Source organism: Puma concolor, chromosome B3 (assembly GCF_028749965.1).
Source record: "Puma concolor isolate L17-30 chromosome B3, mPumCon1.1.hap2, whole genome shotgun sequence".
Classification (NCBI taxonomy): domain Eukaryota; kingdom Metazoa; phylum Chordata; class Mammalia; order Carnivora; family Felidae; genus Puma; species Puma concolor.
The window spans coordinates 119,240,212-120,216,440 of NC_141672.1; the positions used below are offsets into that span (position 1 = coordinate 119,240,212).

Sequence of the window (976,229 nt, forward strand, 5' to 3'; positions counted from 1 at the left end):
CCTGGAGATCCCGGATAACAGTACACGTACTATCTGGAAGGTGCATGGAAGCAACCAGAAGGCTGAGTGGTGTTGGTCACCAGTCTCGGCTTGAGAATCAGAGTGGGGCTGGGAAGGGTGCTGGACTGCTGGGGAATCTGCACTCTGGGGACCACAAGCCCAGGGGTAGAGGGGTTCCACGTGTCTGTCAAGAGGGCAGAACTCAGCTCTCTCACTTGAGCTGGAGTCCCAGAACCGGGGATCAGAAGTCAAGACAATGAAAACTTCCAGACCTGCAGCTCATCTTCCACTCCCCCACCCCCCAGCACCTTTGCTCCCCACACCACAGCCGAGTGAGAGCATTAACAGTAGCAGTGGTCAATGCGCACTCCGTTCACTCCATCCTCACCACCACCCCATGAGATGGATCCATTCTGCCCATTTTCCACTCAACTAATCAGAGCTAGGATTTCAACCCAGATCTGTGCCACTTCTGGCCAGGCACTCTTTCCTCCATCCCATTCCTGCCGCCTGTGTGTGGCCAGGACACTAGGAGAACCGTAGGGGTTCAGGGGACAGCTTCCAGGGGGCAGTCGTAGAGACTTCTTTCGTTCACTAAGTACCGTGTGCTGGGGACCCAGGGGTGGGCAAAGCCAGCAGGAGCTCTGCCTCAATTCTGATAGGCTGAAAGGACAGAGGGAGTGTCAGCTGGAAGGGGAGCAAGGGGCAAAGGCACCTGCTCACTGCTGTGTGCCGGAGGGGGGGCAGTTTGGAGGAATGAGGCCAAGGTCTGGAATGAATTGTTTTCCCTGGGCACCAGAGGCCCATCTGCTGGGCCACACATTTATCCTGCAGATAAAGCAAGCACCTCTGGAGGCCCACGTTGGGCCCCAGGGATGCCATATAGCCCAGGACCAGGCAGACCACCAGTGTTCCTCCCAGCACCACCCTGGGCTAGCTACAATCACTCCCTGCTTCCAGGAAGCCAGAGACCCGGTTTGAAGGGATCTTGAGTACATTTCTTTTTTTATAAAATTTTTTTTTCCACGTTTTTTTATTTATTTTTGGGACAGAGAGAGGCAGAGCATGAACAGGGGAGGGGCAGAGAGAGAGGGAGACACAGAATCGGAAGCAGGCTCCAGGCTCCGAGCCATCAGCCCAGAGCCCGACGCGGGGCTCGAACTCACGGACCGCGAGATCGTGACCTGGCTGAAGTCGGACGCTTAACCGACTGCGCCACCCAGGCGCCCCTTGAGTACATTTCTTAACCTCCATGAACTCCACTCATCTATAGAATGGGGCCTCATCTACCATCTCCTCCAGGACAGTTAGCTGGCAGGATGGATCAGTGCAAATGTTTTAGCCTGAGTTGTTAAAAAGTAGGGCACACCTGGGGCATTCAAAAGGAAGCTGGGGAAGGGAGAAAAGTGTTTCGTGGATCAGACAAAACTGATCATTGCCTGAGAAAGGCCTTAAAGGGATGGTGTTGGAGGGATGAGGCCCTGCTGACCCCATCTCAAGCATCTGCACCCCTGATTTTGCCCACTCTCTTGACCTCCAACCACCTTCAGGCCAATTCATCATGCCTTGCAGAGTGGATGAGGGTCCCAGCCTAAACACCTGGAAGGGGATTCTTCTCCTCAGAATGCCTGTGTCCCAGTGGGACAGGCTCATGGGGTCTATCTGAATGAAGTGTCAAGGAACCTGCTGGAGGGCAAAGTCACCAGGCCCCAGAGGAAGGACGATGTTGAATGCACTAGAAAATGGAGTCAGTGCCTTCCAGGGTGAAGGACTCAGTCTTCTCTAGGAACCCAGCCGGGATGATTCCCATGAATCAGCTTAATTTTATATTCAAAACCATCCTGTGAGGTTCTAGAATTATTCCCACTTTACCAATGAGAAAAGGAGAGGTTTTGTTTGTCCCAAATGCCTAATGAGGGTCTAGGTTTGTTGTTAGGCAATCTGGCTCCTCCTCCCAGCTTCCCGGAGCTTGTGGCCTTCCTCCCTCACCCTCCAGCTGCCACCCCGCTGCCCAACCACAGAGCCCAGGTCCCACCACCTAGTCACTTTCATTTCTGTCCAGACCCATGCCAGCTTCCACCCCACCAGGCTGGCCTCCTCACCGCCCCATCAGACACGCTTCTGGAATTTCCATGCCCACATTGTTCCTGTCCTTCTCTGTTTCGCAGGGCCCCATCTGGCCAAGAGACTTTTGGGGTGACTCCAATCAGACATGTCCCCTCACCCATCTCAAATCTCCAGTTTGCTCCTCAGATTTGGCTCCTCCCTTCCTGTCAGCACTTGCAGGGGAGGCCTTGGCTTCCACTTTTCCACCTGCTCTCCTCATCTGGCTCTTCGGATTCCGACTCAGACCAGGAGGAGGGCAGGACAGAACTGCTCCTGGCTTCTCCTGAGCACAGGCCATGGACCGGGCTTCCCCACATTTAATCCTCACTACAACCCTGTGACTCCCTTTCAACAGATGAAGACATTGAAACTCGGAGTAGATAAAGAACATGCCCAAGGCTGCACGGCCAGTAAGTGGTAGGGCTGACTCAAACCTAGCCTGGCTGACTCAAGCCAGTCTTCCTCCCCACTGCTTCCCAAGCCTTCATCTGGTGGCCTGTTAATGTGCCAATGGATAGGTCTGGGTGGTGCAGGCATTCAGTCCAACTGAGACAGACTAGGGCAGCCACAGAAGGCTTCCTGATGCAGACACAGTGGAGATGGGGAAGGGGGCAAATCCAGAGGGGCCTGCCAGGCTGAGCAGTCAGACCCCTGGATCCTTCTATAGACCAGCTGACCAGGAACAGAGCATCAGCTGAGGAGACGGAGGCACAGGTCGCCTTCTGGAGCTTCCTGCTTGAGAAGCCCCAGAGCCCACTTGCCTCCTACCACCCATCCAGCTCCACAGGTGAGGAGGGGTGAAATTGTCAAACTAGTGAACCTTGGTTCCACCCACCCGAAGGCCCCTACCAGGGCGGGGGGGGGGGGGGTCCCCGACTACTTCTGAAATGAAAAACACAACCGAGTGACCACCAGCCACCAAAGGCAACTTTGGCACCTTTCTTTTCCTTTCTTTTTTTAATGCTTTTTTTTAAGATTGATTGATTGATTGATTGATTGATTGATTGATTTTGAGAGAGAGAGTGAGCAGGGAAGGGGCAGAAAGAGAGGAAGAGAGAGAGTCCTAAGCAAGCTCCATGCTGTCAGCACGGAGCCTGATTCGGGGCTCCATCTCATGAACTGTGAGATCATGACCTGAGCTGAAATCAAGAGCCAGATGCTTAATGGACTGAGGTACCCAGGCACCCCTTTTTCCTTTCATTTTAGGGGATGAAGGAGGGTTTAATAATCTGCCTTCATTCATCCACTCCCTCCATGTCCCCCCATCATGGTAATCAAGATTGTAAAATATTCAGTCCCCCACTCCACGCTAGCACAGATATATGCAAATATACACACACATTTACCTGCAGGATATGCACAATACTGTCAGTTGCTTTTCTCATTTAACTTGAGGACTGACCCCAATAGACATGATGGTCATAACGCTGCTTAAAAGGTAGCTTCTCTCACTAAAAATAATAGTAATATATAACATACATATTTGCAAATTTATGATTCTTATTACTTCTACTTCTCTGGGCATTCGGTCACATACTTGTAGGGATGGCTAAACAATGAAATATGAGAAACTACAAAACTCCCCTGAAAGCTACAGAAGGAGATCATAGAGCAAAGATGAGCCATTATGTTGGTTAGAAAGATCATGTTGTCTCCTCAGATATTTTTAATGAAATGTAAGTTAAAAATCTCAGTGTTTTTTTTTATTTTACAAGTATTTCTCAGAATCACTTGGAAAAAAATGAATAGGTGAAAGAAATCCAGAAACTTGAAATCAAGAGGCTATTTAAGCAGATGAAAAAGCTATGATCTATAAAACAGTGTGATACAGGTATAAGAAAAAAAATAGAGGTCTTTGTAACAAATCACATAACCAAAAACAAAACTTAGTGCCTATAAAAATGTAACAGAGGATAAGTAAGACATCACTACATGGAAAGGAAAGAAGGTCTTATCCAATAAAATGTTCTGGTACATTGGTTAGCTATTTGGAAAATAATCTGCATGCTGTAAACCAAAATAAATCCAAACAGATCACACGAAGAGCTATGTGCACAAAGGAAAGAAGAAAGAAAAGAAAGCCTAAGAACTAGAAAGAATTCTAAGTCAATATCTGTTTTATCTCTTTTTGATAAAGGACTTTCTAAAAGAAAGCATGGAAAGAAGGCGAAGATCAATGAGCTTGATTACATACAGCTGGTAAACCATCATCCACTGAAAACATGAGAAGCAAGATAGAAAAGTAAATTGAAAACTATTTAAATAAATATAATGGACATAGGGTCAAAATCCCCAGTTATGAAGAACTTATGTAAATCACTATTAAGTACATAAAATGCCAACAGAAAGTTGAGAATAGACAAGTCAAAGAAGAATCTAAATGTTTGAATTTTCAAGAAATGAAAAGCTAAGGTGGCATACCTAAAAACCATTTCAATAGCTTTTTCTAATGATAAAAGTAATGTATGTTCATGTTAGAAAATCTGGCAAATAAAATTGACCCACTAGATCACCATCCAGAAATGACCACCACTAACACATTTGCGTCCTGCAAGTGGGGTTTCCTCTGCCTTTTTCTTTTTTAATTAGGATTGTACTGTTGGCATCACATTTTCTGCCCATCAAATTAGCAAAGGTCTTTTTAAAGCATATTGTCAGAATAGGGTTCTGACCATGTAGATGCAATTGAGTTGGAAAGGGGCTTAAATCATCTGTCCTTTGAGGCCACAGCTGAGCCCGGGTGTCAGGCAAAGTGTGACCCCAGTAGACAGGGAGGGTGTAAGGATTTCAGTTGCCAAGGTCACAGCACTGGAGTCACCAGGGAATTTTCCAACAGGATAGACTCTGGGGCCCCACCCAAGTCCTGTGAATCAGAGGATCCCTCTCCCAGGGTCCCCCAATTATTCTGAGCTTGCCAGCGGCCTCTCTGCCCCAAGTCTGGCTGCCTAGGTTTGGATCCAGGGTCTATCCCTAACTAGTGGTACTAGTGTACTCGGGCATTCCCTGAGCCTTGGTTTCCGTGGAGACTCCCACCTCGCAAGGGTCATCATGAAGATGTAGGACATAGCCCAGCAAATGTGTTTAGCCCACTGCCAGGCCATAGTACGTGCGCAAATATTGTTAGTTCAAAAGGACAAACTCCAAATCAGTATTTGCTTCTGTTTTTATAACAAAGGGCTCATCAAGGGATTTTTGCTGAACAAAGACACTGTGAATTCAAATCTGTGCCTCGTGAGAATCAGGAAAATATTTGCAGCTTTTAAATGGCAATTTCCCCAGCTTTCCAAATATCTCCTGGCTAAATTTCAGAAAGCCCTGCTAACAGTCCTTTCTTTGAACACCTTCTACCTGTCCAAGGTGACACAGCACATCAGAGGCAGTAATGGGCCCTGGATCCTGAATCCACGGGTGTCCCTCCATTCCCTCTCCAGTCTTGATCCTTTAATGCACAGGGATGAGCTGGGGGCGGGGGGGGGGGGGGGGGGGGGGAGGGGGGGAGGGAAGGGGGGCTGTAGTAGGCAGGGGGATGAGGATGAAGGCAGCTGTAGGCCGTCCCTCAGGTGTGGGCCTGCTTGCTCATTAGGGAGTCACTGTGTCTAGAAGCATGGCCTCCCTCCCTCACCCTTCCTCAGAGTCGGCTGTCCAGCAGCCCTCGCACACCGTGCCTTGGCATAATAAATACTACTTTCTTTTTGGGAAAGTCATTAAACTACTTTTGTGGAAACATTTTAATTGAATTAGACTGTTTTCTGATTGTAATAAATGTTAATTAATTGAGTGGGCTGGGTGTCCTTGGATCTAGCTGGCTTCTCTCAGTTTAATTAGGAGGAGAGTATGGACTTACTTCTTTTTGCCATGAATCTGTGGTTCAAATTCATCTTTTGTGCTAATAAAGTGATCAGGGAGTGCAGGGAGCAGATTATTTCTTCTATCTGAAATTTAATAGACTGCTTCACTCACAGAGCCAAGTGGCAGCCCCTGCTTGTCATCATCGGGGCATGACCCAGTCCTCTCATCCGGGCTTAATGAGGTTTCTCCATTTGCCTTGGGGAAAAAAAAGAAGCTTTAAGTTCTGCAAACATCCCTTTGTTTCCCAAGAATATGAGTCACCTAGTTCCAGGGGGGTGACATTGCTGATTCCCGTGGGCACATCTGACCAGAGAGATGGGTAGTCTGTCAAGTAGCTGAGTGCCTACCAACCCCCCCCCCCCCCAAGCTTTCTGTCTACACCTGGAGAAGGCAGGCAGGCCCTGGGCAGTTACAGAAACTCAGAACAGCCAAGAGACCCCGGCTGCTTCTTCATTATAGAGACGTGGAAACTGGAGCCTAGAGAGGGAAGAAGCATGTCCAGGACAGCGCAGCATTCTTCTGCGACAGTGACATCTACAGCCCAAGGAGTCTTCACTAGTAACAAATTCAGTTTGGTTCAAGCAACGCTGACATGAGCCAGATCCTAGGTTAGGCGAGAGGGCAAAGAGTTGCACAATAGTGCAACTGTGATGGTTGTATAAACTGAGACAACAGAGCAGTCCACACAACATCAAAGGCAACGCGAGGGACCAGGCGTGTCGTCTCGGACTTGTGGGGAAGAAGGGCGGTCGGGAAGCCTTCAAGAGGAGGTGTGCCTGCACTGAGTTCTGGAGGATAAATAGGACTCTTCCAGGTGGACAAAGTGTGAGGAAGGGCATCCTGGACATAGGTAACAGCATGTGCAAAGCCAAGTTCATTCTGGTGAACATGAGAGCCGCAGGAAGCTCTCAGAGGGAGGACATATTCAGATTTGCCCTCTACGAAAGATCCTTCTGGCTGCTGCAGTGGAGGAGGGTCCAGAGGGGGAATCGAGGAGGAGGGACAGCCAGGGGAGAGAGGCTAGGAGATCCCCCAGTTTGACTCACTGCCATGGAAATGCACGAGCAGGGCCAGATCCTAGAAATTCCCAGGAAGTAAAATCAAGAGCTCCTGGCTTGGGCAACTGCCCAGGAGGTCAGGTCTCCAGAGGACTGACACCCTCCCTTTTGGACAAGCTCCTCTGTAACTGACTGGTTTGTTCTTCCTCTGAATGGTGCTCTGCGGAGACAAGACTTTACAGTCGCAACAACAGCTCCTGTTGTGCAGCTTGGTTTAGCCAGATACCGTTCCCTGTGCTTTACCTGCATAATGCATTTCATCTGCAGAATGGCCCTGTGAGATGGGCCCTGTACCTACCCCCTTTTGCCAGTCAGGAAACCTGGGCATGGAGAGGGTCGACTTGCCAAAGGTCACTAAGCTTAAGAAGTGAATGAGCCAGGGCTCCTCTGACCTGTGCCAAAGAAATGTGTGCTCCACATTCACGTAAGTCTTAATTGACTCTCTACTCAAGAAACAGGCAGCAAGAATTTAGGTTTTCCTTTGAGAAATCAAAAGACCTTCCCAGAACCAAACAGCCTTCTCCAGGACCAGACCTTGGCATCTTGTTCCCTCCCCTATCCGTGCCCAGACGCTTCCTGTCTGGTGGGAGGAAGTGGGGAATGCAGGCTGGACTTCTTCTCGAAGGTCCCACAGTACAGCAAGGAGGGCCTGGGCTCAAAAGCACGTACTCCTGGTGCGACCCTGGGCAAACCCCTCTCCTCTCTGAGCCTCAGCAACCAACCATATCTGCATCAGCCCCTCCCAACGCTACACGGGGTCTCCAGAGCCCTGGTACACAGAAGTTGGTGGTTGCTGTGATTATGGCCATCCCAGCTCTTCTCCCGGCTCTCTCCAGACTGAGGTGGTCTGAGGACACAAGACCACCCTTGGAAAAGGATCCTCACAGGGGCAGCCACTGACCCCAGAAACTGAGTCCCAGGCCTGCCACCCAGAAATCAAGCTCACTGTCAATGGAGCCTCTTTCTTTAGTAGATCCTTGCTCCTCAGAGAATCCTCGGATAGTTGCGAGAGTCCCAGAAGCACACCCCTTCCCCATCCACATGCCAGCCCCAACTCTGCCTGTCAGGATTCTATTCACCCTTCAAAGCCTCAGTCTGCGCACTGCCTTTCCAATCCCACAGAGCACCTCCCTGACTGCTGTCTGTCTCCCTCTCCCCCATCTGCCCCTCGGCACTTGTCTGATGCTGGTGAGCTCCCAGGCCAGGCCTCTGCCTCTAAATTGCCCCCAAGGCCTGCCAGAGCCATCCTGGAGGAAGCTCCAGCTGAGGGATGGAGATGGGGTGGAATTTACCAGGATGAAGTTCTATCCCCCCCACCTTTCTTTCTTTCTTTCTTTCTTTCTTTCTTTCTTTCTTTCTTTCTTTCTCTCTCTCTCTCTCACACACACACACACAGAAGTGTGCCCATACACACGCATACAAGCACACATGCTGTCTGGCTCTCCTCAACTTTTTGTGGCAATGCTAGCTTTCCCTCTAGCTGTGCCCAGGGTGGCTCTGAGCCTCTCCCCATTCCACCTTTCTCCTCACTGGGCCCCTGGTACATATTCCCACCCCACCCTTCCCTCTGGGACACGTCCTGACTGTGGGGCAGGGGCTGGCAGTAGACAAGGTGCCACCACACACCACAGTAGTCCTGTCCTTAGGAAAATATGGGGAACATGGTTTGGGAGATGGTCACCTATCGGCCTCAGGAAACTCCTACAAAATCCAGCGAGAAAGCAAATCTGGATCCTTCCCACTGAGGCCAGGAAAGTGGGCCCTGAAAAGCAAGATTAAAAAGGTTTTCCCTCTCTCTCCCCATTCACTAGAGAGCAAAGCAGCAGAGCCAACTTGTTCCCAATTGATGGGTTTCCTGTCAGCCCCCCCCTTCTCCTGTAGGATAGACCAGCTGTTGGTGCCAGATTAATGGCCACAATTAAAAGCAAAATGCCCTTGCTGTGGCCGACTGTCCTCCCACACCTGTGAGTCTGGAGGCTGAGCTTTAAGCCCTGGGAATGGAAGATTTGTAATGAAATCAGACAGGCCTCTTAACCGCTGATGGTATCAAGGCCCAGGGGAGATGCAGACTTATTTCCTAATCTCCTGCGGAGCATCTGTCAGCCCCACCACACAGCAATGTCATTCCTGTGTGCAGCAAGGACCTTTCATGGGGCAGATGGTCAACTGCCTGCCTGGCTACCCACCTGCCCACCTCTTCCGTCCCCTCCTCCAACCCCTTCCAAGCTCAGGCTGCACAGATATTCACAAGTATTCACACACACGCACACACCCATTCATAAGTTGCCTGCTGGGATCCATTTGAATAGACAGAAAAAAGAGAAAAATAAGAAGGTCTCTTTAGCAGCAATGGAAAACAGCAAAGAATACCATTGACAACAGAGTAATCATTCTGAGAGATTTCTAGAAGCTGAGAGGCAAAGCTGAGAACCTACGACCCACCAGAGAACTCTGGGGACCAGATTCCTCACCAGAGCCCAGGAGGCCCCCAACTCAGGGCGGCAGGACTGAGCAAAGTGGCTGGAGGATGCCTCAGAAGCTACATCCAGGCCACTCACTCTTTGTCCTCAGGATTTACTGGATTATGACCACATGCTGAGTCAGTGAGGGGTCCAAGAGGCCTGCATAGCAGAGGGGATAGGACCATACAATCACAGCACAGGGAAACCATGAGAGGGACTTGACCGAGCAGGGGCAGCTCCTGCCATACCAGAAACTTCTCTACTGCTATTGGCTCTAACGGCCCACTCCTCTCAGGAAACCCTGAGATCCCATTAGTAGGAGGTGTAGGAGTGGGTGGGTGGAGAGCAGGTGGCATGGCGTGGACTCTACCTCTCCCTGGCCCCAGTCTCTCAGTGGGAAGAGTTCCCCAGGAGACCTAGAACATGAGACACAAGGAATATTGTCTCTCCTGTCCCCACATGGCCATTTGCTCTCAGTTCATGCTCTTGGAAGGACATATTTCCTGTCCACACCCTCCCCAACAAGGTTCAAATTAGGTCAGGAAACCCTGTGTGCTACATCCTCCTCTTGTCATTCATAACACACCTTACCTTAAAGGCTCTGAGAAATCCTGCAGTAACTTTTTTGCCTAATTTACATTCAGTGCAGTTACAGGTCTTGAGTGTGCAGTTCAATGAATTTTGACAAAATAACACACCCATATAACCCACAGTCATCAAGATTTAAAACACTTTCATTGCCCCAAAAAGTTCCTTCATGCCCCTTTCCCATCATCTCTATACTTACCCCAGAGGCAACCACTTTATGACTTCTATGACAATAGATTAGTTTTGCCTGTCCCGAAGCTTCATATACATGGATTCTTATACAGTAGGTGCTCTTTTGTGTCTGGCTTCTTTCACTCAGCGTGATAATTGCAAAATCCATCCATGTTGCTGCAAGTGCCAGGAGTTCGTTATGTTTAATTGTTGAGGAGTAGTCCACTGCAAAAACATATTTATTATAGTTTGCTTATCTCTTTTTGTTTTGTTCAAGCAAAAACCTGGAAAACCCTTAAATATTTAGGGCTTTCCAGTTTTTTGCCTGAACAAAACTACTACAAACACTTCTCTACTAGACTTTGTGAGCACGTGTTTTGCATTTTTCTTGTGTCATTATTCCTAGGAATGGAATTTGCAGGTATATGCAAACTTTGTTCTCCAAAGTACCAATTTACACTTCCCCCAGAAATGCATGAGACTTTCTGTTATTCCATATCGTCACCATTACTTGGTATTGTTTCTGCAGTAACTTTTTAAATTTTTCGCTTAATTCCTCACTTCCCACACTTATTAGACCACTGAACTATTTTTCCTATAAATCCTTCTAATCTCCCACGGAACTAGTGTGCTGTAGAATTCACTGTGGACAGTGAGGATCTGGACCTTCACTCATAAATAGGAGAGGGGCACCTGGGTGTTTCAGTCGGTTAAGCGTTGGACTTCAGCTCTGGTCATAATCTCACGGTTTGTGAGTTCAAGCCCCGCATTGGGCTCTCTGCTGTCAGCATGGAACCTGCTTCAGATCTTCTGTCCCACTCTCTCTCTCTGCCCTTCTCCAGCTCTTTCTTTCTCTCAAACATAAATAAACATTTAAAAAATAGGAAAAATCAAAATGTTCAGCCACAACAACAAATCACCAAACTATGAGGAGAAAGAAAAGCTCAAAAGAAGGGATCAAGGCAAGAAGTCGGAAGAAAAGGCCTACAGGGAAAAGGAGTGAATTCAATAAATAACTTGGAAATTATTCTGAGATTCAAGAGGATGTCACATAGATAAAACTAGAGCGGGCTACTGTGAAAGAGAAAGAGAACTCAGAAATTACAAACATGACTGCAAATGTGAATGCCACTTTAGAAGCATCTATAAGGGAAATGCTGAAAACACAAAGGCACATGGAGAGAGAACCAAGAGATCAAGAAGTGAGAGGAAGACATCCCCAGAGTAGAGGAAGGCTTGAATTCACAGATTGAAAAAGCACACTACATCTCAAGGAAAGCTTGGCAAAGAACAAGATCAACAGCCTTTGGTCCTGGTACGTAAACAGACTAAATAAAGGGACAAATTGAAGACCTCAGAAATAGAAATAATATGAGAATTTAGTTTAGGATAAAGGTAGTATTTTAAATCAGAAGGGGAAAACTATCACTCAAGAGTCTTGGTACAACTGTGTATCCAGAGAAAAAGATGGCTCGCCATGTTATTTCTTATTCTAAAGCAAATTCCAGATGGATTTTAATTGTAAAAATGAAACTATAAAAATAATAGAATCAAACATATATACTAGATAAGGGGCCATACTAAGTAAATTCCCGAAACATCAGCAGCTTAGTACAATAGTTTATTTTTTGCTCATGTGGAGTCTGACTGGAGGAGATGGGAAGAGCTGGGGACTTTGCTGTCCACAGTTATCCAGAGACTCAGAGTGAAAGAAGTTCTGTCGTCTTCAACAAGTGGTCTCCAAGGCCTCCCTGAGCATTGACATCCATCTGTGAGTCAGAGAAGGAGAGAGAAGTCATGCATGAGACAGCGCACATGTCCAAAACAGGAAAGACAAGTGGGAATAACTTGAAACTGAGGGAATTTAAAAATGATAAAAGGTTTCTCTGCATAACCCTATGTAAATATATTTGAAAAATCTAGTTGAAATATGGTGATTTTCTAAGAATAGATTATTTATCAAAACTGACCCCAGAAGAGATAGAGAGTCTAAACAGATAAATCTCAGTGAAAGAAACAAAGTTGTGAATGAGCCAATCCCTAGGGGCACCTGGGTGGCTCAGTCGGTTAAGTGTCTGACTCTTGATTTCAGCTTAGGTCATGATCTCACGGTTCATGAGTTCCAGCCCCACATCAAGCTCTGTGCTGATAGTGCAGAGACTGCTTGGGATTCCCTCTCTCTCTCTCTCTCTGCCCCTCCCCTGCTTGCTCTCTCTCAAAAAAATAAATAAACTAAAAATAAATAAATATTTTAAAAATTAATAAAGAGCCAATTCCTAAAAAATGTCAGAGGGGAGCTTTCTAAAGCTGAAGAAACAAATATTCTCAATGCTTATTAAGTTATTCCAGGGAATAGAAAAAATAAGGGCATGAAGAGACAATGTGAAATTATCTAGCAAATGACTATGGAAATTCAGGTGGCCTGGTAGTAAGCAGACTGTTCACTGGGGGCTACCTTTACCTCAGCAGCCAAAGTTCAATTTTCCACCAGGCTAACCAGGTGCTAGCAGTTAGTGTTCTAGACAACTCTCTGAAAAGCTGGTGTCTAAATTTAAATCGGACTTCTGGACTTGTCTTACACCAGATTTATCTTATTCAGTGGGTGAATTATACTCTATTTAATTCTTAATGTAAATAGGGAATTATATGTTCAAATACATTTGCTAATAACTTAAAGATAAGCACTAATAATATGGATATGGGATATGGAAACTGAAAACCACAAGAGGAAAAGCAACAAAATTCAGAAGAAGGAAAACAGGTAAGAATATTGAAAAAGAATAGTAAACAGAAAAAATGAAATAGAATGGCAGAAAGACCAAACATTTCATTGTTACATTATAACTGTGAATTAAATTTCTTTATTAAAGATAAAGCCCCTAATATTGGGCATGCACACACATATTCTTAGATACACTCACACGCATAAATCTGATGATACACCAGTTACAAAATACTCACTTATAGCAAAATGACAAAGATTAACATTGGAGATCTGGCAAAGAGATCTCAAGCAAATACTGATGAAAAGAAAGCAGTGCAGAGTATGCTCATATCAGACAAGATAGAATTCAAGACAAGACACATGTTAAACAAGATAAAGAATGCATTTTTTCCTCAGTAAAAAACACAAGTCTACCAAGGAGATGTGAAATAAAAAGGGACTTTATCCAAACCATAGTCACAGTGGGAGAATTTATCTAACCCAGAATCAAACTGAGTAGAGGAAAGAGAAGTTTTGAATATCAAATTTAACAAGCTTCGTGTGTAGCCTCAAAGCAAACTCTGTGTTTTCTTTTCAAATTCTCATGGAACAATAACAACAACTGACCACACACCAGGCCACAAAGATCTCAGTAACCAAAAAGTATACATTATGTGGGCCACGTTCCCTGATCACAATGTAATCAATCTAGAAAATCGACAACAAAAGGATAACACCTTCACCTCAAGCTTAACCACTTGGAAATTCTCAAACATTCCTCTAAAAAGCTCAAGTTAGGGGCGCCTGGGTGGCGCAGTCGGTTGAGCGTCCGACTTCAGCCAGGTCACGATCTCGCAGTCCGTGAGTTCGAGCCCCGCGTCGGGCTCTGGGCTGATGGCTCAGAGCCTGGAGCCTGTTTCCGATTCTATGTCTCCCTCTCTCTCTGCCCCTCCCCCGTTCATGCTCTGTCTCTCTCTGTCCCAAAAATAAATAAACGTTGAAAAAAAAATTAAAAAAATAAATAAATAAAAAGCTCAAGTTAAATTGAAAAATGAAATTAGGATTACAAACTGTCTGAAATTATTAACGAGAATATTTCATATCAAAACCTAGATAATCTGATATATATATATATATATATATATATCCACACACCACACACACAATGGAATATTACTCAGCCATAAAAAAGGATGAAATCTTGCCATTTGCAGCAACATGGGTGGAGCTAGAGAGCATAATGCTAAGCAAAATAAGTAAGTCAGAGAAAGACAAATACCATATGATTTCATGCATATGTGGAATTTAAGAAATAAAACAAATGAACAAAAGGAAAAAAAAGAGACAAAACAAAAAACAGATTCTGAACTATAGAGAACAAACAGATGGTTACCAGAGGAGAGCTGGGTCAGGGAGTGAGTGAAATAGGTGAAGAGAATTAAGAGTACACCCATCTTGATGAGCACTGAGTAATGTATAGAATTGTTGAATCACTATATTGTACACATGAAACTAGCATAACTGTATATTAACTATATTGGAATTAAAATTAAAAAAACTTAATTAAAAAAATTAAGATCTGAGCAGACTGTGCCATGCCTAAGAAAAAAGAAAAATCACAAATATGTATCATTAGAAAGGGCAAAACATGTAAAAACTTAGATAAAAAGTAGATGGCTATTGTGGATAAAGTGAATAAATTACTAGAAATATATCAATTACCAAAATGGACTCATGTGGTGGAAAAATTGCATGGTGCAATAACTACAGAAGAAAATGGAATGACTGTGCAGGTTCTATCCACCAAAACACATAAATACCTAGACAAATTCAAAGTAAAATTTGACAAACTATTGAAGCACAGATAATCTTATTTAAACTACGTAGGACATAAAGATGGAGAGAGACTCTTTGGCAAGGCTGGCATACCAAACTCTAATACACAAAATAAATGTTGGAATTATAACTACAAGAGCAGATGCAAGAAGAGCAGGAAGGCTGGAGCACAGATTTCCCTGAGGAAGAAACTGTCACAATGGGAGTTGCTGTGCGTGTTCACTCGGGCACATGAGTGGCCTGTCACCCAAACACAGCTGTGGGGACATCTCTTAATCTGTGTCCCTGCCCTCTCCTCACTCCCACCATGATCCACATCTATGACTTCATGGGGTGTTCCTTGCACACAGCTGGTCCCCTGGATGTGGACTGCTGTGGTGCTACTGTCCCAGTTGGAGGTGGTCCCAAAAGATGGTGGGGAAGAGAAATTCTCTCAAGGACAGAATGTAGAACAGTACCTCATCCTGACCACTTTCTCTGAAAGCCTGAGATACAGATCTACATTGGTTCATGGGCAATAGCTAGTGGTCTAGCTGGACAATTGGGAGTTTGGAAAGAACAGGATTGGAGGTTGGTGACAAGGTGGTCTCGGGAGAATGTGAGTGGATCTCTCAGAATTGACCCAGAAGCAGAGACTGCTTGTGTCCCATGTTGATGCTCTCCAAAATGTGCCCACTGTGAAGGAAGTTATCAATGATCAGGTGGACAAGATTCCTACCCAGTGGATGAGTATATATCTTCCCAGTGGATGAGTAGATAGCTTCTTCCCTCAGCTACCACTGGGCCCACTCAAAAATAAAGTGGTTTTGGAGGCAGGAACAGAGACCACCTATCCAAGTAAGGAGTTGACAGCCTCTCCAAAGCTGAAGCAGCCACTGCCACTAACAAGACTCTAATTTCCAGTAGTGGAGGCCAATTCCACAAATCCAATGTATTGCAGTAGAGATGACCTGTCAGCATTTGATAGCAAGTTGGTTACACTGGACTCCTTCCATCAGAGAAGGCTCATGGTTTGTCCTCATTGGGATAAATATTTGTATTGGAGTTAAATATGCATTTCCTCTCCTTCATGCTTCTGTCAGGACCGCCATTAGTGCACTTCATAAACGCCATCAGAACAACCCACTCAATACTGTTTCTGCCCAAGGAACTCACTTTACAGTAAAAACAGAAGTGAAGCAATGGGCTGATGGACATGGGATTCATGGGGCTTACCACACCCCAGGAGAGTTGGACTGATAGAAAATAGAATGAAAAAAAAAAAAAGAAAATAGAATGGGCTGTTGAAGATCAGTTATAGCATCTTGGTAGACAACCTCTTGCAAGTTTGGGATATTGTCCTCTAAGACATGGTATGTGGGCTCAACCAGCAACCAATTTATAGTGATAAAATTTTGGCATTTGTCACTATTGAACCAAATAACCCCCCTTTCAAAAAAAATTTTTGTTCTTATATCTGCTCTATATCTGCTGGTTTAGAGGTTTTGATACCCAAGGGAGGAAAGCTTCATTCTGGGGACATATAGGACGTTAATAGTGCCAACCAGCCAGTATGGGCTCTCTATGCCACTGGATGAACAGGCCCAAAGGAAGGTCATGGTGTTGGCTGGAATGATTGATTAAGATCTGTGCTGTACAATTTACAGCCAATGTGGCCATTATAAATTAATTTAAATTAAGCAAAATTAGAAATTCCGTTCCTCAGTCACAATAGCCACACGTTGGCTGGTCAGTATCTACACATGGCTATTGGCTACCATATTGGGCTATAGCATATAGCTATTGTCTACAGAATTAGGCAGAGCAGATGTGGAACATTTCTATCACTGCAGAAAGTTGCATTAGACAGTGCTGATTTAGACTATCAAAGGGTAATAGGGAGGTTATCACAACAAGACCTGAAGAAATGAGGTTGACTCTCGGGGAACCCTCTGCTTTACCTGCTAGTACTGGTATGAGTGGTGGTCAAAATGGAAGAAAATCTACACAAACATATTATTTATTATTTACTTATTAATTTTTTAAGAGAGAGAGCATGGGGGAGAAGGGCAGAGAGAGAGAATCTTAAGCAGGCTCCATAGTTAGTGAGCCCAACACGGGGCTCCATCCCATGACTCTGGGATGAAATCAAGAGTTGGGTGCTCAACTGACTGGTGCCACCCAGGTGCCCCACAACAAACAAATTTAGGCAGGACCACCAAGTCTCAGACCCCTCAAGAATAATGGTCCAGGCAACCTTACCAGATAAAGAACCCCTGCCAACTGAGGTGTTGGCTGAAGGCAAAGTCAACCCGGAATAAATGGTAGAGGAGGGAGGTCACACCTTAGCCAAGGCATAGAGCCCCATATTCCCTACCCGCAGTTTCTTCCTTGCTCAGCCGTGTGTATATTCATATATTTTAATGAATTTATCTTATATTTCCCTTTAATCCACTATTGTATATATTGTTTGCAGAATATTGGGACAGGATTGGGACAGAATTAGAGAAGGAATGGACCTTACCCCAGAAATCTTGGACTTGGAGTTGTATAGAGTAACAATAAAAGAGTGAAAACATCGTCAGTTTGGCAGGCTGGAACTTTGGTGGTGGTGGGGGGGGGCACTATAAGCATGAAAAGCAGGCAGAACTGTGATAGGACTTTATTGGTTATTTTGGCTGCTCCGAGTTTGTCTCTCCCAATAACCTTCCCATGTTAGTTTAAGTAGAGCTGGTTTCTGTTGTTTGCAAACAGAACTTCTGACTGGTACAGAAGGATAAATATTGGCAAGGAATTGACCACATGGCTATTTGCAGATGACGTGCTTGTCTTCCTAGAAATTCCTGGAGAATCAATAGGGAAAAAAAATAGAAAACATTAAACAATTAATGTGGTGACCAGATATAAAATTGCTTTCCTGTTTATCAGCCTTCTTCTGCAAGGAAATTTAATTTTTAAAATCCCATTTCAAAAAACATAAAATAAAACCCCATTTTCCATGTAAAATAAAACTAGACCCACAAGGGCCTTGAATGCCAGACTCTTTTGTCTTGATGGTGCTGAGGAGCAAAAGAGAAGGTGTGAGATCGTCTAGACCCATCAGAAAGCTGAACAGGGGAGTGTGCAGGAGGGTGAGGGCTCCGGAGACTCATGCCCCCTGGTACATGCCTGTGGCTGCTGCCCTCTGGGCCCAGGAGGGGCGCTGCGGCTTGAGAGCAGTGACAGCGGTAGTGCGTGCTGTGCCGGTGGGGCGTGCAAGGGCTCACCCACGGGAGGGCAGGAGGGACAGGAGTTCTGGTGTGGTCTCCAGAGGGTGAGTCAGTGCCGCTCCTCAGGCCACAGCAGATCCACGTTTTGTGGGCCCTTAGGCTTGTGTACATTGGAGGATTTCTGTAAGGAAAATAATAAAAATTATAAATACAAAATCAGGTATGAACATGAATAATTACTGGGAATGAGAAAAGAAACCAAAACAACCAACAAAACAATGTATAAGAAAAGCTGACATAGTACAAATATGACAAAATCCCCCCAAATAACACAAAATTCCCCCAAAAGTTTCTTTCGGCTTCACGACTTATTGATAAAGTTGGAAATTTTCAGGATTGTTGCCAAATTGGGGGAAACCTCTATCAAATATCTTTCATAAGTGAGCTGTAAGATTGCAGGGGGAGGACCAGTCTTAAATATTTGGAATTGATGGCTCATTAACCAGAGCAATTCAGATGCATTCTTAAATTGCTGCTACATTGTTTTTAGCTACATAATTGTGTAAGAAAATTACTCTTGCACTATGTACACTGTAGTTATTGATGAGTATGTGTAGGAGTTTTGTCACTGGAACACTTGTTTCTCTGGGCCGTCTTGTTCTGTTGGGGATTTCATGTGCCATTTCATCTGGAAATACCAGACCACATCAGGACAAGATGCATCAGTTACACTGAGATGTGATTCCATATAATGAGATGCATAAAACATACAACTTTACCCAGAAGTACTTGCTACTTGTAGGACTCCTACAGTACACAAGCCCTACTAACGATGGAATTCTGACATTCTTTGAGAAGAGAGAATTTCCGTTTTGACCGGGCATCCATGAGAAATGAGTCCTATGTTCTGATGGTGGAAGCATTTTTTACCGAGCAGCTCTGGTTCTGTACATTTCAAACCTTGTTTCTCCTCCACAACCTGCCAGTACTGGGTGCTGACACATTCATATTTCATATAAATACATATTTCAGTATGACCTCTGGTCTGCACCTTTTTGTCATGATAATGGGTGAGTTGGCATGGTGGGTATTGCTGGGCAGGAGTATTATTGCCAAACGGCTAGCAATAATTTAGTTATACATCAGAGTGATTGTAAAGTACATAACTATATCCCACTAAACCAAATCTTCAATTCAACTTCCCCTTGGTCAGGTCCCAAAGATGTCCACAGCTATCCAACACCATCCAACATGGTGGAAATATGACATGGGAGTTACAGTGGAAGAGGCAGTAATCTTAATGGAAACATTTCACTTCTGTAAGTTTTACAGAAACATTGTGACCATGTAAATGCATCACTAAGATCCTTCACAGGACTTTGGAGAAGATCTGTGTGGGTTTAATTGACATCACAGTATACCCACCTTTGGCTTTGGCTTTCAAACCAGGGGTTGGGGAACCAGGGAATAGTCCCATTAATCATTCCTCTCACTGAAAATCACAACACAGTCCACACCACATACCTCATGCTCACCCTCTCATCTATTCTCACTACAACCTATGAGGCAGGAAATAGCATTCCCGGGCCACAGGTGAAAAAGGGAGGCCCAGAAAAGAAGGACTCTTAGCCAGGGTCACACAATCAACAAGCAATACAGCCCAGCTCTTGTGTCCAGTCCAGGGCTCAGTGCCTACACAAGGCCTACACTGTCACATTTGCACCCACGGTCATCCTGACAGAGAGACAAGGAAGGTGTTATGCTTCTATTTTATAGAGGCAGTAGCTATTATAATTACCTCTCATACCTGCACCCACAGGACGGTTGACAAGCCACTTGTACATCCATGAGTTTATTTAACTGTAACAGCAATCTGCAGGGAGTGTTATCCTCTTTTCTGATAGAGGAAACTGAGGTTCATGGAGGTCATGTGACCTAATTAAAGTCCAACAGCAAGGCACTCCAAGGAGGCACTCCAAACCAGGTCTCCTCACTCTTGGTTCAATGCTCTTTTCACTGCACTTTGCTTTCTTCCCCATTAGAGATCAAAGGAACCCCAGAGTATCCTCTAGTCCCATTCCCTTTTGCCACAAATGAGAAACTAAAGCCCAGAGAAGGGAAAGGACTTGCCCAGGTAACACAGATTCTTAACCTAACTGTCAAGTCTATGTCTCTGCCTCATTTCTCCAGGAGACTTCATCTGCTCCCCCATGTCTAGGGGACCACAATGCTGGCTGGATCTTTGCCCTGACCTCTGACTGACCCATATACCAAGTAAGCCTATCACTGTCTTACTGCCCAAACCCCTCTTTTGGGAAATAGTCTCCAACCACAGCTCCCACTGAAGAGGGAGGGTATCTTAGTCAGCCCTGTTTGTGCTGCGTAGCCCTGCCCCATGGCCACATCTCATTGGATGATACCTATGAGGGAGGCCAATCCTATATGAGCAAGGCTAGATTTAGGCACTCTGGTGCAGGGCCAGAGTAGGTGGGCAGTCTGAGCACTGGAAGGAGCCCAGACAGACTCAAATTTGGAGCCGCTTGGCGGAAAGGCAGGAGCACAGAAAAGAGACTAGGGGACCCCAGAAAGAGCCTCTGCTCTGTTCCTTTACCAATCCCATGATTCCTAGCAGTAACGGAGTCCAGGTTATTTTTCTCACACTCCCCACATTGAATGGGTTCCCATGAGTGGTTTTTTTGTACCATACAACTTAGACACTATAGAATTAATTTATTTTTATTTTTTAACTAGTCTAATGGGTGGTACAATCATATGGTTCACAAATCTAAACAAAAAGGATACATTTGGAAGTCTCACTCCCACCCCTGTTTCCAAACTCTATTCCTTAGTCCCCAGAAGGGACTTTTCCCACTTTTATTTATTTCTGGTGTATCTTTTTCAGCATTTCTTTATGCAATTATATGCAAGTGTGAATATATATATTCTTACTACCTCCCCCTTCCCATGCTTAAACAAAAGAGCATACTGGTGATTTGGGACTTTCTGTGGTTCCATACAAATTTTAGGATTGTTTGTTCTAGCTCTGTGAAAAATAATGGTGATATTTTGATAGGGATTGCATTAAATGTATGGATTGCTTTAGGTAGTGCAGACATTTTAACAATATTTGTTCTTCTAATGCATGAGCATGGAATGTCCTTCCATTTCTTTATGTCTTCTTCAATTTCTCTCATCAATGTTTTATAGTTTTCAGAGTACAGGTCTTTCATTTCCTTCATTAAGTTTATTCCTAGGTATCTTATTGCTTTTTTATACAACTGTAAATGGAATTGATTCTTTAATTTCTCTTTCTACTGTTTCATTATTGGTGTATAGATATGCAACAATTTCTGTATATTGATTTTGAATCCTGCAACTTTACTGAATTCATGTATCCATTCTGGTAGCTTTTTTGTGGAGTCTTTCTTTTTCTATATAGAGTATCATATCATCTGCAAATAGTGAAAGTTTTGACTTGTTCCTTGCCAATTTGGATGCCTTTTATTTCTTTGTGTTTGATTGCTGAGGCTAGGACTTCCAGTACTATGTTACATAAAAGTGGCAAGAGTGGTAAGACATTCCTGTCTTATTCCTGATAGAGGAAAAGCTCTCAGTTGTTCCCCATTGAAGATGACATTAGCTGTGGGTTTTTCAGATATGGCCTTTATCATGTTGAGGCACGTTCCCTCTAAACCTACTTTGTTGAAGGTTTTTATCATGAATGGACGATATACTTTGTCAAATGCTTTTTCTTCATCTATTGAGGGGATTATATGGTTTTTATCCTTTCTTTTGTTAATTTAGAGTACCACATTGATTGATTTGCAAATATTGAACCACCCTTGCAACCCAGGAATAAATTCCACTTGATTGTGGTGAATGATTTTTTAATGTTTTCTTGGATTTGGATTGCCATTATTTTACTGAGAATTTTTGTATCCATGTTCATCAGGGATATTGGCCTGTAGTTCCCTTTTTTAGTTGAGTCTTTATCTGTCTTGGTATCAGGGTAATGCTGGCCTCATGGAATGAATTTGCAAGTTTTCCTTCCTTTTCTACTTTGTGGAATAGTTTGAGAAGAATAGGTGTTAACTCTTCTTTAAATGTTTGGTAGAATTCACCTGTGAAGCTATCCTGCCCTGGACTTCTGTTTGTTGGGAGATTTTTGATTACTGAACCAGTTTCTTTGCTGGTTATCAGTCTGACCCCGAATAGTCAAAGCAACCTTGAAAAAGAAAAGCAGGGCACCTGGGTGATCTGACTTCAGCTCAGGTCATGATCTCATAGTTCATGAGTTTGAGTTCCACATCAGGTGAGCCTGAGCCCCGTTTTAGGTTAGCACGAGCCCCACTTTGGTTAAAACATGAGCCCCGGGTGAGCCCCATTTCTCTCTCTCTCTCTCTCTCTCTCTCTCTCTCTGCCCCTCATGGGATTCTTTTTCTCTTTATCTGTCTGCCCCTTGCTCACTTGTTCTCTCTGTCTCTCTCTCTCTCTCTCTCTCTCTCTCTCTCTCTCTCTCTGTCTCTCAAAAAAGAAAAAAAAAGAAAAGCTGGAGACATCACATTTTGGAACTTCACATTATATTACAAAGCTGCAGTGATCAAAACAGTACAGTACTGGCACAAAAATAGACACATAGATCAATAGAACAGAATAGAAACCCCAGAAATGAACCCACAACTATCTGGTCAATCTTTGACAAAGCAGGAAAGAATATCCAATGGAAAAAAGACAACAAGTGGTCTCTCCAACAAATGGTGCTGGGAAAACTGGACAGCAACATGCAAAAGAATGAATCTGGACCACTTTCTTATGCCATACACAAACATAAATTCAAAACGGATTAAAGACCTAAATGTGAGATGGGAAATTATAAAAATCCTAGAGGAGAATACAAGCAGTAATTTCTTTGACATTGGCCGTGGCAACTTATTTCTAGATATTTCTCCTCAGGCAAGGGAAACAAAAGCAAAAATAAACTATTGGGTCTTCATCAAAATAAAAAGCAGCTGCACAACAAAGGAAACAATAAAATGAAAAGGCAACCTATGGAATGGGAGAAGATATTTGCAAAATGATGCGTCTTTACATATTTAGTATGCAAAATATATAAAGAACTTACAAAACTCAACACCCAAAAAACCAAAAATGGGCAGAAGACATGAACAGACATTTTCCCAAAGAAGACATACAGATGGCCAACAGACACATGAAAAGATGCTCAACAACATTCATCATCAGGGAAATACAAATCAAAACTACAATGAGATATCACCTCACACCTGTCAGAATGGCTAAAATTAACAATACAAGAAACAACAGGTGTTGGCAAAGATGTGGAGAAAGGGGAACCCTCTTGTACTGTTGGTGGCAATGTAAACTGGTGCAGCCACTCTGGAGAACAGTATGGAGGCTCCTCAAAAAGTTAAAAGTAGAACCACCCTATGACCCAGCAATTGCACTACTAGGTATTCACCCAAAGAATACAAAAACACTAATCAAAAGGGATACATGCACCCCAATATTTATAGCAGCATTATCTACAATGGACAAATTAGGGAAACAACCCAAATGTCCACTGACTGATGAATGGATAAAGAAGATGTGGTATTTATATATAATGGAATATTACTCAGACATAAAAAAGAATGAAATCTTGCCATTGGCAATGATGTGGATGGAGCCAGACAGTATTATGCAAAGCAAAATAAATCAGTCAGAGAAGGACAAATGCCATATGACTTCACTCATGTGAAATTTAAGAAACAAAACAAATGAGCAAAGGGGAAAAAAAAGAGAGAGAGAGGCAAACCAAGAAAGTGGCTCTTAACTATAGAGAACAAACTGATGGTTATCAGAGGAGAGCTGATAAGCTCAAGGAGAGAACTTGTGATGAGCACCTGATGTTGTATGAAAGTGATGAATCACTATATTGTACCCTTGAAACTAATATTACACTGTATGTTAACTAACTGGAATTTAAATATAAACTTAAAGACATTTTTTAAAAAAGTAGCAGTGGCACCTGGGTGGCTCAGTTGGTTAAGTGTCCAACTATTGGTTTCAGCTCAGATCATGATCTCACTGTCCATGAGTTTGAGCCCCACATTGGGCTCTGCACTGACAGTGCAGAGCCTGCTTGGGATTCTCTCTCCTCCCACTCCCTCTGCCTCACTCTTTTCTCTGCCCTTCTCTCTCTCTCTCTCTCTCTCAAAATAAGTAAGTGAACTTTTAAAATAAGTAGCACACTATATACATTGCTCTGTATCTTGCTATTTTCATGAACAGTCCTGGAAATCATTCCATGCCATAAAGTGATGCAATTTTCTTTACAATCAAAGTCCATGGTTCATGTTTGGGGTTCAACTAACCCTGCCAAGGTGTGAGATGCCACTCCCCCCCCCCCCCCCCCCCCCGTCCCCTGCCGAGGCCTGTCATTTCATGTAAAACAAAAGAGAGGCAGTATCAGGAAATATTCCCGGTCTCTCAGCTGGTGGGGAGAATGGCAGAAGTGAGGCTTTGAGGGGCGCCTGGGTGGCTCAGTCGAAGCATCTGACTTCAGCTCAGGTCATGATCTCCTGCTTTGTGAGTTCAAACTGGGTCAGGCTTTGTGCTGACAGCTCAGAGCCTGGAACCTGCTTCAGAGTCTATTGTCTCCCTCTCTCTTCCCCTCCCCTGCTTGCTCTCTCTCTCTCTCTCTCAAAAATGAATAAAAATTAAGAGAAGAAGAAGAAGAAGAAGAAGAAGAAGAAGAAGAAGAAGAAGGAGGAGGAGGAGGAGGAGGAGGAGGAGGGGGAGGAGAAGAAGGGGAATGAGAAGAAGAACAAGTGAGGCTTTGACCAGTGTCTGCCGGAGACTGAGTCGCCCGACCTAGGGACCTAGGGCTTGGCCATGGCAGGGATAAAAGCCCATCATCATCTTACCACAAGACTTGCTGGCCTCTGCTCCTCTTCAGCTTCCTCTGGTTTCTTCCCTGTGGAGTTTAGAAATAGGTCTCTCAACTACTTCAGATCTTCTCCCCATATTTCTCTTGCACAGAACTGCTCCACCCACTGAGTCAGTGACTGTAGAAACCGGAAAGCTGCTAAGGCCTCCCTTGCACGTCCCCCCTCTCCACCTGTCTCGGCACTGCTATGCTCACCTCTGCCCCTGGAGGGTCCTCCCTCCCCCATGGCAGCAAGGACTGCGGGCCCAGAACAGGCAGCTTCCCTTGCCCTCTGCTTGTATCCACGGCCTTAGGGAGGCTGTGTTTGGCTCCCCTGCCTGAGCTCCCCTGCCTTTACCCTCTGCCTCCCTCGGGCTTCCCTGGCCCCTGGCCCCTGCTTTTCCACACCCCTTATTCCTGCCCTCTGCCTAGTGCCCCACCCGAGGCACTGGGCTGCCCTGGGTGCCTGCCTCAGAATCACTCTTCCCATTTACTCTTTCTCCTTCTCCCCCACTTCTTTATTCCATTCTTCTGCAAATTGCTTTTGAAATTCTATTCCTGCTCCAATACTCACTTCCACTGAAATGCCTTTCTTGACTTTCCAGCCTGCTCCAACACCCCACCAACAATTTACTGCTGGTCACCTCCTCTTGTAGTGAATTGTGGTGCATTTGTCTTTCATTCTTCTCTCTCCTTGCCATCTCTCTCTCTCTTTTTTTTTTTTTTTTTTTTTTTTTTGCTTCTGGCTTTGGTAGGGCCATTGCACCGAGTTGGTGTCAAGTGCATCTCTATACCTGAAAGGAGTGATTATTTTACTTTATTTTATTTTATTTTATTTTATTTTATTTTATTTTATTTTATTTTGTTTTGTCTTATTTTATGTTTATTTATTTTTGAAAAGAGAGAGAGAAAGCAGGTGAGGGGCAGAGAGAGAAGGGGACAGAGGAGCTGAAGTAGGCTTCTACGCTGACAGCAGAGAGCCTAATGTGGGGCTCAGACTCACGAGCCAGGAGTTCACGACCTGAGCTGAAGTTGGACACTTAACCAACTGAGCCACCCAGGTGCCCCAGGAGCGATTATTTTATATGACTGCACATGAACTGTCGTCCCCAGCAGGGCCTGAGAGCCCCTGCTCCAGCTACTCCTTCAGTCGGGAAAACTCCCTGCACCCTAGGGGGACGCGCAGAAGAATAGGACATCCTTGCTGCCCTGCAGGATCCCCCAGTGTGTTGTAGAAGACAAGTCCTGTGCAAGGATAACTGGGGACTACAGGTTGTATTTGTGGTGGAACTTCATCCCCTTTAGTAATTGTTAAGCATTTTTTGAGCATCTATTATGTGTCAGGCATCGTGCTGTTACTTCACTTACGTTGCCTCATTTCATTTTAACAACCACTGCAAGTTTGGTATTGTTAACTTCACTGTACAGATGAGAAAACTGAGGTGAGAAACTTGAGTAACTTACATGAGGTGACATAGGAGGTTCAGAGTCAGGATTTGATTCCAGGATAGTTTGACCCCAACGCTAGGTTCCTTCACTGGCTAGAGCAGCCCTCTCTCAGCTCTGATAGCAAAAAGGAGCAGCTTTCACACTGGTTCCTTACCTTGCCTCTTTTCTACCCTCAGTGTAACAGGCTGGGGACAGAGCTGGCCCCGGAGGATGGAAGAGGGCAATTGGCCTGCACGGGGCTGGGGGGTGGGAAGCAGTGCTTGTCTGTTTGTCTGCACACATGCACAAGGACACAGCTAGTAGGGACAGTAGATCTTATGGGAGTAAATGAGGCTATCCTTGCCTTTTTAATGCACTAGCATCTTCACTTGTGTGGAAGCCTTAATACCACCAGAATCACATCTGATAGGAACCCCTAGTTCAAAAAGAGCTACACCCTTCGATCAACAAACCATTACTGAGGTCTTCCCATAAGTGGGGCATGGAATAAAGAGATGCATGAGAAACAGACCTTTCTCCTAAGAGCTCATAACACTGTCCATCACCATGTGGCAAGTAGCTTGACAGAAGAATGCCTGGGGGCTGGGGGGCTGTCAGAGCGCAGGGAAGAGGATTTCACTCAGCTTGAGGAGGTAGATCAGGAATTCTTCTTGGAGGTGATGCCTGAGCTGAATTTTAAAGGATGAGCAGTCTTTCAAGTAAAGGCAGGTGAAGAGGGCATGCCAGCCCATGTGTGTAATGTGTCCAAAGGCTGGGAGAGGAGAGGGGGCAAGGCAGTTTTGGAGAACAGTAAATAGTTGAGTATGACCAGAGCCTCCGCCAAGGGCTTTGTTACAAAGGGTCATTTGCCACAGTAGGAGTTTGGTCCCTGTTCAGTAGATAAAGAGAATTAATAAAATCCTTTAAGTGAGGGTAAGGCATGGTCAGAGTTGCATTTTAGAGAGATCATTCCAGGAGATGTCTTATTCTAAATGGTGCCCGGAGAGCAGCCCCTATTATAGCCCCCAGTACTTCTTGCACAAACACACACAAAAAACACAAAAATGCAAAACAATTCTGAAAATCAAAACTGACAGATAATCAATTACGAGATTCTGAAAGACAAAACAATTGCTTGTCCATGCTTCAACTAGGAAACAAAGCAGTCCACTGACATACATAAAGATAGAAATACACTTAATTCTCTTTGTCATCCAGAGACCCCAAATATTTAACAACTAGAAAATTGCACAACTGCCCTTTTGCTGTCATGGGCTGCTTTTTTGAGGTAGCCAGTGCAGTGTTCTCAACTTCCTGTCCTTTTTCTTCTTTTGTAAAGATTTTATTTTGAAGTAATTGCTACACCTAACGTGGGGCTCGAACTCACAACCCTAAGATCAATAGGGAGGAAGAAGTTAGAAAAATAAAACAGAGGGCACTTGAGTGGCTCAGTTGGTTGAGTGTCCGACTTCGGCTCAGGTCATGATCTCACGGTTTGTGAGTTCAAGCCCTGCATCAGGCTCTGTGATGACAGCTCGGAGCCTGGAGCCTGCTTCAGATTCTGTCTCCTTCTCTCTCTGCCCCTCCCCACTTGTGCTCTGCCTCTCTGTCTCTCAAAAATAAATATATGTAAAACAATTTTTTTTTAAAAATAAGACAGAAAACTAAGCCCAAGTAAAGTGGAAGAAAGGAAATAATAACAAAAATGAGTCAAATTGGAAGGCAATTAATTTATTAATTAAATTTAGCAATGTTGCTGGATCCATTCTCCGTATACCAAAATCAGTAGTACTTCTACTAACCACCTACAGTTAGTGAAATTCAACAATGAGACCATTTACAGTAACATTAAAAAAGCAACAAATTTATAGGAACACATCTAGTGAAAGGTGTACAAGACCACATACTATATTACTGAGAAAAATCAAAGAAAACCGAAATCAAGGGAGGAGGGGATGTACCATGTTCATAGATTAAAGGACTAAGAATATTCATACCAGCACCATTCTAAATACCCTAAACTAGAAACAACCCAAATGGTCCTCAACAATAGAATGCACAAATTCAGCATGATGTAATCCTACAACTGAATACATTCAGCAATGAGAATGAACAAACTTCTGCTGCATGCAGCAACCCAGATGAATTCCATAAACATCATGTGGAACAGTAAGCATTTATTTCATTTATAAAAAGTTCAAAAACAGACAAAATTACTCTATGGTGTTAGAAGTCTGGATAGCAGGAGATAAAGACAAAGAGGGGCTAGGAGAGATTTCTGATGTTAGTCATCTGTTTCTTGACCTGGGTGGTAGCTTCATAAGGGTGTTTGCTTTGTTATAATCAAGCCATACATTTATGGTTTGTGCACTTTTCTGAATACGTTTTAATTCAAAAACTCAATAAAAAAAGAATAATTCAGGAAATGGAAAATTGTGATATAAAGGACTTACAAGGTTTCTCAAATTCCATGATCCAGATGAATTCTGTGTCATATGTGGATACTGCAGCTCAGCAAAAGAGCTGAGCACTTTATAGTTATTCATTTATTTAGCCCTCTCTGATTAAATAGTGTTCTATGAAATAGGCAATACTCTTATCATCCACCTACCCACTCTCAATTTGAAGATAGTTGCAAAAGTCTGGAAAAAAAAATTAGTGAATATCATTTCTCATTTTCCAGGTGAGAAAACAGGCCCAGAGAGTTTAAAAAAAATTTTTTTTAACACTTACTCATTTTTGAGATTGAGAGAGACAGAGCATGGGTAGGGAGGGGCAGAAAGAGTGGGAGATACAGAATCAGAAGCAGGCTTCTGATGCTGAGCTTGAACTCATGGACCATGAGATCATTTCCTGAGCCAAAGTCAGAAGCCCAACCAACTGAACCACCCAGGCACCCCAGGCCCAGAGAGTTTAAAGTAACTTCCGCAAAGTCAAAAGATAACTAAGGAGTAAGAACCAAGAGTCAAACCTTGGCAGTTTAGTCCCAGGACTCATGCCCTATGCCACTCTGCAGAGTCAGCTTGTCAGCTGTTTCTCTTCCATTCCACTCCTTCCCCAGTTCCTGGAACAGTGTTTCTCAAGCTACATAATTCATTCCACAGTCCATGTGGTGTCTTTGCCCATGTTTGATGACACTAAAAACAATAGCGCTTCCTATTGTATTGCAGCACTTGCCAATAATGGACAAACTTTTTAAGAGCTTGGAACCCTGTGCCAGGAAAATCACTGAACAAAAAGTCTTCTGTATTTTTGTCACTAGAAGCAGAGTTGGGAAGGGCACATAATACACATGTTCACTGCCAAGAAACTTGCATAATGATTTTCTGCATCTTTAAAGCCCTGAATCCATTAAGGCTTTTTAACTGGTATTTACCACACAAAGGGCAGATATTATCCATATCCATCCCCAAGCTCCTCTTCATGCCATCTTTTATCTAGAACTGTTAAAATTTCTCAGTTAACTATGCATAAACATGTGGAATAATCAGTATTCTCAGCTATGTAAAAATTCAGAAAAAATTTTTAGGAAATATACCAATTATGAATAGTAGTTATCTTTGGGTTGTAGCTTTTTGCGTTGGTTTTTATTTTTTTATTTTTTGGTATCCTCAAATTTTCTACAATGATTATATGTCACCTTTTAAATAATACAATTTTTAAAATCAGCTCAGAGTACATAAATTTTTATATAATCATGTAATCATAATTATGTCAAAATGTGTATATAGTAAAAGACTGGAAGTTTTATTATTATTGTTAATAATAATTTTTTCTGGATGTAGGGCAATGAGTTTTTTCTCATTCTACTTTTTAGAACTTTCCAATTTTTCTGTAACAATCATATCAGTCAAGATTCTTGATTGCAGGGGTGCCTGGGTGGCTCAGTCAGTTAAGTGTCAGACTTCGGCTCAGGTCATGATCTCACTGCTCATGAGTTTGAGCCCCACGTCAGGCTCTGTGCCTGCTTCAGATTCTGTTTCTGTCTCTTAGCCCCTCCCCTGCTCATGCTCTGTCTCTCTCTTTCTCAAATATAAATAAAAAATGAACATTTAAAAAAAGAAAAAAAAGATAAAAAAGATACTTGATTATCAAGAGTGGAAATTGAGTCCAGCTACCTTAAGCAGAAAAGGCTTTATTATAAGATCATAAGGTGTTTCTCACTATCTTTTGGAAGCAAAGGAAGGCTTAGTAGGACAGAACCCAACCAAGGTCAAACCAAGGTCAACGATTTGGTTAGGAGACTGTCACTGGAACTGCCACCCAGGCACTCGTAGCCATTGCTGCTGCTGGACTCCCGATGCCCGCATTGCTAGAACAAATATACTAACTGTCCCTCTGTCTTTGTGTCACTCTTTCATGGTCCAGATTTCTGGGCAGGATCCCCTGATTCACTAACAACAATCACGTGCCCATGTTCTAGCTGCCTGAGCTCAGGGAGGACTGTCTGGCTCTTGACTGGGCTTCCCACAAGGTTCATACAATGGGGATCCTTCCAAATAGACAGGGAGTTCAAATGTGGGATAGCTCAAAAGAAAGATAAATGTCTACTACACTCAGATATTGTTACTATTATTATTATTGTTATTTGCAATGTCTCAAATCAGGCTTCAGAGCTGGTCTAATAAAGATACTAATCACCATAAGTAGGCATTGCTTTTATACTGGGAATAATAATTTTTTTTTTTATAAAACACAGACACTTTGTGCCTGTCACACAACATGGATCAGAGTGCATTTTACTTTACACAGTGTGGATTAAAAAACGGGGTTTTATTGGGAGAAGTTATAAGCCAAGGATCAGTGAAAAAAGGGCACGAGGACTCTATCTTCCCCTTGTTCCCCAGACAGGTGTGCCCTGGTCAAGTGCCGCAGGACACAGACTGGGTCTGTGTTTCTGGGGATGGACCTCACACCCTTATTTGCTCCTTTTTTTCTAAGTGCCACTTTGCCAGTGAAGGTAAAATCAGATTGCCTGAGCACTGGGCAGTAGGAATTTATAGAGTGCCAGGAGTTACCCGAGAAGGCTACTTTTCTAGAAAGGAGAAGTCTCCCGGTGAGTGGAAGGAGTCAGCAAGGGATAGTATGGGTATTGACACCCAGGTCTTGGCCTGGATGGGACGATGGGTGTGCTGTTCATTGAGCGAAACAACACAAGCAGAAGAGGGATAGGGTAGGCTTGGGGAAAGCAATGAGTTTAGTTTGGGACGTGCTGAGTCTGGAGTATGTATGAGTCACTCCCGGACAAGGTCAGGGTTCCCATTATACACCCCCCACAGCAGCCTGCACCTCTCTTTTGTATTGCTAATCCTGAATGCACTTTAATCAATAACTGCAGAATTAGTATTGAATCTTTATTCCAGATCATGAGTTCCCAGAGGTCTTGGCTCAGGTCTAACTACTTCACTGTTATATCCCCAGCACTTGGCACTCAGTCAGGCACAGAGCAGGTAACCAATACATATGTGTTGAATGAATTAATGAATCTCTGTGGAGACCTAGAGCAGGCAGTGGGATATGTGGATAGGAAACTGAAAGACCTGGGATGAAGATCTAGATTCAGGAGAGTTCCACACTGAGATACTGAATTCAAGGCACTGGGTAACCTGGGTTACCCACTGAGCCCAGGTGCGTTGAGAAAACCAAAGAGCCTAAGCCAGAACCCTGGGAAACACCATCATACCAGGGAGGCAAGGAGAGGAGCAGCCAGAGGTAGGTAGAGAACTAAGAGAGAGGGTGGTGTTCTGGAAGCTAAAGGAGAAGAGAGTTTTCAGCATGGTGGAGTGAATGGAGTCAAATGCTGTCAGTTAGGAGTTCTCGTAAAATGAAAAACACCAATACTTGTGAAGTTCTTGTGTGCCAGGCACTGTTCTAACAGCTCTCAATGTATTAACTCCCTTAATTTTCAAGACCACCAAGTGAGATGGGTGTTATCATTATTGTTCCCTCCCTAAAACGAGGATACTGAGGCACAGAGAGGCCACCCAGCTAGGAAGTGGGAGGGCTGTATTCTGAACCTAGGTTATCTGTTTCCCAGGTCTGTGCTCTTCACCATTATATCTACTGCCTCAGAGAAGAGGTAGCCGGTGGGTCACAAGTAACATCAGGGGGAACAAATTTCAGCGGGGCTGTGGGGTGAAGCTACAAGGCAATGAGAAAAAAGGTGAGTTGGAAGCAAGAGAGTCAAGACCAGAAGTCCAGCCCTTCGCTACAAAGAGTGGTCCAGCTACACTGACCCCACCTGGGAGTCCATGAGACATGCAGAACCTCGAGCCGCAGCCAGCTCTTCTGAATCAGGTTTTGCAGTTTAACAAGCTTCTTGGGTGATTCGTGTGCCTGGTGAAGTCTAGTTGGACTAGATGATCTTTCAGGAACTTAGGCTGTGAAGAGAGAGAGACAGAAGAACACAGTGTTAAGTGAAAGGTTTTTTTAGGTTGGAGAGCCTTGAGCAGGTTTATAGACTGAGACCAGTGGTTTGCAACTCCTGTAACATCCTAGAAGCATCTGGGTGCTATTAAAAAATACTAGTTTCCTAAGGCCTACCCTCAGAAAGTCTGTGGCCCAGGTGATTCTAATGAATCTACATGGCCTACCCAAGGGGAAGGCACAAGTAAGGAAGGACAGGATGGAGGTGGAGACGCCAGGGAATAAAAAAATGGATGAAGGTCTCCTCAGGGAAATGGGAAGGGATGGGGTAAGGATGAAGAAATGCAAAGATGTTTTGTGGAAGGAGGGAAAGCAGTAACAATAAAGCAGAGAGAAATGTGTAGAGGGTGGGGACCCGCAGGCCTGAGAGCCATGATTGGTTGATTCTTTAAATGCTAACTAGGACATGCATGGTGTGAGAAGAGGGTACTTTAAGTCAGATGGTGTTACTGGCCTGCTCAGGGCCTTGCAGTATGTTTCCATCACACATGGCTTACTAGGCCCTTGGTGACTTCATTCTCTGCTCTCCACTGACCTCCAGTACACCAACCTCTTCAGTATTCCTTTTCCCACTGACCATGTTCCTGCCTCGGGGCCTTTGTACTTGCTACTCCCACCTATGGGCTGTTGTTCCTCCAGATACTCACATGGCCTGTTCCCTTACTTCAGTCAGGTCTCCTCCAATGCCCTCTTCTCAGAGAAGACTTCCCACATCACTCTCTATTCCCTTTCTCTGAATTGTTTTCTGTTACTGCCCAACATCAGGTCATAAAGCTACTTGCCTATTTGTTTCAGTCTGCCTTCTCTACCAGAACACAAATTCCATTGTCTTGTTCACTGTGGAAAACCCACCGCCTAGAACAGTGAGGCACAGAGGTGTGCTTGTAAAAAGTTTGATGAGTGAATAAATGACAGGTGCTGCTTGGTGCAAGTAAATAGGATACTGAAATAAATGAACAGGTATTGCTGACAGTGCCTGGGGAAAGTGACTAGGTAGGGAGATTGAGGAAGAATAAGATGAGTAAGGACAAGTAAACAGGCAACTTAAAGGCCTGACCGAGGAGGAAGCAAAGAGTTGTAGCAGCAAGAAAGACTATGGTTTCTGCACTACACCAGCAACTCTGTGTTGGTCTGGGAAAGTCTGTTAATCTTCTAAACCTCAATCTCCCCATCAGTAAAATGAGGTTGATGACCATAGTATCCTCCACGTAAGTGTATGATGGGGGTTAAGTGAGCTAGTAGCTCTGGGTGGCTCAGTTGATTAAGCATCGGATTTAGGCTCAGGTCAGGATTTCATGGTTGGTGGGTTCGAGCCCTGCATCTGGCTCAGTGCTAGCAGTGCAGAGCCTGCTTGGGATTCTCTCTCGCTCTCTCTTTCTCTGTCCCTCCTCTACTCACACTCTTTCTCTCTCAAGAGATAAATAAACTTTTTTAAAAAATGTAAAGAAACTATAAGCTCTCAATACGTGCTAATTACTGTGATCAATCCCAGATCATGGGAAGAGTGTGAAATGTTGCCACCCAAAGAAAAGTTTCTGTAATCATTCCAAGTGTTGACCCAAAATGTCCCATCCTGATATAGCCTTGACTTGTTACCTTGCCACCACCCACCATCCACACAAACATGTCTCTGCTTTGCCAAAGCCATCAGCAGCCTTTTCTCCTTTCTTCTTTTTTAAGTGTTTATTTATTTTTGACAGAGACGAGCACGAGCACGAGCAGGGAAGAAACAGAGAGAGAGGGAGACACAGAATCCGAAGCAGGCTCCAGGCTCTGAGCTGTCAGCACAGAGCCCGACATGGGGCTTGAACCAACAAACCATGAGATCATGACCTGAGCCGCAGTCGGACCCTTAACCTATTGAGTCACCCAGGCGCCCCACCTTTTCTCCTTTCTGATGACTCTTCCGAGAACTACCCTAGCGCCTGGCACAATAAGTTCTCCATAAATTGTTGGAGTTCACTACAATTCTCCCAAACAGTGCTGCTTAAGTGTTACCTTGTCAGGAAAACCTTGATGTGAATTTGTGGCTCTGGCCTTTTTAAGGAAGATGGGCTATGTACAAAGACAGCATTCTACGGGCTTGGAATCATCTATAAGACTGGCATAGTAAACATACCTCAATAGGACGGGAGTGGGTTTGTTCCTCTGGAACTTCTCTGATATGCCTTAGGCGTCCAAGGGCGGCCAGAGGCCAAGAGCTGGTGCGGAACCGTCGACTCCTTTAAAAGGCGTGGCCTCGCTGTAGCCGCCGCGGGAGTGACTGGCTCAAACTGCCGGGGGCGGGACTCGGTTGCCAGGGAGCGGCGCGGGGAGCTCGGGGAGCTCGGGGATCTGCGGAGGCTGCGCGAAGAAGCGAGGTGCTTGCTGGGGCCGGGGCTGCGCGACGGCATTGGGGGCTGCGGTGAGCGCCGCGCAGGCCGTGCAGTTCCCAGCGGAGAGGCGCCGCCGCCATTGCCGCCTCGCTCGGTGAGCGCATCCCGCTCGCCGAGCAGGGCCCCAGTGGGGCGCCGGTACCATGGGCCAGTGCGGCATCACCTCCTCCAAGACCGTTCTGGTGTTTCTTAACCTCATCTTCTGGGTGAGCGGGGTCGCCGGGCGGGAAGGGCGAGGGGCCGGCGGCGCGGGTGAGGGGAGGCCTCGTCTGAGGCGCCCCAGGGCCCGGCGGCGACGGGGCCCTGCGGCTAGGCCCCTCGCGGGCTGGGACGGAGGCCCCGGGCGTAGAGGGCGGTGAAGGGAAGCCCTCGGGCGGCCTTCGCGATTGAGCTTCTTGAGTCCCCGACCGGCTGGCTCCGCGCAGTGAGGCTGGGCCAACACCCCCCCCCCCCCCCCCTTCCGGCCCTTCCCCTGGAACAGCCTGCTCGTCCGAGAGCTCTCAATGCAGATTCTTTCAGGACACCAGGCTTGAAATAGGATATTCCCCAAAGGGTCAGGCTCCTCTTTCTTTGTCGGGGCCCGGAGCCCCCGCAGCTCCTGTGGCAGTCCTGAAGCGTGTGAGCAAACGGTGCAGCAACGCGGGGACGCTAGCGGCACAGGGCTGAGGGATTTTGACTTCCAGTTCTTTGTGTATCTAGAACTTGTTATTTGGTTACCAGCCCAGAAAACTGAAAGGTTTCAACTTATTAAGCCAAATAATTCTTTGCCCGGGAAAATCATTATACTTGTTTGGTCATTGGGCGTGAGTAACCTGAGATTATAAACCTTGGTGAAATAGGATTCGGATGTCAAAAGATTTTGAAAGCGATGAGTTCTCTTTCAATAAAAGGTGGCTTGTGAATTTTTTTGGACACGCCCCCGAAGAAAGGAGTGTTTATAACCACTTAGTTCATCTTAGTTCGGTTTCTTATCTCACCAGGGACTTGTAATAACCGGTGTTGTTCCTATCATTCTCCACCCTCTAGTCCATCTGGACCTTGCACCCGGATGAATAGTAAGCATTTCTTCCCTTACATCGTTTTCTTTAAGAAACAAAATCCAGCCCGAAATCTTCAGCAGTAGAATAAGGTTCAGCCTCCTCTTGGTGTTGCAGCTGAAGTCCTCAGTCACCTTTCCTTCCTCATGACTGTCCAGGTTCTTGCTGTCCAGTCCCCAGACATTCCTTGAATGTTCATACTTTGCTTTTGTGTGTCCCCATTCAACTGCTCCTTCTCACGCACACCTAATTTGGAAGGAATCCTTACCTCCTTACCACCGCGCCCCGCTCCCCCCCCCCCCAACAAAGGATGAAGCGTTTCATATCCCAACCCCTGTAGCATAAAAGGATAATTCTATATAATAAGGAATTTACTACACACTCTTACTGCCATAGAGTCTTTTAGGGTATTTCTGGTGTGATGGAAAGAGTCCCAATAATACCTGTTCAAAATCACACATGTGACATTGGTATTTCTATGATCTTTTCTAATTAGAACAGTATTTCTCATACTTTAGTTTGAGTTACCAGCCTTTTTAAAAGGTTAAAGAATATTTCAGTGATCCTCAAATGAGAAACACTCAATTAGATAATAAGGTACTTAGGTAGAGACTTGGCTTTGTATCCTTTACAGTTTCTTGGGATTTTTATGGGCATAGCTATTTGACTTTGAAGAGTAAACTATCAAATGAATTCTATGCTATTCAGTCTCAGGGACTGGAATCATTAATGTAACAAAATATTAAACATATAGGAGCCATTTTCTTTAATTAATTTTTCATTTACTGTAAAATATCAGTTAATTCTAAGTGCTCATGAATCTTTGGAAATTGTGTATCTACTACTGGTACTTCTGTGGAGAAAGGTCATACCGAACTTCACTTGTGCTTGTCATAGTGGGTTATTGCCAAGACTAAAGTCATACTGTGTAGTAAAAATACCCTTTTTCTAGGTTAGTAGGATAGTAAAGCTTTTGTGAGCAGTAATAAGTTAAACAGACATGCAGGGTCAGGGGTGGGAAATGTGGCTTAGAGCAGGATTAGTGGAACATAACTAATGAGGAAACAGTATTAGACATGTCTCCCACCTAACAGTTTAGGGACAAACTGTTGGAATCTGATGATGCTCGTAATGATAACTAAGATTTTAGTATTTATACCCAGGCAGTGTGCTGAGCACTTTACAGTCTGTGTCCTCACAGCAACCCTATCTGGCAGTTTAAATATTCTTATGCATATTTTACAGATGCAGACTTTATGGTTTACTGAGGCGAAGTTGCACACCCAAGGTGTGGCAGAGCCTGTGTTCAATCCCAGGTTGTCTTATTATCTAGAGCCTGTGATGTTAGAGCAAAATGTGATTTTAAAAGATTTGGAAAGGGGAAGGAACTCCTTAGCCAAGTTAAAGTCACTTTCTCTAAACCATACTAATTTTAACCTTGGTTAGAGCCAGTACTTTCATGTAAACTACACTGACTTGTCAGTTTAAAAAATTAGGTCATTATGAGGAAGTACATAAAACAGATGTTAACTGGTCCTTCCTGAGAATGTAATGCATTCTTCAGTTCTAATAAGTGTATTCTTTTATTTTTTTTTTAATTTTTTTTTTTTTCAACGTTTATTTATTTTTTTGGGGACAGAGAGAGACAGAGCATGAACGCGGGAGGGGCAGAGAGAGAGGGAGACACAGAATCAGAAACAGGCTCCAGGCTCTGAGCCATCAGCCCAGAGCCTGACGCGGGGCTCGAACTCACGGACCGCGAGATCGTGACCTGGCTGAAGTCGGACGCTTAACCGACTGCGCCACCCAGGCGCCCCAAGTGTATTCTTATATAATGCCCCCTCCCTCCTTTTAATGCCGCATACGTGGAAGAATAAACATTCCCTGCATAGAGCATATCAAAAGTTTATCTAGGTTCCCTGGAGCAACTTTGTGAAGACTATATTAGCTGTGTTGCACTAGTTCCTCACTATCAGATGGTAATGGCTGCTTGTGATAATGGCTGACTGGATTAATTGCTTTGGCAAGATCTTTATACCTTTTAATATCTTGATATCCTGTTTTAGTTGGCAGTTTGTTCAATGAGCTGTGGAAATAGATACGTACCTGAAATACTTAGCCTTGGCACTACATGACCTGCCAGTCAAAATTGTTAATGTGGACTTGACCTGGATTCTTTTGGATGGTGTGGTCTAAGAATATTAACTCTGAAAAGGCACAAACGGTCGTTTCTAAAGTCCTAAAGGTTGCCTTATTGGAACTAGAGAGTTCCTTACCAAATTCCAGAATGTTAAGGCTTGAAAGATAATTTGGGACAAGTGAAATCAGATGTACAACTTGAATCTCTACTTTTTGGAGTGGCATAGCTTTAAATGTAAGTTTATTAGTGCTAGACCATGATAATTTATGGAAGACAGGAGTGTTTGAGGTACATTACTAAATTTTGAAGACTGTTGGAATAGTCATTAGCCTCTTCTATTAACTGCACCCTTGTACCAAGATCAGAAAGGATTCTTAATTTGGTGGGTCATTTGCTGTGACCCAGAGGCCTCATCTAAAACTTTAAATCAGTACTTTTTAATTTTCAGGTTTTATTCTCGTAAGTTAATTGAGTACTCAGTCAAGTTCCATATTACACAAATTGCCTTTACTTTTTCTACCCTATAAGAAAAAACCAACTGGCTAGTATTTATTTTGCTGATGTGTCTTAGGTATTATATTGACTGCAAGAGAAAACTTTGTCCATGCTTATAGAATTTATAATGTGGCATATCTATTTAGACTTTTGTTTTTCATCCATATGAGAGGTGATAGTAACACTAAAATACCTATGGGGGTAGGAAATACTACATGAAAGTCAGATAACTTTTCAAGTGTCTTTAGAAAGAACTCCAGAATGTGGCACCTTCACTAATCATCGTTCACTTATATGAAGTACCCTATACATACAAATCATATTTGAAAGCCACATATAACCTTTAATATTTATCCTTAAAAAATCTTTTCATACCACACTTCTATCTGAATATATGTAGTTAAAGAAAATTGCTTTGTTAAACAAATACAGCACAAATACTTGAGCACCTAGTTTATGCTTGTATTATTGATAAAACGATGGAAAAGACAGGGAAGGTCTTGTTCTTACAGAACTAACTTTCTAGTGGAGCAAGCAAAAGTAAGCAAGAAAAATTTCAGATAGTGGTGCATTATGCAGACAGTTAAAACAAGGTCATATCATAGAGTGAGTGAATGAATGGCTGCCTTAGGTTGGCAAAGAAGGCTTCTCCAAAGATGTGAACTCTGGAATACAAGGAGGCACCGATTTGGGCATGATTTGGAGAAGATGAGGGCATTCAAGACAGGGAATAGCCTGTAGGCCTTGTGGCAAAAATATACTTGGTATCTTCAGATTACCAAAAGAAGCTTCAACTATAGTATTCATGCTTTTGTTTAAAAAAAAAATAGGGACACCTGGGTGGCTCAGTTGGTTAAGCATCTGACTTTGGCTCAGGTCATGATCTCTCAGTTCTGGGTTCGAGCCCCGAGTTGGGCTCTGTGCTGACAGCTCAGAGCCTGGAGCCTGCTTTGGATTCTGTGTCTCCCTCTTTTTCTGCCCCTCCCCTACTCGTGCTCTGTCTCTGTCTCTCTCTCTTTCAAAAATAAACATTTAAAGGGTGCCTGGGTGGCTCAGTCAGTAGAGCATCCAGCTTCGGCCCAGGGCATGAACTCGTGGTTTGTGAATTCAAGCCCCACGCTGGGCTCTGTGCTGACAGCTCAGCGCCTGGAGCCTGCTTCAGATTCTGAAGCTGTCTTGTTCCTCCCCTGTTTGCTCTCTCTCTCTCTCTCTCAAAAATGAATATTTAAAAAAAATTTTTTTAAACATTTATTTATTTTTGAGAGACAGATAGAGGCAGAGCATGAGCAGGGGAGGAACCGAGAGAGACGGAGACACAGAATCCAAAGCAGGCTCCAGGCTCTGAGCTGTCAGCACAGAGCCTGATGCAGGGCTCGAACTCATGAACCACGAGATCATGACCTGAGCCGAAATCGAGTTGGACGCTTAACCGACTGAGCCACCCAGGCGCCCCAAAATAATTTAAAAAAATAAACATTTAAAAAATAATAATAAATTAAGAAAAATAAAAAAAATGTATAATGAAATATTTCAAGGAACACTTCCTGTCAGAAATCTCCTTATACATATTTTGTGTTTTCCAGCACATCTTAACACGTTTGAGTTGGGAATGTGATTCTTTTAAACTGGAACTTTCATCAGACATCCCGGAATTTGCTTCTCTGTTTCCTGTATTTCTGTCATCATGAATGACTGCTCTAACAAAGACTGTGTCATTGGAACACACCTTCAGCTAACAGATTTTTTTCCCCATAATTGTTTTTCAGTTCACTATAGAAGAAAAGCTGACTTTGTCAGTAAGCAAGTCATGGTACATAATAGATCTATTTCTTACCTTGTCTTTGGCAGTTATGAAATTGAATGTTTCCAGTCATATTATTTCATTTTCAGTCATCTGTCCACTGATCAAGTGCCTTGTGGCTATGAGTAATCATTGACTGAAAGAACTCAGCATTGGGAACTTGGAATCAGCCAGGTGACCATAGCAGGAAAGCTCTCTTTAGTTGGATACTTATTTGCTTTTTAGAATAGTTATCATGCATTGAAATATTTTCATGAATTTTATTCCATAAGACCCAGTTTGGGTTGGGATTTTTGCAGAAAATTTATTCCATAAAATTTATACTTGCACCAGACAGGTATACCCTAAGAATCATTCATTCACAAATGCTTGTTGAATACCTGTGCTTTACTTCACTCATAAATGCTTGTTGAATGTCTATACTTGTTTCTGAGAAATATAAAAGGCAAAAAAGGCATAGTCCCTATTCTGTAACAGCCCATGGGGAGAGGGAGCAGACAGGCAAAATCATCTAATACTTTATTGAATTTAATTTCTAGGCGCACTTTCCCCGTCTCCCCCTCAGATAACTCATGGATAGTCTCAAGTCTTTCTTTATTTCTTCTCCTTCCCCTACCTTAATATTTTGGTAGAATTGGTAGAGGAGAAAAATTACTTGTGTTTATATATTTGTTTTTAATTTTCTAAAGGTGGTTTGTAGTAAATGCCAGCATATTGTATCTTACATTCTTGCTACTGCTGATTAAGATGGACAAACTATGAAGTTTATGCATCCCAGGCTCCTATAGTAATAACTGACACTTTTTATAGTCAGAGGAGGTTATGGGGACAGAAGATCTTAGGAAAAAAGTGCATGTTTAAATTCCATGCTTCTCAGATGACCCTTAGAGCCCTGTAATCTGAAAACAGCGTTTCCATGCTGTTAAAATAATTTGGTTTTGGCAATTGGTTGATCTCCAGTTTCATTGCCACCCAAACTTTTGGGTCTTTTTAAATGGTAGGTATAATTGGATTAAGTGAACAACTTTGTTAAACTAGATAAACAGTGACATAAAAAACTGAATACAGAAAAAGTAAAAATAAGGCAGAATTGAGGAACATGACCCCTGGAATATCATCAAAGTTATAGCGGTGTAAAAGGATTAAAATATTTTTTCTTTAAGAATAAATGACAGGGCTCCGGTAGCCCAGTTGGTTAAACATCTGACTCTTGATTTCGGCTCAAGTCATGATCTCATGGTTCGTGAGTTTGAGTCCCACATCTGGGGGACTCAAGTGCGGAGCTTGCTTGGGATTCTTGCTCTCCCTCTCTGCCCTCTCCTGCTCTCTCTCCCTCTCCTCTGTCTCCCTCTCCTTCTCTCAAAAAATAAATAAACTAAAAAAAAAAAATTTTTTTTTTAAATAATAATGGCAGTGACATAGATAATGATGACAGGAGTGGCTTATTGTCAAAACTTTGCGACCCTAAGTAGGAATATTTTTTACTTGGTCTCCTTGAAAGGTGATATTTATGGGGCAAAAAAAGAATAATGTGTTAGATAATCAGAAAACATCTGAAAGTGAGTCAAAGCCAGGAGACCAGAGAAAAGTGATAAACAGGGGAGATTGGCAGAAGTGCTTAAAGTATTTGGGGTTGAAGAGATTCATGTTTCATGTTGGTGGAATTCATTTGTGAGGGAACAACAGTCTCAATTTCAGATATAATTTTAAATATTTTACTTTTTTTTATTATAAATAATATATTTGCTTTTTAAAGAAGACCCTAAAAAGTATTTTAAAACAAACTAACATCACCATAATTTCACATGCAGAGACAAACAATATTTTAGTGTGTTTTTTAAATGTCTGTATGTGATACATGTTTTCCCCCTACCACAACACAAGTATATTATTAAATTATGCTTTAACAAAATATGTAAAGGCTATAATGCCAAGTATGCCTCTAGATGCCAGGGTTTTTTCTTTTTCTTTTGTTTTTGCTATAATTTTGTTACAGTATTATAACATTTTGATGAACATACCTTCTTCCATACAAATCTTTGTTTCTATCTGACTTATTTTCTTCAGGATAGATTCCTAAAAGTGGAATTAAGTGGTATGAAAGCAGGGTGCCTGGGTTGCTCAGTCAGTTAAGCGTCTGACTTTGGCTCAGGTCATTATCTCAGGGTTTGTGAGTTCAAGCCCTGCATTGGGCACCGCGCTGTTAGTGCTTGGGATTCTGTCTCTCTGCCCCTCTCCCACTGGTTCTGTCTGTTTGTGTCTCTCTCTCTCTCTCTGTCTCTCTCTCTGTCTCTCTAAATAAAACCTTTAGAAAAAAAAAATAGGTATGAAAGCATAAATAGTGAGGTTGGTATGTGTTGCCAGATTGCTTTCTAAAAAGATTATTCTGTATTAATTTTTACTCCAGTTCTTTTCTCTGTACCCTCACACTTCTTTGAATACTGCTTGGCATAGGGCACCTGAGTGGCTCAGTTGGTTAAGCATCTGACTTGAGCACGGGTCGTGATCCCACAGTTTGTGGGTTTGGGCTCCACATAGGGCTCTCTGCTGTAGGTGCGAAGCCCACTTCTGGTCCTCTGTCTGTCTGTCTGTCTGTCTGTTTCTGCCCCTCCCTCACTTGTGCATTCATTAAAAAATTACGTTTGAATACTGCTTGGCTTTATTATTGACCGATTTGTTAGACAATGATGTAATTATTTTCATAGCTTCAGAAAGTCTTGGTAAGAGTAGATGTAATTTCTGAAACAGGATTTGAAATCTTTGGAGTAGTCTTTTTTTTCTTGAAAGTTGATAAGAAAGTAAACGACATATACAGGCATTGGAATTAGTAAAGGAGTAATTGTGTTTAATGCTATGAAGTATTTTATCAGAGTAAGAGTTGAAACAAAACATGTCTGGACTAGAGAATATTATGGTATGTAGAATGTTAAAAGATTTAAGGTGATTTTAAGACACTTGTAATGGCACAAAACTGGAGTTTGGGGAAGCTTTCAGAAATACCCTGTGCAGAATTACTGGTAGATTCCTTGCAAGAGAGAAGTATGGTACATAAAAATTAGTATGACTGTACAGGAAACTGAATTAAATGTTAAAAGATGTACATAAGATGGATTTCTGCTGGTATTTTCACCCTCTGCTTCTTTTTTGAAATCTGTTCTCTTACAAAGTCTGGAGAACACAGTGGTTTACCCCTTTCCTTTTCTTGACTGTTTTCTCCCAACATTCCAATCACTTTTACTTTAACAGTTGATTCTTTGAAAAAGAATCTGAAAAATTAGTCTGAAGGAGGAGTTGACGAAGACAGACAAGAACTTGTCAAACATTGTGATTTTAGCTGAGTGATCTCACATGGTCCCTCATCTTTACACCATCTTGATTCTTGCCACTTCTAGACATGAATCCATGACTTACAGCACTATAAGAAAATCACTTCTATTCTTCTTTGCTTTATCCTCCCCCAAATGTTCTATGGGATGCTTTCGCCTTCACGCTTCTGAACTTCCATTACAGGTACACTTTTCACAGCAGAGCTGTTATCTCCTAGCTTGTAATAAGTCTGTTTGGTTTTTAATAGTGCCCACATTCCAGTATCAAGCTTCCCTGTAGTTCATGTGCCCCCTTTTGTTTCATATTCCTTCTTCCTTAGGAAATTAAAGAATTTAGTAGTTTTGTGTATTTCAGCATTTCATCAGCTGTTTCTTTCACAGAGGATTTGAAAAGTACAAAAAAAAAAAACCCAAAACAACTATAAACTATAGACAACTATAGTTTATGTAGTGTCTAAACTATAGAAAAAACAATCTTGTATAAGAATGAAATTTTTTTACTTTAGAAGATATTTTACATTTGTGCGTATGTAGTGGAAGGGTTAAAGGATAAAATGAATACCATATTTTTGGAACCCCCCAAAATTTTATAGCAAGATAGCTTTATTTTTTAGAGGAACAGCTTGGTGTGGAAAAACACTGGCTCTCCTAAAATTTTAAAATTCTGTGACTTAATTTAGGGCATCCGTTTTTTAAAAGGTAAAAAATTATTCTTTTGGTAGTTTCAACCCTCAGCCTTTCCTTTAAATTTCCCTTCACTTCTTTGTAAAAAGGATGAATATTTTTAGTATACTGTCCTGGCACAAATCCTCCTTATAAGCTCAGATTTTTTTCAGCGGTGACTAAAGCAGTGCAGTGCAGTTGCTTCCAAGTTCTACATTTCATCTCCTTTTCTATTGTACCTCCTCCCCCTCTGCAGCTGCTTTGCTGGCAAAGTCCTGATCCTTTGATAGATCCCAATCCCATCCTGACCCTTCAAAAGCAGGATTTAACTCAGCTCACCTTTTAACCTTTCTAATAGCCATAACTCCTATATTAAACATGTGTGACAACAAAGTCCCTATGCATACTAGTTCAGAATTATTTATTGCTTCCCCTCCATTTACCATACAACTCTACCTATGTCTTTCATACTGATGGTTAGATGTCATTAAAGAAGTTTCTTATTGTTGTTTTTAGGTCTTCATCTATTGTTAGGACACCTACCCTATATTTTTAAAGAAACTTGTCATTTCATAAGTTTATTTTTTCTTTGAATTTTCTCCATTTTATTTTTTTAAGTTTTATTTTTGAGAGAGTGAAAGAGTGTGAGTGGGGGAGGGACAGAGGGAGAGAGAGAATCTCAAGCAGCTCCACATTCAGTGTAGCCTGACACAGGGCTCAATCTCATGATAGCAAGATCATGACCTGAGCTGAAATCAGAAGTTGCACACTTAAACTAACTGAGCCACCCGGGCACCCCTCATAAAGTTGTTTATTATGCAACTTAAGATATAGACCCTATACAGATGTCATTAAAAGAAAATTTTGAAGTTGTCTTCTATTTAGGAAACAAGCCTGTGTTTCCAAGTCATGTGATTTATATGCTCTCATATCAGCAATCACAGTTTCTGCTTTGGTGTGTAACTAGTAAGTTGTTTCCCACTATGTGTTCAAAATAGAGTTCTGTTATGTTCTCAGCTCTGCTGTGTGAATTGGATGTTGACTGGTTTGCAGCTTGGGAAAATATACTGCTCTCAAGTCTATTAGGAAGAAAAACAGGCAGCCTTACAAATGGCATCTCCTGCTAGCCTTCCATCGCATTTGTTACATGTCTGGTTCTATCTGCTGTTGGTTTGTTTTTCTGCTTCCTCAGAGTCTCACTTTCAGTTGAGTGCTTCAGTCTGGGTGAAAGGTAGCAGCACAGGAAGCATTTCCCTTGGCCCATTCCCAGGCAGCACGAAGTGTGAGTCTCTTCAGGTGGAAAACTCATCATTTTGTATTTAAAATGCAAGTATTTCAGTGTCTGTGCTTCAGATTAATTGCTGAGTACATATATTTTCCAGTTTTATCTTGTTTTCACTCATATTTCTGTAGACTAAAATTTCATTTATTAGAAGCTCAAAATGGAGGGTTTTTTTTTTACTTATTTTTTACTTTTTAAGTTTTATTTATTTTGAGATGAAGGAAGGGAGAGAGAGAGAGAGAGAGAGCATGCACACAAGCAGGGCAGGGGCAAAGAGAGAGGGGGAGAAGGAGAATCCTAAGCAGGTCAGTGTGGAACCCAATGTGGGGCTTGAACTCAGGAACTTTTGAGATCATGACCTGAGCCAAAATCAAGAGTAGCTTAATTGACTGAGCCACCCAGGCACCCCATTGTGTTTATTTTAATTAAGCCTTTTAAGAAATAAATATTGCCTTTTAGTGTAAGAAAAGCTAAGAATCCAAAGGATGGAAAGATGACTAGTGAAGACAAATTGCACACAATTTGATTAATTTGTATTTAGGATTTCTTCTAAATCAGTTGAACACTGAAAGTATTTAGCAAAATATGTGTATACATACATGTGTGTGTTTCTATATTGCAGATATATAGTTTTTTTATACCAAAGAAAAAGTAGTATTTGGTAAGAATGTTCAGTAGTCCATGTACTTCTGTCATTAGTTAAGCTACTTTTCTTCTTTTCCCTTTCCTATACCTGCCTTCATCCCATAATAATATACCCCGAGATTAACTATGTCAGTGAACTCTGAGAACTTTTGAACAGGCATGGTTGCTCTAAGTGCAGCATTTATAAACTAATCTATTCCAGATGTGATGGCCATCAGGAATTTAGTAAGCTAGAATTAAGTTGCCAAATCATGTTTGAATAGTGAACTGAACACTATACATATTAGACTGAAGAGAAAAAAAAAACACCAAAGCTAATGATAAAAATGGGGCAGGGGTGTGATTTCAAGGGAAAGGATGAAATGAATTGTACTCAATAAATGTTGACTGATTGTGCCAAACACCGTTTTAGGTGCTGGGTGGTGTTACAGGGCTAAAACACAGATGAGCAAAGTTTGTGCCCTAAAGGTATACTGAGACCTATAGTTATAATAAGGGTGTGTGTGTGTGTGTGTGCGCGCGCGTGCGCTGAGATAAATGTAGTTGCAACAGCTGTAATAAATGCTGTTAGAGCCATGTAAGGGGTGAGTGGATAAAGGGCACCTAATCCAGCCTGAAAAACTGAAAAGGTCAAGAATTTGCATTTTAATGGGGACAAGGAGTTCTCAGGCAGATGTGGAGAGGGCATTCCAAAGAGAGCAGCAGAGAGGTACAGAAGTGAGAATATGTGGTACATTTGGGTATAACTTTTCTCTCAGGGTGTTTGAAAGGTAATGGAATCTGAGGTGAGTGGCAAGGAAGAGCAGCTTTGTTCATCAGGGGCTTTATTTTATTTGCCTCATCCTGATTTTAAACGAGCTAATGTCTTGATCTGGTTTGCCCAAGCTAAATGGGTCCCCTAGACATAAATAAACTCTCTCATGTGAGAGAGTTCATGATATTTCTAGCATCATTGTAGAAGGCTATTTTCTAGTTTGGAGGTTAATGATTTATATGTTAATTTTTTTTAAAGTTTATTTCTTTGAGGGGGTGGGGAGAGGCAGAGAGAGGGAGAGAGAATCCCAAGCAGGCTCCACGCTCAGTGCAGAGTCCAACGTGGGGCTCAAACTCACAAAACAGTGAGATCATGACCTGAGTTAGGCATGAGTTGGATGCCTAACTCATTGAGCCACCAGGCACCCCTATGTGTTAAATTTTAAAGGATAGTGAAATAATTCTTTTGTTGTGAAAGTCTCAAAGTGCTCTACAAATTATAGCTCGTTCCGCCAAATATTTTAACACTTAGCCTCACACTGCATTTGATCATTCCCATATAAGCAAGTGGCATTAGGCATTGAGCAGGTACACAATGATAGCAAAATGGATAACAATAGAGAGGAGAATGCATGTAAAACTCTGCAATTGGAGAATGGTATCTGGAGCAGAGCTGAAATAAGGCATATCTCTGTTCCATGACTTTCTACATTCACTTTCCCTTTAGGTGCTCTAAAACCTTATTATTCAAAGTGTAGTCCAAGAACCAGCAGCATCACCTGGGAACTTGGAAATGCAGAGTCCCATGCCCAGCCCCAGCCCTACTGAATCAGAGTCTGCCGTTTAATAAGATCCTTAGGTGATTCCTGTTCATCTTAGAGTTTGAGAAGCACCATTCTAAAGAACAAATCTAAGGGTTTGCAAAGTTCTTTAGTTAACTGAGCTTTCTGACTTTACTGTTTCACAGTCTTGACTTGGGACAGTAAGCTTTTTGAAAATGGATATCAAGGTTACTAGCAATTATTATATTTTCTTTTTCCCAGTGGGTGGATAGAGGTTAGAAATGCAGATTCCGGAGTCAGATTGCCTGGGTTCAAATCCTGGCTCTGCCACTTCTGCATAATTTCTTCATTCGTTGAGGGCAACTACAATGAGCAAAGGGGTATCCCACCACCCCGCTGATCTGTGGTGGAGGTTTAGTTGAGTTAGAAATAAGCCTTTGTTGTGTGTTTGGGGGGTAATTTTTGTCAGTATTATTTATTGTATTCATAATTTCTTGGTCTTAACTGAGCCATCAATTATTGAAAAGAAGGTAGTGTTTGGGAAACTTTTCAACTTTAGCAAAGAAATGTTCTTACTAATGAATAATAGACTTTTTGGCTTCACTGTAAAAAGGTGTATAAGTAGATTTCAAAGTGATGGCAAATCTCATTAAATTATAACCTACTAAGAAATAGTAGGAACATTTTACTATCAGAGCTTAGAGACTTTTACCAGTGCTCTGATCTTGTTTTCTACAGGGGGCAGCTGGCATTTTATGCTATGTGGGAGCCTATGTCTTTATCACTTACGATGACTATGACCACTTCTTTGAAGATGTGTACACTCTCATCCCTGCTGTAGTGATCATAGCTGTAGGAGCCCTGCTTTTCATCATTGGGCTAATTGGCTGCTGTGCCACAATCCGAGAAAGCCGCTGCGGACTTGCCACAGTAAGTTAGCACTTTATTGACTGCATGTGTCATCATAATATGTGGGAATATTTCATTTGTGTTACTGGCTTGAATTGAACATAAAATTCCATAGACTCTTTGGCTCTTATAATTGGAACAGAATTAGCACTTGTCTTCTAGCAGTTACCTCTGGTAACTGTTTTTTATCAGTTTTTTAAATTTGTATTTAATTTTTGACAATGTTTTCTTCCTTACAGTTTGTCATCATCCTCCTCTTGGTTTTTGTCACAGAAGTTGTTGTAGTGGTTTTGGGATACATTTACAGAGCAAAGGTATGTTGTCTACTCTAGTTCATGTTTTAAAAGGCAGTTTAAGTGTTTCGGGTGAAATAGAACAAACTCATTTTATCAAAGTAAACATTTTCTTATGCCTTAACTCCAGTTTAGTCACTGCTTTAAAAACCTAAAGTTGGGGCACCTGGGTGACTCAGTCAGTTAAGTGTCTAACTCTTGATTTCTGCTCAGGTCATCATCTCACAGTTTGTGAGATCAAGCCCCGTGTTGGGATTCTCTCTCCTGCTCTCTCTGCCCCTCCCCTTCTCACTCTCTCACTCCAAATAAATGAATAAACTTAAAAAAAATCTGAAGTTAATTAGAAATTGCACAGAGAGAAGGCCCTGGGTGACTCAGTCACTTGAGCATCTGACTTCAGCGCAGTTATGATCTCACAGTTTGTGAGTTCGAGTCCCACATCAGATTGGCTGCTGTCAGCACAGAGCCCACTTCAGCTCTTTTGTCCACATCTCCTTTATCTGCCCCTCCCTCAGAAATAAATAAACATTAAAAAAAAGAAAGAAATTGCATACAGAACAGATTGGTGGTTGCCAGATGTGGGGGCTTTGGCGAAATGGGTGAAGGGAGTCAAAAGGTATAAACTTCCAGTTATAAAGTAAGTCAGTCATGGGGATGTAATGTACAGCATGGCAACTAAGTTAATAATACTGTAATGCATATATGAAAGTTGATAAGGGAGTAACTTTTAAAAGTTCTCTCATCACGATAAAAATTTTTTATAATTATGTATGGTAAAGGAGTTAATTAGACTTATTGTGATCATTTTGCCATATAAAAAGATCGAATCATGCTGAAACTAATGTTAGATGTCAATTATACCTCAATTTTAAAAAAAGAAAAGAAAAAATACATGTAGTGAACACACAAGTCCAGTTTCCTGGCTTAATAAAGAGTACATACTAGAGAACTGAGCTTTTGTTTTATGTTTAAGAATACTGCAACATTTCAGGCTCTTTTTTCTGAATAGTTCTTTCCATTGAAGTTACCTATATAGGTGTCAAAAGGTTGTGTTTAATGTGGATTCTGATCTCAGGAAGTCTCCTGTAAGCTTATTTGATTATTTCAGTTTTAAAGTATTTTTCTGCTACAGTAATTTTTTTCTACAATGTATCATGTGCTGTGTCATTTGGGGTCTTGTGAGAAGCAGATGCAAAGATGGAATTCAGTATACGCGGATTCTGTTAGAGGAAAGGTCTGTGAGAGAACATGGGGAAGGAACCAGGTCTGACTGAGAACTGTTAGGCCTGATACAAGTGTAATCCCGAGTACTTGTTAGTGTAATTGTGTGGTTAATTAAATATTGATGAAGTCTAAGAAAATGAGTACATGAAAAAAAGAAAATTGAATAATTTGAAGAGGCTTGGTAAAAACAAGTCACTACAACTTTTTTTTTTTCAGTTTCATTACTTAGAGAGAGAGTGTGTGTGTAGTGGGAGAGGGGCAGAGAAAGAATCCTCAGGAGGCTCTGTGCTGTCAGTGCCGAGTCAGACTCGAGCTCTGTCTCACAAACTGTTAGATTGTGACCTGAGCCAGAATCAAGAGTTGGACGCTTAACCAGCTGGGCCACCCAGGTGCCTCAATCACTAAAACATTTTTGATCAAATCAGCTATGAGTACAATTACGTAAAAGTTTAGGGGAAATTATAATAATAATTATAATAATAATTAGTAGAATTCTACACTTTGATTGTGTTGCAATGTCTCTGCAGTGTAAAGAAACCCAAACTGGAAGTCACTGTCAATGTACTAAGGATGTGATTTGTGCAGAACAAATGATAAAGAGCTCTAATCAGTGGATCCTATGCAAAGAAAAGACAGGCTTGCATTTTAAGATTAGTGTGAGGGGCGCCTGGGTGGCGCAGTCGGTTAAGCGTCCGACTTCAGCCAGGTCACGATCTCGCGGTCCGTGAGTTCGAGCCCCGTGTCAGGCTCTGGGCTGATGGCTCAGAGCCTGGAGCCTGTTTCCGATTCTGTGTCTCCCTCTCTCTCTGCCCCTCCCCCGTTCATGCTCTGTCTCTCTCTGTCCCAAAAATAAATAAAAGTTGAAAAAAAAAATTAAAAAAAAAAAAAAAGATTAGTGTGAAATACACATTTCTGTGCTTTAAGCTAAATGAAAATGTTCATTTTTTTAAAGTTTTATTTATTTATTTTTGAGGGAGAAACAGAGAGGGCACAAGCAGGGGAGGAGCAGAGAGGGAGGGAGAGAAAGAATCCTAAGCAGTCTCTGCACTGTCAGCACAGAGCCTGACGCGAGTCTCGAACTCACAACTGTGAGATCATGACCTGAGCTGAAATCAAGAGTTGGACACTTAATTGACTGAGCCACCCAGGTGCCCCGAAAATGTGTACTTTTTCTAAAAGCTGTGATTTTCTAAAAGCCTGTAGTTTTTCTAAAAGCCTCAGTTAACCAACCAACTACTCCTGACCATGCATGGGAGGCTTCTCCATTTGTTAACTGTAGTACAACTGCATTTACCACTAATTTTTACATGTAGGATAATAATGAAAACAACAACAACAATATGTTCCTTGGATGGAGAGAGTATGTGAAAGTCAGTTTAGGGTCATGGTTAGGTCCTTTCATTCCACAAATATTCGAGAGGAATGGTTTTAGAACCTTGTCAAAATCATAGATGGCCTACTTGGATTTCACATCTATATTTGACAAACATATGTATATGGGTACCCATATATATACACCCAGTTGACCTTTGAACAACACGGGTTTTATATGTATAAATTAATGAATTATATGACATAAATTTCTGGACTCAGGGTAGAGATCAGCCAAAGGGTTTTCTTACTATTTCATATAGTCTCTACCCAAGACATGCTAGGGAATATTCAGCTATCATCTATATTACATTTCAGCTCTCTGTTGAAGGAAGGATTCATTTTAAAATTTGATTCATCCAGGCCTACCTCTAACCCCAGACTATTACATTTGATTGATTTGTTCATACAGAATTTCCAGCTAATCCTTAACTGAACTTTATAGGCATACCCTAGTGACTGTTCCACATGAGGGAGATGTTGTAGCCCTTTGTAAAATCCTTCTGGAACTTAAATTAGAGGCTGTTGTAATATCTGATCATAATTCACTTTCCTCATTTGAGGCAGGATAATAGAAACATTAAATCAACAAGCAAGTAATAACTTTTGGACAAGAAAGTTTTCTGTTTCCCCCTTGTTGAATTCTGTTACAGTGTATCTTTTAAAGATCTAGCCTGGGGACTCCAAACTTCTTAAGGGCAAGGCAGTCATCTTTGACTGTCCAGCAGTGGCAAGACACCTGGCATAATAAATGTTAATGAATTTATGGATCTGTTGAATGAAAAAAAAATTACAAGTCAAGACTTCTAATCTTATTTAATATAGCAAAGTGTTCTACTATTCTAACTTGTGAGTATTTAACTTTCTTTAAATTACCTCAGAATGAGAAGTTTGTTCAGATTTCCTCAGCCCATAAATTCCCGGTATGGAAGGGGGAAATACACATTTTCTGATTTCTTTTTTAGAGCGAAATTGAGGACTTCATTTTCCATTGCCACTTTAAAAAAAAAAAAAAAAAAGCCTTTGTTCTGGACATAGAAAAAGGTGATTATGAGTTGAGATCCTACCTTCTGTGCCCATCCTGATGAATGAGGGTCCTGCCAACTTGAAAACCAAGGCAGCTGTTGCCAGCCATTCCCATCTTGCCCCTCTTTCCTCTTTCTTAGTCATTTCCTTTTCTTTCGCCTTTTCTATTTGCCTGCTTTTCCTTTCCACCTAAGTACCATTTAAGGCTATGGGGCGCCTGGGTGGCTCAGTCGGTTAAGCGTCCGACTTCAGCTCAGGTCACGATCTCACGGTCCGTGAGTTCGAGCCCCGCGTCAGGCTCTGGGCTGATGGCTCGGAGCCTGGAGCCTGCTTCCGATTCTGTGTCTCCCTCTCTCTCTGCCCCTGCCCCGTTCATGCTCTGTCTCTCTCTGTCTCAAAAATAAATAAAAAAAAAAGTTAAAAAAAATTTTTTTTTAAAAAAACGTTAAAAAAAAAAATAAGGCTAAACAGGCTGCCTGAAAGTAATTAATTGGGGTATAACTTTAGGGCTATGATAAAGACATAATAGAGGTACTGGCTTGGTTTCGGCTCAGGTCATGATCTTATGGTTTGGGAGTTCAAGTCCTGTGTTGGACTCTCCTGGGATTCTCTCTCTTTCTCTCTCTCTCAAAAATAAATAAACTTAAGAAATAAAAGAGAAGTATTGTTACTGTAATTTATAATTTTAAATCAAAGGCATAATATGCCAATCTAATTTTCAAATCATTGATACATAAGGTACCAGGTAACTGTGGCCCAAAAAAGAATGTATTGGGTTTGCCCCTACTGGTTATCACCTTGTAGTTAAATCACATAACTGGTATAATTACTAAGTAGGTCTAATCATCTTAGAAGGGTAAGGAGAATCTGGTACAAACAAATTTTACTAAATGGTACTTTTCTTGCCATTTAGTGATTGACAGAAATTAAGTTATGAAGAGTTTATTTCCTGTCGCCTAATTCATATAACATCAAACTGCACCTTTTTCATAAAATGCTACTTGTAAGGACTGATTTTTTTCACCTGCTGATTACTTTTGTGTATTTGGCTAAATCGAAACATTGAATAAATAAAATGGAAAGTATGTTGGTATTTGTTCCAAAAGTATCTTGTGGGAGGTCTTTATTTTTAATCTACTTTTGGAAAGGAAAATGAGTAAATCCAACCCACTGAAAGCTTATTTGAAAAGAAAGGCAGTTCATTTATAATTTAGGACATCTGTCTCAGGGTTCAGCTGCTTTCTCTCTCTTGAATAGATTGTTAATCTGTCTTGCACACAGTCTTCTCTTTGAATGCTTATAGTGTGTGATGTAATATGTCTGCATTTTTACCTGAATCTCTGTGGAGACAGGGAGAAAAATTTTTTTCTTAAAAGAAATTCACAAAGATATCTGGCAACTCTGCATACATGTCAGTTAGATTTCTTAGCTGGAGCCTTGACAAATGTTAATTTTACCAGTATTTTTAAGGGACCAAATTCTTTGTTTTGATTCAGGTGGAAAATGAGGTTGACCGCAGCATTCAGAAAGTGTATAAGACCTACAATGGAACGAACCCTGATGCTGCTAGCCGGGCTATTGATTATGTTCAGAGACAGGTGAGCTCTCTTCAGGTGAATTCAATTTTGAGGGCCAGTCACTGTTGGGTCAACCTTAAACTCAGCTATTACTGTGTAAATTAAACATGTATTTTTGTAGCCATGGATAGCTTCATGGTGTGTCTAATATTTTCACCTTCACTCTTGAAAAGTTTTTTCCATTGTCACCTAGTGACTTTTTACCAAAAAAGTAATTAGTCAGAAAGGTGATAATGGAAGAGAGGTATGTGTCACAGGAAAGATGGGATCCTCAAGGGACTTCAAGGAGGTAAGAGGTCTTCATATACCTTTAGAAAGCAAGACCAGAAAAGATAATAGACAAAACTGTTAAAAAAAATTATGGATAATTGGAAATGTGTGAAGGTAAAGAGACTGGTATAGTAGATCCTTATATCCATAAACCTACCTCAAAATTTTCAATTTTTTGTTAATCTTATTTCATCTTTTACCCCACATATCTTTTGCTAGATTATCTTAAAGCAAATCCCAGACATTTCGGAGAAAATATTTGAAATATATTATCATTGGAAATAATATTTAACATGTAAGATATGAAGATTTTTCTTAGCTATAAATTACCCATTGTGGGTAATATGCTTTTCATGTAGAATTTGTAAAGTTACTAGTGGCTAATTAAAATTTAACATCCAGTTCTTTAGTCACTCTAGCCACGTTGTAAGTGCTCAGTAACCTCAGGTGCCTAGTGGCTACTATGTTGAACAAGCAGACACCGAACATTCTTATCATTGCAGAAAGTTTTATTGGACTTAACTGGTCTAGAGTAGCTTAAAGTTCTGCAGTGCACAGAATTTTAAAGTTCAACACAGATCTGTGTGTCTTGGGAGGACTAATATTTCTGTTCTCTTTCCCACTAGCTGCACTGTTGTGGAATTCACAACTATTCAGACTGGGAAAATACAGACTGGTTCAAAGAAACCAAAAACCAGAGTGTCCCTCTTAGCTGCTGCAGAGAGACCGCCAGCAGCTGTAATGGCAGTCTGGCCCACCCCTCTGACCTCTATGCCGAGGTAAGTTTGGCTTCTTGACCAAGACTTGAATCTAGCTTGGTAACCTGGTTGTCTCTGAACTATCTTTACCTAGAACTTCTTTTCTACACTCTTTTGTATGTCTTTATGCTGTTTTATGTTACTGTAAATTATTTTTAAGTACATTGTCTTTCCTTCTTTGGGTTTCTGTTATTTCCATTTCTGCCACTGAGTAGTGATATGTGACCTTGTAGCTTTCACTTTAAAAAAAGACTTTTATTGACGATGACTTTGTGTGTTTCAGGGATGTGAAGCTCTAGTTGTGAAGAAGCTACAAGAAATCATGATGCATGTTATCTGGGCAGCACTGGCATTTGCAGCTATTCAGGTAAGCACAGGGGTTGTTACCAGAATGTGCTCATTCTCTGATGTCAACCATGAATGGTTTTAATCATTAAGTGCATTTAATCTTTGTGTATATAGATAACTTGGAAGTCATTGAGGTACTGGCCGTCTGTTTCCAATGTCTTCCATTTCCTGTCTCTAGTCCTAGACCCATAATGGTTCCAAGAAACCAGAGATCTGGATGCAGGGACTAGGTTTGAGGAGATTTTGCTTTACTTTCTTGACTTGACTAGTGAGTGGCCTGTTCAAAAATACATACCGTTGCCCGGGGCACCTGGGTGGCTCAGTCGGTTAAGCGTCCAACTTCAGCTCAGGTCACGATCTCACGGTCCGTGGGTTCGAGCCCCGCGTCGGGCTCTGGGCTGATGGCTCAGAGCCTGGAGCCTGCTTCTGATTCTGTCTCTCCCTCTTTCTCTGCCCCTCCCCCATTCATGCTCTGTCTCTCTCTGTCTCAAAAATAAAAACGTTAAAAAAAAAAAAAATTAAAAATACATACTGTTGCCCTAATGTATTCTTGGGAGGTATTTTAATAGAACTTCACAGAATTTTTAAAAATTGTACTGCTTTATTTCACTATGGAAATGGAAAGCTTCATTTCAATCTTTTTGTACTGTTTCTTCTTCTGGTTCTTATTTTTCTGTCCTCATGGTTTTATATGTCCATATATGTATATCAGGAACTCCTACTACAACACTAGACTCTTATGCTGATAGGAGCAATTGAGTTGCTTTACAGAAAAGATGAAGTAAAAATGAGGTTCTAACCTCTTCTGTATTTCTGGGCTTAGTTTTATCAGACTAATAGCCATTAAGGAGTCTGTGACATCACTTGGCACATCCAAAAGTATACCATATCATTGTTGGTAGCTGAGAGAACTTGTCTTCCCAACTTCTACCAGTGAAAACAATCTTTTTCCCACCTAATAATGGCGTATGCATAGGAGCTGGTAATTGTTTAATTACCTCTCACTTTATCTACTCCTTCCTCCTCCCTCACCAAAAAAGCCCTTCCACCCACATCCTTAGCCCTCACCTGAAAACAAATAAAGATAGCTATTTTTCTGCTCTGTACAACTACCTAGTTGCTAGTTTCATATACAATGTATCTTAGGGATTCTGTTAGAGGAACATCTTAGAGGAATCTTACAACTGAGAATAACCAACTGTTTAAAATGATTGAGAATCCGGGGCACCTGGGTGGCTGAGTCAGTCTGACTTTGGCTCAGAGCATGATCTCACAGTTCGTGGGTTCGAGCTCCACATGTGCTGACAGCTCAGAGCCTGGAGCCTGCTTCAGATTCTGTCTCCATCTCTCTCTGCCCCTCCCCTGCTCATGCACTGTTTCTCTCTCAAATATAAATAAATATTTTTTAAAAATTAAAATGATTGAGAATCCTTTGTGTCAGATCTAGTTCTGAGTGTTCTTTTGGTTGTTTTTGAAATATGCTTCAGGCCTAGAATCTATTTTAAGAAAGTGTAGTTATCTTTTAATTGTTAGATAAAACCAACGTAATTGCTAGTTTAAAGGTAAGTTGCTTAGATTGCCTGCTGTCTGTGTATTTGAAGAAAAGCTAGTGTATTTAATGAGAAATGCCTTAAAGGTGATTGTTTACTTTGCTGGTACTCAAACAGCTTTGAAATGATTCATTTAAAAGCCTAGCTCTTTATTTGCTATGGTCTCTGCCCTTCTAAGCATTTACTTTGTGGCTCAGCATAGCAGTAATATGTTAATCAGCAGGGATGATATTTTGATTGTCCAAACATTTAGCTAAAAATAATGAAACATGAAGGAAGTCTCTTCCCAAGTGAAATCCTGGTCTGTGCATTCTTAATTATCTTATTTGTGTTAATAAATCAGCACATACTAGCATGCAGCAAAAAAAAGCTTTGAAACTGTAAGGTGCTTGTGGTCATGAAATATACAGTATGTATAAGGAAGACTGATGTACATCATTACTTTAGCTTCATCCCTCATTTTGTTAAGCTTATTAACCAGGCAGATATTTCTTCATTAAATATTTTTCATTGGGGGCTAATAAATATTTTAGCTAGTCTTTTAATTTTTAAGTATGCCTTCTCCTATGCATTTTATACTTAAATTACCCTTATTTAAGTAATGGCTGATAAAGATTTGATGTGTTCAGTTCAGCAAAACTAAGTCAAGGATTCAGAGCTTTCACAGATTCAAATGCTAATGGCTTGAAAATTTTTAAACTTTGGTTTTAAGGGAAAAAAACATACATTAGAAATAACGAAAGAATTTTCCCTAATATGTTTTCTTTTTTTAAAGAGTACCTATAAACCTATAAAGAGTACCTAAACATTTGATACTCAAAATCTGATGTAGATTGGTGCCCTGGGTTTGGAAAACCAGAGCAAAGGTAAAAACAACCCAAAGTGTACTTTTATGCTCATCCTGATAGAGTTGGAGCTAAAAGGACACTTGGAGAGTCTCCAGTCCCTGTTTCCTTCGTAATTGCATTATGTTTTTAATTTCTTTTTTAACGTTTATTTATTTTTGAGAGACAGAGTATGAGCTGGCGGCGGTAGACTGGGGGGGTGGCAGAGACAGAGGGAGACACAGAATCCGAAGCAGGCTCCAGGCCCGAGCTGTCAGCACAGAGCCTGATGCGGGTCTTGAACTCACAAGCTGCGAGATCATGACCTGAGCCGAAGTCAGACGCTTAACCAACTGAGCCACCCAGGCACCTCTGCTTTGTTTTAAAGGCCATGAAAACGAGGGGGAGCAAGGATAGTATGACTAATGACCATCACTGAAGCTTGAACCCTGGCCCATTGTACTCTGCCTTGAATTAGAAAGTGAAGAATTAAGGTTTTCAAAAGATTAAATTCCTCAATCCTGTTATGCAACCTAACAGTTAATTGACACTTCAGCTTAATAAAATACACAATGTAATAACATTGAAATATCATTAGCACTTTCCTTCGGGTTCTAAAGTGAGAAAGCTAAGAGCAATCATAGGAAATATAGTTCTAAATAATGTCAGGAGTGCCTGGCTGGCTCAGTCAGAAAAGCATGCAACTCTTGATCTTGGGGTTGTGATTTTGAGCCCCATGTTGGGTGAGGGATTACTTTATTTTTCTTATTTTTTTTGAGAGGAAGGGGCAGAGGGAGAGAAAGATTCTTAAGCAGGCTCCATGCCCACTGGGGTAAACCCCATGACCCTGAGATTACTTAAGTAAATAAAACTTTGAAAAATAATGTTAAAGATCGAAAGATACTTTTTGGTAGTATCGTATCAAAACTGTTGGAAGCATTGTTTCCTTTGAATTTGAGAGTACTTTGTGGTACTGTTAAGTACCATGTTCTGTTGAATGAAGTAGTGCATTCTGTTGAAGTTCTAAGGCGTAAAAGTGAATTTAAGAAGAAATGTTTTCATGAACCTAATTTACCAATAAAAGCCTGTAGTTCACGTGTTGGCCGTCAGTAGGCCCCGTGGACCAGTCTAGCCCACTACCTCTTTTTGTGTTAGCCACACTCATTTATGCATTATCTGTGACTGCTTTTGTGTTTACAGTGGCAGAGTTACATGGTTGTGACAGAGACCCAGTTTTGTCTCTTGGTTTACAAAGCCTAAAATACTCATTATATTGCCCTTTAAGAAAACATGTGCTAGGGGTGCCTGAGTGGTTCAGTCGGTTGAGCGTCCGACTTCGGCTCAGGTCATGATCTCACAGTTCGTGAGTTGGAGTCCCGCGTTGGGCTCTGGGCTGACAGCTCAGAGCCTGGAGCCCGCTTCACATTCTGTGTCTCCTGTCTGCCCCTCTGCTGCTTGCACTCTGTCTCTCACATTGTCTCAAAAGTAAATAAACATTTAAAAAAATTTTTTTTAATAAAAAAAAAAAAAAAAACAGAAAACACATGCTAACTCTTGCTCTAGTCTAGTTAAATGATCTAGGTTTGAATGGGACCAAAATGATAAAAACAAAAAAACAAAAAACAGGGGCACCGGGGTGGCTCAGTCAGTTAAACGTCTGACTTTGGCTCAGGTCATGATCTCATGCTTTGTGGGTTTGACCCCTGCATTGGGCTCTGTACTGACAGCTCAGAGCCTGGAGTCTGCTTCAGATTCTGTGTCTCCCTCTCTCTCTATCTGCCCCTCCCCTGCTCATACTCTGTCTCTCTCTCAAAAATAAATAAACATTAAAAAAATAATTTAAAAAAAACCCTGAAAAATACTAGTTAATTGTTAAACAGGATTTTTTAATGTCAGAGAAAGATTTTTAGGATTTTGCTGCACTTCTTATTTTGTTAGCCTTTTTTTTTTTTTTTTTTTTAAGTTTTTATTTTTAAGTAATCTCCCCTGGACCCAATGTGGGGGGCCAACCCACAATCCTGAGATCAAGAGTCACACACTCAACCAGTGAGCCAGTCAGGTGTCCCTTTATTTTGTTGTCTTTTTAATCAGCAAGCTATTTCACTTCTTTGAGTGTCACCAGCCTCTTAAATTAACAATTGATCAATTAGGAATTTTATATTTAAAAGATCTGGTCATAATAATAGACAAAAATCTATGTTTTGATTTGACGATATCAAGTATTTGCTAGGTTAAGGCTTTCTGCAAAGTAAATATGGGAAAAATGGGAACTGTCTGTCTTTGGAGTCTTACAAAGTTGGCATGTCCTCAAGATGGATCACCAAGAGCAAACTTTCAGAGAGAACTGTTTCCCAAAGCCATGTTGGTTTTTTCTGGTCTGTATTGCCAAGTGTGAAGGAGGTTGAGACTGCTATTTCCTCCTGCTGCTTCTTGACTGTCAGTTACTCATTAATGTGAGTTAAAAACATAAGTGAATAACACTTCACATTGGGCCCCCACATAGGTAAAATCTAGTGGGCTGATTCTGATTCACTCTTAAATATTTCAAGTAACTCTTCTTTAACATGTTAAACCAAGGCTTGGGAAGCTAATTCTTGAGTGGCTAGGTTTTGTTTTGGTTTAGAGGAAATGAAATCTTGTTAACTTTCTGAAAGTTTTGAAAGTTTTACCCATTTGATAGAATTTTTTTCAGATTATTTAAATTTAGTAAAATGTAGGTCTCCCTCTCAGTTTTACCTTAGTTCTTGAGACCCATTCTCCCCATCCCTCATCAAGTGTTAACCACTGATACCAGTTTTCTGTATATCTTCCCAGAAGTAGTTGTGGTTAGACAGCACATAAATATTTTTTATGCAAATAGAAGCTTATGGTATACAGTTTTCTGCCTTGCTGTTTTATAAAATTGTTATAATTGTATGTTCACATGTAATTTTTTTAAGTAAACTAGCCCCATTGTGGGGCTCAAACTCATGACCCCGAGATCAGGAGTCGCATGCTCCACCAACTGAGCCAACCAGGCACCCCTATACATGCGCATTTTTAAGAAGTAATACAGACAAATCTTTGTATGCCTTGCCCAGTCCCCCCCGCCCCCGGGGTAATATTTTGCAAAACTGTAGTATATCACAACGAAGGTATGGGCACTGATACAATCCACCAATTTTATTCAGATTTTTCATTTCTACCTGTGTATGTTCAGTTCTGTACAGTTTTATGACCTGGTGGGTTTACTGAACAGTTCTAACACCATAGGGATTCTACCTGGTACCTGTTTATAACTAACTGCACCCACCTCCATCCTGTGCCTCCTCCCCCCATACCTTAGGCAACCATTAATCTGTTCTCCATTTCTAAAATTTTGTCATTTCAAAATATATGAATGGAACCATATGGCATGTAACCTTTTGTTCCTTTTTTTTTTTTTTTTTAAGTTTATTTATTTTAGACGGGGGTGGGAGAAACACAAGTGGGAGAGAGAGGGAGACAGAATATAAAGCAGGCTCCAGGCTCTGAGCTGTCAGCACAGAGCCCGATGCAGGGCTTGAACCCACGGAACCAGGAGATCATGACCAGAGCTGAAGTCAGATGCTTAACCTACTGAGCCACTCAGGCACCCCTATAAGTGACTTTTTGATACAGAGTTCCACATTTTTCTCAGAAAAAGGTGTTTCCAGTGTGCAGTTCCAAAACCTTATATAACAAACAATACCTATTTTCCCATAATGTCCCCTACATAGTATATTCTAGAACATTTTAATCTTGGCAGTCAGTTTTTTTAATTACCACTTGCCTCTGTATTTAGCAGTTATTTTTTGCAGTTGCTTGGTATTATATTTAGACTAAGTGCAGATTAGTTCTCATGACTTGAATATTGCAGGGCAAATTTTTATTGCAAGAAATAACTCTAAAGCTAAAATATTTCCAAGTCTATTGTTGGAAAATTTTAATCAGTGAAATTTCAGTATAGCAGAGCTTTGGAAGTGGGCCTGTAGCACTTAGTGATGAGGTTTGGAATATAAGAAGTTAATGTGTAGAGTTTAATGTTCATAAACAGACTCATTCCCAAGCATGAGTAGGGTTTTATCAAGTTTATTTAATTGTTTTAAAATCAGTGCAAGTTGACTTAATTGAAATAAAACTCAGGAACAGAAATGATACTTATTTCAGATCCCATTTGAGAGTGCTGACTCCTTCACTAGAAGTTAACCAACTGAAAGGAATGTGAGGGAAGTGGGATGGGAAGAGAGATTTTTTTTCCAGAAAATCAGTAATTTCTGAGCTTAGCGTTTTTATTGCTTAATTTAACATTGCCTGGGAACATAATTCTGTTTGATTTTATAGCTATTTTGAGGATGTACAGTGAGTAGAAATGTATTTCTTTAGGAATTAGATACTAAACATGTCTAGACTGGCTATAGATATTTACTCAGTTTTCAACAATATCCACTTTTAAAATGTCTTCAAGATGTTTTGTGCTATTACTGCACTCAGCAAATATTGATGTAATGAAACTGATGGATTTAAGCAGCAAATATATATCTTGAATGGGTAGAATGTGAGCTAATTGAGGCTGGAAATTGGAATGTGTGACTTTATACCATGGAGATTCAGATTGAGGACATCGTTATTCTCTGTATATGTATCTCATTAGTAATCTTCCACTTCAAACATTCAGAGCCTGTTTATAGATCTGGTACATTTTGTTGAAATTGATTGACCCCATATGTACAGAAGCCCTGCCTTTTAAAATCAAATAACTGAAACCATTATGAAAAGTTAGAACAGCAAATTAAGTTACTCTCATTTAGCTCTTTGGTTACTATTTATATTTTGTAAGAAGCCAGGTCAAAAATTCTAGAATCATTTTCTCTTTAATCCAGTTTAATCCTCTTGCTTATTCAAAATAACATGGCATGACTTTATTACAATTCCAGCTTGCTGCCACAGAGGGATTAGGGCTTATTAAAATAAAATCATGAAGGAAGAGTGACCTTTAAAAAGTAATATGTATGTAATACCACAGAGCCAAATCTGGATTTCAAAAATAGTAAATAATTATGAAAAAAACAAAAACCTTCAGACCAATTGATTGGTTTCCACCATAAGGCTTTTGGGCTGTTCATGCGTGTAGTGAATTTTGTGGTTGTTAATAAAACTTATGTCCCCAAATCCAGATGTCTGAAAAGACCACCAGTAAATTTCCTAAATTCACAAAGTCTTGGTCATTCCACTCCCTAGACCTTTGGTATCAGATACAGAATGTTTCCATCATTGTAGAAAGTTATTTTTTTTTAGAGCACTGCTATTGATCAAGAGTGGGAATGGCAGGAGAGCCTTCCATTTCTCCTCTTCGTGTATTGTTCTTAGGTGCTCTTAGGCAGGGAAACTAAAAGTTGGTATTTAAACAGTTCCTAAAAAGATAATATATTCATTAGAAATTGCCTCTATTACTGTTGTTATTGCTTTTTTGATGATTTGAGATCACTGAACTTTGAAACAGCTCCATTGCCAACAAAGAAATTACACACTTGCTATGAGAGGGTCTTCAGCCTTCTTTTTTCTCTGTTTTCTTCCCACAGCTGCTGGGCATGCTGTGTGCATGCATCGTATTGTGCAGAAGGAGTAGAGATCCTGCTTATGAGCTCCTCATCACCGGTGGAACCTATGCATAGTAGAAAAATGCAAGCCTGAGCTTTTTAGTCTTGTTCTGATTTGGAAGGTGAATTGAGCCAGGTCTACTGCGTTGGCCTCTGAGTTCATTTAGTTAAAGCACACAGGTGTTGGACAAAGCAGCTTGGCTCTTCATGTACCCACCTACTTCCCTACCCACCTATGCCTTTCTTTTCCCTTATTCTAGCTGACCCTCCATGTCCCTAAGTTTTTAAGTGTGGCAGTATATGTTCTAATTCAGAACCATTTGCAGGTTGCATAGTGTGGGAGAATTAAAGGAGGGCTTGGACCTACTTTCTGTTACCTCCATGCAGTAATGGGGCTGCTACCGGAGTGTCCCAGGGCCCTTTCAGTCTTCACAATGGAGAACTCTTGGCCAAAGGTTTTTGGGGGGAGGGGGAGGAAACCAGCTGTGGTTAAAGTTAACACCAGATGGTGCCCCTCATCAGTGTCCTTTTAAAAAACATATACTGTAGTCCAATAAGATAGCAACTGTATAAAATTGCTAAAATAGATTTTAGAATCATACAGTGTGTCTCTTGGTTCATCTTCAAAATCAGACTGATCTTTGAAACTAGCAGTTTTTAATCAAAGCTGGCTTTATAGGAGGAGTATAACGTATGCACTACTGTTTTAAAGCAATTAGTGTGAGTGTGTGTGTGTTTTTGTATGACTGAGCCCATTCATCATAAGTCTAAACTCATTAGGATTAATGTACCCATGTAGACTAGCAAAATAGTATGTAGATGTGATCTCAGTTGTAAATAGAAGGATTTAATTCAATAAACTCTGTATCACCCCTCAACATGTACTTTTTAATTATTTGGGGATACTTCAGTTCCCAAGCAGCAGTGTAAGGTTTTAAATGTTGGTGCATGTCTACATGATTTGCGTGTGTTTTAATTAGATCGGTTGCCAAATTCTAAAGGCCTTGGGATCCAAAAAGCCAGAGATGCTTTTCACTGTAGTATATCCTACAAATATGAACACCTAACCGTGTGCATGACACTGGGCATATGGTGATGATGCTCTCCTTGTCTTGGAGGAATGTGGAGTCCTATTATAGGACTATATACAGAAGCAGTTAATTTCCATACAATGCGATGATTATAGTAATAAAAAAATGGGAGCCCAAAGGAGGTACCCAGAGAGGTCAGAGGCAACTTCCTGGAGGAGAGGCCTGAGCCCAGAGTTTGGCTAGGCTTTGTGAGAGAAAGTACACAGGAATGCGAGATGGGTTGGAGTGTGCAGGGAGCTTCAAGTAGCTTGTTGTACCTGGAGCTTAAAATAACAGGGCTGGGAAAAGTTGAAGTGGCAAAGCCCAAGTCCTCTAGGGTCTCCCACGACATCCTGTAGAGGTTCAATGTTACTTGAACATGAGGCAGCTGTGTGTGTGCCTGTTGTGGATGTCCGTGACTGCAGTAGGGAGGATGATTGAAGGGGCGTGAGGTAGGTGTAATGGCTCACGACAGAGCAAGAGCGAGGGGCAGGGTATCGTTGGTGGAGGTGGGGAGAGGGATGGTGGAATTCCATCACTGATTGCATATGGGATAGAGAAAAGGGAGAGGAAGGAAGGAGTCTAGGTTGAGGCCCATGTTTCTGGCTCAGTCAACTGAGGAAACAGAATTAGTAACAGAGCTAGGAAGCAAGTAAGGACCGTATCTATGGGCATGAGTTCACATTCGGTTTTGGATCTATCAATTTGGGGAAAATCATGCAGGTCTGTCCTGCCTGAAAATGGAGGCGTTGAGAAGAGTAAAAACAAACTCCTGTTCACAGAGTGGAAGTTAACTAAAACATTCATGGTTTTTGAGAACTAGAGGAGGTTTGCTGTGTTCCTCTGACTCATCCCATCTCTTGTCCCTACAGGTTGCACAGTAGGCAGGAATGTTTTGCTTGTCCTCATGACCTTTCACTACTACCTTCTCCCCCAGCCCTGTCTCTTTTCTTCTCCCTTCCGGTTTTCGATACGTACCATTCTTTGGCTGTCCCGTCACAGGTTGGAGCTGGGGTGAGCAATATCAGGACCGATGTTGGCTGTCCTCAGCAATTTCTGCACAGCAGGACTGAGCCTCTAGAGTAGGCAGTTGCTTTGGGGAAAATGTACCAATTATTAGCCTGTTCCTTTAACTTGCCCAGGAGGCTATTTCCACACAGTCTCCTTCACTCGTTCCTCTCTGCTTGCCTGGTGAAAGCGCAGCTTCTTCCCTTTAATGGTGGACTGGGAGTTTGTAGTACCTGAGACTCTGTTCCCCAATGCTTATTCTTCAGAGGGCAAAAGAGCCATTTTTTATGTCTGGATTTAATGGATGAGCTCTCCGGCTGTGTTGCTGTCCCACCGTTGTCTGCACATTGGATTCACCTAAAAGAACTTTGGGAACTACAGACCCCTGGATCCCAGAACCTGGGTAGCTTCCAGAGCATGAAGGCTGAGGGCCACTGCTGTATCCTATTGCCTTTTTTTAAAGTTACTTTTATTTGGAAATAATTTCAAACTTAGAGAAAAATTACAAGAATAGAAGGCCCAAATATCCTTCATATAGATTCATCTATTAATATTTTGCCCTGTTTGATCTGTCATTTGTGTTTTTGCATGTGCTCTCTCTGTAAGTACCTCATGGCCCTTAGCTCTAATACTTTGGTGGGTATTTCCTAAGAATAAGGATATTCTAATTCAGCACATTAAACACTGATACAATACTTTAACCTACCATTCGTGTTTCATTTGACCTCATAATGTCCTATACACCATATCTCCTCCAGTTCTGGATCCAGTCAAGGACCCAGGTATCATTTGTCCTGTCTCTTTGATCTCCTTTAATCTGGAGCATTGCCATAACTTTGTCACTTATGACACTGACATTTTGGAAGAATACAGTCCCTTCTTTTAAGTGCTGCTGCTCGTTTGGGGTTTGTCAGATGTTTCTTCTTGATTAGACTAGGTTTTGCATTCCAGGTGGCTGGAGCACCACCCATGTCATGTGTCCTCTCAGGGTGTAACAATCAGGAGCACACAATGCCATCTGCCCCACAGTGGTGACGTGGTGATGTTAATTTTGATCACCTGGCACCTGGTGTATCCTTCAGGGTGCAGTGAGGGGAATATGAAAACAGGAAACAATATAAACAGTTGCTAACAGTGGTAAAGATTGGTTAGCTACTAAAAGCGGTTTTTAAAAAAAGCTCTAAAGCAGCTTAGTAGGAAACCACTCCCACTCCCAGGGTCAAGGGAAGAGAGGACAAGGAAGGAACTGAGAAAGAGGAGGGCCCTGCAAGTCTGAGGGTTGGACCTGACAGGAGTGCAGTGCCTGCCCTGTGCTGCAGGATAAACTCCCTAGTGGTGCCCACCACTGAACCAGCAGAGCCAAGAGCCACCATGGAGAATGCCGCTGAGATCCAGGCCAGACTGAAACACAAAGTCTCCTCCAGCTGGCAAAAGAGAAATGTCCTCACTTCTATATGGCGAGGAAGGGCGAGTTTGGCACACATTAGTTAAGGTGGTTTTTGTTCTCTCAATGGTATAGTTACTGTTTTCTCCCAACTCAGGCCATCTCTGGAGACCATACAGTAAGACTGTTTAAAAATCCTGCTTCTCACCAAACTTCCCCTAGGTTTAGCAAATATTGCTGATTCTGGCCTGATTTGATCTTCTCTATGATGATTGTTGTTTTAGGTTTCATCTTTACTATGATGGTTGTGAAACACTTTTTCCATTCCGGCACTCCTTCCATGTTTACCAGTCTGTCCTCCCTGCCTTGTCCCCCAGTTTATGTATGTATGTATGTATGTATGTATGTCTACACACACACACACACACACACATTTATATTCATTATGGACTGATCAAGTCCCATTTTTTTTTCCCAGTGATCTATAGTTCATTATTGTCCTTTTTTGCTTTTGGTTTTCAAATAGTTTCAGATTTGGCCAGCGGGAGCCCCTTCAAGTTGCTTTTTGTGTCCTGGCATTTTTTGTTGAACGTTTTTGTAATTTCTGACTTAACAAGATGTCCCAGGCTTATCTTGTACCCCTGGTGCCCTGGAATCCGTTTCTCTGAGGATCCCTGGTCCCTGACACTAGCTGTGTGCATTACTACAGGGGTGTCTTTGCCGCTTTTCCTATCAGAGCTTGTCTTAATCCCTTTTAAAAATTGTTCATAATTCTTTTTTTTTTTTTTTTTTAATTTTTTTTTTAACGTTTATTTATTTTTGGGACAGAGACAGACAGAGCACGAATGGGGGAGGGGCAGAGAGAGAGGGAGACACAGAGTCAGAAACAGGCTCCAGGCTCTGAGCCATCAGCGCAGAGCCTGACGCGGGGCTCGAACTCACGGACCGCGAGATCGTGACCTGGCCGAAGTCGGACGCTCAACCGACTGCGCCACCCAGGCGCCCCCATAATTCTTTTTTAACAAAAGTAATAGTGCTTTAAAAAATGTAAACCATACAACTATTTTAAAAAAGTACCCACAGGTAAAGTTTAGGGATGGTGTGTATCCTTCCAGACTATTTACATATACAAAAAACTACATTTGGTGATGGGGTTTAGTTTTGCTTTTTGCTAATATATGAATTCTGTTCTACAAGGTCTTTTTTTCTTCTTCACAGCATAGTATGTACTCTGTACCAGAATGTAGAATTCTGTCATTTTTGTTTGTCAGCTGCATGGGTATATTAATATCATGCTTAACCAGTGTGCAGTGGATGGACATTCGGATTGACTCCAGCCTTGCTGCAGTGCAGACTTCTGTACACATGCTGTTAAGCATTTAACTTGTTTTAATTTTTAAAAAATTTTTATTGAGTTAAATGCACATAGCATAAAATTAACAATTTTAAAGTGCATGGTTCAGCATTTAGTGCATTCAGCGTTGCACAACCACCTCTCTAGTTCCAGCGCATTTTCACCACCCCATGTTGTGCATTTTTACGTGGACGCAAGAATGGAGTAATGGATTTACTCTGGACAAAAAGGCACATTAAAAGCTTTTCATGGTTATGTCCAGCCGCCCTCCAGAAAAGCTATTCTAATTTATATTCCCACTAGAGTATGAAAGTGTGCATTTTCCTATACCCTTATTGGCATTTTGTATATTATCAGCCTTTATTTTTCTTCCACTCCAATAAATAAGAATATGTATTCTTTTACTATTAAGATGTTTTAGCCATTTGTATCTGTTGGATTTCCAGTTTCTGTCATCTGCCTAATTTGATAGGGTTTTGGTAGTGGATTTTTTCCCCTTACATATCTTAACAGGGTTAAGTTTACTTAGGAAACTTTTCTATGAAATTCAGTGTCTACTGCTGTGAGTGGGATAATCTTCCTGATACATTTTCTAACTGGTTATGGTTGGTGTGAGGGAGCACCTCCACCTTAGATACATTGATCTTGTATCCAACACAGGTTGGGGGGCAGTTCTTGAAAATAATTTGCACATTCTGGGTGGCTCTTTGTTACAGTGTGTCTGAGGTCTCCTGAGGGTGTTAGTGACCTTGCAAAAATAAGCTAAGTGTTCCTACTAAATACCTTTTTGGACAGTGCTGTGTACATTCCTATTCCTGGGGAAATGGACTTACACACAAGTCCTTCTCTCCTGAGTGTACTCACTGAAAGAAAAATAGATATGGAAATAATAGGATAGAAAAGAAATGTGTTTATGTTTGCATCCCCAGCACCTGGCACTTAGTGGGCACTGAACGTCTAAAATAAGTTACTATGGTGCCATAAGAATAGGATTTCCATTTTACTTTTTTTTTTTTAAGCTGAAAAACCCATTAGCCAGAAAGGTCCTCATTGCTGGCTGCATATTAGAATCACCAGAAGAATGTTTAAAATATTTATGCTCAAATTCGGCTGACTGAGAATTGGTTTCAGTCTATCTAAGGTGGGACCAAAGCATCAGCATTTTTAAAAGTCTTATTAGGTAACCCCACTGAGAAGCCAGGGTTGAGAACCACTGCTAGTCCAGCATATAAACTCTACAAGTGGAGTTCAAGATGAAATAGGCACGGCACTCCCTTCCTCCTCCTTTTGGCCCCTAAGTGGGGCTTTGCTGGACCCAGTTGGAAAGCCACATCCCTGGGGTCCTGAGAATCCTGTGAGGATGTTAAGGGTGGTGTGCCCACTTGCCGGTGGCAGCTTTGTTCTGGGCCTGTGCTACTGCCTCACACGCCAGGATGGGAAATAGGCAGACATCTTGGTTCACCAGACTGAGGCAGATGTGGCTGGGCCTGGGAATAGCTATGGGAAGGTGTTTGGCATTAGGTGTTGGAGCTCAGTGATGGCATGCATCTAGTTTGGCCAAAAAGCAGATCGCTTCTTTACTCCTTGTCTCCTTTAGGAAGGACTTACTGACATAACCACAGCCCTCCAAAGGGCATGCTGAGTGAGGATGATTATGCCAAGATTCAGAGGCCTTTTTGTTCAAAATGGTCATCTCTTGCTTTTAATTAGTACTTATATCTAATTTGAACTTATATGAGGGTAGCAGGTACACAAGAGGCTGATTATACCCATCTTACTGATGATGAAGATGAGGTCCAGAGAAATTGTGACTTGCCTAAAACCACACAAGGAAGCACGAGCCTGGCTTTGGACCCTGATGTTCTGACTTCAGAGGCTGTCATCCATGAGGAAGCAGGCTGCCAGCTCCCTCTTTATGTGGCGCCATCTCTTCTGCCGGGAAGGCTGTCTGTCCACGCAGTTGTTTCATGGCAGCTGAGGTTCTGACCTGCCTGGTGCATGGAGAATGGAGAAAGCTGCAGAGGCCATGGCTCTGACTTAGATTCATTTGTGGGTTTTTTCCCTGGTATAAATTGTGACCCATGAGTTGCTTTCAGCTCCATTCTCTGGCTGCCTGAACGACTAGAGCACAGGCTCTGTTATCTAACACTCATTACCCATCGCCCTCTGGGGCCATAGACACTGCAGCACCTGTCAGAAATGATGATAAATATCTAGGCCAAAGGTTTTTTTAAAAATCTCTGTAGTCGAATGGAATGCTCAGTCAAGATGACAAGGTATTTTCAAGGAACAAATAAAGCACGATACCTAACTTTCTCTTTTTCTTCCCTCTTGGCTGCCCATACGTGACTGATGCCGGTGGTCAGTCTCCTTGGCTGTCCTGCCTCTTCCGGGCCCTTGCTCAGGCTTTGTCCCTGCCGCTGACCCCTCCTCCATGTCCTTCTCAGCCTCGGGAGGACCCGTCTGCCCTCAAGGCCTGGCTCAGTTCAGAAGTCGCTCCTTTCCTCCTTCCTTTCCAGTCCTCCCACTTCTGTCTCTTAGCCTGTAAGTTACCAAGTCCTGTCGATCTGCTTTCCCTGGCCTTCCTGAATTGCTCTTCAGCCCCTTTGCCACTTCCCAGACGAGCCACCATCACTTCCATGTTGGACAGTCTGCACCTAGCATCTGGGGCCTACTCTCACCTGCTTGCTTTCTACCTTATATCAGAGGAGTTACAGCATCTGTGCACCCCTTCTGGAGTGAGTGAGCTCTTTGCACCCCTGAACACCCCTCCACTCCCAATTATTAAATACAGGGCCAGTCACAGAAGTCATCAGGAGGCCTTGATCAAATTCCTTCCGAGGCGCCTGGCAGGTCCCACGCCTGGCAGTCGCAGGCAGGCATTTCCATAGGGCTTTATTCACTGACCTCTCTCCTTCAGGGGAGAAGACCAAGATTACGCACAAGATTATGTTTTCCTTTCCAAACATCCCTATTTATGAACGTCAGATGTGTCAGGGTGTTTGGTCAGTTCCCTTGTAGAATGTGCTTTATAAGGGACAATGACATTTCCAGGAAGATTTAAGCCTTAGTCTGATTTTTTCCAAATGCCCAAAGCCTTTCTCTCATCCCATCTGCCACATTGAAGCAGAGGTGGGTGGTATCCAGCAGAGGGCTAGCTGGAGCCCTGCTTCCGGGAGGCCTGCCCTGCACGGGGGCTGCCTCATGCCTTTCCACCCTGCCTGGCCCCAGCATGAGTAACACTTGGGTAGAAAACAACCGTTTCATTGCTTGATGGACTTTTGTGGTGCCCACACACAAGACAGGTGAGAGGCTGCACCCCAAAGGTACTACCCCTCCCAAGAGAACAGAGCCCATCCCCTCCACCACCAGGTGCCAAGTGTACTTAGTCACCCCTACTTTCTTGCTCACGTGATAAAGATGAGGCACAGAGCTGGAAATCTGCATAGCCATGGGGGGCAGCCCCCTTTTCTCAGTGCCCTCCTTACCCTCTGCCTAGGGAGAAGCTTGGTCAGATGCCTCATTTTTGCCACCGTAGCACCTGACATTTGCCCGGGCATATGGGCCTTCATGGATGCTGCCTGTCACCAGGGATGTTGATGCCGACTGGGGTACCCAGTGGTGACAGGCAGGGCATTGTGCAGGAGGTCAGATTAGATTCTCCCAGAGTATCTTCTAGTTCTAAATCCTGGGGGATTCCAGTGCTGACTCTCACTCCCTTCTCCATCACACACATGAGCCCTCTCCGGCCCATTGTGGGCTACCAGAGGCAGGCAGGAGCAGAAAGGAGCCCTCTTTTTTCTCTGGGAACAGCCTTCCTGTTTCCTTGGCTTCTCTTGGGTCACCTATTCCCAGAAGTCTCGTGACTGCTCTGAACCTCAGGACATTTCCTGTACTGTCATTAAATTTCTGGGCTGTTTGGTCCCCTTGACTGGGTCGTGAGCTCCTTGAGTAAAGCAATACTGAGGTTTACTCCTCTTGCTCGTATGGGGTGGGCCATACAAGTTTATGAATAAGTGAAGTAACGGTCCTAGAGAAAGCTGTCTTCAGGGAATAGTGACCCTCCTCGGCAGTATCTCTCAAGGTGTGCCCAGTGCAGAAGAACGCTGTGTCCCCCGCCACCCCCTTTGGTCGCACCTGTTGTGCTGGCAGTGTTGGGGCCCCCACAGTTGAGTGGGGGAGTGCCAGGAATGAGGAGCCACCGGTTCCCATGGGCTCTCTCCCCAACACCCACTCCCAACATCTTTGGCAATGATGGCACCTACTGTAGCCAGAGCAGGGCTTTGGCAGGCCTTGGCCAGCAGTGGAAGTTGTGTTTCTGGGGGCCTGGGAGCCCGGCAACCTCAGGGCCCAGGGCCAGCCTGCGTGGGCTCTGGAGCCCCTACCTGGGTGGGACATGCCATGTTTGATGGAGCGGCACAGGCAGCCGTGCCTTCCCTGAGCCTCAGCTGGGTCTGGGAGATAGGGTCGCTTGCACCCACAAGGCTCCAAGCCTGTCGACTCCGCACTCTGGTCCCTTCACCTCCAGTGGACCCATCACCTATTTCCTCCCCAGATTGAGCTTGGCTCATCCCCAGAATGTTCCAGGCATTCCCACCTCCACCCTGTGCTCACACGTTTACCCCACCCTGATGCTCTTTTCTCTGTGCCCTGTCTGCTACTGCCCTTCTGAGACTCCTTTCCAGTCCCTCTGCCCCCAGAAAGTATGGTCCCCCCATCCCAAGTCTCTTGAGCACATGCTCATCGCCATCCCCCATCCCGACCCCTACAGCCTTCTCCCATTGGCCTGTGTGTGAATGTGTCTCCCTGGCAGCGTGGGAGTTCCCAGACTGGGGCCAGGGCTCTTCTCCCTCCCCAGCAGACCTTGCGACAGGACTGGCCCGGGCCTTAGTGATAACACTGGAAGTAAGTGAGCTCTGCTCCCCCGGACTTCTCCATTCACTCCTTTCCCTCATCTTGGACGATGTACTTGGACACAGGGGCAGGAGAAAGAGTGAAAGGGACCCCCACAGACTAATGAGAAAAAATGCACTCCTTTATTCCCTGTGGGAGAGACTGTTCAGGGAGCCTCCAGCATACGTCCTGGGGTGTAGGCTTGGTCTTAGGGCCCCAGCAAGGCTGGGGCAGCAGTCAGGACTCTGCTGGCCCCAGGGCAGGGCAGGTCCAGGTGGGGGCTGCTGCCCCTTCCTCAGAGCTTCTCCAGGTAGGAACCAGGGACGAAGCCACGCTGCCCATTCCGTTCCACTGTCCACCAACCATCCTCCCCTTCCAGGATGACTTCCAGGATGTCTCCCGCAGAGATATTCAACTCGTCGGAATTCTGGGCAAGAGAATGAAAGTGCATTGGGCTGGAGGGGCCCTTTCAGGGGAGCTCTGGTGGGCACCCCCACCCCAGCAGTAAATGGGAACTTGTCTCCCCGGTGGGCCAGGTCTTCAGAGCCGCACCTGGCCTCCTGGAGCCACAAGACGAGGCTGCTCTGGCTGGGGCAGCCTCCGGAGACATGTAGGGTGTGGGGTGTCTTGTGGGACGCGGCCTCCCGCCCTCCTTGGTTTGTTATTTTTAGGCCTTCCTCACCCTGAGGCTTCTTCCCCCACTTTTCCCCCTGCTGCCCACTCTCCCAGCTCTGCTTACACAGGTGTGTTGGCCACGCTCCGAGCCTTCCCAGGCGCACCGCACACAGCCTCCCCACTGCTGCTGAGCCAGCCCCTGTCACGCAAGCACACCCCCATTCTCCTGGCCTGTCCCCCCTCTGACCGAGAACCAGGCTTTGGGAGTCTGCACAACCCAGGGCACAGCCTGCCTGCCCCGAGGGGATTCTTGGCTTCCCTCTGTGTGGACTGAGGGGGGCTCTACAACATCCACCAAAGCAGGGAGCAGATTGGACTCTCAAGGATCTCAGAGCACCCGTCCTATGGCCTCTCGACCCATCCTTTCCCCATGGACCTCAGAAGACCAACCCGAGGTCTCGTTCTTGGCGCCTGTGGCCCCAGTCTGAGGGCACAGAGTCTGACCCTTGGTCCATCTCCTGCAGGTTGCCCCAGGTGCTGTCAGCGTGCCTGCACATGCACACCCAGGCACACAGTGTCCGTGAATGCCTGGACACCACGCATGTGTGAGAACAGTTTCGGGCACAGGCCCTCGTACCCGTTCCACATTTGCTTGGCAGATACGCAGCCACTGCCAAGTGCTGGGTGCTGTTCTAGGGGCACACGCCCCAGCTCACTCCACACTCTGGCCTGCCTGTGCCTGCCTGAGGAGAGGGGGTGAGGGCCTCACCTGGGCCGTGTAGTCGTAGAGCACCCTGTAGCCCTGTGCTGGCACGCTTGGGGGGCCCGGCGCCTCCTGCACCGTGATGGCAGAGTAGACAACCTCACTCCGTTCAGGGGTTGGGGTCAGGGTCTCTGTGGAGGCGGAGAGCAAGGTGAGGCTTGGAGCCTACCCCTTTCAAAGGCAGTGATCCCGGAGGCCCCCCTGGCACGGAGCTTCTCCTGACTTGGCTCAGCCTCCCCCCAAAAGCAGTTAGAGAACCCGTCTGTGCCACAAAGGAGTCCTCTCCTTCCCCCTGGGCTCAGTTGCTTGGGGGCCCCCACATCACTCCCAGTAACCTGCAGAGGCTGCCAATGATGCGGTCTTGGGACTTCCGTGTAGCAGCCCGGAGAACCTGGGGGCAAGAAGCAAAGCAGGTAGGGAGGGAGAGGGATTCAGCAAAGCCCCAGGGCTTGGGGCCATCTGGCCTCTAGGCACAGAGTGACATGAGTGCCCGTCAGGCCTGAGGGTGGTCCTTCCCCTGCCTCACCCTCCTAAGCCTCCTCAGCCTGCTTTTTGCAGGCTCTCTTCACTGCATTCCCAAAGCCCTGAGCCCCCAGACTTCTGCTCCATCCGCCTTCTAACCCCCACAGGTGAAGGGGCTGCCCTCCAGAGTTCAGCCCGCTTGGGCCTTGCTGGGACCTTCACCTGCCTGGGCCCAGTCAGACCTCCTCCCTGCGCTCCACCGTGACCTGGCCAGCCCAGCCACTCCCTGACCATGGGAAGTAGGGACTCCAATGTACATGTGAGCACTAGGAAGCAGTGCCGGGCTAATTCACCCCTTCCCTTGTGCCTGGCTCATGCCTGGACTGAGCGGCAGCCATGAGGGTTTGCTGCATAAAAAGACCAGAGCCAGCAAGAGGCAGACCCTGGGGGCATTGGGGAGACAGACGTGGGTACCCACAAAGCAGGCAGTGCTGAGGGCTAAGTAGAGGCTGATGCTATTCCTAGCCTCTGGAAAGGCTTCCAGGTGGGGTTGAGTCCTGAAAGACAGCTTTAAGTTTATTCATTTATTTTGAGAGAGAGAGAAAGAGTAAGTGGGGGAGGGGAGGGGAGAGAATCCCAGGCATGACCTGAGCTGACGTCAGATGCTTAACTGAGCCACCTAGGTGCCCCCTGAAAGAAAGCTTTAACAGACAGAGATGGTGCAAGGCATAGCCTGTGAGTGGCTGTGAGGTGCAAGGGGGCTGCCCAGGATACATGCCCAGGATAGAAACACATGGACATGGGTGTGTGGACCCAGACTGATGATGATACGGGCTGTGCAGGTTCAGCACCAATGGCAGAGTCCTGCCCTTACCCAGAGTCAGGGTAAAAGTCGGCAGGGTTGTGGCTGGGAGGAGCAGAGCTCATGGAGGCTGCCGCCCGTTTCCCCAGCTTTGTCTATACCTGTGACACTTTACTCACTTCCCGGCCACTGGCCCACCCCTCCTCAGCTGTACGTGGCTTCTAGCTCTCCCCTGCTTTGGCTCCTGCCCATCCCCTCCAGTAGCCAGGCCTCCTCCACCTGGTGGGACCGCTCTCTCATCAAGGCACCCGTGTCAGTCCTTTCTTGACGCTGTCCCAGGTGAGCTTTTCCATCAGGTGTTTAAATGACCATCTGTGCTGAGACCCAGGTCCTTCCTAGGGTTGCAAGGAGGCCTGAGTCCCCCAAGACTACACTAAGACTGTGAGGGTGTGACTGCCCTCCCTTGGGGCCTTTGCTTTCTCACAGTTCCTGGAGGGGCATGCTGTGCCCCTGCTCTGAGCACAGGTGGTCACTCCCTGTCTCCAGAGGTGTCCCACAGGGGAGGCTTCAGGAGTTCCCGAAGCCTCAGAGATAAGCTGTCCTCAGGGAGCTGAGAGGTCCATCAACCCCATCCTCATCCTTACCTACCTCCTGAAGGCAGGGCCTTCTCTGCACGAGGCTGGATGGAGAGAGGGCATCACAGGGGCCTCGGGGTGGGAGTGGGGCACAGGCACCACATGAAACCCACAGATGCAGACTCCTCCCACACACACACAGGGCACGTGGCCCCTTCAGGAACTTGGGTGCTCTCAATGAGCTGTCACCATTGTCACCTAAGGCCTGAACCAAGAGGGTCTTTGGATTCTGAGTCTGACCCCAATGACTTCTGGGCTCTGGACCTGGAGAAGGTGACTTGTGCAGGTGACACAGTGATGCATGGCACTAGGATCCTCTGCGGCCAGGCCAGGGAAGGGGCCCTGAAAGGCCTGGGGAATTCTCCCAGAGCACTGTCTATAAGGTCTGCTCTTGTGTCCTGATCCTGCATGAGCAGGAGTGTCACTACCACAGCATGACAGTCAAGGGTACCAACCCAGGCTAGCAGCAGGGCCCAAGGGACAAGGAAGCCAGCCTGGGGCCTCCCTGGAGCTCTGAGCGCAGTCACCGGCAAGTAAATGGGGTGTGATTATTTGCTTAATGTCTGGGTCCCTTTGGACTGAAGGTGTCATGAGTCCAAAATGAGGCTGTCCTGTCCCCAAAGAATGCCCAACACCTAAACCCAGCACTAGGCCCGCAGTAGGTGCTCAGTAAATACACGTGGGAGAAACACTTGGAGGAGGAGGGGCCGGACCCACTTCCTGGCACTTCCTCAGCCCCATCTGGCACCTCACCTCTTTATCACACCGCAAGATGGTTGTACGCCAGGGCTGCCGGATGAGGGCGCGACCTCCCGATCGTAATAGTTCTGGTAGGGCACCGGAGCTGTGGGCAGCAAGCCTGTGAGGCCCAGGGTGACCGAGGGCAGGGCAGGCGGGACCTGCACCACCTGATACCCGACTTGTCCCCATCCAGAGACCCAGACGGGGGCCCCACTTACCCACTCTGGCCCTAGCCTGCCTCGGTGCTTGGGGAGGGGGCCTCTCTCACTTTGATGAGACACACCCCACTGTGGGCACCACTGAGATCAAATATTCTGGGCTCATGATTTAGTGGAACCAAACCGGCTGTAAGAAGGCTCCCGCCTCTATTTCCCCTTCTGAGAGTTGTGTTCTTAAGCACTGTGCCATCTCTGCTTCAGAGGAGGCAGCAGGCCAGGGTCCTGACCAGGGGGTTGCCCCATCCCTGACCCCTCCTTGGGGTCTGGCCCAGGGTCCTTCACCCAGAAGGGAGCTGTGAGCCTTGTCCTGGCAGTTGAGGCTCAGAGAACTGGGGCCAGGCCTCTTAGGGACAGATGGGCCTGGCCCCAGAGGCTACCTGCAGGCCGGGCCTCACCCGGGGGCTCAGTGCCTGTGCTCTTGGCCTGGATGAAGCCATCGATGTCGGCTTCCACGCTGCAGCCTTCTAGCGTCACCCGCACCTCCTCGTAGAGCTGGCAGTGGGCAAGAGCAGAGGCTGAGGGATCAGGCCTCACCTTGGGGCCTACCCTCTTCAAAGCCCTGCTCCTCAGTGGGTGTGAACTCTGGCCAGGGGCCTCCACCCCACCAGCCTCCTCACGGGCCCTGTGCGCACAGCTCAGTGCCTGTATTTGGGGGTCTTGGCGTGGAACTGAGAGGTCAGAACCCTGGCTGACAGCTTCTTCTACTTCCTGAACACCTATTGTGCACAAGGTCCTATGCAAGGGACTTATCTCACTCCTGTCCTCTGAAGAAGACACCACTTTCCCCATTTTATAGATGAGGAAACTCAGAAAGGGGAAGAGATTTGCCCAAGGTTGCAGAGCAAGAATTCAGTGTAGCCAGGCTTTGCATTAATGAGAGGATCCAAAGCCCCCATTCCTTCCTCTGCCACAAGGAGACCACCAGTCCGTGGTCCAGGCAGAAGGGTTCAGGCAAGTAACAACAGTGGGCATCAGGGAGTCTGGGCTGCCTCAAGAGAGCTCATGGCTCTCAGGCTCCACTAACAGAGGTCAGAGCCCCTCGTGTGGAAGTGGGGGCCCCTCTCTGCTGGGGGAACCCACCCCAACACTCCTGGCATGTAGAGTTCAGTAAGGGGAACCAGGACACCCCAGGGAGTTGGGGGGCAGAGGAGGGACTGGACCTTGGCTCTTACAAGCACCAGGCCTGGAGTAGAGCAGCCCAGTGTCCTCCAGCCTCTCTGCAAACCTCTGAGGGGCAGTGTCAAAGGGCAGAAGCTCCCTTCTGACCCCAACAGGAAGCAGGTGCTCTGTGGCCTTGAGAGCAGAGCCAAGGACCTGGGAGCAGGGGTGAGCAAAGAGGCAGATGCCAGGGTAACCACAACAGCAGTCTTCCAGGCAAGGAGACCAGGGCCTTGTACTGAGTCCCCTGTCCTTTGGGGCTCCAGGGGCAGAGGCTAAGCCCTGAGCTGTTTGTTGATGGACTCAGACGGACCTGGGCATGCTGTTGCCTGGAGTCTGCCCTATCTGCACACCTCCACCCCCAGCTCACTCTCTGCCCCGCCCTGTCCTTAGTCCCCCACCTCATCGTCCTTGACACACTGCAAGGAGAGCTGGTTACAGTGCACCCACAACGCATTGCGAAGGATGGTCAATCGATCAAACTCTTGCAGCTGGAAAGCCTGCGAGGTGGAGATGGGATGGAGGTGAGAAGTGAGGAGGGGCTCGCAGGGTCAGGCCAGACTGGGCCCCACTCAGCTACCGTGGCACTGACTAGCCACACGCCCCCCCTGCTGAAAGCCAAGTCCAAAGGAAATGCCCTTCTTGGAGGATCCCCACACCCACCTTTGTGCCAGCCCCTGAGGCTTCTGGTTCCTGCCCTCACCCTTCCTCCAGTCTCCATCACATGCTAGAAAAAAAGCCCTTGGGCATTGTTGTGAGAGGAGAACTGGACCCGGAGTCCTAAGGCCTATCTCCCAGGTCTTGTCCACCAGCAGGACCCAGGGAAGCTATGGGCTTTTTCTGAGCCTCAGGGCCGGCTTCAGCAAAAAGGGGTGAAGGATGCCTTACTCCCCATCAGGGCATAAAGCCAGATGGGGAGCTCCCTGGGACAGGGGCCCAGCACAGGGCCTGGGGAGAGAGCAGATGGGTGAATGAATAAAGGAATGAGGCCTTCCTCCCACTACTGCCTCACTTTCCCCCATGAAGCTGCTGGAGGGATGGACAGCCTTCTCATTTTGCAGCAGGAGAAGCAGGCCTCATGCCCACAGTCACTCACCTCACAAGTGGTCCGGTGCTCCTGCTCCCACTCACCCCGCACCTTCTCCAACTGCTCGATGTTCTGCCTGTACACTCGCTCTGGAAGCACAGGTGGTCCTCAGGGAGGTCAAGGCCTAGACACCCACCCCCAACCTCCACCCCTTTGCTCCCTCAGTGCCCCTGCACAGAGTGCCCTCCTGCCCCAAGTCCTCGGAGTCCCTCCTCCTGCCTCAGAGAGACCTGCCCTGGCTTCTGGTGCCTCATCCAAAAGCCTGTCAGGACCACTTACTCTGGTACTGCTCTTTTTGGAGGTGACTCTTAGCTCCCTGCTGTGCTCTGAGCTGCCCAGGGCTGCAGTAGAGCCCACACCTCAAGATCAGAGTCTAAACCTTTGCCACCCCCAGGTCCTACCCTCTCACAATTTCTAGATGGGAAACTGAGGCTTGGAAAGGGCAGCATTGAAGGCGGGGGGGTGGGGGTGGAGCAGGGGAGCTGTTGAGTTGGAACCCCGCAGGCTGGGTTCCATGACCTCCGTTCCCAGAAATCTGAGGGACACCTATCTGCCAGCCAAGGCAGCAGCTGGGTTCTGGGAGAAGCAGAGAAAAAGGGAGAACATTTTCAGGGGGCAATAGGGGTGAGCTCTGCCCTAGGAGGTGTACCAACAGAGATGAAGTGTGTTGGGAAGGTTCTGGCATCAGATGAAGGATAGAGGAGACAGAAACCCAGAGAAGGCTGTGTGTGTGTGTGTGTGTGTGTGTGTGTGTGTGTGTGTATGTGTATAAGAGAGAGATGATGAACAGGTCTGTCTCCCATGATGGTGGTTGTGAAAGTCCTGGACTCTGGAGCCAGATAGACTGGGTTGAAATGCATTCACCACCACTTCTTGGCTGTGTGGCCTTGGGTAAGTACTTAACCTCTCTGTGTCTCAGTTTACTCATTTGCTTAAAAAAAGGATTCAACAGTGTGGCCAAGCCACTCAGCCAGCTGTGCTGGGGGCTAACCTCACTCACCAGCACACCTGCAGCAGCTGCAGCCAAGCCTCTCAGCTGGCCATGCTGGTGGCCAGTCCTGCCCATCAGCACGCCTGCAGCAGTCACAGCCAAGTCACAATAGGAGGACATATGCAGCCCACACAGGGGATACCTCTAGAGTCCTGGTTCTAGTGACCAGGAAGGATTGTCCTATTGGGACCCACAAGACATACATAGCTGACCTACCTAACACATAGAAACAAGCACAGTCAGACAAAATGGAGAGATAGAGGAATATGATTCAAATGAAAGAACAAGACAAAACCTCAGAAAAAGAACTAAATGAAACAAAGATAAGCAGTCTACATGTTAAAGAGTTCAAAGTAATAGTCATAAAAATGCTCACCACACTTGAGAGAAGAGTGGATAAACTCAGAACTTAAAGAGATAGAAGATATTAAAAAAAGAACCAAACAGAGCTGAAGAATGTAATAACTAAATGAAAAATACACTAGAGGCAATCCACAGCAGATTAGGGGATGCAAAAGTACAGATAAGGTAGTAGAAAATATCCAAGTGGAACATCAAAAAAATAAGTTTTTATTTTTATTTATTTTTAATTTTTTTATGTTTATTCATTTTTGAGAGACAGAGACAGAGCATGAGTGGGGGAGGGGCAGAGAGAGAAGGAGACATAGAATGTGAAGCAGGCTCCAGGCTCTGAGCTGTCAGCACAGAGCACGACACGGGGCTTGAACTCATGAACCGTGAGATCATGACCTGAGCCTAAGTCGGACACTTAACCAACTGAGCCACCCAGACACCCCAAGAAAATAACTTTTTAAATGAGGATAGGTTATGGGGCATCTGGGTGGCTCAGTCAGTTGAGCGTCTGACTCTTGATTTTGGCTCAGGTCATGATCTCACAGTTCATGAGATCGAGCCCCACATCAGGCTCTGTGCTGACAGCAAGGAGCCTGCTTGGGATTCTCTCTCCCCCTCTCTCTCTGTCCTTCCCTTGTTTGTGCTCTCTCTCTCTCTTTCTCTCTCTCTCTCAAAATAAATAAATATACATGAGCAAAAAAATTTTTAAATGAGGACAGGTTAGGGGACATCTGGAACATCAGGTGTCCTATATTTGCATTTTAGGGGTCCCAGAAGGAAAAGAGAGAAGGAAACAGAAAACTTATTTGAAGAAATAATAGCTGAAAACAACCCTACCATGGGGAAGGAAACAGACATCCAGGTCCAGGAAGCACAGAGAGCCTCAAACAAGACAAACCCAAGGAGGCCCACACCAAAACACATAATCATTACGATGTCAAAAATTAAAGCTAGAGAATCTTAAAAGCAGCAGGAGAAAAACAACTAGTTATATATACACGAAAAACCACAAAGTTATCAGCTGACTTTTTAGCAGAAATTTTGCAGGCTAGAAGGGAGTGATAAAATGCTGACAGAAAAACAAAAAAAACCCCCTAAAACCAAGAATACTCTACCTGACAAGCAGTATAATCAATTATATCTACAAAAATTGGTCAAGAAATATACAAAATAAAAAAGATGTAAAATATGACATCATACATGTGAAATGTAGAGGAGGGAGTAAAAATGTAGTGCTTTTAGAACGTGTTGGAACTTAAGTGACCATCAATGTAAAATAAATTACTCTATTCATAGAATGTTATACATGAACCTCATAATAATCATAAACCCAAACCTATAATATTAACAAAAAGAGAAAAGAACCCAGTCATCAAACCACAAGGGAAGAGAGCAAAACTACAAAAACATCCAGGAAACAGTTAACAAAATGCCAATAAATGCATGCCCCTCAATAATTACTTTAAATATAAATGGACTAAATGCTCCAGTCAAAAGACATAGGGTGACTGAATGGATAAAAAAACAAGACCCAGCTATATGCTGCCTAGAAGAGATTCATTTCAGACTTAAAGACACACACAGGTTGAAAGTGAAAGGATAGAAAAAGATTCCATGCAAATGGAAGCAAAAACAAAATAAACAAAAACACAACTGGGGTAAAAATACTCCTATGAGGCAAAATAGACTTTTTAAAAAGATGGTAACAAGAGACAAAGAAGGGCATTATACAATGATAAAGGGATCAGTCCAACAAGAGGATGTAACAATTGTAAATAGCCACACACCCAATACAGAGACACCTAAATATAAAAAGCAAATAATAACAAACACAAAGGGAGAAGTACAATAATATTAGGACACTAACACTCCACTTACATCATGGGTAAATCATCCAGACAGAAAATCAATAAGGAAATGATGGCTTTGAATGATACTTTAGGCCAGATGAACTTAGATATGTGCAGAAGATTCCATCCCAAACCAGCAGAATACACATTCTTTTCAAGTGCACATGGAACATTCTCCAGGATCGATAGATCACATGTTAGGCCACAAAACAAGTCTTAGTAAATTTAAGAATATTGAAATACTATCAAGCATCTTTTCTGATCACAACAGTATGAAACTTGAAATCAATTACAAGGAAAAAATACAAACACATAGAGGCTAAACAACCAATGGGTCAATGAAGAATTCAAAAAGGAAATTAAAAAAAATACCTGGAGATGAATAAAAATGGAAACAACATTTCAGAATCTTTGAGAGGTGGCAGAAGCAATTCTAAGAGGGCAATTTATACCAATACAGGCCTACCTCAAGAAATAAGAAAAACCTCAAATAAACAATTTAATCTTACATCTAAAGGAACTAGAAAAAGAGCAAACAAAGCCAAAAGTTAGTTGAAGGAAGGAAATAATAAAGATGAGAGTGAAAATAAATGAAATAGAGACTTAAAAAAATCAGAAAAGTCAATAAAACTAAGAGCTGTTACTTTGAAAAGGTAAACAAAATTCATAAACCTTTATCCAGACTCATCAACAAAGAAAGAAAGAGAAATCAAAAAATAAAATCAGAAATGAATGCGGAGAAGTTACAACTGACACCAGAGAAATACAAAGGATTGTAAGAGACTACTAGAAAAAAACAGATGCAGAAAAGCCATTTGAAAAAATTCAACATCCAGTCATGATAAAAACTCTCAACAAGTGGGTTTAGAGGGAACATACTTCACCATAATAACCCACAGCTAACACCACAGTCAATGGTAAAAAGTTGAAAGCTTTTCCTCTAAGATCAGGAACACAACAAGGATGCCCATTTTTATTCAGCATAATATTGGAAGTCCTAGCCACAACAATGAGAAAGGAAAAAGAAATACCCAAAATGATATGGAAGCAGTAAAACTGTCACTGTTTGCAGATGACATGATACTATACATAGAAAACCCTAAAGCTTTCACCAAAAAACTATTAGAACTAGTAAATGAACTTAGTAAAGTTGCAGAATACAAAATTAATACACAGAAATCTGTTGTGCCTCCATATACCAATAATGAAGTAGTGGAAAGAGAAATTAAGAAAATAATCCCATTTATAATTGCACCAAAAAGAATAAAGTACCTAAAAATAAATTTAATCAAGGAAATGAGAGACCTGTACTCTGAAAACTAAGGCATTAATGAAAGAAATTAAAGACAACACAAATAAATAAATGGAAAGATAGTCCATGTTCACGGATTATAAGAATTAATATTATTAAAATGTCACACTACCCAAAGAAATCTACAGATTCAATACAAACCCTATCAAAACACCAACATTTTTCACAGAACCAGAACAAATCCTAAAATTTGTATGGAACCACAAAAGACCCCAAACAACCAAAGCAATCTTGAGAAAAAAGAACAAAGCTGGAGGTGTCACAATCCAGACTTCAAACTATACCACAAAGCTATAGTAATCAAAACAGTATGGGACTGGCACATAAACAGACCCATAGGTCAATGGAACAGAATAGAGAGCCCAGAAATTAACTCATGCGTATATGATCAACTAATCTATGACAAAGGAGGTAAGAATATACAATGGGGAAAAGACAGTCTCTTCAACAAATGGCATTGGGAAAACTAGACAGCTACATGCAAAAGAATGAAACTGGATTACTTCCTTATACCATACAAAAAAATAAACTCAAAATGGGTTAAAGGCCTAAATGTAAGACCTGAAACTATAAAAGTCCTGAAAGAAAACATAGGCAATAAACTCTTGGATGTCAGCCTTAAGAGTACTTTTCTGGATCTGCTTCTTCAGGCAAGGGAAACAAAAGCAAAAATAAACAATTGGAACTATATCAAACTAAAAGCTTTTGCACAGCTAAAGGAAACAATCAACAAAATGAAAAGACAACCAAATGAATGGGAGAAGATAAGGGGGTAATACCCAAAATACATAAAGGACTCATACAACTCAACATAAAAAAAAAATCTGATTTAAAAATAGGCAGAGGCCTGAATAGACATTTTTTCCAAAAATGACATACAGATGACCAAAAGACACTTGAAAAGATGCACAAATCATTAATCATCAGGGAAATGCAGATCGAAACCACAATGATATATCACCCCATACCACTCAGAATGGCTAGTATAAAAACAACAACAACAACAACAACAAGAAATAACAAGTGTTGGCAAGGATGCAGATAAAGGGAACCTACTTGCACTGTTGGTGGGAAGGCAAACTGGTGCAGCCACTCTGGAAAATAGTATGGAGCTGCCTCAAAAATTAAAAATGGAAATACCAATTCAGTAATTCTACCTCTGGGTATTTACCTGAAGAAACTGAAAACACGAATTTAAAAAGATATATGCATCCCTGTGTTTACTGCAACATTATTTACAAGAGTCAAGATGTGGAAGCAACCTAAGTGTCCATTGATAGATGAATGGATAAAGAAGATGTACAATGGAATATTACTCAGCCATAAAAAGGAATGAAATCTTGCCACTCATGACAACACGGATGAACTTAGAGGGTTATGATGCCAAGTGAAATAAGTCAGACGGAGAAAAACAGATGCCATATGATTTCACTTTATGTGTGGAACTTAAAAAACAAAACAAACAGCAACAACAAAAAACAGATATAGAGTCATAAAAATAGAGAACTGGTGGTTGCCAGAGGGCAGGGGGTTGGGGGATGCAAAATAGGCGAAGGGGATTAAGAGGTGTAAACTTCCATTCATAAAAGAAATAAGTCACAGGGATGAAAAGTACAGCAGAGGGAAGAGAGTCAATAATAATGTAATGACACTGGTGACAGACGGTAACACTTATCATGGTGAGCACTGCACAATGTTTATAATTGTTGATTCACTACGTTGTACACCTGAAATTGATATGATATTGTAGGTCAACTATACTTCAATTGAAAATCTAAAAATTTAAAAGAGATATAATTAGAGGTGCCTGGGTGGCTCAGTCAGCTAAGTGTCTGACTTCGGCTCAGGTCATGATCTCATGGTTTGTGAGTTCGAGACCCACGTTGGGCTCTGCGCTGACAGCTCAGAGCCTAGAGCCTGCTTCAGATTCTGTGTCTCCCTCTCTCTCTGCCCCTCCCCTGCTCACACTCTGTCTCTGTCAAAAATAACATAAATAAATAACATAAATAAATAAATGAATGGGGGACGATTATAGCAGTCATCTCATAGGACTGCTGTGTTGTGCAGACTGGTTGAAACACGCAAAGTACCAAGAACAGTCTTGGCAAACGGGAGAACACCAATGTTTTTATTTTACTTGCATGATCGTGTGAGACTGGTAAGCATATGACTCTGTACAGTCCTGCATGAATGTGTGTCCCCGGGGTGAGGAAAGTGTGGGGTGGGGCAAGGGACAGGCCTATCTGGGCTGCCATCCCAGGGCAGAGGAAGTGGGCCAGGCCGCGTACCTGCCTCCGTGGCTGAGTCCTTGCACTGCTTGGCTTTGTTCTGGCTCTGAGGAGACAGAGGAAAAGCAGTGCTGAGCTGGCCCCAGCGCTCGGGCTCCCAGCCTTCCTGGGGGGCTCTTCCTGAGCCACCCAGGGGGACACTTAGGAGCCAACTGTGGGCAAGTTCTACCATTTACTCCAGCCTCACCCCACAAAGGACCACAATCAAAAAGCGTCCAATTAAAAAAATAAAAATAAACGCATAACCCGTGCAGATACATGTGAAAACTGGATATGAAGATCAGAGGGAGAAATATGGACTGGGGCCAGGTCCCATGGCCCTGGCCACCTCTGAACCCACCAGCTGGGACGTGGGCCCTGCCCTTACCTTGTTGCCCCTAATTCACCCACAGTTCTCTGCCCTTTGTGGGCCTCAGCTTTCCTGTCTGTGCAATGGCTGAAATATGTTCTTGGGCCCTGGTGCCTCTGATGCCTCACCCTGGCCCAGGGGCCAAAACAGTCAAGATCTTGGGCTCTGGATGACCTGGGTGTGTATCCTTTCTTTATTCTTTCTTGGATCTGACACCTTGGACAAGCCACCCACTGTCTCTGGGCCTCGGTTTCCTCTCTGTGGCATGGGTCTCCTGAGCCTGTCTCCAAGGGTTATGTGAGAGTTAGCTGGCCCTGTCTATGTCCTGAGATTCCAGGAAACCCATTCCACAGATGGGAAGATGGTAGTTCAGAGAGGAGTAAACAGATGTTCCAGATGTGGACCTTTCTTGGGGTGTCTGTGGCATGCCCTCTTTCCCTCCCTGCCCTGCTCCAGCCCTGGGTGACACCACATGGCCTCAGTGGCCCCACGCACCTTCTCCACTTGCTTCTGGTGGCCATTGGTGCTAATGCGCTCAAAGGCCTGCTCGGCGTCATCGGCGTCCCGGCACTTCTGCTCATATGTCTTCTTGGACTGCGGGTGTGGAGAAGCATGACTGGGTGGGGGGGGGGGGTGCGGGGGGCACCCAGAGTGAGGCTCCCTGAACCCAGCCTCCCTTCTCCCTGTCGGGGACTGTGGGTGGAGTGGGGGCCTCCTAACCAGGGACAGGGATCTGGGGGTCCAGAATAGAGATGGAGAAGGGAGTTTTATTTCCAGGCCCTGTCCAGTCTCTTTAGAGACATGGTCACATCAAACCACTAGCAGGTCCCTGAAAATACCATGCATCTGCACGATGCTGGCCTCTGCATATGCTGTCCCCTCTTGCCGAACCTTTTTTCTCCTTTTCACTCAGTGTCCTAGGGGACACAGCTCAGGGGTCCTTTCTCCCTCCACCCCCAAAGTCCCTAGCTAACAGTATGGATCATCCCGTGGGCCACTTCTGGGACTGACCACCAGCCCATCAGTCAGGAGCCCCCCAAGGGCAGGGCCTGGATCCATCCACATGAGTCCTTGGCTCCCTGCTCAGCCCCAAACACCCAACAGGCGATGGTGTGTGTTGTTGGGCAGGGGTTGAGGCAAGCCCTGTCCCAGGGGCCCAGCCCAGGGCTCCTGAGGTCCACATTGTGAGTCCTCCACCCCTCCAGTCCAAAGACCCTCACACTCACATCCATAGCCTTCTTGTACAGAGACAGCTTGCTCTTCTGGACACGGTCCATGACGGCCTCATACTGCAGGGGACACAAGGCTCTGAGCAGGGGGACTGCGGCCTCAGGATGCTCCCCTAGGCCAAGAGGACGGGGTGTCCCTGGGATGAGACACAGCATCCCCTCCTGGCTCTGAAGGGAGCAGTGACAAGATGCCACAGAAAACTAGAGCCCGGGGCAGGATGTGCCCAGTGTGTCTCTTTGCTGCAGACTCCAACCAGGACTTGGTCTCTGTCCCGGGAATACTCACCCTGCACACACACACACACACACACACACAGTCCTTCACTCACAGTCTCTGTACCTCCTCATGCTGGTCATACATTGTGTACACACTGGCACACATAGGCACACAAAGTTCCACATGACACACAGAAGTACACACTCACAGGCTCCCATTGCTCCCACCGCTCACGCTCGCACACACAGGCCTTCATGTGCACACTCACAGAGCACCCACAGACACCATCCAAAAGCACACACAAGCCACTCTCCATGTCCCTGTGCACAGCCATAGGCCTGTTCACACAGGTGAACATACACACGCCAAACTTTTGCCACTTGTGGGCACACAGGGCCACTGCACCCCTACCTCACCTCCCAGGTTCCTCGTTACGGTAGAGAGAATAGAACTCAGCACGGGCAGCCTCAGCAGGGAGCCTCAGGCCTGCTGCCCAGTCACCAAGGTGTGGGCACACATAGACACTGACACACGTGTACATGCTCACAAGTGAGGACACACGCATGCAGGCTCCCCCCTGCTCCCTCTCACACACGCATGTACGTAGGCACACAAGTCCAGGCTATCTCCCCTACATACTACATCCCAGTTCTCCACTTGTGGGGGCTCTGGCCACCCTGGGGAAGGTGTCTCTCTGTCTGGAACAGCTTTTGCAGACATTACAGCCCCTCTGGCCACAGAAAAACTAAAAATAGCCAGCCTGGGGCCAGTCTCAGCAGGTGCCCTGCACACATGAGGCAAGTCCCAGCTCAGAGTGGTCACCTGCTTCAGCCCCTTGATGCAGAGCTAGCTTTTGGGGCTGGCTTGGGAGACCAACTGTCCACTCAGGGCTCCAAGTTTAGAATCCTAAAAGCCTGAGACCCCGGGTGGCTGGCTGGGCAGATAGAGTACAGTCATGCTCTATTTCTGTGGCCAGAGCCACTTCTCAGAGCCTGTCGAAGAAGACTGAAGGAGCCCTGCTTGTGGGCTGGGTCCCCAAAACTTGGGAGATGCACATACGTGTCCCAGCCTGTGAGAGGGAAACTGAGGCACAATGAGGAGAAGAGCTTGCCTGGGACTCCCAGGCCCAGCCTGGCCTTAGCTACGAGCTGGCAAGCCCTCCCCTTCACAGCTCCATTTTGTGGGCCTGTCCATTTTTCAATTCTTCGGAGAGTTTGCAAAGATCCTTCATCTCCAAGCAAGAAGTGTTTCTGTGTGCTGCTGGCCTGTCCCATCCTGTCCAGGTGCCACCCTCATCACTAAGGCCTTGTGAGGCTGAGCACGTGTCCCCAGCTGCCTTCCCAGCAGCCATGGGCTCAGCCAGTCAGAGAGTCTCCAGCCTGGGAGGAGACCCTGGGACAGAGAGGTCACCGAGCCTACTCTCCACCCCACCTCTTCAGCTTCCCTGACAAATAGCCTCCAGACTCTGCTTACATATCTCCCTTGATGGGGACCTTACTTCCTTTCCATGTAGTCCCTCCATCTGGGGACAGCTATGCGCTACCCATGGAGGAGAAGTACCTTTGGATGCCGAGGTCAGCATGACACCCCTACCCCCCATCTCCATGCAGGATCTGTGGCCCCTCTCAGCCGGGCAGCCCTACAGAGTGGCTCCCGTGACTAACCACCAAGTCTGCCTTTGTCCTAGACAAACAGCCTTGACCCTTCAGCTCAGGACCAGTTTCTGGTGACTCAGGCTGCCTCCTTTAGATACCCCCAAACTCTCACGGAACTTCTACAGTCTATTATAGTAGGCTAATCAAAAAGACCAATGCCTTTCCCTCTTCCTGGCATGAGAAGCTCAGGAGAAGACCTCCAGTGGGGCTCTCAGGCCTGCATGCTGGGCCCTCATTCCAGTGGCCCGTCTCTGCCCACACGCATCCCCTCTGCCTTCAAGTCACCCTCATCCCCAAGCCTGGAGTGCTGTCTTCCACCGTTCATTGGCTTCATCTCCAAGTTCCATCACCCAACTTCACAGAGATGATGACCACCTCCCACTCGGGGCCCACCCCCAACACCCGCCTCACCTTCTTCCTCTGCTCCTTCTGCCTCTCACGGAACTCCTCAAGGCTTCTCAGCTCCTCACGCAGGGCCAGGGCCAGCTGGATGTGGGAGCTGCCCACATTCTCCATTTCTGGGGGCAGAGCATGGAGGTGTGGAGCCCCGGCCTCCCACATACTCACTCCTGCCTGGACTAGCCCAGCCTCAGCCCCATACCCCCAAATCCTCTGCCAGCCTCAGAGTGCTGTGTGCAGCCTGAGCACCCCACCCCCGCCAGGATCTAACTACCTCCCTCTATGGGGACAGGGGTGTTCCCAGAAGGTCCTGTCACCCTGCAGCCTGGGGTTGAGGACAGTCGGGACTTACGCTGCTTTAGGGAGTCAAAGGAGGCCCTCAGGGAGCTGTAAGACAGAAAGGCCAGGATCAGAAGAAGGAGGGCACAACAGATCCTAAAGCCCCCACTGGCCCCAGGGACGTTATGTTTGGTAGGATGGCCCTAGGTTGCTCACACACACTGACCTAGGCGCAAGGGACCCTCTGGTCAGACCCAGTGACCATCCACTCAGCCCCTTCTGGAAGATGGAGCTTCTCTTTGGAAATGATAAAGCCCTCAAACCTTTCCACTGTGCCAGAATGTTCCTGGCTTCTGCATGTTTTCAAGGCCCTCCCTCCCTCAGTGGGGTCCCTCCCCCACGAGGTCCTCACCTGCCTTCAGGATGAGCTGAAGTAGGAAAGAGCAGCATTCAGACCTGGCTTTAGGCAAGTGGCCTGGAGGATGTTTTGGAAGCAGCTGGATGGGGAAGGCAAGCAGGACAGGGATACCAGAGGAGAGAAATGTGGGGTCTTAGGGTAGTATGAGCAGAACATATAGGTGAGGACAGAGAGAGGCTGTCCCTGTCCCTGGCTGGGGTGGCTGAGCAGACAGTGGTGACATTTCTGAGAGGGGACCCAGGAGCGAGTACATGACCCATGAGCAGTGTACAATAGGGTGCATTAAGCTTGGAGCTCCTGAGAGAACCCCTCAGGAGGAGTCAGGAGGCAGCAAGGTGGCCATTCTAGAGTAGAGACATGGCATTGTCCACTGCAGAGGGGATGCCAGGGAGGGCAGGAAGGGGAGAGGCTAGCCCGGGCATGGGGGGCGGTGAGGAACATCCAAGGGTAGGGCTGCCAGACAGAACAAATGAAAATAGGGGCGCCTGGGTGTCTCAGTCGGTTAAGCATCCGACTTCGGCTCAGGTCATGATCTCGTGGTTTGTGAGTTTGAGCCCTGTGTCGGGCTCTGTGCTGACAGCTTGGAGCCTGGAGCCTGGAGCCTGCTTGGGATTCTGTGTCTCCTTCTCTCTCTGCCCCTTCCCCATTTATGCTCTGTCTCTATCAAAAATAAATAAACGTTAAAAAAAAAAAAAACAAATGAAAATACAGGATGCCCAGTTAAATTTGAATTTCAGATAAACAGCAAATACTTCTTGAGTAGAAGTATCCCCCATGTAATACTTGGAGGATACTTACATTTAAAAAGTATTTATTGTTTATCCGAAATTTGAATTTAACTGGGCGTCCTGTATTTTATCCAGCAGCCCTGCCAGGGCCACAAATGGAGCTGGTGCCTGAGCAAAGGTGTTGGAGCCCACCCAGGACAGCAGTCCCGTCTGCTGGTAGGTAATGGGGCGCCATGAGGCAAACCTTTCCTTGGGTCAGAAACAGGACTGGCAGGGGAGAATGCCTCTCTGCAGGTCATTGGATCTCAGGGCTAAGGGTCTCTCAGTGGGGTGAGTTCCCCATCCTGGTAGAGAAAGAAGGAGACTCGAAATCCCAGCCTCAGAAAGCAGCAGGGCCTCGGCAGGGGCTCCCTGCTCTGTGCTCCCACATGCATTAGAAGCAGACCCTGGAGCCAGACAGCCTCGGTTCAGTCCAGGCTACTCACTCTGTGGGACCTCGGGCGAGTTACTTACTCTCTCTGTGTCTCAGTTTCCCCTTTTGTAAAATGAGGATAATAGCACAAACACGATGTTTGTGAGGAATAAATGAATTAATATGTATAAAGTACCTTGTCGGGACCCGGTTGCTGTTGTGCAACCCTCCCCTGAGCCCACATTTGCACACCCCTGTCCTGAACCTGACCTGAGCTGGCCTCTAAACTACCCCACGTAAGAGCTTACCAGTTTCCCCACTTATCAGGAACCTCCCCAGTTTTGCTTTCAGGTAGGGGTTCTCTTGAGGTAGCACCATAGGCTGGGCTCCCTTCTCACCTCCCCAAACCCCAAGGCAGGAGGGGCAGCCTGTGTTCACCAGCAGGTGTGTGGGCATGGGCCCATGGGTGCCAAGTCTCCAAGTGCACAGAGAGACGGTGTGCAGGCATTGCAGACTGGACCTAAGGCGGTACTTCTCTGCTCTCTCAGGGGTAAATATCTTGGCCTGAGTTAACTCTGTCCCTTAACCAAGGATGCAAAGTAAGCTGTAGCTCCTTCTGCACCTGGAGGCTCGGTCAGTCGAGGCAGAGCGAGAAACTGGGGCCAGAGTGTGGCCAGGCTTGCTGTGGTCACACAGAGGCAGCAGCGAGTCACCCAGGCTCTGGCCACATCCTCTGCCGCTCTCTACCCAGCCAGCACTGTGCTCCCCTCCCTGCCTCTCTGCCAAGTGGCACGCACGCCCCCTGGTGGCCATATGGCCTCATGACGCCCGCCCGGGACAGCCCTGGACTCTGGCCCTCCTGCCAGGGTCCCGCAGTCCTTGCAAGGCAGGCTTTCCAGGGGGCTCCCTCCTCTCATTGGACAGTTAGGGAAACTGAGGCCAATGAGGATCAGCAACCTGGTAGAAGTCACGGCGATCCGGGCCTAGAAGAGAACTGTGTGGGGTCTGTCTGGTCAATGCCAGGCCCCTTGCCCTAAGCTAAGTGGATCTCAAAGGGTGGTCTGAAGACCAGCCACATGACCATCAGCTGGAAGCGGGTTGGAAATACGGATTCTTGGGCTCCACCTTAGTCCTCGTGAAGCAGAAACTCTGGGGTGGAGCCCAGCACCCTGTTTTCACAAGCCTCCGGGTGCTGATGATGTACATTCAAATGTGAGAATGGCTGGCCTAAATTATTTAATCCTCACAGCTCTGCCAGGGAGGGTCTCATCCTTATCCGCATTTTACAGGTGAGAAAAACAAGCATCAGCGAGGTGAAGAAAGTGATCCACGGCCACATAACAGGTAAGATGGCAAGGCCAGCCCTCTGCTTCTCACCAGAGGAAGGAGGGGTGACTGCCAGGGTGACCCCACCTGCCCTGGGGATGAAGGGTCAGGACTCTTCTCTGACTGAATTGATGCCTTGCCGGTGGCTACACCTCCAACCCCTCTGCCTACCCACACACTCATGTCCTGCCTCAGTCTCTCTATTCACGGTGAGAGCCTCTCCAGACTCAGTGGGGCCCCTCCCCCACCACCAGCCCTCACCCACACCACCTTCAGGCCCCAACTACTTCACGACCACATCTCCTGCCAGAACTCAGGGCCTGAACGCCCACAGCCTGGTCTTCACCTCTTTTTAGATCTCACGGCTCACAGACACCTCAAGTGCAGTGTCCAAAACTGGACTCAGCTCCCCACAAAACTCTGTTCTCAGCAAGGTTCCCCTCTCAGCAAAGGCATCACCCTCTACCTGGCTGTACACACCAGAGACCAGGAGTCATCCTTGTCTCTACCTTCTCCTTCCCCCTGCACTATCTACCTTCTCACCTCCTAAATCTCTTATCCATCCACCTCACTGCCGCCACCCTGGCCCCTGCCTCATCAGCTCCATGCCTCCAGCTTCACCTATTAGGCCTGTTTTCTGGGCTACCTGGTCACCTGGCCACCCACCAGTTCCTTCTATTCGCCATGTTCATTCTTGCCTCAGGGCATTTGCACGTGCTGATTCCTTATGTGCAACATCTTTGCAGGTCTTCTTCTTCTGTCTCTTCTGGGCACTTGTCCCTGTTGTCACCTTGGGGTGATGCATTGAGTATCTGTCCCTGCACTGACCTGTGAGCCCACTAAACAGGGGCAAGGGCTGGTTCTCCTCCCCACCTTGTCCCCAGGCTTGTAGTCCAGGGCAACAAATTCAGTATTTGATAAATACCAAGTCCTTTCTCAATCCCAAACCTACCCTGACCCACCCTCCTTGGCCCATGGCCCTGGGGTGACGGTAAGGAGTCACAACCTCCTGGGACAGCTGGTCCTTCTCCCTACACCCCTCCCTACCCCCCAGAATGGATTCTGGGAGCCCCTGAGTCCATAGCACTGCCACGTGGACATTCTCCGTTCCCACCCAGCACAGTCCTGATGGTGACAGAATCCATTCTCGTCTTGGGCTCCTGTTTGTCTGCCAGCTTGCTGCCCCTTAGGGCTGCACGGATGAGGCCACCCTCGTTCTACCTGGGACAGTGGGGTAGGGTTGCAGGCTATGAGCTCTCCATGTTCCCTACCTGCTCACCTCTGGGCTGTGGTCCTTCCCGCCCAGCCCCACGCATTCCTGGTGCTGGGGATCTTCCAGCCACTACAGCTCCACTCACACAACAGGGCCCAGGACACCACCTCTCTTTCTTGGCCCCAGACTTTCAAGAAGGTAGCCTCTGTTCTATGGGGGAGGGGATACTTCACTGTTCTTGGGACCAGAGGCAGCCCACTGTGGGTTAGCCACAATTCTCCCTTGGAGAACAGCCTTCATCTCTGATCTTGTGAAGGACTTGGGGAGCATTTGAAGTTTTCCTCTGCTCCATGAGACCCAGAAAAGATGGCGTCTTGTAGCTTGCCTCCCTCTTGCCACTAGGACCTCCTAGAGTTTCTCTTCTATTGTGTCTCTCTCGCACGGTAAGGGCGGGGCCCCATGCAGGCCTCTATCCTGTGTTATCTGCCACCAATGTCCTCATGTGTGACTCATCCCATTGTCCTTTTTTTGACTTGGCTGTCAGGACACAGAGCCTGAAATGCCATGCTCAAACACGGTCTAAATTGCCAGTGTAAACATGTCCTTCCATATCCTCCCCACTACCTCATACCCCTGCCTAGACATGCCTACCCCTGCCCACCTACTGGCCAGGAGGCTCCTGCCTCCCAGCTTACAGGAGCAGACTCTTCTCACCTCTGTGCTGGAGGCTGGGCCTCAGTGAGCTTGTGTCAGAGGACCCCTGATGGGAACAGGGCCTGCCTCTCTCCCTCTAACACCAACAGCATGTCTTCATTTTCTGAGCTCAGAAAAGAGATCATGAAAAAAAAACAAAAAACAAAACCGCTTCTGACAGGAAAAGCACAGCATTTTAGGCAGTGGCCAAACAGTGAGGCAGGGGCTCAAATTCACGGCCTTTGAGGAGCTATCCTGGCCTGCGGTAGCTGCCTAGGGGCTCACAGGAAGTTGGCCGCAGCCCTTTCAGCCTTGATTTCCTTCTATTTCCAGAATGCCTGCCCTCTGCAGCTGCTGGGAGCACGTGGCACCCCAGCACCCCTCCCGAGGCAAGATGAGGACTGGACAGGGGAGAAATGAGAGCAGCCAGCAGAGCAAAGGCCTGGAGGCTGGAAGGGAGAGTCCAAGCGAACTTTCTGCAGAGAAGGACATGGAGTTTAAGCTTGGATAAGCTTGGATAATGGATATCAATGGATAAGCCCTTCACTCATTGAACAAGGTCTTTAAAATGCACTGAGAGGGCTTGTGGGGATCCCTTAGTTTGGGGACTGGGTCTCATATGTGTGTTCTCCATTGCCCCTGCCCAGGAGGTGTTTGCTGAGTCCGTGTGTGAAGGAGGTGAATGTTAGAAATTATTTAACGGTGGGGGGAGCCTCCCTTTAATGTATATGGCTGAGCCTCCAGGCCTGAGAGAGGTTTCTGGCCAGGCTGAGGTCCGAGGATAATGCAGAAATGCTGCATCTTCTGGCAGCAGAGGTCAGGGAGACTGGCCCACTCTGCTGTCTTTGCTCTCACTGGGCTTCTTCTGGGGTCACTTAACCCCCCAGCTTTTGTTCTCCCCACTTGCTCCTGCCCAGCCTGTGCACCCCCCAGCCCTCTACTTGCCCTCCATAGAGCTAAGAATGAGCATCTCACGGGACCCAGGAGGGTTGGCCGTGGGGAGGCGGGGAGCTCCACCCTACCAGGGGATGGGCCCTAGAGGATGAGTCGCCAGCCGCATGTTGAATAGCAGGCCATTCCCCGGTGCAAACCTCAAACACAGCCCCCACAAGTCTCCATGAAAACAAGGAGGTGACCCATGTTGTCATGGCCACCCTTCACTCTCCCCACAAAGAGCCCTCCAGGTTGGTAGGGGACAGGGTGACCTGGTCTAATCCAAGACTCTAACAGTCACACAAAGCTGAGTGTCTGGGAGGACCTCCTAGAGGAGGTAGGGCATGAGAAGGCCCTAAAGGGAGGCTCTAATGGAAAGGATTGGGAAGGTTCCGCTCAGTGTGTTCGAGTCTGGCTTCAGGGTGGTAGGACCATTTACTTTACATTATTTTTAAATTCTTGAATCCTCCTAACCCAGCATAGGGCATGACACATAGTAGGTGCTCCATAAATGCTTGCTGAATAAATGGATGGATGATGGATGCTTGGCCCCCAGTTAAAGAAAGGAATGACTGAAGAGTCTTACTAATCCTAGTACATGCCACATGGCTCAATAGCAACACTTATTGAGCACCTAGTATGTGCAGTCAGCTGAGCTGGGAGCTGCATAGGGCATGACTCTGAGGGAGGCAGCAGGTGAACTGAGATGGGTTCAGCTCCTGCCCCTGTCACCCACTGGCTCTGAACGTGTCCTGACCTTGCCCACCTTCAGCAAGGTCTCTGACATCTCCCCTCTGTCTCTGTCTCTCCCAGGAGGTGCCCTCCCCAGTCCACCCTGTTCTGACCATCTGAGCCTAATAGTGAGCTTGGGGCCCTGCTGGCTCTCCCCCACCACCCCCGCCTGCTCTGTGCATATCCCTGTGCACAGGGATGTGGGTTTTATTTCTGCCTTTCCTGCTGCTGGGCAGACTGACCCATGGAGCCTGGTGTTTCCGGCCTAGGCTCCAGCTCCTCCTTGGTGGGCAGCAAGGCAGACCTTGACCCTACCCCTTGCTCTGGGCTGGGACTCTACCACTGATGCTCCCACCTTAGATGAAGGCTGACCCTCCAGTGATACTGGCTTCTAGCTTTCTGGGCCAGGGAGGGGCTGGGCCTCAAAGGAAATGGTCTAGACCACCAAGTCAGGCTTCTCAGCCCTAAACTAAATAGGGTGAGCCCAACTTATCTGACCTACACAGGGGCCGGTAAGACCATAAAGAACCCCACTGTTTATTGAGCATTGCCATGGCCTGGTACTTTCTGCTTGACATCGTGACTCCAGAGCAGCTCCTGGGGGCGACTCCTCTTTCACAGCCCAGCCCAGGAGTCAGCGAGGTGTAGTGACCACCCCACTGCCACACAGTACATGGGGCAGGGCAGACCTAGCCCCACTTGGCCTCTTACAGCCATGCAGGGGATCAGGACCACCTAGAGCGTTCCCCTGGCCACTTCTTAATCCTACAATGGGGCAAGATACTGTGTACCTCCTGCATTTCCCGCAGTCCACCTGGCTCCCCTTCCATTTCGTTCTCTTTTTCAGTGGCTTCTCCTTCTCTGTTTAAGTCCCCAGTGACTCACAGGCTTCTGAGTATGAGTGTGCCCTACAGCCTGGTCTCCTGTCATGGCCCTGCCCGGAACACCCTCTCTATCCAACCCCCAGAAGAGGTGACCTTTCCCATCTGGCTTGGGTGGCCAGGAAGCAGAAAGGGATGCCTCCTGGGTCGTACTCCCTCAGCTCCCCTTCCCCAGGGAAGACAAAGAAGGGTTACATCAGACTTTCATTCATTCCTTACCATGCCCTGAGCCTTCCTCTGCACCCAGCCTGCATCTAACCCCAGCCCTGTCCTGTTTATCGGTAAACAGCCCACTAGAGTGGGCAAATGAGAACCAAACTCAACTTGCCCACAGTCACATAGCTCATAAAGGCCAGGTGGGGACTAGACCTCATGCATTCTTACTTCCAGGGCTGTGTTTGTGCTTTCTGGTCAAAGCACAAACCTTTGGGCATTGAGCATTAATCTCCCCTGGCTCACACCACTTTTAAACCTTCCTCCAGCTCTTCCTGTGTTTTCTCTGGCTCCAGTTTCTGGAAGCAGAAACCAGGCATGGTCCCACATATCTTTAGAAGACCCAGAAAGTGTTGTATGTTCAAGGCTCAAAATGAAGGAACCTGGGTTCGTTCCAAGTTTTGGAGCTGACAGCCTTTCGGGTCACTCCCCTTGTGCAGAGCCAGATACTCATAGGCTTGACCTCCAAGGGGTTGCTATGGCAGCTGCAGACCCCATAGGTGGGGCTCCTGGGTAGGAGGTGCTCACCCAGGGGGAGACTCGACACCTTCACAAGGCAGCCACAAGACTTACTGTTAGAAAGTCCTTCAGGGGCTCTCAAATCATCCTGCTCTCTCTACTGCCTCCCTATCCCCCAGTCTGCACACTGGGACCCAGGCCTCGGGGCTGGAGAAGACCCCTGCTTCACAGCAGAACTACTCCTATTGTCTCCCCTTTGAGCCGGGCCTGAACCAAGCCCCTGGACTCTATTAATCCTTTGATGAAGGTTGTATTATTATTCTGCTCACTGTTGAGGAAATGGAGGCACAGAGAGTGTCAGTGGCCAGCCTGAGATCCCACAACTGTTGGATGATGAGATGTCTCTGGAACCCAGGTGTATCCCCTCCCGCCACTGTCTCTGGCCACACCTGTCCCCTTGAAGCCCAGGCTAAGCCAAGGCCACAGCGGGGCTTGAGCAATCAGTGGAGGGCCCGTCACCTGGCCCTCAGGGCTCTCAGGACTTGGGTGGAGGCTGTCCGGGTGCCGCTGGCTGTGCTACAAACCCCTGAGGACAGTCTCTGCCCCCTGCCCAGAGTCTTCTCGGCACTGAGACAGCAGGGTGTTCTCCCCTACGCAGAACCTGACCTCACCCAGAATGCCCTGTAAGCCAAGAGACTTGTCCTCCAGGCATCTCCGCCCTGGAGCCATCCAGACCCTTCCAGGCCCTCCCAGGTCCACCCCAAGCCAGGAAGTCCTAAACCCCATCCAAGAGCCCAGAAGTGCCTGGACAAGGAGGAGGGAGCCCAGGGCACGGGGCCTCTTACTTGATCTCTGTCTGGCCGCCTGCCTTCCGGGCGATCTGCACCAGCTCCTTCCCATACCTCTCCTCTGCTTGGGCCCTGCAAGAACAAAGTGTGGTCACTGTCCCTCTACTTCTGCTGGCTGCGGCTCCCTTAGATATCTAAGTGGTGGAAGCTGAGGGTCCACTCACTCAGCCTCTTGGGGCAGGCTGAGCCTGCAGGCCCTCCTTGACAAAGTTTGGCTCCCAGCCCTCCTTCCAAATACATGTTGGGCCAAATACCCGCACATCTGAGGGGACATCAGATCATTTGCTCATGAGGGGAGGCCCTGGCTGGGAAAACCAGGAGAGTCACACTTCCAACAGCAGGGTGGCCTCGCTGTCTTTTCCCACAGAGCCAGGAGGACAGCCCACACCCTGCCGGCCCCCGCCCAGTGGCTGGCTCACCTCTGCCTCAGCAGCTCCTCCACGTCCTTGCACATCTTCCTGCCGTCGAGCAGCCGCTGCAGCAGCACCTCATAGCCTGTGTGGGCCGTGAAGTCCCTGCACTGGAACACGAGACAGCGGGACGCGTGAGTGCCGCTGTGTGGGTTGGGAGGGGCACTGAGTTGGGGGTCCTGGCAAGGACTCTGCTGACATCCAGGAAAAGTCTGTGTCCAGCGTCTGGGGCCTGCCCTGCCTGTCTGCCTCCATTCTCCCACTCAAAGACGAGCTCTTGGGCTTCAGGATGTGGTTTCGCACTGCGGGGCCCCTGTCTGTGGTGGTGCCAGGTGTGTGAGCCCTACGCACCATGGCGCTCACAGTCTGGGACACATCAGCTTCACACAAGATGGCCACGGGGAGGGCCGTCTCCAAGGCCTGGTAATGACAACCCCGTAGGGTGCCCAGCAGGGCCCGTTTCTGTCACATTCCCAATAACCCTATTATCTCGGTTGTCCAAGTGAGAACAATGAGGCACGGATGGGTACGGTGTGCCCATAGTGACACAGCTTGGCAGCAGTAGGCCTGGCGTTGGACCCAGGCTGTCAGGCTGGAGTCCATGCTCTCCGCCTCTACACCGCACAGCCTCTGCGAAAAACTGCACCAATCGTGTCTCCATCAACAACCGTGTGCCAGATGCCACGCCAGGCTCTGTGTGGGCTCCCGTAACCGTCTTGTACCCACCTGGCAAGGTGGGCATCGAGAGTGACTTGCATCAGGATGCAGGCACATCCTAACACACCCAGGACACCTGACACATGCTTAGCACCTTAGGGCCAGCCCTGAAACAGGACAGTGGGGAGAGGGGCATTTGGGAGAGTTCTCCTGGATACTACTGCCCCTCTGCTGCCTGGCACTTTCTCAGCCTGTCCCAGGGCTCCTGACCAATCTGATTCTCCTTTCTCACCCTTGGAATGCATTCTGAGCTGCTGGTGCTGGACTTAGTCCTCATAGTCAAGAACTATAAGAGTCGGTCTAGGGAGTGGGTCTTGGGGCCAGGCTGCACACGTGGCTGATTGACAGAGGAGGGAGATTGATCCTAAGAGAAAGTAGTGAAACATTACGCTGAGAGCAGGGGCTTCTGTGTGTATTTCTTACCTGAGCCTGGCCCCCACATCCAGTCTTGGGGAAGGACCGCCCCCCAGGATGCTTGGCCAGGCAACTGTAAATTGAGGCAATCCCTGAGATTCAGCACCTAGTCTGTCTTCTTTTCCATCCCCATGGACCCCCAAAAGCCTCAGAGACTGGAGAAAGGGTCCCTGTTCTCCTGAGTGCACACATCATAGCCCCATGTCAGACCTCAGCAATTCAGTGGGGCTTTCCCAAGGCCACACCTTGGGGGAGGTAAGTCTAGCCCATCTTAGAGTCAAGAGCTGGTGGTGCACCTTTCCCTGCCCCATGTCTTTCCTCAAATGCTGTGTATGGGCATGTAGAGAAAGTCAGGAGAGGAGTCTAAATCAAGGAGAGCTTCCCACAGGAAGAGGCATTTGAGCCAGGTTCTGGGAGAGAAGGTGCTGTTCTTCCAGGTCTAAGTAGAATAAACATGGTAGAAAGGGCAGAAATTCCACAAATTGTCCCAACTGGCCTTGTGCCAGGCCCAGCCACCCTCAGCAAACTCAGAATAGTGGAATCTCCAGGCCTATAGCTCACCTACGACCCCAAACTTATTCCCTCCTCCATAAGCATCCCTAGAAATCCCTGAGGCCCAAACTCAGCTGCTGACTGGATCTCAAGCAGTGTGCCTGGACTCTGGCTGGCTATTTGGGGCTCCAGGGGAAGTTGTCCCCCTAACTAACCCCTGCCAGCCTGTCCTGGATCAGGCATCAGCCCCCAGGCTGGTGTGGTTGGGCCAGGCTTTCATTTCTGTGGTTTTTGTGAGTGGCCACTTGCCCACTAACTGGTCAGCAGACCCTGGTTTCCCACCTCTCAGCCTCTGCTCTCCCTCCAAACGCCCCTGGCAGAAGGCTACGACAGCCCGGGAGGAAAAGGAATCTGGAGCCTCAGCCTCCTGCCTTCTCCCCACAAGGGAGGCACTCTGAGCTGGACACCACCATTCAGGACTGAATTCCACAGACCACCAAACTGGGAAGTATCTTGTCCAGTGCCCCCCAGTCCCAGGGAAACTGAGGGCCAGAGAAGGGAAGGACCTACCTCAGGAAACACAGGCAGAGGCAGGACAAGAATGTGGACTTGCAGGGGCCCTGTCACTCTCCATGAAGCCTCTGGAGAGAGGGCAGAGCTGGCAGATTCTGTACCCTGCCCCACACCCCACCACAGCAGGTTGCTCTGTTCTTCCCTCCTAGGCCCCCGCCCGACCCCAACTCTCCAGGGAAGCCCCTCCGTCCTTACTGAGACTCCCGGAGTGGAAAGAAGCAAAACCAAACCTACACTGGCCATTCTGTAGGATGCAGAAGGTAGCAAGGCCCTTCAGGCTGGGTCCCCAGGAGCTCAAGTCCCCAGAGCGCTGTAGGCTCAAGAATCTTGTCTAGCCTTTGCTCAGAGCCACAGTGGTGCTAGCAGTGGCTGTGGCCAAGTGAGCCACTGTCGCAAGTGACTAGATTGTTCCGAGGAAGTGCTTGGTTCCCCCAGGGCTGCTCCTTCTCAGCACTGCTCCCCTTCCCCCAGCCTGCATCCTCCTCCTTAGCCCCTACTCCGCCACCTCCTCCAGGGAGTGGGTTCTGACTCATTATTCAGAGCTGGGCAGAGTCCTGCTCAGGCTGCTATTGAGGAAACGAATGAACCAATCATTCAGTTAGATAATCAATCAGTTCTGCAAGTTCACAGGCCCGGACCCAGCCACACAGTCACCCCTGCCAGGGCCCACCCTGGCCTTCCTTCCCAGCACCCACCCAGTTCCACCCTGTGAGTACCAAGGGCTCCATGTCAGCCCCCCTCCTGTACCGGCTGACGTTTCCACAATGCAGAAGCCACCAGGCAGGGCCATTCACCTCCTTCCATCTACTCACAGCCTCTGTTGCCTGAAACCCACCCATGGCCTTGATCGTGGTGAAGTCTACTGGCCACACAGTGCACTGTGAACATCACAGGGGTTTTCTCATTGAAAACGCCACACACCCAGGGTGGTTAGGACGGTAAGGAAGATGCCCCAAGGGGGGAGATGACTACCCAAGATCACCCAAATGGTAACGGTCAGAATCTGGAATATGAATCTAGGTCGGCCTGTCCCCAAGCCCACATACCTACACCAGTCATTCAATAGATAGTCCAGCACTGTTTTTCATGTTGAAACATCAAAAACTAGTTTTAAAAAATAACTTTGGAAAATGATTACTCAAATTCTTTCCAGCTTAAATCAAAGCTGTATTTTGGGCTATCATTCAGTTACCATGGATTCACAGAGACCAGGTCTGTGCCCAGGCTAGGTCAGAGAAACTCTTCCCTGGAGAAGGGCCACGCGGGCTCTGCAGATGTGCACACTAAGAACCAGCAAGTGGCCAGAAGCCATGCCCCATCCCCACCAAGTGGCACCTACAGTAAGCCACTCTGGGGTATGACGCCAGGTGGTGAGAAGGTACTGTCCCCTCCTTTGGGAGGCCTGCACAAGCCAGATGTGGGGACTTGCCATCACATTTGTGTGGCTACTCTGGGCCTCCCTTTCCCCACAGAGGAGCCAGATCAGGGCTGAAAGATGTCTCCCAAGGCTCTAAAAGGAATGCTCAGGAAAGCTCTGAGCAAGTGGAATCATATCTGTGCCTCAGCCTCAAGGCAGTGTGGGGAAGGCCTGGGTGCTCTGTTCTACCCGGGGACAGCCCATCTGCTTCCTTCTCTAGGTGGGTCTAGGTGACAGCCATTGTCCAGGCCTGTGCTCTGGGCTGGGCCCTGCCATGCTCCCACTTGGGTGGATAGAAAAACAGCCTTTGTACCCACCATGACTTCACCCTTTTCCTACCCACATCGCCTTTTTCTTTTTTAAGTGTTTTATTTATTTTTGAGAGAGAGAGAAAGAGAGTGGGTGAGGGGCAGAGAGAGGTGGGGCAAAGGATCTGAAGCTGGCTCCTCTGTCAGCAGAGAGCCCAATGCAGGGCTCGAACTCACGAACCGTGAGATCATGACATGAGCCTAAGTCAGACGCTTAACCGATTAAGCCACCCAGGTGCCCCTACCCATAGCACTCTTGGTGGTTGCAGGGGCTAGGCCACAGAGACCAGGGCCTGAGCATGCCATTTCCCTTTGTGGGACTTGGTTTCCTCATGAAGGAAGTGGGAAGAGACCAACCTCTCCCCTCTAGGGCACAGCCCCATCAGGCAGACCTACACAGTCAGGGAAGGTGCCCAGGCCTGGTCTGAGAGACTGTACAGACATCAGCAGACTAGCTGTCAGTTCACACCTCTGGTCCAGTAAAATGGGCCCAACAGTTCCCACCACTTATGGTTGATCTGAGAAGCCAATGAAATAATATGCAAAGGTGAGAATGGTGAACAGAGATCAGAGCATGCCCTAAGTAGGGTATGAGGCTAAGGATTATTACCCACATTTTACAGGTGAGGAAAATGGAACCCAGGGAGTTCACCTAACTTGCCCAGAGCCTGCAGGACACAGCCCGGATTTGAACCCAGCTCTCCCAGGGCAAGATCTTGGCTCTTACCCTCTCAATCTCTTGCCTCTCTGCAGTTCCCCAAGCTCAGCAGCTGCTCCGCAAGTTGTAGCTCCCCAGGCCCTGCCCTGTCCCTGCCTGCCAGCCTGGTGCCACCCCCAACAGACAGCAGGGTGAGAGGGTTGGCCTGTCCAGGAATTAGCACTGATATTTTTCTGGGGACCAAGTAGAGGCTGTGGAAGGTAGCTGGGAAGAGCCATCTTGTGACTTTCTGCCCATGAGACCTTGCTGACAAGGAGGAAGGAGCCACCGCAAGGGGCTGTGTGGAGGGGACTGCTGGGTGCAACTAAGAGGGGTCAGAAGTGGACAGGTGCAGGCAGCAGAACAGGGGGAGACTCGGTGGGGGAATGGGGACACCGAGGAACCAGCCGAAGTACCCAGGAGAGCAAGAGCTGGCCTGCGGAAATCTGCCACCTGCTGGGCCATTGCCAGCTACCACCTTTCACCCCTTTAGAGTCACTGAGCCCACACCTCACCACAGCTGCGGAGACACCAGAAGTAGCCAGCAGTGGGTATGGGTAGAACACAGCAAATGAAGAAACGAACCCTGTTCTTCCCCATCGTAGGCTCCCAATGTGGAGTGTTCAACTGAGCAAGACAGTGAACTTGTGACATGAGATAGAGCTGGAGTGAGTTATACTGAGACTAGAAAAGGACTAGAAAAGCTCTAACACATGCCCAGGCATGGGGAAGGGAAAGCTAACAGTGGCTTTAGAAGGTGGAAGAAAGAAAAGTTAAGTTGCCAGCTTGCACCTTACTGGGCTCAAAAAACATTTTGCAAAATGTTAACCATTCTTGTTGAAAATGTTTCTAATGTCTGGCATGCTCTTGGGTTGATGGGCTCTTCATTCTTTATTTTTATCCTTTTTTAAAAAAGAAATATTTGGGGCACCTGGGTGGCTCAGTCGGTTAAGCGACCGACTTCGGCTCAGGTCATGATCTCACAATTTGTGAGTTCAAGCCCCGCGTCGGGCTCTTTGCTGACAGCTCGGAGCCTGGAGCCTGCTTCAGGTTCTGTGTCTCCCTCTCTCTCTGCTCCTCCTCTGCTTGTGCTCTGTCTCTCAATAATAAATAAACATTAAAGAAAAATTTTTTTAAATAAAAAGAAATATTTATTTTTGGAAGAGTGCGAGTGGGGGAGGGGCAGAGAGAGGGGTACAGAAGATCTGAAGGGGGTTCTGCCCTGATAGGCTGACAGCAGAGAGCCCAATGCAGGGCTCAGATTCAGGAACCACGATATCATGACCTGAGCTAAAGACACATGCTCAATCAACTGAGCCACCCAGGTGCTCCAACCATTAAAAAAAAAATTTTTTTTGAATGTTTACTTATTTTTGAGAGACAGAGCGTAAGCTGGGGAGGGGCAGAGACAGAGGGAGACACAGAATCCAAAACAGGCTGCAGGCTCTGAGCTGTCATCACAGAGCGCCACACAGGGCTCAAACCCCTGAACAATGTGATCATGACCTGAGCCAAAGAGGCTTAACCGACTGAACCACCCAGACACCCCTGCCCCTGCCTTTTGTGGAAAACCACCTTTTATCAGCAGGAGAGGAGACAGAACAGGAGACTAGACTCACTCTTCTCACCCCAGAAGCCCCAGACAGTGGCCTGAGCAGGCATCAGGGGCGGCACGGTGCCAGCCGCACTGTCCTATCCTCTCGCACACTACTTTCACTGAAGGGACCTCTGCAGCCAGTGTGCCTCCCATGGCCAGTTTACTGGCCACAGTTTACTGTTGCCAGTCTTCTGTGGACTGAGAAACCAAAGCCTAAAGACAGGAAACCTGACATGAGCACTGAACTCTCCAGAAGGCAGCTCCATGAAGGCAGAAAGTGGGTCTGTTCTCTTGCTGGGTCCCAGAGCCCAGAATCTGCACAGCAAATACATTGGACAAGGGCTAAAGAAATGTCTTAGGGAGGCCCTCGAGAGGCTGTGGCTTTAAGACTGCTGGCTCCTGAGGTTCCCCATGGAGGGGACCAGATCACTGGCTTGCATTGCAATGATTCATTACTCAGCACCTTTATATAAACCAGACAGACCCATCCCCTCTACTTCTTAAAGCAGTATTATCATCCCCATTGTACAGATAAGGAAACTGAGACTCAGGGAGGATCAGTCAATGAATAGTAGCCAGGGTCTTTCCACTGCCCCACAGCTACTTCCTCACAGTGGGGCTAATCTCCACCATTCTTAGTTGGCAAATTGAGGAAGGCAAAGGGCCAAAAGCTCAGGTATGGCTTGGATGGATGGATGGTTGGATGGATGACCAGAGACTTCAGTAAGCAAGCTAGTTGCATACCTGTTGTAAAGCAGGTGGCAGGTGGGTAAAGACAGGGTCCCAAGCCAAGGCCCTTGGGGAATTGGTGAGGAACACTGTCACCTGCAGACCTTTGTGGGGCTATCAGGAACAGAAGGAGTGTCTGTGGCTGGTGTCCCCAGAGGCCCAAGCCAGGACTCATGGAGATAGAGAGAGGGAGGCCGACTCCAGATCAGCACAAGGGCTTCCCAAAAGCCCAAGTGATCCCAAACATGGCTACACAGGGTATGCTGCTTCACCAGGTGGAGAGCACCCTGTCACAGGGGTCTGTAAGCAGGTTAGGGATTCTGCAGAGAGGTCTCAGCTGGGTCTAAGTTTCCCTGGCCCAAGGATTGAGGGGTCCATGCATAAGCAGATAAATGTGGGGTGATTTGTAGTTTTTCTAAGATGGCCCAGGGTAGGTGTCAGAGGGAGAGATTCAAGAAGGTAAAGGTGGACTTTTATTTTTAAAAGAACAAAAGCATGTTGAATGTGGTTAGATGAGCTACACTGGGGTCAGCTAGGCTGACAGGAGCTTGAGATTAGACATGAGTTTCCAGAGGCATATGGGTGGCTCAGCTGATTAAGCATCTCTAGACCCTGGTTTAGATCACGATCTCACGGTTTATGAGTTCAAACCCCGCATCGGGCTCTGCGTTAACAGTGCAGAGCCTGCTTGGGATTCTCTCTCTCCCTTTCAAAATAAATAAACTTAAATAAATAAATTTATAAAAAAGAAATGAGTTTCCAGAGGACTCCACTTCTCCACTGAGCCCAGTCTGACCACCTCCCCGGGGCCTTCAGGGGCCTTCACCCAAGCAGCCAAGCAGTAGAGTCCCCTGGTTGGCAGGGGCCCTGAGATGTCTTGGCCCCTCAGCCTATGGCCAGCAGTCACCCTGAGCCTTTCAGGGGCCCTGACAGAGCCCTGTGAACTTTCAGAGCTTCTCAGGGATCCCACATAACCAGGTATGGGGGGCAACACTAGCACCAGAAGAGGACCTACCATGTGTGCGGGTGGGGAGACGGTGGCGGGTGGGGGGGGCATAGGGAAACACTTATCTTAGTAATACTGACCACAGGGTGCTGTTGTTTGAGGAAAGCAAGAATGAGAGAGGTTATGTAACTTGTCCAGGCCCAATCAGCAATTGTGTGGGCGGGCCTGGCTTTCAACCAAAGTCTGTCTGGTTTGAAAGCTTTGTTCTTTTAAATAAGCCTCCTCAGATTATCAGGAAGGAAAGGTCTTGGCTACCACACTCCCCTCCCCCAGTCTGTGAAGTCCTGCCCACTTCCCTTATGCATTCGCAAGTCTTAAAGGAGTAGCTCGACCCCCACTTCTTCCTACTGCTTTATGAAACCAAAACGTGTAGAAAGATTAGAAAAGGGAAGGGACAGGGAGTGAACACAAGTCCAGGCAGAAGCCTGCGGGTGGGAATGGGCCCCTGAGGTTTAGAAGACTGGAAGTCTAACGCACAGAGCTCTAAGTGGTCACGGTGAGATCTGAGTGAGGCTGGAGCAGGTGTCTGAAGAGGTAGCCTAAGGCCAGCTGGAGGAGAGACTCATGAGCAGGTGTGGGACCTTCCCAGGAGGTAAAGGGAAGCTTCGCCAGGTTCTGAGTTCAGGGGATGGGAGCTGGGTGGGATGCAGACAGGTAGAGGTCAGTGCTCTAAATCCATTATCACCTCTAATCCTCAGCACCCCCTGGAATGTCAGGCCTGTGCTATTCTTATCGCCCCCTGTTACAGATGAGCACCTGAGGCTCAGCAAGTGGATGATTGCTCAGGTCACACAGTCCCTCTGCACTGGCCCCACCAAGCTGGTGTGGCAGTGGGGACTCCCTAGATCTAGCACTGGGTGGAGTAGAAAGCAGATGCCAGTGGCCGAGGGTGAGGGAAGCAGTGGGATGCAGAGGATGGTTAATGGAGAAGAGGAGAGAACTGAGCCACCCCAGACATTGAGCCCTGGAGGAGACTGACCCCTTCGGCAAGGAGAGGCACCGTCCATTCCTTGTCCATAGCCAGCCACACAGGGCTCCTCGCCACATAGTTTGTGGGTGACCAGCCAGAGACTAGAGGCCAGCACTGATGGTCCACCTACTTACCCTGCACATCCCGTTCCCCTAGTTTCACCCCTCCTACACACCTACACCTGCCAGGGGATACCCTACAGAACACCACCCCAGGAGGAAGCCCAGGCAGTGGGATGTGGGCAGAGCTCAGGCATTGGGTTCTAGTCCTGGCCAGTTCCATGAAACAGGCAGTGCGACCTTGGGCAAGTCACTTAACATCCTGAGCACAGAGCCCCTCCTGTGTAAAATGAATGTGAACATATTGCCCACCTCTGGGCTCTAGGACTAAATGAAATAATACATGGAGGAGCCCAGCAATGGGCACCCTGACACTTAATGAGCTCCTGGAAAATGGTGGCCATGGTGATGAATACATATGAAGTCAAAGAAAGGAAATAAAAAAGGAAAGCTAGGTGTGAATCTTAGCTGTGATACTTATTTGGACTGGTTGCCTCTAATATCTCAGACTCAATTGTTTTTATTTGTAAAGTGGGATGAACACTTGCACTTTGTGCCCTCACAGGGCTGATGTGGGGTGTCTTTCTTTGTGGCCGTGAACTGCTCCTCCTTTGGGCTTGAGACTTGCTCAAGACACAGAGATGAGGGGCGCCTGGGTGGCGCAGTCGGTTAAGCGGCCGACTTCAGCCAGGTCACGATCTCGCGGTCCGTGAGTTCGAGCCCCGCGTCAGGCTCTGGGCTGATGGCTCAGAGCCTGGAGCCTGTTTCTGATTCTGTGTCTCCCTCTCTCTCTGCCCCTCCCCCGTTCAAGCTCTGTCTCTCTCTGTCCCCAAAAAAATAAATAAAAAAAAAAAAAAAAAAAAAAGACACAGAGATGAAGCCCTGGAGCTGCAGAGGAGCCCCATTCCCATCCCTACGCCTTTTCCTGAAGGCAGGGACAGACCGCTGCAGCCTCTGAAGAAGGCCCTGTGGCCTCCTCTGCCAGCCTTGTCAGGTTCTGGATCTCAGAGCTGACCCTGGGTTCTGGGTGCTAGCTGGGCTCCTGCACCTGCAGGGGGTCTGCACGTGAAGCTCCTTGCCTTTGCAAGGCCATTAACAAGCATGTTGCCACAAAAATCAATTTAATACAGACAAAGAGTCAGGCTCAGAGAGTGGAGGGACTCACCAGGGCCACCCTGTAAATGTAGTAGAATCAAAGCAGGGCATTAGCTTCTAAAGGCAGTGTGAGAGACAAAGATGGCACCTTGTACAGTAATTTAAATCGTATGGTACTGTCATAAGGTAGGCATATAGACCAATGGAATAGAATAGAAAGCCCAGAAATAAGCACATATATGATTTTCCACAAAGATATCAAGGTCATTCAATGCAGAAAGGAGTCTTTTCAACAAATGGTGCTGGGGAAAGTGATATCCACATGCAAAAGAATGAAGTTGGACCCAGTCTTTACACTATATACAAAAATTAACTCTAAATTTATCCATGGCCTAAATGTAAGAGCTAAAACTGTAAAACCCTGAAAAGAAAACATAGGAGAAAAGCCTCAAAACACTGGACTTAGCAATGATTTCTTGGATTTGACACCAAAACCACAGATAACAAAGGAAAAAACAGATAAATTAGATTTCATGAAAATTAAAAACTTATGCATCAAAAGACAACATCAAGAGAGTAAAAAGATAATGCCCAGATTGAGAGAAAATATTTGCAAATTATATATATGATAAGGGATTAATATCCAGAATATATAAAGAATTCTTACAACTCAGAAAACACTAACGAAAGAGAGAGAGTATGAGCAGGGGAGGGGCAGAGAGAGAGTTGAGAGCTGTCCACACAGAGCTGAGGACACAGGGCTTGATCGCAGGAACTGTGAGATCACAACCTGAGCCAAAATCAAGACTCGGACGCTTCACTGACTGAGCCACCCGGGCACCCCAAGAAATGAAATTCTGATGTCTGTTGAAACACAGATAAACCTTAAAGACATGCTAAGTGAAATAAGCCAGACACAAAAGGTCAAATATTGTATGATTCTACTTATATGAGGTTCCTAGGATAGGCAAATTCATAGAAAGAAAGTAGAATAGAAGTAAGAGATGAGGGAAGGGAGATGAAGAGTTATTGTTTAATGAGTCCAGAGTCTCTGCTTGGGATGATGAAAAGTTCTGGAAATAGGTAGTAGTAATGGTCGTGCAACATTATAAATGTATTAATGCTGCTGCATTGCACATTTAAAAATGGTTAAAGTGTTGGGGCACCTGGGTGGCTCAGTTGGTGAAGCATCCGACTTCAGCTCAGGTCATGATCTCACGGTCTGTGAGTTCGAGCCCCGTGTGGGGATCTGTGCTGACAGCTCGGAGCCTGGAGCCTGCTTCGGATTCTGTGTCTCCCTCTCTCTCTGCCCCTCCCCCACTCATGCTCTGTCTCTCTCTCTCTCTCTCTCTCAAAAATAAACATTAAAAAAAACTTTAAATGGTTAAAGTGTTAAGTTTTATGTTAATGTATATTTACCACAATAAAAAAACATAATCGTAGATTATAAGGTTAAGAAGCAAAACGAAACAAACCTCTACCCTCTATTCATTCACAAGTGAGTCAGATGAGGTCACCTAAGTGGTAAAAGCCAGCTGTATGCTGGTTATCAGCAGTGGCAATACATCCAGCATCACAATTATCCACGCCAATGGTTCTCAACCCTGGCTGCACTTTGGAAACACTCAAGAACTTAGGAAAATACTGATGCCCAGCCTCCCACCCTGAAATTCTTATGTAATTGGCCTTGGGTGTGGCCTGGGCATTGGGATGTTTGAGAACGACAGTCCTACAAGGTTTGGCTCCCTGTCACATTTTCGATATTATCTCCAAGTACTACCCACCTCGGTCACTTGGCCTTAGTCACACAGGTCTCCTTGTCCCTTGAATATGTCAAGCACTCTCCTGCCTCAGCCCATCATCCCCTCTTTCCTTCCCAGTATGGCTCAGCTTCTGTTTTCCCATGTCCACTGCTGGGAAACCCTGAGTCCCATCTGGCCACCCCATCCCTGCCTTAGCTGTGGTCTCTGGAGCTCCAGCAGGCACTTCCTGTTGCCCAATAGTGGGTGCTGTCAACACCAGCGGAAGGGGCTGTCATTCCCCCACGTTCTCCTCACCCACTGCTCAGAGTGCCAGGTCTTAGCGAACCACCGCACCTCCCAGTAACCCCCAAGGGCTCTCTGACCTAAGCCTGAGAAGGTAGCAGCCAGGTCTAGACCAGCAACCCCAAAGTCCACCTCGGTGGTATCCCCAGTCCCACATCCCCTCTGAGATTTCTGCCTGCAAAACAGGCATAAGAATACCAAGTTCACAGAGCTATTGTTGGAAGGAAATGCATCTTGTCATTTGAAGCCATGGGAATGACTCTCTGATGGCAGAATTTAATGTGTAATGGTGAACAGAGTTGGGGAGGCATTCTGGGAATAGGAGGATGCACATACGTGGCTCACCCTGTAGTGCACATGCAATCCTAAGTCTGGGTCCCTTAGAACCTGTTTCTGGTCTGCTTACTCCCCATGGTGAGCAGCAGAAGGTGGTCCCCTGAGTGCTGCCCTTAGCCTCCTCATCTTTAAAGCCTCTGTCTTAGATGAGCATCACTCTGACATCCCACATGAGGAATCTGAAGTTCAGAGAAGGGAAATGATTCTCCCCGGCCCAGCAAGTGAAGGTGGAGGCTAGGAGAGGCATTAAAGAAGGCCTGGAGGGAGGAGCTGCTGGAGCGAGTCCAGGGAAGAGCCCCAGCATGGGCAAGCCCCCAGGGCACAGGGTGCTACTCTCTCTTGCTGGAAGTCCAGGCAGTTTCGGTTTCCACACCAAGTTCCCTTCATTGTGTGGTTTGCGGCATCAGCTAGACTCTGGGTGAGGAGGGAGGGCATCCCGCCCACAGCCTGCAGCTCCTTTGCATGATAGGAAACATCCGCTGCTGGAGAGGGTGCAGGGAGGCAGAAGAAAGTGTCTCTGTCACCCCTTAAGGCCGGTCAGGACCTTTCACAATCTCCAGTCACTTTCCTACCAGTCGCCCTGCATGAGCCTATGGGCCAGAAAACTGCCTTCCAAACCCATTGTGCCCACTCCCCACTTCCACACCTTCGTCCGTGCCATTCCTTCCCCTGGGCTGCCATCTGCCAGCCTGCCTTCTCCCAAATCCTTGCCTGCCCTCCATAGCCCAAGCAAGGCCCTCCCGCTCCATTCCGGGGGGCTACCCCCGTGGTGTGTAGTACACAAGTCCCAGGAACTGGAGTGCAGGGGGTCATTGAGAAGCAGACCTTGTTTTCCACCAAGAATAAAATTGAGGGTGACCAAGGCTGCTGTGGCCAGTAGATCCTCCAGGTGACCATCTGCCAGCCTCACAAATGCACAGCAAGCATAACCAGAGAACTCTGCCTCCTTCTCACACCATCAAACGGCTGGCCATGTCCTGGGAAATAGGCACAGATGAACCAAGTTCTTGGGCCCCAGGGGGACAATGTACCACAAAGTGCACACAGAGTATGTGCAAGAGGTAATGCTATCAAACCACAAATTTCACTTAAAATCTCAGGCTTGACAACAGCAATTGCTTAGTTTTGTTTTCAAGTATTTTCCTTTTAATGACATACATAATCTGTGTTCACTTACAGAAAATTAGAGGGGAAATGGAGAGAAAAATAACCCTACTTCCAAAATGACCGAAATCAACGTCAACATATAGAGGGCCACTCATGTATCCTATAAGAATTATAACTGAACCAAGAAGAAACTAGTCAATCTCCTTGAATTCAGAGGCAGAATATGATGGTGTCCAATAGACCTGGGAGGGAGTCCCTGCTCTGCCCTGGACATGTGGCCATGGAGTAGGCCCGCCCATGCCTCCATTCAGGAGATAGGAGGACATTGACAGTGAGAGTCTGTCCTCACTCCTTCAGACGGCCATGGCCAAGGGCACACTGGGAAGGCATTTGGTAGCAGCAAAGGCAGGACAGCTAGGGCCTCCCTCTCCTACCTTCTGCACTGTCTACAAGCCCCTGATCTTGGGAGGACCCATTCCCCAGCCACTGGCCTCCTTGGCCTTCAAGGCCATAGGGGCCTGCCCTGCTGCAAATTCTTGAACAAAGTCTGAGCAGGCTTCAGTTCGTGGCAGAGCCCCTCCAGGCCTGGCCCTCCCAGCCCCTTCTAGGCCACTCCGGTCCCTCCTTCCTGCATAAAAAGGCTCCTGCTCAGCTAGAGACGGGGCCCCACTCTCTCACTCAGGAATGTCTCTTCTCCCGGGAATCCACCCAAGAAAATAATCCTCAAGTGAAAAATTTTGATACACAAAGATCTACCCAATGCATCACTGTCTAGAATAATGAATAATAGGCAGCAGCAACCTACATGTCCAACAATAGGGATTGAATAAATGAATCATACATCTACCAAATCCACAAGCTGGACTGTGTAGCCATTAACAATGGTGTTTTGAAACGAGGAAATCACACCCACACCCACACATGTTCAAAATGGAATTATGATGAAAAGAGGCAGGAGCGTCCACAACAATGTGAGTATACTTAACCCTACTGAACTGTACACTTAAATGTTAAAATGATAAATTTCATGTTAAGTATACTTTACCACAATTAAAAATAAAGTTTAAAATGAAAAGGGGTGCCTGGACCGCTCAGTTGGTTGAGCGTCTGACTCTTGATTTCAGCTCAGGTCATGATCTTGCCGTTCATGGGATTGAACCCCACACCCAGCTCAGCGCTGAAAGCGTGAAACTGGCTTGGGAGTCTCGCTCTCTCTCTCTCTCTCTCTCTCTCTCTCTCTCTGTCTCTCAAAAATAAATAAATAAACATTACAAAAATTAAAATGCAAGGGAAAAAGGTACAGGAGAATACAAAATTGTGTACACAATGTGCTTGCACCTATGTCAAATAATGTTAGGGAAGCAGAGCAAAATATTACCAGTTGTCTTTGTGTGATGAGACTAAGGATGCTTTTCTCCTGGCTTTCTCTATTTTCCTACTTTCTTCTTAGGATCTTATATTTATTGATTTTATTTCTTTAGAAGGTATATACATAGCTTTAAGGGCTCAGAACAGAGTAAGTATCCAATGAGCATCAGCCTCTCCTGATTTTCTGTGAGGCCCCAAGACAGTGGTTGGCAGGTCCTGGGGTGGGGGACAGGCCAAAGTGGGGCCTCTATCCTAAATGGGGAACCTCAGAGTCTCAGAACTGGGAAGGGGAAGAGGCAACAGCAGCTGAGCCGGCACAAGAGGGGAGGGATGGGCCCATCCTCAGCCCCTGTGTATCCCTGGTGAGTCATTCCCCCACCCGGAAAGTGGTGCCTTCCTCTGTGCTCTGTCTGTTGGGGAGCTCAGCCCCTCCCAGGATGACACAGAGGTTTCCAGATGATGCTAGAGCCTAGCCTCAAAGGGGAGAGATGTGACTACAAGTCAGAGGGAAAAGTTCAGGCTTGCTCCCTCTGTCCCCTTTGGTGGTCCATCTTACCCCTTAGGGGTGAGATGTCACTGTAATATATGTGGCCCATCCTCCTCAAGCCCTTACGTTTCCTTTTAACAACACCAAAAGGGATAGGATGTGGATCTCAATAAAACCTTGTTCAAAACTAGATTTTCCTTCTCAAAACAATACTCAGTGGCTTCTTCGCAAAGCCTGGGAGGGAGCCAGAGGGTGGGATGGGAAGACACAGCTCAGAGCAGGGCACCCCGTGCCTGGCCCAGTTATTAGGGAACCTCAGTGTTCAGTGTTGGCCAGTAACTTCCTTGAAGGCCAAACAGTCTCGCTCACCTGATTGGATGTGGGGGTGAGGGTAGGTAGGGATCCAGCTTAGACCACCTAGCAGAGAATACTGTTCAACAAATATTTGTAGAATAGAACTCAAGAGAAATGAAGGAGAAAATGGGTTCAGGAAGGCAGTGGAACCATGTTCATGCATTCATTCTACAAACATAGACTGAACACTGTCCCTCGCTTGCCAGCCCTGTGTTGAGAATTTAGACAGATGTTTTCTGCAATAGAGTTTAGCTGCCTGCTGGGAGCCGAGACACTGGCAAGGAGACACTGGGAGGTGAGGGGCAGGACCTTGCCTTTTTTGGGCTTCTGTGCCCGTCCAACTCACTGCTGGGCAGGTTATATGAGATCTAAACCCTTCTCAGCTCAGGCACCTGACAGTCTTACCCTCAACTCCGTCTCACTGACAAGCCCCACTCTGAGGCCCAGCCACTAACTTCCTGCAAAGCTGCGATGCTTTTTATCATTTGTATGTGTAACAGAAATTAAATTATCCCTTCCTTCCCCCCGTGGCTAGTCCACCCCTGCCTCACTCCATAGTGGCCTGCATCTGAATGTTTTGCCACAGAAAATAGCAGGCTATAAATAAACACTGGGTAGCCACATTGATAAATTAGAAATACAGGCCTGTTGAGGAACAGAACTGGCCTGCTCCCACACTGAATGTTCCCATCACTTCTGAGCCATTCTGTCGGCTTTTTATAATTTTTTGGTCTCCCACCTTGCTATCAGCTATCAGCTATCTGTCAAACTGTCTTTAACAGTTCATATCACTCATCAATGTATATCATGTTCCATGTAGACCCCCTCTAACTGATACATCTATAAATCAAAAGCTTGGGGCCCCTGGGTGGCTCAGTTGGTTAAGCCTCCGACTTCGGCTCAGGTCATGATCTCGCAGTTTGTGAGTTTGAGCCCCGCGTCGGGCTCTGTGCTGACAGCTCAGAGCCTGGAGCCTGCTTTGGGTTCTGTGTCCCCCTCTCTCTGCCCCTTCTCTGCTCGTGCTCTGTCTCTCCTTCTCTCTCAAAAATAAATAAACATTAAAAAAATTTTTTTAATTAAAAGCTTGTTAAAATTATGGGTAAAATTAGAGTTCTTAAGCCCTAACTAAAAATTATGGGGCATCTCATATGATTAAAGCATATGAGCTTTAATATAAGCTCTTAGCTCCTCAGAAACCGCTTGTTTCTCTCTTACTCTGAGCTAGTGCCAGGAATGGGGCTACGTACCACCTGTGTTCTGGATGGTTGAGACTGCCAAATAACTGCAGGGCTATGGTGTTAGACATGATCCTTCTAGTTCATGGGCTTCCTTCCACTATTTAAGACTACTCATTTTGAACTGCCAAGCTATGGAATGGCTTGCCCTGGGCTGGGGTAGGGGGAAAGTTGGAGGAGGGGCAGGTTGGGCTCTGTCCCTAGTATTTCTACAGCAGTAAGATCACTGTCTTTTGTTTTATAGATTTGTCTGTAAACTGAGCTTCAAAATACTTCTATAAACCTCGTCTGATCTTCTTACTTCTCTGGGAGGTAGGAAAAACAGACATTTTCCCTCCATTTTGCTGATGTGGCCCAAAGATCCAGTGATCTACTGTGTTGATAGAGGGTGTTGAAGCACCTTGGGTGAGAGCCCAGACACTGGAGCTAGCCTGTCAGGGTTTAATCCCCACTGTGTGACCTTGGGCAAGCTATTTAAGCTCTGTGCCTCAACTTCCTCCTCTGAATAATAGAGATAACAATAGTATCTACTTCATCAGTTTAAGTAGATGAATAGATCAACAGTCCTGAGAACAGTGCCTGGCACTTCCTTAGTACAAGTAAGTGTCATTTGTCCTCATGGGCTGAGCTGAGCATCAGGGAGAGGGGTTAGAATTCAGAGCCCTGGGGTCAGTGATGATGACCATGACCTCCTGGTGCATTTGCCAGGCTCAGGGTGAGAGGCTCCCACTGGGCACTTCTCTCCCCTTCTCTGCTCTGGCCTTGCCTAGGCTGTACCCTCACTCCAGTCCAGGGAGCCAGCAGGGGAGGAGAGGAGGCACTGGAGGTCTTGAAGCCTGCGATGGCTCAGAGGTGGGGCAGGCACAAAGCATGGCTGGATGTCCCTTAGAAAGCCACCACAGGTGGGCTCCTTTATTGCTGCTGCTGCTGCTGTCCCTGCCACACCTTACCCACTCCTATGCCATCCCCCACTGCCCAGATCCTGCCATGGGGGCTGCTCCTTGCCAGAGCTCTGCCCTCAGGAAGGTGGGGCCAGGGGCCCTGGGGTGGGACAGATGTCCTAGAGATGAAACGATCAGGGTCTCCTGGTCTGCCCTGGGCTATAGAGCACCCTGGATTTCCAGGCCCTACCTCTTTCCCCCACTTTTCACTCTAAGTCACAGCAGAGGTGATGACTCACTGCCCCACCCCTTACTGCAGCCAACACCCCTTCGAGAGGACCCAGTTGCCAGCCTGGTACTTGGGCTGGGCTGAGCCAGGTCTGCCTCCATTGTTTTCTCTGGACTGAGCCCACCTCTTCTTTGTAGAGATGGGGAAACAGAGACCCAGAGAGGAACGGGTACCCTCCCCAGGTGGCCCTCCGCCCACTGTATGGTCAGGGCAGGTGAGAAGCAGGCCACTCATATGTTGGCCACAAGCCCCAAGCAGAGCACAGCCCGGAATGGAGGGAAGGCCTGGCTTGTTAACTGTCATCCTCCTAGCCACAGGCCCCAGGAAAGGGCCCAGGGAGGGCCAGGATATTGTCTAAGGCTGAGACGGCTGAGTGAAGGACCAGGGAGTCCTCTGTGTGGTTGAAGGGAGGCACCCTCAGGACAGCCTCATTCCCCAGCTCTAATCAGAGAGGTCTCCGCTTTTTCCCATGAGCTGCTGGGGACAGCCAGAGCTTGAGAAGCAGAGGAAAGGTAGAGGCAGGGCTGCTAAAAAACTGAGGGGATCTGGGGTCCAAAGTGGGCTTGCAGGCTGTGTGGCCCATGCCAAGCCATTTCACCTCCACAAGCTTATTGCGTGCCATCATTTCATGGGGGAAAGGATTTGAAGTATGCTTGCACTGAATTTAAGAAAGTTAGCAAGGAATTGCCCAGCCCTGCTGCCTCCTTAAAGGACCCCTAAAGTCTGCAAAGAAGAGAGGTTATATCAGGAAAAAAGAACTGTCATTTGATTACATTAGATCACCTTTTTAAATCCTCCCATTCAGTTGAAATGCTTATTAATATTTATCTGGACTGTATAGCTGGAGAAAATGAGGCTCAGAGAAATAAGATAGCTTGCCCAGTCTCTAAGTAGCAGGGCCAAGATCCCAATTCAAGTTTGTCTGGTCCCCAAACCCATGACCCCCCCTCCCTCCTTCACCTCACATGGCCTCCTCAAGCCCCTATCCATATATTAGATTCTCCTTTTTTAAAAAATATTTTTAGGGGTACCTAGGTGGCTCAGTCAGTTAAGTGTCCAACTTCGGCTCAGGTCATGATATCGCAGTTCCTGAGTTTGAGCCCTACGTTAGGCTCTGTGCTGACAGCTCAGAGCCTGGAGCCCGCTTTGGATTCTGTGTCTCCCTCTCTCTTCCCCTCCCCTGCTTGTGCTCTGTCTCTCTCCTTTCTCTCTCAAAAATAAACATTAAAACAATTTTTTTAATTTTTTAAAAGTTTATTTATTTATTTTGAGAAAGAGAGCCTAAGTAGGGGAGGGGCAGAGAAAGAGGGAGGGAGAGAGAGAGAAAGAGAGAGAGAGAGAGAATCCCAAGCAGATTCTGCACTGTCAGCTCAGAGCCTGATGCGGGGTTCAAACTCATGATCCCCAAGATCATGACCTGAGCCGAAGTCATACGCTTAACCGACTGAGCCACCCAGGCACCCCTAGATTCTCCTAAAAAGATCCTGCAGTGGGGAGAGGGTCTTTCAGAGAAATCAGGCCTGGGTGTATAGAGGATATCCCTCCCCCACCTCACTGTGGAGAAGTTTGCAGAGAAATCAGCACCCCAGGCCAAGGACCCCCTTCATCTTCCAACTCAGAAGGGACAGAAGCCCGGGTCACCTCCACAATAATTAAGACCAAAACATCAACCGCTATATTTATGAGCAAACCTCCTTCCTGGAGCCACACCCCCACCGGCTGCCGTGGGGGAAATTTCAGTGGAGCCAGCCTCCCCAGAGCCCATTCCACTTGTTCAATGCCCCAGCCGTCTTCACTCACCCAAAAGGCATCTCTGAACTGAAGCTGGGGCATCATCTTCAGGCAACTGCCACGGCAAAGCTTGCTCTCCTGCCACAGACAGGGCTGAACGAGGGCCAGGAGCCAGGCGCACCGTCCCAGTCCCGACAGGGCTGGCCCAGGCCCCCCCTCTCTGGCCGGCACCGTCTGCAGCGGCTCAGAAGGCAGCCGCAAGCCAGAGAGGAGCTGCCAGAGGGAGGAAAAGGGCTCAACCTGTTTTGTTTGGGGCTAGAATCAGCAGCAAAATGAGGAAGGAGCAGTACCCTTCCAGGGATGGGAGGGCGGGCTCTGGTGTCCGGCAGGCCCCTCGCCAACCCTGTGGTGATGGAGACACAGTCCAGGCTGCAGGACTGAGAGCAGGGATGCCAGCCCCGGCTGGGAGGCAGTAGCCAGCAGGAGAGGCAGGCTGGTGCACAGGCCAGGCGGGAAGGCAGCCTGGGGCCTGCGCAGGAAGGTTTGTGCAACCTCCCCCCCCCCCCCCCGCCCCCGCCCCCGCCCGGGGCAGGCACCGGCCCTCGCCCACAGGAAGTGGAGCTGCGGTGCTCCCTGGTGCAGCCCCGCCTGACACCTGCCACTCTGCTGCCCGCCTCCACTTGCCCCCTTCTAAAGCCCTAGCTGGGCCATTCTCAGAGCCCATAAACTTACGGAGCCTGAAGCCCACCGAAGGTGTGGGTGAGGTCGGGGCAGGAACCCCAGTGCTGTCACCCACCATCCCAGCCCCATGGCCAAGCCAGGTGCAGAGATGCTAGATCTCCACTCCCCAGCAGCAAACCATACCGGAGGGCTCACCCAGGTCCAGGACATCACTATCACTCATCAAACCCTGGCTGCCTAGTGCCTCAGTCCACAGCCTGCCCTCAAGGAACTCGCAGCCTGGGGGCAGACAGCCGTGTGCTATTGTTGGGCGGGGGGTGGGGGGGGCGGGGGGGGGGGAGTGGAAGACAGAGATGGAATGACCAGGTAACTAGCAAGGGAAAACAGCCTGAGGTCTCATAAGCACTGCCCCCGCCCCCCCCCCCAAGTCTCCAGATTACACACTCTCTGGGGCAGGAAACCTCCCTCAGGAAATGGAGTCTTCAGGCTGAAGAACGTGGTTGAACTGAGAGACAGGATTATGAAGGCATAGTGTGGGAGTCTGAAAACCCAGGCTGAGGCGCCCATTTTTGTTTTGCCTGGCCCCTACCCTTTAGTGGTCAAGGGACCTTAATCGACCCTCTAACTCTCTGAGTCTCAGTTTCCCTATCTGCCACCACCACCCCGTCCCCCAACTTTGGAAAGGAGATGGTGTTGAGAACATTACTGGGATTTCCAGTTTGGCTGGGCAGGTGCTGGGGGCACTGTCTGGTACCACCTTGGAAAGAGCCCTGGGCTGCAGCCCCGAACACAGCCCCAAAGAGCCAGGGCCTGAATGCTCAGCAGAAAATGCCGGCAGGGGGGCCTGAGCCCAGGGTAGGCAAGAAGGGATGAGTCAGCCTTGTCTACAAATCACCACCCTCACCAATGCCTCCTTTACCACCAACTGAGGTGATAAGACAGATGAAAGCTGGTGTGCAAGACAGCTAAGCTCCCAAGTGCCAGTTCTGTGTGCCCAGACTTAGAGATGGGGCACACCCATACTTCTGAAATAGCCGCCCAGGAGAGAATACTTCAGGGAGAATTGTAGAGCAGTGGGGCTGCCCCTGGGAGTCCCCTACCTCCAGAACCCTTAGGTTTGAGCCACTAAACATCTTCAGCATTGAAGGCACCAAGCCAGGTTTTCTGTTGCTTGCAGCTGATGACAGCTAATGGTGTAAATATCACCTTGAACTTTGAATGCTGAGGCTGCACCTTATCCTAACGGCAGCTGATAGCACTGACTCAGCCTCCCTGGCCTGTTTTTCCATCTATCAATTGGGGTGATGCCTCTAGTTCTGGAGGCAGACTAGAAACCCTATGGTAACAGGAGGTTACCATTGGCAGAAAACTTCACAGCCAGGTTCCTTCCCCTGACTCTCCAGGGGTTCCTCCCATCACCCTCAACAAATTTCTGTTCCTAACAGGCCTTTTCCCTCGCCCCAGAGGTACCCTTCTTGCTGCTACACTTTTCCCCTCTGTTCTCCAGCCTTCCTCCTGGCATGCCTTCCTTGACCTACCTTACCTGGGCAAGTCCCCCCAAGGTCCACCTCAAGGACCCCAAAAATAAAGAATTCCTATCCTGACTGCTCTGGTCTAGCCAGGGCAGCCTCGGAAAGATTTGCTGTGCTGGTCATGGGCCAGAGCAATTGTGGAAGGAAGTAATGGGAGGCATCCAAAGAGGCTCTAAAGTTCTCCACTGCAAAGAGGTCTTTCTCCTCCCCTCACACCGCCCCACCTTTCACAGCTTCCGAGGCTGGGCCACCAGGGCAGCCAACTGGGCTTCGGAACACTTGCCAAGTACTGGGGACACCATTAAGCTTTCTACACGCACCGTCTCACCTAGTCCTCAACCCATCCTGTGGGGTGCATGCTATCATTGCCCCCACTTCCCAGTGGAACAAACTAGGGATTAAAGTTTATGTGACTCACCCAACGCCTCACAGCCAAGTGAATAGAGTCTGGGCTGCACACTCAGATCTGTCTGATGCCAAAGCCCAGGCTCTTGACCTCCGCGGTATCTTTTGCCAACAGCTCTCTCTTTTAATTTAATTTAATTAAAAAAATTTTTTTGATGTTTATTTATTTTTGAGAGAAGGAGAGAGAGAGAGAGAGACAGAGCATGAGAAGTGGAAGGGCAGAGAGAGAGGGAGACACAGAACCCGAAGCAGGCTCCAGGCTCTGAGCTGTCAGCACAGAGTCCGACGTGGGACTCGAACCCACAAACCGCCAGATCATGACCTGAGCTGAAGTCGAACACTTAAACGACTGAGCCACCCAGGCGCCCGAACAGCCCTCTCTTAACAATGGGTTTCAGCCTTCCTTTTTCCAGTTCTGCCTCCAGACCCTCTCACCGCAATCCCGAGCTGGAAATACTGAGCCTCGGGAGGCTGTTGGGGCTGGTGGTGCTATTGGGTGAGAGTCCAGTGCTGGCACATGGTCTTCACTGTGTTATTTGCATCCATTGAGGATGTCTTGGTTGCAAGAAACATAAAACCAAAGGGTTTATTATGGAGGAAGTGTGTTATCTCCCACATGAGGGGTCTGGAGGCAGCGTGGCCTCCAGGTGGGGTACTTTAGGGCTTCAGCTCAGTTTCTTTGTGGTTCTCCATTTGCTTTCTTCCCCCATGGGTTGCAACAGCTCTGGCCTACAGCTCCAGACAAAGCCACATCTAGGGGAAGAAACAGGCTACCTCCCCTTGCATCTCATTTTCTTCAAAGTCCTCTCTATCCCCATCCTCCCAGGAGACCTCCCCTCATGTCTTGTGGCCAGAAGTGAGCCACATGTTTGTACTTCACCACTGGGGGGGGGAATCCCTTGGGGTGTCATGGATGTTGGGAGCCAACCGCTGTTACTACCACAGCCTTCTCTAACCCAGGTCCACAAACACTGCTGGACGCCAACCCCTGCCAGGACTTGCTAGAACTGGGGCCCAGAGAGGAGGCAGACCTGGTCTCTGCCTGGAGGAGCCCACAGACAGATTCTAGAAGATCTTTCCTGATGAGAAGTGGCTTGGGGTAGGAGTGGGGGGTGGGTGAAACCAGAAGAGGGTGTTGTTATATCCCTAAAGGAGAGAGAGAGAGAGAGATGAGGCCTGGAAAAGGCAGCAGGGATGGGGGAGATGGACCGTGGGCGATCCAGGAGGTAGAGAAGCAAGACAGAAACATCTGAGTGCCCCTCAGAAAGGGAACTCTTTTCGGGCCTCCCTCATTCACTAGCCCCCTAGAGAGGTGAATCCAGTCCTGAAAATCATAGCTTTTTAATCACTGTTCCAGCTGCTTCAAAACTCAACTTGCCTTGAGGTCTGGGCAGCTATGCCTCAGGCCAGGCTATGGCTATGGCTCCTCTTTTAAGGGGGAGTCCCCCTGCGCAGGCAATGTCCCATCCTGTTTTGCATGGCATTCGAACACATCTGCTTGAAGAATTCAAGTTGTAGTAGGCCCAAGGATTGAGAATAAAATGCAAAACAGGTTACAACATCGATTGCCACAGCCAGCCACTGGGCAAGGCTCAGCTCCCGAAGCTACTTCAAGATCAATAATACTAGCCTCCATTAAGGGAATATCAGTACCTACAGGCCTGCATGTATTTTACGTGCTTTATCTCATTGACTGCTTTCTACCAGGATGAGCTATATCATTTGCGGGATCAATGCAAAATGAAAATGTAAGGCCTCTTACTAAAAAGGCAAAGACAGGGGCGCCTGGGTGGCGCAGTCGGTTAAGCGTCCGACTTCAGCCAGGTCACGATCTCGCGGTCCGTGAGTTCGAGCCCCGCATCGGGCTCTGGGCTGATGGCTCGGAGCCTGGAGCCTGTTTCCGATTCTGTGTCTCCCTCTCTCTCTGCCCCTCCCCCGTTCATGCTCTGTCTCTCTCTGTCCCAAAAATAAAAAAAAAATAAAAAAAAAAAAAAGGCAAAGACAAAAATTGCCATTAAAGGTACTAAAATATAAAATTTCTCCCTTAGCCATGTTCTCTCACTCTCACTTTTGCGGTGCTTTATTTGCTATTTAATGTGCTTCTGCTCAAACCCCATCGGCTTTTGGGCTTCCTGTCCAGCCAACCATGGCACTGTCTTCCCTGGCTGGGGACAGGGAAGTCTAGCCAGTCGTCTCCCTTTCCTTAGTAGATAGCAGTCCCAAAAGGTATTGCAAACTCCCGCCAAGACACACTTTTCACCTGCATCAGGAATGGGAGAACGACTCACCCCTGAGTCACCTGCTGAATGTGCCATGGTGCTGTCCACCTAGGGCAGTGACTGTCACCGACATGCCTCATCCTGAGGTGCCACCAGACAACCCCGAGCCTCCCCACACATGCACCCAGATCCCTTCTGGGGGCACAGAGTGGCAGTGGTTGCTAGGAAGGACTGGGGAGGAGGGAGCTGAGAACCTGTGCAGGGGAGGTAGCAGGAGTCAGGACCACATAGGAGCCAGGGCTCCCCACCCTTCACCGTCTCAGACTTCACTTACAAAACACAAATTTAAAAGATAATATTATTAAGAATTTCAAATGGCAACTGCAGGGTTTTAAGCCCCAAGTGCAGGGTCCTTCTGATCAATAGTGCCCTGCACAACAGCACTAGTAGCTCATCCCTGAAGCCAAATCTGTTCACTACTGTCTGTTCTCCACACAGCAGGATGATATTTTCAGACCCAAATCTGATCATGTACCTTCCCTTTGTCACCTTGCTATGACTTCCCATTGTCCTAAGAACAATGGTCATTGCTCTCACATAGCTTACAGACCCTGTGTGATCCGGCCCTAGCCTACCTTTCAACCTCATCTCATATAGGAAGAGTCTGAAGCAAGAGCTTGGACCCTCCTGGAGAGGGGAAGGGCTATAAAGAAGGAGGGTCTCAAAGCTTCTCGGTGACATCAGGAAACCAGAGGGCCTTTACCATAAATTTCACTTGGAAATGGCATTGCCTGTGGTCCAAGGGACATTTATTTTGTTCCTTTCATTGCTGACATGCTGTCTTGATAACATCTGCCATTCTCTAGGCAGGCCAGGCAACACGTGTATCTCCTTCCTTCCTGGAGGAGCAGAGTGCACTGCCATAATGTTGGCCATGGCTGTCAGGTGCCCAAGGGCTGAACTGGAATGTTCCCACTGCCATGCACTGTTCTGGGATGCCTGCAGAGTACCTCTGGGCAGCCAGGGGCTGGGCCACTAGGCTGGGGCTCCCACTCTCAACCCCACCTAGCTTGCCCTGGAATGGGACAAACCCCACTGCAGTGCACCCATCAGCATTTACTGATCTTCCTTCTGGGGACATGAAAACAAGGCATGGCTCCTTCTAGTCTGGTGGGGGAGGCAACCCAGGTGGGGAAATGTGCTGAGTGGCAGGACAGCAGTGTAACAGTGAGAGAGAGACTCTGCTGGGAGGTCCTCCCATAGGAGGGGATCTGGAGCCTGATTAAGGAGAAGGAACTCACTGGTGAGATCAGGCAGGAAGGGAATTCCAGAAAAACTGCCAAAGCTTGTTGGGTGTCTCACTGCATCGGGCCCTGTGCTATGCACTTCACGTACTTTAGGTCTCACCTAATCCAGCAGATACGGAAACTGAGGCTCAGAGAGGTCGGACAATTGTCAGAGTCCCATCCTAACCAGGATCTTTCCTTCCTAGAGGGTAGAGCTGGAGGTGAGAGGCTGGGCCAGGGTCTGGGGCAAAAGCCTGGCGGGAGGGGAAAGAAAGGAAGTCCCCAGCTGAGGAGGAAGTACAGAGACCTGGGGCCAGGCTGGGTGGGGGTGGGGCTCCTAGATCTTATGTCTGAACCTGGAGATATCCTTCTCTCAGAACCTTGATGGTTCCTGAGGATGTGGCCCTCAGCCCTCAGGATGTGATATAGTTTGTTTTTCAGTTTGTACCAGGAAAGCAGTTGCAAATAATAGTAAGTCTTCTTCCCACTCAGACAGCTCTTCTGAGATGACAAGGAGCTTTCAGATTTACTAATTAGCAGCCACAAAAGTGTGACTCTGAGTTTCCATGCACTGTCAATCTCCAGAAGCTGGGGTGCTGCTCAGGATCCTTGAAAGATGTCAAAGAGGTACAAAGTGGCCAGTGGGCAGCCTGCAGAGTAACTGAACAGAGGACCAGCAGACACGGAGAAGGAGCTCCTTCAGTGAGGGCCAAGAATCCCCACCACCAGCTCACTGGTCAGAGGACAGAGGCCTGCAAAGACCATCTGGAGGTTCTCAAATAGTGGGAGGAGTGCCTACCAGAAGCTCTGTGCGACTTCGTAAAACAGTGTAAGGCCAGGCTCCAACTTAGACCTACTGACTGGGTGGGGGCCAGGGAATCTGCAAAGTTTATAGGTTTCATAAGTGAGTCAGACATACACCCTTGGATCAGAACTCCTGCTATTGCCTTACTGCTTCATTTTACAGATGGGGAGACTGAGGCCCAGCAGGAAAGAATACTGACCTGACTCTAACAGGGAAGGCAGGACGTAACCACCTCCCACCCACTCCACCCCTTGCCCCGCCCTCATCCTTTCCAGCCTGTTTGTGTTTTCTATTGCGCAGCTGTCTCGAATTAGGAGCTTTAAAACAGCTTCTCAACATCGTCTCCTCAATTGGGTTGGTTTTAATTTAGTCAGAAAATGACTTGTTCACAGTAAAGCCAAGCTTGATTCTGGCCTTGTTGGTGTTTTATGTATCACCGAGAACCTGGGATTCAGGGGCAGGAGACCTTGACTTCACTTTGGCCGGCAGGAAATTCATGAAGTTCACATAGGAGGAGGGGACCATGGATGCAGGCAAAGGGAATGGCACGTGCCAAGGTGTGGAGGCAGGAAAGTCTCTGGCACATCCAGGGAGGGGGCCGAGAGCCCTAGACTTGGAGTCAGAACAGCAGTGTTTGCAACTTGTTCCAACCTCACCTTGCCAAGACTCGGTTTCTTCATCTGAAAAGCAGGGAATTATCCTATGAACTTAACAGGATTGCTTTAAAGCTTAAATAAGGAGTTTCTAACGTGCCTAGCCCAGAGTCTGAGAACATGAAAAGGTGCCTGGCCCTGAGCCCATGCACAGCAGGCTTCCAACCCACAGTGGTGATGCACCCTTAGACCTGGCATTGTTGCTGCCCACAGCCCTGTGCCCTCAGGCTTGGTTGGAGAAGCCTCACTCTCAGGACTTAAACAGCAGAACCAAGCTGAGGAGTGACTGGTAGCTTGAGCAGCATGGGGAACTCGACAACAGACTCTCATTGGACCATGAGACTCCCTACTCTTGGGGTGCAGGTACCCATCTGCCTAGTTCCTTCCCAAGCCTGGCCCTCAGCAGCACCCTCCTCTGGGTTATCTGTAGGAAGCATGTTTTCTCATTTTGTAAAATACATGTACATTTTTATTCTGGTATAACTTTAAATTTAGAGAAAAGTGTACAAAGAACTCGTCTCCTTTACCCAGTTTACCAGATTAAGTTTTACCCCAAGTGCTTTACTATTGTTTCTTTCTCTATTTTTATATATGCTTATTAATTTCTTTTTTTTTTTTTGCTTATTTCTCATGTTAGCATGGCATCCCTTCACCCCTAAATTCTTATACCATAGACACATGGTATCCCTTCACCCCTAATTTCTTCAGTGTATATTTCCTAAAAACAAAAACATTCTCTTACATAACCACAGGACAATTTTTATTTCTAAATGTTCATTTATTTTTGAGAGAGAGAGAGTAGGGGAAGAGCAGTGAGAGGGAGACAGAGGATCTGTGCTGAGAGTGCAGAGCCTGGAGCAGGCCTTGAACTCACGAACTGTAATGTATGTTTTTTTTTCTCCTGGTCTCCTTCAATCTATGACAGTTCCTGCCAGTGATTCTATAGAATGTCTTTCTATTTGGATTTGTGTCTAGTCCCTTCCTCATGATGAGATTCAGATCATGCATTTTTGGCAGTAATTCCAGATAAATGATTCTGTGTCCTTCTGGGTGCATCACATCAGGAGGCATGTGATGTCAACTTGTCCCATCAAGGGGATGTTAGCTTTGGTCACTTGACTGAGGTGGTGTCCACCAGTTTTCTTCACCATAAAGTTGCTCTTTTCCCCTTTGTGATTAATCACTAGCTCACAGGAAAATTCTTTGAGACTATGTAAATATGTGTATCCTATTCCTCATCCCAACCTCACCCATTTGTTTTGGCTTCCAATGATGATTTTCTAACTCCGTCATTGAATATGTCTGTTGGTATCCTACTAAAAGGAGAGAGCCCCCTTTACCTCATTTATTTATTCATTTACTTACAATAATGAGGACTCAGTAACTTCTATTTCATCCAATGGGTTATAATCTGTTACTATTATTTATTTTGATGCTCAAACTGTCGCAGACTTGGCCAGTGGGAGCCCCTCTAGGGTGGTTTCTGTTTCCTTCAGATATGGCTCTGTTGCTTTTTGAGCACTTTCTTAACTTCTTGCACAAGATATTCCAGGCTCATCTGGTACGTTACCTGCCCCAAGCTCTGCAGTCAACCTTTCTCCAAGGATCCCTGGTTCCTTTCAATGGTGAGTCCAAAGCTTTTGCTCTTAACTAAATGTTCTTTATCCCTTGTCTCCCAAAAATGGTTGGAGTAGACTTTGAGGAGAGAGTCCAGGTTTTGCATGAGCAGGAGAGCCAAGAAGTTTTAGGCCATTGCTTCTACTGAACCCTAGGAGTGCCTGTTGTTTGGTGGAGCCTAGAGAAGCATGAGTTCTTTTATTATTATTATTATTATTATTATTATTATCATCATCATCACTATTAATAACAACAAACATTTCCATTGTGACACTCACTGAGTCCCCACTCCGTGGCAGCCTGGGAGGAGGCAGGGCCAGCCATAAAGGCATTACATGCCAGGCTGAAGATTTGAGACTTCAAGCTAAGGACACTAAAGGGCTATTGAAGGCCTTGGAGCCAGAGGGTCCTCCTATCTCCTCCTTTCCCTCGAAGACTCAAGGCTCAGGTCATGTCTCTTTCTAGGATTGCCTGCTTTCTTCCTGACATCAAGGCCTCGGGGTCAGATCACACAGAAATGGGAAAAGGAGAGAGATAATGTTTAACTGAAGAATAATCTGACACCCTCTTCCAGAAGAAAGCATATTACCAGGCCCAGGAGCAAGCACAGAAGGAGGAGAGGGAAGTGGTGAGATATGACAAGCCGGACATTTCAAAACTGCCAGGCCAGAAAATCAGGAACCAGTGTGCTCAGAGGATCTGACTCTCCTGACAGGGGACTCCATTGGTACACTATAACGATTTCTCATTTAATTTTCTTTTCTCTACCTAATCTTTTTAAGCATGTGGACAAGGCACAGGTTTGATCCTCTAAAATTTCTCTTCCAACAGGACTGCCACGTACAGGTGAGCAGGTGGTTCCTTGACCAAGGTGTCACAAACATTAAGATACACTACCCAGATTCCTCTTCAAGGTGGGACCTGCTGCCCAGATGCAGGGAGAGTAGTTAGCAGATAGCCTCCAGCTGTCAGTTCCTTCATAGCCTTTCTCGGCTGCAGAGTGAACCAGTGCCTGGCAAGGGCAGGGTTCTTGTCTAGGGTCACACAGTGAGCTAATCATAGAAGTGCCGGGCAGCTTGTCAGAGCCCTTTGATGCCCACTCCTGCCTTGGGCCAGCCTCTGCTGACCTGGTACCTGGATTCACCTTATGTCCTGGTATTAAACCAGCCCTTCCCTTTGGACCTCAGCCCCTTGGTCTTGACTTTTCCTGTGGGCCCCTCAAGCCCTGTCCCTCCACCCCACCACTTCCTTCTCCTTCCCAGATCTCCTTCTCAATCAGCCAGGAGATCACTTCCTCCCTCTGTTCTGCCCTCCGAACCCTTTGTTCACTTTCTCTGGCCTTGGTCTTTGCCTTCTGCCCTGCTGTCTGCAGGGTTCCTGGGGGCCTTGGCTTATTCAATGGAAGGGCACATATGCCTCAGTTGGTGGAGACTGGAGCCAAGGCCTCACCTGGCAGCATCAGCTTACAGAAGGCATGAATTCACTCCAGTCCCAATCGGGAAGTGTCACACTGTAGCCGTAAGCAATTAGTGTGTTCCTACCGTGTGCCAGGTGCTGAGTTCTATGCTTTATACTCACCTCACAAAACTGCCTAAGGACAATATCATCACTCCTGTCATACAGTCCTCAGGAAGGAGAACTGATGTGGCCAGGGTTATGAGACCCCCAAGTCTGTTTGATTCAAACCCCACCCCACTCTATCTTTCTATTATAATCCTGTAAATACCTCCAAACAGACCCAAGGACTGACAATGCCACCACCACTACAGGGTACACTAGGATGTACCCTGTACATCCTATGTACTTCTGAAGTACATCCAATGTACTTCAGAAAGTCATTTGGTGGTAAATATCAAGGGATTGTTGACGATCTTAACATGTTGACGTCCTGTCAGGAATCCTGTGCCTGGAAATCTACCCCAAGGAAATACCAAGAAACATAGGAAACAACTTGTACACAAAGATGTTCGTAACAGTATTATTTATTATAGGAAAACAGAAACCCTGAAAACAACCTAAATGTCCAAGCCTAATTACATTATGGCGTTGCTCTACTCAAAATATACTGCAGCCACTGAAAGTATTTACAAAAGTTTAACGATAACAAGGGGGAAATATTTATGACATAATGCCAATAAAAATAGCAGGTTTTAAAACTATGTGTACCGCTTGGTCTCGACCATGAAAACATGCTATGCAATTAAAATAAGAAAAAAGGAAGTGCAAGTCTTCAGCAGCTCCACTTCCTCGGTGTACCCCGCCTGGTGGGGCACAACCCCAATAGCAGTTTCCACTCTGATGGTGTTTCCCTGCTTTGCCTCTCTCCCTATAGGGCTGTGGGCATCTCAGGTGGGGGGCAACTAGGTCTTAGTCCTGTCTGATTTTGTTTAAGTATATTTATTTATTTTGAGAGAAAGAGGCAGAGAGAGGGAGGGAGAGAGAGAATTCTGAGCCGGCAGTGCAGAGCCCAATGCAGGGCTTGAACCCACGAACTGTGAGATCATGACCTGAGCTGAAATCAAGAGTCAGACACTTAACTGACTGAGCCACCTCGGTGCCCCTTCTGTCCTGTCTGATTAGCAGCAGATGGGACGGAGTCTCTTTCTGAGTGGATGCTCCATCCACACTGTGGAACGAGAGAGCAAATGAAGGAACAGAAGGGGTGGGAATGTTGGCCCAGGTCCCAGGCCACTCACCTCCTTGGGATCAAGCAGTCCAGGATGGGGAAAAGAGAGTGTCCCCATCACCCTGGGCCAGGGGAAGGGAGCTGATGCCTAAGCTGCCGCCCAGAACGGGCACCATATATGCATCATTACCTCGAGTGCTCACAGCTCTAAAATGTTAGAATTGCAAGCCCCTGTTAACATTTACAGAAACTAAGACTCGGTTGTAACTTGCTCCAGCTCTTAGTAAGTGGCAGAGATGGGATTCAGATTTCTCTATCTGCAAAACCCACACCATGACTGTAAAAGTGACCTTGGGCAAGTCCCTTCTCCTGTATGAGCCCTGGGCTTCCCCTCTGGACAGCGAGGTGCTGACTCAGAGGGCTCAGCTCTCCCTCCCCACCATCACAGATAGCCTGTGATGATAAAATACTCTGATTCAACCCCAACCCCACCTAAGTCCCTTGGGGACTTAGGACTGCAATCCATCCAAGGGAAGGTATCTCTACCAACCCCTTTCAGGCAGCTTCGGTCTGGGGTCTGGGTCTGCCCCTTACCAGACACTGGGAAAAACCCCAGGAGCATAGGAGCATCTCATCCACACCTCAGATAGACACCTGTGTGGCAGGTTGCTGGCCATTTCCTCCTGCCTTATTCTCCCTGGGCTGACATCTGAGGGGCATGGAAGGTCCTAGGCCAGTTTTGCTTTGCTCAGCTCAGCCCTTATGGCCAAGTAGCTCTAAGAAACAGTCATCCCCCTCCGCCCCCAACACACATCCTGATTTCAGGGGAAACCTGCAATAATAACAGCCCGCACCTGCACAGAATCTCCCACCCACCTTAACCCAATAAAGTGGCCAGGACAAGGATGGTAGTCTCATTTTACAGCTAGAGATCTAAAGGCCCAGGGAAAGACAGTAGCTCTCCACAGCCACACAGTTTGTAAGTGGCAAAGCTAGGATTAAGCTCTAGACTCTCAAACCAGTGTTTAGCGCTTTCCAATCAGAGCCTACATTTGTCCTATCTATGTGACACACATTTATTGTTTATTAATCCCTGCCACAGGCAGGATGCTGCGGGGCCGTGAAATGGGCAATACACAGCCTCTGCTGCTGAAGGTTTACAGTTGCATGGAGCAGGAGAAGAAGGATAAGGTCTCACATGGGAGGTTAATTGGTGGGTTACTGAGATCACAATACAAGGATGAGGTGTCAGAGCAGAGGGCACACAGTGAGGTGCCTGAAATACCTGCTGAATGAAAGGCTGCCTGAGCGAGTTGTTTTATTAACTAGATGGGGAGAGGAAAGCAGGATGGAGAAGGAGCCTGAGGTGTGGCAGCAGGAATGAGCACACACAGCCTGACACATGGACAGGACACACATCTGAAAGGAAGGAGAAATAAAGCTAAAAAGTTCAGTAGGACCACCTTCTTGAACCACTTTAAATGCCAGGCCAGGAAGTTTCAAAGATCCTTTGTAGATAAAGGTCGTAGTTATAATACATGTTTTCAGACCAGTAGTTTGGCAGCAAAACAGTGAATAATCAGGAAAACAACGGCAGCTCTGGTGGATAGGTGTGAGGGGTAAAGCTGCAGGCAGAGAGGCAGGTGAGGGTTCTAGAAAGGCATGAAGGGGCGGGGCCAGGCCAGGCTGGCACAGTGGGAAAGGAAAGCATGTACATGGGTGAAGAGTGCATGGGCTTGGCTTCTGACAGTGCTCCCAAAAGCTGGGGCACCCTGCTGGCCACCTCAGCCTCACCCCATCCCAAGGGTCAGGCCTGATTCACATAAGGAGGGTAAGAAGGCATCCAGCGGCAGGTCTCATCAGCTCTGCTGCTAGTCCTTTTCCTACCCGGATGAAACACAGTAACACAGTGATGTGCCTGGCTTGGTGCCTGGCACACAGTGGGCACTCAGCCCATGGTGGTAACCCTAGACCCTGAGCTGCACCTTCCAGACCCCATAAATGCCACTTCGTCCAGATGTGGGACTGCCCTGCCTCAGCTTGACAGCGCTGGAGTTAGGGCCCCAGATGCCAGACCAAGCTGCTTGTGGCCCTGATGCTAGGAACCACCTGACTCCATGTGTGCCCCTGCCTCCACCTCGTTAGCACTGCCTGTTGGACCACACCACCCTAGGCTGCAGTGGTAGACAAGGGGAGGGAGATGTGAAGATAAACCTGGGTGTGAATTCAACTCTGCCCCTGACTAGCTGCCAGTTCTTGGCAAGTTACTTAACTTCCCTGGGCATCATCTATAGAAAGCGGCCAACAATACTCATGTAACAGGATGTTAAATGGGGCTTTCTGTTATCTGAGAGTTTGGTCTGATGCCCAAAGGTGAGGAGGAAAAAAGACATTAGGAAACTACCTGCATTGACAGGATCTGCCAAAAGGGAGCTCCACATAGGTCCTGCACTATTGCCCATCATCACCTCCAGCTTTATGTAGAGTTTGGGGCAGAGAGGAGACTGGTGAAGGAGGATGATTCCAAAGAGAGTTTTGGGGAATGCTGATGTATCTCTTCCTTTCCCCTCTGTAGATTCAGAGAATCAAAAACGGCCTTAGAGCTTGATCATTACACCTCTCTCCCCCATTCCCATTTTCTTTCTCTCCCTCTCCATTACCCAACTCTGCTTTCCTGGGAGTGGGCTCTGTTCTCACTCAGCCTCTTCCCATGTGGCTGCCCCTGGCTGTTCAAGGCTGACATCCTCGTTTATCATCCTCAGAAAGGGATACACTTCTCGTCCAATGCTCCAGCCAAAGTCCCTGCCTAACTCTCCTTTGCCATGTTTGGGTCATGTACCCATCTCTGAACCAATCACTGTGGCCACCGTGGGATGAGGGTTCCCGATTGGCCAGATCTGTGTTACGTGTCCACTCCAGGAGCCTAGGCAGATCAAGAGTAAGGGAGGGAACTTGCTGTACAAGAGGAGGGAACGGGAGGCTAGGCCAGGTGAAATGTCCCATAATTCACTGCTTCAGCCATAGGAGAAAAACACAGCGTCTCCTTTCCGAATGGCCATATTTGATGTAGCTCTCCCCCCACACCCCATTATTCTCTATCTCAGCACCCTCCCAGTTTCTCTTATTGTTCTTATTGCAATTTATAACTATGTATTTTACTTAACACGCTGCCCTGACACATAAGAGATGCTTAAAGAATAGTTGTGGAATCAATGAGTAAATGTTACCCTTACAGTGACTGCCCTTGCTCTAGACAGCAGCCATACTTATAGGGTATGCCACCCACCCCTACCCTAGGCTGCGGCAGAGGGCATTCACATCCCATGGCCTCTTACACACCTCTCCACTCTGACAGGCCCACCCCCAATCTCACTGGCCTAGCCCCAGCATGGGTGTCCTTAACCTGCATTCGTGCCCATAAGATAAGGATCCAGAAGGCAAAGAAAAGTATCTCTCCTCCACTGTTTACTGTGTGGTGGTGTCTATTATACTTGTTGTTGCTTGTGTCTTCCTGAGATAAAGCATTCAGGGAGCCTACCAGGGAATGTCACTGCTCTCCTGCTAGGGAGGAGAGGACTCAAGAAATGGAACTGCAGCACTAGCCAGTGGTGAGGTGAGGGCTCAGCCTATCTTGGTCACTTTAGGAAGGGTCTGGACGAATAGGAGGAGCTCCTGAAACAATGGTGAAAGATGGTTCTGTTGGAGCAAGGTGGAAGAGAACCAAGCTATACCCCAAAGGACTTACCTTGGTTTGGATTCTGCCTGGGCCAATTTCCCTTGATTCTCCCCATGGCTTTATCTGAGTAGTCTTTACCATCCCCAGAGGCCCCACCAAGCTCTCCCTTGGTACCTGCCCTTGGTTATGGCTCAGACCCTCAGATGTTGGAGAAACAGCGCCCTCTAAAGGTCAGAGGGGTGGGGCCGTGGAAATCAGCAAGAGGTCCTCTAAGGTTCCATCTTTGGGCTTCAAGAACTTCATGCCAGAGCCAAAAATTTCTGAATTTATTTAGTTCAAGAAGCTTGAACTTCCTAAGGTGGCTCAGGCCAACAGTAAATGAAGATGCTCCCCACAGGCCTGCCTGGCCACGTGCATAGGCGCCACCTGATCCCAAGTGCACCCTCTCAAGTCTTCTGCCTGCCCCGTCCTGCTCCCAAATCTCTTCAGCTTTGGGGCGAGAGGTGGCTGTTTCCCTACCCTGAGCTATGCTCAGTATTCAGGACTTGTAAGCAATATTCGAGCAAATTCTTCAGAGATGTTGGGCCTCTCAACTGGATCCCAGGATGACTACAGAGGAGGGAAGACTGGCTGCTGCTCAACTCTAACTTACATACCCCAAATCTTACAGTTTGTAGAGGTAATCCTGGCACTACCTCTCTACAGAGAGGCATTGTGGCTGTTCAGACTTTCAGAATGTCTCTTCCAGGCACAGGGAAAGGGTTTTGGCATTTGCTGCACTAATATGTTTCCAGACTAAAGCCTCTGTCTCGGTCCTATGACCCAGAAGTTCTGTTCCTGTGCCTGTCTGTGTTGGGTGAGGGAGCAGGCTGAGAGTCCATCGGCAGGGGAGTGGATTAGTAAAACGTGGCCATGGCTGATGCACTATAGGCAACATGGATGCATCATAAAATTGAAGTGCTTCTTTTAAAAACCAGGAAATCAGAGGTGCCTGGGTGGCTCAGTCAGTTAAGCATCTGACATCAGCTCGGCTCAGGATCTCACGGTTCGTGAGTTTGAGCTCATGTTGGGCTCTGTGCTGACAGCTCAGAGCCTGGCACCTGCTTTGGATTCTGCGTCTCCCTCTCTCTCTGCCCCTCCCCTGCTTGTTCTCACTTTCTCTGTCTCAAAGAGAAATAAAAGTTAAAAAAAATTTTTTTAAGTAAGAAATCAACTGAGATTTTATAATGTGATTCCATTTCTATGCATTAATAATACAGGCATAGGTGCATACTTATTTTTAGCATACTTATTTTATTGTGCTATTGCCTCTGGTGTTAATAAAAGGAACATGACTATCTTGTATCAGTGTGTAAAATATTTCCATGACTTCGCTTATTCTTAGGATACTAGGGAAATGTATTTTCACCCAAAATTTGAGCGCAAACTTCATAGACCAGCATGATTGTATAACATCTCCCTTGTGTTAAAAAAAAATTTGTTGGGGTGCCTGGGTGGCTCAGTCGGTTAAGCGTCCGACTTCAGCTCAGGTCACGATCTCGCGGTCCGTGAGTTCGAGCCCCGCATCGGGCTCTGGGCTGATGGCTCAGAGCCTGGAGCCTGCTTCCGATTCTGTGTCTCCCTCTCTCTCGGCCCCTCCCCCGTTCATGCTCTGTCTCTCTCTGTCTCAAAAATAAATAAACGTTAAAAAAAAATTTAAAAAAAAATTTGTTTTAATTTGCAACTTTCACATTTTTCACATGTGAAAAATTTTTCACATTTTACACAATAGTTGAAAGCTATTTTAGTAATTACGGTAATTTAGTACTATTCAGTACTATTCAATAAGTCAGTATTATTTTAACAATAAAATTTGAAAATTTACCAATTGACAGAAATAATATACATAAGTGGAAATGTAAATATGTGAGTTAATCACAATATATTTTTGCTCCCCAAATTATTTTTAAGCCACAAGTGTGGAATAACATGCTTATTCTATATTTGGATAAAGTTCTGGTAATGTAGTAATGCTTATAATTTTCCACTTACATTTAAGAAAAATACATAATTTTCCAAGTTAAAAAATAGATATTCACACACATCATGTGCAAGAATACATGCAAATAAAAAGGCATCTAGCGCATCAGAATGCTTATCTATAGTGGGAAGGGTGAAGGAAGGAAACTAAGAAATAAAAGGGAATTCACTAATTCAAAATCAAGGAGGGAGTCTCACTGAAGGGTGATAATGGGCCAAGAAGGCTGAGTAACTCAACCTACTTGCTGACACCTAAGGGCAAAAATATAAAACATCTTGCAAAGCTCCTGTCTCCAGGCCAAAGTAAGTCCATCTACTCCAGCTCTGGGGCCCAACTTCTTCCAAGAGTTTGAAACAAAAGCACAGTGACCTGTGGCTTATCACCTACCCAGAGGTCCAGCATTATAAAAAACTCCCAGAAGCTTGTATGGAGGATGGTCAAGGCTCAGGGAGTTTCACACTATAACCTGTTAGACAGAGAGAAGCGCCCCCTAGAGGCCAGAAATGTGGCAGCGGTCACAGAATTCTCTTTCTGGTCTATTTGAGTTTAACCAAAACTTCCTGGCCAACTTGGAAGCCCTTGACTGCCCCCAAAGCTCTAGCTATGAGCAGTGTTCAGGCTGCTGTGGCTGTGAGACCAGGAATGGGCTGGCAGAGCACTGATCAACCTGAAGCCTGTGCCCTTGGTCCTTAATATCCAGCTCCTAAAAAAAAAAAATCAGGATTCCAAGAAGACACAAGTCTCAGATTCACAGTGTGCTGCCTGGCTTATAGAACTCTGCTGTTCTATATCTATATAATTATCTAAATATTCTATAGAATTCCTGCTGTTTTATATCTGTAATACATTCTGCATCACAGCCTCCTGTGGTACAGGAGCCCTCAGTAAAATTATGAAGAAGGCAAACTTGGGTGGAAGTCTGTACCCCATCTGAAGTCCTCTGTTTATTCTTCATCCCTTCCATTCAAGGGCCAGGGTGCCTGAGACTCTGTTGCCCTTGCCCTTCCTGTGAGAAAAGCTGGTCAACTTGTTCTCACTAAGGTGTGAAGGTCTGAGAGGTTTCCCTTCCTAGGACAAGTTGCATTTGCTCTAAGAGCCTGATGTATATTGCTGCTGACGCTAACAAAGTACTGATGGTGGGACTTTAAGCAACTGAGAAGCAAAGATTTTTCAAGTTAGGCCAAGAGATTGCCACCTGGTCAACCAAACCAATAAATCTTGGAGGCATTATCCCCTGCTGTTTGGTTTTGGAATGCATACCAGTTTCATCTTGGAGGCACAATATGAATTTTATTTCAATAAGTGCTGTGACTCTTTAGAAGATACGATGTGTATAATTGAACTGATATTTATTTTCCTCTCCAATCAAACCAAAATAACTATATTATTTATAATGTTACTCCAAATAGTCAAATTTTAAACCCTCAAAGGATAAATCAGTCTCCTGATTTAAGATGGCTTCTAGGACACCCTTTCCATTTGTATGCCTTGGTTTTGCTGTGGCTGGTCATCTTGCTGTGGGAATAGGGTTGCAGATGAAAAAATTATCCTTTTTCCATCACCCTTTTTCCATTACCCTTTAGGTAAAAGGTATATTTAATTTTGGATTTTGAAAATTCTAAGGGCCTTTCAGGTTTGCTTCATCTGAGATAAAATTTCCATCCTCTCACCAGCCATTCACTGGTATCACTCTGGGGACCCAAGGACTCTGGCCCCCATCATGGACCTCCCCCAACCACATTCCTCTCCACAGCATGAGGAGTCAATAGGAACAAAGAGACATACCCAAGCAGAGCTGTGTCCCCTTCCTGGAACAAATTTCAGATTCCTGAAACTCTGGAATAGCCTTCCCAAACTGCCTCCAAGCCTTGCGAGGGCTTCTTCTTCATACCTGTGTCCTCCTGTGGGTAAACTAAACTGTTGGCATGTGCAGCCATAGGTCCAGAGGATGGGGCAGCTTTGGTAGGCAGCGTGGACAGAGGTTGGACATGTGAGCTGGGATACCCACATGCATGTGCACAAGGTTCTTTGCAATGTAGGACAAAGCTGGGGGAGGGGGGGAGGAAGAAAAAGGGAGCCCTTTCCAAGATTCCATGTTCCAGCACAGTCTAGGCATTTGAAATTTGACCCTGGTTTTCCAGGTCTGTGTGAAAGTATATTTGTCAAGGTAAGAGGATAAAACAAATTTTACTTAGTAATTGTTAGTCTGATTTATAACTTCTATGATTTAGACATCCCATGGCATGTTGCCTCCATTTATACTCTTAGCTTGGGCCCTGCAAATTTGGGGAAAGGCCTGACCCTATGTTGTCTTGTGAGTTTGAGACACAAACATCTGTTCTCTTGTTCTATGAGGCAGGGAAGGAGATGCAAAAGGAACTTGAGAAGAGAGTAGAGGAAAAAAATGCCTCTAAACACCCCTTCCAGCCCATCTTCCACACGGCCACTACAGGGATCTTTCTTTTCTTCTCATTGCTTTATGTTTATATTTTTAAACATTTTATTGTGGAAAATCTCAAACATATCCAAAAGTAAGATAGAAGGTAGAACAGAAAAATGAACTCCCATGTCCCTAACACCCACTTGCAGCAATTATCAATTTACAGTCAAATTTATGTAATCTCTATCCCCATTCACGTCCTCCCCCTCTGCTATTATTTTGAAGCAAATCCCAGATATTATGTCATTTCATATGTAAATATTTTTGTATATATTTCTCAAAGATAAGGACTCTTGGGAAAAAACCCATAACCACCTCACACTTAAAAACAATAAACAATAGGGATGCCGGCGTGGCTCAGTTGGTTAAGCCTCCGACTTCAGCTCAGGTCATGATCTCACGGCTTGTGGGTTCGAGCCCCATGTTGGGCTCTGTGCTGACAGCTCCGAGCCTGGAGCCTGCTTCGTATTCTGTCTCCATCTCTCTCTAGCCCTCTCCTGCTCTTGCTCTGTCTCTCTCTCTCTCTCTCTCTCTCTCTCTCTCAAAAATTAATAAAATATTTAAAAAACAATTAAAAATAATTTTAATGTTGTCAAATATCCAGCCATGTTCACATTTAAAATTTTTTGTATTAATTTTTAAAAATTTTATTTTTACGTCATCTCTACACCCAATGTGGGGCTCAAACTCCCAACCCCAAGATCAACAGTCGCATGCTCCACTGACTGAGGCAGCCAGGTGCCCCAAATTTCTAATAGCCTTTTATTTATTTATTTTTATTATTTTTTTAATGTTTATTTATTTTTGAGACAGAGGGAGACAGAGTGTGAGTGGGGGAGGGGCAGAGGGAGAGGGAGACACAGAATCTGAAGCAGGCTCCAGGCTCCAAGCTGTCAGCACAGAGCCCATGCAGGGCTCGAGCCCACGAACTGTGAGATCATGACCTGAGCCGAAGTTGGATGCTTAACCAACTGAGCTACCCAGGCGCCCCTCTAAGAGTCTTTTAAATGTCACAAATGTCTTGTTTTTTTAGTTTGTTTGAATCTTGATTCAAATAAGTTGTGATTGGTGATATGTCTCTTAAATTTCTTTTAAATATCAGTTTTATATCTCTTGTCTCTTTTTTTTTCTTGCAAGTTATTTAAGAAATGAGATCATTTATCCTATAGAGTATCCCATGATGGAGATTTTACAAATTCCATGCCCATGGTATCCTTTTATATTTTCTTTTGTCCCTTATAATTCCTGTAAATTGCCATTTGAATATAGATTTAGGCTGAAAATCTTGACAAGAATACTTCCTAGAAGGCTTGTGATGTCTGGTTGTCTCTATTTGTTTTGTTTTGTTTAAAGTTTATTTATTTTATTTTGAGAGAGAGAGAGAGAGAGAGCATGAGCAGGGGAGGGGCTGAGAAAGAGAGACTCTCAAGCAGTCTCTGCACTGTTAGTGCAGAGCCTGACATGGAGCTCAAACTCAAGAACCATGAGATCATGACCTGAGCCGAAATCAAGAGTTAGACACTTAACCACCCGACCACCCAGGCACCCTGGTTGTCTCTATTTGTGATAGCAGATACCGCTAATCAGTGCCACCATTCATTAATTAATAGGGGTTGCCAAATGGTGATATTCCAATTCTATCATTCCCTCTTCATTTATAAAGGGAATTACTTCTATAAAGAGAAACTTCCCCTCATCACTGTTGGGTTCCCCAGTAGTACAATTTGTACTGGAAAGACAGATAAATGCTCAAATTACTTGTCTTTATAAATTTCAAAATAATGAATTTATTCATGAGCATGCTCCAAAGGCAACCGATCAGATTTGTTTTAATTTCATTATGAACTCATGGAGTTAAACTTGATGTGCTTCACTCCATTGCAGTTTTACCTATATTGATGCCAAAATTGTCCTTCTTTGTCCAGAGGGAGCCTTTTCAAGTTGACTCCTAAATCCTTTTAACCCTGTCCTAGCAGTCTTTGAGGACTTCCTTGTCATCTGGTTTGATTGATGTTCCAGGCTCCTCTTGTCCATTTCCTGTCCCAGACCTGGAATCAACCATTTTTTCATGGAGCCTATCCTTTTATCAGAAAGGGGGATTTCAAGACCACAACCTGGGCACTGGGGGTGCTCACTGCTACTGGATAGGTTATTGGTCCTAGATCCTTTCAGAGATCAGAACAAGGAAATATGTCTTTTGTTAGTTTTAAAGATAAAACACATACATTCATAATGATACTGTCAATTCAAATTCAAGGGTAGTGTTTTTGCATAATCTCTTATTTCTTCCACCTGAGTCTCCTTTCTTCCATGCTAAAAATCTCATTTCTCAAAGACATCAAGAATTATAGAATTAGAATTTCACATAGTTTCTCATTTGTTTCATCTCATATGTACACACGACAGTCTCTGAATATCAATATCAATTCTCCCATCAGCCAAATGATTGCTGAAAATGGCTTAAGATCATTTGTTTACAATTCTCTTTGTTCTTAGCTTATTTCTTTCTGTAGATATATAGTCAAATTACTGTGTTTGGAACAGTTTCCCCGTGTGCTTATTCCACCAACAGCAAGCATACTTCTCTTTATTTGTTTCATTTCATTTTTTATTTTCAGGGATTCCTTCTTTAAAAATGTTTGTTTGTTTGTTTGTTTGTTTGTTTGTTTGTTTTGAGGGCGAGAGACGGAGGGAGAGGCAGAGAGAGAGGGTGAGAGGGAATCCCAGAGCCTGACACAGGGCTCAAACTCACAAACCATGAGAACATGACCTGAGCCAAAATCAAGTCAGTGGCTCAACTGATTGAGCCACCCAGGCACCGCCCCCCCAGGGATTCCTTTTTTATTTGATTTTGTTTTTTACTTGCATGAAATCTTTACTTGGTCCCAAAGTTAATATACAAAACAATGTACATTCAAAGAAGTTCAGCTTCTTTGTTTTTAAGTTTATTTTTTTATTCGAGAGAGAGAGAGAGAGAGAGAGAGAGAGAGAGAGAGAATCCCAAGCAGGCTCCACACTCTCAGTGTGGAGCCTGATGTGGGGCTCAAACTCACAAACCAAGAGATCATGACCTGAGCCAAAATCAAGAGTCAGACGCTTAACCAACTGAGCTACTCAGGCACCCCCAAATAAGTTCAGCTTCTATCCCCATCCCCTCCAGTCTATACCCTCCTTCTCCGTATAAGTAACCATTTTTCACTGGTTTATCTCTCCAATGCTTGTCTGTTTTAAATATAAGCAGATAGGTTTATATGTTTATATATTTGTATCCCTGCCTTTCTTAAACAAATATTATACACACATGTCTTTTTTACTCAATAGTATGTCTTAGGTGGAGATATTCCTCATTCCTTTTTACAGCTGCCTAGTACTTCTGCACATGGGAATGCCAAAATTTATTCAACCAGCCTGCTGATAGACATGTGGGCTGTTTCCCATTACAAATAGTCCTGAAATTAATTGCTTTTTATATTTTGCCCCGAGTTTATTTGGATACAAATCTTAGACATCGTATCGTTTCATAGAGGAGTGAGTACAGAGGTGGTCATGACTCTCCCTTCCTTAAAACCCAGTAATGGCTCCTCCTCACTTGTAGGGTAAAGTCCAAACTCCCTAGCTCAGTAGACAGCACCCTACCAGATCTTACCCTGCTCAGCTCACCAGGTCACATGCTGCCCCTCACTCCCCAGCACCTCTCATGCCCCCTCCACCCAGGAGGATGGTCCATTCTTCCCTGACACTGGGCTTCTTACACATGCTCTACTTTCTGCTTTGAAGGCTTTTTGTCCTTCTTTTCTTCACCTGGTTAACCATGTAGCAGCTTGTGTAAACCAATTGCTGACAATGCATGGATGTATGGATCATGATTTTCCTACATCTACCACCTCCCCTCCTGGCCCCTTCAGAGTTAGGTTTGACTTAATATCTTCCATGCCCAGCAGAAGCCCCGCAGCTCTATGTGCTCACCAAATGTTTGTTGAATGACCAAACAATTGCCTTTCCTTTTAAATAAGCAAAATCAGGGATGCTTGGGTAGCTCAGTGGGTTGAGCATCCAACTCTTGAATTTGGCTTAGGTCATGATCCCAGGGTTGTAGAATTGAGTCCTGCATCAGGCTCTGTGCTGAGCTTGGGATTCTCTCTCTCTGTCTCTCTCTCTGTCTCTCTCTGTCTCTCTCTTCTTTTACCACACTCCCTCTCTCTAAAAATAAAATTTTTTAAAATTTAAATAAACATAATCAGCTCCAGGTCACAGCCATACCTCTTGCCAACCAGAGAAGTGGCTGTACTATAATAAGCTCTCGTTGGTGTTAGTCTTTGTGTGCCCTCCTGAAGGGAAAGCATTTTCTGCCTGTTAGATATTTATAAGAGAGACTTGAGTTATCATCACTGTGGAAAAAAAGAAAGATGTTAGAATCCAGAAACTCAAGTAGGCCAAGAATTTTATGACAGGAACTCGGTTCTGTTGGAAAAAGGCAGACTCAGAGCCAGCAAATGTTGGGCAGAGAAGGGAGGGCCCTGGAGGTCAGCCCTCCACAGCAGGTCCTTGGGCCATCTCACATTTGGCCCCTTCAGAATTGAAGAAGACTCCCTTGTTCACCTCTGAGACCCCCTCCAAGGCAGGCCCAGACAGCCTTCTAGGCTGCCTTCAAGATGGGTTTCCCACAGCATGGCAGAACCAATTTCGTTCATGCTTACCTGTTGGCCCAGGCTTTGGGGTCTGCCTGCTTTGTCATGTCTGCACTAAAGCTGGCTGAAGACAGGCATGTCCCACTTGAGTGAGCTCCAATCACAGCCTCAGCTCTCTCCCTGCCACTATGATCCTCAGCCTCAACTTGGAAGGCCTTCACTGCGTGCCATCCCTGAGGAGGAAATGTGAGCCATGTGGCTGCAGAAGCACACACTCTTGGATTTGTCCCACCCCCTTTAAACATCACCATCTTGGTGATACCACGTTGAAGGAAGCTCTTGGGGAGCTCAGGAGAAGCCTAGAGAGGAAAGAGAAGTTCTGGTTCGAAAAGTTATCAAAGCACCACAGAATCAGACAGTGCCCCAGGGATCACTAAAGAGGCCTCTCTTCAAACTGTTTTATAAATTTAGGTACCATGGTGTACTTTCTAGGTTGAAGGAGTTCTGATTAAAAAATAATAGTAGTAAGTCTGCAAAACCCTAGCCCTATGGCGGCTTCTTGCCTGATACAAGAATTCCCTTAACTATGGCATCTTTGTCACGTGGCCATCCAGACTTACATGCTCTATGAGCCAGGAGGCTCCTTATTGCCCCTAAGATGCCTTTCTATTATTGGGCAGCTGTAATGATTGTAAGGAGTCCCCAAAGTCTCCATGGTTCTCTGCATTGGTCCTTTTCCCGGTCTTCTTCCCTTTGGGCTGCAGCCAGTTAGTTGAAGGCAGAGCTCAAATCCTTCCCCTCTTCCCACCTCACCTCTTCTCCTTATTAATATCCTCAGGTCCTTGGTCTGCTCCTTTGATATTTAACAGACCATTACCTGCCCTAAAGGGATTCTCTTGTCAGAAGTAAAAATGTTTTATGGCTATCTCTTCAATTTGCTGTGCTACTGATTCAAAACAGCAGTTGTTTTTCTCTTTAATGGGTTTTTTTTTCCTCCTACTTGTGAGTTCTCTCCCTTTTTAAAGGTGTGAAGATGGAAAGCAGGCACCAGCAGGTCTGAGATTGCCTCCCCAGGCGTTTCCCAACACCGTGCTTCTTCCCTTCCTGTCACGGAGGTTGTTGCTGTCAGCAGCCTTACAAGGAGGCAACTTCAGGTGTGCAGAATTACAAAGGAAAGACTTTCTAAATTAGAAGTAAAGCGGTTTGATGATCCACACCAATAGAAACAGTGGTTCAAATTGGTAGTTTCGCACCTGACCGCCTGCACTAGAATTACCCAGAAGGCTTGTTAAAACAGATTCCTGGACCCAGCCCCAAGTTTCTCATTCAGGGGGTGTGTGGTGGGGCCAACATGCATTTATAACTTGTTCCCAGATGGTGCGTGTGCTACTGGTCTCAGAACTATACTTTGAGAACCACTGGATGAAATGACCAGAGAAACATTCACAAAGGAAGCAAAGTTTCAGAGAATGAAAGTGTTTCTAAGTGCCCAGTAGGAAAGCTTGTGGCTGGACTTGCACACCCTGCAGGTACCTGAGCTCTCTGATGCCCCCGCTCCAGGTGGTTCCTCTCCTGCCTGCCTGCAGCATCCCTCCTCCCAAAAAGAGTCTCACTGGGCCGGAAGCACTGTGCCCGGCACTTAAGCCTTGCTTTGCTGACCATTTTATCTCAGAGACTAAAGGAAACTGCTCCTCTGGACCCAATTTTGGCCATTAAAAAAGAATTGGCAAGAAAATAGCCATTTTGTCTTGGAGGTGGCAATCACCAGAGAACAGAACAAGTCATGGCTCTCAACCAGCATTTAAACAACTCCCATGCATGTCAAAGGGCCCTGTAGACATGTCTCAGTGTCTTCATCACGGCACGGTTCAAAATTCTGGGAAATATTGTTCCCAAGAGATGTGGCTCCTAAGAGAGATGAGAAATACTTTAACAATAACGGTGGCCTGATTTTGCAATGCTAGAGGATGCTAGTAAGGAAGGGAAGCTGAGCAGGAAACCAAAGCAGGAGAACGGGCTGTCACCAGGACCAGGAGGTGTTAGAGTTTGTGGTGGTGGTGGGGGTGGTGGGTGTTGGTTTTTAAAATTTTTCACACCACCTGAGCATCAAAGACTGACAACACACTGTGAAACTTCCTGGTCCAAGAGAAAAGGCAGTTAAGTTTCAGGGGCAGGAGCTGTCAATTGGTAGCCAATGTGTGTGGAAAAGGAGCCTTCATCTCTGGCATCTTAACTCCAGGCTGTGGGGATTCATCTTACCCTGCAGCCTTATCAAAGCATTGCCCTTTTGTTGCTTAGAAAATCACTTTATGGAGATCTTAAAATGCCAAAGTTTTCAAACCATTGTCAGCGGCTATCAGAACTCAGATGAGCTTTAATCAGAATGTGTGTATTTTCTGTTTTAACCTTCGAGAGGAACTTCTACAGTACCCACTGAGGTTTGACGAGAACTGTTTTACGACAGCGGGTTCCAGAGCTTTCCTTCACATTGTATTTTGGCCATGCTTGCTTCATCTTTTTATTACCTAGCAGGGAAAGAATTTCCTTTTTTTTTTTTTCTAGTCTAAACATTCCCCACGAGAAAAACAGTCTGCTTCTCTATTGAATAATAGACCAAAGAGCCTGTTAATAAAAAGTAAAGTCTATTTAGAAATTAATGGTAGGTAAGAATCAATATAACTCATGTTAATCTTATTTTTGCTACCCTATAGAGCACACAAAAAGCAGATTGCCTTCCTGAGCTTGCTTTGAAGGAGTTGATTCTCTCCAAAATGTCTCCACCATCTGTTGTGAGGACAGTTGTCTTACCCAAGGGCTCATTATTCCTTTCTAGATGAGTCAACATCCTCCTAACCCCCACCCCTGATCTCCCCACCCCCACTGTCCTTCCCTTCCCATTTTGCTGATAATCCTTTCTCCATACACTTCCCAAAACACAGAACTCACCCATGGCCCATGGATCAAGTCCACATTCCTCCTCAGGGGGGCACCACAGAGCCCCCCCACCAACATTCCTTTCCAGCTTCACCTAGCCCAGGCTCCCAGTTCCCAGCTCCTGCCTCAGAGCCATCACTTTTGAGTCAAGCAGCCAGGAGCTCTTTCATTCACTCAGCACCCACTATGCCCTTTGGCCCTGGGCCACAGTTTTAATAACAATAACAACAGCTAACATTTACTAAGGACTTTCCATGGGCCAGGCACTGTGCTAGTCCTTTCAGGTAAGAACTCATTTGATCCACACAATGACCGTATTAGGTAAATATAGTAACTCATCAATCTCTGTTAACAGTAATGAAACAGACTCAGAGATGCTAAGCAGCTTGCCCAAGGTGATGCTTCACAGTTTTTGGGAGAGACAGATCTAAAGATTAAGTGCTATAGTAGAGGTATGAAAGTATAGTGGGTGACCAGAGGAGGCTTCAACCTACCTTTTTTCCTTCCTCCCTTCCTCTCTTCCTTCCCTCCTTCTTTCCTCCCTCTTTCTTTCTTTACTCCTTCTTTTTCTTTCTTTCCTCCTTCCTTTCTTTTCTTGCTTTCTCTTTCTCTTTCTTTTTCTTTTCTTCTAGTGGTTTTGGTGCACCTGTTATGTTCCAGGCATTGTTCTCAGTGCTTGCAAAATATGAGAGAAGAAAAAAAAGAACTCTGCCTTCATGGAGCTTATATTCTTGTGGCAAGAAATGAACAAAAGAGAACAGACATTATAAGTAAATTATTTAGTGTGTTTGAAGGTGGTAAGGAATCAAATGAAGAGAAGGGCCTAGGGAAAGGGGAGTGAGTCAGTATGTGAGTGGCAGGTTGCGGTATTAAATAGGGTAGTCAGGGTGGCTGAATTAAGCAGGGGACCTTTTACCAAGACCTGATGGAAGGAAAGGAGTTACCCCATGGCGGTATGGGGGAAGAGCATCCTTGGGAGAAGGAACTGGCTAGTGCAAAAGTCCCGAGGCAGGAATATGCCAAGTGCCTGGTGTGTTTGAGGAACTAGAAAGGTGTGGAGGGAGAAGAGTAAATGAGGGAAAATAGCAGATGTGGTCTGAGATAAAAGAGTAGGGGTGGGAAGTCAGATTCTATAGGACCTTGTAGCTATCATAAGGACTTTGGTTTTTCAAACTGAGTGAAGTGTGAAGTGGTGGGGAGCTGTTCTATTCTATTCTATTCTATTCTATTCTACTCTATTCTATTCTATTCTTTCTATTCTGGTGCCCTCTAGAGAAGAGATTATGGAGAAGAAGGTGAGGGTGGGGGAAAGGGAGTCAAAATGGAAGCAAGAAATAGGAGTTGATTACATTAATCAGAAGAGATGGGTCTGGCAGGAGCAGTGCAGGGGTGAGAAGAGGTGGCTAGACTAGAAATGGAATGAGAGAAAGAGAGGAGTTAAAGACTCAAGGCTTCCCAGAGCCTCACTTAGAAGCCTAAGTGCTTTGTCTCTTGTCCCTCCTTCTGTCTACCTTCTGCTCTATTCTGCCTCTTTACAGGTTCCTCTGATTTCACTGTTGGCTTGTAAAGGGCAAGGCACCAGTCCTAGCTGATTTTGTATCCCCAGTGCCCAGCAGGGCTCCTGTTTGCACAACTCCAGTGTTCTCCATTCACATTGTAACCTATAGGCAATGCTGCTGTCCTGTGGGGTGCTTCATTATGGGGAACGCAATCAATGATTATCAGAGAAGAAGAAAGGAGGGGGCTGTGGAGGAAGGAAGGAAATCTCTTTGAATTAGCAGATTTGTTTGCAATCACACACTCCAAACTGGAAATAGTTCATTTAAGTTAATTTAATATTAGCATTATATTTTTAATATATTATTATTTAAAAAATAATATCTATATAAAAAATAACACCTACATTTTAAAATTCCTACAGACACTTTTTGTCTGTGAGAGTTGAAGTGTTAAATCCATCATCTCCACTTTTAAATTCCTCTCATAAAAAGCAGTGTTTCTTCCTGCCTGTTTAAATCATATTCCACACTGAAATTGGTTATGTAACTTAGGAATGAAAACAATGTCATGCCTTACTTTTAGTTTGTCCCCTGGGAGGTTGGTACAAGGAAACTTATTGAGGTGGAGTGGAGAATCAATAAATTCATAACCGTAAAGCAATTTGATGAACTTTTTCTTAATTAAATGGGAAATATAAAATTCTTTTCAGTAACTGTATCAATTATTAAAACACTCCAATCCAAGTGGCTGCTAGGTAAAGCAGGAAAAGACAGAGCTGGAAAGAAATGTAAAGATCCACTTTGGTTTGTTTGTTTATTTATTTATTTTGAGAGGGAGAGAGAGAGAGAGAGCACAAGCAGGTGAGGGGCAGAGAGAAAGGGAGAGACAGAATCCCAAGAGGGGCTCGAAACCACAAAACTGCGAGATCATGACCTGAGCTAAGATCAAGAGTCAGACACTTAAGCGACTGAGCCACCCAAGCACTCTGTTTGTGTGTGATCTTTTCCATAGCCCTCTGATGAGGAACAGGACCCAGGGAAGGAGAGAGTGTGGCTGGGATTGTAACGCTGTTGAGCAGCCAAAACCCAGGTCTGCCTTCTCACACCAGCTTAGCGCCTTTCCCAGACACAGTGATGCAGCTTCCTGTCAGAGAAGACACAGAAAACAAAATTACAGGCTTTCAAAGCCAGGCTCTTAAAGCAATACACGGAACCATAGACCAGTGGTTCCAAATGGGGTGATTTTACCCCATGGGAGGCATTTGGCAACATCTGGAGATGTTATCTATCACAAGTAGAGTGGGGAGGTGCTATTGGCATCTCACCAATAGAGGCCAAGGATGCTACTAAACATCCTAGCACACACAGGACAGGCCCCCAGCAAGGAATTATTCAGCCCCAATCATCAATGGTGCTAAGGTGGAGAAACTCTGAACTAGACTGCAGCCCCCAAATGAAGATAAAGCCAGTGAGGCAGCTCCCACCCTGGGGGCCAGGACCACAGTGAACTACAGAAAGAGCTGCATTGGTGAGGGCCCCTGAGCTTCTGTTTGGATTCTATTTCCATGGGATGCCAGCCCAGTGAGCAAGCAGGCAAAGGGACCCAGCTTCTCTGGTAGGCTAGGATTCAAGGCTTCAGTCATCAAAACTAGATGTGTCCTCCTCTGAGATCCTGTTTGCCTGGGATTTTATCCTATCAGTATCATTAGTGAGCTCTATTCTCTCATGATTTTTTTTAATGTTTGTTTATTTATTTATTTATTTATTTATTTATTTATTTATTTATTTTTCAACGCTTTTTATTTATTTTTGGGACAGAGACAGAGCATGAACGGGGGAGGGGCAGAGAGAGAGAGAGACACAGAATCGGAAACAGGCTCCAGGCTCCGAGCCATCAGCCCAGAGCCCTGTTTATTTATTTTTGAGAGAGAGAGAGAGAGAGCATGAGCAGGGGAGGGGCAGAGAGAGAGGGAGACAGAATCTGAAGCAGGCTCCAGGCTCTGAGCTGTCAGCACAGAGCCTGACAGAGCACAGAGATGGGTTGAGCTGGCTCAAACCCATAAACTGTGGGATCATGCTTGACTGACTGAGCCACCAAGGTGCCCCTCTCTCATGGGATTTTGAATAAGGTCACCATACACCAAAGTATTTAGGGCCCCTTTTTCTTTTGCCAATCTTCTCAGTTACAATAAAAACTGAGCCTGAGTGGCTCAGTCAGTTAAGCATCTGACTCTTGGTTTTGGCTCAGGTCATGATCTCACAGTTCTTGGTATCAAGCCCTGTGTTGGGCTTTGCGCTGAAGGTGCAGAGCCTGCTTGGGATTCTCTTCTCCCTCTCTCTCTGCCCCTCCACTGCTCTCTCTTTCTCTCAAAAGTAAATAAATAAACTTAAAAAAAAACCTTAATATGATGCAAATATATATTAGAGAGAAAATATTCTTCTGCTTTAAAAGATCTCAAGAGGGTAGGAACAGAAGTCAAAAGGGAGGGTAATGTTGATGAGCCTGGGAATTTATAAGGAAAGTCAGTGGGAAGGAAAGAGTTGAGGACATCAGAGGACATCAGATATAGAGTATCTAGAGGAGGATGGGATGGGGACTGGGGCTTAGAACCAACTCTGGTGGCTCTACACTTCAGCTACACATGCCTATTCCAGATCATTTTTTTCCAAAATGATCTTCTCAAAGTCAACCTGATAACATACACTTAGTGGTGTTTTCCAGTAAACTCTGAAATGACCCACTTGGTTTCCTGCCTTTACCTCCTGGTTATATCCTTCTGCAGAATCAACCTTGATCCAAGGTCTAAGGTCAAGCCTATCATTAGGAAGTATTTTAAGGGGTAATTCTTACATTTTGATATAATTTCACACCTAAGAAAAGTTTCAAGAATATAACTTTGACTCAGATTCACCAACTGTTTATGTTTTACCCCATTTGCATCATTATTCTCTTTCTCTTCCCCTCCCTCCCCACCCTCTCCATGCATACACAGATTTTTTTTTAATGATTTGAAAGTAAGTTGCAGATATCATGCTCCTTTGTCTTCCAAGTACTTCAGTGTGTATTTTTAGAACAAGGACATTCTTATTAAAACCATGGTTCAATTGTCAAAAATAGGGAGATTTATCATTGGTACAATATTAACAAATTACAGTACATTTCCAAATGTCAGTATTGTTCCACTAATATCCTTTATCCCTATATTTTCTTTCTTCAGGATCCAGTACAGGATCACGTGTTGTATCTGGCTGTCATACTTCAATCTCCTTTAAACTAGAAGAGTTCCATGACCCTTTTTATCTTTCTTCACCTATCATTTTTGAAGAACATAAGTATTTGTAGAATGTCCCTCACTTTGTGTCTGTCCAAGGTTTCCTTGCAGTGATTCAGACTATTTTTGTCAGGAATGCCACAGAAATGATGGTGTGTCCTTCTCAATGACTATATCATAAGACAAATAATATTAGTTTGTCCCGGTATTGGTGATGTTAATTTTTATCACTTGGTTAAGGTGGTGTCCTCCAGGCTTCTCAGCTATAAATTTACTGTTTTTCTCTTTGCAATGAAAGAATCATTTGTGGTAAGATGCTTTGAAACTGTAAATATAGTGTTCTTCATCAAGCTTTCACCCACTAGTTTTAGCATCCATTGATGATTTTCTAACCCCATCATTTGTTTTATGTTTATTGGTTGGCATTCTACCATATGGAGGGAGGTTCCCCCTTCTGCTCACTTGTTTCATTCATTACTTTATATCACCATGGACTCATAGATTCTTATTTTATTCAAAATGTTATAATCTATTACCATGATTCATTTTGATGCTTAAATTGTACCATATTTGGCCAGTGGGAGCCCCTACAAGCTGACTCCAGTGTCCCTTTCATGCGTCCCCATTATTCTTCATTTGAGGAATTTTAAGAATTCTTGTTTAGTCATTTAGTTGACTCAACAGGTCTCTGGTTTGCTCTGACCTCATGGCTAAGTCTCAGGAAGAAAATGCAAATGAGATCAAAATAGCAGTGGGATTTTTCTGACAATCTGCACATAGCATTTTTATTTGAAAAGCATGTAAGACTGCATTATATACATTGCTTTATTTTTGCACTATTAGATGCTCCTAGTTTGTGGTTACGTAACATCTCCAGCTCTCTTGCAATATAAATTAACACGAATTCTTGTAGTAATCATGGCTGACTGAAATCCTGCTCCAAATAAACAGAAATGCTGGACAAAATACAAAATGTTTAATATAAATCAGAGAACAAGAGTAAGAAAATCTCCAGGTTCTAGAAACAAAGAAGGAATAAACACAAAGAAGGAGTCAGCAGGGGCACAATGGCTCACAGGGGAATCAGATATGGCCACTGGATATGGGCCTTAACCACTGGCGCTGAGGTCTCATGCCAAAGAGAGGGAACGAAATGATGCTTGTATATGTAGAGAGCTAGCCAGGACCACGAAGGAAGATCTCTTTGAGATGGAGACTAGAAAAATGCCACTTACTGGTCTAAAAGGAACAAAGAATTACAGTATCTGCCAGTCATGGGTATATAAGGTCACTGATGAGAAATTGGGATCCAAAACTGCGCCTGTGCAGATACAGGGGAGACCCTAATTCACTCTATTATGAAGTATGGAAACTTCAGGCTAAGAAATTTAACAAAGCAACCTGTCTAGAACAGATAAAACCAAAGGGTTTAACAAAGGACACTTCCACGATGTTCCAGATTCCCATGAAAACAATTCTCACTAAATATGAATTCAGCCATAATTGCAAACCACAGTGAAGCAGTCATTGGACTACTAAATGGGAATATAACTAAAAGTCACAAAATCATCTCAAAGACACTTTAACATAAATAAACTTAAATATCCAAAGAGATAAAGAATATATAGAGACTATAAGGCAAGAAAAAGGGACATAAAAAGAGACATAAAGAAAAAAAAAGCCACAGCCATTGAAACAAACATATATTATGTCAGCTCTCTCATCTTGTACCATTAGTACATTCACTCAGTAGATATCTACTATGTGCTAATCACATCCTGGACACACAATGGTAAAGAAGATATAGCTGCAAGCCCTCAAGAAGCTTACATTCCATTTTTTAAGTGCAAGATAATACACTGATTTCTAGATAAACTGTTATACTTTTTCTTCTTGCCACACATAAACTTTTATAAATGTTTATCATGTCTTTAAATTTAGCAGGGTAGTGGCATTGATACAAACCATCCCCATTTCTTTCCCTCTGTTAAGCATTATGAATTGTTTTGCTTTGGTAGCTTGTTTGGAAGTGAGAGGGTTTAGCTGAGATGTTGCAGTATATCATGGGGAAGGGCTGAAGGAGCAGACTGAAGACTAACTTGCTGTGTGACCATCAGGTAATGTGTAAATCGCTTCATCACAGTTCAGTCTCAGCTGAGCCTAGCTCCCCTTTCCTTATCACCCTGGAGGCAGTCCACAATTAAATGTGATCAAGTTTTTCATTAGAGTATTCTTAGGAAATCAATGACTTGCATAATGTCATTGTCATAGACAGAACAACACGGCATCAGTTCTGACGGTCCAGCAGCTGGCACAAAAATACCCGTGTTTATGTTTTCAGTGTATCTTGTAACGGGATAGCCTCTTTGCCTGTGTCACTAACCACTGCTAATGGTACAAAAGAGCAAAACAGTGATGCCTTCTGTTCATTGGAACCTGGTCTCAGAAGAGATGAAAGATATCTTTGTAGAACAGAGAACTAGTTAGGACTTTATTTTTTAAGGTATGTAAAGTCAAGATTAAAGGCTATCTTATTCTAGAGATATTCTAATATTCTAATGATTCTTTAACCATTTTTAATAGTTTTATAAACTCAAATGATTTCCTTTCTACAACCTCATGAACTAACTTTGGTTAATTTGAAATGAAGATATGGCAAACTTTAGGTATTAGTTTTTCCTTGTGTTTGGATTGAGTCCTTTTTTCCAAATAATACTGAGATATATTTGGTAGATTCTCTGGAAGCCCTTAGGTAGGAGAACTAGGAATCTAGCCAAATATTTATTCCACAAAACTCAATGTTGAAATAAAGCAAATTAGTTGTTAATACTTTTATCAAAATTTTCACTCTAATTGGCTTTCCTAAACCATTTTCCAAAGTAAAAAAAAGATTTCATAGCTTATAAGTAGAAATTTCTCACTGAAAAGGAAATGTTGTTACACAAAAACCTTAGAGAACGAACAGCACAAATTTATTCTTACATTTAAAACTGTAAAGGAATCTGAAAAGACCACATACTGTATGATTCCAACTATATGACTTCTTAAAAAAGGCAAAACTAGAGATACTAAATTCAGTAGTTGCCAGGGGTTAGGGATGGAGAAGCACAGATGATTCTTAGGGCAGTGAAACAACTCTATATGATACTATAATGGTGGATGCATGTCATTATATATTTGTCCAAATCCACAGAATGTGCAACACCAAGTGTGAACCCTAACATAAACCATGATCTTTGGTCTTTGAGTAATAATATCGTGTCATTGTGTGGTCACTGATTGTAACAAATATCCACCCTAGTGTAGGATTTTGAGAGCGGGAAGGCTGGTCGTATATGGGGAGCAGAAAGTATATGGAAAAATCACTGTACCTTGTGCTCAATTTTGTTGTGAACCTGCAAGTGCTGTAAAAAATAAAGCTGCAAATGGAAAATAAAAATAAAGCTGCTGTAAAAAACTGCAATGGAAAGAACAAGCCAAACATGACATCATGGCTTTTACCCTGAGTGTCCTGGCTTCCTTTAAATTCATATCACAAACTAGACAGCCATTTTCTGTCCTGTAACATTGCCCAATCAGAACCACCTAAGAATTGATTTATACAAATCCTGTCAACTTTTTCATTTTGAAGTAGTACCTGCAGTCAAACAATGGAAGTGATTAAGTCCTTTAGCCAGAATCAGCCAATAATTCAAAAAGTCACATTCCATTTTTACTCTCATGCTACAAAGATATTCAAATTCTCCTAATTCCATCAAAATAAAAACAAAAGCTTTATTTTTAAATTTTTTAATTTTTAATAATTTTTCTAGTTTGACTTATTAGAAGATATAGAAGCTCTTCTCAAGCAGATGATTCTTTTTCTCCGTTTGCCTGTAAAAGCCAGTTGTTTAATACTAAATTTTCACTCAGGATAAGCTAGGCTCTGCTGTGGTTAAACATACATATCCCCCTCCCCCAAGATCTCAGTGGCTTAACAACCACACACACAATCTCAGCAGCTTAACAGAGTAAAAGTTTATATTTTTTGATCACGCAAAGTCCACTGAGGGTCCAGCTGACCTCCATGTGGTCACTCAGAAATCAAGGCCTCTTTGATCTTGTCGCCCCACCATGTCACCTGAGGCCTTCTCTACAATGCCATGGCAAAGGAAATGGGTTGGTCACTGGCCCAGTCTGAGAGTGACACATACTATTTCCACTCACTTTTAACTGGTCAGAGGTAACTGTCTACCTACAGGGAGGCTGGGAAGTGTAATTTTCCTCTTGCCAGGAATAAAGGAGAACAGATATTACTGAACACTAATAATGTCACCAAAATTCTTATATGTGATGATATCAAGGCTGAATGTAGAACGTTAATTCTTGGAGCACCGGGGCGGTTCAGTGAGTTGAGCTGACTTCGGCTCAGGTCATGGTCTCACGGTTTATGAGTTTAAGCCTTGAGTTGGGCTCTGTGCTGACAGCTCTGAGCCTGGAGTCTGCTTGAGATTCGGTGTCTCCTTTACTCTCTGCCCCTCCCCTGCTTGTGCTCTGTCTCTCTCTCTGTCTCAAAATTAAATGTAAAAAAAAAAAATTAGAATGTTAATTCTTAACTCATTAAGATAAAAATAAAATCCGTATCTAATGATCTAACAATTCTGATATAGATTTTGAAGAACCTAATAACAAAAACAAATAGTATCATGCTAATCAAACTGGTTATTTCTAATATCCCAACTTCAGTAAGGCTGACAAGTGACAAGTGAGTGATAATGGTGTATCTTTAAATCTTTTTTTTTTTTAATTTTTTTTTTTTTAACGTTTATTTATTTTTGAGACACAGAGAGACAGAGCATGAACGGGGGAGGGGCAGAGAGAGAGGGAGACACAGAACCGGAAGCAGGCTCCAGGCTCTGGGCCATCAGCCCAGAGCCCGACGCGGGGCTCGAACTCACAGACCGTGAGATCGTGACCTGAGCTGAAGTCGGACACTTAACCGACTGAGCCACCCAGGCGCCCCTATTTTTAAATCTTAAACTGCTATCACCAGATAGGTGTTGTAGGTTAAAATGAAAACCTTATACTTTAGGTACCAGGGTAAGCAAGCTATCAGTATGGTGTAAGAGTTTACAATTTGCATTCACACTTCACATCAGCAAAGATGGGGACAACAGAGAGGTAGGTAGATGCTGTTAATTCTATCAAAAAGAGCTTCAGTCTTTCCCAAATCCTCATTGAAGACTTGCTAAGCCCCCTGACTGCTATGTGTGCCATAGAAGACACAACTTTATTGTGGAAGAAGATTAATAGAATATGTAGCTGACCTCTTCCCCCACAAATAAAAGTAATTAAAAAAATTTTTTTTAAATGTTTATTCATTTTTGAGAGAGACAGACAGTGGGGGAGGGGCGGAGAGAGGGAGACCCAGAATCCAAAAGCAGGCTCCAGGCTCTGAGCTGTCGGCACAGAGCCCGATGAGAGGCTCAAACCCACGAACTGCAAGATCATCATGACCTGAACCGACGTTGGCATTCCACCAACTGAGCCACCTAAGTGCCCCAAAGTAATTAAAAAAAAAAAAAAAAAAAGGAAGACTATCTGTAGGTAAGAGCTAGGAAAGCAAATTCCTCACCTTGTCACTTTTCTTCCCCCCCACAAAGGTGAATAAATGGATCCCCTGAATGAGGTTGAAACTGACAAATACTTACCAAGTATGATTTTAATTTCAATAGAATGGACAGTAAACGATATCACTGATAACTAACCAGCTCTACTACTGATTTCAACCTGTGTAATTCTTAGGGTTATTTCTAGCACAAAACAGCAAGACTACATTTGTTACAATAGCAACCGAAGTAGGTCAAGTGTACATTCAATTATAACTTGATTCTTTTATCAAAAAAAGAAAAAAAAATAAGAATATGTAGCAAGAATAATTTAAGTTTTGAGAACACTCACTACCAAAATCTAAGAACGAATAAGGTGAGATCATGTATAATAACAAAACCTATGTGAAATATCTGGGAGATCAAAGAAAAACAAACAAACATATAAAAAGATAGGACATTTCATTTTTAATCAGTCAAAAATGAAGAGTTCTGGACAATGTCAAATTCCACACACCATGACGCTATAGTTACACATTAAATATAATTACTATCTATACATATGCAAAAATATAGTTCTATTTCATACAATAAAACCCTTTATAGAAACCATTTTAAAATTAAGCAGAACTTCTCAACATTAAAATGTGAGGTATAAGTCCTTCTAAAGGTTCCTTTAAAGGTTTTAAAACAAAATGCTAAACCTAAAAACAATGTCCTTTCTGTCAGTTCCAAAGTTAAATCTACTTAAAACAAAAGAAAAACTGATAGCTCAGTCACATACTATTTAAATAATATTGTTCAGGCATCTCTAAAATCCTGCATTTTTTTCAAGTATGGAAATAGAACTCAAATATCCCACGATACAGTACTAAACAGATGGAATATTTAGGAAAGACTTTGTTGTCATATGGCACAATAATGTTTTATTCCTTCAATACATTTTGAAATAAATACCAGGTTTGGTTCTGTTCTTCTAAAAGGCCAAAATTACAATCTACATTTAAGATCATTTTGACTGTGTTAAGACTTGAGTGTAAAATATAACATCAATATTTTATCACAAAAGTAAAGCTGGTAACAAATTATAAAAGAGACAGTACTCTACTCAGATCTACCCAGGGATTAAAGCTCATCATGATAGAAATACTCATCATGAAGCTGTCTGCCATAATCTGTAGCTTCACTGGTAAGAAACAAGTCCTGGTTCTCCAGAATCTCTGCTTCAGAGAGCTTTCTGTCACTATTCAAATCCATTTCATCAATTAGGTGAAGAGCCTTTAAAACAAAACAAAACAAAATAAAACCAAAAGGTGTCAAGTGTAAGTATTTTCAGCAAGATGTTCACATTTCAATGTGATTGGATTTGTCAAAATCATTCAGGTGTGCCAAATACTCATTATTATCTCAGTATCTCAAAATATTACACATTCTAACCAAGCTATCTACTGCTTCTCTTACTATCTCCTTTCTTAATTTCTGCTAGGTTCTGCCTCCTCCCCACTCAAATCCAATTCAGGATTGGAGTTAAGCAAAGTTAAGCAAAATTAATATAACCCACTTTGGGCCCTTATAGGTAAAGTATAAACTTTTTTTGTTCTATTCACTGTACTATCAAATTAATACATGATATAATCTTAACTTCCTTGACAATCTAAAACAGTTCACAGATTTAAGTCAAGAAATTGCAATGCATGGATCCTAAAGAAACAATGATTCCATTACTTCTTTCTTCAGCTTATGGCTTTGAACTTCTTTTCTATTAATAGCACCAAATCTGGGGAAGAGGAGAATATATAGTCACTTTTTAACACTCACCTCTTCTTGTGCAATTCCTTGATTATTGGGTACTACCCAAGACAACAGCTCTTGGGGGTCAAGTCTGCCATCGGTATCTTTGTCATAATCATTCAGGAATCTATCTTTCTCAACCAGTATCCACTCTGGATCCTCATTTGCTGCTTAATTAAAAAAATAAAACACAATATGCATACACAAGAATAGAACCTGTATCCAATAAGAAGTTTGGTACATCCCTAGAATAAAGGAAATGAATTTAAAGCTTACTACATCAAGGAAGCCCAATGAAACAGATCTACATATCTGAAAAGTCCTAAAATAAGTATACACTATATAATTTTCAAAAGTGACATGTAAGTCTAAATGACCCAGAGTTTTTATTTTTTATTAAAGGTTTTTTTTTTTTTTTTTTTGAAAGAGAGAGAGATAGAGAGAGAGAATGAGCAGGAAAAGGACAGAGAAGGAGAGGAATAGAGGATCAGAAGCAGGCTCTTTGCTGACAGCAGAGAGCCTGACATAGAGCTCGAACTCACGAGAACTTATGAACTGTGAGATCATGACCTGAGCCAAAGTAGGACACTTAACTGAGTGAGCCACCCAGGTGCCCCACCACTCAGAGTTTTTAAAATGATGTATATTATCACAACAAGTTAAGTCTGTTAACTGCTGCTAATTGTTCTGGTATCTAGTTTCCCCACATTTGAGCGGGGTACATGTACCCATGTACACATTACATGTACATCATGCGGCTATATAAAGCTTGCCATGTGTGCTTATAAAGTAACATGTGTAATTTTAAAGTGAAATTCACACTAAGTGATGCTTTGAAGCAACAATTCCAAAAAGACCTCTGTGAAAAGAAAAAGCTGCACATGCAGACTCCTCAAATTTCAAACACTCAGTAAGATGCCATCCATAGTCTATACCAGTAATTACAGTATTTTGTTTCTTTTTCTTTTAAGATCTACATGCAAAGGTACAGGATTTTGTTTAAAAATATCAACCTCTACCTCCTTGCCCATTTGAATCGATAATTATGTTACGTTTGTTTGGAAAGGAAGAAAACTCTTTGAATCTACAAGTGGAACTAAAAGTGAGATAGCATTCTCACATAAGCCATGAGTCTGTTTTGCTTATATTATATTTACTCGGCAGAACAAGCAGAAATCAGGCACAATTCTTCTTGTTCCATTTCCCTCTGTCAAACAGACCTCAAACAGAGTAAGGCTCTCTCCCAATTCCTTTCTTCTTTAATTCCCATGTTTCCTTCCTCCTTCCACACATCCCAGGGTACTTACTTGGATCCCGCCTGTAGTCACCAAGAAATTCTTCCAAACTAACAAATCCATCACCATTTTTGTCATGTTCTTCTAAAGCCTCTTGAATGACAAATTCCTATTGTATGTTCATAAACAACAACAACAACAATTAGTTACAAAATTTTCCCACCACCGTCTGAATCCATCCCAGTACAGAAGTTCTTTAGGAATAATCATTTCAGTTGTCCATACTTGCAAGACAATCTTTCTAAACTGGAATTTAGAAGCAGGAATAAAACCACAAATATTAAGTAGTTTTAAATTCAATGTCTTTAAGCTTCTGCTATTGAGAAGAACTCCACTTCACCCTCCTAAACAACCTGAACACTAAACTCACAATCCTATTTTCTGCACATTCCCCTCCTTCTCCAGAAGGACACCTCTTATCACCTAGGTCTCCTTTAGGTCCACTTTTCGTCTAGTCCATTAACAAACCCAAAAGAACCCCCATTTTAGATCCCTTTGCGTGGAAGTGTTCTGCCTCTAGATCTAAGTGAAATGTATCAGTCCCCCATAAACCTACACCTCCTTTCTTCCTCTTCCACCAAATCTACCCCATCCACTGCCCCAAATCTGCTCCTCATTCTTATCATGGCTTCTTATCAACCAATCCTCTCTAACCCAAAGATTACATGCTTTCTAGTTACATTTGACCCAAGGTGACCTGTTTAATGGCCAGCTATTTGAGGCCTTCCCTTATTACCTTCCTGTATCTTCTTGTACCCTTTTCTTACTTTGCCAATCTCCACCCTGTACAGCAGACCCACATCACTTTCTCCTTTATTCCAGAATCATAAAGTCTAAAAGAAAGAGAAACACAAATACAAATACAAACCTAACGCTTATAAATTAATTTTATTCCTTTCAGTGGGCTCTCACTGCAGTTTGGAAGTCTGTCTCTGCCTCAGTTTCCCTAACACATACTCTAAAGCTGTTTTTTGAAAATTCCACTTTGAGCCTGACTACAATTCTATCCAAATACTCTCCCATTTTTCCAAACAAGGTACAGGTCTTCTGAGAGATAGAGCGCGAATGGGGAAGGGAGAGAAGGGGACAGAGGATCTAAACCGGCTCCACACTAACAGCACAGAGCCCGATGTGGGGCTTGAAATCATGAACTGTGAGATCATGACCTGAGCTGAAGTCAGAAGCATCTGACTGAGCCACCCAGGCACCCCAAGGTATGCCTGTTTATCAGCATTGCATCTTCACCTTTAATTACCTCTATTTTTATGCCTATTCCTCTCATCTTTCTCTTCAATCTCAGGAATTTGCTATCTTTCCCCTTTCTCTAAATTTGCTATCTTTCCCCTTTCTCTAGGGTGAATCCCTCAACACTCTTCCTAGGAAGACTTTTCCCATACTTTTCCATTTCCTGAGTGTTTTCTTTCACTCTTAACTCTGGCCTCTCCTAAGGCTCCAATCTCTTCTCATCAGCTTCTTCTTCTATGCCTTTAACACATTCAAGTCCCCAGGACTTTGCTATACTCTTTAATTACCATCCTGGATTCTTTGATGCCTAGCTTCTTATGGGTTACATTTATTACTTTGTCCTCACGACCTGCTGCCACCCAAACACCTTTCCACCTGGATTCTAGCATCACAACTGTAACAAAAACATATTCTCAAAAGTCTCCAATTCTAGCCAAACCCAAAGGCTTCCTTTACATCTGCATGAAATAACTTAAATACAAGTTGTTAGTTTTCTAAAAATCAAATGTTACAGATTTTATATATAGAAATAAGGGGATCTTAACCTGGATATCCAAAGATTAGTTTTAGAGAATCTGAGAATCTCCTGAAATTATAATACCATATTTTGTGTGTAGGAGCCTATGTGATTTTTCTGGGATAGTCTACAGGTTGCTCCCTACTTTTAAAGGAGTCTGTGATCCCATACAAGTTAAGAATCACTGTAATCCCATACAAGTTAAGTAATCCTCTTGGGAGACAACAGACTTATTTCAATAATGTTGCCATGATTAAAAGAAATTTTGGGGGCACCTGGGTGGCTCAGTCGGTTAAGCATCTGACTCTTGATTTCAGCTCAGGCATCTCATGGTTGTGAGATGAGGCTAAAGCTGCTTGGGATTCTCTCGCTCCCTCAAAAAAAAAAAAAAAAAAAAAAAAGGAAATTTTGGAACTACATGAATGAAAGTACTTTAAATTCTAACTTTTAATCCAAAGTAAAACCATCTAGTTGATCTTGTACCCTGCCTTTTCCTTTATCAAATATATCTTTAAATGGAAAAATGGATACACCAAAACAAATTAAGGTAAATAAGAATTAATGAAGCTGCTTTGAATGAGACACCACTTTTTGGTCACACATCTTATGTGCCACAGTCACGTAAGTGGGAGTCAACTCCCACTTGGCATATCCTGTCCCGTCCTGACACAACCCATTCTGTCAATGGTACTACTGTTTTGATCATTTTTATACAAGCTCAAAACCTCACAGTCCTCTCTAGCTTTTCCTTTCTCTTCCCACACTTATTTAGTCAGTCAACATTCTTGCTATGTTTTCTTCAAAATGTTGTTCATGCCTATTTCATTCCATTGCCACATTGTACTCTAGGGCCGTGGCACATGATGCCCAAATTATTTCATTGTTTTCACTGGTCATTCCCCCCTCAGTCTTCAATTCAATTGTTCCTTATTCCCCAGAGAACCAATACCTGCCTGCCATGCTAGGGTTCAATTAGCTAGTCTTAACTTAATTTTGGCACTTAAACAAATTGTGCCCAGCATTGTTCTAAAACTAGGTCATGTGTTTTGTGCCAGGTGAGAAATCAGAAGCTTCAGTGGCAAATGTGGTCACAATCATGATGTCTTGCCACTGGGCTATGGAGAAAAAGGTTAACTGCAGCCTTGTTATTCAAGGCAGCAGCTTTTGGCCATGACCCATTTAATATAAAGCTATGTTCCCTCCTTGAAATATCTTCCCTCCCTGAAATAGCCAGAGAACCAAGCCACACAGCTGGAGGCTGAGGCTAGGCAACAGACCTCAATATTGAATGTTTAGTCTATTTTTTAGAAGGCTATTTGTTATATTAGCCTTTACAATAGTAAAGTTAACTAGCCTTTACAATAGTTTCTCAAGAAGCTTGCCGCGTCATAGTAGGGACTCAATCAATGTTTGTTGAGCTAAATTCTAGAGTTCAACAAAAATTCTGAAAAACTGGTAATTCTTTTAAGTACTAAAGTGATGAGAGGGATCATTCCTCACGCTGCAAACATGTTATTCAGCAGCGGCTACACCTACACCCCTCACCAACACCCTAGGAAAAGGGATCCGAAGGTGATATGTTTTCCCAGACCTGAAGTTTTTACAAGTGATGTCGTAAACTAAATAGAAGTACTGATGCTACTGATACTGGAAAACAGAAAAGTGTGAAAGCTACAAAAGGACAAGGAAGGCAATGAAAGTAATGTGGTTATAAGGGAGAAAACAGCCAAGGGAAGCATGCCACTCACACATTTGACAGAGATTTACCTTCAACCTCCTAATCAGCACTCCTCCCCCACCAGCACAAATCCTTTCCCACCTCTCATCTTAAGTGGGGAGATCTTTGGATCTTGGGTTCTCTTAAAAATTCTCATTGCTAGATGATTCATTTTAACAACTTAGAAAAAAACAGGTTTTAAAGTTTTGGTTACTCAAGAATTCTCTTAAAACTTCCTTACCGTCATATAATCAACTTCTTCAGGATGCTCAAAAGCAATAAATTCTTCAAGATTCAAACCAGGACCAGAATCTTGGTTCGCTTTCTCAAATCGCTTCTTGTCCTTTAAATGAAGCTTTGAAAATTAAACATTGAATTTATTTAAGGTCTCTTCCACAAACATCATTACACATACTTTGAAAAATACATACTATGTGAAATCTGAAGTACATTCTCATACATTATCTTCACATTGCCCTTTTGAAGGTAGGTTAGACAAATTAACAAACATTTATGAGAAGCAACTGAGACATAGACTCTAGAGTCAGAGACTCAGATCTGAATACCAGCAATGCCACTTACCAGCTGTGGTAAGAACACGTTGCTTAACCTCTCTGGTTTCCTCAGCTATAAAATCAGGATAAAAATCTCCATTAAGCAATTGGGATGAGAATCCCTCTCAAGCAATTAGTAAACCTTAGCATTTAAAAACTGTTACATATTACTATTATTGACAGAAAACTGAAATTAAATGATTGAGAGAGATGTCAGAAATACAGCTGGTATGCTGAACTTTGATCCTCCCTGTTCTTCTACAGTACTACATGTTATCTTCTTTAACAATCTCAACTTTTCCGAATGCCCCAAAAGCAATAAATTCAGACTATGTATTCTTGATATATCATTTTCAAATAATTTCTGGTCCTTGGAATGACTTTTCAAAAATGTTAACAGATTTTAGAAAAATAGTCCTCTTATGAGAATACTTCTGGTATATGTATCTAATATTTGAAAGTCTATTGTTGGTAGGCCCTTTAGAGTGCTAATAATTACTCAGGTACAAACACATCAAAAGGTGAAACGGACCTATTTTGAGGTTAAGTAAACATACTTTTTTACTTTCTCACACCATCTTCCTTTTTTTCCTTTTGTAAAGTATGCACAAGTAGTAAATCAAGAAGCAGCTATTAGAGACAAGGCTGTTTTTAATGCATTTCTCAAAAGGAATTCTGTAATCAAGAACCTTGGAAGCCAATAGTGCTATATTGCTAATCTTGCATAAATTCTATTTTGAGAATTTATGGGAAAAACTTTCCTTTCTGTAAACTGTATGTATTAAACAGCACATGAAAAAAAACCACAATTTCAAATATTTTGGAAGTTTTTAATATATGTATCTCATTGTAGAAAATAAATGCTCTTTTCAGTTTTCTAGAATAGAGGTTAGGTAGCAGTCATTTACTGAAACACTAGTTCTTTTAAAATGACTGATTTACAGTGGAGAGGCTCACTTCTTCCCCAAGAGTTCATCTTTTAAACCATCCAGATCCCACTAGCCAGTTATTACTAAATCATGACAGAAAAAAAAACAAAAAACAAAAAAAACCCCTTGTTTCCAAATAGCTACTTTTAACTTAATATTTCCTAAATTCACGTAACTAGACCAAATAATTTACATTTGCTGTTCAGGGGCTTAACATGGGAAAAAGTAGACAAGAATTTGAGGTACTTTGTTGAGTCAATCAAGTTCTTTTTGAATAAACTACTATTCAAAATACCAAGTGCTTAGATTTCCTTATGAAAGAACCCTTCAGTTTGGAGCAAAAAGGTCCATGTTTCAGCAGCGGGAGCTGAATTTGGCCAAATTTGCCTATGGAAAGAAAAGATCTCTTTCAACAAGCTCAGATTGTTTTTTAAAAAATTAAGGAAAGTAGTTTTCTTGTTCATATTTCTCGGATTTTTAAAATCAAATGAAATAATGAGATTTTTAAAAAAGTTTTATTCATGGTTATTTGAAGAAAACAATTTAAGAGCAACTCAAATTAAAGAAGCCAATACACAGGAAGATTGTTTTTCCAAAGTGGCAAAAGATTACAACAAAAAAGGCTGTCAGCTTCATAAAACCTCAACAGTCTTCTGTGTAAAAACACTGTATTTTAGTGGAGAGTAGAAAGTGCTACATACAGTTAGTAAAAAGGTAGAAATGACCATAATCATTTATTTTTATATTGTCACAGAAACTTGTGAAGAACAAAACTGCCATCTTTTGGTAGACTAATGATTTTACACGAGGAAATATATAACCTGTGATGCCAGAACAAAAGTCTAGGTCTTAAAAATTCTGATCAGCCACGTGCCAGATTCTATCTTACATAAATAAATATTGCTTGTACATGCACATTCAGCAGCTGGCTTTAAAAGTTAGACCAATTGAACTTTTGCCAGGTAGATGCCCAAACTTTAATTATCCTGCCTAAAAGTGCTGACTATAATTGTTCATCATAACGTAAAGAAATGCTTTTTCAAGCATTTTACAGCCTTAGAGGGCCATTATTACAGGTTATCTCTATTCTCTACATGGAAAGTTACTAAAAATAAGATAAAATTCAGGCATCAAATTGATTTTTGTTTAATAGGCTTCCATATAGAAAAATTTTATTTTATTTAGATATGCAATTCCTTTTGATGATTAGTTATGTTATAATGTTAATTAAGTCTGTAACTTTGAGTAAGACTGATTCATTCTTCATCCTTGTTGATTTTTATTTTGAAGAATAATACATACGTTTCTGAGTTCATCTTTATAATCCATATCCACTTTGAGGGGGTTATATATAACAAATTCTAATAAACTATTATCAATGGAACTTCATATAGAGACATGAAGAGAGACATGAGATAATACCTCATGCAGAGATATTCCTGGGTTGTCAAAGAATAACCAGTAGGACTCCCATTGAGAAGTGTTCATTTTAGGGATCCATCAATTCCTTTACACTATTAAGATCTAATTCACTCTTAAAAAGTAGAGTCTTATAATCAAAATGTACTGAGTACCTTGGTGGCGAACCCATTATCAGAACCACACATTTTTTAAAAGAAAAACTGTTCTTAAGTAGGTTATATTAATGAGTCACGTATCCCTTCAAAGTGAAAATTTTTTTCTCAACACCATCATCTACTAATCACCCTGTTCCAAGAATATAGACTCAAGAAACCACACATAAACATTTCTCACGTTTTGATGGAATAGTTATTAAATCTTTTGGGTGCCAAAAGAAAAAAAAAGACACAATTATAGTCTGATGCTGGTAAGATTTTAAAATATTGTATTTAACTTCTCTCTTGTTACCTAGCAGGTAAGTCATTATATCATTCCATGGTTTGGTTTTAGAAAAGTCTCAGAACTCAAACAATACTTTTAAGATTAATTGATTCCTATAGGATACCTAGGAGACAGGCAAATCCCAAATCTCATTATCGTTTGTTTCTTTTTTTAGCATTAAGTAGTAAAAAGACTAATTTCCACTCTCTGTAGTCCACTGTAAGATGAAGACCCAAATAAGGAGGAAAAAAGGGAAAAGGAATCTTAACTAATCTAAAGCTGATATAGTTAACCAATTCTTCAATAATTTTTAAAAGCTAATTATGTATTAAATATAAACCTATGTGAATCACACATGCTTTCTTCAATAATATTCTTTTGTGGGGCACCTGGGTGGCTCAGTCGGTTAAGTGTCAAACTTCAGTTCAGGCCATGATCTCATGGTTCCTGAGTTCGAGCCCCACGTCAGGCTCTGTGCTGACAGCTCAGAGCCTGGAGCCTGCTTCAGATTCTGTGTCTCCCTCTCTCCTGCCCCTCCCCCAATCATACTCTGTCTCTCTCTCAAAAATAAACATTAAAATAATATTCTTAACCGTCTGAGCCACCCAGGCACCCCTAAAATATTATTCTTTTGTTTACTGTTTAATATTCTATTGACCTACCCAACTGCTACTATTTATTGCTATCTCTCCATACTTTTATTATCCTCATTTTTTGAGATGAGGAAACTGAGGCATAGGGAGGTTTAATAGCTTACCCAAAGCTGCACAATTATTAAGCTGTACAGCTGGATGTGAAGCCAGGCAGACTGGCTCCAAGGCTGAAGCCCTTAACCTCTACATTGGTGGCATACACATAGCATAATCATTAGCAGAAAAAAACAATCCACTTTGAGTTAGTGATGGCCTATAGAGCTCAAGTGGCCAATATGATTCTGAAATAAATAGAATGTATAATGATAAATATGGCCACAACAAAACCTAAAAAGTAGATACCATAATGGAATGTTAAAGAATGGAAGAGGCTCAAATGTTATCCAAGTATCCTAGACTAATATTTTGGGATGTAATAATTTGCAACAAGGTGTTTGGTTTAATTGAATCAGTTACTTTGTTTATTCATTTATTTAAAAAAAAATTTTTTTTTTTTAACATTTATTTATTTTTGAGACAGAGAGAGACAGAGCATGAATGGGGGAGGGTCAGAGAGAGAGGGAAACACAGAATTCAAAACAGGCTCCAGGCTCTGAGCGGTCAGCACAGAGCCCGTTGCGGGGCTTGAACCCACGGACCGGACCGTGAGATCATGACCTGAGCTGAAGTCAGACGCTTAATAGACTGAGCCACCCAGGCGCCCCTCATTTATTTTTTAAATAGGCTCCATGCTGGGTCCCTAACACAGGACTTGAACTCAGGACTCTGAGATCAAGAGTTGGACACTTAACTGACTGAGTCACCCAGGTGCCCCTGGGTTTATTTTTTCCACATAGAAAAAACTATCTATTCAAAAAAAGTCTTTAGAGTTACCTTTGAAATATAAAAGTTCATATTGAAATAGCAATTTCTTAAGCTTATTTTCCTTTGTGTTAAAAAGTTCGTACAAATTAATAATTAAAAGTTCTTATTAACTCCTAAATAAAAATTGTCTTCCTCACCTCTGTTTAAGAAGCATTAGAACCTGTGTGGCTCAGTCAGTTAAGTGACTGACTCTTGCTTTTGGCTCATGTCATGATCTTACAGTTTGTGAGTTCCAGCCCTGAGTCGGGCTCTAAAGCTGGCAGCATGGAGCCTGCTTGGGATTCTCTCTCTCTCCCTCTCTCTCTGCTCCTCCCCTGCTCACACTATCTCTGTCTATCTCAAAATAAATAAACTTAAAATTAAAAAAAATACTTTTTTAAAAAAAGCATTAGAAGAAGACATATTTTAATTATGACAAATTAAACCATGAGAATCAACAAAACTTATAGTGACACTGAATCTTCAAAAATGAGTTACTTTAAATGGTACAGCCTCTATGGAAGACCATATGACAGTTCTTCAAAAAATTAAAAATAGAAGTACTACACAATCCAGCAATTCCATTTTAGGGTGTATATCCCAAAGAATTAAAAGCAGGATCTCAAAGAGATATTTGTACACCCATGTTCATAGCAACATTATTCACAAGAGCCAAAAAGTTGAAGCAACCCAAGTGTCCATGGATAAACAAAGTGTGGTATATACACACAATATATCCATGGATATACATGTGGTACATACATATGATAGAGTATCATTCAGTCTTAAAAAGGAAATTCTCACACATACTACAACATTATGAGGACATGATGTTAAGTGAAGTAAGCCACTCACAAAAAGACAAAAATATGTATGATTCCACTTATATGAGGTTCCTAGAATAATCAAATTCAAAGACAGAAAATACAATGGTGACTGCCAGGGACCCAGAGGAGGAGGAATGGGGAGTTGTTGTTTTATGGGTTTAGAATTTCAGCTTTGCAAGGTGAAAAGAGTTCTGGAGATTGGTTGTATTAACAATGTGAATGTACTTAACACTACTGAACTGAACACTTAAAAATGGTTAAAATGGGGGTGCCTGGGTGGCTCAGTCAGTTAAGCATCTGGCTTCAGTTCAGGTCATGATCTCACGGTTCATGAGTTCGAGTCCCGCATCAGGCTCTCTGCTGTCAGTGCAGAGCCTGCTTCAGATCCTCTGTCCCCGTCTCTCTGCCCCTCCCCTGCTCATGCTCTCTCAAAAATAAAAATAAACATTTAAAAAATTTTTAAAAAATGGTAAATTTTAAGTGTATTTTATTACAACTAATTTTTTCAAATAGTTATTTTATATAAAACTATCTGTTTACAAATGGGAATGGGCCTCTAGTCTTAGTCAATATGATATAAAACTGTTCAATAATAACAAAAAATAAAATACTGAGGTACATATTCAAAATACACTAAAAAGCAACTGTAGCAATGAGGACAAATGATGCAGCTGGGAAAAAAAAATGCAAGGATAATTTAGGTAGTCCGGAATAAGAGTCCTGAATCCGGTGAGAAAGGAAGCCATCAAAATGACCACTGAAGTGGAACAGGTGATTGCCCAGAGGACAAGGCAATCCCAGTCTATAACCTCAGAACCTCTTGTGCTCATTCATGCAGGAAGGGAAAGTGAACTGATAGATCAAAAGGAACAGCCCATGCACGCATACTCACCTGCCGAAAAGACTCCTCTTCTGCGTCATCCAGAGCAGTGTTCTCATCAAAGTCAATCACACGATCATACATCTGAATGTTGTATTCATCCCATGACACACTACCGTCACCGTTTTTGTCATATTCAACAAACTGTTGTTTCGCTTCTTGCATAGCATAATGTTTGAAAGACATCTGAATCCACGAACTGAGTTCACCTGTGAGAATTTCCCAGAACACAATGAATGTTGACGGTAATTCTGGTATTTACAGAAGTGAACGTTTCTAAACTTTAAAAGGAAAAAATCCTGAGTGTTTTCAAATACTGAGAGAGAATTAGCCTAGTTGTATTCAATAGAAATAGGAGTAGAAGGTGGTGAGAGCAGTTTGGAATCTAAGAATATAATATTATGTGATCCAAATAGAATGCAAACTCTGAGTAGAGTTTGGGTATGTTTTGTTCATTAAGGTACTCTAAATGCCTAGAAAGTGCCTGGCTCAATAAGTTATTTGTTAAATGAATTACCAATTAGCTAAAATAGTATTTGACTTTCAAAAATTATCCACAAAATTGCAGATGACCTTTGCTAACTATCACAGATCTCTTGGAAAGTACAAATATGTTAATAACTACCTATTTATTTTAATATGTATTAGAAATAAGTTTTTCATTTATGAAAGTAATATAAAGTTTCCCTTTACAATAAATTTCATGTTGAGTTGAATCAAAACCATATTAAGGAAGTAACAGATGGCAAGTAGCTACGGTCTAAATTGTGAAAATCTATTCAAGTGACTGATGTTTGAGAAACACTATTACAGTATATGTCCTTCAACCACGTCATAAAACTTCTGGGTGAAATTTTAACAAAAGTTATGGGTAGCATTTAGGATTTAAGCCCTCTTGCAACAGTTCTCTGTCTTATCTTGGTACCTGAAGACATGGGAGAAAGTTTCTAAATCTCTAATGTCCACGTTCAGATCAACTTTAAAAAAATCTATTCAGAGATATTTACTCTATTGCATTATAGAAAAAAAGTGGTGGGGGAAGAACATGAATATTTGCAAGGACAGCAGGAGTACACCATTTGGTTTAAAAGTGATATACCATTTGGTTTAGAGTGGTACTCCTCTAACTGGTTTGGGGGAGGTCAAGTGGATAGAAAAGTGAAGACACTTTGTCTCTCCTGAAACTCTAAATTAGGGCAGAATAATTATCATGGTAACCATGTACTGAACAATTATTATATATTAGGTCCTCTACATATGTTGTCTCTAATCTTCACAGCAAGGCAATTCTAATCACTGTCCATTTCCGTTTCTAATCTAATTTATTTTACAGTTCAAGAAATTGCCATTTGGAATTGAGGACTCACAGCCAGTAAGCAGAATCCAGATTCAAACCTATGTCTGTTTCTAAAGCCCAAAATCCTTCCACAGAATTTCGGGCTCTCAAGAACCTGAGTCCAGTCCTACCTCTTACAGTGCAAATTAGCAAACTTCTCTGAAGGGTCCTTCAAGTACAATGAGGGTTTCTTCTGGTTTATTTAAAGAGATCATCATGACATAATAGAATACAGATTGGAAAAGGGACCAGAAACATGGGTTCACACTTGAGCTCTGCCATAAGGGGTAAGTTTACTCACCCAAGTTTTTGTTTTCTCATATGTAAAATGAAGATTTGAACTAAGTTCCTTTTAACTTTAAATTTAAAGCTTACTATTAAATATTTGAACATATCTAGGCCCTAATAGGTACCACAAAGTCTTCCAAATCAACTTTTTCTGTGTGCTTGCTAGTGTAACCAAAGATAGACCTATTTTTAGTGGACAACTAGAGTCAAAGCTTTGTTTTTATTTGAAGTAGAGAACCCAAAACCTTAATATTTCTGAGGGCAACAATTTTACTGACAACACATCTTAAATTTACCAATTATTTTGTACTTCTCTGTCCTGCAATTTTCTTTATGATTGACTTCAGACGATGAGAAGCATTTAAATAAGAGTTATAGCAAAATATGGGATGCCTGGGTGGCTCAGTCGGTTAAGCATTCAACCTTTGGTTTCTGCTCAGGTGATGATCTCACAGTTTGTGAGTTTGAGGTCCACGTAGGGCTCTGCACTGACAGCACAGAGCCTGCTTGGGATTATCTCTCTCCCTCTCTCTTCCCCTCTCATGCTCTCTTTCTTTCTCTCTAAATAAATAAATAAGCTTAAAAAAAAAAAAAAGTTATAACAAAATATCTCCTGAATTTTTTTGGATGATCGACTTAGAAAGTTGAGAGGGTTTACCACTTGAATTAAGCAATGAAGAGAAACAGTTGCACAGCAATTTAATATTCTTTTAATAATCTGTGCATTTCATTTCTGACTGGAGAACCTACCCGAGAGCAAATTTTTTAAAGTAAACTCTACCAACTGAGCCAGCCAGGTACTCCTCAAAAAAAAAAAAAAAAAAAAAATAATGTTCGTTTATCTTCGAAAGAGAGAAACAGAGCGTAAGTGGGGGTGGGGCAGTGAGAGAAGAAGACACAGAAACCAAAGCAGGCTCCAGGCTCCGAGCTGTCAGCACAGAGCCCAATGTGGGGCTCGAACCCATGAACCATAACATCATGACCTAAGCCGAAACTGGATGCTTAACCAGGTGCCCCTCAGATTTTTTTTAAGTGAAGGATATTAAAAACTGAATTAAGAGCAAGAAATCTGGATTCTAATCCTGGCCACTCATTTAAGAAAGGCACTTACCCCTCTGGATTTCAGTTTCTTCAGCTCTACAAAGAGAGGTGGACAAGATGATTCTAAGGCCCCTACCACGTGTAGTAAGTTGTAATAAACATAATTTACATGCAACAGGTCTTTTTCTACTTATGAAAAAGAAGCAAATTCTTAAATTGCTAATGAAGCATATATCAAAAGAGCAATACAGCATGTAACACCATAGGTTTTTGACATATTTATGTCAAAAGTCTATTGTTGACATCGATAAAAGTCATATGAGAAACGGGGTGTTTGCTCAATGTATGACTTACACATACCGTGTAGCGTCCACGATGTTTATATATTACCGGAGAGCACTGATTTTTACTTGGAACCTATGCCTAAAGATTTCCAGATAAAACCTACTCAACATGTTCCCCCCACCCCACCCCCCGTCACAGTACCTCTCATTTGTTGCAACACTAGCAATCTACACTCAACAGATAGACCTGCTTAATAAAATGTTTATATTTCTATCTCCTACAAAGGGATTTCTCCAGTTAGTTGTGTAGGACGTCCTTACTTTCGGTGAGGAAGCCATCTGAGTCCAAGTCAATTTTCTTTATGATTGACTTCAGTCTTTTGTGTTGCTCTTCAGGGGTAAGTTTAACATACTCATCGACTTCTTCCTTTGGGGGGGTAAGCAATACATAGGGGGGTAAAGCATTACCATCAGTGCGGTAAAATGGTGGAAAAAATAAGGCTACCAGAAGCCTCTCCTGTCCAGGGTTTTGGGGTGACCCACACTTGCTCTCCAAGGCCCCCACCTCCTACACACCTTCAGTGATCCTGCCCCGTGTCAGAGGGTGGAAGGGTTCCGGCTCCTGGGCCGCTCTATTTCCTCAGGCTCAGAGGCCTCGGGGTCCCCCTGAGAGTGAGAGGCGCCCCGCCCGGACCCCATTGTCAGGCAGCCCGGGCCAGGCCTCGTCTGGCCGCCCCTCTTTGTCCCGGGACAAAGCCCGCCGCAGCCGCGGTGCGAGGCCCGGCCCTCCCAGCCCCCGGCCTGGCCACCTCACCTGGCCGCCCAACAGAGCCTCACGGTCGTATTCGCTGCGGTGCTCGCCCTGCGGGTAGTGCAGCTCCTCGGCGTCCCCGGCGCCGGCTGTAACGGCACACAGCAGCAGCAGCCCCAGCGCCGCGGGCCTCGGGCCCAGCCGCATCGCGCCGACCCGCCGCGGACACAGAGAGGCGAGGGAGGAGACCGGCGGGGGCTCAAGCCCGCGGCGGCGCTTCGCGGGCTGCTGCGGACCGCGGTGCGGCGTATGTGGGGAGGAGGGAAGGAGACGCGGAGGGGGCGGTGGCCGTCTTTCCTCGGGCCGTAGGCGGATGAGGCCTGAGCGACTACTGCGATGTTGGGGCTGGCCAGCCCAAGGCCTAAATGGCCCCGGCGGAGGGGCGGGGCGCCAGGCCGCGCCGCTGATTGGGCCGTCCGGCGCTGGGGGAGGGCCGCGGCGATGTGGCGGTCTGCTGCCGGTACGACAGCTCCACAGCGCTAGCGGTGGCTGCCGGGAGGGGAGACCACCGCGGGCGCCTTCGTCTGCGCCAAGAAACCTTCAGAAAGCACGACCCCACCTTACTCCTCCCTGTCTTTTCCCGTCAGTCTTGTTAATGGCAGAAATTCCCCACTCCATGTGTCCATCCACCCTCGAGAAAAGCTGGAGATTTGGATCAAAAAAATATGGTACCTAGAAAAATGTTTATCTTGAGGAACCAACCAACAGTATGCATTTCCCAGTCTTCAAGTGTATGTCTACTTATTTATTTCACCAGAGCAGGAAGAACAAACCCAGCTACTGAAGTCAGGTATTTGTAGCTGATGCTCAATTTCGTGACTTACAGGTTCTGTGACCATGGCCAAGTTCCTTGGCCCTTGAAAACTTGTTTGCTTACTTATAAAATGGACGTCAATTGACCTTAAAGAGTTGTGAAGGTTATATTAAATAAAATAATGCGTTTAGAACAGTAGCTGCAGCATATGGTAAAGTGTTCAATAAATGTGAGCTTACATCCATGTGGGTGAAAAAGTAGATGAATGGACAGATGGCATAGCTTAGAAAGTACCTAGGAAAACCTTTATGAATAGAATGCATGTACTCGTAGCTTCTATTCCATGTCTGTCTACAGGTCTACGTAATTTCTGTACCTCATCCACACTAAACACACAAAAAATTTGTAGGCTGCAGCTTGAGCCCTTTTCTTTCATTGACTGCTCCACTTAGGATCAGGCCTTTTCACACAGAAGAAAAGGCTTTCTGGGTTCTCTTTCACTTCCCACAGTTTCTATTTGGATTGGGAGTAAGAATCCTGTTCCAAACTGAAAAACTGAGTGGGCACAAATCAGACAAATTTCCTGGGTGAAGATGGAATTTTATTGTTTTTAGTCAGAGACCATTGAAAGGTTTACAGAGTAGACTAAGTTCAAATGGGATCTTTTCAGCGTTATAAAGAGCAATGCAAAATAAAGTTTTAAGTTTCAGAGTCTAAGTGTAGGCTCTAGAGTTGATTTCTCTAAAACAAACAGAAAAGAAGGAAAAAACTTTTATCACCAAGCCATTTTATTTTTAAAAAAAAAAATTTTTTTTCAACGTTTTTTAATTTATTTTTGGGACAGAGAGAGAGAGACAGAGCATGAACGGGGGAGGGGCAGAGAGAGAGGGAGACACAGAATCGGAAACAGGTTCCAAGCCGTCAGCCCAGAGCCTGACGCGGGGCTCAAACTCAGGGACCGCGAGATCGTGACCTGGCTGAAGTCAGACGCTTAACCGACTGCGCCACCCAGGCACCCCTCACCAAACCATTTTAATTTTAACTTCAGTTCTGGGTTTTGAGGCAGTCTGTGACAAAAAGAGACACAAATGTCTCTAACTTAACTTTGTACCTATTGTTCTCCAGTAAGTGCAAGGTCAACTTTGACTAGCTTCTGATGTGATTCCAATTACAAAGGTTAGGATAAAAGGTATTATAGAAGTTCTTCCGGTCTCAAGGGCTCGACAGGTGGGGGTTTTGGGGCAAAGCGAATCTAATGATATCTAAAGAGGCAGTGGTGAACAGACAAATGTCTGAGCATCAGAACACTTGGGTTCTGTCTTCCCTCAGCCCCTAAACAGGCTGCTTTTCCTCCTTGTGCCTATTTTTTTCCTCTGTTGCAAAAGGATTGGGTTAGCTCTGAGGATCTTAATTTGAGAATTTAGGGCTGCTAAGGGTTCCTAAATGGTGTGATAATCTCAAAATCTCATGCAAAATTGTGTGCATATGTACATTTCTGGGGAGGAGGTCTATAGTTTTGCTTTCATCAGAGTCTCAAAAAGATCAATGGTAGCAACACTTGTAGAAGTTTCTAAACAACCCTTCATCTCTTAAATGCACAATTTTATGATCTTGGCGGTCAGAATTGTTAGAGGGCAGATTACAGTAACGACCTGTGCTTAAAAGAGGCAAGAATGATGCATTGTCGTTATTTGTAATTAATCCATTTTATTCAGGGAAAAATAAGTGTCTAAAATAAGCAGCCTGTTCATAAAAAAAAAAAAAGGCATTATGAGAATCTGGAGATCAACTTTCTTGACCTATAAAAGTCATAGCACATAGCAAATTTGTTTTTATTTGTATTCAAAGTATAATTTTATATAGTACAGTGCACAAATCTTATGTGTACAGCTCAATGAACTTTTAGATATATATGCACCTTTGAAACGTGCCCGTCACCCCAAAAAACTCCCTCCTGCTTCCTAGATATCATCTCTGCTAAATCTAGTTACTATTCTGACCTCTCTCATCATAGATAAGTTTTGGCTGTTCTCATCATAGATAAGTTTTGGCTATAAAGATGACATCATATAGCATTAAAAATTACTAATCATATGCCCTTCTGCCCTGCTGGAAAGCAGTATGGTGCCATGGAAAGAACACAGACAATCTTGGAATCACACATACAGAGTTTGAATCTTCAGTCTCCATAGCTTACTCCCTATGTAACCTTGAACAAATGGCTTAATCTTGTTTTTGACCCTGTAGAAAAATGGAATAATGTAAAACTGATAAGTTTTGTGTGATAAGTATATTAAATAATCTATATATCTGATCCATAGAAGGAGCTTAAGTTTTTTACTTTCCTTTCTTTTTCCCTAGAGAATTCCTACTCAACCTTCCAGACCCAACACAAGTGTTTCCTAAATGAGGTCTTTTCCAACTCCCTGACAACCAAAATTTTTAATCTCTTAGGTCTCTCTGTTTCCTCATTGTCCCAACATTGTACATATGTTCTTTGGTACAGCATTTAGCACAATCTACTGTGACTATTTGTTGACACTACTACAAGAACATGGGAGCCTTGAGGTCAGGAAATGTGTGATTGTGCCTGTATTTCACTAGTGTCCCTACTAGTAAGAGGAGCTCAATAAATTTTTGTGGAATGAATGAATTCTGCTGTAGTGACATTCTTTTAGAAGTATGGAGATAGGAGAGTTAGAAGGGGACATTTATAGATTTCCTCTTGAGTTGGGTAAAATGTGTGTTATGATGACAGTGGCTTAAAAAACAAAGCAATTTTTTTTTTATTTTTTTTTAACATTTATTTATTTCTGAGACAGACAGAGAGACAGAGCATGAACAGGGGAGGGGCAGAGAGAGAGGGAGACACAGAATCGGAAGCAGGCTCCAGGCTCTGAGCCATCAGAACAGAGCCCGACGCGGGGCCCGAACTCACGGACCGCGAGATTGTGACCTGGCTGAAGTCGGAAGCTTAACCGACTGCCCCACCCAGGCGCCCCAAAAAACAAAGCAATTCTTAACGTACATAGTGTGGGCATTTGTGTTATAAGCCAAGGTCCATGGAAATGAATGATTTTTGGCACAATAAACAACTTAAGTGGAAAAGCCAACAAATTCCATGAATTTGTAGCTTTTCCAAAGTTGGAAGACACAGGACAAAAGAACAGACTATCGGGCAGTGAATGAAGGAACAACTTAGACTGAATGATCACACAATTACAGGGATTTTGTCGGTTGTTTAATCTTTTATTAGTCTTTTGAGGAGAGGGGATGTGAAAATTCCAGGGTCGCAGTAGAGTCCTAGAAGGTGACAGAAAATATGAAGGTGGGTAGGAGTGTTATACTACTTAGAAAATATTTTCATTTCCAAGTGTGTAAGTAGTCATAAAATCTTAATAATCTACATAATTCCAAAAAATTCAATGTTATTGTTTCTTACTGAATGAAAGTTCCTTAAATTAAACATGAATTTGTCCCAATGATCAAGTGTAATGACAGCTCTGTCCTCAAATAAAAGGCATCCTCTATATCCGGCAATTCACATTTATGGCCCCAGGCCAGTTACACCCATCTCTGGCTCTAAAGGCAGCCCAAGTGGACAGATACTAGTCAGATTCCTTCCCTGATTTGTTCCCTAAATCCATAGGGTGAATGCATATCTTGGTTGACCTGGCATAATTGTTAATCATGTCCCCTTTCACTCTCAAAAGTTCCAGAATGGGGTGATAAATTATAATATCACCGTACCTTTGGGCCCCACACTCAAACTGTCCAGCCCCCTCTCAGTACCCCTCCCCAAGTCTCAGTCTTTATTAAGCCTCAGAACCCTTTCCCACACTCTATTCCTCAGGTTCTCAACAATAGGTCCTTGAAGGCTTAGTCAAACACAGTGGCAGTAAAAATAATGAGTACAAAGAAGGAAGGGATGAAACTTAGCTGAAGAAGGCAGTGAGACAAGGAACCAGAAGAGTAAGATTGTGGACTAAAACAGGAGTTTTAATGAATTATAATAGAATTCATTTCTTTAGGCATTACTAAACCAGCCTGAAGACAATTTTGTCAGAGGAAATCCAAAACTGATATGAGTAGAGTGGCTTCTCTGAAAGACAGTACTTCCTGAATATATAAGTTTTGGGTGATTATAGGATGAAAACTCAGGATTGCTTTATAGTCACACCATGCATGCAAGCCCTACATGTTCTCAGATCCAACCAACAAAGAGAAAATACAGTTGCTATGATTGCAGCTCCATCACAAGATGGTGTTCTGGGACTTGTGAATGATTTGGGCTTCAGTTTTTTAGATTCAAGATCAAACTCAGGTCTGTGGGCCTTTGAGGTTGGTTTCTGTTAAAGAAAAAAAAAAGACTTGTACTGCAATGTAGTGCAGAAACAAAGGATATATATAATGCATGCTTGTTTATTTTAGGAAAGTCAGTATATACAAATAAGCAAAAAAAAATGATCACAAATCACATTCTTATAAATAACTGCTATTAACATTGGTGTTTAACTTTTGAGAGTTTTTCTGTATGTGTTATACATATTTTTGAAGGCAGAGATGCTTTATGCAAAACTAAGATACAAAGGAAGGTACTACTATCAATGAAATAGCTTAAAGAAACAGAGGAGCATAGCCTAGAATGTCCTACAAGGTCTGGGGACAACGTAAAAATCCTCACCAAATATGTGCATTCCATCTCAGGAATTTCTTTGTGTCAGTTCTCTGTAATGAACTTTTGCCTGATATGCTTTTCCTTATTTTCTCCCTTTCTTGTTGCATGTCTTCACCTCCCACCACAAATGCTGCTTGGCCTAGAGCCATCTCACCTCTATGAACATATGCTTTGGAATTGAGTATAACAAACTAGACCTTTGAATCTCCTCCAAAATATGGCTCCTGGTCTCTATACTTACATTTTACTCATAATACCCAAAGTGAAAGGTATCTCTCATGCCCTCTCTCCCCAGCTCTCAGTAGGAGAGTGGAATTGGAATACAAGGGGAAAAGACAGACATGATTGTATCTGTTGTTTATTCTGTTACAGAGGCCAGTTCTTGGACTCCTATTCCCCATGTCTTCTTCTAAAGAGTTCCCCCACCTGGTGCCTTGGGGCAAAAATAATCTGTGTTCTGAAGTTGTTGATTGCAATTTTCTATGTGTATCAATTAGGTAACGTTTGTTCATTGCATAGTATGGATCTTTTATGACTCTACTGGTATTTTGCCTGCTTGTTTTATCAGTTACTGAGAGATATGTTTCATAATCTCCTACTCTGGTTATTTCTCTACTTTTTTAAGTTTTGTCAATTTTTGTCATATATATTTGAACCTATGTTATTAAGGCCCTACAGTTCTGGGGTGTCTGTGTGGCTCAGTTGGTTAAGCATCCAATTCTTGATTTTGTCTCAGGTCATGATCTCTTGGTTTGTGGGTTCAAGCCTTGCATCAGCTCTGTGCTGACAGTGCAGAGCCTGCTTGGGATTTTCTCTCTCTCTCTCTCTCTCTCCCTTTCTCTCAAAATAAATAAACAAATAAAAAGGACATACAACTACATGATTTTTATTATCTTTCTGGTAGGCTGACATTTTGACATTATGAAATGTTATCTTTAGTTTTAAAGCTTTTTGTCATAAAGACTACCTTATCTGATGTTAGTATAACTACATCAGGGTTCTTTTCATTACTGTTTGCAGGTATACATTTTTCTATACATTTACTTTTAGCCTCATTGTATCTTTATATTTAAGGTGTATTTCTTGAAACAGCAATGGTTGAATATTTATATTTAGTTTTCAAAATTTTTGCCTTCTAATTTACTTATTTTTGATACAGTGACTGAGAGATTGGGTTTAAAACCATCATCTTACTATTTCTTTTCTACCTGTCTGATATGTTCTATGTTCCTTTTTCTTGCCTTTTTAAAATTCATTTTCTTTTCATTATTTTGTTTTTTCTCTTATTCATTTGCTAGTTACACATTGATTTACTGTTCCTTTAGTGTTTGTTATCAAAGAGATTATAACCTTGATCTTTGATTTCTGAAAATTTCTCCAATATAAGATAGGACTTTCACCACTCTCTGAATAGTGCAGGGATCTTAGAATCCTTTAATAACATTTACTACCCACCACATGCCTTAATGCTGTTGTTGTTATGTAGTATAATTCTTTCTACATGTTAGACTCTACAAGATGTTGTTGTTGTTGTTGTTGTTGTTGTTGTTGTTGTTGTTGTTGTTGTTATTTCACAAATCAGAGGCGCCTGGGTGGCTCAGTTGGTTGAGCATCGGACTCTTGATTTCGGCTCAAGTCATGATCTTAGTGTTGTAGGATAGAGCCCCACAATCAAGCTCTGCTCTGAGCATGGAGCCTGCTTCAAATTTTCTCTTTCTCCTTCTGACCCTCTCCCCAACTTGCATGCATGATCTCTCTTCCTAAAATAAAAATAAATTTTTTTTCAAAAAAATCAATATTTATTTATTACCTACATATTTACCCTAGCAAGTCCCAGGAGGAGAGTCATAGTACAGATCACTTGGGTTCTATAGTAAAGCCGTGAGGTCTATAGCAGAGAATTTTCTTTGAAAATAGAGTTAAACTCTATTTTAGCCATTTGAAAAGTATCTCTACGTATGCTATTGTGCCTTGGTAAAGAATGAACATCTGGCTATGATGATATTTTGTGAGGATGGTCTCTATCTTTCTTTATTCCTTCAACCAACAATCATTCTGTGGTTCTGAGTCCCCAGTCAGTACAATACATGGGTCTGGGAACCAGAGAGTGGAAGTAGGAGCAGCTCCATTCACTGTCATTCTTAGAAACCTGCTTGAAGAATTTAGGTTTTTTGTCTCCATAACTTTAGGTCTTATGGTTCTGTATATCCTGCTTTCTGGAAAGAGGATACCGATACCAGGAAACAAAGAATCCCACTGAACTTAATACTATGACTGCCTCCTTACTACTTTGGGTTCTTTGTGCCAGTAGAAAGGAGTTATAACCTTGTGAAGGAAATCATGAGGAGACAGGTCTGCTGCTGCACAGTGGGGATAGGCAGAAATGTTTGGCACTTGGGTGATCCACTAAAGAGTCTCTTCGTACTTATGGCAATTTTTACTATAAATGGAACTATTCCTAATAAGGGCATGGTAATCGGGAGCTCAGGCTCCCCAGAGATGAGGATTGGGTCACCTCACCAAACAAACCATGTAGACCAGCAGAAGTACTACCTGCGGATGAGGAGAATCTAGATTGGACGGTAGAGGAGAAAGATGATGAATATCATTGTTGGCCTTGGGTCCCGCTACAGAGGAGAGACTGTAGCTCATCTCACAAAGACTACTTTCTTCTATTTTGCCAGAAATTGTAATTCACAGAATCCTTGAGAAAGACATGACAGAGTAGAGTGAACCGAATGTGTAAAGCACTCGGATCTGAACGGTACAAGAGGTAGCCTTTGCAGATATCGTTGATGCTCTGCCCCGATCTTCTGAGATCCCTTTTCCCAGTTTGGTTGGGTAGTATCCACTACCCAGCAGCCATAGGTACTTGAAGTAATGCGCCATACCTGCAACTTTCTCTGGAGGATTTCCCTTGTATATTTAAATCCTCTGGGGCTGGAGGTTCCTGGAGTTTGACCAACCTCCCATTTCATAAACTGTGACAAATAATTGATTGGGGGCAAGGGTACAAAAATTCTACTCCCTTGTTTCAAGGCAAGACAAGATCTGTAGTGCACTTTATACTTCCCCAGCTTCTTGTAGGATGAGGTTGAAACTAGATTTCACTTGGAATCCCATTATTCCATAATTCCTTGCCTATCCTGCTTTCCTCCCCCACTTCTCTGTCTCTTCTGAGTGCATTCTCAATAAATTACATGCAAACAAATACCTATTTCAAGGAAGCTTACTTAAAATTTCTCCCAAATAAACTACCTGCACCCAATTCTTTCTCCAATGTAAGAAAGTAGTCGTTTATCCAATTGATATTTAATACCTGGGAAGACCATATGACCCTAAGTTATTATAGGAAACAACACCTGGACTTCAACTGTTATAAAAACCATTAAACTTGAATCACAGTATATATTGGCATGCATAACTATATTTATACTTTTAAGGCATTTTAACTCACTTTGTATATGAAAGATTATGTGCGTTTGTAGAAACCTCATTAACAATGAAATATGAAAAACTTCAAGATGTGAAATTAGTTTCAAGGGTATAAATTACAGTAACAAGCAAATCCATTTATAGGGAGAACTTTTAGCTTTCAGAGTGGCCTCAGATTAGGTTGAATTTCCTGTCATCTTAGATTTTCAAACACAAGCTGGATGATCACATGGTGAAAACAAAATAAAGGGCTCATCAAGCATCAGAAGCATTGTATTGGTAGCTAGTTGATGCAGATGATCTATAGTTATGATCTATATTCAGGAACTTAAATATAGTATTTTGAACCCTCTGTTGGTTGGAGAAGGATTCAAGTGAGAAATTATTATTTCCAATTATTTACTTTTTCTGTTTTTTTTTTAAATTTTGCTTTCTGATACCTAGTACTAAATCCACCATTTGTTTTGTACACTTTTTGCTTTAACCAAATATCATCTTTATAGTAATTAATATGAACTAAAAACATAACCAACACACCAGCCTATGTGATCTTTCAATGAATTGTGTTGGGCAGTGACCATGACTGGAGGTATGGACCGAAAACCATCAGCTTTCTATACCTGTAGATGGCTGAAAACCAGATTTAAATTTCAGTTGTTGAATTTGAGCACTTACTGAATTCATAGCCTTTCTCTCATGTGAAAATTAAAGCATCAATTAGGAAGTAGGATGCTTAGAATTGAAGTGGGATATATGGAGTCTTTGGATGATTGCTGTCTGATGGTACCATTCAATATCCCTGCCCACCATGCCTTAGACCATACCATCATCCATAGCCCTTAAATATCTTATACACCTTCATGGTATCCCATGTAATATTACTTCTGGCAAAGAAAACACACTTTATGATGAAAGAGTTAAGGCAATGAACTGATATCTATGGGATTTGCTGGTCTTATCATTTATTCCATCACCCAGAAACAAATGGTCTTATAGAGAGGTATGATGGTCTATTGAAAACTAAAATAATGCTGGCCAGAAGATTTTCCAAGGTTAAGGTGCTACTTTTCAAGGTGTCCTCTAAGTCAGCAGTCAAAATATAGTCTTATTTTCTTTTTCCGTTGTAAAAGTATAGGTTCCAAGATGGAAGTGAGAAGTATACCTTTTTTTTAAAGTTTATTTATTAATTTTTTTAATGTTTATTTATTTTTGAGAGTGAGAGTGAGAGAGAAAGAGAGAGAGCACAAGTTGAGGAGGGCTAGAGAGAGAGGGAGACACAGAACCTGAAGCAAGCTCCAGGCTCTGGTTGTCATTACAGAGCCCGATGCGGGGCTCTAACCCACAAATCGTGAGATCATGACCTGAGCTGAAGTCAGACGCTTAACCTGCTGAGCCACCCAGGTGCCCTTAAGTTTATATACTTATTTTGAGAGAGAGAAAGAGAGTGAGCAAGAGAGAGAGCATGCACTTGAGCAGGAGGGGCAGAGAGAAAGGGAGACAGAATCCCAAGCAAGCTCCACTCAGTGCAGAGCCCAATGTGGGGCTCAATCGCACCAACCACGAGATCATGACCCAATCTGAAATCAAGAGTCAGACGTTCAACCAACTGAGCCACCCAAGCACCCTGAAAGTGTATCTTTCATACATAACGCAAATTAGAAAAAATGTTGGTTTTCTTTCCATGATCCTTGATGGGCTAGTTTAGAGGTTTTGGTATGCATGAGAGAAATGCTTCTGCCAGAGGCAGGTCCAATTCAGGTCCTCTGAATTGGAAATTAAGACTGCCACCTGGGTGTTTGAAGTTCTTTCTATCACTAGGAAAACAGGTCAAAAAAGGTACTGACTCGGATGATTGATCGTCCCTATCAAGAAGAGATAGTGTCACTGATAAGTGGCAGGGGCTTAACAGACTACAGCTGGGACTCACAGATCTCCTTGGGGTCACCCTTATTACTGCCATGTCCAGTGGTAAAGTAAATGGAAGACTCCAACAATCTTAAGTGGGCAAGACTATCAAAGGCTCAGATCCCTTGGGAATGAAGGTTTGGGTCATTCAAACAAGTAATGAAGCCTGACCAGCTGGAATTGTTGCTCTGGGCAAGAGAACATGAAATGAGTGGTGGAGGATAGAGGTTAGAAATATCAATTCAAGCCTTGTGACTATTTGCAGAAATAAAGCTTATAGAATCTGCCTAATTTTCTCTCATGTTCTGCTCTGCATATACTTTAAATTAGTTTTATTTTCTTTTCCATCCCTTTCTTCCAGGGCATGCTGGTGGTGCTTAGCTTTACAAGTTCACTCATGGGTTACAGAATCCTGAGAGAGGATCTTGATGGGACTAGATGAGGACTGAATACCATACAGAGAGTCAAACTGTATTCAGCTACCAATGGGATTTGAGGTTATCATTCTTTTAGGGAGGGAGTGAGCACATTTTAATTTTTTCTTCTGCAGGATTAAATACAGGAAGAAGAGTTATGTTAATATTGGACAGCAAAGAAGTGAGCTCTAGTGAATATTGTCACTTTTTTTCCATCTAGCATGGATGATTGGATGATTGGATGATTTCGATGACTGGAGAATTCCCCACCTTAAATCTGCCTCTTACTCTAGAAGTTGAAAATGGCAAATATTTTCTTACCTTCCTTACAGTAAGGGTATGGGTACATGATCTAGGACCCACCACTAACCAGACACAATCTTCCAATACTCTATATCGGGAGTAAGCCACAGGAGGACTGTGGGGAATTCTTAGCAGCATTACAGAAGGATCAAGTTCCTTGGGCAGAAGTAGTGCTTTCAATGACAAGTTTCGGGGTATGAATTTGGGTATGTTTCTAGCTGGGTAGCACTGGGAAATTCTTGGAACAGCTCCTATGTCATGTTTTTTTTTGGTTTGCAAAGCTTGATTTTTGTATAATTTCATACTTGTCAGCAAAATTGTAAGAATAGTTAAGGAGCCATATGCCCTTAGGACAGGGAGAAAGTGGGGGGTGGGGGTGGAAGAGAGCAAGCACTGGGAAGAATGGTAAAGGAAATGAAGCAAAGTGTAAACAATTGGTAAATTTAAATGAAAGGAATATGGGAATTCCTTAACCATTTTTGCAACACACACACACACACACACACACATACATGCACATATTTTCTCTCATCTGAGAGTAAGTTGTAAACATAGCTCCGTACCCCAAAATACTTCAGTGTATATTTCCTAAAAACATGAATATTCTTTTACATAACTACCATACATTTATCTAAATCAGAAAATGTAGGGGCGCCTGGGTGGCTCAGTCGGTTAAGCGTCCGACTTCGGCTCACGTCATGATCTCACGGTCCATGAGTTCGAGCCCCGTGTCAGGCTCTGTGCTGACAGCTCAGAGCCTGGAGCCTGCTTCAGATTCTGTGTCTCCCTCTCTCTCTGACCCTCCCCCGTTCATGCTCTGTCTCTCTCTGTCTCAAAAATAAATAAACATTAAAAAAAATGTTTAAATCGGAAAATGTAACAGTGATATAACGCTATTATCTAAAGTATAGTCCACATTCAAATTCCTGTATCAGTTAAACAAATTTATTTTCTGCTTAAATGAATCAGTGTTAGCTTCTGTGAACTCTGATTAATTCAAAGTCTCATAGAGCTATCACTTCCTCCCAGATATGTTCCTGGGTCCCAACTTTGGGTTAGATGACTCTCTTATGTACCCTTTATAATAGAGGGTACTCTACCTACCAGAGTATTTATAACACTATTCCTGATTATGTATCTGCCTCTCTAACCTGAATTAAGCCACTTAAAAGGGTAGCTATATCTCTTTTTCACTGGTCTTTCTTCACTGGCTAGCACAGTTTCTGAGATATGGTATATGCTCATAAATATTTGTTGAACAATTGGATCTCTACACTTTAGTGGCAACTCAAATTAAATATGTTCTTTTTAAAATTTTATATATTTTTAAATGTTTATTTTTGAGATAGTGAGAGCAAGTGGGGGAGGGGCAGAGAGAGAGGGGGAACAGTGGTTTGGAAAGAGGCTCTGTGCTGACAGCACAGCTGTGGTGTCAAACTTACAAACCATGAGATCATGACTTGGGCTGAACCGACTGAGCCACCTAGGCCCCCCTCAAATTAAATATATTCTAAGTTGAATTTGTCATCTTCACTTTTTCAATTGAAAGCTATATCTTTCATGGCTCAATGCAGAAATTAGAAACCATTCCAGGTACTTTTTATAGGAAGAAACTTATTACAAGAAATTGATGCATATAAGGTCTAGGAGAGCAAGATCTAGTCTGGGCCACTGGAAATTATTCCCAGAAAAATACAGAACTGGACCATCAGCAACATTCTGAGGTCATCATTTGAATTATTCAAGACACACCTATATAGTTTTGGACCAGGGGTCTGGAAACTGTAATTAAGAAGCTGTTGCCTCTACCACCATGGATGACTTCACTGCCTCTTGGCACTCAGAAAGCTGGAAAATGGCTATGGGAATTCAGCTGCAGAAAAAAATTCACATTTTCACAAGTTTTCTTGATAGTATAAAGGGTAAAAAGGTGATTTTCATCTTCATCTCACTTCTACTTGTCATATTTCATGAGTTTATCCCATTATCAGAAACTAATTCACATTCAGAAACCTAGTTGCAAAGGAGTCTGAAAAAGTAGTTTTCTGCTATCCAGGCTTTGCAATGAAGGAAGATAGCCCACAGAGACAGAGTTGATCCCCAGCATGCACCACAATGGCATCCCCATTCATGAAGTTGCTGAAGTTAGACACCAGTGTGCAAACCTCCACTCCTTTCTGATACTAAGCTGCTCTTCTTGGATGGATGGAGGTGGTAGCACCTCTTCTCTGTGAGATTAAATTTAGAGGATTAAATTTAGTATTCTGAGGGAATGGAACGAAGTACACCTTGGTTGACTGCTCCAGAATCACTGATCCTCTGAGCAATTTTCTGCCCAACAAAATGGCAGTCACATGACTAACTTGGACTTTCCTCCCTCTGGAGGTGGCAATAACAGATTAATTCATTTTCCAGGTACCCTGTGACTTTTGGGGTCATGTAGTAGAAGAAGCCCAGATTGATGAGGAGACCTGGGTGACATTATGGAAAGAGCGAGGATTTTATAGTCAGGTGGACCTGGATTTGCTCTTACTAAATATAACACCTAGAACAAGTTCCTTAGTTTCCCTATATCTTGATTAGTTTATCTTTAAAATACCTATCTCCTAGTGTTGTTGTGAGGATTAAATTAGATAATACACATAGAATGCAGGTATATAAAAGTACACAAAGAAAATGTTGGTTCCTTTATTGATTTCCTATGGCTACAATGATAAATTATGATACTCTTAGTGGCTTAAAACAACATATATTTACTCTTTTACAGTTTTGGAGGTAGAAGTCTCAATTCAGTTTGACTGGGCTGAAATGAAGGTGTTGGGAGGGCCATACTTGCTCCAGAAGCTCCAGGGGAGAACTTGCTTTTACCACCTTCTAGATTGTTTGGAGAGAGCTGGAGACATGGAGGAAATATAGCCACTAATGGACATGTTGCCTGAGAAAAGAGTGAGAGAGCATAATACCCTGATTGTCCCTTCCTTCCACCTTTCAGTACTCTGTCAGGGCCTCTCACGGGCCAAATCTACCTGGAAGCCACTTGCCAAAGGATGCCAGGAAATGTAGTTCCCTGAGAGCAGAGCAGAGGAAGATCAGGGAACGGGCCAAGAGCAAACAGGCAAATAAGTGTCACAGTCCACATCATTAGCTATTCAAAATATTTGCCTCCTTTATTACAGTTTCATGCTTCTTTCTAACAGGATGCAACTGTGCTTCACACAAATGAAGATGCCCTCATCATCTCCTCAACCTGGGTGAGATAAGTCATCATTGCCATCTTAAAGTCCATCATCTCTAGGAAATTCAGTCTTTCCCAATAAACTGTGTTTCTTATAGTCTGGTAACATCTGAACTTATTGGCAAAGTTAATACCATTGACATTCTTTGTGTAAATTAGTAGGAAGAAGGAGAAAAAAAAGAAATGATTATATTAAAATATACATAACACAAATATGCATAGCTGTTAGTAATTTCTATAACTGGTCATAAGAGCAGAGTTGATATTTATCACTTCCTTCTTTTGCTATTCATTCCATGCTTCTGTTGTCCTTAGTTAGTGCTTGACTGTTTGTTGTTTTTACCTGGGTAGTGACCTAAACCTTCATTTTTGAAGGATCTGAATCCTACTGGTCTTGCCTTTATTGGGTTTTGCCTTTTTGGGGGGTTTTCCTTTAAACTTTTCTATTGGAGATGGAAAAACAGAGGCACCCCATTGGTTCCCCCTGGGTACCAGATAGGGTCCTCTTTGTCTTCATTGCTAATTGGACTTACTGCTTCATCCAGTATTGTAACCTCTCCTCTGGCTATTGGTTCAGTGGCATGAGGCCCCAAAATAGTCAGGTGGCAGTTTTTTTTTCTCATTCATTACTGTGTACTCTCATGAAAGCATACCTCCCTTGGGACTGTAGCGGATGAGGTGGATGCCTCTCTCCATGTCCTATCAGTCCACCTGAGTTCATCTGCAGCTGCAATGGAGAGTTCCCTGAACAATGACAGCTTTCTCCCTTCTCTTGTCTCTTCTGGTGGGCTTTCTCTGGCACTCTGCCAAAGGGAATTATAGCCCAGGAATGTGAGAAAGTTAATGTCCTGTGAGTAGGAGTTGTTGGGTATATTCCTTGGTTTCTTGTACCCCAAAAGGACAATTCTGAAGCTTATTTCATACTGTTTTTCAGAGGGTTTTTGGTGAGATTGAGCTTTAGTTGCCTACAGTGCTCATCTACTCATTGTCACACGTTTATTCGTTTTTCTCCCTTCTCTGGCTCACTTTCCTTTCTTCCTCACTTGTGTTTACTAGGATCATTGCCCAAACAAACAATTTGCACCCAAGACCTGTCTTAGAACAAGAACCCAAACTAAAAGAGGAACTAAGACCTCTAGAAGGGTCTAAGGTTGTGGACTTTGTCAGTGGGTCATTAGGTTTCCAGAACGTAGGTGTTCTGGCTGTAAGAGAAACAGCACCATCTGTTGGTCACTAGCTCAAAGCAAATACAGTATTCCATTCTGTAGGACAGCACTGTGTCTCACAGGGGTTTTATTATCCTATGGGGGTGCTGTAATTATGACTTCAGTAGACCATTCCACCAATCTACTAGGTCAGTTATTCTCTGATGATTCTCACCCCTGCTTCCATGGCTATTAGTACACAGGCCCACTGAACCAGGCTGAGGTGGCTTAATAAAGGATCTGACCATAGTTCATAGAGTGAGTGGGTCATTCACGTGGTTATATTGAGAGCCCTCTCTTCAGTGAATGCCTTTTGATAAGCATTCACATGAGAAGCAAAAATCCTCATCCTACTGGCCAATTTTGAGAGATCTATCCACATACCTCTTCCACAGGTTTCTTTGTTATCAATATTCCAATATGATTCTTTCCAAGTCTCTGAGTAACAGGCATAATAACTAATTACTACCCATGAGCCAGAAGAGGTTTGTACTTTGGACCATGTTTTCTTCAGGCAAATGGGCATCCAGAAGTGCTGCCCAAAGTTCTCCCTATTTGGGGAGAGAGTTGACTTTCACCATTTTCCTTCAGAGTGATTCCTGAATGGAATGGTGATAGTCCAGCAGTCCACTTCCACCTGATGCCAACATATTGTGCAAACCCATTTTTAAACTAGGCCCAGGTTTTTTTTCCCTCTGTGACAACTGGTTATAGGGAACTCTTCATGAGGCCGTGGGGTCTGAGCCACCTGCCCATGCAACCTCCTGGTCTGCTCAAGTGTAATCTTTTCTATACCATTTTCAATTGATGATGGTTTATTGCTATGTATGCCCAATCTTATGGCAGTCCAAGAATGGCATGGGGTGCCTGGGTGGCTCAGTCAGTTAAGTGGTTAAGCATCTGACTCTTGATTTTGGCTCAGGTCATGATCTCACAGTTTGGGAGATCAAGCCCTGCGTCAGGCTCTGCACTGACAGTGTGGAGCATGCTTGGGATTCTCTCTCTCCCTCTCTTTCTCTGCCCCTCACCCCTCTCAAAATAAATGAATAAACATTAAAAAAAAAAAAAGAATGGCAGCTGAGATCACATCGATCTTGATGTCATCAAGACATGGTCTCTACCAGAATCCAGTGCCCTTTCAGCAGAGGAGAACATGGTATTGTGTTCAAAATCCTAAAATTCTGTGCATCAGATATCTTATTGGGGTTTGCCAGAGGGTCCAAACAGTATCCTTACTTGCCACAGACACTTTGGATCTTCTGAATCATTAGGCTGGAGTGGCAGAGACTTTCATTTCCTGGGAACACAGGTTTCTCAGTAAATGGGTCAAAGAAATATACCCAAATATGGTATATATGTTGCCTCCAAAATTCAAAGGCTCACCAAGATTGTGCCTCTTTCTTAGTGTTAGGATGTGCAAAGTATAGAAACTTCTCTTTCACTTTAAGGCAGGGATTCTCAACCTCAGTCTTAACATTTGGGCTTGATAATTCTTGGTTGTGGGGAGCTGTCCTGTGCATTGCAGGATATTTAGCAGCATTTTTGGCTTCTACCCACTAGATGCCAGTAGCCACTAACTCCCTTACTCTCAGTTGTAACAACCAAAAAATCTCTCTAGATATTGCCTGTTAAATGTTCCCTTGGGGACAAAATTGCTTCTGGTTGAGAACCACTGCTATAGGGAGATATTCCAACAATCCTTTCACTGAGTTTTTGTATTTCTGGCATTCATGTGTCTTACTAAGAATATTTGCTACTTCCTGTTCACCAAGCCAATCAGCATGGTGTTATCAATGTAGTAGATCAGAGTGATGTTCTATGGGATGATCAAGATCCCTGTGGGCTAGACTGTGACAAAAGTTTGAGAGTTGACATGGCCCTGAAGTAAGACTGTAAAGGTGTATTGCCGACAGCTGAAACTTTGCTGCTAATTGATATGAGGGGAGAATGATTTGTCAGATAATAGCAGCATACTAGATGGCAGGACTATGTTGACTTGTTCCAGAAAAGGTGCCATATATGGATCGGAAGCCGCAAGTGAAGCCACCATCTAGCTTTGTCACTGTCAAACATAGGAGTTAAATAGAAGTGTGTTGAGAATCATCACTCCTGCATCTATCAAATCTTTGATGGTGGCACGAATTCCTGCATTTCCCACAGGGATGTGATATTACCTTTGGCTTACTATTTTGTTAGGGAAGAGCAGTTCCAGGGGCTTCTGCTTGGTCGTACATACCATGGTAGCCCGTTCATTATGGGTCAGGGAGCCAGTGCAGAGAATTTGCCAGTTACGAACATCTAGCCCAAATATGCATTTAGGACCTAGAAATTGCCTTAGAATATATCTACAGAGGCCATTGAGCTCTCTGTGTGGTGGACTTGGATATACATTTAGCTTATCATCTGATCACCCAAAGCCCTCCATCTATTCAGCTTTAATCTAAGCTGCCTAATGCTTGTGAAGTTGTTACCTTACTCTATAGTCCTTGTGATTATCATTACTAACACATGGCAGAATATAGCAGGTCCCCAAGGATGTGCATGAATTCAGAGCAGCATCTAATAATCCTTCAAAAGTCTAGTTATGTTCCTTTCTTCAGTGCTCACTCATCTTGTTAATAGTCACAGGTTCTTTTGGGAAAGACTTGGAGATATATTTATAGTATGTAGTCATGACAATGTTGCAGTGTCTTTCCTCAAGAAGACCCAGTTTCTCCTTCAATCACTGGGCCCTGGGTATGTGGCATAACTTAGGTCTGCAACTAAATGAGAGGCTATGACTTCCTTTTGTAACAACTCAAGTCAGGTCTTTGTACACTAGACCTATAGTTTTCCCAGTTGTATATATCAAGTAATACTTTAGTAGGCTGCCCATCTATTTCATTCCTAAAGACCTTGTCATCAGGGAAGCACCCCCACATATCCTTGAGGGTCAAAACATTCCAAATGCCACTTTGCCCCTGTTGTCCATTATGGTAATCGTGCCCCCTTGTCTCTGATGGTTAAGTATTGACACATGGCCTCTGCCACTCTGCCAACATTACCACTGAAATCAGAAAACCCATCCTTGCTCTAGAAAGGATAGTCATTTCAGAGCTTTCAAGGATGCCTATGTTTCTCTCACTAATGTTTTCTCAGTACCTTAGTGCCCTCTGGTCCCTTTCACGCAACATAGTCAGGAAAAGGGTGAGCAGGTTACACATAACAAATCCACTCCAACATTCCCATCACCTTGATGCTTTCGTATATTCTATGGCTTGGCCCTTTTGAATAGGACTCTTTACATTCATTTCTCCATATTATGTGAGGTGAATTTCCGGCATCTCAGCTTCATTGAAGTCAACCAACCAAGTAAACCATCAGATACTCAACTTAGTATATCAAAATTGGGATCTCAGGTAAGGACATATGTATTTAAATTTAGCCTGGCTTGTCAAATATATTCTATCTTTTCTGATGTAACATCCTTAGAATCTACTCCATATAGTTTTCCAGGTTACTGCTAATGTAAATGCACAAGATATTGCAATTCTTTGAGCGTATAAGTTTTGTTTTGTTTTGTTTTGTTTTGTTTTCTGAAATAGACCTTACAATTCTGTTCTGGGTTCCTGGATTTGATTATAGAAGTGGGTTTGGAGGTAATGAGGGGTGGTGGATAGTATCTGGAGAGAATAGACATCTCTTTGCCAGGCAACTGCTGCATACAGAATCATTAAACAAGGGAATGTCAGTTTCCTAAGATAGAATAGGGATCTCAGGGATATTTATGGGGCTAGTCTGAGGTCCCCTCAAATGTCCCCATCCTAAGTCTCAGAATCCCACTTCTTTCCAATCTATGTCCTATATTTAACACAGTGACTTAGAAAACCTGTGAGTTCAATTTCATTTTACCCTAGCAACTTGCACAAATAAATTTGGTTCTGATCCTAAGCCATGGTCTGTCCTTAGGCCATAAGAAATAAGAGATTCTCAGCCATGAGCTGAGAGTTTAAAGCACTAATTTTAGCATTTAGTAGCTTCCTAATGCTTGCGAAGTTGTCAACTTACTCTATAGTCCTTGTGATTATCATTACTTTCATGGCAGAGTACAGCAGGCTCCAGAATTTTCAATTCCCTTACCTCCATCTGGCATTTTATTTCAAGCAACCACAGATATTAATTTAAGTGATTACACTACCATTGCCTGCCATGGATTACTAGAATTCTACTTTCCACTTACTAGGAGGTGAACTCCTAGTAAGTCACTCACTAAATAGGTGAGAAAATTAATCCCTTGGTGAACAATGGAATGGGGTGCTGGTATCAGAACCTCAAAGTCAAGGCTGTCAGGGAAAATCCAGAATCACGGCCAGAGATTTCCAGTTGGAGCTACTGCCGTGGAAGAGGTGCATTGGCCACTGGAGATGACACCTGAGGGAACTGTTATACTTTGATCTCTATATGCTAAACTATTCTAACTGCTTTCTAAAAATTGATTAATTTAATACAAAACCCACTTAGGTATATCTTATTGCTCCATTTTACAGATGAGGAAGATAGAGTTTAGAGATGTTTAATAATTTTCTCAAGAACACACAATTACATAATCTGACTCCAAAATCAGAGTCTTAACTGCTATGGGATACCACTATTCTATACTACACTTCCATTTCATATAATTTCTTATTTATTTATTTATTTATTTATTTATTTATTTAAGTAATCTCCACATCCAATGTGGGGCTCGAACCCACAACCCTGAGATCAAGAATCACACACTCTTCCGACTGAGCCAGCCAGGTGCCCCTCATATAAGTTCTTTACGTGGATTAAATACAGTCCATGCGAAGTGCCTCAGCATGGTGCCTCCTACAGTAAATACTGAAGAAAAGCTAACTCCCTTTAGCTATTATTATAGCCTAATGATTCAAAGAGGAGCTTTGGAGTCAAAGAGACCTGGTTTCAAATCCTAGTGCTACCCCCTTCTAGCTGTCTGCCCTAGGAAAAGTAAATCTAGGGCCTTTCTTGATTTGTAAAATAGTAGAAGTTACCTAATTCTCAGGGTTTTTTTTCAGATGAAATAAGACTCTGTCTCTATAGTCTTGCACATAGAAAATTCTTAGGCAAAATTAGCTATTACTATTCCAGTAATAAGGAAAAACTTGAACAAAGAGGAAGAAATGAATTTCAGGGTTTCAGTGTACTGTATTTTGTCTGGCTGGTTGAGGAAATGGCCTGGAAATGAGGTTGAAGAAGTTATCAGGCCTGATTCAAGCCTTGTGGGCCATGTTAAGGAGGCTGGAGAGATAGTAGATCCACACAGCACATGGGACAAGTGATACTTTAGCACAGGCTAGGTTATGGTGCAGTAACAAATGTACCAAGCATCTGAGTGGCTTACCAAAATAAATGCTGCATATCCATTGGGGAATCATGCAGTGACATAATCTGGTTCTGTTCCATGCCATCTTCACTCTGGAACCCAGGTTGATGGAACAACTTTTCTCTGAAATAAATCACCGATCTTGTGGCAGACAGAAAAGAGACATGGTGAACCCACAAGCTGGATTTTAAAATTTCTGCTTGGAATTGATCCTTCTTCTCACATTTTATTGGTCAAAGCAAGTCACCTGGTCAAGTCTGCCATTGGTGGGGCTGAGGAAGGGGCATTTCATGGAAGGGCACCAGAATATTTGGCAGAACAATAATCAGAACAGATTTTGTGGCAAAAGTTAATGAGCTGTGGGGCGCCTGGGTGGCTCAGTCAGTTGAGTGTCTGAGTTCAGCTAGGGTCATGATCTCACGGTTTGTGAGTTTGAGTCCCGTGTTGGGGTCTGTGCGGACAGCTCAGAGTCTGGAGCCTGCTTCGGATTCTGTGTCTCCCTCTCTCTCTCTGCCCCTCCCCAGCTTGCACTCTGTCTCTCCCTCTCTCAAAAATAAATAAACATTAAAAAAAATTTTTTTTTAAAGTTAATGAGTGGTAATCCAATTAAAAAATGACCAAAGGATTTGAGTAGACATTTCTTCAGGGACATACACAAATGGCCAATAAGCACATGAAAAGCAGTTGAACATAATTAGTCATTAGGAGAATATAAATCACAACCACACTTTACCCACTAGGATGGCTGTAATCCAAAAGACAGATGATACAACGGTTGGAAAAAGTGTGGAGAAATTGGAACCCTTGTAAACTGCAGGTAGGAATGTAAAATGGTGCAGCTGGTTTTGGAAATAGTCTGGCAGTTTTTAAGAAAGTTGAACATAGAATTAGCATATGACCCAGCAATTCCACTCCTAGGTCTATACCCAAGAGAAATGAAAACATATGTCCACCCAAAACTTATACGCAAATGTTCATAGCAATATTATTCATAATAGTGAAAAAGTAGTGATACCTAAATGTCCTTCAACTAATGAATGGATAAATAAAATGTGGTATATCCATACAATGGAATATTATTCAGCCACAAAAAAGGATTGAAGTATTGATACATGTTATAGTGTGGTTGTGCTTTGAAAACATTATCCTGAGTGAAAGAGGCCAGTCACAAAATACCACATATTGCATGATTCCCTTCACATGAAATGAATAGGGAATTGAGGGAAAATGGGCAAGTGACTATTAATGAATATGAGGTTTCTTTCTGGAGTGATGAAAATCTTCTAAAATTGACTGTAGTGATGATTGCACAATCCTGTAAATGTTTTTAAAACCACTGAATACATTAAGTGGGTGAATTGTGTGGTATGTAAATTATATCCCATAAGGCTGTTTTACATGTATATAAGAAAGATAATGAGTGTTTTTATTTTCATCTTGTTGGTTTTGAGAGGCTCAAGTGGAACTAACCAGGTAGTTAACCATGTAGATCTGAAGCTCAGGAGCAGAGATCAGGCCTGGAAATATATACTGGGAAATCTAGAGCACAAAAATGCTAACTGAAATTATGTAAAAAGAAGCAATCACCCAGAGAGTGTGTCCAGTGGGAAAAGAGAGGGCTTGCACCTATCCCTGAGGGATACCAACATTTAAGAGATGAGAAAAATAAGAGGAGACTTCAAAAGAGATGAAGAAAGGGTGGTTAGAGATGAAAAAGTGAGATCAAGAGAGTAAAAATGGTAGGTGAGGAAAAAGTGTTTCCAGAAGGAAGAAGTGTCAAAATTTGCAGAGAAATTAAATTAGGTCATGATGAATACATCCAAAGCATCTGTAGTCAGGTGAGCCCTAGTGACTTTGGAAAGAATGGTTTTCATAGGGCGGTAGGGAAGAAACCAGAGTGCAATAACACTAGTTATTAGACATGAGTTGTAGTTGATGAAGTAGAGACATCCTACACTGGAGAAATGTAGTTGTGAAGGGCAGATCTGCAAAGAAGAAAAATAAAGTGGAGGTTGAAATGGGGTTTGTTGGGTGGGACATTTCAAGATGGGAGAGGTTGTTTAAACCCTTATGGGAATTAAAAGAGAGGAGAAAAGGAATAGTTGATTAGAGGAATAAAAGCCTTGACTACACTTTATGAAATTGCAGTATGTTCCCTACTCCATCCTTCTTATCCTACTCACTTTGTTTACTGTAGTGCTTATCACATTATCATGTAATTTACTTATATGTTCACTATTTATTGTCTCCAGCTGGCTCCAAGAAGGCAGGCATCTTTATTTATTTTTATTTTATTTTTTAAAGCATTGTTTTAAAAATGTTTATTTTTGTGAAAGAGAGAGAGGCCATGAGCTTGGGGGGGGGGGGGTGGGGGTCAGGGAAGGGCAGAGAAAGATAGAGACATGGAATTGGAAGCAGGCTCCAGGCTCTGAGCTGTCATCACAGAGCTGGAGGTGCAGGGCTGGAACCCATGAGCTGTGTGTGAGATCATGACCTGAGCTGAAGTTGGATGCTTAACCAACTGAGCCACCCAGGCACCCCAAGGCAAGCATTTAAAAAAATGTTTATTTATTTCGAGAGAGAGAGAGAGAGAGAGAGAGAGAGAGAGAATTCCAAGCAGGTTCCACACTGTCAGCTCAGAGCCCAATGCACGGCTTGAACCCAAGAACCATGAGATCAGGACCTGAGCCAAAACCAAGAGTCAGATACTTAAAGAACTGAGCTACCCAGGTGCCCTAGAAGGCAGGCATTTTTAATGTTTTTTTTACTTATTAACTCCAACCATCTAAAATACCATTTGTCATATGGTAAATGCCCTACAAACAGTTGTTAAATAAATAAAAGAAATTTTCTAAGAAGGCAAAAGGGGAAAGGAACCAGAACATAGCCATTTAATATGGTTCCTGCCTTCAACAGCGTTTATAGTCTATTTGTGAGGCAGACTCCATTAGATTCCATGACTTCTGCTTATTGTGGGTAACAAGGGAGAGGGAAAGGTAGAGTCTGAACTTCCCAGGTGGATGAAAAGTGATGAGGAATATTCATTTGATAATTACGGTCTGCGCGGAGTTTTTCTATTTCATTCAGAACTATGATTTAAACATCGTTAAATTATTTAATTGGTGTGTTTATTTCGTCTTTGAGGTAGAGAAAACATTTGGTAGATCCTTGTACTTTGAGCCTTTCAAGGCTGGCACGCAGGGGATGAAAAAAGGTTTATCGCGGAGGGTAAGCAATGCTTGGTGTAGTGCTGCGTGCTTTTCCAAAGCGTTTTCACAAGTATAGATTTTTGTAAGGCGGACCTCTAGGTCGTTATCTGTGGGACTGTGACGATAAGACAGGCGGAGGGAAGGGACTGAATCCAAGATTGTGGCTAAAAGCCGCGGTGAGAATGCAGCCTACCGAAGGGAAGAGCTCCACCGAAGCAACCGCGCCGGTACAACGAAAGCCAACCCACGCCAAGTCTCCCCGCCTTCTCGGCCGGTCGGCGCGAACCTGGCTGCGCCTGCGCGCGGGAGGCCGCAACTAGGGAGGGGAGCAGCACGGCCCCGGCTGGGGGTCACGTGGTGCTCCGGCAGCTGCCCCGCCCCCCGTAGCCGCCCCTCCCGCCCCGCCCCTTTCCCGGCGGGACGCTCGGAGCCGCCCCGAACTGCGCAGGGCTGCCGGGGGTGAGTGTCCGCGAGGGGCGCGCGTAGCGCAGACCCAGGAGGCCCGGGGCTGGGGCCTGGCCGGGCGGAATGCGTTGCGGGGTCCAAGGGACAAAATGGCGGCGGGTACTCCCCTTCACCCTCTCCCCTCACCTGGCAGTGTGGGCGGAGAGGGTCAGCGATCGCTGCTGGGGGAGGGGAGCCACGGCTGCTCGGGAGGGCCCGGGGTTCCTCTGAGAAGGCCTGGGGGCGAGGGTAGGCAGGCTCCCGGCCTGCGCTGCGGGTTCAACTGGGGTGGGGGTGAAGGTGGGGATGGGTACTGCCTCACCCCTTCACTGAGTACGCGGTGGTGCGCGTGTTGAGGCTTCTGGAATGTCCAAACTGCAAGGGGTTTCCATAGGAGACTCCCACCCAGCCCTTCATTTGACAGGTGATCGCCATCATTTCATTCTCCGCAGGGTTTACCACGCTTTCCCTGCTTGATGATTCAGGTCTTAGCTCGGCTTGGGAAGCAGGGCGGGAATTGTCTTACAAATTCGTAAACTGAGGCCTGGAAGGGTGAAGACTTGAACCAGTGCCTCACACCTGGGAGTATTAGGACCCAGCCTTCTGCCTGTGTTAGTGCTCCTTCCCCCCGCTCCAGTGAGTGAAGGGATTTTTAGAAAGCAGTCAGAAAACTGGTTCTCTGAGCACCTGCTGCTGTCAAGTGGCTCCCGCTGGGATGGGGCTGCCTGCCTGAGACCAGTTTCCTGTTGCTCGTGGATTGTTCCCTCCTTCTATATGTGCCGAGATATTTTCCATGAAAATGGCTGTTCATTATAGTCATCTTAGTGAATAGATAGCAATTCCTTGTAAGTACCATAGTTTGGTATGGTTTACACATTGATTTCACCAACATTAGCTATTTCATTCTCATAATCCAAGGTAGAAGGGTGGGCTAGGCGTTATGTTCATTTTATGAATGGGGAAACTAAGGTTCAGAGACGTTATTACTTGCCCCAGGGTCACCAGCTGGTGAATCGTTGATCTGGGATGATGCTTTTATACCTTGGGTTGGTAATCTGACCATTATCCCACTCTGGTTTATTTTGGTGCCCTGGCCCTTGTATTTTTTTCTAGCTATGACTTTTCCTCAAAATGTGTTGGGTGCAGATTGATTTATGCCACATATGGAAATGATCTGAGTAATATTCACTAAGGAATTAATATTTTAATTAATCAGAGAGTCAATTTTTAATATGACTTGGAAAGTTTCTTTGTGGGAAGAAGTGTGAGAATGAGGGCTTTGAAGGCAGACTGATTTGAGTTTGAATCCCAGCTTCACTACTTGTCCTTTGGCAGATTACTTAATTTTTCTGAGCCGTGGTTTCCTCATCTGTAAAATAGAGATAATGTGATTCACCTCATAAATTTGTTGATAGCAAGTAAATGAGATATGTGTACAGCATTAAGAACTGCTCCTCGCCCATAGTAAGCCCCCAACAAATGCTTGCCTCTTCCTTCTCCGCATTCCCTTGAGCTGCAATTTTTTTGTTCTCTGTAGTTAACCACTTTACGTTAGTCCACCTGGTGGATTGTGCATGGACGCATAATCAATGTTGCTATACAAATGCATTTATAAATAATTTTGGTTACTAAGGTTCAAAGGATATAGTGTTTTAAACATAGATTTAAAAAATATCCTTAGGGCTTCATAGATACTTAATCACTGAAAGGTTGATTTGATGTTAACTTTATTAAAAGCTTCACTTAACTACTTTACAGGAATGTTAAGATGAAGGGGGTTGATATTCTATCTTTTCTTTCACCTTCCTACCTAGCCACAACTCAACCTAGTTTTAAAGGAGAAACAAAAGTTACTTGGGAATCCCATGTGAACATTCTTTAAACACTTAGATGGTGGTGGTAAGTGGGAAGTTAAACAGAATTTTCTCTAATGGTGCAACCTGATATCCATTGTGAAATTCATGTTTCTGAAATTGTAGAAGTGAGAACTGCAAATGGCTTGAATAACAAAATAAGTAGTAAAAATCTGTTTCCAGTTTTATGCTGGGATGGTAACCTTTTTCACACACATGTTTGGCTTTGGCAGTAGATATTATGGGAAAAGCAAAAAGATCTGCAGTTCACTGGTGAGGCCACCTTAAATTATTAGAAGGAAATGATTTATAGAAAGACTTTATTCTGGACATAAAGATTTCATGGAGCTTTGCTAAAATAATGATTACTTTTTAATGATAATTTCTTCAATAGTAAGTTCATTATATGTTTTGAAAACGTGAATTAGAATAGTAGAATTAATTGCTATGTACCAATTTTCTATTTCAGTAATTATGTATGCATGGACAATTTTGTCTCATAAAAGCTAATCCCCTTTCATTGTTTGGAAGCATATCTCAGAGGTATTTCATTTGTAAAGATTTCAGTATGTGTTAGGCCTATTTAATATAGTATTGCAAAAGAGAGGTAGTTTTGGTTTTTTCAAAGAGGCATGCCAGGTTCATGGGAGAAGATAAATTCATCCTGTGTGATTTATTCATGGTAGTATATATGGAAGTGCTCAGAATTGAAAACTTCATTAAACAACTGGAATTATAAATAAAATGTCTATATTCTTCAAAGTACTTATTTTGCCATAATACACTTAATTTTCCACTTCGCAAAGCTGTGAACAATTACTGGTAGTTTTTTAAAATTTTTTTTTTTTTTCAACGTTTATTTTTATTTTTGGGACAGAGAGAGACAGAGCATGAATGGGGGAGGGGCAGAGAGAGAGGGAGACACAGAATCGGAAACAGGCTCCAGGCTCTGAGCCATCAGCCCAGAGCCTGACGCGGGGTTCGAACTCACGGAGTGCGAGATCGTGACCTGGCTGAAGTCGGACGCTTAACCGACTGCGCCACCCGGGCGCCCCGGTAGTTTTTGAGTATGCCTGTGACAGCATTGTTTACCAGACTCAGGGAAATACTTGGATTGTCTTCAATTTCAGAAAATGCAAGTACATGAGTGGTAGACTTTGTGGACACCGGAGATTGTAAACCCCAGCTTTGCTAGAATTTATTGGCGAACATGAGAACAATTCATGGATGTACTCACCTGGTTTCTGTTAGATGGGTTTATATTTTTTAGAGTTACTAACAGGCTTCTCACCATTTGGGCCTGCCATTTGCTTCTTGCCCTTTCACAACCTGCGTACCTAAACTCAGATGAAGAGAGGCAGGCCTTTCCTGGCCCTTGAGCCAATCTTCCCATTTCCATTTGTAGGACTCAGGTGTTTCCACAGACTTTCTGGGACTGTAGAGCAGGCTAGGACAAGTGACACTTCAGTTTATCATTGGCAGCTACTTGTTTTGAAATCTCTGGCCCAGGGTCCGTTTCCCGTTTACTGACTTGTTTATTTTTTGTGCTCCATTTTCTGCTTGCCCATTGTTTTGCTGTAGCCTAGAGTTTCTCAAATTTATTTGAGGAGCACTGCCAAATATTTGCCACATCCATTTTTTTATATTAACTGATTTTTTTGTTTATGGTAACATTTTAGATTTTCTTTTAAAATGTAAGTAAAAGGGGCACCTGGGTGGCTCAGTTTGTTAAGCATCCAACTTTTGATTTCAGCTCAGGTCATGATCCTATGGTTCTGAGATTGAGCCCCACATAGGATTCTGTTTGGGATTCTCTCTCTCCCTCTCTCTGCTCGTTCTCTGCTTGTGCATGCTCTCTCTCAAAAATAAATATTAAAAAATAAATTGTAAGTAAAAGTGTTTTATTTAGGGAAAAATGTTATATGAATAATAGTATGGGTGGTAGTTAATGGCAAATATGAAAGTAGTAACTGCTTGAAATTTTGGAAGTTCTGGATTAGGTGTTAGTTTTTTTTTTTTTTTTAAACAACTTATTGCGATATATTTCACACCATAAAATCAGCCATTAAAGTATACATTTCAGTAGTTTTTTGGTGTATTCACAGAATTGTGCAAACATCACCCCAATTTTAGGACATTTTCAAAACCCCATATGAAACCCCATAACAGCCATTCTCTATTCCTGACTGTCATCTCTTCTCCTTCCCACTTTCTGCATCAGCCGTAGGCAACCACTAATCTACTTTTTTTTCTCTGTGGATTTGTCTGTTCTGGCATTTCATATTAATAGAATCATATAATAGGTGGCCTTTTCTGTTTGGTTTCTTCCATTTAGCATAGTATTTTCAATGTTCACCCATGCTGTAGTGTATCAACACTTCCCCCCCCCCCTTTTTTTTTTAACTCTTTAATGTTTTAGAACAGTTTTAGGAGCACAGAAAATTTTTTTAGGGAAAGTACGGAGATTTCCCATATGTTCCCTGTCTCCACTTAGCTTTGCTTCTCCCATCATCAACATCCCCCACTAGAGTGGAATGTTTGTTAAAATTGATTTAACTTACATTGACAAGTCCCTATCACACCAAAGTTCATAGTTTACATTAGTATTTACTCTTGGTGTTGTATTTATGGGTTTGAACAAATGTGTAATGACATGTATACACCATTATAATATCTTAAAGAATACTTTCATTGCCCTAAAAATTCTTTGTATTCTGCCTGTTTATCCCTTTCTCCCTAACCCCTATAACAATTGATCTTTTCCCTTCCATAGTTTTGACTTTCCAGAAACTTCATGTCTTTTTATGGCTGAATACTATTTTATTGTGTGGATATACCACATTTTATTTATCCATTCATCAGTTGATGGACATTTGGATGGTTTCACTTGTTGAATATTATGAATAAAGATGCTATAAACATTTGTGTACAAGTTTTTGTGTGGACATATGTCTTTATTTCTCTTGGGTATATACCGAAGAGTGGAATTGCTGGGTCATATAGTAACTCTACCTTTTGAAGAACTACCAGATTATTTACAAAACCAGCTACAGCATATGACATTCCGAAGTTTATGTTGCCTCCACAATTTTTCCACATCGTCTCCAACACTTGTTATTGTTTGTCTTTGGGATTGTAGCCATCCTAGTGAGTGTGGGTGTGAAGTGATATCTTATTGTGGTTGTGATTTATATATCCCTAATGATTAATGATATTCAACATCTTTTCATGTTCCTATTAGCCATTTGTCTATCTGTTTTGGAAAACTGAGGACATAGCCTTTTTTTTTTTTTTTTTTTTTTTTAAGTAGGCTTCACACCCAGCGCAGAGCCCAACACAGGGCTTAAACTCATGACCCTGAGATCAAGACCTGAGCTGAGATGAAGAGTCGGACACTTAACTGACTGAGCACCCAGGCACCCCAGGACATAGTTTTTTTAACTTCTTCATTTTTATAGATGAGACTTCTGATACTCAAAGAGATCAAATGACTTCTCATGGTCACAGCCAGTGATTTGGTTGACTCCAGTGTCTCTATATACTCTTTCTACTACATCGTGCTTTCTCCTACTTTTTATTTTTTATTTTTATCTATCTATCTATCTATCTATCTATCTATCTATCTATCTCCTACGTTTTACAAGTGAATACAGATGAAGTGATCTGGAAATTAAGATGTAGAAGACATCTGTCAGCTGGGGATGTCAGAGTAGGCTTTATGAAGATGACTTTAGAGTTGTCCTTGAATAGTTAAAAGGCTTTGAATATGTAGGAGGGTGAGAGGAAGGCAACATGGTGAGCAAATATTCTTTAGCATGGGCTTTATCAAATAAGTATTTAATGCTTATTGAATGCCAGGTACTGTTCTAGGTTCTGAGACCATAGCCGTAATGAAACCAGCAAACACCATGAAGCTTATGTTCTTGTTGTGGGCGGAGGGGGGGAGATGGACAGTATACCAATTAAGTAAATACTATAAGGTGATAAATGCTCTAGAGGAGAACTGGGATAGGAAGTGCCGGGGGTGGGAGTCAGGATAAATGGGTTGCAATTTAATGTATTTTAATTTATTAAATAATTTAATTTTGTATGTAATCTTTACACCCAGCATGGGGCTTGAACTCTCAACCCTGAGATCAAGAGTTGTGTGCTGTACTGACTGAGCCAGCCAGGTGCCCCTAAATGGGTTGCAATTTTAAATAAAATGTTTGGGAAGGCTTCACTGAGGAAGTGATATATGAGTAAAGATGGAGTAAATCTTGAGTCTTTCAGATAAGTGGCCAATAATTAAAAAGCCCTGAGGCCTGAGTGTGTCTGGCATGTCGGGGAACATAAAGAGGCCAGTGTGGCTGGAGTGGAATGAACACCAAAGAGGAGAGGAGTTGAGGTATGGTCAGGGAGGTATGAGTGTGGTAGGCTACTATGAAGACTTTGGCTTTTACTCTGAGATGGGGAGTAACTGGGAGAGTTGTGAACAGCGAGGCACTGCATTAAAAAATAACAGTTTAATTGAGGTATAATTTATACAGCATACAATTCAGCCATTAAAAAAAATGGCTTTTGTATCCACAGACTTGTGCAACCATCACCATAATGAATTTTAGAACATTTTTGCCATTTCAGAAAGAAACCTCATGCGCATTAGCAGCCACTCCCATTTTCCTCCAACTTCCTAGCCTTAGGCAACCAATAATCTATTTTCTGACTCTGTGGATTTGCCTGTTCGGGAAATTACGTATAAATTATTCGAGGGGCGCCTGGGTGGCGCAGTCGGTTAAGCGTCCGACTTCAGCCAGGTCACGATCTCGCGCTCCGTGAGTTCGAGCCCCGCGTCGGGCTCTGGGCTGATGGCTCAGAGCCTGGAGCCTGTTTCCGATTCTGTGTCTCCCTCTCTCTCTGCCCCTCCCCCGTTCATGCTCTGTCTCTCTCTGTCCCAAAAATAAATAAACGTTGATAAATTATTCGATATGTTGTCTTTTGTGACTGGCTGGCTTCTTAGCATAATGTTTTTAAGGTTCCTTCATGTTGTAGCATGTATAAGCACTTTATTCCTTTTTATGGCCCAGTAATATTCCATTGTATGTATATACCACCTTCTATTTATCCATCATTTGATGGACGTTTGGGTTGTTTCCACTTTTGGCCATTATGTATAATGGTGCTATGAATACTTGTGTATAAGTTTTTGTGTGGACTTATGTGTTGTATTTTAAAAGGAGCAAATACACCTGGCAAAGGATAAATTACCTGGGCTCTGATCCCAGAAGCAACTAGGTTCCAACTGCTACATTTCTTCATTCATTAGCTTTTCTTATGGGGTTAGGTCATTCTATACAGGAATATCCTTGTTGCTTTGTGTTCTGTCTCGGTTTCTGCTTTGGGTTTGAGTAAAGGTTTGGCCACATTATATTGATATCCTGAAAAGTAAGATATGTTCTATGTGGAAACTTATATAATAGTAATTAAAATATTCTGATAAAATCTCAGTTTTTGAAAGTTCCTAAGAATAGGTATATCATGTTTTGTATCCTGGGTTGGCATTCATTAGTGGGTCATAAATCAGTTCAGTGAAAGCAGCATTTGAAAAATGAGAAGGAAATCTCAGAGTACATCTCACACAATAGGTATAAACATCACTTTATGAAACTTTTGTTGCAGTTAAACATTTGTGAACTGAGTAAGGATATACTATATGTGTGTTCTGTGTACTATATAGATGGTAGTAAAAAAAAAAAGTCTCTGGATTGAGAGATCATAGACTCTTAATGTAATTAATTAACAGTGTTTCTCTTGTATTTAATTAAAAAATTTTTTTGGAGAGCACTGAGGTATTGTTCAGCATGGAATATTTAAAACATGCGATATTACATCCAAACAGTATAAAAGAGCAATTTTATTTTTTTGTGTAATGTAATGACAAACTTGTGGTAATGAGACTTCTGTCTTTTTAAGAATAAATTTTTTTTGACAATCTTATGACTATGAATATATATATATATATATATATATATATGTTTGTTTTTTTTTTTTTTTTTTTTGTAGGAGTCACACCCCAGGGGTTTATGTGGTAAATGAGCTTCTTGGCATACCAACGGAATTAAAGAATGATGGTAAGTGATCAAGCTACCTTAAACACTAACCTGTTTTTTTGTCCTTCCTTCCATCTCTTTTTCATTTATTATCTTTGCAGTATACTCTAGAGCATCAGAGAGCTTTATTTCCTTTTACAGCTTCATAGTATTTCCTATTGATTTGTGTTGTTTTTAAATAGCTCTGATGGGCAAAGTGTAGTAAAAGCATTGCTTGTTTGCCAACTGTGATGGTAAGGAATGTGGCCAAAAACCTGAAAGTAAATTAAAAATGTCTGTGATCATCCATAACAGATAATTCCCATAATGAAAGTATATTCACTTTAGTTTTTGTAACATTTCCTGTAATTCTAACAAATAAGAATTGAAAACTGATAGCTTGATAGGGAAAAAGAGAAAATAATTGAGAATTAAGTTTTTGTGTTCTGCCTAATTACCAGGAAGTAAAGAGTTAAAAAAATCTAAAAAACACTTTGGTCTGAGCCTATTAATTTTACAGCAACCATCCTCTGCATTTCTATAGTTCCGGAGGGCATATTGTAATATCATACAAAAGTTATTCTTGGTGCTAACTTGAAAGTATCAAGAGGGGCGCCTGGGTGGCGCAGTCGGTTGAGCGGCCGACTTCGGCCAGGTCACGATCTCGCGGTCCGTGAGTTCGAGCCCCGCGTCGGGCTCTGGGCTGATGGCTCAGAGCCTGGAGCCTGTTTCCGGTTCTGTGTCTCCCTCTCTCTCTGCCCCTCCCCCGTTCATGCTCTGTCTCTCTCTGTCCCAAAAATAAATAAAAAAAAAAAAAAAAAAAAAAAAAAAAAGAAAGTATCAAGAAAGGAGGAAGTTGATTCAGTAGCCACTGTTTATTTTTTTACCTATTAATTTTAATCTTTATTTATTTTTGAGAGAGAGAGACAAAGCATGAGCAGGGGAGGAACAGAGAGAGGGAGACACAGAATCTGAAGCAGGCTCCAGGCTCTGAGCTGTCAGCACAGAACCCGACGTGGGGCTTAAACTCACAAACCATGAGTTCATGACCTGAGCCGAAGTCGGATGATTAACCGACTGAGCCACCCAGGTGCCCCAGCACCCACTGTTTAAAAGTCAGGGAAGTATGATCAGATTCTCATCCAAAATGGTAAAACTGAAAAGAATTTGTGCTTAGCAGGGCTCACTTCAGTTACTTATTTTTGTTGAATACCTCGTTTACAAATGATGTTCATTTATTCATGATGTACTTATTTCAGTCATTTATTCATGATATCTTTATTATGCCAATTATTCATCATTCATGGGAGAAGATAGATGGTAAATACATAAGTATATGATTTAAAATATAATTGTGAGATGTGCTACAAAGGAGTACAGGTTTGTTCGAGCATATAAAAGGGGTCCTGGCTGAGTCTGGGGGTTAAAATACCTCATTTTGAGAGAGTTACTGTTTAAGTTGGGACTTGAAAGACCAGTAGGTTTTATTTATTTATTTTATTTATTTATTTTTTTAAGAACAGTAGGTTTTAGTTGGGCTAAGAGAAACACCATCATCAAGGTGTCATCAAGGATTTGATTGCTTTTCTTCCCTTCTCTCTACCATCTAGTGTGTTTCCATTATATTAAGCTTCTTTATATGATCCTAATTGCCTAGAGGCAGATTTTCTATTTTTTTGGCAGAGTATCACATGACTGATGATGTGTCCTTCTCAGTGAATCACATCAGAAAGCATATGATGGTCAGTTTGTCTTGCTTTTGGTCATGTTACCTTTGAGCACTTGGTTAATACAGGATTGTTTTTTCTGTTTAAAGTTTGTGTTTTCTCTTTTGAAATTAATGAGTAGTTTGTTGAGAGAGACTTTGAGGCTGTGTAAATACCCTGTACCTCATCAAATTGTCACCCGCTAGTTTTAGCACTCAATGATGGTAACACTTACTAAACATCTGTGAGGAAAAGGTTGACATACCCACCTATCCGTGTCTGGATACTTGGATTTTTTATTTTATTTAATGTTGTAGTCTATTACTATCATTATTTATTTTGATGCTCAAATTGTTCCAGATTTAGCCAGTGGAAGCTCCTTCAACCTGGCTTTTGCCATATGTCATTATTCTTTGAGCATTTCTGTACTTTGTAGTGTAACAAACTGATCCAGGTTCATTTGTGTTTTCACTGCCTCATTCTTTTTCCCACCTTATTACACAGGCTAGAGCCTTTCTTTAAAGGGAAGTGGTGATGGTGGGCAAGATTCTTGTCTCTTTCAGCATTATAGCATTAAATATGGTGTTGTAGTTTGTGAAGAGTTTTTATCACATGCTTTTTTTCATCTGTTGAGGTGAACATAGGGCTTTACTCCTTTATTTTGCTTATTTGGTATATTACATTAATTGATTTGAAAATGTTATACCAGCCTTGCATATTTGAAATAAACTCAACTTGGTTGTGATATCTTAGCTGGATTTGATGTACAAATCTGTGTGTGTGTGTGTGTGTGTGTGTGTGTGTGTGTGTGTGTGTGGTATTTTCACATCTTCACTCTTGAACTGGGGGCCCATGGAACGGGATCCTTTAAGACATCCAACAAACGAGCCCACTCATGCCTGCATGGCACTGTGAAGAGCAAGAAGCCCTTTGTTGGCTGGCTGGGTGGAGTGGTTCTACCTGGAACCAGGGCTTGCAGAGCGGGTCCCCTTAAGACATCAGGGTTTGAATCCCAGCCCAGTGCCTGGGGAGGGGGGAGACTGTGGAGTGGAACAAACTGGTGTGCTGGCATCTACACCGCACTGTGAGGACGGCTTAAACAGAGTGGTTTGGGACACCTGGTCCAGGGAGAATGACTGGGGTGTTGCTATTTTTCTCCCCATCACAACAAGGTGGGGCTTCGGGGAATGGGCAGTGGGCCCACAGTGGAGGCATGATGCACCTACACCAAATCATGTCTCTCCATGCCTGGTAACTGCATATCTACTGGAGCAAGACTGACACTGACCAGACCAGACAGCCCCTCATCCAGACCAACGCAGTCACTGGTTCCACCGCACCATCAGATATCTGTCTAATGGTTTTGCATTTTCTGATTTGAGTTTTGGTCAGTCCTTACTGTTTATATACATGTATAAGTATATAATTTTTTTTTTCTTCTTCCTTTTCTCCTGCATGTTCCTTCTCTTCCCTATTCTGGTTACTCTGGTTGTTGGTTTGTTTAAAGAGACATTTTTAATCTATTCTTTTTATACCTCTTCTGTATCTCCTTCTTTATTTTCCCCCCTCTGTCTCTCTGGATTAAGCCATATAGTTCCTCTGATGCTTTGCCTGATCAGTTTTTTTTTTTTTTTTTCTTTTCTCTTTCCTCACCCCTGTCATTTCTCTCTTATTCCTATGGGATAAGACTTCTTCTACCACCAACCCCCCCGCCCCCTTAAAGATTTTTTCCAGGGTTACTTCAACAAACAAAGCATACCTGGTAGAAGGCCCAAACCACCACTACGAGTAGGGAAATAAAGCAACCAGAGTCACAACAACAGAGAACATGCAACACACTCCAAAAACACCTCCTGAAGGGCCAAGCCCTGGACAGTATATGAGCCTTTTTTGATATAATAGTGCTCGCAGGTGCAGGCCACATAATAAGCTATTAAAACACACAAGGGACAGAAAACTATCCAAAATGATGATCCAAAAGAATTCTCAAAAGAAATTCCAGGAAGAAATGCCAGCTAGAGAATTGCTGAAAACAGATATAAACAATATATCTGAGCAAGAATTTAGAATAATAGTCATAAAATTCATAGCTGGGCTTTAAAAAGCATAGAAGACAGCAGAGAATCTATTGCTTCAGAGATCAAGGAACTAAGAAATAGTCACCATGAATTAAGAAATACTGTAAATGAAGTACAAAATAAACTAGATGCAGTGACATCAAAGATGGAGGAAGCAGATGGGAGAATAAGTGAAATGGAAGATAAAATTATGGAAAATGATGAAGCCAAGAAAAAGATAAGAAAATACTAGATGAGGAGGGGGGAATTAGAGAACTAAGTGATTCAATGAAATGTAATAGTATCCATATCATAGTTTCAGAAGAAAAGAGAAAGGGGCAGAAGGTTTACTTGAACAAATTATAGCTGAAAATTAATTTGGGGAAGGAGGCAGACATCCAAATCGAGGAGGCACAGAGAACTCCCTTCAGATTTAACAAGAATATGTCTTCTCCATGGGATATCATGCTGAAACTGGCAAAATACAAAGATAAAGAGAGAATTATGAAAGCAGCTAGGGACAAATGGGCCTTAACCTACAAGGGTAGACATATAAGGGTAGTAGCACACCTGTCCACTGAAACTTGGCAGGCCGGAAGGGAATAGCAGGAAATATTCAATGTACTGAATAGGAAAAATATGCAGCCAGGAATCCTTTATTCAGCAAAACTGTCATTCAGAATAGAGGGAGACAGAAAGGCTTTCCCAGACAAACAAAAACTGATGGAGTTCATGACCACTAAACCAGCCATGCAAGAGATTGGAAGGGTGACTCTGTGAGTGGAATGCTGCAAAGACTACAGAGGACCAGAGATATCACTACAAGTGTGAAACCTACAGATAACACAATGACACTAAATCCATATCTTTGAATAATCACTCTGAAGGTAAATGGACTAAATGCTCCAATCAAAAGACATAGGGTATCAGAATGGACAAAAAAACAAGACCCATCTATATGCTGTCTACAGGAGACTCATTTTGGATCTGAGAACACCTTCAGATTGAAAGTGAGGGGATGGAGAGCATCTATCATGCTACTGGAAGTCAAAAGAAAGCTGGAGTAGCCGTACTTATATGAGACAAACTAGATTTTAAACTAAAGGCTATAGCAAGAGATGAAGAAGGGCATTATATCACAATTATGGGGATCTATCAAGAAGAGCTAACAATTGTAAATGTTTATGCCCCCAACTTGGAAGAACCCAAATATATAAATCAGTTAATCACAAACAAAAGCAACCTTATTGGTAAGAATACAGTAATTGCAGGGGACTTTAATACTCCACTTACAGCAATGGACAGATCGTCTAGGCAGAAAATCAATAAAGACACAATGGCCTTGAATGATACACTGGACGAAATGGACTTGACATTATTGACATATATTGACATATATTGACATCTTGACATATATTCAGAACTCTTCATCCAAAAGCAGAAGAATACACATTCTTCTTGAGTACACATGGAACATTCTCCAAGATAGATCATATACTGGGTCACAAAATAGTCCTCAATAAATATAAAAGAATTGAGATCATACCATGCATATTTTCAGATCACAAAGCTATGAAACTTGAAACCAACCACAAGAAAAAGTTTGGAAAGCCACCAAATGCGTGGAGATTGAATAATATCGTACTAAGGAATGAATGGGTCAACCAGGCAATTAAAAAAGAAATTAAAAATGTATAGAAGCAAATGAAAATGAAAACAAGACAGTCCAAACCTTTTGGGATGCAGCAAAGGCAGTCCTAAGTGGAAAATACATTGCAATCCAGGCCTATCTCAAGAAATAAGAAAAATCCCAATACAAACTTAACCACACACCCAAAGGAACTAGAAGCAGAAGAGCAAAGAAACCCCAAAGCCAGCAGAAGAAGAGAAATAATAAAGATTAGAGCAGAAATAAATAATATAGAATCCAAAAAAAACCCAGTAGAACAGATCAATGAATCTAGCAGCTGGTTTTTTAAAAAAATAAAATTGAGAACCCCCTAGCCAGACTTCTCAAAAAGAGAAGAGAGAGAACCCAAATACATAAAAATCATGAATGAAAGAGGAGAGATCACAACCAATCACTCAGATATACAAACAATTTTTAGAGAATACTATGAAAAATTATGCCAACAAACTGGACAACCTGAAATGGACAAATTGCTAGACACCCACGCACTACTAAAACTCAAACGGGAAGAAATAGAAAATTTGAACAGACCCATAACCAACGAAGAAATGGAATCATTTATCAAAAGTCTCCCAACAAATAAGAGTCTTGGGCCAGATGGCTTCCCAGGGGAATTCTAACAGACATTTCAAGCAGAGTTAATACCTATCCTTCTCAAGCTGTTCCAAGAAATAGAAATGGAAGGAAAGCTTCTGGATTCATTCTATGAAGCCAGCATTACCTTGATTCCCAAACCAGACAGAGACCCCACAGGCCAATATCCCTGATGAACATGAATGCAAAAATTCTCAACAAGATACTAGCAAATCGAATTCAACAGTGTATTAGAAAGAATTATTCACCATAACCCAAGTGGGATTCATTCCTGGGCTGCAGGGCTGGTTCAACATTTGCAAATCAATGTGATACATCACATTAATAGAAGAAAGGGTAAGAACCATATGATTTTGACAATAGATGCAGAAAAAACATTTGACAAAATACAGCATCCTTCCTTATTAAAAACCCTCAGGAAACTCGGGATAGAAGGAACATACCTTAACATCAAAAAAGCCATATATGAGGGGCACTTGGGTGACTGTTGATTGAGCATCCAACATCGGCTTGGTCATGGTCTTGCAGTTTGTGAGTTACAGCCCCACTTTGGGCTCTGCTGACAGCTCAGAGCCTGGAGCCTGCTTTGGGTTCTATATTGCTCTTTCTGCCTCTCCCCCACTCATGATCTGTCTCTCTGTCTCAAAAATAAATACACATTAAAAAATTAAAGCCATATATGAAAAGCCCACAACTAATATCATCCTCAATGGGCAAAAACAGAGCTTTCCCCCTGAGATCAGGAACACAACAGAGATGTCCACTATCGCCACTGTTGTTTAACACGGTGTTGGGAGTCCTAGCCTCAGCAATCAGACAACAAAATGTAATAAAAGGCATCTAAATTGGCAAAGAAGAAGTTCAGACTCACTTTTTGCACATGACATGATACTCTACATGGAAAACCTGAAAGACTCCACCAAAAAGCTGCTAGAACTGATACATGAATTCAGCAAGGTTGCAGGATACAAAAATCAGTGTACAGAAATCGGTTGCATTTCTATGCACCAATAATGAAGCAACAGAAAGAGAAATCAAGAAATCGATCCCATTTGGAATTGCACCAAGAACCATAAAATACACAGAAATAAATGTAACCAAAGATGTAAAAGATCTATATGTTTAACTACAGAAAACTTATGAAAGAAATTGGAGAAGACACAAAGAAATGGAAAAACATTCCATTCTCATGGATTGGAAGAACAAATATTGTTAACATGTTGATACTACCCAAAACAATCTACACATTCAATGCAATCCCAATCAAAATAACACCAGCATTCTTCACAAAGCTAGACAAACAATCCTAAAATTTGTATGAAACCACAAAAGACCCCAAACAGCCAAAGTAATATTGAAGAAGAAAACCAAAGTAGGAGGCATCACAATCCCAGACTTTAGTCTCTACTACAAAGTTGTAATCATCAAGACAGTATGGTGTTGGCACAAAAACAGACACACAGACCAATGGAACAGAATAGAGAACCCAAAAACGGACCCACAAATGTATGGCCAACTCATCTTTGTCAAAGCAGGAAAGAGTATCCAATGGAAAAAAGGCAGTCTCTTTAGCAAATGGTGCCTGGAGAACTGGACAGCAACATGCAGAAGAATGAAACTGGACCACTTTCTTACACCATACATAAAAATAAACTCAAAATGGATGAAAGACTTAAATGTGAGACAAGAAACCATCAGAACCCTAGAGGAGAAGATGGGCAACAACCTCTTTGACCTCAGCCATAGCAACTTCTTACTCGACACATCTCCGAAGGCCAGGGAAATAAAAGCAAAAATGAACTATTGGGATCCCATCAAGATAAAAGACTTCTGTACTGCAAAGGAAACAATCAACAAAACTGAAAGGCAACGGACAGAATGGGAGAAGATATTTGCAAATGACACATCGGATAAAGGGTTAGTATCGAAAATCTATAAAGAATTTACCAAACTCAACACCCGAAAAATAAACAATCCAGTGAAGACATGGGCAGAAGACATGAATAGACACTTTTCCAAAGAAGACATCCAGATGGCCAACAGACATATGAAAGATGCTCAACATCACTCATCATCAGGGAAATACAAATCAAAATCACACTGAGACACCACCTGACACTGGTCAGAGTGGCTAAAATTAGCAACTCAGGAAGCAACAGATATTGGCAAGGATGTAGAGAAACGGGAACCCTCTTACACGGTTGGTGGGAATGCAAACTAGTGCAGCCACTCTGGAAAACAGTATGGACGTCCCTCAAAATATTAAAAATAGAACTACCCTTTGACCTAGCAATTGCACTACTAGGAATTTATCTAAAGGATGCAGGAATGCTGATTCATAGTGGCACATGTACCCCAGTGTTTATAGCAACACTTTCAACAATAGTGAAAGAATGGAAAGAGCCCAAATGTCCATCAACTGATGAATGGGTAAAGCAGATGTGGCTTATATCTACAATGGAATACTACTTGGCAACGAGAAAGAATGAAATCCTGCCATTTGCAACAACCTGGATGGAACTGGAGAATATTATGCTAAGTGAAATAAGTCAGAGAAAGACAGGTATCATATGTTTTTACTCATATGTGGAAGTTGAGAAACTTAAGACCATGGGGGAAGGGAAAGGGAAAGGGAAAAAATAGTTTTAGGAAAGGGAAAGGGAAAAAATAGTTTTAAACAGAGAGGGAGGCAAACCCATAAGAGACTCTTTTTTTTTTTTTTTTTAATTTTTTTTTTTTTTTTCAACGTTTATTTATTTTTGGGACAGAGAGAGACAGAGCATGAACGGGGGAGGGGCAGAGAGAGAGGGAGACACAGAATCGGAAACAGGCTCCAGGCTCTGAGCCATCAGCCCAGAGCCCGACGCGGGGCTCGAACTCACGGACCGCGAGATCGTGACCTGGCTGAAGTCGGACGCTTAACCGACTGCGCCACCCAGGCGCCCCCATAAGAGACTCTTAAATACAGAGACCAAACTGAGGGTTGATGGTAGGGCACGGGGGAGAGGGGAAAATGGTTCATGGGCATTGAGGAGGGCACTTGTTGGGATGAGCACTGGGTGTTGTGTGTAAGCGATGAATTACGGGAATCTACCCCCAAAACCAAGAGCACACTGTATGCACTGTATGTTAGCCAACTTGACAATAAATTATATTAAAAAAAAAATAGTTTGAACTGGCAATTTACTTTGCTTGTATTATCCTGTTAGGTTCTGTTATCAGGGTGATGCAGGCCTCATAAAATGAGTTGTGTTCCTTCTATTTTATTTTCTTTATGAATTTAGTGTAATTTTTGTTTACATGGTTTGGAAAATTCACCAGTGGAACCCATGGGATCTGGATTTTTTCTTTTGTGGGACTCAGTTTCTTTAATAAAGACTCAGATTTTGTTTCGTTTTATGCCAAAGTTTGATAATTTATGTTTTCCAAGGAATTTGCATTTCATCAAATACCGTAAATTGATATTTTTAATATCCTTTTTTTTTCTTTAAAGGTTGGAGGTTCTAGAATCTACAGTGATGTTTCTTTTTAATTTCTGATAATGGTTAGTTTTGTGTTTTTTTCCTTGATCAACATTTCATTGGTGTTTTCAAATAGCCCATTTTAGGTTTTATTAGTTTTTTACTATCATAGGTTTGTCTTGTATTTTAGTTATTTTTGGTGCTTAATATTTCCTTCTTTTCTGGAATTAATATGCTACTGTTTCTAGCTTCTTGAAATAGAGACTCAGATAATTGGTTTTTAGCTTTTTGACATTCTCTCATTTATGGCTATACATTTTCCTTTAAGCATGGCTTTGGCTGCTGTACAAGTACTGATGTATCATATTTTTATTATGATTCAGTTGAAAGTATTTTAAAATTTCCAGTGTGGCTTCTTGTATGTATGTTAGTTAGAAATGTATTGCCTAATTTCCTAACGTACAGGGATTCTTCTGGTTGTCTCTCTTTGGTACTTTCTATTCTTTGAAATTTAGTGCGGCCTGCTTATGACCCAGGATATCAACAGTCTGGAAAATTCCATACACTGGAAAAGAATGTATATTCGATCATTGTTGAGTGTTGGGTTCCAGATGTGTCAGATATGTCAAATTTGCTCGTTATGGTGTTCAGACTTCTGTATTGTTAACTCTTTTTGTCTATTCTGCCATCTTCTTAAGAGGTATGTTAAAATCTTCCATAGTAATAGTGTTTTTTTTTCTATTTCAGTTTTTCCTTTTATGATATTAGATGTATATTTAGAATTGTTACATTTTACTGGTTGATGAACCTTTTATCATTTTGAAATATCACTCTGTCTCTAGCAGTAATCCTTGCCTTAATGTTGGCTTTGTTCAATATTGATATAGTTACCATTCTTTTTTAAATTTAATTCCAGCAGAGTTAACATACAGTGTTATATTAGTTTCTGGTATACAATATAGTGATTCAACAATTCTCTGTATTAGTTTGTCTCTTGTTCTTGTTCATTTGTTTGATTTCTTAAATTCTGTATATGAGTGGAATTGTATGCTATTTGTCTTTCTCTACCTGACTTATTTTACTTTGCATTATACACTCTAGACCCTTTCATGTTGTTGCAAATGGCAAGATTTCATTCCACCTTATGGCTGAGTAATATTCTAATTTATGTGTATACTACATCTTCTTTATCCATTCATCTGTCAATGGCTGCTTCCATAATTTCACTATTGTAAATAATGCCGCAATATAGAGATGCATATATCTTTTTTATTTAATGTTTTTATATTCTTTGGGTAAATACCTCATAGTGGAATTGCTGGATCATATTGTAGTTCTATTTTTAATTTTTTGAGGAACCTTCTTACTGTTTTCTTCAGTGGCTGTACCATTTTGCATTCCCACCAGCAGTGCACAGGGTTCCTTTTTCTCCACATCCTCACTGGCACTTGCTGTTTCTTGCGTTTTTGATTTTAGACATTCTGATAGGTGTGATGTGATAGCTCATTGTGGTTTTGATTTGCATATCCCTGATGATCAGTGATGTTGAACATCTTTTCATGTGTCTGTTAGCTGTCTGTCTTTTGAGAAATGTCTGTTCTGTCCTCTGCCCATTCCTTAATTGGATTATTTGCTTTTTTGTGTGTTGAGTTATATAAGTTCTTTATATATTTTGGATACTAACCCTTTATCAGATATGTCCTTTGCAAATATCTTCTTCCATTCCATAGGTTGTCTTTTAGTTTTGTTGATTATTTCCTTTGTGCAGAAGGCTTTTATTTTCATGTAGTCCCATGCCTCAGGAGACATATGTAGAAAAATGCTGCTATAGCCAATGTCAGAGAAATAAACTGCCTGTGCTTTTTTCTAGAATTTTTATGGTTTTAGGTCACATTTAAGTCTTTAATTAATTTGAATTTATTTTTGTGTATGGTGTAAGAAAGTGGTCCAGTTTTACTGATTTGCTCATAGCTGTCAGCTATTCCCAACAGCATTTGTTGAAGACTGTCTTTTCCCCATTGTATATACTTGCTCCCTTTGTCAAATATTAATTGACCATAAATGTTGACATACTTGTAGGCTCTCTATTCAGTTCTGTTGATCTATGTTTTTGTGCCAGTACTATACTGTTTTGATTATTATGGCTTTGTAATATAACTTGAAATCTGGGATTGTGATACCTCCAATTTTGTTGTTCTTTTTCAAGTTGGGTTTTTTTTTTTTTTTTTTTTTTGCCATTTGGGGTCTTCTGTGGTTCCATATAAATTTTAGGTTAGTTTGTTCTAGTTCTGTGAAGAATGCTGTTGGTATTTTTATAGGGATTGCATTAAATCTGTAGGTTGCTTTGGGTAGTAGGGACATTTTAACAATATTTGTTCTCCTAGTCCATGAGCATGGAATATCTTTCCACTTATTTGTGTTGTCTTCAATATCTTTCATCATTGTTTTATGGTTTTCAGAGTATAGGTCTTTCACCTTTTTGGTTAAATGTATTTCCAGGTATTTTATTATTTTTGGTGCAATTGTGAATGGGATTGTTTTTTTAATTCTCTTTCTGCTACTTCATTATTAGCTTATGGAAATGCGGTGGATTTCTGTGTATTGATTTTGAATGCTGTGACCTCACTGAGTTTATTTATTGTTCTAGTAGTTTTTTGGTGGAATTCTTAGGGTTTTTGATATATTGTATGATTCATTTGCAAATAGTGAAAGTTTTACTTCTTCCTCACTGATATGGATGCCTTTTATTTCTTTTTCTTGTCTGATTGTTGTGGCTAGGACTTCCAGGACTATGTTGAATAAACATGGTAAGAGTGGACATCCTTGTCTTCTTCCTGATCTTAGCTCTCATTTTTTGATGTTGTTTGCTGTGAGTTTTTCATATATGGCCTTTATTGTGTTGAGATATATTAACTCTCAACCTACGTGGGTGAGGGTTTTAATCATGAATGGATGTTGTACTTTGTCAGGTGCTTTTTCTGCATCTATTGAAAGGATCATATGGTTTTTATCCTTTCTCTTGTTATGATATAGCAAGTTGATTGATTTGTGAATATTGAACCAGTCTTGCAACCCAGGAGTGAATCCCACTTAATCGTGGTGAATGATTTTTTTATATTGTTGGATTTGGTTTGCTAGTATTTTGTTGAGGGTTTTTACATCTGTGTTCAATAGAGATAGTGGCCTGTAGTTCTCTTTTTTTGTAACGTCTTTATCTGATTTTGGTATCAGGATAATGCTGGCATCATAGAATGAATTTGGAAGCTTTTCTTCCTCTTCTATTTTCTGGAATAGTTTGATAGTATAGGTATTAACTCTTCATTAAATGTTGAGTAGAATTCGCTTGTTGAAGTTCTTTGGTCCTGGATTTTGTTTTTTGGGAGTTTGTTTTTTTGACTATTGATTCACATTGATTGCTGGTAATCAGTCTGTTCAGATTTTTTTTTTATTTTTTAATGTTTTATTTACTTATTTATTTATTTATTTATTTATTTATTTATTTATTTATTTTGAGAGCATTCTTACGGGTACCAGATAGAGTAATAGTGGGGGAGGGGCAGAGAGAGATGGAGACACAGAAAGTGAAGAAGGCTCCAGGCTCTGAGCTGTCAGCATGGAGCCCAACCCGGGGCTCACACTTGGGAATCGTGAGATCATGACCTGAGTCACAGTTGATTGCTCAACTGACTGAGCCACCCAGGCATCTCTGTTCAGATTTTCTATTTCTTCCGATTTCATTTTTGGTAGTTTATATGTTTCTAGAAATGTATCCATTTCTTCTAGGTTGTCCAATTTGTTGGCATATAATTTTTCATAATATTCTTTTACAATTCTTTGTATTTACATTATTTCTGTTGGTATTTCTCCTTTTTTCATTTCTGATTTTGTTTGAGTCCTCTCTGTCTCTCTCTTTGATGAGTCTGGCTAAAGGTTTATCAATTTTGTTGACTTTTTTAATTAAAAAAATTTTTAATGTTTATATTTGAGAGAGAAAGAGAGAGCAGGAGAGGGGCAGAGAGAGAGAGAGGGAGACACAGAATCAGAAGCAGGCTCCAGGTTTTGAGCTGTCAGCACAGAGCCCAACACAGGGCTTGAACTCACCAACCTTGAGATCATGACCTGAGCTGAAGTTGGACACTTAACCGACTGAGCCACTCAGGCACTCCTGTTGATCTTTTTGAAGAACCAGCTCCTTATGGGGTACCTGAGTGGCACAGTTGGTTAAGCGTCTGATTTTGGTTCAGGTCATGATCTGTGGTTCGTGAGTTCAAGCCCCGTATCAGGTGCAGTGCAGTGCTGAGCCTGCGTGGGATTCTTTGTGTCTCTGTCTCTCTGCCCTCCCCCTCCATTTGCATTCTCTCTCTCTCTCTCTCAAAATAATTAAACTTAAAAAAAAAAAAAAAAACAACAAACCAGCTCCTTATTTCATTGTTCTGTTCTGTTGGTTTTTTAGTTTCTGTTTCATTTATTTCTTCTCTCATCTTTATTATGTCCTTCCTTGTACGGGTTTTGGATTTTGTTATTCTTTTCATATTCCTTTAGGTGAAAGTTTAAGTTGTTTAAGATGTTTCTTTCCTCATGAGGTAGACCTGTGTTGCTCTAAATTTCCCTTTTAGAACAGCTTTTGCTGGATCCCAAAGATTTTGGACCGTTGTGTTATGATTTTCATTTGTCTACATGTATTTTTTTTTTATTTTGAGTTTTTGGTTGATGTATTCATTGTTCAATAGCATGTTATTTAACCTCCATGTATTTGTGTTCTTTCCAGGTTTTTTCTTTTGGTTCATTTCTAGTTTTCGTAGTGTTGTGGTTGGAAAAGATGCATGGCATGACTTCAGTCTCTTTGAATTTGTTGAGACTTGTTTTGTGGCCTAACACGTGATCTATTCTGGAGAATATTCCTTGTGCACATGAAAATAATGTGTATTCTGTTGTTTTATGATAGAATGTTCTGAATATATCTGTTAAATTCTTCTGGTGCATTGTGTCATTCAAAGCTACTATTTCCTTGTTGATTTTCTCTTTGGATGAGTTATCTGTTGACATTAAGTGTGGTATTAAAATCCCCTAGTATTACTGAATTACTGTCATTTACTTTCTTTGTGTTCCATACTAGCTGCCTTATGTATTTGGGTTCCACCATGTTGGGTGCATAAATATTTACAATTGTTGTACATTCTTGTTGGATTGCTCTCTTTATAATTATGTAGTATCCTTTTTGTCTCTCATTACAGTCTTTGTTTTAATGTCTATTTTTTAAGTATTGCTACTCCAGCTTTCTCTTCCCTTTACATGATGTTTTTCTATCCCTTTGCTTTTTTTTTTTTTAATAATTTATTGTCAAGCTAGCTAACATACATTGTATATACAGTGTAGTTTTGGCTTCGGGAGTAGATTCCCGTGATTCAACACTTATATATAACATTCAGTGCTCATCCCAACAAGTGTCCTCCTCAATACCATCATCCATTTTCCTCACTCCCAACCCCTCACCCCCATCGACATTCAGTTCTCTTTTTTTTATTAACTTTTTTTTAATGTTTATATTTGAGAGAGAGAGAGAGAGAATGAGAGAATGAGCAGGGGAGGAGTCAGAGAGAGAGAGAGAGAAAGAGAGAGAGAGAGAGAGAGAGAGAGAGAGAGACATAATCTGAAGCAGGCTCCAGGCTCCAAGCTATCAGCACAGGGCCCAAGGTGGGGCTCAAACTCAACGACCGTGAGATCATTACCTGAGCTGATGTTGGATACTTAACCAACTGAACCACCCTGGCACCCAAAGTTTGTTCTCTGTATTTAAGAGTCTCTTATGGTTTGCCTTCTTCTCTGTTTGTAAGTTATTTGTCCTTCCCTTCCTCTATTGTCTTCTGTTTCTTAAGTTGCACATGAGTGAAAACATGATATCTGTCTTTTTCTGAATGACTTATTTCACTTAGCATTGACTGTTGTTGGTAGCGCTGCTGTAAACATTGGGGTACATGTGCCACTATGAATCAGCATTCCTGCATCCTTTAGATAAATTCCTAGTAGTGCAATTGCTAGGTCAAAGGGTAGTTCTATTTTTAATATTTTGAGGGACGTCCATACTGTTTTCCAGAGTGGCTGCACTAGTTTGCATTCCCACCAACCGTGTAAGAGGGTTCCCGTTTCTCTACATCCTTGCCAATATCTGTTGCTTCCTGAGTTGCTAATTTTAGCCACTCTGACCAGTGTCAGGTGGTGTCTCAGTGTGATTTTGATTTGTATTTCCCTGATGATGAGTGATGTTGAGCATCTTTCATATGTCTGTTGGCCATCTGGATGTCTTCTTTGGAAAAGTGTCTATTCATGTCTTCTGCCCATGTCTTCACTGGATTGTTTATTTTTCGGGTGTTGAGTTTGGTAAATTCTTTATAGATTTTCGATACTAACCCTTTATCCGATGTGTCATTTGCAAATATCTTCTCCCATTCTGTCCGTTGCCTTTCAGTTTTGTTGATTGTTTCCTTTGCAGTACAGAAGTCTTTTATCTTGATGGGATCCCAATAGTTCATTTTTGCTTTTATTTCCCTGGCCTTCGGAGATGTGTCGAGTAAGAAGTTGCTATGGCTGAGGTCAAAGAGGTTGTTGCCCATCTTCTCCTCTAGGGTTCTGATGGTTTCTTGTCTCACATTTAAGTCTTTCATCCATTTTGAGTTTATTTTTATGTATGGTGTAAGAAAGTGGTCCAGTTTCATTCTTCTGCATGTTGCTGTCCAGTTCTCCAGGCACCATTTGCTAAAGAGACTGCCTTTTTTCCATTGGATACTCTTTCCTGCTTTGACAAAGATGAGTTGGCCATACATTTGTGGGTCCGTTTTTGGGTTCTCTATTCTGTTCCATTGGTCTGTGTGTCTGTTTTTGTGCCAACACCATACTGTCTTGATGATTACAACTTTGTAGTAGAGACTAAAGTCTGGGATTGTGATGCCTCCTACTTTGGTTTTCTTCTTCAATATTACTTTGGCTGTTTGGGGTCTTTTGTGGTTTCATACAAATTTTAGGATTGTTTGTCTAGCTTTGTGAAGAATGCTGGTGTTATTTTGATTGGGATTGCATTGAATGTGTAGATTGTTTTGGGTAGTATCAACATGTTAACAATATTTGTTCTTCCAATCCATGAGAATGGAATGTTTTTCCATTTCTTTGTGTCTTCTCCAATTTCTTTCATAAGTTTTCTGTAGTTAAACATATAGATCTTTTACATCTTTGGTTACATTTATTTCTGTGTATTTTATGGTTCTTGGTGCAATTCCAAATGGGATCGATTTCTTGATTTCTCTTTCTGTTGCTTCATTATTGGTGCATAGAAATGCAACCGATTTCTGTACACTGATTTTTGTATCCTGCAACCTTGCTGAATTCATGTATCAGTTCTAGCAGCTTTTTGGTGGAGTCTTTCAGGTTTTCCATGTAGAGTATCATGTCATGTGCAAAAAGTGAGTCTGAACTTCTTCTTTGCCAATTTAGATGCCTTTTATTACATTTTATTGTCACATGGTCATCTATCTGTAAGAAACCAGAAAGTGTTATCTAGCTTTGTAGCAGGAGAAAAACCTAGTGGTTTTGGTGAACATATTATTGTCTCTGTCCCAGAGGCTGTTATAATAATTTATGCTTGACATGGTAATGGCTCAGACTAGGGTAACACTAGTGGATTTATAATTTCAAACTATATATATGGATAGAATTGGTAATATTTGATAACTGTTCTTTTTTTTTTTAAGGTTAAATATTCTTTTTTTTTAATTTTTTTATTTATATATGAAATTTATTGTCAAATTGGTTTCCATACAACACCCAGTGCTCATCCCAAAAGGTGCCCTCCTCAATACCCATCACCCACCCTCTCCTCCCTCCCACCCCCCATCAACCCTTAGTTTGTTCTCAGTTCTCAACAGTCTCTTATGCTTTGGCTCTCTCCCACTCTAACCTCTTTTTTTTTTTTTTCCTTCCCCTCCCCCATGGGTTCCTGTTAAGTTTCTCAGGATCCACATAAGAGTGAAACCATATGGTATCTGTCTTTCTCTGTATGGCTTATTTCACTTAGCATCACACTCTCCAGTTCCATCCACGTTGCTACAAAAGGCCATATTTCATTTTTTCTCATTGCCACGTAGTATTCCATTGTGTATATAAACCACAATTTCTTTATCCATTCATCAGTTGATGGACATTTAGGCTCTTTCCATAATTTGGCTATTGTTGAGAGTGCTGCTATGAACATTGGGGTACAAGTGCCCCTATGCATCAGTACTCCTGTGTCCCTTGGATAAATTCCTAGCAGTGCTATTGCTGGGTCATAGGGTAGGTCTATTTTTAATTTTCTTTTTTTTTTTTAATTTTTTTTTTCAACATTTATCTATTTTTGGGACAGAGAGAGACAGAGCATGAACGGGGGAGGAGCAGAGAGAGAGGGAGACACAGAATCAGAAACAGGCTCCAGGCTCTGAGCCATCAGCCCAGAGCCTGATGCGGGGCTCGAACTCACGGACCGCGAGATCGTGACCTGGCTGAAGTCGGACGCTTAACCGACTGCGCCACCCAGGCGCCCCTATTTTTAATTTTCTGAGGAACCTCCACACTGCTTTCCAGAGCGGCTGCACCAATTTGCATTCCCACCAACAGTGCAAGAGGGTTCCCGTTTCTCCACATCCTCTCCAGCATTTATAGTCTCCTGATTTGTTCATTTTGGCCACTCTGACTGGCGTGAGGTGATACCTGAGTGTGGTTTTGATTTGTATTTCCCTGATAAGGAGCGACGCTGAACATCTTTTCATGTGCCTGTTGGCCATCCGGATGTCTTCTTTAGAGAAGTGTCTATTCATGTTTTCTGCCCATTTCTTCACTGGGTTATTTGCTTTTCGGGTGTGGAGTTTGGTGAGCTCTTTATAGATTTTGGGTACTAGCCCTTTGTCCGATATGTCATTTGCAAATATCTTTTCCCATTCTGTTGGTTGCCTTTTAGTTTTGTTGGTTGTTTCCTTTGCTGTGCAGAAGCTTTTTATCTTCATAAGGTCCCAGTAATTCACTTTTGCTTTTAATTCCCTTGCCTTTGGGGATGTGTCGAGTAAGAGATTGCTACGGCTGAGGTCAGAGAGGTCTTTTCCTGCTTTCTCCTCTAAGGTTTTGATGGTTTCCTGTCTCACATTCAGGTCCTTTATCCATTTTGAGTTTGTTTTTGTGAATGGTGTGAGAAAGTGGTCTAGTTTCAACCTTCTGCATGTTGCTGTCCAGTTCTCCCAGCACCATTTGTTAAAGAGACTGTCTTTTTTCCATTGGATGTTCTTTCCTGCTTTGTCAAAGATGAGTTGGCCATACGTTTGTGGGTCTAGTTCTGGGGTTTCTATTCTATTCCATTGGTCTATGTGTCTGTTTTTGTGCCAATACCATGCTGTCTTGATGATGACAGCTTTGTAGTAGAGGCTAAAGTCTGGGATTGTGATGCCTCCTGCTTTGGTCTTCTTCAAAATTACTTTGGCTATTCGGGGCCTTTTGTGGTTCCATATGAATTTTAGGATTGCTTGTTCTAGTTTCAAGAAGAATGCTGGTGCAATTTTGATTGGGATTGCATTGAATGTGTAGATAGCTTTGGGTAGTATTGACATTTTGACAATATTTATTCTTCCAATCCATGAGCAGGGAATGTCTTTCCATTTCTTTAACTCTTCTTCAATTACCTTCATAAGCTTTCTATAGTTTTCAGCATACAGATCCTTTACATCTTTGGTTAGATTTATTCCTAGGTATTTTATGCTTCTTGGTGCAATTGTGAATGGGATCAGTTTCTTTATTTGTCTTTCTGTTGCTTCATTGTTAGTGTATAAGAATGCAACTGATTTCTGTACATTGATTTTGTATCCTGCAACTTTGCTGAATTCATGTATCAGTTCTAGCAGACTTTTGGTGGAGTCTATCGGATTTTCCATGTATAATATCATGTCATCTGCAAAGAGCGAAAGCTTGACTTCATCTTTGCCAATTTTGATGCCTTTGATTTCCTTTTGTTGTCTGATTGCTGATGCTAGAACTTCCAGCACTATGTTAAACAACAGCGGTGAGAGTGGGCATCCCTGTCGTGTTCCTGATCTCAGGGAAAAAGCTCTCAGTTTTTCCCCGTTGAGGATGATGTTAGCTGTGGGCTTTTCATAAATGGCTTTTATGATGTTTAAGTATGTTCCTTCTATCCCGACTTTCTCAAGGGTTTTTATTAAGAAAGGGTGCTGGATTTTGTCAAAGGCCTTTTCTGCATCGATTGACAAGATCATATGGTTTTTCTCTTTTTTTTTTGTTAATGTGATGTATCACGTTGATTGATTTGCGAATGTTGAACCAGCCCTGCATCCCAGGAATGAATCCCACTTGATCATGGTGAATAATTCTTTTTATATGCCGTTGAATTCGATTTGCTAGTATCTTATTGAGAATTTTTGCATCCATATTCATCAGGGATATTGGCCTGTAGTTCTCTTTTTTTACTGGGTCTCTGTCTGGTTTAGGAATCAAAGTAATACTGGCTTCATAGAATGAGTCTGGAAGTTTTCCTTCCCTTTCTGTTTCTTGGCATAGCTTGAGAAGGATAGGTATTATCTCCCCTGGGAAGCCATCTGGTCCTGGACTCTTATTTGTTGGGAGATTTTTGATAACCGATTCAATTTCTTCGCTGGTTATGGGTCTGTTCAAGCTTTCTATTTCCTCCTGATTGAGTTTTGGAAGAGTGTGGGTGTTCAGGAATTTGTCCATTTCTTCCAGGTTGTCCAATTTGTTGGCATAAAATTTTTCATAGTATTCCCTGATAATTGTTTGTATCTCTGAGGGATTGGTTGTAATAATTCCCATTTTCATTCATGATTTTATCTGTTTGGGTCATCTCCCTTTTCTTTTTGAGAAGCCTGGCTAGAGGTTTGTCAATTTTGTTTATTTTTTCAAAAAACCAACTCTTGGTTTCGTTGATCTGCTCTACAGTTTTTTTAGATTCTATATTGTTTATTTCTGCTCTGATCTTTATTATTTCTCTTCTTCTGCTGGGTTTAGGCTGCCTTTGCTGTTCTGCTTCTATTTCCTTTAGGTGTGCTGTTAGATTTTGTATTTGGGATTTTTCTTTTTTCTTGAGATAGGCCTGGATTGCAATGTATTTTCCTCTCAGGACTGCCTTCGCTGCGTCCCAAAGCGTTTGGATTGTTGTATTTTCATTTTCATTTGTTTCCATATATTTTTAAATTTCTTCTCTAATTGCCTGGTTGACCCACTCATTCGTTAGTAGGGTGTTCTTTAACCTCCATGCTTTTGGAGGTTTTCCAGACTTTTTTCTGTGGTTGATTTCAAGCTTCATAGCATTGTGGTCTGAAAGTATGCATGGTATGATTTCAATTCTTGTAAACTTATGAAGGGCTGTTTTGTGACCCAGTATATGATCTATCTTGTAGAATGTTCCATGTGCACTCGAGAAGAAAGTATATTCTGTTGCTTTGGGATGCAGAGTTCTAAATATATCTGTCAAGTCCATCTGATCCAATGTCTCATTCAGGGCCCTTGTTTCTTTATTGACCGTGTGTCTAGATGATCTATCCATTTCTGTAAGTGGGGTGTTAAAGTCCCCTGCAATGACCACATTCTTATCAATAAGGTTGCTTATGTTTATGAGTAATTGTTTTATATATTTGGGCGCTCCGGTATTCGGCGCATAGACATTTATAATTGTTAGCTCTTCCTGATGGATAGACCCTGTCACTATTACATAATGTCCTTCTTCATCTCTTGTTACAGCCTTTAATTTAAAGTCTAGTTTGTCTGATATAAGTATGGCTACTCCAGCTTTCTTTTGGCTTCCAGTAGCATGATAAATAGTTCTCCATCCCCTCACTCTCAATCTAAAGGTGTCCTTAGGTCTAAAATGAGTCTCTTGTAGACAGCAAATAGATGGATCTTGTTTTTTTATCCATTCTGATACCCTATGTCTTTTGGTTGGCGCATTTAATCCATTTACATTCAGTGTTATTATAGAAAGATATGGGTTTAGAGTCATTGTGATGTCTGTATGTTTTATGCTTGTAGTGATGTCTCTGGTACTTTGTCTCACTGGGTCCCCCTTAGGATCTCTTGTAGGGCTGGTTTAGTGGTGACAAATTCCTTCAGTTTTTGTTTGTTTGGGAAGACCTTTATCTCTCCTATTCTAAATGACAGACTTGCTGGATAAAGGATTCTCGGCTGCATATTTTTTCTGTCTAGCACACTGAAAATCTCGTGCCAATTCTTTCTGGCCTGCCAAGTTTCAAAAGAGAGATCAGTCACGAGTCTTATAGGTCTCCCTTTATATGTGAGGGCACGTTTACCCCTTGCTGCTTTCAGAATTTTCTCTTTATCCTTGTATTTTGCCAGTTTCACTATGATATGTCGTGCAGAAGATCGATTCAAGTTACGTCTGAAGGGTGTTCTCTGTGCCTCTTGGATTTCAATGCCTTTTTCCTTCCCCAGTTCAGGGAAGTTCTCAGCTATTATTTCTTCAAGTACCCCTTCAGCACCTTTCCCTCTCTCTTCCTCCTCTGGGATACCAATTATGCGTATATTATTTCTTTTTAGTGTATCACTTAGTTCTCTAATTTTCCCCTCATACTCCTGGATTTTTTTATCTCTCTTTTTCTCAGCTTCCTCTTTTTCCATAACTTTATCTTCTAGTTCACCTATTCTCTCCTCTGCCTCTTCAATCCGAGCCGTGGTGGTTTCCATTTTGTTATGCATTTCGTTTAAAGCATTTTTCAGCTCCTCGTGACTGTTCCTTAGTCCCTTGATCTCTGTAGCAAGAGATTCTCTGCTGTCATCTATACTGTTTTCAAGCCCAGTGATTAATTTTATGACTATTATTCTAAATTCACTTTCTGTTATATTATTTAAATCCTTTTTGATCAGCTCATTAGCTGTTGTTATTTCCTGGAGATTCTTCTGAGGGGAATTCTTCCGCTTGGTCATTTTGGATAGTCCCTGGCGTGGTGAGGACCTGCAGGGCACTTCCCCTGTGCTGTGGTATATAACTGGAGTTGGTGGGCGGGGCCGCAGTCAGACCTGATGTCTGCCCCCAGCCCACCGCTGGGGCCACAGTCAGACTGGTGCGTGCCTTCTCTTCCCCTCTCCTAGGGGCGGGATTCACTGTGGGGTGGGGTGGCCTGTCTGGGCTACTTGCACACTGCCAGGCTTGTGATGCTGGGGATCTGGCGTCTTAGCTGGGGTGGGTAGGCAAGGTGCACAGGGGCAGGAGGGGCAGGCTTAGCTTGCTTCTCCTTAGGTGATCCACTTCAGGAGGGGCCCTGTGGCAGCGGGAGGGAGTCAGATCCGCTGCCGGAGGTTTGGCTCCGCAGAAGCGCAGAGTTGGGTGTTTGCGCGGAGCGAGCAAGTTCCCTGGCAGGAACTGGTTCTCTTTGGGATTTTGGCTGGGGGATGGGCGGGGGAGATGGCGCTGGCGAGCGCCTTTGTTCCCCACCAAACTGAGCTCTGTCGTCCGGGGGCTCAGCAGCTCTCCTTCCCTTTGTCCTCCAGCCTTCCCGCTTTCTGAGCAGAGCTGTTAACTTATGACCTCCCAGACGCTAAGTCGCGCTTGCTGTGGGAACACAGTCCATCAGGCCCCTCCGCTTTTTGCAAGCCAGACTCAGGGGCTCTGCTTGGCCGGCGAGCCGCCCCTCCGCCCCTGGCTCCCTCCCGCCAGTCCGTGGAGCCCGCACCGCCTCGCCGCCCTTCCTACCCTCTTCCGTGGGCCTCTCGTCTGCGCTTGGCTCCGGCGACTCCGTTCTGCTAATCCTCTGGCGGTTTTCTGGGTTATTTAGGCAGGTGTAGGTGGAATCTAAGTGATCAGCAGGACGCGCGGTGAGCCCAGCGTCTTCCTACGCCGCCATCTTCCCTCCGATAACTGTTCTAACAGATCTGAAAACAAAGTAGCTCATATAAAATTGCAATTTATTTTTGTCCATTGTGATAGTCCAGATAGCCTCAGTTCATCTATGGCTTTATTCAGTCTTTAGAAAGATGTGAAATACCAGTAAGATCTGACAAAGTTATCATTCTGTTAGGGAAATTGAACCAGTTACTCAGTTTCTGAGATAAGTTTGTGGTTTGTAAAAATGTAAATGCTACAATTCTTAGAGTTTTATTGTACTCCTGGTGTTCAGTGACTGGTAATCTTATCTTCATTCTATTTAAAATATGAAGGGCTTAGTAGTGGGAATTTAAAACAAAGGGTCTTGAGGCACCTGGGTAAGGCTCAGTCGGTTAAGCATCCGACTTTGGCTCAAATCATGATCTTGTGGTTTATGTGTTCGAGCCCCACATGGGGACATGCTGACAGTGTGGAGTCTCCTTTGGATCCTCTGTCTCCCTGTCTCTGCTTCTTCCCTGCTTGTTTCTCTTTCTCTCAAAAATGAAATAAAAAACATTAAAAAAAAAAGGTCTTTCCTGAATTATTTGAAAAGCTGAAAAACCATCTTAAAAAGGATGGGGATTTCATTTTATGAGCAAGTAGTATTATGGATGGATTTTGAAGAATTTATAAGGAGTAGATACTTTTATGGAGATACAAACATAAAAATTTAATAAATGGTGCTTGAAACCAGTTCAGGATTATGAACCAAGTTGCTTAAAGTGGAAATTATTCAGGAGAAAAATAGGTTGAAACTTCTTTTCCCAATCTAGGAGCAAGTCTCAGAAATTATATGCATAAATCATAAACTGAGAGTTAAACGTAAAAACTTTAATTCAAGACTGATATTTATTCCTTTTATTGAAACATTTAGTATTTGAACAAGCCTCTGCAAAATCTCCATATGGCACTAGGTGGCACACTGTGACTTTGGATGAAAATAATATATTTTGTTTAAGTCTCCTGGAAGAAAAGAACTTAGATGAAAATTTTGTTTGAAATAGATAATCTGTAATGTTATGAAGTATCTCAGAGTCATTTATTGAATACCAAGACCTGATGCTGAGATTAAAATGTTTAAAACTACTGTACTTTAAGTTACTACTGACATCCTTACAATAATAGGGTTATTAAAAATGACTAGAATTTATTAGTTTATTGAAGAGTTCACTCAGCATATATTACAGAATGCACCTATACTTTTATGGAAAAATGATTTTCAGTCAGGCGTTGTCGTAAGATGAATGTTATACTGGTTTTGCATATGAAATATTAGAAAAAGAATTAAAATAAAGCCTTGAGCTAGTAGCTCTTTCTTTGAATGTGTGCATGTGTACTGAATATAAAAGAACTAACTTTGCAAAATTTATGGTAGAACTGAAACATTTATAGAAGAAAAGAATATTAGATTTCTAGTTTTCTGTTCAGACATTACTGCAGCATTGCTATCTTGTGATAACTTTAGTTCCTAGAAATTCATGAATTTATGAAGACTCTTGAGTTAGAGAATAATGTATAGAATGATGGATTTTGTGATCTGATATGTATCTCCATTTATCTACCTATAAGATTTTATGTGATTGCATAATTATTGGACATATCTGAAATTTTTGGAAAAAGAGCTGAAAAGCAGGCCACCTACTTAAACTTGTTCATCTGGCCTGAAAGAAATAGTTATACTACTTGGTTAAACAATGCTTAGGTAACCTAAATGATAGATGCCAATCTAAGTTATCTATAGAGCTAATAATCATTGGGAGATGTGTTTAATCAAAAGGAGATTTTATTGTGTTAAATTTATTGGAAAGTATGGGAATAGAGATGATTCAAGAATTTTGCACAGGATGGAGTTGGAATAGTGGTCACAGATTAATGAGTTTTGGTGTAAGCTTATGAGTTAGGTAAGTAGATGCCACGTGTATATCCGGCGTAAAGTCAGAGGAATGAAAGAATGTAGGGGTAGGTATTTATTTTAAAGATGTAGAAGTTAAATTCTGGCTGCTTTCATACAAAAACTATGATTGAGTAGTTGTCACAGAGATTGTATGGCCTGCAAAGCCTGAAATAAATTATTATCTGGCCCTTTGTAGAAGTTTGTTGACCCATGCTTTAGAGGGTAATGCCTTTTTCGTCTCTTCAAGTCATACCACTCATCAAGCAGTTTCTTTGAGAATAATGTATTGCTTTCTTTCACATACTCCCGCAATAAGCAAGCAATTAAAATTAACCAGTAGGTGAGGAGAACCCAAAATGGAATGTGAATAACGTAATCACACTGAAAGTGGTGAGGATGGGAAGTACTAATTTAAGTAATTTTGGAAAACAAAATGCAGTACTTTGGATGCTGTAAGGCTAAAGATAAGAACTTTATAGAAATGTAATCTTAATAATATGTTTCTCAGAGTTGTGGGCTCGCAATTATGAAACTATTTTATTTGTATGTTAGAATTGAACATGTAAGTAAATTTAGATAATGAGAACTGAGTTTCTCACTGGTAGAGAAAGAAATTACAAATGAAGAAAGGGAAAGAGTAAAATCAACCCTACGCGTGGGATTAAAATCAGAGGTATCAGACCTGTGATACGTAAGTGGTGGTGCTACAGTGTGTACACAGCAGTATTTGTGCTTCTTAGAAGAGCACATTTCCAAACTGAAGATTGTATTTATTCTTGAAGTAATTTGTTTATTTTTAAAGTTGTAAAATCAGTCTTTTTAGAAATAAAAAATCTCTGACTTACTTTCTTTTCCTCGTTTAATCTTTCAATCCCAAATTAGTTTTAAGTGTTTCCTTTATGAGAAAATGTGAGAAATAATGAATTTGTCAGCCAAATATATTTTATATGTTGACTAATCTAATAGTATAATAAATATTCTCTTTTCTCTATATAGGCTTCATTCCAGCGCTCTAATAGTCATGACAAAGTAAGGAGAATAGTTGCGGAGGAGGGTCGTACAGCAAGAAATCTGATAGCTTGGAGTGTTCCACTAGAAAGCAAAGATGATGATGGTATGTGTTTTTAAAAAGTTTCATTTTTGTTGTAAATTAGGAGGATATATTTAGCCCTAAACAGTAGATAGACCGAAAACAGTTTACAATTCAAACTCTTGAGCAAATTAGCATGCATTAAATAGGAAATAACTTTTCTGTTGCTTTTTTATCTTAGCTAATATACAAATGGTTTCATGAAAGTGTTAGTTTTGCTCTTTCACATAGGAAGGAATGTGGGTTATGATCGGCATATTAATTTTCTTTTTTAAGTTATAGGAGATTTAGATTTTTTTCTTTTGTTAAATTCTTCTGAAAATAAAGAGGCTTTAAAATTTTACTGTATTCACCACAGTTACCTAGGTATAGTTTAATATAATGTTTTAGAAAATAAAAGATGAGTGTATTTCTTTAGTTATTATTTGAACTAGTTCTTTCACTTCAATGGGTAGAATGATTGTGAGCACTGCCTAGAACCTGGGGATCCAGAAGATTGTCTGGGGATATAGGAAAAAGGAGGGTGGAGTGTGCCAAAGGGCACCTCACTTTGAAATTTTCTGAGGGCTTGTAGAATATTCCTCATACTGGGTTTGTGTGATGTCCTTTCATGATTAGACTCAGTTACATATTTTTGGAGGGATTCTGTAGAAATTATGTTGTGTCCTTTTCAGGGCATCATAGGAGGCACAAGATAGTGGTTTTGTTTTGTTACTATCGATGTCAACATTTACCACTTGGTTATCTTCTGAGTTTCTCTACTGTTAAGTGACTAACTTTTTCATTTGTAATTAATAAGTAATATGTGGTAAGATAGTTTGAAACTATGTAAATATCTCTTAAAACAGTCTACCCACTACTTTCAGCTTCTGTTGATAATTCTTAGCTGAGTAAGTTATTACTCTGGTGGTTGTAAAATGGTGATTTGCTAACCTCAGCGTTCCTTCTATACTTATTAGCTGACATTAAAAAAAAAAGATTTATTGATTTTTGAGAGAGAAAACGTGAGTGTGGAAGGGGCAGAGAGAAGGGGGGACATATAATCCAAAGCAGGCTCTGAGCTGACAGCAGACAACCTGATGTGGAGCTTGAACTCCTGCACCATGAGATCATGACCTGATCCAAAGTTGGAGGCTCAACCAACTGAGCCAACCAGGTGCCCCTAGCTGACATTTTATTAAAAAGTTTATTTATTTTTGAAAGAGAGAGAGTGCGTGCACACAAGTGGATGAGGGGCAGAGAGAGGGAGAGGGAGAGAGGGAGACCCAGAATCCAAAGCAGGCTCCAGGCTGTGAGCTGTCAGCACAGAGCATGACTCTGGGCTTGAACTCACAAACTGTAAGATCATAACCTGAGCCAAAATCAGCGCGTAATCAACTGAGCCACCCAGATGCCCCTATTAGCTGACATTCTAATGTAAGGAAGAGCTTTCTCTTTTCTGTTTGTATTTATATGTGTAAGTTTATATTTGTTTAAATTTGCGTGGGGTCATGATTTCTAATTTAATTTAATTTCTTATTTAAAGTTATAATCTATCGGGGCGCCTGGGTGGCTCAGTCGGTTGGGTGTCCGACTTCAGCTCAGGTCACGATCTCACGGTCCGTGAGTTTGAGCCCCGCGTAGTGCTCTGGGCTGATGGCTCAGAGCCTGGACCCTGCTTCCGATTCTGTGTCTCCCTCTCTCTCTGCCCCTCCCCCCTTCATACTCTGTCTCTCTCTGTCTCAAAAATAAAAACGTTAAAAAAAAAAAATTAAAGTTATAATCTATCACTCTGTTTTGATGCTTAAATTGTTCTAGGTTTGTCTTAATTGTTCTGTCAGTGGGAGACCTGTTTTAAGCTGGCTCCTGTTTCCTTTTGACATATTTTTCTTCTTTGAGAACACCCTTACCCAGCAGGATGTTTCAAGCCATATAAGAGTTCATCTGTGTTTTATTCTTTTGAATTTGCTTTATGTTTACATGTATTTTTTAAAATATAAAATTTATTGTCAAGTTGGTTTCCATACAACACCCAGTGCTCATCCCAACAGGTGCCCTCCTCAATGCCCGTCACCCACTTGCCCCTCCCTCCCACCCCCCATCAACCCTCAGTTTATTCTCCGTTTTTAAGAGTCTCTTATGGTTTACCTCCTTCCCTCTCTGTATAGGTTTACCTATTTTTTACATTTTATCTTGCTTTTTATACTTTTTTTTTTTTTATTTAAAAAAAAATTTTTTTTTTCAACGTTTATTTATTTTTGGGACAGAGAGAGACAGAGCATGAACGGGGGAGGAGCAGAGAGAGAGGGAGACACAGAATCGGAAACAGGCTCCAGGCCCTGAGCCATCAGCCCAGAGCCCGACGCGGGGCTCGAACTCACGGACCGCGAGATCGTGACCTGGCTGAAGTCGGCCGCTTAACCGACTGCGCCACCCAGGCGCCCCCTTTTTATACTTCTTTACTTAAAAGTTTATTTTATCTGTATTTTACTTTCTACACTTTTATCTCTGATCCATTTGTAGTTTTTTCTTGCATATTGTGTGAGTTGTGGGTCTCATTTTATCTTTTCCCATGTGGTAAACAAGTTGCTCCAGCATCACTTACTATAAAGTCTATCTTGGCCCCATTTTTTTTGAGATGTCAGCTTATCATAAATTGAATTTCCATATGTAGTTATATTCTATTTCACTGGGGTGTTCATTCATGTATGAAGGCCATGCTGTTTTAATTATAGAGGCATTATAGTATATTAAAATATCTGTTTAGGGGTGCCTGGGTGGCTCAGTTGGTTAAGCATCCAACTTCGCCTCAGGTCGTCTCACGGCTCGAGGGTTCAGGCCCTGCATTGGGCTCTGTGCTGACAACTCCCCTGCTCACACACGGTCTCTCTCTCAAAAATAAACATTAAAAAAAATTTTTAAAAACAAATCTGTTTGGACCAGTCCTCCCTCAGTAGCTTTTCTTTGCCAGTCTTCCTAGATATTTTTAAGGAACAGTTACTTTGAATCAAAAATTACTGAATAGAGAGGGAAATTAAATTTGTCTTAAAAATTTTTTTAAATGTTTATTTTTTGAGAGAGCAGGAGCGAATGAACTGATGGGACTATTGAACTGTTGGGGAGGGGCGGAGAGAGATGGAAACACAGAATCTGAAGCAGGCTCCAGGCTCTGAGCTGTCAGCACAGAGCCTGACATGGGACTCGAACTCATGAACTGTGAGATCATGACCTGAGCCGAAGTCAGACACTTAACCAACTGAGCCACTGAGGCATCCCAAATTTATCTTTTTACATTTAGCTCTATTCTAGCCAAAAAAAATTTTTTTTTAATTTAAATCCAAGTTAGGTAACATATAGTGTAATAATGATTTCAGGAATAGAATTTAATGATTCATCACTTACATATAACACCCAGTGCTCATCCCAACAAGTGTCCTCTTAATGCTCCATGCCCCTTTAGCTCTCCCCACCACCCAACACTCTGCCAGCAACCCTCACTCAGTTTGTCCTCTGTACTTAAGAGTTCTCTTATGGTTTATCTCCTTTTGTTTTTATTATTTTTGCTTCCCTTATGTTCATGTGTTTTGTATCTTAAATTCCACGTGAGTGAAATCATATGATATTAGTCTTTCTCTGACAAATATCCTCTAGTTCCCTCCACATTTTGCAAGTGGCAGGATTTCATTCTTTTTGATCACCGAGTAATATTTGATTGTGTATATATACCACATCTTCTTTATCCATTCATCCGTCGATGGACATTTGGGCTCTTTCCATACTTTGGCTATTGTCGATAGTGCTGCTATAAACATAGAGGTGCATGTGCCCCTTCAAATCAGCACTCCTGTATCCTGTGGATAAATACCTGGTAGTGCAATTGCTGGATCATAGGAGCGGTTCTATTTTAATTTTTTGAGGAACCTCCATACTGTTTTCCAGAGTGGCTGAACCAGTTTGCATTCCCACCAGCAGTGCAAAAGAGATCCTCTTTCTCTGCATCTTTGCCAACATCGGTTGTTGCCTGAGTTGTTAATGTTAGCCATTCTGACAGGTGTGAGATGGTATCTCATTGTGGTTTTGATTTGTATTTCCCTGATGATGAGTGATGTGGAGCATTTTTTCATGTGTCTGTTAGCTATGTGGATGTTTTCCTTTGAAAAGTGTCTATTCATGTCTTTGCCCATTTCTTCACTGATTATTTGTTTTTTGAGCATTGAGTTTGATTAAGTTCTTTATAGATTTTGGATATTAACCCTTTGTCTGCTCTGTCATTTGCAAATATGTTCTCCCCTTTCGTTGGTTGCGTTTTAGTTTTGCTGATTGTTTCCTTTGTTGTGGAGAAGCTTTTTGTCTTGATGAGGTCCCTCCCAATAGTTCATTTTTGCTTTTGTTTCCCTTGCATGGAGGGAAGTAAGAAGTTGCTGTGGCTGAGGTCAAAGAGGTTGTTGCCTGTTTTCTTCTCTAGGATTTTGATGGCTTCCTGTCTTACATTTAGATCTTTAATCCATTTTGAGTTTATTTTTGTGTATGGTGTAAGAAAGTGGCCCAGGTTCATTTTTCTGCATGTTGTTGTCTAGTTTTCCCCTTACCATTTGCTGGAAGAGACTATCTTTTTTCCACTAGATATCCTTTCTGCTTTGTCAAAGATTAGTTGGCCATACATTTGTGGATCCATTTTGGGTTCTCTGTTCTGGTCCATTGATCTGTGTGTCTGTTTATGTGCCAGTACCATACTGTCTTGATGATTACAGCTTTGTAATAAAGCTTGAAGTTCGGAATTGTGATGCCTCCAGCTTTGGTTATCTTTTTCAGGATTGCTTTGGCTATTCTGGGTCTTTTCTGGTTCCATACTAATTTTAGAATTGTTTGTTCTAGCTCTGTGAAGAACGTTGGTGTTATTTTGATAGGGATTGCATTGAATGTGTAGCTTGCTTTGGGTAGTATTGACATTTTAACAATATTTGCTTTTCCAATCCATGAGCATGGAATGTTTTTTTTGTGTCTTCTTCAGTTTATTTCATAAGCTTTCTATAGTTTTCGGTGTATAGACTTTTCACATCTTTGGTTAGGTTTCTTCCTGGATATCTTATGGTTTTGGTGCAATTGTAAATGGGATTGAGTCCTTGATTTCTCTTTTTGCTGTTTCATTATTGGTATATAGAAATGCAACCGATTTCTGTACATTGATTTTATATCCTGTGACTTTGCTGAACTCATGGATCAGTCCTAGCAGTTTTTGGTGGAGTCTTTTGGGTTTTTCATATAGAGTATCATGTCCTTTGCAAAGAGTAAATGTTTGACTTCCTCCTTGCTGATTTGGATGCCTTTTATTTCTTTGTGTTGTCTGCTGAGGCTGGGATTTCCAATGCTGTGATGAATAACAGTGGTGAGAGTGGACATCCTTGTCATGTTCCTGACCTTAGGGGAAAAGCTCTCAGGTTTTCCCCATTGAGGATGATATCAGTGGTGGGTTTTGTATATGGCCTTTATAATCTTGACGTGTGATCTTTCTATACCTATTTTTTTGTATAAAAGTTTTTTTTATCAAGAAAGGATGCTGTATTCTACGTCTATTGAGAGAATCATGTGGTTCTTATCCTTTCTTTTATCAATGCGATGTATCACATTGATTAATTTGGAGATATTGAACCAGCTCTGTATCCCAGGAATAAATTCCACTTGATCATGGTGAATGATTCTGTTAATATATTGTTGGATCCAGTTTCCTAGTATCTTGTTGAGAATTTTTGCATACATGTTCATCAGGGAAATTAGTCTGTACTTTTCCTTTTTAGTGGGATCTTGTCTGGTTTTAGAATCAAGGTAATGGTGGCCTCATAGAACAAGTTTGGAATTTTTCCTTCAATTGCTATTTCTTGGAACAGCAAGGTATTAACTCTTCTTTACATGTTTAGTAGAATTCCCCTGGAAAGCCATCCAGCCCTGGATTCTTGTTTGTTGGTACATTTTTGATCAGTGATTCAATTTTTTACTGGTTATGGGTCTGTTCAAATTTTCTATTTCTTTTTGTTTCAATTTTGGTAGTTTATGTGTTTCTAGGAATTTTCCATTTCTTCCAGATTGCCCAGTTTGTTGGCCTATAATTGCTCATACTATTCTCTTAATATTGTTTATAATTTTGCAGTGTTGGTTGTGATCTCTCCTCTTTCATTCATGATTTTATTTATTTGGGTTCTTTTCCATTTTCTTAAAAAAAATTTTTTTTTAGTGTTTATTTTTGAGAGAGAGGGAGAGAGAGGGAGGGAGGGATGGAGGGAGAGAAAGCACGACCAGGGAGGTGCAGAGAGAGAGAGGGAGACACAGAATCCAAATCAGACTCAAGGCTCTGAGCTGTCAGCACAGAGCCCGACGTGGGGCTTGAACTCATGGACTGTGAGATCATGATCTGAGCTGAAGTCGGATGCTTAACTTATTGAGCCATCCAGGTGCCCCTCCCTTTTCTTTTTGATCAAAAGGAGGTTTATCAATTTTGTTAATTCTTTCAGAGAACCAACTCCTGGTTTCATTGATCTGTTCTGTTTTTTTTTTTTTTTCCTTATTTTTAATTTTGTTGTCATTGATTTCTGCTTTAATCTTTATTAGTTCCCATCATCTGCTGGTTTGGGGCTTTATTTGCTGTTCTTTTTCCAGCTCTTTTAGGTGTAAGGTCAGGTTATGTATTTGAGACCTTCCTTCTTCAGAAAGGTGTGGATTGCTATGTACTTCCTTCTTATGACTGCCTTTGCTGCATCCCAGAGGTTTTGGGCTGTCATATTTTCATTTTCACTGGCTTCCATGTACTTTTTAATTTTCTCTTTAATTTCTTGGTTAACCTATTCATTCTTTAGTACAATGTTCTTTAATCTCCAAATATTCGTGGTCTTTCTAAATTTTTTCTTGTGGTTGATTTTGAATTTCATAGTGTTGTGGTCTGATAGCATGCAAAGTATGATCTTGATCTTTTTGTACTTGTTGAGGGCTGATTTGTGACTCAGTATGTGATCCATTGTGGAGAATATTCCATGTGCACTTGAGAAGAATGTGTATTCTCCTGCTTTAGGATGAAAATTCTGAATATATCTATTAAGTCCATCCAGTCCAGTGTGTCTTTCAGAGCCATTGTTTCCTTGTTGATTTTCTGCCTACATGATCTGTCTTTGCTCTAACTGGGATGTTGAAGTCCCCTTCTATTATGGTATTATTATCAGTGAGTTTCTTTATGTTTGTGATTAATTGATTAATATATTTGGGTTCTACCACATTGGGGTCATAAATATTTATAATTGTTAGATCTTCTTACTGGATAGACCCCTTAATTACCATATAATGCCCTTCTTCATCTCTTGTTACAGTCTTTATTTTAAAATCTAGTTTGTCTGATGTAAGTATAATTACTCCAGCTTTCTTCTTGATGACTATTTGCATGATAGATGGTTCTCCATCCCCTTACTTTCAATCTGCAGGTGTCTTTAGGTCTAAATGAGTCTCCTGTAAGCAGCATATAGACAGGTCTCATTTTCTTATCCATTCTGATACCCTGTCTTTTGAGTGAAATGTTTAGTCCATTGACATTTAGAGTGAGTACTGAAAGATATGAGTTTAGTGCCATTGTGTTGCTTGTAGAGGGTGTTTCTGGTGATGTTCTGTGGTTGTTTCTAGTCTTTGTTGCTTTTGGTCTTTTTTGTTTTCTTTTGTCTTCTCTCCAATCAAAGGGTTCCCCTTAACATTTCTTGCAGGGCTGGTTTAGTGGTCATGAACTCCTCTAGTTTTTGTTTGGGAAACTCTTTATCTCTCCTTCTATTTTTGAATGACAGCCTTACTGGATAAAGAATTCTTGGCTGCACATTTTTCCGGTTCAGCACTTTGAATATATTCTGCTACTCCTTTCTGGCCTGCCAAGTTTCTGTGGATAGGTCTGCTGCGAATCTGATTTGTCTTCCCTTATAGGTTAAGAACATTTTTGCCTTGCTGCTTTCATGATTCTTTTCTCATCTGTGTATTTTGTGAATTTGACTACGATATGCCTTGGTGATGGTCGGTTTTTGTTGAATCTAATGGGAGTTTCCTGGTTTTTTGGATTTTGATGTCTACGTTCTTCTCTAGAGTAGGAAAGTTTTCTGCTTAAATTCACTCACATACACCTTCTGCCCCTTTTTCTCTCTTTTCATCTTCTGAGACTCCTATGATTCGAATGTTATCCCTTTTTAATAAGTCACAGAATTCTCCAAGTCTTGTATCGTGATCTTTTGCTCTGTTTACCTCCTCTTTTCTGCTTCATTATTCTCTTTATCTTCTAAATCACTGATTTGCTGCTCTGCCTCATCCTTGCTATCGTGGAATACATTTGAGATTGCATCAAGTGCTATAACCATAGCACTTGTAATTTCATCCTGACTAGATTTTATTTCTTTAAATCTCTGCAGGAAGGGATTCTATGCATTTGTCAACCCCAGCTAATATTCTTATTGTGCTTATAAATTCTAGCTCAGACATCTTGCTTATATCTGTGTTGATTAAGCCCCTGGCTGTCATTTCTTCCTCCTCTTTCTTTTGGGGTAAATTCCTTTGTTTTGTCATTTTGGAAGAAGAAAAAAATAAAGTGAAATATCAAAAATCAAAAATCAAATAAAGGAAGCTATATCCTAGGTGTGTTTTTAGTCTGCTTGTTGAAGGAATCTTGATAGAGAAAAAAGGGAAAGAAAAGAAAAATAAGACATTTAAAGATTTTTTAAAAATAGATAAAATAGAATAAAGTGATATAAAGAAAATGAAATAGAACAAAAATTTAAAAAAAGTAAATGTAAAGTAGAAAAAATAAAAATTTTTCTCTTTGTGTCCACTAAAGAGAATGAAACGAAAGAATGAAAAAAAACCAATTTAATCAAAAACAGAAGCAAAAAAAACGAATGCAAAACAGCAAACAGAATGAAACCTAATGAAGTTGCATCCAGTTTCCCCTAGAACTGAAACTTTGAAGCCCTGTATAGTCCATCTGTTCACTAAGTATGTGATGTGACTTCTGCTGGTCTTCTAGTGGATGTGCTTGGAGGGCGCAGTTGGGCGGGGCTTGGTGTAACAGCTCTATTCTCCACTAGGTTTCACTGCTTAGCTTACTGTGGTTGTCATTGTTGTGCGCAAATGTGTGCAGAGAGTGGAAATGGCTTCACCCAGTTCCCTAGTCTCTGGCACAGGAATGTTGCACTTTCACCAGTTCACAATCAAGCACCCCTCCTTTGTCTCAGGCCTCTGTCCACCTTCAGCCTCTACCCTCTGCGTGTCCCAAGCTGTCCGCCTGCCAGGCAGCACCTCCCTCCAGAATTTTATATCAGATGGGGTTGTGTTTCAAATCCTCACACTTCAGAGACCCCTCCGGCTTGGACCCTTGCTGACTCCCTGTGGGAGGTTCTTGCTGAGCAATGGCTGGGTGCGGGATTGCCCCTGAAAATGTTCATGTGATCGCACAGCAGAAGAGGGTCAGAGATTATGTCAAATCACAACACAGCTGTTACTGGGTTTCACCACACTGTGGTGTCTTTGTCCCAGTACCAGCGAACATGGCTGCCCTCTGGGGTCTGCTGGGACCTTTGCCTGTTGGCAGGCCTTGTGGCCTCTACCAAATGCACTCCAAGCAGGGGAATCGCTTCTCCTGGGGTGGCACATGGACCCCTTAGATCCCTCTGCCTGCTCCTGGGAATCTACATCCTTATTTCTTCACCAGAGCACCAGGCACTGAGTTTCGGAACTTTAGACTCTGGGCTCCACTGTTTATATAATCCTGATGGTATTGAAACCCTCTCCTTTCTTCCTGTCAGTGGTTTTGGGGAACAGATTTCTTGTTCAGTCCCCTGCAAGTGTTTTCACTCTTTCTCTCTCTTTCTCTCCAGCTACTTGCAGGGGAGTGTTTTTCCTGCACTCTTCTCATGTGCTGCACACTCCCCTTTCTCTGTCTTCTCTCTGCAAAAACAGTTTCCTACCCTCCATGGCTTTTCTCTTCCCTAGTTCACCTCTCTACAGTGTGTATCCGCTGAGTTCTGTAGCTCAAGTTATGCAGATTGTTGTGTTAATCCTTAGGTCAATTTCCGAGGTGTTCAAAATGGTGTGATGTTGATCTAGCTGAATTTCAGGGACAAGGCAAGCTCAGGGTCTCCATACTGCTCTGCCATCTTAACTTCTCCCCTCTGTATTAGCCAAAATTTTCATAAGGAAGCTTACTGTTACGTTTTTAAATTATTTGATAGAGAATATATATTAATATTATTTACTATAAAAGTTATAACATAAGACCTAAGATTGTCTTATGGTTGTTATATATGATTAACGAAATTTTATTTTCCCATTTCCATGGGTTATTTTATTATATAAATCTGAGGTTTATTAAAGTTTCTTCTAGTCAAAAAACATAAAACTAAAGAAAATACAACAGTGAATCACATCTCTGTATATAACCTGATTTTGCATGTAAGTGCATAAGAAATTGGCCAGTACAATTTTAAAGCTTCATTCATGCTTATTTCAAAATAACAGAACTATGAGCACAGAGAATCAGAACTTTCTGAATTTCTAAATAATGATGACAAAAGAAGAATGTTAACTTCATAATTTTTGAGGATTATTTTATATTGTCAGAACTTTGCCAGTAATAGGAAAATTTTTATTTTCTTTTTAAAAAAATAGCATCTTGTTCTTATTTATGGCTATAATATATACTCACATATTTCTAAGGATAATAATTCAGTTTTTAATAGTTTTCTTCTCTTATTTGTTTTCTCTGGTACTTGTTCTAAGTTGGTTATTCTACTGGATATTCTAAAAAATCTGCTGGTACCTTGTTCTCTATAATCAAAGGATAAATAATATAAGGACTGTGTAGGTAAGTGTAGTTCTATGCCTTTATCCCTGGTAGAACATTTGAGGGAGGCCCACTTATGTGTGATTAAATTGTTAACAGGTATTATGGCTCACTTCACTTATACTTCTTTTCAGGGGTCCTGGTCCAAAATTATTTTGCAGAAAGGAAAATCATTCTATTATACATTATAGATAGAATCTTATTCCTGTTTTGTCTTGCTCTCAAGAATAGAGTGATTATAGGGGCGCCTGGGTGGTGCAGTCGGTTAAGCGTTCGACTTCAGCCAGGTCACGATCTCGCGGTCCGTGAGTTCGAGCCCCGCGTCAGGCTCTGGGCTGATGGCTTGGAGCCTGGAGCCTGTTTCCGATTCTGTGTCTCCCTCTCTCTCTGCCCCTTGCCCGTTCATGCTCTGTCTCTCTCTGTCCCAAAAATAAATAAACGTTGAAAAAAAAAATTTAAAAAAAAATAAAAAAAGAATAGAGTGATTATAAAACAGTAGTTAGGGGTGCCTGGGTGGCTCAGTCGGTTAAGCATCTGACTTCGGTTCAGGTCATTATCTTGTTTGTGAGTTCGAGCCCTGTACTGGGCTGTGTGCTGACATCTCAGAGCCTGGAGCCTGCTTCAGATTCTGTGTCTCCTCCTCTCTCTGCCCCTCCCATGCTCATGTTCTGTCTGTCTCTCTCTCTCAGTAATAAATAAACGTTAAAAAAATTTAAAAAACACCAGTAGTTAGTGTCTTTCTAACTACTGGTGAGAAACAGGTGAGAATGATCTAAATGATGTCAAGAATACAAGGAACTGAAAACTTCTCTTCCCAATAAAACTGTGTATTTCATAAATCAGATAAATTAGTCAAAATACTGAGTTTTTAAATGGTAAAAAATATTCTTGATTTGATTGTTAAAATAAATTTTGAATTCAAAGAAGTATTTTTCAGGCCTGTTTATAAGTTGAGGAATATCACTAACTTGATCTTGTTTTTAAATTACTGGAATATCTGACTTATTTAAGAAGTTGATTTATTCCTGTTCTGAGAAAGCCATTCAATAAAATCAGTTTCTGGTACCATGGAAGTTTTTTTTTTTTTTTTTTTATTTTATATTGACCATGTATGGATTGTACTGTTCTGTGGTCTCTAGAAGGAGATTATATGTTAGAGTGTCCAAATGATTTGTGTAGTTCAATTTTGTATTATCCATTTGTTGACTTTTATATTTGTGTATTTATTCTTGCCTTGAAGGAAAATCTAAATGTCAAACTGGTGGAAAATCAAAGAGGACAATTCAAGGCACACATAAAAATACCAAACAGGTACAGCATATACAACTTTCTACTTATAGAGTTTTAATTTCATTGAGACAATAAATATTGTGTATTTTGTCTTTATGTAAAAATCATTGTAACATTCTTTAGTTAACAAATGTGTGTATAGTACTGTATACCCAGCTCGTACTAAATACTTTACAAATATAAATTTATTGCTGCTTGTCACAGTCCTTCAATGTTGGCATTATTATCTTCATTTAAAAAATGAGGAAACTGAGGTAGGAAGAAGTTCTATAACTTGCTAGTGAGTGACAAAGCCAAGATTTGAACCCATGCCATTAATTTCTAGTTTATGCTCTTAATGCTTCTGCTACACATCCCATATTTGTGAATTCTTTATGATTTTCTTTCTTGGTATGACAGTGTCTTTAGGTTGTAGAATAGTAAGAGTATTGTCTCTAAAAATTTTCACATTGCTTTACTAAAATTTGGAGAATGCAAGCCTACTTTATTTAAAAAATTTTTTTAGCATATGAATAGTTCGCTTTTTAATTCATAGTTATTTTCTCTTAAAGCATAGTTATATATGCTTTTCATATGTATTATTTTGGTTTTGATATTAAATATACCAATATGATTCTGTAAGCCAAAAGCTTCATTCACATAAGGAAAGCAGGAACTTCTAATCAAAATGTCATTGTGAGTTCCTAAGAAAATCCCTGACTCCTCACATACAGTGGTATCAATGATAAAAAAAATAGTTTTAATTAAAAAGATAAAGGATTTTCAAAAATAAGGTAACCATCTCTGTGGATCAGAAGTAAAACAAACACATTGACAGGTAGGTGGAGTTGGGGATGTGAACCTAATCAACAAATCTTAGGGGTAAAGGAGGTTGAAATGTCCTGATTATGATGGGAAAACAGATGGAGGATATGGTATAAAATTTTAGGCTTGTGTGGGGTTCTACATTAGAAGCAAAAAAAGCTACAATCTTCCTGGGGTTGTGCCCTGTGAATTGATGTCTGAAGCAGTACAAGGGAGTAGCCTGTGGTTTATGACAGGATCTGTATTCTTGAAGGGTGAGAGTTTTAAGTCCCCAGTAAAAGACCTCTGGAAGTGAGATCACTTCCAGAGTGGGCTAGATGATGGTCATCATAACACTAGTGCACATGGAGTGAGGGTGAGCAAAGTGAAGAACAAAAATATGAGAAATTCAGACTCAAAATGAACTTGTGATGTAAAATGTCAAAGCACATGAGGAGAATAATGTTATAAAATATAGATAACACATTCTGTGAATGAGGTAATGAAAAGGCATTTTCCTAGAGAAGACTTGTAAATAGCTTAAAGTTCTCAAAGGAAAGAATAACTACAAACAAAAAGGAAAATTCTTAAAGAATACAGATGGATATTAAATTTGAACATTTATGGATGAAAGTGAACCAATTAGAAATCTTATAAATGAAATGTCAAATTAAAAAAAACCCATAATTAATGGAGTAAATGTTGTATTGGACAAAGGGAATTTGTGAATTGGAAGACACTACTGTGGAGAATTTAAAACATGTCTCAGAGACCTAACGAGATGGAAAATAAGAAAGATGGATTCCAGGACTGTTGAAAGTAGAAAATAAATAGTGGGCATTGAATATTTGAAAAGATAATGTTGAAAAATTTTCTCATTTTGAGTTCCCAAGAGCTTCAGAGCATAACTGTAGAGCTGAGCAGGGTAAGTAAAAAGAGATATATTCCTAGCTACATTCTAGGGAGTCTGAAGAATGTTAAGGTTAAGGAAAAAAATCTTTAAAAATACCAGGAAGTCGGGGCTCCTGGGTGGCTCAGTCGGTTAAGCATCCGACTTCGCCTCAGGTCGTGATCTCGCGGTCTGTGAGTTCGAGCCCCGTGTCGGGCTCTGTGCTGACAGCTCAGAACCTGGAGCCTGTTTCAGATTCTGTGTCTCCCTCTCTCTCTGACCCTCCCCCATTCATGCTCTGTCTCTCTCTGTCTCAAAAATAAATAAACGTTAAAAAAAATTTTTTTTAAATAAAAATAAAAATACCAGGAAGTAAACAAAACTACAGAGGAATGACAGATTAATAGCCTTATTATGAACAAAAGGACAATGAAGCAATATATTCGAAGTTTTGAGACAAAATTACTTTTAACCCAGAATTCTATGCTCAGCCAAGTGCAAGAGTAAAATAAAGCCATTTTTAGATATTTTAGACAAAGACTAAGTGTTTGCCACCCACTGACCCTTAATGAAGGAACTATCAAAGATGAACTTGAAGAAGAAAAGGTAACATGGAGGAAGGAGCGTGATAAAAAGGTATGTGTAAAATATGTTCGTAAATCTTACTAACAGTTGATGGTTTGAAAACACACACAATTAGATTCAGAAAAGTGAACTATAGTTTTAGACAATATTAACATGAAAGCTAGATTGTAGGGAGTTAGAATGGAGTTAGAGTGATAAAATCCTTGTCTTATTTAGGAGGAAGTTTTTGTTAGGAAAATATGAAGTAAATGTGTATGATAAAAAGGCCATCTACTAAAAGCAGCCATGATTTCCAAATAGAGGAAAAGAGGAAGTAAATAAATCAAAGCTTTTCAACCCCGTAAAAGGCAAGAGAAAGAAAAGAAAAATTATGGTAAATAAAAAACAGAAAAGATGGTGGTGGATATTAAGCATAAATATATTAGCAAACATAATATGTGTAAACTGATTAAATTCACTACTTACAAGTACTGTGTGTTAACTGGTTATGTCACTGGAGCTGCACACGTTAAGTTCACCACTTAAAAGGCAGTTGATTGAACTAAATCTCTCATTTCAAATTGAGCTATATGTTGCTTACAAGGGACACATTTAAAACTTCAAGGAAAGACAAAAAACAAAGGGATAGAAAAAAATCCAGGTAGATACTTGGTATTCTAGATATACTCTAAAGTTAGTATAGCAATACTCAGATCAGATGGAATTCAACATGAAATGCATTGACAACATAAAGATGGTAGTTGCATAATGGTAAAAAGAATAATCATCTATGGAGTATAAAAATAGTAAATTTTTATGTACCTTACAGCATAAGCTTGAAATAAGTAAAGCCCAAACTAACAGAATTATAATAGGAAATGTACATTCATAATCATACTAGGAAATATTAATATCTCCTACTCAGAAACTGATAGATCAAGCAGAAAAAAAATAGTAAGGTTATAGAATTAGTACAATTATGTTACATCTCACATAAATAAATAAATATATGTGTGTGTATTGGCACTCAAGAAATAGTGTACACAGAACATATATGCAAAAATTGACCACATACTAGGTCGTAAGGGTAGTCTCAATAAATAGAAGTCAGAGAAGTCAGAACATGTTCTTTGACTGTAAGTGCAATTAAATTAGAAAAAAAAATGGAAGGATATTTTAATATCATATACAAAAAATAGATTATTGATAGACTAAAGCCCAAATGTGAGAACAAAAATTTAAAACTATCTAGAAAGATATTTTTTATTACCTTGAAATAGGAGAGACTTTCCTAGATAAGACAAAAAACACAATTCATGCATAAGTTACGTAAAATTAAATTTATATGCTAAAAAACTCAGTTAAACAAAACTAAAGGTAAGACTGGGAGAAGATACTATATATCAGAATTTATAAAGAGCTAAGATTAATCAGAAAAAAAACCGTAAAAAATTGTGGGAAACCTGAATAGCTTGTAAACCTGTGAAAAGATGCTTCGTTTTAGTAGTAATCAGGGAAATGCGTCTTATGAAACCTTGCCACTTTGCCCTCTAGAACTAGGTTCATCATCAGCATATCTTCTGTATTCCACTCTTCTCTTGAACATTCCTTTTACCTTCTTGTTTTAAAACTAAATCCCAACTGACTTGTGAGGATCCTGCTTCCACGGTCTTTAAGTAATAGCTGCAGCACTTTGATCTCTGGTTGTAGAGTTTGGTTAGGTTTTCTGCCTTTCTTTACTGCCATTTCAGAGAATTCTCCCTTCTGTCTCCTAAAACTCCCTGGATCTGAAGTGTGTGCTATCAGACTATACCACCTGCGTTTCCTTCTTGTAGTTGCTGACAGACTTCTAGGTCACTTTTTATTCCTTGAAGATATAATTTCCAGGCTCACTGCAGGCTCTCTACCATCACTGCCATCCTCTCAATTCCTTGCATTTCTTTCTTTCAGCAGTCTTATCTTCTACTCATTTCCATGGTCACACTCTTGCCTTGTCCTTACTGATAACTACTCTTCCTCCAGTATCTCAGTCTCCATCCCTCTTCTACGTGTCATCTTTCTTTCCACCTTACTTCCTCTGATCTCCTGACTCTAATTGTTCTTCAACCCCATATAATCTGTAATTTATTGATCCTGCCACCCTTTGGCTCTCTTTCATTTTCCATATGTCTACACTTCCCTGAAAATCCACCTGAGATTCTGTGGTTTGTCTGTCATAATCATTTTCCTGCATACTCTCTTGACTGTCTTACTACCCTGCCCCTTGGCAGTATATGCTTGGCAGGACTGTCCTGTTTAAATCTACCTTTCTGCCTGTTGTCCTGTGTATACCTATGCATTTTGAACATGGCTAGAGAAAAGTATCAATTATGTTGACTAGGCTATTTTTACATTTATGACCGCTAACTTCACACGGATAGTACTGTCCCAAAGTCCTATTGCATGCCCCTAGCTTTTTATGTCAATACAGATCCCAGAGTTATTAAAAGGATAATAAAGGAATACTACAAATAACTCTATATGGCACAAATTTGATAACCTAGATGAAATGGACTAAGTCCTTTAAAGGCACACTATCAAAACTCTGTGAAGAGGGGCACCTGGGTGGCTCAGTCAGTTAAGCCTCTGACTTTGGCTAAGGTCATGATTTCATGGTTTGTGAGGTCGAGCCCCGCATCAGGGGCTGACAGCTCTGAGCGTGGAGCCTGCTTAGGATTCTGTGTCTCCCTATCTCTCTGCCCCTCCCCGCTTTGTGCTCTGTCTCTGTCTCTCAAAAATAAACAAACATTTGGAAAAAAAAACCTCTCTGAAGAAGAAATAGATAATCTTTATAGGCCTAAAGCTATAAAGAAATTGAATCAGTAATTAATAATCTTCCAAAACAGAAAGTGCCAGGCCCCTGTGGATTCATTGTTGAATTCTAAGTATTTAAGGAAGAAATCAAACCAATTCTCTACAGTCTCTTTCAGAGGGTAGAGGCAGAGGGAATAGTTCCTAACTCATTTAATCAGGCCCTAATACCAAAATCAGACAAAAACATTATAAGAAAAGATAACTGCAGACCAATAACTCTCACGAACATAGATGAAAAACAATCCTCCATAAAATATTAGCAAATTGTATCCCACAATATTTGAAAAGAATGATACACTATGACCAAATGGGATTTATCCCAAGGACAAAGCTAGTTCAACACTCAAAAGTAAATAAATGTAATGCATTACATCAGCAGGCTAAAAAGAAAAATCACATTATCATATCAATAGGTGCAGAAAAAACATGTGACAAAACTCAACACTGATTTATGACAAAAACCTTCAGTAAGCTAGGAATAGAGGGGAGTTTCCTGAACTTGATAAAATAAAATCTACAAAAAAACCTACAACTAATGTGATACTTAATGGTGAGAAAGTAGAAGCTTTCCCACTAAGATCAGTTATAAGGCAAGGATGCCCCTTTCACTACTGGTTTTCAACATTATAATGGAAGTTCTCCTAATGCAGTATGACAAGAAAAGGAAATAAAAGGCATACAGCTTGGGAAGGAAGAAATAAAACTGTCTTTGTCCACAGATGATAAGATTATGTAAGAAATCTGAAAGTATCAAGAAAAAACTCCTGGAACTAATAACCCATTAGAGCAGGTTGCAGGGTAGAAGATTAATACACAGAAGTCAGTGGCTTTCCTGTATACCAGTGATGAACAAGTGGAATTTAAAATTAAAAACACAATACCATTTATATTAACACTCCCTTGAATTAAATACATAAGTATAAATCTAAGAATGTATGTATGGATCTATATGAAAAAAACTATAAAACTCTGATGAAAGAAATCAAAGAACTAAATAAATGGAAAGGCATTCCATGTTCATGAACAGAAAGACTGAATATTGTCAAGATGTCATTTCTTCCCAGTTTTATGTGTAGATTCAGTATAATCCTGACAACTTATTTTATAGATACTGACAAACTGGTTTAAACTGTATGTGGAGTCAACGAAATATTGAAGAAGAACAAAGTTGGAGGACTGACACTACCCAACTTTCAGACTTTCTATAAAATTACAGTAAGCAAGGCATGTGTTGTTGGCAAAACAATAGGTAAATGGATCATGGAAGAGAATAGAGAGCCCAGAAATAGACCCACATAAATAGCTAGCTACTCTTTAACACAGGAGCAAAGGCAATACAATGGAGCAAATATGGTTTTTTCAACAAATCATGCTAGACCAACTGGATGGACATCCATATGCAAAAAATGAATCTAGGCAGATACCTTATACCCTTCACAAAATTAAACCAAAAAATGGATCATAGACCTAAATGTAAAGTGCAAAAACTATAACATTCCTGATAACATAGAAGACCTAAATGACCTTGGGTATGGTGATGAGATTTTAGATATAATATCAAATTTGTGATCCATGAAGGAAATCTTGATAAGCTAGATTTAATTAAAATTAAAACTTTGCTCTACAAAAGACAATGTCAAGAGAATGAGAAGACAGGCCACAGACTGGGAGAAAATATTTGCAAAAGACACCCTTGTTAAAGGATTGTTATCCAAAATATATGAAGAACTCTTTAAACTCAAATAGTAAGATACAGTGTTATATTAGTTTTAGGTGTACAGTATACTGATTAAACAACACTGTATGTTAACTGCCCTAAAATTAAAATAATAAAAAACCTCAACGATAAAAAAACAAACTGATTAACAAACAGGCCAGAGGATATACAGAAGGCAGATCAGCCTATGAAAAGATACTCCACATCATATGGCATCAGGGAAATGTAAGTTAAAGCAACAATGAGATGTTACTACACACCCATTAGAATGGCCAAAATTGGGAATACTGATAACACCAGATGCTGGTAAAGATGTGGAATCACAGGAACTCTCATTCATTGCTCATGAGAATGCACACTGGTATAGTCACTTAGGAAGACAGTCTGGCAGTTTATAAATTGCTAGTTTATAAAGTCTTATAAAACTAAACCTACTCTTACCATATAATCGAATAGTCATGGTCCTTGGTATTTACACAGAGGAGTTGAAAACTTAATGTCCACACAAAAATTTGCACATGGATGTTTATAGCAACTTTATTCATAATTGTCAAAACTTGGAAAAAACCAACATGTCTTTCAGTAGGTGAATGGATAAATAAGCTGTGGTATATCCAGGCAATGGAATGTTATTCAGTAAAAAGAAAAGAGCTATCAAGCTATAAAAAGACATGGGGGGGGGGGTGCCTGAGTGGCCTAGTCAGTTAAGCGCCCGACTTAAGCTCAGGTCATGATCTCACGGTTTGTGGGTTTGAGCCCTGTGTCAGCTCTGTGCTGACAGCTCAGACCCTGGAGCCTGCTTCAGATTATGTCTCCCTCTCTCTCTGCCCCTCCCCTGCTCACACTCTGTCTCTTAAAATGGATGTTAAAAAAAGAAAAAAGTCATGGAGGAACTTTATTATTATTTAAAAAAATTTTTTTAATTGTTTATTTTTGAGAGAGATACAGAGCATGAGCAGGGGAGGGGCAGAGAGAGAGGGTGACACAGAATTTGAAGCAGTCTCTAGACACTGAGCCGTCAGCACAGAGCCTGACTTGGGGTCTTGAACTCATGAGCTGAGCCATGAGATCATGACCTCAGCTAAAGTTGGAGGCTTAACCGACTGAGCCACCCAGGCACTCTGACATGGAAGAACTTTAAATGCTTACTACCAAGTGAAAGAATCCAACCTCAAAAGGGTACATACCATATGTTTATATGGCATTCTAGAAAAGGCAAAACTGTGGAGACAAGATCAGTGGGGTGGACACTGCCCAGTAAACATCATTAAAGTCTTCCCCCTCACCACCATCGTGTCTAAGTCAGAGTCTCCCAAAGAGCCTGAACAGCTGTGGAAGCTTTTCACCGGAGGTTTGAGCTTTGAAACAACTGATGAGAATCTGAGGAGCCATTTTGAGCAATGGGGAACGCTTATGGACTGTGTGGTAATGGGAGGTCCAAACACCAAACACTCCAGAGGCTTTGGGTTTATCACGTATGCCACTGTGGAAGAGGTGGATGCAGCCATGAATGCAGAGCCACATAGGGTGGATGGAAGAGTTGTAGAACCAAAGACGGCTGTCTCAAGAGAAGATTCTCAAAGACCTGGTGCCCACTTAACTGTGAAGAAGATTTTTGTCGGTGGCATTAGAGAAGACACTGAAGGTCATCATCTAAGAGATTATTTTGAACAGTATGGGAAAATTGAAGTGATTGAAATCATGACTGACTGAGGCAGTGGTAAAAAAAGGGGCTTTGCTTTTGTAACATTTGATGACCATGACTCTGTAGATAAGATTGTCATTCAAAAATACCATACTGTGAATGGCCACAAATGTGAAGTAAGGAAAGCTGTATCTAAGCAAGAGATGGCTGGTGCTTCATCCAGCCAAAGAGGTTGAAGTGGTTCTGGAAACCTTGGTGGTGGTCATGGAGGTGGTTTTGGTGGGAATGACAACAGTGGTCATGGAGGAAACATGAGTGGGCGAGGTGGCTTTGGTGGCATTTGAGGAGGTGGTAGATATGGTGGCAGTGGAAATGGCTATAATGGATTTGGTAATTTGGTAATGATGGAAGCAACTTTGGAGGTGGTGGAAGCTATAACGATTTTGGCAATTACAAAAATCAGTCAATGAACCCTTCTGAGAGAGAGGAGTCAGAAATCTCAATTTCTCCCCTCCTCTTTCACTCTCCTTACCTTTATTCTTCCTCTTTCCCTCAAGAGTCATTGATTAAAACAGTATAATGTCACGGAATTCAGTTGTGTCAAACCTTTCTCACCAATTTAGATTGCTTTGTCTTCTTGAGGATCTTGAAAGCAGCTTACTACAGTGAGCTGTAGTAAGGGGATAATTCTCTGATTTTGAATCTTGGTTTTATCACTTAGTGTGAGACCTTGTGTTCATTTCCTAATTTAGTTAAACCTGAGTTTTCTCTTCTGTAAAATGGAGATAATAAAGTTACCTATTATATAAAATTGCTTCAAAGATTAAATGAAGTGTAACTGTGTGGAAAGCACTTAGCACAGTGCCTGGCACATAGCAAGTATACCATGAATGTTAGATGCTGCTGCAGTTATTTATTATCATTGCTATTATTTTTATCATTGGTAAGTAAGAGCCATGTTCTTTGGAGCTCTATAGTGACTTAATCTCTACAATTTGATTTATCTGTTCCACTCTTTTTCACAAATTTGACAATTTTGCCATTAGTTTATTCCCATTTTTTTCTATGAGCACATTTCTTCTCTTATTCATCTTTCCCACTATAATCATACCTAACATTATTTGGGCACTAATTGTATGCTAGGTGCTATGTGAAATGCTTTATGAACATTGGAGTAGAAGTTGGAAGACTAGGTTCTAGTCCTGGTTCCATCACTCACCCTTTGACCTGCTAAAAAATTCAATCTTTCTGAGCCTCAGTTTTGTTATCTATATAGGAATAATAAATATTTGTCCTGTCTTTACAGTTTGTTGGAATGATTAAATGGTAAGTCTTCAAAATCCTTTGATAAAATATAAATAAGCATGCAAGTATAAAGTATTATCATTGTTGCAAAGTTAAACATCAAATTTGCATAGCATATTGCCCTGTAGATGGAATTTTCTAACTGTAGTTTTTTGCCTTACTAGCAACTTTCCTAGTAAAAGCTTCACACAGAGCAGTCACAGAGAATAGAAACATCTTAACCTGCAAGCAGTAGTGGCTATTCTACATTGTAAGAAGGGATGGCAAAATGTTTGAATCATGTACACATGGTTGTGTGACAAGGTAAATGCATAAATGGGTGAAAATGAGTGAAAGTACTTTTGAGAATTCATAAGATTAGAATCTAAAGTCACAGGAAGCTACTAGCTCTTTGCTGATCAGTGTAGAACAACTTCATGAAGGAGGCACAATTTGGGAAACTTCACAAATTAACTTTAACTTTGGATGGTGTATGGGAAGAGAGGTGAAATGGTCTGGGCTGTATGGTAAAGGGCTGGCGGCACAGGGCCTGCATTACATTACACGCAGTGTAAATGGTAAGCAGTGTTTTTGTGGAACTCTAATGGGAAGATGGTCTCCTGTGGCTATATGATCTTTGACAAATGAGCCTCTGAACCTCAGTTTTCTGAACTATAAAGTGGAGCTAATAATACATAGTTTATGAATTGTTTGAAGGAGGTTAGAAGATTATGTAAAGTTGCTTTATGATGTTTTGTTGTCCCTGTTATCAGGAGAGTGGACAGAATTGAGCTTTACTTTGGGATAGATGCTAGTTGAATGGGATTTTGAATTTGGTTTAATCCAAGGAAGGGATATTTGCCATAATAATAAAATTATTTACTACTAGGGCCAGAAAGAACTGGGAAAGCAAGTGAGGCGAAGATTTTGTGGATTGTTGATAATCACTTCAAATTTTATTGCTTGAGTATTGAGAATTTGGACCTGGGCTAGGGCTATCACATAAAATGTTTGCTAGTTTTCGTTTGTGAAATCTGGTTGGGGGACTGTGGAGGGAGGGTAAGCAGCTCCATCTCAACCTCCTAAATGCGTATATATCTGTGTATGTATGTATACTTTATTTGCTTCCTTTTTGGTGTTAAAGATTCTGTGTAAACCAAAGATTGGCTATAAAAGATTTACGAAGTTTAGGAATTGCTGTTATATTGAAGACCAGAGCCTAAAACAAAACAGGAGGGTATTAGCCTGTTTCGGCTACTGTCCACTCTAGAGCTCTTCTATGAAAAAGAAAAACAAGCAATCAGGAATGATACACACACATACAAAACAACCCAAAGAAACCTGGGATTGTTTGTTGCTCTTACTGTAGTAGAGGGTTAATATTCATTTATTTTTCAGTTTAAGTAGCCACAGAAAGATAAGCAACTCTTTTGTACTTTTGAATTTCGGTCTTTATGTAAACTACATGCTTTTTGGTGGAATGACTCTGTGGTAGAGTCTGTAAAACTATAGAATGTAATCTTTATTTTCAAAGCTTGCCAGTGCAACTGAGCAAAGAATGGGTCCTTTAGTGCTCCTTTTTGACTAAGGGTCTGTTAACTGTTGAAGCCATGCTAATCTTCAGTAAGACATGTCTGAAATAAAAACATGTCCTTAAAAACCTGCTGGATTTAAGATGAGAAGCTTCGTTTTGATGAATTCAGTGTGGTGTAAGATAAAAAGAAGAATGTCACGTTTTTAAGTATTTATGTTGAAAAATGTGTTTTATACAAAAGTCCAATCCCTGAAGGCTTTTACAAAATATTTTTATACGTTTATGTTTTGTTTTATCTTACCAGAATGTTGGAGTAGACTGTAAGATAACATCATCTACAACTGGAGATAAACACTTTGATAAAAGTCCCACCAAAGCACGGCATCCTCGGAAAATTGATCTAAGAGCTAGATACTGGGCATTTCTTTTTGACAATCTTCGCCGGGCAGTAGATGAAATTTATGAAACTTGTGAATCAGATCAGAGTGTGGTAGAATGTAAGGTAAGGTTTGCCTGGAGACTCTGAAAGTCAAATTCTCTAATTTTTGTTACACCTGACATGATCATTTTCCTCAGTATGCAGTACTGTATTGTTAACTATCAGTGTCATCATGCTGTATATTAGATCCTCACAACTTATTCATCTTATAACTGAAATTTTGTACCCTTTCATCAGCTCTATCTTCCCCACTCCTTGGAACCACTATTCTACCCTCCTTCTATGACGGCTTCAGGTTTTTTTGGTTTTGATTTTTTGAGTACCCCCCCCCTTTTTTTTTGTATTACCTAATTATGTACTTTAATATTCTGTGCAAGATTTGGTAGAAAGCTGTGTTAATACATATTCCTGGACCAGAAACCAAAAAGATGGATACACACACACACACACCCCACACAAAATTATTTTGCAAATCTCTCTTATCTGCATTTTCCATTAGTACTGTAGGTGGCACTAGTGAGATTTTTACATTCTTTGGTTTCATGTTTAATGTCTTTAATTGGACATTGCTCCCTTTCTGCTACCATTCTGATCACTCTCCTAATTCACTGTGGTCAGGGAAAAGTGAGATTGATAGCTAACCATAAACGATCCTGGGTGGGATTGGGATGTCATTCTAAGGTGTGTTTTCCAATTTCGGATAACCTTGTGTTTGTAATAGGACATTAAACACATAGTACAATCTGTTTCTAAAAATTCACTAAAAATCCTTACCTTTTAGTAGGTAGAACTATATGCTATCTTATTTAATACTGAATGAAATTATTTTGAGGAAAGCCAGAGTGTTACGTCTTCATAGAAATATCTTTATAGAGATAGCTTGTTTTTACAGTGAACAGGATTGAAAACCCTGGAATTCATTATTTAACTTTTGAAAAATATGAAGGGTCTAAGAAAAGTTACATGTTGAAACAGCAGCTGTGTTTCCTCTGTAATTGGAAACAGCCAGAATAGGTTTTAGAATAGTTTAAAAATATCATTCATTAGAAGCAGGTTTCAGAATGAAAAGTAATTGAAATCACCCAAATTTATAGTCTGTTTGTCACAATTTTGTTATTATCGCCATGTAAAAATTTTTATGTTTAAAAAATATGTTTAGGCAAAATCATAACCTTGGAGTTTAATGAGTCAGCATGTTGTGGTAGAAAACACTATTGACCTTAATTTTAGGTTACAGTTTCTTCTATAAAATGAGCATGTGGACCTAGATAATTTCTTTTTTATTTATTTATTTTCATTTATTTATTTATTTGTTTACTTAAAATCTTATTTTTTTAAATTGACATCCAAAAAAAACAAAAACAAAAACAAAAAAAAATAAATTCACATCCAAATTAGTAAGTAAGCCATAGAAATCAGTTAGATCAGGAAATTCTTTGATTTTTGTATTTAAAAACAACAAAAGGTTGAAGAAATAAAATTTGTTTGTAACATGTGTACTTCTTTATAGAAGTGAGTTTGACCAATTGCAATCATGTTTCTACCATGAGCAGAAACCCTTGCAACTGTCTGAATTTTGGTCTCTCTTGTTCATCTACCAAAGCTTTGTGAAAATTTAATAACGATAGATCTTTTTTTTTGTGCAAGGTATAGATTATAAAAGTAGAGAAGGTTTTGACAAAGAGAGAGTAGTACAGATGTGTTCTTTATTTTTTGTATTGCTCCAAGATGCTCAAAGGCTTATGCTGGGAAATAAAATCTGAGAGCTTAAAAGCTGATTTTCATACCCAACTCTGTTCTTCTCCCCATCCAGGACTTAACAGGTGGTGAGGTAAAAAGATACAGTTTGGTCTGAGCATGTGCTGGCTGTGTAATAACTAAAATTCTTTTATTTTTATTTTTCTTTAGCTCTGTCCTTACTATAAAAGCGCTTTATTTCTTACCTCATTTGATTAGTACCTTTCTGAGACAAAAAACCCAGAGAGTTTTCCTCACTGTGCAGGTAGATTCAACTCTTGTTTTGTGAATTTACTGACAAGATTTACCCCTATTTGTGATTTTTGTGTTTTAGCCTTATTAAGTAATCACAGTTCAGTTCTTTGTCTCATGAGTAAAATGCAGTTAATAACACCTGTATTATGTAATTCACATGCTAAGTATAGCCTGATAGTGGAAAGTATGTTTTTTATTTCAGCTAGGATGGCTGACCAGAGCTCCACTGTATAATCAAGAGGCTAAATTTCTAATTGTTTTAGTTTGAAGATGTGCCTTTTATGCCGTCATCCACTTCCCTGTATGACTTGCTAAGAATTGATGTTTCAGCAAAACTGTAACCACCACCATTGCATTTCCCCATCTCCTTTATAAATTGGGCTAGAGGTTGGGCTAGGGCAGATTGCCTTTTAGAGAGTACATAGTTAATGAAGCGGTAGCCATCCTCTCACCTTGTTCTCACCAAAGTTTGAGGTGGTTTTGAATTTCTTGTAAAGTTTGTGAGTATGGCTGCAAGAATGAGAGACTGGCATCTTATTCTCTGGCTGGATCTTTGCTATGCTGACTGATTTTGATGCCTTTGGAATGTGTTGAATGAGTTTGGGGGAAAGTATCCTGGGTACACATTGTCTTTCTTTTCCCTGTTTCCCATTTTAGCCTGGGGGGTCTGGATGTGTGGCTCTGGAATATTGGGTATAGAGACTGGTGTATGTATCTGCTTTAGAGATTTCATAACACTATAGGCTTTCCGGCATAACTCATGCCAGCTGGGCTTGAAGGGACTATACAATAATATGTCTTGAAAGGAGATGGGATGGGAGTTATCATTGAGCAAGTAAAGAGGACCTCCAGTGAGTCTGATGATTTATGTGAGGGAAGGAGAGTGGACATTGGTGAAGATGTTGTAGTCAGAGCAGCTTCCTATGGGGACAGTTGGTTAGGTGAGAATATGCAAAATGCTGGTGGAGTTGGGGCAGATACTGGTTGGGTAGAGGGAGCCAGGGTGACCTGAACACTGCCTAGAGAACCACATATGCTACCTGTGCAGAAATCACCATCTACTGCAGAGATCAGTAGAGACCAGTGACCTCAGACTGAGTTAGAGAAAGATTAGGGATATATCTCTGCCTGGCAGCACTTGACTCTCTTGGCAGTCAGCATTACTTTTGTCTCTGGAGAAGGACAGGCTGATGACTATAGCAGGTCACTAATATTTGGTGAACTCTTGTAAGTAGAATATTGCTCTGTTCCCACAGCTGCTGCACATGGCAAAGCACATAAAGTTTGTGAATGCAGGAGAGTGAGAAGGAGAGTACAGGGGAAGAAGAGAGGAACCAGTGAGAATAAGCCATACCCTTCCCACTACCAGCATCTGCTAAAGGCCATGTAATTCTCACTTGTGCTTAATAGGCAGGTTGACTGTAGATGGGATTTAAAAACTACGCTTTGATAATTGAATATAATTGGAAAATTGTGGAATTTCACTGAGCATACTCAAGAAGTTTAGTATTCAACTTAGTATTTAAGTAAGGTTATAGGGAAAAATATAAAAGTATTCTATGTTTATATCTTGGTGAGTTGAGACTTCTCAGTCCAACAAGGAGTAAAGTGAGATGTGAGGAAATGCTTTGGAAGATATGACACGCACTGAAAAGAAACTTCAAGGGCTTCTAGGTGGCTCATTGGTTGAGCATCTGACTCTTGATTTTGGCTCAGGCTATGATCCCAGGTTGTGGGAACAAACCCTGCCTTGGGCTCTGTGCTGAGCATGGAACCTGCTTAGGATTTTCTCTCTCTCTCCCTCTGCCCCTCTTTCCTGCTCACACTCTTTCTAAAATTAAATAAAAGAAACTTTATACTTAGATATAAGGAGAATGTCACAGTTGGGAAAATAGAGGTCCAGAGACAGAGAAAGAATACTCGTGGAGATAGGAAGAAGACCAGGAGAATAGGAATGTCCTGAAAGCCATGAAAGAAGTAAGTGGTATTGGAGAGGTCATGAATGATTGCAGTTGAGAGAAAGCTTTTTCAGTTTGGCCTTCAAGAACAGTAGATAGGATCAAGGCAAAGATTTGTGTTAACAATTTGAAATTCCTTCTGATGAGTTCCTTGCCCTTTTTATTTTTGAAAAGTAGGAGGTATGGGCTGTTGGTTGCAGCCCTGAAGGTCACAGTTTTGATGGGAAATTCTTCTCTTTCCTGTATCTTCAGTTTTCCTTATTAGATTCCTTCCTAGTCAGCATTTAACATGCTTATTTCTCTTCCATAGTAAATAAGAACAATAAAAGCCCAAACCCTTTCTCTAATTATCCTTTCATCTCTTATCCCACCCCCATGTTTCTCCTTTCCTTCTTAGCCAAGTTTCATGGAAGAACTTTGTGTATTTGCTGCCTCCATTTCCTTTTCTTCCAGGTACTCATTAGACTACTCCAACCTGGTATAACATCCTATCAGAGCTCCAGTTAAGCTCTTGTTAAAGTGGTTGTTCCTCTCAGTGTTACTAAGCCCAGTAGATGTTTTTCAGCTCCTTCCATGATCTTTGAGTAGCATTTCACACTGTTGACCACTTCCCTCTTCTTTTAGCACTCTCTCGTTTGACTTTTATGAAATAATCTCTGCTGTTTTTTTTCCTCTTTGTTGGCTGCTACTTCTGCCTCTTTTTTTTTTTTTTTTTTTTGGTTTTTTGCTTTTCCCACCTGATCTTTAACTGTTGGGAGGTCATTCAGTCTCCTTTTAGTCCATCTTCTTTTTTCACTATCACATACTTTCTCTCTTGGCAGTTTTCTCCATGCCATGGCTTAATTTACCACTCATTTGCTGATGAGTCTTAGTATATATCTCTAGCTTACACCTTTCTTCTCACTTTTAGGCCTGTATATCCAACTTGCCTAGTTGGGACCTCCAGTTGGATATCTCACAAGCATATCAAACTGACTTACAAAAAAACTAAGTTCATGATCTCTTCTTCTACCTGAAGATGTATTTCTCTCTCCTGAATGGGCCTCTACCCCCCCTCCCCTTTACCTCACTCACGCCAGCCACTGTCCAATGAATTATCTCCTAAATCTTTCTAATCTGTCTACTTTCATTTCTCATATTTTATGATTCAGTGTTAAAGTTTAGAGATAGATAGGTTTCATTTTAGTCTGTTTAACATGACACTTAATTGTTGATTTATGGTTGACAAATCTTTGTTTCTTATACCTGGTTCTCATATATATTATACTCAATAGAGCATGGATTATTTTCTTTTTGGGTATTTGGAATAACTTAATAACTTGATCTCACAGTTACCATGTCATAACTATTACTGGGATTAGTTAAATCTGATTTTTCTTTTTTTTTTTTTTTTAAATTTTTTTTTTCAACGTTTATTTATTTTTGGGACAGAGAGAGAGAGACAGAGCATGAACGGGGGAGGGGCAGAGAGAGAGGGAGACACAGAATCGGAAACAGGCTCCAGGCCCTGAGCCATCAGCCCAGAGCCTGACGCGAGGCTCGAATTCACGGACCGTGAGATCGTGACCTGGCTGAAGTCGGACGCTTAACCGACTGCGCCACCCAGGTGCCCCTAAATCTGATTTTTCTGAGTTAAGAGCTTAGTTTTTAGGAGTAAGCATCATACCATTTTATACCATACTTCACTCTTATTTATTTATTTAGGTATAAGTGTAACTTTAAAAAATGTTTTATTAGTTACAGGTGTACTATATAGTGATAACAACAGTTCGTTACATTATCTGGTGCTCATAATGACATGTACACTCCTTAATCCCAATCACCTATTTAACTCAACACCCCCCCCCCCCCCCATCCTCTACCCTCTGGTAACCATCAGTTCTCTATAATTTAGAGTCTGTATCTTGGTTTCTGTCTCTTTTTTTCCCTTTGCTTGCCTGTTTTGGTTTTTAAATTCCACATATGAGTGAAATCATATGGTATTTGTCTTTGACTGACTTATTTCGCTTAGCATTATACTCTCTAGCTTCATCTATGTCATTGTAAATGGCAAGCTTTCATTCTTTTTGATGGGTCAGTAAAATTCCATTGTATGTATATACCACATCTCATCTTTATCCATTCATCAGTCGATGGACATTTGGGCTCTCTCCATAGTTTGGTTATTGTTGATAATGCTGCTATAAACATTCCAGTGCATGTACCCCTTCAAATATGTATTTTTGTATCCTTTGGGTAAATACCTAATAGTGCCATTGCTGGATCATAGGGTAGTTTTAGTTTTAGTTTTTTGAGGAACCTCTGTTGTCCAGAGTGGCTGTACCAGTTTGCATTCCCACCAACAGTGCCAGAGGGTTCCCCTTTCTATGCATCCTCACCAATGCAGTTTCTCATATTATTAATTTTAGCCATTTTGTTAGGTGTGAGGTAGTGTCTCACCTCACAAATGAAATTGTGATTTTGATTTGTATTTTCCTGATGATGACTGATGTTGAACATCTTTGTATGTGTCTGTTAGCCATCTGGATGTCTTTGGAAAAGTATCTGTTCATACACCTTCTCATTTCTTTACTGGGTTATTTGTTTTTTGGGGGTGTGGAGTTTAATAAGTTCCTTATAGATTTTGGATACTAACTCTTTATCAGAAAGGTTGTTTGCATATATCTACTCCCATTCTGTAGGGTGCCTTTTAGGTTTGTTGATTATTTCCTTTGCTGTGAAGCTTTTTATCTTTTTTTTTTTTTTTTTTTTTTGAGAGGGCACAAGGGAGCCAGCGGCAGAGAGAGAGAAGTGGTGTTCACCTGGAGCTCATGTTTTACCTGCAGTGGGGCTTGAACTTGCCTGAAGTGGGGCTCGAGCTCTCCTAAAGTGGGGCTCAAGCTGTCCTGAAGTGGAGCTCGAGCTCACCCAAAGTGGTATTCAAGCTCATCCAGTATTGGACTCAAACTCACGAACTGTGAGATCACGACCTGAGTCAAAGTCAGATGCTTAATGACTGAGCCACCCAGGCACCCAGAAGCTTTTTATCTTGATGAGGTCCCAATAGTTCATGTTTGCTTTTGTTTCCCTTGCCTTCAGCCACGTGTCTAGCAAGAAGTTGCTCCTGTGGAGGTCAAAAGGTTGCTGGCTGTGGTCTCCTCTAGCATTTCAGTAGCTTCCTGTTTCACGTTTAGGTTTTTCATTCATTTTGAATTTATTTTTGTGTATGGTGTAAGAGAGTGGTTGAGTTTCATTCTTTCCATGTCACCATCTGGTTTTCCAAGTACCATTTACTGAAGAGACTTTTTTCCATTGGATATTCCTTCCTGCTTATATAGTTGTGGGTTCATTTCTGGGTTTTCTATTCTATTCCATTGATCTATGTGTCTGTTTTTGTGCCAGTACCATACTGTCTTGATGACAACAGCATTGTAATATAGCTTGAAATCCAGAATTTTGATGCCTCCAGTTTTGTTTTTCTTTTCCAAGATTGCTTTGGCTATTCAGAGTCTTTCTGATTCCATGCAAATTTTAGGATTGTTTGTTCTAGCTCTACGAAAAATGCTGATGGTATTTTGATAGGGATTGCATTAAATGTAGATTGCTTTGGGTAGTATAAACATTTTAACAGTGTTTGTTCTTCCAGTCCATGAACATGGAATACTTTTCCATTTCTTTATGTCTTCTTTAATTTCTTTCATAAGTGTTCTATAGTTTTCAGAGAACAGATCTCTTACCTCTTTAGTTAGCTTTATTCCTAGATATCTTACTGGTTTTGGTGCAGTTGCAAATGGGATAGATTCCTTGATTTCTTTTTCTGGTGATTTCTTTTTCTGGTGATTTCTTGATTTCTTTATTGGTCTATAGAAATACAACAGAGTTCTTCATATTGATTTTATATCCTTTGACTTTGCTGAATTCAGTCTTAGTTCTCACAGTTTTTAGTGGAGTCTTTTGGTTTTTCTACATAGAGTATCATGTCATCTACAAATAGTGAAAGTTTTGACTTCTTCCTTGCTGATCTGTATGCCCCTTATTTCTTTTGTTGTCTGATTACTGAGGCTAAGACTTCCAGTACTATGTTAAATAATAATGGTGAGAATAGACATCCTTGTCTTGTTTCTGGCAGTAGGGGAAAGGCTCTCAGTTTTTTTGCCAAGGAGGATAATATTAGCTGTGAGTCTTTTGTATATGGCCTTTATGATGTAGAGGTGTGTTCTATCTATCCCTACTTTGTTGAGGGTTTTTTAGTCAAGAATGGATGCTGTTACTTTATCTATTGAGGGGATCATATGGTTCTTATCTTTTCTTTTATTAATGTGGTGTATCATGCTGATTGATTTGTGAATATTGAACCAGCACTTTAGCCCAGGAGTAAATGCCACTTGATCATGGTAAATAATTCTTTGAATGTACTTTGGAATTCAGTTAGCTAGTATCTTGTTAAGAGTTTTGCATTCATGTTCATCAAAGATATTGGTCTATAATTCTCCTTTTTAGTGGGGACTTTGTCTGGTTTTGGAATCAAGATAATGCTGGTTTTGTAGAATGAGTTTGGAAATTTTCCTGCATTTCTATTTTTGGGAACAGTTTGAGGAGAAAAGGTATTAATGTTTGGTAGAATTCCCCTGGGAAGCCATCTGGGCCAGGACTCTTGTTTGCTGGGAGATTTTTTGATTACTGTTTCCGTTTCTTTGCTGGTTATGGGTCTGTTCAAATTTTCTTTTTCTTCCTGTTTCACAGTTTTGGTGGTTTGCGAGCTTCTAGGAATTTGTCCATTTCTTCCAGATTGCCCAGTTTGTTGTCATATAATTTTCCATAGTATTCTCTTATAATTGTTTGAATTTCTGTGGTGTTGGTTGTGATTGCTCCTCTTCTATTCGTGATTTGATCTCTTTGGGTCCTTTCTCTTTTTGATAAGTCTACCTAGGGGGTTATCAATTTAGTTTATTCTTTCAAACACCAGCTCTTGTTGATCTCTGTTCTACCAGGTTTGGTTTTTTTTGGTATCAATTATTTCTGTTCTAATCTTTATTATTTCTCTTCCACTGGCTTTACGCTTTATTTGCTGTTCCTTTTCTAGTTCCTTTGTGTGTAAAGTTAGGTTGTGTATTTGGAACATTTCTTCCTTCTTTAGGAAGGCCTGGATTGCAATAACTTCCCTCTTAGGACTGCCTTTGCTGCATCCCAAAGGTTTTGGACTGTCGTATTTTCATTTTCCTTTGCTTCCATGTATTTAAAATTTCTTCTTTAAACTTAACAGGAACCCATGGGGGAGGGGAAGGAAAAAAAAAAAAGAGAGAGGTTAGAGTAGGAGAGGGCCAAAGCATAAGAGACTCTTAAAAACTGAGAACAAACTGAGGGCTGATGGGGGGTGGGAGGGAGGGGAGGATGGGTGATGGGTATTGAAGAGGGCATCTTTTGGGATGAGCACTGGGTGTTGTTGTTTTTTTTTATAATGCTCATAGATTTTATTATGAAATTAACATTCATAGCTATGATATACTACACACATTATCACAGCTTACACATATTCTGAAACTAAAAACAGAGCTGGGATGTAGAAGGTCCAAGTTTGCAGTTTTAGAATGCAGCAGGGCCAGAATTATCAACACATAGAATCAAAATGAGCTACAGGGAAAATAATATCCTTGAGTTACACTTTGTCTTCTCTTTGCACTGGCCATGTTCAGTCTCAGTGAATTTCTGTTTGTCACATGATTTTTTTTTTTTAATTTTTTTTCCATGTTTTTATTTATTTTTGGGACAGAGAGAGACAGAGCATGAACGGGGGAGGGGCAGAGAGAGAGGGAGACACAGAATCGGAAACAGGCTCCAGGCTCTGAGCCATCAGCCCAGAGCCTGACGCGGGGCTCGAACTCCCGGACCGCGAGATCGTGACCTGGCTGAAGTCGGACGCTTAACCGACTGCGCCACCCAGGTGCCCCTGTCACATGATTTTTGTAACAGCAACTGCCCTGTACTTCTCACAGCGTTTCTTCAATGGTAAAATCTCTTATAATTCTCATTTCTTAAGAAAAAAAATTAGAACAGAAATATTCATATGGACAGCACAGCCAGGTAGTCAGCACAGTAGGCCTGAGGCTGGAGAAGACAGGTACCCAAAGGCCCATTTATACATACTTTTGCTCTAGATTATCAGCTTCCTTGGACATCAAAGGTCTATAATGGTATCAGAATTTAAGGAGCCACAGGGAATCAATGGGTGACTTTAAGATTCTTTTCATGTTTGAGATGACATGATAGTTAAGACAAGTAAACTGCCCTTGAAGAGAAGGTGCTAATTATAGTACATGCATCCTTTGTATATCCCCATGCACTGTGCTTATAGGTGCTTATCCCTTACTTAGAATATGCAATGTGGTTTTCAACAACTATGAACTGAGTGTCTAAGAAGTCAGATCATGGGGTAAAAAAAGAAACACATTTCTCAGCCTTCTTAAGGCTGAGTATCTTATGGGAACACCTACGTCTGACTCAGTCACACAACAAAATATGAAATTAGTCCCAAGAAAAAGCTTCAGAAGAAAAGAGATACATGGGGTTATGTGTAATGATCAAGAAAAGATTTCCCATATTCAAGGGCAAAGCAAGCTTTCCTAAGAAAACGCTTTTGAGCTAAGACAGGAGGCCTGACCAGGAGCAAAGTCTATAAAAGGGAGAAGGAAGCATGTGTGTAAAAAGGAGTAAATGTTTCCAGACGATGTAGTCGGAGGAAGCAGGACACCGCTGAGGGGCTGTAAGAAGGTTTGAGTGACTGAAGCACAGAACAGGGTGAGAGGTCTGGTCTGGGAAGAGGCTACCAAGCCACATAGGGGCCAGACCATGATCTTATGTATTGCAGGCTGTTTTTGTTTTTGTTTTTTTTTCCAATATATGAAACTTATTGTCAAATTGGTTTCCATACAACAGGAGCACTGGGTGTTATTTGGAAACCAATTTGACAATAAATTTCATATATTGAAAAAAAATAAAAAAATAAAAAAAAATAAAATTTCTTCTTTAATTTTCTGGTTAACCCATTCATTCTTTAGTAGGATGTTCTTTAAAATTTTTTTTTAATGTTTATTTATTTTTGAGAGAGAGAGAGCACAAGCAGGGGAAGGGCAGAGAGAGGGAAACACAGAATCTGAAGCAGGCCCCAGGCTCTGAGCTGTTAGCACAGAGCCTAATGTGGGACTCGAACCCACAAATCATGAGACCTGACCTGAGCCGAAGTCGGACACTTAACCGACTGAGTCACCCACTCACCTCAGTAGGATGTTCTTTAGTCTCCAAGTATGTGATGGCTTTTCAAATTTTTTCTTGGGGTTGATGTTGAGTTTCATAGTGTTGTGATCTGAAAATATACATGGTATGATCTTGATCTTTTTGTATTTGTCGAGGGCTGATTTGTGACCCGGTACATGATCTATTCTGGAGAATGTTTCATGTACACTTGAGAAGAATGTGTATTCTGCTGCTTTAGGATGAGATGTTCTGAATATATCTGTTAAGTCCATCTGGTCTAATGTGCCATTCAAAGCCATTGTTTCCTTGATGATTGTCTGCTTAGATGATCTGTCCATTGCTTTAAGTGGGATGTTAAAGTCCCCTTCTATTTTATTATTATCAATGAGTTTCTCTTTTTTCAATTTTATTTTTTTAATTTACATCCAAATTAGTTAGCATATAGTGTAACAGTGATTTCAGGAGTAGATTCCTTAATGCCCCTTACCCATTTAGCCCATCCCTCCTCCCACAACCCCTCCAGTAGCCCTCTGTTTGTTCTCCATATTTAAGAGTCTCTTATGTTTTGACCCCCTCCCTGTTTTTATATTATTTTTGCTTCCCTTCCCTTATGTTCATCTGTTCTGTGTCTTAAAGTCCTCATATGAGTGAAGTCATATGATATTTGTCTTTCTCTAATTTCGCTTAGGAGAATACCCTCTAGTTCCATCCACATAGTTGCAAATGGCAAGACTTCATTCTTTTTGATTGCCGAGTAATACTCCATTGTGTGTGTGTGTGTGTGTGTGTGTGTGTGTGTGTGTGTACATGGATACATGCATGGATAAAGAAAATGTGTGTGTGTGTATGTATATATATATATATATACACCACATTTTCTTTATCCATGAATCCATAGATGGACATTTGGGCTCTTTCCATACTTTGGCTATTGTTGATAGTACTGCTATAAACATGGGGGTGCATGTGTCTCTTCGAAACAGCATACCTGTATCCCTTGGATAAATACCTAATAGTGCAATTGCTGGGTCGTAGGGTAGTTCTTTTTTTAATTTTTTGAGGAACCTCCATACTGTTTTCCAGAGTGGCCGCACCAGTTTGCATTCCCACCAACAATGCAAAAGAGATCCTCTTTCTCCACATCCTCGCCAACATCTGTTGTTGCCTGATTGTTAATGTTGGCCATTCTGACAGGCGTGAGGTGGTATCTCATTGTGGTTTTGATTTGTATTTCCCTGATGATGAGTGAAGTTGAGCATTTTTTCATGTGTCGGTTGGCCATCTGGCTGTCTTCTTTGGAGAAGTACCTATTCATGTCTTTTGCCCATTTCTTCACTGGATTATTTGTTTTTTGGGTGTTGAGTTTGATAGATTTTGGATACTAACCCTTTATCTGATGTGTCGTTTGCAAATATCTTCCCCCATTCTGTTGGCTGCCTTTTAATTTTTCTGATTGTTTCATTTGCTGTGTAGAAACTTTTTATTTTGATGAGGTCCCAAGAGTTCATTTTTGCTTTTGTTTCCCTTGCCTCTGGAGACATGTTCAGTAAGAAGTTGCTGTGGCCAAGATCAAAGAGGTTTTTGCCTGCTTCCTCCTCGAGGATTTTGATGGCTTCCTGTCTTACGTTTAGGTCTTTCATCCGTTTTGAGTTTATTTTTGTGAATGGTGTAAGAAAGTGGTCTAGTTTCATTCTTCTGCATGTTGCTGTCCAGCTCTCCCAGCCCCATGTGTTAAAAGAGACTGTTTTTTTTTTTTTCCATTGGATATTCTTTCCTGCTTTGTCAAAGATTAGTTGGCTATATATTTGTGAGTCCATTTCTGGGTTCTCTGTTCTGTTCCATTGATCTGAGTGTGTGTTTTTGTGCCACAATGAGTTTCTTTTTAAAAAAAAATTTTTTTTAACAATTTATTTATTTTCGAGAGACAGATCACAAGTGGGAGAGGGGCAGAGAGAGAGAAAGACACAGAATCTGAAGCAGGCTCCAGTCTCTGAGCTGTCAGCTCAAGCCTGATGTGGGGCTCAAAGCCACAACTGTGAGATCATGACCTGGGCTGCAGTTGGATGCCCAACCGACTGAACCACCCAGGTGCCCCCACAATGAGTTTGTTTGTTTGTTTTTAATTGAGTTATATATTTGGGTGCTTCACATTGGGGGCATAAATATTTATAATTGTTAGATCTTCTTTCCTTCTTGTTAGATGGAAAGACCCCTTAATTATGATATAATGCCCTTCTTTATCTCTTGTTACAGTCTTTGATTTAAAAATCTACCTTGTCTGATATAAGTATGGCTACTGCAGCTTTCTTTTGATGTCCATTAGCATGATAGATGGTTCTCCATCCCCTTACTTTCAATCTGCAGGCATCCTTAGGTCTCAAATGAGTCTCTTGTGGCAGCATATAGACTACTTTTATTTTTTTTTATCCATTCTAATACCCTGTGTCTTTTGATTCGAGCATTTAGTCCATTTAATTTCAGGGTGATTATTGAAAGGTGTGAATTTAGTGCCAGTGTGTTACCTGTAGAGTTAGTGTTTTTGGTGATACTCTTCAGTCCTTTTTAGTCTTTGTTGCTTTGGTATTTTAATTTCTCCAAAGAGTCTCCCTTAAAATTTCTTGCAGGGCTGGTTTAATGGTCATGAACTCCTTTAGTTTTTCTTTGTCTGGGAAACTCTTATCTCTCCTTCTGTTTTGAATGACAGCCTTGCTGAATAAAGAATTCTTGGCTGTATATTTATCCTGTTTAGCACATTGAATATATTCCTGCCGTACCTTTCTGACCTGCCAAGTTTCTGTATACAGATCTTCTGTGAACGTGTAGGTTAAGGGCTTTTTTCCCCTTGCTGCTTTCAGGATTCCTTTCTTGCCTGTGCATTTTGTGAATTTGAGTATGATTTGCCTTGGCAGTCATTGGCTTTTTTTTTTTCCTTTTTTTTCAACATTTATTCATTTTTTTTTTAAATGAAATTTATTGTCAAAGACACTGTGCTAACTACTTCAGCCAGATCATCACACTTAATCCACACAATATTCCCACAGACCAGTACTGCTGTTCCCATTTTCAGAAAAGAAATCCAGGGTTTAGAGAGGTTAAATACGGCAGAGTAAGGGCCTCAATCCAGGCAGCCCCCCTGCTGAGCCTGAGCCTTTAACTACTTTACTACACTGTACTGAGGGTTAATCAAGATGACATGTGAAAGTGTTTGGAAATTAGAAAGCACTAAACAAGTGTGAGGGAATTTTTCTTGCCACTTCCAGATACTTAGACAAGTGACCATGATTAGCCTTCATCCAATGTTAATAATTTAAACATTGTTTCCCCTTGTAACAGCTATTCAAAAGACAATACTTCATATTCAGCAAAAGGTGCAAAAGTACCTGTGAAGGTGTTGGTTTTTTTTTTAATATGAAATTTATTGTCAAATTGGTTTCCATACAACAGTGCTCATCCCAACAGGTGCCCTCCTCAATGCCCATCACCCACTTTCCCCTCCCTCCCACCCCCCATCAACCCTCAGTTTATTCTTTTTAAGAGTCTCTTATGGTTTGCCTCGTTCCCTGTCTGTAACTTTTTCCCCCCTCCCCCTCCCCCATGGTCTTCTGTTAAGTTTCTCAGGATCCACATAAGAGTGAAAACATATGGTATCTTTCTCTGTATGACTTATTTCACTTAGCATAACACTCTTCAGTTCCATCCATGTTGCTACAAAAGGCCATATTTCATTCTTTCTCGTTGCCAAGTAGTATTCCATTGTATATATATACCATAATTTCTTTATCCATTCATCAGTGATGGACATTTAGGCTCTTTCCATATTTTGGCTATTGTTGAAAGTGCTGCTGTAAACATTGGAGTACAAGTGCCCCTATGCGTCAGCACTCCTGTATCCCTTGGGTAAATTCCTAGCAGTGCTATTGCTGGGTCATAGGGTAGATCTATTTTTAATTTTTTGAGGAAGCTCCACACTGTTTTCCAGAGCGGCTGCACCAGTTTGCATTCCCACCAACAGTGCAAGAGGGTTCCCATTTCTCCACATCCTCACCAGCATCTATAGTCTCCTGATTTGTTCATTTTAGCCACTCTGACTGGTGTGAGGTGGTATCTGAGTAGTTTTGATTTGTATTTCCCTGATGAGGAGTGACATTGAGCATCTTTACATGTGCCTGTTGGCCATATGGATGTCTTCTTTAGAGAAGTGTCTATTTACATGTTCTGCCCATTTCTTCATAGGATTATTTGTTTTTCGGGTGTGGAGTTTGGTGAGTTCTTTATAGATTTTGGATAACAGCCCTTTGTCGTCTGATATGTCATTTGGAACTATTGTCTCCCATTCTGTTGGTTGCCTTTTAGTTTTGTTGATTGTTTCCTTTGCAGTGCAGAAGCTTTTTATTTTCATGAGGTCCCAATAGTTCATTTTTGCTATAATTCCCTTGCCTTTGGAGATGTGTCAAGTAAGGAATTGCTGCGGCTGAGGTCAGAGAGGTTTTTTCCTGCTTTCTCCTCTAGGGTTTTGATGGTTTTCTGTCTCCCCAGGAAATGTCCTTCATCCATTTTGAGTTTATTTTTGTGAATGGTGTGAGAAAGTGATCTAGTTTCATTCTTCTGCATGTTGCTGTCCAGTTCTCCCAGCACCATTTGTTAAAGAGACTGTTTTTCTTTTCTATTGGATATTCTTTCCTGCTTTGTCAAAGATTAGTTGGCCATACTTTCGTGGGTCCAATTCTGGAGTCTCTATTCTATTCCGTTGGTCTACGTGTCTATTTTGTGGCAATACCATGCTGTCTTAATGATTACAGGTTTGCAGTAGAGGCTGAAGTCTGGGGTTGTGATGCCTCCCACTTTGGTCTTCTTCTTCAATACTACTTTGGCTATTCAGGGCCTTTTGTGGTTCCATACAAATTTTAGGATTGCTTGTTCTAGCTTCGAGAAGAATGCTGGTACAACTTTGATTGGGATTGCATTGAATGTGTAGATAGCTTTGGGTAGTATTGACGTTTTAACAATATTTATTCTTCCAATCCATGAGCACGGAATGTTTTTCCATTTCTTTGTATCTTCTTAAATTTCCTTCATAAGCTTTCTATAGTTTTCAGCATACAGATCTTTTACATCTCTGATTAGGTTTATTCCTACGTATTTTATGCTTCTTGGTGCAATTGTGAATGGGATCAGTTTCTTTATTTGTCTTTCTGTTGCTTCATTATTAGTGTATAAGAATGCAACTGATTTCTGTACATTGATTTTGTATCCTGCAACTTTGCTGAATTCATGTATCAGTTCTAGCAGACTTTGGTGGAATCTGTCGGGTTTTCCATGTATAATATCATGTCATCTGCAAAAAGTGAAAGCTTGACTTCATCATTGCCAATTTTGATGCCTTTGATTTCCTTTTGTTGTCTGATTGCTGATGCTAGCACTTCCAACACTATGTTAAACAACAGCGGTGAGAGTGGACATCCCTGTCGTGTTCCTGATCTCAGGGAGAAAGCTCTCAGTTTTTCCCCATTGAGGATGGTATTAACTGTGGGCTTTTCATAAATGGCTTTTATGATGTTTAAGTATGTTCCTTCTATCCCGACTTTCTCGAGGGTTTTTATTAAGAAAGGATGCTGAATTTTGTCAGATGCTTTTTCTGCATCGATTGACAGGATCATATGGTTCTTATCCTTTGTTTTATTAATGTGATGTATCACATTGATTGATTTATGAATATTGAACCAGCCCTACAGCCCAGGAACGAATCCCACTTGATCATGGTGAATAATTCTTTTTGCATGCTGTTGAATTCGATTTGCTAGTATCTCGTTGAGCATTTTTGCATCCGTATTCATCGGGGATATTGGCCTGTAGTTCTCTTCTTTTGCTGGGTCTCTTTCTGGTTTGGCAGTCAAAGTAATACTGGCTTCATAGAATGAGTCTGGAAGTTTTCCTTCCCTTTTTCTTTTTTGGAACAGCTTGAGAAGGATAGGTATTAACTCTGCTTTAAATGTCTGGTAGAATTCCCCAGGGAAGCCATCTGATCCTGGACTCTTATTTGTTGGGAGATTTTTGATAATTGATTCAATTTCTTCGCTGGTTATGGGTCTCTTCAAATTTTCTATTTCTTCCTGAGTTTTGGAAGTGTGTAGGTGCTTAGGAATTTGTCCGTTTCTTCCAGGTTTTCCAGTTTGTTGGCATATACTTTTTCATAGTATTCCCTGATAATTACTTATATTTCTGAGGGATTGATTATAATAATTACATTTTCATTCATGATTGTATCTATTTGGCTCCTCTCCCTTTTCTTTTTGAGAAGCCTGGCTAGAGGTATATCAATTTTGTTTATTTTTTCAAAAAACCAACTCTTGGTTTCATTGATCTGCTGTAAATGGCATGGTGGGCCATAGTGAGACTGCATTCTTCTTCATGGCTGTGCCCTTAGTTCCTGAAAGGTGGCCCAAAGCTCTGAAGTGTAAGCCCTCAGACAAAGACGTACCAGCTTCTGGACTGCAATGTATTTTCCTCTCAGGACTGCCTTCGCTGCATCCCAAAGCATTTGGATTGTTGTATTTTCATTTTCATTTGTTTCCATATATTTTTTGATTTCTTCTCTAATTGCCTGGTTGACCCACTCATTCTTTAGTAGGGTGTTCTTTAACCTCCATACTTTTGGAGGTTTTCCAGACTTTTTCCTGTGGTTGATTTCAAGCTTCATAGCATGTGGTCTGAAAGTGTGCATGGTATGATCTCACTTCTTTATACTTATGAAGCTGTTTTGTGACCCAGTATGTGATCTATCTTGGAGAATGTTCCATGTGCACTCGAGAAGAAATTATCTTCTGTTGCTTTGGGATGCAGAGTTCTAAATATATCTGTCAAGTCCATTTGGTCCAATGTATCATTCAGGGCCCTTGTTTCTTTATTGATTCTGTGTCTACATGACCTCTCCATTCCTGTAAGTGGAGTATTAAAGTCCTCTGCAATTACCACATTCTTATCAATAAGGTTGCTCATGTTTGTGATTAATTGTTTTATATATTTGGGGGCTCCCATATTCAGCACGTAGACATTTATAATTGTTAGCTCTTCCTGATGGATAGACCCTGTAATTATTATATAATGCCCTTCTTCATCTCTTGTTATAGCCTTTAATTTACAGTCTAGTTTGTCTTATATAAGTATGGCTACTCCAGCTTTCTTTGAGTTCCAGTAGCATGATAGATAGTTCTCCATCCCCTCACTTTCAATCTGAAGGTGTCCTCAGGTCTAAAATGAGTCTCTTGTAGACAGCAAATAGATGGGTCTTGTTTTTTTATCCATTCTGATACCCTATGTCTTTTGGTTGGCACATTTAGTCCATTTACATTCAGTGTTACTATAGAAAGATATGGGTTTAGAGTCATTGTGATGTCTGTAGGTTTCACGCTTGTAGTGATGTCTCTGGTACTTTGTGGTCCTTGCGACATTTCACTCACAGAATCCCCCTTAGGATCTCTTGTAGGGCTGGTTTAGTGATGAATTCCTTCAGTTTTTGTTTGTTTGGGAAGACCTTTATCTCTCCTTCTATTCTAAATGACTGACTTGCTGGATAAAGGATTCTTAGCTGCATATTTTGTCTGTTCATCACATTGAAGATTTCCTGCCATTCCTTTCTGGCCTGCCAAGTTTCAGTAGATAGGTCTGCTACTACTCTTAGGCATCTACCTTTGTAAGTTAGAGCGTGTTTATCCCTGGATGCTTTCAGAATTCTCTCTTTATCCTTGTATTTTGCCAGTTTCACTATGATATGTTGTGCAGAAGATTGATTCAAGTTTTGTATGAAGGGAGTTCTCTGTGCCTCTTGGATTTCAATGTTTGTTTCCTTCCCCAGATCAGGGAAGTTCTCAGCTATGATTTGTTCAAGTACACCTTCAGCCCCTTTTTCTCTCTTCTTCTTCTGGAATTCTTTTGATAGGGTTATTGTTCCATTTGATTGCATCACTTAGTTCTCTAATTCTCCCCTCATACTCCTGGATTTTTTATTTCTCTTTTTCTTAGCTTCCTCTTTTTCCATAATTTTATCTTCTAATTCACCTTCTCTCCTCTGCCTCTTCAATCCGTGCTATGCCCACCTCCATTTTATTTTGCACCTCATTTATAGCATTTTTTATCTCCTCCTAACTATATCTTAGTCCCTTTATCTCTGTGGCAATAGATTCTCTGCTCTCCTGTATGTTTTTTTCAAGCCCAGCAATTAATTTTATGACTATTATTTTAAATTCTTGTTCCATTATATTGCTTACATCATTTTTGATCAATTCGTTAGTTGTTGCTACTTCCTGGAGTTCCTTTTGAGGAGAATTCTTCTGTTTCTTCATTTTGGGTAGTCTCTGCGGTATCTCCAAACTGCAGGGCACTTCCACTGTGCTCTCCAGAGTAACTTGTCAGACTGGTGTGTACCTTATCTTCCCCTCTCTTAGGGGTAGGACTCACTGTGGAGTGGTGTGACCCCTGTCTGGGCTGCTTGCATACTGCAAGGCTTGTGGTGCTGCTTTAATGGGATCTGGCCAAGGGCGTATTAGACAGGGTGGATCCGCAAGGTGCACTGTGGCTGGAGGGGCAGGCTTAGCTTGCTTTGCCGTAGGTGGTCCCCTGCGGGAGGGTCCCGAAGCACCAGGAGGGAGGCTGGCCCCTAGGAGGGATGTATCCACAGAAGCACCGCATTGGGTGTTTGCGGGGTGCAAGCAAGTTTGGTGACAGGAACTGGTTCCCTGTGGACTTTCGGCTGGGGGATGGGAGAGGGAAATGGTACTTGCCAGTGCCTTTGTTCCACCACTGAGATGAGCTCTGTCCTTCTGGGACTCAACAACTCTCCCTCCCGGCATCCTCTCGCCCTCCCCACTCTCAGAGAGTAGAGGTGTTGAGTTTTAACATTCCAGATGTTAAGTCCCGGTGGCTGTTAGAACTCATGCAGTCTGGCCTCTCCGCTTTTGCAAGCCAGACTTTGGGAGCTCTGCCTTGCAGAGTGGGCTGCCCCTCTGCCACCCTGGCTCTCTCCTGCCAGTCCATGTAGCATGCACGGCCTCTCTGCCCTTGCTACCCTTTTCTGTGGGCCTCTTGTTCATGCTTGGCTCTGGAGAGTCCGTTCTGGTGTTTTTCTGAGTTATTTAGGCAGATGTGGGTGGAATCTAAGCGATCAGGAGGATGAGGTGAGCCCAGCGTCCTACACCTCCAACCTCCTCTTCTTTTCTCTGAAATTCTTTCTCTCTCTAATTTGTTAATGCTATACTTTTTATTTCTTTCTGCTAGCTTTGGATTTAGTTTGTTATTTTTTAGCTTCTTAAGTTGTAAAGTTAAGTTTTTGATTTGAGATCTTTCTAGTTTTTTATGTAAGCATTTATAGCTATAAATTTCCCTCTGAGTACTGCTTTAGATATGTCTCTTAAGTTTTAATCTGTTGTATTGTTATTTTCATTTGTCTCTGTTTTCTGTTACCTCTTGTGATATTTTTCTTGACCAATTTATTGTTTAAATTCAATAAATTTGTGAATTTTCTAGTTTTAACTTTGTTATCAGTTAACTTTATTCTGCTTTGGTTGGAGAAGATACCTTGTATGATGTCCATCTTTTTAAGCCATCTTTTTAAATGGAGACTTATTATGTGTGTCCTAATGTGTGTTGTATCTTGGAGAATGTCTAGAGTAGGGATTCTTAACCTTGAATTCTTAGACCTGTGTTTGTAAATCATCTGTAGGTATTGAAATTATTTTGTTCATGTATGTTGTTTTGGGTAGGAGGTCCATAATTTTCATGAAATTCTTAAAGATGATTGTTACCTGAAAAGGATGTATCACAGATTCTTGATTAAGCTATTCTACTTACACCCTGGATGAGAAACATGGATGATAAAGCATAATAGAGGGATGATGTTACAGACTTGGAAATTTAACTCTCTCTCTGAAAAGTTAAAAAGGGCTATCTTAGATAGCCATCTCAGGAAAGGCTTAGTTATCTAGTCTTCTGTCAAGATGATGAGACCCATTAGAAATGCCCCTGCTTTTGTCTTCTCTATTCCATGGTGCCAATAATTTAGTCACAATTTTTGATTGTGGCAACATGTTAGATCTCCAAATTCTCAGTCTCTTTCTAACCATGCTTGTGGCTTCAGCCTGTCTATAAACTGCCTCATCTTGAATCCTGTTCACTTGCTCTCATCCCCTCCATGAATCCTGTCAAGGTTTTGCTCATTTCTTATTTCCTGGTATTCTGACAATGCCTTCCGATAACAGGCTTCAATACCTATAAACCTGCTCTGCTGCATCTGTGACTTGGGCTTCTTTTTGGAATGACTCTTGTCACAATTAAATTAGGTGAACATTTCCTTATCTTTCCATGATTCCCATAAAAAATTAAATATATTGCAATTATAAAATAGGAAGACTGAATAAAACAAGGCAAGAACATTAAGAAGGTAAACCTTGAATTCCTAATGTTTGCTGAGTTTTATTCTTTTGGTGAAGTTTTGTTTCTTTGGTGAAAACTATTTAATAGGAATTTATTCGTCACCTGTGGGCACATCAAGGAATTTGAGCTGATGGTGTTAGGAAACAGAGAGAGAAATCTTTAGGAAATGGATTTTTATAAAATTGTATCCCAGGAAATTCTGTCCAGTGTTCTTTAGCAAGAGGCTTCTTATTTCCCCTTCAGAAGAAGATGAGACAGTCATTTGAGTGGGATCTAGCTACACTGTCATGTAGTTGCTCTACACCCATTCCTCTTTTCCTCACTGTTTTTAAATATTTAATAGAGGCACAGTCATGGAAATGATGGTTTGCAAAAGTAATCCATGAAGATGTGCTGCCAGTGAGCTCAAATTACAAAGTGCATTGATAATGATAACAATATCAGAAATATAATAATTAGCTCTCATATGGCTGATATGTGTAGTTCTCTTAGTTGTTATATACACTAACTTCTTGGGTGGACATTCCTGTAAGCTATTTCAATTTAGTTGGAATGCTGTAATTATCGATTATGGGACTGAAGTCTTTATGACAGTGTGCTCTTCATTTCATTAGGTGATAGTGAAAGAATGAAGTAGCATAATTTACCATATTAATTTACCAATTATCCTCCAATAAAATAATAAATAAGTGAAATTGAACGATTTGGGGGAGTTTACAGATATAATTGTTCTTAGTCATGAACAAATAAGGCAGATTTCATGGTAACATATTTGTTTAAAGATTTAGGTATCTTTTGTTGTTTTCTTTGTTAATGAGTATTTACATTGAAATTTGGTCATGATCCATTTCTTAAGTAGAAGTGTTTGGTGGTTTGTATTTTTAATAAGATTGGAAGCATCTTTAGTGAAGACCATGTCATCCGCTTTTTTTGTTTCTACTACACTCTGGGTACATACAGTAAAAATTTAATAAATGAGTCTTAAATCTAGTTTGTGATACTCTAGTAAAAATTTACAGGGCCTACAAAATATTTATACAGTCTTTCCTTAGCAATTACCTTATTTTTAAGGTATCATGTTTTTGTTTTAGAATTAAGTTATTTGTCTCAGAAATATTTTTTGTAGTTATAGGATTAAAAACTTTAAAATAATTATACTTCATTTAACAGCTACCCTAATACTGATTTTGTAATTCAGTTACACTCACCATAGAGCATGAAATTTTTAAAAACAGTTGAGTTTTATAAGTATCAAAGGATGAATTTATAAGGATTCTTGGAAATAGAACAGTTTCCGTAAAAGGTACAGTTCTTGTTTCCTGTTTATTTTTTTAACCATAAAAAAAATTTTTTTTTAAGGCGGCTCCATGCCCAACATGGGGCTTGAACTCATGACCCTGAAATCAAGTGTTGGATGCTCTACTGACTGAACCAGCCAGGTGCCCCTTATTTCCTACTTATAATTAGAGTATTTTTTTTTTTTTTTTGTAAAACTTCACATTTAAAAAATCAAGAAATACAAACAGACATATTAAAATTTAGTTTTGTTAGAAAAAAAGAATTTAAAATGTACATATGATTTGTATTAGAAACAAAAATAGCACAGAATGTGAAATAGTATCATAAATCATATCTGAATATAATTTTAGAAATTATATAATCCAGCCTTCTTATTTTACCCATAGGAAACTGAAAAACTAAGTGATCTGTCTGACATTATGTAATGAATTACCAGCAGAACTAACCTTTAGTTCTAGACTTATCTTTCATGCAACAACTGTTTACTGAATATTTATTACTGCTTGCACTGTTTTGGGTGCTATTCATGAGCCTGAAAAAGTTATAACTATAACAAAACTGTTTTTGATCAAACACATCCTATTGATATAAACATCAAAGATTTTATAAAAATGTATTTAAGGACTTTCTTTTAGAAAGGAATATCTGTGCCATTCCTGCTGTGGATATTATCTTGGGTTATTGATATTTTTCATCGAGCGTTTCTGTTTTTTTAAATTTTTTCAGTTATTTTCTACTGTTATGTTGAAATGATAGAAATTTACCAGATAATGAGTGCAACACAGAACACAGATCTTGGTGTCCAGACACAAGATGTATAGCAAAGGTTATAGTTCTGTTCTATTATTCCTCTGGATCACTAAAAGTATTTGAGATTTGATTGATGAAGAGAAAGAGTCAGTTTATGCCTTTGAAATAGATTTTGCTCTTCCATGCATGGTGACTCAGTGGGAGTTAAAATTTTAGAAAAAATCATGGTGTTTTTCTCTTAGGATGTGAGATGTGTTATAACAATAACCATTTATTTATAACAATAAATGGCATGAGGGAGAAAAGTGTTTTTTCCCTTTCAGGTTCAGGAATAGCACTTAGGAGTTTAGTCTATGTATTGACATTAGTTATTATACTTGGTAATATCATAGCTGGAGAGGTGACTTTGGGCTGTAGGATTGTGGGAGAGTTTTGCGCATGGTATTTGTACTGTCCTTTGCAAGGAAAGTGAGGAATAGTCATGATTTCCATGTTTCCTCTAAGCTAGTTGTAGGACTTTGGAAGAAATCACCAAACCTTTTTCTACCTTTGTCTCTATAAACGAGGAGCTTGGTATAAATGAGTGCTGAGGACCTTCAGCCTGAATATAAGCATTTAGTTTGGTATTGGGAGAATAGTTTGGCAAAATAAATGCCTTAAGCAGGTGTTTAGGTAAACTTGCAGGCATCAGTGGGGAATTTGAGTATGTTATTTTGAGACTTGCAACAATTTTTTTTTAAGATTATGTCAAGTTGGCTAGCATACAGTGTATACGACAGTTTTCTAAAAATAATTATTTTTGAGAGAGAATGAGAGAGCTTGAGTGGGGTAGGGGCAGAGAGCGAAGGAGACAGAGGATCCAAAGTGGGTTTGCACTGGTAGCATAGAGCCCACTGTGGGGCTTGAACTCACAAACTGTGAGATCATGATCTAAGCTGAAATTGGATGCTTAACTAACTGAGCCACCCAGGTGCCCCATGACAAATTATTTTTTAGTATCATTGTTTACTTATTCTTAGCTGCAGTAGGTCTCTTGAGTTTTGTTAGTAGGAGTACCATAAGAGAAAATGTCTAATCAAGCCAGCTTGTAAATGAGTTGAGATAAAAATTAGCCACTGCAGTAGAATATTTGTATCATTACCCAGGCAACTGCAAATTTTATTTATCCACAAAGAACCTGGTAAAAATTAAATTAAAGGAGAGTGGTTTCCATTAGCAGATTTTCATTCATTGAATATGTTTTGTATTTTTTTTTTACTAGGCTGCTTATATAGAAAATTAAGGGGAAGTATTTGAAAGAAATGAATGATTAAAGGTTGAAGACTACTGTGAATGATACTGTTAGTTTTGAAAGTGGTTTACTTGCCATTTTTCTTTCCAATGATTTCTCTTTTGAACTATTTATTCTATTTGTAGCTTTTAAAAAACTTTTTAAAACTATTGTTCTTAAAAATAATGCTTTTAAAAACTTGTTTCACTTTTGGTAAAGCTCTTTCTTATAAGGTTCCCTTTATCACTGACTTCTCATGTGATGCATGTTTCCATCCCTTTATCACCACAGGGGCACACCACTGTGCACATTCCTGTAGCTGAATTGGAGGGCTGTGTTGATGTCCTGGGCCCAAGGGCCTGTGCACTAGTATTGTGTGTCAGGAGGACAAAGGGATGGCGCCAACCATCCTGCTCTGTGCGCCAGTAACTAGAATTAATTACAAACCAATCGAACCCGTTGCAGCCAATTGGTAAACTAATTGGTAATTTTAGCTGTATATCTATATGTAGTTATCTGAATGCCTATAACATTACTTTCAGAGCCACTTTTGTTCTGTTTCATCCTGATTGACAAAATGGCCTTCATAGCTGTAGGGAGAAAGATGTGCATCAGTGACTAAGAAGCTGCTCCAGCTGCGTGTCTTGTTTGTATTCCCCTGTTCATAAAACATGACTCAGATTACAGCTGCATGGTACCACTCTGATCATTTCTGATAACATTGTGCTAAGCATTCCTTAAAATAGGTTGTTTAAGCCACCAAATGTACTTTCTCTGTGCCAACTAGTATCAGAAGTGTAGCTGCTTATATGCTTGCCCATTAGAGGGTTTTTTTCTCTTTTTCTCTTTTTTCTTTTTTTTAAGCAAAAAGGGAAATCATAAAACTTCTGAAATAAATTATTCTGAATTACATCTTTCTGTGCCTAATGTAGGCGATTTAAGTTGAACTTAATTGAATTTGAATTATATTCGTAGAATTGAGAAAAGGAAGCCAAGTAAATTAAAAAATTTTTTCCTTTTCCTGATTGTAGAAGACTTTTATTACCAGGGATTTGGCACTAAGGATTACCTTTGAAAGGAAATAAACAATACTTCTTTGTTCAGAAGAGTATTTTAAATTAGAATATAACATTTATGACTAATGTGAGGTTGGTACTGTATTTTATTTGTGGCTAATTTGGCATACATAATCAATCTTGGGTCTGATTTCCAAAGTGTATCTATATTTTAAAAAACATAAGTGAAAAGTGTTTTTGAGGTTTTGAGTTCCACTGAATACTAGAAAGTAAGCTTAGTTATGGAAAAGTAACATGTTTATAATCCAAGTGATCATTTTTATAGTTGGTTGGAGTTACAATAATACTAGAAAGTAAGACTTAGTTATGGAAAAGTAATGTATTTATAAACCAAATGATCATTTTTATAGTTGGTTGGTATTTTCTGATGGTCATCTTTGGGAGTATGGAAAGTTGCCATTTCTAGTAAAATGAGACTGGTATGTCTCCATAGTAAGGTGAGTAAGGTGAGAATGGTATGAGACTGATAAAGTGAACACTTTAAATTTCTTTGTCTTATACATTTTAAATGACAACTTTGGACAATTAACCACTATCTACACACATATTTATACTTGGGATCAGTTTTTCTTTCTGAGCAATGGAGTGGATCTCAGTGGCCTATATTTTTATAGTCTTTTCTTATATACATTTTCATTGCCATTAGTATGCAAGACTAATCAGTACCAAGAAGAAAAAAATCTTTGCCAAATATGTAGAATGTAGTATTACAGTAATGTAACTTGAATTATCTAAAGACAAAAATTAGCTTTCCCTGCTAATAACAGGAACAAAATACTGATGTCTATTCTCACTGCTTCTTTTCAGTCTTATACTTGAGGTTCTAGCCAGGGCAATTAGACAAGATAAAGAAATAGAAAGCATCCAGATTGAAAGGAAGAAGTAAAATTATATCTGCAGATGACTTGGTTCTACATATAGAAAACCTTATAGAATCCATTCACACACATAAAATTATTAGAGCTAATAAACAAACTCAGAAGGGTTGCAGAATACAAGATCAGTGCATACAATTGTGTTTCTATATGTTAGTAATGCACAATAAAAAAGTGAGATTAAGAAAGCAGTCCCATTATAATGGCATGAAAAAGAAAAAAAAAAGAAACATTGAGTAATAAATTTAACCAAAGATGTTCAAGACTTGTACACTAAAAACTACAAAACATCATTAAAAGAAATTAAAGAAGACCTAAATAAAGAAGAAGATATCTGAACTTGTGGATTGGAAAACTTAATATTAAGATGGCAATGGTCCCCAAAGTGATATACAGATTTGGTCCAATCCCTACTGAAATTCTAATCTCCTTTTTTGCAGAAGTGGACAAGGTGATCCTAAAATCTGAATGGAAATGCAAGGGACACAGAATAGCCAAAAACCATCTTGAAAAAGAACAAAGTTCTTTTCAAAACTCAGAATTCAAAACTCATTACAAAGCTACAGTAATCAAAATAGCATGGTACTGGGATAAGGATAGTTATAGATCAATGGAAGAGAATTGAGAGTTCAGAAATAAATCCACATCTGTGTCCATTGATTTTTGATAAGGGTGCCAAGATCATTTAATGGAAAAAGAATAGTCTTTTCAACAAATGGTGTTGGGATCAACTAGATATCCACACACAAAGAATGAATTTGGATCCTTACCTCACACCATATACAAAAAAATAACTGAAAATAAATGAAAGACCTAAATGTAAAAACTGAAACTATGAAATTCTTTGAAGAAAACATAGGTGTAAATCTTTGTGACCTTGGACTTGGCAGCAGTTTCTTAGATATGATACCAAAAACACAACCAAAGGTAAAATAAATAAATAGAATTTCATTAAAATTAAAAACTTATGTGTATTACAGGATGCTGTTAGTTGACAAGACACCCCACAGAATGAGAGAAAATATTTTCAAGCCATGTGTCTTATAACAGTCTAATATTTAGAATATATAGAGAACTCTTGCAGCTCAAAAATATAAAGGACAAATAACCTAGGCCAAAAATTGGCAAATAATTTGAATAGACATTTCTTCAAAGAAGATTTACATATGTCCAATAAGCACATGAGAATATGCTCAATAACTTTAGTCATCAGGGAAATGCAAATAAAAACCACAATAATACTATACTTGTTAGGATGACTAGACTCAACAAATCAGAAAATAGCAGGTGCTGCTGAGGTTGTCAAGAATTTGGCCCTCATACAGACATACCTTGGACATCCTCCAGGTTCAGTTCCAGACCACTGCAATCGAGCAAATACCACAATAGAGCAAGTCAATGAATTTTTTGGTTTCCCAGTACATATAAGTTATGTTTATACCGTAGTCATAAGTGTGCAATAGCAGCATGTCTAAGGAAACAATGTATGTGCCTTAAATAATGCTTTATGCTAAAAATTGCTAACAATCATCTGAGGTTTCAATGAATTGTAACCATAACAAATATAATAGTAATGAAAAAGTTTGAAATATTACAAGAATTACCAAAATGTAACATGAGACATGAAGTGAGCAATCACTGTTGGAAAAATGGTGTAGACAGACTTAGCACAGGGTTGCTACAAACCTTCAATTTGTAAAAAAACATGATATCTGTGAACTGCAATAAAATGAAGCATAGTCAAATGAGGTGTGCCTGTATATTGCTGCTGGGAATGTAAAATGGTGCAGCTGTTGTAGAAAACATTTTGGTAGTTCATGTTAAATTTAGAGTTACCATATGACTTAGTAAATCCACTACTAGGTATACACCCAAGAGAAATAGAAACATATTTTCATAGAAAAACTTGGATGTGAATATTCATAGCAGCATTATTTCTAATAGGCAAAAGGTGGAAACAAGCCAAGTATCCATCAACCGATAAATGAATAAGCAAAATGTGTTTGTTTATGCAATTATTTAGTCACGAAAAAGAATGAGTACAGATACATGGTACCAGATGGATGAATCTTGAAAACATTAGCGGCGCCTGGGTGGCTCAGTCGGTTGAGCGTCCGACTTCGGTTCAGGTCATGATCTCACAGTTCATAAGTTCGAGCCCCACGTCAAGCTCTGTGCTGACAGCTCAGAGCCTGGAGCCTGCTTCAGATTCTGTGTCTCTCTCTCTGTCCCTAACCCACTTGCATTCTGTCTCTGTCTCTCTCAAAAATAAATATTAAAAAAAAATATTCAGAAAAAAAAGAAAAAATTAAATGAAAGAATTTCGCCACAAAAGGCCATATTCTGTATGATACTGTTTATTTGAAATGTCCAGAACTGGCCAGTCCATAGAGACAGAAAGTAGAGTAGTGGCTTCCAAGGGCTGGAAAGAGGAGAGAATGGGGAGTGACTGCTGATGGGTACTGGGTTTCTTTTTGGGGTGATGACAATGTTTTGGAATTGGATAGATGCACAACTCTGCATGTACTAAAAGTGACTGAACTGTATAATTATAAATGGTAAATTTTATGGCGTGTTAATCATATCTCAACCAAAAAAAATGAGCAAAATATTGCCAGTATTATACAGACTCTTCTAGAACATAGAAAAAGAACTCTGCCAGCATAACCTTGATAACCAAAGGTCTCAGGAGAAATAAAAATAGAGACCACTTAATAATACAGATGCACAAATCCTAAACCAAATATTGATATATTAATCTGGTTATTCAAATACTGGACAATACATCACAGTCAAGTTAGGTTCTTTCCAGTACCGCAATGTTGGTTTTATCATTTGAGAATGAAATTAATATTTATCAAATTAGATGAATAAAGGTGAAAATCATATGATTGTCCCAGTAGACCTAGGAAAAATATTTGATGAAATTCAGCAAACTGAGAACGAACATCTTTACTAATAGAATCTTCCAAAGAACCTATGTAAACATCATACTTAATGGTGAAATGTTGAGAACTTTCCTTCTGAAATTGGGAATGAGACAAAGTCTGCTATCTTTACTTCTATTCAACATTGTCCTTAAGATCCTGGCCAACACAGGAAGACAAGAATAACATATAAAATATATAACACTTGGAGAGGAAGAAATAAATATGTCATTATTCACAGATGACATATTCATATTTATGTATTTAGAAAATCCAGAAGAATCTAAAGAGAAATTATTAGATGTATTGAGTAAGTTAAAGTTGCTGGATACAAAAATCAATGGTAACAGAAAATGAAAAAAAAGTTAAATAGCTACCATTTATTCTTAGGGCTAAAGCTAAAAAAAATGTGCAAGACCTCTACACAGGAAACTATCATACATTTTCAGAGACACTGAATAAGGTACAAGTATATATAGGTATAAATAAGATATATATATATTTCTTCATAGACCAGAAGATACAATATTATAAAAATGTCAGTTTTCATCTAGTTGTTTTATAGAATATATGCAATTACAATTAAAATTGTGTTTTAAATTTTTTTCCTGGGAAATTGATAATCTGATTTTAAAATTTGTATGGAAATAACAAGGGGCTGGCGTTAGCCTAGTCAAAGATATAGTTGGAGGATTTACTCTACTGGGTTTTGCGTTTTATTTTAGAGCTGCAGCAGTGTAAGTTAGGTTGATATTGGTACAAAAATAGATAAACAGACCAGTGTAACAGAGGAGAGACTCCATGCCCTAAAAGACAATATTGGAGAATATCTTCCTGACCTGTGGTAGGAAAATAATTGCTTAAAATTGATGCAGATAGTATCAGTCTTAGATAAAAGAGTCAGAAGTTAGACTACCTTAAAATTAGGGATTTATGTTCATCAAAACATTCTATTCCATTAGGAGAGTAAAAAGTCAAGTATATGTGTGCAACATGTATAACCAAAAAAGGCCCATATCCAAAAGATGTAAGGAATTCCTTCCCATCAAAGAGTCTTGAATAGGCACTTCACAAAATGAGGATGGCTAATAAGCATGAAAAAAAGCTGAAAATCATTAATAATCATAGAAAACCATCTTGAAACCAAAATGAAACCATTACATAACCACCAACGAGAGTGGCTCAGGTTAAAGTAAACCCCAAACAGACAATACCAAGTGTAGTTGAGGGTGTGGAGTAAGGAGGGCTCATACACTGCTGGTGAGAGTGGCAACCACTTTGGAAAACAGTTTGGTGTTATATACTGGAGTAGAGCATATGCTCATCTTGTGACTCAGTATTTCCTCTCTTGGGCTTGTTCTCAATAGAAATGCATACATATGTGCAGAGGACATACATGAATAACAGCATATAATTTGGAAATCACCTCAATGTTCTTCAGCTGTAGATTGGGTAAATAAATATGCATGCAATATAATACTGTTCAGTAAGTGACCTTGGACAATGGCAATAAATAAATTGCAGGTTCATCCTGCAACATGGATGAGCCTAATAAACAAAGTAAAAAAAGAAGTCACAAAATGTTAATACTCTATGAATTTCATTTATATGAATTTCAAAATCAGGTAAAAATTAAACTATTACAAGTCAAAGCAGTGGTTGCCTCAGAGCAAGGACAGAGTAATGATTGGGAGGAGACACCAGGTAATTTCTAGAGACTAGCATTGTTCTGGGTGGATGGATGCATGGGCCTTTGCTTTGAAATGATCTGTATATACATTTATACACTTTACTGTTTATTAAACTTAATAATAAAAAAGATTAAAAGAATGGTCATGGGGGGTGGTTCTTGAAAAAGAATATCAATACCATCTCTTGGTCTTTGGACTCTCAGCTTTACTAATTTCTTATCATACAGTGAGAATGAAAATAAAACAAGATTAAAAAAACTACTTTTTTTTTGCTACTTTCTCAATGAGGAGTATAATGTAAAAACTATTAATTCCTAAGTACTTCAGTCTAAAGTTTTTTCTTAAAACTTTTCAGTATCAGAATGGAGTTTAATGATGTTGTTTGTTTTAACTAGGAGGTGCTAATGATGCTGGATAACTATGTGAGAGATTTCAAAGCATTGATTGACTGGATTCAACTTCAGGAAAAGCTAGAGAAGACAGATGCTCAAAGCAGGTAATGAACTTTGGTCTGTATAGCAGCCAGCAATTTCAAAAGCAGTCACTGAAGTTGACAGTTAACTTGACCTAAGCTTAACTTAAAACTTGTAAAAATCTAAAAGTTGGGATCTGTATTTCTTAATTCAGTTCAGTAACAGATATTTATTGGGTACCTACTAGTGCAAAGCACTTTTATCCAGTACAGAGATTTAATTGGTGAATATGATACATTGACTACTCTCATGAATTTGTAGTGTAAGGGTGGAATAAAATAGAGCTTATTATTACAAAAAAGCTATTACAGGTGTTCAGAACAGGACAGGGTCATTTCTCTTGTAGGGGATAGATGAGGAAGGATTTCGTGCAGGATGCAGAAGTGTTTAAAAGATGTGATGGATCTTAACAAGTGGTTGGCCTTTTATTTTATTTTTTAAAGTTTATTTATTTTGAGAGAGAGAGAGAGAGAGAGACAGAGTGTGAGCGGGGGAGGGGCAGAGAGAGGAAAAGAGAGAGAATCCCAATCAGTGCTGATAGCGTGGAGCCTGCTGAGGGGCTCAAATTGTGAGATCATGACCTGAGCCCAGATCAAGAGTGGGACACGTAACCAACTGAGCCACCAAGACGCCCCAAGTGGTTGGCCTTTTAGATGAAGAGAGAAAATTAAGACAGCTATTAAAATGCAGAGCATGTGTGAAGTGAAAGTAATGTAGGGAAAATTATAGTATTTCTTATATATTTATTTAAGTTTATTTTGAGAGAGCACGTGCAAGCAGGGTAGGGGCAGAGAGAGAAGGAGGGAGAGAATCCCAAGCAACTCTGTGCCATCAGCACAGAGCCCAATGCAGGGCTCGAACCCGTGAACTATGAGATCATGACCTGAGCTGAAGTCTAACACTTAACTGACTGAACCACCCAGTCTCTCCATGTTTCTTCTTAATGTAGTACTCAGTGAGGAAAATTGATGATTTTTGATTAGGGGAGTAATGAGAGATCAAAGTTACTTTAGAAACCTTCATTTTTTTGTTTGTTTGCTTCAAAATTTTACCTAAATTCCATTTAGTTAACATATAGTATAATAGTTTCAGAATTAGAATTTAGTGATTCATCACTTACATGTAATACCTAGTACTCATCACAAGTGCCTTCCTTAATATCCATCACCAATTTAACCCACTCCCCTGCCTATGTTTCCCTCCAGCAACCCTCTTAACTATAGAGTTAAGAGCCTGTTTTATGGTTTGTACCCCCCCTGTTTTTTTCCCCTATGTTAATCTGTTTCGAGAAACTTTAATTTGAAATAACCACACAACATTTGAGTCCTAAGTGCCACGCTCTGGAACTATTGTTGTGAAGGAAACAGACACAGTCCCTGCCCTTAAGAAATACATAGTGCATTCACAGAAAAGATTGATGTGAAATACTTATTAGTGCACAAAATTCATCAAAAAGAAATACAGGGTACTTGGGAAATATAAGAAAAAGCACCATCATCCATTTTGCTGAATCCAGGAAAGCTTCCCCAAGGAGGACGTATTTAAGTGAGACAGAAGTATCAAGTAGGTGTTAGCTTGACAACGAGAGAACAAAAGGGTAATCCTGGGTAGAGGTGATGGGTATATGTGATATCCTGGAAGTAGAAGACAGCACAGTATAGTCAGGGAATTTACAGTTTAGCAGGACTGCAATGGAGAGAACAAGGGGAAGATAGCATGAAAGGAACCTAGAGAGGTAGGTTGAGACCAGATTATGTAGGGCTCTGTAGACATGATACAAACTTTAGACTTTTTTTTAAGTTAAGGAAGTGACATGTCAGATTTGTGATTTTAAAATTCTTTCTGGCTGCAGTGTGGGGAGGTTGAAGTGCAGCAGTATAGATTATAGATTATGGCTATTCAGACTGGAATAGTAGCAACAGGGAGAGTTGAGAGGTAACTCCAGAGATAGATGATCAACTAGACTTAGTATTATTTTGGTTATGTGCAAAGGCAGAAGAACAATTTATTACTCAGTTAAGCTTATAAGTGAAAACTGAGCCATTGTGAACTGGACCAAGTCACTTGAAGCTACGATGGTACCTTTTTACCCAGAGAAAACAGGCCTAGGCTCCTCTTTCCCTTGGATTTAACTGTGGTTCAGTTTCTATAAGTGGAATCATTCGGTACAGAACATGTTTTTTGTCCTATCCTGAGGTATCAGCCCCATGAAGGAATGAGGAGACTAAAGGTATCCCAAGAGACAAGTCCAGGAAGGCTTGATCCCCAGGAAACCAAATTCAGGGAAACCATGATGTGTTGATTTTTTTAACATTTTTGTTCCTCATAATAAAAAAAAATTGTTTTTAATTCGTGTGTAGTTAACATACAGTGTTATGTTAGTTTCAGCTGTACAATATAGCAATTCAACAATTCTGTACATTATTTAGTACTCATCAAGATAAGTGTACTCTTAATCCCCTTTACCTATTTCACCCATCCCTGCCCTTACCTCTGGTGACCATTGTTTGTTCTCTGCAGTTAAGAGTCTGTTTTTTGTTTTTCCCTTTTGTTTTGTTTCTTAAATTCCACATATGAGTGAAATCATATGGTATTTGTCTTTCTCTGACTGACTGACTTCGTATCTCATAATGAAAATTTTTGATATGGTGTTTTTGGTACTTGATTTACCCACACTCCCTGGGTGAGTCAAGCCTAGTTGTCTGTGTTTGTACCAAACAACTTCACACTTCACCCTGGATAATAGGTAAGTAGATTTGTGGGGGCAAGGATGTGCATTCCCTCACTGGGTTGAACCAAGTTAAGGGATCATCATGCTGATTTGGGATTGGTGGCTCTATTGTTTTTGTGAAGATAAGCAGAAGAAAGCAGGTTCCAAGAAAATGGAAAAGATATACCCAGAGAATCAGGAAACAAGAAATCATGTGGACTTTGAGAGCGTCAGAGTGTTGCTTTAAAGCCTCTCTCTTCTTGGTCTTATCCTCATGAGTCTTGATTCTAGTTTTTTTCCCACCTTGGATGTCCTTGACCTTGTACATTTTATATCCTAGCAATAAATCTTTATTTTCTTCTTCTTTTTTTTAAAATTTCTTTTTAAAATTTATTTATTTTTAATATAATTTATTGTTAAATTGGCTAAAATAACAGTGTACAGTGTGCTCTTGGTTTTGGGGGTAGATTCCTATGATTCATCACTTATAACACCCAGTGCTTATCCCAGCAAGTGCCCATCACCCATTTTCCCCTCTCCCCCACTCTCCCATCAACCCTGTTTGTTCTCTGTATTTAAGAGTTTCTTACGTTTGCCTCTCTGTTTTTATCTTATTTTTCCTTCCCTTCCTCTATGTTCATCTTATTTCGCCTAGCATAATACACCCTAGTTCCATCCACATTGTTGCAAATGGCAAGATTTCATTCTTTTTGATCACTAATATTCCATTGTACAGTAAAACCTTGGTTTGTGAGGATAATTCATTACGGAAACATGCTTGTAATCCAAAGCACTTGTATATCAAAGCAAATTTCCCCTTAAGAAATAATGAAAACTCCACAGATGTTTCATTTCACAGCCCAAAAATATTCATATAAAAATGATTGCAATACTATAATATAATGCAAAATAATAAAATACAAAATATAAAGAAAAATAAATTAACCTGCATTTACCTTTGAAAACCTTCATAGCTGGTGTGAGGAAGACAAGAAAGAGGAAGGTTATTGTGTAGGACGACTTTCACTATCACTAATGGAATCAATGCTATCTGTTGGCTCAGTGGAATCTTTTACTTTTCATGCAACTTTAACAAGGAATCTATCCAATGATGCTTGCTTTTGCCTCCTTTTGAGGGTTTCATGCAAATGTGACATTGCATTGTTGTTAAACAGATTCATTGCTTGCACTGCTAACAGCCTTATTTGGGTAGTGCTTTTCTACAAAACTTTGCATTGTTTCCCACATTTTACACATCTCCTTAATCTCATTTGAAGTGAGGAATTCTTCTGCCTTCTTTTCTTCCTCCTCTGCAGACAAGATGCAGACACAGACTTACAAAATCTTGTACTTTTGGCCAGTCGCATACCTTGTTTGTGCTTCTTGATGATTTCTTTCTTAACTTCTATCATAATCATTTCCTCCTTCTTACTGCCTTTCTTTTCAACCTTTTTCTGCATGGGAGCCATTGTGCGCCCTTGCATGGATGTTAACGACAGTACAGTATGAATAAACTCTTGTCATATATGGTATTTAATGTAACTGGCAATAAGGCAGCAGAGGAAAGGGTCTATATATGCAGGCAGCCTGACCTAGAATGAAGCAAAGCATTCCTAAGCTTACTCTTATATGGAAAAACAAAGGACTGTCCATAGGTCCTTGAAGTAACAAAAAATACACTAGTACCAATTCTGGGCACCTTCCAGTGTTCTGAAAAATCACTGATTTCTGCTAAACACCGCAGCTGGAGACTGAGCATTCGAGCATGGTGACAATAACCCACAATCCTACAGCAGGAGAGGGAGAGAACCAGTTCTGATCATGTGATATACAGCATCCCATAATACTTGTATCACAAAACTGCTTATCAAGTGAAAATTTATTAGAAATTTTTGGGGGCGCCTGGGTGGCGCAGTCGGTTGAGTGTCCGACTTCAGCTCAGGTCACGATCTTGCGGTCCGTGAGTTCGAGCCCCGCGTCGGGCTCTGGGCTGATGGCTCAGAGCCTGGAGCCTGCTTCCGATTCTGTGTCTCCTTCTCTCTCTGCCCCTCCCCCCTTCATGCTCTGTCTCTCTCTGTCTCAGAAACAAACGTTAAAAAAAAATTAAAAAAAAAAAAAAAGAAATTTTTGCTCATCTTGTTGAACACTCAATAGAACAAGTTACTTGCAAAATCCAAGATTTAACTGTGTGTGTGTGTGTGTACATATATATATATATGTACACACACACACACACATATACATATATATACGTATACACACACACACACACACACACACACACACACACACACACATATATATGCATGCCACATCTTCTTTATCCATTCATAAAAGAGTGGACATGTGGGCTGTTTCCATAATTTGGTTATTGTTGATAGTGCTACTGTAAACATTGGGGTGCATGTGTCCCTTCAAAGCAGCATTTTTGTATCCTTTGGATAAATACCTTGTAGTGCAATTGTGGGGTCATAGAGTAGCTCTATTCTTAATTTTCAAGGAACCTCTATACTGTTTTCCAGAGTGGTGCCACCAGTTTGCATTCCCACTAGCAGTGCAAAAGTGCTTCCCTTTCTCTGCCTCCTCATCAACATCTGTTGTTTCCTGAGTTGTTAATTTTAGCTATTCTGACAGGTGTGAGGTGGTATCTCTTTGTGGTTTTGATTTTCCTGATGATGAGTGATGTTGAGCATATTTTCATGTGTCTGTTACCCATCTGATTTCTTCTTTGGAAAAGTGTCTATGTCTCTTACCCATTTCTTCACTGGATTATTTGTTTTGGGGGTATTGAATTTGATAAGTTCTTTATAGGTTTTTGGCTACTAATCCTTTATCTGATATGTCATTTACAAATATTTTCTCTCATTCCGTCAGTTGCCTTTTAGTTTTGTTGATTGTTTCCTTCACTGTGCAGAAGCTTTTTATCTTGATGAGGTCCCAATAGTTCATGTTTGCTTTTGTTTCCATTGCCTCTGTAGACATTCTAGTAAGAAGTTGCTGTGGCCGAGGTCAAAGAGGTTGTTGCCTGTGTTCTTCTCTGGGATTTTGATGGTTTCCTGTCTTATATTTAGGTCTTTCATCCATTTTGAGTTTATTTTTGTGTATGGTGTAAGAAAGTGGTCCAGGTTCATTCTTCTGCATGCCACTGTCCAGTTTTTCCAACACCATTTGCTGAAGAGACTGTCTTTTTTCCATTGGATATTCTTTCCTGCTTTGTTGAAGATTAGTTGGCCATACGTTTGTGGGTACATTTCTGGGTTCTCTATTCTGTTCCATTGATCTATGTGTCTGTTTCTGTGCTAGTACCATACTGTCTTGATGACTCCAGCTTTGAAATACAGCTTGAAGTCTGGAATTGTGATGCCTCCAGCTTTCGATTTCTTTTTCAATATTACTTTGGCTCTTCGGTGTCTTTACTGTTTCTGTACACATTTTAGAATTGTTTGTTCTGGCTCTGTGAAGAATATTGGTATTATTTTAATAGGGGTTGCATTGAATGTATAGATTGCTTATAGTGTCAACATTTTAAGAATATTTTTTCTCCCAGTCCATGAGCATGGTATATTTTTCCATTTCATATCTTCTTCAATTTATTTCATAAGCTCTTTATAGTTTTCAGCACATAGATCTTTTACTTTTTTGGTTAGGTTTATTCATTGGTATTTTATGATTTTTGATGCAATTGTGAAGGGGATCGATTCCTTGATTTCTCTTTCTGTTGGTTATCGGTGTATAGTAATGCAGCTGATTTCTGTACATTGATTTTATACCCTGCGACTTTGCTGAATTCATGTAACAGTTCTAACAGTTTTTTGGTGGAGTTTTTTGTGTTTTCCATGTAGAGTATCACTGGGACATCTCTTTTTATCTTAACCGCTTATCAGCATATATACTCTTTGCTTCTTGAGGCAGCTTTTAGATACAGAAAACAACCTTAAATTCCCTGTAGATGGCATTACCCATCTTCTGTTCCTCAAATCAAGCATCAAAATTCATTTCACTTAGATTTGAGATTTAAATGTAAAAACTGCAATATTTATATATTTTTATTTTGGGTAAGAATTCTTTTTTTTTTATTAAATATGAAATTTATTGTCAAGTTGGTTTCCATACAACACCCAGTGCTCATGCCAACAGGTGCCCTCCTCAGTACCCATCACCGGCCCTCCCCTGCCTCCCACCCCCCATCAACCCTCAGTTTGTTCTCAGTTTTTAAGAGTCTCTTATGTTTTGGCTCCCTCCCTCTCTAACCTCTTTCTTTTTTTCCCCTTCTGCTCCCCCATGGTCTTCTGTTAAGTTTCTCAGGATCCACATAAGAGTGAAACCATATGGTATCTGTCTTTCTCTGTATGACTTATTTCACTTAGCATAACACTCTCCAGTTCCATCCATGTTGCTACAAAAGGCCATATTTCATTCTTTCTCATTGCCATGTAGTATTCCATTGTGTATATAAACCATTCTTCAGTTGATGAACATTTAGGCTCTTTCCATAATTTGGCTATTATTGAAAGTGCTGCTATAAACATTGGGGTACAAGTGCCCCTATGCATCAGCACTCCTGTATCCCTTGGGTAAATTCCTAGCAGTGCTATTGCTAGGTCATAGGGTAGATCTATTTTTAATTTTTTGAGGAAGCTCCACACTGTTTTCCAGAGCGGCTGCACCAGTTTGCATTCCCACCAACAGTGCAAGACTGTTCCCGTTTCTCTACATCCTCACCAGCATCTGTAGTCTCCTGATTTGTTCATTTTAGCCACTCTGACTGGCGTGAGGTGGTATCTGAGTGTGTTTTTCATTTGTATTCCCCTGATGAGGAGCGGCGTTGAGCATCTTTTCATGTGCCTGTTGGCTGTCTGGATCTCTTCTTTAGAGAAGTGTCTATTCATGTTTTCTGCCCATTTCTTCACTGGATTATTTGTTTTTCGGGTGTGGAGTTTGGTGAGCTCTTTATAGATTTTGGATACTAGCCCTTTGTCTGATATGTCATTGGGAAATATCTTTTCCCATTCCGTTGGCTGACTTTTAGTGTTGTTGATTGTTTCCTTTGCAGTGCAGAAGCTTTTTATCTCCTTGGGGTCCCAGTAGTTCATTTTTGCTTTTAATTCCCTTGCCTTTGGAGATGTGTCAAGTAAGAAATTGCTGCAGCTGAGGTCAGAGAGGTTTCTTCCTGCTTTCTCCTCTAGGGTTTTGATGGTTTTCTGTCTCACATTCAGGTCCCCAGTGACCGAGGTGAGCTCGGTCTTCCGGGGCTCAGCAACTCTCCCTCCTGTTGTCCTCTTGCCCTCCCCGCTCTCTGAGAGCAGAGCTGATGACTTTTAACCCTCCAGATGTTAAGTCCCGGTGGCTGTTAGAACTCAGGCAGTCCGGCCCCTCTGCTTTTGCAAGGCAGACTCACCGGTGCTCTGCCTTATTGGGAGGGCTGCTCCTCCACTGCCTCAGCTCCCTCCCGCCAGTCCGCGTAGCGCGCACCGCCTCTCCACCCTTCCTACCCTCTTCCATGGGTCTCTTGTCTATGCTTGGCTCTGGAGAGTCCGTTCTGATAATCTTCTGTGGTTTTCTGGGTTATTTAGGCAGGCGTGTGGGTGGAATCTAAGCGATCAGCAGGACGCTGTGAGCCCAGCATCCTCCTGTGCTGCCATCATCGGGAGTTCAGGATTGTAAGAATTCTATAAGACTAAAGCAGAAACCACAAAGGAAAGTATTAATAGGCTTGATTTTTTAAAAATGTTTATTTATTTTTGAGACAGAGAGAGACAGAGCATGAACGGGGGAGGGTCAGAGAGAGAGGGAAACACAGAATCTGAAGCAGGCTCCAGGCTCTGAGCTGTCAGCACAGAGCCCGTCACAGAGCTCCAACTCACACACCAGGAGATCATGACCTGAGCCGAAGTCGGCTGCTTAACCGACTGAGTCACCCAGGCGCCCCTAATAGGCTTGATTTAATAGAAATAAAATATGCCTTTCCACATAGAAGAAAATCAAAAATAAAATTCGAATTTAAATAATTCTGTCATCTGTGCCAAAGGATTGGTAGCCATAATAGTAATAATAATAGTAGTAGTAAATGATTTCAAATTAAGGAGAAAATGATGCAGATTCCACTGGAAAAAATGACAAAAGCTACCAACATGCAAATCCTAAAAGAAGACATTTAAATGGGTGGTAAGAAATTTCAGCTTCACTAGTAGTGATAATAAAAATAAATAAGTTCAAAAACAAAAACAAATATTTTGCTAATGAATTTTTAAAAAATAAACACCGTTACTAAAATTTGTATAAGAAAATGAACTTGTCACATACTGAAACTCTAGCACAGAAGTCAGCAAACTTTTCCTGTAAAGTGCCAAGTAATAATTATTTTAGACTTTGCAAGCAGTGCTGTCTCTCCCAAGCCATTGACATTTCTAAAATAAGGTACTGTTAAAATCCGATAGACTCCACCAAAAGTCTGCTAGAACTGATACATGAATTCAGCAAAGTTGCAGGATACAAAATCAATGTACAGAAATCAGTTGCATTCTTATACACTAACAATGAAGCAACAGAAAGACAAATAAAGAAACTGATCCCATTCACAATTGCACCAAGAAGCATCAAATACCTAGGAATAAATCTAACCAAAGATGTAAAGGATCTGTATGCTGAAAACTATAGAAAGCTTATGAAGGTAATTGAAGAAGAGTTAAAGAAATGGAAAGACATTCCCTGCTCATGGATTGGAAGAATAAATATTGTCAAAATGTCAATACTACCCAAAGCTATCTACACATTCAATGCAATCCCAATCAAAATTGCACCAGCATTCTTCTCGAAACTAGAACAAGCAATCCTAAAATTCATATGGAACCACAAAAGGCCCCGAATAGCCAAAGTAATTTTGAAGAAGAAGACCAAAGCAGGAGGCATCACAATCCCAGACTTTAGCCTCTACTACAAAGCTGTCATCATCAAGACAGCATGGTATTGGCACAAAAACAGACACATAGACCAATGGAATAGAATAGAAACCCCAGAACTAGACCCACAAACGTATGGCCAACTCATCTTTGACAAAGCAGGAAAGAACATCCAATGGAAAAAAGACAGTCTCTTTAACAAATGGTGCTGGGAGAACTGGACAGCAACATGCAGAAGGTTGAAACTAGACCACTTTCTCACACCATTCACAAAAATAAACTCAAAATGGATAAAGGACCTGAATGTGAGACAGGAAACCATCAAAACCTTAGAGGAGAAAGCAGGAAAAGACCTCTCTGACCTCAGCCGTAGCAATCTCTTCCTCGACACATCCCCAAAGGCAAGGGAATTAAAAGCAAAAGTGAATTACTGGGACCTTATGAAGATAAAAAGCTTCTGCACAGCAAAGGAAACAACCAACAAAACTAAAAGGCAACCAACGGAATGGGAAAAGATATTTGCAAATGACATATCGGACAAAGGGCTAGTACCCAAAATCTATAAAGAGCTCACCAAACTCCACACCCGAAAAGCAAATAACCCAGTGAAGAAATGGGCAGAAAACATGAATAGACACTTCTCTAAAGAAGACATCCGGATGGCCAACAGGCACATGAAAAGATGTTCAGCGTCGCTCCTTATCAGGGAAATACAAATCAAAACCACACTCAGGTATCACCTCACGCCAGTCAGAGTGGCCAAAATGAACAAATCAGGAGACTATAGATGCTGGAGAGGATGTGGAGAAACGGGAACCCTCTTGCACTGTTGGTGGGAATGCAAATTGGTGCAGCCGCTCTGGAAAGCAGTGTGGAGGTTCCTCAGAAAATTAAAAATAGACCTACCCTATGACCCAGCAATAGCACTGCTAGGAATTTATCCAAGGGATACAGGAGTACTGATGCATAGGGGCCCTTGTACCCCAATGTTCATAGCAGCACTCTCAACAATAGCCAAATTATGGAAAGAGCCTAAATGTCCATCAACTGATGAATGGATAAAGAAATTGTGGTTTATATACACAATGGAATACTACGTGGCAATGAGAAAAAATGAAATATGGCCTTTTGTAGCAACGTGGATGGAACTGGAGAGTGTGATGCTAAGTGAAATAAGCCATACAGAGAAAGACAGATACCATATGGTTTCACTCTTATGTGGATCCTGAGAAACTTAACAGGAACCCATGGGGGAGGGGAAGGAAAAAAAAAAAAAAAGAGGTTAGAGTGGGAGAGAGCCAAAGCATAAGAGACTGTTAAAAACTGAGAACAAACTGAGGGTTGATGGGGGGTGGGAGGGAGGAGAGGGTGGGTGATGGGTATTAAGGAGGGCACCTTTTGGGATGAGCACTGGGTGTTGTATGGAAACCAATTTGACAATAAATTTCATATATAAAAAATATAAAAAATAAAAAATAAAATACAAACAGGAAAAAAAAATAAAAAAAATAAGATACTGTTGACGAGGTTCAAGGGAAATGGACACTTTTTATCTGGCTGAGTTATAATTTGTTAGAACCTTTCTGAAAGGTGATTTGACAGTAAATTGTCAAAAGCTTTAGACTTTATTTGGATAATCTTTTACCTGAATTTTCTTGTTTTCTAACAACAAATGTCAGTTTTTAATGTGACAAGAAAATCGCAACCACTAGATTGAATGCAGAGTAAGAGAGAAGGAGATTCTGGGAGTTATGGAGGTTCCCATTGAGGGCATTAGGGATAGTGAAAATTTTGCCTTAGGAAAACATTTTAGTAAAAATTGTCCATCCTGTCAAGGTTTGGGGAACAGTGAAGAAGAAGTTAGCTTTCCCAGCAAAGAGCAAGGAAATGTTTATGTTCCCACTCCCGTGTAGAAAAAAGGAGACTTCATATTTTCCTGTGTATTCTTCATTTAACCCTCTCATTCTGTTTTTCTGTCTTGATCTCTGTTCTACACACTTAGTTTTCCAGGGCATCATACACCAGTTTAGTTGTGTAAGTAGGCTCAATTAATACCATTGTCTTTTTAATGTGTTTTTAGCTGGGTATATGGAGACTTTTAAAACCTAAGTAGTGTATCTCATATCTTTGTAACCCCAAAGCCCATTTTAGATGTTACTGTGCTGCAGTGGGTGGAAAATCCTGGACCATGTGTCATCTGTGTTCCTTCCTGGTAATACGGTAACTTGCCGGTAAACAGTACTCTCGGGAAAAATTGTGACCTGATTATGTTTTCACCCAGTAACAGCCAGAAAAAAGATGAAAAATTTTTCTTTTTTCTCTGTTAATTTAATCTGTTGTATGTCTTGAATTGACAGACCAACTTCTTTGGCATGGGAAGTAAAGAAGATGTCTCCAGGACGTCATGTGATTCCAAGTCCATCAACAGATAGAATAAGTGTAACATCAAATGCTCGAAGAAGTTTAAATTTTGGGTGAGACAAACTCAAAAAAGCCTACTAAGGCTTACATTATAGTAAATTATTTTCTGTGAATAATACAGTATTATACAACTGATATTTCACTTAAAAAAATCCATGTATATGTTTGTGTATATGTTTGAAATTGTTTGAATCAAAAGTTTAAAAAATCCAGTAAAGTTTAACTTTTCGAAGATTTTATAAAATGTAATATATTCAAATAGGATCCAAAAATTAAAACTCATAAACATATTTCATGCTAAATGATTCATAACATGAACTGGCAATTTCTTTATAACAAAAGATCTAAATGTATATCATAAGCTATGTTACTGTCATGAAATTACATCTTTATGCATTGTAATCCCATCAGTGCAGTTTTATAATTGTTATTTTATGCAGTTATATTTTAAATCAATAGAAGAAAAGTTATAAAGAAAAAAGACATTTATATATTTTTTTGTATTTATTACCTATGTAGTTACTTTTGTTAATGCTCTTTATATCTTAATGTGGATTCAGGTTACTGTCTATTTTTCTTTCATTTTGGCCTGAAGGATCCCCTTTAGTATGTCTTGTTGGGCAGTTTTTCTCAGTTTTTATTTTGAAACTATCTTCATTTGTCCTTTAGTTTTAGAAGGATAGTTTTGTAGTGCATAGAATTCTTGGTTGAAAGTCTTTTTCTTTCAGGACTTTGAATATGTTCTTTGATAGTGTCTTCTATGTCAATATATTGACAAATTAATGTACATTTATATTATTAAAAGATAAGAGTTTCAAAATAAAATATTTAACTTATATATGTATATTTTTTAAAGGTCCCCATTTAACTGAAATTTTCTTTTAAACTGAATTAATGAGAGCTTTTATATCATCCCTGTTCCCATACAATATATTATATTAAATTAATGAAGTATTAGACCAACATAAATTTTTAAATATATTTGACTTAAATTGTTATTGTATGGTACTCTGTATATGTGGATACACACACACACACACACACACACACACACACACACACAATTAAAATTTAAATATATTAAGCATATATTTAAAATTTTAACTTTTTGGGGGAAAAGTCAAGCAGTTTTAGGGTGCCTAGGTGGCTCAGTCAGTTAAGTGCCTGGCTTTCACTCAGGTAATGATCTAGTGGTTTGTGAGTTCGAGCCCTGAGTCAGGGTCTGTGCTGATAGCTTGGAACCTGGAGCCTGCTTGGGATTCTCTCTCTCCCTCTCTCTCTCTGCCCCTCCCCTGCTTGTGCTCGCTCTCTCTCTCTTTCTCTCTCAAAAAAAAAAAAAACATTAAAAAAAAGAAACAGTTTTGAAATGTGTTAAATTTATTTAAATAGACATGACGTAAATAGTGATAGTGACATTTATATAGCCAAATCAGTAGGGAGTAAAATGTTGCACTGATTTTTTTTTTTTTTTCTTCTTCAGATATAGGGGAGAAAGAGGGTACATAAGTAGGGGAGGGACAGAGAGAGAGGGAGGGAGAGAATCTTAAGGCTCCATGCTCAGTGTGGAGCCCAATGCAGGGCTCAGTGTCACCACTGTAAGATCATGACCTGAGCCGATATCAAGAGTTGGATGCTTAACTGACGAGTACCCATGTGTCCCCTACATTGCTTTTTTATTTGGAAACATTTCAAGTTCTTTTTTTTTTTTTAATTTTTTTTTTTCAATGTTTATTTATTTTTGGACAGAGAGAGACAGAGCATGACCGGGGGAGGGGCAGAGAGAGAGGGAGACACAGAATCGGAAACAGGCTCCAGGCTCTGAGCCATCAGCCCAGAGCCTGACGCGGGGCTCGAACTCACGGACCGCGAGATCGTGACCTGGTTGAAGTCGGACGCTTAACCGACTGCGCCACCCAGGCGCCCCCAAGTTCTTTTTTTTTTTAATCAGGCGTATTCCATTTCTTTTTTATTGACTGCATAATATTTCATCATATATATTTTTTCACTTTTTAAATTTTTTCTCAAATTTTTTATTTTTTATAATATAAATATTTAATATGTAAATATTAAATACCACACTACTGCACAAGCAATGGGCCAAATGATAAATCAAATGGCAAATCAAAATATGTCTCAAAAGAAAAAGAAAATCCAATATTCCAAAACTATGGGATGCAGCAAAAGCAGATGTTAGAGCGAAATTTATGCTACAAATGTTTGTGTTAAGAGAAAAGGTTGAAATAAGCAATATTACACCACAAGGAACTAGAAAAAGAAGAAACTTAGTCAAAATTTACTAGAGGAAGGAAATAACAAAAATCAGAAATAAATAAAACAGAGATCAGAATAATATTAAGTATATATTTAAAGTTTAAAAAATTTTAACTTTTATATTTGATTTAATAATGCAGAATTTTCTCCATAGGGGTTCACCTGGCACAGTAGCTGCTCCCCGTCTGGCTCCCACAGGTGTCAGTTGGGCTGACAAGGTAAAGGCTCATCACACAGGCTCCCCTGCTTCTTCAGATGTATCACCTGCCCAGTCTTGTCCACCAATAACAGTGCAGAAGACTTCCCGCAAAAATGGCAAGTGACATTGAATCAACCTTTTTATGTGGTAGACAGGTGGAAGGCTATGGAATTTTACTTATTTTATTTAAAACTGGTGCTAATAGTATTGCATATTTACCTTTTGTATCATTTATGTGATATTAATTTGCCTTGAAATCTTAAAATAATAAAATAATCTTTTGCAGATCATTCTAATCTCAGGTTTGCTCTGTGTAAACTTGAAGGAGAGTGATTCTTTAAAAAAAAATTTTTTTTAATGTTTATTTTTGAGGGAAAGAGAGAGAGACTGAGTGCCAGTGGGGCAAGGGCAGTGAGAGAGGGAGACACAGAATCCGAAGCACGCTCCAGGCTCTGAGCTGTCAGCACAGAGCTTGATGTGGAGCTCCCACTTACGAGCCATGAGATCATGACCTGAGCTGAAGTTGGACACTTAACTGACTGAGCCACTCAGGCACCCCAAAAGAGAGTGATTCTTTTGTTAATTCATTTGTAAGATCCTTTATAACTCTTCTGACTTAAATAGAAAAAAAAAATGACTACTAGTTCATTCCCTAGGCAGTATACTCTTTTTGTGTCACTACTTCATTTCATTAATATTTGAATACTGTTTTGGTACTAAAAATGATATTCTTATCTTTGCTTACACATTTGTTTTCTATGCCATCAGAATAATTAAGGGGCACAAGTAAATGTAAGGACTGTTATTCCAAGGACCTGTTTATCCCATAAGAATTTCCTTCATGGACTTTGACAAAAGTGGTATTTGTACTTTATCATACAAAACCTAGAGTATACAATGCAGAAGCAGAGGTCATGGGAAGGTATTTTAAGAAGAAACTAGAGTCAAGCTTGATTTGGGAAGATCAATGTTGATAAAATGGGGAGGATAGGCACCATGAGGGATGACTGGGGACTAGGGAGTAAGATGTCTGTTTACTTTTAAAGTTTTTATTTATTTATTTTGAGAGAGAGAGAGTGAGAATACATGTACGCTCACATGGGGAAGGAGTAGAGAGAGAGGGAGAAAGAGAATCCCAAGCAGGCTTCGTGCCATCAGTGAGAACCCGATTCAGGGCTTGATTTCACTAACCGGGAGATCGTGACCTGAGCCGTGATCAAAAGTCAGACACTTAACCAACTGAGCCACCCAGGGGCCCCTGGGATTGAGATTCTTATTAATCAGAAAGAGAAGTAATGAAAATGAGAAATAGATCTAACTGGAATCTCTTTTGGAACACAAACATTATCTTGTCTCTTTTAACTGAAAGTAGTCTGAACTTAGAACATAAAAAATAAAAACTGGTTGTTTAATGTAAAAAAAAAAGATCTTCCTTCATAAAGCCTCTTTATTTAGACATCAAGAATGAATTTTTTTTAATTTTAAACATTTACTAAGTTGTGCTAAACTTCTGATCTATAGAAATGTATATCCACATAACTATATATATACACTCATATAAATTATATCAATAGTAATATTTTGAGCTTTACCTATGAAATTAATTTTATTTTTGGTCAAATATTTCATCTGTATAATAAACCTAATCTGTTCATCAGAACCTTAAATCCATCTGAGGTAAGGAATATAATCCTGGGTAGGACTTGGATATGGTAGTGGAATGGTCAGAACTGCCCCTAGCCCATACAGGATGCCTTGGTACAGTTTAGAAAAGGGAGTCTGAGTGGATACAGTCATACACCCATAAACTTGGCTTGGTGAGTAGAGCCTGGCAGGATTTCAGCTCTCACTGTCTCAGCCTGGTGCTCTTATGCAGGGCATAACCTGCATATAGGTGGCAGTCCTGGAAGGAGCTGCTCAATGGTAGAGTGAGCAGAAAGTGGTGATCAGGCCACCCTTGTACTGCTTTACTCCTGTCTGAAAAAGATTCAGTTTGGCTGAGTTTGGTCAGATAGGGGGTCCCTTCTGCTCCTTCAAGCCACTTCTGTTGATTTAGTTGAAGAGGGAGATCTCCTTGAAATGGAAGAAGATCATTTTCATGTTCAGGTGTGCACATGGCTATGCAGCATCCAAGTGGTTTTTCAGGGCCCAATCTTAAGAAATAACCCATGGTTCATTTGTGATTTCTAAAAATTATGCTGTCAAGCTGACAGTAGGTGAGCTATAATTTCTCTCTTTAACTGTTCTTAACCTTTAAGTACAAACCATAAGGAAGGCCTGTTCTAAAACTACTGAGATGAATTCATCACTAGGAGTGGGAGATCAAACCATTGCTCTTGGAGCCTTGTCTTGACTGCCTTTAACCCCGGGTGTGTGGAGAGGCTGAGGGGAGAAGAGAGGAGCCAGTGGGCAATCTCTAGGCCATGCTCTCAACCTTAGGCACGCGGGCCAGAGGCTCAGGGTGGTGGACTTCTCCAGCCAACCCCTTGGCAAGGCAGGTGCCCTAGGTCTATGTCTACCAGGCTGTTGCCGAGGGCTCCATCGGGTCCTCCCACTCTATCTGCTACTTCAGGGCAGCCATGAGGCCATTGGGCCCAGGGACATACTTGTGCCTGGGCTGCCCCTCCCCTGACCTCGAGTGAAGTTTTTGTATATCTATAGAGGCTTGGATTTTAGAATAATACTAAGTAATCGTGAATTTGTGTTATAAGTTAAGGAGTAACTTCAGAATACTGCTTTCTCCTTTCTTTAGTGAAAGATCCCTTTGGAGCTTCTTGGTTCAGAAAGAAATGTTTTATTGGACATAGCAAAGGCATTGCCACCTTTGCATTATGGATATTCTTTTTTCCATTTTTGTCTCAGTAAGGTGTATTGACCTATTTCAAATAATACTTCTTACTCTTACCCATTATGTTGCCTTTGGTTTCTCTATACAGACTGAGTAGTAGTAATGGTAGTAGTAGTAGTAGAAAATTGAGAGTAGTCATGAGTTCTTTCTTCTAGGAGAAAGTAGGAAAATGTGGGATCATCAAGTTTAGTTTTTGTATTGTGAAAGAGTCTGAGAAAAATGTGTTGCATCATAATTGGAAAAATATCTTAAAAGAATCATGGTATTGGCATATATGATGGTTTTGTTTAAAGCATTACTCTCAGATTACTCTCATAAATATAAGTGTGACTCATTTGGTTGGGATGAAATGAAAGATCTTGATTATAACTAGGCTTAAAGTATCCATGTTCATATATAAGCAAATTTTGTTTTTGACTACATTGGTCTCGGGGTTTGGGGTTTTGATGCACTTTTATGAAAGTGAATTATGGTGCATATAATTTTTTTTCTTTTCATGTGTTTACCATTTTAAATGTCTTATTTGATGAAACATCTGTGCAAGTCACTTTTTTTTTTATTTATATATGAAATTTATTGTCAAATTGGTTTCCATACAACACCCAGTGCTCATCCCAAAAGGTGCCCTCCTCAATACCCATCACCCACCCTCTCCTCCCTCCCACCCCCCATCAACCCTTAGTTTGTTCTGGATTCTCAACAGTCTCTTATGCTTTGGCTCTCTCCCACTCTAACCTCTTTTTTTTTTTTTTTTCCTTCCCCTCCCCCATGGGTTCCTGTTAAGTTTCTCAGGATCCACATAAGAGTGAAACCATATGGTATCTGTCTTTCTCTGTATGGCTTATTTCACTTAGCATCACACTCTCCAGTTCCATCCACGTTGCTACAAAAGGCCATATTTCATTTTTTCTCATTGCCACGTAGTATTCCATTGTGTATATAAACCACAATTTCTTTATCCATTCATCAGTTGATGGACATTTAGGCTCTTTCCATAATTTGGCTATTGTTGAGAGTGCTGCTATGAACATTGGGGTACAAGTGCCCCTATGCATCAGTACTCCTGTGTCCCTTGGATAAATTCCTAGCAGTGCTATTGCTGGGTCATAGGGTAGGTCTATTTTTAATTTTCTGAGGAACCTCCACACTGCTTTCCAGAGCGGCTGCACCAATTTGCATTCCCACCAACAGTGCAAGAGGGTTCCCGTTTCTCCACATCCTCTCCAGCATCTATAGTCTCCTGATTTGTTCATTTTGGCCACTCTGACTGGCGTGAGGTGATACCTGAGTGTGGTTTTGATTTGTATTTCCCTGATAAGGAGCGACGCTGAACATCTTTTCATGTGCCTGTTGGCCATCCGGATGTCTTCTTTAGAGAAGTGTCTATTCATGTTTTCTGCCCATTTCTTCACTGGGTTATTTGCTTTTCGGGTGTGGAGTTTGGTGAGCTCTTTATAGATTTTGGGTACTAGCCCTTTGTCCGATATGTCATTTGCAAATATCTTTTCCCATTCCGTTGGTTGCCTTTTAGTTTTGTTGGTTGTTTCCTTTGCTGTGCAGAAGCTTTTTATCTTCATAAGGTCCCAGTAATTCACTTTTGCTTTTAATTCCCTTGCCTTTGGGGATGTGTCGAGGAAGAGATTGCTACGGCTGAGGTCAGAGAGGTCTTTTCCTGCTTTCTCCTCTAAGGTTTTGATGGTTTCCTGTCTCACATTCAGGTCCTTTATCCATTTTGAGTTTATTTTTGTGAATGGTGTGAGAAAGTGGTCTAGTTTCAACCTTCTGCATGTTGCTGTCCAGTTCTCCCAGCACCATTTGTTAAAGAGACTGTCTTTTTTCCATTGGATGTTCTTTCCTGCTTTGTCAAAGATGAGTTGGCCATACGTTTGTGGGTCTAGTTCTGGGGTTTCTATTCTATTCCATTGGTCTATGTGTCTGTTTTTGTGCCAATACCATGCTGTCTTGATGATGACAGCTTTGTAGTAGAGGCTAAAGTCTGGGATTGTGATGCCTCCTGCTTTGGTCTTCTTCTTCAAAATTACTTTGGCTATTCGGGGCCTTTTGTGGTTCCATATGAATTTTAGGATTGCTTGTTCTAGTTTCGAGAAGAATGCTGGTGCAATTTTGATTGGGATTGCATTGAATGTGTAGATAGCTTTGGGTAGTATTGACATTTTGACAATATTTATTCTTCCAATCCATGAGCAGGGAATGTCTTTCCATTTCTTTAACTCTTCTTCAATTACCTTCATAAGCTTTCTATAGTTTTCAGCATACAGATCCTTTACATCTTTGGTTAGATTTATTCCTAGGTATTTGATGCTTCTTGGTGCAATTGTGAATGGGATCAGTTTCTTTATTTGTCTTTCTGTTGCTTCATTGTTAGTGTATAAGAATGCAACTGATTTCTGTACATTGATTTTGTATCCTGCAACTTTGCTGAATTCATGTATCAGTTCTAGCAGACTTGTGGTGGAGTCTATCGGATTTTCCATGTATAGTATCATGTCATCTGCAAAAAGCGAAAGCTTGACTTCATCTTTGCCAATTTTGATGCCTTTGATTTCCTTTTGCTGTCTGATTGCTGATGCTAGAATTTCCAGCACTATGTTAAACAACAGCGGTGAGAGTGGGCATCCCTGTCATGTTCCTGATCTCAGGGAAAAAGCTCTCAGTTTTTCCCCGTTGAGGATGATGTTAGCTGTGGGCTTTTCATAAATGGCTTTTATGATGTTTAAGTATGTTCCTTCTATCCCGACTTTCTCAAGGTTTTTATTAAGAAAGGGTGCTGGATTTTGTCAAAGGCCTTTTCTGCATCGATTGACAGGATCATATGGTTCTTCTCTTTTTTTTTGTTAATGTGATGTATCACGTTGATTGATTTGCAAATGTTGAACCAGCCCTGCATCCCAGGAATGAATCCCACTTGATCATGGTGAATAATTCTTTTTATATGCTGTTGAATTCGATTTGCTAGTATCTTATTGAGAATTTTTGCATCCATATTCATCAGGGATATTGGCCTGTAGTTCTCTTTTTTTACTGGGTCTCTGTCTGGTTTAGGAATCAAAGTAATACTGGCTTCATAGAATGAGTCTGGAAGTTTTCCTTCCCTTTCTATTTCTTGGAATAGCTTGAGAAGGATAGGTATTATCTCTGCTTTAAACGTCTGGTAGAACTCCCCTGGGAAGCCATCTGGTCCTGGACTCTTATTTGTTGGGAGATTTTTGATAACCGATTCAATTTCTTCGCTGGTTATGGGTCTGTTCAAGCTTTCTATTTCCTCCTGATTGAGTTTTGGAAGAGTGTGGGTGTTCAGGAATTTGTCCATTTCTTCCAGGTTGTCCAATTTGTTGGCATATAATTTTTCATAGTATTCCCTGATAATTGTTTGTATCTCTGAGGGATTGGTTGTAATAATTCCATTTTCATTCATGATTTTATCTATTTGGGTCATCTCCCTTTTCTTTTTGAGAAGCCTGGCTAGAGGTTTGTCAATTTTGTTTATTTTTTCAAAAAACCAACTCTTGGTTTCGTTGATCTGCTCTACAGTTTTTTTAGATTCTATATTGTTTATTTCTGCTCTGATCTTTATTATTTCTCTTCTTCTGCTGGGTTTAGGCTGCCTTTGCTGTTCTGCTTCTATTTCCTTTAGGTGTGCTGTTAGATTTTGTATTTGGGATTTTTCTTGTTTCTTGAGATAGGCCTGGATTGCAATGTATTTTCCTCTCAGGACTGCCTTTGCTGCGTCCCAAAGCGTTTGGATTGTTGTATTTTCATTTTCGTTTGTTTCCATATATTTTTAAATTTCTTCTCTAATTGCCTGGTTGACCCACTCATTCGTTAGTAGGGTGTTCTTTAACCTCCATGCTTTTGGAGGTTTTCCAGACTTTTTTCTGTGGTTGATTTCAAGCTTCATAGCATTGTGGTCTGAAAGTATGCATGGTATGATTTCAATTCTTGTAAACTTATGAAGGGCTGTTTTGTGACCCAGTATATGATCTATCTTGTAGAATGTTCCATGTGCACTCGAGAAGAAAGTATATTCTGTTGCTTTGGGATGCAGAGTTCTAAATATATCTGTGAAGTCCATCTGATCCAATGTCTCATTCAGCACCCTTGTTTCTTTATTGACCGTGTGTCTAGATGATCTATCCATTTCTGTAAGTGGGGTGTTAAAGTCCCCTGCAATGACCACATTCTTCTCAATAAGGTTGCTTGTGTTTATGAGTAATTGTTTTATATATTTGGGCACTCCGGTATTCGGCGCATAGACATTTATAATTGTTAGCTCTTCCTGATGGATAGACCCTGTCACTATTATATAATGTCCTTCTTCATCTCTTGTTACAGCCTTTAATTTAAAGTCTAGTTTGTCTGATATAAGTATGGCTACTCCAGCTTTCTTTTGGCTTCCAGTTGCATGATAAATAGTTCTCCATCCCCTCACTCTCAATCTAAAGGTGTCCTCAGGTCTAAAATGAGTCTCTTGTAGACAGCAAATAGATGGGTCTTGTTTTTTTATCCATTCTGATACCCTATGTCTTTTGGTTGGCGCATTTAATCCATTTACATTCAGTGTTATTATAGAAAGATATGGGTTTAGAGTCATTGTGATGTCTGTATGTTTTATGCTTGTAGTGATGTCTCTGGTACTTTGTCTCACAGGGTCCCCCTTAGGATCTCTTGGAGGGCTGGTTTAGTGGTGACAAATTCCTTCAGTTTTTGTTTGTTTGGAAAGACCTTTATCTCTCCTTCTATTCTAAATGACAGACTTGCTGGATAAAGGATTCTCGGCTGCATATTTTTTCTGTCTAGCACACTGAAAATCTCGTGCCAATTCTTTCTGGCCTGCCAAGTTTCAAAAGAGAGATCAGTCACGAGTCTTATAGGTCTCCCTTTATATGTGAGGGCACGTTTACCCCTTGCTGCTTTCAGAATTTTCTCTTTATCCTTGTATTTTGCCAGTTTCACTATGATATGTCGTGCAGAAGATCGATTCAAGTTACGTCTGAAGGGAGTTCTCTGTGCCTCTTGGATTTCAATGCCTTTTTCCTTCCCCAGTTCAGGGAAGTTCTCAGCTATTATTTCTTCAAGTACCCCTTCAGCACCTTTCCCTCTCTCTTCCTCCTCTGGGATACCTATTATGCGTATATTATTTCTTTTTAGTGTATCACTTAGTTCTCTAATTTTCCCCTCATACTCCTGGATTTTTTTATCTCTCTTTTTCTCAGCTTCCTCTTTTTCCATAACTTTATCTTCTAGTTCACCTATTCTCTCCTCTGCCTCTTCAATCCGAGCCGTGGTGGTTTCCATTTTGTTCTGCATTTCGTTTAAAGCGTTTTTCAGCTCCTTGTGGCAAGTCACTGTTTTTTAATGGGTTGTCTTTTTCTTACTGAGATTTGAGAATTATTTTTTTTTGGTTATTTTATTTTATTTTATTTTTCTCAACAGAATAATTTTATTTTTTTAAATTTACATCCAAATTAGTTAGCATGTAGTGCAACAATGATTTCAGGAGTAGATTCCTTAATGCCCCTTGCCCATTTAGCCTATCCCCCCTCCCACAACCCCTCCAGTAACCTTCTGTTTATTCTCCATATTTATGAGTCTCATGTTTTGTCCCTCTCCCTGTTTTTATATCATTTTTGTTTCCCTTCCCTTATGTTCATCTGTTTTGTCTCTTAAAGTCCTCATATGAATGAAGTCATGATTTTTGTCTTTCCCTAATTTCACTTAGCGTAATACCCTCCAGTTCCATCCACGTAACTGCAAATGGCAAGATTTCATTCTTTTTGATTGCCGAGTAATATTCCATTGAATATATATACACCACATCTTCTTTGTCCATTCATCCATCGATGAACATTTGGGCTCTTTCCATACTTTGGCTATTGTTGATAGTGCTGCTATAAACTTGGGGGTGCATGTGTCTCTTCGAAACAGCACACCTATATCCCTTGGATAAATGCCTAGTAGTGCAATTGCTGGGTCATAGGGTAGTTCTATTTTTAGTTTTTGTTTTTGTTTTTTTTTAATTTTTTTTTTCAACGTTTATTTATTTTTGGGACAGAGAGAGACAGAGCATGAACGGGGGAGGGGCAGAGAGAGAGGGAGACACAGAATCGGAAACAGGCTCCAGGCTCCGAGCCATCAGCCCAGAGCCCGACGCGGGGCTCGAACTCACGGACCGCGAGATCGTGACCTGGCTGAAGTCGGACGCTTAACCGACTGCGCCACCCAGGCGCCCCTATTTTTAGTTTTTTGAGGAACCTCCATATTGTTTTCCAGAGTGGCTGCACCAGCTTGCATTCCCACCAACAATGCAAAAGAGATCCTCTTTCTCCGCATCCTCACCAACATCTGTTGTTACCTGAGTTGTTAATGTGAGCCATTCTGACAGGTGTGAGGTGGTATCTTATTGTGGTTTAGATTTGTATTTCCCTGATGATGAGTGATGTTGAGCATTTTTTCATGTGTCAGTTGGCCATCTGGATGTCTTCTTTGGAGAAGTGTCTATTCACATCTTTTGCCCATTTCTTCACTGGATTATTTGTTTTTTTGGGTGTTGAGTTTGATAAGCTCTTTATAGATTTTGGATACTAACCCTTTATCTGATATGTCATTTGAAGCTATCTTCTCCCATTCTGTTGGTTCCCTTTTGGTTTTGCTGATTGCTTCCTTTGCTGTGCAGAAGCTTTTTATTTTGATGAGGTCCCAGTAGTTCATTTTTGCTTTTGTTTCCCTTGCCACTGGAGATGTGTTGAGTAAGAAGTTGCTGCGGGCAAGATCAAAGAGGTTTTTGCCTGCTTCCTCCTCAAGGATTTTGATGGCTTCCTGTCTTACATTTAGGTCTTTCGTTCATTTTGAGTTTATTTTTGTGTATGGTGTAAGAAAGTGGTCCAGGTTCATTCTTCTCCATGTCGCTATCCAGTTTTCCCAGCACCAGTTGCTGAAGAGACTGTCTTTATTCCATTGAACATTCTTTCCTGCTTTGTCAAAGACTAGTTGGCTATACGTTTGTGGGTCCATTTCTGGGTTCTCTCTTCTGTTCCATTGATCTGAGTGTCTGTTCTTGTGCCAGTACCACACTGTCTTAATGATTACAGCTTTGTAATATAGCTTGAAGTCCGGGTTTGTGATGCCTGCTGCTTTGGTTTTCTTTTTCAAGATTGCTTTGGCTATTTGGGGTCTTTTCTGGTTCCATAAAAATTTTAGGATTATTTGTTCTAGCTCTGTGAAGAATGCTGGTGTTATTTTGATAGGGATTGTGTTGAATATGTAGATTGCTTTGGGTAGTATTGACATTTTAACAATATTTGTTCTTCCTATCCAGGAGCATGGAATCTTTTTCCATTTTTTTGTGTCTTCTCCAATTTCTCTCATAAGCTTTGTATAGTTTTCAGTGTGTAGATTTTTCACCTCTTTGGTTAGATTTATTCCTAGGTATTTTATGGTTTTTGGTGCAACTGTAAATGGGATCAATTCCCTGATGTCTCTTTCTGTCACTTTATTGTTGGTATATGGGAATGCAACTGATTTCTGTGCATTGATTTTATATCCTGCAACTTTACTGAATTCATGAATCAGTTCTAGCAGGGTTTTTTTTGGGGGGGGAATCTTCAGGGTTTTCTATATAGAGTATCATGTCATCTGCGAAGAGCAAATGTTTGACCTCCTCCTGGCTGATTTGGATGCCTTTTATTTCTTTGTGTTGTCTGCTTACAGAGGCTATGGCTTCCAATACTATGTTGAATAACAGTGGCGAGAGTGGACATCCCTGTCTTGTTTCTGACCTTAGGGGGAAAGCTCTCAGTTTTTCCCCATTGAGGATGATATTAGTGTTGGGTTGTTCATATGTGGCTTTTATGATCTCGAGGTATGATCCTTCTATCCCTACTTTCTTGAGGGTTTTTATCAAGAAAGGATGCTGTATTTTGTCAAATGTTTTCTATGCATCTCTTGAGAGGATCATATGGTTCTTGTCCTTTCTTTTATTGATGTGACGAATCACGTTAATTGTTTTGCGGATATTGAAGCAGCCCTGCATCCCGGGTATAAATCCCATTTGGTCGTGGTGAATAATTTTTTTGATGTATTGTTGGATCCACTTGGTTAATATCTTGTTGAGGATTTTTGCATCCATGTTCATCAGGGAAATTGTTCTGTAGTTCTCCTTTTTAGTGGGGTCTCTGGTTTTGGAATCAAGGTAATGCTGGCTTCATAGAGTTTGGAAGTTTTCCTTCCATTTCTGTTTTTTGGAACAACTTCAAGAGAATAGGTGTTAATTCTTCATTAAATGTTTGGTAGAATTCCCCTGGAAAGCCATCTGCCTCTGGTCTCTTGTTTTTTGGGAGATTTTTGATTATTGATTTGATTTCCTTACTGGTTATAGGACTATCCAAATTTTCTATTTCTTCCTGTTTTAGTTTTGGTAGTGTGTATGTTTCTAGGAATTTGTCCATTTCTTCCAGATTGCCCACTTTATTGGCATATAATTTCTCATAATATTCTCTTATTTTTTTTTTATTTCTGCTGTGTTGTGATCTCTCCTCTTTAATTCTTAATTTTATTTATTTGGGTCCTTTCCTTTTTCTTTTTGATCAAACTGGCTAGTGGTTTATCAGTTTTGTTAATTCTTTCAAAGAACTAGCTTCTGGTTTCATTGATCTGTTCTGTTTTTTCGGTTTCGATAGCATTAATTTCTGCTCTAATCTTTATTATTTCTTGTCTTCTGGTGGTTTTGGGTTTTATTTGCTGTTCTTTTTCCAGCTCTTTAAGGTGTAAGGTTAGGTTGTGTATCTGAGATCTTTCTTCCTTCTTTAGGAAGACCTGGATTGCTATGTCCTTTCCTCTTATGACTGCCTTTGCTGCGTCCCAGAGGTTTTGGGTTGTGGTGTTAGCATTTTCATTGGTTTCCATATACTTTTAAATTTCCTCTTTAACTTCTTTGTTAGCCCATTCATTCTTTAGTAGGATGTTCTTCAGTTTCCAAGTATTTGTTACCTTCCCAAGTTTTTTCTTGTGGTTGATTTCGAGGTTCATAGCATTGTGGTCTGAACATATGCACGGTATGATCTCGATCTTTTTGTACTTGCTGGGGGCTGATTTGTGTCCCAGGATGTGGTCTATTCTGGAGAATGTTCCATGTGCACTGGAGAAGAATGTATATTCTGCTGCTTTAGGATGAAATGTTCTAAATATATCTGTTAAGTCCATCTGGTCCAGTGTGTCATTCAAACCCATTGTTTTCTTGTTGATTTTTTGATTAGATGATCTGTCCATTGCTGTGAGTCGGGTGTTAAAGCCTCCTACTATTATGGTATTACTATCATTGAGTTTATGTTTGTGATTAATTGATTTATATATTTGGGTGCTTCCGCATTTGGCGCATGTTTAGAATTGTTAGGTCTTCTTGGTGGATAGACCCCTTAATTATGATATAATGCCCCTCTTAATCTCTTGATACAGTCTTTATTTTAAAGTCTAGATTGTCTGATGTAAGTGTGGCTACTCCAGCTTTCTTTTGTTGACCATTAGCATGATAGATGGTTCTCCATCCCCTTACTTTCAATATGAACGTGTCTTTAGGTCTAAAGTGGGTGTCTTGTAAACAGCATATAGATGGGTCTTGTTTTGTTATCCATTCTGTTACCCTATGTCTTTTGTTTGGAGCATTGAGTCCATTGACGTTTAGAGTGAGTACTGAGAGATATGAATTTATTGCCATTATGTGGCTTGTAGAGTTGGAGTTTCTGGTGGTGTTCTCTGGTCCTTTCTAATCTTTGTTGCTTTTGGTATTATATATATATGTATATATATGTGTGTATATATATATATATATATATATATACACACACATATATATACACATATAGGTGTATATATATATGTATATACATATATACATATATATGTATATATATGTATATACATATATACATATATATGTGTATATATATGTATATACATATATACATATATATGTGTATATATATGTATATACATATATACATATATACATATAAATTTGTATATATACATATATATGTTTATACATATATACATATATGCATATGTATATATATACATATATATGTATATATGTGTGTGTATATATATATAATTTTTTTTTTTTAATCTTTTCTCCCCACAGAGAGTCCCCCTTAACATTTCTGGCAGGGCTGGTTTAGTGGTCACAAACTCCTTCAATTTTTGTTTTTCTGGGGAACTTTTTATCTCTCCTATTTTGAATGACAGCCTTGCTGGATAAAGAATTCTTGGCTGCATATTTTTCTGAATCAGCACATTGAATATATCCTGCCACTCCTATCTGGCTTGCCAAGTTTCTGTGGATAGGTCTGCTGCAAACCTGATCTGTCTTCCCTTGTAGGTTAGGGACTTTTTTTCCCTTGCTGCTTTGATGATTTTCTCCTTGCCTGAGTATTTTGTGAATTTGACTATGATATGCCTTGTTGATGGTCGGTTTTTGTTGAATCTAATGGGAGTCTTCTGTGCTTCTTGGATTTTGATATCTGTGTCTTTCCCCAGGTTAGGAAAGTTTTCTGCTCTGATTTGCTCACATAAACCTTCTACCCCTATTTCTCTCTCTTCCTCTTCTGGCACCCCTGATTCTGAGGTTGTTCCTTTTTAATGAGTCACTGATATCTCTAATTCTTAAATCATGCTGTTTTGCCTTAATCTCCCTCCTTTTTTCTGCTTGGTTATTCTCCATAAGTTTGTCCTCTGTATCGCTGATTCTCTGTTCTGCCTCATCCATCCTTGCTGTCGCAGCATCCATTCGTGATTGCAGCTCAGTTATAGCATTTTTTATTTCATCCTGACTAGTTTTTACTTCCTTTATCTCTGCAGAAAGGGATTCTAATCTATTTTCGACTCCAGCTAGTATTCTTATTATCGTGATTCTAAATTCTGGTTCAGACATCTTGCTTGTATATGTGTCGGTTAAGTCCCTGGCTGTCGTTTCTTCGTGCTCTTTCTTTTGGAGTGAATTCCTTTGTTTCGTCATTGAAGGGAGAAAAGGAATTAATAATGAGGTAGAAAAAATTAAAATAAAAAAATTAAAATGAAAGAATATTAAAATTCAAAAATTAAAAACACAGACACACAAAAAAATCGATTAAATGATGCTACATTCTAGGTGTGTTTTGGTCTGGGTGTTGAAAGTGCTTCATAGATTAGAGAAAAAAGGGGAAAGAAGAAGAAAAAAGGAAATCGTTTGAAAATTTGACAAAATGAATACACTGAAGCAGACTAAAATGAAATGATGGAAGTAAACCAGAATTTGAAAAAATTTACACAAAAGTAAAAAATACAGTAGGAAAAAATTAAAAATATTTTCAATAAAAATTAAAAATAAAGATGAATTTTTTCTGTTTCTATATTCAAGAAAAAGAATAGAAATGAAAAGAAAAAAAAGGAAATTGTTGAAAATTTGAAAAAAGGAAAACATTGAAGTAGACTAAAATAAAGTGATGCAAGTAAAATACAATTTCAAAAAACTTACACAAAAGTAAAAAATATAGTAGAAAAATTGAAAAAATATTTTTAATAACAATTGAAAATAAAAATGAATTTTTTCTTTTTCTCAAGAAAAATAAAGAAATGTAAAAAAGAAACAAAATTGAATAGATGGACCTGCTAACAGACTGAAATATGACTGAAATTACTTTGTTTTCCCCTAGAAGTTAGATTCTGAATCTCTTTATAGTCCATAAACTAAGCAGGCGGTGAGACTTCTGTTCTTGATGAGCAAGTTTGGCCCAGTTGAGCGGGGTTAGTGAAACGGCTCTGTTCTCCACTAGGTGGCGCTGGTAGCCTGCTGGGGTGGATTGTTGTGGCACTTGTAGGTGCATATGCCCATGTGCGGGAGTGGTGAAAATTGTGTCACCCAGGTACCCAGTCTTTAGTATCAGAACTCTGTTCTCTCCAGTCAGCAATTGTGCACCTGTCCTTTGTCTTCAGCTTTTAGCTACTCCCCTCTTTTACACTGTCTGTTACCAAGCCCCAGGTAGTACCTCTTCCCTGAGTTTTGTTTCAGTTACAGCTGTTTTCCCCAGCCCCTTACTTCTGGGGGACTGCAGCTTTGACTCGTTCCCCTCTGTGGGAGGGTCTCACCGAGCAATGGCCGAATTCCAGCTGTACCCAAGAAAGTTTGTGGGTACTGTGCTGCTGCTGAGGCCCAGAGATTGCGGCCAGGTGCTAGCCTGCCCCAGAATAAGTTTGCAAGATAGTGTAGCAGCAACTTTTCAGGGGTTATGGAAAATCACAACACACATCTGGCACCAGGCTTCACCCTTAACGACCTTATTCCAGCGCCAGCAAATGTGGCCATTCTCTGCAGTCTGCTGGGCCCAGGTTGCCTTACAGCTTCTACCAAATGTCCTTCCAGCAGTGGAACTGCTTCTCCCTGTGTGGCCCAAGAGGCTCCCTCACCCCACTCTGCTCCTGGGGATTCACCCTTCCCACCAGAGCACTACCAGGTATCGAGCTGTGGAGTTGCAGTCTCTGCACTCCCCTGTTTACAGTCTTAATGGAATTTAAACCCTTTCCTTTCTCCTTTCTCCCTTTTTAGTTCAGTCCCTGTGCCTGTTTCCAATTTTCCACTTTCTCTCCAGGTGCTTTTGGGGAGGGTGCTTTTCCCATATTCTCCCCACCATCTCCGTCCTCTCTCTGCACGCAAAAGCACCTCCCTGCCCTCCACGGCTTCTCTCTCCCCACGTTCACCTCTCCTCTCTGAGTACCTGCTGAATTCTGTGGTTCAGGTTGTGCAGATTGTTGTGTTAATCCTCAGATCAGTTTTGTAGGTGTATACGATGGTTTAACGTTGGTCTGGCTGTATTTCATGTATGCGAGACACACAAAAAACTTCCATGCTGTTCTGCCGTCTTGACTCCCTCCCTTAAGTAATTTATAATAGCAGTAGCTTATAGTATTGAAATTTGCAATGATAGCTTATAAAAATGATTTTTGTTAAAGGTGATAGAGCACATACATTTACTTTTTTCTTTCCCTAACCTCAACTAAAATGATATAGAAAGATTTAATGTTTATTTATTTTTGAAAGAGAGAGAGAACTCAAGCGAGAGTGGGGCAGAAGGAGAAAGACAGAATTGGAAGCAGGCTTCAGGCTATGAGCTGTCAGCATAGAGACTGACGTGGGGCTTGAACTCATGAACCATGAGATCATGACCTGAACTGAAGTCAGATGCATAACCAACTGAGCCACCTAGGCAACCCTAAAGGAATTTAAAAATAAGACTTAAGGGAGAATAGATAGGAGAAGAGTTAATGAACACTTTTTTGGAAGTTAGAAAGTAGAAAGACATATTCTAGTTTCAAATGTTAGTGGTGACATTTGAGTGAATTAGGTGAATCCTGGACCCAGTGAGTGGGCAAAACTGTAATGCAATCCAGTTTGCTTCAGAGAACTCCCAAATGAGTAAGAAATTCCAGAGCAGGTATCTCTGGAAGTGAGGGTAAAGGTAGGGATTATATGTTAATCATCCCAAATTCTCCCTACTTGCCTTCAGCTATGAGTAGTAGGATTACTGTATTTCCCTCACCCCAGCAGAACATTGGAGGTTATTTCTGTATAGAACGTAAAAGAGATGTATCTTACTGAGGGATACCAGGCAGATACAAAAGTTGGGAGTGCTGTATTGATAACAAGGAGATTAAGTGAAAGACTGTAAAGATAGTGTTTAGATGTGCCTCATCCTTGCATCTACTTCAAGCCTTCTTCTCTCTCCCACTGAACTACCAGGTTTGCAGATCAAGAGAAAACACACCTGAGGAACAAATCCAGAACCAGTGTAGATAATGAGATAATTGGTCTTGACGTTGACATGTAATTGGATGAGTGTCTGGTAGTCTCACAAGACTTTGGAAATCTGAAGCCAGATTGTGGACTACAGTAGATTGTCTGCAAATATGGGTGCCAGCAATTTCTCCCATTCCTATGCATACATGCCACTCCCACTGTCAAGTGGTAGAGTCTGTTTCCCCTCCCCTTGAATCTTAAGTTTGTCCTGTGACTTCATATGATTAATAGAATGTGACTGAAGTGATTGGTTAAGTTCCCAGCCTCGCCTGTACAAGGCTTTGCGCTTACCATTATCATTTTCTCCTGTGGAAGCCAGCTGCCATGTAAGGAAGCCCAGGATAGGCCGTTGAATAATGAGAGACTATGTGAAGAGGAAGAGGTGATGAGAAGGAGAAGTAGCTATCTCAGCCAACACATGGTACCAAGACTTTAATTTAGGCATGTTGGTGAAGCCATCATGAACATTCTGGCCATATTTGAACCACTCTAGCTGACATCATGTGGAGATGAGAGGAGACCTCCCTCCACTGAACACTCCTCAGATTTCTGACTCAAAAGTTATATGGTTAGTGTTTTAAGATCCTAGGTTTTGGGCTTCTTATATAAAAATAGATAATGGGAATATCCAATATTTGAATAACAGGAGTTTTAGAAAAAGAGAGAAAGAAAGGATATTATGAAATTATTAAAGGAAATTTACTTTAACAGAAAGATACGTTTCTTCTTATAGTATAATTATGTAGAAGTATAATTGCTTCTGCTAAACTATCACTAGAAACCACAAGAAAATTGAACAATGTCTTCAAAATTATGAAGGAAAATGATTTCTATTTTTTTAATGTATTTATTTTTAGAGAGAGAGCACAAGCAGGGGGGGAGCAGAGAGAGACAGAGGGAGAGAAAGAATCCCAAGCAGGCCCCATGCTGTGAGCACAGAGCCCGATGCAGGGCTCAATCCCAGAAACCTTGAGATCATGACCTGAGCCAAAATCAAGAGTCAGATGCTCAAATTACTGAGCCACCCAGCCACCCAGGAAAATGATTTCTAATCTAAAATACTGTGTTCAAATTATCTGTTAAATGTGAAAGTAGGCCAAAGATATTTTCCTTCATGCAAGATCTCAAAAAAAATTTTTTTTTTACCTCCATGGACCACATCAGTGCTGGAGGGAGCCAGCCCAGAAGAGAGGCCAAAGTAATACTCTATGGTGCTGATGCCACTGTGATAGCTGTGTACCAGTTGTAGGGAGCAACCAATCCGGATTTGTGATGGTCCCAGTTCTCTGGAAGAGAGGAATCCAGGAAGACAAATGAAATTCTTAAAACATTTGATGTATTTGCACACATCAATAAGATATTTAAAATTTAGGAGAGTTGGGGTTGAATTAATTCAGAGTGTAGTAGAAAATATTGAGGCTAAATAATGTAGCAAAACGAAATAGGAAAGTTCATAGAGGCACATAAGAGGCACAACTGTAAATCGAGTCTATGAAGGGATAGAGTGAATGGTGCAAAGGTAACGTTTGAAAAGATAAACCCTAAGAATTTCCCTAAACTGTTGAAAGACATCAAGTCTCATATTTAAGAAGCACTGTGAACTCCAAGCAGAAAAAACAGAAAACAAATCTCATTAGGTGTAATATAGTAAAAATACTAAAAATCAAAGAAAGAGAAAATCTTTACAAGTAGAGCCAAAAAAAAAGAAAAAAGGAAAAGAAAAAAAGCCAGCGCGCGAGAGAGACTATAGTTGACCCTTGAACTACCCTTGAAAATCCATGTATAACCTTTGTCTTCCCCAGGACATAACTATGCATAGCCTGTTGCTGACTAGAAGCTTTAAAACATAACTAGTCAATGAACACATATTTTGTATATGTGTTATATACTGTATTCTTCTAATAAAGTAAGCTACAAAAAGGAATGTTATTAGGATCATAAGAACAGATTAACTCATAGTACTATACTGTATTTTTCAAAAGAAATCCTTGTATAAGCAGACCCACACAGTTTAAACTAATGTTGTCCAAAGGTTAACTCTATTTTCGAAGGAGCAAGAGTAAGTTGATACCTAATGGAAGCCAGATGACCATGGAATGACATCTTTCAGGTGCTGAAAGAAAATAACTGACAAGAAAGAATTCTGTATCCAGCAAAAAAAGTGAAGGTGAAATAAAGACAATTCAAGACAAATAAAAATTGGAGAATTTGTAATCAGTAGAATTATACTAAAAGAAGTACTACAGACATTTTTGTAGGTTGAAGGAAAAAGATTCCAAATTCAGACCCAGAAATGCATGAAGGAATGAAGAACACCAGAAGAGTAAACATGTGGAGTACATTAAATATTTAGTATTGACTGTGTGAAACATAATGTCTTAAGAAGCTTGAAATACATATGAGATGAGACTTTCTGACAATAGTCCAAGAGACAAGAGAAGAATAAATGGAGATTATATTTTCTAGGGTCCTGGCATTGTCTTTGAAGTTACAAAAATACTAACTTGTGTTAGATACTATAAGTCAAGGATGTATTTGTGAATTCAAGAAAACCACAGAGAAGAGTAAAGGAATATTCAACTAATAAAACCATTGTGATTAATGCAAAAGAGGCCAAGAAAGGAAAAAAAAATCATAAAACAGATGAAACAAATGAAAACCAAATTATAATGTGATAGAAGTAAACGCAAATATACCCATTCTTACATTAAAGGTAAATGGTCTAAATATTAAAATTTAAGAACAAAGATTACAATTGCATTAAACATAAAGCCCAACTGTATCCGCTTAAAGGGATATACTTTCAGTATGAAGATAGAAAAGTCAGAAGAAAAAGGGGGAAAAGATAGTCTATGAATATCGCATTCAGATCAAAGGTGGCATTGCTTTAGTATCAGACAAAATGTATACAGTAGCCAAGAAACATTTTAAAGAGAAATCTTTTTTCATTATTAAAAGATTATTTTAACAGAATGGGAAAATAATTCTAAATTTATATGTAACATATCTTTAAAACATATAAAGCAAAACTGACAGAATTGAAAGAAAAATGGAAGAATCTAGACTCATACTTGGAAGTTTTAACACAACTGTCTCAATGACTGATAGTACAAAAAGACAAAAATCAATCAAGATATACAATATCTAAACAATATGATTAATGAACTTGATATAATTGATATGTCTAACAAATAATGCTATTCTTTTCCATTTTATTTCCTTTTGATGCATCAACGTAGAAACATTTTACCGATCCTCTGTTCTGTGTGTCTAACCCATATTTTCTTAAATATATTAATAATAGGTATTCTGAAAAGTCTGAGTCTGAAAAGTAAAATATCTGAACTACCTGTGGCTATGTTACCTTAAAAATATTTTGGGGGAGTTTTCAGTCATTTGACCCTTGTTTTGATTCCTCATAATATTTAAGTGAATGTTTAACATGGTATATTTAAAATTATAGAGGCTCCTTTCAAAAATACTGTTGTTTTTTTCTTCTGGCAAAAAGATAGAGTATAAGCAGTTCACCATAATCCTTTAAGGTTTGGTTTGAGGTTTTATTAAAGTTGATGTGTTTCAGTTTTGTCCTTATTCCTTTTGGGGTCTTACCTGAAAATCTGGGGTGTTTGCCAAGGCTACTACATTCCCAAATTCCTCAGCACTCCACAGTTGCTATAATATCTGCTTAGCTCATTAGCATCCCAGCTGCTGCTTTTTGCTGGGTGTCTTGGAGCCTTGCCTTGTATATGCAAAGCTTAGTAGCTGTCAGACTTCTAAAGGGAAGATTAAATGCAGGTTTTTTGGGCTCATTTTCTTGCAGTTCCTCCCTCTCTAAGATTTTTGCCCTTAAGGTCTCAGTTGTTTTAGACTCACTGAATTCCATTATCTGTTTCAGCCAGACAGGACTGCTGGTTTCTGCTAGGACTCACTTCCCCTGTACTGTGAATTTGAAATGTCTTCAGGGAAAAGTTCTAGGGTGAATGTGATCTCATGTTGTCCTTCTCTTTCCTCAAGAATTGTAGTTCCTTAAAATCTTGCCTACTTTGGTTGCTTTCCAGTGCCTTTAAATGGTTCAGTTATATAGTTTGTCTAGCTTTCATAGTTGTGTTTGGCACGAAGAGGATTAATTTTGATGTAGGCTACTTTGTCCTGATAGTAACTTGTAAGTCCAAATAAAGATCCAAACACACATGGAACATTTACCAAAATTGACACATGCAAAGCCATTAAACAAATTTCAAAAATTCAGATGATTGAACTCTTTTTGTCTTGTTGAACACAGCAGAATTATGTTAGAAATCAATTAAAAAAGATAGCCATATACTTCAACAAATGGTGTTGGGAAAGCTGGACAGCAAATTGCAGAAGAATGAAACTGGACCACTTTCTTATACCATACACAAAGTTAAACTCAAAATGAATGAAAGACCTATATGTAAGACAGGAAACCATCAAAATCCTAGAGGAGAAAACAGGCAACAATCTCTTTGACTTTGGCCACAGCAACTTATTTGACATGTTTTCTGAATCCAGGGAAACAAAAGCAAACATGAACTACTGGGACCTCATCAATAAAAGGCTTCTACACATTGAAGGAAACAATCAATAAAACTAAAATACAACTGATGGAATGGGAGAAGAGATTTGCAAATGACATATCAGATAAAGGGTTAGTATCCAAAATCTATACAGAACTTATCAAACTCAACACCCAAAAAAATAAATAATCCAGTGAAGAAATGGGCAAAAGACATGAATGACACTTCCAAAGAAGGCATCCAGATGGCTAACAGACACATGCAAAGATGCTCAACATCACTCATCATCAATGAAATACACTTGTCAGAATGGCTAAAGTTAACAACTCAGGAAACAATAGATGTTGGGGAAGAGGCAGGGAAAGGGGAACACTTTTGCACTGTTTGTGGGAATGAAAACTGGTTTAGCTACTCTGGAAAACAGTATGGCATTTCCTCAGAAAGTTAAAGATAGAACTACCATACAACCCAAGCAATTGAACTACTAGGAATTTATCCAAAGGATACAAAAATGCCGCTTTGAAGGGGCACATGCACCCCAATGTTTATAGCAGCACTACCAACAGTAGCCAAGTTATGGAAAGAGTCCACATGTCCAGTGACTGATGGATGGATAAAAAATATGTGGTATATATACACAACGGAATATTACTCAGCTATCAAAAAAATGAAATCTTGCCATTTGCAACAACATATATGGAACTAGAGTCTATTACAGTAAGTGAAATAAATTAGAGAAAGACCTATGATTTTACTCATATGGAATTTAAGAAACAAAACAGATTAACATAGGGGAGGGGAAGAAAAAAATGAAGTAAGATAAAAACAGAGAGGGAAGCAAATCATAAGAGACTTAAATATAGAGAAAAAACCGAGGGTTGCTGGAGGGGAGATGGGTAGAGGGGATGGGCTAAATGGGTGATGGGCATTAAGGAAGGCACTTATTGGGATGAGCGCTGGGTGTTATATGTAAGTGATGAATCACTAAATTATCCTCTTGAAACCAATACTACACTATATGTTAACTACTTGAATTTAGATTTAAAGAAGTAAAAGGATAGCCATATAAATCTCAGATTTTTTTGGAATATATTTCTGAATAATCCATGAGTCAGAGAAGAAATCACCATGAAAATTAGAAAATGAAAATGCATATTTAAAATCTTATGGGTTTAAGGTTAATGCTGTGCTCTGAGAAAAGTTTCTAGCCTCAATTGCATATATTAGAAAAGAAGAAAACCTAAAATCCACATTTTTTGCCTGTCTCCAGAAGTTAGAAAAGAACAGGTTAAATCCAAGGAACATAAAAGAAAAAGATATAGGTGATAACTGAGAAAATCAATAGAGCCAAAAGATAATCTTTCATATAGACTAACAAAATTTCTAATACTGATAAAAAAAGAGGAGACAAAGCATAATACCAAGGTATTACATAAGACTATTGGTAGAAATCCCATGGATATTAAGAAGATAATAGGATATGATGAACAATATTATATACTAAATTTACAAACTTAGAAGAAATTGACAAATTTCTTGAAAAACACTATGTAAGCAAACTTACACGGCGAGAATTAGAAAAACATGAAGGAACTTAGTAATTTTTTTTTTTAATGTGAGTCTATAATTAAACCTTTTTTTGCAAAGAAAATCCCTGGTCAAGATGGCTTCACCTATGAATTCTTCCAAATGTTTAAGGTAAAAATAACAGTAATCACATAGAAACTCTTACTGAAAATGAAAAAATGGAGCTTGTTTTATGATGCCAGCATAACCTGAATGTCAAAACCTAGCAAGGATATTATAAAATAGAACATTTTCTCTTAAACACTGATATAAAAATTATAAACAAAATGTTAGTGAATTAAATATAGTGATAAACAAAAATGATAACACATCAGTCAGATGGGAATAAATCTGGTGCTTTTCAATTATTGGTTATATTAATTTGTATTTAATGCTACTTTATTAATGACATTTATAAAATTTTTAAAAATGTACAAGTTCTTGGGTGTAAGAACTATGATAATGAAATACAGTTTTAAATTTTGTGTACTTCTAAGATTATTCTGAATGTTTAGACACTCTCTGACAGTTTAATTACATAATTTGATATTTTCAATAAGCATTCTTCATTATGGGAATGGTTTTTCAATATAGTTTTTATTGAAAGTTCCTTAAGAAGGTAATTTGTTCATAGCTAATTTCTTAGAGTCTAAGAGACCTATGTTATAGTTTCTATTTTGATATACTCCTCTTTGACTTTCTTCAATCATTTCGCTTTTTTTTTTTTAATTACATGACAGTGTTTGTGTTGGCCATAATACTGGTTATGGAGTAGGTCCAAGTGTTAAGCACTATTTCTATAAGGAAACTTTGAAAGAGGAGTGTTTTTCTTTCCTTTAAAAAGTGAAGTTATTAATCATACTGCTCCTAAGGGTGAGCCTGTTAAATTAACTGGAAACTAAACTCTTTTATTAAACTTAATTTTGGTATGTGTGATTTTTATTAGGTTGATTATATATATTTTTAATTTATATATATATGTATATGTATATACACATATATATATATTTAAAAGACAAATGTAATGAGAAATTTTTGAAAGTTAAATATGGAGGAAAATTGATCTCAGATTGGGTAGGATATGATTTAATTTTAATTTAATTTAATTTTAATTAATAATATTTTCTTGTTTACCATAATGATATTGCTATATTTCTTAAAAAGTCCTTTTAAAGGCACATACTGAATATTTGCAGGAGAAATGATAATGATGTATAGGATTTGTTTTAAAATCTTTCAGAAGAAACAATAGGGAAGGGGAACTAGATGAAATAAGAGTGGCAGAATACTGATAATTATTGAAACTGGATAATTGTAACATGGGGTTCATAATACTATTTTATCTATATTGTGTATTTTAAAATCTTCATGATAAAAAGTTAAAAAAGCACAAGACAAATTTAAATGTTGTTTTCCCTTAGAGATTTCAAAGTGTAGACCTTTGAAAGAAAAAGTTCTAGGTCTTTTTTTCTTTTTATTTTAAAATATACAGTACTAATATAGTCACTGCATTTCATTAAAATTTTTTTAATGTTTATTTATTTTGAGAGAGAGGTGAGCACAGGGAGGGGCCAAGAGAGGCAAAGAGAGAGAGAATCCCAAGGAGGCTCTGCACTGTCAGTGTGGAGCTTGACGTGGGGCTTGGACCCGCGAACCATGAGATCATGACCTGAGCCAAAACCAAGAGTCAGACACTCAACTGACTGAGTCATCCAGGTATCCCAACAGTCATTGTATTTTAAAAAATAGGATAATGAGTTATTCCCAGTTATAAGAACCAGTATTTTGTAAGTATTTTTTTTCCCTTGAAATAATATTCCTTTCCTTTAGTGAATCATTTGGTGGTATGGTCTTGATACTCATAAAAAATGTAGTTTTCATAGTGATGTAAGTTTTTAGTTTTACAGAAATAAGTCTGAGAAATCAGCTTACTTTTTCCTATTAAATTTTTTGCTTTTAATTCTTATACCAAATTTGTTAAGATAAAATTCATACCATTCAATTCATCTATTTATAATTCATCTATTGTTAGTATATTAACACATATATAGTACCATAATCACAGTCAATGGTAGAACATTTTCATCACCTCAAAAATATATGTCTTGGCAATGATTTTTTTGGATTTGACACCAAAGAAAAGCAACAAAAGCAAAAAACAAGTGGGACTACATGAAACTACAGAGTTCTGTACAGCAAAGGAAACCGTCAACAAAATGAGGAGGTAACCTATAGAATGGGAGAAAATACTTGTAAATCATGTATCGGATTGGGGTTAATATCCAAAATATATAAAGAACTCATACAACTCTTTAGCAAAAAACAAACAATGTAGTTAAAAAATTGGCAGAGGTTCTGAATAGACACTTTTCCAAAAAAGTATCCAACTAGCCTCAGGTACCTGAAAAAGTGCTCAACATCGTTAATCATTAGGGAAAGGCAAATCAAAACCACAATGAGATATGACCTTACATCTGTCAGAATGGTTGTCATCAAATAGACAGATAACAAATGTTGGAGAGAATGTGGAGGAAAGGGAACCTTTGTACAGTGTTGATGGGGATGTAAATTGGTATAGCCACTATGGAAAACAGAATGGAGATTCTTCAGAAAATTAAAATAGAATTGCCATATGATCCTGCAATCCCACCTCTGGGTGTGTATCCAAAAGAAATGAAAATACTAACATACCTGCTTCTTGTTCGTAGCAACATTATTTACAATAGCCAAAACATAGAAACAACTTAAGTGTCTATTGGTCAATGAGTGGATAAAGAATATGCGGGGTATATATATTTGAACGTTGCTAAGAGAGTAAATCTTAGAAGTTCTTATCTCAAGAAAAAACATTTGTTAACTGTGTGAAGTGTTGTATATTGACTAAACTTACTTTGGTAATCCTTTCCTGATATATGCATATATCAAACAATATGTTGTACACCTTGAACTAATACGATGTTATATGTCAGTTATATCTCAGTACAACTGGAAAAATAAAAAAGAAACCTCATATCCTTTACTTAACACCCTTCTAACCCTGCATCTCCCCCCCCTCCCCAACTCATAATAATACATATTATTAGTATGTAATACTGTGATTATATTGTATATAACCATTCTGATAGGTATAGAGTGATATCTCATTGTGGCTTTTAATTTGCATTTCACTAGTGGCTAATGATGTTGAATGTCTTTTGTTTACTTCTTTGCCAATTGTATATACCCTTCATTGTAGTGTTTCTTCACATCTTTTGCCCATTTTCTAGTTGGATTGTCTGTAATACTACTGTTGAATTTTCAGAGTTCTTTATATATTCTAGACATCATTGGGTATTTCCTACAAGTCTGTTGTTTATCTTTTCATTGTCTTCATAGAGTCTTTTGCAGGGGAAAATTTTTCAATTTTGATGAGGTTTGTGAGGGTTTCCTATGGATCATGCTTTTGGTGTCAAGTGTAAGAACTCATTGTCTAGCCATATGTTCGAAAGATTTCTTGGTTTTTTTTTTCTTCCTAGGTTTTATAGTTTTACATCTTAAATTAGTGATACTTTTTGACTGAATTTTTGGGTGAAGTGTGAGTTTTAGATGGAGGTTTACTTTTTTGCCTTGGATGTCTGGTTACTACCACCATTTGTTGGAATTTCTCTTGAAATTTTATCAAAAATCAGTTGGGCATATTTGTGTGGGTGTATTTCTGGGTTTTAAAGTAGTCTATTTCATTGATCTGTGTGTCTGTTGTTCCACCCATACTGTACTTTCTTGATTAATCTCACTCTGTGGTAAGCCTTAAAACATTGAATAGAGTGATTACTTTTAATTTATTCTTTTTTAAAGAAAATTGTTTTTAGCTGTTTTAGGTTTTATGTCTTTCTATATAAATTTTAGAGTAAGCTTTTCTAATGTTCAAAAAAATGTTACTGGTATTTTGATAGAAATTACATTATGCTGTTGATCATTTTAGAGAGAATTGACACTTTTATGATGCTGGATTTTCTAATCATTTTTTAATGAACATGGTATGTCTTTCAATTTATTAGGTCTTCTCTTTTTTTAATCAGCCTTTTGTAGTTTTTAGGATACATATTCTGTACCTTTTTTCTTAGACTTATTACTAAATATTTTATTTTCTTTAGTGTAATCATAAATTGTTTCAAATTTGTTTTCACATGTTCACTGTTAGTCTGTATAAATGCAGTCATTTGTGCATTGACTTGTATCCTACAACATTACTGAATTTATGTAATAATTCTGGAATTTTTATGTAATTCCTTGGGATATTCTATGTAGACAATCATGTCATCTGAAAATGGGGACAGTTTTATTTCTTCTTTTCCTTGCCGCCATCCCCACATCCCATGCCTTTTTGCACTGTCTAGGACTTCCGGTACTATGTTGAAGAAGGATGGTGAGAGGAAACATCCTTTTCTTGTTCTAGAGCATGGGGAAAATTATTCATTCATTGTTGCACCATTGAGTATATGTTAGCTATAGGTTTTTTGTCGATGCTTTTTATTGAGTTGAGTAAGTTCCCCTATATTATAGCTTAATAAATTTTTCTCAAGAATGGATATTGGATTTTGTGAAATACTTTTTCTGCATCAGTTGATAGGATCATATGATTTTACTTGTATAGTCAGTGGACAGTAGTGAATTACGTTGATTTTTTTTTGAATGTTGAACCAGGTTTGCATACTTGTAATTAATTCTACTTGGTCATGGTTTGTAATTCTTTTTATACATTGCTGGATTTGATATGCTGATATTTTGTTGAAGATTTTTATATCTAAATTCATGAGAAATATTGTTATTTAGTTTTATTTTTATGTACTGTCTTTGTGTGTTTTTGTACCAAGGTAAAACTGGCCTTGGTACTTGGGAGGTGTTCTCTCCTCTCCTATTTTCTGGAATAGTTGTGTAAAATTTTTAAATCCTTTTAAAAGTGTTGCATAGAATTTGCCAGAGAAACCATCTGGGCCTGGAGGTTTTGAGTGGGGAACTTTTAAAAAGTACAAATTGAATTCTTTAATAATCATGAGACTATTCAGATAGTCTGTTTTCATTTTGGTTGCGTTTTATAGTTTGTGTTTCTTATAGAATTGGTTCATTAAACTTTATTTTATAGAATGAATATGGTCTGTGATACTGAATGTTCTATATATATTTGAAAAAAAAAAGCATTTTACTGTTGAATGAAAAAAAGCATATACTGTTTTGTATATGCTATTATATCAAGTTGGTTGATTGTATGTTCAATTTTTCTATATACTTGCTGATTTTCTGTCTAGTTCTATCAGTCCCTGGGAGGGAGTTAGAAGTCCACATTTGTAATTGTGTATCTTTCTCTTTCTCATTTCATCCTTATCAGTTTTTTTGCTGTGTATCTTGAGTTTATATTGTTCGGTGTATACATATTTAGGGGTATATATCTTCACTGTGCAATGCTTTTATCATTATATAAATGTTTTTGTTTCTTTAGTAATTTCTTTGCTCTGAAGTCTACTTTATCTGATAATAATATATCTACTCCTGCTTTCCTCAGTATTTGCATGGTGTATCTTTCTCGCTTTGAACTTACATATGACCTTGTATTTAGGTGAATACAAGTATTTAAGTGAATTTCTTGTAGATAACCTAGAGTTCAATTGTATTTTTTTTTTTTTTTTTTTTTTTAATATTTGAGACACAGAGCACAAGTGAGGGAGGGGCAGAGAGAGAGGGACAGAGGATCCACAGCAGGCTCTGTGCTGACATACAGTCAAATGTATGCTATTAGTACTAGGATAGAGGAAGGAACTTGGACTTTTGAGGTAGGCCTGTGTTTGGATTCTGAAAGATGGGGGTGGAGAGCAGTTTTTGTGTAACCACTGGGACATGAACACCAGAACCAGTTTGCCTAAACTTGCATCTTGGCTTTACCTTTACTGGGTGTGTGACCTTGGGGAAATTACTTAACCTCTCTTTGTCTCATTATTTTCAATGATACATGGGGTAAGTGAAATGACAAATGATAAATTTTATCAATGATAAAATTGGGATGATAGTATTGGTATTACCGGGTTGTTGTGGAGATTGAGAGTTACAATATGTAAACACTTGGAACAGTGCTAGCACACAGTACACACTATATAAATGTTTATTATTTCTTTCTGACTCTGTGGCCTATGTCAGTCTTAATCTGAATCTCAGTTTTGTCATTTGTAAAACATGGAAAATCATACCAACCCCACAGTGTACTTATATTAGACATTACATATGCACATACACACACTGCATCTTGTATAGTTAGTGTCATGTTTATATATTAGCTACACTTAATACGAATTTGATTGGAAAAAGTTTTTATTTTATAGGTTTTGAAAATTTTTATCATCTAAAGAAATCTTGATTTATTTCGTTCCCTCAATTGCATAGAACGGAAAGATGCTGAAGGATGGGAGACTGTTCAGAGGGGAAGGCCTGTTCGCTCACGATCAACAGCAGTGATGACAAAAGTTTCAGTAGCAACAGAAACATTAAGGTCAAAGGATGACAGTGATAAAGAAAATATACAACTTTTACCTGATGAAAGCATTGAGAAAGGTGAATTTGATGGAGATGGACCTTCTAATACTATAGAATCTCGGTCCAAAGACTCATTACACTCTTGTGACCATCCTCTTGCTGAAAGAACCCAGGTAGTACATTCTTAAAATCCTTTTACTACATTTTTATAAGGGATATGTCTATGCCGGAATGTCTTATTTTCCTATTTTATTTTTAACTTTTTATTGTAAAAAAATTCAGATCTCCAGAAAAGTTGCAAGAATGAACAATGAACTCTCCTATACTCTTTACCTAGATTCACAGATTAACATTTGCCTCATTTTTTCTTTTTTCTTCTGTATTCATACTTATATGTCACACACATGTATACTAAACAGTATGCAAACGCCATAACCATTTACCTGCATTATAGCATGTATCTACAAAGAATAAAGAAACCCTTAACCATTTTAATTGTAAAATTCAGGGAATTTGATATCTATATAGTATTTTCCTCTAATTTATAATTCATATCCATGTACCAGTAATTTCTTCATAGAATTTTTAAAATTTATTTATTTATTTTGAGGGGGGAAAGGGCAGAGAGAGAGAGGGAGAGAGAGAGAACCCCAAGCAGACTCCACACTGGTAGTGAGGCAGGCGCCTGATGCGGGGCTTCAATTCATGAACCGTGAGATCATGACCTGAGCCGAAGTTGGATGCTTACCCAACTGAGCCATCCAGGTGCCCTTTCATCATAGAATTTTTTCTCTGAGCAGAGATCCAATCTAGAATCACACATTAAAATTCAGCTTTGTTTCTTTAACATCTTTCATCAGGGACAGTTTTTCAGTTTATCGTTGTTTTTCATGACATTAATGTTTTTGAAGAATACATTGCATTATTTTTTTTGTAGAATATCCTTCAGTTAGTTTATTATCCAAGTTAGCTTATGCATTTTTGACAGAAATAAAGTGATTGGCCTTAGTGTCACATCTAGAGGCATATATTAATTTTCCCAACTTTGTTGTTAATTTGAATTACTTGGTTTAAATGGTGGTCTACTGTTACATTTGGAGTGTTATTAAAAATGTTGATGAAAGTAAGGATCATTTTGAACTTGCTCTCCTTTTACATCCTGCAATTCAAGTGTATAGTCATTTGCCAATATTTAATGTAATTCTTTAAAGATGATATTCTCAGTATTTCTGCTGTTAGTCCATTTGAAATTTATTTTACTTATTTGATGAAGGAATGCATTTTTTAGATATTTGTTTACATGAAAATATATGTTCAATAGGCATAATTTTATGCAAAATGAAACATAAGAGATTCTTTATATGATACAGGGACTAAGTAAAAATTTGTAAAATAGTTACATTATTTCTCAGTTTAGAATAGTATTTCTGCTTTAAAGTTTTCTCTTTTTACATGTAGGATATTTTTTTTTATTGGAAACTGTACTCAATTTCCATGTTTTTCTTCTTAATGATGATAATGCCTCTTAACTGTACATTGTTCCTGATGTTCTGTAACTCCTTAATGTATGTATGTTTTATGCCCATGTGAGATTGGAAGCTCCTTGTGAGCGGTATCTTATGTTGCCTTTAATCTACTGCATTATGGAGCAGAATCCTAGACACAGGAAATAATCAGTATTTTTGTTGGTTATACTTTTCAGAAACTTTTTAATGTAGGTAAAAAATCTTTTTGTATCACTTAACAGACCTGTAGCATTTTTGCTAACATATATTTTAGCTATAAAACTTAACAATATAAAAATTACATTGGTTTTGGGTAATGAATAAACTTACATGATTTGGGATTTTAGGAATAATCCATACATACAACTTTTGAGTAATTTAACTATTGCTAAAATATTCCCATATAAAAAGTTCACTGCTCTTGGTGTCCAAGCTAATGATAATATTTGTTTTTTCCACTGTCATTCTAAAAATGGAAATAGCATATTGTATATTTTTTCAACATTATAGTTTAGCTTTGATTTTACTGTATAAATGATACTGATTTTTTAATAAACAGAGTTGACTATATTGTAAACATCAGTAATGCCAATATAAATATTGCCAAGAAGATTATAAACTATGGTGAATGATGTATAGATAATGTTGATAGTGATATAAACAATGAGATACAATTTAAATAATACCTACACTAAAATCAGTGCTTTGGGACACTAAGTTTTGACCAATAGTAGAATTTTTAAAGTAGTTTATAAGACTTGACCAAGTTTCATATTTATATAAATAATTAATCAAATTGGGAGCTTCATGGCCACTGCAATATTTATCTAATATTTATTTAAATAGTGATGTGAGTGGGTTTGAAATTCACAATTTTAGATTTTAGTTCTACTTGTAGCTCATTACTCTGAGTATAATTGGAAAACACAGCACCATTCTTTCTGTACTCTGTTACAAAGTGGAAATAAAGACATGTTTCTATTTACTAAACTAGGAGGTTTTTAAAAAATGGGTATTTGGCTTAAGACAGTACTTTATTTGACTTAGATCATTTTCCTATTTTTGTTGGTTATGTGTTAAATATTTCTAAAGGGTAATGGGGGAGGATATTGAAATCTAAATAGGAATTGCTTGCTCAGATATACTATACTTTTTATGGTGTATTTTCTCTTTTAGATCTGAGAATTGGTATTGTGTACCATGTGGGTTTACATGAAAGATACTTTGAGGTTTGTTAATGTTATCTTAAGAGAGCAACTGTCTTGTTATGAGTAAAATGCCCTGAAAGTATATATTTTGGTGAAAAGTGCCTTCATTTGATATTAGACAGACAATCTTTGCAAAACCACATAAATACCTTTAGTTATTTGAATTTAAGACAAACTATTATACTTGTGACTAGAATTTCTTTTGTGACGTATATAAAGTACTCATCAAGAATCAGCCTACTAAAAATAAAAATGTAATTACAATATAGCTTAATAAAGCTAAGCTTTCATAAAGCATTTCAGGTATTGCCCTGTACGTAGTAGGTGTGCAAATAAAATTTGTTCTGCTTAATGGTATTTTTTTTTCCTTACACTTGAAACATAGAAAAAAGACGAGTGAGTCGTCAGTCAGCCAGTCAGCTACTGCTTTAGTTGATAGGTGTATTATAATCATTTTTTCTACAATGGAGTAGTTTGATTCATTCTGTAAATGTGTTTTGTTAGTTCACAGTGAATACATTGGATGATGTCAAGAGCTCTCGCAGTAGTACTTTACAAGACCATTCTCTGCGAACTTCTGAAATACCTGCTGTTCACATTGATACAGAATGTGTTTCAATTATTCAGCAAGCTGATATGCCTCCTTTGCAAGCAAATGACATATTTTCAGCAGAGAAAGCAGGGATAGAGAGTGAAATGGACCCTTCAGATATTTCAAATGTGAGTGCTGCTAACTTGGTAAGAACAACTTATCAGAATTCTGAGTAAATATATTAAAGAGGCATAAAACTTTAATAGTAATAAATTGTGTTACTTTACACTTTATAAAGTATTTTGTACATGTTATTTCTTTTTAATATTTTATTCTTATAGCAAGCTTTGAGATGCTTCTCATTTTGTAGAGGACGAAAATAAGATCGCTAAATAACTGTTGCTAAAATCATTCATTTTGTGATTTGATCAAATGTTTTTTAGTCTGGCATTAAGAAACTAAACCAGTAACAATAAAGTCTTCCATGCAACATCTAGCACTCTGATGGATGGAAAATGTTGCCTGCTGGACTTTTTAAAAATTCTCTTAATAGAGTTCTTTAGATAGCCTCTGTCATTTGCTTGGAGTTGGTCTTCAAGATGAAATTTATTTACCATCCCTATTGCAGAACCTTTAAAAATGTGTTGATTTGGAATTACAGTTTTATGCTTTTAGATGACTACTTATTTGTCCTCATGTCTATTTCTCACTTTAGTAGTCAGATATATGACCTGAGGATAATCCAGAATGGGTTATTCTAGTATAAAAGTAACTTTCAGAAGAAATAGGCACACACAAAAAATTACTGAGAAAAATCATTCAAATCTTATTTTACTTTATTTTTATTTATTTTGAGAGAGAGAGCATGCACGTGTACAAGTGGGGGAGAGGCAGAGAGAGAGAGAGAGAGAGAGAGAGAGAGACCCAAGCAAGCTCCGCACTGTCGCAAGGCTTGATCTCACAAACCATGAGATCATGACCTGAGGTGAAATCAGTCATATGCTTAGCCGACTGAGTCACCAAGGTGCCCCATCAAATTTTATTTTTTAAATGGCCACCGTATACTGTACTTTCCTTAAAAACTTAGTGCCTTATCATGCTGAAAGATGCTATTGACAGATGGTATTAGATCAAATTATGTATCTTAGAGAGATAATAACATTAGACACAGATGAAACTTGATAGGGGTTTGTATAAGGGAAAAATAAGGGCTCTATAGTAATAAGAAAAACATTTAAAAATTTAAAGTAAGGAATAAAGAGAAAATTATATTTTAAGTTGGCTCTTTTAGTGTGACTGTTCTTAAAGGTGAAACATAATTATGGTCATGTAAGTACTAGGTTTAATATATGGGATAGAAATTGGTCATATTTATATTTTTTATTTGCATAGCTAGGCATCATATTATTTATTTTGCGAATTGATTCTGTGAGAATCAAATTTCAGAAGAGGAAAAAGATCCCATACTTAAATAAGCACTAAATAGTTATTTAAAAATTCTTTCATCCATTTTATTTTGATCACATGTATAAATAAGCTTGTGGTAGAATATTAAAAACTCTTGGATCAAATTTATGTACTTTACATACTCTGCTTTTGATATGAATATTAGTATATTCTTAGAGTTCTTAGAGGAATTTTAATTAAACCAGATTTTAAAAAACTTTTGTGTTTGGATTTGTCTTGGTGGAGCTAAATCTTTGGATTGCTCTCTACATGTACCTCATTGTATAGGTTCTCAGTGGGGGGTTGTAGGGAATTGCTGTCTGTGATGACAGAACTTTTTCTTTTCTTTCTCAATGCAGTAGTCCTGTAGCTAAAGGTAAATAATAATAATAATAATAATAATAATAATAATAATTCTTCGGTTATCTTATTCAACAGAAATTTTGGTAGAAAATGACTGTTCAAGGGGCACCTGGGTGGCTCAGTTGGTTAAGCGTCCTACTTTGGCTTAGGTCATGATCTCACAGCTAGTGAGTTTGAGCCCCGTGTCAGGCTCTGTGCTGACAGCTCAGAGCCTGGAACCTGCTTTGGATTCTGTGTCTCCCTCACTCTGCCCCTTACGCAGCTCACACTCTGTCTTTCACTCTCTCAAAAATAAATAAACATGAAAAAAATTTAATAGAAAATGACTGAACCTTTCTATTTAAGCTCAACTTTTGCCATTGTTGTAAAAAATGTGCTAATATAAAACCTAGCTACAGTGGATCTAGGTTTTTAGATTTACTAAAATTTCAAATTTTTTTTTACAGTTTATTTATTTTGAGAGAGCGTGAGCTGGGGAGGGGCAGAGAGAGAGGGAGAGAGGGAAAATCCCAACCAGACTATATTCCTTTTATAGTGCTTTTCTTTTGTCTTAAAGATACTTGATCTACAACTGTTTTGAATTTTGGCACTCAAATGAAATTCATACTTTGACATTAATAATAATACCTGTTATTTGTATAACTTCACAGTTTCTCATACACAGCTGTCTCATGATGAAGGTAAGTCATGAATTATTGTACCATTTTATGGAATACAAAATAGGCTCTTGGTTTTAAGAAGCTTCCCAGTCACATAAGTAGCAAGTGGTTGAACTTATACTGAACCTCACATTTTATAATTCTAGATCAATGCTATTTTATGTATACTGTTGAGTGTGTCGTTAGTATATAAAGAAATGATTACTTTCCACTTAATTGATGATTCTTTTGTTTGTTTGTTTTTAACTTTATAGTCCATGGCAGAAGTTCTTGCTAAAAAAGAAGAGCTAGCAGATCGTCTAGAAAAGGCCAATGAAGAAGCTATTGCTAGTGCTATTGCTGAAGAGGAGCAGTTAACCAGAGAAATTGAAGCAGAAGAAAACAACGATATTAATATTGAAACTGATAACGACAGTGACTTCTCTGTGAGGTTTTATTTTTTAAATTAAAAATTTTTATTTTTTATTTTTTATTTTTTTTTAATTCTAGTATAGTTAACATATAGTGTTGTATTAATTTCAGGTGTAATATAGTGATCACCAATTCTGTACATCTTTACTCAGTGCTCATCCTAAGTGTACCCTTAATCCCCATCCCCCTGTTTCACTCATTCCCCCAGCTATCTCCCCTCTGATAGCTTTATTTTAAACGAGCACCCTCAAGTAAAGAAGGGTATTTTTTTTTCCAACAAGAGCATTTTTTATTTGAAGGATACTTCAGAATACATGATTCTAAAATATATATTTAAAACATTCCATCCAAGAAAAATAGAACAGACATTTTTTTTTAAGTATTCACAAAAGAATCCCAGAGACATAACAAATATTACAAATTTAAGAAGACTGAAATCGGGGCGCCTGGTTGGCTCAGTTGGTTAAGTGTCTGACTTTGGTTCAGGTCATGATCTTTTAGTTCATGGGTTTGAGCCCCACATCAGACTGTATGCTGACAGCTCAGAGCCTGGAGCCTGCTTCGTGGATTCTGTCTCCCTCTCTCTCTGCCCCTCTCCCCTGCTCGTACTCTGTCTCCCTCTCTCTCATAAATAAATAAATAAATAAATAAATAAATAAATAAAATTAAAAAAAAGACAAATCATACTAAGTATAATTTCCATTTACAATGGTACAAAACTAAAGATCAACAATAAAACAAAGCTGGAAAATCTACAATGTAAATATTAAATATTTAATGTGTAAATATTAACACACCACTGCACAAACAATGGGCCAAATAAGAAATCCAATGGCAAATTAAGATATGTCTTAAAACGGGCGCTTGGGTGGCTCGGTTGGTTGAGTGTCCGACATTGGCTTAGATCATGATCTCATGGTTCATGAGTTTGGGCCCCACATCAGGCTCTGTGCTGACAGCTCAGAGCCTGGAGCCTGTCTCCAGGGATTCTGTGTCTCCCTCTCTCTCTGCCCCTCCCACACACACGCTCTCTCTCTGCCTCTCAAGAATAAAGAAAACTAATAAAAAAAAATTTAAAATAAAAGAAAAATAAAACACAATATTCTGTAACCTATGGGATGCAGCAAAAAGCAAATGTTAGATGCTAGATGCTATAAATGCTTGTATTAAGAAAAAGTGTTGAAGTAAACAACATTATATCACAAGGAACTAGGAAAAGAAGAGACTTAGGTGAAATTTAGTAGAGGAAGGAAATAACAAAGAAAAATCAGAAGTAGAGACCAGAGTAAACAATAATATAACATTGAAAGTCATGACTGGTTTTTCCAAAAAAAAAAAAAAAAAAGGAAATAAAATTGGCAATACTTTACATTAATTAAGAAAAAGGAGAGAAGACACATAAGCCAAAATGAAAAATAGAAGAGAAAACAATACAACAGATGATAACAGATTACTATAATTATATATTAATAAATCAAATAACTAGAAGAAAACCAAACAAACAAAATTCCTAAAAACGTACAAGTTACCAAGATTGAGTCATGAATCTTGAATCTAAGAAGTAGGAAATCTTCTTAGACCAATAACAAAAATGAAAGTTGAATTGGGAATCAAAACTCTGAGCACAGAAAAGTCTAAGACCACATGGTTTCATTGGTGGAATTCTACCAAACATTAAAAAAAAAACCAATGACAATATTTACCAAATCTCATAAATAATGGAAGAGAGGAAACATATTCAAAATCATTCCATGAGGCCAGTACTGTTGTGATACCAAAACAGGATAAAGACAATACAAGAAAAAAAAGTCTAGTTTGTCCCATATAAGTATTTCTACTTGGACTTTATTTTGACATCCATTTGAGTGATAAATGTTTCTCCACTCCCTCACTTTCAATCTTCAGGTGTCTTTAGGTCTAAAATGAGTCTCTTGTAGGCAGCATATAGAGGGGTCTTATTTTTTTAATCCCTTCTGACACCCTATGTCTTTTGATTGGAGCATTTGGTCCATTTACATTCAAAGTAATTATTGATAGATATGTATTTATTGCCATTTTATTACTTGTTTTGTTGTTTTTAATGGAGATTTCCTCTGATCCTTTCTTGCCTTTGTCACTTTTGGTCTTTGTACTCAAAGAGTCCCCTTTAATATTTATTGCAGGGCTGGTTTAGTGGTCATGAACTCCTTTAATTTTTGTTTGGGAAGCTCTGTATCTCCCCTTTTATTCTGAATGATAGCTTTGCAGGATAGAGTATTCTTGGCTGCAGACTTTTTCCATTTAGCACATTGAATGGAGCATGCCACTTACTTCTGGCTTGCCAGGTTTCTGTGGAGAGATCTATTGCTAACCTGATGGGTGGTCTTTTGTAAATTAAGGACTTCTTTTGTCTTGCTGCTTTTAGGATTTTTTCTTTCACTGTATTTTAAAATTTGATTACAATATGTCTTGGTGTTGGCCCGCTTTTGATGATTTTGATCAGAGTTCCCTGTACTCCTGGATCTTGATGTCTGTTTCCTTTCCCAGATTACGGAAATTTTCTGCTATTATTTCTTGAAATAATATTTTCTGCTTTCTGGGACTCCTCTGATATGAATGTTTTTATATTTGATGGGGTCACTGAGTTCCCTAAGTCTATTCTTGTGTTGCATAATTATTCTTTCTTTTGTTCAGCTTCATTATTGTTGATTATTTTATCTTTTAGGTCACTAGTTCATTCCTCTGCTTCTTCCAGCCTGCTGTTCATTGCATCAAGCCTGTTTCCAATCTCATTTATTTCATTCATCTCTGGTTGATTTTTTTTAAACTCCTTTATCTCTGTTGTAAGGGTCTCACTGATGTCTTCTATTCTTTTCTCAAGCCCAGTGAGTATCTTTATGATTATTGCTTTAAATTCTCCATCAGGCATGTTACTTATATCTGTTTTGCCTTATCTTGTTTTCATTTGGGATAAATTCCTCTGTCTTGGCATTTTGTGTGGTATCTGCCTTCTTCTCTGTGTTAGAAAAGCCAGTTATGTCTCCTTCTCCTGAAAGTAATGGCCTTATGTACTGCCCAGGGCCTGGCGCTTCAGGGATTGGCTCTGGTGTGTGCTATACATGCTTTACTGTTGTGTTTTGGCTGCTCTGTCCTTTAGGCCAGTTGTCTGTAGAGCCTCTCCTTGCCTGCTGGGGGCAGTGTTTGGTCCCTGGCCTGAATGTGGTAAGTTTTAACTAGATGTGCTCTGGTGTGTTTGTGCATTAAGACCTGACACCAACTCCACCAGGTCTTGTAGAACTCTCTGGTCAGGAGACGTGGTGTGGGCAGGGGTTTGTGCTGTTTTTCTGGGAGAGGGACTCACCACACTAGAGCTGAGGCAAGCTTGACTGAGAAGGGCAGTCCTGCTAGAGCACAGATGTGTGGGACTTGGTGGAAGCAACTTAGGCAGCCAGTGTTGGCGCTGAGCTGCTTCCTTCAGATGGCCTTGTGTTCATGCTGAGGGGTGTTGGAGGGAAATGGCTTCAGCCAGCTCCTTTGTTCCTGGACAGCAGTCTCCATGAATGTTGCCTCTCTGGGAAACACTCCTAGAATAGGGAATAATCTCACCACTGTGTGCCCCAGCTGTTCTTCAGATCACTGTTTCCACACTGACTGTCCCTGGGGTTGTTTGCCTGCCTCCTCTCCAGGAGCGGGGTTGTGCCCTCCGGGCTGTATCCCAGCTAAGCCTGCTGACCTTTAAAACTCTAACGTTTAAACCCTGCTGGTTGCAAGAGCTCAGAAAATTCAGTCCCTCTCTGTTTCCAAGCTAGTGGCTTTGGGGAAACGTTCTCCTTGTGTGTTCCTGGGCTTGTCTTTTTCTCTCGCCCTTCCTCGCGACCACAGCTCCTTCCTCTCTGCAGCACCCATGATCTGTTTCTCCCCTAACCCATGTCTGTACTTCCTACTTTCTTTGATATGGCCTCTTCTCTCTTTACTTGTGGAGTATATCCTGTCTTCAGGGTGATTTCGGGGGTATTTAGGATGATTTGATAGTTACCTAGTTGTGTTCCTGGGACAAGATGAGCCTAGGGTCTTCCTACTTCACTGCCATTTTGGGTTCTTTCTGAGAGCTTTCAGAATTTTTTGCATAATTGTTCAAAAATTACATTTAGAAATAAAATTCTTAGGGCCAGAAGGACTTAGAGTTCATACAAAAACAATAGGAAATCATTTTTTAACACTTTAACCATTACAGAGTATTTTTTTAAATTTTTCTAATGTTTGTTTATTTTTGAGAGAGAGAGAGAGAGAGAGAGAGAGAGAGACCATGAGCAGTGGAAGGGCAGAGAGAATGGGAGACACAGAATCCGAAGCAGGCTCCAGGCTCTGAGCTGTCAGCACAGAGCCTGACATGGGGCTCGAACCCATAAACCGTGAGATCATGACCTGAGCCAAAGTCGGACACTTAACTGACTGAGCCACCCAGGCGCCCCCATAGAGTATTTTTGTATATAATGCAACTGACAAGTTGGAAGTTGTTATTTTCATTTTACAAATCAAGAAATTGAATCTTGGAAAAAGTAAGAACTCAGCATTACATTTTAATTGCAGAGGCTGAAATAGAATCTAAGGTATTTACTTTTTTTCTGTTCCACTAATAAAAAGCAAATGATACATACCTTGCTATCACTAAGCATTCAGGATATGTATGTTGATAAGAGGGATTTCTTCAGAATGAAAGTAACTGTAAATGTTTTAAATATTTTTCTATTAATTTTTAATGCCCAGTGAATAATCTTGAGCTCTTCTGAGGTATACTATGAGTACGGCAGAGTTATATAGTAATAGTATCAGGCCAATATGTTTCTTTTAAATTTACTTGATTTGTCTCTGCTGTTAATGACAAGTAGGTTGGTCTTCCTCTCAAAATATATAGACTATATAGTATTTTAACTTGGTGATTATTGTAACTATAAGAGGTATATAGCTTTTTTCTGGTTTTGAACTGTTTGTTAAATTCTTACTAACAGGTAAGAAAATTACATCTACAGTTCATTTTTAAGGTGATAATTGTGTTCAAATATTTGTTTTTCACTCTTCCTTATTACATTTTAGGCCAGCATGGGCAGTGGGAGTGTATCTTTCTGTGGTATGTCTATGGACTGGAATGATGTCCTTGCAGATTATGAAGGTATTGTGTGTGTATGCCTGTGTGCATTGTCTGTGTGCAGCTAAAAGGGTTTAAAATAGATTATCTTATTACGTGGAGTTTATATGTGTAAAATAAATAATTTACAGTGGGAATGCTGATGCCTTTTAAAAGCCTGTTCTCAAATGTTGGTTTTATAGAACTGTGTGGTTAAACAGTAATGGTGGTTTTCTTTTTTTCTGGGCAGCTCGTGAAACTTGGCGCCAAAATACATCCTGGGGGGATATTGTAGAGGAGGAACCTGCTAGACCTCCAGGCCATGGAATTCACATGCATGAAAAACTTTCCTCACCATCTCGTAAAAGGTCTGGCCTTTGAAAATTAATTTGAAATGTTTCACAAGAGGGAAACTGACTAGTCTTTAGTAAAATTGCTATACAGCATTTTAAGGCATATTATTCAGGATAGTTACAGATCTATTGAAAAGTGACAATGTTTTCCTGAAATGTTAAGCCAAAATTAGTTGTGTGTACTTCCTGTATTTATTTTAAGAATGTTGAAGACTAAAAATATTTTTGGCTTTATCATGTAAACATTTGTGTCTTCTATCCATTTGTTTGTGTTAATAGAACAATTGCAGAATCTAAGAAAAAACATGAAGAAAAACAAATGAAAGCACAGCAGCTAAGGGAAAAGTTACGTGAAGAGAAAACATTAAAGCTTCAGAAATTATTAGAAAGGGTGAGTTTTTAATATTTAGAAAATTTTGACAGCCTTAAATTGATGGACTAATTTTTAACTTGACTATTTTTTGGGTCTAAGAGAAGCTAGCAGAACTATAAAAATTAAATTTTCTGGGAAACAAAAGCATTTCTACCTATTGAATTACAGAAGGTTACCTGCAAAAAAGAAAAAAATTGACATTACTAAATTAGCTAGTAAATTGATGTTTGCAGAGTTGGCATGGATTATTGAAGTTGCATTTTGTCGTTTCTTGTTTTCATTGGGGCGTTTCTTCGGGGAGTCTTGTGGACAATGTAGGATGAGTTGGTAGGATAGTTTTGAGCTTCAGATGATCAGGTTTGAATAAGTTGGGGCACTAATTGAATTTATAAAAAGATTTTTAGAATATTTAGAGAAGTGCAACTTCTGATCAGTGTGATATAGTAGAAAGAACATGGGATTTGGAGATGGCCAAGCAGGGTTCAAATCCTGGTTTTACCACATAATAAAATATGATGCACTGGGCAAGTTACTTGACAATATTACATTTCAGTTTCTTTCTTTCTTTTTCAAATTAAAAAGAATTTTTTATGTTTATTTATTTATTTTGAGAGAGAGAGAGAGAGAGAGAGAGCTGGTGAGGGGCAGAGAAAGAGGGAGAGAGAAATCCCAAGTAGGCTCCACACTGTCAGTATAGAGCCCTGTGCGGGGCTTGAACTCACAAACTGTGAGATCATGACCTGAGCCAAAACCAAGAGTCGGACGCTTAACCAACTACCAGGCGCCCTTCAGTTTCTTTATTTTTAAAATTAAAATTTTAATTATTAACATGATGTGATGATTAAATATGGCAAGTGTGTATAACAATGGCATAGTATTATGATGGCTGATGCTCAGTGTCTGGTCATTCTTACTGTTATGTCAAAGTGGCAAATATAGGCAAATACTGTATTAGTTACATGTGCTATATAACAAAAGACCTCAAAATTTAGCCACTGAAAACAGATGTTTATCACATTATATGTGGGCAAGAGAACCAGGAGTGGCTTGCGTAGTGATTTTTATTCAGAATCTCTCATGAATTTGCAGTCATGCTGTCATTTGGAGCTACAGGATCTACTTCTGGACTCACTCATGTGGTTGTAGGCAGGCCTCAGGTCCTCTTTAGCAGTTGGCTGTAGACTTCAGTTATTTGCCATGTGGGCCTTTTCATAGCCCAAGTGTCCTTATGACATAGCCCTTGGCTTCCCCACAGAAAGTAATCCAGGAGGAAGGGAGGAAAGGAGAAGGGGACAAAGACAAAGACAGAGACAGAGAGAAGGAAAGAACAAATGAGCTGCCAAATTCGAAGCTGCCCTTGCCTCTTATACCTAATCCTGGAAGTGATAAACCATCACTTTTGCTGTATTCTGTTGGTTGCAATCCTGGTACAGTGTGGGAGGGAATTAGACAAGGATCTGAGTACCAAGTGGCTGGATCGTTGGGAGCCATCTTGGAGTCTGTGTACTTCAAGTACCTAAAACAACATGACAAAAGATGTGTGACTGTCAAAGTATATGGGAACTCCTTTGTTACCTTCTAGTACTAGAAAAGAGTACTAATATGCATAGGTTAAAATATTATTTGCATTGGGGTGCCTGGCCGGCTCAGTCGATGGAGCATATGAGTGACTCTTAATCTCGGGGTTGTGAGTTCAAGCCCAATGTTGTATGTAGAGATTCCTTAAAAATAAAATCTTGGGGTGCCTGGGTCGTTCAGTCTGTTAAACGTCTGACTTTGGCTTAGATCATGATCTCACGGTTCGTGGGTTCTAGCCCCACCCTTGGGCTCTGTGCTGACAGGTCAGAGCCTGGAGCCTGCTTCGGATTCTGTGTCTCCCTCTCTCTCTGCCCCTCCCTCGTTTTCTCTCTCTCTCTCTCTCTCAAAAAATAATAAACATTTAAAAATAAAATCTAAAAAAATATATTATTTATGTTACTTATAATGTGTAATTTAAATTTAAGAGAGATAGTTGGACCAAATAATCCCAATATTTTTAAAAAATGAGGTGTGGTATAAGATTCTCTTTAGTACAGTAGAAAAGTTGATTGGGAAAAGAAGGAAATCTGTGATTTTTCTCTTTACCTAATGCTTTATTTTATTTTATTTTATTTTATTTTATTTTATTTTATTTTGAGAGAGTGTGAGTGGGGGAGAAGGGCAGAGGAAAAGAGAGAGAGAATATATATATTTTTTAATGTTTATTTACTTAGAGTGAGCATGAGTGCGGAAAGGTCAGAGAGAGAGAGAGAGAGAGAGAGACAGAGAATCACAAGCAGCTTGCCACTGCCCGCGCAGAGCATAATGCAGGGCTTGAACCCACAAACTGTGAGATCATGACCTGAGCTGAAATCAAGAGTCAGATGCTTAACCAACTAAGTCACCCAGGCGCCCTGAGAGAGAGAGAGAGAGAGAGAGAGAGAATCTTAAGCAGACTCTATGCTCAGCACAGAACCTGACACAGAGCTTGATCCCACGACCCTGGGATCATAACCTGAGGCCAAATCAAGAGTTGGATGCTCAAATGACTGAGCCACCTGGGTGCCCCTCTTTACCCGAATCTTAAGACTTTGTCATTATTATTATTTTGATCATTCAGAATCAATAAATCAAAATGAAAAACTGCAAGTTGTAGGATTCTATAAGAGTTAATGTATTATTTAATTTCAGCTTTAGAGAAATGCTGTAACACAACTACAACTTCACCTCTTACTGTGTTTTTCAGGCAGGAAAAATTATATAGTTTAATTTCTTACATATATCTATGTAATCTCCAAGTATTCCTGCAAACAGAATAATAAATTCTTGAAATTGTACAAGACGTTAGAGGTTGTACAACTGGTACAACCTGGTTTAATTTTTCCATTAATTTTAATGATAAATCCCACCTTCCTTTTATATAATAGGTTGTTATTTCAACACTGTTTTACATATGTGGTCTCATCTGATCACCAGAATTCTTTGTGGGTCACAGAACTAAACATACTGAATCCCATTTTACAGGTGTGAAAACTGAATCTAGGAGAGGTGAAGTGCTGTTTCCAGTGTCACATTACCAATAATTTGCTGAGCAAGGGCTTTAAAGATCTGTGGTCTAGCTCTTAATCCATTGCTGTTTCTGCATTATACTTTTTGAGGTTGTTAAATGCATAATTATGTAGCTAAAATTCAACTTCAGTTGAATGCTAGTTTTATTCCCACTCATGTTGAGCCAGCATTTGATTTTAGCTAGCAGGTGACCAAAGTATATTATGAACTCAAGCAGTCTGGCTTCCTAGTCTGTGTTCTCAATCATTAGTCATGCTCCTTTAGGTCTTTCTGGGTTCTAGAATTTATCATTCCGAAGCTGTTTATCAGTTTTCCCTTCTGTTAAATTACTATGTATGCTGAAATTAATGATATGATAACTCTGTATAGGAGAAAGATGTCCGGAAGTGGAAGGAAGAATTATTAGATCAACGACGCAGGATGATGGAAGAGAAATTACTTCATGCTGAATTTAAACGAGAGGTGCAGTTACAAGCAATTGTTAAAAAAGCACAAGAGGAAGAAGCTAAGGTAGATCTTGGGTGCTTTGAACATTGAATTAGTTACCCAAGTACTTTTTTTCAGTTGTTAATATGAGAAGTAATATTTATGAAGTGTTTATTCTGTGCCAGAATAACAGGCTCACTAAAACTTATTAGGTGCAATATCATATACTTATAGTAATCCTGTGAGATGTATATTATGTTTTTACAGCTTTTTTTGAGGTGCAATTGACAGACAATAAATAGCACATATGTAAAGCTTCAATTTGATGAGTTTTGACATGTATATATTCCTGAAACCATCAGCACAGTGAAGATAATAAACAGTTCCATCACCCTCAGAAGTTTGTTCATTCTTCTTTGTATTCATTCCTTCCTCCAACTCTGTTACTGTGCAATTGCTGATCTGTTTTTTATCATTATAGATGTTAGCAGTTTCTAGAATTTTATATGAATGGAATTGTACAGTATATATTCTTTTCCTCTGGCATCTTTCACTCAACATAGTTATTTTGAATGTAATCCATACTGTTGTGTATATCAGTTCCTTTTCATTGCTGAGAAGTGTATCATTGTATAGAAATACCATAATTTGTTAATCCAGTCACCTGTTGATGGGTTATTTGCTTACTTTCTAATTTTTGGCCATTATAGATCTAGGTGCTGTGAATCATCATGTGTAAAACTTTGTGCAGATGTGTGCTTTCATTTTCTTGGGTGAATACCTAAGAATGAATTAGCAGAGGATCATGATAGGTTCATGTTGAACTTTTGAAGAAACAGTTTTCCAAAATGGTTATTATATAAGTTTCCCCTACTATCTGAAAGTAGAGTGTTCCTATGAAACCTTTTGTAACCTGAAATGCCATAAAGATGCAATTACCATTAATTTATATGGAAAAAAATTTGAGCATTCCCAGACCCCAAAATAACCTCTTTTAGTCTTTTCTGATATGTTAGAACACAACTTGCTAATGGATGCACAAAATAAATTGAGATAAAGCACAGATGTTCACACAGTTCAAAACTATGGTGGCCTAAAACTGAGATGGTGAGTGTAGCTCCTGGAGAATAAGTGTGGCAGTCCACTCTCTCACTATTTGGGGTGTGCTAGCTCTGTAATGGCTCCCTGTAAAACACTGAATATAGTTTTTGCTTTTTGCCTTTTTTCATTAAGCAGAAATTCTCTTTGGATTTCTTTTCTTTTGGTTAGGGAAAACAAGTATAATGTAGGTCTCTTGTAAAAGTGAAGTGGTGTAATGAGAACTTTTGGAAAGCAGGGGATTTTTGTAGTAGTAGACATTCTTACCAGCGGTGGATGAGGGTTCTAATTAACCACATTCTCACCAACATTTGACATGATTACACACTGTAATTTTAGCCACATAAGTTTACTATGTGTGTACAGTATCTCATTTGGTTTTAATTTTCATTTTTGAACATCTTTTCATATGCTTATTTCATATCTTTAGCTCTTGTTTGGTGAAATGTTTGTTCAAATACCTTGTACATTTATTAAAGTTGGATTGTTTTATTGTTGAGTTTTTTCAGCTTTACTGAGGTATAATTGACAAATGGTAAGGTATATAAAGTATACAACATGATGATTTGATATCCATATACATTGTGAAAGGATTCCCCTCATCAAGTTAAATAATGCATCCATCACCTCACATGTTTATCTTTTATGCGTGTCTGTGAGCGAGAGAACATTTAAGTTCTATTCTCTTAGCATATTTCAATTAGTGTTATCAACTGTAGTTACTGTGTTATGCATTAGATCTTCAGGACTTATTCTTCTTATAACTGAAAGCTTATACCTTTTTACTAACCTCTCCCTATTTCTTTCTCTACCCTTAGCCCCTGGCAGCCACATTTCTACTCTCTATTTTTATGAGTTCAACTTTTTTTTTAGATTCCATATTTAAGTGATACCGTGCAGCATTTGTCTTTCCTTGTCTTGTTCATTTAACTTAGCATATTGCCCTCCAGTTTTATCCACGTTGTCACAAATGAAAAGATTTCTTAGAGAACTTTATGTATTTTAGATAGTAAGATCTATGTTTTGCAAATACTTCCTCACAGACCTTGGATTGCCTTTTCTTTTTCTTAAAAGTATCTTTTGAAGTTTTAAAAATTGATCAAGTCCAATATATTAACTTTTTTTTTTCCTGTACCATGTGTCTTTTGTGTCCTATTTAAAAAATCTTTACCTGAATTTAAGGTCACTAAGATTTTCTCTTAATTTTTTTGTAGGAGTTTTAAATTTTACAATGACATCTGTGTCCTCTTTTGAATTAAATTTTGTATCTGGTGCAAGATAGGGTTGAGGTTCATATTTTCATAGGGATATCTAATATTCAAGTACCAGTTGAAAAGATTGTCCTTTTTACATTGAATTGCCTTAGGACCCTTGTTGAAAGCTATTTGCCATATACTATATGGGTCTGTTTCTATTTTGTTTCATTTGTCTCGATGCCTTTTTTTATGCCAATGCCATTTTATCTTGATTACTGTTATAATATCCTGTTACATTGATACATGGCTCTTTAGTGTTTTGAAGTTTTTAGTATGCAAAAAGTCTTTCAACTCATTTAAATTTATTCCTGAGTATGTACTCTTATAGACATGATTGCAGATTGGAATTGTTTTCTTTTCTTTTTTTTAATCTTGTCTCATTTTATTTGTTTGTTTATTTATTTATTTCCAAGTTAATATGTAGTGTAGTATTGGTTTCAGGAGTAGAATTTAGTGATTCATCACTTACATGTAACACCCAGTGCTCCTCCCAACAAGTGCCCTCCTTAATGCCCATCACCCATTTAGCCCATCCCTGCCCCACCACCCCTCCAGCAACCCTCAGTTGTTCTCTGCATTTAAGAGTCTTTTATGGTTTGCCTTCCTCTCTGTTTTTATGTTATTTTTCTTTCTCCCCCATGTTCATCTGTTGTATTTCTTAAATTCCACCTGAGTGAAATCATGTAATATTTTTCTTTGACTTATTTTGCTTACCATAATACGCTGTAGTTCCATCCACATTGTACCCTATGACCCAGCAATTGCACTACTACGTATTTGTCCGAAGGATACCAAGATGCTGATTCGAAGGGGCACATGCACACCAGTGTTTGTAGCAGTACTATCAACAATAGCCAAATTATGGAAAGAGCCCAAATGTCCATTGACTGATGAATGGATAAGGAAGATGTGGGTGAATACACACACACACACACACACACACACACACACACACACACTGGAATATTTCTCAGGGATCAAACAGAATGAAATTGTTTTCTTAACTTCATTTTCAGATTGTTTACTGCTCGTGTTCAGAAATAGAGTTGAATTTTATATGTTGATCATGTTTCTTACAGCTTTGTTTGAACTGGCTCTTTAGTTCTAATAGCTTTTTAGTGGATTCTTTAGGATTTTCTGTCTCCAAGATCATGTTATCTGCAAATAGATACACTTTTACTTCTTTTCCAACCTGGATGTCTTTGATTTGTTTTTCTTGCTTTTTATTCTAGGTAGAACCTGAAATACAGTGTTGAAGTGGTAAATGTGGACATGACATCCTTGTCTTATTCCCAGTCTTTAGAGGAAGTATTTAGTCTTTTATCATAAAGTATGATGTTAGGTGTGGGGTTTTCATAGATGCCTTTCATCAGATTGAGGAAGTTCCTTTTTATTCCTATTTTGTTGCATGTTTGTATCATATAAAAGGATGTTGGATTTTGTCAAATGCTTTTCTGCATCTATTGCAAAATAATATAGGTTTTGTTCTCTTGATATTTTCTGTATTACATTAATTGAATTTGATATGTTTTATGTATTTCCCTAATTTTTTAGTTGTTTAAGGTGGTTGCTTTTTCTGGCCTTAAAAATATTCTTAAGGTCTACTAGAAATGTAATTTCCTTGAGACATGTACCAAATATATTCATTTTAGTCCTGTTATATAATCAAGATATAATTTTTATCTCATATACACCTTCTGTGAGTTTGTGAAGTAAGTTAATAGTCATTTCAAATTCCTTATTTTTGGGGTATATACATGGTTGAAAACAAAACATCCACTGTTTAGTTGATAGTGACTATTATTATAACCTACATTAATCAGGACCCGATTTTTTCACTTGCAACATCTACTCATTATTACAATAGACTTTAATTTTTTTATGAGGAATAGATCTCCTTTTCCTGATTTCTGGCAGTAGCCCTCTTCCATGTGCTGTGTCCTCTTGCCTGCTCTTTGAATTTGCTTCATTACTTCTTGTGCCTGCTCCTTTGCTTTTTTTCCTCTAGACTACCTACTTGTATACTCCAGTTCTGCAGATTATCTATTCTGGCCTTTTGTGAATCTGCAGATTCCTTGGAAAGAGTGGGCTGAGCTGATTTTCACCACCTCATCACCCATATCTTCTTGAATTTTTTATAATGCCATTTTCCCTCTATGCTATACATAGAATACACACATAGAATAGTATCACTGTAGTATAGAATGTTATCACTAAGTTTAAAAGACTTTTCTGAATCTTTCCATTATGAATCCTGTGAAATAACATTTTCTAGAATATTCTGCACTACCTTGATTTTCTTTATGTTTTCTAACTAATCCTTTACTGTCTTTCCTTTTTCATTTGATGCCTAAGTTTTACTGACTTCAGCCCATTTCACTTGTTCTTTTCCTCGAGTATGACAATCATTATCTTGCTTCAACTATCATCTCTCTAGTGACTTCTAGATTTGCATCTTTAGCCCCAACCCCTAATCTTTACTTTTTATTTCTTTTGATGTTTGGGAATATTTCTTTTGAATTTTAATTCCCATTTAAATAACATACAGGTGTACAATAATTTCAGGTGTACAATATAGTGGTTTAACAATTCTATACATTACTCACTGCTCATCATGATAAGTGTACTTTTAATCCCCTTCACATGTTTCACCTATTCCCCTACCCAGCTGCCCTCTGGCAGCCACCTGATTGTTCTCTAAGTGTCTGTTTTTTGTTTCTCTCTTTTTTTCATTTGCTTTGTTTCTTAAATTCCACATATAAGTGAAATCATATAGTATTTATCTTTTTCTGACTACTTTCACTTAGCATAATACCCTCTGGATCCATCCATGCTGTTGCAAATGGCAAGGTTTCAATCCTTTTTATGGCTGAGTAATATTCCATTGTATATAAATACTACATATCCTTTACCTATTCATCTATCAGTGGACACTTGGGTTGCTTCCATAATTTAGATACTGTAAAAAATGCTGCAATGAACATAAGAGTACATATATCTTTTTGAATCAGTGTTTTCAGATTCTTTGGGTAAATACCCAGTACTAGGATTACTGGATCATATGGTAATTTTTAATTTTTTGAGGAACCTCCGTGCTGTTTTCCACAGTGGCTATACCAGTTTACACTCCCACAAACAGTGAATGGAGGGTTCCTTTTTCTCCACATCCTCTCCAATACTTGTTGCTTCTTGTGTTTTTGATTTTAACCTTTGTGACAGGTGTGAGGTGATATCTCATTGTGGTTTTCATTTGTGTATCCCTGAATATTAGTGCTGTTGAACAACTTTTCATATGTCTGTTGGCCATGTTGTATGTCTTCTTTGGAGGAATGTCTGTTCATGTCTTCTGCCCAGTTTTAAATTAGATTATTTGTTTTTGGGGATGTTGTATGAATTCCTGTGTATATTGGATATTAACCCTTTGTTGGATATGTCATTTGTAAATATCTTCTACCATTCAGTAGGTTGTCTTTTAGTTTTGTTGTTTGCTTTGCAGAAGCTTTTGGTTTTTCTTATTTAAGTTTTTATTTAAATTCCAGTTAACATACTGTGTAATATTAGTTTCAGGTGTACAACATAGTGATTCAACACTTGCATACAATACCTGGTGCTCATCACAACCAGTGCACTCTATATTCCCCATCACCTGTTTCACACATCCCTCTACCCATCCTCCCCTTTAGTAACTGTCTGTTCTCTATAATTTAGAATCTGTTTCTTTGTCTCTCTCACTTTATCTGTTTTTTTTTTCCTTTTCTCATTTGTTTTGTTTCTTAAATTCCACATATGAGTGAAGTAATTTGGTATTTGTCTTTCTCTGACTTATTTTCACCTAATACTCTCTAGTTCCATCCATGTCATTGCAGATGGCAAGATTTTATTCTTATTTATGGTTGAGTAATATTCCATTTTCCCTATATACATCACATCTTCATTATCCATTCAGTCTGTGGACACTGGGCTGTTACTGTATTTGGCTATTGTACATAATGCTGCTATAAGCATTGTGGTGCACATATCCCTTTGAATTAGTATTTTTGTATTCTTTGGGTAAATACCTAGTAGCATAATTGCTGGGTTGTAGGGTAGTTCTATTTTTAACTTTTTGAGAATCTCCATACTGTCTTCCAAAGTGGCTGCACCAGTTTATATTCCCACCAACAGTGCAAGAGGGTTCTGCTTTCTCCACAATCTTGTGAATATCTATTATTTCTTGTGTTGTTGATGTTAGCCATTCTGACAGGTGTAAGGTGCTTCTCATTGTAGTTTTGATTTGTATTTCCCTGATGATCAGTGATGTTGAGCATCTATTCATGTGTCTGTTGGCCATCTGGATGTCTTCTTTGGAAAAAATGCCTATTCATGTCCTCTGCCCACTTTTTAATTGAGGTATTCATTTTTTGGATGTTGAATTTTATAAGTTTTTAGTATGTTTTGGATAGTAACCCTTTATCAGAGATGTCATTTCCAAATATCTTCTCCCATTCCATAGGTTGTGTTTTAGCTTTATTGATTGTTTTCTTCACTGTACAGAAGCTTTTTATTTTGATGAGATCCCAGAGTTTATTTTTGCTTTTGTTTTCCTTGCCTTGGGAAATGTATCTAGTAGGACGTTGCTGTGGCTGATGTCAAAGAGGTTATTGCCTGTGTTCTCTACTAAGATTTTTATGGTTTTTCAGCTCTCACATTCAGGTTTTCATCCATTTTGAATTTATGTTTGTGTATGGTGTAAGGAGGTGGTCCAGTTTCATTCTTTTGCATGTTGCTGTCCAGTTTTCCCAGTACCATTTGTTGAAGAGACTGTCTTTTTTCCATTGGATTTTCTTTCCTGCTTTATTGAAGATTAATTACCCATATAGTGAGTTCATTTCTGGGTTTTCTATTCTGTTCTATTGATCTATGTGTCTATTTTTGTGCCAGTACCATACTGTCTTCATCACTTTAGCTTTGTAATATAACTTGAAATCCAAAATTGTGATGCTTCCAGCTTTGCATTTCTTTTTCAAGATTGCTTTGGGTATTTGGGGTGTTTGTGGTTCCATGCAAATTTTAGGATTGTTTGTTCAAGCTCTGTGAAAAATGCTGGTGGTATTTTGATAGGGTTTGGATTAAATGTATAGATTTCTTTGAGAAGCTTTTAAATTTGATATAGTTCCAATAGTTTATTTTTGTTTTTATTTCCCTTCCCTTAGGAGGTATATTTAGAAAAATGTTACCACAACTGATATCAGAGAAGTTATTCCCTATACTCTCCTCTAGAATTTTTATGATTTCAGGTCTTACATTTAGGTCTTTAATCTTGAGTTTGTAAGAAAGTGGTCCAGTTTCATTTGCTAGCATGTAGCTGTCCAGTTTCCAGCACCATTTGTTGAAGAGACTCTTTTTTCCAATGTATATTCTTGGTTCCATTGTATAATCATGGGTTTATTTCTGGGCTCTCTCTTCTGTTCTACTGATCTGTGTGGTTTTTGTGTGTGTGTGTGTGTATTTGTACCATAGTGTTTTGATTTCTACAGCTTTATATTATACCTAGAAATCTGGGATTGTGGTATCTCCAGTTTCATTCTTTTTTTTCAAGATTGCTTTGTTTATCTGAGACCTGATGTGGTTACATACACATTTTAGGGTTATTTGTTCTAGTTCTATTAAAAATGCTGTTGGTAGTTTGATAGTGATTGCATAAAATCTGTAGATTGCTTTGGGTAATAAGGGCATTTGAACAATATTTCTTCTCCCAATCCATGAGCATGGACTATCTTTCCGTTTGTGTCATCTTCAATTTATCACTATTTTATAGTTTTCAGAAGGTCTTTCACCTTTTTGGCTAAGTTTATTACCAGGTATTTTATTATTTGTGGTACACTTATAAATGAGATTATTTTCTTAATTTATTTTTCTGCTACTTCATAGAAATTCTTCGTGTATAGAAATTCAATGGATTTCTGTGTATTGATTTTGTATCCTGTGACCTTACTGAATTCATTTATCAGTTCTAGTAGTTCTTTTTGTGGAGTCTTTAGGGTTTTCTATATGTAGTATCATGTTATCTGCAAGTAGTGAATGTTACAATTTTTCCTTACCAATTTGGATGCCTTTTATTTCTTTTTGTTGCCTGATTCCTGTGGCTAAGACTTCCAGGTCTATGTTGAATAAAAGTGGTGAGAGTAGACATCCCGTCTTGTTCCTGACCTTAGCTTTTCACCATTGAGTATGATGTTAGCTGTAGGTTTTTCATAGATGGCCTTTATTATGTTGAGGTATATTCCCTGTAAAACTACTGTGTTGAGAGTTTTTATTACAAGTGGATATTGTACTTTATCAAATGCTTTTTCTTCATCTTTTGAAATGATCATACAGTTTTTATTCTTTCTTTTGTTGATGTGATGTATCACGTTAATTGATTTGTGAATATTGAGCCATTTTTTTTTAATGTTTATTATTTATTTTTGAGAGACAGAGTGTGAGCAAGAGGAGGGGCAGAGAGAGAGGGAGACAGAGAATCCTGAGCAGGCTCCAGACTGTGAGCTGTCAGCACAGAGCCTGACGTGGGGCTCGAACCTACGGACCTCAAGATCATGACCTGGGCTAAAGTCCGTTGCTTAACTAACTGAGCCACCCAGGTGCCCCTGATTTGTGAATATTGAACCATTCTTCCATCCCAGGAATAAATCCCACTTGATCGTGGTGAATGTTATTTTTAATGTATTGTTGGATTCACTAATATTTTGTTGAAGATTTTTGCATGTGTGTTCATCAGAGATACTCCCCTGTTCTCTTTTTTTGTATTGTCTGGTATTGGTTTTGGTAACAGGGTAATTCTGGCCTCATGGAATGAATTTGGAAGCTTTTTTAACTCTTCTGTTTTTTTTTAGAATAGTTTGAGAAGTACAGGTTTTAATCCTTACTTAAATGTTTAAATTTCATTGCCTGTAATCTGTCAGTTCAAATTTTCTATTACTTCCTGATTGAGTTTTGGCAGGTTATAGGTTTCTAGGAATTTATCCATTTCTTCGAGATTGTCCAGTGTGGTCCTTTTTTATTTTCTTTTTTCTGATGAGTCTGGCTAAAGGTTTACCAATTTTGATAATGTTTTCAAACAATGAGCTCCTGGTTTCATTACTCTGTTCTGTGTTTTGTTTTGTTCTGATTTTTTTTTTTTGTTTTTTATTGAATTTATTTCTGCTGCAATCTTTATTATTTCATTCCTTCTGCTGGCTTTGAATTTTGTTTGTTGTTCTTTTTCTAGCTCCTTTAGGCAGAAGGTTAGGGTATTTGAGGTTTTTCTTACTTATTGAGATAGGCCTGTATTTCTTGAAACTTCCCTCCTAAAATAGCTCTTTCTATATCCCAAGATTTTGGACTGTCCTGTTTTCATTTATCTCCAGGTTTTTTGATTTCCTGTTTGATTTCTTGGTTGACCCATTCATTGTTTTGTAGTATGTTATTTAACTTCTGTAGTATTTGTGTTTTTTCTAGATTTTTTCTTGTGGTTGAGTTCTAATTTCATAGAGTTTGATCAGAAAAGATGCATGGCATGACTTCAGTCTTTCTGAGACTTGTTTTGTAGGGGCACAGTTGATCTTTGGATTCAGTTATCTATTGCTTGGTGATGGCTTTCAGTGGAACTCATCAGCTCACCACCTCTATCTTCCAAACCATCTACTTCCTGAAATACATATTTCAGATAATGATATCCCTAGTTTCCCACTCATTTAGACGTGGAAAAGTTTTGATCATATAGTTTGATTCACTGTTGTTACTGTTGTTGTTTTAAAAGATAAGCTAGTCTTGGGGCGCCTGGGTGGCTCAGTTGGTTGGGTGTCTGACTTCGGCCCAGCTCATGATCTCATGGTTCGTGGGTTTGAGCCCTGTGTTGGGCTTTGTGCTGACAGCTCCTAGCCTGGAGTCTTTCAGATTCTGTCTCCCCCTCTCTGCCCACCCCTGCTTGCATTCTGTCTCTCTCTCTCTCTGTCTCCCTCTCTCTCAAAAATAAATAAACGTTAAAAAAATTTAATAGTTTTAAAGTTTATATATTTTTGAGAGAAGGCACACATGTGTGAGTGGGGGAGGGGCAGAGAGGGAGAGGGAGAGAGAATTCGGAGAGAGAATTCCAAGCAAGCTTCCTGCTGTTAGCACAGAACCCAACACGGAGCCCGATCTCAGGAACCATGATATCATGACCTGAGCCAAAATGGAGCCGGACTTTTAACTGACTGAACCACCCAGTTGCCCTGGGCTGTGTGGCATTTCTCTCTGAATACATTTTGGCTAGAGATCAGATACATAGTTCAAAATGGTTTTCCTTCAAAATTTTGTAGGTTTTATTTTCTTTAGCATTAACTACTTCTGGGGAGAAGCCTGAGGCCCAACTGATTTTTTTTTTTCCCTCTTCTTATAGGTGATTTGCATTTACTGCTTAGAAGCTTAGAAGAGTTATTCTTTTTCCTTAGTGTTTTGTAATTTAATATGGATATTCTTGGTACTGATTTTCTGAAAATTTTTTCATGACAACATGGCTTCTTTAAGTTCTCAATTTGCTTTTTTTTTCATGGAAAATTTTTTGTATTATATGTTGCAACATTTTCTTTTGTCTTTTTTAATTATAGATGTTATTCATGCTTATATTAGGCCATCTTCATTTGTTCTTTATATTAAAAGCTTGTTACTGATACATAAATTTTCATTTTTAAATTCTGCATTAACTTATCAAAAGACTTAGCGATTTATTTTTTTGCCATCTTTATTTGTTCCATGCTTGTTCTAATTCAGTTAATTCTATGATGGTGTTACTTTTGTCCTCAGTTTGTTTCCTTAGCTAATCTTTTATTGTTATGTTGTTTTGTCATTTTTTTCTACCTTTAAATTCAGGTTTTTGTTAACTTCTATATTACAAAGTTTGCCTAGGGTATTTTCTGGTGTTTCGTGGGTTTTGTTTTCTTTCAGATTGGGTTTTTTTAGTTTCTAGTTAACTTCTTATCTATTACTTATTTATAGCTTTATTGAAATATCATTGACACATCAAAATTATATATATTAAGGTTTACAACTCGATGTTTTATTTTATTTTTTTTATTTTTTTTTTTATTTTTTTTAAAAAAAAATTTTTTTTTTCAACGTTTATTTATTTTTGGGACAGAGAGAGACAGAGCATGAACGGGGGAGGGGCAGAGAGAGAAGGAGACACAGAATCGGAAACAGGCTCCAGGCTCTGAGCCATCAGCCCAGAGCCTGACGCGGGGCTTGAACTCACGCACCGCGAGATCGTGACCTGGCTGAAGTCGGACGCTTAACCGACTGCGCCACCCAGGCGCCCCACAACTCGATGTTTTAATATACATACACATTGTGGAATGATCACAACCCAGCTAATTAACATATCTATCACCTCTCCTTAGTTATCATTTGTATGTTTGTATATGTGCTGAAAAGATTTAAGATCTCTCTTCTTAGCACATTTCAAGAATACAGTATTGTTAAGTGTCATGATCATGCTGCACGTCTCTAAAACTTACTCATCTTCCATCATTGAGACTTTGTACCCTTTGACCAACATCACAGATTGAAATTATTTAACTTTTGCTCACTTTTCTAATTTTATTTTACTTATTTTTGTCTAGAACACTAAGTCCCATTTCTTTTTCTTTCATCTTGATTATGCTTAATGTGTGAGCCCTGATACAGTATGATTCATTTTCCTTCAGTACTGCTGTTTGCCTTATACTTTTAGTACAGTTTGAGGGATGGTTATGTTATTATCTTACTTAAAAAAGTGGCCACGTGGCAAGATAAGTGGGAAACCTTGGTTAGAACTGTATTCAAATTCTTGTCTGAGATGTATAACTTATCTAGTGATAGGTTTTATTCCATTCAGCATGGATTCCTGGAGTCTGTTCTTCTGTCAGAGTCAGTCCCGGTGTTTACTTCCCTGTTTTAGTCCATCATTTTCACTGCAGCATGCCTTCCCTCTGGCTTTCAAGAATGAGAAATTTGATCCCAACTGACATTTCCCTGCTTTATCTTTAGCTAAACTTTACTCATAAAACTTCACTTTCTAGCAAAACTTGGCTGGTAAGTATCAATATATGTGAAGTCGAGGTGTAGTGTATTTTCCACTACCTTGTTCCTAATTGTCACGCATTTGGTATATGTTGAAGGAAAATGATGTGATGCTCACTTTAAGTTTTGTCTTCTCAAACTCATTAGAAAAACATGTACATACCTACTTAAGTCTTAATGTAATTTATATAATTGCAATCATAATGAAATAAGTAGAACTTCACAAGATGTTTTTGTAAGAATCTTAATTAATTTCTTGACCTAAAGCTATTTCATTGGCAGATCTTTATTCTAAATTACTCCTTACTAAGGCCAATGGATTTGTTATATACACTGGATTATTATCCATTTTGAGGTAAATATTAAAGGAAAAGACCCATATTTAATTTGTGTTTTCTTCCTTATTAGTGGTTTATATTTTTATATAATGACTGCTGTGGGGTTTCTTATTTTTGTGGTGTGTCTTAGAATTAACTTGATTTGAAACTCCTTTTCTTTGTTTTTATTGAAGGTAAACGAAATTGCCTTCATAAATACCCTTGAAGCCCAGAATAAGCGCCATGATGTCTTATCAAAATTGAAGGAATACGAGCAGAGGCTTAATGAATTACAGGAAGAACGTCAGCGAAGACAGGAAGAAAAACAAGCACGTGATGAAGCTGTTCAGGTAGAATTTATTCGGCAAGCAGTTATTGAGCACCTGCTGTATTCTAGGCTCTGAGCTAGGTGCTGATGATCCAAAATGGAGTGACACCTAATCTCTGACCCAAGGGTGCGTCATTTAGTATAGCACTGTGGAAACATGAGGTCTGATTGCCAAAAGACAATGTGTACCCCTTTAGATAAGGTAATCAGTGCTTTCGTCAGTACATAGCAGTCATAGAGTCTGAATCTCTAATCTCAACCAGATGAAGGGCTAAATTGGACAGATTATTATCTATTCTTTTCTAATTGGGCTTTGTAAGAACAAGCTTCTTCCATTTAAAAAAGGAATGTGTTTGATTGAGTATAGGTAGCCTTACAGAACTGGGCAATCTTTATGCTTATGACAAGGAACATCTGTCATTTATTGGGCAATATCATCAGATACTTTAATTGCTTGGCTCTTGACCTCTGTAGTAAACCCTAATTTAGGTACCGTTTTCAGGATAGGAAGAACTGTACTAATGTTTATAAACTATTTTAGATCTTACTTAGTAGAAAGTCTTGCCCACAAGACTCTTTTAGGACTTGACATTTTTGTTTGTTTGTTTGTTTCTTTAAACTGGTGTCAAAGATTTTATTCAACTCAATTAATTGGTGAGGGATCCAGTAAGATGTTACAACCAGCGTGAGGGAGAATTCAAAGAATAGACCCATACGTGGGTGATCAGTAATGTTGAAATGAATTTGCTGAACAGATATAAAACTGTTCAACAGTCAGAGGCAACAGTCAACAGATGACCAACCCTCCCCAAAATTGTATACGTTACCATCATTTTCTTACAACTCACAGTTGAATATATTAGCTCAATGAGACCAGCAGGCAGGGTGCACCCCGTGATTGTGTTTTTCGCAAATCAATGCCTTTCTCAGTTTTCCCATTGTTAAAGAGGGGTTTGTTGCCAAAGTGTAAATGTCCGGTAAATTATTCTAAAAATGTGCTAAGGCTCTGGGTCATATTAAGTATGCTTTCTGAATTCACATTATATTTGCATCAAAGACTGTATTAGAAAAATAAATGTTTTTAGAGGAGGGGGATGATTTTGAGGTAGAAAGTATCCTCACATGTGGACATGCACCTACATGTAAGATATAAATTACAGTTATGTTCACACTGAAAAGAAACTTCTAATGGTATGGTGCAGAGTTGGCCTTTGAGTAGAGGTCCACAGAGAGATTTTGAGGGCACAGAAATACTCAATTTTACTAATAAGGAGGATGATTTCTTAGGACTTATTGATGACATGGCTTTTCCACTCAATTGCAAACCAAATACAATTACCATCTCACTTTTATCAGTTGATATGGCACATTAAAACCAACACTTAAAAAGACTAAAGTGGTATAAGAAATACATAAATATAACATACATACATATGGGTAAGCATATACATATATGTACACATATTTTACATTTTTCAGCCAGGGTTTAGAAAAACTAAAAAGGAAAAGAAATGAACACAAATGTAATTTTATTTTGTCTTAGAAAAGGAAGTATTTTACATATATATGTGTGCATGTATAAATACATACACATATATATGTACACAAGCACCCACATGCAACCATGTATGTATGTATATTTGTCATATATGACTATTACATGATTATTTAAATATAATGACATTGTATGATCACTTACATATTCTATATGATTATGTACATGAGTACTTTGATCTCTCTTTTGGACTATCTCTGCTGTTTCTCAACTGTGTCATTATGATTTGTCAGCACTAGCCAGAGTAAGTCAAGCCCACTAGGGATAAGAAGGCCAACCTCATGGGCTGGCAGGACTGCTCACATGGTGATTTCCTGGGTGGCATGGGTCACCTGAATGGGTGCAGTGGCCGTGGTGCCCAGAGTGCATGGTGGGCAGCTTATTCATAGGTCTGCAAACTGAACAGCTTTGGCTGGAAGTCCTGAAGGGAATCCAGCACCAAGATGGCTTTTGAGGTCAAGTGTTGCTACAGGTTTCCATCTGGAACCATGACCACCTACATGCTGGCTGCAAGGGCCGTCTCCTCACCATTGAGAACATCTTCAAAGACAAGGCACTTCTCCATGGGAAGAGGAGGAAAAGACCTCTTTGTACAGGCTAGAAATAAGGACTTGACACTTTTGATGTAGAGAACAAATTTTGCAGTGTTCAAATATAAGTGAGGACATACTTTATTATGACCAATGTTTATTTGTTCATTCAGTGATCATTTATTGAATTACTACTATAAGCCATATGTTGTGCTAGATTCAAGGACACGAAAAGGATACATCGTTGTTGTCAATGGGGAGACGTATATAAACAAATCTTAATCCTTTAGGATCAGTGTAACAGCAACGGCATTCTTGGAAGCACAGAGGAAAACACCATACTCAAACTGAGAGTGGCAAAGAGATGAAAAAGTGAGGTAAAGCTTCATAGAGAAGATGGTCCCTCAGCTGAGATTTGAAAACAATAAGATAGAAGCAAACAATGAGAAGTAGGCATTCCATGCAGGAGACATAGGAGAGTACACTCTCTAGAGTTAGGGAACAGGTCATGCAGAGCTTTGTTATGTTAAAGATTAGAGATGTTATTAATACTTCATGCTTCTTTTTTAAAAATTTTTTTTCAATGTTTATTTGTGAGAGAGAGAGAGAGAGACCGATTGTGAGTTGGGGAGGGGCAGAGAGAGAGGAAGACACAAAATCCCAAGCAGGCTCCAGGCTCTGAGCTGTCAGCACAGAGCCCGACATGGGGCTTGAACTCACAGACTGCAAGATCATGACCTGAGCTGAGTCACCCAGGTGCCTCTCCTGCTTCTTTATGTTACTGGTGGTTTTAGGAAGTTAAAATATCAATACATTTTTAAAAGTTCATTGATTATTCTCTACTATTTGTGGGTATTGGCAGGCATTCCTATATTCATCCCTGATCTCTATTTGATTTCAGTTCAGTGTCTTATTTTAATCTGAGTTCTAAGCTAATTTATGTTAAAAAAATACGCAATGATTGTTTGAAAAACTTAAGATTTTCTTCTCTAAGGAGCAACAAAAGTTTTTATTTTTATTATTTATAAGTTGCTTCTCTATAAACTAATTAAATGAGTAAATAAAACAGGAAATTTGAAGTTTTAATAAGAGATGTCTTTTCAGTATGAGTGCTATTTCTCTGCTTGGGACCGTTTTATAAAAATCATTATGTTTTGTAAATTATGTGTTATTTTTGAAGAACCATTAGGCATTAATAATTCAGATATAATTAAGACACAATCCTCGCCTTATGGCAAACAATACAACACAATGTGAAAAGTGTTGTAGAGCTATGTATGAGCTACAGATTAACTCTGTTGGTAGGAAGGGAAATATATGAGTAATATTGCATATTTTGAATAGACATCTTAGCTTCATTTTTTTGCATTCACTTTATAGATCTGAAGATTTGAAATATATAGTTATCTTCCATTTAAAAATGATGACTCTTGGGGCGCCTGGATGGCTCAGTAGGTTAAGCATCCTACTTCAGCTCAGGTTGTGATCTCACAGTTTGTGGGTTTGAGCCCTGCGTCAGGCTCTGCTGACAGCTTAGAGCCTGCAGCCTGCTTTGGGTTCTGTGTCTCCCTCTCTCTCTGCCCCTTCCCTGCTTGCACTCTGTGTGTCTCTCTCTCAAAAATAAATAAACATTAAAAACAAAATAATGACTCTTATTTCACAAATTGGGACATTTATTAAAGCCAGAAGGAAAGCAGTTCTTTCCTGAAAGTAGTAAGGAATTTCCTGTACACACTAGCACTTTAAAGTTGTTTTGACTTCTTAGAATTATTTTTCTTATTAAAGGGGTGCCAAGGTGGTTCAGTAAATTGAACATCGGATTTCAGCTCTGGTCATGATCTCACAGTTGTGGAATTGAGCCTTGCGTCAGGCTCGTGCTGACAGCATGGAGCCTGCTTGGGATTTTCTCTCTCCTTTCTCTCTGCCTCTCTCCTGCTCACACACTCTCTCTCTCTCTCAAAATAAATAAACATTTAAAAAATTTGGAAATTTCCTATGGATTTAATTTTCAATGAAAAATTAAAAACCCATCAAGTTTAGTCAACCTATACTGATATTAGAAAAGTCCTTTGGGGTGCCTGGGTGGCTCAGTCAGTTAAGCATCTTACTTCAGCTCAGGTCATGATCTCGCGGTTTGTGAGTTCAAGTCCCGTGTTGGGCTCTGTGCTGACAGCTCAAAGCCTGGAGCCTGCTTTGGGTTCTGTGTGTCCCTCTCTCTCTGCCCCTCCCCTGCTCATGGTCTGTCTCTCTCTCAAAAATAAATAAATATTAAAAAAAATTAAAAAGAAAAGTCCACAGGTAATGTATAACTTATTTATAATTAAAAAAATTTTTTACCGGGTAGTCATTACTAGATGTGCAAGGCACTAATGGCAAGCATTCTGTAGATACAATAATAGTAAGGTCCTCTGCTTTTCTTTGACTATTTTACTTTTTAACATTCCCATAAACTGTTACAGGCAATTGTGACCCTTCTTTCTTATGAGTAAAATACTAAGTATATGCTGTCATCATATATTCTCAATTTGCCATTTTAGTTATGTAAATTATTGGTTAGTTTTAAGTTCAATTTCCTTAGATATTCTGCCTGTCCTTTTGCCCTAGTCATTAAATTGTAGGCCTAAAGAGCGTATAGGGGTAGCAGTATCCATTCTTAGGCTTCCATAAACAAATACTGATTGGAATAAGCAAAGTTTGTGGGGGTTTCAGAGGTTTCAGAAGGCTTAAGGGTTAAATATCTTTCTAACTCATTTGCTGCAGGTTGATACTCTTTATTTGTGTGTATATAGATTTATAATGCCTATTATTTTTTAAAGTTATGCTTCATTTAACAGATATTCATGGAACTCTTGCACTGTGCAAAATGCTTATGTGGGGTACAAAGTTTCCTATTTTAGAAAGGAAAATATGAGCTGAACTTAATAATTTTATTCATTAGCTATAGTTACCAGTTATCTTTTCCATTTATATTAAAAACAGAAATTAAAATATTGAATATTTTTTGAAGTCCACTTATATCTATTGGTACATTATTGGAGTATCTGTTAAATATATGAATAATATCAAAAGTTGGCATTATATTTACACATTCAACTTGGCTACATTGTACATACACATAAATTATATATATTCATATATTTCATTTATAAGACCATTTTATAATTTTTGAAAGCATATTTTTGAAACTTTTGGTTTTACAAAGTATGAAATGAAAAGTTCTGGTTTAATTCTTTATATTTAATATCTAAGTTTATTGTATTTTATTGTGAAACTTGTGTTTTCACATGATATAGTTTTTTAAGGTTTTATTTTATTTCAAGTTAACATACAGTGTTAGATTAGTTTTAGGTATACTATTTAGTGATTCAATAATTTCATATATCCCCCAGCGCACATCACAAGTGCACTCCTTAATCCCCACCACCTATTTTACCGATCCCTCCACCCACCTCTCCTCTGTTAACCATCAATTGGTTCTCTATACTTAAGAGTCTGTTATTGGTTTGTCTCTCTCTCTTTTTGTCTTTCTTTTCTGTGTTTGGTTTCTTAAATTGCCCATATGAGTGAAATCATATGATATTTGTCTTTCTCTGACTGACTTAACTTCCCTTAACATTATAAGCTCAGTCCATGTTGTCACAAATGGCAAGATTTTGTTCTTCTTTATGGCAGAATAATATTTCATTGTATATATATATACCACATCTTTATCCACTCATCAGTTGATGGGCGCTTGGGCTGCTTCCATATCCTGGGTATTGTAAATAATGCTCATATAAAGATAGTGGTGTATGTTTGAATTAGTGTTTTTGTTTTCTTTGTGTAAATACCCAGTAATGCAATTGCTGAATTATAGGGTAATTCTATTTTTAACTTTTTGAGGAACCTCCATAGTGTTTCCCAGAATGGATGTACCAGTTTGCATTCCCACCAACAGTGTAAGAGGGTGCCCCTTTCTGGACGTCCTCACCAACACCTGTTGTTTCTTCTGCCTTTGTATTGACATATTTTTTTTTTAATTCATTCCCATTCCCCAGGTAGCTTACATAGCCTCTCCCTGGCCCCTAGTCTTTATGATTAATGGAACACAGTGATGGTAGGTTCTCCTAATTACTACTTATACAGCCTTGTGCAAGTCATTTTACCTTAAAGACCCCCAGTTTGTTGTGATACTAAAATTGCTAATATGGGTAAATACTTAGCAAAGTGTTTAGCATAGTAAGTGCCCAGTAAATGACAGAAAAAAATTACTAAGGCAGTTTAAGAGAACACTGAGGAGACATCTGAATACTTCTTTTTTTTTTTTTTAATTTTTTTTTTCAACGTTTATTTATTTTTGGGACAGAGAGAGACAGAGCATAAACGGGCAAGGGGCAGAGAGAGAGGGAGACACAGAATCGGAAACAGGCTCTGAGCCATCAGCCCAGAGCCCGACGCGGGGCTCGAACTCACGGACCGTGAGATCGTGACCTGGTTGAAGTCGGACGCTTAACCGACTGCGCCACCCAGGCGCCCCGACATCTGAATACTTCTAATACTTAACTAAGCTCACTATGGTAACTTCATACCTACAAGAAACCCTATCTACCCCCGCAGAAGAAAACTTTTTTAAACTAGTAAGCTAAAAAGTCCCTACTTTTTTTCTTTTTCTTTTTCTTTTTCTTTTTTTTGGAGGGGGCCCAGGGAAGGAAGGATTGGGAACTACAGGGAATGTACTGATTTCCGGAAGGCATATGTGGTAGGTTACAGACTACTGGAGGCATACAGTTAGATTTTAAATATATTCTTTACTGTCAGGCATACTAATCATGAACTAATTGATTATAGCTCTTCTCATTACTAAGCATAATATGTGGAAATTTTTCTAGCTATATATAAGATCTCAAAAACTCTTTAAGACTAAAAACAACAATGTCTGGCACAGAAAATTATTTACAATGAAGAAAATACAAGCAAAAGAGTTTTCTCTTAAACTCACATTTATTTGCAGTTAAAAAAAAACCTGCATTGGCAGTTTATGGAATGGGAGAAGGTATTTGTTAATGACATATCCACAAAGGGTTAATATGCAATATATAGAAAGAACTAACAACACCCAAATATCAAATGATTCAGTTAATAAATGAGCAAGACATGAAGACATTTTTCCAAAAATGACATCCAGATGGCCAACAGAGACATGAAAAGATGTTCATCATCACTCATCATCAGGGAAATACAAATCAAACTGACAATGAGATATCACCTCACACCCCTCAGAATGGCTAAAATCAACAGCACAGGGAACAACAGGTGTCGGTGAGGGTGTGTAGAAAAAGGAACCCTCTTTTCACTATTGGTAGGAATGCAAACTGGTGCAGCCATTCTGGAAAACAGTATAGAGGTTCCTCAAAAAGTTAAAAATAGAACTACCCTATAATCCAGCAAATTGCACTATTGGGTTTTTACGCAAAGAATACAAAACACTAATTCAAACGTGCACCCCTATGTTTATAGCAGCATTATGTACAATAGCCAAGATACGGAAGCAGCCCAAGTACCCGCCAGCTGATGAGTAGATGAGTAGATAAAGAAGGTGTGGTATATATACAATGGAATATTATTCAGCCATAACAAAGAATGAAATCTTGCCATTTGCAATGACCTGGATGGAGCTAGAGGGTATAATGCTAAGTGAAATAAGGCAGTCAGAGAAAGACAAATACCATATGATTTCACTCATATGTGCAATTTAAGAAACAAATGAGCAAAAAATGAAAATAAAAAACAAAAACAAAAAAGCAAGAAACAGACTCTTAACTATAGAGAACCAACTGATGGTTACCAGAGGGGAGGTGCATAGGGCAATGGATAGGTGAAATACAGGTGGTGGGGATTAAGGAGTGTATTTGCTGTGATGAACACCAAATGATTAAAAACTTGAGAAAAATAAATAATAGAAATGAAAAATAATATCATTAAGAGAAAATGAAGATGTGATAATACATTCTTCTCAAAGAATAATAATTTCAAGATAGTCTTGGAATTTACCCATAATTCTGTACTTGTAAATATGGAGATTTATATGTTGAAAAAGATACTAAAAGGCATTGGACATAAGATAAAAATGTCAACAAATGGTTTTATGGAAACAAAACAAAACAAAGATATTAGGAACTTTAATGGAACAAAATCTTTAAAAACATGACTGAAAAAAAAAGAAAAAAAAATGACTGAAAATTTTTCTGAATTTTATAAAAAAAAAATCTTCATAAAAAAAGTGTATTTAAAATGGCAACCACAAAAAGTAAAACTATGTGCACAAGTAAAAAATGTGTCAGTACAGATAGTAATATGGTGAAAGTTATCAAAGTACTCCTAGTAGGCAAAAATGTACATAGTACATAATACTTCACAGTATTTTGATTAAGTATCTTCTGCCTTAATGTTGAGGATGATAAATAATTACTGAGAATTTACTATATGCTAGGCCCTCTGGTAAGTATTCTTTATGTATTACCTCATTTGTTCTTTACAATATCTGAAGATGTTAGTGATGTTATTATTTGTCTTCCAGAAAACTAAGGCACAGTTACAATACAACTAGACCAGAATCCCTAAGCCAGTAAATAATAGGATCACGGAATAAAATCAGGGAATCTGACCCAGTGCCCACTCTTTTACCCACTATGCTGTATTATGATACCTTTTTCCTTGCCACAAGTTTTTCTTTTTTTTTCCATTTAACTCCTTCATGACACTTTCTGCATCGTTTTCTGGTATTTTTGAAACCATTTGTAAACACAAGACTATAGAAGTGATTAACCATAAAGTACATACATAACCATAAAGTACATACATAGTCTGTGAGAACTATGAATAACACAGTATTCACAGACTATGAATAACATAGTATCTGCTTCAGAGAGCACTTATTATGTGTAATACTGGTAAATGGCATATGAAAACCAGATTATCATTGATACTTGATTTTTTTTTAATTCTGTGAGTTTACCTAGTAGTAAGGATCTACTTGAATATCTAAGTTTATGTCAAAACTGTGCCACCTTTAATCATTTTCACTTTACACATAATTCTAACATTTTAAAACATTTCTGACTATAGGAACGTAAAAGAGCACTAGAGGCAGAACGGCAGGCCCGTGTAGAAGAATTGTTAATGAAAAGGAAAGAACAAGAAGCCCGAATTGAACAACAGAGGCAAGAAAAGGAAAAAGCCCGTGAGGATGCAGCCCGAGAAAGAGCTAGGTACTTCATTTGCTATCATGATTTTGATGCTGATGAACTTTTTGTAGTGAATGGATATTCAGATCAAGTCTTAAAATCATTTGCTGTCATGTGGTTTTCTAAAGAAAGAGTCACAAATACAGAAATGTAATGAATTTTGATTTCCAGGAATTATGTCATTGTACTCAAAACAGAAACCTTTTGAATCTTCCTATTGAAAGGGAAACTTGAAGTATCAGTAGTTTTTGATTGCAAGAAATAAAATTTGATAGAAATAGAATTTGCTAGCTTAAGCAAGGGAGTTTTTTGGAAAATATCGGGAGTATAAGTAATAGGAAGTTAGAGGAACAGGCTTGGAAGTAATCAAGCATCAAAGGCTAGTCACAAGAGCCACAGTGGTAGTATTTTGATGGAAACAGTCTAATCAGCATATTGCCACTGTATGATAAATGATCTTCAGCCACTGCTGCGTTTTAAAATCACTTGGTTAAGATTCAAAGATCCAGGAAAAATCATTTAAATGGCCAAGTCTAAGTCACTTTTGGTTGTTGTACACATTTCTGATGTGATATTCTCTGATCTATTAATTGGGGCAAATTTAGTGGATGTGAAAAGATAGCTGTTTGTGGTTTTAATATGCTTTTTTGTCCAAGATTAGTAATAATCTTGGCTGAGCAACTTTGCTCATACTTACCAGTTACTCTTTTTTTTTTTTTTTTTTTTTTTAATGTAAAGTGCCTATTCAAGTTCTTTGTTCATTTCTGTCTTGGGATCTATTGATGTTTAGGAGTTATCTTTACTAGATACCAATTCTTTGTCAGATACATATGTTGCAAATATTTTTGTAGGTTATGGCTTGCCTTTTCACTATCTTTATGATAATCTTTTAATACAATTCTTTCTTTTTTAAAGTTTTTATTTAAATTCCAGTTAGTTAACATACAGTGTAATATTAGTTTCAGGTGTAGAATATAGTGATTAAACAATTGCATACAACTCCCAGTGCTCATCACAACAAATGCACTCCTTAATTCTCATCAACTATTTAACCACCCCCTATCTGATTAATATAATTCTTGATTGCAGTGTAGTATAACTGAACAGACTTTGTGATTTGTGCTTTTTTATCTTATTCATGGAATCTTTACCTCTCTGGAGTCCTCTAAAATATTCTTTTTTTAATTTATTTTTATTTTTTATTTTTCTTTTTTTGAGACAGAGAGACAGACAGAGTGTGAGTGGGGTAGGGGCAGAGAGAGAGAGGGAGACACAGAATCAGAAGCAGGCTCCAGGCTCCGAGCTGTCAGCACAGAGCCCGACGTGGGGCTTGAACCCACAAACCGTGAGCCGTTACCTGAGCCGGAGTTGGACGCTTAACTGACTGAGCTACCCAGCTGCCTCTGTAGTCCTAAAATATTCTTTAAAATGTTGTAGTCTTTTTTTTTTTTTTTTTTTTTTTGTAATAGGAAAGTCTTTATCTACCTAGAATTCATAATTGTATGGGTTGAGGTAGGAATCCAATTTCATTTTTTTCTCCATGTGGAAACCCTATTCTAAGACACTTTATTGAAACAGCAGTTTTTTTCCTACTGGTCTACAAAACTTTCTAACATAAATGAAGCTTCCATGTATTCATGGTTTGTAGACTCTATCTTATGTATGTATGTTTGTATGCATGTGTTTATTTACATCCAAGTTAGTTAGCATATAGTGCTATAATGATTTCAGGAGTGGGTTCCAGTGATTCATCCCCCATGTATAACACCCAGTGATCATCCCAACAAGTGTCCTCCCTAATGCCCCTTACCCATTTAGCCCATCCCCACACTGACAACCCCTCTAGCAATCCTCAGTTTGTTCTTTGTATTTAAGAGTCTCTTATGTTTTGTTCCCCTCCTTTTGATTTTATATAACTTTTGCTTCCCTTCCCTTATGTTCATCTGTTTTGTATCTTAAATTCCTCTTATGAGTAAAGTCATATGATATTTGTCTTTCTCTGACTGGCTAATTGCGTTAGCATAATGCCCTCTACTTACATCCACGTAGTTGCAAATGGCAAGATTTCATTCTTTTTGATTTCTGAGTAATATTCGATGGTATATATATATACCACATCTTCTTAATCCATTCATCTGTCAATGGACATTTGGGCTCTTTCCATACTTTGGCTATTGTCGATAGCACTGCTATAAACATTGGGGTGTACATGTCCCTTCGAAACAGCATACCTGTATCCCTTGGGTAAATACCTAGTAGTGCAATTACTGGGTCATAGGGTGGTTCTATTTTTAATTTTTTGAAGAACCTCAATACAGTTTTTTTTCAGTGTGGCTGCACCAATTTGCATTCCCACCAGCAGTGCAAAAGAGATCCTCTTTCTCCACATCCTCACTAACATCTGTTGTTGTCTGAGTTGTTTATTTTAGCCATTATGACTGGTGTGAGATTTTAATTTATATTTCCTTGATGATGAGTGATGTTGAGCATTTTTTCATGTGTCTGTTCACCATCTGGATGTCTTCTGTGAAGAAGTGTCTATTCATGTCTTTTGCCCATTTCTTCACTGGATTATTTGCTTTTTGAGTGTTGAGCTTGTTAAGTTCTTTATAGGTTTTGGATACTAACTCTTTATTTGATATGTCATTTGTAAATGTCTTCTCCCATTCCGTTGGTTACCTTTTAGTTTTGTTGGTTGTTTCCTTCACTGTGCAGAAGCTTTTTATTTTGATGAGACCCCAATAGTTCATTTTGCTTTTGTTTCCTTTGCCTTTGGAGATGTGTTGAATAAGAAGTTGCTGTGGCTGAGGTCAAAGAGGGTTTTGCCTGCTTTCTCCTCTAGGATTTTCATGGTTTCCTGTCTTATGTTTAGGTCTTTCATCCATTTTGAGTTTATTTTTGTGTATGGTGTAAGAAAGTTGTCAAGGTTCATTTTTCTGCATGTTGCTGTTCAGTTTTCCCAGCACCACTTGCTGAAGAGACTGTCTTTATTCCATTTTACATACTTTTCTGCTTTGTCAAAGATTAGTTAGCTATATGTTTGTGGGTCCATTTCTGGGTTCTCTATTCTGTTCCATTGAACAGAGTGTCTGTTTTTGTGCCAGTACCATACTGTCTTGATGATTACAGCTTTGTAATACAGCTTGAAATCCGGAATTGTGATGCCTCCAGCTTTGGTGTTCTTTTTCAGGATTGCTTTGGGTATTCAGAGTCTTTTCTGGTTCCATACAAATGTTAGGCTTGTTTGTTCTAGCTCTGTAAAGAATGCTGGTGTTATCTTGATAGGGATTGCAGTGAATATGTAGATTGCTTTGGGTAGTGTTAACAATATTTGTTTTAACAATATTTGTTCTTCCAATCCATGAGCATGGGAATATTTTTCAATTTTTTTCTGTCTTCTTCAGTTTCTTTCATTAGTTTTCTATACTTTTCAGTGTATAGATTTTTCACCTCTTTGGTTAGGTTTATTCCTAGGTATCTTATGGTGTTTGGTGCAATTATAAATGGGATCCTTTCCTTGATTTCTCTTTCTGTTGATTCATTATTGGTGTATAGGAATGCAACCAATTTCTTTGCTTTGATTTTGCTGAATTCATGGATCAGTTCTAGCAGTGTTTTGGTGGAATCTTTTGGGTTTTCCATATAGAGTGTCATGTTGTCTGCGAAGAGTGAAAGTTTGACTTCCTCCTTGCTGAGTCGGATGCCTGTTATTCCTTTGTGTTGTCTGATTGCTGAGGCTAAGATTTCCATTACAGTGTTGAATAACAGTGGTGAGAGTGGACATCCCTGTCGTGTTCTTGACCTTAGGGGGAAAGCTCTCAGTTTTTCCCCATTAAGGATGATATTAGCAGAGGGTCTTTCATATATGGCTTTTATGCTCTTGAGGTATGATCCTTGTATACCTATATTCTTGAGGGTTTTTATCAAGAAAGGATGCTGTATCTTGTAAAATGCTTTCTCTTCATCTTATGAGAGGATTGTGTGATTCTTGACCTTTCTTTGATTGATGTGATGTATCACATTGATTGTTTTGCAGATATTGAACTAGCCCTGCATCCTGGGTATAAATCCCACTTGGTCATGGTGAATAATTCTTTTAATGTATTGTTGGATCCAGTTGGTTAGTATCTTGTTGAGGATTTTTGCATCCATTTTCATCAGAGAAATTGGTCTGTAGTTCTTTTTAGAGGGATCTTTGTCTGGTTTTGGAATCAAGGTAATGCTGGCTTCATAGAAAGAGTTTGGAAGTTTTCCTTCCATTTCTATTTTTTGGAACAGCTTCAAGAGAATAGGTGTTAACTCTTCCTTAAACGTTTGGCAGACTTCCCCTGGAAAGCCATCTGGCCCTGAACTCTTTTGTTTTTTGGGAGATTTTAATTACTAATTCAATTTCTTCACTAGTTATGGGTCTGTCCAAATTTTCTATTTCTTCCTGTTTCAGTTTTGGTAGTTTATATGTTTCTAGGAATTTGTCCATATCTTCCAGATTGACATTTTATTGGCATATAATTGCTCATAATATTCTATTATTATTGTTTGTATTTCTGCTGTTTTGGTTGTGATCTCTCCTCCTTCATTCTTGATTTTATTTATTTGGGTCCTTTCCTTTTTCTTTTTGATCAAACTGGGTAGGGATTTATCAATTTGGTTAATTCTTTCAAAGAACCAGCTTCTGGTTTCATTGATCCATTCTACTATTATTTTGGTTTCAATAGCATTGATTTCTGCTCTGATCTTATTATTTCCTGTCTTCTGCTGGTTTTGGGTTTTATTTGCTGTTCTTTTTCTAGCTCTTTAAGGTGTAAGGTTAGGTTATGTATCTGAGATCTTTCCTCCTTCTTTAGGAAGGCCTGGATTGCTATATACTTCCCTCTTTTGACCTCCTTTGCTGCATCCCAGAGGTTTTGGGCTGTGGTGTTAACATTTTCATTGGCTTCTATGTACTTTTTCATTTCCTTTTTAACTTCTTGGTTAGCCCATTCGTTCTTTAGTAGAATGTTCTTTAGTCTCCAAGTATTTGTTATCTTTCCAAATTTTTTCTTGTGGTGATTTTTGGGTTTCATAGTGTCACGATCTGAAAATATGCACAGTATGATCTCGATCTCTTTGTACTTGGTGAGAGCTGACTTTTGTCCCAGTATGTAATCTATTCTGGAGAATGTTCCATGTGCACTTGAGAAGAATGTGTATTCTGTTGCTTTAGGATGAAATGTTCTGAATATATCTGTTAAGTCAATCTGGTCCAGTGTGTCATTCAAAGCTGTTGTTTCCTTGTTGATTTTCTATTTAGATAATCTATCCATTGCAGTAAGTAGGGTGTTGAAGTTTCCTACTATTATGGCAGTATTATCAATGAGTTTCTGTATGTTTGTAATTCATTGATTTATATATTGATTAATTGATTTACATATTTGGCTTCTCCCAAGCTTGGAGCATAAATGTTTACAGTTGTAGATCTTCTTGGTGGGTAGACCTCTTAATTATGATATAATGCCCTTCTTCATCTCTTGTTACAGTTATTTTAAAATCTAGGTTGTTTGATATAAGTATGGCTGCTCTTGCTTTCTTTTGGAGACTATTAGCATGATAGATGATTCTCTATCTGCTTATTTTCAAACTGAAGGTGTCTTTAGGTCTAAAGTGGGTCTCTTGTAAACAGCAAATAGATGGATCTTGTTTTGCTATTCATTCTGTTACACTATGTCTTTTGATTGGAGCATTCAGTCGTTTAGAGTGAGCACAGTAAACCACTGTTGTTTAGAGTGAGCACTGAAAGGTACGAATTTATTGACATTATGTTTCTTGTAGAGTTGGAGTTTCTGATGGTGTTTTCTGGTCCTTTCTAGTCTTTGTTGCTTTTTGTTTGTTTTGTTTTTCATCTCTTCTCCCCTCAGAGAGTCCCTCTGAAAATTTCTTGCTGGTTTAGTGGTCACGAACTCCTTTAGTTTTTGTTTGCCTGGGAAACTCTTTATCTCTCCTTCTATTTTGAATGACAGCCTTGCTAGATAAAGAATTCTTGGGTGCATATTTTTGCAGTTCAGCACCTTGAATATATCCTGCCACTCCTTTCTGGCCTGCCAAGTTTCTGTGGATGGGTCTGCTGTGAACCTGATCTGTCTTCCCTTATAGGTTAAGGACTTTTTTCTTTTGGTACTTTCATGATTCTTTCTTTGCCTGAATATTTTGTGAATTTTAACTATGCTATGCCTTGTTGATGGTTGGTTTCTGTTGAATCTGATGGGAGTTCTCTGTGCTTCCTGGATTTTGATGTCTGTGTCTTTCCCCAGGTTAGGAAAGTTTTCCACTATGATTTGCTCACATAAACCTTTTACCCTTTTTGTCTCTCTTCCTTTTCTGGGACCCCTATGATTTGGATATTATTCCTTTTTAATGAGTCACTGAATTCTCTAATTCTTATACCATGCTCTTTTGCCTTAGTTTTCCTCTTTTTTTTTTTTTTTTTTTTTTTTGCTTCATTATTCTCCATAATTGTATCTTCTAAATCACTGATTTGCTGCTCTGCTTCATCCATCCATGCCATTTTGGCATCTGTTTGAGATTGAATCTCGGTGATAGCATTTTTAATTTCATCCTGACTAGATTATATTTCTTTTAATCTCCGTAGAAAGGAATTCTATGCTTTCTTTTCAACCCCACCTAGTATTCTTATTATTGTGATTCTAAATTCTGGTTTAGACATCTTGCTTGTATCTGTGTTCATTAAGTCCTTACCTGTTATTTGGGGTGAACTCCTTCATTTTGCCATTTTGAAGGGATATAAAGAGTTAATGAAATAAGGAAGAAAAAAAATAAAAATTCAAAATGACACAAGAAATCAATTCAAGGAATCTAGATCCTAGGCGTGTTTGGTCTGGTTGTTGAAATAAGCTTGATAGAATAGAGAAAAAAAAGGAAAGAAAGGAAAAAAAAAGGAAAACATTTGAAAATTAAAATAAATGAATACAATAAAATAGAATAAAATGAAATGGTGAACATAAAATAGAGTTTAAAAATTTTACAAAAAGTAAAACATATTAGAAAAAAATTAAAAATCTTTTTTATAAAATGGAAAATAAAACCTTTTTCTGTACTCAAGAATAAGAAAACAAAAGATAAAAAAATATTGAATAGATGGACCAGTGAACAGAATGATATACAATTGAAATTACATCCAGTCTCCCCTGGAAGTCAAACTATGAAACCCTTTATACTTTATAAACTAAGCAGGAGGAGAGATTTTTATTATTCTTCTAGAGCACAGTTGGCTCAGTCACGCAGGGCTTGGTGTAGTGGCTCCGTTTTCCACTAGATGGCACTGCTTAGTTTATTGGGGTGGATTGTTCTGGTGCATGTAGGTGCTATGCATATGTATGGGAAGGGTGAAAATGGTGTCACCCAGCTACCTAGTCTCTACTGTCAGAACTCTGTGCTTGCCTACTGGCAATCAAGCACCCCTGCTCTGTCTCTAGCTTCTGTCCACTCCCCGCTTCTAATCTGTCCGTGACCAAGCCATTGGTCTGCCAGGCGGCACCTCCCTTCTGCGTTTAATTTCAGACGGGGCTGTGTTTCCAAACCCCTCACTTCTGAGGGCCCTGCAGCTTTGACCTGCTCAGACTCTCTGGGGGAGGGTCTTGCCGAGCAAACGCCGGGTGCTGGTCTGCCATCTGGAACATTCTTGTGACCATGCTGCTGCAAATGCTCAGAGACTGTAGCCAGGTGTGAGCCCACCCCAGAAAAACTTCATGTGATAATGTAGCAGTAGTGTTTTAGGGATTATGGTAAATCACAACACACATCTGGTGCCAGGCTTCACCCTTAATGTCCTTATTCTAACACCAGTGAATGTGGCTGTTCTCTGGGGTCTACTGGGACCTTTGCCTGTGGGGAGGCTGCACAGCCTCTACCAAATGTCCTCTCAGCTGGGAAATTGCCTCTCTCCCTGTGGCCTGAGGACCCCTTTGTCTTTGTTGTCTGCTTCTGGGGATTTGCCCTTCCCCCCCGGAACTTCACCAGTGTCTTAATGGAATTTAAATTCTCTCCTTTCTCCCTTTTTTCAATCCCTTGTAGTCCCTTTCTCTTTTCTCCCTTTTTTGTTTAGTCTACTCTTTCTTTTTCTCTCCAGCTGCTTTCAGTGGTGGGTGGGAGTACTTTTCCTGTACTCCCCTCCCATCTCCATCCTCTCTACACAAGCAAAAACAGCTCCGTGGTTTCTCTCTCCCCTAGTTCACCTCTCCACACCACATACCTGCTGAGTTCTGTGGTTCAGGTTGTGCAGATTGTTACGTTAATCCTCAAATCAGTTTTCTAGGTGTGCAGGATGGTTTGGTGTTGATCTAGCTGCATTTCTGGGAGGAGAGAAGCAAAAAAAAAGGTCCATGCTATTCCACTGTCTTGACCCCTCCTATAGACTCTATATTCTGGTCAAGTGACCACTTTGTCTGTCTCTAGCCTTAGTTCTAAAGATTTACAATAATTCTTGGTGTCTATTACTGTCCTTTATGTTTTTTTTAATTATTAGGACTGTCATGGCCCTTTTGCATTTACATTGTTAGAATCAGCTTGCTCAATTCTAAATTAAAAAAAAAAAAGAAATTATAAACATTTTCTTGTGGTTTTTTTTTTAACTTTTAGATACAGAATTTACTGATGCAACACTTATATACAATACCCAGTGTTCATCACACGTGCCCTCTTTAATCCCCATCACCTGTTTAACCAACTCCCTCCTTCCTCCCCTTCTATAACCATCAGTTCTCTATACTTAAGAGTCTTTTTCTTGGTTTTCCTTGCAAATGGCAAGATTTCATTCTTTTTTATGGCTGAGTAACAATTCCATTATATATATTCACCACATATTCTTTATCTACTCATCAGTTGATGTATAATTGGGCTCTTTTCATAATTTGGCTATTGTTGATGCTGCTGTAAACATTGAGGTGCATGTATCCCTTTGAATTAGTATTTTTGTTTTCTTTGGGTAAATATCTAATAGTGTAATTTCTAGATTGTAGGATAGGTATATTTTTAATTTTTTGAGAAACCTCCGTACAATCTTCCACAGTGGCTGCAACCGTTTGTATTCCCATAAACAATGTAAGACGGTTCCACTTTCTCTACATCCTCACAAATACCTGTGTTAATTTTAGCCTTTTTGATAGGTGTGAGGTGATATCTCATTGTAGTTTTGATTTGTATTTCCCTGATGATGAGTGATGTTGAGCATTTTTTCATGCATCTGTTAGCTTTCTGGATGTCTTCTTTGGAAAAATATCTATTCATATCTTATGCCCATTTTTAACTAGATTATTTGTTCTTTGAGTATTGAATTTTATAAGTTCTTTTTAGATTTTGGATACTAACTCTTTATCTGATATGTCATTTACAAATATCTTCTCCCATCCCACAGGTTCATTGTTTCCTTCACTGTACAGAAGGTTTTTATTTTGATGAAGTCTCAGTAGTTTATTTTTGCTTTTGTTTCCCTTGCCTCTGGAGACATGTCAAGTGAGAAGTTGCTGCCCTTGGTCAGAGAGGTTGTTGCCTGTTTTCTCCTGTAGGATTTTGGTGGTTTCCTGTCTCACATTTATTTACTTATTTATTTTTTAATTTATTTTTTAATGTTTATTTATTTTTGAGAGAGACAGAGACAGAAGGCGAGTGGGTTGGGCAGAGAGAGAGGTAGACACAGAATATGAAACGGGCTCCAGGCTCTGAGCTGTCAGCACAGAGCCCAACGCCGGGCTCGAACTCACAAACGGCGAGTTCATGACCCAAGCCAAAATTAGATGCTTAACTGGCTGAGCCATCCAGGCACCCCCTCCTGTCTCACATTTAGATCTTTCATCCATTTTGAATTTATTTTTCTGTATGGTATAAGAAAGTGGTCCAGTTTCATTCTTCTGCATGTTGCTGTCCAGTTCTTCCAACACTGAAGAGACTGTCTTTTTTCCATTGGATACTCTTTTATGCTTTGTTGAAGATTAGTTGACAATATATTTGAGGGTTTATTTCTAGGTTTTCTTTTCTGTTATATTGATCTGTGTGTCTGTTTTTGTGCCAGTACCATACTGTCTTAATCACTACAACTTTGTAATATAACTTGGAGTCCAGAATTATGATGCCTCCGGCTTTGCATTTCTTTGTCAAGATTGTTTTGGTTATTCGGGGTCTTTAGCAGTTCCTTGCAAATATCAGGATTGTTTGCTCTAGCTCTGTGAAAAATGTTGGTGGTATTTTGATAGAGGTTGCAGTAAATGTGTGGATTGCTCTGGGTAATATAGACATTTTAACAATATTTGTTTTTCCAATCCATGAACATGGAATGTTTTTCTCTTTCTTTGTGTCCTCTCCAATTTCTTTCATCAGTGTTTTATACTTTTCAGAGTGCAGATCTTTCCCCTGTTTGGTTAGGGTTATTCCTAGGTATCTTATGGTATTTGATGCAGTTGTAAATGTGATTAATTCCTTGATTTCTCTTTCTGTTGATTCATTATTGGTGTATAGAAATGCAGTAGATTTCTGTATGTTTGTTTGGTATCGTGTGACGTTACTGAGTTCATCTGTCAGTTCTAGCAATTTTTTGGTGAAGTCTTTTTGGTTTTCTGTGTAAAGTATCATGTCATCTGCAAATAATGAAAGGCTTGACTTCTTCCTTGCCAATTTGGATGCCTTTATTTCTTTTTGTTGTCTGATCAATATGGCTAGGACTTCCAGTACTATGTTAAGTAACAGTGGTGAAGATGGACATCCCTGTCTTGTTCTTGACTGTAGAGGAAAAGCTCTGCTTTTCCCCATTGAGGATGATATTAGCTCTGGGTTTTTTGTATGTGTCTTTTATTATGTTGAGGTATGTTCCCCATAAACCTACTTTTTTGAGGATTTTTATCAATAATAGATGTTATACTTTGTCAAGTGCTTTTTCTCATCCATTAAAAGGATCACCTGGTTCTTTTCCTTTCTTTATTCATGTGGTGTATCATGGTGATTGATTTGCAAATACTGAACCACCCTTACAACCCAGGAATATATCCTACTTGATCATGGTAAATGATTCTTTTAATGTACTGTTGGATTTAATTTGCTTGTATTTTACTGAGAATTTTTGCTTCCATGTTCATCAAGGACCTTGGCCTGTAGTTTTCTTTTTTAGTGGAGTCTTTGTCTGGTTTTGGTATCAGGGTAATGCTGGTCTCATAGATTGAATTTGGAAGTTTTTCTTCCATTTCTATTTTTTGGAATAGTTTGAGAAGAATAGGTATTAACTCTTCTTTAAATGTTTTTTGGGGACGCCCAGATGACTCAGTCAGTTGGGCATCCGACTTCGGCTCAGGTCATGATCTCACGCCTCATGAGTTCAAGCCCCACATCAGGCTCTGTGCTGACAACTCAGAGCCTGGAGCCTGCTTCAGATTCTGTGTCTCCCTCTCTGCCTCTGCCCTCCCTCACTCACATCTGTCTCTGTCTCAAAAATAAATAAACATTAAAAAAATTTTAAAAATGTTTTTTGGAATTCCCCTGTGAAACCATCAGCCCATGTACTTTTGTTTGGGATAATTTTGTACTTTTGTTTTGGGATAATTGGGATAATTTTGATTACTGATTTGGTCTGTTTGCTGATTGTCTGTTCAACGTTTCTGTTTCTTCCTTTTTCAGTTTTGGTAGTTTATATGTTTCTAGCAATTTATTTATTTTTTCCAGGTTGTCCAATTTGTTGGCATACAATTTTTCATAATATTCTCTTATAAGTGTTTGTATCTCTGTGGTGTTGGTTGTTATTTCTCCTCTCTTCATTTGTGATTTTATTTATTTGGGTCCTTTCTCTTCTCTTTTTGAGAAGTCTGGCTAGAGATTTATCAATTTTATTAATTAATTCAAGGAACCAGCTCCTGGTTTCATTGATCTGTTCTATTGTTTTTTTAGTTTCTATTTCTTTTATTTGTGCTCTAATCTTTGGCATTGTATTGAATCTATAAAGTAATGCGGGGAGATTGATATATTTTAAATTGATCCTTCTAGGTTTATGAACATACTACTAAATGTTTTTTTCTATTTGTTTAGATCTTCAGAAATATCTTTACATGAACTGTAACTTTTAAAATGATTAAAATAGTAAACTTTATGGGGTGCCTGCGTGGCTCAGTTGGTTAAGTATCAGACTTCGGCTCAGGTCATGATCTTGCAGTTCATGAGTTTAAGCCCTGCTTTGGCCTCTGCACTGGTGCTGCGAAGCCTGCTTTGAATTTTCTCTCTGCCCCTTCCCCACTTGCCCTCTGTCTCTCTCAAAATAAATAACTAAACTTTAAAAAAAGTAAATATCATATTATACATATTTCACTACAATAGAAATATGTATAAAAGCTGTTTATTAAAAAGGTTATAAAACTTCTATTATAAATTACATATTTATGTACTACAAATTACATATTATAATCCTTATAACCTTTTTATAAACAGTTTTTGTGCATATTTTTATTGTAGTGAAATATAATATAAAATTTACTATTTAAATAATTTTAAAATTTGCAGTTCATTGGCACTAAGTACCTTCCTATTGTTGTGCTTACCATCAACACTGTCCATGTTCATAACACTTTTCATCTGTCAAAACTGAAACTCAGTATCCATTAAGTAATAGCTTTATATTTCACAACCGTCCCCTCCTGCCACCAAGCCCATGACAACCACCATTCTACTTTCTGTCTATGAATGTGACTACTCTAGGCACCTCATATAAATGGAATCATATGCTATTTGTCTTTTGTGATGTCTTTAAGGTTTTTCCATGTTATAGCATGTGTCAGAATATCCTCCCTTTCTAGGGCTGAATAATATTGCATTGTGTGTATACACTATATTTTGTTTACCCATTCATCTGTCAAGGGACACCTGGATAGCTTCTCCTTTGGGCTGTTGTGAATAAAACTGCTGTACATGTGGGTATATAAATATCTGTTCAGGTCCCTATTTTTAATTTTTTGGGGTATATAGGTAGCCAGAAGTGGAATTGTTGGATCATATGATAAATTTATCTTTCATTTTTTTGTGGAACAGCATACTTTGTTTCTGTAGTGGCTGCTCCATTTTACATTTCCACTGGCACTAAAGTTCTAATTTCTCCATATCATCAGCTTTGCTTTTTTTACTTTTGACTTTTTTATTTCTTTTTGGGGGAGATAGTAGCCATCCTAATGGGTTGTGAGGTGGCATCTTAATTGTAGTTTTGATTTGCATTCCCCTAATGATAAGTGAGGTTGACTACCTTTTCTTGTACTTAATGTACATTTATATATCATCTTTAGAGAAATGTCTATTCAAAATCTTCGCCTGGTTTTTAATCAGGTTTTTTTTTTCTTGTTGAGTTGTAGAAGTGTCTTTATATATTTTGAATATTGACCCTTATCAGACATTTGATTTGCAAATATTTTCTCCCATTCTGTGGATTGCCTTTTCATTATGTTCTTGTTCAAAAACTTTAAATTTTGATGTATTCCAATTTGTCTGTGTTTTCTTTTGTTGCATGTACATTTGGTGTCATACCCATAAAACCATTGCCAAACTCTCTACTCCATATGCTTTCTTCTAGGAGTTTTAGTTTTAGGTTTATGTTTAGGTCTTCAATCCATTTTGAATTAATTATTGTATATGTTATAAGGTGGGGGTCTAACTTCATTCTTTTGCATGTGAATATCTTTTCCCAGTATCATCTGTTGAAAAAAATTGTCATTTCCTCATTCGATGGTCTTCCCTTGGCACCCTTATCAAAAATCATTTGATCATATATTTGAGGGTTTATGTATTGGCCTTCTATTCTGTTCCACTGTTGTATAAGTCTTTATATCAGTACTGTAGGTTTGTAATAAGTTTTGAAATCAGGGATCTTTTAGCTTTGTTATTGTTCAAGATTGTTTAGGGTATTCAGGGTCCCATGTGAATTTTAGGATAGATTTTCCCCCCATTTCTGCAAAAGAAATCATTGAGATTTTGGTAGAGATTCCATTGAATCTGTGACTTGCTTTAGATAGTACTGACATCTTAAAAATATTAAGTCTTCCGATTAATGAATATAGGGTTTTTAAAAATCTTTTTGTGTTTGTATTTTCTTTCAGCAAAGTTGCACATTTCAGTTTACAAGCCTTTTACCTCATTAGTTTATTTTTAATTATATGTGTGTTAACATTTTTTGAAATTTATTTTTGTTAGTTTATTTTTGTTATGCTGTTATAAATAAAATCTCCTTAAAAATTTTTTTTTAAACATGTATGTTGCTGCTGTTTAGAAATACCATTGATTTAGACGTAGGGCTGCCATAGCAATCTTGAGAAAGAACAAAGATGGAGGTTTCATAATCCCAGATTTCAATATGTCTTACAAAGCTGTAGTAATCAAAATAGTATAGTACTGGCACAAAAATAGACACATAGATCAATGGGACAGAATAGAGATCCCAGAAATAAACCCATGTTTATATGGTCAACTAATCTATGACAAGGCAAGAATGTATAATGGGAAAAAGACCATCTTTTCAACAAATGGTGCTGGGAAAACTGAAGAGCTACATGGAAAGTAATGAAATTGGACCCACCTTCTTATACCATACAGAAAAATAAACTTAAAATGGATTAAAGACCTAAATGTGAGACTGAAGGCATAAAACTCCTAGAAGGAACATAGGCAGTAATTTCTTTGACATCAGCCATAGAAACATTTTTTCTAGATAGGTCTTCTCAGGCAAGGGAAACAAATGCAAAATCAAATTATTGGAACTATACCAAAATATAAAGATTTTGCACAGCAAAGGCAACCATCAACAAAATGACAAGGCAGGCTACAGATTGGGAGAAGATAATTGCAAAGAATATATCCAATAAGGGATTAATATCCAAAATATATAAAGAACTTATACAAGTCAACACAAGAAAAAAACAAGTAATCCAATTAAAAATGGGCAGAAGACCTGAATAGATATTTTTCCAAAGAAGACATATATAGATGGCCAACAGGCATATGAAAAGCTGCTCAACCTCACTAATCATCTGGGAAATGCAAATCAAAGCCACAGATATTACCTTAAACCTGTGAGAATGGCTAGAATCAAAAAGATAAGAAATAACAAGTTTTGGTGAGGATATGGAGAAAAAAGAATTCCAATGCACTGTTGGCAGGAATGTAAATTGGTACATACATTATGAAAAACAATATAGAGATTTCTATCAAAAATTGAAAAATAGAAATAGTATATGATCTAGTAATTCTGCAGATGATTTACCCAAAGAAAATAAATACACTAATTTGAAAAGATTTATACACCCTTGTGTTTATGGCAGTATTACTTATAATAGTGAAGATTTATGGAATCAACTCAATAGTCCATTGATAGATGAATGGATAATGAAGACGTGATGCACATGTATGTGTGTGTGCACATATGCACACACACATACATATTGAATATGACTCAGCCATAAGAAAGTATGACATATTGCCATTGGAGCAACAAGAATGGACCTAGAGGGTATAATGCTAAATGAAATCAGTCAGAAGAAGACCAAAACTATGTGATTTCTCTCACATGTGGAATTTAAGAAACAAAACAGATGAATGTAGGGGAAGGGAAAAGAAGAAAAGAGGGAAGCAAACCAAAAGTGACTCTTAACTACAGAGAGCAAAGTGACGATTGATGGAGGAAAGTGGGTGTGGGGGAGGTGTGTTAAATAGGTGATGGGTATTGAAAAGTGCACTTGTGATGAGCACTGGGTGTTATATGTAAGTGATGAATCATTAAATTCTACTCTTGAAAACAAGGTTGTATGTTTTTTAAAATCATGGAGTTGAATTTATCAAATGTTTTATCTCCTTATATAGATATGTTCATGTAAAATATCTCCTTTAATCTGATCTAATGTGATGATTAATTTTTTAATATGTAATCAAGCCTGCATTCCTGGGATAAACCCAACTTGGTTTTGATGTAGTATAGGAATTTGTTCATATAAGTATGGTTTTTAACTTAAAGGGTGAGATAACCCTATATTTTTTTAATTAATAAACATTTTTCTGAACTATAACATAAGCAGAATAATACACAAATGAATAAATCTGCAGCTTGGTGAATTGTCACCATGCCCCTGTATCCTCTAACCTGGTCAAAATATGGAACATTTAGCAGCACCACAGGATCCCTCCCATGTATCTTCCAAATTACCACCCCTTCTTCAACCTTAATAATAATCACTATACAAGCTTCTTGCACTTTTTAGCCTAATTGGTTTTGTGCCTAGGAATGAGGTTGCTGGTCTCTGGGTTATTGCAAATGTTCTGCATTAGTAAACACTGCCAAATTGTTTATCAATATAGTTGTACAGTTTACATTTTCACTAGCATTTTGAATATTCTCGATGCTCTATATTGTTGTCTAAAATTGGAGTAGACAGTTTTTAAGAAAATTTTTTTACAATTTTATTGTGATATAATTGACATGAAAAATTGCATTTATTAAAGTGTACTATTTCATGAGTTTTCACATATGTAATCTCTGAAACCATCAGCATGATTAAGGTAATGAACATAACCATCATCCCTCCAGATTTTCTCGTGCTGTTTGATAGTCCATCTCTCCTTCCCTCTACCCTCCTCTCCAGACAGCCAATGATTTACTTTCTCTTTTGTCTTTCACTTTCTTTTGCTCAGCATTATTTTGAGATTCCTTCAGATTGTTACTTGTACATACAGCTTCTTTTTTATTGCTAATTATATATTCATATACTAATCATGCATTTTTCTATTGATAGAAATTTGGGTTTATTCCACTTTTTTGGTCATTATAAATAAGCTTTTCTGAACGTTTGTGTATGAGTACTTTTTGTGGACATATGCTTTCATTTCTCTTGGGCAAATAGCTAGGAGATGGATGGCTGGGTTATAGGGTTGAAGTATGTTTAACTTTTTGAGAAACTACAAAATGTTTTTCCAAAATTAGTCACACCATTTTACATACCCACTAGTAGTGAAGGAGTTTCAGTTTCTTCAAAGCCTTGACAACACTTGGTGGATCAGTTTTTTAAACGTATGCCTTTCTAGTTGGAATATTGTGCTGTTTTATTGTGATTGTAATTTGCATTTTTCTGATGACTAATGTTCAGCATCTTTGCATGTGCTTATTAGCCATTCATCTATCTTCTTTGGTAAAACATCTACTCATATCTTTTGCCCATTTTTCAAGTGAGTCCTTCATTATTATTGAATTGTAAAAATTCTTTATATATTCTGGATTCCCATCCTTTCAGGTATGACTTAGAATTTGTGGCTTATCTTTTTATCTTTTAAATAGTTATTTGATGTGCAAAAGTTTTAATTTTAATAAAACCCAATATATAAAACTTGTTTTATGTATGAAGCTTTTGGTATCATATCTAAGAAATCTTGCCAAACTCAAAATCACAAAGATTATTTTTCACATATTTTCTTTAAGAAGTGTTTCAGTTTGGCACTTACATATAGGTCTATAAGTCCATTTTTCTTGTGACTTTATTTAATTTAATGACTTTTATTTTTAGTGTAGTTGACACACAGTGTTACATTAGTTTCAGGTCTACAACTTAGTGACTTGACAAGTTTATACATTATGCTTTGTTTGCCACACGCGTAGCTACCATTTGTCCTGTTACATCACTATTACAGTATCATTGACTGTATTCCTTATGCTGTGCCTTTTATTCCCATGACTTATTCATTCCGTAACTGGAAACCTGTATCTCCCTATCGCCTTCACCCATTTTGCCCAACTCTCCATATCCCTCCCTTCTGGCAGCCATCAGTTTTCTATATTTTTTCTATATTAATAGGTCTGATTTTGATTTTGTTTGTTCATGTATTCTTTTCCTTTTAAGGTAACTTTTATGTATGGTATGAAACAAAGATCTAAATTTATTTGCATATGGATATCTATCACAGCATCATTTGTTGAAAGACTATTCTTTCACCATTTATTGCCTTGCCACCTGTTCAAGATCAATTAGTCATACATGTAAGGGTTTATTTATGGATCTGTGCTGTTCTATTCATATGTATATTTCTATTCTTATGCCAGTACCAGACTGTCAATTACTGTGGCTTCATAGCAAGTTTTGGAATCATGCTATGTAAGTTCTCTTACTTTGTCTCTTTCAAAACTGTATTTTCATGTAAGTTTTAGGTTTGCCAGTTTCTACAAAATAGCTTGCAGGGATTTTGGTAGGAATTGGCTTGAATCTATAGATCATTGTGGGAAGAGTTGCCATCTTTACAATATTGTATATTCTGATCCATGAATATGATATCTCTATATCTCCTTTAATTTATCTCAATAGTGTTTTATAGTTTTTAGTTATAGTTCTAATTTGTAGGTCTTGCACTTTTTTTCTTAAATGTATTCTAAGTACTCTTCTTGAAGTCATTGTGATTGGAATTATTTTCTTTATTTTTGGTAGTATTTGTTGCTAGTATACAGAAAGACAATCAATTTTTTATATATTTCATTTTACAACTTTGTTTTTTTATTACCTGCTCAGTTTTCTTACTAGTTTTGATGGTGTTTTCTTTTTGTTGTTGTTGTTTTTCCTTAGGATGTTTTACATATAGACTCACATCATCTGGAAATTACAAGTGTTATACTTCTTGCTTTCTAGTATGAATGTCTTTTTTTTTTCCGTTGTCTTTTTGCACTGGCTACATGCCAGCGTATAATTTTAGTAGAGGCTGTGACATTGTATATACTTACTTTGTTCTTAATTTTAGTAGTGAAGCATTTAGTCTTTCCCTGTTACCAATGATGTTAGTTGTACGTTTTTCTTAAATCCCCATTATTAGATTGAGGAAATTCTCTTGTATTTCTAGTTTGTTGAGTGCTTTTTAGCATGAATGGACTGAGTTTTGTTAAATAAATGCACTTTTTTTTTTTTTTGCACATCCATTAGGAGGATTGTGCAGAGTTTTTTTGTATGTTGTAGTTATTACATTAATTCATTTTCAATATTAAACCAACCTTGCATGCCTGAGTTAATTCCTACTTGGTCATGGTGTATACTCATTTTTATATGTTCCTAATTTCTTGTTAAGGATATTTACATGAGGGATATTGGTGTATAATTTTCTTGTGATGTCTTTGGTTTTCATTCCTCATAGAATATGATGGAAGTGGTTTTTCTTGCACTATTTAGGGGAACCGTTTGTGTTAGGATCAGCATTATTTTTTTAAATATAATTTGCCAGAGAATCTGTCTAGGCTTGGATTTTTCTTTTGGGGGAGATTTTAAGTTAGCAGCTCATTTTTTTTTATGTTTCAAGTTTTATTAAATTCTGGTTAGTTAAGGGATTCATCACTTGCATATAACACACAGTGCTCATCACAACAAGTGCCCTCCTTAATACCCATCACCTATTTAGCATTTTATGGTCTATTGGGATTTTTTTGTTTCTTATTCAGTCAGCTTTCATAATTTGTGTCTTATTAGGAATTTGACCTTTCCATTTAAGTTCTCTATTTTTATATATTTATAAAGTTCATTATTTCTAATAAGTAATTTCACTATGATCTATAGTGAAGTCTCTTTCATTCCTAATTTTTGTTTACTTTGGGTTTCATTAGCTCTGCTTTTCCTACTTTTATGAGGTTGAATCTTTTAAATTTTTTTTTTTTAATGTTTATTTATTTTGAGACAGAGAGAGAGCATGAACAGGGGAGGGTCAGAGAGAGAGGGAGACACAGAATCTGAAGCAGGCTCCAAGCTCTGAGCTGTCAGCACAGAGCCCGACGCGGGGCTCGAACTCAGGGACCGTGAGATCATGACCTGAGCCGAAGTCGGACGCTTAACCGGCTGAGCCACCCAGGTGCCCCTATGAGGTTGAATCTTTAGTTGATAGATTTTATATATTTCTACATTCCCTTTTAAATTTTAAAAATTAAAAAAAAAATTTTAATGTTAATTTGAGAGAGAGAGAGAAAGCGTGAGTGGGGGAGGGGGAGAGGGAGAGGGAGAGGGAGAGGGAGACGGAGGATCCGAAGCAGGCTCTGCAGAGAGCCCTAGGTAGGGCGTGAACTCACAAACCATGAGTTCATGACCAGAGCCAAAGTTGGATGCTTAACTGACTGAGCCACCCAGGTGCCCCTATTTCTACTTTCCTAATTCAAACATTTAAGGGTATAAAGTTTTTTCTCAGCACTTCTTTAACTTCATCCCATCAATTTTGATATGTTAATTTTAATTAAAGATATTTTCTAATATTTTTTAGATTTTTTTGATACATGAATTATTTAGAATCATGCTTAGTTTCCAAGTATTTGGTGATATTTTCTGTTGTTTTATAATTAAATCTTTTGTAGTCGAGGAATATTCTTTGTATAATTTTAGTCCCTTTAAATTCATTGAGATTATTTTATGACCTTGAATGTAAACTATTCTGGAGAAAGTCCTACACGCTGTTGTAAAGTGTTTGTGTTCTGCTGTTGTTGGGTCAAGTGTTTGTGTTTTTTTTGTTTTTTTTTTTAATGTTTTACCTATTTTGAGAGAGAGAGAGAGAGAGCGGGGAAGGGGCAGAGAAAGAGAGAGAGAGAATCCCAAGCAAGCTCTGCACTGTCAATGCAGAACCTGATCTGTGGGGCTCAGTCCCATGAACCTGTGAAATCATGACCTGAACTGAAATCAAGAACCTGATGCTTAACAAACTGAACCACTCAGGCACCCAGGATGGAGTATTCTTTAAATGTCAGTTAAGTTAGTTGGTAGTTTTGTCTAGGCTTCTGTATACTTACTGATTTTCTGTCTAGTTTTATTAATTTCTGATAGACTGTTACGGAATTCCCCTGGAAAGCCATCTGGCCCTGGACTCTTGTTTTTTGGCAGATTTTTGATTACTAATTCGATTTCCTTACTGGTTATGGGTCTGTTCAAATTTTCTATTTCTTCCTGTTTCAGTTTTGGTAGTGTATATGTTTCTAGGAATTTGTCCATTTCTTCCAGATTGCCCATTTTATTGGCATATAATTTCTCATAATATTCTCTTATTATTGTTTTTATTTCTGCTGTGTTGGTTGTGATCGCTCCCCTTTCATTCTTCATTTTATTTATTTGGGTCCTTTCCTTTTTCTTTTCAATCAAACTGGCTAGTGGTTTATCGATTTTGTTAATTCTTGCAAAGAACCAGCTTCTGGTTTCATTGATGTGTTCTGTTTTTTGGGTTTTGATAGCATTAATTTCTGCTCTAATCTTTATTATTTCCTGTCTTCTGCCGGTTTTGAGTTTTATTTGCTATTCTTTTTCCAGCTCTTTAAGGTGTAAGGTTAGGTTCTGTATCTGAGACCTTTCTTCCTTCTTTAGGAAAGCCTAGATTGCTGTATACTTTCCTCTTATGACTGCCTTTGCTGCATCCCAGAAGTTTTGGGTTGTGGTGTTATCACTTTCATTGACTTCCATATGCTTTTGAAATACTGTTGAATTGTCTATTTATATTCTCAGTTTTGACAATTTTTGCTTTGTGTATTTTGGTGTCTCAATGTTAGGGGCATATAATATCTTCCTTGGGTATTGACCCTTCCATCATTATGAAATGTTCCTCTTTCACATTAAAACAAAAATATTTCTTGCTATAAAGTCAATTTTTTTCTATTTTAAATATAGCCATGGCTATAGGTTACATAAAATGTCTTTTTCTGTCCTTCTACATTCATACTTTTGTGCCTTTTTTATCTAACCTGTGTCTCTTATGGTCTAAATAAAGTTGAAGTTACTTTTTGATCTAGTCTGCTAGTTTCTGCTTTTTCATGAAAGTGTTTTGTCCATTCTCATTGAATATAATTATTGATATAATTACATTTATATTTTCTATTTTGATCCTTGTTTTCTATACGTCTCAAGTTTTTTTTGTTCTCTTACTACTGCTTTTTTTCTTAATACTTTTTTAGTGTGTTATTTAAATTTTTCTCTTGATTTTTAAAACTATTATTTTAGTTGTTTGCTTAGTGGTTGCTCTCTTTACTACAATACAAAGTAAAGAAGTAGATTATTAAAATCTACTTTTGATTAAAACAAACTTAATTTTGGTAAGATAGAGTAACTTTGTTCCACTATAGGTCTATATCCTTTTCCTCTAGTGTTGTCATTGTCACATATATCTATATATGTGGTAAACTCAACCATCCAGTGATAGAATTATCTCTTTATGTAGTGTCACATTTTTCAAAGAAATTAGAGTAAAAGAGAAAATACATTTATAAGTTCCTTTATACTAATTAACATATTTACCATTTCTGGTGTACTTCATTTTCTTTGTTTATGGATTCAGGTTACTTTTTGGCATAATTTCTCTTTAGCTAGATGGCCTTTCTTCAGTATTTTCTACGAAGGGAGTTTTGCTGTCATTGAATTATCTTGGTATTCACTTATCTAGGAATATTTTGCCTTCATTTTGTTTCTGTTTTTAAAAATTTTTGTTGAAGTATCATTGGTGTTTTCCTTCATTCTGAATGATATTTTTGGCAGATTTATTTAGAGTTCTTGTTTTTTTTCTTTTTTGTTTTCAGTAGTTTGAATTTTTTGACTTCTGTTTTTTTCTGATGAAAAGTTAGCCATTAATCATATTGGTTTTTCCTCTGTATATGGTGAGTTGTTTTTTTCTTCCTGCTCTCAGAATTTTCTGCCTGTGTGTAACCAGTTTCATTCTGATTTGTCTAGGTTTATTGTCTTCATGGTTATTCTGTTCTGTACATATCAAGTTTGGGAAGTGTTTGGCCATTATTTGTTCAGATATTTGTCATTTCTCTTCTGAGTTGTCACAGTTTCTTAAACTTTGCATGGTTTTGATGACCTTGACAGTTTTAGGTAGTGGTCAGGTATATTGTAGAGTGTTCCTCAGGTAGGACTTGTCTGATGCTCTTCTTATGGTGAAATTGATGTTATAGCTTTTGGGGAAGAAGAGCACAGACGTGACTGTGAATTACCACTTGTAACATGTCAGAGGTTCATGCTATCAATTGGACTTATCACTGATTTTATTAACCTTGATCACTTGGGTAAGCTAGTGTTTGTCAGGTTTCTCCATTGTTACTGTAAAAATTTCTCTATGCTGTCCCCGGTGGAAGCAAGCCACTAAGCATAGGCCATGCTGAAAAGGTGGGGAATTATTCTTTACCTCCTTGAGGGAAGAATTCCTACGTTAATTGTTTATAATTTTTCTGTACAGGACAGTTGTCTATTCTCTCCTATTCATTTAAGTGTTTTTTTTTAATGTCAGTGTGGACTTATATATATTTATTTTATACATTGTGCTGTAAACCAGTATTATTTATATTGTTACTCAAATTGTTCCAGCTTTGGACATTGGGAGCTATTTCATATGGAATCATCCATTTGTTTAAGGATTCTTGGTTCCTTTTATTGGAAAGGTTTTTAAAAAAACTTTCTATTTTTCTGTTGAGATTCCCTATTTGTTGAATCATTGCCATAATATTTTTCTTTAGTTTGGCATACTTTCTTTTACTTCTTTGAACTTATTTGTAACAGCTGTTTTGTAGTCTTTGTCTACTAAATACAGCATATGGCCTCATTCAGGGACAGTTTCAATTGACTGCTTTTTCTTTTCTTTTTTTTTTTTTATGTTTATTTTTCAGAGAGTACGAGAGAAAGCATACATGGGGGAGGGACAGAGAGAGGGAGGGAGAGAGAGCATCCCAAGCAGGCTCCACACTGTCAATGTGGAGCCCAGTGCAGGGCTTGAACTCACAAACTGTGAGATTGTGACCTGAGCTGAAGTCTGATGCTTAACTGACTGAACCACCCAGGCGCACCTAGTTGACTGATTTTTTCAAAGCCTGGTCATGCTTCTTTGTATGTCTCATAATTTATGATTGTTTCTTTTCCTGTTATTTTTGTCTTTGTGAGTTTATGCCTATTCTATTCATTTCTTGTGGTTTTTTGGAAGGGAACAGAAATAAATATGTTTTCAACATGCCGTGTGTATTTTTTATTTATTTTATTTATTTTAAATTTTAGTTAACATACAATGCAATATTGGTTTCAGGAGTAGAATTCAGTGATTCATCATTTATATGCAACACCCAGTACTCAGCACAAGTGCCCTCCTTAATACGAATCACCCATCTAGCTCATCTCCCACCCACCTCCCTCCAACAACCCTCAGTTTGTTCTCTGTCATTGAGAGTTTCTTGTGGTTTGTTTCCCTCTCTCATCTTCTTCCCCTACCCTTCCTTCCCCTATGTTCATCTGTTTTGTTGTTTAAATTCCATGTGAGTGAAATCATATGGTAATTATCTTTCTCTGTTTGACTTATCTCTCTTAGCATAATACCTTCTAGTTCCATCAATGTCATTGTAAATGGCAAGATTTCATTCTTTTTGCTGGCTAATATTCAAGTGTGTGTGTGTGTGTGTCTCACACACACACACACACAAACCCCACATCTACTTTACCCATTCATCATTTGATGGACATTTGGGCTCTCCATAATATGCTATTGTTAAGAATGGTGCTATAAACATTGGGGTGCATATACCCCTTTGAATCTGTATTTTTGTATCCTTTGGGTAAATACCTAATAGTGCCATTGCTGGATCAAAGGGTAGTAAAAGCAAACAGTAAGCTAGATCTTTTTTCCCCTAGATCTGAAGCTTTGTATACTTTTTGATCCATAGACTTGGTGCAAGCAAGTTGCTTATGCTGTTTTTCTGGGGAAGAGGCCTGCTGTGCTGATTCTCAGGCTGACTTGTTGCAGTGGAAATGTGCCTTCAGGGCATGGGGGGGGTGGGGCTTGGTGTAAACAGCTCTGGCCTCTGCTAGTGGATATAGTTTTGCTCCCTGAGGGCTCTCCATGCTGATGGGTGAGTTGAATATGGCTGTGCTCCCCTCTCTAGCCCCAGAGCTGAAAGATAATGCCTCCTACTCTTCAGGGAACCCTCACAGAAGAACAATCAGTCACCCCTCTTGTCACCCCTGTTTCAGTCAGAACCCTGCATTCACTCTACCTGTGTCCTAGCTTCTTTATCTCAGGCCCATGACTGAGTTTCAGAACTCCTCCAAATTTTAGGGACTCTGTAGGCATGGACCATTGCTTTTTTTCTGGGGGAGGGCCTTGGAATGCTTTTGCTGGCCTGTGGGAGGAAAACAGTGGCAGGACTGTAGCAGTTCAGGGTTTATGTCAAAATGTAGCAGAACACCAACAACTCTGCTTGCTGCCCTCAGCCTTTATTCTGCTCCTGTGCCTGGATGTAGTGCAGCACCTTTGCCCCACCTGTCCTTTTTGTGACCGAGGGGGTCCTCAGACCACGCTGGCTGTCACTCCTGGGATTCCTCCCTGCTTTGCTACTTGGGCACCTTTAAGCCAGGCAATTCCTCCAATGTAGCAGACTTCTACAAGTTCAGATTTTGCACTCCACTGCTTATAATACTTTGCGATAGCCTCCATAAGTAGGCTCCCTCCCCACTGCTATACCCACAGCTATGTTTCCCCGAAGACCACTCTCTGCACCTCCTGCCTTCCAAAAGGTGGTTGCTTTTCTACTTGTAGACTTGCAGTTTTTGTTTTCTTAGACCTCTGGTTGATTTCTTGGGTGTTAAGAATGATTTTTATCAAATCATTGTGAGGTCTGTTTGGTGTTTTGGAGGAACAAGACAAGTTTAGGATCTCCCTACTTGTTGCCAATTTAACTCCTCCCTCTCAACATGCCATATTTAAATGAGAGTTCCAGTGGTAGTTAGTATTTAAATCCATACCTGGGTCTGTGTCCAGAAATCTATTATTTTTAAATTTCTTTTTAACATTTATTTATTTTTGACAGGGAGAGAGTGCTGTCAGGGGAGGTGCAGAGAGAGAGAGAGGGAGACAAGGGATTTGAAGCAGGCTCTATGCTGGCAGCAGAAAACCCAATGTGGGCTGGAGCTCACGAACCATGAGATCAAGACCTGAGCTGAAGTCAGATGCTTAACTGACTGAGCCACCCAGATGCCTCCAGAAACCTATTTTTATAACTGAAAACTTGTGTTGCTTTTTAAACATTTATTGAGCAGTGTATTTGGGACATAGGCACTCAGAAAGAATAATTTAAAAAATAATAATCCTGTAGAATATATAAGCCTATGTATCCTAATCATTTTTAACCTCGTGAAGTTCGATTCTCCAAGCAGTTGAGTGTATCATTTTTTTACTATCTTCTTACAGAGATAGGGAAGAGCGATTGGCTGCACTCACAGCTGCTCAACAAGAAGCAATGGAAGAGCTCCAAAAAAAAATTCAGCTTAAGGTAAGGATAGTATATATTTCAATTTGAAATTTTACAGCTTTCAATGGCACATGAGATTAAATCTTTTATTTAAGGGATTGTATAACATTTTAATTTGTATTCTTAATATTTGGTTAATAAGATTTACATGATTTGGTTTTGGTCCATTCTAATTCAACTGTCTGAAAAATTTATTTTAATATGATAAAATGATGAGAATAATTAAAGGAATTTTAACTTTCCTGTTTTTACTAACCAATTTGTTAGTGACTTGAAGGCATTACTCTTTGGTTTCTGATACTTATACTTTTTAATTATTTACAAATAAACAAAAAATGATTAGTATAATTAGTTTCACTTGATTTTCAGTGCCTGTGAATTGTGCGATTGTAACTTGGGAAATTGTGATAAACTGCTGTTTTCTAGAAAATCTTTACCATTAGTAATACAGTTTCTAGCAGTATATTTTACACTGTGTAACAATTACTTATACATTGTCTCCTCACAGAGATAGTACATTCCATAAGGTAGAGGGCCATATTTTATTACAGGACTTTATCATTCACTAAAACTTAATGTACCAAAAATCTGTTGAGCCTTGTAGTAGACGTGGGGTTAATGAGATGAGTAAGTCATGATTCTAAATTCCAAGAAACTCTTAATGTAGTGTGAGAATCAGTTGCTAAACAGATAATTTCCATATGGACATATTACTTGGAGTGCTGTGAAAGTATGGATGAGGACACTGAGTTTAATATGAAGCATTTCAGAAGTCAGGAAAGAATTTTAGAGAATAACTCCTGAGCTGAATCTTGAATGGGTAGGAGAATAGGTAGGTGGGTGGGATGACATTTCCAATCATATGAAAAAGTATGAGTGTTAAGTCAGAATTCTGGAATTGTGTTTTTTCAGCTTGGTTATGTTTTTTGTTTTGGGGGTAAGTCACTGGAGGTGTGGAGCAACCAGAAATGGTGGTGTGAGGTTGGTGTGGTAGAAGTCTGCATCATGATGGGGTTTGTCTGCTATGAGGATATGCTTGGTCTTTACGTAGGGGTCAACATTTCCGAAAGTGTGTTCCCAGAAGTGCTTCTCAAAAGTGTGTTGTAGTCAATTAAGTGTGTAAAATGTTTTTTAGTATGAGCTAGGCTTATTGAGTCACAATGCACAGAGACATACTACAGGCTCCGTATAGTTCAGTGTTAAAAACCTGTTTTGCTTTAATGTAGTGTTTTCCAAATTTATTTGCGGATAGAACCTTTTCCACAAAGCACTTACAATATCATGGTGTTGTTCCAAAAAGCACACTCTAAGAGACGTTACTGTGCATGTAGGAGATATTAAAGGGCTTTATGTAAATTCTTATTCTTAGTGTTCATGTCAACATTGAATGAAGACATTTCTTCTATTATTGTAGAAACTTTAATGGAAATACTGTTTTTTTAAGTTCTCCGTATAATTTGCATCATTTTTATATTCTCACGCTTTGACTTCATTCACAGCATGATGAAAGCATTCGAAGGCACATGGAACAGATTGAACAAAGAAAAGAAAAAGCTGCTGAGTTAAGCAGTGGGCGGCATGCAAATACTGATTATGCCCCCAAACTGACTCCTTATGAAAGAAAGAAGCAGTGTTCCCTCTGTAATGTCCTGGTAGGTTGTCATTACTAATATTGTGATGATATGATTTATTACTAAAGTTTGTTAAACTATGGAAATATATTCTCCCGGTCTTTTAAAATGCATATGATTTTAAACCGTGGATTTCTTTCATGATTTTTATGCTAAGTAAGTAGTATAAAAATAGCATTGGCATTTAAGAGTATCAGTGCAAAGTGCCAGAGTAATGCAATTGCTGCTAAAATGGATATATACCTGCTTAATTGATAGCCCAAGCAATATTTTTGGGTACTGGAATCAAAAAAGAAAAAGGCATTTTCAGTCTTGAAATTTGAACTCTGATACTTAGAAGAAATGATATCCATGGAGCGCCTGGGTGGCGCAGTCGGTTAAGCGTCCGACTTCAGCCAGGTCACGATCTCGCGGTCCGTGAGTTCGAGCCCCGCGTCGGGCTCTGGGCTGATGGCTCAGAGCCTGGAGCCTGTTTCCGATTCTGTGTCTCCCTCTCTCTCTGCCCCTCCCCCGTTCATGCTCTGTCTCTCTCTGTCCCAAAAATAAATAAACGTTGAAAAAAAAAAAAAAAAAGAAGAAATGATATCCTGTTAAGGTTGGTTACAATGGCATGATTTTTCTTATGTATCTTCTAGAGGATTCTCAGAGTTGTGTTTTATTTATTTTTTTTTTTAATTTTTTTTTTTCAACGTTTTTTTATTTATTTTTGGGACAGAGAGAGACAGAGCATGAACGGGGGACGGGCAGAGAGAGAGGGAGACACAGAATCGGAAACAGGCTCCAGGCTCTGAGCCATCAGCCCAGAGCCCGACGCGGGGCTCTAACTCACTGCGAGATCGTGACCTGGCTGATGTCGGACGCTTAACCGACTGCGCCACCCAGGCGCCCCTCAGAGTTGTGTTTTAAAGAAAATATTTTTAGCCTAGTATGTAAAGGCTAGTGTGATATCAACATGCATATAATATACTGGCCTGAATATATAATTAGATATAATTATATGTTGATTACAATTGCTTTGATTTTATGCTTTTAGATCTCTTCAGAGGTGTATCTTTTTAGCCATATTAAAGGAAAAAAACACCAGCAAGCCGTAAGAGAGAATAGCAGCATTCAAGGGCGTGAACTTTCAGATGAAGAAGTGGTAAGCTTTACTTCTGTTCATTTCCACATATTTATTGAAAACTCAGTATGTCCTATATTATAAAGAATTCCATGTTCGGTTGTGATTATTTAAAATTATATTTAACATTTAATAACTATTAAAATATAGTATACAAATATGTCATTTAGTATACAATTTAGTGCTCACTTTGACAGTGCATATACTAAAATTTAGTATACGGTTTAACAAGAAACAGAAATAAGAACAATTTTACTGTAAAAAAAGGTCATAGTATTTTGATATTTTAATAATATACAAAAGAATTCTTTAATGATGCCCTGCATTTCTTGGAAAATAATTAACAATATACATGTCATGTAAATTGATAATTTTATGAGTACAGTATTTAGAAATTTTTGGAAATGCATTATTTATCTACCTATAATTGCTTACAGTGGAATTTAGATTTGTATGAATATTTTTAGAAATATTTTACATTCAATTGTTATCTAGACATGGATGACATTGCTAACCTATGAATTTGTTGGTTCTATTTATAATAGCAAATTTCTAGAGCTACCCAAAGATGAGACATTCATGTTTGTGAAGTATCTCTTAAGGTGCCCAGGAAAAGTTATTATGGTTCTAATGAGAGCAGTAACTGTATATACATACATGTGTGTGTTTAACTCCTGTTCCCCAGTGTAACGTATATTAATAGAGTACACAAATCTCAAGTATACAGCTTGATTAATTTTTACATATGTTTCAGTCACATCAAGATATAGATCATTTCTTATACTCCAGAATGCTCCCTCATGCTCCAACCCAGACATGTCCCCAAGCGGTAACTAGTCTATACCATCAGTTAGTTTTCCCTGTTCTGGAACATTCTTTAAATGGTATCATACAGGGGCGCCTGGGTGGCGCAGTCGGTTAAGCGTCCGACTTCAGCCAGGTCACGATCTCGCGCTCCGTGAGTTCGAGCCCCGCGTCGGGCTCTGGGCTGATGGCTCAGAGCCTGGAGCCTGTTTCCGATTCTGTGTCTCCCTCTCTCTCTGCCCCTCCCCCGTTCATGCTCTGTCTCTCTCTGTCCCAAAAATAAAAATAAAAATAAAAAAAAAAAAAAACATAAATGGTATCATACAGTATGTACTTTCTGTGTCTGGCTACTTTCACCTACCCCTAACTCTGAGATTGATCTTAAATGTTTATGTGAAGTTGTAGTTCATTCTTTTTCTTAGCTTTTTATCAATGCTCTCCAGGTGAAGACCATCAGGAATATATTTGTAGTTGAATAAAATAGGGTTTTATTTATTAAAGAATGGAAAATGTATACTGTGGGGAATTATGGAGCTTCTCAAATAAGGTGTTAGAAAGGGCTTATAGGATTTGGGCTTGTGCTAGGTGATTTGGTTGGGGAGGGGAAAGTTCGAGGACTTGAAGCTTTGATCTGGATTGGATGCTGTCAGGAAGCAGGGGTAAGTCTGTGGTTGGTTCTTAATAAATCAATAAATCTTACCTGGGTAGGAGGACTGAAGCTACTGTTTTCTCCTGAGTTTCTGGGTATGACCAGCACTTGATGGGAAATTGCACATAGTTATTTGGGCTTACTTCTCTATGATTTCCTCCTTTTGAGGATATTCCCCCCTCAAGCTCCAGTGGCTTTGGCAGCTCTAAACCAAATTCTGTCTCTTCAGCTCAGTAAGGCTGCTACTTTTAGTTTGCAGTGTCTCCATGCCAAAAATTGGTATAAGCCTTTCAAGGAAAAATCCAGAGTGAATGTGGAGCTTACCTCATGTGCTTCCTTTCTGTTAGGGATAATGGTCTCTCAAGTTCTGGCTCTGTTGGCTGTACTGTAATGCCTTCAAATTGATATTTGGTATACTTTGTACAACGTTTGAGTTGGGAGATAGTCCAGTCAGTATAAGCGAGTCCACTGTGGCTGGAATTGGAAGTCTCCTAATATTTAATTCCTGTATACACATTGTTTGACATAATGCTTGACACATGGTAAGGTATTTAATAAAAGCTCGTTGAGCTGAGTTGAACTGAGAGCTTCTACTGAATGGCTTTAGGTACCTCTAATAAAACATGTAATTAATCATCTATTTAGTTTACCTCAAATAATTTTTTGTCTTTTACTCAAATTGTATGAGTATTTTAAGAGTGAATAGTAAGGATTTTTTTTTATTTTACTTGAATCATTCATGTAATTTACCCCATTCACTCTTTAAGTTTGCTGTTTAGAACAAGAGTCATGTGTATGTGTGTGCCACTTTGAAAAAATCTTAAATTGCTTTCTTTAATTAGAATTTAATTATTCCATTACAAATGAAAATTTTCCATTTATAGAAATTACTTGTAATTCTCTTAATTAAAAAACTGTATTATTTAATTTACAACAGATTATTTAAACATTTTCTGGAATGTTGCTGTTATATAAATTGAAATCTAAATTTTATGTGTTTTACTTCAGTGAGAAAAGTTGAGAAGGAAAGAATAGTTCATGCAATTTGAAAGAAAAATGTGCAGTATTGTCTAACTTTTGTAGCTCTTATAGCATAGCCTGATGTTTAGCTGTTGTGATTTGAGATTTGGTTGATGTGTTCATTTTTTTATACTATTTCAGTTGAATTAAATTTTCCTTAAGTTCTCACTTAATTCACGTAGTTATTCTGGGTTATAGCCCTTTCTTCCTGAAAACAAACATGTGATATAGGATATGAGTTATGTGATATAGTAGGGCAGTTTTATGTTTACTCACATGGAAGTTTCATTTTTAATCAGTGGAGGTATCTGTAGTAAACATACTTGTTCTACTTAAAGTTATTACTTGTCATCTGTGATGTCTTTATGTTATATACACCTTGTCTGTGACCCTTCTTCCTTGACATGTAAGATTTTATTTATACCACCTCTGACCTAATAAAATTGTACCTTTGACCTTATGCACTTGACATATCAGATAACTTACTCTTGATCTTTGACACATTTTTTTTTTAAGCCTGTTAAACGTAATAGGTAGCTGCCTGGCAAGAAAGGTATAATGTTTTGTGTTTTTGTTGTAATTTGACTGGGAAATTTTTCTTGTTTTTTTGAGACTTCACAAAAAGAGCTGTTATGTGTTTGATTTTTTTTCTCTTTCATTGTCTTAAAATCCAGGTGTTAAAAGTAGCTAATTTTTGAAGGTCAAAACAAATGGGTGCTAGTTTAAATACATTCCAAAATTTAGTTTTTATACATTGCTAGAGAAATAATGAAGTATAAGTTTTAATTAAACCTCTGATTTCTGAGTCATCCTCTTTTCACACCAATATCTAAAGAAGCTAATAGTGATTTTTGTGAATATTGAATGAAGTACATCCAACCTTATATAGAGAATGAAGTGAAAAAGGGTTTTTTTTTAATCCATATTTTTCTGTTTGTGAGACTCCTTGGTGTGTTTGTTAACCTGTGTACTTAAGTAAATTTTATTTTCATTTGGTTCATGGATGTATAAAAAAGACTTTCATGAAAGATCTTAACTATAATTTATTGGATGTTTACAACCAAATGTGATTTTATGAATCCCAAATTAGTATTTCAGCTTGGAAAAATTATGCAAATTAGGTGATTGAAAGAAAATGATGTTTTAAGTTAGCAAAAACATGAAGACATTACTGTACTTAATGAAATATAAGCTTATCTCTTTTGCCAGAGTGTGCTGGTGTTGAGGTGAAAGAAGTCTCCTAGATATCTCCTAGAATTGATGACAGTCTAGGAAATAATAGATAATTCCTAACAGATTGGTTCATTTCCTTGCCTTGCTTACCTTTGTTTGTAGAAGCCAGAAGTATTTGTTGTCTTTTTGTAATCATGTTAGGAAAGCATTTTGTCTGCTTCTCAACAGAAAGTCAAGTCAAATGAACAAACTGGGACTCATTTAGAATAAATATTTTTCCCCCAGTACCTCAGTTAGGTACACTTTAAGTTAATTTGAGAAATTATCTAAAAATGCCTTACCCTTTCTTGTAGGATATAGCTTCCATTGCCTTTATTTTCTCTTTAATAGGATGGGAAAATTTTTGTGGTGTATGTGTATATGTGTGAGAGAGAATGTGTGTGTGAGAGAGAACATGTGTATGTATTCAGTATGTAACACACATATATAGCTGATTGTTAACATATAATTCTTCTAACTTTTAGAATTCTTATGGTGGTAAATTCACCACATTGGAACGCGGGCATGCAGAGGCATGTAGCTATTTATCCGTGCTGATTTAGTCTTCTTCATTGGTTTAAGGAAAAAATTTGAAGTAGGTAACCAGTTTGTTTTAAACTTAGTTTGATCCAATAATTTAAACAGTTTCTCTAGTTTGTACCTAGCCTCATTTGAATAACAATCCTTAGCCCCTATCCACTTGCTTATCTCCTTAAGATAGCATCTATGTGTATTGGAGGAAGAGTATGGCTTACTTGACCCCATATTAAGAGGAAAAGTTGAGGTCTTTCTACCAGATGTCTTCTTTCTTTTCTGATTTCCAGTGTGAGACCCTTCATTACCTGTTCACTTAGTAAACCAGTCATGAAGAGTGGCTGGTGAACTCTTGATCTCTTCTTTCCACTTAGTGTTACAGTGGAGCATCAGCCATTTGTTTGCCTCTTCCTGACCAGGTCACCCCTCAGTCCTCTCTGCCCATATGTCTCCGAGTCTTTGCCATAACCTTCATTCTGGCCCTGACAGGCCTACTGGCTTCTACCACAGGGTTCATACCACATAAGAACTAAGAACAATTTGGGAAAGCTAAAACACAAGACATCTTCCTGACCACCTAGCAAGGCCATACTAATAGACCTATTTGGTGACAGGGACAGATGGAGACACTTTCTTTTGAGAATCAAAATTATACTTTGGGCATTACTGTCACTTAGCTAACATATTATCCCCCTTGGGATATACATTAAAACTTTTTTTTCCCCCTCCTTTTATCTTCAAAATGTTTTGGCTGGAAAGAGATAAAATTTCCTTTAACCACTCCTTCCTCCTCATTCTAACCAAGCAATTGAGCCTTAAGGTTGGAAAAGGGAATTTTCTTCTTACTGTGGAATAAATACTATGGTTTGAATTCTCTAGGCTTCATTATTGACATGCTAAAGGGCAAGATAAATAAATTTGTTAAATCTCAGGCGATTAACTTGGTTTATAAACCTATTGTTTTGCTGCATTTGTCTGTTTTATATGTCTAAAGTTGATTATTGTAGAGTGTATTTTTCTTGTATTTATTTTAGAACAAATTCTAACCACCTTTCTAGCAGAGTTGAACTGGGCAAATGGCATATGCTAAGAAAGTTAAAATAGATCATCACATTCATAATTTTGAAATATTACTTCATTGATGTCCATTTTGCATACCTTTTCTGATGTTATATGACCATTGCACTTTTCCTGCTAATAATCACAGTCTCAGAGCGCCTGGGTGGCTCAGTCGGTTGAGCATCGGAATTTGGCTCAGGTCATGATCTCACAGTTATGTGAGTTCGAGCCCCACATCGGGCTCTGTGCTGACAGCTAAGAGCCTGGAGCCTGCTTCGGATTCTGTGTCTCCCTCTCTCTCTGCCCCTCTTCCGTTCGTGCTCTATCTCACTGTGTCTCTGAAAAATGAATAAACTTTAAAAAATTAAAAAAAAATCACAGTCTCTTTTCTGTATTGGTTTTCTTTCAGTTAACATTCAGTTTTAGAAATATTGATCATTAATCAGAACTGTAGTTTTCTTATAGTTTTTTCAAGATTCTCTGTCGTTGGGTTGGTAAATTACAACTACATGAGATTCTCTTCCATGAACCTTTTTTTAAAAACACAGTTGGTTTATTTTAAAATGCAGTTTCAGGGGTACCTGGGTGGCTCAGTTGGTTAAGCATCCAACTTTGGCTCAGGTCATGATCTCACTGTTCGTGGGTTTGAGCCCTGCATTGGGTTCTGTGCTGACAGCTTGGAGCCTGCTTCAGGTTTTGTGTCTCTCTTTCTGTCCATCCCCCACTCACATATTCTCTCTCTCAAAAATAAATGAATAAATATTAAAAAAATAAATAAAATGTAATTTCAAATAGGTAGCAAATGCCTGCAATTTAGATACTTAAGCTCTCTAGTGTTTGATAAAACTCTATTTTGTGACCCTTAGATAGCTATACAAATGTGAAAAGCCATTTTCAACTGTATTTCTCTGCATGAGACCATATGTATTATAATATGTGCTGCTTTTTGTTTACAATATGATAGTTATCTAATTTTATAGTTTGCTTATAGTAATTAAAACTATTTTTTTCCTTTTTGCATGTGTTTATTTGGAAATTAGAATGGAGTGTCCCAACCTGATATTTTAAGTGTTTAAGTTGTAACATGTTGGCTGTTATTTGTAGCTGATACCCATTCCCTTTACAAAGTTGATTAAATATCTAAACATTATTGCTTTTTAAAAGACATAAACTCTTAAACTCCTTAAACTCTTAATCAAGATCATGGTGGCTTGGGATGTCTAGAATAGTGACTACTTTTACACATCTACAGATTACAGACTAATACATTTTCATCTGGCTTTTGTGTGTCATTTGTGAGGAGTTGCAGAATCATCACCATGGGCGACATTAAAAGACCAAAGCAATTGTGATGACTATTTTGCAGCTGCTTTCTTTCAGTTGCATGATAGAGGATCAGAAACAGTGTTGTAGTGAGGCATATTTATATAACCCAAGCTGCTTCTACTTCTCTCAAAGTTTTGTAATATGTACTTCTTTATATAGAAATTTGATACATGCGTAATCTTGAAATCCATAATACGATAATTTCATATTGTAACGATAAAGGAAATAAAGGATTTATTTTTAAAATCTTTTTTAATGTTTATTTATTTTTGAGAGGCAGAGAGAGACACACACAAATCTGAAGCCCGATGCGGGGCTTGAACCCATGAACTGTTGAGATCATGACCTGAGCTGAAATTAGATGCTCAACCAACTGAGCCACCCAGGTGCCCCGGAAATAATGGATTTATTAATAGGAGTTTATAAGCAGGAATGTTCTCACTCTGACAAGAATAGTTAATGAGTTTAACATTTTATTTGCCTAATTTACATAATTCTTATTTTCCTTACTAAATAATTGATTATAAATGCTTTTATTTTAATTAATTTATTAATTTATTTAGAGTACAAGCAGGGTAGGGACAGAGAAAGAGGGAGAGAGAGAATCTCAAGCTGACTCCATGCCATCAGCCCATCAGTCGGGCTTGAACTCATGGAACCGTGAGATCATGACCTGTGTCGAAATCAAGAGTTGGACACTTAGCTGACTGAGCCACCCAGGTGCCCCTAAATGCTTTTATTTTAATTTGGACTTTATTAGGTTCTTTATCTGAAATTCAATGGCCAGCATATTAGTTCCAAAGTAAATATTTATAGAGGAGCAGACCTCTGATCAGAGTTATTGAGTTTTGGTAATAATTATTTTGTCAATTGACTTCTCTTGCAGTCTTTAGAGGCACATCTGTTGTGTCAGGAAAATCACAAAGTTGTAAAACAAAATTTTCACAATCCCAAATTTGGTCCTCTCTCTCAAAAATTTGTTTTAGATTACAAAGTATTTCAGCATCATAAAGGAGTGTAATAAACCCCGTATTTCTGTCACCTAGATAATGAGATAACACTTATTTCCTGGTCCCTCCATATTTGGAAAGATGGAGGGGATACAGAAGCTATAAAGTGTGGGTAGTGACGCCAGGCTCTGGGAATAGAACTAAATCCTTATGTTGCATGCTGAGAAATCAGTAGGTAATCCTAAAACTGGAAAATGAAGAAGTGGCAATGCAAACGTATATTCAGGAATATAGAGAAGAAAGATAAAATAACCTACTAAAACCATTGTGCCTGGATTGGAGAAAGAAGTGGGAGAGCGGTGGGAAACTACTTTCTTTGAACCACTGACTGTGTTAATCATGTCTGTGGGTAATATTGACAAAAGCATAAACATTTTTAAAAAAATAAAGAACTACAACAATGGCAATTATGTTCATGCTCATGTTGCTCAGGAATCTTCTGTGTCCATAATTTTTGTTCATGGTTAAATTAGGTAAATTAATGCGTGTGCCACCATAGATGGCTGTCATAGTGAACTTGGATATTTTGGCCAATTATATTCTTAATTCTTTTATTTTAAATTTATTGCAGTATCCTTTGATGCCTTTAATCCAAATACTGGATTTTTCCTTTTTTTCTGTTGCTTTCTGTTCCTATTATTTGTAGACTAATAATAAAACAACTATCAGTGTATCCCCCACTCAGGTTAATGAGTATCTCCTGGTAGGAAATTATGTTTTTGTTTGTTTCTAGTGCTTTTGCTTGTGAAAGATATTTTCACTGGGTGTAGATTTGTGGCTTAATAATTATTTTCTCCAAAAATTGAGAGATAGTATTCTTTGTTTTCTTACTTCCATTCCTAGTAGTGTAGATTTTTTTCTTCTTTATTATTTTTTCAATATTGACTTGGCTGTTCCTCTGCTTTTCAGTTTGTACATAACCTCTGCAATTAACTTGTTAAACTAAGAAAATCCAGTCTGAATTTTTATTGACATTGCTGTGGAATTCTACATTAAATTGGCAAGAGTAGGCATCTTTTAAATATATTTTCTTTCCATCCAGCAACATGTTTGTCTACTTGTGCCTTGCATTTATGTGTCCTTTAGTTAAGCATTCATTTTCTTCATTTAACTCTTAAACATGTTTTAGTAGGCTTATTTTGTTTCTAAATTAATGGGTTTTAAAAGTATTTTAAAGTGACAAAATTTAAAAAATTCCAACAATTTAGAATTACAGTTATTTCCTTTTAAACAAAAAGGTATTTCCAAGGTTATGGATTAGAGAGGTGGCAGTGCCTTTTGTTTTATGAGTATGAGTATATATGTGCCATTTAAAAGTCTGAAGTGATTCATGGATTTGACTGCCATTCTGTGTAGGGACCAGACTAATCTTCTGGGCATTGTTTCAGTTTTAAACTATGTGATGCTAAAATGAGTCCTGTTCTTTGTTTTTAATTTCAACTTTTGTCACATTATGATCAGAGTGTATGGTTTATCTAGGCTTCTACTTTGGAGAGTTTATTGATTTTCTTTATGGCTTAATACGCTGTATAACATTAAGAATACATTTCTCTCTTTGGGTATATATAATATATATTAGATCAGATTTGCTCATTGTTATGCAAATATTCTCATTTTTCATACCTGTTTTTTCTGCTCACTAATACCCTTTTCTCAAAAATAGAAAGATTGCCAGTATACTATTATTACTATTTATACATGTCTTCTTGTGTTTTAAAAATCATTCTATATATATGTATATCACAATGTTTTATTATCATGATTACAACTATTTACATAATTTTTGTCTTACTGATGAATTTTACCTCTTAAAAATATGAAGGGTCCCTCTTTCCTATTTCATGCCTCTCTCCTTGAATATTATTTTTTATGGTATTAATTTTGCAAACCTAGTTTTAGATAGTGCCACCTGATATGTCCCTTTATATCGTTTCCCTCCCTTCTTCTCCCTTTTGCTCTTGTCTCCATCATAGTTTTGTTTTTGCACCTAGGTCTGTTCTTAAAAAGTATAATTTTATTTTAGCTGTTTCCTGCTTTATAAAAAAGTACCATGCTATATACACCCTTTTGGACTTAACTCTTTTCTACTGAATATTATAGTGCCTCAATTCATACAAGTTAGAAAATTGTTGCCATTTTTATTCTTTTTTAATATATATATTTTTTAGAAAGAGGGTGCACACGAGCGGGAGAGAGGGGTAGAGGGAGAGAGAGAAAGAGAGAGTTTTAAGCAGGCTCCACACTCCATGTAGAGCCCAATATGGGACTTGACCCTACAACCCTGGGATCATGACCTGAGCAGAAATCAAGAGTTAGACGCTCAACTGACTGAACCACTCAGGCACCCCAAAATTGTTGCTGTTTTTAAACAGCTTTGAGGCATAACTATCATAAATTAGACTGCACTTACTTTTAAGTTTACTATAACTTTTAGCATATTCATACCATCACCATGATCAGAACAGTGAACATAGCTGCCGCCTCAGTAAGTTTCCTCATCTACTGTATCCCTGCTGATTATCTGCCTACTTTTGTTCTATCAATTTTTGAGAAAGGGATATTGAAACCTTTTATTTTAATTGTGAATTCTTCTATTTCTCTTGGCAGTTTGATCAGTTTTTGCTTTATGTTGTTTCAAATTGTATTATTAGGGGCATAAATGCTAATGATTGTTATGTCCCCTTGATTAATTGACCCCTTTCATATGAAATCACCTTCTTTATTCCTAGTAATATTTTTTGCCACCTTACCTAAATATTAATTATCCATTCCAGCTTTCTTTTATCTAGTGTTAGTGTATCTTTTTCTATTCTTTTACTTTTAACATATTTATATTTTTGCATATGTCTTTTTCTTAAACACTTAAATAGACTTATAGACAATCTGTGTCCTGGTTCTGGTGACTTTGATGTGAAGCTACAGAGTTTCTGAAGCTCTTGTCACCTAGGGCTGTGAAAGGCGCTCACAACTGAGGACTTCCAGCTTTACCTCTGAGCATTCTTTTCCCTTTGATCTTTTATTGAAAGGGTGATGTTATTTGTGATCTTTGGTAATATTGTTACTGGTATATTATTGAGATGACTTTGAAGGATGAAGCCTAATTGTAATGTAGCATGCTGTATTTGAAATCTGAGAATTCTGAGAAAATACCTTTCATTACAAAGCTTGGTTCAATATAATTGAACCATTCCCTGTTGCAGTATTGAGTTCAACCTTTCTCTATCTTCACAGCATAATAAATTAATAAGCTTGTTGAACTCTGTGCTTTCCTTTGAGTCATTTGTTAAACCTCAGATTAGATCAGAAAAGAACATCAGAATCTACAAAAGAAGTCTTTACCCCATTTATCATCTCCACCTACAGGAAAACTGATGGAGTATTTGTAATTGTCACTGAGTGGCAGGGGGACAGATGGTCGGCTATCATCCTATCAGAAGATGGCCTTTTCTCTTTGGCGTGGTGTCTGTTTCACAGTATTTCATTAGCTTCATTTTTCTTGTTTGTCACTTGAGACAATGTAATACATAGACTATAGTAGATAAAAATAGAAGTGTGTCCTATACCTGTAGAAAGGGACCTTGGTGGAGTTGAATCTTTTGTCTAATTAAAATTGTCTATCAGGTTTTAAAAGTTGTCATTGTCTTATGTTTAATTTTTCAAAATGGAAGCTGTCACAAAAGGCATTGTTTTGATAAAAAGCATTACATTTCAGATTTTATTAAATTTACTGTTTGACAAATTTTTAAGTTTTACTTAAATGTAATAGAATTCTCAAACTTCTTATCTTTTTAAGCATTTTTCAGCACCTGCTTGTGCACTTTGCATTAGTCCAGGCACCAGGGAAGCACAGATGAATGTCAAGTGAGCCTAACTTTTCAGTGTATGCTGTCTGAGTTTCATGAATCTCTAAACACACTCATTTTTAAAACTGAACTAGTTCTTTATATGGTGCTTTATTTTTGAATAGTGTTTAGGTAATATCTGCAGATACTTTATTTGATATGGCAAATTCCATCTTACAAATCACTAATTACAAATCATCTTTCCTCTGAACTCATTCTGGAGGATAATCTGCTGAACAGTTTCTGGAGTGATACCAGTCAGAATAATAGTTTACTGCAGATTGTTTTGGTGTTATTCTTGGCAAAACTCTGACACCCAGAGAATCTTACCTCTTTAACTTAAGCAGTTAGCATAAGCCCTTGGCATATAGTAACTATTGAATTAAATGTTAATAAACTAAATGTTAATGAGCTAATTACAATTTATTGTTTTCAATATATCATATTGAAGAGTGGTATTGGTATTCAAAATATATGGTAGAGTGCTGTCTAAAAATACCATGTTGTTTTAGTTGAGTATTCTTTTATTTCCTCCGTTCATCTGCTTCTTTTTCTCCTAATTTTTCTTCTCTTCTAATTTTTTCTTCTTCTTCTCTTCCTTCATTCTCCATTCCTCTACTACCCCCTCACCCCTCACTTTTCTTACCCTTATCATCATCCAGAAAAAAAAAAAAAGATGTTCCATTCCTCCAGCCTCCACCTTTCCCCAGTTTTTGTAGAAGGCGGTGAGGAAGTGTTGTAAAATGCCTCCTTATTTAGCTTATTTGTTGTTCTGCCACGTAGGCTTAAAAGAATGGAATGCCTTATAATATTTTTAAGAATATAAGAACAAACATTGTTTGGTTTTAGAATAGACTGGTATCGTTGGATTTTAGATTCATAGTTGAAGAAGTACAGGATGGGTTTAGAGAAAAATGTTTTTCCAAACAATATATGAAAACCCTTACATTTATTCCTCATATATTTAGATTGTAACTTGGTATCCACCCTGCTCTTGAAAGCAAACTTTTAGCTGCAAAGAAATAAGTAAGCTTCTTGAGTATGAGATTGGATTTCAATAAAGAGGACTTTTGATTTTCAAATACATTTGTATTATTGCAATGAAGCTTTAGTCCATTTTTTTTCAAAGGAGACGTGTTTAAACTCTTTTGATCCTAAAAAGAACATCCTTAAATATTCTCATGTCTGTGTTGTAATATTTTAGAACAATGGGCAGCAGATTATTTCTTTTGATATACCACATTTTATGAAATGTGTTTATTCTGAGGTATAACTTGAGTTCTAAAAATGGCAGTTTAATAAAATTCTTTATTGTGTCACTTATGTTTTCTTGCTTAACCTATTTTTAGAACTTTTACATTCTTTTCCAAAAGTCATGAATCTGTCTGTAGCTTAATTTTTTTCATTTCTCTATTAAAAAATGAGGAAATATGAGAACTTTTAGGAAGAGTGAAAGAACATCAAGGTCATAAATCTCAGTATGAATTATTTAATATAGCAAATTATGGTAGAAAGACCATAAAAGGTAATTAAAAGAATAAGGGTATAAACTTTGATGAGATCATGTCCATATAGGTATTAGTTTCCTTATATACATCATTCGTATTTCATATTGTAGCAATGTTTTTTAAATAAGTCACAATTGTGACTTAAAAATTAGACTTACAATTTGTGTGTGTATAATTAGCCATCACTGATTACCTTTTGGGCTAGTTACAACATTAGAAAAGGGGGAACCTTAGGATTTATTGTCTAATCCCTTTATTTTACTAAGGAGGAAACTGAGGCCCAGCGAAGTCACTCAGTCATGAATTGTAGACTTTATCTTGCTGTAGGTATTTTGACTCATAGTTCAGTGCTGGTTCTACTGCATCACTCTGCTTTTCTATGCCTAAAAGAAAAACAGTGACTCCTATTAATGCTTATGTAGGATTAATACTATCAAGTAGCCAAAATGGCCAACTTAGACTCACTTCTGACTTGTTAGTAGGAGAGTAGGACTTGCATTGAGCCAGGATTCCATGAGATTAGGAGTTGTACTTTTTCTGTTAGGAAGGAAGGAGATTCAGGGGCGTTTGGGATGATTTTTGGTCCTGAGTACTTTGTATTTTGAAAACGACTAAGTAAATCACAGATACTGTGTCTTAAGGAGTATATTTTGCTTTTTCTTATGACTGTGGCATAGTAGAACTGTGAGGAGATTAAAAAGATGAGTGTAGTTTTGCATAGTTACATTCATTCTTCCACAGCACTAATAAGCTTACAATTATAAGCTTATACAAATCAACACTCTTTTCTTTAAAAAGCTTGCTTTTCTTTGCATTTCCATATTAGCATTAATTTTGCAATAATTAAAATATTAATGTAGAAAATTGGATAAAAAATAAGTAATACTTAGTTAACATTTTGACGTATTTTCTGCTCTTTATACATGAATATATAAATTTACATGCTTATTTATGTATAAACTACATGGCATAGGTTTGAATCCTGAAATTTCATGTAACATTATCCAGTGTATGTTTTTAATATCATTACTGTTGTTTAAAATTAGGGGCGCCTGGGTGGCGCAGTTGGTTAAGTGTCCGACTTCAGCCAGGTCACGATCTCGCGGTCCGTGAGTTCGAGCCCCGCGTCAGGCTCTGGGCTGATGGCTCGGAGCCTGGAGCCTGTTTCCGATTCTGTGTCTCCCTCTCTCTCTGCCCCTCCCCCGTTCATGCTCTGTCTCTCTCTGTCCCAAAAATAAATAAACGTTGAAAAAAAAAAATTAAAAAAAAAAAAAAGATTTAAAATTAATCAAATCTGTGTAGTGTCATTGCATGTGCTATAATTTATACAATCAATTCCCTACTGCTGATATTTTGTCTGCAGTGTATATATTTATAGAGAAATATTTTTTTACCTCTGTTCCTTTATGGCAGTTTTGCAGAAGTAGTTAGTATCTTTATTATTTTTTAATGGAGCATGTTATTAAATATTACTAAATATTAAGTAGAACACTTAATACTGATATCAGGGATACTGATACCTGAAAAGTTCCATTTTTGAATGGCCAGAGCTATAGATAACTTGAAGCAAGTAATATTTTCAAGTAAAAGGAAATGAGACTGCTCTATTTCCCTGATCTTGGCCAGTTCCTTTTAAGAAAGGATGTCATCAAGAATTAGAGCCCAAACGTTAGGTTCTAGGGTTCAGGGCAGGCTCAAATCATAGCAGGAATCTAGAGCAGTAAGTAGGGAAAGAAAAAAGAGTCAAATTTTATGGAATGGACTACTGCTGAGTATAGATTGGAGTGAGAGGAAGTGCTGCCTGCCTGTGTACACAGGTGCCCAAGGATTGCTCAAATATACTGGATGCTGGACCTTGAGCAGCAAGATTATCCTGCTAGTGTACTTCCTGTCACAACAGATTGGGCTATGGAATTAGGGTGAAGAGCATTAGAACCTTCTTCTTTGACTCAGCGAGGAGAGTCTGGATCTTTTAGGTCAGCACTCTTTCTTAGGAGGCTCGGTTTATTCACCATACTGTAATTGCCAGTTAACTTTTGCCCTGTCCGTCCCATAGTCTCAGACATAAGAGGGCCATGTAAGGAATATGATTGGGTCAATAAAATATGTCACTTCTTCTTTCAGTAAAACACTTCCTTATTATTTCTACTTTTTTTTTTATAAGATATTATCTCCCATCCTTATAACAGATTTCAAACTTGCGCCGCACACTTCAGTGATCAAATCTGCAGATGTTAGTCTGTAAATCTGTTCATATTTTAAGTTCAGCTCTTAGATAATTCAGGGATATGAATATTATGATTTCATTTACTTCTTTTGGCAAGCCAAATAGTTTTAAGACTCATGTGTACAAATAACTTTTCCTTACAAGGTGACTCTTTTCTGAACTGGTTATTATGGAGAAACTAAAACGTAAGTAATAGAACAGTATGATGAACCTCCATGTAGTCATCACTGAGCCATAATAATGCAATTCATAATGAATCCCTCCCAAATACTATTTTGAAATCAATTTCCAGATATCATTTCATGATAGCTATTTTTAAAAAGACTTTCTGCTTATTATACATTCTTATTATAAAGAGAGAATTAAAAATCTATCACATTAATCTGGGAACGTTTTAGTGTTTTGCCTTCTTTTCTTTCTTTCTTTTTTTTTCAATTTTTCATTTAAATTCTACTTAGCATACAGTGTAAAATTGTTTCCAGGAGTAGAATTTAGTGATTGATCACTTACATATAACACCCAGTGCCATCCCAACAAGTGCCCTCCTTAATACCCATCAGCCTCCACCCAGCTCCCTCCATTAACCCTCAGTTTGTTTTCTGTCGTAAAGAGTATCTTATTGGTTATTTTCCTCTCTCCTTTTTCCCCTCCCCATATGTTCATCTGTTTTGTTTCTTAAATTCCACATATGAGAAAAGTCATATGGTATTTGTCTTTCCCTGATTGACTTAGTTCGCTTAGCATAATACAGTCTAGCTCATTCCATTTTGTTGCAAATGATAAGATTTCATTCTTGTTGATCGCTAATATTCCATTGTGTGTATGTGTGTATGTATGTGTGTATACACATGTGTATGTGTATACACACATACCTTCTTTATCCATCATTCGATGGATATTTGGACTCTCTCCATAGTTTGTTGATATTGCTGCTTTAAGTATCTGGGAATGTGTATCCCTTCAAATCTGTATTCTTGTATCCTTTGACTAAATACCTAATAGTGCCATTGCTGGATCATAGGGTAATTCTGTATTTAGTTTTTTGAGGAACCTCCATACTGTCTTCTAGAATGGCTGTACCAGTTTGCATTCCCACCAACAGTGCAAGTGTTCCCCTTCTCAGCATCCTGTTCAACACCTGCTGTTTATTGTGTTGTTAATTTTAGCCATTCTGACAGGTATGAGGTGGTACCTCATCATGGTTTTGATTTGTATTTCCCTGGTGATGAGCGATGTTGAGTATCTTTTCATGTGTCTTTTAACCATCTGTATGTCTTTTTTGGAAAATGTCTATTCATGTCATCTACCCATTTCTTAACTGGGTTATTTGTTTTTGGGTGTTGAGTTTGATAAGTTCTGTATAGATTTTGGATACTAACCCTTTATCAGATATGTTGTTTGCACATATCTTCTCCCATTCCACTGGTTGCCTTTTAGTTTTGTTGATTGTTCCCTTTGCTCTGCAGAAGTTTTTTATCTTGATGAAGTCTTAGTAGTTCATGTTTGCTTTTGTTTCCCTTGCCTCCAGTGTCTAGTGAGAAGTTTCAACAGCCAAGCTCAAAGAAGTTGCTGCCTGTGTTCTCCAGGATTTTTATGGTTTCTTGTCTCACACTTAGAAATTTATTCTTCAATCCATTTTGAACTTATTTTTGTGTATGGTATAAGAGAGTGGTCCAGTTTCTTTCTTCTGCATGTTACCCTCCATTTTTCCCAACACCATTTGTTGAAGAGACTGTCGTTTTTCCATTGGGTATTCTTTCCTGCTTTGTTGAAGATTAGTTGACCATATAACTGTGGGTGCATTTCTGGGTTTTCTGTTCTGTTCCATTGATCTGTGTGTTTGTTTTTGTGCCAGTACCATACTATATTAATGACTACAGCTTTATAACGTAGATTGAAGACTGAGATCGTTATGTCTCAGGCTTTGCTTTTCTTTTTCAGGATTGCTTTGGTATTCGGGGTCTTTTTGGTTGCATACAGTTTTAGGAACGGTTTGTTCTAGCTCTTTGAAAAATGCTGATGGTATTTTTATAGCGGTTGCAGCAAATGTGTAGATTGCTTTGGGTAATATTGACATTTTAACAGTGTTCTTCCAATCCTTGAGCATGGAATGTTTTTCCATTTCTTTGTGTTCTCTTCAGTTTCTTTTATAAGTGTTCTGTAGTTTTCGCAGTACATATTTTTTACCTCTGTAGTTAGGTTTATTCCTAGGTGTCTTACAGTTTTTGATGCAGTTGTAAATGGGATCAATTCCTTGATTTCCCTTTCTGCTGCTTCATTATTGTTGTATAGAAATGCAACAAGGTTCTGTACATTGATTTTATATTCTGCAACTTTGCTGAATTCATGTGTTCTAGCAACTCTTTGGTGGAGTCTTTTGGGTTTTCTACATGGAGTATCATGTCGTTTGCAAATAGTGAAAGTTTGACTTCTTCCTTGCTGATTTGGATGCCTTTTATTTCTTTTTGTTGTCTGATTGCTGAGGCTAAGACTTCCAGTACTATGTTAAATAGTAATATGAGAGTGGACATCCCTGTCTTGTTCCCGACCATAGAGGAAAAGATCTCACTTTTTCGCCATTGAGGATGATATTAGCTGTGGCTCTTTTATATGTGGCCTCTATGATGTAAAGGTATGTTCCATCTATCCCTACTTTTTTAAGGGTTTTTATCAAGGGTGGATGCTGTATTGGGGTGCCTGGGTGGCTCAGTCAGTTAAGCATCTGACTCTTGATTTTGGCTAAGGTCATGATCTCATGGTTCCATGAGTTTGAACCCTGCTTAGGGCTCTGCGCTGACAGTGCAGAGCCTGCTTGGGATTGTCTCTTTCCCTCTCTTTGCCCCTCCCTGCTTGTGCACCTGCTCTCTCTCTCAAAATAAATAAACTTTAAAAAGAATGGATGCTGTATTTTGTGAAATGGTTTTCTGCATATATTGAGAGAATCATATGTATCTTCTCCTTTCTTTTATTAATGTGGTGTATCATGATTGATTTGCGAATATTGAACCAGACCTGCAGCCTAGGAATAAATCCCTCTTGATCATGGTGAATAATTCTTAATGCACTTTGGATTCAATTTGCTACTGTCTTGTTGAGAATTTCTGCATCCATATTTATCAGGGATATTGGCCCATAACTCTTTTTAGTCAGGGCTTTGTCTGGTTTTGGAATCAAGGTAATGCTGGCCTTGTAGAAGGAGTTTGGAATTTTTCCTTTCATTGCTGTTTTTTGAAACAGTTTGAGAAGACTCCACATTAACTTTTCTTTAAATGTCTTGTTGAATTCCCCTGGAAAGCCGTCTGGCCCTGGATGTTTGTTTGATGGGAAATTTTTGATTGTTGATTCAGTTTCTTTGCTGGTTATGTGTCTGTTCAAAGTAACTATTTCTTCCTGTTTCAGTTTTGGTAGTTTGTATGTTTTTAGGAATTTGTCCATTTCTTCCAGATTGGCCAGTTTGGGGCATATAATTTTTCATAATATTCTCTTATAATTATTTGTATTTCTGTGTGTTGATTGTTATCTCTCCTCTTTCATTCATGATTTTATTTATTTGAGTTTATTTTCTTTTAGATAAGTCTGGCTAGGGGTTTATCAATTTTGTTAATTCTTTTGACAAACCAGCTCTTAGTTTTGTTGACCTCTTCTACTGTTCTTTCTTGTTTCTATATCATGTGTTTCTGTTCTAGTCTTTATTATTTCCCTTCTTATGCTTGCTTTAGTCTTTACTTGGTGTTCTTTTCCTAGCTCCTTTAGGTATAGGGTTAGGTTGTATATTGTAGACTTTTCTTGCTTTTTGAAGTAGACCTGTATTGCAATAAACTTCCTTCTTAAGACTGCCTTTGCTGCATCTCAAAGTCATGTTTTCATTTTCATTTGCTTCCATGTACTTTTTTATTTGTTTTTTAATTTCCTGGTTAACGTATACATTCTTTAGTAGAATGTTCTTTAACCTCTGTGTATTTGAGGGCTTTCCATATTTTTTCTTGTGGTTGACTTCAAGTTTCATATTGTTGTCATTTGAAAATATTCATGGTATGATCTCAGTCTTTCTGTATTTGTTGAGGTCTGATTTGTGACCCACTGTGTGATCTATTCTGGAGAATGTTCCATGTGCACTCAAGAAGAATGTGTATTCTGCTGTGTTAGGATGAAATATTCTGAATATATCTGTTAGGTCCATCCAGTCCAGTGTGTCATTCAAAGCCATTATTTCTTTGTTGATTTTCTGCTTAGATGCTCTGCAGTAAGTGTGGTATTAAAGTCCCCTACTCTTATTGTATTATTACCAATGAGTTCCTTTATGGTTGTTATTAATTAATATATTTAGGTGCTTTCAATTTGGGGGCATAAATGTTTATAATTGTTAGATCTTCTTGATGGATAGACCTCTTAATTATGATATAATGCCCTCCTACATCTCTTGTTACAGTCTTTGTTTTAAAATCTAATTTTTATGATATAAGTATGGCTCCTCTGGCTTTCTTTTGATGTCCATTATCATGGTAGATGGTTTTCCATCCCTTCATTTCTAATCTGCAGGTCTCTTTAGCTCTAAAGTGAGTCTCTTGTAAGCAGCATGTAGATAGGTCTTGTTTGTTTGTTTCATAACCATTCTGACACCCTATGTCTTTTGATTGGAGCATTTAGACCATTTACATTAGAGTGATTTTTTTAAAATGTTTTATTTTGTTTCTGAGAGAGAGCGAGTGAGGGAGAGGGAGACAGAGTCCAAGCAGGGGAGGAGTAAAGAGAGAGGGAGACATCTGAAGCAGGCTCCAGGCTCTGAGCTGTCAGCACAGAACCTGACATGGGGCTCGAACTCATGCAAGATCATGACCTGAGCCAAAGTCAGACACTTAATCAACTGAGCCACCCAGGCACTCCCAGAGTGATTATTGATAGACATGAATTTACTGCTTTTGTGTTACCTGTAGATTTGGTGCTTCTAGTGATGTTCCCTGGTCCTTTATAGTCTTTGTTGCTTTTGGTCTTTTTTTCCCCCCACTGAAAGAGTCCCCTATAATATTTTTTGCAGGTCAGGTTTTGTAGACATGAACTCCTTTTGTTTTTGTTTGGGAAAGTATTTATCTCTCCTTCTATTCTAAATGACAGCCTTGGTGTATAAAAGATTCTTGGCTTTATATTTTTTCCCATTCAGTATGGTGACTGTATCCTGCCACTCCCTTCTGGCCTGCTGAGTTTCTGTGGAGAGGTCTGCTGCAAACCTGATCTATTTTCCCTTGTAGGTTAAAGACTTTTTTTTCCCTTGCTGCTTTCAGGATTCTTTCCTTGTCTGTGTATTTTGTGAATTTGACTATAATATGTCTTGGTGATGGCTGGCTTTTGTTGAATTTAATGGCAGTTCTGTGCTTCTTAGATTTTGATGTCTGTTTCCTTCCCCACATTAGGGAAATTTTCAGTTATCATTTGCTCAAATAAACTTTCTGCCCCTTTTGTCTTTCTTCATCTTCAGAGATGCCCATGACACGAATGTTATTACAATTTAAGGAGTTGATAAGTTCTGTATGTCTACATTTGTGATACAATATGTTTCTGTCTCTGTTGTTTTCAACTTCATTGTTTTTCATAATTGTATCTTATCTGTCACTGATTCGTTCCTCTGCTTCATCTGTCCTCCCTGTCCTGACATCCATTCAGGTTTGTACCTTGGTTATAGCATTTTTAATTTTGGTCTAAGTTTTGAGTTCTTTTATTACTGCAGTAAGGGATTCTCTAGTGTCTTCTATGCTTTTTTTTAAAGCCCAGGTGGCATCCTCATAATTGTTGTTTTAATTCAAGTTCAGACATTTAACTTATATCTGTACTGAATAAATCCCTGGCCATGACTTCTTCCTCTTTCTTCTAGGATGAATTCCTCCGTCTTGGTAGATTTTCAAGGTAAAAAAACAAAACTAAGCAAAAATGGAAGCTATATCCTAGGTGTGTTTTGGTCTGATTATTAAAAGAATCTGGATCATGTATATGTATATGTATGTGGATGTGGATATATGTATGTATTTATAATATAAAATAAAATAAATTTTAAAATAAAAAATTAAAAACTTGCTTTTTCTGTATCCCAAGGTGGGAGAAAACCAAAAAAGCTAGATCCTATTTCCCCTAGAGCTGAAACTTTGTAGTACTCTATGATCAGTAGACTTTGTGTGTGCAAAGGGTTTATGCTGGTCCTCTAGGGGTTGGACCTACTGCGCTGATTCTCAGGGGGAGATGTGCCTGCAGAGCACAGGTCAGGAGACTTGGTGTAAGCAGCTCCAGCTTCCACTTTGATGGCACTTATTTGCTCATTGAAGTTGGTCAGTGCTAATGGGTGTGGTGAAAATGGTGTTGTCCCACTTTCTCGTCCTCAGAGCAGGGATCTTGCGCCTGCCACTCTTTAGGAAGCCCTTGTAGAAGAGCAAACAATCACCTCTTTCGTGTCCCTGGCTTCTGCCAGATCCTTGCCTTCACCCTGCCTGCATCTGAGCTGTCTGCCTGCCAGGCAGCACATCATTCCTGTGTTCTATTTCAGGCACATGGCTAGGTTTCCAAATTTTATTAGAGATCCATTGTGTGGACCTGCACTGGTCCTCTGGGGGAGGATCTTACACTGTGGCCAGTGCCAGCTTCTCCCAGAAATTGGTTACACAATTGCCCAGCAGCTGGGAGTTCATGGTAAAGCACAGCAGAAAGCCGGCACCAAGGCTTGCTGCTCTCAGCCAGAGTCCCTGTTCCTATTTAGTGAATGGGCAGTTCACTGGCATCCACTGGGTCTTTTGCCCCAGAGAGACCTTGCCACCTTTCCCAAATGCACTCTAAGCAGGGGAACTACTTCCCATGTGACCCCAGGGATACTTAGACCATGCTGCCTCTACCGGGTCTCTGCCCTCCTTCCCCATGGGAGCACCACTGAACCTACCAGGCACAATCCTGGAGATGGTGCACACCTCCAGAACTTCAGACTTTGTGCTCCTCTGCTTATAAAAACTTGTGGTGTTCAGCTCCTTCCCTTCCTCAGTCAGTGGTTTTGGGCAAGTTTTTCTTGTACAATTCCCCATATGCACTTTCAGTCTTTCTTTTTCGCCCCTCTCTTGGCAGTCAGGGCTCCCTCCCCATCACAGCACCCACAGCTCTTCTCTCCCCAGATCAACTGTCTGCAGCTCCTCCCCTCCACTATGTGGCTATTTTTTCACCTCTAATTGAGCATTTTTGCTCTCTTAGTTCTCAGATCGATTTCTTGGGTGTTCAAAATTATATATTTATCTAGCTGCGTTTGAGCGATGAAGCAAGCTTAGGGTTTCCCTACTCCTCTGCCATCTAAACTCCTCCTCCTGCCTTATTTTCTTTCTACATATGCATATACACATATAAGTATACAAAGATATTTTTAGGTATATATGTAATTTTTTTACATAATTTCATTCGAGTAGAAGACTAATCTGCTTTAATAAAGACAACAAAAATGATTTTGAGAACACGGAATTTTATTTTTTACAGTATTGCCCTGATATTAACAGTAGAAGTATTCAGGGTAGATTTATTCCATGTTGTCTTTCCTTTTTTCTTTCCTTCTTTCTATTTTATTTGGGTGTAGTTGACACTCAATGTTATATTAGTGTCTGGTGTAGATCTTAGTGATTTGACAAATTTATGCATTATGCTGTGTTCACCACACATGTAACTACTTACTGTCTGTCCTATTACATGGCTAATACAATATCATTTGCTCTATTACATATGCTGTGCCTTTTATCCCTGTGACTTAGTCATTTCATAACTGGAAGTGTGTATCTTCTACTCCCCTTCATCTATTCACCCCTCTCCCCCTGTTAACTATGAGTTTGTTCTGTGTATTTATAGGCGTGATTCTTTTTATTTTTTTTCTGATTCCAGTTTATGAGTGGAATCAAATGCCATTTCGTTTTTCAGCGACCCATCTTTCTCTGTCATCCTGTAGTATATGCCCTCTCCTTCAGGCTCAGAGCTGTGTTAGAGTGTTCCAGTCTGCTGAAGAGGAATAAAGTGAATGGACCTTCAAACACTGAGCATGCATTCATATTCTATTGATTAGAATTCAGTCAGGCTATTTCTAGCTATAAGAGGGACTTATAGGACTAGGAAATTCACTAAGGAATAATGTGACTTTCTAAGGCTCTATTACTGTACAGTGTCCAGTGGAAGTTTTCCCTGTGTCCTCTATTACATGCCCATGTCAGGTGAACCTAGAGGCTTGATCAGAGTAAGGTTCAACCGAAATCCGTAATTTGTATTGAGTTCTATAATTGGGAAATCTATAGTTGGTGTTCAGTTCTTTCACCAAGATGAACATAATGTCTTGATTGTCTTTCTTTTTCTTATATTGATGTATTAGCTATTAATTAATGGATACCTATACCCATGAATTAATGGATAGGGGTATATTCCAATTTTATATTTCATTTTCATTTACTATTTGTGTATATTTATAAAGAGATGCTTTCCCTCATCTACTATTTGGTTACTGAATGGCAGGATAAATTTTTTTTTGCCACTTTTAAAAATAATGAATTTGTTCTCTAATATCCTGCAAAGACATCCAACTAGTTTTTTTTAATGTTTTTTTTTAATTTTTAATGTTTTATTTATTTTTGAGAGAGAAAGAGGCAGAGCATGAGCAGGGGAGGGACAGAGAGAGAGGGAGACACAGAACCCAAAACAATATCCAGGCTCCAAGCTGTCAGCATAGACCCCAATGCAGGGCTTGAACCCATGAACTGAGAGATTATGACCTGAGCTGAAGTCAGATGGTTAACTGACTAAGCTACCCAGGCATCCCTTAAATGTGTATTATTGAAAACTCATGGATTTAAATACTTTTGATGGGTTTCAGTCATTGCAAATTTTCTTTTTTGAAGCTCAAATTATGCCATATTTTGATCAGTAGGAGTCTCTTAAAAAGTTTGCTATCAAATTCTTTTGACATGAGCCTCGTTGAATTTGATAGTTATCCTGCTACTTTGTATGGCAATTTTTTTACCCTTATGATCAGTTATGTCACTGGAAGTCCTTGTTACTTTTAAGAAATGGTATATTAGCATACTTAACCTGGCAGGGGAGATACCATGATCAGGAAGGTGGTTTTCCCAGGGCGAGGCTTATCCATTGCACTCGGGATGTGCTGACCTCTGCGATTTCCCCAAATGTGGGAAACTCGACTGCATAATTTGTGGTAGTGGGGGACTGTGTTCACGCTTTCCCCTGATTAAAAAAAAAAAAGAAATGGTATATTAGGGTTGCTAATTACTATTGAGTAGGTCATTGTGAACAGAATTAGGAAATAAATAAAATGTATGTGATCTGTATATGAACTCTGTATTTGCACTCATATATATTTATGTGTGTGTGCATATGTTTTATTTTTTCTTTAAATATGATGGGCTCATGAATTCTTAAAATTTAAATTTAGGACTATAGGCATTTTATTTAACCTCTTCTGTATTTTAACTGTATCTCTTTCTTCCATACCAAAAATTCAGAGAATCGAAGACACAGAGAATGATACAATTATAATATCCATAATCTCCTTTACTTCATCCCACATTACACACAAACTGGCTTAGAATGACATTACCACTACTCCTACTACCAATGTAATTGCTGAGAACAGTTTAAAATTTTGTTCATAAGTTTTCCCCATTCTTTCCGCCTTTTTCAATAGTAATACTGTGAAAAATCTGAGGCACAGCCATGATATACTATTTTCTTTAGCCTTTAACTACCAGTTTAGTCTTAGTTCTGTAAGTTTGTAATTGTTAATACTAGTCCTTATGTCTATGTCTTTCTAGTCATTTTAGTTTTCTAAGGCTTGTTTTTTTTATTACCTCTTAAGTTTTTATTTTGTTAAATTTTTGAACTTTTTTCTTTTAATCTTATTTAAAATTAATACCATTATAATTAGCATCCAGTGTTATATTATTTTCAGGTATACAATATACTGATTTAGCAGTCTATACATTACTCAGTGCTCCTTATGTTAAGTGTACTTTCAAGCCCCTTCACTTGTTTCACCCATCGCCCCACCCACTCCCCTCTGATAACCACCAGTTTTCTGTATTTAAGAGTCTGGTTTTTTGTTTGTCTCTTTATTCCTTTGTTCATTTGTTTTGGTTCTTAAATTCCACATATGAGTGACATTATAAGATATTTTCCTTTCTCTGACTGCCTTATTTTGCTTGGCATTATACCTTGTAGATCTAGCCATGTTGTTTCAAATGGCAAGATTTCATTTTTCATATGGGTAATATTACACACACGCACACACCACATCATCTCTATCATTTCAACTGTTGATAGGCACTTGGGTTGCTTCCATAATTTGGATATTGTAAATAATGCTACAGTAAACATAGGGGTGCATATATATGTTTTTGAATTAGTGTTTTTATATTCTTTGGGTTAATACATAAAGTAGTACACTTACTGGATCAAAGGTAATTTATTTTTAATTTTTTGAGGACCTTCCATACTGTTATCCACAATGTCTGCACTAGTTTGCATTCCCACCAATAGTACATGAGCATTCCTTTTCCTCTGTATCCTCTCCAATACTTATATCTTGTATTTTTTATTTTAGCTCTTCTGACAGGTGTGAGTTGGTATCTCACTGTGGTTTTGATTTGCATTCCCCTGATGATGCATGATGTTGAGCATCTTTTCATGTACCTGTTGGACATTTGTATGTCATCTTTGAAGAAATGTTTGTTAATGTCTTCTGCCAAGTTTTAATTGGATTTGTTTTTGGGGTGTTGACTTGTGTAAGTTCCTTATCTGTTTTGGATACTAACCCTTTATCGGATATGGCCCATTTTGTAAGGTTGCCTTTAATTTTGTTGATTGTTTCCCTTGCTGTGCAAAAGCTTTTTATTTTGATAAAGTCCTGGTAGTTTATTTTTGCTTGTGTTGCCCTTGTATGGGGAGACATATCTAGAAAAATGTTGCTACAGACAATGTCAAAGAAATTGCTGTGTATGTTCTCTTCTAGGATTATCATGGTTTCAGGTCTCACATTTAGTTCTTTAATCCATTTTGAGTTTATTTTTGTTTATAGTGGAAGTAAGTGGTCTGGTTTTGTTCTTTTGCATATAGCTGTACTCTTTTCCCAGCACCATTTGTTGAGGAGACTGTCTTTTTCCCATTGCATATTCTTGCCTCTTTTGTGGAAAATAATTGCCCATATAGTTTTGGGGTTATTTTTGGGGTCTCTATTCTTACCCATTGATCTATGTGTCTATTTTTGTGCCATACTATGCGGTTTTAATTTCTACGGCTTGGTAGTTTATCTTGAAATCTGGGGTTATGAAACCTCCAGTTTTGTTCTCTTTCAAGTTTCTTTGGCTATTGGGGGCCTTTTGTGATCCCGTACACATTTTAGGATTATTCATTCTAGTACTGTGAAAAATGTTGTTGATACTTTGATAGGGATTACATTAAGTCTGTAAATTGCTTTGGTTTGGATGGCCATTTCAACAATATTTTTTCTCCCAATCCATTAGCATGGAATGTTTTTCCCTTTGTTTGCATCGTCTTCAATTTCTTCCATCAATGTTTATAGTTTTCAGGATACAGGTCTTTTACCTCCTTGGTAAAGTTTATTCCTAGATATTTTGTTATTTATGGTGCAGTTATAAATGGAATTGTTTTCATAATTTCTCTTTCTTCTACTGTTTTTTTAGTGTATAGAAATGCAACTGATTTCTGTGTATTGATTTGGTGTCCTGTGACCTTAATCAATTCATTTATTATTTCTAGGAGTTTTTTGATGGTGTCTTTAGGGTTTTCTATAGAATACCATGTCATATGCAAGTAGTGAATGTTTTGCTTAATTCTGTACCAGTTTGGTTGCCTTTTATTTCTTTTCCTTGTCTAATTGCTGTGGCTAAGATTTCTAGGACTATGTTGAGTAAAACTGATAATAGTGGACATCCTTGTCTTGTTTCTGATCTAAGGGGAAAAGCACTTAGTTTTTACCATCAAGTATGATGTTAGCTGTGAGTTTTTCATAGATGACCTTTATTGTGTTGAAGTATGTATCTTGTAAATCTCTTATGTTGACAGTTCTTGTGACTGGATATTACACTTTATCAAATACTTTTTCTGCATCTGTTGAAATGATCATGTGATTTTTATCCTTTCTCTTGTTGATTTGATGTATCATATTGATGGATTTGTGAATATTGAAATACCCTTGTATCCCAGAAATAAATCCCACTTGATCATGGTGAATAATTTTTTTTAATGTATTGGTGGATTCGGTTTGCTTATATTTTGTTGAGAATATTTGCATGTATGATCATTAGAGATACTGGCCTGTCATTCTTTGTTTTTAGTGTTGCCATCTGGTTTTGATATGGTGATAATGCTGGCGTCATAAAATGAAACTGAAATGTTACTCTTCTATTGTTTAAATAGTTTGAGAAGAATAGATATTAAGTCTCTTTGAATGTTTGATAGAATTCATCTGTCAAGCCATCTGGTCCTAAACTTTTGTTTGTTGGGAGTTTTTTATTAGTAATTCACTTTCATTGCTGGTGATCAGTCTTTTCAAATTTTCTATTTCTTCCTGATTGAGTTTTGGTAGGTTATATATTTCTAGGAATTTACCCATTTCTTCATTGTTGCCTAGTTAGTTTGCATATATTTTTTCATATTACTCTCTTATAATTGTATTTCTGTGGTGTTGATTGTTATTTCTCTCTTTAATTCTTGATTTTGTTTATTTGAGTCCTCTCTTTATTTTGATGAGTCTGGGTAGAAGTTTATCATTTTTTTTTTCTTTTTCTTTTTTTCAAAAAACAATCTTCTGGTTTCATCAATCTGTTCTGTGTTTTTTTTACTTTCTATTTTATTTATTTATGTTCTCATCTTTTATCATTTCCTTCCTTCTACTGGTTTTGGGGTTTTTTTTCTTACTTACTTACTTACTTACTTTATTTTTAGCTCCTTTAGATATAAAGTTCAGTTGTTTATTTGAGATTTTTCTTGCTTCTTGAGTAGGCCTGTATTAGTATAAACTTCCTCTTAGTGCCACTTTTGCTGCATCCCTATGATTTTCAACTGTCGTGTTTTTATTTTCATTTGTATCCATGTTTTATTGATTTCCTTCTTGCTTTCTTGATTGACCCATTCATTGCTTAATAGCATGTTATTTAACCTCCATGTATCTATGTTCTTTCTAGAACTTTTCTTCTGGTTAATTTCTAGTTTCATAGCATTGTGGTGAGAAAAGATGGATGATAGGACTTCCTTTTTTTGAATTTGTTAACACTTGTTTTTTGGCCTTATATGATCTATTAAGAATATTCCATGTATACTGGAAAAGAAATTGTGTTCTGTTTTAGGATGGAATGTTCTGAATATATCTATTAGATCCATCTGGTCCAGTGTGTCATTCAAACCCAGTTTTCTTGTCGATTTTCTGTTTGGATGAACTGTTCATTGATGTAAGTGGTGTTTTAAAGCCTCCTACTATTACTGAATTACTACTGATTACTGCCTTCATGTTTGTTAATAGTAGCTTTATGTATTTGAGTGCTTTCCTATTGGGTGCATAAATATTTACAATTGTTATATATTCTTGTTGGATGTTTCCTTTATGATCATATAGCATCCTTCTTTGTCTCTTCTTACAGTCTTTGTTTTAAAGTTTATTTTGTCCTGGAAAAGTTTTGCTACCCTGGCTTTCTTTTCATGCCATTTGCATGATGAACACTTTTCCATACTTTCACTTTAAATCTTCTTGTGTCTTCAGGTCTGAAATGAGTCTCTTACAGGCAGCATATGGATTGGTCTTGCTTTTTATTCATTCCGTCCCCCTATGTATTTTGATTGAACTGGTATTTCCATTTACATTCACAGTAATTATTGATAGGTATGTACTTTTATTAGCATTTTTTTTTACTAGCTTTATGGTTGTCTTTGCAGTTTTTCTCTGTTCCTTTCTTTTGCTCTCTCCTCTCACAGTGCTCTGCTTTCTTTAGTAATGTATTTGGATTTCTTTCTCTTTATTTTTTGTATATCTATTAACAGTTTTTGATTTGTGGTTACCATTAGGTTTATGTATAATATATTATGCATATAGCCATCTTAAAGTTTGAACCCATTCTCAAATCACTTAATTTTTACTTCTCTCCCCACCACTTTTTAAATGTATGGTGTCATACTTTATATCTTTGTATTTTGTGAATCCCTTGACTGATTTTTATAGATGTACTTAATTTTACTGCTTTTGTGCTACCTACTTTTCTTATTCCTGCTTATGGTCTTTCCTTTCCATCAAAGAATGTCCTTTAACATTTCTTGTAGGCAGGCTTAATGGTGATGAATTTCTTTAACTTCTGTTTGGGAAACTCTTTGCCTCTTCTTGCTGCATAGAGTATTCTTTTTTTTTTTTTTTTTTTTAATTTTTAACGTTTATTTATTTTTGAGACAGAGCATGAACGGGGGAGGGTCAGAGAGAGGGAGACACAGAATCTGAAACAGGCTCCAGGCTCTGAGCTGTCAGCACAGAGCCTGACGCGGGGCTCGAACTCATGGACCGCAAGATCATGACCTGAGCTGAAGTTGGCCACTTAACCGACTGAGCCACCCAGGCGCCCCTGCATAGAGTATTCTTGGTTGCAGGTTTTTTCTTTCAGCACTTTGAATATATCATGCCACTCCCTCTGGCCTGCAAAGTTTCTGCTGAAATATTCGCTGATAGCATTATGGGGTTTCCCTTGTATGTAACTGTTTTCTTTTGCTGCTTTTAAATTCTCTTTATTGACCCAGCAATAGCACTGCTAGGAATTTACCCAAGGGATACAGGGGTGCTGATTCATAGGGTACTTGTAGCCCAGTATTTATAGCAGCACTTTCAACAATAGCCAAATTATGGAAAGAACCTAAATGCCCATCAACTGATGAATGGATAAAGAAGTTGTGGTTTATATATACAATGGAATACTACTTGGCAATGAGAAAGAATGAAATATGGCCTTTTGTAGCAACATGGATGGAACTGCAGAGTGTTATGCTAAGTGAAATCAGTCAGGCAGAGAAAGACAGATACCATATGTTTTCAGTCTTATGTGGATCCTGAGAAACTTAACAGAAGACCATGGGGGAGGGAAGGGGGAAAAAAGTTACAGAGAGGGAAGGAGGCAAACCGCAAGAGACTCTTAAAAACTGAGAATAAACTGAGGGTTGATGGGGAGTGGGAGGGAGGGAAAGTGGGTGATGGGCATTGAGGAAGGCACCTGTTGGGATACGCACTAGGTGTTGTATGGAAACCAATTTGACAATAAATTTCATATTAAAAAATAATTTAAATAATCTCTTTATCACTACATTTTGCCATTTGAAATACTCTCTGTTTTTGTTTGGACCTCCTTGGATTGATTTTGTTGTGGGATCTCTGTGCCCCCTGGATCTGGATTTCTGTTTCCTTCCCCAGATTCAGAAAGTTTCCATCTATTATTTCTCCAAATAAATTTTCTGTTCCCTAGTCTCTTCCCTTTCTGGGACCCCTGTAATGCAGATGTTTTTGTGCTTGATGGTGTCCTGAGTTCCTTTTATTATTCTCAATTTTTATTTGTCTTTTTCTTTCTCCTGTTCAGCTTGATTGCTTTCCATTACTCTGTCATCCAGGTTTTTCATCCATTCTTTTAGTCTACTATTTATTAGCTCTAGTGTATTTTTAATTTTAACTACTAAGTTTTCCATCTCTGACTGGTTTCTTTTTATGTTTTCTATATCTTTGTTGAGGGTGTTACTGAGATCCTCACTCTTTTTTTTTTTTTTCAAGTCTGGTGAGTGTCTTTATGATTGTTACTTTAAATTTCTATCAGGCATATTACTTCTGTCCATTCATTTAGTCTTCTTACTCTGATTTGTCCTGTTCTTTCATTTGAAATGTATTCCTCTGTCTCCTTATTTTGTTTGATTCTCTGTGTTTCTTTGTGTGTTTTAGGAAAGTCAGCTACAGCTCCTGATCTTACTTATGATGAAGAGGTGCTATAGTGCCCTGTATTGCAATGTCCCCTGTTCACCTGAATCTGGCGCTTCATGGGTATCTCCTGTGTGCATTGCATGTGCTTTACTATTGTGTCTGAGCTGGGTTTGCCTTAAGCATAGTAGCCTGCAAAGTCTCTGTTTTTTGTGGTCAGCGTTTCGTCTCTGAGTTGTTAGTAGGCCAGTGTGGGTCTGCCTAAGCTTGAGTTGGCTTAAACCATGCATTTGTCAGAGCCACCATAGCACCACACTGCAGGGCACTTGCCCTGTATTGTCTCCTGGGAAGCTTCGGTTGGTGGGTAGGGCCTGCAGTCAGACCAGATGTCTGCTCCAACCCAGTGCTGGGGCTGCCACCTTACTGGTTTGTGTGTTTTTCTGCCCCTCTCCCCAGGGTCAGAGTCACTTTGGTACGATGCTGACCTCTTCCAGGGCCACTTACACACTGTCACACCTGTGGTGCTACTTTCGTTGGACTCTTGTCAAGGGTGTGTTGGAGGGTGTGGGTCCATAGGAGAACATGGAGGCAGCGCATGCTGTTAGCAAGCTACGTGGAGAGTGTTTGGGCTGTGCTGTTTCCCATGTGTCCCTGTATCTTGGTGAGGGGAGGGGAGGGAAATGGCACCACCAGCTCTTTTGTTCTTGAAGAAGTCTTCCTAAGATGCCTGCCCCTCTAGCACATGCTCTGAGACTAGTCAACAAACCTCACTTCCATAAACCCCAGGTGTGTTTCAAACTGCCATTTCTGTGCTATATTGCAGTGAGGGCCATGTGGCTCTTGACCATGTCTCCACCCTTCCTACCCTCTTCTCTGCATTAGGTTTGGAGAGCTGCCAGTCTTCTGGGTGGTTTCTGGGTTATTTATGCACATGTGTTTGTTATTTAGGTGTACCTATGTGAGGAGGTGAGCCTAAGATCCTTCTACTCTTCCATCTTTCCTTGGGATCCTCAGGGGCTTGTTCTTTAGTTGATTCCACAGGAGGATCTTATGAATATAATATTCTCTGAGTTTTTTTAATGTTGATAACATTTATCTGTGACTTAATTCCTGAAAGTTGGTTTTACCAGATATAAAATCTTTAGCTCATATTTCTTTCTTTGAAAATACTAAATATATTGCTTCATTTTCTCCTGCCATAAAATGTTGCTGTCAAGAAGGCTGCTGGTAATCTCATTTTTCCCTTGTAACTCACTTGTTTTTTCCCCTATATGTTCAAGTAATTTTTCCTTTTTCTTCTAAGTCCAAAAGTTGTAATAGGATATATCTTGGCTTTAGCTGCTCTGGGTCAGTATTTTTGGGCATGCGGTGTACCCTTTTAGTATTTAATTATATTCTCTTCAGGAGAGTTTTCTTGAATTATAGTTTTTATTATTTGATCTCTTCCCTTGCTTTGGTTTTCTTTTTTAACAGCCTTTATTTACATCTTTGCCCATCTTTCATATTTCCACTTACTCTCAACTCCTTTTTCTTTATATCTTTGGATATAAACATTTTTCTCCTTTCATCTTTTATTTGTCTTTTGCATTATTTGTTGTTTGTTCTTTCTTCTGTGTCTTCTATTTTATTAACATTTCTTAAGTGTTAGTTTTTCATTTTCTTTTTTTTTTTTATTTTTTTTTCAACGTTTTTTATTTATTTTTGGGACAGAGAGAGACAGAGCATGAACGGGGGAGGGGCAGAGAGAGAGGGAGACACAGAATCGGAAACAGGCTCCAGGCTCCGAGCCATCAGCCCAGAGCCTGACGCGGGGCTCGAACTCACGGACCGCGAGATCGTGACCCGGCTGAAGTCGGACGGTTAACCGACTGCGCCACCCAGGCGCCCCTCATTTTCAATCTTCTTTGAATCTCATGACCTAAATTCTAAATTATTAAGATGGTGAATTGTGTTGTTTTCTCATGCCTTATACCCCTTGAAAAATTTGTTTTAGCTTGTTTTAAAATGGAGAGTAAAATTTGGATTTAGCCCGTGCATGTTTTTTGGTGTATTTTCATTGTTTGTATTGTTGCTTAATTTTAGCTATTTTTTAAAAATAATTTTGGCTATTGGCCTTGATACTTTTAGGGTGGAATTGGTTTTATAAGTCTTTTAGATTCAGTTGTGATTTGGCATAGGTATTCAAATTTCCTGGAGCTCCTTTTCTGTTATTTTTGTATAAAATAGAGTAACTTGATTTCTGAAATTTCTTTATTCTCTTTCCTTGCTCTTCTTTTGTCTACACTTTTTCCCCCTTTATCTTTATTATCTCTAGTTGGCACATTTAAATTCCTTTTGCAGCAGTTTTCCCATGGCTCAGTTTTGAGAGTTCATTGGGACTAGCCTTCACCAAAGTATTAAGTCCTTAATGCAGCTGTTTCTTTCACTGCCTTCGGAGTGGGCAAACTTCTCTCCATTTTAGATGCTCTTCTCAAATTGGCCTATTGAATTCTCCAATGGAAAATGGTTCCTTTTCTAGAATTCTGATGTGAAGTTCATTATTCACTTTTTGTTTCCCTTGATTTCTCCTTCAAAGACACTGAAACTCTGCTGATGTATTGGTAATTTGACCTTACCTACTTGGTGTGGGGTTTAGGGGGATACATTGTCACCTTGTTTTGTTGTAAATATTTTCTGTGGGTTTTGCTGTTGATATATAATCGCTTTTTCTGTTTTATATGATAATTTAGAGAGAAGCTAAATTTTTTACTGTTTATTTTTGAGAGAGGTAGACAGAGCATGAGGGAGCAGGGGCAGAGACAGAGGGAGACACAGAATCTGAAGCAAGCTCCAGGCTCTGAGCTGCCAGTACAGAACCCAGTGTGTGGCTCAAACTCACCAACTGTGAGATCATGACCTCAGCCAAAATTGGACTTTTAACTGATTGAGCCCCCCAGATGCCCCTAGAGAGAATCTAAAATTTTGCTGCCACTGCCTTCATCTACTTCCAATTTTCTGTTTATAAGGATTTTAATGACTAATATTTCCTCATGGAAATATGCCATAATTTCATCAGCCACTCCTTAGTGTTGAAAAACCTTTACATACACCTTCTATCTTCAGAAGCCATCTCAGTACCTTCCTGTATAAAGTCTCCATAGTTTTAATGGAAAAATGACTATTAATTATCCTCTGTCACGTCCCACAGTGTGTTTCTTTTATCACCCAAAATTGATTTGTTTCTTATAGAAGCTAAAATATAATGCAAATCACTAGACGGAAACGTATAAAAACTTGAAATCTGTTTATAGAAAGCTGGACAAAAGACACATTTTAAGTCACAGAGGACAAAATATAAATGGTCTAACATACTAACACCAGTGTTTCAGCCAACGAATTGATAGATTTACAAACAAAATAGAAACACTAGGTAGTGGCAAATCACTTGTGGGCATGTAAATTAATTCCCAGTTTGGTTGTTCAATTTGGGAATACTTATAAAAATCCTTAAAAATATGTGTATTCTGTGATATACGAATTTCATTTTTATGATTTGATCAAAGGGAAAATAGATTATGTGTTTAAAATCTTAACTGTAGGAATATTTGTTGCACTGGCATTTATAATATTGATAGTAAAAGTTATCTAGATATCTAACAATAAAGTAGTAAAATTAGGTATATTCATGAAATGGAATAACTGATAGCCACTAGATTATGTTGTAGAATATTATTTAATAGAATGTACTTGAAATTTTAAATTTAAAAAATTTATAAAATATTATAAATGGCATATCCCACATATAAAAACACACAAAGAATATAGGATATATTCATATAATTATTTTTAGGTGTTAGTATTTTATGAGATTTTTTATTTCTTAATTTTTATTTATATATTCTATAATTGACACATACTGATTTTGTATTAGGATAGAACTTACTTTTGGGCACCTTAATCAACTGTAAGTTGATTAAGCATCTGGCTCTTGACTTTAGCTCAGGTCATGATCTCGCGGTTTGTGGGTTAGAACCTCACGTCAGGCTCTGCGCTGGCAGTGTGGAGCCCGCTTAGGAGTCTCTCTTTCTGCCCCTCCCCCACTGGTGTGCTCTGTCTCTCTCTCTCTCTCTCTTTCTCTCAAAATAAATTTAAAAAAAAGTTTTTTTAAAAAGATAAAACTAAGTCAAATAAAAATATATTCTCATTTGTTTTTAGTTTTGAGATTTTTGAAAATGTTAACATTAACGTGAATGCATAATTCATGTGTGTAGATGTATTGTTCTTTAAGAAGATAGGATTTTTGATAGTTCTAGATAAAGTCCAAGATTTTCTATATAGTGTCTACCTTTGTGTATAGTGATCTTTAGTGGATTCTATTAGATATGTAAATGACATTTACATATAACTTAAAATAGTATAATTGGACCTTCCATAAAGTAGAAGGTGTCATTTGGAATATTCTTTTTTCCTGGTGCAGAAATAGAAATTAACATGTCAGACTCAGTCTACATCGGCAGTGTTGGGGGAGGGGAATAGCGTGGTCTTGTGAAATCAGCTAGTTTGACCTTGAGCTTTGTGGCTGTGGACATAATACCAAACCTCTCTGAACCATTATTAAGTATCTTGTAAAATGTAAACATATTACCACCTGTTTTGTGGTATTGTGATGATTATAGAAAATAATGTGTTCAGGTTAGCCCTTTGCTGATCATGCATTAAGTATTCAAAAATGGTAACATGGATAATGATTTCACATATGACTTGCTTTATACCATGTATCCTTAGAAGATATGGTAAGAGGATTATCTTTATTTATATTATTGCTTTTGTTTGATTTGAGACCTGGGTTATTTTTTTCTAGTTGCATTTGAAATGGGAAACATTCTGGGAAGAGTAACTGTATGTGGGGAACATAAGCATTTTGTTGTGGACTATTATTTTGGAAATACTTATGATGGAAATACTTTAAGTGGAAATTTTTAGTAGACAGTTTGATATAGGAGTGGAGTTCAGAGGAGAGGTCAGAGCTAGAGCTAAAAATTTGGGAATTGCCTGTGTATAAATAATATTTCAAGTCACTGCACTTGATGAATGAGTTTGGATAGAGAAGTATATAGCTCTGGGATATTCCAACATTTGCTCATGCAGAGCAAAAGAATCCAACAAAGAAGACTTAGAAGGTGCAGCTGGTAAGTTAGGAGGACAGTGTAATGTCTGGAAGCCTAGTGAAGAAAAAGTGTCAGGAAAGAGGAAGTGATCTACAGGGCTAAAGGTGTTAGAAATTTGAGGAGAAGATCTAAAACAATTTCTAGAAAAGAGTGTGTAGAGAAAATAGTTTAAGGTTCCCTAATTGCCTGGCAATACTAGGGGCCATTTGAGTATGACATTTGTAATGTCATAAATTTAAAGTGAGAGTAGTCAACACAGTTCATAATTACAGCCACATTAATCTGGCCAGGTATGGGCACAGAGTAGGGTGGGAGTTGGATTTAGAATTGGGATTTTGCCATGCAAGTATGAGTAAAGAGGAGAGGGGAAGGGAATGTACATGCTGTGTACATGCAAGGAAATGATTATAGTAATGGGCTGTAAAATCTAACATTGATAAGGAGGGACATGGGGCCAGAATCTGTGCGCTCCAGCCAAACCACATCGCTGTTTCCAGTAACCACATTCTACTTTCATCTCTTTTTGTGTGTTCTGAAATGCCTTTTTTAATTTTTCCTTTCTGCCACCTTTCCCAACACTCAGCTCAAACAAACACACATATATCTAATATCTGTATGTTCAAATTCAGTCCATTCTTCAAGAGATAGCAGACATGGTACTTCCTTCTTGAAACCTTTCCCCTTTACCCCCAGTGAACATTGCTTTTGTTTCCCTTTTGGGCTCCTATAGCATCCCATCTTTCTAATCGACACTTACTACTGGATATTATAGATTTGTGTGTGTATGTGTGTGTATATACACACACACACACGCACACACTCACACACATATATACATATGTACATTTACATATACATATACATTTTTTTTTTACCTCTCAATGCTGTGTGGTTGTGAGGGATAGGGATATGTCCTTGTATCCTTAGCATTTGTAACAGTTGATGTACAGAAAAGGTTTGATAAGTCCATGAAAATCTTAAGTAAAACATTTCTTCAGTGTTTTCCAAAGGAATTGTGAAAAACAGAATTTCGTAAATATTACTTTACTTTTATCTATATACTTTTTTATACTCACTATAGTCTGTAGCAATGCTATGTTATTCTTTAACCATCATCAATGTTATTATCATTTATTTATCTTGCAGGAGCATCTTTCATTAAAGAAGTATATTATTGACATTGTGGTTGAAAGTGCAGCTCTACCAGAACCATTGAAAGATGGAGACGAGAGGCAGAAAAATAAAAAAAAAGCCAAAAAGATAAAAGCCCGGATGAACTCCAGGTACCTTAAATATCCTTAAAAAGAAAAGAAAACAAAAACTTTAGTGATATATCCTTGCTAATGTATATCTAAGGAAGACCCTGTGCCCTCCCAAAAAGTTGAAACTTGTTTGCTTCAAGAAAGCTTTGAAAATAATACTGATGAGCCTAATTTATAGCCACTTTCTTTGATTGAGAAAGAAAACTGCGTATCGATCTAAAGCCCTTGCTTTCACCTGTTAAGAGCTCTTCTTATAATTGGATGCCAAAGCCTTGCCAAACCTGGGCCTCCTCCAGCATACAGTAGTATGTTTCAGTATGTGTAAACTAAGCCTATTTTTCTTTCCAACTATTGATTTTTAAATGAGGTATCAAAGAAAATCAATAGCAATCAACAAATAGAAGTCTGCTGGCTATAGTGTCAAATCCCATGACTAGGTTTAATCAATTTGGTTGCTGTCACAACAAGAAGAAGTTCAAGAAATATCTTGAAATGGAAAGTGAGTTGTCAGACCTGTAGTTTATCATCAGCCTCCAAAGTACCATCTGAGGATCAGACAGCTATGTAGTACATCATTGCCTTACATGCTTGTAGCATCATCTGATGACTGATGAGTCTTATTCAGGACACAAATGTAGTTCCTCAGTAGTAGATGATTTTTGCTATTTGGGAGTAGGTAATCTAAATGTGTTGTTTTACCTTTATCAGCAAATGTCTTGAAAGTTGGAGAAGCTTGATCCCATGGGATTATAGCAATATAGTTCTAGAATAACAGTGAATGATGGTTATCACTCAGTAGTTTCCAATTTCAGATTGTAATCAAAGGTGTCCATTTCATCTTACAGAATCAATGAAAACTTCAGAGTATTCATTCAAGCAAAGAATAGAAAAGGCTTTTTTTATTGTATTTTTTGAGATCCCACTAAGTTTCTAAAAATAGTTTCACAGTGCACTTGAGGGTATTACTGACCTTCATTTCTAGTTTATGCTAAGAACTTACCTCCTGACACTGAAATGCTATACAGCCCATTTTTGTAAGCTCTTTTTTCTCTATGTACGTATTCCCTTGGTAAGCTCCCACTATCTGTGGTTCTAAATGTCCTCTACTTGGTGATGACTACCAATTTTATATCTGCAGTTTTACTCAAACACAAGCTCTTGCTGTTTCCAGAACCCCTCTTTGACCCCATAGTCTTCTCTGTCACAGTAAATAGATACTTTATTCCAGCTTTTATGCCAAAACCCTTCCTTGTCCTTTCTTTCTCCCACATCTCACATCCAGTCCAACTACAAATCTTCAAAATTTGACTACCTCTAACTTCACTGCTTACCCTGAACCAATCCTTTATCATCTCTCACCTGAGTTACTGTACTAGCTCTGTGATTAGTATCCTTATTTCTGCCTTTGCCTCCTTGTCTATTCTAAATACTCTAGCCAGAGTGAGCCTATTAAAATGTAAGTCAGTCATGTCACTTCTCAAAACCTGAGGGCTCTTTACACCTCAGGTTTCCTCTCCCCACATATATCCATACACTTAGCTCCCTTATCTCCTTCGGTCTTTGTTCAAATGTCACCTTTTCGATGAGGCTCTCCTTGAGAGCTTAACTTGTTTTTTCATTTTGTTTGTTTTTTTTTTTTAATATAAGTAATGGTAATTTATTAAATAAAATCTTAAAATTATAGGAAAAATACCTATAATTCTGTTGTTAATAATTTGGCTTAAATATCCTCTTTATGCATACCTACCTATATCTATAGACTTTTTTCTTCATTGTGGTATGATGTATTTAGGTGAAATGTAGAGTTCTCCAATGTAGAATTTGTTGACTTTGACAAATCTAGGTACTCATGTAATCCACACCCATCAAAATTGTCTTTGTACCTCTTTCCAGTCAGTTTCTCACCAGCCTTGGTGCTTGGTAATCACTGATCTGCTTTCTGTCATTATGGATTTCTTTTTCCTGTTCTGGAAAGGCATACAAATGAAATCAAACTCCTTTTTGGCTAACTTCTTTTACTAAGTGTATTGTTTTTGAGATATATCAGTGTTGCTGCAAGTGAGATAGTTTATTTCTTTTTATTGTTGCACATATTCATTGTGTGCATATCCTATAATTTTTATTTATTCATCTGTTGATAGACTTTGGGTTTCCAGTTAGCATTGGTAAGTTAAGCTCCTGCCAGGTCTTTGGGTATATATGCATTTTCATTTATGCTGGGTAAATACCTAGAAGTGGAATCCCACACCATTTTCCATAGTGGTTGTACTCTTACACACTCCTGTCAGCAATCTGTGGGAGTTCCAGTTGCTCCACAATCTTGCTAGTACATACTTAATGTTGTTAGTTCTTAAAATTTTGGCCTATTTTCAGTGAGAGTGTAGTGTCATCTCATTGCGATTCTAATTTACATTTCCTTAGTGACAAATTATATCAGGCATCTCTTTATGTGCTTTTTAACCATTCGGTATCTTTCTTTATGAAATCTGCATTTAAGGTTTTTGCCTATTTTAAAAGTTGTTACCTTACTTTTGAGTTTTTTATATGTTTTGACTACAAAGTTCTTTGTCACATATGCATTGTAAATGTTTTCTTGTAGTCTGGAAATTGTCTATACATTTTCTTGAAGATAGCCTTTGATAAGGAAAGGTTTTTACTTGTGATGATGTCTATTTTGGGTTTTTGGTTTCTAAGAGATCTCTGCCTAAACAAAGGTTTAAAAAAGCCTTTTATATATTTTTTAGAAGTTTTGTTAAGTTTTACTTTTGCATTTAGGCTATGACTCATCTCAAATAAACTAATGGTCAGATGCCTAGGCCCAAATTTATGTTTCCGTACAGGTAACCAGTTGTTCCAACACTATTGCTGAAAAGGTTTCTTTTCCCATTATACTCTGTTAGCACTTTGGTTTAAAAAAAAAAAAAAAAACTTATGAGCTCTAATAGTTTTGTACATTTATAAAATTTCTTTATGTACATAAACATATCTGAGAATAAAAACAGGTTTTTTTAATTATATACTATTTATTTCTTTTCATTGTCTGTTATCTTCAGCAAAATTTGAATAGAAGCTTTGGTCCTGATTTTAGGGAGAAAGCCTTTAGTTTTTCACCATTAAGGTATTCTGTTAGCTATAGTTTTTTGTAAATGCCCTTTATCAGGTTGAGGAAGCTTTTTTTTTTATTCTTAGATTCCTGAGAGTTTTTTTCATAAATTGATATTCCATGTTTTCAGATGCCTTTTTCTGCATCTATTGAAATGGGCCTTTTAATTTTATCAATGAAGTACGTTATATTGATTTTTATAACAGCTTTATTGAGATATATTCACATACTATACAGTTCACCCACAAAATCTACACAACTCTATATTGATTATTGGGGAATAATTGACATACAACATAATGATTCGATATTTTTATATATTGTGAAATGATCACTACAATAAATCATTAACATCTGTCACCATACATAGTTACTGATTTTTTTCTTTTTCTTTAAGATTTGCTCTCGTAGTAACTTTCAAATACATAGTATACTACATCCCCACCACATTTATTTTATAACAAGAAGTTTGTACTTTTTAAAAAAATTTTTTTAATGTTTATTTATTTTTGAGAGAGGGAGAGATAGCACAAGCAGGGGAGGGACAGAGAGAGAGGGAGACACAGAATCCAAAGCAGGCTCCAGGCTCTGAGCTGTCAACACAGAGCCTGACGTGGGGCTCAAACCCATGAACTGTGAGATCATGACCTGAGCCAAAATTGCGTAACTGACTGAGCCACCCTCATGCCCCAGAAGTTTGTACTTTTTAACTCTCTTCAACCATTTTGCCCACCTTCATCCCCCACCTGTGACAATCACCAGTCTATTCTTTGTGAAGAGCTTGGTTGATTTTGGGGTTTTGGTTTTGTTTTTGTTTTTTTGTTTTTTTTGGTCTTTTTGTTGTTGTTACCAAAATGAGATCATATGGTATTTGTCTTTGTTTGACTTATTTCACTTAGCATAATGCCCTCAGAGTCCATCTGTGTTGTTGCAAATGGCAAAATTTTATTCATTTTTACGGCTGAGTAATATTCTATTGTGTATATACACTTATACACACCCCACATTTTCTTTATCCATTCACCTGTTGGTAGACACTTAGGTTGTTTCTATATCTTGGCTATTGTAAATAATGCTGCAGTGAACATGGGGTGCACATATCTTTTCAAGTTGGTGTTTTCATTTTCTTTGAGTAAATACCAGAAGTGTAATTACTGGATCGTATAGTACTTTAATTTTTAGGTTTTGTTTTGTTTTTTTGTGGAACCTCCATACTGCTTTCCATAGTGGCTACGCCAGATTACATTCCCAGCACAAGGGTTCCCTTTGTTCCACATCCTCACCAACAGTTGTTACTTCTTGTCTTTTTGATAGCCATTCTGACAGGTGTGAGGTGATATCTCATTGTGGTTTTGATTTGCATTTCTCTGATGATTAGTGACATTATACATCTTTTCATGTGTATGTTCCCCATCTATATGTCATCATTGAAAAGTGTTCAGATCTTCTGCCCATTTTTTAATCAGATTTTTTGTTTGTTTGTTTTTGAGTTGTATGAGTTATTTATATTTTGGAGATTACCCTTTTATCAGATGTATGATTTGCAAATATTTTCTCCCTCCTAGTAGTTGCCTTTTCATTTTGTTAATGGTTTCTTTTGCTGTGCAGAAGTTTGCTAGTTTGATGTGTTCACACTTGTTGATTTTTTGGTGCCAAATCCAAAAAAATCTTCACCAAGACCAATGTAAAGGAGCTTACCACCTGTGTTTCCTTCCAGGACTTTTATGGTGTCTTGTCTATAATCCATTTTGGGTTAATTTTTATATATGGTGTAAGATAGTGTTCCAGTTTCATTCTTTTGCATGTGACTTCTTAATAGTCTTCTTAATACTATTTACTGAAGACCCTGTCCTTTCTCTGTTATTTATTCTTAGCTCCTTTATTGTGTATTATTGACCATGTATGTGCATTTTTCTTTTCTGGGTTCTCTTGTTCTATTGATATATATGTCTGTTTTTATGCCAATACCATACTTTTTTGATTACTGTTACTTTGTAATGTAGTTTGAAATCAGAGTATGATACCTCTAGCTTTGTTCTTTCTCAGGATTTCTTTGGCTGTTTGGTTCTTTTATGGTTTCATACAAATTTGAGAACTGTTTGTTCTAGTTCCATGAAAAATGTCATTGGAATTTTGATATGGATTGCACTGAATCAGTAGATTGCTTTGCATATTATGGACATTTTAGCAGTATTCTTCCAGTCCTTGAGCACAGAATATCTATCCATGTATTCAGTGTTTTCTTCAATTTCTTTCATCAGTGTCTTGAAGTTTTTAGTGTACAGGTCTTTCACCTTCTTGGTTAAATTTAATACTGGATTTTTTTTTTTGATGTAATTATAAATGGGATTATTTTTTAGGTTTTCCTTTCTGATAGTTATTAGCATATAGAAATACATCAGAATTCTGTATATTGATTTTATACTCTGCAACTTTACTGAATTCACTTATTCTTACAGTATTTTGGTAGAGTCTTTAGCACTATATAGTATCATGTCATCTGAAAATAGTGACAATTTTATTTCCTCCTTATCAATATAAATACCTTTTATTTCTTTTTCTTGCCTAGCTTCTCTGGCTAGTACTTACAATACTATGCTTAATAAAATTCGTGAGAGTAGACATCCTTGTCTGTGGGAAATAAGTTTAAGAATTCTGTATGCTTGCACCAGTGGGTTAACAAGGCTTAGGGCGGAAAGCCACTACAGGGCAAAAGTGCCCAAGGCCAGTCCTTAAGTAACAAAGCATAGAGGTGGAAAGCCGCCACCTGGGTGAAAGCACCCAAAGTTAGTCACTAACTAAAACAAGGCTTAGGGCAAAAAGCTGTCTCCACAGGATGAAAGCATTTGAGAACAATTAGAGGTGGAAAGCTGCTATGGGGCGAAAGTGCCCAAGGTTAGCTAATGGAAAGGGTGCTTTGTTAGCCTTGAGGCAGCATACTCCAGCAATCTTAAACTTCGGAGATAACAGCTGGTTGGCTGTATTGTCACAGAGAAACTGTTCATCTGGCATCTGGCACCAATATAGCATTGTGCTTTAATCTCAACTTCTAATGCCACTCACCCCCCAAACCCTTTGCTTCTTACACAAATTAATGGTCACTATCTTATTGTTTTCTTCTGCGCATTCACTGCATTTGTAAAACCTTGAGAGCTCAATAAAATAGAGACAAAACCCCTGTTTGGGGCTCTTGTCTCCTCCCGGATATCAGCCTCTCTCATATTCAATTCTGTGTCCACTCTCTTGCTGGACAAGAGAGAATTCCAGACTCAAAGTCTGAGACACTTGTCATGTTCTTGATCTTAGAAGAAAAGCTTGCAACTTTTGACTTTGTCATATATAGCTTTTATTATATTTAGGTATGTGCTCCCTATACCCATTTTGTTGAACATTTTTATCAAAAATGGATGTTGAGTTTTATCAAATGCTTTTTCTGGATCTATCAAAATGATGCTATTTTTAATTTTCATTTTGTTAACGAAGTGTATTATGTTGATTCATTTGGGAAAATTGAACCATATGTGCAACTTGGGAGGAAATCTCAATCATGGGGTATAACTCTTTTAATGTGTTGTTGAATTTTGTTTGGTAATATTCTATTGAGGATCTATAATAATTTTTGAATATTAAATCAAGCTTATATTCCTGGAATAAACACCCTTTCCTTAGTATTTATTATCTTTTCTATATATCGTTAGATTTAATTTACTAACTCTTTATAAAGGATTGTCACATTTATGCTTATGATGAATATTGATCTGTAGCTACCTTACAATGTCTTTGTCTGGTTTTGGTATCAAGAGAATGTTGGCCTCATTAAATGAGTTTGAGAACTAGTCCCTTTTCTATTTTTGAAGGGATTTCTAGATGATTGGGTTTTTCTTATTCAAATGATAATATTCATAAGTGAAGTCATATTTCTTCCATCAGTTTTGGTAATCTGTGTCTTTCAAGTAGTTTGTCCATTTGATCTAAGTTGTTGAACTTATTAATGTAAAGTTGCATACAGTTGTCCATTATACTTACGGTTTTTGGTACTGTACATAGGAAGGTTGGAAGTCAACACTCACTCCATCCTAACAAAAAGTCAAAATCTGAACAAACTGAAAAGTTAGCAACTCTTCTTAGGATCTGTAAGACAAGTGAAATAAAACGGCAAACTGCAGCCCCTAAAAGTGGAGAAACAGACAGGCAAGTAGAGACTTACAAGTTACTAGACCAGATACCTATAAGCAGAAACCTCTGTAGAAACCAGTACTGGGATAAGAAAACCTGCATCTCTGGAGGTTCAGTGTGGACAAGGCTTAGAGTCAAAACTACAGGATATCCCCACACTTTGTTAAGTTTTACCTCCAAGAGCTTGACCATGTTCTTATATTGAATGCCAGAGAAAAATCTTGCCACACTTCTACTTCCAGCATGGGGAGGGGATAAGGAATCATTTTGAAATGTAAAGATGCCTGCCCTGAGGCAAAAGTATTTAATCAGAGCCTAACATGCTGGTGGTTTAGCAGAGATTGACTTGAGGGAAGGAAAATACCTTCCCTTTAATCTTTCACCTGAAGGAAGGAAGAGAGAAGGGAAATACTCAACTCCAGCCCATTTTAGCCATTCTGTCCTACCTCAGGGAAGAAAAGAGCCTGAGAAGCACTTGTGAAGTTTAAAGTTAACAGGCCCTGGTACAATAAAAGACAGACATAATCACGGGAGTAGAGAATGTTCTCCTTCTCTCATACCTTATTACCATATTACTAAAGGCCTATTTATAACAGTTCCATATACTCTGTCTATATCATGTCTAGCTGTCAAGTAAAACTACAGACTTACTAAAAGGTAAAATATGGTTTGAAGAGACAGAGCAAACATTGGAGTTAGACTCAGATATGCTAGGGATATTGGAATTGTTACACTGGAAATTTAAAACAATTTGATAAATATGCTAAGTGTTCTAATGGATAAAGTTGACAGCATGCAAGAAGAAAGGACAATTTAAGCAGAGAGAAATTCTAAGAAAGACTAAAAAAGAAATACTAGACATTAAAAACACTGCAGTAGAAATGAAAAATACCTTTGATGGGCTTATTACTATACTGGACATGACTAAAGAAAGCATCTCTGAGCTTCAAGATACTGAAAAAGAAACTCCCCCACCAAACCCCTGAAATAGACTCACAAATACAGAGAACAAATTGATGGTTGCCAGAGGGGACATGAGGGAGAGATGAGTGAAATAGGTGAAGGGGACAAAAGGGTACAAACTACTAGTTATAAAATAAAATAAATAAGTCATGAGGATGTAAAGTACAGCATAGAGAATATAGTCAATAATACTGTAATAACTTTTTATGATGACAGATGATAACTACACTTATGGTGAGCATTTCACAACGTATAGAATTGTGAAATCACTATGTTGTATACCTGAAACTAATATAATATTGCATGTCAACTGTACGTAAATAAAAAATAAAAATTCAGGGTGGCTTGGTGGCTCAGTTGGTTGATTTCAGCTCAGGTCATGATCTCACAATTTGTGAGATCAAGCCCTGCATCGGGCTCTATACTGACAGCGCATGGCCTGCTTGGGATTCTCTCTCTGCTCCTCCCCTGCTTGTGCTGTCTCTCTCTCTCTGTCTCTGTCTCTCTCTCAAAATAAATAAACTTAAAAAAATTAGAATTAAAAATAGTGTTAGGTGTGTGAGACAGTTAATTAAAAAATACTTTAGTAAAAAAGAAAAAACTTCCAAAACCAAAAGCAACAGAAAAGACTGAAAAAAAAAAAAAAAAAAACCCAAAACCCTCAAAACATAATATCTAAGAACTATGAGACAACTACAAAGCACATAATGTGTAAATGAGAATACAAGAAGGGGAAGGTAGGGCAAAAGGAACAGAAGCAGTATTTGAAGCAGTGATGACTGAGAATTTCTCCAAATTAATTTCAGATACCAAACCACAGATCCAGGAGACTCAGAAAACCTCAATCATCATAAATGATTCCCCTCCCCCCCCCACCCCCGCCAAAATCCAAATGACACATTGGCATATATTCAAGCTCAGAAAAACAAAAAGAATCTTGAAAGAAAGCAGAGGGAAGAAAATGCCATACTTATGGTGGAACAAAGATAAGAATTACATCCAGCTTCCCTTCAGAAAGCATGCATGAAAGCTCATATGGAGCATTCATTAAGGTAGACCACATTTGGGGCCAGAAAAGACACCTTAACAAATTTAAAAGAATAGAAATCATACAGTGACTATTATGAAACCACAGTGGAATTATAATAGAAATCATGATTAGAATGCTGAAATTTCCCCAAATGCTTGGTGATTAAAGAAAACACTTTTAAATGATACATTGGTTAAAGAGGAAATCTCAAGAGAAATTTAAAAGTTATTTTGACCTAAATGAAAATGAAAATACAAGTTACCAAAATTTGTGTGATTCAGTAAAAGCAGTACTTAGAATTAAATTTGGATATTAGAAAAGAAGAAAGATCTAAAATCATCTAAGATTCCACCTTAGGAAACTAGTAAAAGAAGAACAAATTAAATCTGAAGTAAGCAAAACAAAAGAAATAAAAATTATTGCAGAAGTCCATGAAATTGAAAAGAAATCAATAGAGAAAATCAAGACCAACACCAATAATACTAGTTCTTTGAAAGAGAGATAGCATTGGTAAACTTCTAGTTAGGCTAAGAAAAAAAGACACAAATTAATATAAATGGAAGAGGGGATATCAGTAAGATCCCATGGACATTAAAAGGATAATAAATACTATGAATATCTTTTTTTCCCACAAATTTGATAACCTAGGTGAAATCAACAGTTTATTAAAAGACACAATTTATGGGGCGCCTGGGTGGCTCAGTCGGTTAAGCAGCCGACTTCAGCTCAGGTCATGATCTCGTGGTCCGTGAGTTCGAGCCCCGCGTCGGGCTCTGTGCTGACAGCTCAGAATCTGGAGCCTGTTTCAGATTCTGTGTCTCCCTCTCTCTGACCCTCCCCCGTTCATGCTCTGTCTCTCTCTGTCTCAAAAATAAATAATCGTTAAAAAAAATTTTTTTTAAATAAAATAAAATAGACACAATTTGCCGCAATTCACACAAAGAATAGACAATTTAATAGGTTTATATCTATTAAAGAAGTTGAATCAATAATTAACTCCCAAAATGAAGTACCAGGCCCAGATGGGTTCACTGGTAAAGTCTACCAGACATTTGAGGAAATTATACCAGTTGTGTACAGTGTCTTTCAGAGTATAGAAGCAGAAGAGATACTTAACCAACACATTCTATGATGCCACCATTATTTAATACTAAAACCAGGCAAAGATATTAGAAGACAAGAAAATAGATCTCTTTTGTGGACATACATGCAAAAATCCTGAAAATAATATTAGCTAATTAAAGCCAACAGTGTATAAAAAGAATTATGACCAAGTGGGACATACCCCAGATATGCAAGGCTGGTTCAAAATTTGGAAATCACTTAATATAATCCATCACCTCCATAGACTAAAGAAGAAAAATCACATGATCATATCAGTAGATGCAGACGAAGCATTTAACAAAACCCAGCACATATTCAGAACAAAAACTCTCAGTAAACTAGGAATAGAAAAGAACTTCCTCAGCTTTTTAGAATATCTACAATATATGTGCAATTAATAAAATACTTAATGGTAAAAACCTGAAGCTTTCCCACTAAGATCAGGAACAAGGCAGGGATGTCCTCTCACCATTCATTTTCCACATCATAATGGAAGTCCTAGATACTGCAGTAAAACAAGAGAAAGAAATAAAAGGTATACTGGGCATCATGGGGAAGAAGGAAATAAAACTGTCCTTGTTTGCAGATGACATGATTATGTACATAATAAATTTGGAAGAATTGACAAAAAAAAAGCCCTCCTGGAACTAATAATTATAGTAAGGTTTCAAGATGCAAAGTTAATATACAGTGGTCATTTTTCTCTTTACTGGCATTGAATGTAGAATTTGAGATGGAAGAAAAAAACCACAATACCACATACATTAGTAACCCCCCAAATTAAATACTTAGGTATAAACCTAACAAAATATGTACAAGCTCTATGTAGGAATACTACAAAACTCTGTTAAAAGAAATGAATGGTAGTTCTATACCTGACACTAATGTAATATTGTATGTCAACTATACTCAAAAAAAAAAAAAGAAATGGAGAGATATTATTCCATGTTTATGAATGCAGAGAATATTGTCAAAATGTCAGTTCTTCCCAGGTTGATTGCATTGATTCAATGCAATCCCAGTCAAAATCCCATCAAGTTATTTTATGGATATTGGCAAACTAATTTCAGAGTTTATATGGAGAGGCAAAAGACCCAGATTAGACACTATACTATTGAAAGAGAAGAACAAAGTTGGAGGATTGACAATACCTGACTTCAGAACTTATTATAAAACTATAGTAATTAAGACAGTATGGTATTAGCAAAAGAACTGATAGATAGATCAATGCAAAAAATAGCCCAGAAATAGACCCATATAAACAGAGTCAACTGATCTGTGACAGAGGAACAAAGACAATATAATTTGGGAAGGATAGCCTTTTCAACAAATGGTGTTGGATGACTGGCCATCCACAGCTAAAATTGAATCTGGACACTGATTTTACACTTTATACATGTCATTTTACATTTGTCCAAACCCACAGAATATAGAACACTTAGAGTGAATCCTAATGTAAACTATGGATTTGGGGTGATAATAATGTGTCAGTGTAGGTTCAATAGTTGTAACAAATGTACCACTCTGTTGGGTGTTGTTGACCTTGGGAGAGGCTTAAGCATGTGTGGGGCAACAGGTATATGGGGAATCTCTATACCTTTCTCTCGATTTTTCAGTGAACCTGAAATTTCTATAAAAATATAGTCTTGGGGCGCCTGGGTGGCGCAGTCGGTTAAGCGTCCGACTTCAGCCAGGTCACGATCTCGCGATCCGTGGGTTCGAGCCGCACGTCGGGCTCTGGGCTGATGGCTCAGAGCCTGGAGCCTGTTTCCGATTCTGTGTCTCCCTCTCTCTCTGCCCCTCCCCCGTACATGCTCTGTCTCTCTCTGTCCCAAAAATAAATAAAAAATGTTGAAAAAAAATAAAAAATAAATAAAATAAAAATATAGTCTTAAAACTTTTTTTTTCTACTTTTTAAACCTCTAAGATTCTATAGTGACATGGCTTTTTTTATTCCTGAAAATTGCAATTGTATTCTTTGATCACTCTGGCCAGGAATTTATCAATTTTAATTAATGAACTTAATTTATGAACTTCCACTGTCATTTGATTTTCATTTTGTTGTATTTCATTTATTTATATTTTAAATTCTTTCTTCCTGGGTTTTCTTTGTATTTATTTTGTCTGTCTCTCTAGATTCCTATTGTATCAGTTAATAAAGAATATTAACATTTATTATTATTCATATTCATATTCATTTATTATAATAATATTATTTCACACTTCCATTTCACACTTCAGTATTTTCCAGTTTGCTTCAAATTTTGAAGCTTTGTTGCTGGATACATACAAATTTAGTATTATTTTATCTCCTTGAAAAATTGATCCCGTTACCATTATATTTCTTAATATTATGATTCTTAATATTAATAACTTCTTAATATTTCTTATGATTAAGTCTACTTTATCTAACTTTATCTATCTACTACTATCTATCTACTTTATCTAACTTTAGTATTCTCATGATAAATTTTTTCCCATTCTTTTAGTTTTAAACTTACAACTTTATCTCCTTATATATTTTTGTGTATTTCTTATAATTGTCATATGTGAGTCTTCCTTTTCTGTCTTTTCTGACACTGTCTATTTGCAGTTTTTAATCAGTTTATATTTACTGAAACTATTGCTGTGGTTGTTTTATGTTTTACTATTATCTTTTTTTAATTAAAAAATTTTTTTAATGTTTATTTAATCTTGAGAGAGAGAGTGTGAGCAGGGAGATGGGCAGAAAGAGAGGGAGACACAGAATCTGAAGCAGACTCTGCTCTGAGCTGTCAGCAAGTCTGATGGGGGGCTGAAACTCATGAACCATGAGATCATGACCTGAGCCAAGTCGGTCGCTTAACCAACTGAGCCACCCAGTTAACATTTGATATATGTGACACTCACTACCTCAACTGAATTGTAAACTCCTTTATGGCAGAGTCTATGTCTTATACATATTCCTCTTCTTTACATGGTGAAGTAACAGGTGTACAGCAAGTGTTTCCTTTTACTCAGGGATTACTGTCCTAGGCTACTAGTTGATACATGAAAAACAGTAATTCCGTATATACTTTAGGAATTTTCATTGTTGTTCATAACAGAAGGGCTAGTATGATACTAGCTAATCTATAATGACTGAAAACAAAATTGTCAAGCGGCATTATCAACATTTCCCCAGTTATTTTTGCTTTAGCACTTACCATCTTCTAAAGTACTATGTATTTATTATTTATTATACTATGTGTATTAGTATACATATATATTATGTATTATATATATTATACTATATTATTTAATATAGTATGTATATTATTTATTTACACATTGCTTTTCTCCCACTGGAATATATACATGAGGATTTTTGTCTCTATTGCTGGCACCTATTAGGTTTTCAACAAACATTAGTTAAAAAGAATTAGATGAGATTGGATTATGAAATTAGTGTTCATATCACTGGGATTTCTTTGGCTTTATAAAAGTAGAGAAAAGAACTATGAATTTACTTTCATAAATCAGAATTCAGCCTTGAGGCATGATAGTCCATTCCAGGTTTAATGGTTATAGTTAGTGAGGGTAAGGCTGTAGGGACCTGATTTTAGATGATGTAAAACCAGAGATATTTGGTCTTCCTTTGACACCAGCTAGATGAGGGACATTGTCTAATGGCAAAGCCAGAATTAGCAGGTGGTTTAAATTGTGGGTATGTGTTCTAAAACTAATTAGTAAGGTTCTATATGACCTATACTGGATGAACTGTGAGAGTGTATGTGGTTCCTTGAAAGTTTTGACATTCAGGCAAAAAATTTATTCTGAAAGAGGAGTCCATAAGAGGAGTCAGAACTTTGTTTGCTGCTGGAAATTAGGTGGAAAGGATCCATCATGTGGTGCAGAAGACCAAGAAAAGCAAGATAGGCAGTAAAGCTCTAATCACTAGACTGCATTTTAGAACAGAAGTGTGATGACATTAAGCAAGAAATTAGATTTGTGGGACAGATTGTCATTGATCTGGAGTTTGAATGGAGGTAGGAATGAGCAAGGGAGAGAGCTGCTAGTTAGAGCAACTATTAGAGTCATAGGTTTTCACTGTATATAGCCAGACCTGTGTCTGCAGTATTGGCAGCTTGCATATCACCTTTCAGTTATCCAGTGGTAATCACTAGGATAACAGAATCCTTATCTCTGAGAATAAAGGACTTTCAAGAAGATGTTCTGAAATGATGGAAGGAGAGCAATGAGAGAATGAAGGTGTGTGTCTATGTATACCTATATACATATGAATAAATATAGGTATGTAAACATATAAATGAATATATGAGAAGGGAAAGTGAATAGCTATCTGTCCATAATGTGTATTTAGAGGTAAATTCAGGTATAGATACATGCACAGACAAACATAGAGTCTGCCTTGAATTTATGTTTGAGATATGATAGGGTTAATCCTTGGCTTACAATTGACCAGTGAGCCCAACCATGGTCATGGAGACTGTAGTTGAGCAGAAGAGAGGCAGGGGAAAGATACAAGGGCTAACACCTATTATAGGATTCTGATGTAGAACTTTAAGGTGAAACCTTTTGCATCCTTTATATGTGTTGGTTATGTCCTCTGTGGTCTTAAGGAATCCATTCAACCCATTATTCAAATATTTGAATGATCAGCAAACAAAAGTGAATAGAACATAACTTCTACCCTTGTGACATTTACAAGGTATTAATAGAGATAAATTACATATAAATAACCCTTATATGAGACAGTGTGTCCACAGTAGCAGAAGAAAGGTATAAATAAGTATTTAGGTGAACTCCAGGGAGAATAAACTTAGTTATGCCTGGGTAGTCAGGGAAGACTACTTATAAAATTGATGATGATGATAAAAAGAAATACATATAAACAAAAAGTGGCTCGTATTTATTAAGCTCTTTATTATGCCCCAGATATTGTCTTAGACTAGAAGTACCCATTATAAGCAAAATTAAAATAGTCTGTGAGTGTTCATTGTGTTGGTAATCCTAAGAGCAGAAACTTGAGTAATAGTTTAGATAGCCAATAATAAGGAGACTATCAAGTAATGTATGGCATGATGTTTTTAGAATATGTAACATGGGCATGTATTTATAATGTGGAATATGGAAATCCACTGTATGCTTTTAAGAGAATGAGAGTGAAAAAGTTTGACCTGAGAGACTCTCTGAGACCCTCTGGAAATCAGATTATACTCTAAAAACTATCAGCCAATTAAATAAGAAAAAACTCAATGGATAACAAGGGTTGTGTTGCTTTGCATATGAATTGAATCATGAAACAGGACAATGATTTTCAAACTGTGATCCTTATACTTCTTGCATTGGAGTCAATTGAGATCCTTTTTAAAAGGTAGATTCACACCTAGACTTCAGCTTATTGATTCGGATTCACTTGGTTTTAGTGAGAAATCTACATTTTAACAAGTTTTTAACTCCTAATGTGCCTAACAATTTGATACCTAGTGTTTATAGGAATTTAGAAGTATGGAATCTTAGAGCTAGAAAAGACCTTAAGAATTTAGCTAGTTCTATTGCCTCATCTTACAAATGGAAGAAAACGTAGGCTCAAAGCCTAGGGTTCTAAAGGCTACAGTTATAATAAAAAAAATTGTTTTAACTTCCTCACACATAATTAGACAATGGTTCGTTAAGGATCAAAATTAAATGCCAGAATGTTTGGCACAGACATGTGGTGGAGGAGATGGATAGAAGAAAGAAATCTGAAAAAGATTATGTAGATGTCTTGATGTGAGCGAAGGAGACAGGAAGAAATTGCTGATGACCCTAGAGATTCTAGCTATATACCAATGTCCTTGACTGAAGTAAAGCCAAAAGAAGGAAATTCTGGCTTTTGTGACAACATGGATGGACCTTAAGGGTGTTAAACTAAGTGAAAAAAGTCAAAGGAACAAATACTATATGATTCCACTTATATGTGGAATCTGAAAAAGAAACTCATAGGAACAGAGTAGAAATGGTGATTGTCAGTGGCTTGGGAACCAAGGAAATGAGATGTTGGTACCAACTTCCAGCTATGAAATGAATAAGTTCTGGGGATCTAATAAACAGGTTGGTGACAATCATTAGCAATACTACATAACTTGAAAGTTACTAAGTATATACTACATGTTCCGTCACACACACAAAATGGTAGTTATATGGGTATTGGAGGTGTTTACTAACCTTATTGTATTCATTTTGCAATATATACAGCGAGATATGGATATAGATATAAGGTGATTACATTGTACACCTTAAACTTACACTATGCTATATATCAATTATATCTCAATAAAGTTGGGGAAGAAAAGAAATAGGGGCACAGATAAAGATGATGTGATAGATGCTATGTGGGTAGGTTTGAGCTATCAAAGGGATATCCCAGAGGAACTGGTAGACAGGGCTCCCATTTGTATGCGTGTTAAATGTCTACTTATTCTTTTTAACTGAAATTTATTTTTGTAAAGGTAATATTTTCCTCCTGTTCTTTGCCTTCAGCATTAGTCTGTGCAGGTATTTATAATACTGCCCTCCTGCTGGAAGCAGTAGCCTAACTGGTGAAAATGTCTCAAAACAGTTCTCAAGAAAAAAATCTCATAATGTCTCAAAAGTATACTGTGCAAATCTAATTATAAAATGCAGATGGTAATGTGAAAGAAAATAAAGTTGGATAGCTAGAACAGGGCCACATTATAGAGAGCCTTGAATGCCATTTAGCAGATTGACTAGATCTTTTGGAAAGGAACCACCATAGGTAACAAAGGGAGTAACATCAAGAAGCCAGTGATTTGGGAAGATTTATAACCTGTGCCATGCTACAGGGTTACAAGGTTGAGAACTTGAGTGAATAGGAGATTATTCTACTAATCCAAGCATGAAGTGATAGGCCTTACATTATAGTATACTGCAGAAAAAATTAGGAGTAAAGAAAATAATCAAAAAGTGTTTTAATCTAATAATTTTTGATGATATATTATTTGAAAAAATGAAAAATAGAAAATAATTTTGAAATTTCAGTCCAAGGTACTATTGAGAAATCTAGTGAAGTGGATATACAATGGCAACCATGAGTTTTGCTTTAAAGTTGTAGAGGAAAAGATGAAGGTTAAACTACCAAGTGAAGAGCTAGAAAAGTTTGACATTTGGACTGAAAGCTAAAGTTATATAGTTAGCATACATTATTATAAGCGTTCATTATTATAATATTAAAATTTCAGTGGTAAGAATAATAGTTATTAAATAGAAATTAAAGAAGATGAAGCCTTGCAAAGGGCAGTGATATTGAGCTGTAAAATACAGGGACAGAAACGTCAAGAAGGAATAGAGAGAAAAGGCCATTGTGTTTGATACTAATCAAGATCATTGCAGACTTTCAAGAATGCATTTTTAATGGAGTAGCATGTTTATATAATCATGATTCTGCCTCCATTTTTTTCATTGTTGCCATTCTGTTTCTTGAATATACCTTAATGTATTGGCACTTAAAGTTCTGTCTACCCAATCTGAGCTTTCCCCAGATTTATCTGTGACCAGCTTCTTCACTTCATTCAAGTTTCTACTTAGAGTTATCATTATTATTTTTTTTAAGTTTATTCATTTTTAGAGAGAAGAGAGAGTATGTTGAAGGGGCAGAGGGAAAGAATCCCAAGCAGGGCCTGCACCATTAGTGTCGAACCCGATGCGGGGCTCAAAGCCACAAACCGTGAGATTATGACCTGGGCCAAAATCAAGAGTCAGACGCTTAACCAACTTAGCCACGCAGGCACCCCTAGAGTAATTATTTAGAAATCTTTCACGAGGCCCTCTGTAAATCCCATGACTCCTCAACACACATATATATCCAGTTACTCTATATTGATTGTTCTGTTTTCTTCATAGCATTTCTTATTTTCAGATTTATTTCCTTCCTTCCTTCCTTCCTTCCTTCCTTCCTTCCTTCCTTCCTTCCTCATTTCCCTCCTCCCTTCCTTCCATTTCCCCCCACTGTAAACTTTCATATGAGAATAGTTACCTTATTGAGCTTTTTATATCTGAGTTTTTTATATACTATATGTTTAATGCTGAGAATAATTTCTGATACATTATACATACTCAATAAATATTTATTGAATGAATAATAAACATGAATATATGAGAAACTATCTGAAGAAGAAATAGTATTAAATCAGATTTCATTTGATTTTCTGTGAAACTAAAATTATTTGGGTATTCTTTTGTTTTTTACTTATTATTTTTTAAAATATAATTTATTGTCAAATTGGCCAATATACAGTATGCAAAATGTGCTCTTGGATTTTGGGTATTATTAAAATTGGCAAGATTAAAAGTGAAGAATGGGACACATGGGGTTTAATTCTTTTATTTTTAAGTTTTTTATTTTAATTCCAGCAAAGTTAACATACAGTGTTAATTTCAAGCATACACTACAGTGATTCAGCATTTCTATACATTACTCAGTGCTCGTCATCGTAAGTGTATTCTTTAATTGCCTTCAGCTATTTCACCCATCCCTCCACCCCCCACCCCTTTGGTAACCATGTTTGTTCTCTGTAGTTGAGAGTCTGTTTTTTGGTTTGTCTCTTTTTTTTCCTTTGTTCATTTGTTTTGCTTCTTAAATTCCACATGAGTGAAATCGTATGATTTGTCTGTCTCTGACTTATTTCACTTAGCATTATACTCTGTAGCTCCATCCATATTGTTGAAAATGGTAAAATTTCACTCTTTTTATGGCTGAATAATATTCCACATATACTTATAGAATAATATAATAATATTTTATTATAATTTATATATAATATAAATATAGTAATATTATATATGTAATATAATATTCCATATAAATTCCATACACACACACACATATATGCCATATCTTCTTTATCCATTCATCTATACATGGACCCTGGGGGTGCTTCCATCATTTGGCTGTTATGTAAATAATGCTGCCATAAACATAGGGGTGCACGTAACCCTCTGAATTAGTGCTTTTGTATTTTTTGGGTAAATACCCACTAGTGCAATTAATGGGTCCTAATGTAGTTCTGTTTTTAACTTTTTGAGGAAACTGAATACTGTCTTCCATAGTGGCTGCACCAGTTTGTATTCCCACCAACTGTGCAAGAGAGGGTTCCTGTTTCTCCACATCCTTGCCAACACCTTTTGTTTCTTTTGTTGTTGATTTTAGCCATTCTGGCAGGTGTGAGGTGGTATCTCATTGTAGTTTTGATTTGCATTTCCCTTATGATGAGTGATGTTGAGCATCTTTTCATGTGTCTGTTGGCCATCTAGATATCTTAACAATATTTGTTCTTCCATTCCATGAGCATGAAATTCATTTATTTGTGTTGTCTTCAGTTTCTTTCATCAGTGTTTTATAGTTTTCAGAGTGCAGGTCTTTTGCCTCTTTGGTTAGGTTTATTCCTAGGTATTATTTTTGGTGCATTTTTAAATGGGATTATTTTCTTAATTTCTCTTTCTGCTGCTTTGTTATTAGTGTATAGACACTCAACCAATTTCTGCACATTGATTTTGTATCCTAGAACCTCAATAAGTTCACTTATCAGTTCTAGTAGTTTTTTGCTGGAATCTATAGGGTTTTCTGCATTTAGTATCATATTATCTGCAGATGATTAAAGTTATACTTCTTCCTTACCAATTTGGATGCCTCATATTTCTTTTTCTTGTCTGATTCATGTGCCTAAGACTTCCAGTATTATGTTGAATAAAAGTGGGGGAGAGTGGACATCCTTGTCTTGTTCCTGACCATAGGGGAAAGCTCTCACTTTTTTTCCCATTGAATATGTTTGCTCATATAAAGCTTTTATTATGTTGAGGTGTGTTCCCTCTAAATCAACTTTGTTGGGGGCTTTTATCATGATTGGTGTTAAACTCTATCAGATGTTTTTTTCTGCATCTACTGAAATGATCATATGGTTTTTATCCTTTGTCTTGTTGATGTGATGTGTCACTTTGATTAATTTGTGAATATTGACCCACCCTTGCATCCCAGGAACAAATCACACTTTGAGTGTGGTGAATGATTTCTTTAATGTATTGCTGGATTGGATTCAGTTTGGTAGTATTTTATTGAGGTTTTTTGCATCCTCAAGGTTATTGGTCTGTAGTTCTTATTTTTAGTGGTGTCCTTATCTGTTTTTGGTATCAGGATAATTCTGGCCTCATAGATTGAATTTGAAATTTTTCCTTCCTTTTCGATATTTTGGAATAGTTTGAGAAGAATAGGTATTAACTCTTTAACTATTTGGTAGAATTCGCCTGTGAAGCCATCTGGTCCTGGACTTCCGTTTGCTGGGAATTTTTTTATTACTGATTCAATTTCATTGCTGGTAATTGGTCTGTTCAAAGTTTCTATTTCTTCCTGCTTCAATTTAGGGAGATTATATGTTTCTAGGAATTTACCCATTTCTTCTAGGTTGTCCAATTTGTTGGCATATAATTTTTCATAATATTCTCTTATAATTGTTTGTATTTCTGTGGTGTCAGTGGTTATTTTTTTCTTGTGTTACTGATTTTATTTGAGTCTTCTCTCTCTCTCTCTCTCTTTGATGATTTTGACGAGTTTGGCTAGAAGCTTATCAGTTTTGTTGATCTTTAGAGAACCAGTGTTGATTTCATTGATGTGTTATTTTTTTAGTTTCTATTTCACTTACTTCTGTTCTAATCTTTATCATTTTCTTCTGCTGATTTTGTGTTTTGTTTTTTGTTGTTTTTTTTTTTTTTTTGCTAGCTCCTTTAGGTGTAAGGCTAGGTTGTTTATTTGTGATTTTTCTTCCTTCTTCAGATAGGCCTGTATTGCTATAAACTTCCTTCTTAAATCAGCTCTTGCTATATCCCAAAGATCTTTTTTCAAAAGTTTTTCTTTAAGTTCCAGTCAGTTAACATACAGTGTAATACTAGTTTCGGGTGTGGAGTTTAGTGATTCATCGCTTACATACAACACAGTGCTTATTATAACAAATGCCCTCCTTAATACCCATCATCTATTCAATTCATCCCCCTGCTCACCTCCCCTCCAAGAACCCTCAGTTTCTTCTCTATAGTTAAAAGTCTTGTTTCTGGTTTATGTATCTTTTTTTACCCCTATGTCCAGTAGTTTTGTTTCACATATGAGTGAAATCACATGATATTTATCTTTCTTTGACTGTCTTATTTTGCATAGCATAATACTCTCTAGCTCCATCCATGTCATTGCAAATGGCAAGATCTCATTCTTTTTATGGCTGAGTAATATTCCATTGTGTATGTATATATGTGTGTGTGTATATGTGTAGGCACACACCCATATATACGTACACAATGTGTATATGTATATATATATGTATACGCATATACATATACATATATATACACATATATATATACATATATACACATATATATGTATGTGTGTGTGTGTGTGTGTGTGTGTGTGTGTATAAATCACATCTTCTTTATCCATTCATCAGTCGGTGACATTTGGGCTCTTTTAATTTGACTATTGGTAATGCTGCTATAAACAGGGTGCATTTGTCCTTGTGAATCAGTATTTTTGTGCCCTTTGGATAAATACTGAGTAGTATAACTGCTGGATCATAGGGTAGTTCTATTTTTAACTTTTTGAGGCATCTCCATACTGTTTTCCTGGCTGGCCGCACCAGTTTGCATTCCCACCAACAGTGTAAGAGGGTTCCCCTTTCTCTACATCCTTGCCAACACCTGTTGTTTCATGTGTTGTTAATTTTAGCCATTATCACTGGTGTGAGATGATACCTCATTGTAGTTTTGATTTGTATTTCTCTGCTGATGTGTGATGTTGAGCATCTTTTCATGTATCTGTTAGCAATCTGTATGTCTTCTTTGGAAAAATGTCTATTTCTTCTGCCCATTTCTTAACTGGATTATTCACTTTTGGGTATTGACTTCTACAAGTTCTTTATAGATTTTAGATACTAACCCTTTATCAGATATGTCATTTGCAAATATCTTCTCCCATTCCATAAATTGCCTTCTAGTTTTGTTGATTGTTTCCTTTGCTATGCAGAAGCTTTTTTATCTTAAGTCCCAATAGTTTAGTTTTGCTTTTGTTTTCTTTACCTCAGGAGACATATCTAGTAAGAAGTTGCTATGGTTAATATCAAAGAAGTTACTGCCTGTGTTCTCCTCTAAGGTTTTGATGGTTTCTTGTCTCACATTTAGGTCTTTAATCCTTTGAATTTATGTTTGTGTATGGTGAAAGAAAGTGGTCTGGTTTCATTCTTTTTGATGTTGCTGTTCAGTTTTCCCAACACCATTTATTTAAGAGACTGTCTTTTTTCCATTAGATATTCTTTTCTTCTTTGTCAAATATTAGTTGACCATATAGTTGCAGATTCATCTGGCTATTCTATACTGTTCCTTTGATCTGTGTGTCTGTTTTTGTGCCAGTACCATATTGCCTTGATCACTACAGCTTTGTAATGTAACTTGGTCCAGAATTGTGATGCTTGTAGCTTTATTCTTCTTTTTTAAGATTGCTTTGGCTATTCAGGGTCTTTTGTGGTTCCATACAAATTTTAGGATTGTTTGTTCTAGCTCTTTGAAGAATGCTGGTGTTATTTTGATAGGGATTGCATAAGCTGTCTAGGTTGCTTTGGGTACTATAGACATTTTAACAATATTTGTTCTTTCAATCCATGAACGTGAATGTTTTTCACTTTGTTGTGTCATCTTCAGTTCCTTTTGTAGGTGTTTTATAGTTTTTCAGAGTACAGATCTTTTACCTCTTTGGTTAGGTGTATTCCTAGGTATCTTATGATTTTTGGTACAGTTGTAAATGGGCTTGACTACTTGATTTCTCTTTCTGCTGATTTATTATTGGTGTATAGAAATGTGACAGATTTCTGTATGTTGATTTTGTGTCCTGTGGCTTTATTGGATTCTTGTATCAGTCCTAGCAATTTTTTAGTGGAATCTTTTGGGTTTTCTATACAGAAACATAGAGTATCATGTCATTTGCAAATAGTGAAATTTTTACTTCTTCCTTGCTGAAAAGCAAATGTTGTGTGTTGAAAGATAATTACTTTGACCCCCAAAGTTTTCCTTTCTGTTTCATGCTGGGGATCAAGCTGCCTAGGCTCAATGTATGTTAACAGAACATTTAGTTAAACAAGAATTTGAAAGAGAAATGTATCATTAGAAAATTTAAATACAGGTTTGATGCAATTTTATCAGTCCCTTTACCCTAGCATATAAAATATCTTTTTCTGGCAAAAGGACCCTCTTTCTCCCTCTTTACTCTTTTTTCTTGTTTTCTAAAACAGGACAGATGTTTTCTATTAGACTTTGGTTCTAAATACTTTGATTTGAATCCATCTATGTAATATAACTTTGAACAACTTCTCAGTGCCAGTTTCCTCATCTGTAAAATGGTTAACTCATAATTTTATTATGAGGATTATGTCAAGTTAACTCACGTAAAGTGCTCATCACATATTAAATGGTGTATATAAATTTAGGAGGGGGGTGCGCCTGAGTGGCTCAGTTGGTTAAGCGTCCAACTCTTGATTTTGGCTCAGGTCATGATCTCGTGGGTTCGTGAATTCGAGTCCTATGTTGGGCTCTGTCTTGACAGGGCAGAGCCTGCTTAGGATTCTCTCTGTCTCCTCTCTCTGCCCCTCCCTTGCATGTGCATCCTCTCTCTCTCTCTCTCTCTCTCTCTCTCTCTCTCTCTCTCCTCCCCCCTTTTTCCCCCTTCTAAAAATAAATAAACATTTTTTTTAAAATGTAGATGACTCTGGGAATATTTTTAAAGTATGTAGCCAATATGAGAACGTCCCTAATTTTATAGTAAGTGGTAACCTATAATTTGTCATTAACATAGTTCATAGCCTTGGAGAAAATTCCAGTTTAAGTTTATTTGAATGTTAGGTTTGTTGAACATTTAAAAATGAATCAGCATAAGTCATCACATTAATTGAATAAGGAGAAAAATCCTGATTCTCTCAATGGACTTAGTAAAAGCAATACATCCATTCAAGAGAAAAACTTCAGCAGAATAATATTATTGAGAGAAACTTCAGGATCTGATAAAGTATTAACCAAAACCTTAGAGAAGATATACTTAGTGATAAACTATTGAATGCATTCTCATTTAAGAGTAGACAAGGACACATCTGCCACTGCCCCTTTTTGTTTGATATTGTAGTGGAGATTGTATTTAAGTTAGTAAGTTTAAGCTGTGGGAAATCAGAAAGGGAGAAACAAAGTTGTTATCATTTATAGTTGTTATGACTGTGTACCCTTATTTGAGAAAAACTGATTTGGATAAAGAAAACAGAAGATTTGATCGATAAATGAAAATATAGAAAAAGAGGAAAGAGGTGATCTTCCTGCACAGAAATTTTAAAATAAAGCTGCTAGCACCAAAACAGAAAAGGTAAATTGGATGATGTCAAATTCAAAATGTGCTTGAAAAGATACCATCAAAGAAATGACCAGACAACGTGCAGCATGAGAAAATATATTTGCAAATCATGTTCCTGTAAGAAACTTACAGCCAGTATATATGAAGACCTTTTCCAGCTCCATAATAAAAGGCAAATATCCCAGTAATAAACGGGCAAGGGATCTGAGTAGACATTTCTTGAACAAGATATACAAATGGCCAATATGATCACAAAAAGGCCCAAAATCAGTAGTCCTCAAGGAAATGCAAACAAGTTCATAATGAGATTCCACTTTCTACCAAGTAGGATGGCTATATTTAATTATTTAGTTAGTTAATTAAATTATTAAATTTGATAATTCTTTAATAATGAAATTAACAACAAATATGTGGATAAGTTAGAATCTTCATAGCTCAGTGGTAGGGATGTAAAATTGTCTACTTTGGAAAATACTTGCTTAGTTCCTAAAAAGTTAAACATAGAATTACTACTATGTGACATAGTAATTCCACTCACAGCTCTATATGCAGGAGAATCCTAATTATATAGTAAAATAAAACTTGTATACAGGGACACCTGGGTGGCTCAGTCGGTTAAGCGTCTGACTTTGGCTCAGATCATGATCTCACGTTCGTGAGTTCAAGCCCTGCGTCAGGCTCTGTGCTGACAGCTCAGAGCCTGGAGCCTGCTTTGGATTCTGTCTCTCTCTCTCTCTCTCTCTCTCTCTCTCTCTCAAAAATAAATATTAAAAAAATTTAAAAACTTGTAAACATATGTTACAGCATTATTGAAAACAGCCAAAAGGTGGAAATAACCCAATATTCGTCATCTGTTGAATGGTTAAGTAAAATATGTATACTCATACAATGAAATAGTATTTAGAAATAAAAAGAAATGAAGTAGTGATATATGCTACAATATGGATGAACTTTGAAAAACATGCTAAGTGAAAGAAGCGAGTCTAAAAAGGCCATGTATCCTATGAAATATCAGCACTTACATGAAATATCCAGGATAGGAAAATTTATTTTTTGTGTGAATGAGTGGAGGAGGGGCAGAGAGAAAGGGAGACACAGAATCTGAAGTGGGCTCGAACTCATGACCCGTGAGATCATGACCTGAGCTGAAGTTGGAAGCTTAACCGACTGAACCACCAGGCGCCCCCAGGATAGGAAAATTTGTAGACACAGAATGATTAGTGGTGCTTAGGGATGGGAGCAGGAGGGGTAAAATGGGGATTGATGGCTAAAAGTTATTGTGTTTTATTCAATGAGTATAAAAATGTTCTAAAGTTAGATTGTGATGATGCATGCACAACCTTGTGAATATAATAAAAAACATTGAATTATACATTTAGATGGTATTTGAATTATATGTCAATAAAGTTAGTTTAAAAAATAAAATAGCAGAAATAATGCTACGTAAATGTACTGATAAAAAACAAAGACTTGAATTTAGAATTCTTGAATTATGTGAGTGAAAATGGCTTCGTAGGGAACTGCAGTAGTAGTCTATAACCCTATGAAAACAATGGATTAACTGGCAAAAAACTGTCAGATTCAACTTTTGTACTGCTGGAAATTAATCAAAAACTTACTGCTACCAGGGGAAAACACAATGCAAAACAATCAACTGAACGTTTTTAAGAGAGTTTAGTGGCATTTTAATTTACCCTAATTACATCCACTCCCGAGCTCAGCAGCAGCTTTGAAGACAACCACCTACATCCCTGATACAGGTACCTAGTACTACAGGGAGCAGATAAGACTTTATATTCGTGATGTGTAGTTGTTTATTTTGATCTGTTTGATGATTTTCTGAAGGAGTGGTTCCACAGGTTGCCTTTCTTTAACGTAACTCAGAAATCTCCCAGAGCTGCAGAGGCTACCTGGGGGCAGTTGTCAAAAAAAAAACTTAAAGGCAGATGTATTAGACAGTGCAGTCTGGGGCCAGGAAAAACACTCAGGACAAACAATAATCAAGAAGCTTGGGAGTGAGGTGCCTTGAGGAGGGGAGGGGAGGGGAGGATTGAAATGCTTTCAGTAATAAGGGCTTTGAGGCGCTCCCACATACTGTGAAAAATCTAGAGGGCCAAATGCATGCCCAGAGCTGGATGGATACATGTTCAGAAAAGACCTGAGAATTTCCTAAGGTCTTATCTCTGGCTGACCTCCAGGCTTATATGCATGAAGAGTTGTAAACTGCCAGAGTTTTGTCATTTTGTCTCAACCGCACACACAGCACATCAGCAAATATGATATTAGGACTTTTGTTGTTGTTGTTGTCATTCCTGGTATTTAAGGAAAGCGCTTGCATCACTAGTTGATCACTAAACTAACTGAACAGAGACTTTAGTGGCCATAGTGACAAAGAATACAAACTTTAGATGATTAATTCAGAAAAGTGGGAGGGAGGTGAAAGTGGGTAATGGGCATTGAGGAGGGCACCTGTTGGACTGAGCACTGGGTGTTGACAATTTGACAATAAATTTCATATTAAAAAAAAGTTACCAAATAAATAAAACTACATCAAGCAGCAAAAACACACCCTGTCAGAGGAGGAGAATTTGATTTTCAGCATTGCCACATTATAATATTCAAAATGTCTAGTTTTTGACAAAAAGTTACAAGGTGTGCAAACAAAAAGGAAGTTGGCCTATACACAGGAAAAAAAAAATTAATAGAAAATGTCCCAGGAGAAACCCACACATTGGCCTTAAGACACAAAACTTTAAATTAAAACGTTAAAGTATACTTGGGATGCCTGGGTGGTTCAGTTCGTTGACTGTCCAACTTTGGCTCAGGTCATGATCTCATGGTGTGCGAATTCCAGCCTGCATCGGGCTCTATGCTGACAGCTCAGAGCCTGGAGCCTGCTTGGGATTCTATGTCTCCCTCTATCTCTGCCCCTCTCCCCCTCTCTCTTTCTCTCTCTCTCTCTCTCTCTCTCTCTCTCTTTCTCTCTCTAAATCATAAATATTAAAAAAAATTTTTAAGTTAAAATATACTCAGGGAACTAAAGGTTCCATGAGAATGATATCTAACCAACTGGGGAATAGTAATAATGATATATTAAAATTATATTTATATTTTATTTAATATATAATTTAAATTATAAAAAGGATGAATAGAAATTTTGTAGCTGAAAAATACAGTGACCAAAATGAAAAATTCACCTGAAGAATTCAACAGCTAATTTGGGCAAGTAGAAATAAGAATCCGTGAACTTGAAGATAGATCATCTGAGATTATCTCTATGGGGGAAAGAATGAAAAAAATGAATAGAGTTTCAAAAACCTGTGGGACCAATACATGTTGAAGGGGAGTACCAGAAGGAGAGTAGAGAGAGAAAAAAATAGTAGAGAGAAAGAATATTTGAGGAAATAATGGGTGGAAAATTCCCAAATTTAATGTAAGATATGAATCTGCACATCTCAGACACACAACAAACTTTAAGTAGAGGAAACTCAGCAATCCAAACTGTTACACATTATAATCAAAGTGTTGTAAGGCAAAGACAAAAAAATCTTGAAAGCAGCAAAAGTGAATCAGCTCTTCATATATGAAACATTCTCAATATAATTAACAGCTTATTTCTAATCAGAACCTATACAGGCTAAAAGGTAATAGGATGACATATTCAGTTCCCTTGTAGAAAAAAATCAAAAACAAATTGTCAACCAAAAATTGTATGTCTGGCAAAACTTCAAAAATGAAAGAGAAATTAATATATTTCGTGATAAATAAAAATAAAAAATAAGTATTTTTTCTATTTGATTTAAAAGACATTTGCCCAAAACAATAATTATCAAACTTACATTGATGAACACATAATATATAAGGATTTAATTTGTAATAATAGCATAAAGGAAGTACAGAGCTATATAGGAACAATATGTTTATATACTGCTGAAAGGAAGTTGGTATTAATTGTAACTAGATTGTTATGAACTGTTAATTATAATTCCCAGGACAACTGCTAAGAAGTTAATTCTGTGTGTGTATGTATGTATGTATGTATGTATGTATGTATATATAGAATCATACTAGAAGAAATGAGAAGAGAATGAAAATGGCACTCTGGAAAATTTCTAACACAGAACAAAGCAGTAGTAAGGTAGAATTGAGAGGGACAAAGATATATGGGAAATAGCAAAATGGCAAAAGTAAATCAGTCCTCATTTATTACATTAAATGTAAGTACAGTAAATATTCCAGTGAAAGACACAGGTTGGCACAATGGATTTTTAGAAATGATCCAACTGTATGTTTTTTTCGTGACTCACTTTGAATATAAGGACCCAAGTGGTTTAATATGAAAGGATGGAAAGATATTTTATGCAAAGTTTACCTCTACAAAATAATATAGCTGAAGTAGCTATGTTAATATCACACAACAAAGACTTTAAGACAAAAATTATAGGGGCGCCTGGGTGGCTCAGTCGGTTAAGCGGCCGACTTCAGCTCAGGTCATGATCTCGCGGTTAGTGAGTTCAAGCCCCGCATCAGGCTCTGTGCTGACAGCTCAGAGCCTGGAGCCTGTTTCAGATTCTGTGTCTCCCTCTCTCTGACCCTCCCCTGTTCATGCTCTGTCTCTCTCTGTCTTAAAAATAAATAAACGTTAAAAAAAATTTTTAAAAAAAGACAAAAATTATACAGTAGACAAGAAAGACATTATATAATGGTGAAAGAGTGAATCTATTAAAACATGTATGCACCTGTCAGAGCCCCAAAATATATGAAGAAAAAACTGACAGAATGGGGGGAGACATAGATAATTCAACAGTAGTAGTTAGAGGCTTCAATATCCCACTTTAAAAAATGAACAGGACGGCTAAACTGAAGATCAACAAGGAAATAATAAAGGTTAATAACTTATTACAAGCCAACTAAACCCAATAGATGTATAGAGAACATTCCACCAAAAACAGCAGAATGTATACTTTGCTCAAATGATATGGAATATTCTCCAGCATAGACCATATATTCGACCACAAAAGTTTTCATAAATTTGTAAATATTGAAATCATAATGGCATTTTTCACCACAAGGAACAGGTTTGAAATCAGTAACAAAAGGAAATTATACAAGACACTCTTTAAGTACTAAAGCAACTGGAACTCTCATACTTTTCTGGTAGAATTACACATTGGAATGATCCCTCCTGTAAATATTTTGGTAAATATGCTTATCATGTAAGCCAGTAATCCCATTCTTAGGTATTTATCCAAGAGAAGTTAGGACATTTGCCTATGTAACAACTTGTCCTCAAATGTTCATAGTAGCTTTATTCATAAATAGCCCCAATCTAGAAAGAAGTGAAATACCTAAGTAGAGATAAATAAATCGTGATGTCCACCCAATGGTACACTACAAACAGTAAAATCCATTAATTAATAATACATTCAGCACTATGAAAGAATCTCAAGAGATTTATGTTAAATGAATTTATGTGTGTATGGGTGTAGTAATTTGATATTCAGAAAGCCATAGTGGTAAAAAGCAGATGAACAGTTGCTAGTAGCAAAGGAGGAGTGACTCCAAAGAGACATGAAAACATTTTGTGGGGTGGTGGAAATGTTTTATATCATGATTGTGTTTTCAGTTATATTGGTAGACACAGCTGTGAAAACTCATTTATACACTTTAACTTGTTTTATTGTATGTAAATTATATCTTAAAACAAGAGTAACCCACAAAATATAAAAATAAGTAAAGACAAGAAAAAACCCACTTTGGAATCAAGGGCTTGGGGGATGGAGACAACATTACTTGAAGTAAGAGTTTTTTAAGAGTAAGTCAAAATGGAAATTAGAGATTATTTGAAATTTGTGACAATGAGAGCACAAAACTTATGGGATGTGGCCCAAACTATTACAAATGAAATATTAGCCTTAAGTGATTTTATTATTTAAAGTAAAAATGGCAGGGGCGCCTGGGTGGCGCAGTCGGTTAAGCGTCCGACTTCAGCCAGGTCACGATCTCGCGGTCTGTGAGTTCGAGCCCCGCGTCGGGCTCTGGGCTGATGGCTCAGAGCCTGGAGCCTGTTTCCGATTCTGTGTCTCCCTCTCTCTCTGCCCCTCCCCCGTTCATGCTCTGTCTCTCTCTGTCCCAAAAAAATAAATAAAAAGTTGAAAAAAAAAAATAAATAAAGTAAAAATGGCCTAAACAATCAAGGAGCTAGACCCATATTCACATCAACCCCCATACAAAATAGGATATAAAAATACTTTTTGTTAGCCTGTGAAAAGGCTAACAAAAAATAAAATGGAGTAAACAAGCTACATCATGAATAAGAAAGAGTATGACTAAGATGACATCATTAAAAATGAGGGAATGCAGTATACAGCACTACGCTAACAAAATTTAAAATCTTTTTTTCTTTTTAAGAGAGATAGAGCAAGCGAGTGAGTGAGCATGTGCCCAAGCAGGGGAGGGACAGAGGGAGAGAGAGAATCCCAGGCAGACTCCATGCCCAGTGTGGAGCCCCACATGGGCTCACTCTCAGGCCTGTGAGATTATGACATGAGCCGAAATCCAGAGTCAGATGCTTAACAGACTGAGCCACCCAGGCACCCCGAAATTTAAAGTCTTAATAAAGTAAAGTAGGTCCTTTCTACAAAATAAGTCATCAGAATTTAATTGTAATAGAGTACCTGAAAGGGTTTGTTTTCTGCCTTACCTCTCACTATCCCCACATTTTAATATTTTGCTCCAGCAGAATGGATCTGTACACTTCCTAAGCATAGCCAGTGTTTTCCCATGTGTCGAGTATTGCTTACTCACTTTTCTCTATTGTTACTACCATTTCCTCTTTTTTGTGTGTATTTGGATGCTACCTATTTTTCAAGTAAGTACACATTCCATTTCCTTCAGGACACTTACTTTAGCATGTTAGCTAGAAATAAGCACTTGTGGCAATAGTCATCTGTCACTTACTCTGCCTTGTAGACTTGGGTATCTTTTCATACTCTTATGTCTTCCTCTCCCTTACAGAGAATAAATTCTGTGACTATTCCCCCTATGTAGACACATCATTCCTGCTACATATATACCTCTCAGTTTATACAGAGTAGGAACTCTGGAAATAAATATTTACCTGATTGCTAAAAAGTGAATCAAGAGAGGATTCAAATTAGGAAAAAGTGGTTAGCTACTATTTCAGGTAAAATTAAGATTTTTGAGGGGTGCCTGGGTGGCTCAGTCGGTTAAGCATCCGACTTCAACTCAGGTCATGTTCTTACTGCTTGTGGGTTCAGAGCCTGGAGCCTGCTTCGGATTCTGTGTCTCCCTCTCTCTCTGCCCCTCCCCTGCTTTCTCTCTCTCTCTCTCTCTCTCTCTCTCTCTCTCTCAAAAATAATTACTCGCCACTGTAAAGTGGTTATTTTCCTGTTTTGATATTCCTTAATATGGTGGCTGATAGCAATGAGCATGCGGAGGTTGCAACAGCACATAATTTAATGTTGAACTCTAATTTAGTTATTCTTTTGTTCCCATGTATAACCTGTGCTAATTTGCTTTTTCCTTATTAGGGGTGTTGTAATTTGCATCTTTCATGATTTTTTTATGAAGTATTGCTTATTTTTTCATTGTGATCTGGATTGATCTACATCATGAATAATTCTTTCATAGGTCACTAGACTAATTCTTTGAGACTAGGACTCTTTGGGTGAGCAGTTAAAATTTAAGTTAGTATTTTCCCTTTTTTCTTCCAAAAAGAGAAATTGACAAATTAAGTCAATATTAATGGATTGCTATAGTGACACCTTTGTTAATTAACTGTTGATGGCTATCCCTATTGGTTCAGGCAAGCTAGAGCCTAGTTAGACAGTGGCAGAAAAGCATTATCTCAGATTTTTCCAAGCTTTTGGTATTTAAGAAATATAAATAACAAAACAAAACAAATCTTTGTCTCGTCCAGTAACTTTCACTGCCTTTCAAATTATTTCTAAAGTTAAATATTCTTGTATTCAGCTTTGCGTTGTATACCTCTTAAGGTATATAGATATTTAGCCATTTCAACTATCTTGTAGAAACCTAATATGGTTTTAAATTTAATTATCATGAGTTTAACATTTCTGAAAAATAAGCACCATTCTGTACCATATCTGTAAACTTAGAAATGTTTTTATGAATCTCCTCTTTATCCTATGAGGAAATAATTTTTAGTCTTTTTTGATAATATTTATAGTATTTTAAAGAAATATTCTCAGAAATCAAAGTGTTAAACTAATGTTCCTAATACTGGGAGAGGAAAAACATAGGGTTTTAGATAATCATAAAAATTAGCAGCAAATTAACTGACAGTGATAAAACTTTTTTCTCTTCAGGGCCAAGGAATATGAGAGTTTAATGGAAACAAAAAACTCTGGATCTGACTCACCTTATAAAGCAAAGTGAGTATTTTACCCTATATTTTATTTCTCTATCTCACTGGTGTCTGCCTATACAAAAGTTTATCTGAACTTGTATTCCTGTGATCCTGGGCTTTGGTATCGGTTGCCTAGAGCTTCATTCTTCTAACACAGTGGTCTCCAGCCAGGGATGATTTTGTCAGGGGATATTTGTGCCTGGGGATATGTAAACACATTTTGGTTATCACAGCTTGGAGAAATGGTGCTACTCCCATCAAGTGTAAAGAGACGCAGGGATGCTGTTAAACACTCTGCGGTGAGCAAAGAATTATCTCATCCAAAACATCAGTAGCGCCTAAGTAGAGAAATGCTGTTCTAGCAGAACAGGTTCTGGCAGTGCTGTTCTGGTTCTTGCTCTGAGGAGGCCTTGTTCAGGATTGTTGCCAGGGCCACTTGACAAATGAGGAGGATCTGACTCCACCACTGAGTATACATGTAACTACACAGGAGCTAAGTAAACAAAACCATCATCATTTTGCTTCTCTCAAATATGTTACCAGTAGAGGTGTGGTGAGGAAGATACTCAAAAACACTGCTGATGGGAGTGCAAATTAGTGTAGTCTTAGTGAAAGGCAATGTGAATCCAGAGCTTAGAACATACACTGCTGCTTGGTGAAATAATGCAAAATGTGCCCAAATATTTATATACAAAAATAACTATTTTACTGTTATTTTTCATAGTGAAAAAGTCAAGAAATAACTGCCACAAATTGAGGAATATCTATAACCAGTTGTTGGTGTAGATATGCTATAGCATTTTAATGTAGCAGTTATTTACATTTAAAACAGAAATATTGTTGCCTTCTGAAATGAGCTACCCACTGGGGCACCTGCATGGCTCAGTCAGTTAAGCGTCTAACTCTTGATTTCAGCTCATGTCTTGATCTCAGGGTCATGAGTTTAAGCTCTGTGTTGGGCTCTGTGCTGGACATGAAGCCTACCTAAAAAAATAGAAAAAGAAATGAGATGCCCTTAAGATAATTACTTTTATCACTTATTGTTTTGAAACAATTAGTCATTGCCATCCTAAAAGAAAAAAAATGTGTAAAATATTAAAGAAGTTAACAAAATTATCAAGATTATGATACTGTATATCTGGAAAACCCAAGAAAATCAAGTGAAAAACTAGTAGAAATAAGAGAATAAATTCAGTAAGGTGGCTGATTACCAAATTAATGTGATAATATTTGGCTTTTCTGGGCCTTTGCCTCATTCCAGTCTCCTTACTTGTGTTGCCTCGTTTATTCCTCACAACAACTCAATGAGTTTCATTAGGGAAGCTAAGCCTTAGACAGGGTAAGTAACTTGCTTTAAGATAATGCAACAACATAGCCAAGCTACAAAATTAATACTTTCCTTTCTCATGATCAGTTAGAAAACATCAATATCATTTACAATAGCAATAAAAAATAAACTAAGAATAAACTTGACAAGAAATATGAAGGCTCTATAAAAATTAAAAACCTTAAAATCCTAACAAAGGGTATAAAAGAAGACTTGTATAAATGGAAAAACAAATTACACTCTTGGATAGAAGACATGGTATAGTAAAATGTCAATAAAATAACAACCGTTTTAAAAAAAGAATCATTTTAAAGAACATGCAGAAAAATAAATGAAAATTTCTAGAAAAATAATTTTAAGGGATAGTGAGGTAGGACTGCACTTACAGATATCAAAGTATTTGTTAAAATATTTTTGCACTGGGGCATTAATAAAAATTCAAATTGATGGAAGAGAGTTTTAAAAACAGTCTAGAAATAGATTAAAATATTTGAGCAAATTTAATATATGATGGTGAGATAATGTTTACAAAGATAGCCACAACTTGAGCCATTCCTGGGGGCATGCCCCTGTGCAATCTAATATAACTTTGCCACTATTACATCAAGTGGTGGACTCTATTTCCTTTCCTCTTGAATTTATTCTGGACTTTTGACTTGTTTTTGACCTGCAGACGACTACAGAAGCACTATGTGATTTCCAAGACTTGGCCTCGGAAGTCTTGAGGCATCTCTTTCAACCTCACTTTCTTGCTCCCCTATGATTTCCGTGTAGGGAAGGCTGGGTCAGCCCCCCGCCCTCCCTCCCGCCTTGAGGATGAGAGATCACTTGCTCATGGTGATAATCCTTTTAATATGTAGTTGAATTCATTTTGCTTGTTCTCTTGAGGATTTTTGAATCAGTGTTCATAGGAGATTTTAAAATTTATCAAGCCTCTGCTTGTGTTACATTTGCTTATATCCCATTGACCAAAGCAAGTCATCTCACCAAGTCCAGGGTCATTGTAGGAGGAGAGTGTACAAGTCATGGATAGCAGGGTGTAATTCGGGAGGGCCTTTAATGTAAACAGTCTACTTCAGAACTTTCTCTGGATTCTCCTCTTACTTGACTGGCCACTCTTTTTCAGTATCTTTTGCTCGGTTCTTACTTGTCTCCTGGACCTCCAACATTAGCATGCCTATGTCTTGAGCATTCAAACACAGAATTATTCCCTTGGTAATCTTACTCAGTTTTATGACTGTAAACGTTTAGTCACTGATGGATTTTAAATTTAGGACTCCAACCCAGCCCTCTCCCCAGAACTCCAGGCTCATATATCCAACTTCCTATTTAGTATTTCCACTTGGATGTCTGTTTGTTCAGTTGGACCCCTCAAGTGAACGTGTACAAAATTAAACTCTTGAAATTTGCTCCCAAACTTTACCCCTCATATTTTTTGCTCGTTTTAGGAAATGGCAAGTCCATCCTTCAAGTTGAGACTAAAATCTTTAGAGTCATCCTCTTTCTCCTCACACTTCATTCTCAGTCCATCAACAAATTCTGTTGGCTCTGTCTTTAAAATATATTCAGAATCTGACCACTTTTCATTACCTCCATAGTAACTACTCTGATTTAACCTACCATTATCTCTCATCTGGATTAATTTAATAGCCTCCTAATTAGTCTTCTACTGCTTCTGCTTTTCCTTATTACAGTCTGTTGACTACTGGGCAGCCAGGACGTTTGTTTAAATTATAAGCCTAGAAAAAATAGCAGTAGCAATAGAAGCATAATTTTTCAGTATCTCCAGATCTTCACATAGAAACCAGGCAAGTAGTTAAGAAAACCAAAAACCCATGGCAGTGTTTAACAACAAACCACCTTACCAGATATCTCCATGAAATCCAAAAAACAAGTAAATCCAAACAGCCTTAGGTACTGCATGTTATTGACATCAGTGTGAAAGAAAGCAAAAAGAAGCAACTGGAATAACAGATGTAAGGAAAGAAGAAGAACCCCAAAATAACTAAGGTTTTCACTGCAAAGTACAGGGAACCAATTTGAAAAAAATCACTTGAACCTCATTTTCAAGTAAGTTCCTCTGGGAGGGCTCATGTGAACAATGTTGCCTTGCTCTTGCATATCAATAATTTTATGCCTTCAAAAATTAGTTTTACCAATTGCAAAATTATTGACCCACATTTTTTTTCTTGAGGATCTTCAATCTTAAAAAATGAACTTTATCTAATCAAAATTGTTAGACTTCAACATAATGACTGTGGTGAACCTGATATAGTTTCTTATAGAACTAAGACTGATGGCCAGAAGAAGAATATTACATAGTAACTGTATCTCATAATTTTATAACATAACTAAGAAAAATATCAGTGAATATGAGGAGAACGTATGCTAATAAATTAAATGTTCTCTAATTATATTGGTAATGATACCAGTAATGTTATTCTGAGTCTGTTCTGCATATAATATGCGATAAAGTAAAAGATATTATGCAAACTAAAATTCTCTCATCCCCTGTGTTCCTGAGAAGTTGAGTCCTGAGTTTACAAGAAAGGAGAAAGGAGATAAATGTAATATAGAAGAGATGAGGTAAAACCCCTGTAGGACTGAATTTGAATTAAATGAATTTATGAGGTATTTTATCTTTCAGAAAGCGTTATGTGTATTTGTGTGTATACATATTTGTATATGTATGTGCATATGTATACATGTATATATATGAATGTATGTGTATATGCACACATTTATTTCCTAGCTCTGCCCATTAAAGAGACCTAGAAACAATGACCAGCATAATGGCAGTGAGCTCACTGATTTGGGACTTGAAATATCATTTCTCACGAAAAGAAGCGAGAACTTCTTAGAAAAATGCCTAATTCTAGATCTAAATGCCCTGTCATACTAGATGGCAAGGAGGCTATCAAAAACTTCTAGCATTTTGTCCAAGGACTCAGTAGCCAACTTAAGAATTTTATACTGGACAAAGAAGATAATTTGACCTTCCAAAAGGATAATTATTATAACTGATTTAATTTGGTAACCAAATAGTAGATGAAGTGTCTTCTTATTAAAATATTCTAGCCAATAAGTGAAAATGACTCTTTCTCTCTTCCTCTGGTTACCCTTCCCTTTCCAGAAAAATTTAGTCCTGAAGTCATTAGATGAGAGAATACCAAGCAGCCATCTGCAGTGTTGAGATGGCCGGAGACAACAGTGGCACAGTGGGGGATGTAAGAGCCTGAGGAGGCTGAGGTGGACATTTGTGCAGGGGCATGAGGAGTGGCCATATGTGGAAGCTCAGAGCCCCAGCAGAATGAAGGGAGCTTCCATGTGAGGTGGGGCATCATGGCCTGGCGTGGTGAGTCAGAGCAGAATGAGGAGGGCATCTCTATGGAAGAGCATCCTGGCATAGTCTGTTAGAGCCCACGTGAAGAGGGAAGCCTGACAAAGGCTGTTGAAACCCAAGCAAGGGTGAGAGAGCACAAAAACCCAGAGTGGGGAGTCAGAGCCCAAGCTGGGACATAATAGCATACATATAGAAACAAAGATGGGTGATATGTTACATGTAGGGGAATTGGTCAAATAAATAAATATATTAAGGATGATGAAAGGCAGATTGCTCACTACTGGAGAAGAGTTAAAAATATATCCAGGAAGAATAGAAGGACCATGTAGTGAATTGGAATTATAGGTATCAGTTTTAATTTGTATTTTCCAATATGTAGAAATAGAAATATAGATGTAACTGTGTTGATTTATTCATATATATAATATGATAATATGTATATATGACTATATAATATATGTAATAGTAATATATAATAATATAATATATATGTGTATGTATTATATGTATGTATATAATATATATATATATATATATATTATATATTATATACACATTTCCTAGCTCTTTCCACTGAGAGTCAGGGCCTTGAAACAGCAACACCCCAATAGCATTGAGCACATCAAGTATACTCATGTAATGTGAAGGCAAGCTGGTTTCTCAAAAGGGGAAGTGGGTTCTTTTTTCTACAAGAAGGGATGCTGGTGGGCAAAAATGAAAGATACCCAATATAAGAGGTAACATGTACACTGATATTTGTCATCTGATCTAGGTATTTCTTAAGATCTTACATTTAAAAATATAGGCTTCACCATATTATTTAAAAATATAGGCTTCACCATATTATTTAAAAACAGAAGGGGAACCAATAGCCCTAAAACTGTTAAGGTGTTTATGTCTTCTTGTCCATCACACTAACGAGCAATATTTCTTCCTAAAGTGGATCCAGTCTCCTTTTTTACATTTTTACAAATCATCCCAGTGATCTAATGAACCCTCCCCAAAACTTTACTGTGATAAAAGTTAGGGCTTCTTACAGAAATACATTTACATTTCACATTTACCGGTGACATATATGAACTTAGAGTTGTTGTGGGAATTTAAGTTTTGAGAAGAAAGTACTTGACCTTACAAAATTCCTCACAAAGCCCTTTATCAGACAGATAATTCTCATGTTCTAGGCTGGGAGGTACAGCGCCTCTACTTTTTCTTCCCATGCTAGAAGAATTTTCTGCCAGAAGTAACTCAAATAACATTTTCTGTGTTAAAAACTGGATCCTCTAAACAGCTTCTGTTCTTCCCCTGTAGGGAAAATATAACTTTCAGGGCCTGAGTCCCGACAGTCTATAATTATTCATAGTATGAATCAAAATCTGATGCTTTTTTTTGAAAGGGGCTATATTATTTGTGGTACTTCTGTGGAGGCAGGGAATAAAACAGAGGTTTATCTCATGTTACCAAAGCATCCCCTTGATTTGGCATTCTTCCTTGAAGGGTAGGTTCATATGAATCCCAGATTTGATTTACCTCAGGGTGAAATACAAGCCTCTTGTATTCTGTGAATTAAAATGGTCCTTGTGCCTCCCTAAGTACCCCTGATTTTCAGTGGAATGTGAGCATTCTTGGTAAGAATACTGCTAGATTCATATGCATCCATGGCTATGGCTGGATATTTAGTTACATGGTGCGCAGGCTTTATTCAGCCAAAAGCTGAAGTGGCTACTTATCTGTCACACAATAAACTTCATTGCCAATATTCCTCAACATGATAAGGTCAGTAACTTTAATCGGATGGGACTCCAGCCCATATTCGATTAAAAGGGAAAAGAAGTATGTTGTTCTTATTCTGTGTCTGTGTTTTTTATATTCCCTTTTTCCTTGTGTTAGATTGAGACCTTCTGTCAATGAATAGTAATAATAGTTGATCATTTATTGAATGTCTCCTTTACTCCTGAATGGTGTTAAGTACATTACATTATTTGTCTCTGATCTTCAAAAGCTCTGAAAGGAAAGAAAAGGAGATATATATAAGATAAATATATATATATTACACATATAAAATCTCCACTTTTAAGGTGAAGAAATTGAGATTCAGAGTAGTTAAGTAATTGTCCCAGAGTTTATATATGTGGTATGTACTGGAGCCAGAATTCAAGCAAAGGTATGTCTGATATTAGAGTTTATATTCATTCTTTTGACTTATCAAAGTAAACTTCGTATGGATAGCTTAGATTTATTTATTTTTATTTATTTTTATTTATTTTTTGGCAATGTATATATATATAAATTTATTGTCAAATTGGTTTCCATACAACACCCAGTGCTCATCCCAACAGGTGCCCTCCTCAATACCCATCACCTACTTTCCCTTTCCCCCACACCCCGAAACCCTCAGTTTGTTCTCTGTATTTAAGAATCTCTTATGATTTGCCTCCTTCCCTCTCTGTAACTCCCCCCACCCCCGCCCCGGTCTTCTGTTAAGTTTCTCAGGATCCACATAAGAGTGAAAACATATGGTATCTGTCTTTCTCTGCCTGACTTACTTCACTTAGCATAATACTCTCCAGTTCCATCCATGTTGCTACAAATGGCCATATTTCATTCTTTCTCATTGCCAAGTAGTATTCCATCGTATATATAAACCACATCTTCTTTATCCATTTTTCAGTTGATGGACATTTCTTTTTCCATACTTTGGCTATTGTTGAAAGTGCTGCCATAAACATTGGGGTGCAAGTGCCCTTATGAATCAGCATTCCTGTATCTCTTGGGTAAATTCCTAGCGGTGCTATTGCTGGGTCATAGGGTAGATCTATTTTTAATTTTTTGAGGAAGCTCTACGCTTTTCCCGAGCGGCTGTACCAGTTTGCATTCCCACCAATAGTGCAAGAGAATTCCTGTTTCTCCACATCCTCGCCAACATCTATAGTCTCCTGATTGGTTCATTTTAACCACTCTGACCTGTATGAGGTGGTATCTCAGTGTGGTTTTGATTTGTATTTCCCTGATGAGGGGTGACATTGAGCATCTTTTCATGTGCCTGTTGGCCATCTGAATGTCTTCTTTAGAGAAGTGTCTATTCATGTCTTCTGCCCATTTCTTCACTGGATTGTTTGTTGGGTTTGGAGTTTGGTGGGTTCTTTATAGATTTTGGATACTAGCCCTTTATCTGATATGTCATTTGCAAGTATCTTTTCCCATTCCATAGGTTGCCTTTTAGTTGTGTTGGTTGTTTCCTTTGCAGTGCAGAAGATTTTCATTTTGATGAGGTACCAATAGTTCATTTTTGCTTTCAATTCCCTTGCCTTTGGAGATGTGTCAAGAAATTGCTGCGGCTGAGGTCAGAGAGGTTTTCCTGCTTTCTCCTCTAGGGTTTGATGGTTTCCTGTCTCACATTCAGGTCCTTCATCCATTTTGAGTTCATTTTTGTGAATGGTGTAAGAAAGTGGTCTAGTTTCATTCTTCTGCATGTTGCTGTCCAGTTCTCCCAGCACCATTTGTTAAAGAGACTGTTTTTTTCCATTGGATGTTCTTTCCTGCTTTGTCAAAGACTAGTTGGCCATACATTTGTGGGTCCAATTCTAGAGGCTCTATTCTATTACATTGGTCTATGTGTCTGTTTTTGTGCCAGTACCATACTGTCTTGATTACAGCTTTGTAGTAGAGGCTAAAGTCTGGGATTGTGATGCCTTCCGCTTTGGTCGTCTTCTTCAATATTACTTTCGCTATTCGGGGTCTTTTGTAGTTCCATATGAATTTTAGGATTGCTTGTTCTAGCTTCGAGAGAATGCTGGTGCAATTTTGATCGGGATTGCATTGAATGTGTAGATAGCTTTGGGTAGTATTGACATTTTAACAATATTTATTCTTCCAATCCATGAGCACAGAATGTGTTTCCATTTCTTTGTGACTTCTTCAATTTCCTTTATAAGCTTTCTATAGTTTTCAGCATACAGATCTTTTACATCTTTGATTAGGTTTATCCCTAGGTATTTTATGGTTCTTGGTGCAATTGTGAATGGGATTAGTTTCTTTATTTGTCTTTCTGTTGCTTCATTATTGGTGTATAAAAATGCAACTGATTTCTGTACATTGGTTTTGTTTCCTACAACTTTGCTGAATTCATGTTGGATAGCTTAGGTTTAAACTGTAGTTCACCAGTGCCTTTTTGAGCTGCATTTGCTGTTGTATTCTTTGAGAAATTTAACATTTTTACACAAATATTATTTAGGTGAAATTGTATTCTGTGGTATTATTTATTTGTGAAGAAAATTTCCTTATTTGAACTGACTAATATGGTTTGGAGACAAAAGCAGATTTGAGATCACAGGCCTAACCCCACTAATACCTTTTACCAGTTGTGAAACCTTGGGAAAGTCACTGAATTTGCCTGAGCCTTGGTTTCTTCATTTTTTTCAAATGGGAATAAGACTAATGGACATTGTTTTCATAGGATTATATAAGATCATGTACATTATGTTGTAATATGTGGATATTATTAAGACTAAAGAAGAAATTTCTTCCTAGCCCATTCATCATTAAATACCTGTTGAGTGCACTTATGTAGAGATAGCACATTCGGTGCTGTTAATAAGGCAATGAATAGGTAGACACGAGCCGTCTTTCATGAAGTTAATACTATGCTTCTGTACTGTTCAGTATAATAGCTCCTAGCTATATGTGACTATTTAAATTATTAAGATTAAATGCAACTTAAAATTCAGTTCCTCAGTCTCACTAACTATACTTCTGGTGCACAAGAGCCACATTTGGCTAGCAGCCACCATATTGTACAGTCCAGATATGGGACATTCTCATCATTGCATAAAGTTCTGAATGGGAAAGGCTTGTGATGAGTGCTTTGAAGGAATAGTCAAATCAGAGAAAGTAATGTTTGAACTGAAAACCTGAGGATACATAGAAATTTTCTAGATAATGTGGAGGTGAAGGAAGCATTTCAGAAGGAATGAATGAAGAGCATTTGCAAAGACACTGAAGGAAGACGAAGAGAGTTAATTTTGATCCAGAAAGACTTCATGTACACAGAGTCTGTGTGGCAGGATTAGCCCCACATGGGCAGAATCGGTCTTCTTTGATTGTAATAGGAGAGGCAAAGGAGAGTATGGGTGAAATATAGGTAGGCTTGTAGGTTTTGTGGCAGAAAGTAAAGATTTTCTTGTTCTAGTAGTTCCATTTTCACTCCGAAATGTAAGGTCTTCTTTTGAAAACAAGAGGGAGAAAGGAAAGGATGGAGTTTTGAAGAGAATGGATAATGTATGAAGCAAGCCTTTATGGAGAGTGAGCAGATTAGACAGATTTAGTAAGATCCTGAATCTATAGTCATAGGAAGATCAGAGATGGAAAAGGCTTGCTAGATGGTAATTATCCAGCTAAATAAATTAATACATCAGGACACTGAGAGTGGTGCCAGCCCACAGTAAGAGTTAAATATTAGTGATTATCACCACTGCTGCCATTTGACTGATAGGAGTAACAAACAGAACAACAGAAAGGGAATGTAGCATGTTTAGCAGAATGTGACTATAATCTTGGCCTACAGAATCTATCACAGATAAAAATGGAAGTGAGACAACAGGGGGATGATGTATAGGGGAGAAGTGGAGAGATCTGGAAGTGTTTCTGGTGAATATCTGTCAGTGGGCTACTTAAGCGAGTAAGTGGAAAGGAGAAGAGGATTGCTCAGAGTGAGGTACATGAGACAGAAGAAGTAAGGGCCACAAAGAAATACTACACATAGTTCACTTGCAGGAATCCTACAGTCTAGGTAACGTGTTTATTTTTTGGTGAAAAGCAAATGTTGCTCTGTTGTCTAAGTAAATGACATCAGCAGTGGCAGGCAATCTCCAAATTACTTGTAAATTGGAACGTGGGAGTTTGACATTTTGAGAGTTTACAGTGCTTACAAAATAATATCCAAGCCTACCTTGAAGATATAAATCAAAGTATGAAAACCTGCTGAGTTTCTTATACTCATTTTCTCTGCCATCATTGCCTCACCTCCCCATCTGCAGTTCTGTTCTAGTTTAAGTGTCACACAGAAATTGATAGTAGCAATGTCCTAGCTAATCTAGATGGACAGTACTGTCCTCTAGTTCTGTTTTGTACCATGAGGACTAGGAATGGTTTTGTTTGTTCCTCCCCAAAGGTGTTCTGTGAAGCACTTTCTACTTCAATAATGAAAGTAGCTTTTGTTTCAAAAGGTTTAGGAAAATGAAATATTATAGTCTAATTCATTAATGTCATTCTTCCCTTTCGTTTTGTATTGAAGACTTCAGCGATTAGCCAAAGATCTTCTAAAACAACTACAAGTACAAGACAGTGGCTCATGGGCAAACAATAAGGTTTCTGCTTTAGATCGGACCCTAGGCGAGATCGCTAGAATATTGGAAAAAAAGGTATGTAACTAATCTCTGGCCTTTGGCCTTAATCTTCGTGATTCTTTCTCACTATGACAGGACATAGGATTATAAGGCTGACGCTCACTTATGCATTTCTTCTGGGTTTCCAAAAGCTGGTCAACCACTGATGGATTGTTTTTTCCTTTTGTTTCTGATTAATTTGGTATAGTTTTTAGTCATTTTAATTGAAATCCTCAACAGCAAAAACAAGTCATATTTTTCCACACACAAACAAAATAAAATAAATTTAAAAGGAATCACAGTAATAAAGATATACAATTTTATGCCAGACAGTGTAAAACTTTAAATTATAAAGCTCATAAATCACAACCAGATTTCCATAAGCACCAATTTCCTTACTGTTTCCAAAAGAAGATTTGGCAGTTTTCTTTAATGACTTAGAGTCATAAATGTTTTTGTGACAGTTAAAACATTCTTAATGATCTTTAAATGATCTTTATTATTCACTATAGAAAACTTTAAATATATCAAGAAGAAATAAACTCCCTATAATGCCCACTGTCGATATTTTATTGTATTTTCTTTTAATCTTTTTACTGGACATTTCTTACATTATTTTATCTGACTACCTGTATCATGAATATTTTCTTGTGTCTTTAAAAATTCATTGTAACTAAATGAACATACCATAGTTTACACAATTTATATCACTTTGGTGGTTTCTAATTTTTCTATTTGATGTAATAGCTATCTTTGTTTATTATCTAAATTTTTTTGTTTTTTGTTTTCTGGGTTTAATATTTATAACATTTGAGATCTACAAAAAGAATGTAGTGACAAAAATAACCCAAATATAATGAACACCTATGAACTTACCATGAAACTTAAAAACTAGACTGTTCCCAGTACCTCTGTGGTTCCCAATGCGATCCTTCCATATCCCATTCCTGTCTCTGCTTCCCCTGAAGGAAATACTGTACAGTATTAAGGCAGTATCTTTTCTGTCTTTTTTTTGTTTAAAAAGAAGAATATTTCTTTGGTTTTTAAGAGCTTTATTTCTTTATCAAATGAATGTTTTCCTAAGTAATATATTACTGTTTTGCTTGTATTTGAACTTTATAAAATATACTGTAGACTTCTGTCAGTTTTTCAATCAAAATTATGATTCTAAGTTTTATTTAGGTTTACAATGTAGCTGTTTTTCATTCATTTTCTCTGCTGTATAGTGAGTACTTCACTGTGTTAATTATTACACAGTTTTTAAAATCTCTTTTCCTGACATGGACATTGTTTTTCAGGATTGAATTCATTCAGGGTTGAATGTGTATGGGGGTGTGTGTGAGAGAGAAAGAAAAAGAGATTAGAAACAGTGCTGCTCAGACATTCATGTATCAGAGCAAATGAGCAAGAATTTCTCCAAAGTGGGGAGCCTTAGACTTTAGTCTACATCAGAATCACCTAGGACTTGTTAAAACACACCCCACCTTGGGTTTTTGACTCAGTGGGTCACAAGAATTTGTGTTTCATAGGTAACACTGATGCTGCTGGTCCAAGGGTCATATTTTGAGAATCATTGCTCTTGTCTAGGACATATGCCTCAGGGGTGGAATTACTGGGTTTTTAAGCATATGAATGACTACCTTTACAAGATAGTGTTCAGCTGCATTTTGGCATCAGACAGTACAGTCCTCTGTAGGAACTAGAGCAGCAGAGCCACAAAGAGTCAGTTCTTCAGTATAACACATCCCTTTCAGAGTGTCGGAGAGTTCAGAGACTGCTAATCGTCAGACGTGTGCTAGATGGAGTGTTTGGAGGCTTGATATGCTTTAGAAAAATGTCTGTTTTTTAAATTAGCACATACTAATTATTTTTATTTTTATAAAGGGTAATTATACTTCGGACTACAGTGTACTTGAAGATACCACCATGTGCACCTTATCTCATGAATATTGTTTTAGATTGAAGTAATCACAGAATTTTTGAGGAAAAAGTAAAATGATCTATGTAAGAAAGGTATTCAGTATGAAAATCTAAGTAAAGTTATTCTGTTCACAAAGGAGCAATTTACTGGAATACTACTGATTCCTTATAATTTGGGGGAGAAAAATGTAGTCTGGCTCCCAGTCTAAATGGTCTGTGTCAGAAACCTTGCTGTAAAGCTGTCCTTAGAGTATACACTGCAGGACCACCTGAGAGTCTAAACTTACCTACAATAAGATCCTTTTGCTATTTTTATAACAAATCCTTTTTACTTAGCCAGGACAGACTCACTTTATGTGAAATTCTCTTCATAGAGTTATACTGACATTTCAGTGTAATTCAGCTGATATTTATGATTTCAGTCTAGAAATTGTAAATAACCATTCCTTTTTGTTTGGAAAACTGCCTGGAGTAACAAAATCATTAGAGCCAAAGCCAGGTACCCAGTGAAGGATTTGAAGACAGCCTAGAAGTGACAAGGGTGAGACTGGTGGAACTTGAGCAAGCACTCACTGAGGAATGGTGGGAGATGAATCTTGAGCTCTTCACCCTCCTAATTGAGATCTCAACACACTGATGCTTTCTGTTAGTGCTTTGATACAGTTTTGCTTAGATACTTTTTCTGAAGTTCTGAGAACTACGTAAGAACTAAGAGGTTAAACTTGTGATGTACAAAAACATTCCTGTAATGAGAGAGATCAGAAAACTGAGGAAACATGAGTATTGTAGTACTTACTCTTTGTCTCAGGTCCCTTCCAACTTTTTGGGTTCTCTGTTTCTGTTTAGAAAGAAAGAGTTTGTGGGGCGCCTGGGTGGCGCAGTCGGTTAAGCGTCCGACTTCAGCCAGGTCACGATCTCGCGGTCCGTGAGTTCGAGCCCCGCGTCAGGCTCTGGGCTGATGGTTCGGAGCCTGGAGCCTGTTTCCGATTCTGTGTCTCCCTCTCTCTCTGCCCCTCCCCCGTTCATGCTCTGTCTCTCTCTGTCCCAAAAATAAATAAAAACGTTGAAAAAAAAATTTAAAAAAAAAAAAAAAGAAAGAAAGAGTTTGTAAGCTGTGTTGCATATGTTATAGTTTTTAACAAATTCTACCTAGTTCTGTAAAAAAAAAGTTGGTGGTCTAGGGTACTTGTACCTATTCTACTAACAAAAACATTTAAAAATACAGGAAAAAATCAAAAGTAACTTTCTTAAAAGAATCAAATTGCTAAGAAGGAATTGAAAAATTACCAGGCCAAAGAAAAACCAAGAATTTGGGAAGTTGTATTCAGTTATAACTAAATGCCCCAAGGGGAGTTGCCAGGCTGGCAAATGTGAATTATGATTTGCAGGCCTCATGAAGTGGGGACAAAAGTAAAATCCTTAGGGCTGCCTAAGGTGTGAAATCTACTAGATTTTCTCTTAACAAAGATAGACTACCATAACCTATTCCATGATATAATCATAAACCCTCTCACCCCATCCTCTGAGACTGCAAAAGAAGTGCCTTGGTATAATGCAGAAGTTATTACTATAATCCAGCCCTGGTGTCGACTTGTAGCTCAAATTCACATCATCTGTATTATTTCAAATAGTGAAGTGAGTTTAAAGTAGTTCCAGATTGATCAGTGATGTCCCTAGGAACTTGGCAGAAGGAAATAGATGCAAATCCTCATTTGAAAAAGACACCTTTATCCTAGGCTTCAGATAATTTCTCTCAAATGACTTTATAAGAACAAGTAGCCACAGTCCAAAAAAGGGACACAAAACTAAATGAATCATTATGAGTAATAACTAGCTGAAACTGGAATTGAAAGACTTTGTAAATACCAGTTACAGATTATAAAACTATGTTTTTTTGTTTTTTTATCTTTTAAGGAAATAAAAGGCTTGAAAATATCTTCAGTTATGGACAGAGTAGGTAATTCAGAACAGTTCTCCTATTGATGCCAATTAATAAAGCTAGGCAAAATGTAAACTGGAACTGAATTGCTAACAAAGTAGTGAAGAATTACTAGGCCAAGATCTAGGAACAAGGCATTTGGGGGCTGGGTACAATTAGTGATCCAAAAGAAGTGGATGAGAAGCATCCATTTTAACCCAGGGCTAAAAATGGATGGGCTAAAAATGTTGGAGTCTAGGACTATCAGTGGTAGAGACTGTGGCAAAACCCCCATATTTTGGGTTGAAATCTTAAAGGGCTGCACTAGGTGAGAGGGTAGATTGGAAGTATACCAATCATTGCACAGACCACAGCTCAACTTCAAATCATCTGGGTAGCTGAAAAAAAGTAGTGACCTTGGATTGCTAAGACCTCCAGGTGCCTCACAGAAGTAAATGGAAAATGTACTCTGGAGGAAGATAATATCAACCTAAGTCTCAAATTATTTCATTAAATAAATTCAAATACAGTGTCTGACAGAAAAAGGTAATTAAGCACATAAAGGGGCAAAACAACATGGATAAAAATCAGTGGAAACAGACCAACAGGGGCTATACTTCTGTGTTCAACAATATAAGTATTATTTTTTAAAACATATACCACATTTTAAAGAAAATAGAAATTTAAGAACTGAACATTTTAATGTTTATTTATTTTGAGAGAGAGCATGCATGTCAGTGGGAGAGGGGCAGAGAGAGAAAAGGAGAGAGAGAATCCCAAGCAGGCTCTGTGCTATTAGCACAGAGTCTGACTCAGAGCTCATTCTCACAAATCGTGAGATCATGACCTGAGCTGAGATCAAGAGTCGGATGCTCAACTGACTGAGCCAGCCAGGTGCCCCGATTACTGAACATTTTAGTAATCAAAATTAAGAAAATTATGCATCACATAACAGCAGAATAAATCCACTGAAGAAAAAATTAGTATATTCTAAGTCATAAGAATCTGGACTAAAACATGGAAAAATATATGAAAAATACAGAAAAGATTATAAGAGGCATATTGAATATAGTGAAGCATTTAATTTATGTATAATAATCCAGGAGGAGGGGCGCCTGGGTGGCGCAGTCGGTTAAGCGTCCGACTTCAGCCAGGTCACGATCTCGCGGTCCGTGAGTTCGAGCCCCGCGTCGGGCTCTGGGCTGATGGCTCAGAGCCTGGAGCCTGTTTCCGATTCTGTGTCTCCCTCTCTCTCTGCCTCTCCCCCGTTCATGCTCTGTCTCTCTCTGTCCCAAAAATAAATAAACGTTGAAAAAAAAAAAATTTAAAAAAAAAAAAAAAAAAAAAAATAATCCAGGAGGAAAGGAGAGAATAGGGCAGAAACAGTACCTGAAGTGATTATTATGTAGAACTTCCTAAAACTTAAAAATCAACCCAGAAATTCAAGAAACCAAATACATCCCAAAGAATACAAATAAGAAGAAACCCACACCTAGAGACATCATCGTGAACCTGGAGAAAATCAAATTACAAGCCAATCTTATTCATGAGCTTAGATTCAAAATTCCTAAACAGAATTTTAGCAAACAAAATCTTGCAATGTATGAAAAGAATGGTATATCACAACAAAATTGGATTTGTTCAGTATATTCAAGTTTAGTTTACCATTGGAAAATCAATCAAAGATAAAAAAAAAAAGATCTTTTGATCATCTCAAAAGATCCAGCAGAAGCATTTGTTAAATTCAGCATCAATTCATGACAGTAAATGAGGAATAGAAAGCAATTTTCTTAATCTCATAGCTTATATCTAAAGAAACAAAGTATAACTAATATCATAAACTAATGAATAAGTTTAATAAATCTACTAAGATACAGGAACAGTATATAAATATCAACTCTGTTTATATTATCATCCAAATATTAAGTATTAGGAGTAAATTGATCATGTTCATGGATTGGAAATCTTACTACAGCAGTATATGTTTTCATCACAAATTAATTTGTAAATTCAGTGCATCTGCAATTAAAATTTTTTATATTATGAAACTGAAACTGTATTTTCTGGAAATTGAAACGCAGATTCTAAAATTAAAATGTAGGATTTCAAAGAACAGCCAAGACTCTGTTGAAAAAGAATAATATGGGAGGATTTGCTCTACCATATATCAAAACTTACTGTAAAGCTCCACTATTTAAGATAGTGTATTGTTGGAACAAAGATGGCAAAAAAGAAGAATGGTTATATTCATAAGTAGCATGCTTGATGCATGATGTGAGGCACTTGTTTATGTACATAAAGAAAAAGGAGACACTACAATGCATTAGAGGAATGTATGGTCCATTTTGTGAATGATGCCATAATTCAGAATGTTGACCCAAAGTCAAGAAGATATTCTTCTTTATTATCTCCTAAAAGTCTGTTTTCACTTTTTACATTTAGGTCCATCTGAAATTAACTTTTTGATTATGATGTCAGGTGAGGTCAGCTTTATATAAAAAAACAGAAAACCCAATTATTAAAACATTCATTCTTCTTTTTCACCATCTTCAGTCCAACAACACACTATCTTAACTACTGCTTTACAGTAAGTTATGATCCTTTCAATAGAGGCAGAAGAAGCATTTGACAAAATACAGCATCCTTTCTTGATAAAAACCCTCAACAAAGTAGGGATAGAAGGAACATACATACCTCAACATCGTAAAGGCCATATATGAAAGGCCCACAGCTAATATCATCCTCAGTGGGAAAAAACTGAGAGCTTTCCCCCTAAGACCAGGAACACGACAGGGATGTCCACTCTCACCACTGTTGTTCAATATAGTACTGGAAGTCCTAGCCTCAGCAATCAGACAGCAAAAAGAAATAAAAGACATCCAAATTGGCAAGGAAGAAGTCAGACTTTCACTTTTCACAGACAACATGATACTCTACATGGAAAACTCAAAAGACTCTACCAGAAAACTGCTAGAACTGATACATGAATTCAGCAAAGTTGCAGGATATGAAATCAATGTATACAAATTGGTTGCATTTCTATACACCAATAATGAAGCATCTGAAAGGGACATCAAGGAATCAACCCCATTTACAATTGCACCAAAAACCATAAGATACCAGGAATATACCTAACCAAAGAGATAAAAGATATGTACACTGAAAACTATAGAAAGCTTATGAAAGAAATTGAAGAAGACACAAAGAAATGGAGAAATATTCCATGCTCATGGATTGGAAGAACAAACATTGTTACCAAAGGAGTCTACACATTTTGGGTGCAATCCCTAACAAACGAATACCAACATTCTTCACAGAGCTAGAACAAACAAATTCTAAAATTTGTATGGAACCAGAAAAGACCCCGAATAGCCAAAGTAATGTTGAAAAAGAAAACCAGAGCTGCAGGCCTCACAATTCTGTACTTCAAGCTATATTATAAAGCTGTATTCACCAAGACTGTGTGGTACCAGCCCAAAAACAGACACACAGATCAATGGGATAGAATAGAGAACCCAGAAATAGACTCGAAAGACCGTCTTTTCAGTAAATGGTGCTTACACCATACACAAAAATAAATTCAAAATGGATGAAGGACCTAAATATGAGATAGGAAACCATCAAAATCTTTAGAGAAGAAAACAGGCATCAACCTGTTTGACTATGGCCGCAGGAACTTTTTACTGGACATGTCTCTGTAAGCAAGGGAAACAAAAGTAAACATGAATTGTTGGGATCTCATCAAGGTAAAATGCTTCTGCACAGCAATGGAACAATCAACAAAGCTAAAAGACAACTGACGACATGGGAAAAGGCTTTTGCAGATGACATATCGGATAAAGAAGGAGACAAACCATAAGAGACTCTTAAATACAGAGAATAAAATGGTTACTGGAGAGAAGGTGGGTGGGGGGATGGGCTAAATGGGTGATGGGCATTACAGAGGGCACTTGTTTGGATGAGCACTGGGTTCTACTCCTGAAACCAATACTACAGTGTATGTTAACTTGAATTTAAATTAAAAAAATAATTTTAAAAGTTTTATTCATCAAAAGACACCAGAAAAACTGTGAAAAGACAATATAATGTAAGAAGATCTTTGTGTATAGCTCACGAAGAAGTGGTATCCAGAGTATATAAGGAATTCTTACAAGTCAACAAGAAAAAAAGATGAACCAGCCAGTAGGAAAATGGATGAGATGACAGGCATTCCAAAAGAAGAACTCTTAATAGCCAATAAGTAAATACAAAGATAATCAACATCTTTAATAATCAGAAAATTCCAAATGGAAAACTCAGTGTAATACTGTGATTCACCTTTCAGAATGGCAAAAGCTAAAGATTGAAAATACCAACTATTGACAAAGATCTAGAGCATTGGAATGGTCATACCCTGTGATAGTATAAGTTAGTACTACCACTTTAGAAAGCAATTTGCTATTATCAACTAAAGCTGCAGGGGTACACGTCATATTTTACTTCTATGTCTATGCCCTACAGAAAGCAATACATATATGCACCAGGAGACATGTATAAAAATTTTCAGTGGCATTTTTATAATTGCCAAATATGGGAAAAGCCCAAATATCCACCAGTGGCTGACTGTATAAATTATGGTATGTTTGTATAATGGAATATTATTCAATAATAAAAACGAACTACAGCTATAGGTAACAACATGGATGTATCTCACAATGTTTAGTGGGCAAAACAAGTCAAATAAATATAAGTATATATAAATATATATTCATATTTACACAAGATACATGTTTATATTTACACATATGTATATGTATATACATACACATACATACATGCATATATTATTACAGTTCCAGTTATATAAAGTCTAAGAATAGACAAAAGCACCTATATTGTTTTGGAATATATTAATAGATGGTAAAACTACAAAGAAGATACAGAAAATATTTCTTATAATAATCAGGATAATGATTATTCAGAGAATTGAGAGGGAGGTGTAATCAGGAAGATTCATGTAGGTGGCTTCTTGAAGTGCTTCTAGTCTTTTTTTTCTTGACCTGATGGAAATTATACAATGTTCAAATTACTACTATTCTTCAAATTGTGCTTACATATTTTTTCCTTTTTCTGTATGTTACGTTTCACAATAAAATTACATTTAAAATTCAGGTTAAAAGAATTGCTCCAAAGACCTTTTTGTTGCAGAAATGCTTAATTATTTCAAATAGTTTCTGAAACATTCTTATATATGTAGAGGCATTTTCCTCATTCTTGCCATTGTATTAAATTTGGTCCAAGTAAGCACAATTTGTATTTTCATTGACTTTTCTTGTTACTCTGTGATGATGAACATTACTTTTGAGTTTGGATAGTAACAGCATCCCAGAAGCTTTCTGTGGTTTATCAGTAACATGAGACATTTATATACTGTTACTGTAAGTAAACAGTTTAAGCAGATGGATTGGTCATGGAGTTTTTCCAGTTGCCTTTCCTGACTCTTTGTGAATTCTGCCAAACTTAGAGATTCAGCTGTAAATCTCTTGAAGCTGAATAAGCAAACCACGTAGCTGTCAGTAATCATAACTTGAACTGAATTGAGAGATATCAAATCACAACTGACTTTTTGATACCTATCGTAAACCCTGCCTTGTTTTGGTGTTTTTGAAATTTAACCTGGAAAATTCCACTAACAGATAACTGTGGAAGGTAGAAAGTCCAAGCTCTTCCTGACCCTATCCTTTTCCCTCCCTGCTTTTTTGCAAACTGAGGCTTGTGGCTATTTAACACATGCCCAGACTCAAAGCAGATAAACCAGTCATCTCTGAGAGCTTTCTCAATCAGTTGTATTTAAAAAATTGTGTTCAGGTCCTGCTAAAACACTGCCTGTCTTCTAAATTTCATGGTTTCATTTGGTTTTGCTTCTTTTATTTTCAGCTGGAATTCTTTAGTTGAGAGGAACTGCAAAACATTCTATCACAGAAGCCTCTGATTTTGATCTCCTCAGTTACTATGTTCTCAATTTATGTAGTTATTTCTTCATGGCAGCTGTTAAATAACTGTATACAGCTTATATGACACCCGTATTTTGTCAGAAGGTGACAAATACATCCTATAGCCCAAGGTAAAATGAAAATGTCTCTTATACCTTCTTTAACTAGCACGTATTAGAAGATGAGTGCAAGGAAAATGGAATTAATAGTTACTTCAAGAATCTGACAGAGGTTTAATCTATATATGGTTTGTATTTTTAAAAAACAAGGAATATAAGGGTAGAAATGTTTACGTATTTTGTTTAAGGTGGTGGTTACATAGGTGTGTGCAGTTGCCACAACTCATCAGACTGAACACCTAAATTTGTGCATTTTATTGTAAACTATATCTCAGTAAAACAAAACAGTAAATGATTTCAAAATAGTTTACGTTATTTTTCAGATGGTGAGGTTTGCCTTTTAGAAACAGTTTTAGTCCTTTCATCTGAAGTCATTTATTGTGGCTTCTTTGTGAAAAGTATTCTTTAAAGGCAAATAAATTTGTTATAAAAAACTTGAATATTGATAGTGCTAGTTTATAGGAACGTTTTCCACACTTGTGGTATTTTGTGTTATGGTTATGCAAATTGACACTTCCAAATCATTCACAGTAATGAATAATTATAACAGCAAAAACTCCAGTGACTAGTTGAGAAATAGAACATTGCCACTAGCATCCCAGAACATTCTGATCACCCATATTTATTCTGCCATTCATACTTTTCTCTTAATATTTGGATAAACTATTACTTTGACTTTTTTTTTCTTTTTTTTTATAGTTTTATCCTGTAACAGTATATCCCTAAATAATAAATGTTAGGTCACACGTGTCTGGGTTTGAAGTTTATGGAATGAATGCTACTCTCTCTAATTTGGAGTCTTGCCTCTATCAAGATTATGTATTTAAGAATTTATGTTGTTTTAGAGGGTTTTTTTTTCTTTTCTATACTGTGTCATTTTCTATATTGTGCAATTTTCTATACTGTGTCATCGCTTCCTACAATGATACTTCTCCATTCTGCTATTGATGGGCACTTGGGTTGTTTTTATGAAAAAATGTGCTTCTAAACATTTATCCTGATACTCATGTGCATGAATTTCTCTAAGGAGTGGGATTCCTGGGTCATGAGGTGTATACATATATCTTTAACTTTTCTTGATAACACTAACCTGTTTTCCAAAGAAATAGTATCAATTCACACTACTACCTGGAGAATATAAAAGTCCCATTGCTCCTTTCTTCTCTAACACTTGGTATTGCCAGACTTTTTAATGTTTGCTAATCTTTTGAGTATGTAGCGGTGTATTCACTGTAGTTTTCATGTGAATCTCTGTTGTCAGGTAGAGTTAGGCACCTATTCATATTTTTACTGCCATTTGAATGTCTTCTCTTGTGACTTGCATGTTCAAATCTTTTGCCGAAAAGATTTCTGTTGATTTGTAGGAAATCTTTGTATGTTCTCAATATCAATTTGTTCAAATGTGTTAAAGATACCTATTCCTATTATACAGCTGTCTTTTTACTCTTTTGACTCTTTCAGTGAACAGAAGTTCTTAATTTTAATGTGGACAAATTTATCAATATTTTATGATTAATAGTTTCTGCTCTTCTTCAGAAACTATTTTCCTACTCCAGAGTCAAGAAGATCTTTTTTTCTCTATATTCTTGAAGTTTTATAGTTTTGTCTTTACTTTTAGTTTGTTATGCACTTGCAATTAATTTTTCTGTTTATTGTGAGGCGGAGATTTAATTTCATTGTTTTCCCCATCTGGATGCTTAATTTTTTGAGCACCGTTTATTGAAAAGACCAGTTTACTGTTCTTTGGTAACTCCTCTATCATAAAGCTTTGTAAATACAGGAGTTTTTTTCTAGTTTCTCTGTTGTTGTACTTTATTCTCTCTCCAGTTGTCTCTGATATGCTCTTAAAACAGTCCATTAATTTCTTAATTTTATTCACAGTATTTTATTTTCCCTATCTAGAATGCCTACTTTTCAAATTTTCTATGCCTCTTACAATTTCTTGTTCTTTACAAATATTTTCAAACTTACCTTTTATTTTTATGCACAGAAAATATAATTAATAGTCTATCTCTGGTAATCCCAATATTTCATGTCTTTGAATGTATATTTGTCTGTTGTTTTTACATGTTCTTTCTTATGATGTCTTGTTTCCTTTTTAACCCCTTAAATTTTTATTGCATGCTGCTTGTAATTGTTGAAAACTTTTGCATCTGTATTTAGGAGATACTGTTCTGCAGTTTTCTTGTGAAGTCTTTGTCTAGCTTAGATATCTGGACAATACTGCCCCAATGGAATGAATTAGGCAATATTCCCTCTACTCCAATTTTTTTGAAGTTTCAGAAGGACATGTGTTAATTCTTTAAATGTTTGATGGAATTCACCAGTGAAGCCATTTGGCTCTGGATTTTTCTTTGTTGGGAGGTTTATGATTACTGATTCAATTCTTTACTTGTTGCAGATCTATTCTGATTTTCTGTGTCTTCTTAAGTCAGTTTTAGTATTTTGCATGTTTCTAGGAATTTGTCCATTTCATCTAGGCTTTCTAATTTGCTGGCATATATCATAGTATATGTTGATTATAGTAAACTCTTTAACAATCCATTTGCTTTAAGGACATTAGTAACATCCTCACTTACTTTTCTGATTTTAGTCATTTGACTCTTTTTTCCTCAGTCTAGCTAAAGGTTTGAAAATTTTGTTGATCTTTTCAAAAATCAACTTTTGGCTTCATTGATTTTTCTCTATTTTTCTACTTTTATTTCACTTATCTCCACTCTAATCTTTATTTCCTACCTTTGGGTTGGCATTGGGTTTGGTTTTCTCTTCTTTTCCTCGTTCCTTAAAATGTAAAATTAAGTTATTGATTTGAGATCTTTGGTGGTGTTTTTTTTTTAAGACAAATAAACTCTGAGCACTGCTTTCAGTGAATTCCATGTTTTATACATTGTGTTTTCATCATTTAGTTCAAAGTATTTTCTAATTTCTCTCATGATTTCTTTTTATTTGGCAATTATTATTTCTTTAATTGCAATATAATTAGCATACAGCGTTATATTAGTTTCAGGTATACAGTGTAGTGATTCAACAATTCTATACATTATTCAGTGCCCATTATGATAAGCATACTCTTATTTCCCTTCACCTATGTCCCCCACCCTCCCCCCACCCACCTCCCCTCTTTTAACCAGTTTGTTTGCTATACTTCAGAGTCTGTGTTTTGGTCTGTCTCTATTTTTCTTTGTTCTTTTGTTTCTTAAATTCCACATATGAGTGAAATCATGTGGTATTTTCTTTCTCTGACTTATTTCACTTAGTATTATACTCTCTACATCCATCCATGTTGCAGATGGCAAGATTTCATTCTTTTTTATGGCTGAGTAATATTTCATTTTATGTATTTACCACATCTTCTTTATTCATTCATCTATCTATGGACACTTGGGTTACTTCCATAATTTGACTATTTTAAATGTTACAATAAACACAGGACGCATATATCTTTTTGAATTAGTGTTTTCATACTCTTTGGGTTAATACTAGCGTGCAACTACCAAATCATACAGTAATTCTATCTTTAATTTTTTAAAGAACCTCCATACTGTTTTCCACAATAGCTGCATCAGTTTTCATTCCAACAAACAGTGCGTGAGGGTTCTTTTTTTTCCACATCCTCACCAGCACTTGTTATTTCTTGTTTTTTATTTTAGCCATCTGACAGGTGTGAGGTCCCCCCGTGATTTCTTATTTACCCACCGGTTGGGCAAGAATGTATTATTTAATTTCCACATATTTGGGCATTTTCTAGATTTCCTTCTGTTACTGATATGATTCCCTTGTGGTCAGAGAAGATGAATCATATAATTTTAGTCTTTTAAATTGTTTGCATTTGTTATATGGTTTTTGTGTTTGAAGAGTTTTCAAGAATAATTTGAGACCTACTATAATCGTCCTCTGGAAATATTTTCATTTACTTTTGTTAGGTGGTAAGAGTACCAGGGTTTCTGAAACCATCTTTATCCAAGTTCTTCAAATTCTAGGGTTCCCAAGGCCACATGGGTGTCCTGAACACAGGCTGCAAGTTGGATGATTGGCCAGTTTTAATGTCGTGCTTATCATGAGGATGAAATTTTTGAGAGTCTTGCTTGGAATGGTTTAATATGTATCATTCTGTGAATGTTTCTTACAGATTAGTAAAAGTAGCTTTGAGGGCTGTGCTTCTTTCTCTTGGTTTCACCTCCTCCTGGATTTTGACTTGCAGTTCTCTCTCTGGTAATTTTAATTCTTTCAAGGATATTTTTAAATGTTAACTTTTTTGGTTGTTTTCACTAGGAGGACTTATTTTCATTGCCTTACTTGTCATTTGTGAAATAGTCCTTCTAGTGTCATTTTAAACCACATTTTCAAAATAAAATACATAAGAGGTTGGAAAGATATTAAAATAATGCCTGTAACATCAGGATTGGGGGGAAATGGCTGTTCCAGTTATCTAGTTGTATACCTGAGGATCAACCTGTTTCATATCAAACCATGTTGCAAATCTTGGAAAACAGGTGTATGTCATCTTCTACTTAGAAAAGTATCACATATGGAGGATTTAATTAAAAAGAGATTGAGGTCTGGGGCACCTGGGTGCCTCAGTCAGTTAAGTGTCCAGCTTGGGCTCAGGTCATGATCTCGTGGTTCGTGGGTCCATGCCCTGTGTCAGGCTCTATGCTGACAGCTCGGAGCCTGGAACCTGCTTTGGATTCTGTGTCTCCCTTTCTCTCTCTGCCCCTTCCCTGCTCATGCTCTGTCTCTCAAAAATAAATAAACATTGAAAAATATTTGTTTAAAAAGTTAAATATAGTAGAGGCTAAAGTCTGGGATTGTGATGCCTCCTGCTTTGGTCTTCTTCTTCAAAATTACTTTGGCTATTCGGGGCCTTTTGTGGTTCCATATGAATTTTAGGATTGCTTGTTCTAGTTTCGAGAAGAATGCTGGTGCAATTTTGATTGGGATTGCATTGAATGTGTAGATAGCTTTGGGTAGTATTGACATTTTGACAATATTTATTCTTCCAATCCATGAGCAGGGAATGTCTTTCCATTTCTTTAAATCTTCTTCAATTACCTTCATAAGCTTTCTATAGTTTTCAGCATACAGATCCTTTACATCTTTGGTTAGATTGATTCCTAGGTATTTTATGCTTCTTGGTGCAATTGTGAATGGGATCAGTTTCTTTATTTGTCTTTCTGTTGCTTCATTGTTAGTGTATAAGAATGCAACTGATTTCTGTACATTGATTTTGTATCCTGCAACTTTGCTGAATTCATGTATCAGTTCTAGCAGACTTTTGGTGGAGTCTATCGGATTTTCCATGTATAATATCATGTCATCTGCAAAGAGCGAAAGCTTGACTTCATCTTTGCCAATTTTGACGCCTTTGATTTCCTTTTGTTGTCTGATTGCTGATGCTAGAACTTCCAGCACTATGTTAAACAACAGCGGTGAGAGTGGGCATCCCTGTCGTGTTCCTGATCTCAGGGAAAAAGCTCTCAGTTTTTCCCCGTTGAGGATGATGTTAGCTGTGGGCTTTTCATAAATGGCTTTTATGATCTTTAAGTATGTTCCTTCTATCCCGACTTTCTCAAGAGTTTTTATTAAGAAAGGGTGCTGGATTTTGTCAAAGGCCTTTTCTGCATCGATTGACAGGATCATATGGTTCTTCTCTTTTTTTTTGTTAATGTGATGTATCACGTTGATTGATTTGCGAATGTTGAACCAGCCCTGCATCCCAGGAATGAATCCCACTTGATCATGGTGAATAATTCTTTTTATATGCCGTTGAATTCGATTTGCTAGTATCTTATTGAGAATTTTGGCATCCATATTCATCAGGGATATTGGCCTGTAGTTCTCTTTTTTTACTGGGTCTCTGTCTGGTTTAGGAATCAAAGACAGCATGGTATTGGCACCAAAACAGACACATAGACCAATGGAATAGAATAGAAACCCCAGAACTAGACCCACAAACGTATGGCCAACTCATCTTTGACAAAGCAGGAAAGAACATCCAATGGAAAAAAGACAGTCTCTTTAACAAATGGTGCTGGGAGAACTGGACAGCAACATGCAGAAGGTTGAAACTAGACCACTTTCTCACACCATTCACAAAAATAAACTCAAAATGGATAAAGGACCTGAATGTGAGACAGGAAACCATCAAAACCTTAGAGGAGAGAGCAGGAAAAGACCTCTCTGACCTCAGCCGTAGCAATCTCTTCCTCGACACATCCCCAAAGGCAAGGGAATTAAAAGAAAAAGTGAATTCCTGGGACCTTATGAAGATAAAAAGCTTCTGCACAGCAAAGGAAACAACCAACAAAACTAAAAGGCAACCAACGGAATGGGAAAAGATATTTGCAAATGACATATCGGACAAAGGGCTAGTATCCAAAATCTATAAAGAGCTCACCAAACTCCACACCCGAAAAGCAAATAACCCAGTGAAGAAATGGGCAGAAAACATGAATAGACACTTCTCTAAAGAAGACATCCGAATGGCCAACAGGCACATGAAAAGATGTTCAGCGTCGCTCCTTATCAGGGAAATACAAATCAAAACCACACTCAGATATCACCTCACGCCAGTCAGAGTGGCCAAAATGAACAAATCAGGAGACTATAGATGCTGGAGAGGATGTGGAGAAACGGGAACCCTCTTGCACTGTTGGTGGGAATGCAAATTGGTGCAGCCGCTCTGGAAAGCAGTGTGGAGGTTCCTCAGAAAATTAAAAATAGACCTACCCTATGACCCAGCAATAGCACTGCTAGGAATTTATCCAAGGGACACAGGAGTACTGATGCATAGGGGCCCTTGTACCCCAATGTTCATAGCAGCACTCTCAACAATAGCCAAAATATGGAAAGAGCCTAAATGTCCATCAACTGATGAATGGATAAAGAAATTGTGGTTTATATACACAATGGAGTACTACGTGGCAATGAGAAAAAATGAAATATGGCCTTTTGTAGCAACGTGGATGGAACTGGAGAGTGTGATGCTAAGTGAAATAAGCCATACAGAGAAAGACAGATACCATATGGTTTCACTCTTATGTGGATCCTGAGAAACTTAAGAGAAACCCATGGGGGAGGGGAACAAAAAAAAAAAAAAAAAAAGAGGTTAGAGTGGGAGAGAGCCAAAGCCTAAGAGACTGTTGAGAACTGAGAACAAACTAAGGGTTGATGGGGGGTGGGAGGGAGGAGAGGGTGGGTGATGGGTACTGAGGAGGGCACCTTTTGGGATGAGCACTGGGTGTTGTATGGAAACCAATTTGACAATAAATTTCATATATAAATAAAAAAAAAAATAAATAAAAAATAAAAAATAAAAAAATAAAAAATAAAAAAAAAAAAAAAAAAAAGTTAAATATACAACTGTCCTACAATACAGCAATCACACTCCTGGGTATTTACCCAAAGAATACATGAACACTAATTCAAAAGGATGCGTGTACCCCTATGTTTATACCAGCATTATTTACAATAGCCAAGTCATGGAAACAGCCCAAGTGGCTATCAATTGATGAATAGATAAAGGAGATGTGATATATGTCTCCATATATATATATACACACACATACATATATATGTACATATATACATTTTATAGCCATATATATATATATATACACACACATATACATATATATATGTATATGTGTGTGTGTGTGTGTGTGTATGGCTATAAAATTAATATTCATGGAGTACTATTTGGCCATAAAAGGAGTGCAGTCTTGCCATTTGCAACAACATGGCTAGAGCTAGAGAGTATAATGCTAAGTGAAATAAATAACAAAGACAAATACCATATGATTTCACTCATGTAGAATTTGAGAAAGAAAACAAATGAGCAAGGGGGAAAAAAGAGACATACCAAGAAATGGACTCTTAATTGTAGAGAACAAACTGATAGTTACCATAGGGGCAGGGCGTGGCAAGTTTTGTTAAATAAGTGATTGAGATTAAGAAATACACTTGTGATAAACACTGGGTGGTGTTTGGAATTGTTGAATCACTATTGTACACCTGAAATTAATAGAACACTGCATATTAGCTAACAGGAATTAAAATAAAAACTTAAAAAGAGAACCTGTTCAACCTAGCCCATGCCATGAGTGATTTTACCTCTCAGTAAGGAGATGTGCTTATTGAAGTTTCTGCCCATAGCATCCTGACAGTATTCCATCATGCTACCTCTCTGGCAATATTCTGTTCTTGGGCTCACCTTAGTGATTGATTGCCTGATGCAGTAAGTAAACACTTACTGTTTTAAACTACATTTATATAAATCTAGGTTCTCGGAAATAGTGACAATAAAAAATGAGAAGTTGCCCATATAAAGACCTTGATGCTAACTGTCTTCAGTTCAGCTCAGTTCTTTTCATTAGTAGACTCCATGGCATATACCTTGTGTACTAAGGAAGATAGAAAACTATCTCCTCCATGAGATATAGAAAACTTATCTCCATGAGATAGAAAACAAAAGAAAACTTTCCTCCTCCATGGCATATAATATAAAACACTATTTTCTGGTTAAAATAAACATAGATGATATCATGAAAAAGATGCAAAAAATATTTATTTTTTAAATAAAATACTCAAGAAACCTTAACTTATATCTTGCTGTTACTAGGTATATATGCCCACCCCCCATACCTGGAAATTCAGTTTTTCTGACATTAGAGATTCCTAAATGGACTGTTGGAGAAACTCTGTCTTAGACTAAATTAAATCATCCAGCTTATTCTATATTCCATTCCCAGGAACTGTGGTGAAATGGGATTGTTGAAAGTTGCATGTGATATAGTACAAAATTAGAGCATCAGTGGGAAGGTATTTAAGGAAGCAGCTGAGAACAATGTAAAGCATGGACTTAGAACCTTCTACCTCTTTATTGTGTGACCCTGGAAAAGTTAATCTCCCTGGGTTTTAGTTTCTTATTAGTAAAATATGTGATATTGACATACCCCAAAGGATTATGTGGCTGTTAAATAATATATGTTAAAATACTGCAGTCAGTAGGCAGTCAGCTGATGTTGATAACAATATAATGCAGTCATTAAGAACACAGGGTTCGTAGTTATGGCCCTAAATCCAAATTCCTGATCAGCCTTGTAGTAACTCTGTAAGCTTAGCCAGATTATTAACCTTGGTAGGAAACTTCAGAGAGAGAAAAACTTTTCTCTTTTGAAAAACATGGATAGGATTGCATATATAACTCTATCAGTTATGAGAATTAAAATTTAGTAGCATTATAATCAAGTACTATTTATTATAGGGATGAAAGCATACTATAACATCTAAAAATAAAATAATACAGGGGTGCCTGTTTGGCTCAGTCGGTTAAGCATCTGACTTCAGCTCATGTCATGATCTCACGACTTGTGAGTTCGAGTTCTGCGTTGGGCTCTGTGCTGATGGCTCAGAGCCTGGAGCCTGCTTCAGATTCTGTGTCTCCCTCTCCCACTTGTGCTCTGGCTCTCTCTCTCTCTCAAAAATAAATAAACATTAAAAAATGTTTAAATAATATAAATCATTATTTTTAAAAATTAAAAGAGAAAAATAATATGATCAATAAAAACAAAAGGCATAAATTAAAGTTCAACACTTATTCTGAGTTTTTAACATTTTAATGATTTAGTTTAAGAACAAGAGCCTAATAAAGTGTGGTTATCAAAAGACCGCAGCAAACATTGTATTTAATACTGAAATAACGATGTCCCATCCTGGAGGGTCTGGATAGCTCAGTATGGTAGCAAAAAGCATTGCTGATAACTGGCTGATATGTACAGCCATATGGATTGTTTAAAGTTAGTGCTCCATCTTGATTGGTTATCTGTGAGGTATGTTATTAACATACCTAGACCTCATGCCTGAATAAAAGATAAGCAGGAAAGTAACAAAGTTGAGTATATTTGCTAATAATGTGCTTGTCTACGTGGAAAAATCCAATAAAATTCCTGGTTACAGGGTCCATTTATCAAAATATGTTCCTAGACACCAGTGACCAACTAATTAGAAATGTAAGAAAGAAATTAATGATGTCATTCTGAATAACAACAAAAATTGTGCCTAGGAATAGTCTTTTAAAAAAAACCAAAACTTTTCTGGATGAAGTTACAAAACCCTATTCAAAGAATACATAAATCAGTGGAACAGAATAGAAAACCCAGAAAAGGACCCACAACTATATGGTCAAATAATCTTTCACAAAGAAGGAAATGATATCCAATGGAAGAAAAAGACTGCCTCTTCAACAAATGGTGTTGGGAAAACTGGACCCCTTATACCAAACACAAACATAAATTCAAAATGGATGGAATACCTAAATGTGAGACAGGAAACCAACAAAATCCTAGTGGAAACCTCTTTAACCTCATCCGGAACAACTTTTTACTAGATACATCTCCAGAGGCAAGGGAAACAAAAGCAAAAATGAACTACTGGGACTTCCTCAAGATGAAAAGCTTCTGCATAGTGAAGGAGACAGTCAACAAAACTAAAAGGCATCCTACGGAATGGGAGAAGATATTTGCAAATGACATATCAGATAAAGGGTTAATATCCAAAATCTATAAAGAACTTGTAAAACTCAAAACCCAAAAAACAAATAATCCAGTTAAGAAATGGGCAGAAGACATGAATAGACCATTTTCCAAAGAACACATCCAAATGGCTAACAGACACATGAAAAGATGCTCAACATCACTGATCATCAGGGAAATACAAATCAAAACCTCCATGAGATACCACCTCACACCTGTCAGAATGGCTAAAATCAACAACACAGGAAACAATAGATGTTGGCAAGGATGTGAAGAAAAGGGAACCCTCTTACATTGTTAGTGGGAATGCAAACTGGTGCAGCCACTCCGGAAAGCAGTATGGAGGTTTCTCAAAAAGTTAAAAATATAACTACTCTATGACTCAGCAATCACACTACTAGGTATTTACCCAAAGGGTGTAAAAATACTCAAAGGGGAACAATCACCTTATGTTTATAGCAGCATTGTCAACAATAGCCAAATTATGAAGAGAGCCCAAATGTCCATTGACTGATGAATGGATAAAGAAGATATGGTATATTTATACAATGGAATATTACTCAGCCATCAAAAGAAAGATATCTTGCCATTTACAATGACATGGTTGGAGCTAGAGTGCATTATGCTAAGTGAAGTAAGTCAGAGAAAAACAAATACCATATGATTTCACTCATGTGGAATTTAAGAAACAAAAAAGATGAACATACAGGAAGGTAGAAAAAAAAGAGAGGGAGACAAATCACAAGAGGCTTTTTAACTATAGAGAACAAACTGAGGGTTGCTGGAGGAGAGGTGGGCAGGGGATGGACTAAATGGGTAATGGGTACTAAGGAGGGCACATGTTGTGGTGAGCACTGAGTGTTATGTGTCAGTGATGAATCACTAAATTCTCCTGAAACAAATACTACACTAACTAGAAGTTAACTAAGTAGAATTTAAATAATTCTTGATATATAAAGAATATATATATATGTATATAATAAATAAAAACTTGAAACAAACATACATATATACATATGTATATACATATATACATATATACATAGGGGGTTATATGATATTCATGATTGGGAAGACTAAAGATGTCAAGTCACTACCAATTAAACCATAACTAAAATTCAATTAAAACTTCAGTAAACTTGTTTGTGAAATATTAAAAGATGATCCTAAATTCCTTTTAAAAAATTTAGGGAGAATAACCAAACCAATTTTAAATAAGAAATAAATGAGAGTTGGTTGATATCATCAACATAGTCTAATAATCATCTTCTATTATCTTTCCCTCCAAAGAATACCACTTCAGACAATCACCCACATCAGGAGCCTAACAGAGAAGTTCCAGCGCACTGTTAAAGCAAAAAATCTTGAGATCAGATGCATAGAAGAGGACAAGATGAAACTTTTAACTTTACTAGTGTTACCCCTCCCACAAGGAGGCACAGATCAGGGTCAGAAGAGACCTTTTTGGCATGTGATCTCTTCCTTGTGGTAAAGTGAGAGCTTGTTAGTGAGAGTCTGGCTTTCCCAGCTGGGCAGGATGCTGCCAAAGAGACCCATTTCTTTTTAGCCCCACCCTAAGGTGTGCTTCATGTCTGGCTTGTGGACTGTGGCTGCTGGATGAACAGCAGCCAGGGCTCTTGGAAGACAACAAAGAAATGCAGATCCTACTAACTACATTGCCTACTCCATTAGAAAGCTCACCCATGAGAGCCTGGGATACCTCATGTGCAAATCCCAACTGGCTTACAGTTACCCCGGTGCTTTGTGTACCTCACCCATATCCCATATACCCTCTCAGGCTGTGACCAGGTCTGTATGCTCCTGATGCCCTTGACAGCAGTGAGAGGAAACCTTTGCAGATGACTAGTGAGTATGCACAGAAAACCAGCTCAGCTCTGTAGGATTGCTAGAAACCACACATACTTGCACATTTAGCTCCACCCTAGGAAAGCAAAAGGGGGGCTGTCAGCATGTGGCCTGGCTTTGCAGGATCAAGAGAAGGCATATAATCTTAAAAATTTAAGGAAAAGAAATCAGGAGCAAGTGTATCCATAGAAAAGGTCGGAGAGAGACTTAGAGTCCGTAACAGGGATGACTGAATGTATTTTTGTCCCAAAGCCAGTCAGTAAAGACTGAAGGAGGTGATGGCTTTTTAAAATGTGAAGACAGCACTCTTTAATCTGCATCACCTATTTAACCCAACCCCCCACCCCCACCCCTCTGGTAACCATGAGTTCTATATCACTGAGAGTCTGTTTCTTGGTCGGTCTCTCTTTCCTCTCTCTCCCTTCCACCCCTTCCCCCTCCCTCTCTACCCCTCTCTCTTCCTCTCTCTCCCTCTCTCCCCCCTCCTTCCTCCTTCACTCTCCTTTGCTTGCTCATTTCTTTTGTTTCTTAAATTCCACATATGAGTGAAATCATGTAGTATTTGTCCTTCTCTGACTGATTTATTTTGCTTAGCATTATACTCTGTAGCTATATCCATGTCATTGTGAATGGCAAGATTTCCTTCTTTTTATGGTTTAATAATATTTCATTATATATAAATACCACATCTTTATCTCTTCATCAGTTGATGGGCACTTGGGCAGCTTCCATATCTTGGCTATTGTTAATAATTCTACTATAAACATAGGGGTGTATGTATCCCTTTGAATTAGTGTTCTTGTAATCTTTGGAAAAATACCTAGTAGCGGAATTGCTGGATTGTAGGGTAGCCTAACTTTTTGAGGAATGTCCATACTGTTTTTCACAGTGACTGCATTCCCACCAACAGTGTATGAGTTTTTTTATACATTCCCACCAACACCTGTTTCCTGTGTTGTTCATTTTAGCCATTCTGAGAGGTGTGAGGTGATATCTCATTGTAGTTTTGATTTGCATTTCCCTGATGATGAGTGATGATGAGCATCTTTTCATGTGTCTGTTGGCCATCTGGATGTCTTCTTTGGAGAAATGTCTATTGGTGTGTTCTGCCCATTTTTTTTTTATTTATATATGAAATTTATTGTCAAATTGGTTTCCATACAACACCCAGTGCTCATCCCAAAAGGTGCCCTCCTCAATACCCATCACCCACCCTCTCCTCCCTCCCACCCCCCATCAACCCTCAGTTTGCTCTCAGTTCTCAACAGTCTCTTATGCTTTGGCTCTCTCCCACTCTAACCTCTTTTTTTTCCTTCCCCTCCCCCATGGGTTCCTGTTAAGTTTCTCAGGATCCACATAAGAGTGAAACCATATGGTATCTGTCTTTCTCTGTATGGCTTATTTCACTTAGCATCACACTCTCCAGTTCCATCCACGTTGCTACAAAAGGCCATGTTTCATTTTTTCTCATTGCCACGTAGTATTCCATAGTGTATATAAACCACAATTTCTTTATCCATTCATCAGTTGATGGACATTTAGGCTCTTTCCATAATTTGGCTATTGTTGAGAGTGCTGCTATGAACATTGGGGTACAAGTGCCCCTATGCATCAGTACTCCTGTGTCCCTTGGATAAATTCCTAACAGTGCTATTGCTGGGTCATAGGGTAGGTCTATTTTTAATTTTCTGAGGAACCTCCACACTGCTTTCCAGAGTGGCCGCACCAATTTGCATTCCCACCAACAGTGCAAGAGGGTTCCCGTTTCTCCACATCCTCTCCAGCATCTATAGTCTCCTGATTTGTTCATTTTGGCCACTCTGACTGGCGTGAGGTGATATCTGAGTGTGGTTTTGATTTGTATTTCCCTGATGAGGAGCGACGTTGAGCATCTTTTCATGTGACTGTTGGCCATCCGGATGTCTTCTTTAGAGAAGTGTCTTTCATGTTTTCTGCCCATTTCTTCACTGGGTTGTTTTTTGGGCATGGAGTTTGGTGAGCTCTTTATAGATTTTGGATACTAAATCTATACTACTAAGTCTATAAATCTTTGTCTGATATGTCATTTGCAAATATCTTTTCCCATTCCGTTGGTTGCCTTTTAGTTTTGTTGGTTGTTTCCTTTGCTGTGCAGAAGCTTTTTATCTTCATAAGGTCCCAGTAATTCACTTTTGCTTTTAATTCCCTTGCCTTTGGGGATGTGTCAAATAAGAGATTGCTACGGCTGAGGTCAGAGAGGTCTTTTCCTGCTTTCTTCTCTAGGGTTTTGATGGTTTCCTGTCTCACATTCAGGTCCTTTATCCATTTTGAGTTTATTTTTGTGAATGGTGTGAGAAAGTGGTCTAGTTTCAACCTTCTGCATGTTGCTGTCTAGTTCTCCCAGCACCATTTGTTAAAGAGACTGTCTTTTTTCCATTGGATGTTCTTTCCTGCTTTGTCAAAGATGAGTTGGCCATACATTTGTGGGTCTAGTTCTGGGGTTTCTATTCTATTCCATTGGTCTATGTGTCTGTTTTTGTGCCAATACCATGCTGTCTTGATGATGACAGCTTTGTAGTAGAGACAAAAGTCTGGGATTGTGATGCCTCCTGCTTTGGTCTTCTTCTTCAAAATTACTTTGGCTATTTGGGGCCTTTTGTGGTTCCATATGAATTTTAGGATTGCTTGTTCTAGTTACAAGAAGAATGCTGGTGCAATTTTGATTGGAATTGTATTGAATGTGTAGATAGCTTTGGGTAGTATTGACATTTTGACAGTATTTATTCTTCCAATCCATGAGCAGGGAATGTCTTTCCATTTCTTTGTATCTTCTTCAATTACCTTCATAAGCTTTCTATAGTTTTCAGCATACAGATCTTTTACATCTTTGGTTAGATTTATTCCTAGGTATTTTATGCTTCTTGGTGCAATTGTGAATGGGATCAGTTTCTTTATTTGTCTTTCTGTTGCTTCATTGTTAGTGTATAAGAATGCAACTGATTTCTGTACATTGATTTTGTATCCTGTGACTTTGCTGAATTCATGTATCAGTTCAGACTTTTGGTGGAGTCTATCGGATTTTCCATGTATAGTATCATGTCATCTGCAAAAAGCGAAAGCTTGACTTCATCTTTGCCAATTTTGATACCTTTGATTTCCTTTTGTTGTCTGATTGCTGATGCTAGAACTTCCAACATTATGTTAAACAACAGCGGTGAGAGTGGGCATCCCTGTCGTGTTCCTGATCTCAGGGAAAAAGCTCTCAGTTTTTCCCCATTGAGGATGATGTTAGCTGTGGGCTTTTCATAAATGGCTTTTATGATGTTTAAATATGTTCCTTCTATCCCGACTTTCTCAAGGGTTTTTATTAAGAAAGGATGCTGAATTTTGTCAAAGGCCTTTTCTGCATCAATTGACAGGATCATATGGTTCTTATCTTTTCTTTTATTAATGTGATGTATCACGTTGATTGATTTGCGAATGTTGAACCAGCCCTGCATCCCAGGAATGAATCCCACTTGATCATGGTGAATAATTCTTTTTATATGCTGTTGAATTCGATTTGCTAGTATCTTATTAAGAATTTTTGCATCCATATTCATCAGGGATATTGGCCTGTAGTTCTCTTTTTTTACTGGGTCTCTGTCTGGTTTAGGAATCAAAGTAATACTGGCTTCATAGAATGAGTCTGGAAGTTTTCCTTCCCTTTCTATTTCTTGGAATAGCTTGAGAAGGATTATTTCTGCTTTCAATGTCTGGTAGAATTCCCCTGGGAGGCCATCTGGTCCTGGACTCTTATTTGTTGGGAGATTTTTGATAACCGATTCAATTTCTTCGCTGGTTATGGGTCTGTTCAAGCTTTCTATTTCCTCCTGATTGAGTTTTGGAAGAGTGTGGGTGTTTAGGAATTTGTCCATTTCTTCCAGGTTTTCCAATTTGTTGGCATGTAATTTTTCATAGTATTCCCTGATAATGTTTGTATCTCTGAGGGATTGGTTGTAATCATTACATTTTCATTCATGATTTTATCTATTTGGGTCCTCTTCCTTTTCTTTTTGAGAAGCCTGACTAGAGGTGTATCAATTTTGTTTATTTTTTCAAAAAACCAACTCTTGGTTTCGTTGATCCGCTCTACAGTTTTTTTTTAGATTCTATATTGTTTATTTCTGCTCTAATCTTTATTATTTCTTCTGCTGGGTTTAGGCTGCCTTTTCTGTTCTGCTTCTATTTCCTTTAGGTGTGCTGTTAGATTTTGTATTTGGGATTTTTCTTGTTTCTTGAGATAGGCCTGGATTGCAATGTATTTTCCTCTCAGGACTGCCTTTGCTGCATCCCAAAGCGTTTGGATTGTTGTATTTTCATTTTCATTTGTTTCCATATATTTTTTGATTTCTTCTCTAATTGCCTGGTTGACCCACTCATTCTTTAGTAGGGTGTTCTTTAACCTCCATACTTTTGGAGGTTTTCCAGACTTTTTCCTGTGGTTGATTTCAAGCTTCATAGCATTGTGGTCTGAAAGTATGCATGGTATAATTTCAATTCTTGTGTACTTATGAAGGGCTGTTTTTTGACCCAGTATATGATCTATCTTGGAGAATGTTCCATGTGCACTCGAGAAGAAAGTATATTCTGTTGCTTTGGGATGCAGAGTTCTAAATATATCTGTCAAGTCCATCTGATCCAATGTATCATTCAGGGCCCTTGTTTCTTTATTGATCCTGTGTCTAGATGATCTATCCATTTCTGTAAGTGGAGTGTTAAAGTCCCCTGCAATTACCACATTCTTATCAATAAGGTTGCTTATGTTTATGAGTAATTGTTTTATATATTTGGGGGCTCCCGTATTTGGCACATACACATTTATAACTGTTAGCTCTTCCTGATGGATAGACCCTGTAATTATATAATGCCCTTCTTCATCTCTTGTTACAGCCTTTAATTTAAAGTCTAGTTTGTCTGATATAAGTATGGCTACTCCAGCTCTCTTTTGACTTCCAGTAGCATGATGAATAGTTCTCCATCCCCTCACTCTCAATCTAAAGGTGTCCTCAGATCTAAAATGAGTCTCTTGTAGACAGCAAATAGATGGGTCTTGTTTTTTTATCCATTCTGATACCCTATGTCTTTTGGTTGGTGCATTTAGTCCATTTACATTCAGTGTTATTATAGAAAGATACGGGTTTAGAGTCATTGTGATGTCCGTATGTTTTATGCTTGTAGCGATGTCTCTGGTACTTTGTCTCACAGGATCCCCCTTAGGATCTCTTGTAGGGCTGGTTTTGTGGTGATGAATTCCTTCAGTGTTTGTTTGTTTGGAAAGACCTTTATCTCTCCTTCTATTCTAAATGACAGACTTGCTGGATAAAGGATTCTCGGCTGCATATTTTTTCTGTTCATCACATTGAAGATTTCCTGCCACGCCTTTCTGGCCTGCCAAGTTTCAAAAGAGAGATCAGTCACGAGTCTTATAGGTCTCCCTTTATATGTTAGGGCACGTTTATCCCTTGCTGCTTTCAGAATTTTCTCTTTATCCTTGTATTTTGCCAGTTTCACTATGATATGTCGTGCAGAAGATTGATTCAAGTTACATCTGAAGGGAATTCTCTGTGCCTCTTGGATTTCAATGCCTTTTTCCTTCCCCAGTTCAGGGAAGTTCTCAGCTATTATTTCTTCAAGTACACCTTCAGCACCTTTCCCTCTCTCTTCCTCCTCTGGGATACCAATTATGCGTATATTATTTCTTTTTAGTGTATCACTTAGTTCTCTAATTTTCCCCTCATACTCCTGGATTTTTTATCTTTTTCTCAGCTTTCTCTTTTTCCATACTTTTATCTTCTAGTTCACCTATTCTCTCCTCTGCCTCTTCAATCTGAGCCGTGGTCGTTTCCATTTTATTTTGCATGTCGTTTAAAGCGTTTTTCAGCTCTTCCTGACTGTTCCTTAATCCCTTGATCTCTGTAGCAAGAGATTCTCTGCTGTCCTCTATACTGTTTTCAAGCCCAGTGATTAATTTTATGACTATTATTCTAAATTCACTTTCTGTTATATTATTTAAATCCTTTTTCATCAGTTCATTAACTGTTGTTATTTCCTGGAGATTCTTCTGAGGGGAATTCTTCCGTTTGGTCATTTTGGATAGTCCCTGGAGTGGTGAGGACCTGCAGTGCACTTCCCCTGTGCTGTGGTGTATAACTGGAGTTGGTGGGCGGGGCCGCAGTCAGACCTGATGTCTGCCCCCAGCCCACCGCTGGGGCCACAGTCAGACTGGTGCGTGCCTTCTCTTCCCCTCTCCTAGGGGCGGGATTCACTGTGGGGTGGTGTGGCCTGTCTGGGCTACGTGCACACTGCCAGGCTTGTGGTGCTGGGGATCTGGCGTATTAGCTGGGGTGTGTAGGCAAGGTGCACGGGGGCAGGAGGGGCAGGCTTAGCTGGCTTCTCCTTAGGTGATCCACTTCAGGAGGGGCCCTGTGGCAGCGGGAGGGACTCAGACCCGCTGCCGGAGGGGTGGCTCCCCAGAAGCACAGCGTTGGGTGTTTGAGCGGAGCAAGCAAGTTCCCTGGCAGGAACTGGTTCCCTTTGGGATTTTGGCTGGGGGATGGGCGAGGGAGATGGCGCTGGCCAGCGCCTTTGTTCCCCGCCAAACTGAGCTCTGTCATCCCGGGCCTCAGCAACTCTCCCTGCCTTTGTCCCCCAGCCTTCCCGCTTTCTGAGCAGAGCTGTTAACTTATGACCTCCCAGACGCTACGTTGCGCTTGCTGTTGGAACACAGTCCGTCAGGCCCCTCCGCTTTTGCCAGCCAGACTCGGGGGCTCTGCTTGGCCGGCAAGCTGCCCCTCCGCCCCGGCTCCTTCCCGCCAGTCTTTGGAGGGCGCACCGCCTCGCCCCCCTTCCTACCCTCTTCCGTGGGCCTCTCGTCTGCGCTTGGCTCCGGAGACAACGTTCTGCTAATCCTCTGGCAGTTTTCAGGGTTATTTAGGCAGGTGTAGGTGGAATCTAAGTGATCAGCAGGACGCGCGGTGAGCCCAGCGTCCTCCTATGCCGCCATCTTCCGACCATCTCCAATGGTCATATGGTTTTTATCCTTTCTCTTGTTGACAGGTGATGTATCACCTTGATTGATTTGTGAATGTTGAGCCACTTTTGCATTCCAGGAATAAATCCCACTTGATCATGGTGAATGATTTTTTTAATGCATTATTAGATTCAGTTGGTAATATTTTATTGATTATTTTTACATCTATGTTCATTAGCAATTTTGGCCAGTAGTTCTCTTTTTTAGTAGTGTCTTTACCTTGGTTTTGTTGTCAAGGTAATGCTGGCCTCATAAAATGAATTTGAAAACTTTCCTTCCTTCTCTGTTTTGAATAATTTTAGAATAGATATTAACTCTTGTTTAAATGTTTGATAGAATTCACCTGTGAAGTGGGATAGAATTGTTTTTTGGGAGTTTCTAAATTACTGGTTCAGTTTCATCATTGATAATCGGTTTGTTCAAAATTTCTATTCCTTCCTGATTCAGCTTTTATAGGTTATATGTCTCTAGGAATTTGTCCATTTCTTCTGGGTTGTCTAATTTGTTGGCATATAATTTTCCATAATATTCCCTTATAATTCTTTTTTTTTTAATGTTTGATTTTTGAGAGAGAGACAGAGAGACAGAGTGTGAGTGGGGAAGGGGTAGAGAGAGAATGGAACACAGAATCTGAAGCAGGCCCCAGGCTCTGAGCTGCCAGCACAGAGCCTGACGTGGGCTCAGACTCACAGACGAGATCCTGACCTGAGCTGAAGTCGGAAGCTTAACCAACTGAGCCACCCAGGCACTCCCTATAATCCTTTGTATTTCTTCTCTTTCATTTTTTATTTCTATTTGAGTCCTCTCTTTTTTTTTCTTTTTTTCTTTTGATGAGTTTTTCTTTTGATGAGCTTATCAATTTTGTTGATCTATTCAAAGAACCGGCTTCTAGCTTCATTGATTTTTTGTTTGTTTTGACTTCTATTTTGTTTATTTATTTTCTAATCTGTATTATTTCTTCCCTCGTACTGGTTTGTGGTTTTCTGGTTTTCTTTTCCTGTCTCCTTTAGGTGTAAGGTTAGGTTGTTTATTTGAATTTTTCCTGTTTCTTGAGGTAGGCCTGTGTTGCTATATACTTCCCCCTTAGAACCCCTTTTGGTGCATCCCAAAGGTTTTGGATCATTGTGTTTTTATTTTTGTCTCCGTGTATTTTTTTATTTAATTCTTGGTTGACCATTTATCATTTAGTAGCATGTCATTTAACCTCCATGTATTTGAGTTCTTTTCAGATTTTTTTCTTGTAGTTGATTTCTAATTTCATAGTGTTGTAGTCAGAAAAATTGCATGGTATGACTTCAAGCTTTTTGAATTTGTTGAGATTACTTTGTGCCCTAATATGTGATCTGTTCTGGAGAATGTGCTATGTACACTTGAAAAGAATGTGTATTTTGCTGTTTTAGCATGGAACATTCTGATAGCTGTCAGTCCATCTGGTTTAATATATCATTCAAAGCCACTGTTTCCTTGTTGATTTTCTGTCTGGATGATACGTCCAATGTTGTAAGTGGAGTGTACAAGTTTCCTACTATTATTATATTACTATCAGTTATTTCCTTTATGTTTGTTAATAGCTGCTTTATATACTTGGTTGCTCTCAAGTTGGGTGCATAAGTATTTACAATGTTATATCTTCTTGTTAGGTTTTTTTTCTTTATGATTATATAGTGTCCTTTTTTGTCTCTTGTTACATTCTTTGTTTTAAAGGTATTTTGTCCAATGTAAGTATTGTCACCCAGGTATTTTCACTTCCATTTGTATAATAAATGCTTCTCCATCTTTTTAGTTTAAATCTTCATGTGTCTTTAGGTCTGAAATGAGTCTCCTCTCAACAGCATAGAGATGGATCTTGATTTTTATTTTTTATTCTGTCATTGCATGTCTTTTGATTGGAGTGTTTAGTTTATTATTCAGAGTAATTATTGATACATATATATTTATTGTCATTTTGTTACTTGTTTTATGGTTGTATTTTTAGTTCCTTGTTCCTTTCTTCTCTTGCATTCTTCTCTCACATTTTGCTGGCTTTATTTAGTGATTTTACTTGGATATTTTTCTCTTTATTTTTTTCATATCTTTTACTAGTTTTTGTTTTGTGGTTACCATTAGGTTTATTTATAATATGCATAAGGCATATAGCAATCTGTATTATTTTGGTGGTTGCATAAGCTTGAACCCATTTTGAAAGCACTAAGTTTTACTCCTCCTCACATATTAGGTATATGGTGTCATACTTTAAAGCTTTTTGTGAATTCCTTGACTCATTTTTATAGATATACTTAATTTTACTACTTTTGTCCTTCCTATTTTTCTTACTCCTGCTTATATTCTTTCCTTTCTATTCAGAGTCCCCTTTAGCATTTCTTGTAAGTCTGGTTTTAGTGGTGATGAATTCCTTTAATGTTGTTTGTCTGGGAAACTATTCATCTCTCTTTCTATTCTGAATGATACCCTTGCTGGATAGAGTATTCTTGGTTGCAAGAGTTTGTTTCTTTCAACACTTTGAATACAACATGCTACTCCTTTCTGGCCTGCCTAGTTTTTGCTGAACAATCAGCTGGTAGCATTATGGGGTTTCCCTTGTGTGTAACTGTTGTTTTTTTTCTCTCTCTCTCTCTTACTGCTTTTAAAATTCTCTCTTTGTCACAACTTTTTGCCATTTTAATTATTATGTGTGTTGGTGTGGACCTGCTTAGGTTGATTTTGTTGGGGGCTATCTGTGTCCCCTGGACCTTGATTACTGTTTTCTTTCCCAAATTTGAGATGTTTTCAGCTGTTGTTCAGATAAATTTTCTACCTCCTATTCTCTTTCTTCTCCTATGATCCCTATAATGTGAATGTTATTATGCTTGATGGTGTCCCTTAGTTTATTTTTATTTTTTATTGTTATTTTTTTCTCCTGTTCAGCTTGATTGCTTTCTGTTACTCTTTCCTCCAGATTGCTGATCTGTTCTTTTGCTTCCTCTAGTCTACTATTTATTCCATCTAGTGTAGTTTTAATTTCAGTTTCTGAATTCTTTATTTCTGATTGGTTCTTTTTTATGTTTTCAGTCTCTTTCTTGAGGGTCTCAGTGAGTTCCTCCCCGCTGGTTTTCAAAGGCAAATGTTATGGGGATTCATCTTGCCACTGCAGGTCCCCCATGGCTGGGTGCCTGGTATGGGGTCTACTCCTCTTCCCTCTCCAAGTCCATGGTGTCCCTCTGTCCTGCGACAGTCCCATGAGTCAGGTTGGCTCCTGACCACACCTCTACCCTTGCTACCCTTTTGAACACGGCTTGCAATCAAAAACTCTTGCAACCAAGAATACTCTATCCAGCAAGGGTATCATTCAGAATAGAAAGAGAGATGAATAGTTCCCCAGACAAACAACATTAAAGGAATTCATCACCACTAAAACCAGACTTACAAGAAATGCTAAAGGGGACTTGGAGTAGAAAGGAAAGAATATAAGCAGGAGTAAGAAAAATAGGAAGGACAAAAGTAGTAAAATTAAGTATATCTCTACAGTTAGCTGTGGAGAGTTTCTCCTACCAGGCTTCTCATTGTTTTATGGATTATTTAGACTATTGTGGATGTTATCTATATGTGTCTGTGGCATGAGGTGAGCCTAGGATCCTCCTCCCATCATCTTCCTCAGAAGTCTCAGTTAGTTTTGTTTTTTGGGTATTATAAATAATGTATAAACATCCATGTGCAAGGTTTTGTGTGTCCATATATTTTCATTTCTCTGGGGTATGTACCTTAGAGTGAAATTGCTTAGTTGTATAGTAATTATTTAACTTTTCAAGAAACTGCCAAACTCTCCAAAGTCAGTGCACCATTTTATATTCCCACTAGCAACATGTGAAGATTTCAATTTCTTATCATTCTTTTAAATTTCTGTGTGTGTAAATGTAAACATCCTAGTGAGTGTGAAGTGGTATCTCACTGAGGTTTTGATTTGCATATCCCTGATAACTAATGATATTGAGCATCTTCATGTGGTTATTTGTATATCTTTGTGAAGAAATGTCTATTCAAATTCTTTGCTCATTTTTTAAAATTATTTATTTCAATTTGGGTTAGTTAATATGCCATGTAGTATTGGTTTCAGGAGAACTCAGTGATTCATCACTCACATACAACACCCAGTGCTCATCCAATAACTGCCCTCCTTAATGCCCATCACCCATTTAGCATATCCACCCACCCACCTCCCCTCAGGCAACCCTCAGTTTGTTCTCTGTGTTTAAGAGTCTCTCATGGTTTGCCTCCCTCTCTGTTTTTATCTTACTTTTCCTTCCCTTCCCCTGTGTTCATCTGTTGTGTTTCTCAAATTCCATATATGAATGAAATCATATGATATCTGTCTTTTTCTGACTAACCTATTTCACTTAGCATAATATACTCTAGTTCCATCCACATTGCTGGAGTTCATTCTTTTTGACTGCTGAGTAGCATTCCATTGTATGTGTGTGTATGTGCATGCACGCGCCTGCGCCCACATACACATACTACATCTTTACCCACTCAGCAGTTGATGGACATTTGGGCTCTTTCCATAATTTGGCTATTATTGATAGTGCTACTATAAACATTAGGGTGTATGTGCCCCTTCAAATCAGCATTTTTGAATCCTTTGGATAAATACCTAGTAGTGTAATTTCTGGGTCATAGGTGAAATAGAAGATAAAATTATGGGAAAAAATGAAGCTGAAAAAAGAAGGAAAGGAAATTACTAGATCATGAGGGGAAGACTTTGAGAACTAAAGATTCCATGAAACAAAATAATATTTGTATCATAGGAGTCTCACAGAGAGAAGTCCAGGGAAAAGGGGCAGAGGGTTTATTTGAACAAATTACAGCTGAGAACTTCCCTAATCTGGGAAGGAAACAGGCATTCAAGTCCAAGAGGCACAAAGAACTCCATTCAAAATCAACAAAACGGGTCAACACCATGACAATATCATAGTGAAACTTGCAAAACGCAAACAGAAAATTCTGAAAGCAGCTAGGGACAAATGGTCCTTAACTACATGGGTAGGCACATAAGGTTAGTAGCATACCTGTCTGCTGAAACTTGGCAGACCAGAAGGGAGTGGCAGGAAATATTCAATGTAAATGGGAAAAATATGCAACCAAGAATATTTTTTTAGCAATGCTTGTCATTCAGAATAGAAGGAGAGAGAAAGTTTTCACCAGGCAAACAAAAACTAAAGGAGTTCCTGACCACTAAACCAGCCCTGCAAGAAATTTTAAGGGAGACTCTTTGAGTGGAGGTGGGAAAAAAACCCAAAGCAACAAAGAGTAGAAGGGGCCAGAGAACATCTCCAGAAACACCAACTCTGCAGGTAACACAATGTCACTAAAGTCATATTTTAATAATAATGTAAATGGATTAAATGCTCGAATCAAAAGACATAGGGTATCAGAAGGGATTAAAAAAAAAAAAACCAAGATCCACTATATGCTGCCTACAAGATACTCATTTTAGACCTAAAAACACCTGCAGATTGAAAGTGAGGGGATGGAGAACCATCTTTCATGCTAATGGAGGTCTAAAGAAAGCCGGAGTAGCCATACTTACATCAGACAAACTAGATCTTAAAACAAAGACTGTAACAAAAGATGAAGAAGGACATTATATCATAATTGAGGGCTCTATCCATCAAGAAGATATAACAATTGTAAATATTTATGCTTTCAGCTTGGAAGCATCCAGATATATAAATCAGTTAATCACAAGCATAAACTCATTGATCATAATACCATAATAGTAGGAGAATTTAATACCCCCACTTACAGCTATGGACATATCATCTAAGCAGAAAATCAACAAGGAAATAATGGTTTTGGATGACACACTGTACTGGATGGACTTAACAGATATATTCAGAACATTTCATCCTGAAGTAGCAGAATATACATTCTTCTTGAGTGCACATGGAACATTCTCCAGAGTAGATCACATAGTGGGTCACAAAATAGCCCTCAACAGATACAAAAAGATCAAGATCATACCATGCATATTTTCAGATCACAATGCTATGAAACTTGAAGTGAACCACAAGACAAAATTTGGAAAGCCCTTAAATACATGGAGGTTAAAGAACATCCTACTAAAGAATGAATGGGTTAACCAGGAAATTAAAGAAGAAATTTTAAAAAATACATGGAAGCAAATGAAAAAAATGAAAACACAGTAGTTCAAACCCTTTCGGATGTAGAAAAGACAGCCTTAAGAGGAAAGTACATTGCAATTCAGGCCTATCTCAAGAAGCAAGAAAGGTCCTAAATACATAACCTTACAGCTAAAGGAGCTAGAAAACGGGCAGCAAATAAAGCCTAAAGCCAGCAGAAGAAGGGAAATAATAAAGATTAGAGCAGAAATAAATGATACAGAAACAAACAAACACACACAAAAAAACAGTAGAACAGGGGACGCCTGGGTGACTCAGTCAGTTAAGTGTATAAAACTTAGGCTTAGGTCCTGATCTCATGGTTTGTGAGTTCCAGCCCCACATAGGGGTCACTGCTGTCAGCACAGAGCTCACTTGGGATCTTCTGTCTTCCTTTCTCTCACATTCTCTCCCCGCCACCAAAAACATTTTTTAAAAAAACCAGTAGAACAGATCAATGAAGATAAAAGCTGGTTTTTTGGAAGAATGAACAAAATTGATAAGCCCCTAGCCAGTCTTTGCTCATTTTTTTAATGTTTATTTTTGAGAGACAGAGAGAAACAGAGCATGAGCTGGGGAAGGGTAGAGAAAGAGAGGGAGACACAGAATCCAAAGCACACTCCAGGCTCTGAGCTGTCAGCACAGAGCCCGACATGGGGCTGAAACTCACAAACTGTGAGATCATGACCTGAGCCAAAGTCGGACACTTAACCGACTGAGCCACCCAGGTACCCTGTAGGTCTTTGCTCATTTTCAAACTAGGGTATTTATTGTTGAGTTGTGTCTTTTATATACTATAGATATCAATCCTTTATCAGTATAATATGATTTGCAGATATTTTTCTCCCATTATTTGTATTGTCTTTTCATTTTCTTGATGGTGTCCTTTGAAGCATAAAAATTTTAACATTGATGAAGTTTAATTTATGTGTTTTGTCTTTCATTGATTGTGGTTTTAGTGTCTTTATCCAAGATTATGAGATTGAGGTCTTACTTTTCATGGCATTAGGGAACTCTGTCCTTATGAGTACAAGCCTTCACAAAATGGAAACAAGAAAACTATTTGTTCAATCTCCCTTACAGCATGGCACAGGCATGTGATCTAAGTTCTTCCATTTAGAAACACCCATGCCATATTTTGTATCAGAATTTAAGGAAGTAAGAAAGTCACAAAAAAGAATCCATTCCAATAAGAGTAGCAGCAGATACATGCAATTTCCAGATTTCAACATGTCAGATTAGTTATAGGTAGCATATATTTCCTTCTGTTTAGTGCACACTGCGGTGTTTTGCCCAATAGTTGCAAGCAATGGGTCCACACTGAAAATCTCCCTCTTACTGTTAGTAATCCATCCCTGAAATGAATTCCTGAAGTGAGAATGTTAACTAGAAGCCTACTTCACATTACTTTAAATTAAAAAAATGCATTTATGTCAATCTTAAACCCCAACCAATTTCCTGAACTGTATTAAAATACAGTAAGATGCAAATATAAGTAATAGACACTCATGTTAGGATATTAAATGTTTAAAATGTCATAACAACATGGTTAATATTGTGCTTTGCAGATAGTAACATATTACACATCCCCTTGGTGACAGTGCATTTTTCACAATGTCCACATGTAATCCTGACATTTTGCAGGTTCTGTGTGGATTATAATTCAACTTGTGTATTACTGTATCTAAAAAGTACTGGTTTGAGGTATATATAAATTTTTCTGTATACATAGCAACTGAAAAACTTCCTATTGAGAAGTAAGTATGTTCTATGAAGTTTGAGTATTAAAAACCAAGAGGAATTCCAGGAAAGTATTATCCATAGAAACATTCTTCAGAGATATGCCTGTTTTTATTGAACATCTGTACTGTACAAGGGGTGCAATTCTTGTCCGTTTAAGCCCATATTTTATATATATATATATATATGTATGTATGTATAAAGTTGTGTTTAGTAACCCCATCCTAGATTCTCTAAACTTATACAGAATGTAAAAGATAAGAAATTCTTCCTGTTTCCTTAGGTAGATAAGCTCTACCTACTTCTCTTTATGGAAAATTATGAAACATCTCATTAGATAAGTTCTGGATTCTAAAACTAGCTTTGTTCGGGTATCATCCTAGTCAAGTCACTTCCCTTCCCTAGGCTGTACTTTCTGTATAATATTTGAAGTAGTTTGAATTAGAAGATCTCTGTGGTTCTATCCAGCTCTATTTATGTTTTGCTTTAAGCACGTATATGCAGGTTGTGTTAGCAGAAAATATTCAGATAAAATATTAAGGTTTTTCCTAAATGGCTTTCATCTTGTAGTCACTCTCAGAGAAGCCCAGGTGTTGCCTTATTTAGACATTATCTCCTGATCTTATAGCATTGGAAGACAGTGATCAAAAATTGTTTTTATGTCTATTTTGCTCATTTAAAATATGTTACCAGCAAGTATTAAGAAAAAGCACATGAACCACAAAATTGATTATTAACTTTTATCATATATATTTCTAGGTGAATGTCTATAATAGGAAAAGGGCACTGGGAAGATAAATTTGGCAGTGTTAATAGGCAAGCCCTCATTGGAGTATTTTTTTCTTTTTCCAAGCATTACTCTGCCACCGGTGAAGTCTCATTATTTCTAAGTGTCCTAATCAATAAGGTCATGAAAGATTGATTTCAGTGGCTGTCACTGTGTTTATGACAAGAAGCATATAGAGTCATTTATAGGAGTGGGCAGTAATTCTCCTGTTAACTAGCAAGTCAGGGAATCAGTAAGCCCATCTTACATGTCTTTCGGTGGTGACGAGAATCTCAATGGTGTTCATCACTGACAGAGGAGGAGACTAATATTGTTAATTGAATTTCCCTAAAGAGAACAAAAATATACCATCATGTAGGGGGAAGGAGTGAAGGGGCAAATCTATACAAATCTCCAGTATGTATGAGCTGGTTGAATTGATTTTCCTCTGCTAATGGCCTGGAATGGATACAGAATTGTCGTCAGAAAATAAAAAGTTGATTACAACAGCTCCTTCCCACTTAAGACTTTCAGAAGTCTTAAGAATGGCAACCAACAATGTTTCAAATAAAACGTATGTATTTAAATATATGTAATTTAAAATAAAATATTTTAGCTTTGTTTTTATAAACGTGTATTGTAGAAAATGTGTAACACAAACATTTTCTTATTTCTTATGAGTATGATTTTTAAGGACCACACATAATATATAAAAGACACAACTCAACAATAAATACCCTACTTTGAAAATGAGCAAAGACTGAGGGTACCTGGGTGGCTCAGTCGGTTAAGCGTCCAACTTTGGCTCAGGTCATGATCTTACAGTTTGTGAATTTGAGCCCCACGTCGGGCTCTGTGCTGACAGCTCAGAGCCTTGGAGTGTGCTTTGGATTCTGTGTCTCCCTCTCTCTCTGCCCCTCCCCCACTCGCACTGTGTCTCTGTCTCTCAAAAATAAATAGACATTAATTCAGAGGTGCCCATGGTAGATCCCCATTTTTCTGATTGGAAATCTCTTTGGCAAAATAAAAGATTGGAAATCTCGTCATTAAAAACCAGCTTATATGTCATATCTTCTGGAAGTCTTCCTTCGCAGGCTTCCCCTCTGTATCCATATACTCACACACACCCTGTCATCACATAGGATAAGCAGCTTTTCTTTTATAATCCCATGCATTCATGCTTACCCTTCCCATCATACTTCTCATTAGTATATTGTAGTGGTTCTCAACTCTGTGCCTCAGAATTGCTTAGGAATTTTCTTAAAAGTAAATATAGATGACTGGGTGATTTCTTTTTGTTGTTGTTGTGTTTGACATTTTTTTATCATAAAAATTAAAAAGAAAAAGATGCTTTGAACCTACCACAGACTTACTAAATAAAAACTCCCACCAGTAATTTTGAGATGCAGCCAGGGTTGGGAATCGTCACTACACCAGAGTACTTCATCAGTTTGTTTCTTATAGGATTGTAGAGTCCTTGAGGATCCTTTTGTCTCCATGTCCCTAGAACCTAGTCCAATGTCTGACATATTAATAGATACTCAACAAAGACCTACTGAAGAAACCACAAAATTAATGAGTGATTGAAATTGTCCAGTTAACTAGGAAAATAGTAAAGAGTAAACTTATGAACTTTGCATATATATATAAAGCTTTTCATAAAAAGATATAAGATATACAATTCCAATTTCTTTGAGGATTGAATGAAAAATAAACCAAATGTACAACACCATAGACTATGCATTAGGAAGACCTTATTGCCTATAAGGATTATTAAACTACTTCAATAAGTAGATAATTTGTGAAGAGTGTGGACTTCTTTCTGTAAGCAGGTAGCTAGACAAAATCCTGTACACTGAGGATTTAAGCCAAAGAATCCTTGCTATGCAGTTCTAAGACTTTGGGGCCAGGACAAACTTGTTGGAAAAAGTTAGAATACTATGGTCCCAGGGTGGACCAAACCAAGACTATAAAGTACTTACCTGAGGCTGTTCTGGGGTAGTTTGGGTCTCAGGTATAAAAATGGGGCTGAGCATCTTGACTGATAAAAAGCAGAGGAAGGGCAGAAACAGAAGAAAAAGCAACATGACCATACCTAGGAGGAACAGAAGCAGATGGAAACTGCCACGCAGATTGCATCTAGAAATAAGTTAGAAATAGGCTGTGACTAGAGAGTATTGTTGAGTGACCTCTTTTCCTGATACTGGGTTTGTCCAGAAACAGGTATTGGTATTTCATAAGAAACTATAGGGGACTTAACATGTAACTAATATTTTATGAAAAACAAGACTGATCCAATCAGTAGGAAGACTAGACCAGGTAAAAAAATTCATGCTTTTGTCTTTGATTTTATGATTGCATGTTTTACAAAAAGGACCTAGTACTTTTGATTTAAAATATAACAACATAGGGGTGCACAGGTGGCTCAGTTGGTTGGGTGTCTGACTTTGGCTCAGGTCATGATCTCATGATTTGTTAGTTCAAGCCCCTCATGGTACTCACCACTGTCAGCACAGAGCCTGCTTCAGATCCTCTGTCCCCCTCTCTCTCTGCCCCTTCCCTGCTCTCAAAAATAAATAAAGCATTTAAAATATACGTATAACAGTATAGTAGGAATAAAGCTATGTCGGTTGTTTTAGCTGATACAATCAAGGTAAAACATATGGATTCCTCTGTTTTCATTTGCATAGTAAGACTATCTCCTTTCTCTCTCTTTTTGTTTTTTAAAGAGGTCTTTGTAGTGTTTTATATATTCAGGTTATTGGTAGGGTGGAAGATTAACCATAAATCCATTAGAAAAATTAAGATTTTAATTTGCCATATAGTGCAGTCTGATTACCTTATATAAATGTATAAAATAATTTAATTGATATTTATTGCGGACAATAAGAAGCCCAATCTTTGATTTTAGACTTATTTAATAGATTTGATACTATGTCTTGAAGTGACTTCCATTCCTTTTTTTTTTAACACTTTTTAAGCATATTTAGAAGTTAAAAATTTTTAACATATTTGTCCTTCATATTAAAAGTCATCTAAGAGTATATAGCCTAGGGGGCGCCTGGGTGGCGCAGTCGGTTAAGCGTCCGACTTCAGCCAGGTCACGATCTCGCAGTCCGTGGGTTCGAGCCCCGCGTCAGGCTCTGGGCTGATGGCTCAGAGCCTGGAGCCTGTTTCCGATTCTGTGTCTCCCTCTCTCTCTGCCCCTCCCCCGTTCATGCTGTCTCTCTCTGTCCCAAAAATAAATAAACGTTGAAAAAAAAAAAATTAAAAAGAGTATATAGCCCAGGAATGTAGATGTGGGAATTGTAAACATTTAGACTGACATAAAATTTCACTCAGCAATATTCTAACTTATCCAGGTTTCCCATACTGTCCAAACTTAGAACATTTTCTTGCAACCTTTCCTAAGCCAAAATGGCATAAAAAGTATCCCCTGACCTGCATTAGTACCTGTTTTTTGCCAACTGAAAGAGGTCCAAAGAGGGTTTTCACTTTTATGAAATACTAATTGCTTCTTTGCTTTATGCCATTTTAGTACAAAAGGTTTCATAGGAGAAAGGATGCTCTGGTTTCAGATAGGGGACGAAACCTGTACTAATGGAGGTCTTTTGTAAACGTGAGGTGGCATAATGTGAACACTCAAAAAGCAGAGGTACCTGTAACTTATAAAGGCAGTTTAATTTAACATTATCACTTATAATTGTGAAGTAATAGACTTTGACTTGCAGAGCCATCTTAAAAGCTAACTTGAAGTCTTCATAAGATCCAGACTGGACTTGTATAACTTTTGTTCACTGGACTTACATAACTTTTCAGGAAAGCTCTACAAAGAAGTGGTAACAATTCTCTCTTATACAATTGAAGAAAAGAAGAATGAGATTCATTAAATCTTACAGAAAATTAGAAATATAAATTTTATTCCATACTGTTCTACCTAAAATAGTTTAAAAACCAGAAATTAAGGCTAACAAGATTTTAAAATTCTGTTCTAATTAAAAACTGTCCTTAAGAGTAAAAAGAAAGGTCTACCCTTTTTCTACTGGTTTCTAATTCTTTTGTCTCTCATATTACTTACTCTTGCCTCAACTAACTTGTGACAATATCTTTGGTGCATATTTTTTGAAGACTGATGGCAACACTTATGACCTCCCAAAGCTGCTCCCTTGGTGACCACTAATGGTTTATCTAGTGTCAAACAAGATCTTTGTTTTCTCGATTTTAGATAAATTTGCAGCCCACTGCTTCACCAGTCATGATGTCAGCTGTTTACATTTCAGCAAAATGTTTGTCGTAACTTTCAAATACTGGGGAACTGTGGACAGACGGTGTTTATCATGTTGTAGAGACTGTCAGAAATGGTTGGCCTCAACATAACTGAGTCGATCTTAGTGTTTACATTTTAATCTGCAAACTGTCAGGCCTGCTCACTATAGTGACCAATTACAGCATGAGAAGATGAATAGCACAGAATTTTTATACTAGTTGCCATATATTGCCCTGAATTAGTCTTTTTGAGAAGTGTTTTACAGTGATGATGGCTGAAGGATGAGAAGAAGCCATTCCAGCATTGGAAATGATATTACTATTTTGGTTAATGACCCTCTTCCAAAAGTGCAGTGTGGAAACTCACATGTAGAATGTGTTTCCTGTGGGTGATACTCTTGCCTGTTACCTCCAAGTGAGGTCAGAAAAATGTGCTCACAGGTAGATAGAAGAGGAGCTCTTAGAAAGGAGGGATGGCTCCTTGCTTGCACTATGCTCATTTCCACTATGACAGCCAGTTAAAACCTGTTTCTCAGTTTCAGGCATTTATTCAATCGCTTACTGAGCAAGGGTGGGGGTGGTGTCTAAATATAGTATTGCTTAAGTTGTGTCCATAGATCATATACATGTGTATAAATATTGACATATTGAATTTTTTTTTTTAATTTTTTTTTTCCAACGTTTATTTATTTTTGGGACAGAGAGAGACAGAGCATGAACGGGGGAGGGGCAGAGAGAGAGGGAGACACAGAATCGGAAACAGGCTCCAGGCTCCGAGCCATCAGCCCAGAGCCTGACGCGGGGCTCGAACTCCCGGACCGCGAGATCATGACCTGGCTGAAGTCGGACGCTTAACCGACTGCGCCACCCAGGCGCCCCGACATATTGAATTTTTAAAAGTACACTTCCTTCCTGACTGCCTACATGCCATTTCCTCTTCTGGAAGACCCATTCACTGAAACCAACCCCTACTTATTCTTCAAGACTAATCTCAGTAATCTCCACCTTCAGAAGCCTTACGCCAGTCTACTATTTGCCTTTATTAACATCCTTGCCCAGCTTTGTTATAGCTGCATAATATAATTTGTCATGTCTACAACATAATATGATTACTGATTTCCTTGTTTACCTCCCCCTACTAAGATATAATCTCCTAAAAGGTAGGGGCTCTTTTATTTAACCATGTGTCATTATGTAAAAAAGAGTGTTTGGCATATAGTAGGTGCTAAATAACTGCTGAATTATTTCATTTAGGACATCTTAGCATTCATGGCCTCCCTTACTTTTTTTCTCATTCCTCACCTCCCCAAAGGCATTATTACTTGTTGATCAGAACAACATCCTCTATATTGTGCCTATACCATCCTTCTTTTCTGCATTTCCTTGTGATGTTTCTGTTACAGGCCTCTGTTTCCTCTGCTTATCCATGTGTACTGGTTTCTACAAGACCACATTCAAGACGCATTTCCTTTAGAAAACCTATGTGTAACTCAATCCTTGATGGTTTAGAGTGCCGTGAGTGATATAGGTCCTCAGGATACTTACTGAAAAAAATGTATTAGACTATAATTAATAATGCTGTATTATGTTTGAAAGTTACTGAGAGAATAGATTTTAAAAGTTCTCATCACAAGAAAAAATATATAGCTGTGTATGGTGATGGATGTTAACTAAGCTTTTTGTGGTAATCATTTTGTAATATATACAAATATCAAATTATTTTTTTGTACACTTGAAACTAATATAATGCTGTCAATTATATCCTAAATAAAAAATAATAATAAGGCAAAAAAAAGAATGATAAATTGATGAGTGAAAAGTCAGTATTATCCTGCAGACTTAAAAAGGAAAAAATACAGTAAACAAAGAGGAAAATAAGTGATAGGAAAAATGATCATAATGGAATTTGAATATTAGTCATATATTGTCAGTGTGGACATCTCTATGATAGGGAGGGCAGTCCCACAGAAAGGATAAAACTCAGTTACTTGTCCCAGATGTGCCCTTGGGACTGACCAAACCTGTTAGCTTCAATTTCCTTATGTATGAAGCAGTAGTTTTGAGAGTTCTTTTAGCTCTGCAGCCTAGGAGTCTTACAGATAAGTGACAGTGGCAAAACTCTTTTCTGAGTAGAACTATTTGGGAGATTGATTTGAAATTAATTAATGTGTGTCTCTGGAACCATACTGCAGAAGCTTTCCCTGCTGGGAGAGTTGTATAGTCATGGCAGAGGGGGAGTTTTAGGTTATTATTTAATTAGAGAGGACAAGTATTGTAAGATTTCAAGACAATGGTTGCATCATTTAAAGAGAATTTAAATGTTTTTCCCCCAGTGATTGCCTCAAAGCACAATTATAGAAGAGTAGAATATGAATTAGAAAGCTTTCAGCAAGCAGCATCAGAAGTTAATGGAATCTCAGAATAGATGCACTATTTTTCCAACTCCGGAATATTATTAATAATAATAATGCTTATATCTGCAGGCTCTGTCATGGTTTCCAGAGAGTCTTTTGCACTCCATTCCTCATATGAGCAGATCCTCTTAAAAAGTTAGACCAAAGGGGCGCCTGGACGCTCAGTGGCGTCCAACTTCAGCTCAGGTCATGATCTCACAGTTTGTGAGTTCGAGCCCCGTGTTGGGTTCTGTGCTGACAGCTCAGAGCCTGGAGCCTGCTTGAGATTCTGTGTCTCCCTCTTTCTGTCCCTCTCCTGCTCGTGCTCTGTCTCTCTCTGTCTCTCAAAAATAAACATTAAAAAAAAAATTTTTTTTTTAAGTTAGACCAGAGCCGATGAATAGGAGTTGGAATAAGGACAAGGAAGTGAAAGGTACCTGAGGAGTGGCAGGTGAAAGAGAACTTCTGTTCTATCTACTGCATCACAGAGATAATGTGTATGGTTGTTAGGGGATGATTTTGATGATAAGTGTTTCTCTACCATGCCCTGATACCAAAAGGACAAGGATATTTGTTGAGTAAAAGAACATGAACACAACCTAGGCATCTAATTTATTGACTTTACCAAAGATTGGTAGACAGACCACCTCTGTGGGATCCTGAAGGCTACCTTTACACAGAGCCAGAAGATACTGAGAAGTAGAAGACATCTCTAAGCAATGTGATTAAGTAGGTGCAGACTAATAATCATAATTAACACTTATTTTGTGCCAGATACCATTCTGAATTTTTAACCTATATTAACACCTCACACCAACTGTTTGTTGCTTTTATTATCCCACTTTTTACAAAAGAAGAAACTGAGGCTGTAGTCTAAGTTTCTATAGCATATAAGTGGAGAACCAGTTGTTGAAACAGATAGCTTTCTGTCAGAGTCCATGCTATTAATCACTATGATGTACTGACTAAAGTAGGTCGATATTTATCTTGCCACTTCTTGTTTGAGTGTGCATCTGAATGTAACTGTCTTTATAGCTTCCTCAGCAAAGAGCTTTGGGACTGTCTTCACACATTCTTATAAGCTGCAACTGTAAAAGTCATATTTTCCATATGGAAAGATATCTTTTTATCAGAAGTGTTTATGCAGCCCAGTAAGGAAAACAGGCATCTTATCCCAAGTGGTTTGATCTTCTGATTTCCTCTACCAACTTAAATAGATTATTGTAGCAGGTTTTAATTTAGGATCTGTATGCCCTCAACTTTTCCTAAAATAATCATAAGAAATACCAGTGTTCTTGAAGGCTATCATACTTATTTTTTTTTAATTTTTTAATGTTTATTTATTTTTTTTCAAAGTTTTTTTTTTTTTTTTTTTTTTTTTTTTTGGGACAGAGAGAGACAGAGCATGAACGGGGGAGGGGCAGAGAGAGAGGGAGACACAGAATCAGAAACAGGCTCCAGGCTCCAAGCCATCAGCCCAGAGCCATCAGCCCAGAGCCATCAGCCCAGAGCCTGACGCGGGGCTCGAACCCACGGACCGCGAGATCCTGACCTGGCTGAAGTCGGATGCTCAACCGACTGCACCACCCAGGCGCCCCTGTTTATTTATTTTTGACAGAGAGAGAGACAGAGCATGAACAGGGGAGGGGCAGAGAGAGAGGGAGACACAGAATCTGAAGCAGGTTCTAGGCTCTGAGCTGTCAGCACAGAGCCCGACATGGGGCTCGAACTCACAGACTGCGAGATCATGACCTGAGCTGAAGTCGGTCACTCAACTGACTGAGTCATCCAGGCGCCCCAAAGGCTAACATATTTATAATCAACTTAATTTTTGTTATATTCAGTTAACTAATTGCTTTTATCTCTTTGGTCCAAAATTGATTTTTAATTACAGTTGATCCTCGAACAATGTGGCAGTTAGGAGTGCTGACCTCCTGTGCAGTTGAAAACCTGTGTATAACGTTTGAGTCCCCCCAAATTTAACTACTAATAGCCCACTATTGACTGGAAGCCTTACTGATAAAATAAACAGTCGATTAACACATATTTTGTGTGGGTATTATGTATTGTATTCTTACAATAAAGTAGTAGTAAGCTAGAGAAATGGGGTGCCTGGGTGCTGCGTCCGGTGCTGCGCCTGGGTGCTGCAAAGTCGGTTAAGCGTCCGACTTTGGCTCAGGTCATGATCTCATGTTCCTGAGTTCGATCTCTGCGTCAGGCTCTGGGCTGACAGCTCAGAGCCTGGAGTCTGCTTCGGATTCTGTGTCTCCCTTTCTCTCTGCCCCTCCCCTGCTTGTGTTCTGTCTCTCTCAAAAATAAATAAACATTAAAATTTTTTTTAAAAAAAGATAAGCTAGGAAAAGATGTTATTAAAATCATAAAGAAAAAACACATTTACAGTACTGTACTTATAAAAAACATCCGCATATAATTGGATACATGCAGTTCAAACCTATGTTGTTCTAGGGTCAGCTATATATTCTTTGTGGTTTGGGTGAAATATATATACACATATAATTTAAAAATTATTCAATTACAAGAAATATGTTTTTCTTCCATTATTACCCATCTCCCTCTGTCTCTCCCTTCCTTCCTTCCTTTTCTTTTTTTCCTTCTCAGCATTGTAAAGTTGTTCTGTGAACCATGGTACATGATTAACATATGATGATGATGATGATTTCCAGATACATAGCCTATTCACAGGAAACAGATGGTCTCTAGTTCCTCTGGTGCAAACTCAGAAACCATGTGCAGGTACACACTCTCACCACCTTCACTTATTTGGGGTGGGGGGGAACATAAGAAGAACAAGATCCTCATGAGTAAGTATGACTATGTAGGGGATGACAAGTTTGCCATGTTGTCCTTATAACAGATCTTTTTGGACAGTGGAACCCAGTACATAATGCCTTTACATTTTTCTCATACTCAAACCACATTTAGATTATCTAAATGGGTTTAAAGTGTTCAGAATATGAGTTACAAGGTGACAATGCCCATTTCTCTTTCAAAAGAGTACAATGACCAAAAAGTAATGCTGGATACCTGAGAGTAGGATTTACTTGGTCACTGAAAACCAACGAGTCACACGATTATTAAAACATAAAGCTAAGTTATAGCATGTAGTTATGGCTGGTGGATGCAGAATTTATTGTGTATATCCTGCCTTTTACTGTGAAAGAATATTTCATCTTTCCACTGAAAAGCATACAGTGTTTATTATGCAATATGTTCTTATGAGAGCATGTTCCTGTGTTCCTGAAAACTATGTTAACAGATCCTTAGGAAGTAGATCATTTTTTGAACAAATATAAATACCTAAATTGTGTACCAGATCCTGCTAACAAGGTGCTTTTTACTACAGAAAAGGAAAGAGGCAATTAGAATACAATAGAATAAGCTGTATAATAACAGGTCTCCTAGGTCATCCTCACTACTTTCAATCTGCTCTCTACACAGCATCCAGGGCGATCCATAAGTCAGGTCTCATCATTTCCATGCTCAGTCCGTTTCAGTGGCATCCCAGAATATTTGGAACAAGAGCGAAAGTGCTCAGGGTGGACTAGAAAGCAATGAATTTACGCCACATTACATCTCTTTTATCTCAGACTACTTTTTCCCTCATTCACTCTGCTTTCGCCTCGTGGACCTTGCTGCCCCTCACATACTTCAGCACTCTTCTGCCTTAGCCTCGTCAACTTACTCTTTTCTCTGCTAAAAAGCTGCATGACTTAGTCCTATACTCAAATGTTGTCTTCTCAAGAGGTCTTTTCTTACCACCTTATTTAAAATTGCAGCCCCTTCTCCCTCCACAGCCCCCAGCCCTTCCTCTCTATTTTTCTTTGTAGTCCTTAATCACCATGTAACATATTTATTTATATTGGTAATTAATTTATATTGGTAATTAATTTATATATATTTCTACCCTAACTGGAATATAACTTTCATGAAAGTAGGGGGTTTTATCTGTGCTTAATAAATACTTGCTGAATCAGTCAGTGGATAAAAGCTAAAATACAAGGTGCTGTGAGAGTACATAATCCAGTAATGAATATCAAAGAAGACTTTTAAACTACAGGGAAGCCAGGATTTCAAAGATGTGTAGGAAGTTTTTAACAGTGTTTCCGGCAGGGAGAACAGCACTTGCAAAGACCCAGAGAGGCACAGAAGAGTGTGTGGTACTCTACTCATTCATCATAACTGGAACATTGCAACGATGGGGAGTGGTGAGCAGTGAGACTGCAGAATGATCAGGGACCAGATAATGAAGGGTCAATGAGGAGCCGAAGGATTTCAAACAAGGAGTGAAGTGATTAGGTTTGCTATTTTGAAAAGATTCTTCAAGCTGCAATGTGGGGAGTAGATTAGAGGAAGCCATGCTTGTCTCAGGAAAGCATTTTGGGAGGCTTTTTTTTTTTAAGTTTCTACTTAAATTGCAGTTAACATACAGTGTAATATTAGTTTCAGGTGTACAATATAGTGAACCAACACTTCCATACAATACCTGGTGTTCATCATAAGTGCCTCCCTTAATCCCCATCACCCATTTAACACTCACCCACCTCCCCTCTAGTAACCATCACTTTGTTCTCTATAGTTAAGAGTCTGTTTCATGGTTTGCCTCTCTCTTCTTTTGTCCCTTTGCTCATTTATTTTGGATAATTAAGTGAGATGGTGGCAGACTGAAATAAGCTGACAGCGGTAGGAATGAGAAATAGATGCATTTGAAAAGTATTTAAGAGAATCAATATTGTCTGTGAAAAGTAAGGGAAAAGAAGAAACTAAAAATAGATGATGGTGGCTTTCAAGGTCAGGTCTTATAGAGAGAAAAGTAACAAATTCCATTTTGGACATGATATGCTTGTATGATATCCAAATGGTGGTAAGATATCTGGTAGAAAGTTAGCTATAAAAATATGAGCGTTAAACACACACATAAAAAGATGCTCAACATCACTAATCTGTAGGGAAAAGAAAATCAAAACCACAATAAGATCACCTCAAACCTGTCATGATGGCTAAAATAAAAAACAAAAGAAACAACAAGTGTTGGCAAGGATGTGGAGAAAAAGGAACCCTCACACACTGTTGGTAGGAATGCAAACTGGTGCAGCCACTATGGAAAACAGTGTGGAGATTCCACAAAAAAATAAAATTAGAAGTACAATATGTCCCAGTAATTGCATTTCTGGGTATTTGCCTAAAAAATACAAAAATACTAAATCAAAAAGATACATGCACTCCTATGTTGATTGCAGCATTATTCATAATAGCCAAATTATGGAAGCACTCTAAGTGTCCTTTGATAGATGAATAGATAAAGAAGATGTAGTGTGTTGGGGCACCTCGGTGGTGCAGTTGGTTGAGCATCCGACTTCAGCTCAGGTCATGATCTCACGGTTTGTGGGTTTGAGCCCCACGTCGGGCTCTGTGCTGACAGCTCAGAGCCTGGAGCCTCCTTCGGATTCTGTGTCTCCCTCTTTCTCTCTTCCCCTCCCCTTCTCATGCTCTGTCTCTCTCCAAAATAAATAAACATTAAAAAAAATTTTTTTAAATACATAGTGTGTGTATGCATGTATCTATACATATACATACATATACATGATGGAATATTACTGTGCATGAAAAAAACAAAATCTTTCCATTTGCAACAACATGATGTATCTAGAGAGTATAATGCTAAGTGAAATAGGTCAGTCAGAGAAAGACAAATACCATATGATTTCACTCATGTGGAGTTTAAGAAACAAAGCAAAGAACAAAGGGAAAAAAGATACAGAGAGAGTCAAACTAAGTAACAGACTCTTAACTATAGAGAACAAACTGATGGTTACCAGAGGTGAGTGGAGGGATGGGTGAAATATGTGAAGGGAATTAAAAAGTACATTTATCATGATGAACACTGGGTAATGTATATAGAATTGTTGAATCACTATATTGTATACTTGAAACTGATAACATACTGTATGCTAACTACAGTGCAGTTAAAACTGAAAAAAAAAAAAAAAGAGTGTATTGCGGATACCAGAATAAAGGGAACTAAAATGATCAGGAAAGACAGAAAACAAAAAAACATGGGGTTAGATGAGGCACCTGGGCTAGAGATAGATATTTGGGATCTTCAGCTTAGATATAGTGAATAAAACAGTAGAAATGAGTGATAATCTAAAGAGTAAGGAAAGGATAGAGCAGAGGGGGGAGGAATGGTATTGTTTACTCCACAGATTGGCAAACCACGAACCAGAGCTTGCCCACTGCCAGTTTTTTAATGGCCTGCAAACTAAGAATGGCCTTTATATTTGCTAATGATTACAGTTCACCTAATAACCTTGATTTTTGCCGCTTGGCCTTCCAAACTTAAGATATTTACTATCCAATCCCTTAAGGAAAAGCCTACTGATTTAGGCAAAAAAAGACAAGCCTTCGAAGACAAAGATAAATGTTAGTAAGAGTGATGGGGAAAAGCAGAAGAATGAAGAGGAGAGATGAGGGTTTTCAGATAGTTAGGGAAACTTTAGGCATGTTGGTATATCTCATCTGCTTCAAATACATAACACATCTCTTCTTCAAATATATAACAATAAGAAAAAATACTTAAAAAGAAAACTAAGACATAGCCAGGTCAAAGCAAAATTGGGATTTCTGTGGACCAGAAATGGAATGAATAGAAACACAAAGCAAAAAAGGGCAGACACCAGAGTACTGTCACACTCCTGATCCAGAGGCACTACGGTGACAGGATTGGGTTCCTTCAGACTACAAGGGGCTAGGTGCCCCATAGAAAGCCATGTTCACAACCTAAGGTCAGAGCGTGGGGTAGGGACTTTTCTACTCATGATAGGAGGTTGAATAAAAACTGTATTGACTACTGCCTAGCGAATCAGCTTATAGGAAGCTTTAGGCCCAGGAAGGAAGAGAATACATTGCTTCATACCCAAGAATTAAACCAACCCACCTGCCTACTCAGTGACTGAATCTGTAGTATCTTCAGTATTACTTGCAGAGCTCTAACCTCTGAATTGCCATTTATGAGACCTGTGGGTGCACCTATGGGTACAACTATGAAGCTGCCCGACAAGAGAGCACAAAGGGATGGACAGACTAAAACCTGTCTCCCAAAATGTGCCTGCAAGCCAAAATTACAGACATGAATATATCAAATTTTAGGAAAGACAGCCATGAAACAACCTTTTAAAAGGGAGTAAGAATTTATAAAAGATATTAATTTCACAGAACTACCTGAAAAAGATTTTTAAAGATATATACTTAGTATACTCAAGGAGATGATAAAAGCATCCAGTTAAAATCAACAGGAAAATATGAAAAAATAGGCAGAAATGAAATAATAGGTAATATGAAAAAGGACTTAAAAAGCTAGGAAGTAAGAATACATTATTTGAAATTAAAAATAAACTCAACAGGATAAAATCTAGACTGGAAGTAGACAGAATTAATCAATAGCTTGAGAGAGAGCATTAAAGACTATACCCAAAACACAGCAGAAAAACAGATTAAAAGGGTGAAAGAATGATTAAGAGTCCTATAGAATGCAGACTGAAGGGTTCTATAGGATTTGGAGTTCTAGAAGGAGAGAAAGGAGAGAAAAGTGTACTTAGTATTTTACACTTAACATCTGAGAATTTTCAACAATCAAAGAAAGGTGTGAATTCACACATGCTAATCATGTAAATCAAAAAGAAGAGGGATGCCTTGGTAGCCCAGTCAGTTGAGCGTCTGACTCCTGATGTCAGCTCAGGTCTTGATCTCAGGGTCATGAGTTCAAGCCCTATGTTGGGCTTGAAGCTTACTTTAAGAGGAAAAAAAAAAAAGGAAGAAAATACTTAAAACTACCAGAGTAGAGACACACATTACCTAAAAAGTAGTTTGATAGCAAGTTTCTTGTCAGCAGTGCCAAGAGACAATAGAGTACTATCTTCACAATATGTAATCTCAAGAATTTCATGCCAGTGAAACATGATTCAAGAATGAAGGCAAAATGTAGACATTTTGGACATTCAAAAACAAAGAAATAGAACTACTCAGTAAATCAGTTGAAGCTCTGCTTCCGCTAGAGGAAGATGAGTTCATACTGAAAGAATGGGACATGTAAAATTGGTTAGCCTAGAAAGTGTAAACATGCATCCATTGTTAAATTAACCATTGACAATGTTTAAAAAAAAAAAACAAAAACTTGTTAATTTACAAAAAAGAAAAAAAAACCTAACCCTTTAGTTCCTGATAACAAGACAGAAGGGTACATAATTGGAAGTGAGGGTATCCTAAGGGCCTTTTACTAGAAATGGCAAAATAAGAGTTGAGGTGAAGATTTTAAGTAAGTTACTGTTCCTGTGAATCAAAATTTCATGATTTAAGGGGCCTGTTTTGGCTTGTTTAAATGGTCCAGGTCTCTTAGATCTCCTCCATATAAACTTATAGCTAGCAATTTATATTTATTCCTGAGGTCTTTCAAAATTAGGCTCAAATTCTTGTTTCATTTCATAAATAATTCTCTAGTATTGGCAAGTCTCTATATGAATGATAAAAAAAAATAGAAACTGTTAACAGTAAATATCTCCAAAAATTACAGAATGAACATTTCTTTTTTTTTTTTAATTTTTTTTTCAACGTTTATTTATTTTTGGGACAGAGAGAGACAGAGCATGAACGGGGGAGGAGCAGAGAGAGAGGGAGACACAGAATCGGAAACAGGCTCCAGGCTCTGAGCCATCAGCCCAGAGCCCGATGCGGGGCTCGAACCCACGGACCGCGAGATCGTGACCTGGCTGAAGTCGGACGCTTAACCGACTGCGCCACCCAGGCGCCCCCAGAATGAACATTTCTAAGTAGAATATGGGACTGTCCTCATTTACTATTTCTGAGTATCAAAAATAGTGCAGAGAGGGGCTTAGTTAATCATCAGGCTTCGGCTCAGGTCATGAGCTCATGGTTCATGGGTTCTAGCCCTACTTTGGTCTCTGTGCTGGTGGCGCACAGAGCCCAGAGCCTGCTTCGAATTCTGTGACTCCCTCTCTCTCCATGCCTCCCCTACTTGCACTCTGTCTCTGCCTCTTAAAAACAAATAAACATTAAATTTTTTTTAAATAGTGCAGAGGCAAAAACACTTATGCAGTGAGGTGTAAATAATAAGTGAATATATTTTTAAAACATTCACTTATATATGTGTTGGTCTTGTTTTTAATGGAACCACCCATAAGCCTAATAATCCAGGGGTGCCTAGGTGGCTCAAGTCAATTACGCGTCTAGCTCTTGATTTCCGCTAAAGTCATGGTCTCAGGGTTAGTGAGTTCAAGGCTTGTGTTGGGCTCTGTGCTGGTGGTGTAGAGCCTGCTTGGGATTCTCTCTCTCCCTCTCTGACCCTCCCTTGCTTGTGTTTTCTCCCTCTCAAAATAAATAAATAAACATAAAATAATTCATCACTGTCGTTATAAAAAAAAAAGCCTAATAATCAAAATGAAAATATCTCCCTAGGAATAATGATCTCTTTCTTCTTTGAAATCTAAATACTTTGTATCTTAGGACAAGTACCAAGTTTTGCCTTAGCTTATAAGCTACTTGTTCTGACTTTTGTCTCCACTTGTAGACACTAGTGTTGAGGTCTCATGCCATGGCTCTCTATCCTTCACAGGATGCACCAGCACAGTCGGTACACACAGTACACAAATGTTGCATGAATGGCCATTTCATATATCTGAGTTTTGTTTGTTTTTTACCATAAACAACAAATCATTTTATATACATTTTTGCATGTTGTCTTTCAAAGAAGCTATGAAAAATTTACAGGTTTTCTGGTAAAGTTTCAATTTGAATAATTGGGCCATCAAGTTAAGAAACAAAACAGATGAAAGTAGGGGAAGGAAAAAGAGAGAGATGGAGGCAAACCATTAGAGACTCTTAACAATAGAAAACAAACTGCGGTTAAGCGTCCGACTTCAGCCAGGTCACGATCTTGCAGTCCGTGAGTTCGAGCCCCGCGTCGGGCTCTGGGCTGATGGCTCAGAGCCTGGACCCTGTTTCTGATTCTGTGTCTCCCTCTCTCTCTGCCCCTCCCCCGTTCATGCTCTGTCTCTCTCTGTCCCAAAAAAATAAATAAACGTTAAAAAAAAAAAAAAATTAAAAAAAAAAAAAAAAGAAAACAAACTGAAGATTGCTGGTGGAAGGTGGGTGGGGAATGGGCTAAATGGGGATTCAGGAGTGCACTTGTGATGAGCACTGGGTATTATATGGAAGTATTGTATTGAAGCATTATACTGTACACATGAAACTAATGTTACATAATGTTATCTAACTAGAATTTAAATTAAAACGTGATACAAAAAGAAAAAAAAAAGAAAAATTTGTGTACCGCCAGATTGTGTTGATGTTTTGAAAGAACTTCAAACCATGATTTAACATAAAAGACTCTTATTTAAGTCCTGACTGTCATTTCAGTCCTAAGAGAGTTAGGAATTAATGGCTTATGTGAAGTAACTGAGGTGGGAGAGGTTAAGTGAATTCATCCTGACCACACACAATAGTAGGGATTTTTGATATTGATTTATGCACCTTTTTTTTTTTAACTGAGTAAGACACTGAAGTGGAAAATATATCATCTTCTCCAGCATACCTGATAACATGATGTAGTTGTGATTTTTCATATATAAAGCATGTATTTTCTTAAAAACAATAACAATTTCTCCTCTTCTCTGCTCTGATCATACTTTTGTTAGAGCATCTACCATAGAATTATGGTGAGTTGTCTGTCTTAACACAGGATCCCCTTAGTAGTGGAATTGGATGGATCCTCCCCCCCCCAAAAAAAATGTTTATTGAATGATTCCCTGATTGTTGTTTAATTGCCTTTGGCATTTGGATCCTTAAGGTTGTTTATATTATCACATTTTCTGAAGCACATCAGTTCTGAGTCTCTTTGTTGATTATGAGTTGGTACTATAAGATTCCCATAAAGGGCAATCAGTGACTATCCTGGAAACCAGTAAGTGACTACTTCTATGGCCTCAATCTTGGAAATGTGCTAACATGTTTGTATGAGAGAGAAATATGTCAGTCCACACCAGAACCTAAAATCAGAGACTTTTGTCTGATTCCAAGTTTTCCTCATTTTGTGTAAATATATATTTCTGATCTAATATTTAAGACTCTATGACTAGTCTTTTAAAACGGAGTCTGAATCTTTAATAAAGTAGAAAATATTTTTGTAAAATAGTGTTGTCCTAGTTTGAATTTTATGTATCCTGTTTACTTAAAGCAGTGTGCCACTTTTATTAGAGTTAATAAATGATAACTACTGATAGTTACACTATTCAGTCTATTTTGAAATTGCTGTAACTGTTTAGGAAACCAATATTCAATAAGTTGTGTTTTTTAATTAGGCCATCTTGTTAACCCTGTTAACCACTTTATTAAGATACAATTCACATAACATAAAATTCACCAATTTAAAGTATACAATTAACTGTTTTTTAGTATATTCACAATGTTGTGTGACCATTACCACAATCAATTTTAGAACTTTTTCATTACCCCGTAAAGAAATTCCGTACCCCTTAATCATCACTCCCTAAACCTCCCATCCCCCCTAGCATTTTGTTAACATTTATACTTATGATGGAAATACTTATTTCCTACCTTGTCTTAGTATACAAATCAAAAGTTCATTCTGTATATGTGTGTGTTTCAGACATCTGTTTCTGTGTACACTCCAGGTTTTTGTATGTTATATGTTTAAATGAGCTCCAAATTTAGTAATTTGCCTAGTATCATTTTTTTCTTTTTCCTTCCAAGACTTAAACTTAAAAATTATTATATTACTTTAAGACCAACCATTGCTGTGACAGAATTAAAATCAACAATCTTTTAACTGACTTATCAGCGACCAGTGATTGTACAGTGATTAAAGAGGTATCTTTCCTGGGTGCCTGGGTGGCTCAGTCGGTTAAGCTTCTGACTTCTGCTCAGGTCATGATCTTGCATTTGTGAGTTCGAGCCCCACATGGGGCTCTGTGCTGACAGCATGAAGCCTGGAGCCTCCTTTGGATTCTGTGTCTCCTACTCACTCTGCCCAGCTCATGCTCTGTCTCTGTCTCTCAATAATAAAATAAACGTTAAAAAAAATTAAAAAGAGGTATCTTTCCACCAAATTTAAATTGGAAGAAGTCATACGAGGTGAATCTCTCTGTCTCTGTCTCTGTCTCTTTCTCTTTCTCTCTCTTGTAGTTTGGATTATTATATGTATTCAGTGAATACTTCTTGACCTAAATGTGTTCTTTTTCTTAGATTTAGATAATTATTAGAAGATTAAAGTTAGTCACAAGGCATTGTGAATTTTTCAAATGGAAGAGCCCATGTGAATGACAAGCTACACTATACATTAAGTCTATTTTGATTAATAGAAATTTTATGTAAATCACTTGTCAGAAACACATGAAATGATTTTTTTATCTGTGTCATTTACACTAAATTCTTGCGGGCACAGAGCATTTTCTGAATTAAAATCTCTGTAGACAAGCAGTAAAATGCATAATGTGCTTATGAATAATACATTAACAACCTTATAGTCAAGATCAGTGATAAACAAATTGGTAGCCTAGTGTCTAGGGACACATTAGACTATTGAGTCCATTTGATAGAGGACTTTGTAGACTTGTCTGCTATCTTTGTATCAAGTGCCATAGAAACAAATTCAATAAATTTCTTATCTAACTCAAATGACGATTTAGGTAAATCTGATGAGTCTATACAGCTTTTCTGAGGTCTTCTTTGTATATCCTTTGTGTATCCTTTATATACACTTTGTATAAGTTGTATCATTTATGTGTTCTTATAAAGCCTAATTGTAACATCAGGAACACAAATGGATTACTAGGTACAGCTATGAAGGGTGGACTCCTCTTATCATTGTGATTTATTAACTAATAAAAATTACTTTTTATAGTTTGGTTAACTTAAAGCAATAAAGTCAATTTTAGAGTTCCTTTCTGATTAAAGCATTCACCAGGGAACTTCATGATCTTGCTTTCACTGAGTTTATAATCCTTACATATTCATGAATAGATACCAGACTGCAATGCTACACTATAAACTCCATAAAGATATGGACATGTCTGTTTTATCTGTCCTCAGCACCTAACATAAGAGCATAATGGTCACTCAATAAATGTTTGTTGAATAAATGAATGAAAATGTTAAGTAATGGTGCCCAGTAAGACAGTACTAAAGTGCTGGTAATTAATGTCTCAGATGGCAGCCAGTCAGGAAAATAGTTAACTACTCTCAGTATTTTAAAAATAGGGGATTTTAAAACAAGGATTTCATTACAAAAATTATTGAACAGGCTAGAAGAGCAAAAAGAAGAGGGTAATGGTACCCAGAGACTGGTAACTCTGCACCACTCAGCTGGAGGAGTAAATATGGGAATGGTACTGCCTGAAGCTGTGAGTCCACACTGACCACTGGCAGTGCTGGAACTCTACCTCTATCTTTAAAAATAATATTTTTGAATAGTTATGCACTATATATGGTACTTTAAATTGTGGTATAAGGTTTACTGGGCAGAGTACTCTGTATAGATTATGGCTCTCCTATGTAGCTTGTGCATTTTGGTATTTCATATATTTAGAGACGTGCAGTCTTCTGATTTATTCCTTTTGTAGGCTGGGAGGTGATTTATCGGTACAAAAATAATTAGTATCTACTTGGTGCCAGGTACTATGTTAGATATTAGGATTATAAAAATTAATTTTTAAAGTGCAACTTTTAATATGTAAGTAAATTTATCAGATTTAGACTTACATCTACATGTAAATATGTTCGGACCATGTAAACCATATAAAGTGTTAAGCTTGTATAAAAATTTTTAACAGTTTTGACCTGCCAGTTTACTTTGAAATAGCCATAGTTATTCCTATCAAGTTGTATTGTTCTTTAGGGAAAAAAGGGGGGAAGGAGGTAGCACCTGGATGGCTCTATCGGTTGAGTGTCAGACTTCGGCTCAGGTCATGATCTCACAGTTCATGGGTTCGAGCCCCATATTGGGCTCTCTGCTATTAGCACAGAGACCGCTTAGGATCCTCTGTCCCCCTCCCTCTCTCTGACCCTCCCCTATTTGTGCTCTCTTCTGGAACATAAACATTTTTTTTTAAAGTAACATAAATGCATGTCTGCTGCAGTCTCCTGACTGCTAGGCAGTACCACTCACAGGCCATCTGAAATATGAGAACTTTATTTCCTGGCAGATGAGAGAAAAGGTGACTTGTCAGAAATAGGTGTGCTTAATGAGGTGTGCATTCTGAGAAGACAGCATCGTGTCTCATGTCTGTGGGTAGGCAGCTAACAGTTTTCAAAGCTTAAATATGCACTGTTTCTGAGCTTATGATACAGGGTAGAGCTTGGAAAACATAAGCACGAGAACATACAGAAAATCATTCTTAGAGTCTAGCCTCCTCTTTGAACTGTTCTTTGTTCAAACAGCTCCACTCTCTGAGCTTTGGTACAGGTTTTAGTGGCCCGTGATGTAGACCCTGATGCTGTGTTAAGAGGTGCCAAACCAATATCCATAAAACCTTTAGAAAACATGGAATCCTTATTAGTTCAAAATAAGGGGAAGGAAAAGCAGGCTTTTTTGTTCAGAGTGTATGGCAACCAATATATGATATCTGTTGGAAGAAAATTGCCTTTCCTAGAGAAAGCACCATATGTTCCATTTCTTCCCCTCCTCCATATTTTACTTCTTTATCTTTCGCATGGAATTAATATTATTGAACAGTAAAGGCTAGTTAATGACAACTCAGTAAAATTTTCAGTCCTATATACAAATACCCAATTTGAGGTACTCTTGAAGTCACCAAGGTTATATATTAAAAAGTTAAAATGGTTTTTAAAAGTGTTTTTTCACTTGGCATTATGAGAAAGGAGCCACAAGAGCTCTTCCTGTCCTGCTTTGCATGAGCCCCAGATCCTGTGACTGCCACATACTCATTTAGCACTTAGACATTATCTTGGAAAATCATCAGATTTTTTTTTATGCCTACTTTACCCAGTTAGATTCTAAGCTTTTTGTGGAGGAGACTATGATTCTGTACCAGACCAGGTAGTATCCTTTATGCCTTCTATGTAAAAGATGATTGGTAAATTGGCTCTTCTTTCTCCTCACATCTAATCGGTAGCCAAACCTGTTGCTTTTACTTGTAAATATAGCTTCTAGCCAGCCAGCCTATCTCTCTATTTGAATTGTCACTGATGGTGTTGGGTCCCTACTTATTTCTAAACTGGAATATAATCTCCTATTTGAGTTCTTTGCTCTTTGTCTTAACCCTTTCCACTGTATCCTTATAGCTTCCGAAAGTGAAAATTGAGGTGTGTCACCCTCTCCTTTAAACCTTTTCATGTCTCTCTGTTGCTTTAGAATAAGATCCAGACTCTATATTTTTGCATACAAGAGCCCCTGCAAAATATGTTCTCTTTCTACCCCTCTGGCATCATGTCTCGACATCCCCCCCACACACATCTTACACTCTAACCATTGTAAATGGGTTATAGTCCCTTGAATGAGCCCTGCACCCTCTTATCCCCATGCGTCTCATCCCCTCAAACACCTAATTCTCCCACCCAACCCTTTTGCTTCTCACAACCCTTACACCACCCCCACCCCAACACACACATATCCACCCTTACCACAAATACTTTTACCTGGATGGCTTCGTGTCTTTTGAGACTCAACTCTGGTGTCCCCTCCTCCAGAAAGTATTTCCTGTCATTCCCCTGATCTTCATCCAACCAGGTTAGGTGTACTCCGTACCTATGTATACATAGGACTTATCACACTACGTGCACTGATCTGTTTTCAAATCTGTCTTTCTTATAGAATATGAGGTCTTTGAGGGCAGGTCCTGATCTTCTGTGCTTCTGTAGTTCTACCACTTACCAAGCACCAGGTACATAGCTGGCAGACAATAAATGTTTGTTCAAATAAATTCAGTGGGGTTTTTTTGCTTTTGTTTTTGTTTTTTCATTTTTTTTTTTTTTTTTTCAGTTTGTCTTCAGTCTATCTCTTGCCTAAAGCCAAGCAAATGCCTCAGTATTCACAACAGATGTTTGTCTGGGCCAAATAGCTTACTTTACGGAAACAGCCAACTTGGCAGATTTGGTGATACCAAGAAAGAGCTAGTTCTGGGAATACATCACAGTCTATTCAAAGGAAAAATTGATACTATCTTGAAGTGTTGCAGTACTAGCAGTGACTCGTCATTTTATTGACATATCCCAAGTTTGTTATACTTATGTCAAGGACCAGAGGAGACTAGAAAATAGATTTCTATCTCAGAAAAAGCTAATAATTTATATTGTTTACTTATTTAATACAGAATCCAAAGTACAGATACCAGTTACTTTTAGATTTGGTCATCTAAGGTACCAACAACAGTTCCTTATGTATTCTAGGTACTGATCATTTGTTTGATATATCAGCCTTGTTCATATATGAACCCGAGCCAATGAGTTGTAAAATATACTATAAAAATCTAGTGAGATTACAGAGTATGTAACACTTGCCAAACTACCCAAAATGGCTATATTCTATGGCACATATTGGACTCATCTAATACGTCTAACTTTCATAAGGAAATTAGATCATTTTCAAATTCCTTCTTATATTTTGTAATTCCTTTCTGTCTCTTACCATTTATTTTGAACTACTTGAATAATGGCCCTTTTTCAAAGCTTCAGTAGTCTCTCTCAAGAACAATATAGAGCCAACTCAAATCTAGAAGTTTAAGGTTAATTATGTCTGTAGTGCTATCATCCTGTCTAGGGAAACTTCTCAACACTAACTCTATGTCATTCATTACACTCACCTTGCAGACATTTTAGTTCGGTGAAGCAATTTTATTTTTCAGTGCATGCTGTGCAGAGAGTAGTAGTGTGATGTTTAAAGCTCAGATTCTAAAGTCTGACATATCTGGATTTGATTCCTAGATCAGCTCTTACTGGTTAAATAATCTTAAACAAGTTACGCCTCTTCCTGAGCTTTAGTTTCCTCATGCAAATGGAATGGTAACTGTATCAACCTCATGCTGCCCCGTTGTGAATATTCTGAGACACTGCTTGCAAGGCACTTGGAGTGTCTGGTGCATATGCACGTGTGCTCAGCAAGTGTTGGTGATTCTTTTTAATGTGCCTAGCACATAGGAAATAGCAGTAATGAAGACAGATATAGACCCTGCCCTTCTCCGTACCTATGTATACATAGGACTTGTCACACTTAATTGCCCTTCTAGACAATTAAACAATTAATTACAATTAAGAGCAATGAGTGTTTGAAGAAATGATTGAGAAAATACAGAATTGTTTGTGGATGTAGTAGGAAGACTGAATACAACCTAGAAGTCAGAGAAGGCCTGTTTGAGGAAATAACCTTGAAGCTGTGACTGACAGGGCAAGAAGGTAGACTCTGAAACAGAGATATTTATGAGAGAAATCATACTTCAGTGCAATTTTGAGATGTCACAAAGATCCCAGGATATGTCCCCTTAAGAAGCCTCAGGTTAGGAACTAGTATTTATTTGATGACAGCATGGTAGGTAGTTAGCAAGATAAAGGAGGGCAGTATAAAGAAGATGATGATGATCACTAACATTTATGAGAATCAGCTTATTTAATCCTCTCAACAACCATTTGGAGTGGAATTACGTGGCCCAACTTACGAATAAGAATGCTGAGGCATCAAGAGGATAAGTACCTTGGCAGATGTTACGCAGCTAATAAGTGTGAAAAGATTGGGATTCAAACCATGGCAGAATTATTCCAGAGGCCATGTTAATGGTTCCTAAACAGTGACTAAGAAATGGTTTGTGCCCATAGGAGCTCAGTCTAGAGGACAATAATTCTTCTGGCTACAGCTACTATAGCAAGAACTATTTTGCAGTCTTTTCTATCATAAAATTAGCAAATGGTCCTTCTATCTGATTCCTCCCCATACAGTACATCATTTCTGCAGATCTTTCTCAGATCCCTAGCTCTCCCCACCCTGCTAAAGAGGTCTAGCATCATGTACCATTTATGTTCACACGTGAATTTCTTCAGAGGGACAGATTCTTTTTAGGGTCTTTACATTTCTTTTCCATATGATAACTTTACTTATCATATTGGGAGGATATAGACTTTCATGCTGACTTAAAACCAAAACCAATTTCAGACTTCAAACTAAAGGCTTTGTGTAAATACAAACTTTTAAAAAATGTTTTATTTATTTTTGAGAGAAAGAGAGATATCGCGCAAGCAGGGGAGAGGTAGAGAGAGAGGGAGACACGGAATCTGAAGACAGGCTCCAGGCTCTGAGCTGTCAGCACAGAGCCCAACGTGGGGCTCAAACCCACGAACCATGAGATCATGACCTGAGACGAAGTCGGACCCCCAACTGACTGAGCCACCCCAGCGCCCCATGTGTAAATATAAATTGATCATCAAACTTTTCTTCAAATGAATTTGAGTATTCCTTGTAAAGAAAAAGGGATTTATATTTGCCTTTTCATAAAGCAAAAAAATGGTCTGGTGTTCTGCAGACTTAATGACTCCTCTGGGTTTTGTTTGCCTTGAAAAAGCAGACTTTTAAACATTTCAGTTCACCTTTAGTAAAGGTCTTATCTTATTCTCATAGCTAAAAGCAGTAGCACAGAGCAGTTCTCACGTTAGAATTCAGTGGGGCAGCATTAACTCTTCAGTAAACATTTGATCATGTTTGCTTTAGGAAAATTAGGAAGAAAGACCAGATATTCTGAAAAAGCCTTCACACTGTTCTCCACATAAAAAGGTATTGTTTGCAACATTATAATGGAGAACAGAAGCTCTGCATTATTAGGCAGTTTTCATCCATGACCAAAGAATAGTTAACATGATCATCTTGAAGTCCAGAATCTGAAGGACTATTTATTTTTGCCTTCTTCCTTGCCATATTTTGTATCAGTCTCATAAGTAACAGATTTCGCACTGTTTTTGTCTTCTCTATTTTATCTATATCCCTTTTAGATGCTAGAGAACAAGGCCTAAACCAGAGTGCTGGCTCCAGATAATCCATCTGCAAAACCATTGCCCATCACTAGCCATTTCCCTCTTCTATTTCCCCTGGACTGAATAAAGCAGGCCTTAGCAGCATCATTTCTGAAATTAGTTGTACTCAACTTTCCTAGTACCCAATCACAAGGCTTTTTAACTTAGTTGCTTCTGGGAAAACAATAAAATTAAAACTAAATAATATATAACATAACATAACATAATATATAAATGAAACAAAATAAAATAAAATAAAACTTGGGATAAATATCCTGTCGTGGGTACAAGTGGAGAAATCTTACTTAAAAGACTTTGAAACAGTATCTGTGCTGAAGTTAGAAGCAAAGCCTACAGAGATTTAACTGACATTCAGGAGGGAAAGGATTTTGAAAGACTGCCCCAGCTGAGAAAGTATTGAAGGCCATTTGGGACTGGAGCTGCAGAGGGAGCTCATCTTGGGCCACCTGGAGCCTTTTTTAACCCTGGTCCCACATTGCCTCCCTCCTCAGTCAAGGCCTGCTTCCCTCCTGCTGTGTGCACATTTCTTCCTGTTTCCTGACAGTCTCAAGACCTGCACCACCAGTTAAAAGAACTACTCGTATTTCAGTCCCTTAGAATCTAGTTAGGTCTCATTTCCTTTTTTATTTACTTGTGATGGTCAAACTTGGCATTCTTTTACATTCTCTGAGTCTGGATTATTTCAAGAATTTTTTTTTAAGCTGCTAGCAAATTCTTATTAGTTTTGATAAATGTAGAATGGTTGTGTAAGATTTTAACATGAGGGAAAGCCAGATTAAGGCATACAGGAACTTTACTGTCCTTGAAACTTTTCAATATATCCAAAATAATTTCAAAATCAAATTTTCTTTAAAATTTTCAAAATTTAATTTTCTTTTTTAAAAAGTCTCAGAATTTAAAAAATTCGGATATTTAGTGATAAGTATGCCAAAAGCCGAACACATTTTTATTTTAACATGCTAGATTTTCTTTCTGTAGATCCATCATACCCTCCGAAGTCAGATAAAGCTAGACTCAATCCCCAGCTCTGCCAGTCACTAACAGTAAAAAATTAAATGATTCCTCTAAGTTTTTTTTGTTTTTTTTTTTTTTTAAATCAGTATAATGAACAATGATTCCTACCTCATAAGGTTGTTGTGAGAGCTTGTGTAACAACCCAGGGCCCGCCACATGGTTAGCCCTTGAATTGTCACTTTCCGCCCTACTGTTTTTTGAGAAAAGTAAAGTTTGGATTCCTATTCTTTCCTTAAGTTTGTTTTCACTTTTTAAAGTTGCCCTCCCCCTCCCTCTTTCTTCTGTGTCCCTCCTTAAAGACATAAAAGAGTCCTGGTCACTACTTTACTCGAGTATGGGGCAAAATAAACGAAGGTCAACGTGAGTAGGGCAGTACATAAGCATCACATCTCAGGCCTCTCCTCTCAGGGCTTGCCTCCTTCAGAGCAGGGCCTACCTTCGCTTGCCTTACCTTGTCAGCCCAGGCAAGGACTAGTGCCTCTTCCACAATTTCTAGCTTACTTGCACCCTTACCTTGACTTTCCCAGCCGTATGGGTATTTCTACACCTTTTCTTTCTCATTGTGGATTGATAAATTTTCTCTCTCCTCTTAAGACAATTTCTGATGTTAGAACCCCAGAAACTAGAATGTGCCTTTATTTTTTTGATTCAGCAGCCATTTACTGAATACCAGTTGTTTAAAATGTTTTTTAATTGAAGTATAATTAGCATACAGTGTTATATTCATTTAATATAATGATTTACACTTCTATATATTACTCAGTGTTCATCAAGATAAATGAATTCTTGGGGTGCCTGGGCGGCTCAGTTGGTTAAGCATTGGCCCCTTGGTTTCAGCTCAGGTCATGATCTCAGGAGATCCAGCCACATGTCAGGGCTCCCTGCTGCATGTGGAGCCTGCTTAAAAATTTCTCTCCTTCTCCCCTCTCCCCCTCCCCTGCTTATGCATGTGCACACACTCTCTCAAAATAAATAAATAAACAAACAAACAAACTCTTAATCCCCTTTCTATTTCATCCATTTCTGCACCTACCTCCCTCTGGCAACCACCAGTTCTCTGTATTTAAGAGTATGGTTTGTTTTTTTTTTTGTTTGTCACTTTTTAAAATTTCTTTTGATTCTTAAATTCCACATATGAGTGAAATCATATGGTATTTGTCTCTGTTTGACCTATTTCACTAGCATTATACCCTCTAGGTCCATTCTTTTTACGAATGGCAAGATCTCATTCTTTTCTATGGCTGAGTAGTCTGAATACGTACTTTTTTTGCTAGATTCTATAGAAGCATAATTCCAGCTGTCCCAAGAGCTCACAGTCTGCTTTGTGATTAAGTAGAAAATCATATGATCTAGTTTATAATTAAATAATAGAAAAGTGTCATGAACTATAAATGTCATGATGGAGAGAGAACAGAGTGATGTAGAAACACTCTCCTTTTCCTTGCCATCCAGGTGGAGAAGAGCCTTTGAACTCTAAGGTCCTGCTCCCTGGGTGCTGCTAGACCCAAAGGAGTTTGTCCATGTTACTCACTTTTGTCCCTATCATTTTCCTGCCCAAAAGAGATTCTCATTGGTTTGATGATCCCAAGTTGTTTTACCTCTAAGCTTTAAAGTTTCCAGGACATTTAAGATGCAAGAACGGAGGGGAAGGAACTGCTGTGTTAAGACTCTTCAAGTTCTGTTGTAAACTAGCAGGTAGCCTCAAAGTTGGGAGAGGTGAGAGAAATAAAGCAGTCGTTCAAGGAACCTCATTTGTAGGTGCTTGACTTTGGGTTTTTTGTCTTTATTTGATAGCGTGAGAACTCAGAAAACTGTTCCAACAGATACCCATTGTGTCCTGAAGAACTAGTCACAGGGACCATTTCCTTTGTGGGAGTACAGCTCTCCATCCATCCCCTCACTGTGGCATCCCCTCACTGCACTGCATTTATCTATATGAAATCTCTGTCTCACCAGCTCTCTGAGTGCTGCACCTGGCCAGTGCCTGCCACTTGACATCCTGGCAGCACTGAGGATGAGGGAGATCAAAAATAACTTTATTGTGAGTTTTGTTGGATTGCAATGATAAACTTTATACACTGATCTTCGGTCATCTGTCTCATAACAGCTTAAAGGGAAGGAGCAGGGTGTCTTGTGTCCCGCACCGCCCCCTCTCACTCACCCTGCCCTCATCTCACTTAGTCCAGACAGGTCAAAAATGGCACAGTTCAGCTCCCTTAGGGAGAGCCTTCCAAAGGATCCAAGTTCTGATTAGCATTACAAAGGAATTGTTTCTCTCATCTTGAGAAAGCTTTTCCAGCCTCCCCCAGCCTCACTTACCTTATTACCTAAGCCTTCAAACTGTAGATTATGACTCTTTTGGGCACAACATTTACATAAGTTTCTAATTTCCTTGTGATATTCTCAACCCCAGACCCTGAGTTCTTTCAAATGTGAGTGTACAGCTGAAAGGCTGAGCCTAGACATTTATGTAGATGATGGGAATATGAGGAAGCCAACATTAGAAGGCTTAGAAGGGAAAAATCCTGTCAGCTCATCATGCTCCCTTTAAACTAACACGAACAGGTGAGGATAGCAGAGGAATGAAGATGATGTCCTTTAAGTGTTAGGTTAGTTTTCCATATGGGAAAAATAACCATAAAAAAATTTACTCTGGAATCTTCTCATCTCTGTAAATTGGTCTACCGAGTTCTAAATTTATGGACTTGCCAAAACCTACTTGTATTATCTCTAAACAGGTCTTAAGGTACCACCAGATGCTCAGAACAAATCTAGCCTATCCTACTAATGAACAGGCAAACAGTTTTCCCCATCTGCCACCTCTGTCTAAAAGGCTAGGAAGGCCTTCCTCCCTGATCACAAAGAACATAATTACCGTCTATAGAGAAGTCAAGTACAAAGGCCACCAGCCTTTGTAGGCCACCAAAGATTAACAGCTGCCTCTCCTTTGATTGGGAGAGGCAATAACAGTTACTCTAGTTAATAATTGAATGGATTCCCGGGCCATGTAATTCAGATTGAAGCTGTCATTTTTTTGCTGGCCTTCAGCTAAGCTGGGTTATTAGAATGGAGCCACTAATCCTATTAGTCAGTTGTCAGTCTCAGAGTGGGAGAGAGCAGAGGAAGGCAGAGCTATTAAGGTGTTATGTCAGGTACATAAGTAAAGCCACACATTTCATCTTTTAGAGGTATTTTTTTTCCTCACTCAAATCAGAAAGATAGAGCTCCTTATGAGTGTTCCACTTTCACATGTCTGAATGCAGAGTGTTTGGAAAAGGGGTAAAAGGGAAAAGGAAAGGTACCTAGTTCATCTTTCTAGATATTTTTAGTCACTAAACAAAGTTTGCTTGGTGCCTACTATGTGTGTAGCCTGTGCTTGACCCTGATTGAGAATGCAGAGACAGGAGAGCTAGGCTTTATAGCCTAGTACGTGAACACAAATAATACAGGAATAATATAAGGGATATATAATATAGGGGATAATATAGAAAGTGATAAGGGCCCCAAGAGAAATGCAGTTAAATACGGAGACCTTTGACTTTAGTTGAAGGTATCAGAAAGGCTTCATGAAAACTATTTGATGTGGGTCTTAAAGGAATGAGGGAGCATTTGAACATTATAGGGTGAGAACATGGCAATTTAGATGGAGAGAATAATTATGGTTAAGCATTTTTAGGATACTAGCTTTTTTCTAGACACTAACAGGGATAGGAACAAGTATAAGATGATGTATTTGAGAAGCATCCATTCCCATCGTGGCATTAAGATATCCAGGAGCATAAAGAGCACCGAGTATAGGAAGTACCAGGTGATTAGCGCAAGCAGTTAGTGTGGTGGGCACAGAGAGGAAGGTGAAAAATGGGAGGCCCTTTGAGTCTGTGGATTGTTGTGTGAATGTGACTTCCATTTTTTATTTGCATATAGAGCTTTTAATGCCACGTGCCAAGTCCAGATACAGAGCCACGTGCTTAAGGAGGTGGATTTTCTCCTTTACTTGAACATTTGGGTGCTCGTCGAGCCAACTTGATTTTCCTTTTTCTGTCCTCCTGAGGTGAAAATGTCATGGGATATGCTAGGACTATTTTACCCGTTTTTCTGCATAGAGAGGGGGAGAGCTGTTTGTTTGCACTGCGTTCAGGAACGGAATCCAGAAGGAGGCATTCGTTCTTTCTTATGGGCCTCTGTATTGTGTGTTAACCTCTGATACCTCACAGAACATTTTTGCTCTCTGAGAGAAATCTTTTCATTTGTTCTTCCTTTTGTTCAGTCACTCATCCATCAGGTGTTCACCATTCCTGTTCTGTGCCAGAACTGGGGCTGCAAAGATGAGTCAGCTTAAGGAGCTTCAGACCGAATGAGGGCCTGAGGTAGGGCAGAGATGATGGGAGGAATAGAAGTTGATATAGGAGATGAAGAAGTTAGGAAGATACTAAACAGGTTGCCGTCTGGCCATCTTCTGTGGAAGAGGATCCACCTCTGGATTCTGAATTTCCATTGCAAAAGTAACCAGAAACCTCCATGACTCCAGAGGGAGGTTTGTGAGTTTTTTTATTTCACAGTTGGTTTTGCCTTTTGGTTTATTTCCTTGAAAAGCTGCAAATGACAAATTAAAGCTTCAGTTTTCAATAATACATTAGGAAAAATTTGGCTTTAAATGGCCTTTATCTTCCTGAAATTGGCTTATTTTTTCCTGTTTAATGTCTAACTAGAGCTTATATCTTCAGTTTTTTAAGAGGTCACATCCATGTTGTTGGCACTGCATAAAAGGCTTTGAGTTTTGTTTTGTTTTTAAAGCATAGATGTATACATTAAAATGGTCTGCTTTTACTCAGTCCTTTTCGCCTCCACCTCTGCAATGTTGATCCGGTTCTCTCCCATTGTGGAGAGGTCTACAAGAATAGCATTGGTGCTGCTTCATTTCCCTGTGGACAGATTGCATCAATTGGTGCATCTGCTTGGCCTGAGGTAAAATATACTTTGTTTTTGAATTAAGAGATATATATAAAGGCTTTACACAGAAATGGATGGATCTTCCTTGTTGGCTATTAAGGAGGCTCAAGGTGAATATGTCCTTCAGTCTTGAAAAACTGAATTTTATTCCTTGGTCATGAAGCTCACTTTCAGGAACAAACTGTTCTACAAGGCACACACAGTAACAGGAGTGGAGGATTTTATCCTGTGATCATACCAGAGAAGTTATTGACTATCTGTGTTTTCACAGTCAAAATCATGTGCAGGTATCCTTTTCAGCCTTCTTTCTCAGAACCATCATTCACAACCATTGGTTGAGCACATACTGAGTGCCATCCCCTCTGCTAAGTGTTGGGAATGTGATGAAACAGACATGGCCCCTAAACTCAGGAAGCTCTGAGTTTAGTGGGGATACAAAGATAAAATGCTGGAGAATCATCCCCTCTGGGGAGGAGGAACAGTATTTGCAGAAGCACAGAGGCGTGAAAGAACGAGGGCCATATGGGGAATTTGGTTGAGGGAGAGGCAGGAACATGGCAGGGAAGAAGGCTGTTAATGGGGCATCAGATTCTGAAGACCTGTGCTAAGGAATTTGAGCCTCCCGCAGACAGTGAGGATGAAGTCACTCAAGTGTTTTAAGCAGAGTGACATGATTACATTTACTCTTGAGAATATTATCCTCATTGCATGTATAGGCATCCAGAAAAGGACTACTCAAAAGGGAGTCCACAGTCCAGTGCTGGGCCACTGTCACTAGAACAGGGTGAGATAAATACACAAATCCAGAGTAAGTTTTAGCAAACTGGCAGAGTAATTTTATGTCTGTTGTATCTAATATTTTTAAATGTGGTCTCCACTTTTGTGCATCTTTTTTTTTTTCATTTGTATTGCATTTCACAAAAGTATTGGTCTACAATGGAGTAGAAATCGAAGGAAGGAAGGAAGGGCAAAGAAAGAAAAAGGAAAGGAAAGGAGTAAGAAGTGAAGGAAACCCTGATTTTTATCTTAGAGTATTTAGAAAGCACAGCTCTAGAGAATAGGCTGGTGTGGGGTGAGACTAGATCCAAAGATTCCAATTAGGTACTGATTGCTGCAGTACCTCAAGCAAGAGACCATGAAAGCCTGAACTGACATGGTAGATGTAGGCAAGAGTTAAGAGCTACAACAGAAGTGGAGTAATCAGAACTTGGATTCTGAATCAGTGGGAAAGCTGAGGAAGAGGGAAAAGTCTAGAAGGGCAAGTGTTCTTTTAAGAGTCTGCTGAAAGTTGGACCCTTGCCCTATGCGTTTTTTTAGCTTTTCCATCCCTGGTTCACAGAGATGTTCCATTTATTTTTTAATGTGGTTCTGCCTTTTCAACATTATCACATATTATGGGGATACCTGGGTGGCTCAGTTGGTTAAATGCCAGACTTCGGCTCAGGTCATGACCTCACAGTTTGTGGGTTCAAGCCCCGCGTTGGGTTCTGTGCTGACAGCTCAGAGTCTGGAAGCCTGCCACAGATTCTGTGTCTCCCTCTCTCTCTCTCTTCCCCTTGACGTGTGCGTGCTCTCTCTCTCTCTCAAAAATAAATAAACATTAAATATTATCACATATTTTATCTATAATTCCTACTTCTTTCGAGTATAAGAAGAAAGGAGGTATATATATGTGTTTATATCCCTGTACTGACTAAGAGTTCCTCTGCTGTATTCCTTATGCTTTAGATGCTTCTGGTACCAGATACAGTAGAAACATTGCTAATGGGATAACCATTCACTACCAAATTAAATCCAGAAAATATTCATGTATATCATATGATCTCATTTATATGAAACTCTACAAGAGACAAAATTAACCTATATTTTGTTTCTTTTTACCTTATGATCCCCTTCACCCATTCCATTTCTTCTACCCCCTATCCTCTGCCTCTAACAACCACTAATCTGTTCTCTGTGTCAGTGAGCTTTTTTTTTTTTTAATTCTACATGTTTTTCTCTACCTGACTTATTTCACTTAGGATAATGCCCTCAAGGTTTATCCATGTTTTCACAAATGACAAAATTTCATCCCTTTCATGGCTGAGTAATATTCCATTTTATTTATATACCACATCTTCTGTAAACATTTTATTTATCATTGGACATTTATCTTGCTTCCATATCTTGGCTATTGTAAATAACGCTGTGTGAACGTCGGGTACATATATTTTTCAAATTAGTATTTTCATTTGCTTCAGCTAAATACTCAGAAATGGAATTTCTGGATCATATGGTACTTGTACTTTTAATTTTTTGAGGAACCTACATACAGTTTTCCATAGTGGCTGCACCAATTTATATTCCCACCAGTAGTACACAAGGGTTCCCTTTTCTCCATATCCTCACCAACACTAATTCTTTCTTTTTCTTTCTCTCTTTTTCTTTCTTTCCTTTTCTTTCTTTCTTCCTTCCTTTCCTCTTTCTTTCTTTCTTTCTTCCTTCCTTTCCTCTTTCTTTCTTTCTTTCTTTCTTTCTTTCTTTCTTTCTTTCTTTCTGATAATACCATTCTAACAGGTGTGAGGTAATATCCTACTGAGATTTTCATTTGTATTTCCCTAATGATTAATGGTGTTAAACATCTTTTCATATACCTGTTGGTTATCTATGTGTCTTCTTTGGAAAAAATGTATATTCAGACCTTCTGGCCATTTTTTTAATTGGATTGTTTGTGTTTTTTACTATTGAGTTGTTTGAGTTCTTTATGTATTTTACCAGAAATATGATTTGCAAATATTTTCTCCCATTCAGTAGATAGCCTTTTCATTTCGTGGATGGTTTCCTTTGCTACATAGAAACCTTTTAGTGTGATGTAGGCCCACTTATTTATTTTTGCTTTTGCTCTTGGTGTTTAAATCTATGGGACTATAAATCAAATCTGTGGTTGCTTCATGGAGTGGGGGGATTGACTATAACAGTGGTATGAGGGAGCTTTCTAAGGTGATGGAAGCGTTCAGGTCTTGATAAGGATTTCTCAAATTTATTTGAATGGTATACTTAAGATCTGAGCCTTTTAACCAGTTGCAAAGTATACCTCAATTTAAAAAAATACCCAGTAAACATAAGGTGTTCAATCCAACTGATTATCCAGGAAAGGCCAATAAAAACCTCAATGAGGGGCACCTGGGTGGCTTAGTCAGTTGAGCGTCCAACTTTGGCTCAGGTCATGATCTCGCAGTTCGTGAGTTCGAGCCCCATGTCGGGCTCTGTGCTGACAGCTCAGAGCCTGGAGCCTGCTTCGGATTCTGTGTCTCCCTCTCTCTGCCCCTTCTCCGCTCATGCTCTGTCTCTCTCTGTCTCTCAAAAATGAATAAACCTTAAAAAATTTTTTTTTTAATTTAAAAAAACAACCCTCAATGAAATGCCATTATGCATTCATAAGAATGACTAAAGTTTTAAAAAAATGATAAAATCAATTTTGGTGTGAATGTAGAATAGCTGAAATTATCATTGTACTTCATCATGTACACAAATACTTTAGAAAGCTGTTTGGCCACAGCTAATAAAATTGAACCTATGTATACTCTATGATGCAGGAATTCCACTCATATACCCAACATAACTGCATGTCACAGTTGCACAAATACCTGTACAAAAATGTTTAAAGCAGCATTGTCCAGAGTTTGAAAGTGGAAACAACCCAGAGCACCTTGCTGGCTCAGACCTTGGGACACTCAGTTAAGCATCTGACTTCGATCTAAATCATGGTCTCACCGATCCCAAGTTCAAGCCCCTTGTCAGGCTCTCTGCTAAGAGCTCAGAGCCTGGAGCCTGTTTCAGATTCTGTGTGTCCCTCTCTCTCTCTGCCTCTCCCCTGGTCATATTGCGTCTCTCTCAAAAATAAATAAACAAAAAAAAAAAAATTGAGGGGTGCCTGGGTGGCTCAGTTGGTTAATCTTCTGACTTCAACTCAGTTCATGATTTCACAGTTCATGGGTTCAAGCCCCGCATCGGGCTCTGTGCTGATAGCTCAGAGCCTGGAGCCTGCTCCAGATTCTGTGTCTCCCTCTCTCTCAAAAATAAATAAACATTGGGATGCCTGGGTGGCTCAGTCAGTTAAGCGTCCAACTTCGACTCAGGTCGTGATCTCCCAGTTTGTGAGTTTGTGAGTTCGAGCCCCGGGTCGGGCTGTGTGCTGATAGCTCAGAGCCTGCTTTGGATTCTGTGTCTCCGTCTCTCTTTGCCCCTCCCCCGTTTGTGCTCTGTCTACCAAAAATAAATAAAAAATGTTTTTAAAAAATTTTTTAAATAAATAAACATTAAAAAAAAACAACCCAGATGTCAGTCAGCAGTGAAACATTTAAATAAGTTGAGTAAGATAATAAGATAATGGTTATCTTCACCCTGTAATGTTAAAAGTGAAAGTAATGTGGAAGGGATGAAAAAAGATGTTAGAATAAAGTAAATTTTTCCAAAAAAAAAAAAAAGTTGATGTATATAATCAGATAAGGGAATATTATATTCCAACAAGGGAAATGAATGAAACACAGGTATAGGCAGCAATATGGATGAATTTAGAAGAAAAAATTTGAGCAAGAAAAGAATATGTAGATTCTGTAGAATATGTAGAGTATGATTACGTTTTTATAGAACTCAAAAGAAGACAAAGGTAATCTATGATTTTAAAAATCAGGATCGCTTTTACATTTGGGGAAGAAGAAGAGAGAGTGAATGAGATGGGCATCAGGAATATTATGGCATGTTATAAAACTTTTTTTATTTTTTATTTTGGAGTAGTTACAGGGTATGTACAGGGCGTTGTGTTTGTTATTTTTTTTAATTTTTATTTATATTATTGCTTTTTCATTTTGGATTTGGTATAGGATGTGTTCAATTTGCCTTAACTCTTCCAGCTATACAGTTATGATTAGTGCAGTTTTCTTTGTGTTGTGTGCTAATACAAAATTTATTATTATTTTCTAATCTTATTGACATCCTAGCCTATGAAGAAAGAATGGTAACAGCATGATGGTTTCAAATTACTGAATACACCTGGGTTTTTCAGTTTTTTTGATGGTTAGTTTTATTGCAAAGAAACATTTTTTCCCATTAAAAACAAAAATTCTTTATTTTCTATCCTAAAAGTATGATTTCTTGTCTAGGATTCACAATAAACTTATTATAGTGTCAAACTGTATTTTATTGTGCACATAGTGAGCGATTAAATGACTAAGGCACTGTACTACCAAAGTCTAGTCAGAAGTCAGTAGTCCACATCAAGCAGAGCATTGTGCTTAGAACATCAGAAGAATCAGACAAACATGTTTGACAGATCTTGTGTATAACTCCTATCTCTCCCTGATGCACCCTCTTATCCCCCCAAAAATACTTAAGTATTTCAAAGATATTTCAAGGCTTGATGAACTATAGTGCTCTTAGAAGAAACATAAAGGTGGTGGTATAATAGCAGATTGCGGTGATCGTTTGTATGCATAGAAACTAATACAGTGTACCATAGAATTGCTCTTGCCTGTCCCCATGCCAGAGAAATGCAAAGAGCTCAGAGATGTTCCTTTCACAAGACTTGAAAACAATTCAGAAATTGTAAAGAAATAATCATCGGTTGAGTTCTATAATGCTGACTTAAGATTCTCCCTAAAATAGCTGAAATGGTGAAAAAAATATATGGAGATGGTTAGGTATGAGATTATCTTGTATTGCCAAGGAAAAAAGTAATACGAGAGGAAATCTTTGTGACAGTTAGTTTGTCTTGTTAGGTGGTAATTAGCATTACAAGATGATCTGCTTTTTAAAATTATTGCTAAAATATTCTGTGTAAAACGGTTTTGCCCTCTGCATGGAGCACTCCATCCCCTCCCCCTTTTTTTTGCCTGTTTCAGAACCTCAACCAGAAAAGCCTGTGCTGACCCTTTCCCCAATATATAGTTGGTTCCCTATTATTCTTATAGAGCACCTTCCCTTTTTCTTCAAGGTACTTATCATAATTGAAATTATTTTATTTATGGTTATTTGATTGGTGTTGTTCTCATCCACTAAATTTTAAGCTTCATGGGGGCAGCAACTATGTCTTCTGTGTTCACCAGTTTCAACCTCCTGTTCCTAGCACTGCATAAACATTCAATAAGTATTTGTAGAATAACTGAACCAACAGAGTGTTTGACACTACAACTAAATATTTCATTTGGTGATCATTCTATGCCTGAGAAATTGGGCTAATTTCTACTTGTATTTCTGTCTAGAATGTAGCAGATCAGATTGCATTTCAAGTTGCTGGTGGATTAACAGCCCTTGAACACATTCTTCAAGTAGTAGTCCCAACCACAAATGTGAACACAGCCTCACGAATTCCTCTTAAGTAAGTATAGTTTTTTAATCTGTCTTTCACGTTTCATTTGTGAGTCATTTCTGCTCTATGGTTTCCATATGGGGGACCACAAGAAACTTGTATGTGTATTCAGGCTTGAATAGCAAAAGCTTACACTCCCCATTAGGGAGAAAAACAGAGGTGCTCGACTTCACTTACAAAACTCAAATCGAGCCTAAAAGCCTTAAAAAGGAAATCTCCTTGGTCTATGACCTTCTCTAATCCTAAAACAAGAAGAATGGATGAACTCCTGGGCAGCTTTAACTGCTTACATCAATTGAACAGAACTGAATAGTAGTAGCAAAAAGGTAGTACAAGAAGAGGTAAGTACATTAACAAAGGCCTGAGCTGTGAAATTTGAAGAAATCCCTAACATACAGGAAGATTAGTCTGAAGCCAAGACTGCCATCGTCTAGAGTCCTGGCCAAATAGCTGGCAACTGAATTGCAGTTCAGTCTTTAACTGCAAATTGCTCTTTGTCATATGGATCCTGCACAAGCTTTGGACCCAAGATCTGCTTTCCTCTTCTCTCAAGTCACTCTGTGATCCCTGGCCGCCTGGGATTTAGTAGCAGACAGCTTTATTTCAGAAGTACTACATTCTGGAGGGGTAGCATGCACGGTTTCTGGATATTTTGTGGAGACTCTTATTTACAGAGTTTAAATGAGAAGTTTTGATAAAAGTTTACTTGTATCACTGAGAAAACTTAAATATTTAGTTGGCCCAACAAAAGTGAGTGCTTTATTTGTCCACTGGATACTACAGAAATTGCAAGAATACATCATCTTTTCTCCTGAGAGACATTTTGGTAAAATAAAAATAGCACTGGCTTTGGAGTTGGACAAACCTGGATTCCGGTTTTACCTGTGCCAGTGACCAGCTGGGAGAATTGGGGCAAGTGCCTTATTCTTGTGGCATCTGTTTCCTCATTTGGTTACTCAGGGGTAGTCATATGCACCTCATAGTGCTACTCTGGGGATTGGATGAAATTACGTATGTGAGAGTTTTTGTCAACCTCAAAGTGTTATATAAATGTTAGGTAACAGTTTTTAAGTAGTAGTTTTGCCTGCTTTAAGACAGTGTTATATTATCTCTTCGAAATGATACATTTCTAAGAACAAACTGATAGTGAAGTTAGTTTAGGTTCCTTTGCTCTACTGACAAAGTAGAGATTAATAAAAGAAGCTATAGGTATCCTTTGAGTCAGGATATCTTTCTGTGTAGCAGAAAGTTCTACATCAGTCAGATATAGCACGCATGGAGGTTTTCTAACCCAGGATAGTTGATATTTCTTATCAAAATGGACTTTAGTGACAGTGTGTTGTTATCACTCAGTGTTTGTTAATTGACAGGGAGAGAGGAAATAAATTTGAGATAAGAAAGGAAATGGCAGGGCACCTGGGTGGCTTAAGTGTCTGACTTCGGCTCAGGTCATGATCTTGCAGTTCGTGAGTTCAAGCCCCATGTCGGGCTCTGTGCTGACAGCTGGGAGCTGAGGCCTGCTTCAGATTCTGTCTTCTCTCTCTCTGCCCATCCCCCACTCGTACTCCACCTCTGTCTCTCAAAAATAAATGAACATTAAAAAAAATTTTTTTTAAAAAAGAAAGGAAATGGCATTTGATTCTTTGGGACGGGGCTTTGATAACTGTTAATCATTCATATTGTTCATCTTAAGTGCACCTGTAGGGGCACCTGGGTGGCTCAATGTCTAACTCTTGTTTTCTTTTTTTTTTCTTTTTAAATTTTTTTTAATGTTTATTTATTTTTGAAGGAGAGATAGAGAATGAGGAGGGGAAGGGTCAGAGAGAGAGGGACACACAGAATCCAGAGGGGCTCCAGGCTCTGAGCTGTCAGCACAGAGTCCGATGTGGCACTAGAACTCAACGAGCTATGAGATCATGACCTGAGCTGAAGTCGGATGCTTAACTGACTGAGCCACCCAGGCACCCCTGACTCTTGATTTCCACCCAGGTCATGATCTCGCAGTTCATAAGATCGAGCCCAGTGTCAGGCTCACTCTCTTGCTCTCTCTCTCTCTCTCTCTGTCTCGCAAATGAAATAAATAAACATTAAAAAGAGTAAAATTAAATGCACCTATAGTTTTTTGTTTTGTCTTGTTTTGCTTTTTTTGGTTTTGTGGTAGGTTTAAACATGCATGAGACTGAGCTCTCTGGCTGGTAACTTAGATGCCTGTTTTACAAAAGCTACATTTGTCATTGTGGCAAAAAGCATGCTTTGGTGCTTATCTGTGCCTATCATTTTGGGAACAGAAGAAGTTTCCATACTTTCTAAAAAGACCTGAGCAAGAGTTAGTGCACCAACATTGGAAACAAGCTCTGGAATCTTGGGAGCCCAGCCCAGTACTCCTCTGATGGTCACGAGCTGACCACAGTGCCAGGATTGAGAGTTTGTTTCTTCATCTCACCTTAGGCCAATAGATTTGTGTGTTCATCCAGGCACTGCTTGCTAAGCGAGGCCAACACTCAGGGCAGTGGGCATCGAGCGGTGACTCTAAGATTCTCTTCTCCTGAGCACAGCTCAAGATCATGTTGACTTTCTAAACTAGCCTCCCTTCTCAGGGCTAGAGGATTAAGTGTAGGAGAGTGTTATGCTGCTTACTTAGAAAGGGGCAAGAGAAATGCCACAGCTGTGTGAGATTTAGTATGGACTCAGACACTCTGGTGGGCATGATGAGTCAGTGGCTTAACTCAGAAAGTGTTCTTTCTCATATTCCTTCCAACTACTATTCTGTACAAAACAGTTGTTTTGCTTTTGTTAGAACCAGGGAAAACCCATAGAATTGCTTGAATCCTTGCATCCTTGAGAGGACTTAGTTAGGATGTGGTATTCCAAAATCAACCTTCTTAACAAATGTGTTCCCGTAAAATTGTTTTCAGTGCCAAGAAAGATCACCCTGAAACAAGGCAATTTTCATTTCATGTTTTATCTACTTTTGGGATTACTCATATTAATTTGCCTGTTAATTTTAATTGCAGAAAACAAGTACAAAAGAATGAATGAATATTCTAGCCTTTTCTTTGGTTTGGGCTAATAAGAATTGTTTATTACAGCTTTTAATATTTGAAAATAGATGGTAGTTTGTCATTTTCTTTGGACATAGAGAATGCCTCAAGTGATGTAAATAAGAAGATAGATCTGATGTGATTAGAAGCTGTGGTCAAAGCTTTGTGTTGTGTTTTTATAACAGATTTACAGAGCAGCAATGATAATAGAAGGGAGAGTTGGTACTTACTGGCATTCTACATATCCAAACCCTTTTCAGGCAGCAATAGATGTTCATAATTCACAAAGAAACCCACATCCCCTTTCGGGCCATGATCACTAGGCTAAGTCATCCCCAGGTAGCCTTTCACTTCCTTGGTATTCCTATTTCTTGACACTCGTAGACAATGAAGGACCCAAATGGTTAACTCTCCAAGCCACTCTAGGTTGTTCAATGGAAAACTCACCAGGCCCCCTATTTCTTCTCTGTTAGCCATGCTTATCTTCCTTAATTGCACCTCTGGACCCAATTTTTATATAGAAGTACTATAGTTTCATCAACACAGAACAATGCAGATGGTATAGTATAGCAAAAAATAAATAGGCTCTGGAGTCAGATCTGAGTTTAAATTCTCTGCTTTTCACTTATTAGTTATATGACATTGGTCCAAATTGCTTGTTATAACAGAGCCTCAGTTAAATGGTAACACTACCTTGTTGAGTAGGACTTGTTGGCTGTTGTGAGAATTAAAAGTGTGTGTGTTTGTTAAGTGCCCTGTGCAAAGAAAGCACTTAGTTAATATCAGTGGGTTTTGTTGTGGTTGTTATGATGTTGACTTGATATTATCTTAATTAACTGAGCTTTAAATCCCCAACTCTGTGCCACTTTGGCTTCTAAAAAGGTATAATCTGTTTTTACTTGTGCATTTGTTTTTTCATCTTAAGCACAAACTTCATCCTGATAAATTTTAGTCTTGCCTGTCAAGATCCATTTTGGATCCTGATTTGACCTCTAACTTAGTGTCTTTTTCTTTAACTTTGTGTCAGACCTAAAGTTGATCTGTAGAATATATGCATCTTCATCTAAATCACTGAAAAAATATCCAACGGGTTAGGGAATAGTTCAGTTTAGCACTTTATTAATGAACTATCTTGTACTCCATTTATTGTATTGCCATCTCCCCAAATAGACTGTAATTCCTTGGGACCAGAAACCATAGTAAATACATTACTTTTATTTTTATAAAAACAATATTAGTGTAAATCATAATGGCATCTTAATAAATATCATTTGAATACATGAATTAATTATTTTTCCCTCGGATAGAAATCAAGCAGGAAACGAGCTCACTGCATCGGGGCGCCTGGGTGGCTCAGTTGGTTAAGTGTCCGACTCTTCATTGCAGCTCAGGTCATGATCTCATGGTTCATGAGATCGAGCCCCATGTTGGGCTCTATGCTGAGAGTGCAGAGCCTGCTTGGGATTCTCTCCCTGCCTCCCACCCCTGCTTGCTCATGTTCTGTCTCTCATTCAAAATAAAGAACTTTAAAAAAAAAAAAAAAAAAAAGAGCTTACTGCATCAAATACTTGACTCTGTGGATTTAAAATATGATCACATCTCAGCCAAAAAGGGTCCTTGATTTTGACCACTCTTTAGGAATTTTTTTTAATTTTGTCTTTAAATTTCTATGTATTTATAATTAAGTCAAGTATCTATAACTGCCACTTACTGAAAAAGCCAAATGGGGATGCTAGAACTGTACTCTTGGTCATCCTTACCACAGTTTTAGAATCACAGCACATTGGTATATTATGAGATGGTCCCGATTTTAAACTATGTTAAAAATAGATACTTCTTGCTGCTGTGTTCTTTATAAAGTAAACCTGTTTATTCATATCAAACAAATTAAGTTGTTTTCTTTTTTTTTTTTTTTTTTTTGCTTTATGGTATATACATCTATGTATAATAAATCGGTCTTAGGTAAAACAGCAGTCACTGAATATAATAATAAAAGTAAATAAATTTAGAATGATGTGAGGTGGAGCTTTGCTTCCTAGGAAGATCATTTACAAGATACCACAAATTTATTCTCCAGAGTGAAATAAAATAAAACTTGTGATTTTGTGCAGTTTATTCACTTGGCAGTATTGCCTGTACTTGATCCTTTGCGTTGGTAAGGAGACAGACCTTACTTAACATTACTGGGTATATCCTTAGTGCTGGTCACTCTGCTAGGGGCTTTGTATGCCTTCCCTATTTACTCCTCACAGTCACTAGCAGCCTCATCTGTGGCCTGCTACCAGAATGAGGGTCGACTGCCGTCATGTTTGGAACGTGACTGCACCCCGAGGGAGCCATAATATCCCTTTTGAAAGCATGTTTATTCATTCCAAATAGCAACAAGAATGTTCAGAATTGCTTTCCCATGATTATTGAGGTTTTGTCTCTAAAGGCTCCTGTTCCCTTTTCTTGGTCTTATGATACACAGTAGAGACTGGTGGAGTTCATCTTATAATGGAAAAGAGATATTCCTTTGTGTTCCAGAAGCAGGTAAATAATCTAGGGCTTCTAGGACTTTCAATCCTAATGACCAGGGGAAAAAACTATTTTCCAGGGAGTCCCTTCTTAGGATCAGTTATAAGCATGTGTGGACATGGGAATGGGACTGCCACATTTAGGAACCGTTCCAAATAGACCCTGTCCATAGGGAACTTAGAATCATAGAAAATGAGATGGATTAAACTCTAAGTATCATTAGAGCCTGCTGTATTACCTTGGTGGAACAGGCACTCTGGTGGTATACACAAACTTCAGAAAAGGAATGTTTTGCTGCATATCCAGTGTCTGCAAACTTAGTTTCCTGAGATGCCTGGCCTCATGTGGTCTATAGCGTACTTCTTACTCTGGTCTCCTGACTCACTTGTCCGTTCTTTTGGGGGCTCATTTACTTTGCCTTTTTGTTTTGTTTTGGGTTTTTTTGTTGTTGTTGTTAAATTTGTTAAATCTTTGCCTTTCTCTTCAAGTTGCAACACAATCCATACTCTGTTAATTCGCCTTTCACCATGAGTTCCTCCCCTATTATCCTTTCATCTCTCTTCTTGGTTTGTCATACTCACTTCATATCTGTTGTCGTTTTTCTGGGTGTTTTGAATACTACCTGTTCTAAGCATTGCACCATGCCTCTTCTTAGCAGCTCTGTTTTATGCCATGTGATGCTCCCTCAATGGCCACCATACCTGATTCAACCGAGAGTGGACATTTGACTGGAGCAGCCAATCTATAGACTAGCCAACAATATCAGACTTAAAACTCAGCCCAGAAAGTTAAACTGAGCCAGTCAAATATCTCTCTCAGGAATTTGCAGTTGGAAAGTTGTACAACTCCAGCTCATTTTTTCTAGTGTATTTGAATTTGAAAAATCACGTTGAGTAACTTCTGGGATGGCCATTACAGGGCTCTGTTCACTCCAAGTTTAGCAGGGCTAACGAAGGCCATTTGGGAAAAAAGGAGGAGAACAGAACTGTTTCAGGAGAGAGAAGGGAGATGGAAATGAGAGCGGGTCCAGTCTACAGAGCTGCCATTGTTCCTGCCCTCCTGAGGTCTAGTAGTTCATTTTCTCCTGGATTCATGGGAAGTTCCCAATAACCTTCAATAAATGCCTCTTTTACTTGAGATATTTTTAGTGAATTTCTGTCCCTTCAAACCAAAAGAGCCTGATACTTTTAAATACAAATATTAAAGATTTCTTAAATTCTAGATTGGGTTGAAAATACTTGACTGTGTTATAGAGCCTTCCTTGTGACCTCTTTTGTTTTTCTAAATTCTTTCCCATCAAGAAAGAATGAATGCCCACAGTTTAAAGTAGAAATAGAGAGAAAACACGCTCTACAAGTTCTCTAGAGTATAGTTCTTTATGAACATTAAATGTCTCTACAAGCTGGGACTGGCTGAACTTTCCTTCTCTCTGCTAACCCCAGTTTGGAGACTCTGTATAGAAAATTATGTAGATTAAACTTTCTGTCTCTGGTTGCTAAGGCAAACACACTTAAGTAGCATACTCTAGAGTGCAGAGCTTATCTTCAGGATCAAAGGTAAGAAAATGTATTATATATTATTCTTTAAGAATAGAAGTGCCTGGGTGGCTCAGTCAGTTAAGTGTCAGACTTTGGCCCAGGTCATGATTTCACAGTTCATGAGCTCAGGCCCCATGTCAGGCTCTGTGCTGACAGCTCAGAGCCTGGAGCCTGCTTCGGATTCTGTGTCTCCCTCTCTCTCTGCCCTTCCCCCACTCACACTCAGTCTCTCTGCTTCTCTCTCTCTCAAAAATAAATAAACATTAAAACACAAATAACAGTACTATTCATATTTTTTATAGCTCTCAAGTGTTAACTTTCTTGGTGGCCCTCAGTCCCAGATCGGTTACCTCGTCATTAACATTATAATTATGAATTAGTTTGAATCCTGGTAACATTTACAAACAACTGAAAAGTGTATTTCTTTAGACCCTGCTCTCTCAGACTTGATCATAATGGGCCATAGTCCAACTTTTTGATAAAAATAAGTTTGTTCATGAGAAACCCAATCATTTCACAAGTTATTTTTGGAAACTGGAAAACAGTTGCCTATTTTGACTCCGAGACTATGATGTTTAGAAGGTGAGAAGACTGTGAGGTCAATTGTCCCTCCCCCTCAAATCCTGGCAGCATGATGCAGCTCGGAACAGTAATCACGCGCTACAAGATAGAGCTTCATTATATTTTTAAGAACTGAATAATATGCCTTTAATAGCACAGTTTCAGTCACTAGGAGAAAGAGACCGCGTTTGTAAAAGACAAATTGTCCTCTGTTAGTTAAGTCATTTTATAGTACCTAACAGAAAGAAGAAAAGCATTGGCTTATCCCATTTCAGGGCAACCCTTTTGGGGATTGCAGTCTTGTTTCTCTCAGGGAAACCAAACAGTATCTCCATATTATTCAACATTTATCTCAGAGTATGGCTTACTTAAATACCTGATGCAAACTTCAGAGCGTTGTATCATCTCTTATTCCTTCCTCTCTCTCACCCAATAAGAAATGCAAAACTTCATTCTAGAGGGGTTGTTGTTTTACCAAAATTGCATTGGTAGATGCTGGATTCATGTTTTCTAATACAAGTAGACTTGAAACTTTATTTGTAGTTCAGTCTACGTTAAGGCATTTGTTATCATGTAGAAAGCTCTCCAGCAATAATTTGTCAAACATTTTTGGTTATCTATCTGGTTAAGAAAATCTTTAACTGGACTATCATTGTTAAATCACTCCTGGAACATTATTCACATCTTACCTGAGGCTCTCACTTGCTTGCCATTTTCTTTGCACTATTACCTTTTCCTGGGAATTATTTTCACCAAGCCTAGCTATTGACTCAAAGATCAGGTTAATTGCCTTATTGAAAATCAAAGTGCGTATAAATAGTTCTCTACATTGACAGTTGAGTTAAGGTAAATACAGATCTCTCACCTTTTCAAATTGATGCATTCTAACAAAGATGGTTATAAGGTTAATTTCTATTAAGTAAATTTTCTTATTAATTTCCTTCATAAAGTCAACAATGAATTTCTATGGGCAAAGTATCAATGCATTACATAATCGATGAAGAGCATGTAGCCAAGTCATTTGGTGTTCTAGACAGTGTAACACAGCAGTCTTGTTGAAAACACACTTCAGCACTTTCAGAACCATGAATTATGTAGCACTCTCCTAACTTTGTAACTCTCTTTTCTTGTCACCTTCTGGGACTTGAATCCTTGAAAACTACCTACAGAGGATGAAGATTATATCATATTTTACAAGTACATACCACAGTCTAACACATAATGTATGTTAGGCTAAAATTTACTTCTGTAAACATACTCACTTTTCCACTTGGCTAGCTCTAGAGCTCAAGCCAAAAATACCTGTATTTAGAATTAGAGAAAGGGGAATATAATGCACTAATGGATTAAACTTACCTGGGTTTCAGTGTCAGAGCATTAGGGTTCAAATACCAGCTTTGCCAGTATTTGATGTGAGACTTGTCTCATAAGGCCTTATTGGCTGTAGTATTTTTCATCTGGGAAATAGGAGAAAGATTCCTGTTTCACAGGGTTGTTGTAAAGATGAAATGCTAATATGTATAAAGGGGCTTTGTGAATTGTCATACTCTAACATGGGACGCCAGTGGCATCTGGGGCAGAATGCAGGATTGTCCTTCACACTGTAAGGTGTATGGCATCCTTTGGCCCATTAAATAACATTAAATAGCCATTAGATACCTGTGTTCCCATTGTTTTGACAACCAAATATGTCATTACACATTTCTACCTTTTACTTACAGGATTAATACCATCCTGATTGTGAACTATGTGCTGGGCAATAGAGTTGTGGAAATAAATAAAACATTGTCCGTATCCTCAGGAAGCTCACTTGTTAGGGGGTGAGCTAACCAAGGAAAGATGTAATTTAGTACAGTGTGCTAAGTAAAACTATAGAAGTATGCACCAAGTACAGAAATAGCACAGAGGATGGAGCAGTTAACTGCCAGGGGAGGACACAGAGTTATAACATCCAAACTGGGTTTTAAAAGAAAAGATTCAGAGTTTGCCAAATTAACAAATCTTCCTCAGTTAACAGAGAGCACAGCATGTACAAGATCATGGAGGCCTGAAATAATAGGGTGTGCTTAGGGAGCTGTACACGTTAGAACAATATCAGAAAGATTTAGGTATGAATGAATTGGGCAAATGACAATTCAGGGAAAAGTAAAAGGCATCCATTCCTTATTTATTTCACATTTGGGGGCGGAGGGAGTTCCTGTCAGTTTTATTCACTCATCTATAATTGTTGCCACTATCTTAATTTCAGCCCTATTGCTTATACTGTTATTACCAAATACAAAGAGGAATTCAGTCATTTAACGTACTTTTATTGCCACGGACCTGGTGCTTTGTTTATCGTGGTGGATAGAAGATGTGCAAGAGAACCTTTGCGAAGGAGTGCTTAGAACCCCTGCAGAACACTTGGCGTTTTCAGAAGTACAAGAGTAGTAAAACTGCTTTATAAATATATTAGATTTGTTAACAGAGTTTTTGGCACGTCTTCCCCAATGTTATCACTGATATAAATGAAGAAAATAAGGCTTAAAAATATGAAAGGATTTGTCATCAGTCATCACGTTGGCAGCTAGGACTGAGCATCCTGTTCTGGTGTCTGTTTTCTGTACCTTCCTGCCTTGTTGTTTCTGATATGTGAGCACGTAACTTTAGCCATTTTAATAAAAATAAAATACCATTTCATTAATATCTTATAAAAAATTACTGTCATTATTCCTGTGAGTTGCTGGAGTTTTGTTGTTGTTGTTATTGTTACTTGTTTGTTGTTTAGTTTTTGACTTTTGGTGGGGGAGAAACTGACTGGTTTTGGATTTTTTTTTTGTAGTGGTTTGTTGGTATACGTATAGGAAATGTTTGTGGAATCATTTTTCCCACCTAGGAGCCAAAGAGGGACAAGAGGAAGTGATCTAACAAAAAATGAGAAAGAAAGACAAAAACCACTCATAACTGTTTATAAGACAAAATGTCCAGGGAATATTTAGCAATGAAGTTGAAAAAAGAAATAGAACATTTCAATATTACCTTAAATACCTTTTTCAGAACTTAAATCAGGTGGCACATATGGAGAAAACTGATCATAGTATTTACTCCTGTTATTACCTGTTCTAGATATTATGGAGTTAGAAACCAAGTACCACTTCATGTGCCCACTACATCATAGCCCTCGGTAAATGTTAATAAAATGGTACTTGCCAGTGTGGGTGAAATCTGGAATACAGCCCACTGTTAATAAATAATTCCTCTTTTCTAAGCAGGATTGTTTGAATATAATTCTAAATATCTGTTTTTAGATCCAAGCTTACTAAAAGTGACTAACTTTCCCTAAGACAATAAAAGTAAAAAATTATTTTGCAAGCCAATTAGCCATAGTGATTGGTAAATACTCTTCTCCATTTGACATATTGAAGCATTTTGTTTGTGTCTCAAAAGGCTGCACAGAGATGGTTACATTTGACAGCTGTTGTACCACTAATAAGATTAAAGTAAAGAAATTAGTTTTGTCGACTTTAATCTGCTGTTTAACACTGCAAACCACCTGGGGTCTTCTCCAGGGTCTGCATGTCTAATTGTGAATTTAAAATTACATAACCAGATCCTACTTACAAATATATCTAAAGATTTGCTAACGGTAACTGTCTTGTTACTAGACCAGACAGTTTAGCACTAGACTTTAAAATTAATGTTTTAATTTGGCAGTCACCCTGCATTTTTAAATGTATTATTCTAATCTTTGAAACATAACACCTTCTCAGTGGGAGGTTAATTTTAGGAAATGAAGAAAGTTTCATTAGGTTGGTGCTTAAGATATGTACGATTTTTCCATCTAAAATTAGAATATATCTATGGAATAATTAAATTGCCAATTCTAATTGTACCAAATTGACCGATTTAAAAAAAAAAAAAAAAAAAAAAACCTTGAGATAACACATCTAGGTGAAGGTTTCTTATTGCTTGCTCTGGGCACCATTATTATTAGGAAAATAGTTTACTTTAAAAATTAATGTTGGTGTTATTAAAATGTTATGTTGTAGAGAAGTTTCTGGGTGGCTTAGTTGGTTAAGCATCTGACTTAGGTCATGATCTCATGGTTCATGAGTTCGAGCCCCACATCAGACTCTGTGCTGACAGCTCAGAGCCTAGAGCCTGCTTCGGACTTGGTGTCTCCCTCTCTCCACCCCTCTGCTCATGCTCTGTCTCTTTCTGTCTCTCAAAAGTAAATAAACATTTAAAAAAAAGTTATGTTGTAGAATGTGATATGCAGTGCAATAATCCTTTGTGATTATTACATTGAGTTTTAATGCAAACTGAAGCGTAGGGTACATATAATTTATAACCCCACAGCGAAGGTCATTTGGTCAGGCAGTCTTATTAGCATCCCTTGAAGACCCCCCCATCTTTTTTTTTAATGTTTATTTATTTTTGAGACAGAGACAGAGCTTGAGCGAGGGAGACACAGAATCTGAAGCAGGCTCCAGGCTCTGAGCTGTCAGCACAGAGCCTAACGCGGGGCTCAAACTCGTGAAACGCGAGATCATGACCCAACCTGAAGTCGGCCACTTAACTGACTGAGCCGCCGAGGCACCCCGAAGACCCCCCATCTTGATCTGAGCTTTATTGTTCCTGAATGTTGGTTCCCCCACTGGCCCTGCTTACCCCAAGTGTTCTGGCATCAGACAAATGGATCAGGAACAAGAAAGGCAGTGTGGCTTTAGACTAGTCTTCACAGCGCCATTGGAAAAAAATTTCCCTTCACCCACAGCTCGTGCTGATCCAAATGTCCCATTATCCATTGCAAAAAAAAAAAAAAAAACTTCCCAAATTCTGACACAAGTTCACCTTTTCTGTGGTCACAAAAATGTCAAAACTGAATAATCCACAGGTGTATTGGGCATCACAATCGGAAGTGGAGTTCAGTTTGCCTGCCTGCTGCCTCTAGGGTTAGCACCTTGAAGAAGTTGGTGGGCACTGACTCTTGCTTCTTGCTGATTACCCAATACTACTTCACATAGGGCTCTCCATCAGCCTCCATCCTGCAGGCAAACCCAGATACACATGACCGTTCAGGGCTCCCAGAGAGTCTGGTCAGACCCAGGCCACCACCTTCAGGAAGCCTTCCCTGACTTGACCTCCTCTCATCATGAAACCTCTGTGCCTTTCATGGCTTCCCTAGGAGACTGGAAGCTACTTACAGGGTAGAGACTAGCTTTTGCCCTGTTTTCCCCATGCCCATCACTGGATCAGGCAGAATGGGTAGTGGCACTAAATAACACTGAAAGAAAAAAAAAACTAAGGAGAATATGTTAGGAAATGACTATAGTATAGCTGATAACCTGATAGTATAGCTAATACAACCTCATTGAAGATGAGGAATGAGTATGGCATATTCCAAGATATGTTTCAACTGTCTTTAGTATTGGTGGTGGTAATTTTGTTTTACTGAAACTGTTGTGTGTTGTAGTATAAAGCAGGTGAATAATTATGGATATTCTAATTCTGTCATCCTCAGTGCATTTGAGGGCTAAGATTTTCCGTGTCAAAGAAAGAATAGAGAGCTATTATATAGAAGAGTTTAAAGGGGAAAAAAATCCCTTAGTCCTGAATTTGAATCTGAAATATCACTATGCATTCATAAGATATTTTATCTTTAAGTAGGTGGCATGGTTCCTACCTCTACTCATTCTAATGAGTGTTTAAAAAATAGAATAGTGGAAAATGTGGTTAATTAGTGTGTTAATATATTCCACAGCTGTATATTCTTGTATATTGTGCTTGAAACAAGGAAAGCGGTTGTCCCTTCATTAGACATTTCTGGGCTCAGCCAACTCAGTGCTGCACACTGTGATGGCTCCAAAGAGGATGAATCAGGCAAGGACCTTGCCCAGAAGAAATTTAGAGTAGTCCCATAATAGAATAGAGTTCTCAGTGGTTCAAAAGGAGTGTTTTCAGCCTCAAGAATTGGCGTAGGCAGCTCTCAAGTGGCCACTCCTGTAAGGCCAGGCCTAGGTCACAGGCTTCATTCTGGGGGTGGCCACTTGCTTGGTGGGTCCACTTAGGGTATTTGAATCCTAACTGCAGTTGGATCTCCCTAGTATGAGATAACTCTTTTTTTTTTTAATGTTTATTTATTTAATTTGAGAGAGAGCACGCACTCTAGCAGGGAGAGGGGCAGAGAGAGAAGAAAGAGAGCGCTGTTAGCGCAGAGCCCAATGCAAGACTCAATCCCACAAACGGGGAGATCATGACCTGAGCTGAAACCAAGAGTTTCAGCTCACTTAACTGACTGAGACACCCAGGCACCCCTCAGATAACTCTTTTTAATACTATCTAAAGAAATTATTTTAGTTTGGAGCTTTATAAAGACAAAGCATAATTTAAGAATGACAGTTTTTATAAACTAATACTATTTATTAAATGCTTAACGCAAATCAAATATATTTTGTAAAATATATTTTGAGGCTCTAGTTTTAACATTCTTTTCTCCCTTCCCTAAGGAACTGGTATTAAATACTCCAGTTCTGTGTGTTCTGATTCAGTTTCAATAATCTTCTTTGCTAAAACAAATTCTATATCATTTGCTAACCACCCTCTGTTTTGTGAGGATCTGTCACATTTCCACACTTATCCACATCAGGCAACCCCTTTCTTACATGAAGGTTGAAACAGTAATTGATAAAACTTCCTGCAGCTGTATGATGTGACTCTGGTATTTGCTGTGCCTACTTGGCATAGAATTTTGCCCTGCAGGACCATATAACTAAAGGAGTATATAACTATGTATCATTTATTAAATGCTTAATGCAACCAAAGGAATTTGGTAAGTTATATGTACTGGGGCTCTGGTTGTAAAATGCCCATGGAAGTTGTTTTTAAATGTCTGCGGTCTTCACACAGGTGTAAGACAGTGGATTTTGGTGAACGGTATTTTCCGAAAAGTCTTAACTACTGCAAACTGCATAAGAATATAAACTATGTAATTCCTAAGTTATATTCTCATACCCTCTTAGGCTACAACCACCTGGGGCTTTTCTAATTAATTATTTCATAGGGTATAGGTACTAATCTTAATGTCTGAGTTTTACTAGTGTTTTATTACTCCTTTTAATATGGAAATATGTTACTGTACTGATTGCCAAAATATCCAGTTTTGTGATGCCTTTTCTCTCCTCGCTTTTCAGAGGCAACATTTTCAGTGAGAAGACTTACTGACACAAGATTCACTCATGTAGTCACAATCATTTGGGGCACAAAGCCTTTATCTAAGCCAGCCGCAGTGTACTTTTGACAGAATGGGCAATAAGATTTTAATGTCTTCTCAGAAGATACTTTTAAAATCTGGGGCTTTCTGTTTGATGTTAAAAAGTGCTTCTGGTCATTTGAGTTTTAAATTACAGGGAAAGCCTCCTGGGCAGACCACCCAGGCTGTGTTCAAAGAAGTGATCTTTCTAAGACAGGTGCTTTTCAAATAGAAGTTGTCTTTCAAACAAGTTTTACTGAGAGGACAAGTTTTTCCTGACCCTGAGATTTTTGGTACCCCCCCCCCCCCCGCTTTTTTTCTTATCAGAAAGTAGTTTCTTTGTGGAAGTTTCTTGGGGGAGTTTTGTGAGCATAAGATTATATAGATGCACATTCCACACTTACCAGTAAATGCTTTTTCTTTAAAGCACAGAGAGCATTAGGACAAAATCTTATACTTTGTGTTTTTTATGGGTATGTTTATTGATGCCTTATGATATTCCATAAGTGATTTTAGACAAGTTGTAGGGATTTGATTGAATGAAACAGAAAAATTGAAATTAAAAATCAAGGTTATAGGGGTGCCTGGGTGGCTCAGTTGGTTGGGTGTCGGACTTCGGCTCAGGTTCATGGGCTGACAGCTCAGAGCCTGGAGCCTGCTTGAATTCTGTGTGTGTGTCTCTCTCTCTGCCCCTCCCACTCTCTCTTTCTCTCAAAAATGAATAAGCATTAAAAATTTTTTTTAAAAAATCAAGATGATAAAAATTATGGATCAAAACAAAAAGGAAAAGTAGCATACAATTATAAAGCTATAAGGTTCTACATTTTTAAGTCCTTAAGGATCTACAATTGTATATATTAATCCTACTATAAAACTACAATACACAAAACCATGTAATATGGCACAATGAATGCTTAACAAAATCATCAGTTAGAGTAGGAAACCAGGGAATATATCCTGTATATAGTTATGATAAAGATACCATTTCAAACCAGTAGAGCAAAAGTGGTTTATTCAATAACCTTTTGGGGGTAGGGGGGATAAATGTAGGTTTCTGGCTCACACCACATGTCAAAATAAATTCTAAACGAATTGATAGTGAATTTATAAAACCATAAAATTACCACACACAATGATCATTCAAGAAAAAATAAAAACAAATGGCTGGATACAACTGTATAGTTACCTCATCTCATAGCGAAGAAGAACTTTTTAAACAATGAAAGGAAGGGAAGAAAAAATAAAACCACAAAGAAAATAATTGTTAGACTACATAAGATTGTTTAGCTTCGATACATAAAATAATAATACTGTGAAAATAACATGAACAAAATGAAAGGTAGTAGATAAACTGAAAAAAGCATTAACAACATGTATTAACCCTTTGCCATAATGAGAGAATCCTTATAAATCACTAAGAAAAAGATGAAAACCTTTTTTATGTTTTTCGTCAATAAAGACATCACCTTATTGATGAAAAACAATAAAAATTTTTAAAATAGAGAATAAGAATAATTAACAAAAAGATGAGTAGACATGGCAACTTCATTTTGAAAAACTTCAATAACCCCTACCTTATCTCACAATCAATTTTAGATCATGGACTTAAATGTAAAATCTATGAAACTACCAAAAGTGAATTTAAAAGAATATTTTTATAATCTTGAAGTGGAAAGGTTCTTTTAAGTCTGACACAAAACTCAGATGCACTAAAAAAGTTTGACAGATTTTATCAAATAGAAATGAAAACATTCCTTGAAATCTTGCCATTTGCAACTACGTGGATGGAACTAGATGGTATTATGCTAAGTGAAATTAGTCAGAGAAAACAAATATCATATGACTTCATTCATATGAGGACTTTGTAAGACACAGAACAGATGAACATAAGGGAAGGGAAGTAAAAATAATATAAAAACAGGGAGGGAAACAAAACATAAGAGACTCTTAAATATGAGGAACAAACAGAGGGTTATTGGAGGGGTTGTGGGAGGGGGGTGGGCTAAATGGGTAAGGGGCATTAAGAAATCTACTCCTGAAATCATTGTTGCACTATGTGCTAACTAATTTGGATGTAAATTTAAGAAATAAAAAAAATGAAATGAAAACATTCTTTTGACAAAAATAAGTTTAGATAAACTGAAATATTTATTTGCAACATACAGTGATCAAAGGTTAGCATCTTTATTATTGGTAAAGAGCCTTATAAATCAATAAGAAAAAGACAGCCCTCCCCCATAGAAAAATGGGTAGAAGGTATACAGTGATAATTCAAGAAAATGTAAATATGTATGGCCAATAAGAACATGAAAAGGTCTTAAAACACACTAGTAATAAAAATGCAATCTTTAAAAATACTATATGTATGTAGCTGCCAAATTGGTAAAGATTTTTTTAATGAAATTTTCCAGTTTTTGGTAAAAGCATGGAGAAACTCTTTTTCTAAGAGTATAAATCAGTTTTTTTAAAACTCAAATTTTTTTTCTGGAGGGCAATTTGAATTTGGCAGTGTCTATCAAAAATCTTAAAAATGTTCATATCTTTTTATGTAATTTATCATTACTGGAAACTTATCACAAGGTGATACGATGTTTTCAGTACAGCTATTATGAGTATGAGTTGTGCCATTGAGCACATCCTGTGTTTGCTAAGTTCCCAAGCATATAAAGTGGCCCTACCACTATAGAACTTGGGAATTGCTTCCCAATTTTCATGTCTAGGATACAGGCATGAGACCTAAGCTTTGCAACCCAGTATACCCTATTCCAGATATCCACTCTGAAGCTGACGAAGCAAGGAGATCCCAGATTCTGTCCTTTTGACAATTGGAAACAGCTGCATGTAGCATGCAAAGTCACAGTGTAAGTTCAAGCTGTGCCATATGGTGCCCACTGGTTTTTTTTTCATCAGATCAGTTTGGTTGTGTGTGATTTGGGTATTGGTCCTGGCAGTGTAACTTCTGTGCCTGTGTTTTCTAAATCCCATCATATACTCAATAGCCTATCAATTAATTTCCTTTCTGTTTAAGTCAATCAGAGCTTTCTTCTTGTGTCTTGTAACTAACTAAAAGGTCTGACTGTTAAAACAGCATTATTTATAACATCAAAAATTAAACGCAAAAATGGTAAGGGACTGGTTGAAATAAATATTATATCCATAGTATAACACTCTTAATCCTTTTTAAAATTATGCAGTATTTCTCAGTGTAATTATTTTAATCAGAGAAGGAACTTAAAATAAGACATTAGAGGCTTACAAAATTGTTGGAAACTATTGTAGACCTCTGGATTGACTGCAAAACAATATGTTAGACTACATAAAATTGTTTAGTTTCAATACATAAAATAATACTGTGAAAATAATATGAGCAAAATGAAAGGCAGTAGATAAATTGGAAAAAGCATGGGTTTTTTTTCCAGATTAACTCCAAAACAATACCAAACATATCCACTGGGGGCACTGCTCCCTCTGAAGCCAACACACAAGTTGGGAAGGAAATAAGGATGCCATGCACAACTGTCTCTCACACCAGGGAAACTACAGAATGGGTACAGATCAGAGATTAGGAAATCAGATAAATTAGCATAATCCCACTGGTTCTTGACACCCAGAACCTGGAAGATGGAACCTGCTGTAGGAAAGCCTCACATTTCCAAGTCTTGCTTAATAGCAACAAGAGCCAAAGAAAGATGACCTTGACTCAGTTCAGCCTCCAAATCCCATGTGGTAATAGGTGTGTAGAGGGAAAAAAACTCTTCAGTATGTATAGATTATGTCTAGAAGGATATGTAAACTAGTAAACATGGTGATTTCTAAGGTGGGAAATTGAGTGGCTGAGGAACATAAGTAAGAGGGCAATGCTTTTGACTACTTACCTTTTTTTGTGCATGTTGTACTATGGTTGTCATTCCTAGTCAAAAAGTTACAAGGTAAATTTTAATTTATCAAAGCTCAGTAGTTTTTGTGCACCCCATGGGAACACACCTTAAGTTCTCTGAAGAACCATTCAAGGCTCTGAAGGAGGGAACATAGTAGGACTCTGGGTTCCTCACTTCTGCTTCAGTCAGAACAACTCTGGTTTTATCAGTTCTGTGGTTTAAGCATCTAAATAAGATTGTGTAAGCTTTGAATCTTCTGAGTAAGAAAGCATTCTGCTGCTTTTATAAAAAAACTGAAGACCATTATTACAGGAGAATATTAAATGTCATGGAGAAATATTCATTATGTATTTCTTAAATAAATGTACATTTATAATATTGGAAAAAAGGGTGGGGTGCCTAGTGGCTCAGTCCATTGAGCATATTTGGCTCTTGATTTCAGTTCAGGTCATGATCTCATGGTTTGTGGATTTGAGCCCCACGTCAGACTCTGTGCTGGCAGTGCAAAGCTTGCTTGGGATTCTCTCTCTCTCCCTCTCTCTGCCCCTCCCCCACTCATGCTGGCTCCCCTCTCAAAAACACATAAATAAACTTAAAAAAAAAAAATAGAACAAAAGACCAGACGTACAAATCAAATTATTGCTTGATAGCTTTTTGCTATTTCTTTGTCCTTGTCTTTCCCAAATTTATTATAATAATTTTAAAAATCATTTTTATTATTTATTTATTTATTTATTTATTTATTTATTTATTTATTTTGGGTTTTTTGGTGCCAAAACCCGGGAACAAATTAAAAATTATTTTTATAGGGGGTGCCTAACTGGCTCAGTAACTCTAGATCTCAGGGTTGTGAGTTCAAGCCCCACGCTGGGTGTGGAGGCTATTTTAATGAAACAAAAAATATTTTTAAATGTTTGTATGATTTCATTTTTTAATCTAATTTATTGTCAAATTGGCTTACATACAACACTCAGTGCTCATCCCAACAAGTGCCCTCCTCAGTGCCCATCACCCATTTTCCCTTTCCCCAACCCACCCCATCCACCCTCAGTTTGTTCTCTGTATTTAAGAATCTCTTGTGGTTTGCCTCCCTCCCTCTCTGTTTGTAACTATTTTTTTCCCCTTCCCATCCCCCATGGTCTTCTGTTAAGTTTCTCAAGATCCACATATGAGTGAAAACATATGATATCTCTTCTTCTCTGACTGACTTATTTCACTCGAATAATACCTTCCAGTTCCATCCACGTTGCTGCAAATGGGATGATTTCATTCTTTCTCCTTGCCAAGTAATATTCCATTGTATATATAAACCACAACTTCTTTATCCATTCGTCAGTTGATGGACATTTAGGCTCTTTCCATAATTTGGCTATTGGTGAAAGTGCTGCTATAAACATTGGGGTAAAAGTGCCCCTATGCATCAGCACTTCCATATCCCTTGGGTAAATTCCTAGCGGTGCTATTGCTGGGTCATAGGGTAGATCTATTTTTAATTTTTTGAGGAAGCTCCACACTGTTTTCCAGAGTGGCTGCACCAGTTTGCATTCCCACCAACAGCACAAGAGGGTTCCCCGTTTCTCTACATTCTCGCCAACATCTGTAGTCGCCTGAATTGTTCGTTTTAGCTACTCTGACCGGCGTGAGGTGGTACCTCAGTGTGGTTTTGATTTGTATTTCCCTGATGAGGAGTGACATTGAGCATCTTTTCATGTGTCTGTTGGCCATGTGGATGTCTTCTTTAGAAAAGTGTCTATTCATATCTTCTGCCCATTTCTTCACTGGATTATTTCTTTTTTGGGTGTGGAGTTTGGTGAGTTCTTTATAGATTTTGGATACTAGCCCTTGGTCTGATAGGTCATTTGCAAATGTATTTTCCCATTCCGTTGGTTGCCTTTTAGTTTTGTTGATGGTTTTCTTTGCAGTACAGAAGATTTTTATCTTCACGAGGTCCCAATAGTTCATTTTTGCTTTTGTTTCCCTGGCCTTCGGAGACGTGTTGAGTAAGGAGTTGCTATGGCTGAGCTCAAAGAGGTTGTTGCCTGTTTTCTCCTCTAGGGTTCTGATGGTTTCTTATCACACATTCAGGTCCTTCATCCATTCTTACTTTATTTTTGTGTATGGTATAAGAAAGTGATCTAGTTTCATTCTTCTGCATGTTGCTGTCCAGTTCTCCCAGCACCATTTGCTAACAAGACTGCCTTTTTTTCCATTGGATATTCTTTCCTGCTTTGTCAAAGATGAGTTGGCCATACATTTGTGGGTCCAATTCTGGGTTCTCTATTCTATTCCATTGGTCTATGTGTCCATTTTTGTGACAATACCACACTGTCTTGATAATTACAGCTTTGGAGTAGAGGCTAAAGTCTAGGTCACAAAAAGCCTTCAATAAATATAAAAGAATTGAGATCATACCATGCACACTTTCAGATAACAATGCTATGAAACTTGAAATCAACCACAGGAAAAGTTTTGGAAAGCTTCCAAATGCATGGAGGTTAAAGAACATCTTACTAAAGAATGAATGGGTCAACCAGACAATTAAAGAAGAAATTTAAAAATATATAGAAACAAATGAAAATGAAAACAACAACAATCCAAACCCTTTGAGATGCAGCAAAGGCAGTCCTAAGAGGAAAATACATTGTAATCCAGGCCCATCTCAAGAAACAAGAAAAATCCCAAATACAAAATCTAATGGTATACCTAAAGGAACTAGAAGCAGAATAACAAAGAAACCCCAATCCCAGCAGAAGAAGAGAAATAATAAAGATCGGAGCAGAAATAAACCGTGTAGAATCAAAAAAACAAATACAAAAACACAAACAAACAAACAAACAAAAAACAGGAGAAGAGATCAGTGAAACCAGTTGGTTTTTTGAAAAAATAAACACTTGGGGCGCCTGGGTGGTGCAGTCGGTTAAGCGTCCGACTTCAGCCAGGTCACGATCTCGCGGTCCGTGAGTTCGAGCCCCGCGTCGGGCTCTGGGTTGATGGCTCAGGGCCTGGAGCCTGTTTCCGATTCTGTGCCTCCCTCTCTCTCTGCCCCTCCCCCGTTCATGCTCTGTCTCTCTCTGTCCCAAAAAGAAATAAACATTGAAAAAAAATTAAAAAAAAAAAAAAGAAAAAAGAAACAAAATTGATAAACCCCTAGCCAGACTTCTCAAAAAGAAAAGAGAGAGGACCCAAAAAGATAAAAATCATGAATGAAAATGGATTTATCACAACCAATTCCTCAGAAGTACAAACAATTATCATAGAATACTATGAAAAACTATATGCTTACAAACTGGACAACCTGGAAGAAATGAACAAATTCCTAAACACCCACACACTACCAAAACTCAAATGGGAAGAAATAGAAAATATGAACAGACCCATAACTAGTGAATAAATTGAATCAGTTATCAAAAATCTCCCAACAAATAAGAGTCCAGGACCAGATGGCTTCCCTGGGGAATTCTACCAGGCATTTAAAGCAGAGTTAATACCTATTCTTCTCAAGCTGTTCCAAAAAAATAGAAAGGGAAGGAAAACTTCCAGACTCGTTCTATGAAGCCAGCAGTACCTTGATTCCCAAACCAGACAGAGACCCCACTAAAAAGGAGAATTACAGACCAATATCCCTGATGAACATGGATGCAAAAATTCTCAACAAGATACTAGCAAATCAAATTCAACAGCATATAAAAAGAATTATTCACCATGATCAAGTATTCGTTCCTGGACTGCAGGGGTGGTTCAATATTCGCAAATCAGTCAATGTGATACATCACATTAATAAAAGAAAAGATAGGAACCATATGATCCTGTCAATCAATGCAGAAAAAAGCATTTGACAAAATTCAGCATCCTTTTTTAATAAAACCCCTAGAGGAAGTCGGGATAGAAGGAACATACTTAAACATCACAAAAGCTATATATGAAAGGCCCACAGCTAATGTCATCCTCAATGGGGGAAAACTGAGAGCTTTCCCCCTGAGATTAGGAACACGACAGGCATGTCCACTCTCACCATTGTTGTTTAACATAGTGTTGGAAGTCCTAGCCTCAGCAATCAGACAACAAAATGAAATAAAAGGCATCAAAATTGGTAAAGAAGAAGTCAAACTTTCACTTTTTGCAGATGACCTGATACTCTCTACATGGAAAATCCGAAAGACTCCACCAAAAGACTGCTAGAACTGATACATGAATTCAGCAAAGTCTCAGGATACAAAAATCTATGTACAGAAGTTGGTTGCATTTTTATACACCAATAATGAAGCAACAGAAAAAAAAAATAAACTGATCCCATTTAAAATTGCACCAAGAACCATAAAATACCTAGGAATAAACCTAACCAAGCATGTAAAATATCTGTATGCTGAAAATTATGGAAACCTTATGAAGGAAATTGAAGAAGACACAAAGAAATGGAAGAACATTCCATGTTCATGGATTGGAAGAATAAATGTTGTTAAAATGTCAATACTACCCAAAGCAATCTACACATTCAATGCAATCCCAATCAAAGTTGCACCGGCATTCTTCTCAAAGCTAGAACAAACAATCCTAAAATTTGTATGGAACCACAAAAGACCCTGAATACCCATAGTTAATACTGAAGAAGAAAACCAAAGCAGGAGGCATCACAGTCCCAAATAAAAATTATTTTTATAATTATAAGGACAAGTTATTTTTTAAGTAAAAAGAAAAGGACTATTTTGCAAAATCCAGATATTTCATCTGGTAAATGAAATGCTAATTTGCATTTGTGAAGGACTTCCTAAGTAGAGCCTCCAAACAATGTATTATAAATGGGTTTCATATGGACCAACATTTTTCTGTACAACCTCAGGGATTTAATGAGGCTAGACAGAGGTGAGCCTCCTCCTGGCACCCTGCAGTCTAGAGTCCTTTCATGGTTCATGCCAGTGTACCGTGAAGACATTTGGGAAACAATGTGCTTCATGATTCTGGAAATAATAGCCTTTATAGATGTTTAATTTGAGTCAATTTTTTAACGTTTCATTTGTGCTTTATTCATAACAAGAATAATAAGATTAATAATCCTAATAAAGCCTATCACTTATTTTTAACCTTCTGCCAGGCACTTGCCTAAGTACTTTACATCTATTATCTCACTTAATCCTCATAACACTCATGTGGAGTCTAGGTATTATTATCCTGGTTTTATAGGTGAGAAAATGGATGCTAAGATGTACACATATTTTTAGGAAACTATAATTATATAAAGCAAAGTCCAACTATATCAGATAATGGATAATTACAACAGGGGCTCTCTTCAGCATTTCTCTCCCACATGAGACAGAGAGCTTGACTGTTTTGTTCACCTAACTGTGCCTGAAAGATCGTAGGAGCTTAGATATTTGTTAGATGAACACTCACATGGTGGTTCTTTGACCAGTGGTTCTCCACTTCGGGTGCACATCACAATTGCTCCATAGAGCTTTTGAAACATGCAAATGTCTAGAACTCACCCAACTAGCATCTCCAAGGGAGGAACTCAGGCAGGTATTTATTTTTAAAGATGTGCAGGTGATTCCAGTGCTCAAACTATTGAGCCCCTATTCTAGAGCAGCGGGGACTTGCAAGTACATCTGAATCACTGGCAGAATTGGTTAAAGCACGGATTGCAGGAATCTATCCCCAGAGTTTCTATTTAGTAGGTCTGGGGTGGGGGCCTGAGAATTTGCATTTCTAAGAAGTTCCCAGGTGATATTGATGCTTCTGGTCCTGTAGGATTATTGTCCTACAGGGTTGGTTGTAAGGGACGAAATCAAAACATTTATATGTAGAATTTAAGCAGGAGATTTAGGCCAGAATCCACATTGATCATCAGGCAATGCATGCAGGTTTTAAACACAATCTTCAGAGCACCCAAAGAGTACCCACTGAGTTTGTGGCTCCAGACATTTCTTTGAACAGTGGCATATGAATTTGTTTTATTCCCTAAGAGGAATACATTTCCTCTTAATGTTAACTGACCCTAAGATCAGTTTGACCTGAGACTACTGTGCGGAGCCCATGCCCACTCAGGCGCCAAGCAGGCGTGGTGCTCACTCCCCAGAACCCTGCCACTCTTGTCTCAGAGGGAAAGCCTGTGGTTTCTCCTCACGTGTTCTCCCTTCTTCATTCATCTGCCTTTATCTAGGACCAGGAGGTTTGGGAACAGGAGCTTTGACCCTTCTATTTCTGGACTTTATTCAAAAATGTCTATGTCCCAAAGTTCCTGGGTGATAGGTACCTAATTTTAGATTATTAGGATATTATCAGATAGACTAGTAAACACATTTCCATTATCTGCTATACAACTAAGAAATTAGTAAGAGGTAAGTATTAGATACTGACAAACACTAGGCTTTGGATAAATTATAAGCTTTTGTATCTAGCTGATGAGCCTTGTACCTGATATTTTGCTTTTTTTTTTTTCAGGGTGATTTCCATCCTGTGCCTGTTGCCTTTGTACGATTCATTTTATGTATTTTAAATTGTTTAGAGAAGAGCTGCTCAAGTTTTATAAATGGTGTTTCTCTCCTATTAGGTCTCTCTGCAATGCAATCAATGTTTACAACCTCACCTGCAGTGACTGCTCAGAAAATTGCACCGATGTTCTGTTTAGTAACAAGATTACCTTCTTAATGGACCTCCTGATACACCAGTTGACGGTATGTAATATTAGCGTTCTGAGTTAGAAGCAGGTAAGGTTTGGGAAATAGTCCCTGTGGAGAAAATGAAAAGAATTCAGCTTATTTACCCTCCAGATGAAAAAGTGAAGATGACGGAGAGAGTAAACTGGAGACTAGCAAAGAAACCTCTTAATTTGAAAATCTCATATTGGATTCTCCTCTAAGTTCCAATATTTAATGGATAATATACTTATAACACTTGCCAACTTCACAAATTTACATGGTTAAACTGAGGCTTTAGAATCAGTTGGACTCAAAGCCAAACCTCTGAGCCCACAGGAATGAGGGCTATAGAAAGGAAGAAAGCTTGGGAAAGCCTTGAAACCTCTCTTGCCAACTCAGTTAAAAGGGTCAGTTTAAAAAGGACTTTTTGATGGCCCTTGATATATACTTTTTTGAATCAAGAAACTCCTCTGTCAAAAAAGAGTAAACCTGTTACTCTTTTGACGTGAGAACAAGCAGCCAGTTGTTGTTCACAGATGTTGAAAGAGGTAGTAAGCTCAGTATAATATCCAAAGGTTTAGGTCTGTCAACTGCAGCCTCCAGAATACAGCCCTGGGGCCAGAAGTTTCCTGGTGAAGTTTCTGAGCCCCTGAGGTATTGGCACAAAATCTCTCTCAAGCTGCAAGTTTACAACACAGGAGATTTATTTTTTAGAACAGATTTGCTTTTACTCAGCATATAGTTCTAATTCTTCTTCCTAAACTACATGCCTTTTGCACTATCCCCTCCTCAGTCTGGTTAATTTCTGTACATTCTTCAGACCTTAACTGAAACATAATGGCACCCTCCTCATGAAATCTTCCCCAACCTGACTCTCCCCAAGTACAGGTTAGGAATTTTTTTTATGTGCTCCTAGGCAGTACATCTTTCATAGAACTGATCACATTGAATTGCAATTAACAGTTTTTTCCATTTCCCCATTATCCATAGAATCAACAAGGGTAGGAGGCAACTTATCACCCTCTCCAGGATCCTAACACAGTGCCTGACACTTAGTAGATTTAGTACATCATTGGTGAATATATGAGCGAACAAGTGAATCCCCACATCTCAAGCTAAGAATCAGAAAGGGAATGATGAGGTCCTTACAAGCAGGCATACTGACAATGAGAAGGGACAACAGTGAGAGAGAACAAAGGCACAGACCTAGAACTGTTTACACAGTACAGCAATGGCTATTTATAGTGATGACTAAGGGTCATCATCACTTGAAGGGTAAATTATATTTGGTATTATCTATAAAAGAAGGCATTAAAATATGGGTAAGGCATTTTAGCCCAAAATCCTACTCAAAATAGTTGAAAGGCAGGGACAAGGAGAAAAGACAGCATTTGTTATATGGCCTCATATTCTAGACATTTTAATATATATTGCCACATTTAATTTATCTAAACTTAAAGTTAGTATTATTATCCCATTTTACCAGTATGGAAACTTGAGTTCCAGGGAGTTTGGCTTGCCCAAGACAGCATAGAAAGTCATGGAGCCAAGAGTCAAATGTAGGTCTCTCAAACCCAAATTGAGGGACATTCCACACAGTGACTAACTGCTACTTTTCAAAAGTGTCAATGTCATGAATGACAAGGGAAGAGAGGAGAACTATCACAGATTGGAGGAGGCTAAGAAGATCTGACAAGTAACTGAAATGTGTGATCCTAGACCAGAAAAAGGACATTAGTGGTAAAACTGGGAAATTCAAATAAAGTCTATAGAATGGTTAATTTTATTGACTCAATGTTAATTTCCTGCTTTCAATAATTATAGTATGATTTTGTAAGATGTTAGCAATCAGGGATACAGGGTGAAGAGAACTCACTATTTTTGAAACATATCTGTTAGTTTAAAATTAATTTAAAATAAAAAAAATTTATAAAAGGGGGCACCTGGGTGGCTCAGTCAGTTGAATATCTGACTTGATCTCAGCTCGGGTCTTGATCTCAGGGTCATGAGTTTGGGCCTCTCATTGGGGTCCACGCTGGGTGTGGAGCCTACTTAAAACAAAACAAAACAGAATAAAACAAAAAAACATGCTTCCCCGCTGTTCCATGTTATATCATCTGGAAGAATGTATTCTGTGGAACTTTTTCTATGTTGGTAATGGAAGAAAAGACATTAATATGTACTTTGACCAGAACAAATAACAACAGAGATGGCCTTTGAAATGTGAAGGGATGAATAAGATTTACAGACAGGATCTTCCATCTTAGCTCTTCAGTCCTTTCTGTTCAGTCCTTTCTATTCTTACTGAAAAATATCATATGCAGTAGTTTATTATTCTCACACTAAATAAAGTGCCTACTATTTCCACTTACAGAGAAGCACAGAATATAATCTGCACCATCCAGGAAATCCCAGTTTAGGAGTAAGAACAGATAGATAGATTGCATATAGTAAACAGTGTGATGGCAGCATATACAGACTACAGTGGAGTACAGGAAGGTGTTTTATAGCCTGGGACATCACAAAGCAGGGACATTTGAGCTAGACCTTAGCTCCTCATTTACTAAGTGCCTACCATGTGCCAGGAGCTTGTAAGTAGCTTGATCCTCTCCTTCTTCCTTGAATAATATAGCCTTGCTTATGACTTCATGGTTTCTTGACACTCAGAAAAGCTTTTAATCTCCTGACCGGTGGATCTCACCACGTTCTGTGTTTCGTTTTCTCAGTTCAGGACTGTAGTCCTGGGACATTTATTTGCCAAATACATTTTATTCCTCCTTTCCTTATACGTGGCACTTCTTGGTTTTTACAGATCTTTTAGGCTGCTTTCAATTCTAATACAGCTGTGACTGAGTTTGTGACAGTTGGCAGAGGAGATTGTGTTTCCTAATTTGGGGAGAAAAGGGATGGAGATGGTTAGGGATGGTGATTTTACATTTCTTGAAATCACTTGAATACGTTTCCATTTTTCTTGATAACTGGTTTTGATAACCATGTAACTGAAATATGGACCACTAACTTGCAGTACCTATTAAGTAATGGAGAGAAAATAGTCATCAACACATTTTACAGAAGGATGAGAAAGAAGCTAATTAAGTCTGGTGAGATATATAAGACACCTAATAATGAGGCACTTCAACCTTCTTGAGGAAACTGAGATAGTTTAGAAGAAAAAAAAATTTTTTTTGGTCTAGCTGCTTGAAATTTGTTTTAGCACTCTTATATTTTATTTGAACTCTGTGCAAAGCACTGTACAGATGCCAGGGTTACAGAGAACATTGGACACAGTTCTTTCACTCCAGAAGCCTACAGTTAAGGAAGAACTTGCACACACAAATACTAAAGAAAAGCTGTGAGAAGTTTGTGATGTAATGAGAGCTACAGAGTATCCTAAGCAATCTAGAAGAGTACCTGACACATAAGTGGTGCTCCTCAAATATCTGATGAGTGAATGAGTGAATTCTAACTTGGAACATTAAAGAGGTTTAGGGAAGAAATTGGACTTCACTCTGCCTTGAGGAAGGGTGGAAATTCCTTTCTAGGTTAGGATTTTTACAGAAGATAAATTAGCACAAGTGGCACAGTAAAGTATACCTTGCAACAGAGATTCTAAGTAGGATTTTTGGGATAAGCTCTTCAGAAGTTTATTTGAAGCCCTGTGAAAACAATACATTTAGATAGACATCATTTAGGTTGAAAGCTAGCATAAATGTATTATATTCCAAGAAGCATGAAAGTTTTAAAATATGTTAAAGCAGATTACTGTTATTCCAGAAGCATGGTTCAACATCTCTGTGCCTAAATTTTCCCAGTGCACAGAACAGTGGGTCTCTAGCTTCAAAATGTCTCCTTGAAGAGACCAAATATGCACACTGGAAGGCAATGAAAAGACCAGTGAAAAGAGAAAGAGGGCAGAACAGGAAGTCCTAGCCCTCCTTCCCCCACAGAGACACCAACATAATAGTATATGGACCAAAATACCATTGTGAGAATTCCAGAAGACAGTTAAGTTGTTGAAATACCCCCAGGCAGTCTCAAAGCCAAGAACAACCACATTGAAATGAATAAGAAGAATGGTTTTACTTTACTTGTGTTTACCCCCTCCCTAAGCCAGCAAAGCTCAGCACTGGCAGACAATACCCCAGTTTATGAGTTCTCTTCTAGGAGGGAGAGGGGAGTAGAGTGTAAGTCTGGCATTTTGGCTTTTTGGAGAGCTTCCCAAGGGTCTTGAACCTGTTTCACCTGACTCAGGGCACTGACAAGGAGCGGGCATATTTTGGATGCCTGGAAGCGCCTGAGAACATGAGAGAGCAGGGCAGCTTGCTGTTGTAGAACCAGAGAACTTAATGTTGCAGACAGACACCAGAGGGAGCAAGAGATTATGATGTCCTGAAAAGAAACCAGCAAAACTCTCTACTTGAGAAATTATACACGTAGACCCAGAGAAGCCACATCACCCATCAAAAGGTTTCAGAAACCCCTAGATTCTCTAACCAAGGTGACTGGTGGCTTCCTCTCTACAAAGCCAAGATGTAAAGTCTAAAAGAGATGCCTTTTTTTTCCAAATGTACAGATTCCAACACAAAGGTATAAGATACACAAAGAAACAGTGAAATATGGCCTATACAAAAGAACAAGATAAATCTACAGAAACCAGTCTTAAAGAAACAGGTATATGAATTAACTGACAAAGAATTCAAAATAATTATCATAAAGATGTTCAATGAGCTCAAGAAAATGATGCATGAACAAAATGAAAATAACAAAGAGATAGAAAATATTTTTTAAAAAAGCAAGTTTTAGAGCTGAAGAAAACAATAATTGAACTGAAAAATCAGGTAGAGGAGTTCACAAGCAGACTTGATAAAATAGAAGAAAGAATGAGTGAACTTAAAGACAAGTCATCTGAAATTATGCAGTCACAGGGATAAAAAGGAAAAATAATGAAAAATAGTGAAGAATGCCTAGGGGACATATGCAGTACCATCAGACAGACCAATATACACATTATGGTACTCCCAAAAGGAGGAGAGAGAATGGGGCAGAAAGCTATTTTAAAGAATAATAGCTAAAAATTTCCCTGTCTGGGGAAGGAAATGGACATCCAGATTCAAGAAGTCCCACAGAATCCAACTATAATGAACCCAAAGAAATCCACACAGAGAAACATTATAATCAACTTGTCAAAAGTCAGAGACAAAGAGAATTTTGAAAGCAATAAGAAGAAAGTGACTTGTCATGTACAAGGGAACCTGTATAAAATCAGTGATTTCTCACCAGAAACCCTGTAGGCTAGAAGGGATGGAAGGATATATTCAAAATGCTAAAAGAAAAAACAATGCCAACCAAGAAAACTATACCCAGTCAAACTATCCTTAAGAAATGAAGTAATTAAAAACTTTCCCAGATAATCAAAACCTAAGAACTCATCACCACTAGCCCTGCCTTACAGAAATTAGAAAGTGAGGGGCACCAGTCTGGCTCAGTCAGTAGAGCATGTAACTCTTGATCTTGGGTTGTGAATTTGAGCCCCACGTTGGATGTAGAGGTTACTTAAAAATAAAATCTTTTAAAAAATTTTTTAAAAAGAAATTGTAAGGTGAGTCCTTCAAGTAGGAGCAAAAAGATGTTAAATGGCAATACAAAAGCATATAAAAGTACAGTTGATCCTTGAACAACATGGGTTTGAACTGCATGGGTCCACTTACATGTGGGTATTTTAAATAAATAAATGTTAATAAATAAATAAATGTAGGTAGGTTAAACTCCCCAATAAAAATGCATACAGTGACTGAACGGATCAAAAAACAAGATCTAACTATATACTGTCTACTCAAATAGACTCAAGAGACTCACTTTAGAAGGACAGTTTTCAATTTTCTGGGAAGATACTGTAAATACATAGGCACCCATCAGGGCACCCAAATACAGGAAGCAAACATTGAAAGAATTGCAGGGAGAAAAAGACAGCAACACAATAAAAGTAGGGGATTTCAATACCCCAATTTGAATAATGGATAAACATCCAGAAAGAAAACCAATTAGGGAACCAGATGGTTTAAACAACACTGCAGACCAAATGCACCTAACACACATATACCAAATACTCCACCTAACAGCAGCAAAATACACATTTTTCTCAAGCACACACGGGACATTCTCTGATATAGATCACATATTAGTTCACAAACAAGTCAACAAATCTAAGAATAAGATATGCCTCATCTTTATCCATTCTTTCATCTGTCAATGGATAGTTGGGACTGCTTCCATAATTTGGCTATTGCAAACAATGCTGTAATAAACATGGGGTACATCTATCTTTTTTTATTAGTGTTTTCATATTCTCTGGGTAAATACCCAGTAGTGGAATTACTGGATCATATAGTAGTTCTATTTTTAATTTTTTGATGAACCTCCATACTGTTTTCCATAGTGGCTGTACCAATTTGCATTCCCACCAGCAGTGTACTAAGGTTCCTTTTTCTCCACATCCTTGCTAACATAATGTTTCTTGTGTTTTTGATGTTAGCCATTCTGACAGGTATGTGGTGATATCTCATTGTGGTTTTTATTTTCATTTCCCAGATGTTTAAGGATTTGGAGCATCTTTTCATGTGTCTGTTGTCTATCTGTCTTCTTTAGGGAAATGTCTGTTCACGTTTTCTGCCCATTTTTTAATTGGATTATTTGTTTTTTGAATATTGAGTTGTTGTTTGAGTGTTGAGTTCTTTATATATTTTGGATACTAACCCTTTATCCAGATATGTCATTTGCAAATATCTTTTTCCATTCAGTAGGTTGTCTTATAGTTTGTTGATTGTTTCCCTTTCCATGCAGAAGCTTTTGAATTTGATTAGTCCCAATAGTTTATTTTTGCTTTTGCTTTCCTTGCCTCAAGAGACAAATCTAGAAAGATGTTGCTACAACTGATGTCAAAGAAATTACTGCCTGTTTTCTTTGAGGATTTTTATGGTTTTAGGTCTCACATTTAAGTCTTTAAGCCATTTTTAGTTTATTTTTGAGTATGGTGTAACAAAGTCGTCCAGTTTTATTCTTTTGCATGTGGCTGTCTAGTTTTCCTGGCACCATTTGTTGAAGAGACTCTCTTTTTCCCATTGCATATTCTTGCCTCCTTTGTCAAAGATTAATTGACCATATAGTTGTGGGTTTATTTCTGGGCTCTCTATTCTGTTCCATTGATCTATGTGTCTGTTTTTGTGCCAATTCCATAATGTTCTGATTACTATAGCTTGGTAGTATATCTGAAAATCTAGGATTGTAATACCTCCAGTTTTGTTCTCCTTTTTCAAGATTGCTTTAGCTATTTGGGTTTTTTTTGTGATTCTATACACATTTTAGGATTATTTGTCCTAGTTATGTGAAAAATGCTGTTGATATTTTGATAAGGATTGCATTGAATCTGTAGATTGCTTTGGGCAGTAGGGACATTTTAACAATATTTGTTCTCTCAATCCATGAACATCTTTCCACTTGTTTTTGTCTTCAGTTTCTTTCATCATGTTTTATAGTTGTCGGAGTAAAGATCTTTCACCTCCTTGGTTAAGTTTTTTTGACAATTTCTTAAAATAAAACAACATACAGTGAAATTTGCTGCATTGAATGACTCTTCCTTTCATGAATGATTTTTCTTTTACATGTGATGCAATTCAGTAGCATTTTACTCGCAGTACTACTCCTGTCAAAAATGGAGTCAATCCTCTCAAATTTCGCCATTGCTTTCTCAACTAACCTTATGTAATATTCTTAATCTTTTTTTGTCATTTTGACAGTCTTTATAGTCCATCTCAAAAACCTCTTTCTTTGCTCATCCTTAAGAAGCAACACCTCATCAAGTAAAGTTTTGTCACAAGATTGCAGAGTTCAGTCCCATCTTTAGGCTCTACTTCTAGTTTAGTTCTCTTGCTACTTCCACCACATCTGCAGTTACTTCCTCCACTGAAGTCTGAAACCTCTCAAACTCCTCCATGAGAGAACCAGCTTCTTCCAAACTCCTGTTAATGTTGATATTTTGACCTCTTCCCATGAATCACAAATGTTCTTAATGGCATCAAGAATGGTGAATCTTTGGGGTGCCTGGGTGGCTCAGTCAATTAAGTGTCTGACTTCAGCTCGGATCATGATCTCACACTTCGTGAGTTTGAGTCCCGTGTCAGGCTCTGTGCTGACAGCATGGAACCTCAAGCCTGCTTTGGATTCTGTGTCTCCCTCTCTCTCTGTCCCTCCCCCGAACCTCACACTTTGTTTCTCTCTCTCTCTCTCTCTCTCAAAAAATAAATAAACATAAAAAAAATAAAAAGAATGGTGAATCTTTTCCAGGAGGTTTTCAATTTACTTTGTCAAGATCCATTTGTGGCAGCTATAGCCTTACAAGTGTATTTCTTAAGTAAGAAGACTTGAAATTGATAATGACTCCTTAATCAATGGACTATAGAATGGATGTTTGTTAGCAGGCATGAAAACAAACATTCATCTCATTGTACAGCATCATCAGAACTCTTGGGTGACCAGGACTTTGTTAATAAGCAGTAATATTTGGAAAGAAATATTTTTCTAAGTGGTAGAGGTTTACAGTAGACTTAAAATATTCAGTAAACCAGGTCATAAACAGATGTGCTGTCATCTAGGCTTTGTTTATAGAGCAGATGCACAGTAGATTTCGCATAATTCTTAAGGGCCCTAGGATTTTCAGAATGGTAAATACACATTGGCTTCAACATAAAGTTACCAGCTGCATTAGCCCCTAACAAGAGAGTCAGCCTGCACTTTGAAGCTTTGAAGCCAGGCATGGACTACTCTCTAGTTATGAATGTACGAGATGGCATCTTCTTCTAATATAAGGCAGCTTTATTTACACTGAGAAAATCTGCTGTTTAGCATCTCCACCTTCATTAATTATTCTAGCTAGATTTTCTGGGTAACTTACTGCAGCTTCTGTATCAACACCTGCTCTTCATCTTGCCCTTTGATATTATGGAGAAGCCGAAGCCGGACGCTCAGCCGACTGAGCCACCCAGGCGCCCCTAAAAATTTTATCTTTAAATAGAATACCTTTTCCTTCAACCTCATGAACCAATCTCTGCTAGATTCAAAGTTTTCTTCTAAACTTTCCTCCCCTCTTGATCTTCATATAGAATTGAAAAGAGTTATGGCCTTGCTCTGGATTAGGTTTTAGCTCAAGGGGATATTGTGGCTAGTTTGATCTTCTATCCAAACAACTAAAACTTTCTCTATATCTGCAGTAAGGCTTATTCACTGGAGTAGCACTTTAATTTCCATCAAGAAAAAGAAATTCCTTCAAGTACTTTTCCTTTGCATTCACATCTTGGCTAACTGGTGCAAGAGGCTTAGCTTTTGGTGTATCTTGACTTTCGACATGCGTTCCTCACTGAGTTTAATCTTTTGTAGCTTTTGATTTAAAGTGGGAGACATGCCACTATTCTTGTCACTTGAACACTTAGAGGCCATTGTATTAATTGGCCTAATTTCAATATTGTGTATCAAGAATAGGGAGGCCCAAGGAAAGGGAGAGAGTTGGGGGAACAGCTGATAGATGGGGCAATCAGAACACACACAGCATTTATCAAGTTCATCATCTTTACATGAGTGCAATTCATGGTGTCCCCAAACAATTACAATGGGGGTAACATCAAAGATCACTGATCACAGATCACCATAACAAAGACAATAATGAAAAAGTTTGAAGTATTTTAAGAATTTCCAAACGTGACACAGAAACATGAAGTAAGCAAATGCTGTTGGAAAAATGGTGCTGATAGACTTGCTCGATGCAGTGTTGCCACAAACCTTCAATTTGTAAAACAATGCACTATCTGTGAAGCACAGTTAAATGAGGTATGCCTGCATTTGCACTCTCATGTTTAGTGTAGCATTATTCATAATAGCCAAGAGGTGGAAATAAATATCCATTGACAGATGTATGGATAAAGAAAATATGTATGTATGTGTATATGTGTGTGTGTGTGTATATATATATATATATATATATATATATATAATATATACAATATATGTATATATATTATATATGTGTGTATATATACACACATATATATACACACATATATATATTCATCCATATAATACTATTCATCCATAAAAAAGAAGATGGTCCCGTCTTATGCTACAACATGAGTGAACCTGAGGGCAGTATGCTAAGCAAAATAAGCCAGTCACAAGGAACAAATACTGCATGATTTCACTTATTTGAGATATCTGAAGTAGTCAAACTTGTAAAACAGAGAGTAGAATTGTGGTTGCCAGGAGCTGAGGTGAAGGGAAATGGGAAGTTGATGTTTAATGAGTATTGAGTTTCAGTCATGAGAGATGAAAAAGTTCTGGAGATCTGTTTTACAGCAAATTGTAAGTTTGTGCATATAGTTAATTAGATTGTAATGTATACTTTAAAATTGTTACAAGGTAAATTTATGTTACATGTTTTTTATCATCAGGAAAGACCAGTGAAAATATTACTGAGTGCTGGGAAAATAGATTAACAGACATTACTTTTGGAAATTGTAAATAGTCTGTATTACAGATGAGCAAATTGAAATGTGGCAAAGAGATCACACAGCTATTCAGTGATAGAACATGACTTGGATCCTAGTCTCTTGAGCCCCTGTCCAGGGTTTCCCTTCCTATAACCTGAATTGATGTGTACTCACTTTATTGAATTGACAAATGAGACAAAACAACATTTTTGTGACTTTAATTTTATACATGTTTAATATTGGCACCTGGGTAGGATACACTGGAAAAGCATTTAATTAAAAGACTTTTATAATTTCTTGATGTTTCATTGCATTGTAAAAAGCATTAAATATTTTATTAGCATCTTTATTTTTAATTCATAGTGACCTGTTCTTTATTGAATATTTAAAGAATATGCTTATAAATTGTGCGTATATATTTTCTGGAACCAAGGAGATTATTAATTAAAAAGTGATGTACAAACCTTAAATAATTGATATGATATAGTTGGATCAAATAGGCTGTTGGTGAGTACTTCAGAAGGTGACAGGAAAGTTCTGTATATAAACAAAATATAAATGCAACCCTACAACAAGGGGATTGTATTTTACTGAGTCATGTGCAAAGCCATGCTGGTGCCTGTTTGATTTTCATTATAGCAGCAAAGGCCTGGAACTAGCATTAACCACATAGTTTTCTTTGTACTAAGGAGCCAGAACATGGACTCCATAGTTAATTATATGGGATTAGAAATCCTTCAACCCTCCACAGGTAATAGTACTCTTCCTGATGCCAATTGCAACCTGTTACCTCCTTTCACTATGTGGCACTTACTCAAGCTGTCAAGGACAACCTGCCCTTTTCTTCATCAGTAATGTGAAGTCTGTTTGTGTCTTATAGGACACGTATTGATACAGAGAATGTCATATTGACACAGAGAATATCAGAAGCAGAAAGGAGGCCTTCATCGTATCTGGTGTAGTTCAGTCCTTTTGTTTTATAAACAACGGCAGTGGAACTCAGAAGAGGAAAGGGATGGAAGGTGTGTGGAGTGGAGTACTTGCCAGAAGTTTCACTGCCTGTTACCAGTAGGACTATGATTAAAATTCAGGTCTCCTAAATCCCAACCTAGATTCTTTCCACTCTGTTACTTGACATGCTGCTAATTTAAGGTTGGCAAGAACAGTTAAGTGATGTTATGACTGTTGTAGAAACTTTACCCTCAAAGCTGCATTCAGAATTGATCTAGTGAATTAAAAATAATGGGCCAGATTATAACTTTAATTGCCCTTCCACTGCATTCGTATGAAGTTCTATCATCACCATCATTATTACTATAACCTAAAATCACTAACTGACTGCTTGAGGGAAAAATTGACACATCCAGCATTATAGCAGAGATTTCATCACACCGTTTTCAAATGGCAGGTAAAGCAAACAATTATTAAATGTGTAAAAAGTTTGAATGAAACAATTAACAAACTTGCTTTAACACACATGGAACCTTATGTGCAGTATTGGAAATATACATTCTTTATAAGAACACATGGAAAATTTACAAGAAATGACTGTGCAGTAGGCCATAGAGCAAGTCTTAACAAATGTGAAAGAATCAGTTATCACATGAATGATCCAGTTCTGCTTTAGGTGTGACTGAATAAGCTCTTATCAAACTGACCCTCCTGTAGATAACAAGTATAAACTCTGGGTAAAGTATAAAAAAACAAATACCTAAAGATACTAGAGACCATTCAAAAGCTGACACATTCTGATTGGAGTAGACACTTGGAAGAAGAGAATGGCATGGTGTGTGTGTCCTGGTTTATGGCTTTTTAGTCTGAGGGCAGGGCATAGATGGTACCACAGGCAATGACTAGAATTACCATAGAAAATCCACAGTCTTTCTGGCCTGAAGAACTAGAGGACAGATTTCGGGGTAAAAACAACTGCTAGAATGTGAGGATGAGGTTCAGAAAGGAGAGAGCCAGAAAGTAGGGTCCCCTTTCAGACAATTAAATAATGTCTGAATGATCCTTGTACCATACATGTGTGGGATAGACTCAACTAAAGACAAAAGAACTAGAGTGAGGTTTGGGGTTCTCTCCACAAATAGAGTTTTACAGTTTGTGTCTAACAAAGTCAAATGCCTGCTTTAAAAAAAAAATCAAACTAGGGATGCTTGTGTAGCTCAGTTAAGTGTCCGACTTCAGCTCAGGTCATGATCTCATGGCTCATGAGTTTGAACCCAGCATCAGGCTCTGTGCTGACAGCTCAGAGCCTGGAGCCTGCTTCAGATTCTGTCTCCATCACTCTCTGCCCCTCCCCTGCTTGTGTGTGTTCTCTCTCTCAAATATAAATAAACATTAAAAAACTTTTTTTTCAAAATCAAACTAAAAAATACAATGACAGATTTTAAAAATTCACTGAATAATAAATAAGATGGAATGGTGATAAGTAGAAAAAAAAGTCACCTTTATTTTTTAATGTAATTCACTATATATACAAAAAAAATCACCTTTAGACAAATACCACAGTAATAATTATTGCAAGAGAGAATCATTAATGAATAAAAACTAGTGAGCAAAAGTATGATGAGCCTCAGATTCAGAGCCTCAGAATAACTCCCCACAAGATAACTTAATTACAAAAAGGGAAAATAGAAACTTTATAATAAAGAACTTGATAGATAGTACTTTAACCATGTGATCAAAGCTAGCATAGCAACATCATTTACCCTCTGTTATTACGTACTTAGAAGTTCACAGCATCACTTTTGTGGTATTCTTGTCAAAAATGCACAAACATCACTTAATCACAAAAAAACATCAGACAGATCCAAATTGAAGGTGGCCTACAAAATAACGGGCCAAAATGCAAAGACTGAAAAACTCACAGATGAGAGGAAACTAGAGAGATGTGACAGCTAAACTTACTGTGGAATCCTGAATTGGATCCTGGGGTCCAAAACAAGGACACTAGTGAGAAAACTGTCAAAATTCTAATAAGGTCTATAAATTAAGCTCATTGTTTTATACCAGTGTTAATTTTTTGGGTTTGGTAATTATGTAATAGTTGTGTAGCATGTTAACATTAGGGAAAAATGGGAGAATTGTAAAATTATTTACAAAATAAGTTTAAACTTTTAAGAACAATTTACTAGGGGGCTTGAGGAGCCCTAAGGAGGTGACCAGGGACACTGGCTATTATCAAAAAGACAAAAAATGGGTTACCTGGGTGGCTCAGTCAGTTAAGCATCTAACTCTTGATTTCGACTCAGGTCATGATCATAGGGTAGTGGGATCGAGCCCTACGTTGGGATCCGCACTGAGCATGGAACCTGCTTGAGATTCTTTCTGGCTCTTGCTCTCCTTTGCCACCCCCCTAATCCCACTCTCTCCCTCTCTCTCTTGAAAAGAAAAAAAATAACAACTGTTGGTGTGGATGTGGAAATGAGAATTCTCAGGCACTGTTGGTAGAAATGCCAGTTGGTGTAGCCAGTATGGACAACTATATAGAGATTCCTCAAAAAGTAAAAATAGAATTACTGTATGATTCAGCAATTCCACTTTCTGGGTATTTATGTGAAGCAAATGAGAACACTAATTTGAAAAGATATGTGTACTCCCATGTTTATTGCAGGATTATTACAATAGCCAAAATATAGAAACACCCTAAATGTCCATCTGTAGATGAATGAATAAAGAAGATGTGAGATACACACACACAAGAGTATTATTTATTCATAAAAAAGAATGAAATTTTGCCATTTGTGACAACCTGGATGGACTTAGAGGGTATTATGCTATGTGAAATAAATCAGACTGAGAAAGACAAATACTGTATGATTTCACTTATATGTAGTATTGAAAAAAGAGAAGAGAAACAGATGCATGGATAAGAAAACAAACTGGTCATTACCAGAAAGGATGGGAGTGGAAGGACAGGAAAAATAGGTGAAGGGGTTGAGGGACAAACTTTCAGTTATAAAATGGATAAGCCATGGACATGTAATGTACAGCATAGGGAATGTAGTCAATAAAATTGTGATAACTTTGTATGGTGATGAGTGGTAACTAGACCTATTGTGATCATTTCATAATGTATAAAAATATTGAATCACTATCTTGTAAAATTGAAACTAATATGATATGTGTGTCAATTATATGTGTGTGTGTGTGTGTGTGTGTGTGTGTGTGTGTGTGTGTATATATATATATTTTCTTTATTGATGAGCAGGTGGAGTAGTGGGCAAGTCAGGATGCTGGGGAGCAGTTGGGGAGGAGTTATGCAGTTGCTATCACTGCAGCCTCTGCAGCCATGGTCACCACACCACTCCTAAACAACTGGGTGTGTAGACAGCAGGAACAGTGAGGGGCCCACAGGGCCCACCAGCAGCCACATAGTCCAACCTGTCTCCACACATGACACAGACCTGAGGCAACCTGCCAGCACTACCTTCAGACAGGCAGGATACTTGCACCATGCATGACCTGTGACCTTCCACAAAGGTTCCCAGCAAGGCCCAGCAGCCTCAGGAGGTAGAGTCCCAGTCAAAGGGCAGTCTGCTCTTCACAACCCCCACAAAGGGCTAGGATGACAAATGCCCAAGGGACACCAAGGGGATGGGTTGGGGGTCAGCTGGGGACAGGCAGGAGACAGTCGGGGGACAGGAGAGACAGGTGGGGGGGAATGGGCAAAAGCCAGCAGGAGTCTCACAGGAAGCTCATGGCTCCCCTGAGACATTCACAAAATGTTTCAAAAGAAAAAATGAAACCCCTAAGGAATGGAAGTCTACATGTAGAAAACCATAGTTAAGTTTAAAAAAGGAAAGAAACGTGTGATCTGACCCACAGCATGGCTAGCTTTCGTGGGGCGGATCTCCTTTAAGAGGAGAGAATGTGGCATCTGCAAACACCAGAGTGAACTGTGCTGGACAGAGGCTGGAGGCCTCAGTTGCTGTTCCACTGGCGAATGTTCTCACTTTTGTTGTTCACGTGCCTGCTGCTCTTCAGAGAAGCGGAGCCTGTGTCCTTGTTATCCAGGATCTCGTCCAGCCTCCACCACTTCTCATAGATGAACATGGCAGTGACCAGCACTAGTACCTTGGCTATACTGCCCACGAAGGGCCAGAGGGCAGCAAAGCAGTTTCATACATGAAGCATGATGATGGCCTGGCTGCTGATGCCTTCCAAATTGGTGCCATTGCAGGCATACTTGGCATGGTCTTCCTCCAGATTCAGGTTCCAGGTGTGCAGCTCCCCGCAATCTTGTTCTCCAAGGACACCGTGAAGAACTTGCTCTGGGAGCTGTTGCTGATGACCTGGTCCCAAGAGCTTCCATCTTGTACCACACCCGGTCGCTGACCAGGGAAAAGGAGTCCAACTTGCAGCCCCAGTACACCCCTCAGTAGTGTGCTCTGACTTCTTTATAGCCTTGATGTTGAGGAGTCCCTTCACTTTAATACTGGTCTCGCCTGCATGCTCTGGGAGGAAGATGCACAAGTACTCACCATGGTGGTCATCCAAGCCCATCTCGTGTTTCATCTTCAAGTCTTCCTTCAGCATCTTGCCCCCCTTCACCCAGCTGTAGCTGACGATGTCAGTGGTGTGTTTTGGAGCTGATATCATCTACGGAAGTCCAGATCCTGCTCCCTGCCCCAGAGCAGCTTTTGGTGCTCACTAGTGCCAGTACCACAAGCTGCCATGCTGCCATGTCGCCACCATTGGTGCTGTCCCCTGTACTTCAGTTTTTAAAAAGAGTGGAAGTAGCAGAAGGAATTGTTGAACTTGAAATTGTGTCAATAGGAATTACCCAATCTGAAGAATGGGGAAGCGGGGGTGGGGAGGTGGCAACAAAGAAGAAAAGGAGAAGGAACAGAATGTCAGGGACTTGTTAGACAATATCAACCTGTAATATACATGTTTGTTATTGGATGGAAGGAAAATAGAGAATGAGGCATTAAAATATTTTGAAAAAATAATGACTAAAATTTTTCCAGATTTATGAAAGACATAAATATGCAGAGTAAGGAAGCTCAGCAAACCCCCAAAAGAATAAATACAAAGACAATAATGCCTAGATTAGTCATAGTCAGACTGCTAAAAATCAAATACAAAGAGAAAATTTTGAAAATAGCCACATTGCATAAGGCAAATCATGATTCAAATAGAGTCTGATATATCAACAAAGTCTGGAAACCCTTGACCATCTTTAGAAAAAACATCAATCCAGAATTCTGTATCTAGGGGGGAAAACCCTTTAAGAATAAAGGTTAAATAAATACATCTGCATATTACAAAACAGATGCCTAAGAGAATCTGTTGACAACAGGTTTGCACTACTAAAAGTGTCAAAGAAGTTTCAGGTTGAAGGGAAATGATAACCTGTGAAAATTTTCACCTTTAAGACAGAATGAAGAGCACTGGAAATGAACGCTTTTTCCTCTTTATTTCTTTAACAAAATTAAAAAGTATATGTGATGGCTTAAAGCAAAAATTTTAGCATTGTCTTGTAGGGTTACAACATATATGGGTGTACTACATATGATAACTATACTATAAAGGATGGGGAGGACAGAAAATGAGCCTGTAAGGGTACAACAGTTCCACATCTTACACAAAGTGGTAAGTTCAGCTCTCAGTAGACTGTGAAGTTAAGATTGTATGTTATAATCCCTTAGAACAACTACTAGCAAATAGCTTAGAAACCAACATGTAACCAAGAAATAGACTCTTAACTATAGAGAACAAACTGATGTTACCAGAGGGGAGGTGGTTGAGGGGATGGGTTAAATAGGTGATAGAGATTAAGGAGGGCACTTGTGATGAGCACTGGATATTGTATGGGAGTATTGAATCACTAGATTGTACACATGAAAGTAATATTACACTGTATGTTAACTAACTGGAATTTAAATAAAAACTTTTTTTAATTAGGGGGAAATATATATGTGTGTGAGTTTGAAATATTTCAAAAGAAGGAAGGAAAGGAACAGGAGAACAGCAGGGACAAACAGAAAACAATAGATATAAACCAAATATATCAATACTTACATTAAATGAAATGTGCAAAACCCTCCAGTTACTAGGCATAAATTGTCAGGATAAAAGGAAGGACTCAACTATAATACTACCAATGTGAAATACATTTAAAATATAAAGACACACAACCTACATAAATATAAGTTGGAAGTAAACGGATGAAAAAAGACTCAACTAGTAAGCATTGAAAGCTAGAGTGGCTATATTAATATCAAATGAAGAGAAGTTTAATATATAACTGTTAGGAGATATAAAAGGGGACACTGCATCTTGATAAAAGATCACATCAGTTAGTGAAAAGATAAAACAATCATAAATGTGAGTGATAACATAGTAACAGAGTCTCAAAATACATGAAGCAAATGTTAACAAAATTAAAGGGGGAAAGTAATTCCATTCTAATACGTGGATGTTTTAATACCCTTCAGTAACTGATAAAACATCTTGACTAGTAATGTCAGTTAAGATGTTACTACCTTGATCAAACAGATATTTATACATCACTGTATCCAAAAACTGCAGAATACATACATTCTTTTCTAGCATGCATAGTATGTTTAAAATAGACTATGTGCTAGACCATAAAGCAATCTTAGTAAATTTAAAGAGACTGAAATCGAAGTATGTTCTCTGACCACAATGGAATAAAATTAGAAATCAATACCATATCTACAAAATGAAAAGGAAAATTATAAATTATTTTGAACTGACAATAATTAAAGTATAGCATATCCAAAAACAATGCTTAAAGGGATGTTGATAGCTTTAAATATGAGTATTATGCAATTTGCCCTGAATGTAATTCAGTTAAAGTAGAAATCAATAGTCATAGAATAAATCACAAATTTTTTTTTTTTTTAATTTTTTTTTTCAACGTTTATTTTCGCGACAGAGAGAGACAGAGCATGAACGGGGGAGGGGCAGAGAGAGAGGGAGACACAGAATCGGAAACAGGCTCCAGGCTCTGAGCCATCAGCCCAGAGCCCGACGCGGGGCTCGAACTCACGGACCGCGAGATCGTGACCTGGCTGAAGTCGGACGCTTAACCGACTGCGCCACCCAGGCGCCCCACAAATTTTTAAACTTAAAATAGAACAGTAATGAAAATACTACATATCAAAGCTTGGGGGATGCAGTTAAAGCAAAATTGTAAGAAAAACATATAGCCTTAAGTGCTTGTATTTGAAAAGAATAAGGCTATTCTAAGGCTATGGCTAGTCAAGTATCTATAACCTAAGAATCATAGAAAAACACCAGCCAAATTGATCTACAGAGAGAAGGGAAATTATAATAAAGATAATTAGAAAACAAAAATTGGAGAGTATCAATAAAGCAAAAATTAGTTATCCACAAAAACTAATAAAATAGAAAAACTTCTGATCAAGAAAAAATGAGGCGAAAATAATATAAAGAATAAAAAAGGAAAATTAACTACAGATTGAAGAGGAATTTAAAAGTTGAAGCTACTTTGAATAACTTTATACCAGTGCATTTAAAAGCTTAAGTAAACTAGCTCAACAAGAAATAGAAAGCCTGATGAGGCTGGTTCAGTTGGAAGAGTGTACAACTCGATCTCAGGGCCATGAGTTTGAGCCCCACATTGGGTATAGAGATTACTAAAAAAAGAGAAACAAGGAAGGAAGGGAGAGAGAGAGAGAGAAAAAAGTCTGAATAGTTCCTTAACCATTAAGAAGTTGAATTGGTTATTTACAATCTTTCCATAAAGAAAACACAAGACCTAGATGATTTTACAGCCAACTTCTAGCATATACTCAAGGAATAAATGATTCCATTCTTAAAATATTCCAGAAAGAGAAAAAGTGGGACTACATCCCAATTCATTCTTTGAGGCCAGTACAACATTGGTAACAAAACAAGTATGGTGTAAGAAAAAGTGTAGGCCAGTCTTTCTCATGAACTGAAAAGCAGAAAGTTCTAAAAATATTAGTAAACTTCAGTAAATTAAATTCACTTTTTTTTTTTACTTCCCCCATAATTAACATGCAGTGTTATATTAGTTTCAGGTGTACAATATTGTGATTCAGCAAGTCTACATATTATTCAGTGCTCATCACTACAAGTGTACTTGTAATCCCCTTCACATATTTCAGCCTTCCCCCGACCTGCCTCCCCATCAGTTTGTTTGCTGTATTTAAGAATTTGATTTTTGTTTGTCTCTTTTTTTCTTGTTTCTTTTGTTTCTTAAATTCCACAGGAGTGAAATCATATGATAATTGTCTTTGGCTGACTTATTTCATTTAGCATAATACTCTTTATATCCATGTTGTTGCAAATGGCAAGATTTCATTCTTCTTTATAGTTAATATTCCATTGTGTGTGTATATAAAATATATGTATTATATATAGTGTATATATATATTTTAGAAATTAAACAATAAATATTTGTTTTATTGATATACTAGGCTTAGACATGTATTCAACAATCAAGCCTAATAATAGCCCTATGGTCAGACTATAAGCCTACTTTTCCAAGTAATCATTTTATAATTTGTTGAGCAAACGAGGGACCAAATGTCTGTCACCTACCTGTGTGATCTTTTTATATAAATACTGCTAGTAAGTCCCATTTGGAACAGTTGAAAATCTTTTAGCAAAAGCTTTCAAGATAAGCCCATAAACTCAGTTTAAATTTCACAAGATAGGGGCACCTGGGTGGCTCAATTGGTTGAGTGTCTGACTCCGGCTTAGGTCATGATCTCATGGCTCATGGGTTTGAGCCCCGCTTCAGGCTCTCTGCTGTCAGCACAGAACCCACTTCAGATCCTCTGTACCCCTCTCTCTCCCCTTCCCCCACTCATGCTATCTGTCTCTCTCAAAACTAAGCATTAATAAAAATTATATTTATATTATATAAATGTATTAAATATTAAAAATATATTTAATATAAAAATATTTAATATATATTAAAATATATAAATATTATATAAAATTATTCTATTATAATTTACATACATACACATGTGTACATTCACATACATACATACCACATCTTCTTTTTCTGTTCATCTATCAATGGACAGTTGAGCTGCTTCCATAACTTGGCTGTGGTAAATAATGCTGCAGTAAACATAGGGGTGCATCTATCTTTTCCATTAGTGTTTTCGTATTCTTTGGGTAAATATCCAGTAGTGGAATTACTATATCATATCATAGTTCTGTTTTTAATTTTTTAAGAAACTTCCAAACTGTTTTCCACAATGGCTGCACCAATTTGCATTCCCATCAACAGGGCACGAGGATTCCTTTTTCTCCACATCCTTGCCAGCATGATGTTTCTTGTGTTTTTGGTGTTAGCCATTCTGACAGGTGTGAAGTGATATCTCATTGTGGTTTTGATTTGCATTTCCCTGATAATGAGTGATGTGGAGCATCTTTTCATGTGTCTGTTCACATTCATCTGAATGTCTTCTTTGGAGAAATGTCTGTTCATGTCTTCTGCCCATTTTTTAATTGGGTTATTTGTTTCTTGGGTGTTGAGTTGTATAAGTTCTTTATGTATTTTGGATACTAACCCTTTATCAGATATGTCACTTGCAAATATCTTCTCCCATTCAGTAGGTTGTCTTGTAGATTTGTTGATTGTTTCCCTTTCTGAGAACAAGCTTTTAAATTTGATGTAGTCCCAATAGTTTATTTTAGCTTTTGTTTCCCTTGCTTATCTAGAAAAGCAGATCTAGACTTATCTAGAGACTTATCTAGATAAGGAGACTTATCTAGAAAAATGTTGCTATGGCCAATGTCAGCGAAATTACCTCCTGTGCTCTCTTCTTGGATTTTTATGGCTTCAGGTCTCACATTTAGGTCTTTAATCCATTTTGAGTTTATTTTTCAGTATGGTGTAAGAAAGTTGTCCAGTTTTATTCTTTTGCATGTAGCTGTCCAGTTTTCCTAGCACCATTTGTTGAAGAGACTCTTTTTCCCATTGCATATTCTTGCCTCCTTTGTTGAAGATAAGTTGATCATAGATTTATTTTGGGGATCCCTGTTCTCTTCTATTGATCTATGAGGATCATAGATCTATTTCTGTGCCAACTGCATACAGTTCTGATTTCTACAGCTTTGAAGTATATCTTGAAATCTGGGATTGTGATACCTCCGGTTTTGTTCTTTTTCAAGATTGCTTTGACTACATGGGGTCTTTTGTAGTTCCCTACAAATTTTAGGATTATTTGTTCTAGTTATGTGAAAAATGCTGTCAGTATTTTCATAGGGATTGCATTAAATCTGTAGATTGCTTTGGGTAATATTGACATTTAACAGTATTTGTTCTCTCAATCCGTGAGCATGGAATTTCTTTCCATTTGTTTGTGTCATCTTCAATTCCTTTCATCAGTGTTTTATACTTTTTAGAGTACAGGTTTTTTACATCATTGATCAAGTTTATTCCTAGATATTTTAGTATTTTGGGTGAAATTTTAAAGATTTGTTTTCTTAATTTCTCTTTTTACTACTTCAGTATCAGTGTATAGAAATGCAATGGATTTTTGCATATTGGTTTTGTATCCTATGACCTTATTGAATTCATTTATCAGTTCTAAGTTTTTTGGTGGAGTATTTAGGGTTTTTTATATAGAGTATCATGTCATCTGCAAATAGTAAAAATTCTACTTCTTTCTTCCCAGTTTGGATGCATTTTATTGCCTTTTCTTGACTGATCGCTGTGACTCAGACTTTCCAGTACTATCTTGACTAAAAGTGTTGAGAGTGGACATCCTTGTCTTGTTCCTGATCTGATGGGAAAAGCTTAGTTTTTCACCATTGAGTATGATGTTAGCTGTGGGTTTTTCATAGATGTCCTTTATTATGTTGAGGTATGTTCCCTGTAAACCCCTTAAGAGTTTTTATCATAAATGCGTGTTGTACTGTGTCAAATGCTTTTTCTACAATTGTTGAAATGATCATATGGTTTTCATTTATACTTTCTCTTGTTAATTTGATGTATCACCTTGATTGATTTGCAAACATTGAAACATGCTTATATCCCAGGAGTAAATCCCACTTGATCGTGGTGAATGATTTTTCTAATGTATTGCTGGATTCGCTAATATTTTTTTTTTTTTTGGATTTTTGCATGTGTGTTCATCAGAGATATTGGCCTGTAGTTCTATTTTTTTTTTTTTTTTTTGTCTTGTCTGTATCCTGTTTTGGTATCAAGGTAAGGCAGGCCTCATAAAATGAATTTTGAAGCTTTTCTTTCTCTTAGAAGAATAGGTATTAACTCTTCTTCAAATGTTTGATAGAATTCACCTGTGAAGCCATCTGGGTTGGACTTTTGTTTGTTGGGAGTTTTTTGATTACTGATTCATTTTAATCACTGGTAATTTTTCTGTTCAAATTTTCTATTTCTTCCTGATTCAGTTTTTGAGAGGCTGTTTCCAGGAATTTATCCATTTCTTCTAGGTTGTCCAATTTGCTGGCCAACCATAATTATTTTCCTAATATTCTTTTAAAATCCTTTGTATTTCTGTGGTGTCAGTTGTTTCTTTTTCATTTCTGAGTTTGAGTTCCTTCTCTCTCTCTCCCTCTCTCTCTCTTTATCTCTCTCCCCACGTCTCTCTCTTATGAGTCTGGCTAAAGGTTTATCAATTTTGTTCTTTTCAAAGAACCAGCTTCTGGTTTCATTTATGTTTTGTATTTTTCTTTAGTCTCTATTTCATTTATTTCTTTCAAATCTTTATTATATCCTTTCTTCTACATTTTGGGAGTTTTGTTTGTTCTTTTTCTAGCTCCTTTAGCTGTAAGCTTAGGTTGTTTATTTGAGATTTTTCTTGCTTCTTGAGGCATACCTGTATTGCTATAAACTTCCCTCTTAGAACAGCTTTTGCTGCATCCTCAAAAGTTTAGAGCATTGCGTTTTCATTTTCATTTGTCTCTATGTATTCTTTTATTTCTTTTTTTATTTCTTTCTTGGCTCATTCATTATTTAGTAGCATGTTATTTAACCTTAATGTGTTTATGCACTTTCCAGATTTTTTCTTGTGGTTGACTTCTAGTTTCATAGCATTGTGGTCAGAAAAGATAGCTTTAATTTTTTTTTTAAGTTTATTTTGACAGAGAAAGGGAGCATGGACATAGAGGCAGAGAAAGAGAGAGAGAATGAATCCCAGGCAGGCTCTGTGCTGAGCATGGACGTGGGGCTCAGTCCCATGACAGTGAGATCATGACCTGAGCTGATATCAAGACTCAGATGCTCGATCGACTGAGCCACCGAGGTGCCCGACTTCAATCTTTTTGAATTTGTTGAGACTTATTTTGTGGTGTAACATGTGATCTATTCTGGAGAATATTCCATGTGCACATGAAAAGAATGTGTATTCTGTTTTAGGATATGATGTTCTACATATACCTGATAGATCCATCTGGTCCAGTGTGTCATTCATTCAGAGCTATTGTTTTCTTGTTAATGTTCTGTGTGGATGATCTATGCATTGATGTATGGAGATGTAAAGTCTTCTACCCTTACTGTATTAGTACTGATTACTTCCTTTATGTTTGTTAGTAGCTGCTTTATGCATTTGGATTCTCCATGTTGGGTGCATAAATATTTACAATTGTTATGTATTCTTGTTGGGTTGTTTCCTTTCTGATTATGTAGTGTCTTTCTTTGTCTCTTGTTACATTCTTTGTTTTTAAAATCTGTTTTGTCCAATATAAGTATTGCTGCCCTGGCTTTCTGTTCACTTCCATTTGCACAATAAATGCTTTTCCATCTCTTCACTTTCAGTCTGCATGTATCTTAGGTATGAAGAGAGTCTCTTTTAGGCAGCATATTATAGCATACTGTAGGCAAGGTCTTTTTTTATCCATTTTGTCTCCCTTTGTCTTTTGGACTGATTAGTCCATCACATTCAAAGTAATTATTGATAGATACGTACTTATTGACATTTTATTTACTTGTTTTATGGTTATTTTTGTAGTTCTCTGATCCTTCCTTCTCTTGCTCTCTTCTCTTAGTGTCCTGGCTTTCACTAGTGATATACTTGGATTACTATTTTATTTTTTGTATATCTGCTACCAGTTTTTTATTTGTGGTTACCTTTAGGTTTATATATAACATCTTATGCATATAGCAGCCTATAATATGTTTGAACCCATTCTAAAGCACTAAATTTTTACTCCTCTCCCCACCACACTTTAGGTATATGGTGTCATACTTTACGTATTTTTATTTTGTGAATCCCTTGATGACTTTTTATAGATATACTTAATTTCACTCCTTTTGTGATCCTACTTTCCTTATTCCTGCTTATGGTCTTTCCTTTCCATCAGAGTGCTCTTTAACATTTCTTCTAAGGCTGGCTTAGTGGTGAACTTCTTTAACTTCTGTTTGGGAAACTCTTTACCTCTTCTTCTGTTGTAAATGATAGCCTTGCTGGATAGAGTATTTTTGGTTGCAAGTTTTTTTCATTCAGCACTTGAATATATCATGCCGCTTGCTTCTGGCCTGCAAAGTTTCTGCTGAAATATTAGCTGATAGCATTATGGGGTTTCCCTTGTGTATAACTGTTTTCTTTTCTCTTGCTACTTTTAAAATTCTCTTTATCACTACTTTTTTGCTATTTTAATTACTGTATGTTTTTGTTTAGACCTCCTTGAGTTGATTTTGTTGTGGAATCTCTGTGCTTCCTGGATCTGGATTTCTGTTTCCTGCCTCAGTTTCAAGAAATTTTCACTATTATTTCTTTAAATAAGTTTTCTGCCCTCTTTTCTCTCTCTTCTCCCTCTGGGATCCCTATAATGCAAATGTGATTACATTTGACAGTGTTGCTGAGTTTCCTTAATCTATTTTCATTCTTTATCATCTTTTTCCTTTCTCCTGTTCAGTTTGATTGCCTTCCATTACTCTCTCCTCCAGGTCACTGATCTATTCTTCTGCTTCCTCTAGTCTACTTATTCCCTCTAGCATGTTTTTAATATCATTTACTGAGTTTTTCATCTCCTGTTGATGCTTTCTTATGCTGTCTATCTTTTTTTTTTTTTTTTTTGGAGGGTCTTTCACTCTTCTCAAATACAGTGAGGATCTTCATGACTATTACTTTAAGGTCCCCATCTGTTATATTGCTTATCTCTGTTTTGTTTCACTTTCTTGCTATGATTTTGTCCTGATCTTTGATTTGGGATGTATTTCTTTGTCTCCTCATTTTGTCTAGTTTTCTGTGTCTGTCTCTGTGTGTCAGGAAAGTCCGCTATGTCTCCCACTCTTTAAAGTAGTGGCTTTATCAAGAAGAGGTCCTGTAGTGCTCTTTAGGGTAATGTTCCCTATTCACCAGAGCCTGGCGCTTCAGGGTTGTCTCCTATATATGTTGCATGTGTCCTACTGTTGTGGCTGAGCCGTGTTTGCCTTTAGTCCCAGGTGTCTGCAGTTGCCCTCTTTGCCTCCTGTATGCACAATAGTCTGGGTCTGCCTTGGGTTTGAGTTGGGTCATACCATGTATTTGTCAGAGCTGTGATCACACTGAATAGCAAGGTACTTTCCCTGTGTTGTCTTCCTGAGCTTTCGTTGGTGGGTGGGGCCTGTAGTCAGACCTAATATTTGTCCCCAGCCCACCACTAGGGCCACAATGGAACTAGTGTATGGAGTTTTCTTCCCCTCTCCCCAGGCAGGAGTCACTTTGGAGTGGTTCTGACCCCTTTCAGTACTGTTTGCACACTGCCATTTCTGTTGCACTGCCTTGGATGGGTGTGCTGAGTGCATGTTGGAGGGGACAGATCACAAGGAAACATGGGGGCTGGGCGTGCAGTGTTAGCAGTTTTCACAGGTCTGCTATGGGAGGGGACTTGGAGCTGCTTTGGAAAACTCCTGCCAAGGCCAGGATGGAGGGGGTGGTTCCACAGAAGCACACAGTGGCAGGGCACACTATTAGCAATCTAGGTGGAGACTATTGGCACTGCACTACTTCCTGCATGTGTCTACGTACCTAGGCTGGGTGGGTGGGGAGAAATGGCACTGCCAGCTGTTTTGTTCTTACAGAAGTCTCCCAACAATCCCTGCCTCTCCAGCACAGGCTCTGAGATTAGTAAACAAATCTCCCTCCCATATACCCCTGGCATCTTTCAAACTGCTGCTTCTCTGCTCTTATCTCAGTAGGGCTGTTTGTTGTGCTGTCTCTTTAAGGGCAGGGACTCCATTTCCTATTGCCCTCCAGCTCTCCCAGAGCTGAATTCATTGATTTTTAAAGTTCTAGGGTTTAAGCCCCACTGATTGTAAGAACTGGTAAAGTTAATCCCCTCTAGTTTTTAGAGCCAAATGTTTTGGGGATTGATCTTACCAGGGAGGGTCCCCTGTGCCTGGGGTGGGGTCTGCTTCTCTCCTGTCTCCACACCTGGAATGTCCCTCCCTCTCTCAGTCCCACAAGTCATTTTGGCCTCTGTCCATGTCTCCACCCTTCCTACCCTATTCAGTGTGGTGTCTTCTGTACATTCAGCTGTGGAGAGTCTGTTCTGCCAGTCTTCAGGTCGTTTTCTGAGTTATTTACACTCATGTGTGTGTTATCTAGGTGTACTCGTAGAACAAGGTGAGTCTAGCCTACTCTATTATCTTCTGACCACTGACTTATTTTTTAAATATTATTTTCACAAAGCATGAAAGCAAGGAAAACTCTACATTATATTCTTTTTAAAAAAAAGTTTTTTAATGTTTATTTTTGAGAGAGAGAGAGAGAGAAGGAGAAGGACAGAAAGAAGGAGACACAGAATCCAAAGCAGACTCCAGGCTCTGAGCAGTCAGCACAGAGCCTGATGCAGGACTGGAAATGATGAGCTGTGAGATCATGACCTGAGCTGAAGTCAGATGCTTAACCGACTGAGTTACCCAGGCTCCCCTAATGTTCTTTAGAGACACATACATATGTGATAAAAAAAAGCTTTTTAAGTAAGGGAATGATGAACAGAACTCATGATCGTGGTTACTTAGGTCCAGAGGCAGGGGATGGGATAGCAGAAAAATGAAAAGTAGTTTAAATCTATTGGTGTTGTTCTAGTCAGATTATTAAATTTTTAGTTAGTAAATTAAAGCCATAGTCTCAGTCTTCTTGGAGTTTACAATGTGGTAGGTAGATAGTTCAAACAAGTAAACACATATACCACATTTTAAGGCTTATAATGAGTGAAGACAGTGTGTGAGATGTACAAGGTCAGGGAAAAGTTCCTGATGATATCTAAAGAGATGATATCTAAACTGAAACCTGAGGACTGAGTACTGTAATCATTATGCTTGGAAAAATGAGAAAATATCAACCTTGGTAAAGCTTACAGACTAAGTAAAAGCAAGGAGAAAGAGGAGGGGATGCTGAGTGGTAACAGCCTTGGCTGGAAGGTGTGAAGGATACTGAGTTCATGGTGAAATGACATGGCCTTACCTTTTGCCCTTCAGAAACTTGCTTGTCTCAGGTTTCAAACATGAAGGAAAATGTAAGGAAAGAAGATACTTATTAAACTGCTGTTTGGGGAAATAATGACATATTTTAAATAGAAACAAATTGTAATTGATCTCTTGGTGCAGGCAGGAAGACGTGTATCTCCAATCCTGCTCCACGTATCATTCTGCCATTTTTTTTTAACAATGAAAGATATTTATTTCATTTATGAAATACACCATACCCATTTCCTAAGAAAAATGAACATGGAACAAGATATTTACCTAGTTTCAGAGTACATCCCTACAGAATTATTTTTTTTAAGTTTTTACTTAAATCCCAATTAGTTAACATACAGTGTAACATTAGTTTCAGGTGTATAATCTAGTGATTCAACACTTCAGTACATCACCCAGTGCTCCTGACCAGTGCACTCCTTATCCCCATCACCCATCCACCTCCCCTCTGGTAACCATCAGTTTTTTCTCTATAGTTAAAAGTCTGTTTCTTGGTTTGTCTCTCTTGCTCTTTTTCCCTTTGCTCATTTGTTTTGTTTCCTAAATTCCATATATGAATGAAATCATATGGCATTTGTCTTTCTTTGATTTATTTCGCTTAGCATAGCTAGTTCCATTCATGTCATTGTAAATGGAAGATTTCATTCTTTTTTGTGACAATAGTATTCTGTTGTGTCTGTATACTACATCTTTATCATTGTATGAATGATGAATATGAATACACTATATTCATCAGTCGATGGACACTTGGACTGTTTTCATATCTTGGCAATTATAAATATTGATGCTATAAACATAGGGGTGCATATATCCTTTTGAATTAGTGTTTTTGTATTTTTTGGGTGAATACCCAGTGTTGCAATTAATGGATCTTTTTATTAGTGTTCTTTTTTTCAATTTGTATTTATTCTTGTTTTTTAATTAAATATTTTAATTCCAATATAGTTAACATTACAAGTGTTATTCATTACAAAATGAGAGAAACTTTATAGTGGAAAAACTTGGCTCATGCCACCTTATTAAGTGATCAAAGTATATATTGTCAATAATGCACAAATCAAAATTGTCTGCCACTTGATAGGCTGCAGTGAGAACATAGCATCACTTCTGTGATATGGCTGTCAAAGATACATAATCCGAATCTAATCATGAGGAAACAGAAAACATACCCAAACTGTGAGACATTCTTCAAAATAATCTATAATCTTCAAAAGTGTCAAAATCATGAAAGTTCAAGATCACACTGAGCAGTTTTTTAGATGGGTAGAAAAGAGACACAACAACTAGATGTAGCATGATTCTAGATACCAGCTTTTCTGAAGTTTGAGATTTTATACACACACAAACACACATTTCCTAAATGTTTATTTATTTTGATAGAGAGCGTGCGTGTGTGTGAGCGGGAGGGAGGAGAAGGGGTTGCAGAGAGAGAGAGGGAGAGAGAAAATCACAGTCTGTCAGCCCAGAGCCTGATGTAGGACTCAATCCCACAAACCATGAGATCCTAACATGAACTGAAATCAAGAGTCGGATGCTCAACCAACTGAACCACCCAGGCACTCCATCACACACATATATTTTAAAAGAAGTGCAGGGGTACATAGGTGGCTCAGTCAGTTGGGCGTCTGACTTCGTCTCAGGTCATGAACTCCCAGTCCGTGGGTTCAGGCCCAGGTCAGGCTCTGTGCTGACAGCTCAAAGCCTGGAGCCTGCTTCAGATTCTGTGTGTATCTCTCTCTCTGCCCCTCCCCCACTCATGCTCTCTCTCAAAAATAAATAAACATTAAAAAAAAAATTTAAGGAAAAATAGAAGTCCTAAAACCTGGAATGATTTGATAAGAGTTATATGGTTTCCATCAGCTGCGTGCATTGACCCTAGTGGCTGAGACACTGGTAATTTATATACCAAGGCTTATTTCTTGGGGCTTAAATATGGCCTTGAACTTACAAAGATTTCCTTATTGGAAAAATGATTGTTCCTATGAAAGGAAAGAAAAGCTTTCATGGTAGACTGTGTATCTAGTTATATAAATGAAACACATTTGTAATACTTGCAGAGAAATTATTAACACAGCTGTTTATGAAAATTTTTTAAAGGAGCTGAGAGCTATTCAGTGTAGATTTTGTGCTCATTTGAACACAGTACTGTTCTTTAACATGGAGATTGATAAAATGTGCAGTCCCAGTCTCAGATGGGACCCTGTAGTAGAATGTTCTAGCTGCAATTAAAAAAACCACAGATGAGGGGCGCCTGGGTGGCGCAGTCGGTTAAGCGTCCGACTTCAGCCAGGTCACGATCTCACGGTCCGTGAGTTCGAGCCCCGCGTCAGGCTCTGGGCTGATGGCTCGGAGCCTGGAGCCTGTTTCCGATTCTGTGTCTCCCTCTCTCTCTGCCCCTCCCCCGTTCATGCTGTGTCTCTCTCTGTCCCAAAAATAAATAAAAACATTGAGAAAAAAAAAAAAATTTAAAAAAACCACAGATGAGAAGTACAAAGGCCACCATCAACAATTGCAAAGCAATAGTTCTATTAGTTTAGGAATAGTTCCAATAGTATATAGCTTATGTCTAACAAGTCTGAAGATACAGATTTGGTAACTTCTGTTCAGGAAGAGGAGAGTGGGAACAGAAGCCTCAGATAAAGAAACCTAGAAAGGTTAAGAGTCATACACACACACAGGCGTGCACACATTGAGAATGCAGAAAGGTGAGAGAAAACAGAAGACTGAGACCAAAAGGAAGATAAGAATGAGACCCAGAAAGAGAATGAGAACAGAAACAAGGGGAGGGCTGAGGAAGGAGAGAGGATAGAAAGAGACTACTAGTGGTCACGTGTGGGCTGTGGGTAGAAGTGGGAAAGACAAATACAGAGAAATCCTGTTTAGGCCTTTCACAGCACCCTGTAATAATGCAGTCTCTCCACCTGCCCTCCTGAAGCTTACATCCCAATGTCCTTATATTTGTACTTAGACATAGCAGGACATCAGGCAGAAGGCCTTCTGGCTTTTTCAATAAATGAAAGAAAACAGTAACCCCAGACATTAAAATGGTCATACACAGAGCTAAGTTCCTGTTTCTGTGCCCTTTCCCACTCCTCCTGGGGTTTATGAGATGTGGGAAAAAGCATTCTTTGTGGTTGGTCTCTGCTCTTGCTCAGTTCGTTCTCACCTGTGAAAGCAGTCTGGTTAGAGAAGTAAAAGCAGCAATATTAGGTCTCATTAACACCTCTGACTGCAGCAAATGAGAGTCCATTAAATCTGTACACTTCAGTATGTGGTTGTGTTCCTTGAAAGATAACTTGCTTTCTCTTGAATCTTAACAAATAAATTAACAAATTCCTGTGTTTTAAAAAGTGTGATTTGAGTTTGGCAGTTTATTATAAACATACACTTAACCCTACAGCCTAGCAATTTCACTCTTAGCTTTTTATCCAAGAAAAATGAAAATAATTCTTCACAAAAAAAGACTTGTATAAGAATGATCTTAGCAGCCATATTCATAAATAACTAAAATCCCTAAACAACACACCACCAACAGGTGAATTGATAAATTGTGGTATATCTGTACAATGGAATAATATTTAGCAATAAAAAGGAATAATTATTAATACATTGAACAACATGGATGAATTAGAATTCATGGAAGCATTATTCAGAGTAGGGGAAAAAGCCACATTCAAAAGTCTACCATATGATTCTAGTTATTTGAAATTTTAGAAGATACAAAATAATCTATGACACAAAGCAGATCAGCGGTTACCCAGAGCCTCAAATGTGGAGGAGCACAAGGGAACTTTTGTGGATGATGTGGTGGTTCTTACATGGACACATAACATTTGTCAAAACTGATTGAAGTATATACTTAAAATGGATGCAGTTTATGATAAAATTTATTTTTTAAATGTGCTTTTGCACATGTGGCAAAACATCGACCAGTGAGTCTAGGTAAAGAGTATAGTTCATTGTCTCCTATTCTCCAACATTTCTGACAGCTTGACATTTTTCAAAACAAAAATTTGGGAGAAATGTGATTTTATGTACATACAGAAGGGTCGTTTGACTTTTGGCATTGCATGCCCAGTGAAATTTATTTTGCCCTAGATTTAGAAGAGGAAAAAATACTCTGTCCAAAATATAGTGATGTAAAGACTCTGATTATTGAGGGGAGAAGCAAGCCAAGGGGGCTAATGCCTGTACATCTTCATATGATTTCATATTCATTCTCTCATTTTTTTCTTGATACAAACAACATAAAGGTAATGGCTGTTGATTTTCTTTCCTCCTATTTTAAGTAAACACAATATATTCAAATTATTTGTATGCCCTCTTCAGCCAAGAATATACTATTACTAGATATCACAAAGAATGCAGAAAGAAAATAGTGTGGAAGTTACTCTCAAGAACCTTATAGTCTAGCACAAGGGTCAGCAAACTAAGATCCACAGGTCAAACCATCACTTGTTTGTAAATAAAGTTTTATTGGAACATAACCACACCCATTCATTACATATGGCTGCTCTCTGTCTACAGGGTAGGGTTGAGTCGTTGCGATAGAGACTGTGTGATATGGAAAACATAAAATATTTATTTTCTGGCCCTGTGTAGAAAATATGCACCATCGTCTGGTCTAGAAAATGAAACATGAATGCCAAAGCAAAGAATCCTGTAAGCAAAATAAAGATCAGGTGTTCTGAGAAGTTAGAGGAAAGAGAGACTCCTTCCTAATAAAAAGGTTGGAAATAAACATTTAAAAAATTAAACATATAAGAAGGGGTGCCTGGATGGCTCAGCCAGTTAAGTGTCTGACTTCTTTTTTTAATTTTTTTTTTTTTTTCAACGTTTATTTATTTTTGGGACAGAGAGAGACAGAGCACGAACGGGGGAGGGGCAGAGAGAGAGGGAGACACAGAATCGGAAACAGGCTCCAGGCTCCGAGCCATCAGCCCAGAGCCCGACGCGGAGCTCGAACTCACGGACCGCGAGATCGTGACCTGGCTGAAGTCGGACGCTTAACCGACTGCGCCACCCAGGCGCCCCCTTTGTTGAGAGTTTTTATCATAAGTGGATATTTGTGAGATGCTTTTTCTGCATCTCTTGAAATGATCATACGGTTCTTATCCTTTTATTAATGTGGTGTATCACAATGACTGATGGGGAATATTGAACCACCCTTTCAACCTAGAAATAAATCCCATTTGATCATGGTGAATGATTCTCTTGATGCATTATTGGATTCAGTTTGCTAGTATTTTCTTGAGAATTTTTGCATCCATGTTCTTCAGGGATATTAGCCTGTAGTTCTCTTTTTCAGTGGAGTCTTTGTCTGGTTTTGGTATCAGGGAAATGCTGCCTCATAGAGTGACTTTAGAAGTTTTTCCTTCCTTTTCTATTTTTGGAATAGTTTGAGAAAAATAGGTATTAATTCCTCTTTAAATGTTTGATAGAATTTGCCTGTGAAGCCATCTGGCCCTGGATTTTGTTTTTGGGGAATTTTTATACATTTCTTTCAGGTTGTCCCATTTGTTGGCATATGGTTTTTCATAATATTCTCTTATAATTGTTTGTATCTCTGTGGTGTTGGTTGTTATTTCTCCTCTCTCATTTGTGATTTTATTTGGGTCCTTTTTCTTTTCTTTTTGATAAGTCTAGAGGTTTATCAGTGTTTCTAATTTTTTTCAAGTAACTATCTCCTAGTTTTATTGATCTATTTATTGTGTTTTTTTAGTTTCTCTTTCACTTATTTCTGCTCTAATCTTTATTATTTCCTTCCTTTTGCTGGCTTTAGGCTTCATTTGTTCTTTTCTCTAGCTCCTTCAGGTGTAAGGTTAGGTTGTTTATTTGAAATTATTCTTGGTTCTTGATGTAGGCCTGTATTTCTAAACAATCTTCTATTGGTTCTCAGTGAACTTAAATCATATTCTTACCATTGTGAACAAACACACTGTACAACTTAAAAATACATAAACCCAACTTCACAATACTAAAAATTATCTGGATAGAATTACCACTGATTACCAAGTTAATTTTCTCTCTCGGGAAATCACGTTACAAAAGGATGGATTTGTACTACTAAGAAAAGCATCTTTCTGTATTGCAAAGAAGAATGTAGGAAGTTTTTGAAATTACTTTGATAGTGTGAGGTAGTGGGAGGAAAAATGCAAATTTGCCTTTTAAAAGTGACAGTGACTTTTAACTTAATTTTGCCAAAACACTTTGCCTCACGGTTTGGTCCCATAAATATTGGATTTCTCCTTGGAGTAGGTTTAGAGAAGACACACAGTACTTATTCCAACCTTGACAGTTTCTTTATCCTCAGGAAATTTTCCTCCTCTGGACCATGATTTTCTCAAATATAAAATGAAAAAATTTGATTCAGAAATTCTTTCTAGATCTAAAACTATATGAAATACCTGTAGATTTTAAGAAGCTAAAATATCTTTTGAGAGGAAGGGGAAACTTTATAGTAAGAATATGTACATGAAGTCAACCTGTAATTTGCTACTGTAAGGTAATGACCACAAGTGTATTCTGAAGAAATATACTAAGGGAAATGCCTTTCATCCATTGGAGAAAAATTGTGGTTTTAGATTTCTGCCTCAGGAGTGACAGATTCAGAAGAGCCAAAAGCTACAAAGCTCTGTTTTTTCCCAGGCCAGGTCAGGTACATACCACCAGGTGATAGTTATAAGCACTGGTGCATGCTGGGAAGGTAACATTCCCCTGCCCTTCAGAGACCACCCACCCCAGGATGGAATGTGTTCCAGACTCAGGTAAGCCAGGTGTGCAATAGATCGGGGCAGTGAGCAGGGGGGAGGGGAGGATGTTGCTAGCACACCTTTCCTAAAGGACAGGCTCCTCAACTTGCAATGTGCCCTTGGCCCGCAACTGTGCTGGAAGGAAGTTAAACTCTAGTGTTGGTCTGTAAACATGTATTAGAACTCTAGGTGTGCCTTTCATCTACTAAGTGTCCCAAAAGAGCAGGCTGCTAATGAGTTATTTTACCTCTGGCAAGTAACAGCGATACCCAACTAGACAAAAGACAACAGTATGGAGTAGTGCTCTGAATACATTATCCTTTACAGTGTAGATACTTTCCCCTGCAAGTTTCTTTTTATCAAATCTCATTTTTGAAGACTTAGAAAGAACCTTTCTGTCTCACTGAAAATAAGCCCCTCCTTACCTTAACTTAGGCAATTTTGAAATTCTTTCCTAGATGAAACATTGGTTTCCTATTAAATCGTTGCTGTTAAATGATTTAAAAGCAGGAAAAGAAAAGTCTATATAGAAGGATAAGGAGAATTTCTGTGACCACTTGAATAAAATGTCCTGATGAAACACAAAAAAGACTTCAGTAAAGGTTACAAACAAAAGAAAATTCTGTTCTCAGCAGTGAAAGGATCAATACTAAATGAGAAAATACACATACAAACACAAAATTCTATGTAAAAATATAAGGAGCTGAACTGAATGTCAGGCTAACTTAGACTGTTGGAAAATAGTAAATTATGGGGAGAAAGTAAAAGACTGTTCAGTACAGTGACATCCTTTTGACCTAGGTCTGAAGTCCCAGGATTCACTGCAGCAGGCCTAACAAGGGAAGCTAGGCTCCTGCAGGCCACGAGCGTTCTTCATATGACTGCCAGATTGTTAGGGAGGTTTTTCAGTTTGTGTTTACTTTATGAAGAAACTGCCAAATGGTATTTCTAAAATTAAGTAGAAAGCCCCAATGAAATAGAAAATCAAAAGTTACCAGCTATGGACAGAGAATATATTGTAAAAATATATCTGATTTACTTTACACTGAGCTTATTTTCTTAGGGCTGATGAAGAAGTGACATTTGATGTTTAAACCACATTGACAGGGGCGCCTGGGTGGCGCAGTCGGTTAAGCGGCCGACTTCAGTCAGGTCACGATCTCGCGGTCCGTGAGTTCGAGCCCCGCGTCAGGCTCTGGGCTAATGGCTCGGAGCCTGGAGCCTGTTTCCGATTCTGTGTCTCCCTCTCTCGCTGCCCCTCCCCCGTTCATGCTCTGTCTCTCTCTGTCCCAAAAATAAATAAATAAACGTTCAAAAAAAAAAAAAAAAAAAACCACATTGACAGTTTCTGGATAATGAGATTAGTATATTTCACCCAGAATTATCCCAACAATCCTTAAATATAATGTATTCTTGCCCTTTGGCCAAGAATAAAGCACTTAGGGAATTCTTTTTTGTTTTTTTTTAATGGAAGAGACATCAGAAAGACATTGTTTGGCCCATGATCAGTTTTTACTTCCCTCCACCAAAGAGAAAGTTTCTGCTGAATCTTCAGTAAAAGAGATACCCAATGTGAGGAGTCAGTGCACACGGGCTTTAAAGTCTATTAAATTCAGGTTCAAGTACTGGACCTTCCTTTAATTAGCTGTGAAACTTGGGCATGTCCTTGATATCTCTGAACTTGAATTCTCAATCTGTAAAAATTAAATGTTATGATACAGGAAAAATGTTTAACCATGTTTGACTTAGTAGAAAAACCTCATAGATGTTAGTCTCTGTCCTTCCTTCTCTTCCTCTCTCCCAGTGAGTATTGTTCACAATTTATCCTTTTTTTTTTTTTTTTTTTTTAGTATCTTTAGGTTGTCATTTTGAGCATAAGCAGTTATACTGATATATACTAAATGATAATTTCAGAGGAAATAAAGATGAGTAAGTCTAATAAAGACAACTGAGTCTCATGTTGTAATACCTTTTTTGCACTCATATCTGTCCTTTCTTGTGCTTCCAGAATTAGTGTCACCTTTTGCTACTGCCTGCCTCTAAAATAGTCACCACTTTCCTCTTTTATATTGTTTTTTCTGTTCCTCTGTAAACCATGAAACCACAGCCTCTTACATTTGTTTATAAAATCAGAGTCTGTAGGGTCTGAATGACCCATAAGGTGAGCAGAGCATCACTCTGATCCCTTGATCATGTATGTAGTAGATACTCAAATGTTAGATAAGCAGGTGATTAAATAAATGTCATTAATTTTGGTACCTCAGGTTTTTTTTTATTTTTTATTAATTCTCAAACTATATTCTTCAAAGATGAAATAAATGGATGAAGTACTTCTAATTAAGTGAAAGATTACTAAATACACATGCATAGTGTTTTATTTGAAATAATGATGAAAATCAGTACAAGGTTTTGAAAAGAAAAAATTATGAAATTTTGTGATGATGAAGAAACTGACATTACCCAGAAATGTATTTCTCCTATTCTTTCTGTAGTGTGTAAAAGAAAAAGAAAGTTGTGCTTTTAGTGGATTTATTGAGTTAATTTTAAAATGTGGCCAACTTGAAAACACAAGTTATATTTTCTCTGCCAGGGGGCCCCACTAATAGTGGATAGATATAGGCCTGAATCCTCAAAAACAAAGAAAATAGAAAGAAAAGGAAAGCAAATATGTTTTAATCTGGGAAGCATATACTTAAAGGACAGTTGTCTAAAAGCTAAAACCTAAATTAATGGAAGAAAAATGCCAGAAGAAAATTTGTGCCACAGAACCCCAGAAGGTTCAAGAATTAGAGTCACCAAGTATCTCAGAAAATGAGGATACAAGTGGGGCTGGAAAGAGGGTAATTGTTGAAAGTCTAAACAAGAGACAGTTTAGATACCCTAGATTTCATGTGCTCTGTGTACCGCCAAATGACACTCCCCTCAATGGTGGCAGAAACAAGTTTGAAACCTAAAGTTTCTCCAGGTACAGGGACACCATATACAGACACAAAAAATCCTACAAAAACAAAATGACTAAGTGAAAATCTATTCCCTAAATAGTGAGACACTCGGCCTCCTTCTTCTATGAATCTCTGCAAAAATGGATAGGCCATGTTATATACTCCAGGCTTAGAAGATATAGGATTTCATTCTTCTGAAACTAACTCTCCTGGGAGAACATACCTATACTACTAATAGTTGGGATTTCCCAGTGGAAAAGCTGGGTCTCTGTTTAGTCATCTAACTTGAAGCCCTTCACACAGAGTGTGTGTCCACCTTGTGATTGGATCAAGATTGTGATAAACTAATCTATGCATCAGTCTTGAGTATGAACAGAAAGTCCTACATTACCACTTATTTATGGAAAGCTTACAACCTAAAGAGAAAGAACTCACAGGAAACAGAGACCATGTAAGAAACAGAAGAAAATCTTAAAAAAGCATAACTTCACAGAGATGAGAAACATATCCATGAAACAAAAAATACTATAAAAACAAAACATACAGGGAGCTAAAAATAGCTCCTGAAAATTAGAAATACAATAGATGAAATGAAAAACTCAGTAGAAGGACTGGAAAATAAAGTTAAGGAAATCACCTAAGGAGTAGGACAAAATGTAAAGAGGTGAAAAGCTGAAGAAAACAAAATATAAGAAAATTACAGGCTCAGTTCAGGACCAAAGTCCAGCAGAGAAAAGTGAGTGGGAGGAAATTAGCAAGGAAATAATGCAAGAAATTTCCCCATAAGTGAAACACATGGTTTTCCCCATAAGTGAAAAGAGTACTGAGTTTTTGTACACACACACACACACACACACACACACGAAGGAAGAAGGAGAAGGAGAACCTATACCAAGACACAGGAAATCAGGGATAAGAAGTTCCTGAAAGTTTCTAGAGAGGACAAAACAGACCATGTACAAAAATATTAGAATTTGTTTGGACCTTTTAATGACAGCCCTTGGAGTAGGAAATAACGGAGCAGTCTTTCACAACTCTGAAGGAAAAGTAGTTGCAACCGAGAATCCTCCATTCAGCCAAACCATCATTCAAGTATAAGGATGAAATAAAGATCTATAAAGACTCACTGGTCTCAAAATTTTTCTTTCCATGCAGCCTTTCTTAGGAACTTGTTGGAATATATTCTTCAACAAAATGAGAGAATGGGAAGAAAAAAAGACATGGAATCCAAGAAACAAGGGAATCTAACCCAGGAAGGGGTGAAAGGAATTCTTAAGATGAAGATGAAGGGCAATCCCAAGAGGAGAGTTGTGTCACAGGCCTACAGAGCAGACAGTCCATATTAGTGCAGGGGTGTTGTAGGTTTCAGGGGGAATGTGGGGGGAGAAAAAGAATCAACAATTTCTGCTGTGTCTGAACTTGAGAGGAAATTTCACTGTAACCAGAAAGATTGACAATGAATTAATGACAGAAATTGGAAATTCAGCATATGAAAAAAGTTACCTGAGACCAAAAATTTGTATAAGAAAGTAAATGTAATCATCATATGCTAAAGAACTTAACCATGAACGATATTTGTGTAGGCATAATGGAAGAAACAATATCATGCAGTCAATAGTACCACGAACCAAATGTCCTGCCTCTCTTCCTTTTTCCGAGTACACAGTTGGATGACATTTCTTGGTTCTCTTGTGGTTGGGTTGGATGGTATGATTATTCTAGCCAATAAGGTGTGAGCAAAAATGAGAAGATCACTTTCAGGTAATGCATTTAATGTTGATTCAAGACCTTACAGAGATTTTTTCTCTTCTCTGCCACTGTGACCTTTAGTGCTCTGTACTGTCTGATACACTAGCCAATATTAAGGTTAAAATTAATTAAATTTAAAAATATAATCCCTGTATCACACTAACCACATTTCTAGTTCTCAACAGCCACATGTGACTAGTGCAGATATAGAACAGTGTAGACTTAAAAACTTGCATCATCTTAGAAAGTTCTATTGGTTGTTGTTGCTATAAATGGTACTTGCTTTGTCACTCCAGAGTAAAGACAAGGATGCAGAACAGAGCCCCAGCCGGCCTGAGACGAACATGTCATTTGAATGAAAAATAAAACTTTATTGTTTGAAGCCACTGAAATTTTTGAGGAGTGTTTCACTGCAGCATAACCCAGCTCATCCTGACTTACATAGAAATCCTAGGTTCAAATTCCATTCTCATATACCACCTGCTATATTGGGATAGGCTAGGTTACACTAGTCACAATCGAAAGTTTGTGTGACTGTTTTATAACTACTATAGAGTTTCAAAGGGAGCTTTCATCAGTTAATTGGAGCATAGACTGCAGAAAGATTCTGCTGTAATTACTTGGGTTTAGGAATGGCTCCATGGTCGGATAGAACTTATGGTCAGCAGTCTTAAACAGGCTATTCTCAGAAAAGTAACTTTCATGGCATGTCTAAATTAACAACAACAGAAAGGAATGAAGGGGACATTAGCTTGTGTTTATAAAGATCCTCTCTTTTTTTAATCCAAGTGAGTATTTATTCCTCTTTTGATAGGACTGGTGCAGGTGAAGAGTGAGGATAAGCAAAGGCTGATTATACTAAGTGCATTTGAAGTGTAATAATTTGCCAGGTGTTTTTCTACTCATCATCTCATTTGAACTTTATAGTAGTCCTAGTAGGTAGGCAGATACAGAAACCAAGTCTCAGAAATGTAAAATTGTCACTTTGAGTCATGTAATCTCCTAGAAGAAAAAGTAGATCTTGAGTACAGTACCATCTGATTCCATCCAGACCTCTTCTTCCCACCCTTAGCTTATTGTCTCTGCCCCTTTCTTGGTAGTAAGGCTTTTAGGAGTCAACCCCTCCTCTCCCTGGGAAGAGTGAGCCCTTACAGACCAAGGGCACAGAGCTCCCAGCCTGGTAATTATATATCCAGCCATTGTACTTTTTTAAATGTTTATTTACTTATTTATTTTGAGAGAGAGAAAGAGCAGGGAAGAGGCAGAGAAAGAGAATCACAAGCAGGCTCTACACTGTTAGTGCAGAGCCCAACATGGGGCTCAATCTCACGAACCATGAGATCATGATCTGAGCTTACACTTAACAAACTGAGCTACCCAGGCACCCCTAGCCATTGTACTTCTTAAGTCATCCTTCTCTGTGAGAACTGTTATTCATATACAGTAGTATTTACTCATGGTAATAGTAGGAATCATAGTAAGAGTAGAAATGTAGTAACAGATAACACTTCTGTGGGGCTTACCTATGTGCCAGACATTGTCCTAAGAATTTACACGTGTTGATTTACTGCTATGATTATGATTATCCTCATTTCACAATTGAGGAAATAGAGACACAGAAAGGTTAAGGAATTTGTCTAAGACCATGTAACTGTAGAGTCAGAAACTAAGCCCAGGTTCTGACTCCTAGTCCCAACTTTTAACCATGTTACTTCTTGTAAACTATATACAAGAATAGCTGAATATGACACTAGGTATTAGGCAAAAACTGTTTTACCATTCTGTAATAAGAAATACGAATTTGATTTTAATAGAGGAATTCAGATTAGATATTTTTAGAATTCACTTTAACAAGAAAACAATGTTGTCAGTTTACCAATTGGTTCATTTTCTGGGCTCATATAAATTGTTAATATAATGTATTCAATTGAATAAATACTATTTCTTGAGCACTTACTGTATGCCTTGGCATGAGCTAAGCATTTTATGTGGATTAACTCATTTAATCCTCACTAGAATCTTATGATATAGGCACTGTTGTTGTCCCTCTTTTATAAATGAGAATATATTGAAGCTTTGAAGTAGCAACATGCCCAAGGTCGCTCAACTAGCAAGGATAAAGCTGAGACTTGAACTCAGCAATCTAACTTCAGAACCAACACTCTAATATTTAGCTAGCCATTTCTACAATTTCAAAATTATTTATGATTCCAGAAATGTTCCACATTATCTCTGTCCACGTCTGGTGGTTTTCCTGAAATATAATTACTGTATTTTTTTTCCATCTAGGTTTATGTTCCAGATGAAAATAATGCTATTTTGGGAAGAAATACAAATAAGCAACTTTTTGAAGGTTTGACAACTGGACTTCTCAAAGTCAGTGCTGTGGTTTTTAGCTGCCTGATTGCCAATCGACCAGATGGAAACAGCCAGCCAGATACACCAAAAATATCGACACAGGAAATGAAAAACAAACCCTCACAAGGTGATACTTTTAACAGTCGAGTTCAGGACCTCATCAGGTAAAATTGCTAGACTTCTTCAAACTTTCTTCTTTAAAAAAAAGTTATATTAAAATAATTTAAATCTCAGGGTCCATATGATGGCATGTTCTCATGATACCGTCCATAAATTCTTGGCAATAAATACACTACATTTTGTACCACAGAGAAGAAAAATCCTGTTAATGAAAAGCAATACAGTTAGAGCTCATCTGTCATTATTGATATTTAGATATTTGATATTAGAATATGCAGTGTCCAAGCTTTTATAACTTTCTTGCTGTCAACTATTCCCAAATCAAGAATTTCTGAGAATTCTCCTATTTCAGGTCATCTCTTGTTTTAAATTTGATATGGACTTAAAACAGTAATAGCTACCATTTATGGAGCACTCATTATGTGTAAGGTATAATAATGTAGTAGAGGCTTTGCAGCCCTTGAAGTGTAGGATTTCTAATTTAGACTTTGTAGGTGGTGAAAATGCTCAGGGAGGTTAAGTGCTTTGCCTAAGTTTATTTAATAGATAGATTTACAAGTAAGTAGGAGATTTGAGATTGGAACTCAGGTCTTGCTGGACTACCAAAACCTGTGTGCTTTGCACTACACAAATGTAGCGATTTCTGACACCTGTTCAAGGTCAACCCTGCTAAGGTCACCTTTTCTCCAGGGAAATTTACTCCTGTTTTGACATCTGAACTCTTTTTTCCTCATGCATCTTGAATCAAGTAGGACATTTAATTTCCCAATAGGGTTCCATTTGGTGTTAATCACTTACCTGCCCCACCTATCTGCAGCTTTTCTGTGATCAGCACTAATCTCCAGTTTGAAAAATCCATGAAATTTGTTGCTCTGAAGCTTATGGTAGGTTAATAGAAAAGAGAATGCCTTCTTCTTCATTTGTCTCAAAACAGTTCTTATATTTCTGCTGGTTTCTTGTAGTGCTTTCTTGGGAACAGTTGTTTCATTCAGTATCTTTCTTACCCTTGATTATTTTGTTCACATATCCCTTCCATCTGCCTGCCCTCTCTCCCCAAGCATATTTATTGCTAGAAAGTACTAGGTCCTTTGGGTCTACAACGATTTATCTTATAGCACTTAACTTTTCTTTTAATTTTTTATATTAAATATAATTTATTGTCAAAGTGGTTTCTATACAACACCCAGTGCTCATCCCAACAGGTTTTTTAAACTTTTTTTAATGTTTATTTATTTTTGAGAGAGTGAGAGAGAGACAGAGCAGGATCGTGGATGGGGCAGAGAGAGAGGGAGACACAGAATCCAAAGCAGACTCCAGGCTCTGAGCTGTCAGCATAGAGCCCAACATGGGGCACGAACTCATGAACCTTGAGATCATGACCTGAGCTGAAGTTGGATGCTTAACTGACTGAGATACCCAGGCGCCCCTACAGCACTTGACTTTTAACCTCCCTGGACTTTCTCTCATTTGCTTTATCCCATTCAATTTCCCCATCTCCTTTGGTCACTGTAGAACCTAGCTCCTCGGTTGATAAATGCTATTCTGTCCCTACATTCTCCCTTGGGCTACTGTGTGATGCAGCAACCCTGCATTCTCGTCCAGGCAACATAGCCACAGCCTTGCCCCCAAGCGCTTCAGTGTAATTCTAATGGGCTTTCCAGGAGAAAGGACATACATTTTCACATATATTATTATATATTATTATAGTTACCAGATCCTCTATAAAGGAGGAAGGTATTAGGGAAGAAATAACAGTGGTAATCTCCCAAACCAAATAACTCAGGTAACTTAAAAAGACTGATTGACAATTACAGCCTTTCAGAACAAAACTCTGCCACTGTTTCTCTGACTTGAACCACTTCTGCTGAAGGTTGTTTTCTTATAAATAATGCATTGTTAGTTGATTGATGATGACTTTGTGTAGAACCACAAACTATATTTTGGATCAGAAGCAAACAGAACATGTCTAATTATTTCCATGCTTGCTCTCTCACCTTCTCAGATATAAACTAACAAGAAATCTCACTCCACTCCCTGCCATTACTTGGGAGTTTTTTGTCAGCTTATATCTGTAGAGTTGTAAAACTGGACAGAAAGTTCCAACAGTCTTTGGTGCTGTTCTCTAGCCTATACTCCAGAAGTAGAGCTGGAGCCGAGCACACTACCCTGACATATGTCCCTTTCTTCTCTTGTGATATAAAAGAGGCCAGAGGATATATAACAGAGATGGTAATAACAGTATTTATTCTCATTATTTTACATGGTTCAGTCAAGTGTCTAGATCTAAGAGATTCTCAAATATATATCAGTTCATACTATGGTCACCTGTAGCACTTTGTGCTAGATACCATACAAGGTCCTAGGAAACAAAAAACAAACAAATGGCACAAGAACAGCCACTCAGATCGATGGAACAGAATAGATAACCCAGAAATGGACCCACAAACATAATGGCCAACTAATCTTTGACAAAGCAGGAAAGAATATCCAATGGAATCAAGACAGTCTCTTCAGCAAGTGGTACTGGGAAGACTGGACAGCAACATGCAGAAGAATGAACCCGGGCCACTTTCTTACACCATACACAAAAATAAACTCAAAATGGATGAAAGACCTCAATGTAAGACAGGAAGCCATCAGAATCCTCGAGGAGAAAGCACGCAAAAACCTCTTTGATCTTGCCTGCAGAAATTTCTTACTCAACACGTCTCCAGAGGCAAGGGAAACAAAAGCAAAAATGAACTACGGGGACCTCATCAAAATAAAAGGCTTCTGCGCAGCAAAGGAAACAATCCGCAAAACTAAAAGGCAACCGACAGAATGGGAGAAGATACTTGCAAATGACATATCAGATAAAGGGTTAGTATCCAAAATCTATAAAGAGCTTATCAAACTCAACACCCAAAAAACAAATAATCCAGTGAAGAAATGGGCAAAAGACATGAATAGACACTTCTCCAAGGAAGACATCCAGATGGCCAACCGACACATGAAAAAATGCTCAACATCACTCACCATCAGGGAAATACAAATCAAAACCACAATGAGATACCACCTCACACCTGTCAGAATGGCTAACATTAACAACTCAGCAACAACAGATGTTGGCGAGGATGTGGAGAAAGAGGATCTCTTTTGCATTGTTGGTGGGAATGCAAACTGGTGCAGCCACTCTGGAAAACAGTATGGAGGTTCCTCAAAAAACTAAAAATAGAACTATCCTATGACCCAGCAATTGCACTACTAGGTATATATCCAAGGGGTACAGGTATGCTGTTTTGAAGGGACACATGCACCCCCATGTTTATAGCAGCACTATCAACAATAGCCAAAGTATGGAAAGAGCCAAAATTTCCATTGATGGATGAATGGATAAAGAAGATGTGGTATATATATACAATGGAGTATTATTTGGCAATCAAAAAGAATGAAATCTTGCCATTTGCAGCTACGTGGGTGGAACTAGAACTAGAAGGTAATATGCTAAGTGAAATTAGAGAAAGACAAAAATCATATGTCTTCACTCATATGAGAACTTTAAGATACAAAACAGATCAACATAAGGGAAGGGAAGCAAAAATAATATAAAAACAGGGAGGGGGACAAAAACATAAGAGTCTCTTAAATATGGAGAACAAACAGAGGGTTAATGGAGGGGTTGTGGGAGGGGGGATGAGCTACTCATCTACTCCTTAAATCATTATTTATTGCACTATATGCTAACTAACTTGGATGTAAATTTAAAAAATAAATAAAAGTAAATAAATAAATAAATAAATAAATAAATAAATAAATAAATGCTACTCTCTTAGCAACTTCCAAGTATGTAATACAGTATTGTTAACTATAGTCACCGTGCTGTACATTAATCCCCAGAACTTAGTCATATTATAAAGTTTGTACCCTTTAATAACATCTAATTTTCCCTAGCCCCTAGGCCTTAGTAACCACCATTCTACTCTCTATTTCTAGAAGTCTGGCATTTTTAGATTCTACTTATATGTAAGTGAGATCATACAGTATATATCTTACTGTCTGACTTATTTTACTCAGCATAATGTCTTCAGGGTCCATCAGTGTTGTTGCAAATGGAAGGATTTCCTTCTTTTTTTGGATGAATAATATTCTATTATACACACACACACACACACACATCACCCATTTGCTTTATTCATTCATCCATTATAGTCACTTAGAGTTGTTTCCATGTGTTGGCTATTTTGAATAGTGCTTCAATGAACATGGGAGTACAGGTATCTCTTTGAGATAGTGACTCATTTCCCTCATATGTATACACAGAAGTAGATTTGATGGATTGTATGGTAGTTGTGTTTTTAATTTTTTGAGGAATGTCCCTATTTTCCACAGTGGCTGTACAAATTTACATTCCCACCAAAAGTGTACGAGGGTTCACTTTTCTTGACATCCTTGCCATAATTATCTCCCGTCTTTTTGATAATTGCTGTTCTAACAGGTTTGAAGTGGATCTCATTGTGGTTTTGATTTGTACTTTCCCTGATAATTGGTGATGTTGAGTGTCTTTTCCTGTACCTGGTGGGCATCTGTATGTTCTTTGCAAAAATGTCTATTTGGGTCCTTTGCCCACTTTTTAATCAGATTATTTGTGTTTTTACTATTGAATGGTAAGAGTGCCTTATATATTTTGGATATGAACCCCTTATCTGGTATATCGTTTGCAAATATTTTCTCCCTTTCAATAGGCTGCCTTTTCACTTTGTTGTTTCCTGTGCTGTGCAGAAGCCTTTAAGGTTGATGTAGTCCCACTTGTTCATTTTTGCTTCTGTTTCTTATCATATGCAAAAAAATATTTGCCAAGTCCAATGTGAAGGAGTTTTTCCCTGTATTTTCTTCTAAGAGTTTTATGGTTTGAGGTCTTACACTTAAGTTTAATCCATCTGAAGTTCATTTTTGTGAGAAGTGTAAGATAGGAATCCAATTTCATTCTTCTGCAAGTGGCTATTTGTACCAGCACCATTTATTGAAGACACTGTCCTTTCCCCGTTGACTGTTCTTGGCTCCCTTGTCAAAAATTTGTGGACTGTATATGCATGGGTTTGTTTCTGGGTTCTCAATTCTGTTCTGTTGATCTGTGTGTGTTTTTATGCCAAAACCATACTGTTTTGGTTATGATAGCTTTGTAATTAGTTTGAAATCGGGAAGTGTAATCCCTCCAGCTGTGTTCTTCTTTTATAAGGTTTCTTTGGCTCTTTAAAGTCTTACTAAAGCACAGTCCTTTTCATCATATCCAAGTAGATATTTATGTCTTAAAACAGGGAAATCAAACTGTGAAACCAGAAGGCAAATAGATGATTCCAAGTCACTAACTGATACCAGTCTTTTGGAATCAAAAGTTATCAAATGAAAGGCATCTATTCAAGAAGTTATAAAACTGTACTTTAGCACTTTCCTAGCCAACAAACCCTTGCCTCATATCAGAATATAGCATAGGCCCATCAGGCTGCACAAGTTCAAAACTGAACACATAATCTTTTCACCCAGAGGAGCTCCTTTCCTGTGTGATTTGTCCTTCTCAGTGGCACTGATATCCCAGTTACTTAAGCCAGCAATCTGACCACTGTCAAACACTCCTCACAGAGACTCTTTTACCAAATCAATATCCAATTAAGTCTTTAGTATTTACTGAGTAGAGACAGACGTGCCCTGGCGAGAAGAGCAAGTCGCATCTTAATGTCTGAGGCTCAACTGAGGGTGTGGCTCCCTACAGTGCAAGCTGAACCACCTTGGAGTGTGGAGACACAAAAATCCAGATCCAAGTCTCCTCTTTCCCACTTTTGGAGCTCGATGTCTGGCCTGCCTGTCTGGCTCTTAAGGAGAGACCTGGGAAGATGGCTGGGTAGGAGGATGCTGGGCTCACCTTGTCCTGCTGATTGATTAGATTCCATCCACATCTGCCTAAACATCCAGAAAACCACCAGAAGACTAGCAGAACATTCTCCAGAGCCAAGCGTAGACAAGAGGCCCATGATAGAGGGTAGGAAGGGCAGAGAGGCAGTGCATGCTACACAGACAGGCAGGTGGGAGCCGGGGCGGTGGAGGGGCAGCCCTCCAGGCAAAGAAGAACCCCTGAAGTCTGGCTTGCAAAAGGAGAGGGGCAGACTCCGTGAGTTCTGACAGCCAGCAGGACTTAACATCTGGAATGTTAAAAGTCAACAGCTCTGCTCTGGGAGAGTGGGGAGGGCAAGGGGATGCCAGGAGGGAGAGTTGTTGAGCCCAGAAGGCAGAGCTCAGCTCAACGGGGGGACAAAGGTGCTGGCAATCGCCATCTCCCTCTCCCATCCCCCAGCCGAAATTCCAAAGGGAAGCAGTTCCCATCACCAAACTTGCTTGCACCAGGCAAACACCCAATGCTATGCTTCTGTGGGTCCATCCCTCCAACTGACCTGCCTCCCTCCTGGTGCTGCAGGGCCCCTCCCACAGGGGACCACCACCAACAAAGCTAGCTAAGCCTGCCCCTTCCACCCCTATGCACCATGCAGATCCACCCCATCTAATAAGCCCTTGGCCAGATCCCATTGAAGCAGCACAAGCCTGACAGTGTGCAAACACCCCAGACAGGGGCCACACCACTCCACAGTGAGTCCTGCCCCTGGGAGGGGGGAAGATAAGGTACACACCAGTCTGACTGTGGCCCCAGCGGTGGGCTGGGGCAGACATGGGATCTGACTGTGGCCCCACCCACCAACACAAGTTACCCCGGGCAGCACAGGGGAAGTGCCCTGCAGTTTGGAGCTACCGCAGGGACTACCCAAAGTGATGAAACAGAAGAATTCTCCTCAAAAGAAACTCCAGGAAGTAGCGACAGCTAACCAATTGATCAAAACCGATTTAAGCAATACAACGGAACAAGAATTTAGAATAACAGTCATAAAATTAATCACTGCGCTTGCAAAAAGCATAGAGGACAGCAGAGAATCTATTGCTACAGAGATCAAGGGACTAAAAAATAGTCACGAGGAATTTAAAAATGCTATAAATGAGGTGCAAAATAAAATGGAGGTGGCCATAGTACAGATTGAAGAGGCAGAGGAGAGAATAGGTGAATTCGAAGATAAACTTATGGGAAAAGAGGAAGCTGAGAAAAAGAGAGAAAAAAATCCAGGAGTATGAGGGGAGAATTAGAGAACTAAGTGATGCAATCAAACAGAACAATATCCGTATCATAGGAATTCCAGAAGAAGACGAGAGAGAGAAAGGGGCTGAAGGTGTACTTGAACAAATCCTAGCTGAGAACTTCCCTGATCTGGGGAAGGAAGCAAGCATTGAAATCCAAGAGGCACAGAGAACCCCCTGTAGACATAACTTGAATCGATCTTCTGCACAACATATCATAGTGAAACTGGCAAAATACAAGGATAAAGAGAGAATTCTGAAAGCAGCTAGGGATAAACGGGCCCTAACATACAAAAGTAGACACATAGGGGAGTGCCAAACCTACCTACTGAAACTTGGCAGGCCAGAAAGGAATGGCAGGAAACCTTCAATGTGATGAACAGAAAAAATATGCAGCCAAGAATCCTTTATCCAGCAAGTGTGTCATTCAGGATAGAAGGAGAGATAAAGGTTTTCCCAAACAAACAAAAACTGAAGGAATTCATCACCACTAAACCAGCCCGACAAGAGATACTAAGGGGGACTTTGTAAGTGAAATGTTGCAAGGACCACAAAGTACCAGAGACATCACTACAAGCACAAAACCTACAGACATCACAATGACTCCTAACCCGTATCTTTGAATTATAACACTGAATGTAAATGGACTAAGCGCTCCAATGAAAAGACATAGGGTATCAGAATGGATTAAAAAAAAACAAGACCCATCTATTTCCTGTCTACAAGAGACTCATTGTAGACCTGAGGACACCTTCAGATTGAAAGTGAAGGGATGGAGAACTATCTATCATGCTACTGGAAGTCAAAAGAAAGCTGGAGTAGCCATACTTATATCAGACAAACTAGACTTTAAGTTAAAGGCTGTAACAAGAGATGAAGAAGGGCATTATATGATAATTACACAGTCTATGCATCTTGAAGAGCTAACAATTATAAATGTCAATGTGCCGAATACGGGAGCCCCCAATTATATAAAAGAATCACAGACATGAGCAACCTTATTGGTAAGAATGTGGTAATTGCAGGCGACTTTAATTCTCCATGTACAACAATGGAGAGATCATCTAGACACAGGATCAATAAAGAAACAAGGGCCCTGAATGATACATTGGATCAGATGGACTTGACAGATATATTTAGAACTCTGCATCCCAAAGCAACAGAAGATACTTTCTTCTCGAGTGCACATGGAATATTCTCCAAGATAGATCACATACTGGGTCACAAAACAGCCCTTCATAAGTATAAAAGAATTGAGATCATACCATGCACACTTTCAGACCACAATGCTGTGAAACTTGAAATCAACCACAGGAAAAAGTTTGGAAAACCTCCAAAAGCATGGAGATTAAAGAACACCCTACTAAAGAATGAATGGGTCAACCAGGCGATTAGAGAAGAAATTAAAAAATATATGGAAACAAATGAAAATGAAAATACAACAATCCAAACGCTTTGGGATGCAGCGAAGGCAGTCCTGAGAGGAAAATACATTGCAATCAGGCCTATCTCAAGAAACAAGAAAAATCCCAAATACAAAATCTAACAGCACACCTAAAGGAAATAGAAGCAGAACAGCAAAGACACCCCAAAACCAGCAGAATAAGAGAAATAATAAAGATCAGAGCAGAAGTAAACAATATAGAATCTAAAAAAAACCTGTAGAGCATATCAATGAAACCAAGAGTTGGTTTTTTGAAAAAATAAACAAAATTGATACACCTCTAGCCAGGCTTCTCAAAAAGAAAAGGGAGAGGCCCAAATAGATAAAATCATGAATGAAAATGGAATTATGACAACCAATTCCTCATAATACAAGCAATTATCAGGGAATACTATGAAAAATTACATGCCAACAAACTGGACAACCTAGAAGAAACGGACAAATTCCTAAGCACCCACACACTTCCAAAACTCAAACAGGAAGAAATAGAAAACTTGAAAAGACCCATAACCAGTGAAAAAATTGAATCAGTTATCAAAAATCTCCCAAGAAATAAGAGTCCAGGACCAGATGGCTTCCCTGGGGAATTCTACCAGACATTGAAAGCAGAGATAATACCTATCCTTCTCAAGCTGTTCCAAAAAATAGAAAGGGAAGGAAAACTTCCAGACTCATTCTATGAAGCCAGCATTACTTTGATTCCCAAACCAGACAGAGACCCAACAAAAAAGAGAACTACAGGCCAATATTGCTGATAAACATGGATGCAAAAATTCTCAACAAGATACTAGCAAATCAAATTCAACAGCTTATAAAAAGAATTATTCACCATGATCAAGTGGGATTCATTCCTGGGCTGTAGGGCTGGTTCAGTATTCACAAACCAATCAATGTGAGACATCGCATTAGTAAAAGAAAAGAAAAGAACCATATGATCCTGTCAATCCATGCAGAAAAAGCATTTGACAAAATACAGCATCCTTTCTTAATAAAACTCCTCGAGAAAGTCGGGATAGAAGGAACACACTTAAACATCATAAAAGCCGTATATGAAAAGCCCACAGATAATGTCATCCTCAATGGAGAAAAACTGAGAGTATTTCCCCTGAGATCAGGAACATGATAGGGATGTCCACTCTCACCGCTGTTGTTTAATATAGCGTTGGAAGTTCTAGCATCAGCAATCAGACAACAAAAGGAAATCGAAGGCATCAAAATTGGCAAAGATGAAGTCAAGCTTTCACTTTTTGCAGATGACATGTTACTATACATGGAAAATCCGATAGACTCCACCAAAAGTCTGCTAGAACTGATACATGAATTCAGCAAAGTTGCAGGATACAAATTAAGGTACAGAAATCAATTGCATTCTTATACACTAATAATGAAGCAACAGAAAGACAAATAAAGAAACTAATCCCATTCACAGTTGCACCAAGAATCATAAAATACCTAGGAATAAACCTAACCAGAGATGTAAAAGATCTGTATGTTGAAAACTGTAGAAAGCTTATGAAGGAAATTGAAGAAGATACAAAGAAATGGAAAAACATTCCGTGCTCATGGATTGGAAGAATAAATATTATTAAAATGTCAATACTCCCCAAAGCTATATCCACATCCAATGCAATCCCAATCAAAGTTGTACCAGCATTCTTCTCGAAGCTAGAACAAGCAATCCTAAAATTTGTATGGAACCACAAAAGACCCCGAATAGCCAAAGTAGTATTGAAGAAGAAGACCAAAGCAGGAGGCATCACAATCCCAGACTTTAGCCTCTACTACAAACCTGTAATCATTAAGACAGCATGGTATTGCCACAAAACAGACACGTAGACCAATGGAATAGGATAGGGACTCTCCAGAATTTGACCCACAAAAGTATGGCCAACTAATCTTTGACAAAGCAGGAAAGAATATCCAATGGAAAAAAGACAGTCTCTTTAACAAATGGTGCTGGGAGAACTAGACAGCAACATGCAGAAGAATGAAACTAGACCACTTTCTTATACCATACACAAAAATAAAGTAAGAATGGATGAAGGACCTGAATGTGAGACAAGAAACCATCAGAACCCTAGAGGAGAAAACAGGCAACAACCTCTTTGAGCTCAGCCATAGCAACTCCTTACCTGACACATCTCTGAAGGCCAGGGAAACAAAAGCAAAAATGAACAATTGGGACCTCGTGAAGATAAAAATCTTCTGTACTGCAAAGGAAACCATCAACGAAACTAAAAGGCAACCAACAGAATGGGAAAATACATTTGCAAATGACCTATCAGACCAAGGGCTAGTATCCAAAATCTATAAAGAACTCACCAAACTCCACACCCAAAAAACAAATAATCCAGTGAAGAAATGGGCAGAAGACGTGAATAGACACTTTTCTAAAGAAGACATCCACATGGCCAACAGACACATGAAAAGATGCTCAACATCACTCCTCATCAGGGAAATACAAATCAAAACCACACTGAGGTACCACTTCACGCCGGTCAGAGTGGCTAAAATGAACAACTCAAGTGACTACAGATGCTGGCGAGGATGTGGAGAAACGGGGAACCCTCTTGCGCTGTTGGTGAGAATGCAAACTGTGCAGCCACTCTGGAAAACAGTGTGGAGCTTCCTCAAAAAATTAAAAATAGATCTACCCTATGACCCAGCAATAGCACCGGTAGGAATTTACCCAAGGGATACAGGAGTGCTGATGCATAGGGGCACTTGAACCCCAATGTTTATAGCAGCACTTTCACCAATAGCCAAATTATGGAAAGAGCTTAAATGTCCATCAACTGATGAATGGATAAAGAAGTTGTGGTTTATATATACAATGGAATACTACTTGGCAAGGAGAAAGAATGAAATATGGCCTCTTGTAGCAATGTGGATGGAACTGGAGAGTGTTATGCTAAGTGAAATAAGTCATACAGAGAAAGACAGATACCATATGTTTTCACTCTTATGTGGATCCTGAGAAACTTAACAGAAGACCATGGGGGAGGGGAAAAGTTACAGAGAGGGAAGGAGGCAAACCATAAGAGACTCTTAAAAACTGAGAATAAACTGAGGGTTGATGGGGAGTGGGAGTGAGTGGAGGGTGGGTGATGGGCATTGAGGAGGGCACCTGTTGGGATGAGCACTGGGTGTTGTATGGAAACCAATTTGTCAATAAATTTCATATTTTAAAAAAAGTTGTGGTTTATATATACAATGGAATTCTACTTGGCAATGAGAAAGAATGAAATATGGCCTTTTGTAGCAATGTGGATGGAACTGGAGAGTGTTGTGCTAAGTGAAATAAGTCATAAAGAGAAAGATAGACACCATATGTTTTCACTCTTATGTGGATCCTGAGAAACTTAACAGAAGACCGTGGGTAGGGGAAGGGGGAAAAAAAGTTACAGAGAGGGAAGGAGGCAAACCATAAGAGACTCTTAAATACTGAGAATAAACTGAGGGTTGATGGGGGGTGGGAGGGTGGGGAAACGGGTGATGGGTGTTGTGGAGGGCACCTGTTAGGATGAGCACTGGGTGTTGTATGGAAACCAATGTGACAGTAATTTGCATATTTAAAAACAATCTTTAGTACTTACTGATTCTGCCTTGTCACTATCTCTCAGATTTATGACCTTTGCTCTGTTGTTATGTCTTTAAGTATTCAGGTTCTCTTGTGATAGCAGATAGCTTGGCTCTCTGTTTCTCTCTCCTCCTTTTCAAAATAATTTATTTTTCCTAATTATAAAAGTAATGTGTGCTCAATGAGAAAAACAATTTGTTAAATCAGAAAAGAAAAATGGGTATTTTTGTAAAAACACAAAAATTTTCTTTAATTCCTCCACCCAAAGATAATGACTGGGTTGGTTTTGGTGTACATACATGTGGTGGTTTTATAAAAAATATTGTAATACTTGTGCATATTGTCTTATGTATTTATTTTTCTAAATAGGAATTTGCAAATTACTTTTTGCTGGCTTTCCAATTGTTTGTTTATGTAGTAGTGATTTGTTTCATGTAACCTATTGTTACTCTGTAGGTTTATTCTAGTTTTTTACTACAGATGCCACTTTGAAGAACATCTTTGTACACTCATTTTTCCCTGCAACTGATTGTTTTCTTAAAATAAATGTTGAGAAGTAGAATTTCTGGGTCAAACAATTGCAGTAAGGGTTTTTGTCCATATTGCCAAATTGACCTACACAAGGATTAACTATGAGTATGTTCTTGCACCCTCAGTCTACACTATATGTCATCACTCTTTTGAGCCTTAGCCAAATTGAGAGGTGAAAATATTTATTTTTATAGTAGTGACATTGAACATTTTTAAATGTTTATTGGCCATTTCTATTTTTTTGTGAGTTGCCTGTTCTTTTACTTTGCCCATTTTTCTACTAGTGATTTTGAGTCTTTAATTGTAAAAGCTCTTCTTATATTAAGAACATTGGGCACATGCACATGTGAAGAAGCAGTAGAAGGGCACCATCTGAAAACCAAAGAGAGAGTCCTCAGAGGAGTTCAACATTGTTGGTACCTTGATCTTGGACTATAAGCCTCCATTACTTTGTTGAGATATGAATAGAATGCACTAAAATATCACTTACCATCATATACTGTGAAATGGAAATACAGTGCTACAGATGATGCTTCTGCTTATTTGGAGCAGTGTTGATTCCTTGTGGTAGGTCTCTGTTTATAAGATCTTAGTTCTTTACTGTGGAACTGACTGTGTCATTGAACAGATGGCAACATAGGTTCCTGCCAACTTCAGTCCCCCCCACCATAGAAGACCAACTAACAGCTATCTATAGATAAAGACACCAGTGTGAAAACCCCAGAAATTGGGGGTGGGTGAGTCTGAAGAACCCTCCCTGGACTTCAGATACCAAGAAGGACTGCATTAGAAGGGTGAAAGGAAAAACTAACACTCTGATCACATCACCTCTTCCCCAGGCTGGCCACTGAGAGGGTCTCGGTAAGCTTATAGTTTCTCCAATGTGAAAAGAGAACCCAAAGTGGATGTCCAGGTCTTCCAGTGTTGTGGGACACTTCCCAGGAAGCCCACTTGGGTTTTGCCTCATGAAGATCATAGGGGTAATCTGCAGGGTTCAACCATTGAGAATCAACTTGAAAGGGAGAAGGAGGGGTAGGACTGACAGCAATAAGCATTCAAATCCTGGTGAACTGCACTCCAGCTTGCAGTGATACCTGAGCAGACATCCCAGATATCATTTCTGCCTATTCATAAAGCTAAACCTAGATAGCCCCCATCTTGGCAAGGAGCTTAATTGGCAGTTCTGCCTGATTTGGTTCCTCAGTCTCAGGCTGTACTGGCTGTAGAGCCTGTTCTATAGCCCCACCAGGACAGAGAAGCAATTTTAATCCCTGCCCAACTGCTCAGCATCACCTCCAGTTTTGACCAGCCAGAGAACCCATGCAGCCACAAAGCCCATCCTACAGCCCTGATGAGGCAGGTAGCCAAGCCAACAGCCCTACCTAACTGTTGATCATAGCTTCTGGCCCCACACATTACCAGGAAACCTTAACAGTGACCCTGGGAAATCTCAAAGCATAGCCTACAGCGCCACCCAACTATGAGATAGATCTGGGAGTCCCTCCCAACCAGAGAACCCAGCTGGCAACCTTGCCCAATATCAGAGCACAGCCAGCAGCCCACCTGAAGTCCAGCCTGCAGCCCCACCCAACATTTAGGCACAGCCTTTAAAAACATGGAAGGAAAAAACTGTCAACCAAGAATGCTGTAACTGTGACAATGCTGCCCTTCAGAAATAAAGGAGAAATACTTTCCCAAACAAAACCTAAAGTTCACCTCCACTAGACCTGCCTTATAAGAAATGCTAAAGGGCATTATTCAAGCTGAAATAAAAGGAGGATAGTAACAAAAGAAGATGGATGTGTAATAGTCACTGGTAATTGTAAATATATAGTCAGAATCTGAATGTCTGATATTGTAATGTTGGCACATAATTCACTTACAAGTGTAGTTTAAAAGTTAATCAAGGGGCGCCTGGGTGGCCCAGTCGGTTAAGCGTCCGACTTCCGCTCAGGTCATGATCTCACGGTTCGTGAGTTCAAGCCCCGCGTCAGGCTCTGTGCTGACAGCTCGGAGCCTGGAACCTGTTTCAGATTCTGAGCCTCCCTCTCTCTCTGACCCTCCCCCGTTCATGCTCTGTCTCTCTCTGTCTCAAAAATAAATAAACGTTAAAAAATTTTTAAAAAAATAAAATAAAAATAAAAGTTAATCAAATGTATTAAAAGTAACCATAACTACAATTAGTTGTCATTTGATGCACACTATAAAAAATATAAATTATAACATCAGTAACCTCAAATGTGAGCAGGGGAGAAGTAAAAGCATAGTTTCTATATGCTATCAAACTTACAAAGGAAAACCTGTAGTAGATACACAGAAGATTATTATAAAGGAGTCAAATCATACCACAACAAAAAGTTATCAGATCACAAAGGAAGAGAGCAAGAAGCAAGGAACAAGGAAAGTACAAAACAGTCAGAAAACAAAATGGCAATAGTAAGTCCTTATTTATTAATAATTACTTTAAGTGTAAGTGAATTAAATGCTCTAATCAAAAGACAGAGTGGCTGAATGGATTAACAAAACAAGATGCAATGATATACTGCCTATAAGAGACTCATTTTAGCATTAAGGACATACATAAAGGGATGGAATAGATATTTCAAAGAAATGGTAATAAGAGAAAGTATGGGTAGCTGTATTTATATCCGACAAAATAGACTTTAAGCTAAAAATAGTCAAAAGAGACAAATAAGGTCATTATATAATGATAAAAGGGTAGTCTACTAAGAAGATGTAACGGTGGTAAATATTTATGTGCCCAACTCTGGAGCAAAAATTCTCAACAAAATACTAGCAAACCAAATTCAACAGCACATTAAACGTCTTACACACCTAACAATATTATCAGTACCTATGTGCCAACTGATAACATTTTTCAGTAACTGATAACACTTTTTTATAGTGCATTAGATCTTTTTTCTTATTGGTAAGAAACCAAATGTTGCAGGTACAGCTAACTCCCCATCGTCATCCCTTTCACCTTACTCCTCAGGAAGAAAATCACTATGTTAGTTTGTGTATATCATTCCCATTCATGTGTGTGTGTGTGTGTGTGTGTGTGTGTGTGTGTGTGTGTGTATGATTATGTATATATATGTACAATCATATAATCATATACATACACATACGATTTTATATAAACATTATGTATAAAAATATGTATGTGTCAGCATATAGATGGGTCTTGTTTTTTTATCCATTCCAGTGCCCTGTGTCTTTTGACTGGAGCATTTGGTCCATTTATATTTAGAGTGATTATTGAAAGATATGAAATCAGTGCCATTGTGTGGCCTGTAAGTTGGTGTTTCTGGTGACATTCTCTGGTCCTTTCTAGTCTTTGTTGCTTTTGATCTTTTTTTGTTTTATTTTGTTTCTTATCCACTCAAAGAGTCCCCCTTAAAATTTCTTACAGGGCTGTTTTAATGGTCACAAACTCCTTTAGTTTTTGTTTGGGAAACTTTTGATCTCTCCTTCTATTTTGAATGATAGACTTGCTGGATAAAGAATTCTCGGCTGCATATTTTTCCAATTCAGAATGTTGAATATATCCTGCCACTCCTTTCTGACCTGCCAAGTTCCTGTGAACAGATATGCTGTGAACCTGATCTGTCTTCCCTTGTAGGGAAGAAATGTCCCTTGTAGGACATTTTTTTTCCCTTGGGGCTTTTATAATTCCTTCCTTGTCTGTGTATTTTGTGAATATGCCTTTTTGATGATCAATTTTGTTGAATTGAATGGGAGTTCTATGTGCTTAATGGATTTGGATGTCTGTGTTCTTTCCCAGATTAGGAAAGTTTTCAGCTATAATTTACTCACATAACCTCCTACCCCTTTTTTCTCTCTCTTCATCTTCTGAGACCTAAAGACACCTGCAGATTTAAAGTAAGGGAATGGAGAACCATCTATCATGCTAATGGACATCAAAAGAAAGCCAGAGTAGCCATACTTATATCAGAAAAACTAGATTTTAGAACAAAGACTGAAACAAGAGATGAAGAAGGGCATTATATCATAATTAAGGGATCTATTCACAAGGAAGGCCTAACAATTGTAAATATTCATGCCCCAAACCTGGAACACCCAAATATATAAATCAACATAAAACATAAAGAAACTCGTTGATAATGATACCATAATAGTAGGGGATTTTAACCCCGCACTTATAGCAATGGACAGATCATCTAACTAGAAAATCAACAAGGAAACAATGGTTTTGAGTAACACACTGGGCCGGATGGAATTAAGAAATATATTCAGAACATTTCACCCTAAGGCAGAAGAATACACTTTCTTCTCAAGTGCACACCAAAAATTCTCCAGAATAGATCACATAGTGGGTCACAAATCAGCCCTCAACAAGTACAAAAAGATCGAGATCATACTTTGCATATTTTCAGACCACGGCACTATGAAATTCAAAATCAACCACAAGAAAAAATTTGGAAATACCATGAATACTTGGACATTAATGAACATCCTACTAAAGAATGAATGGGTTAACCAAGAAGTTAAAGGGAAATTAAAAAGTGTAAAAAGTACACGGAAACCAATGAAAATGAAAACAGTCTAAAACCTCGGGGATGCAGCAAATGTGCTCATAAGAGGGAAGTATATAGGAATCCGGGCCTTACTAAAGAAGAAGGAAATGTCTCAAATATACAACCTAACCTTATACCTAAAGGAGTTGGAAAAAGAAAAGTAAAGCCCAAAACCGGCAGAAGAAAGAAATAATAAAGATTAGAGCAGAAATTAGTGATATCACAATAGAAAATAAACAAACAAACAAAAAAAACAAAAACAGGACCAGGAACTGGTTCTTTGGAAGAATTAACAAAATTGATAAACCCCTAGCCAGATTGATCAAAAAGAAAAAGGAAAGGACCCAAATAAAATCACAAATGAAAGAGGAGAGATCACAACCAACACTGCAGAAATACAAGCAATAATGAAAGAATATTAATGAGCAATTATATATATGCCAACAAATTGGGCAATCTGGAAGAAATGGACAAATTCCTAAAAACATATAAACTACCTAAACTAAAACAGGAAGGAATAGGAAATTTGAACAGACACATAACCAATAAAGAAACTGAATCAGTAGTCAAAAATCTCCTGAAAAACAAGAGTCCAAGACCAGATGGCTTTCCAGAGGAATTCTACAAACATTTAAAGAAGAGTTAATTCCTCTTCTTTTGAAGCTATTCCAAAATATAGAAATGGAAGGAAAACTTCCAAATTCATTCTATGAGCCCAGCATTACCTTTATTCCAAAACCAGACAAAGACCCCACTAAAAAAGAAAACTACAGACCAGTTTCCCTGATGATCATGGATGCAAAAATTCTCAACAAGATACTAGCAAAACGAATCCAATAACACATTAAAAGAATTTTTCACCATGATCAACAGGATGTATTCCTGGTCTGCAGGGCTGGTTCAATATCTGCAAATCAATCAATATAATACATCACGTTAATAAAAAAAAAAAAGGATAAGAACCATGTGAACCTCTCAATAGATGCAGAAAATGCATTTGACAAAATATAGTATCCTTTTTTTGGTATAAACCCTCATGAAATTAGGAATAGATGGAACAAACCTCAAGATCATAGAGGCCACATATGAAAGACCCACAGCTGATATCATCCTCAATGGAGAAAAACTGAGAGCTTTCCCCCTAAGGAAAAGCACTTTATCAGATATGTCATTTGCAAATATCTTTTCCCATTCCGTCGGTTGCCTTTTAGTTTTGTTGATTGTTTCCTTTGCAGTGCAAAAGCTTTCAATCTTGATGAGGTCCCAATAGTTCATTTTTGCTTTTAATTCCCTTGCCTTTGGAGATGTGTCAAGCAAGAAATTGCTGCAGCTGAGGTCAAAGGGGTTGTTGCCTGCTTCCTCCTCTAGGGTTTTGATGGTTCCCTGTCTCACATTCAGTCCTTCATTCATTTTGAGTTTATTTTTGTGGATGGGGTAAGAAAGTGGTCCAGGTTCATTCTTCTGCATGTTGCTGTCCAGTTCTCCCAGCACCATTTGCTAAAGATACTGTCTTTTTTCCATTGGATGCCCTTTCCTGCTTTATCAAAGATGAGTTGGCCATACATTTGTGGGTCAAATTCTGGGTTCTCTATTCTATTGGTCTATGTGTCTGTTTTTGTGCCAATACCATACTGTCTTGATTGCAGCTTTGTATTAGAGGCTAAAGTCTGGGAGTGTGATGCCTCCCACTTTGGTTTTCTTCTTCAATATTACTTTGGCTGTTTGGGGTCTTTTGTGGTTCCATACAAATTTTAGGATTGCTTTTCTGGCTTTGAGAAGAATGCTGGTGCAATTTTGATTGGGATTGCATTGAATGTATAGATTGCATTGGGTCGTGTTGACATTTTAACAATATTTATTCTTCCAATCCATGAGCACGGAATGTTTTTCCATTTCTTTGTGTCTTCTTCAGTTTCCTTCATAAGCTTTCTATAGTTTTCAGCATACAGGTCTTTTACATCTTTGGTTAGGTTTATTCCTAGGTATCTTATGGTTCTTGGTGCAGTTGTAAATGGGATCAGTTTATTTCTCTTTCTGTTGCTTCATTATTGGTGTATAAAAATGCATCCGATTTCTGTACATTGATTTTGTACCCTGCGACTTTGCTGAATTCGTGTATCAGTTCTAACAGACTTTTGGTGGAGTCTGTCGGGTTTTCTGTGTAAAAAGTATCATGTCATCTATGAAAAGTGAAAGTTTGACTTCTTCTTTGCTGATTTTGATGTCTTTTATTTCATTTTGTTGTCTGATTGCTGAGGCTAGGACTTCCAACACTGTGTTAAACAACAGTGGTGAGAGTGGACATCCCTGTCATGTTCCTGATCTCAGGGGAAATGCTCTCAGTTTTTCCCCATTGAGGATGACATTAGCTGTGGGCTTTTCATTTACGGCTTTTATGATGTTTAAGTGTGTTCCTTCTATCCCGACTTTCTCGAGGGGTTTTATTAAGAAAGGATGCTGTATTTTGTCAAATGCTTTTTCTGCATCGATTGACAGGATCATATGGTTCTTATCCTTTCTTTTACTAATGTGATGTATCACATTGATTGATGTGCAAATATTGAACCAGCCCTGCAGCCCAGGAATGAATCCCACTTGATCATGGTGAATAATTCTTTTTATATGCTGTTGAATTCTATTTGCTAGTCTCTTGTTGAGAATTTTTGCATCCATATTCATCTGGGATTTTGGCCTGTAGTTCTCTTCTTTTGCCTAGTCTCTGTCTGGTTTGGCTATCAAAGTAATGCTGGCTTCATAGAATGAGTCTGGAAGTTTTCCTTCCCTTTCTATTTTTTGGAACAGCTTGAGAAGGATGGGTATTATCTCTGCTTTCAATGTCTGGTAGAATTCCCCAGGGAAGCCATCTGATCCTGGACTCTTATTTGTTGGGAGATTTTTGATAACTGATTTAATTTCCTCACTAGTTATGGGTCTGTTCAAATTTTCTATTTCTTCCCATTTGAGTTTGGGTCATGTGTGGGTGTCTAGGAATTTGTTCATTTTTTCCAGGTTGTCCAGTTTTGTTGGCATATAATTTTTCATAGTATTATCTGATAATTGCTTATATTTCTGGGGGATTGGTTGTGATAAATCCATTTTCATTCATGATTTTATCTATTTAGGTCCTCTTTTCATTTTGAGAAGTCTGGTTAGGGGGTTATCAATTTTATTTATTTTTTCAAAAAACCAACTCTTTGTTTCATTGATCTGTTCTACTGTTTTTTTGGATTCTATATTGTTGATTTCTGCTCTGATCTTTATTGTATCTCTTATTCTGCTGGTTTTGGGGTGTCTTTGCTGTTCTGCTTCTATTTCCTTTAGGTGTGCTGTTAGATTTTGTATTTGGGATTTTTCTTGTTTCTTGAGATAGGCCTAGATTGCAATGTATTTTCCTCTCAGGACTGCCTTTGCTGCATCCCAAAGGGTTTGGATTGTTGTGTTTTCATTTTCATTTGTTTCCATATATTTTTTAATTTCTTCTCTAATTGCCTGGTTGACCCATTAATTCTTTAGTAAGGTATTCTTTAACCTCCATGCATTTGGAGGTTTTCCAAACTTTTTCCTGTGGTTGATTTCAAGTTTCATAGCATTGTGATATGAAAGTGTGCATGGTAATGATCTCAATTCTTTTGTATTTATTGAGGGCTGTTTTGTGACCCAGTAAGTGATCTATCTCGGAGAGTGTTCCATGTGCACTCGAAAAGAATATATATTCTGCTGCTTTAGGAAGAAAAGTTCTAAATACATCTGTCAAGTCCATCTGGTCCATTGTATCATTCAGGGCCATTGTTTCTTTATTGATTTTGTGTCTAGATGATCTATTGTTGTAAGTGGAGTATTAAAGTCCCCTGCAAATACCACATTCTTACCAATAAGATTGCTTATGTTTGCGATTAGTTGTTTTATATATTTGGGTGTCTCCAAATTCGGTACATAAACATTTATAATCGTTAGCTCTTCTTGATGGATAGACTGCATAATTATTATATAATGCCCTTCTTCATCTCTTGTTACAGTCTTGAGTTTAAAATCTAGTTTGTCTGATATAAGTATGGCTCCTTCAGCTTTCTTTTGACTTCCAGTAGCAGGATAGATGGTTCTCCATCCCCTCATTTACAATCTGAAGGTGTCCTCAGGTCTAAAATTGATCTCTTGTAGACAGCAAATAGATGGGTCTTGTGTTTTTTTGTTTGTTTATCCATTCTGATACCCTATTTCCTTTGGTTGGAGCATTTAGTCTGTTTATATTCAGTGTTATTATTGAAAGATATGGGCTTAGAGTCACTGTCTTATCTGTAGATTTCATGCTTATAGTGGTGTCTCTGGTCCTTTGTGGTCTTTGCTACACTCACAGAGTTCCCCTTAGGATCTGTTTTATGTCTGGTTTAGTGGTGATGAATTTCTTCAGTTTTTGTTTGGGAAAACCTTTATCTCTCCTTCTGTTCTGAATGACAGGCTTGCTGGATAAAGGATTCTTGGCTGCATGTTTTTCCTATTCATCACATTGAAAATTTCCTGCCACTCCTTTCTGGCCTGCCAAGTTCCAGTAGATAGGTCTGCTACTACCCTTATGTGTCTATCCTTGTAGGTTAAGGCCTGTTTATCCCAAGCTGCTTTCAGAATTCTTTCTTTATCCTTGTATTTTGCCAGTTTCACTATGATACGTCATGCAGAAGATCAGTTTAAGTTATGTCTGAAGGGAGTTCTCTGTGCCTCCTGGATTCCAATGCATGTTTCCTTCCCCAGATTGAAGAAGTTTTCAGGTATAATTTGTTCAAGCACACTGTCAGCCCCTTTCTCTCTGTCTTCTTCTTCTGGAACTCCTGTGATACAGATATTGTTCCGTTTCATTGAATCACTCAGTTCTCTGATTCTCCCATTGTGATCCAGAATTTTTTTTTTATCTCTTTTTCTCAGCTTCATCTTTTTCTATAATTTTATCTTCTATTTCACCTATTCTCCCCTCTGTCTCTTCACTTCTTGCTGTCAGTACCTCTAGTTTATTTTGCACCTCATTTACAGCATTTTTTAATTGATCATGCCTATTTTTTAGTTCCTTGATCTCTGTAGCAATAGATTCTCTGCTGTCTTCTATGCTTTTTTCAAGCCCAGCGATTAATCTTATGACTATTATCCTAAATTCTTGTTCAGTTATATTGTTTATATCTGTTTTGAGCAGTTCTTTAGCTGTCATTTCTTCCTGGAATTTCTTTTGAGAAGAATTCTTCCATTTCGTCATTTTGGCTAGTTTTCTGTCCCTTATGTGTTTTCAAAGCGTGTTATCTGCCCTTCACCTTTGAGCACTACTATATTAAAGAGGGGTCATACACTGTCCAGGGCCTGGCCCTTTAGGAGGTGTTTTTTGGAGTGCATTACTTGCTCTCTGTTGTTGTGACTTTGATTACTTTATCTCCCTACTCATACTGATATTTCAAACCCTCCACTAGGTGTGTTTTGATTTGTTCATTGATGTGGCCCTGGAGAGGAAAACAAAAAACAAACAGAAAACAAAAATACACAAACACACAAACAAACAAAAAATACCCCAAAACAAAAAGTCAGAAACACCAGCTACAAGTAAGCAACAGGGGGGAGTGGTGCTGATGGAAGAGGCCTTATCCCATACAAAGAGAGAAATGACAGGGGTGAGGAAAAAGAAAAAATAAAAATTGCCCAGACAGAGAAACTATACAGCTTAATCCAGAGGGAGAGAAAGGAAAATAAAGGAGGCAGGAAAAAAGAAAAGAAAATAACATTGGCCAGACAGAGAAACTATTTGGCTTAATCCAGAGAGAGAGAAAGGAGAATGAAGAAGGAGGTGTGGAACATGTATCAAGAGAATGGATTAAATATGTCTGCTTAGACAAACCAACAACCAGAGTAACCGGACTGGAGGAGGGAAGAGATAAGAAGGAGAAAAGGAAGGAAGAATGTATCTATATAATAAGAATTGTCGGAGAATTAAACCAGGCAATGCAGCAGTGCTGGTCTCATAGAGGGGCTGTCTAATTCCTCAGCTACTACTCCGCTCCAGTAGATATGCAGTTACCAGGTGCAGAAGGGGTGGTTTGGAGTAGGCAGGTCCAGCCTCCAGTGTGGGTTCTGCTGTCCGATGCCTGAAGCCCCACCTTGTTGGTGGTGGGGAGAAAAATGGCAACATGCCAGTCTCTCCTCCACAGACCAGGTGTCCCAAACCACTCTGTTCAAGCCATCCTCACTGTGCCGCAGGCGCAAATGAGGCAGTTTGTCCCACTCTGCCGACTTCCGTGCCCTGGCTCTTGATTGCGATTCAAACTCCTGCTCTGTGCTCCGTGGTACTGGGGGAGTACAGCTGCACACCGCCCGATATATAGTCCCTAGCTGGTGGACGTGGGCAAGCTTTGTCCTATCCCGCAGCACACCAAGGAGGGGATCACTTTCTCCAACTGTGGACTACACCCCTGTCCTAACCACGAAGCCCGGGGCTGGCTCCCCTCCTTCCCAGGTGCGCCATCTGGGCAGCCGGGACCCAGTCGCAGAGAAAGCCCTTCATTTAAAGATTGGATCTTTCTCCGGCCTGGTCCGTGGTTTTTCTCTTGTCCAGATATAGTCCTATGCTTCCCCAGCCTCTCTTTCTCTTCCTTTTGTCTCTCTGCAGAAGGGGATACCTCCCCACCATTCGTTGTCTCTCCCAGTTTGCAATCACGCACCTATGGCCCGTCAGGTTGTCCCGGTGAGTCCCTGGAAGCAACTGCCTCCCGGACTCTCGAGTTCAAAGTCCTTGAGCTTCAACACTGCTTTGTTTGTGAGACAAGGGAACTTTGGATTCCCCTACTTCACCATGTTGGCCCTTCCCAAAATTAACATGTGTTGATTTTCAGAACTACTACATACAAAGTCCTGCCCTTTTCATACATGTAAATACAGTAGCACTGAAGTAGTATAAAATCTCTAAGCTAAAGCTGATTTATCTACAGGTAATTTATAGTCTTAAAATACTATTTTCAATGATAGTTGCTTTGCAGACTAATAAAAGAACCACTATTTTTGGTCCAGTTTAATAAACAGTTCTGGAAAGCTGTTTAATGGGATGAAAAGATGAAAGTGACTTCTTAAATGTTATTGTCAACTGTCAAGACTGGTGCTTTTCATAACAGAGAGCAATTAGATTCTCATTATTATACTCTTAATGATGACAGGATTTTGGAAAACAGAGAATCTACAGTTACATTAGAAATTTAGGTTGAAACAAGAGTATCTGAGTAGCATCATCTTATTTTCTAAATCTCTACATTCTAGGGAATTTGGCTCTCTGGTACTTTAAGAAGTATTGCTTTTCAAGAGTGTAGAGATAATTATAAATCATTTCAAATATTGACAGACTCTTTAGACCACTAAAAATGATCAGATGATCATTTTCATTCATCTTTCTTGAAAAAAATAGCATCAGAATGACCAAAAGAAGGAAGCAAATCACTTACAGAAATAGCTGATTATTCAGGACTAAATCTAAGGAAATTGTTACTTGAGATGCTTTACCCAAACCTATTGTTTGCTTGTTTGAGGGGTCTAAGCCTATGTTTGTTAAGATTTATCTTTGAAGGTGACGATATTGCCAGCCTGTGCAGACTGATAACACATATGTTTCTCCCCACATCTAGCTACGTGGTGAACATAGGCCTGATCAACAAGCTTCATGGCTGCTTCCTCTCTGTGCAAGGCCCAGTGGATGAGAATCCCAAGACGGCCACCTTTCTGCAGCATGCTGCAGGACTCTTGCATGGAATGTGCATGCTGTGCTTTGCTGTCACCAGAAGGTAAGGCTTCTACTTGATACTAATCTAGACTCAACTTTGGAAACATCTCTAAAGTTTTGCCAATCTTGGGGTCATTTTATAGGGATGCAAGTGGTCATGTTGGCCTCTTTTTTTCTTTGCCTTACCTTTGTCCTTCTTGGTTTCCCATACTGAGGCAAGCTTCATATTTCTTGTTTTTCCCTAGCTACATGCTCCTGTCAAAGTCTGTTTTTCTTTTTGGTGTCATAAACTTAACTGTCATTGCTGGAAGAGATCGTGGGGGTCATCCATCCCTCTTCTCCTGAAATCCAGAGGAATTAAGTGATTCTCCATGAGTCAGTTACAAAGCCTACACCAGATCAAGCCAGGCCCTCAGCACAATACAGCGCAGCCTCACAGTGTCCATAAGTTTGTTCACACGCTTTCATTTACAGCCTCCTAGGTTTATTTTCCCCTTTTGTCTCTTTCTCCAAGATACCTTCATGAATAAAGGAAGGGAGCCATCCAAAAACAATAGCTCCCTAAAGTTACATATGATCTATGTGTGGGGAGACCCGATGTGGTAGAGGCCTGCAAGAATTCACCTGAGGCAGAACAAAGAGATAGAAGTTTATTGAAAACACTGCAAGGGACCAGCAGACAGGACAACAAAGGAGAGACTGGCTGCCATGAGGCAGTGGTGAGGGGTATAGGGAAATGTATAGAATTTTCCTTTTTTGGTACCTGTGTCCAGGGTCCGGGTGTAAGTAACCCATTGTTTTTGCCTAGGGCTTAGGATATTTTGAGGAGGGTCACCTGTTGGCCTGTTGTATTCAACTAGGGGCTGCTGTCGGCCCTTCTACCTTACTCAGGTTTCCATTGCTCAAGTTGGTTGCCCAAAAGCATCCTGTACACTATGGGCATGATTATAGCCAATGTGTCAGGGACAACTGCTGGCCTGGTTGGCTCTTTATACCCCTCACCCCATCCTGTGGACTGTCTGCAAAAGCAGTAATTCTCTGGGGCGGGGGTGGGGGGCACAAAATAAACCCCTGTTGCATTTTTTCTCTCCCACCAATTAAAAATCATTTGCAGGGGTGCCTGAGTGGCTCAGTCGGTTAAGCATCTGACTTCAGCTCAGGTCATGATCTCGCAGTCTGTAAGTTCAAGCCCCGCATCGGGCTCTGTGCTGACAGCTCGGAGCCTGGAGCCTGCTTCAGATTCTGTGTCTCCCTCTCCCTCCGCCCCTCCCCCACTCACACTCTGTCTCTGTCTCTCAAAAATAAATAGACATTAAAAAAAAAAAGATCTGTTAGCAATAGTGATTCAGTGTTTCTGATAGGAATATGATGTAGCCATCAGGCATATTAAGAATGTTCAGTAGGGGCACATAGGTGGCTCAGTTGGTTCAGTGTCCAACTCTTGATTTTGACTCAGGTTGTGATCCCAGAGTTGTAGGATCAAGCCCTACATCAGGCTCCTTGCTGAGTGTGGAGCCTGCTTGGGATTCTCTCTCTCTCTCCCTCTGCCCTCTTCTCCACTCACATGTGTGCTCTCTCTCTCACTCACACTCTCTCTCTCTCTCACTCTCAAATTAAAAAAAAGAAAGAATGTTTAATAAAATAATTTTCTTACAATTAAATTCTAAACAGCACTGCATACAATTTTTTTATTGTGGCTCTTTTTATTTATACCCAAAAGGAGAGAGTACAATAATGAACCCCAGGGATAGCCATTGTCTAGCTCCAACTATTATCAGTATTTTATATTTCCCATTCTTATTTTATCCTCCTGCTCACACCCTGGGTTTTTTGTTTTGTCTTGTTGGTTTTTTGTTTGGTGGGAAAGGGGTTATGCTAGAGCATGTAATAACAAATTTCAGGTATCATGACATTTCACCCAAAATAATTCAGCATGTATCTCTGAGGTCTTAAACATAAATACCATGCCATTATCACCCCAACATAATAAACAATAATTTTGTAATATACCTGGTCCACTTTTCCCCACTGTCTCAAAACATCTTTCTACCAGAAGTTTATTGGAATCAGAATCCAAATTTCAGGTGGCATTTGGTTATTATATCTCCTAAGTCTTTTTTATTCTGTAAAATATTCTGCCTCTTTTTTTCTTGCCATTGATTTGTTAGAGAAAAAAATATATTGTTTTTTATTATTTATCAAGAAGAAAATTGAAACCAAAATTAAAATTAAAAATTTGAAACTTGTGGGGCGCCTGGATGGCTCAGTTGGTTAAGTGACTGACTCTTGATTTTGGCTCAGGTCATGATCTCATGGTTCATGAGATTGAGCCCTACGTGGGTCTCTATGCTGACAGCACAGAGCCTGCTTGATATTCTCTCTCTCTCCCTCTTTCTCTCTGCCCCTCCCCCACTCATGCTCACTTTCTCTTTCTCTCTCAAAATAATAAACTTTAAAAAATTCTGAAACTTCTAAAGTCTCGCTGCTTGAAGAAATATCCACCCATTTTCAATGTACACAGAATGCTAGTGACTATATTCAGAATATTTTAAAACAGAGAATTTGCCATCTAAAATGAACCTCCTCGAAGCACCTGGCTGGCTCAGTCAGTTAAGTGTCTGACTCTTGATTTCAGCTCAAATAATGATCTCACAGTCATGGGATTGAGCCCCACATCTGGCTCCATGATGGACATGGAGCCTGCTTAATATTGAAGATTCTCTCTCCCTCTCCATCTGTCCCTCTCCCCCTTGCACGCACATTCTCTCCCTCTCCCTCCCTCCCTCCCTCCCTCTAAATAAATAAATAAATAAATAAATAAATAAATAAATAAATAATGAACCCCCCCCCAACAATTTTTAGTCTATTACACATGGAAACCCAACACCCACCTATTCTTCCTTTACTGTTACCTCTCTTAATCCCGTCACATTTCTAGGAAGATTAAGACTACCTGATCGTCAGGGAAGCCAAGCATAACCTGTATTAAGTTAGTCTTCTTCCTTCCAGAAATGCAGACAGAACCTGTTCCAGGGATTAGATAAGAACTTAGGAAGTGGCTATCTGAGTCTCTAACCTAAATATGATCAGATGGTACCACACGGCAGAGAGGCCAGCAGCGGTATTAGGGCATTGGCACCTAGGGCACTGGCACCTGCCAGCTTGGAGTATAGCCTGCTGCCTGGCTAGCTCCTGTGCAGTAGGCTGCTCCCTGGAAGGTGTCCTCTCCTCCAGGAGACCCCTGTCCAACAGTGGTTCTTTCATGTACACAGCATTAGAAACCTGCCAGCATCTCAAGGCTTTGTCACCTGTATTCTTTCCTTGAATCCAGATGAATATCACACATAATTATTTCCATATGTGGTTATTGTACAGTTTGGGGCTTTGGCTTTCACTTACACACAGATTTAGTCACTTGAAATCTCTGGAACTTGAAAGAAGCTTAGAGATCAGTCACAGCCACTCACTCTTACGGGGAAAGCAACTGAGCCAAACTAACTTGAATTAGGATATAAGATTCCTACCTCAGTGCTCTCACCTACACACTTGACTTTGTATTATTCAAAATGTAGGAGCATATATTTCAGTTCTTTGAAGATTTTCTCAATTACATGTATGGAAAGCAAGATCCTCTTCTCTCTAACACCCACAGTCATGTCCTTTCCCGTAGACATTGAGCATCTGTTGTATGCCAAACACCAAGACAAGTACCCAAGATACTGCCCACGGGGATCCCACAGCCTGGTGTGGGGTCATACCTGTAAACTAATAGCTGCAGGAGAAGAGAGTGTTCACAGAGAAGGAAGTAAAGCACTCCCACAGGAGATCAAGAAAGGTTTCAATGGACTAAATATTGAAGGGTCCAGAAAGACAAGTAGAGGAGAAGAATGCAACAGAGAAAAGGGTCATAATATGTGTACTCTATGATATAACATGTTATTGGTGTCTTTGGCCCACCCGGAGGTCACCTACCAATGGCTTCTTGTATTTCTCTGCCTGAGGATATTCTCTGGACAAATAGCTGTTTGCTACAAGTACTGGGGAGCTAATACCTCCAGGAGTGACCCTCCACAGTAAATGGGTGGATTATATCCCAGCTCTGCTAACCCTCAGTGAGACAGTCCTGAGGTGTGTTCTGTATAGTCTGTAAGAGGGGCCCCAGTGGTAACCTGTGCACTAACACATCGTTGATTGGCTTTCTCCCTTCCCTCTTTCTCTCCTTTGCTTCCTCACAAATAAACTATTTACACCCATATCCTTGTTTCAGAGTTTGGTTTGGAGGCAACCCAAACTAAGAGATATGGATATACAAGATATTGTCTCATGTTGAATTTGATGTTGCTGTATGATGGGGTGACTGTGAAGAGTGACAGGAGATGAAGTAGTAAATGAGCTCCATGTGGGGCACCTGAGTGGCTCAGTCGGTTAAGTGTCCTTCTTCAGCTCAGGTCATGATCTCACAACTCTAGTTCAAATCCCGTGTCAGGCTCTGTGTTGACAGCTCAGAGCCTGGAGCTGCTTCAGATTCTGTGTCTCCCTCTCTCTCTGCCCCTGCCCTGCTCACACTCTGTCTGTCTGTCTGTCTGTCTCTCTCTCTCTCTCTCTCTCTCTCTCTCAAAAATAAATAATTTTTTTTTTAATTTAAATGAGCTCCATAGATGTTAGCTCCTAGGAGGCTGAAATGGAGACAAGAACTGGATGTGCTACATTAGAGCTACAGAAAGCCACTGAGGTTTAAGAGAGGGTAACAGGATCAAATTTCTGTTATAGAATGATCATTCCTGGAAAGAGTAAAAATGACTGGAAAGGCATGAGTCTAGAGGACTTGCATGAGGCACGTGGGAAATGTTGAGGGCCTGTGGGACAGTGGAAATAGAATCAAATGCATTAAGAGGAGACAGAATAAATGTGAGAGAGATGGCATAGAGCTTGGAGGGAGGTAAAAGGAAGGGAGGAACCTAAAATGGTTCCTGGGATTTCTGACTTGAAACTTTTGAGTGGTGAATGGTAGAGTCTCCAAATTAGTAAATATAAGCAGTTTTCCAGAGAAGAAATATGTTTGTTCCTACGAGTACCTAAGGGTCATCCAAGTAGACCAAAGTCTTTATATGTATGTATAATTGTTTTTTCTGTACATATACAGCTGGATTTTAAATAAATCAGTAATTAACTCTAGGTGGTATTTAAGAATTCTTAATCCATCTTTCCTATTATAATTTCCTTCTCCAGCTTCAGTTTGTATTAGTAGGCCTTGCTGCAAAAGCAGATTATTCTAGGAGAAAGGGTCCAGGTGGTTTCCTGGCTTAATTTACCTAGGAAGTTCTTAGTATCAGTATCAGCTGCTTCTGTGAGATGAAAGGATGACCCCTAACTGCAGTTCTTCCTCATCCTTCAGTCTTCAGCATTTTCAGAACACCACCAAGCCACAGAAAGACAGGGAGTGTTTTCTACCTTTCCATATTAATTTGCCTCTAATATTTACAGACCATTTCATACTACTTCCCATTTCTTCATGGAAGTTCTATTTCTAAACTATAAACTACAATGACCTATGGAAAACACTTTGTTATGTGTGTCAGAGTTTCTTTCTGCAAGGTCACGGCCTTGTCTGGGGACAAAGGTAGTGTGGCTGTCGTTATATTGGAGTAATTCACATAATGCCTGTTTTGGCTATCAGGACAAGCCAGCCAGAGCCAGAAAGTTGAGGAAGGATTGTTGTCAAAGCTCTTTTATGACCAGCAGGAATAAAAAGACAAAGAGGAGCCAGAGAGGCCTTCAAAAATCATCTTGTGAGCTGGCGAGCCCTGAGATAATTAAGTAGCTGATTAGCCCAGGGCTTTGAGTAAACACTGCAGTCTGCTGGTGGCCCAGCCTTTTTGTGACGGTGATTACAGCCTGGCTGCCTTTGCACTACTCTCCTATTGTGCCCTTAATCTGCTAATTTTTACCTAGGTTTTCTGAAGGACAATTTGGGTGTCAGAGTTTATGTTCTTAATCTTTGCTTCAGTGTGGAGGAGAAAAGACTAACTTGATTTTTGTACCAGGCTTGGTTTTGAACTTGCATTTAAGTAAAAATTGGAATTGTGATCTTCTGGTGAAAGGTTTGATGTTATGTTAGGATTAGTTCAGAATTTTAATCCAAGGACTTTTCACAAATTATAATTCTTAATGACTTAAATGAATTTCAACAGTCTGTAATAGGACTTTCAGAAATACTTATTTCTTTGGCCCTTACTGTTAATCACTTTTACATTCTTGGTCCTTTAAGTAGTAAAGAGAAAAGGATGGTTTTCAAATCTCAGTCAGCATCTCAACTGCCCTAATTAGCTGAGACTCACTGAGGCCCCCTGAAGGTGCTAACAGGAGCAGAACAGTAATGAGTGATTATGAATTGCAACCAACACAGGCCTTTTACTTAATCAGCAATCATTGACTAATTCCATAACTGTACTAAACATTGTAGTAATAGGGCCAAGGAGCAGTGGGTTCACAGGGAGAGCTGACAGTCCTTATGACCATACAGAATAAGAAGAGGAGCTTATAAAACCTAGCTAATTCTGATTGAAGAAGACTCTTCTGAATTCTAGAATATATTTACATGAAAAGGAGTTTGTTGTTATATACATTCATGGTTTTTATTTTCACATCCATAAACTACACTAACAAAATGGGTTCTATCCAAGGTCCCTGGAAACCTGTGTCAAAAAAAAAGAATGATTTATAATTTAGCTCATTAATTATGTGGATATAAATGAGTACTTCTCAAGTGTTTAAGGGTGCTTGAAAACCATTTGTTTGGCAAAGGTAAACTTTAACTCTGCCTGCCTGAATTATTCACTCATGCATTAAACAAATATTTATGTAGCACTTGCTCTGTGCCAGGCCCTGTGCTAAGCTTGGGAGAAAGCAGAAATGACTCAGACATCAATTGTGTCCTCAAGGACCTTGTCGGCTAGTAGAGGAAAGAAGATGCATATACAAAGACCCATGGTATAAGGCAGAGTGGTACAGAGGATAGAAGATAACCCTGAAAAGCACTTAGCACACTGCCTGCCACATAGTAAATGCTTAATAAACATTGGCAGCTGTCATTACATCATTATTGATGGAGTTAAGAGGAGGGAGAGATCACTCTTGGTGGTAGGAATTACCTGTTCCCTAGAACAACTAAAATTTAATCTGGACCTTGAAAGATAGAAGGGTTTGTTGGAACGTTTAGAGTTGAGAGAAAGTAGATAAACAAATAGCTAAAGCGAAGACATCATGGTAGAAAAATATGAAGAACCAATAGAGTACTTACTTGAGCTCAATTTGGGGATGTATGTGGTGGTGATTTTAGTGCCTCCCAGGTTTTTATGAGGTTCAACTGAGGTAATAAATGTAAAAAGGCTGTGTGAACTATTTTGCTAAGATGTGGTGGCAGCGGTGTCATTAAAAGCCTTTGATCAGGGAAGTGACATGCTAAGAACCATATTTTGGGAGCATTAATCAGATATCAGGAATATTTGGTGAACAATGTATTAGAGAGGAGGCAGAAAATGGGACCATTAACAGTCATCTGAGCAAGAGGCAGAAGGAAGGGAAAAGAATTTTTCTTAATCTTCCCAGAGTCTCTTTCCTCATGTACAATATCATCAGACTCCAGATGCCATCATCTCTGTCTCCTCTGTCTTCCTTGTACCCCAGACCTCATCTGTTGTCACATTTTGTTGAATGGAAGGAACCTTAAAGTTTCCTTAATCCAGTCTTCTATTCATGTGTGAATCTCTCCAATAACTTCATCCATTCTATATTTGAATATTTCTTTTGTCAGGGAACTCATTACACTGAGAGAACCATTCTGTTATTGATAAGTTTTAATGCTTTAAAAAGTCTCTCCTTATACCAATCTCTAACCTGTCTCCCTACTGCTACCTATTAGAACTAGTCCTAATTGTTCCTTGGCAACATACAGACTATTCTATCCATGCTCTCCTCCCTGAACTTCCCTGATCTCACCCTTCCACATATTTCCCTTTGCTTTTATTCTCCTTGTTCAATTACTATAACTGTATAACAGATTTCCCCAAAACTTAGTGGCATAAAACAACCATCTATTGGGGCACCTGGCATGCAACTCTTTTTTTTTTTTTTTTTTTTAAAGTAGGCTTCACGACCAGTGTGAAGCCCAGTGCAGGGCTTGAGCTCACAACCCTGAGATCAAGACCTGAGCTGAGATCAAGAGTCAGACACTTGGGGTGCCTGAGTGACTCAGTCACTTAAGCATCCTACTTCAGCTCAGGTCAGGATCTTGCCATTACTGAGTTCGAGCCCCACATCGGTCTCTGTGCTGACAGCTCAGAGCCTGGAGCCTGCTTCAGATTCTGTGCCTTCCTCTCTCTCTGCGCCTCCCCCACCTCAAAAATGTATAAACATTTTGAAAAATTTTTCAAAGAGTCAGACACTTAACTGACAGCCACCCATGCAACTCTTGATCTCAGAGTGGTGAATTCAGGTCCCACACTAGGGGTAGAGATACATAAAAAAATAAAATCTTAAAAAAACCAATCATCTGTTAATCTTACAGACTCTGTGTGTCAGGAATGTTGTCAAGATACCGAGAGACTGGCTTATCTTTGTTCCACAATATCTGGGCCTCAGTCAGAAGACTTGAAGGCTAGAAGTTGAAATCATCTGAGTGCTTATTCACACACATCTATGGCTCATGTGGCTGTTAGCCGAGGACCTTTCCACCTGGTCACTCTGCATAGGCCAATCTGGGCTTCCTCACAGCATGGTGGTCAGTTCCCAAAAGGAGCATCTTGACAAAGAACCAGGTAGAAACATTACCTTTTATGAGCCACCCACAGAAGTCATGCAGCCTATTTCCACTGTATTCTATTCATCAAGGCCTTCACAACACCCACCTCCCCTCCTTCAGAGGTAGGAGAAATAGACTTCACCTCTTCACGGGGAATACGAAGGTCCTAGAAATATAGGACCAGAAATATTGCCGTAGTTGTGTTTGAAAAACATTATTTGCCACATTCCAGCCTTCCCTGTAGATAAATGTGTTTCCAGCATCCTTTTCTCATGTGTCTTCTGTTCTCTCTGCAGTCTCGTATTTGGTATATCACCCTGTCCCTTGACATCACCTCTGTTAACTTTTAAACTTATGGTCATTAGCCACTGTCCTTAGACAAAAAACTTTCTGGGATTGGGAAATAGGGACTAAAGTAAGTATAATAGGACTCAGGAAGTTACATTTGTTGAGCACCTTTTATGTATCCCAGGCTAAGTGCTCCTTGTGAGTTATGTTCCAGCAGTCCTGCTCACACCATACAAGGGAGCACAGCAGCCAGTAGAGTGATGAGGAAAGTGACTATCGCCTGCTTCAGATCCAGAGAGTGAGAAGAATACAAGAGCAGGAACTTCTGGACTGTTTCTGTACTCACAACTGGGCGATTGCTAGTTGAGAGATTTCAGAAAGATCCATTCCAGCTAGTAATAAAGCCTTAGTTGACTTATAGGGACAGAACAATGAGACCACTTCATTGCTACAATTCAACTTGTGTGTCCACTATGTGCTAGGCACTGTGCCAGAGAAAGGGAGCTGTCTGGGCCATAGCCTACAGGACAAAAGTTTAAGAGCAGCCTTCACTTCCTTACTTCTCCCAGAGAGGATAGGGTATGATGAAGGCAGACTGTCAGTACATGTATCGGCTCACCAGGTTCAGAGCAGCAGAATATGTCAAGAATGCACCTGCCGTCAGACTCCCACTGGCTGTAGGACTTTGGAGGGCAGGATCTCAAGAAAGGTTTTGTGCACAGTTGTATTGAAGAGCACAGGTTTGGGAGTCAGAACAGCGTGGGTGCAGCTCCTGCTCTCCTAGCTCTGGGCCAGTGGCAGATTCTTTAGCTTCTTAAAGCCTGTTTCCTCACACTGTGAAAGTGAGTTTGATATTTCTTCCCTCACAGGGTCAAATGAGTCAGGGGAAAATAGGGACTAACACATCTGTCACCACAACCTCTTGCCTGTGGTGCTGTAATATATACTTATTATATGATTCCCTTTTTCCAAAAAGATTTGAGAGGGATTACAGTATATGCAGGAGTTTTTATGAAAAAAAAAATGTAGAACAAAAGAAAATAGTAGGAAAAAGTAAATCAAGGCAAAAGCAAGTGAAATTAAGGTACAAATCCTATTCACAACAAGGCCCTGATGGACATTTCCTCATGGAATTCCTACTGGTGGTTTCTACCAGGAACTTCTATTTTATACGTCAGATTCTAAACCTCATTGGCTTTCACCCAAAATTGACCGTTCCTCCTCACTACCTTATTCTACTCATGATTCTTGTTATCTGACCAGATTCTAAAACCTAAAACCTTAGTGATCTTTAGCTTCTGTCTCCCAGAATCCAATTCAGTCCAATCTGATATAATCAAAAGAATGCTTGCCTCAGAAATATTTATCCCTATTTATCCCTCTTACTTGATATTTGTCTGCTTCATTCATTCATTCTCTTGTCCTGTGTATTTGTTTTATGTCTTCAACTACAAAGATTTCCCTAAGGACAGAGACTAAATGACTTAGCAGTTCCCCTCTGGCACCAGCACCAACCTAGAAGCAAAATAAAAACTCAGGAAATAGCTTTTGACTGGCAAAATTAGCAAATACCAGTGTGTATCATTAACCTGTGCCAGGGCCCCATTTCCTGCACCTGCACTTAACATAGGAAGAAGGCCTGCCCACATCTCATGTTCTCCCTCCTCTAAGGTAAGAGGGAGACATCCAGAGCCCTCATTCCTTGGCAAGGAATGAGATGAATTTTTCCTCATTTCCTTCTATTGCTTTGACAGATCTTTATTCATTACTAGTTATTGAGCACTTGATATGTGCCAGACATTCATCAAGGTATTAGGGAGGTGGTAGTGAACAAAATGCCTATCCTTATGGAATTTATAATCTACTGGGAGAAAAAAGTAAAAAAAACAATAAACCAATGAACAGTTTGGATAATATTAGCTAGTGATAGCAGTATGAGAAAATAGCAGGGTAATATAGCACAGAGGCCTAGTCAGGGACTTCTGGAGATGGAGTGGTCAGGGAAGGCCTCTCTGGGGAGATGACACTGAAACTAAGGAGCCAGCCATGTAAAGATCCAAGGGAAGAATATTCTAGTGGAGATGAATGGTAAATTGATGACTCCCAAATGTCTGAGGTGGGTATGTTCCAGAAACAGAGAAGGCAGTATATTGGAATGTGATGAGCAAGAAAGAAAGTGCTAGATGAAGCCAGAGAAGTAAGGCCCTGGAGATGAGGACAGAGAGTGTAGAAGTTTGGGTTTTCTTCTACTTGTGAGGGGAAGCCATTTGAGGATTTTCAGCAGAGAGTGGCATGATCTGATTACTTAAAAAATAAAAAAAGCATCTGTTTACTCTGTGAAGAATGGATGGGAGGCATGAGAACACAAGCAGGAAAGATCAATTAGGAGGGCACTGCAGGCATCATGCAGTCGTGATATGACGTTTTTTTCCCTCCCGGTTACCCACCAGCAGAAGCAATTGCCTTCCTCTGGCAACACATTAGAGCCTCTGGCAGAGCTCCTTCAGCCTAACTGCCAACTTCTTAAGATAGGAGAAGCCAAAACATCAGCAAAACTAGCCAAAACCAGCACAGGGCCCTTTGCTGCTTGCAGTGAACGAGAAAACTGAAGTTGGAAGATTAGAAATGTCCCATCTGAGAGGTGTTTCTGGAAAGCAGCCCTGGCCTGCAGCTCCAGGATCCAGAACTGCATCCTGTTGTCAGGATGTTGTCAGGGCCGCTCACATTCTCACCTCCTGGGCTCCTCCCTGCCCTTCCTTACCTCCACCTTTACTTGTCCCCAGACTGTCCGGGCCCATCAGCTCTCTATCTTCCCTCTCCCTGGGCCTCCATTCAGACCTGTGCCAGAGCCTGGTTTCTCCTCAGTGGCCTCACCCTCTCCCTCCCATTCCCACTGGTGTCCCCTTGGTCTTCCTCTTTCTTCATCCTCTCCCAGGTTGTCCATTCCAGACAGCAAGAAAGTCCATCTCTTATCATCTCCAACTTCTCTTCCCAGAAAGGTTTCCTTCTCAGAAGTTGCTCTGTGAGTTCAACTGAAGCTTGGATCAGGTACTTTGGAAATCCTCCCAAGTATCAGCCAGCCTCACCCCACCCAGTAATATTACTCTTTCATTGTCCCTGTATTTTTTCTTCTCTCTAACTGAATAGCCAGATGTCTTCTAATGCTTATACATACATTTTTCTCACCTTCAGCTTTCTCTTGCTCTCTCACCTCCACTAAGTCATCCCCATTCCCTTCATTGGGGCTCCAAATTAGAACTGCATTAAACCAGCTATAGGGTGTGTGTGCGTATGTGTGTGTGTGTGTGTGTGTGTGTGTGTGTGTGTGTGTGTGCACGCACACGCACAAGAGGGTATTGTTAGAAGAATTTCTGTAAGTTTATCTAATATCTGCTTTCAGGTAATGTCCTTCTCTGGGGTCAAAAATAACAATATAACACCTCTTCAGTTTGAAAATACCCTTTATGGCCTCCAGTTCTGACATAAATTTCCCAATTCGGTCAGATGTTCCTCAGATGACACTGCTTCCAGATACTTGTACAACACGAGTCACTTTCTTGAGAACTTTCTGATGCATCAGTGTCCTCCTCAATGTAGTATGGCACCCAGTGCTGGACCCAGTGCCCCCAGGGTAGTGGAGCAGGACTAAGCCTTCTAGTTGTGTACGTTGTGTTCCTATTAATTCAGTCAAAAATTGAATTATATTCATTGGCAAACAAGCAACATGATTTCCTCATTTGAGCTGTTAAGCAGCTAATTTGCTAAGCCTTTTCTTCCACTTATCACAGACAGCTGTATTCCAGTCCCCTGTCACTCACCTTCTTCCCATTCTAAACATATGCAGCTAGTTTTTATAATCTAAAAATAGGATTTAACAGTCATTGATACAAATGTTATCCTTTTTTTAGTTCTCATTTATTTTTAAACTTTTTTATTGATCACTTCCCTCTCCTTGAAACTGTCTTCACTCAGTTTCTAGGACACCACACTTTGCTGGTTTTCCTCCTACCCCACTGGTTTCTGTTTGTTAGTTTCTTTGCTGATTTCCTCATACCTCCCCAGTGTCTAAATGTTTGAATATCCCAAGTTTCAATCCTCAGACCACCATCTGTGTTCACTTACTGGATGACCTCCTGAGCTTAATACCATGTATGTGTTGATGACTCCCGAATATCCCAAGCCCAGACCACCCCTCTGACCTTAGGCTTGTATATTTATTAAGTCATTCAACAAATAATTTGTTGAGAAGCTACTGTGTGTCAGACACTGTTCTAAGCCCTGGGGACAAAATTGACAGAAAATACCTACCCTTGGGAAGTTAATTGTATCCAACTTGCAATTCATTATCTCCACTTTTATGTCTAATATGCATCTTGAATTTAACAAGTTTAAAACTGAACTCCTGTGGCACAAGAACAGATACTCAAATCAGTGTAATAGAATAGAGAACCCAGAAATTGACCCACAAACGTATGGCCAACTAATCTTTGACAAAGCAGGAAAGAATATCCAATGGAATCAAGACAGTCTCTTCAGCAAGTGGTGCTGGGAAAACTGGACAGCAACATGCAGAAGAATGAACCTGGACCACTTTCTTACACCATACACAAAAATAAAGTGGATGAAAGACCTCAATATGAGACAGGAAGCCATCAAAATCCTCGAGGAGAAAGCAGGCAAAAACCTCTTTGATCTTGCCCACAGAAATTTCTTACTCAACACATCTCCAGAGGCAAGGGAAACAAAAGCAAAAATGAACTACGGGGACCTCATCAAAATAAAAAGCTTCTGCACAGCGAAGGAAACAGTCAGCAAAACTAAAAGGCAACCGACAGAATGGGAGAAGATATTTTCAAATGACATATCAGATAAAGGGTTAGTAGACTTATCAAACTCAACACCCAAAAAACAAATAATCCAGTGAAGAAATGGCAAAAGACATCAATAGACACTTCTCCAAAGAAGACATCCAGATGGTGAACCAACATGAAAAAATGCTCCACATCACTCCTCATCAGGAAAATACAAATCAAAACCACAATGAGATACCACCTTACACCTGTCAGAATGGCTAACATTAACAACTCAGGCAACAACAGATGTTGGCGAGGATGCAGAGAAAGAGGATCTCTTTTGCATTGTTGATGGGAATGCAAGCTGGTGCAGCCACTCTGGAAAACAGTATGGAGGTTCCTCAAAAAACTAAACATAGAACTACCCTACGACCCAGCAATTACACTACTAAGCATTTATCGAAGGGATACAGATGTGCTGTTTTGAAGGAACACATGCACCCCCATGTTTACAGCAGCACTATCAACAATAGCCAAAGTATGGAAAGAGCCCAAATGTCCATCGATGGATGAATGGATAAAGAAGATGTGGTATGTATATACAATGGAGTATTACTCGGCAATCAAAAAGAATGAAATCTTGCCATTTGCAACTACGTGGATGGAACTGGAGGGTATTATGCTAAGTGAAATTAGTCAGAGAAAGACAAAAATCCTATGACTTCACTCATATGAGGAATTTAAGAGACAAAACAGATGAACATAAGGGAAGGGAAGCAAAAATAATATAAAAACAAGGAGGGGGACAAAACAAAAGAGACTCATAAATATGGAGAACAAACTGAGGGTTGCTGGAGGGGTTGTGGGAGGGGGGATGGGCTACATGGGTAAGGGGTATTAAGGAATCTACTCCTGAAATCATTGCTTCACTACATACTAACTAATTTGGATGTAAATTTTAAAAAATAAAAAATAAAGTTAAAAAAAAAAAAAAAAACTGAACTCCTGGTTTTCCTCCTAATGTGCTCTATCCACTGTCTTCCCCATTTCTATAAATGGCAGCCACATTCTTGCAGTTACTCGGCAAAAACCACTGAGCCATTTTTTACTTCCTTTATTTCACACCTACATCCAATCTATCAGGAAATCCTGTTGGCTTTGCCTTCTGAAGATTTTCAGAATCCAACCACTTCTCACCACATTCATAGCTACCAGCCTGGCTCATCCACCATGATCTCTCAGTTGAATAATTCTAACAGCCTCCTAATTGGCCGCCCTGCTGCTGCCTTGGCTCTTCTAAAAGCTTTTCAACCAGTTAGTTATAGTGATTTTTTAAAAACTTGTCAGATACATCATTGTTCTGCTCAGAACTTTAAAATGGCTTTCTTTCTCATCCAGTAAAATCCTTATAATGTCCTTACAATGGTCTGTAAGATCCTACCTGATCTTCTTCCTGTCCTCTCTGACTTCATCGCCTGTTGTTCTTCCATGCACTCAATCTGCTGTAGCCACACTGGCCTTGCTGTTTCTTGAACATGTCCTGCATGTTCCTAGCTCCAAGACTTGAGACATGCTGCTTTTCTGTCTAAAACACCCTGGCGTCAGATATCTTTATGGCTTCCTTCCTCACTTTCTGTAGAACTCTACCTACTTAACACCTTAGAAAAAGCTTCCCTAATCACCTTATATAAAATACTGTTAAACATTCACCCACTTTTTCATTCCCCTTCTCCATGTCCCCTTCTCCTCCAGAGCATTTAGCATACCTGACATACTATATATTACGTATATTTTTGATTTGTTTCTTCTATACTCCCACACTAAAATGTAAGCTTTATCAGGAAAAGGGCATCGCTTTTACTGATGAATCCTAGTGCCTGGAGTAGTGCTTACTACAGAGTAGGTCTTCAATAAATATTTGTTGAATAAATGAATGAATCATGAATAACTAGTCCATTGTGGTAGGCAGAATAATGCTTTTCCTGAACATTCTAACCTACAAAGACAAAATACACATTCTTCTCAAGTGCACATCGGACATGTTCCAAGATAGATCAGCTATTAGGCCAAAGATTAAGTCTTGTGCGATTTAAAAAATAAATATCATACAAAATATCTTTTCCAACTATTACAGAGCAAAGTTAGAAATCCATAATAGAAGTAAAACTAAAAAATTCACAAATTTGTGGAAATTAAACAACACACTCTTAAACAACAAATGGATTAAGGACAAAATCACGAAGGAGATTAGAAAATACTTAGAGATGAATGGAAATGAAAACACAACATATCAAAGCTTACAAGATACAGTAAAAGCACTGTTAAGGAGGAAATGTATAACTATAAACATTTATATTAAAAAATAAGAAATCTCTCAAAACAACCTAACTATACAACTTAAGGAACCAGAAAAAAGAACGAACGAAACTCAAAGCTAGCAGGAAGAAGGAAATGGCAAAGATTACAGCAGAGATCATTGAAATAAAGAATAGGGGCACCTAGGTAGCTTAGTTGGTTGAGCATCCAACTCTTGATTTCAGCTTAGGTCATGATCCCAAGGTCATGAGATCAAGCCCTGTGTCAGGCTCGGCGCTGAGCGTGGAGCCTGTTGGGATTCTCTCTCTCTCTACCCCTCCCCAGCTTACACGTGTGCACTCTCATGCTCTCTCTCTCTCTCTCTCTCTTAAAATAAATAAACATGTTTTTAAAAAAATAAAATAACAATAGAGAAAATCAATGAAACCAAAAATTCAAGTTTTTTGAAAAGAGCAAGAGAATTGACAACCTTCAACTAGATGAACCAGGAAAAAAAGAGAGAGAGAGAAGACTCAAATTACTAAACTCAAACATGAAAACGGGGTGCTTACGTTGGCAGCACACATATTAAAATTGAAACACTACAGAGAAGATAACATGACCCCTGCACAAGGATGACACTCAAATTCTTGAAGTGCCCCATATTTTCTGTAGTTTAATACAGTATTGCATACTTGAAATTTACTAATAAAGTAGATTTTAAGCATTCTACCACAAAAAAAAAGATAACTATGTAAAAAAACAAAAACTAAAGTAATGGATGTATTAACTTGATTCTGAGAGTCATTTCACAATATATCCAAATCATCATGTTGTACATTTTCAATAAGTTATAATTTTATTTGTCATTTCTACCTCAATAAAGGTGAGGAAAGAAAAGAAAGTGGGAACATTACTATCAATTCTACATAAGTAAAAAGGGTTATAAGAAGGTGCTATTAACAATGTATGTCAATAAATTGGATAACCTAGATGAAATGGATAAATCTCTAGAAACAAAAAACCCACCAAGACTAAATCACAAAGAAATAGAAAATATGAATATACCTATATAACTAGTAAGGAGATTGAATCAGTAATCAAAAATTTCCGAAGGGAAGCCCTGAACCTGATGGCTTCAATTGTGAATTCTGCCAAACACTTAGAGAACTAACACCAGTCTTTCTCAAACTTTTCCCAAAAATTTAATGGGAGAGAACACTTCATAACTCATTCTCTGAGTTTCTGGATTCTCTGAATCCAGAGCCAGATGAAGACACTATAAAAAGAGAAAATTACAGGGGCGCCTGGGTGGCGCAGTCGGTTAAGCGTCCGACTTCAGCCAGGTCACGATCTCGCGGTCCGTGAGTTCGAGCCCCGCGTCGGGCTCTGGGCTGATGGCTCAGAGCCTGGAGCCTGTTTCCGATTCTGTGTCTCCCTCTCTCTCTGCCCCTCCCCCGTTCATGCTCTGTCTCTCTCTGTCCCAAAAATAAATAAACGTTGGAAAAAAAAAAATTTTAAAAAAAAAAAAAAAGAGAGAAAATTACAGACCGATACCCCATGTGAACATTGACGTAAAAATGCTCAACAAAACACTATGAAACCAAATTTAGCAGTATGGTAAAAGGATTATACATCATGACCAAGTGGGATTTATTCCTTGAGTACAAGAATGGTTCAGTACATGAATATCAATCATTGTAATTAGACCACATTAACAGAATGATGGAAACAACACATGATCATCTTAATTGATACAGAAAACATTTGACAAAATTCAGCACCCTTTCATTACAAAAACACTCAAAAAACTAGGATAGAAAGAAAGTACCAACATATAATAAAAACCATATATGAAAAACCCACAGGGAACATCATAGTCAATGGTGAAAGACTAGAAGCTTTTCTTCTAAGATCAGGAACAAGGCAAAGATGCCACTTCTACTACTTCTATCCAACATAGTACTGGAATTTCTAGCCAAAGAAATTAGGTGAGAAAAAGAAATAAAAGGCATCCAAATCAGAAGGGAAGAAGTAGAATATCTCTGTTTGCAGATGATATAATCTTATATATAGAAAACCCTAAAGATTACACACACACACACACACACACACACACACACACACACACACAAATTAAAACTAGTAAATGAATTTGGCAATGTAGCAGAATACAAAACCAACTCACAAAAAGCAGCTGCATTTTTTTATATTAACAATGTACAGTCTCAAAAAGGAAATTAGGAAAACAAGTCCATTTACAATAGCACCAAAAAAAAAAAAAAAACTTAGGAATTAATTTAACTGAGAAGGCAGAAAAGCCTTATACAATGAAAAGGAAAAAACATTGCCAAAAGAAATTAAAGAAGGCATAAATAAGTGGAAGCACATTCCATGTTCATGGATTGGAAGACAGTATTATTAAGATGTCATTACCACCCAAAGCAATCTGTGGATTTTATGTGATCTCTGACAAAATCTCTTAAGACTTTTTTTTTTTGCAGAAATAGAAAAACTGATACTAAAATTCATATGAAATCTCAAGGGAGCCCAAATAAATAAAAAAAATATTGAAAAAAAGAACAAAACTGGAGGACTCAAGTTTTCTGATTTCAAAGCTTACTTCAAAGCCACAGTAATCAAAACAATGTGAAACTGGCATACAGGCATATGTAACAATAGGACAGAACAGAGAGCCCAGAAATAAACCCTCACACATATGGACAAATGATTTTGACAAGGATGCCAAGACCATTGAATGGGAAAGGGGTCTTTTCAACAAGTGGTGCTGGGGAACATGGACATCCACATGCAAAAGAGTAAAGCTGAACACTTTTCAAACGCTATGACTCAAAATGGCTCAAAGACCTGAAACTATTAAACTGAGAAGAAAACACAGAGCAGAAGCTTCAGAACATGGGATTTGGCAGTGATTTCTTGGATAGGACACAAGAGGCACAGGCAGTAAAAGAAAAAGTAGACAAATTGGACCTCAGGAAGATTTTTAATTTGTGTATCAAAAGACAGTATCAACACAGTAAAAAGGCAACCTGGAGAATGGGGTAAAATATTTGCAAATTGTATATCTGATAAGGAATAAATATCCAGAAACCATGGAAAACTCCTAAACCTCAACAACAACAACAACAAAAACATTATTAAAAAATGGGCAGGGCATCTGGGTGGCTCAATCGGTTAAGTGTCCAACTCTTGATTTCAGCTCAGGTCATGATCTCACTGTTCCATGGGATCAAAGCCCACATCAGGCTCTGCACTCATAGCATGGAAGCTGCTTAGTATTCTCTCTCCCTCTCCCTCTCTGCCCCTCCCCACTCACATGCATGCATGTGCTCTCTCTCAAAATAAATGAATAAACATTTTTGTTTAACGGGCAAAAGACTTAAATAGGCATTTCTCCAAAGATATACAAATACCCAATAAGCACATGAAAAGAAGTTTGACACTACTGATAATAGGAAAATGCAAATCAAAACTATAGTGAGATAACCCATTTGGATGGCTACCATCAAAACAAAACAAAACAAAACAAAAAATAACAAGTGTCAGTGAGGATGTGAAGAAATTCAAACACTTGTGTATTGTGGGTGGGAATATAAATGATATAGCTGCTGTGGAAAATATGGCAATTCCTCAAAAAATTAAAAATAGAATTAGTGAATGATCCAGCAATTCCACTTCTGAGTATATATCCAGAAGAATTACAAACAGGGTTTTGAAAACATTTGTATGCCCCTGTTCATAGAAGCATTATTTACAACAGTTAAAAAATGGAAGCAACCCAAGTGTTCATCAGTAGATAAGTGGATACACAAAAAGTGTTGTATACATACAGTGGAATATTATTTATTCAGCCTTAAAAAGTAAGGAAATTCTGACATATTCTACATCATGAATGAAACTTGAGGACATTAGCTAAGTGAAATAAGCCAGTTACAAGAAACTAAATATAGTGTGATGATTCCATTTACATGAAGTATTTAGCATAGTCAGTCATAGAGACAGAAAGTAGACTGATGGTTGCTGGGGGAAGAGGGGACGGGAAGTTATTGTTTAAGGGGTATACAGTTTCTGTTTTACATAATACGAAAGAGTTATGGGGATGGTTGGTGGTGAAGGGTGTACTTCATTATGAGTATATTATCAAGGAACTGTATACCTGAAATAAGATGGTAAATTTTATGTTATACGTATTTTAATATGAAAAAGTGGGGGAAAAAAGAATAATGCCCTGCCAAAGTTATCTGTATCCTAATTCCCCAAAACTGTAAATGTGTTATCTTACATGGCAAAAGAGATTTTGCAGAAATTAAGGATCTTGAGATGGGAAGATTATCCTGGTTTATCCAAGTGGGCCCATTGTAAGTACAAAGGTCCTTGTAGATGAAAGAGAGAAGTGGGAAAGTGAGCGTTAGAGGGGTTTGAAGGTGTTGCTGACTTTGAAGATGGGGGAAGGGGCCACAAGCCAAGAAATGCATGTGTACTCTAAAAGCTGTGAAAGGCAAGGAAACAAACTGTCCCCTGGAGCCTTTAGAAGGAACACACCTCTGATAACACCTGGTTTTAGCCCACCCAGTAAGACCTGTTTTGGATTCTGACCACCCCCCGCCCCCGCCACCCCAGACTGTAAGAGAATAGTATTGTTTTGAGCCAGTAGCTTCTGATAACTTGTTCCATCAGCAATAGGAACCTGATACACATTCCTGTCTCTGTTAGACTGTAACCTCTGTAGGACAGGGACCTAGTCTTCCCTGACTGCCCATATCACAGATGGTCACTGTTCCTAGAGCGCAGGTAGTTTGGCTTTTCAAATTGAGAGTATCTGACCAGACGATCCTGCCCCTTGTGCTCACCACAAAGCCTGGTGAATGGTCAGGCTTTTCCAGATTCAGGTCAGTTTTTCCAGAATATCCCAGTCCTTAAGAGCCCCACACTGGACTACCTCTAAAAAATGATTCACTTTTGAACAGTGAAGTTTACATCCATCATTGGGAGAGACAGTGACTTAATCCCACCTACTCCCAATATTGCAGACCAGTAAGTGGAATGCTCAGGGTTCAAGGATTAAAATGGGACATTCTTACAAGATGCCTGGGGATTCCAGCACTGAAGGAATGAACAAAGCCAAAATCCAAGAAGATAAGAGAGCAGTCTAGAAGATCACTGGCACTGAACGAGATCAGGGTTGATGTTACCAAGCCAGAAAAATGGGGATCAGGGAGAAGAGAGCAAACAAGCCAGGAACAAATAGGGAAAAGGGGGCTGTAGTATCTGGAACTGTCACACCTGGCACATAAGTGGTAAAACACCAAAGATGAATGGATGGCATTTGATCCACGCCCATACAAATCACTGCTTTTTTTTTTTTTTTTTTTTTTTTTTTTTTTTGCACATCTATACTTTCCTTTGAGGCAAAGTAGGGTTTTCAGGTGCTTGCGCAGGAGTATTGATGGTCCAATTATAGTTATTCCTAATTGAATCTGGCTGTTAATGAACAGAAATGAATATACCACTAAGATCCCTAGTCCTAGAGAACAAACAAAAACACTTTAAAATTCGGTAAAATTGAGAAGATCTCAGAATGTAATGTAATATATTAACTTTCAGATCTGAGTTTTCATATCTTCCATGTATTTTTAAAAGAAAATTCTGTAACTTATGTCTGATATGAATAAGGCCTTTTACATTTTCATTATAAACATTTAGGCTTAAAGTGATTATAACTGACAGTTCAGACCAACGGGAGCCAGTGGCCTGTTCATGGACAAATTATCTGTAATTCAGACTAAATCAAAAGTAAACATTTCCTAAAGTCCTTTCAGCTCTACATTAGTCCTGTGGAAGCCAAATGTAATAGACAAGCCCTTTCCCTTCCTCTCTGTCCTGTGAATTCTATGGGCTCACTTTAAAATGAATAGTCTTTTCTATGAAGCAATGTTATATGCATTTTGAACCATTTCCACATCTAAGTCATCGAATGCTTATTCATTTTTCTGAATCAACATGTTTATTTCATCAGGAGAATGTTGCAAGAGTACCTGGGATGTGTTGTTTCATAGTTTATGATTAGTATTTTCCTAAATAATGGGATGGAGAGAGGAAGAAAGAAGTAGTCTGATGATCTTCACTTTTTTCTTATCTGCATTTGTTCTCTTGAAGAAGTAATAGCAGTGAATTTGTGCCATTTAAAAGTTTAGAAAGATTAAGTATGACAAATTGTTTTAAATGACAAAGTTATATTTCTGAGTATCTCATTTGAATATGCTGATAATCAGTTTAAAAACCACACAGGCAGTAAGGGGAAGGCCAGCATTCTGAATCACAGAGCAGTAAAACTGTTGTCACCAGCAATGATGTCACTCATTCCCAAGGCTCCAAAAGACTGTTGGAAATTAACTTTAGGAAGAAATGTCTTCTGACTTGCCATTGGTTCTAAAAGGCAATCAGTGTTAAACAAGCACAGACCCCTTTTTGGAACCTATGTAATAAAGTCAGACATATTAATCTCTACTCATGCCTCTAGTCAGGGTCTGACCCCAAGTTCTTACGGCTACAATGGAAGAAAGCAAGGAAGAGCCAACTGACATAAGCTAACAGTTCATGTAAAGGTCTAGATGTGCCTAAGAGCAAATAAACATCGTTCCTCAACTTTGTGTTTGTATTGAGTCCCATAAGACAAAAAGTATCTCTCCATGATCATATGAGATTACATTACAGTCTCCATGTACTTTCACAGTGTTCAGTTAACACCCCTGAGATTTGACTTAAGAAAAGGGATGGAGAGAAAAGAAGAGGTCACTCCTGTTTAGCCTGGATGCTTTGGTCCTCAGACAAAGCATTGGCTTTAAAAAGTCAAAAGTCCTTGTGGTATCCTGCTTTTTCCACTGACAAATGTGTATGACCTAAAACATCTCAACTACTCTTCATGTGTGGAGTGAAGGGGATTAATACCTTCACTACCAACCATGAAAAATGAAGTGAGGTGAGGTAAAATACGTGAGTGAATTCGGCAGATCCTGTTACCGGACAATGAAAGGACAGTAATTTCTCTTAGGAAACTAAGAGAGCTGCTTTCTTGAGAAGAGAATAAGGTATATAATGTCATCTCACATCCTTAACAATATCAGAAATAATGCACGTTCAAGAAGTAAATACTTACCATGGCTATGAATAAAACTCTTCTTTGATGAAACTAGTAGCAAATCAAAATGAAAAAAATAATCCATTTGGAAAAAACAAGTTATGAATTAGAAAACTAGAAAAGATACTAGAAACTTTCCAGCCAGCACTTCCACATTCTTATTTAATTGGTGGCATCTCTTTTTTCTTTTTTTAAATTTATTCATTTTGAAAGAGAGAGAGCACAGCAGGGGAAGGGGAGAATGAAGGAGGGACAGAATCCCAAGCAAGCCCCACACCATCAGCACAGAGCACGATGAGGGGCTTGAACCCACAAACTGTGAGATCATGACCTTAGCTGAGATCAAGAGTCGGCACTTAACCAACTGTGTCACCCAGGTGCCCCTTATTAGCAGCATGTCTTCAGTGTTTCTAGGCTAATGAGATAAGCATAGATCTTTAATAATGCCCCTCTCACATTCCAGATTCCGTCTGAAAGGAGCAACAAAAAAGAAGCTGTGGAGGTGGACATGGTGGGCACCTGTATTCATGTTAAAAATAGGGAAGAGTATGGTAAAGGAAGACGCTAAACAGGGACTTGTAACCTCTCTTCCTGAGAGAAAATTATGTCCGTGAAACAAGACGTGTGGCCCACTTGGAATAGCATGGAGAGGACTGAGGATTTGTACAGAAGTGGCTATAGCAGCTGCAAACCTTACATCCTCTCAGATTCAAACCCAATGGAGAAAAAGTGAGGGCTTTTTTCCAAGCATTTCAGCAAAAGAATCTCCCTCCACTGTGATGTGTGCCATCCCTGAGCCATACTGATCAGCCAGAAGAATAAACTGTGTCTTTTATTACCTTAGGTCCTTGAGTCAGAGTGAATGGGGGAGGAGCCCCACCTAAAGCACGCTGGTTATAAGAGAGAGAGGTAGTTCCTCAGAGAGAAATTTGGGTGCAATTTCTTTAAAAAAAAAAAAAGTGAACGAATGCTTGGCAGCCACATTTAGTAAAACTGCAGGCTCTTGGTCACTGGATGCTTCGTATAGACCTGATTCAGGAGTGAGGTAGATTTAGCAAACCCTTGCTGGCTTTACTATTAATTTTAGGAGCTCATTTGCCATTGCTGTTGCTTCTTGTTCACCCATGGCACTGCTTGCGAGTTATTAAGCTGACTTCATGGTGATTTGTATAAAGCTAATCCAGCATTTGCTTGTTCTTGGGAGTCTGGCGCCTACAACCTGTCCTGCCAATATTCCTTGATGATGAACCGTGCTTTCAAAAGCAGGTGAACTGTCTCCTCCCCACCACAGTATACCAACACATTACAGAGCCCTTTTTTTTTTGAGGCCTCATTTTCCTGGTAGCTGTCTCCCCTGAAAAGATTCCCTTTGTGTATCCAGAAAAGAAACTATGGGATTTCTGACTTCTGAGTCCCAGTAGCTCTAATGGACTCTGTCCAGTTTGCCCAGATGTAGACTCTAAGCAAAGTGAGCCTTCCTAGGCTGCAGAGGACAGGGAGGGTGGGTGGCAAGCTCAGCACTGGCTGCACATTGCTCATTTGCTGCTGCTGCTGCTGCTGCTGCAACAGTGAGCAGGTCTCCCAGGGGGAGAAAAGGGCAAGCCACTGTGCTCTCGGGCAGGGGAAGGCTGCATTTATTCCTTGAGGTTTCTTGTTACCTTATTATACAACTCAGATGGTTTGCTTTTAACGGTCTGCTTGTCTTGTTCCATCTGACCTATAAAAATGCTAACATCCTTTAAGTAGATTTCTTTTAAAGATTTGAATGTTTCTTTGTCAGGTCAAACAGCGTATTTGACAATAATCGCCAGGATCCCACAGGACTGACCGCTGCTCTTCAAGCCACAGACCTGGCTGGAGTTCTGCACATGCTCTACTGTGTCCTCTTCCACGGCACCATCTCGGACCCCAGCACAGCCAGTCCCAAGGAGAGTTACACTCAGAACACAGTCCAAGTGGCCATTCAGAGCTTACAGTTCTTCAACAGTTTTGCAGCTCTTGATCTGCCTGCTTTCCAGGTACCAAGCATTGGTTAGTGATGGTGTTAACCAACCAAGAGTTAATATTTTAGTGTAGATAATGATGTGAGGTTCCTCTCCTGGATTGGGACATTAGGAGTAAACTACAGTAAAGGAAATCACAATATACATCATTTATTAAGCCACTATCATCTGGGAACTATTTTAGATACTCTACATATGCTTTCTCATTTATTCTCATGATAGCCCTGCAAAATATTACACCCATTTTGCAGATGGAAAAGCTAGCAGTTATTTGCCCAAGGTTACACGTGGCTATGCCAGGACTGGCACCTATGATTTTCTGATTTCCCCAAATCTGTGTCACTCTGCTACTAATAAATCTTCTGTGTTGATTTCTTCATAGAAAGGCATTATTATCCCATCAACTTTTAAATGTTAAGGGAAAGTCTTACATAAACAGAACCAAAGTTAGATAAATTGTTTTGATTGATATGACTTTCTGTGGATGATTTAACTGATTTGTGTCCGGTGTAAAGTGTATGTATAGTTATACATGCACACCCCCATAAATTAAGTTTTTATAGCAAAAGAAAGAAAAATTGCTTTATGCTGTAATACCAGACTGTCAGCTTAGAAATAGATTTTTTTTTCATGTGGGAAATTTAATTTTCAAAAACACTGAACCTTTGGAACAGAGCAAGCCCCAAGGAGTAGACTTTCTCTTTCAGTTTATTAACTGTCAAGTGATTTCATTAAAAAAGGAACAAACTTGGCAGATGATGAACCCATAATTTAGATGAATTGCTTTGCTCAGAGGGAGAAAGGGAAAAAGGTTATAGAGATATAAATGTATGAAAATGGTGGTCTTTGGCCATTCCCAACTAGACGAAACACTTGTTTTGTAGCTGATGACAAATGTGGAATTCTTGTCTTCCTGTCATTTTGTGCACAACAGGAAATTAGTGAGTAAGTTGTATCATTGGGCTCAATAGCTTTCAACTTGGTACAGTTAGTTTATCCATCACAAGAACAGAATCCTGTTTAGGGTTAAAGCATTTCAGTTTCCAAAGCAATTGAACACTATAGCCTTAGATGGTAACTACATAATGTGTAAAGTTCTGAGAGTTTACAGGCACACCTAATAAGGAGATATCTGCTCCAGAAAATGCCAGTGATTCTTGCCTCTGGGTTGAACATCTGTGTTTTGTGAAGACCCAGGCCCATTGTGTTCTGTGTGGAAACAGCTTGGAAATCCGGAGACACTAGTTTTTGTCCTCAGAACATGGAGACCAGCAGTCTACCCATCAACTAGTCCAACTAGAGTGATTTCTGTTGTTACTAGGGATTATGAAAAGAAAATATCTAAAAACTGTCTCTTAGCATCTAGTATAGGTCTTCTGACCAGTATTTATACTGCTGCAGGGTGCTCCACATCATAAGCAAAATCATCTGTATTAAGTCAGCCATTCCATGAGTCACTCTTGAATGTCGGATCCCAGATCCATGTGCTCCCCACACCATCCCTGTGAGCTCACAGCCTGGTCAGTCTCACTCAAAAGGAACACCACTGAACTCCAACCAGCCCTGCTCCCCGAATGGCCTTTAGGCACAGTTGCCAATAATGTTAGAAAAATCAAAAGCTTATTTCTGGAGCAAATGTCAAACTAACATAAAGACCAAGATTCTTTCTTTCCAGCTCTTTGCCATATCCAGCCTGAAATGTACCTCCTACTTGAAAAAGCAGCAGGAAAGATACCAAAGTGACTCAAGAGTGTTCAAGCCATTCTGTTTTTTATTTTATTTTTGTAATATTTATTTATTTTGAGAGAGAGAGAGTGCAAGCAAGCAGGAGAGGGACAGAGAAGGAAAGAGAATCCCAAGCAGGCCCCTGCACTCTCAGCAGAGAGCCCCATGCGAGGATCAAACTCAGGAACCTGTGAGATCAGGACCTGAGCAGAAATCAAGAATCGGACACTTAAGTGACTGAGCCACCCACTTATCCCTGTTCAAGCCATTCTTAGAATCAAATGCCCTGCCTACCAAGTAGAATGTCCTGTTCTGGCTGGTTCTTGATAATTCTCCAGTACATTTGTTTCTTTCCTCTCTGTCCTTCATGCAGCTCCATATTACTCTTAAGTCTCTCTTCCTGTTTTTTTTCCTCCTGTTTTCTTTTATCTTAGTCAATTTGGCCATCATTGTTTCTCATTCTCTCCCAGACACTGTTCCCAGGTATTCTTTTCTCTTGAACAGGTGCCTGGACCAGGAAAGCTCACAGGGGCCTCCCCCTGGCTGCCATCCTTTCAGTACTCAAGGTCCAGCACGTGTGTTTTTCTTACACCTCATCAGTATGTGCAGGGACCCACATGCCCAGAATTTCTAGCATCAGAGCCTTTAATGATTACCTTATTGTTCCAGTCACTTTTATGCATTTAAAACCAAACAAAAAAAGACTTAGTTACAACAACCACTTTATTATGATCACAGATTCTCTGGGTCCAAAATTCAGGCAGGGCTTATCACAGTAGGGGTGGCTTGTCACTACTCTCTGATATAGGGCTTCAGGTAAGAGGCTCAAATAATGAGGTGGGGGGGGGCAGGTTGACACAGATAGCTGGAAGCTAAATTTATTTGGAGGCCCCTTCGCTCTCCTGTTCAAATCGTGGGATGACTTAAAGACTAGGTTCACCAAGGACTGTTGGCCAGAAACACTACATGTGGCTTTTCTGTGTGACTTGGGCTTCTTAAAATGACACGGTGTCTGGGTTCTGAGTGAGTATCCTGAGAGGAAGCTTCCAGAAAACAAATGTTCCAAAAGAAACAGAAGCTGCATGGCTTTTTAGGACCTTGCCTTACAAGTCATATAGCTATATATCAACCATGCTCTTGGCTAAATCAGTTATAAGCCTTCTGGATTCAAGGGGAGAAGGCTTAGGCCCCACCTCTCAATGGGGGGACTGTCAAAGATTTATAGACATTTTTTAAACCACTGCACTCTTTTTAGCAAGCTAAAGTAAATCGTCCACACAGATATCATTGATGTAGATGGGTATCTGATCAAGCATGTAATACTCAAGTAAATATAATACAAATATACAATACTTGCATTGTAATGCAATTGAGAGAGTTTGGGAGAAAAGTACTATTTTTCTGATAAATGTGGTCAGAGAAACTCATGTTCTAGTTCATCAAAACAACTTACATGTCAAAAGTGAGATTTTTAGGACCTATGTTAATAAAAGACAGGAAAAGAGATTTTAGGTACAGCATGGATCTGACCTCAAGAAAAAATCTGGGAGACAGTTTATGAATTGCCTGTGTGGGTCAAAGGAACTGAAGAATAAAATTGAAATGAGATAAATGGTCTGACCTGCTAAACAGGATAATGTAAGACATGTTGACCATTTGAGTCCCAATGCATCACAAGAATGCAGAGCTCTAATAGGCATCCTCATCAAACCTTTCTGCATCTGGAGTCAGACTGATGTGACTGTAAGCCATTATACCACCAAGTTTTATGACCTTAGAGAAGTCATTTGAACCGTTATGGGCTCAGTTTCTCATCTGTAAAATAGAGATTAAAAACACCTACCTCACAAGTGTGAGGATTAAATGAGATTACATAAAGGCACTGTTCTAGCTAGCAAATAGTAGGCCCTCAAGAAATGTGGACTGGGGGCACCTGGGTGTCTCAGTCAGTTAAGTGTCTGACTCTTGGTGTTGGCTCAGGTCATGATCTCACGGTTCGTGGATTTGAGTCCTGTGTCAGGTGCTGACAGTGCAGAGCCTGCTTGGGATTCTCTGTCTCCCTCTCCCTCTCCTCTGCTCATTCTCTCTCTCCCCCCCGCCCCCACTCTCTCTCTCTCAAAATAAATAAACATTAAATTTTTTTTAATTTTTTTTAAATGTGGACTGACTCAGCTTCTGAAGATAAATAATTTACCCAAACCATTCTGCAGATGTTGATTCAGAAAGTTAACTTTTGAGTGAAGCTTCCCCAGTGCCCCTCCACACTTGTGTGAAGCCATGAACCTGTGTGCTCGTTTTATGTGGAACCCATCATGTGCTAGTAACAAAAGGTTATCCACTAGACTATTTTCTTAGCTTGTTCCATTTCATTGTATACTAATAAGGCTGTCAATATTTTTCCCCCTTCAGCAAAGAGTCTGATTTCACTGTGAATTCATATTGGCACAGATGGCCTTGAGATCCCGGATATTGTATATTGCATACACTTTGACAGATTTTACAATTGAAGGTGGTCTCAAGAAACAAATCAATGTACTGACTTGGCAATTAATTCTGACTAAAAAGGAAATATAGTTTCCTTGAAAAATTGGTTTAATTTTTATATTCAAACTTACATGCCCCTTGACCTGCTCTTATCAGTGAAGGTTAAACAGAGGGCACTGGGTCACAGCATGCTGGACACAACTAATTAAATAAGGGCTGAGCTGAGAAGGTGTCACTACTTGATTTAAAGGAACAGAGCTCTCCTGAACCTCTTTGGGGCTTGAAAAACATTTTGTCTCAGGGCAATGAAACTGAGACAGAAGGCACTCTTAAAATTTAGCAGTAATTTTATTTCCACAATACTCACTAACAGGACTGTGTTTCACCACTGTTAGGCAAAGTGAATTCATTGAAACTTCTAAGCTGCTATGTATCTGACCTGGTTCAAGGCCACCAAGACTTCAAATGAAGAGATGAGTTTAAAACGCTGCCTTTCCCCACAGGCCAGCAGTGGTGCTTCATTCCAGTGTCGGCTGCGAGTGTATTCTGTAGGCTTCGCCTCTCCCCTTTGCCCTCCTGTCGCTCTGTCTGTTTGACATGTTTATTAAATAGAAGCTTCAGGCTGCACAGACAGACCCAGGCTCTCCTCCTGCATCGCCCACCAACAACAGCCCTTTGCCTGTCTGGGGAAAGGATCCCAGAAGCCTCATAGTTGAGGGGGCTTCATGGTTTGTTTTTTTTGGGGGGTCAAGGTGTTGTGTTTTTTTTACATTCTTTTGGGAACATTGGGTTTATAGGGCTGTTTATTTGAATAATAACCAGTTGTTATTTATATTGCTTTCCTGTTTGAACATAAGTAAATAATTAGAATTGTATTTTTACCCCTGTGTTCAAGAAAATATTTTCTCCTTCAGAAAAAGAAAAGTATTAGAAGTTAGCTAAATGGTAACAGGAGATTCACAGGAGAATTTTAGCATTTTTATATTTTTCCACATTTTCTACAATGAGACGATTTGTACCATGGGAAAAAATAACTTCTTACAAATGGAATAAACTATGCTTTAGGTGGATAGTATGTCTTGATCCACAAAGTAAGAGTATTTCTCCATGTCTCTTTTCAGGTTAAATGTTACATTGATTATGGTCACTTATTAGAGCAAGAATCCCTAAACTGAACTGTCAAGCATAGTGCTCTAGAAATTTCCTATGTTCTTCCGGCACCATGGCAGAAAGTGCACAGGGTCCAGTCTTGCTTTGTGATTTGCAGCCCTGCCTGTCCCTGGGATGGGGAGTTCTAACTGCTCCTTGTCTTTGTCAGTCTATTGTAGGGGCAGAGGGCTTGTCCCTTGCATTCCGGCATATCGCCAGCTCTCTACTGGGCCACTGCAGCCAAGTCTCCTGTGAAAGCCTCCTTCATGAGGTCATCGTCTGTGTGGGCTACTTCACTGTCAACCACCCAGATAACCAGGTAAGAGGCCCTGGACAGTTCCTCAGGCAGCTCCCCCAACACTGAGAGTGTGAGGTATTGGATTGAGAAAAGGCAGGCTAGCCTGCTGGAACCCATCTGTCCTGCGTGAGGCCCTTTAACCAGACTCCAAGGACACCTCTCTGCCTTATTCTACCCAAAGAGATTTGATCAGCACTAGATGAGCACTAAGGCTTCCTCTTAGAGTTATAAAAATAAAATTTTTTCAATAAAATATTCAGTACACAGAAGCATCTACTCCCTTACCACAGAGGTTCTGATGTTCTATCCATATATTTGTTTCATTGTGATGAGGTAGAGTGCATCTTTCAGTTCGGGTCACTTTGCACGTAGCATTAGAGTCGGGTGCTTTATGAGGCCACTCTTGGCACTTGGCTTCTAGTTGCTTAGGGGGTGCTAGGTGGTGTTGGAGGGGGGCCTGAGAAAGCAGGACTTGGGCTTCTCCCCCTTGAGTCACTCAGAGTAGTTTCACTTTTAACTGTTTGGATTATGTGGTTTCCAAGCAAGATTTCATTTGTAAATAGGGTTCTGCTACTCTAAGAACTTGGGAAAACTGTTACCGATTTCGTAAAATAATAATGATGATGATGAGCACCTTATTTCTCTTCATTTTTAAAACCAGAGTAATGGCATAACTAACACATCAAATAGTAGTTCCTGATAGCCTCATTTATCTAAAACCTTCTGCAACCTCAACTGTATGGATTATAGCTGAGAAAAAGGCATCTGGACAACCATTAACCCTCACTCCAAGCTTAATAAGTTTTATTTTAGGCACATCTCTAACAACCGTTTATTAGCCTGCAGCAAACTAGACCAGGGCAGGAGAAGGACAGGAGTTGGTTATAGTGACAAAGCCAAGTTCAAGGTGAGAGCGGGGAAAGAAAAAATAAAAATAAGGCAGGGCCGAGAACTCAGAAACCACAGCCATCTGGATGAAAGGAACACTAAACCCTGTATTTATTTCCGAGAAGATCTGGATGCACCCAGTGCTAACCTTGAATGAGCATGGAGGCAAAATGTATGTTCTTTGCATTCCCTTTGAAGAAGGTTGAGGAGCATGCAGTCCATTCTGGAAAGAATTCCATAGTTAAAATATAGAAAATGTGGACCAGAACAAGTGTCATTTATAGAAAAGTTCCTCTTTTCCAGACACTGGTGCCAGGAGAACAGATCTTTTTCACTTCCCCCTCCCACCATGGGAACATTCTGGAAGTGCTTTCCCCTTGCTAACACCCCCCAGGTAGCGATGCATTGTCCTTTCCAGGCCCAGCAGGTTCATAAGTCTCTTACAAGCTGCTCTCACCATCTGAGATAGCCACTGTTAGCATTTTGGCAAGTTCCCTTACAGTCCTTATTCTGAATACTTTTTCCAGTTTTATTGAGATATAACTGACATACAGCTTTGTATCAGTTTTAGTGTACAAAGTGATAATTTGGTATGTGCATATTATACAAGATTAATACCACAGTAAGTTTAGTTAACATCCATCACTTCACATAGTTACAAATTTTTTTCTCATATGGTGAGAACTTTTAAGATGCACGATCTTAGCAACTTTTAAATGTATGTGTGATACAGTACTAGTCAACATGCTGTACACTACATCCCCAGAACATATTTATCTTAGAACTACAAGTTTGTACCCTATGACCACCTTCACCTGTTTCACATCCCCACCCTTCCATGAATATTTTACGTAGCTGAGATCATACTGTACATACATACTGTTATATCCTACTTTATACACTTAACATTACAGGTCTTCCTTTACTTACACTGGGGTTATGCCCCAATAAACCCATCAGAAGTTGAAAATATCTTAAGTGGAAAGCGCACTTAATACACCTAGCCTACTCTCAGGATGCTCGGAATACTTACATTAACCTACAGTTGGGTAAAATCGTCTAACACAAAGCCTGTCTTCTAGTACAGTGTTGAATATCTCATTTAGTTCATTGAATACTGCAGTGAAAGTGAAAAACCCAATGGTTTCTGGGTAGGGAATGGTTGTTAAGTGGATCAGTTGTTTACCCTCATGATCGCGTGGCTGACTGGAGGCCAGCTGGGAGCTGCCGCCACCCAGCATCACCAGAGAGTATCTTATCAGTAGCCTGGGAAAAGATAAAAATTCAAAGTACTGTTTCTACTGAATGTGTATCACTTTCATAAAATTCAAAAATCATAAGTCGAACCATCAGTCAGGCACTGTCTGTGTATCAAAACCATTCTTTGTGAATATCTATATTGAAGTATAGTTGACACACCTGTTGTGAATATCGTTTTGGCTGCAGGGCTCTATCCTGTGTAGACAGCCCGTGGTTTACAACTAATTTCCTGGTTTTTTTTTTAATTTTTTAATGTTTATTTATTTGGGGGAGGGGCAGAGAGGGGAGAGAGAATCCCAGGCAGGCTCCATGCTGTCAGCACAGAGCCTGATGTAAGGCTCAAACTCATGAAACTATGAGATCATGACCTGAGCTGAGATGAAGAGTTGGACAGTTAACCGACTGAGCCACCCAGGCACCTCCAATTTCCTGTTTTATACTTAAGTTGTTTATTATGTATCATGACACTATCTACTGGACTTGTAAAGAGGTCATCTGTGGATGTGAGAGTATTTTGCTGTGTTACAGTTCTACGGCAAGAGATAAGCTCCTTCACCATATCCGCATTCGGAGATGGTTTGAAACTTTTTGCTTAAGCCAACTCTGTTGTAATGAATTTGCTGAACTCAGAATTGTGTGGGATTTCAGAGAGTTTTTCTGCCAATGCCAGGTCACAGACTGATCCTTTCCTACAGATAAAGCACACCTCCTAAGTATCTGTGGGCTCACCAGAGTGAATGGGAAATGGGGTCAGGGGAACTGGCATTTGGAGATGCCATGACAGAGCAGTGACTGGGCACGTTGGGGCAAGCGGAAATAGACTAAAAGGGCAGAGAGAGCACCAAGCAGCACAAGCAGGAGACAAGTGCACTATGGCTTGTCATCTGGGGAAGAAGACACAGCAGCATTTGGAGATCATTGTTGAGAAGTGAGCTCACTAAGAGAAAGAAATTAGAAAAGGGAAAAAAGCCAGATCTTCTATTTTGACACCTAGCCTCCCAGAAAGATTGAATATTAAACTGGACATCCACTTCTGATTTGAGGCAAGATCAGAGAAGTCAGTTCAGCCCCAAGGCAATTAATGAAAAGCAACAATCTATGAGAAGAAAGAATGTGATAAAAAGTAGAGGAGAAATCAGAAATCAATAGACTTAGAGTAAGTGTCAAATACTGAGACACTGCATCTTATGGAGATGTGGTTTCTAAGCATGACCCCTGATATTTGTAAAATCGTTGATACCGTTTTTCCATCTGGTGTCTTTTGGACCTCATTAGCACTTCAGTGAGGACGTAAGTACATCAGGATGTAGTTCTGCCTCACATACAGGTAAGGGATCGGGATTTGAAGAGGTTATAAGTCCCCTGAAATGGTACAAAGAAATACAAAGATACAAAGAAAACTTTAGGTCCTGGGATGGTATAAATGAGCGTGTTTTATGAACACAAAATTGAACACAGTCTAGCAAAAGAAGGCCTGGGTTCTAACCCCCACTCTGCCACAAGCTGTGTGATCTTAAATCATTTTCCCTCTTAAGGCTTGAGCATGTTTGACTATACAAAGAGGTATACTGGTTCTGGAAATGACGGTGGTGATAGTGCACAATATTGTGAATGTACTTAATGCCACTGAATTGCAGGCTTAAAAATAGTTAAAATGGTAGGTTTTCTGTTACATATATTTTACCACAATAAAAAATGCTTTTTAAAAAAGGAAGTGGATTGTTCTAGATGACCTCCCTTGTGAGTTCCAGGAGTCTGTGATATTTTAAAGGCTAAGATTAGAACCACAGACAGACGAGCATTCTGATCTCATGAGGACTCCAAGCCATTTTGTGGTTTTTCAGATGCTCCTTGCCCTACTCTTGATCCTGTCAGCACCAGATGGCTTCATTAGCTGCCTGTCCACTCCATGGCAGTGAACCCTTAAAAGCTGCATATACCCTGGCTCCCCATATTAATAGAGGAGCTCCATTGACAAAACCAGTAAGCAGAGACTTACAGGTGAGATGTCAGGTGCCTTGCTCTGTGAAGCCATCTCTAGCTACAGTTGTTTCACCCACATCAAAGGGTTGTGCTCACCAGCTCGTGGCTGGGCTCCATGCCATCCAGCTGCATGGCAGGGGCTAGGGAGGGGAGAAATAACCCCAAGCTTACTAAGAGGATAACTGCTCATATCCCAGTAGAATTAGGGAGTTTTCTGTAACTAAACAGCTGATTGTTTATTTCATTCTAAAAACTTGTTTTACTAAATTCCCTTTCTAATCTCCCCAGTAATTTGCCAAGTGAGTGTTTGCTGAGGGGATGTGGTAAATTCAGCTTTAAGGTCTCATCCTTTAAGGTCATAGCTTCATGGAATCTTCACCTGGAAAGGCTCTGAAATATCTAGCCCAGCTGCCTCATATTACAGGTGGAAAAACTGAGGCTCAGAGGGAGGAAAGGAATTGCCAAGCCAAGAACTGGCACACCCAACTCACAGCTTGCAGTCAAGTTCCTGCCCTTTCCACCTCTCTGTTCTTATGGAAGTGAATGTACTTAACCTGATGCCACATTCTCTAAATCAGAGGAATTTCAGAGGAAAAATTATGATGCTCAATTCATTTAATGCTTCCGTATCATTAGTCAGTCATGTTAATTTGCAGGGCCTGTTTGTGCACAGTGGATCCTTTATTTTCTCCTGGGGAAACAGCTTGTGTCTTTAAAAGACAGGAGATTTTGAACTCCTGCTGCAGCCTAAGCCTGTTTTATTAGGTAACTGCTTTGCATAAAGGATTGGCACTTTTTATTTGCCACCATTTAGTCTATTAACTGCAAAGACAGCCCCCCGATACCAAAGATGACTTCAGGGAAGAAACCTGGATAATAAAAATAATACCCTATTCTTGATGGACCCAGTCATGTTTTCTATCGGGTTGCCGTTTCTAATTAAAATGTTTTTTTTAATCAAAAACTTCCTTGTATTTTATGGCAATTTCATGACTCTTTCTAAATCCCTTCCCATCTAATTATTATAATGAACATAATTAGTATGTGCTGCCAGCCCTTCACTTTATTTACATTTTATATTGAATAATTAAATGTGGTCTGATAATTAAATTAACTCGAATGACAGATTATTTGACTGCCTGCATATTACCGTATTGGGAATAAGCACCTTTGCATATTCATTTTAGTTAGTGACTTTTTCATTTGGAAAGACCCCATAGATCCTAGCTATCAGAACCAGAGTCTCTTGTGGCAGTTGAAAGGAAGGATCCCTGTGGCCCACCCTCCCCCATCCAGCTTCTCGGTAGAGAAGTCCTTGCAAATCATTTAATCATCTGCCCTGCACTGGACCAAAAGCTCTTGAATGCTTCTGGGGAATCGGAACGGACGAGTAAGGCTGGACAGTGAACCTTTTGAAACTAGATTCACCCTGAGCTGGGTGACATGCATTTCCCAGGTCTTTTGTAATTTGATGACTTAGTAAGAAAACCTAAACGTTGGTTGACTAAACATATCTGAAATGTATCTATTGTACTCACCTCAGGCATTTCCCTGCAAACAAAAACAGGGCACTTTCCTAGCTGTATACCATCTGCAGCTGAGGAAAGCAGACTGATGTCTTAAGAGTGGCAGTTTTCCAAAGCCCCAGTTCAGCCTTTAGAACTTTGAGAAGGGACCTAATTCCTACTCAAACATTCTTAACTTCACTCTTTGTTTTTCTCAAAGGCAGATGGTCCTAGGTCACACCCATTTGGTAAACTCCCCCGGCCCGTGCGAGTCCATGAATGGGGTCTGCTGTGGTGGGCTCAGGGCAGAGTCTCCAGCGTTTGAGGACTTTCTATTCTCCCAGTGTTGGCAGCTCGTTCTTCAGCTGTCACACAAACATTCACCTTTCTGCATTATCTTTCTTTATGTGACAGATACAGTTCCTTTCATAAAATGAAAATGTATCATGTCTAAGGAAAGCTTAACAATTTCAACAATATAACCATTTGGCAGTTACTCTCTTTATATTACAATACCAAAGAAAAATGTGGGATTTTTCCCCAAAAAGAGAAGAACACTTTCCTAATTAAACTTAACTTCTGCCTACACATTTAACACTTCTAGTGAGTGACCCAACTAGTATTTCGATGGAGAAATTTGCCAGTTAGCACTTTGGGCTGATTGTATTAAGTCACCAATTTCACAGAATCCGCATAAAAGACACCTTTTACTTCGGTCATCTCTTTGGATGAATTTTCCCATGCAAGGGTAGTTGGAACTACCACATGCTCATAGCACATAAACCACCTGAGAGGTAGGGAACTCCTAGCCCCATTACCAGATCAACTGCAGTTGAAGGCAGTCCCACCAAGGAGCCCGCACTTCCACCACTCAGCATGAACACTGGCCACGGATACTTGTACTGAACTGAGAAAGAAACATTCTTCCCCCTGTGATTGGAATGGCTTCCTGATCTGTGACTCTTGCAGTTCCCACAGATCCTCCCGTCTGTGGTCAATGCAGCAGTAGTGAGGGTGGCACCCGAATGGATTCACATCTTGAATCAGTCTGCAGCTAAAGTTTTGAATTAGCTCTCCACTGGTTCTACAAGTCAGATGTCCTAGAGGATAAGAGCATAGGCTCTGAAGTCAGCTGGCTTAGAAATCCCTATTCTGCTCTATGCCAGCACTATGACTTCAGGCAAGTTACTGAATGCCGAGCCTGACTCCTAGTGAATGCTCATGAAAGGTAGCTGTTGCTACCCCTGCTTGCCCTGTCATCATCACCTTCATGACGCTGAATAATACACCTGATTCAGCAGTAGGCTAAACTCCTAATTCTTACGTAGTGATCTGAAACAAACAGGATTGTACAGATAAACTATCCTTCCTTTGCCAGTTTCCTCAGGTTCTCATTTTTGAGGAACTCAGATCCGGAACATTGCAGTAAAATAACTGTCGTGAAATCTAACAGTAAAACTTTGAAGTTGGAAGCTAGCCATAGCTTTATCCCAGTTGGACTATGAAAAGTTGGGATCCCACGAAGGCCCTTCAGCAGTGACTATGAGACCAGGGGCATGAGTAGGGTCATTCTGAGGGCTAGTTTAACTGCAAGGTGGCATGAAGTTAGTCATTCCTCTCAGTTCCATCCCAAGACTAGGCAGAGCCATGGAAGACACACAAGAGGAAGCCAAGAAAACCGTCAACACCCTCTTCCCAAGGTAGACCCAAACCCAGACCCGCTGAACAGGATGAATACTGTCAGGGCAGCTGTGTGCACAAACCTCAGTCATCCTTGCTCCCTTGAATGTCTTCTATTGGGACGTCAAACATGCATAAGAAAACGATGCCAAAGGGATATTTTATCCAGAGTTTAACTCCTGACCAGTGATTATTCTAATTTTTCTGGGCCTGCCTTGGTCTTCAGTCACAGAGGAACTTTTTTCATAAATCACTGAGGTAGATTATAAAGAATTAATGTGCAGTGGAGCGCCTAGGTGGCTCAGTCAGTTGGGCATCCAACTCTTGATTTCAGCTCAGGTCATTATCTCACAGTTCATGAGTATGAGCCCCGCATCAGGCTCTGTCCCAACAGTACAGATTCTAATCTCCCTCGGGATTCCCTCCCTCCCTCTCTCTCTGCCCCTTCCCAGCTCATACACACAACACTCTTTCTCAGAATAAATAAACTTAAAAAAAAAAAAAAAAGGATTAATGTGTAATCACAAAGAAAACACCACTCCTGAGATAGGAAATTTTATTAAGACCCTCATCAGTCGCAAAAAGCCCACCACCATGGAACAAATGCTGGTGCAGCAGTCAGGACTGCTAGATCCTTCTACAGCTGCAGAGCTGACTGACCCTGGGCAAGCCACTGCCCTCTGGGCTTCAGTTTCCTGTCTGTAAAAAAGGGTGATTTGAAGGGCCCCTCCTACTCTGATAGAGGATGGAGTGTGAAGTCATGGCCAGACCAACATAAAAAGATAGATTTAATCATTTTCATTTCTAAGTATAGTAATCACAAATATTCCACTCTAGCCACAGCTGGTCTCCTTGCTGTTCCACAGACACACCTCAAGCCTTTGTTCTAAGTGCTTTCTACTAGAATACTTACCCTCAGAAAGCAACATGTTTTGGAGAGGCTTCCAAACTTTTTCCTCAGATATCATGTTATCAGGCCTTCTCTGACCACAGTATCTAAAACAGTTACATAAGCCTCATGGTCACTGTTTCCCCTTTACCTTGCTTTATTTTCTTCACACACTTATTACTTCCCACCATGTATTTCTTTTGTCTGTCTCCGCACTCCCACCCCCACAGCATCCCACTAGAATGTAAGCACCTTGAGAGCAGAGTCTTGTCTCCAGTGCCTGCAGCGGTGCCTGACACATAGCGATTACCTAATAAACGTTTGTTGATTGAATGACTGGGTGTCGAGATGATACATTTCTCCTTAGGCATAATACTGCACAAAAGGTTAAAATGATCTCAGATTTTGAAAGATACAACACTTCTATTTTACTGACCAAACCTCCTGAACTCACTTCTAGCTAAAAATTTAAGAGCCATTTCTTTGGCACTATGGGTTGCTTATCTTCAAATCTGTTCTAAAAGAAATGGCTTTGTTTTGTTTTTGCTGGAGCCAGTAGTTTTGACATCCAAAGGAAACTGCGTGTTTAAAGGTTTGGCAAATATTGTGCTTGAGAACACAGTGGTGTGTGAGAGAAAAGCTTTGGGGGTGGATCACATCCTAGCCCCTCATTTCCATTGGGTGGTAAACAGAGGCAGGCTGTCGTGAAGGTTGCTTTCACTGACTATAGCAGAGAGACAACAAGTGCTAACTCACAGGGTTGTTTTGAAGAGTAAATGTCATCCTGATCACTCAGGTCTCAGATTTGACTCTCAGCTATGCCTGTGGGGTCTTTGCTCACCAACTTGGTGCCATTGTCATGACAAATCTACTCTGACTTATGATTTGGTTTTTAAAAAAGGTTTTTGGGGCGCCTGGGTGTCTCTGTTGGTTAAGCATCCGACTTCTGATTTCAGTTCAGGTCATGATCTCACTGTTTGTGAGTTCAAGCCCCAAGTTTGGCTCTGTGCTGACGGCATGGAGCCTTCTTGAGATATTCTCATTCTCTCTCTCTCTCTCTCTCTCTCTCTCTCTCTCCCCCTTCCTCCCTCCCTCCCTCTCTCTCTGCCCCTCTGCCACTTGCTCTCTATCTCTCTCTCTCAAAATCAAAATAAATTTAAAAAAATAAATTCTTCTTAAAAAAAAAAAGATTTTCAACAGTTATGGCCCACTCTAAGAAAGCACACTGCAGGAAAATCTATACTTAAAGACCCCCAAACCACCATATCATTCAATTTAATAACATTTCCTAAGGGCCTCTTTAAATGTTTATCTTAAATCTCTTCACATGTAGTTCCTTTGAGAATATGTAGCTTTAGTGGGCCGTCAGATGCTGCACACCTTGTCAGAGAACCCGGTGTGTGAGAGCCCTGTCAGGGCAGCAGCCCATGGCTGGCCTCTGCTTCAAGGCATCACTAGTACATTTTTATAGCTTGTTGAGAGGATCATGGGCTCTGGAGCCTGGCAACCTAAGTTCTGATCCCAACTCTCCCACTTACCAGCTCTGTGATCCTGGACAAACCACTTACCTTTCTGGTGCCAGTTTCCTCACCTGTAAACTAGGGAAGCCATCAATAACATCACAGCCTTGTTGTGCAAATTAAATTAGGCCATGCACATGGTGATTGGCACATTCCCTGGGCTGGAACAGATGTTGACTGTGATGTTATTGAAGTGATCATTGTCTGCCTCCTGATTCCCTGCTCTTAGTGGGAGAAGCCCAGGAGTGTGCCCTCGGTAAGCCCTGACACATGATATCAGCTTGGATAGGCCGTCTCTGCTGTCGGGGTGTGTTTCCCCACCCATGAAGAAGCTGCAGAAAGCTCTGCATGTCTGCTGCCTACAGGGTTCCTCTGTGGACCCAAAAGAGGTAGATGCACCAGGGGTCCACTTGCAGATGCCTCTGGCCTGCCACTCCGTGCACTACTCTGGTGTAGCTGCCAAGGGGCAGTGACTGGGAGGGTCAGTCTGGTTCTATCCAGCTGCCAGTCCCCTTCCTAAGGTGCATGCCTCATGCAGCTGGACATACCAGGCAGGTGACAAACATATGCTTGTCTGGACAGCAGTGAAGGAGAATCTCCACTCACCACTTTGCATTGGAAAAGTAGGATGAAGGAAGACCTCACACCCAGATCATTCTTTTTTGTACAGGCAACTGCTAAACTGAAAACACACCACAGAGATCACTCAGAGGTGCATTGAGATTGTGTTAGGAAAAGAAACTGGAAAATGGCTCACATGAATCACTGTGAACATTTAATGGGTCTTAATTGGAACCTTATCCTACTGTACTTAGAGCAGGGAGATGAAAGCAAAAGAAATCTGAGAGACCATTTATTTCACTCGAGAAAGCAGTAAACTGAAACTACAAAAAGATTTGACTACTATTATATTTTTATGATTAAATAAAATTGTCATAGACTGGTGCTGGTGAGCCCATAAATGCTCCATGGAATGCATCCATGCTCTCTGACTGCTGATAGGATGTGACCAGAAAATCTATCAGCCTGTGCTCTGCATTTATTAACCCCGCTGTTCTCACACCACCCAACGTTTGACCCAAAGCTCTCCTCTCAGGAATGGTCCTAAAGCCCACTTGGAGTATTTGTGTTTTAAGGCATCATTAAATGCATTACCCACCCACCTCCCTACCCACCCCCCCACACATACATCCTGTTGGTCTGTGATGGACATAATCTTTCCAGTATTATGTGTGTCTGTGAGCATGTGTGTAATTATAAGTTCTCTTTTCTTAAAGAAGTGACTTTAGAAAATCAGAATAGCTACTAGTTGAGAATTTGTGGGCAACATGTTTTGTATGATGATTCTTTTATTCGTTCTTAAGAAAAACAATAAGCTTTTTTTTAACCACATTTAAATGTAATATCTGTGTGGGTATAGGCAGCATAAGGTGCTTATGTATGTGAATGCTCATAGCACAGGATTATATTATTTCTGCAAGTTCACAGGCCTTTAGAGACCATTTAGTCCAACTCCCCTCATTGCCAAAGAGGAGTAGGACTTGAGCTCAAAATCACTGGAATCAAGCCTTCTGACATATTATCTAAGGCTTTCTGCGACTAGCCTTCCCACTCACTCCCCCTTTCCCCACTCTATGGTAGATGGCACGCAGGTAATGCAAGTAAACAGAAAACCCAAAATAAAATAGTCCCTCGAATGTATGATGATGAGTCTGTGTCATTTACAAGGTCTGTGCTCTTTAGACAAGGTTCTTTCTCAAACATAAATTAAAATTAAAATCTGGGTATAGTCCCTGACAGATTATACAATCTGTGACTTTAAGGGTGAGCCAAGTGTTTGAGATAATCTAGCCCAAACTTCTTGTGCTGCAAATGTGTTTGAAGGGAATTTAGAACATGCCTTATTTGAAAGGTAACTCTTCTCACAGAATAGACAACATAAAAGAAGGAAAAAGAAGCTCTAACACAGAACAGAATGCTGGAGGTGACTTATTCTTGGGGAAATGCCAGTACTGTGAGCTTTGTGTCCATATGAGCATTCATCACTCATTCCTTCTTTCATATATCCACTTTTGCTAAATGTCCAGCCTCCATCAAATCACGTGCTGGGAGACACGGAAATGAATACAATTTAGACCTTGTCCTGTGGAACCCACAGCCTAGGAGCAGTGCTGTCAGTGCAGAGACTCAATCCTTCCTTCAGCAAACACTTAACCAGTACCTGCAGTGGTCCAGGCACTGTTCCAGACACCCAGGATCCAGTGGGAAACAACATAGGCAAAGCCCTTGCCCTCAAGTTGCTGACATTCTGGGAGGGAAGGGAAGGGAAGACCATAAACAAATGTGGATCTATGCTAGAGGTTCCTCTTAGAGGTCGTTCATGGTGGAGGTGGCGCTTTGGCTGATATCTGAAAGTAGAACAGGGGTGCCTGGGTGGCTCAGTCAGTCGAGCGTCCTCCTTCAGCTCAGGTCATGATCTCACAGTTCATGGGTTTGAGCCCCATGTCAGGCTCTATGCAGACAAGCTCAGAGCCTGGAGCCTGCTTTGGATTCTGTGTCTCCCTCTCTCTCTGCCCTTTCCTGATCATGCTCTGTCTCTCTTGCTCTTGAAAATAAAATTTAAAAATTTAAAAAAAAAGTAGAACAGATATTTACTGGGCAGCAAGGTAAGAAAGACCTTCAAGGCATAGGAAAGACCATAAGCAGAGGTACAGGGATGTAAAATAGCCTGGCAGGTTCAGGGAACAGCAAGCTGCTCATTCTGACCAGAGCTTAGGAGGCAGGGGAAGGAATAAGAGCTAAGAGTAAACAAGCAGGCCAGGCCCAGGTCTTGAAGGGACGTTATGTGCTAGGTCAGGAACTTGGAAATTTTCACCTCTAGGAAATAATGAGAAGCCCCTAAATATTACTAGCAGGAGATGATATGTTCAAAGTATGTCTCAAAGTCACTTCAGTATGTGGAAAATAGGAAGGTAGGCATTAAGAACTTTCCTACTGGAGCCCAAGAATTGAACAGAGGCCCCTGGTTCTGAAGCATCATTCTAACCTATAGGAGCACAATGATGTTTGAGGAAGCAGTCTGCCCAGACGCCTCTTTTGCATCCCTTTGCTGGTGGTAACCTATTTCCCTGAGGAAGCAGAGCACAAACAAGGCACTCACTTGCTTCTCACTCAGTTTCCCTGGAGGGACACAGTAGGACAGCCACTCACCCCTTACTACATGAGGAGACCCTTGTTTCTGGAGGATCACCTGCTCTCCAAAGCTTGTGAGAGGCCACACCCCCAACTACTGGCTTTAGTTAGTCCTCCTGACCCTGGCTGCTTTCCTCCCTTTTTCCCTTCTTCCCTCTCTCTCCTTCCTCCTTGACACTGTGCTGGGGCTTGACAGCAATGAATCCCTGGGACCACCAGGAAAGAAGGCTAGTGCTTAAAGGGCCTACCTCCCACACAGTCTGCCAAGATCTCTGCATTTAATCTCAGCCTAGAAATCTATTTTATGGCAGAAGCAAGTTTGGGAGGAGAGAGAAACTTATGTGCAGTGCTAACCAAGGGATTCTATGTGTTTCTCTGCTCGGAATTTGATTTGCTTATGTATGTGGACAGACTCTCCAAATTTTTCTCCCATGTTATTTAAATAAAGCCACTTCTACACCCTCCCTACTCTACCCGCAAGGCATCAGATGAGAGAAACAAGGTGTGTGTGTTGGGGGCATGCCATTTTCTTTATATGATTCATAGAGATCACTGGCTTCAAGGCCCCTCCTGTCCTGTTGTTTCTGTCCTGGGCCTGGGCTTTGGGTCTGATAAGACTGGTCAAGAGTGATGTGGACAGAGAGGCTTGGCCTGGCCACCGTGGCTGCTGCCTCTTCACCCCAGCATTGTAGCAGGACCAGTTTTATGGAGAGGAATGTAACAACTCCTTTGTTTTGGTCCTGCTAGAAAAAATAGTCTTTGTTCCAATGATTTACAGATTCTCTCTGCTGTCTCTTTTAATGAATTTAGATGTCTAGACACCTATTTTTGCCCCTCTGTTGAGGATATCTTGTCTCTGACAAGAAAACGAGAAAAGCAAAACAAGAATTCTTAGGCATTAAGAATTTGCCTCAGTGAGATTTAACTGTTTGTACACACATCTGTGCTACTTTATACTCCACTCACCCTACCACACTGACACAACTGGTTGGACCTTAGGTTTAACAGACCAGCTCACAACACTTGCTGAAAGAGGCTGCCCCTGACCCACCCTGCCCCTGCTGTCTGTACTGTTGTGCCAAGAGGCTGGTGAATTCCATAGGGTGCTGGCCAAAATACCCAGTCGGCTATTCTTGCATATCCAAAGATGGTGTCCCCTGAGGACCTTGAAGGCCCTGGCCTGAGTAGGCCCAAGGCCCTGATAGGGTAGGTATAGGCCCCCTGGAGCTGGGTTTAGGAACCAAAGCTCATTCATTCATTCCCCTAATACTTTCTAAGCACCTGTTGTTCACCATGCACTGTGCTAGGCACCATGCCAGATATTAGGAATATAGCAGTAAATAAAAGGGACATAGCCCCTGTCCCTACAGAGTTTAAAGCCTTAAGACTGTTGAAAACTGGGGATTCACACCTGTCTTTCTTTGCCTAAATAGGTGTTCATATGTGTGGAGCCAGGCAGGGCTATGTGCGTGGTTCTGTCTTTTGGTCCATGGCAGACATAGGGCTGGGGTCCTGAGGACAAACGTATTTAGAAACTTGCCAGCGGGCATTCTGAGAAAAAAAAAAAATGCAGAGCTTTCTAAAACCACTGATGAAATTCCTCCTAAATAAGGGGGAAATTCAGGATCACTCTTAGATCTTAGCAAAATCAGCAGGATTCAGAGTATAAGTAGGTAAAACTGAACTTGACCATTTTCTGTTTTGTTTCCTTGAAGGTACATGATTTCTAGAGAGCTGAAAATTTTATGATAATACACCATGGTTGTATCTATGATTGACAGGTAGACACACCCATACATACTTGCCTACTTAGGCAAGAAACTGCGACAGAACCTTTTTCTAGCTTATTGTTGTTATTTAGTATCATAGTTATGGTATTGTCAGGGAAAGAGCTGTTCCCATATAAGTGAACTTTGCAGATGACCAAAATTACCTTTAAAACATGATATGTGTTTAACATGAACTATTTGTGATCATATTTTAAATATTATAGTTTCCTGGGGCACCTGGTGGCTCAGTCGGTTAAGTGTCCAACTTTAGCTCAGGTCATGATCTCACAGTTCATGAGTTCAAGCCCCACATCAGGCTCTGCACTGACAGCTCAGAATCCAGAACCTGCTTTGGATTCTGTATCTCCCTCTCTCTCTGCCCCTCCCCAGCTTGCACTCTGTTCTTGTCTCTCTCTCTCTCTCAAAAATAAACATTAAAAAATGTTTTAGACAAGGGGCACCTGGGTGGCTCAGTCGGTTGAGCGTCCAACTTCGGCTCAGGTCATGATCTCACGGCTCATGAGTTCAAGCCCTGCGTCAGGCTCTGTGCTAAGCTAACAGCTCGGAGCCTGGAGCCTGCTTCCGATTCTGTGTCTCCCTCTGTCTCTGCCCTAACCCACTCGCATTCTGTCTCTGTCTCTCTCAAAAATAAATAAACATTAAAAAATTTTTTTTTAATTTTTTTAGACAATATTAGTTTCCTTCCTTCTTAAACTTAAATTATACTTAATACCTTATATGTTTTCTTAAATATCTACTATAGTATTAGGCACATGAGGATTACCATGTGTGTGGAAGCAAATATTTAAAGTGTAGAGTACTAAGTAAAGGTAATGGGTGATAATTAATAAGATACTTTACTACCATATGGTAATGTTCTCAAAACTAATTGAAAAGAGTAGGGATATTTAGTCTTCTATTGAGTGGTTCTAGGCAACTTTTTGAAATTTCATTTCTGCTCAAAATAATTTTAATTCCCACCTCTTCACTTATTAGTGTCAGCTGATGCTTCTTCCTGTTGTCAGTGTACCTAACTCCAGAAGTCTCCTAATTTGCTGACTCCAACTATCCTAGGCCAGAAAACCACTTTTATTAGACTTGCTTCTGAAACATGAATTGGTAGACTGAACTGGAGCTTGTAGAACTTTCTTGTGAGTGATTGACATGGATTTCGTGGAAAGACCGGGCACTCTTGAAGGCAGGGATGTCTGACTTGTCACTACCCCATTCCAGGTGCCTTGTACCGCACTTGGCCAGAGTAGATGCTCAGTAAACATTTGATGAATAGACTAATTTGTCTGCTCAGAGGCCTGCTTGCTCACTTCCTGGTTCTGGGCTGAATTCCAGGTAGTCACAGTTGCAGGAAAGGGGCCCTCTGGGTGAGGTGAGGCCAGCTATTTTCCATTTGTACAACAGGATGGACTCTCCACAGGCCTTCCTAGCCACTCTCCTTGGATCCTGTAAAATACACACAGCAGTTATCCTTTTACAGATGTGAAATCTACACACTCTCCCTAGGCCCACTGCATTTCTAGACCAGACTTACGACTACTCAGTACCCCACCTCCACTTTCCTCTTTTTCTGTTTTAAATTTAAGTGTTGGGAAAGACCGTTCAGCTTATACCAAGGATTAACATTGTAAGTATATTATACACGATAGCATTTGTTTCAAAAGTATAAGACCAGCTTTGCAGGCACTCAAAACTCAGAAGACAGCCGGCTGCAAGGCCGTCACAAGCCAGTGCTCGCTGTATGGCCACACGTCCCAGCAGTCCGCTCCCGAGAGTCTGGCTCTCCCGCCAACCCTCCTCTCTTTCAGATTCTTATGTCTGATGATTTGAGGCAAACCCTTGGCACCACCCAGCACTGTCAAGAACTGGCTATTCGATACCTTGCCAAGCAGAATATAGGTTTTTGAAGAAAGGTCTTTTGTGTTGGTTTAATCTGTGTATGTTGGTTGGTTTAGTCTGTGCAGAATGGCAATGTGTCATCCTCATCTTCATGTGGGCTGGCAGAGGTGTGCGAGAAGCTGGCTGGCAGCCAGCCATGGGAATGAACTCAGGCCCGGCGACAGAAAGCCTCTGTACCCAGGAAGGGACGGACTCAGTCTGATAGCCCTGGATGGGTCTGGGAGGTGAGAAGCCAGGACTCAGTCATAGGAGTTTTCCATTCCCAGCTCCACCAATGACTGGCTGGGGGACCTGGGGCAAGTCTCTTGAACTTTCTGAATGTTGGATTTCTTTTTATAAAAGATTATCATCATCCCTGTCTGCCCACTTTCAGAGAGCGTTTAGAGACTCAGATGATGTAGGTAGAGAGGCTTTATAAACTACTGAGCACTGTCTCTGCCGGTGACCAGCTTCATGTTGTGGTGGGTGTTGCTGAGGTTCTAGCAATGCAGTGTCCTACAAGACTTTGGATTTCTTCACACCAAATGAGACACCACTTAATACTCACAAAGGGAGGATCTTTTCCAGACCCGTCCTTATAACCAGGCTAAGGAGCCCTGAATTGGTGCTTAGGACCCTGAGGTCCCCAAGCCTAACTTCCTTCTAGGGTAGAAGACAAACAAAGTTCATTATTTATGGGTGTCTTGATAGGCAGTCGGGGCTGCAATAACAAAGTACCATAGACTGAGTGGCTTATAAACAAGACAAATTTGTTTCTCAGAGTTCTGAAGTCTGCGAGTGTAAAATCAGGATGCCAGTCTGCCTGGGTTCTGGGGAGGGCACCCTCCCAGGTTGCAGACTGACAGCTTCTTGTATTCTCACATGGCAGAAAGAGCCCTGAGGGCTCCCTGAGGTCTCATTTATAAGGCACTAATCCCATTCATGAGATCTCTGTCCTCATCCTAATCACCTCCCAAGGGCCCCACCTCCTGATGCCATCACATTGGGAGTTAGGGTTTCAATGTATGAATGGAGGAGGGACACAAACCTTCATTCTGTGAGAAGGGACTAGATATGCAGACGTAAGGCAACATGATGTGAAGATCATTGCAACCTCCAAGTTAGAAAATGGCATCTGTATCTAATAAGAGATGTGGTATGATTCTTCCCCAAGGCAAGTCACAGATGAATTTGTGAAGTAGGAAGCCTCTGACATTTTGATTAATTCTTTCCGTAATTCTTATGTGCCCAGCACTTGCCCAGCACTCCGGGAGCGCAATGGAGCACTAGATAGTAAAAGACACAGTTTCTGCCCTTTGGGAACCCGGAATTAAGCTACACAACTCCGATTGTGATAGCTGCTGCCACGTCTTTGGGGTTGAAAAGAAAAGGCTGTCTCTGGCTGTGCTGCCTGGGCAGACTTCCTGGGCTTAAGGATTTCCTTAAGTGCTTCGAGGGAAGCTCATCCTGGATCTGAATCAGGAACCCACAACACAAGCCTATTAGCTTTAGCCCTTCCTGTTCTGCTTTTAGATTGATGAGTCTAGCACAACAGCCTCAAGACACACACGCAGTAAGCTAAGCCTCTCTTTCTCTGTACCACTTACCAGTGTTTCTTGGACTGTGCTTATGCTGAGATTTTCTTTTCAGAGCTGTCAAAATGCACTTCCTACCCCACCACCACAAGGTCCTGGCTGGCATCCCCAGCTCTGTTTGCATATCTCTCTCCTGTGCAAGCAGGGCCAGGGAGGGGCCGCAGAAATGGCTTCCCTGGGTAGCATGAAGCTTATTGGTGAGTCCCAGCCAGAATGCAGGGCCTGCTGCTGTCCGACCCCCATTCTGATGAGGGTGGGATGATGGAAAGCATTCATTAGGCCTCATGCCAGGAGGGGACTTCTGGTCCTACTAGTATATGGAAGGCAGATCCAACAGGAGAAGACTTGGAGCAGCAGAACTGGTGAACTAACCAAACACTCATTAATAATGTTTTTCACGTTGTGGTCACAGACTCTGTCTCATTTGCTCCTCACCTAAACCCTGAAGGCTGCCATCTATCTCTTTTTTCTTTTCTTTTATTCCAGTGTGGTTAGCATAGAGTGTTATATTAGTTTCAGATGTACAATATAGCAATTCAACATTCTATACTCTGTGCTCATCATAAGTGTACTCCCCACCACCTGTTTCACCCATCCCCCCACCCATTTCCCTGCTGGTAACCATCACTTTGTTCTCTATAGTTAAGAGTATGTTTTTGGGCGGCACCTGGGTGGCTCAGTCGGTTAAGCGTCTGACTTCGGCTCAGGTCATGATCTCACAGTTCGAAGGTTCGAGCCCCATGTCAGGCTCTGTGCTGAAAGCCTGGAGCCTGTTTTGGATTCCGTGTCTCCCTCTCTCTCTCTCTGCCCCTCCCCTGTTCACGCTCTGTCTCTGTCTCAAGAATAAATAAACCTTTAAAAAGAAAAAAGAGTATGTTTTTGGTTTGTCTTTTTTTTTCTTTGTTCATTTGTTTTCTTTCTTAAATTCCATGAACGAGTGTAATCATATGGTATTTGTCTTTCTCTGACTTCTTTCACTTAGCATAATATACTCTAGCTCCATCCACATTGTTGCAAACGGCAAGATGGCTGAGTAATATTCCATCACATATGTATGCCTCTTCTTTATCTATTTATCTATCAAAGGACACTTGGGTTGTTTCCGTAATTTGACTATTGTAAATAATGCTGCAGTAAACATAGGGGTGCATGCATCTTTTCGAATTAGTGTTTTTATATTCTTTGGGTAAATACCCACTCGTGGAATTACTGGATCATATGGTAATTCTGTTTTTAATTTTTTGAGGAACCTCCATGCTGTTTGCCAGAGTGGCCTCACCAGTTTGCATTCCCACCAGCAGTGCAAGAGGGTTCCCCTTTCTCCACATCCTCTCCAAACTTGTTTCTTGTGATTTGGTTTGTGTGTGTGTGTGTGTGTGTGTGTGTTGTTTTTATTTTAAAGGGAGCATGCATGAGCAGGGGAGGGGGTAGAAGGAGAAAGAGAATCTTAAGCAGGCTCCACACTCAGCACAGAGCCCAGTGCAGGGCTCTATCCAATGACCCTAGGATTATGAGCCAAAACCAAGAGTCAGAAGTTTAACCAACTGAGCTACCCAAGCACCCCTCTTATGTTTTTTATTTCAGCCATTCTGACAGGTGTGAGGTTCTATCTCACTGTGGGTTTGATTTGCATTTCCCTGATGTTGTGTGATGATGAGCATCTTTTCATTGTCTGTTGGCCATCTGGATGCCTTCTTTGAGGATATATCTGTTCATGTCTTCTTCCCATTTTTTAATTCAGTTATTTGTTTTTTGGGTATTTGTATAAGTTCTTTATACATTTTGGATACTAAACCCTTATATCATTTACAAATATCTTCTCCCACTCAGTAGGTTGTCTTATAGTTTTGTTGATTGTTTCCTTTGCTGTGCAGAATTATCTATCCCTATTTTATGGAAAGGACCCTGAGGCTCAAATTAGTTAGCTAACCAGAGCCAGAATTAGAGCCCAGGGCTACCTAATAGCAAGCATCCTTGAGCCTGTAGATTCGTGGCTTATGGCCACTGAGAGACAAATGACCCATCTGAAATATACATGGTTAGAGAGGGCAGTCTTTCTAGTGAAACATTATTCTGACCAGGGGCAATGAGAAATCAGAGCTGTGCTATAGACTGAGTCATATCCCCCCAAAATTCATATTTTGTACCCTAACCCTCAGTGTGACTGTACTTGGAGATTGGGCTGTTAGAAACTACTTATGATTAAATGAAGTCAAAAGGGTGGGGTCTTAATGAGATAGGATTGGTGGCCTTATAAGACTAGGAAGACAGATCTCTCCTTCCATGCATACTCGCCAAAGAAAGGACAGATGGAGGTGTCAGTCTGCAAACCAGGAAGAGAGCTTTCATCAACCCTGCTGACACCCTGATCTTAGACTTTCAGGCTCTAGAATTGTGAGAAAATAAACTTCTCTTGTTTCAACCACCCAGTTAGGACAGCCTGAACAGAGTAAAAACAGGCTGGTATTCAATCTGGGAGCTTCTCACCACCTAAAATTCTTCTACCAATCCAGCCCTGAAAGTCCAACCCACCTTCTCAGTGTAGCCTTCCACATTTACCTAAGAAGTAATCTCTTCCTCCCATGGGGCCCCCTAATACTTTATCCTTGACTGTCTGACGACCCAGTCTCCTTTGTATCAATTGTCATTGGTGTACATACCTCATCTCCCTGAGAGCTAAAGCATGGATTTTCTCCGTGTTCCTATAGCACCTGGCACAGGAGGCACTCGGTAAGTGTCCAGTGAATTTAGAGCTCTTTCTTGGCGCGCTCACTCGCGCTCTCTCTCTCTCTCTCTCACACACACACAGTGAACCAAGTTATAATTCACCTATATTTACTACTTTGTAGAAAGCACAAGGGGGCCAGAGGTCAGCAGATGAAAGAATCAGTCCATTTGTCTGCTCCAGATTCTTTGTAAAAAAAAAAAAAAAAAATGTTTTTTGGTTGGGGGTAGGTGCACCTGGGTATCTCAGTCAGTTAAGCATCCAGCTCTTGATTTTGGCTCAGGTCATGATCTCACCGGTTTGTGGGTTCAAGCCCCACATCAGGCTCTGCACTGACAGTGCAAAGCCTGCTTGGGATTCTTTCTCTCTCCCTCTCTCTTAACACTAGCATTCAGATTCTCCTGACCTTCCACTAGGTTATAGCACACGTTGGCAGCATGTAACTTTCTTTCTTTTAAAGCCCCTTCTTCCCACAGCTGTCAGTAGTTCCAAAAAGAAGAGGGTATAGGGGTCCCTCACCTCCCCAAGCTCCCCCCCCATCCCTTGTCAATGATAGTTAAGAAAAAGGTGGTGAATACCAGGCATTGGATAAAAGATGCCCTTCTTCATTGACTCTGGAATTATGCCCACTGGCCTCTGCTGAAGAGAAGGGGCCTGTGCTGCCCATGGTCCTCTCTCCAGAGAATGATTAAGAATGGATCCAAAAAGGCTTTGAAGTACTCTCCCTTATGTTCTAGTATAGTCAAATAGTTTCTGTATGATTTATCTTAAATTCAAAATGTAGGAAGCTGGGGGTGCCTGGGTGGCTCAGTCGGTTAAGATCCGATTCTTAATTTTGGGTCAGATCATGATCTCACAGTTTATGGGAATCAAGCCCCGCTTCAGGCTCTGTGCTGACAGTGCAGAGACTGCTTGGCATCCTCTCTCTCTCCCTCCCTCTCTCTGCCCCTCCCCCACTCACACTCTCTCTCAAAATAAATAATTTAAAAAACATCAAAACATAGGAATCTAATTTTGAGTGAGAAGGAATGTATTTAAAAATCCAACACCCGTGGTCATGTTCTCATTCTTTATTTGGGTACTGGCAACACAGGTATATTCACTTTGTAAAAATTGAGCTATTCACTTTAGAGGTGTGTGAGTGTGTGTGTGTGTGTGTGTGTGTGTGTGTGTGTGTGTGTGTGTTATACTTCACTGAAAAGTTCACTTTTCTAAAAAATTCTCCACCTTGAAAACTAGGAAAATTGAACAATTTTCCCAGGGTCACACAGCTAGTGAATGCCTGGAGTAAAGGCAAGAACTCAGATCTCCTAGCTCTTTAGTTAGTACCTATTTTAAAAGTGCACCTAAGAGTAAGTGGAAAGTTCAATTTCAGTTTCTTTTAATCTGAATGTTGCTAGAAATTCCCTTGGTTTTCTTAGAGCCCTGCTCTGCATCTAAAAGTTGACATATTTGAGGTACGCCTGGGTAGCTCATTTGGCTGAGCAACCTACTTCAGCTCAGGTCATGGTCTCATGGTTCATGGGTTTGAGCCCTGCTTCAACAGCTGACAGCTCAGAGCCTGGAGCCTACTTTGGATTCTGTGTCTCCCTGTCTCTCTGCCCCTCCCCTGCTCATTCTCTCTCTCTCTCTCTCTCTCTCTCTCTCTCTTACTCAAAAATAAATTAATGTAAAAAAAATTTTTTTTAAGTTGACATATTTGAAAGAGGGTTTTCTCATTATTATGGAGCCATACCAGCTCCCTACATGCTGTCTAACTGGTGGCTGTGGCCACCAGTGAAATTTACAGCCAAGCCACTCCTTTCTCCTGGTGCATGGGTCTGGAAAGGGGCTCCGTGGGAAGCCCCTATATGTTTGTGTTGGCCTGTGTGCCCTGAAAGGGCAGGTGGCCTGGCCAGGCTCAGAGTGGTACTCACCTTAGACCTTATCAGCAGCCCTTTGTCTGGACAAAGGTGACAGACCAGCAGTTATTGATTTAGTTACAGCTCCATCAGGAGGGCATAGAGAGAGAAAACATCATTATAAATCTGAGATTTTCTTTAGCTATTTCCATTTCATTCATTCAGCAAGACTTTCATGTTCCATGATGACTCTGTTGACTTTAGAAAGCTTGAGCAGTTCATGGGGACGTTTGACCACCCTAAGGCCTAGGAGTCAGTGACTGGATGAGATAAAATTGAGCCTTGCCCTCATCCCCCAATCTGTCAAAAGCCTTTCAGTCAACTCTCTCCTGGTGCCCAAGGCTCTGAGTGTCAAGGTCATGATGCATCCCAGCCTTGCTTCCCTGCCCATGTGGGAAGTGCTTGGCCTAATTCAGCTGACCATTCAGCAGTGCTCATTGACATCGGAAACACCACCCCTCTGTACCAAAAGCCCACCTGAATTATCCAGAAGTGGTCTCGCCCACCAAGTCTCAGTGCTATAGGTTGGCCCCCTCCTGGACTTCCTAATCCTGTCTCCCCACAATGTCTGAAATGTGGTCCAAGGGACAGTGCCGACGAGATGTCCCACTCTGGCTCACAGCCAAGCCGGGGGGTGTGGCTTTTACCACCCTGGGTGGACCCCTTCCCTATAACCTGAATAAGTTCTATCATGGGTGGTCCTGTGGGTAGAACACCCTGCCCAAGGTAACCAGACCTCCTACATCCATTTGTGTCTTCCGTAGTCCAGGGACTTAAAAGTAGTGGCCTCTGGCAGGTCATTCACTACACTGCTGGTGACCTCTGTAAACTCACTTCTTCAACAGGCAACTGATAGTCAGCTCTGTTCCTCGAGGGGACTGACAGGCCCCCCAAGGGGCTTGCTTTCACTCCAGTGAGGGTCAGGAGTCCAGATGGAGTAAGTTCTGGTTAAGTTTGCATGTTCTGTGCTCCTTTTACCAGGAACCAGGAGCTGTCGTCTTTGAGTTAACATTGTGCCTGTGCCAGCCAGACTGGCCAATTTAATATCTTTTCAATTAGTGAATCTTCCAATAATAGCATTTTAACAATGAAGTTCCAAAGAAAAAACTTCTTCTTCATTTTTGTCCAAAGGGGGAAAAGAAACGTGTAATAATGGTATTATAAATTCTAAAGTGGTGATCATTTGGCTGTGCTACAAAATTTGTTGCTAATAATTAAAATAAAGATTTAAGTAAATGCTTTATCAATAAAATAGACGATAGGACATATTTTTCTCAGCCGGTGTCAGGAAAGGCAGCACACAGCCATGTGCTGAATTGTCACACTGAGTCTTTAAAATTCCTGCTGGATTTGAAGGTATTAACAAGTCCCTATCAACATTCTCTAAGGGTTTTTGATGTCATTTTAGCTATTGAACTAAAATATGTGAACTATTACCTTGTTGATTTTGTCCTTAAACCAAACTGCATTATCATCTGAGAGTATGTTCTTAAAGTATTGTTAAAAGTACTTTGAAAACTTGTAAATCCCTGTAATTTATGTTTCTCCTGCCTCTGCTGTTTCATTCTGTCCTTCTGGTTTTAATTTGAATGCAGTCTTGTCTGGGTGTGTACCTGTAAAATTATGTATTTCCAAGTACAATTTACAGTCCTGACCTTAGATTCTTACAGTGTCCCCAGCGTTCTCTGAGCTTCCTCTTATACCAAGAAGTGGGCTTCGGGTCCTTCAGTTCTTTCATATTAGAATCATCTAATCAAGGTTACTTGAAACAGATCCGATTTTGACATTTCTTAGTTTATCATGTAGGCCCAGGGAGTAAATTAGGAGGGCTTCCCTGCAAGCCCATTAATTGCATTGCCCCATTCCTTAAAACATATACACTTGTAAACCTAGACTGCCTCAAGACAAGAGTCTCATTTATCTAAACAGTTCTCCTTTTAGACTCAATGGCACTGATGGAAACACAGATAAGGAGTGTGGATCAGAGGAAGGATCTTTTGGAGCCTGTGCTTGCTGAAACTGTTCCTACTCCCCTTACAGTCCCCTTTTCTTTCCAAGGGCCTGTCTGCACATACAGAACAGTCAGTATATCCCCGGAGCTTGGTTAGGGGAAGACCGCAGCAGGCAGTGCAGTGGGAGAGGGCATCTTTCTTCTGAGGGGGCTCTTTGCAGGTTTCAAGGAATAGGACTTCTCTGTTTTAAGGGGAGGATGGAGGGCGGGCGCTTTGTTAAAGCAGAGTCTGTATGTTGAATCCTCTCCTGCCTGGCAGCGGAGCCCTTCATCGTGGACTAGAAATGGCCGCAGAACTTTTGGAATCGTTTCCTTAAGTTGGGAAATGAGATTTCTTTACTTTCTTTACTTTCTGTTCCTTTAAGAACAAATATCACTTAGGAGTCTTTTTTTTTTTTTTTTTTTTTTTTTCCTCCTTACACTCCTTCAGTGTGTTCTCCATGGTTCTTACAGACACTGTTGGGAGTGGAGGAGAAAGGGGCAGGCAGAGCTTTTTGGCCGTTGACCTAGGTTTCCTCTTCTGTTTCAGGTCATCGTACAGTCTGGCCGCCACCCCACGGTGCTGCAGAAACTCTGCCAGTTGCCCTTCCTGTACTTCAGTGACCCACGACTGATCAAAGTGCTGTTCCCCTCACTTATCGCTGCTTGTTACAACAACCGTCAGAACAAGATCATTCTGGAGCAGGAGATGAGCTGTGTTTTACTGGCCACATTCATTCAGGTACCTTCTGTGTTATGCCTGATTCTCTGACTTTGAGTGGAAGCTAATGCAATTGCAAAGTTAAAGTGAACCAGCTGTTTATTCTTGCCATCCTCAATGTCTTTAAAATTTTTCGCGTTTTTATGTGCTTGAAAATTAATTTCTAAAATATTAGGATAGTAAAACTAGGGTTGAATGGTGTAAACTTCAACGTGGAGGACTTCAAGAAAAGGATATTTTTCCAGTTGTTGAAATGGTACACCCACACCAAGGAAACATTTTAAAAAGGTTGCCAGACTTCTTTAAGGCTTTTAACATTTACATTCACCTTGCCTTTAGTGCAGCTACAGGGAATAGATAAGGATTGCTGAAGAAGGATCAGTTAAAACTTCAGTTGATTTGTAAGTTTTAAAATAAGTATGATTCATACACACACGTGTGTGTAATAAAAACCTGCTTATATTGCTTTTTTAAAAATCTAACAATTGTAAGTATGGCCTTATATTTTTCTGATGTGGTTAAAATTCTGTAGGACTAGAATCAGAATTAGTGCTGTAGCAAAATAAAGCAGTATTTTCACATCTAAATTAACTGCGTCAACTGACAATAGAAACTCAAGTTGGCTATTCTTTAACATTTGCTAATAGCTAATCCTGCAACTTTTTTTCTGTCATTGTAGATCATTCATTGCTGAAAATCTTCCATTTTCCTTGAAATGTTCTATAAAACCAATGTTTTTTTGTTCCATGATGTACGTGTGATTAAAAGACAATGTTTTCTGTTAATAACAATGAAACAGAAAGCAGAGCTCTGTAGCAGTATTCTTCTTTATTCTGGCAAATATACATGCATCTTTGTTGAAAGGATGTGATAGTGCCCAGCTGGTTGGGATGGCTAAAGAGTCCAGCTTTCTTCACCTTAGACAGCAGTTAGTGGTTTATGTTTTTTAAACTATCCTCTATTAGACCATCAGTTAACAAATACAACTAGATCAATTGTGTTTAGAAATGTTTACTTTCAGCTTAGTTGTTCCAATTGAGTCTGGGTTCTGTTTTCTGAAAATTTTTTCAAAGATCTGCAGATCCACAGGTAGGGTATGGATTTCAAAACAAAAATCTTATGGTTAAATTAAAACCTTAATAAGATCTTACATAACCATCATAGCAACATTTAAGATTTTGCATATATTCTTAAAGGCTTAGGATTAAAATTTAAATAGAAAATACTTGGGCGCCTGGGTGGCTTAGTCGGTTAAGCAGCCCACTCTTAGTTTGGGCTCAGGTCATGATCTCACAATTTGTGAGATCGAGTCCTGGGTCAGGCTCTGTGCTGAAGGCACAGAACCTGCTTGGGGTTCTCTGTTTCCCTCTCTCTCTGCTCCTCCCCTGCACTCTCTCTTAAAATAAAAAAATAAACTTAAAATAATAACAATAATAATAATAATTTAAAAATACACTATAGAGTATTTTAAGACTGATCTTAAAATTCAGTCTTGTATTCAGGAGGTAATTTCTGAGTGCCTCTGGTGTTCTGGGCACTGTTCTAGGCACTAGGAATACACCAATGAATAAAACAGATAAAAATTCCTGCCTTTATAGATCTTTCATTAAAGTAGGGGGAATCAAACAGAAAAGTAAAACAAATAGCATGTCAGGTGGTGTTAAGTACTATGGAGAAAAATAAGGCTGGGAAGGGGGATGGGCTGCCAGGGAGGGGGATGTGATGTGCAATTTTTTTATGACATGAGCAGAGAGGCCCCACCAAGACAGTGATAGTTGAGCAAAGACAGTTTTGCATCTGTATGAACGTAGTCCCTCACATTTTCAACCACTTGGAAAACAGTTTATGAAAATACAAATGATGTCAGAATCTAAAGTAAAAAATTTTTACTTATTTTCATCTGGTATTGATCTTAAAGCCTTCTAACTTTTCTCTGTGCTATTTAACACACATTTAAATGGAATTTAATGTAAATGTAACAAATTGAACATACATTTGGACACACACATTTTGTAAATGTTACAGAAATTTCTTATTTGAGATAGCATGTTAGATTAGTGAAATTAAATCAGATTTTCTTTTCTATAAATAATTATGCTCAAAGGAGTGAATATATAGTGGATTTTAGTGTATAATGTGGTTCTTTGAGGTCTGCATGTGTTAGGTTATTAATAGTCACTAGAAAATGATACTAAAAATAGGAGCTGGTAGTTTGTCATAGGTCTCTGAAAATTTACATAAAAGTGAAATTACTAGGCTTTTTTAGCTGCAGAATATGTAAGGGCTTTTAGAGTTATGCTTTTTTAAAAAATGTTAAAAATCTATCAATATTTTAAGAGCAAGTTTGGCTAAAGCATTCAGTTTGCTGAAATAAAGTTGTAGTTTCTGGCCCCTGATGATCTGTACCAAGATTTGAGTCATCACTATTTGATTTAAATTGAGAACCTGAACACCAATTTCTTAAGCTTTTATATTTGGGCTCCAAAGTATTCATGCAAAAATAGTTGTCTTTAGACTTCAGAATCACATTTAAAACTGCCGTCAGAGAAATTCTCTGACGAAATTCATAGCACTGGTATAAAAACACTTTTCTTGTCTCACACAGGATTTTGTACAGACTTCAGGTCAGGCAGATAACCAGCTTTATCAGCCCAAAGGTACGTCCTATTGAAATGAAATGTCATATGTTTGTTAGCTGAATGGACATGTTTCTTACTCCACCCTCTGGAACTATTACAGAAATCATTTTATTACATCACCCTAAAACATTTGAGATTCGGATACCAATTATAATTCAATGAGTAAAGAAACTGATTTTGTCATCAAGCATTAATGCATCAGAATATACAGAGAAATTTTGAAAATAAAAGCACAAAACATCTTTACATAATTTATATTCACCTCATACAAGATATAACAAATAGTGAATAATTGCTAAAGAGCCACTTTGTAATACAGGAGACAATCAGGTCATTAATATTGGCCTACATTACTCACATAAATGCTAAAATCACATAGATTTGGTTTCCTGTCTGTGTTCAGAATAAAATTATGAATGATAATACCCCATATTTCCCCCCTTAAATTCAAGTACTCGGATATTTTTATTGAAAATAAAAACTGTAAAATTGTTTTACTTGGAGAAAAAAGAACATCAGATTAGTAAGAGTTCAGAGGCCAAATGATTTACAAGCATTTTTTTTCCTGTAGTGTTCCTGCTGAGGTGCTTCCTATGATCAGAGCTGGAGATGTAGAATATTAAGGACATTTTTACTTTTTAAAAATATTCTGCTACACACACTGTAATTGAGAAGTACAAATGGCTCTTTGTCTGGCTGTTGTGACAGCACCTTTGATTAATGAGGCCCTAATACAGATTTTTCCCCAATTCTTCCATTAGTTTGATACTCCTTAAAGTGGCCAGAGGCCCACTCCCAACAGGACCCTCTAGATGACCCACCAAGTAGCCCCTACTTGGAGGGGTGGTGAGTCACCTTGTCACCTTGGACAGTCTCTCTCTTTCTCTCCCTCGCCTCTCTCTCTCTCTCTCCCTCCCTCCCTCTCTCTCTCTCTTTCTCTCTCTCTCTCTCTCTCTCTCTCTCTCTCTCTCTCTCTCTCACACACACACACACACACACACACACACACACGTACACCAATTATCTATAGTGGGCAAATGTTGAAAAGTACATAGAAAAGTATATAAAGCTGTACCAGTATCATGAAGAAAAGGTCAGGTTTTATTGGTTCAGACACTCAGAGAAGTAAACAGAAAGCTATGTTCCTTTTCAGAAGTTCAAATCAACATCATAGTACCATTTGTCTAAGCCAGAATTAGTGTGCAAGTTCAGGACTGCCCTGACTCAGTCACAGCCTTTTTTTTTTTAAGTTATTGGAGGCTGCAGTGAGTGAAATCAGTATAATTTGTTACTATTTCTTAAAACAGTGTTTTGAATTTTGAATATATGAAAATGCCTTGAAAAATCTAATGTATTTTTAATTGTACAGCAACTTTTTTGCCCGTAAGAAGTACAGACATTCTTTCTTCTTCCTTTCTCCTGACTGTAAGGATGAGTCACCATTTGCTACATATCTGGCAGACATAGTCCCAAGAGCTGCCTCAGCTCGGTGGGTTGAGGCCTGTGAGAGTTTCAACCTTCTTTCTTTTCCAAGGACCCATCTTCTTGACATCCACGCTTTCCCCAATTCCAGTATGCTTAATCCGTAAAACAGCAAATGGAGAACTGTTCTCTGCATTTCTCAGAGTCATTATATTGGTGACAGCTCTTAATATGCTTACTTGGTTTTAAAAAAAAAAGTGAGGGCACCTAGATGTTTCAGTGGGTTGAGCACCGACTTCAGCTCAGGTCATGATCTCACTGTGAGTTGGAGCCCCGCGTCAGAATTGCTGCTTTCATCATAGAGCCTACTTTGGATCTTCTGTCTCCCTCTCTCTCTGCCCCTTCCCTGCTTAGTTTCTTCCTCTCTCTTAAAAATAAATAAACATTTTTTAAAAAGAAATTTTCTTTAAAAAATAATTCAAAAAGTTTAAAAAAATGATTCCATACTAGACATCTGTTCTCCTTTTGCTTAGTTTAAGTCCCCAGAAATGTTTCAAGGCATTTTAGTTCATTGCCCAGGTAAACCTCTACATTCTAAGTGTAAAGCAGCTCCTGGTAGCACCACATTCTTATTGCTAAAGGAGAATTCTGATTTTCAAACACTGGCTGCTTAATCACTACCCAGCTAGGAGGTTGTTTTCTTTGCCTACATTGATAACCAGTAAAGTTCTCACTCATTCCCTCCGCTTTGTTAGATGACTTGAATGCCAGATTTGAGCATTTTTTAAAGTCATATTTAAATTAAAATATTTTAAATTAGGCTATTTTAGGCGACAAATGTCGTTTATATACAGATATATCATTTCGAGGCTAACTTAAGGATGGAAGAGATGACTGTCATTTTATTTGGATCACCATACTTATTTCCCCCTATTTTCTTATTCTGGAGTCCAAAAACAGGTTTTTTTGTAATGTTTTACATAGGGATTAATGTCTGAATATGTTAGAAGCACAAAATAAATTGTGATTAAAATATGTATATTTTGTGCTGTAGGTAGATAAAAATAGATCAGTTACCTTCTTTATATAAACTTGTATCGTGGTTTATTTGAAGTGCATGTCTCCATTTTGTAGTCAGATATCAAAATAATTTTAATTTCTTAAACTTCAAAGAATTTATTATCTTTTTTTCTTCTCAGGAAAATCCCTTGGTTCCCAAGACTATCTTGAGCTGGCTAACAGATTTCCTCAGGAGGCCTGGGAAGAAGCTCGACAGTTTTTTTTAAAAAAAGAGAAAAAATAAATGATTTGGTTAGTTCTGTATTTGAGTGCCCTTGTTAATATTTTAAACTGTTCAAACAAATGTTCTAACTGTTCCTTAAGAAGCTCATTTTCACATGTTTATACTCTCCCCCTGCATTGTAGATATGGTATATACTTTGCACTATTTATAATGACTGTAGATACTTTAATGTTCTTTCTAATTCTGGAAGTTGAGTTTATTTCACTTATGCACAATATTTTGGAGTTCGGTTACCTACATCCTATGATAATATATACTTTGCATTTGTAATATGGGTGAAATTAGACATAAAATTAGCAAGTCTGTTTTGTTCTTGTAATAAAATAACTTATTCTGTTTGCAGTGGTGACTTTTCTTATTAAGACAATACCAATTTGAAAGAAAAATGTTAACTCCAACTCTGGGAGTATTTTAATTAAAGACTTAAAATTAACCTCTAAATTTCCCTTTTTAAGGTTTGGAGTAAAGATGTTTGGAACACTTGGCTATTCTAATTACATAATAAGTTTGGGGGCTATTTGAAATGAATTTAGGACATTGTATCCATTGGTCCGCCTCACCTTTCCTAGCGAACAGGACTTTCCTAGCAGACAGGACTGAGAACCATTGCTGAACTGAAAGTATTCTCCAGAATAAAAATTATCGATTCAAAAAGATCAGCCATAGTGAATCACCTTGACGCATTTCCTCAAATAATTGTGAAATGAAGCAACTCTGAAGTAACCATAAAACAAGGCCAGAAGGGCTCTGAATAAAAGTTTTAAACTCCGATGCCCCGCTCACAGTTGAACGTGAGAAGGGTCTGCCTGGGAGACGTAGACCTTTTCATATCTCGTTCCCAGCGTTTCACCACCTTAAGCCGACGGCCAGTGCTAAGCCGATCACTGAATGACATCTGTAATAATTTCTGTCCGATAAGGATCAAACATTACCGTGAAGAAAAGATCTGGTTGGAAAAAAAAAGTGGCCTGAATATGTGTCAGAGTCAAAGCTATAGGAAGGTAGGCGGGGCGGGACCAGAAAATAACAAAAGTTTCGGTTTTTTAAAAACACCCTACTTAATGTTCACAACACTCCTTTTTGGAGCCTCACAAAGCTGCTGAGCTATGTGTTTTTACTTCTTTGCAAATCGAAAGAAAATGAAGAGGTCCCCAAAATTAAAAAAAAAATAAAGACGGAAACCACGGCGAACGCGTCCCTGTGCCCTCTGTGCTCCCGCGGGCGCGGGTCCCCGGCGTCTTCCCCACGTCGGGCCGCAGGGGCCGCTGCGGGGCTGGGGCCGCGACCCCGCGGGTCCTGCCCGGGCTCCAGGGCGGGGGGGCCGCCGGCCCCAAAGCCAGCGGGACCCGCTCTTGGGAACCCCTCCCGCCAGGGCTCGGGCGGCGATCCGGCGCCGGACCCGGGACGCCGCGGCGGCGCGCACACAATGCCGCGAGCCGGGCGGTGCACCGCTCTCCGAAGGCCGAGGGGCTGGGCCCTAGCGCCCGCACGCCCCCTCCGAGACTGCGGCCGGGGCTCCTCCGCGGCCCGAGGCGGGGGAAGGGGCGGGGCGGGGGAGCAGGCAGGTGTCCGCGGCCGGCTCCATCGGCGACCAGCAGTCGCCCGCCCGGGAGCCCCAACCTGGAGAGGAGTTCCCGAATGCCTCTCGCCCAGCGCGTCTTGGGGCGTGAACGCAGAATCCTTGTAGCTGAAAGGAATAATCAAATATTTATAAGATTTCCTGCAAGATGCTTCACAATAGAATATACTTCTTATCTGGTCGGAAATTTGCCAGAAAGCCATAAATAATTGAAACAGCTGTGATTAACCTCTCAGAAACCATACCAGAATTCGCAATTAAACATTTAATTGAATGGTGTCGTTTGCCCCCCTCGTCCGGGAGTGGGGGGTGGGGTGGGGGTCGCCTGATTGAGATGAATCCCGGCTCCGCCCGGGTAGGGAGGTTTCGAGAATCGGGCCTTGCAACTCCTCGGTGACTCCCGACCTTCACGGTCTCTGTGCGTCTCGAGTTTAAGGCGCCTTCCGCCCGGCCAGAATGATTGAAGTTCTGACTCCCCTGGGTTTTACGATTAACAAACTCGCCGGGGACTGGGAGGGTGCGGCGCGCAAGTGAGTTCCAATTTGCGGGGACGAGTGCCACCCACTTGTGGCGGGGGCCGCATCCCGGGTCTCCCGAGCTCAGGGGCCACAAGTGGATCAGGCTGGGCCCAGGCGAAAGGCTTATGCTGGGTCCAGCCTGTGAAGCTGACGGTGCGAATGGGCGCGGCTGGGGCGAAAAAGCAACAACTTCATTCGGGCGTCGGAGCCCAGAATTTGAGCCAAATAGGAAAAAGCTGCCCGAAGCCCGGCAGCAGCGACATTTGAGCGCCCAGCGCTGTTACCCAACTGAATTTCCTGCTCCGGGCGGCAGCTCGCCTTCTGGGGAGCTCGACACCCTGGATGCCCAACAGGATGTCGAAGCCACAGCTTCCTGCCGAAATTCCGGAGCCTCTCCCTGGCTCCAGTCACTCGGGGCCTCTGTGACCCCGGACCCTGAACCTCGCCCCCGTTGCGCCTAGGTGGGAGCCTCACCTCCCGGCCCAGCCTTTCCTTCCTTCCCCAGCGCAGCTGGGAAAACCACTTGGGTCATTTCTTCCAGAGCTCCTTGCCACCTTTCTAAATTCTTAGGTGTCGATAATCTGAAAAGGGATTACTCCTCACCATCCCTATTCTTCCACTTCTCTCTCCCAGTTCCCACGCCCCCAACCCAGAGGTTCTCCCGCCTTCCGCATTCAAACCACCCCCTTAAATATCCTGTTTGCCAACCGGGAGATTCTCAGCCTTCCTAAACTCCTGCCCCTCCGTTCATTCCCTCACTCACTCTCCCGCCAGCTGCTGACTTTGAGGAGGTGCCCTGATCACCTAGAAGTCCTGCCTTTCTGGCCCAATCGCTGCGGGGCCCCAAACTTGCTTTATAAATTGAGCCAACCCCAAATCCCCACACAAATCCACATCTGGATCCCAGTGAGTATTTTCTTGTGCCCTTTTCCTCTGCTATTGCTATTCTCAGTCTAACTCCGTTTATCTGCATCGTCCATGCACAGTCTCTCTCAACAAGGTGCTAGTCTGTAATTGGTCACACAATCCTCATTATTGCACTGAATCCCAGTATCTTGAGGAAAGTTTACCTTTACATCAATCAGACCCGTATTTAAAAGCCTCTAATCTTCCCTACATCAGCTTAATAAACTCTGAATTTCCTGCTTGGAACTTCTCTTCAAATAGTTTATTATTCATTCATTGTTTCTTCTCTCCAGCATGCTATTCAGCTAATTCTCTTGCTCTCTCTGGTGACCACTTCTATGGGAAAACACAGCTAACTAAAATGTGTGGCAATGTAGGTCCTCCCCCAGGCAGCAGTGGCAGAATTAACATTTTCTAGAGAACAATCTTAGACAACGTCTCATTTAAACACAATATTTGCAGCTCTGAGCTTTAAGCCATTCCACATTCAAAATTGAAAGGCTGATTTCTGTTCCACAACCCATTAAATATTAAAGTTCGTTGGGAATACTGCCACAGGGACTCTGAATTTCCCAGAATTGTGCAGCCTTTCAATATGTATTAAATTTTGTGGTATAATGGCCATAAACTTTTCCATCTCTGGGAATCCCTCTCCTGCCTCAATTACATAGGGCTATCCAAATTATTAGATAAATCTTCTGGAAAAAATATTCTAAAGTGAATCTAGTTAAATAACTAACTCCCATTTTCCACCTATGGCCCCTTTTTATTGAACTTTTTACTACACAATTGGGCATCTCACTCTGAAAGTTCAGTAAGCATAAAATACAACATTTGTAATTGTTACAGGTAATTTAATTTACAAGGAAATCCCGACTGTATTACTGAGCATGTTTAAAGATGACCTGGGAACCAGTAAAACTGATATTTATTAATGTAACCAACCATAGATCTGACACCACACCAGAGACCATTGTAATAAGGCTTCAAAGTCAAAGCTTTTCCGTGGAAATGATGCACCTTTTTGGGTGGCCAGCAACCAACTACAGAAGAGTGTATATTTTACATAGTAATACATACAGATTGAGGCATCCTAATAAATGGTAATCACTTTTATCTGGGTAATGTCCCAATATTCAAAATCTGACACACTCACAGAATAGCAAAAAGGAGAATTAGATTTTTGATCTATGGATAATAAGAGTTTACTGTACTTAGGCAGATGTTTCCGTTTGTAGCATTTGCAGTCTTTCAGGGCGCCTGGGTGGCTCAGTTGGTTAAGCATCTGACTCTTGGTTTCGGCTCAGGTCATGATCTCACGGTTTGTGGATTTGAGCCCTGCGAGCCCTGCGTTGGGAGCTGGCAGAGCCTGCTTGGGATTCTCTCTCTCCCTCTCTTGCTGCCCCTCCCCCACTCGTGCTGTCTCTCTCTCAAAATAAATAAATTTTTAAAAATTAAAAAACTACTGCAGTCTTTCAAAAGCAAAAATTCAGAGCTAATTAACAACAAACATTAATGAAATTCTTTACTCAAGAACCTGTTACTTCCGTTTTTAAAGTGACAAAACCTAATATTCTGGATTAATCAAAAGTTTTCCAAAATAAGATTTCTTGGAAGTTTAGCCTGCTATCCAATGGCCAGCCAGTAGGTAAGAGAAAATAATCTATATTTCTGTTTGGGAAGGAATGGTCTAACTTAAGGGAGCAAAGCCTCAAAGAATCTAACCCTGATTATTAAAACCGTTTCTAGGCACTTGAGAGGTAAAGCTGGTCCTCATTAACCCTATGTATCTCCTCCCTTATCTCTTAAGTCTGCAGCACCATTTCCTAAATCCCGAAGAAAGGGAATGTTCTCTTCAAATTTTGTGCCAGCATCACCTTGACTTTGAGGAAGTAAAATATAAATTTGGCTTGAGTTTCCCACCTCCCATTTTCTTTCAATAATTGACAGCTAGTCTTCCAGTTTTCCATTTCTAATGGGGGAGGGGGAGGTGACGGAATCCTGCCCTCAGCTCTGCTGAAAAACCTACAGTGGCCTCTGGCCATCCAAGCAGCCCACAGTTTTAACAGAAGGCACCTACTCTTCTATCCAGAGACCACAGCTGCCGCTCAGACACATTTTCCCTTACCAGACTCTACCTGAGATATCCCCTATTCACGGCATTGCTCTTTCAAAACAAATCCTGGACAAAGAAGGATATGCTTGGGGTCATTTATCTCGAGGGACGAGAAAACGGAAACCCAATGCCAGAGATTCTTCAAGAGTAGTGGATTGACTGGTAGGGTGGCAGTTTCCTGAGTCCACCAAGTGAGGCCTGGTCAGAGGAAAAGAACTGTCCCAGGCTGCCAAAGGGTTAAATATTTGTTAAGGGTAAAACCTGAGCCTCCTGTTTTTTGTGCTTGCCCGGGGGCCTGCTGGAGATTCAGTATCTCTCGGTTATTTCCTGCGATCACTAAAGCCAGTTTTCAAGAAAACAAGTCGCAGGGGTTTGAAATGTCACACCAAGTGACCTGGGCACGACATATCCAGGGGCCATTCCCAGCCCCCTCCCACCCGGGCTATCCCCCGCCTCCTGCATTTCGGGTCTGGAAAGAAAATAAACCAAGGACACGCCAGACTGGTTCTGGGTGGACTTATTTTCCCGGGCAGCCACGATCCTAGCGGGGGCTTGTTGTGGCTCCTTCAGTGTATCGCTTGCAGGTGATGCCAAACGAAGATAAGGAGCCGCCGCCCGGCCTTCTCCTCTGTCTAGACAGGGGAATTAATAAATGCAGCGAGATTGATCACGTCGCGCATCCACTCTGGGGACAGCGCCGAGGGTGAGCCGTCACAGCCCCCCTGTTCGCCACGGGCCCGCGGGCTCTTTGGTCGACGGCATGGCCCGAGTGGCAGGCGTGCGAGGCGCCCTGGACAGGGGGTTCGGAAAAGAAGCGCCGGAAGGGCCCGAATGCACCGGCCGAAAATGCAGCGAGCGGTGGAGGCTCGGCCTTTAGGGGTGCACCGGACTGGGTTCTGCTCCAAGAGCAGAGGCAAAGCTGAGGGTACGAGACGCCCTCGCGAGCCTGACCGCAGGCTGGAGTCCGCCGAACTGCCGCTAACCGAGCATCGCAGGTTTCCCGCTCAAACGAGGTTTCCCCCCACTGCCCCGCGGACCTCGGCCTCGAAACGCCCGGGACCGGGGAAGGGTGGTGGGCAGTGCAGACAGAGCGTGGCCTGGAGCAAGGGGCACGCGCCGACTTCCGGGAGGGCAGCCGCGCTTTCTAAAGCGCCAGCCAGGGCCGCCGGGGGGCGCACAGACCCAGCCCCGCCCCCCCCCAACAGCGCCCAATCCCCGCCGGGCCCGCCCCCCCGGCCGCGCGGGAGCCCTGAGGGCAGCGGCGCGCGAGGCGCGGGCACAAGCAGCTGGGCCCACCCCTGGGCACCCGCGGCGGGTTCTGCTCGGCCGCTGTTTCGTTGAAACAAGCTCCGAGCCCCAACCGGCGCTCGTCCAGCCCTCCCGCTGTGCCCACAGCACACAGCAGCAGCATCGCATCGGGTTATTATTATTTTTTATTAAGTTCAAAATATCCATCCCACTGTGAACTGGCTGTTCTTACAATAAATAACAATAACTTACGTTTTGTTCGGCAAAGGCTCACACACTCTGTCCTCCGTCGACTGATAATTTAACACATTTTCAGGAAAGTCTCGTTTCTACTTTTTTCCGGCAATCATGCGCTTTGGGGATTGAGTGTCTGTTCCATTGGATTGTCCCCGCTTAGAGCCCAGGCAAAGCTGCCTGGGAGCGCGGGACCGGCTTGGGGTTGGAGACCGCCTGGGCGAGTTCTGGGGGTGGCCCGGCGCCAGATGGGCCCTGCGCGTTCTCCGCGGGTAGGGGGCGCGGACAGAGCGGCGGCAGCCACGCGGAGCGAGGGAAGAGAAGAGGGCAGAGCTAACTCTAGTAAATCCCAAATTCCGGTTTTGAAAAAATAAAAGTTCTTGGATCAGGGCTCTCCGGTCTGGTGAAAGCAGGTTGCATCCTGGCGCTTTGGGCTGTCCTGACTGCTTCTCTGTCCTCTCTCTTTAAATAACAATAATAATAATTACAAAGGCGAGAGAGTTTTCGGAGCTGGAATGGCCAGAGCATGGGTGAGTCTCATGCAGGGAGCATGCGAGGTCCGCGGGCTGGCGAGGATGGGGTCCCCTCACGTCTCCACAGGACTCGGCACCATGCTGTTGGGGGTGTCCGGGAGCTGCGAGGACAGGGAGGTCACATCGCTGCCGGAGGAGTTGCCTAGCGAGCCAGACTCAGAGAAGGAGACCTGGGGATGCAGAGACACCAGGAAAAGGCAGGTGAAGAGATGCCAGAGCTGGTGCCCCCAGACCGTGTGCTCTGAGTTGAGGGTGTCCCTTAGGGACAAGCCACCAGCTGGGAGCAAGCCCTTCGGGGAAGTGGGCCAGGTCCCCAAGCGCACTCTAGGGTATTAGGGCGAGAGCTGGAGTTGGGTTAATCCCTCTACCTGCCTCTTGAGGGCTTTAATCCAGGGAGACTTGCTTTAGAGCGAATTATGTATGGGCGGAGGTGCAGTTGCAGTCCCCCCCAACGTATGCCCCCTCTCATTGTCTACGACAGGCCCCTGGGAAGTACCCCCTTCCCACCTCCGCCCAACGGCCAAATCCCACCCCTCGGAGTAGTGAGGTCAGGTGGGTAGGGCAGGACCTCACCAGCTGCTGGAAGGCGGGTTGGTCCAAGTCACTCTGGAGGGCAAATTCGCTGAGGGCTTTCCACGGTGGCTGGTACGTCTGCACCTCCACTGCGCTGCCCTGAACAGCACTCTCGTGGCGGATGGGGCTGCCCGCCACGAGGGGCGTCCCGGTCAGTCCTTGGAGGCTCTGAGGGACAAGTGGAAGTGGAGGTGAGGGCCGCTCAAGTTAGGCCTTACCTCTCCCGCCCCCTTTGGCACTGAGGCCGCAGGCATTGGCCCAAGATATGGGTCCTGGTTTGGGGGGAGACGCACATTCCACCGTACCCAGGTGAGCCCTCCCTCCCCAGTTAAGATGACCCGGACACAGAACCTCCACCATAGTCCAGCCTCAGCGTTGGCAGCCAACAGAACAAAGGGATTTGAGGCCTGTATTCCCATTTTTCAAGAGGAAAAGTGTTCAAACCAAGCCATGCCAAGAGGACACAACCCGCCGGGACTAGCGGGAGATGCATAACCATGCCTCCTGCGGCTTGGAGCTGTGCCAGCTCAGGTCTGCCGCTGGAACAAGGAGGAGACCCGACATCAGGTACAATAATGATTGAGCCTTAATCCCCAAGGTAAGCCTTTCTCTGAACGCACAAACAAACGCTTTTGGAGAGTCCAGTTGCCCCTGGATGTCCCCAGAGCCCGCCCTGAAAAGGGCACCCAGATGCTGCCGCGAGAACTCGAGGCCCCACCTGACCCGCTCCTCCGCTGCACGGTCCCTCACCGTCTTGTCGTTGTGTTGCTGCTGCTGCAGCTGCTTCATGAGGATGGATTTCTTCTTGTCTTTGCAGCGCTTGTTCTGAAACCAGACGCGGATGACCCGTGGGCTCAGGCCCGTCATCTCCACCAGCTGCTCCTTCATGAGCGCGTCGGGCCGCGGGTTGGCGGCATAGCACGTCCGCAGAGTGTGCAGCTGCTTCTCGTTGAGCACCGTCCGCACGCGGGTTGTCTTCTCCGTCTGTTTGTGCACGTGCGGGCGCAGTGAGGGCTGCCGGCCCGACGCGGGGTCTGCGAGGACAGGCGGACAAGACGTGAGAGAGGGGCCGCCACCCGCCTGCCCCGTGCCCCACCTTGCGGCGGCTGAGCCCTCCGAGGCTCTATTTCGTTCCTTTTTCAATTCCGTTGATTTCGTTTTATTGTTCGTCTCCCTTTCCAATTGTTCGCCCTACCCCGAGGGAGCTCTGCATTTTCGTCCCTTCCCTAGTTCCCCGATCGGGCTGCCCCGCAGCGCTGTCCCCGGAGCTCCATCAGGGCGTGGGAGTCCTGCGCTACGCCGGCTGCGGGAGCCGGGTGGCCGCTCCCGGCTGTGCCTCCTCCACTTACCCGACCCTAGGAATGCCCGTTTGGGCCCTGCGGGACGAAGGAGGCCCTCCGGAAGAAGTCGGAGTTTCAGAGGAAGAAGAAGGAGGAGCTCCCGGGACTCTGAGGGGGAAGGGGACCGACAGGGGCCCAGAGCGCCGCGCAGCTTTGGGGTTAGGGGGCTTGTCTCCCGCTCTTGGGGGCCTGCGAGAGCCATTCCTCCTCGTGCAGAGACCACTGGGACAAGGCCGCGAAGACCCAGCCTGGGGTGCGGACGGTCCTCAAGGGACCAAACGTTCTTCACTGCCAGCTCTCCAGCCTCAGCTCTCGGGTCTCCTCGTTCAAGGCTCCAGCTTCCCTGGCCCGGCGCAGCTCACCCTCCCGGCCCGAGCGCAGCGGCTAGCATTCTCGCTTGGCTTTGGGAACTCTCAACCCCGGGTAAATAGCGCCTGACCCCCGCGCCGGCAGCCTGAAACCCGTAGCACACAAAAGGGAGTACCTCTGAGACCCGAAATCCGGTGCACTCAACACCAGCTTCATCCTGTTTCACACCCCCATCCAAACTAGGTCCACACACCCATGGATATATGCTGCACGGTTTCAATTTATATCCTCCTTCACGCATTTCTAGGTCTGAATAAATATTTACAAATAGTCCATCCAGCTCAATTTCCTCATTCTATAGGAGAGGCAAGAGGGGGCCAGAGAAGGGAGGAGCACTACAAGACCACAGAGCACCCAGAGGCTCAGCCAGACCTGGAGATTGGTGCTTCAGGTCTGTGGCTGCCCAGCCTGGGGGCACCATCCTGCCCACTAACCACACACTCAGACCCCATCTCTGGGAAGCTCCTGATTAGCACCCAGGGCATCATCCCTTGAAATGTTTTCTATGACCTCAAGTCCACTGTGCCACCACACCCTCCCCACGGAAGAAGCACTCTGCTAAGTTGTTCATCAAACTGGGTCTCAAAACACAAATACAGACACCGGCTCTTTGTTGGGGCGGCTGGCCTGCTAGTTGGCGGAGCCCAGGCCCAGTTCTGGGATGGGAGATGTATTCCTTACACACATACCCCCAGGCAAACCTAGCTTTCCTCTCTGGCAGTAACACATAGTGCTTGTAATTCCCCATACAAGTTTCCCAGACAGGCACTGCTAAGATTCTGTTGTCATTCACACTCCTACTCCTGGCAGACCGTCCCACATATTCCTGATCATGGAGAACACAATTTTCGACAATTCTCCGCATGCTCACACACTCCTACACACAATCCCTGTTCATGTTGATCCACAAACGATTCCCCCCCCCCCACACACACACTCTCCTGTGTTCCTAGCCACAGATCTGCACTCACACAGAAACACACAATCCTGGCAAACGGAACCGCGCACGAGTGACAACTTTTCGTCCGAGCACAAGCACTCCGGTATCACACACTCGCACGTGCACTCACAACAGCGCAGGGGGCGCCGGGCCCCGCGCGCGGCTTACCTGGCAGATGCAGGCCGCGGGCGCCGGGGAGCGGGCCGGGGCTGCGCGGGCTGCCGGCCGCGGCGCGCTCCAGCAGGAGGCCGTGGTCGGCGCGGCAGAGCAGCTCGTGCTCCCGCAGCGAGAACTCGTCGCCGGGCAGCAGCTGGCGGCTGCATACGGAGCAGCGGAAGCACTCGATGTGATACACGCTGTCCCGCGCCCTCATCACCAGATCGCTGCTGCTGAAGCCCACCTGGCACTTGGCGCACTTGATGCCGAACAGCCTGCGGGCCCAAGGCGCGGTCTGTGTCAGCGAGGGGCCTGAGGCCCGCCTCGCCTCCCGGTCTGCCACCGGCTCCGGGCACGCGGGCCCAGGACGCTTTGTGGCCCACAGGGAGCTTGCGGGGACCGACCCTCGGGGAGTTCGCAGGCCCAGACGCTCACGGCGGCACACGTTCGGAGTAGGAGTGGCCTTCTCTCCAGGCTGGGGAGCGCAGACAAGCCGCCACCCCCAGCCCCAGCCCCAGCAGGCGGTAGCTGAGCCCCGGCTCTCGCCGGCCTCACCTGACATAGTCCCGCTTGCAGTAGGTCTTCCCGTCTCTCACGAAGCACGTGCACGTCTCGTCCAGGTACTGGCTGCACTCGGCGCACTTGAGGCAGGCGGCATGCCACTCCAGGTCGGGCGACACCCGCAGGATAAACTGGTCGTGGATCTGACTCCCGCAGCCCACGCACATGGCCGTCCCGGGCTTCTCTGCCAGGGAAGGGCGCGGGACCCGCGTCAGGCCAGGCTCTCCGGACCCGCTCTGGGCCTCGGCCACGCCAACCCCAACCCAACCCAACCCGCTCGCTCCCTCGTTCCCTTTCAAGAATTGCGACTACGGGCTTTCTAAACGTCCAAACAATTGGAAACGAAAAAACAAAACCTTCTGAATTTGCGGAGGCTTTTTGTCTCCTCTCCACCCCCAATTTTTTTTCCGCTACTACATTCATTTGGACACAGTCATTTTATTGATAATATCTTGTAACTAAAAGCTAATACGTAGGGGGGGAAGAAAGAATAAAAAGACATTTAAGCACTGCGGACGCCACCGCATCAATACTGAACGGTGATGTTCCGGCATTTCCGTCCACACACTCCCTCTTACAGCGACTCCCTCCAATCCCAACACAGACACATCAGCTTTCATCGGAGTCTCCTCTCATCCTCTCTGACATTTCTTAAATATCCCATATCAAGCTAGAGAAATCTGCCTTCTTGGAAAGGCCAAAAAAGACATGCAAGCAAGCAAAAGAGCCCATATTTCCCAATCAAACCTAGTTGCCCTAGCGCAAAACAGAAGCAGATTTCACAACCTGAGGTCAGCCTAGCAGCCTAACATTGAGAAAGAATGTTTAATTGTAAATTAAAACAACAGGATTCCAAAGGACAAGTGGCCTGCAGGAGAAATGCATTCGTTTTTTTTTTTTTTTTTTCTCTCCCAGTGTCCTGTCAAATAGAAGCCACTTGTAGAATCCGCTAAACATTCTTCTGCATTAGAAATAATGCATATTGAACACATACACACCCACATACAGAGAGAAAGACTTACTCTTGGAATGATCCCCCATAGCACCCAGAAAAGGATAATGAAAAATAATATCCACCATGCAGAAAAGAGATGTGCGCAAAGTGTGCGGGCAGGGGCAGAAGGACGAGGGTCGCGCGCCCAGCCTCGGCTCTTTGGTAACTAACTCCTCCTGCCCCGCTGAGTTGAAGGAGCGATTCCGCACCGGCCCGCACGCAGCATGACGTCAGCACGCACTCGCCCGGGGCCGGAGCTGGGGGCGGGACCTGTGGCGTCATGAAGCTTCCCCAGAACCTTGGGGGATGCGGGGGAAGTAATGGGGACCTGGGGGCTGTAGGGCGGGGTGGCTTGGGTGGAAGGCGAGGGTGACGGGGGATTGGCTGCAAGGAAATGGACAAACCCTGATTGGCCCGGAGTGAACAATGGAGCGCAGCCCCCTCGTCCGAAATCTACAAGGATCCTCTCTCCGGCCCCCGGTCGGGCTATCCCTGCTGGACCTTGCGTCACCGCCGAGCTGGCTCCGCGGCCACCGCAGCTCTGAGCTTCCTCATGGATTTGCCGGGCAGTCTCCGCAGGCGTGCCCGAGCGGGGTGATGGATACCTGGGGAGGGGGTGGGGACGGGGGGGGGGGGGAGGCCTCTCCTTTAAATGCTCCCTACTTTCACAAATAAAAAATTTTTTAAATCCACTCTTTTGGAACGAGAGCTAGGGGAAAGGGAGGTCTGTTTGGACATAACCATCACCGTCCAGCTGATCACCTTTCTCCTCTCGTGTGCCTTTGTCCTCAGGGTACAAGCTAGAGAGAGAAGTTAGGGAACGACCACTGGCGTTTGGATAAACTCTTTTTACACTTCCCCCATCCGCCCGCCTGTGGAAAACTTCTCCAAGTTGGAGCATTAGATGGGTAGCGCCAGAACGCAGAATTCGAAGACGCTTGTCGGATCCTGATTCGAGCCTTGACTTGCATTTGGAGGTTTGGCGGGGTGTGTGTGTGTAAGGGAGGGGGGGCAATTTAACACGGGCTCCCCTCATCTTTTCCCCACCCGAATAGCACAGCTCCTTCTAGGAACAATGCTGGGGTCGAATGTATGTCCTACTTCCCAAATAAGCGATTTTTATAAGCTCTTCTGTTTGATTTCACAAACCAACTGCAACGCAAATAATCAGAAACAAATGTAGCGCGCGGGGTAATTTACTATCTGTGCACTGGTTTGTCGGTCCTTAGAAAACCCAAGACTTTGGAGCAGGATCCAAGCATTTCTTTCTTTCAAAGAAATCGCTGTGGGTTTTGTTTGAAAGGGTTCAAAGACTGGCCCATGAATTATAAATAACATATATCTAACCATGGTGGCTGTTGTTTTCCCTTTAAAAGGTGTACCAAGAACTTGGTGCGCGCCTTGGGGTAAAATGTCAGACCCGGGCCCTGGTGCCCGCGGACGGGTCGGCCTGAGGGTGCGGTCGAGCGCTGCGGCCTTTCTACTAAAAATCTAAGTCTGTTTGGCCTCAAGCTCTCGGTTGCTCTCTGGGAAAGGGGTGCAGCCAAGGGTGCAGGCAGAGACTTTGCGGAGAGTTCGGGCTAGGCCCTCCATACACACCAAACTCGCTACTTGACAATGGTCCACGCACAGCCAGAGAGCGCCCACCCGCCGCCCCCGAGCTGTGTCTAGTGCTTCACGCCGGCAGTCCCGTCGTCCCGCAAGGCTTTCGATCACCGCCACTACCTTTGAAACATCTTGTCACCAGTCTGGTTCTTCCGCACGTAAGGTTCGATCGCTCTGCTGACAAGCCATTTCTTGCGTCTTTGGCTACTAGCTCCCACAAAGGGCGCTCACCCTGGGTGTGTACGGAGCAGGTCGGGGATGAGGAGGATGATGCGTTTGAATATGTTTTTGTAAATAAATGGCGTTGAGGAGCCAGGGGAAGGGCAATCTGCGCTTGTATCCTCACCAGGCTACTCTGTGACCTAATGCATCTTATTTTACTTCTCTGTCCCTCAGTTTCCTCATGTGTAAAATGGGGAATAAAATAGTAGCTATCTCTACTATTGTAAGAATTAAACGATTCTCTGGAAAAGGCTTAGAATGACACTTGACGTATACTAAGTGTGCAATACGTGTTAACTGTGATAATTATCATTATGGCTATATCTTTGTGTTGGGAGCCTCTGTGTATGCTGTGTCTTTCCTGCATGGGTGCCTGTGTGTGTGTCTAAATATGTCTGTGTGTATATCATCTGAAGATTTCTTTGTATATCTCACTGTGCATTTGCTCTGTGTGTCTGCTGTGGGGTGGAAAATCAAAAAGTGTGGCTTGAGTGTAGTTTGCATATAGGTGATGTCTGTGTACCTGGGTATGCAGTCCTGAAATGGGGGCATGAGGTGAGCATATTGGTGAGCTAGGCTGTGTGCCTGGGCCATGAGCTTCCTCCTTAGGCCACTCTAAGCCTCTCCTGGTTTCCAGCATCTGGCCAGGAGCAAGTGACTAGTCAATAACTCAAGTTTGAAGGCCACCAGGAGAGGATGCCTCCAGCAGAATCTTAGGCCTGGACTTTAACCCTCTTCTGCCAAGAAGAGAAATTTATCACCACCTGGAAAAAAACAATCTTTGAGGCCATCTTAGGGGGAGGGGAGAAATAGTCACCTCTGCTGGAATGCCAGGAAGCCAAGTCAAGAATTAATATTTGTTCAGACCCTACCAAGTGCAAATCCCCTGTTATTAGCCTACCAAATCATGTTATGACATGGGCAATATTAGACTCATTCAATCCCCAAGGAAACTGAGGCTTCCTGAGCAGACACGACTGTTTCCAGTCACAGGGTAAGTCAGAGCTGACATTCAAAGCCAGGTCTGCCTGGTTCCATCTCCCTTGCTTCTTTCAATGTGGCCGCTGAAGACCCACAGAGGTATGGTTCTACCACTCACCCCCTTCACCTCTCTGAAGCTGTAAAGCCAGCAACCTGTTTCAGGGTCCCTCAGTGTGGGTCTCCTGGGTCATAGCCACCCCTGGGAGACCAACGCAAGTGTGGGAGAAGAGAAAACAGAGAAAACTCTTACCCTGGCACAGCCACAGGGCACCATTGACCTGGCCCTGCCCTTGTTCTCTGCCTCCTGGCGGCTCCCGGGGTGCCCTTCTAGGGGAGGCAGGGGCCACAACACTCTGCACATCCCAGGCTACCACAAGCAGGAGACCTGGATGCCTGCTTTGCTGGGCTCTGGAACACTGTCTTCCCTTAGTAGAAATAGCAGCTTGAGGTCCGTAGCTCTTCATTATCCCATAAAACTAGCCCCAGCTGTGACCCTCCTCCTGGGAAGATTTCAGAAGCACAGAGAAGTCCCCTGAATTCCATCTCCCCAAATCTCCTCACCCCATCACTGCTGCCTAAAACTCTGCTCACAGTTCCACTAAAAGGTCAGCTTACTGTGCAAAGATCCTTAAGAAAGAACAGAATAACAGGTGGTTATTCATACTACAGTGATAGTGGCTCTTTCCCTGGGAACGAGACCTGAGAGAAGGAGCAGGAAAGCACAAGTCCCCAGGGTTGGGAGGTGGGTCACCAAAGCAGGCCAGCTGGCAAAAAAACCCACTTTTATTATTTTACAGTTTTGCTTAGTCAGTCCTCCCATCCTTCCTTTTCTTCCTTTTCTTCTACAGTCTAGAACTGGAAAGCTGGAAGAGCCTTTAGAGCCTCTCTCTTCCAGGTCTGTGTTTGACAGAGAAGAAACAGACCACTGGAGAAGGTGGTCATCCTCTCTCTGACTGTCCATGAAAGGACAGATCCTGCTTGGGGCGCCCAGACAGCTCCCCCACATGCACACACACACACACACACACACACACGCACGAACACATGTGCACATGTGCATGTATATATGCACACACACATGCACACATGCATGCCCACACATGCACACACATACACACATGCAAGCATGCACATGCACACATATGTGCACACACATGCACACACATACTGGACTTCCTTCCCCACTAACTGCCTTCCAGATCTTACCCACTCAAGAGACCCTCATCTGCATAAAGATGTTTTGTCTCCTTGTTTCCATGGAATCACACACATGGGGAGGAATACTGGGTATAACCTACATCTTCAACAGCAGCATCATAATAGCTATCATATCGGCCTCTTGCTTGGGGCCCCCTTCACACACATGGCTGCCCTTATACTCACATTTCTAGAAAGAAGTTACTATTGTTTAAATTATCCCTACTTCACAGATGAGGAAACTGAGGCTTGGAGAGGTTAAGTAATTTGTCCCAGGTTACAAAGCTGGCGGAGCCTTTGAACCAGCCTCTCTGCCTCCAGATCCTGCTTATGGAATCATTACACCATCTTGCTTCCTGATCATTCACAAAGGGGATGCCACAGGAATGATGCCCACCCAACACAAAGGAAATTGATGCCAGTGAAAAGGGCATTAATCTCTACCATGAGTATCAGAAAGGAAACCGAAGCCCAGAGACCTTGCACCCAGCATGTGAGTGACAGAGATGGAGCTGGAAGCCAGGGCTCTTCCTGCTAGCATCCCTGGGGATGGGGTTCTACCCTTGCCCATCTGAGGACCAGCCCACCTGGCCCTGCCATGGCCGTAGGCCTCTACTTTTCTCCCAAGGCAGTTGGAGATGTGTAGAACAGGAAAAAGAGGCCTCAGAATTCACATCATCACCCACCATCCAGTTCTGAGAACTCAGCTTTGGTGTGGCAGTTGGGCACCAAGCTTCAGAGAAAGCAACTAAGACCTGAGAAAAGGAAGAAACTTGACAAGACTCTAGGCCTTCTGACAGGCAAACCTGTGCTCTCATCTGAGGCTCTATCACCTGCCTCCCACTGACTTCCTTTGAGCAAACAGCCACCCAATGGCACTGCTGGGCCCCTCCCTTCTCCTGAACCCTTTCTAGCTTCCCTGACGCCCACTGAGCACTTGCAGTAGGCTGAGTCCTGGGCTAAGTTATTGCAGACCATATCATTTAACACCCAGGTTGTCCATGAAGCCAACCCTGCCTCTAAGGCATTGAGGTAGGTTTTATAGTCATCTTTCAGCAGCTCAGAAATGAATAAACCAGTAACTGTCACATGTTAAAACAACTAGTAAGAGGTGGTACTGAGACTCAAACCCATGCCCTCGCTAGTCCATGAGACTAGTTATAAACTTGTGCTTTTGAGTCTGCCCCAGATGGGACAGTGGATATGTGTCAAAGTCATTCTGTATTAAGAAAACCATGGTCTATATCACTCTTTTCCTTGGGAGATCAATAAGATAATTATAGAAGGATGAGGAAAATGAACCCTTTTTAAAAACATAAGGGAGCTTTGTTTCTTTCCAAGTCACACCCTGAAGGCAGCTGCAGGGAGAACCACCAGCTCTAGATTTTCAGGGAGAAGGCCAGGGGAAGGAGTTGTGCTTGGCAGTTTGGGGAAAAGTTGCATATTTCCTATCTTTCCAGAAGGGGGAACCCTCGCCACCTTGGCATGGCCTGGGAGTGCTTCTGAGCAGTCTGGTCCATCCAGCACACTGGTGTTCCTGTCTTCTGCCGGCCCACATCCTCATGGGGCCTCCCTTCTAGTCACTTAGAACAAATCCCTTCCCTTACTGAGATCCAGGTAGTGGGTAAAATGAGAAAGAAAAGAAGGGAAGGAAAAAGGGAGAGACTGAGCTCCAAAGAGAAATAGATTCACCAAAGCAGGATCAGATGGTGGTTTTGCAGCGAGGCCAGCCTTTTGCAAATGGGCCAGGCTTCAGGCTGGGGCCCTGGATGGACAGGGTGTGCTTCACTGAAACAGATAACAGGTAGAAAAGAGAGGAAGATAATGGTAAGTGACAAAGAGTCTTTCCTTTGACCAAACTCCAGGTGGGCTCCTCTGAGCCCTTTTTCGACTAGGTCTCAACCTTGAACAAAACACTGACATGGGTTCTGACAGCTCAAGGCTATATCCACAGGACCACCCTACCTGCCCACCCCCCCACCCCCATTCCCTAAATGCCTTCCTAAGAAAACTCAAGGCTGTCAAGAGAATTTACTGTTTGTTTCTGTCAACATCTGAAGATAGGGCCCTTGTCTCCCAGCCTCTTTGGGAGGGAAGAACCTACCTTGGATAAGCAGTTAGCAAACCCACATGGGTTTCTCCTGAACCAACCCCTACTTCCTGCTTTTTGTACTTTTTCACTTCTCTGACTCTCCTGAACCCCCGTCCCCTCCCCTCCCTATTCCCTCATTCTCCCTTTAAAACAGCCAGTCACCTCTGTACAAGTCAAAGTTGAGTTCAGTGCACATGGGACTCTGCCCTGTTACTATACTATATTTCTGACTAAAATCAGTCCTTGCCACTGTACCTAGTGTCCGGCTTTGTTTACCTTTGACTAGGGGTCAGCACCGTGACCTAGACTATAACAGGAACACAAAGGAGGGACCTAGAATAGAATGGTTGGAAAGTCTTCCTGGAGCCCATGGCATCTCATCTGAGCCCTGTAGGATGAGTATGATTCTTCCAGACCAAAAAGGAGAAAGGAAGAGGGAACGGTTTTGCAGAGAGAGGAAGGAGGTGTGTGAGTCATGTGCATTTTGGGGGAAATGTGAACCTGGAGTCAGGAATGATTTGGGCAGTGGCGCACACCATCCACAGCAGGTCCAGGTAGCTGGGCTGTCACAGAGGAGACAGATGACAAAAGACTGAAAGAGAAGTTTGGGTTAGACTGCAAGAAGCCTCAAATGCCAGGCTGAGGAATTCTGATGGCATTCTTTCGGCGAAGGAGAACTGTGATCCTGATGTAGTGTAAAAAAATTCAGATGGGGAAATGGCATGAACATAGCTGTTCTGTGGAAAGATGAACACATGGATGAATCAAGCAAGGCAGGAAATAAACGGGACACAAGTCAGGAAGGTGTGGGAGGAAGTGAAGGAAGAAGATGTGCTTGTGGACTTTGGGCCAGCCCCTCTCTCTCCTTAGAAATGGACAGGCTAGGAGAAAGCCTGATTTGGAAGAGGGGTGGATAGTGACCAATCAATCTCAACCATTTACATGGGGCAACGGGAAGAATCTCTACATGTAATCCTGAGGAAAGTGGAAAAGAATATCACTGCCTTGTAACTTACTTGCTAAAGATATTGAAAAAATATATCTGGGTTCAGATCCAGACCAGCATCATAGGGAACAATCCTATATTGCGAATTGTATCTTCCTGGGGTGGGAGTAGACTTCAGGTTTTTTCTGCTGTGCTATTCTGGGCCAGTGCCCTGAAGTCAGCGAATGTAGGCATAGAATCATATTTGCCCTGACTCATGTGGTCCTAGCATTTTCCTTTAGCAGTATTTCTAGATTCAAATTAGAGGAAGTGTCAGCTATCTGCTTGACTTGAACTTTAGTGATGCCTATTTTTCATTTTATTTCCCCAGCAGGAAAACTGAATATTGTAATAGGCTCCTCCCACTGCATGGATGTGGGTGTTTAGGTTTTGCAGACTTTGGGACCCACTTCCAGCCCCCTTACCAATCATAGATGCTTGCCTTTTATGATACTAAAACAAATGGATAATCATTTATTGTATGCCCTCAAATGTGAGGATGCCTCTTCACAAAGCTATTGTCATAACCTTTAAAGGTTTTGAAGGATGTCTTTTATTCTCTCCAACACACATTCATAAGACGCTAAATACATGTGTTTTTTTTCTCAGACCACAGACTTTTCAAAGACCACAGACTTATGTCTTATTTTGTCTCTTTGTCACCTTAAAATAAACTAGGAATTATAAATGACACCAAGTATTTGGCTATTGTCAAAGCCCATCCAGCAACGATTTTTCAAAAGAACACAGATAGGATCCTCTTTCACTGGAAAACATCTTCTGAAGGCTAGAGTTACCAGCAAATTCCAAAAATAGATAAAAAATGAGATAATAGAATCTGGGTTGTCACCTTTTGTCCAATGGGATTATCTGATGTCTAATCATGGACAGATTGTGATTAATGTGATTGTGGATGGGGCATTAATCCGATTCAGGAGGGAATCCAGTCAGATTTTCATCTGCTCCAAATGTGTAATTGGTTTGGAGGCAGCAGCAAAGCAGCTTGTACCAGATTTTGCCGCATCACGGTGATGAGGTCTATTTTGATCAGCTTGAGTTATGGGCAATATAAATTATTTATAGCCACTTAGACATGCCTTATACTTGTAAAGACCTTCAAAACAAAATAACATTCCTCTTGCTATTGTAGGAATCTCATTCAGCTGAATCTTGAAGCCCATAGCTTGTAAAAAGCAAGGGAGAAAAAAGATTATAGGCCAGTAGGCTCATCATCAAGTACTGACTGAACATTACAAGGAACCAGAGGTTGAACCAGACTATAGAGGAGGCCAACTGTTGCATACAGAATGGTCTTGGCCCAAAAGGATTTTGCTGTAGCTGAGAAGAGAGACCCAGACTCGGGAAAGCACAAGCATCCACAGAAAGCAGTATGTGGTGAGGCTCATTCAAGCTGAGCATAAAGCAGAATTCCTTCTGAACTAGGCAAGTTTCATGAAAGTGGTGGGATTTGAGCTGGGTCTGTAAAGGAGAGAAAGCTTCCACTGTAGCCTGTGAGTGAGGAGGGAAAGTGCTGGGGGCAAAAGCTGGCATGCACATGAACACTGGGTACAAGGAAGGATGGTCTGGGTGGCGGGAAGGGGAGATACTATTATTTATTGAGCAGTTACTATGTGCTATGGATGGTTCTTTATTCATCTCCTTCATTCCTCGTGTATCAGCAGGGTGCTTTGGGCTAATAGAAAGCCCAGTTAAAAGTAATACCATAAACAGGAAATGAGCAGGCTCAAACAACAAGCACAGAGGTAGGGCAGACTGTACAGTTGGATGACCCAGGGCTTCAAAGGTGTCATCAGCAGGTTTTTTTCTGTTTCCCTGTTCTAGTGTCAAGAGACTCAGCTCCATCCTAGGGATGGTTCTTATGGTCACAGAATGGCTGCCAAAATACCTGGGACCATATACCTCCTTGTCTGTGACCAGCAGGAGAAGCTGGCTTTCTGGGGCTCTCACCAAAGGTCAAGAAAGCTTCTTTTCAGAATCTCCCAGAAAACCCATTTTCTGTTTGACCCAAACTGGCTTAGATATGCCTATTCCTGATCCAATAACTGATAAGGAGTCAGACTCCTTTGTTGGCTTAGACTAACTAGTACAGGCACATACACACCACCACTGGTATGCTGATAAATGTTTAAGCAGAACTGGCTCTCTAGGAGCACCTGGGTGGCTCACTCAGTTGAGTGTCCAAGTTTGGCTCAGGTCATGATCTCTCAGTTCATTAGTTCAAGTCCCACATAGGGCTTTCTGCTGTCAGCCTGTCAGACAGCCTCTGTCCCCACTCTCTGTGTCCCTCTCCTGCCTGTGCACTCCCAAAAATACATAAATATTAAAAAAAAAAACAACTGGCTCTCTAGGAAAGAACTTGTACATATACATATATGAGTATTATAAATTTATTTATACAAAGAAGTATAGCAAAGAATTTACAAATAATAATAAAATATGCAATACGCTGTACTGTAAATTCCATATAGCCAATTGATTCTTATAGAATGCTTTCAATGATTTTCACCAAACTTTTGCTAACTTATGATTGCATAATTAAGTAAGTAAATATCTTTCCTATAACCTAGCAATAAACAATTATAAAAATATACTACAATTGGGGCGCCTGGGTGGCTCAGTCGGTTGGGCGTCTGACTTCAGCTCAGGTCACGATCTCGCCGTGTGTGAGTTCGAGCCCCGCGTCGGGCTCTGTGCTGACTGCTCAGAGCCTGGAGCCTGTTTCAGATTCTGTGTCTCCCTCTCTCTCTCACCCTCCCCGTTCATGCTCTGTCTCTCTCTGTCTCAAAAATAAATAAATGTTAAAAAAAAAAATAAAAAAAAAATATACTACAATTAATTTTTTTGAGAGAGGGGTAGAGAATGAAAGAGAGAGAATCTTAAGCAGGCTCCACACCCAGCATGGAGCCCGATGTGGGGTTAGATTTCATGACCCCGAGGTCATGACCTGAGCTGGAATCAAGAGTCAGACGCTTAACCAACTGAGCCACCCAGGCACCCCTACAATTAATATATTTTACATGAAAATGTTTAAAACCCTGGTGCTAAGTCAACAGGAAATGTAAAAAGTCTATGTGAAGAAAACTTTCTTGACTAGGGCCAGGTGGAAAAAAAAAACAAAAAACCAAAACACATAGAGTACCAAAATATGGTCCAGTATACCATTATTTATATGATGTCAATTTTGCTCCAATTAATCTATAAATGTATAAATCTATAAATGTAATTTGGCATGCCACAAATATAATTAAATTGCCAATGGAATTTGACATAATAATTCTAAAGATAAAATGAAAAAAGAAGTGTGTGAGAATAGTGAGGAAAGTTTATAAAAGAAGAGAAACGAGGGGTGTTTCTCCCTACTAGATATTCAAATGCATTATAAAGTTCTAATAATGAAAACAGTTTTGTATTAAAGCAGAACTTGGCAGATTAAAAAAAATTAATGTTTACTTATTTTTGAGAGAAAAGGACAGAGCATGAGTAGGAGAGGGGCAGAGAGAGAGGGAGACACAGAATCTGAAGCAGGCTCCAGGCTCTGAGCTGTTAGCACAAAGGCTGACAATGGGGCTCAAACCCACAAGTGGGGAGATCATGACCTGAGCTGAAGTAAGACGCTTAACCTACTGAGCCACCTAGGTGCCTCAGAGATAGCAGGCAGATTTAATATAACGTATTGAAAAGACCAAAATCAAACTTTTGGTTTGATATGATTCAGGAGAAAGGCAAACAATTTTCAGTATATATTATTGGTACATTTGAAAAAAATTAAGTCAGACCTCTCTGCACCACATCATTTACCAGAACCTTCTTTAGATGGATTAAAAATTTAAATGTAATGGCAAAAACACAAAGATACTAGACTAACATATATGTGACTCTTCCTGTAACCTTGGGATGAGGATGGGCCTTCCTAGTGGCACAATAAAGGTAGGGTCCAGGTGGGAAAGACCAATGGATTTGATCACATAATACTGCAATGATTGTTGTTCTTTCCAGGCATCCTCACGAGGGTGACATAGTCTTTAAACCCTGCATAGAAATCCCTGATGAACCACCATGATGCCCAAGGAAGACAGAGTGACCTGAAAGTCCAACTACTTCCTTAAGATAACCCAACTTAAGACCATCCAAAATGCTTCATTGTGGGAGCAGACAACATAGATTCCAAGCAATGCAGCAGATCCACATATCCCTCAATGGGCAGGCTGTGGTGCTGATGGGCAAGAACACCGTGACGTGCAAGGCCATCTAAGGGCATCTGGAGAACAACCCAGCTCTAGGAGAAACTGTTGCCTCATATCTGGGGGGATTATGGGTTTTGTGTCACCAAGGAGGACCTCACTGAGAACAGGACGTTCTGCTGACCAGTAAGGTGCCAGCTGCCACCCATGCTGGTGCCATGGCCCGAGAAGACCTCCTTCTTTCAGGCTTTCGGCATCACCACTAAAATCTCCTGGAGCACCACTAAAATGCAGCTGATTAAGACTGGACACAAGGTGGGAGCCAGCAAAGCCACACTGCTGAATATGCTGAAAATCTCCCCCTTCTCCTTTGGGCAGATCATACCAGCAGGTGTTTGACAATGGCAACCTTTGAAGTGTTTGACATCACAGAGGAAACTGCATTCCCGCTTCCTGGAGGTTGTCCTCAATGTTACCAGCATATGTCTATAGATAGGTTACCCAACTGTTGCATCCGCGCCCTATTCTATCATCAGTGGATGCAAATGGGTCCTGGCTTTGTCTATGGAGACTGATTATACCTTCCCACTTGCTGAAAATGTCGAGGCCTTCTTGGTTAATCCATCTGCATTTGTGGCTGCTGCCCCTGTGGCCACAGCCCCAGCCAAAGTTGAAGCAACAGAAGAGTAAGAAGAATCCAATGAAGATCTGGGATTTGGTCTCTTTGACTGATCACCCAAAACAACCAATTGAGCCAACTTTATTTGTGAAACAAGAACCTAAAGTTTTACTTCTTTTACCAAAAAATGCAATGAATGTTTGTTATTTATGACAAGTGGGATGGTGCCCTTACAGAAAAAGCCTTAATGTATTGATGACTTAAGTAATTAAGTCATTCTTCAAAACAAGAATGCTAACAAAAAAATGGGCTACAAAGAAGAAAAAATCATGATCAATTATACATGGAAAAATTATTGTCTCAGTACAAATTCAGTAGCTTAAAATAACACCCATTTATTATATCCCTGTTTCCATAACTCAAAATTCTGGGCTTGGCTTAACTAGGTTCTCTGCTTGGGGTCTTACAAGGCTGAAATGAATGTGTTGGGTGGGCTGTGCCACACATAGGGAAGGATATGCTTCCAGGCTCCCAGACTGGTGGTAGAATTCATTTACTTGCAACTTTACTTCATGATAGCTTGCTTCTTCAAAGTCAGTAGTACAACAAGAGAGAGAGAGAGACTGAGCAAGAGAGCAAGAGAATGAGATCAAGAGAGAATCTGTTGAGTCTCCATCTTCAGGCAGCCCTTTTAAAGGGTTCACCTAATTGAGTAAGGCCCACCTACTTTTGATGAACACAAAGTCAACTGATTAGAACTTCACTTACATCTGCAAAATCCTTTCATTTTTGCTATAGTTGTCAGAAAAAAGTTACAGCCATTCAAGGGGGAGGGGATTATACAGGGTTTAGATCTTTGGGGATTACCTTAAAGTGTACCCACCACATTAATAATGAATGAAAAGCAAATCAAAGCATGGGGAGGAGCCAAGATGGTGGAACAGCATGGAAGTTTTTTGTGTGTCTTGCGTCCATGAAATACAGCCAGACCAACACTAAACCATCTTACACACCTAAAAAACTGATTGGAGGGTTAACACAACAATCTGCACAACCTGAACCACAGAATTCAGCAGAAAGAGAAAAAATTCATTTTTATTTTCAATTTTTATTAAAAATATTTTTCTTTAATTTTTATTACTATATTTTTACTTTTGTGTAAATTTTTTCAAATTCTGTTTTAGTTCCATCGTTTTATTTTAGTCTACTTCAGTGTATTCACCCTTTCAAATTTTCAAACTATTTCCTTTTTTCTTTTTATTTTTTTTCTCTTTTGTTTCTTTTCTTTTTCTTGAATGAAGAAAGAGAAAAACTTCATTTTTACTTTCAATTTCTATTAAAAATATTTTTCTTTAATTTTTTACTATATTTTTTGCTTTCATGTAAATTTTTTCAAATTCTATTTTACTTCCATCATTTTATTTTAGTCTGCTACAGTGTATTCATTTTTTCAAATTTTCAAATGATTTTTTTTCTTTTTTAAATCTTTTTTCTCTTTTTTGTTTCTTTGCTTTTACTTGAATACAGAAAAAGAAAAAATTCATTTTTATTTTTAATTTTTATTAAAAATATTTTTCTTTAATTTTTTTCTACTATATTCTTTACTTTTGTGTATAGTTTTTCAAATTCTATTTTACTCCCATCATCTCATTTTAGTCTACTTCAGTGTATTCATTTTTTCAAATTCTCAAACGATTTCCTTTTTTTTCTTCCCCCACCTTTTTTTCTCTAATCTGTCAAACCACTTTCAACACCCAGACCAAAACACACTTAGGATCTAGCATCACTTATTAGATTTGTGTGTGTGTGTGTGTGTGTGTGTGTGTGTGTTTAATTTTTAAATTTTAATATTTTTTAATTTAAATATTTTTTAATTTTAAGTTTTCTACCTCATGAATTCCTTTTCTCCCTTCAAAAATGACAAAACAAGGGAATTCACCCCAAAAGAAAGAGCACAAAGAAACGACAGCCAGGGACTTAACCGACACATATACAAGCAAGATGTCTGAACCAGAATTTAGAATCACGATAATAAGAATACTAGCTGGAGTTGAAAATAGATTAGAATCCCTTTCTGCAGAGATAAAGGAAGTAAAAACTAGCCAGGATGAAATAAAAAATGCTATAACTGAGGTGCAATCACGAATGGATGCTGCAGCAGCAAGGATGGATGAGGCAGAACAGAGAATCAATGATACAGAGGACAAACTTATGGAGAATAACCAAGCAGAAAAAAAGGAGGGAGATTAAGGCAAAAGAGCATGATTTAAGAATTAGAGAAATCAGTGACTCATTAAAAAGGAACAACCTCAGAACCATAGGGGTGCCAGAAGAGGAAGAGAGAGAAGTAGGGGTAGAAGGTTTATGTGAGCAAATCAGAGCAGAAAACTTTCCTAACCTGGGGAAAGACACAGATATCAAAATCCAAGAAGCACAGAAGACTCCCATTAGATTCAACAAAAACCGACCATCAGTAAGGCATATCATAGTCAAATTCACAAAATACTCAGGCAAGGAGAGAATCATGAAAGCAGCAAGGGAAGGTCCTTAACCTACAAGGGAAGACAGATCAGGTTTGCAGCAGACCTATCCACAGAAACTTGGCAGGCCAGGAAGGAGTAGCAGGATATATTCAGTGTGTTAAATCAGAAAAATATGCAGCCAAGAATTCTTTATCCAGCAAGGCTGTCATTCAAAAAAGGAGAGATAAAAAGTTTCCCAAACAAAAATTAAAGGAGTTTGTGACCACTAAACCAGCCTTGCCAGAAATGTTAAGGGGGACTCTCTGAGGGGAGAAAAGATTAAAATAAAAATAAAAATAAAAAAATATATATATATCAAAAGCAACAAAGATTAGAAAGGACCAGAGAACACCACCAGAAACTCCAACTCTACAAGCATCACAATGGCAATAAATTCATATCTTTCAGTACTCATTCTAAATGTCAGTGGACTCAATGGTCCGATGAAAAGACCTAGGGTAACAGAATGGATAAGAAAACAAGATCCATCTATATGCTGTTTACAAGAGACCCACTTTAGACCTAAAGACACCTTCAGATTGAAAATAAGGGGATGGAGTACCATCTATAATGCTAATGGTCAACAAAAAAAAGCTGGAGCAGCCACACTTATATCAGACAATCTAGACTTCAAAAAAGACCGTATCAAGAGATGCAGAAGGGCGTTATATCATAATCATGGGGTGTATCCACCAAGAAGACCTAACAATTGTAAACATTTATGTGCCAAATGTGGGAGAACCCAAATATATAAATCAATAAATCACAAACATAAAGAAACTCATCGATAGTAATACCATAACAGTAAGAGACTTCAACACCCCACTCACAGCAATGGACAAATCATCTAATCAAAAAATCAACAAGGAAACAATGGCTTTGAATGACACACTGGACCAGATGGACTTAACAGATATATTCAGAACATTTCATCCTAAAGCAGCAGGATATACATTCTTCTCCACTGCACATGGAACGTTCTCCAGAATAGACCACACCCTGGGACACAAATCAGCCCTCAGCAAGTACAAAAAGATCGAGATCATACCGTGCATATGTTCAGACCACAATGCTATGAACCTCGAAATCAACCACAAGAAAAAATTTGGAAAGGTAACAAATACTTGGAGACTGAAGAACATCCTACTAAAGAATGAATGGGCTAACAAAGAAGTTAAAGAGGAAATTTAAAAGTATATGGAAGCCAATGAAAATGCTAACACCACAACCCAAAACCTCTGGGACGCAGCAAAGGCAGTCATGAGAGGAAAGGATATAGCAATCCAGGTCTTCCTAAAGAAGGAAGAAAGATCTCAGATACACAACCTAACCTTACACCTTAAAGAGCTGGAAAAAGAACAGCAAATAAAACCCAAAACCACCAGAAGACAAGAAATAATAAAGATTAGAGCAGAAATTAATGCTATCGAAACCAAAAAAACAGAACAGATCAATGAAACCAGAAGCTGGTTCTTTGAAAGAATTAACAAAACTGATAAACCACTACCCAATTTGATCAAAAAGAAAAAAGGAAAGGACCCAAATAAATAAAATAAAGAATGAAAGAGAAGAGATCACAACCAACACAGCAGAAATAAAAGCAATAATAAGAGAATATTATGAGCAATTATATGCCAACAAAATGGGCAATCTGGAAGAAAGGGACAAATTCCTAGAAACATATACACTACCAAAACTGAAACAGGAAGAAATAGAAAATTTGAACAGACCTATAACCAGTAAGGAAATCAAATCAATAATCAAAAATCTCCCAAAAAACAAGAGTCCAGGGCCAGATGGCTTTCCAGGGGAATTCTACCAAACATTTAAGGAAGAGTTAACACCTATTCTCTTGAAGCTGTTCCAAAATATAGAAATGGAAGGAAAACTTCCAAACTCTTTCTATGAAGACAGCATTACCTTGATTCCAAAACCAGAGACTCCACTAAAAAAGAGAACTATAGACCAATTTCCCTGATGAACATGGATGCAAAAATCCTCAACAAGATACTAACCAAGCGGATCCAACGATACATTAAAAAAATTATTCACCACGACCAAGTGGGATTTATACCTGGGATGCAGGCTGGTTCAATATCCACAAAACAATTAACATGATTCGTCACATCAATAAAAGAAAGGACAAGAACCATATGATCCTCTCAAGAGATACAGAGAAAGCATTTGACAAAATATAGCATCCTTTCTTGATAAAAACCCTCAAGAAAGTAGGGATAGAAGGATCATACCTCGAGATCATAAAAGCCACATATGAATGACCCAACGTTAATATCATCCTCAATGGGGAAAAACTGAGAGCTTTCCCCCCAAGGTCAGGAACAAGACAGGGATGTCCACTCTCACCACTTATTATTCAACATAGTATTGGAAGTCTTAGCCTCTGCAATCAGACAACACAAAGAAATAAAAGGCATCCAAATCAGCCAGGAGGAGGTCAAATTTGCACTCTACACAGATGACATGATACTCTATATGGAAAACCCACAAGATTCCACCAAAAAACTGCTAGAACTGATTCATGAATTCAGCAAAGTTGCAGGATATAAAATCAACACACAGGAATTGGTTGCATTCCTATACAACAACAATGAAGTGACAGAAAGAGAAATCAAGGAATCGATCCCATTTACAGTTGCACAAAAAACCATAAAATACCTAGGAATAAATCTAACCAAAGAGGTGAAAAACCTATATGCTGAAAACGATAGAGAGCTTATGAAAGAAACTGAAGACACAAAAAAATGGAAAAAGATTCCATGCTCCTGGATAGGAAGAACAAATATGGTTAAAATGTCGATACTACCCAAAGCAATCTACGTATTCAATTCAATCCCTATCAAAATAACACCAGCATTCTTCACAAAGCTAGAACAAATAATCTTAAAATTTGTATGTCACCAGAAAAGACCCCGAATAGCCAAAACGATCTTGAAAAAGAAAACCAAAGCAGGAGGCATCACAATCCCAGACTTCAAGCTATACTACAAAGCTGTAATCCTCAAGACAGTATGGTACTGGCCCAAGAACAGACACTCAGATCAATGGAACAGAATAGAGAAACCAGAAATGGACCCACAAATGTATGGCCAACTAATCTTTGACAAAGCAGGAAAGAATATCCAATGGATTCAAGACAGTCTCTTCAGCAAGTGGTGCTGGGAAAACTGGACAGCAACATGCAGAAGAATGAACCTGGACCACTTTCTTACACTATACACAAAAATAAACTCAAAATGGTTAAAAGACCTAAATGTAAGACAGGAAGCCATCAAAATCCTTGAGGAGAAAGCAGGCAAAAACCTCTTTGATCTTGCCCGCAGCAACTTCCTACTCAACAAGTCTCCAGAGGCAAGGGAAACAAAAGCAAAAATGAACTACGGGGACCTCATCAAAATAAAAAGCTTCTGCACAGTGAAGGAAACAATCAGCAAAACTAAAAGGCAACAGACAGAATGGGAGAAGATATTGCAAATGACACATCAGATAAAGGGTTAGTATCCAAAACCTACAAAGAACTTATCAAACTCAACAACCAAAAAACAAATAATCCAGTGAAGAAATGGGCAAAAGACATGAATAGACACTTCTCCAAAGAAGACATCCAGATGGCCAACTGACACATGAAAAAAATGCTCAACTTCACTCATCATCAGGGAAATACAAATCAAAACCATAATGAGATACCACCTCACACCTGTCAGAATGGCTCACATTAACGACTCAGGCAACAACAGATGTTGGTGAGGACGCGGAGAAAGAGGATCTCTTTTGCATTGTTGATGGGAATGCAAGCTGGTGCAGCCACTCTGGGAAACAATATGGAGGCTCCTCAAAAAACTAAACATAGAACTACCCTACGACCCAGCAATTGCACTACTAGGCATTTATCCAAGGGATACAGATGTGCTGTTTCGAAGGGACACATGTACCCCCGTGTTTATAGCAGCACTATCAACAATAGCCAAGGTATGGAAAGAGCCCAAATGTCCCTCAATGGATGAATGGATAAAGAAGATGTGGTATATATGTACAATGGAGTATTACTTGGCAATCAAAAAGAATGAAATCTTGCCATTTGCAACTACGTGGATGGAACTGGAGGGTATTATGCTAAGTGAAATTAGTCAGCCAGAGAAAGACAAACATCCTATGACTTCACTCATATGAGGACTTTAAGAGACAAAACAGATGAACATAAGGGAAGGGAAACAAAAATAATATAAAAACAGGGAGGGGGACAAAACAGAAGAGACTCATAAGTATGGAGAACAAACCGAGGGTTACTGGAGGGGTTGTGGGAGGCGGGGTGGGCTAAATGGGTAAGGGGCACTAAGGAATTTACTCCTGAAATCATTGTTGCACTATATGCTAACTAATCTGGATGTAAATTTAAAAAAATAATAAAATTAAATTAAAAAAGAAGAAAAGCAAATTAAAGCATCATGAACGTTCATTTTTGGCATCTCACACTGGCAAAGATTTAAAAAAACAAAAACTAAAAATTCCCAGTGTTGGCAAAGTGTGAGAAAACCAGCCCTATCTCCCTATTGGAGGGAGTGTTGAAGGTTACAACATTCTGAAAAGGCACAACAATCTGAAATGCAGTTTGGCAAAACTCACCAAAGCTTAAAACTCTGCAGTCTTCTTGACACAGCAAACCTTCTACTAGAAACTATTCATGGAAATACTTATGGATAATGTACACAAAGATTTAATCTTGAGGTTGTACACTGCAGCTTTATTTATAATACCAAAAAAAATTAAAAAAAAATTTTTTTTTTTCAACGTTTATTTATTTTTGGGACAGAGAGAGACAGAGCATGAACGGGGGAGGGGCAGAGAGAGAGGGAGACACAGAATCGGAAACAGGCTCCAGGCTCTGAGCCATCAGCCCAGAGCCCGACGCGGGGCTCAAACTCACGGAGTGCGAGATCGTGACCTGGCTGAAGTCGGATGCTTAACCGACTGCGCCACCCAGGCGCCCCCAAAAAAAATTTTTTTTAAAGAAGAGGGGGATAAAAATGAACAAAAGTAAAACACTGGTTAAGTAAATTGTGGTAAATCCACATAATGGAAGTGAGCTGAATCACACTGTGTTTTACAGTTTGAGCTCCAGTGCCGGGTACTGCTGGTCAGAATCCAGGCTCTACCACTCAGCGGCTCTGTACAATGGGAATGTATTGTAACCTATCTGAGCCTCAGTTACAAAGATGGAATAATAACAGTACCCACCTTGGGGCTACTGGGTAGCTTAGTCAGTTAAGCATCCAACTCTTGATCTCAGCTCAAGCCTTGATATCAGGGTCATAAGTTTGAGCCCTGCATGGGGTTCTGTGCTGGACATGGAGCCTACTTAATAAAACAATGTTTTTAAATAACAGTACCCACATCAGAGGGCTGTTGTGAGGATTAAATGGCTCACACATGTCACTGTTATACCAAGTCAGTACTTAATTGTGGAGAAGGAGAAGGTGGGGTGGGGGGATGAGGTATGGTGAAATTAGCAAACAGCTTATACAAAATAACTCCATTTTTGTTTAAAAAATTCAACGATAAACTCAGCAAATGGAATAGAAGGTCATCTTTCAGACTGCTTATTTTCTCTGAGAAGTGGTATTACAGAGGATTTCCATTTTCTCCTTTGTGAGTTTTTAAATTTACCAGTTGTCCTATACTATATACTTATGACTTTAGAGGGAAAGTATCCAAACTGACTTTTTTAAATGTTTATTTATTTTTGAGAGAGAGATAGACAGGAGCACAAGCAAGGAAGGGGCAGAGAGAGAGGGAGACACAGAATCCAAAGCAGGTCCCAGGCTCTGAGCTGTCAGCACAGAGCCCAACTTGGGGTCCAAACTCACACTCCATGAGATCATAACCTGAGCCAAAGTCGGACACTTAACCCACTGAACCACCCAAGCACCCCATGATTTTTTTTAAAGAAAGGAAAAGTAAGCCCTGAATGATTAAGAAGGCCTCAAGAATGAGGTGGGGATTGAATGGGTATTACAATGGTTCTCAGACTTTTGGAATTCAAGATCTAAGAAAAAAAAAAAATAGAGACATCACATGAGACTGCCACTATTCCATGTTGCCCAGTGAGACATGTTTTAAAAAGCTACTATCTACTACCATCACTTCATATGAAACATACTAAACTAACACTGAAAAAAAAAAAAGGAAAAAAGAAAAGCCTAGTTTCAGAATAGTCCTTTCCACTGAGTTTTGTGGAAAACTCACTACATTTAAAAAATTTTTGTCATTTAACTGAAAAATGCTAAAAACTTCATCTTGGGCTGAAGATTGGGAACCACCGGGGTAGAGTGTGGGAAATGAAATTGGTCAACAAGCAGCAGGCACTGGCAGCAAAGCAGGGAGGCAGCATTGTGGGTAATGCAGAAGGTCTGGCCTCTCTGCTCGGCCCCAAGGCTCTCATTACATTTTCATGGTGTGTGAGGTGAGTATGAAGACTCCTAGGGTTCAAGTGATGATTTCATTCTCGGGGATTCTAATGAAAATTACTTGAAATCCCTCTTCTTTTTCTTTTTCTTTTTTTAAAAATAATTTTATTTATGTATTTATTTATTCATTTATTTAAAAATTTTTACATCCAGATTAGTTAGCATATAGTGCAACAATGATTTCAGGAGTAAATTCCTTAGTGCCCCTTACCCATTTAGCCCACCCCGCCTCCCACAACCCCTCCAGTAACCCTCGGTTTGTTCTCCATACTTATGAGTCTCTTCTGTTTTGTCCCCCTCCCTGTTTTTATATTATTTTTGTTTCCCTTCCCTTATGTTCATCTGTTTTGTCTCTTAAAGTCCTCATATGAGTGAAGTCATAGGATGTTTGTCTTTCTCTGGCTGACTAATTTCACTTAGCATAATACCCTCCAGTTCCATCCACGTAGTTGCAAATGGCAAGATTTCATTCTTTTTGATTGCCAAGTAATACTCCATTGTACATATATACCACATCTTCTTTATCCATTCATCCATTGAGGGACATTTGGGCTCTTTCCATACCTTGGCTATTGTTGATAGTGCTGCTATAAACACGGGGGTACATGTGTCCCTTCGAAACAGCACATCTGTATCCCTTGGATAAATGCCTAGTAGTGCAATTGCTGGGTCGTAGGGTAGTTCTATGTTTAGTTTTTTGAGGAGCCTCCATATTGTTTCCCAGAGTGGCTGCACCAGCTTGCATTCCCATCAACAATGCAAAAGAGATCCTCTTTCTCCGCGTCCTCACCAACATCTGTTGTTGCCTGAGTCGTTAATGTGAGCCATTCTGACAGGTGTGAGGTGGTATCTCATTATGGTTTTGATTTGTATTTCCCTGATGATGAGTGAAGTTGAGCATTTTTTTCATGTGTCAGTTGGCCATCTGGATGTCTTCTTTGGAGAAGTGTCTATTCATGTCTTTTGCCCATTTCTTCACTGGATTATTTGTTTTTTGGTTGTTGAGTTTGATAAGTTCTTTGTAGGTTTTGGATACTAACCCTTTATCTGATGTGTCATTTGCAATATCTTCTCCCATTCTGTCTGTTGCCTTTTAGTTTTGCTGATTGTTTCCTTCACTGTGCAGAAGCTTTTTATTGAAATCCCTTTTCTAAGCACTGAGAATACATCTGTGAATAACACAGACATAATCCCTACTCTTTCTCATGAAGGAGGAGACTAAGGGACAAGTGTATTTCCTTAAATCTATGGGAGCAGAGATGGTATCAGTCTCCTCTCCTCCATCTTCTGCAGGTGGAGAACCTCAGGCTCAGCAAACAGCTACTGAACCACAGAGTCTTCAGGTGCCCTTGAAGGCCGGTCCAGGGCATTACAGGGAAGGACGGTCATCCAGTGGGACTTCAGATTGTATCTCTTGGGTACCGGCAGGTTCTTCTGCACCAGCAAACCTTTTAGTATTCATTTCTATCTATGGATATATTGGAAAGATATGCATGTTTTATCATGCTCAGAATAAGAGTTCAATATTTATGTATAAATCTCAAGCTTCACTTCAGCATTATGAAGCATTATGAAGACTGGCAAAATGCATGGCTAATTCGATAATGTAGGCAAATTTCTTGGCCATTAATCCCATGAATCATACATGTCTCCTCTAAGAGTCTGAAATCTGAATATTTTAGCACAAGTATGAGGAGAGGAAAAGCTCACTAATTGGGACAAACCAGGAGAAGATCAGAGCGCATTCTAGAAGATGTGAAAGTCAAGGTCACCTTCTTATATAATCTATACATACCTATATATACATTATATTAAACATAAAGAAAATTGACAGTGGATGAGTCATTGTCAAAGAGAGGTCCCATGTTAGTTGCTTTCACATGGAATTAAGAAGGCCATGACTTTAGAACCTTTTTTATTAGTGTGCCTATAGATGCAGCTAATGTCTGAAAGAATAATTTTGGAAAATAACCACCTTTAAACGATGATAAATACCATCAGTTTGCTTATTACACCTTTTTCTCACATATGATTATAATGTCTTTACTTCAGCTAGGATTCTTATTATAAATTCTCAGCCTCTAAACTGAAATTTGCAGTCTTCCAGCTTGTAATTGTCACATTTGGGGAGAGTTTCTCAACTTTCCCAAGTGGGAATTACTTGGATTGTGTCTATATTAGCAAGATTAGCAAGATCTCTGAACTCATGACCCTGAGACGAAGACCTGAGCTGAGATCAAGAGTCAGATGCTTAACTGACTGAACCATCCAGGCTCCCCAACAAGATCTCTTTTTATAAAGTATTTGTGTTTCTTATGAGGAGAAAACATATGTCTTAAGCACTTACTATGAGCTTCTAAATTGGAAGCTCTTGAGGGTGAGGACTATGCCTATTTTATGCCTCCTGGGCCCATAATAGAGCCTGCATATAACTGCTCAATAAATGGTTGTTGAAGTCGTGGTGTCCAGGTGTCCCTTCTTAGGTGGTAGCCAGCTTCCACGGTGGCCTCCAGTGACACCTGCCTCCTGTTATTTTCACCCTGGCATAGTCCTCTTTCACACTGTAGCAGGGTTGGTTAGTCTTACCAGTGGAATATGGCAGTCATGATGGTGTGTTACTACCAAGCTTAGGTTATAAAGGACTTCAGCTTACATCTTGGTATCTCTATCTCACTGCTCCCTGCCTTTAGGAAAAAGCCACATGGATAGATCCCTGTGGTGCGGAAATGAAGCCTCCTGCCAACAGCTACACAGGTGAACTTGGAAGTGATTCCCCGACCCTACATAATTCTTCAGAGACTACGGGCATGACCAATAGTTTGTAATCTTGTGAGAAAGTCTGAGCCGGAACCACCCAGCTGAGCCATTCGGTGATTCCCTACCCCTCAGAAACTGTAAGGTAATAAATGTTGTTTCAAGCTGCTAACTGTGGAGGGTAACTTGCTACACAGCAGTAGATAACTACTACAGCATGAAATCCCACACATTTCTCACCAAAACCCTATGATGAAGGTAACAACAGCACCTTCTGATCAATGAAGATACAGAGTCAGTGAAATCAAGGAACTTGTCTAAGATGTCGTGAATATAAACCCAAGTCAGACACCTGCTATCTCTCAGAGAACAAAAATATCACATTTCCCTAGCCCAAATAATCTTACCTTTAAAGTCCATCACTCTGTTATCATTTGGGATTTTTGACATCTGGTAATAATAAGGGCAGTGATTATTAAAAATATACCAAGGGAACCTGTTTGCATAACCCATTAACGTTCAAGGTTTCATGGTCGTGATTTCCAAGTAGAGAAATGACAACACATTGGAAGGAACAGATGAGTTGAAAGGAGAATCTGAAAGTGGCATAGTTAAAATCATGTGTAGGTATTTTTATTTTTTTTTATTTATATATGAAATTTATTGTCAAATTGGTTTCCATACAACACCCAGTGCTCATCCCAAAAGGTGCCCTCCTCAGTACCCATCACCCACCCTCTCCTCCCTCCCACCCCCCAATGTGTAGGTATTTTTAGCACAAAGAAAGAAGTCCTGTTTTGGCAGACACTGCTAAAACATAGGGCCATTTTCAGGTGCTGTATTTAGAAAATCAGCTAATGTCATAGCAAAATGATTGCTTGTTGAGAACACAGATGAGCCTTGAAAAAATGAAGGAGATTTTAAGAACATAGGCCCATTTCTATGTGGCCCTTATTGAAGCAGAGGAGGGGACCACTGAGAAGCAGAACTCTGGGGTCCAATCTCCATCAGCCTCCAATTTTAAGTGAAAAAGTGGGTCTGCTGTGCAAACACAGCTTCACGACAAATCCTTGGATGTCTTTTTCTTCTAGCCAGACTGCTGCCCCTAAAATACTCCTGTACAGAAGTTCTGGGGAAGCTTTGGGGAGCATCAAATTTGAGCCATATAGATGGATACAGAGAGGACTGAGGGGTGTTAAGCATATTAAATTAAGATGTGAAGCAATGATTCTCATTCATGGAGTCCTGAAACACTGGTGGGTCGAGGTTGGTGTGTGAGGTGTGTACAAGACCTATGCAATTATTGATTAAATTACTGGCTTTTTCAAATGATTTTTTAAAACAGAAAACAAACAGGAGAACTTATCATAACATCTTTTACCCTCATGTATGATGTGTGTGTGTGATGTGTGTGTAACTATGTTGTGTATCTATAGCTTATGCAATTTACACGCTTAAAGTGTACAGTTCGATGGGTTTTCATGTACTCAGAGTTGTGGGACCATCACCACAGCCAATCTTAGATATTTTTATTACCCTCCCAAAGAAGTCCATACCCATTAGCAGTCACTCCCCATTCCTCATTCCCCTCTCAGCCTTAGGCAACCTACTCATCTACTTTTTATCTCTACAGATTTGCCTACTCTGGACATTTCCATAAATAGATCATACAAATGTGGTGTTTTGTGACTAGCTTTTTTTACCTAGCATAATCTTTTTCAAGGTTCATCCATGCTATAGCATGTATCACTACTTCATCCTTTCTTATGAATGAATAATGGTCTATTGTGTGAATATATCACATTTTATTTATCCCTTCATCAGTTGATGGCCATATGCTTTGTCTGCACTTTTTGGCTATTATGAATAATGCTGCTATGAATATTTGTGTACAGGTATTGTGTAAACACACATTTTCATTGCTCTTGGGCATACACCTAGGAGTGGAATTGCTAGGTCATCTGGTAACTCTGTCTAACATTTTGAGGAACTGTCAGGTGGTTTCCCAAACCATCTGTACCATTTAGGAGGGTTCCCATCAGCAATGGATGAGGGTTCCGGTTTTTCCACATCCTCCTCAACTATTGTTATTATCTGCCTTTTAAATTATAGTGATTCTAGAGGTTTGTATCCTTCTCTGTTTTTATCTTATTTTTGCTTCCCTTGCCCAATGTTCATCTGTTTTGTTTCTTAAATTCCACATGAGTGAAATCATATGATATTTGTCTTTTTCTGACTGACTTATTTCACTTAGCATAATATACTCTAATTCCAACCGTGTTGCTGCAAATGGCAAGATTTCATTCTTTTTGATCTCTGAGTAATATTCCATTGTGTGTACCACATCTTTTTTTATCCATTCTTCGGCCATGGGATATTTGGGCCCTTTCCATACTTTTGCTATCGACGATAGTGCTGCTGTAAACATTGGGGTGCATGTGCCCGTTTGAATCAGTATTTTTTGTTTCATAGTAGTGCAATTGCTGGGTCATAGGATAGTTCTATTTTTAATTTTTTGAGGAACTTCCATACTGTTTCCCAGAGTGTGGTTGCACCAGTTTGCATTCCCACCTGCAGTGCAAAAGGATTCCTTCTTCTCCTCATCCTCGCCAACATCTGTTGTTGCCTGAGGTATTAATGTTAGCCATTCTGACAGGTGTGAGGTGATAACTCGTGGTTTTGATTTGTATTTCCCTGATGATGAGTGAAGTTGAGCATTTTTTTCATGTGTTGGTTGGCCATCTGGATGTCTTCTTTGGAAAAGTGTCTATTCATGCCTTTTGTCCATTTCTTCACTGGATTAGTTGTTTTTTGGGTGTTGAGTTTGATACTCAAGTTGTTTTTTGGGTGTTGAGTGTTGAGATTTTGGATACTAACCCTTTATCTGATTTGTCATTTGCAATATCTTCTCCCATTCTGTCGGTTGCCTTTTAGTTTTGCTGATTTTTCCTTTGCTGTGTAGAAGCTTTTTATCTTGATGAGGTCCCAATAGTTCATTTTTGCTTTTGTTTCCCTTGCCTCTGGAGACACGTTGAGTAAGAAGTTGCTGTGGCCGAGGTCAAAGAGGTTGTTACCTGTTTTCTCCTCTAGGATCTTGATGGCCTCCTGTCTTACATTTAGGTCTTTTAACCATTTTGAGTTTGTTTTTGTGTATGGTGTAAGAAAGTGGTTCAGGTTCATTCTTCTTCATGTCGCTGTTCAGTTTTCCCAACACCATTTGCTGAAGAGACTGCCTTTTTTCTATTGGATATTCTTTCCTGCTTTGTCAAAGATTAGTTGGCCATACAGCTGTGGATCCATTTCCGAGTTCTCTACTCTGTTCCATTCTGAGTTCTCTACTCTGTTTTTGTGCCAGTACCATAATGTCTTGATTCCAGCTTTGAAATACAGCTTGAAGTCTGGAATTGTGATGCCTCCAGATTTGATTTTCTTTTTCAACTTTACTTTGGCTATTTGGGGTCTTTTCTGGTTCCATACACATTTTAGAACGGTTTGTTCTAGCTCTGTGAAAAATGCTGGTGTTATTTTGATAGGGATTGAATTGAATATGTAGATTGCTTTGGGTAGTATCGACATTTTAACAATATTTGTTCTTCCTATCCAGGAACATGGAATCTTTTTCTATTTCTTTGTGTCTTCTTTAATTTCTCTCCTAACTTTCTTCAATTTCTCTCGTAACTCAGTGTATAGCTCTTTCACCTCTTTGGTTAGGTTTATTCCTAAGTATTTTATGGTTTTTGGCACAATTGTGAAGAGGGCCGATTCCTTGATTTCTCTTTCTGCTGCTTCATTATTGCTGTATAGAAATGCAACCAATTTCTGTACATTGAATTTATATCCTGTGCTTTTGCTGAATTTGTGGCAGTTCTAGCAGTTTTTTGGTGGTCTTTTGGGTTTTCCACGTAGGGTATCACGTCATCTGCAAGGAGTGAAAGTTTGGCTTCCTCCTTGCTGATTTGGATACTTATTTCTTTTGGTTGTCTGAGTGCTGAGGCTAGGACTTCCAATACTATGTTGAACAACAGTGGTGAGAGTGGATATCCTTGTCATGTTCCTGGCTGTAGGGGGAAAGCTCTCAGTTTTTCCCCATTGAGGATGATATCAGTTGTGGGTCTTTCATATGTGGCCTGTATGATCTTGAGGTGTGTTTCTTCTATCTCTACTTTCTTGAGGGTTTTTATAAAAAAAACTATGCTATATTTTGTCAAATGTTTTTTCTGCATCTATTGAAAGGATCATGTGGTTTTTATCCTTTCTTTTATTAATGTGATGTATCACATTGATTGATTTGTGGATATTGCACCAGCCTTGCATCCCAGGAATAAATCCCACTTGTCATGGTAAATAATTCTTTTAATGTATTGTTGGATCCAATTTGCCAGTATCTTGAAAATTTTTGCATCTGTGTTCATCAGGGAAATTGGTCTGAAATTCTCCTTTTTAGTGGACACTTTGTCAGGTTTTGGAATCAAGGTAATATTGGCCATGTAGAATGAGTTTGGAAGTTCTCCTTCCATTTCTATGTTTTTGGAACAGTTTCAGAAGAATAGGGGTTAACTCTTCTTTAAATGTTTGGTAGAATTCCCCTAGAAAGTCATCTAGCTCTGTACTCTTTTTCTGGGGAGACATTTGATTTCTGATTAAGTTTCTTTATTGGTTATGGGTCTGTTCAAATTTTCTATTTCTATTTCTTCAGTTTTGGTGGTTTATATGTTTCTAGGAATTTGTCCATTTCTTCCCAATTTGTTGGCATATAATTTTTCATACTATTCTCTTACTGTTTGCATTTCTGTAGCATTAGTTGTGATCTCTCCTCTTTAATTCATGATTTTATTTGTTTGGGTCCTTTTCTTTTTCTTTTTTATCAATCTGGCTAGGGGTTTATGAATTTTGTTAATGCTTTCAAAGAACCAACTCCTTGGTTTTTGTTGTTGTTGTTGTTCTGTTTTTTTTTTTTTTAATTTCAATATCATTTGATTTCTTCTGTAACTTTATTATTTCCCTTCTTCTGCAGGTTTTGGGCTTTATTTGCTGCTCTGTTTCCAGCTCTGTTAGGTGTAAGGTTAGGTTGTGTATTTGAACCTTTCTTCCTTCTTTAGGGTGGCCTGGATTGCTATATACTTCCCTTTTATGACCACCTTTGCTGCCTCCCAGAGGTTTTGGACTGTCGTGTTTTCTTTTTCATTGGCTTCCGTGTACTTTTTAATTTCATCTTTAATTTATTGATTAACCCATTCATTCTTTAGTAGGATGTTCTTTAATGTCCAAGTATTCACGGTCTTTCCAAATTTTTTCTTGTGGTTGATTTCGAGTTTCATAGCATTCTGGTCTGAAAATATGCATGGTATGATCTCGATCTTTCTGTACTTGTTGAGAGCTGATTTGTGACCCAGTATGTGATCTATTTTGGAGAATGTTCCATGTGCACTTGAGAAGAATGTGGATTCTGCTGCCTTAGAATGAAATGTTCTGAATATATCTGTTAAGTCCATCTGGTCCAGGGTGTTACTCAACACCATTGTTTCCTTGTCGATTTTCTGCTTAGATGATCTGTCCATTGTTGTAAGTGGGGTGCTGAAGTCCCCTACTATTATGGTATTATTATCAATGAGTTTCTTTATGCTTGTCATTAATTGATTTATATATTTTGCTACTCCACATTGGGGGCATAAATATTTATAATTGTTAGATCTTCTTGGTGGATAGATCCCTTAATTATGATATAATGCCCCATTTATCTCCTTTCACAGTCTTTGTTTTAAAATCGAGTTTGTCTGATATAAGTATGACTACTCCAGCTTTCTTTTGATGACCATTTTCATGACTGATGGTTCTCCATCCCCTTACTTTCAACCTGCAGGTATCTTTAGGTCTACAGTGAGTCTCTTGAAGCAGCTATAGATGGGTCTTGTTTTCTTATCCATTCTGATACCCTATGTCTTTTGATTGGAGCATTTAGTCCATTGGCATTTAGAGTGAGTACTGAAAGATATGAATTTAATGCAATTGTGTTGCCAGTAGAGTTGGTGCTTCTGGTGACATTCTGTGGTCCTTTCTAGTCTTTGTTGTTTTTGTTCTTTTTTGGTTTTTTCATCTTTTCTCCACTCAAAGAATCCCCCTTAAAGTTTCTTGCAGGGCTGGTTCACTGGTCACAAACTCCTTTCGTTTTTGTGTGTCTGGGAAACTCTTTATCATTCCTTCTGTTTTGAATGACAGCTTTGCTGAATAAAGAATTCTCGGCTGCATATTTTTCCAATTCAGGATGTTGAATATATCCTGCCACACTCCTCTCTGGCCTGCCAAGTTTCTGTGGATAGGTCGTCTGTGAACCTTTTCTGTCTTCTCTCATAGGTTAAGGAATTTTTCCCTTGCTACTTTCATAATTCTCTCCTTGTCTGTGCATTTTGTGAATTTGACTATGATATGCCATGGTAATGGTTGGTTTTTGTTGGATCTAATGGAAGTTCTCTGTGCTTCTTGGATTTTGATGTCCGTGTCCTTCCCCAGACAGGAAAGTTTTCCACTATAGTTTTCCACTATAATTTGCTCACATAAACCTTCAGCCATCTTTTCTTTCTCTTCATCTTCTGGGACTCCTATGATTCAGATGTTATTCCTTTTTAATAAATCACTGAGTTCTCTAAGTTTTGTATTGTGATCTTTTGCTTTTGTTTACCTCTTTTTTCTTCTTCATTATTCTCCATAATTTTATTGTCTATATCACTGATTTGCTGCTCTGCTTTGTTCAACCTTGCCATCATGGCATCCATTTTAGATTACATCTCAGTTATAGCATTTTTAATTTTATCCTGACTACATTTTATTTCTTTTATCTCCACAGAAAGGGATTCTCTGCTGTCTTCTATTGTGGTTTTCATTTACATCTCCTTGATATTAATGATGCCAAGTATTTTTTCATATGCTTTTTGGTACATGAAGACATTTGTATATATTCTTTGGAAAAAAGTCTATTCAGATTCTTTGCCCATTTATAAAAAATGCATTCTTTTTTATTATTGGGTTGGAAGTGTTCTTTATATATATTCTGGATATAATCCCTTACCAAATATGTGATTTACAAATATTTTCTCCCATTCTGTGGAATGTCTTTTCACTTTCCTGATGGTGTCCTTTGAAGTACAAAGTCTACTGATAATGTCTAATTTTTCAATGTTTTCTTTCATTGTTCATGCTTTCAGTGTCATATCTAGAAGGCTTTACCTAACCTGAGGTCAAGATGATTTACTCTTATAGTTTGTTCTAAGAAGTTTATAGTTTTAGCTCTTACATTTAGGTCTATTGCTTATTTTGAATTAATTCTCATGTATGCTGTAAAGAAGGTACCCAGCTTTGCATGAAGAAACCTCACAACGAGTTACTTTTTCAAGAAGAAGCAAAAGAATGAGCTTCTTGATGCTTGGCCTCTCATTATTGCATTTAAAATTCAAATGATTAGCTTCTAGCTTTTGCTGTGGCCCTGAATTCCCTTTTATTTCCTTCCTCCCTCCCTCCCTTCCTCCCTCCTTTCTTTTTAACCTTCCTTCCTCTTTCTTTTCTCTTTCTTTCTTCCTTTCTTCCTTTCTTTTTTCTTTCTTTCTTTCTTTCTTTCTTTCTTTCTTTCTTTCTTTCTTCCTCTTTTTATAGTTGTTGTCAACTTCTGTTCTTATTCCCCTAAGCAACACCTGCTGTACACCTGTTACTTCACCATGTAATGAAGGGGAATATGTACAAGACATAGACTCTGCCATAAAGGAGTTTACAATTCAGTTGAGGTAGTGAGTGTCACATATATCAAATATTAACTCAGGGGACCTGGGTGACTCAGTCAGTTAAGTGTCAGAGTTTGGCTCAGGTCATGTTCTTGTGGTTCTTTAGCTCGAGGCCCCACATTTGACAATGCAGAGACTGCATGGGATTCTCTCTCTCTCCCTCTGTCTCTTTGTCTCTCCCCTACTAGCTCTATCTCTCTCTCCCTCTCTCAAAATAGATAAAAAAAAACTAAAATAAAAAAACGTTAATCCCTAAGGTCAATAACAACCTAAGGCTCAAACTGGTCCCAGGAACACAGTGAAATATTTGTATTGTGGCAAAATGACAAAGTCATATATAGATCAATGGAGTACAATCAAAGAGATGTGGATATGAGAGCACTCAAACACTGCTGGTGGAAATGTAACATGGTGTAACCACTTTGGAAAACAGATTGGTAGTTCCTTAAATGGCTAGGCATAAAGTTGCCAATTCTAATCCTATAGAAGTGAAAACATATCCAGACAAAAACTTGTACACAAATGTTTATAGCAGCATTATTCATAAGAGCCAAAAAGTGGGAAAAAACCCCAAAACATCCATTAACTGATGAATGAATAAATAAAATGCAGTATGTCCATATAAAAGAATATTATTCAGCCATTTCAAAATACATGTTACAACACAATGAACCTTGGAGTGGTTATGCTAATTGAAAGAAGCTAGTCACAAAAGACCACAGATTATATGATTCCATTTACTTAAAAAATGTTCATAATAGGCAAATGCATAATCAGAAAGTAGATGAGTAGCTGCTTCAGGCTTGAGGGGCAGGGTGATAAGGATGTGACAGCTGGAGTGTGAGATTTCCTTTTGAGGTGATGAAAACATTCTAAAATTGACTGTGGTGATGGTTGCACAACTCTGAACTTACCAAAGTAATTTATTTGTAAAAATTTAGTGGGTGAATTATATGATGCATGAATTATATCTCAATAAAGTTGTTATAAAAAAACAAAACAAAACAAACAAGGGCTCCTTGGTGGCTCAGTGGTTAAACATCTGGCTCTTGATCTCAGCTCAGGTCTTGATGTCAGGGTCTTGAGGTCAAGCCCCACCTTTGGTTCCTCACTGGGCACAAAGCCTACTTAAGCAAACAAACAAAAAACAAACAAAGAAGCAAAGACAACCAAAGCCAGAGGGATGAGGAAAAGGGAGAGATAAGTGCAGGTTGGGAGGTCTAAAAAGGCTTCATAGCAAAGGGCTCAACTCTTCATCCATCTATTCATTTGTTCATCCATGAAGTATGCATTGAGCATTTACATGTACCAGATATTGTTCTAGATACAAAGGATACAGCAGTGAACAGAACAAAGCCCTTGCCCTGAAAAACAAAACATAGTTAGAAGAAGAATAAAATGGAGAAGGGGCTACATATCAGTGGTTGAAGAAAGCTAAGACCTGACTGAAGAGTGGGAGCAAGCCAGAGTAGAAGCTCTGCAGGAAAAGCTTTCCAGACAGAAGGAACAGCATGTACAAAGGCCTCAAGGCAGGAGCATGCCTATGCATTGGAGATAGAATAAAAGGGTACCTAAAGTGGAAGAAAAGAGATAAAGCAGAGAGCTGAGTAGGGGAAGGTCAAGGAATGATTTGAAGACACCATGAGAGCTTTGGATTTTTTTCCTTCAGTTTTATAAGGGAGGGTTTTGAACAAAGATGGTATAATGTTGTTTATAGTTTAAGAGCATCTCTATTTGTGTTGAGGAGTACAGCCTGTGAAGGCAAGAGCAGAGGCTCAGAGACTAGTTGGGAGGCTTCTGCAATTATGCCAGTGAGAGAGAACATGGCTTGGACCAGAGTGGAAGCAGAAAGCTAAAACCAACAAGAGTTGCTGATGGACTGAATGGAGGATGTGGGTCAGATTTCAAAATGAAATGTTTCAGTTATGTTTCTATAAAGCTGGCGACCAGCTGGGCATGTTTGTGTGGATATGTGTTCTAATCAACTTTACAGAGGTGAAATTTATATATGGTAAAATTCACCAATTTTAATTTTTTTTTTCAATGTTTATTTATTTTTGGGACAGAGAGAGACAGAGCATGAATGGGGGAGGGGCAGAGAGAGAGGGAGACACAGAATCGGAAACAGGCTCCAGGCTCCGAGCCATCAGCCCAGAGCCCGACGCGGGGCTCGAACTCACGGACCGCGAGATCTTGACCTGGCTGAAGTCGGACGCTTAACCGACTGCGCCACCCAGGCGCCCCAGAATTCACCAATTTTAAATGTATAGTTTTTTTAGTTTTGATAAATGTATATACTGCCATTGTAAACAGACTACAATCATGATATAGAGCATTTTAATCTCCCTGGAAAGTTCCCTCATGCCCATTTGCCAGGCTTAACTCCTAGAAACGACTGACCTGCTTTCTTTTCCTATAGTTTTGCCTTTTGCAGACAGTCATATAAATAGAATCATATGTCTTTTGTGTTTGGCTTCTTTCACTTAGTATCGTGCTTTTGAGATTCATCCATGTTGTTGCATGTGTGAGTAGTGTGTACTTTTTTTATTGTTTTACAATGAATGCAATAGACCATACTTAGTCATTTGGGGAAGCCCTAACAAAATACCATAGACTGGATAACTTAAACAACAGAGATGTGTTTTCTTACAGTTCCAGAAGTCTGAGATCAGGGTGTCAGCATGATCAGGTTCTTGTGAGGACTCTCTTCCAGGCTTGCAGATGGCCACCTTCTCTTTGGGTCATCACATGCGGGAGAGAAGAAGGGCACATTAATCCCATTATGAGGGCTCCATCCTCATGGCCTCCTCTACACCTAATCATCAAAAGCCCATCTTCAAATATCAAATTGGGGGAGGGGGATAAGGCTTTAACATATGAGTTTTGGGTGACACGTTCAGTCCACAGCACCACTGACTATACTAGACCACAATTTGTTAATTCATTTGCTAATTAATAGGCATTTAGATTATTTCCAGTTTGGGGCTATGGCAAATTAAGCTGTTATAAACATTTGAGGACAATTTCAACGTAGGTCTTGGGCTAAAACAATCCAATAAAACTTTACCACTGTTAAGTTGTCAAACTGCTATATGATAGGATAAGTCACGATATTCAGCATTTCTGACACACCAAAAATTTTGGAACTGACAATAGTCTACTAGAGTGAATGAAATTCACTATTGACACTGTGAGAAAATAACATGTGATAGATTAAAAATATTTTCAGGGGTGGCTCAGTTGGTTAAGTGTCCGACTTTGACTCAGGTCGCGATCTCAGGGTCCATGGGTTCTAGCCCCACGATGGGCCCTGTGCTGACAACTCAAAGCCTGGAGCCTGCTTCAGATTCTGTGTCTCCCACTCTCTCTGTCCCTCCCCTGTTTGCACTCTGACTCTCAATCTCTCTCTCTCAAAAATAAAACATTAAAGAAATTTTTAAAAATATTTTCAATGAGGGGCGCCTGGGTGGCTCTGTTGGTTAAACATGTGACTTTTGATTTTGGCTCAGGTCATCATCTCACAGTTAGTGAGGTGGCCTCTGTGCTGACAGATGGAGTCTGCTTGGGATTTTCTCTCTCTCCCCTCTCTCTGCCCCTCCCGCACTCGCGTGCACAAGTGCGCATGCGTGCTCTCTCTCTCCCTCAAAATAAATAAATAAACTTAAAAATATTTTTTTCAATGAAGTAACTGCTGATGCACAACACAGTGAATACCTATAGGCTTTGCACACCTTGCATTTTTGCAAACTTTTACATTTGTCTAAGTCCTTTCTGCTTCACACATATTTTTACCACCATCAGTTGTAATACATCTTTGCAGATTCCACTTCAGGTTGTATTGAATTAGTGTTTCCTCAACTTCTTTGAAAATATTCTGTTCATTCAGAGTATTGATGGAGACTAATCCTACCATCATTTCAAATATGGCGTTGACTCCTTGAATAAACAATAATGACTGAGCAGTATCAGTGACATCTATTAACTCATCAAAGCCAAGGGAATAATCTGCTTTGACTTTCAATTGATTGCTGACTTGCTTCCCACGTTCTCTTCTGCCCCCAAATTTCATAGTAGTAAACAAGTTAATTTTCTCTGCACACATTTTGTCAGCTGATGCAATCAAACCCAATTTAATCAATTCACCATCAGTAAATGGCATTTGTTGTTCGGCTAACGAATGACTCAGTAACTTCAGCTGCAGCTTCATTTTCCTTCTCTACATTTTTGAAGAAGTTCTGATGTAATGAAATAGTCTGTTTTAAATATCTCACGTAGAAGATATATTCTCTCTTAAATTTTCTAGTTTTTTCTGATGGGTGTTCTATGAGTCAAGAATGTTGTGTTGAGTTTTTAGTCAATAGATATCATATTTTTTTGGCTATCATTTTATCGCATAATAAACACAATGCATTGCCATCTAATTCAATAACAGAAAATTCACATTCCTTTGGATTATTGTTCAGGCCTACACCTCAGCCCAGCTTCTCCTTCTGCCTAATTCTGCTACTGTCTCACCTTCCACATGTGTGCGTCCTAAGAGCGCCCTCCTACTAGCCATCATGTTTCTTGTTCCAAGAGAAAAGCCTGCTTCTGAGAGGAGTAGAAGTGTAGGAGTGGTCTGAGAAAGCTGGTGATCAGATGGGGGTTTTGGAGCTATATTGCCCTTTGCTAGCCTCACACTGAGGACCCCCTCACTGCCAGTACCTGGAACACAGATAGCTCTTAACATAAAGTGATGGTCCAGTTGTGAAAATGTTCACTGGTGGTGAATTGAGATGGTATGCCTACGGAAGGGAATGTACCAGGCACCTGAGAAACATGGAGGGGGGAAACTAACAGCACAATGGCACTGGGTGGCAATTACTAAGCTTCACTGAGGTCTTAGGGAAAATCTTTTTTAAAGACTAGGAGTAATTAACAGGCAATTGGAAACCATGTATAAAAGCTAGAGGGCCTTTCTGGCAGCATACAGCAAAGCGACCTTCAAGGATCTAAAGAATCCATACTTTTTTTCTTTTTTTTAAAAAAGTTATTAATTTTTTTAAGTAATCTTTACACCCAAAGTGGGGCTTGAACTCACAACCCCAAGATCTAGAATTGCACCCTCAACTAACTGAGCCAACTAGGTTTCCTTCCCCATCATTTTTCTATTTAACTCACCAGTATTGTTCCCACACAAATCAGACGAAACCTAGAGAGTGGAAGTAGATGGCCAGACAAGTCACCCAAGGAGGAGCCCTATTGCAGCCCCCACACCAGGTTTCGTATCTTTGCTAGAAAAATCAACACAGTCTTAGATACATTTTATGTGGACATTGATTTGATGAACGGGTTCTTTTTAATCCCTATGAGAAGAATGGCTGAGAAACAGTATGCATTCACATGGGACATAAACCAGTATGTGTACATCTATGGTGTTCCCCCAGAGCTATGTTAACTTTCAGCCTCTCTCATAATGCGGCCACAGAGATCAGGACCGTTTGGACATCCCACAGAACATCACACTGATCTATTACACCGATTGCATCATACTAATTCAGCCAGATGTACAAAATGCAGCCAGCACATTAGAGGCCTTGGTCTGACACATGTACTCCAGAGGTGGGAGATAAGCTGCATAAAGTTCAGGAGCCTGTCCTATCAGAAAGATGTTTAGGGGTCCAGTGTCAAGGACATGCCACATATCCTGTCCAAAGAAAAAGATAAATTATTGCACCTCCTACAATGAAGAAGGAAGCATAATGCCTGGTAGTTCTCTTTGGGTTCTGGATATAGTATATTGCACACTAAGAATATTGCTCTGGCGCATATACCAGGTGATGCAAAAAGCTACAGGCTTTAATTGGAACTCCAGAAAGGAAAAGATTATACAGTAGGTTCAGGCTTTGGTGCAAGCAGTCTTGCTACTTGGCCATATGCTTCTATATATCATATAGATGGTATGCATGATATTAGTGTTTTCAGTGGTAGAAAAAGAGGCTGTGTGTAATTTATGGCAATTTCCACTGGGAATCACAACATAAGTCCTTGGGGTGTTGGAGCAATGCCATGCCATCTATAGGAGAGATTTATGTGCCTTTTGAAAAAAAAACCAAACTGCTGGTGTACTACTGGGTCTGATTTTGAGATGCCAAGTGAACACATGTCAGGAACTACCTTATGAGCCAGGTTCTATCAAACCTACTAAGACATAATATCAGGCAGCCAGCAACAATCCATCCTATGGTGGAAGTGGCACATCTGGGATTGAACACATGTAGGCTTACAGATGGTTTACGCAGGTTTTGCTTGAGCAGGCAGCCCAGATGCCAGGCCATCACACCACCATTATAATAGCACCTCCTCAGCTCACACTGATGGCTATATGTAGGATCCCTTACAACCAGCTGAAAAGAGGAAAAATCCTGTATTTGGCTAGTGTAAAGTTGTCTCAGTTTGTGACCTCAAGCTGAGAATGGATGGCAGTTACAATACAGCCTGAATTAGCGGTGGCCTTGAGAAACAGTGGTGAAAGATCTCAGTGCGCAGAACTTCAGGAGGTGCACCTGGGCATCCACTTTGTGGATAGACAAGTGCCCCCAAGGTTGGAATATATATGAACTCAGGGGCAATGGTAAAGACTCTATGGCTAGTAAGGGCCTGGAAGAAGAAATTTAGGAAGATTAGGGACAAGGATTGTGGGATAGAAGCACAAGGACGGATAGGTGTATAGGTGCATCACCACAAAGTATGAAGATCTTTTTTTAAGTAGGCTTCACACCCAATGTGGGGCTTGAAGTCATGACTCCAAGATCACGATCAAGATCAGTGCTTTATTGACTGAGCCACCGAGGCCACTAGTATGAAGATCTTTGTATCACATGTTGACACCCACCAGAAAGCATCCACCATGAAAGAGGCACTAAATAACTAAGAAAAGCAAAATTCACTTGGCCAGATGACTTCAGCTAGTCTCTGTCATCAGCCACCCAGTGCTGGCACTAAGGACACGTGAATAAAGAGGTTACAGCAGCAGAGACAGAGGCTAGTATGAGTAATAGCATAGGCTCCCACTTACAAAAACTAATTTTAGCTACTGTTGCTATTGAATATACCCCCAATATAATAACAACTATTCAGGAGACTAATCGGCAATATAGTGGCAAGTTGACTACATTGAACCCCTTCCATTCTGGAGGAGCCATGATTCATCCTAACAGGAATTAACATATATTCTGGATGCTGTTTACTTTCCCTGCCCGCAAGATCTTAACCAGCCCCATTGTCTGAGGTCTTTTTGAATATTTCATTCACCACCACAAGTGATCTTACATAACATCATGTCAGATCAGGGACCCAACTCACTGAAGTGGAGGTTCAGGAATGAGTCCATAATCACAGGGTTTGCTCATCTAGTCATATACGGGACCACCCAGAAGCTACTTCCCTGATAGGGCATCAGAATGGCCCTCTTGAAGCACCAGCTTGGAGGCAATACTTTATGAGGATGGGGTTCATCTTCCAGGATACCATGTACATCTTGAATCAAATACTTTCATATGGTGCCGTGTCCCCACTCAGAAGAATTCATGGACCCAGGAACCAAGGGGTAGAATCAGGAGGGACCTACTACCATCACTCTCAGTGGGCACCTGTGGAATTTGAGCTTCCAACTCTCACAACTCTGGACTCTGCAGGGTTAGAGATATTTGTCCCCCGAGGGGGAATCTTCCACCAGAGGATACAGCAAGAGCACTATTGATCTATAAGCTATAGCTACTACCTGAGCACTTTGGGCACCTTGTTTGCAGAGACCAACAGGCAAGAAGGAGAATCATCATCTTGGCCAGTTTGAATGCTTCTTAGTACTCTCTTGCTCGATTTTGACAATAAGGGGACAAGTGCAGTGACCTTGGCCTGAGAAGGCATGGTGGTCAGGGGCTCATATCCTCAGGTAAGCCACTGAGACCAGAGGAGATGCTAACTGAGGGTGAGGAGAATTTAGGATTGAAAACAATGAAGGAGGCAATGAGTACTAGTTGTGGCCCCTGGACAGGAACAGTAATTGGGGCTGTAGTTCGTCCCACTAACGCTCATCTTCTAAGTTTCCATCAGGAATTCTGGAGGAGCTCTCCTGAAACTGGCCTGTGGAGAAGAAAAAAGACAGTGAGGTGTTTTCCAAAATAGACTGGAGTGTTGTCTTCTAGGGTTGACTATGGCAAATCCACCCTCCTTTCCCCCACCCATTTCTTCCTTCCTTTTCTCTTTGGACAAACATTTCTATTAACACTCACTAAACATCCACATACATGAACCAGATAATAAAAACCATGGGTCTTACCACCAAAGCAGCTCATAAATTAGTGGGAAAAACAGACACCCAAACATGTATACAGAAATTGCACTAATATAAATGTTTTAGTGTTCACATTTTGGTAGTACTTGACCTCCATGTAAATATGGAACTCCTCCACACTCCCCCCGAAACCCCCCAGGGAGCATCTCATGTGTGCTCATGAGCAGGTCTGGTCAGTTATCGCAGACTTTGGCAGTTTTCTGCCTTTACCTCTCTTCTGGCTCTGCTCTTCCAGAAATCATCCTGATCCATGGGTATTGCCCTTCTGCTGGCACAGATGCTGCTGATTCACTGGAGCCTGGGAGGTGACAAAGCTGTCCTGTGGTGTGGGGCTAGGGAATGTTCTCCCTCCTTTTCTGTTTTGCTTTCTCATGGGGGGAGGGCGTGAAGGAGGTTAATTTGTGTACCATTTTTTAAACATTGCATTTAGTCCCTTTTAGTTTTTACTTAAAGTACTCTTCACTTTTCCTTACACTTCCACAGAACTCAGACATGAGTCCAGTGGGGGACCAGATTGGGAAGCAAATGCAGTGCTAAATGGAATACTGCATTGTCCTTCCCACATATAGATTCACTGGGGGCATCCAATGGCCCGAGTCACTCATGGGCACAGACATGGTTTCAGTGGTTGCAACGTATGTTCAAGCTGAGTCCTTGTTCGCAGAACCAGGAGGATGAAGGAGAGGGAAGGATTCATTTATCCTGGAAGATCAGGGAAGACCTTACAGAAGAAATGTCACTTGAGCTGAGTGTTAAAGGTGGAGTAGAGGTGGGGAAGAGGCAGAGCAAAAACTGAGCACAGGCCCCTTAGAATGTTTGTTGACTCAGTGTTCTTGCCCAGGGAACTTACATTCCCATAGAAGCAGATCAACAATAAACAAATGAACAAAAATGTGCATCCTGTTAGGTGGTGACAAATGCCAAACAGAAAAATCAAACATGAGGGAAGGAGGCTATTTTATCTAGAGTGGCCAAGGCTGGCCTTTCTGGAAATGTAGCTTTTGGGCACAGACCTCAGCGAAGTGATGAAAAGAGCCTTCTGGATCCCCAGGAAAGAGATTTCAGGCAGAAGGAACAACCGAAGTGCAAAGCCCTGAGATGAGAGCCTCTTGGTGAATTCAAGAGCAGCAAGGCCTATGTCTGGGGCACGGTGATAGAACAGGGTTTTGAGCAGAGGACACAATCAGTTTGCTATTTGGAGAAGAGACTTCAGGAGGCAAGGGGATAAACAGAAAGAACAGTTAGGAGGCTCCTGAATGATCCTGGTGATAGAAATAGGGACGGTGTAGTGGTAGAGGAATAAATAAAGAGGTGTTGGTAGAAGTTGTTGGATTCTAGGCATCATCTGAAGGTAGAGCCAATGGGATGTATTAGTTAGACTTCACCAGGATGGAAAGGTTGTTGATAAATTGGGAATTGAGACCATTTCTGAACATATGACTCCCCTGCTTGAAAGTGTCATGGTAAAGTTCAGACCTTTTTAGTGAGTCATTGATTGGTTTGTTGATTCATCCAACAAATACTGACTGAATGCTTACTATGAGCCAGACACTGTTGAAGACACAATAATTAAAAAAAAGGTAGGACATACAGTCAGATGGATGAGACAGACAAGTAACCAGGTCATTACAACCCATGTGACAATTGTCAATAAAGGGAAAAATAGGGGCACATGGGAGAGGTATCCAATTCAGAGTTGGTGGGGGGAGGAGTTTCCAAGCTGAAATTTCAAGAATGAATAGGTATTAAACAGTTAAAGGAGTAAAGGGAGAGTGAGGAAGAAGAGTGGGGAGGCAGAGGGGGTAGGGCATGGAGGATAGTTCTTTATGGCCATGGGGGATGAGAGGGAGGGGAAAGACAAGGCTCAAGAGAAAGGGAAGGATGAGCTCACAAAGGGCTCATAAGTTATATTAAGGGGTTTGCATTTTATCCTAAAAGCCAATGGGGAGTCACTGAAGTATATTCAACAAGGAGTAATATCACCAATTTACCTTTTTGAAAGAGTCTTTTGGTTGCAATGGGAGATGGATTGGAGGGTGGAGAAGACTAGAAGGTGGGAGAACAGTGAGAAGGCAACTGTAACCATCCAAACACGGAGAGGGGTAGAAAAGAGTCCTAGATGGATTTGGGAGCTATGTGGGAGTGGAATCACTGGAACTTAATGACTGATAGGGTAAGTGGATAAAGGGGAGAAAGGAGTCAAGTATGGTCCCTAGGTTTCTTGCTTGAGCAGTTGGGTGGAGGTGGAAAGCATTTGCTGAAAAGGGGAGTACAGGAGAATCAAATCTGGAGGGGGGTGCTGTCAATTGTGTACATGTGGGTTTGAGATGTTGAGGGACATCCTGTGGAGATGTCCAAGTAGGTTGGGGGATATGTGGATCCAAAGGTCAGGAGAGATTTGGCACCAACAGCACTGAAGCCAGGATGTGGGTAGGGTGCCCAGGGACAGGTAGAGGAGAAGAGGAGAGGAAGAGGATAAGGCCAGGGAAGGGGAGAAGGCCAGGGTCAGCCCCAATTCCCCAAATTCAAGGCTTTCCCCAACTACTGTTCCAGTTGTATCTCCAGCCATCCTGCCTCCTTTTACAGCCAGCACACAAAGTTCTGCCCCTGTCCTTGGGTCTTCACCTCACGTTCCTTCCTGGTTTTTGCCCACACGGTTCTTTCCTCCAGAACCTAGCTCAAACATCATCACTTCGGTGAATCCCTCTTTCCGTAATAAGAAATTTGTATGTTTCCTTCAGAGTCTGGTGAGGTCAACTTCTTATGCATCCTTTTACTATATTCCCCTGACCTGGAAAATGTGTTTAGCACGTTACAGGTGGAGCGTTGACATGCGTGAATAAAAAAGCAAACAAAAGAATAACTTGGGGGGGGGGCGGGGACTTCATCCAGAGGGCTGGCAGCCAGGAGACTGACGTCATCAGCTCAGGGTGAAAGTTCACTTTCAGAACGTTGCCCACTGTGGGGCTGAGAGGCATTCTGGGCCACCACTGTCGCTGGTAGTTCACCAGCTCCGCCAGCCATTCAGCCGCTGCACTTCACCCGAGCCTCACCTTTGCCCTACTTCCAAGCCCAGTCCCTAACTTCCCGCCAACCCCGTTGGTTGCGCGACTGCCCAATGGGCAGACAGAAACCGTGAGCTCTCGCTCTTCCCTTGAGCCGTTTCCGCTCTCGTTAGCGCGTCTCGCGAGCTTTACAGTGACTCGCAGAGGCGGCGCTGCTTGGTTAGGCTACCGGAGGCCGTGAGACTGACGGTGCTTCTAGGCGGACGGGAATAGAGACCATGTTCCGAGCGGCGGCTCCAGGCCAGCTCCGGCGGGCGGTGAGTCCTGGAGGGAAAGGCAGAGCCCGATGACGGCCCATCCTCAGTGTACTGCCCCTGTGAGTGCCTTGGCGAAGGTCATAGTCTTCCACAGACCTGACCGGCCTTAACGCAGGCAGGCCCAGCACGGTCTGTGGCTCAGGCCCGAAGTTCTAGGGTCTGCCCTTGACTCCTTCCCGGTGGACCGCGGGGTGGCCGATGTCAGAGGTCAGGGTGACCCAGAGTATGAAGCCGCGCTTCTGTTTCCCAGCCCCTCTTGAACCTTCCGGATTTACTCCGCATTCTGCCAGGCCGCCAGGTTCTCCAGTTTGGCGGGGAGTGGGCAGCTGCGTCCCGGGAATCTTTACCTGAGGAAGGAAAATGTCGCTGCTGGGATGGCCTCTTGGAAAGAGTTTAAAACCTGAATTCACCTGGAAGCCAACATTTCTGGAAGAATTAAGACATTTTCTCTGGGCGCGTAGGGGCTGCTGGAATCCACTCACAGCCAAGTGCTGGGGGGCTCCGGGGTAAGGGCGGTGTTTTAAGAACTTGCTCTGCTCTCTGATTTATGGGGCAGTGCTGAGTTTAGGGGATTGTAGTGTAAAGTCAGTCATCCAGTTTCACAGCTTTAGCCAGTTTTATAAGGCAGACGTCTTTTTATACAGTAGATTGTTGGTTAAATAGCCAGGGAACTATTGGTAATGGTAAGTTTTTGGTGCTTTCCTTAGTGACAAATCAAGAGTTTACCACATTTTTCTCTTCTCTCGTGAGAAACACTGACAGAAAATATATTTTTGTCTTTATGCTGTGGGGACAACCGTATTTGGAGGTTGACTGATTACAAGTCAAGTAACAATTTATATTGTGGGTTCTGTAAGTTTTCTAAGTTACAATTAGGTTAAGTGAAAAACAAGATTGCTAAATTGGGTCAGAAACTTTATGGACGTTTTTTTACTTTTTCTATAGTTTGTTTTATGCATGCATATTTTCACATCCACCACTGGGATTTTTCTCCCTGAGACATAGTTGGCAATATTCCTAGATGTCTGTAGGCTCTTTTCTTGTGTATTCTTTGTTTCATTTAAAAAAAAAAAAAAAGAAAAGAAAAGAAAAGAAAAATCCTGCATGCCCCTCTACTCTGTGAAAAAGTTCAAATCCCCATCCTTCAGGTCGCTGTTCAGTTTTCTCCCAGGAGATTTTTTTTTCCTCAGAAGATCTAGACATAAACAAGTTACAGTTGTGAATTTGGGAAAACTCCAGGTATCAGAGCCAGACTGGCAGAAAAATAGCTATGCAGTAATTAGAAGGTAGTTTTGTGGACAAGTTAGGAGTCTGGCATAAGTGAAATAATTTTAGTGGGGGCAATTTAGGACTCAGATGTTTTGTAGATCTCATGGAAAAAATGGAATGATTAGCTTAAGTGATTCTTCTTGTCAACACAGTTTGCCAGTGTGTGTACATGGTATTTCCAAATCTTTATTGTGGTTTGCCAAAGAGTTTGACCTTGCCTTATTTTGAGAATTTGAAGTCAAGCTAAATAGAGTAGTTGCTCTAAAGTCATAAGAATGCTTCAGAGTTGAATTTCAAGAATCTAAGGAAGTGGTGGGAACACTTCTAAAATGGATCCATACATACACATACATATTTAACTTTTTAAATTTTGAAATAACTTAAGACTTAGAGAAAAGTTATAAGAATAGTGCACATAATTCTCAAAATCCTTTCAGTTTCACCAGCATTAACAGTTTGATATATTTGCTTTATCTCTTTTCATATATACTTACTATTATTTTTCTGGACTACTTGAGAATATGTTGCAGATATACCACTTATTCCCAAGTAAGTCAGTGTGTATTTTCTAAAAACAAGGAGGTTCACCTTTCATTTCCATGGTAAAATTGGCAACGTCAGGGAGTTTTAACAACGATAAAATACTGTTGTCTAATCTGCAGACATGCAAGCATTGCCAATTGTCATATTAATATCATTTTTAACAGTTTTTCTGGCAATTTGGTCTAGGGTCCTTGAGAATCATGCCTTACATTTAGTTTTCTTGTATCTTTAGTCTTTGTTAGAAAAGCTCCTCAGCCTTTCTTTGGCTTTGATGGCATTGACATTTTTGAAGAGTACAGGCCTTTTTTGTTGTTGTTGACTGTCTCTATTTAGGTTTGTCTGGTGTTTCCTCATGATTAGATTTTGGCAGGAGTATCACAGAAGTGATACTGTGTTTTCAGTGCATCGTGTCGGGGCGGCTCATAATGTTAATTTATCTCATTATTGGTGACGTTGACTTTAATTACTTGCATAAAGTGTTGTTCACCAAGTTTTTCCACTCTCAAGTTACTACTTCTCCCTTTGTGATTTTTAACAATTTGTTAAAATTAGATACGTTGAGATTATGTGAGTCTCCTGTTTCTCATCACCTGTTGATGTTGAGATATTACTATGATGTAAAATGGTAATTTTTCTAATTCCATGATTCCTTCTACATTTATTATATTCTGTTATAAGAAAGAATATTTTCTTCTTGCTTATTTTTGTATTTATCATGGATCCTTTATTTAGTAGGTTATAATCCATTACTACTCTTACATTTTTTGATGCTTTTAAGTTGTCTTGTATTTCTAAAGTGGGAGTCCCTTCATGGGACTTCTGTTTACTTATGCTTCTATTTACTTACAATGTCATAAAGTCAGATAGCTTTTGTGAAATCTGTACTCCTGGAATTAAAAAAAAAAAATAGTTCTGTAGCCAACCATTAGTTATTTTGGAAGATATTTTTCCACAAAACTATATTTTTACTAATAAAGTTAATCTATTAAAAGATTATCTTAAACTGTTAACAATGTGTATAAAGCTAACTATACCCTTAAAAATGATTAATATGATAGATGTTATGTTTTTTTACTGCAATTAAAATTTTTTTAATGTTTATTTATTTTGAGAGAGAGGTGGGGAGGGACAGAGAGGGAGGGACAAAGAATGAAACTTCAAGCAGGCTCTACACTCAGTGTGGAGCCTGATATGGGGTGCGATCCCATGACCATGGGATCATGACCTAAGCCTAAATCAAGAGCTGAAAGCTTAACCAACTGAGCCACCCAGATGACCCTGTTTGTTACTGGAATTAAAAAAGGGGCGGGGGGATGCCTTAAACTGTTAGAATGTAAGTCAAATGACTTGCATTTGGTATTCAAGTTCTCTTTCCAGTGTTGACCTGATTTGTGCCCTTGAGCAAATTCCTTCATCTTTCGGGGGGCTCCTCAATGTCATCTGTTTAATGAAGGTGGTATTTTACATCTGCAATAAGGAGCTTAGAGAACACATTAAGAGGGAAATAGGTAGGGAAAAAAAAGAGGGGAATAGGTAGGCATTTGCAATTAACATTCTTGCAAGGAAGTTAATCTGAATTATGAGTATTATTTTATATTCATTTGCATTTGAAATTGATTTGTTGACTAATAAGATACCAGAGAAATACTTTATGTGGAGAGTGAAGCAACACTTCTCAAGGTCAATTGAGTGTCCTGTTTTTGTATTCATTACTAGATGGAAGGCATAACAATCATGATTCAGAAGCTATGAAACTGGTATGAAGGAACATGACATTTTTCAGAGTCCATGGCCTAGCATTGACAAATGAGATTGAACTCTATAATTTGCATGCAAATATTAATTTCTTTTGAAAGAAGAAAGAGAGCCAATTTTGATGGAGTTCTAAAAGATTTATTGTATAAGGTGAATTCCATAAAATTATGCTGCTTGCCAATGTGTCTACCAAGGGTCTTGTCTGTTTTAAAAGTGAAGTAAATTGAGTGTGTTTTTAATATTATAATCAATGTCATATGACATTTCTAGTCATGATTAAAAGCTATCATATTTTATTACTAAAGAGGTTAAAGTAAGTTATTTAAGTACAGAAATGTAATATACATTTTATTATTACAAAATGTATGTTAAAATAGGGATAGTTGACTTTAATTATATATTATTTATCTTTTGCATTAGAACTTGTAAAGATTTTATAGATTATTCATGCCTTTTTTTAATTTATTATTTTTTTTAACGTTTATTTATTTTTGAGACAGAGAGAGACAGAGCATGAATGGGGGAGGGTCAGAGAGAGAGAGGGAGACACAGAATCTGAAACAGGTTCCAGGCTCTGCACTGTCAGCACAGAGCCCGACGCAGGGCCCGAACTCACGGGCCACGAGATCACACCCTGAGCTGAAGTTGGACATGTAACCGACTGAGCCACCCAGGCGCCCCTCATGCCTTTTTATTTTTGAGTTAAGAAGTAAAAAGACCCTCACATTCTCCTTCCCCTTACCCATATCCCACTTAGTTTGCAAAGATGGTGGGGGGGGGGGGTAGTAGGCTAAGTTATTATTTAAAAACATTTTTTTTTTTTACATTTATTTATTTTTGAGAGACAGAGTGAGACAAAGTGAGAGTGGGGGAGGGAGGGACAGAGAGAGACAGAGACACAGGATCAGAAACAGGCTCCAGGCTCTGAGCTGTCAGCACAGAGCCCGATGACGGGCTTGAACCCACAGACCGTGATATCATGACCTGAGCCGAAGTCGGACACTCAACTGACTGAGCCACCCAGATGCCCCTAGGCTAAATTATTCTTACTACTTTAGGTTTTGAGTGGGTTTGTAAGGGAGTTAGATTCTACCTTTTTTTTCTTCTAAGACTTGTGGTAGTTTACTACATGAACATAGAGTTTGTCTGTGTTCAGCAGGAACTCTTAAGCAGTAAATCTCCTTGGTTGCTCCTAAAAGACTGAGAAAATCAAAAGCAGTGTCATAATTGTTAAGGTTGAATAAGAGAGGGACCAAAATATTTCCATTGGACTTACTCATAACGAGGTTGTCAGTGACTTTGAAGAGATTGGATTCAGTGTTGTGGTGGAAATGAAAGTCAGTTTGCTGTGAGTAAAGGAGACAGAGAGATGAGGCAGTAGTTGGTGCTTACAGATATCATTTTCAAGAAGTTTGTCTCTGAAAGGGTGGAACCCTTTTAAGCCCTGCCCTAAAAAATTATACTCTCTCATAAAGGCCAGTCAACTCTATGAGGGTATGTAGTTGGTATACAGAAGAAAACTTCTCACATTTTATTACTTAAACTAATTTTAGTCAGTAATCTTGGTAAGTTTTCTAAGAGCATGATGGGTAGTGATTTAACAAGTTTATATACTGTTCTTGGTAGGTACACATGTAAGTTCTTAGGTAATTAAGTTACCAGTGAGATACAAAGAGTTGCTTTTTAGTTTTTTTATCATTTTGGGGAAACTTCATTTAGTCACTAAACATTCATTGAATATCTGCTGTGTGCCAGGCACAAAGGTAGGTACTAAATTCACAGTGGAGAACAAGACAGACCTAATTCTTGCCCACATGGTATGAATAGATAAGGGAAGAAAGACATTGAACACATTATTTTAAGTATAATCATTGTAACAGAAAGTTGTATAGGGTATTTGGGGAACAAAATGGCAGGATTAATCTAGTTGGGGGGCTGGAGAAATTCCGAAAGGATATCTGAAATTACTTTGTAAACTGAGGTGCTTTACAGTTGTTATTGAGTGATGAATTAATAATAAGAGGAAAAGATTTTCTTTAGACAAAAAACGTCATTTTTGAGTTTTGTCTATCTTAGATCACTTATTTTGTATTTTAATTCTGTTTGTATTGTATGTGTTCTTATTAGATATCTTGGTTTTTAATATGGATTGTTTCCAGGCTTGAACTAGAAACAGAAACAGAAACTAGAAACAGTTTGATCGTTCAAAACAAAACAAATTTGAAAGTCCATGTGAATTTTGTCTAAGGTAAGGTGGAACATGCTGAAGGAACCCTGGAAATTAAGAAAAAATAGTCTGGAGTAATGACACCACGTGAAAAGGAATATCTGTAGCACCCTGGCTTCAATTCTGTATGACCCTGAAGGGCCTGCATAGCTTCAGGCCTCCTTGTGAGATCAACTGAGATCTTTGTTGTGACTGCATCACAGTGTTTCGGTTTAGCTTCTTCCACTGCTCAGTCCTGTTTCCTTGATGTCTCATAGATGTTGTTTCCAGGAGTACCCCCTGGAAAACTTCTTCCACACTTACACACACAGAAGGAAGATATGATTGTAAGGTGGCAACAAGCATCTAAAGCATCCACTGTATGCAGTGAATCAACTTACTCACCTATGTATCTAGAATGGTCCTAACTGTCTGTGTTCATTCTTGGGAGAATTAAGACAACAGTCATTTAGATTTTCTCTGGCACAGATGAGCAACTTTGGAGAAAGGTCTTAAAATTGCTTTCTATAGCTCAGTGTATACAGTAGAAGTATTTAAAGGATGTTTTTAAAGCAACAGAAGATTTTTAAAAAAAATAGACTTATTTGGAAAAAAAAGACTATATGGGGGAGCAGTTTTAGACTCACAGCAAAATTGAGGAGAAACTACAGAAAGTTCCTATATATGACTCCCCACCCATCCCTACCCCCTCCCTAGCCTCTCACTATTAACATCTTACACCAGAGTGGTACTTTTGTTCCAATTGATTCTATACATTCATTTGACAAATGTACAGTGGCATGTATACATCGTTATAGTATTGTAAAGAATGGTTTCAATGCCCTAAAATCTGTGCTCTGCTTATTTCCCTCTTACCTCCCTGCCCCCACACCCTGGCAACTACTGATCTTTTCACTGTCTCCATAGCTTTGCCTTTCCAGCATGTCATCTGAGTGAAACTGTACAGTATATAGCCTTTTTTTGGCCTGATAGCACGTTTTTTTTTTTTTTAAAGTGCTGAATATTCTGTTTTCTGGATGAATTACAGTTTATCCATTCACCTACTGAAGGACATTTTGGTTGCTGTCAAGTTTTGGCAATTATGAATAAAGCTGCTATAGACATCCATGTATAGGTTTTTGTGTGTAAGTAATTTTTTAGCTCATTTGGGTAAATACTAAGGAATGTGACTGTTGGATTGTATGACAAGAATATATTAGTTTTGTGAAAAACTGCCATATTCCAAAGTGGCTGTACAATTTTTAATTTCTCCCAGAGTTCCTGTTGCTCCACATCCTCACCAGCATTTGGTATTGTCAGTGTTTTGGATTTTTGCTATTCTAATTTTTTTTTTTAATGTTTATTTTTGAGAGAGAGAAAGAGAGCCAGATCACGATCAGGGAAGGGGCAGAGAGAGAGAGGGAGAAACAGAATCTGAAGCAGGCTCCAGGCTCTGAGCTGTCAGCATCGAATTTGACATGGGGCCTGAACGCATGAACCATGAGATCATGACCTGAGCTGAAGTCGGATGCCCAACTTGACTGAGCCACCCAGGCACCCCTGGATTTTCATTATTCTAATAGTATATGCAGTAGTATCTCATTTTGGTTTTAATTTGCAGTTCCCTAGTGAGACATGATGTTGAACATCTTTATATGCGCTTATTTACCATTTATATATCTTCTTGGTGAGGTGTCCGTTCAGATATTTTGCCCATGTATAAAAACCAATTTGTTTTTGTTTTTTTTTTTTTTAAATATTTATTGATTTTTGAGACAGAGAGAGACAGAGCATGAACCGGGGAGGGTCAGAGAGAGGGAGACACAGAATCTGAAACAGGCTCCAGGCTCTGAGCTGTCAGCACAGAGCCCGACACGGGGCTCGAACTCACAGACTGCGAGATCATGACCTGAGCCGAAGTCAGCCGCCTAACCGACTGAGCCACCCAGGCACCCCAAAACCAATTTGTTTCTTATTGTTGGATTTTTAAGAGCTCTTTGTGTTCTTTTAGATATCTTTATCAGATATGTCATTTGCAAATATTTTTCTCCCAGTCTTTGGGTTGTCATCTCATTTTTTGTTTTAAGAGACAGGGAGAACATGAGTGGGGGAGGGACAGAGGGAGAGGGAGAGAGAAAATCTTAAGCAGGCTTCAAGTCTAGCACACACCCCATGCAGGGATTGATCTCACAACTGTGAGATCATGACCTGACCAGAAATCAAGAGTCAGATGCTTAACTGACTAAGCCACCCAGGTGCCCTGATGAAGAGGTTTTTAAAATCAATGTTCGGTTCATTTATTGGATATTTCCTTTGTGCTAGATACTGAAGTAGAAGCTAGGGTTATAGTGATAAGAAAATCAGACATGGCCCCTGTACTCAAAATCAAGTGGGGAAGACAAAATAATCTAGTTAGTATAATCAAGTGTGATAAGTGCTATAAGGGAGGCAATTCAGTGTACTGTGTTGGTGCTAACAAAGTTAACTAGTCCAAGGAGAACCAAAGAAAGCTTTTGTGTATAGCTAACATTCATTGAGCATTTATTATGTTCCAGCCACTATTCCAAATAATTCAATCCTCACAACAACTCTGTGAGGTTATTATTATTATCATCTCCATTTTATGATCAGGGAATTGAGACACAGAGAAGTTATGGTGGAGGTGGAATTCAAACCCAGGCAGGGTGGCTCCAGAGCCTGTATGTTTACCACTGCTCTGTATTAAGGCTTCTTGGAAGGATTGGCATTTAAGCAGAAAACTTAAGGATGATTGGAAGCTAACCAGGTAAGAAGGGAAGAGGTCCTCTAGGTAGAGGGAACAATGTGAGGGAAGGCTGGAGGTCAGAGAGAGCAGGCAAGTTCAAGTATCTGAAAATAAGGTATAAACAGAGAGAGGATATATGGCTAGAGAGGTAGATCACACCATAAAATAAATGCCTGATAAGCCAACATAGAGTCTAGTTTACCATATCCTAAGGAGGCAGGAAGCAATTAATATGTTTTAAGCAGAGGAATAACAGGCTAGATTTATGTCATGGAAAGCTCACTGAGAGGAATGGATTGAAGGGGAGAAAGTTAGGTTGGGAGATGGTTGGGGTGATATAGGAGAGGGATAATGGCCTGCACTAACTAGGTGGTGGCACCGATGATGGAGAAGTGAATAGATTTAGGAGATACTGTATTTAGAAGGCAGAATTGTTATGATTGGCAGTTTATTGGATGTGAGGGTTGAGAAAAAACTCAGATCTGAGTTTCAGATCATGGTTTGTGCAGCTTGTTAGAGAGTGGTGCATCCCCTGAAGAACTCTGGAGAAGGAGTATGGTGAGAGGCTAGAATATCAGGGGAAAAATGAGTTAAGATTTGAATTGCTGAGTTGGAGAGTGATGAGACAGGCACGTTAAGCAGTTAGATATGCAGATGTAGCCTAATTGTAGGTCTGGCGCTTAGCAAGGTTTGTTATCTCTTTCTCCCTCCTTCCCCCAATATATATGTGATTCATGTACAGGTGGTAAATTATAAATTAAGCCATGGAAATGAGAGTGGAATAGTCCATAATTTCAAATAATGCTGAGAGAACAAGTAAGGTAAAGCCTGAAGCATATCTGTTGGTAATTTTAGTGAGGACATAAACCAGAATGCATGTAGTTGAGGCATGAATGGGAGCTGAGGAATTATAGAATTGGAGTGGAAGGTGGGGCTAGTGGGTTTTTAATTTTGGGCTTGTTTAAAATTGGGAGAGCGTCGAACATGTTACATGTTGATGGGAAGGAGCCCTGGAAAATGAAAGAGGTTGGAGACATGACTGAGAGGAGATTATAGAAAAAGTCTTTGACTAGATTTGAGAGGACAGAATCTAAAGCCCAGATAAAGATACCAGATCTAGGACCTGTAGCACCTTCTATTTTGACAGGGCAGGGGCAGGAATTTTTGTTGGATATCAGGAAAGTGCAGCAGGTCCCCTCTGATGGCTTCAGTTTTCATTGTGAATAAGGAAGTGAGGTGCTTTTCTGAGAGTAGGGAGCAGACTGTTGGCAGTTGAGAACATCAGAGGGGAATCTTTGAAATGGTTGTATGGACAGTGAGAGTGCCAACATGGATATCATAGTAACATTGTCAGGCAGTTTTGAGTGCACAGATAAGGTTAATGACCCAGAATTTATCGTGACTGCAGTGTGCATTAAGTAATTATAATTTCAGTGTTTTGAAGAGATTGAGATTCCTTTTTTGGCTGTTACCTAATTAAATCTTTCTGTAGTTTATCTTTAATGTTTAAGGACTTGGTTTCTTTTCCCCCATAAAAAATAGGGCCCTTTGGGGCACCTGGGTGGCTCAGTTGGTTAGGCAACCGACTTCGGCTCAGGACATGATCTCACAGTTCGTGAGTTCCAACCCCACACGGGACTCCGTGCTGACAGCTCAGAGCCTGGAGCCTACTTCAGATTCTGTGTCTTCCCTCTCTCTACCCCTCCCCTGCTCATGCTCTGTGTCTCTCTGTCTCTCAATAATAAATAAACGTTAAAAAAGTTAAAAAAAAATAGGGCCCTAAGTATGCAGATGCAATGGATCATAAGATAATAAAATGTAACTTTTGTTTAAAAACCTTTTTGGTAATGGACCTGTACCTTTTGAATCTTTAGTGGTATCTATCCAACTCTTCTATATAAAATTGGATTTTAGGGCTATGGAATTTTTAGAGCTGGAAAAGAGGGCTTTGACATCATTTGTTTGTTTGTTTCTTTTTGATCAGTGCTGTTTTTAAAAAAGCAGGGAAGTATTTGCTAAATGAAATCTTATAGGAATGACCCATATACATGTTTCCCCTGTTATGCAGAATAGAGCTTTCCTATGAAACCTTTCATAAGCTGAAATGGTATAAAGTGAAGAAGCAATTGCCATTAATTTATACAGAAAAATGTTTAAGCATTTTCAGACCCCAAAAATAATCTCTCTTAGGCTTAAAAAAATTTTTTTTAATGTGTATTTATTTTTGAGACAGAGAGAGACAGATAGACAGAGCTCGAGTTGGGGAGGGGCAGAGAGAGAGAGGGAGACACAGAATCCGAGGCAGGTTCCAGGCTCTGAGCTGTCAGCACAGAGCCCAAAGCAGGGCTTGAGCCCATGATTGTGACCTGAGCCAAAGTCAGATGCTTAACTGACTGAGCCACCCAGGCGCCCCATCTCTTAGGCTTTTCTGATACCATAGGACACATCTTGCTAATGGATGCACAGAGTAAGTTGAGACAAATCACAGATGCTCACACAGTTCAAAGCTATGGTGGCTTGATGCTGAGTGTATATCCAGGGAAGGAGCTTTATGGTTCCATTCTTGCTGCTTTGGGATGTGTGATGCTTTGGGTTACAGCTTGCTGCAAAACCAATGCTGAAGGCTATTTTTGCTTGTCACCTTTTTTTCATAAAAGTGAAAATCCTCTTCGGGTTTCTTTTGGTTAGTGGAAACAGGAAGATGTTTTATAAAAGTGAAGTGGTATAATGTGAACTTTTGAAAAGTGGGGAATACCTATATATGACAGCTTAAAATGATGGTACTTTGATGTGAGCTAGTAATTAAAAACTCAGATTCTGGAGTCTGACTACTTGCACTTGTAAGCTGGCTTTGTTTTCTTAGTTATGTAGCCACTAAGCTTCATTTTCCTTGTCTGTAAAGTCAGGGTAATACAGTACCTACATCATAGAGTTATGTGTTTTAATTAAGATATACAGTTGACCCTTGAACAATATGGGTTTGAACCGCACTGGTCTACTTGTATGTGAAAATTTTTGATAAGTAACTGTATAGTACTGTAAGTGTATTTTCTTTTCTAATGATTTTCTTAATATTTTCTTTAGCTTTAGTGTAAGAATACAGTGTGTAATACATATAACATACCAAATACGGGTTAACCAACTGTTAACGTAATTGGGGAGGCTCTGGTCCAACAGTAGGCTGTTAGTTTTGGGGGAGTCAAAAGTTACATGTAGATCTTTGACTGCACCAGGGTCAGTGCCCTAACCCCTATGTTGTTCAAGGGTCAACTCTATATATTTTGGTTTAGTTAATTTGGTTAAAGCAAAGCCGAGGAGCCATTCTGGGAACCCTGCTTGCCTAGTTCTCACTTCATCCTATGTGGTGGTTCCTGAGATGCCTCCCTGGAACTCTTAGCTTCTTTATATGGAGTGTAGTTTGAAACCTTCTGATCTAGTTCATCTCCCTCAATTTGCATGTGAAGAAACTGGGTTCTCGATTGAGGCATATCATTTTAATTTTATTTTTATTTTCTAAACAATCTGATTTTTTAAGTCTATTTATTTTAAGAAAGAGAGAGTGTGAGTAGGGAAGGAGCAGAGAAAGGGAAAGAGAATCCCTAGCAGGCTCCACACTGTCAGTGCAGAGCCTGACGTGGGGCTCGATCTCACAAACCAGGAGATTATGACCTGAGCTGAAATCAAGAGTCAGACACTTAACCAAATGAGCCCCCTAGGCACCCTTACAGCGTAACATATTAAAGGCTACAGGCCAATTTCTCCTGCTAAACACAACTATTATTGCTGTATTAAGCCATATAACCATGTTTAGGTGCTGTAGGTTTTCTTTACATGGTATCTGAGGAATAGAAGGTAGAACACTGAGTTAGAAGGAAGCTTAGTATTAAAAAAAATAATAACAAGGAGTCAATTGATAATGTAACATAGAGTGTTGGGGCTCTGGGTGGCTCAGTCAGTTGAGTGTCTGACTCGATTTTGGCTCAGATCATGATTGTGGGATTGAGCCCCATGTTGGGCTCAACACTGAGCATGGAGCCTGCTTAAGATTCTCTCTGTCTCCCCTGCTTTCTCTCTCTCTCTCTCTCTCTCTCTCTCTCTCTCTCTTAAAAAAAAAAAAGTAATATAGAGTGCCTTTGTGATATATATAGTACTTAGTAAAGATTGATAAGGCAAATGAACTGAGTGTGTTCTTACATATATTCTTTTGTTGTTGTTTACTCTTATAATTTTGAATAGTCTTTTTAAATTTTTTTTATTTTTGAGAGAGAGAGAGAGAGAGACAGAGTCTGAGCAGGGGAGGAGCAGAGAGAGGGAGACACAGAATCCGAAGCAGGTTCTAGGCTTTGAGCTATCAGCACAGAGCCCGATGTGGGGCTTGAACTCATGGATCGCGAGATCATGACCTGAGCTGAAGTCAGATGCTTAACTGACTGAGCCACTCAGCCGCCCCTTGAATAGTCTTTTTAAAAGAATATACTGTGTCCCCCTAGGAGTTCTAAAAAGCTTGAGGATTCCTTGGGAGGATGGCCTACTTTATCTTATGATAGGACTATAATTTATGGCAATTATGGGCCTTCTGCCACCAAATCTTGGATTTATTCTTCAAATGGTGATGGAAATCTCATAATTTTTATAGTAAATGATGTGTGAAACATAATCAAAAATATGGTGTCTGATATATATTGGTAATAAGTAGCTTGTTACTGGCAATTCTTGTGAAATGTGATTTAAATCATAAATTATGCCATTGAGTTCTAATTAGAGTTCTTTGCAAGATACTGTGCTCTTCTGATTAAAAAAGAAAAAGTACTATATATTTCTACAGATGTGTATTAAAAAAAAAAACCAAAAAACATTGTAGCAGACTCTTTGAATAGGCCTGGTATTTGCCTTCTAAGAACTTTCATTCCCTCCCAAGAATTGTGAACTGTTGTGAATTGCCACAACTTTCTGGGGAACAGTTGGTGCCAGTATTAAAAGCCTTAAAAATGTGCCTATCTCTTGATCTAACACTTCTAGGAATTTGTCATAAGAAAAGAATCATAAGATCTGCATAAATATTTCTAACCTTTAACCACTTCCTATAAGAAGGCAATTTTTTTTATCGTTATACAAGCAGGTACTCGATCTGGCAACAACAAAAGTCTCATTTTCCCTCCTTTACTTGCTTCCATTGAGTAAAAAAAAAAGGGAGGGAAAAAAAAAAACAAGAAATGCCATCCATGATACATAATGCAGTGATTTCTTCCTCTGTCATGTCCCTAGAGTCTCTGGTCCCCAGCTCTGGGATTGGTTCATCAAGGATAGAGGGGGTTAGAGGACTGAGGAGAAGGTTGAGGATGAACTGGTAAAGGTAGAAAGCTTAGGGGAGGAAGGGTCCCTGTTGGAAAGTTGCACAGAATCTGGCTTAGTCTTCTATGCAAGCAGAGAAACTAAAGTCTGGCCAGGTTCTTTTTTTTTTTTTTTTAATTTTTTAATGTTTTTATTTGTTTTTGAGAGAGAGAGAGAGCATGAGCATGAGCAGGGGAGGATCAGAGAGAGGGAGACACAGAATCTGAAGCAGACTCCAGGCTCTGAACTGTCAGCACAGAGCCTGATGTGGGGCTTGAACCCACCGACCACAATATCATGACCTGAGCCGAAGTCAGATGCTTCACTGACTGAACCACCCAGGCGCCCCATGTCTGGCCAGATTCTGATCAGAAGAGTCTTTACAGACTGAAACAAACTCTCATTTGTTGAGGATGAGTGCAAAGATTTAGCTATGAGGATGGTCTTCCCTGCATTTAAAAAAAAATGTGTTATTTATTTATTTATTTATTTATTTATTTATTTATTTATTTAAAGTAATCTCTGCACCCAACGTAGAATTCAAACTCACAGGCCTGAGATCAAGATTTGCACACTCCATTGAGTGAGCCAGCCAGGCGCCCCTGCATTGTTTTTACAGATTACAGAACTGGTTAAACTGGTATGCTCATATACTTAACACCAATAAAAAGGAAAAGTATTAAAATATGGCAATAGGTATTTATAGTATAGTAAATGAAAACATAAGTATTTTCCAAATTTAATTGTGTAATGAGCATTGTAAGTCTTATGCCTCCCTGCCTTTCATTCATACCCTCCTGTGTAAATTTCCAGCTCTGGATGTAAATTTTATACCATGCTTCCTTCACTCCAACTCCATATTAAAGATTATTGCTGAATTAAGCCATATAACCATGCCATTTGATTTTCAGTGCCTATTTTTCTCATTTCTCATTGCAATTTTTCACAAGGATAATTCCACAGTTTTCTTATTTTCTTAGACTTCGTCACACCTGTGGTACCCTTCCTTATGTTTTCACAAGACAGGAACACCTAAGCTTGTTTCTTTCTTACCCTTGATTCTGTGCTTCATGATCTGCAACCTCCAGCGTTTGGATCGCTTCATTAACTGAAAAACTGTCTAATAATTGTATGTAACAGGTTTTATTTCCCTTAAAATCTTTGAGCACAGTGAGCATTCTTATTCATTTTTGTGTTCCTGGTGTTTGAATTTATTCCAGATGACCATGAGCTTGATCTCTTGATAGTCCACAGTAGATATAAGTGGATACTGGTTGGTTCCAAGATGCTGTCTGCAAGCTTCTTTTTTGAGTTCAGAAGCATGTTCAAGCAGTTGAAACCTGAGCAGAATTACTGTGTAGCATTTAAAGACATTACATTATTAGTTATTTGGGTATTGAATGCATTTTACGTGAAGCAATAGAAATCAACTTTAGTAAGTGTTCTAACCCGTTATTTCTAGATATACTGTATCTTTAGGAGTTTGCTGCAAGTGAGTGTAATTGGTAGTAGTTTGATTCCTGGTTTGATAATTAATCGGTACAACTTAAGAATTTTAAATTTAGATGTATTTAGCAGTTTCTCATTGAACATACAGTATTGAGAAACATATATTAATGGGAAAGTTGTTTTGAAATAATTAAATTTTTCTAACAGTAGAATACAAATGCATTTCTGTTTTAATTAAGAATATTAGTAATAGAATGATAGACACAAATAGCTTAATTTTTGCCATTGAGCAAGTATTTTATGAATATATTTATAGAACTGAGTTTTGTGTACAGTTTTCTTTGAGGCACACATACTTAATAATTAGAATTTTGAAAACCCTGTTTGCATTACAATATTCTTTTTCACCTTTTTTTTTTCCTTTTAGGCCTCATTGTTACGATTTCAGAGTACCCTGGTGATAGCCGAGCATGCAAATGATACTCTAGCACCCGTTACATTAAATACCATCACTGCAGCCAAACGTCTTGGAGGTGAAGTGTCTTGCTTAGTAGCTGGAACCAAATGTGACAAGGTGAGAAATTTTTAAGGTCAACCATAGCAAATATAATCTCCATCAAGAGACAGGGAAAGATGGCAACAGAGAATTATGCTGAAGACTGTAACCCAAACTGGGCTCTAATCCTCATTAAATGGCCAATGTCACAATCATTACTATGTGTGAAAAAGGAACTAAAAGGTTTGCTCACTAAGCATTTTGTCTTTTGAAATGAGGTAAAATACTTGATTTAGTTCTCCTGGCACCATCATATGCCATCAGGTACCAAGTAGAATGATAATATTTGAGTCCCCTTAGAGGTTAATAGCCGATCTCTTTTTTGTATTGATGAATATACTAGCTAATTGCTTTTAATTCCTGAAAGTGGGAAATCTGGACAAAGTATCATAGGTGTTAATTTTTAATTGGTATAAGAATTCAGATAGAACTACTATGCTTTTCAAACTGTAGCTCTGACTAAAAGATGTTCTTAGTTTTTGTTGTTGTTGAAATAAGATAATAGCTTTGTAAACTAACCCCTGGAAAGGTACTGTAACAGGGTTTGCAGGCTCTGTACCACTGGGCAGCTGTGTAGTTGAAATCATGCTTCACTTAAGTTGAGCCACCAATTCACTCCCATCCTGTATAGAAGTTACCAAGTGTGCAGTTGGGGACTTGGACCTCAGAGGAAGAAATCTGGAAAAAGCATGTTTCTTTTTAGAGGATTTAATTTATTTTTTTATTAAATGACATTGATAAAGAGCATGTAATATAGTGCAGGCTCAGAATACTACTGTCACCTTTGTCTGATTTCTTACATGAAATTAGTATCTTGAAAGAATGTATTCTTGTGGGTTTAGGGTTAAGTTGTGTGGATTACTTTGCCTAAATCCTGCTAACAACTGTTGAATCTTATTTATTTGATAGTGACCACAATGTATGATAAAATGGCTAAGCTGTCTTTTTTGGTTGCCCTGTATTCATTCATTCATTCATTCATTCATTCATTCATTCACTCGTTTATTTTTTTTATAGAGAGCGCAAACTGGGGAGAGGGACTGGGAGACGGGAAAGAATCTTAAGCAGGCTCCACGCTCAGTGCGGACCCCGGAGCCCGATGCAGGGCTCAATCCCATGACCCTGGGATCATGACCTGCACTGAAATCAAGAGTTGGATGCTCAACTGACTGAGCCACTCAGACACCCCACCTGCTTTTAGATATACAAGTTCTGGGTTTGATTCTTTGGCTGTGATTTTAAATAATTATTCTAATATTATTTTTTAAATATTTGAAATGCTATTTTATTTGTACTATTTTGAGAAAAAGCAGAAATAATCTTCTCTTTAGTTACATTCTTATTGTTTTGTCACATTCTAATCTGAAAGAAAAATAATCAGTATCTGCATAAAGAGACTCCATTAATGGCTAGGCAGATTTCAGTTTTTTGTAGCTATCTATCAAAAGCAGCAAGTGATTCTTCTGTGTAGTGCCAGAAGTTTTTGATGGTAAAAAAGATAATTTTGATAGTACAAGATAGTCTGCCAGTGATCTGCCAGTGAATTCTTGGCTCAGCAGAGGTACTCTTGCAAACTTGAAAACAGTGAATATTGTTGCAATCTTAACCTTCCATTGATGGGGGCAAGAGGAATAGCTCTTTATGCCTACTCATCAGTGAATCAGTAAACAAGAAGACAAGACCATAATATGATTGTTATGTCTCTGCTAAAGCAGAAATCAGTCTTGGCTGTAATTAGATAATTAAAAGGGGGAATTCTAATTATCTTCTATATATAAGAAATCTGAGTGGTTAAAATTTTATGCTTTCCCAGAATTTAATTATGATTCCACACAGGAAAAATGAGGAAATAAAATAAAAATTATTTAGCTTCATCATAGATAAATAGATGTAGGTGGGCAGGAGCTCAGTAGTTGACAAAGGACTATTATATAAGACTTCTTCTGTTGCCTAGATTCACTAATTTTAACAGCAGAAATTATTATTATCAAATAAAGTACAGTGTCCTGTAAACAAATGTGGTTAGGTCCTGTTCTTTACCTCTAGGAAACCCTGAGTCTGAAATATATTGGCTGTGCTATTACTGTATGTGTCAGACCGAGAACCTAAGCACTGCCTCATTTTCACCATTTCTAAAATGATGAATTTACATTTACATTGAGTGAAAGGTAAAGGGCACAATCTACAATTAAATTTGAATAGAGAGCTGTGCTGATTTTGGCTTACCAGATAATACTTATTCAAAGTAAGAATTTTTATTTAAGGTCAGTTGGTAGTAAGATCAGTTGGCCTAAGTTTTGTTTTTGTTTTTGTTTTTTGTTAAAGGGTTTTCTTTTTTCCCCCTAAGTTGCCCTTTCTCTATTAAAAAAATTTTTTTTTTTTTTACTGTTTATTTTTGAGAGAGAGAGAGCAAGTGAGTGCAGGGGAGAGGTAGAGAGCGAGGGAGACACAGAATCCGAAACAGGCTCCAGGCTCTGAGCTGTCAGCATAGAGCCTGACGCAGGGCTCGAATTCATAGACTGCGAGATCATGACCTGAGCCGAGGTCGGATGCTTAACCGACTTAACCTAGTCGCCTTTTTTCTAATAAGAACAATTTCTATAGTTGACCCTTAAGATTTTATGCTCTGTTGGTATTTGTAGTGGTGGCTTTATTTGTATCTTTCTGTTAGATGGATAATTAAAAACTCTTTTAATTATAGGTGGCACAGGATCTCTGCAAAGTAGCAGGTGTAGCAAAAGTTCTGATTGCTCAGCATGATGCATACAAAGGCCTCCTTCCAGGTGAGATTTTTCCATTGGAAAAAGTGCAATGTCTAAATTATACTTGAATATAAGAATATGAAAACATTATGAAGTGTATTTATCAAATGTGTTTAATTCTTAGAGGAACTGACACCGTTAATTTTGGCAACTCAGAAGCAGTTCAGTTACACACACATCTGTGCTGGAGCATCTGCCTTTGGAAAGGTGAGAAGATTGAGAATGTGGAATCTGATGTCATTATTTGGAAGGGTTATTAGATTTCATTGTGCTTGAAATGTACAACAGACTGTGTTTAGGTAGCTAATCCTGGCTTTCTGAATTAATATGGTAATAGTTTTGCTAAAATGTATTCTTTTAAGACTTTGTTACAATTTCTATAAAAATGCCACCTCCACCTTTTCAAATTTTGTCATAGAGACAACTCTGTGCTTTCAAGATTTTGTCATAATTTATTAGAATGCTACTTCCAGAGTTTCAAATTTTGTCATGGACAAAACTCTAGGATATTTTTAAAAATTATTTTTCTTTAAAAACAATGTTGAACTGTCTCTGTGTGTGTGTGAATGTCATTGTAGTCATAACCGATCTTAAGCAATGGTTTATTTGGGTGGCTGATAGATATTTACAAAGGCCAAATTCTGTCTACTTGGGGGATTTGGTAATGGCTGTGTGGTAGTTGAAAACATCCTTAGGGTAAAGAAAGCTATAATCTGATCATGTGCATTGTGATATGTCTGAAGAAAGAATGTGCTGTCGGGCAGTTAGTTATCTGCATGAAGTTTTAAAAAAGGGGGAAACTAAGTGGGAGCCCAAGAGAATTTGTCAGTGGGTTGTTCTTGCTCTCTCTGTGGCCATGGGTATTCTAGCTCCCTTTTATCCCATTCTTAATAAGCTGCTGTTTTTAGTTTTTGTTTACTTTTAAAGATTATAAATTAGTTGTACACAAATACATTTTTATTATGGAGGGTGCATGTAGTACTGAGCAGTATGCAGAGCAGAGCAAGGTATCAAAGTCTCCCTTTCTTCCCAACTCCCTCTTCCCGCTTCGGAGGTACAGGTGTTAACAATTGTACGTTCTTTTAGTCCTGCTGCTATGGATTTTGAAATTGTAATACCTGTACAAATTTTTTTCTTTTACTCCTAAGATAATATAACATGAATTATTTTGAGACTGGTGGTTTTTACTTAAGAATATGTCCTGAAAATATTTGCTCATGTCTGTCTCATTTTTTTGTGGCTGCATAATATTCAATATTTAGCTAAGGATGGACAGTTAGGTTGCTTCTAATTTTTTGCATTTATAAGCCTTACTGTAAATAAATGTCCCTGTACATACATCTTTGTATACATGTGCTGCTATTTATTTAGAATACAGCTTAGAAGTGAAATAGCTGGGTCAAAGACTGTGTGCTTTAAAAATTTTGACATATATTGCTAAATTGCTGTCTTAAGAGGATGTCTTGCCAGCACTTGGTATTATACATTTTAACATTTTCCCCCAATCTTATGGGTGAAAAATTATATTTTGTAACTTTTGCATTTCTCTGATAGTAAGATCAAACATCTTTTCATATAGTTATTGGTTGTTTTTATTTCCTTTTTTGAACTGTCTTGATTTGACTTTTTTTTCTTTTACTATCATAATTTTGGTGTAATTGATTTTAAAGTTTATTTATTTTGAGAGAGAGAAAGAGAAAGCACAGGAGGGGCAGAGAGAGAGAGAATTCCAAGCAGGCTCCACACCACCAGAGCAGAGCCCAACATGGGGCTCGAACCCATGAACCGTGAGATCATGACCTGAGCCGAAATCAAGAGTTGGACGCTTAACTGCCTGAGCCACCCAGGCGCCCCTGTTGTAATTGATTTTAAAATATTAGTTTGAGGAATAAGATATAATCTCTTATATCAAATAACCATGTTGAGTGATTAACAGTGAGCTCCCAACATACTGATCTTGTTTCTTGTGAAATGAATAGTGTTTGTGAATATTAATCTGTGGTATAGTATTGCTTCTAGGCATGAATCACTGCAAACCATGTAGAGAACTTGCAGAATAAGCTATAATTTATAAACCTATCCCTTGATGAGCTATAATTTATAAACCTACCCCTTGTTGATGTAAATTGGTGTAGTTTGTTTTTAACCTCTGGAATTATCAATTTGAACTCACTAATTTTTTTCTTTTAAGGTTAACAGAATTTCTAGGCAGTAACAATGTTCCACCTACAATGTAAACACAAGTTTAACAAACAATTATTCTTTTATTAGGTTATCACATTGCAGACTATCATACATTTTTCAGGGTTTTTTTTTTATAGAGTTTAGTGATTGATAGGTAAGATGAGTCCACAGACATATATGACCTTGGGCTAGTCATTTTACCTTCCTGACGTCTGTTTTTCTTGTACGTAAAATGGTGTAGTTTGATCAAGTGATGTCTAAGATCTATCAAGTAGAGATGTTAAAAAAAAAAGAATGGGTTTCCTCTGTGGTAGGTTGCCCTTTCTCTGGAAAAGATTAAGTCAGGATCGACATCTCACCACTGTTACAGATGAGCATTGAAGTAAAAGATCTTTGTGGACCATTCTATCTGAGGATTTTGATTTGGTACTAGATGATTTAAACAGAGTTCATGAGTCTTGAGTTTCTCTGTTGACGGTTCATCTAAAATATTGTTAAACCAAAAAAAGGGCATTCGTTGCATCTAATTAGCTAGATTTTAATAGTCTGAGCTTAATTGTGGTGTTGCAACATATGAGAGTTTTGAGAACAAGGGTCACATAATAGTAGCTGGTGCTGTATAGCCTCTGAATGGGTTTGGAATGAAAAAGAGTCCATTAGATGAAGCTGAGCAGTCTGCTCTGTAATAGTCCTTTACCAACTGTGGTTTTAGATTGCATACTTCATACTGGTATGCTAGGATTTAAAAATCTGTCATCCTTTTGTACATGAAAAAACACTGACAGTTGTTTCATCTCTTTCCCTGAAATCATGTGGTCAAGCCTGTTTGGACAGTGTAGAGATAGATCTGTTTACATCTACCCTGTCAGGACATTTAAATGAAAGATCAGATCTGGAGAAACATAAAGCCTTTAAGCACCATGATAAATTTTTTTTCAAGATGTGCTAAATAAAACAGGGATAAGAAGGTACAAAAGGTATTAAAATGCAAGCAATTTAGAAAGTTTAAAACTGTAAAAAGAGATACAGTCTGCACAGCCTAACATTTGTAATAGAATTTGCTCGACCAGATAACAGTATTCCAATAGTATTTCCTGAACAGTTAAAGAAGGTGATTTCTTTTTTTTTTTTAATTTTTTTAATGTTTTTTTTTTATTTATTTTTGAGACAGAGAGAGACAGAGTGTGAGCAGGGGAGGGGCAGAGAGAGAGGGAGACACAGAATCCGAAGCAGGCTCCAGGCTCCGAGCTGTCAGCACAGAGCCTGACGCGGGGCTTGAACTCACGAACCGTGAGATCATGACCTGAGCCGAAGTCGGCCGCTTAACTGACTAAGCCACCCAGGTGCCCCAAGAAGGTGATTTCAAGAAGAGTTACTTACTGAAGCAGGCTTTAAATATTGTCAAACTTGATTTATTTTTAAAGTAGGCATCTTCTAAACTTATTTACCAAGTTAGAAGTATATTTAATGGCATTTTAATTGTTTTCCCAAATGCTTCATTTTCTAAGAGATCTTAATTTTTCTAATTGTGGTTTTATAAACTGTGGTACTTTTCAGTGGCTCTTCTGTCACGGTTGAAGGAGAACTGCTATGTAACGAAGGTAAAAATAAACTGAAAGTTAGAAAATCTTTCCTGTTGGGAGATATGACAGGAGGAAAATTGACTCAGGCTGTCAACCCTTGTTAGCATCAATATATATTGAACTGCTTGCTTATCAGATGTAGGGTAGGGACCCAAGAGGAATAGAAGACACAAAACCTCTACCCTGGGGGTGCTTCTGAGTTTAGTCGTGAATCATTATAGTATGTATATTAAAATTATTTTAAAACTAACCACATGTTAGTGCCAATTAAGTAGTGTAATTTTACATGCAAGTGGGTAATCCCAGGAGAATTCTTAGAGAACAAAGACGGTTTGGGGATGGAATTGAGAGAAAGTTGAATACTGTTATAGTGAGAGTTTGCCTCCTGGAGATGGTTTCATGTACCAAGTTCAGGAGATGCCCTGGAATAAGCTCTGTGTAGAAGGCAGTGTAGAATTCAGCTTTCTATTTGTGTGATAAAAGCAGCGCTTCACTTTTTTCATTACACTTAGATGATGTTATCATCTAAGAAAACCTTTGAGTCTGGAAAGTATGGACATTCAGTCTTCACTAACTAACTCTGTTTTAGAGCCCTAGAGTCATAGAATTTTAGACTAGAAGCTAGGAATTACCTTCCTGTTATTTGTGAGGTGACGTAACTGAGACTTTGGGGGAAATCGTGGCTTTCCCAGTGATCCCTGCTAGTGAGGGCAAAGTTGTCACACATATCTATTCCAGAGATGTTCTGTGCATATACAAGGAAAAGAATATACATTACTTTTGTTGCTTCTGTACATATTATACAGCTGTGCTTCACCTTTCTCATATGGTTACATAGGATTCCATTATATGGATGAGCTATAATTTATAAACCTATCCCTTGTTGATGGGTATTTAGGTGAGTTTTAATCTTTTTTATTGCAATATTGATTTTTAAAAAGGTGAAAATGTCTGCTTTGATACTTTTTCTTTCATATACATTAAATATATACATGTCTAATCTTTTTCAGTATTTGAGAATTTTATTACTCCTCTAAATATTTTTCTGTCTTATCTAAATTAAGTAATCCACAAGGGTCACACTTTGTGAGTAATGTTCATTAAAGTGAGGGGCGCCTGGGTGGCGCAGTCGGTTGGGCGTCCGACTTCAGCCAGGTCACGATCTCGCGGTCCGTGAGTTCGAGCCCCGCATCAGGCTCTGGGCTGATGGCTCGGAGCCTGGAGCCTGTTTCTGATTCTGTGTCTCCCTCTCTCTCTGCCCCTCCCCCGCTCATGCTCTGTCTCTCTCTGTCCCAAAAATAAATAAACACATTGAGAAAAAAAAAAAAAATTTAAAGTGAATATCATATCTTACAATTCAACTTACTAGGTTAAGGTGGTTTATTACTGTAAAACTCATAAAACTCTTAATGTAGTTAGAGTAATGGTAGACTCTTACTTAATCTTTTTTTTTAATATGAAATTTATTGTCAAATTGGTTTCCATACAACACCCAGTGCTCATCCCAACAGGTGCCTTCCTCAATGCCCATCACCCACTTGCCCCTCCCTCCCACCCCTCCATCAACCCTCAGTTTATTCTCAGTTTTTTTAAGTCTCTTATGGTTTGGCTCCCTCCCTCTCTAACTTTTTTTTTCTCTTCCCCTTCCCCATGGTCTTCTGTTAAATTTCTCAGGATCCACATAAGAGTGAAAACATATGGTATCTGTCTTTCTCTGTATGACTTATTTCACTTAGCATAACACTCTCCAGTTCCATCCACATTGCTACAAAAGGCCATATTTCATTCTTTCTCATTGCCAAGTAGTATTCCATTGTAGTATATAAACTACAATTTCTTTATCCATTCATCAGTTGATGGACATTTAGGCTCTTTCCATAATTTGGCTATTGTTGAGAGTGCTGCTGTAAACATTGGGGCACAAGTGCCCCTATGCATCAGCACTCCTGTATCCCTTGGATAAATTCCTAGCAGTGCTATTCCTGGGTCACAGGGTAGATCTATTTTTAATTTTTTGAGGAAGACTCTTACTTAATCATAAAGACTATCCAAAAAGTTGTACTTGAAGTTGTAGTATGTCTAAAGATGCATATGAAATATGAAATACTTGAATTAAAACTTCTACAGAATATGCATTTAGAGAATGTTATTGTTGATAGTTGATAGCCATCCATAAGTATGTATGTGTGTAATTCACTGCTTATTTTGCTTTTAGAACCTTTTGCCCAGAATAGCAGCCAAACTTGATGTTGCTCCAATTTCTGATATCATTGCAATCAAATCACCTGACACATTTGTGAGAACTATTTATGCAGGTGAGTACCCAAGGAAAATAATTAATCAACATAATAACTTTTGGTGAATTTTAAAAGCAGAAATTAATTTGAAGATAGGATTTTATTTATTTATTTATTTATTTATTTATTTGATTTTTTAAAAGTATTATTTATTGTTCAATTGGTTTCCATACAACACCCAGTGCTCATCCCAACAAGTGCCCTCGTCAATGCCCATCACCCACTTGCCCCCTCCCCTACCCCCCATCAACCCTCAGTTTGTTATCTGTATTTAAGAGTCTTTTATGGTTTGCTTCCCTCTCTGTTTGTAACTTTTTTCCCCCTTCCCCTCCCCCATGGTCTTCTGTTAAGTTTCTCAAGATCCGCATATGAGTGAAAACGTAAGGTATCTGTCTTTCTCTGACTTACTTACTTCACTTAGCATAATACCCTCCAGTTCCATCCATGTTGCTGCAAATGGCCATATTTCATTCTTTCTCATTGTCAAGTAGTAGTCCATTGTATGTATAAACCACGTCTTCTTTATCCATTCATCAGTTGATGGACATTTAGGTTCTTACCATACTTTGGCTATTGTTGAAAGTGCTGCTATAAACATTGGGGTACATATGCCCCTATGCATCAGCACTCTTGCATCCCTTGGGTAAATTCCCAGCAGTGTTATTGCTGGGTCATAGGGTAGTTCTATTTTTAATTTTTTAAGGAACTTCCACACTGTTTTCCAGAATGGTTGCACCAATTTGCATTCCCACCAAGAGTGCAAGAGCGTTCCTGTTTCTCCACATCCTCTCCAGTATGAAGATAGGATTTAAAACAAGCCATACCTTTGCTTTAAATGGACCATCTTAAAGGTTTCTGAGAAAAACCTTAATCTTAGAATTGATACTAGACCATGACATTTCATTCTGTTTGATAGATCCAGAGCACTTTTCTTTCCTGCCTGGTTATTCAGTTTACAGTTTACAGAGTGATGAGATTTTTCCAATCATCAATAAAGATTAGATTCACTGTTCAGTACATTTTGTAAGTGGCACCTGGAGAAGCAAAACTTTTCCATTTAAAAAAAAATAGTATTCTTAATCTTTGCTGCTTTTATTCCATTTCCATCTGCATTAAGAAATTCATTTCAGTGTCTCTCGTTGATTGATCTTCTAAGCACTCTGGTCTCTAGTGGGGCTAGAGAAAGCAATGAACTCTTTGTTCTTTCTGATTGAAGTTCTGTGTTTCAATTTAATGGTCAGTTCTCAAATTAGATCTTTCGTCTTTAGTAGTTTGAGGGGAAATATTGGTCAAGTTTAGGTCACTCTTACGTGATTGCTAATCCATAAGAAATGTCTTAAATTCTTTTAAAATCCTGGCATATCACACCTCTTGTTCTTTAATACCCTATCATATTTTCATTTATTTTCCTCTCTTAGCATGCATAGTGGCTTCAGTCTTAAGTTGTTGCAGCTAATGTTGTTGAGTTACAGATTGTTTTTGGAGAAGGAAGCTTTTGTTTATATTTCTTTTAGGAAGACCATGCCTTATTAGGGTGGCTGCCTAGTCTATTCCAGTTCCTTACTTCCAGGCAGGTCAGAACTTGTCCTTCTTTTAAAAACATCCAAGGTTATACAAATATCCACTGATCGGTTTTTCAGTGTTATGATCCTTTTCCCTGCACTTAGTAGAGGTAGAAAACAATTGGTCCACAGTTATTTCTTCCCTGTTTTCATGAAGTAAATTCTTAACCTCTAAGGAATACATGTCTTTCATGAGTGTTTTTTTAAAAATAAATTGTGTATTTCAGGAAATGCTTTATGTACAGTGAAGTGTGATGAAAAAGTGAAGGTGTTTTCTGTCCGAGGAACATCTTTTGAAGCTGCAGCAACAAGTGGAGGTAGTGCCAGTTCAGAAAAGGGTGAGTGTTCATTTGAAGTTTGTATTTGTTTTGTTTCTTGTTTTTCTTTTAGTTCATGGATTATATTAGAGTAAGAGATGGCCTCTGGTTAGATTTCTAATACACAGTGTCTGAGAGCTCAGTCTAAGTAATATTCCCAAGCTTATACAAAAGTAACGTGCCTTTTTCATATCATTTTTGGTACTAGTATAGTTGTTTTTGTAGATCAGAGGGGTGAGAGAAAAGGTCCATTAAGATTAATCTGTTATGTTGATGTTAGGATTTTTTACTTTTCTCTCCATTTCCTATTATAGTACTTGAGAGGTTCAGTGTAATGGAAGGATGTAATTAAAAGTAAATGTTTAGGGGCGCTTGGGTGGCTCAGTCAGTTAGGCTTCCGACTTCAGCTCAGGTCATGATCTCACGGTTCATGGGTTCGAGCCCCGTGTTGGGCTTTGTGCTGACAGCTCAGAGGCTGGAGCCTGTTTCAGATTCTCTGTCTCCCTCTCTCTGTGCTCCTCCCCTGTACACTCTGTGTCTCTGCCTCAAAAATAAATAAACATTAAAAAAAAATTAAAAAAAAAGTAAATATTTAGAGGGTGTTACTCTTTACTGTATACAGTATCTTATTTGAACCCCATAAAGAGAGGGTCATTCCAGTTCTGTAGTAGACTCAGCGAAGTAAATGACTTTTCAAAAGTCGTGTAGCTGATAAGGTAAAAGCTAGAACCCAGTCCCTTTAATTCTTTCCAAAAATCCCAGAGAATGAAATGAACACAAAAAATTCACAGTAACTAACAAACTTCAATTTCATGGAATTAATTCTTTGTTTATCTTAAAAATTACTATTATTGAACTTTAACTCGTGGTCATTGTTTTGTTATCTGTATCAATATATACAGCATCAAGTACTTCCCCAGTAGGGATATCAGAATGGCTTGACCAGAAATTAACAAAAAGTGATCGACCAGAGCTAACTGGGGCCAGAGTAGTGATATCTGGTGGTAAGTAGATTATTGTAATGTATTAATTTTAAAAGATACTTTGATTTTAAAATACTTTGATTTTATTAGTATTCATTTTAGAGGAGCATAGGGTTTGTTTTTTTTTTTCCAAATGTAACAAGTTGGTAAGTTGCAAGTATTATTCCCATTTTAGCAATTAAAATGAAATCATGAGCTTGATAACCCACTTTGGGCTCTTTATTGCACATCTGTATCTCTGGCACCAGGGGGAGCATGGCACAAGTCATCTCTGTAGCTGTATAGAATGGAGTTTGTGTATTCTTTATGGAATGGAGTTTAGGTTTAGTTAAATTTTTTTTCCCCCATCTGTTTTCAACAAGGCCGGGGTTTGAAGAATGGAGAGAACTTTAAGTTGTTGTATGATTTGGCAGATCAACTACATGCTGCAGGTAAGGTTATTTTCTTTGGTAGAAAAATATTCTTTTTTTGTTGGATATATTTTTTCCTTATTATTTCATTTATACAGAGGTCATTCAAGGCTGCAAATTATTTTGCTTTCTCTGGTTTTGACTTTTCTCTCTGAAATGGTTTTTCTTAGTCTCCAAGTAGCATTCATTGTGGAGATGGTATCCTTATGCTTTTTAATTATTTATGTCACACTCTTATATTTGCCAAATCTTTGTATTTTTTCTATTAAAAAAAATTTTTTTTAATGTCAGCTTTAGTGTCTACTTCTGATTCAGGAATGTCCTTGTTTTTCTCTTTATTGGTCGTCTAATACAAACCTCTCCTAAAAATAGAAGTTAACATTATCTAAAAATTGTAGTTAACCAGGGGCGCCTGGGTGGCTCAGTCGGTTGAGAGTCCGAATTTGGCTCAGGTCATGATCTCGCAGTTTGTGGGTTTGGGTGCCACATCAGGCTCTGTGCTAACAGCATGGAGCCTGGAGCCTGCTTCAGATTCTGTGTTTCCCCTCTCTCTATCCCTCCCCTGCTCTCACTCTGTTTCTCTCTCTTTCTCAAAAATAAACATCTAAAAAAGAATTGTAGTTAACCATTTATAGAAAAGCTAGTACGTATTAAAAATGTACTGATCAGAATGGAATGTCTTTTGAAAAGTCAGAAAATTGACAATATTTTAGTTTTTAATTATAGAACTATTACATGAATATATTCTTTTTTATAAAAAGTTTCCATTCTGTCTTTCCTTATTTAAGGGTTTTGTGTATAACTTTCTAGGTTTTCCCTATGCTTTTATATGAGTATATATTTATATATGTACTCACAGAAACCGTAATGGCTTTGTCTGAATAAAGGCATGATATTGACTCTTTATGATCAGATGGTGTTATTTGAGGGTGTTTCATTCACTTATTCTTTAATTGAAGAAATATTTATTGAGTGTCTGCCATATGTCAGGCATGATTTTAGGAGCTAGGGAAATAACAGTGAGTAAAATAAGCAAAGTTATGTTTGTATTGGGTGAGACTGGACTTTGTATTAGGTTCCTGTGGCTGCTGTAACAAATTGCTGTAAACTTGGTGGCTTAAAACAACAGAAAATTGTGCTCTCACAGTTCTAGAGGCCAGAAGTGTGAAGTGTGTTGAAATCATGGTGTTGGCAGGACCACACTCTGGGAGCAATCTGTTTATTTCTGTGTCTAGAGGTTTCCCTGACATTTCTAGGCATGTGGCTGCATCACTCCAATCTCTGCCTCAGTCTTTATATCACCTTCTCCTCTGTGTATCTGTCTCACATCTCCTTCTGTATCTCTCTAATGAGGGATACATGTGAAGACATTTAGAGACCACCTAGATAATTCAGGGTAGGCACCCTCTCCTAAGATCCTTAACTTTATATCATATCTGCTGCCATGTTTGTTAATACTCACAGATTCTGGGGATTAGAAAGTGAATATATCTTTGGAGGGGCTGTTTTTCTGCCTACCACAGACACTAAACAAAATAAATTAGTAAATAGTATATTAAATTAAGGGTAGTAAACGCTATGAAAAGGATGAGGAGGAGGAGTTTGGAGAGGGAGGGTTTCAGTTTTAAATAAGGTGGTCAGAGGAAGCCTTAAGAAGGAGACATCTGAACAAAGGTTTGATGGATGTGAGGAAGCAAGCCATGAGATCTGAAAGAGAGAGTGTTTCAGGTAGAGGGACCAGTAAAGTAACAAAGGGCCTGACTAAGGCAGAAGCATGTCTGGTCTGTGTGATGAATAGTAGGGAGGCCAGTGTGGCTGGAATGGGAAGTGCAAAAAGGAAGAGTAGTTAAGAGACAAGATTGGGGGTAATAGACCAGACCATGCCTTTGTAAAGAGATTGTTTTTCTCTGGATGAAATGGGAAACCATTGAAAGATTTGAGAAGAGTCACATGATCTGTTTTGAGTCACATCTAGCTACAGTTTTGAGCACAGAGTATAGGGAAATAAGTGCATTAACAGGGAGATCAATTAGGCTGTTTCAATCAGGTGAGAGACATGTGTGGTTTGGATAAGGTTAGTAGCAATGGATGTGGGGAGAAATAGTTTTGGGATATATAGTTGAAGGTAAAGAACCACTGGGATTTCCTGACAGATTGGATATATATTATGAGAGAGAGGTTTTCTTTTAATTTTTTGTTTACATTTATTAATTTTGAGAGACAGTGAGACAAAGTAAGAGTGGGGGAGGGACAGAGAGAGACGGAGACACAGAATCTGAAGCAGGCTCCAGGTTCCGAGCTGTCAGCACAGAGCCTGATGCAGGGCTTGAACTCACAAACTGTGAGATCATGACCCCAGCTAAAGTCAGATGCCCAATCAACTATGCCACCCAGGAGCCCTGAGTACAGACAGCTCTTTAGAGAAATTTTGCTGTATAGGAGAACAGCAAAATGAACATTATTTGCGGGGGGGGGGGGGGCCAACAAGGGTGTTATAAAGAGGGGACAAATAATAGCATGCTTCTGTGCTGATGGGAATGCTCCAGTTGAGAGGGAAAAATTAATCATATAGCAGAGGGAGGGGAGAGTTGCTGCAGTGATGTCCTTAAGTAGGCCACAAAAAATATTGGTCACAGCTTCAAGTTCATGGGTGTATGTTAGTTGGAGCATGTGAAAGTTTGCTTGTGATTATTTCAGTTTTTTCAGTGAAATAAGAAGCAAGCTCATCAGCTGAGAGTGATGATGTTAAAGAGTATTGGAAGTTTAATGAGAGAAGGAAAACTATGAAATTATAGTTTAGGAAAGAGTGAGAGAATTAAGGCCTATTTATTTAAAGTAAAAGCCAGTTAGCACAGCTTGGTGTTGGTGTTTTTCTCCAGTTATGCTGAACTACAGGGGGACAGGTATGGAAAAGGTAAGGGAGGTTGTTTAATCAATTAACCAGAGATGGAGCTTTTTCCAGTTGGGTGTGATGATTTAAGAGGAAGGCAAGGAAATTGCAGGCGTATGCAACTAAGTGATTAGAGTCATTGATCGTAGAATTTAAGCTAGGGTAAAGAAGAGCAAACACAGTGGGAGAGAGGGACAGTGAATAGAAATGTAGATCCCAGTGAGGTCAGAGGATTGTTGGAGTTGGGTATGAAGTGAGTCAGCTGGAAAGAGTAGGTCACAGAGAGACATTGGAAATTGTCAGGGGATTGGTAATTGAAAGTTTGGGGGATATGACCATGGGTGTGGCTGAGGACAGAGATGACTGCAGGAGAGTTGTTTAAGGAACCAAGAAGCCAGGTATTAAAATCTTCGAGAATTAAGACTAGTATTGGAGAAAGTGACAATGACCCAGAAGCTAAAAATCATTGAGAAATGAAGGAGATTGACCTAGTGGTTGATAGATGACACAGCAATACGTGGGTGATTATGATGACATGAGATTCAAAGCTGAAGGCTTTTAAGGAGGAAGGAGGGAAAACTTTCTGAGGGTGTCAATGAGGTGCCCGCCTATAGGCCCAGTGGTATGAAGTTGGTGGCAGATGACTCTGCTGGAGAGGATTGCAGGGGAATCATTGTCCTCAGGGAGCATCTAGACAAATAGGAAGATGGGTGAAGATTAGGACGTATTTAGGGCATTATGGAGATTAGTGTGTGGATTATGAAGGATAACCTTTGAGTCTGGGGCTTGTTGTAGTGACCGATGCAAGTAAAGGGCAGGATGTGATCAGTCATCACTGATCTAGGTAGTGTTGTTGAGACTGAGCATTAGGAGGTAGTGAAGAGTACTATTTGTGACTTCCTCTTGTCCTCTGTAGATGAAGATGAAGAGGATCGGAGGGTCATTCAACCCCTACTGTGGGAGGGGTGACCTTATTCCCAAGTACAGGGCTCCTTATTGACTCCTGATGAAGGAGGATAGAAGGCTAGTTAACTTCTCATTTTTTTTTTTTTAGATAGCAGATATTGGTTAAAACTTATCTTGTGTTATACGTAACTTGTCTTTTTCTGATCATAGGAAATAATGATATAGTACCTTTCTTCAAAAGTTGTGAAGTTGTCAGGGTGCCTGGGTGGCTCGGTAGGTTGGGCGTCAGACTTCGGCTCAGGTCATGATCTTGCGGTTCACGAGTTCAAGCACCGCATCGGGCTCTGTGCTGACAGCTCAGAGCCTGGAGCCTGCTTCGGATTCTGTGCCTCTCCCTCTCTCTCTGCCCCTCTCCCGCTCGTGCTCTGTCTCTGTCTCTCTCTCGAAAATGGATAAACATTAAAAAAAAAATTTTAAAGAAAAGGAAAAGTTGTGAAGTTATTGAGGCATTTGGGTGGCTCAGTTGGTTATGTGTCTGACAGCACGGAGCCTGCTTGGGATTCTCCCTCCTCCCCTCCCCAACTCGTGTGTGCACATGCTCACTCTCTCTCAAAAAATAAATAAATAAACTTTAAAAATCTTAAAAAAAAAATTTGAACTTATTGCATAAAGGACCATTATATAATGGCATGCCAAACAGATTATAATGTATGTTTTATGAATGCCTGAATGTCTTTTTGATAAAGCAAGCAGAAGACTTCAGCCAAATTTAAAATCTTAAATCCTTGGGTATAAGTAGAAGGCATTTCTTGAAGTTTTGTGTGTAAAATGCACTAGCACTTCATTTTAGAATTTTTGACCAGTGACAGGAGGATTTTTTTTTTAAACAAGGCCTTTATAAAATGAAATTCTGATTGTACTTGTCGGTGTCTTTCTAATACACTTATTAGTGAATATCCCAACCAGTGGAATAGGATCTTAAAAAAATGACAAATATGTTTTTCCCCATTTAGTTGGTGCTTCTCGTGCTGCTGTTGATGCTGGCTTTGTTCCCAATGATATGCAAGTTGGACAGACAGGAAAAATAGTAGCACCAGTAAGTATTGCAATAAAATATGCCATCCAAAATTCTATGGAGATAAAAAGTGTGTGTATGTGTATGTGTTTATATTTGTCCACTTTATATATATGTATAATTTACTGAATAACTATGTCAGTGATTTATGTTCTATTCAGTGTATCTAGGCAGTTAGCTATTACCATGGTGAACGTGTCCTCCTCACAAGGTCTGTGGATTTCTTGGTCTCAGTAATGTGCTTTGCAGTTCTTAAATCCAGCATTGTCTTTCAGATATTTTCTTAAGTTTTTATTCAAATTCCAGTGTCTTTCATGGGGTACCTGAGTAGCTCAGTCAGTTAAGTGTCCAACTCTTGGTTTCACCTTAGGTCATGATCTCATGGTTTGTGAGTTCGAGCCCCACCTCTGTCATTATTGTATACATTGACCCACATTTGGCCAGTGAGAGCCTCTTTGAGATGGTGGCTCCTGTGTCTTTTTTGACCTGTTCCCATCATTCTTTGAGCCCTTTCTTACTTTCTAACAGAACAATATGTTCCAGGCTCATTTTGTACTTTTCCTATCCCAGCCTGGAATTCGTCTTTTCTCCAAAGAGTCTTGGTGCCCTTTAGCGAAGAATAGTATTTTGTAGGCAACATCTGGATGCTAGTTGCATTCATTGCTATTGGGATGTTGTTATCCCAAGACCTCTCAGTGAAAAAATCTAGGGAATGTATATAACTGTGTATGTGTAGGCAAACACACATTCATAATTACATACAGTACACATTTACATCTGTATTTCTGAATCAGTCTCTATATATTGAAAAGTGTAAGGGCAACTGGGTGGCTCAGTCAGTTAAGCATTGATTTTGACTCTTGATTTTGGCTCAGGTCATGATCTCATGGTTTGTGAGTTCAAGCCCCACATTGGGCTGTGTGCTGACAGTGTGGAGGCTGCTTGCGATTCTCTCTCTCCCTCTCTCTCTGCCCCTCCCCTGCTCACTTGGGAGCTCTGTCTCTCTCAAAATGAATTAAAAAAAAGAAAACTGTAGTTCACTTTGATATTGCCAATTCCAGTCTAATACCACAGAGTCAATTCCAGTTCTCTCCCTTTATCTTTTGTAATGCCCTTACCCCACTGTAAAAAACCTGGACCCTCCCAATATCCTACCCTGCACAGATGCCCTCCTTGCCCTGCTCAGGCTCTGACACTCTGCACTGAAGAGTCCTTCTATATAGATACTCTTCCCACTTTGCTTGGACTCTGACACCCCTTTCTGGATCATTTCTTCCCAAAGTGCAGTTTTACATTCCTACCAACAATGTATTTGGGTTCCAGTTGCTCTTCATTTTTACCTACCAACATTTGGTGTTTTAGCTGTTCAAGTGCATGTGCAGTGGTACCTTATTGTGGTTTTAATTTGCATTTGCCTGATATCTAATCATGATGAACATTGTTGTGTTTTGGGGATTCACATGTCTTCCTTAAGAAGTGTCCATTTAACTCTTTGGCCCTTTTTTATTGAATTGCTTGTCTTTTGTTACTGAGATGTTGATATTATATATATTTATATATATAGTTATATTATGTAATTGTATAACCTTCTTGTCAGATATATTTTGCAAATATTTTCTCCCAAAGTGTGGCTTGCCTGTTTATTTTCTTAATGGTATCAAGTTGAGGAACTTCCCTACTATTCCCAATTTGTTGAGAGTTGTTACCATGAATGGTGGTTGTATTTTGTCAAACGTTTTTCTACACTTACTGAAATGATCATGTTTTTTCCTACTTTATTTTGTTAATATGATGAGTTACATTTTTGATTTTTGAAAGTTAAATCTGAAAGTTAAATCACTTTGAATTATAGTGATAAACCCTATTTGATCATGATAGGTTATCTTTTAAAAAAAATTTTTTTTAATGTTTATTTTATGAGAGAGAGTGAGAGAGAGCGAGAGAGCATGTGCGTGAGCCGGGGAGGGGCAGAGAGAGAGGGAGACACAGAATCCAAAGCAGGCTCCAGGCTCCGAGCTGTCAGCACAGAGCCCAATGCGGGTCTCGAACCCACAAACAGTGAGATCATGACCTGAGCTGAAGTCAGACACTCAACTGACTGAGCCACCCAGGTGCCCTGTGATAGGTTATCTTTTTAATATATTGCTGGTTTTGATTGACCAGTATTTTGTTGAGGATTTTGGGGTCTGTCTTGATCAAAATAATCTGCAACTTTCTTTTTTAAAAATACTTGTCTAAAAAAAATGAAAATACTTGTCTAATTTTGGTATCCTCGTGATGCTGGCTTCATAAAATGAGTTGAAAGATGTTCCCTCCTGCTCTATTTTCTGAATGAGTTTGTGTAAGATTGTATTTGCTTTGTTTTGTCTTAAATGTGATAGAATTCAGTAGTGATGTCATTTTGGCCCGGAGTTTTCTTTGGTGGAGTATTTGAGAGTTGACTCAATTTCTTTAATGGTTTTAGGGCTATTGAGATTTTCGATTTTATTTTGAGTCTGTTTGACTAAGTGATATGTTTCAAGGAATTGGCCCTATTCTTCTAAGTGGTCAAATGTATTAGATAAAGGTGTTTATGATACTGCTCTAATTGCTTTTTATTGTCTATAAGATCTTCTGGAGTGATAGGTCCTCTTTAATTTCTGCAGTTGTAATTTGTGTCTTCTCTTTTTTGTTCACCTTCTCTTCATCAGTCTAGTGAAAAGTTTCTAAAAAATTTTTAAGGGTTGTGTAGGTGACTCAGTTGGTTAAGTATCCAACCCTTGATTTCAGCTCAGGTCATGATCTCTCAGTTTGTGAGATCAAGCTCCACGTAGTGCTCTCTGCTGACAGTGTGGAGCCTGCTTAGGATTGTTTCTCTCCCTTTCTCTCTGCCCCTCCCCTGCTAACCCATGAACATGCTCTCCCTCTCAAAATAAATAAATAAACATTAAAAAAAATGTTTTTTTAAATCTCATTGATCCAACTATTTTAGAATAACAGCTTTATTGAGGTATAATTCATATACCATACAATTCATTTGATTAAATGTTTAATTCAGTGGCTTTTAGTACAGTCACAGTTATACAACCATTACCTCAGTTAGTTTTGGAACATTTTCATCGCCCCCAAAAGAAACTGCATAGGAGTTTTGTTTTTGTTTTTGTTTTTTTCTCCAACTCCCCCAGGCCAAGGCAACTAACATTCTACTTTCTGTCTATGTGGATTTATTTGCCTATTCTGGATATTTCATGTTAATAGAATTATATAATACGTGGTCTTTTATGTTTTTTATTTTCATTTAGCATAATGTTTTTAAGGTTTATCTATGTGATAGTATTACTTTTTATTGTTAATAGTATCCCATTATGTGGATATGCCACCTTTTATTTATCCATTCATAATTTGATGGACATTTGGGTTGTTTTTACATTTTGACTATTATGAATAGCGCAGATATGAACATTCATGTGTAAGTTTTTGTGTGGACCTGTATTTTAATTTTTCTTGAATGTGTATCTAGGGCTGGAATTGCTGGATCATATGGTAACTCTATGTTTAAACTTTGGAGGATCTGCCAAATTGTTTTTCATAGCAGCTATACCAATTTTTATGAACCAATTTTTGGCTTTGTTAATTGTTTTCATTTTCTTTTTTTTTTTTATTTTTAATCGATTTTTTTCTCTCTTAATTTTCTCCCTTGTGATTACTTTGGGTTTACCTTGCTCCTAAAGTAGAACTTTACTTCATCAACTTTGTATTGTTTATTTTTAAAATTTTGTAAAAAGTCTGTTTGTTTACTTACTTACGTACGTATGTATGTATGTAATCTCTATACCCAGCGTAGGGCTTACATGCTTTTTTGACTAGGTCAGCCAAGTGCCCCTCTATTGTTTATTTTTAAATTTTTTTAAATTTGATGTGTATTTATTTTTGAAGGAGAGAGAGGCAGAGCATGAGTGGGGGAAGTGCAGAGAAAGAGGGAGACACAGAATCCGAAATAGGCTGCAGAGCCCGATGTGGGGCTTGAACCCATGAACTGTGAGATCATGGCCTGAGCTGAAGTCGGATGCTTAACTGACTGAGCCACCCAGGCACCCCATGTATTGTTTATTTTTAAATATAAATATTAAATATATAAATTTCCCTCTTAAGCACTACTTAAGCTGCATCCCACAAATTTTGATATATTGTATTTTTATCTTTTATGTAAAAAATATTTTCTAATTTATAAAATTAGAAATATTTAATTTCTAAATATTTGTGGGGTTTTTTCCCTAGAAAGCTTTCAATTATTGATTTCTAATTTAATTTTGGAGAATATCTCCTTAATATTTCAGTCTTAAACTTTATTGAGATTTATTTTAATGGCCTAACAAATGCCCTATCTTGGTGAACATATGCACTTGAAAAGAGTGTATATTTTGCCATTAGACACTGCAGGAATAAATGTTAGTGAACTTTGAGGATATGATAGCAAAACTATCTGAAGTGACAGAGAGAAAAACACACATACACACACAGGAAAAAAAAATAGAGCATTGTTGAGCTGTGGGACAACTTTAACAGGCCTGCTATATGTATGATTGGAACAGCAAAACTCTTTGAGGAAATAACGACCATAAAAGTTTTAAATTTGATGAAGTCTGTAAACCCACAGATCTCAGAAGCTCAGCAAACCCCAAGAACAGTAAACATGACAGAAACTGCAAGGCACATCATAATCAAATCGATTAAGGATTGATAAAAAAGTTCTTAAAAGCAGTAAAGAGACAAATGTGATTTAAATGCTCTAATCAAAGAGCAGAGACTGTCAGAATGTATAAAAAGCAAGACCTCATCTATGGCAATCCTAGTAATTGATAGAATAACTAGACCAAGAAATTCAGTAAGGGCATGAAGAGTATTTAGACCAGGGGTCAGCAGACTTTATCTGTAAAGAGTAATAAAGCGAATACTTTTTGTTTTATGGGTCATAGAATGTCTCTTGTAACTATTTAACTCTACTGTTGTATAGCAAACTTAGCCATAGACAGATCAGTAAATGAATGAATGTGGCTGTATTTCAGTAAAACTTTATGTACGGAAACAGACAGCAGTCCACATATTCAACATTTACAGAATAGTGAGCCACATATCTTTCAGTACTTTTATGCTGGGACTCCAGTTACACATATTTTAAATATCTTTATATTCTTCCACAGGTTATGGAAGTTCTGTTCATTCTTTTTCATCATTTTTCCCTCTGTTCTTCAGATTGGGTAATTTCTGTTGGTCTACCATCAGGTCACTGACTCCTTTATAATTTTTAATTTGCTGTTAAAACCATCTAGAGAATTTCTTATTTTTGATTTTATATGTTTCAGTTCTAGATTTACATTTGGTTCTTTCTATAATTTTAATTTCTCAGCTGAGATTTCTTATCTGTGTAATCATTGCAGATATCTTTTCCTTTACATCCTTGATCATACTTAAAATAGCTGCTTTAAAATCTTTGTGTGCTAGTTCTAAAATTTAGGTTATTTCAAGGTTGCCCTTTGATTGTATTTTCGCATTTTCCTGTTTCATTATATGTGTGGTACAATGGTTCTCAAAATTTTTGTCTTAAGATTCCTTTTAAAAATTGAGAGCTCTCAAAGAGCTTTTGTTTATTTGGGTCATACCTGTTGATACTTATGGTATTAGAAATTCAAACAGAAAATTTTTAAAAATTTGTTTGAAAATAATAAAATCATTTTTCATAATATAAATAACATTTGGGTTAAAAAAACCAAATCTTCCAAAACAAAAATAAATTTAATGGGAATAGTTGCATTGCTTTACATTTTTGGCTTCATATTTGGTTTAATAGAAAATTACTAGATTCTCATTTCTGCTTCCAGTATGTTTTTTTATATTAGTCTGATTGAAGTATATGAAGAAAATCCACCATCACACAGATATATAAAGTTGGAAAAGAAGGGAATATTTTAATAGCCTTTTCAGAAAATTGTGGATATTCTTCTTTTATACTACACCAAAATTTGACAAGTAGTAATTTCTTAAAGGTTATTTGCAATGTGGAATACAAAACCATATTGATGAACTTTTCATATTTTTATATTAAAATCCATTGGTCTGTATTGCACTTTGAATAGATGTTTTACCATCTTGTAACATCATGCATGGTTCATTTAGAAAATACAGGCATATCTTGTTTTATTGTATTTTCTTTATTGTGCTTCACATATATTATGTTTTTTTTTAAATAAATTAATGGTTTTTGGCAACCCTGCATTGAGGAAGTCTATGAACACTATTTTTTCAACAACATTTGCTCACTTTGTGTCTGTGTCACATTTTGATTATTCTTGCGATATTTCCAAGTTTTTCATTATTTTTGTATTTGTTATGCCAATCTGTGATCAGAGATCTTTGATGTTATTATTGTAATTGTTTTGGGGTACCATCACCTCACCCATATAAGGCAGTGAATTTAATCGATGAATGTTTATCACACAGAATACTAAAAAGATGTGTACTCAAAGGCCACGATTTAAAAAACTAATAATTTGCTTCATCATGAGCAATCTTAAGTGAAACCAGCTTTTTTATTTTTAAAGTTTTTTAAACTGAGTATGTGGCCATGAAGAATGCAGTGACAACTAGTTCAGTTTGGTGCAGCTATCTTGATTAATGCTAAGGCAGCAGCATTTTGACCCACTATTGTTTTTTGCATCATCAGTACAAAAGTCAATACAGTTTTTCCAGGATAAATAATGAGATTCAAAAAGTTATTTAACACTGATTATTTAATTTAGCACCATTTTTGTTGCCAACCATTCACATAAAGGAATTCTTTGATGATTAGTTGTTATTGATTCTGGACAAACAGAACTAAACACAAAACTCAAATTCCAAACTCTGTCTTCTCTTTTAGTTACCAGCCAGGTTACTTAAAAGCCATCTCACACATGTCGAATGCAGGCATCACCAGAGTTTTGAGCATGGTATATATGCAGTCTGTGATTCTCTGTCTGGATTTTTTTCCTTCCTTCTCAGCTAATGTGGCAGCCACAAATTCTGTTTCTGTGTTTCCTTAACTGGTAAGACTGCAGGTTTCCATCCAAAGTGACTGCTTTCTGACTAGCTTTTATCCCCTGTGGGAAATCTGGAAATGCCCTAAGGGAGAAAATAGATGTATAAGGTAAGCCCATCTTATTATGCCTCCCTCCCCTACAGAATTCTGCCTTCTCCAGTGCTGCCTGTCTTGTCTCCAGTGCACTTAAACAGTTGCTGTCTGTATTTTCAGGAGGTTTTAGAGTTTTTCTCTGCAGGAGGATTAGTCTGATACAAGCTATTCATTCCCTCAGGGCCATAAGCAGGAGTTCTAAGGCCCAGAATTGAATGCATTATTTCACATGTGCTCTGATGAGTACAGAGTTGGATTATTATCTTCCTGAATAATATTTTAATTAATGCTACTTAATATTACATTAGGTTTCTGGCAGCCATATCCCACCGTTGGCATGTATTACACTTGTGGACATCCAAAATCTTAGTCTTCTCCTTCGCCCGTATTTTATTGCCAACCATGTCTCCCTTATCTAATAATAATAAAGTATTCCTTTGTGTTTAAAGCTGAACTGTTACTTTATTAAATTTGGGTTTTTCTCAACCATTGGAATCCTCTTGAATCTTTTTTTTTAATTCTTTTTTTTTTAATGTTTCTTATTTTTGAGAGAGAGACACACACACACAACAGAGCCTGAGCGGGGGATGGACAGAAAGAGAGGGAGACACAGAATCTGAAGCAGGCTCCAGGCTCCCAGCTGTCAGCACAGAGCCTGACAGAGGGCTGGAACCCACAAACCATGAGATCATGACCTGAGCTAAAGTTGGACACTTAACCAACTGAGCCACCCAGGCGCCCCGAAGCCTCTTGAATCTTTTAAAGCTTGTTTTTTTCTATTCACATTCCAGTCAACTTTATATTCTTTGAAGATCCTGTGTTCTATTTTGTTGCCATTTTGTATAGCTATGGAAAGCATCACCACAGTTTTCTCTGATGAAAATAGTAAGAAGTTCCCTATTCAGGTAAGGGGACACAAAGTCAAATTTTGTTATCCTCACAAAACACTTTTACTTTTGTTTTTGATTATTTGAGAAAATGTAAAATGCCCAGAAAATGCCATGAATTTAGTTATACTATTAAATACATTTTTATTTTATCATTCACAGCAGTTTATACCATATAGATATGGAAGATTATTGAGTGTGTGTGTGTGTGTGTGTGTGTGTGTGTGTGTGTGTGTCTCGCATGTTTATGGATTCATGCTTCCTGCAAGAATTAAGAATTTAGACCGAGGGATAGGAAACCACTGGTTCAGCTTACTGTTGCAACTAAGACTTCCATATTCCTCTTTATTTTTTTAATTAACTTTATATTTGGAAGTAATTTCAAACTTAGAAAAAGTTGAAAATTAAAAATAGTACAGTATAGGGGTGCCTGGGTGGTTCAGTTGGTTAAGCGTCCAACTTTGGCTCAGGTCGTGATCTCACAGTTGGTGGGTTTGAGCCCTGCATCGGGCTCTGTGTTGACAGCTCAGAGCCTGGAGCCTGCTTCGGATTCTGTGTCTCCCTCTCTTCTCTCTGCTCCTCTCCCACTCATGCTCTGTCTCTCAAAAATGAATAAACATTAAAAAAATAAAAAGAATAGTACAGTACATATGTATATACACATATATACACAAATTTTCCCTGAACATGCGACAGTAACATCATGACCCCTAAATATTTCAGTGTGTATTTCCTAAGAAAGAAATATTTTTTTATATAACCAAAGTATAAAGTATATTTGGATTTTGTCAGCTTAAATTCTAATTCCAAGTTTCTATATTATAATGGGATATTCCAACTTTATCATTTAGCTTAGTAACCTTCGTTATACTACTGTCCCATCTCCATATGGAATCCAGTTTAGGGTCAAGTATTGCATTTAGTTGCTATAGCTCTTTAGCCTTTAGTCTCATGGTTGTAGTAAGGAATAACTCTCACTTCTTATTTAGCCTCAGTCTTAGGCAGGCCCTCTGTACCCAGACCTCAGGGCTGGGGCTTTCTTACTCCTGTTCCCCACCCCTCTACATGTAGCCAAACTCTGCCTTTTGTCTCTTGCAGGGAGGTGCTGGGTGGCATTTTGGTCTTGAGATAACTTAGATGGAAGATAGAGTTTGGAGATACGTAAGAAAATAAATTTTATTCTGTCCATTTGCTAGAGCTAGTCTGTAAGTTTGGCACTAGGCTTTCTAGGAGCCGGTTCATATTGGGAAACAAGATCAGTGTCCTGATTTACAGTGTCCCTAAGGTAAAAATAAACTAATTGCACATGGGAAGCATAATTTGGCCTGTTATCAAGATCAGAGAGAGATATTTATCCCTTGAGCCCTCATAAAGAGGACACTATTGATTAACATCCTCAACAATACTTTTACTATAAATAGGACAGTGGTTTCATAGGGTGTTTTTTTAATAATGTCCCTCAGTGTCAGCCAGTTGCCTAATATTTTAGGTACAGTTCTGTAAGGAGCCAGAATTACTTGGTTTGGGGCTTGCTGGTGTGGTTTTCCCAGGATAAAATTTCAGAGTAGTGATTTAGTTGTAGAACTCTTCTTCAGATGAAATCTTCTCAGGAAGCCCCATGAGTAGCAGGGAAAGTGGAAATGAAGTGGGGTGGTATAACCAAGAGGGCTGCTAACATAGCCCTTTCCTTTTTCTTTTTCCTGAAAAGGTCTCTATGGCCCCTCTGCAGAATAACTAAAGCCCTGAGCACATTTTAAAAAATCACTTGTCCATGAAAAACTGGATTGCATAGCCTCATATAGTTTTCCACAAATAGATCTACCTGAAATGAATTTTGATTTTGCCCTCTGTTAGTGTATATCAATATTATGTTGTACCAATTTTTCAAGCTCTTTATTTAGTATTATTTCCCCTATTCTCAGGCACTGATCTTTCTCCTTCTACTTCAGAAGTCAAGTTGTTCTCCCTATAAAAGCAAAACAATACAACTTACCTTTATACATCAAAGAAAGAGGTGAACTCTTTCTAATTTAATGCTAATCTCTCTAACCTGTCCTTGGATTCCATAAATTCCTACCTCCTTCAGGATAGTCCATTATTTACTCCCATGGTCTGGATTCAGAACCTCTCTGTCTCTACTGGCTCATTTTCATAATCTTTTTTTTTTTAATTTTTATTCATTTTTGAGAGAGGGGGTCAGAAGGGGCAGAGAGAGCAAGAAAGAGAATCCCAAACAGTCTCTGCCTGTCAGCTCAGAGCCCCATGTGGTGCTCGAACCCACAAAATGTGAGATCATGACGAGCTGAAATCATGAGTTGGATGCTTAATAGACTGAGCCACCCAGGCGCCCCTCCTTTTTATAATCTTAAAAAAGAAAATTCAGGGCTCCTGGGTGGTGCAGTCGGCTGACCATCAGACTTTGGTTCAGCTCATGATCTTACATTCGTGAGTTTGAGCCCTGCATTGGGTTCTGTGCTTACAGCTCAGAGCCTGGAGCCTGCTTTGTATTCTGTGTCTCCCTCTCTGTCTGCCCCTCCCCTGCTCACGCTCTGTCTCTCTCTGTCTCTCAAAAAATTTTTTAAAAAGTTAAAAAAAAAAAAAATCCTTTGTCTTCCCAACAGCCTCTTTTCCCCACTAAGCTATCACCCATTTCATCTCTCTTGTCAGGCTAAGCTTAAAAAAGTAGCTTACATTTGCTAAATCCACTTTGCTTCCCATTCTTTTCTATTCATTTTTAAAATATGCATATATAAAAATAATATAGTAAACACCTTTGTTTTTTACTACTAAATTAAAAAATATTATAATACAGTTGAAACCCCTGTGTACTCTTTCTTTAATATATATGCTTCCCTTCTCTCAAAAAGTAACCATTACCCTAAATTTGGTGATGGTGATTTCATACATCTCACTTTTACTGTGTATCTACAGTTCCCTAAACAGTCTGTAGCTGAACTTTTCAACTTGAGTACTATGAATGATTTACAAGTGTGACGAGATGTTGATCCTGTCAGCCTTTGGAACAGGAGACATGACTAGCTGGTTTTGTAGCCCAGTGCACCATACAAATGGTACCATTTTCTGTGTGCCATGTTGTAAAAAAGTTGAGAAACACTGATAGGTAATATCGTTTTGTATACATTTTGAAAACATTCTATCAACAGCATACTGTATGTGTTCTTTATGTTTTTAAGTCTCATGTTTGAGATTCTTCCATTTTAATTCAGGTGAAGGTTTTTCATTTGTGTTTCATTGATGTATGGTATTCTGTTATATAAATATATCACACTTCACCCATTTTCCTACTAATGGATGCTTATTTAGGTAGTCTATAATTTCTGCTGTTATAAATACTGTTCCTTGAAGATTCTTCTGGCTCCTTGTATGTTAATGTTTCCCCAGAGAAGTGTGCCTGAGAGTGAAACTGCTCGATTACCGGAAATGAAGTGTTCACCAAAGTGGCTGTTTACACTTACCAGCAGTTTATAAAACTTACCTTCTCCCATCCTCTTTGAACTTTGGTATTTTTGGTTTTTTAAAGTTTTGTGGTTCTGGAGATAGATGGTAGTTCTGGAGATAGCAGTGATGGTTTGCACGACAAGGCAAGTATACTTAATGCCACAGAACTATGCTTAGCAGTGATTAAAATGGTAAATTTTATGTTATGTATACTTTGCCACAATTGTTTTAAAAAAAGCTTTGCTAGTCTAATGGGCATGAATCTCAGTTTTTTATTTGCTTTCCCTGATACTAGTGAGGTATCTTTATATTCTAAATTCCATTAATTTTTTTTTTCTCTCTGAATTTCCTGTTCCTATCTTTTTGCCCATTTTTCTATTGAATTGTTCTTATCAACTCTTGGAAGTTTTTAATATCTTTTGGATACTAATCTTTTGGTTATGTGTGTCGCATACATGTTCTCAGTTTTTAGCCGTCTTTTTCTTTATATCTTTTGATAAACAGAAGCTTTTAATTTTAATGTGGTTCAACTTACTGTTTTCTTTTTTGGTATCTACTGTCTGTATTGTGTTTAAGAACTATTTTGGGGCGCCTGGGTGGCTCAGTCAGTTAAGCATCTGACTTCAGCTCAGGTCATGATCTCGCAGTCCGTGAGTTCAAGCCCCGCGTTGGGCTCTGCTGACAGCTCAGAGCCTGGAGCCTGTTTCAGATTCTGTGTCTTCCTCTCTCTCTGACCCTCCCCCGTTCATGCTCTGTCTCTCTCTGTCTCAAAAATAAATAAATGTTAAAAAAAAAAGATTTTTTTTAAAAAGAAGTATTTCCTGGAGGGGCTGGGTGGCTCAGTCGGTTAAGCGTTCAACTTTGGCTCAGGTCATGATCTCACAGTTCATGGGTTCAAGCCCCGCATGGGGCTCTGTGCTGACAGCTCGGAGCTTGGAGCCTGCTTTGGATTGTGTGTCTTCCTCTCTCTCTGCCCCTCCCCTGCTCGTTCTCTGTCTGTCTCTCTCAAAAGTAAATAAACATTAAAAAAATATATTTCCGGGGCGCCTGGGTGGCGCAGTCGGTTAAGCGTCCGACTTCAGCCAGGTCACGATCTCGCAGTCCGTGAGTTCGAGCCCCGCGTCAGGCTCTGGGCTGATGGCTCAGAGCCTGGAGCCTGTTTCTGATTCTGTGTCTCCTTCTCTCTCTGCCCCTCCCCCGTTCATGCTCTGTCTCTCTCTGTCCCAAAAATAAATAAACGTTTGGGAAAAAAAAATTTAAAAAAAAAAAATATATATATATTTCCTAAGACAAGGTCTTATGATACTCACCTGTATGTGTTTTGAAAACTTTTAAAATTTGCTTTTTACATTTTAGTTTATAATCTACTTGGTTTTATTTTATTTTTTATTAAAAAAAAATTTTAATGTTTTTATTTATTTTTGAGACAGAGAGAGACAGAGCATGATCAGGGGAGGGGCAGAGAGAGAGGGAGACATAGAATCCAAAGCAGGCTCCAGGCTCTGAGCGGTCAGCACAGAGCCCAACACGGAGCTTGAATTCACGGACTGTGAGATCGTGACCTGAGCTGAAGTCGGACGCCCAGCTGACAGAGCCACCTAGGCGCCTCTACTTGGTTTTATTTTGATGTTTGGTGTGAAGTAGGTGTTCAGTTTTTTCCTTGTATGACTAATCTCCTCCTCCACTGATCTCTAGTGTTACCTCTTACAAGTTTATATAGCCCACAAGTCTATTTCTGGGCTCTCTGTTCTGTTCTGTCAGTCAGTGGTTTATCATTGTACCTGTACTGTATCTAAAGCTTTAGTAATAAAATTATGTAGTTGGGCAGTATCCCTTTTTCCCCATTCTTCTCCAGAATGGTCTTAGCTGTTCTTGGCTCTCTGCCTTTCTCTTGCAGTTTTAGAATTAGTTTCTCAAACTCCACAGTTGAAGTTTTGATTGGAAATTGAAGTTGTTTTGCGCAAATTTAGTGTGATTCTTGCTATTGTGTAGTTATTGAAAATTCAGAGAACCTTAAATGATAAGAATTCACCAAGGTTTTCGACATAATATAAAATATTTAAAACACCAATTACTTAGTTCTTTCACACTTACTAAACTCATTATTTAGAATGTTTCTGGACAGAAGGCAGTGATACTGGATGGTATCAAATATTTCTTCTGCATTGCTCCAAACATGTATGAATTGTTATATGAATAAATAATGAAAGATTTGCTAAAGGCAGATAATTCTTAGTTAATAACCAACGCCATATAATATACTGATTGAGGACTTGCCCAGGTGAGATTTGGTCATGAGAATTAGGAGAATTCAGTGGTGAGTCAGGGTGCATGGGAGGAGTTGGTAAAGGGGTTCACATTCAGATGCTGAGAGGTGATGGACAGTTTTCTTGTCTCCTAAGACTCCAGAAATAGATGCTGTGAATCATTGTCCAAAGCCAGGTAAGCAACAAGATTAAAAAAATCTCAAAATGGATATCTCTTTGTGTTCCCATTAATTGTAGTTATACAGTGTGAACATAAGATACGATCCTGTCAAATAGCTGAGATACAACTGTTGAGTGGACACAAAAGTCTCTGAGATTCATAAGCACTTTACATGTGCACTCATGCAAATTCATTATTATTCTGTAAAAAAATTTATTTGAATAGTGAGTTCTGGATTTAAAAAGTACAAGTTGTAACAAATATTCAGGCAGCAAAAATTCAAGTGAACTTATGGATGCATAGATTTAATTGGGGTGAGTTGACATCTTTGCAATATTTTGTCTTCTATACAACACCATGATTTTATTTCTCCATTCAAATAGTTTTATAATTTCTTTATAAATGTATACAGATAAATAAGGAATGCTATTGATGTTTATATATTGCTTTCATTAACTTATCTGTAGATTCTTGGGTGTTGTACATGCATAGTCATGTCTTGTCTTCTGGAAATAATGAAATTTTGTCTTATCCTTTTGTTTGATTTTTTTTTTTTTTTTTTTTTTTGGTGCTGTGTCAGCTATTAACCTGGACATTGTTAATAGAAGTGGTGATAGTAAATACCCTGTCCCTTATTTTCCAGGAATTTCTTCTAGGTTTCACCACTAGGTATGATATTTGCAATCTGTTTTATCAGATTAAGAAAAACAAGAAACAGAAGTTTTCTATAATAGTGTCATATAATTATTGTTTACTTGCTTGCTTGCTTGTATAACCTTGGACAAATCACTTCTGTGTACCACAGTTTTCTCAACTGTATAATGGTGATAATAGTCTCTATCTCATGGTAAATAGTAAAGATAGAATAAGTAATATGTAAAACACTTAAAACCATACCTCACATATAGTACAAGTGCTATGTGTTGGCTATTTTTATAATTATAAATCCTTGTTTGCTAAGAGATTTTTTGTTTTGAAATCATGAACAGATATTGAAATCTTATTTCTATAACTCATATTTGGCAGTCTCATTGGATTTTGTTAGGACATTAATTAATATTTGTTGAGCTTAGTAGAGTGTCAGACTTAAACTATGACTAGAATTTAATTTGGCTTTTTAAGGCTTGGCATATTTATTGGTACTTCCCGTTTTACGTTTTTCTCTGAATTGCCTTTTAGAAGCTCTGTTTGACTTTACGTCCTATCCATCCAAACATATAGGCTTATTGCAATCATTAAAGAATCTGTTATCTACTGCCAGGGAAATATGTTTTTACACTTAGTGCAACTTCTTAGTGGAAGTAGATTACTTTGTATTTTGGTATTTTACTAACAGATCAGTGGTCTGTTTATAACTCTGAGAGTAGGGGAATAGTTACTAGGTGAAGAAGCAGTTTGGGGGAATTTACCAAAACAAGAAATTTTGTTTTGGGGGTTCTGTTTTGAAAATTCACTTATGCTGAAAAAGTCTGTGTAGGAGCAAACTTTATATAGAGTTATTTGTATACAGCTGGGACTGAATTTATGGACTGCTTTTCTGACTTGCTAAAAAGCTAAAGATTGACAAGCCCTTTCATACTGCATTATCCAGCTTGGCTTTTAACTCCGAGAGAACTGTGTTCACAAATTGATGCTCTATTCCTTTGGGGTTGGTATAGAAGCATTAAATTGTACTAAAATATTCATATGTGAGTGCATTTAGCTGAAAGCAATTGATGTTCTATTCCCAAGAGGGCAAAGAGAAATGCTGTATGGACCTGCAGTCCAGAAAACACCCTAAGCATGCTTCTTTAAGGTAATTACGTGGCCAGGATGATCAGAGTCCTTACAGTGAAGCTTAAAATGACAAAGGAGAAGTTGTAGAATTTATAAACTGAGGTTAATATGTATAAATTGTTCAGTTGTGCAACAGTTAAAAACTTAATTGGTAAAAATTAGTTCTAATTACATCTTTGAGTTCAAATTATAGCTTTGATTTATTTTCTTAGCTTATTTTCTGATTTTTATTAGACTGATTTCTTTAAACATTTATTCCCAAAGACCAAGATCAGTGAAGTTTTTTATTCATTACTATTTTATATATGAGGTTGAAATTTTTAACTTTTGGAGAGTCTTGAGCTCTTTTTACATGTATAACTGTTTAAAAGCATGCCACTGTTATGATAAACTGACATGTCTTGTAGGCAATCTAATTTAACAACTGGCATGAAAATCAATAAGAGTAGACAGATCTTTGTTGCTTTATTGTAGCTATCTTTGTGTGCTAACTTGGAAAGAAGAAAACTATTCTAAATTTCTATTTTTATTCTAATTGTATTTTTGGTTCTTTCATGTAAAAGCTAATTTATTTTCTCATGTATAGTTTCAGATGTGATAAACATGCACACAAATGTCAGAGAACATAAGACATTGTAAATTAAATAAAATGGAGAATTGATCATTTAGCATACATACTTCTGTCCTTGTGTTCACTTTAGGGCCAAAGATAATTGAGCACTAAAATCTTGTACAAAAGAACATTTGAATGACTTAATCTAATATCATTCTATATTAATATTAACTGAACTTAGTCTGAAAAGGAATTTGGGAAATGGTGTTTGGGACAGAAGAATGTATTCCATTTCCTTTTTTGTTTTTTTAAAGTTTATTTTAGAGAGAGCATGTGGATGAGCTGGGGAGGGGCAGAGAGAGAGAGAATCCCAAGCAGGCTCTGAGCTGTCAGTGCAGAGCCCAACATGGGGCTCAATCTCAGTGAGATCATGACCTGAGCCGAAAACCAAGAGTCAGTTGTGTAACCGACTGAACCACTCAGGCGTCCCCTCCATTTCCTTGAAGTGAGGTTACTTAGAGGGTCTCTGGTTAGGTTGGATGAATAGTAAATTTATTATTTTCTTACAGGTACTTTCTTTTTCCATATTATTAGTGCCACTAAAAGTCTTATAACTTTAGAAAGTACTTCAAAGAGTCTTTGTGTAACTTGGGCTGAACTTTACAACTCTGGTTGCTTTTTTTTTTATCTTAAAAAAATTTTTTTTAACGTTTACTTATTTTTGAGAGAGAGACAGTGTGAGCAGGGGAGGGACAGAGAGAGAGAGGGAGACACAGAATCTGAAGTAGGCACCAGGCTCTGAGCTGTCAACACAGAGCCTGATGTGGGTTTCAAACCCACAAACCACAAGATCATGACCTGAGCTGAAGTCAGGCACTTAACCAACTGAGCCACCCAGGCGCCCCTAACTTTTACTTTTTAGAACAGTTTTAGCTTTACAGAAAATTTGCAAAGAAACTACAGAGAATTCCTATAAATCTTGTACTTGGTTTCCCTTATTATATTTCTTTAGCATTATGTGAAATATTTATTTTTTATAATTGTCAAGACCACAAGATTCTAGAACTTAAGTTTTTTGAAGATGGAGAATTATGTGAAGGCTTCTGTCAAGGTGATAACTTTCTAATAACTTTTTTATTATGGTATAAAATCTAATAAAATCTGCCATTTCAACCATTTTTGAGTGTACAATTCAGTGGTATTAATTACATTTACAGTGTCATGCAACCATCACCACTATCTATTGTCCAAAATTTTCATCACCCCAAACTGAAACCGTATACCCATTAAGTGGTAACTCTCCATTGCCTAACCCCCACCCCTATTTCTGGTAATCTCTGTGTACTTTATGTCTCTGTGATTCTTGCCTATGCTAGGTATTTCAAGGAGGTGGAATCATATAATATTTGCCCTTTTGTGTCTTATTTCATTTAGCATGATTTCAGATTTCATTTATGTTGTAGCATGTATTAGAATTTCATTTCTTTCTATGGCTGAAAAATATTCCAGTAATCTTCCATGAACATTTTGTTTATCCATTTATCTGCTGGTGGGTATTAGGTTGGTTTGTTTTCACCTTTTGCCTATTGTGAATAATGCTGCTATGAACATTCACATACAAGTATCTGTTTGAGTCTGTTTTTAGTTGTTTTGAGTATACATCTAATTGTAGGATTGCTGGGTCATATGGTAATTCTGTGTTTAGCTTTTTGAGGAACCTTCAAACTGTTTTCCTCTGGTTACTTTATAGCTCTCATGAGGTCCTGGGCATAGAAGTTACCTTAAGAATTTTAGAGTAAAGATCAAGAAATGCTGTGCAGAAGCAATGGCCTAACTCTTCTTAGTAGTTTTAGGAAAGCGGCAGCTTGGTAAGTGAAAAGAATACTGCCTGGAGGTCAGGTTCTGGTGCCATCTCTGTTTTGTGGACCTCAATTTTTTCATTGATACAATAAAGTGATTACATAGATAATCTTAGAGATGCCTTACTACTCCAAAATTCTATGTATGTATATATAATTTAGCATGTTCTGACTTAGATCAACTAAAACCTTGCTGACAAAAAATTTTATAGTCAGATTTCTTACTTGACCTGCTAAAATGCAAAGGTCTGTAATAGACTGATTGTATATCTAAGTGTTTTGATGGCATATACCCAAATATTTCAATGTAAATTAATCACCTGAATAATTTTAGTAAAGTATATAATAATATTCACTTTTTCTGGCTTATGTTTAAACTTGCATTGCAAGTCACAATGCAGTTGATGTTCTTATTTTCTAAAAAAAATCTTTTAACTTTGCATTTGAGCAAATGGGTTATTAAATTTATATTTTGAACTAAATAGGTGTATAATGAAGTATATGCTAGTGGTATAATTTGTCATCTGCTTTGGACATACTGTAACTAAGCTGTTGTGAAGAAGACATTTACTTGGCTTCTTCTGGGGAGAAAAGGTGGGCCGGAGAAAGAATATAGAAGTACTTATGTCTAAAGATGAATTTAGGATTTCAAAGAATCTTTGTCTAAAAAATCCAAGCTATATATTCTGTGCCTGGTAAACACCAAGTCCATCACATTCATGTGAGGAACCTTCAGAGGCTACATGAAGACTGTTACTTTTTTTTCCTAAATGGGCTTTCTGGCTTTGCTTCTAGGCCTTTCCCATTAGGTTATTTAGAACCAGATACTGACTTCATTGAAAACTGGATCAAAGTTTTTATCTGAAAGTATTGGCTATAGTTTTTAGTACATGTTGTATAAACATTGTCAACAACAATTAAGAAATAATTTCCAACTCTTGCCTCTTCTGTGAGTCAGTCTCTGACGGATTTGTAGCTAGTCTGTGTTTATGGAGGGCCTGCAAATTCCAATTGATATGCAAGTGGTTGGTAGAGAGAGGAATATAAAAGATGTAGCTTATGTCCCTTCTCAGAATATGAAACTTATAGCTGTTGTACTGATATCTTTAATAACATGGTATACAAATTGTTAGCTAAAATTGATAGTACTTTTTTATATATAAACTTCAGTTTATATATAACTTAAGTTTATATATAAGTTAGCTGTTCATTTCATCTCATCTTGTGTTAGTGTTTTTTCTCTAAGGTAAATATGCTCACTGCACTTTTATAGACTAGTGGCTTCAGTTGAAGTATATTACCAGTACTGTCATAATATTCAGTTATTTGTGGTGTAGTAGAAAATGTACTGAATTTAATATTAAAGTACTTGGGTCAAGAAGCTGGCCTTTTATAGGTACACTATATATATAACCTTGAACAACACACCAAGCCTGCCTGAGCCTGTGCTTTCTCTTCTATAAAATGGGAATACTTTTTTTTTTTTTAATTTTTTTTTCAACGTTTTTATTTATTTTTGGGACAGAGAGAGACAGAGCATGAACGGGGGACGGGCAGAGAGAGAGGGAGACGCAGAATCGGAAACAGGCCCCAGGCTCCGAGCCATCAGCCCAGAGCCCGACGCGGGGCTCGAACTCACGGACCACGAGATCGTGACCTGGCTGAAGTCGGACGCTTAACCGACTGCGCCACCCAGGCGCCCCTAAACAAATTTTTTTAATAAAAAAATTTTTAAAAAGTATTCCCAGGGGTGGCGCAGTCGGTTAAGCCAGGTCTTAACTTGACTTCAGCCAGGTCACGATCTCGCGGTCCGTGAGTTCGAGCCCCGCGTCGGGCTCTGGGCTGATGGCTCGGAGCCTGGGGCCTGTTTCCGATTCTGCGTCTCCCTCTCTCTCTGCCCGTCCCCCGTTCATGCTCTGTCTCTCTCTGTCCCAAAAATAAATAAAAACGTTGAAAAAAAAATTAAAAAAAAAAATTTGTTTAAATGTTCATTTATTTTTGAAGAAGAGTGTGAGTAGGGGAGGGAGAGAGGGAGATATAGAATCTGAAGCAGGCTCCAGGCTCTGAGCTGTCAGCACAGAGCCTGATGTGGGGCTCGAACTCGTGAACCACGAGATCATGACCTGAGCCGAAGTCAGATGCTTAACCGACTGAGCCACCCCGGTGCCCCTAAAGTAGGAATAATTTCTATCCCATAGAGTTATTGTTATAGTTAAGTGAGATAATGTATGTAAGGTATACCATGGAACTCTAATGATTAGTATACCATCTTGACTCCTGATAAAACCTGAGGTAGTCCTAGTATAGGAGCATTGTCTAATGGCTGGGACATACCTTCAGCTTTAAACCAAGAGTATGGGTAATGTCCTCCATTCATGTTAAAACTCAGTTTAGCCATAATCCTGCCTGAGAACTTCATAATATAGGCAGAGAACTGTTGGAGAAAAGACCCATAGATAGTTGTGCCTTGTGTTTTGGAGCCTCTTCCAAAAAGAAAAGAAGCTTAACACAATTTGGCAAACAGAGGAAATAGTTTGGCCTTTTAAATGAGCAACAGGATGAAATACAGCAATATTAATGCACAGGAGACTTGTAGTAATTAGAAAATATAGTTTGGTGAATCTACTTCTCAGAGATATTCATTATTTGCTATGATAAATTCCATTTAATTCCTAACATGGCATTTGTCCTCTGTTTGTGTGTTGTGTTTTAGCTGTAACAGTTGCTGTTTAAGGTAATGCCTCTGTAGTCTTCTAAATAAGAAGGTTGAGAAAGCATTTGTTATCTTGTAAAACTGTTGTCCTGTCTGCGACAGTCTTAGGGGTATTGTTTTTGAGCACGTAATATTGGATCTCTGAACTCTAGAATTGCTTTTATGTTCCTTCCCTAGCTCTGGAAAAGGAGACTGTTGGTAGAAAAGAAGTTTTAAACCTGATTTTTAAAGAGATGAAGCAAGGGTGCCTTTGTGGCTCAATAGGTTGAGCGTCCGACTTTGGCTCCCGTCATGAACTTGCAGTGCGTGAGTTTGAGCCCCGTGTTGGTCTCTGTGCTGACAACTCAGAGCCTGGAGCCTGCTTTGGATTCTGTGTCTGCCTCTCCCTCTGTTCCTCCCCCCTTGGCACTCTGACTCTCTCAAAAATAAATAAAGATTTTTAAAAAATTATTTTTAATTTGCTTAAAAAAAATAAAGAGATGAAGCAATGTTGGCTCAGCTTCTCTGCTCTGAAAGCTTCTAATTAAACTAATATATTCTTATTTTGTATAAACAAAAAGGTAAATGTTTACACCTTTCCTTTCTACTTTTTTTAAAGTAAAGCAGATCTGAAGTTGCTATAGGCAGAATACTGCCCAATTCCAGGAAAAAGTGAATGTATGAGTTTATATCATAAAACTCATGTAATTTCAATTTCATATATATATGTTTTACATAGCCAATATGGGTCTTGGTATTGAAACTGGGTAATGTATCTCTCTATATGAAGATTGTGTTCGAATTTTGCAAAGAAATTTACCCCAACTTTCTAAACCAGTCTAGGAAGTTGGGCGAATTTCTAGCTTTACAGCTAGTGCTAAATGCAATAAAGAAACTAATAGGTATCAATGAAAAGAAATTTTTCCAATACATTATCCCAGAAGAATTGTATCAAATTAGTAACTTCCTTGAGATGCTGGTAGTTGCCGCTTTAAAGTGGAATTTAGGGGTGCCTGGGTGGCTGAGTCAATTGACTCTTGATTTTGACTCAGAGCATGATCCCAGTGTCATGGGATTGAGCCCTGCATCAGGTTCCATGCTGCGCATGGAGCCTGCCTGAGTCTCTCTCTCTCTCTCTCTCTCTCTCTGCCCCTCTCCCCCACTCTCTCTCTCTCAAAATAAAAAAAATAATAAAAAGTAAAGTGGAATTTAGATAATAGTTGGCTGTCCTTTGCCTTCTACTTTAAAGATTTAGTGATCATTTAGTAATAATAACATTAATAATAACACCAAACATATTTTGAACACTATACATGCACTGTGTTATTTAATAATCACAACAGTTGTATTAGCTGCAGTTATTTATCTCCATTTTGCACATGAGGGGATTGAGATTTTGAGAGGTTAAATAATTTGCCTGAAAACAGATGGTAGGGAAGAGTTAAGATCTGAACCCATCTCTCCCTGATCTTTCTTATTTAGTTATATTAGTGATTGAATAAATGTAGTGGTTTTGTGTTGTGTACTTACGCATTTCAACTTTCTTGAGTTGAGATCTTAGCTCGTTAATTTTCTATCCTTGTTTCCTAATATAAAAAAATTTTTAAGTTATAAATTGTTTTTTGTTTTTGGTTTTTTGTATTACTTTAGCTACATCCTACAGGTGCTGATATACTTTGCCCTTTTTTGGTGTTTTGTTCCAAGTATTTTTTGTGTGTGTGTGTGTGTGTGTGTGTGTGTATTTTGTTTATTTGTTTTGAGAGGGAAAGAGAGTGGGGAAGGGAAAGAGAGAGAATCCCAAGCAGTCTCCCTGCTGTCAGTGCAGAGGCTGATACAGGGCTTGAACTCATGAACCATGAGATCATGACCTGAACTGAAATGAAGAGTCAGGTGTGGGGCACCTGGGTGGCTCAGTTGGTTAAGCGTCCAACTTCAGCTCAGGTCATGATCTCATGGTTCATGGGTTTGAGCCCAGCATCTGGCTCTGTGCTGATAGCCTAGAGCCTGCCTTCAAATCTCTCTCTCTCTCTCTCTCTCTCTCTCTCTGCCCTCCTCCACTTGTGCTGTCTCTCAAAAATAAATAAGCATTAAAGAAAAAAAATTTTAAGAGTCAGGTGCTCAGCTGACTGAGCCACCCAAGCTCCCCTTGTTCCAAGTATTTTTAAATTTCTATTTAAACATTTTTTTAAAAACTCAGATTATTTAGATACTTTTTTTTGGAAAAGTATGAGTTTTTAAGGATAGATTTTTTAGGTCCTTCTAGAGTTTTAAGAAATATATTACTTATGAGAGGACAAAACTTGATAGTTTCTTTTCAGAATAAAAATTAACTGTATTCAGCCAGTAGTTTTCGTGTGCTTTTGGTTTTCCTGTAATAGTCCACACTACCTGAAATTTGATGGACTTTTGTCATCATTTATGACACTATTGGCTGCTCTTTTGTTTAATCTTGATGCCTCTCATGCTGGTCTTCAGCTTTGTTATACTACTGACTTTTCCTTTTCTTTCTCTTTCAAAGTTTAAAACAACCTATAAATGCTCTTATTCTGAGCCAATACAGGCAAAGCAGACACGTGAAACTAAAGTCGTTTTATCTGTAGCTCTCCTTTCATACCATGTGCTACAGTACCTTTGTAGAGTGTACAAGAAAGTTCTTTAGCTTATTCTAAAATTATCTTGGATCTGTGCTATCCAGTACGGTAACCACTAAACTACATGTGGCTATTGGACACATGAAATGTAAATTAGTCTGAATTGAGATTATTATTAAAATTAATTTCACTTGTTTTTTACTTTATTTAATGTGGCTAATAGAAATTTTAAAATTAAATATGTGGCTCACACTATGTATCTTTTTTGGATTTAACAACATTAGACAAAAATTGGCGTTAGACAAAAATCACAATGTGTAAGTCAGAGACCACTTTCTCCTTAGCTTCTGCACTAAAATCCTCTGGAGAGTAGGACTCAGATAACACCACTTGAATTCCAGGTTTCCTGCACAAGGTTTGGGTTAAGCAGGAGTGATGTTAGTACATTCTTTCTGAAGAAAGTAACTGAAATTCAAATAATCTACCAGAGAATATTCTGGCCATGTTGATTCCACAGGTTGGTTAGATTTCTGTAAAAGTATTTTAAGACTGCATTGTAGTCATCTTTCTGTTTATCAGACATGCAGGTTTATCAGTAAGCTAGGACCAGTAAAACCTGCATTTAATAGCTTATTTTGTCTGAAGGACTAAGGGAGCCAGAGTAGATGGGATAAGCTGCAAAAGTGGGCTCCTGTTGGGCAGAAGATAGAATTGACTACAGAGCAGTGTCATCCCCTGACCTTTTCATTTCTCAGTGGCAGATACTGAAAGCATTTGCACAAGAGACCAGAGCTCTGTCATACTTTGATGTTTTTTCCCTTAGCTTGGATTATAGATTTTTATTACTTTACCTTAACCTATGTTGCTAGACTGTGAGCTTCTTGAGGACATGGGACAAAGAATCATAGTTGTCTTTATAGCCCCTATAAAGTATAACAGCAGTATCAACAACTATGAAGTCATAGTTAACTCTCAACTTTTTAGTCTCTCAACTTTTTCCTGTTATGGCATACTTAGAAAATTACAGTATTTGTACCACAGAGAATTTTGGCTTCCCTGTGCTTCTAGTCTATACAACTTTTTTGTATGAATTAGGAGAAAAGTACCCTTTTCTCAAGTTACTTTACCGCCATCTGTTGGAAAATTATTGTAATAAATATGCAGTTCTGTAATGACTATAAGTGATGGCTCCCTCCAGAGCTGTTCCGTGTACATAGTACATAGTACATAGTATATAGTACATAGTTGCTCAGCTGTACATAGTAGCCTTGAGATTACCTCAGGAGCCCACCTGGCCAATGAGTGGGCTGAGGAAATCAATATTTGAGCATACCTGAAGGCACATCAGTGTCTTGGGAAACTAGATACTATGCCAAGGACTGAAGCCTCACAGTACCCTTTGAAGTAGGGTTCTTATAATTCCAGTTTTTCAGGTGAGCAAGCTGAGGCATAGAGGCTAAATAGCTGGCCCACAGTCACAGGTCTACCAGGTGGCTGAACTGGAATATAAACCTAGGCAATGAAATTCTAGAGCCTAGGTTCTTAATCATAGTGATATACTCCTCTTGTAAACCTTTGTTAAACCACACTGGATGCAGCACTTTCCAAGCCCTATTCCTGTTTTCATCTCAGCCCACTGTAAGGTATTTTAGAGCCCTGCCCCTGAATTCTTGAGCCTGTAGCTGTAGTCTTTTTTAGGTTTTGACAAGAGAAGAGTAATTTGTGCTTTCTCCTACTGGTCCTTGTTTCTGTTGAAGTGAATGCCATCCCTTCTTTCTATTTCAGAATAACCTCTGGTCCTCTTACCACCCTGGTGGCTTTCTTTTTCCCACAGTCCCATCCCCATTCTTCATTTGCAGAATGACCATCCCAAACTGCTGCCAGCTCATGTAGGTTGATCTAGTCTCACTTCTAGATTCTCTCCCTTTGTTAAGGCTGCTAGGATTTTATCTCCAGAACTACCCCTCCCTACTTCTGTGTCTGTTCCTTTCTTTAATCCTACCTTTTTTTGAACCCTTAATTGCTGTTCTTCCCTCCAAGTCACCTCTCATTTTCTCTCCAAACTATCTTACTTACTATCTGATTTTAGAAGGAAAGTGCCTCAGGGCAGGGATTGCCTTGTTATGTTGTGAAGCAGTGTCTAAAGTGCTCCATAAATTAGCATCTGTGGAGAGTTTTATACATACTAATTATTATTATTGAAATACAGAAATGCTTTCTGAGCCATGAGGAAGCATCCTAAGATAATAGTCTAATTGCCTGTACATGTTTTTTAAAAAAGAAGAAAAAAGTCTCTCTTCCTGCCTCAGAGAGCTATCAGATCTCAGAACAGAAGCCCAAATCCCAGGACTCTTTCTGGTTATTATTTCAATGCTTTTATATTTATTCAGAGAACCATGTTTGTAAGACAGTAAAATAAGATCCTGTTGGTCATGTGAACCTATTTGGACCACTTATACTGGTCAGAGAGGCAGGAATGGCCCCTTGGTTTGCTTTGGCCCAGAATCTTTTATTTCCTTAGTGACATTTATGGTTAAAGTCAATGGTATTCATATCTCATGGGGTTTAAAGTAAATTTCATTTATATTTATGTAGATGTTTACTGCCAGGATGATCATTTTTTATTAGCATTTTATGATGCAAATGGAGAAGCTTTTAAGACTTGTTGAATTTTAATGTAGACATGTATGTTAGAAGGACTCATTTACAGAATTATTGATCCTTTACAATGCTTGCTTTGAGAATACACTTGGAAGAGTGGTTAGTGAGACAGTTTTCTATCTGTACGTTTGTCTTTCTAAATAACTTGCTTTATAAATCTTATTGTCCTGGTTTTTCTGAATGTGAGATTTATTAGTAAGTGTATTTTGATTAACAATTTAATGAATGATCTTTTGTGAAAAAAATGCTAGTCAAAATAAACTGAAATGGTGTTAAAATTATCATTTGAAGTTACCTGTAAATCTTAAATAAAAAAGTGGTGCTTTTTCAAAGAAAAGAAGCTTGTTGACCACTCCATGCCTGATCATATATTATATATATATAGATGAGATATATACATCACATATATATGAGATGTATATATCTCATCTATATCTATATCTGTATAGATAGATTGTTGGGATTGGGATTGTTTTTTATTCTTTCCCAAACATTTTACTTCCTGCAGCCTAAGACAGTCTTTTAGGCCAAATTGGACTTACTTATCTTTATAGAGCAAGTTGAATTGGGAAACAAGCCCACATAATTTTTAGATGATTTAACTTACTTTGGGGATTGTTTCCTTTTACAGGGTACACAGTGGTACCTTGCTGCTCTAGAAGCAGTTGGACAATTTATGCCTTTAAAGATAAGACCCGGGGGATATACCATCCCCTGGCCTGGTCCTGCTGGAAAGAGTTAATAGATTTCAAGCTGCATAAGAGCTTATGGATCATCTATTCTAGTAGTTCTTAGCTCTGGCTGCACATTAGAGTATCCTGTGGAGCTTTTTTAAGAAGCTCTAGTGTTGGGGCTGTACCCCTTCTGTTTGCAATTGGGGAAACTGAGAGAGGGAGAAATTGGCTTGTATCCAGCCACATACCACACACGCTTAGGTATTATGAAAAATCCTTATTCTCAGATCTTAGTTGAAATGCTGTCACATTTTGGAGTGAGCAGTTATTAAATTAGATCATAAGCAGTGCAGAAAACAGGGTGGGACCACCTGACACTGTCATTGACTTTGAAGTGTCTACCCAGTAATAAAACATATAAAAATAAAAAGCCACCTTCAGTGCCTTCCACCTTAATCATATTGAGGAGAGTCTTTACTGTCAGTTGTGATGAAACCGTAGTGTCAATCTGTTTACATAGTGGGTGAACCCCCCTACCCAAGGTAGGACTTGCTAGTTCAGTTTAGGTGTGGGGAAAAGCTTTTCAGTTAAAGCTTTAATTATATCCAATAGATAGAATGGAGCAGCTAAGCTCTTTTAATTAAGCACTGATTAAATTGGTTTTCCATGATAGTTTTAATTTTCAAACATGGACACTTTAAATTTTTTAGATAAGGGGACAGAGAGCAGCAGTCAGTTATCATTTTCTTTATTACTTCAGTTATTACTGGGGGTGAAGGGTTAGGAGGAGGCACAAATACTGTCATCAACATTTACTTAGAAACTACAGTGTGGGGCCCTTTTATTAAGTGCTAGAAATACAAAGGTTACGCCTATGCCTTCAAGAAGTTTATATTCCTTACTTAGGGAGACTGTGTGTGCATGTACACATGCATATGTGTCTGTTAGAACCTCTTGAGGCTGATTTGTAGTTTTGGTTTTTCTGAATATGAAGTCTAATAAATATATCCTAATTATCATTTTTAACAAATTTCTTTTTATGAGAAGCCAGACAAGTCAAAATATATTTTAGTATGTGTTTATATGTTAATGTACATTGTGTGTATATTGTGAATGGATATATACAGAATGATGAGTTAAAGTGTGATTATCTAAAAGTAGCCCAAGGGACGCCTGAGTGGCTCAGTCGGTTAAGCGCCTGACTCTTGGTTTTGGCTCAGGTCATGATCTCGTGGTTTCGGGAGTTCAAGCCCTGTGTCTGGCTCTGCGCTGGCAGTGTGATCCTGCTTGGGATTCTCTTTGCCCTTCCTCTACTCGCGCTTTCTGTAAATGAATGAATAAATAAATAACCTAGACAAAAAGTGCTACCTCACAGGAAATTGTGAGATTAAGTGAAACAGGTGATGTAAAATGCTTAATATAGTGGTTGGCACATATTTAATGCTCATAGATTCTCATTATCCACATGTTTATTATTCAGAGGAAAAAGAAGACTATGGATTAGGGAGATCAGGGAAGGAGGTAAGCATAATTTAAGTAATACATATTGCATCTTTTCTATTTAAACTATCTTCAGTCTGAGACCTGAATTGCTAATAGCACATACTGTGGAAGATACAATATAATATATATAACTATGTATTAATGATAATGGTCTCTTTTGTTTCAGGAGCTTTATATTGCTGTAGGAATATCTGGAGCCATCCAACATTTAGCTGGGATGAAAGACAGCAAGGTAACTACACAATAATAATGATCCTAAAAGAAAGATTTTTATATTTTAAAATTTTGGTTTCACTCTGTTTCCATATAGTTATACAGTGTATGTAAATTCAGCCATTCAGATTAACATTTCTTTCAGGAACTGAAAGAAGTACAAGCTGCTGTTCACTGAGTGAAGGTGTACCATTGGTAGGAGAGGCAGTGCCATGTCAGGAAAAAAAAGTGTGACCCTGAGTCCCAGCTTTGCTACTAGCTTACCACATGATGTGTCCTGTCTGCACCTCTGTTCTTTGCCTAACACAGGTGTTGGTTGATGATGTCTGAGGTCCCTTTCAGCTCTGAAATTAGTGGATAGAAAATTTAGGGTGAAAACAGTTTGATGAGGTTCTGACCATCTAACTAGTTTATGAGATTTCTCATCCCTGATTCTCTATCTGCTTTACCCTGGTCCCCTAAAAGTCCCACCCTCATATGTCAGCACAGCTCCTCTTCTCAGGCTGTTACTAAAGTGTGACGGACACATTTGGAGTTGGAGCATCTTAATATCTGAGTAATTGTTAAAAATACAGGATGTAGAGGAAACACTTGATTTTAAATTGCTGCTTGGACTATATCGGGAAGTCCTGTGTCATGACTCTGTGAACATATATTTCAGAATATGACACATTAATTCATGCATACGAATGTACAGTTTGAATTATGAACTTAGTCTTTCATGAAGACAGAGATGCTTCTGACACTCTGGCTTTTATGCATTCAGATGGAAGTTTGATATAAAAGGTAATAAAACTTTTAACAGGTTTAACTTCTAACTTGAAAAAAATGCATCCACTACCTCCTTGTAACCTCTAAATGAATTGGCCCAAAACCAGTCAGATTTCACAGTTGGATGGCAGGTTTCTTTACTGAGATATGAAAACAAGCAGTGCCAATGGGGAAAATGTTATTGCTGCATTAAAGAAAAAAAAAACACTCTAGTACAGTAACCTTAAAAAATACTTTTAGCTGGGCCAGTTCAGACATATCTAATTCTGCTTCTCTAAAATAAAAGATTCTTCCTGCCAAGAAGTTCCTGGTAAAAATTGTCATCCCATGCCAGCAGGACTAGCTTGCAGGAGAGATGGAGTAGCTAGTATATGTTAAAGCAAAAAGGGAACAATTGAAGTAAGGTGACCAGTGTTCGGGAACAATCTGTAAGAAGAAATTTGAGCCAAGAGTTTGTCTGTTTATGCAGTCAACAAATATTTATTAAGCACTTAGTTTGTACCAGATGCTGGGGATGCTTAAATGAAAAAGGCATAGCCCTTGTCATCAGTGCCTTATGTGGGAAACACAACAAATTTTGGTTAAGGTCAAAAATGGGATATTAGAGTAATTGGTTTATATCTGATAATCACATTGCATACAAGCTACAGTTTTAATTAGCATCATGGTATAGTTTAGAGAATATGAGATTTGGTCGTTATATCAAATGAGTCAATGTAATGAAAGCACTTTTTGAACTATATATGTATTAATTTCATTGAATACAATCTGTGCTTTAAAAGTTGTGTAAGGAAGGGGAGCATTCTTAAATACTTTAGTGGTTCCTTGCCCACAGTTGTGTGCTCTTGCTTTAAAAATAACTGCTATACAGTAGGAATGAAAAAGCTTTCAGATGATTAAACTGTCAGATGTTTGACTAGGTGGCCTCCAGGAAAATCATTAACCATCGTTAATTAAATAAATCTCTGCTAGTTGCTGTGAAGCAGGCTTACATATTCCCAGAAGAGAAACACCTCCATACAAATCAAATGCTTGTGATTCAAAATGTTAGTCCTTGTGACTTTGGATTTAAAGTTCATATTGAAACCATCATTTATTGTCTTTGACCACACATGTTTCTCTGGAATAGTAGTTACCTGGACTGCACTGTGCTCTAATCTCAGATATTCTGGAATATTTTCATCTCTTTGAGGGACCCTAGAGGAATTACACATATGTCATAGAGCCTATATTTTAAGCCAGCCTATATATCAAAGTTCTTCTAAAATGTGTTCCAGCTGTTTTCATGTGATAGAGTAATAGGCATTAGAAACTTAATTTTACTTCTAGAGAAATGAATTATTATAATCTATTAAAATAACACCACATTAGGGGCACCTGGGTAGCTCAGTCGGTTAAGTCTCCACCTCTTGATTTCCACTCGGGTCATGATCTCTCCATTTGTGATATTGAGCCCTGCATCAGGCTCCTTGCTGATTTTATTTTATTATATTGGCTTCTTGGGATTCTCTCTCTTCCCCTCCCCCACGTGCACATGTTCTCTAAATAAATATTTTTTTTAAAAACAAACATTTTTTTAAAGCAAAAATAATACCACATTAGAATCTAATATTAGAGTCAGTACTTTACTTATTTTGAGAGTGAGTGCACACGTGTACACGTGTGCATGAGTGCAGAGAGAGGGATACACAGAATCAAGCAGGCTCTGGGCTGCCACTGCAGAGCCCCATGTGAGGCTGGAACTCACAAACTGTGAGATGATGACCTGGAGCCAGTATCAAGAGTTGGACGCTTAACCGACCAAGTCACCCAGGTGCCCCTAGAGTCAAAACTTTAATTGCAGTGGTGTTAGAAGCACCTATGGAGAATACCAAACACTTTGTAACATATATGTAAATCTGTTATTAATAAATTGGATAATTGGTAAATGCAGCACCTTTTTGTGTGACTGTTTCTCCTTAATCTGTTACTAATTGGTCATTATAATCCTTCATGTTAAAAATTCTTGTAGGAGATAAGAGGACCTTTTGGTAGTTCTTGTAGGAGACATAGTAATTTATTATATTATATTTGCTGCATACCTAAGGACTTAAACCTTTTTGTTTTAAAGTTCCTTACTAACAGGCTGACTAGATAACTTCTATATTGTAATAAAGACCCAGGATAATAATTTAAAAATAGTAAGTGGAATGCAGTATATGGAAGATAAATAGTTTGAGCTACAAACTATATGAATTAGGGTGTGGATTTGTTCTGGTTTTGTTTTTGTCTTTTTTTTTAAGTTGAAATCCAACATTTAAAATCACAAGTTTAGGAGCACCTGGGTGGTTCAGTTGGTTAAGCATCTGACTCTTGATTTCGGCTCAGGTTTGATTTCACAGTTGTGAGATCAAGTCCTGCATCCAACTCTGTGCTGAGCGTGGAGCCTGCTTGAGATTCTCTCTCTCTCTGTCCTTCCCAGACATGCACATGTGCACATGCTCTCTCTCTTTCAAAAATAAAAAAACCCCGCATTTAAATTTATATATTGTTAACAGGACATAGAAGATATTAATCATTTTATAAGTGAAATAAGCTAAAGGTTGACTAATCATAATAAATATCTAATGATTTAATAAAGTAGACTTCTAACTATCATATTGAATAAAACACACCAAATATAAGGTACTTAATTTTTCATTCAAAGGTTTCATTCAGTGTATCTAAAGTTTTTTGATAAACTGCAGAACTTTTCAGTTACCTTTTGTTTAAGTCAGATTATTGAGGTATAATTTATATATAGTAAAATTCAACTTTTTAAGTGTACTCTACTTAAAACAAAATTCTGTGGTAAAATACACATAAAATTTACTATCTTTACCTTTTTTAAGTGTAGAATTAAAAATTGTGTACACATTGTCAGTGATATTAAATTATTCATAATGTTGTGCAACCATCACCACCATCCAATTCCAGAATTCTTTTCATCTTGTAAAATGAAACTCTGTACCCATTAAACAATAAGTTCCTAATTTCCCCCCATACCTCCCACCTCCTGGTAACCACAGTTGTTATACTTTCTGTCTCTATGATTTTGACTATTCTGAGTACCTCAGATAAGTGGAATCATCACATATATTTGTCTTTTTGTGACTGGCTTACTTCACTTAGCGTATGTTGTTGGTGTTCATCCATGGTGTAGCATATGTCAGAATTTGCTCCTTTTCTGAGCTGAATAATATTCTGTTGTAGCTGTATAACACATCTGGCTTATGTATTTATCCATTGATGGACACTTGGGTTGCTTCCATATTTAGGTATTGCAAATAATGCTACTGTGAATATGGGTGTGCAAATATGTCTTTGAGCCCTGTTTTAATTTCTTTTCAGCATATACCCAGAAAGTAGTATTGCTGGATCACATGGCAGTTCTACTTTTAATTTTCTTTTTTTTTTTTTTAATTTTTTTTTTCAACATTTATTTATTTTTGGGACAGAGAGAGACAGAGCATGAACGGGGGAGGGGCAGAGAGAGAGGGAGACACAGAATCGGAAACAGGCTCCAGGCTCTGAGCCATCAGCCCAGAGCCTGACGCGGGGCTCGAACTCCCGGACCGCGAGATCGTGACCTGGCTGAAGTCGGACGCTTAACCGACTGCGCCACCCAGGCGCCCCTCTACTTTTAATTTTCTAAGGAACTGCCATAATGTTTTCCACAGTGGTTGTACATTTCACATTCCCACCAATAGTGTACAAGAGCTCCAATTCTCCACATTCTTGCCAATACTTGTGGCTATATATATTTTTTAATAGTAGCCATTCTAATGAGTGTGAGGTGATATCTCATTGTAGTTTTGATTTGCATTTCCCTAGTGATCAGTAATGTGGAATGCCTTTTCATGTGCTTATTTGGCTATTTATGTATCTTCTTTGGAGAAGTGGTTATTCAGGTTGTCTTTTTGAATAGGCTTATTTGGGGGTTTTTTGTTCAGCTTAGAAGTTTTATTAAAAAATATTCTGTATATTAATCCCTTTTCCAATGTATGATTTGCAAATATTTCTCCCTTTCTCTGGGTTGATTTTTTACTCTGTTTATAGTGTCTTTTGATTCACAACATTTAAAAATTCCCATGAAGTTCAGTTTGTCTTTTTTTCTATTATTGCTTATATGTTTGATGGACTATCCAAGAAATTATTGTCAAAAACAATGTCATGCAGCCTTTCCTCTGTGTTTTCTTCTAAGAGTTTTATAGTTTTAGTTAGGTCTTATGCTTAAATCTTTGATCCATTTTGAGTTACTTTTTGTTTTGGTATTAAGTGTCCCAACTTTATCGAGTTTTCCCAAAACCATTTGCTGTAAAGGCTCTCCTTCTGCATTCAGTGGTCTTGACACTCTTGTCAAAAATCGTTTGACCGTATATGTGAGTGTCTATTTCAGAGCTCTCTCTATTCTATCCCGTCCGTCTGTATGTGTGTCTTTATGCCAGTACCACACTGTTTTAATTACTGTAGCTTTGTAGTCAGTTTTGAAATCAGGAAGTATGGGTCCTCCATCTTTGCTCTTTTTCTAGATTGTTTTAGCTATTCAGTGTCCCTTGAGATTCCATATGAATTTTAGGATAGGTTTTTTTAATTTCTGCAAAAAGAATGTCATTGGAAGGACAGTTTTGATGGATATAAAATTTAGGGTCAACAATTTTTTTCTTTTAACATTTTGAATATATCAATCAGCTCACTGCCTTCTGGTCTCCAATATTTCTGATGAGAAATCTGCCAATATTGAGGATCCCTTGTATGTAATGAGTTTCATGTCCCTGTTTTCAAGATTCTGTTTTTATCTTTGGCTTTTGAAAGTTTGACTATAATGTGTCTTGTGTGGGTCTCTTTGAATTCATCTTTCTTGGAGTTTGTCGAACATCTTGGATGTTTATATTAATGTCCTTCATCAAATTTAGGAAGTTTTCAGCCACTGTTTCTTCAATTCTTTCTGCCTCTTTTTCTTTCTTCTGGGTCTCCCAACAATACATATTTTTGTTTGCTTGTTGTTGGCCCACAGGACCCTTCACTTTTCTTTAATCTTTTTCTTTCTATTCTAAGGACTTGATAATTTTCATTGTCCTACTTTCTTTTAAAAAAATTTTTTTTAAATGTTTATTTGTTTTTGAGAGAGAGACAGAGTGCAAGTGGGGGAGGGGACAGAGAGAGAGGGAGACACAGAATCCAAAGCAGGCTCCAGACTCTGAGCTGTCAGCACAGCCCGATGCAGGGCTCAAACCCACAAACTGCGAGATCATGACCTGAGCCAAAGTTGGATGCTTAATTGACTGAGCCGCCCAGGCGCCCCTCCATTGTCCTACTTTCAGGTTTGCTGATTCTGTCTTCTGCTTGTTCAGATCTGCGTTTGAGTCTCTCCAGTGAATTTTTTATTTCAGTTATTATATTTTACATCTCCAGAATTTTCTTTTTGGTTTCTCTTTAAATTTCGCCTCTTTTTTGATATTTCCATTTTGTTCATACATTGCTAGCTTGACTTCCTCCACATCTTTATGATTCTTTGAGCATCTTTAAAATGGTTGTTTTAAAGTCTTTCTATGGTAGGGCTGCCTTTGGATCTTTTTCTTTAAAAAAATTTTTTTTAATGTTTATTTTTTAGAGAGAGAGAGACAGAGCATGAGCGGGGGAGGAGCAGAGAGAGAGAGGGAGACACAGAATCTGAAGCAGGCTCCAGGCTCTAAGCTGTCAGTACAGAGCCTGACACCAGGCTCGAACTCACCAACCATGAGATCATGACCTAAGCTGAAGTCGGACACCCAGACGACTAAGCTACCCAGGCACCCCGGATCTTTTTCATAGGCAATTTCTATTGATTTTATTTTATTTCTTTTGCCTTTGAATGGAATTTTCCTTGATTTTTTTTCCTGTTTCTTAGTATGCCTTGTGATTTTGTTGTTGTTGAAAACTGGATATTTAAATCTGATAATATGGTATTCCTGTTAATCAGATTCTCTCCTTTCCTAGGGTTTGCTGTTTGTTTTTTAAAAAAAAATTTTTTTTTAACATTTATTTATTTTTGAGACAGAGAGAGACAGAGCATGAATGGGGGAGGGTCAGAGAGAGAGGGAGACACAGAATCCAAAACAGGCTCCAGGCTCTGAGCTCTCAGCACAGAGCCCGATGCAGGGCTTGAACTCAGCGGGGCTTGACCTCACCGACCGGACCATGAGATCATGACCTGAGCTGAAGTCAGACGCTTAACGGACTGAGCCACCCAGGCGCCCCGCTGTTTGTTTTTATTTATCGTTCTTTTTTGATTGTTGTAGGCTCTTTGCCAAAGATTAACCTGAGGTATAAACTTAAGGTCTTTTTGTGTCCTTTCTCAGCCTGAATGTGTGGCCAATTTGTAATTTTCCCTGTATCAGCAGTTGCTTTTGAGAAAAAGAGAACAATGAAGGGAGGCAGAAGAAGTGCTTTAAGGCTTTAAATCCCCTGGAGGTAACTTTAGCCAGAGTAAGGGAGGGACTTGCAACAGTGGGGAAGTGCAACAGCAATGGCCATCCTCCTCTTTGTATGCATCTCTTTGATCAGAAACAGCAGTCAGTAACCAAAGCACTGGTCCCCCAGTAGTTGGGGGACAAGAGTTCTTTTTGCCCACTCTTGTTCCTGCAGGCTGTGTGTAAGCTGCTCCAGGAATATGTGCACAGCTGCTTGCCACTGGGGGTGGGGACTGTTACTGCACTAAAGAGCTGCAGTTTACTTTGCAAGCCATGCTCTGGAAGTTGCAAGCTCAAAGAGTTCCAAAATGGTTACATTAGACAGATTCTGCCAGTGCAGTTGTTAACAGTCTAGATGGGGAGACAGATTGCTGATGCTTCCTACTTTGCCATCTTCCCAGAATCCTCTCCTCTGATTTATTACTTCCTAAAATATTTTCTTTCCATAAGTCAGAGAAGAACTTAGAAAAATAATGGTTTAAAATCTTTTAAAATACTGTGATGGGCTAGTGGGGAGTGGGAGATAATTTTGTTATGTGCCAACCCAGAAATTTATAAATTTACAATATTGGCACAAATGAATCAGATTAATCTTATTTGGTAGACATTTTTAACCATATAAATTTGTTGTTGGGAATGTTAAAATACAGCCATCAATCTATGTTTTCTTGATAAAGGCCAAACTCTTTATTTCACAGACAATTGTGGCTATTAACAAAGACCCAGAAGCTCCAATTTTTCAAGTGGCAGATTACGGAATAGTCGCTGATTTATTTAAGGTAAGCTGGCCATCAGAGAGGTGGCTGTTACCTAGCTTGTCATCCAAGAACCTTTTAGAGTTGGTAGAAAAGAGGCTATTATAGGAAAATCTTGTATGTGTGTGTACTGTGTGTCTTTATATATTAATACATTTACCAGTTTTGAGCTACTTAAAGTGAAGTTGTCCTGATAAATACATGACATTTATATAAAGTGTTATAACTTTCCCTTTAAGAGGGAGTCCATTGGGGTCATTTCTGTTTTTCATACTAACTTTTCCTCCCACTGGTATATCTTAGTGGTCAAATGACTGCCATTAATTACTGTTCTTACGGGGGCGCCTGGTTGGCTCAGTGGGTTAAGCTTCCAAATCCTGATTTCAGCTCAGATCATGATCTAATGGTTCCTGGGTTCGAGCCCCACATAGGGCCCTGCGCTGGTGGTACAGAGCCTGCTTGGGATTCTTTCTCTCCAGTCTCTCTCTCTGCCCCTACCCCGCTTGCTCTTGCTTTCAAAATAAATAAACTTTAAAAAAAGAAAAAAAGAGGTAATCCATATTGTCTTTAAAATATCCACATGACTTTTGGCATCTCGTGTGCATAGTTAGTACACAATGTGAAGTGATTCAGGTAATTATAACCTAGAATCATATTTGACAGGTACCTTAAAGAAATTCACATCAAATACCCTCATTCAGAAATTTGCCAACAATGCTACAGCTTTTCAGGGAAAGAGGGGGCATTCAAGTCCATTTTATCTGACTCAACAAGTATGCTCTGCTTGAGAGTTAAAGGCCTTCCTAACCTGATAAATGTAGGGGAGAACACTTATTTCCCACTCTTCATAGTCTTCACTGTTTTGAGTGTTCTTTCCACCCTGCCACCACCCCTGTAGTTACCCTACCCATGAGTGAAATTACTTTAGTGATATTGATGTGCACCTGATATTCATTTGGCCACATTTAAAGGTGATAGCTCATGCATGGCCCTAACTGCTTTTTGTGCCTACAAACTTCTAGGTTGCCTAGAAGTGCAGAAAGCATTCATGCAGGCATTGAGGCTCTGAAAGTAGCATCTAGCCCAGGGAGAAGTCAGTTTGCTAGAGTGAGGAACCCCTTGCACAGAATTACAGTGAGCTACCACGGGCCTTAATAGAGAGGCTGCAGCCTGAGAATAGAGCCAGGGTGGTCCTCTTGGCAAGAGGATTGGCCCATTACCACGGCTCCACTAACAGTGTACATGATCCAGATAAACTAATGAGTGTATTTTGAGAACACGTCTAAACTGTGAAGTATGTGTTCATAGGGCATCCTTCACCTCAGGAGCACCCCCCACCCCATCCCTCAAAGGGCCTGTATCTTGCCCTGGAAGAGTACAGCCCCACTTCAGTGATCCTGAGGTCCTATAATTGAAATTTAGGACTTAGGTAGTTCTTCTGCAATTGTTACTTGGCCCAGCTGTGTAAGAACAATATATATAAGTTTTAAGTTTATTATGTTGAGAGAGAGAGTGAGCTAGCGCGCACATGCGTGGGTGAGCAGGGGAAGGGCAGAGAAAGAGGGAGAGTCCCAAGCGCAGAGCCCGACGTAGGGGTCAACCTCACAAACCGTGAGATCATGACTTGAGCTGAAATCAAGAGTCCGATTCCTAACCAACTGAGCCACCCAGGAGCCCCTGTAAGAACAGTAATTAATGGCAGTCATTTGACCACTAAGATATGCCAGTTGGAGGAAAAGTTAGTGTGAAAAACAGAAATTTTTCGTATCTCTGTACAAGGATAACTTTGTTCAAGTACCAAGCATTTAGCTCCAGTGAGAAGGGGTAGAGGGGTAAAGACCTTTTAAATAAAAAATATGAAATTAAACACTTCTGAACCCTATCCATGTATTGTGTTGACACATTTGCAAACAGACATCTACTGTAGTTTGCCTTTTATTTTTCTTCAAGAGAATATTTTAATAAATTTGCAAGTTGTTTTGTTTATGTTTTTCTGTTAGCGTATTGTATATTGCAACCTACAGACAGGGCTTACTTGATAAATGGATGAAGTATTAGTTGGAAATTTGTGATGTTTATACGGTGGACACCTGCCTTGGGGCAGGAGCATCTTTGTAGCAATTGCTGATGGAATGGTATCACACACACTGTGCTTCTTGCATTTAGGGGAGCTCCCAGGTTTGACATGAGAGAGAGACAGAGAGGTATGTGAGCGAGTGAGAGCGTGTGTGTGCTGAGAGAGGTATCTTGTTGAGAGTCCTAGGATAGTAGAAGTGGAAAGGGACCTCAAGAATCATTCAGTTAGACGATTTCCAACTGGAGATTCTCAAGCTGTTCTTGGTGTTTTAAGAAGCCTACATTTGATAATGTGTTTGGACTAAGACCTAACGTTTATTTGCTTTTAGCTAGAATTATATTAAGTTAGTGATTATCTCATCCTGCTCCGAAGTTCTGAAGCACAGTTATATATACCTTTAATTAATATAAAGGGAGGAAAGTTAATCCTTTAAAAAGCAGTCTGATTAGATTATAAAATATCAAAAATATTGCTTGGGGGGCACCTAGCTGGCTTGGTTGGTAGAGCATGTGACTCTTGATCTCGGGATTGTAAGTTCAAGCCCCATGTTGGGTATAGAAATGACTTAAAAATAAAATCTTTAAAAAAAAATTACTGCTTGAGTTGCAGCTTCCCATTAGCTACTACATGTATAACACAAATGAGTCATGTTCTTTTTTAAATTGTCTGTGTCCCAAAGAGATGTGATTTGGGGAAGTTATTCTGCAAGTTTTTGGTACAACTAAGTCTCCTGATTCCATCCTTTCACTCATCACCCTGCCTTCCCATCTCATCAGGGACTGCCAGGTGGTTCACCACTACTGCTCTTTAATAAATCGCAGTAAAAAGGACTGCACCTTTGGCAGACTCTGGGAACTTAGTATCCATCAGATTGTTTTGTCAGTTGAAATCAGAATGAGTATAATATAGATGAATATTGTAGTAATTCCGACCGAAGAGTGGACAAGGTAGTATAGTGACTATACTCTTCAGGGTCACCCTCTGTCTTTTAAAAATCAAATATTTAAAGGTATAACAATACATAAAAGTACAATTATGCAAAATATGAGTGAGTGAGAGCATAATCTATTTCAGATTAAGACTTTAAAGAAAATACTGTAAGTCAGGGGTGCCTGCCTAGCTCAATTGGGAGAGCATGCAGATCTTGATCTCAGGGTTGTAAGTTCAAGCCCCACGTCAGGCGTAGAGATTACTTAAAAAAATAAAATCTTAAAAAAATATATCCTAAGTCAAATAATAGTTATGTAAAAAGGACTTTTTTAGACTAAATTTCTGTGTAAAAATTTTAAATTTCAAACTATCACACATAGCGTGACTAATAATTCTCTAAGTGATACGGTATCCACCAAACTTCATGTCTGGAGTAAATGCAAATGTAAATTTATTCTTTAATATTTATTGTTTTATTTCACCCTTCAGTAATCATGAGTTAGAGATGACAAGTTGTTTTTTTCTTAATATAAGAAAAATAATATGGTACAGTAGTTAAGAGCTTTAATTCAGATTCTGTCTTGGCCACATACTAGTTAAATTATCTTGGCCAATTACTTAATTTTTCTGAATGTAAGCTTCCTCAAAAGTAATATAAATAATATACTACCTACCTTACATGGTTGTATTGAAAGTTAAATGAGATTATGCTGTACTTAGTACAGTCTTGGTTAAATATTAGCCTACCTGTTTGTATTTCTTTTCATAATAGGTACATAATAGGTGTTCAATAAATGGTAAATATTATAATCGGAGTCAGAGCGACAGAGCACAGGACACCACCTGACTGGTTGTTGTTGTTGTTTTTAAAAGCTTTCCTGAAATTTAATTCACAAATCATAAAGTTCACCCTTTTAAAATGCAAAGTTCAGTGAGTTTTAGTATATTCAGAGTTATGCAACCATTAGCTATTTAATTCCAGAACATTTTCTTCACACGGAGAAGAAACCCCATACCCATTTGCAGTCACTCCCTGTTCTGCACTCTCCCCAGCCCCTGGCAACAACTAACCTGTTTTGTGTTTCTATGGATTTGCCAATCCTGGACATTTCATATAAATAGAATCATGTAATATATGGGCTTTCTGTGGTTGGCTTCTTAGCATAATGTTTTCAAGATTCATCTGTGTTGTCTCCTATATCAGCACTTTCGTTTCCTTTTAGTGCAAAATAATATCCATTGTGTGGATATGCCTCATTTTGTTTATGCATTAATCATTTGATGGACATTTGAGTTTCTACTCTTTGGCTATTATAATGCTACTGTGAGCATTTAAGCTTTTATACATACATATATGTTTTTATCTTGTTTGGGTATATATCTAGGAATGGAATTTCTGGGTCACTTGAAAACTCTATTTTTAGCATTTTGAAGAACTGTCAGATTGTTTTCCAAAGTGGCTGCCTCATTTTACATTTCCACCAATAATGTATATGAAGGCTCCAATTTCTCCATACACTCACTAACACTTCTTACTATCCCATCTTTTTTGTTATAGACTTCCTAATGGGTATGAAATGGTAACTTGTTGTGGTCTTGATTTGTATTTCCTTGATAGCTAATGATGATGAGCATTTCTTCATGTCTTTATTGACCATTTATAACGTATTTTCTTTGGAGATATGTCTGTGCAAATCCTTTGCCCATTTTAAAGTTGTGTTATTTGTCTTTCTGTAGTTGAGTTATAAGAGTTCTTTATATATTCTGGATATAAGTTCTTTATTAGGTATATGATTTGCAAATATTTTCTTCCATTCTGTGGGTTGACTTTTCCTTTTTTCTCTCTCCCTCTTTCTTCTCTTTTCTTTTCTTTTGCAATTTACTTATTTATTTTTATCACTGGCTTTATTAAATGAGTCATGAATCAGGCAGCATCCCATCTAACAAGTAGAGGGGAGCTCCTGTCTTTTCACTTTCTCGGTGTCCTTTGACGCATACGGGTTTACATTTTGTTGAAGTCCAGTTTATTTTTTCTTTTATTGCTTGTCCTTTAGTAGGTGTCATATATGTGAAACTTTTGTCTAATCCAGTACAATGATTATAGGCCTACAAATATCTGTTCTAAGTCCCCACTTTGATTTCCTTTGGGTATATACCTTTGAATTGCTGGATAATGTGGTAATTCTGTGTTTAGCTTTTCAAAGAATCTCCAAGCTGCTTTCTCTAGTGGCTGCACCACTTTACATTCAGCAGTGTGCAAATGTTCTAGTTTCTCCACATCTTTGTTAACAGCTGTTACTTTTCTTTTTTAAATATTTTAAGACAGAGAGAGAGAGAGCATAAGTGGGAATGGGGCAGAGAGAGAGGGAGACACAGAATCCAAAGCAGTCTCCAGGCTCTGAGCTGTCAGCACAGAGCCCGACGTGGCGCTCAAACTCATGAACTGTGAGGTCATGACCTGAGATAAAGCCGGATGCTTAACTGACTGAGCCACCCAAGCACCCCAGAATATCTTATTTTAAATGTAAATTTATTTTCATTTAGTCTTACTGAATAGAGAGCTGCCTCTACAATATCTAAAATAAAAATAAGAATCCGGATCTTTGAGTTTGCTCAGGCTATAAGATATTCAGTGAACCGGAGTTGGCATTTTCTTTTCCCTAAGTAAGGCATTGTGTGGTATGCCTGGAAAGTCTGAGGTTGATCTAATAAAAAAGGATATAGATGATGGACAAAGTCCTCTTAACCCCATTTTGGGTAGTGTGGCAGGGAGACGTTCTGTAAGGGTTTTAAAAATTGTGTGTTCTAACTCAGGTTAAATGTTTCATTTAAAAGAAGTTGTTGGGCTCTAGCCTATTTTTCATGAAACACGTCGGTCCCATGTGAGGCTTGTTTAGCATGTCATCTGTGTGACTGGCATAAGCTCATGGTCTCTCCACCGAGGAAAGCTGGGACAAGTGGTGCCAGCACCTAATGCTGCCCCTGAGCTAATGCCTGCTGGCTCCATGGTAAACATGGGCCTTTTAACAGGCTGGAGACAAAGTGACATTCGGAAGAAACAACATGTCGACAATTTCCTTAATAAATTTTGTACGAACACATTATTTCCACCTAATGGAAATGTAGCTCTCTTAAATAATTGAGAGGCTATATTCATCAGTGGCGAGTTCAACTGGGATCTCTCTGAGCTAGGACAGTCGACAGCCCCATGGAAGACTGGGTAATTGATGTTTTACACAAGTGGCTCAGCTAGTTTTCAGGTGGGCTCCGTGTGACCCTCCCCTGCAGTCCCCGCTCACAGCCTCCTCTTGTCCAGGCTGAAAGCAGCTTCACACTGAAAGTTCCAGTTGCAGCCCCTGAACTGCCAAGACTAAGGGTTAGTAATTAATCCATTTTAAAATGGGAACCAACTCCGTCAGTTTTCCTTCACTGTGGTTTCTTATTTTGTCTGTTGACCAGACATGGCATTAGCACAACCTTTATTTTCATAAAGAATGGTGAAATTGAATGTTCAGCGTGCAGCCTGTTTTTAAGTGCAGAAAGATAGTAACATGTGCTGAAGAAGCAACTGTAGTGTTTGTGGAAGGAAAGATGACTGAGCAAACGAACAATGAGAAAACAAGTGCTAGGGGGGCCAGCAAGAGTCATGACTAAGGAAGAGACTTTGGTATGGACTTTGAAGGAAAGGCCAGAGTACAGTAAGGGAAGGAAGAATGCCCAGAAAACATGAAGGTAAAAAATACACACTACTCTCCTCACAAAAGAAAAATTGGACTCCTGTTTCTGTGGTGCCTTTGTAAGGTTTGTGGTTGTGTCAGAAAGGTTCCTAGGCAGTGCGTGGGCCAGTGGTCCTGCCAGCCGTGTGTCTGGGTGGTTTCTCCCTGCAAACGTGTATAGTCTTCCCACAGATGGGAGGGAGGCCACCCAAGGGGGGAGTTGGGTGGGGGAGGGGCACCTCGTGCCTCAGCAGTGATGCGCGTGGCTTCTTTTGGCCTCTGTGTACTTCTTAAGGAGCTATGACTGTAGCAACTAAAGGCTCAAATTGCTTAATTACTTTTATTTTTTTTAATTTGCAGGTAGTTCCTGAAATGACTGAGCTGCTGAAGAAAAAATGAGTTAACATATTTCAAGAAGGAATATATGTCAAAGTATTCAGTTGAAGTAGAAATTCATGGCTAGTATAATCAAAAGTATGAAGAGCTAAATATCATAATTTAAGAAAAAATTCTCACAGATGCCAGAATGCTTTTTTATGAGCCTGTTATTATATTTCTTTTTAATTATTTGTGGTTCCAAACAATTACTTTTTGAAATTTTCTAATTCTGTAATAAAATATATAATAATAAAACATTTCCACAGCTTTAAAACTACTACCAGAAATATGCCTAGCTTCATAAAGAAAAAAAACTGAAGAAAATGAGTAAAAATTGATTTTTTCTTTGCCTGTCTTGTTCATGGAGGACTCTGGGTTTTATGCAAGATTATAAAAACGAATGCTCCAGACTAATCATCTTAATATGATTATTGAGAGAAGGGAACTAGATTGGCAAATTCAGCTAAAAAAGCATGAATATTATCTTAAATATATTCCAGTCTTCAGAAAACCATAACTAATATGGCAAAAGCAGATCTGATAAACCTGAATCTACTGAATATATTTAGTTGGCTTAAGTTAAATTTAATTTTCCATTTCATTTTAAAGTTTTGTCAGCTTATAGAGGAATTTGTGTCTATAAAGAAGAGGGGAATGGAGAAGGAGGGGCTGCTTTGCCACAATATGGCCTCTTTTGTTAACAGATAGTTTGATATTATGTTTATATTCCTGCTCAGAGATTGCTTTGGCTTTTCTCTGGCCCTCCTGATGCTTCCTTTGGGTTCTCTTAGGAAGCAGCCAGGCATGGGAGATGGCCACACTTGCGGTTGCCTGTGGCACTCTCACTCTGCCCCCTAGGGCACAGCTGAGATCAAGAGTGCCACAGGGGCTAGAAGCTAGTATGAGTGCGAGACCAAGAACAGAGGCTAGTGAGGCTTGGTCCATTCTGTGGGAAGGTACAGGCAGTTATCTGGAGTCCTGTAAAAGCCAGGAGCCAGCAGGCAAGTAGAATGAAGACAGCTGTGTCTGAAGCAGATCTGCAGAAGTTGTAGTAGTTAACAGGATGAGGAAGCCTCAGGGAGGGCATAGGAAGTGACCAGTGGTACATGAGGGAGGGGCGGATGTTGTCAAACAGTCCCTTTATGTGGCAGCCTGGGGCTTGGCTAGTTGAACTAACCAACTAGTTGAACTGATTTGTGTCATAATCCCTTGCTATGAAACACTTTTAGAAGTTAAATGCCTCTGGCATTTCAGCCTTCTTGAACCTAATAGGATGAAAAGATGGCAATAAAATGAAGCACAGCATTATAGAATGTCAGGGCTGAGAGCGATCATCTGGTTCAGCTCCCTTGTTCAGATGGGACACTGAAGCACAGAGAAGTGGTGAAGAAAACGAAGACTTGTCCAAGACCACAGGTTTGAGGCTCTTCCCAGGGGAGTTAACCTTGCTTAGGGCCCTCTCCCTTTACCCTGTTGGACACTGTACCTTGGGGATAGGAGGGATGCACAGGTGACAAGTGGAGAGGGACCCCTAGTCTGGGGTGTGCTGGCTCAGGGAGGACCAGTCCCAGGTGGCACGTCTGTGTGGTTCCCAGCCTCAGAATGGAACTGATTGGTCTTTCTCTCCTTTGGTTTCCTCCTGTCATGACCACCACACCCCATCTCCATAATAGCATCAAGTACCACGCGCTTACTATATGCTAGGCGCCACTGGAACACTTCACACTTATTAAACCTTCAGTCCTCACAGCACCCTGTAGGATAAATGCTATTATTATCCCTATTTTTACAGATAAGGAAGCTGAGGCACAGTGAGGTTCTGTAACTTGCCCAAATTCAGATAGCCTGTACGTGAGAGCCAGGATTTGAAACCAGGAAGTCTGGCTTCAGAGCCATGGTTTCACCAGTGTGGGTTTCTGCCTCACCTCGACCCAAGGAACAGGGAGACTTGCTGCACAGTAACCTCAGGTAAAGGGCGCTAAGTACCCAGTGCCAGGTGGGCTGGGCACACATTCAGGATCCTAGCTGGGGAGGAGAGATGGTGTTCTGGGTTTGTCTCTCCAGCAGGATTTTATTCAACTCAGAAGCCCCTCTAAGTGCCTACTTAGAGTTTACCTTAAAAAGGCAGCTGTGCAGGGTGGTGGCAAATTGTTAAAACTATAATATATGCCAGAAGGTGCAATTTGGTGTGTTCTTTTCATACTGTGTTTTATTGGACACCAAGCTGTCAGCTCCTAATGACTCTGCCCCTATATCAGGCTTGAGGACTCAGAAGAACAGCTGGAAGCAGTGTGGGGAAAGATGTTAGGGGTAGCTTTCTTTAGTGTGGGTGTGGGTGTGTGTGTTTTCTGCTTTTCTCCCTAGTTTTTTGAAGTCTTTGGTTAGCCTCATACAGCCCCTGGGAGTTGGGTGGTCTGATTACTTTGGCCAAACAATCCCTGAGAGAGCAGAAATACACATGTTGAAAGCCAGCCCTGTGAGCAAAGAGCTGAATAGGTCCTTGAGGCCATCTAAATCAAGCAAATGACTACCTCACTCTATGGACTGAGACCCAATGAGAGCCTGATCTCAGCTTTTCAGTAGTTGAGAAAGCGCGAAATCCAGCATTTTCCCTAGTGTAGTTCTCTCAGCAGTACTGTGGGGGGACATTCCCTGCTGGGTTCCCTGGTCCACTTGCTTTGCTGTGTGGGACTACGGAGTAAACACCTAGAAGAGTCTGGCCCAGCCACTGCCCTGAAGTAGCATCCTGCTGGGTTCTAAGAATACAGGTTTCTGGAGACAGCCTTTCCCCCCAAGATTTTGCAGCTACCATGAGTGATTAGAAAAGCATACAGTATGAACATATACAGAGAGGGCTTCCTTAGTGGGCCGGCCCCGTCATTCTTTCTGGGGTAGAGGCTTTGATATCAGTATGTGGGGTAGAAGTAGAAACAGATCTGAGCTCACATAGATGCTTGAAGTGGTCAGAGATGGAGACTGGGATTGGAGGGGGGAGTCAGAAGGGGGTTGAGGCTGATAGGTAATTAAGGCCAGATTGTGGAGGCCATTGACTGATATACTGAGGAATTTGGACTTTTCCCTCATAAGTCAGTGGTTCTCAAACTTTGCCCTCAAGGAATACTGCTATTTCAGAAGCTGGACCAGGAATGGTACCGGGAAAGGTATAGAGGTCTTTTCCTGATTTGCAGGGAAAATCACTAGAATTTTCCCAATCCTGTCTTACATACTTTTTTTCCCCCCTAAAACTTTGGTGGCTGCTATGCCTTCTCTTAGGAATATAAGCAATATGTCTGTATATCGGGGCGCCTGGGTGGCTCCATCAGTTAAGCAGTTAAGTTTCTGACTTCAGCTCAGGTCATGATCTTGTGGTTCGTGAATTTGAGCCCTCCATCAGGCTCTGTGCTGAGAGCTCAGAGCCTGGAGCCTGCTTCAGATTCTGTGCCTCCCTCTCTGCCCACCCCTGCCCTGCTCGTGCTCTCTCTCAAAAATGAATAAACGTTTACATTTTTTTTTAATAAATATGTCTGTATATCAAGAATGTTCCACAAAGTGCTACCTGACTTCCTGAGACCTTGCCACCTGAGCAAGTCTTAAGCACCCTCCTAGCAAAAAATTGACATTTTTTTCAGGAGGGTCCCATAATCTAACCTAGGGAAATAATCTAACCTGGTGGTATATTCAGGATAGATGGAGCAGAAGATGGAAGAGATTGGAAGGCTGTTGCAGGAATCCTCTGGCCTTTTGCCCCAGATGGGTTTGACTGAAAGCTCTTTGGTTACAGAATGGGTCCCTGGAGACTGTGGAAATGGGTCCAGTCCTGTGGGCGAGGCTGGCAGAGAGTGGGGGCTCTTCCTCCTGGGATAGTGTGGGAGCCATGCTGCCGGTGGAGCCTGGGCGTGTCTATACAGGGCTGGAGGGCTTAAAACGCCAGCCATAAGTGCTCTCTGCTATCTTTCTGAAAGGGATGATCAGCTTGGTTGCATTTCACGCTCTCATGAGGGATTTTTGTCTTGGTCTACATAAAAGTGGGCTTAAAAGGCTGGGAAACCCAAAAAACACTTGATTACAACAGATGGATTTGGTTAGCTATTGCTGAGCTAAAGGAAGTTTGATAACCTTGTAAAAAGCCCATATAGGGTGATATACTGCCACAATTTCATAGTGCCCTAGGTTTTAAAAAATGTTTTGTGGAGAGCACAAGTGAAGAAGAGTTGCTGATAACTGTTGGTTTATAAAACACTTTCATGTAAGTTACCCCATCAGAGGTGGAAAGGGTGAAGAAATCAGGCTCTCAGAAGGTGATTTCCCCAGGTCACAAAGCAAATGGTGAAACTAGAACACACCAGAATTTGTGGCAAATATTATTTATTAAGAATCTACTAGGTGCATTTTATTATCCTTCCCTAATACAACAATCCCCCAAATGGATATTGTTATCCCTGCTTCGTGGATGAACAAATGGGCTGAGAGGTAACCAGAGAGGCGCAGTCAGTGAAATGTGGAATCTGAACAGGACTCCAGGTCTAGAGTCCCTTTCCACCACAGCAGGCTGCCTCCCAATGTTTCCCAGCTTCTCCAGGACTCTTCTTCTGCTGACATTGCCCCAAAACAGTGAGCTTGTCATTAGGAGCATGGAACAGAGATGGAATTAGGAATTTATTGGGAAGGAAGCTAGCTGGCAATTACTTTCTACGGTACCTGGATTGGTGCGTGGTCAGGTCCTGGTGAGGCTTCACTTGTCTGGGTTTCTGTCTTTGCCTCCCACAACTGGTTGTCAGGTTTGCTATTTGTGCGCTCACCTCCAGCTCAGAGGGCTGTTCTCTTTCCCAGTGTGGGGTTGCATGGGGAACATTGGGGACTGAACAGTTCAGGAGGACTGAACACTGAATGGGCTGGTCATAGGGACACTTGTGTTCTTATCCTGGTTTTGTTACTGCCTCAGAAGCAACCTGGTCATGTTCCTTCTTTTGGGATTCATTTTCATCATCTGTAAAATGGCAAATTGAATTTGGTAATCTTTCAAGCTGTCTTTAAGCTTTAATCTTAAAGCTTAAATGTGTTGGCAGATCTCAAACAACTTAGGCAGATGGAGACAAAAATTATTTTTGAGAGCTTTTTATGTCCAGGATGCTCTGCGGAACCCTTTACATATACTACCTCATTCTCGCCTCCTAATCCCACAAGGCGTAGTAGTGGTCCCTACTCTCCAGGTAAGAAAACCAACACCTACAGACCTTAAAACACTTGCCCAAGGATTCATGACTAGTAAACGGAGACCTTAGGCCAAATTCTCTCAACTACATATCCTGTCCTCTCTGGGATCATGGTGGACGTATCTAATGAATGCAGCCTGGCTGAGGCAGGCTGACATGGAGAGGAGCAAGATGAGACAGCTGAGCCAAGTTCAGAGGGAGCTGTCAAAATAACCAAAGAACTGCACCCCAGGCAGAAGGCCCAGCAAGGACAAGGAACAGAAACACCAAGAACATGACTGACTCTGGACCCCAGTCCCTGAGTCCCCATCTAGCCCGACATTCCTGAATTCTGAGCCAGTCTTTGCTCAGGGAAGTAGGGGTCTTTGTACTAGAATCTGGATCTGGTCTGCACACTGGCTATCTTTTGCAACATTTAGCAAACCCAGGTCCCAGAACCCCACGTCCCTTCTTTATGCAGTGGAGGCAGAGGTGAGCCTACCTAGTTATGAGACATAATTGATGTTGAGGAGGCTCCTAGAGCGCTTGGTGAAAGGTGCCCCGTAAATCTCAGACACTGAAGGATTCTTCCACATTCATCACAGTGTTTAATGTCCTGATTGATCTCTAGGGTAGTCAATTTCATTTGCTTGTTTCAAGATGAACAGTCTGCTCCCCTATGCTGTAGCCTAGGGCTCTGCATAAGATTATGCTAGCGTGGTCTCTTTGGTAGCGTGCAGTAAATTCAGCAAATGTTCCATCATTTTATTTGGATAATTGAATTAACTATTCACCAGGAGACACTACCAAACTTTTCAGCACTGGAGCGAAAAAAAAAAAAATCCTTGCTCAGTTTATGTTGGAAAAACAGGCTTTTAGCTTGTACTGGAAAAGGGGGAGGAAAGGCAGGTAAGGTGCTTCCTGTCTGGGGAACAACAGTGCTCTCTTAGCTAACTCAGGGTGACTCCAAGGCATTACCTACAAAGGAACTGTTGGGGATATGAGAGCAGGGATGAGCTCTGTAGGAGCAGACAGTGCCTTGGCTGGCAATGGGGCTGGGGGGCAGGGCTCACACCCTGTCACCACCCATATACCTCCATACACCACACTAGCTGCTGCAGCAAATGAAACAACTGAGCATCTCCTGCACAGCCTTCCCCAGAAGTGCTGAACATGGGCAGGCAGTGCAACACCCCAGACATCTATTATTAATAAAGATGGTTTCTGTTTGTGTCTCCCTTGACACATTCTCAAAGGGCTTTCCCTTCCATTATGTCATTAGCTATCCTAGCAACCCTCATGGGGGCAGGGAGGCTGGGAGTTATTATTCCTGTTGTACAGGGGGAGGAAGTGGGTCCAGGGATTCACTTGGAGCCGTGTAACTGGAAACAGTGCTGGATTGAGAATCCAACTGCCTGGGCTTAGACACACTCTAGATGCAGAACAGTACCTGAGGTGAAGGATGGAGGTGGAGTGATCCTGACTTCTCTCCAGTCTTGAGAAGTCCATTCAAAAGATGGGGTTAACCATGCCAGCCCCTAGAGTTGTTGGGTGTCCTTGTTAAGCAACTCTACACAAGTATCCTGTTGACTGGTTAGTAAGAAACTCTTTTAAGAAGGCTTCCTTGGACCTTATTTGAGGCTCTCTGTAGCTCAGAGAGTAGAGCTTCCACTCTTAGTCTTTCTCTTTAGAGATGAGGAAGTTGCACCAGAGAGGAGCATGGAGGCAACACCAGAACAAGAGCTTCTGTCAAGAGCTGTCTTGGAGTGAGATAGAAGTTCCTGAACTGAGGGTCATGGATGGAATGAATACCCACCACACTAAAGAGGATTCCAGACCACTAGCCTCTGACCATGCAGGATCTATGAAAATCCCCACAGTTGTGGACTTGATCTGAAAAGCCAAGGCTTGGGTTAGATGCATTGCACTGAGCTGGCAGGCAAGGGGCCGGTACGTTCTTCAGTGGGGGAGGGCCTTACAGCTCTCCAGTCCTGGGCAGACTTTGAACCAGGTCTGCAGGGCTCTGGCCCAGCTCTGCTGTGAGCTGCTCAGTAGCCCTGCTAGCTCTGAGCCTTGTCCTCTTGTCAGGGTGGCACCCTGGCCGCAGGATTGGCTCATCTCCAGCTACGGTGGAAAGGCTGAGCAGGGAGGCTGGCTCTGCAAAAGGGGCCATGGCACTCTGCAGACCTCTAGACTGAGAGGGCCATGTGGGCTGATGAATGGCCTGGGGGGCTGAGTCCAGATTTCTATCTCCTGCTTCCCCCCACCCCCTTTCTCCTTCTTTCTTTTTAAAGAAAGTGCAAGAGTGTGTGAGCATGGGAGGGGCAGAGGGAGAAAGAGAGAGAGAGAGAGAGAGAGAGAGAGAGAGAGAGAGAGAATCTTAAGCAGGCTCCATGCCCAACACGGAGCTCCTTGCCAGGCTCTATCTCAAGACAGTGAGATCATGACCTGAATGGAAATCTAGAGTCAGAGGCTTAACTGACTGAGCCACCCCGGTGCCCCTAGCTACTGCTCTCTTATTGACACCCAGTTTAATTCCAGGAAGCTCAATCCAGCATATCCAGCATGACATCTGACTGAGATATACCTGGGTTTGAATCCTGCCACTAGTTTACCACTTAGCTGTGTGCCCTTGGGCAAGTCATTTAATCCATCATTCTGTGCCTGTTTTTTCCTCTGGAAAGCAAGGAAAAGAATGCCACTTTGCAGATTGTGATAAAGAGGGAAGGTCGCAGAGAGCACCTGTGACAACAGGAAGTGAATCAATGGGAGCCATTATTGTTATCACCCCCTCATTGGCTCATAAGAGACAGTGGCTCTTACCTAAGCTCTATTCCCTTCTGGGAGGGCACCAGAGTGGGCTCTGTGAAAGGGTGGATGAGTAAGGGGAAACCATTTCCCAGAGCTGCAAACCTCCCAGGGAGTGCTCAGGCTCCATCTCCACTGACCCCCAGCTGCCCACCAACCATAACTCTGGGCTATGGCACCCAGGGGAGCAGTGAAAGCCAAAGCTTTTATCCTCCTCCTCCTGCATTCCAGGCCTTGGGACTCCACCCCATGCCTGTCCCCAGGCAAGCAAGTGGCTTCCTCCATCCATGTGCACCCTCTAATGCTATGATTGTGGGCTCTGTCCTCTGAGAGGACCTCCTCTTGGTATCTCTGTCCTCAGTTTTATTTATTTAAAAAAATTTTTTTTAACGTTTATTTATTTTTGAGACAGACCATGAACGGGGGAGGGTCAGAAAGAGGGAGACACAGAGTCCAAAGCAGACTCCAGGCTCTGAGCTGTCAGCACAGAGCCCGATGCAGGGCTCGAACTCACGGACCGCGAGATCATGCCTGAGCCGAAGTCGGCCGCTTAACTACTGAGCCACCCAGGCGCCCCTGTCCTCAGTTTTAATTGGCCCAATGCTAACACTGGTACTGCCCGTTCAGGCGTGAGGCCAACATTGAGTGCTCAGGCAGACTTTCACCTCACAGCAGTTTGCAAATTCCCTAAGAAATCAGCTTTCAAAAGTAGAGCTCTTCTGTAAACCCCATTTCTAGATGGGGAAACTGAAGCAGAGAGCAGGTGCCACTTGCCTAGCATCTTACCCCATTGCTCTCCTCCCTGTCTTGTGGTTTTCTCTGGAGTAGAAGTCCAGAGCAGAGGCGAGTGCTGGCTAGGAGTGGGGTCTCACCTCTGGTGCAGGGCAGGCTCCACCACCTGTTGGGGTACCCTAAGAGCTGGGGCAATGGGAGCTCAGCAAGCTGGGTTTGGCTGAGGACTGTAGCTGTTTCTAGTCCAGCAGATGCAGACCACTAATTACAGACCCTTATGGCTCCTACCCTAGAGATTATAAATCATGTAATACCCTCCACCCATTATGTGACAAAAGCTGAGAGTACCACTTTGCTTCCAAAAGCTCTGAAAGCTGGGAGCCTTAGCACTCAACACACTACCAGGTGGATTTGGGCTCCAGGTTCAGTGCCTCTCTTATTAGTGTCTGACCTCAGGAAAGTCTCTTAAACCTATCTGAACCTCAGTTTCTTCCATCTGTGTAACAGGGCTAGTATACTGGCCTCACAGGATTGTTGGAAGGCTTAAAGGAGCTCCAGTAGAGGCCCTAGTGAAGAGCTCAGTAACGGAAACTGTAATGGCATTGCTAGCCACTCAGAATGCCTCAGATTACTCCCCCCAAATGGCTCAAGTGGACACTGCTCATCTCCCCAGGAATCAAGCGGATGCTCTTTGCCTGCATGTGGTCGTACCTTACAATTTAGCCATCTTTCCCAAGTGGCTCTGCCCAAACTTGTGGCCTTTTATGCACAGTTCTGGGGTTCTAATGGGACTCAGGCCTGATCCCTGTTTTTGAGGACCAAGGGGAGGCAGGCAGGGAAGCAAATGCTGACCCAGCCATGGGATCACTGCACTATCATGATGAGTCCACATGAGGACACAGAAGTCCTGAGGACACCCTGAAATATAGTGAGGGACTAGTGAGATACAGTGAGAACAACCTAAAGGTGGAGGGGACAAAGAACAGGTTGGGAGGGTAGCCAGAAGGACAGGTAAGTGGAAGGGGCTATGAACACACTGAGAAGTTCAGCTGGGACAATGGGAGCCCCTGGAATTAAGTCTTCCCTTTTGTGTACACATAAAACAAAACATAGCGGTTATAAACACAGAATTCCTTGGAGGTTTTTCAGCGAGGGAGACACGCACCAGGCTCATCAGCCTGGAAGGACCCACTAGTGGAATGTGGAACCAGCGGCGGCGCCTGGGCCTCAGCAAGGCTGTGATGGGGTTTAGGGCAGGTGCTTTGAAGGGCAGAATGGCCAGGATTTACCACTGCTTGTGAGGGATGAGGAGGGAGCCAATGATGCCCATGCCATGCATGGTAATAGCTGGGTAGATGATGGCGCCCTGGCTGGGAACTTGGGAGTAAGAGCAGGCTTCAGTCAAGATATCGCACTCGGTTGTGGACCTTTGGAGTTTGAGGTCCCCAAGGAATGGAGACCTGGGTCAGGGAACTGGGTGTGGGAACTGGTGTTGTCAGCAAGGAAGGCAAAATTCCAAGCTCTGTTTTGGTGGGGAGATGAAGGAGCGGGAAGAGACCAGTGCAGTCACACAGCCAGGCAGTGTGAGAACTTCCTGCCTGGACTCCAGGGCTCCTTCCAGTCTGTAGAGGCCTCAAGAGCTGCTGGGTGCGGCTTGGGCCTACCTGGGTGGCTTTACACCAGGCCAGGCCAACCCAAACCCACTCATGCTTCTTCACCTGGGCTAGCAATTGCAAAGGAAAACCTCTGCCAACCAGAAGTCTCAGTGCAGTTGGTTTTTATTATTAAAGCCAAGATTGGAAAACAGCTGTCCCCCCACCCTCCCAGCGACCCTCCCACCCACCTCCAGATTCATCTCATTATGTCCTATGAAGGTGAAAACTAGACTGGAAAAGACTCAGAAATGCTCATGCCGAATGAGAGAATGAGGATGAATGAAATAGGCTCAGATGGTGGTCTTTGTATGATTGTGTTGGCTCCACCCAGGATTCCCAGAAAAGACGGCTTGGGGGTGGGGCTAGATAGCCCCTGCTCACAGTGCTGTTCCCAAGGGTCCGGGGTGGGCGCCAGGAACAAAGGCAACGGAAGAGGCTGGGCTGCCCCTGCGCTCTACCCTGCTGAAGCTGGGCCACAGGCTGGTTTTTGTAAAAATGGTTTAAAAAGACCCTAGCCATGAGCACCACCCTCCCCTGAGCAGGGCCAGAGGAGGCGCCAGCTCTGGGCTTTGAGGTCTGAGGCATGTGGCCTCCTGGCCTGGTGACACCTCCCTGGAGGCAGGCAGCACCCTGAGGGAGGCCAGGTGGGCTCCCGGGCCTTGAGTGATGCCCCTGGTTGCCTCTGGGGCTCTAGGAGAGCATCCAGATAGCTCTCCCTCCTCCTCCCACGCAGCCCAACTGGAGGGTCTAGGCTTCAGGGACCCTGTGCAACTTTTGCTCTTTGGATTCCAAAGATCTGAATTTCTCCTCCAGCACGGGTGCAGCAGGCTGGAAGTGGATGACAGGCTTGATCTGAAAGACAGTGAAGCCCTCCTGATTCTTCTGGTTGAAAAGACTTACCCTGTGTTCCAGCTCAGGGCTGGTTTGGGCCGAGCCCGCTGGGCTGGGCCAGGTGACAGGGGCTGGGTCCAAGGCCCTCTGGGATGGGCAGGGGTCCTCTGATAGGGAGGACAGCAGGTCCTGGACCGTGGCCTCTGCCATCTGCTGCTGGGGTGGTAGAGGCAGTGGCTGAGGAGAGGGGCTGGGCTCTGAGGATGGCTCCTCACGGGCGGTACTACAGTCTGTGGAAGAGCCCAGTGTCTGGCTGCTGTTGCTCTGGGCTCGGGTGACGGAGCTGTGAGCAGAGCGGGAGGCGCTCTCGGAGGTGGCACTTGCACGGGTGCCGTTGCTGCTGAGCTTCAGGGGCACATCGACTGAGAAGAGGTCAGAGGAGACGTTGGGCTGGTGGACATCGATGGCAGCTGTGGTGACTACACACACAGCTGGCTCTGGAACACCACTGTCTGCAAGAAAGGAGGGGATGCTGGTAACGCTTCTCCCTATGCCACACCTCTGCAGGCCCTGATGCAGGTGGCTCTGACCTGAATGGTGGACAGTGAGTGTGCCTGGGCTCTGCTGGGGGGGTAGGGGGGGTTGGTCTGTGGTCCAATTTCCCAATGTTTGCTGGCCTGCCCTGAGGGAGGATTATGCCCTGCCCTCGTCTTGGTGAACTCGTGTGGACATGGGACACGCACTGGTCAATTATCTGTGAGAACTGATCTGTGGCATCTATATAAACGGTAAACGGCTGTTGCTCTGCCTGGCAGTCAGCAATGCTCTAGAATAGATGGTAGCTGTTCTGCCCACTGGGTGCTGAAGGAAAGATGACAACCTGGGAGCAGAGTACCTGGATGATCTGCCATGGACCTTTGTTGATTTAGTTAAACCACAGTGCTGCTGGGGTTATTAATGCCAACATCCTAACTCAGAAGGCATGAGGTGCCAGGACAAGGAATTTGGGTTTCATGGTCAGGGGGAGTCATTCAAAGTTTTAACTGGGGCTAGTCTGAGAGTGACATGATCAGAGCTGTGTCTTCAGAAGATTGATTCATCCCTGAAGGAAGCATTGCAGGGGGAGGACAGAGGACACTTCAGAAGGTCTTTAAGTGAAAAGTATCCAGGGGCCAAATTACAGTGGGCAGGCACAGTGAGGGCAAGGTCTCTCTCCCCAAAGTTGTGGGGTGAGTGCACTGGGTGAGAGGTCTGAGCTAGAGATGATGGTGTTTGAAATCAGCAGATTGGATGAAGCTTTGAAAAAGAGAGGGAGAAAAGAGATCTTGAGGGGGCTAAATTATAAAGAAAAAAATCCAATGCATTATACATGTCACACAATGTAACATTCTAGTCTTACAATGGAATATATAAGGATTTGAAGGCTGTGAAATACAAACTATAAGGTTTAAGACACTGGCTAAGGAGAAACAAGACACTGAAGGCCTGCGTATTATTTTACACTTGATCTTAGCCAAAAGGCTGAGAAGCAATAGGCCTGCGTATTATTTTAAAACTCAACCTTTCCCGTAAGTGGAAACCACTAGGCTCCCCTGAAACTTCTTTCAAGTGCAAGAATGAAACGTAACTGGAGCAAGGACATGCCCCACACCTGTTGCTCCTCAAGCCCAAATACCTCACCCCCATCATGATCATGCTGAAAGGGTCTCAGGTTGAGAGGCACTGAGGTCACTCAGATTTCTAACCTCCAGCCCCCCTTTCATATGAGGGTCCCACATGCAGCCCTCATTGGTAATCACAGAGTACTCCACCCTTGACATCCATAGCTGGGTGCTGGACTTGGCTGGGAGTTAAAGCTCCAGGTCTTTGAACTCTGCCTGCAGTTATGGTTCACAGGCAACAGGAGATGGGCACGCCAGGCCGAGTTGTCCCCACTCTCAACATTAGGGGTTGCGTGGGGCCACAGAGAGATTCTGGTATGTGCAGATCGGCCCTGGACACAGACTCACCACTGCTGGGCCCATTGTAGTACTGACTGATGTAGCTGTTCATGTCATCTTTCACTGCGGCATCTATGCAGAGGACAGAGAAAGGTGAGTGTGGTGGCTCGCCAGGCTGTGGCCAGTTCATGTCCCTCCCCCAGTACTAAAGCCCCTACCCATCACCATGAGAGGAGGCATTGTCTCCCAGAGGCTCTCTGCTGCTTTCCAATCCTCAGTGGGGCTCTTCGCCAAGGCTGGGCTGGCCTGGGTATCAGGGACCCAGGTCCTCATGAAGCATCTGGCTTGATGTGTGACACGGGCAGGGCCCTTTCCTTCTCTGTCTTCAGTTTCCCCATCTCTGAGATGAGGGGTGTGGAAACAGTTCCTCAGGGTTTTCCCTGCCTGGATGGCCTAAGTCTCTGAGTCTACCTGAGGTTCTCAGGGTGACCGGAAATGCCATCCTCAGTACAAAAGTCTCAAAGCCCTGCAAGTGGCCACACACAGACAGCTGCAGAGGCTGATCACTGATGACATCCCCTTGGCTCATCTATCTGAGTACCTAGTCTCCCATGCAGTACAGGGATGGACCAGGGGCTGCGCTTCCCCACTACCTAGTACAGGGTGAGTGCTCAGTAAATAGTTACTGCATGAATAATGCATGACAAGGTATAAAGCTGTTCAGATCAAAGGAGATGACATGGGATCAGGATCTCAAAGAAATGGTGGTTCATCATCCTGATAGGAATGAAGAGGGAATGGGAGAGAGGAAAGGTGAGAAATTCAGAGTGGCCTGAGAATGGGAGGACAAGCAGATGACTGGAGACCCCAAAAGCCATCCCAAGGAGCTTGGCCTTGTTATGAGGGCAGTGAAGAACCACATGAAAGTTTGAATGCGGTCAGGTGTGACTCACTCCCAAGGTTGTGGGGTGAGTGGTTCAGAAGGTGCCAGGATTTAGGCAAGGAGACCAGAGACAATGCCCAGGTGAGGCTGACAGGTCCTGGGGAGGGAAGTGGTGCCTGATGGGACAGAAGGGAGGGATCAGAGTCAAGTGATAATCAGGAGGGACCTGGCACGGTTTGGAGAGTAACAAGATGATCTTTGACTCAGTTTGGTAACTTGTCAGCTGAGCTCAGGGTATGCTCCATTAGCAACCGTGGTCTCCCCTGGGTCCTAGGGTCCTACAAGGACCTATCAGAATCAGACCTGATTTCAAACCTCGACCTACCACATTTTAGCCAAATGGTCCTCTCTGAGCCTCTGTTCCCTTATCTGTTAAGGAGATTAAGCAAGCTAACGAATGTCGAATTTCTCCAGTGGGGTCAGGCACACGAAGGCCTTCAACACACAGAAGTCTAGTTCTTCCTCTCCTATGGACGTCTGAGGGAGTCCACACCCCTAGGTGCTTCTCCTAGGAACCGTGGTCTACAGATGAGTGGACCAGATGCTTTCTACGGCTGCCTTCCTGGGCACACCTGAAATCACTGCAAAGGCCAATCTGTCCTGACGCTGGAAGTCTGTGAGCACAGGCAGACCTGGCTCTTAGAAGCTTTTTTGGCCTCTTTTGATCTTTAAATGCCTGTGGTGAGAGGTGTGTTTTGCATTAATGCCTCAGCTGAGGGAGGGGCCCGAGGGAGTCTCGCTCTAGGCCCTGTTCCAGGATCAGCCAGCAATGCTCCCTCAGAATCAGACAGCAATACAATTCTCCATGGCTCTTTATAATTTATGTTGTAAATGCTGTCTAGCCCTGCAGGTCACCCTGGGAAGTAGGTGGTGGCTGGTATGGCTGCTTCCGGCAAGCAGTGACAGGAGGGGGTCCTCCAGGCCTATTGGGCCAGACAGGAGGTTCCAGTCCCTTCCTTTGCGCCATGGCTGCAGGGGACTTGTGACATGGGCAGAACTATGAACTTGGCTAAAATATCTGCAGACCTGTGAAAATTCATCCTAAGGGAGTTACACACAGAAGGTGGCCTGGGGTGATGAAGAAAAACCCAGAGCCTAGAAAATTACATGGACAGCTACATGCAGAATGAAACTGGACCACTTTCTTACTGAATGAGAGAAGTTATCTGCAAATCATATTCGATAAAGGGCTAAAACCCAAAATATATAAAGAACTCCTACAACTCAGCAGTAAAAAAAACCAAACTAATTAAAAAATGGGCAGTGGACCTGAACAGACATTTTTTTCAAAGAAGAAATATAGCTGGCCAACAGACACATGAAAAGATGCTCAACATCACTCCCCATCAGGGAAACGCAAATCAAAATTACAATGAGCTGTCACCTCACACCTGTCAGAATGGCTAAAATCAACAACACAAGAAATAAGAGGTGTTGGCAAGGATATGGAGAAAGAGGAACCCTCTCTTGCACTGTTGGTGGGAATGCAAACTGGTACAGCCACTGTGGGAGACAATACGGAGGTTCCTCAAAGAATTAAAAATAGAAAGACCATGGAATTCTACCAGTGGGTATTTACCCAGAGAAAATGAAGACACGAATTTGAAAAGATATATGCATCCCTATGTTTACTACAGCATTATTTGCAAAAGCCAAGATGTGGAAGTACCCTAAGTGTCCACTGATAAAAGAACAGATAAAGAAGATGTGGTGTACACACACAGAGAGAAATATTACTGAGTCATAAAAAAGGATGAGATCATGCCATTTAAGGCAACATGAACAGAACTAGAGGGCCTTATGCTAAATAAGTCAGAGAAAGACAAACACCATATAATTTCACTTACATGTGGAATCTAGAAAACAAAGAATAAATAAACAGTGGAAACAGACCTGTACATATGGAGACTGACTGATGGCTGCCAGATGGGAGGTGGTGGGGAGATAGGCAAAATGGTTGAAGAGGAGTGGGAGATACAGGCTTCTGGTTATGGAGTAAGTCCAAGGAATGAAAGGTAGAGCATGGGAGATGTTGTCAATGGTATCGTAATAGCATTGTATGGTGACAGATGGTAGCCACACTTGTGGTGAGCACAGCATAATAAACTTGTTAAATCACTGTTGTACGCTTGAAACTAATGTAACATTGTATAAACAAATTGTAACAAACAAACCCAAAACCCAGATCCTGGGTCTTGTCCTGGGGCATGCCACTGCCACAGGAGCCTGAGGTCACATCCCCTCTCTGGTCCTCAGTTTCTTCATCTGTACCACCAGGGGCAGGTGAGGCCCTTGCAGATTGTGATGTTGCTGGGCTAGATAGCTTCCAAAACCTCTGCCAGCTCTAAAGCACCCAGCGGTGAGAGAGCAGTGTGGGAAGGGACCAGAGGCATCTGGGCTATCACCTCACTACCTCCTGATGGGGGGCTCTCCCCTCCATGGCCTGCACACCTGGGGAAGGGAGGGCCTACCTCTTTGTTGAGGAGCTCTAACAGTCAGCTGTGGACAGCTTCTTGTTCATTTGTGCTCAGTAGGATCACAGTGTGCTGGACCCTGTGCTGGGTACTGAGGCCAGGAGTCCTGGCCTCTGAGGAGCACAGGCGGGGCCTTACTAGGATGTCCATTCCTTGGTCAAACAGCCAATCTCCATTTAATCAAGCCTTGCAGACCCTGGTCCTGTCTTTCACAGGTACCAAGGCTAAGCCCACTGCTCCTCACCGTCTATGTGATGGTGACAGACCATCCAACACTTAAACACTTAAAAGGCCCTCCTGAGAAGTCTCCTCTGGGAAACCACTGTCCATTTTCTACTCCTCCCCAGTTTTCCAGCTTTTCCACTCTGAAGGCTTCACTAGGGGTTACAGATGTGACCAAAACAGGTGGAGGAGGGGAAGGGAGGGAGCATTCACTGTGCCTTCATAGCTCCACACCTTGGGGTTTGGCACTACACACACCGAGATCCTTTAATCCTGGCCACTGCCCTGCAAGGCCAGGATTACTTAATAAACTGGTCCTTCCTAAAATCTGGCGGGATTACTCCCCTAATGCAGCCTGACATCTTCCAAGTGGGTGCAGCAACCACCCTACTCCACTGACTCACGAGACACCCAGGGCTTCTCTGCAGTAACTGGGGCCAGGCCAAGCCCTTACCACACTTGGCTGTGTAACCCCCATGGAGGATTCCTGTTTCTCATCCCAGGCAAATGTCAGTACAGAGGTGCAGCCTGCTGAGGAGGACTTTTTTTTTTTTTTTAAGTTTACTTATTTATTTAGAGAGAGAGAGTGGGGGAGGGGCAGAAAGAGAGGAGAGAGAGAGAGAGAGAGAGCGAGCCAGGAAGGGACAGAAAGAAAGGGAGAGAGAGAGAATCCCAAGCAGGCTCCACGCTGTCAGCATGGAGCCTGATGTGGGGCTCGAACCCATGAACTGTGAGATCATGACCTGATCGGAAACCAAGAGTTGGAGTTGACTTAATCAACTAAGCCATGCAGGCACCCCAGAGAACTGTTAATGTTGGTTCAGTCCAAGGTATTAGATCTTTCTCCTATCTCAGTGTTGACTGTTTGAGGTTGCCACATCTTCATCCAAGCCATTGGAAAACACAATCTAGGCTAGGTCAACTGTAGCCCTGATGTCTCTCTTGAACTTCTGACTGATGTGGCAACTGGCCAACTTCGTCTGAATGACCTCTAGCTACTTCTGATTCAACATGTCCCAAATAGAACTCAGTTTCTCCCTCCACCTCCATCTTGGTGAATGGTTTCTTTGCCCACCCAGGCTGGGAGACTGGCCACTTCTCAGTGCTTTCTCTTTCCTCACCCGACTCCTACCAAGTCTGTGACTATTCGAGGGACCCCTGATGCCCTCTGTTATGGTCCTGTGGTCTAGCCATAGGTCAGATGTCGTGCTTTCCCCTTCGGACTCTTGTCATGTCTTGGGTTTAATGAATGGGATGCTAGCTGCATGAATATGCCTGACAAAACCTAGGGCCCAGGTGGCCACTGGAGGTTTGTCCAGTCTGCATTTGCTCCCTCTATTCCCACACAGGGGCCTCAGAATGAGCTTTAAGATACAGATCTGAAAGCGAGGCCTGCTGGACTCCTCTAGCAATGCTGACACTGTTCATGCCTGCTCTCTGCTTTAAGCAGGACTTCTCCAGAACTGACCACTTGGGCTGGGGTTCCGTCCTGACCCACACAGGGGCCACATTTTCTTCAGCATCTCTCTAGCACCTAGCATGAGGCTTGCCATATGCCAGCGTCCAATAAATAGTGTTGACTGGACAGATGACTGTGTCTGGGGGCCTGCAGGACCTCCCAGGACCTCCCCCTCTGGGATTCTCTCTCACTGTTCAGCACACAGCCTCTCTCCTTGTCCCTGATCCCTGCCTGGAGACTAGAGACTGTTGGGTGACTGGGAAGTTGGGGAAAAGGAGAGGAGGTAGACACAGATGCTTGTGGCCAGGAACAGGCCACCATTCATCCTCTACACGAGGGGCTGCCCACCTTCCACCTAAGAATAATCTCCTGCCCCAGAGTTTCTTTTGATTTGGCCCCAAGGGGCCCTAGGGCCATGGAGGAACCACCCCATGGGAGGACTGAGCTGGCTGCCCCTGGAAGGGCTGGAAAGAAGGGTGGGCACAAACACAGGCTCCAGGACAAAACAGCCACCTTGTGGTCTCAGGCAAATCCCTAGGCACTCTGAGCCTCAGCTTCCTCACAGGTGAAACGGGGATGAGAAACACCAACCTGCTGGGAAGCTGTAAGATTTACTGAGATAATGAATGTCAAGTCTAGTCCTGGGATGTCCCTCACCTTTCTGAACCCCTGGCCCATGGCATTCCCTACCAACCCCAAAGTCTTGAGCCTTCTGAGGCAGCTGCAGCAGCTGCTCTTGGCCACCTGGCACCTTTCTTCCTGGGGTGTAAACATTCTGAAAATGCATCCGGGCTAATCCTCCCAAAGCCCTTCGAGTGCTGGCCATGGCAACGCTCATTATGTGTGTTTGCCCTTAGGGTGGAGCCCCAACTTGCCTGGCAAGGCTGAGGTTGACAGAAAGGCTGAGGTTGAGTCAGCTGGGCCTCCTGGAAGGGGTGAGAGTGGGTGCTGTGGGGCAGGGTCCCAGGACCCCACATCCATACATCCTGTGCAGACACGGGCCCCAAAATCCATAGGGAAGCCCTGATTCCTGGTTTGGGGCTCCTGGTCCCTGACTCGGCAGCCCTCATAGAAGGAGGCACGGACATTCACTGGGCACCTGCTGTGTACCATGCACTAGAGCTGTGCCTGTGACCAAAAGCCCAATCCTTCGCAGAGAAGATGTGCTTCTGCTACTATCCTCATTCTGGAAAAACTGGGGCTCAGAGACAGGACGAGCAGGATTGTGGGGTCCCTTGTTCAAAAAGCCAGATCATATGTGATAAGGGGCTAATATCCACCACGTATAAAGAACTCATACAACTCAACAGCGGAAAGAACCAAACCAGTCAAAAGCTGGGCAGAGGATCTGAATAGACATTTTTCCAAAGAACATATATAGATGGCCAACAGACACATGAAAAGATGCTCCACATCACTCGTCATCAGGGGACTACAAACCACAATGAGATACCACCTCATACTTGTTAGAATGGCTATTAGCAAAAAGACAAGAGGTAATTTTGGCAAGATGTCAAGAAAAGTGAACACTTGCACAGTTTCGGTGGGAATGTACATTTTATAGCCACTGTGGAAAGTAGTATGGAGGTTTCTCAAAAAATCAAAAATACAACTATCATAGAATTCCACTCCTGGGTATTTACCCAAAGTAAACGAAAACACTAACTTGGAAAGATGCACCCTCACATTCATCACAGCATTATTTATAATAGCTAACACATGGAAACAACATAAGTGTCCAATGGTGGATGAATAAAGATGTGGCATGTGTACATACACACACACAGACACACACAGATACACACACACTGGAGTATTTCAGCTATAAAAAAGAAAGAAATTGCGCCATTTGCAACATGGATGTCCCTTGAGGGCATTATGCTAAGTGAAATAAGTCAGGGAGAGAAAGACAAATACTATATGATCTCAATTATGTGTAATCTAAAAACAAAACAAAAATAAGAAAACTCTGAGCTCACAGATACAGAGAACAAATTGGTAGTTGTTAGAGGTGGGGGTTGGCGAAATGGGTGATTGGGGTCAAAGGGTACAAATTTTATTGTAAAATAAATAAGTTATGGGGATATGCTGTATTGCATAGTGACAATAGTTACTAATAATGTACTGCATATTTGAAAGTTGTTAAGCAAGTAAATCTTAGAAGTTCTCATCACATTAAAAAGAATATTTGTAACTGGGGGGTCTGGGGGGTTCAGTCGGTTAAACGTCTGATTCTTGGTTTCGGCTCAGGTCATGATCTTATGGTTCCTGAGATCGAGGCTCACATCAGGCTCTGTGCTGACTGCATGGAGCCTGCTTGGGATTCTCTCTCTCCCTCTCTCTTTGCTCCTCCCCTGCTTATTCTCTCTCTCAAAATAAATAAACTTAAAAATTTTTTTTAATTTTATAAATATGTATGGTTACAGATGTTAACTAGATTTATTATGATCATTTTGCAATATATACAACAAATATCTAATCGTTACACAGTATACCCAAAACTAATAAGCTATATGCCAATTACACATCTGTTAAAAAAAAAAAAAAAGCATTAAGGATTTCAAGTAGACCACAGCAGAGCACTGAACCAAGTTCGAGCCCCTGTATGACCAACCAAGTCACCAGGCCATGGAGCCAGTCCTGATCAGAGAGGTAAAGTAACTTGTTCAAGGCTGAGGTGAGATACAAACCCCTAGCCCTAGCCCTCTGCCCTGTCAACTGTCTCACTATTTTGTGTGAGGCCCTACAGCTCGGGGCTTCCCTGGGTCCTCAGTGACTCCACTAGGAACACACGTGAGGAGGCCAGCAGTGGCAGAAACCCCGACTTGTCTCCACAGCACATAGGTCTCTGCTCTCCTAAGGGTACACCCTGGTGCCAGCTGCTTGGCAGAGGGAAGGCCCTCTGGGGGGACCGCCTGGCCTGGTGCACCTCTGTGGGGGTTTCTCTGAGTGCTGGGGCAGCATACAGGGACGCAGAGGTTTCCTGTGATATACAGTGAAACTGTGGCACTCCCACCAGTAGCTGTAATTCATAAATTATGGGCAAGTTTCAAGACTAATAAATTTGGGAGGGAAGTATTAACGACTACACAGGGGCACCGTGAACTTGGCAGGCCCCAAAGTCTGGAACTTTGCAGCCTGGGTTTTAAAAATGATTTGTGCCAGAGCAAGTCTAAACAGAAGCTGGTCGGCGTTAGTCTGGCTCTGACCTGCTGGCAACTGTTGAGACTGTAGGAACTCAGCATTCCCGCCCCTCAGGGCCACCCTCCCGCAGTGAGCAAGGCCCCCTCCAGAGGCTCCTGTCACTTCTCGCTCATTTCTGCAGGTTAATCCTTGGAAAGTCTGTGTGCTGTTGTGACACAGTGAGCTTCGGAGCCCTCACTGGCTTGAAGGTCATCGTTAGCAACAAAGGCTGCCCTTTCTACATCTCCAGAGTAGCCCAGGGCATCCCTAGCTTGTCTGGCCATAATTTCTAATGTCATGGAAATCCCTCCCTGGACACAGCTCCTGATCAAAGAGAAATCAGCTGGGGGATGCCCTGTCTCACTGGCCCACTGGAGGCTATGAATCACACATGCCACTTGCTGGTCCCCCAGCTTCTGCCCTCTGCTTCAGCGGTGTTGGCTTTGCTACTGATGGCTCTGGAGGTTGGCAGTGAAGTGGCAGAAGTGGCCTGTGGGGGAGTGGACTGTGCCTGGCATAGACTGGGGCAGGTACAGGGCAGGTGTGCGTCTAGAGAGGTTGGAGGTAGGGGTGTCACAGAACAGATAAAGGAGAGCAGGGGTGGGTTCCAGGTATAGATGGGCGGGGCATTTGCAGCTGCTCCCAGGGATACATGTTTGGCATCTCTATGGGAGGCCTGGGTGCCTTGTTCAGACACCTCCTAGTCTCATGAGGGTCAGCACAGATGCCATGACATCCTGGCTAGTGACACACAGCTGATCAAATTTACCCTGAGTGGGCTTCGAGTGTGACCCAGCTTTCTCCCTTCTTATTCTGCCACCCTCCATCCCTCCTGGAAGTTGTTCACTATGGGGACAGCAGAGAGAGGGAGCAGGATGGAGAGGCAAGGACTCCTAGAACGTGTAGGATTATTTCAAAGGCTTGGTTTGTTTGTAGACTCTCCAAACCCAGATCTTGACTCCCTGTGGGCCCAAATGTGGCATCAGGTGTTGAGGGTCTGGAGGTCACTGGCTCAGGGACAATAATGGCCATGCTGTTATCACGAGAGCTAAGGATCCTGATGATAGAGAGGTGCTATAGAATGTGTGGCTGTTTGGAGGTGCTCACCTGAGCTCAGATGTTTATAGGTGAGCACATGTGAAGAGACAAGAGAACCAGGCAGGCCTAAGCCCCAGGTGAGCTGCAGCCTCGAGATGGGCTGTGAGCACCACTGTGGGCAGAGGAAGGAGGCTGGCTGCCCAGCAGCTGCTCCTCTGACTCATTCTGCTTTATCAATGAGGAAGGCCCTGGGATGAGCTGGAGACTGTGAAGCTCCTGTCCTTGGGAAGCAAGACAAGCAGGCAAAAGCTGCTGACTTCTAGAAGAACTTGCAAAAAGAATATTCTTATATTATTTTATTCTGGATTCCACAAACACCAGCCTAGGGAGCTGAAGGTCAAGAGGGGTTTCTGGAGTGCACTGCTGCCAGATGGCCCCTGAGCTCAGAGCACTGTAAGGACCCACATTAGCACAAGTGACATCCACAAGCCTTCTTTTGTTCTTTGATCAGTTACAGACTTGCACATTACATTTCACACAACAAGCACTACAGGGAGCCTGCTGAGGGCCAGGCCTGGGTGGGCTCTGGAGATAAACAAGTCTTGGGGGGAACACACACATAAATGGTCACAGCAACACGGCACAGTTGATTGGGGCCTCATGGGAGTTCATGGAAGTCTAGAGGGGAGAGAGTGGTGGCTGGGAGCTCACCTGGAGATGGGTTCTAAGGAGGAAGAGAAGTTTGGCAGGCAGGCCTGGCCCGCCAGTGATCAGCATGTGGAAAAGTTCCAAGACCTACCGCTGCATAGAACACAGAGCTAAAAGATGTTTCCCTTGCCCACAGTGAAGGTGAAGACAGTGGGAGGAGTTGAGGCTGGGCAAGCGAGATCATTAAAGGTCTGTATGCCACCTGTTAGAGGGTGAATCGTTGTGTCTCCCCCAAATTCATACGTTGCCCTAACCCCCAGTACCTCAGAATGGGGTCTCATTTGGAAATGAGGCTGAAGCAGAAGTCACTAATTAAGGTGATGTCATACTGGAGTAGGGTGGGTCCCCAACCCAGTATGACTTGGGTCCTTATAAAAAAGGAAATGTGAACGCAGACACACACACAGGGAGAATGCCAGGTGAAGAGGAAGCCAAGGAACACCAAGCATTATGAGCAAACCACCAGAAGCTAGGGGAGAGACCGTCACAGCCCTCAGGAGGAACCAACCTGCCAAGACCTTGATCTCAGACGTCAGCCTCGAGAGCCGTGAGACAGTAAACCGACAGTTAAGCAGTTTGCCGTGCTTCATCACTGTTACTGCAGCCCAAGCAGCCATCAGCCAACGTGTTAAGTCAGGAATCAAAGAAGCTACAGCCCAACACAGATGGATGTAAAGTGCTGCACAGTGGAATGGGAGCAGGGAACGGGGATGGGGGGGCCTCCCAGGGAACACGGGGCGGGGGGCCGGGTCAGCTGTGAGCTCAGGCCAGGCAGCCACATCTAAGGGTTCTCGGTTCAGAACAAAAAAGCAGGGGTGGCCCCTTAGCACTCCACCCTGGTCTTGCAGCTCCCCAAGAACTGTGTTCTGTTCTAGATGTCACTCTAAGAGGAACCAAAACACTGGAATGTTCAAGGAGAGATGATACAGCAAGAACATGGAGAGCTTCTCTCCTGAGGGTTGGCTGTGGGAATGCAGTGACAGTCCCCGCAGGAGAAAACACTCAGAGGCCAGTCTTTGAAATGACACCTCAGTATAACACTGTATGTCAAACAGACTTCAATAAAAAAATAAAATGAAAGGTGCCTCAGCCGGGAGGGCATCCACCAAACCAATGCAGAACAGCTGCAGCCAAGTAGGAAAGACAGGTGCTGGGGGGCAGACCTCAGCCCAGAACGAAGAATTCTTTTCTAATAAACAGAGCCATTCAAAGTTGGGTTGGTGTGGGCTTCCCTGGGAGTTCAGGAGCACCTGCTGTTAAAGAAGGTAAGCTGAGGCCAGGGAGCCTCTTGGCAAGAGTTTTAGATGGGATGAACACATCAGCTGAAGGTCTATCCCTCCCTCAGAGAAGTCCCTCCCAGCCCCCAACTTCTACAGTTCTAAGATCCGAAGTTCTCTCTAAAAGATCATAACAGCAATCATCCCACTCCACAAAACCTGTCCACAGTGACTTACAGCCTCCAGAGCTTTCTCACACCCACCAGCTCCTCATGCTACCTGTGAGGCAGGCAGAGATGGAGCTGTGAGGCACTTTATAGAAGGGAACACTGAAGCCTCAAGTCACAGAGCTGGGGAGTAGTGGAGCCCAAGGCTCTGGCCTCCTGCCTCCCAACCCACGCAGCTCTGCTGGGCTGTCCTGGCAAAGGGAACATGGCAAGCCAAGGTGAAGTGGGCCCAAGGTCAAGCTGGGGTTTAGGGCCCCACAGCCTGGGTTCTAAGCTCAGCACCATCATTTCCAGTGTGTAATTCTGTGAAATTCTTTTTTTTTTTTTAATGTTTGTTTGTTTATTTTGAGAGAGACACAGCAGAGGAGGGGCAGAGAGAGAGAGAGAGAGAGAGAGAGAGAGAGAGAGAGAGAGAGAATCCCAAGCAGGCTCTGCACTGTTAGCATGAAGCCCAATTCAGGGCTCGATCTCATGAACCCTGAGATCATGACCTGAGCCAAAATCAAGAGTCAGACACTTAACTGACTGAGCCACACAGGTGTCTCTACCCTGAAATTCTTTCAACTTCTCTGGGTCTGAGTTTTCTCCTCCATATGAGAGAAAGGTGACGTGAGGATGAAATGAGATCACACTGTAAAAACCTCCCTCCGGGGAAGGTGCAATTTGATGAACTTTTAATTCCCTTACCTTCAGGTAAAAAATGTAAACTTGAAAATGTATCCTGAATTATTAGGGGAGGTCAATATTTAAAAGAATTTTTTGATAAAGTGACGTACCCCCTTACCCATCACTTTAGTGATAACATTTTCAGGTACAAGTTAGGGCAGGGAGGACTCAGACAGGAACACAAAAGGTGCCTGGGGAGGGAAGTCTGTGTTGAGAGCTCCTAGGATCCCCTTGGGGCCCTAACGTGGGCGCTCATCCTCCTACCTGGCTCCCCAGCCCCCTGAGCTGAGGTAGATCCCTGACTTGGGTCCATTTGAACACAGACTCCCCAAATCCTGCGAAGGTCCAAACTTGACAGGGCTGTGTCACCAGGCAATACCATCTGACATTTGCAGGACTGTTCTGCAGCTCTGGAGGCCACTTGCACCCACTTCCCTGAGCCTCACAACAACACTGTGAGGAAAGCTCAGCACCGTTCCCATTTGCCAGCTAGCACAACCAAGGCTCAGAAGGAGGAAGTTCCCTGTTCAAGATAACACAGCTGGCCATCTATACAGTACTCATGCCCCATGCTCCCATCTCCACTAATCTCTCCTGCCCACCAATTTGTTACCACCTCCAAGACTTAGGTTCTGGGCTGTACTGGCCGTAAGGATGGACTGACTATCTGGCCCCTGCGGGCAGGGTAGTCCAGAAGGAAAGTCTCAAGTCTCTGGTTTGAAGCCTAGCTCCGCCATTTATTAGTGATGCGCCTTTGTACAACTTTTATTTCATCCGTAAAATAGGTAAGTCATACTTCTAATGCAGTGAGGGATGGGGAGATAATAATGCATGCAAAGCATGCCAGCGGCCCACAGGCATAGAATGGGTGCAAGTCACTGAGATGACTTCGTGGTTGGGGCAAGGCAGCCTGACTAAACGCTTGCTCCAGGGCTAGGAAAGGTCGTCCCGGGGGCACCCCCTCCTGAGGTGAGCCCCTCCTCCCACCAGTCCCGCAAGGAGGCTCGCCCGCCCTCAGGATCCTGGGCGCAGAGGCCTGGGTGGGGGCGGGCCGCCGGCGGGCTCACCTTGCGAGGGCTGCAGCTCCTCCACGACGCTCTCGGCGGCCGTCTCCTCCGCCCACGTGCCGGCCTCCACCACCTTGTAGCGGCTGCGCGGCTGGCTGAGCACGTGAGGGGCCTGCAGCGCCGCCTCGCGCTCGGCAGCCAGGTCCAGGTCCTGCTGAGCCAGGTGCGCCCGCAGCTGCCGGATCTCAAACTGCAAGAGGAGAGGGGCTGTGGGCGGTGGGCTGCGCGCGGGAGGGCGGGGCCAGGGGCGCTTTGCTCCTGGGGCGGGGGCCAGGAGCCTGGGGCTGAGAGTCCTGAGGGGTGGGTGGGGCCTTCCTTACAAATCTCCAACGACACCAGTCGCTAGAGCCTTTGACGTTTATGGAGTCTAATCCAAGTAATAAAGTGCGTTCCTGTGTGTCATTTCTGGGATACTGTGTAGTCTGGCCCCATTGTGAAGACAAGATGGCCATTAGGGGAAACACAGCTGTGGTCTGTGGGAAGAGCACTGAAGGAGAGGCGAAAAACACGGGTTTGAATCTTGTTCTAGTTACTTGCCTAAATGTGAGATCCAGGTGTGCCTTAATTCAGGTGTCTTATACTGATGATGAATGTAAGACAGGATACCTGGCAACATCCAGGGCCAGCCTAACCAGCCGTGGGAGCCCATCCTGATGTCAGGGATCATCACCTGCTTGCTGGGCTGTCGACTGTCCATTTGTCTTCCAGCAACACCCACTTTCCTCTTTTAGGAGGTGTTCTGAAAGGGTTGGGCCCTAGTCCAGGCTCTGTAGCTTCCTGACCATGTGGCTGGGTTCCCTTATCTGTATAACAGGGGTTCTCACACCCTAGATCTCTCTGAGGACTTGGGTACTAAATAAGGGCTTTGAAAAAAGCTGCACACATTTTGATTTTGGTTAATTATTTTTTGTTGTTGTTGGGAAAAGCCAACAAACCCAGATGCTTCTTGGGTTTGTGGCTGAAATGGCTGTTCATCCTCCGGCCTTTCTGGGCCATCTGTGCGAAGACAAAGTTGACGTCTGTCGTTGAAGGGCCTGGCTGTGGGCTCAGCTACAAGGAGAGCCTTCACTGCCACCTAGTGTCCCAAGAACACATTGCATCACTTCTGCACAACCTCCAGACAAACTCTCAAAGCCTGAAACAAGTGGTGGCGGAGGAGGGCAGTCCCAGGGAAGCCCAGTGCCTGGTCTCCCTACCTAGAAGATTACCTACTTGCCCATGATGCTCAGTGTCCTGCTCTGACCCCTCCCTGTAATGTTAGCCTCACACCTCCAACTCCTACCCGACAACAACATGGAACTGGGTCACAGGAATCACCAACAAAACTTGGTCAGAATAGGACTCTTCACTGCATCTGAAAATCACTCCTCAGGTGGTTTCATCTCATCTTAGCTGGAGCCAAAAATGAATCACCTCCTTTGTTTCCTTGCCTTCCCTCCCCCACCATGCAATCTGTCCCCAAGTCCAGCTCCACCTCCAAGTGCTACGCCAAGCCTGCCTGCCCCACCCCCCACCACCTCCACTGCCAGCCCTCACCTGGGCAACTGCAACTTCTACAGCCTTTTGCCATCTATTCTCCAGAAGAAGTCAGAGAGATTCTCCCAAACCTAGATCACATCATGTCACCATCTTGTCTACAAATCTAAACTGGGAGGAAACTCAACTCCTTACCCTTGGCTTACAAAGCAGGTGCATGATCTGGCCCTGTCTATCTGGCCTACTTCGCCTCATCCTTTCTCTCTTTACCTCTCCCTGTGATGCAGGGCTTCTTGTAGTTCCTTAAACACACCAAGCATGTGTTGATCTGAAGGCCACTTCCCCAGCTGTGCTGTTTGCTCACAGATCACATAGTCAGCTCCCCCGCTCAGACCCAACCCCCCCCCCCCCCACCTGAGGCAGCCACCCAGGTACTTTGTCATGCCAGCCTGTTTGAATTCTCTGCATTGGACTTATCACCTTCTGATATTTTATAATCTATTTTAATATTTTATTATTTTTCTTTTGGTGTAAATGAAATGCACAATTAAAGCATTAGTTAACATTAGGGTGGTCAAGTAGGAGACTGACGTTGGGACAACCTCCCAATGTCAGTGTCCACAGGTTTTGTCTCTGGGACCACTCAGTTTTTCAGAGAGCTCATCAGCCTCTGGCAGCCTCTGTGCTGGGAGCAGGGCAAGGGAATGGGGCAGAGGGTCCCATCATTATACGGAAGGATTATCACTTAATCCTCATTTTCAGCCCTGTACCCCTTCTCTGACCCTTGCCTAACCCAGGGACCACCTGCAGAGCCCTCTGGTTCAGTTTCTCCAGAGGAAAAGCCTCTATGCTTCTTGTAGGATGCGGGTGTGTGGTCTCTTGGCTGTTCAGGATTGGGATGGGGCCTAAGGGGCTCAAATATTGTGTGTACAGGCTTTTAGCCAACCCCTCTCCCTTTGGTCAGCTTCCCAATCACTCCTTTCTTCCCAAACTCTCAAGGGTTCTGAGGGCAGAATTAGCCCATTTCCCTCATTATCCTCTGCAGGCACTTGAATTATAAATTCTCCATTCTGCTAGATCGGTTACCCCTTTCTCATCCACTATTTTTCTCAAATCCACTTAAGTCTCTATATTCTTTGTCCTTATGGACAAGACTTAAAGAGACACTTTCTTAATTCTTATGTGTTTATGGTTTTTTAAATAATGATTTTAGTGGAGTTTGGGAAAGGAGATGATACAAATATGTGTAGTCACTCCATCATTTTCTTTAAGGACTATCTTTTGGTTTTCCCCTCCCACTGCAGTGATGGTATAACGGTTAAAAGAAAAAGAAAGAAAGAAAGAAAAAAGTCCTGATGGGTAGTTAATGCCAATCTCTGTGGTGTAAATACTCCACCATAGCCAATTTCAAACTACCTACACAATGTCATGGAGAATTGGGAAGACATGTACACAAGTGGCTGTCAGGGATGAGGGCTCTAGCACAGCACTGCCACCTTCGCCCCCCTAATAAAATATAATCTCTGTAAGAGCAGGGGTCTTGACTGTTTTGTTGCCTGGTGTAGAGAAGGCACTCAATAATTATTGTTGAATTAATGAATGAATGAAACTAATCAGCTCTGCTCAATTCTGTGGTTTCAGACCAAGCCCCAATCTTAGCCCAAAGCTGAGATAGTCTGAGCCCTGATCCTGCTCACACACTAAGCTCTGACTGTGAGCCCCAACCATGGTTACACACTGAGCCCTGTACCTGCTCACACACTGTGCCCTATCTCTGCTTTCAGTCTAGGCTCAGACTCTGGACCTCAACAACTCAGTACTTACATGGGGCCATTGGTTGTAGACGGTAAGAAAGCAACCCTGGCTTATTATACGGTGGTCTTCTGTGCAGGGGGAGAGAGTTCAAGCTACCTCTCTGGCAGCAAGGTCTCAGAGGTCACAAGGGGCCCATGAGGCAACCTTCCTGAGTTCTGCTGGGGCTGGAAGCCCCTCCTTCCCAGGCTGATCTGAACTTCCCATGGGCATATGTAGACCACTTTCTCCAAGGCTGCTCATCAGGGCCAGTAGGCCCAGCTAATGGCCTTCTAGGCCACTCTGAGCAGATGCATTATTGATAACTTGTAATTGATATAGAGCTGCCCATGAGTGTCCCACTGGAATTCAGGCCAGACAGCCAGAGGCCAGGGCTTGCCCAGCCCCAAGCCCACATGTGCAGACATAGGCACATACATTAAAACAAGTTTTAGGCTACAGATATGAACCCCAAGTATATGGGAGTTCTCCTAGACATTCATTCATTCATTCATTCATTCATTCATTCATTCATTCACTCAGTCAGATAAAGCATGGTGAGGGCTATGTTAAAATTCTGTTACGTGTTTTAGAATGAAAATGTGTCTCTCAGCTTGGAAGTGAGTCCTCAGTGGCCCCATGTGAGGGGGACCGTGTCTGCTGCACTGTGGGGAGTAAATCTCCCAGGACAGTCTCAAGGGGTGACACCGGGTGGCACTTGTGGTAGGGGAGTCACGATGTGTCCAAAAGACAGAGGCCTGGTAGGTAAGAGAGCCTGGGGAGATCAACAGAAGCCACACCAGGCAGAGCCCTTTAGCTACAGCAAGATGTTTCTAGGATGTCGGCCTTTAAAGAGTGACAGGAAATCACTGAAATCTTTTGAACGGAAGGACAGGTGAGGGAGGAGGTGTTGTGGTGACTCAGGTGAGCACTTTGGAAGGACTGTGCTGACAGCATGGCGAAGGATTGGACAGAGATGGGCCAGGGTGGACCTGGGAATACCAGCTGGGATGCTATTTCTGCAACCTAGGCCAGATAACCAGAATTTGGACTAGGTTGGAGACAGTGGAGACAGGAGATTAAGGCGACTAGTAGGAGGTAGAAGTGTCAGGATGGGCATGGATTGGAATGAGGGTGAAGGAGAGGGATGTATTTTTACAAGCTTCAGAGGGTATGAGTGGCTGGATGCTCTCAACCCGTGCCCTGAGGAGGAATGACTGACTTCCTACAGAGGAAGTGCATATAGCTAAATGGCTCTCAGCTCAGCTCAATTCAGCTCAGCTCTAGGGGGCTGTCAGGGTATTGCAGCTGAGACACTCAGAGCCTGGCTTCTGCTTCTCCTCTACTGAACATGGCCACATGTACTTCCCCAGCTGACTGAAGGGCTGTCAGGGGTCCTAGGATATCAGGACCTCATTAGTCAGTGGGTGAACTGGGGCTCCAGGGTTGGAAGAAGCCTCTGTGCTGGGAGACAGGGCAGGGGAAAAGCTAGGTCAACAGGGTGCATCAGAAACAAAGCTAGGCCCAGAATCCAGGCCTCTGGCTTCTAGCTTCACAGACTTTGTGTCAAGGAACTCGAAGCCTTAGAGACAAGATGGAAGAGACTAGGCTCAAGCAGAATACAGAGGGGTTGATGGCTATAGGGGCCAGGAAAAAGCAGGAGGCTCCAAGTGGGGAAAAAGCAAGGGCTGGAGGCAGGCACCAGAATTCTCAGCCCTTCACCCCTCCCTCACTCTGACTTTGGGTGAGTCTCTGTTCCTCTTTGGACCTTGGTTTTACTGTGTGTTCAATAAGGCAAATGGACTAGCTGAACTCTGAGTCTATGACAAGCTCTGTGCTGGCTCTGGGAGCCTAGCTGGGAGGGAATAAAGTACAAGTGACAGGTGGCTCCTGGTGCTGTCTTGAGGGCCATCCCCTGCTCCCTGATGAAATGCCCCATTCCCGGAGGGCCGACTCTTTACAGAAAGATAACATAATCCAGAATCTCTAAAACACATTATTAACAGTGTGTAGTACACAAAAAGAATTACTATTCATGCAAATAAGCAAACACACACACACACACACACCCAGTGTTCAATTATCAAGACATAAAACAGTCAAGAGGCTGCTTAGAATTTTCATAAAGGCTGGCTTATCTAATATTTGAGTTAGCAGATAAGGACTTCAAAATAACTGTGATGATTATATTGAATTAGGAGGAAAGATGAACAGAATGGATGTAGCATTTCAGTGGAGAAACAGAACTTGGAAGAGGAATCAAATGGAACTTCTAGAAGTTCAACATGCAATATCTGAAATTGAGAATTCCATTGGATGGGCTTAACAGCAGACCAGACATTGTAGAAGATAAGATTGTTGGACTTGAGGGCAGGTCTACAGGAAAATATTGCAACATATGGCCAAAAAAAAGGAGGCGGGGGGGGGGGGAGGTAGGGAGAATGAGTGATCAAAATAGGTCTAAGAGAGATGTGAGACATGCTCAAAGGGCCTAACATAGGCAAGCAGAATTTCAAAAGGAGAAGGAAAGGATAAAGCAAAACAATCAGTAAAGAAATCATGGTCAAGAACTTTCCCAATATAATAAAAAAAATCCACAAATTCAAGAAACTCAGAGAATCTGAAGCAGGATAAATACAAAATATGCACACCTAGACACTCTGTGGTCAAACTGTTGAAACCAGTTAAGAAGAAACATCCAAGCTCTCCAGGGCTCACGTGGGCCTGGGCCTTGGGCCTCGAGGGGCAAAGGCACATGGTGGCTCTGATGACAAAATGAAGCAAATTTTCCATTGGCAAACTGGCCGGGGGGGAGAAAAAGACCATCCTGAGACTCAGGGAGAATGAAAGTGCAGTCACAGCCCTTCTTAATGCACATCATTAGCTAAGTATTTTTATCAGATAACCTGACCAGATCAGCCAGCATCCACAGGGAAGCCCTCAGCATGCATTACAGAGTGAGTCAAGGCCTCTTCCATTGGGGCTGGGCTTTTAATGCATGCCCAGGTGGGGCCAGACCCCTGGGGCGGCAGAGCTGGCACACCCAGTACATCTCTGCCTATAATGGTCTGGTTTGTGGAGTACACTTGACACGGCCTTGGCCTGATCAATGCACACTCTGGCCAGAAGCTCGATGCTATCTAATGCAAGAGCAATAATTTTCTTCCATCCTATTAGTGCTGTCTGCACAGACTGCCCTGCCTTCAAACCTATCTGCTATTGGGATGGCATCCAATGTTTATTTCCATTAGTTTCACCATTGTTGGTAACAATAAAAATCAGGAGACAGTTGCAAACTAATGATTTAGGAGCAGGGGGAAGCTGAATTCGACCTTGGCCCCTTTCCATCCATTGTGAAGATGACTAGTAGTTGGCCATAAATTTAAATTATGGCAAAAGGATAACATAAGTTATTCCTCTGATGGCTAATTTTATCAGCTAAATAGGCTTGTCATTAAAGCTATCGGCTGTTTTACAAATCACTTCCCATGCTTAAACACACACACACACACACACACACACACACACACACACACACACACACTTCCCTTCCCTTCCCTTCCCACAGTGGAGATCTTGAATAATCCAGGTAACAAAGGCGATTGTGCTGAGCTGGGGACTTGTGGCCTCTGCGGGAAAAGTGGGGGGCTCTCTGGAATGAGTCAGATCAAGCACCACCCCTAGAACCAGGATAGGACCCTTTTCTGCTCTTTCCAATCTCCTGATGGCCATGGAAGCCCTTCTCTGAGTTGGCGGCCCAGCCTCAAAGGTGAGAATCTGTGCAGCTGTTGGCGTTCTCTCAGAGGTGCTGAGCACCGGGGATCCTGGGTCCCAAGCAAGGTCCGCAGATCACCTCCCACCACCTAACAAGTGGGTTATGACCCCTGCATGATCCCTGCACCTGAAAGTGGAGCGGATGGAGAGGGAGGAACAGGACAAGGCCCTTCCCCCACCGCCTACTTCCACCAGAAATGCCTATTGCTTGGGGTCAAGATTATTATTCTGTTCTTACAGAAAAAGGTCAAGGTGACTTGCATCATCCAGAGAGGATTAATAGATGTGATTGTGCCCATGGGATGGGGGAAAGGGGTAGAGAACGTTGTGAGCCCATGGGCCTCATTTTATGGATTAGTCCCCGTGCAAGTGACTGTTTTCTTGCTGGGCACATAGACCACTTTGGTCTGCATCTGGTGCCTTAAGTGTGACTGTGAAACTGAGTCCCATCTACGAAATGGGGGCAGAAGCCTGGCTAATAAAAACATGTACACAGTTCTCTACTCTCCCCTTCTCTACTTCTCCCCTGCTGAAGGAAGAAAACTGCAAGGACTTAGAAGGAACTACAAAATGGGAGGAGCCTGGAGGCCAGACTGACTGTGTCAAACAGTGGCCCACCACCCCCTGTCCACTGCAACCTGCATTGGGCTGTGATGTGAGAGACAAACTCTTCTTGTGGTAGGTCACTGACATTTCCATATTTGTTTGATGTAGCAGCTTGTGTTACTCCGCCTGACAGTGACTTGTACAGACACCCCAGGCCTAGTGTAGGCAAGCAGACCCTGACGCTGCGTTCCATCCCTGGCCCTCTACCACGAACTGTGTGGCCTGGGCAAGCAACGGCCTCTCTCAGACATTGTCTTCCCATCTATAAAGGGGTTAATAATACCTAGCCTACCCACTCTGACCATCAAAGCCAAAGGGAGTTAAAATACACTGGAGCGCCTGGGTGGCTCAGTCGGTTAAGCGTCTAACCCTTGGTTTCAGCTCAGCAGTTTGCATGAGCCTGCTTGGGATTCCCTCTGTCTCTCTCTCCCCCTCCCAGGTGCCCTCTCCCTCCCAAATAAATAAAGAAACTTAAAAGAATTTTTTTAAGTACATGGAAGCACATTTGTAAATGGCCACCATTATACAAATGATTTAGTATATTTATTTTCTCTCTCTCCCCTTTTTTTTACATTCCCAGAAAGACTCTGGTAGGCTGGACTTTATATATGTTACTTAGTCTGATCCTTATAGCATCCTGGTGGCATAAGCCTTGTTTCCTCTGTTTTTCCAACAAAGAAATTGAGGCCCAGGGATTAAGGGGGAAACCAGTCATTGGTGGAGTGGAGGTTGGAATCTTGCTTGCTGGCTCCTTGTCTAAGAGGGCTCCCTCCACCCTCCAGGCTGCCCCCACACAGGACTCCTCTTTCAGGGACTGAAGCTTGCCCAGGGCCCGAGACTGTCCTAAGAGGTTCACTGAGCTCCACTGGCCTCCTTGCGGGCTAGGCCTCCAGTCGCCCTAGATACCTGGGTTTTTGCTAATGGTCTCAGGGTGAATGGTACTCAACTTAGAAAGAGAACTTCCTTCTGTCCTTCCCAAAGGACCCTGGAGAAAAGAAATAAATTTTGACTGTGAGCCAGGTTGGATCCTATTAACACTGGGCCAAAGGCAAAGCTTATAGGGCAAAGAGCAAGTACAATGGGGACTTCAGAACAGGTTTCAGAATTAGAGCAAGATCCTGCGCACAGCTGTACATAAAGCTTCAGAAGTGGTTTCTTAAGACGAGTTAGAAGAATATACAGTGATTTAACCGCTGTATCTAAAACATCTTTAATCTCTGAAGCAGTCAGAACACAGGGACCTAAAGCTCATGCTATCTCTCCAAAGGATAGTAACTAGCATCCCACCTCTGGAATCCATCTGTGTATCAGCAAAATTAACCCCTAAGGACATCCTGGCCAGGACTCTCAGACAGAGAATAAAACACAAGTGAATGAGAAGGAACTTTCATCAGCAGAAGGACTGTTGAATTTGGGGGTCTGAGGCTATCTGCTTCTGTCACAGAAGTGAGCAACCTGGAAGCAGGATGCAGAAGGCCTGCCAGAGCTTAGGCAGGGGAAGACTGACCAACAGAGTATCCTCCTTCCCCGCTGGCCCCAGATTTCCAGAAGGAATCTGTTCAGGGTGAGCTGAGCCCATCAGTCAGAAGAGATGATGGAAATACGGGAAGCAGGGCAATGAACCACAAGAGACTTCTGTTTCCATCCTAATCTTCTAACTGCTGTGTGAGGTTGGGCACACCTCTCCTGCTCTCTGTGCCTCAGATTCCCCCATCTGCCAAATCTAGGATTCTGCCAGACGCCCTCTAAGGATGCTTTCATTTATAACATAAAGTGGTTCTGGGGCACCTGGGGTGTGGCCTGTGGTAAGAAATGAGCTGCCACATGGCACAGAAGATAAAATGTACAAGATATTCATGTAAGAAACCCATACACTGTGTCACCCAAGAGTCTCTACAGCACTTTACCTCTGTGGTCTTCCTCCCCAAACCCATAACTCCAATCTAGTCATGAGGAAAACATCAGACAAATCCCAACTGAGGAGCATCCTACAAAATACCTGACCAGTACTCCAAATGGTCAATATCATTAAAAACAAGGCAAGTCTGGGGCGCCTGGGTGGCGCAGTCGGTTAAGCGTCCGACTTCAGCCAGGTCACGATCTCGCGGTCCGTGAGTTCGAGCCCCGCGTCAGGCCCTGGGCTGATGGCTCGGAGCCTGGAGCCTGTTTCTGATTCTGTGTCTCCCTCTCTCTCTGCCCCTCCCCCGTTCATGCTCTGTCTCTCTCTGTCCCAAAAATAAATAAAAAACGTTGAAAAAAAATTTAAAAAAAAAAAAAAAAAAAACAAGGCAAGTCTGAGGAACTTTTATAGCCAAGAGGAGACTAAAGAGACATGATGACCAAATGTAATGTGGTGTCCTGAATGGGATCCTGGAACAGATAAAAGATGTTAGATAAAAACTAAGGAAACTGGAACAACGAATGGACTCTAATAATAACATACCAATATTGATTTATTAATTGTAAGAAATGCATGATATTAATGTGAGATGGTCGCAGGGAATTGGGTGTGGGGTATACACGGGAACTCTGTACGATCTTCATGACTTTCCTATAAATCTAAAACCGTTCTAAAAAAATAGTTTATTTTAAAAAGAGCTAAAGATGAGTAAAGTCTTGAGAAATATTTACACAGATACATCTTGGGGAAAGAGCAGGATGAATGCAAATTTGGTGTTTCATTAAACTGAAATTCTACACACTTCATGGGAAGTTTGGTAAATTTCAACGTTTTAGGTAGTGCATACAAATTCAATTTGGAAATTGTTTTATTAAACTAGGAGAATTCCAGCAGGGAGACAGAACGCAGGAGTGTTTGACAAAGATGATTGAAATGACCTGGAGTGGGGTTGGAGGTAGCAGGGAGGTGCGCAGCAGGAAGAGACTCTTAGGAAATGCTGTTGAGACAGCTGAGTAGAGCTGGGTCTGTGCCTGTGGGAGAGCTGCGCTCAGGCTGTGGTTTAAAGATACTCTGGTGCACGATCTGGCCAATGCCTTCAACTGAGCACCAAGAAGCCACATGAATAGAAAAATAATGTAGAAAGACTCTAAGCAAGGTGGGCTGGGAAAGACAGTATTCCATTAGGACAACTGAGTCTATTCCTGGCTCTAAAAGCCCTCAATCAACTGTGAACTCTTGGGAAAGTCACCACTCCTCAATTTTCTTAACTGTAAAATAAATGGGTGTATGTCAGGGAGGGGCTGGGCTGGCATTAGTTGCCATTCATCATGTGCCGGGTTTTAGCTGACATAATGTCAGAACCATCCTTCAAGGAGTTTTACTATTGCTCTTTTTCAGACTAGGAAAACCAAGGCCCACACAGGTCCCACCAGTGACCAAAGCTACAAGGCCAGGAAGTGGCCAAGCTGGCTTTGCACTCAGGTCTGTTGCTGAAGTCTCTCCTAACCATTCCAGGCGCTATCCTCTCAGAGTGGTTGGCTGCCCTGATAACGCCATGAGCACCCTCATTTTTTAAGGGTATTTGTAGCCCAGTCAAGTCTCAAACCTAGTCCCAAAACACAGGTGGAAATGAGGTAGGTGTCCACTGGCCCCGCCTGTGGAGTGGAGAGCAGCATCCATGGTTCCTCTGCTCTCACCGGGCCCCCTCCCGCCCTCCCTGTGGCCCTCCCTGTGGCCTCCCTGTGAATCCCGCTGGGATTCCAGTCCAGCTGCCTCTTTCTGCTGTCTCAACTAAGATTACAGGCTTCAGGTGTTTTTTAAATTAAAACGGTTTGTTTCTTTCTGTTCATCTCTTTTCCAGATGTCACTACCTAGAGGGAATCTGTCTTTATTTATTGGCTCTTTCCTGTGCAGAATCCAAGGGAGTCTCCCTCTGGCCAAGCCCCCTAGGAAGGAGGGCACATGTGGGGGGTGACTTAAACCAGGACAGCAGGAACACGGGGTCTCTGGGGGCTCAGGACAGGAGTCCTGCTGGAAACCGCTGGGGGTGGGGTTGCCATTAGGGTTTTCTCTCAGCTACGTGGCCCATGTGGTGTTGATGTGAGGCTGCTGTAGGGTCAGCTTGTTCTCTGCCGGGCTGGGAGGCTGTGTGTGATTTATGAAGGGCAGATGTGGCACCCTGTGGGCGTCTATCATGTGGCCACTGAGGCAGAGTGTTCATTTTCCGATTAGACAGTAGACTGAGAGCTGCCTGACTAAGCTCTAGCCAGGTCCTGGATGTCACCCAGATCTGTCCTCTCCCCTCTTCCTCTATACCTCTGTCTGTCCCAAACCTAGGCCTCTCTACCCAGGCATCCTGTCTCCATTCCTGCCCTCGCCCATCCTGCCTCCAACAGCAGCCAGAGAGATCCATCAGAAACTCCAACCTGATCAGATCTCCTACCCCTGCTTCTAACACTCCAGGCCTCACCCTTCCCTATAGGCTGGAGCCCAAGCTCCCTGATCAGCCAGGCAGGCCCTTCCCAAGCCTGCCTCCAGATCCTCCTACTTTCTCCCGCTGCTCATACTCTGAATGGCCTTAAGCGCCCCTGGTACAACAGCCACTCTAGTGCCTCATCTGTCCCCTCTGCCAGACATCCGTCTCCAAGAGACCCTGCCCGATGTCAGCTCCCCTGGAAACCCACCACTCTCCTGTCCCCGTGGCATGCAGAGCCCCCAGGCACGTCCCTGCTGAAGCATGCATGCACCAGATTGACACTGTTTATGGGCCTGCCACACTCCTTGAGTCACCCAGAGCCGCATGAAGGTAGGGGCCAAATCCTCTCCACGACAGTGCTCCTAGTGCCCGGCACAGGTTGGGATGGTGCTGGCTGACCAGATGTATGGGCGAGAAAATGAAGCTGACTCCAACTACTTAGGGGCTAGGATATTGGTCTTCCCATCCACAGCTCTGGATAGACCGCCCTACACCCAGGATCCCTTGGATAATGTGCTCCTGAGGGCTATGTCCCCTGAGGTCCCCTCATCACCCATAAGCATTTTGTGTTCCCAAAGTAGATAAAAAGATTTGGTTCCCTGACAGACATTCCAAGGAGATGATTTTGAAGACTCTGTGTGCCAGTTCCTGTGGGACATTTCTAGGGATCCATTTGTGGTGACATTCCACAGATTTCCCATTCCACCCCCCCCCCCCCAGCTCTTCCTCCAGCTATGAGAGGTTGGGGTTGAGGGGCCAGGAAACCCACAATATGCGGGGCGCTGGGCTGAGTGAAAACATGAGTCAGGCGAGGCCTGCCCTTGTGGAGCAGTCCACTCAGTGGGAGAAGCAGTCCCGGGTGCAAATAATGACAGCCCATGGCAGCAAGTGCCCCATGCTCTCTGGAGGCCAACAGCAAGGGCTGGCGGGTAAAGGAGCAGTGGCTGTGGTGAAGGGGGAGTGCCATGTTTTGTGGAAAAGCAAAGACTTGCAGGCTGTGCACAAGTTCGATAGGCAGAGCTTGCAAGGGGTAAGGATTCAGGAGAGGGACACAGCACAACCAAAGCTAAGAGACGGGATGGCATGGGGCTTGTCAGAATGACAGGTGACTCCACCTGACTCCATCAGAGTGTTCACGTGCGAGATGAATGAGGCATGAGGTTGACAAGAACGACAGCTGTGTGTGGCCCTCAGACCCTCATTGAGAGTGCCTGGGTGCTCGGCTATGGGGCAGGGGGAGGGAACCAAGGGGTGTGCATCCTCACCACACCGCAAGCCAGAAGTGCTCAGCCCCACGTGGGGCAAACAGCTGGGGCATTCTATGCCTGGATTGGCCCTGGGCACTAAGGGTGGGGGCATAGCTTATGTGGCTCACAGGGCAAGGGGCAGTGGAGTGTCCTCTCCCCAGCAGCCAAGGCGTAGGCCGGAATAACAGTCCATCCTCTCACACACCTTCCACCACCTTGCTAGCTAGTCCCCTCTCTGGCATTCCTACCCTGCGCACTGGGTACTAGAACATTTCTTCACTGGAGGCTGTGTTTCTACAGAGCTCTGGAGCCTTGTTGCAGGACCCAGCTAGACAAGCCCTCTCCCTGGCCCAGCTGCCCAGCCCCCCGGCTCTGCCGAGCACGGCCTCCCAGGGCCTGTCACCTTTTTCTCTTCCCCGCAGCTCCTAGAAGACAGAGAACTGCTAACACCTCTTTGGGGTGTCCGCGGTGGGGGGGTCCTGAGTGGTGACTGGCCCACACTGGTGCCTGCAACCTCTGCAGACAGAAGTTGTCCCCTGCTCTAGAGACCACTGAGCTGAGAAGACTCTGATGAACTGAGTTGGTGACTCAGCTGGCTCAGGTTGGAGAGCTGACTGGTCACTGTGGTACCAAAACAAAAGCACCCAGGCCTGGCTGCGCTGAGCAGGAGTGACCTTAGAGACTTGTTTCCCACTCTCGGGGCCTCAGGCTCCCTTTGTGTCCTTGGGGGCCCAGCTGCTCTGGCTTCCTGCAGCTTTAGGCACCAGCAGGGCCCTCAGCCCTGGACAGACTGGAAGTGGTAGGGCGTTACCCCTTGCTCCTGACAGATCTGCGTCAGTCTCTCCAGCTGCTCGTCTTGGATGACCTTGGCCTTCTCGTATTGCTGGATGACCATCTCCATCTCCACCTTCACAGGCAGGACGTAAGCTGGAAGAGAGACAGCTCTGTGAAGAACTTGGCAGTAGCAGGGCTCAGGCTGGGAAGGGGCTGGTCCCAGCATTCAGTCAGCAGCAGGTTCAGTCCAGGAGCAGTTCCTAGAGGGGCCAGGGGTGTAGGGCTTGGGGGGAATGTCTAGGTACCCAATAGCATCCAGGCAGTAGAAAAGGGCCAGAATCCTAACCAGTGGTGACTGAGATATCTGTTTTTCTTCTTTTCCCTAGTGATAACACCCTTACTTTTGGCTGTGTGCACAGCTGCCTAGAGCAAGGACTATGTTTTCTAGTCTCCTAGGCAGTTATGGGCAGCCATGAGACCACATTATGGACAATGGGATGAAAGAGGTGTGATGCAGCAGCTTCCAGGAGCTGGTATTGATGAGGAAGTGGAAATATTGGAACCCTCACTCACTGCCACTTTGGAAAAACTCTTTAGGAGTTTCTTAGATGGTTAAACACAGTGACTACATGGCCCAGTGATTCACTTCTTGGGTACCTAGGAGAAATGAAAACATATGTCCACACAAAAACTTGTACATGAATGTCCACAGCAGCCCAAAGTGGAAACAAACTTAATGCCCATCAGTTGATGGATACAGAAAACGTGCTCCATCCATACAAAGGAGCACTATTCAACAATAAAAAGGAATGAAGTTCTGATACATATGCTACACATGGATGAACCTTGAAGACGTTTTTGCAAGGTGAAAGAAGTCAGACACAGCAGACCACATATCATATGGTTCCGTTTCTATGAAATGTCCAGAAGATGCAAATCTATAGAGACAGGAAGTGGACTAGTGCCTGCCCAGGGCTGAGAGGCTAATGTGGAGTGACTATTGGTGGGTATGGGCTTTCTTTCTGAAGTGGCAAAAATGCTCTAAGCTTAGATTTTGGTGATATTTGCACGAATCTATGAATATACTAAAAGCCATTGAATTGTGCACTTCAAATGGGTGTTTTATGGTGTGTGACCTATATCTTAATAACGATGTCTAAAAAGAAAAGGCATCTGGAACTTTCCTTTCGCCTCTTTATCTTTGTCTCTTCCTTCTTCCTAGCTGCTGAAATGAGGATGTGATGGCTGGCACTGGAGCAGCCATCTTGGGCCATGGGTGACTTTGTAAAGTAGACTATATGCAGCAGAGCAACAAAATGGGAGGAGCATGGAATCTTGACTACAGAGAGTGCCACATCAGCCCCGGACTGCCTACCTGCAGACTCTCATGTGACAGAAATAAGCTTCTGTTTTGTTTAAGTCCCTGTTATTCTGGGTCTGTTACTCATAGACAATCATATCAATCACTGATGCACACACTGAGACCCAGAGCAGAGAGACTAGACTCTGGATTGGAGGGTCCCAGTGGTAGCCCCATAGGCCCCTCCCTTGGGCAGTTCTCTGGGCTCTGTGGAAGTCAACTCCTGACCCAACCCTTATGCTCTGGCCTTCACACTCTCATATCTCACAGAACCAAGCTCTTCCTGACTCAACAGAAACCCCAGTCACATGCCTCTATTGCCACTGTATTCTACAATCTCCACATCTCCACTCTTCAAGTCCCTTTTCCACCCACAGTGTCTCACCCTCCAGATGTTCTCTGGCTGCTGCAGGGATCATGCAGAAGAGAAAGCATAACTCTTGCTTGCTTCTAAACTTGAGCGCAGCCCACATGTCCTGCAGACCTACCTCTAGGTTCCAGAGGCTGGACCAAGCGGCTTCGGCCTCCTCAGATCTCTGCTAAAGCCAGTTCACACCCAGGGCAAGAGAAACAAATTAACGCCCACACGTGCACACAGCACATGCCTATCCTGCAGCTCCCAGTGGCACAGCAATGCCTGATTTGTATCAGGAAAAGGGGAGGGGACAGCTGGGAAGAGTATCACAAGGGCTGTCAAGATCCATCAGTGTGAGGGTGTCCAGCTGTCCACAGCTGGCAGAGAAGAGCCAGAAGGCACTGTTCCTTCCCTGAAGGGAGAGGATGTTCTCATAAATGGAGCCAAGAGCAGGGCCCTGAGCAGATGGGGGTGAGTGAATGTATGAAGAACACTGGTGGGTGCCAACAATCCTACTTTCCACTTCTGGCTCATCGCCTGCTCTGCTGTGTGACAATTCTCCCTCTTGGTCTCAGTTTCCCCAGTTATCAAATGACAGGAATGGACTAGATGATCTCTCAAAGCCTTCCCACTTGGGCCTTTCAGTTTGATAAAGATTCTGGATTAAGAGATCCCTGACAAGACATCATACCTCACACTGCTAACTGGGTAGGATATGGGGTGGGGACAGGGAAAGGGTGCCCTGCCAAGGGATGAGACCCCAGAATGAGGCTGTCCTTTCTGCCTCAGGCTCCCTAGTCCCTGACAAAGGTTGTCGGGGTACTCTCACAGCCACAATTTCTGTCATTTGCAACCAAAATTCAGGGCTGGAATAACTTTAGAGTCTATATACTATACAGTCTATAGTCTTAGCAGTCTATCCCAGTGATTTAAAAGTGCTCCAAAGGGCCAGAAGATCCTCAGAGATGCCCCCAGGGAGAAGAGAGGGGGCACGGAGGTGGGCTCTGGCGCCCTGCTCCGAGTCATCCAGAGCAGCCCCACTTTTAATCCATTTTTCACACTGGGTAGCTGCATGAGATTTTGCAGAAGAAAGGGGTTTGCTACTTAAAAAAAAACTTAAAAGCTTAGGACTCCTCATCTGGTCATGCCTTGCCCCTCCATGTGACCACCTGGCCTGAAGCTGCCTGCACTCTAGCAGAAGCCCACCTCCTAGAGGCAGACCAGCCCATCTGTGGGTGGCTCTGTGCCTAGTCTGCCTGAGGAGAGTGGGCCTCCCTGTCATGTCCCCAGAGGTCCAAGGACCATCCTCTGGAACCCAGAGTTGGTTCCACCCTCTTCCCCCTCCCCAGACCACCCATCCCATCCCAGTACCCTGTCCTGTACTTCAGGGACAAGGCTTCCGGTCTCCTCTTCAACCAAGCATCCCTCCTCTGGGGGGTCACACTCTTTCTGGAAATACATGAACGACCCGGGTCAGGGCACAGCCCTCTAGATGAGGTGGCTCAGGAGGAAGGGTGGCCTTGCCTCTGATGGTAGCAAAGGCAATGATAAAGTGGAATGGATCAGACACTCACTGGGATGGACACCCATATGGGAGCATGTGCTACTAAAACTGGGTGAAGCACCAGCCAAAACCCAAACCAAGCCAGCAGCTCCCATAGAAACCTTCTCTAGTTGTTTGCAGCTCGACAGGCTTGGGAGGGGCACCCCCCTGCTGGACACACAGGTGAGATGGACCCTGCGGGGAGCAACACCTTGACCAGTAACCTGGACAAAGCCAGTGGCGAGTCTGCAGGCAGCAGGGAGCCAGGGTAGTTGTGCGTTGGAAAGCTCAGGATGTACAAAGCCACTGCTCCCAGAATGGCAGGCCCTGCTGTGAGCACTCACGTGAAGGGCTGGCCATCCAGACATACCATAAATAGTTATGTGGTAATGAATGCTCAAGTGTTTGCACGTGACATCTGGCCAGTATGCATGGTTCCTGAACACATGACATCAAGTGAGCAGTGACAGGCTTGGTCTCTCCGTTGCCAATAGTTTCCATCCTCCAATCCCTGAGGCTGGCGGGGTCATCCCTCCCTCCCACCCCATATCACATGGTCTCTCTCCTTAGTTGATAGCTCCATGTTCTATAGCAGCTACCTACCACCCTGCAAGCTCTGCCGACCCATTTGGACCACTCACCATCAATGACCCTCTTCACCCGCCAGATCCGGAGCATGATAATGAGGCTGATGGCGTCCCAGGGGCTCCTGGGCCCATTGGCCACGGTGGACGCCACCATCGGGGCCAAGGACAGGATGATCACAGCCCCGTCAAACACCTGTGAGAGGAATTGGATTTCAGTGCCCTGGGCCACCTTCCTGAATGTCCCAGAAACAGGCAAAGCATCTGGTGCTGGCCAGTTTCTCCAGGAGGTCTGTTTCCACATCAGAAGGTCACCCTTATCCGTGGCTGCCTCTCCTGAAAGTCCTCAGTCTTTAGGGACCTCCCACTCACAGACATGCCCCTGAGCACTCTTTCCTCTTAGAGACCTCAGCCCTTCCCCAGCCTTTGTTCAGATGGCCTTGGGTTGCTTCCAGCATCTTGTCCCTTGGGATGGGGCCTGCATTCCACGTCCTAGAGTTCCTGTTCCAGCCTTGCTGAATCCCTCACTGGCAGTGGGGGCTGAACGCAGGACCCTTCCCCTGGGGTAACAGGAGCCCAGAGCCTGTATCTCATTTCTATCTGGCGTTGAGTCTCTCACCGTGCAGGGAGGCAGGGCTAGGAGAGGAGGGAGCCCAGCACGGGTGATACAGCCTTGGGCCCTGACCTTCTATCTGCCTGTTCCAGCTTGGCCTTGATCTGTGACTTCCATGGGCCAGGCCTCTATGTTTGCTCCCAGCATTAGGCCCAAAGAGGCTAAAATGTGGATGTTGGGTGGGGTTGGGGGTGAGGAAGCAGTTGGGCATCAGACACTAACCACCTTGCCTTGTCCTAAGTGCACAAACCCCCCAGCAGCAGCCAGGCTTCCTTGGCACCTCATCTCCACCCACTGCACCCCACCCCCTACATGATGCAGAGCAGCTGGATGCTCTACAGAGTCACAGGCTGGGAGGTGCCTGTATGGTTTCCTGCCCAGCTCTCCGACCACCAGGCCATTTTAGAGTGGATTTACTTGTTTGAAAACACCTTTCACAGCTTTTCCAAATGATTCAAGAATAACTTTTCAAATTTTGCAGAATTTAGAGAAGTTTTAGACTGTCCCTTTGCCAGGAACCTTCTCAGTCTGCCCGCCTTCCGACCCTCAACAGCACAGCCACAGGGACTCCTGCATCCAGTGGGGGAGGACAGGGCCTTTTTGATGCTCCCACCCTGAGGTGGGTGGGACAGTGGCATTTTCCAGCTCTCAGGATGGCTAAGCATAGGTAGGGGGTAGGGGTGGACACTGGCCTTTACCTCTATTTTGTTTTCGATGTAATCCCAGATCCCAAGTACTATAATCCGCAGAACAGTCTGAGGAGAGGAAATGAAAGAAGAGGTTATGTTTACTGCTCTCCAGCCCCTGCCCCTCCCCCTAGCAGAGAAGATTCTGGAGCTCAGAATCAGGGTGGGCCGCTGCCTCCTTATTCAGTAATGGGAACCGTCTTCACTATCTGCTGAGTGTTTCTCAGATCACATGCCCTCTCCACCACAGGTCGAGTGCCTCAGCTCCAGTCTGCATCACCATCACCATCTGTGCAACCCCTCCCCACCACCTGCCCCTGCTCAACACCCTGCAGTGCAGAATATACCTGGATCCTTTGAAACAACACTCAAACCTGTCTCCCTCTCCAGAGTCATCTCCTGCACTCCTGTCATGCCACAAATCTACAAACACGCAAGCTCTTTCCTCTTTCGCCTTGTCTTTGCATGTGGCAGACTGACAGTTCACTCCTCTTCCCTTTAATCTCTTCTCCTTTTATTTTAGAGAGAGAGAGAGAGAGAGAGAGAGAGAGAGGGCATGCACAAGTGCAGGGAGGGGGAGGATGAGGGGGGAGAGAGTGAGAATCTCATGCAAGCTCCATGCCCAGTGCAAAGCCTGACATGGGCTCCATCCCATGACCCTGGGATCATGACCTGAGCCAAAATCAAGAGCTGGACACTCAACTGACTGAGCCACCCAAGTGGCCCTCTTCTCTCTTAGAGAATAATTGGATAATTAGCATGGTTACGTAGCCAAAGACGATACTTCCCAGCCCTGTAGGCACTAGGTTCCTTCTCCTCTTTCCCTCTTCCCAAAGACTAGAATGTGGGTGTGTAGGTATGGTGGTGAGCCATCTTCAGGTAGGGAGGGCAGGGCAAGATGAAGCATCCTGGGTCCCCACTAGCCCCACACCACCATGTCTGCTTTCACTGTTCACTCCACTTGTCCTTCTGTGAGAGAGAAATGAACCCTGTGTTGTTGAAGCCCCATTATATTTTCTGTTGTCTTGTTAGAGCAGCTTGGCCTATGTGCTAACCATCAGGGCCATTTCCCTTCTCTGCCTGGAAAGGGCCTTCCTGTCCTTCTGGCATCTGCTCGAGTGTCACCTCTGTGAAGTTCTTCCACATTCCCCAGGCTCAGTGCCTCTTTCCTTGGCATTCCTGTAGAACTTGAACACCAATAACTCTCCACTACACTTCATCATACCTTGTGGTGATTACCTCCCTGATCCCCCGATCAAGGCTCAAGAGACACTGATTTCTCTCCATTACCCCAAATCCCTGACATAGAGTAGACACTGAATGATTATACAGTTTGAGTGAATGAACAAATGCATGCATGAATGACTAATTCCTTAAAACCCTCAGTAATTCACTCCAATGCCGTGCCTTCAGGAGAGGCTTCCTCACCAACAGTACATCTTTCTACAAAGAGAATATTTAAAAGCTGGTCTCATATTACTGGTACATTTGTCTGTAGGCCCTTCCTTAAACCAAGATGACTAGTTCACAGTAATTCACACCAGGTGGTGTCCCTTCTCCCACACGCTGCAGTACAAGGCCAGCCATCTGGACTCAACAAAGCTGCAGAACGCCCATGGATCTTCACCCACATTTATGCCACAAAAAGGCTTAGCTGATAAAATTCCCCTCTTCCTTAGAAAAGACTATCCTGACTTCCATGAGGGCATGAGTAGGTGGGACACAGGTGGCATCTCTGAGAACAGAGAGGGTCATACAGCAGCCTGATGTCCGTTCCTACATGGCTTCCTTATCTCCAGGTTGGAGGACCCCTGCTTCACCGCAAGACAGCTCTAAGTGAGTGGAGAGAAATCTGGGTTGAGGTCCAAGATATCCTGAAGTTACAGCTCAGTAACAGGCTGGTTGTGTAGCCTTGGGCAAGTCAAATCCCCTCTCTGGGCCTCAGTTTCCTTTCTGCCAGAGAGATGGGTTATAGGATATGAATCTTCCAATTCTTTATGAAACTAACCTTTGCCATGTACTCATACCAATACGTGCCAGGCCGTGGGCCAGCCCTCCTTACATGTGATTCTCACTTTGCAGAAAGGGAAGCTGAAGCTCAGAGAGGTTAAGGAAGCTGCCTGGGGTCCCTCAGGCATTGAATGGTGAGCTGACATTTGGACTCAGAAGTTGACTCTGCATGTTACACTCAAGTGGCGTAAGAACACCACACATGGGCTTGGGTTTTGTTGTCGTTGTTGTTGCTGTTCATTCTAACTTGTGCTGACATTGAAATTTGGTGTGTGTCTCCTCTGAAATGTTACACCAGCCACATCTACTCCAAATTCCCAACTGTGAGGTTTCCAAGGCACAAAGTCCAGGCCAGGACAGGGGGGAACAAGGCCTGGTCCAAATAGGACTTCTCCGGCTGCTGCTTCTCCTCCTTCTTTTTTCTGTTTCAAGATTGTGGTAAAATACACAGAACATGAATTTTACCATTTTAACTATTTCTAAAAGTGTACTGTGGGATTAAGTACATTCACATTGTCACACAACCATCACCACCATCCATCTCCAGAAGTTTTTCATCATTTACATTAAATACTAACTACCCCTCCCCCCTGCCCCTGTCAACCACCATTCTCCTTTCTGTCTCTGAGCCTCACTGTTCTGGGAACCTCATATAAAAGGAATCATCTCACTTCTCTATAAACAAGGCAGCAGCCCAGGGGATAGGGGTTGGGGGAGGAAGAGGGAGCTGGCCAGGCATGAGACTCAGCCAGACCCCCCCATGAGGGGATGAACAGGCATCACACATGGAGCCCTGTGCTCCAGGAAGGGATGGAAGTTTAATGGGTGGATGACTGAAGTAGTGATGTATAAACAAGCAGAACAGCTGGAGCACTGGCTACCTGCCTCCCTCCAGGCTGGCTCATCCACATGGGATCTATCCTCTGAGGCCTGGCTCAGCTCACCCTCCTCTGGGGAAGCCTTTCCTTCCTAACCCAGCCCATGGAAACAGAACAGCCAAAGGCAGCCGTGGAAACACCTCCTGGTCCAGCCTCCTGGCATAGATGGGGAAATGGTGGCCTGGAGACAGCTGCTCCAAATCAGAGTCAAAGCCAGAATGAGAACGCAGCTCTGAAACACCCCACGTGGTGGCTTTCCCCTGCAGCATCTTTTGCCGAGATCCCTCATCCATGGAGACAGGGACCTGGCCACACTGCCCTGCCAAGGGCTGACCAATCCAGCTGTGGCTATGTTTCTCAACGTACAGGCAAGGATACACTGCCTCAGCAGCATCTGGGGATTTGTCTACAGTGCAGATTCCTGGGGTCTCATGGAGATCCAGATATCAGAATCTCTGGGTGCAGGGCCCAGGAACATGCGTTTGTTTTTTTTTTTTTTCAACGTTTATTTATTTTTGGGACAGAGAGAGACAGAGCATGAACGGGGGAGGGGCAGAGAGAGAGGGAGACACAGAATTGGAAACAGGCTCCAGGCTCTGAGCCATCAGCCCAGAGCCTGACGCGGGGCTCGAACTCACGGACCGCGAGATCGTGACCTGGCTGAAGTCGACGCTTAACCGACTGCGCCACCCAGGCGCCCCAGGAACATGCGTTTTTAACAAGCTTCCCCCAGGGCGCCCACCAGAACCACAGGGATGTATAAAGTGACAATTTCCCGAGTGAAAACAGGGAGGCTACATGCCCTGATGCAAGAAGGAGAAAGAGCATTATATGAGGAGTCAAAAGTCTGATCCTCTTTCTGTTTCTGACCAGCCCTTACTGACCATGTGACATCGGCTGGAACAAAGGGCGACGAGCACCCCATGCTGCCTGCCTCCCCGAAGCTCCACGGGGAAAGACAAGTGCAGGGCAATGAGGTGGGACTATTTTATCACCCACTCCCACCCCTAGGACCCTCGGTCCTGCAATCCTGCCCCCCAAAGTTGCAAAGGGCTTTGAGGAAGGGTCCAAGGGAACCCAAATCCTCAGCTCCACCTGCCTCTTTCCCACCTGGGACTCAGGGTTTTCAGCCTCCTTTGTTCCAACCTTGCCTTCAGGAGACAAGGATGCTCTGACACGTGAAATAGGCCAAAGTCTTAGCAAAACTTCATGGATAGTATCATTTGAGTATTACTATAAGCCCAGCTCTCGTGCCATCTTACAGATGCAGAAACAGGCTCAGGGAGAAACAGATAAACAGGGTCCTCAAGTCCCTCTTCCTTCTACCACAAGTACCCTCATCTTTTCCCTCAGAAAGCCCTGTTTTCTGGAAGAATACTTCTCTTCTCTCCCCAGAGAAGGGATTCAGGCTTCAGGTAGCAGGAGAGCAGAGTGAGAACCTTGCATCTAATCCAGGCCCTGTGTTAGTCAGGTGGCAGCAAGGCCTCCTGCCCTTCCTGCTGAGGCCCAAGCCTCATGTTTTAGGGGACTGAGCTTCTCTCCCTGGGATAGGGTCTGATGAGCTCCTAGGGTTTGGGAACCTTGGGGGATACAGGCAGAAGCATCTGCTGGTCTGTAAGATGCCTCTATGCAAATTTTTCAAAGGTACTCATTGTCCAGGCAGAGGGAGATCCTGGTTCACAGCCTGGTGAGCTGAGCGGGGGCTGGCACCCTCGCTCTCTGCAAAGCCATTCTGAAACCAGGCCTACCAGCAGGGGAGAACGAGGCAGTGCATGCCTGGCCCTGAGCCTGTGTCCCTGTAACCCTGCAGCTGGCCAGGGTTGGGAGGTGCAGGCTGGCCTAAGGAATACCCACAGTGTGTACTAGGTGCAGAGGGCTGGCCCCAAGCACTTCTTCAAGGAACAGATCTACTCTTGGGCAAATTTTCCCTGCAAAGAGAGCTGCTGGCTCCCTCCTCCAAGTAACCCCCAGACCCAGAGTTAAACTAGAGCAGCAAGAGGAAAACGTGGAATCCACATTCCAGTTATGAGGAAAAATTAAGAAATGTGGGAGGGGCTGAAAGCACTCCTGAATTGGTGTGCAGAAGAAAGGTTTTTGGGTAACAAGTGCAGGTTGAGGGGTGATAGTGGGGCAGCACAACAGTGTCTCCTAGGCTTAGGCATTGACAAAACAGGAGCAGAGGGACCAGCTTCACTCCTCCATCCGCACACAGTCAAAACCCATGGAGACAGAGCACGATGAGCCAGACATAGCCCCCTCCCCAGGAGGGTGGCCTCTTGCCTAGGGATCGAAATGTGAGCCCCCTCCACATGCAATAGCCAGTACCTCTGGAGGACATGGGTTCACAGGTCCCTGGTGCTAGGTTCGTTTTGACAGGAGGTTCCCAGCTACCTTAAAAGAATGGGTACAAGACCTGTAGGGTAGAGAATGGGGTGGTGGACCACATGACCAAATGTCAGTCCCTTGAACACTGACTGTGTGCTCTCTGTGCCCACCCTGGGGTGAGAGGCAGACTGAAACACACAGATGTGCAAAGTTGAGTTCCAGAACTTCCACTTAGCCTAGAAACCTTTTTAGTTTCCTCCGTTCTAAAAAATCCCTCACTGACCCCATGTCTCCCTTAAGCCACTCTCCTCTCTCTCTCTTCTCCCAGGTTTTGAAGAGGTGTCTCCACTTAACCCACCACAATCTGACATGAGCCCACCACAGCAGTGGAACCACTCACACCTTGGTTACTGATGACTATTTGTTGTCAGATCTCATGGATAATGTCCTGCAATTGATCTTAGTCTGGCAGCGTGTGGGGCACTGAGCACATCCCTGCTCTTCAAGGACTCCTCTTTCCTCTCCAGGGAGCCGCATGCTCTGCGTTCTCCTCCCACTGCCCTGCCTGTATCTTCTCGGGTTACCTTTGCAGATTTCTTTTCCTCCCTCCATACCAAGATTATTTCCCAGGGCTCCAGTTTCTTCTCTTTTTCCTCCCCACATCCCTGGACGATCGTACCCTTGGCTGCAACTCCCACCAATATCCTGAAGCCCTCTAAGTCCATGTGTCCGGCTTAGGCCTCCTCCTGCTGCAGTTCTGACTTGGCAAACCCCATCACTATCCCCTCTCTGTCTTGTCTTCTCCACTGCCACACTCCCTCCCAACCCCTGGCCACCAGTGATGAACATTCCCAAGTCCCACAAAATACAGCTCTTTAATTCATCCCCAGTTTGTCCCTTCCTCCATCTCTACTTGCACTTTCTGGTTCAAACCTTTAACCCTGCACAGCTGAGCCATGCCTCCTACATGGTCTCCAAATTCCAGTCTTCCTCCTTCCTCCAAACCCAGCTCTCAGGGTGATTTCTCTAAAAAGCCAATTTCATCATGCCCCATCATGTCCCTCTTCTGCCTGGAGGCCTCCTGGGTCTCCCCACAGCCCTTGGATCAAGACCCCAACTCCTGAGCAAGGCACTGAGGGGCCTTTGTGACCTGGCCTTGCCTGGGTTCTCAGGACGTCTTGCCACCTCCACTGCCATAGTCAACAACCAGACACGTGGTGTCAGCTCACGGCTCTTGCCCTTCCGCATTCTATGACTGCCATCTGAGGTGCTTCTATCTCACCCACCTGGAAGCTCACACATCTGCAGACAGATTCCTTCCCCTCTAAGGTCTTCCATCACTGCCTTAAGCTTGAACTTAAGCTCCTTTCCTGGCTCTCTCAATACACACATTTGCTTCTTAGCCAACTACAGCCAACTTACAACCCAGCACCACCTACAGTGCATCACAGAGTCACTTAGAAATGTTGGCTAAATGAATAAATAAATAAGAGCTTCCATTTGTCAAGTGCCTCTGTATTAGGAGGGATGATGGTTAATTTTACGTGTCAACTTGACTGGACCATTGAAAAAGTTTCACTGGACATAGAGCGAATTAACAGTGGTTGTCTGTGGGTGATGAGAATGTGGGTGATTTTTATTTTCTTATTTTGGCTTGTTTATATTTTCTTAATTTTCTACAATAGCCGGAATTATCCTTGTAAACATGAAGATTATTTCATAAAAAAAAAAAAAAAAAAAAAAAAAAGATTATTTTGTGATTGGATAGAGCCTCAGTGCTTACTCTAATGTAGATGAAGCATGAGAAGTCACCAGGGACCCAACCTATGGATTCTCTTGTCTGGTGGCCTCCCAGCTCTTTTTGAATGTTACCCTGATGGCCCAGAATGAGGTCCCAGTCTGCTTCTGAGGCCAAGGGCCAGTGAGGACAGGCTTCTTTCCTACTAGGTACCTCCTCCAGGAGTTAGAAGTATCATCCCAGTTCTCCCCACTTGCCCAGATCAGTTGTTGCTAAGAATGTGGTGGTAAGATGCGCCTGGGTGGGTCAGTCAGTTAAGCATAGGACTCTTGATTTTGGCTCAGGTTGTGATCTCGCGGTTCATGGGACTGAGTCCCAAGTCGGGCTCTGTGTTGACAGTGTGCAGCCTGTTTGGGATTTTCTTTCTGCCCCACTCCCTCAGTCTCTCTTTCTCTCAACACAAACAAACAAAGGATGTGAGGTAAGCGGAACATTCTGGACCTGAAATTATTCCTAGAATCTCAGAGCTGGAGGGAGAACCTTAAATGTTATGTTGCATGGCCCAACCCCTTTCCGTTGTTTTCATCCCTTATCCAGTAGCCCAATGAGTGGGTCATCTAGCCTGAGCCTGCAAACTTCCAATGACAGTGAGCTTGACACTATCTAAAGTAGTACATTCCAACTTGTCTAAAAAATTCATCTCTGTATCCGACTTTCACGCTCCCTAAGATCACTGCCAAGGTCATGGCAAATGAAAAAATGGAAATGAGATTTTGAAGAATAATTTCTCAGATGTTTATTCACTCCTTCAATGATGAGTGTTAGATGCCCAATCCCATACCAGGTGATCAGGGGAGACAGAAGAATATACTAAGGCTCCTGTCCTACTGCTCACAGCAGAAGGGGAGGCAAAACCTGAGCCCAAGGGAGTGAAATAACAATGGGTTCAGCTCAGAGTAGGGGAGGTCTACATGGGCTGGTGAGGACAGGATGCCTGAAAGAGGTGAAGGAGGGGGACCTGGGCTGAGCCTTGAAGGAAGGGAAGGTGTAAGAGAAGCAGTAGCAAGCGGGACAGTCCTTCCAGGCAGAAATCACAGGCATTTCCAAAATAAGTACATGGAATTTGACAGGGCCACCACTAGCAATGTCGTACCTCCATGCAAATGGGGAGATTCCTGACCCTATGGCACCTCTATCTACTGGAAAATGGTTATGATACACTCACTTTACAAATGAGACATTTGGCTGCCATCTTCCAGGAAAGTGTCACAACACACAAACAGATCTATAATGTGAGTTACCCCCTTTCACGTCCACATAACCCTGCATAGTGGCATTGTTTTTTTTTTTTTTTATCTCTGCACAGTACCAGGTGGGGCCTGGCTGGGGTGTGAGGACAAAGGGCTCCTGGCAGTGCTGAAAAAGCAGCAACAAGTCACTGCAGACTTGCTCTAGCGCCAGCCCAACAGAGGCAGGAGGCACAGGCTGGGGATGGCAGGATCGAACCTTCTAAATCAAGTCTGGTCCCTCTAGAAGTCCACTGCTCTGGGCTCTTACCCACTTCTTTCTCTTCAGTCTGTTTAAGGCATGTTCATAAACCTATCAGGCTTTTCCTGTGAGGTGGCGGGGCAGCTGCTGTTCACGTTACAGATGGGGAAAGGGAAGTCGGAAGTGGCAGGATGGGCAGGGACTCCCTCGGCTGGGGGTGAGGCAGATCTGGGACCCTTATTTCCTTCCACCTCTCTGGAAGTTGGAAAGGGAGACAGAAATTAAACTCTCCCCTAAGGGCAAGCAGTGGCTCCACCTCAGGTGGGGTCAGGAAGGCAGCCTCTAGGACAGCTCCAATACCTTCAGGTCAAAGATGGGGGAAGCCAAGACACGGAGAGAGGCGGTGACTTGCCCAAGGACATATAGCAAGTCAGTGGCCAAACAGGCCCCCTTCTGTTGAGTTCTCATGGGGCTCTGAAGGTACGCAATGGCATCCTCATCTCTCAGCATAAAGCATTCTACCACCCTCTTGCCTTCTGTGTGGTTACTGAGGCTCACTCCTGCTTGGAAGCAGCGGGTAGGAGGGGGACCCCCTCATGAATCCAGAATCTTGGGGTGACTGATGATTTGCTAAGAGGCGGCCTTGGTTCAGTTCAGTTGGCACTGGCCTTCTCTTGGCACACGGCACAGGTAACAGGGCAGGCCACACTCCCTCAAGACTGAGAGGCTGCCTTGGGAGAGGAGGTGGCCCTAAGAAGCCTTGATCAACTGATGGGCAGAAACATAAAACGTGGTCTATCCATCCAAAGGAATAGTATTCAGACGTAACAGGAGTGAAACACTAACCCATGTTACAATGTGAGTAAACTTGAAAACATGTTGATATAAAAGACCATGTATTTTGTGATTCCATTAATATGAAATATCCTGAATAGTTAAGTTCACAGACACAGAAAGCAGATCAGTGGTCGGCAAGGGTTGGGTAAAGGTGGAATGGGGAGTGACTGCGTGATGGGTTTGGGGCCTCCTTGAGAGTTGAGGAAAATGCTTGGGAACTAGAAAGAGGTCATGTACAACACTGGTTATGCACTGAATGCACTAGAGGGTAGAGTTTAAGGAGTTATGTTATGTGCAAGCACCTGGGTAGCTCAGTCATTTAAGCATCCAACTCCTGATTTCAGCTCAGGTCATGATCTCACAGTTCGTGGGTTCGAGCCCCATATTATGTAAACTTTACCTCAATAAAATAATAATAATAATAGGAGGAGGAGGAAGAAGCAGCTGTTGCCACCACTGCTTTGAGGCTCCTATCTAGAGGGCCAGCCATGGGTCAGCTTTTTCTTCTTCCAGGAAAAGAGCTGGGCTTCTCCAGATCCCCCCACACCCAGCATTAGGGGACAGGGCCAACACCTCGTGGCCTGCACTGGAGCTCTGCTGCAGGGTGGCCAGTCTGGCCAGGCCCTAAATCCTTATACAGTCAGGAAGAGAAGCAGCTGGACCCCCTGGCTGCACGTGGCTGGCTGGTCCTGGTGTCAGCCAAGGGTGGGGCAGCCTGTGTTTCTGCAAACACCATTTGTACAATTCTCCATCTGGATCCCAAAGGCTCTGCTCGTTCTTGGGTGCTTCAGAGCCATCTGGAATATCAGGGCCCAGGAAAAGTTCGAGGGCACCCGCTTTCACCTTGGTCACCATGGGACCCCGCACAGACTGCTCGACTGAGGGAGACTCGCTCTTACCACTTTGAGAAGCATCTGTCTCACTGGAAAATAGCACAGCCTGTTTGAACAGATGTCCTCAAACTAAGCCCAAAGCAGCTTCATGCTTCCCTTCTTTGAGTCTAGATCTGTCCTCTGGGGCCTGCACAGAACGGAGTAACCCATCTTCCCTGAAGGAGCCCTCAGAGCACAGAGATGGGCAAAGGACGACATGGAGCACTTACACACCCACCTTCTGGTCCAGCCTGTCACTCCTGCAGACCCTGGGCAGCTTTCCACGCCTTCCCAGGCCTCAGTTTCCCAACTTGTAAAATGTCACACCCACATTCTGGGTTGTCCTAAAGCTCAGTGGAGACAAGGAGTGGAATATTGCTCCAAACAAGTCAAAAGGTACCACGGCATCAGGAGCCCTTTGGGTCAAACCTTTGTAGAATTTGTCTGTGAATTAACACCCACGCATTAAGTCTAACCAGTCTTGGAGTCCCGGAGAGACCCCCCCCACCTGTGGCCCAGAGACATATCTCTGGGTATTTCCGGAGGAAGTATTTCCCACTCAGCCTTGAAGGAGTGATACAGACGTCACACTAGAGGAGGATGAGCCAGTAGCACTGGGTCTGGGGTCAGATGCACTGTAGGGTTGGACTTCTTCTTTCTCAGCTCCTGGCCCTGGCAGCCCTTCTCCAAGATTCTCTGTCCCCTCACAACCTGCTGGCACCAGGACCACAAAAATATGCAGCGGTGACAGACCAGATTAGGAGCCCAGAAGCCTGGGCCCAGTTTGGGCTAGAATTGGCTGTGTGACCCCAGGCTACTCCCCTTGTCCGTGTGATTTTTTAAAAGGGTACAACTGGCATTTTCAGGGGGCAAATACACTGGCGTGGTGCACTACTCAGGGAAATTGGCTGCCCTGGCCTTTCTCACCGGAGGTGCTCCGGTCACACAACTCCAAACCCTCTGAGGAACAGGCTAGGGGGACATCTATGAGGCTATTCTAGCCCCTTCTGATGCTTGGTTCTTCCGGGCACTCCATGGCATGTGAGAGCCCAGGCTCATGAGCTGGGCTGCCTCATCACAAGATTACTGTCCCAGCCCCTGTGTTCATGCTGGTCAGGGTGTGCTGGGGAGACAGATCTCTCCTGTTACTCTACTGCTAGCCCTCTGTTGCTCCACCTGTTACTCTGCTCTTACTACCTTGTTACAGCTCCACCCAACCCTCTCTTCGACAAGGTCCAAGGTCAGGGGCACAGTCATTCTCCTCCAGCTGGGCCTGTGGGAAGCCCCAGGCCCATCCCCCTCTGGATGTGTGAATGGGAGTGAGTGGGGGGTTTGAGACTGAGATTCCTTTGCACAGGGGCTTGTCTGTTTCAGGTGGCTTGTCTCCGGCAGTGACAGGAAGGGAATGCCAAATTCACGCTGGGTAATAAATTCTGCAAAGGCAATAAAACCAAAGCGGAGGGATAGATGGAAGAACCGCAACAACTGATTAAACATTTTTGTTGGCAGTCACAGACACATGACACATTTTCTGAGGTTTGTAGCAAGGAGACATCTGGCCTTGGCCCATGTGTTTGTGGGAGGGAATCATGGTGAGTGGAGGCCAGGGAGCTGGAGAGGGCAAGACCCTAAAAAGGCAGCAGACTGGGAAGCAGGCACTGTTTAGGGGGTACTGAGGCACCTCCAGGGCAGCGGTCTCAGCGAGCCGCTTGGGACACTCCCAGGAGGGGCAGTGTCAAGATCTGCCCCCACATTCACAGCTTCAGGCCCAGGCTTGCCTGCCAATTCCGTGGACTGCAGGAGTCGAGGCCTGGAAAGAGAACGCTTTGTGCTTGGAATGCCTGCTGCCCAGCCCCACACCCAGACTCAGGGTTCTGGACTGAAGGCCTGAGGCCCAACCCTCCCGATTTTTGCAGGGTATCGAGGGCCATCATATAGGGCCTCCAGCTGGCCCAGAAGAGGACCTTGGGACTCTTAACTCCCTGGGTTTCCTGATCAGGTCTCAAAATATTCTGTACTTCCATACCTTCACTCATGAGGTTCCTTTCCCACTTCATCCTGTCCTTCAAGGTTCTGCTGTGCTCTGAGACCCAGAGGCCCCTTTGCCACCAGGGAAGCAGCACCCACTGATCTGTATGTGTGTGTCTGTGTCTGTGTGTGCATGCATCTTCCCAACAGGCTCTTTGCCTTTTCTCCCCTGCCATTCTCCCCATGCCTGCTGCCCACTGAAATGCCCCACTGGGGCTCTGCATGAGCTAACGTGGACCTGTGGCAGTGGTGGTAGAGCACATGGGTGGAGAGGGGCAGTGACCAGCCACCTGACTTAGACTAGCCTTCTGCTCTCTTGAGAAGAACCGGATTTCCACATGCAACTCTCCAGTCCCTCAATGACCCGCCACTGCTCACAAGATAAAGCCCAGCCTTGCCAGTCACCCTGGGAGACCCCTCCTGCAGCAGGCCCAAGTCAACAGCACTGAAATGCAGGCCAGGGTATCAGTGTGACAGTCTGGAAACTGCTTGAAAGAAGTGTCATGCACCCCTGTGTAAAGGCAGAGCAATGTCCTGGGATTTGGTTTACCACATATTTCAGTCCCATGCTGGGCTACCAGCTGGCATTAAACCCAGTGCCCACAAGGCCCCAGGAGCTTTTCCCCTCTCACATAGAGATACTGACTTAGGTATCTCACATAGAGATACCTCTCACATAGAGATACCTGACACTTAGAGATACCGACTTGGGCTTTACTGGCTGACTTGATAAAGGGAGCCTCTCACCCCTGATCCCACCACTTTGTTCATGTGCCCCTCTGTTCATACCAAGGGGGCAGCTCTCGGCCTAGCCAGACCCCATGGTCCTGCAGCACCTGCTCAATCCACTGGCCAGGCATGCGACTCCATCCTCTCTGCCCTCTGCAGGCCTGAGCATCCCCCCTCAAGGGGCAGCTTCCAAACTGCTCTCTCTACCTCCAGGCCCCCGAGGCATCAGCCCAGACTCTTATCTATAGCTCCTTACTGTAAACATGACCATTTGCTCTCCTTCAGCTACGCCCTACTCAGTCTCACCTTCACAAATGTCATCCTCGCCCCTTACTTGGACAACACCTGCCCATCCTCTCATATTCCATGCAGGGGTCACCTCCTGGGGCCCAGGCCTCCCTGAAGGGGTCGACAGCTGCCCCTCCAGCGTCATTTCCCAGCACAGAGCTCAGTTCTCTGTATTGTTTCTCCCTCTTTGCAGCCTTGAGGGCTAGAAGAGGGCTGGATGCTAGTAAATATTTAGAGAATAAAGCTTGGTCTCCCCAGGGCAGGAGTTGCCCTACAGAAGTCCCAGGGCCCCAGTCTTTACCTACCTCTGAGAAGAACACAGAGAGAATGACCAGACTGATCCAGTGAATTATGCCAGCAAACTGGAATGCACTGGAAACTGCAATGAACACAATAATGGACCAATTTTAGGCACAAGGAGTTAGGTGCGTTGATAGAGGACCTTCACAGCGTGGAGGCAGACCTCTGCGAGCCCGGGGCCCGCTCATGTGAACATTTGGATCTGGACAGAATCAGGCCAGAGAACATCCAGGGCAGCTTTAAGTGGTGTCTGCGATGGAGCTGGTAGGAGGGTGCGGGGCCAGTGGTGCTGCTCCTCCCTCTGTCTGTCCCCCCATAGGCCATGCCTCAGAATTCTAGCTCAGTCCCATCAGCTATGGTGGGCTGTGAGCTATAGCCATCCTCCCAGAAAGGAGCCCTCCAGAGGGGGGCTTATCAAGACATTCGTGGCTGTCAGAGCTGGGTAGGCAGCTTCAGTCAACTCTACCTGAGCTTTCGGAAACCCTTACCACAATTCACAGCCAAAGCTCTGGGCACTGGGTGGGACTCAAAGCGAGCTTGCTTTGAATTTTCACTGTGAAAACCCTGATGTAGAGATGGCTATGCTGGCCGGGGTATTTGGAGTGAGGCTGGAGAAAGGCCTGGAAGAGGGAGCCGGGCCTGGTAGGGAGATGTCACCTCCTGAACATGACAGCTCAAGCAGCTGGGGTCTGCCATGCTTCCAAGTTGCTCCATTTGCCCTCCAGACTCCATAGTGAAGTGGGGAGAGCCATCAGCCCCTGAAAGCTCCCAGCCCACCTTCCACCAGACAATCCTTAGAGTTAAGGCGCTATCTCTGGAAGACCCCTTTAAAATACGGGAGCCATGGCCAACTTCAGAGCCTAATCAAGGTGTAGTTTATCAGGTAGTGACTCCAAAAGCAGGGTTCTGGGCCCAGGACAAGGGTTAGGTGGGCTCTGATGGAGAATGGATGGGAGGGGATGCTTTCCAGAAGGCAGGCCTGAAAGACAGCCGGGCAGAGCAGTGGGCAGGGCCAAAACAAGGTGGAGGAATGCTGCCAAGAACAGGCCTACATTGCTTCTCTGCTGGTCAGGCCTGCTTAGCGTGTAGCTCAGAATTCCCTGGGGGCTAAAAGAAAAGTACCCCAGGCAGGACTCAGTGGGGAAGGCTGACCTGAAAGAGAGGAACCCAGAGCCTCCCCCAAAGCTCTGGGATCACAGAGTGGGCAGAAGCCAGAACCTGGAGCATGTCTGGGAGAGAGAGGCTGCGGTACCAGGTTCCAGGTGGGAGACCTCAGGGTCCCCTGGTATTGGGCCAATGTGACCGACCCTTAGAAGCTGGGGCCTGGAGGCACCGTGGATTCTTTCCATCCCAGGCCACATGAATACTAGTGGGAACCGAGAGTCTGAGGCCTGTGTGACTCTGAAAAGACCTCAGATGATTCTGAAAACATAAAATCTCTCCCCATTATTTCTCAAATGAATTCCTGTGCCTTTTTTTACGGTTTGCTTTAGAAGAGCAATAAATCTCTGATTGTGCGTTTTATGGAATTTAAGATGCCTTTTATGAGCTGCTATTGGATCTCCCACCAAAATCAATCTCCTGGATACTTAATTTTAAGCAAAATTCCAGTGTCGGCCAGGTTCTCAGTTCTATTCAATGCCTTGTCACAACCTGAGCAGCCGAGGGCCCCAAGTATAACCTACAACAGGGAAAGAAAGACTCTGTTATGGCCAGACCTCATAAAAAGCAGACATATGGATGAGTGGGAGGGAAAGTATACAACATGGTTTAATTGAAGACAGGTTGAGTGTAAAATCAGTGCTGGTCACTTTATGCTGGAAGATACTTTGATTGGAACCAAGGGGCCACCAGCTGCACAAAACCCAATGAGGCTCATCAGACAAAAGCAATTCTGTACTGCCTGTCATCCTCTCTAGAGAGTAGGGAGGGCTGATAGGGCATGGAAGGAGCTTTGATGGACCCTGAGTACAGAGGCTCCAGGAAAAGAACTGGGGGCATTTGAGAAAACAAGTCTAAGATGACTGACTGGGTTTGAGGATGGATCTATAGTTCTACACTTTGCCAATGGTGGAATCTTGCAGGCCAAAATTTTTATCTTTTTTTTTAATTTGCATTTGTATAATCCGCCTTCTGAATTGGGGAAATATAGGGATCCAGGAGCTCTAACAGAAACTGCTCACTCATCTGAAGCCAAGAGTAAAGACACCTGGCTCTCCCCAGAAAGCCAGATAGGGGTCTGCGAGGGTGGGGGGCAAGAAGTGGGCACCTCCCAACAGCCATATTGCCATGGGACATCTAGAAGGACAGAAGAGGTAGCAGACAAGCCATTGACTGCCATGTGCATCAGGCTCCCATAAACACAAGACTAGAACAAACACCAAGACACTATTGTGGGAAAAAAACTGGCCATGCCATTAAATGGCCTGATGGCTTGAAGACCCTTACCTAGGGAAAGTCTCTAACTTCTCCAAATCTTAATTCCCTTGCCTATAAGGTGAGATAAAATCAGTCATGCCACCTCACAGGGTTGCTGTGAGGGTCAAATGTATGGAAAAGTCCTTTCAAAATGATCACATTATGTGTAAATAACACTGCCAAATTATGGCTGGATAAAAACACAAGCAATCACATCATCATTGTGGTTGCTATTATTATTAGTTAGTAGAAGGTGATATGCCTCCACACATGAGAACTCTCTTTAAGATACAGAAAAGTCCAACCTGGAGAATTCCAAATGGGAACAATAAAAAGAAAAGTGCATACAGGGGTCCCCAACATTTTTTATCTCATCAGTTTCTGATCACGGAATGCTAGGGAGGGGGACTGGAGAGGCCACATTGGGTAGAAAGGGGCAAACAGGTACTTGGGGGGACAGAGAAAGAAGCTGTCAGATTTCCTCCCCGGGCAGTAATCCCCATGAGCCATGGGGCCAGGGTCATAACAGTGGCATTGGGCTGGGGGCATATTGCACTGCTGGTTGGGGACCCCTGATGGATGCACACTGAATATTGACATCATATGTATTTGCATATGTATCTCTCTTGCTACTCACACTGGAGAAGCTTTATATCTATTAGAAGTTCCAGAGTCAGGAGAATCACCACCAATATTACACAGGCTACCAGGAAACTGTTGAGACTTGCACTGAGCAAAAATACCTGCCACACGGCTGCTCTCTTCCCACAGCACGGCTTCAGCCAGGTAGACCTGTGGGGACACAAGAGGGAGAGGAGGTAAGATCCTGGCCACAGCCCTGGTCCCAAACATACCCTCATCATTCCTCCCAGGCTCTACGTTTCCCAGCAAAATGCAACCTTATTCAAGAGGCCACTGGATAGAATCACAAAGAGCAAAACCAATCATAAAAAGGTGCAGCTAGGTTTATAGGCTGACCTGGGCATCACACAGCATCCATCTGGGTTTCAGTCTCCTCATCTTTACAGTGGGTGTGAAACCCACATCTCATGGGCTTCTTGCAAACACTGGAGATCACAAAGGTCAGTGGAGAGCCTGGCTAGGTGTAAGAACTGCATGAAAACGAGCTGTTATTACCGTCTGTCTGTCTAGTCGTGGAACCTAGCACAAACTCTGCATTTAGGAGACCCTCAGTTCGCCTCTAATGAATGATTGATAAATTAATGAATGAATTTTCAGTGGTTTTCAGCTATATAAAAAGAGATCTGAGCTAAATCCCTATTTCTCAGAGGGGGTTGTATGGAATCCTAGTTCCACAGAATGTTAATGGTTGTTACTTGATAATTCTATGGTTGGATAGGTTTTGGAAAATTGGGGTCAAAGTCAAATGGCTATTTTTCTATTTTTCTAGGACATTGCAGTGCCTTTAATATGTTATTTTACATCATCATGCTCAAAAGGGATTATAGTACCAGTGCTTTCCAAACTTGCTGGACAGCACCCTCATGTCACAGGGCATCTGGTGGGACTAGTGCTTCATGGAAGATATTTTCGGAAACCCTGCCTAGATGATCTTGAACAACCACAGGTAGAGATCAAGTCACCGAGGATGGAGTTTTTCCTGAGTAGGACTGGAAGTGGGAAGGAGGTGAAAAACCTCAGAGCTGGGGCAGGCATTTGATGTACTCCCTTCAGGAACACAAGATCCTGGGAAAAAGAGGTGCCTCTGAGGGGGCAGGTGGTATTGAGGCCAAACCTCATTGCCGTCTTGAGGAAGAATTAGGCATCCTGAAGTAGCAGAGACAGTGCTAGTCAGGGAGTCCCCACTTCTGGCTCCACCTTCAGACACACAGGACTATGTGTGAAGGTTATCTGTGCATTTCAGGCCTCAGCCTCCCATTTGTAAAACTCCTTAACTCCTAGGATTGTTGCAAGTTAAATGAGGGAATGTATCTGATCTATAAAGCACCATGGAGCTGAAATGGATTGCTAATGATGATGATGATGATGTTGGAAAGTTATTTGATGACCCAGACAGCTGGCTGTCCCCATCCTCTGCACACAGGGACGCTTTATAACTAAAGTGTCCGCTGAAGTGGGTCAGGGCCCGATGCCCTGAAGATCCTAAAGTGTCACTGGAAGAGGGAATTCTGAGATGCTCTCTTCTCCCCAAAGGAATACTGTGAGTGCTTCAAAGGAGGAGTTTCTCCCTCAGAATCCATCTAGGGAAAGCTTGACGGAGCCCCCAGTTGTTGGAAGGTGGTACAAAGCTCATGGCTCTTCAAAAAACCTGGCAGGAAATTTGGCTTATTCAAGTCTTTCTGGAGAGTTTCCAAAACCTATGGGAATGACAGGTGCTGTCTTGGTTCTAAGGGAATGCAAAGACTCGGGGGTTCAGTCTCCAGCCTCAGGGATCTGGTCCCACAAATAGGGGTAGAAGGATTTCAACAGGTGATTGTGGAAAAGGAAGAAGGTATTTTGGACAGGGTTGAGAGGGGACTGATGTGAGCCCCACCTGGCCCAAGAGTATGGGGTGAGGATGAGGAGACCAGCCAGGCCAGAGAGAGTTCTCACTAAGGGACAAGCAGAAGACAGGGAGACAAAGGTGAGTGGAGACCAGATTGTGAAGGCCATTGATGAATGCCTCCATCACTCACTGCAGATGGGTTTCAAAGTCTGATGCAGAAACACTTCTCTCCAACTTCTTGCAGACTCACATGGGCCAACCCATAAGCAAGAGGCTACAGGGTAAATCCCAAACTGACATCATATGGAGCTCAGTAGGGTTGCCAGATAAAACACAGAACATCCAGTTAAATCTCAAATAAACAATGAACAATTTTCTAGTGTGAGTATATCCCAAACATTGCATAGTTATACTAAAGAAAGTATTCATTGTTTATTTGAAATTCAACTTTAACTGGGTGTCCTGTATTCAGGGCAGAGGGGTGTTGAGGGGGCCTGGTAAGGGTGGCTGTGATTTGGTCAGGTGAGAAGCCAGTGCCTGTGAAGGAAAGGCCATGAGAAGGGCCGCCAGACAGAGGACTAGGTGTGTCTGTCCAGGGTAGGCAGGAAAGAAGGACAGGGGCGCCGAAGCCTCCACCTCACAGCTCAGAGGGACGGAGCCCCAGAGAAGCTTAGAGGCTGCTGCCCACAGGTGCTATCAGCTGCGTGTGGATATGAAAGACCCTTTGAACTGTAAGATCTCTTTGGCCATCACTACTCAGCTGACCTCTCCTGATTCATCTGCATGTCTCACCTACTCCCCCTTCTTCCTCTCCCAGTGTGACATTCCTGCCCCCACTTTCCAGTGGCCCTATTTTAATCTTTCACACCTCTCTTGTGGCTCATCACTTCCCCTCCTGCCCTCCTGTCAAGTTCTCCCGAATCACCGGATCACTGATCACTGCAAGCACTGTCATTGCCATGCCCCAAAGCAGACATCGCTCCAGTTCCACATCTTCTCGAAAACCCAGTCCAGTTACTTGTGGCCCCTAAAAATGATGGCCTTTCACTGTCATCTGAAATGTGACGCAAGCACCTCCTGCAGTTATAACTAAAGAGGGGAGCTGCAAGGGCCGTTTGCCTGGGCCGGCGTCAGGGTGAGCAGCGAGCAGGAAGACGGCCTGCACGTTAAACGGAAGGAGCCAGGCCATGTTTTGGCCTCTGTGCCTTGTGTACCCCAGGAGAATGGCATATGCCCCTCAGAGTCTGCTCCTTCTACCTCAAGCACAAGGTTCCAAAGAGAGAAGGGGATGAAACAAACTATTTGTTTCCCCACAAACAGGAGACTCCAATCTGTACCTGCTTCCATGGGACGAAAAGTCATTTTATGTTGCTCCTTAAAATGCTGAAATGTCGGGGCTCCTGGATGGCTCAGTTAGTTGAGCATCCAACCTCGGTTCAGGTCATAATCTCACGGCTCGTGGGTTCGAGCCCCATGTCAGGCTGTGTGCTTCCAGCTCAGAGCCCAGAGCCTGCTTCAGATTCTATGTCTCCCTCTCTCTCTCTGCGCCACCCCTGCTTGCACACTCTCTCTCAAAAATGAATAAATGTTAAAAACAAAAATAAAGGGGCGCCTGGGTGGCGCAGTCGGTTAAGCGTCCGACTTCAGCCAGGTCACGATCTCGCGGCCCGTGAGTTCGAGCCCCGCGTCAGGCTCTGGGCTGATGGCTCGGAGCCTGGAGCCTGTTTCCCATTCTGTGTCTCCCTCTCTCTCTGCCCCTCCCCCGTTCATGCTCTGTCTCTCTCTGTCCCAAAAATAAAAATAAAAAACGTTGAAAAAAAAAAAAAAACCCACTGAAATGTTGATTTTTGTTTTTTTGTTTGGATAGCAAAACTTCCTAACCGGACCAAGGTCTGGTTATTGGAAAGATGTAGGTGTGAAGTGGGGTGGCTGAGACTGGGAACTCACAGCCAGGTAAAGAGCTACTACTGGCAGGTGTCTGGAGCCACCCACAGTCTGCAGTCAGCAATAGCGGGCCTGGCCCTGAGACAGCAGCATGCCTTGGGGTGCAGCCAGGCAGGGCACCAGGCAAGCGGCAGGATTCAGAAACCAGGCAGGGGAAGGTCTGGGAGTCAGATGAATGCCAGTACCCACCACGTTGCTACAGAGGCACTGTCATCAAAACAGGCAACAACCCTTGGACAGCTTACATTTGAGTGGGTGAGAGAGTCAAACAACAAACATAACAAATTATGTTTGTAAATTATGTGGTTTACTATAGGTGGTAGGTACTGTAGGGGAAATACAGAGCATAAAGCATGACACTTCAGATAAGGCGGTCAGCATAGGCTGCACTGAGAAAGTGACATTTGAGAAAGAGTTGGAGGGAGTGATATCCGGGGACATGGTAGAAATGTACACTAAACAGCGACTCTTCATGGTAAAATTCTACTCAGCCCCAAAGAACGTCTGACAGAATAAACACCAGAACAGGAGCCAGGAGTTGGGCTGAGTGGAGACATTCTCCTTCAGTGCAGAGTGTGGTTTACCAAACCCCACCTAGGGCAGACGCTGCAGGCATTTCTACAGTCCTTGGTGCAATGCACATGGTTCCCAAAGAACCCCAAGGCAGCTGCAGAACGAAGCCTGTGCCCCACTGCTCTAATCCTGTTCTTCCACTCTGTGCCAGCTCCACAGTCCCCTCACACTTGCTTTCAACTACCAGTCCTTCAGCCAGGCCCACCTGGGAGTGACTTCACGAAGCCCCAATTTTGCACAGGTTCAATAGGTACAATTTGCATCATGGTGTATGTGAACCCCAGGACCCCAGGGTAATACATAGGGAGATGGACTGGACTAAAGATGGAGGGAAGCCAACCTCTAAAAGAAAGGGACAGAGTATCTGATGAAGAGCAGATGCCTTGGGGCCGGGAGACTGGAATCTGCGTTGTGGTCAGTGGTTCTTAACACTAGCTGCATCCTAGGACCACCGAGAGAGCTTTAACAATTCCAGTGCCCAGATCACACATCAGACCACTTAAACCACAACCTCTGGGTTGAGACCCAGGCCTCAGAATGTTTTGATCTCCTTAGGGGGTTCCAATGTGTGGCTGAGATTGAGAACCACTGCCCTAGGTCTCCAGGGACCAGCAGCATTAGCATCATCTGGGAGCTGGTTAGAAATGCAGAATCTTGGGCCTTCTCCGTGCCCTCTGAATAAGGGTCTGCATTTCAGTGAGATCCCAAGTGATCTAGGTGAGAACTGCTTTGAACTTAGCAAGAGGTAACAGGTATTTCAGGAGATGGATGGAGCACAGCAAGGGGAGTCTGGGAGCAAGAGAGATGAGACAATGAAGGCAAGCAGGTGCCAACCCAGGCCCAAGGGAGTGGTGAGGCAGGCAGGTCCTCTGGAGGGGCACCAGCTCAGGGGAAGAAGGTGGCAGGGACACTCACTGAGACTGTGTGCATTTGTTTTTTTTTTTTAATTAAAAAAATTTTTTTTAACATTTATTTATTTTTGAGACAGAGAGAGAGCATGAATGGGGGAGGGTCAGAGAGAGGGAGACACAGAATCCAAAACAGGCTCCAGGCTCTGAGCTGTCAGCACAGAGCTTGACGCGGGGCTCGAACTCACGGACCGTGAGATCGTGACCTGAGCCAAAGTCGGCCGCTTAACGGACTGAGCCACCCAGGCGCCCCTGACTGTGTGCATTTGGGGGCGAGGAGTGGGGGGTGGTGGGGAGTGCCAAGGCCTTCCTTAGCCATGGATGTGAGGCTGAAGCCTGAATCCAAGAAGGCTCTGGGCTTCTAGCTCCTTGAAGAGCAGGACCATGGATTCCAAGCCTCCAGGACAGAGGATGGGTTGAAGCAACAGACTTTCTGGCTGAGGGATTGTTTGGAAATTCCAGCCTGCTAATAAAATTCCTGTGAAATTCAAATGACTCAGACATTCCTAAGAGACTGTGTTTTAGCAGAAAAATAGAATGTGTCCAGTTTCGAAATACTCTTGAGTGGTTAAATAATGACTCAAGGAGCTTAATGGGCCAGAAGGGAAATCAGCATTGACTTGTTAATTAGAGAAGATACTTCCTTCAGCATCCTGCCCAATCAAGGCCCTGGCCCTGGTTCTCAAGATGGTGTTATCCCTGGAATTGTCACCAGAGGGCAGGCGTCTCCCAATTTCATATCTTGGTACAGCAACAGCAAAGGGACAGCTCCAGGAGGCAGGATTGGGCTGCCAAAGTCTGTAAATACCAACAACCAGATGGCATCTCCTGGCAGGTAGGCAGGTGTTCTACCCTGTTCCTGAGGTGTTCCACTAGTTCCTGAGGCCTCAGAGAAATCCTGGGTGGGAGGGGAGGCTGGGTACCTTTGCTGCTTCTGCTTTATATTCTTAGTTACCTTGATAACAAGTTTGAGAGAATAACTTCTAGAAAATTAAAAAGAGCTTTGGCAAATTTCTGATGTACTTTTCATGTGAAGTAAGGCCACGGGGGTGGCCATAAGCAGGCATCTCCAGGTCACTGCTCCATCAGGCAGCATTCCCAAGCCTGGCACTGGAACAGCCCCTTTCTGAGAGGTAAAGCAGAAACACAAGTGCCAGGATAGCAAGGGCTCTTTGCTCCTGTGGGGAGTGGCCTCTCCTGCCCTGGCAATCCACTAAGCAATTGGGCCACCGTGACTGCCAGGCTGGTGTGGCTGGGAAGATGCACGATAGGAGAAGGGGCAGTGGCTAGAGTCTGGGGAATGTGGAGAACCTTCAAATTGTTCAAAAAATGTGCTCACAGGCAGTGGAGAGGCATGGTGTCCCCAGAGGAGGTAGCAGGCTACAGAAAAACCTATTTCCCTGTAGGCAGCCAGACCAGATGGCCTTGTCAGTCCTACATTATGATTTTCATCCCATCAAGTCTCCAAAGAAAGGAGCTCAGGGAGGGGGTGGAGTGAGTCAGAGGCCTGTCTGGTAATGGGAGCGGAATGAAGTCTGGAGCACTGGGATTCCCTACCTGCCCCTAAATGCTGACCTTGGGAGGCACTGCTAGATCTGAACCTCAGAACCCTTCTAAGCTGCAGAGCTCTCTAACAATAGATGAAAATTTTGGCCCTATGCCTGGAAAATGCATGAAACCACAACACTGTGCATAACACTCTAAGGGGTGCATGGACCTTCTGGATCTCACTGATGATCTCACTGATTAAAGGATACCTGGGTTCCAGGTTCAAACTCTGAGTCCCCTCCTGGCCCCAAGTGCTCCAATTCTGTGATGCTGAACATCTGGGGCTGGATGTCGCAGACTTGGTGGCGGTGCCAAATGTCCACAGAACATCCCATGGCCCCACTTTACTTGTCTTTACTGTATTTATTCCAGATGATTAAAACACTGTCAGTGAAAGCCATGAGGCTGACTTTAATCCAACCTCTGGCATTGACCTATGCTTGATTCTTACTGATTTAACAAACACTTACACAGCATTTACTATGAAAAAGGAGCTTTTCTGAGCACTTTACAAATGTTAACTCAGCTAGTTGTTTTAAGGCAATTCTTTCCATTTTTTTCGCTGTTAATGAATGGTGGGGAAAGCTAGACTTTTCCACCAATTGGGTTGGGTCACAACTGGAACTTCCAAATCACGGCCCCACGACTGACTGAACTCTGAGTGTATTCTTTGAGCCTTAGTGTCCTAATCCCCCAAATAGGAGTATTATCTTCCTTTGCAGGCTTGTTGTTCTAAAATATTAAAAATAACATATGTAAAGCCCATAACATAGTGCTCACTACATGCCTATAATACGTATCTACTATGATGATGATTTAGGTATGTGGGCATTAGAAAAGGGGTTAATTATCTAAATAAAGGAAGTCTTGACATTCATTCCATTCCATGCATGGTTATTATGTGCCCCCTAAATGTCACTGTATTAGGTGATAAGCCCATGAGAGTGGACAAGGCCTTCATCCTCACAGAGCCTGAAGCCTTGTAAGTGAATTCTGACTAAGGAGTGAGCTCCTAGTACTAGTCCACTCTGAAAAGCAAAACAAATAAAGGGAGAAAAGAAACAGGAGAGGGAATGAGCTCACACACATAGGACTTCTCCAAAGAGACAAATATCCACTAGTGATGATAACTCCATGCCCACAGGGATACCTTTTTGCTAAATATCTGAAATGGTTTTTGGGGCTTCTTTCTCTCCCAGGGAGAACCAGAACAACAGGAAAAGCACTGTCTGGCATCCTCTTTGTTCCTGTATCCAATTCCAGGAGGCAAACCACAGCGGTGCACACAGACCCAGAAATATGAGCACATAAATCTACTTCGTGTAACAGGAACTCTCAGGTTGGAGGTGAGAGATGACCGTCTCAGCCATTTGTGGGAACTAAAGAAACTGGTTTCCATACTGGCAGCTTCAGTTCTGCAATCAGAGCTAAAGGTTAGCCCCATTGCCTTGGGGAAGAGAGGGCGGCATGCAGCTGGGGTCAAATGCAACCTGACATTTGCTTGTCCAAGAATCTCAGATTTCTTGCATCCTCTGAAAGGCCAACTCTGGGAAAGACAGCAGGGTGTGGCAGTAAGAGCTTGAGGCTGGGTGGTAGGAGCCATCACCTACCTTGGTGAGTCACAAAACCCCCCCTCTGGGGATACAAAGGCCCACACACACCATGGACTGGCTGCTCCTACCTGGGGGGACCAAGGGTGTTGTCCACATACATTTGAAGGGTTGCTACAGAGTTCAACCTGACTTATTAGGCAGTGGGGTGCTGTTGGACCAAGTGGCTATAAAGGCCCCTCCTACCTCAAGAGTCCTCAATTCTCAAAACTGGCCACAAATCTGAGACTCTCCTTTTGTCATGCTTTGCAGTAGGGATGCCTGGGTAAGCTTCCTAACCAGATGGGAACCAGTGGGCTATAGTTTTCCAATTCTCTCTCCAGCTCTTCGGTTCTGAGCTGTGGTTTGGCAAGGCAAATCCTGAGCCAACCACACTGCCCCTTCTTCTATTTGGCCAAAGTGTGGGTTCCAGGTGCTTCCACAGATGACTGAGGACCCCCCAACACCATAAATGCAGCTCACTTTCCCTGGGGAACTTGTCCTCAGGCTTAACACTGCCAATTCCAGGCAGCTCTCACGCATTGGGTAAAGGTGGTCAGAGGCACTCTGACACCACCTAGTGGTAGCCTGCAGCCGTATACCCTGCACCTGTCAGAGGCCGTGTGGATGGGCAGTTTATTTTGCTGAGAAATAATAAATCTGTGGATTTATTGCCTTCTTAACCAAAGAAAAATCTTTGAGGTTTTTGGACTACAGGAAAGAAGGTAACCTGGAAAATTTCGCCAGGAAATTTTTTTAATCTTAATTAAACCTTTATTGCTTGGCTGGGGCATCAAGAAGAACCTGCCTGGAAGCTTTAGCCTACTAAAAATATAAAGGGTCCCAGGTCACAGGGCTTGGGGTCCAGCTGGTATGCCACAGGAAGAAGTGGTGTTTCATTACAGACAAATCTTACCGACATCACAAAAATGGATTAATGAAGCTCCCTCCTTTCAAACTTTTTTCTCCTTGGGGGAAAAATGATACAAAAGACTTTGCCAGCCAAGTGAAGATACAGAACTTCTAGACTGCATTTGCAAGGTCATGGCAGGGATGAACCTGCCTTTTAGCCCTGAACTCCAAAAGGCTTTTCCTTCTTCTAAAAGGACACTAAAATTGTACTAGGTGGAGTTGCCATGTTCTGAGGCATATCTGATTTATTTTCTCTAGGATGACTTTGTGAAGGGTGTGTGGAATTTCTGAGGTGGGCCAGCCACAGATCACAGCCTTGCATTCTGGGGTCTGAGAAACCTAGTGCCTCCCTTGTGGCTTATCCTTGACCCCACAGAGGTCTGGGAGACAGCCCCTAATTCTCTCCAAACAGAACTGGCTTCCACTTCTCTTCATCCCTATCTTAACACAGCCCCATCCATTCACTCACTCATTCATTCAACTCATTCCTTCTTTCCATCAACACTGTCTCTGTTCCAGGCTCAAAGGATCTGATCCTTGCCCTGAGGGAGCACATCATCCAGCGCTGGAGGCAGACTGGTGAGCGGACGAGTAGAGTCCAGTGTCAAGAGTGTTGAGATAAAGGGAGATAAAGGGCTAGTGGTACACAGAGATGAGGCCCTACCTTGGGTGGGGTGGGGCACAGAGGAGGAGGAGGAGGTGGTCCTTGAATGAGATAGTGTAAGGAGAAATGAGAGTATTTTGGGCTGTGGTTTAGTAGGTTCCTCCCCTTCCCCTTTGCTTCCAGCTTGGTTTGCTGGCATATCTAAAATTAGTTTAGTTCTTATTTAAAGATGTTGCTATATTGGACCTGTCTCCCCACCACCCCCCCTCCCCACCTCCAGTCTGACATCTGAAAAACCATTCCTGGCACCTATTATGTTTTTTTTCCTCTGACTGAAGTTCTGACAGAAATGTGCCAATGGCATCATCTTTAAGTAATAACATCCCTTTCTGTCTACCCATCCTTCCTCCAAGCTTCTGATGTCAGGACTTTAGCCCTGACCTCTCACGTTAGACCTTTTAGAAGCCTAAAATATAAATAATTACAAAAGACTGAGTATCTTTCATTACTTTATTTTTATATTTTTGACAAAGACTATCCCATCATGTCTCATGACTCTCTCTGCACCCTCTTTCCACCAAAAAGATGGACAGCACTATCTTTCTTTGTGGCCACAGAGTCTCCTCTGTAAAACGGGGGTGAACAACTCTTGCCTTGTACTGCCTTCCTCAACACATTCTATCACCATCATCTCCCTAGGGTGGAGACTCTGGGATTCTCTGAATTTTCTCTTTTGTGGCCTCTTGTCCAGCCCAGACTCTGTAATCCAACCAGGATTTCAATGTAGTGTACCTGATTATAGAAGGTAGAACTTCCAGTCTACAGCATGAGGTAGCCTCTTGCAAACCTAGTTTCCCTCTTCCAAAAGTGGACAGTTGGTTCGCTGAGAAGCAATTCTGTGCCTCACTTCTGCATCATTGAATGGGGTTATGTCCGATGCCAAAGAATGAGAACCAGGTAAAGGAGGCTTTGGTTACATGGAAACATAAGCACTATTCACCAGGATGACAAACACAAGTCAAAACTGCATCAAGTGAAAGAATCTAGTTGACTAAGTTATAGAAGAAACAGTCTAAGAAGGCAGACATGTTCCTAGATCTTTCCCAAATGATGGTAAGAAAAGATGAAGAGGGGCACCTGGGTGGCTCAGTCAGTTGGGCGTCCGACTTTGGCTCAGGTCATGATCTCACAGTTAGTGAGTTTGAGTCCCGCATCAGGCTCTGTGCTGACAGCTCAGAGCCTGGAGCCTGTTTCAGATTCTGCGTCTCCTCTCTCTCTCTGCCCCTCCCCCGCTCACACTCTGTCTCTGTATCCCTCAAAAATAAATAAACCTTAAAAAAATTAAAAAAAAAAAAAAAAAAGAAAAGCTGAAGAAAAGATCTAATTCTGGATCAAAGGCTATGAATGGAGACTTGGCTCTCTTAATGGCTGTGGTAACTAGGGTGATTCTCCAATATCCATCCCACTTCCACCCAAGTAGGTAACAGCAATGTGTTTTGGGAAATGATACAGTTCAAGTGGTGGGTCTGACTGGCCAACACATTTTCCCATATCCTTTGTGACCCAATTCCAGCCAATGATACATGAAGAGAGAGCAGGTAAAGGTTTCTGGGAAAGTTCTTTGTTGCTCTTAAAAGGGAATAATGGGCAGTCATTGTCTCTTACCAGACATGAATGAGGAAGGCAGGCAGCCCTCTCGCAAACTGAAGGAAACCTTACAGCGTGAGAATGAAATCAACACTGTTGGCAACAGAATGGAGAGATGGAGGAATCTGGTCCTTGTTGATGCTGTTCAGACTCTGGAACTGTGCTCCAAGTTACATGGGTAATGAAAGTCCTCATTATTGAGTATGAGATGGGCTTTCCTTTGTATGCAGTTCACAGCAGCTGGCTGATAGTCACTGATCCTTTGTGAGAAGGGTGGTATAACGAAGAGATATCAAGGCAGCAGAAATTTATAGGACCCGGAGATGGCAGAACATGAGGGATGAGGGCAAAGGAACTGAGCTGCTCCCCCAGGTTATTGATGTAGTACAGCATTGTGACCAGCTCAGGTGGGGTTCAGACATGCTCAGATACCTTCTCTGTTCCCCTTCTTCCTGTCTCCTGAGTGTTTACATCTGTGGACATACATGAAGACTTTTTTTTTTTTAAGTTTATTTATTTATTTTGGGAGAGAGAGAAAGACAGCTAGCGAGCTGGAGAGGGGCAGAGACAGAGGGAGAGAGAGAATCCCAAGCAGGTTCTGCACTGTCAGCGCAGAGCCTGACAAGGGACTCAAACTCACGAACGGTGAGATCATGACCTGAGCCGAAACCAAGAGTTGGACGCTTGACTGGCTGAACCACCCAGGTGTCCCAAGGTTTGTGTTTTATCACTACTGAAGGATGAGGCACTGGTCAGGGCGGGAAGAGAAAGATTGATGACACAGTGGCAGGATGTGCCAGTGCAGCCCTTTGCACTGGATTGGATACTTGGTGGTAAAGAAGCAAAGGTCAGAAGCACATGGGACCAGAGCTGTGGCCACAAGCAGAGCCACTTCTGGGTTCACTGATAGTAGAGTACAGTCTGGGGGTGGGTGGGAGGGTGGCTTTTCTTCCTCACCTGGCATGGAGCGCACACTGCATGGGTACCCTGTGGCCTTGTGGTTTCTGAAGTCCCTGAACTGGGCACAAGCATTTCCATAATGGATACTGTTGATGGCAGTAGGTTCGTAGGCAGTGGACATGGATGAGAGGAAGCCAGGGGAGGTGGAAGGACACAAATTCCAGTGGTGACCACACACCTGACTGACTAGCTGCATGGAGCTTTGGTGTCTTGGAAACCACTGGCTCCAGGTGAGGCAGCAAGGAGGCTCAGAGTCTCTCTAAATGAGCCAAAATGCACATGTAGCTCATTCCGGTGGTAATGGGTTGCGGAGGCCAGGCATGGATTGGAGCCATAGAAAATACATTTTGGGAAAAGACAGTTCAGTTTCAGGCTGAACTGGTTGTGGTTCCTCAGGCTGGACACGAGTGCTCTTAATGAAAGGGCTATTTTTAGCAATGACTTGTATGGGGACAAGTTTGTGACCAACTCAGAAGAATAGATTATTCCACAGATACTTGTTAGGATTCTGAGGTGTGTTTAGGATCCCTGTGAAGACATCCAGGAAGCAGTTGGATATAAGCCAGTAGTTTGAGAGAGAGAGATCTACACTAGAGACATGGCTTTGAAAGTATAAGTTGAGGGGTGCCTGGGTGGCTCAGTCAGCTGAGCGTCCGACTTCAGCTCAGGTCATGATCTCATGGTTTGTGAGTTGGAGTCCTGCATCAGGTTCTGTGCTGACAGCTCAAAGCCTGGAGCCTGCTTTGGATTCTGTGTCTCCCTCTCTTTCTGCTCCTCCCCCACTCACTCTCTGTCTCTCTCTCTTTCAAAAGTAAATAAACATTAAAAAAAAAAAAAGTACAAGTTGAAAAATATTAAGTTATGGGACTGTATGGAAGTATCCAGTGTGTAGAATTAGTAGAGAGAGAATGACCAAAGACAGAAAATGAAGAGCTCCAACACTGAGGAACCAAGCAGAGAAAAAACAATTTTTAAAAGGCTTAGAAGGAAGAGCCAGAGGGACAGGAAGAAAATCAGGAGCTGGCACAGCAGCTGACACAGGGAGGCTGTGATTCAAGAGGGAGGGGTGGCTGACAACTTCAAGTGCTGGGCAGAAGATAGCATAAGGATCCCAGCAAAACATAGGCCGTCGATGACCCTGAGGAGAATAGTTGTCACAGCACAGATGAGGCTGAAGCTGGATTGAAGTAGTCTCAGGAATGACTGGGAGGGGAAAGGGGACACGGCAAGTGCAGATGAGGCTTTCAAGAAGTCTGGCCACAAAGAGGAAGAGAGAGAGGGTGGCAGCTAACAGGAGACGAGCAGTCAAGGGAGAATGTGAGAGACCCATGTGCATGCCGAGTCAGAGTGAGGATGCAACTGATGGAACCACATTCAGGACAAGGTGGGAGGGGAAGGGAATCAGAGCTCAGAGATGAGACAGGCCCCAGAAGGAGCGGGGAGGACTGAGGGGGTGGGGTGCAGCCCCACTGGAACTGTTTCTACTTTCATAGCAGGAGCAGAGGAGGTCATCTGCTGGGGGCAACAGGGAATTTGAGGAAAATGGAAACAATCTGAAATAACCACTGGGGACCAGGAGTGGCAGCTAGCCAGGACCACAGAGGAACACTGTAGGGCAGAACCAAGAAAGAGAGACTAGAGACATTGAGTCTGAGGAGGTGCTATTATGGATCGAATGTCTGTGTCCCCCCCAAATTTTATGTTGAAGTCCTAACCCCTCAATGTGATGGGATTTGAAGGTGGGGCCTCTGGGAGGTGCTTAGGCAAGGTCAGGGTGGGAATAATGCCCTTATAAGAAAAGGAAGAGACCAGAGCTCACACTTTCCCTTTCCTCACATATAATGAGGAAAGGCCATATAAGGACAGAGAAAGAAGGTGGCCATCTACAACCCAAAGAGTCCTCGCCGGCCCTGTTGGCACCTTGGTCAAAGACTTCTATCTCCCAGAACTGTGAGAAAATAACATTTCTAACGTTTAAGCCACCCAGTCTAAGGTCTTTTGTTATGGTAGCCTTAGCTGACTAAGGTGCCGATCTGGACAGACGTCTCATTTTCCTCCCTGAACCGTCAGCAGCCTGGGTGTAGAAATGAAGAGAGTAGACAGTGGGTAGCTGTGTAGTCTGGGCTCTGCTACGTAAGGACAAAGGGCTCTTAGGAAAGTCAGGGAGCTTGATGGAGATGGGGCTTTTCCCCACTGACTGTCTCCTGTACAGTCCCTGCTCCTTCTTCACAGGGCTTTCCTGGGCAAAAGGGAAAGTGGACTTAAAAGCACCCCAACAAGTTAAAGGTATCTGAGAGTGTAGCCTCGCAAGGCACGTTAACCACAGTCACAACTGTGATGTTATAAAGGGATAGGTGACAAACAGAAGCCCAATACTGCGAGCCTGAGTCAGGAGCCAAGAGATGAAGCTCTATTTCAGACTCTGTTGCTGTGTGACCGTGGGCTACACACAGGCGTCCCAGGGCGTCCAGGGAGTACTGGACTCTGGAATATTAGAATATTTAGAATAGATGCTTTCTAAGGTCTTTTTCAGCTCTAACATTTTCAGGTTCTGGGTAATATAAAAGCATTGAAATATTGCTAAGTTCAAAAGAAGTGAATGGTGGGGCAGCTGGGTCACTAGGCACTTTCCTGCTGGGGTCCCTGAGATCTCTTCATTTCCTACAGACAAGATTCACATCTCTATATAGCACTGCCTGTAGCAGTGTTAAGAAAGAGACAACAAGTACAAAATGGAGTCACCTTTGCTAAGCCCCACATCAGCAAACTGAAACTTAATACTTAGCCTAATTGTAGCTTCAGCCTCTCCCAGGAATGTAACCTTTAACCAGTCAACCTGGAATTACCTGCACCGGTAATCTTCCTGACAGACACCCGCCTCGAGCCACCCCCCCCCCCCCATCCCCTGAAGGAAGGTGGCCTTGCCCGAAACAATCCACTCTTTCCTAGAATAACTTCCTTGCCCTGACTCCTGCCTATACAAGCCTTTCATTTTACACAGCTCCTCAGACCTCCTTTCTGTCTGCTAGATGGGGATGGCACTTGATTTGTGAATTGCTGAATAAAGCCACTTAGATCTTCAAATTTACTCAGCTGAATTTTGTTTTTTTTTAACCGTAGAAAGAGGTGTTTTTGATGAGACTTATGTCAAACCTTTTTGAAGGCTGACCTGAACTGTAGGTAGTGTTATTCTGCAGCATTTCAGAAAAGGCCAGGTTGGAAATTTTGGGGAAACCCCAGGAAACGCAGCAAGAGCCAAGAAGCCTTGTGAAGAGAGGCCTGTCCCCTCTGCAGTATGCTTTTGTTTCTCTTCCTCTTCCTCTGGCTTCTGCTCTGTGCCTGCTCTTCCTTCCTCTGGGAAGCCCTCTGGCTGCCAATGGAGCGCCTCACTGAGAGCTCCAGCAGCTAGGCAAATCCCTCCCAAGCCGCTTCCTATTTACCCAACAGGAGCGGCTTTCCAGGGCACACCTGGAGGCTCAAATCAAATCAAGAGCCTCCCTGCCTTGCGGGCACTTCATTTGTATTCTCCCTAATCAGAAGAAACCCTGCAGAGGCCTAGTTCAGGAGCCAGTGGAATGAGAAAGCAGAACTCCTGCCCTCTCTGGTGCATGGGAGGGAGTGGCACACGCCATGTACAGTGTGCCCATAGGCTGCATGTGTGGAAATTGCCCTGAACCTGAATCCTTGGAGGCTTTCCCGGTTCTTTCCCCACCTTCTGACTGTAAACTTGAAAAAAAGGGCCTAACACTGGCTCCGGCTGGGTGAGAAAGGAGTCCCTGGTGATAAAGGAGCAGAAGGCAAACAAGCAAGGCCCACCCCCACCCCCAGATGGGATATGTGTGACATTCCTCAGGTACTCCTGGCTGCCCAAGAACAAAGGAAAGGAAAGAAAACAAATGGTTAGCTGATAAGAGATCACAGTCATACAGTACCTGGGTCTCCATCGGTTTACAAATGTCTTAGTAAATTACAAGAAAAAGGCAATCTTATCTATAGCCTAATCTCCAGAAACCTACAGACTCAGTTTCCTGGAGCCCCTAATATCACCCTCCCCTCCACAGTGATGTGGGGAACAAAGTCAAGAAGGAAATGGCAGGTGAAATTAAATTTCCTTATAACCTGCAGCCCATTGACAAATACTTGAGGCAAATACAGAGTATAACATTTCTCTAGGAACCCCCTTCCCTCCTAATGTTAATGCCTTACTAGGGGGAAAACAACCTTAGCTTGACAACAGCAAAGCCCCTGGCATCTTACGAGTCTTCTTTAGCATATCAAAGTACTTCTGGAGGCCTCCCTTTTGTCTTTACCTCCCCCAGCTCCATAGTATATAACCAGTCTCTCCTGAGGACCCAGAGCAGCTCTTTCTGCCTCCTGGTCCTGTCCCACTGCTTTAATAAAATCACCTTTTTGCACCAAAGACATCTTCAAGAATTCTTTCTTGGCTGTCAGCTCCAAACCCCCACCAGCATTCCAAAACCTCACCATTGGGAAAGACTGGAACCTGTTATCAGGCTGCACTCCTACTTTTGGCCACCAGACTGCAGTGATAATGCATGATGACCAGGGAAGGATCTAGTTTACAGGCCCCAGTGAAAATGCATGGCTCTTTGTTCAATAACTATTAATTTCAAGGCTGCAGCAGTAAAACATTAAACTAAAGATAGGGCCTTTGCAACTGCACAGGTCACATGAGAATGAGGCTGGCCCTGGCTGGGGCTCGCGGACCTGGAGATCCAGGAGAAGCCAGCCCTGCCATCAGACGGGTGCTGATAGTGCTCAGGATTAGTCTGTCACCACTGATAGGCATCCCTTGGCCATCTCCCACCTGCTTGCCTGTCCTTTTCCCCCAGTGTCCTGCTGACTCTATCCACAATACTTAGAGAAAATTATATTTTCAGAGAAAGCCACTAGGGTACAGTTTTTGAAAAAGGTGCATGGTTTCACAATTGTTAGGAAATTTCTCTCGGGAAGTGGGAGAGCCTCTCTGTGAAACAAGCACAGAAAATCCAAGGTCTGCAAATTTAACTTTAGCTAAGCCCTCTCACTTACTTCTAAAATAACCCAGCAACCTTTCATTTTTATATTCAAAGCAGCCAGCATGTTCCAAAATATGTACAGACACCTGAGAAAGAAGAGTGGCCCAGAAGTGGCTCCCAAGGTCCTGGTCGATGTTTAAAATCCTGTATCTGAGAACAACAGGGTGGGGCTGGGAAAAGTCTGACCTGCCCTGAGACCCCAGGACCTGTTGTTCCTACCCTTCAGGTTCCCCCAGGTAAAAGGAAAAGTTAATTGGGGAACAAAGGCATTCAATCTGCTTTGAATCTAACCACTCCTTTGAATCAAGGACTAGCATATCCTCCAAGTCCTCCCAGAAAAGGGAGCAGGAAAGTCCACAAAGTTCCTAGCTAAATGGTGCTACATTCCCTTACACACTCATATGTTACTGCATGCAGAATGCTTTCTTCCCAGCCTCTTCCCTGGTGAGAGTTGGCTGATAGAGGAGAGCAAGTCCAAGTCCACCCACTATGGGCTCTGTGACCTTGGGCCAGTCCCTAATCCTTATGGGTCTCCTGATTCCCAAGTGTACAGAGAGGAGGTTGGATGGGCCACTAAGGAGCAATTCAGTCCTGAAACAATTTTATGAATGTCTGAGTCCCAAGTAAATGTCATATTAGAGGTTGTCTAGCAGCAACAGATATTTTCTGTGCCTAAAACATTTTTCTGTGGAAGCAATGCCTGAGGAGAAAAAGAGCTCGGGTGGCAGATGTGAACCTGGGGTCTCTAATCTCTGTGCTGCTTCATTGGAGGTACCCATGGATTATGGGGGTTATGCAAAACAGACTTCTTAGCTACTCAACAGCCCCAGCACCTACCCTTCTCTTTGGTAATCTTCGTCCAGATTTGACAGGAGCTGAGAGCCCGCCGCGGAGAGGTCGACTGCAGCCAGGGGCAGATCACGATAGGCAAAGTTCACCAGCTGCACGGGAGCAATGCTCTTGGTTTCTTCGTCTACTTGTTGGGAGATGATCTCAACTTCAGAAATTCCTCCTTCTATGGCAGGCCTGAGTTGGGGAGAAGGGCGACAGTCAACCCTTAAGAACAAAATAATTTTTCTACTCTCCAAGGAAAGGAGGAGGAAATGCATCAGAATGTATGCTGTGCTGGTGGAGAGTGGGGAAGCTTGAGGTCACCATTCTTACACACTGGCCACCTAAGGGACTGGACTGAAGCCCCATTCTCCTCTACCAGTTGGGGAACAGTGGAAGAATGGAAAGAGGAATTGCTCAGATCTAAAAATATGAGCTATGGAGGCAGGAGCCTTATCAATGGGGCTAAAGACCCAGATGGAAATTCTGCCAACCAGAAAAACCAGGGCTTAGACCTTTAGGATTTTTGGTCCCTAGAGTTTATATTGGAGTAATATATTCTTGTAAACTGTCTCCTGGGTTTCTGTGTACAAGTCCTTTGAAATGTTTCTACCATCTATACCACAATAGAGAAGAGAGGTTTCTGTTCATGACTGGATGTACTGCTGGTGGTCGTGGAGCCCACCTGGAGAGACAGAGTGAGCCTTGGACAGCGAGGACAGCAGGAACCAGCTGTCACTGGGTGCCACTCCCTTCTTACTTGAACTGGTCCTACTACTCTCTCCTTTTAAGGTTGAGAGTAGGAAATGGAGGCCACTTGATCAAACATCTGTGGAGTTATCGGTCTCCTATGTCATTGTCAGGCTAGGGCACTGCAAATAACTGAACTCTGGCATTACAGGGCTTCTCATCCAGGGGCAGTATCCCCTCCCAACCTACCAGGGGATTTCTGGCAATTTGTGGAAATTTTGGCTGCCACACTGACCACAGGAGGTCACTATTGACCTAAGTAGGAGTGGACATTACACATCCTCTGCCCAAACACCAAGAGACACCCTGTGGAGAGATGCTGGGCTGGATCATTTTGCTTTAACTTCCTGGGGTGCCATCTTTGCTCCCCCAACACACTCCTGACCCCATCTTATCCTGTAGAATCTGAGGGGCTGGGTCTTATGCCTCAGGCCAAACAATGAAGGTCAGAAAGAAAAATGGTGTGGATGGAGAGGAATAAAAATTAAATATTTGGGGAAACACTGAGAGGTCAGTTTGAATACTGAAGTGGCAGCCAGTCTTGGCAGCTGTGTCTGGGCTCTGGTGCCCCATCTCTAATGCTGACTTCCATTGGACTTCTCTACAGCCTCAGTTTCTCCAACTGAAACACACAGGTGAAACAGAGGCTCCTTAAGGGTCATTCTTTCTTATGCTACAGTCTGATATGGATTTGAAATATGGGGCACCAAGTGGCGGGAGGAGCTCTGCAGGGACAAGTTCCTACATTCGGGTGGGGGACTCTAAATTCTAGACTTTTCTTTTCCAACCATCACTGAAATCTAACCAGTAATACACAGTGGCAGTTATCCAGGAAGTTTAGAGCTGAATTTGCCTATTGCTCATTTGATTGAATCATCCAGATAATTGAGGAAATAGTGGGATTTTTATTTGAATGCCCCAGGTTGGCAGCCTAAACTACCTGGATTCACCAAGTAATTTCCAATGCCCCAATTCTCTTTGGTAGGCATTATTTAAACCTTTGCTTTTTGCTACCTGTCAAGCACAGATAATAGTACTCATCATTGTATGACATTTACAAAATGACTCAAGATCTTTAGACAGAACAGTCATAGGATAGGAGGCTTCTGTGTTTCTCAACAACTGAAATACAAGTGGTGGGTGTTCAGTGGGGGAATCCTGGCTCCTCCAGGTATTTCCAAAAAAGTAGATGCTGAGTTGGGGTGCCTGGGTGGCTCAGTCAGTTAAGCGTCTGACTTTGGCTCAGGTCATGATCGCACAGCTTGTGAGTTTGAGCCCCACATTGGGCTCTGTGCTGACAGCTTGGAGCCTGGAGCCTGCTTCAGATTCTGTCTCCCTATCTCTCTCTGCCCCTCCCCACTCACACTCTCAAAAAATAAACATTAAAAAAATTTTTTTGAAAAGTAGATGCTGGGGGCGCCTGGGTGGCGCAGTCGGTTAAGCGTCCGACTTCAGCCAGGTCACGATCTCGCGCTCCGTGAGTTCGAGCCCCGCGTCGGGCTCTGGGCTGACAGCTCAGAGCCTGGAGCCTGTTTCGGATTCTGTGTCTCCCTCTCTCTCTGCCCCTCCCCAGTTCATGCTCTGTCTCTCTCTGTCCCAAAAATAAATAAATGTTGAAAAAAAAAATTTAAAAAAAAAAAGAAAAGTAGATGCTGGGTTGAATTTTTTGTTTTCTCTTGGACTACTCAAGGAAACTACGGGTGGCTTAACTGAACAGACAGAACTTTTTGATTAATGGGATGTTCATTGAGGGCTGGGGTGAGTTTCTGAGACTAACAGGATGTGGCTCTGAGAAGCAGGGAACAGGGTACTACTGCCTTTCTTGTTCTCTGTTACCCTCCTGCCAGTGGCCATAGCAGCCAGCACCATCTCTGGTCATGTGGTCATCTCAACAGGAGGAAACAAGGCCTCCCTTGGTAGGACTGAGGGTCCCACAGTTCATAGCCTGGGTATTGATACAAACCTCTGGTCCTGGATATGAAGAACAGCATGATGGACAATATGTATTAATGGCCCCATTCTTCACCCCTCCCTTTGCCATGTGACTCCATAGAACTACTCCCATCAGAAAGAAGAGTGTGTTTTTCCACCCTTGATTCTGGTTTTTTTTTTTTTAATTTTTAAAAATACTTATTTATTTTTGAGAGGGAGCTGGAGCAGGGAGAGAGAGAGGGAGACAGAGAATTCAAAGCAGGCTCTACAATGTCATCGTAGAGCCCGACACAGAGCTTGAACCCATGAACTGTGAGATCATGACCTGAGCCAAAATCAACAGACACTCAACTGATTGAGCCACCCAGGTGCCCCATGGGTTCAGTTTTATGATTTGTTTTGGTCAAAGGGATGTCATGTTAGCAGACATGACACAAGCAGAGGCATGAAAAGACACTTGAATTTCTGCTTGTGATTTTGTGTATCTGATATTGCCATTAGAAGGTGACCAGTCTAGCCTAGGGGAGGCTGAAAGGTACCTTGAGCAGAATCCAGTTTCACCTAGATCAGCTGATAGAAGTCAAGCCCCATAACTGAGAGTGATCCCAGATTGGTGGAACTATCTAGCTGGCTACCCCAAACATAAAGGGATAAATACATATTGCTGTATTCTATTCAGGTACCATGGTTGGTTGGTACACAGCATTACTGTGGCAATAGATAATGGGTTCCTGCTCCAGATGACAGCAGCCAGTCCCATAAACAGGCAGGCTGGGGCAGTGTGGTGTAACAGAAAGATTGCTGTTCTCATCTTGGTATTTTTGCCAACGTGTTGCAGGACACAAATGATTGACCACTTTGCTGGTATTTGGTAAGACTAGGTGGTGGTCAATGTGGCGTCTTAGATTTTGGGAACTGAAAGCACTTCTCCCTTACAAGTTCTGCCCTTGGTTTCATAAAGCCTGCTTTTAGAAACCCTCTCACGATTTCTAAATTTCCTTGCCAATTCTCATTTTGTTAATTCACCTTAAGTACTTCCTAATCTTGTCTTGAGGTTTGCTTTTGAAGTTTTCCTCATTTTCTGAGGCCTCCTACTAGAGGAAGTGTGTTTAGTGGTTGTCTGAATCAGAAGATCCTGTCTTATGGAAAATTCATAGCAACAGTTTTGGACTGCAGAATTCCTCTGCTTTTTTTTTTTTTTTTTTAAGAGAAAGAGGGGCAGGAGTAGAGGGAGAAAGAGAATCTTAAGCAGGCTTCACGCTCAGTGTAGAGCCCGATGCAGGGATCGATCTTATGACCACAAGCCCAAACCAAGAGTCATACTCTTAACCGACCAAGCCACCCAGGTGCCCCATCCTTTGCTTTTTCAAACCAAAAACTGAGATGACATTAGTGGGGCAACTCAGAGAAAAAGCTTAAATGTGAGGTTCAAGGACAAAGTCACCTGGAACGCCTCCATCTACATAGGGCTGAGGAAGAAACTGTTGGTTGCACCCATGATTCTGAATTACCAACTCAGCATCCACAGAGAGGAGATCCTGGTGTTACTTACTGTGGATTGGTCATGTTGAAAGATGCAACCAGAGCCATGGGTTTTCTTGGTGTCTACTGTGGCTCAGCTGTCTTGAAGCTTGTTGTCAGCATTTCTAAGCGTGAGTTCTTACAAGATATACAAAATGGTACCTTGAAAACAAATAATTGAATGGTAGGAATTTATCACACTCAGATGTCAAACCAAAGTCCTCCTAAGCTCATCTAAAAATGGAAGTCCTTAGAACTTTGTTCCATACAGCACTTTTCTTCAAAGTTATGTTTGAACACAGTACATGTTGAAAAGATTCTTACAATTACCCTATGGTAGAATAGGCAGAATTATTTTTCAGAGATGAATAAATAAGTCAAGAATGACAAAATGACTTTTCTGTGTCACACACAGATGATGGAAGAGCTAGATTGGACCCAGTTTTTCTGACTTTTCATCTATAGCTCTTTCCACCAAATAGCCATGCCTAAGCAAACCAGGGTAATGTTCTACTCCAGCTTTGGGAATCTCAAAAATCTGAAGTGTCTTCCCACAAGGAGAGAGGCAGCATACCCTGGAGCCAGACTGCCTGGGGTCAGAAGCCGGCTCCCACTTATAAGCCTTGTCACCCTGGGTAAATTCCTTAACCCCTTTGTTCCCAGTTTCTCCACCTATAAAATAACAATGAAAAACAGGACTAACTAAATGAGTTAATGCTTGTGAAACACTTAGAATAGTGCCTGGCATGTAGTGTTGGCTTGTATTATCACAAGTATTATTTTATAAATTTAGATTACACAGTCTGTTGAATCTGAGCACATTCCAAAACATTTGGATGGCTGGGTGTAAGATTTCCTCTTAAAATTTGGATTAGGTAAACAGAATATACTTTTCTATAAACCACTGCTATGGCACCACCTGGAAGTCTTCTAAGAGACAGTAACGATCTGGCAAAAAGTACACAAAGAGACAGATCCGGGTTCTGGGTGATTGTGTACAAGTTACAACAGAGGGTATTCTAATCCTTGTGGAGACTGTCTCCTATTGCAAAATGCTTTTCCTGCAAGGCAGCAACATGAGAGCAACCCCCTCTCTGAATCCCAAAGCTCAGCAATTAGAGGCACTTGAAAGGGACAAAGTCTCCTTACATCATGTAAAAGGAAAAGACGCTCCCAGGGTGAAAAGTATCAGGAGATGGTTGGTAAATCTGCAAAGTGGGGAAGCTCCTTCAAGTTTAGTGTAATTAAGAAGTGACAGTTGAAGTTAAAAGTACATGAGGAAATTTTGGGAAAGTCTTACAGTAGTTACTCTAAGAGAGATGGGGAACTCTAAGAGAGTAGTTACTCTAAGAGAGATGGGGAAGAGAGATGGGGAACTTCCTAAAATTAGAAGGGCTTCAATATATGAAGCCACCGTTTCCATATCAGATGGATGTGGGGCAAAAAAAGAAAGGGACAACCACATGTAGCAAGACGGTTCTGAACATTAGAATCAAAACTCTTCTTTACAGTATTGGGAATTGTGAATTAATTGTATACTAAGCTTTATACACATACATATACATATTATTCCATAATAGAGACATAGTCGGTCCCAATCTTCTTTGTTCTCTTTATAAAGCCTGAAGCTAAGAAACACCCTGGTAGGAAGACTGGTCATGTGGAGTGCTTCAACTCAACTGACAATGAAGCCAGGATCAAGGTACCCACACATGGGAGACCAGCTGAGCAATGCCCCCTTCCAGAATGGGGTTTTCACAAGTTGCATCTCCAAGTGAACACTTTACATGTTTCATAAGGTATTAACCCTATGAAGGACATAACAGGAAGATCTTTGCTCTTATGGACCTTCCAGTCTGGTTGGGCTGACAAGTTTGAAGCACACAAAACTTGAAATTTTGTGTGTGCCCTTGGTAGTGAATGAGTAAAAATGGATAGATCTATATTTATAAATAAAAAAAACACCAACTACTGCAGTAATATAGTATGGCCAATGATGAGGGAAACAAAGGCAGAAGGAAATGGCAGGTAAAATTAAATTTCCTTATAACTTGCAGCCCATTGGCAATACTTGAGGCAGGCAGAGTAAAAAGTTTCCCCAGGAACTTCACTGTCTTAATGCTAATGCTTTGCTAGAGGGAAAAACAACCTTAGCGTGACAATAGCTAGGCCTCAGGGATCCCGTGAGTCTTCCTTAGCATATGAAAATCTCCTGGACTTCCCCCAACTCCTAGTTATGTAAGCAGTCTCTCCTCAAGGTCCTGGGCAGTTCTTCCTGCCCAGGGGTCCTGTCCACATGCTTCAATAAAATCACCTTTTTGCACCAAAGATGTCTTCAAGAATTTTTTCTTGGCTGTCGGGTCCGTACCCCATGAACCCGACTATCACCCCTAAAACCTCATCAGCCAATAGAAAAGAAAATTATTTTTAAAAATTCTTTGACTTTTTAGGAAGGAAAATTCCAAATATACATTATTACAGGGAATTACAAAAAGGACTTCCAGTTACCTATCACCTAACTTCAACAGTCATCAACTCATGGATAGTCTTGTTTGCTCTATATTCCTGCCCATTCCTCACCCCTCATGATGATGTCATTTCATTCATCTATAAGCGGTTCAGTATGTAGCTTAAAGGATAAGGAATCCATTTAAAAGATATACCATAGGGGCGCCTGGGTGGCGCAGTCGGTTAAGCGTCCGACTTCAGCCAGGTCACGATCTCGCAGTCCGTGAGTTTGAGCCCCGCGTCAGGCTCTGGGCTGATGGCTCGGAGCCTGGAGCCCCGGAGCCTGGAGCCCGTTTCCGATTCTGTGTCTCCCTCTCTCTCTGCCCCTCCCCCGTTCATGCTCTGTCTCTCTCTGTCCCAAAAATAAATTAAAAAAATGTTGAAAAAAAAAATAAAATAAAAGATATACCATAAAATCGTCAATGCTCCTAAGCCAGCAATATTTTCTTAATATTGTTAAATATCCAGGCATTGTTCACATTTCCCCATTTGTCCTATAACTTTTTTAAGGTTTATTAAGTCAGAAGCCAAATGAGGACCACATGTTATGACTGGTTAATATATCTCTTAAGTCTCATTGAATCCGTAGGTTTCCCCCTCTATCTCATTTTTTTCCATGCAATTTATTGGAAAAACTGGGTCATCTGTTCCAAAAGTTTCCCAGTCTGGATTATGGTAACTGTAACTCTTTCATGTCATGTTCCTGTCCTCTACCTTTCCTGCAGTTTTTAGTTAATCTATAGACTTCAATCAGATTCAGGTTCATTTTTTTTTTTTTTTTTTTTTTTTTTGCAAGACTGCATAGGCATGAAAGTGTCATGACTTTCATCAGGAGATACATGTCTTCTTTTTTTTTTTTTTTTAAGATTTTATTTTTAAAATACACCTAATGTGGGGCTCAAACTCACAACCCTGAGATCAAGACTCACATGATCCACCAACTGAGCTAGACAGATGCCCTAGGAGATACTATACATAATATCTTCTTGTTCCTCTTTTTTGTGATATTAACAGACATTGATGATCACTTCCCAGATCCATAAATTCATTAGGATTTGCAAAAGGGGCATATTATGATTTGTATCATTCCTTCTTCATTTATCAGCTTCTATGAAAACAAATCCTCCTCACCAACTATTTGATTCCCCTAACATACATTTCACATAGAAAAGAAAGGATAAATGCTTAACTTCTTCTGTTTATTGATTTTCAAAATAATTAATTGGTATCGTTTATCCTCCAAACTTATCAATGAGATATTTTTTTGTTTTCCACAGCATCATGGATTTAACCATTCACTCAGCAGGGGTGGAGTGAAAGAGCAGACTCCCTGGTAAGCAGGATGGTAGTTTCCTGAGGAGATGTGGGAGTGGGTGAGAAATGACTGGCATCTCCAGTACAAGATAAAGATGAGGCAGGAGAGAGGGTAAATCATATTTGGATGGACAGTGAGTAGGTGTGGGACCCAAGGAATTTAACAAAAATCCCCTACCCCTGGACAAGCAGAGCAAGACTAACTCCATTTTGTGCTACACCCATTATCTCATGTATAACCCCCACATGACCTACTTATTGCTTAAGACACTCCCCCACCCTAGTCAAGCCTCTGAGCACACCTTTACTGGAAACTGGCTCATATAGGAATGCGGAACCCCTAACCGCCAAAGAATGTAAACCCCGCCTTTTGCCCGCCAAACTTGCGCACCAATTCTGACCAGAGTGATAGGTTAGTTCAAACAGTTACTATAGGGTAAATTGTAATTCAATTGGCCACCTGCGTGTGGACTGACATGACTATGCAACTTTCTGTGTGTGTTACAATCTCATTGGCCACTGGCCCCTATAAAACTGCTACGCCTCTTAACCTAGGGGTCCAAGTCCCTGCTCCGCTGTGTCTGGTGTACTTGGGCCCAAGCTCGAGCTTGCAATAAACCCTCGTGCGTTTGCATCGGTATTGGCTCCTTGGTGGTCTCTTGGATTCGAAATCGGGGGCATTACAGTAGGCTGCTTCAGTCAGTGGTTTTGATCCTTAACAAGCAGCACATTTTAGAAAGCAAGTTCCTTGAAGGTGATGTTATTTAAAAATAATATCCTCCAAATAAAATAACCCCCAAAGCACACGCCTAGCATGAAGCAGGTGTAGTCTAGCACTCTATAAATGAACATCTGAAGTGCAAACCTGCTGTCTCATAAACCTAGTAAAAGCAGAAGAGAAAACCTGTTTTGGATTTACAGGGTCTGGCTATGGTGGGTGGTGAGGCTGCTATTTTGACTTTAGCAAAATCCCAGTTTCTTCCACTTGTTGCTCATTCGTCTTTGTAATTATCAATATCATTTGCTTGTTCCAGCCAGATCTGCAAAATTCAAGCTGGCATCCTAGGAATTTTAAACCTGAAAAAGGCTTCTAAAATCAAGTTGTCAGTTCCCTCACTTAACAGGTGAAAAAGTCCATAATACAGCTCACCTGTCCCCAGAGGCACCCAGGTCAATTCCTCATCCCTTACTTGTTTAACAGCTCGATGGCATATGTGACCTGCTTTAATATGCATCCCATTCAGGTTTCCAAGCCTGGTTTACTCAGAATCACCTGGGGGCCTTTGGAGATGTATAGATTCTTAGGCTACCCTGCAGAAATGCTGAATCATAATTCTGCAGGTAGAGTTTGAGAATCTTTTCTTAAGTTCCTCAGGTGTTTCTGACATGCAACCACTCCATTTGACTCTGTATCAACGTTCTCAAACTTTCCAGTTCACCAGAATCACCTGGAAAAGATTATTGGCCCCACCCACAAGCTTTCCAATTTAGTATGTCTGGGGTGGGAGCCTGAGAATTCGTATTTTCAACAAATTCCCAGGGGATACTGGTTTGCTGATGCACAGACCACGTTCTGATCTTCTGAATCATAAACTGTACTTGAGGTAAAGATGGCATTTTTATCCCTACTTAGCAGATGGAATTTACTGGCTGCAAAGCTACTGTGGTGGAACTGTCAGTAGAACCTACCTGGTCCAGGCTGAAAGAGACTGAGTATATCAGTTGGGAATATTTTCATTTGCAAGTAACAAATATCTGACTAACAGTGACTTAGGCAGTGAAGACTTAAAAAAAATTTTTTTTTTTGAGAGAGAGGGAGACAGAGGGGCCGGGGGGGGGGGACAGAGGGCGGGAGAGAGGGGGAGAGAGAGAGGGGAGGGAAGAGGGGAGGAGGGGGAGGGAAAGGGAGAGGAGAGAAGGAGGAGAGGGAGGGAGAGGGGGAGGGAGAGGGGGAGAGAGAGGGAGAGGGGGAGGGAGAGGGAGAGGGGGAGGGAGAGGGAGAGGGGGAGAGAGAGGGAGAGGGGGAGAGAGAGGGGGAGAGAGAGGGAGAGGGGGAGAGAGAGGGAGAGGGGGAGAGAGAGGGAGAGGGGGAGAGAGAGGGAGAGAGGGAGAGGGGGAGAGAGGGAGAGGGGGAGAGAGAGGGAGAGAGGGAGAGGGGGAGAGAGGGAGAGGGGGAGAGAGGGAGAGGGGGAGAGAGAGGGAGAGGGGGAGAGAGGGAGAGGGGGAGAGAGGGAGAGGGGGAGAGAGAGGGAGAGGGGGAGAGAGAGGGAGAGGGGGAGAGAGAGGGAGAGGGGGAGAGAGAGGGAGAGGGGGAGAGAGAGGGAGAGGGGGAGGGAGAGGGGGAGAGAGAGGGAGAGAGAGGGAGAGAGGGAGGGAGGGAAAGGGGGAGAGAGAGAGAGGGAGGGAGAGAAAGAGGGAGAAGGAGAGGGAGGGAGGGAGAGGGAAGGAGAGGGAGAGAGGGGGAGAGGGAGAGGGAGGGAGAGAGAGGGAAGGAGAGGGAGAGAGGGAGAGGGAGGGAGAGGGAGGGAGGGAGGGGGGGGAGAGAGGGAGGGAGAGGGAGAGAGAGGGAGAGAGAGGGAGAGAGAGGGAGAGAGAGGGAGAGAGAGAGAGAGAATGAATCTTAAGTAGGCTCCATGCTTATTAGGACAGAGCCTGGCATGGGGCTCGATTTGATGATCCTGGGATCACAACCTGATCTAAAATCAAGAATCAGACGTTCAACTGACTGAGCCACCCAGGTGTCCCAAGACTTTTAATTATCTTAAGTAGCAAGAAGTCTGGAGGCTGTGGCTCTCTGATATCACCAAGGACTCAAACTCTTTTCATCTTTCCCCAATCCTCTGTGTGATGCATTACTCATACTTTATGCCATGTGGTTGTAGAATGGCTACTGTAGCTCCAGCTTGCACACCAGCTTCACACAAGAAGAAAGAACCAAAGGCTTTCTCCTATTTTATTCTGCAGGAATGATCTTTCCAAGCCCTGTAGCCAACATCTCCTGATGTCTCTTTGGGCAGAGGTGGGTCACATGGTCGCATGGCTGCAAAGGAGTCTGGGACAATGGGCAGCTGGCCAAAGGAGTAAGGGGTGATATGAGAGCCTAGTTCAGTCATAATTCATCCCTTGGGGCTGGGTATATTGTTTCCATAAACAAATCTCCATTTCTCAGCAAGTAAGCAGTGGGAAGGAGCAGTTGCATGCATAACTAATTGTCTGCCAGGCCAGGTTTGGACACTTCTGATATGGTTCTGAGGCTCAGCTGGATAAGTTTCCTGGGTCTCCAAACAGACTGACCAAATATTGGTAAATGGCTGGCAGGAAGTATGAAGGATGTGCTCTCACAAAATCTCAGGGTTCTTTTATTTAGAAAGCATTGCATGTGTGTAAGGTTCAGTTTTGACATCACCAAGCTTGCTGTAGAATCTGTCCCTAGGGAGAAGCCACTGAGTGCTGGCACCTTTCATGGACATGATGTTCCACACCCCCAGGAGGAGAATGTTGTGTTTCTTGTGCTGAATGAGAAAGGTTTCTGTATAACAACACAAGGTCATCCTTGTTGTTGCCTTGACCTATTAATACCTTGCTCCATTAACAAGGAACTAAAATGAAGACAATCAATCATGTATCCAAGCATTCTCCCACTCTAATCTCCAGTCTTTTGTAAAATTCTTAGCTACCAAATGAGTGGGCAGGGAGCCCACAGTGGCTGTCGTTTCTAGGTGGAGCACAGTGTCTTATGGACACCTCTAACTTTCTATTGTTTGCTCTTCTTCACTTAGACAGTGATGCAGCCTATCAATTATTATGAGTCTCATCAAGTATGGGAAACATAAAACAAGATCATGCAAAACTAGACCAAATCATCCCAAATTACTTGAGTGTTCTGAGAAGAGAATCAAGAAGACTGTTATCATAATCTTTCCATTTTTCTCAGTATTTTTTCCTAACAAACACTCCCCTAAATTGAACATACCGTATCCCTGCTGGGACAAAAGATCCACTGCCTTCTCATCCTTAGCTAGCCTGGACAGAAAAGGATGCCACCTAGCAGGCACTCCTCAACCCCAGCCTGATGTCATTTTCCCTCTGGAATTCTGCAGAACTTCTGGAAAACTCCATCGTCTATGATTTGGGGAAGTACCAACAATGAGGTGGAGCTGTAATGGCTGCCCTGTTATCCCTTCCCCACCTTCCTGGGTCAAGCAAATCTTTATTTATTTATTTACTTATTTACTCACATTTATTCATTTTTGAGAGACACAGAGAGACAGAACATGAGCAGGGAAGGGGCAGGGAGAGAGGGAGATACAGAATCCGAAGCAGGCTCCAGGCTCTGAGCGGTCAGCACAGAGCCCAACGCGGGGCTCGAACCCATGAACCATAAGATCATGACCTGAGCCAAAGTGGGACACCTAACTGACTGAGCCACCCAGGTGCCCCCGGGTCAAGCAAATCTTAAGTGTATATGCCCCACTTTGCAAATCTCCAAAGCAATATTTTGCTTTATATGATATTAATTAAAATAGATTAAGAAGCCAGATATAATTAATTTTGCCACTAAATTCTACATGACACCAGGCAAGTGACCATTCTTACGTAAACAGAGGGGAGAAAGTCCTCTTCCTTCAATACCTTTTCTACTGCAAATGGTGTGATGTAAAAGTCATCCTCATTCTTTACCCTCCCTGTATCAATATCTCCTTTGTTATAGACTGAATGTTTTTGTCCCACCTCAAGAGTCCTATGTTGAAATCTTAATCCTAATGATGGTATTAAGATATAGGTCTTTGGGGGTGCCTGGGTGGCTCAGTTGGTTGAGCATCCAACTTTGGTTCAGGTCATGATCTCATGACTCGTGGGTTCAAGCCCCATGTCGGGCTGTGTGCTGACAGCTCAGAGCCTGGAGCTTGCTTTGGATTCTGTGTCTCCCTCTCTCTGCCCCTCCCCTGCTCATGCTCTGTCTCCCTCTTCCTCTCTCTCTCAAAAATAAATATTAAAAAAAAAGATATAGATCTTTGGAAGGTAATTACGTCTTGGGGGTAGTGCCCTCACAAATGGGATTAGTACAGTTATAGGAAAAGACACTTGGCCATATGAGGATATGAGAATACAGCTGTCTGCAAACCAGGAAGAGAGCTCTCACAAAATACCAGATCTGCCATCACCTTAATTTTGGACTTCCCAGCCTCCAGAACTGTGAGAAATAAACATTTGTTGAAGTCATCCAGTCTATGGTATTCTATTACAGCAGCCTGAACGGACCAAGATAGTTCCATAAATTTTCATTGCCCTTTTACCCTGTCTCTGGGTTTGGCCATGTGACTTGCTTTGTCCAAGTATATTGGAAGCTGTGATGGTTAATTTTATGTGTCCCCTTAATATTGATATTAATATCAATTCTATCATAAAAGGATAAACATGATTTCTAGGTATGTCTGTGGAGGTGTTTTTGGATGAGATTGACATTTGAATTGGTAGACTGAGTAAAGTAGGTTGCCCTCCTCAATATGGGTGGGCCTCATCCAATCTGTTGGAAGGCCTGAATGGAATACAAGGTTGAGTAAGAAAGAATTCTTTCTCTCTGCCTCACTGTCTTTGTGTTGGGACATCAGTCTTCTGCTCTGACTCAGACTCAAACTTATACTAGTGGCTCTCTTGGCTAGACTTCTCAGCTTCCATAACCATGTGAGTCAATTCCTTGTAATAACTCTCTTTATTGATACACACACACACACACACACAGTATTGGTTCTGTTTCTCTGTAGTACCCTAATATATGGGCAAACATGAAAAGCACTCACATGATTGGGCTGGCCCTCTCACTTGTCCATCACCATGACAACATACACACCCAGGGCTGACCTGCTGGAGGATGCCTAACTGCCTCATTCAAGGCCAGCCACAGACAGTTGCCCCCCAGATATGTGAGTGAGCTCAGTTAAGACCAAAAGACTCACCTAGCTATCCCCAGCCTAGCTAGCCACCTAGCTATTTAATCCAGACCCATGAGTTAAATAAAGTTTTTAAAAAAATTCTTTATTTACTAGCATCTTTAGCATCAGTAGTTCTTTATTAGCATCTCCCATGTTCTAGGAACAATACTAAAATAAACACTGACATTATTATGATAAATGAGACATGGTCACGGCACTCAAACTTCTGGGCTAGTGATGGAGACAGATGCACAGATAGAAATTAAAATTCAAAAAGGTGAGAAATAATGAAACATTACAAGAGTGTTTTGAAAGCTGTAAATTTCTTTATAAATATTAAGTAACTTATGATTCCTCACACTGGCAGGCATAATTCCCTTCTTCCTTCAGCCATCTGTCAAGGGAAGGCTTGGTTTTTTTAAGCCCACCAAGTTCGGGTATAGTTTATTATGTGATATTACTATGGCAATAGATCACTGGTACATTATAGACAAATGTCCACTGCAACATATAAAATACAAAGATGTATATTTTTATTTTATTTTTAAAATCTTTCTTTTTGAGAGAGAGAGAGAGAGAGAGAGAGAGAATGAGCAGGGGAGGGGCAGAGAGAGAGGGGGACAGAGGATCTGAAGTGGGCTCTGTGCTCACAGCAGCAAGCCCAATGTGGGGCTCGAACTCGTGAACTGTGAGATTATGACCTGAGCCGAAGTTGGATGCTCAACCGACTGGGCCACCCAGGCGCCCCAGTGTATGTTTTTAAGACACAAAACTTCCCTCCATCCTCCTTATTAACCTTTCGTATCTCAGTTGAGGTCCCTATGTTAGCACCCAGGTATAGAAATCCTTGCTCAGAATAACGTAAGCATGTATTCACATATACAGGCTAATTTTTGTGGGTTTGTGCTTAACAAAAAAAACCACCAACTTTGCAATTTGTTTTTAGCACATATCAACATATAAGGACATCCTTTCTGGTCAATAGATAAAGATTTACATTTTTTCTAACTTCTTAATTCACATATATACACACATGCACATATATAACTTTACATAAATTGCTTGTCATAAAATTCAAGTTTTTAGTGATGCTTGCATCCCCTATATTACCTGCCTTACTATTGTCCTCCCCCAACAGACCTATGTGCACACACACATAACCATGTTAAACCTATGTGTATCTTTCCTTACTATTCTGTGTGCTTATATAATTACACAAATGGTTGTTTTATTTAAAAATATATATTATTCAGGGGCACATAGGTGGCCCCATCCATTAAGTCTGACTTCAGCTCAGATCATGATCTCACGATTCTAGGAGTTCGAGTCCCACATTGAGCTCTGCACTGACAGCATGAAGCCTGCTTTGGGTTCTCGGTTTTCCTCTTTACCCACCCCTGCGTGTGCACATGTGTGCATGTTCTCTCTCTCTCTCTCTCTCTCAAAAATAAACATTAGAAGATGTATATATATATTATTCATACTTACCTACTTCCCCCCTCCCTCCCACTCAATATCTGGTAGAAACCCCCTCTCCCAAGTCAAGCAGAAAACTCTCATTGTTTAATTAATGGTTGTATAGTATTTCAAGGTGTAGATGTGCCACAATTTAGTTAACAATTTACCCACTGATGGGCAGTTTTTGTTTTTTTGGCCACTGTGGAAAATGCTACAATAAACATCCTTGTATACATTTCAATTTGTATTTATTTTTAATTTATTTTTAATGTTTATTTATTATTAAGAGACTGAGAGAGACAGAGCATGAGCATGGGAGAGGCAGAAAGAGGGGGAGACACAGAATCTGAGCAGGCTCCAGGCTCTGAGCTATCAGCACAGAGCCAGACACAGGGCTCGAACTCACAAACCACGAGATCATGGCCTGAGCCGAAGTCTGACACTTAACCGACTGAGCTACCCAGGTGCCCCTATTTGTATTTATTTTTAATTGGATGGGATAGATTCTCAGGAGTGGCATTAATAGGATGAAGAGTATATATTTAAAATTTTCGTACTTAAAACAAGATTGCTTTCCAAAGGACTGTAATACTTCATACTACACAGCAATTCTTTGAGGGAAGAGTCTAAATCATTCACAAGCTGTTGAGGGTGGCTGTGAACCAGATAAGTCCACATACTTGCTTAATTATACCCTCTTCTCCATGTATCACTAGAGTAAAAACAGAAAACAAGGGTGAAAGCAAAACTAGTAATATATATCTTTATACCACAACATACTCAGGTGACTTAGGGACCATCCTGTCACAGTATTCCTAGGAGTTGTTTTAGCAACACTCAATCCCCTGGGAATCCTACTTTCTTCCTTGTGCCACAAACCCTAACCATCCAAAGCAAACCAATCAAATAACCAGTTTCTGGGTTCCCTCTATTGCCCTAGTGCCCATCCCCTGCTTACTGCCAGGGCTTATAAGCTGGCAAAGAGGAGTAAAATTATGGTGAGCTTAAACTACATATAGCTCCTAACCAACTAGATATATTCTCAAAGGAGAAGAAATTTAGGAAGAGTCACTCTCTTTTTTAATAACTTGAGTAGATCAATATATAGGATAGTGCCCAAAACATTACCAGAAACTGTCAGAAGGTGACACCAGAATTTCCTGAAGTTGTCCCCTTCAGTGTTGTGCTCTCCTGTCCTCACTTGCAGAGAAGTCAGGTCTCCTTTCACAGATCATAGGTCTTTGCATGATCACAATTGTCAAAATGTTGGCCAATGGCTCATCTGAACACCAGCGGCACAGTGTCCATTGGCACTAAGCTGGGGTTCTGTTTTAGGTCAGGATTTGGGGAGAGGTACCATCACCAATACCTCTCTTTGGAGAACCCAAGTCTTTTTGGAAGGCTCCCAATTTGGAGCTATCCCTTTATATGATGTAGTAGTGTCATATAGATACAATGGTGCATACATCTCCTGGGATGCTGAAAAGATAGCACTTCCTTCTAAACAGCACTGTATGTTTTAAAAGGGTAGAGACTGGAGCAAATGCAAGTCAAGGTGTCTACTACATGACTTTATATTGGTCAGGACCCCTCAGAGAACAGGCATTTATAGAGATCCCAGGAAGGGCAAAGCTTGGTGCTGGGTACTGGGATGCAACATGGTCTAAGGCCATCCCTGCTCTCAAGCTTTCAATCTCACCAGATGAAAGTTTCCAAAGCAGCAATATGTGGATAATGATTGCAGAGGACATGTACAGAGTGAAGGTGTGGCAAGAATAAGGAAAAGGAAGGCAGCATGGGCTGCACAATTGAAAAGGCACTGGTTCTTCACATGGATGTGGTGACCTGGCCTTGCCCTGGACCATTTATCCAGTCAGTGGCAGAAGAAAAAAGAGAACACCAGCTTTCTGGCCTCAAGGTCAAGGGTGTCCACTAGAGGCTCTAGCTGCATCAGACCTGAGACCCACCTACAGAGCTTGTCTAAAATGCAGATTCCTGGGTCACTCTAGTTACCCTGATCCAGGTAGCCAGGAACTGGAGTTTCCTGGGAGTCCTGCCTTACTAACTGCCCCCCGCCCCGCCACCATTGGCTTTATGTCCCTATTTCAAGAACCACAATCAGAGTTAATTACACAAACACCTCCAGGCTTTAGTTCATTCCAGTGCACTCTGCTGTCAACCCTCTGTAAACCTACTACCATTCCCAGCTTGTGTGCACTTAGTAAATCCTCCATCATCTCTAGAAGCTCCTGGCCCTGAGCTCATTTTGCTGGCTTCAGTAGTCTTTTCTTATCTGCCTTCAACTCAGAACAAACTACAGATATTCTCACCAAAGTTTACATTCAGGCTCAGAAAACACAATAAAACAACTCCAAGACCCCAACTGGTCAAAACACCCACCTGGGCTCTTCACGCAGTTCAGACTGCGTGGGACAGAGGTTTGGAAACTAGGGAAAATCCCTTAGTCAGAGCCCAGTTTTGCCACTGGGATGACATGTGACTGATCCACCTCAGGCACTGTCACAGTATGTCGTTTGGTCCTGGTATGTGACAAAGTAGGACTGCACGTGAGAAAATTTTTTACTGTTACTACCACATATCATTGTCTCTAAGAAGCCATCAATGTAAGGTACAGAGTCAATTTAATAACAGCCTGTCAATGAAAAAAAACTTACATACTGTCACATTAAATCTGTGCATCAACTGTAAGACCCTGGTGGTTTCAATATAGGGGAAATATTAATTCAGTGATAGCACTGAAGGTTGTGAATATGGTGCTACTGTTAATATTGAACATTTAAAACATAAGACGATAAAAAATAAATATAAACTGAGTATCAGGATATCTGAAGAAGAAGGAAGCCTAGAGCCACCTTACAAACCCAGCCTTCTGGTAATTGGCTAAAACGGCCAAAAAGCAAAGGGAAGGGAGAGAGGGAACTCATATGTAAAGGTACAGAAGGGGACCACGAGACCCTAACAGCCAAGAGAGAATCAATTTGAGGAGCCATCTCACTGAGACTCCTAATCTGGAATGGTAGGGGAGGTCTCTTGGGAGAGCCAAGGGACAGATGTGGCCGCCACACCGGAGGCAACTTTAATATCCACGATCAGCACTGCCCCCAGGCTGCAGAAGTGGGCTGCAAAAGAAACACTTAACATGGCCTTAGCTGCTCTGCAATCTGTTCCTCTGACCCAGTTTCTAAGTGGTGTAGACTTGCTCAGGTGTACCTACAGGGGTAGGCCCAATCACCGAAGAGCTTAGGGCCAATGCTACCCTTGAGGGCCTTTCTCCAAAGTGGCTGTTCAAGTGGGAAGTAGGGAACTGTCAGGAACCAAAGAGTGACTTCTGTCCAACTTCCAACGGAACAGGATGTCCTTCCAGCTCAGAGGACAGAGATACAGGGAAGAGCCCAGTCACAGCCTCACTCTGAGGGGTGCAGACAAGGGAGACTGGCTCCTGGGACTGTGATTTCCACAAACCAAATAAAAGTCACAGACACTAAGATGGTCCACCTTATCAGTAAACAAAGACACATAAATTAAAGCCACCTTTCTCCTAATGGACTGGGAAAGATTTATAAAAACTAGTGCTGATGATGGTATGGGAATAATAGCCATTCACACACATTGTTGATAGGACTGTAATTTGTTGAAAATTTGCTCAGGGTAATTTGACAATATTTATCAAAACTATTTTAATGTGGGGGTGCCTGGGTGGCTCAGTCGGTTAAGCATCTGGCTCAGGTCATGATCTCACTGTTCAGGCTCACTGCTGTCAGCGGGGAGCCTGCTTTGGATCCTCTGTCTCCCTCTTTCTCTGCCCCTCCACAGCCTGTGCACGTGCACTCTCTCTCTCAAAAATAAACATTCAAAAAAATAATTTTAACATGCACACTTTTTGACCCAGCAATTCCACTTTTAGGGGATACATTTTAAGGAATTAAGCTATTAAACACACACACACACACACACACACACACACACACACACACACACACACACACACGTGTGAACCATTGTTATAACAGCACCATGCCTAACACATAGCAGGTGCTCCAAAAATATTTGTTGATACAGGAATAAATAAAGTAATAAATTGAAAGCAATATAAATGTCTATCAATAGGAGACTGGTTAAATAAATAAGGAACATGTATGTTATGGGATTGTTACCCAGTTATCGAAAAGGATGAATGTCGCCTAAGAGCTGAGGGTTGGGAGACACTGCCAAGAGATATGAGGGAAGTGTCTGGAATAATGGAAATATTTTAAATCTTGATTTTGATGAGATGATGGTTGCAGTGTGCATTTAAAATGAGTGCTTTTTGGGGCGCCTGGGTGGCGCAGTCGGTTAAGCGTCCGACTTCAGCCAGGTCACGATCTCGCGGTCCGGGAGTTCGAGCCCCGCGTCAGGTTCTGGGCTGATGGCTCGGAGCCTGGAGCCTGTTTCCGATTCTGTGTCTCCCTCTCTCTCTGCCCCTCCCCCGTTCATGCTCTGCCTCTCTCTGTCCCAAAAATAAATAAACGTTGAAAAAAAAAAAATTAAATTAAAAAAAAAAAAAAAGAGTGCTTTTTATTGTTTGTTAATTATACATTCAGCAATATGGCTAATTTAAAAAAATGGATGAAAGTATACTATTCTCATTAACATGGAAACTTGTCTGCAATGTAACATTAAAAAGTAGGTTACAAAATAACATATATAATGATCCCACTTATGAAAAATACATATTGGGGCACCTGGGTGGCTCAGTTGGTTGAGCTGCCAACTTTGGCTCAGGTCATGATCTCGTGGTTCGTGGGTTCGAGCCCTGCATTGGGTTCTGTGCTGACAGCTCAGAGCCTGGAGCCTGCTTATATCCTGTCACCCTTTCTCTCTGCCCCTCCCCTGCCTGCACTCTGTCTCTCTCTCTAAAATAAACATTAAATTTTTTTTTAAAAAAGTAGGCTACAAAATAACACATATGATGATCCCACTTATGGAAAATACATAGAAAATGTGTATGTGACAGGGTGTGGAATGGGACTATCCTGTTGTCCTAGAGTTGCGTAGATGCCTTTTAAAAGAGATGCCAGACCATCTATTTGGAATATACTAACAGATGGTCAAGCTGGTCCAGTAACTGCTACTCCCAACAGCATGTAGGAGGGAAGGCTACAGAAACCCATGCCAGACTCCCAGGCTGGCTGGGGCAGTGGGAGATGGCCAGGTGAGGACAGAGGGCAGTGATGGGAGCAGCCTGTCCTTAACCACCAGCTAAGCAAGGATGTGACACCAGTCAAGGTTCTTAGTGAAAATTAAACTCAATAGTTTAAGCAGGGCATGGATTTTTTTTTTTTAATTTTTTTTTCAACGTTTATTTATTTTTGGGACAGAGAGAGACAGAGCATGAATGGGGGAGGGGCAGAGAGAGAGGGAGACACAGAATCGGAAACAGGCTCCAGGCTCCGAGCCATCAGCCCAGAGCCCAACGGGGGGCTTGAACTCACGGACCGTGAGATCGTGACCTGGCTGAAGTCGGACGCTTAACTGACTACGCCACCCAGGCGCCCCCAGAGCATGGATTTTTAAAGGATACTGAATCCTGGGTGGGTCAGAGAGCCAAGCATAAAAAATTACATAGTCAGGAACACCAACCAGACCTAATGCTACTCCAGTAAAAGCATCACTGATGCTACTGCACCAAACATCCTCTCCTTTCCCTTCCAAGTCCTAGACCCCACAACTCCATCTCATTGGCAGAGACAGGACAAACGGCTGCATCAGGGCTACAAGGAAGGCTACTACCTTGCATGGGGGTGGGGCGGTGGACTCAATTTGGGAATTTCCCCGAATCTGGAAAGGCCATTCAAAGGATGTAGGATGGTCCCAGATAAGGAACCACCCTCTATAGTTATAGATTTCCTATGGGCATGTTGACAGGACTCCACCTAAGAAGGCTGCCTCCTAGGCCAGAGGGACCCAGGAACATAGTGCCAAAGCAGGAACTAAGAGTAGCCCTAAAAAGTTAGTGTGTTCAGTGGAATGGTGCATGCAACACTCTCTTCCCTGGCAGAGTGAGCAGAGGGGCTGGGGTGTGTCAGGGCAGCAGAAGAGCTGGTCTGCAGGTCAGACTGTGTTGACTGGATGAGAGACTGAAGTTTTGATTTGGATGGGATATTTTAACACCTGAAAAATGAGTCTGTCCTAAATCCCGAGAGTGACTAGAAAAGCTAAGGCACCTTCAAACGTTCGTATCAGGTGATGGAAAAGGGGAGACAACAGAATATTGGATAAAGTCATAAGCTGAATGCTTCCCCATCAACTTCCATTCACCTAAAAGGTCTGGATGACTATATTCCCAATTACTAACGGCAGTTATACATAGGGAGGCAGGGAAGTGGTATTCTTGAGGAGGGTTCTCGATCAGTGCTTTTTGTTTGCGAGCATCTTTTAAGAAAAAAAAAGGATATTTCCATTAAAAAAATCTAGATATAATGAAATTTGAAAACACTGTACTAAGTGAAAGCCAGTCATCAAAGGCCACATATTGTATAATTCCATTTACATAAAATATCCAGAACAGATAAATCTCCAGAGGCAGAAAGCAGATCAGTTGTCGCCAGGGGTGGGAGGCCAGAAGAATGGGGAGTGACTACTTGATGGGTACAGAGTTTCCTTTTGGGTTATGAAATGTTCTAGAATCAAACAGTAATGGTTGTACAACAATGTGAATGTACTAAATGTCAGTAATGGTAAATTTCATGTTCTATGTATTTTACCACAATTTTAAAAACTGGGACAATTAAAACAAAACCCAATGACAACAAAAATCTAGATATATTGATTGACAAGGAAATTATGCCCACCATAAATTAGAAAAAGTAGGTTTTAAAACAATGCCCAATATAAGAAACCCAGTGTATGAATATATAAAGCATCTGAGGGGCGCCTGGGTGGCTTAGTCGGTTGAGCGTCCGACTTCGGCTCAGGTCACGATCTCGCAGTCCATGAGTTCGAGCCCCGCGTCGGGCTCTGGGCTGATGGCTCGGAGCCTGGAGCCTGCTTCGGATTCTGTGTCTCCCTCTCTCTGTGCCCCGTCCCCGCTCATGCTCTCTCTCTCCCTCAAGAATAAATAAAACATTAAAAAAAATTTTTTTTTAATAAAAAAAAAAAATAAAGCATCTGAAAGGGCAGATCACATAATGTTAACAGTAGTTATTTCTGGGCGGTAAAAATACTGTTAACTGCCTATATTTCCATATTGTCTAATTTTCCTTTACAATGAATGAAATCTGCTTTAAAAATGTACATAGTGTAAAAATTAGTTAAGTGCATAAGAGAGGTACAGAAAAGGGACCGTGGAAATTCAGAGGCAGAAGAGATGGCTTCCAACTGTATGTGTTCTTGTTACTTCCTTAAAGCAGTCTCCTGACAGGTGTCATTACCTCCAGGCTTCTCTTTTCATATACATCTTATATGCTTCTGCCAGATGACTCTTCTGAAGCACAGCTGTGATTTGCTCATTCCTCGACTCAAATATCCTCAGTGGTTCCCCACTGCTTACTGAACATATAGTCTCAATTCCTTGCCTGTGATTCAGATCCTTCCACTATCTTGTCTCAACCTTTTAAGCCCTTCCTTATCCTTCTCCATGCACTTCACTCCAGCCATCTTACCCAGACACTATATTACTAGTGTGCATGCACGTGCGTGCGCGCGCGCACACACACACACACACACACAATTATCTACCTTTCTGCCTATAGAATTTTCTCTGCTTGGAACATGGATTCCCCTATTCTATTGTGCCTGGCTCTCTCACCCAACCTTCTCTAAACCAGTGTCATTGCCTCCACTTGAGGACAGTGGAGAGGAGACATCTTTTTCTTCTCTCCCACCTACTTCAATTGTACCTCTCTCAGGGCATGAATTACTTTTTATTTCCTGTTATAGTGGTTTATGCTCATGTACTTTCTACTTTAGACTATCAGCTCCTTAAAGGTCAGGGTTCCTAATCAGCAAATTAAAAAAAAAAATCTCTGGCACGTTTCTATGTACCAGATTTAGTCGGTGGCTTTTCTAAAGACAGAAAAATAATGAAAGGCTCTTGGATGGCCCCATGAGTGTGCTTCCCACATTCAAAAGGTATTCCTCAATAATCCATCAAACTCAAGGACTGTTCTCCACGTGTCAACGCTGTGCTGAGGCAGCTTGCGAAGTGCCATCAGTAGTGAATGTGCAAGGTCATTTTTGTGCCTAAGGAGAAACTGAGCTGAGCTGTTATCCAGCAACTGATTTCCTTTCAGAATTCAGCAACACATGAAAAAAATTAATAGGCTTTATTTAGGGGGGACACAGTTTTAGGCTTATAGAAAAATTGAGCAGGAAGTACAGAGCACTCCCATGTACCCACCTCCCAATAGTTTCCACCATTTTTAACATGTTATGTTAGTGCGGTACATTGTTACAACTGATGAACCAATATATATATGTATATGTATATATATACAGATATATATACAGATATATATATATATATATATATATATATATATATATATATCTTTTGATTTTTTTTTTTTTGTGAGAGGTCACAAGTGAGAGAGAGAGAGAAAATCCACAAAGGGCAGAGAGAGAGAAACACAGACAGACAGACAGACAGATGGGGCTCACCTGGGGCTCGTGTTCACCCAAAGTGGGGCTCAACACCAGTGTAGGACTCAAACTCACGAACTGTGAGATCATGATCTGAGCCGAAGTCAGATGCTTAATGACTGAGCCACCCAGGTCTCCTTGATAACCAATACTGATACTTAATAAACTCTTCAGTTTACATTGGGGGTCACTGTGTTTTATATCTTGTGAGTTTTGACAGATTTATGTCATGTGTCCACCATAACAGTATCATATGGAATAGTTTTACTGCCCCTAAATGCCCTCTCTCCATTCCTCCCTCCATCCCCCTGAATATCTGACAACACTCATCTTTTTAATGTGTCTAGTTGTGCCTTTTCTAGGATGTCATATAGGTGGAGTCAGACAGCTTGTCACCTTTTCAAATTGGCCTCTTTCACTTACTAATATGCATTTAAAGGTTCTCCAGGCCTTTTCCATGGCTAGATAGCTCACGTCTTTTAATTGCTGATTAAACTCCATTGTCCAGATGTACAACAGTTTGTTAATCCATTCATCTATTGAAGGACATCTTGGTTTCTTCCAGTTTTGGGTAATTATGTTCTTTCTTTTTAATATTTATTTGTTTTTGGGAGAATGTAAGTTGGGGAGGGACAGAGAGAAGGGGACAGAGGATCCACAGTGGGCTCTGTGCTGACAGGCTGACAGCAGTGAGCCCAATGTGGGGTTCAAACTCAAACTCACGAACCAAACTGCGAGATCATGACCTGAGCTGAAGTCAGACGCTCAACCAACTGAGCCACCCAGATGACCCTTTGGTAATTATGAATAAAACTGCTATAAAGATTCATGTGCTGGTTTTTGTGTGGACAACTCCTTTGGGTCAATACTGAGGAGTGCAACTGCTGAACTGAATGGTAAGAATATGTTTAGTGTGAACCTGCCACACTGTTCTCCAAAGTAGCTGTACCATACCACGCTGCAGTCCCACTAGAAATGAGTGAGAGATTTCCTGTTGTTCCACATCCTCACCAGGGTTTGGTGCGTTCAGTGTTCTGGGATTTTTCCATTCTAATCGATATGTATCAATCACTGTGGTATCTCTTAATGACACAGGATGTGGAGCATCTTTTCATATGCTTGTATGACATCTGTAGATCTTCTTTGGTTAGGTAACTGTGCAGATATTTTGCCCACTTTTTAGTTGGGTTTTATTGGGTTGTTTTCTTATTGAGTTTTAAGAGTTCTTTGCATAATTTAAGCACATGTCCTTTGTCAGGTATGTTTTGCAAATATTTTTCTTCCAGAAGAAAATATATTTCTTCCAGATATTTTCTTTTGTGGCTTGTCTTTTCATTACATATTGTTTTTACCCTTGGGAAGATAAGCACCACAGCGGACAGACAGACTGGGCCATCTTTGACCTCCGGCATTTACTGAGCAACTCTGTTTGGCATCCAGGTCTATGGACTTATGCTTGGCTCTGTATGTGTGCTCAATTCACTGGCTTCAAAAGAATAACTGATTTTTAAGTCAAATAGAAAAACTTGCCATTGCCACTTTTGAAGTGTGCCAGGAAGTGTGTAATCATTGCTAAGCATATGGAGTCTTTTAATATGTCTTGACCTTCCTTTGTATATTTGTTCAACAAATGGTAGAGCCCTTGAAGGAACTGGGTGCTGGTCCTGGCTCCTTGCTTGCAAAGCAGCCTCACCCCCTCTGCCACATGCCCTGGACACCACATGAGATGAGCCCGCAGCCTTCTCTCTCAATCCATGGACTGAGTTCAGAACGATTCAACATGACTCCCTGGATTCTCTGCCATCTCCCACACTACACCTTTCCCACTTCTTTTTTTTTTTTTTTTTTCCAACGTTTATTTTTTATTTTTGGGACAGAGAGAGACAGAGCATGAACGGGGGAGGGGCAGAGAGAGAGGGAGACACAGAATCGGAAACAGGCTCCAGGCTCCGAGCCATCAGCCCAGAGCCTGACGCGGGGCTCAAACTCACGGACCGCGAGATCGTGACCTGGCTGAAGTCGGACGCTTAACCGACTGCGCCACCCAGGCGCCCCCACCTTTCCCACTTCTATCCTCACCTTGCCCTTGAGGTTTGGTACCTGCTGAGTTCTTCTAGTTCCAGCTTGGGGTCCGCTCCACTGTGCCTCTGATCCCAGAAGCACCTGGTGCAAAAACCCTCCCAGTTGGCCTAGCCTCAGGTAAATGTGCTTTCCACAGCTCATGTGGCCTCTCACATGGGACTCAAAGGGAGATACACAGAAGAGTAAGATATCACCTTGCTTCAAACAGTCTAGCTGGAACAGGATATTAACATAAAGTGGTCTGTGATAAGTGTCAAAGAATTCTGCAGATAGCAAATACAGTTGGTTAGTATAGTTAATATTGAGGAGACTTCTACTGTGATTTTAATTGTAATCCCTCCTCCTGAGTTTCCTCACCTATAACAAAGGCTGACAGAGATGAATTAGATTCATTCTTTTCAGAGTGTGGTCCCTGGACTAGTGGCATCATTCGCATTCCCTGAGAGCTTGTTAGAAATGCAGATTCTCATCTTATCCCAGACCTAATGAATCAGAGAGCTGTATCATAAGATTCCCAGGAGATTTATAGGACATCACAGTTTGAAAAGTGTTGGGAGGCATGATCTTTAAATTCCCTTTCAGTCCTAAGCTTCTGCAATCTGTGCCATTTCTTTTGACCCTGTCAGAAGGAAGGCTGCTAGGAGTTCCTGGGAAGACGCTGATTGGCTGGGCTTGAGGAGAGCCTGAGGGTGCCTCAGCAACCAGGCTCTTGTGCCAGGCGCCCAGGCACGGTAGGTAGGTACCAGCTGCTGGTTGGCACAACCCTCCTGGAGATTCGTGCTGCCTTCCTGCCAGGGAAACAGCTCAAGCTGTCACGATGGAGCATGACCCAAGGTGGAAGTTAGGGGTAGAACTCACATGAGGTGAGCTCTGTCTGTTTATGCAGCTTCCCTTAGAGACCTGGCCTCCCCATCACTGAGCAGGCTTGGCTGCTCAGCACACCTTTCAGTCTGCTGAGTAGGGAGAGTGAAGGGAGAGAAGGGAATTTGCAACATTTATGGCAAGTTCGGAGGCTGTAGATTTGGTAGTGGGGGAGAGACAGTGTCTACTAAACCTCTACCTGCAAATACAAAGAAAGTTTCAGATGTCAAATTCCCTTGGTTGCTTTGGGCTGATCACTTGCACCACAACAGAAGGACATGGAATAAGAGTTATGCAGTGGGAATTAGCAATGCACGTTCTAGCCCAGACTTCCCTCTTTTGAGGGATTTGGTCAAGTTTCCTTCCTTTTCTGGACCTCAGTGTTCACATCTGTAAAATGAGACCAGATTTGCTCATCCAAATATTTCAGCTCCTGGGATGAGCCTGACACTAGGCTAGATGCTGGGAACACAAGTGATATTTAAAGAGTTGACAGTTTGGAAAAAATTTTCTTTTTAAAATTTATTACGAGAGAGAGAAAGAGAGAGTGTGTGTGAGTGGGGGAGGGACAGAGAGAGAGAGGGAGAGAGAGAGAATACCAAGCCAGCTCCTTACTGTCAGCATGGAGTCTGATGTGAGGCTTGAATACACGAATCATGAGAACTTGGGCTGAAACCAAGAATTGGACACTTACGACTGAGTCACCCAGGTGCCCTATGGAAAAAAAATTATTTATTTATTTTTTAAAAAATGTTTTATTTATTTTTGAGAAAGAAAGAGAGAAAATGCGCACACATGTGCAAGCTGGGGAGGGTCAGAGAGAGAGGGAGACAGAGGTCCGATGTAGGCTCAAACTCATGAACCAGGAGAACATGACCTGAGCCAAAGTCAGATGCTTTACTGACTGAGCCACCCAGGCGCCCCTCCCATGTGCCATCCTTCCGTACCCTCAGTGTGACCGTAGTATGACCGGTCACTGACAAATATGCCAGGACCTGTATGTTCAAGGGAACATTGTCTGTAATACATGTTCCTTGGCAGGCCTAAACACTTATTCTAGTACATCCATTCATCTCTCATCCTCTGAAACATTTTCTGAACTCCTACCTGGTACCCAGATCCCCCAATGGTATGGGGGCTATAGAGTTAACTGAGATACCATCCCCACCATCTCCTTGAGCAAGGGTTGGCAAACTAAGGCCTGCAGGCCAAATCCAGCTGACTGCCTGTTTTTGAAAATAGAATTTTATTGGAACACAGCCATGCCCATAATTGTATGTATTGTCTGGCTGCTTTTGTGATACAATGGCCAACTGAATAGTGTGACAGATTGTATGGCCCATAACAGCTAAAATATTTACTACCTGGTCCTTTACAGAAAATGTTTGTGACCCCTCCCTTACAGCAACAGACACATAAGCAAATAATGACAATGTGACATGATCAGAATTCTAAGACAGGGATGGGAAGGGAGGGAGGGAGGTGCCAGAGGTGATTCCCAAGCTATGCCTTGCAGGACCATTGGCTTGTTGGGAAGATAAGCTGGTAGGAAAGTGGAAAGGACCCTCCAATAAGAAAAAAACTGCATATGTGAACACATAGAGGCACAACAGGCTGGATCTGGCAAGAACACACATGTCAAGTAGACACTTGGGGCAGCCCAGCAATCTCTCTTCCATCCCCTAATCCCATCACCTTCCCTCTTTCCCAGATGGCTGCTTGATGCCTTCTCTCTCCTCACACCTCCAATGCCTCTGTTCACACTCAGCTGATGACCTCCTTCCTACAGCCCAGGAAAACTAAGACAATCGCTAGAGAAGTTCCACGTGCTGCCCTTCCCACAGTTTCCTCTTATCTGCACCTTGCCATGGCCTCTGCCTTCCCTCTTCCCTTCAGAGGAACTGTCCATATCCTAGCCAAGGACTACCCTTCCACTTGGGACTGGATCCCATCTGCTTTCCTTGCAAACAGAGATAACTCTCCACCATCTATCTTCACTCCTGCATCACCGATTCCTCCCTCTCCCAAAGTGCGACATGCTACAGAGCTCCTCCCATCCTGAAAACCTCCCTTACCATAACCAGCCTGTCCAGCAGCACCCTTTTTTCCTGTTCCTTTCCAGCACATTCATTTGAAAAGGTGTGTACATGTGCTGCCTCCAATGCCTTTCTTCTCCTTCTCTCTTGAATCCAATCCACTACTTCACTCAAGCTTTTGCCTCCACTTCCTCAAAACTGCTCTCATTGAGTTCACCAATGCCCTACTTCTTTTTTTTCCAAGTTTTATTTAGAGAGAGAGAAAAAGAGCACAAGCAGAGGAGGTGAAGAGAGAGTGGGAGACAGAGAATCCCAAGCAGGCTCCATTCTCACAGCCCAACGTGGGGCTCGGACTCACGAACCACGTGATCACGACCTGAGGCAAAACTGAGTCAGACGCTTAACCTACTGAGCTACCTGGGCGCCCTGACCAATGCCCTACTTATAATCTACTGGTCAAATCTCAATCTTCAATCTCCCTGGCCTAATTGCAGCATCTGACCTGGTGAATCACTCACTCCCTCTTCTTCAATACACTTTCATTACTGGCATGTAGGAATCTACTCCCTTCTGGATTTGCATCTTCATCTCCCCATCTAGTAAATGCTCACTTTTTTTTGTATCCGTTCTGGGAATCTCACCAATCTCAAGACATATAAACACTGTCCAACAGAACTTCCTGCAACAATGGAAAGCTACTGTGCCCATGTTGTCCACTATGGTAGCCCCTTGCCACATCTGGCTGTTGAGCACTTGAAGTGTGGCTAGCGTGACTCCTGGCTGGTGGCTTCTATGTTGGACAGAGCAGGTCTATTTGCTGATGATTCACAAAATACATCTTTACCCTCAACTACTCCCCTTAATTCGAGACTTGTGGACCCAACCACGTACCTGACATCTCCATCTAAATAAATGTCTCACCTGCCCCACTATAGCCTCTCCCATCTCTGCTAATGACAACTCCATCCTTCCATCAGTCCAAAAAGCCTGGGAGTCATCTTAGACTCCTCCCTTTCATGCCCCACACCCAGTGTCAGCAGATCTGTCAGTGCTATTTCAAAATATATCCCCAATCTTCTCACCATGTCCCCCACCCTGTCCAAGCCCCTGTCATCTCTCAGCTGGTTTACTGCAACAGGCAACTAATTGCTCTCCCTACTTCCACCTTTACCTGCCCTCCACACAGCAGACACGTCCCTTCTCTGCTCACCACCTCCCAGTGGTTTCCCATCCTGGCCAGTGTGTGATGGCTTCTAAGTTCTATACTCTGCCTCCTGCTGCCTCTCCAACTTCTGCCCTGCTAGCCACACCAACTTCATTCTTCAAAGACATCAAGCACAATCCCACCTCTGGGCCTTTTCTCTGCCCAGGAGTGCTCTTTCCTCAGGTGTCCCATGGCCTGTCCCATCACCTCCAGGTCTTTGCTCAGCTATCACCTCATTGCCAAGGTCTTCCCTGACCACCCCAATTCAAATAGCACGCTCTGCCCACATGTCCTATCTCTTCTACTTGCTTTATATCTTTCTTCACAGTATGTCTCACCATCTGCATACTATATATAATGGTTATTTATTATCTCCTCCACTAGAATGTAAGCTCCTTGAGAGCAGAGTTTTTGTCTCATTTACTATGGTAGTCTCAGCACCCAGAAGAGAAGGTGCTCAGGAAACATTCATTGAATGAATGAAGTGTAAGTGGAGGAGTAGGGAAGGAGGAGAGGCTAGAGAGGCAGATGGTTCATGAAGAGACTAAGGGCACAATGCTGGGGGTCTGGACATGGGTGGAGAGTCACCGCAAGTGACTTGACCCTCTGTCCAGGTAGTTTCTTGGCCAACCTTCTTGGCCCTCTGTCCAGGTAGTTTCTTTATCCTCCCAGTACTGCTGACCTCCCACAAGCCTCCCTCTTTAGGCAGTAGGAGGAGGACACACCCCTGCTTCCAGTTGAGGAAACTGGATCTTCCTTCACTGTGCTAGTAGCTGGAGTGGTTCCAGGTCCCTCCTCCAATGGAAGGCAGTCTCTGAAGCATAGTAATCTGCTCCTGACCCCTACTCCTTCTTCCAGTTCGAGTGGGCAGCTGACCAGGGATGGGGAAGTTACCTGCCTAAGGGTGCCCTCCCTCTGCTCTGGCTGTCTGTAGGGGAGTAGAGTCTGTGCGTGACAAAGGGGTAAGAAGAGGGGTATTTCCCATGTGAGTCTGAGGCTGGAGTCCCCAAGGCAGCAGGCTCTGCCTTTTCAGGATACTAACGAGACATTTTGAAGCTGTGGTGTTGGGGCATTTTCACGCTGGAAGAACCACCAGACATCATCTGGGGACTGGTCTAACTATCTCACTTCTTTTTCTTTTTATTAAATTATTTATTTTTAAAATAAATTTATTGGGGGGGGGATGGGCAGAGAGAGGGAGACACAGAATCTGAAGCAGGCTCCAGGCTCTGAGCTGTCAGCATAGAGCCTGATGCAGGGCTTGAACCCACCAACTGTGAGATCATGATCTGAGCCAAAGTCAGACAATTAACCAACTGAGCCATCCAGGTGCCCCATAACCATTTCACTTCTAAGGTAAAGAAAAAAAATGCTCAGAGAGGGTTGGTGACCTGCCCAAAGTCACTCAAGGAGTTAGTGCCTGAGCCAGGACCAGAATCTAGGTCTGTCTCCTGTATCTCTTCATAACATGATGCTGCCTGGATTAACAGTATCCTCTGGGTCGATTTCTCTTGGCTCCTCTCTGAGATCAGGCCCAGTGGTTTCAACAAAATGCTGATTCCTGAGTCTAGGAAAGGCTTCACTGTCATAGCCTGGGTAAGGAGCTTCCTCTTTTGGGCCTTAACCTCTGTGGCTGTATGTAAGGTTCTGACCCTGATCCTTTCACAGATGACGGAAATGAGAGGACAGATTGCAGTTGTCACAGCAATAATGAAGGGCATTTGCACCAGGTACTTCAGCTGCTTGGCATCCCTTAGCAAGATGGTTTGCTAAATCTCAGCAATGACCAGCCATGTTATCTTGGGAAAGTCACTAATTCATATAGCTATCCACCCACTCATTATTCACTGACATCCAAAAAGAATTTGTGCCAGCTTGCAATATTACAAAATGTGGCCACCAAAGGAAAAGTAAAAGCTTAAAACAATGTTCAGATAAAAATATGGAGATTATAGGGGAAAAAACTCAAGCCAATAATTGAACATGTATTGTTTTGGTAATTAGAAAAAAAAAACCTTAAGAATCTAAGCTGATATAGGGGTGCCTGGGTGGCTCAGTTGATTAAGCATCCAACTTCAGCTCAGGTCATGATCTTGTGGTTCATGGGTTCGAGCCCCACGTCAGGCTCTGTGCTGACAGCTTAGAGCCTGGAGCCCACTTCAGATTCTGTGTCTCCCTCTCTCTCTCTCCTCTCCTGCTTTTGTTCTATCAAGAATAAATAAACATTAAAAATTAAAAAAAAAAGAATCAAACTGATACAGTTATTATCTTTTAGCTGTGGGCTTTCAAGCCTTTTTGTTCCCTAGCCTCAATTTCCTCATGTATAAAATGATGGGGTTGAACTTAATGATCTAAAATCTATCTCAGTATTGCTATTCTGTGATTCTGTCTTTATAGAGGGATGGAGCAGAGTGTCCACTCTGCATTTCTCTCTCTTCCCATCTCCTTTTCCCCAGTTTCAAACAATGACCGACACATGGACATACTTAAGCTACATTGTCCAAGTTCTCTGCTTTGAAGGGAACAGACAGTCTGGCATTAGCAGAAGCCACTCATCCAGTTTATTCAACATTTACTGAGCACATACCATAGGCAGGGCATAGTGCCAAGGCTATGGAGATAAGCCAGATAAATCTGACAAAGATGCTGTCCTCAAGACATTTTCAAAGGCAACTGTAGTAAAGTCAGCAGTAGCGGGTTCTAAAGAGGGCAGAGACAAAGCCCTATGGGAGCTCAGAGGATGGAGAGGCCATTTTTTACTGAAGGAATCTGGGATGCTTTTGGAGGAACCTCTTTAATATGGCCTTGAAGTAGGAGTAGGATTTTTAAATGATGAAAGCAATCCACGCACGCACATAGTAAAAACAATTCAAATGATTCAAAAGTATATAAAATGACAGAAATGAAAGATTTTCCCCTCAGCCTCCCACCCCTAGTCCTAACCTACAGAGACAACCACTCCAGGTTACTTTAAAAAACATTCTTAAACATCTGGTCTGCTGCATCAACTTGGGTTAATATACCCTATCAGGATGTGTGATAAGGTCAGTGGCACCTGGGTACTTCTCTCTGCCTCTCCTGAGGAAACAGAACAGTGGAATGTAGATGTAGGCTCTGGAGCCAGACAATGGGGGTACCAATCTCAACGCTTCAATTTTCTAGCTGCATGACCTTTGGCAGGTTACTTCACTTCTCTGTACTTGAGTGTACTTATCTGAAAAATGGGTATTAAAATAGCACCTAACTCAAAGCATTGTTATGAATTCAATAACCCACAAAAGGCTTAGAATAGTGACTGGGACATAATAAGGATTCAATAAACGTTAACCAGCATATTGTTAATATCCTTCCCAACTTTTATCCTGCCAACTTTGATTGGCTGTACCAATGCTTTTTTTTACATGGCAAGATTTAAATAATTTAGATTCTGTTTTCAAGCTATATGAAGTTTTTCATGCTTTGCAAATTGCTTATAAATTGAATCTAAAACTTCAATACCACTAAGTAGTACTTATATTTAGGATTAAATTCACTGCAGAATCAGGTAGTGTGAATAAATCATGAGAGAAAGGGATATAATACTATTTCATTAAACCCATTTTGCTAGATGGAATTGTTCAAGTATACAGGTTTCTTTATCTTTACATTCCATTAAATTGCTCGAAATCATGGTATATTTCAGCTAGCTTCATATTTAGTCCAGACTTCTTGCACAAGTTTTTCTTTAATGAGGTTTCTCATTGCCTTTTTGGTTATAGAAAATAGAAATATATGTTTTCTTTATCTAATGGTAAGACCGCCAGGATCCCTAATTTTCCCGTTAAGTGGCCAGTTTGGGACACATTACTCAATGGACTTGCTGCATGACTGTCATCCTGGCTTGGCTATATTTTTTTCTCTCAGATTTCATGTCTTCTTTGTTGGATCCATTTAATCTTTGCTGGAGCACGTCCTCAAGTAAATTTTCCTCAGTAAAATTGTGTGGAAAGGAAATTTTCTGAGTCTTTATATGTCTGACATTATTTTACATTACACTTGCTCTAAATTTTCTCCTCTTACTTCAACACTATGGCTTCCATCTCTGGTCTCCAATAAAGTGGTTTTTCTCTGTTAGCCAGTGACGTCCTAATTACCCAAAACAGTGGACACTTTTAATCCTATACTTTTCTGTAGAATTTGACATTGTTGATGACCCTCTGATTCTTAAAACCCTCTGTTCTCTTGCTTTGTGGGACACTATGTATTCTTTGTTTTTTTTCCTCTCCTTTTCTTTTTATTTCCTTTGAGGTTTTTCCTCCTCTTCCTAACCCTTCAAAACTGGTATTCTTTGATGTCCCATCTCTGTCCACTGATGGTCTTTCTCTGCATGGGCTTTCTGAAATAGCTCATCTAACACTAGGGCTTCAGCCACCATCTGTGTGTTGAAACAGAGCTCTAACTAAATGTTGCATAAGAATTTCAAAATTAGTATGTCCAAGTCTTAATTATCTTACCTCCATCCAAAGGCTGTTTCCGCTCTTGTGGTTTTAATTTTGGTTCATGGAGTCACCATCCACCCAAATCTCCTTATTTAAGAACTGTGGAGTCATCATCAACCTTTCCCTCTTTCACATTTCCCAACCAGGTGCCAAGTCTTCTCAAGTCTATATCAGAACTATCTCTGGAATTTCATCATCTTCTCTATTCTCACTGCTACCTTAATTCAGTTCCTCACTATTTCTCACCTGGCTTACTGAAAGAGCCTCCTAACTGGCCTCTCTGCCCCCACTCTCTCTCCAGCCTCTCTACCCTTCATTCAGCTAGTTATCTTCCAAAAAAAATTTTTTTTTGTTATCATGCCTTTCCCTGTTTAAGACCCCATCTGTCTCTCTGCTACATATAGAACAAAGCTTAAAATCCTTAGGGTGACACACAACACTTTGCAATTTACCTGTCTACATTTATTTACATTTTGAACCCCCCCTCACCCTTCAACCCCACATTTTCTATACTTCAGCCACAGAAATTTCTGAGGATCCCATTCTTCTCATGCACTTCCCTTCACAGCTTTCTTATTTACTGTTTTGTTCCTAAATTCTTCAAGCCCAGTTGTTTCCTTTATATTCCCAGAGTACCCTGCTAATAACTTCTGAATTTACAATGTTATTGATGTGTGTTTCCATCTTCCTTTGTAGCTATGCTGTACAGTTCTGGGACATCAGTTTCACTTACTGGAATCATCAGCACCCAGCACAGGTCTGACCACTAGAAGATGCTTCAGTTCTATGTTGAGGGAAGAAAATAAGACAGAACCTTGGAGAAGGATTATGCTCAGGAGCAGGAAGAGGAGCCATGAGGGTCATGTGAAGGTAATGACCCTGCAGAGTAGTAAAGGACTAGGCGAGAGAATTTCAAGGAGGAGGAGATGGTCAGCAATGTCAAATGCTACAGGGAGGCTGAAGACGAGGCTGGGAAATAGGTCACGGGATCTGGAGACTTGGTGGCCTCTTGCCACACTCAGGAAGAGCATTTTAGTAGCATGAGAAAGGAGCTGAGATTTGAAGGGCTTAGGAGAGAGGGAGTAGTGAGGAAGCAGTTCTTTTCTGATCTGACTACTACAACATTTGACATCCACCTTTCCATTATTGAATCACTTTCCCCTTTTTTGGCTTCTTTGATACAACATTTTAACATCACCTCAGATTCCTTCAAGGGCTCCTTGTTCTCTATCACCCTTTAAATGTCAAGGATACAAGGGTTCTGTTTTTAGTTCTTGTCTCTATTACTCAATAAACTCTACTATTTATGACGACTTCAATGATGCCTATCTCTTGGCAACCCCACATCCTTATTGGCAGCCTGGGACTCTCCCCAGTCTTCAGACACATATTTAGTTCTGCCCATTGGACGTGTAGATGCCCCAGAGGTACAACCTCACATTTCTGGAACTCATCTCCTGCAACCGAAACTCTCCCCCAAACACCTGCTTCCCAATTTCCACCAACTATACCTACGCTACCAAAGGGTATAACCCCACTGCTACTGCTTAAATCCTAGCCCTAAAATTTCTCAGCTACTTTCTTACAATCTCCCCAAGTCAAATCTCAATCCTTTCTTGCAGCATTCTCCACACTGTTTCCAAAGACGCATTTTTCCTCTAACGTGTAAAAAATTTGATGCATAATTTACACACAATAAAACACATATATTAAAAGCACATGGCTTGGACTGTTTGAACAGAACTACCATTCCAATTGAGATACAGAAGATTTCCATTGCCCCAGAAAGTTCCCTGGTGACTCTTCACAGTTGAACCCCTGACACCCAGAGGCAAGTGCTGCCCGAATTTCTAGTACCAGAGATTGGCTTTGCCTGTTCTTAAACTGTATGTAAATGGAATCACATGACATAGATTATTTTGTGTCTGGATTCTTTAGTTCAACATAATGTCTGTGAGATTCATCTAGGTTCTTGCATCTATCAGTAGTTTGCTCTTTTATACTGCTTAGTAGTGTCCAATTGAATGGATATACCACAATTTATTTTTCCATTTATCTGCTGATGAAAAATTGAGTTGTTCCCAGTTTTGGTTCTTTTGAAAAAGTTGCATGAGCATTCTTGTAGAAGTCTTATTTGAATATATATTTTTAACTTTAGGTAAGTATCCAGGAGTAGAGTTGCCAGTTTGTAGGATAGGTGTACGTTGAACTTGATTAGAAGCTGCCAAACAGCTTTCCAAAGTGGTTGTACCATTTTATAATTCCACCAGCCATGTATGAGAGTTCCACTTGCCAAAAGAAGTTTTTTTAAAAATGCAAATCTGTCATACCATTTTCCTACTTTAAACTCATCTCTGGTTTTTTCCATACACGTTCAAATTCCACAGGATGTACGCAAGGCCCTCCATTTTCTGTGTCCCAACTGTCCAGCCTCATCTCTTGCTATTTCTCCACATGGTCCCTTTTCTCCAATCATACCAACCTTACTCAGTTCCCTCAATTTTTGAAGTTCTTTCATAGTTTCGCAGAAGTCCTTCCTTCTGCCACAATGCCATTTTCTGAGTAGCTTTTTAGAGGTGTTTGCTGATTACTTCACACCTGCACCCACACCCCTGTGAGCTAATTGCTGCTATTCCATACTGCCTTGACATACAGGGTATAACTCCATTATAATACTCTGCTTGAAGCATCAGAATACGTTATTTCCTTCTCTCTACCTGACCAGCTCCTGAAAGACACTCTCCCTCGCTTCCTTCTACGATTGAATGATGGCCTACCACCAGACAGAGCCTATGCTAGGAGCTACGCCTAGAATGAGTAGTAAAGACAGTCATGGTCCAGGCTCCCACAGAGCTTAGGGTAGAGTGGAAAACAGTCAAGTAATTATGCTCATAAATGCAAAATCAGAAACTGAGTTAAGTTTTCTAAACAAAAGGAATGATGAGTCTATAAGAATGTAAAAGATGAATCTGTCCTAAGTGGGGTGGCAGACGAGGGCATAGAAGGAAGGGTTCCCTGAAGGAATAATGCTCAAACTGGGATCAAAAGGAGGTACAGGAATTAAGTAGGTGAAGTGTGTCCCCTTTTTGTGGTGGAAGAGAACTTGGGACTGTTCAAAAAACTGAATGAAACTAACGTGCTAAGGACAGTACAGAGGCTGATGGCCCCACACGAGGGAAGAGAGCTGAGCAAGGCCAGAGCAGAAGTTGCTGAGGTCACTATCTTGCTTGAGACCAAGGAGCAGCGGAACTGGTAGTATTATCCTTTGCCAACAGCCCTGATGGTAGCCCACTGTCTGTCATTGTACCCAACACATTGTCACGCATAATAGACATTTGTGAATTAATAAATTTTAGATGTGTTCAAGAAATTGACAGCTAAAGGAAACACACCTCATGTATCCTGAGTGGGCTATAGCCTTGAAGGAAGAGTGTTTTTAAGAAAAGCATAACTTAGAATTTGTTGAGGGAATACAGCTAACAGAGATCAAGTGATTAAGTATGTATATACAGTTCTGACATAGGTGGGAAGGTATGCAACCATGAATACAAAGATTATTAGGAACAATTCTTCCTTTGAGGTAAGACAAAAGGGCAGGAAAATAGGGAAAGCTGTAGAGGAAAAACACTGTTGGGAGAGGCATTATTATAGTCATGTGGCTCTGGGGACATTTTCCTGAATCCATGTGGTGTTGTTAGCTACTTTTTCTCAGCTGTGCCATGGATTCTGGCCAGGATCACAGTAAGCAGATCTATGGAAGGGTGACTGTACAACTGGTGAGGTGCTAGAAGTTTTCATGTACATTCCCCATCTCACTGAATTTTCACAACAACTCTGCAAAGTATAGAGTTTTAGTCCAAATTCACAGATATTTACAGAACTCATGTTCAAAGAAGTTAAGAAGCTTGCCTAGGTCTACCCTGTCAGTGAGTAGCTGACCTGGAATTAGAACCCAAGTCCATCTAACTCCACCACAAGGAGCCACAGCAACTTGGGAGCCTGGTCACTCCATTCCCTTCTCACTGGTTTCAGATGTTTTGTTCCAATATGGCTGGAACATCAAGTTCAGTGAGCCCAGGCATAGAGCAGTGGTGGAAGCAGTTTTTGCCTGCAAAACGGGCTTAATCTGCATAATGTGACTCCCAGGGTCTCGAATGAATGAATGAGAAATAAAAAGGAAGTTTGGGAACCTAGAATGTAATAGTCTGACATAAAACACATTATCTTCTTATTGGGATGGGAAGAATCAGAAAGAAACCAATACTGGAGTGCCTCATAGGTCAACTGAACTAAAGGTAAGGACAATGACTTGTCCATAGTCAATGGCAGGGCAGAAGAAAACTGGAGATATGTCTTCCTGTGACCTTTTGAGCTCTGTACACAAATGCCATGATAAGAATAACTTAGGTGGTAATTACAGTGATTATGGGTGGAGTAGCTCTTAAAAGAGAAACCTATCCCATGGAAAGCTACAAAGCGGTGAAGGCTCTGGGCCAGGAGACAGGTGGCCACACCAGCAGAGAACAGCAGGTGATGTGGCAACTAGCCCCATCTGTAGAGAACAGTACTGCTGGAGTGGTCTCAATTAGATGAAGACAGGAGAGCCCAATGGGCAGGTAGTTGTTCCCAGTTTGGAATGGTGACCTGGGAGATCTTAACAGGAGACATCACTGTGTATCACTGCTGCCACCAGATAGGGTGGACTCTTGATCATTATCAAGTTTCTTTATGATAGAGTTCTTACAGTTACAAATTGGGGCCTACTTAATCTGTTGCTATAGTTGACTTATATTTGTTTAGCATAACCTAAGACTCATTCAAGCCTTGGCATCTTTTCCAACTTTAGGAGCTGCCTATAGCAGGTTGAATAGTGTCCCTTCACCCCCAGCCCCCAACAAATTCATGTCTACTCAGAACCTCAGGACATGACTTTATTTAGAAATAGTTTATAATTAGTTAAAATGAGGTCATATTAGATTAGGGTGAGTCTTAAGTCCAATGATAAGTATCATAAGATACAGAAGAGGAGAAGGCTATGTGAAGATAAAGGTAGAGACTGGGGGTGCCTGAGTAGCTCAGTTGGTTAAGTGTCAGACTTCAGCTCAGGTCATGATCTCACAGTTCGTGAGTTTGAGTCCCATGTCGAACTCTGTGCTAACAGCTCACAGCCTAGAGCCTGCTTTGGATTCTGTGTCTCCCTCTCTCTCAGCCCCTTCCCTGCTCGCACTCTGTCTCTCTCTCAAAAATAAACATTAAAAAAATTAAAAAAAAAAAAAAAAAAAAAAAAAAAAAGGTAGAGACTGGAGTGATGTGGCCATAAGCCAAGGAAGGCCTGGGGCTACCAGAAGAGGCAAGGAAGAATTCTCCCTTAGAGCCTTTGGTGGGGGGAGTGTGGCCCTGCCAACACCTGGATCTTGGACTTCTGGCCTCCAGAACCCTGAGGAAATGAATTTTTGTTCTTTTAAGCCACCTATTTTGTGGTGCTGTTACACCAGCCTTAGGAAACTAACACAGGAGCCAAGGTCATTCTTCCTAAAGGGACATGTTGAGGGGCTCTCCAGCCCCTAGCAGCCCCTTAGAGTAATCTACGATTGTAATCTAGATTGCTTAGAGCAATGTAGAAAAATGTCTTCCAGATTTCAAATTGAGGGAGAAGTGTGATGTCTACTGAGGTAGCACAGAGGGCTCAATAACAGTATGATAGTCTCCGGAAGACCCAAAGGCTGTACATCAAAAGGTCTTATTGTATGGTTTTAGCTGGCAAATGTACTGCGTCAGGATGTGGCCTCTAGTTTTGTCAATCTCAAGGTTGAGTCAACCTTTAGCATGATTAGCTAAATCTTGCTGATCAGATTTGCAAGAAATAAAAATTAGATTGCAAATGTATTCATCTGTACATGTGTGAGAAAAAGAGAAAGCTTCTCTTGCACTATCCGAAATGCTCATGTGCATGACCAGGAGCCCAGAGTCAGCATACCTGGAAGCTGATCAGTGACTGTAAGCTTCATGAAATCAAAGCACGGAGGTAGAGTACCACCCAGCAAGCAAAGACAAGGGGACTCTATCCAGGCCGTGAAGAAACCAGTGGCCCTCTATGTACCACAACAATGTATTTGTCTCCAGCACACAAAATTTAGGCCTGATAGTCTATGGCATTCACTACAAGTTTCTAGGTCTCTGGCTTCTTTTTATGTTCTGGGGCCAACTGCCCCACTTCTACCCACATAGCTTTTCTCTAAATAAGGTGTTAAATAATTAATTTTAAACTTGCTAAATTGTACTTATGTTCTGAACTTGCCTCCCTAAGACCACAAACCATGTCATCTTAACTAATGTACCAGGCTCCTCTAAATTCACATTTATAATTTGTTCATTCTTCTAATAACTAATACCACCTGTATGAATTTCCTATGGCTACTACAACAAATTACCACAAAGTTGGTGGCTTAAAAGAAGAGAAATTTATTCTCATGGTTCTGGAGGCGAAAGGTCCAAAATCAGTGCCAGCACAGCTGTGCTTCTCTCTGGGGGAGAATCTGTTCCTTCCTTTTTCCAGCTTTGGTCACTCCAGGTGTTCCTTGGCTTGAGGCCACATCACTCTAATCTGTCTCCGTGGTCCCACTGCCATGTCCTCCTCTTCTCTGTGTCTCATCTCTCTCTGCCTCTCTCTTATGAGGACACTTGTGATAGCATTTTTCAACCAACAATAATCCAGAATTATCTCCTCATTTCAAAGTCCTTCACTTAGCCACATCTTCAAAGACCCTTTTTCCAAGTAAGGTAACATTCATAGATTCCAGGGATTTGATGTGGATACCTTTTAGCATTTTAGGGCCTACTACACTACCATTTGTGGATTTTGAAGACTGGGACCTATCTGTCTTGATTTACCTTCAGTGTCTCATACACAAATGGATTGAATAAAGTAAAGCAATTTTATCTCCAAATTCTTTTTTTTTTTAAGTTTATTTACTCTGAGGTGGGGGGGGAGGAGAAAGGAGAGGGAGAGGGAGGGAAAGGGAGAGAGAGGGAGAGAGAGGGAGAGAGAGGGAGAGAGAGGGAGAGAGAGGGAGAGAGAGGGAGAGAGAGGGAGAGGGGGAGAGGGAGAGGGGGAGAGAGAGAGAAAGAGAGAGAGAGAGAGAGAGAGAGAGAGAGAATATCCCAACCAGGTTCCACACTGCCAATGAGAGCCAGATGTGGGGCTCCAACCCACAAACTGTGAGATCATGACCTGAGCCAAAATCAAGAGTTGGAGCTCAACTAATTGAGCTACCCAGGTGCCCTTATCCAAATTCTAAGGCAACTCACTACCACTAAATCCTATCAACATCACGCTAAAAGGTAATCTAGAACCTTTATACTCAAAGGTTTCTCAAGACAAGTCAACATGATTGGGTTTCATGTGTACGTGACTCAATGTATATTATTTCTGACAATGAATCCATCTCTTTAGGTCAATCTGTCAGTACAAATGTAATCACAATCAGCATCAACTTTGACTATGATATCAGATATCTTACATTATTATCTTTTTCCCTACCTGTTCAAATCCTTTCTACCTTTCAAGGCCCAGCTAATGCCCCACCTTCCTAGGAACCTTCTATGACATTTTCTTACCCTCCACACCTCAAGATCCTATCTTCCTTTGAGTTTTTTCTGCCCTGCCTTGAGGAATCATTTCTGCCTGGGTCTTGGTAAACTCTTCCTGAGTGGAATTTTCTTTCTCAAATAAGACTCAATGCATATAATATATTGTTGGACTTTTGTTAAATAATTGTTGGTTAGTGAATGTAAAGGGAACTATTGATTGTTAGAGTGCAGATTAGAGTCCACAACAAATGGACTGACTGCTCTCTATTTGGAGCCAGAAAAAAACAAAAAAACAAAACACACAAAAAACCAAACACCTATTTGCTTGGAGGGTCCAAGAGAAGACAGAATATTTGTTTTGGGTCAATTAACTTAGAAACTTAGGTGACTGTCTCTTGGAGGATGTATTTAACATTCAGCTAGAAGGGAAAGTTCTCTTACATAACTGGTAACTGGTAAGATAGTCAGGAAATGAGAAAAGTGATTTTCTAGCAAGAAGACTTTGGTGGGAACCACCATCTTACAGTTATTGGCCAAAATGACCAACACAAAGAAAGGAGAGGAGAGGCACCTGCTATATGTTCTGTAGGCCTTTTAGAACACAAGGATGTCCCTTGTGGACACCAAGGGAATGGGCCGTGTTCAAAAAGGCACACACCACAAATGTTACTGTGGCAAAACTGGAAGAGTCTACAGTGTTAACCAGCATGCTGTTGGCATTATTGTAAACAAACAAGTTAAGGCCAAGATTCTTGCCAAGAGAAATAATGTACGACTTCAGCATATTAAGCACTCTAAGAGCCAAGATAGATTCTTGAGGCATGTGGAAGAATGATCAGAAAAAGAAAGAAACCAGTTATCTGGGTTCAACTGAAGTGCCAGCATGCTCCAACCAGAGAAACACACTTTGTGAGAACCAGTGGAAAGGAGGCTGAGCAGCTGGAACCCATTCTCTGTGAATTCATGGCAGAAGTGTAAAAAAAAAAAAAAGACCTCAGACCTTAAAAAAAGAAAAAAAGAAGACCCTGGTGACTGGACTCACATCTCAACTACCAGCCATGATCTTCATGTTGCTAAATACAACCCTCAACCTCTCAGCCACCTTAGACACAAATAGACACAACTGATCACTCATTCCTCCTTCTTGAAATACTTTGTTCTCTGGTCTTTCAGGAGACCATACCATCTGGTTTTTCTCTCTCCTCACTGGATGTTTTTTTTCTCAGTTTTCATTCTGGGTGCTCGTCATCATCATCCTCCTCCTCTAAATGTTGACATACTCCAGGGTTCTTTACTCAGATCTTTTACCTTATCCATCTATCCTCTCTGCCGGGGCCTAGGTGAGCTCACTCAATCTCATGGCTTAAAATGTCATCCGCATGTGCTGTCTTCAAAATTTTTATCTCCAGCCCCATGGTTTCCCCTGAAATCCAGATTTGCATATCCAGGTGCCCGCTTGACACCTTCAGTTAGACATCTATTAAATGTAAAACTTAACACTGAAACACAACTCTTCATTTCCCCCACCTAAAATCTACTCCTTCTCCATCTGTAACCTCAAAAAATGGCAACTTCATCCTTTCAGCTGCTCAGTCCCTAAACTCTGAAGTCCACCTTGAACCCTCTCTTTCTCTCCTACCCCACACCCAATCCATCAGCAAATCCTACCAGTTCTAGCTTCAAAATACATCCACAATCCAACCACTTGTTCCCATTCCACTGAGAGCACACTGGAGAGCCACCATCATCTCTCACCCAAATAGCCTCCTCATTGCTCTCCCTTTTCTTCTCCTACCCCTGCAGTCTACATCCATACAGCAGCCAAGTGTACCTTCTAAGACAAATTAAATCATGTCAGTCCTCTGCCCTCAACTATCCAAAGTTGTTCCATCAAATTTTAAATAGAATCCAAATTCTCACCATGGAATACAAGGCCCTACAAGCTCCCTTTCCAGTTTTATTTCCTACTCCATTATCACAGCACTCTCCTTACACAGGCTTCAGCAGGTTATTAAACTGCACACATAATACCTTAAAATATAAAATATAGTATAAACAGGAAATTTGTGACATCAATAACATAAATTGTGTGTGTGGAGCTGTAACGGAGTAGAGTTTTTTTGTTTAATGGGTATTAAGTTTCAGTTTTGTGAGATGACAAGAGTTCTGGACATGGGCAGTATTGATGATAGCATAACAATGTGAATGTATTTAAGATCATTTAACTGTGCACTTCAAGATGGTTAAAATGGTAAATTTTGTTATGTGTTTTAAAAATGAAAATTTTAAAAATCATGCATATTATGTCTCAAAGGAGAGGCACAAAAGGTGAATAATAACTATAGTAGGATGATAGATGATTTTTTTCTTATTGCTAAAAATGTTTCCAGTTTATGTATTGCTTATGTGTAACTTTTATGTATTAGTTCTATAATAAAAATACATAAAAAGCTGCATATAAAACTCACATCTAAAACTTACACAACTTACACAAACACAGAAATAGACTCATATAGAGAGCAAACTGGTGGTTGCCAGAGGGGTGTGACGGTGGGAGAATAGGCAAAATAGATGAAGGAGGAAAAAAATCCCATTATATTTAGTATACTATTTAATTACATAAAAATCTGGAAATAAACCATATGTGTCACTAGCTACAGACCCCAAACCCCCCACTGAGTAACATCAATTTTAATGGACACATTTCCACAGGAACTGGACAGGAGGTCTTTAATCTAAATATAGGAGTGCTCAGATTTTCAAATGCAGACTGTGGATGCTATCTGACATAGGCCACTCATGCTATAGATGAAGGAGCTGTTGCAAAAACTCTGAACATCTCCATACTTTGTCATTTGATAATGTGGTGTCTTTTGACACAGACCAAGCTACAGAGCTGCCTACAGTGTATAATTAAGGGTTTCGGATGTACTCCTGCCAAATGCCATTCATCTATGCTTGACTCTTCCAACAACTATAACCGAAGTATAATTTGTAAAGCAAGATCACCGTGTGAATTATTTTGTCCTGCTGTTTTAAGGTACTGCACAGATCAGAGTAATTATTCTGGAATCCCTAAACCACAAAGCCTAATCCCATCATTTTATGGGAAAGGATGTCCAGACTCAGAAGAGGGAAGTGACTTGTCCAGAGTTACATTTTTAGTGTATGGAATGAATGGTGTATGAGCTGGACTCCAGAAATTCTGATGCCATAATCTGATGCTTCTCTTCAAAACGTAGAATGTTACCTTTGGAAAAGGAGAGTAACAAATAACAGTCTCAATGTGGTTACAGCTAGAAAAGGCTTTATTTCTAACTTTTGCCTGTAGGCTCCATAGCTTTCTGGTTATACTTTTAAGAACTACCTAATTTCAGCAAGTAAGACTAATTTTCAGGTGTTAAAAAAATTTTTTTTTTCTGAGGCAGATAGATTCTTGATAACCTGGTAAAATCTGAGTTGATCATGATATATTTGTAAAATATTTTGTTTAGAACCTTAAACTGTCTTTTTCGTAACATCTAACCATGTCTAACCAATCCTACAACAATCCTGAGATAAACAGGGCAAGTATAAGAACCCTGATGCTTACAGAAGACATGAACCACAGGTTCTAGGGATAATCAGTAAAAGCCAATATGACTTGAGGTGGTATGAAAAGGGAAATGTACAATGGACTAGAAGTCAGGAAACCTAGGTTCTATGTTCTAGTTCTGCCACTAACCAGTAACTTGAGCTTTGGCAAGTCATTTGCCTCTCTGGGTCCAATTTCCTCATCTGTACAATGAGGATGCAGAATGTGTTAGCCGGGCCTGTAATAAACAAATACGTACACTGAATGGCTTAAACAACAGACACTTATTTTCTTATAGTTCTGGAAGGTAGAAATCCAAGATTGGGGTCCCAGCATGGTCAGGTTCTGGTGAGAACCCTCCTCCTGGTTTGCAGATGGCCACCTTATCACTGAGTTCTCAGATGGTGAAGAGAGTGAAAGAGAAATCTTTCTCTTTCCTTTAAGTTTATTTATTTTTCTTAGTAATCTCTATACCCAATGTGGGGCTCGAACTCAAGACCCTGAGATCAAGAGTCACATGCTGTTCCAACTGAGCCAGCCAGGAACCCCTCTCTTCCTCTTCTTAGAAAGCCATAGTACTATTGGATCAGGGACCCCTCCTTATGACCTCATGTAACCTTAAGTACCTCCTAAAGACCCTATCTCCAGTCATGTTGGGGGTTAGGGCTTCAACATATGCATTTCGGGGTGGGGGACACAATTCAGTCCATAATTATCTTTGGAGTTCCTTAAGTACAAGTCTAGAACACAGAAGATGTTCACAGTTGTCTGTGGAATGAGAAATTCTACCTTGCCTCCTTGATTTGAGAAATTGCACGAGGTGTATTTCTAGACTATTGGTTAGTGATCATCTTGAAGGTCTTCTATGTATGTCTTCCCTTAAAATTTTTTTTAAGTTTATTTATATATATTTATTTATTTATAAAATAAATATTTATATATTTATTTATAAAATAAATATTTATATATTTATTTATATATTTATTTATATATTGAGAGAGAGAGAGAAAGAGGAAGAGAGAGAGAGAGAGAGAGGGAGGGAGAGAGAGAGAGAAAGAGAGAGAGAGGATCCCCAGCCTAATTCAGGGCTCGATCTCACAAACTGAGATCAGAACATGAGCCAAAATCAAGAGTCAGATGTTTAACTGACAAAGCTACCCAGGTGCCCCTATGTTTTCTCTTTTTAAAGGCAATTACAAGCCAAAGGTGATCTTGGGCCAAAGCAGGTCTCTCCCAAGGTTGAAGCCTTAATGTTCTTCAGAAAGTAGTAAGTACATCTAACTGTTCAGCCCTTGGGTGTGACATGCAACTTGTGCTGCTGCATTTAGAAAAAACCATAATGGTGTCAACTGGAGGTGGGTTTGATGGGCCTTTTTTTTTTTTTTTTAATGTTTATTTATTTGAGAGAGAGAGAGAGAGAGAGAGAGAGAGAGAGACAGAGTGCAAGCAGTGGAGGGGCAGAGAGAGAGGGAGACACAGAATCTGAAGCTGGCTCCAGGCTCTGAGCTGTCAGCACAGAGCCTGATGCAGGGCTCCAACTCACAAACTGTGAGATCATGACCTGAGCCGAAGTCGGACGCTTAACTGACTGAGCCAAGCAGGCACCCCAAGTGGAGGTGGGTTCTAAATCAGAAGTCTACAGCTAAATTTTCTTTTTTTTTTTTTTAATTTTTTTTTTAACATTTATTTTTGAGACAGAGAGAGACAGAGCATGAACAGGGGAGGGTCACAGAGAGAGGGAGACACAGAATCTGAAACAGGCTCCAGGCTCTGAGCTGTCACCACAGAGCCCGACGCGGGGCTCGAACTCACGGACCGCGAGATCATGACCTGAGCCAAAGTTGGCCGCTTAACCGACTGAGCCACCCAGGCGCCCCCTACAGCTAAATTTTCTAACAACCATGAAGGTTACTGAGCAATTGTGGTCCTTCACCAAAGCACAAAGTACTTTGTCATTCCTAAGTCGCCCCTGAAGCACCTGAACATGTTTAGAGCAGCTTTGGGATCAAAAACAGCCTCTTGGGGGCTCCTAGTGGGTTAAGCATCCTTACTCTTGAATTCCACTCAGGTCATGGTCTCAGGGTTGTGAGAGCCTGCTGGGCATGAAGACTGCTTAAGATTCTCTCCCTCCCCCTCTCCTTCTGTCCCTTTCCTGCTTGCACGTGCAAGCTCACTCTCTCAGGAAGAGAGAGAGAGAGAGAGAGAGAGAGAGAGAGAGAGAGAGAGAGAGAAAGAAAGAAAGAAAGAAAGAAAGAAAGAAAGAAAGAAAGAAAGAAAGAAAGAAAGAAAGAAAGAAAGAATGAATCAGCTTCTGGTAGGGAGAACCAGCTTACCTCAGGTCAAATATGATTCCCTCCAATGGTGATCAACTTAAGAGTTCTCCAGTCATTATTTTTTGTTTAATATACTTATTGTCAAAAGTATAAAAGTATTTGGGGCACTTAAATACATTTCAACAAAAATACCCCAAGGATGATTAGGATATTGCATTCGAGTTGTTGTATTCAGACCCAAGATCTTTTAGGAGTATGACAGTCTGAATTTCTGTAATTACTTTATTGGTTTACTTCTTATTTATGATATAAGCCACAACTGCTTATACAGACAGTCCCCCAATTGTAATGGTTCAACCGATGATTTTTTGATTTCATGATGGTACAAAAGCAGTATACATTTAGTAGAAATTGTACTTCAAATTTTGAATTTGGATCTTTTCCCATGCTAGTGATATGCAGTACAGTATTTCCCCTGATGCTGGACAGCAGTAGCAAGAGGCAGCTAGCTCCCAGTCAGCCACAGGCTGTCAGGGTAAACAACCGATACATTTACAACCATTCTGTTTTTCACTTTCAGTAGAGTATTCAATAAATTCAGTAGAGTATTCAGTATTCAATATTCAACACTTTATTATAGAATATGTTTTGCATTAGATGATCTTATGCTAATGTAAGTGTTCTAAGCATGTTTAAGGTAGGTTAGGCTAAGCTATGAGGTCAGGTGTACTGGGTGTATTAAATGCATTTTCCATTTAACAATATTTTCAACTTATGATGGGGTTATGAACCAAAGATCTGTAGACACTAAATTTTCTCTACGTTAGTGATTTCAAACCCAAATTTACCTTTCAAGCCTATTACAATCTTCATCTTCACTTGATCCAAACTGTCCGAGTTCTGATATTTTGTGAATTGGGAAGACACTGAGTTTTCTGGATTGATCCTATAGAGCAGTGGATCTCAAATGGGGATGATTTTTACCCTAGGGGACATTTGGCAATGTTCGGAGACATTTTTGATTATCATAACCGAGGAGGGGGCTGGTAGTACAACTGGCAGTAATGCTTATTTTGCTTGGGAGGGATGGCATGGGGAAAGAAAAAAGTCCCAAACACTTCATAAAAAAAAAAGAAAAAAGCTTCAAAGGTTGGTAGAATTTCAAATTCCTTTTAAAAATAAGTTACTCCCGGGGCACCTGGGTGGCTCAGTCGGTTAAGCGTCTGATTTCCACTCAGGTCATGATCTCACTACTCATGAGTTCAAGCCCCACATCGGGCTCTGTGCTAATAGCTTGGAGCCTGGAGCCTGCTTCAGATTCTGTGTCTCCTTCTCTCTCTGCCCCTTCCCCACTCACGCTCTGTCTCTCTCTCTCAAAAATAAATAAATGTAAAAAAATAAATAAAAAATAAGTTACTCCCTGTGCTCCCATTATTTTAGTGATTTCTATATATCCCTCATCATTCCAAAAAGGTTCTGAAGTGGTTAATTCTCCCTATGGTGTTGACTCAGTTTTCCCATATAAAGCTTACATGGGCTGTAGGACTGATCAATACAAATTTCAGTTTAGAAAGAAAAATGGTTTTGGAAGGACCAAGAAAAACCATCATGTTTTGGCAGTTAGAAGATAGGAGTTAATTCCTACTATGCACATAGTGCTATATGCTGAGAAGGGTATTTTTAAAAAGTATAAATCACAGCTGGTGTCCTTAAGTGATTTATAATTTGCCTGAAAGAGATAGGCTCGGTGCCCAAGGGAGGACATCTTCCATTACACACGGCCTGTGCTAAGGACCTCCAGGTGGGCACAGCCCTTCTGGCTCTCCCTCCTCTGGCCAGGGAAGCAGGGGCAGAGCAGAAAGGGGTGAAGGTGGTCCTCAAGTGGGGACAGCATGGATAAAGTCTTAGAAGTGGGCACATATTGGGAAAGGCCGGGGGCAGTAACTAAACTTAATTACCTGCAGATACAAGGGAGTCTCTGAAGGTATCCAAATAGGAAGTTACAATGATCAAAGTTGGCAGTTACCAAGTGCTTTACTCTTTACCAGGCACATTCATTTAATCCTCTTCCTGACAGCCCTAATGACCTAGCTATTCTTCTTCCCATTTTATGGATAAAGAAACTGAGGATGCGGGGGGCAGGACAGCTTAAATAACTCACTAAAGTCACACAGTTAGCAAGTGCTAGAGCCAGGGTCCAAACCCTGGCCAGAGCCTATACTCGTAACCACTTCTCCAGACTGACTCTTGCTAGACAGGAATGATGAGAGCAGAGCAAAGACCAGATGCCTTAGGAGGGTGCTGCCAACAGAACATTTCAAGGAGTAGAAGAAGTCAACAGGGTCAGATGTTGCTGAGCCATCAGGAACGAAATCTGAGAATCGGCCATCGGATTTGTGATTAGGCAATCACGGGTGACCTTTAAGAATTCCGTTTCAGTAGAGGGGTAGGAACAGGGGTTCCTTGTAGGATATCAAGGGAGGAGTGATAGCAGATAGAGCCCCCAGGGAAGAAACTGACAATGAAAGGACATGGAGAGACAGGAGAGAAATGTCCAAGCTTTTCTTTTGAGATGATGTCCCCAAACAATAGAACACTTTATTTCAGGGACTATAGTATATTTCACCCTGTTCTTTTGTCTTGGAAGGGCAAAACTAACAAAGTTGAGTAGTCATGGTTAAAGGAGAATTAGCAAGTGTCACAGAAATTGTTCATTAAAAACACTGCATCAAACTGAGGTACAATACAACGATTTAACTGTTTGAAGGGACACCATTATGGGTGAAAGGTTACTTGACTTTATATACTGCATTGGCTGGACACGATGGCAGTTTCGTAACTAAGGTAGGAGACCGTGAGGGAATCACAGACGAAAGAACTCTTTTCAGACCTGTTTTGAGCCAAAAGAGAGCAGCCAAAATGAATGTGTATGTTCTGGCTTTAGACTGAAATCCAAAGAACAGCTGCCTGATCCCAGTCTGGACTTCCAAAACCCTGGCCTGCAAAGAGCAGAATACTTATTAAAATTCTTTGTTTTAATGAGCTGTGGGAACATGCATTATCAGCCCCTGTCCTAGCTACGGAGTAGTTTTTATGATAAACCAAAAGCAGTTTTAAGGAGGCTGCATTTTTTTTTGAAGGGGAATTCTCTACTGGCAGGTAATTCAGGCTGCCTAGGGCAGCAATTAAAGTCACAGAGGAGGAGGAAAACAGGAGAGGAGGAGGAGGAGCCAGAGTGTGAGGCCACCCTGTGGCTGAGGAGCAGTTTCACTGACTTTATCCCATAACCATGAACTCCCTCCAGCACCCCAGTGTACTAAATTCTAAAGGGTTCTAAGGCTGACTTATTCCCCCAAATGCCCATCATTGTGCTGGGGCCCAAGAACTACTGCAAACCACAGATGTATGAAAGGTAACCAGAAGTCTGGGACTGCTTGGGCCAAAAGAATCTCAGGCTGTGATGCTGTTGGTACATGCTTCCTGCCAAAACTCAGACACACGAGCTAAGTGCTTTGGCAATGAACTCTCACACTCTGGCTTAAACAGGAAAGACACCAACA

At 40.4% G+C, this 976,229-nt stretch overlaps 7 protein-coding genes, 2 long non-coding RNA genes, 2 other non-coding genes and 3 pseudogenes across 20 annotated transcripts; 7 read left to right on the forward strand and 7 right to left on the reverse strand.

Annotated features, from left to right (window-relative positions):
- Positions 1 to 11,841: 11,841 nt before the first annotated feature.
- On the reverse strand, positions 11,842 to 35,021 carry LOC147580340 (uncharacterized). Of its 2 annotated transcripts, XR_015252810.1 has the most exons (5): positions 34,861 to 35,021; positions 32,552 to 32,695; positions 18,020 to 18,143; positions 17,016 to 17,596; positions 11,842 to 12,003 (listed from the first exon to the last, which is right to left on the reverse strand). It is a non-coding gene; the product is annotated as an uncharacterized LOC147580340 (long non-coding RNA). The 2 variants fall into 2 exon arrangements; XR_015252811.1 differs by lacking the exon at positions 11,842 to 12,003 and having other exon boundaries at positions 17,400 to 17,596; positions 32,557 to 32,695; positions 34,861 to 35,010.
- A 40-nt stretch (positions 35,022 to 35,061) lies between these two features.
- Positions 35,062 to 64,665, forward strand: TSPAN3 (tetraspanin 3). Its single transcript, XM_025920024.2, has 7 exons — positions 35,062 to 35,322; positions 48,779 to 48,970; positions 49,189 to 49,263; positions 54,360 to 54,461; positions 55,337 to 55,489; positions 55,752 to 55,835; positions 63,770 to 64,665. Exons 1-7 carry the CDS (start codon positions 35,260 to 35,262, stop codon positions 63,860 to 63,862), a joined length of 762 nt encoding a protein of 253 aa, XP_025775809.1. The 5' UTR covers positions 35,062 to 35,259; the 3' UTR covers positions 63,863 to 64,665.
- An 8,955-nt stretch (positions 64,666 to 73,620) lies between these two features.
- PSTPIP1 (proline-serine-threonine phosphatase interacting protein 1) lies at positions 73,621 to 120,609 on the reverse strand. 2 transcript variants are annotated; one of them, XM_086711278.1, is made up of 15 exons: positions 120,143 to 120,609; positions 100,176 to 100,276; positions 99,754 to 99,828; positions 90,974 to 91,008; positions 90,634 to 90,740; positions 88,348 to 88,410; positions 87,617 to 87,715; positions 86,773 to 86,818; positions 79,987 to 80,066; positions 79,292 to 79,390; positions 78,128 to 78,224; positions 77,527 to 77,617; positions 75,210 to 75,265; positions 74,881 to 75,005; positions 73,621 to 73,923 (listed from the first exon to the last, which is right to left on the reverse strand). In XM_086711278.1, the coding sequence occupies exons 1-15, from the start codon at positions 120,176 to 120,178 to the stop codon at positions 73,792 to 73,794; spliced, it is 1,242 nt and encodes a 413-aa protein (XP_086567404.1). In that variant the 5' UTR covers positions 120,179 to 120,609; the 3' UTR covers positions 73,621 to 73,791. The 2 variants fall into 2 exon arrangements, with proteins under 2 accessions (XP_086567404.1, XP_086567405.1); XM_086711279.1 differs by lacking the exon at positions 99,754 to 99,828.
- A 37,790-nt stretch (positions 120,610 to 158,399) lies between these two features.
- On the reverse strand, positions 158,400 to 175,195 carry RCN2 (reticulocalbin 2). Of its 2 annotated transcripts, none has more exons than XM_086711281.1 (7): positions 174,811 to 175,195; positions 174,318 to 174,423; positions 171,060 to 171,256; positions 164,761 to 164,874; positions 161,053 to 161,149; positions 159,773 to 159,912; positions 158,400 to 159,232 (listed from the first exon to the last, which is right to left on the reverse strand). In XM_086711281.1, exons 1-7 carry the CDS (start codon positions 174,952 to 174,954, stop codon positions 159,080 to 159,082), a joined length of 951 nt encoding a protein of 316 aa, XP_086567407.1. In that variant the 5' UTR covers positions 174,955 to 175,195; the 3' UTR covers positions 158,400 to 159,079. The 2 variants fall into 2 exon arrangements, with proteins under 2 accessions (XP_086567407.1, XP_025775605.1); XM_025919820.2 differs by having other exon boundaries at positions 159,773 to 159,915; positions 174,811 to 175,194.
- Positions 175,196 to 207,628: 32,433 nt separating this feature from the next.
- Positions 207,629 to 712,842, forward strand: SCAPER (S-phase cyclin A associated protein in the ER). Of its 5 annotated transcripts, XM_086711284.1 has the most exons (32): positions 207,693 to 207,716; positions 233,991 to 234,108; positions 246,153 to 246,223; positions 248,399 to 248,510; positions 257,776 to 257,973; positions 289,799 to 289,899; positions 301,843 to 301,959; positions 304,332 to 304,492; positions 333,583 to 333,845; positions 336,890 to 337,123; positions 339,640 to 339,810; positions 344,870 to 344,945; positions 345,151 to 345,268; positions 345,533 to 345,644; positions 349,083 to 349,223; positions 362,061 to 362,216; positions 371,384 to 371,526; positions 397,705 to 397,786; positions 399,265 to 399,417; positions 400,430 to 400,537; positions 437,959 to 438,095; positions 471,209 to 471,274; positions 482,209 to 482,335; positions 558,281 to 558,396; positions 583,698 to 583,821; positions 625,463 to 625,695; positions 650,540 to 650,695; positions 675,750 to 675,987; positions 681,500 to 681,649; positions 706,966 to 707,157; positions 709,742 to 709,793; positions 712,397 to 712,842. In XM_086711284.1, the coding sequence occupies exons 2-32, from the start codon at positions 234,100 to 234,102 to the stop codon at positions 712,498 to 712,500; spliced, it is 4,221 nt and encodes a 1,406-aa protein (XP_086567410.1). In that variant the 5' UTR covers positions 207,693 to 207,716; positions 233,991 to 234,099; the 3' UTR covers positions 712,501 to 712,842. The 5 variants fall into 5 exon arrangements, with proteins under 5 accessions (XP_086567409.1, XP_086567413.1, XP_086567414.1 ...); XM_086711283.1 differs by lacking the exon at positions 248,399 to 248,510 and having other exon boundaries at positions 207,629 to 207,716; XM_086711287.1 differs by lacking the exon at positions 248,399 to 248,510 and having other exon boundaries at positions 207,629 to 207,716; positions 336,890 to 337,105.
- LOC147580341 (heterogeneous nuclear ribonucleoprotein A1-like) lies at positions 253,890 to 255,464 on the forward strand (annotated as a pseudogene).
- LOC112856621 (U1 spliceosomal RNA) lies at positions 424,780 to 424,944 on the forward strand. The gene has a single exon (XR_003223176.1). It is a non-coding gene; the product is annotated as a U1 spliceosomal RNA (small nuclear RNA).
- On the reverse strand, positions 599,235 to 600,009 carry LOC147580342 (basigin pseudogene; annotated as a pseudogene).
- Positions 667,375 to 667,480, forward strand: LOC112856543 (U6 spliceosomal RNA). The gene has a single exon (XR_003223117.1). It is a non-coding gene; the product is annotated as a U6 spliceosomal RNA (small nuclear RNA).
- Positions 712,843 to 719,034: 6,192 nt separating the features above from the next.
- On the reverse strand, positions 719,035 to 724,738 carry ISL2 (ISL LIM homeobox 2). The gene is made up of 6 exons (XM_086708506.1): positions 724,596 to 724,738; positions 723,568 to 723,757; positions 723,025 to 723,287; positions 720,958 to 721,241; positions 720,208 to 720,375; positions 719,035 to 719,804 (listed from the first exon to the last, which is right to left on the reverse strand). The coding sequence occupies exons 1-6, from the start codon at positions 724,651 to 724,653 to the stop codon at positions 719,688 to 719,690; spliced, it is 1,080 nt and encodes a 359-aa protein (XP_086564632.1). The 5' UTR covers positions 724,654 to 724,738; the 3' UTR covers positions 719,035 to 719,687.
- A 10,991-nt stretch (positions 724,739 to 735,729) lies between these two features.
- On the forward strand, positions 735,730 to 736,583 carry LOC112855997 (large ribosomal subunit protein uL10 pseudogene; annotated as a pseudogene).
- A 27,161-nt stretch (positions 736,584 to 763,744) lies between these two features.
- On the reverse strand, positions 763,745 to 766,916 carry LOC147580343 (uncharacterized). Its single transcript, XR_015252812.1, has 3 exons — positions 766,324 to 766,916; positions 764,543 to 764,630; positions 763,745 to 764,121 (listed from the first exon to the last, which is right to left on the reverse strand). It is a non-coding gene; the product is annotated as an uncharacterized LOC147580343 (long non-coding RNA).
- Positions 766,917 to 767,496: 580 nt separating this feature from the next.
- ETFA (electron transfer flavoprotein subunit alpha) lies at positions 767,497 to 844,312 on the forward strand. 3 transcript variants are annotated; one of them, XM_025918883.2, is made up of 12 exons: positions 767,497 to 767,654; positions 783,399 to 783,545; positions 786,229 to 786,310; positions 786,414 to 786,496; positions 792,272 to 792,371; positions 794,143 to 794,253; positions 795,135 to 795,236; positions 795,578 to 795,646; positions 800,435 to 800,517; positions 828,892 to 828,957; positions 836,878 to 836,958; positions 844,018 to 844,312. In XM_025918883.2, exons 1-12 carry the CDS (start codon positions 767,616 to 767,618, stop codon positions 844,054 to 844,056), a joined length of 1,002 nt encoding a protein of 333 aa, XP_025774668.1. In that variant the 5' UTR covers positions 767,497 to 767,615; the 3' UTR covers positions 844,057 to 844,312. The 3 variants fall into 3 exon arrangements, with proteins under 3 accessions (XP_025774668.1, XP_025774670.1, XP_086567416.1); XM_086711290.1 differs by having other exon boundaries at positions 767,566 to 767,713; XM_025918885.2 differs by lacking the exon at positions 836,878 to 836,958.
- Positions 844,313 to 854,616: 10,304 nt separating this feature from the next.
- Positions 854,617 to 928,793, reverse strand: TMEM266 (transmembrane protein 266). The gene is made up of 10 exons (XM_025919975.2): positions 928,750 to 928,793; positions 924,522 to 924,710; positions 906,131 to 906,285; positions 903,081 to 903,154; positions 889,595 to 889,651; positions 888,341 to 888,479; positions 884,479 to 884,594; positions 870,398 to 870,587; positions 857,263 to 857,325; positions 854,617 to 855,765 (listed from the first exon to the last, which is right to left on the reverse strand). The coding sequence occupies exons 1-10, from the start codon at positions 928,785 to 928,787 to the stop codon at positions 855,170 to 855,172; spliced, it is 1,617 nt and encodes a 538-aa protein (XP_025775760.1). The 5' UTR covers positions 928,788 to 928,793; the 3' UTR covers positions 854,617 to 855,169.
- Positions 928,794 to 976,229: the final 47,436 nt, after the last annotated feature.

What these genes read in the sequence shown, in the direction of transcription:
- TSPAN3 (XM_025920024.2), top strand. Translation starts at nt 35,260, where the DNA reads ATGGGCCAGTGCGGCATCACCTCCTCCAAGACCGTTCTGGTGTTTCTT. An exon ending in CCTCTGACCTCTATGCCGAG is followed by an intron (nt 55,490 to 55,751) that starts GTAAGTTTGGCT and finishes TGTGTGTTTCAG; the next exon opens with GGATGTGAAGCTCTAGTTGT. An exon ending in TGGCATTTGCAGCTATTCAG is followed by an intron (nt 55,836 to 63,769) that starts GTAAGCACAGGG and finishes TTCTTCCCACAG; the next exon opens with CTGCTGGGCATGCTGTGTGC.
- ISL2 (XM_086708506.1), bottom strand. Translation starts at nt 724,653, where the DNA reads ATGGTGGATATTATTTTTCATTATCCTTTTCTGGGTGCTATGGGGGAT. An exon ending in TATGGGGGATCATTCCAAGA is followed by an intron (nt 723,758 to 724,595) that starts GTAAGTCTTTCT and finishes CTTCCCTGGCAG; the next exon opens with AGAAGCCCGGGACGGCCATG. An exon ending in AGCAACACAACGACAAGACG is followed by an intron (nt 720,376 to 720,957) that starts GTGAGGGACCGT and finishes CTTGTCCCTCAG; the next exon opens with AGCCTCCAAGGACTGACCGG.
- PSTPIP1 (XM_086711278.1), bottom strand. Translation starts at nt 120,178, where the DNA reads ATGATGCCCCAGCTTCAGTTCAGAGATGCCTTTTGG. An exon ending in GAGGAGCTGCTGAGGCAGAG is followed by an intron (nt 99,829 to 100,175) that starts GTGAGCCAGCCA and finishes TTGTTCTTGCAG; the next exon opens with GGCCCAAGCAGAGGAGAGGT. An exon ending in AGAAGGAGCAGAGGAAGAAG is followed by an intron (nt 88,411 to 90,633) that starts GTGAGGCGGGTG and finishes TGTCCCCTGCAG; the next exon opens with TATGAGGCCGTCATGGACCG.
- ETFA (XM_025918883.2), top strand. Translation starts at nt 767,616, where the DNA reads ATGTTCCGAGCGGCGGCTCCAGGCCAGCTCCGGCGGGCG. An exon ending in GAGCATCTGCCTTTGGAAAG is followed by an intron (nt 786,497 to 792,271) that starts GTGAGAAGATTG and finishes TTTTGCTTTTAG; the next exon opens with AACCTTTTGCCCAGAATAGC. An exon ending in CAGGAAAAATAGTAGCACCA is followed by an intron (nt 800,518 to 828,891) that starts GTAAGTATTGCA and finishes CTTTTGTTTCAG; the next exon opens with GAGCTTTATATTGCTGTAGG.
- TMEM266 (XM_025919975.2), bottom strand. Translation starts at nt 928,787, where the DNA reads ATGGCTCTGGTTGCATCTTTCAACATGACCAATCCACA. An exon ending in GGTGAAGAGGGTCATTGATG is followed by an intron (nt 884,595 to 888,340) that starts GTGAGTGGTCCA and finishes TCTCTCTTCCAG; the next exon opens with CTTACGTCCTGCCTGTGAAG. An exon ending in CTACAATGGGCCCAGCAGTG is followed by an intron (nt 855,766 to 857,262) that starts GTGAGTCTGTGT and finishes CCTTTCTTGCAG; the next exon opens with ACAGTGGTGTTCCAGAGCCA.
- SCAPER (XM_086711283.1), top strand. An exon ending in TCCTCACCATCTCGTAAAAG is followed by an intron (nt 345,269 to 345,532) that starts GTCTGGCCTTTG and finishes TTGTGTTAATAG; the next exon opens with AACAATTGCAGAATCTAAGA. An exon ending in AAAAAAAAATTCAGCTTAAG is followed by an intron (nt 397,787 to 399,264) that starts GTAAGGATAGTA and finishes CTTCATTCACAG; the next exon opens with CATGATGAAAGCATTCGAAG.
- RCN2 (XM_025919820.2), bottom strand. Translation starts at nt 174,954, where the DNA reads ATGCGGCTGGGCCCGAGGCCCGCGGCGCTGGGGCTGCTGCTGCTGTGT. An exon ending in TGACTACAGGCGGGATCCAA is followed by an intron (nt 159,916 to 161,052) that starts GTAAGTACCCTG and finishes TTTTTAATTAAG; the next exon opens with CAGCAAATGAGGATCCAGAG. An exon ending in AAGGAATTGCACAAGAAGAG is followed by an intron (nt 159,233 to 159,772) that starts GTGAGTGTTAAA and finishes TTTGTTTTAAAG; the next exon opens with GCTCTTCACCTAATTGATGA.